This window comes from Danio rerio, chromosome 8 (assembly GCF_049306965.1).
Source record: "Danio rerio strain Tuebingen ecotype United States chromosome 8, GRCz12tu, whole genome shotgun sequence".
Lineage (NCBI taxonomy): Eukaryota > Metazoa > Chordata > Actinopteri > Cypriniformes > Danionidae > Danio > Danio rerio.
Window position 1 is genome coordinate 43,347,241 of NC_133183.1, and position 1,153,433 is coordinate 44,500,673.

The following is a 1,153,433-nucleotide window of genomic DNA, read 5'->3' on the forward strand; positions in this document are numbered from 1 at the left end:
TCTGTGAATTCAACACCATACTAATATGAAGAAAAAGACTTGAATCATTGACAAAATTTGTAAATCTGTACTGTTTAAGAATTTAACTACAATCATTTGTTTTAATATGTCTTTTTATAACACAGAACTTGAGCATACAAAAAGAAATACATTAAGGAATAGATAATTAAAGAGACCAAATAAAGGAACCACACTTCTCCACAGTAGTGATTTCTAAAAACGTGTATTTTCAGACATCAGTGATGTTCTTATAATGCTTTTCTACTGCTGTTGAGAGAATGTTCTTCTTTTGTTATTGTGTTACTGTCTGCCAATGTTTTAAAAGGAACACATGTATAACCTGTTACCTTAAAAACATTCCTTAAACATGTATGAAATGTTACAATGAAAATGTGACACTTTAGTTTTAATTTAATAACACAGGATGATGTATGTACTGAACGAACATCCTTAAATCATTTTTAAAACACTTTTTTCTTTAAAACATTAATCAAAGTCGTACAGAATATAATGAACACAGTAAGAAGGTTGCTGGTTCGAGCCCTGGCTGGGTCAGTTGGCATTTCTGTGTGGAGTTTTCATGTTCTTCCCATGTTCATGTGGGTTTCCTCCGGGTGTTCCAGTTTCCCCCAGTCCAAAGACATGCGCTAGGTGAATTGAAAAAACTAAATTGGCCGTAGTGTGAATGAGAGTGTATTGGTGTTTCCCAGTACTGGGTTGCGGCTGGAAGGGCGTCCTGCGTAAAACATGCTGTTATAGTTGGCAGTTCATTCCACTGTGGCAATTAATAAATAGACTAAGGGACTTAGCCGAAAAGAAAATGAATGAATGATTATTATATTAATATATCAAGAAGTGACAGTTCATTGCACTGTGGTGACAAAATGAATGAATTCATAAATAACAAGAAGTTATAGCAGAAAAAAATAACACACGATTTATGGTGTTAAATATCTCAATAAAGCAAACCGTTCTCAACTATGAACGCTGAAATATTTTCAGTGAATCTAACTTGGGCCTTTGCAGGCATCTGACAGACAAAGTCAAACAGATGCTTCTCATGCTGGTTGTGGATTTGTTTAATGTTGGTCACACTTTACAATAAGGTTCATTAGTTAATGTTAATTAATGCATTTACTAAGATTAACAAACAATGAACAATACATTTACTACTGTATTTGTTCATGTTAGTTAACATTAGTTAATGAAAATACAGTTTTTCATTGTTAGTTCATGTTAACTCATTGTGCATTAACTAATGTCAACAAGCATGCACTTGAATGTTAATAATGCATTAGTAAATGTTCAATTATGATCAATAAATGCTGTACATGTGTTGTTCATGATTAATTCATGTTAGTAAATGCATTAACTAATGAACCTTTTTGTAAAGTGTTACCTTAATGTTCCTCTGCTGAGATTTTCAGAGATTCAATGTGTTTTATTTCAGTTAATAAAGATTAAAGATAAAATCAGAGGGCAGCATGGTGGCGCAGTGGGTAGCACAATTGCCTCACAGTAAGAAGGTTGCTGGTTCAAGCCCTGCCAGGGTCAGTTGGCCTTTCTCTGGAGTTTGCATGTTTTCCCATGTTTACGTGGGTTTCCTTCGGGTGCTCCGGTTTCCCCCACAGTCCAAGTGAATTGAATAAGCTAAATTGGCCATAGTGTAGGACTGAGAATGAGAGTGTATGGGTGTTTCCCAGTGCTAGGTTGTTGCTGGAGGGGCATCTGCTGCGTAAAACATAAGCTGGATAAGTTGGCGGTTCATTCTTCTGTGTCAACTCCTCAATAATAAAGGTACTAAGCTGAAAAGAAAATGAATGAATGATAAAATGAGAATTTTAATAAGCTAATGATGTTGTTTGTGAATTTTAAAGTGCTTAGAATGAATGTATTTTATTTCAGTTGTTTCTATCTAATTTTGTAACTGAAATCAGTTTTATAGTTTTGAGATCTTAGAAATTTCTGTTGAACAATTAAGTTATAAAAAGTAGATTAATTTATAAAATTACCAGTAAAGTGAAACAAAAAGTATTACAAACACTTTTAAATGTATATTGTTTGTAGCACCCTGGAATAAATTATGTATTGCTGATAGAAACAATACAAACATAACAATAGGATGTCTAAAGCTGTTAAAGCTCTGTGATTTTAGTTTTTTTTTTAATTGTGAAAATCTATTTTTCTTTTGATTTGGTTTAACATACTGTATCTCAAAATCAGTCCCTCTTTAAATTTATTTTAAGGAACAATGCTAATCCATCAGACTCATCATTTTATATAATTGTTCCTCTTTGGTAAGAAAACAGGATATGTCACCAAGACCTAAAGGGATCTGAAAGAGTGGCACATAAATAGACCACACACTGGTTGCCTCATGAGAATACAGACTTAAATGTAAAAGCAATCTATTGAGGAATTGTAGAATAATATAGTACTGTAATGCAAGTACTTTCTTTTTATGTTTCATAATGCAAGCACTTTAGTTGTTTATGCCTATAGGCATGTATAGTCGTAGACAGAACAAGCCTAAAAAATCCCCCAAATATCCCCAGGAAAACAACCAATAATTTCTTTAAGCTTTCCCTGTATCATCTGTTGCTAGGGTAAGAAGTCTTTAGAAAAGTCTTTACTGGACCTAAAAGTCTGCTCACTGCTGCCCCCCTCTGTCTGCGGGTGCTGCTACATTTCTACATGCTTCAAAAACTACTCCAAAGCGCCACCTAGAGCATTTTCACTAGGTTTTCAGTATGTTCATTGCTTCTGTTGTCAAAGAAAGCTTATATATTTAGTGTGCAGGGACAATACATTATTTTTACATACATTTTAATGTAAACTTAGTTACTCAAAACGTAAAATTGTTTGTATAAAATTTGTAAAATTATGATTCTTATTTGGTGTAATGCAGTTTATGTGTCAAAATTTAATCAAAGTCTCTTCATATTTTCATTTATTAATTTTCCTTTGGCTTAGTCCCTTATTTATTAGAGGTCACCGTAGCAGAATGAACCACCATTTATTCTGGCATGTTTTACATTGCTCTTTTAGCTGCAACCAATCACTTCAATTTCAGACTCCGAACCTCTTATTTATGTGTCTCTTCATCTTTTCCTCAGCTCTTCTAGCCTGTTTATACTTGCTGTTTTTTCCCCATATTCTCTCTCTTGCTGTCTTTCATCTATTGTGTTACCTACATTTCTCTTCCTGTCTCACTTTTGCCTTGCAGTACAGCATTGCTCATATATACACTGATTTTCATTGCTGCTTTTTATTGTACCGAGTGGTTCTGAAAAGATTTGTTGTAGATTATTTTGATTTCCCAATCTTGTGATTTTATAATGAAGCCCAAAAAATTAAGATGAATGCCACTCTGGTCTCCCTTCTTTCTTAATGTAGTCACAAAAGCAGATGCCATGAAACGTTGCATAACACTTTAAAAAAAATAAAAAAACATTGCCATGAAGTTTACATAAAAAACAGAAATAGAAAATAACAATGAAACTGCTAAATAAACACAATGTCAGGGGCCAAGATGATTATATATATTTGTTACAGGATAAGGAAAATAATATGAGAACACAACAAAACAGTTTTGAGGGCTTTGAATTAAAGTAAATATTTACTGTTGAAATAGGATTTAACATGTTTATAGAGCACAGGAAGACTTAGCATCTTAAAATTTGCAGAAAGAAGTTTTCAACAAAAAAAAAATCAGTTTATTATATAATCTTTGTCCTTGACCTGTTTAGCAAAGTTGTGACAACCAAATAAGACATCATTATGTAATAAAAGTTGAAAATCCATGTATTAAAAGTCTTTACAGAATATGTTTAGTAGGCTACTGTGCAAAAGTCCTTGGTCACTAGTATTTCCAAAAAAAATAAAAAGTTATTTTAAAAGGTTTTTTCTATATTTTCTGTAGCAGTTTGAAATACCAATTTCAATTTTCAAACATTATTTTTGTCTTTAATTGTAATCATACAGTGATATTATTGTCTGCACAAGGAGTCTGACAACAGCCAGTGCTCCACACAGAGATCTTATCTGATAATCATCCAGTCTGGAATGACAAGAAGAAACAGAAGACTCAATCCAGAACTTTGGCAACATAAGATTCTTAAAAAAACCTACCTGCAAAATACACAACTGTTCAAAGTTTTAGGGACTTGTGTAAAATGCTATGAAATGAGGATGATTTCTAAAAAACAATGCATAAATACATTTTATTAACCAATTAACTTGTAAGATTCCAGAATATCAGACCCTGAGAACTGTTATGGAATTCCATGAGACATGACCATAAGAATTGATATACAATACAACAATAGCCTTTCTAATTTGAGAAGAAGATCATGAAAGCAGTTGTTCAACTGTTCAATTCAAATCACTATTGACAATGTAAACACAGGCTGGAAATATAGAATACACCACACCAGGGAGTAATCCGAGAAAGTTCACCCTTCTCCTTTCACCTCAAACCCCCCTTCTTGAACCTTTAGTTACCTTCTGATCAAAGCAAATCATCCACATTTTTTACATAAAATGTTCAAGGTTTTAATATGGTATATCTTGCAGCACTATATTCATGTTTGGTATCATTTTAAGTGTCTCTGTGTAAGAGGTAAAATGGTCTTAATTTCTCTATAATATTTCACTGGTATATGTTGATTTGGTTTTTGGCTTTGATAAGATTGTTGCCAAATGCTCCCTTTCCTTAGAGATGGTTAACTCCTCAAATTCACCAGGCAAGGGTCTTGGTGACACTTCTAATATCTTGAATATATGGCTGTTTGTTCAAGGTTGAGCATTTAAGATGAATGGGCACACATATCAGGGAGGATCTTGTAGAAAGACACCCCATTGCAGCATCTCTGAGACTTATGCTGCAACATACTTCTCTGGTCAGGTATGCATCTATAATTCTTTGATTTATTTTTGAGTAATGGATTTTGTATTGTTACAGTCTCATCTATGAATATGCTTTCTGATGGTTTTATTATATAATTGGCATAGTACAATGTTACCTGACAATTAAAATGTTAAGTTTTGATTTATTCTGAATTCTCCTGAAATATTTTATATCCAGTAGATTAAGCGGAGCAGCAAGAAGGTTACTGGGTCGCTGGTTCGAGCCTCCCTCAGTTGGCGTCTCTGTGTGGAGTTTGCATGTTCACCCTGCGTTCGCGTGGGTTTCCTTCGGGTGCTCAGGTTTCCCCCAGTCTAAATCATGTGGTTCAGGTGAATTGGGCTAAATTGTCCTTAGTGTATGAATGTGTGTGTGGATGTTTCCCAGAAATGGGTTGCGGCTGGAAGGGCATCCGCTGCGTAAAAACTTGCCGGATAAGTTGGCGGTTCACTCCGCTGTGGCGACCCCAGATTAATAAAGGGACTAGGCCGACAAGAAAATGAATGAATGAATGAGATTAAGCGGAGTCTGCGCTACCTTTATGATTCGACATGATTAGATTTTGATTTTAAGGCACATTTGACTGTACAGAGGCATTTTGGCCATGACACCAAGGAGATCTTTATCAACTAATTGCTGATTCTAGCTAAATGCATTGGGCTTGGCTTTCTATTCTTTTAGGGATGAGTGAGCAGTTTGCAACCGGCCTATTTGAATATTAGTTAATCCTGCACTCTCTGACAATAACTTTAGAGTGTCGACATACTGTCCGTGAGAAGATAGGCAAACCCAGGCGTGAAACTCTGAGCAGCGTTTGGTCCCAATGAATGTATAACTAAAGAGTAAGGGAACAGATATAAATCAAAACTTTAAATTAAGTCACAAATGATGAATGTGATCTGTTCTTACAATTAGAAATACAGTCTAAACTTTAGGATCAACTAAATTGGAGTCAGATTAAATTCGGAGCTAAAAAACAAATATAAATAAATTCTAATAAATAACAAAACTCTTTTCAGAAGCACTAGAAAAGGCTTACATGCATTTAACCTTTGACATTAGCCCCTTTCATACATACAGACCTTTCCGGAAAATTGCCGGCAATTTTCCAGAAAGGTTGTATGTGTGAACAGGTCCTTTTTGAAAATACCGGTAAGTTCGTTCTGGCTATTTTCCGGAAAGAGAAGTTGTAACATTACCGGCAATTTGCCGGAATGCTGCGGTGTGTGAATGCAGAAGGAAGATTGCCGTAATAAGCACGTGCACGTCTAGAACGTGCTGACGTAAGACGTCTGCTTTAGCCAATCACAACAGTCAGACGCATTTACGTCCGCGCGGTTTAAGAGAATAAAAGCCTTTGAATATTTTTCCAGACACATTTAGCTGCTAGAAGTTAGTCAGATCACGTTTATATGTTCTTCTTAATGCCAACTGTGTAAATAATCATCGACGAGATGCTTATGATAAGCCGTTGTTTGTTTACCTTCAAGCTTTGCGTGTGCCTGTGAAACAGCCTGTGAGCGCCTGCACACGCACATATTATGAACATCTCGACATGAGAAAGTGATCCTGCGAAAGTTGTTCACAATATTGATCATCCACAGAGTTTGTAATTTAGTCAAATGTTTACAAATACAAGTGCAGCCGTTTAAAGCTCATTTGTGGTGAATGATGTCAGAATTTATCGGTATTTTGGAATGGATGTGTGAATGCTCTTTTCCGGAAAATTTCCGTTACGTCCTCGCCTGTGTGAACAGCGCTTTTTTAAATATACCGGCAAAGTCGTTCTGGAAATTTTCCAGATATTTACCGGTATCACTGTGTGAAAGGGGCTAATGCTGTTAGTTTCGTCAATGGGATAATAGATGGACTTCTACAAGCTTAAAACATATGCTGGATAAGTGGATGGTTCATTCCACTGTGGCAACCCCTGACTAATATTCTGATTTTAGTCTGTCTTGTCATAACAGAGCTTCAACAAAGTAAAAGTAAAGCAACCACTCTTCACCATAATGGTGAGTTCTGAAAATAAAAAAATATTTGTAATCATTTATAACTTTTAGTTCTCAGTAAATGTAAATGAAGACTTGGATAAGTCTTCCATAGTAAGTCTTATTTATTGCAGTTGATTTAATCTACAGCTGTGATTGAAGTCCAAAATAGAATATAATAAATATTTTTCATCATCGTTTAGACACTTTACTTAATGGAACGTTATTTCAACTATAGCTGTTTAGTTACTCCGTGTAACATTTTACCGCGGGATACTTTGTGCCCTGTGCTCCCCTATAGAGCCAACCACTGCACAGCAATCATGATCCACACAAAGAAGCTAAATTAGCTAGCTTGAGCAACTGTTCATTTGAGTATATTAATTTAAAAATATAAATAATTGGATAGTGAAAAAACTTTGGCTTGATTTTATAAAATTATGCTACATAAAAAAAAACACCTGCAGAAAACATTGAATAAAGATGCTACTTCATTTCCTGCCAATAGATGGCGCTTTTAGACCAGTAATAATCCTACACTGTAAGACCCAATAAGTTAAGGTAGCTCAAACCATTTGAGGAAACCGATTGCTACAAACCATTTAAGTTCAAAAGCTGATCCTAATGAATACTGTGAACTTACTCCATTTGAGTACACGAAGCAATATGAGCAGAGTAAAACCCAATACATGAAGAGAACTCATACCAACTGAGTACTGTAAAACCCTATAAGTTAAGGCAAATCAAACCCCTTGAGGAAACTGATTGCCACAAACCATTTGAGTTAAAAAAAACTAATCTATCTGAGTACTGTGAACTTACTTCATTTTAGTTGAAGTAATGAGTTAATTAAGTGATTAAGCAAGTGTTGATTGAGCATTAATAATGAACACCTGCTGTTAACATATAGAATTACTGAAGAGAAGCACTAAACTACAGCTGCTTCAGTCACAGCCTTAAAGGGCTATGACACCCCCCACTTTCGGTTGAGGTCTACCTCAGAATTTTTTCAAAAGATGCATCATAATGGGCATGGATCTCCACGATTAGAGGCAGGAGTTGGGGCATGGCTAGCAGAGCCAGAGAGAAGGAGGGGAGCGAACAACTGTTGTCAGTTAGCTCACAAAATGAGACACAAACTGTGAGGAGACCCATGATTTTATAGTTTACAAAGTTAAAATGCAAAGAAATAAACAGTAATTTAATGCCTTGCTTCATTTGTTATTTGTAATTTCATACACATAACCACAATTTATACAATTTTAAAGATAATCGTGTTTATATAGGGGCGAAGCAGTGGCGCAGTAGATAGTGCTGTCGCCTCACAGTAAGAAGGTCGCTGGTTCGAACCTCGGCTCAGTTGGCGATTCTGTGTGGAGTTTGCATGTTCTCCCTGCGTTCGTGTGGGTTTCCTCCAGGTGCTCAGATTTCCCCCACAGTCCAAAGGCATGCGGTACAGGTGAATTGGGTAAGCTAAATTGTCCGTAGTGTATGAGTGGGTGTGTGAATGTGTGTGTGGATGTTTCCCAGAGATGGGTTGCGGCTGGAAGGGCATCTGCTGCGTAAAAACTTGCTGGATAAGTTCCACTGTGGATAAATTCATTCCACTGTGGTGACCCTGGATTAATAAAGGGACTAAGCTGACAAGAAATATATTAATCGTGTTTATATAAACAGTAAATTAGGACTTTCCCTCAATCCCTGGGTCTAAATGCAGACTCAGTGCAGCAGGTCTCTTGCCCTGTCTATTTTAACCATTAGCCCTGCTGGTAATCTAAAGGATCTGGGCAAACACAGCATGCGTCTACATGTAAACGAACTCGTACTGCTTTTTTGATCTCGTACTGCTCTCCCGACAAAAATGCTGGCTGCAAACAATGAACTTTGCTGTATCGGCCCTGGCAGCATGGCAGGGAAAAACATGCATAAAACCCCGTGGATCATGGAAACAAATACATATGACCCTTCATGAACAGCTAAATACTGTATGCTGTTGATCCGTGGACGCGGTTTCACCCAGTCATCAACGAAGGGTCTCGCAGCCGGAAAGCATGCGCAGTCATGAAAAATTTAGGAACAGGCTCTTCTCATAGAAAACTCAGCTATGATTAATGAGAAACCACAGTTGCAGTTTTGCGATACGTCGCCGATTTTGATCCCGCCCCAAAAATAATTTTAAGATAAATTAGCTTACATAAAGCTAAAAATTATCCAGTTTTTCCTACAATTAAAGCTAACAGGTGCTAACATTGTCTTAACTGATGCTCAACACACACAAATCTGTTAAAATCTCAAAAAAAGTACTCCAGGGTTTCGTGAACCTTTAAAAGAAATAAAACACATTCAATCTCTTAACATTTATTCAGAGAATCATTAAACAACTCCACAAACAGTATCAACAGCATCCTTATTACTAACTTGGTTGAGTTTGTCTTTGTCAAATGAAATTCTCTGAAAATAATAATTTTCTTAGACATCACCGCTGGTGCTAATGTAAACAGTGTTTGCTTTATAGGGATCTTTACTTCATTCCCCATATTAGTTATTCTTTGGCTTCTTAGTTATTCTAACTATGTGTTATGGCAAGCGTAATAAGAAGAGAAAATTAAATATATATATATATATATATATATATATATGACATATTTCTTGTGGCAGTGCATGTTGGGAGCCATGAATGAGTTTTGAATGATTCTCCCAGCATGCACTGCAAGATGATGTCTCTATCTCTTAATTGGTTTTGATATTAAGAAAATATTCATGTATGTTTGTAATGAAGCCCTTAATAAAGTATAGTTAAATTAAGCATCTACTTTATTCACTACTTCACATCCAATACCATACCATCAACTTAATTATATATCTATTAAATAACAATGATTCTGCAATTTAACCTTATATCTGTTATAGGCTGAGAAAATATTATATGCTATTCCTTCTATGCTAATGAAGGACTACTGAGACATCCCAAGCATGGGATAGGTCCTCCTGGTGTGGCAGAGTTCCTCTATATGCTTACAATAACCATGTGCTTTTCACCATACACAATTCATCTGCTCGTGATCTTCCTTCATATAACTTTGTCATGTTTGGTGTCATTTGACAGTTTATGACTTCAGTGTTGTAGTGGTGAAATCAACCGAGACACTGATTGATTATATTTTAATATACAATATATTTACTATTGTTGAGTCGTGGCCTGAGGAGAGTATGTTAATGTTCTACTCCCCCACTTTATCTCCTCAACTTGGCTCTCATGTTCATCTGGTTTTGGGAGTTGGTTTTCACCCATGTTTGACAATGCTTTGCTCAGGGTATAAGGAAAGATAACTGTTGATCTGGGAGAATGGCTTTTACTCTGCATCTCCTGCACACCGGTGCGTAGCCTCATATGTTAATAAAGGCAGTTTCACTGTCTTTGTTCCTCAGCAGTGCATATGTTACAGTTAATTTCTTTATACAGTATGCTAGCTTGTTTCATTCTAATGTCTGTATTTAAACATGTAACTTAATAAACAACTTTTTACTGCTTTAAGCTTCTAGATTCTTTCTCTGTATCAATGATGATAACAACTTTAATGGAGTCAGATTAAGTTAAAAGGGAGTGAGATAAATAATGAATTTAAACACGCCATCCCTTCAACTGCTTTCTGTTTTCGACTATTGGTTCAGATTGGTTCTTGCAAAGGGCTGTTGTAGACGTCTGACAGAAACAAAACCAGCAGGTAGTATAAGTGAAGCTGTTGATAATGTTTAATGATCTTCTGCTTTTAAGAGATTAAATGTGTTTTGAGTTCCTCTTCAGTGATTCTGCAAGTGAACAGCAGCTGCTCGTCATTGACACCGAGTTCAAAACTTTTTAAATGAGTAAAATTAACTTTCAGTAAATTTTGAGTTAACTACACTCATTTTTTATTTGATAAATCAGACTGTTGGGTTTTACAATGTATCATGTAGCTGTGTCATTAAGCTGTGCTGCAGAATTATCTATAGTATACAAAGTTTAGATGTTTAATAACTGCAAATAAGATCAACTAAATTATCACCATAATTACACTACAATAAAAACCTGATCCCAAACCTGCCCATTTACACTTGGTCACTTCATGTTTTTTTTGTTTTTGTTTTTGATCGGATAGATATAAGTTTATAATTGAGATAATTTTTTATTCATTCATTCATTTTCTTTTTGGCTCAGTCCCGTTATTTATCTGGGGTCGCCACAGTGGAATGAACCGCCAACTTATCCAGCATATGTTTTACGCAGCAGAAGCCCTTCTAGTCGTAACCCGTCACTGGGAAACATCCATACATTCTCATTCACACTCATACACTACAAACAATACAGTTTACCCAATTCACCTATAGCGCATGTCTTTGGACTTGTGGGGCTAACTGGAGCACTCAAAGGAAACCCAAGCGAACATGGGGAGAACATGTAAACTCTAATCAGAAATGCCAACTGTCCCAGCTGGGGCTTGAACCAGCGACCTTCTTGCTGTGAGGCGATTGTGCTACCCACTGAGACCACCATGCTGCCCCACCCAGATTATGTTATATACAAATTAATTGAAACCCTTTATAGTTTGCAATGATGTTTTACACATATGTATGACAAAAATAGGTATTTCATTTAGACTATAATACTTATAAAGTAATCACTGAGCCTGCCCTGTGCGCTTGTGATGATCTTTTACAGCCTACATATAAAATAATTTGCATGCCGAATATGGTAGCTTACAATTTCGTAAATAATAAATAAAATGCAATGTACTTTGTGATTTGGTCTATGTAACCTAGGTAAATTTGCATATAGCACAGGATCTGAAGATCGTATTGAAAGAATTGTATCCATTTAGCAGTCTCATTCATATGGTCTAGAGTAAAAACTCATCATTGTTGAGATTCATATACTGATTCTTGATGTTTGTGTGTTTAAAGTGATTCAGATGTTCAAGGTGTTTTTATAAATTTATAGAAGCACTACTGATTCTCCTTCTCCCTAAACACTGGACTATTATTATTTCCAGTCAAGTCAAACAAGAACCATTTTAACATCACAGTTCCAAATTAAACAAACTTGAAAAAAGCAATCAAATCATTGCAATATTTGTTCATCTGATTACAACCTTTTAAACTAACATGGAAAACAACCCTAACCACTGGTCTGTTTTCCACAATGATGATAGAAAAACATGTTTTCTATTAATAATTAAAATAGTTATTTCTTGAAAAATCTCACTATAAAGTTTTTATGATGTTAGGCAGGAATAAAGTCAAACTGTTGTTTTTAGTTGATTTAATGCAATGCTATTTCACTGTATGACCAATATGGTCCTTATGCATGTTTCCTATTGGGCTCCACATTAGACCCAGTTAGATTATTTATTCATTCATTTTTACTTTGGCTTAGTCCCTTTATTCATAAAATGTCCAGGTGACTCTGGAATGATCTTTCACTCTTCTTATGAACAGCTCAAACTTTTGAGTCTTTTCAGAGGTCACTGAATACACACTCATTTCCTTTAGCTTTTAACCATGTGATGTGAGTTTATATCTTGGTTTTGTGCAGGCCCGGATTGGCTAATCGGGAGGACCGGGAGAATTCCCGGTGGGCCGATCCGTTTTTTTGGCCGCGAGGGCCGGTGTCCCTAGCTCCAGAATCTGTTGCTCTCAGCAGTCACACTTTTTAAATTAATTTATTTATTTACTTGACCACAGTCTTCTTATTCATTATTTTACCGCAGCTCTGCTCTTTTTATCTATTTTCTCGCAGCCTCGTGAGCAGGATGCACCCTGCAGGTTAATGATGATATAACTCAGATGAGTCACATTTCATTGCACATTAGATTACGACGGCTCCGACCCGGGTTTGATCCTCATCTGAGTAAACTATTTTTTTTTATTATTATTTTTTTTTTATTGTTAAGACATACAATACTGTTAGGGTTGTTGAACATTTGAAGTTCTAAAGCAGCTGTTTTCTCAAAAAAAAAAAAAAGACGTAATAGTTTAATTAGAAACTGAATTGGAAATGACCTTATTTTAATATAGTCAGTCGTGAACTGAGGTGGGCTGGTCTGAGGCTTGAAACTCCAGGGCTGAAAAGGAGTCCCACTCCGGCCCTGGTTTTGTGTATATTTGCATGTGTTTTATGTGTTTTATGTACAGCACTTTGGTACCCATTGTGGTTTGTTAGAAATAAATTGAGTTAAGTTGAGTTCATCAGGGGTCGCCACAACGGAATGTACCACCAACTTATCCAACATACATTTTAAACAGCGGATGCTCTTCCAGCTGCAACCCAATACTGGGAAACAACCATACACACTCATTTACAAACAAATACAGCCAGTTTACCCAGTTCTTCTGTCCTGCACTGCAGGGGAAACTGGAGCACCCGAAGGAAACCCACGCCAACACAAGTAGAACATGCAAACTCCAAACAGAAATGCCAACTGACTTAGCTGGGACTCGAACCAGCAACCTTCTTGCTGTGAGGTGAGAGTGCTAACCACTGAGCCATCATGTCTCCCACCAGTCAGATTATATGTGAGATTATGAGATAATTAAGATATGGCTCATAGAGAATTCATGGACAAACCCATATGGTTCCAAAAATCAATGTTGGCTGGAATTATATATAAAATAAAAAAGAAAACGTACCACAAATAAACCATAATTTTGCAACATTGAGTGCATTTACGTAGACCATTTTAATGCTAATAATTTGATTTTGACAAAAGTGTGACAACTTTACGTCACACTCATGGAACACTTCAATCTAAGCAATAGTAGGTAGGTATAACCTATTAACAGGTGGTGCATGCCACTTTTGAAGTATGCAGGCATATAAGCACCTTAATTGCATTTTTGCCTTTCTGACCAAAGTGTGCATGTGCACAATGGTGGCAGTAAAGTGCGATATGTGGAATTCACTTTCAAAATTATAGGCTGTGTGTCTCGCTTGGTCCTCATTTGGGACTTTAACCTAATCAAATGCCATGGGCATCATAATTGTTTTACCGAATAAATGCACAAAACTTTGACCATGCTTATTTTGACTGTGGCTGGCAATGATCCTACTCCACAGCACAGCTTGTATATCAGTCCTGTTAAATTCAGTCCCTGGAGGGCCATAACCCGGCAGAGTTTAGTTCCAACATTTACCTGTAGGTTTTAAACAAGCCTGAAGGGTCAGATATGTTTAGTTAGTGTTAAAGCTAAACTCTGCAGGGCTGCGGGTAGCCACTTACCTGATTTCACCCAGTAGCACATACAGAACAACATTCCAATCAGCCAATCAGAATTAAGGGACACATTTACAGTTTATGTTTAACCCTCTACTGCACATAATTTAATGGTACATGACAAAATGATTCCACATGATTTTTTGGTTCTTTTGGGAACATATAACTGATAAAAGTTGTTTTTGGTTTGAGCCCCCACCCCAACCCCAAAATTTGTTTTTGTTGCTTTAAGGCAACTTTATGCAACAATGGTACAGAATCACATGGGAAATTCTTCACATATTATATATCAAATATCATGAGTCAGTGATCAGAGAGCAGTAATAATTTACAAATCTTAATTAAATTGTAACAGAATCGGTAAGGAAATAGGGAACAACACATACAACATATATAGTGCTCAGCATAACTGAGTACACCCCATTTTAAAAAATATTATTTTATCCATTTATCTGAGAATATAGGTCATATATTTTAGTGCATTTGTACAAAACAGATTTATTAAACTGATATATTAATTAAAATAATATTTTATTCACCGAACATCTTTAGAAATAGAAGATAATACAATTAAATAAATGTGAAATATTGGGAAAAAATTACAAACTACAAAATGACAACAAAATTTGATATATATATATTTGTTTTTGTTGAATTTTGCTCTTTTACATTTTTTGTTCAATATTTTTCTCTAACATATCAATTTAGGGGTACTAATTTTGGCCCATTATCAGAAATTATTTTGTTAGATTAGCCATAGATCTAATATTAATTTAAATGAGAGATTTGTGAGGGGTGTACTCATATATGCTGAGCACTTTATATAGTGGTTTGTTACTGGTCTATATATTTGACCCCTTTTGTGTGCTGCCTGCTGTAAACTGATCACTTATAAATGATAGTCAGTGCTACTTTTTGAATTTCTGTATATATTTTTTAAACCTCTGCTCATACCTTGTTCTCCTCACTGTCACTATATCTTATTGTACTCAGATGGGATTTGTCTAACTCTGGAATCCTACTCTTTACTTCCATAAAACAAGCTTACATACGTTTTTTTTTTTTTTTTTTTTTTTTTTTTTGCCAAATATGTAAAAAAAAAAGTCAAATTAAATGAAATATAATACAATATGTAATAACGATAATATGTGAAAATGCCCACTCGTAATGTCAGTAAATACATCTTGAAAAGTACCACTTATCGCTCAACGTTGCCCCGAGGCAACAAATAGAAAAAATTAATTTCTTAACTTGTAAAATAAAATAAAAACTTCATAAAACCTGACAAAAGGCTTTTCGCTACTTCACAAATGGACACATATTTTTGTATAGTTTATGTTAATTTAATTAAGGTTAATTAAGCAAGTAATCTTAACTTCTCATATGTGCTCCTGTCCCCTTGAGTAAGAAAATGAAGCTCCACCTTCAAACGGTGCTAGAAAGTGACTTTCACACCTTATTGGACATTTTATTGATACTTTTTCTTACATTTTAATTGTTTGCAATCTTTTTAAGAAATCTGTGCTTAGCACGAGCTTTAAGAAAACGTTCTGTTGCCTGAGGGCAATGCTGTGCTGTGGTTTATGACTTTGTTACCCAATAATTATTCCCCTCTGATTTTAAGAATAATTTACAGTTATGATTGGGTTTAGGGGTAGGGAACAGGTATTGATTACATTTTCAAACAAATATTATGTCCAGGATAAACATGTTAAAAATGATAAAGATGTTGTCAATCCAGGATCACATCGTTCTTGGTAAAACCATGACATGTGCAGGTGGCCCTTTAGGTTTGACACTGTTGCACATCCTCAGCTGCAGGGGTGCATGAACAGAAATCTCTTGTATAACTTTACTCATCTGGAGACAAACAAGTTCACATATATCTATGAACGAAATCAGTGACATTTTGAAGCGTTGCCTCCACTCCGAATTGCTAAACTCTGTTGAACACAACTCACTGCCTCATACTCATCAACAAAAAAGCATGTAGGCCCAGCTGAAGTGGCATCGACATCACATTTCTATTAACATTATTTTTAAATGCACAGAATACAGCCATAAATAGACAAATTAATTAAAACAGCAGTCAGTAACACCTACTCTTTTGTTCCATCATTTGTGTTGTGTGTGTCATGTAAATAACTGCAATACGACCAATGAATTCTTAAAATCTGCCGTGAAAAAAGACTTTAGTGAATAATGTGAATAATGGTAACTGCATGTAAGCAAGATTGGAAAGCTTGCTCTTGTGTAAACATTGTGATTAAGTCCTTAGGCTACTCTGATTATTGGAAATACTTCCATTATTTGCACATAAATGTAGTCTTTGTTTAACCATGGTATTTGTAGTAAAACTGTGGTTATATAAATGATAATGACACATGAATGATTGATAAAATTGTGATAGGACGATGCAAAACAGCTAAAACATTAATGAGGTACTATATAATGATGCGCTGTACCTTTAAGAGCGGAAGCAGCTCTTGTTCTCTCCTCCACCCTCCGCTCTGCTCAATGACGCTCTACAACATCGAACACACGAATGAACGGATGAGTTAAAAACAGGTAAAATACATACTATCCTTTATTTAAGTATGTTCATGTAAATGCTTTTGATGCATCGTTTTGTCGCTTAAACTAAGAGGACAACAGGGGCAGTTTCTCACCTGTCGTCGTGACGATGCTGAAACACCTAGTGCCTTTTGCATGGAAGGAGAAGGAAAGCGGACAGCTGGCTCAGTGTCGTGTAATTAGACGACAGACAAGCATTCCTGATAAAGGGAAAATTTCGTTGTCTCGATCTTATATATAAGCTAGTTTAACGTTTGCTGTTTGACAGTCTCAAATACGTGAGCTTATGTTTCATGTCCTGTTTCGTGGATAAAAGTAGTCTAATATCTGTATTTCTCATTTCTTCAAATGTAAGTATTTAAATTTGTTTGATCATATAATAGTGATGTTCAGTCAATGATGACATATGACGTCATGCAGGGCTCCAGCAGTGGGTCTGGAGAGGCAGCGGATATGATGTTAACGGGAATCACCATCTGCCATCCGCAGCATCATAGCCTTAAGTGTCAGCGGATCCGCTGCAACCTAAACCAGGCTTTATCTCAACATAACCAACATAATCGTTAATTATATCAAATAAAAACTGGTTTATTTAGCATATATTTAATAATATTTTAGGTATGTCTATTTTTCACAATTAAAAAGTCACACTGTCTCACTCACACACAAAGTTTAATATTTATGTGATTGTTCTGTCTACAGTAATTCATTAAAGAGGGTAAATGAAGTGAGGGTCCTTACTGAATCATATAATGGAAGTCAGCAGCTGTTGGCATGTTCAGAGTAAAAAGATGTATAAAGACAAAGCAAAAGAAATAAATGTGTATTATGCATGTGCCAAAATAATAATGCTGTGCAAGAAATTAAAAATTATTTACATTATTATTACCTTCTCCACAGCCTCAATCTACCCTTACAACAGTCAAACTTCTTTCTCAAAATAATGTATGCACAGACTCAGACGTGTCTGACCCTGTTAACGTCTTTTAAAAGAAAAGTGTGTGATGTGTAGAATAAAGTCGCAGTGTCTAGGAGAAGCACAAGTACCGTCTTGATGAACAAAACTTTGCCTACTTTCACATTTTTTGTTGCAAAAAAATATCTTCTTACGTGTCAACTTGTGTTTGGCACTGTCATGCAGAGATGTGTGATGTCATTGCGAGAACTATGATATTAATACATATTGTTGATAATCAGCATCATCATAAAAACAATCAGGGTCTATTGTGTTTAAGAAGTTCCAAATACTTTGCGTTAAAAAGTGCCAAAACCCCAATTTTAATAAAATATATTTTTATTTAAAATTCATTTTGTTAATAAACATTTGTAAAGTACAATACTGTCAAATATGCGTTCACTGAATCAAAGCAAACAATTTAATTAATGGGTAAATAAGAAATATCGCAAGTTAATTAAGTAACCAATTCAACACATTCACATACACAACACATCATAACCCAACAAATGCATTTAAAAAAAAACTGACTAGTATTATACAGCCTTCTGTTAGATTTGTTTAGCAGCGTTTCAGGCAATGTTCATGTTTTAGAGCTTTTATTAGTCGAGCTCGGCAATATGACAAAAACTTCATGTCATAATATATTGTCTCAAATCTTGATAGTGATATATATCCCAATACAGTAATATTTCTGTGGATTCAATCAATTCATGGTTTATATTGACCATGTGCGAAAGACATTTTATAAACTCAGAACTGTACTCAATTATATGTGATCGTGTTTCTCTATTCAGGGCAAATGTTTAATTAAAAATGTAGAAATATAAAAAAAACTATGAAACACTTTTAAAAAGACCAATGATTACATAAGTAATCATTCCAACATAACAATAAAAATATTGCTAAATAAGACTTAAAATGTAAGATGCTGTTATTCATGTTTTGTCTTTTGTATTGTTCATGCCACATAAACTATCACATTGCACAGCTATATTTATGAGCTCTTTACTGTATATCCAATGTATTCGGAGCGTTAAGTCACCGAAAAGAGAAGTGATCACTAGATTTAAATAGGTCTAGTATGAAGGCTGCACAATATATCATTTGAGCATCGATATCGCAGTGTGTTTATTCACAAGGTAGGGCTGGGCAATTTGGCAAAAACCATATTAATCGAACATTAATGCTCGATTAATCGATCATTTAAACTCGATTACGATTAATGAACGATTATTTTGGTTATTTATTTTATTTTTTGGCCATTATATTTCACTGACAGGTTTTGTACTGTAAATATGCTCACATATTACAAGTGAGAGATTTTTGAATAAAGGGTGCATTACTTGATTTCAAAATAACTTATGGAAACACACACTATCTACTATCTATAATTCTTTATGGAACATTAACATTGAACAACTGAAATTAAAACACATTTTTTAAGCAAACCTTTAAAGCAAACAAACAAACAACGCAATTTGTGTATCTGATGAAATTCTATTCATATCTATATACATTGCAGAAAAACAATGTATCGCAATGTCAGATTTTTTTTAATATCAAGCAGACCTACCTGGAATACAATAACATGAAAAAAAGTTAATATGATAGCATTTAGTGCTGCGCAATATATCTTTTCAGCATCGATATTGCAATGTATGCATTCACAATAGTGACATTGCAGAGATAAGCTGTGCTGAGTTAGGATTGAATTTGAGCAAGACACAGTTCAGAATCCGAGATTTGTGGATTCACTGCAGTGTTTAACCACAATGAAGTGAAAAGGCCTGAGAGAGATTTAAAGTATTCAGGCAACGTTCAATAAAAAATACATTTATTGCATTATTTATACAATAAAGACTTTTCAGTGTACTTTTTACATTTATATTTACAAAACCACAATTGTAGTTTACATTTCATTTAATGCATTATTCACTTCCCTACAGAATTATCCCAATGTAAATGAATACATATGGTAACATATTTAGTAACCAGTGCTCACTATATTAATTAATTGCTCAATAGCATTTTATGAATGCATATTATTGAAATATTGGCTGCTTAATATTTCTAATAATCTAAATATTCTGCATGATTTTATTCTATATCCCGAATCCAATACTTAAACTACCTTATTATAAAATCAGAAGTTGATTAAAGCAAAGTCATAATTAATGGTTTGATCATAGCAAGAAGTGAAAAATGATGCGTGACTATAACTTATTTCCTAGTGCTATTCAATCATTTAGTGAAATTGTAGATGCAGTATATCACAATAAATATTGCAAAAAAATAAAATATCACAATGTCATATTTTTTCCAATATCGTGCAGCCCCAATTACATTTTTACACACACAAAAATATTTTAAAACATTTTTTGTCTCTTCTTGGCAAACCCAACTTAATTTCTGATGGTTTTCAGTGCATTTATTTGGCTTAACTTTCTGTTTATTTTTGTTTTAGGTTTGTAAGGCCTGTTTGATTCTGAACACTATGGAGCAGGTTTGAGCGTGCTGTATTTCACATTGTCTCTTACCAACTATTCGTTCTCCATCAAGATGGCATCATGCGTTTCCGGCTGTTCTCCAGTGATGAGGTTCTGTCAGAAGCTGAACAGGCTGAAGACCCTGGACGACGATGTAATGGCAACTTCACTGAAACGCTGTCTGAACACAGTGGACCTTGCTCTGCTTGGTGTAGGTGGAATGGTGGGTTCAGGCCTGTATGTTCTCACAGGAACTGTTGCAAAAGACACAGCAGGACCCGCTGTAGTGATATCTTTCCTTATAGCTGGAGTAGCGTCACTGATGGCAGCGCTGTGCTATGCTGAATTTGGCGCTCGTGTACCAAAGACAGGCTCTGCCTACATGTTCACATATGTTTCTGTTGGCGAAATCTGGGCATTCCTGATTGGCTGGAATGTCATTTTGGAGTATATGATTGGCGGAGCGGCGGTAGCTCGTGCATGGAGTGGCTATCTGGACTCTATCTTTAATCACCGCATCCAGAACTTCACAGAAAGTCATGTGATGCGCTGGGAAGTGCCCTTTCTTGCTCATTACCCAGACCTCCTAGCAGCTGCAATCCTCCTAGTGGCTTCCTTTTTCATTTCATTTGGTGTTCGTGTCTCGTCTTGGCTTAACCACATATTTTCGGCCATCAGTATGGTGGTCATTGTGTTTATTTTGGTGTTTGGCTTCATATTGGCCGATCCTGTCAATTGGAGCGCTCGGGAGGGAGGCTTTGCCCCGTTTGGGCTTTCGGGTATCATGGCGGGAACTGCAACATGCTTCTATGCTTTTGTTGGCTTTGACGTAATCGCAGCTTCCAGCGAGGAGGCCAGTAATCCTCAGAGGGCCATTCCTGCAGCAACTGCCATCTCATTGGGTCTTGCGGCCACAGCTTATGTCCTTGTGTCCACAGTTCTTACATTGATGGTTCCATGGCACACGCTTGACCCAAACTCAGCTCTCTCGGATGCGTTCTTCAGACGAGGTTATAGCTGGGCTGGGTTTATTGTGGCTGTGGGATCCATATGTGGTGAGTATGACTTAATGATTGACATATAATCTTTTAAAGGACAGTTGTTTATTTATAGAGATGGTTGGATGATATAATACTACTTCTATATACAATTAAATCACAGCACATGATGTAAACAAATATACTTTTAATAGTCACTTATTTAATGCAATATTTACTACAAATTCATAAGTGAATAGTGGCGACACAATTAAATAATGAGCAAATTAATTTTCACGAGGCAACAGCCTCACATCATTTTAGGAATGTTTGCATGATGATATGTTTGGTAATTTCACTATCCTGATACAAAAGAAAAAAATAATTCCAAAATAAAATACTTTTTTTTTTTTAATCTTATAGGAGTAACTGCATTTTAGTCTTGATAAGGTTATGTGTCACTTTTATTAAAAGTACCAGTAAAGACTAGGCATAGGCCGGAATAAGATTGGGATGGTATGATATCCTTGGATAAAAATATTACGGTAACGCGGTATTGTTAATGCTCTAAAATAACTTTTTTTTAAATGGGTACAAAAACAACAACTTTTTTTTCGCCCATTGAACACAATATATTTTATTTTAAGAAACTTGCAAGATAATTTGACCAGTAGTTTTTGATGTGAAGGGTCCTTTTCTGCTAAAACTACTGTTGCCCTAAAAAAAATAATTGTCACAAAAAAAAAAGTAAAAAAACAACAACAACTGTTCATATACCATTGGAACGATATAACAAAAAATTCTGGCAGTTTTAAAACCTTGACTTTTCCAAACCACTGTACATCTTGAAATCTGTTATCGTTCCATACTTACTAAAGACCTATATAATATTTTTAAATATTTATATTTATTTTATTTATTTATTTTAAATAGTTAAGTTAATCCTATTTTTTTATGATGAATTCTTATAAGCCTTTAACATTGATAATAGGAAACGTTGCTTGAGTTCTAAGTCAGCATTTTAGAATGATTGAATAATGATGATGATGATGATGATAGACAGTAGATGACAGTAATGGTTGTTGAAAATTCAGGTTTGATATCACAGGAATAAACAAACGAATGAAGGAATGAACAAACGAATGAACAAACAAACAAACAAATACATCTCGCTTTAACATTATTAATTCTTCAAATATTTCTCATTGCAAGAAAACTGTATTAGCTATGTATATGCCAAATGAGTGTAACTTGTTTTTTGATGAGGAGAAAATGAATACTATCAAACTACTCCCTTATGAAGTGAAAACTATTTCTGTAAATAAACCATAAAGGGCATGTAAAGAATAGTTTAGCTACACTGGACTTGTTTGTATATTTTGTTAAAAGTGTCAAATTAATACAATTTGGTGCATTAAATGTTTACTTAGAAAATATTGCCAAAGTAAATGATACTTCCATAATACTTCATAACATATTATGAATCCATAATATTTCAGATTCCTTCCTCTTCAACTTTTGCTTTATTTAAATTGCTGTAATTAGAAAATAAAAAAATCAGATTTTTTTAATTGTGAACTCCTGTTTGAGTTGACCCAAAATCATAGCACTCTCTAATATTGTTATCTTGAAATTAGGCATGGGCTGACTTTCTGACGGTATGATAACCTAGGATTAAAATATCACGATATCATGGTATTGGGATTACTGCTCTAAATTTTGTTCTTTTTAAATGTCTGGGAAAAAACAACAACTTTTCCCCCTATTGAAAAAAATATATTTTACTTTAAGAAACATTTAAAATATTTTGGAGCAGTAAACATGTCAGGCTAAATAATTCAAATAGATCATTGACTTCTACTTGTTTCATTAGTCTCTTAAAAACTTGAAAATGCATCTTTGGATATTTTTCTTTCTGTGGATATAAATAAGCCAGTGCACTGTTCAGATCTAGAGCACTGTTCAGATTTATTGTAATTTTTAAATGTTTTCTGAATCATGTGCTGACCAGTAGCTTTTGATGTGATGAAAATGTTGCCCTACTGTATATATATATATATATATATATGTATATATGTATATATATATGTATATATGTATGTATATATATGTGTGTATATATATATGTGTGTGTGTATATATATATGTATATATATGTGTGTATGTATATATACAGTGGGTCGCAATTAAAGGAACGTGCTAACAAGCAGGTAAAAAAAGCAGATATAGGCAACAAATCAGAATTTGGCATCAAGACCTGACAGTGTAAACGTGGCCTTACATATACCTTCAAACGGTATAACAGATAATGTTTGCGGTTTTAAAACCTTGACTTTTCCAAACCAAGGTAAACCTTGAAACCGGTTATTGTCTCATGCCTACTTGTTTCATACAAATTAAGACTCTGTTCCTCTGTTGACTAATTAAAACAATTTTTCTTCATCTAGCCATGAACACTGTGTTGCTCAGCAACCTTTTCTCTCTCCCGCGGATCGTTTACGCCATGGCGGAGGATGGCCTCTTCTTCTCTGTGTTTTCCCGTGTCAACCCTGTAACCAAAGTCCCAGTGATCGCCATTCTCGTTTTTGGCAGCCTTATGGCGATCCTTGCCCTCATCTTTGATCTAGAAGCTCTGGTCCAGTTCCTCTCTATAGGCACTCTGCTTGCTTACACTTTTGTAGCAGCTAGTGTCATAGTGCTCCGCTTCCAACCGGATAAAAGCAGCGGGAGTTCAGGAGCAGGTGGAGTCAAGACCGATGCTTCATCCACACCTTCAGGAAACCAGTCAGGGCAGCAGATGGATCTATCTGTGGCAGCAAATGAAGCCCAGACATTTGCGCAGGATGGTGGAGAGCTGAAGGAGTACGAGTCTTTCTCTGATAAACTTCAACTGGTGGAGAGGCAAAAGGCAGGGAAGGAGAAACGGGCACCCGGGATGCTGAAGGCTCGCTGGGAGCCATATTTAGGTCGATTGCTGGGCGACTGTGAGCCCGGTGAAGTGGTGGCGTTCTCAGTGCTTGCTCTGATGGTCAGTGGAGTCTCTCTTAGTGCTGTGTTGGTGTTTGGGAATAACCAGCTGCATCTGCCTGTGTGGAGCTTCACCCTGCTTCTGGTCATCTTCAGTGTCGTCTTCCTGCTCAGTCTGGCTCTCATCTCGGTCCATGAACAGCGGCCCAACCTTAAGACTTTTCAGGTGAGTTTAAAATATCACAGGATCAGTGTTCAGTGATCAAATGTTTAAATAATCTTAATGTTGATTGCTAAGGAGTTGGTTGTTACCTTTTATTGCTTGAAGTCGGCATTAAATCAAAATCCAAGTAGTCTATTTTACTAACGCACATTGTAACTCTTAAAGAGACCAATTATGCCTCTACAAAATATAAAATAAGCCTCTAATGTCTATAGAATGTTTATGTAAAGTTTTAGCTTAAAATACTGCACAAGTAATGTTTTATGACCCTTCTAGGCTTTGATCTTAATTGTGCCATGTTGGTGACTGTGCTCTCAGCCTTCTTTTCAAAACTGGGCGGAGTTATAAGTGCCTATGTGTCAGAATAGTAACAGATTCAAAAACAAGACTAACGTTCTATGCTAATTCGAGAGAGAGTGGGTGGGGCTTTCCCCTCTGATGACATGTACAAAGGGAGAGTGTCAATTATCTGCAGACTGATTTTATCAAGTGTGATAAACATTCACATTCATTGTTTTGGTTATCTTGAATCAAAATTTATTTGTTTCTCCAATGGAATACCAGTCATTCCCTTATGATGTCACTTTGACAGCTTGACAGCATTCTACAACCAAGGCTATGTCCATATTAATACATTTTCAGAAAAAAAAGTTATAATAATTTTCTCTCCATTTGGCTTTCTGTCCATCCACAGTGAAACAACATTTTTAGGAAACGGAAGCACAATTCAAGTGGATACATTTGAAAACACCAAATTCATGTCATAGTGTGGACTTTAAAAATAAAGGCTGTCGAAAACAGTGACTCATTTTTAGTAATGTCACCAAGTCAGCTAAAATGGTGGAGGACATAGTAGAACCAGAAAGTAATTAAATGCTATGCAGAAATGAAGCCTTATGTCTTATGCTGTGTTCACACCAGACACGGAACGCGCGGATAAATCGCGATTTTCGCGCGTAAATAGCCGCGTGAACATTTGAGTTTACTCGCTTCATACGCGCGTCAAACCCCGCTTCATTCGCATGTCAAATTCACATCAAAACAGACGCGGATTCACGTGATGGGCAGGGCTTCTGTCTGCCTGGTGACTCTAGCTTCATAGCTAAATGGCTAACATGAATTTTATGAAGAAAATAACAGTGTTTATGTGCTTTATGAAGACTGAAAAACAGCGTAGATACGTTTAGGGTCGTGTCTGAGTCCACTACATTCTTTCAGAGGTGCATCCAGCTCTGTGAGCTCATAAACTCCTCCAGAAACCTGGCTGACGGAGGCTTTCAGCGGTGCTTCTGACTGAGCCCAGCCCAGTTTTATGAACTGTTGTCGGTGAAGGCTGGAGGATTTCCCTCGGAACACCAACAACAGGTTCTACGTCACAATCACGCCCCCACAAGAGCAAGCTTCTGATTGGTTAACGCGGCGCGAATTTACGCTGAAGTTCAGATTTTCGAAATCGAGAGATTCGCGCGAAACGCTCATTAAGCGCTACAAACGCGCAAAACGCTCAATTCGCCCCGCACCATTCACGCAATTTGCGTCATTCGCGCCCCGCCATTCGCGCGTATTGCGCCGCAGGACGTCTATTCGCGCGTTTGCATTGACTTAACATGTAAATCACTAGCGATTGACGCGCGTGCCGCGTCCGGTGTGAACGCAGCATTAGTGTGGATGACCAATTTTTCATAAATGTTTGGAAATGGAGCATTATTTTTTTCTATACCCCATGTTGTAATTACAGAATTTTAATTTTGCATGTAAAAGAATTACAAAATTGGTTTCGTCAACCAGTTCTTAGGCTGTGAGAACATAAACCCAGCCCTCATGGTAATGAACTTTGTTGAGTCACATAAATTAATCATATTTTACATCAGTGGTTTGTATTTTCTCCTTCAGGTTCCTCTGGTGCCATTTATTCCTGGCTTCAGCATCCTTCTGAATGTATTCCTCATGTTGAAGTTAAGTCCTCTCACCTGGATTCGGTTCACCGTCTGGGTCGCTGCAGGTAAAAGTTATTCACTTTTCATTTATTTTTCGTTTTAACCAGTCTTATTGAATTACATGAAATATCACTAAAGTATAGCTGCAAATGAGCTGACCAACAAAACAGAGAAGCATAATCTAATTAAAGAAATCTACAAAAAAACTATGAAAATGGTTACATTAAAGTGATTGTTCAATCACAAATAAACAATTACTTTTAACAGGCGCTTTTATTTTGTTACTTACAAATGAGAACAATTAAAGTAATCAATCAGTAATGGCACATTTTCCTCTCATTGATTAGCCTAAATGAATAGTTCACCCAAAACTGAATATTCCATCAATATTTACTAACCATCAAACCTGTTTGAGTTTCTTTCTGTTGAACACAATAAGATATCTTGAATAAAGCTGGAAACCTGTAACCATTGACTTCCATTAGTATTTGTTTTTTCTACATTGGATGTCAATGGTTGCATGTTTTCACCTTTCTTTAAATATCTTCATGTTCAACAGAGAAAAGAAACTAATAAAAGGTTTGGAACCACTGGGAGGTGGGTAAACAATGAGTAAGTTTTCATTTATGGGTAAACTATCCTTTTTAAATGCACACGCTATTACCCTGACAGGTAGGGGTGTAACGATTTATCGTTGTACGATTTATTGCGATGCAAAAATGTCACAATATGCATCGTGGCGTTATGACGATTTGATTACGATATGACGTCCGTTTTCACTTATTAGTTGAGCTGTTTGCACGTAAGCTACATTCCACCTGCTGTCGCACGTGAGTTCAGATTGTAGCAGCAGTAATGTTAGCAGACCAAGATGAGTGGTTGAAATAGAGGATGGCCCATCCTCTCAAAATCAGACGTCTGGCAACATTTCGGTTGTAAAGTCTTTGCTTTAGACTCGTCTGCTTTTTGACACGCATACTGGGTCAAACATAGCCGAAGTTTTAAAGTATTCACAGTGATTTACATACTTTGCACAGCGACATGGATACCTTCTAATGGTGTTGAAAGAGTCACATACTGTATTTATAAGGTACAATTCACCCTAAAATATCATTCTGTCTTCATATAATGATGTATTGGCAGCCGCAAAATCACACATGACATGAGCTGACCGTGAGCTGTTACTACAGAGGGCGGACTATGATTGACGCGCGCGTATGGCAAGCCGTTTTAGCATTTAAACCTTTGTTCTGACTATCCATAAATATATTAAGAGATATCTCTAATTATATTTTGACTAGTCATAATTATAATTTGACTAGTCAGAATGACAATTAGAGATATCTACAATTGCAATTGTATTAGTACGAAATCAGATTGGACATATCTGCAAATATATTATGACTAGTCATATTCCTCCATTGACTTCCATTGAAAAATATTTGCAGATATCTCTAAATGAGTTTTGACTAGTCACAATTGTAATTAAAGATATCTCTAAATTAATTTAATTAAATATGAATTAAATATATTTATGGATAGTCAGAACAAAGGTTTAAATGCTAAAACGGCTTGCCATACGCGCGCGTCTGCTTCAGTGAACAGAACCTGCAGGTTGTGACGAACAGGTAATAAAGTAGTAAACAACATTCAGTTTTTTAGTAAACAACGCGTGGGAAGTATGAACAGCAGTGGAAATGAAACCGAAAACGTACACATTATTTAAACAATCATATCGCATTTTAGAGTTATGATTACGACGAGCATCAACTCTTTTGAGTACAGAGGTACACAAAAATGCAGGTCAACATGATACACTTGATAGCGCCGACATCAGCGACGCCGAAGAAATAGTAAACCTGCCTAATCTGCTGAAAAGAGCCACGACTGTCCTGTGTAATGAAAAAACGGCCACCCTGTCACTCATCATGCCCAACATGAAGACAGCCATCCATAAAAACCTCTCAGACAGACACGCATAAGTTCAGGATTATCTTATAGAACTGCTGATTACCTGGAAATGTGGATTTTTTTTTGCACACACAAAAAACGCAAGTGACCAAGCAAAGCCTTAAGCTCTTACTGTTACATTCAATTGAATAGAAAGCTTATTTTCTTTTGCACCTTTACTTAAATTGTTCCTTAATTTTGTCTCTGTCATTTCAATAATATTTTTTAAGAAGTTTTTTAAATTGTTTTATTTTCCAGAGACAGGCCTGTTTAATTTATTTTCTTAAAGAAGGTTCAGTTTAACAAGTTGAAACAAAAGAAATACATAAAAAATAGTTAAATTTGCATTTCAGTTAAATTTTCAATTTTTATTCCAAATATCGTGATACATATCGAATCGTGAACATTATATCGTGATACACATTGTATCGTGAGCTGAGTGTATCATTACACTCTCTACTGACAGGTAAATAAAAAGTTAAACATGATCTTATTTTAATGAAGAAACAAGTTATACATTAAAAATGCTTGTAGATTGAAGGTTTAGACATTTTTTGTTTATTTTATATTCATATCGCTAAACGAAAGCTGCTTCTTTATTTAAAACCACTTAAAGTAACGGATCAGCTCCTGTCAGCATTAATTGGAAAAGAAGATCAGTCCAAACTAAATTATCTTCAGTTCCTGTCAGCACTGCAACAAACCATTAAACCAGCCTGGTCGAATGATCTAATTTGTCCTCTTTGCTCTGTCGCAGGCCTCCTGGTATATTTCGGGTACGGCATCTGGCACAGTAAGGAGGGTTTACGGGAACAGCAGGGGCAGGACGTGGCAGCGCGTTACGTGGTTCTTCCCAGCGGCAGCCTGGTGGAGACGGTCCAGAACGTCCAGCCTGAAGGACACACTCACAGCACACACACTTCAACCGTTGACAATCCACCTGCCAGCAGATGATCTGATCACGCTGAGGTGTGTTTACAGTACACCTGCATGCCTGCCTGGTCTCTTGTATTTGCTTTTCTTTCTAGTCAGTTTTTGCTGACAGCAGTTCAAGTTAAGCTGTTCATCAACAAGATGGATTGAAGGAATGTTCTGGGTTCAAGTTAAGCTCAGTTGAGAACTTTTGTGGCATAATGTTGTATATACAGTTGCCTTTAAATTGGCAAGTAAATAAATAACTAAATAAAAAGTGTGTGATTTACTTATAATAGAAGTGAATGGAGCAATTTTTGATGGATCACAATTGCAGTATTTTTTGTTTGTCACAATCGTTAACTTTTGTCTTGGTTTCATACTTTTAAAAACATTCAGTATTTTACAGAATTTATTGAATGGCCCCAATCACGTTGCAAAAATGCTTTTCTTGCTTACATTTTTTGTCTCATTTCTAGTACAAATATCAAAAAAATTGTTTGACCTTAAAACAAGAAAAATAACAAATAAACAAGTAAAATATAATCTTGTTTTATTTTGAATTCAATTATTTTGGCTTCCTCACTGGCAGATCATTTGCTTGCTTTAAGGAAAAACTTGCTTAGTTTTAGCATATTAGGTCTTAACCCTTTCAAGCATATGATCACACTGGTGTTATTAGCCTTGGCTGCACTGCAAAAAACGCTTTTCTTGCTTAGATTTTTTTTGTGTTGTTTCTAGTCTAAATATTTTAAAGTTCTTATATCAAGAAGCATTTTCTAGACAAGCAAAGCGTATTGTCTTGTTTTGAAAAATAATATGCCAATATTAAGTGAGTTTTTCCTTAAAACAAGCTAAATAATCTGCCAATGGGGTAAGCAAATTAATCTTGTTTTTTATTTGACATAAGATTATTTTGCTTACCCCATTGGCAGATTATTTAGCTTGTTTTAAGGAAAAACTCAATATTGGGATATTATTTCTCAAAACAAGACGAAATATTTTGCTTGTCTAGAAAATTCTTCTTGATTTAGGAATTTTTAGATATTTGTACTAGAAACAAGGCAAAAAATCTAAGTAAGAAAAGCATTTTTTGCAGTGCGATCCCTGAATTGTCTGATCACACCGGTGTGATTAGAAAGTTCAAGAGCACACGTCATCAACTGCTAAAATTCAAACTTGACGGTGCCCATTGCTTGTCATAAATCACAATTTATCTGTGTTTTTAAACAAATAACTTATTATATATATATTTAAATACACATAACTACATGTGACATACCACAAAAACATACTTACTGTTACTAGAAACATGTTACTAGAATTTTTTCTCTATTCCTCTCCCAAATAAACAGTTGCTTAGCTACCTTAAGAAAATTGTAAGTAAACATGATGGAAATCCAGATTGATGATGCAGCTCCTGCGGGTGTTGCTCGAAGGGATACAGCTGCCTCCGGAAGTAAATTAGAAGTATTTATATTATTTATTAAATTACGCATTAATTGTATATTATTAGTATCTACCCCTACCTTGATCCTAAACCCAGCCCTCATGGTAATGAAAAAATATTATTTATTGAACAGTGGCACAAAAATTGTAAGTATGTATACAAAAAGATGTGAGTATTCTCAGCTGTATCCCATCTTGCTGCAAGAGAGGGTGAAGTTTAGATGAGATACAGCTGAGTATACTCGTGTCAATATAGTAAAATTTTTCTGTATTTCTTCTAGCAACAACGGTGGCGTCCATTACTCATCATATAACAAAAATAATGATCATTTTTGAGCTGTTTAAAAGACAAAATATGTTCTATCACTTATCTGAAAATCAAAGTATCAGACATTTTTACAATATAATAGGAACATTTGTCAATATTTACAGAAAAGGGCTAAATAAACAATATATATAGATCAATGGGCTGGTGGGTCACGTGATAAACTTGACACATCATCATGGGAACTTTAGAACTCAATGAATTTTAAGTAATGGCCACAAAAACAAAAAAACGCAGGAGGGTAAGCTGGAGTATTTAAAACTCACATGTGAAAGAGTTAAACAAGACTAAACAAGAAAGTTTTAGACATTTGAACTCAAAACGACAAAATAATTAAGAAAGGCATTTTTTTGCAGTGCACTTATTAATGCACATGCTTAGTTTTAAAAATAGTCATTATATTAGTCATTTTCAAAAGTAATTTAATTTTTTTTCCATAAAATATTTTCAGACATGATAATATTTAATTTTAGACAGCACAATAAATTTTTATTACTTCTGAACAGCTAAAATGTTAGCATTTAGTGGAATAACCCTTCTTTTCAATAACAACAAATTAAATCATTTGTTACTCTGACCAATTTGAAATAAAAACTAAGGAAATCTGCACATCTGAGCTCCAAACTTACAAACAGTGTCATGAAAAACTCAACTTTTGAGCTCATCATCATGAAATATTCTGACCAACTCTCATATAAAACAAATGCCCTAAATGACAATATTTTTATTAATTCAAATCTGGAAGTAATTTTATTATACCTTTATGAAATGAAACAAATATTAACATTTTACACAAACCCATCACTAATTAAATTTAATTTATTTTATGTGATAAATTTAGCTTCATAAACACTGCAATCAACATTATGCCACAAGTGTTGTTGATTGATCCTAACTTGAATTGCAGCTTAGATATACATTTAAAGACACTAAGTCATTGTTTTGTATGTACAGCAAGCAGCTTTCTTTTCACCATCCTTAACACAGGCCATTTGCTTTCTCTTTTATATACAATATCCACCATGTTTAGCTACATTTAGCAACACCGCTGTCTTGTACGTAAATTATATATGAGAATAAGTGAAGTGCACCATAATTTGGAGGCAGGATTCAGAATGTCCCTCATGTTTTATGATGTTTGCTTAGAGCCGGGTGGATCCACGTTTGCTGCTCTGTGAAAGCTGAAACCTTTAAGAGAAGCTGCTGTTTATCTTTCAAACACTGATGTAAGTTTGTCACTTCAGCATATTTCGAGGAAACTCATATTTTGTCTTTAGTCCAAACACTGAAATGCACAGAAACGATGGTATATTATTCTAAAATGCAAGTGTCTGTTGCTGTAAACAGATAATGTAGATTATAATTACTGCCAAAAACACAATACTTGCATGGTTTCTACTGATTTTTTTGTAATCCTGACAATCACTGGTTGTTAGACAGAAAATATTGGGTCTGTTTTAAAGTTAATTATGTTAAGTGATCATGTGGAGGCACTCAAATCTCCCTTCCTCATGTACCACACACAAACACACACATACACTCGACGGCTGTAATTTGACTTTAACAGATCACATGAATATCCTCAAACGTTATTATTTTTACACACGCACATTCATTTTGCAGTCTGGGTCACAAACACACTCCCTAAACCGACGCTAACCTCATTCTACCATTATTCTACATCTCTGCGCCTCATAAATAATTGTTTTAGAATACAGCTGTATATTAATTTGTTTCAGTATATACTCGGTCAAAAATCATGGTATAATAATGTTAACTATTTATAACATTATTGTGAATAAAGTATTTCTGTTTTTAAATATGAATACATTACATTATATAACTTACAAAATGCATCTATTTTTCAGTTTTGTTTGCCGTCGCACCTCACCTTGCCTAATGACTTTGCAAACATACTTGTTCACTAATCCTTGTTCCCATAGGCCATTCTGTGTGTCTCATGTGACATTCACACTAAACTGACCTTATTTGCTCACACACTCACACAGTGTGGCCTGACAGTGTTGGGACATTTATTTCAATAGGTAAATCAGTGCATTTGGTTTAATTTATCAGCTGGGTCACTGATACTTCTTTTTTTATTCAAAGATACAATAAATATATATACAATTTACACATACAGGGAACTGAATATATATATTACTTTTTTCAGAATTTAGAAAAAAACAAACACAGCTTAGGAAGGTTTGACTAAAATATAGGTAATTAAAAAACAGAAAAAAAAAAACATTCTGAATGATCTTTTGACCTTTGGCTTAATGACACAAGAGACTTTACATTAGCAGCATTTCCACTGTTGGGCCAGTGCGAGCCAGGGCTTTTATCGGACCGGGCCATGCCAATAGCCCGGGAGCTTGAGCAGTGAGGCCGAAATCATGTTGCATTTCCACTGTCTGGCCAATAACTCAGGCAGATAAAGCACACCATCACATAATCACAAAACTATTAAAAATGGAGACAAATGAAACAAACAAATGACACATTACTGTACAGCACTACATTATATGTCTATACGCATAGGCCAATGTATTTTTATTCATTATATTCATTTACTTGCCGACCGACTGTGGGCCAAGTGTCACTGCAGGTCTGCAGGTAGGCAAAAAAATTTAATAAATTACTGCTTTAATATCAAAAAGAATCAAAACCAAACCTTGAATTCTCTTTCTTAAATTTTAAAAATGAGGTGGCTTTGTTAATGTATACTGTAACTAAAACTCAAGTAACTTTGCTAATATACTGTAAATTATGATTAAAAAAGAAAAAAAAGAGTACATTTTTAAGCACATGTATTTAAACTAAAATATTATGTTTTTTCTTGAACATTCTTACTTGTCATTGACCCAGCTTCAATTGTGCATTAGGAATTATTAAAAAAAAAAAAAAAAACATTGTTAACTATAAGGATCAACTTCTTTTAATCTAACATTGAAGGAATGTTGTCATAATTATATTGTCAAGCTTACACTGTTAACAACGTCCTGTAGAATCTACAGTAACTTATTGTAAACAGTAAATCAATTACAGCAAGAAAACTGTATTTAGATTCACAGCACCATTTATCTTTCTGTATTTACAGTATTGTATAACTTTATACTTTCTCAGTTTTCACATTGACACTTTAAAAGTTACAGTAGCACATCGCATAACTGCCCTACAGAAAAATTCAATTCATATTATAGTTAAATACTGTGTAATTTACAAATTAAAAAATCGTTAACAGTGTACATACAGTACACCCCTCACAAATTTATCTTTAAATTCATATTTGTAATAGGATGTTTTTTTGCAACATTTTGCTTGAGTTTAACTGTATTATCTTACAATTTCTAAATTTGTTTGGTGACTATTTTAATAAATATATCTGTTTAATAAATATGTTTTGTTGAAATGCACCAAAATGCATTGCCTATATTCACTGAGAAATAGATAAAACTATCTATTTTCAAAATGGGGTGTACTTAATTATGCTGAGCACTGTACAAACATTTCTGCATACTGGTTGGACAGCAGATACTCATAAATATGGCATACAGAAGCAAGTATTAGATAATGCATTTCATAAGCCCCTGTAATCTCCCTCACCCCCTAGATATACAGTGTCCCTCCCTCACAGACTGACCCAGATTATCCCTCCAGAGAGAGTCAGTGCAGCTGGAGATTATTACTGTCACTCTGATGACTTCAGCTCTGCCACTACACACACATTCACAAAACCTCGTGTCATTCTTCTTCCTGCTGCTTCTGCTTTATTATCCAACATCAACACATTAACAACCAAGAAACCATTGATATACTGCAAAAAAAAATTAAATGTTGGTTTTTTAATATAGCAAAACATTATAATATTTTCCCATTCATAAGCCTGTTCTCATTTCAGTCAATCACGCCCATTCAACATGTGGAAGTGCAACAAGCTTTGAATATGGCTTAGTGGGAAAACTAGGCACAAAGTTATATAAAATACACAAAGCAGGCACATTATAATCAGATCACAAACATAATGTTTCATATGCTTCATGCAGTTTTATAAGATTATCAATAAAAACTACACTGTAAAAACTGCTGTAAAAGGTCACTGTAAATCAACAATAAACTACAGCACAATTGTAATTATTAATTTACAGTACCCTTGTAAAATTTACAGTAATACTGGCAAAATTTAAAAGCGCACTGTAAATTAACAATTACAACTCAGTTTTAAAGTACAATTGTAATTTTTAATTTAGTGCACAGTAATACTGTAATTTTCATTGCCTGTAATACTGTAAATTTTACGGCAATTCTTTTTACAGTGAATGCCATTGTACACTTATTGTTTTAAATGGGAACAGTGTGGTGAAGCGCACAATATAGTATGAATGCACAATATAGTAGAGTAAACATAGCCACCAATAGGCCGTATCCAAAACTAGGCCTAGTATTAGCTTGCGTTTTGGCCATCTAATCACAAGTGAACACCACTAAATATCAGTGTAAAAATGGAGTCTAAAATAGTTTGAGAGCTTGTCCACTTTTAACCATTTCCAGATGTTTTCGAACATTGCATTGCTTTTGTGGTGTGGATGCTCATTTGGTCAAATTTGGATTAAAACAACAAAAAACACTAGTTCTTTTCTGGTTACTGACTCTTTATTTTTAGGATATGCTGTTGAATTGCGCTGACCAGATATAAACTTTGCCATCGACAATCATAAGTTTGTTTTGAAAGTGAACTGTAAAAAGCAAAGGTTATCTTACCAGTCCTGACACTAACAACATTCAACTTTTGTGGCTATCAGAGCAAAACCAAAAGCTGCAGCTTCTTATATTATATACTATTGTTGCCTTACTGGTTTTGATTATGTGGTTTTATAAATGCCATAATAACTACTAATCACCCTAAATAAAAGTGGGAAAACCTAAATGAATTGAAATGTAGACAATATAAATGTTAAATTACTTTCACTACTCGGTTATACATTGTAAAAATGCTAGGCTCTCAATGATTTAACATTTACTCACTGTGGGGAACTAATTTTCAACCAAAAATTTGTATTTCATAATTAAACTGTACAGTATGTCAGTATGGAAGATGTGTTAGCTTACATCATATTAAATTAGATCAAAAAAGCCTTTATACCTACTTAAGACCTCCTAATTTAGAAAGTGGTTGGAAGTGAAGAAAAGAGAATGTCATGTGTGAAAGGGGATGTGCCACCTGTGTTTACTTGTGATTATATCGACCTAAATGCATCTTAATACCAGGTGTAAACAGGGTCTTAGTTTAACCAACTAACAGGTTGTCAAATGCAAACAAGTTTGTTCATGCCTGTATTTGGAGATCACCTGAGATGGATGTTGTATCAAGTGTAAACTGAGTCTGAAGGTGTAAATATTTTTTTTTTTGGTAAACAGATGCCAGAACATATGTGTTCTCCTTTTAGCTCAAAATAAAGACAGTTAAACTCATGAATTTGATATTATAAAGTACTGTGTTTGACATCCCTACAATTTAAATTTGATGTATCATGATATGAAATTAGATAGGCAGACATCCTAAAGTGGCACTTTTATGGTCCTACAATTGACTTCTGTTATGTTTACCCCAAGACAATAATTACATTAGCTATATTTCCATTCAAAAATCCGAATGAACTTTATGTGCAACACTGGAATATTGCATAAAAGACGTGCGAATAAAACAGTGTTTCCATCCAATGAGTCGAAGAAAACAAAATTAGCACTTCCTCATTAACTGGCGCCAAATATCAACAGTAAAAACAAAATTTGCTGCAGTAGAAGCTGCGTGAATCCTTTCTTCATTTAATAAATGACTTGCGCCACAGAAGGCAATCCTGACTCGCAGTGAACGCATGGTGGCATTTGAAGGTGTTAGACGCGGAACACAGACACTCTTGATTCTGGAGGTCATTAATAATAATATAATAACACTAATACTTTAATGGTAAGGCAACATTTCAGATGTTTTACAGTGTACTTAGCCTGCTGGTTTATCCATTCATACACACTTTCATCATCACATGATCTCTTATCACAAAATCACATGACCTTTTTTAAATGTGCATACTGAAATTTGTGCAATAAAAGTGTTTTCATCGTAGTTTATGATCATCTTTTCTTATCCTACTCCGCTTTGCACATAAGCTTTTTATGCGCATTTTCTACATTTATGCGCATCATGGCATTTCCATCAACCGGTTTTTATGGGCATATGCAAAATTTGCATAAAAATAGGTGGATGGAAACATAGCTAATGCTAACTTTAAATAAACAACATGGTAATCACATGTGGAAATCTGATATATGGCCTTATATAAACACAAATATGAACTTTTAGCTAATATATTTAAACATATACGGTGCTCAGCATAATTGAGTACAGCCCATTTTAAAAGTGAAAATATTTATCCATTTCTCAGTGAATATAGGCAATGTATTTTCGCGCATTTGAACAAAACGGATTTATTAAACAGATATATTTATTAAAATATTTTTAGTCACCAAACAGATTTAGAAATTAAAAGATAACACAAATAAATTCAAGCTAAATATTGCAAAAAAAATTTGCACCCTACAAAATTTCTACTAAATATTTACATTTCTTTGCTTTTCTTGCTTTTTCCTCTTTTTTTAAATTTGTATTTATTATTTTTCTATAACACATAAATTTAGGTGTACTAGTTTTTAAACCGTTATCGCAAGTTATTTTGTTAGATGAGCTCCAGATTTGGCTTCAGTACTGACTAATCTAATGTATATGCACAAATATAATATTGTATAGCTTCCTATTAAACATGTGAATTTAAAAGATTTGTGAGGCGTGTACTTGTATATGCTGAGCACTGTATGTATAATTCTAATGGTTGAAAAAAATATGTAAATGGATAAATCACTATTTTTTTCGCCTTTTTTCTTGCCCAAATATCTAAAATTTCTTAAATCAAGAAGCTTGTTTATCTAGTTTTCAGATATGTCAGAAATAATTCAGTTTTTCTCTAAAATAAGCAAAATAATCTAATTTTCACTTTGAAACAAGATCATTTTGCTTTCTCCATTGGCAGATTATTGTGCTTGTTTTAAAGAAAAACTCACTTACTTTGACATTATTCCTAAAAACAAGACTATATTTTTTGCTTGTCTAGAAAATCCTTCTTGATTCGAGAACTTTTAGATATTTGGGCAAGAAACAAAAACCTCCAAGTGAGAAATTATTTGTGGTGATATTGATTTGTATTAATACATGTAATAAATGATTTTAATCAAATAGTTCACAGCTATATATATTGAAAACAGCACAGAGCATCAATATTGAAAACAAATCCAGAACATTTTGGTTTTCCATCTCAGAAACCAAATAATCATTACCAGCCATCAGAATCATTCCTGCGTTAAAAAGCTTGAAACATTTTAAATTAGCAGAGGACAGAACTGCAGTCTACACTTAAAATCAACAGAGCTTCATTGTGTTTAATATGGACACTAATATAGTGTTTTTATAGTAATCATTTTTGGTATTAACGAACCGTAACACTCCAAATCACACTTTTTAATTTGGGTATAATTAGTAAATTTAGAGCTAAATGTCCCTCACACACTGTACTACACTAATAATGACTCTCCAGTATTTACCTGATATGCTCATAAGGCACATCACATGTCCATCCACTGCCTCACATACAATGTCAATACACTTCTTCACTGTTTGCAATGGTGTTTGTTCAAACTCTTTCAATGGAAGTTTCCTGCTTTTTGTTTAAACAGCTGTCTTGAATTTTTATTTAAGTGTGTCTGCCAGTCCGGTCTGCTGTATAATCCACTTTACGTCTTTCTGGCAGGCAGACTTTTATTGCGTAATGCAGTTCTAAAGATTAGTAGATGAAGGCACAAGACCCAGTTGATATGTAAATATGAAATCTGTGTTTGTACATATAGCACATGTAACCAATGGCCTTAATGATTGAGATACTGAAGCATTCCCAAAGTTTTACATACAGCTCCTGTAGTCTGTAGTGTTATTTGTAATATTTGTGGAATTTTAAATCATCGAATCAAAATTAAATGAATTATAAAGCTGCGATTTTTGAAGAAATTTAGCACCTCTTGTTTCTTTTGACTTCTTTCTACACGTGTTCCTGTTTAGCAGTTTGTTTGCTTCTGCCTTGCTCGCTTGCACTCTCGTCTCTTTCGAAAGCACCTCTTTTATTATGAAATTTCCTCTTTGTTGTGTCACTGATTATATACCTCTGTTTTTGTGTCTTAGTATCTTTCTGTTATGAGAGATTGTATTATGTTGTGATGAATAAATGTTTTGAAGCATCATATTGGTCAATCTGTTGATGAGTCTTTAATGTGTTATAATAGAATACAGTGTGTGTGTGTGTGTTTAATATCCCGAGTATTCTGCATATTCAAGTTAATATTCCGATACTTTTTTTCTCGACTCACTGTACATTTTGCAAACTACATAAGTATTAATAATAATCACTATTAATTTCACATCTAATCATTAATAAGTTATGTAAACACTTTAAGTTCTCATGTTCATATAATTAAGCAGGTTTTCTTTCACAGGTAAACTTGCTCAAAATAATCAATTCACAATGAAAAGTCAAAAATGATTTAATGCCCACATCAGATACAGTAGTGAATTGGGAAGTGGCACTGACAAAATGAGTGCAGATCCAAACACTGGTTTATTAAACAAAATGGTCAGACAAGCAATAGATAATACAGGGGCAAACAGATGTTCATGAGCAATCCAGAGTCATTGTTGAAAAATAGGCAGATGGTCGAAAGGCAGGCAGCATACTATATAAACAAACGAAACAAAGTTTAAACACAGAAGGCAAGGAAACCGCGTCATAATGGTAACAGCATAACAAGACTCAGCAATGTATGTGGGTTTGAGAGGTGTAGTCTGTGTGATCAGTGCTGAACAACTTCAGCTGTGTCTGTTTGCAATCATTGGGATCTATGACAGATGTGTGAGTAGTGCATGACTGAATATGTAGTTCTTTTGCTGGCAGATTTGTAGTTCTCCAGTGATCTGCAAGGGCTACACTGACAAATATTACATAGTTATATTTATTTTGGTGGATTTATATTTAATTACAGTTAAAACAGACTTTTACTTGAGTATATTTCTGAAGAAGAAACTCATTTTTACTCATTACGTTTTTATTGAAATGTAAATAAACTTGCACTTTTCTATTTCATTTTCGTTCATCTTATGCACATTGAAGTAATAGTTCAACCAAAATAAAAGTCTAGTGCCTATATTTCCTCACCCTCAAGTAGTCCTTCATGAGTTTGTTCTGTTCAACACAAAATAAAATAATTATATTGTACTGTATTTATTTCAATTTGTCTTTTCATTTTTACCAGAACTGTTTATCCATTAGCTGTTTCTTTAGTATATTGGCAGAATGCAAAATATTAAGTGCAAATAAAATCCCGTAATGAGAATCTGATTAACAATTAATATATTTTCGATATACAATTGTTTTCACTATATAATATACACATTTTTAATTTAATATGTGTTTGCTGATTTTTTTTTATGCAATAGGCCTATTCACAAATATGGTGATCAAGACTGGAATAGGGAAGCATTGGGGAAGCATCGCCAATCATTATAATAGACTGTAAACGGTTTAGTTTCCTATCAGTCATTATTTAACTGACAGTGACAATATATAGCACATACTGCCCGTTTGCTGAAATATTTTTTTGAGATATATGAAACAATCTAAAATGGATAGTTTTTATTTATATAATGAATTCATCATAATGGGGAAATAATAGTTAACGTATATAATACATTTTTTTTTTTATGTTTGTAATACAATTTTTTTACCAGTCACAACAAAACACAACACATCAATCACAACAGACTCTGTATAATCACTGCCAATTAGCATCATGCAAAGGAGGGTTCGAGAACAAATGAATCGCTCAACAAATCATATGGGAGTCGCTGGGACAATTAGATAAAATGCACATTATAAGACAATGAAAGTGTTTTTTGACCTTGTGTGCATATCAGCCTGTTGTTGGAGACTCCCAAAACCAAAAAAAATGTGTTATAGGGGCTCTAATTATTTTTAATCGATTTAAAATATAATTATAAAAATAAAACAATCCTGTTTCTACCCTCTCATTTATGTTGCATTCAGCTTTGTAACATTGCATTATTCATAACAACACTTAATATTATTAATAATTTTAGTTTTCTTAATGGAAATTTGCTTTTTAATACTTAAATAGTATACCTTATCTATTTTGAAGATAGATTTGTAGACTCCAAGCAGGCTGCAGTTCTGGAAAAAAAGTATTAAACTCAAGACTAAATGGCCATTTGTGGTTTAGTTCTTGGTTTAACACCTATTTTTTCAACTCATGAAAATAATTTCTTCTTAACTTTTTTTTTGTTGTTGTTGTATTTATGCCAAGCATCACCTTATTTTGGCAATTTCTGTAGTATTGCATCCTTTTTTTGAGGCATTTAATTTTTAATTGTTCCATCTTGTCTTGGGCCATTTCAGAAGTAAAGGGGAAACCTTTAGGTTTACTTTACTTTACTTAGTAAAGGGGAAGTTTCTAAAAATGTACAGATGAAAATAATGCATTTAAACTTCCAGTTCTTACGTGTTATACATCATTGTTTAATGGTGAATTTAACCCCAGTATTTTCAATGGATTTTCTGTGCTAACCTGTTGCTACTGACATTGCCAGTGTTTTTTTTTTTTTTCATATCATTTTGTGCTTGAACAACTAAATAAATGTTGCAGGCTATTTAATGAAATGTATTGTAATTATATTACAACATCGATGCTGTGAAAACAACCTTGTGAAATTGAAAATACTCACATTAAGCTTTTACCAGAAGTTTATCGTTGGCTTTTAAACTCTAGCTGTGCATAGATCTTATTATATAGTTTGGAATTGGCTAAATGATTTTGAGAGAAAAAAAGTATATTAATTATATATAATTTAAATAAATAATACTTACGCAGGGGTGCCCAAACTTTTTCTTATAAAGGGCAAAAAAAAAACAACTTGAATTAGGCTAGTGTGCTGAAAGTAAATCTAATTGCCATGGGTCATTTCCTAATTTATTTAATAAACGTTTAAAATAGAAAACACTGCTTTATATCAACTAATACAGAACTTTATTTTTTTTTTTTTTACATTTTATAATGAATTTGTTACAGTTAAAACACTAGCTTTCTATGTGTGACAGTATTTACATTTTTTACAAACTCAGATTTATTTACAACATTTAATTGATGCATTTGGTTTCAGTTTGCTTTTTTTTTTTTTTTTGTAGCTCAACAATAAAACAAACAACAAAGATTACGTCAAATTAGAAATGACGATTTCTATGTTAAGAAAACACCCCAACCCTCTCCGTCATTCTCTCTCTCCTCTTAGATTGTGGGTCAAATAGGTTACATTGGGTCAACTTGGCCCGCGGGCCCCACTTTAGGCATCCCTGCTTTAAAGGCAACACAAAATACCATTTATTGAACCAATGAAGAAAAGACACTGAAGGGATTATTAGATTAAGCCGAACTTGTGAGGAGTCACATGAGAATTTTTTGCAGTTAGCAGTTTGATCTTGATGACCTCTGCTTACGGGTCTAGAGATATTTTGAGCATTTACTCTCACTATGTGTCTAATTCTACATGAATGATTCAGCTAAAACCAGGATGTCCCCAGAAGCTATAACATGACACCCATCATGCTTTGCTGCACACAGGGATCCCATTGGTGCAGCTGAACAATACACAGAGATTACATTTCTCTTCCACATGATGGGGTTGTTAGTCTTATTGTGTAATACTGTTAACTTTTAATGTATAATACAGTGTTTATGACTAATATGTTATAAAAATAAATCACAGGAAACATAAAAGCACAGTTGGCAGTTATTCGATATTCCAACTGATAGACTGATGAATCTCTGTAGTGAGACGATAACAAGGTTTCACTTCAGCTTGAGGGTTGCCATGGCAATATTTCAACTGACTGAATGCCTTTGTCTATAATATATTCACATCCATTCAGCTATCAAGGTTAAATGTATGAATAAAAATGCTTGGAAAAAAATAAGAGTTCTAGATGTCCAAAAAGATGTCCACTACGTACAGTGCGGAAAATATTCGCTTTGCTTTTTCCACATTTGTTTATGTTACAGCCTTATTCCAAAATGGATTGAATTAATTTCCTCAAAATTCTACACACAATACCCCATAATGACAATGAGAAAAAAGATATGAAAAATCAGATGTACATGAGTATTCACAGCCTTTGCTAAGTACTTTGTCGATGCAGCAATTACAGCCTCAAAGGTTTTTGAATATGCTGCCACAAGCTTGGCACTTCTGTCTTTGGGAATTTTTGCCCATTCCTCTTTGCAGTATCTCTCAAGCTCTTACGGGTTGTATGAGAAGCGACGATGTACAGCCATTTTCAGATCTCTCCAGAGATGCTCAATAGGGTTTAGGTCTGGGCTCTGGTTGGGCCTCTATCCTGATTAGTCTTCCGGTTCCTGCAGAAAAACATCCACACAGCATGATTCTGCCACCACCATGCTTCACTGTTGGGAAGGTTGTTGGAGCCATTTGTAATATTTATATATATTTATATTTTATTTGTTTATTTGTTGCATGATTAAGATTAAGATTATACAGTATTATTCTGTGTCACGGATCGAGTGGTTTAGTGATATGGATTAACTCCACCAACATGTCACATCAGTTCACCTGCTTGTGTAAGGGCACACAGGTGATGGGTGATCAGCTGGCAGGAGTAGCGGGGAAACAGTTTTTTGACCGTGTTTTGTTTGTAGCATTTGTAAGACAAATAAAATGAATCTTGAGATGTAAATGCTTGGACGCATCCTAAACATCACTGCTCCTGTTAAAACGGCTCTATAATAACTATTAGCCTGGTGATGAGTGGTGCCTGGTTTTCTCCAAACGTAACGCCTGGCATTCACTCCAAAAAGTTCAAGAGTCTCACCAGAGTCTTTGTTTCTTACCGTGTGAGTACTTCAGATGCCTTCTGTAAGGTTCTCCTCTCTCCACAGAAGAACGCTGGAGCTCAGACAGTGACCATCGGGTTATTGATAACCTCCCTGACTAAGGCCCTCCCCGATCTCTCAGCTTAGATGCCTGGCCAGTCCAGATGGTTCCAAAGATCTGCCACTTACAGATGATGGAGGCCACTGTGCTCATTGGAACTTTCAAAGCAGCAGAAAATTGTCTGTGCCTTGAGACAATGCTGTCTCAGAGGTCTACAGACAATTCTTTTATCTTCATGCTTGGTTTGTGCTTTGACATGCCCTGTCAACCCTGGGACCTTAAATAGACAGGTGTATGCCTTTTCAAATCATGTCCAATCAACTGAATTGACCACAGGTGAACTCCAATGAAGCTGCTGAAACATCTCAAGAATGATCAGTGGAAACAGAATGTACCTGAGCTCAATTTAGAGCTTCACGCCAAAGGCTGTAAATACTTAGTACATGTAATTTTTCAGCTTTTTTATTTTTTAAAAATTTGCAACAATTTCAAATCTTTTTTTCACAATGTCATTATGGGGTGTTGGGTGTAGAATTTTGAGGAAATAAATAAATTTAATCTATTTTGGAATAATGCTGTAAAAAAAATTTTGGAAAAAGTGAAGTGCTATGAATACTTTCCGGATGTTCTGTATTGAACCTGGTCTAGTACACCATCGTGATACAGACTGCAGCAAGGACATTTTGCTAATTATGCCATACACTGGTGTACAAAGACAGTGGTGAGTAAATAATGATAGAATTTAGTTTTGGGGTGAACAAGGCATCACACAACACAACATCTTCCCAAAGAGAAAAAGTGCTTTGCCACATGCTTGGATTTTCCCAGTTCTTCTATTTGAACACTCTGAGGCTCATCGTTTACACAGACCACAGTCAATCTCTCAGCTTTCAGCAGACGCTCCTCTAACTGCTGACTATCACAGTATCCCTCATTCTTGAAGCTGACAATGGAGTGCAGCAGCGCATCGTGTAACACCACTCTCTCATCTCTTCCATCCAGCTGTTTGATGGTTATGTTGGCCGTGGCTTTGTTTTGAATGTTTACACATCGGCAGCTTTTGCTGCACTCCTTGCATTTAATCCAGAATAATTTGGTATCAGAGAGCAAGAGAGTGGCACCACATGAACAGATGTATTTAACGGTCAGTAGTGCCTCAGTGACCACCCCTGAGATGACCGTCTCTTTTGGATCCCGGCCTTCTAAAGAAGAAATTTCCTCCAATTTGGTGAATTCATTTGAGCAAAGCACATTCCCCATTCCAAAGTCACAAATGGAAAGACTTTTAAATACATACCACTGATTGATGGCTATATTAAATTCATGTGCTAAACTCAGATGAACATTTGCAGTGGTATCAGAAAGAATATAATGAGAATAACGCACTCCTTCTTCGTTGGGTAGAATGATGATTGCAGGCTGCCGGTCTAAGATCTTTCCAGCAACAGTAACCTAAAATAAAATAAAATAATACATTACATTCACAAACTCAGGGCTCTGACTGTCTCTATCAAACTTTTGTTTTGCATCTATTATCCTTCACTTTAATATATACATTTGTCTGTAGAGTAAATACTTGTTTGCTTGAGTATGGAAATGACTTAATTTGTACCCACATAGAAATATGATACATGAAAATATATTCAAATATACAAGTTCATATTTGCATTTCACATATATAAAATGTCATACATGCAACATACAGTGTCATGTGGAAATGTCTAAGTCAAGATTGCTGTTTACTGAGCATGTGCGCAGAAGAGGGGAGTTCTGGGAATTGCTGTGAAACATCAAGCTATCGGCTAGTGTGTTTGTGCTGGTGTTCAATAAAAGAGCTGAGCGCTGAATATAACGACTTGCGTAGTTAATCGGTGACTAACGCTCAAACAGTACACTCACTGGCCACTTTATTAGGTACACCTTTATAGTACCGGGTTGGATCCACTTTTGCCTTCAGAACTACTTTAATCCTTCTTCGTGGCATAGTTTCAACAAGGTACGGGAAATATTACTCTGAGATTTTTGTCCATATTGACATGACAGTGTAGCGGGTGTTATGCATTAAACATTTGTGTACGCCCATTACCAATTACGGCTTTTTTGGGCTTTATCGTTCAGCTGACTCCTCTATGTAATGGGTGTGTTGCTGTCGTGTGTCTGTGCCCTTGGTATTTCTGGTGTAGATCACCTGAGCTCTGTGTTTGGACACTAGTTTGATCAGGCCTTTTCCCAGCAGCTCCTGCAGGGCAGCTCTGGCCGATGGGGGCAAGCCAAAAAAGGACAAGGTTTCTCTTAACAAATCGGGAGGCAAAGCTGAAGAAGTAGTCCAAAGGATAGATGAGGGAGAAGCTAAACAACCTGGTCCTCTTGGACAAAGCCACTTATGACAAACTGTACAAAGAAGTGCCAAACTACAAGCTGATCACCCTGACTGTGGTTTCTGAGAGGTTGAAGATCAGAGGCTCCCTGGCCAGAGCTGCTGGGAAAAGGCCTGATCAAGCTGGTGTTCAAACACAGAGCTCAGGTAATCTACACCAGAAACACCAAGGGCACAGACGAGGCGACTTCAGAAAAGAAGGCAGTTGAAGTCAGAATTATTAGCCGCCCTGTTTATTTTCTCCCCCATTTTCTGTTTAATGGAAAGATTTCTTCAACACATTTCTAAACATAGTTTTAATAACTCATTTCTAATAACTGATTTATTTTATCTTTGCCATGATGACAGTAAATAATATTAGACTAGATATGCTTCAAGAGACTTCTATACAGATTTAAGTGACATTTAAAGGCTTTATTAGGTTAATTAGGTTAATCTGTAGACTATCGAAACAAAAAATGCCTAAAGGCGCTCATAATTTTGACCTTAAAATGGCTTTTAAAAAATTAAAAACTGCTTTTGTCCTAGTTGAAATAACACAAGGGCGATGCAGTGGCGCAGTAGGTAGTGCTGTCGCCTCACAGCAAGAAGGTCACTGGTTCGAACCTTGGCTCAGTTGGTGTTTCTGTGTGAAGTTTGCATGTTCTCCCTGCGATCGCGTGGGTTTCCTCCGGGTTCTTCGGTTTCCCCCACAGTCCGAAGACATGCGGTACAGGTGAATTGGATAGACTAAATTGTCCATAGTGTATGAGTGTATATGTGTGTGTGGATGTTTCCCAGAGATGGGTTGTGGCTGGAAGGCTGCGTTAAAAAAAAACGCGTTAGTTGGTGTTTCTTTCCGCTGTGGCCCCGGATTAATAAAGGGACAAAGCCGACAAGAAAATAAATGAATGAATGAAATAACACAAATAAGACTTTCTCCAGAAGAAAAATATTATCAGACACACTGTGAAGATATCTTTGCTCTGTTAAACATCATTTGGGAAATATTTAAAAAAGATAAAAATATTTAAAGGTGGGCTAATAATTCTGACTTAAAATAATGAGTTCCACTCATTATAAAGAAAGCATTTTTAATCAAGCGTTAAAATGTCTGCAACCCAACAATGATAAATTGTGGTTCATGATAAGTGCTGAATAGGTATTTCTTCGGCTCAGTGCCAGCCATCACATTAAGGCAGATTTGAGTTTGGCAGCCAATCATGACAGCGAGCACTGAACTGAACACCTAAAGGGCAAACCCCTCAAAACAGATTGTCCAATAATGGTATTAAGTACATTTTAAATTTAACTTAAAACCCTTCTGAATTATAAGTTAGGGTTGTAGTGATAGTTTGGTTTGGTTCAAGATATTAGAACCATGGTACAGTTCTGTTTGCTGAGGCGGTGGGGCTTGTACTGTGGCAACAGCAATGTTATGGAACACTAGATTCACATTTGTTAGCTACTGTCCATTTAAGGCAGGGGTGTCCAAACTTGGTCCTAGAGGGCCGATGTCCTGCAGATTTTACCTCAAACTTGCCTGAACACAGCTGCATGGATGTTTCTTGAAAGCCTTGTGAGAGCTTGATTAGCTAACACAGGTGTGTCTGATTGGGGTTTGAACTAAACTTTGCAGGACACCAGCCCTCCAGGACCAATAGTGGATTCACCGGATTTAAGGGATCTCACTCCAGTCAATACTCATATTCATAAAACCTTACTTCATTCATTTTTTTGTTGGCTTAATCCCTTTATTAATCCGGGGTCGCCACAGCGGAATGAACCGGCAACTTATCCAGCAAGTTTTTACGCAGCGGATGCCCTTCCAGCCGCAACCCATCTCTGGGAAACAAAACCTAACTTCTCTTGCAAAATGAAACCTTTGCCTCAAAACAGTTTTACCTGTGTTCAAAATCAAGCACTGCTCTCAAAAGAAAAAACAAAGCAATCAAAATTATATACACCCTCAAGCAGTCAGTACACAATACAACACAAAACACATTGTTTAAAACAGTTCTCAGGGATTTGAATCTCAACGGGGCTGTATACAACCCTGACATGATTTCTCACCTATATCATCACATGACTTGCAGCAGATCTACTCTGGTGTAGGATTGTCTATCATACACGTTCCATAAAACTCCTCAATCGGAATTTAGGAAATGAGAGTATGGAGGGAGGAACAAGGTCATAAAATGCACTCATCCTCTCACATTGTTTCTTCTAACCATGCTTAGACACTTTCCTTCCCACCTTCAACAAGCTGTTTGCTTATATTGGCTGCATCCCGTCATTTGAAAAACGTGACATCAATTTGGAGTGGTTGTTTAATCAATGATATCTTTTCTCTTTTTGTGTTTGATTGTTGCTACTTGTGTTTACCAGCATGGATGACGTGTGCATTAGAATGCAGAATGTGTTTTGAGTTCTGTTGAAAAGTCTTAGTGAGATCTGCACATTGTGTTTTACCATTAAAGCTATTAACAACAGTCTGCACAATTAGCAAAATGAGGTCAGTCAACTGAGAACTTAGCTCAGCCAAGGGGTTTTAGTGTTTTAGCATGTTAGAAAAACTTTAAAATGTGCTGATAAATATATAGACATTAAAGAAACTAAACATGTTGTCATTTTTATTAAGAAAATGCAAACAGATTAGTTTTATATGTGGGAAGATGTGGGTCATATTATAGTAAAGGGTATAATTAATAATGTCTGCTGAAAACTTCAGCTGAAAACTATTTCACAATATATGACAGTTATTTGGAATTTTGATAATATTGAATGATTTTTCTTTAACTAAATGCACATGAGACTTATTTAAATGACATAAAAATATCTTCAAGTTACCCTATTATGGATTTTAAAAAACTTTCATTCAGTGTATACTACAGCACAGCTCTAAGTGAATGAAAACATCCGGCTTTCTTAGATCTGAAAGTGCACTGTGAAAAAAGTTTCTGACTTAGCCATTTCATCATGACATATTGCCTGCCCACTAGATGAGCATGCAGTCTCCCTCCCTTTCCTGTTCCTCTCATTTTACTGATGACTGCTATAAAGAAACAATGCAGGATTTGCAGGATGTTTGTTATTAAAGGAAGGGTCAGTACCAAAGACTAAAAGCACATGAGAGTTTTTTAGTAGCCAGTTATTTTGCTTTTTAATCCTCTGAATCACAACCTGTAAGTGTGATTAAAATGGTTGCCTACTTTTTCTCTGTTGCATGCAAAATATGTATTTAGTTGTTAGAGTTATTTTTCCTCTGCATAGCTTGTAAATTTCTGGTTAACTGGCTAAAAAAGCTGGACTTGGGAAGTGCTGCGCTGCGCAATGAAACTAATTCATTTTATTTGCGTGAACCGTGCTAGCCGCACCTCAAAACAGTTCAACTTTTGCTGCTGTTTGTTGGTGTTATTACTTTAAGATATGATGAAGAATAAAGCAATATGCTGGTGTAAAAACTACAGTGCTTTATCATTCTGTTAAGTAATGACATATGTTGATGGGTCCAAGCTGCTATTTATTTGAATTGAGAAAATATTAGTTTATAACCACTTTTTACTCACACATTACAGCCCAATAAAGGGAATTATATATAAAATCATGGTGTACACGACAGTCTCTGGACTTCCTGCATCACAAACAATTTATAAAAATGTATCACTTTCTGGCCATATGGCATTAGGATATGTAGCAATCATGATTTTTTAAAGTACTAAATCGCTTTGTAAATGTTGATCACGAGCATTTGTTGTGTCTCCCCATACAGTTTGATAGAGTTCTTGGACCCCAAAGCCGCTATGCGTGATGTCACATTTAACAAGCAGATACATTTCTACATTGGGCTCACACTCACATATACTCCACATATCTTCTTGCACTTGATAAGCTGTGATGTGTGTTCCATACATGTACTGTTGGGAACTCCCAAAACCAAAATGTGAACCTTTTATAATGCATAATATGGTTGTTTTTCATTTTCAAAACATTTTGTTACTAGTGTAAAACACAAGTGCTGTATTTCAATCAAAATATAGTAAACTATTTACTGACCTCTCTTAAATGATTTGTGTTCTTTTTCACCTCTGCAAGAGTTAATGTAGGTTGTTCCAGATGATTTCTGAAGGACAGGTGTCGACGACGATTTGAGCTTTTACATTTTCCAGGGACCCTAAAAAAAAAGTTGCCTATTACACCACGGTTGTCATGGTTTGACATTTCATCTGCTGTACATTTCAGCTTAGTTTAGTTTGTTTTATTAATGGTTTTGTTAGTTTTAGTTTAGTTTTTATTTTGTTTTATTAAACAATAGTTTTAGTGAAATTACCTTGATTTACACTGAATACATTATTGATTTATTAATTTTCTATAAGCTGTGGCACTTGTATCAGTCTGCCCTTAAAATGCTTGTTTACCCAACATTAAATAACTGACATCATTTACTCACCTTTCACTTGTTCCAAACCTGTTTCACTTTCTGTCTATTGTTTTCACAAACGAAGATATTTTGAAGCAATATGAAAATCTGTACCCAATTAACTTCCAAAGTATTTGTTTAAAGCTTTTTTTCAAAATATATTATTTTGTGTTTACTTGAAGAAACTTATAAAGGTATAGCATCACTCGATAGAGAGTAAAACTTTTTTGTGTGTGAACTACCCCTTTAACCTTTATATCAGCATAAAATCATGCATTTTTTATGAAATAAAACATATTTGTGACAATTAAATAGATTCCATCTTTAGCTTATTTTATTAATAGTGAAAGCATTCCCAACCTCCCCTCACTATTATCATTAATATTATTACTCCTACTTTTGTTACCATTATTATTATTACTGCTTTGACGTGTCCTCCTGTTATCCCCTTATTATCATTATTATAAGTATTTCTACCATTGTCATTATTCAGGTTGTTGTCTTTGTTGTAGTAGTAATATTGAGTCATTGTAGTTGTGGTTGTTGAAGTACTAGATTTAGTAGTAATATTAGGTGTCATGAGTGTTGTCGTATCAGAATTAGTAGATGTTGTAGTAGCAGTAGTTGTCGTTGGTGTAGTAGTTTCAGAAGTAGTAGATGTTGTTGATGTAGTAGAAGTCATTGTTGTAGTAGTAGTAGACATTGTAGTAGCAACAGTAGTTGTAACATTAGTAATTTAAGTAGTAGTTGTAGTAGTACTTGTAATTATTATTATTGTTGTCAATTATTGTTACTGCTGTCCTTTCTTTTTTTTTTTTTACTGTCATTACTATCATTACATTGCCATTATTGGTGTCACTCCTTACCACTGATTGATTTTTTTCTCTATTTTATTTATATCTATGATATTTGCTTCATTTAATGACTGTTATACATGCTGTTTATATCTATCTATATCTATATCTATATCTATATATATATATATATATATATATATATATATATATATATATATATATATATATATATATTATTTTTCCCCTATTTATGTACTCTGACCATCTACCTACAGTAGTTACCTTTACATGCACGCACACATACATTTTTTTTTCATGTTTTGTTGTCGTTTTGTTTTCTTTGTATGTGATCTCATTTTGTGTACCACTTGCATATTCAAATTCAAAAAATAAAAAATAAAAAAGTGATTACTTGACTTATAAACTGAAAAAAAAAACATAAATAAAAAATGTGAAAACATTCATTATTATTGATCCCAAGAGGGGGAAATAGATGAGAAATCAATATACTACTCTTCACTTAAATTAATAAAAATCCAAAAGCCTTCTATTTGAAATGTAAAAAAATAACAGATCCACAATGGAGTTTCATCGCATTTTTTATCAATACATTAAAGTCTATTATTACTACTACTATTATTATTATACAACCGCAAATCAGAAAATGTTGGAACAGTATGGAAAGAAAGTGCAAATAAAAAAGTAAGTAGTGATTTTCAAATTTGCTTTGAATTGTATTTCATTGCAGACAATATGAACACAAAATATTTCATGTTTTGTCTGGTCTGGTCAACTTCATTTCATTTGTAAGTACACATCCTTTCCTGTCATTTAGACCTGCAAAAAAAAAATTGGGACAGGAGCAGTTTAGGGCTAGCAATCGGGTAAATTAGTTAAATAATGATGTGATTTGAAACTGGTGATGTCAACAGGTGGTTGTAATTATGATTTGGTACAAAAGCAGCATTCAAGAATGGTCTAGTCCTTTAGGAGCAAAGATACACTGAGGACTGCCAGTTTGCCAAAAAATATGATAGAAAATTATTGAAATGTTAAAAACAATGTTCCTCAAAGAAAGATAGGATGACATTTGGATATTTCACCTTCAACACTGCATAACATAATTAAAAGATTCAAAGAATCTGGAGGAATTTCGGTGAGCAAAGGACAAGGGAGAAAACCTAATCTAAACTTCATGATCTCCGATCCCTCAGCTGGCACTGCATGAAGAATTGCCATTCAACAATATCACCACATGGGCTCAGGACTATTTTGGCAAACCTTTGTCAAGTAACACAATACAAAATAACACGTATTACACAGTATTTTTGAGGAGAAATAGATCCAGACCAAAGAAGAAAAGGATCCTCCAGACTGTTACCAGCAATAAAAGCCAATATCTGTCATGGTCGAGTGTCCTTGGCAAGGGTAACTTGCACTTATGTGTAATGTGTAATGACAAAAGGTACATACAAATTTTGGAGCACAACATATTTCCTTAAAGACGACATGTTTTCCAGGGACGCTTATGGATATTTCAACAAGACGATAAGAAACCACATTCTGCACACATTACAAAGTCCTGGCTGTGGAGGAAGAGGATACAGGTACTTGACTGGCCTGTCTGCAGTCCCGACCGGTCTCCAATAGAGAATGTGTGGTGCATTTTAAAGCACAAAATGCATCAATGAAGAGCCTGTATACTTTTAAAATTGTTTGCAGGAATGATGGGACAAAATTACACCTAAAACACTTCATCACTTGGTGTCTTCAGTCCCTGAATGCCTTTTAATGTCTTGTGAAAATTTGTTGTGATGTGAAAATTAATGGCAAAATTACACAGTGGTAAATGCTTTACTGTTCAAACTTTTTTTGGAAGAACCGAAATCGAAATACATGTTTATTTAGAAAAAAAAAGTAAATTTAGAAATCACCACTTTTTTTTTTTTAAATGTGCTTTTCCCATACTGTCTCAACTTTTTCTGATTTGGTGTTGAAATTGGTCCAATTTATACAACAGGGATGTTGAATGTATGAAAGATTGGCTGATGAACATTGTTTGATGTACAATTATTTTCTGATAAACCAACACAGCCTCACGGCAATTCGTAACTTTTTGATTTAGTGGCTAATTCGTATGAATTCGTACAATCTAATTTGTATAATTTTGCATGATTTGCTCATCCCCCAATGACGGTTGGGTTTAGGGGTGGGGTTAGGTGCCACGCCTCCTTTTTAAAATCGTACAATTTCTTACAACTGAACTCGAATACGAATTAGAACGAATTAGCCACTAAACTGGCAAAACGTAAAATACTTAAATTTTCTCGTGATATCAGGCTGGATAAACACACTGCTAAAAATGTTTTACAAAAATCTTGGCCACATTACAGTTCCATATCACTATGCCAAACTATTTGAGTTATTTTAAATTATACAGGCTGCAACATACAGTTATACAACACACATTACACAGGCTACAAAACAGAGCAAAATACTTTAGATGAGCTGTGTAAGAATCTAGTCACATACACGGGAGCTGATTGAGGACAAAAACTTTTGAGGACAAAAGAAGAAATTACTTGAAATACAAAATCGGAATAATGTTAGGGTGTGGTAACTGTATAAAAAAAACTAAATATGAGCAAAGAATACTTAACTTTTTATCTTTCATCCCAAAAAAGAAAAAAAGTCTAGTCTTGCATTTAAAAAACAATGGGTGAGAAAACTGATATTTCCCACGGACATAGACCAAATGACTTAAAACCATTTTTCAAAATGTTTTTCAAAAGTTTTTCTTTCTTTATATATAAATGCATGTGTGTGTTTACATACAGTGACTGCAGCTACAGATCTGCATTATTACTATTGATTTAAAAAGACGTAGATAAACATAGATTACTCAGCAAGTTACGTACTGTTCAGTGCTGCTTGAAGGCAGAATCTGATATTCATCATCTGTTCTCTCTTTAACGTCCAAGTGGTTCTAATGCAGAAAGAAACCGTTTAGGTTAATAGCAATAATATTTTCAAATACATTTTTTACAGAAAACTACAGTTAAAATAACTGCTATTGTTAAAAATCCTGTGAAATTACAACATTTTGTGTATTATCTTTAAAAACAAAAGAGATATCTTTTTTTATACTTACCAAAGAACTATCAGCGGGATTCTGCACGACCACTGTAACTAAAAAGCCATAACATTATTTATATAATTTATATCTTTTTACAATTCACAGCTACCCTGATAGCAGACCAGTTATTTAGCTTCACTAAATTAGGAATGAAAAGGTTGAAACTTAAGAAATGAAAAGCCCAAGAGCCATGAGCCCTGTTCTCCACAATGGTGACGTATAACAAGGATATTTTCAATTAATGTGAATAAAGAAGTTTGTAGATATCTGGTAGAAAAAAAAAATCTGTTTGTGGAGTTGCTTAATGATCATCTGCTGAGATTTTAAGATATTGATTGTGGTAAATTTAAGTTGAATTCACCTAATCCCTATTCAGACAAGAATGTCTGTAAAAGAAAAATCTCCATAGCTCCACGGTGATTTAACAAATACATTTGCAGTGTAATCCTACAAAGCCAGTAGTGGGATGTCAGGGCCAGCAAGGTGTTCTAAACATCAGAACTACTTTTAGATTCACTTTCAATACATATTTCCATGAATGTTTATTAATTTTTTTTCTATGCCCTGTTCTCTTTATGTCATAGATTTACGCTTGGTTGCACTGCTTCCAGTAGTGTATTTTCATATAGGAGCTTGTAACAAATCATATTTTCACTATTTAAAATGTTTAATCTAAAAACTTCAACAAAAAAAAGCTTTGTTTCACTTTTGTGCCCATTGTAACAAAAGCACTTCAGCAAAAGCAGCTCCAATGTTTTGATAGGTTGTGCATAAAGAGATTCTCAAAACATTTTTTGTTAATTAATCCATTATAAATATAATCACAGCAACATTGACACCTTTAAAAAGTGTAAAAGTGTCACTTACTGTATTTATAAGGTATAATTCTCCCAGAAATGTCATTTCTGTCTTCATGTAATGATGTATTTGCGGTCGCGAAATCACATGAGCTGACACAATGTTTGTTTCTTACCGACTACTTTAGTGAACATAACCTGCAAAAGCTGTGAATAACATGTATCGAAGTTGTAAATAACGTTCAGTTTGTTGAACAGAGCGATTGTTTGAGAGCCAAAGAATGATTGAAAGAATGATTTGCATGTATGTGTTTTTTCTCACAATGACGGCAGCCATGAGCCGCACAAGGAAGTGAAAGTGAAACCTGCGCGCACATCATTTCAATTATCATATCGCATTTTAGAGTTATGATTACGACAAGCATTTGATATGTTTTTTTCTTTCATAGCGAACACAAAGTGTTGTGCATGCAAATAAATGTTTAACAGTGTCAGTATAGCTACTTCAGCCTATATAATGTTGAATATATTGCAAGGGAATTTGATAATGACAAACGTCTGTGTCTTTACCGGTGAATAAAATGATCTAATAATGTTGTCAATGACAGATTGCAAGCATATGTCTTAAAAAACAATAATTCAACTTCAGAATTATGAATAGTTGTATTCTGATGTCACTTTGCTGTGAATTAACAACCAGGAGAAATTTAATTTCTATTCAAGTCTACTATTCAAAGTCTACACAAACTTTTGCATTTTAACCTACACATAGGCCTAATATTATTATTGTTGTTTACTATACGTTTGAAAAATAACAATAACAGCCCTACTCATATTAACCTTTATTTGACATTTACAGAACTGTGACAAAATCATGATCTTGATTTTAAGCACAAAAAAAAAAAAAATACGAGATTCTTATTTTACCCAGAATCGTGCAGCTCTAGTCAGAACACAATCACACAGCATGATTTTGAATCACTGACTGGTTCAGGTATTTAGCATGCCAAATATATCATCGGCATTAGTGATTCCCTCAAATCACATCTTTGATCATTTACACTGCCTGTTTGTCACTCACATGAACAAGCACAAATTTTCCTCTGATTTCAAGCATTTGTCTACAATTTTACAAAACCTTTCTCAGAGTCAGAACTAAAATCGAGCAGCGTGAACTAGCCATGTTTTTCTCTACAGTGAATCTCCTTGTTAAAAGCAGGTCATAACTAATGCTTAATCAACTCTCCATTAAACACGTAATCATTTCATCTTACTTTGTGTTCTTCATTCATTCATTCATTTTCATTTGGCTTAGTCCCTTTATTCATCAGGGGTTGCCACAGCAGAATGAACCGCCAACTTATCCAGCATATGCTTTACATAGTAGATGCTCTTTCGGCTGCAACCCAGTACTAAGAAACACCCATACACACTCATACACTAGAGCCAATTGAGTTTATTTAATTCACCTATAGTGCATGTCTTTGGCCTGCGGGCATAACCAAAGCACCCACACGAACACGGGGAGAACATGCAAACTCCACACAGAAATGCCAACTGGCCCAGCCCGGGGGTCACCAATCTCGGTCCTGGAGGGCCGGTGTCCCTGCAGGATTTAGCTCCGACTTGCCTCAGCACACCTGCCTGGATGATTCAAGTTTACCTAGTAAGACCTTGATTAGCTTGTTCAGGTGTGTTTGATTAGGGTTGGAGCTAAAATCTGCAGGACACCGGCCCTCCAGGAACAAGTTTGGTGACCACTGGGCCCAGCCAGAACCAACCAGCAACCTTCTTGCTGTGAGGTGACAGTGCTAACCACTGAGCAACAGTGTGGGCTCTGCTTTAGTGTTCTTGAATCAGGATTTTTTATCACTGAAATAACATTATCTGAGAATGCATTCATTAAAAAAAAATCACATTAGTTTCTTACTATCAGCGTAGCATTAAAAACCCTTGCAGAATGGCCACACTTTAACTTACAGGTCTGATTTATAGTTAGGTTTCCTGTCACACTTGTCTGGCTGATTGTTGGAGCAGAGACTGGACTTCCATGATCCGCTGAAGCAGTGATGTTTAGGTGGGATGGAGTGTCAGCTAAAATGGTCCTTATATGGTCTCTAGCTGAGAAAAATTAAAAAAAAATGACAGAAATTAGCAAAGTCAGCGAGAAATGGGAACTTTACAGCTGGCATGTGTTAGCATATAAATAACATCTAAATATATTAATATATAAATATATACAAATAAATTTAAATAAGCCATATAATGATTTGTAATTTAAATGTAGCAGTCTATATACAACTGCTACAAATCATATATTCATCTCACACTTTTAGTCTTTCTTACCAGTTTTATTTTGTGATGGTGTTGGACAAGGAGGTATGTTTTCTGATTCAGGGTCCCCTTCAACTGGACATGAAGAAAAAAAATGAATGAAGACTATACACTGCTTGACTATATAAATTTGAGCATTAAAGTTGTCAACCAATTACATAAATTACAAAAAAATTATGAACTTGATGTTTTTTTAGCCTCCTCAAATTGAATTCTCTAGTTAAAAGACAGATGTCATCAACTATAACCTCATAATTTGACTCTATTTGTGTAGCAGTAAAGATGAAAAGATGGTGGTTTTTCCAATTCATGGGTCTAAATGCTAGGTAATGGACTTTCATAATTTAATCAAGTCTTTGTGAAATGTAATGTGACTATTGGTCTTTATTTTAAAAATGAACTTACCTTTGGTTCTTTTTAACAGACATTTGCCAGGTTTTGATTTTCGTTTGTTTTTAGATCCTTTACCAGAACCTTTCTTCATTTTGGACTGAACATTGACTGAATTCAGATCCTAAGAAAGAGGTGGGTGCATTTATATATATATATATATATATATATATATATATATATATATATATATATATATATATATATATATATATATATATATATATATATATATATACCAATAACAATATATAAACAAGAAAAAACACAAATATACTGCTTAACCTCCCACAATAACTATTTTAATAAATTTAATAATTACCTTAATAATTGCATTAGTCTCAGTGGCACAAGCATCCATGTCGCAATATTAAGTGGTATTAACTGTTAAGTGGTAACAGGCCAGTAGCCAGGGGGGTTTGGGTGGTTCGAAAGACCCACCCACCTACTGACAAAGGTCCAGAATTTGTCCCATACATGAGCTCATTTATCCTATTTCAAAGCAGGTTTTGACTAAGTTGAATTTTCTGTTGGCTGTCATGACTTAGCTAATCTTTGCTAATTTTAGCTAATTTTGGCCAATGCAAATAATTCGTTTTCATGAGTCCAACATCCAGCTGTGCAAAAAAACATACAATATAAGGAGAGTAAAATAACCTTTCACTGCTGACCTGCTGTATTGTTGTTAAATAGAGAAAACGTTTTACAAGTGATTTTAATCTAAATTTTGGACCTTAACCACGAAACAAAAAATGACCAATAAAAAAGCAGCCCATATTAAAGTTTATTTTAATACTAATCAGGCTATTGTTGCTATACATATATTTACAAATTTACTTTTTTTGCAAGTGAGGCTAAAACATTTTCAAAGCTCTACATTATTATTATGTTTTAATTATTTTAATTATATTTTTATTATTAAAATGCCCTCCCACCACCCTTATCGAAATGTCATCACTAATAATTGAATCGAGTACAAAAATAAGATAATGCTGTCAGCTCTCATTAACGTAATTAAAGGGTTAAATCACGTTCTCTACTTGCATCATTCGCTTCCTTTGCAGCAGCATGCATTCATTCCACCTCAAAGTAAAATAAATCAGTCCCCACAAGTTAAAAGCAAATCTACTTCCTTGTGCGGATGCACATTGTTTTGGTGTGGAGTAACAGGAAAATATTCACATTCTAGTATACTCACGCGTACAGCAGAATCCACTCACTACGGTAAGTGTAACGTTACTGTTCATTTGAAAGATTTCGAGCTAACGTTAAAGAGAGAAGCGCACGGTCCCGTCAGCCACAAACTTGACAGTGATGACTCATAATATAGCTTCGTTCTTCATGAACTACACTTTTTTATCACATCGGGGAATGCAAAGAAGCTGCACCCTTACCTCCAAACTGAAACCCGTCGCTTTAAAACAATCCCTGCTATTGGTACAACATTCAAACGAAAAAGAGCGGGAACCAATTCATGACGTAGGTAATGACGTAAAGATCAAAGGGTTTTTAACTTTCGTTTTGACGTACAGTTCAAGGCTCACTAACAGTCTGATTTTCAGTCATAAAAGAGACAACGTGAAAAATGGAATCAGTTTACTTTTTTAAACAGACAGACAAACAAAAGAACTAAAGAAAAGCCTGAATAATTTAAGTACAGTCCTCACATACTGTCCCTAGTCTTCTTTTACCATAATTTTGACCTGAAACATTAATTGATAGTTTTAAACTGTAGAACAGCTAGATTTGAAGAACTACTTCTATTCATTTATGTACTCATGTCACATGTATATACAAATGAGCAACTCATGCCAACTCAATCTCCAGACCAATAACCAGTGATATCACTTCGGTCTGCGACATGTGCCAGCAGAGCGGATGCGAGCTGCCTGACGAATGTTCTTGTATCTTTCTTCTACATCTTGATGGAGAGAAAGGCAGAGAGTCTGATGATGAAGAACAGATGAAGAAGAGGTGGGAGAGGATATGACAGAAGAGGCACCCGAGTTGTCCTGGGGTTCCATCACTTGAGCCTCCATCCTCAAGTCCATCTCTGATATCCCAGAGTCTGAAGCCTTTTGATTTTCCTCTCTTTCCTTTAGTCTGACGAGACTGTTGCTCAAAGAAGAGTTCTCCTTTTGAAGAACCCTGATCCTCACTAAGTTTGCCTTCAGCTGGTGCTCCATATCACACACCACATCACCTGTAGCTGTTCCACATCACCAAAAAAAAAAATCAATTAAATTAAAACAAATGGTCAAGATAATAATAATAATATTAATAATAATGATTTATTTTTTATAGCGCCTTTAAAACTTCATTCTCAAAGCACTTTACATAAAAAAAAGATACAGATATAAAACAGTTTAGAATAACAGTAAAAAGGACCATTTAAAATTAAACTTTTAAAACTGATAAAACATTCAAATATCTAGAAACAAAACAAACCAAGAATGCAAACCTCATGAGTAGGAAATTGTACAATAGTGAGTTTTCAAGGATGATTTAAGCAATTTAAAAAAATTTAGCATGTCTAATGTCATAGGGGAGAGAGTTCCAGAGCCTCGGAGCCAGGGATGCGAAAGTACAGTCACCCATTAACCATAAATGAGTGGAGGGGACTGTTAACTTTTTAATTTCAGTTTTCGTTTCATTTTCAACTTCAACTTGTATGCAAAGCCTATGCTAATCAATGGGAGGTGCATATTCAAGTGATGTTGTGTGTTTTCACAGAACCAGAGGGCAGAAGCACGGTATTGATGGATGGGACATCGTGAGTTACTAATGTATATAACAGAAGTACAATGGCTAAAACTGTTGGTCAGCTTTTACGTGAGGCAGCAGACCGCAGGTTAAAGTTGAAAATGAAAAAAAAAACATAAAAATAAAATAAAATAAAAAGTTGAAAATGAAAACAGAAATTAAAAAGTGTCAGTAAAAGGAAAGCTTAAATTTACATTTTCATTTTAACTGTGTCACTATTAAAGCGTGAACATTAATAACAAGCTTTGTAAAAATTGTGTTTGCTTTTTATTTTTCAGTTTGGCTTTTTATTTAAATATTGGCAGTCTTGATGCAGAAATGCAGAGAAAATTAAATGTAGAATTGGCAACTTTATTTAAATTATTGATTTGACAGGGACAATGTGTTGTCACAGTGAAAATAAAAATGAATTAATTTCTATTTATTTATAATTTTGGCAGATATTTTGTGTGCAGTGTTTTAAAAATGAAATTGTTAATCTGGTTTTCATTTTAATTTGCAATGTCTATTTGATTTATGTTGGCAGTACTTACCTTCCATATGTAAGCTTGAGGATTTTAAAATCAATATGGAATCTGACTGGTAGCCAATAAAGAGATTCCAAAACAGGAGTAATGTGTTCTCTGATTTTAGTCCCTGTCAGAAGTTTGACCGCTGAGTTTTGAACATATTGTAGTTTATTGATGTTACTTTTGGAAACGCCAGCTAGTAAAGCATTGCAGTAGTCTACCGAGAAAAAATTAAAGTATTAATCAGTTTTTCTGCCACAGAAAAGGATGCATGGGGTGGATTTGTTAAATGTTTTTGAGATTCGAAAATGAAGTCTTTACAATGGACAGCACATGCAATTTTTTAAAAATATTACCTCCAAGTTCATTAGTTTGGCTGAACCTCCAGGGCCGAGACATCTAGTGTAATTTTAAGAGATTTCGTTTTACGTAGTTGGTTGGAAGAACCAATCAACATAACCTCTGTCTTGTTAATGTTCAGGCACAGAAAATTTTGGAACATTCATTTTTTATCTCTAAAATACACGGTTCCAAGTGTGCAACAGCTGAAAGATCACCAGGTTTGGTGTGAGTGTCAATCTGTGTGTCTTGCCTAATTGCCCTAACCTGCCTAGTTAACCTAATTAACCTTTTTAAGCCTTTAAATGTCACTTTAGGCTGTGTAGAAGTGTCTTGAAAAATATCTAGTCAAATATTATTTATTGTCATCATGGCAAAGATAAAATAAATCAGTTATTAGAAATGAGTTATTAAAACTATTATGTTTAGAAATATGTTGAAAAAAAAAACTTCTCTCCGTTAAACAGAAATTGGGGAAAAAATAAACAGAAAGGGCTCTGTGTGTGTGTGTGTGTGTGTGTGTGTGTGTGTGTGTGTGTGTGTGTGTGTGTGTGTGTGTGTGTCTCACTCTGTGGTGCTGCTTGTGGACTGAGCTCAGGAAAGGCCACCAGTAGTCTCTCTCGCTGAACAGCTTCTTCTAACATCCCTTCCAGACGAGACACTCTTTCCTCCAGTTCTGTGATCTGTGTCTGCTGGCTCTCTATCTCAGTACACAGTGAACTATTCTGGGACTGCAGACAAAGACATTTTTAGGTTTCATTTATTTGTGTGATGATTCAGTCACACTAAACATTTTAGACTTCAGTCCAGTTTACACCAAAAATGCTAGCTATAAATATAGCTATATTAGCATCCACATTAAGTTAGGGATAAAGCACATTGTTAGCGCAGGATAAAGGCCAACAGCACAGAATAAAGGCCAAGAGGTCGCCTCACAGCAAGAAAATCCCTGGTTTGAGTCCCAGCTGGGCCAGTGGGCATTTTTATTTGGAGTTTGCATGTTCTCCCTGTGTTTGCGTGGGTTTCCTTCTGGTGCTCCGGTTTTCCTCACAGTCCAAAGACGTGATAACTGAACTGGCCATAGTGTATGCGTGTGAATGAGTGTGTATGGGTAACCCAGTACTGAGTTGCCGCTGGAAGGGCATCGGCTGTGTAAAACATATGCTGGATAAGTTGGCGGTTCATTCTGCTGTGGTGACCCCTGACTAAACAGGAGAAAATGAATGAATGAAAAATAGATAAACAGACACATATGAATGTGGATGTAAGTATATGGATGTGAATGTATTCACTTACAATTAATGTGATTCAAAGTTCATCAATTGGTCTGAATTATTCACTAGGTTGTTATCCGGGAATAACATAGCTTACCTTGGAATGTTGCGACTAACCAATCAGAATCAAGTATTCCAGACAGCCTGTAATAATCATCAATAGTGTTCTGGCTATGAAGCTAACCCTAAAACACTATGATAATTGGATGGTCAAGCTTGTCAGAGAACAATGGATTTTGATTGGCTGTCAGTTTACATTGTTTATTTGACAGAAAAAAAAAATTCTGAAAGTTATTCCAATGATATCACGTCTTGTGTTGAGTTGTGGTGTGGACGCATCCATTATTGCCCATTGTAATGATTAAGATAAAATTTTTAGAACTATATATCTGCTGTTATAGTTATATAGTTATGCCATTGCATTTGGTGTAAATGGACTTTAAAATGAGTATTTTATATGCTCACTTGTTGGTGAGTGAGTTGCTCCTGAAGTGTGTCTTTTTCTCGCATGATCTGCTTGAGTTTGTTGCCAAGATCAGCTTTTTCATCCTCACATTCTTCCAGACTGCTGTGGAGTTCTTCAGTCTGCTGAACCAGCACATCCAGATGTTTCCGCAGAGCTGTCTGTTTCACCTGAAGTGCCTGAAAAAAACATGACCATTTTAATAATCTAATCAGATGTCCAGTTATTATCTTTTACTCTGAAATGTATCACACTATGAATGCAAATTTGCAAAACTAACACAGGTGTTCATGGTGAGGTTTCTTTATAGTAAAATCATACTACGATCCAGACCTCATGTTGGTGCTGCACACTGTGATTCCTGCCTCTCTCTTTGTCCAGCAGTGTCTGTGTAGATCTGAGCTCCTTCTCCAGGTTTTGCCTGCTCTCCTCAACCTCTTTTAACATGGTTTCAAATGAATGTAGACGATGGACTTCCTCCTGTAGTCCATTCCTCTCAAATTCTGTACAAAAATATAAAAAGCTATGACTTTTTATGCTGAAAACTATTTTTAGGACTTATCTATTTCAGGGGTTTTCAAATTGGACAGCGCTATGTGCTTGTGTAACATTTGACAGGAATAAAATATGTTCTACAATATATTTAAAATTCAATTCTATATATTTTTAAATATTTATTTTATACCCTGCAGCCCAAGACCGGTTACTCACTGAAGCTAAGCAGAACTGAGCCTAGTCAGTACCTGGATGGGAGACCACATGGGAAAATTAGGTTGCTGTTGGAAGTGGTGTTAGTAAGGCCAGCAGGGGGCGCTCAACACGCAGTCTGTGTGTGTCCTAACCAATGACTGTAAAAAATCCTAACACTCCAGTAAAATGAAGGGGACACCAGTGGGTGCCGCCTTTCAGATGAGACCTTAATCTGAGATCCTGACTCTATGGTCATTAAAAATACTATGGCACTTATAAAAAAGTAGGGGTGTAAGCTCGGTGTCATGGCCTTGTTCCCTCCATTGGCCCTTACCCATCATGGCCTCCCACTCATCCCCATTCACCAAATTGGCTTTATCACTGTCACATCATTCAAGTGGACACTTCACACTGGTGGTGGTGTGGTGCCCCTGCCTCCCCATGATTGTGAAGCGCTTTGGGTGTATGGTCATATACGATAAATGTGATATATAAGTACACATTACATTACATTTTACAATAATAAAATTAGATATTATTTAGGGTTGTTAAAATGTAAGATATAAAAAGAGTTCACTGGAATATTTTTTACCACAAGGCTTAGTTAGAAGAATTAGTTTTTTTTTAATGATAAACATAGTTTTACCATTATGACATAAATAGCAAATCTAGCTATGATTTTGCTAAACATTTATTATTTTAATAGTTCATAATTGTAATAAGATAATGATTTATTTGTCATCTATCCTTCTTTACAACATCAAAAATTGTCCTTAAGTTGTTAAAATTATTATATTACAGGGTTCAACGCTAAGGACTTTTTCTACTGGCCCGACTGGACCAGCGGTTCAGATTTTTACTTGCCCTGCCAAAAATTTTACTGGCCCCACTAAAATAAAAAATAAATAAAAAATAGCCACATATTTTAAATAATGTGTCAAAAATAATGTCTGTGAATCTAGAATTTAAATATTTTTAAAATGTTAAAATATTCAGCGGGTAAAATATAGCAGTATGGAAAATGTGCTGGTATTTTATTGAAAAACAAAAGGTGGCGGATTAAAAAAAATATGCAAAACATCAAATTTTTTTTGTTGTGTTATACCCATGTAAATATCTGTTTCCACAACGTTAGAAACAGACGTTTCCTTTTAGCCTCGCAATTTGATGTTGCTGTCATGTTGCCATCTCTTCACTGTATTGGTTTTTACCAGGTTGTGGAAAAAAAATTACGTGCTCACAACATAAACTCAGATAAAAGAAACCAAAAAGCATTATAGTGTTTACGACTTCACAGAAAAGGTAGCCTTCAAAGACTTAAAAGTAAGAATTTTTTTCTTGATTCTAAGACTATTTGCACGCAATAGACAAATAGTCGCAGGCAAATTTAAATTTTGTGACAAGGCAGCACTGGCCTGATCGGGCTAATAACGATTCCCTCTACTGTTCCAAACATCTCTCACGCTGGCCCCGGGCCATTGGGCAGTCCTTATTGTTGAGCTCTGTATTATAAAAATGGTCCCTCACTGGGAGTTGAACTTGCACTATTAAACAGCTATTTTGAAATAAGATATTATAAACAGCCAAAAATACACCATATGGCCAAAAATCCTTACAATATTAATTAAAGATAATGCAAATATAGCATTTTTAATTATTAATGTCCCTTGCTAAGCTCATAAATTAGACAACTTTAAATGTATCTCAGCCAAATATTGTCAACTTCTAACAAACCACACATTAATGGATCATTTATTCGGCTTTCGTATGATGCATAAATCTCAAAATCCAAAAAATTACCTTATAAGTAAAGTACATATAAAGTAAAGAATGTGAGTAAAGTGTTTTATTCCAGTTCAATTGCTGAATATAGTAGAAGTAGATAAAAGTTGGCAAATACTTTAATCATGTTCTGCTTACCAAGACTGTGCTTCGCCTCTGTCTGCAATTTTAATTCTACTGTCAGCTCAGAATTTCTGTCTTCCAACAATGTCAAACCTGTTAATGAAAATGATAGTTATTGATAAGTTATGTCTATGAACATATTAGCATTTCTTGCACATATTTATTTGTGCTCAAACACAAATATAATGAATAAACTTCATAAATATATGTTTTTAATGTAAAGACACTGTCACCTCTCTTTAACTCCTCCTGCTCCTGCTTTAATCTCCTCACTGCATCCTCACTCTTGACCTTCACCTCCTGCATTTTGCGCTCCCACTGCTCGTCCATCTTCCTCCTCTCCTCCTTCTCTCTATTCACCGTCTCTGATAGCTGTTTCCTCAGCTTCTCTCGCTCCATCTCTGTCTCTTTCACTTTCCTTTTTAGTGGCTCAACAGTTTCCCTAACCTACGATTGAAAATCATTAAAAAAAGACTGAAATAATTCAAACAAGCAGCAATTAAGGGGCCAAACACAACTAAACATGGTATGGAGAATCAGACAAGCTGCAACACTGAGTAATTGAAAAGAATAAATGTAAATACAATCATGACTTAGTGTGTTATCGCTTTTGACCAGTAGGTGGTGGCGTTATCAAATTGATGTGGTGTGGTTGGCGTAAGGTGAAATTGAGTTGGCGTTATTGTGAGAGGGGTCTGGATTCAGACTTGGTGCAGTTGCAAGGTGAACTTCATGCAATGCTTTTAATGCACACACCTAATCCCACCCCTCATTGAGTGCATTGTGTCTGACATTGCAAGTTTGAGATATGCACTATGAGCTTGCATATCCAAGTGTGCATCCAGATACTGTTGGGTTAATATGGCTATGCTTTGCAAAGATAAAAGTCTTAGATGCAGCCAGAATGCTGTGAAGATGGACCAATCATGGAAAATCAAGGTTCTTTGAGTTATCCAAGTATTTAAAACCAGACATAATTTAATAACCAAAAGCTATCAGCATGTTTTTTAAATATAATTATAATTTATAAATAAAGGTGCTAACTTCAATCCTTCTGGTCATGGTAAAAGACTTACAGATTTTTGTAACAATACACTAATTTGTTTGTAAAATCTATAATTTTATGACTAAATTAAAAATGACTGACATGGGGAAATTGGTTAATGTTGAATTGGTATGCTGCTTCAAATCTTAGTTTTCTTTACACATATACAGTTATCTGATGTACTGTGCAGAGGAAATCCTGAACTTTCTAGTGATATGTCATTTGATTTGGCTGGCATGGTAGGAACCATGTCTTACACTGAATCCAAAATGGCCGACATACAAAAAAAGCACATTTTATGGGACGGAGAGAGCTATGTAAAATTTAGCTTTTTAAATCTTTTTTTTTACTATTATTATTACATATATATTTCTTTACTGAAGTGGCAGTAACAATACATTTAGCTTTTAAAGCTGTTAATTTGTTTGTGTTTCAAAATATCATCCTTTTTTAAGTGTCCACTATAGTGGACACAGGACTATCTTAATGTAATTAATGACTGCATGTTGTAGGGTGTAGAACTGAAGCAGAGAGTATTCTTTATAAGATAGTTGAGAGAGACTCTGATTTAGAGTCTGACAATCTGACAATCAGAGAATTAGAGACAATTAGAGAATGAAAATTAGTTTTAAATCGCTTTTATGTTAAATTTGTTTTGGATTAATATTTTATATATATATATATATATATATATATATATATATATATATATATATATATATATATATATATATATATATATATATATATATATATATATATATATATATTTTTTTTTTTTTTTTTTTTTTTTTTTTTTTAGTTTTTTTTTTTTTAGTTTGGCTCTCTTTCAGACTATAAACTGTTTCAGGAATTTCAATACAAAAGGAAAAAAATGGCTTTTGTTTAGTTTTTGTTACATTTATATTGGATTATTATCCCTTTACAGCCATATCTTGTACAGTTTTGTTGTCGAGTGGCAGTCCTTTCGAACTAAAATGGTCCTGTGGTCCACTACAGTGGACATGCTGTAAAATTAAAAATAAAAACAAAATGAAAAACTAAATTGTAGATTTTTTTTTAACCCAAATGATTTAGGAAATCACAGAAAAAAGAAAAAAAAATATTTGGGTCTCAGGAGGATATTCAAAATATATGTATGTAAAGTCTTATGTCCACAACATTGATTGCATAAAGACATATTTACAAATCAAAGGCAGCAAAGAAACCAAACCTGAAGTGGAATAAAAAATTTTTAAATTTGTATTTACAGAGACTATTACACAAACCATTTAATGTGTCTTAACCTATGGTCTTTACACTAAAAGCCGAGCAGAGATCCAATTTAGGGCCGAATTAAATCAAGTGGTTTAAAGAGTGGTTTGACTAATTAACTTGAACTACCACAAATTAACATGTATAAAATGTATGATTGTTGGTAAAAAAAAAAAAAGGGTAAATAATTATGTTTGCTTTTCAAAAAATGTACAACAACAGAAATAATTCCACCATTATTGTTTCTAGTCCTTTTGAAGATCATGAAAAAGTAAAACAATAAAATTACAAAAGTGTAAACAAGAAAAATCTGATTTTGTCAAGTACTTTACAAAGTATGGACTAAACATCTCACCTCCAGGACATGTTTCCCCACACGGCTCATATCCCTACGCTGCTCACTTGCCCATTGGGAAATGTCACATGCAGACAAGCGGCCCAGCTGCTGCGTTTCCTCAACCGCTTCCAGAAAGCCCTGCATGGAGCATGGCAAACCCAGAGACTGGCACAGAGACACTACAGCATCACTGTTCTCCTTCAGCACAGCCTGCACACAAGCACAGGCCTCACAGGGCACCAGGGCCGACTCTACTGTCTGACAGCTCACAGAGTGGGTCGAGACACAGGAGCCATGTTGAAGAGTGAAAGCTGGACTACTTGAGGACGTTTTATGGATGCTGCTCATAGAGGCGCTCTGTGTTTTAAGTGTAGTTGGAGTGTTTGGTGCTGTTTTGCTAACGGATGGACTTTGTTGTGATGGAGGTTGATTTCCACTGCAGGAGCTCTGAAAGACAAGACATTTTAGCTCTATCACTGAATGTTTAATTTATTAGTATTCAAGGAAATAGAACTTGTAATAAGAGTTAACCTAGTCTGTTTTGTCATTATTGTACTTCTCACCTCTTGTTTTTGTTGACTGTTTAGCTGAAGCAGGTTTTTCCAGTAGCGTTTGACCACAGGACCAATGGAAACTGAGGTTTCATTTGGATCAAGTGATAGAGTTTGCTGCTTTTCAAGTAAGAGCTCAGCATGAACGTTAAAACTCTGAAGTAGAAGCATCAATCTTTGATAAATACACAAATGCACATAGGTTAATGATGACAAGGGTGTTTTCGAGCATCAAAATAATAAATGTGTATTTATAAGTTAATATATTCATTCATTCATTCATTCATTTTCTTTTCTTTTTGTTTTTTTCCCCTTTATTAGTCTGGGGTCGCCCTAGCAGAATGAACTGCCAACTTATCCAGCATATGTTTTATGCAGCAGATTCACATTCAGCCGCAACCCATCACTGGGAAACACCCATACACTTCCAGTCACATATTATGGTATTTTTATGCTTTTGAAGAGTTTAAAACTTACATACAGCACCATAACTGTCCACTATCTAATTCTTTGCTTTATTTAAATAAAATTATAATAAAAATGTAGTATAATCTGTTTTTAACTTTTTAATTAATTTATTTAACAGGGACAATGCTCATTAATCAACAGTAGAACTGTAAATAAGCCAGAGTTAGCTACAAGGGCTTATTTTCCTCTGTTGCCACCTGCCAGATTTTAAAAGGCAACCTAAAATCATAAAACACATCATCACACATACAATAACATTTAAGTTACATACAACAAAAGGATAAAACATACAATAAGAATTTCTTAAAATGTTAGAAAAAAGATTTATGATTACAAACTTGATTTGCTTTCAGCCATTTCTTTAACTTGTATTTAAATGTTGAATAATTGTAACACACCTTAAATCCATAGGAAGTGTGTTCCAGAACTGATTGGCTCTAACGCCTAAACTGCACAGCACAGTATCTTATGGTAGTAGATCGTATTGCTTAACCATTATTATTATTAATCACTTATCATTTAATATGTAATAAGGTCAGCATATGTTTTTTTTGGGTAATTTTTTATAAAAGTAGATTTGTGCCGATGATGGAACAATATTTTATCCATCCATTTACTTTTTAAAACAAACATTAAAGTAGACACTACTTGCTTTTATGCTTTATATTTAACAACTATTTCAAATAATTATGTCTTTAACCACATAGATTTTAGGAAGGTTGCTCATTCCACTGTGGGGAGCCCAGATAAATCAGTTCATAGGCCGAAAGATTAGCACATAAAACTGTTTACATTATATTGCATTGTTTAGCATGTAATTAATAACAATTTTATTTGTATATGTATGTGTATTTTTTGTATTTATGTAATTAATTTTTTATATATTTGTCTGCAAATAAAAGTTATTATTGGGAATTAAGTTATAATACAAATATTATGTATAATATAAAATGAATTTAATACAGCAGAACAGTATTTTGTAACAGTATTTAAAAGTGTAACGTTATAACAACAAAACAAAGTGTGAAGTACTCCACAAATACTATACCTGTCAATCAGCAACTCTTGCAGGACTATGTGGGAGTGCTGGCTGAACTCTTCATCGTCCTCCACATAATCATATTCTTCCAAAAGTCTGACCAAGTCCAGGTTACATGATAGTTTATCAGGAAACTTCCATGATGGGAAACGGACAGGTCCAGTCTTAGAGAAAACATCCAGAAGAGCTCCCTGTAAGTCAATAAGATCTCTCCGAAGGCTGTCGATGCAGTCCTGGCGACCTAACAGATGGCTCATTGCTAAACAAACCAAAAACTGGTTTAATCTTTAATAAATTAAGTCTTTTTTTGCAAGATCATGTGCACAGCCTCTATTTACAGCAGGTTTCCATGGCTGCGTGAAGCCATTACTATTGAACTGCATTTCCCACAATACCGCTTTTCTTTGCTACCGGAAGTTATTTCATTGGTTGGGAGACGAGCTGGATTGTGACTGGTGCGCTAATGGCGGAAGGTAGTGTGGATTCCGGAAGTGATCCGGAAATGGAGGAGGAGAGGGTAGACGGAGATAGTGGAGGTAATGCTAGTAATGAATGGAGCGTTGTAGAAAATCGTAAAAGAAAGAAAAGTTGGGCACAAATATCTGAATCGGACAGCGAAAAGGGAAGTCACCAGGCGAGAAGGAGAAGAGAAGAGTATAAGGTAATGCTGAAGTTTGCTAGCGACTCTGTGAATACCATCAATCCTTTGAAGCTTACAAAAACTCTTAAAGAAATGTTAGGAACGATTGAGAGTGTTAAGACCTTGAGAGACGGGAAAATGATTATATACTGTAAAGATCATAAGCAACAGAAGATGGCCTTGGCTATGAAGACATTATTAGGGCATAAAGTAATATGTTCTATCCCAGAAGAAAAAAAATGGATTAGAGGAGTAATAACAGGAATCCCTACTGATGTTACAGTTGAGAAAATAAAACGAAATATCACTGGGGCAGCAGTAAAAGAAGTCAAACGACTAAAATGCGTTAGAAATAACGAAAAAGTAGACAGTCTGTCTGTAATGATTCATTTTGATGAAAACAAACTACCGGAAAGAGTGTACTTAGGATATTTGAGCTACAACGTTAGGCTATATGTCCCCCCGCCAATACGCTGTTACAAATGCCAAAAGTTCGGACACGTAGCGGCAGTTTGTAGAGGTAAACAGAGATGTGCGAGATGTGGGGGAGACCATGAGTATGGTAAATGTGGGCAGGAAGTAAAGCCAAGGTGTTGTAATTGTGGTGGGGAACACAGTGCGGGCTACGGAGGATGTCAAGTTAGGAAAAATGCTGTACAAGTCCAAAATGTCCGAATGTCTGAGGGAATCTCGTATGCTGAAGCTCTAAAGAAAGTTAAACAGACATCAAGAGAACCAGAAACCAGAGTAACAGAATCTCAACAAAAAGCAACGATGAAAGAACAAAATAAAGATAATGAAGTATGTATTGACAAAGTATCGTTCGTCACATTTATAGCAGAAGTAGTTAATTGCTCTGCGCAGACGGAGAGCAGGACCGAGAGAATTAAAATTATCATCAGAGCTGCTTCAAAATATTTGGAATTAGAGGGTGTTACAGTAGATATGATAAACGATAGACTCAAGATACAATCAGGAACTAGTCAGACAGTATATAGTCAACCATGTGGAAGTATATAATGGTATTAACAATACTGCAGTGGAATGCAAGAAGCCTAATTGCAAACGGACAAGAATTTAAAAAATTCATAGTAGATCATGAAAATAGCCCTGACATCATATGTGTTCAGGAAACTTGGCTTAAGTCACATTTAGATTTTGTAATTAATGGATACACTTCGGTAAGAAAAGATAGAGACAAGTCTAATGGTGGTGGGGTAGCTACATTTATTAAACAGAGTATTGGGTATAGGGCAGTTGAGATCACTGGGGAACAAGAAGCTGTGGCAGTTGAAATATGCGATGGAACACAGAAAGTTAGAATAATAAACTATTATAATCCATGTGATAAATTAAGTAAGGACAATCTAGAACATATCCAAGGGAATGGAAATAATAAAATCGTGTGGTGCGGGGATTTTAATGCTCACAACACTTTATGGGGGAGTAAAAAAACAGATTACAATGGACTAATTATAGAAGATATGCTGGATTGGGGAGGATTAGTATGTATCAATGATGGAGGTTACACAAGAGTAGAGTTAATAAAAGGAAAATACTCAAATTTAGATTTAACACTAGTTTCTGAAAGCCTAGCTGGAAGATGTGATTGGAAAGTATTAAAGCAAAACACAATTGGTAGTGATCATTATCCAATTCTAAGTTCAATTGGAATACAGATAATTCGAACTGTGGTAGAAAGAATGCCAAGGTGGAAATTCAGAACAGCTGACTGGGAAAATTTTAAGGAATTATGTAATAATAGATTGTCGGAAATAGATAGATGTGAGGATGATGTGGAAGTTATTAATTCTAAACTTTGTGAAGTTCTTAAGAGCACTGCGGAAGAAGTAATAGGAAGAAAAAAAGCTAATGATAAGAAGAAAGCAGTTCCTTGGTGGAATGAAGAGTGCAGCGAAGTAGTAAGTAAAAGGAATAATGCATTAAAAAAAGTTAGAAAAACATTAAATTATAATGACTTTATAAATTATAAAAGAGCTCAGGCAATAGTGAGGAAAATAATTAGAAGGGCAAAAAAGAATTATTGGAGAGAGTACTGTGACAGTATTGGGGAGGATGTCAATGTATCTGACATATGGGGTATGATAAGGAAAATGGCAGGAAAACAAAGAAATAATAATATTCCTACATTGACAGAAAATAACAGATTAGTAATTTCTGATATGGAGAAAGCTGAAGTTCTAGCAAAAAATTTTGCCAGAATTCATAGTAACGCTAACCTATCTGAAGAAATTAGAAGAAATAGGGAACAGATCTTGATCAGGAATCCGTGGTTGTTGGAAAACAAAGGGCCATCTGAAAGTACATTAGATAGGGAATTTACATTATTTGAGTTAAAAAAAGCATTGGCAGAAAGTAAGAAAACCTCACCTGGAAAAGATGAAATTTGTAACGAAATGATTAAGCATTTATCAGATAATTCATTATGTATAATACTAAAATTATTTAATAAAGTATGGGAGTCAGGGATTTTACCAGCAGAGTGGAAACACGGTGTCATAATACCAATTGCAAAACCAGGTAAGGATCAGTCACAACCAAATAACTACAGACCCATAGCATTAACTTCTAATATATGTAAATTAATGGAACGCATGGTAATGAGCAGACTGGTTTATGCTATCGAAAAAGAAAACTTTTTTGCCGCATACCAAAGTGGTTTCAGGAAGGGACGTAATACAATGGATTCAGTGATTTGTTTGGAATCAGAAATAAGAAAGGCACAAGTAAATAAGGAAGTGTTGGTGGGAGTATTTTTCGATATTGAAAAAGCATACGACATGATGTGGAGAGAAGGACTTTTAATTAAATTAGAAAAAATGGAAATTAATGGAAAAATGTATAACTGGATCAAGAATTTTTTGTTAAAAAGAACAATACAAGTTAGAGTGGGTTCTGCATTCTCCCAAATATATAAGGTAGAGAACGGAACACCACAAGGGAGTGTTAGCAGCCCTATCCTATTTAATATCATGATAAATGACATCTTTTCAAAAATGGAGTTGGGGATCGGGAGATCTTTATATGCAGATGATGGTGCGCTATGGAAGAGGGGAAGAAATGTAGTTCATGTAGAAAGGTGTTTACAGAATGCAGTGAGGACAGTACAAGATTGGGCGGATGAGTGGGGGTTTAGATTTTCTACTGATAAAACTCAGGTTATTTGTTTTTCAAAAAAGAAAGTTAATCCAAATATAAATATTAATATATACAGACAAAAAATAGAACAGGTATCAGTAATTAGATATTTAGGAATGTGGATGGATGTAAAACTGAATTTTAATATGCATATTCAAAAAATAATAGATAAATGTAAAAAAGGAATTAATGTAATGAGGTGTCTGGCAGGAGCTGAATGGGGTGCATGTCGTTTCTCGCTTAAAAGAATCTATAATGCACTGGTAAGATCTACTATAGATTATGGATGCGTAGTATATAGTTCCGCAGCTAAAACTCAGTTGTTGAAAATAGATGCGATTCAATCTCAGGCACTAAGAATATGCTGTGGAGCACTAAGAACTACACCCATTATAGCATTACAAGTAGAGATGGGGGAAATGCCTCTAAAAATTAGAAGAATTAAGTTAAAAATGAGATATTGGGTTAGCATTAAAAGCCAAGAAGAGAGGCACCCAGTAAAAACAGTACTAAAGGAATGTTGGGAATATGGACATAAAAAGATAGATAGTTTTGGTTGGACAGTAAAAGACGAGGCTCAAAATATGGGCATAAGAGACATCAATTTAGCCCCTGCTGTGCCAACCTCTGCGATTCCGCCTTGGCTTTTCCATAAACCAGTAGTCGATTTATTACTACATGAGGAAAAACACAAAAATAATATGTTAAATGAAAAAGAAATACAACAATACATAAATCAGTCATATTTCAATTATTTACAGATATATACAGATGGGTCAAAAGATCCTAAAGATGAAAAAACGGCAGTAGTAGTTTACATCCCAAAATTCAATATTAAAATATCAAAAAGAATAACGGACCGACTTTCTGTGTACACTACAGAAATTGTAGCTATACTTCTTGCTCTTCAGTGGATAGAAGACGTGAAACCATTAAGATCAGTAATATGCTCCGATTCTCTGTCAGTACTAAACAACTTAATTACTGGAACATCTAAGGCAAGACAGGACATAATGAATGAGATAATGCAAAATTTATTCAGAATCAGACAGGGTGGACTTTTTGTAAGCTTCTTGTGGATTCCTGGTCATATGGGAGTAGTAGGTAATGAAGAGGCAGACCAACTTGCAAAGGAAGCATTACAACATACTCAGATAGAAATAAAAATAAAAATAAGTAAGTCAGAGGTAAAAAACATAATTGCAAAAGAAACAGGTAGAATGTGGCAAAGGGAGTGGGATAATGGAGAAAAAGGCAGACATATGCATAATATTCAAGGATGTGTGGGTGGTACTAGAAATAAGTTTAGTAATAGAAGGAATGATGTGGTAATAACTAGGTTGCGTGCTGGTCATTGTTTGCTAAACCAGTATAAGTTCAGAATAGGGAAGCACGAGACAGGATGTTGTGATAAATGCGGGAAAATAGAAACATTAGAACATGTAATTACAGAATGTGTGGCATATGACAATCAGAGATATCAGTTAGTTCAAGGATTAAGTATTTATGGGATTAAAAATTTGTCATTTCAGACCCTATTAGGAAACAGTTCAAATCAAGTTGAAATAATAATGCAATTAATTAATTACTTAAAGGAAACAAAATTGATTAATAGAATTTAAGAATAGCTTAGCAAAATAAGGAAATAAAATTTACTATGATTTTTAACTAGTATTTTTTTTCTTTCTTTCTCTCCTCTCCTCCTACTGTTATTACTGTTCTCTCTTCCCTATGGTAATCTCATCCCTCCATTCGTATCATATATCTTTAGTACTCATGCTTTTTCCAACATTATGCGCTCCACACTCCTATCCAGTAGGTGGCGGAAATGCACCATTTAAGTTGGTCTGCCAACCGCCATTAACCCCATAAGAAGAAGAAGAATTTCATTGGTTGTCCGTTTTGTGTTGTGTGTGTGGCTGCTGGCTAACGAGAGGTAAGTGAGTTATGTAAAACTGCCTTCATAATTTGTATAACTTTAGCCATTCTTGCGACTTTCAGTGTTCATTATTTTATAACGGTTGAGTCTTTAGCTTCAAATAATCTTTCATTTTACACAGTAACGTTTGAATCGGTCCGAGAAGAGCCAGTAGTGTCGCAGTCATGCCGCCTGGGCCTGTGCAGATCATGCAGCCGGAGCTGAATAACAAGGTATGAAGCTTTCAGAATTTATTACTTTCATAGACACGATGGGTAGGTTTATCCGATTTATATTCATCTGCTTACATTTTTCGTCTTTCATAAGTATAATACTGGGCATTATTGCAATTTTATAATTTATTGTTTTGAGTAGAAGCATTACTTGTTTAAAGTTAAACTTTAATGTATATGTTATCTGTTTTGTTATCTTTTGTAGCAGTCATTGTTGTATATATTCCCAGCATAATGTTGTTTTATTATTAGTATAAATATAATATAATATAAAAATATATATTATGTAAATGTACTGTTTTATTTCCCAAAATCGATGTGGTCAAAGACAACCATTTTAAAAGATAACGTAGTAGTGTCTACTTTATTGTTTAGAAAAAAAGGTTAATAAAAATTAAGATCTAAAAATATATATACTTTTGTAAAAAATGACAACAACAACAAAAGTAAACTTACATGTACTTATTAAAATAAGTAAATGATCCTTCTGCATTTTATTGTTTTTTCTTTAAGTAAAAATTTGGATAATAGATAGTTAAATTTGAAATATTTCATTTGCTTATTTTGGGGGCTGCAATGTGATCTTTAAATGTTTTTCTAATGTCATCAAAATATTCTTCAGATGTTAATTGAATAATTATTCTTATTTTTCTTTATAATGAAAAAAATATAAATACACAAATTACTTGTTAGTTTATAAATATACATATATTGTTTTGATTCTTAAATTAAAAATGAATATGCAAATTCTATATACAAATAATATTTAAAAATTAGGGGTGTTTGAATTGAATGTAAATTTATTGATATTTATTGTAAAAACTAATTAGTTTGTAATATAAATTTCAGTTTATTATCAGATTCTGTTTTATTGATGTTGTGAAATGAGAAAGGACAGTTGTGCAATTATAATAAAAAGTAATAATTTTAAGGACCATTTACAGTGAGAAGTGTATTCTGTTGTACAATAGAAACACTTTTGGCTGCAGTAAATCCAATTCGCTTGATTTTTTTCTGTTTATCTGATATGGTATTCTCACATAACATGGTAAAGTTTCTGAGATTGACACCACAAGCATCACCCATGCTTCAATATTTGTGTAGTAAATGAAACTGTGGCATTCATTCAGAAACACGCCTCATAAATATAGACTTTGTATTTAACTTATATTTTAGTGGTCTTAAAATTCTCACACAATAGTACACATCACAACTTCATTTTAAGGACATGATTAGTTTTAATGTATTAATTCAAAGCTTGTAACATTTAATGACATTGTATAATTAATTCCATATTTATGACTGTATTCTGTGATTTTTGTTTGTGTTTTCTGTATTATTTTGCTCATATTAAATAAGCTATGAGATGTTTTAATCAACAGCCCGAAGAACCGAAAGAAGAAACTCCAGCCACAAAGCCCATAGTGGGAATCATCTACCCTCCTCCTGAAGTGCGAAACATCGTTGACAAGACTGCCAGCTTCGTAGCCAGGTTTGACATCCTACCACATATATCATGTAGTGCAGTATTTCATTTGTGTACTTTTATTAAATCAATAATTAATTCCATTTATTTTGTCAAAGGAATGGACCCGAGTTTGAGGCCAGAATTCGACAGAATGAGATCAACAACCCAAAGTTCAACTTCCTCAACCCGAGCGACCCATACCATGCCTACTACCGACACAAGGTCAATGAGTTCAAGGAGGGCAAAGCTCAGGAACCATCCGCAGCCGTTCCTAAAGTCATGCAGCATCCTCAGCAGCTTCCTCAGAAGGTCAGCAACTTCTCTGTGGCTTTATATAAATATTATCAATATTATAGATGTAGACAGATAGTTTTATAATAGTTAAAATCAAGCCATAATCCAGCAGACAGATATAAAAAATTTTAATAGCTTTCTATGTTATAAAGAGCTTATGTTTTGTGATTATTTAGGTCCAAGCACAGGTGATCCATGAGACGGTGGTGCCAAAAGAGCCTCCACCTGAGTTTGAGTTCATTGCTGACCCTCCCTCCATCTCAGCCTTTGACCTGGATGTGGTGAAACTGACCGCACAGTTTGTTGCCCGTAATGGCCGTCAGTTTCTCACACAGCTGATGCAGAAGGAACAGAGGAACTACCAGTTTGACTTTCTCCGGCCACAGCACAGTCTGTTCAACTACTTCACAAAACTAGTGGAGCAGTATACAAAGGTAAATTATACTTTTTAGAAATGCTGAGGGCTTATTGGTTTGCAAAGAGATTAGAGATGTTCAGTATTTTTTCCTCTAATAATATTTTTGATTAATGTTTAAAAAAATGCAAGCTCAATAAATTAGCAAAAAAATTATTAAAACAATTATTCCATTTGTGAAAGCATTTAGAAGATACATTAGGGCTGGGGAAAAAATTGGTGATTTCCATGCACATTTTGTCAATAAAGCAATAAAAGTAAAGTAAGCTACATTCAGCTGGAGCAGCATTTGCCACACATAATTCACTATAAAGCTACACAAAACTTGCAACACTTGATGAATCTGTAGTTGTGTCTTTATTAATTAGTCTGAATTAGCGAAAGCAGTTAAAGTTTCCTTTTTAACACAATACTCTTTGGATTTCTTTTAGTTTCTGTAAGAGCAGCCTCTGGCATTTAGAGGAGATTTATTGCTGATCATGCTGTGCTTTTCTGACAATATGTGCATGACAAATGTAGCTTTGCTAAATGATGTTTGGGATTTACTTTAGATTAATTGACCAGTCCTAAGATATATTGTAGTTCGGTAATATCACACAAACAAATACTTTTTCCCTGAAAATCAATTGCAAATGTGAAACCCCCAAATGCAAAATACAGGTTACAAATACAGGTTATTCAAGTGTGACATTAAATAACTTGTTTGATTGGCTTTTTGCAGGTTTTGATTCCTCCAAAAGGTCTTCTGCTGAAACTGAAGAAAGAAGCAGAGAATCCTCGAGAGGTCTTGGACCAGGTAATCAAATATAGAAATGAACACCAAAATTTAAAATTTCAGGTCACACGGGGTGTGAATGAAAAAAAAAAAAAAAAACATAAGATATTGGTAGACAAAATCATATTTAGAGTTTTTTTGTGCCCTAAACATACTCTTTGAGCTTTGAATGATTGCAGTTTAACCAGTGAAGTTTCATGGATTTTTTTAACAATGTCTTTGATTCTTTTTTTTTGAACTTTTAATGTCTCACGAGTATTGCTGCCTATACATGACAATATCTAAATCTTACATTTATGATGAGATAAAATCTTTAAATATCAACTCTTTATGTTCTAAAGAACAAAAAAGGTTTCTGAGGATTGGAACAACATGAGCATAAGCAATTAATAATAGATTTTTAAAAATCTGGGTGAACTAACCTTTAGATAAAACGTTTTAGAAGACACATTTTACCAAAGCCATTTACATTTGATCAGATCTTGCTTTTCCTGAGGAAAAAACTCATGATATTGAACAGCATGCTCTGCTGTTATAGCAACAGGAAAATCTTGTAGCAAAACTGAAGGTCAATCAGACAGCAGAACTTAAATACTAAATATGATTGATATGTTTTAGGAAGTCTTTTGATTATGAAAATCACAAAAATATCCCTGTATGTGTAGTGATGAGATTGACCTTATTAGTATAATATCTCATTGTTCCCTTGTGTTGTAGGTGAGGTATCGTGTGGAATGGGCCAAATTCCAGGAACGAGAGAGGAAGAAGGAAGAGGAGGAGCGAGAGAAGGAGAGAGTGGCATATGCTCAGATTGACTGGCATGACTTTGTTGTGGTGGAGACAGTTGACTTTCAGCCTAATGAGCAAGGTAAGCATGTGTAACACAGGATATTTAAGGGGTTCGCACAAACATTCAATTGCACCAGAAGAAAGCTCTCAATTTGTACATTTTGTTATTAGATTTTTTTTATTAATATTACTGTCAATAATTGTATTAATAGGTTAGTATATTGATTAAAATATTAGTAATTTTGTTAATGCTATTTTTATGATTTTAGTTTCAGCAATAATATATCATTAATGTGTTTAATAGTGTTTTTGTCTTGCCTAAATACTACTTTTATATGTACAGTGCAAATTATTAATTATTACTCTTATACATTTACAGGTAATTTCCCTCCTCCAACAACTCCTGAGGAGCTGGGTGCTCGTATCCTCATCCAGGAGCGCTATGAGAAGTTTGGAGAGAGTGAGGAGGTAGAGATGGAGGTGGAGAGTGAAGATGAAGATGATGAGAGGGAGGGCAGAGAAGATGGACATGCAGCTCAGCCTGACCAGGACACACAGCTGCAGGACATGGATGAGGTGAGACACAAGGCTGCACAAGGGCTCATTCCATGTATCATGTTTATGCATCAGCATAGATGAGCAGTTTGTGGAAGTAGGATCTACATTTTTCTGACTGACTAGCACTTGTTCTTTGTTTCTCAATAGGGCTCTGATGAGGATGATGATGGCATGAAAGCTCCTCTGCCCCCTGATAACCCCCTGCCACCGCCTCTGCCCCCCACCCCAGACCAGGTTATCATTCGCAAAGACTACGACCCCAAGGGTGAGATTCCCACTACATTTATTAAAAAGCATACAAAAAGGACATATATCATTTGCTTCATTCATTCAGAAAATTGTTTTATTATTGGTTTATTATCAGTTAATTCTTGAAAACGCTTGAATTTTAATCTAGTGTTTAAGTTTGAAAAGTGCTTTGATTTTTAAATAAAGCGCTTTAAACTGCTTGAAAAGGCATTACAAGGAAAGTTTATTTATATAGCACATTTCATAGACAATGGTAATTGAAAGTGCTTTACATAAACAAAAATAAAATAAACAAGTATAAGAAAACAAAGAACAAAAGAATTGTTGTTGTCTGCGCCATTAGCCTAGTGGTTAAGTGTGTCGACATATAGCAACAAAGTGCTTACGATGACCTGAGCTCAATTCCCGGCTCAAGGTCCTTTACCGATCCTTCCATTTTCTCTCTGCTTCACACAATTTCCTGTAAATATTTTCCACTGTCCTATCAATCAAAGGTTAAAAACCCCTGAAAATAATTATAAAAAAGACAAAAATAGAATTGTTCTGCTTTCATAATAATTGAATTTACCAAATAGGGGGTAATTAACTATTTAATTAAAATTAAATATATATTTTAGCTTTTTCATAAAATTAAAGCTAACTCCATGGAGATTGCCACTTCATGGTGGAACATGCATATAATTTAAAATAAATACTCATTTATTAGGATAAAAGATTAAAGATGACGCATCAAGATGGATGTGAATTACTTTTAAAGGGGAAAATGCCAGTAAATCATTGGGGCTTGGGGTAAACATTGTAAAAAATGTTGTTTTAGAATACTTTACTGTACTGTATGTATTTATAGTTACTAATAACTGTTTAACCTAATAAAGTTTTCTGATTTTGATTGTAATGCAATAATGTGCACCTTTTTCAAAACTGCTTTGAAATAATAATTAATGAGATAAGTTATATACGCATAAACATGAAATAAATTGAACTATAGAATACTATAAAAAATAGCATCTTGTAAAGTGCTGTAAAAGTATAAAAATGCTTCTGGGAAGTACTTAAAGTGCTTACATTTGAATTTATAGAAGATGTAGGAACCCTGTATTATGTAAAATTGAAAAATATGCTTTGATTTCTATTTTGTATTTATTTATTAATTTTTGTATTTTTTTTATGTCATTTAAAATTAGGTTATCCCATGAAAAAAGACTTGGATGCTGAGATAGCATTAAAGTAAACATATAACTAACTAAGTGACTTTGTCTATTTTCCCCTCAGCTTCTAAGCCTCTTGCTCCGGTGGCCACACCAGACGAGTACCTCATCTCCCCCATCACGGGTGAGAAGATCCCTGCCAGTAAGATGCAGGAGCACATGCGCATTGGCCTGCTGGACCCCCGCTGGCTGGAGCAGCGTGACCGCAGCATCCGAGAGCGGCAGATTGAGGAGGAGGTGTACGCTCCCGGCCTGGACATCGAGAGCAGCCTGAAGCAGCTGGCCGAGAGACGTACTGATATCTTCGGTGTGGAAGAAACGGCCATCGGTAAGAAGATTGGAGAAGAGGAGATACAGAAACCAGAGGAGAAGGTGAGAAGAGTTTTAAGATACCTCAATAAGTCCACAGAACCAAAACTGTGCTCATAGCTAAAAAAAACACACACACAAAACATATTTTTTGAGTTATACTTGTGTTTTTTGGGCAAATTAGATATAAAATGATTAACATTCTATTCAAATTTATTACAATGAAATAGTTTTCTCACCAAACTGACATTTTTAAGCCAGCCAAAAATTCTAGTAAAATGTTGTGTGACTTTATCTTTGTCAATGCTGTTAAATAAACCTTATAATTGGTGTAACATAATCAGAAAATAGTCAGTAATATAGTATTATAGTAATAGTAATATAGTATAGTATAGTATACCATTCATTTAGTTGTTCAGGCATAACACAAAATGAACAGATCTTGAGGATAACAAGTGTCTAACAGCTCTTCCTTTTCCTCTGCAGGTCACCTGGGACGGTCACTCAGGCAGTATGGCTCGTACCCAGCAGGCGGCTCAGGCTAACATCACCCTGCAGGAGCAGATTGAAGCCATCCACAAAGCTAAAGGCCTGGTGCAGGAGGATGACAGCAAGGAGAAGATCGGCCCCAGCAAGCCCAATGAAGTCCCTCAACCACCCATGCCTTCAATTCCTCCCAGCATGCCCAAACCAGCCCCACCAATGAACATCCCCAGGCCCACATCTGTGAGTCTCATTTTTCTCTTCTGTCCGGGAGTTGTGAAAAGCTTGCTTGATTATGTGAAATAAAGTATTGAAAATGTGCTAGTCCTCACTCAATGTTCTTATGTATTTCAGATGGCACCTCCAGTACGGACCACCTTGCTCCCTGCTGTGCCTGTCATACCCAGGCCTCCAGTGGCCTCTGTGGTGCGTTTGGCCCCAGGACAGGTTTTGGCCCCCATGCCACCCATGCTGCACGCCCCACGCATCAATGTGGTGCCCATGCCACCTTCTGGACCTCATATTATGGCACCCAGACCTCCACCTATGGTCGTCCCTGCAGGTCAGTCTTGGGGAACACTGATCTGTTGTGTAGATGCTTGGTAATTTAAAGACAAATTCAAATCAGTTATACATATTTTTGTGGTATTTATTTAATGATATAATAAAATGTAAAAATATGTATATGTATTAATTATTTTGTTATTGTGGTTAATATTTAATAATGCACTGTGAAATATTTTGAAAACCTGCTCATTAGGATGTTTTCAGATGGATCTTTTGACAATGAGCACAGAATAAAAGCTTTGGCTTCTCAGGGTTAAAGTATGGAATAAAAAAATTGGAAAAAAATCTTAAACTATTTTATAAAATAATATTTTAATAAAAGAAATTAAAAAAATAGTCAGGTTTTTATGAAATAAATGCACCTTTGGTGAACATTAGAGACTTTTGGATCTTTTGTTAAATTAAAGTGATTTGTTTTTAAATTTGTTGATATTTTTTGTATTTATAGTAACAAAAAAAATAATATTTACAATAAATATAGAAATACAATAATGTTACTACATAAATAAATGGTGTACTAATTAAATTAAATGTAGTTATATTTAACATTTAAAAATAGATTTAGATTTTAGATTTAGTCTTTATAATTAACCTACAGTAATTATGTAATTAACCTACATTAATCATTGTTTTTTTTTGTTCTCCAGCATTTTATAAATCTATTAACATTTGTTGTTTTAATAATACTCATTTTAGATATATTATTAATAGTAATGATAGAATAATAACATTAGTGCATGTTAAATGGTGTACTAACTAAATTAACTAATCCTTGTTGTATTATTTAAACTTTATAAATAATTTCTTGCAATCAACCTACATTTACACATCATTTTTCTGTCCTCCAGCATTTGTACCTGCTCCCCCTGTGCCTCAGCCTCCCAGTGCTGTGTCTGCCCCCATGCCTCCTGCTCATCCTCCACCTCCTCACGAGGACGAGCCTTCTAGCAAGAAAATGAAGACCGAGGACAACCTGATTGCAGAGGACGAATTTCTGCGCAGAAACAAGGTACAAAGCTGCTCCTTAACTTAAGAGAAGCTGTTAATATTTTCTTCTACAAAAAATCATTTGTGTATATACATTTCACATACTTCATTTTTCCTCTCCTTTAGGGACCTGTTGCAGTCAAAGTACAGGTGCCCAACATGCAGGACAAGACAGAATGGAAGCTGAGTGGACAAGTGCTAAACTTCAACCTGCCTCTCACAGACCAGGTAACAACTTTGACTGTTTGATATTATAATGTACAAAAACTGTACACATTTTAAACACTAACCTCATATTTGCAGTTTATACAGAATATGAGTGCTAATCAAAATGTTGTGTGCCGCAGGTGTCTGTCATCAAGGTTAAGATCCATGAAGCCACTGGTATGCCTGCTGGAAAGCAGAAGCTGCAGTATGAAGTATGTTACTATAGTTTAATTGCAATCTTGAGATGTTATTTTTAGGATTTATTGTTTAAAGTACCTCATTGTGCTTTTTAAATTTTACTTGGTATAATGTAACTCTGAATGCACGTCTGCAAAGTTTTAAAGATCAAAGTTAACAACAAATAATGTAAGAGAAAGATTGAGTTCTTTAACGTATACGCATCTGGATATAATGTCTACTTAAACCTACCCTTAAACTTTAGTTTATGCTGTCCCATTCATGCTCAGAAGAAACATCTATTGTCGGGACAGAATGTTTATTTTATTTAATTATTCAGTTTCACAAAAAAAAGTGTTCCAAGCACTAAAGCTGTGAAATTAGTCTTTCTCTTTCTTTGTATCTGCATTTGTATTTTTATGATGAGAGAAGAATTGGATTAATGCTCAAAAAATAAATATGAAATCCAGCCAGTGGTTGAAAAAACAACAAACAATTTTTACAAAAAATAGTCCACAAGACTCCCGCATGGACATTTACTAAAAGGAGAAGTTCCCTCAAAATGTCAATATTGCAATGCTCTATTTTACTGTTATCAGACAATGATTTTTATCTGGAGAAACTTTAAAGGAATTATTTTTAAACGTGAATTCTTAAAAAATGGTAGAATTTGATCAAAAGTAAACCTTAAATGGTTTTAGATTTTTGTCTTATGTATTATTATTAATATTATTATTATCCATGTGTTTTATCTTATGTATTCATTGCTGTTGGTGTCTTTTATTTCCTATTATTCTAGAAAAATGTTTATTTATAAAATGTTGTAAATTTGATGTGATTTTGCCATGAAATAGCCAGCAAAGCCAATGGCAATACATTCAAACTCTCTTATAATAGAATTTGCTAGAGTGCAAAATTAAGTCATTTGATCACACAATAATAGGAGCACAAACTGAAAAATAATCAAAACAGTTGTTCTTCTTAGTTATGACATTTGTTAATATATATCTAGTATAACGTTTTATTTGAATTCCCCAGGGCATTTTCATCAAAGATTCCAACTCTTTGGCTTATTACAACATGAACAATGGAGCCGTCATCCATCTGGCCCTTAAGGAAAGAGGAGGAAGGAAGAAGTAGATCGATCACTCGTGTTTTTTCACGTCCAAGTTCTCCATCCTTATTACAAAAGTGTATAATCTTGTTTCATTTGTACAAGTCACAGAACTAGTGCTGTGCTCGGTAAAAAAACTGTAAAACAAAGTCATCGCCAGTGTCTTGTGCTTTCCTATTAATGTGTTTAAGCATACAGTGTATGAATACTTAAGTAACATGTCATACCAGTGATGATCTTGAAGCAAACTGTATTTAGCTTGTTTTTAGTTGCACTTTTTTGAAGTGATAACATTTCAAATCTGATTCGAAACATTTTGTGGGACACATAAATATTTTTCTCTTATGAAAACGTACCTAATAAATTACATTAAGAAACGTTGTCTGTCACACTTGTCTTTCTCTTTCAAAAATACTACTTTTTTTGTACCTCTAAAGGTTGGTTTCCCAAAAAGGGTGTAAGACGAAACTAGGTCTTAAGTAAATTTTGAAATTTCTTTGTAAGCAGGGGTATGACGTGAATAACACTTCTTAAATAAATACATGAATTTTAGCGTACTATCATATCAAAACTTTTAATTGATATGAAAACGCCGATCAATTTCGTCTCCGGTGGCTTTTATTATGAAAGAGTATCTTTACAGGAAGTAGCGTCACATTTTCATAAGGTCATAGGTGAAATATTTAGCGGGAGATACCAAAAAATCAACACCGAACAGGGTCGATCTGATGTTTATTTTGTCTACCTGATCATCGACTACATTTATCATATACCATAGGAAAAACAATAAGACAAATAAAACATAAGGTAAGAAAGTGACGCTATAGTATGCTGTTAACTTAGCATATAGAAGCATGCTTGCTTGATAGCTGCTTCTCAATGTATTCTATTGTATTCATAATTTATTTAAGTTACGTGTAACTGTTTAAATAACGTTACTTGTTTAATGTCCAACACTTGTCTTCAGTCATGTTCTCAGACGTGCTTGAGCCGAAGGAGACGTTATTAGCCGCTCCGGGTTCAGAGGAGCCCGTGTTTGAGCGCGCTGAGCCCGCATACAGCGGCTGCTCGGAGCGATTCCGCATCGGCGAGCGCAGCTTCAGCCGCCAGTACGCGCACATCTACGCCACCAGACTCATGCAGATGAGACAGATCCTCAACGAAAGAGCCACGCACAAGTGGGGTCAGAAACGTTCTAGAAACTTATGTAAAGTTACTGACATGCTCGTGTTTCTGTTGTATTTACTTTAATCACTATTAAACATAAGTGAATGTATGTGACAGGCACTGAGGTGCCCATCAAGAAGCTGTGTGACCTGCAGATGGGTAAAGAGTGTGTTATAGTTGGCACCATATTCAAACACATGGAGCTTCAGCCTTCTATCCTGAGGGAGATCAGCGAGGAGGTAAAACATAGGCAGATTATTTGTCTTTTATTTGTTAATTTCCCCGTATTTTAATGAATATATCAGCTAAAATTTAAGTATAATAATCTTTTACACACCCTTTAGTAGTTCCAATGCTATAAGGCAGGGGTGTCAAACTCAATTCCTGGAGGGCCGAAGCCCTGCACAGTTTAGTTCCAATCCTGCTCCAACACACTTACCTGTAGGTTTCAAACAAGCCTCAAGGACTCAGTTAGTTTGATCAGGGGTGTTTAATTAGGGTTGGAACTAAACTGTACAGAGCTGCGGCCCTTTTGGAACTGAGTTTGACACCTGTGCTGTAAGGTTATTTTTACAGACACACACAAAAAGAATGATGCTTTGAAGACTGTTAGTGACTCCTTAAAAACACTACTAACATTCTTCAAATTGTCCTTATTTTGTGTTTAGCAGGAAAAATCAATTTGAATTGGTAAGTTGACCTAATTTCTATTTGTGAGTAAATTATCTCTTTAATGTTTCTTTTTCTTTTATCTTTAGCACAATCTATTGCCGCAGCCACCTCGTGCTAAATACATCAGCCAGTCAGATGAGCTTATTTTGGAGGATGAACTGCAGAGGATCAAACTGGAGGGCAACATCGATGCACCCAAGTTTGTTACAGGTTCAATTCAATTCAATTCCGCTTTATTTGTATAGCGCTTTTACAATGTAGATTGTGTCAAAGCAGCTTCACATAAATGGTCATAGTAACTGGAACAGTGTGGTTCAGGTTTTAGTGTTTAAGTTCAGTTCAGTTTAGCTCAGTTTAGTGTGATTTAATCATTACTGAGAGTTCAAACACTGAAGAGCCAATGGTGGGATTCATGGTGGGATTCAAGAAACCTAAAAGGTTAGTTCACCCAAAAATAACATTCAGCTATTAATTACTCACTCTTATGTTGTTCCAAGCCTCTGAAACAATTTTGACAGAGACATTTTTAGTCTTTGAAACACTAATTAAGATCTTTTAGATCAGGAAGTGCCAAAACTTAGTTCTGGAGGGCCGGTGTTCTGCATAGTTTAGCTCCAACTTTCTTTAACACCTGCCTGGAAGTTTCTAGTATACATAGAAAAGAGCTTGATTAGCTAATTCTATTGTGTTCAATTGAGGTTAGAACTAAACTTGGCAGGACACCAGCCCTCCAGGAGTTTGCTCACCCCTGGATTATATGAAATCTGAGAGCTCCCTCATTCTTCATAGACATCAAGTTTTCTGACTCATTCAAAATTCAGAAAAAAATCATTCAAATCTGTTTTTGGCCTTGAATGCTTATTATTGGCTTCCATCTTTCACGTGATGAATGTAAGACTCAAACCCGATAGTAGACTCAAAAGGAACTAATATTCTACTCCACCGGCACATTGTGCATATAGACGAAAGAATGAATCACTCCCAGATAGGCTTCATCATTCTCATGTCGCACAAAAGATTTGTTCATAATAAACTAATCATTTAAGAATGACCCATCACTAATGCCTTCAGTGGTTGAATTGGAATATTGTGAAGCTACAGGAATACTTTTATGTGAACATAAAACAAAAATAAGTTTTCTTCAGAGTTTCTTCTCTTCAGTGTCAGTATATTGCTCACATTCACAAGCATTGTGTCGGCTACTCATGTAAACCCCAAATGGCCACACTGCACATGACTGTTTTTTGTTTTGTTTTTAAAGACAACATAAGCATTATGATATTCCAGAGGCATGACATGCATAAAGAGGACAGCAATCTAGTAAATGTGCATCCTATGCTGACACTGAGGAGAAGAAACTGTTTTTAAATCATTACTTTTTGTTTTATGAGCTCACAAAAGTGTTTTAGTAGCTTAATCAAATTCTGAGTAAAACATTTAAGTCTTGTGGTCTGTTTTAAAAATGTTTTAGGATATTTAAATGAGTCTGGAACTGTCTGTGGAAGATGAGAGAGCTCTCAGTTTTGACCTATACTCTATTAATTTATGTTCCAAAGATGAACAAAGGTCTTTGGAATGACATGAGGGTGAGTGATTAATAAACAAACCTTTTAAGGAAGATTCTCAAAATTTTTATTTCAATGTAGAGCAAATCAGACTTGTGATTTTGAAATCTGCTTTCAGGTAGTGTCATTGCCATCAAAGGTGCAGAACAGAATGATGGGAAATTCAATGTTGAAGACTTCTGCATGGCTGACGTTCCTCCCCAGACACCTAGACAGCCTCTCAGCTCAGACAGGTACAGTACATCCCTGACCTCAGGTGTATCTCTGCACAAAACCGATGATTTTGTACATACTTTGACGATAAAGTCACTTAAATGTGGAGATGGAGCGATATTTCTTGCACATTACTGTAATATTAAGTGTACAATTAACAACAGTGCTATGAATAATGTTAAATGTAACTAATGTTCACACCTGGTATTAAGATCATGTTGATGTTGCTGCAGGTTTGTGCTTCTCGCCTCTGGTCTGGGATTGAACGGCAGCAGAGCAGACAGCATGATGGGATTGCAGCTTCTGGTTGACATGGTAACCGGTCAGCTTGGAGATGAGGGGGAGCAGAGCGGTGCAGCATCCATCTCTAGAGTCATACTAGCTGGAAACCTGCTGAGTCGAAGCACTCAGGACAAAGACTCCACTAACAAGGTATACAAACTTTCCAGTCAGCACGTCAAACATTTTTGGTCAAATTCTGTGATATTTTGGATTTTATTTGCTCAGACAAGGCTTTAGGCCATAGCTCCAGTTAAGAAAGTTATGTTTTATACATAAATGTGCCTTAGAACAAAAATATGTCCATCTTTAGACAAAATAAAGACACTCATATATTTTAAGATTAGTTTGTGCAAAAAAAAATTTCAGTTGAAACAGCCCAGGCCTCATTTATTTTTAGTCTGGGACTTAAAATAAAACTAGGGGTAAGTGAATAAATTATGAGTTAAAGGTGCTGTACTCTTCTAAAGCATACAAATACAATAATATGTTTGCAGATATTTATGAAAAATGCCAAGTGAACATTCTTGTTTATCTGGAAAACTATGCTGAAGTCAGATTTTCTACCTTGAAAATGTGTTAGGTGTTTTTTTTAACCTACCCACTGCCAGTTTAGCCAAATATATTTCAGCACCGTGGGTTGCCTTGTCGGAAAAACAGCATATGTCATTCATTCCTTTATTCATTTAGAAAGACTCTCAAAGCATGTCCGTGACCGAAATGCGACATCCGTTGGACAGTAGCAGCTTCCAATATTAGAAGCAGATTCAGGTTATGATCTAACTAATATATATTAAACCTCTTTACCATTATTAAATGTAGATGTTGAATCACTATGTGTTGGTTTTGAGTCACTATGTGTTGGTTTTGAGTCACAAACTCACATTGTTAATATTTAACACTGAATAAAGCACCTGAGGTGTACCTGAGGTGCCGAACCTGACTTTAGGCTTGATAATCATACTCAATCCTGTTAGTGCTCAACCTGGAAACCTGCGCTTGCTTTTGTTTTGGTCCAGGAATACAACACCTGGTTTAACCACTGGGTGTCAAACTTAACTTGTAGGACATATACTGCTCCTTTAAAAGTCAAATAAAGTGCTTTGTAATGTGCATTTGTATTTGAAATTCGAAAAAATCTCAACTGAAACATGAATACAGGGCAGGACATAGGGTAGCTCCTCCCCTTTATAAAAACAGCCAATAGCATTTTGCTTTATCACAGCTCTGCCAGTGAAGGGTTGAGATCAAGCTCATCAAATAAAGGGCAATTGAGAAGCGCCTTGAAAGGGGCGGGATATGTCATATACCAGAAAGTATTTGATTGGTCAGAAGATTTTATTAGAAACTAAAGTATTAGGTGATGTCAAAAAAATCATTGATCCATTAAGGTGAAATTGACAAACTGCAAGCTTTGGATGTTCATATCTCCTAAATGTGAATTTTGTTAATGTTTTTGCACACAACCAGCAAATAGATGTCCTTAAATCAAACCTACTGATACTAACATCTAAAATAACCTCGTTTAACCTTTGTTCTATTTTAAGGCAAAGTACTTGACTAAGAAGACTCAGGCTGGGAGTGTGGAGGCCATCAGACTGCTGGATGAGCTTCTTATGCAGCTTGTGGTGAGTTTTACTGCCTTGTTTAAACCAGTGTTTTTCAACCACGTTTATTGAGGACCACCAGCTCTGCACACGTGTCATGTCTCCCTAACCAAACGCACCTGATTCTGATCTAACAAATCCAACAGTTGCAGCATTTGCTACTACATTTAGTTTCCCTTTTGTTTTTTGAGGTTATAATCTGTTTGAGGTTTTAAACCAAGTTTATATAAATAATTTAAAAGTAATGTTAATGTTTTTAGAAAGTTATTACAAAAATGAATTGCAGTATTCGACACCAACTATACATAAATAATGCTGAAGTTTTGAAAAATTTTTCAACAGAATGTTTTACATGAGGGGCAACATGGTGGCTCAGTGGTTAGCACAGTCGCCTTACAGCAAGAAGGTCGCTGGTTTGAGTCCTGGCAGGGTTCATTTGGCTTTTTAGTGTGGTGCATGTTCTTTCCGTGTTTGCGTAGGTTTACTCCGGGTGCTCCGCTTTCCCCCACAGTCCAAAGACATGCGGTATAGGTGAACTGTATAAAATAAAAAAGTGGCTATAGTACGTGTGTGAGTATGGGTGTTTCCCAGTACTGGGTTACAGCTGGAAGGGCATGCACTGTGTAAAACATGTTGGATAATTGGCAACCTTGGTGAATAAAGGGACCAAGCTGAAGAAAAATGAATAAATGAATGTTTTATGTTGACAAAAATCTATAAGATTTAATTTGTTGTATATAAATATATTACTACTCCTGATATATCTTTGTCTTTGTAAAGTAATTTTTTTATGTTTACGTTTGTCTGTAGATAGATATGTGAAACTATCTACTTCATTTTAACAGTAAATGATTTGACAAATTAATAATCATTTTTAATTATATGCAAAGAGCATATATGTCCGCCTGCTCATTCAGGGTGTCCGCAGGGTCTTAAAGAGTATTGAAAGTTGATAAATCAATTCTGAGAAAATGAGGGCCCTTAAAAGGTATTAAAAAGTCTTAATCACGTTTTTAAGAGGTCTTAAATTTTGTGTGTAGCGTTGTCCAAAGTGTTTGACTCCAAAAATATCACAAACATATTTATTTTCCTCCTAATATTAAAAATGGCGTGCTCGATCCACATGATTGGTTCAGGCCAGTGCACGTCCACGCGATTTCACGTATGTTGCAACAAACGTGGAAAGGTGATGTGATGCTCTCCACATGTAGCGAAAAAGACAGCAAAATGTAAGGTTGCGTACTCCTGAATGGAGAAAGACCAGTTTAAACAGTGGCTGAAGCCTGTCGCTGACAACAACCTCGTAATTTATTCTTTCAAGATTTGTTTCTTCCGAGCTTATCTGAGTTCTGTTGCATGGTTGTGCTCCAATCATTTTCTTAACTACAACTGTTTATTAACAACTGTTTATTAAGTTAAAGATTTGAAACTGATTAGAACTTAAAGTAGCGATGAGGTCTTAAAATACTCTGAGAAGGTCTTTAAAAACTTATTTAAATTACCTTTAGGATTCCTGCATATACCCTGTAATATACACAGTGAAACTAATAAGACTACTGTTTCAGGCCATCAGTCTTAATAAATTTAATATATTAAGGACATCAAGCGTATAATATATCAGTTATTAATAAAAAGCACAATGAAATAGGTTTTACATTATCTCTCCAAGTCTGTCTGATCTCTCTGGTTTATTCTCTACAGGCCTCTGTGTCTGTAGATGTTATGCCTGGACAGTATGACCCAACGAACTACACCCTCCCCCAGCAGCCCCTGCACCGCTGCATGTTTCCACTCTCTATTCCTTTCCCCACCTTACAGCTGGTCAGCAACCCCTACCAAGCCATTGTAGATGGTGTTCGGTGAGTTTCTCACCTCATGTTTATCCTCCCGAGTTAGATCCACAGCACCTAATAGTGAATGCTTTGTGTTTTCAGGTTTTTGGGCACTGCAGGACAGAATGTGAGTGATATGGTGAAGTACAGCAGTGTGGACGATCATCTGGAAATTTTAGAAAGCACTCTGAGACTGCGCCATCTGGCTCCTACTGCTCCTGATACACTAGGTCTGGAACATCTCCTCTCTCTGATTAATTAAAGACTGTACAGTCAGTGGAGGTCACAATTAGAGAACACTTGACTTGTATATACACTACCTGACAAAAGTCTTGTCATCGATCTTAGTTGTAAGAGCAACAAATTATAACTTGATCTAGTTGATCATTTGGAAAAGCGGCAGAAGGTGGATTTTTCTGATGAATCATCTGTTAAACTGCATCCCAATCATCAGTGATCACAAATACTCCAGAAGACCTTTTGGAACCCGCATGTACCCAAGGTTCTCACATAAATCAGTCAAGTTTGGTGAAGGAAAAATCATGGTTTGGGGATACATTCAGTATGGGGTGTGCGAGAGATCTGCAGAGTAGATGGCAACATCAACAGCCTGAGGTATGAAGACATTTGTGCTGCCCATTACATTACAAACCACAGGAGAGGGCAAATTCTTTAGCAGGATAGCGCTCCTTCTTAAACCTCAGCCTCCAAATCAAAGTTCCTGAAAGCAAAGAAGGTCAAGGTGTTCCAGGATTGGCCAGCCCAGTTACCAGAAATGAACATTATTGGGCATGTCTGGGGTAAGATAGAGGAGGCTATGAAGATTAATCCAAAGAATCTTGATGAACTCTGGGAGTCCTGCATAAACACTTTCTTTGCCATTCCAGATGAATTTATTAAGTTATTTGAGTATAAATATATTTTGTTTTGGTAAAATAAGAATAATCTAGAGGCTTTTGCCTTTCATATAAGCAATTTTTAATACCAAATGATCAACTAGAAGTCAAGTTATTATAGTTAAGTTATTATTTGTTGTTTCTAAAACTTGGATAGGCAACAAGACTTTTGTCAGGTAGTGTGTTACTCAAGAAATATGCTTAAACTTTATTTCTGTTTTCGTAACTTCAAGTAGTCCTAAGCTTTGACTGTGAAATTTTGGAAATTGTAGGTTCTTCTCTGATTTTGATTTACACTTTAGTTTGATTGTAGTTTTGAGATAAAATAAATGATCATTAAAAAGATCTAATATGACCCAAAAATACCCAGATTCATGCTAAACTTCTTTTCACTCTACATTTCTGATATGGAGCCTTATAGAGAACATGGTGATGGTGAAAATATAACATTGAGATCAATTATATAATCATGTTATGCGTCCCTGTAAATGCAATTTTTACTTCCACTAGTTTAAGTGAAACTAATTTTACTTTCACTACTTTTACTTTTAGTAAAATAAATGTACTAAATGTACTTTTTCCCTGTTGTGTATATTCCACCATGAATATGCTTAATTACTCTGACCTGCTCTTTTGACTGTACAGGTTGTTACCCATTCTATCAGAAAGATCCCTTTATTCTGGAAGAGTGCCCTCATGTGTACTTTAGCGGAAATGCACCATCATACCAAAGTAAACGAGTCACTGGTGAGTAAAGACTGTTTAATAAAGTTGTGGTCACGCTGCACTTTTCTCCCCATAGACTTCCATTTGTACGCATGCGAATGCAGCAGACTCTAAATATAAGCTTGTGTGTTAAGTTTCACAGTTCGCTGCTTTGGAAAGTTCAAGCTTGGTGAACTGTGACCTGCGAAATCACTTTATCCGATTGTGTGAGACTAGTCGAAGATCAAAACATGACCTCTCTGGACAGAAATTTAAAATATGGACCATTCGCTAGCTTTTTTTTAATGTCTAATCATCCTTTTTAATCCCGCCACTTTTCGCAGTGCTGTACGACAGAATTTCGCATTGACAAACTCTAGTGTGACCGCAGCATAACATTAAAAACAGCACCATGTAACAGCATGGGCCAGCATTCCTGATAGCTTTTTGTATGTCAACTTTTCTTCTCAGGTCCTGAAGGACAAGACGTTCTCCTGGTAGCAATCCCAGAATTCAGCAGCACACAGACAGCTTGTCTTGTGAACCTGCGCACTCTGGAGTGTGAGCCGATCTCCTTTTCCTCTTTTTCCACTGAGGATGATGAGGACAGTGAGATGAACATCAGCCATTAAACACTCAATTAATGACACTTGTCTGTATAGTACTGTATTTCCTCCAACATAGACTTGCTCTTGTGCTGTTTTTGTTAATAAAGCTCTTTTTGTATGAAAAACACCTTTCTTTGTTAGTGAAGTTCCCATTTTACTTCTGACCTTGTGTTAATATGGAAAAATACAGTCAAAACTAAAATAACTTTTTTTTACCTTCAACACTTTTCACATCATCAGTTTGGTTCTGGTAAACAGAAGTTCAACAGAAGAAAGAAATTCAAAACTGTTTGGAACCACCTGAAAATTAATTTAAAAACTGAATAATAAAAAGTTGAAGTCAGAATTATTAGCCCCCCTTTGAATTTTTATTTATTTTTATTTTTCTCAAATGATGTTTAACAGAGCAAGGAGTTTTTCCACAGTATATCTGATAATATTTTTTCTTCTGGAGAAAGTCTTATTTGTTTAATTTCGGCTAGAATAAAAGCAGTTTTTAATTTTTTAAACACCATTTTAGGGAGAAAATTATTAGCCCTTTAAGCCATTTTTTTCCCGATAGTCTATAGAACAAACCATCGTTATACAATAACTTGCCCAATTATCCTAACCTGCCTAGTTAACCTAATTAACCTAGTTAAGCCTTTAAATGTCACTTTAAGCTGTGTAAAAGTGTCTTGAAAAATATTTAGTCAAATATTATTTACTGTCATCATGGCAAAGATAAAATAAATCAGTTATTAGAAATAAGTTATTAAAACTATTATGTTTAGAAATGTGCTGTAACAATGTTCTTTCCGTTAAACAGAAATTGGGGGAAAATAAACAGAGAGGGGGCTAAAAGCTCAAGGGGGGCTAATAATTCTGACTTCAATTATATTAAGTGTTTTTTTCCCAGGTAATAAAGTAATCTGCGTCAGATAGGCTCATGTTCTTTTATTTTATTTTTAAAACTAGAAACACATTCAAGAACACCAGTTGCTATTGGAAAGTGATTGATAACTGCTGTTAACAAGCACAATCGGTGAAGAAACGCATAAATTTTTGTCCATCTTGATCTATTGTTTATCATAAAATATATATTATTTAAGGAGCAAAAAAGTCAAAGATAAAGTTTTTTCTTTCTGCTGTAATGACAATCCCTTAATAAGGAATATACAGTGTGACATGATTATATGAACTTTATAGCTGCATTAAGTATTATGCTTATTTGTGGATCAATGTACATCCTAACTAGAATATTGTTTGCTTTTTACTGAAACGCACATTGCTGTTTTTTAATTCTTTACACAATATTATACTCGTATTCATGTTTTAGGGAATGTTAAAGGAATCGTACAACATTTTGCACCATTTAGAAATATATTAATGCTGGTTTTGTTTAAGTAAGATAATTATATTGACAGCTTATAATATTTTGAATAATATAAACTATAATTATATGATACAATTATAAAGCCTACTAATGTTTATGCGATGACGATGATTTCATTTTAATATATCAAATCATACAATATATGCAATATAATAATGACAGTCTAGTGTATACTGTTTCTTTTTATGTATTTAATTAATAAAAGACATGTGACCTTGAATGATTATTAAGGAATGTTTAGTTTTGTTACATTTCAGTAAACGCAACGTAGTTTGAAATAATAATACTTGAAGATACATATTATTATAATAGTCAAAGTGTAGTTAAAAGTAATACGTTAAACGCACATTAAAATAACCAACAATATGAAATAATAATATGTAAAAGGACTTACAACTGTAGACTGTTTTAACTAAAAAATAAGAATTATAAATACAAGTTCCGTAACGTTTTTTTATTTTATTCCTTTTTGAGTTCAGAAAAATGTACAAACAAAATAGGCCCTACATGCATAAATATAGGAATGAAGAATTGCCGTTACAACAATAACTTAGACAAATTATCATGCAGGGTTTCACAGAGAGTCTGTTCATATAAGAATAACTCGAATTCAACGGAATACTAAAATGTTTATAAATTACAATTGCCCTGTTAAATGCAAAATAAATAAATAAATATTTTACAAAGAGCAACAAAAATGAAGAAATGTTAATGTAGGCCTTTCACTCAATGTAGGAATAGAGTTGAGCTTATTCGCAGAAAAGTCATCCTTTAAATAGGCTGCTCTTGTCAGCAGTATTCGCTTACGGCCATACCACCCTGAACACGCCCGATCTCGTCTGATCTCGGAAGCTAAGCAGGGTCGGGCTTGGTTAGTACTTGGATGGGAGACCGCCTGGGAATACCAGGTGCTGTAAGCTTTTGCTTTTGTCAGCTAATACACTTCCCAATGTCTCCGTTTTAGTGCTTGTATATTTAATACAATTTGACTGCTTTGTTACCTACATTTAGTTTTCTTCGTGGTAGCTTACTGCTTTCAGAGCGGCAAAGGGACAGCTCAGCTGCGCCATTCTGTCTTTCTCCTCCAGAGGGCGACTGAGAAGCTTTTCAATTCAATAGTTGCTTTATTGGCATGACAAATGTTACAAATGTTTTGCCAAAGCATTTATAAAGTTTACATTACAGATAAGAAAAACATACATATATAATAAAGACACAGTAAATATATTAGTATATATATATATATATATATATATATATATATATATATATATATATATATATATATATATATATACACATATATATATATATACATATATATATATATATATATATATATATATATATATATATATATATATATATATATATATATATATATATATATATATATATACACACACACACACACACACACACACATAACAAAAATATAAATAATATATCATATTATTGAATATATCATATATTATTATTTACTTCTCTCTCTCAATTCAATTCAATAATTACTTTATTGGCATGGCAAATGTTACAGATGCATTGCCAAAGCAGTTCTAAAGTTTAAATATAACGTAACATACATATAAACACAGTGCATAGTAGTAGTAAAAATATGATATTTATATATAGTAATTAAATAAAACCATATGTTATTCAATATATCATAACATTATTCAATATATCGCATTAACATTCAATAGATCATGTTATTTTCAACATATCATATTATTCATAAAAATCAACACAAAAATAATTGATCAGAATAAACTGTACATTTAACAGTAATAAAAAACAATAGTAATCAGTATCTTTCTCTCTCTACTCTTGTAAAATAAGTATTGCCAGATATTGCAAGGTAATATTACAGTTATTTTACCTCACGTGTATGGTCTTCTAATATGCCTTCTTGGTTACATGCATAAGTTAGATGTAGATTAAATATTGAATATTTTTAAGTCCTGTATTTTGTCTGTTTTATTTCACAAAAAATATACAATGTATGGCAATAATAATAGGTTTTGACATCAAAAGTGAAAGAAAGGAGAATCATTTCGAAGCGTTTTGTTCGTAGTAATCCTAGGAGACGTCACGGCAACGTCATCATTACGCGCCCAGTTCGCTGCTTTGCCTCTTTTCAATGAAACTGTGGTCAAATAACTAAATATTTGGACATCGGAAAGGTAAATAATGCTACATTCGTCATTTATTTCATAATACAATTGCACACAGAATAATATGTATATTACATGCATATAAAACATGCACCCTGTGAGCAGTTTTTACATTGTGGCTAGTTCGAGTTTCTCGTGGCTCGTCAACACTGATCACTGAGATGTTTTGCTTTTCTTTTTTAGATGCCTTTGCCTCCTGCTTTACTTGCACGACTCGCTAAAAGAGGGATCGTGAAACAGTCCGACCACGGTAACATAACTATGCTTGTTTAAAGAGACAGTTTACCCAAAAATGATAACTCTGTCATCATTTACTCACTCTTTACTTGTTTCAAACATTTATGAGTTTCTTTCTTCTGTTGAACTCAAAAGAATATATTTCGAAGAATGCTGAAACTAGTAACCATTGACTTCAATAGTAGGAAAAGCAAATACTTTGGAAGTCAGTGGTTACTGGTTTTCATTTTTCTTAAAATATAGTTATGACTGATACTGAAAACCAATGACTTTCATAGTATTTGTCAAGTCAATTGAGGTAATGTTGATTTTATATTCGCACATTCTTTCAGTGACAACTTGTGACACATTCTCTATATTGTTTACCACACTATTTTGTGTATTCGGTCTGAAATCGCATGCAAGTATAGCACTATTTGTAACAATGTTTTACTTTTGATAGTCATTGGCTGCTAGTATGATTTCACCATTTAAAATTTACAAAGAATATATTTCTAAAATTACGTTATTATGGAGAAAGTCTGAATGTGCAAATTTAAAACCAACTTTAACCCAATTGGAAGTCAGTGGTTAAAGGTTTGCATAATTTTTTGAAATATGTTCTTTTGTGTTTAACATAAGGAAAAAACTCATCATGGTTTGAAACAAGTTAAGGGGGAGTAAATGATGACAGAATATTTTTGGTGAACTATCACTTTTAGTCAATAGGCAATTAATAAAGTGTAATTTGGTGATTCCACTCTCTAATATACTGCATTTTATAATTTTTTATCTTCAGAAGCAGAGGAGGAGATTATTGCTGAAGACTATGATGATAACAACGTGGATTATGAAGCTACACGGATTGAAAGTTTACCATCGAATTGGTACAAAGTTTTTGATTCAGCCTGGTAAGCATTTCATGTTTCAACCTTTATTTTATTTTCCAGTTTTATGAGCTGAGTTTTGCTGAATAATATAAATTTTCCTAATGCTACATTGCAAACCTTTAATAAGATAAAAAGCAGTGCATATATTTAGGTCTAATCTATAAATATTGCTGTAGTAATGGGCTCTTAGATGACTCTAAAAATATCAGTGGTAAAATATTTTTTGGTAAAAAATACAGCATTATAGATGTGACAAAGCTAAGAAGGTCTGAATGCACAGAATATTTGTTAATATTTGTCTTAATCAATAAAACTTCCTGATTCTGAAATTTGAAAATATAACTGAATGAAAGAAAATCGTTTGAAGGATTTTATGATTACCACAAAATTAATTGTCATTGCATGGAATAAATGTATAAAATATAATGTAAATCATAAGTACATATTAATTACAAAGCTGTGATGAATGGGTTTATTACCCTGAATGACATTCTAAAAATATTTCACCCTTATTTTGACATGCTTTTTAAATGTTATTTTAAAGTAGACAAATGTATTAGCTTTCATAGTATGCTATATATATATATATATATATATATATATATATATATATATATATATATATATATATATATATATATATATACACATATACAACTTGTAAATGTAATTTGATACAGGCACTAAAATGAAATGACTTTGAATAACTACCATATCCATGTTAATCCTACATGCTAATCCTAAAATCCTACAAAAAACATAGTCATATCATGATAAATGCCCCAAATTTCAGATTGAAGCTCATTACATATAAATAATTCTTTACATGAAATAAGCCTTATATGTAATTTTTGTCCTCAGTGGGCTTCCTTACTACTGGAATGTAGAGACAGATTTGGTGTCCTGGTTGTCCCCTAATGACCCTGCAGCTGTCATCACCAAAGCTGCCAAGAAACCGAAAGGTAAGACACAAGGCATGGAACAGTATGTAACATAGATACTCTCATTACATCTCAATTTGCATACCTCAAACAAAAAATGAGTATGTTCAAAATTGTAGTGTGTTTAAATGAGTAGGCTATTCCAAAGTTGTCTAGAAGGGCTATTATTTTCTGTAGAACTGCAACCACTGATAAAAAGCGTTAAAAACTATAAACATGGTGGATGCACAAGACCAACATTTAAGTGGGGGAGACTTAGGTAATGGGGTTTAAATGGGTTGCTGCTTGAAGGGATACATCTGCAGCTGGAAGTTAACAAGAATTATTTATATTATTAAATGACCCATTAATTGTATGTTGTTATTGTCTACCCAACCCTAAACCTAACTCTCACCATAATGTAAAAACTGTCATTGTAATGAGAATTATTTATGTGATTTGTTTAATTACTCATTAAATTGTGTTTTATTAAAGTCTACCCCAACCCTAAACCTACCCTTCGCAGTAATGTAAGAGTATAAATTATTGTTGTAGTGTCACAAAGATGATGCTATATTTATGTGAATATATGCAGCTGCATCCCTTCTAGACTTTACCGTTCAAATCAGTTTAAAAAAAAAGTTTAGTTTTATACTTGTTTTATTTCATCTGCATCAGCATTGTGAACTTTTATAAAGTTTTATTTGGTCATGACGTTTTGTATCCATAATTATGTAAACATAAAAACCTTCAAGACCAATAAATGGCATATTAATGTGCTAATTCATCTTCAGTGCAGTAAAAAATTGTAATATTTTAATATTCAATTATGAAAGAATTGCAAAGGATGTGACAAGCAATGTTGGGGGTAACGCATAACAAGTAACGCAAGTTATGTAATATTATTACTTTACTAAGAAATTTACAAAGTAACGTATTACTTTTTTTAAATTAAGTAATAATATTTGAGTTACTTTTTTTAAAAATGTAGTGCAAGTTACTTTTTAGTTTAGGTAATTCGCTTTTAAAAACAAATTGATGCATTAAAATGAACATTGTCATGTTGACTCCAGCGCACAATGAGAGAATGCAGGAACAGACAGAAAGGAAGATTGCTGAGCCTTTCATATCTGCAATTTAAATGTGCTCAATAATTTAAACACATGGAAGAAAAGGAAAAGAGGATTATCTGAATGGACAGTGATTTTACTGTTTCATTCATTCATTTTCTTTTCGGCTTCATTCATTCATTCATTTTCTTGTCAGCTTAGTCCCTTTATTAATCTGTGGTCGCCACAGCGGAATGAAACGCCAACTTATCCAGCTTAAGTTTTACGCAGCGGATGCCCTTCCAGCTGCAACCCATCCCTGGGAAACATCCAAACACACTCATACACTATGTACAATTTACCTTACCCAATTCATCTGTACCGCATTTCTTTGGACTCGTGCGGGAAACCGGAGAACCCGGAGGAAACCCACGCAAACATGGGGAGAACATGCAAATTCTACACAGAAACGCCAACTGACCCAGCCGAGGCCTGAACCAGCGACCTTCTTGCTGTGAGGCGACAGCATTACCTACTGCGCCACTGCGTCACCAACAATTTTACAATTTAATAAGGCAAAAAGTACAAAATTAGTAAACACGTTGCTTTAAACTTTTATTAATCTATATATACGGCATGTAGAGTTCTGGGGTCAGGAAGTTCTTTGAAGATAACATAATCCTACATAAATGTTTTATGTGTTTTTTAAAGGTAAATGAAGGTGATACAGTGTGTTTTTAATTTCAGAGCTCCTCTATTTAAATAAAAAAGAAGACAAGAAACCCTGCAAGTTTTAAAAGAGAAGCCTCAGCCAGGTCATCTGAAAAGGGGCGAGATTAAACAAGATGATTAGCCATTTGAAAAAAGCAAGCGATTGATCCATATTTTAAATTTTTGTACAGAGTGGTCATGTTTTGATCTTTGATTAGTCTCACACAATCACGTGATGCAATTTTGCAGGTCAGAGTTCACCAAGCTTAAACTTTCCAATGCAGCGAACTGCGAAACTTGTTGCACGAGCTTGCGTCTCCGATCTGATGCATTCACGTGCGCATGAATGGAAGTCTATGGGGAGAAAAGTCTATTGTGACCGCAGCTTAAGGCTGTGACTGAAGTCAGTTGTAGTTTTGTGTTTCTCTTCAGTGATTCTGCTTGTTAACAGCAGGTGTTCATCATTAATGCTCAATCAAAACTTACTTAATCACTTAAATGTCTTATTAACTTCAACCTAAATGGAGTAAGTTCACAGTGCTCATAATGAATTGTTTTGAAACCTAAATGTTTTGATGTTTTCAGTTTCCTCAAATGGTTTAAGTTGCCTTAACCTATTGGGTTGTGGGTTGTACAGTAGTATTGTCATAAGTATCAAATTTGGTATCAATGGGCACTGAAATTTTGAAAAGGTTCCATTTCCTGCTAACATTTGCGCGATGTTGAGCTTGTTCTTAAACACAGCTCATTGGCCATTATGCTCAACAGAAATGACTGTGACTAGCCATAAAGGTTATCAGTTCAAAACTCTTCACCACTGTTTAGAGTACAAACACAGGTATAGGATCATTATAAAGCATTTCAAAGCCATATAGATCAGTCAATCCATCAATCAATAGATTGCTTGTATGTCAGCTCAAAGACAGATTCGCTTGGTGATAAGTGGTAAACTGATGACATTTACGGTCAATCGCAGTCATTTCTGTTGATCATGTGAGCACAATGGCCAGTCAGTGGTGTTTAGGAATGTGCTCAAATGTTAGTGGGAAATTTTTTAAATTTCATTTCCATTTGGTACCAAACTCAATACATTAGACTACACTACACAACACTTAATTATTTCTCTTAATTTATTGGGTTTTATTGCCGTCTAATGGTTTTTGTGGACTCCAATGGAATAAGTTCACAGTACTCATTAGGTTTCGTTTTTGAACTTTAATGGTTTCCTCAAATGTTTTTAGGAAATAAATTATTTTAGGATGTACTTTAAGTTTGCAAATTGGTCTGCAACATTTGTGTTTTATTTCAGGAGAGACTGGACATGAGAAAGGAGACGGTCACTATGAGAAGACAGAGAGAGACCGGGATCGGGACCGAGAGAGGGACCGAGATCGAGAGCGGGATAGGGAGCGGGATCGAGACAGAGACAGGGATGATGGACGGGACAGGGATAGAGATAGAGATCGAGACAGAGATCGAGAGCGGGACAGAGACAGAGATCGTGACAGACGGATGAGGAGAGAGGACAGCGCACCATACAGCAAATCAAAGAGAGGTACTTTACATTCTGTCAGCTTGAACATTTTAGTCACAATTTTGTTTTGGTAAGCTTTTTTTTAATAAGATTTATTCATCAGAATTTTCTGACAGGTAACGCAAAAGTAAAAGAAAAAATAACTGTACAAATAGGAAAAATTTAAGTATAAAGCAGTTCAAAACTGATTAAAAAATAAAGCATATTGTGCAACAAACCATATGTGATGTGCAGAAACAATATATAATGTGCATTCATTTTACAAATTAAACATATAAACCACTCAGTACCAAAAGTTGAGGCTGGCAGCATGATGTATTTCAGTAATAAAAGAATAAAAATTAAAAATGTAAAAGTTAGAGAAAAGGGATGTTTTGGTAAGCTTGAATTAACGCAGACTTATTTGTAGGAGGATCAGGAGGAGGAGGAAGTCGGAAACAGCAGCAGGAGGAAATGGATCCCATGGATCCCAGCGCCTATTCGGATGCTCCAAGGTAATAACCTGCTGGTTTACATTAAATATTAATTGACTTTTCTTAATGAGACTGTATTATTTTTTGTGCATTTTGTTGAAAGTATATTTATTATTAATAGTAGTGAGTGTTTTTTTATGTAGGGAATTTTATTGCTGCCTATTAAGTACATTATTTTTGAAACTGGTTAAAAGACAGATCATATGTGACATATCACTCCACGTTATACACTACATTACATTTTATGACTAGATTTCATGACTTGGTATACAACAAACTAAAATGTAGTGCACTCAAAGCATTTACTTGACTTCTGAAATTAACTTGTTTCTAGTTTAAAGAATATGTTCGTGATCCATGTGTGCGTGTGTGTGTGTGTGTGTGTGTGTTTGTTTGTTTGTTTGTTTGTTTGTTTGTTTGTTTGTTTATTTATTTTAGGGGCTCATGGTCCACTGGTCTCCCCAAACGCAATGAGGCAAAGACCGGAGCCGACACCACAGCAGCGGGACCCCTGTTCCAGCAGAGGCCGTACCCCAGTCCTGGAGCTGTGCTGAGGGCAAACGCAGAGAACACAAGGCGACTAGAGGAAGAGGATGATGACGATGACGACTGAGCAGGAATAGTGTCTGTAAAGCTTTTATGAGTTTGAGTAAATGTCTTTGCTTACATTTTGGGACATACAGTAGTTTCATTTGTAAATACGCCACGTGTTGTATGTCATACCTTTTTTAAACATTCGCCATTTTACTTGAGATAGTGAGGTTGTTTCCTGCTAAATAAACATTCTGTTTAAAAGTGCATTCAGTTCTTTTGTGCCCATTTTAAATGTGTTATAGTTGGTAGTAGATGTTTGACACACTTGAAATGAACAATGTAATCACGTAATCACCTTTTTTTCTTTAAAAAGTTGGGTTTACTGTTTTGAATTGACGTGATCCCAAATAAATCTTGACACATCTGTCAGTACACTAATGGCAGTTTTATGATGAAAAATAATGTTACTTGGATCATTTTAGAGCTTTAGAGACTCCCCTTCAGTGGATTGTCAACACTCATCTGAACAAATACTATAGTAATATAGTACTTTTTAAACCATAAAGTGTGTTGCACTGTGTATATTATAATTTTATAACTCTTTGATAGTGTATTACGGTAAACTGTGGTGGTATTGTAGTATAATTTAGTTAAATACAGTGCATTAGGAAAGTATTCATAGCGCTTTATTTCACATTTGTTTAAGTTACAGCCATATTCCAAAATGGATTCAATTAATTTATTTTCTTAATTCTACACACAATACCCACAATACAAGACAATGTGAAAAAAGATTTTTTGAAATTGTTGCAATTTTATTAAAAATTAAAAATTAAAAACCTGAAAAATCACATGTACAAAAGAATTCATGGCACATGGTGCATTCGGTTTCCACTGATCATTCTTGAGATGTTTTAGAAGCTTACCTGTGGTAAATTCAGTTGATTGGTCTTGATTTGAAAAGGCATACACCTGTCTATATAAGGTGCCAGGGTTGACAGTGTATGTCAAAGCACAAATCAAGCATGAAGACAAAAGAATTGCCTTTAGACCTCCGAGACAGGATTGTGTCAAGGCACAAGGCTGGGCAAGGTTACAGAAAGGCATCTAAAAGACTCTCAGACCATAGGAAAAAAAAAATCTGTGGTCTGATGAGACTAAAATTAAACTCTTTAGAGTGAATGCCAGGCATTACATTTGGAGAAAACAGGAAGACTAGTCAGGATAGAGGGAAAGATGAATGCAGCAATGTACAGAGACATCCTGAAGGAAAACCTGCTTCAGCGCATAATACACTCTAATATTTACTATAAATTATTATAGTATTTTTTGTATGGGCAGTGACAATTTGACATTTTGTTAAAAACTTTGTATCAGATACATAATGCCCAAACCAGCCCATAATGCCAGATTCTGTGAGAGAATGTAGTTTCTCTGGATTCTGGAGTCATGCCAAAATTGTTAACCAGTACTCAGACCTGAACTGAGTTTCCTCATTATTTTTAATCAATAAATGGGTTGAAATGATACAGAAGAGTAACAGCAAAAGATGAAGTAATGGTGATAAAGAATTATCTGGATTGGGTATAGTTCAAAACAATAACAATAATAATAATACCATGGCAGTACCAACTGAAATCTTACTGATCCACAACATTACCAAGTACCATTGAAAACTTTAAAATAGAGATATTCTCTTATCGTTGAATCCACACATTTATATGATTATAACAAGGGAAATAATAAAGTAATAATAATAATAAATAAAAAGAAATAATAAAAGTATAATGATAAAAATGTAATAATAAAATATAAAAACCAAAAAAAAGCTTAATCAAATGATCAAATAATAATTCTATGAATAATCAATAATTATAAATGCTTATATCATCAAATTAATTTAATTGTATAAATTAAGAATATACAATAATAAAAATACAAGAACAATTGTTTCCTTAAAGCGACAGACAAAGCAGAAAATACAACATTAATAGCAGTATGGCAAAGACAGAAGAGTAGGGATGTGCACTGTGTTGCTGTTTACACCCAATGTCGAAAGAGGGCAGTGCAGCCTGTGTGTTTTCCCTCTGTTAAGCACGTGGCAGCTAAAATTAAAACGTTAAGAAAAACGTTTCAGGTTTATCAAAAGTCTGGATCTTTTGTATCATATTTGACACGTTAACTTGATCTTAAGTTAATAAACGTTAAGTTCAATAATGAAATCGGTGTAGTTTTAAATGTGGGAGTCACACGATATCACATGCTTATGAAAAAACCTGATAAACTCAAGTTTCTCCAGTTAATCTAATGTTTATTTCCAAATATTACATTAAAACTGTTATAAAATATGAAAGTAGTTTAATGTTACCATTACAATAAATGAATCATTTAAGATTGCCTTGCCAAAAACACAGTACAAAGAGCTGAAAGTAGACACTTAAGAATTATACCAAAGACAATTTAATGCTGAAATAAAATAATTAAAAGAAACCTATTACAGAAGTTCAAAGTAATGAAAAATATATACAAAAAGTATATCCTGATAACCTTGTATCATTTTGACAATATTTAAAGGCCTTAAAACAAGAAATCCAAATATGATCCAGTAACATTTAAAGGGGTAAATAAAGAAGCAAAGGCACATTGATGGCATTTGTACATTTTATTATAAAAGGATGAGATTTGTAGGTGGCGTGCAAACGTAAACAACAAACTGAGGTCTTTATTGGACTAAAAAAAATTAACAAAGCAAGTGTTTTGATTCCAATGAACTGGCAGTGAAAGTCTTTTCCACAATTACAAGGGATCAAACTTTGATATTTTCTTCCCAGATCTGCAATAGACACTGATATGAAGATGACCCTAAACATTCATTTATACAGACAGAAACATGACACGTTTCTATTAGCAACATAACACACTCTTATGCTAACAGGACATTTATGTTGCTTTAAGAACCAATCATGACTCCACATCTGAGTCTGAACTGGCATTTAAAAATACAACATCAAACTGGCAAGATAAATTAAGTCTAAATTGTATTAAAAATATGACATGTTGGTCTTTTGTGATGACGGGAAAAGCAGCCAATTGCTACTTGATGAAATGTGTGTTGTATTATCTGATTGGCTGCTCAGTGATCTGTCCCGCCCACATAATGACAGATGGTGTCGTAGTCAAGAGTGAACACCCTTTCCTCATATCGATCCAGCTGAACCATCGCTCGACACTTCTCTCTGTCCCGCTTCAAGATGCGGCCCACCTGCATGACAACAGACATATTAGGGTTCGACAGCAGAAACTGAACAGATTTGATTGAAGATATAAATTAAAAACAACTAAAGACTTGTGTGATTGTAATTACAAATGGATTATGAATATATGTTAAATAAAATAGATAATTAAAGATAAACTAGATTTTTCTCGCCGTCTACATGGGCAGCTACTTTTTAAAAGGCATGCTAGATGCTAAGCTAACGATCCAATATTCTACAGATGAAGACGTGGTTCAAAAATGTTTCATTTTAATTAGGTGGATCTATTTTTAGCAGTGAATGAAATGCTGTTTATTTACGGTCTTAGATTGTTGTGGTGTGTCATGGGATTGCCTCATTCGTTGAGTAAATGTGTGTAAATGTCAGGCTGCCCTACTTTGGCCAAATGTTGTAAATGTGGGTTCGTTTTTAGCACTTATAGTATATTATAGTATCTCTCAATCATTTAAAAAAAAGAAAATGTAAAAAAATAAATGTATAAAAGAAAAAAGTAAAACAAATGTATTGTATTTCACTTAGTTTTATTCATTTACATTAGTTATTTTATTCAACTAAAAGATAAATTACTAAAACTTTATCTAAACAGGTTTTAATTATGATCAAGTATTTTATGTATTATTTCTGATATGTTTTTTTAATACTTTTTACAATTTTTTTTCTTTTTTTAGTTATAATAATAATTATAATAATTTATACAATAATCATCTGAAATAGTCAAATATTAGGCATCTTATTCTTATATTTTAAAGAGTATTTAAGGCAGGTGAAGTTTCTAAATGATCATTTCAAATATTGTTAGTGAAGTTAAAATAAAAAAAATTTTTTTATTGTTGTTTAGTGTAACCTTCATATACAAAAAAACCTAACTTTTTACCAAACTGTATTTATTAAAATTCATAAATATGATAATGCTAAAATCAGTTATATTTTAAAATATTTAAAAACATGCTGATTAATGCGTAATAAAAATGGTAATAAATGAGCATTTCAAGGATGTTTTTTAATATGTCATCAACATATTGACATATGGTAAAAATATGGTAAAAACAATTCAGTATTTTTTTAATTAAACTTTATTTTAAAAAGGCACCTTTTCATGCAAAATCAACATTTGACAGCTGTTTTTCACATTTGTTTTTATTGTATTGTGTTTATTGTGCATACTGCCATATTGAAGTGATATAAACACATAGACAGTCTGTTTAAACAGTCATAAAAAAATCTTCTTTTCAAAATATCCTAAAATTAGACCAGAATCCAAATCTTAGTATATATTGTTTCCTAAATTTTTTTTTTATTCTTTTGGAGACAGTCAAACTGATTTATTTTGGCTAGAATAAAAGCAGACTTTAATATTTTAATACCATTTAAGGGTCAGTATAATTCATCCACTTAAGCAATATTTAATTTGATTGCCGACAAAACAAACTATCACTATACAATGACTTGCCTAATTAACCTAGTTAAGCCTTTAATTAACCTAGTTAAGTCACTTTAAGCTGTATAGAAGTGTCTTGAAAAATATCTAGTCAAATATCATGTACTGTCATCATGGCAAAGATAAAAGAAATAAGTAATTAAAAATGAGTTTTTAAAACTACTATGTTTAGAAATGTGTTGAAAAAATCTTGGGGAAAAATACAGATGGGGTAATAAATCAGGTGGGCATATAATTCTGACTTTAACCGTTTATAAAAAATATAAGAAAACATCAATGTTTTGTTGGGAAATCTTTCAAATCTGAAAAACATTTTTATTATTTTGATCCTTAAACAACTTTTTGTCTTTGACCTATATAACAGTTTGATGTCTATGATGCTCATCACCCTGAGTAGCCCAGCAGGGTTTAAAACAGAGGCAAGCTGTAACTACACAAGCGATTGAATTCATTTACCTGTCCTCTGTGTTCTCCCAGAACCACCATTATATAGTCAGAGTCGTTCTTGGGTACAATTGTCTCCAGCATTTTCTGTCTAATATCTGAAACAGACGACACAAAGGTGCAGATAGTAGGGTGAATATCCTCGATAAAATGTCCCTTTTAATAACAGTTATATTGATAAATGCAGTACCGTCCAGCATTCTGCCCTCTTCTGTACGACAAACACAGGTGTGAGGGGTCAGGACGTCCTCCACTCTCATCTGAACACATACAAAATTCAAACATCTCAGTAATTAGTACAAATGTTATTGCACTATAAAATAACAACTCAAAAGTAGTTATAATTTAATTTAATAATTTATTCCAGTGATTGTAAAGACGAATTTTCAGCTTCATTACTTCAGTCTTCAGATCACATCATCCTTCAGAAATCACTCAAATATTAATTACTGATATATAATAATAATAATAATGAAAAATAATAATAATTAATAATAATAATAATTATTATTATTATAAATGTATTTATTATTAAATTCTCAGCCAAAATTTTCACATTCAGTTTAACAGGTCAACTAATAAAAACTTTAATTACAACAACAGAAGTTATCATATCATTCTGTTTTAAATCCACTGCTCTGGCATTGATGGCATGATCTCAGATATTAAGAATCATTCTAATGCTGTGTTCACACCAGACATGGATGATGAGTTAAGAGAGAGCGATTTACAAGTGAAGTCATTTATGGAAAAATGTGAAAGACATTACAGGGTGCAGTTCACACTAATAACGCAGTTTGAGCGATTGATATGAGGTAAAGGGATTGTTCTAGTCATTTGACATGTGTAATGTGTGCTTTGCACAAATTGTTCTTGTTTAAAAATCTCAATTTTGAAAATTTGTACGTTAACCAATCATGAGCTTGCTCTAGTAGCGGCCGTCATCCAGTCAGTAGCCTGCTCAAGTATTCAATTCAATTCAGCTTTATTTGTATAGCGCTTTTACAATGTAGATTGTGTTAAAGCAGCTTCACATAAATGGTCATAGTAACTGGATCAGGGTAGTTCAGTTTTTAGTGTTTAAGTTCAGTTCAGTTTAGCTCAGTTCAGTGTGGTTTGAAGTCTGTATTGAAAGTCCAAACACTGAAGAGCAAATTCATTGATAAGTAGCTTTTCAGATCCTGAACCATGCAGTAATGGGCATCATCCAGTCAGGAGCTTGCTCTAGTAGCCTTTATCCAATCAAGAGCTTAATCCAGTAGTTATCCGTAATCCAGCTTGCTCTAGTAGTGGCCGTCATCAAGCTAGCTCTAGTAGTGGCCGTCATCCAGTCAAGTGTTTAATCTAGTAGCTGTCATCATCCAGTCAGGAGCTTGCTCTAGTAGCGGCCGTCAGCTAGCTAGCTCTAGTAAAGGCTGTCATCCAGTCAGGAGCTAATTCTATTGGCAGCCGTCAACCAGTCAGTAGCTTGCTCTAGCAGTATCCATCAACCAGTCAGTAGCTTGCTCTAGTTGCGGCCGTCATCCAGCTTGCTTTAGTAGCAACTGTCATCTAATCAGGAGCGTTCTCTAGAAGCAACCGTCATTCAGTCAGGAGCTTGTTCTAGTAGAGGCCGTCATCTAGTCAGAAGCTTGCTCTAGGAGAAGCCGTCATCCATTCTAGAGTTTGATCTAGTAGCGGCCATCATCCAGTCAGGAGTTTGCTCTAGCAGCAGCCATTAACCAGTCAGGAGCTTGCTCTAGTAGCGACCGTTAACCAGTCAGGAGCTTGCTCTAGTAGCTGCCATCATCCAGTCAGGACCTTGCTTTAAGAGCAGTCGTCATCCTGTCAGGAGCTTAAAGGGTCACGAAACACCAAAACACATTTTTTGAGCTGTTGACAGTCGTATATGTGTCCCACACTGCTAAAAACACTATTAGGACACCTATATTTCACTAAAAAGTGTAAATTGGTTGTTTTTGCGTTATTTCAAGCAAATTCGTACTTCCTGTTTGAAACGAATTTTTGAAGCTGCGTCACGGCCATGACATAATAGCATGTATTCCAGCGTGCAGACTGGGCGTCTGTGCCAGAGTGAGTCTTATTACGTCTTACAGTTGTATTAATGCATGAGTAAAGCTTGGTTCAAACCAATCAGCGCGCTCTATTGTGCAACTTCATTAATATTCATTACTGTCAGAGTGTAGACGGCAGAGACGCCACGTTGTATTGGCAAAACAAGCGTGAAGTGTTGCTGCAGTTAAGTTTTGTTTTCATTTTCTCTCTGTGAGAGCGCAGCTGGCGTCACGCGTGGATTAACAGTGTACGCGACGCGCGACAACAATAACTTGCGTGTCTAAGGAGGATTATTGTTTACCTGAGAGCTGTTCTCATCTGCAAATGCTGAGATCCAGATTCGCTTGTAGTCTCCTCTTAATAAAGACGCGGCTTTAGTTGCTGGTGATTGTCCTGTCTCTACAGATTTGGTAAGTGAGCGACCAGTGCTCTTTGTTTACTCAGTTCGTATTTTATTCGTATCAAACAAACTATTGCACCGAGCGTAAACAAGTTAGCACTAACAGTTACAACCAAACTATAACCTCGTGTTGGATTTTGTGACCGGAATAACACACGCGGCTTTCTGACGCTACCTGCCGTGTGCATCTAAGTTTCCAGGAAATGCTGAGGTTTTTTTTCTCTCATTCGCCGTGCGGTATCAAACATTGCATGAAAAATAAACGCTTAGAGCAGTTCCTCAAATCAAATATCACGTTTGTCGGGAGGGACATGAATGAATTCCCTGAATGAAAGAGCCAAACTGTCCAACATTTATTAATTTGGCAAATAATTCGACTACAGATGTCCATGTAAACATAGTCACATTGTCCGCTGTGGTTGTGTGTTTTGACTCTAAAATTCAGCGCGCTCAAATAGACACTCCCACACCAAGCCTCTTTACTTCCTCCGACACTCCCCCCTAAACACAGCTGGACACGCCCACTTTTCTGACTTTTTCCAAAGTAGAGGTGTGAAAACACCCTGCTGAAACGAGGGGGTTTCATGGCCCTTTAATCCAGTAGCGGCCATCATCTAGTCAGGAGCTTGTTCTAGTAGCTGCCATCATCCAGTCAGGAGTTGGCTCTAGCAGCAGCCGTTAACCAGTCAGGAGCTTGCTCTACCAGTGGCAGTCATCCAATCAGGAGCTTTCCCTAGTAAATGCCATCATCCAGCTTGCTCTAGTAGTAGCCGTTAAACAATCAGGAACTTGCTCTAGCAGCAGTCGTCATCCAATCAGGAGCTTTCTCTAGTAGCGGCCATCATCCAGCTTGCTCTAGTAGCAGCCGTCATCCAATCAGCCGCTTGCTCTAGTAGCCACTGTCATCTGGTCAGGAGCGTTCTCTAAGAGTGGCAGTCATTCAGTCAGGAGCTTAATGCTCTAGTAGCCGCATCGTGGTGCAGCTCCATGAGGAGTTGGTGAAACTCACCGAACTGTGTGCACCTCTAAAGGATCTGATGGACCCAGACATTGTGCAGAAGGAGTTCATACTGTTTTTCAGTACTGACTTCCATAGCACATGAAGCACAGCTACCCCTTTAGTAAAGATCCATGTCAGCCATTTTGCAATGAAAGTGGAGCAATTTTTGGTTCTGTTGTGAAGTAAATTTAGCATGCAAATGAAGCGAGTAATCTCAAAATGTTTAATCATCTAATTACTCCTAAATACGCGAATTACTCGTCAAGAAGGTGCGTCCAGAGTGAATGCCCCATAAAAATGTGGTTCTCAGGTTACAAAAACAAAAATTTCCATCCAATAACCTTCCTTTTTAATTTGTATCTTTAAAAATACTAGTTATTAATAAACTTCATTGAACAAAGCAGGCTCACTAGAGCAGTGAAGTACCTTAGAGTTGTAGTATTTTCCTCCTTTGAAAGCTTTATCAATGAAGCGCACACGGAGGTCCCGCTGGAGCCATGATGGAGCTGGTGGAGAAGAGCGAGACTCCTTAGCTGGCGGAGGCTTCTCTCTGGGAGGAACAGTCACAATTTGTGCAGTTAAACACAGATTTATTCAAACATGCATCTAATCTGATATGTTCTTAAGTGTCTGTGTTACCGGTCTGTGCTTGATTCTCTGTGTTTTCTTTTCTTCTGGTCTCTGTCTTTTTCTCGACTTCTATCCGTCTTTCCTCTCTCATCTTTGCCGTTTAACCTCTGCTCCTGTTCCCTCTTTTGTTCCCGTTCTTTTTCTCTTTCCTTGTCTTTATGTGCTTTACTAAGACGACCTAGAAGACGGAACAAAAATAATATTTTTATATTGCGTCAAGGCACATACAACAGAGTTAAATAAAGCCAATTTTTGTAGAAATGTGAAACGTTCTTTTTTGTGAAGCTTTTAAATCAAAATTGTCTTGGTGTTTACATCAACACTGGATATAACTTTATTAAAGCCAAATGATTATTATTTCTTATTTACTTATTTAACCAGGAAAGTCCCACTGAGATACAATATGTCTTCTACCAGGGAGTTCTGGTCAAGACAGATAGCATAGGACAGAGTTACAGAATAATATATTTCACAACACAGACACACACACAAAAATAATACAAAACAAAATCAATTATTAAAACATGTGCACTGTTCTAAATAGACAGACTTTAAAATATTGTAAATGTAAATGACTTTATATAAAAAATGCAATTAGAATTTGTTTCTTTTTTAGATAAAAAATAAAAAAAGATACTTATTTTATGACAAAATTTTAGTGTTGCGTAAAAAAAAAAAACTAAGACTGCATGATTAAAGTTGATAAAGATAAAAGTGTATAAAGTTGAAATATTATGATAACAAAAGTCAATTGCAAAAGGCTTTATTTTAAGGTTTACTAAGCAATATGAAACAACTAAAAAGTGTACAGACGTATGATAGATAATAAATAAAATTGTACACTTGTTACAGAAAAATGTTAGAATTCTATTATTTTCTAATTCTAACAGAGATGTTGTGTTTATTGCCATTTCAGCTTCTCTGGCTAGATCATGGCAAAAACAACAGATCAAGTTTACAGCATTTTATAAATACCACTTTTCTATAATTATAAAAAAAAATTTAACAATGAAAAGTTATCAACATCAATAAATAATACAGAAAATAATACAGTGTACATTTTAGGACATCCTCTGATATTAGTCTGAGACAGACACGGTGTCAGTCACAGGACAAAACAATGTCGTTCCTCAGTCTGAAAGACTTCAGGTCTCAGGAAACACTTAGTCAGATCTCATACAACGAGGCATCGGTCAAAATGGAGTTAGACAAAATAGACTCAATGAAAAGCTATCAGACAAAAAGACATCAGGTGAAACAGAGTCAGATGAAAAGGTATCAGACAAAAAGACATCAGAAAAAATGGACTCAGATGAAAAACTGAGGTCACACTGTCTGCGTTTTAAATTGTAGTGCCCGTCTACTCAGTGTTGCGTGATAGATTAAAGATGCGTATTTAATGCGCTGCTGTTTTATAGCCTTGTTTCAGTTTTATTCACGTTAAGCAATTCAAATTCGAGGTAATCAAACATTGTCACACAGTCTGAGGAACGATGCAGTTTTGTCCAGTGACAGAAGTTATTTTAGTCTGAGGCATGACGCCTTGTCATAGAATAACTGAGCTCTGAGGATGTCTCAAAATGTACACCGTATGTAAGATAAAATACATAATAAATTATATGATACAAATCTGAATAAGTTTAAGTTTTAGTTTTGATAAAAATTGTATAATTTTGAAAGGATTCACATTTTTAAATATTTCATTTAAAGTACCTCCAGATAAAAATTATTGTTTGATAACATAAAAATAGGACATACCACAAAAAATATGTTGAACAGGTTAGTTTCTGTTGCAATATTGACATGTAAATCTAACATATTATTTTCTAGGACTTGTACAAAAACATACAAAACTCCATCTTTTAACATTCCATGACCTGTGGAAACCCTAATTGTAAAACTAAAAGCTAAATTTTATACATAGAACTAAACAACTAGCACAATAAACTAGTCTGTGATGTCACTCCAGACCACACGGCTTCCGCTTACAGAAAAATAAAGAGTTGCTGATGATGTTTTAGCTTTAAACAGTTGAACCCAGACAGCTTGTTTTCCCACAAGCTCAAATTTCCCTTTCCACAGTAAATCCAGCTTTCAGTCTGTCTTCTCAACTGTTCTCAGTCAATCACAAAACTAAGCACAATTCATCAGTGTGCGTTAACATTATCAGCTAATAATATCAGAACTCATTTTAAAACTCCAGAGAAATCATAACAAAGGAATAACGTAATTTCCCATTATAATCTAAATAAGGATATGTAATAGAAAACTCATGACTGACTTGTAAATGCAATAGCTGGAAAGTCTATAATAGCTGGAAAGACTACAAATACTGAATCCACTGATTTATAGTGACCTGACAGTGTTAAGTTGTACACAAAGATAAGATTTAAGAATACTTACTGAGGTCTTTGCTGTATTTGTCGTATTCTTTCCTTGTGACTAGTTTAATGGAGTGCTGAATGATGGTCACTGTCTTGCCGCCAATGGCGAGTTTGACCACAACTCTGCCGTTATCTGGATCCACTCCCTCTATCTGTCAAAGAACAGGTAGCGTAAGAAAAAGAATTGGGACAAAAGTATAAATATTTTTAAATTATTAAATTATTTTTATTATTATTCAATATTTTCCAAGGCCAAAATTACAATATTTTTTAACAGTTAAAATAATATTAATTAAAAAATACATTCAAAAAACAAAAAGACAGATAAGCGAAAAGGACAAGATGTCTCATTTTGGTGTTTGTATCAAATAAAATAGACCCCAGCTATTTTATTTATATAAAAAAAACATTTTAAAAACAAAATAATTTTCAAATAACTTTCAGTATAGCTTAGGTTTTCTTTAATTTAAAAATGAACAAGATGCTTATTTTATGACAACATTTTTTTGTCACTTAAAAAAACTAAGAATACAAGATTAATGTTGATAAAGATAAATGTTGAAATATTATAACAAAAGTCAATTGCTAAAAAAAAAAATGTATTTTAAGGTTTATTAAGCAATAAGAAAGTTAAGAATTCATTTAATTCTCATAACATTTTATCCTAATTTTTGTAATATTCAGATTTGACACTAAATTGCTGTCGCATATTTCCGACCTATAATTGTTATTTTTCATACAAATAAAAAGATTACAGCAAAATATAATTATTATCCACAGTTTTAATCTAATATTAATAACTAAAAAAAGTTTGCTGACAAATGTGCAAAGCTTTTTAGTCTATACGATATGGGCAAAGAATAAATATATTCCTTAAAGAGAGTGTTGCTAAAATAAAAGTCTTAATATGTCAAAAAACAATTGTTCTAAATAATTCTAAAAAGATTTTTGGGATCAGCTATTGTTATATTTGTAAATGTAAAAGACACTTTAATGGACGTCTTCTTTGAATCATAGTAAACTGTATAATAGTCATTAGTTGATTTTTTACTTGAAACTACCATTTGTCTTAGACCACACATGTAATAAATATTATACTTTCATTTCCCACAATTAAAAAGAATTATATAAAAACTAATGTGATTTAATTCATTCAGATTATATATCTGATAAGATTCTAATTTCTTAAAACATGTGTTCTACAACATGAATGGGGAGCTCAAAACTATGAGTCCTCAACCAAAGTTGGCAATCTCAAGATCCAGATTTGTATTTATATTTTGGTCACACTTAATTTTAATGTACAAATCATGCTATTAACAAACCATTAGTTAGCTCAATAAACAAACAAAAAAAAAAAAAACAAAAAAAAAAAATTGCTTATTAATAGCTAACAAGATAGTAGTTGGGTTTAGGTCTTAATAAAATATTAATATAATAATAGGCATGGAATAAGCCAGTAGTAAATGTTCTAAATTGCTTAAATAACATGTTACCTATTTTTTTTTATATATAAGAGGAATTTTAGTGAATAAATAATATAATACTTTTTCAGATATTTACCTTTATATGCCTTATATATGCCTTTAAGGTCTCCATTTTATGTAATACAGCATCTCTTTGTTGTGTGTGTGTCCTTGGTTCACCTTTACTGTCACAAAAATGTCTCTGGACGAAAGTAAAGTGTGCTCACCTTCCCGTACAGGTCCTTATGTGCTCCTGCCAGGACCTGCACACATCCTCCAGGCCCCAGAACTAGAGCCTCCTCCTCTTTCCCCTTCTCATCTCCAGGTTTAGGTGGTCTCTTGGGGACTCCGGGCTCCAGGTCTTTAATTGCAGATCGATCAGCACCCAAACCCAACCCTTTAGGCCTCAACTGATGCTCTATGGGCTTTACATCTCTAACAGGAAAATACACAAAAGTCACATTCATTTTTGAAACAAGTTGATGGAAAATACCGTAAACAAACATAGAATTTATTTGAAATAATTATTTTCTCTTGTATTGTAGTTTAATAAGGTGAGTTCAAATACAAAAACAACCAAGTGGCATCTAAAATGTTCTTCTAAAATGAGCATTTTTCTCACCTGCTATGTTTCTATTCAGTTATTTCTCATTAAAGGCAATGAAAATAATATATTACTAGGTCTAAAAGTGAAATTACTCGACCTACACATAGGAGTGCTCAAAAAAACGCTCATTTGAGCGAAAAATGTCAGCTGGCCCTTAGAGGTGTTTGCATCTGAACTCAGCATGGAATCTATTTTGTTTTGATGGCAAAGCTTAATTTTCTGCAGACATTACTCCAGTCTTTAGTGTTTTGCAAGATCTTTCAGAAACCATTTTAATATTTTCATCAGGGTTGTCCAGATGTATTAACATGTTTGGAAAATTTTCATGGAAACTCTAATAGGGACTTTAAAGTTGGAAGTTGGAAACTTAACATGATTTAATAGGAATCAACTGGATATTTAAGGGACATTTAGGGGACAACTGGATATTTACTCTACCATATTAATGAGATGATCATAAGCGGACATGGATTGCAAACTAATATGAATTTTAAAAATGATAAATTTTGGATTTAGGCAGAACTTGAATTATTTACTGAACAACACAAACACATATTCGTACAATGAAATAAACTGAATTAATGAAATACTGTAGAATGAAGTAAACTTTTTTATTTTTTGGAACAAAATTTTTTTAACGTTTTTTATTATTTATGCATGTATTTAATTAATTTATTTTATTCATTGATGAAAATTAGTGAGTTTAGTAAAAGCATTAAATATTTTTATTTATTTATAAAAAAAATATTTATTTATTATTTTTATTTATTTAAAGAATTTAGTAAATTTAGTAGAAATAGTTTTTTTATTGAACATTTTATATATTATTTATTATATATTTATTTAAAAAAAATACTAAATGATGGAATTGTCAAAGTAAATCATGATTTTTTAAAATATTTATTAATTTATTTTTATTTATAGATGGAATTTATTGACAGCATTTATTCAAAATAAACCCTTTTTAACTAAGCATTTATCACTTTTTTTAAATCCTTGCCTGAATAAAAGTATTATTTTCTTTCAAAAAAGAAAATTTAAAAAAAAAGAATGACCATAAACTTTTGGTGTACCGGTAAAAAAAGTTCTATTTTAAACAAACATTTTATTCATCGAAGAATCATGAAAAAGCATCATGTCATTAAAAAAATATATGTAGCATAATAACATTAAAAAATTTCCAAATTAGATAATAAAAAATATATTACAAGGACTTCTATTAGACCATGTGATTGAAAAATGAAGTAATGATCATAAAAATTAAGCTTCACAATTTGGCATCAAAGAAATCCACCCTGCATTAAAGTATATAAAAACTCTGCATTAATTAACGCTGCAATAATATTGTACAAAATAACAGGTTTAAAATAAAATAGTTTACAATTAAACCATATAAATGTGTTTACTGTTATTTTTGATTTTGATCATTTACAGCATCCTTGTAAAAACAAAGATTAGTACTTTCTTAAAAAAAAAAAAAAAAAAAAACATTGATAAAGTCAAAATATTTAAAATAAAAAAACCACAAGCAATCACGGTCTTCTTCTTCACACACACCCACCAGCCTCGACCTCTCATAAAGAGCATCCTGTGTGTTTCTCCATGTTCATACGGATGGACAGATGGGCTCGTAAGTACAAAAGATTAAAAAGTGTGTGGCCAGTCTGTGCCAAAGATTCCCTCCGACGGTCTGAAATAATTCTTCATTGCATTTGACATCAAATCATAATCTGGCGTCATTAATGTCTCGAAGCCGGGACAGTAATCCCAACACAGGGAGACACATAAGTGAAAAAAAAGACTAGCAGAGAGCCAAACATCACGTGCTTTAGAAAACACGTATCAATCAAAACAGTGAGAAAACTGTAAAGACACTGAAGAGGATGAAGATGAAATCTGATAAAACAAAACAGACATCTGAGGGAGGAACATATGGTCAGTCTGATGATTTATAATGATGAACATACTGTTATAGCCATTATTTTATTACTATTTAAAATAATAATGATAATAATAATAATTAATAATAAAAATCATTATCATAGAAATCACAATAGGCGACACTGTGACTCAGTAGTTAGCACTGTTGCCTCACAGCAAGAAGGTTGCTGGTTGGAGTCCTGGCTGGTTCAGTTGACATTTCTGTGTGGAGTTTGCATGTTCTCTTTGTGTTTGCCTGGGTTTCCTCCACAGTCCAAGGACATTTTTTTTATTTATTTATATGTTTATTTAACGTGGACATCACAATTACACTGGAAAACCAAATGCATTTGTTTAAGTGTTTTAGCAAACTTGCTAATTCTTAACACCTGTCCACAGGAGGCATAAAATTGACAAAATAGAAATATAATAAAACCTACATAACATTACAATTCTTTCCATAAAATTACTGCAGGCAAAAGTACAAGGGGTACATGTGAATTGAATACACTAAACTGGCCGTAGTGTATGCGTGTAAATGAGTGTGTTTGGGTGTTTCCCAGTACTGGGTTGCAGCTCGAACAACATCTGCTGTGTTAAACACATACTGGATAGTGACGTCTATTATTATTTTATTTTATAAATGAAACAGTAAATGAAAATATGTAAATCTGGCAGTTCATTCTGCTGTGAGGACCCCTGATGAATAAAGTGAGTAAGCCGAAGGAAAATGAATAAATTAATAAAAATGAATAAATGAATTTTAATAATAATAATAATAATAATTATTATTATTATTATTATTATTTATTGATGGAATTCAGCAAAAGTATATTTTCATTATGAAATATATTTTTTATTATATTATATTTATTATATATATATATATATATATATATATTTTTTTTTTTTATTGATGGAATTTAGTACATTTAGTAAAAGTAAATTGTTTTCAATGAAATATTTATTATTATTATTTGTTATATATTTATTAAATTTATTTATTAATGGAATTTATTAACAGCAATTATTTAAAATTTAACCCTATTTAACAATACAAGTATTTATGACTTAAAAAGAATTCTTGCCAAATAAAATGAATGAATAATAAAAAAAAATCACAGGTGTAGATAAACATGACTAAATAAAAACTAATTTAATAAAATATTGTAAAATATTTATTAAAATAATAATTATTAAAATATTATTGAAAAAATTATAATTGACTAAATTTAAAACCATAAAACTAAAATGAGTAGGTATTTGTAATAAACATTAACTGAACATTAAATAAATAACTGTATAAATCGTATCCTATTTCAATTAACTGCCAGATTTACATATTTTCATTTACTTAATATAAAATAAAATAATATTAGACGTGACTAATAATAAGTCACTAATATTAATAAACTAATCAATATTTATAATTACAACTTCTGATTTTAATGACGTTTAAGTAAATACTGTTTAATGCAACAAACATTTCATTAACTACCACTGTGTTTATTATTTGGCCCATTATGATAAATAGTTTTGTTGTGGCATAGCCACAAAAATGTATGCGATATGTAATATTAGTGTAATTTTAAGATTATTTTTGCCATTTTTTTTAATTTATGCCACTGTTTACACAATGATAATATAACAGCATAAATAAAACTCACTTTCAAGGGACAAAAAATACAATGAAATGTCCTTGTAAAATGGCTTTTAAGTCTGTGTGAATTGAAAGTTGCTGAGACTTTTTATTTCAGCATGTTAATGTACAACCGAATGAACAAAAATGGTCAATGGTAAGAGGAGCGGGGTTAAGAATATTGATACTGAAGCCGGCAAACAGAGGTCAACAGAGAAGTTATACGTTATAAAGTTATACAAGTTAAAAGAAAAGACAAAAGAAAATTAAAAATGTATAATATATTATAATATAATAATTATTCATTTAATCTAATATAATATAATAACAATGGATATGACTAGATATTAGATATTTAAACACAGGCTTTAAGAACATCTGAATACTCTCTGGGTCATTCAATAAAATAAATGCATATAAAAAGCAAACTAAAATGTCAAATAAAGCAGCTAACATTTCAATATCTCCTGAGGCCCTTACTGTTTAAATGTGCGTCCGATTCCTTCTTCTTGCTTCCAGCCCATTCCCTTCAGCATGGCCAATCCATAAGCCTCCACAGGCACACGCTCATAGTCGGCCTCTGTGGACTGAATGAGAACAGACATCAGCTCTATATTCACCACACATCTCCAACATCTCCACTGAGAAATCAAACACAAGCCTCCATACACAGACTTAAGACACAAACCAGAAACAAAACCACACAACAAAACACCAATTAGAAACACACACCATCCTACAGAGAAGCCGATAATTAGATGAAATATAGCAACTTCTTTATATGCAGCAGAATAAACAACAGCTTTGACACGCAGATTAAGATTCACTCATTATGGTGGAGCAGCTTTATAGATAGGGAAGAAAACAATTAATTGTCGACGATCATTTTAATCAATACACCTTATTAAATGTCAATTATAAAAGAATGTCATTAAAGGAATGCTCAACCTTTAAAAAAAAAAAAAAGGCTCAAGCGTCCTAAAGTTAAAGGGGACCTATTATGCAAAAATCACTTTTATAAGGGGTTTAAACACAGTTGTGTGGCAACGGTGTGTGAATATAGGCAGCCTCTAACAGTAAAAAAAATTATTAATTATATTTTTTTTATAATCACACTTTATAAAAACAGTCTGTAGAAACACTTTGATTGACATTCTCCCTTTGTACATGTCATTGGAGGGAGAAAGTCCAGCTCATTAGTGAAGATCTCTCCCTCAAAAGCATTAACAGCCCTGAGTGAGAAGCAGCTGTCCTCCATTAGAGTTTTGAATCTGTCGCTATGGTAAGACAGAGGCATTTGTAGCTCCACCTTCTTTTTGAAAAGAGGGCTGGGAGCACAATCTGATTTGAATTTAAAGCAACAGTTTGTATCAAAGCCTAAAAGGGGCAATTTCAGAGAGTTATAAAAAATATTTGTGTGGTATTTTGTGCTGAAACTTCCCATACACTCTCTAGGGACAACAGAGACTTAATATGCATATGAGGTCCCTTTTAAACAGCTGACTTGAACCATTTTTGAATCATTCAGATGATTTTTTTTTCTGGCGGAGTCACTTTTAGCTTAGCTTGATGCATTGAATTGCATTTGACAATTAGCATTCTGTAAAAAAAATAAAGTGTTGAACATTTTTCTTTTTAAAACTCGAGTCTTCTGTAGTAACACTGTTCAATAAATCATGTAATTAATTGTAAAATAATCGCGTTATAGTGTATATATATATATATATATATATATATATATATATATATATATATATATATATATATATATATATATATATATATATATATATATACGCAGTTCACCTTTTGCGGCCTTGCAGTTTCGCAGATTTTTTTTTTCTTGTTAAGCATATTGTGTTCTCTATCCTGATTGGCTGTAGACCATTGTCAATTAATCTCCGTGTTTCCAGTACAGTACTGAATGAATTCAGCTTGCCAAATTTACATAAACTTTAATCACTAGCAGTCGGAGTTCCAACATAGGTTGCAAAAAGGGTTGTAACTGTCCCCAGCAAGACCATGGTAAAGGGTATTGCACACCGGATTCGCCGCGCCACGATGCACCATTTATCACTGTGCATTTTAGGATTGTAAATATTTTTTACAGGATGTTTATAACGGGATAAGCACACCAGTGCCACAAGTCTGGCAGCTGTCTGCAGTGCCCAGCTATGACTCAGGACACTGTTCATATTTCTCCCATGCCACAAAGCACCATCTGAGTAATTTTTTTAAATAACACGCAAATGAGCGTGTCCAGTGTGTGTTACTTCCAACTATCATATGCGTGGTACTTCAAGTGAGAGACCCCAACTTCAGACATGCCCTCTGTCAAGTGTTGACGCTGAAGCCTGGTGTGAATCAGGCGTTAAGGATGGAGTCTGCTTTAGCTGGGTATATTAGTGACTGCAGGTAAAAGCACATTACGCTGGATGCCACACAAAAGCTAAAGAGCTTTATGAACCCTTTGATGACAGCGATGACTGTTTGTGCCTGACAACAGATTTGGATTTTTGGTTTCATACTATAATACTGGACTTATTTTTCTACAAGAGTTTGAAAAAAGAGAAAAGTGTGGAAATGTTAATGCCTGTCTGAGAAAAGTATATAAAGTGTGTAGTACAGGGTTTTACAGCCTTAAAACATCTATAACAATTGTAAAAATCAAAGCTAACTACTTTGCGGATTTCACCTATTTCCAGGGACCACTGTATACACATACACACATCTAGATGATTGGCGATCACCTACATAAATAGAAGCATTCAGCTCTCAACCCATAATATGCGAATACTGAAATGTTTTGTACGTGATGTATATAAAGCTGAACAAGGCTTGATAAACTGATATAAATCAGGATTTTGAATACAAAATAATACAAAAATAGAAATAAAAGGATGCTCTGCACTAGGGATGCTAATTTCAGTTAATTTTGCCAACCGACAACCGCTACTCATTAACCAAATATTAACCGTTAACAGATGAATATTAAAATATTATTTAATAAAAAAATTGAGCTATATTAAGCTACCTCAAATTGATCGCTTTATGGAAAAAATGCATTTAATTAATGCTCCACTGTTAGTATTTTATTACAAAACCACTGTCAACATTTTTAATAGAAGTCATAAGTTTAAAGATTACGTCTTTAATTATAATTTTGACATTTTCTCTGTCTCAGAGAAGTTTGAGCGTGTAGGGGTGACCTGCCTATTTATTTGATTACTTTTTACATTGTTTATTTGTCATGTGTGTGCGAGCTGCATGTAATAAAGACAATGACAATGAGCCTTAAGGCTCATATGCTGACTTTTTGTAAAGTATAGGCTACTACATAGCATATAACAATTTTGTTGTTTATTTACAATATTGCATTAATTTGCATACATGTTTTATAAGCTGTAAAATGAAAGCCTCAGTTTGGTGTGGCAATATCATTTTGCCAAAATCAAGAAAAACTTTGGATTTGTTTGACTGGTAGATTAGGCTATGAAGGCTATTTAAAAATTTAAATTATACAAAAACTATTATAAATTGTAATTTTCCAAATGGAAGAAAAGGTTGGTTTGTCGGTTGTAGCCTAAACCAAATCATCAATAGCCTATTTATTAAGTTTATGACGCGGCTCCAGGCAGCACAGAGGTGATCAGCATCAGTGCTGGTTTGTCAACTCATCCGTGTCAAACTAATACCAGTAATATCCTTCTTTGATTTTGCTTCTTTGGCAAAATACATCTGTAGGCATGTGTGGTTGCATGTGTTATTGTCCCGCGAGTTGACAAATGTGTTGCACATCAGGGGTCGATCACAGCGAACACGCTGTTCCAATCCAAAGACGCGAGGCGCACCGCACTGCCTCTTATGTTGACAATAAAAAAAGAAGCGCGGTGCTCTTTTTGTATGTCATAGGAAACGACAGAATCAGCTGACCCATATTGTGCGTAAGTGTTGCTGTCAGTGCTGTTATAATTGTAATTTTTAATAACACCTTGAGTACCCAAAAAATATCTTCTTCTATAAAGTGGTGTTAGTGAGGCCAGCAGGGGGCGCCCAACCTGCGGTCTGTGTGGGTCCTATATCCCCAGTATAGTGACGAGTCTATACTGTTCAGTGAGCGCTGTCTTTCGGATGAGACATTAAGCTGAGTTCCTGACTTTCTGTGGTCATTAAAAATCCCAGGATGTCCTTCGAAAAAGAGTAGGGGTTTAACCCCGGCATCCTGGCCAAATCTGCCCACTGGCCTTTGTCCATCATGGCCTCCTAACCCTCCCCATATCACAATTGTCTTCATCATTGGTCTCCTCTCCACCAATCAGCTGGTGTGTGGTGTGTGGTCTGGCGCAAAATGGCCGTCGAGTCATCCAGGTGGATGCTGCACACTGGTGGTGGATGAGATTTCCCCCAACGTGTAAAGCGCTTTTGAGTGCCCAGAAAAAGAGCTTTATAAATGTAAGGAATTATTATTATTATTAGTTATTATTATTAATTATTAAGAAATCATCAGGTTGCGCTTTTAATACAGGTAATACAACATATTGCCATTAGAGTCAGCACAAAAGAGATATATTGACCATACTAAACGAGAACCCTGATCTCATGCAGAAAACCCCTTTTTTTCCAAAAGTGTTTGGAGCATTGCATAAAAATGTTTTTTGGTCAAGACTGTTACGGTCAATGGAGGATGAGAGAGCTCTCGCATTTCATCTTAAATATCCTAATTTGTGTTCTTAAGATAAATGAAGATCTTAGGATGTTTGAATAATGAGTATTTAATAACAGATTTGTCATTTGAGGTGTAAACTAATCCTCTAAGTGTGATTTGCACATCTTGAAAGTGAAAATGTGTCTCTGAAGTATAAATATCTTGCATTATTAAGGTTAATGATATATAGATTAATTGATCGTTCATATAAACAACAATTGATTACAGGCATTTATGGAAATAGCCATCCATAGTTAAAGCCCAATCAAGCTGTATAGCTGGCACTCTCACAACAAGCTACAAGTGATGGACCTGCACTGCAGGAGAAAATGACACTGGAGGTGTGAGGAAGAGAGAGAAAGAGAGAGAGTTTATGCAGAGTAAGCTGTTTGGATGCAGCAGGAGAGTTCTTCATCACTCATTTCATTAGGACACACCCTTATCCAACGCGCACACACACACAGTCTCAATGTAACAAGAGCAGTGCATGTGCAGTGACCTTGAACTGCCCTGTGCTGACACCACATTTGGCATCATTACTGGACAACAGCTCGGGCAGAATATACACTGACAGAACACTAATGAGTTTTAATTAAATACACTTCACAACTCTACATCTAATTGCATTAGCAAGCCTCAGCATGACCGAATGCACCGCTGTCTGGCAGATTTGCAATTCATTTGAACCTGAAAGAGAACCGCATCTGTATATAGAATCAATCACAGACACACAAGCCAGCGCAAAGTGCTGCAGTACCAATAATAGACGCTGCTCTTGTAAAACAGCTAGCATACTAACACTGGACTGGTATTGAGCTCGATATTCTGATTCCTTAAATTGGCTTCTGATTAACAAGGTAGCATTTTTTAAAATGTTTAATTATAGTTCAATAAGCCTAATTATAATTCTAAAAATATAAATTTCGTTTACAAGATGTTTCATTTCAGTGACAGTTTTAAATTAAATTTACAAAAGTGATATTTTATATGAGCAATTCCATGCAAATGTTAACCTGGCCAGGAAAACAAGTTTTTAGCGAAACAATCTGCGTTTTTTGTTAAAGCCAAGAAGTTTACAGTGCTTAAAAAAATACTAAAAAATGTCCCTGTTAATGTTTTCAAACAATTACATTTGAATTACCAAAATCACACAAGTGCTAATGTCACATCTGTCACGTCCATAATGGATAGACATCATATCCACAGCGTATGAGGTTTTCCTCATACATGCAAAAAAAATGTCAATAAAATAAAATTAATCATGTTTGTTCTATAGCGAGGCAATGCTTATCCTTTTGATTAGCAGTGTTTATTTTGGTTGTGCAGTTTAATTCACAGAATTTAAACAAAGTATGTTGTATGTTACTTTGTCTCATCCATAATGCATGTTCGTTTTCCTAATTTAAAATGCAAAAAATGTTTACAGATTGATATTTTTCTGCTCCCATAACTCTGTGACTAGTTGTTTTGGAAAATATAAACAGATCTTTTAAAATAAAGTTAACATACTTTCTCTGTGAATTTATGTTTTGAGATTTTACTGTAAATGTCACATCCATAACGCTGGAATTGCTCATATAGATCAAAAGCTATTTAAATACAAGTATCTATATTAATGTTTTAAATAACTCTACACATATCATTTTATTACATATATTTAGGAATAAATGATAAATCACATTTTTTATTATACATAGATAGCTGTAAACCTTAAATATTTAAGACTATTTAAGATTAATAAGCTCTATTAAAAAATATATATATATTTCTCAGGCAATCAAGTATATCGAAAGAAATGCCTTGATTTCTCGATGACCACATCAACAAACATATATTTGCCATTCGTTATAAACAAATATCAAAATGTAAAGGTAAAAGGAAAAAAAAATTAGTAAAAAGTTTTCACAAAAATACTAAGCAATATTTTCAACACTGACAACTAGAAATGTTTCTTGAGAACCAAATTAGCATATTAAAATGATTTCTAAAGAATCAAGTGACACTGTAGACTATTGTATGCTAAAAATCTAGCTCAGCTATTACATTAATAAATTATTTTAAAGTACAATAAACTGAAATTCATTTAAAAAAATATTGATTTAAAGATTATAAAACATATATATTTATTTTCATTTATTTTGATCAAATAAACAGAGCCTTCTAAAGGATAATAGATCGGTTAAATATGTCGCAAAAAACACAAAGAATTTTTTATAAATGTTTAAATCACATTATATGACCAGAATATAGTAGTTTTATTAAACATTTCTTGATAAAAATGACTTCTGGCTATAAATCAACAGCCAAATGCCTAACAGCATTAGACACGATTTTAATAAAACAATCCTAAATACTGATTACTTGCAGTCATTTTTGGGTCATTAGTGTAGCAAATTTCTCACAGAGCATTAAATCTGTATGATTGTGACTGACACACTAATGTCAAAGCTATAGTCTTGCATAGAGTCATTTATTCCCACACTGGATCTAAAGTTTTAAGAAAAATGGATGCAGTTTTACAAGATTTTTCCATTATCCATACATTTTAATAAATGCAACAGAAAAATTATGTCCTATAAGAAAAAAAAACTACATGTGCGGGACTCTCAGCAGGAAATGCACTCAGAAAAAGTATTAGCAAGAAAACTTCAAATGCTAAATAATTTAATAATGTGTAACACAAAAATTCCATGCTGAGAAGCAACAGAGAGGACAGACTACTTTCCAAGGCTAAATGCATTGCGTCTAACATGCAGCAAAACCTACCGACTCAGGTCGCAGATCCACATTGACTTTATCTCCATCCTCAAAGCCATCAGGGACCTGGTTCTGCATGAGAAGAGGAATAGCAAAGTTTGGATCCGACTGCGGTCCATTCTTCCATCTGTCCTGGTACTTCTGAGACTCTGTGATAGATGATATTTTAACAGAAGAGCATCAATACACTACATTTCATTTGGTGTTTTCTTTTACAAATCTAAAAGACCTAAGAGTACAGATTACACCTAAAACCTTTAGCTTACTGATCTAACCACTAAGCCAACATATAACCACTGCGAATTGGGTTATTATAAGAATTATTGATGCATAGTTTGTCAGGCCTTACAATAAAAATAACAGCGGACTCACAAAACATACAAGCACAGAAAAATGTATTCCATTAGCTTTTTTAAAAGGATGATTTTTAAAAAGTGACTTAATTCAGAAACATTTTGCAGCAGGGTGAATTTTTTTTTATTGTTAAGTGGTGATATTTTCCCCCTGGAAATAACCTTTTCCTTTGAAGATAATTTAAAAAAAAAACAATAATTACATTAATTGTGCCGGTGCCCCATTTTTCTCATTCAAAACTTAAAAATCCCTGAAAAATACAAATAATGTTTTTTAAGACGTTTAGTATGAGTAAGCTAGTTTTAAGAACATATATAAGTGTAGTATGCTCCAAAACAGTAACAAAATTGACATTTAGAAGCTTTAAACATCAAAGCTTGCAGTTTGTTACTTCCATGATCAATGATTTTTTTGACATCACCTTATACTTTAGTTTTTCATCAAATCATGACAATCAAAAGCTTTCTATTATCTGACATACACCACTCCTTCCTTTCATTAGGTGTGTTCGACTTCATGCAGCGATCCAGGAGCTGCGATGACGACACTCATATAAGATTGGCCGAGTTCACTGCATTACAACAACTCTGTGTGTTTCGAGTTTATTATTGGAAAAATTCCATCTCACAAATTTCAAAACAAACAATTAACTTTCTAGACCATCTCTATCTTCTATATGCTTATTAAAAAACTACAAATATTTAACATGCAGTATCATCTTTCTGTTAAATAATTTGTATATAAAGGCTAGATTGCTCGCATAGGTTTATTTTCGAACAGATTATTCACTGCATTCAGCAGTGAACGATTTAAAATGTATATTTTAGGGTATAACCTAAACATTAACTCAAATAAATCTTACAGACTTGTAATAAAATAATGATTATCATCATTGATCCTGACACCCCAAAGGTTTCTTAACAAATTAAGTTAAGAAACTATTTAATTATTAATTAAATATTTTAAGAAAATTATTAAGAACGATTTTATCAAATAATTATAAAATTATTTGTACGATTATAAAATATTTTATTTCCTGTCTAGCTCCTTATGCACAACTTTTAAAAGTAACATTGATGTACCTGCTCTTTCTGGGAAATGTCTACTTAAAGTGTAGCTCACTTATTTTGGGAATGTTCAATCTTTTTGGATTAAAGTGCCTTTTATTAAAATCCTTTTATTATCAAAAATAATGTTATTCATTATTTAAGACTTAATCATAACACCTTGTTTTGGGTTTTACGCTAATATCTATTGTAAAGTTTTATATCTATAAATGTAAATAAATGTAAAGCCCTTTTAGCATATTCAAACAAGAGGTATTAGCCTAAAGAAGAATGTTTAAACTCCTAGAATTTGTAATTATTGCTTTGTATTTAATAAGCCTAGTTGTTTTACGTTTATATTACCTTTTCATTTGCCCTTATTTCTCTCATGAGTTTGTTATATAGGCTACTTAAATTTAATTCCTAATTCCCTTGTCGTTTAAAAATGAACTATTGATTGTAGAGACTGTATTCTGTTTTATTTGTACTGTAAATCTTTTGTTGTTACAAATAAAAAATATATGATGATCAAGCTATGTGATTGGTTATCATGACTGCTGTAACTTTGAGCCCTGATGTGTCCAAAAATGCAATTGGCTGTTTTAATAAAAGGGTGGAGGAACTATATGTCCTGCCCTGTCTTCATGTTTCAGCTGATATTACGTCAAATTTCGGCTAAAAAAATGCACATTTCAAAACACTTCACATGACCTTAAAGGGTAAGCAAATACTAAACTCAATCCTTCATTATTGCTGGATACCCGCTATTGTCTTCAGCTACAAATCAAATCAAACACACCTTTGGCAGCTAATCAGGCTTGTCAGTATCATCTGGTAATACACAAGCATGTGTGCAGGAGAGAGTCTCCAGGAAAAGGAATGAAGACCTCTGCCATAAACTCTTATCAATAACAACAAGTTGAATTGATCTATATAGATACTGTTTTAATGTGTATTGCTATACCTCCCCTAAAAATCTAAATCATGTATCTCAATAAAGTGAGAGCAAAGGACAACAGCACCAGTGTGCTCACCACATACCGGCTACATGTGGAGAGGGGATACAGTGATAGAACCAATCCAATGGAGGAGAATAATTAAAAGGCTGTGATAGCTGTGATAGGTAAGGCTTGAAAATGAGGAAATGTGGCCAGGACACGAGAGTTACACCCCTATACTTTTTAAGAAATGCTGTGAGATTTTAATTATCACTGAGATTAAGGACCATAGTTCAACATCTCATCTGAAGGAATGAGAGAGAAACCGTAAACGACAACAAAGTCTGCATCTTATGAGTAGACAGACTTAACAAGGTTGAGATTCAAATCCCACCGGATTACTTAAACATATAAGCATTGTATAAGCCTCATACAGACAAACTACACAAAAACATAGCAAGAACCACAAGCTACCATTAATGCAGAGACTTACAGTACTGTTGTTTTATTGAACACAAAAGATGATGCTTTGAAGGAAGCTGAAAACCCCTAACCATTTACTTTCACATTAGGAAATGAAGTTCAAAATTCAGCTTTCTTCAAAATATACTGGTTTGCTTTCAACAGAAGAAACAAAGCTTGTAACAGTTAAAAACAAGGAGTAAATGATGACAGGATTTTCTTCTTTTTCTTTTTTTAAACCAGTGTGTCTCAGCCATGTTCCTAGAGGACCACCAGCTCTGCAGATTTTCCATGTCTCCTTAACCAAGCATACCTTCAGATCATCAGCTCATTAGCAGAAACTGAGAGTCTTGTATTGGGTGTAAAAGACAAAGGACACATCCGAAACATGTAGTGTTGGTGGGCATCCAGGAATGTGGTTGAGAAACACTGGTTTAAAGCATTATGATTGTGACTGACATGCTTATTTGTATTAGACAGCCAATTTTCACACTGGATGCACATAAAGCAGATTCTCCCTGCTTTGGAATGATTACATTGATGTCTTGTAAATTCTATATGTTTATAAATCTAGTGAAAACATAATTTTAACGAATTGTGTAATTTTCTGTCAATTAACATAAGTAGATACCATCAATAAAATGAGGTATTGGTTTTATATTTGTTGAATTTACATTGATTCAGTGACAACTTGTGACGTATTGTTCACCACGGTACTTTAAATAATAGTTTTGAAATCACAAATATGACTTCAAAACAACATTAGCACCAATAATTTAACTGTAAACAATGTTGTACTTTGATAGTCCTGGCTGCTAATATGATTTTCCCATTAACAATTTGTAAATAATACTTTTCTGAAACGTCCATATATAAAACCAACTTTACCTCAATCTCAAAAATGTCATCTAGGTGGGCACCTCACTGGGATTTTAAACACTCAAACCAATAACATAAAGAAAGAAGTAAAAAAAACAAACCTTCGATGAGTTCTTTGACAGCTTGAGACTCGACCGTGTCCTGCTTCACCTCTGACGGTTCTTCGGTCTTCTCTTCGCTGGTTTTATCCGCTCGCTCAGCATCCTGTCGGTACCAGCGGTTCTTGTGGATCAATGGGATAATCAGCTCCTTCGGTTTCTCCACCGGTTTGGTTCTGTTAAAGCAACAGAGACGTACAGAACTTGAAATGCATGACACACAACCTGATATAAATAGCCAGTCTAATACAGCTTTCAATTAGGCTATTTGCTAATCTAGCTAACATTAGCTTTCAGCTCACCCTTTTAGTTCTTTTCCTTCGACTTCAACTAAATAATCTCGCTCCTCCGCTTTCCCGGATTTGACCTTGATCAGTGTTTTACTAAAACCGAAAGATATCGGAGCTGCTTTTTTGCCCCCATCGTCTTGGCTAATATCCTTTTTCAGTGATTCACGTTCTTGATACCGCTCAGGCGACGCCATGTTTGTTGTGGATTGTAGTTGCTGGTAAATGTAGTTTTACATTGCGAACACTTTCATGCAATAACAGTCAAAAAACTACAATTCCCACAATACAACACGTTTAGTCCAACTTTTTTATCTGGCTTTTTAAAATAAATTTCTTAGAAACTATTGATTTTAATTATTTATAAATAATTGTTCAGTTATTATCTACAATATTAATATTATTTATAGATAATATATAAATAACATTTTATATAGCCTATATTTACCTGGTTCAATTCGCATTACAGTGACCTCTGCTGTGTAAAACACCTTTAAAAAATGTGTTACTGTTACTTAATGTTATTAAATAAGTTTGAATGTTTTTGAGTTTGTTTTTCTGTTAAACACTGCACTCTCAGAAATAAAGGTACACAAGCTGTCACTGGGGTGCTACCTTTTAAAAGGTACACATTTGTACTTGAAGGGTCTATATTGGTACCTCAAAAGTATATATTAGTACAGACAAATTTTATAAGGAACACCTTTGTACTTTTTAGGTGCTAATATGTACCGTTAAGGTATTAATATGGACCTTTTAGGTACAAATTTTAACTTTTTCAAAAGGTACCACCCCAGTGACAGCTCGCGTACCTTTATTTCTGAAAAAAAGATATTTTGAACAAAACCTGTAACCATTGACTTCTATATTTAAAAAAAACAAATACAAGTCAATGGTTACAGGTATCTATTTTCCTTGGTATTTAACACAAAAGTCATGAAAACTGAAAAAAATAAAAATAAAAAAATTATATATATATATATATATATATATATATATATATATATATATATATATATATATATATATATATATATATATATATATATATAAAGAAAAATATATGTTTAATATATGTCATATATAGAAAAATATATGTCTAAACTTTTCAGCCTGTGAACTCCAAAAGTTTCGCGACCCCCATATTTCTTGGAGGTGGTTATAAATATACAAATTTTGCACAATTAAAAAGGGGCCTATATAAACATGATAGTATTGACAACACAAAAAAGTGCAACAGTTTAACAATAATATAATTTTATAGTCATTTATTAATTTTTTTAATTTAATATTAATCCCAGCTAATGAGACCAGTGGGAACAACATTTTCAGCACAAGTCTATCTTGGTTTAATTGTGGAGGCTGCCACTCAGAGATCATTCTCAATGTCCAGATGTTGCCTGTATTGATTTTTAATGTATTTGATTGCCATAAAGGTGTCCGAAATTATAACCTGGTGTTATAGAATCAATCTGCTGCAGCTGACACTATTACTGTGCTGTTGATCTAACATAAATACACCAATCCTATAAAAACAAAAATAATGGAAGGCTGATGGCTTTTCATTTGCACGTTGTTGTTTATGTAACTATTACCTACTACTTTTTATCTTCTGTGGCTTATGGATAAAATATGGTAATTCTCTTAGCTTAATAAAAATTAATTGACTTTTGGAAATCACCAAGGGACCTCCTGTCATTGTCCCACAACCCCCACTTTAGGGAACCACTGTGTTAAATATATGTTCACTCTAAGCTAGGAGAATGTTCCCAAAATGTTTTTATATCACTTTTACAATGTAGATAACCAAAGCAGATTAACATAGAAATTCTAGGAGTTTGAAATCGTGTCAGTCCAGTTTTTTAAGAGTTCAGTTTAGTTCAGTTCAGTGTGGTTTAATTTTCAGTGCTGAAAGTCCAAACACCTAGCAAGAGCAAAGCCGTTGATGCCCAGCTCCACAAGTCCCAAGTTGTCAAAATAAGTAAATAAATAAATAAAAAACTCCTTACAACATTCTGAGGTTGTTTTTTATGTTACCAAAAATATCTATATGGGATAATATTCCCAGAACATATTTATTTGATTCCCAAAAAGTAAACAAATGGGAGCCAAACTTGTTTGCTGTGAAGTAGCCTAAACATAGCCTACCTTGTTTTTATGCAATCAGACTGAGCCCTGCTGAAAATATAAACAAAAAAAACAATCTTAAACCAGACAAAGATTGCTGTCAGGTTCTTGCTGGTTTGCATTTCTCAACCTGACCAGCTGCCTTAAAGTGCATCTATAAACAGCAAACAGGTCAATATGCCGATGTAAAAAATATTATTGTAATGATAGTAAATACTAGCCTATAGTGTTTCTGAATCACACATATTGTATAGCTGAATTAATTTGTTATGGTAAGTTGCTGTGATAAAACAATTATGGTAACATAAATTACTAAATGTTGTGTACGTTTCTACAACTATAGAGTATATTATACTACATTACACCTCGTTATGTATTCCTGATGTAAAAACTAAACTCTACAGTATTTGTTACAAGTTATTAGTTCACCATAGTAAATAGGCTAGCCTAGTATTCTATAGCTTCATTAACAACTAAAAATTTCAATGCTATAATATACACTACCTAACAAAAGTATTGTCATCAATCCCAATTGTGTAAGCAACAAATAATAACTTGATGTCTAGTTGATCATTTGGAAAAATGGCAGAAGGTAGACTTTTCTGATGAATCATCTGTTCAACTGCATCCCGAATATCACAAACTCTGCAGAAGACCTACTGGAAAGATTCCAACAGAAATCAATCAAGTTTGGTAAAGGAAAAACTGTGGTTTGGAATTACATTTAGTATTGGGACGTGCAATCTATCTGCAGAGTGGATAGCAACATCAACAGCCTGAGGTATCAAGACATTTGTGCTGCCTATTACAAAAAATCTTCAGAAGGACAGCACTCCTTCTCATACTTCAGCCTCCACATTAAAGCTTTTGAAAGCAAAGAAAGTCAATGTGCTCCAGGATTGGCCAGCCCTGTCACCAGAAATAAAAATTATTAAGCATGTCTGGGATAAGATGGAGAAGGCATTGAAGATTAATTTAAATAATCTTAATGAACTCAGGGAGTCCAGCAAGAATGCTTTCTTTGCCATTCCAGAAGACTTTATTAATAAGTTAGTTGAGTCTTTGCAGAGATGTACGGATGCAGTCCTCCAAGCTCATGGGAGTCATACACAATATTAATTATTTTTCTACTGCACCATTTCTTTATATTCTACACTGTATTGTATTAAAAACTAGAATACTATAAAGTCTGACCATGCTGACCTAATTAAATAATAAAAAAAACAAGGCATATTTTAATGTACTAGAATAAGTGGTAGGCTTTTGCCCTTCATATAAGCCGCTTCAGATGCCAAATGATCAACTAGAAGTCAAGTTATTATTTGTTGTTTCTAAAATTTGAATTGGCGACAAACAATTTCTGTCCAGTTTATTAAAGTATAGTTAAAACACCTTAGTTGCTATAAATTAAATGCATTTTTTATACGGGTGACCAAATCTCAGTGGAAATCTTACACCAGTTTGTTCAGTAGCAGGAAAAGTGTGGCGAAAATGTAAATACACTTTCGCGGTTTTCTCCTCACTTCCTGTCCCAGCCCTCACGTTTCACCTGTCCGCATTAACAAAACCGGCAAACTACCTGGTTCGTTTACACAAGGGGCGGTTCTTCCCCTTATATCTTTCCCTCTCCATCTCCGCCTCCAATGTCGCTCCTTTACTCTTATTACAGTGCTCTTTTCTTATTGCCTGCGCCTAGGAATATTGGATCCGTGCGCTATAGATGCGACCTGGACCAGTGACAAGCATCTCTTCCCGCAGGATGCCTTCACGGACACCCGCGACACTCTCCTCACTGTCCTCCACCTCCTCCTCCTCCAGCAGCGCATGATCGATACTGTCGCCGTGTTCTGCTTATCGAGCGCTGCGAGATGCCCGACTCAGCATAACCCGCTGCAATGTAACCGATCAGCGCATTTATTCAGAAAGTCAAAACAATTACGCGGATTAAAATGCCCCAGGACGGGATGAAGAAAAGGCGATAAGTATGAAGGTAAGATTTGGGCTCTGCATTGATTTCTAACTGGACGTGTTGCTGTGTGAATATCACTCAGGATGCTGCTGATACCAGAAACAAAAATCCCAAAAAAAGCTATTCACTTTTTTTTAAGGGACATAAGTTGTCATTGGCTTAAAAAAGCCACAATCCAATGACAGGATCTGTTGTTTTAGAGTGTCCACCACAACGAAGTGCTACCGCGCTGTCCGATATGCGTTTTTTCAGCCAGTGTGTGTGTGTGTGTGTGTTTTTTTCTTTCTCCCAGATCATCACGGGTCCCGTTTCCAGCTCTCACACACACTGTCCACATACGCGTCTGGCGCGCGCATCTCATCTGCGTGCTCCCAGCGCTCGCTCTCGAAAACAGCCGTTTAAAGTCGCAGAAAGTTAGACATTTTAAAACATAAATACGGATAGTTAACATTTAGGGATATTTAGTGTAGGAATTTGACCGTTTTGGGTCAAACCTAGCCGTTATCAATGTATATAGACGCGTTTAAGCGGATGCTTTTTGAACGGATAAATTGTTTGAAAAGAATGTGTGTGTGTCAGCGGCAGTGCAGGTGAGTGTTTTCTGCTAAATATCCTTGTTTATGGATGTTTGGACTGTAAATGTGGGTGTGAGAGAGACATGAGGTAATATTTGTTGAGTTTGTTGTCAAATACAACTGTTATGTGCTACATATAGGCTACTTTTGATTCATATCTATCTATCTATCTATCTATCTATCTATCTATCTATCTATCTATCTATCTATCTATCTATCTATCTATCTATCTATCTATCTATCTATCTATCTATCTATATATGTCTAGTTTTAAATGTCAAATTGTCCTGTTAACATTGGTTCATTGACAAAACAATTTCCCAGTTTTCAGTTTTATTCATTTAATAATTAAGAGTTTCTTTGTTTATATAATATCAAATATAGATTTTTGAAAACAAAATGTTTAATAAAAATACACAACAGACCTGTAATATTGTTTTGTTATTTAAAAATGTATAGTACTTTATTATGCCCTAATTAGCCATTATTTGTGGTTTCATATTTATGTACAAGTAATTTGAGAGATTACTATATTCACTAACAGATTTTTTTTAAATATACATATAAAATTAGTTATGTACCACTTATAATTGAATACCACTTATATTTAATAAGCTTCATGGATATTAATATGAAATCTAACATACATAGGGTGAATATCTTTAACTTTGTTATATGATGATGATGATGATGATGATGATGATGATTAATTATTATTACTGCATACATGTAACACTTATTGTTGATGCTGTCAATTTGTTAGTTTGTGGCTTTTTTGAATGTGATGCAAACTGTCTTGCATGTCATCGACTCGGTTCTCATCTTTGCACTTCATCAAGTTTCTTCTCAGCTCTCAGAAAGCATGCATGCATAAATGTAATGATTATGCAATATAAAGTCACAGTGAGTTGTATGTGAGCGCTGTCTGAGGAAACCGGTCGATGCTGCGTTCATGAGGTGTGTGAGTGTGTATGTTTGGGTGTGTCCGTCCTCATCTGCTTCTGAAATAATGAATGTTATGACCCACACTTCACAACAGTGCATTGCTGTAGGCTCAGAGAGAAGTCAAGGTTATTGTATGAATCATTCATTACTAGGAGACACAGAAAGAGGGAAGAGAAGTCTGAAGAAAGCAACAATTACAATATTCCTCATCCCGAACCCATGAGAAACACTCACTTTACACTACAGCCTCTGTATGTGCGAGCATATGGTGACATACAAACATTATCCTCCTCTCACCTTCTCCGTTTCAGCTAAATTACCAATCCAACTCCTGGCCAATTACTTCTAATCTTCTTATTGAAGCTGTCTGAATGTTGCTTGCTTTGAGTTGATCTGATAGCTGAGCGTCTGCTAATGAGATGATTCTGATCCTCTGCACAGAGCATGTATTGTGTGTGTGCTTGTTAATTGGATGATGATATGCACAGTCCACACCTCACTTCATGCATATTCAAGGTGATGTGTTGAGGTGTGGTTGAAGGAGAGAGAGAGAGATGTGTGGATGCTGCAGTTTACCCTTCTCTGTAGGACAGCACTGCTAGATTATTCAGCTCTTTTTTTTTGAGCTCACTGTTTGCATTGCAATGCCATCACAATCTGCTAATCTGTTTCAGCTCATTCAGTGTCTGATGTCTAATGGGATCTGTGTCAGTCATATTGTTTGAGGAATTGAGAAGGTCGTTTACAAAAGAAGTGGCATCAGGGTTGAAATATTTAATGCTCGTCTAAAAAATGAACATTTTGTCATTCTATTCTAATCTTGATGTTGTTGGACATTTTCTTTTATGCAATTTAATATAAATATAGATATTTTTAGTGTATTCATGTTGCTCTTTTCTATATGCTTAAGTGTGCAGTAAACAAATGCTAATTTTTTATTATTATATTAATCTTATTTGTAATTATTTATTAATTTTAGTACTGGGCAAAGATTAATCAAATATTACAAAATAAAAGTTTGATTTGACATTATTTGTGTGTGTATTTATATATTTATTATGACAATCTGTATATGTGTGTATTTATATATTTATTATATGTGATATACACACAAAAATAAATAAATAAGTAAATAAATTCATTTTTTATATAGATATTTAAATTTATATCTAATTTGTATCATTCATTAATTTTCCTTTGGCTTAGCCTCTTATTTATCAGGGGTCACCACAGAGGAATGAACCGACAGCTATTCTAGCATATGTTTTACACAGCGGATACCCCTCCATCTGCAACCTAGTACTGGGAAACACCCATGCACTCTTACATTTACACACACTCACTCATATGGCCAGTTTAGTTTATTCAATTGACCTATAGCACATGTCTTTGGACTGTGGGGTAAACCGGAGCACCCAGAGGAAACCCACACCAACACTGGGAAAACATGCAAACTCTACACAGAAATCCCAACTGACCCAGCTGGTACTCAAACCATCGACTTTCTTGCTCTGAGGCGAAGCACTGAGCCACTGCGTTGCCAATTTGTATCATATTTTCTCAAATATATGCATGCATCTGTGTGTTTATATATACATAATCAATATACACAGAACACACACATATATTATGTCAAAATAAATTTTTATTTTTGATGCAATTAATCATGATTATTAAATTTATTTACTTATCTTACTAACTCATTCAAAGTCATTAAAAAAAGTAAAAAAAAAAAAAAATAAATAATAATAATAATTATATTTGAATTGGGTTATATAATTATATTTGTAAAATACTTGTAAAATATTTGCATTACATTTAAAGAATAACTTTTATCAAATCAATAAATAATTATATTAATAAAATTAAGTGTAAGTTTCCCAATACTTGGTTGCCTCTGGAAGAGCATCCGCTGTGTAAAACATATGCTGGACCAGTTGGCGGTTCATTCCACTGTGGCCACCTCTAAAATAGAGACTAAGCCAAAGGAAAATAAATGAATGAATTAAGGATAATTAAGATTTACATGTATTTAAAATTAAATATTTAAGTTTTATTGCATTTTAGAGTGTTTTTTTATTGAAATGCCTAATTTTAAATTTAAACTTTTTTTGTCTCTTAAATGTTATAAAATCCCTGTCAACCTCACAGAGTACATTTCTTAGTCAAGTGCTTTAAACAAGACATTTGAAAGATTTTTCCTTCTCTTTTTCATGAATATTTGATTTATTGATTTATTTATTGACGTATTTGACTTTTCCTTTTGTATCCTTGAAACTAATGGAAAGTCAATTGGGAGTCGATGATGACAGAAGGGTTTTTAAGGGGTCATGACCATTTTCATAATTCTAATCTTATAATTGTCACAAATGTCCATTTATCATCCCAACCAAACTATCTTCAAAAAAATTATTTAGACTATATATTACCTGCGTAATGCGCTTCAGACCATGTGCTTACGTTAATGAAATAGCACTCCTTTTCTTACTCAGGTTATTTGGAGCTTTATTAAAAATAAAATCAATTTGCTCTTTCATAACGTTAAATACTGTGACACAACACTGATAGAGACAAAATAATCTTTATAATCCATGACTGATTGCATCTATACTTAATGGATGATCTTACAACAGTTTTACTTGCTCACTTTCATTCACCCTATTCCCTGCTTTATCACAGGTCGCCACAGCAGAATGAATTGCCAATTACTCTGGCATATGTTTTACTGGCTTTTTCCCTACCTGCTGCAACCCAACATTGAGAGTACAACTTAAACATTTCACACACTATGGCCAATTTAGTTTAAAAACTGTTCAACCAACCCCTTAGCCATAATTCCACCCCGCAACAGTTCATATACCTTTTTAATTTAGAAGCTAAATCAAATGAAAATATAAGGGCTCATTCGTACATAATCCCCAGTGATGGTTATGTTTAGAGGCAGGTTTGGTGCAGGGACTATTTATGACTTAAAAGGCCCCGGCGCCAGTTGCAGCCAAAGACCCCCTCCCACCATTTGTCCTGTTCTTTCACTTAGCAGTGAATTTGCTGTATTGTAAAGTGAAAGTTAATGATAAGGAATATTCAAACTGTTCTCACCCATGGACACAAGCTGAAACGATTAAAGGTGTTATGAAAGTTTTTGACTTTTCTAAAGCATAAAAAATCTATAATATGTTTCTAAAACATCCTAATATGCCCAGAGACTCAGAGTGGTGGTACTGTCTCTGTAATAGTTTGACAGAGCGATTGGACCCCCCGATTCAACCTACATGCAGGAGTGAAGTGTGTTGTTGGATTGTGAATGGGAAGCAAGGAAATGGAGGGAGGGAGGCAGGCCCGGATTGGCCAATCGGGAGGACTGGGAGAGTTCCCGGTGGGCCGGTCCGTTGTTTTTGGCCGCGAGGGCCGGTGTTTCTAGCTGCTTGCACTTTCAGCAGTCGCACTTTTTTTTCATTTATTGATTTATTTGACCATAGCCTCAATCTTTTTATTCATTATTTTGCCGCAGCTCTGCTCTACTTATTTATTGTCTCGCAGCCCCATGAGCAAAATGCAGCCAGCAGGGTACTGATGATGTAACAGTCATTCCGGCCACACAAGTGTAACAGCGCCATTGTGGTCCAGTGGTCAGCACGTTACGTTACGACGTGTTCGATCCTCACCTGAGTAATTCTTTTTTTTTCATTTTTATTGTTAAGACATATAAAACTGTAAGGTTGTTGAACATTTGAAGTTCTAAAGCAGCTGTTTTCTTGAATAAGATGTGATAGTGTAATTAGAAACTGAATTGGAAATGACCTTATTTTAAAATAGTCAGTCGTGAACTGAGGTGGGCCGGCCTAATGCTTGAAACTCAAGGCCTGAAAAAGAGTCACACTCCGGCCCTGGAGGGAGGGTAGGTTCAAAGAACAAGAAGAACAGTGCTAGAGGGATAGTCTACCCTAAATAAGTTTAAGGGAATAGGTGATTGATTAAGGAGATAGAGTAAGGTGTGGTTCCAGCGCTGAACCTTTATTAACAAGTTAACTCCATGTTCTAGCAACAGGCTATGTGAGGAGATTTGTAGTGATAAGCAATTTGGCTGTTTGCACCAGACAAAACATGAATACAGCCATTCTGAAGCACAGAATATGTGCACTCACTGCACTCCAATCAAATGGTAAGATTTACAATCCAATTAATACATATTAAACCTGTTTAACATTATTAAATTTACATACACAGTTCTAAAGTTCAATTTCAAACATTTTATTTTTAAAATCTGAGGTCAACTATCTAGTAAGAAATGTCACCTAAGATGGCATTCAAACTCACATTATTCGCATTTAACACTGAATAAAGCACATGAGGTGTACCTGATGTGAGCATTGTCATAGTTTACTGTTGTTCAGCTGCAAGAAATTGAAACGGTTTCTAAAATATAAATTTCAGATGTTAGTTAACAAAACTCCTTTTAATATGCAACATAGTCCTTCTATCGTGTGCTGTTGCTTTTATTTAGAACCCCTTTAGGCTCGATAGTTTGGCACACTTCTGTTGATGCCATCTATCTGGCAACCTGCGCTTGCATGTTTTGAACAAGGCGTGCAATACCTAGTTCAACCACTAGGTGTTAAACTTACATACAGCACCTTTAACGATGTGATAATTGACAATGAATAACTATTACTGTGGCATTAGGTAAGCTGTCGTGGGAAGGATAAAATGGATAGTAATAGAGTTAACTTTTAGGGCACACACTCAATTAAATTATTCAGCTGCGTGTTCAAAATACATGCACTGTGAGTTTTTTGACAGAAGCAACCTAATAGTTGTGTCTGAACACAAATTGATTGTGTGGAACCCAGAATTTTTTAAAAGTAAACTTCATCTAAAAAATCATACATTTCAGTTCCCCTTACATAGTTCATATTTGTATGAATTAGCCACTTTTTGATTATTTTTAAATACATTTTATATATACAATAGTTATGTAGAGATAGAGATCGGGCTAGCACTATGTGAAGTGACATAAACTAATGTCTGCTGCTATTTCTGTCCTGAAGCACTTGTGCTACTTACTTCTGACAATAGGAGAAATGGATTTGGTTTGGTCACTTTCCCATGTGCATTGCTGACAGTATCTATAGCTTTTGTAGCAGGACGCTATATGGTTTCAGCATTAGCATTAAAAATAATTACATAAAATCATTTACATCTTTAACTTGGTGCTCAGCCAAACATCAAAGCATGCAAACATATTTGAAAAGGTGGCAACACCAAAAGCTCCATATCTAATGTATTCACTTAAAAAGGCTAGCTATGGCTATACAATTTTAACCATAGCATAGTAAAAGCATGAATACAGTAATAGTTTATTATTTACATGTGTTTTTAAGACATGTGACTAAGTATTTCATGAGAGTCTAGAGAATTTGAAAAGAAACTAAATTACTTTTGAGGAAGGTTAATTGAATTCAGTTATTTATATGATGAATACAGCACTATTTCACATTTGATTTTTAAATTTGTGTGTCTGAATACTTTGACTCCTCAGAAAAAGCACTGTTTAGCGTTTATCTTCCCTCCACTGCATTTGCCTACATGTAATTAGTTTATTATATATTTTATAAAGATGTAACTCCTCTACAGAATCATTTCAATCAGTCTAAAATTAGAAATTCTTTTTAAAAAGATCTATTCAAGTAATGTGGTAAAATTATTTTTTATATCCTATTATATAAATTACAGAAAAAGGCAGTATTGTAATGTAATTTTTCCTCAGTATCAGAACAGAATGTCATGTCTTGAGTAGACGTTGTGTCCGGATTATAAAGATGGCAATGCAACAACTTCAAATGCATAATTTTTGTCGCATGAACAATACTGTTTCTGTCTTATGTTTACTCACCTTGCATGCACAAACCAATGGGCTGTCTAAAGAGGGAATTATGTATTAGAAACTAATGATTTTCTGATGAGACTGTTTATGATGTCAAACTGAGACAAAATATGACATTATGGCAAAATTTGACATTTGCAACAAAATATGACATTAATTAAAACCTGTCTTTGGTAGGGATCAGGGCTGGACGATATGGCAAAAATACAATCTCCATAAACCTTTTCCATATTGAACGATAACAATATATATTTCGATATAAGTTGTTAATGCTTTCAGCTTTAAAAGAGTATCCCAACAATGACTGAAGCCACAAAGACTAGAGCTTCATTACATAATATTTTAAAGTAATGTTTATTAACAAAAACAGTTTACACACATTATTCAGATTTTTTAAAGAGATTTCGATTTTCTGTAATATACTTATGATATACAATATAAAATCTAATGTTCTGAAGAACTGTACCTGACAACATATATAGTACACAAACAAAAATATACTTATTGTATTTTCTAAAAAAAAATTACAGAAATATTTTAAATTTAATGTTTTGCTTTATAAAAAATGGTAAAAACACAAATTTGTGTGATTGGCTCTTAGATCAATATCAAGGTAAAAATGTTCATAGCTTATCATCATTATCGTATGGTGGCCGAGAGAGCTTAACGTGCTACAATTTAAGAAAACACATGCAATTACAAAATCGCCACCAAATTAAGAAAAGATCTTCATCTGTTTGACCCCACACATGCCACAAATCTTCACAGCGCAAACACATGTTTAAAAGATGCACTACATTTTCACACAATGCAAACAATTAATAAAACTTGCTGCAGTTTCCCACAGCACAAACATTTCACGAAAATGCACTGCATTTTCTCACAACACAGTGGAAATGATTCAAGGAGACCCTAAAACGTGATGGACTCGGCTATTTATGTTATGGTTTTTTTAGGTTAGTAAATACTAAAGACAAGGGAATCGGAATATTAAAATAAAAAAACAAAAAACCCACCTTTTAAAGATCACCTACAACTTCACTGAGTGATTGCCACGGCACAGCAGCGTCCATCACGTTTTTGGATACCCTTGAAACATTTCCGTTGTGTTTCATTCTCTTTGTGTTGTGAGAAAATGAAGCGCGTTTTATCAATGTTTATGTTGTGGGAAAATACCGTGCGCTTTTTAATGTGTATGTGTTGTGAAGATTTGCAGCATGTGCTGTCAAACAGATGAATATCTTTTCTTAATTTGCTGCCATTTTTTGTAAATGCATGCGTTTTCTTTAATTGCAGCATGTTAAGCTCCGTATTATTGACATAAATTTTATCGCGATTCGATATGATATCATTTATAGACCCAGCCTTGGTAGGGATGTAACAATTCACTGAACTCACAATTCAATTTCCTATTTTGATGATTTAATTATCACACAATTTTTTATTCGATTTTTGTTTTTATTTGTAGACATACAGTAAATGAAAATGTGTCCATTTATCAGGCCTTTGATGCATGTTTTTTGTAAAATTGATATAAAACAAAACTAAATTGAAATGTTAAAGTCTGCGTTAACTTAAAGTTGCTGAGACTTTTATTTCATGTTGTTTATGTACTTCCAACTGAAACAAATTATTGAGTAGGGGGTGGGACTTTCTTTTTGAGTTTCCCTTTCTTTCCACATTGCAAACTAATGGTAAGAGGTATACATGGTTAAGAATATTCTAAAGCCATCAAACTGACGTCAACAGAGAAAGATTTACACTCTAAATGCAGAAGCAAATTGACTTTGATTGAAGATTACCTAAGCAAACAGTTTTTGAGCAGATTAACAGATTAATTAATCACCTAAAGAATTACAATCTGTACATGCACAATAAACATTGTATATTTTGATTTCACACAGACCCCAAATTCAATTAGGTTTGTAAAAATAATAGAAATTTCATGATATAAACAAAGTAAGACTTTGCTTTCATTCCATTTTAAATAGAGGAAATTAAAGTCGAAGCATGAGAAGATTTTAATCTAAAATGGATTGTAATTTTAAAATTCAAAGAAAAAAGAGAAAGGTCTGACTTTAGTTTTGTAAAAACTATTGACCTGCTATGTGAAACATCTGAAAGATACACCAGATGAGCTGAACAAGATGCAAATGAAGTTAAATGAAATGTTAAAATACACAAAAAATATGACAAAACTTTCTAAAGACATTCAGTTTTCATTCATGCATGTGTCCATTTGTATAGTTATTATTTTTAAACACATCTAAATCGATTTACAACTGGCTTTCAATTTGTTATGTTCCAAGTGTTTGGCTTAATAAGTGAGTTCCAAAACTTATAGGCTGATTTTTAATAGTACAGTGACCTCCTATATGTCAGAATATCAAAGGAAATTTGATTTCTCAATTCATGTTTTCTTTAAGCACATTCAAATGATAGTACATGACCATGTCCAATTTCCCCTAAGGGCAAAAAGAATAGCAAAACTATCATAACACTCCAATCAATGAACTAAACTGTTTGAACACTTATATCTTGACCCGGGTCAGCGAAGCGCGGCACAGTTGAGATTGTACTGTTCTTTATGTTCCCTCCATTTAACCTAAGAGTCAATACCTGGACTGTAGTCCCTCTCTCGCTTCATTATCCCGGCCAAATGGACCTTGACATGTCTTTTGCTTGGGACAACACAAATATAAATCTGAACGGTGATGGATAGGTCCCCGTTATATGGATATTGATAGCAGGGTGGCCATAAGTGTGTCGCTATAAAATTGTTACAAGAAAACCGCACACAGCCTTGAGCCTTTGGCTGCACCGAGGCGGCGAGAGGCAGGACTGCAGGGATCAATATCAGCCTAGCAGAAGAGCGAGGGATGGAAGACATGTTTGAGGAGGGAGAGAAAGAGGGGCATAGGATTGAAGAACGGATGAGGAGGCGGGGTGAAAGGAAAGAAAAAGGCGGCTGGTGGGGGGAGAGAGAGAGAGAGAGAGAACACGGAAGGGAGCGATCGAGGGTCACCTTCAGAGATGGCATCTGATTCAGCACAATCTTTCCCACTCGGGTTACTGCACTGTGACCTAGCCGAGCATGCTGGGACTCTCTGAGGCCAAGTCTCTCTTTTTCAACTCTTTCTTTCTCTATTTCTCTCTTTTGACCTTTCATCAACAAACTCATTCCAGCCCTTATTTGTGTCCTTCTTGTAATTAAACATATGCTGATATTCAATAATCCAATATATATTGTGGTAATGGACATAATATTGATATTGTGGGCTCTTCAAGATACTGTTGATAGTTATTTATTACTAAAACTTTTAGATTGTTTTTGAAGAATATTCACATTGTATTAGCAGTGGTGTTCATAACAGCATCAAATGCTTAAAATCTTAAAAGTTCATTCTTTAACTATAGGCATGGACTGGTATAAGAATTTGATGGCATAATAACCTTGGTTTAAATGATCACTGTATCACAGTATTGTAATTACCAGGGCTTGCTCACCCACTTTCGCCATTTTCACTAGCCACATATTTGCTGTTTGGAAAATATATTTTGTTTGCACTTATTTGACTTTGGCATATGTCAGGAAAATGACAACAGCCAACAAAAATCTGAGTTTCCACTACAGTTTTCAGTCGCAATGTTGTGTCTGAATTATTGTTGGAGCCACAAAACCCATGTGATTTGTAGAATCACTGCTGTTTAACCATAACAAAGGGAAATCATTTGGATGTGTTTTTAAGGCCTGTGCACATTTCATAATTTTGAGTTTAAAACATTTGGGGGGAAAAATGATGGTGTTTGGAAGTGTAACAAATATTCATTTTAATAATTTATTTAAACATATACAGTTGAAATCAGAATTATCAGCCCCCCTTTGATTTTTTTTATTTAATAATTTTTTTTCTCAAATAATGTTTAACAGAGGAAGGACATTTTCACTGTATGTCTGATAATATTTTTTCTTCTGGAGAAAGCCGTATTTGTTTTATTAGTTTTTTTAATTTGTTAAAAGCATTTTAAGGTCAAAATTATTAGCCCCTTTAAGTTTTTTGATATTCCACTGAACAAACTATCGTTATACAATAACTTGACTAATTACCCTAACCTGCCTAGTTAACCTAATTAACCTAATCAAGCCTTTAAATGTCACTTTAAGCTGTATAGAAGTGTCTTGAAAAATATCTAGTCAAATATTATTTACTGTCATCATGGCAAAGATAAAATAAATAAGTTATTAGAAATAAGTTATTAAAACTATTATGTTTGTAAATGTGTTGAACAATTCTTCACTGTTGAACAGAAATTGGGAAAAAAAATAAACGGGGCTAACAATTTAGGGGGGTTAATAATTCTGATTCGAACTGTATTTAAACATATACTGACTCCCCTGCAAAAACAAACAAACATCAAATAGAACTATTTAAACCGTCTTGTGAAACTGTATTAATATCACAATATTTATCAAAGAAAACTAAATTTTGCAGTATCACATTTTTCCAATATCGCGCAGCCCTAATTCATGGTGTTTATAGTCAAAATGTTTTTTTTTTTAATTTAAATATCTCAGAAAAATATCTATTCCTTATTTTAGTTTGATCAATACATAATCATATTATTTCAAAAATTATTTTGATAAAATAGCATTTTGCAAGGCAAGTTAGTTATATCGTAAGAAATATTGTTATTGTAACAATCAACAACATCACAAATTTCCCAGTATTATGCAGCTTACTAAAAACTGCAAAAGCTAGTCTTACAGTAGGAAGTGTTCATTTTCTAAACTGATGTCTGATAAAGTGCTAAAATTGTTGTCGTAATCTGATTACAAGTCATAATAATTGTGTAAATGGAGTTTATAACTTCTAAAGTTCAGTTTTTTTATCTAATGTTAATAGCAACTGTAATAAATTGGCTTTTATTCACTGTCGATTTTAATCCATTGATTAACATATACTAATGAGACTTCAGTATAGCATATCACCTATTGTGCTTTATACTTATTGAGTTGAAACGTTTGATTAATCTGAATATGTGAAAACAATATATCAATACTGTGCATTATTTTGCTATTATAACTGTTAAAATATTTTTTGCAGCTGTTAATATCATTACAGTAACGTATATAGTGATTTGAAAGCAATTAATTGCACAAGAAAATCTGATAACGTCATAAGCTTATACTTCTTTGCTAAACTACTTCTACAACTGAGGATTTATGGTTTGTAAGCGTTCACCTTTCTCCAATATCGTGTCATTGCCATCACTGAGCTTTAGAGTCTTTTGTCATGTCACAATATATACTATGTAAGACATTTTTGCGTGTGTGTGTGTATGTGTGTGTGTGTGTTTGGGCCATTTTTCATCTGCCTTACATTATGTCAACATCTTCTGTGTTTTTTCCACTCTATCTCTACAGAACATCAGCACTCCTACTCGTGAGTTTCGCCCCGTCATACTTTTGTTTTGGGTCTTTGCACATCATGCAGAGACAATTATGTTTTCTCACTCAATAAAAGGCGTCTGACAAAGAACAATACAATTAAAATCTTTCAGGCATGTCGTTGCGCATTGTCACTTTTGATATATGACAGAATCTCTAAAGTTCTTTTCTGAGTATTTCCATCCTTTCTGTGGGATTATTCAATAGAAACAACATCAGTACATACTGTTTTACACACAAAACAAGCGATGTCCTGAACCGATCCCGAACATCAGTAATATGATGCCTAATTCAATGTCATGCAGGTGTTTGTAAGCAGGGAGGAACGCGCAGTGAAACTGTCCACTTTGTAATAATTTGAAAGCAGTCCAATAACGACATGTGACAAAGAGAATGCCTGCATTTTTTGAGGTGGTAGCAACAGAGCTTTGTTGAATGATACCAAACTGAAGTGGCACCTAAAAGACAAACACTGAAGCACATACTCTGAAGTAACTCATGCAAAGATAAGGACGCTAACAGCTGGTGCCATGATGAACATTGCAGTGGTGTAACCTGTGGTGTATCACTTTTTGTGCTTTTGTGTGTGTTTGGGTGAAGAGACAAGCAGAGATGCAGAAACAGAGATGTGCTGACTAAATTGAGTGATTAGAAGTTACACTCTCAGAAATAAATGTACAAAATCTGTCACTGGGGTGGTACTTTTTCTAAAGGTACACTTTTGTGCCCCAGTAAAAATCACCAGTGCCCCAGTAAATGCTTTGAGTCACAGTTTACTTTATATGTACATATGTTAATTAAGAGCAGTAATCCCAAAATAAAGACGTTAATTCTCTTTGTACAACTTAATCAACGCTTACAAGACCAGTGTAGTTTAATCGAAAACAAATTGACGCGCAGAAAACCATACACACGTGCCAAAACAATACACAACATTCATACATAATAATACCCGCATAACAGCCTTTTATGTGGAGGTGTCAGCACGCACTGAGTTTTGCAAGTTGACAAAACTAAAGTTTATATAATACAATGATCATCTTATTGTGCCCCTGTAGAGCTTTATGCCTTAAAACACCCCTGACATTTGTACTATTTGGGTATTATAGGGTAACTATGGTGAAAAATCTACTTTTCAAGCTGTTGGGACAGACATGTGTGTAGGTATAGTGTATAGATTGTCATATTGGGGTGATATAAACACACTCAGTCATTTTTTTCAATTTAACAATATAAAACGTTGAACCAATTGGAACGGGTTTGAGAATGACCGCAGCTTGACGTAGGAGTGCGGTCCCTCAATATCGTCTGAGAATATTGATTGACAGGCACGCATTACCATATCCTCACTTTGTTGTTTCACGTCCGCCATTTTCAGCATGTGTGTCAAAGCGATGTCACCAAAGGAACACCTTTGCTCTATTTTTAGATGTAAGGCTCATTGGGCTCAACACAAGATCAACATTTACCACATGATTGCTCTCATCGACGCCATTGTTTGTAACTTTAGGTGGGTTTGCAAACATGTACTTTTCATTGCGTCTTCCTTAAACGTCAGCCATTTGCATTTCCTGCGGTCACAGAAGCTCGGCTGGAAAGTGTGAGTGCATTGCCTCACGTGCGCGTCACTCCATGACCCCAAAATAACTCTTTTTAACACATTATAATAAAACAATCTGAACTGTGCTTTGAATTGAACCTAAACTGGCACACTCAGAACAACCATAATATTAATATTACATCTTAAAAAAGGGGTAAAATAGGTGCCCTTTAATATAACTTTAAAGCACTCATGAAAGGAACTCTAAAATGTTTATCTGGTAAGCTCACAAAAAAATAAAAAATAAATAAATAACCATTGTAATCTAAAATTGAAATCTGAAAATACACGTCCTGTCTTTCACGTTTTAGTTAAATTCTCAGATTACATCTGTCTGAGACATCGGGCGGGGTTAGTATGATTAACCACACCCCTCGAACTGTCAATTTAGAGAGCGCTATGACAACAAACATAAATGTTGAGGAGGAGGAGTCTGTGAGGTTGTAATAACTCCCCCCAAAGTCTTTTCCGGTTGTTGCAGATACGGTTGCAGCCAGAGGCCAGAATTATTTAAATAATTTATAAAATTTCCCATTTATTGTATTTTATTAGCGTCTACCCCCACCTCAACCCTAAAACCAACCCTCATAGTAACGTAAAAACAGTAGTTGTACCAAGTATTATTTATGTTATCTATTAAATTACCCAATAAATTGTATTTTTAATGCCTACCCCCAACCCTAAACCCAACCATCATAGTACTGTAAAAATATAAATTTTTGTTATACAATGTCATAAAAAATACAGCTATATTGATGTACATATTACACTTCCAGTTGCCACATATCTGATCTAGGCTTTACCGCCTTTTCCTGATATTTTAGAATTAAATGCCTACTTTACGATCCAATCAGTTCACAGTATAAAAAAAAAAAAAAAAACACGCCGCACCCACTGTTTTATTTTGTTTCTCTAGGAAAAAAAATTAGATTTGCAGCTTCCGATTCATGCAGACTTTAAGGACCTGTTAGAAACGAAAATCTGCAATGTTGTTCAGAAAATGTATTTCTGAGAGTGTAGGGATGTAACAACAACACATTTATATGGAATAATATATCAATAAAATGACTAATGATTAGCTGTATTGATTTTTTTTTGGTAAAATATTACTACCTGTATCAGTGTTTTAAGATGCAGTTTTATTTTGACGTTCTCCACATCTTCAAATCTATCTTCATATTTCCACTAAATCGCACATTCTGGTATTAGCATTTATTCACCACACCCTCTGCATGAATGCCTCATCATATTGTAACAACAGTGCAGCAGTTGTTAACAAGTTTATTTTAACACGCTAATGTTAACATGCACAACTTTGGATTTTAATAATGTGTTAATAAATGAACATTAACATTTTGAAAACCAGTACTGAATTGTTAGCATATCATATCGAAATCATCACATTGTTGCGAGACATCTAATTTGCATCCATATTAGAAATACAGATAACACTTAAAAATTAATGTCACAAAGTTGATTCTTATAACACACACATCTGTGTGCACATGGTCAGAATGGTAATATTATTAATGATAAAGTTTTAGCAATTTAACAATTTACAAATTAAAAAAAAATGTGATTAATGCATATAAAATGAGTTAGTCAAGATAAGTTCAGGTCTAGACAAAAAAAAGATGAAATATTTACTGAAAATGCCCAACTTAAGAGTTTTAATACCAATCTTAACATGGCAAAGATGCTAATATTCATAGTTAGCATGCCATAATAGTTTTACTGTAATATTGCTAAAGTGTAGTATATTAACATATATGATAAACATATGTTTGTTTGTTTTTTGTAAAATAATAATAATAACTGTAACAGGTAAATTTCTTTTCTCCTTGCATGAAAAAACTCCTTAGTAAACCAAGGCAAGGCAAGTTTATTTATGTAGCACATACACGATGGTAATTCAAAGTGCTTTACATAAACAAGAATAAAAGAATATAATATTATATACTATATAAAAAAATAATAAAAAATGATAAGAAACAAAACAACAAAGAATTAAAAAGATTAAAAACAGATAAAACTGTTTTGGATGTGTTAAAACAGGGTTTAAAGGAATGAAAAAGAAAAGACCCAAGTCCATTAACTATTAGATTGGGACTATAACAAGTAGAGAGGTTATTTTATTGTGAAGTGCTTAACAATCGCTTTACATCCCCAAATTTTGACAGCATACCCTATATATATATATATATATATATATATATATATATATATATATATATATATATATATATATATATATATATATATATCATATTGTTCTTCTCTTGAACTTTCTATCAAGGAGAAAATAATAATCAGCATAATAGTTTTCAACATTAAAATCAATAAATGATTTCTAAATGGTCATGCCAATAACACTGAAGACTGGAGTAGGTCTAAGGCAACTCAAAATTTGAGCATCAAAAGAATAAATATATAGTTTGATATATATTTTAATATTTAAGTTACTTTCTAAACAATAATTTAACTTTACAATATACTGTTTTTCATCAAATATAGCCTTGATCAATATTTAAATGCACAAACAGCAAACTCTTAAATATTACTGTATATGATTTTCTACATAGCTTATTTAATTAATAGTAGCACATTTATTTCCTGCCCTGACTGTATTGCGCTTCATGGGTATTAAGCCTAACGTGGGTGTAGGCGTGTGTGTGGGCTGTGTTTGGGAATGTTTGCCGTGCGTTTTTTCAGCCCACTCACATTTAATCTTTTATTTTTAAATCTGTCACGGCTGTCCATGTGTGTGTGTGTGTGTGTGTGTGTGCTACACCAGTGGCCCAGATTTGGGCAGGATTGAGCATCACAGAGTTTAATGCAGGCCATGTCCGAGAGTGAGCAAGAGCGATTAGATGCAAGATGTGTTACTATCCACACATTCTCCACAGTCTATAGGCCGTATGGATGCTCAGGTTCGTTTGGAGGTTGTGTGTAATTTAAGATTCATGGTTTGGCTGGACTCCAATAAGTCTCCCCATAGAGGGTAATGTAAGATTAGGGTCAGAGCAGTCAGATACAGGTTAGGACATGGGGTGACATAACTGCTCAGATGCAGGATATTACAAATATTAATCTACACCAAAGCTTAAATCATTATTTTCCTAGAAATGTGTTAGCCCGATGTGCACATGCTGATGTGATTGTTAAGCGACATTAGTTTGATAAGGGGGAAATGAGTGTCTATTGAGGAATATGAATACTTTTTGAATGTAATTGTAACCTTACTATTGATTTTAAATGTAACATTTGTGTAGTTTATTAAAAGAGGGTGTTTTTCGTGTTAGCATACCTCCTCCATCTGTCACTTGCAGCAAACTTATGGTTAACATTAGCCCCTTTTACACAGTAATACCAGTAAGTTACTTAAAAATGCTGGGTTGAGTGTATTGGTAAATAAAAAAAGTGTTTGTTTTTTTTCACGCTGGTAATGACGCTCTGTTTTTTTGCCAGTAAATCACCATTAACACAACAAAAATGGCTTTACCTGCCATCTCACAAGACCCACATATTGGGCTAATGTTATGTAAATGTGGATGGGCATAGGCTGTCAGTGTTTTTGTTGATTTTTGCGTTCATGTCATTTTTGTGTCAAACACTGAAATTCAATGTAAATCAAAGGCGGCAACACCAAGGCTCCAAAAATACAAATTTATTGAATTAAAAAGGCTGACAGAGAGCGTGTAACGTTTCGAGCCGCCGGCTCTTCATCTGACAATGTTTATCACAATCAGGTGCTTCTTTTTATACACTTCCGGATCACATGATCTCCTCTCGCATATATGCCAACATATACATACATGCATATGTATACATACACAATCGTTCATATATATATATATATAAATATATATACACATGAATACACATTCACATATAGTCTATAGCTTTGATATTATAAATCCAATTACAAAAAATATATATAAATACATAAATAAACTCTAATATTACATCACAAATTATAATAAAGAAAAATAAATAAATAAGGAAAAAAAAATATATATATACCATGATACACCAGACTATACAACAAAATATAGCCAAAAAACCTTTTAACCAAACCCCTACTTAAACCTTCATTCATTCATTCATCATTCATTCTTTGTCTTTTCGGCTTAATCTCTTTATTACCTCGGTTTCGGCTGAACACCCAATTAAGAGAGATGTGCGTGCTTTTGTACAGTTTTTTCAAACACTAAAATTCATTCATCTGTTTTTGGACCAGAGACATTGTATTAGATGACTTTGAATTTTGCGCTATGTATGCTAAAGAAAAGCAAAGTAGGTTTTCAATATAGAAATAATTAAAAGAAAAGGTTTTTTACTGAAAATTGTGGTATGTGATGATTTATACACTCTCAGAAATAAAGATATGGCCAGGGGCGGATTTAATGATTTGGGGTCCCTAAGCAATTCCAGCCATGGGTCCCAAAAGTTCTAAAATGCACCTTTTGTACTTTAATTAATTTTAATTGATTTATTTTGTTATTCTTTTTCATACTCAGTCACTCCTTTTCTACATTTTGTCTTCATGCAAAATAATAATAACAACATGTAAACTATCTTCTAAAACTTTTTAAATGATTTGTTTTCTTAAAATGAATTCACAAAAACAAATTATATATAAACTATTTCGTTTTTAAAACTAAATCTTTACTTAATTTGACTGCCTTCTCCATGATTGAGGGTGAGAGTTTTAATAAACATTAAACTTTTACTTTTTTACAAAATCACCACACAAATTAAGATAGAAAATAATGTTATATATAATTTATAGGTATAATTTACACTTCTAGATATTTATTTGGGGGCCGCTTATCTTGCTTATTAGTTAAATCCGCCCCTAGTACAGCAACTGTAACTGGGGCAGTACCTTTTTAAAAGATGCATATTTTGTATCCATTTGAGTCCACACTGATACTTCAAAGGTACGCAATAGTATCCAACTGTACCTGAAAAGTACCTTTGAGGTACCATTATGGACCCTTTGGGTACAAATATGTACCTTTGAAAAGTGATAGTTCCCGTACCTTTATTTCTGAGAGTGTAAAATGCAAGTCAGTGACTCGCAAGCCAAAAAAAAACATTGCAGGCAATACAAAAAACGTGGCTTCTGAAGATACATTAGGGTTCTATGAGGTGACAGGATCCTTCTGTGGAAGAAACTCAAGAAATAAATATCAACAAACAGCTCATGTGTGAGTTCATTATGCAACAGGAAGCTTGTGCTCCAGACTGTGAATGTGCTCGGATGTTTGCTGAGCTTGTTGATTAAAAGCATTATCAGGTCAGCGCCAACAGCCTAGTGGTTAAGTGTGCTGACATATAGCACTGTGGTGCTCACGGTGACCTGAGTTTGATTCCCGGCTTGAGGTCCTTTGCCAAGTTTTTCCCTCTTTCCGCTCCCAATACTTTCCTGTCTGTAACTTCTGGTGCCCTCTCCAATTAAAGGCGAAAAACCTTATATTATATTATATTATATTATATTATATTATATTATATTATATTATATTATATTATATTATATTATATTATATTATATTATATTATATTATATTATATTATTATATTATATTACATTATATTATATTACATTATATTATATTATATTATATTTAAAAAACAGTATTATCAATGTAATTAATGTGAAGTTTCTTGCACGAATCAATCATTCATTAAACTTCATGTGTGTTGTTTAAGTTTTGTAAAGAGCTGGTAGTAGTTGCATGTAATTTATCACCAAGAACCACAGTTCAAACACGAACACAAACACGCTGCAAATTGAGAAAAAATATGCAAATAGGAAAACGCGAACAAATTGAGAAAACCTCTACATTATTTTGACAAACTCATGCACCCAAATTTTAAATAAAGAAATATTCTGCAAATAAAGAAATGTGTAAGGGGACCTCATAAAGTGATGGACCCAGCTACTTTCTGTTCAGACCTAGCAGCGGTGTTGTCGGAGATTATTTTTTTGACTTGCTCGTTTCTAAAGGAGTACAGTTTGTTGTTGTTTGTATATTTTAGGTGTAAAATTAATTATCTGACAAATTGCACAATTAATGTGAAATGAAATGTTATGGTGTTTCCTTTGTGGTCTGTCCTACTTGAAGCATATTTCTATGTTTGCATGTGTATGAGATATTTGCATGTTTGCAAAACATTGAAGCTCTCTTGGCCAAAATATAAAAAATCTTAATAGATGACCTAAGGGTGAGTATAACAGTACTTTTATGTACTATCCCTACATGTTTACAAAACTAATTTGCGTAATACACTTAATTGCGTTTAATGTGCACTTTTAGTGTTCATTTTTTTTAAAAATATTGAAAATATAGACAATATTTATTATTGTATTAAAAGCCACTTAAGTGTAAACAATACTTAACAATACACTTAAAATTGACAATACATATATATTTATATTTTTTTAGACAATATACTTAATTGTGAAATTGTGTAAAATGAAATAAAAATTGCATTTAACATAAATTTAAATATTGATTGTAAAAAAAAAAACTGGAAACATTCTATTTGCATCAGTATATTCCTTTACAGTTTTTTTTTTTTTTTTGTAGGCTCAGTTTTTAAAAGTATGCTAAGGTACTTCTTTTTACAAGGGTAAGCAAAGTTGCTGTGAAAATGTGAGGGACATCAAATTTTCAGATTTTTCCAATATATAATTAATGATGGACCCCTGTTAAATAAAATATCAAGAAACCAATAGAAGCATCATTGCACTGCCGGTCCCTCAGGAGTCTGTGAAGGAAAGTAAATTCCCTCTTCATTTCATTGTGCAGTCAGAGAGACGTCTTGATTAACAACAAGGATAAAACAAACAAGGGGGAATATTGAAGTAAATTGGTTCCTCGCAGTCGCAAACTTCGTAAAGGAGAAACCCTGCAAGGTGAAATGCGCAGTAGTCATTTAAAGATTTGTGTCCTTTGTCTTTCTCACTTTTGTCCCCAGCCCGCAAAGCAATCAGTCCATCCACATAAACAGATGTGCGTTTCACATAGAGTGATATTCCTATTACAGTGAAGTGCTTCTCATAAGAATGAGGCACTTTTCAAGCTCTGACTGGAATTAATGTTCCAGATTGTTGAGCCGAAGCTGTCACAGCATGTTTTTACGATTAATCAGACACTACAGGTGTGATATTCACCTCACAGCTCCTGTTTATCTCGATGATATGAAGCAGAAAACTTTCTGTTCTACCTACGTTGTTTGTGTCTGAGAGAGATGTGTTATTGTATTTCATCTTGGTAGACAGTTTTGTTTCCTAAATGCACATTATATTGTGAATTACATATTTGATGAAGAATATTTGCGTTCGCTAGAATTTGATCCTGTGGTGAATGATTATTATTCTGTCTTAGTCACTGTCTGTTTCCCTGGGTCTCATTTTCATACGTTCTTTTGATTGATTGACTGTGAAATTCAATTAGACACTCTTGTAATTGAGTCATTTTGTTTACACTCTTCTCTTTACTTTCATAATTTGGCCATGTCTCTGTTGAGACTGCAGTTTGCTGTAGAGCATGACTTGCAGAACAACATTGACCATATTATTAAGGGTGGTATAGAATAAAAATCTGTACATGTCTAGGCAAAGCTCAATAATGAGAGTTCAGAACATTGAAATGACTTACAGTGAGCCTCAAACACCATTGTTTCCTCATTTACTAACTGGAAAATCAGGCCAATGGGCTTTATGCACAGCTAGAGTTTTAAAGGCAACGATAAACTTCCGCTGAAAGCTTAATGTGACTATTTTCAATTTCACAAGCTGTTTTTACAGCATGGATGTTGCAATGTAGTTACAATACATTCAGTTAAATAGACTTAAGCGTTCATTTAGTTGATGAAAGGCCGTTGTGTATGTCTTCCTGAAATGGCAAAAGATCTTTTTGAGTGTATGTTGTTAGTTTAACCTGTTTATTGTGAAATTTGCTGTGTATGTTTGTAATGAGGCAACAGACATGTGTATGTTTGTAATGAGGCAACAGACATGTGTATGTTTGTAATGAGGCAACAAATACGTTGCAACAACTACATTTATTGCACATTTATGCATCGTGTCATATCATTCAGCTTTTACTGTAATTTTTCTGGAATAGAAGGATTTAAAGGATTTTAAAAACTTTGAAAACACATGTTTATGAGGGGATTATTATAAATTTATGTCTTCATGTATGATAAAACAACAAAATACAACTCTAAATACATCTCTGCTGGTTTCTTGTGTCGAGTATAATTATAATTTAGCTTATGTTTTATCTATAATTCAACTCAGAAGCAAACTAGATTACTCTGGTTGCATAAAGATAGCTCACTTACTCCTAGCTAAAATAAACCTTCAGTACGTTTTTAACAACTTAAGTGTGACTATTTTGCATGTGTGTATTTTCACCAACCTGATTTCACCAAGTAGGACATGTTTCTGGATTAGAATCTTTGTTGATCCTGGAACAACATTCCAATAAACCAATCAGAATTAAGGGGCACGTTTACAGTTTATGTTAAGTTCAGGCTTATGGTTAGGTTTATGCTCTTCTACATAATTGTTATCCAGTATTCTCTGCTGATTTTGGGAATAATTTACAGTTGTGGTTGGGTTTAGGGGTAGGTAACAGGTATGGATTATATATTCAAACAAAATTGATGCTCCTGGATCAACATAGAAGTAATCCAGGATCACATCCTACTTGGCAAAATCATGACGTGCATGTAATTTAGAGTTCATAATGCTTTGTTTGACAGGCACTGACATAAGCTGCATCATAGCTGAGCTCATTATTATTTCATGACCCTTCCAAATATTGGCAAAACCAACCATATAATTTGGGCCAACTCTAGGGTTGGAAACTGACCTGTAAAACCATTTCCAAGCCACATACTGTAACAAACAGGACTAATAACCACTCATCCAGCCAGGAGAGGGAGCACTCACCCGAATTCAGACTGCCAGTTCTTTGTTGGTTACTTTTTATTTGGTGGCCATATTAACCTGGCCACACCCAACACTCAAGCTGCATCCCAAATCGCATACTTATGCACTATTCTACGCCATTTTATAGTATAAATAGTGTAAGTAGTGTGTTCACACTGAAAAGTCTAAAAATCATAAGTGCACTTTAATTACCCGGATGATGCACTCATTCAGACGGTAAAACGAAGTGTGTAATAATGGACACTTCACGCACTCAACGACCGCAGGTTTGCGGAAGGGGCGGAGCTATCGGACGCACATGTTGGATAACTTTATTTATATTGGATGGTAAAAGCAAAATTCTCCTACGAGAGGGATTATAGCGCCTATCGATGGTGAATGCGGCAATACTCACGGCAGGTATTATTTGATAATTTGGTCGTTTATTTCACTTATTTGGCAACCGTCAAACGTCATTAGGGAAACGGTTTGAATTTCCGCTTAGTAAAAAACGATTAGTGTGCCATTTGGGACGACACTACATACATGTACTATCCTATTGAGTGTGTAAGTGCATAAGTACAAAGTGCATGAGTGCATAGTGTATAGTGTGCCATTTGGGACGCAGCTCATGTTCTGCCTTTCTGTTATGATCTTTGTGCCTGTTTTTGTTGACCACTGATTTTTGGATTACTGATTTTGCCTGGACCGCATTGGTGGATTTACTGTTTGTTACTCTGAAACTTGCATGCTTAACCGACTTTGATTTAGCCTGGTGATTTGGATTGGTTTGCTGAGAATTATTAAACTTCTTGCAATTGGATCTAATCTGTTTCCATATTGTCACCACCGCTATTGTCACACATACCTTCTATTGAGAAATCAGAGATATATTTCATTAAATTGATTTCATACAGTTTCATAAGCATCAATGCATTTTGTGGCATTTTTAACTGAAGTAATGTTTATACCAAAATGTTAACCACAGGTGGTAAATAGAAAGTTAATGGATGACTATTAAAAGGTATTTTAAAGGATCTCAGTAAATAAACAAATTTATGGTATACATTTGTTTCAGCTATGACAGTAAATGGATGGCAAGATCTGTTTGGTTAATGTGTTCTTCAAACTAAAAAATGTATACATGAATAGAACAACATGAGGATGAGTAAATGATGGCAGAATTTAAATTTTGTTGGTGAAATATCCCTTTAAATCAAATTATGCACAAATGCGATACTTTATATAGAGAAAAAAAAATTAAATCTATTAATTTAATCCACTTTATACAAATAACCATAGACCCAAATTGTTCATCATGTAATTTGAATCCATCAAAAATGTCTATTGCTGATTGCTGCGCTACTTTGATTATGCAGAAAGAGTTAACTTTTCTAATTACTTTATAATTTAATGTTATGAATATTTTCTGCTTTATCTCTGTTTATTTTCTCTGAGTGCCGTCTGCACTGATAAATCTCTTTACTGCTGTAGTCACCTTCTAATTAGTGTCACAAGCCTGGAGCTCTTGTTTATCTTTGCTGGCCAAAGAGCGTTACTCATCTTTATTTTTTATCTCCCTCTGTCCTTTGGGTGTTCATAATAACGAAAGGGCTATGAAAAGGCTTGCTTTTTTCCATCTAACCCAGACATTCCCAGTTTTAAAAAAAGACAAATAAACTTTTTAAATAGTTTCTAAAGGAAAAGTTCAGCTAAAAATTTACATTTGGTGAAAACATATTCACCCGCAGGCCATTCAAAATGTCGATGAATTTATTGAGTAATCCAAATGACTGTAGTCCATCAATTAATGTCTTATGGATTGAAAAGCTGGGAATTTGTTAAAAAATTTCCATAATTGGGGGATTTGACCTTTAGTCATCACTGGCCAAAAATATATAAATGTCTTAATGGAGTTAAAAAGTCCATCTCTTGTTGTTCTCTCACATCACATTCCACCAAATACATTAATAATATCTGCTTTGAATTGTAAACAGTGCTTGATATATTCATATTTCTCCTCTGATTTAGATGGGATGACTTTTCTGCTGCAGAAAGCAAAATAAAGGACAGATAAATAAATGATTTGAAACAAAAATCATTGATGAACTGAAGTTATGTGGATTAATTGTCAATTATTATGATCATTTAATTAATTTTATTAATTCATATCCACAGCATCAAATTGAACGTAATGCTACATTTTCTCATTTACATCTTAAACCTTTTCATTTTAGGTTGAACTGGTTGTGTAAAGATATTTGTGTTTATCCTAAAATGAAAGATCTGTCAGGAATTCTCTCACATTGCTGATCTAAACCCATAGATCTGTAACAGCATGAGCACTGTTCACGTCTCAAACACAAACGAGGATATTTTAATCACATCTGAGAGACTCCATTTGAAGTCTGTTCACCCAAAATACTTGTGCTTGAAAATGTTAATACAGAGATTAAAATAATAAGAACATAAATAGATACAATTGCTCAAATCCAAATTTAAAAAGACACACTTATTTTATGGGATTCATTTAATTTAGACGTTTGTTTACACATATTAACATTGATCTGCAAACGTGCAAAATTTCCTCTTTTTATTTTTATTTGTAGTAAATCTTGTTCTAAATGATTCATTATTTTGTGAAATTTCATTTGCCTTCATAATCCTTTAACAATTACCATATCCTTTCCTCGTCTCTTCAAAATTAAGTTTTTTTTTCACTTCTGGTCACATGGAATTTGAAGTGACTATCATGTGTTTTTTCTGCTCTGCCTTCATCCATTCATCAATCTTGCTGCATTTTTTTTATCAACACCAATCTTCCAACGGTTCTTAAAGTAAGAAATCGTGCACTGCCCTATATATTTTTTCTCATTTCAGGACCGTTTAAATAAGATGTTGGTTGCAATATGGTAAAAATGACAATCTTAACTTTCATTTCATGGTGAAATTAAAGTGCATGAGATGTGACTCATGATTTAAATAACTTTTCACACTTCTTTAACAAGTTTCATCTGAAGATGCTGCAAAGTAGTGCAAATCGTTGTTTTTAAACTAAATAAATTAAGTTTAATGGTTTCCCATTTGCAGGGGCAGGAGGATAGAGAGCAGTAAACACTATGACCCTTTACATTACCGGGTTTCTCAGCCGCGAAAATCATCATAGTTTGGTAAACTTAGAGCGCAGTGAATGGGAGAGCACAGCATTTTTTTTTATTATCCTATTTGCTGAAATAAAAGAAAAACTCAATGATGGTGCTAGCAAGACTTTCAGGAAAAAAAAAAAAAATGTGTGAGACTGATAACGACAGCCAGAAGAGAGAACATTGCCAAATTTACTGCCCTGTCCATAGACGCTGCATTCTAAATGCCTCGCATACGTAAATATGTATAAATATACATACTTTTTTTTTTTTTTTTACAAAATCTAAATATTAGAATTTTTTTTAAAGATTTAAGATGTCGATGACTATTACATGCATCATTAATGTCTTGTGAAAAGGGTCCATAGGGACAATGTCAATATGAACACAGCTCCTTCTTGGGTCTGTCTACTAACGAGATCTAAATCAGGTGTGTTATGTGATAGTATGGTAAAATGAGCAGATTAAGAACCCCTGATATAGGATTACCTATGAACTTAAAATGATATCTTTTACAAACACTATTACATTGGTTTGTTCTAAATAGAGCACTATACTGTGGATAAACAATTGGGACAGTGTAAATGCTTTAGTGGGGGGATTTGTTTTGTGTTTGTTTGACACAAATTGATGTAGCGCAAATTAGTGTGCTGCGTCCAAAATCGCCTACTACTCAATGTACTACATTTGAATTTGAATTTACTTCACCATTAGAAAAGTAGGTTCTTTATGTTCTAGTCATTACTGTTTATACAACTCATTTTGAAATTCTATAAAAAAAGAGAAAAAGAAAGAAAAGCACGTTTTATACAGTATGAATGTGAGTAATAAGAATGGAACTTGGACATACTACATCCGTCTTTAGTCTTTATCATGTGACATTCTGACTTGCGTCAGTTGTGTTGCTTCACTTTTTTTCACTAATTCTGTCACATGGCATCATGGGATAGAATATCATCAATTGAATGTGCACTCCAGAATCTAAATAGTAGGAAGTAGTAGGTTATCCGTGTACTTCTCACCTAATGATTTTCAATTACTATAAATTCAGACATACTACTTGACTTGGTTTGTATGTGATTTCTTATGCATCCATGGTCTGCTCTGAAATAGAGGCATGATGGCAAAGAGAGGATCATAAGCGTTATTTGGCCCACACCATAAAATGTATCGGAAATTATTTCAAATTCTACACTGAATGCTGTAACTTTAAGTTGAGAAACAGTTGTCTAGTTTCCAGAATGCTTTGCATCACACTGTATATAGTTACAATCTAAATGTTGAAATTATATTTAAACTATATTTAAATTAAAAATATTGTTTTCTGTTATGCTTGGATTTGAGTTTTTGTTGAAGTTATTGGTAAGTCATTGTGGTGAAGAGCGTATGTGGTTGAGGTTGAGCTACTGAACTTGTTTACTACAGTATGTGCTGCATATTCTTGACCATATATGTGCCGTAGACTAATATATATATATATATATAGGAAAATACTGTGAAAAAATCCTTGCTTCATTAAACATTATTTGGGAAATATTTTAAAAATAAAAAAAAATTCACAGGAGGATCAGTAATTCTGACTTCAACTGTATTTACATAGTGTGTGTGTGTTGAAATAGTAAACATGATTATTAAAATCAGTATTACTTTTTAGATATTTAGATTAATACACTTGTTTTACCATCAACCTTAATTATATGGTTAACCTGAACTTTTTTATGATTACAGAATTGGTTAATAATTTTTTAAAATCTTGCATCTCTTTATAGTTCTTTCCCCCAGGAAAGTGCATTCAGACCCTGAATCCCAACAATGTGAAACTTAAACTACTTATAGTGGTAATGAATTCAGCAATCTCTAAAAAGCCAGTGGCCCAGGGTAAGGTCAGCTAAGATAATGAATACAGCGGTGAGCATCCATTGTTCCATATTCTGGCCACGAGCAGACACACACCGTGCACCATCACGTGACTCTATACTAGTGCCATTGGCAAACACGTTGTATAGCCTATAGCATTAGTTATTCATGATCCAATGAATGAAATGCCACGGGTGTTCCTGGAATAAAGATTGATCCAAAAATAGGTCTCATGAAGAAACGGCTATATTTAGAGAGAAAACAACAATGGCGGTAGATGTGAAAGATTGTTTTGCTCTGGGACCGTATGGAATTTCACTGCTGAGCCAACCCAGCAGAACAGAGGGCTGGATGCGAAAACGGATATGGGGCGGTCAGCTCTTTCCTGACCTTACAGGTCAGCATTTTCAACACTACACTACATGTAAAATATGCTGGATCTTCATATAGCCACCAGTGTTTCTAGCTCAGAGTAAAGCCAGCTGAATGTGATGTAATAAAGCAGAAGATCTGCTATATGAATAATATGGGATGTCCGATTTACTAATTTCATTGAAATGTAATATTAGCTTACAGCAGGTAAATCAGTAATGATTGTTGAAAATACTTATTTAAAATTAGTGAAAACAACACAATTCTTCAGACTTTTTGGGACAACTTAATTGTTTTATGTTATTTCTGCTTACATTTGTAAAAACTAACACCTTAACTTAATTTCTTTATGTTGTCCCTACACAAATCAATTGTGTGGAACCCAGAATTTTTTACAATTAAATAAAAAGGAAAATACAGTACACATATACACATCAAATGTTATTCATGCCCCAGATCAAACTGCTTATCTTATTTGCACAATGACAAGGAGTTTGCTATTTCATCTTCAGAGACACACTTTCAACCTTTGTATATAGATGCAGCTAATGCCGCTGAGCAAGGTTGACAGTTTAGAGCGTGAAGATGTGTAGCTGTATAAGCAGAACCACCGCTGTGTGTGTCTGACAGCACAAGGCATCTCAAACCAACCAGAGTTGACAGTTTGTCTCACACAAAGACACCTCAAGACATTTGAGGGAGTAACTACGGGAATATATTTGTTTGATCTTGCCACACTAACGACAAATAGATAGACAGCATTGGGCTGTGATCTGTCCATCTATCTATCTATCTATCTATCTATCTATCTATCTATCTATCTATCTATCTATCTATCTATCTATCTATCTATCTGTCTGTCTGTCTGTCTGTCTGTCTGTCTGTCTGTCTGTCTGTCTGTCTGTCTGTCTGTCTGTCTGTCTGTCTGTCTGTCTGTCTGTCTGTCTGTCTGTCTGTCTGTCTGTCTGTCTGTCTGTCTGTCTGTCTGTCTGTCTGTCTGTCTGTCTGTTTTGTCATGGCCAGTTTCAAGGTACACCACGGTCAATGTTCTTCTGGTTATAATTACCCTTTCAAAATGTCATTATCAATGAAATCATGAAAACATGATTTTGAAAACTTGTAAATCATGGTAAAAACTGGGTAAATCCTGTGATATTGCAGTTATATAATTGTTTATACTGTATAGACAGTTATAGTTTTTTCTCAGACTTTTATGTAAATCTGTCCTGAATTGGTAAATTGTTTCTAGATGATTTTTGACTAGCTAAGATCTCTAACAGAGATTAATTTAAAAGGAGATTGAACTATTTTCATATTTATACTTTTCCGCTTTGTGTTATGCAGTGCTGTCTTTTGCTTTCTGCATTGCCATGACATGGTCTGTCAACAAATTACAGTATAAATAGTGATACCATAAATGTGAATCTTGTCCAGTGTCTTGCAATCAAACTCCCACGCACATAATCTAAATTATAATCCAAACTGTAGCCATATATTACATCAGACCCCTCCAGAGTACAGTGTTGTATTGACAACATGACTATATATATATATACACAATGATACAGGAACTTGTCATTCTGTTCGTACTGACATGTTGATTGACACAGAAAGATAAAAAAAAAATTTTTAATTCAACTTTATTTGTATAGCGCTTTTACAATGTAGATTGTGTCAAAACAGCTTCACATAAATGGTCATAACTGGATCAGAGTAGTTCAGTTTTTAGTGTTTAAGTTCAGTTCAGTTTAGCTCAGTTCAGTGTGGTTTAAAATCATTACTGAGAGTCCAAACACTGAAGAGCAAATTCATAGATGCGTAGCTCTACAGATCCTAAACCATGCAAGCCAGTGGCAACAGTGGAGAGGGAAAAAAAAAAACTTCACCAATAGGAGAGTGAAGAAAAAAAAACCTTGAGAGAAACCAGACTCAGTTGGGCACGACCATTTTAATTTCTCCGCTGGCCAAAAGTCTTGTGCAGAGCTGCAGTCTCAGCGGTGGAGGCTGGAAGCTGGCCTCAGCGAAGACTTGTCTGTCCCAGGAGCATCACTAGAATCAGTCTCATGCTCTCCACTCCCCCATGACCAACAGCACAGCAGCAGCTCAGGATACAGCCTGGTCCCGGATATGGACACCATGGGATCATCTCGTCTCTGGTCTTGGATCCAATCAGTGACTCTGCATAATCTGAGGACATCGGAATGAGTATCCCCAGGTGGAAATGGAGAATAAAGAAAATAATTAGCGTAGCTGCTGTTCGTATATAAACAAGATGTAGAAACTTGTGTGGAAACCCGCTAAGTGATGCATTGAGTGTATGCTTTACTAAACAGATAGGTCTTTAATCTAGTTTTGAACTGAGAGAGTGTAATGAGAGATGAGAGACTTAAACATTTTTGACAAGTAAACTAAGGATTTTAAGCAAGAGACTGGCTTTTGCAAGTAGTCCGTGTATTTTGCTATTTGTACCCATTGTTTTGAGAAATTTCAATCCTGATCTGAGAAATGAACCAAAGCGACTTAGAAAAAAAGTAATAAACATATAAATATATATAAAGAATTTTGTATTAGTTTAATTCTGCTGCACACTATTGAAAATTCTGAGCTGAAGCTTGACTTCACAAATCTAATCGCAAATCTAATCACAATGTCAGTAAGAAAAATAACAATTTGGTGGTTTTTTTGCAAATGGCACAATCCTTTTTGGATTTTATATAGCAGGTTCATGCAATTTAAAATTTTTCATACCATGTGGAGAGACCCCCTTCATAATTGTGAAGCGCTTCGGGTGTATGGTCATGCACAATAAATGCACTGCATAAATATACATTACATTACAATACATTACATTACATCTCTAATCTCTATGTTCTCTATTTTAACGATCTAGGTGCAAAGTCTAAAGCGAAGGGCGCAAAAGCATTAAGGGCGTGTCCGAATCCACTTTTGCTATTTTAAGGAGGGAAAAATATGCTCTGTGCCACGGTGCATGGTTTAACAGGGTTGTGCTTATCCTCTTAATGAGTTATGGGTGTGTTTTAGAGTCTTATCTACCATTCCCTTTAAGAGTCAGTTGCATGCTCCATGGTACATTTGCTATTTACATGGTGGACTTTGTAAGTGGAAAAACTGAACGCTTCACTAGCGAGAAAATCGTTCAACAAAGCATCTGTAGTGCAAGGATAAAGAACAAACCTCCTCCAATTGGCCTTTACTTTCTCTTTCTCTTTTTCGTGGAGTAAGAAAATGGTGTCGTAGCCTACATAACTAATTTAGTTTGTTTAGCGCAAAGATTTGTTTCAAAACAATCAACAATAATAACAAAGTGTGGTAAAAAAAAAAAACATACGTCCTATGCACCATATGGTCCAAAACATGACAGGTGGACAAATCAAAGCTTTTTTTATAAATACAAATATAAATATGCATATAATAAATAATACTAATAATAATTACATTATTACAATATAAATTACAATATAAATTGTCGCAAGGTTTGATATTTATGTATACATAGAAAATAAATAGATAGATAATGAAAATAATAATGTTTGTAACAATTTATTCCATTAATTCTTTTTTTCAAAATAATTTGTAAAGATATTTGTGTATTGCTGTACATGCTGTGTGTTTTAAGCAATTTGTAAGCGAGGCGCCCAACTAACGCCCTCTGTGCTGGACTTTAGACCTGCTTTCAGTTGGTCTATTGTGCAGTCTATTTTAGTTCCTCGAACTAGCAACGCACCAACACTGCGCTTTAACACACCTCTTTTCTAGACCAAGACACCCATGAGTCCACAAAGTGGCACAAATGGATTTGCTATTTAAACATAGTGCCGCAAAACGGGAAAATTAGGGTTGTGCTTGTCTGAAAATAGCAACTCTTCATGGCAAACACATCTTGCGCCTTATTACGCCGGATAGGGCCCTATGTCTCTGTTTGCCTGTCGAACCCTTTAGTGAAAGTTTGGATGCTGCCGCAATATTGGCTTCTAGAACATTAGTTTGTTTGAAGAGTTGAATTGGATGATGTTACATTTATAAAAACTGTCCAATCCATATTGGCGGAAATGAGAAACAGAAAGTTTTGAATGCTTTCTTCTTCTAAATGCAAGATCACTGTCACTAAATTTGCTAGGTTTAGAATGCACTTATAGACAACCTGTAAGACAATAAGATCTATAAATATATCATATACATAGATTGTAGATTAGAGCTTATAGATAATGGCTTATTGATATACAGTACAGTAAGACCATATCAACATAAAAAGTCCATGCTGTAAACTTGGTAAACTTCTAAAAAATCATTAGAAATGTAAAACTGTGTATATATTTAGAGACATTACCAAAGGAGTAACACTAAAATATGTTTTAGTTTTAGTATATCCAGCCATCCTGTATGTTCTTCTGTTTGAAAAAAAAGTTATATTTTTAATAGAATATTTAAAAAATGTGTGTAATATATTATTTATTTTAATGTATCTTATCAATTATACACATAAAAGCCCATTTAAACACATTATTTCATTAATGTTTCTTAAAACACTTAAAGTAAAAAGGGCATTTTATAATACTGAAAGTTTTACGGTACATTTTACATTGTTTAAAACATTAACATTGTATTTGAAAGAAATACCCTCTTTTCATGTATTCCTTTTTATATATTCACTCCTTAATACTGAATTCATATTTATATTACATAAAACAATATATATTTTCCTTCTTGTTAAGTGGAACGGCATGTTGCCACCCTTCATGTGCAAAAACCATGTGCAGAGTATTGTCCCAACAGAAGGTCACACAGCTGGATAGACAAAGAACAGAGAAGGGGAAATGAAATACAGCATGTGCTCATCTACAGTGTATAAATCCATGACATTGTCACATATGCATCAGCCCTTCCATATACCTTTGTAGATACTGTTTCATTCTACACCTGTTTGTACACACACAGAAATGAATCAGAGAGACTGACATACACTCCATTTAATAAGTTGTACTGTCTTAATGCCATCTTTTAAATATGTCAACATGATTTCTAAAATTATTTATCCACTTAAAAAAATAATGTTTATTTTGGTGTATTTGTAGTGTTATTCCGCCCCTCTATCCAGGGACACCTGAGCTCTCCTGCTCCAAGGTCACATCCACGACTCCTCTTCCTGTGCCAGTGGCAGCCTGCGTGGAGCCTGGCTCAGTTTGTCTCTGTCTCGCTGGCTGTTAAAAAAAAGACTCCTCCTATCAGCTGCCGGATCTCTAGGGGGTGTGGCTGGATAAATGACCGATCGGCCAATCGCTCAACTGGAAACAATTAGTCATGTCTCCTCAGATGCTGCTCATGCTGTTTAATTAGCCTCATTAAGCCTGGTGGGCAGGACAGCTTGAGGGGATGTGCAAATATGTATCTGTGGTTACTACTGATCTGCAGTCAGGTTGACTGCTCCTCCATCTGACCCCTGGTTAGGATTGCATCGATCGCCAATTAGGAAATATTGATCTTTCTCAGACTCTCCCCCCCCTTCAGTGGTAATAACGTAAGGGAGACAGTTAGGACGAAAACGTAAGATGTTGCTGTAAGTTAGCTCCTGCGCTGACCTGCTGTAAATAATGTTTTATGGTTATTGAAACTATGCAATATGTTTTTTTTTACTCCACATAGGTGTTTTTTAAGGGTTCATTTGTTTTTTTATTTAAAAATCAGAATGTCCTTAAAATATACTGTTTGGGGAAAATCACTTCACCCATGTTTGCTTGTCAAAAATCAATTTTAAGCTGTTATTTTATGGTATTTAAAATATTATTTGAATTGCTAACGAGTTTGAATTCATTGATAGGGCGTTATGATATTGTTTGCTGGCTAAATATACAATCTCATTTCTAGGTTTATTTCTAGATTAATTATTTTCTAGGTTATTGCAAGATTTCTGCAACAATGGCTGCGTCCCAAATTGCCTACTACTTAGTAGGTACTGCAATTGAATTTGAATTGACTACTTGACCATTAGAAAAGTACACTGCATGCCGAAAATATTCATAGCGCTTTACTTTTTCCACATTTTTTTTAATGTTGAAGACTTATTCCAAAATGGATTAAATTCATTTATTTCCTCAAAATTCTACACACTATACCTCATAATGACCATGTGAAACAAGATTTTTTTTTCATTGTTGCAAAGTTATTAAAAACAATAAAAAGTAAATAAATCACATGTACATAAGTATTTACAGCCTTTGCCGTGAAGCTCTAAATTGAGCTCAGGTACATTCTGTTTCCACTGATCATTCTTGAGATGTTTCAGCAGGTCATTTGGAGTTCACCTGTGGTAAATTCAGTTGATTGGACATGATTTGAAAAGGCATAAAGCAAAAGTGTACAGTTTATGAGCTAATCGCAAAAGTTTTAGGGGGGCTACAGCCTCCCTAAAATAGGCCAAGCAACGCCCATGCTTGATGGTTTTCATGGTAGTTAATCAGGGTGTTCTGTGTTGGTGCTATATTGCTAGGGTATTGCTTGATGGTTGAGAGGTCATTCTGGATGGACACCATTGCCAAACATTGCTGTGTTGTTGCCAGATGGTTACTTGTTTAATACACACACTCTAGGGCAGGGATTGGCAAACTCGTTCCTGGAGGGCTGGTGTCCTGCACAGTTTAGCTCCAACTCTAATCAAACACACCTAGATTTCTAGTGATCTTGAAGACACTAATTAGCTTGTTCAGGTGTGTCTGATTAGTGTTGAAGCTAAACTGTGCAGGACACCAGCCCTCCAGGACCGAGTTTGCCCACCCCTGCTCTAGGCACTTGTAAGTGGGGAAAAGGATGACCGAGAGCATGGCATGTTGTGGGCCCCAGTCTGGTTGCCCTTGAAGATCCTGAAATATATTGTTTGTTGTGATCAGCACTTGACATTAAATTAATTAAATTTAAATTAAATATGTATATTTATTGTCTTGTATGTTGGCCAATATGATATATGTAAATAAGCTGAAATGCTGCATGCAATATTCTGATTGTATCTATTTTAACAAGCCTTGTTAGTTAACATGGTCTGCATGCACACCTTCTTATAGGCTCAGAACAAGGTGCATGTACATTTGAATGATTGTGTTGGTTGTTTAGGAACGATGCTAAATGATAAGCATAGGAACTAGGAGTGAAGTGTGTTAAAATGTGTGGATATGTCCAACATTAAGAGAAAGTGAGGACAAAAAAAGAAAATAAGATAAAGAAAAATAACTTTAGCAAGTCTACTTTCACAATTAACATCCTTACCTTATACTAAACAATTTAAAATTGTCAACTGATTAGCATAATTTGCAAGAGAAGTATGCAACACAGTAAGAAAGAAGAAGTATGCTTGGATAATATACAGTATCATACAAAAGAAAAAGATTGATTAATCTGTTGTTAGTCTAAACATTTTTTCTTTACTTTCTTTATTGTCCACATATGGAAATTTATCTCTGGTTTCACCACACATATAGGTGATAGGATAAGGTGATTACCAGTAAAGGGGGTTTAAACCCTCTTCTTTTAACCCTCTCAAGGACGCTACCTCTCAATCCTTGTTTCTTTGGAGAAAACCTTCGATACCTTAGCCTCCACTTCCTTAGTAGTCCATAGCTTATCATCTGGTCATCTGCATCAGTTTGCAGAAACAAGGCCAGGACAAGAGTTATATGAGTTCCTCCCGCATGTAGGTGAGCGATCACAAACACAGCCAGGCACTATGTCAGCTAAATCAGAAACCAACGAGTCCTCATATTTAAAAGTATTTAAGACTAATTAAAAACAAAACGAAAAAACAAAACACATAAAAACAAACTTTCCAACAAGACAAACTAGCACAACACCTGAAGTGTGCAGCAGAGATGCACCCCGAGGTTTACTTTTTTTCTAATAAAAAACAAAGACACAAAAGTAATAAAAATAAATTATTTACAGACTAAGTTTACATGGACATCAGTAATCAGACTATTTGTCTTAATCTGAATAAGGCAATAATATGATGGTGTTTACATGAATTCCTTTCATGATCCTGTTTTACTTGTGATAGCACATAATTCGTTTAACGTCATTGTCACCATGCTATCCACATTTCCTCCGGAGTTTCATGTAATTTTTGGGTATTTCATTTTTAATTTGTTGAATTCAACTGCAGTTTGGCACTTTCACTTTCATTCAGGAACATTTTATGCATGGCCCCTGTGACAAACGAGATATTGGATGCGAGCATGAACTGCTGGAAGAGTGTTGTTATAATGGTATTTGATACCGCACACCGAATGGGGAAAAAAACTCTCCCTATTAAGCGATGCAGGTGTCTGTGGTCTTTCACTGACTCGGTAGGTGCAGAGAATAGTGTCAAACAGCAAAGTGTGTATGGACTATACTGTCGCAAAACATGGTGAAAAGTCCTACATGACGGTAATAGTTTAAGGTCTTTACCTGTCTGTACTGCAATTCAATAATGCGACTAAAATCGGCATGTCTTATGTCTGTTTAGTTCGATTATAACTTTAGTCGGATTAAATTAATAAAAAATTGCTGTTTACATGGTAGACTCTTAATCAAAGTATTGTCTAAATCAGGGTGTGCTCAATCCTGTTCCTGGAGATCTACCTTGCTGTACAGTTTAGCTCCTACCCTGATCAAACCCACCTGAACCAATTAATTAGGACCTGAAATCCACTTGATAATTACAGGCAGGTGTGTTTGATAAGGGTTGCAACTGAAATCTGCAGGAAGGTAGATCTCCAGGAACAGGATTAGACACCCCTGGTCTAAATCATATTAAAATCAGATTATTGGTGTCCATGTAAGCATAATCAATGTTTTTATTCTAATTGATTCTTTTCTAAAATATTACAGGAAATACTGTGTAAAAATTCCTTACTTTGTTAAACATTATTTGGGAAATATAAAAAAATTAGACTTCAACAGTATATAAAATATATTATCATCTCCATTGAACTTGAAGCTGTACTTTGGTGGTGATATTTGTTGTTTGATAAGGATTACTGTAGTACCTTGGGAAAAATGGTTTCCGCTGCAAGTATTTGTGAGCCAGTAGTCTTGCTCTTTTTCTCTCTCTCTCCCATATTGACCGCTTGATCTGGTTTATCCCTTTGGCCGTCACGAACATATTTTCCCCCATCTTATCTAATCCTTATCCTCTCTCTCGTCTCCAGCTCTATCTGGCGTCAGTCCTCTAACTAACCTATCTCTGCATCTCCTCAGTGACCCGACTCCTTGCCCTCCGCTCACGTTCATTCCTTCATTCTGTCAGCCCCTCGCGCTCCTCGCCATCTGTCCTGTCTTGATCTCCCTCTCTGATTATCTCTCTCTTTCCCCCTATCTGTTTCTGGCCGGACATCTACACATCAGCGCCGCTTTAAAGTGGCTCCCTAGTAAGAGATTGGACGGGGCCGGCGAGGGAATGACAGCGCTGTTCCAGTACTGTCATGTCTCAAGGCGCTCTCGCTCAGACTGCACCTGCCCCTCGCGCCAGCCTGGCCAACTGTCACTTAGTGGGGCATCTCCACATTTTAAAGCTCTGAGAGTTGAATATCGCAGTCTCTTTAAATCACGGTCTGGCACCTTTACATCAGACGATCTGTCCACTCCAGTTGTATTAATGAAAGCTGAAACTCTGCTGAATTTGATTGATGTTGGGAGGGAGAATTGTGTGAAAAGTGTTTGGTTGCTTTTTCGTGGAAAGCATTTTAAGTTTACTTGGCTTTAAATCTGTCTTTTGTTGAATTTAGCTGTGTTCATATGGGATTAGATTTGTGCCAAATAAAACACACATTTTTTTATGAAATGAACAAAAATAAACATTGTAAAATTATTAAAACACTCTGAAACTGAGTTGGATAGATGTTGAAAGTGAGATTTCTGTGAAAATCAGTTGGTAGTTTTTCCTTGGAATGCATTTTAAGTGTATTAAGGTTGATTATTTTGCTTTTAGATATTGTTGAATTGGGTGGCACAGTGGCTCAGTGACGAGCACTGTCCCCTCACAGCAAGAAGTTTGCTTTTTGAGTCCCGGCTGGACCAGTTGGTGTGGAGATGGCATGTTCTGCCACAATGGATTTCCTTCGGGTGCTCCGGTCCAGTCCAAAGACTTGCGATATAGGTGAACTGAATGAACTAAATGTGTGAGTGAATGGTTTATTCCATTGTAGCAAACTCTGAAATAGATACTAAGCAGAATAAAAATGAAAATCAATGTATGAACTTTGTTGAATTTAGCTCCTTTCCTTTGCGATTAGATTTGTTACAAATAAAAATGAACAAAAGATTAATGAAACCAACAAATATAAACATTGAAAACAAGCACCATGAAATTGAATTTGATGGATGTTGCAAGTAAAAACTGTGTGAAAATTATTTGCTTTTTATTCTTGACAAGGATTTTAAGTATATTTGGCTTTAGATTTGTATCTGTTGCTGAATTTAACTGTTTTCTTATGACATTAGCTTTGTGCCAAATAAAATGGAACAATTTTTGTGCAACCAACAAACATAAACATTGAAAAATGAGAAAAGCATGCTGAAATTTAATTTTGCATGTGGGAATTGTGTAAAAATAATTTTGTTGTTTTTTCTTGGAAAGCATTTTAAGTTTATTTGGCATTACACCTGTATCTATCATAGAGTTTAGCCATTTTCATATATGGGATTAGATTTGTGTCAAATAAAATAAAAAAAAAAGCTTCTGAAAACAAAAAAGAAATATATTGCAAAATATAAACACTAAGAAAAAACACTAATTTAAACACAATAAAAAACACTGGAAGACTGGAATTTGTAGATATCGTAAGTGAAAATTGTGTGAAAAACCCTTTGCTTGTTTGTTCTTGGAAACGATTTTATTTGGCTTTACATTTTTATCTGTTGTTGAATTGTTTTCATATTGGATTAGATTTGTGCCAAAAAGTAAAACGAGTGTTTGAATGTGAAAAAAAAAGAGAAAAACAGTCTGAAACTGAAATGATGGATGTTGTAAGTGAGAATTGTGTGAATTATTTTCTTGAAAAGCATTTATTACAGAATTTAGCTGTGTTTATATGAGATTAGCTTTGTGCTTAATAAAACAAACAAGATGTTATTAATGTAGTTAATAGTGAAGGTGTTGTAAGTGAGAACTGTGTGAATCATTTGCTTGTTTGGAAAGCATTTTAAGTCTATTTGGCTTTAGATCTTTATCTGTTGTTGAATTTAACTGTTTTCGTATTGGAATAGCTTTGTCCCAAATAAAATGGAACAAACAATGTGTGAAAGCAACATATTGAAAAACAAGAAAAGCACCCTGAAGCTGAATTTGATAGATGTTGCAAGTGAAAATCATTTGTTTGTTTACAGTATTTGGCTTTAGATCTATATCTGTTGTTGAATTCAACTGTGTTCAAATGGAAGTAGATCTGTGATAAATGAAAGGAACAAAATGTTGTGAACATTTTGAACATTAATAAAAACGAGGAGAACGAGGAGAGGAGAACTAGAAAAATATTTTGAGTTTATTTTGCTTTACACTTGTATCTATCTGCAATTTTTTTTTATGGGATTATTTTTGTTCCAAATAAAACAAACACTCTTTGTGAAATCAAACAAACATATACATAAAAAATGATGAAACACTTTAAAAAATAAAAGCAATCAACTAAATAGCAAAAAAAGTAATCATCATCAAATAAACTGCTTTCTTTGTTGACTTTATTTCAGCTTATCTTTTGCTAAATGCAGTTTTGAAAGGACTACCAGTGTTCATTTTCGCTTTCCAAGATTGCTTTTGCCATTTCGAAACAAACTTCTCTTGAATGCAGGCTTAGTGCAGCAGAACCTTTTGTATTTGTCACAAATCTGATCTCTTATTTTCAAGTTTATAATCGGATAATCATTTTAATTTTGCATTTGTGTCACACAAAATATAAGTAGTTACGTTTTCACACTGTTTTTTTTTTACTATCTTCAAGTATAGTTAGATGTACAAATAATGTAAATATTTTTAAAATGTGGAAAACATATTTCTCAACTACATCTTAAAAGGCATAATTGACTTTTTCATTTGTCACATAGCAACAAATAATGGAACATTACATTCAATTGACTTACTCATTGTGTAGGAAGTTAAATACATAGTAAATCATATGAAGAATAGACAAAGTTGCATCATTATGTGTAATATAGTCGTAAATCATCATTTCAATAAGCTTTCTGTTTATGTTATGCAATAGCAATTTTGTTTATGCAGACTAATATTACAGAGCACAGGCCCCAGTAGGCCAGGTCTAGAGGATTTTGTGGAAAAAATAAAAACTAAAGACTGGTTGAGTGACCAAAAATAGTATCCGGCCACATAAGCCACACACAATTGATCCATTTTATTGCATTGGATGATAAAATATAAAGTCAAGTGGCTTCTGCAGACAAAATTCTGCTAGAGGTTTTCCCAGAAGTAACATACCTTTTTCTGAGGCACTTTTTGCAATGACTTTTAGTTTTGGAGGTCAGTTCTGCTCAGGTTTACACAGGCTTGTGGTTTAACTGTGGAGATATTTCTTAAATTTTACATTTATGTGTATTTATCAAAACTAATAACCCTTTACGACAATGTTTCATTTATTTAAATTAGCTAATTCTATTAATTGATATGTTAATTTTATGTTGTATTTTTTTAATAACTGACATTTATAAAGGTTTCTTTGTTGCAATGACCAAGCATACAAAGATATTAAAGATGTAGAACTACTAGTGTTCTAGACCATTATTTCAAAGTAAAAATGCATGGTAACACTCCACATAAACATTATTGCATGTCTAATTAAGATGTAAACAGTTTTTTTTTTGAACATCATTATTTATATTTAGTCTTCCCCAGACTACTCTCATTAAGGGTATGACTTTTGGAGTCTGAGATATATTGAACTGACATCAAATAGAGCTCTAAATTTGGAAATCATGAGCTTGTCAGAGTTACTTTCTTTATTATTAATATTTAAATGAACTATGGCTGGTGGCGCAGTGGGTTGCACTGTCACCTCACAGCAAGAAGGTAACTGATTTGAGCCTTGGCTGGGTCAGTTGGCATTGCTGTGTGGAGTTTGCATGTTCTCCCTATGTTTGTGTGGGTTTCCATCGGGTGCTCCAGTTTCCCCTACAAGTCCAAAGACATGCGCTATAGTTGAATTAGGTAAGCAAACTCGTCCGTAGTGTATGTGTGTTAATCAGAATGAATAGGTGTTTCCCAGTACTGGGTTGCAACTGGAAGGGCATCTGTTGCGTAAAATATATGCTGGATAAGTTGGTGGTTCATTGCGCTGTGGCAACTTAGTCGAAAAGAAAATGAATGAATGAATAAATGAACTATCTTTTTGAAGGATTGAAATAACAGAGTACCTGCAATGCATCCATCCTTCAGAGTAGTCAATTTTAATTTATAAGCTGTTTTATTTAGAGATATCCTATTAGTTTCATGCATTAGTTTACAAATATAATTCTATAATTCATTTTTAAAACATGTGATGATTAACTGGTTGTTATTGGAATTATTTGTCATAATTTAAAATAAAATTAAAGTTTGCTCACTATATATTCCAAACAACATTCCAAACAATTATGATTATATGATGATACTTTTATGAGTATAACCTTTATGACCTTTATAAACACAAAAGAAGATTTCTTCGACGAAAAACCAGTTATCATTAACATCGATTGTATGAAAAACAAATACTATGGAAGTAAATGGTTTCCAGCTTTCTTGGAAAAATTTTGAAAATTGCAATGCGCGATTCTGCAATAGTCACATTGCAGGATCTGTGATGTCAAGTTGGGATTATAATTAACCAGAAAACACAAAATTTTACTTGGATGCATTTTTAAAGGTTCAAGACACCCTGGAGTACTTAAAAAAATAATTGACAGATTTGTGTGTGTTGAGCATCAATTAAGACAATGTTAGCACCTGTCAGCTTTAATTGTGGAGAAAACTGGATAATTTGGTGCATTTGTCAGCTAATTTCATATTCCGGGTTTAAAATAATTTTTGGGGTGGGATCAAAATCATTGACGTAGTGCGAATCTGCTAGTGGAGTGATGATGCGTTGGTTTCTCATTATTATTTATAGCTGAGTTGTGTTATTGTGTTGTGTTCACACATGTTCACACATGTTTCTCCAGGTTACCGGCAGGGTTAATGTTTGAAATAGACCTGCTGCACTGCTATCCACTGTGTCTGCATTCAGTCCTCTTCATTTAGAAGTTTGAATAAACACGATAATCTTTATAATGATATATGAAACTACTTGTACAATCAAAACTATGTAGTTTTTTTTTTACATTTGATTATTGAATGTGTAGCTCAATACTGTCAGACTCCACCAAAAACCTTAAAATTATGTTTATTTCCTATTTATTTTTGTTCTACGATTTTCATCTGTGCTTTAATTTGTTTTATTTAGTATATTTTTGGATAATTTTGTATATTTTATGCAGATACACTCTCCTAGAAAATCATCCCAAGCAGTGAAAAACTATAAATTCCTTCCAAAAAATTACTATTTAAGTCATATCATAAAATTTTGTTCATATCATTATATATATAAGGCAAGGCAAGGCAAGGCAAGGCAAGTTTATTTATATAGCACATTTCATACACAGTGGAAATTCAAAGTGCTTTACATAAACAGGAATAAAAAAGACAAGTTTAGGAACATAAAATGCAGACAATAAAAATTATTAAAAACAGATAAAAACAAATTAAAATGAGTTAAAATAGGTTATAAAAGAATGAAAAAGAAAACGAAAAACATAATAGTGCGATCTGTCGGAGGCAGCACAGTGCTCATTCAGTAAAGGCACAGCTAAACAGATGTGTTTTCAGTCTTGATTTGAATGTGCCTAATGTTGGAGCACATCTGATCATATCTGGAAGCTGATTCCAGCAGCGAGGGGCGTAGTGGCTGAAGGCAGATTCACCCTGCTTAGACTGAACTCTTGGAACTACTAGTTTATATGATCCTAAAGATCTGAGTGATCTGTTAGGTTTGTATTCAGTGAGCATATCTGTAATGTATTGAGGTCCTTGGCCATTTAGTGATTTATAGACCAGTAATAATACTTTAAAATCTATTCTGAATGTAACTGGGAGCCAGTGTAGAGACCTGAGGACAGGTGTGATGTGCTCTGATTTCCTGCTTCTGGTCAGAATTCTGGCTGCAGCATTCTGGATGAGCTGCAAGTGTCTGACTGTCTTTTTGGGAAGGCCAGTGAGGAGTCCATTACAGTAATCCACCCTGCTGCTGATAAAAGCATGAACAAGTTTCTCTAAGTCTTCACTGGAAACAAAGCATCTGATTCTTGCAATATTTTTGAGATGATAGTATGCTGATTTACTGACTGCTTATATATATATATATATATATCAGAAATACAAAATATTGCAATGTCAGTTTTTTCCAGTATTGTGCAGCCCTAGTGTGATTAAATGATGACAGAATTAATTTTCTTTGTGATCTCTTTAAAAAACAACAGCATTCATATAAACTTATTTTTTAGCATGTATTCATGTTTTGAACTATTTTTTGGGGCCACTGCATGTGTTCTTGAACGTCTGGCTTGATGAGATCCTCCACCTGTTTTGATGCAGCAGGTTTGTGCTCATTTTGCCTCCCACTGACACGGCATCTGTTGATTTGTCTGGAGGGTCCTTATAGCCCACATAGAAATGAGGACATGCTCTTATTGTTCAAGGCAAAACCAACCTCCTGCCCTTTTTTGATCTGTCTGCTCCATGTCAGCTCCAGATTTAAAGAAGTAGTTCATGGAAAATGAATGTTCTGCGATTTATTTAGTCTCTCGAAAAACCTTAAGACTGTCTTTCATCCATCGATATGTACAACATTTCTAAGCAGTCAGTGTTTTGCATTAGATTTTCTCTGTTTAGTCCCTACTGACATGAATTTAATCTCTGTTTATATCCTCTCTTTCTCTTTCTCTCTCTCTCTCTCTCTCTCTCTCTCTCTCTCTCTCTCTCTCAGCTCGGTGGCCATGTCTAAGGTTGCAGTAAAGAAGCTGCACTGGCGGTCCAAAGTGCAGGAGAACTTCGTCCCACTGGTCGGCTCTGGAGAGTTGGGGATAGCCATCGGGGGCGGGGCCGATTATGGAGAATTCCCATTCGTCACGGCTGCACCAGGGGGCGGGATCACAGTTGGCGATATCATCTTAGAAATTGGAGGGACTCCTGTTTTGGGCCTGACTTTAGGAGATGTGCGTGGACTTCTCAACTCCTGCCCTCATCCGATCCGCATCAAGACTGTTTCTCCAGGTAATGATTGAGCATAACATTGTCACTGCACTGGTATTAACATGGATTTGAGGTCTCTAAATCATAGTTTTCCTTCAGTTCTTTAAGATTGTTAGTGGTTCTTGATATTTTGAGCATCAGAATTATTTTATTTATTATTTTATAGATCTCATCAGTGTTCGATATTTACATTGATGATCATGGGTTTTTTGGCAATGTTAGTTTGTGTAATGCATGCTTCAGTGAATCAAATTTATGTATATTTAAATTTTAATTTAAATGATATCTAATTTATTAATAAAACTTAAGATTGTTTCAGTGATTTGTGAAATATTTATAGTATTCTGACCTACAGTATTCTCTGATTAGCTTCAGAGGTTATCAAAGGTCAAACTATGCATCTTTACTGTATTTTTTAGGCTATACTGTAGAAACACTATGTGTTTAGTCTATGTAGAAACAAAGACCTGTTTTCAAAAGAACTGTCATGTGAACACTTCACAATGTCTATTGGTGCTCTAGATCTTCGGTTTCAGACTCTTGAATTCATTGTTTCTTGCATAGATTGATTGGAACTTTCATGCATTGACAAAGGTACTGTTATAGGGGTGGTCAAATGTAAACTTATATGATCTGTTAGGTCAGAGATGGTACATTCCACTGTGGCGACCCCTGAAAAATTGAATGAATGAATGTTAGATCAGAAAAAACTATTTCCTACTGTTAAAGGGCTGTACCCTACATACCTCTTGTTTTGATGTCCTTCATGTGGGAAAACGAGTTAATTAGGTGGGTCAATCCCTCACCAAACCCCCAGTAATTTACATTATTCTCACAACCTTCTCATAGGTTCTCATAAACATATTTATCCTTTATTTTAGCAGGATAGTCCCATTTAGATACAAGATCTCTTCTTCTAGAAAGTCCAACCAAAATGGCTGCACAAAAAGTTTTGTACTAAAACACATGTAAACAAAATAAAACAAATGCAATTGAGCTATGTTCTCATAAGACAAATATTAGAAACAAAGAAAGAAAATAGAAAGAAACAAAGAAACAAAGAAAAAGAAAGAAAAAAAAATAGATAGATAAAAAATATTTTATATTTAAATTTTATAACAAGTACATGTTCCCTTTACAACAGAGCCATACGACTGAAGGATACTTATTTATTTATTTATTTATTTATTTATATAACAGTGGGAGTTTTGCCGAACTCTGAATAAACTCTTGGAACATGTATAAAAACTATAAACTAGTAATTTACCTAATATTCTTTTGTGATAAACAGCAGCATATTCACTTTCCTTCGTTGTATGAAATTATAGGGTTTATCTCGTTGTATTAATGTAAAATGTGTGTGAAAGTGAAAAAGAAATCCAAATTTTAATCTTAATGTTTTTCTATACGTATGTACAATCCCAGTTTGTCATCTAACCATATACTGATATATATATTTTTTGCAATAGATTAAATTTGTAAAGTTAAAGTTCTGTTAGTTGATCTGTTTTAGTGCAACAATTTCATTTTATCCAAATTTAAAACCAAATTTAAGTTGGTCATTGACAGTCTTAAAAACTTAATTATTTCCTGCAAGAGATTGATTCATTGAAATTCATTGAAAGGTACAGGAGCTGTCACGTGGGCAGTACCTTTTCAAAAGGTACATATTTGTACCTGAAGGGTTCATAATGGTACTTCAAAGGTACTTTTTAGGTACATTTGGGTACTAATATGCACATTTTAGTTACCACTGTTGAATATTTGGGTACAAATATGTATCTTATAAAAAGGTACTGCCCCAGTGACAGCTCCTGTACCTTTATTTTTGAGAGTGTATACATAATTGTGCCTGAATATAATCAGAATTTAAATTAATTCCAGCTGAGGTTTCTCCACAACCAAGGTCATTAATAAATAATAAAACTGGTGCTAAAATAGAGCCCTGTGGGATACCCTTTGTCATTTTCTCTTCATTTGAAATAATCTTTTCAACTGAAACCCACTGAATCCTTAACTTAAGTTGAAGCTCTGAATATCTACAAACCACCAATAACAAACATTGCAGCTACCTAGCAACATGCTAACAACCACTGAAATAATCTCAGCATTTGCATAGTCTCTCTTTTACAAATGGACTGCAATTCAATAAACAAAATTAAGAAAATAATCATAATTCAGCAACTATGCATTAAAGTTTTCCAAAAGTGATAGTAAAATACATTAATGAAGATACAAAAGATTTCTGTTTCAGTTAGACACTGGTTTGTTGAACCTTCTAGTCAAGGTTTCCACAAAAATGCAGTAAGAGCAGCAAACAATCCTATTAGAATACTTTCTAAAGGATCCTCATTAACTACTGAAATATAGCTGCTAAAAATTCATTTTTACAAAACTTACCATTTATTATTTTTATCATCTATCAGTTTTTGTTTGTTTGTTTGTAGAATGATATTGATGTATTACTATAGTGTTTATTACAGTTTTTATATTGATAGTTTTCAGTAGATTTTTTTTATTAGAGTTGGAGCTAAACTTTGCAAGACACCGGCCCTCCAGAACCTAATTTGCCCACCCCTGATGTAAATCGATGCTCTCAAACTCAATTCCTGGAGAGCCACAGCTCTGCACAGTTTAGCTCTAACACACACCTGCTTAAATATTTCTAGTAGTCTTTTGCTGTTTCTCAATATGTGTTCTTCAGCGTTCTTGTGTCATCGTGTTCTCGTCATCATCAACTGCTAAAGTTCAGTTCCAAAACTCAAGACCGCAAGAACAGAGGACGCATGAAAGTTCTCGGATGTGATATCGAGGACACGTCGATGCAGACTTGAGCGCAAAACTCACTCGAGATGTCCCAGAAGTCATTGCGGCTGAATTAAGGAGATAGGAAGTGCAGCATTTTATATAAATTTATTCATTTATTCATTTAAGTTCAAAGATATTACTTATTTATCTTAGGAGTTTCCCTAAATGACACGATGAAAGTAAACATTACCATGAATATCTTTAAAAAGACATAAACACATTAAAGCCTTCCTTACACTGTGAGATTTCACTACCATGATAATCTTTATAAAGGCATAAACACATTAAAAGTGTTTATTCGCAGAAATTAGTATTAAAATTAGTTTTATTTGTAATGTTCAACGTATATTTATAATCTCTTTATTCACAGTATTATATATTTAAATAGAATGCGGCATCTCTTTCCTTACAGGACCCGTTCTGTGTTCTTGCAGTTTCCTCAGTTAATTCTTCCTAGGTAACTTGGCAAGATCGGTCTCCACAAGAACGCAAGTCTGTTCACTGTGTTCTTGGAATTGAAAAGCAGCCTATGGCTGTTCTTCCTGATGGTCACATGACCTTTACTTGTTTTTAATGAAAAATTATTATTATTATTATTATTATTTTTCATAATCCTGGACAATTTTAGCATGTGAGACTGCACGAACATGGCTCCCATGTCACACTTAAGATCTCAGCTGTCATAAAGTCGAACTGAGAGAAACACAAAAGAAATCTTTCACTATCTATCTCTTGGATTGATGCTCATCGTACCTGTTGTCACACTGCAGGGAGGTGTCCGAAATCTTCTGACACTGCTAGAGCTTCATCAGAGGAAAAATCTGATCGTAACTGGCACTAAGCTGCTCTCTGTGAACATGTCAAACCAACGATCAAAGATCACAGATTTTAGCCTAGGATTTCAGGAATCTTTTAGGATTTCCCAAATTTGTCTCAGATGACAAAATTGTGGCTGAAATCTCACAGTGTCAGCATGACTTTAATGTTTTTTTGCCTTTTTAAAGATTTTTATGGTAATGTTTACTTTCACCATCTCATTTAGGAAAACTCTTGAGATAAATAAGTTATATATCTGAACTTTAATAATAAATCTATATAAAATGCTATGCTTCCACTTCCTTTATTCAGCTGCAATGACTTCTGGGACTTCTCAAGCGAGTTTGGTGCTCAAGTCTGCATCGATGCATTCTCAAAATCAAGAACACATCCGGAAACTTTTATGCGTCCTCCGTTCTTGCGGTCTTGAGTTTTGAAACTGAACTTCGACAGTTGATGATGACGTTGAACCTTGATTAGTTGGATCAGGTGTCTTTAATTAGGGTTATAGCAAAACTGTAAAGAGCTTTGGCCCTCCTGCATTTGAGTTTGAGACCTATGATGTAAATTAAAGTATATAAAGTAAATTCACTGTATTCTATATTTAAAACACTTTTTTTCTCATTAGAAACAGGTCCTCCTAACTAATACCTCTATATCAGCTATTCTTAATGTCAAAACAGCATGACATATTCCAACACTAAAACATTATTCCCCGATACATGGCAAAATTCATCTTTGTCAGCTCTTTATATGGAGATTTTGGTCCCTGGTTGCAGGATTGTGGTATTTATGTCACATTGGTCACATGTCACCCCTAGGGGGAGCTGATATTTATCCCACAGTGTCATGACATAGGTGATTTTTTTTTGTCAAACAATATGTCACACCTGACCATGACTTCCTCTGTCCTCTGTTAGATTGATGAGCAAACCGAGTCCTCTATATTCCCTCACCCTTGCCCCTCTCTCTCTCTTTCTCTCTCTCTCCTCCGCTGTTCTCGCATCTCTAACACCTCCAACTACTAACTGCTGAGTATTAAATTGAGCTTTGTCAGTAAGGTTATAATTTACAGTTGTACGTTGCATTAGCTGATGAGAATATCCCATAGGCCTGTAATACGGACTTACGGCTCCTGCTCTGTTATTAATATCATTTTTTTTTATCTGCCTGTGTTTCCTATATAAACAGTGGCCACAGAGAACAGGAGCTGTGTGCTAATTCTGGCACTTCTATTTTAAAATAGATCAATATGTACTGTCCCCGATGAAATACATCCAAAAGCAGTTCTGTTTTTCTAAAGGCTGGAAGGGATCAGAGTGAAAGCTTGAGGATTTAAACGGTTTCATTTCCATTGTTTCTTGCTTCTAATATTCTGCAGGATAATGAATTATTAAACAGCGTCTTTTTGATGTTTGTTTGTTTATGTTTAAAATATGTCTAATAGACGTCTCTCACAGACATCTTGCACTGTAATAAATCTGTTAACAGTTTGTGTATTCTGTGATTCACAAGTGTTTTTCTTTTATTTATGGTTATGAATTGCATTATGGGATGTTGATCACTGCTTTGTCAACTGTTGATGTTGAAAATTGAACTCTACAGTTTAACAAAGTGAATTTTCAGTAAAAGTAAAATAATAAAGAGAGAAATAATTCTGCAAAATAACTGAAATAGATTCTGGCATCTTATTTCAAGGTTTTTTGCTGGCAGCTAGCTCTCTGCAACTCTTAATGGTCGAATAGGGTCTGTCTGCGGACTGAAGACAAGGGCGTAACTTGATTGTGCCTTAGGGGCGTAACTTGAAGTACGTTAAAGGCATAACTTGAAGTTATGGAGTCATGTTGTCGGCTAGATAGTGCTGTACATCAGTTATTAACGTCTACACCCACCACATCCCCAGATCCAACCATCCCAGTTATTAACGTCTACATCTTCCCTAAACTTTAACTCAACCACCAGAATTATTAACATCTACACCTTCCACAACCCTTAACTCAACCATCAAAGTTATTAATGTCCACACCTACCCCAACCCTTAACCCAACTATCAGAGTTATTAACATCTACACCTCCCCCGAACCTAAACCCAACCATCATAGTTATTAATGTACAGCCGCGAGTTGTGAAGGCTTTCATACTTGACACGTTCGCCATTGTACTGTTATTTGCAACCAAAGGGGGTGATGCAGAGTAGGCTAACTGTCATGACAAAACAGATGAAGTCAATGAGTGGAGTTGCATGAGTTGGTAAATAGATGAATATAATATATCACATGACTTGATTGTGGATAAGTTTAGAGAAATCGCATGAAAACATCTGTTGAAAATGTTCTCTGGTTAGTATTTCTGCCATCTTGTCAACTTGGTTCAATGGGATGACGATAACATCAAGTTACGCCTCTAACTTACTGCAAGTTACGCTCTTTCATCTTACGCCCCCGTCTTGTAGTCCGCAGTCAGATACACTTGACATGGTCGCCCACTGAAGCTAAGTAGAGCTGTGCCTGGTCAGTACCTGCACAAAAACAAAAAAAAAATCTGTAATTTTACAGTTTATTTCCGGGGGAGTTGGGGTGCCGGCCGTTAAATTACAGAAATAAACCGTAAAATAACGGATATTAAATTGCAGAAATTTTCTTATATTAAAATTTCTGGTAAATTTCTGTAATTCAACAGCTGTTATTTTACTGTAAATTTTTGTAATTTATTGTCCGTTATTTTATGTTTTACCTTAGGTGTCAGAAATAAACTGTAAAAATATGATTTTTTTTTTTACAATATAGATACATGGGAAAGCTAGGATGCTGCCAAAAGTGGTGCAAGTGAGGCCAGCAGGGGATGCTCAACCTGCTGTTTGTGTGGGTCCTAATGCCCCAGTATAGCTAAGGAGACTGTACTGTTCAGTGAGCGCCGTCTTTGGATGAGATGTTAAAACGAGGTCCTAACTCTCTGTGGTCTTTAAAAATGCCAGGATGTTTTTCGAAAAGAGTAGGCGTTTAACCACGGCTTCAAGCTATTAAAATGTTTATAAAAGTTGCTGTAATAATTTTTTTCAATTAGATGTGTGTTTAAAACATATAAAAGAAGCCTGGTCTAGGGAATTGATGAAGAAGTGCTTGATGCCTGGAATGAATGTTTTAAAGAATGCATGGCTGTTCAATAAACACAAGGCACAGGTTAGTACAGTTTAAAATAGTTCATAGGATGTATTATTCAAAAAGTAAACTATAAGCTATAATTAATGCTATAAAAGTAAAATCTGTGATTCTATTTCCCCTATCTGTGACATGTAAAACAGAGTGTTCTCTATTCCACATGTTTTAGTTTTGTCCTAAATCCTTTAATTCCTGGAAATATATTTGGAAATGTATTTTTTTCAAAGTTTTTTCAAAGGCAGGTTAAGTTGGATCATTGTCTTACAATTCTTGGAAATTCCAAGACACTATGCACTTTTCCAAATTCCCAGCAACGTCCCATTTTGATGGCCCTAACTCTAGCAAAAAAAAAAAAAAGGATACTTTTAAACTGGAAAACTTCCTACCCGGGCAGCATAGTGGCGCAGTGGGTAGCACAATTGCCTCACTGCAACAAGGTCGCTGATCAGTTGGCATGTCTGTGTGGAGTTTGCATGTTCTTCCCGTTTTGCTGTGGGTGTCCTCCAGGGGCTCTGGTTTCCCCCACAGTCCAAAGACTTGCGGTATAGTTGAACTGAATAAGCTAAATTTGTCATAGTGTATGTGAGTGTGTGCAAATATATTTGGGTGTTTTCCAGTGTTGGGTTGCAGCTGGAAGGACATCCGCTGCGCAAAACATGTGCTGGATAAGTTGGCTGTTCATTCCACTGTGGTGACACCAGATTAATAAAGAAACTGAGCCAAAAGAAGATGAATGAATGCACTTCCGACCCTTTATGTTTCAAAGCATGGATGGGTGAATTGTGTCAAGTCATTCAGCTCGAGAGGATACGCTCCTTGGAATCAAAATCTCAACACCAATTTCAAACTGTATGGCAACCTTTTCTGGATTTCCTCAAAGCTGATTAGTGCTATGCCATAGATTTGTTGGAGCAATTGATCATACTCTGATAACTAAATATAAACATTATAATTGCTTGGATTGGTAAAACCCCCATACTTTGTCATTTATTCACTTTAAATTAATTATCTATTTTTATTTTCAGATTTTTTGCTGGGGTCGCTGTGTTTATACCTGTGAATTACCTTTGTACCTTTTTTGTATTTGAAAAAAAAGCTTAAATAAAATATGAAAAAAGTTTGTTGAAAAAAGATCAAGGTCATATAAAGCAATTCAAAAGCATTAATAAACTGGGAAAAAAATTAAAACTTGAATCACAGTATACAGAATATTTATTTGTGCAGTGTGCCTAAAACAGGCAAACGTTGTCATATTTTAATTTGTAATCTAACAGATGTCTAACAACAGTCCACAAATGTGTAGTCATTCATTCCTTTCTCTTTAATGTCTATTTTTGGGCTATTGTTAGATGTCTGTTAGATTTTTACAAACAGCCCAAAATTAGCCCTGTAGTAGCCATGATTTTTCACGTCTATTAAATATCTTTTAAACACACACACACACTCACGGACTCAAAAATCTTCAGGTACTATTGTGCTTGATTGCTTTTCTAGCCAATAGAGTGTTTAATGCTGGTTAATGTGGTTTACTTTGGTGGTAAAGCATTTTTAAATCCTTGCTATGCAATAGCTGAGGTGTTTAATGTTGCTTTTGTATTTGCTGGCTACTCCTGTGCTCTGGAGCTCTTGGGGAATTTACTAATGTGTTCTGGGGGTTGCCAGATCATTGCTAAGTAGTTACTAAGGCAGTGTTTCCCAGTCCTGTTCTTGGAGGCACACCATTTTCAAACTCTTCCTTATCAAATACACCTGAATCAACTCACCAGAACATTAGAATGGACCCCGAAAACAGAAATGAATGGCTTCGATAAAGGAGACATCCAAAATATGTACTGTTGATGTGCCTGCAGGAACAGGGTTGGGAAACACTGTATAAGGTGCACTGCTGAGTTTAGAGCATTACTATGCATTATATGTGGTCGCTGAGGTGTTCCTAGGTAGTTGTTATGGTAATGTCAATTCTATAGTATGCTTTTGCTTTCTAGCCCAAGTAAAAAAAAAAAGTTAAATCTATATTCATTCTGTTTGTAAGCACAGCAATAATTCCCCTTTTATGCAAATTCATGGGATTATTTTATCTTTTGTCAGGTAGAAAATTAACAATCTGTTTGATTTGGGGCATGTTCATAGCACAAACAATGCAGGACTATTGACATTAAGAAGATTGATATTGTACTTTGTGTAGTTACCTGACCCTAAATAATGATAATGTGTCTAAATTAAAGGTGTCATAGAATGTACATCTTTATTTACCCATGCATAGCTGAATAATAAAAGTTCAGCAAATGGAAATGGCATACCATGAGCCTCAAACACCACTGTTTCCCTGTTTTATGTCAATTTGTTGAGTGTAAAATTCTTGTGAGGCGAGTCTGAGCAAAAAAACTGTGTTTTGTTGCACACAGGATCATTATTATGCACACCTCAGGCTGTTTAATTGGCCACATTTCTTAGTGAGATGACCATTTTTTCCCTTATTGTTAAGTTTATCTAGGGTTTTATTAAACTTTCTTTGTTTGTGGGACTCTATTTTAAAAAGGCAGGGGAGACAGGGAGACTATAATCTGCGACACTATGCTCCCTCACATCTTTACATTTGTTTTTCTATATGTTGCAAATGGATGTGGACAGGAGGCAAATAGTGGTACCAGTGCACACACACACTTAAACTATTTTTTAGAATGGGTTATTATGAGTGGTTCTCAGCCAGCCATCTGTTCACAGCACCTGACAATACAAAATGGGGCCTATATGGATAAAAATTTATTAAGCTCCACCCAGAAAAGACATAAGGTCTGTTTAACTGTACCATTTGTTAGTTTAATGTGTATCCGCTTGTTAAGAGGTGACGTGTTGGTGACGTACGTAATACTGTTTCCGGGTCCAAGAAATTATTAGTTTATGATCACTTTTAATATGATCACTTTTAATTTAATTAATCTCTTTCTGGCCATCAGATATTAGGCATGAACATATATATTGCAACGTGATTTTCGAAAGTATCAAATCGCTTTGTAAATATTTATAATTACCATTTCATGAGTCTCCCCATACAGTTGAATAAAGCGATTGGACCTGGAAGCCGCTTCGCGTGACGTCACACTTAACAAGCGGACATTGCACAATTTGATGTATATGTTTGTAATGAGGCAACAAGCACATGTAGACTGCAGAGTATACACTCACTGGCCACTTTTTTCAGTACACCTTACTAATACAGGGTTGGACCCCCTATTTTGCCTTCAGAACTGCCTTAATAATTCGTGGCATAGATTCAACAAGGTACTGGAAATGTTCCTCAAAGATTTTGATCCATATTGACTGGATAGCACTATGCAGTTGCAACAGATTTGTCAGCTGCACATCCATGATGCAAATCTTTCATTCCACCACATCCCAAAGGTGCTCTATTGGATTGAGTTCTGGTGACTGTGAAGGCCATTTGAGCACATTGAACTCATTATTATGTTCAAGAAACCAGTCTGAGATGATTTGCGCTTTATGACAAGGCGCGTTTTCCTGCTGTAAGTAGCCATCAGAAGATGGGTACACTGTGGTCATAAAGTGATGGATATGGTCAGCAACAATACTCAGGTAGGCTGTGGCGTTGACACAATGCTCAATTGATATTAATGGGCCCATAGTCTGCCAAGAAAATATCCCACATACTATTACACAATCACCACCAGCCTAAACTGTTGATACAAGTTAGGATGGAATTATGCTTTCATGTTGTTAATGCCAAATTGTGACCCTACCATCTGAATATCGCAGCAGAAATCAAAACTCATTAGACCAGGCTATGTTTTTCCAATCTTCTATGGTCCAATTCTGGTGAGTCTGCGAATTATAGCATCAGTTCCCTGTTCTTAGCTGACAGGAGTGGGACCTGTGTGATCTTCTGCTACTGTAGCCCATCCGCCTTAAGGTTTGACATGTTGTACGTTCACAGATGCACTTTTGCATGCCTCAGTTGTAGCGATTGGTTATTTGAGTTACTGTAGCCTTTCTATTAGCTTGAATCAGTCTGTCTATTCTCCTCTGACCTCTGGCATCAACAAGACATTTGTGCCCGCAGAACTGCCGCTCACTGGATATTTTATCTTTATTAGACCATTCTCTGTAAACCCTAGAGATGGTTGTGCATGAAACTCTCAGTAGATCAGCAGTTTCTGAAATGCTCAGACCAGCCTATCTGGCATCAACAACCATTCAACATCCTCTATATTACCTTTTTTCTCCATTCTGATGCTCGATTTGAACTGCAGCAGATCATCTTGATCATGTCTACATCCCTAAATACATTGAGTTGCTGCTATGTGATTGGCTGATTAGAAATTTAAGTTTTATTAGGTACACCTGTCCAAAAAACAGTTATACAGGTGAACCTAATGAAGTGGCTGGTGAGTGTAAGCGAACAATGTACGGTTATGCATTGTGTCATATCACTTAGCTCTTACTACTATTTTTCCTAATTGAATGGATGCGAATAAACTTACGAAATGATCTGATTATGTAGAGATTGATATTAAGTCCTGTCTGTGTTTTAATATATCATCACCTTGGAATTATAAGGTTCTATCTGCGTTCTGAATGATTTTGAGATATTGAGCTTCAAAGTTTTTGCATTCCATAGCAAACAGTGTGTGTGTGTGTAACATTTGTTTTTAAATAAAAAGTCTTAATGTAAACAACTTATAAAAAATCATCCCATAATGTAAATAAGTTGTCAATTAATAAAAATATGTTCATAACTCAATTTTGACAAAAATGTCACAACCTACCTTAATGTGACGATGTTGAAGCTTCAAAATACAACTATAACAAATCTCTGCTGGTCCTTTTTGTTGAGTATAATTTAAATTTAAACTATTTTTCATCCACAACACAACTCATATGCAAAATAGGTTACTCTGGTGGCTTAAAGATACAGGAGCTCCCTCTAGATCAAATAAACCAGCCACTTAATTTCAAAAGATTTAACAAGGCAACTTCTCAATTTGTTAAAATGAAGTGTGATTACTTTGCACATTTCAGAGTACATCACACTGTGTGTGTGCGCGTGTGTGTGTGTGTTTGTGTGTGTGTGTGTGTGTGTGTGTGTGTGTGTGTGTGAGAGAGAGAGAGAGAAAGAGAAAGAGAAAGAGAGAGAGAGAGGGAGCAAGCAGTGACACAAGCTGCAGAGAGTAAGTGCAGAGCTAATTAGTATTCACAACCACTATTTTGACCATTCCAAATATGGTCATAATGGAGCTTTTGTTTATAGTGGTAATTTGTGGATTTATAAATAAGCATATAAAACCATAACACATACCGACACATACCGTAGATATCAGTGCACATTTAACGTATCGAATGAATGCACTAAATGGCACCTTTTAGAAGAGAGAGCTCAGAGAGAGCAGCAGACCAAGCAATAGCTTCCTCCCATAATATCGCAGGGGTCATTTCATACCTATATGCTGTGTGCGTGAGTGCACTCATGTGGTTGCAGGGCTTATGTTCCTTTATGAGAACTGTGAGCTGACTTTTATTACTATGAGAGGTGAGGTGGGGGGAGGGTCTGTCGTTTTGATGGGTTCGAAAGGCACTCTGTTCATCTATAACAGCCAAGTGGCCTGTCATCAGAGACCATAAAACACAGCAGATGAAATAAAGAGATCAGCCATGTTGAGGGGAGCACTGGGCAGCCGTGCCAAGACTGCGTGTGTGACATTTTTCACTTTAATCCAAGGCTGCATGTGTGTGGGAGAACGTCTCTGTATGGCGCACACTTTTCATTATAACCCAAATGCGTTTCTACATGGTGTGAGACAGCATTATGCTGACCATAAAAATGTGAATTCATTGTGGTCTTCAGTCTTTTGCGGTTCTGGCCGGATGGTAGAGCAACACTGGCTTCATTTGATTGATTGGATACACCGCTAATATCTGCAAAGGTTAATCAATACTGCCTCCGGGGACTGGGGAGAATGTATCTCTGTGTGTGTGTTTCTTTTCGCAAGCTCTTGAGTTTTTTTTGAATTGCAGATTTTGAGGTGGGTAAGCATGCTGTCACATTTGAAAATGTTAATTTATGGGGTATTCCTGTATTGAAAACACAGGGAATGTTTCTGTTTAGGATTATTTCAGTATTTCTGCTTATTCTGATTGTCTGTTTCTTCCTTTTAGGCTCAACTCTATGCAAGGATCTGAGATTATACTTGAGCAAATGTTTCACACCAGGATCTATGGACAGTCAGCTCCAGCAGGTGATCCGAGAAAACCTCTACCTGAGAGCCGTGCCATGTGAGTACTCAAAAATGTATATATGTTGATTTTTTTTAAAAAAAAATTAAGGAACAATTTAGTAATTTACCTTTTAAATGTCTAAAGATGCATTCATGTACTGCTGACTGGTTATTATTAGAACTTTTGATAAAATTAAAATCACTGACATATAATATGGCAAATGCATGAAAAAAACTGTAACTGTAGTTCATCAATTAACTGTTTGAAGGCAGTCAGTGGCATATCTGTTGACCAACCCAGTGTTTTTCTTTGGGTAAAATAATTGAAAAACAAAAATAAATCTGTACAGATTGAGATTTGTTGGACAAGTGTGGTTTATTTATAAACTAATTTCGAGAGGAGCACGTGCTTATGATTGAACACTGGCACCGAATTAGCTCCATACATTCGCACCAATCAGATGAATACCGACACACTATAAATTACCAAAGCACTGTAGCACTGGGTAGCACTGTTGCCTCACAGCAAGAAGGCATGGGTTTTTCCCTTGTTCTCCGGTTTCCTCCCACCATGCAAAAACATACACAATAAGTAAATTGACTACTTCAAAATAGCATCCTAAGACAACACTTGGTCAAATATATCTCAGCAGTTCACAAGTGGGGGAGTTCTCAAGACCTACTGTACCTGAGCTCAAACTCTCCTCTTACCTTTCAAACGGGAGGGAGCCCCTGGCTTAAGCATATTCTGAGCTCAGGGCTCTCTCCCGGAACAGCATTCAACAGCATTTCAGCATTCTTGAAATAAATTTGTGTAATCTTGCTTAAGGATCTTTTTAACAATAAAGGACCATTTTACTTCCTAGAACTGAAAATATAAGTAATTTCCTTCACACTGCAGGAACTATAAACAATAATTATTAGATTACTGAATGAGGAGTTGATTAGTCTCCTCAAAAAAGTAGGTTCAATATTTTTTTCTGCAAGATATATTGTCATATAAATACAAATTCATCAGATGAAATCAGCTCTATTGGAAAAAGTTGTTAATTTAGATTGATTCTGGAATATTTTTATCACGCATTAAATATAATAAACTAATTGCATGTATGGTGGCACTGTCCCGCATTGGATAGTCTTGGCTGGGTCAGCCAAGCCTTGACATTTCTGTGTGGAGTTTGCATGTTCTCTCTGTATTGGTGTGGGTTTCCTTTGGGTGCTCCAGTTTCCCCCACAGTCCAAAGACATGCGTTTCTTTAGGTGAATTGGGTAAGCTAACTTTTCCGTAGTGTATTCCCTGGCAAGCCGAGAAACATAGTCCCAACAACAAGTCCTGGGTCTTCGTTGGGGCCTCAGGGACTTGTCTAAAACACCTACCTTTGTAGGTGTCCAGATGCCCAAGCCACCTCAGCTGGCTTCTCTCGATGTGGAGGAGCAGCGGCTCTACTCAGAGCTTCTCCTTGGTGACAGAGCTCTTATATCTGAGGAGAACCACTATCTCTGCTCTGCAAATAAATTCAGCTGCTTGTATCTGAGATGTTGTTCTTTCAGCCATGACCCAAAGCTCATGACCATCGGTGAGAGAGGAAATGTAGATGACATGGAAGATAGTCCTTGCCCTTGGTGGAAAAGTTTGAGTGTCTCGGGGTTTTGTTCATGAGTGAGGGAAGGATGGAACATGAGATGACAGGCAGATTGGTGCAGCAGCAGTAATGCGGTCGATGTATCGCCCTGTTGTGGTAAAGAAGAAGCTGAGCCGAAAGCTCTCAATTTACCAGTCAATCTACGTTCCTACTCAATCAGTTGTGCCCTTCAAAATTCCAGAAGGGCTCTTTAAAGTGACAAGCATTGAGTTGTTCTGTTTGAAAGAACACTTCAATATGTGATGAATGATTGTTTTTATTTTGAAGGGTGCTTGAACCCATTTGGAATGCACAGACAATAAAATCTATGCAAATATGTTGAAACTGATTGGAGCTTAAACCTGTGCAGGACACTGACTCTCCAGGAACAAGGCTGGCCACCACTTCTGTCATTAGTCAGAAAAGCCCAGAACTCGCATCACAGGTTGTGTTATTACTGTATCTGAGTGTTAAACATGCAGAGCTTTGTTTTGATTGTGCCTCTAGGTATCAACTTTGTCTCAGCTGTTTTTCCTCAAAAGCCCTTAGAGCAATAACAAAGAAACAAATGAGAGACTATTTATAGTGACCTTTCAGTTTGTGCTAGTCATTATTTGTATGCAGTGAGAAAATGGGAAAATGTTTATATGAATAGCCTTAATTAGTTTGCTTTGTGGATTTGAAGAATCAAATATATTCCACCTGACAAAATCTTGTCGTCGTAAGAAGTGTGTGAGTTACTACCGTCAGTTTATCACTGACTGTGTCAGGAATATCAAAACAAAACTAACTTAACTCCGCTCCTTTAGCACCCCTTACAGAGTTTGATCCATACTGGCTTTTCTCCTCTTGGTTTTTGGTTTTGAAAAGGGAAAAATTCCACTATTCCGTCTAAACTTTAAGGATCCAGAGAGTCTGATTTGCACAATCCATGTGCAAAAGGCTCTGGTCTGTTTCCCTTGCTCGAAATCTTGACAGAGCCCCTGCGCGTAGTTACGGTTGCTAAGCCACGATTGGTGGATGGCGGTTTTTGGGTGTGTCTTAGCGAAGGGTCAATTGTGTTTTGAACTGAACCTAAACTGGCACACTCAGAAGAACCATAATATTAATATTTAATCTTAAAAAAGAGATAATCTAGGCACCCTTTAACTAACATTAACATGTGGCCTGTATTCTAAAGTGTGACCGACAAATGCGAGTGAAATTCTCAGTTAATTACATTTTAATTTGATTTCATGTGCAATTTTTCTTTTCTATGGTTAAACACACACTTAAAAACACTTAAGTTTGAACAGCTGTATAAACTCCTTGAAAACGAACTTGTTATTTCATGCAACAGCGCCTAACATCTTGCACATAGGCTGATGGAGCTCAAGGTTGTGCAGTTTTTCTGATGAAGTGTTAATTGGGGTGTGATCCATTTATTAGCAAGCAGGTGTTGACAGCTCCAACTGCTTTTACTGCGACAAGAAAGAAGGATGTGAGAGAACCAAAGAGTGACAGAGAAGGGGGAAGGTAAATGATACAGTGATATAGAAATGAAATAGTTACATCAGATATGACATTTCGATGATTTATTACACAACACCCTCATGTCATTCCAAACCCAACCTGCATTTTTGAGAAATGTTTGAAGTTTGAAATTGAAGCCAAAATGTGCAGTGTTCTGAATGAAAGCCAGGTTTATGAACTGTTGAATGCCACCTTATAACATTTCCACGCTTTTCACGCTCTTCAATCGTCTCTCTTTCACATCTTCTTTTCCGCTCAACTCCCTGTTGCTTAGTTTTTTTTTCTGTGCCCTTTATCCTGAGCTTTAAAATCCTAATTATATTTTGCGTAATTTCTTTCCCATTTTAATCTTTGTGCCGCGATAAGACACAGATTTGGATTAACCTCCATCAAAATCATAAGCTTTTGTTAAGTAGATGAAGTTCTGCTCGTTTTTTTTACAGTGGAATTATTGCCAGACATTGTATAAGGAGGGCAAAACAAACATGTGTTTCAGAGAAAACAAATACTTTGATTAATGAAACCAGAAGACAGTAAACACATGGTCTATAACAATATAAGATTTATTCATGATCTTTAAGCCATCTTGGTATGTGCATAAGGATAATATTTTTCTATTTTCCAATGCAAATCAACATAACCTTTATAACTATATAAACTACTGTAAAAGAATAGCTATTTTAAACAATTGACACAATAGTTGGCAGTTCTGGGCTCAATCTGCCCAGTTGGTGGAATGAACTCCCTAACTGCATCAGAACAGCAGAGTCACTCGCTATTTTCAAGAAACGACTAAAAACCCAACTATTTAGTCTCCACTACACTTCCTAATCTGCAATTGCCTCTCAGAATATCACACTAACTGTACAAAAAAAAAACTAATACTACTAATACTTCCCTTCTTAGACTTTACAGACCTGAAACTTGTCTATAGCACTTATTCATTGTTGCTCTTGGTTGTGTAAATTGCTTCCTTGTCCTCATTTGTAAGTCGCTTTGGATAAAAGCGTCTGCTAAATGACTAAATGTAAATGTAAATGTAAGTTCATTCCACTGTGGTGACCCCTGATAAATCAGGGACTAAACTATGCAATAAATGAATGAATGAATTGATACAACAACATGAGTTTGGAGTAAAAAATAAGCTGTTCTCATAAATTGTTGTACTTGATTACTATATGCTAGTATATTGCTATATGCTAGCTTCCACTGTAGTCTCCCCTGTTAAGTGTAATTGTTTATTTAGCATTGGAATGCATTGAAACTTTCAGATTCATTGGTCAGTGATGAATGTGACCAATACAGAGAAGTTTTTGTACACTGTAAAGATTATATGATCAAAAAGTCATAACAACTTATGTTTTTATGTAAATGGTAGTTAATTAATCTGGTTTCAGATCACTTTGTTTTTTTAATTTGTTATGACCCTTGATGGAAATATGTCTAGAAAATTAAAAGGAGTAACATTGAGATGACCAAGAGTATAAACTAATGGTAAAGGTGGCAGGAGAAACACAAAACAACAAGTTTAGCACTGCAAAAGATTTATTTCTCCCACAAACCATATATTTACAATATATGCAAACAGTAATTATATAATAATAAAAAAAATTAAAGAAAAAAAAACACGTTGGAAAATCAAAGAAAGATATATAACAAAAATATTCCCACATTGTAAAACCCAAAAAGTGAAGGTAACAAACCGTTTGAGGAAACTGAGTTCAACAAACCATTTAAGTTCAAAAACTAACCCTAATGAGTACTGTGAACTTGATTCATTTGAGTAAAAGAAGCAATTTGAGCACAGTAAAACCCAATAAATGAAGAGAACTCAAACCAACTGAGTACTGTAAAACCCATTAAGTTAAGGCAACTCAAACTGTTTAAGAAAACCGATTACAACAATCCATTTGAGTAAAAAAAAAAACTAATCCATGAGTACTGTGAATTTACTCTATTTAAGTTGAAGTATTTAATAAACTCATTAACTTCAACACTGAGTTCAAAACTTATTTTAAATTAAAAGAATTAAGAAATAATTAATTTCAGTAAATTGTGAGTTAACTATATACTCATTTAATTTGATAAAGTTGACTGTTCCTATCTCCTCCCAATCCTCTAAATAAGAAAATAACAATATAAATTTGCACTATTATTCAGCCCAAATGCACCCTGAACCTACTCTTAAAAACAAAAACACTTCGCTAACTAGTGTGTCTTAACATCAATAAACGTGCGTGCAAGGTATGTCATGTGACTTACTATGCTGTTCCAGGTCTACCTTATAAAAATTGAACTTGATGTTTTAAGTCAGGTTAGTTCAGGGATGGGCAAACTTGATCCTCGATGGCCGGTGTCCCTGCAGAGTTTTGTTCCAACACTAGTCAAACACACCTGAACATGCTAATCAGTGTCTTCAAGATCACTAGAAATCTATAAGCAGGTGTGTTTGATTAGAGTTGGAGCTAAACTGTGCAGGACACCGGCCCTCCAGGACCGAGTTTGCCCACACTTGGGTTAGTTGATATTCTGTAAGTTGTATAAAGTTAATACATTTGATTAAACTTAAAACTTTTTACAGTGTATTAGTGAATTGGCTTTCATTTTAATATTGTCTATTTTCATTGTAATTAAAAAAAATGTTTAGCAGTTTTTACTATGGAAGTTTGAAATAATTTGGTTTCAAGTCAAGCTAAAGGAAAATTCCAATTTAATAAAATTGTTCTTTAAAGTTGTAACAAGTTTAATTTGTCAGAAATTTAAGGTTATGACTGTAAGATAATAAATTATTTTAGTTTAATGGTTTTAGTTTTAGTTTTAGTGAGCTACAATAACACTTGACTGATGTAAATATATATTTTTAAATATCTATGCACATTATCTCATATTTTAAATGAAATTATATATATTTTAAGAAAAAACAAAAGTTGTGTGGTGAATAATCTGATATTGTTAGAAATTATGTTCATAGAACATCCATCGTTTTTGATGAATGTTTTTACAATGTTATTTAAAATTGGTTATTTTAAACCAAGAAACAACATTCTTTAAACATAAAAGATGTGTGTTTTAATCGTTTAGAGAACGTTCAAATGCAATTTTAATATAACAATTATGTGGAATGTTCCACTAACACATATAAAACCAATTAGAAACATTCTCAAATATTTTACATGCTTAAAAACATGAAGAAATAAAGTTAATGAGAAGATTCCTAATGACAATGTCAGCAAAATGCTCTTATTCTATTTTGGTTCACTTGCTCTAATATGTTCACTTTAGGTATTAAGCTCCTACACTCTCAGAAATAAAAGTATGCGAAATGTCACTGGGGTGGTACTCATTTGTACTAAAAGGGTCCATATACCTCAAAATTACAGTTGAAGTCAGAATTATTAGCCCCCTTTAGATTTTTTTTTCTTTTTTAAATATTTCCCAAATGATGTTTAACAGAGTAAGGAAATTTTCACAGCATGTCTAATAATATTTTTTTTTCTTCTCTTCTAAAGTCTTATTTGTTTTATGTCGGCTCGAATAAAAGCAGTTTTTAATTTTTAAAAAATCTATTTTAAGGTCAATATTATTAGCCCCTTTAAGCTAGATTTTTTTCGATAGTCAGAACAAACCATTATTATAAAATAACTTGCCTAATTACCCTAACCCGCCTATAACCTAATTACCCTATTTAAGCCTTTAAATGCCACTCAAAGCTGTATAGAAGTGTCTTGAAAAATATCTATTCAAATATTATTCACTGTCATCATGGCAAAGATAAAAGAAATCAGTTATTAGAAATTAGTTATCTTCTCTCCGTTAAACAGAAATTGGGGGGAAAAATAAACAGGGGGGCTACTAATTCAGGGGGGCTAATAATTCTGACATCAGTTGTATATATTAATACCTAAATATTTAAAGGAACACTTTTGTAATTTTTAAGGCACTAATATGTATCCTTGAGTTATTAATATGGACCTTTTAGGTACAAATTTGTACCTTTTGAAAAGCTACCACCCCATGCAGCTCACCTACCTTTATTTCTGAGAGTGTAATATACCCAATTTGGGAAGAATTTTAGAAGAATTCTCTCCCAGTACCTCTTTTGAAGCCATTTTCAGAGAGTGTGTGGTGTTATCAAGATGGCCACTGAGTGAACTGACTTGCCTCAAAGGGACTTTGATTATTTTGTAAGACTTTTGTGGCCGCTTCAGGACTTCCTGCTGATATTGGTGATATTGAGCACACTTTTTCCCCTCTTTCGTTGTTACCTCAGACATTGATAGAAAAGTTTCCAGTCAGTTCATCGAGAGGACACGACGGCGCATGTTCTGGCCCTGCACATGTGTTTGAGCATGTGTGGGAGTGTGTCTGAAACATTGCGTCGACTTGAGTGGGGTAATCTCTGATTTACATTGAAGTAGGTCATGGCGAGCTTGACGCTGCCCGTCGTGTGCCATTCTGCTCACTGAGACACACACAATAACCGCAGGCATGGCTTTGAGCGTAGAGTCTTCCAAAACACATGGGCTCCGTTTGAGATACAGCAACACACTTCAGAATTCACACGTGTTGCGCTCACATGGACACCCTCAAACATTTAATAACTTACACAGGACAATGAACACCAAAGCACTCTCTTCATTGCAGCTGGGTACTTTTAATTTGTATATCCGTCTTGACCTGGAAATGCTACTGGAGAGCCCTGGAGACCAAAAACACTTGATTATTTTGCAGATGATTCAGCTGCTGATGTGTGGTTAATAATTCTGCGCAGTTTCATTCATTGTGTTTGAACTTGCAGAGAGCATTTTGTGTTAATATGATGCAATATTTGGGTAAAAATGAGCTTTCTTTGATGCAAAATATTGAAGATACTGTTACTGGTTGTTGGATAAGGATTGATTTGGCAGTGTAATTTGCCAGGCTGGCAGATTGCGTTTGAAACAGATGATTCTATTATGATAGGGAGCTGAGTTCAGATTAGGAATGCTCCATCATGAGGCTGTCAGAGCTTCAAAAGATAGATTTGGTCAGAGGGAAAACTGACCATGACGTTTGTCCACTGCGAGTTATTAAAGCCCCTTAATCAAGGCCACTTGGCGGACATCTTACTAACACTTTGATTTCCCTTCACCGCCACTTGTTCATTCATCCACTTTGTGAAATGTTTCCTCCTTTATACTATATTTAGTGTTTTGAAGCTGGTGTGTATCTCACATTCACTGATTTGCGTATGAAAAACATACAGTTTGTCATTGGTGCTTTTCTTTGTAGTTTGTAATCATAATTGCTTCCTTTTATTAATATTACTGTGTTAGTCTTAAGAATATATTATATTGTAATTTCATTTAATAAAACTTATGTGCAAGTGTGACAGACACCTTTACTGTTAACATATTTTTAAATGAGCAGTTTTCTTTATTTTGTGATTTATGCTTTTATTTTGTATATTTTCCCGTTAATTTATGCTTTTGAATTACATTATGGGAACTTGATCTTTCCTTTTTTTTTTTTCTTTTTTTAATAATGTAAAATTATAAATTGTCTGCGTTGGTTTTGTATCTGTTATTTTACAGGCTTAGTTCTCGATATGTTATTTCTTATACATTATATAATATCAAACTATTAAAATGTTAATAAAAGTAATTTTGTCAAACTGTAGAGTTGAATTTTTAACATCAAAAGTCGAGAGAGCAGAGATCAATGTCCCATAATCAAATTCACAACCGAAAATAAACAACAACAACAACAACAAAAACTTTTTGAAACACAAAATAAGGAAACAGTGTTAAAAGTCGCAAGCCTTCACTGCAGCATGACTTGATTATACTATAAACTTTGGGAGCAGAAATGTATTTATTTATGTATTTTTTCAAATGATTTGTTAGTCAACAAATCAAGCAAGAGTGCAGTTTCTCCAATTTTATAAACATGATGACAATTGAATTTATTTTATACAACTGTTCAACAATGACAAAATGTTAGAGTTAGGTGACTTGAATTTTACATAGTGTTTGTTAAAGCAACAAAAGCAAAAACGAGATTTATGTGTTTGTTTGTGCATGCTTTTTTTTTTAAAAAGTCTGTTTTTGAATAAACCATATCAGTGATTCGACAACTTATTCATAAAGAGAAATGAACCAGTTATTTTGATTAAGTGGTTTGAATGAATTGCAATCTTAATATAGTCAGCGAACAGATCATCTTACTATACTTCTGGCTACTTATTTCCTTTTACTGCCCATTTTTACTGTTTTACTTGTACTTGCCATTTATTCTCATTCTTATTCTTTCTTAATTATTTGTAATGTTGGTGTGGCTTCACAAAGTTTCTAATTTATAGAAGAAATATATTTAATTTTAATACATTTCAGAAATGCTTCTCTTTGTTATTATCAGTATGGGATTACTTTTCAAGGTATTGTGCTACTTAATCCTTGTTGTGTTAATCCTAACATTTAAAAAAATAAAATAAAATAACAACAATAAATCAGAAATTATGAGTAGGCATTCTGGTAAAATTGCAATCAATTTGGAATTATTGGACTCTATTTTAACAATCTAGGAACAAAGTCTTAAGCGCATGGTGGAAAAGCATTAAGGGCGTGTCCAAATACACTTTTGCTATTAAAGGACTGAACAATATGCTTTGCGCCACAGCGCATGGTCTAACAGGGTTGTGCTTATTCTCTTAATGAGTTATAGGTGTGTTCTATGTGTGTTTCAGCATAACGTGCATTAAACCAATTAGAGTCACATCTGCCTTTCTCTTTAAGAGTCTAGTGTGTCTTGCCGTGCCACATTTACTATTAACATGGGGACTTTTTTAGGTGGAAAAACTGAATGGAAAAACTGAACGCTTCACTACCGAGAAAACAGTTAAACAGACCAAGAATAAAGAATGAGCCTCCTTCATTCGGCCTCTTTACTTTCTCTTTACTCCTTTATTTAGTGGATGAGGAAACGGTAATGTATGCACTTTACTGAATGCATTCATTAGACTACATATTTAATTTGGTTTGTTAAGCACAAAGATTTGTTTAAAAACTATTTTTGAATTCAGTTCTAATATCCAGCAAACTAATAAATGAACAATAATAACGAGGTGTGGTCAAAAAACTGTGTTATTTCCAAACACACGTCCTATTCTTATGTCCAATATGGTGATGCATACGTCTCCAAAAAACCTGACAGATATACTAATCTAAACTTGTTTTCTAATAAAACAAATATAAATATGCATATAATAAATACTACCAATAATAACGTTCACGTTTAAGGCACACAACTAACGTGCTCTGCGCTGGGCTTTACACCTGTTTTCAGCTGGTCAATTGTGCAGTCTTTTTAATTCCTCAAAATAACACATCTCCTTTCTACATCAGCAAACCCATGAGTCCACAAAATGACGCAAATGGATTTACTATTTAAACAAAGTAACCCAAAACGAGAAAATTAGGATTTTGTTGGTCTGGAAATACCAACAAATCACGCCAACCATGTCTTGCGCCTTATTGTGCCAGGTGTACGATTTTAAAAAAGTAAGATTTTATCTGTTGCAAAATAAATAAGGCAAAATGCATGCATTTTACACTCTATTGTTAACAGTTTTGAAATGAGTTTGTTAGCACGGGGAAAAAAAAAGTGCTGAAAATGTATATTTTTTGCCGCATATAAAGTATGAATGATAAAAGTGTTTGGGAATTTTGAAAAATGCGTTTATTGCAAGGATTTTGTGTGAAAGCAGCAAAAAATGATTCACAGTGTCACTCTGCACAGACTCCTGTTTGGCTGATTGTGTGAACACTTTTAAGCTTTAGCTGCACAATGCTTGTTATTGGTTGAAAAAAACCCAGTAATAATACATTACAGCATACAAACGAGAATACTAAATATTTCTCAATGCACTTCAATGCGAAATCCAGGTCATTTGGTAACACAGATTTCATTGAGATAGTGAATGTAGTGGTGTGATGACAATAATAGAGGTGCACTTTTAGTAACAGCAAAGCTATTGTAACGCTGTGCTGCCAGCCAGGTGTTGTATACATTTATAGCCACGCTTTCATTTTGTCAGCAGTTTCTTTTCACACCACATCTTTTCACTCTCTTGTTTGTGATCGTTTTGGCTTTTATATGCTTCTTGAACTGTGAGACCAGCTCTGCTAGCTCTACTTATCCAAAATAATAACACACTTGAGCAAAATGTCTTTTATTTTTATATATGCTATTTAGCAGAATATCCAAGCTGATATTTCCCATGAAATTAACCACTGGTTACTAGGCCAGACAGAATCTGTGGACATTTTTGCTATGTCTGTAGAAAATTTAGTTAAACGTTTTTCTGATTTATACTTAATGATTTGGGAATATAGTGAATAAAAATATAAAACATGAAATAAAAATAATAACTTTAATAATATTTACACTGACTCATTTTTATTTAAGGTTTACACTGAAAATCCAATCAGATCCACTTGTTTGGTAAACAAAGCAAGTCTCTTAAATAATATAATCTACTAAATGACAGAAAAAATATTTTATTTCATGTAAACATTTGCATATTCATTCATTTTAAGTCTCTGCTTATCAGGCGTCACCACAGTGGAATGAACCCCCAACTATCCCAGCATGTTGTTGTTTTACGCAGCAGATGCCCTTTTAGCCACAACCCAATATGGAAAGTACACATACAATATACGGCCAATTTGAGTTTATTCAGTTCACCTATAGCGCATGTCTTTGGACAGTGGGACGAACCAGAGCTCCCGGAGGAAACCCACACGAATATGGGGAGAAAATACTCCACACAGAAATACCAAAATGCCCAGCTGGGACTAAAACCAGCGACCTTCTTGCTGTGAAATGACAGTGCAAATCACTGAGCCACCGTATCACCCCATATATTTGCATATTAGTTAATAATATTGCTGAAATTCAAATAATATTATGAATAAACATATATTTACACACATTTACATGAGTAAATAAACTTTAATAAACTGAAAGTTCATAAAAACTTATTGATGTTTATGAAAACCCATAAGCCCATTTGAAAGCCCATTGATTCATTAATGGGCTGAAAAAAAAAAAAAAACCTGCACACAGATTTCATTTGGGCCTAGATCTCTCATCCATGTTTATTATGGGGAAAAATACAGGTTTAGTTTGACATAAAGGTGAGTAAATGATGACAAAATTAGTATTTTTAAAAATTATTTATTAATTGTAAGGGGCGACGGAGTGGCGCAGTAGGCAGTGCTGTCGCCTCACAGCAAGAAGGCCGCTGGTTCGAGCTTAGGCTGGGTCAGTTGGCATTTCTGTGTGGAGTTTGCATGTTCTTCCTGCATTCCCGTGGGTTTTCTCCGGGTGCTCCGGTTTCCCCCACAGTCCAAAGACATGCGGTACAGGTGAATTGGGTTGGCTAAATTGTCCGTAGTGTATGAGTTTGAATCAGTGTGTATGGATGTTTCCCAGCGATGGGTTACAACTGGAAGGGCATCCGCTGCGTAAAAACATATGCTGGATAAATTGGTGGTTCATTCCGCTGTGGCGACCCCAGATTAATAAAGGGACTAAGCCGAAAAGAAAATGAATGAATGAATAAATAAAAATGTAAAATATTTATTATTAATACATATATTTATTATTATGTATTATTTCCGCTATGGAAACATCTGTTAAATTAGGGGATAAGCCAAAAGAAAAATGAATGAATAAATATTATTTTTTTTAAATGCTTTATTTAAAATGTTTCAAATTTTAAAGAACACACCCCAAACCCAACCCATGCCAGCAAATAATAATAATAATAATTATTATTATTAATATTATAATAATTATAATAATAATAATAATAATTGTAAAAAAATCTAAAAATAAATAAACAAGGAAAATAATAATAATAAATATTGTAAAAAAAAATCTAAAAAGTAAATAAACAAGGAAATAATAATATTAGTAAAACAATTCTAAAAATAGGTAAACAAGGAAGTAATGAGAAAAACATTAATATATATAATTGTAAAAAATCTAAAAATAAATAAACAAGAAAAAATAATAATACTGATAATAACAATAAATAAACATATGCAAACCTGCAGTTATACATATATACAAATACACCCACATATGTACAAATACTTATTTATACACCATCATGAACCATTTATACATGCACACATTTACTACAAACATCTGTGTATATACATAATTATTAATGGACATGATGAAAAGAAAAAAAGAAGAGAAAGATATACCAATACCAATACCAATAAACACCCAATTAAGTAAAGGTGTATTTTAAACATATTGCTATAATTTATGAAATATTTTACATTGCACCTATCATTGGTCACTTTTCAGATATTCAAAAAAGGACCTCCAAATCTTCAATATTTTTCTTTGGTTTACCTGCAGTTTCATATTTAATCTTTTCCATGTGTACTACATTACAGAACTATGTAAACCACTTCTCAAATTTAGGTGTAAACTCTTTGTTCCACATTAACAAGATTACCTTTTTTGACCATATTGAACTGTCTGTGTTTGATCCAAACTACCGATTACAAAGTAAGGAGCTCAGCCTAATAGTGTAAGAAAGGGGTCAGAATTAGTATTTTAAGTGAATTATGCCCTGAGTGTATAGCATAGCTGCATACGTCGCTCATCGTGACCCTGAAGGGGCTGTAGTTTGGCTAAGCTGACTGGACAGGAAGACCTCTGGCTGGGAGCTCCAGTTTCCTCTGACAGAGATGGAAAATCACAGAGTAAACAGTCTGAATGCCTCCAGCTTGGTAGTCATACTTTACCTGTCCGATATATGCAGCAGTAAAGTTGACAGTAATTGGGGCGACATGAATGCATGAACCATCACGCCTTGATGTAAGGTCAAAAATGAAATAAATAAATCAATGCAAATAGCCAGAGTCAAAGCCTGACCTTGAGTCTGCTGACAAAAAATGAGGTTGCGTTTACACTGGTGCGCTTTCATTTTAAATCTGCGATTTAAACAATCCATATCCATCCTGTGTTCCTGAAAACGATCTCTGTCTACACTATATAACCTGTAATGCATGATACATGACCATTCATTCACATTGGGATTGTGCAAATCTTGCCGGTGTTACGGTTTAACTGGTGACCGTGTTAACTGGTGTCCCTTTCCAGATGTAAGCTATTTACGTTTGCAGATTGCTTCTTTCCTTCGTTCAGCACACGCATCAATCAACTTACCTAACTGAGCTACTCAGAGCTGTATATAAAGCAGTCTGTTTTAGTATCTTTATCAGTCAAAATATGCTTTGCTGTGGTTGTGGACTCGTGTTAACATGTTTCCATCAATGTTAACATGTTAACATGTTGTTTAGTTACATGTACTCGAGTTAATGTGTTTTTAGAAACTCTCCTGCTGATAGAATAGCTCTAAATGACAAAACGATGCTAGTTGGTCAAACCATATTTTTTCATAGTTGTTGACTCGTGTACCTGTGCCTTAGGAGTCGAATTAACTCGTGACCCAAGCTCACACATGTAACGTACATAAAGATTTTACAAAAAAATTCTACAATGACGATACATAATATTATGCAACAGAATATAAGAATATTATGCAATCAGGATATCAGGAGTCCCATTGATGTGTTAACCTGTGTCTACACAACAAAGTGACGAATCTGCCAATCTGCAAACGTAAATAGCTTACATCTGGAATGGGACACCAGTTAACACGGTCACCAGTTAAACTGTAACACCGGCATCCATACTTGTTCTTGATTGGATTGCAATGGTCTTCCTAAAAAAATCTTGCTACTTTGTATAACTTAAAAAAATAATTGAAACCTGATTAATGTATAATAAGATAAAGTAGCATAAAAATATTTGTTGTCTTGACTTTTTGTCATTAAATTTTTTACAGTGTAGGTAAAGAGCTTGACGAACCTGGAAACAAGATGCAATAGACCAAAAGATTGACCAGAGAGTGATTTAATGCGTTTTAGTCTGCCCAGACTGAAATAAACCCGTATTTCGATATTTTTAAAAATGTTTTTGTCACACCTTCTGCCTGCTCCAGTAGTCCCAGTTACCGCACTCAATTGCCATGCACTACACACCACACCCGTGAACCCTCACCAGACTACTAATTACTCGCACATGCACCTGCAATCACCAGCACACTACTCACCTCATTCATTCACTCACCGGCTTGATTTAAAGTCAGATGGTTCTCCTCGATGACTCTCCTGATTTCTCCTGTGCTCGTCTGTAGATGTCCTCATTTTCCTGTGGATGCAAACACACCTGCTTAAGGGAAGTGACTAATATTATATTGGTGTTATATTGGAACTGAACTTACCATTTGAACTGTGTGAGATCGCTCTCCCCCTGCTACACCACTCACCTGCTTCATTTCTCAGCTGTTGTTGCATCGCAAATACCCTTAAAGATTTATCCTTCTTTGTCAACCTTGTGTTACAGTGACAGTTTTATTTTCATGTGTAAAAAAGGCCAGAGTTGTGTGGAGGCCATATGTAATGGTAACAAAACTTGTGTATATTAAAAATCAAAGCACACTTGTATAAACCCTGGCTGAAAATGTTACATCTTTATATTAGTTTTTAGATGCTTATGCTTGGTTATCTTTTGCCACTGTAATATGGATAAAAAGAGATACAGTTGAAACACAGAATTATTTGTTCCTTACACAAAATGAAACCTCATATCCAAAATGAGAGATGGTTATAAATATAAAGCTGTTTATTTACACCAAGTGCAAATTCCATAGGAAGGCTATTTTCAGCATCTCTGGTCACCACAGTTTAGATCAGTTAGCTATTTACATTTTGTGTGAATATCATCTGTCATTCCTTGCCATTAGTCTAAATACTTGGCTATTTGTGTCTGTTTACATATGGCGCACATGCTATCCACAACTACTTACACTAAGAACCTTTTTTCAACAAAATAATGAATCAATAATACAACTTGAGGGGCATTTTAAATAAAGGTGAGGGTCACATTGTGAGAGTGATTCTTAGAAAACTGTGTTTTCGTATTGCTAAATATAAAACACTTAGCTAGTGTTGTGATGTGTCCGGTAAATGCCAAGGGCAGATAGACGCTAGATAGGCTTAAGACTAAGATTACTTAAGATGTTATTCAAAAGAGTGTTTATTACACTTAAGTGAAGACAAATGGGGTATCCAGAAAAAAGCTCAAACAATATTTGCAAAAAAATATCTATAAAAAAGACAGACGGAGAAAATTAGATTTTATTATTCAGTCTGGACTGCCGTACATAACCTTGCTCAGGCTTTCTACATGAAGACCCCACTAACTGCAGGGACATTAATACTGTGCATATTAGCATACAACTGCAAATTCCCTAAATTTTGATTATATTACAAAACTATTAAATAAACACTGTTATTTCAATTCAACTTAATATAACTATAGGACTACTTGCCATGTCTCCATCATTAAAAATATGTTCCCTCCCCTATGACCTGTCATATTTTTACCAAACAAAAGGAAAACTGCTCTTTGGAGGAGTCAAAGGAACATGAAGGTTAGCAAACGTGGCAAACAACTAGCAAACAACTCACAACATCAAAGAAAACTCTGATTTTAACATAAGAAAACACATACCAACGACCTGTCTCTGTGTGATTAATAAGGAGCAAAACATCTTATAGGAATTTTGCAGAAATTAAATGTTGTAATGATCTCTGATATGTGCACCTGTTAGTGATGGTTGAAACAAAGCTTTAAAACAATTGAACCAATGCTTCGCAAAAGCATTTTAAAGCATTCGAAACACCACATGCTAGAGACACACTGGCTGATCAAACCATGTACAGTATATGCAACAAAAACACAGGCAAAACATTCATTAGAATCAACTTTTTTAAGTGTATTGTAAAATCTAAATTAAAGTATAACCTGTAAATGGACTTAAAGTTTTATCTAATACCACTGACTATTAACGGTCTGCATAATGTGCATTCTTTTACAAATTTTCAAGGCTTATATAATGTTTTGTTCCGTGGTGGCTCTGCTAAACAGGACAACAAGAGTTAATTAACTATTATTAACTATATATTTTTTAATTTTACAAATGTTTTATTAAAACGTCATTAAACCTGTTCAGTAATATGCACTTGAGACGCAATCTAAGTGAACCCACACGATTGATGTAAATTTATGATGATATTGCATTTATTTGCCTGGGCGACGCAGTGGCACAGTAGGTAGTGCTGTCGCCTCACAGCAAGAAGGTTGCTGGTTCGAGCCTCGACTGGGTCAGTTGGCGTTTCTGTGTGGAGTTTGCATGCTCTCCCTGCGTATGCAGGGGTTTTCTCCGGGTGCTCCAGTTTCCCCTATAGTCCAAAGACATGCGGTACAGGTTGGATAGGCTTAGTTTTCCGTAGTGTATGATTTTAATTGAGTGTGTGTGGATGTTTCCCAGAGATGGGTTGCAGTTGGAAGGGCATCCACTGCGTAAAGCATATGCTGGATAAATTGGCACTTCATTCCACTGTGGCGACCCCAGATTAATAAAGGGACTAAGCCGAAAAGAAATTAACATTGATTGCCCCCAAATGGAGAGTCTTTAGGTTTTCTAAACATTTTGAAACTTCATGATGTAACAAAGCCCTGTTTACTGAAGTCACATGACCTTGCCAACTTGATGGACATTCCAAAACCACTGATTCAAAACTAAATATAAGTAAAGCTTCTCGAAGCTTCTTGAAGCAGTGTTTCAAAAGCAGCCACTACTTGCAGCTACAGTATCAGCAAAAAAACAAAAAAACACAATACCTTCAAATGGCAGTTTTGAAAACAAGTGCTAAAGGGGACCTATCATGCTCCTTTTTGCAAGATATTAAAAATGAGTCTTTGGTGTCCCTAGAGTGTTTATGTGAAGTTTTAGCTCATAATACCTCACAGATAATGTTTTATAACTCTGTAAAACTGCCCAATTTAGACTTTAAATTCAAACGAGTTTGTGCTCTTTTCAAAAAAGGGGGAGAAGCTAAATGCCTATGTGTCAGCATAGTGGCAGATTCAAAAACAAGACTAAAGTCCTATGCTAATGAGGGAGAGATCATTAATAATGGGCGGGGCTTTCCCCCTCTGATGACATGTAAAATGTCAATCAAAGTGTTTCTGTTTCTGTTTTTATCAAATGTGATTATAATTTTTTTTTAATTCAATTTTACCATTTGAAGCTGGTTATATTCAAAGAATGTTACCTCACAACTGTTTACCTGTATAGTTTTTTTGCATAAAATGTCACCTTTAAAGTATAATGTACTTGAGTAAACAGTCAACAATGTCAACAAAACCTTAAATACAAACAATACAAAGAAACACAGCACTACATGACATTTTTAAAAGGCTTTACACTTTGATAATGATGACCTTTATAGCCCTGTCATTACTCCCAGTAACAGTTAGTTTGTCCAACAGCGATATCAAAATAACACGCATTTAAGGGCGATTAAATAACCAGCAGTCTTGGCTTAGAGTTAAAGACACTGATTGGTTACATTTTATCTCATATCTTTAATAGCTCCACAGCCATTGGCTAAACAGCTACCAGCCTCCTGTGGGCAATTTCTCTAACACCCCAGAGCAGAATTTAAAATATGTAGACATACTGAATATATATATAAATATATATTTTTAATCTGGTTAAAGAAAGAAACATATAACATTTACAGTATGCATTGTTGCATTTATTACTTTTACAAAGTAATATAACATTTTAATACAACATTGTCTTTAAAGTAAAGACAACATTTTGAAAATTAGCTGAACAACATTAAAAAGCACAGCGAAGGCAGCTTTCTAAGAGCATGAGTGTGTGTCCTGTCAAACGACCGCTGTATAATGACTGTATTAGAGAGTGTATGACTGTATCAGACCATTATTACATAATGTCTGTCTCATATAGCTGGGGGCTGAATGAGGACAGCATGCAAAAACTGTTGCCATAATGCATTCAAAATGCAATCTACATAATGCTACATTTAAATCGCTAGCAAACATTTTAGTTTCATTACGTTCCAATTGATATTCTCCATTTAATTTGCTTTTTGTTGTATTTTTGGCTTGATTGGATTTTGTAATGCTCTTTATCCCATCATGCCTGGCTTCTAAAGAGTATGCATATGAACAGGCTTAATATCAATTCTACTGTAGTACAGTAAATACATTCTCACCGCTTGCCCTTTTATATTCCTTTTTACTGTGTATTTGAAGCCATTTTGTATTGATTCCAAATGAGGGCGCGTTAGAATAAAACAAATATAGCTGCCGTCTAATTAAACCAAAGCCATCGAACAATAGACATGGACTGGGACAGCAGACTGAGAGAGAGAGTTCACATGGTCCACTGCTAAAGAGGAGCGCAGGACGTAGAGGATTAAACCGCTTAAAGGAATTAAGAAACGGTCGGCCGTTTATCAATTATTCATGCAATAGAATCAAATTAAATGGCTTTTATAATGGGTGAGTACAGAGGGGGTCTCTTTAGAGAATACACTGCACACTGCACAGATTACTCTGCTTCTGTGTGACGTACAATGAGCCTTCAGAATCAGTTGCTGTGATTGTGTTATTTTTTGAAGAGTAAAAATTACTGTAACACTAGAAATCCATAGAGGTGAGTCAGACTGTTCTTGACTGAACCCAATGTCATTTTTCCAGGTCATATTTACATTTAAAGCTTCTGTTGAGCTTTTAGAATGAATCTTTAAAAGTCTGTTGATATATGGTTTAAAAAATGACTGTAACACTAGAACTGCTGGAGTTCTATAGCTACTAGAAAAACCATAGAGGTCAATCTGACTGTTTTGGTCTGTCTAGACTGTGCTGAATGTCATTTCTTTAGGTCATTTTAGCATTTGAAGCTTCTGTTGAGCTTTTAAAATGAATCTTTGAAGGTCTGTTGTTATTAAAAATGACTGTAGAACTACCAGCGTTTCTTTTCTTCTAGAATGATCATATACGTCAGTCTGACTGTTGTAGACTGTACTGAATGTCATTTCCTTATGTCATGTTTGCATTTGAAGCTTCTGTTGAGGTTTTAGAATGCATTTTTGAAAGTGTGGTGGAATATTTTGTAGATTAAAAATTGAATTGTGTAAATGATTACATCTGAAATGCTTCAGTTGGCTACATTAGGACTTTTGGACTTTACAATGCTCTTGGGTTGTAGTAAACAATCATGTGCACTGGAATTAAAACCCATGAATAAATGGATCTGTTAATGCTAAACATAAACAACGGTAATCAACATAACATTTAATTGTAATGAATGTGAAAATTTGTTAGTTCACAGACAACCACAGTTGTATTCAGTTCATTTCTTTGTGATAGGATGTAATAATAAAAGCCTCACCAATATATAGTTCAGTGCACAAAAACAAAATTTTAAGGACATTTATGAAAAAATAAAGGACTATACTGAAATAAAATGCTGTGAATAATGCACATGGTCAATTTGACCATTACAGCATTTCAAAATACACTGTAAAATGTTAAAAAAAAAAAAAAGGAAAAAAAAAAAACATTTAATTCGAGCAATAAATAACCGATTTAAAAAAAAAAAAATTCTTTTTGGCTCTGTCCCTTTATTAGTCTGGCGCCGCCACAGTAGAATGAACTGCCCGTTTACAAAATGACAAGTAAAAACTACAAAAATACAGAAAAGGCTTTACAGTTAATGAATTTACAGTGTATTACTGTTTATATAATTTTTATAAACAGGAAAAAAAAAGTTCAACTTTTAGGATAATCATTATGAATTAAAGGTTATAATGATTTATTTATGATTTTGCTCTGTCCGTTTACAGTAATTTACTTTCAAAGTATAGTTGTCCCATGTACAATAACTAGGGCCAGACGTAATCTGCAGACTTTTTTTGCTATTTCTGCGGAGAATTTTGGTAAAAATCTGAATATTTCTGTGGAATTATTTTGAGAGTACCATAACTAAAACCTTAATATGTGAAATAAAAAAATAAAAGCTTTTTAACTTGTATTTAATGTTTAAAATGCAAAACCAATTAGATTCACTTCATTTGGTAAACAAAGCAATTCTCTCAAATAATATATGTACTAAAAGACAGAAAATATTACTGGACAAACTGCATTGTACATAAACCAGATGAACAGTTTTATATTAGTCAATAATATTACTGAAATTAATTTAAAAACTGAATAAATATAGATTTACACACAAATACTCAAGTAAATAAACAGAATCAATGATGGGCTAAACATCTGCTGAAAATCTGTGACTATTTTTATTTCATTTTGTTTGTATATATACAAAGCACATGAATAATATGTGTGGTTAGGAAGTTTAAGGGCAAATAATATAATACCATATAATGATTTATTTGCCAGAGAAAAATGTAATGTAATTTGTATATTTATATAGTGCATTTACACCCAAAGTGCTTCACAATCTTGAGAGGCTGTTTCTCCACACCACCACCAGTGTGCAGCATCCACTTGGATGATACAACGGCCGCCACAGGACAATGGTGCCAGTGCGCTCACCACACACCAGCTATAGGTGGCGTGGAGAGACAGTGATAGAGCCAATTCGGTGAATGTGTAAGGGCCAATGGAAGGAATTTGGCCAGAACACTGGGGTTAGATCCCTACTCTTTAAGAAGTGCCATGGGATTTTTAATGACCTCAGAGAGTCTCTTAACCTCTCTTCCGAAAGACGGTGCCCACTGACAGTATGGTGTCCCCTTCACTTTTCTGCGGCATTAGGACTCACACAGATCTCTGGTTGAGTGTCCTCTGCTGGTCTCACCAACACTGCTCCCAACAGCAACCTAGTTGCCCCATTTGCTTCAGTGAGTAACTGGTCTTGGGCTGCAGTGTGATACTGTATGGCTGCGAGAGCGAATCAATGCATAATTTACACTACACTTACTGTATGTAGCCTACATATAGTCTATTAATTAACATGAATCACCTTACTTTAATCCTCACATGGTTAACTTACATATTAATTGCCAATAAAAACACTTTGATTTAGGTTGGTTAAATCTTTCTATTTTTACAGGACAAATTAGTAAATATTAAATAACACTCTATGTAAAACTTCTATAAAAAACAAACAAATTATATAATACAACTGCAAATTCAATGGTGAAATTTTACAATACAGAGAATTTCTGTAAAACAGCAGGTATTTCACTCTATATTAAAATACACAGAAAATTCTGTAGAAAAACAACAACAAACAAAAACAACAGTGTACTTTTTAACTGTAGTTACACTCAGATTTTTTTCTCCGTTTTGTCATCTTGAATAAAATAATGTTAGAATAAATTATAAATAAATTTAAGAAAAGTCAGGGTACAGTTAGAATATTTTAGGTTATTTTTAGATTATTATTTCAGTTTTATTTCACTACAAAATTATAAAGAAGTTTTAGATTACTACCTTGGTAGTCCAAGCGTTAAACCTCTTCATACATCAGTTAAACCGATGCGTGACAGATGAAATAAGCTCCCTCATTTTCTCTTTAGCATCATGTGTTTGTCATTGGTTTGTTTTTTGTGCGCCTTGAGCACAATTAGTAGTGGAAATAAGCTGTATCAGTACGCACTGCTGAATAGCCCTGCACTCACACTGAAGGAAGAATTCTGCTGAGTGTGAACTCAAGTGTCACTCTTGCTGGAGGTCTCAATCTGTCACAACAAAGACCTTGGTTACACTGAGGTCACCGGGAGGTTATTTATGACACAATGACACAAAAGGTCAAAAACACCTGACAGACAATTAACAGGCTCATCATTAATTCATGGAGGGAGAGAGTCATAATGTGTTCTCCATGTCTCTGGTGTGTGTTCGATCACTTAGCTGGAGCTCAGAGAGAATAATTCACACTGAGCCTGTCTGGTGTCAGTTTGAAGGTATTACTCCAATCCCATTGAGGCTTTAAGGATTTGAAGACTTCGGAAAAATTGGAATATTTGTAAAAGAGTATTTTAGGTTTGTAATTGTTGTGTATTTGTAATACAGTTGTAGCAGGCTGTTGTTTTTGATACTTTGAGTTTTTGACTGACTATATTCGTCCAAGTAAGTTCAAAATTCTCTCCCACTATTTCTGTTTGTTTTTGAACAAATGTACAAACTGCTGCAGCTTAGCCAAAGAGCTTAGAATGACCAAGAGGCGGCACTCAATAGAACGTTTCATTGTACCGGATTCCGCTATTTTGGAGTGAAAGTGGTCGGCTGTCCATTGGATCTTATTTTAAAGATTTATTTTTGGTCTTTTTACCTTTATTAGATAGGACAGTATTTAAACAGGGAGCAAAGTTGGAAAGAGAGAAAAGGGGGAGGGGTTAGGGTAGGGAAATGTCCTCGAGCCAGGATTTGAACTCGGGACATCCTGATGTGCTATTGCACCATATGTCGGCATGCTAACCAGTAGGCTATTGCGCCGACAATCCATTGGATCTTATTGCTGTCGCGATGGCAAGCTGCTGCTTTGTTTTTTATTTATTCATTTAAAAAAGTGCATTAAAGCTGAAATACTACCTGAAAGACGACAATACAGCACTTACTATCACAATCATCAGCACGTTTTATAGTTTATTTTACAGACTTATAATATGCTGTTGTTCTATTGGAGTTTTCATTAAAAAATAGCCACCATCTAGTGTCTGTTCCCCAAATTGCACTAGAGTGTCGCCTCTTGGTGATTCTATGCTCTTTGGCTTATCTTAGCTTGTAGCTTAGCATGCTAAGCAAAGTGTTTGGGAAATAAAGTGTTGATTGGATATATGGCTGGATGGAAGTGTGATATGTACATCAATAAAGTAGCTTTTTTATGACATAATTCATATTTTTGCAGTAATGTGACGGTTGGGTTTATTGTTGGGATGGGGTAGTTATTGGGTAATTTAATACATATCATAAACAATACACTGTACAACTACTGTTTTTATGTTACTGTGATGGTTGGGTTTAGGGTTGAGGTGGGGGTAGACGTCAATAAAATACAATAAATAGGAAATTTAATAAATAATATCTAGCAACCACCTGTTTGGGAAGGAATTTATTTAGCAATTAGCATAGGTGGTTTTCCCCAGTTGTAGCCTGTTTTTATATATGCATTAGTTTATACAGTTTTAAACAAAATACATTTGCACTTCATTTGTAAATATTTGAAGCAAGTGTTTCCTTGAAGTTCTGATACAAAATAGGGAGATGTAAATGCTCAATTGTGAATTAAGAAAAAATAATTTAATGTGTGGGGTATAAAACAAACAAAAAAAGCTGTGGAATGTTTAAGGTACAACTGTAAGTCACAAGTTTGAAATATAAATATACAATTGTGGGTGGCACGGTGACTCAGTGGTTAACACCTTGTTGCCTCACAGCAAGAAGGTCAGCTGGGTCAGTTGGCATTTCTGTGTGGAGTTTGCATGTTCTCCCCATGTTTGAGAGGGTTTCCTCCATGTGCAGGTCCAAGGACATGCACTATAGGTGAATTTAATAAACAAAATCAGCTGCAGTGTATGAGTATATGGGCGAAAGTACTGGGTTGCAGATTGAAGGGCATTCACCCTGGATAATTTAGCGGTTTATTCCACTGTGGTGACCCCTGATGGATGGGGGACTCAGTCAAAGGAAAATGAATGAATGAATGAATAAATTAATGAGGATACAACTGTGAAATGTGAAGAACTAATAAAAAAAGGTAAATGCATTTACGAGAAATAAAGATAGTCATTAAGTATTTAAGGTACAATTGTGAGATTCAAAATTTTGAGGCACATATATGAGATATAAAGCTCCAGTTGTCAAAAAATAATAAAACCAAATCTCAATTCAATTCATTTGTATTTCTAAAGCGCTTTTACAATGTAGATTGTCAAAGCAGCTTAATATAGAAGTTCTAGTCAACTGAAACCGTGTCAGTCCAGTTATTAGAGTTGAAGTTTAGTTGAGTTTGTGAGATGTAAAGGGGAATTGTCACAATAGTGACAAATCAGTGAAAAAGTCTAAATGTTAAGATATAAAGATACATTTGTAAGATATAAAAATGGGAAAATTAATTGCTACACTCGAAAGATGCAATTAAGAGTTACAAAAGCCCAGCTGTGAAGTCACAGTTTTGGTATGTAAATATACAATAATTAGATGTAAAAGTTGTGAGAAAAGGAAATTGTGAGTTTTCAACATACAGTTATACATCACAATAATGTGATGTAATAGTGCACAATGGGGTATAAACAAAGGTATTATGAATAAATGTGCTATTGTGAAGTATAGTCTGTGATGGCTAAATACAAAAGCCCAGATGTAAATAAAGGTTGCAACTGTGAAAAACAATTATAAAATAGACAATGTTTTTGAGATACAAAAATGCAGTTAAAACTGTGAAAAAGACACAAAACTGAGACAATGACTGTCACGACTATACACACATAGTTAAAAATGTCCAAATTGGTAAAGATATGTAAAAAGGTACAATGTTTTCATATATAAGCCTCAACTGGGAGGAATACTATTGTAAATTTGTTCTTATAATATCTGCATATATACTGTATAAATGAGATTGTTTTGTCTGGTATTAGTATACTGAACGCTGTTTGATCTTTTTGTTCTCATATCTATTAAACATCTCTCCATGTCATGACGTGTCCACTGGCATGGAAGAAACCCGCTCAATAACATCCAAACTGCCTCTGTGCATGTGAAACACACAGCAGTATGATTTTCTTCCTCATGATCTTTGATAATATTGATAGCCGCCATGTACTTTAGTAGCCATGTACTTTAATAATTATTATATGAACCAAAACATGCAGTTTGCAAATGATTAGCATGTGATTTGTAGTGACCTTTCTGTCTTTCACAGCAGCTTTCTGACCCAGACTCCTCTGAGTGCATGTGCATTAGGCATTCTGAATGCACACATTTACTCCCTCAGTTAGAAATATAAAATAACTGCAGCTGAGTGATATAAAGTCTCAAACTTAAAGTATCAAAAAAGATAAAAGATGTGACCTAAATTATATACTTATTTACTTTATGAAAACAAATAATGAGTGCAATTTAAATAACTGAATGGTGTACCTATTCAACTGTTAAAAAAAATGTGCTGCAGCTCTGCTCTTGTAGCAGAAGGGGCGGCACTATTGGACACTAAGGTTGAATTACTATTTTTTTTTATTTATTACTTGTTTTTTACCTAATTATTTTCCTCTTGCATAATAAGTAAGTAAGTAAAGTAAGTAAAGTTTATTTATAAAGCACATTTACTTCAGTTTGGCACTGACCAAAGTGCTGAACAAAACCATAGCACACACTCTAAAAGAGTAAAAGATAACAATAAAAGTAATAATAGGAATAAAAGTATTACAGCAACAACCACAATAAAGATTAAAAGCCTGGAAATGCAATAGAATAAAAATGTGTCTTAAGTCTAGACTTAAAAATAGAGAGAGAAGAAGCACTTGTAATATCCGGTGGTAGCTGGTTCCACAAACGAGGAGCAGCGACTGCAAAGGCTCTATCCCCTTTCAGTTTAAGTCGTGACTGAGGAACTTGAAGTAAACTTGAACTTGAACTTGAAGTAATTAAGCTGTCTCTCGATGATGACTATAGTTATATCATGGCAGATCCTATTTGGTAATTTAGTCAATTATTTTCTGTAAACTGGCAACCATTAAATGTCTAAATTAAATTTAAAAATTGCTTTTAGTAAAAAAATACATAAGTCTGCATTTATAATTGCTTACTTCCATACTAAATTGTATATTAGAAACAGTATGCAAGCCAAGTAGTAAATCCAAATTCATAGTATTTGAAAAAAGTGTGGGAGAAGTACCCAAATTACCTACTTCTTCTTGTGAGTGGGCATCTGATGGAGGCTACTTAATCCTGTTATGTCACATGAGAGAATTCATGAATGGGAGTGAAGTGAGTCAACTGATGCAGGTCAGTCATGTGATAATGACTAGTGGCAGATGAAGTATAGTCCAAATTCCGTACTGCACATAACATATTTTTCAAAAGGTTGTCTAGTAAAATCAAATTTAATCTAGAACCTAATCGAGTAGTAGGTCATTTGGAACACAGCCTTTGTGTTCCATTTGAGATGACACTAAACTCACACACTAAATGGTTCAGTGTACAAATGCAAAAGTGCATAGTATAAAAGTGCATACACTTAAAAAAAGGTGCTAAATAGCATCTCAACCAACTTAAAGATCCACTGAAGAACCACTAAAGACCTTTTTTAGGGAGTAGTGTATAGCTTGCCATTTGGGGATGTGACAGAAGTCTTAAAGCTACTGTGAGACATAAACATGGAATTGTCTGCCAAAAAAAGACTGTCACAATAATATTTTACTGTTTTTAGTTAAGGCGGCAAAGTGGCTCAGTGGTAGGCACTGTCACATTACAACAAGAAGGTCACTAGTTCGAGTCCCAGCTGGGTCAGTTGGCATTTCTGTGTGAAGTTTGCATGTTCTCCCTGTGTTCCTGGGTTGTTTACTCCGGGTGCTTCGGTTTCCCCCACAGTCCAAAAACATGTGGTATAAGTGAATTGGATGAACTAAATATAGTGTATGAGTGTGTTTAAGTGAGAGGGTGTATAGATGTTTCCCAGTATTGGGTTATGGTTGAAAGGGCATTCGCTGCATAAAACACATGCCGAATTAGTTGGCAGTTCAGTATATATATATAGTCAAGCCTGAAATTTTCATACCCCTGGCAAGTTCGGACTTAATTTTTTTTTTTTAATGTGAAAAATAAAAGCTGATAAATGTTTTTTTTTTTCACAATGATTCCTCTTGGACATCATGTTTTATCTTTTGGGAAGAAACTGTGTCATTTTTTATGACAAGAAACTTTTATTCAGAATTTATCAGGGCTATGAACAATTTCTGCCTTGACTATTTAAAGTAAAAAAAGGAGAAATAACGTCACTTACCTTATTTTAATTTGAAAAAACATGTTTTCTTATATGACCGTTTTTTTTATTACGAACTACTGCCACAAACTGTTGTTTGTTGTTGATTACATGTATTGCATGAACCATGAAGACACATTTTATATGTTTGTCCTCGTAATATTTTTATCCCAGTTGCAAGTATTGGCACTCATATCTATCAACCGTCTATCCATGTCATGACCTGTTCGTTGGCATGGAAGAATCCCGCTCAATACCATCCAAACCACGAGCTACCTCTGTGAAACACACAGCAGTGTGCTTTTCTTCAGCATGATCTTTAATAACACTGATAAAATCTCTACGTTTATCACTAATTATCATATGAACACCAAAGTGAAGGATTTTCATTAATAACACCCAATTTGTGGAGACCTCTCCAGCACTCACAGCACTTTTCAAACCAAGAATCCTCACATTGCCTTTGCATTAGGCATTGCTTAATTTCGTGCACACACACATATGCTCCCACACACACACACACAGACCCTTGAGGCCAGCCTTAAATTAGACAGGCTCTGCTCGCTCCTCTTGTCCTCTTGTCTGGCTGTGATTGACGTGCGGTGGGTGTGGCGGGAAGTCATTCGGTCTAATCATTCCAGCAGGCCTCTGGCTGTGTGAGCTGCGGGTGAATATATCAATACACACACAAACAAACCCACCGCAGAGCGCAGAACCTCTGAGCCAAGCACCCGGGACTGTCGGGATGTACTGGGGGGACTTTGCTTTTGCTTATCACACTCTTAATTAGAGATATTGAAGCAGAAAGGAGGTAGGATCTGCATGTGTGTGTTTGCGTGTGTGTGGTAGAAGAGTGATAAAGAATTCGCGATTGATGTTGTGTCAGTTTGGAGCCTTTCAAAGCCTGTAGAGAGGGAGAGAGAGAGAGGGACGTGTCAGCTTTTCCAGGCTGGATCACTGTAATTGGTCTGGGCTGTTCATAGTCCTGTTAACTTGTCAGTCAAGGCTGGATGGAGAAGGGGATAAGATGCCATCTTAATCTGGACGTTTACACACACACACACACACCCTAACGTGCACACACTTAAACAGAGGTTGAGCTGAAGGTTGTAGTATAGGACAGAGATCTGTCAATAATTACATAAATACTTTTCCTAATTAGAGTTTTTGTCTCGTTTCTAGTCCAAATATCAAAAGAATTCTTAAATCAAGAAGCATTTTCTAGACAAGTAAGAACTATTGTCTTGTTTTTAGAAATAATGTGTCAGAAATAAGTTAGTTTTTCTTTAAAACAACGGATCTTAACGGAGTAAGCAAATTAATCATGTTTTTGCTGTAAGTGCCAATAGCCTCATGGTACTGTGCACCAACGTGCTCATGGCAACCCGAGTTCAATGCCTGGCTCAAGGTCCTTTGTCGATCCTTCCCCCCTCTCTGCTCCCAATGCTTTCCTGTCTGAAATCTCTACTGTCCTGTCATAAATAATGGTAAAAAAACAAAAAATAAACTAAAAATTGCGTTTTCGGTTTAAACACTGCAAAATATGCTTGTCTCACTTGTGCCGATTTACATTGGGAGACAGCGTTAACGCTTGACAAAGGGTGTGTCCAAAGTTGGGCTTGCACGATCACCAAAGCAACATCAGCCAATGAATATAGATTGCAATGGGCTACTGTCTATTTGCATAAAGCAATCTGATTGGCTGACACTTCTGTGGGCGCTTGAAAAGTTGAGAAATTCCCAACTTCTGCAGCAAGCAATGAATCCACAATTCAGCAATGCTTGACGGCACCATTTCAAAGTGAATGGGAAGCATTTACAAGTAAATCGAGGGTTAGAGATTGTCTTGCTTCTAGTCTAAATATCTAAAAATTATAAAATCAAGAAGAATTTTGTGGACGATCATCAAAGAAGTGTCAGCCAATGAATTTAGATCTCGACTGGCTACTGTCTGAGCTGGGGTATTTGCATAAAGCAATCTGATTGGCTAACACTTTCATTGGCATTTGAAAAGCAGAGAAATTCCCAACTTCTGCAGTGAGTAACATTCAGTTTGGCAACGATTGGCGTCACCCTTTCAAAGTGAATAGGAAGTGTTGATCTGTAAATGAGGTGTTAGATTTTGTCTTGTTTCTAGTCCAAATATCTAGAAATTATAAAATCAAGAAGCATTTTCTAGACAAGCAAGACCTATTGTCTTGTTTTCAGAAATAAAAAGTCAAAATCTGTAAGGTTTTTCTTAGAACAAGCTTAATAATATGATAATGGGTTAACGAGGTAAGCAAATTAATAATTAGTTTTTTTACATTGAACACTGCAAAATATGTCTTACAAGTGCCTGATTCACATGGGGTGTCAGCGTTAATGCTGGACAGAGGGCGTGTTTGAAGTTGGGTCTGAAGCAATCGTCATAGCAGTGTCTGCCAATGAAGTTAAACTCCAACTGGCTGCTGTCTGAGTTTGGGTATTTGCACAAACCGATCTTATTGACTGTTCTGTTAGTGCTTGAAAAGTTGAGAAATTCCCTACTTCTGTGGGAAGCAACAGATATACAATTGCTTGACATCACCCTTTTAAAGTAAATGAGAAGCGTTGATGTGTGAATCGGGCTTTAGAGTTTTTGTCTTGTTTCTAGTTCAAATATCTAGAAATTATACAATTAAGAAGCATTTTCTAGACAAGCAAAACTTATTGTTGTGTTTTCAGAAATAATTTGTAAGAATATGTAAGGTTTTTCATTAAAATAAGCTTAACAATGTGTCAATGTATTCACATGGGGCGTCAGCGTTAACACTTGACAGAGGGCGTTTCAGAATTTGGGGCTGACGCAATCATCCTAGCAGTGTCAGCCAATAAAATTTGACTGCAACTAGCTTCTGTCTGAGCTGGGGTATTTGCATGAAACAATCTGATTGGCTGACACTTCTGTTGGTGCTTGAAAGTTCTCAACTTCTGCAGTAAGCAGTTCAACAGTGCTCAACTGCTGAAGTTTTGTCTTGTTTCTAGTCCAAATATCTAAAAATTATAAAATCAAGAAACATTTTCTAGAAAAGCAAAACATATTGTCTTGTTTTAAGAAATAATTTGTTGAAATTAAGTGAGTTTTTCTTTAAAACAAGCTAAATTATCTGCCAATGGGGGAAAGCAAAATAATCATATTATGCCAAAAAGAAAAACAAGATTATTTTACTTGTTTTAGGGAAAAACACACTTGAATTTGACATTACTTCTCAAAACAAGACAATTTTTGCTTCTCTTGAAAATGCTTCTTGATTTAATAATTTTTAGCTATTTGGAATAGAAACAAGACCATTTTTATTTTTTTGCAGTGAAAAATAAGTTAATTTTTACTTACCCCATTGGCAGATTATTTAGCTATAAAGAAAGCTGTTAGAATAATAATAAGAATAAGCTATACGATAAAAACTCACTGTATTTTTTATATGTAATTTTTACAACTTTTTAAAATTATTTTTAGATACAGTATTTGACTTTTTAGATATTTGGACAAGAAACAAGACAAAAACTTTTTTGCAGTGTCTATGTTATTTGAACTTGCTGTATTTAATGTGTGTTTTCCTGTCTTCCATGTCATGGCAGGTACAACTAGACAGCCACGAGACGGTGAGATCTCTGGGGTCGACTATAACTTTGTGTCAGTCGAAGAGTTCTTCTCTCTGGAGGAGTCGGGGGCGCTGTTGGAGAGCGGAAAGTTCAAAGGTCAGACAGTATTCATGACACATCTCCTGAAGAGTTTATAGTGATTATGAAGAAGAAAACTGTAGTGCAGGGGTTCTTAAAGCGATAGTTGACACAAAAATGAAAATCCTGTCATCATTTACTCACCTTTCACTTGTTTCAAACCTGATTGGGTTTTTTCTTCTTCTGAACATAATAGTAGTTAATTTAAAAGAAACATGTAACTCTTGACCTCTATAGTATTTGTTTATAGAAGTCGATGGTTACAGGGTTTCAGTTTTATTTAGAATGACTTATTTGGTTTTCATTAGAAGAAAGAAACTCAAAACAAGGTTTAAAACCACTTGAGCGTGGGTAAATAGTAAGTACATTTTCACGTTTGGGTGAACAAACCCTTTAAAGCCTCAATTTAAAGGTTTAAATCTGAATTTTCATCAAAGTCAGATGCTGAAAAATTGGTTATAAAAAACTAGTTTTTAATAAACATCTGCATACATGAATCAACTATTAAACAAACATCAAGTGCCTTTTGTATTAGAAAATGGATGAATAATAAGTGAAAACATAAGAAAATGACAAGAGACATTTTTTTTTGTTTGTCAACCAGAAGTTTTTTAAAAGTAACAGTGCAAAGTACAGATCAGTCTTATGTGAGAAATTGCTCTGTCTGTGTTCCAACCGATGTTATTTTAATAAGATATATTGTTATGTTATTTTAGAAAAAATAAGACTTAAACCATTGGTTTAAAAAACATTTTTGTAAACTGAAATAAAATAAAAATTTACAATAATTGAAAAAAAAAAAAAAAACTAAAGAAACTAACTGCAGTCAACTGAAATGGATAATATATAATAATTATTAGCAAAAAGATATGAAAGTTTGTTCTGTGGCTTTTGAGGAATACATGTGATGGCATTTCTTTGCAATATAAGCTGCATCAGCTAAACATGTTTATATACCAAAAAAAAAAACCTTGCTTACAGTTGAAGTCAGAATTATACAATATCTTGCCTATTTACTCTAACCTGCTTAGTTACCTAATTAACCTAGTTAAGCCTTTAAATGTCACTTTAAGCCGAATAGAAGTGTCTTGAAAAATATCTAGTCAAATATTATTCACTGTCAACATGGTAAAGATAAAATAAATCAGTTATTAGAAATGATTATTTAAACTATTATGTTTAGAAATCTTCTCTCTGTTAAACAGAAATTGGGAAAAAAATAAACAGGGGGCTAATAATTTTAACTTCAACTGTATATATAACAAATATAAAACATCTTTTCTTCATCTGCCCAAAAAATATAATCTAGGCATGTTTAACTGCACGTTGTATTTTTATATGTAGAAACTTGTCTGAATTTTTCATAATTTTTACTTTTATACATTAAAGTGGTATTTGTTTGGGGTTTAATGTCTGTTTACTGCTGTGGTCTACACTGATATTCTGTTAACTAAAACAGAAACTAAATATATACAACTACATAAATGTGTTAATAAAAATAAAATATAAACTAAAAATAACAGCATCATTAATGGATCAAACTAAAACTAAACTGAATCCAAAAAAAAAAAATGTATTGAAATAAACACTACTTTAAAATTGCAAAAATATAATAACCTCAGTGTTGTATATCCACACTTTTAATCCCTACACACAATTAATGCTTTTGAAATATGAAAGGGTTTTGGAATCCTCTCTGGGTTCAGATTCGTAATGGTGCTGTTGGAGTGCTGTTGGAGTGCAAGTTAATTATTTCATTGTTTTAATTGGTATCAGACATTAACTGATGAGTTTAAAGAATCACCCAAAAATGTAAATATTCCCTTCAGTTGTTTCAAATCTGTTTGAGTTTCTTTTGTTGAACACACATGATCAAAAAACTTCTATAGTGTTTTGTAAACTGCATGTCAGTGGCTTCTAGATTCTAACATTCTTCAAAATCTCTTTTGTGCACAATAGAAAAAAAGAACGGCTTCGAATCACTTGAGGGTGAGTAAATGTTGAGTAAATTTTCATTTTTGGGTGAACTATCCCACAACTACATATCAGTTCTTTCTGATTAGCACACCTGTTAATAGCTACCTGTTTAACCCTTTAAATCATTGAAATAGCCTGGAGTTTTTGACTTATAAATGACTTTGAATTGTATGGAAACAAAAAAATGTAAAATAATAAATAGTGTAATCATGGACAATAATGTTACTATGATTCTCTGCCTGATAAAGGTTTTTTTTCTGACTATACATTTGCTATTATATTAGCATTTAGGGTTAAACATAATTCTGTCACTTTACTGATGTTCTACTGAGAGTTATAGTTGACGTACTTGCAATGAAACCTTTAATAAAAATTATTTTAAAAAATTATAATAAAGTGTAGATTTATGATAAATGGTAAAGTTTAAAGTCCAAATAAACCTGTTAGTGTTCTTTTGAATGCATTTTAAGGTCATGTGTTACATCTGTGGGGCTTTTTTATCCAGTGTTAATTTATTGATCGACAGTTCTAAGAGCTCCATTTACACACATCACCATGTATCAATAGAACTGAATATAGTTGTGTTGGCAGTGCTTATCTGTCCACCAGCTCAAAGTTTAAAGGTTCACCAAACACTGAGAATCACACCGAGACTATAGAAAATACTTCAATTTGCTTTTATTTTATTATTTAATTTAGTTTCGTTTTGTTGATATTTTTTTATTGTTTTTATCTGATTTTATTTTGTATTTTGTACTATGTATACAATGTATTTTACATAGTTTTTATTTAACTTTTGTTTATTTTTTTCCGTTGTTTTATTTACTTTTTGTATATCATTTTATTTTTGTTTATTATTTTACATTGTTTTTATTTAACTTTTTGTTCATTATTTAATTTTTACTTATTGTTTTATGTTGTTTTTATTTTTTTGTTTATTATTTTATATTGTTTTTATTAAATTTTTGTTTATTATTTAGTTTTTGTTTAATGTTTTACATTGTTTTATTAACCTTTTTGTTTTATTATTTTACATAGTTTTTTATAATAATTTTTGCTTATTTTATTTTTATTTCATAATTTAAGTAAAAGTTTGATTCTTCCATAAAGAAGAGTTGATTGGTTTTTCTCTGAAATGATAAGAAATGCTCAATACATGACAAAGTGTATGACTGCAGCAAATAGTCTGCAAGTACATTTTTTTAAATCTCTTAACTAATCTAATCTAATGCAGTAAAATACTTGGTGGTTCATTCCGCTGTGGCAACCCCTGATTAATAAGGACTAAGCCAAATAGAATGAATGAATGAGTAAACTATGTTACAGTATAACCCCTATAAAATGTTTTTTTACAAACTCATCTGAGTGTCATCTCTCTTGTTTGATTTTTTCTGGACAAGTCTCTCCAGTCATGTTTTACTTTCATTTTCAAATTTACAAACTTATGTACTCTGTGGATAAGTAACACAGCACTCCAAGAAAAGACATTTGTCAGATGCTTAGGTCTGTTACACACATCATCTTCAGCATGATCTTGTTAGTTACTTGATCAGAAACAGTCCCTGATTCCTGCTGTGCTACTGTATGTGCGATTCTTATGGAGCAGAGCCGAAATGTTCAGTTTAGAACTGAATGATTATGTCCTTCTATAAAAGCACAAAGCAAGTCAATAGCCTTGTGTGCCAACAAATAGCCCTGAGGTGCTCACGGTGACACGAGTTTGATTCCCGGCTCAAGGTCATTTGTTGAACATTCACCTCTCTCTGGTTCCCACACTGTCCTGTCCAATAAATAGTGAAACCCCCCTAAAAAAGAAAACACACAACACAAAAGTGTGCTCTGCAGTGTAATGCAAATGTATCAGTGGTATCTTTCATGCTTACTCTTTTACTCCATAATGCTTTCCAGGTTATATATCAGCTAGAAATATTGTCAAATTTTAATATCACTTGATTTTGAGGTTTGTCACACCCCTAAAAACATACTGATATATATATATATATATATATATATATATATATATATATATATATATATATATATATATATATATATACAGTATATATATATATATATATATATATATATATATATATATATATATATATATATATATATATATATATATATATATATATATATACAGTATATATATATATATATATATATATATATATATATATATATATATATATATATATATATATATAAAGTATATATATATATATATATATATATATATATATATATATATATATATTCATTTATTAATCTGGGGTCGCCACAGCAGAATGAACCACCAACTTATCCAGCAAGTTTTTAAGCAGCGGATGCCCTTCCAGCCGCAACCCATCTCTGGGGAACATCCACACACATTCATACACTTTGGACAATTTAGCCTACCCAATTCACCTATATCACATGTCTTTGAACTGTGGGGGAAACCGGAGCCCCCGGAGGAAACGACGAGAGAACATACACGGGGAGAACATGCAAACCTCACACAGAAATGCCAACTGGTTCAGCCAGGAATCAAAACCAATGACCTTCTTGCTGTGAGGCTATCGTGCAACCCACTGCACTATTGTACTGCCCCCCGACATGTCTGTATCAACCAAGTTTATGTAGCAGATTTCATACACAATAATTCAAAGTGCTTGTACATTCAGTGCGAGTTGTACATTTAAATAAAAATGCGACCAGAAGAGTTTAAAATGAAAGATAAAACAATCACAAAGTAAAATTAAAATTAAGTAAATTGTAAAAAAGTAAATTAATAAAGCAGATTAAAGTGTATTACAGCAAATAAATAAATAAATAAATAAATAAATAAATAAATAAATAAATAAATAAATAAAAAAAAAATAGAATGGTGTGTAATTAGACAGACATAGCTCATTTAGGAAATGCACATCTAAACAGATGCGTTTTAAGCCTGGATTCAGCACATCTGATCTTTTCTGGAAGTTAGTTCCGGCAGTGGGTGACACAGTTCCTGAAAGCAGATTCATCATAAAAAAATTGTTTGCCCGATATAGTAAAAACAATACATTTAGGATTATTTTTTGCTATTTGATCCACTTCAGATGGCGGCCATGATTATTTTGATTGTGCCATCCGTATCATGTGACACTGCACAGAGCAGATGCGCACTTGCTAGAGGAAACACAACAACTCAGCCATGTGGGAGTTTTTCCACTAGTAAAAAAGAGAATCAGAATTGATCAGAATTGCGATTTGTAATTGACTTGAGATCTTCTGTATGCTTGTTAAATACCTTGCTCAAAACCTGTTTGACTTTCTTTCTTCTGTTGAACAACAATTTCAAAGACAACTGGAAACCAGTAGTCATTGACTTCCATTTTATTTGTTATTTATTTGATCAATATCAGGGTTGCAGGTTTTCAGGATTCTTTTTATTTTGTGTTCAACAGAAAGAAGAAACTCAAAGGTTTGGACCCTCTCATGAATTAGTAAATTTTTTTTTTTTTTTTTTTTTTGGGTGAACCACCCCTTTAAACATGAAGAATTGGGTCATAGATTGTCTGTGAAGTGACGTGCTGTAAACTGGTTATTGTCTACATTCATCAGCATCTGTCGGTGTGGTGTGAATTTACATGAGGAAGTAAAACTGATGACAAAACAAAGGTCCTATGGGAGCAACTATCATTTCCTTCAGTTTATCTCAGTCTCTCCCATGCCTTTACATGTAAACAGTATTCACCCATAGCTTTTAAATGACCATCTTTACTAAGTGCAGATAGCCCCTCGGTTTCTATTTTGAGTGCCAATTTATACTAAAGATTTAAGCCCATTGTCCATTACACAGGCAATAAAATAGACGTTTCATGACAAACATCACAATTGATTGTTCGGTGTGGGATCGGAAACTCATTCCTCTTTTAGCATCATTACTGTGGGCCCAGTGACACGTGTGCCTTTAGCATGTGAGTTATGGCTCTCAGGGGCAGGATCTCCTACCTCATCTGATTAAACCAATAAAACGAATTAGCATAAAAAGTGCAGCAGCATTAACAAAATGCCATAAACGCCATTCTCACCTTGCAGACACGGCAAGGAATGATTTACTTACCACTGCAAAGGCAACTAATTCAATCAATAACAGATGGAGATCAGGGGTCGCATTAATAAAACTTTGCGCAGAAACCTTCCCAAAAAATAAATGTACTCAAGCATAAAATAGAATTTTGTTTATTAAAGATTATGGCTCAGTCAAAATTCAAGTTAAACGTGTCTGTAGAGTTTATTTACAACTGCGTACATTCTCCCATCAAGTTTGTTTTTTTACAGATCACAACTTTTGGGTGGGAAATAGTATACGCATGTTTTCACCTTCATTTTGTGTGTACGCCACGTTTATAAATGTTTCAAAATCTTTTGAAAGGTCTGAATGTGTAATATTACTCCTGATATTCAATCCTTGGTGGATGTTATGCTATTAGAGAACACACTATCACAATATACACTCTAAAAAGATATTAGTTGATTTTATTTTAAAAAGCAAGTAAAGTAGTAAATGAACTATGTGCATAATTGTAAAAATTAAGTTTTTAAGTGAAATCAACTTAAAACAAGGTTTACGCAAAAGTAAAATAATTAATCACTTTTTACTGTGTAATAGAATATTGTTATATGTTATAAACAATATATCCTTAAAGGGAGAGTTCACTCAAAATGTACAATAATGTCATTATTTACTCAACCTTTACTTGTCATAAACCTGAGACTAATGTTTCCCTAAAAAACAGAAGATGTTATTTTGAAAACATCTCAGAAATCATACTATGGATGTCAGTGGTTAACATTTTCTAAAATTTCTAGCATTTTTTCCCCCAATAATTATTTATATCTATATCAATATTATTATCTAAAAATCGTAACACTTTAGAAAATGGTCCGTTAGTTAATGTTAGTTAATGTTGTATGTACTTAATTTTGCATTAACTTTAAGCATGAACAATCTTGTACAGCATTTATTAATCATAGTTCAGTTCATTATTAAAAAGTTATGCTTGCTAAAATGCACTCTGAGTTAAGATGAACGGATGTTATTTAACCTAAATAATACTAACTAACATTAACAAAATACCATGATAAATAGGGCTGTGAGATTATGGGAAATATCTAATTGTGATTTATTTTTGACAGATATTGCAATTGCAATTTGATTTGTGATTCAAGAAAGAAATGTAATATTGTTGTCAAGCTTCAGCTTAATAATCTGCATGCCGTGGCAACAATTCTGTGAAAGCTATTAAAAATCACCTGTTTTTGTTCGGTTTCTGTCACTTTGAAACCAAAATATTCCCACTTTACCAATGCTGTTTTTCTTTGCTATTAATTTGTCTATTATAGTTTTTTTCTGTATAGTTCGGTTTAGCAATTCTGATTGGGCAGAACAAAAGTGTGCTCACTCAATTAGTTAGTAAGACTGTCACACACAGCAGGCAGTCACGCAATTGCTATGGATGGGGAAATAAAAAATTCATATATGTTTCATATTGCAGCCTCTTGCGATTAACTAAATGTAACGTTTCAAATTGCAATTCGATTGCATTTAATCACACAGCCCTAATAAATATATTGTTTATGAAAATAGGAAACTCATAAAGGTTTGTAACCACTTGAGGCATGCAGAGTAAATGCAAGTAATTTTCATTTTTGGGTGAACTATCCCTTTAAATCTCTACTCATTGTAATAAAAGTGTAGGATTAAATGATAACATTTTTTTTTAGACAATGAAATCAGGGTTGGTATTTGTAAATACCAACCAGAAACTTAAACTATTCATGAGTAAAAACTGTCAAGCTGTATCAAAGTAGTCCCTGGAAGACATGAGTGACAATCTTCTTATGCTTCCTGGATTAGGAAATTACTACGGGACTCCTCGTCCGGTTCACATTGGCCCTGACAGCCCTCCCATCAGCTACCAGGAGCACCGCAACCTGCTAAGAAACTTCCGCACTCGCAGTAAATCACTCAGCAACCTGGAGAAAGCAGGAGAGGAAGGCGACAACAGTGAGGAGGACTCAGGTCTATCAGGTCAGATAAATATCTACAAAATTTATGTATGAATTTATTTATTCATAAAATAAAGTGATATATAGTTGATGTATATCTAATATAAATTGTTAGTATTGTTATATATTTGCTTGTTGTTTGAATATTAAATAAGAGCCAGTTTTGGTGAACATTAAACCTGTTAGACTGGCATTGCTAATTCTGGTTTCTTCCACTTCAGCATCACAAAAGTAAACAAATAGTAAAAGGGTGTAAAATCATGAAATATTGTAAAAACATCTTTTTTTAGAATCAACTTTTTGGGGGGTTTTGATTTGATATTGTTTTTAAAAAAAAGAGTTTTTGTTTTTTATTTTATTTTGTCTTTTTTTGTCTTCGTTTTTGATTTTGTTCCGTTGTAATTTCATTGTATTGTATAAATAATTCTGGCATAACATGAGGATCAAACTAAACAGAAAACATCACTGACAATATATAAAATTGTTTTGTTTTGTCTTGTTTTTTGTTTTGTTTTGTTTTTTGACTTGTTTTGTTTTTGTTTTGTGTTGTGTTTTTTTGTTTTGTCATGTTTTTTTAGTTTTATTTTTTATTTAGTTTTTTATATTGTATTGTTTTTTTCTTTGCTTTGTTGTAATTTCATTGTATTTATATGCAGAATTCTGACAACATGAGGTTAAAACTAAACTGACAAACAGATAATGAAAAAATATTTATTAATTTTAATTATTTACCTGAATTCATTAAAAACTTGATTCATTTATGAGAGTCGCTATTGGAAATAATTACTTGCGGTTCAGTTCAGAGAGTTCATTCAGTAAAATGAAGGATTCATTTCATTTTCTGTTGTTTATTTGTATGTGTGGTGCTTGTTAGGACACCAAAGAAAAAAAAATGCATTTTGGACATCAGAATGAGGTTCACAAACTGTTTCCATCTCTTAAAATGTAATTGAGACAGCAGAGTCACAATTTACTTGACAGTGTAATTGGGATATTCCAATGCTTCTGTTACAAAAGTAAAGTGAAACAAACAAACAAACAAAAAAACAACAACTTACTGCTTTAAATGTTTTAGTCAGATCAAAATAGCTACAACTGCAAATCATAAAAGTGGGGACAGTATAGAAAACACATTAATAAAAGTATTGATTTCTAAAAAGAAAATTTAACTTCATTGCAGACAATATGCAATGAAGTGTGCAGAAATATTTCATGTTTTATCTTTTCATTTCAGTTGTAAATATACATCCTTTCCTGTCATTTAGACTTGCAATACATTCCAAAAAATGCTGGGACATGAACGTTTTAGGGCTAGTAATTACGTAAATTGGTTAATGATGATGTGATTTGAAACAGGTGATGTCAATAGGTGATTGTAATTATGATTTGGTACAAAAGCAGCACCCAAGAAATGAATTACTTTTATGGACAATATAACTTATATTTCTCTTATTTTAGAATTAGATGCAGTTAAATGATTATTAGAAAATTATTATTATTGTTAATTGCCTACTATTTTGTCTTTTGTGCTCTGGATTGAGGTTGAAAATGTTGCAGTTTGTGGTCTATATTGCAAAGTATTTGTCTTGTATCTGAGAAATGCTTTGTCTTTTATTCATGATTGCTTTTGAAAATCTCAGATTTACATTTTTATAAATCAGTACACTTTTAAATCTTTTAACTTCAGCTTGCCAAAACAGGATGCTCAAAAACATGCACAAAAGCCCCAAAAGTGGCTGTAATTATATAAATAAAAATATCCAGTCTTATTCATTTCTTCTCTGCTCATAGTGACAGCTGAATAGCTACAAGGCAAATAATGCCATTCTTCTTTATTTTCAGTCATTGTTATCCTGCTCTAATGTCAGCTCTAACATTCTCTTTCTTCCTGAGATGCTTACAAACCCGTGCTCCGTGTGATATTTTTCAGGTTTCCTTGTCCTTTATTATTATTCCACCTTTGCCTGACATTTGGATCTGAGGAGAATGTGTGGGCGCAAAACACAATACAATATATCACAGAGGCTCGGCACATCATTACACAGCATTATCCTGTTATGAAAGCCACAGATGCTGGATATATTTGAATCAGTTTTTTTTCTATTTCGAGCACATGATTGAAGTGCATTTGATTTGTTTACATATGTTAAGGATTATAGGACATGCACTGCAAAAAAAATGCTGGGTTCCACACAATTGATTTGTACTGGGACAACATGAGGGAATCAAGTTAACTTTTTACAAATTTAAGTGTGTTGAGCATAAACTATTGTGTCCCCTCCAAAAAACAATAAGTGTGTTGTTTTAGCTCATTTTAAATAAGTCAAGTTGAACAAAACAGCAAACGTCAGTTTTGTAGTGTGTGTAGTGTCCGAATCAAACATTGACAATAAGGGAATCAGCTTTTTTGCAGAAGTTTGTGTAAGAAATATGCCTTAGCGAAGCAAAGTCATATATTTTATTCAATAACATCTTATTTATTAATCAAACGTAATACAGTTTTCCGTGTTTTTAGGTATAATAATTGGATTCTCACAGGTTCTGACTATTTCAACAGACAAATTTGATTCTCAAAGATGACCTATTTTAGATACAAAACGGCACATTTAGGGGACAAGCACTGATAAATAGATGATCAGAAAATTGCACTTACTGTTTTATTATTTACATTTCATGTGTTAGCATATGTGGATACCTGTTTTACAAGAAAAGTGTATTTTTGTCTATTGAATCTTCTGGTTTCAGACTGCTGACTGAATAGTTTCTATCTGGTGCATGATTATGCATTGATAATGGTTTAAACCATTATAGGGGTGGTCAAATTTACATTGAAATGAACTTAATATCATTTGTGTTATTATTATTATTATTATTTAAGATGCAGTTCAGTGTAAAGTATTGTCCCACTATTTCAAGGTCAGTCCGCCACTCCCATTCCCTCTCTGACATCGTTTTTTTTTGTAGTCATTATAAAGGAGGGGGTCAAACCCTCCTGTAATTCACACCCTGGTCATAGTATAATCAATGTTTAGACCAAATTAAGGCTATGTTTACACGACAAAGACTGAAACGTGTTTCTCTTGCATTTTGAAAGATTCACGCTTGCATGACATTTTCAAAATGGCCTGCATTTACACATGCATGCAAAAAAGGCCAAAACACAGTATTATGTATGTCAGGCCAGTATTTTGGTCAGTGTGTTAGTAAACAGTAGCTGTTGGAAGTGACAGTGCTGGTGTGTATGTAGAATTTGCTATGTCTCAAAGTGTTAACTTGAGCAACACAACAGTAACACATACTTCATGATTGTTGTGTGTTTGTTTGCGCTTGCGTTTTTAATGTGCACCACTCTGGGAACGTATCATACGTGTGCATGACATCCTCTTTTTCATAAACTCTCATATTCAGGTGTATACACAAACACCATTTTTAAAAACGTCCACTTTTTACCCATTCAGAGATTTATTTGTTTTTAGTCTCAAAACCGCAGTTGTCATGTAAACAAACAGGCAAACGTATAAAAAGTTTATATTTTTTTGGCAAAAAGCATTGTGTAAACAGCCCCTTAAGGTCACTATGACATAATTTTTTACTTTTGTGTACTCCGAAGCCTCAATATAAACCCCTGTCACTGCACTTTTATGACAAAGTCAAGATGACAATTTTTTTGTTGTTGCTTTAACATATTTTATTGGGTTAATTGGGTAAAAATTAATGTCACTATATTCCAGTGACTAGGAATGTAATGTCAGTAATGACAAAAAAAAAAAATACAATATTTAAGGCAACAAGAATATTTTTTACAGTGTTGTCATTCTACAATGGAAAATGCTTCCCAACATTCCTAAAGACTAGTTTTCTATGTCTTCACATTTCATGAGGACCTTTGAGAGACCTAGCCGAGGACCATCTGGGCTTGCTGCATTCTGCCCACCAAGACCACATTTGACAGCACAATGTTCTGACCCACATACTCCTTAGGGCATGCATGGATGCTCTCTCCTTGATAAAGACGGCACTACTGCCAGGGTTATGTTTGTCAGGTAGTGTTTTATTTTATGTCTTTTCCAAGGTCTTTAATACAAGTCTCCTACTTGTCTCATCCTTTAATGGGGTGACATCATGAGCAATCACATTTTATTAGCTTTGTTTTTAGGTAGAAGTGCTAATATGAAACATGCTGTAATATTAGGTGCTCATTTCATTTATCATGTCTAGTCAGATGTCAGATAAATCTGTGCTATATTTTATCTCTTAATCTTTAGTGAAATAAAGTTAAAATACTAGCTCACCAAAAAAAAAGATCTGCTGTTTCTTTCTGTTCAGATGTAAAGGGAGAGCTTACAAAGTAGCCTAAAATGTTTGTTATCTTTTACACATCCTTGTTTCAAATCTTTTTTTTTAGATTCTTCTTTCTTCTTTTGAACACAAAGTATTTGCTTTTGCCCAAAATTATTAAATTATCTTGTTTTATGTTCAACCGATTAAAAATGATTATAACCATCTGAGTGTAAGTTCTGTATATGGTGAGAAGTTGCATCTTTGTGTGAACTGCCCCTTTAAGTGACTTTCTTTCTCCAGCAGAACAGTAAAGTTGACTTTTAGCTGAAATCATTGTCCATGGAGGATTTATAAACTGCAAGTTCAAAGCAAAAAATGAATCCCCAGCGCTCCAGAAAATATACAGTAATGAGGTCATCTGAAGCTTAGGAAACTGAACATTATTGACAACATTATAACCTGTTATAAAATACTTTCTCTCACATGACGCATACATAGTAGCAAGAGTTAATGATGTCACTACATATGCCACATTGAAAAAAGGATAAGTACACTTTAAAAAGCAATAATTGATGTTATTTTTAAAATTTGAGTAAACCTTTAGCTTTTAAATGGGGCCTATTGTGCAAAAATCACTTTTATTAAGCGTTGTGTGACAACAGTGTGTGAGTACAACCAGCTTTTAATAGTAAAAATGAATTCATTTTATTTTTTTATAATCACACTTCATAAAAACAGCCTGCAGAAAAACTTCAATTACATTCTCCCATCGTACATGTCATCAGAAGGAGAAAGCCCCACATATTAATGACTATCTCCCCCTTGTTAGCATAGGATGTTAAACCCTGCTCACACTAAGATTTCAGTCATGATTTTGTCATCTGAGACAAATTTGGGAAATCCTAAAAGATTTCTAAAATCTGTGATCTTTGATCATTGGTTTGACATGTTCATTGACAGTCACTTAGTGCCTGTTGTAATCAGATTTGTCCTCCGATGAAGTTCTGGCAGTGTCAGAAGATTTCAGGGACTTTCCTTGAGGTGTGACAACAGCTGGGATGAGCGTCAATTCAAGAACCAATAGGAGCTCCAAATTTGATGACGCAATCCATCCGACAATTCAAATGAGCATGGGGAAATGTCAAAAAAAAAATTCCCGATTTTATTATTGAGACATGCTGTGTGCAAAATTGCCGCTACAGATTGTTTACATTTGCTGTGAGGAATCATTTCAGAATGCGGTATAGTGAAAGTGTCACTGGTGGATGAAGTCAAACTTCGGGGTGTTTCCTTTCGTGTTTGGCGAGTCTTCATTGTTGTTCAGTCTGACTTCATGTCAGCTGAGATCTTACAGTGTGACATTGGAGCCATGTTCATGCAGTCTGACATGCTACAATCATTCAGAATTATAAAAGATTGCATAATGTGAGCCGGCCTTTAGTCTTGTTTGGCATTTGTAGCTTCCCTCTTTTAAAAATAGGGCTGGGAGGACAATCTCATTTGAATTTAAAGCAACGGTCACCAAAGTGTCAGTTTCAAAGAGCTATAAAAAATTATTTGTGGTTTATTTTGAGGTGAAACTTCACATACGTAAACATCAGAGACTAATTTTAAATCTTGGTCCCCTTCAAAAAGAGTTATTGCCTAAAAAATGTCAGCAAAGCCGATGCCTTAAAATGATTGATAAATGTTAATGTAGTTATGTGAATAATTCAAAAAAATTAAGTCATAAAGTCAGTTAACCCCTGTGTACTGCTCGGCCACATTGTGGCTGATTTTTCACCATTGACATCCATTATAATGGCATTTTTTGATTGCAGAGCCATGACAGCATATAATCATGCATTTTGATTGTTGGCGTTTTTTTCCTGTTGGTAAGAGGTAAAATGTGTCAGTTTTGAGTGTATTGTCGAGTTTTTGAAAAACTTTCAAAGCATTTTCAACAAATATTTGTCAAAATAAAATTTTTCATCAAAAATCATTGCATTTGCTGAAACACAGGCAAAGCTGTAGCCAAATCAAGCCCCCAAATCACCTCAGAGTTGATAAAAACATCCCCAACAGCATACAAGGATTACAGTCTTTTACAATAGTTTTGACACAAATTTGAGAACCCTGGTGTCAATTTTCAAAACTCTAGGTGCAAAACTCCAAACAGTCACTACTTATAAAACAGACTCTCCAGTGTTTAAAACTCTGCATGCTGTGTTTATTTCTTTAGAGAAGTCTTGTATTTTCATGGTTCACATAATCCTTTCATCATACAAACACTACTGGAGCACAAGTTTTGATCATCCACACACAAGATACACATTGTTTCAATAAACAAGCATTAACAATCATTCAAGATTGTTGTTTAAAATATATGATACAGGTTTCATTATGGTTTATACATAAGTGTAGAAGAAATAGTACAGACAGTGGCAGGGGCGGATTGGCCATCTGGCCAATTGCCAGAAGGGCCGGACCATTTTTAAATGTGGGCCGGTCAGTCTAAATTTATTTCATTACTTTTTAATGTAGCTATTGTTTTTACATGGAGGTAGCTTTTATCTCTTGCAAGTTGTAAATATATGATGATGATGGTGATAATAATAATAATAATAATAATAATAATAATAATAATAATAATAAATGTTAAGCATTTGGCCCAATCGGCGACGACCGGCTGGTTTCGAGATGGGCTGAGCCAATCTGAGGTTACGCGGACGTAATCAATATCTGGCAAGAATAGGCTTGTTTGAGATACGCCTCGCCTTGACTGCATTGTAGACTAGAGCAGGTAACTGCAGTAAGAGGAGGGATCAAAAAATAGATTTGAAGTTGGACACTTCCCGAATCTTGCTGTTTTGCCGCCTGGAAATGTCACCAGTGACAGAGATCGTGAACAGCTCATTACTTGTATTCAAAATATAAATCTGTATAATCAACAGTGAGCCTAGATGTCAAAAGAATGTCAAAATAAACAGCTTATACAGCAAGAAAGGTTTCAAGAAATCTAATTTGGCTATATTATAAATTATGTATAGCTATAGCAAGATGCTTTTGAGTGACAGGTCATGACAAATGATTATTTCGCCATCTGTATATCAATATAAGTAGTGAATGTGCATGTTCATGAGTGGGGCTGTGTCGGTGTGGTAATGTGGGCTGGTGTGGCTACAGTGACAGGGCTGAATTTTGTCCCAATTCGCCCCTGGACAGTGGATTAACTGAACATTTTATTCATTTAATCATAGGTTTAAAAAAATAAAAAGAAAAGTGTGTAGAGTTTAGAAAATTGACACCAGGTTTCTGACATTTGTGGCAAAATAATAGTAAAAAGTAACAATCTACAATTTACTCACTCTCAATTTTAAATTCCAGCCTAGCTGGTTAGTTAGCAATGTTATTGTTAGTAGAATGTAGCAACAGCAATGCTAAGGTCATGTATTTAAGATAATGTATTATACTAATATATATGTGTGTGTGTTTATGCAATACAGGTCAGTTTGGTTAAAAATGACAGTCAAATACACAAATGTAAATATCAGTTTCCATTAACATAAATATTTTTCTAAATAATGCATAATGTAAAAGCAGGGGCAGACTGGCCACAGGATCATCAATCGTGAATCTGGCCTGCCCAACCTCAGTCCCACCCTGCCACCTCCACAGCTTTTTGATTTTCCGATCACTGCAGTGATAGGTGATATAAGGTAATATCGTTCCTGTGTGAAAATACTGTCCCAGTCCACCGCTGTGTATGAGTATTAGCTCTACCTCTATGTATAATGTTTTTCTGCAACCAAAATGTTCAATATACAATAACAGAACAAAAACTTAAAATTCATGACCATATCTATTGTGATTACTAAAATAGCATCTGTATGTCAGGGTTCATGGTATCATATCCCTTCTGGTAAGCGTCAGTGCAGCAGATAGAGTGTGTATATACTGTATGTGTTTGTTTACAGCTGGGCTTATGATTCTTGTGGGATATGCTAATTACCTTTGTACAGAGTGCAGGATGCAGATGTTCTGGTCCCATCTGGGGATCCTTCATATCCACTTTTTTGTATCCCAGCCCATATGGTATTTCAAGTGATATAGGAGAATGTCTTTATATTAATGAATCGTTGCTGAATGAGGGACAGGCTCGGTTTAATAGCTGAACAGCTTTCTCTGTGGATAATAGCCATATATGCACACTGGCTTTTTAGTTGGTGAATTATTATAGTGAGTGACAGTATGTTCACACTTACGATGTTCAAAACAGTATTAAAGCCTTATTTCACTGGATCAATTAATGTTGGATTGAATTATTTATATCTTAATTCATTTTTTTTCTATAGTGCTTTTACAATGTAAAAGAACCTTAACATAGATATTTTATTTGAGTGTCGTTTGCAATTAGATTACAAATGTATTAGAGATTTAATGCATGTAATATCCCAGTTATATAAAAAAAATATTGTTTGTACTAAAATTATTTTTTTCAAATTGAAAATAAGTATTGCTCAAAGTAAATGGGATAATACAAGATGACTTGTTAATTTGTTAATGAAACCAGTAAAACTTTTGTCTAACTTTTAATGATAATAAATTCAATGAGTAGCACATGATGAGTCTATTATCAATTATGTTCAGTGTTAAAATGTGACTGTTGCATTTTGTTTGACAATATCCACATAGCTAATGAGAGGAAAGAGTTACAGTGCCAATTCTTAAGTTAGTCTTTAGAGTGGAAAAATTAATTGAGCAATATAGGAGGCTTAAGTTATATATATATATATATATATATATATATATATATATATATATATATATATATATATATATATATATATATATATATATATATATATATATATATATATATATATATATATATATATATATATAAATATATATATATATATATATTTATTTTTATTTAATTTTTTTTCACAATGGCAATAATATGAGGCCTAAACGCGAGTTAAAATGTCCAGCTAGAGGCCCATGTACTTCCAATCTTCATCTTTCTCAAGTACCGTACCATCTGAAAACTTAACAGACAGGGTATTTCTTGAATTAAGACATGCATACCTAGTTGTGAAGTCCATACTATGGGTTCCTTTCACTACAAATCGATAAAGAGCTAAAAAAAACATTTTTGAATATCATTAAATTTTGTTGTAATGAAGAGTGAACATGATAGATGTTATGTTTAGATGTACTGTATAAATAACAGTATTGGCTGTAAATAATAACATCTGACAAAAGACACATTTAAAGGAGGTCATTTATGTAAATAGAAAATAAGAGAGATCCTAGGAAGAACCTTAAGGGTTCTTAAACAAAATATATGTTATATACTACTACTGCTATTCTTAATTATCTTTTACAGAACATGAATATTTCATAAAAGACTATAGATGCTCAGCAAGTCAGTCAAAGCAATAATGGCCTTTTCTTTTATAGTTATAAAACTTAGCTTTGCCCTTAGTCAATTCTATTTGCTCTGGAACAAATAATAGGCAAAGCAATGCAAGTTTATTTATATAGCACAATTCATACACAAGGGTAATTTAAAGTGCTTTGCATAAACAGGAATAAAGGAGACATGTATAATAAAAACAAAGATAAAAAAATATTTAAACAGATAAAAACATATTAAAATGTGTTAAAAAAGAAAAGAAAGATAAAATAGTGCAATCTATATATAGAATAGATGATTGAAAACACATATTGTTATTTAGATATACCCTGAAGGAATCATATCTCATGTTTAACCACTATAAAAATACCTAGCAGTCACCGGTAGATTCCACAAAAAACAGTCCATGGTAAGGCTACGCTTGGCAGGGGGTATGTAAATGGTAACAACCAACGACTCACTAGCACATCACTGATATTTTTAAATAGTTATTTTTTATATAATTAAACAATATTTGAGGACTAAACAACAAAATTCTTGTCAATTTTGTGAGGTTAGTCTGCCATGACACTCATAATGAAGAACACTTGACTATTGCACAGCTTAAAAGGCTGTCAGCCAGTAAGATTGATAAAATACATGATGCAAAAAAGAAGTCAGTGACAGACTTTGAGTTTGTCAAAACTGTCCAGTCGACTCTTTCATAACTTCACTTGAGTTTTGTTTGTCTGTGCACTTTTGTCTGGCCCTGGTGTCTTCACCCCATGGGCAGTGGCACAGATGACAGAAACATCGATCAAAGCATGACATTGAAGCCAATCAACAGAGGAGGTTTACATACCGATCCGTCTCTATGGATTAAATGTACCGCTTTGCCTCTTAGATGCTGACCCCGCTTCCAGTACAGTTCACAGCTGACACTGTAGCGATTTTCTTTTAGACTCTAAAATAAGGAAAACTTGGGTTTGCATTTAAGATGAGAGTCACATTTGTGGGAAAACACTGTATATAGTTTGGAGAGAGAGAGATAAAGACATTTAGTTATCTCTTATTTCAGTGTTTTTTGTGGAATACTAACGTAATTTCTAAATGTGATCAGTGATGATAAAAATGTTGAACACGTTGAAACATTAATGACAGCAGTAAATAGTAATGATTAAAAAAAAAGATTAAATAATGTCAAAATGTGTCTCTTAAGTGTTGTATTCTTGATGGTTTTATGTGATGTTTTATCATTTAAGATTTAATTCAGCAACCATTATGACAATCAAAAATACAGTAATAGCATATTTTCTATCAGGTATCAGCAGTGAGCCCAGATGTAAGGTCTCTTTCATCGCTGCTTGCAGCTTTGATCTGACATTATAATTTTAAGGTAAAACTGTGTTTTACATAATAAGTGTTTTGGATTAATTAAGATACATTTAATATATTTATATATATTTTTTACCAAATGAAAGTTCATGACCTGATCAAATAAAGCATTTAAAATGGTAAATTACTTTATTTTAAATAAAGTAATTTAAAAAGGGTATGTACTAATATTTTAAGACAACACAGCTTAAATGTTATTATCTTTAATAAAAGGCTTAGGCAAAAAGAAAAGATAACCTTATTACGAATCCTTGTTGACACATTTACTTCTATCACAATATCAGGACATTTAAAAAAAACAAAAACAAAGCAACATTTATTTTTTTACAAAGAAATATTTTGTATGTGCAAAATATTTTATCAAAAACCTGAATAAAGTATAGAATAACCTAAATTATATATATATATATATATATATATATATATATATATATATATATATATATATATATATATATATATATATATATATATTWTATATATATATATATATATATATATATATATATATATATATATATATATATATATATATATATATATATATATATATATATATATATATATATATATAAAAGTACATATGATGGGCGGCACGGTGGCTCAGTGGTTAGCACTGTTGCCTCCCAACAAGATGATCACTGGTTTGAGTCCCAGCTGGGTCAGTTGGCATTTCTGTGTGGAGTTTGCGTGTTCCCCACTGGGTGCTCAGGTTGTAAGTGAATAGGTTAAGCTAAATTGTCCGTAGTGTGGGAGTGTGTGTGAATGAGAGTGTATGGGTGTTTTCTAATACTAGGTTGCAGCTGGAAGGGCATCTGCTATAATAGAACATAGGCTATAATAGTTGGCGGCTCATTCCGCTGTGGTGACACCTGAGGAAATGAATGAAGTCTGTAGGATTTCTAAACTTTTTTCCTTGTGAGGCTCAACCAAATATTCCGGTAACACTTTAATTTGATGGTCCATTTGAGTATTTATAGACTGTCTGCTTAATATCTGTTGATACTGCTATAAGAAACTGACCATAAGAAACTTTGCAAGTACATGTCAACTTACACTAACCCTAACCCCAACCCTAACTCCAATTTAACAGTCAACTTATAATTTAATGAGAATTAGTTGCAATGTAATTTAAATTCAACAAATGAACCATCAGAATAAAGTTTGACCAATGTTCCTTCAAGTTGAACATTACTAAATCTAAATTGTTTTTTTAAATTCAGGCCTTGTAAATTGTTTGCAAACACTTACCTTTAAAATGTCATTATTGTGTTAAAAGTCAGTGTACATAGAACAAGATCATGCAGAATATACATTATAAGTACTAATAAACAGCCCATATCTTCAGCCAAGGTCTTATTAAGATATGGGCTGTTTATTAGTTAATAAGCCCTCAATAGTTCATAGTTAGAGTTGGTACTTAAACCGAAGAGCTACCAAAAGTTTTTATGACATACAGTTAAAGTCAGAATTATTAACCCGCTGCCCAACCTTAATCTTTTTTTTTTCTTCTTCTTTTTTAAATATTTCCCAAATTATGTTTAACAAGGAAATGTTCACAGTATGTCTGATAATATTTTTTCTTTATTTGTTTTTGTTTTTTTTTCAGCTAAGATAAAATAAGTTTTTGTTTTTTTAAAAACCATTTAAGGTCAATATAATTAACCACTTTAAGCTATTTTTTGATAGTCTACAGAACAAACCATCATTGTACAATAACTTGCCTATTTACCCTAACTTGCCTAGTTAACCAAATTAACCTAGTTAAGCCTTTAAATGTCACTTTAAGCTGTAGAAGTGTCTTGAAAAAATCTAGTAAAACAGTATTTACTGTCATCATCATGGCAAAGAAAAAATAAATCAGTTATTAGAAATGAGTCATTAAACTATTATGTTTAGAAATGTGTTGAAAAAAATCTCCTCTCTGTTAAACAGAGATTGGTTAAAAAAATAAACGGGGGGTTATAATTCAGGGGGGCTAATAATTCTGACTTCAACTGTATGTTTTTGGATGTAGCTTTTATGTTGTTATGACATCTCTCAACAAACACTAGACGTCATATGGATATGTAGATCATATCTATATTACTTCTGTTAGTTTAGAAACATATCTGCACATCTACATAACCACTAAACTTCTACTATTAAACCAACAATTTTGACGTCTCAGAGATTTGAAAGAGTCTCAGAGATTTGAAAGAGTCATTTAAAAAAGATGTGAAAAACTTTTAAACTTTTATTCTTGACCTTCGGAAACATTATTTCAACATCTATAAAGATGTCTTAAACACGTCACTTCAACAATACTTTGCTTATTTGGTTAAGCTTTTATCTTTGTTGGTCCTCACAACATAAGGTAAACAAGTACACACAATTTAATGATACAATAAAAACATAAATGATGAACCTATTTTACAGTAATGCACAATTATGGTTTCATTTGGTTGTTTTTCTTGGCTTCGTGAAAACCCATTTAGACTTGAATCAAAGGAGAATGACTTGGAATAATAACTCAATGAGTGCTCAGATTGAAGCTAGAATAGGCTTTATGTTGCAATAAAGCCTGAGTCATTTGAGAAGCATTGTTTTCTCTTCATTGATATTTCAGGTGGTTCAGCCGGGGCGAGCAGTGTCCCCGTCCACACGTCATCCCCCAGCCAATCACGAAACTTAAGAGGTGGAAACACCAGTGCCTTGGAGAATGGGCTCGGACCCCGTAGAGGAGCACGGGTGAGAGGGTCGGAAAACTGGGAGATGATGTACAGTGACTCAGGGAATGCCTATTACAAAGAGTAAGAGATTAATAATCATTATGTGAATGTGAATTATTTTGTTTATGCGTTACTAGTTTACATTGTACATAAAGAGCAGGTACTATTGGTTTGTCTATACAGTTAAAGTCAATGGCATTAACTACATTTACATTTTAATGGCATCCAAGTGATCCGTCTTTTTATATCTGTTAATTAACAGTATATTGAGATTTACAAGTTTTTCTCGTTTATTTACTGTTGCGAATTGCATCATGGTATCTGCTCTGTCTACTTTTAATGTTGAAAATTCAACTCTACAGTTCAACAAAGTGACTTTTATTTACATTTTAGCAGTTTGAAATAGTTCATTTTAGCAGTTGAAGAAATAATATAGAGAGGAATAAGTATGTAAAACAACAAAAAATATACTGGCCAACACAATCTCATAGCAATTCATAACTTTTTGATTTAGTGGCTAATTCGTATTAATTTGTACGATCTCATTCAAGTTATTTAGAACGATTTGCTTATCCCCAATGGTTGGGTTTATGAGTGGAGTTGGGTGCTATGCCTCCATTTCAAAATCATACATTTTCATACGACTGAGTTCATACAAATTTGTACCAATTAGTCACTAAACTGATAAAACATGAAATAGCATTGCCTCCAGAAATCAGGCTGGACTGGTAGTTTATTACAAGGTTTTTGTACCATAATTTACAACAGCAATCCAGAAACTATATCAGTTTAAACTATTCAAAATGTTATTAAAAGTCACTTTTTTTAACTTTTCAAAGTTAAAAGTTGTTGGAGGAAAGATCATGGTCCCATAATGCAACTCAAAAGTTAAAAATGATTTATAAAAATTAAAAATGATTTATATTTATGTTCTTTTTCCCCTTTACAATATATCTATTTTTAATAATAAAAAACGGTTTATTTATTGTGAGACTATTGCAACATTGCTTTCTCGACTCTTCTGAAGGCAAAACATTGACATTGTGTTGTCTAAAAATGAATATTACATGTCTAAAAACATCAAATCTTTTTCATTATTTTCACTTAATTTCATTTAATGCTGTAATTGACATTTTTATTTCTTTATTTTAGTTTTTAAAGAAATGTTATAAGCAAGGGTGTAGATTCGCTCTTGACATTGGTAGGGACATACGTCTCTAGAGCGCATGCATTAGGCAATTTTTTTGTGCTTTAAAGAAGCGTGAATAAAGAACTTAATAATATAAAATAAACACTTAATAATACAGATAACAATCACTTCACATGCTGCAAAAGTCAATTTACAGGATTTTACTGCAATTTGGATTTGAGGAGGTATGAATCAAGAGAAATTTAGAGAAGTGTGTGATTTAATTTACCTTTTTTTCCCCAATTTGTTTTTCATAATCGTGGAGGTTAAAACTGAATTTCCTAAAATGTACTGATTTAATTGCACTGCCTTGGTTAATAGTATTACAGTGAACTCGCAGCGAACTTAACTATGTGCACGTGAATGTTACTAAGGGTTGATGGACCATTATTTTATTTGGAAGTTGATTCAATTATTGGTAGGGACATTTCAGTAATGGATGGATATTGGTGGGGACATGTCCCCTCCGTCCATGCCAATTCTTCACCCTTGGTTATCAGTAGTTTGCAGGACAAAACAAAACTGATGTTTTACCAAAACAGATCACTATAAATTGTAAATCCAGAGAATATCCAAGTATTCTCTTAATTTTTCCATACGTGTTTATTAATAAGTTTTATCAATATTACTTTATTAATGTATTAATAATATGACAAAGTCTTTGATTTGAATTCCCACTGGCTAAATGCAGTCCAGGCCATATCTTATTAATCTTGTCTATAGTTTTGATTTTCAATTTTGAGAATGAGGTAATGTCACAACATGTGTTTTTGTTATTACAGTGATATATGTCTTTATCATTTGGCATTTGGATTTCACATTTGTGACACATGCTTTTTAAGATTTGAAGTCCTTAACATCAAGAGATTTAAATGTATACATCCTAAAACTGTACACAATCATATTCAGAGCTGCCTTTTCCCTTTATATGGATTCTCAAAGATAAAAGACATGTACAGTGATCAGATGCCTGCAATACATTTATTAATAACAACAATTACTTAAGCCTGATGCTGTAATTTGAGATGAGCTCTGTGATTGCAGTCATGTACAGTGGTGATTTAATTTTTCTATTTGGCAACACTGACATCTTGTGTTCTGTGTTTGTTCTGCAGCCATCATCTAAAGCCATCGTCCTCGTCCTGGCTCAATCGCAGAGCTCACAGCAGAGACAATGTCTGTATGCCCGAATGTAAGACTCTATTCTATTCTATTCTATTCTATTCTATTCTATTCTATTCTATTCTATTCTATTCTATTCTATACTATTGCCCTGCTATATTTCCATTCAGGTTACTGTGCAACAGTTTTAGATGATGTCCGTATGAATACATATTTAGATGTACATGATCTCTTCACTTTTTCCACATTACAGCCTTATTCCAAAATGGATTAAATTAATTTATTTCCTCAAAATTCTACACAGAATAACCCATAATGACAATATGAATTTCTTTTTTTTTTTTTTTGAAATTGTTGCAAATTTAATAAAAATAAAAAACCTGAAAAATCACATGTACATAAATATTCACAGCCTTTACCGTGAAGCACTAAATTGAGCTCAGGTACATTCAGGTTTCCACTGATCATTCTTAAGATGTTTCAGCAGCTTAATTGGAGTTCACCTGTGGTAAATTCAGTTGAATGGACATGATTGAAAATGCATACACTTGTCTATATAAGGTCCCAGGGTTGACCGTGCATGTCAAAGCACAAACTAAGCTTGAAGACAAAGGAATTGTTGTTAGACCTCGGAGAGAGGATTGGCACAAGGCTGGGAAAGGTTACAGAAAAATTTCTGCTACTCTGAAAGTTCCAATGAGCACAGTGGCCTCCATCATCAGTAGGTGGAAATGTTCGGACTCTTCTTAGAGCTGTACGGCCATCTAAGCTGAGTGATCGAGGGAGAAGGGCCTAAGTTAGGAAGGTGATCAATAACACAATGGTCACTGTCTGAGTTCCAGCAATCTTATGTGTAGAGAGAAGAACCTTAGAGACGGACAACTATCTGTGCAGCAATCCACCAATCAGGTCTGTATGGTATAGTGACCAGACGGAAGCCAATCCCCGCCTGAAATTTGCCAAAAGGTATATGAAGGACTCTCGGACCATAAGAAACTAATGTCTCTGGTCTGATGAGACTAAAATTGAACTCTTTGGAGTGAATGCCAGGCGTTATGTTTGGAGAAAACCAGGCACCACTCATTACCAGGCCAATACCATCCCTATAGTGAGGCATAGTGGTGGCAGCATCATGCTGTGGGGTTGTTTTCAGCAGCAGGAACTGGAAGACTAGATTGGGTAGAGGAAAAGATGAATGCAGCAATGTACAGAGACATCCTGAAAACCTGCTTCAGTGTGCTCTTGACCTTAGACTGGAGCTGATCATCTTTCAGCAGGACAATGACCCAAAGCACACCGCCAAAATATCAATATAGTGGCTTCACAACAACTTGGTGAATGTCCTTGAGTGGCCCAGCCAGAGCCCAGATTTAAATCCTATTAAACATCTCTGGAGAGATCTGAAACCGGCTGTACACTGTTGCTTCCCATCCAACCTGATAGAGCTTGAGAGGTACTGCAATGAGGAATCGGCAAAAAATCCCAAAGACAGGTGTGCAAAGCTTGTGGCAGTATATCCAAAAAGACTTGAGGCTGTAACTGCTGCCAAAGGTGCATCAAAGAGTATTGAACATAGGCTGTGAATACTTATGTACATGTGATTTTTCAGGATTTTTCTTTTTTTTTTTTTTTTTAATAAATTTGCAACGATTTCAAAAAATCTTTTTTCAGATTGTCATTTTGGGGTATTGTGTGAAAAATTTTGAGAAAATAAATAAATGTAATCCACTTTGGAATAAGGCTGCAACATAAAAAAATGTGGAAAAAGTGAAGCGCTATGAATACTTTCCAGATGCACTGTATACAGTAATCGCTATATATTTTATTTCTTTTTGTACATCACTACATGATACATTTGTCTACTTTTTCCCAATTTTCATGCAGCTATATTAGAATATTTTCTTGACAGTTTTATTAAAAAATGTAAGGTTCTTCTCCTTACTTGCTGTTCATAACATCTATATCAGCACAGGTGTTTAATTCACCCTTTTTTGTAGAGGAACAAATTAAGCATGAACATTTTGTAAAATTATAGTTTAATTTTAAGTTTTAAATCTTCAATAATCTCTTATTATAGTTCTAGTTTAACTCTAGTTCCTAAAAGCATCTGCTAAATAACTAAATGAAAAAATGTTTGCTTTTCTACACTGATTTGATCAATCTGTGAACTTTTCGATATAGTACCAATATATTGCGGGTTGCTGGAACGATTTTATCTCAGTTATCGACGTGAACATTACTTTGCTGAGAAAGTAATTATGAAGGTGATACTAACAGTTGTATACTATTTGTAATCGTATACTTTTAGTATAATATTTGTAATGATATACTTTTAGTATTATTCTGAAGCCATTTTCCTATGACATCATTTAGTAATAATTCAAGATGAACAACATTACTGGGCTGATCTGATGTTACTTGATTATCCATCATTGTAAAGTTAAAAATATATATCAATTACAGAAGGCAATCATAAGACCAAGGCACACACATTAAAAACATTTTATTAACATGGCTATTCTAATGGATATTTATTTGCACATTTCTCTGTATTAAATATAAAATGCAAAACGCACAAGTAGGTAAACTTTATTACCTTTTTTTTTTCAAATGGTCTATTTTAGATTGTTTTGTTTTCCTAGATTGTTTTGTATTTTGAAGGATCTAGAGGATTAAGTATCAGTTTTCCTGTACTGATGTTACACATTATGTGACAGTTTGGTTTACAATAAAAATGTACAGTAATTGGTTTGTAAGATGTGTTTTTTTGCATGCTTGGATTGGATTTTCATTACATTTACACCGTTCTGACCAGCAGGAATTAATAGTGTGTGCCATATAAGCTATAAAACTTTATTTTCATTTTGCAAAGCAGTTCATTCAAAATTCCTAAAATCATGGTTTCCCCTTTCACTTAGATACTGTAAATACTATAACAACATTTGCGTAATTTATGTTACAGGGTTCTCACACTTTCATGAACAGCACTTACAAGGACTTTTTATAGCAACATTACTTTTAAATCAAGGACCTTTGTAATTCATACCCAAGCATACATAGTGCCATGACAGTCCTTACTGTACTTAAAATCTTAACATTACACTTTTTAACATTCCACAAAAGTTTACCATTTAAAAAAAATCATGTACAAAGAACTTTGATAAAATTTGTTGAATGCAGTACTGGTAATATTCAGCTGAGGAAAATTCCTAAACTGATAAAAATGTGCACTATTTATCAATGTTATTGTACAAGATTTAAATTTAAGATTTTTAATTGAAGAATTTAGTATTTTGTTCTGTTTTTGACAACTGAGTGCAACTGGTGAAATGAAACCATCACAAATTATATTTCAAATTTAATTCAGCCACGTTCAAGGACCTATGTTTGTTTGTAACTATGATATGTCTAAATTAAAGTACTTTCAATTACTTTCAAGAAGTGTGGCAACCCTGAAAATAGTACAGTATAACTCATTTCTTATGTTCTTTTCAATAAGAAAAGTGTAGAAATGATTGCTAAGTATGCTAAAGATAAATCTTTACTCGTTTCCAGTCCATTAAGTCTCTTATGTAGTACACCGCTGCTAACCCTAGAGGGCGGTATACATATTAAGGTTTTAGGAATAAGTTGGTCATCATTATAGCATCAAAACTCCATGTCTGCTGTAGTTTGCTTTTATATTTTCTGCGGTCCAGGTCTTATTGCACTGCATGCTAATCTGCTGTTTACCATGATGCGCTTGATAAGATTATCTTCAGACATGCAAATGCTTACCTCTGTCTGTACTTCTACCTCTTTTCTCCTTCAGACATTTCACATTCATGCATTTGGCAGTCACTTACAGACTTACAGTCACAATGTGTTCAAGGTATATTTATTCAAGGTGTCTTTTTTGTCAGTTTATGTGTTCCCTTGGATTTTAAAGCATGATCTTCTTAAGTTTTGCTAGCATTTTGCTAACAGTTGAGCTACCTGGTTAGAATGTAGGAGTAAATGCCGTTCTTTTTCATCACCTTTCACCATTTATCTTTTCATTTCCCTCCTGAATAAAACTACAGAAATCATCATAGAATTATTACACTTTTAATGCCAATAACGATGGAAATTGTTTTATATTTATTGGAATTTCTAATCGTCTTTTAGGCTTCCAATAGTAACTTCGTTACCCTCAATTGGTGGAATGCTAAAACAATATAGCGAAATATATCCACAAAATACATTATAACCTCTTAAAAAGTAATTACTTTGATGGTTTGTAATGTTTTATGGGTATTTGTAGTGAAACCAATTGATCATCTGTGATGGTTTCTATTGTGTTTTGTTAGTTTGTCTGTTTTTATTTCTCCAGCAGGAATGTCACTTATATTCTGTACTATTAGTGTGTAGATTTTGTCTGTTATTTATGATCATGCTGAACTCTGTCACCATCATCTTTCTGGTTTATTATTTGTAGTAGCAGAGTTTACGGACCAGCCGAGTGAACTGAGAGGTTTCTCCGTCCACACTCGTCTAGTTAAAGGCGCACGGGGCTTCGGTTTCAATATAGTGGGAGGCAGCAGAAGGAGAGAGTTCCTGCAGATCTACAGCATCACTCCCGGAGGACCTTCAACCCTGAACACAGGTAACCGCACACAGATCTCCTCAGCAGCCCACTGCGGTACAACACTGACTACAAACAAGGAGATTTTCTATAGGTTGCAGTTTGCTCGCTCTCTATTGCTCTCTCGCTTTCTGCATATTGCCATGGATTGTTTGTAAATTGTGTGATACTGTCGAACGACTCTTTCCTTCGCACTATAATCCTAATGACCTGCATGGTGTAATCCAACTATCAATGCTGACACACACAATTGCATGTAAAATGTGACATTATGAACACTTTCTCTATTGCTTTATTGTTGTTTTATTACTAATATACAAAAACATATCATAGTATTTTTGATCTGATTATTAGATCATGCATTTAGAGTAACAAACCAGAAACTTTATAGCCGTCCACTTTGAGATCTGATTATTTATGGAGGTACTGTAAGCAATTTTATTCATTCATCCATTCGTTCATTTTCTTTTCGGCTTAGTCCCTTTATTAATCTGGAGTCGCCACAGCAGAATGAACCGCTAACTCATCCAGCATATGTTTTACGCAGTGGATGCCCTTCCAGCTGATTTATACACACTCATTCATACATACACTAAATTTAGCTTATCCAATTTACCCATACCACATGTCTTTGGACTTGTGAGGGAAACCGTAGCACCCAGAGGAAACCCATGCGAACACGGGGAGACCATGCAAACTCCACACAGATATGCCAACTGACCCAGCCAGGGCTCGAACCAGTGACCATCTTGCTGTGAGGCAATTGTGCTACCCGTTGTGCTGCCCAGCAATTTTATTTTTGTTGATTTTTATTAAACACTTTTAGTGAAGGGAATTACCAATATTTCATGAAAATAACATTTCACTAGGAAAGAAAGAAAGAAAGAAGTAATAATATTTGATGAAAATAAAGGTAAGACTTTATTTTGATGGTCCCTATTGCACAAATTGCTGACTAGCCTAAAAGTTGCATTGCAGCTACCTGCCAATTACTTCTCATTTAAGTATTAGTAGACCCTCTAATATTTGCTGACAATAAACTGGTTAACATGCACTTTCAAGTACACGTTAACTTACACTTACCTAAACCCTAACCCCAACCTAACAGTCTATTTATAATCCAATGAGAATTAGTTGGCATTTAGATACAAATGTGTTAAAGGGATCATCAAAATAAATTGATTATGACAAGTAAAAAAGAAAGAAAGAAAGAAAGAAAGAAAGAAAGAAAGAAAGAAAGAAAGAATATTTGATGAAAATAACATTTCAGAAAAAAGAAATTTGTAATATTTAATGGAAATAACATAAATTCATTGATTAGTTTTCCTTTGGCGTATAGTCTCGGATTTATTCGCCACAGCAAAATGAATCGCCAGTAAAATTGACGAAGAAAGAAAGAAAGAGAACGAAAGAACTAGAAAGAAAGAAAGAAAGAAAGAAAGAAAGAAAGAAAGAAAGAAAGAAAAAAAGAAAGAAAGATAGACACTCCAGATATTTTTTTTATATTGTGAACACCAATATGTGTCATGCTGTAGGTCACTGGGGCTCTCTGGTGTCCTGCTGTGGAGAGAGGAAACAAACAAACATAAACTTTAATTTTGTTGTTTTTGCCTGTGGGAATTCATTGGAGATTATTTACATGAAAAAATAAACTGGAATATGGAAACATATTACTTTAAATAGAAAAATGGAAGGATGGATGAACGGACGGGACGGACAGTACATAAATACATAATACAGCATTATGCAAAAAAAAAAAAAAGAAATGTGCTTAAGAGATGTATTTCATTAAATGAAATTTAATATAACAAAAAAAATTACCAAAAAAGTTAACAATAAATTGTTACAAAAAGTTAAACCCTTATATTACTCTTTCCAAAAAAAGGAGAGAAAAAAAGCCAGGATGAAAGTGCAGCGCAATGATCATTTTCCATTCATTCATATGTAAGTTGAGTGTAAACGTTCACAGTACATTTAAAAAGTGGCAGAGGGAAAACATTGAGATCGTTGCAAATGGCAAGTGTAAAAACACCATACAGCATCCAATTGCCATTAAAAGTAGGCAAGGCAAGATGTTGACATATGTTTCTGAGTGTTTGTGGAACTGAATTACTGAGCTGAAATCACATACAGTTGAAGTCAAAATTATTAGCTCAAATGTAAAGCAAGGAATTTTTCACAGTATTTCCTATAATGTTTTTTTTTTCTACTGGAGAAAGTCTTATTTGTTTTATTTCAGCTAGAATAAAAGCAGTTTAAAAAAAAATAAAAAATTTAGAGTCAATATTAGTATTATTATTATAAGCAATATTTTTTTTGTTAATTTGTTTACAGAACAAACTATAGTTTTGCAATTGACTTGCCTAATTACCCTAATATGCCCTGTTAACCTGATTAACCTAGTTAAGCCTTTGAATTGCACTTTAAGCTTTGAATCTCAAAAAGCTGAATGTCTTGAAAAATATCTAGTAAAATAATAAGTACTGTCATCATGGCTAGAATAAAATAAATCATTTATCATAAATAAGTTATTAAAACAATTATGCTTAGAAATCTGTAAAAAAAAGAAATTCTGTTAAACATAAATTGTTCAAAAAATATAAAGGGGGACTAATAATTCTTCAACTGTAGGCTACTCTGAGAATGTATTCCTTCACACTTTAAGTTTACACAAGTCCTCCACCTGATTAAAAAAGGCGTGCTCAGCCATAAAGAGTGATGCTGTAGTGGAATTGTACCATAGAAAATGTGTCAGAAACATCAAAACAGCATTTTAAAATAATTTCTGTAGGAGGGATCATGTGACACTTAAAGTTTAGTTGGTTCAACTTTCAGAGCCTATAAATCCATTTCTTTTCATTCTTCTTCCAGCTGACATCCTAGTCTACATCAATGATACCTGTGTGCTCGGCTACTCTCACAAAGATGTAGTAGAAATGCTAAAAGCCATCCCTATTGGTCATACTGTGGACATCATGGTCCGAAGAGGTTACCCCATGCTCTACAACTCAGAAGGTTGTCCTAAGATGTCCAATCCAAGGCTGACTGCATCCCAAAACCAGTCACCACATCTACCTCCACCAACCACCACCCAACCGCAGGCCCAGGCTCCTCTCCCATATGCACAGCTCCACCTCAACCACAACAGCCCCCCGTGGGCTGACTTTGACAGGGGGTCTTCGAGGAATCTCAGAGTGCGAGCTTCAAGGTTTAGTCTGGATGCTAATGGAAATTCACCTCCATTTGCTTCACCTCCAAGACCTCCGTCATCGTACCAGGGCTCCAACGGGTATGGGAGTGGGTTTTTGAGACCGCCACGCACTGCGAGAAGCATACGGAGGTTGCAGAGCGCAGAACTGGCCAGCCAAAGTGACAGTGAGGTGGTGTCTGCAATCGGATCCCACAGGTGAATGGATTTGATGTGTGATGATGTTAGGAGAGTTAAGAGGTTTTTTTTTTTTTATGTAACACTAAAGAATACTGGTGTTACAGTTCGCTACAAGCTAATCAAGGTCTTACTTCAGTATTAGAAAGTTACAGACAGATGAGTTTTAGCATGGTTAGAGTAAAACTGGATATTAATGGCCCTCATGTTAAGAGCTGTGAACCCTTTGATTCCAGAATACAAATGACCGTTTGTCACATTTTGTCACCGTTTGTCACATTATGTTGCAACTTCTTTTTCTCCTTGTACTAAAAGTACATTCATTTTTAAAGTAGTTTTACTAATTACAAATATATATATATAATTATAATTATCCTCATATCAAATTATATGCTACAATTTAAAGTTTTGTGGTCTGTCAGATTTGATCCTATCTATCTATCTATCTATCTATCTATCTATCTATCTATCTATCTATCTATCTATCTATCTATCTATCTATCTATCTATCTATCTATCTATCTATCTATCTATCTATCTATCTATCTATCTATCTATCTATCTATCTATCTATCTATCTATATCTGTCTGTCTGTCTGTCTGTCTGTCTGTCTGTCTGTCTGTCTGTCTGTCTGTCTACCTACCTACCTACCTATCTAGGTTTTAGCTCTTTATTCTGTTACAATTTAACATTTTTTTCTTTTCTCTCTTTGTGCTGTTTAATAGTTTGATGGAGATATATTTTCTTTCTTTAGTAACAGAATTTTATGAACCCAAGTGCATTCCTTTCATGAAATGAGGCAGAAAACGTATTTTTATTGATGCTGGAAAGCTGTGCAATCCTAAAGGTTTTTAATCGATGTCATACACCTCTTGTTTTCTTGCTAAAATACTGCAAAAAAGTAAAATAAATGCAGCATTGCGAGAATAACTTTTTTTTCTAAACATTTTAAATTAGTTTTATTTGTTGAATTTGTTAATTTGCATTTTATGAATAAATATACTTTATATATCAACTCAGCATAAGGAAAAATGCTAACATGCCAATTTACACTTATATACTTTTTATACACTTAGATTTTATAAACTTTTACTCATGGTAGGTGGATTATTTTTATGGAAGGAAGCAGAAAATAATACATTAGGCATATTTGTAGTCGTCTCTGCAATGCTTTTTTTTTTTTACTCACATTTATTCTATACAATGTGCAAAGTTATTAGACTAGAACGGCATGCATTCCCCAAAAGACAAGTTCCTCAATTGCCGCATTTCCACTGTTGGGCCAGTGCGAGCCAGGGCTTTTATTGGGCCGGGCCATGCCAATTGTCTGGGAGGTTGAGTAGTGAGGCCGAAATAATGTCAACCGAAACAAACACGACACATTACTATACAGCATCACAGTATATGTCTATACACACAGGCTTGTGTATTTTTCATTGATTTACTCGCCGATCCACTGCTGGTCTCGCCACTAACAGAGGGACTCAGCGCAGTACCCTTCCATAATATAAACCACAGAAATATTCCATTAATAACTCGATATAAAATGTATTTTAAAACATTCGTTTTGATAGACGTCGTCAAACATTCAGCCCAAATACTCCAGAGAGACAGAAAACAAATAAATTTTTCCCTAGGCTATATGGCACTTAATAGGTGATCCTCCTTTATTTAAGGATGTTGCATATTGTTTGCTTATATTTAGTAATGGAAAGTGCCCAAAATGCTTTGTTTGCACGATTTGATTAATATCATCGTATCCAAATACTTAAAAAAATAATATTTTAAACCTCTTCCGGTGTTTATTGTTTTTAGAAAATATCTAAAATCTTTTTTTCAGAGAAGTCTGTGTAAAATGAAAGTTATATATGGTCAACGTCACTTATAAATTAAAACGTTATTATTTTATGCAACAGCCTTGCATTTAAAAGGGAAACATAAGGGCGATCATTAGCAAAAAGACCCCTCGCCTAGCCTATAAGGTGTTTTATGGAATAGTCTATCTTAAACTGACCAGCTATATGTTTTTTTTCCCTTATTTATTTTTTTGGTGCATGTACTCATGTGCGATGGGAAAACTAGTGAAATGACGGCATGCCATCTTTACCAGACTTGGGCAAAGTTTGCCTCTCCTTTCACTCCGCCCCGAAGCCCCAGCTGGCCCTCTTTGGCCCAAGGTATTCGGCGGGCCGAAAAAGGCTGGCCACTGGCCCCGACAAAGCCCCACTTTGGTCTGAGCAGGCCCCGACTGGCCTTGGCTCACTCACTTTAGGAGCGATAGTGGAAACGACTCTAGCTAATGACTGCAGCTTTTAGTATTTAAAGTGCCCTCTGTCCTTACATATAGCATATAGGAATGTACTGTACATGACAACAGTGTTTCAATGCTGTAACACTCTACTTTTTTTCTCTGTTAACTCTATTGCTTACCAATTTGTTACAGATTTTCTATTTCAACTACATAACACACTGTAAAAATATCCATAAATTAGCAGTTTTCCGTATTTTGTGATGCATGTTTATATATTTTAATTTTTCATGTTTATTTATGCTTTTGAGTTGCATTATGGGACATTGATCTTTCTTCCAACAACTTTTAACCTTGAAATGTTAAAAAAAGGGACTTTTATTAACGTTTAATAGTTCAAAGTGATATATCGTTTGGGTTGGTGTTGTTTATTTACAGCACAAAAACCTTGCAATAAACTGCCAGTGCATTTTGTTTTTTGTCTTATTTCTCTATATATTATATTATTTTTTAACTACTAAAATGTCAATAAAAGTCACTTTGTTAAACTGGAATGTTGAATTTTAACATCAAACGTCAACAAAGCAGAGATCAACATCCCAAAATGCAATTCACAACTGTAAATAAACCAAAAACACATGTGAATCACTAAATCTGGACACTGTTAATTACCAGATATTTATTATGTGTCTCTCCACCCCTGATCATGACACATCATGGCAACTCTCTCTCTCTTTTTATCTTCATAGGGCCTCGTTTATCCGTAACCACAACAACAACTCTCTCTCCACTCCGCCACCTCTCCGCCTGCACTCCTTCAAATCTTCAGAGAGTGACCTTTCCTCAAGTACTCCACCGCCCATATCTCGATTACCTCTACCCCACACTGAACTAAGCCCAGGTCCTGTCTCCTTTTCCCCTGGAGGTGGAAGACGCTACTCGCATTTACGTAAACCTCAGAATTCAATGCTAACCCCACCAAGCAGCGTCCATTCTGACGGGCCTTACTTCACCTTCAACGGGACGGCCAGCGCCAGCAGCGGCAGCCCAAACAGCAGCATTCCTTCACCCGGAGCCCTGAGTGCCGTCATAGGCAGTGGTGTTGGAGGAATGGCGGCAGGTGGAGAATTGGTTCCTGTTGCGTTGGCTAAATGCGAGAGGGGCAGCAATATGGGGTTCAGTGTGACGGCGGGAGGGCACGGAGGCAGACAGACCCTTGTGAAGAAAGTCTGGGACCACAGACAGTGTAATGGGCTGCAGTCTGGAGATGCTGTTGTGAAGATCAATGGAGCTGATGTACAGAGTCTCAGCTTTGCACAGGTAGGAAAGGAGAGAACAAGTTGAGTCTTTTGTTATGGGGTACATATTTTTGTTCATATGTGTGTTTTTTGTGTTCAAGGTCCAAAGGATTTTGCAAGAACACACTAAAAAAGGAGAGGTTATTCTGCTGGTTTACAGGGGTAAGCTACTGTACTGTTTTGTTTATTTATTTATTTATTGCATTTAAACCTGTAAATAATCAAATCTTTAGAATTTTTTATTGTATGAAATGTACAGTACAATGAATATTTTAGATTTTTATTTTTACCAGGTCACAATTAAGGACATTTGTGATAGTAAATGTGATCATTATTATTATTTTTTATATTGTGAAATTGTGCTCTTTAACATCAATATGTACAGGTAACAATGTTATAATTTGACCTGATATAAGTAGGTATTTATATATTAAATATACTGATATATTTATGTAAAAATAATGCACTTTAAAAATGCTGGGTTCCACACAATTCCCTCATGTGGTCCTAACACAAATTGGTTAAGCTAACCGTTAATTGTGTTTAGAATTGAGGATAAAACAGTTAAGTTGTCCCCCAAAAAGTTAAGAATTGTGTTGTCAACTCATTTTAAATAAGTAGTTTGAACAAGCACTAAGTCATTTTTTTGAGTGTATAAAATTCTTTGAGATATTCAGTGTCACACATGCACACACATTTAAATGTTTACCTTGTTTACATTTATAATTTAAAAACTTTTTTTTAACTTTTAACTTAGATTTGATACAACGAATTGGATAATATTTTAGGTAGTTCATAATGAGTGCAACTTTAACTGCAGATTTTGTATATTTCACATTTTCACGCTTTATAACACAGGCACACACCAAAGGCATTGCTAGACCCCATATACTCAGGCTTGTGCCCAGTAAAAGCCATGGGTTGTTATTTACATGATATGTTAGTGTATTAATTAAGAGTGCTAGTTATAGAAAAAAAACATTATTCTCTATGTATAACCTAATCAATTCTCGTGAAAACAGTGTAGTTTAACTGAAAACAAACTGATGCATTCACCTCAACATCATTGAGAAATTAGAAATCAGTTAGAAATACAAGGGGCTCACTCAAAACAAAGGGTAAATAAATAAAGGTGATTAGACTAATGGGGATCATGTGTGCCATTACGCTTTATGTCAAGCAACACTCCTACACACACTAATTACTTACTTATTGTATATTGGCCGATATTAGATATAAACATACATCTTATGACACCTAATAACAGAAAAAGTTTACTTTAAAAAATATAGATCTGTGCTTTAAATGTCATCATGTGGATAAAATATCATATGGGCTAATGGTAAAATATTGTATTTTTAATTTTGTGTAATTGCACTTATAAACTAAGAATAAAGACAAGTATCATATTTTTTTTCAACTTTAGATTGAAATCATCCGTCGTATATGTCATGGGTAATTCATTGGTCTAATAAATTGGGAACCCACTCCATACACTATTTTCAAAACTACATTAATTAATATTGTAGAATATCAGTGACATTTTGTCCTAGTTAAAAGGGGACCTATTATGCCCTCTTTTACAAGATGCAAAATAAGTCTTTGATGTCCCTAGAGTGTGTATGCAAAGTTTTAGCTTAGAATAACACAGAAATATTTTTTATAACTCTTTGTATAAATCTTCCCCATTTAGGCCTTGATCCAAATTGTGCTGTTTTCGTGACTGTCGCTTTAAATTCAAATGAGATTGTGCTCCCAGCCCTCTTTGTAAAAGAGGGTGGAGCTATAAAAGCCTATGCATCAGCATAGTAATAGATTCAAAACGGCACTTTCATGTTACCTCTGTGGAAAAAACAAAAATGTGAACAGATGTGGCTCAAAAGAAGGCAGTCTATGGTGAACAGGCTTTGTTGTTTACTTGTGCATCCTTACAAGTCCACATTTGTAAGAGCTCTTAGTCAGTGACATTGTCTTCAACAGATATGGTAAAAACTTTAATAGCAGATGGCTGCTTCTCACTCAGGGCTGTTTATGCTAATGTGGAAAAGATCATCTACTAATGGGCAGGACTTATGCCCTAACATGTACAAAGCAAGAATGTCAATTAGTCAATCTTGTGTGATTGGCGTCACCAATCTCTGTCCAGGAGGGCCGGTGTCCCTGCAAGGTTTAGCTCCAACTTGCCTCAACACACCTGCCTGGGTGCTTTAAGTATACCCAGTAAGACCTTGATTAGCTTGTTCAGGTGTGTTTGATTAGGGTTGGAGGTAGAATCTGCAGAACACTGGCCCTCCAGGAACGAGTTTGATGACTACTGATCTAAAGGACACAAATACCATAAAATGTTTGCAGATATTTAAGAAACATGGCAAGTGAACATTCTTGTTTATCTGAAAAACAATGATAAAATCACTTCTTCTGCTTTGAAAATGTGAGTTACTTGCCGGAACGTCTGTCTTTGTTTTGGTTCTTTTAACCAAACCGCCCACTGCCACTACAACCAATTATATTTCAGCGTATTTCATTAATTCAGTCAGAAAGTCTCTCAAAGCATGCTGAGAGACCTGAGGTAAGCATAAGATCTGAGGTGAACTATCTGCTGCTGCTTTCAGTAGTATGGCAATAAATGACATTTAAAATGGCATTTAAACACAAACATTAAACTTTACTAGAATTTAAAACTGACTATAGCACATATAGGTGTACCTGAGGTGATCATTGTCAGTTTTCTGCAAGGAATAAAAGCTTTTCCTAATATATCGATTTAAGGCTTTGGTTAGAACAAAAACTCACATACTGCACATTTAAAGTCTTTATGCCCATTCGTTAAGTACAGAACAACTGAGGATGAACTGTGGAACACCTAAAGACATTGTTCAGATGTGAAAGTTCAAGCCATTTTTCAAGGTTTTGACCTCAAACTGCTCTTGCACACCATAGTATGTTCATCAGCCAATCAGAATCAAGCATATAACTGCCTTAAAGTATAATTATGAATAACTGGCTTCATCTTATTTTTGCAGGCCCCTCAAACTATTCCAATTCGCCTAGTTCTGTGCGAAGACTAACTCCTCCCCCTCCACGCTCTGCTTCCGACTCTGAAGTTCCTTTTACCGACTCCATGCCATTATCTCGTAACTCTCTGACCCCGCCATCTCCAGCGCTGGTGCGCTCTTCATTGGTCCAGAGCACCAGCTTTCTGGATTCAGTACCTGTCACTCTCACACTGGAGCCACGTGATTGGATGAGCTCAGAGGATGGAGGGACGGTGCTCAGTCCCAGAGTGAAAACAGAGGAGAAAGAGCAGCCCCCGGCGCTGCGGGGCTATGAGGTGGAGCTGAAGAGGAAACCAGGTGAAGGATTTGGATTCGTTATCGCCTCTCAGGATGTGGAAAATGTCAAAGGTGAGGATTTGTAATGCACCAACACCATGAAGTAGCTTATAAGTACTCCAGTGCAGTCCTAGATGCTAGATATTCCTTGCATTATATACTGAACATGGCATTTGTTTTTGTCATATTATTTCTGAAAACAAGGAAATATTTTTGACTCTTGACTCCAGACTTCAAACTGGCAGTTTTATAACAAACAACCAAGTTTTGATCAGTTTAGTTCGAAAAAGTGTTGTATTTGTATAAAGGTGAAGAAAATGTCTGCTACAACCCCTGAATCATTTAATGTGCACTCTCTAATATGTACACTGTAAAATGCATGTTGTATAAACACAAATTGATTAAGTTAAGCCAGGGGTGTCCAAACTGGGTCCTGGAGGGTCTGTGTCCTGAAGATTGTTGCTCTAACTTGCCTCAACACACTTGCAAGGATGTTTCATAAAACAATTAAGTTGTCCCCTCCAAAAAACAAACGAATTGTGTTGTTTCAACTCATTTTAAATAAGTACTTTGAACACACAGCAGTGTCTATTGAGTGTATATTAAGAATGATCTCTATTAATGGTACTTGTCAAATACAGTGTAAAAAGACCAAAAATAAGGCATGTTATTAATTAACAGCAATTATTTATGTGAATTAAGCTTTATTATAGTTAAATATATTACTATTATATTAGCTGTCTTATACACAATGTTTGATTATAAAATTGCATACTGAATTTCATAATATGAAGCAATGAAAGAATGAGCACCCTGAAATGGTTTAAAGTGACTTTTACGTGGTAACGCTGAATTTTCCAAATGGTGTATTGTCATGAATTTCTAATTTAAGCTTCATGACTTCTAATATAGTGTGATTACCTAAATATGGAAAAGGGTGATAAAAAAATTGCAAACAGCTTAGGGGGTAATCTAATGTTTTACTAATTAACAAAGATTTTAACTTAAGTTTAAGTTAGTGTACAGCAGGGGTGGGCAAACTCGGTCCTGGAGGGCCGGTGTCCTGCACACTTTAGCTCCAACTCTAATCAAACACACCTGCTTTTAGATTTCTACTGATCTTGAAGACACTGATTAGCATGTTCAGGTGTGTTTAATTAGTGTTGGAGCTAAACTGTGCAGGACACCGGCCCTCCAGGACCGAGTTTCCCCACCCTAGCTGTACAGTACTTTGTGTTGGTTTTTAACTTATCTCTTATAATCTTTTTTTCTATAAGCTTTTCTTTTTTAAGAAAAAAAAGTCTAACGTTTAATCATATTGAATGCAGTTATAGTATAAAAAAATAATTTAATTAAAGATGCATTAAATGGATCAGAAGAGACTCTTTTTATTATTAATCAATGTTCTTTGACCTTAAATATTTGCTGCAGATGAATGTGTGTATACAGGAGTCAACATCCTCTTCAAATGTTGACTACTAAAATGTAATCAAATGTAAACTGTTCTGATAATGTCATTAAACTGACACAGACTGTACTCTGACACTGACTATGTGTATGTAAAAAAAGTAAAGTATACTTTTTGCCTTGAGTTATTCCATAATAACATTATGGAATCTTTGAATTATTTGGGTATTATATAATGCAGTGTTGGGTGAAATACTTAAAAAACAGTTAGTTACTAATTGCATTATTAAAATTGCATTTAAATTACTGTACATTTAATTACAAGTGATTTAATTTAATTTAATTTAATTTAATTTAATTTTAAGCAATTTATTTACTCAAGGAATACTTGTCTTATTACTATTTAAAATCCTAATGAATGTAAGCACACAGAAAATATATATTAAACTTACAATTCTTTAAATGTGTCAAACATGTGACAAACATTTGTGTCACAAATTTGAAACACTAATACTTTAAAATTTGAAAGCATTTTAATAACAACTGCAAACAATTGAAAAGTTTAAAATATGTATGAAAACATGAAACATTTCATATTTTATCTTCATTATGGCAAGTGCAATTGTCTGATGAATGTAAACTTATTTTCGTTTAAAACAAATTATTCTGCTAAATACACAGGTTTTTATACAGTACTTTATACAGCACTGCTCAATTTATGTAGAGTATTTAATCAAGAGCATTATAAACAATTAATTGCATGACATAAAAATGCGTTAATGCTGTACTTGAAAAAAGTCATTTAAATAAAGTGAGGAATTAATTACACCCAGCACTGATGCTATTTAATATTTTGATTACATTCTAGAATTTAAAAAGAAGGCAAAGTTAAACAAAAAGTGTCAGCTGTATAAAGTGACCGAGTGACAGTGAGACAGAGGCCTGCCAACGGTGAGGCCTGCCAGCAGTCAGACCCGGATACACACAAACCCCTCCTTCCCCCTCACACTCTCCCCTACCTAAGCCCACAATGACCTCATTTTACTCAGTGTTCCTTTGCTTTTTATCGAGGCCATGGCATCACTAAGAGCTTGAGCATCTAAAAACGTGCCTGTCCCCGATGTCACAGCTGTTGCCGTGTATATCAATACCTCTGATGTTCCTCTTCTGTATGACTCGATTTCATAATCTTTCAGAGAGTTTGTGCTGTGTTTTACACATCCTCAGAGTAAGAGTTAGAACGAAAGGCATACGTTAAGACAGTATTGTAACTTATTTTACTTATTGACTAAATGAAAAGTGCCAAAGCCAAAAAAAATATAAAAAAATCTGCAATTGTCTTCTAAAATGATTTTTTTTTCTCAGACTCCTGTGTACAGGTTCTGTAATTTTACTTTTATGTCAACGAATTGGTTATTTTCATTGTCTTTAATGTAAAATAACTCAAAATAAAGATTGGAGACTGAGAAAAATGCTCACTTTAGAATACATTTTCAGAGAGCACTTAGAGGTTTTTGCTTCTGAACGTTTTTAAATATAATGTGGGGCTCATATTTTATATATGTAAAGTTAAGTTACACCTTTTTATAGTTTTTTTACTTAATTTGTATTTGTACACTGTGAAAAATCAATCATGTTGTCCCAACGAAAACCGATTAAGTCAATGTAATAGTTTTTTCACAAAATTAAGTCAATTAAACATAAAACATTTACATTACCTCACAAAAGTCTTGTCATCAATCCCAGTTGCAAGAGCAACAAATAATAACTTGATGTCTAGTTGATTGTAAAAGTGTCAGAAGGTGAATTTTTCTGATGAATCACCTGTTGAACTGCATCTCAATCATCAAGTTTTGTGAAGGAAAAATCATGGTTTGGGGTTACATTTAGTATTGGAGCGTGCGAGAGATCTGCAGAGGGGATGGCAACATCAATAGCCCGAGGAACATATCAAGACATTTGTGCTGCCCATTACATTACAAACCAAAGGAGAGGTCAAATTCTTAAACAGGATGGCGCCCCTTCACATAGTTTAGCCTCCACATCTAAGTTCCTAAAAGCAAAGAAAGTCAAGGTGCTCAAGGATTGGCCATCCCAGTCACCAGATCCAAACATTATTGAGTGTATCTGAAGTAAGATGGAGTCATTGAAGATGAATCCAAAGAACCTTGATGAACTCTTGGAGTGCTGCAAGAACGCTTTCTTTGCCATTCCAGATGACTTTATGAATAAGTTATTTGAGTCATTGAAGAGGTGTATGGACGCAATCATCCAAGCTCATGGGTGTCATACACAATATTAATTATTTTTCCACTGCACCATAACTTTATATTCTATACTGTACAATATTTCTATTACATGACATGACTTTTGTATAAGCAAAGTCAGACCTTTCTGTCCTAATGAAATAATTAAAAATCAAAGCATGATCATGTTTTCTTTTTTTTTTTTTTGTAAAATAAGCATAATCTAGAGGCCTTTGCCCTTCATATAAGTTACTTCTGATACCAAATGATCTACTAAAAGTCAAGCTTTTATTTGTTGTTCCTTAAACTTGGATAGGAGACTAAACTTTTGTCAGGTAGTGTACGTTGTGCCCCCCAAAATTGTGAGTTGTGAATTGTGTTGTTTCAACTCATTTTAAGTAGATAGTGTCAAGGGCACCTTTTTTTTTTTTTTTTTTTTATACCCCTTTTTAAGATTTAATATTAATATTATGGTTGTTCTGAGTGTGCCAATTTAGGTTCAGTTCAAAACACAATTCAGATTTTTTTTTAATTATAATGTGTTACAAAGTGTCATTTTGGGGCCGTGTACATGGATCATTGTTTTAGGGGTGTGTTGCTTCACTTGAAAATTAGTTTCGACTTCCTGCCCAACTTAAAAAGGGGGTGGAGCCAAGAGCTCCCCCACTTTGTGTATGGCAACAGACAGGCAGACAGAGAGAAGCAACATGAGTGAGAGGGCCAGCATTCAGCCGTACATGTACTGTACGACCCGGACTCGGACACAGACCAAGCAGAGACTACTGTTGAGGTATCAATATTCCTTATGTGCCAGAATTTGTGTCTTTGTATAGTTTTAGTCATGCGTGTAAGGATGCAACAATTAACTGGTTTCACTATAAGGTTTCACCCAATGAGCCTTACATCCAAAAATAGAGCAAGGGTGTTCCTTTGGTGACATCGATTTGACTCACACGCTGAAAATGGTGGACGTGAAACAACTAACTTTGGGTACAGTAATGCGCACCTATCAATCAATATTGGTGGACGAGGGGGACCGCATACCTATATCAAGTTGTGGTCGGTCTCAAAACCGATCCAATTGGTCCACCGTTTTTATGTTGTTAAATTAAAAAAAAAAAGGCTGGGTGTGTTTATATCACCCCAATATGATTGTCTATACACTATAACTACACATATGTCTGTATATATATACTATACATATACTATATATATATATTTACTGTATGTTGTATATATGATAATACAATATTATGATTGTTTTCAATAATATTCAGCAAAAAGAATAGAATGAATGAAAGCTGTTGGAATATGAGTTGTGGTAAAGTATGTATAAGGTGTAATGTATAAGTTCTGTGTTAAAGCTCATAATGCTGCAAGACCAATTAAATTACTTTAAACTAACAAAAAAAATTAATAATAAGGAAAGTTTTAAATTTGAAATTTTTTAAGGTAGATCCACTGTTGGACGTTGTTGCCATATGGCAACGTTTCAAAAAGTACCTTAAAAAATTTTTTTTTCCAATTTTTTTTTACAGCACTTCAAGTTAAGTCATTTTAAAAAAAGAAAAACAGTCAAATAAATTTTTTTTAAAGGTTTATCATAATGCGTGCGGTAGAGGGTTAAGAATTGTGTTGCCTCAGCTCATTTCAAAGAAGCAGTTTAAACAAGCAGCAAAAGTCATTTTTTGAGTGCAGTTAATCTGGTGCTTGTGTCTGCAATGTAAAATCATGTCTGGCTTTCATAACTAATCCGCTTCTTTCTCCTATAAATTTAGCAAAATGCCTAAAATCCAAAACTGAGAAGCTGATTTGTGTGCCTACACTTGTACTCATATGGCTGGAGGATAGAAAGACTCAGTATATGGAGATAAAAGAGAGTCTGTCTTGAGACTGAGACGTCTGATGAAAAAAAACTAGATGTTTGTGTTTCTGTGTATGGCTGTGCAGGGGAGCGTGAAATGCCATCAAACACACTGTATGATTGAGCTACATAAAAATCAGAGATGATGCAGATATAAGAGATGGCAGACACTGAGAGACTGATAAAGAGAGAACGAATTGGGTTAGAAAGCAAAACACGAGTTACACAATCAATGAATCAATAATAGAGATTATCCTAGTTGTGTGGATGTCAGTGGATGTCTTAAAGGGACACTGACATGATTTTACAAACCTCTGTTTTTATTTATTTATTTTTATTTTACTGACAGTGCTTAGAGTTACCTACTGTAGTCGCTAGCGTTTTAATAATACACTGCAAAAATGCTTTTATTGTTTTTGTCCTGTTTTTAGTTCAAATATTTAAACAGAAGCATTTTCTGGACAAGTAAAAAGTATTGTCTTGTTTTTTTAGAAATAACATGTCAAAATGAACTAACTTTTTCCCTTAAAACAAGCAAAATAATTTGCCAATGGTGTAAGCAAAATAATCTGGTTTTAGTTATTAGCAGATTATTTTACTTGTTCAGGCAAAAACTCACTTACGTTTGACATTATGTCTGAAAACATTATTGTTTGCTTGTCTAGAAAATGCTCCTTGATATAAGAATATTTAAATATTTGGACTAGAAATAAGACAAAACCCTATGAAAAGCATTTTTGATCCAGGACAGTCAGAACACTCTCCAAAGCAAATTTGTAGTCTGTATTTCAATCTTTCTAGCACCACCAACAGTTCAAATTTTCTCTTATGTTTATTTTTAGGGATTTTGTTCAGCCACCTAAATTTATTATCTGAAAATGGTATTTACTGTACGGTTTTCAGCTAAATTAGGGAAAAAAATGTCTGAAAATATGAGCTGAAACAGTGTTCGGCATGCTGGTTTCACTCTCCATCCTGTCGTAGTCACAGTGTAACAGCTTTCACACCCAATACAGAAAGTGTTGCATGTTGAAACCTTGTTTTTCAAGCTTGTTTGGTGTTGTGACACCCGTGACACGAGGCTCCTTACAAGGTTTCAACTCTCTTCATTTAATCAAGAGATAATAAAAGTACTCGTGCTTATGACTTCTTAGTTGTCAAACCCAAAATCTCAGAACAGGTTACTTTAAATTTGGAGCAACCCACCAAGCTAAATGATACCTAATTAGTTTTATTTTTGGCAAGTATGGGTGTCAGTGCAATATTTTATGAACATAATAATGTTTCAATAGAAATTCGCAATTCTGCCCTGAACATATTTGAGACACCACCACCTTGTGCCCAAAAAATTACAATTACATTTTAAAATATATTTTTTAAAATGTATTTGTAATTTTTAAGCACAAGGTGGTGGTGTCTCAAATGTATTTGATATATATCACAATTTTTGAATATTTCGTGATGATTGTTTATAGATTCTCCAGCAGACTCACAATGTTATAAGTTAATATTATTGTAGGTTAAATTTAGGTCACTAGTGTCTAAGGACAATCTTATTTTGATGTCCAATAACAATGTGAAATTATGTGAATTTCATATTTTGTTGATTTTAGGTTGTGTTGTAAAGTGACCAAAATCCGACATCAAGCCAACATCTTAAACGAACGTCATATTGACACTTATTTGGTATGGCAACCAAAATCCAATATTTGATTGGGATCATACTGGTAATATCTACACATTGACAAGTTGTAACATCATTAGAAGCTGATATTTGGTTGTTTTTAAATTGCGTTGGAAAGTAACCAAAATGCCATGTCTGTCTTACATTGGGAATTGACGTCAACCTGATTTTCATTTTCAAACTAAATGCAATGTCCCACAACGTTGGGATACAACGTCAATCTGACGTCATGTTGACCTCCTGTGCATGCTGGGTCCTTGCATACTAGTTTTATTATAATCTTCTAATCTTCCTGTCCAACTCCTCCTTAGTCTGATTTATAACAAAAGACTATAAAATATACAAGCATATTTAAACAACATGCAGGCAAACAGTTCTGTATTTACTTCAGTAGTTAAATCAGTTGCAAACTGTATCTGATCCTGAGGCTGAATCTTTGGAAATCTTTAATATACTGACACCAAACCAAATATGTGTTCTGACCATGTTTACATGCACACCAAAATGCTGATAACTCCCAAAACTCAGTTTACTGAAATAACATCTTTTCCTGACTACAAAGAAAAGCAGTAACTTGGCAAAACAACTCAACTGCTTTGTTAATAAATTGTTTATCCACTGGCAGTGATGCAGAAATGCAAGACTAGTGTGGGAGAAAAAGATGCTTTTTTAATAATTCTTCAAGAAAAGATCTGAGATTGTGATTTATTTTCTTCTTTGCTGCATGTAGGATAATGCATTTACATACAGTACTGGACAAAATCTGTATATAAGGGAAAAATCTAGTGATCATAACTGGTTTATGCTAAAGCCATGTACAGTATGACCTTACATGAGCATGTACATTGCTGGACTTAAGCACCATCAAGTATATGTTACATAACATATAAAATAGGAGCATGAAGGAAATATTTTAAAAACAACTACAGTAAACGCCCTAATCATAGTACTTTCTTATTGAAAAAAAAAGGGAAATATTTTGATTAATTGAGTCTCATGTAAAAATACCCATTGCCCCCAAACACATCAATTTAGTAAAACCTACTCTGACTGGTCAAAACTTTTAAATTATATTATTAGTAATTTTATTATTCTTGGGCAGCACAATCGCCTCACAGCAAGAAGGTCACTAGTTCGATCCCCGGCTGGGTCAGTTGGCATTTCTGTGTGGAGTTTGCATGTTCTCCCCATGTTTGCGTGGGTTTCCTCCGGCTGCTCGAGTTTGACCTACAAGTTCAAAAACATGTGGTTTAGGTGAATTGGGTAATCAGTTCGTAGTTTATATGTGTTAATGAGTGTGTATGGATGTTTCCCAGTGATGGGTTCCGGCTGGAAGGGCATCTGCTGCATAAAACATATTCTGGATAATTTGGTAATGCATTCTGCTGTGGTGACCCCTGATTAATAAAGGGACTGAGCTGGTCACAAAATAATTGAATGTATTATTATTTTTTTGAGCCATTTTGACTAAAGCTATCTTATCATTTTACTCATTGTTCCCCATATGCCCTGCTCAGCTCCTTATTTTACCTTTATGTTTAGCCCATTAGCTTGCAGATACCTGTACTTATTTACTACAGTACTCATTTCCATACAGTAGAGGTAAAATGGGGGTTTAGGCAGTCATGTCTCAAAAGAAAACAAAACAAAAGAACCAAAGGTCTGCATAAAAGTAGTCCATACTGCTTACACCTTAAAGTTCAAGTGTTTAATTGTATGTCATGAACTGATTTAGTGAAATTAAGTAAGTTTAATAATGAAAAACAATTAAAGTTGAGGGCGACTCAGTGGCGCAGTAGGTAGTGCTTTCACCTCACAGCAAAAAGGTTGCTGGTTCGAGCCTTGGCTTGGTCAGTTAGCATGTCTGTGTGGAGTTTGCATGTTCTCCCTGTGTTTGCGTGGGTTTCCTCCTGGTGCTCCGGTTTCCCCCATCGTCCAAAGACATGTGGTACAGGTGAATTGGGTAGGCTAAGTTGTCTGTAGTGAATGAGTGTGTATGGATGTTTCCCAGAGATGGGTTGCGACTGGAAGGGCATCCGCTGCTTAAAACATATGCTGGATAAGTTGGCGGTTCATTCCACTGTGGCGACCTCTGATTAATATAGGGACTAAGCCGAAAAGAAAATGAATGAATGAATTAAATGTTGATGTTTTAATTTTATTACGATTAAGCAAATATAGAATATTGACTAAACTACGCAAAATATTCTATTCATTTTGGTAAAAATCACATTTGTAAATTCACAGTAGAAGGCATTTTTGCTGTAAACAATAGAGTTTATTTAACTGTATTCTTATAACTTTTATTTTATTATTTGATGAAGTGAAAAAAATATATATTTATTTACTTATTCACCTTCTACATGAACTATGAAAACTGGATTTGTACTTTAAATTGTATTGAAAACATAGGTAATAGCAGTGTTTTACTTTACATCAGGGGTAACACAGATAACACTATTGTAATACAGGAACTAAATAACACAGAACACTGGTGTACATGACTGAGAGTAAAAATGAGCAAAGTTAAATATTTATATGAAATAAATCATAGGTAACATGACTCTGGTAACACTTAATAAAGTTGTTTTAATTAATGTTAGTTAATACATTTACTAACATGAAGAAACAATGGACAAAACAATTAATACAGTATTTGTTCATGTTAGTTAACCTTAGTTATTGAAAATACAGTTTTTCCTTGTTAGTTCATCATGTTAATGTGCATTAATTAATATTAACAAGCATTCATTTGGATTTTAATAATGCATTAGTAAATGTTGAACTATGATTTAATGCTCATGTTAGTAAATAAATTAACTAGTAAAATCTTATTGTAAAGTGTTACCGGATTTCTTTATATTTATGGTATAGTTTATACTAAAGTTATAGTATATTACTAACAAAAGTAAAATAGTGTATTCAAAATTATAATATATTTCTAATCATTTTGTGTTTAAGAAAAAAAAGTGTTTAAAATGACATAGGTTAAATAAATACATTTTGGGGAAAAAAAAATAAGTGAATGATGCCTATAATATCACACGAACCATGCATTATTCAGCAGTTGAGTAGTGTTGTCATATGTTCACTGCACTGATAGCATTAAACTCAATCACGCAAATGCTTTTTTTATTGGCATGACCAGCATGCATCAGCACTTGCCAAAGTCAGATTACACACGTATGTGCATGTAGGTCTCTCTCTCTCTCTCTCTCTCTCTCTCTCTCTCTCTGATCGGCACACCCCCCGCTCTGCAGTGGTCCTAGGATTAAATCGTTCTTCTCGTTCGCTCTCTTATCGCCCCTCCTCTTATCTCCATCTCTCTGTCTTTATTCCCTCCTTTTCTCTGCCTGTCCACTCCTCCATCCCTCCCTCTCTCTCTCTCTCTCTCTCATTCACCGACTCCAGATGCCAAAGGAAAATGAACCTGCTACAGTAAGCGGCTCGCTCGCACCTCTACACAGAGGCTCATTTTGTTTTGTTTTCTTCACTTGTTTGTTTGTTTTTGCCCTCCACTGGTTTTTCTCACCATGACCCTTCCGCGTGATCGCTCTCACATGTGTTGGGATTTAAACGGAGTGTGATCCGGGATCGGGACCCTGCCTCCATACACACACACACTCTAGCACACACACACACATTCAAGCCATGCTGGAGAGACTGCAGTCTGCCTTGCAAAGTGTGAAGGACTCCAAACGTAAATATTTTGTATTTTCTCTGTCTTGATTTCATCCCTCATTTCATAATATGATAACTAGCTGTCATATAGAGTCAATTCCTGTCGGGAGAATGTTGCAGAGTGCAGATGATGCAGAGAGGTTTTTTTTTTTTTCACCTACGTAGTATGTAGTGTTTACAGTTGGTGCTAGGCTTGGGCCAGTATACGATTCTGATAGTATGATAACCTTGGATAAAAATATTCCGCTTTCACGATATTGTGATTACTGCTCTAAAATATATATTTTTATTCTTTATTTAAATAACTGGGTAAGAAACAAAAACTTTTTCCCCTTTTAACACAATATATTTCATTTTAAGAAAAATTTAAACTATTTTGGAGCAGTAAACATGTCAGGATAAATAACTCAAATGAATTATTGACTTCTGCTGTCTTCATTAGTTTCAAAAACACAGATATGAATATCTTTTCCGCTAAAGGTACTGTTGTCTTAAAAAAAACAAAAAAAACACTGGCTTTCACATTTTTTAGGAGCAGTATAGAAGAAAAATTTGGCAGTTTTAAAACCTTGACTTTTCCAAACCATAGTATACCTTAAAATGGTTATCGTCCCATGCCTAGTTGGTGCTTGTTATAGGATTAATAGGTTTCATTATGCCTGGTTTGGATTTGTATATATCAGTGCTTTTATATATAGTTGGAAATATGTGCTTATAAAACAATTAAATGTTAAAAATATTATTGATTTATTTTTTATAAAGAAAAACAGAGTTCAGCATTTCTCATTTCTCAGTGAATATAAGTAATATAATTTTAGTGCATTTAAACAAAACAGATTTATTAAACAGATATATATTAAAGTAATAATTCAGTGATCAAATATTGCAAAATATTGCATAAAAAATTACATGCTACAAAATTTGTAAATTTGTTTTTGCTTCCCTTGATTTTTCCTCTTTTTTTTTTATTTAAAACACAAATTTGGCTGTACCTGTTTTTGGACTGTTATCGTAAGTTATTTTGTTAGATAAGCTCCAGATTTAGCTTCCTTACTGACTAATCTAATGTATACGCACAAATATAATATTGTATAGCTTCCTATTAAAAATATGAATTTAAAAGATAGATTTTTGAGGGGTGTCCTTATATATGCTAAGCACTGTACACTGTAAAATGTTCAATCACAAAAAGTCATCACTACACAAAATTTATGTTAATCAAGTTCGAACTATAGTTTTTAAGTTATGCAAAGTTTGACTTAATTTTCATTTAGAGGGTGGCACAGTGGCTCAGTGGTTAGCACTGTCGCCTCACAGCAAGAAGGTTATAGGTTCGAGTTCCAACTGGACCAGTTGGCATTTCTGTGTGGAGTTTTATGAGGAGCCTGAGCATCTCCGAAGCATATAATGAGCATCTCTCTGAAGTTGGCATGGGTTTCCTCCGGGTGCTCCGGTTTCTCCCACAGTCCAAAGACATGCGCTATAGGTGAATTGGGTAAACAAAATTGGCCATAGTGTGTGAGTGTGTATGTGAGACTGTAACCGCTGCATAAAACACATGTCGGAATAGTTGGAGGTTCATCCCGCTGTTGTAATGCCTGATAAATAAGGGACTAAACTGAAGGAAAATTAATAAACAAATGCATTTTTTGTCCCTTTAATTGATATAAGATTTGAGAACTAAATAAAAAAAAATAATGCAGCAAGATTTTTTTTTATATTGTAAGAAAAAAAGTAAGTTGAATGTATGTGTATGTTTAAATTATAGATAATTTTAGAAACATTTATAGTATTTGATTTGTATATTGTATAGAGTTGAAGTCACAATTATTAGCCCCCCTTAATTATTAGCCCCACTGTTAATTTCTGTTTAACAGAGAGAAGATTTTCCAACACATTTCTAAACATAATAGTTTGTTCTGTAGACTATCAGAAAAATAATATAGCTTAAAGTGGCTAATAATTTTGACCTTAAAATAGTTTTTTAAAAATTAAAAACTGCTTTCATTCTAGCCAAAAGAAAACAAATAAGACTTTCTCAAGAAGAAAAAATATTATCGGACATACTGTTAAAATTTCCTTGTTCTGTTAAATAATTGTACTGAATATAACTATGTGTATTAAATTTGCCAAAATTACTCTTGCTTCCAAAAATTTGGGTAACACTTTATTTTGAAGGTCCATTTGAGTATTAGTAGACTGTCTGCTTAATATCTGTTGATACTGCTCCTTCGACAGACATTTAACTGACCATAGGAAAATTGTGCAAGTAGATGTCAACTCACACTAACCCTAACCCAAAAAATAAAGTGTGACCAAAATTTGCTCTTATGACTCAAACTGTGAATGAAATTCCGGCAGACCTCTATAAACACATGCTTTTGTTGGTGTGTCAGTGGAAAAGCCCACTGCGTTGTCAGCTCTTGGGTTCAGGTACAGTACAGCAATACTGCATTGTACCCAAATCAATAACACATCTGCAGAACATCTCCAGTTCATTACCCAGCAAAATAAGTGGAATATCACAGCCAACTTCATCCTTGTTTGTATTCATACATCTGCTTCAGCTGCGGCAAAGTAATAAATCTTAGACAATCATTGCTTTTACAGAATGCTGAGGCTTGTAATCTTTAATTATGGTTTGTAATTATTGCCTCTCTCTTCCTCTTATACATTTGAAGAGTGATGTATTTACTTGACAGACTGTTTAGTCCGCTCAGTGAAAGTTGTTGTTTGCTGACTCTGTCAGAATGTTTTGCGCATGTTCAGATCTCCACATATTCTTGAGCAATCATATTTGTACAGCTTTAGTGGATGTCAGATGTGCATTCAAATCTTTTTTTTTATCAAAATGCATCAGATTATGGAAGTTAAATTAAATGCGAACTACTGAATCTTACATCATGACTATACAGCATTGTTAGTTATGTATACTGTATTAACAGTCTTTATTATTAATATACAAAGTTCATTTAGAGTCATTGATTTAATTATATTGGTGGTATTAGAAAAAAAACCCACTGCTGCAGTGCAACGCAGGTCCATAATGAGCATCTCTCTCTCTCTCTCTCTCTCTCTCTCTCTCTCTCTCTCTCTCTCTCTCTCTCTCTCTCTCTCTCTCTCTCTCTCTCTCTCTCTCTCTCTCTCTCTCTCTCTCTCTCTCTCTCTCTCTCTCTCTCTCTCTCTCTCTCTCTCTCTCTCTCTCTCTCTCTCTCTCTCTCTCTCTCTCGTGTCTCTTGGTATTTTAGTATGCAGTGCTGGTCGTCTGAAGTGAATAGCTTTACACTGCCAGCCAGTGCATTTCAGCAGCTGTGTAGCACTTTTATTATTGAGATGAAGATGTACAAAGAGTGCTACTATATTACAAACTTTCATCAGTGTTACTTAAAGACCGCACTGTTTGCATGACTGTGGTTGTCTAGACAGATTGCTAGTCTTTGCGTTGAGTGTTTGTGGTGGGGTCTTTCTGATAGGTGCCTACAAGTGTGTCTAGTGAATGAAGACTTTATTCAACTGACTAGTTAAACACGCTGATTTATTCAGTAACCTAAATAAGTAACTGTTTTGTAAGTCATTGAATCATTCACTGAACCAGTTTGTTGAAATACAGTACACTGAGGATGTGTTTTACTTGACAGTGGTCTACTAAAAACCGAAGAATGTTAAGTGCTCTTTCTAATTTTTTTTACGATAAGACCACAGTATTGTCAAAAGAAGAAAATCCATGTTCACACAGAATAATGACCCATTCACTCTGAATGTGTCTGTGCTTCTAACGGGGTTTGATAAAATATCCGGACATAGCCACTGAGCACCTCTAAACAGAAACTTGCAACACTTGTCCATCTCCAAACACTTCAGATTGTTGTGGAACTGACAATGATAAGCTGTGCTGAGTGTAAGAGTTAAAGATCTTTTACTTTTACACAGCATCTAAAAAACACGGCGCTCACGTGTGCGGCACTTCAAAAGAAGCTAAACATGAAACAATCTTACACCTTTATCAAGCACATGTTTACATTGTAAAACAATAGAAAAGTAACACATTGGAAACGGAAAAGCATTCTGTTTGAAGGGTCATGAACAAAAACAGTTAACCCTTTAACACATGATCACACCAGTGTGATTCAGCGTTAATTTTGTTGACAAAAAATTTTGTCATAATTTTCAGGACAAACAAGTTTTTCCCAAAGAAAACTGGACGAAAACTAAATAAAAATTAAGTGATGATGATGAAGACTATAATAAAAAATATACTGAGATTTTCGTTGACTAATAAACACAACACAAAATTTTACATATTACTTATGCAAACAATGCAAATTTAATTTTTGATCTTCAATGGAAAAGCTATATTCCATATTTTAATGAGACTTTTGTATATTATTATTATTATTTTGTATAAATAAATGTATATAATATTTATAATATTATATTTTTAAAAATATTTTAAAAAATATTATTAAAAATAATTATATATTTATTATAATATAATATTTTTATTAAATTACACAAATTAAACCAAATGTATTTTAGTTAACTTAATCTAGAAGAGATTAAGTCGACTAAAATCTTATGAAAATTAGTCGACTAAAACTAGACTAAATCTAGACTTAAACTAAAATGAAATTTTAGTCATAAGACTAAGACTAAAACTAAATCAAAATTGTCTGTCAAAATTAACCCTGTTATAATTACAATATTCAGTGCATGATGATCAACTGCTAAAATTTTTTCGGGTCTCCTAAAAAATGAAATGAAGTAGCTTATTCCGAGTTTGAGAAAGATGCACATAAATTGTCATAAATCTCAATTTATCAGTGTTTTGAAGCAAATAACGTTTATTTATAAAATGTAGAAATTTAGGTACACATAAGTACTAGCAAAACATAATATTTATGGTTTGTAAATTACAGGTTATTGTCTATGAATACAGCAATAATATTTATTTTTAAACAAACAGATGATGTGTTAGTCACATCAGATACACAATGTTTAGGTTATTAGAACATTTACTCTATTGTGCTGTCATTTAAATTTTTATGTAACTAGGAGGTTTACGTGGAAAATCCAGCTGCTTTGATATCTCCATTGAGGCGCAGGCTAATATGGATAATATGATTATAATTAAGCTGATTAAATGACAAAATACATTTTATTTGAGAATTAAATATCGGATATTTCACAATAAGATTAGGGTGTTTAAAATAAGCAAAGCGATATACTGTGTATGTTTAAATCATTGGGGCTGCTATATGTCATATAATAAATCTTATGTGTTGCCTTTAAAACTTCAAAGCAATGTGTTGTACTGTAAATAATGGTTACATTAAAAACTCATTCAGAAGGTCAGTGGTAGTATTTAAAACTATTGTGTGTAAGGGCTAAAATGCTAAATCCTGCATGCAAGGTGCACATACGGTCCTGTAGTCAACCGTTGTTATTTTGGGTTTGCCTAAACACTGAACACATGACATAACAGTTTTCCCAGAATTCCATTTACATTTTACACTGATAAAATGGCCACACTGTTTTCAAAATGTACATTTTAAGGTGCTCAAAATGCTGTTATTCTAATAGATATCCAAAAGTCCATAATAGTTTTTTTTATTGTATATGAAAATAGTGTTAAGTAAATGACCCCAATTCATTCAAGAATTAAACAGCACCACAGTAAGATATGTATCTGCCATAATGAATTTCAGCAATGTTTTTGAATGCGTCAAAATACAGCTGCCCTTAAAGCAAGCGTGCATAGACTAAAAGTCAGACCAGTTAAAAATGAGATATTTGTTCATGGGAATAATGAGCCACTTATTCTGTTCACATGGTTCAGCTTAACACTTAAAAAAGAAACTTAATGCCTTTGAGGTGGTCCAGCGTATCAGGACTGTGTATGCCTATGTGTCTTAAATTTGAGTCAATTTGTGGGAAAGCAATAAACCTTGTACCCTGAGTCCTTCACATTCAACTCTATGGTTATCAAACCATCTAAAAGTATATAATATCTGAAGTCTATAATTATGAAGCTATCTTTCCAAGCTCTTTTATTTTATTTAGAAGAAAATGAGCCATACAGGGGTTTTGAAACTTAATTTTATGAATTAATTTTATTATGTGCGCAAGCAATTTGTGTGGTGATTTTATTTGGGTTTGGGTTATATCTGATTTTTTATTTGAGAAGTTTGAGCCATTATTATTGTCTACAGTTCAGTTTGATGTCACAGTAACATGGATTATTGTCACATTACGTTTAAGTTACAATTTGTTATTAAGTCTGATCTTAAAATGTTACAGCATAAATATTTAAAATGCGGTAAAACCAACAATTAAAAACAATTACTTCTTGTAAAATGTATTTATTACTTCTAAATATTAGTATTGTTTGATCATATTTACTACACATTGATTATAATTCTCTATCTTCAACCTTAGTAATACAATGTGCAAAATTAGAATGAGCCAAGGCCCCCAATAAATAAATAAATAAATAAATAAATAAATAAATAAATAAATAAATAAATGCAATATTAACACAAATTAAAATTATAGCCATAAAAAATGCATAGGATCAAGCAGTATGGATATGTTTGCACAAACTCTTCAGGTTCTGATACTTTCATCATGTTGACGTATGACAACATTAAAACTGCACTGTTATGGCAGTTTAATTTGAATGTGGATGTAAGCTATATATAACTACAATGTGTATGAATCAATTTTCTTGCATGAAAAATATTAACATTACTGTACAGAACAGCTCTCAATGTTATAAGCAAACCATCTGGAGTGTTTTGCGTAAAAATCAGTCAACAGGCTATCTTGAAAACCTACTCAATAAAATTAATTAAAAACTAATGAAAGAAATCATACAAGAACTCCTAAAACAAAACTACTTGTAAAATAACAATATGCCTTCATCTTTTTGTAAAGACAACCTAAGAATTTGTTACTAATAAATATCTAAGTAAACTCATTGTCTTGAGGATCCAAAAGTAAAACAGTTTGCATACTGTATGTGCCTCCCACTTGTTAAGGCTCCAAAAGTTCCATGGGCAGATGTGTGTTATTCCCTCATTATCCCAATTACAATAAGCAGATAGAAGGTCCAGATTTCATTTCAAGTGTGCTATTTGCATTTGGAATCTGAATCTTAAATCTCAAAACTCAAAAAGTCAACTCTCAAGATGAGATCCAAAGAGCTGTTACTATCAGTAAAGCAAGCCATTATTAGGCTAAAAAACAAACAAACAAACAAACAAACCCATCAAAGAGATGGCAAAAAAAAAAAAATAGGCATGGCTAAAACAACTGTTTGGAACATTCTTGAAAAGATAGAGCGCACCAGTGAGCTCAACAACACCAACAGACCTGGAAAACCACAGACACAACTGTGGTGGATGACCAAAGAGTTCTTTCCCTGGTCAGGAAAACACCCTTCGAAACAGTTGGACAGATCAAGCACACTCTCCAGGAGTAGATGTATGTGTGTCAGAGTCATGGATCAAGAGAAGACTACACCAGAGTGAATACAGAGGGTTCACCACAAGACATAAACCATTGGTAAGTCTCAAAAACCAGAAGGCCAGATTAGAGTTCTAAATCAGCCTTCACAGTTCGGGAACAACATCCTATGGACAAATGAGACCAAGATTAACTTATACAAGAGTGATAGGAAGAGAAGAGGATGGAGAAGGAAAGGAACTGCCCTTGATCCTGGTGGTAGTAGTGACATGGCTTAGGCATGTATGGTTCTTTTGTATTTATTGATTATGTTACTGCTGACAAATGCAGTAGGATGAATTCTAAAGTTTTTAGGCAATATCATCTGCTCATATTTAGCCAAATGCTTTAACAATCATTGGACAGAGCTTTACAGAGAAGATGGACAATGACTCAAATCATACTAAAAAAGCAACCAAAAACTTTTTGAAGGAAAAGAAGTGGAATGTTATGCAATGGCCAATTCAATCACCTGACCTGAATCCAATTGAGCATGTATTTTACCTGTTGAAGACACAACAGAAGGGAAAATGCCCCAAGAACAGGCAGGAACTAAAGACAGGTGCAGTAAAACGAGGCATGGCAGAGCACCACCAGGAATGAAACCCAGCGTCTGGTGATATCTGTAAATTCCAGACTTCAGGCTGTAATTGACTGCAAAGCATTTGCAACAAAGTATTAAAAGTTAAAAGTTTGATTTATGATTATTATTATGTCCTATTACTTTTGGTCCCTTAACAAGTGGGTGTCGATGTCCCAATATTTATGGACCTGACTGTATATATGTTACTAATTCACAATTAGTACATGAAGTACTTCACAATACAGTTTAATTTTTAGTAAGCGATATCAGCAGACAGTGAATTGTTCTAATACACTTGGCATTGGCATCAAAAAGTGGGTTTTGGATCCTGGATGTGCTGCATTTTGTTCATGGCTGAATGATTTTGTGCTCTGCATGCAGGTTGTGTTTTGTGGGTCTGATGGCCTATATAATGATTCTGACTCAACAAAACAGCTGCTTCGACTGAGCGAGTAGCACAGGACAGGGGGTGATGGGATGGGACAGAAAGATATTGTAAAGAAAAGTGAGGGGAAAAGACGTGACCGATCACATTAGTCAGAAGAAAAGAAAGTGAAGACAGGACGAGACAGAACAGATGAAAGATTAATAAAGTTTGACGAAGTTAAAGGTTGTTGGTATTTTATGTATGGTGACTTGGCAGCAGTGATTCAGAACCAATATAAACGTGGTGTGTTCTTTATACACACTCACACACATATGCGTCAGCACTGTCATTCAAAGCTCAAGTGTTTCCGGAGGATGAATCTCTATGACTCACGTTGGATGCTCCATTGTGGGGAAAGTAATGAGGCAGAGGCAGCTGTGAGAGAGATTGTTCTCCACTCTTTTATTTATTTATTTTTTTTTTGCAGCTGTGCTGGGGTGTTTCTCTCAGCTTCGCATTTTTTTCATACTGAAAGGACTTTGTTCTTTTTTATTTATTATTTTGGAGATTTGTCACTCAGAGCGGATGCTTTAATTACACTGGAACGTGAAAATAAGGGATATGCCCACCATAATAAGGGACCCCCCGACACCCCCCCCGGAATATGTCTTATTATTTTTTTATTACAAATAGAAAACTACTAGCCACTGTGGCTGGTGATCAAAAAAATTAATGTAAAGCCCTGAAAATAAGCCTTCTTTTTTTTTTTACCAAATATTTATCTGATGCATTTATTTACAGCAGGTCAATTTAGTGGATGTTTTCATCTTAAACATAACAAAGTAAATTTGATCAGTGCACAAGGGTAAATTTCCATTGATTTGTTTATTGCCAATGTGTGAGCAGCTTATATCAAATTCTAAAGTAAACCTTCCCTAACTTCATAGGCTCCCACTAAAAGCATGCAAACATTGGAAAGTCAACCAGTTATGATATTGTTTTTATTCACCATTTTTTGACAATTGAAACAAGGTTGTGTCATGCAAAAATAAGGGATTAATTCAAACTTTTATATACAGATATGATACTTTGTCATTAAAAATAATTAATTGTATGTTGTTTTGTATTGTATTGTATGTTGGTGTTGACCAACATATTCCAGCTATTCCCCTCAGTAATCAGCATAGGTCCTCATCTCCTCAATCGCTGTACCTGGTGCTGATTACATTTACATTTAGCAGATACTTTTGTCCAAAGTGACTTACAAATATATATATTTTTTCATTTAGAGATATGTGAACTGGGGTACAAGTGTGAGTTCAAGTGTCATAGAGATGAAAGAGTGTGCTTTCTGCAGGTGGTTTGTCAAGCCTACTCACCTGTGTAAGGCACACTCAAAATGTCATAATGTTTTAAGGTTGTGGTGTGGTGGGAAGAGAGAAGAGGGGGATTCTGGTGTTGTTCACAGGGGTTCAAGTGATTCTGGAAGAGATTTCCTCGTTTGAATGATAATAGTGAATCAGCAGTCCATGTGGGAGTGGGAAGATCATTCCACATGCTTGGAACATTGAATGAAAATATTTTTGAAAAATGACTTCTATGCCATTTTGTAGTATAAATAGTTTAAGTAGTGTTCACACTAAAAACTCTAAAAAATAATAAGTGCACTTTAATTACCCGGATGATGCACTCATTCAGCCGCTAAAATGAAGTGCGGAATGATGGACACTTCACGCAATGAAGAACCGCATGTTTGTTCACGTAGTGGAAGGGGCGGAGCTATCGGGCGCACATGTTGTATAACTTTATTCATTGTGGATTGTGAAAGCAAAATTCTCCTTTGAGAGTGATTGTAGCGCCTCCCGATGGTGAATGCAGTTATACTCACGGCAGGTATTATTTGATAATTCGGTCGTTTATTTCACTTAGTTCGCAACCGTCAAACGTCATCAGGGAAACGATTTTAATTTCCGCTTAGTAAAAAAAACATTAGTGCTTCATTTGGGACGACACTACATATAGAAACATATACTATGCTGTTGAGTGTGTAAGTGCATAAATACATAGTGCATGAGTGTATAGTGTGCCATTTGGGATGCAGCTATAGTCTTGTTTTGCCCTCCATAGAGTTCTGAGCGTTCTCCCTGTACTCTGATTGTCTTTAGTTGAGGCCAGGATTTTGTATCTTGTTTATTAGTTTGCTCCCTGCCCACGAACTCACCTGGATCAATTATAAGTGTGAGTGTTTTCCCTGTACGTGAGTCACCTGTTACAATTCTCAGTTTGGTATATTGTGCTCTGATGAAAAAATAAGCTGCAAATGGATCCTCTGACGTCTGACCCCTTTTTACAGTTGACATTAAACAGAGCTTGTAAAAAATTTTGTGTTCCTCTCTATCCATTTGTGTTGAGACAACATGAAGGAATTAGGTAAACTTACTAGTTTTTACAAATTTAAGTAGTTTGAACATAAAACAATTACGCTGTCCCAGAAAAAAAAAAAAAACTATTAATTCAGCTAAATGCGTAGTTTGAACAAACCGCAAACATAATTTAGACTGTATCTATTGATGGGAAAATCAAAGCTTTAAAATAATTGAACTAACTTTTTCGCAAAAACATTCACTGTTCCAAAGTGTTCAAAACACCATGCCAATTCAATTTAACCCCAGATTCCAGATTTTCAAATATTCCTATTCCTGTTTTTAAATATTCCTATCCCAAACAAGTATACATCAATACAAAGCTCATTTATTCAGGTTTCATGTATTTATCTCAATTTCAAAAAATGGACAGGATGACATTTGTGGTCCAGGATGACATTTAGCATCCACAGTCGATTCACATGTGATTGCCTATATTAGCGGTGGCCAAACTTTTTCCTATAAAGGACCAACAAGCAAACTTAATTAAAGGCTGTGAGCAGAATATACTGTTAGGTCCATAAATATTGGGAAATTGACACAATTCTACCATTTTTGGGTCTATACACCAACACAATGAATTTGAATTACAACAGCTTAAATTTATGCCACCCATTTGTAAAGGGACCAAAATTAATTAGACAAAATAATTTTCATAAATCAAACTTTCACTTTTTAATACTTGGTTTCAAATCTTTTGCAGTCGATTACAGCCTGACATCTGGAATGCATAGACATCACTAGACGCTGGGTTTCCCCTCAGTTTTTTCTTTAAGTAACATGCAAGCTCAATCGGATTCAGCTCAGGTGATTGACTTGCAAACATAATTTAGACTGTATCTATTGATGGGAAAATCAACGCTTTGAAATAATTGAACTAACTTCTTCGCAAAAACATTCACTGTTCCAAAGTGTTCAAAACACCATGCCTATCCAATTTTCTAAACGTTTCCAAACCGCAATGATGTAATGAAGCCCTGTTTACCGAAATTATGTAACCTTGCCAATTTGGTACACGCTCCAAACCACTGACTTGAAACAAAAGACTTCCAAGCTTCATGAAGCAGTGCTTCGAAAGCAGCCATTACTATCAGATGCTCTCTATACATTTGTGAAATGATTAATCTTCTCCAGCACCACTGGTGCCATAGTGCTGTAATAATGTGCCAATACACCTACCACACACAACTTCTAACTGGTGGAGAAGAGAGTATTAAAACTAAAAGGAAACTATGATGATGGACGGATAATTTGGCCACACCACTGCTCTTTTTGAAGGGCTACTACTCTTTTTGACCACGTCATATTGGAGTGCTGTGATTTATACGGACCAGACTGAACACCCCTCGCTGGGCTAAAAAGCACATTTTCCAGGAGCAATCTTGTTTCCCAGTAGGTGTTCTATCCAAGTACTGACCATGGTCAATCCTGTTTTTAAAGAAGGTAGACATGTGATGACCACTAATTTTTAGCGACATTCAATCCCTGGTAATACTGTGTTAAAAAAAAGAAACATTGAAAACCTACTGATGTCACTAAAAACATCTTTTTTTCTGTCAAATTTTGCCCCTTTAAGCATCTAAAAATCCACCATGACACATGAAATCAAAGTAGGATAACCACTTTTTTCAAACATTTAATGGTAAGGTGTATTAAAAGAGCTTTTAATGAATTATGATTCATTATAGGGTCTCCCTAATGGTCTGCTGAAACATGTTATCCAGACTGACATATATTTATTAGAGGACCAGTGCCTCCAGAGGAATGAGGAGTAAGTGCTTTACTCACAGGCAGATTAGTGATGGGAACTCTGAGCACTTTTCCTCCTCTCATATTACCCATTATGGGATTTGAGCCTTTGGGTTTACCAGCCCAGACATTTAACCATTAAATTGCCTTCCCTGATCCAAAGTTATGTATTATTAAACCTGAGCAACCATGAAACCTGATTTGTGAGAACAAAACTAGTCTTATGTTGCATGGCAATAGCCAAAATAGTACATAACATTTCAATTTAGATAGTTTTACACTTAATTTAGTTTCAATTGTGATTTTCTCAGTATTTTATTTTTATCTTAACCCCAGATTCCAGATTTTCAAATATTCCTATTCCTGTTTTAAATATTCCTATTCTAAACAAGTATACATCAATAGTAAGCTAATTTATTCAGGTTTTATGTTATGTATATATATATATCAATTTAAAAAAATCGACACTTAGGTTTTGTGTCCAGGACAACATTTAGCATCTACAGTCAATTCACATGTGATTGCCTATATCAGGGGAGGCCAAACTTTGGAAAAAGCTGTGGGCCAGATATACTGTTAGGGTCATAAATATTGGGACATTGACACAATTCTATTTTTGGGTCTATACACTAACACAATGGATTTGAATTACAACAGCTTGCATATGTGCCTCCCATTTGTTAAGGGACCAAAATTAGTTGGACGGAATAATTATCATAAATCAAACTTTCACTTTTTAATACTTTAAATTCAAATCCTTTGCACTCAATTACAGCCTGGCATCTGGAATGCATAAACATCACCAGATCCTGGGTTTTATTCCTGGTGATGCTCTTCAGTTCTTGTTTATAAGTTGGCAGTTCATTCCGCTGTGGCGACCCCAGATTAATAAAGCGACTAAGTCGAAAAGAAAATGAATGAATACCCTCAAATTAAAGCGACAGTCTGCAGTTAAAGCACATCTTGTTTGTTTTATTTCAAATTCATTGTGTTGGTGTATAACCCAAAAATGTTAGAATTGAGTCAATGTCTGAATATTTGTTGATCTAACTGTATAATAATCTGCATTACAATAAAGCTGCCAAGGGGAATTCTCTAGTTTATTCAGTAATGTTTAAAAAAAACTAGAAAATGTTGCTTTAAATCATACTACCTTAGCAGTATAATTGCTAACATTATATAATGAATGTATTGCAATAAAGACATAAACAATGCCATTAACACAACAGAGTTCAATGCTTAATACACTAGTAAAGCTGCTCCTGCCTTTACTTGATTTGCTCGCCAATGTCTTGTGAACTGTCTACTATTTACTATCTATCTTAAGTGACAGTATTTACATTTTAAAAGGCTGATTCACGTACAACATTTAATCAATATGACAATCTCTGTCAAAAGCAGTCACCCCAACCAACTCCCCAGCATTCACCGATGGAAAGGTGGGCCAAATCAAAGACCATCTTTGGCCTGCAGGTTCTTCTTTTTGCATCTCATGCCTATATGATTAACGCATTACTTTTAAAGGTACAATACAAAAATTATACTGTGATATTAAATGGCAACCACTTTTGGTGCATGTAATCTTCAGTATAGCATTATAATATGTACAACATTGCCTGTTAATATAGACATTCAACTTGAAACTGCCAATCAAGCACCATTAAAAGTACAATGGTATTGTCGTTGACATTACGGTCTCAGTCAATTACTGTTTTGAGTTAGAACAGAATCTTTAATGCATGACACCTCCTAGGCAGATCTTACATTGGCATGAGTCCAGCACTTAATAGAATGTCATGTTAAGCCGAGACGCTAATGCTAGTTCTTACAGTTATCCCCTTCAGGCAGCGAAGAATGGAGGGAAAAATCAAAAGGCTTGGCACGAATTTTTCCCTTTGAGCTAAAGCGAGTCAGCATTAAACATCAATGAAGATTTCTGTTTTCTCCGCACTGGGTTCATCCCCAAGAAAACAGAGATGGTACAGAATGAGAGATGTGTGTGGGCATGTGAATATTTTTGCCTGTGTGTGTGTGTTTCTAAGTAGGTCGGCAGAGGATAAGTTTCTGTTCTTTTCTGTTAATGGCGCACACTAATGGAGACAGGCAGATTGACTTTAGGGACAACGATGTGGACTCACAAGGTCATTTCCCTCTAGTGTCTCCATGTGACTGTTGCATTATTGCAGCCTAATTCAAGAATCGTCCAGTTTAGACTCAAAAACTGGTTCAGTTTTATTTTAGAACTTTTTTTTTTTAGCAAACTTAGGGCTAAATGTAGATGCCTGGGTTAGGATCTTAATTTAGGTCTAAATGTTAAGATCTACAGTACTATTTAGTACAGTACTTCACTATTTTATTGTATGAGTTGAATTAGTCAAGAAAACTTGACTTTATTTCTATTATTTCTATTCTTTATTTGTATTAGTTTTGTGTTCATGTCTTGTTTTCACTTGTTTTGTGTCCATGTTTTTTTTATTTCATGTTTTGTTTTGTTTTTCGCTTCTTGTTTTTGTTTTGTGTTGTGTTTCGTTTTGTTTCATTTGACTTTGATTTGTTTTGTGTTTTGTTTTTGCGTTTTGTTTCGTTTTGTTTCATTTCTTTTGAGTTTTTTGTTTAGTATTTCAATATGTGTTTTGTTTCGTTTCATTTCCTTTTGATGGATTTTTATTTTATTTAGTGTTTTGTTTTGTTTCGTTACACTTTGATTTGTTTTGTGTTTTGTTTTTGTTTCATTTCATTTGATTTTTTATTAGTATTTCATTGTTTTTTGTTTCGTTTTGTGTTGTTTCATTTCATATAATTTCATAATGTGTTTTGTTTCGTTATATTTTCTTTTGATTAATTACATTTTGTTGTGTTTTGTTTTGTTCAGTTGTGTTTTTTGTTTTGTTTTGAGTTTTGTTTCGTGGTTTGTTTCATTACATTGTCTGTTTTGTTATGTGTTTTGTTTAATTTTATGTTTCTAGTTTAGTTTAGCTTAGTTCAGTTTCGTTTTTCAATTTTATGTTTAGTTTTGTGTTGTTAATTTTGTTGTTTGCAAAATTTCCAATTCAACACATCATTTAAATACAGTTTCATAAGAATGTAGGCTATCCATATTTTTTTTCTTCTTCATGCTTTGTTTAAAACATGTAAAATGACATCAAAAGCTTCTGAAAGATTTAGAGCTTTGAAATGTTACAAATTTATGATAACATTCAACATGTTTTTAGTTGCATCAAATTAAAAAAATGTTCAGTATTTGTCAAAAATTGCTGATAATGTATCCATTATTTTGATAACATTCATATCATGTAATCTAATTAAAATCTTGATGAAAACTTCAAGTAAACTGCAATGACATTTTAAAATACAGGATTTCTGCTACAGATGTCTCTAATCTCTTATCTAGTAATCTGTAACATCACATCAACGACTGAGGATTTGCATTAAAGGGATAGTTCACAAAAAAACTAAACATTTGTCATCATTTATTCCTCCTCCACTTTTTCCAAACCTGTTTGAGTTTCTTTCTTCTGTTGAACATGAAGCCAGATATACTGAAGAATGCTGAAAAAAAACAGCCTTGACATAATATTTATTTCTTCTATTCTATTGGTTTCCAACATTCTTTGAAATATTTTGTTTTGTGTTCAGCAGAAGAAAGAAACTCTTAAAAAGTTTGGTTGGTGAATGTTCATGTTTGTGTGAACTATCCCTTTAAATCTCCATTGGTATTCCGGCTGTGAGCTGCATCACAGGTTTCTGTAGGTGACATTCAGTGTGATTTAACGAGCGGATCTGCAGCAGCTACAAAATCTCTTATTCAGCCATGTATTAATGATAGATGCCTTTAAAAGCCACCCCCCGAAAGAGTTTGACATTGAGCGAGAATGAGAGAAACTTTTTTTTTCTTTTTTACCCTGCCACACTGATGAATAATTTCCCTCCATCGTTCTCTCTGTCCTATTTGAATCCCTCCCACTTTACTCTTTCCACCCTCCATCCATCATCTCTCCAGCTCCTCTCCAGAGACAGAAATCTCCACAGAGCGTTCTTTATCTGCTTTCCCTCAGATAATCCATCTTTATTCTTAACTCTGTGTGCTTTTGTGAAAGTCTTTAGTAAGTATGTGGTTGATCTAAAGGGGGGTGTTTTTTTTTTAAAGTGGCCCATTTGGCTATATTTACATTTCATAGTGTGTATTGAGGCTGATTGTAATTATAAATGGAATACAAACATAACAACTACAGCAATAAATGCTATTATGGGAGTTTGTGACGTGTATAGTTACAGGAACTGTTCAGGGTTTTAGAAAACTAATTTCAGACCATTTTTCTGATTGTATTTGCTCTTAAAATTGTAACTTTGCTGATGTAAACCATGCGAAAATGACACGAAGCACTTCAGCTTGAGCTTGACTATTTTCACATTTCTGGCTTTCTCAGTATTGGAAGTCATAGTTGGGCAAGCTTAGACTGCAGTGAATGTGAAAGTACAACAAGTCCTATATTTTTACAATCTTATTTGCTGAAATAATAGCATAAAAACTTGGTGATGGTGTTATCAAGACTTTCTGAAAAAGGAAAATTAAATGTGTGACTGATAAAAGCAGCTAGAAGAGAACAACTTCCAATGTATTGTCCTGGACCATACATTCTGCAGTTCAAATGCCTCACACAAGCAATATTTATTGTATACACATGATATAATACATACATAAAAACTTATGAATGTTTGTATGTTTTTTAAAGAATCTAAATATTAAAAACTTTCAAGGATTTAAGATGCTGATGACCATTAAACACATCATAAGAGTCTTGTGTAAAGGGTCCATCAACAAGTTTGGGATGGAAAATGGCATGATTGAAGTTGTATTGAAGAGCAATGGCATGATATGAATGTGTTTAATGTGTGTTTCAATATAGTGTAGAGCAGGGGTCTCAAACTCAAATTGGCAGGGGGCCATTTCACTGACTAACAATTCATAAGAGGGCTCTTTTAACAATCAAGCACAAGAAAAAAATTGAAATTCTGACATAATTGATGCATCTTAGAATAACAGACGTTGCATTTATATTTCAAGCATTACTTGTCATCAGTGATAATGCAAATTAGCATGTTTATCGTGTCACACATCAGCTGCTGAAATATATCTGTATACCTGCCAACACTCCGTTTTTGCTTCTTCTAACACCGTTTTTGTTACTATTTCTGGAAAACTCACGTAATTTCACCCCTATGCTATGAAAATACTACAAATAATAGGCATAATAATTTTTATTTTGCCCCAACCAATTGTATTGTCCCAATAGCGTAAGAACAGCAGAACAGTTGGATAACTTAAGTGATTTTACTGGCAATCTCTCTCAATATCTTTCTTTTTTTTTGTTTGTAAAACTACAACAAAGAGGGGAAAAGTTAAAGTATGTACATATTCACATTTACTTTAACACGTTCAATCCAACTAGCAGTACAATTTTACTAATACACATAGTTTTATGCAAATCTATTACATGAGACCATTTGATTGATCATATTTGTTACACCACCAGCATAATGTGTGAGCCATGAAGAAGTGTTTGCACAGCAAAATACAAGTGGAATAAAATTTATAATTTTGTTAATTATATATTTTAACATTTAAATCAGCCATAGAATTAAAATGAGTGTTTTACTCTCGACTGTACATTGAAAGAAAATGAAATTAAAACTAATCTGATTGCAGTACTTTAAATGTTGACTATGTGGCAGGTCGAAAACCACAAGTGGCTAGATGTGACCGCACAACAATGGTAGAGGTTTTTGTGGGCAAAATCTTTTTATCTTTTTGTCGTCAGTTATGGGCTGGAGGGAGGAGGAGGGTGTTCCATAAAAGGCCTGCTTGCCGGCAATTTGAGAGCCCTGGGAATATAGACGTCTAAAAGATGTGATTTAAACAGCCAATAGGAGAACTAAATCTGTCATGACGACTAATAGTTTTTTTAATTGCTGCTAACATCCAGAAAGTTTATGTCTTGAAAAATACTGTGCTGGTGTTTTGTTTGGCATGTGTTTGCCCAGTTTCGCTACTGTACTGTAGTTACTGTTGTGAAGAATTTAGACCCAGTTTTAAAATAAGAAACTACTTAGTTCCCAAATTGCTTTACTAAAATAACAAAAGTATTCCCAATTCTTGTAGTGCAAGTGGAACAAAAAGGGAAATTCCTCAAATTAGTTCTAGAAACTGTGGAAAAAGTTCCTCAAGTGTTAAAGCACCTAATGTCTATAGAACCCATTCAGACCTGAAACAAGTCAGGAGTAATTTGTTTGTTTGTTTATTTGACCTAATTAAAAATGTCTAAATCTGTCAAGGATAAAATACACAAAGCGATTGGCTTAATTCCATTGTGGTGCTTGATAAATAAGTCTCTTTTCCTGCCGAAACATACCCGGGTTTGTGGGTTCATCGGCTGCCCAAAAACTTTGACTCTCAAATGCTGTAATTGCAGTTGAGGTCTGGAAGAGTTTTGCAGGTGTTAGTAGTATATTAACAATATACTGTTTCTTGTGCTGTGAAAGCAAATTGACTTTGGTGAAGGATAATTGACACAATGAAACAATATAATTAAATTTGTATCACTTCTCCATCTTAAATACAAGGTGCAGTATGGGGTGGTTCGCCCTGGGTCGAACAACTACCATATGGAAGTAATTTAAGCCTTGTGACACAATTAGTAGCCTTTTTTACTATGAAACACTGTTCAGAGGGCGATAAATCCTTTTTAAAATACACTATTTGTTCCTGACATGTTTTGGAAGCATAAGACCAATCACAACATAGACTGGGCCATCAGACCAAGCAGAGCAGATGAGGGAGAACCAGATGATGAGAACCGTTTGATTCTGTCGTGTGTTTAATGGGACAATAAAAGTGTTTCTTAACCTTGAATGAATGTAAATCTGTTGTAGGCGACCTCCAAAACAAAATTAGGTGCCTATAATATATTATAGCATAATTGCAGCGATGTAACGATGCAGTATGATTTTGATGAATATCTTCAGCATTCTTTTCTATTTTAGTTTGGCTCGTAAGTGTCAGATGAAATGACAGTGACTCAGAGGGATAATCAATCAATCCATAATTAGTTTTTAAAAACTAAGAAGCTATTCTGTAGAAACTATGCAGTTTTTCCTTAAAACACCTTAGCAACAACAACACTGCAGTATCCTTACACTTCAAAGGCATAGTTCCTCTAAAAAATGAAAACTGTCATCATTTACTCTCCCTTCGTTGTTCCAAACCTGCTTGAATTTCTTTCTTCTGTTGAACTCAAAAGTTATTTTGAAAAAAGCTGGCATCATGTAATCATTGACTTTCATAGTATTTGTTTGTATGCATGTCAATGGTCACAGGTTTCCAGCTTTCTTCAAAATACCTTTTTTGTTCATCAGAAGAAAAACCTCAAAAGTTTATAACCCCTTGCAATGACATAAATAGTGGCTACATTTAGATTTGTAGGTGAACTATCCCTTTAAGCACTTTTGTGGTGTTGTGTTTGGCAAAGTCAGCTTGCATTTAGAATGTTCATTGAATGTGATTTGTCTGTCTCTGTCCTGCAGCGGTGTCTCTGCTGCCGCACAGGTTTGTGACGGTGCGCAGAGGAAGCCCAGCGGCACGCAGCGGTCAGATCAGGCCTGGCGATCGCCTGGAAGCTGTGGACGGCAGATCAGTGGTCAATTTACCTCACAGGGAGCTGGCTCAGATCCTGAGGAGAGCTGGAAACACTCTCCGCTTGACCATCGTACCTCGCGCCAGTGCTCGTGAGTGGATTATTTTATACACACCATAGGTTGATCATTTATTCAGTGCTGCAGTACTGCATGTAGAAGTTCTTGAAGAACAAGGACAAAGAAGGGAAACATTTTAGAATAAATGTGATCTTGGAAAAGTAAATCAGTCATAAGGGGCCAATTTGAGATTTATACATCATCTGAAAGCTCAATAAATAAGCTTGATGTATTGTTTATTAGGTTTAAGGTTAGGATTGAGGTTAGGACTGGTGGAGATGCTTTTTGGAAATCTGGAATCTGAGGGTTCAAAAAATAAACTATTTAGAAGATTGGCATTTAATATGGACAAATTAAGCTCTGCAGCACGGTGGCTTAGTGGTTAGCAATGTCACCTTACAGCAAGAAGGTTGCTGGTTCGAGTCCCGGCTGAACCTGTTGGCATTTCTGTGTTCTGAGTTTGTTTTATTCACGTGAGTTTCTTTCATTCTTTCATTGTTTTTTTATTCACGGTTTCCCTCACAGTTTCCCACTTATACTGCACATCCCACTTATACAGCAGTATAAGTGGGAAAACAGTGGATGCGAGTATGAATATGAGAGTGTATGGGTGTTTCCCAGTATTGGGTTGCAGCTGAAAGGGCATCCGCTGTGTAAAACATATGACTGAAATTAAGCTCTTAGCAATTCATATTACTAATCAAACATTACATTTTTTAAGGAAAGGCTTTCATTACAGATCTTCATGGAAGATAATCTTTTATAATTATAATTTAATCGTAATATTCTGATAATCATCAATACTCTGATGCTTTTAGTGTGAAATAAAAATTGATAATTTTAACAATGTATTGTTGGCTGTTCTCACACAGATACCCATGCAACATAAGGTTTTGTAATCAAGGGTCACTAATTTGAACTCTTTGGTTATCAAGACAATGGAAAACTAGAGAAAGCTCAAGTGTACGACATAAATATCTCTGAAAGAGATACAGTATATTTATTTATTATATTTTTAGTGCATAATAATTATATTTACATTGCTGTTTCATTCATAAAATTATAGAAATATTTATCTTAGAAAAAAGTTTTTAAAAGGTTCCATATATATAGCTGTTTTTATTTCATTTGAATTTATTTTACTTTATTGCTCTACTCTACATTTCTTTTGTTTTATGTTGTCTTCAAATGATTTAGACCAGTCTGATTTGGTCAGTATGTAAAAAGAAAAACATTATCTTATTTTTTTACAACTTATTAATACACATTTTAATGTTAAAGCTTGTTAAATATTAAGATCTTAGAAAACTGTTTACATTTATAATTACTGACAAATTGCTTTTTACTTTAGCAATATAAAAATATCTCATTGTGGGTCGACGACTTTAAATAGTTTAATTCCCTATAGCAAAATATATCTAATATCTTAATAATTATTTTTTTTTTAGATTCCTCAGAGCGAGCAGATTATGACCCTGATTATAAGAACAGGAAAACTCACAAGTCAAAACCAAAGGTGAGCAATAGCCTACAGTGCTTTTACATGTTCTGTGTGACAAAAAACGACAAAGAATAAGTCTCTTTTTCCCCCTTTAAACACAAAGCAGGATGCCACGCGGTACTACAGTGTGGAACTGGAGCGGGGTCCCACTGGATTCGGCTTTAGTCTGAGAGGAGGAAGTGAATACAACATGGGCCTATATGTGCTGGGACTGATGGAGGGAGGACCGGCCTCACGCAGCCACAAAATACAGGTGTGGATGAATGGGTGGCTTTTTTCTAGATATTTTTGTGGGAAAAACTTATTAGAGAGATTAAAATGTATACATGTTTATGTAAATGTTTTAATCTAAGTTGTATTTTTTAAGTTAGGGTTATTTTGTTATGACAAAGTCAGATGATGTAATAACTTAGACTATAATGTCTTAAGACATTATAGTGTCATTAATTACTTTATTATCAGATGTGTGTAAGATGGTAAAAAATGTTTAGATTTTGGGATATCAAATGCAATACTATGTAAATATAAAACTAGTTTTTTATATTTTTTGTCAAAAGAGTGTTTTGACTGTTTTTTTTTCCCCAGAGGGTTCCTCTTGACCCTTTTTTCAAAAGGTTTGGGGTCAGTATGTACATGTTATATATAACAGAGTATATACAGGAATCCGAGAATAAAATTCAATACCTTTTAAAACCTTTTTTAGGACTATTTCGAAACATTTGAGGACCTTATCACCACTTTAGCTCTGAACGGGTAACATTGGTGACATTTTAATTATACTCATTAAATACTGATTGTAAGAAACTAATTCTAAACTAAAACATTATTATACTTTATAAAAATGTTAATTCAGAAGGTTTCACCTATAGAACAGCAGAAACAATGGTGCTGCCTTGGTAACTGCAGTAAATAAAGGAGTGTGACATCAAATATAGCAGAAATTCATCGATTTTATAAACTACACAGCATCTCAAAACTTTAAACATTAGCATACAACTATACGTTTTTAAGGGCTTTAAATTTTTCTAAATTGATTTATCAACTTTTAAAACTTTTTAAGACCCTGCGGAAACCCTGTATAATCACTTTTTTTACATCAATATTTTCTATTATACAATATTTAAAAATTTATTTAAAACTTAAAATGTATCTCTATGCTATGGAAGTATCATATTAACTTTATATTATATTATATTACATTATATTATATTATATTATATTATATTATATTATATTATATTATATTATATTATATTATATTATATTATATTATGTTTTGTAAACACTAGCATTCAATGATAAATACAGTATAAAACGACTTTTGCTCAGTTTACAGTGCTATAGCTAAATAAAATATATTAATATAATTAAAAAAAACCTTAGAGATGCTAAACATTTGAACTATAACAAATTCCTGGCAAAATATAAGTTTGATAACTTTGAAAGGTGCCTCAGCAAGCGTCACATCTTTACTAAACCTATAGGTGCTACAGGAGATCTTAGAAAATGCTAACATTAGCCTGATGGCACAGAAAGCCTATGTAGGCTAAATCCCACCCTGCAAATCTCCATCCACGAATGCGCACTATTCAACATCACTACAACACATCATGTAACAATCACCAGAGGGAAAACAGTTATAGTACAGTTAGTATTTACAATATCAAACAAGATGGTAGGTTGTTGATGTTTGCCTGCCATTTTCTATCAATAATTTCACTGATGACATACTGCGCAAACAGGGTGTGCAGATATGTACAATTAGATACTGGACAGGCATATAGGACAGCCTATTGGGCAAACTTTTCTTGTTCCTACACCTTCTACTGAACATTTCAAATACAAATGTAATGACAAAATGTCAATAAAACAATTGTTTTAAGTTGCTTTAACTTATTTTAAAATGTTAATCAATTTTCACTTACGTTTTTTAAGTAAGACAAAGTTTAACTTTGAGTTGAGATGAGTAGAAAAGTTCATTTGATTTAACTAAAAAAAATAAAGCAGCAAGAATTATTTTACAGTGTATATATAAATACATTTGGATATGAAGACACTTTCAACTAACATAACAAAAATAATTTCTGAATACAATCACTTATTCACATCTGTCTATGACTAAAGACTGTACGAATGTAAAAATCTTTCGCAAAACTTTTATTCACAACTTTTAAAAGCACTTTTTGATTATGGCACACAGTGGTTTATCACAGTTGATGTTTTTTCTTTGCCAAACTCATATGTGTGTGTGTGTATTGTAGGTGAGTGATCAGTTGGTGGAGATCAACGGAGACAGTGCAGCAGGAATGACACACAGTCAGGCAGTGGAGCAGATCAGGACTGGAGGAAGCAGGATTCACCTAGTCTTCAAAAGAGGAAACGGATACGTTCCTGACTACGGTAAGACGACTCAGCTAAATATAACTCTGACATTATCATATAGATATTATCAAATCTAAGATATTTACATTATGACATTTACAGAATCACTGGATTTTAGTCACTGGGTTATAGCTGGGGTTGGGTATCAAGACTGTTTATATTTTAGAACCAGTTTAAAATTTCAAAGAACAAGGTATTCGATATGATGTGCACATTTCGATTTAGTTGATCCATTCCTGATTCTAACTTTTGCATGGCAAATGGCAGTGATCCTTTTATAGTTGTACCTATCAGCTAGTATGTCACTCATATTTCAACAAAGTAGCAACTTTAAAGTAAAACATTTTATCTACAGCAGGCGAATGTCTATAAAGACTCATTACAACTTATCATAAGCTTTGAATTAATTGTGTGTGTGAGACACTATGAGTGATTGTTACATCTGTAGACAGAGCTACACGAGAGTGTTCTTTCACACAGTCTAATCTCACTTAATTATTTGATGAATTCTCTCAGTTTAACAAAGAGTTCAGTCTGTCATTTACTCACCCTTTATTGTTACAAACATTTTTTTTTTCCTATTAAAAACAAATGAAGATATTGTGAAGAAAGCTGGAAACCTGTAACCATTGACTTACATAGTATTAGCTTTTTCTATATGGAAGTCAATGATTACAGGTCTCTGATATCTTCAAAATATCTTCTTTTGTGTTCAACATAAGAAAGAAACTCATACTATAGAGGTTTGATACTGTTTAAGGGTGAGCAAAAAGTGAGTAAATTGAATCTTTTGGGTGACATTTAACAGTTACAGTACAGCCTAAATACAATCCATAAATGTGGCAATAATAAGAACCAGAATTGATAAGCAAAAATGGAACTGAAATTGCAACAATTAAAATGATACCCAACCCTAGTTCAAGCCTAGTCTGGGGGGCTATTTCTGCAGAGGATGTTATTTAAAAACATCTACAGAGTGATCTTGAGAGTATAGAAGCTAAAAAAAATTACATAAAATAAAAACAACAATAAAAGAAACGTTTAATTGAATAAGACAAATCCAATTAGATCCACTTGTTTAGTAAATAAAGCTACAGCAAATTGCAAGTCTCATAATGAATTTTTTATAACATAGACATCATCACAACACTTTATACGGTATAACTGCAGGTTAACTATGTTTATATTACTATACACAACTCTTAACTTTTCAAACTTTGACTAATGTAGTAATTATAATGTGAATTTTCTTTTTTTTAATAGATGAGTTCTGCATTTAATTTAGCATTGTAAAATCTACACCTTCATTTGCCTTAAAAAAAAAAACAGATAAAATATTTAAATTAGGATAATGTTGTCTTCTGATAACTTCCTGACCCTAGAGCTATACATGCCATATATTTCCAGATTACTGAAAGTTTACAGCAATACATTTGCTACTTTTGTACATTTTGTCTTATCAGTCAAGTAAAATCACTGTCCATTGAAACAATTCCCTTTTCATTCTCTTGGATGCAATGGTGATGCGATGGTGTTTAAAATAATGAACACATTCATGTGCGTGATTCAACATGACTTAAATTCTGCATTTTTTAATCTAAATATTTTTAAAAATTAATATTTTTTTAAAGTAATGTGTTACTTTACTCTTTACTTAAATAGTAATATTATTACGTAACTCGTGTTACTGTAATGCGTTACCCTTAACACTGGTTATATATAGTGATCTTTATAGATGTAAATATGTATTTTATGTGATTGTTTTGAATGGTTTGGTCAAAAGTGAGTGTATTTGCTTCAAATGTTTCTCATACAGTCCAATTGAGTCACATTCTAATGTTTATCCTGCTTTGGTTGTATTTTTATCACTGTCAGTCACTGTTGTTTTATACGACAGTCTTTGACTAGTTATTCAGTTGTATTTCTCTTTATCTCTTATCAAACTAACACTCTGCTTTCTTATCTTGGACTTTTCCCTCTTTTCTATTCTTTTTGATTTAATATTTTTCATCTTTTTCATTTTTGTTGTCTTGTTATCAAATTATTTATGCTCCCTTTCACCAATTTGCTTTTGAATTTGCATCACTTTGTTTGATTCTCCTGTTTAATTTTCCCGTCTGATTTTTTTATTGTATTTATTTCCTAATAACCCTTTTTTGTTTGCCTAATTAAATTCTCCTAACTTCCATGAGGGAATCTTTTCTATTGCTCCATTTCATTTAATACTTTGTTTTCATTCTCTGGGCCTTCCCTCTTTATCTTTCTCTTTTTCTCTTTCTCTTCTTCCTCCATCAGTGGAGCTCTCCAGTCTCTCTCTCTGTATGACCAACTCCAAGCTGGGCGAACCATGTTTCTATGTGATTGGAAGGACAGAAAATACGCGGTTGGTAGCTGTTCCTGTTAGTTCTCCATTTTACTGTTTCTCTACATCTCTTTCATATTTCTCTGTCGTCTATAAGTCTTTCTGATTCCCGGTCTCCCTGTCATTTGTCGATTATACCCATGTGATGTCAATCTGTTTGTGATGCATAGTTACATGAAAAGTAATAGTTTAAAGTTTTTGCCTCTTCTAAAGCATAGAAATATCATATTTGCAGATATTTGAGGAACATGCTAAGAGAACAGTCTTGTTTGTCAGAAAAACAATGCAAAATTTAAATATACTGCTTTGAAAATGGGCTTTCCATGCCAGTGTTGTGCCAAGAAATGCATCCCTGCCGCAAAATGCACCCCCTCATTAGCATTCTCAGTCTACATTTAAAAATAAAACTAAAAGCCATAACTGAATAAAATCTAAAATAAAGAAAGGACAAGTGTTGTGCATTTTAAAACGCACTAGGTTTACCAATAAATGTAAACTAATAATATTGACTGTAGTGTAGCCTAAAATGAGGCTTTATGGTGGCTTTTAAACAGACATTTAGGCTACATGGAACATAAAATTGTTGTTGTTTTAAACTAAACCACACATCAAACAATTTACATTCATATTGTATTTAACGTCAATCTTTGTATTTATTTATCTTCTGTAAGGGAAGGGTTCCATTTATGAAACTCACCTCAATCACTCTCATTAGTGTCATGACTTTTAACCCGCCCACTGCCAGTTTAGCCAATTATATTTTATTTTCCTGGGTTGCCTTCATGGAAAACAACATATTTCAATCATTCAGTCAGGAAGGCTCTCAAAGCATGTGCCTGGGATCACAACTGCTACCTCCGGTGGACAGTGGACATCTTTAACATGATTAAATTTAAATGCTGAATCACTGACATTTGTTGGCTTGCACTGAAGTTCATTTTCAAAGGGTTTATTTATTTTCAAAATCTGAACTATCTGCTGCTGCTTTTACTTGTATGGCAATAATGGTCTAGTAAATTGGCATTCAAACTCATATTATTAGCATTTGACATTGAATAAAGCACTTGATGTGATTGTTGCTTACCTGTGAGAAATAAAAGCCATTTCTAAATTAGAAATTTCAGGTGTTGGTTAGGACAAAAACTACTCTTAGTATGGAAAGTATTTCCTCTATCATGTGCCATTGCTTTTAGTTAGAAAATGGTTTAAATCAGCCTTAAATCAGCCTTTAGGCTCAATAGTCAAGCACACTCACATCAATATGGCAACTGCGCTTGCGTTGATTCGTCAGAAGAGGAGCAGAGTGAAAATATGTTTTGATCCAGGAGTTCAACACCAAGGTCAACCACTGGCTGTTAAACTTACATGTTGCACTTTTAAAATAGTGATGATGTTTGTGGATAATTCCAGATGTAGCTAATTAACTTCCAGTTATGGTTATTTATTAATATTTTAAATATTTCAATTAAACTTATAAGATGACTAAGATTAATAATAAAATAGTTTGAGGTGTCTTTACAAAAACTTAACAAATAAAGCATAATCTGTCTGGCATGATGACATTACCTACACAAAATAACTTGTCATAAATCTGTCATGAACATGATTCATATGAAGCCAATATAACTGTCATGAAAAAATATTTTTGATCACTTTTTCCTTTTGATACATTTTTTTGCTATTAAAATTCATTCATTAATTTTCCTTCAGCTTAGACTCTATTTCAGAGGTAGCCTATAACTATTCCAGCATGTGTTTTACACAGCAGATGCCCTTCCAGCTGCAACCCATTACTCGGAAACACCCAAACACACTCTTTCACACACACTCATACACTACAGCAAATTTTTTTTATTCAATTCACCTATAGCACGTCTTTGGACTGTGGGGGAAAACCAGAGCGTGCAGAGAAAATCCACACCAATTTAGGGAGAGCATAAAAACTCCACACAGAAATGAAAACTGGTCCAACCAGGTCTCGAACCAGCAATCTTTGTGCTGTGAGCCACCATGCCACCTGCTATTAAAATGTATTATTAAAAGTGTCAAAATACTGTAGTGTATAATATTCTGACAATATGTAGACAGTATAATGACCTTGTGACAATCATGACAAGTTATGTTGTCTTCGAAATGTCAAATTGCCATGACAAACAGGTTATGATGTATTTGGTTATGTCAAGTTGTCATACCAAAGACATTTCAAACAATGTCATCTTTCCATTTAATGACATAACTGAGTGAATGACACTTAATGACACTTTCCAGAAGTATGCATAAAATCTCATTTATTTTCATGATGTGTCTTAAAACCCCCTTTAAGTAAAGTGTTACCAATCTTTTTTCAGTGTTTGTATATAAAGAGAGTTAGAAAAATAGGGAAAAATTAGCAAAGGTATGTTTATAAACCAATTAAATTAACTTAATTATGGAACAAAAAAAATCCAAACATTCAGAATTCAGAGTCAAGCTTCAGATGTTTCTGTAAGAGAATAGTTTCACCTTTTTAAAATATTTGGGTCAGATTGCAAGTATAAACACATTAATTATGATTTTAGGAACTGTTTTTTATTTCGCCCTTTCAAAATGTTCTCCATTTATTTTAAGTGCATTCATCTCCTTGTCTAATGAGAGAAAATATGTTGCAAGATCTTTTGATATTTGCAGCAATTATTGGCCCTCTCATCATCACTTCACATCAATGGTGTATCTTTTTCTTCTGTTTATCTTGAATGGTAATTAATTTCTCCTCACAATGACTTGACAAAATGGCTGCACTATTCTTACAAATCTAAATGGAAATGATAGTCTCTTAAAACAACAATAGTTAATTATATTAGACAATTAAATTTTTTGTAATCTTGATTTTTTTTTTAAACACTTGTTTAAACTGCGTAAAGTGTCCCATTTAATATTTTCGATATATTTATATATCATATATCATCGTCATCATGTAATATTAACTTTGGAAGCCCTAATTATTTCAGTTTATAATATTTGTAAAAAATTTTATCTTTCTTTTTCTTCTCTCTTTACTGTTATGTCATACTTAATGCATACAATTAACTAGTTCATAATTAGCATATCAAACAGGCATTTTTGCATTTCAAAGCTTCTTAGCGCTCAGTTTTAATGAGTCAGTTGCGGCTTTAAATGTGAAGCACGCCGCACATTCAGAATGACCTCAAAGTCCTGACTGAAGAGGCTGACAAAAGACCCCAGCGACACGCTTGAAGTGCTCAGGAACATTCATTGTGATTGATTTTCAGAACTCTAGAAACCATAATTGACTTTTCATTTTACTTGAACTTACTGAATATTTACTTGTTTTGTCTTCTCAAATCTGCACTGAACTTTTTGTAACATTGTTTGTTAGTGTCAAAAAATCGACCAAAAAAAAGAAGGCTCTGTTATTATTACTTAATCTCATAGTGTTCCAAACATGCTGATATTTTTAAAAGTGAAACACAAATGACTTTATTTCAAATTTCTTTTTATTAGGTTTTCTACATTGGATATCAATTACAACATTCATTTTATAATTATCCTTCCATGTTGTTGCTAACACTCCCCTTAAATAAACACTTCCCTCCCTCAACAGCCTAAAACATACCATTGAAAAAAAACTGAAAAAACATAATTAATAAGTACAGAAACTAAGAAAACAATAATACATATGTATTCATATTTCTCAGCTTAAGAATCAAAAGAGTTAGCCAGCAGATAATCTTAAAAGGGGCGCCACACCTTGTCAAAGGTCTTTAAAGAACTAGTAAGTCTCTTTTTTTAATTTAATGCAAGTAAACACTTCTTTTTAGCAACTACATGTTTTCATTTTAAAAGGATAGACATCTTGCTAGTAAAGTAGTAAAAGCAAAAGCTTTTCAAACCATTCAAATGACTTTAAAATTGAATTTAAAAATGAATTTAAATTAATTGTTACATACCGAGAGTGTGAAATGTAAGTGAGGATCCAAATGCAAGACAGGCTAATAGGACAATCCAAAAACCAGTTGAGGCTCAGGACAGGCAGCAAACATTTAGAAATAGTAAAGCATTTAGAAATCTACATACAAACAATACAATTGTCCAGCTAATGTGTATCAGCTGGATAATTAATCAGTTCAGTGGTTTATGGGAAATAGACTTTCTCAGAGTAACAGAATTCAATAATAGAGTGTCCCATAGTGGAGCTTGTGGGCATTTTAGCTGGTAATCCTGACAATAATTCTTTAAAGTCTATATAATACTAAAATATTGTTTATATAACAATGTTATTTTAAAGAGCAGTGAGTGAATCAAATGTAAATCACTGTGCTCTACCAGATAAGTTTGGTGCTGTGACCAAATTTCTTTCAAATGACAAGTACCAAAGAAGGTCTGCACTCAAAATCAGAAGAGAAAAAAAAAAATTCAGCTGTGTGCCTTCATCAGTTAAAGACAGCAGTTAGTGACCATAACCGTCAAGCTCTAAATTAAGCTTTTATTAAAACTATTTTAATAAGGTTCTTTTAATTGCATTTAAAATGTAAGTTAACTATAGTCTGTTAAATAGACTTAAGCATTCATTTAGTTGTTCAAGTGTAAAACTAGATGAACGGCTGTTTAAACGCAAGCGCTGTCAGGAGCAGCAGGCAAGCACCAAAACTCCATTGAAAATAACAATAGATTTAATGCAGAGCTGCTTGTTCAGTATGAGACCCACTTTATAATGTATCTAAATCAAGCAGTAAAGATCATTGACTTTAAGCAAACCATTCCTTAAACGTAGCAAGTTTATAATGGTATAACAGTTTACCAGAAGTACCTGAGCTGGCTTATTTTAAATTAAAGCATATAGCCCATTATTATAGCAAAGCCCTTGGTTCTCTGAGTTATTGGTTTGACTTTGTCAATATTTACAATTTATATTCCATGTTTCCCTAAATTCATCAAATTTTGTCCTTGCCGTGTCCTTGTATTTGCTGGCATTGTGCTTCTTTTGTGGAATCTTGGACTAACAACTATTCAATTTGCCAAAAAATGTGCCACCCCCCACACTCCTCTCCTCTGCCATTTAATTTGCTGTTATTGTGCATTTTTGTCAATTTTGGAGCTTGGCTGATATTGTCCTTATCAGGGCTATTATGACAACACATAAACCCTAAATATATGATATGAGCAATATACAATATACTCGTAGCAGAGCCTTATGGCTGTATATCGGCACTGGTGGGAGGCATAAGCAGCCTCATGCCTTAGTGTCCCACCAGTCATGATAAGTTGCCATATTGCACTGCTACGAGTGTGATATTGTAAGTATATAACAATTCGACAACATAATAATGTATATAAAAAAGAAAATCAAACACGAGAGTCTAAAAATCCTTTTGTTAGAGGAAGTTGTTACTCACATCTGCAGCTGACAACGTTAGAACAGCAGAAGCTGTTACTTACTCACCAACGTCACTTTAGAGCTAGTATTTTAATGATTCTTTAGCATAATATCTAAAATAATGACAAAACAGGTGATAGTGCTCACATTTTAAGATTATAAGGCTGAACGGCATGAAATGCCATCAGTCTACAGACATTTCCTAGTATTTCTCTGTTGCAATCAGGGAATCACAATAATTATCCCTGAAAAAGCTAAAGCAGCATAAACACTACTATATTACTGTTGTGTTTGCGATAAGGAAAATGCTAAACACATGCAGGCATTTCTTCTCTCTTTCTTTTTACTGAACTAATCTGTAGTAACAAAAACAGGAGACACATTAGAACCAAACATAAGGCTAACCAAAAAAGTAACTCGGAGTTATAAATAGAGTGGCCACCACAAAGTACATAAATTCCTGATATACAGTCCCATTTCACACTCAATAAACTACAATTACTATGGTATAAATACAAGCACTACAACATACAACAGAGCGAGATCAACTTTAAATATAACTTACCAGTTTTATAATGATTTGATTAGCTGTAGTTAAAAATAATGAGTTCCTCTCCTTTAAGGGCTTATTAAGCTGTCTCTGTCACCATCTTGTGGATGGACAACATCAACTTTCTCACTATCTTTTTCACTATCCTTATAAATAAACTGCATAGTTGCAATCTAGACAACTGTATTCTCACCTAAAAAGCAGCAAAAATACATTATGTTGTCCAACAGCAGCAATATTTGTCAAACTGTAGTGAGTTTATTGATCTGCTGTCACTCTATGTGGGCAGAGTAATACAGAAGGATGAAGAGACTGTAAGTGCTGTTATTGCTGAATATTGCACAGCTATCAGCCCATCAGATTCAAGAACCAGACAGAACTGTTGTATAAATATATATACATATAGTACATACATACAGTATATATTGTGTGTTTGGTTAAAAAACACTCTTGCAGTAATGCAGTAATTTACCTAATCACATGTGTAAATGTTTTCTGTGATCTATCCCATCATTAAAGTTTTTTTCCTCCATTTCTGTTTCTCTTTCTGTCCTCATCTGTCTGTCTGACTTTCTCTGTCAGACCGTGATCACATCACAGCCGTCTCCTCCTCACCCCAGCCCCTTCAGTCGAATTTGGCTGCAGTGAGCCACCACCGGCCTCAACGGGACGCCACATCCAGCCTTCAAAAACCAGAGAAGACCAACCGAGGGTGGAAAGAACCGAGGGAGAGGAGTGACGGAGGAGACCGCGAGAGCCCTGCAAGACTCAAGGGTGACCGTCAGGGCAGAAGGCGAAGGTCAAGAGATGATGAAAGGAGACGAAGGTCATACAGCTTGCCTAGAAACACACCAAGAAGACACAGCGATGAAAGCATGAAGGTTGAAAAGGTTGAAAGAAATGGGAGAGAGATGGAAAAAGGTAACAAGAGGAGCGTGGACAGGCCAAAACGTAGCAAGAGTGAGGAGAGGGTGAGAGAAAGAAAGAGAGAAGGAGATGAGAGTAAGAACACACAAACCATCAATAAACACAGACTTCCTCAGCCCAAACTGCAGTGGGAGGAAAATGAGGAGGAGGAGGAGGAGTGGGATGGAGAGACTGAGCAAGAGTGGACAAGAGAGAGAGAAAGGCTAAAAGACAAAAAACGGGAGAGGGAGGAGATAGCGTCTCTTGATTCAGAGAGCGACGGGGAATTAGAAAGCGAAAATGAGAGTAAGATGAATGTGGAAGTGCTTGAGTGGGAGACGAACAAAAAAACCCATCAAGACATTTCTGAGGAATTGAACAGAGAGCAAGATACAAGTTTCCATAAGCGCTTGCCTTATTTGGGCATTCGTGTACTTCCTCCAGACACTCAGTCCCGCCCTCTTAGACGCATTTCTGGCCACTCATTGGAGGAGCCCGTAGGGAAGAATGAATTCAATAGGACGCCGTTTGCTTTCCTTACAACTGAGCAGTCTGATTACGCAGAGTCGGAGTCAGGAGCCAGTGTGTCTGAGTGTAGCATATCGGCAGCCAGTATCTCTGGTCTATCAGTGTATATGACAGAAAGGTGTCATTTAAATAGCAAACACAATTCCCAGGAGCCCTTACTTCCAGGCCTGTGGTTAAAACCGAGCTTGGAGAGACTCATTAGAGAGGGTAAGGAGATCAGGATGATGGGGAAAGGTGGAGGAACAGAATGTTGATTTATTGTCTTTTGCTAAGGTCTCTTACGCTGGTGAATTTGCTCATATTTAGGTTTAACGTTGCAATAAAGCCAAAAGTGGCAAGGGATAGTTTATTGTGTATTGTAACACACTTCTAAATGAATTAGATAAATTTAAACTACTTTTAAATTAAATTAAATGAGCTAAAACAACACAATTCTTGAGATTTTATTGGGACAAATACATTTTTTATGTTCAATGCACATACATTTGTTAAACCTGTTAAGCTAATCCTTTTGTGTTGGGACAAAATAGAAAAATAAAATGCAAAATGCATTCAATTAAAATGTTACTTTCAAATAAAAAAACAACATTCTAAACTGTAAAGTGAATGTATTTTCATCAAATAAGTCTTTTTAAAGCAAATAGCAATTAAATGTCTTTTGACGCCAAACTTTTAAACAGTATTCAATAGTTCATGTTCAAAACATTGAACTCTGAATGATTTTTGCAATATTGTGCTTGTCTCCTTGAAACACGTCCTATCTCTGCTAAATTCATTTTCGAAGGAAGGATCTACTTCTTTTGGAAATAGGCACATTTTACAGGTTAAACAGTTGAGTTTAGCCTTTTTTTTACCCATTCAGCTGATCTCTAGTCCTGGTGGGAGCACATTTAGCTTAGCATAAATCATTGAATTGGATTAGACCATTAGCATCTCATTTTACTATTTTTTTAGTACATGATTTAACTACAGAATAATCACACCTTAAATAGGAAAATACTATAAACTCTTTAAAAAATTTTTAACTAGATGGTAATTGTATAATATGATACAATGATTTATGCTAAGCTAAGCTAAAATTGCTCAAAATGAATTAATTGTGTGAAACAATGCATTTTTTATTTTGTACAGAGCAAAAAATCCACAATTACACACAAATTGAGTTGGGACAAGATGAATTAATTGAGTTAACTTATTAGTTTTTAATTAATAAATGAATTATTATTTAAGTAGGTTGAATATTAAACAGTTAAGCTGTCCCCCAAAAAACTCAAAAACTGTGTTGTTTTGGCTCATTTTAAATAAGTAGTTTGACCAAACAGCAAAAGCAACATTTTTTATAGGACCACAGAACCAGCCATAGGGGTCTTTTTTTCTAATTTGAGATTACATTATCTATAGGCTGAATTAATAAGCTTTCCATTGATGTGTGGTTTGTTAGGACTGGTCATCATTTGGCTGAGATACAATACAACTATTTGACAATCTGGAATCTGAGGGTTCAAACAAATGAAATTACTGAGACAATTGGCTTTCAGTTGTATATTGCGATTTAAAACTAGATCTGTGGTTTTGTGGCTGTCCTACAAAGTCAGTGTGCTGAATCGTTCACATGCTGCATCCTTGTACTCATGACGCAGAGTTCTCGGGTATCAGTCCTGTGAATACTTAAGTGGGTGGCTTTTTTGACTTTAGCAGTAAGCAGTTTAAATGCATTTACATTTATACATCAAGCAGGGGCTTATGCAACCAGACTTGCAAAAGAGGAAAATAACAAGCAGTTCGTGCCAACAGTTTCATAGTACACAATGCCAAGATGCCAAGTTTCAAGTAGAAGTCTGTTTAGTGCACAACCATCTAGAACAAGTTACCAACTGCAAAGAATTCACAAAAAGCATTATAGTTTTGTTTTGCACAAGCAAACACCATTTACAGGAAAGAAGTATATAAATATATTCTCTCCCACTCCAGCTTGCTCTCTCAGGCATACAGTATCTCTCCCCTCTTCCACTTTGTCCACTACAAAGAAAGTCTGCAGTTATCAACACAACATCTTTATTTTTGCACCAGACTGTTTGTACAGAATGAACTCATATGCAACAAAATGATTGTGTGTGTTGGGTCAATTATTTTCTTTAATGTTATAGCAAAAGTAAGGTTCTTACCTGTAGCCCAGATGTTCTTTTTTTCTATTCAGAACCAAGTTTGGAGTCACTTTAATCTTAAACAATGCTCCATGTCAACCAGAGAAAGTCTATCATTTTATTAGCTACAGATCAAATGCTGAATGATGATTATTATGTGCTACTGTTCAAAAGTTTGAGGTGAGAAAAAGAATGTATAAAAACCATGAAAAACGGTAGATAACAACAACTGTTACAGCATTTAAACACTGTAAAACCCAACACTCAACATTTGTATATGAAATGAGTGTAGTTCATTCAAAATTGACTTAATTCTACACATTTAAGAACTCAGTGTTGAAGGTAATGAGTTTATTAAATACCTTATTACTTTAACTCAAATGGAGTAAGTTCACAGTACTCATATAGATTTTTTTTAACTCTAATGGTTTAAGTTGCCTTAACTTATTGGGTTTTACAGTACTCGATAGGTTTGAGGTTTGTTCTTCAAGTTCAAGTTCAAGTCAACTTTATTGTCAATCAAACCATGCAACAGTACATTACACAGAAGACTGAAATTGTGTTTCTTCCATACTCCAATGTGCAATTTAAAACAAAAAATATGACACACACTAGACATAAACTAAACATTTAACTAATACAGTACAAGAGAAATTTAATAAATAGACACTAATAAACTGTGAACAATTACCAGATATTCTATTGTTCCAGAATATGACCATTTATTGGGTTTTACTGTGCTCAAATTGCTTCATTTACTCAAAAAGATTAAGTTCACAGTACTCATTAGGATTAGTTTTTGATTTTAAATGGTTTGTTGCAATCAGTTTCCTCAAATGATTTGAGTTACTTTACAGTAATATACAGTAATTTAAACATAAAAAATGTTTCCTGAGCCCAAAATTAGCATATTATAGTCATTTCTGGTAGATTATAGGAAACTACAGACAAAATTAACGGCTGTTGAATTGGTTTTGTCATTACTAAAATACATTAAAATGTTAATATGTTCAAATTAATAAAACAACATTCAAAATTGTAATATATGAGTGTATTTTCATCAAATAAGTATTTTTGAGTAAATAGCAATTAAATGTCTTTAAACAGCAAACTTTTGAACAGTATTCAATAGTTCATGTTTGAAACATTGAACATTGAAGGATTTTGCAATACCTATTGTGCTTGTCCTCTTGAAACAGGCCCTATCTTTGCTAAATTAATTTTTAAAGGAACGCTCTACTTTTGGAAATAGGCACATTTTAGAGGTCCTCTGGAGTTGAATAGTTGAGTTTAGCCAATTTTGAACCCATTCAGCGGATCTCTAGTCCTAGCGGGAGCACATTTAGCTTAGCGTAGCATAAATCGTGGAATTGGATAAGAGCATAAGAGCATCACTTTAAAAAAATAAAGAGGTTTTTGAAACTTTTAATATTCTATTGGACTTAGTACATAATGTAAATACAAAATAATCACACTTTAAATAGGAAAATTCTATAAACCTTTTATTTATTTATTTATTTTTTTAATGAAATGCTAACTTCTTAATCCAATTCAATGAATTATGCTAAGTAAGCTTAAAGTGCTTCTGCCAGCCCCAAAGATTGGCTGAATGGATTTAAAAATAGTCAAGCTCAGCTATTTAACTCTAATATGAGCCTACTTCCCCCAAAAAGTGGAGCATTCCTTTGAGGGGTGATTGCCTAGGTAAACCTTCTTGTGAATGACGTGTCTACATGTTAACTGTTAAAAGGCCATAAACTGTATTTGCCATATTTCTCTAAGAGCATCCCGTACAAAGTATAGATAGATGATTATTTGCTGTGCCCTCTGGGTCTCTGATATCTCAGGGAACAGATATGTAAATATAATTTTATTTATGTATTTATTTTTGGAGCAAGCCCTATACAGTAAATACCCTCAAAGTAGCTCCTGTTGTTGCCTTGCAAACAAAAGTCTTCTCTTGTCTGCTGACCTTGGCCTCTGTGATCTCAATACTTTTTTTGCTATTTACAGTGAAAAGTCTACTGTATTCCCCTTGAATCATTTCCTCCAGCTTTGAATAACACTCGGATTGACTCCAAATAACTGACGGAGATGCAGTATGTATTCATTTCAGATGCAGTATCTGTTAAACTCTGACGTGAATCTCTATGAAATATGAATAGTAATCAATAAAAAAGACAATGACAGAAGTTGTGTCTGTCAACCAAATAAAAAAGAGAGACCATTGTGCAGAATGTTGGTACCGATGAGTTGAAGTTTGCAATATTATGAGGCTTAGCGCCAAGCCTGCAAAACCTCTTTAGTTTAATGCACCCAGGGTTTTTTCTCTTTATCTTTATTGATGAATTAGTAAGAGAGAGGTTGACTGTATTATGCTCTTGTTAACTGTAGCTTAACTAAATATACTGATATTTTAGCATTAACCTCACAAAAAACTGTGCCTACTACTGTATTTATCAGTTGTGTTCCTCCATTCAATTAAGTTCAAGTCATCAAATGCAAAACATCACCTAATATTGTCCATCCTGTGTGTTCTACTCTTGTATGCACATTTAAACTATGCATAAGACGATGCCATTTAGAATAATTGGGAAAGCAGTGTAAACCTGTGCACCCCAGCAGGTCTGGGATCAGCGTGTTGAAGTCAGTCGGGTGTTGGTGGTCCGCATATTTTGAAACATATCGTAATATTCAGAGTATGAGCCAATGCCACATAAGCTTCACTAACATCTCTGTATTAAGTACACGTGCAGTCTGAAGGGCCCATTTTAGAGTCTCTCGATGTCCATACTAATGTCTATGGCCATATGTACCAATTGTAAATACATATAAATATATAATTATAGTTCTATATATACATATGATATTATGTTTCTATTATGATTATATTGTTATAATCCATTGTAACCCAAATGCAGGTAACAAATTATATTAAAGAGTTATATTAAACAGTTATGTATCTACCTGAGATCAGCCTGGAGTGCATTTTCTTGCTTTGTGTGCATGTCTGTGTGTGCATGCAGAACTGAATGTGGGTGTAATTTCTGCCCTGAGCAGTAGATGACACTAAAGCATATTGAAAAAGTACCTGATTCCATTAATATAATAGAAATAACATTTTTTATTATGTTATTTTTTGAGATATTATTATTATTATTATTTATATATGTTAAAAATTGTGGAATTGTATGTTTATGGTATGTTTGTGTTTCATTTAAATGAATGAGCACAGTTCTGTTATAATGGACAGTAATTCATCTGTATTTCTGTAGCACTTTTACAATGTAGATTGTGTCAAAGCTGCTTCACATAGAAGATTATAGTGTATTGAAACGGTGTCAGTTCAGTGTTCAGAGTTTAAGTTCAGTGCAGTTCAGTTCAGTGTGCTTTAATATTCAGTACTGAAAGTCCAAACACTGAATAGCAAATCCATCGATGCACAGCTCTACAATAGTAATGGTAACAAAAGAGTAATGGTTTAACACAGTTCCTTTATTGCCAGGCTGGTTTCCAGCCATTTTCAGCCTGGTCTGGTCAGGCTGGGAGATGACCAGCTAAAACCAGTCTGGTCAAGCTGGTTTTAGCTGGTCATTTTCCAGCCTGACCATAAGACCACGCTAGAATGACTGAAAACCAAACCAAAACCCTTAAAAACCAGGCTGGTTGACTAGCTAAAACCAGCAGGTCTTTTTTAGTTTTTTTTTTTACATTAGGCTGATTAAATTTTTTTATTATTAATATTAAAATGCTGTTTAAGCCAGCAAATCATTATTTAGTGTTGTCAGGTTATCATTGAATCAGTTAAAAAAGTTATTCCACTAATAAATAAATAGATAAACAAACAAGCAAGCAAACAAAAGAACAGCAATTGAAATCATCATATTGAAAACTACAGAAATTCCAGTGGTTTCAACTACAAATACTATTAAAAACTTTACAAACTGATCAACTGTTTTTAAAGAAGTAAAAATGTATACAAATGTAACAAAGTCATTGTTTATGTTTTCTACAGTGATTTGGGAAATAAAGCAAAGGACGGTTTTAAAAAAAGAGAAAAAAACTAAAGAATAAAAATAATAACGGGAGCGACACGGTGGCTCGGTGGTTAGCACAGTTGCCTAATGGCAAGAAGGTTGCTGGTTCGAGTCCCGGCTGGGCCAGTTGGCATTTCTGTGTGAAGTATGCATAGTCTCCCTGTGTTCGTGTGGGTTTTCTCCAGGTGCTCCGGTTTCCCCCACCTTCCAAAGACATATGCTATAAGTGAATTAAATAAACAAAATTGTCTGTATAGTGAATGTTTGTGAATGAGTGTGTATGGATGTTTCCTAGTACTGGGTTGCAGCTAAAAGGGCATCCGCTGTGTAAGACATATGCTGGATAAGTTGGTGGTTCATTCTACTATGGTGAACACTGGTGAATAAAGGGACTAAGCCGGAGGAAAAAAGACCCAAAAGAAACCATTAAAGACCCAAAGAAACCATTAAAATGGACAAATTCTGTTCGGGTTTTCTGTTGTTAGTTTTTTTTTAGTTAGTAAATCACTCTCTATTTTACTGTAGATATATTGTTACCATGGTGATTTATGTTGGTTTATTTACATCATTTAAATGCCTAATGTGTTTGCTTGAGCTTCATTTGTTGAAATCTCTCTCTCTCTCTCTGTTGTGCGATGAAAAGATCTTGCGTGGGTTGCCTGTGTGACGAGCGCTGGAAAGACTAGTTTAACGCATCTCTGCTTGCCAGTTGCTGTTGGATCTGTCAGGTGAAAAAGGCGCGCACGAACCTGAGCATCCACGAGACCAAGAGCATCCGCGCGCAGAGCACTCGGTCACTTCGGGAATACAGAGGAGCGCGGAACTTTACAGCAGGTGGTGCATCTCGGTTTACGTCTAGGAAAAGTCCTGATGATGTGTGCAAGAATAGATAAAAGCAGTGACTCTTAAACGACGCTATCATTCAGATTGACGTCGAGGTTAATAAACAAACAAGACGCGCAATTTTTACGAAGGAAGCGGAGCGCAAGCGATGAACTGAAAGCTACCCGTTAAAAATGGGTTGAAGAAAAGAGAGGTGTAAGTAGGTTCTTTTTAACATGTGGAGCCATATGTGTCAGTTTTATTTTAAAAAGCATATTTGACAGATTATTTTGAAGAAGAGGAATAAGAAGGGCGCGCGCTCAGCGCGTGCAATTCTTTCATACTTTTAACGCTTTACTTAAAAATGCCTCCTTTGGTGCTTTATATAATGGCAGTTTATTGAAGTTGGACATTGCATATATGATTCAGCTTTATAGAATTTTACTTTTGTGCTAACGAAGAAAGCATTTTCTTCACTTTAATTTTACAGTATGTTGTCTCTGTCAAGCTATAGTGGATTTCAGGGATTGGATTTGTATCTTTTTGCTGCTGTTCCTCATTTTCCACTGTGCTACCTCAGCATGCGGGAATTGTGTGTAGCACAGCAAATCTCAAGATGACTGGATTTTGTAAAGACTGGGTTTGTGGAAACAGAAATGAACTTCAGATATCATTTCTTTAGACTTGTGTTTATGGTATAGTGTCAACACATGGACTGAAATGGATTTTTTGGTCAGTGAGCTCAGAACTGTTCATGCAATTCTTTTTCTTTCTATTACTTTTTCTGCATAGATTTTCTTTACAAACTTGAAGTACAATCACAGCTAATATAAAAAAGCTCTTGATCTTTGAACTCTTTTGCTGAAAACTGAAGTTATCCAACATTTTAACAGCTGGAAGGTTCACAGATGAAGATGCACTTGATGCCTGTAATAATGGTGCTCTAAATGTTCTTAGCTGTTGTTTTTCAAGTGTTGAGACTGAAGTTGAGATATATAGGATAAAGACAGCTCTATTAAGCTTCAACTTTTAGGCTCTATTGTTTTATCTCCCCCCCACTGAACCTCTCAGGTGGGGGGGGGGGAGGTAAGACCCAAACTATGGAGTCCAACCCAGACAGCCCAAGTCGGGCTGTGGAGTATCTTCTGGAGCTCAATAACATCATTGAGAACCAGGCCAAACTTCTAGACACCCAACGTAAACGCATTGAGGAGCTCGAGACGCAACTGGACCGGGTCAACCAGGAGAACCAGGACCTGCGGCATGACCGAACACCAACCGAGAACTCCACACAGATCCACAACTACAACCAGAGCTCGAAGCCGATCCAGCCGACATCTCTACCAAACCACAATGCTGGAGGTGTGCATCAGAACAGCAGCGGTAATGTCCCCTCATCCACGGTGCCTGGTCCAGCTCGCCGCACACACACGAGGCTGACCCGAGGCCTGTCATGTGGGTCGGCCCCTGTTGACAAAGATAGAGGCCGACTGGACCGGAATGACAGCTCTGGGACAAACAACACCTCCACCCTTTGGAAACAGTAAGTGCCTCATTCCTTTACTCACACTTTGTGAGGGCTGATGCGGGTTATTGGTTGTTTGGCCTTTTAAGGTAGCTTGCAGTATATGGTATTTGTGCTATCTATTTGTATTTATTTTTAGGGTATTGATTGGAATCTTGTTTCAAGAATATATCATACTTTGTGAAATCACACTAAACATGCACATGCACACATATACACACACACACACACACACACACACACACACACACACACACACACACACTTGAAGGCAAAATTATTAGCCCACTTTTGAACTCATAATTCTATTTCAAATGTTTCTCAAGTGCTGTTTAACACTGAGATTTTAACACATTTTTAAACATAATAGTTTTTCAAACTATTTTTTTTTAGTCTTTGACATAAAGACATAGTACATAAAGACATATTACAACGTACATACAAAGACTAGTACATAATATGTACTAGTTATCTTGCATTACACTTGTATCTAGCTTATAGTGCAGTTTAAAGGCTTAACTAGGTCACTTACAGAAAGTTAACTAGTCAAGTTAGTTAACAAGTAAGTTAGGTAAGTCAACGGTGGTTTGTTCTTTTTGAAATTGAAAAAAAAAATTAAAAAATCTTAAGAGTGCTAATATTATTGACCTTAACACATTTGTTAAATGTGGTTAAACTAAAAAAAGAAATCTATCTCCATAAGAAACAAATATCGGTCACACTTTACAATACGGTTCATTAGTTAATGTTAATTAATGCATTTACTAACATGAACCAACAATGAACAATGCATCTACTACTGTATTTGTTCATGCTAGTTAACGTTAGTTAATGAAAATACAGTTGTTCATTGTTAGTTCATGTTAACTCATGGTGCATTAACCAATGTTAACAAGCATGGATGTTAATAATGCATTAGTAAATGTTCAATTATGATTAATAAATGCTGTACAAGTGTTGTTCATGATTAGTTCATGTTAGTAAATGCATTAACTAATAAACCTTAATGTAAAGTGTTACCCAAATATATAATACGGTCAAAATTTCCATGGTCTGTCAAGCATCACTTGTTTGAAAAAGAATAAAAATTTAACATATACAGTACATACTAGGGATGTAACGATTCACAGTGAGCCAGTTAAAAATGTATTCAAATATGTGACTACTAAAACCAGTAGAAATGTTAAACGGATCACATTTTTTGAACAGAGAGGGCAATGAGTTTACAGGTGCAAACTCGCCATACCTGCACATCAGCGGCGTGCAAGAGGTGGGGCAGCAGACTTTACTAGACATTGTAAATGTGCACAGCTAATGCCAAAAACTTTTTTTAAAATGTCAAATCCCAGCACAGTCACAGTTTTAGAAAATATATTTCTATGGGGATGTAACGATTCACTGCGAAAATCAATTCAAATATGTGATGATTAAAACCGGTAGAAATGTTGAACAAATCGCGATACATCTTTTGAATAGAGGCGCAAACTCGATTTACCTGCACATCAGCGGCAAGCAAGAGCAAACTAAAATGACAGCGGTGAGGTGTGCCAGACAAAACACAAACTGTGTGCAAATACTGCAAAACCATCTTTACTTACACAAACAGAACAATGAATATGATGCACATAAACCGTCAGCACAGTGAAAAACTACTGTCACAGACGTCTATATTCAGAAAAACTATTAATAAGCGATGCAACAGTGTCATTCATTCATTCATTTTCTTGTCGGCTTAGTCCCTTTATTAATCCTGGGTTGCCACAACGGAATGAACCGCCAACTCATTCAGCAAGTCTTTACGCAGCAGATGCCCTTCTAGCCGCAACATAGACGCATGTCTTTGGACTGTGGGGGAAACCGGAGCATCCGGAGGAAACCCACGCAAATGCAGGGAGAACATGCAAACTCCACACAGAAACGCCAACGAACCAGCGACCTTCTTGCTGTGAGGCAACAGCACTACCTACTGTGCCACTGCTTCACCCGCGGTGCAACAGTGTTTTCATAGCAAAAGTGTGAAGATGTTTTTCAGACTGAAAGAGAATGTTGTGCTGTTACACAAGCAGGTGTTATATTATTTTTCCCTCTCCTTTTCAAATTAGTTGCATATTTTAATAATTTGCTTATTATTATTGAATATTTTAAAATGTTCAAGGTTACCTCGTCTTTCGTGTATCACATGATGCTCAGGGCCGGCGCATCCATAGAGGCGACCTAGGCGGCCGCCTAGGGCAGCAGTATAGAGAGGGCGGCATCCACATTATGTCCGCGACACCTCCCTCACCACCCACGTCTTCAGATATATTCGCGCATAGGCGACAGAATAGAGAGGGCGGCGTCAGTGACACCTCCATCAGCACCCGCGCATCCTCAGTTATATCCGTGCATAGGGCGGCAGAATAGAGGTCTGCAACACCTCACTTCATTTTCATAACCGGTCACTTTCGTTTTCACAATGGGGTTGAGGGTGGCGTGATCGTCCTCTGCCTAGAGCGGCAGTTCAGCTTGCTCCGGCCCTGCTTATGCTTATACTAATTAATTATACAAGTAACATTAGTTATTCACCTTCATGATCATGTTCAACTCTAGTCTCTATCCTACTATAAAGTCATTTTATAATCCAGGCGTGACCAACCCTGTTACTGGAGAGCCACCTTCTTGCAGATTTCAGTTGCAACCCAAATCAAACACACCTGCCTGTAATTATCAAGTGGTGTTAATTAATTGGTTCAGATGTGTTTGATATGGGATGCAACTGAAATCTGCAGGAAGGTGGCTCTCCAGGAACAAGGTTGGCCACCCCTGTTTTAATCAGTTTATTTATTTTTTTTTTTTAATGCCAGTGGCCAGTCCCCTGGAGCAAAGGGTCTATTGACCACCTCTGTACACACGGCACAGGCTTACCTCTCCACACCAGCCAATCTCAGTCCCCAGTGAATTTTATTTTTTTTTTTTCAGCAGGGGACAGATTGTAAATGTGCAAAGACCTCAGCTTATGCCAGAAAACAGATGTGCTGATGTTTCCTTTCGGAAATGTCAAATCCCAGCACAGTCACAGTTTTAGTTTGTTTATATTAATGAGTTTTCTATAGTTTGTATTGTTGTTTTTTATTTTTCTGTAATTTGCTTTTTAAATAGCAATTTAGTTATGGTACAAATACATATATATATATATATATATATATATATATATATATATATATATATATATATATATATATATATATATATTTTTTTTTTTTTTTTTTTTTTTTTTTTTTGCAAAAATGTGCAGCAAATAAAAAAAGAAAGGGCTCTTCACCTTAAATTTGTTTCAAATAGTTTGATTAAAAAATCATGTCTTAATCATATCTTGAGATTAGTATCGAATCATGAGTCAGGTGAATCGTTACACCCCTAACATATGCATACAGTTGAAGTCAGAATCATTAGCCCCTCTTTGAATATTTGTTCTTTTTTAAATATTTCTCAAATTATATTAAACAGAGCAAAGGAATTTTCACAGTATATCTGATAATATTTTTTTCTTCTGGAGAAAGTCTTACTTGTTTTATTTCGGCTAGAATAAAAGCAGTTTTTTTTTCTAAACACCATTTTAAGGGCAAAATTATTAGCCCCTTTAAGCTATATTTTTTCTGATTGTCTACAGAACAAACCATCATTATACAATAATTTGCCTAATTACCCTAACCTGCCTAGTTAACGTAATTAACCTAGTTAAGCCTTTAAATGTCACTTTAAGCTGTATAGAAGTGTCTTGAAAAATATGTAATCAAATTATATTTACTGTCATCATGGCAAAGATAAAATAAATCAGTTATTAAAACTATGTTTAGAAACGTGTTTAACAAATCTTCTCTCTGTTAAACAGTAATTGGGGAAAAAATAAACAGGGTGGCGATATATATATATATATATATATATATATATATATATATATATATATATATATATATATATATATATATATATATATTACTGTATATGTAAATAAATTACTATTCATTTTAACAATATTTTAATATTTTAATAGTAATAATAACAAAAAAATTTGTAATGACTTTGTTTGTGGAAATGTAGAAATACTAAAAGCTTCAGTTACTGCCAATCATTTTAATATATATTTGAAAGATTCAGGAATGAACATTAAGATGCAATTCATGCATATAACAGTGGTTTCTTTTTACATTCTTTGCTGGTGTTTGTCAGTTGTTAAGACTATATTTTACTTTTGGATTGATCTGTTGTTTTTGAGGGAGTCTCTGGAATTCAGCTGAACATCTTTCTTCATCATTATTTTAATTGCTTGTTTTCCTCGGGATTTACGCTTCCTTGTTTTAACATTTCTAAATAATCAAACACATGGAGTTTGTTGTTGTTGGGTGAAAGGTTAAGTATTCTGCAGATGTGTTTTTTCCCCCGCATCCTTGGGTGATCCAGGCGTCAACAAAAGCAGCATCTCCAGAGCGTCAGACCCAGCGTGAGTCTTCCTCTCTGCCTCATTGAGCTCAACACCGCTCCCCGGCTCATATAATTATGTTTGCTCGCTCATCGCCAGCAGCTGCACAACCCCTGTATTCTGTTCTCAAGTGTCTGGAGAGCTCTCAGATCGGTTCATCTTCTGCCTCGCTTTTCCTCGCTTGTCTGAAATGATGGACTAGAACAGTCCATCACTCTCCTTTCACAACGTTGAATAGTTGATTTTAGAAAATGGGTAAATAAAACTACTATAAAGCAGGCTGATTCGGGGACAAAGGTTTGGTGTTTCTCGAAAAAGTGCAGTGTGAAGTTCAGAGCTCAAATATTTGGACAAATGTTTCTTATCCACTGCTGTTTTTAATTAAGAGTATTTCTAGTGGGTTGTAGATTATCTTTGAAAGTTTTCAAGCAAGACTTTCCCAGCTTATTTTATCTAGATGTAAAGTAAACTCTATTGTATTTTTGCAGTAACTTACTGGCAGCACTGTTGCCATCAAGTTACTAAAACAGCAACTTTAAAGTAACTTACCTGTAAGTGTTTTGTACAGTAGCAGGGCCCTAAGTTAACTTTAAGTAAAATAGCCTTGTCGCCCTTGACCACATTTTAATTTGACAGTTTTTACAGGACTTCTACTGTAATTTATTTACATTTTACACTAGCAGTGCAAAACCTTTATTTATAGTTTTTAATAATGAATTGAATAAATCCCAAACAAGTGACATGTTCAACAGTGTTTTTATTATTCATTGTCATTGTATGCATTTTAAGTTTTTAAAAAAGGTAATTTTCATTCATCAATCTATTAAAAATGCACTTTAATCGTCGTATAAATTTTGTAAAATGAATCTTCTCATTTTTCCCTTTACATTAGCGTACTTGATTACTTTGATTACAGTAGAATATCGCAACTTCCTAATATGCAGCAAGTTACTGTAAAAGTTTTCAATTTAGTCACTATGCGGTGCATATTACAGTAGTGTACTGTAAACACTGTATGGTATTTTACTGGGCATTTTTGCAGTAAGTAACTGTAAAATTGCGGTAAAGTCTAACAGTGTAATAGAATTTAGACCCCCTCATTTTTTGCGATCTCGCAATCACTGAATTTAACGCAAAATCAACAAAAAGTTCTGCAAAATTCTTATTGTAAATGCAAAATAATCGCAAGAAAAAATTATAAAACATCCTATTCCAAACCATATAATCAAATTATTTTTATTTCAGCGTGCAATTAATTGTTTTACATGACTTACAAATGTTGCATACACAGCGCACGTGATGTATTTGAGGGCCTCTCGAAAAATGACGTCTCATCTGCGTCCTCACAATCATTGGTATTATGCTGTACGTAAAATCGATAAACGTTTTTGTTGAATACTTTCCCTGCAGTTAATGAGAGAAAACGCTTCCCTGCCATTGACGAGTTTTACAGCAATTTGTGTTTTATGTGTATTATAGCCCTGACGCATGTCCTGAGTGAGGTACCTGATGTCAGATGCTCCAGGGAGTGAAATCTGAGAGAGAGAAAAATCTAGGACAAAAATAAGAGTTATACAACCTTCCTTTGGATTAATCCCAACCATTTTAGATCTGTTTTAAACAGAACAGATCTGTTCACACCATTTTAGATCTGTTTGTGTGGACAAGAGAGCAAAATAAAGAAGCTTTATTTTTATGATTTGTGTCAGATTGCACATCTAACATAGTAGTCTGCCTAATATGGTAATTTATATTTATAGTATATATATATTTTTTTGTTTATCGCAAACTTGTCCGCAAATTTCTGGGAATTACCACCACAACATCAGTCATTTTTAACACAAGAAATAAAAATAAAAAAATCACAGAAAATTGTGAAAAACTAGAGGGGGGATTTTTTAAAACTTTAAATATTAATATCGCAAATTCCTAATATGCAGTAAAGTTACTGTAAAAGTTTTTAATTTAGCCACAATGTAGTGCATATTACAGTAGTCAACTGTAAAGACTGTATGTGGTATTTTACTGGGCTTTCTTGCAGTAAATAACTGTAAACTTGTAATAGAATTGATTTAAATTATCTAAATATTTTGTAGATTGATTGATCTTTGTTTGACAGAACAACTTTTTTTACGCAACAAAATGACAAAGTAATTTGATTGTTCAAACATTTTTTAAATTAAATAGGAGTTATAAAACTGATGTTCATCACTGATGGTGTTGTGGATTGCTTTTAGTTTTGTGTTATTGTTAACATGTGGCCCACCCAGGGCTTTTAAAATTAACACTTGTCATTGCCAAATGCAATATGTACGTGTGTTACTCAACCGTTGGCTGGTAACTGTTTTTAAGTACCACTAATAATGCCTCAGAATGTGACTTGATTTAGCATAATTTAAAAACTGTATTGTAATAATACAAATGTCTAATCTGATGCACCGCAGTGATCTCTTCACTTGAGCAGCTCATGTTTTTAGTATTTAGGATCTCTTGATTCTAAGTAAACATGAACTCCAACATTACTCTAATTCTCTGGGCACAAACAGTTCCTTTGTATAATTAGCACTTCCTAACCAGAATTGAAGTTTCTATGCTTTTGTTTAGGATTGGAATATGTATAACAGTAGTGAATCTAAAAAAAATAAAAAATTAATAAATATTATATTTAGCATAAACAAGCTCTAAATATAACATTGAAAAGCCAGATTACAAAGAGAAACTATAAAGAACAAACAGTTCTGATGCCAAAAAGAAAGTATTAGATTTTATTATTAGATTGGATTTTTTTGCTTGTCAATAACCTTTTTTAAAAAAAAAGTATTTATTTTTTTTATTTGTCTAAGTTGATTTTTATATAAAAAATATATTTAGAAATTATAATAGAATTGCTTTAAGTTTAGAGCCACAGAGGACAAACTTTAAAACATAAACCCCTTTCACACAGTGTTACCAGTAAATATCCGGGAAATTTCCGGAAAGTCTTTACCGGCAAATTTAAAAAACGCTGTTCACACTCCACACAGGCAAGGACATTACGTTTAATATTACTGGAAAAGAGCATTCACACATTCAATCTTATCGATAATTATTTATACAGTTGGCATTAAGAAGGAACAGAGAAACATTATCTGACTAACATCTAGCAGCTAAATGTGTCTGGAAAAATATTCAACGGCTCTTATCTTCATAAACAGCGCAGATGTGAATGTTTGGCTTAAGTAGACGTCTCACATCAGTGCATTCTAGATGTGAACACGCTCTTTCCAGCAATCTTCCTTCTGCGTTCACACAGAGCAGCAGTCCGGGAAAATACTGGTAATGTTACAACTTCTCTTTCTGGAAAATTGCCGGAACGAATTTACCGGTACTTTCAATAAAGGGGCTGTTCACACAAACAGACCTTTCTGGAAAATTGCCGGTAATTATCTGGAAAGGTCTGTATGTGTGAAAGGGGCTATGGCTCATTTCATCAATCATTTGCAACATTTCACTTTCATTCAGATTCCACATTCGCAAAACACAAGCTACGAGTGACATACTGTATAATTGTGCTGTCGTCAGTGTCCATGCATCACATTAACGCCACCCTGTTGACCTTCTGTAGTGATTCTGAAGAAGTGGCACTGTGCCATGTCTACAATGACTCAAGGTTTCACTTTGAGAAGCGACAAGAATTTGAACAGTGGACATTGGACAACAAGTACAGTGCCGTGTTCCACATGTTTAAAATTTTAATTTTGTCCAAACTCAACAAATTAAGCAGCATACAATAATGTACCTGTCAACATTTTTTTTCTGTTCCTAGCTTGTAGCCACATAGGCCTACACTGTTGTGATTTAATTTAAATACAGACTCAATTCAGAATTGCGAGAGAAAGAATTGCAGTGCATTGATAAATCTGTATCTCCCACCCCTAATGTCCTCATAGGTTTCCTCTAGTTTCCCCCACAGTCCAAAGATATGTGGGATTGTTCAATTAGAAAAACTCAATTGGCAGTAGTGTATAAACTCTGTGATGGTGTGTGTGCGTGTTTTAAACACAATCTCAAAGCTATTCGTAACTTTGTATTATTTATTTAGTGGCTAATCCGTATGAATTCGTACAAACTTATTCATACAATTTAGTATAATTTGCTCATCCCCCAATGATAGTTGGGATCAGGGGTGGGGTTGGGCCTTCTCTTTAAAATCTACTTATGTACTTATATAGCTCATTTATCATGTATGGCTATACAACCAAAGCGCTTCACAATCATGTGGGTGGTCTCTTCACACCAATACCAGTAAGCAGCATCCACTTGGATGATGTGACGGCAGCCACAGGACAACGGCGCCCGTGCACTCACCACACACCAGCTATTGGTGGAGCGGAGAGCCAGTAGCTATTTTTCCATTCACCTATTTTTATGCGCATTTTGCATATGCACATAAAACCCGTTGATGGAAATGCTGTGATGCGCATAAATTTAGAAAATGCACATAAAAAACTTATACGCATTACCGAGTGGCATAAACTTTTTATTCGATAAGAAAAGATGCGCATAAACTAATAGGAAAACACTTTTACCGCACAAATTACAGCATGAGCAGTAAAAAAAAGGTCATGTGATTCTGTTATTAGAGATCATGTGATGAAAAAAATGTGTGTAAATGGACAAACCAGCAGGCTGAGCACACTGTAAACCATCTGAAATGTTGTTTTGTTCATTCTAAAATGCTTTACCGTTTAAGTATTAGTGTTATTATAATAAATTAGTATAATATATTATTAATGACCTCCAGAATCAAGAGCGACATTGTGCGTTCACTACGTGTCAGGATTGCTTTCTAAGGTGCAAGTCATTTATTAGATAAAGAAAAGATTGACACAGCTTCTCCTACAGGCGCAAATTCTGTTTTTACTGTTGATATTTGGCGCCAGTTAATCAGAAAGTGACGATTTTGTTTGCTTTGATGGAAACGCTGCTTTATTCACACGTCTTTTATGCGATAATCCAGTTTTGCGCATAAAGTTCATTCGCATTTTGGATGGAAACATAGCTAGTGATAGAGCCAATTCGGTGGATGACTCGTATGAATTTGTATGAATTAGCCAGTTAACTGACAAAACAAAATATACAGTAGTTACGTTTCCATCACTGGGGGTCGCATGGGTTAGTGGCTGGGTTCTGGGCAGGAAGAGCATCTGCCAGTAAAACATATGCCAGATTAATTAGCAGTTCATTCTGCTGTGGCAACCTCTGATAAAAGGGAACAAGACAGGACACAGCAACAATACTGGAAATCAGGATATTTGGGATCATATGACTCAGAAATCTCAAATGATTTAAATGGCTCAGATGAGTCAGATGGGCTGGAGAGGACTAGCAGAAATTCAGGAGAATGAGAGTTAGATGGAGAACCAGTGGAGACCCAGTAGATGAAGAACATGTGTGGGAGGGTTGGGCAGAATCGGTAGCAACAGAGCCAATATTCAATGTCAAAATAAGGCCTTATTTTCTCAGAGTCCAAGGAATAGTTCACACACAAATGAAAATTCTGCCATCATTTACTCACCTTTCACTTGTTCCAAACCCATTTAAGTTTCTTTCTTCTGTTCAACACAGAAGTTATGGAAACATGTAACCACTGACTTCCATATGTTACCTGGTCAGCAAAATGAGTCTCAGAGACCCACATTTCAAAACTGAGATATTTTGTTATCAGTATAAAGAGGAGAGGAGCTCTAAAAAGAAATTCATACCTTAAAAGGTTTTGAAGATATGCTCATTTGAAGTATAGTTGTCTGCCCTCTTGATTTGATTTATTTATTTTCAAACAGAAATATCATACATAAAATATCTTCAACAACAAAAAATTAACTTTAAAATAGTCGAAAATGGAGCGGGATGAAGCACAAGCTGCCATCTTTTTACAATTGAAAACCTGAGATGTTTTTTTTGCTGATATCCTTCAAAATCCATTGCATTTAAAGGGATAAACTATTTATTTTAAAGATTAATTTGAAAAGTTCAAATGCGAAAGCCTTAAAGTGCCACCTGAAATTTTATTCTAATATTAGCATTTTTTTCAGGCTCCTATACAGTATCTTGATTCAGTAATTTCACTTTTATGGAAAACAACATGTTATTTTCATCTCTTTTAACATGAAATAACTGAACATAAATGTAAGATGCTAAGAAAAAAATGCTCACTGTAGAAGACAATTCCTGATGGCGCTAATTCCAGATGGTTTTTGCATCTGAACTTTTCACTTGTACATTTATATAAATGCTATAAACTATTAAGTCAACTTTAAAAATCATTTAAATGCTTTTACTCAATGATCTGGACTACAAGACACTGTGATATCATTTTCAATGTCTGTTTTGTGAAATTAGCTATTGTAATTGTTTTCTCACATTTTTGGCCTGTATCTTAAAATAGAACGGTGTGACTTCTGACTCATTTCGCCAGATCGAGTCACATACAGTATGTGTTTTCCTACTACAGAAGTCAGTGGTTACAGGATTTAGCATTCTTCAAAATGTTTTCTTTTGTGTTCAACAGAAGAAAGAACTCAAAGGTTTAATGTGAGTAAAACTAAATTTCGGATGAACTATCCCTTTAATGTCCAGTCCACCTGATGCTCTGGAGTGTTGTCTCAGGGTCTGGAGTGTGGAGTTTGTGGGCATCATCATCCGCTGGTCTGATGGTAAGGGGGATCTGTTGTTCACCAGCAGCCACTCCACAAATCCAGAAACATTCTTCCCAGGAACATCTCTAAATGACTGCGCTTTGTATTCGTTGTTAAGGCTGCTATTGTAGAATGTGCAGAGTGTGTCCTCCGGGTAGTTGGCGTAATAAGCAACTTCCAGGAATAGTCTAGTATGGTCTCTAAGAGATCGCTCCCTCTTCTCCAGCAGGAGGGGGTGAGCTGCTGTTATTCATATAACAAAGAAAGAAAGAAAAAAAGCTCATTTGCCCTTAATTATTATATCAATAAGATTATATTCTATCAAGAGATGGCAAAAGTACACAAATCCTTTACTTAAGTAGCCTACATATACTCATGTTTAAAATGACTCCAGTAAAAGTTGAAGTACTGACTACTACATATATACAATGTCTTACATTTTACACTGAATTCTGTCCAAAACATATTGCATTTTTTTTTATTTTATATTTTCATATTTTTTATTGAATATATTAAAAACAAATTGTTTATTGTTTTAGCAGCTCTCATACATTAGCTGTTATTTTAGTGTTTGTTTCCTCAGGGTATTGTGGATTGTTGATACTTTTATTCTACGCTGAAAGCTACATACACGGGCATAACTACAACTTCCAAAACATGGATGATCTTTTATACACATGATAAATTCAGAATCTTTTGCATAATATTTTTATTCATTATTGCCCATATAGATACTTTGGTTGTTGTAAACATTTGCTAAAAATGAATGAAAGATTAATATGTAAAATCATAGTCAATAAAAAATGTTTAAAAAAAAAATGTTAAACAGTATAAATTCTCTATTAGGAAATAGGGGAATCAATCTAAATGCATAAAACTTTAATTAAGTATTTGATTGTTTAAGTACTAAATGTACAAATCTTTACAAAAAAGCCCTTTTTTGTGGTATTAGATCAAAAGACCAGAGAAATCCCATGCAGTATGATCCAGAAGTGAATGAAAAACTAACCTTAATCATTTGTGTGGCATATTTTTTTAACTGGAATTAAAAAACTGGAATTAGGTAAACTCTCTCTTGTTTACCTGTGATTGAGCAAAATGTGTATTAACGTGTAAAGAGGGCAGCACCAGTCATGTTAAATTCGCCATCTCCCTTTGTCTCATCTGCTTAGTCATCCTTCTCATAGTAATCATAAACTAGCCCATGTATGGTGCATGATAGCTTTGGTTGAAATAGTCGTGCACTGCAGTCGACGCACAGTGAAGAAAATAGACTGACTCCATCAAAGAGGCGCTCAAACTGGGAATGACAAGAAATAATATCGCTCGCAGCACCAACTACATGAAGACTAAAATAACGAGTCTAATTTAAAAGTGTAAGGAGCAGAAAGTACAGATTGTTGTGTAAAAATGTAAGGAGTAAAAGTAAAAAGTAGTCAAAAAATAAGTAGTGGAGTAAAGTATTGATAACAGAAAAACCTACTTAAGTATAACAAAGTATTTGTACTTAGCTTCTTCCCATATTTGATTCTACCAATATTCTTAAAATCAGAGAGCCTTTAATAGTAAAACAGCAACAAGAATGAGAATCAATACATATGTTAACATGAATACGTTTTTTTTATCCAACTATATATATCAATTCTTTAACAACTATTGATCTTATTCTTCCCGTATAAGTGGGTGTGCAGCCATCAGAATCTTTTTGGCTCGAGACTTCTGCTCTCATTCACTTCCATTGAATTTTAGAGGTTGAAAACAGCTCTTTATGCTGATGTTGCAAACTGATAACTTCTTATTGTATTATTCAAATTTTGATCTATAGTCATAAATACACTTGTTTATAGAGCAAGCAATTCGTCCGTTTTTTTGCCATTAATTATTCCAAGTCACTTCACCCATAGGCAAATTAATAATTTCGAAACCAGTTGTAAAAACAAGCGCACTTCCATTTTGCATCAGGTCAATAGTAGGAAGACTTTTGTTATGAGAGTATAAAATGTAACATAAGAGAGTGTACAATGTAGTATAAAATGTCTTTTCTGTGAGCATCTCTGTGGGATTTTAGTGTTGTCAACAAAGAAAAGCATTTCAAAAGAGAAGTTTAACAGTGGTTTCCTTTTTAAAGTAAAAGCCACCAAATGATTAAATGATGAAACTGTTTCAAAAGGAAATGTGCTTGCAAATCAGATATGCCAGAGGAATGATATTACATGTGGGTTATGAGGCAAAATGCAATAAGAAGTTATTGACTGGGTGATGTTTATGCCACTTCTTTGTGCTACACTGTAAAAAATGCAGGGTTCCACTCAATAAAAAAAAAGACTTTTGCTGATTGTTCAAACTAGTTATTTAACTCTATTTAACTTCTTCAACTTTAGAGTTAAAACAACACAATTCTTACATTTTGGGGGGTGCAACTTAATTGTTTCATGTTAAAAGGCACACACGTACAGTTGAAGTAAAAATTATTTATCCCCCTGAATTATTAGCCCCTTTTTATTTTATCTCCCAATTTCTGTTTAATGGACATTTCTTATCATAGATAAATAGTTTTAATAACTCATTTCTAATAACTGATTTATTTTATCTTTGCCATGATGATGACAGTAAATAATATTTGACTAGATATTTTTCAAGACCCTTCTATACAGCTTTAAGTGGAATTTAAAGGCATAACTAAGTTAACTAGGCAGGTTAGGGTAATAAGGCAAGTTATTTTATAATGATGGTTTGTTCTCTAGACTATCGAAAAAATATTGCTTAAAGGAGCTAATAATTTTGACCTTAAAATTGTGTTTAAAAAATTAAAAACTGCTTTTATTCTAGATGAAATAAAACAAATAAGCCTTTTTCCAGAAGAAAAAAATATTATCAGACACACTGTGAAAATTTCCTTGCTCTGTTAAACATCATTTGGGAAATATTTAAAAAAGGAAAAAAAAAAATAAATAGGGGGGCTAATAATTCCGATTCAACTGTATTTTACCCTTTTGTCTAGATTTAAGATTTTAAAGTCTTTAAGATTTAAGTCATTTGTGTCTCAAGAAAGTGTCTGTAAAGTTTCAGCTCAAATCACCCATCACATTGTTTATTATACCTTTTAGAATATTGGAATTTTCTGCTCTGAACACAAGCTGTTTTTGTTGCATGTGCTTGTTTACTTTACTTTACATTCTTTATTGTCCACAAGTGGAAATTTATCTTTGGCTTCACCACACAACCACATCAGCGTTTACATTACACACATCACAGAAAAAACATTCAACACAAATACATACAACGTCGTCACATATATCAAATTAAAAAACACAATTTAAAACCCTACACATAATTAAAACCCAGTATTTAAAATTCTAATGGCACTTGGCACAAAGGACATTTGATACACATTTTTCTTTACTTGAGGTTGCCTAAAACGTCTTTTTGATGGCAAGAGCTGAAATTTGATATTTAAGGGATGGGAACAATCTTCAACAATGATGTGTGCTTTCTGTCTAATTCTCATTGAATAAATTTCATTTGGTTGTTTTTGCGCTTTACCTACAATTGTACTGCCAATTTTTACTACTCTACACAGTTTTTGCTTTTCCTTCATTGGCAACAGTCCATACCATGCTATCATGTTAAAACTCACAACAAACTTGTTGCCCACCGTTCTTACATGCCTGTCAGAGTGTGCCTCAATCTCCGCCTTGGCTGCTTCAGATAAACAGCACAGTGAAAGACATGAAGAAAGCAGATCTCATGTAACGTTTGTGAGAGATACTACAGTAAGAACTTTTCCAAGGATTATTTGATGTATTTGTTGTGGAGTTAATTCAAGCCTTTTTGCAACGATGAGTCACACAATATTGCAAATTTTACGCACACAACACACACACAGCGGACACATGCATTTAACTCTGCACTTTGTTTTTCTCGACAAATGTGACAGGATACATGCTAATATCCACAGCTGTATAGACATCCATTATGTTAATGTACAAAATAAGCCTGATTTAACCTCCACAAACCGGGATTCAAGCGACTTATTTTATACTTGTACTGACATGCGGCTGTGGTGATGAATTACAGCGATTTTACTTTAATACAAACATGCACTGTTTTATAAATGTTTTAACCTTGTAAAACTCATTCTTGATCACATTTGATAATGATTGATGATCACAGAGAGCTGAACAGATCTTTAAATCCCAGTTGCTCTGCACATTACCTGTCTTGTTTATAAGATTATATGCTTTACTACAGTGACATGTTAATATGCGCCTGTTAATCAATTCACAATTCAATTCATTGTTTTAATTTTAAATTTACTTAAAATTAAAACAATTAAGTTGTCCTTAAAAATCTCAAGAATTTTGCTGTTACTTTTTATCAGCAAACTATCTTTTTTGAGTGTAGTTACCAGCCTTAAACATATTTATTATTAAATATGTATTACAGTTATGAAAAAGAGAGAATAATTTTTTAGCAGAATTAATTTGGTTGCAGTTACAGGCAAATGGCTTTAACTGACTCTGTCTCTCTCTCTCTCTCTCTCTCTCTCTCTCTCTGCATCCTCCTCCTCCTCTTTTCCTCCCTCCCATGGGGCTGTTAGTCATTAGTAAGGAACACATATTAGTTATTTATGTGGGTGCAGGACTGTGCTGATTGGCTGGGCAGTTTGTTCCAGTACTGCTGAGATCATAGCGGAGGCAGCAAATGAAAACGCTTCCATTTCTATCTTGATTTCTTGGAGATCCTCTAATTAGCTCCTTCACTGTGCTTTTAATTATACTTGTGCGCCGCCGTTTAGCACAATGACCTCAGATTTATGACTCTATGAGCACTTTTAAACCTTTTATAATAGCTCTGCTCACTAAAGCTATCCATGATATGGGATGTAACTGCACAGTATTACATTTTACTAGATTTTTATTTCTATTCTATTCTGTTTTTTTTTTTTTTACAGTTAAAGACTTGAATAAGTATTGTTTTATAAATATAAATCTGATATTATAATACTGGGTAGACTATCTATTGTAAAAACAGATCCAGATAATTGTGTATTATCCATCTAGATTTCTGCAGGTTGCCATTAGACTTTATAGGGTTGATAGGGAGCAGTTATTTGTGGGTCAATCATAAAAAGTCATAACGTTGCATTCACTGCATGAATAATATGAATATTGATTTTCATTAGTAAGGTTTTTATGTCCTATTGACTTTTTTCTTGTTTGTTTTTGAATGTATTCTTTTATTTTTAGGTCTAGCACTTGTAATATGTCAGAATAAATGTATTTTAATTAGTTATTTACCTTAAATTGGCTACAATTATGTACGCAAATTATTTAAAAACATTGATGTAAACTATACATCCCAATGATCTCCATGATCTGATCCAGAAGGCTCTGGAACACATGCGCTGTGCAGTGTTGACATGCATTAGTCTGCACTTATTTTAATAAATGTATGATTCATTCAGTCATTGATTTTCTTTTCAGCTTAGACCCTTTATTAATCAGGGGTCGTCACAGCGAAATGAATCACCAACTTATCCAGCATATGTTTTACGTAGCAGATGCCCTTCCAGCTGCAACCCAACAATGGGAAACACCCATACACTCCTGCATTCACACACATACACTACAGCCAATTTAGCATACTCAATTCACCTATACCACTTGTCTTTGGACTGAAGAAAACCGGAGCACCCAGAGGAAATCCACACGAACACGAGGAGAACATGCAAACTCCACACAGAAATGCCAACTGACTCGGGGCTCGAACTGGCCACCTTCTTACTGTGAGGCTATCGTACTACTGCGCCACCCTAAATGCATGATAAAGCATGTAAAATATATTTTGATTAGGCTGCTTAAAAAGGCTAATTATTTTAGAAATGCATTGTAAAAAATAAGTTTAGATCATTAAAGTTTAGAACATTAAGAAATAATAATAATAATGTTAAAAGGTTGCCGAAAACAACATACACATACAACAACATGCACATACACACACATACACAAAATATATGGGAATGGACTGTTTTAGAGACTATTGCCTGTTAAAAAACCTTAAATTTATGTTGAACCTAATCTTTCTTAAACACTAAGGGCTCTATTTTAATGGTCTAGACGCAAAGTCTAAAGTGTATGTTGCGAAAGCATTAAAGGCGTGTCCGAATACACTTTCGCTATTTTAATGACGCATGGTCTAACAGTGTTGTGCTTGTTCTCTTAATGAGTTATGGGTTTGTTTTGAGTATAACATGCACTAAACCAATCAGGGTCTCATCTCACATTCCCTTTAAGAGTCAGTTGCATCACGCCATGGTGCATTTGTTATTTACATGGTGGACTTTGTAAGTGGAAAATCTGAATGCTTTACTAGCGAGAAAACAGTTAAAAAGACCACATACAGTGCACGGATAAAGAACAAGCCTCCTCCAATCGGATTCCTTACTTTCTCTCTACTTTACTTTTACTCCTATACTTTTGTGGATAAGGAAACAGTGTTGTACGCACTCCACTTAAGACATCCATTAGTCTACATATTTAATTTTGTTTGTTAAGTGCAAAGATTTTTTTTCTAACTATTTCTAAATTCAGTTCTAATTTCCAGCAAACGAATAAATTAACAATAATAACGAAGTGTGATCAAAAAACCAATCCAAACACGCATCCTATTCTTATGCCCCATATGGTGATGCAACAGATGGACAAATCTAAGCTTGTTTTTAATAAAACAAATGTACATTTGCATATAATAAAACTTGACCACTACTAATAATAAAATTATGAAAATGCAAATTGTCATGAATAAACTGAAAAAAGTCCTCCAAGATGAGGCATGGAGGTAGTGTTTTTTCTATATGTATTAAATAATAATTTTTGTAATATATTAATCCTTTATTTTTTTCATATGTAAAGATATTTGTGTATTGCTGTACATCCTGTGTGTATTAATGTATGTGTAAGCTTTATGACCTGCTTTTAGGTTGTCAATTGCGCAGTCTATTTAAGTTTCTCAAAATAACAATGCACCAACAACGTGCCCTAACACACCTCCTTTATAGATCAGCACAACCATGAGTCCACAAAGTGGCACAAATGGGTTTGTTATTAACCAACACAGCGCAAAATGTGAAAATTACTGTTGCGTTGTTCTGAAAATAGCAACAAATCCCTCCAAACACGTCTTGGGCCTTATTCTGCTGGGTGTATGACAGGGCCCTAAAGTTTTAGTCCGAATGTACAGTGCTCAGCATAAATGAGTACACCCTCTTTTGAAAAAAAAAAAATTAAACATATTCTTTTGAAAAAATAATTATTATTTTTTTAATTTATATTTATATTTTGGTGCATTTAAACAAAACTTTTATTATTATTATTATTAAGCAGTCCATTCCATTAAAATAGTGTATGGTCACCTAACATAGCACAAATATATTATGGCAAAGGATCCTTTAGCAAATACAAATTTAAAAGTTCTGCGAAAGATGTGCGAATTTATGCTGAGCACTGCGTATAAAACAAAAGTACATTTAATTAGATCTTCAATTGGATTCAATTAATTCAGATCGGTGCATGTACACATAGCCATTGCTAATTTTTTCTGGTTTGAATTTCATATTAACATTTAAAATCAGTTTCAGTTAAATGATTAAACAATTAAATGATTTAAAAAAAATTAAACATAAGTAATGATGATAAAGAAATCCATACTGTACATGCATATGAGGATGCAAAACCATCAAATAAAATCATTTTATTTTGAATATTTTTCCCAAGTCCTAGACAAGATAACTGTTTGTGACAAACAGACTGACATTTAAGTAATTTATTCACACAGCCATCCGCTCCAGTGTGCTGTTAACCCCTGCCACTTGTTTTTTTTACAAGCTTGATGGCCTCAATTTTCATTCACTTCCTTTTACTAAAAGGAAATCTGCTTTTTGTTCTGCATAAGAAGGTCATGCAGATTTGAAGGGTGAGCAAATGATGACTGAACGGACATTTTTAGGTGAACTGTCCCTTTGCATTCATCCTTAACTCCAGTCCAGTCTATTAAGTTATTTTTACCAGCACTTTTCCTCCATTAAAAAGCCTTTATTTTCTTCACAGCACAAAGCACGTTATTCTTGACATCATTCTGCTTTCTGTATCTTGTCTCGTCCTCTTTTCACACTCATCTCTCGCAATCCCAGCATCCTCTTTTCACGGCTTCAGGTCAGAGGTCATTCCTTATTCATATCCTATCTCCACTTTTTACCCTCCAACTCTCAGTCTCTCTTTTTTCGTGTGCCTCGTTCTCTCCATTTACTTTTTTTAACCTCTCTCTCTCCTAATGTTTTTAGGAGTCCCTCTCTTTCTCTTTTTTTTTTCATATGTGCCGCCCTCTCTGTGGCCAACAGATGGAGAATCAGTGTGTGTGTTCCAGTGTTTGTGTTCAGAGTCGAACACGCTGAGAGAAGGTCTTTCTCTCTCACACTGATCTCTCCTTCCTCCTACTTCTCCTCCATTTTAGCTCGCTCTGTCTTACTGTAAATGCCATATGTGATCCGTCTTTCCATTTTTATCCCGCTCTATACTGTACTGTGTGTGTGTGTGTGTGTGTTTGTGGAATACATGGCATTAGGTCAGGGTTATCCAGCGGGTGTTAATTACTGACCCATGTTGTGCTAGTAGATTGTTTGCAATGGCGCGGACTGTGTGCCAGCAGTCTGAACTCTGCTATTTCTGCCCTTTGAAAAACAATTTTAGACAACATGGGAATAGATTTGACCCTGTTTACTTCATGAAGGTCTGGGGTTTTATTGTGCTGTAGATGTTTTATGATCTTTGTTTTCATAATTATTACATTTCTCAACCCCTGAAATGCCATTTCTGCTGACATCATCGTGGCAAGTGTAAAATTAGAGGTATTGTTAGGGATTGGTCACAATATCATTGCGGCTTTAAAGGTGCAGTATGTCATTTTTGCAGCTAGAGGGCGTGTATTCACAACAAACAAAATATATTACACTGTTCTAATGGTTTTGGATGTTTAATCAAACAAATGATTTCATATTATGAATTTAAAGCATTCTTTAGATTAGGATGCATTATCACTTGACTTTTTATGTATGGTATTATTATCAGATTGGTTGATGTAACTCAGTGTGCTGTAATACAAAAATCTTTCAATATTTTACTTTGGGGATTTCTAGATTTTTTTGTCAGATGAGATGAGTTCTTTAGAGGTAAAATGTTTACTTGAAGTACCTATTATAATATTTACAATTTATGTTTCAATAATTTATTTACAGCAAGTTTGCATAATGTAAATTGTGCAACCAAAAACCTGTAGTAAGTACAGTTGAAGTCAGAATTATTAGCCCCCCTTTGAATTTTTTTATTTTTCAAATGTTTCCCAAACGGTGTTTAACAGAGCAAAGAATTTTTTTTTTTTACAGTATGTCTGATAATGTTTTTTCATCTGGAGAAAGTCTTATTTGTTTTATTTCAGCAAGAATAAAAGTTTTTAATTTTTTAAAAATCCATTTTAAAGTCAAAATTATCAGCTTTAAGCTATATATTTTTTTCGATAGTCTACAGAACAAACCATCATTATACAATAACTTGCCTTATTACCCTAACCTGCCTAGTTAACCTAATTAACCTAGTTAAGCCTTTAAATGTCACTTTAAGATGTATAGAAGTGTCTTGAAAAATATCTAGTCAAATATTATTTACTGTCATCATGGCAAAAATAAAATAAAACAGTTGATGAGTTGCTAATAAAATGAGTTACTAAAACTATTATGGTTAGAAATGTGTTGAAAAATCTCTCCAATAAACAGAAATTGGGGGAAAAAATAAAAGGGGGGCTAATTATTCTGTTTTCAACTGTATATATTTATATTTTTTATTTATAAACTTTTTATTTATATTTTTGTATTACATAAATATATCTGTTTCCAAAGTAACATTTAACAGAACAAGAAAATGTTCACTCTTTTCTTTTTTTTTTTTTTTTTAGGTTGGCTGGAACAAAAACAGTTTTTACATTAAAAAAGTATGATTTTCAAACCCAATATTATTCATACCTCTGGTGTTAACTAAAATAGTAACTAAATGACCTAGTTAAGCCTTTAAATTGTACTTTAAGCTAAACACTAGTATCTAGTAAAATATCATGTCAGTAACATGGGAGGTACATCGGGGCACAAAAGAGTTGAGAGTCCAAACACTGCTTTGTCAGGCAGGTCAAATGGTCAAACAGGATCAAATGCTATCAGGAGGGTAATCCAAAAACATACTGTATAGTCGTGGTCACAGGCAGAGGTCGCGCAGGGAGCAAACAGGATAAACAAGAAACAAGACAGAAATCAAAAAACAGTGATGTGACGTTGTGCACAGAGGCTTAAAGCGAATAACAAAAAAAGATACATCTCGTAGTGAAGCAGTGCACAGAGCTTGAGTCATTTTGCCATAATCACGAGATCAGTGACATCTAAAGCTTCATTTTCGCCTATACCATGTGACTGCTTCGAATTTTGATTCAAAGGTTTAAAACCCTCATGAGTTCGTAAAGTATATAGAGAGACAGAGAAGGCCACTATTGTAGTACAGTGTGTAACGGAGGTTAACATGTATTACTACATGAATTGAGTTGGCCGGTTGTGAACGTTTGACATTTTTACAACGGTGCTTTCCCACACTTTTACCAGCAGAGATCCTCATCGAACTCAGATTTGGAAAGCTTTGAGTAACAAACCTTTCTCTGATACAACTGAGTAGAACAGTTCACTGGTTTAGAAAGCTTTACTTCACCATCATTATTAAAAGGTAACAGTTAATAATTTTACAGACAGTGTTGGGAAAAAAAAAGTAATATATTACAATTTTACGTCTATCTTATCTTTTTAAAAAAGTAAAAAATGCAAATTACAATAAAAAAACAAAGCACATTTATATTCACATTGTGTCCTTAAAAAGTAACTAACACATTTAGTTACGTTTTGTTTACTTTTTAAGTGACTACTACAGCTTGTAATATTACTTTTTTCCCAACACTGTCTGTAAAATTATTAACTGTTACCTTTTAATAATGATGGTGAAGTAGACCCAGCAATGTGAGTGCAGATGAAAGCAGTAGTCAATGTAATCAGTCTATGATTAGCTTCCAGCTGTGTATGTGCAATCAAAAAAAAACAAAAAAAAAAACTGGAACTGTTGTGTATGTGAGGTGCATGATGGGATTTGTGGTTCATGTCAGTGGCAGATTTACATTTATTTTTTTTTCTTTGACATGATGACATTGTCACGGTCACCAGCAATCTAACTGTTGCAGATCGCTGGTGACCGTGACAATATCATCATGGCAAAGAAAATATTAATTTGTTATTGGATTTTTTTTATTATGTTTAAAAATGTGTTGTTATCTTAGTTTAAACAGCCCTTGAGAAAATATTGGAAAATGAATTACAATTTTAAAGAAAGGCCAATATTTAGCCTTCAACTGTAATTATTACAGGGTTTTGGTAATACAATTTGTTACTAGCACTATAAAACATGTAACTTGTAATTACATCACCTAAAATAATTAATTCATACATGCGTAGGTGCTGAACCATTTCTGATTTTGCTTGTGTGTGAAAAGAACTCATTATGTGCAGAGTTGGACCTGTCATTGCAAAGCCAGACATTGCATACATAATGGCAATTGTTCCTTAATCACTGACTCAGCTTGGAAAGGTCAGCGGATAACAAGGCCAGTGTAACGTTTAAAAACATGAACTTTAAGTGCATTGTTACAACATTGCTACTATTCCAAACAGAATGTCTGATGTTACCCCGATAAATCACTTGCACTATTTGAAAAAATATACTAGCAGTTCATCAACATTGTAATTTAGCATTATTCAATTAACTTCTTTAAGCATTGCAGCACAGTCACATGATTACATAATAAATTGATCCTGTAATGTGAAATGGGCACGTTCACGTAATTATGTCTGTCGCTGTGCTTAAGGTGTATAAATAGCTGATTATCTCACATCAACTGCCAGTTCCTATTGCCAGCTTCCTATTCAGTCCAGCCTCTCAATACCTGTTTATTATTCAGCAACAAACCACCTTGATTAACGGTTTGCAGGACTCATGGGTAATCATGACAGAGCATGCTTACTCAGGGTCACACTTTATTTTAATGTGTCCTTAAAGGGATAGTTCCCCCCAAAATTGAAATGTCCTTTAATGATTAAGCATTTGAAATGCAGTGTTATATTTATATGTATAGATTTTTTTAATCAGAACATTCTAAATTGCAACTTCATTATATAGCCTAAGAATATATTAAACAAACGTATTTCAGTATTATTAAATGAATGACAGTAAGTTTTAATGCATGTCAATATGTTTAAATAGAAATTATAACATAATATTCTGGATATCACAAATCTTTGGCATTTTACAGTTAAACATATTTGAAAGACAGCACAGAAACTTATGAAATGACATATAATGTACTTAATAAGTATTATGTCCTACTTAAGTGAGTCAACCACCTAATCCAATTAATTGAATGTATCTAAATATACTAAAACACTGTTATGGGACATGATGAGCCGTATCCCAGAATGCAACGTACAGTATGGAGCATTTGTGTTTGACATTTTAAATGCTCTATATATCTACTCTCAGGGAGGGTTTCTCAACACAGGTAACTCATCACAGCTGGTGTGGATATTTAGTTTTACTCTACATTTAAGCTCACATTATTTCATTTAATACCCCGGGAACACTGGTGTGACCAATTATCATCTCTTTTTTCCACTTGCACATGCTATTATTGGCAACCAATTTTCCACAGTCACATTTATATTGTACTATGTAATTCTGCCTGATTCTGTTCAGTATGTGGGTTGTAATAATGTGTCCATGGATTTTATTTTTAGATGCAATTATCTTGCATTATCACAATTTCTTTTCATCTTTCAACTTTTTTCTTTTCGTCGACTCATTTGAAAAGTGTTAAACAGTGTCTCAATTTAATTTTCAAAAGAATTAATATTTAATTTGTCCTCTCAATATGAATTCATGAAAAATGCATGTATGCTAGTTATAAAAAAAATTGAAAAATAAATGCTGTTTAAAAGTGTGTCACACCACTGCCGGGTTGGGTAGAAATGTGCAGTGTTGGGCAAGCTACTTGAAAAATGTATTGAGTTAAACTATAAGCTACTCTACTTAAAATGTAGCTTCACTACACTAAAAGCTGCCCCCTGGGAAATGTAGCAAGCTAAGCTAAAAGGTACATGGCAAAAGTAGCTTAGCTACATCTAAGATATTAAAAAAAAAAATTAAATCGAAGCAACTTAAATCCAAGTCAATCATATCTTAGTGATTAATAAAACTGTCAATGAAACATATGAGGCATAATAGTTCAGTTCAGTTATTTACTGTAAATAATATGCTGTACTAAACAGAAACACATTACACATTTTAAATACTATAGTAATTTATAGTAAAGGGAAATATTTTGTATTAAGCATATATATAGTATATACTAAAGTATTTTTTGAGTAAGTAAAGTTTATTTATAAAGAACATTTAACTTCAGTTTGGCACTGACCAAAGTGCTAAACAAAACCATAGCACACATTCTAAAACAGTAAAATAACAATAAAAGTAATAATAAGAATAATAGTTTTACAGCAACAAAGCACAATAAAGATTAAAAGCCTGGCAATAGAATTAAAATGTGTCTTAAGTCTAGACTCAAAAATAGAGAGAGAAGAAGCACTCCTAATGTCCGGTGGCAGCTGGTTCCACAAACGTTGAGCTGCGGCTGCAAAGGCTCTATCTCCTTTCAGTTTAAGTCATGACCGAGGAATTTGCAGTAACATTTTATTTGACGACCTACGAGACTGAGGAGTTGACTGTAGGTTAATAAGTTCTCGTATATAAGAAGGTGCTTGCCCATTCAGTGCTTTAAAAACAATGAGTAAAATCTTGAACTGATTTCTAAAATTGACAGCCAGCCAATGAAGAGATGCTAAAACTGTTGAGATATAAGCATTTTTTTGTGCCTGTTAAAAGTCTAGCTGCCTCATTTTGATACAACTGCAACCGTGCAGCAAACATGTGATCAAGATTTGATTGAGGCAAATTCTGCACATTCGCAACAATCATAGTGCGCATTCTGTTTTGTTTGCATATTAGAACATTGATAATCCACCTCTTTTCTCACATTTGCATTGACTTGTAAGCAATGTACGCAAATACTGAATTACGCGTTTGGTGTGAACCCAGCATAAAATGCTTTTTTCACCAGCTGTTGGTTTAGAGTGGTTTATTAAAAAAAACTATGTTGTGGACATGGCCTTGGCCTTTTCTTGCATGACTGTAAATGTACTGAACTTTTTAAAATTCATGAATCAAATACTGTCTTTAATTCTTATCTGGCTTGGTCTGTACTTTAGAAAGATTATTCTAAGCTTTCTGTGTGTTGATTCAATAGCTCATTATATACCTGGAATCTCTTGCTGGCCAAGTAAACATGCTCACGCAACCTCGCCAGTCTGAGTCTTAGTCAGAGGATATAACCGTAAACTCGTTTTCTTTAAGTAGGCCACTCAATGCTTGCTCATGCCTAAAGAATAGTTGATTTAGTCATAGTGTTATAACTTGCTAAGTCAGTAACGGCCAGAAATTAGCAGGTTCCAGACATTGTTCTCTATGCTCCATCCATTCACAAGCCTCTGTATGTGCCATTGTGTCAAGTTGCTGTAAAGATGAATTCATCATCTACTAGAGTTAATCAAGAATTTTACATTGATTTGTCAGGTGGTATTTAATAAACATCTTAAATTTAGAACAAATAACAGAAAGAAAAAATTACACAACATGTTTAGCATAAAAAATAAACATTTCAATAAAACAATTAATAAAAACATTATTAAAGTATCTACATACCTGGGAACAAAGAGACATAGAGACTGTGTGGGATGTTGGGATCTCCTTTAATATACGCTACTAGTTTTAAGCAATGACGAATTCTAAATAATAAAAGATTCACATTCAGCCATAAATAGACATTATCCCAAATACAACCTAGAGTAAAAAGACAATACTTGATAACAATCCTAACAAGGACAATTTTCACATCAGTAGGACAGAATTTCCCCCCAAACCTGGGATGTTTATTTTGTTATCTCATCAACTGAGATCATATTTTCACTCACACCATGACCTTAAAATGACACCAAACATGACTAGTTAAAATTCATAAATTCTTGAGATATAAGAACTAAAGTATGTCAGCATAGACATTTAAAATTCAGGAAATATTTTGTCACTTTAAAAAGACCCAGGCCATATACAGGGGATACAGCAGGCGTGACCAACCCTGTTCCTGGAGATCAACCTTCCTGCAGATTTCAGTTGCAACCCATATCAAACACACCTGCCTGTAATTATCAAGTGCCGTTCAGGTCCTCATTAACTGGTTCAGGTGTGTTTGATCAGGGTTGGAGCTGAACTTTGCAGGAAGGTCGATCTCCAAGAACAGGGTTGAGCACCACTGGTATACAGTATACAGTCATATGGATATGAATATAAGAATACACTGTGTTATAATATTTTAGAGTTATTTTTTACTACAGTATACACCTGTTTAAAATTTCTTATAGTATGTAAACACTGTTTTCTTATATTTGTTATACAGATTGCATGAATACAAATAATTTTCTCCCTTATGAAAATGAATTGTGGTTTTCTATTAATTATGGTTTTATTAGTTTAGTTCACTTTTTGGCACATCGATTACCATATAACTACAGTTTTACTACTACTGTAATATCATGATTAGACTAATACCATGGTTTGTGAAGAAAAGCAATGGGGGTTTGTGGTTACTATGGTTTATAGTTTATTGGTTGGTTTTACAGTAAAACCATGGTTAATGTTTATACAGGCTGTGGTAATCAATTGTTTTAGCTTCAAAAAGCAGTGTTATGTTGACATATTATGAGTGATAGTTGAATGTAAATGATCTTCATTTGATTCATGCTGTCCTTCTGTCACCGACTCGGTCCCAGTCAGTCCCCTCGCTGGCCAGCAGAGGTCACCATCACCGGACTTCTAACCATTACGTCATGCTTATACACTGATTGATACACACCTGCAGCACATCACAATGATGATCCATGCAAACACTTATAAGCAGCTCACACACTCAGTCCTGTGCGAAGTCTTGTTCTGCCCTGTCTGACATTACTGAGCGTTATCTCCTTGCTTGATCTCCTGTGTATTACCTGGACTGTATATTGACTTTGCCTTGCCTGCCTCGAACCTTGCTTGTACCCTTGACTTTGATCCACGCTGCCTGCCCTGAACCCAGCCTGATTTCTCGCCTCTGAACCACGCCGCCTGCCTCTGACCCATGCCTGCCATCACACTCTTTGACAGCCAGCCGCCTGCCCATAGACCCATACTAACTACGTTTGATGTGAGTTCGCACGCAAGTGCATATTGTGTGATTGTGATTAAACTGTGTTAAATAAATATACTGCAAATAGATCCCTCCATGTCAGACTCCTCTTTACACCTTTTACTCAGAAGGTACTGCAGTTGAATTTAAACGTACTACTCGGGCGTTAAAAAAGTATGTTACATACAGTATGAATGTGAGTTGTATAAATAGAGTTCGGATGTACTACATCTGCCATTTTGTCATGGTCACATGCCCTAGACATCAGTTATGTCACTTCACTTCCATTCATGAATTCACTTGCGGGGCATAATGGGATAGCACAGCATGCATGGGATGCGCACTTCAGAATCTCGCCGGAAGTAGTAGGTCATCACTTCTCGCATACTGATTTTCGAATTCTATGAATTCGGACATACTACTCGGTATGGAAGTATACGGTTTCAGACGCAGCCTAATACTCATCAGACCTCATAATGTAGTTGTAATGAATAAAAATGATTAAGAAATATAAGAAGTATACTTTTTACATTTCTGTTGTTTACATTTTATTGTTTTCAAATACAGACAGGTAACAAATCAAATACATAAGTATTAAAATAAGGTCAACAAAACACACAAGCCGGCTAAAGTGTTTGTACTGTGTATTCCTTGTATTGTGTGCACCTTGTTTCCACAGGTATAGCAGTACCAGTAGAATTTGATTTTATGTGGACAGTTTTTGGTCCCCATGAGAAAAAAAATCATACAATTTAGGGTTTCGTTAAGGGGTAGGGTTGGATAGAATAAGCAATCTGTACTCTATAAACATTATTACAGCTTTAGGAACCTCATAAAGAGAACTGTACAAATGTGTGTAAGTGTGTGCACTTGTTAATGTAGTTTACAAGAATTTAAATTGTACAATGACAAAGGTATGATGACCTAGTTATTATGCTGGTTAGCTGAATAGAAGTATTCAAAACTTAAAATCATATTTATTGGAGTCTTTTGGCATTCAAAATTTACCATATATTTACCAACATTCCTTTTATAGAGAGTCCTCATAAAGCATACATGTATGTTAGTGCTATTGAAACTTGCAGTGTATTTTAACATGTGTCTATACAAAACTATGCTTAAAAAAACAAAGTGTACTTTAAACTTTAGCTGTTAATAACTGTTAGTTGAGGGTCATAAAATAGACTTTTGAAAAGAATAACACAGGAAATAAGTGTTAAGAATGATTTCTGAGTAAAAACCACAGGTGCAAGACAACTTTTCAAGTTTGTCAAGACAACTTGGTACAGTCAATGGAAAGAATAAGGAAGGAAGCATTAGTGTGTTTGACTCACCTGTTTGTCAGACAGCCTGTCAGGGAGTCCCGCACACACAGTATGAGAGTGTTTAATTAGTGTGACCTTAGTGTAATTACAATGGACCAAAGGTGTCGAATACTGCTGTGATCTTTATTTAATGTAAGTCTTGTCTGCTCAAAATTAAATTCAACTAAATGTCCCTTTGACCTGTCATGAGAGGACAGACAATACTCTAATACACCATGCTGGGTTTACATCAATATATTTACTAAAGCAATAATCGACCAGTCAGTTTATTAGACTGGAGGTTTTTAGAAAAAAAAAATGTTTTGGTGTTTCTGAAAGCTCCATTATTAGCTATGTTTCCATCCAAAGATGCAAATTAAACTTATGCACAAAACTGGAATATTGCATAAAACATTTGCCAAAGAAAAAAAATAATAATAAAACATCCAATCCATCCAATTAGTTAAAGAGAACAAACTCCTCACTACCTGATAAACTGATTCAAATATCAAAAAGAAAGTTGGAAGCCAAAACACAATGAATGATTTTGTGTGACTTTTGGAGGTGCAAGACCGCTATTGTTATGATCACCCTCAGTGTTACGCTTGCAAGCTGCTGAAGAACACTCACATCCAACTGCACTACAGATCCCATCTTGCACTTTATTCACACACCTGGCCTAGATCCCCCTTGATTGCAAACACACACAGCTGAAGCTGTTCAGGACTAATCAGATGAACTATAATAATAATAATAATTCCTTGAATTTATATAGTGCTTTTATTGACACTCAAAGGGCTTTACATTTTAGGGGGAATCTCATCATCCACCACCAGTGTGCAGCATCCACCTGGATGATGCGACGGCAGCCAATCTGTGTCAGACCACAAACCACACATCAGTTGATTGGTGGAGAGGAGACAGATTGATGAAGCCACTTATGATATGGGGATGATTAGGAGGCCATGATGGACAGATGCCAGTTTGCAAATTTGTCCAGGATGCCAGGGTTAAACCCCTACTCTTTTCAAATGACATCCTGGAATTTTCAATGACCACAGAGAGTCAGGGCCTCGATTTAACATCTCATTCGAAAGACGACGCTAACTGATTAGTATAGAGTCCCCTTCATTATACTGGGGTCTTAGGACCCACACAGACCGCAGGTTGAGCACCCCCTGCTGGTCTCACTAACACCACTTCAGGCAGCAATCTAGCTTTTCCATGTGGTCTGCCGTCCAGGAAGCACAGCACACACGCACATCTTTGCTAAATCTTGTGATCTGTAAGTGAGCATTACCAGAAATGTTATCCTAGGTCTTCCTTTTGTGTTTTTGACCTTTGCTTTGTTTATTGCTTAGATTGTTTAGCCACCTGTATTCTGACTACGCTTATGGGTAACCTTTATGCTTCAGCCTGACTATTCTGTTTAATAAACCGCACATGGATCCTCACCTCTGTTGCTGACTTAACTTATTACAGCTATTTAGGAACTTATCCTTTCAAGACAGTTATGGGAGGTAATAATACTGAACCAATTCAATGACGGACTGTGGCTAAGGCATTTTAGAAAGACCCAAATAACATTTCAGGTGTTGTGCAATAATATTTATCACACGATCTGTTAAATCAAAATCACATGATTTATTTTTATGCACATGCTGATTTTTATTTCATAATACTTTCCTTTATAGTTTATGCACATTTTCCTTATTGGATAAAAGGTTTATCTTACTTAGCTGTGTGCATAGAATTTTGAAGCACATTTCCCAAAATTGTTTTTTGGTGTTTACAAGTGTGTTTTTTTATTCTTTTAGTTGAAATTCCTCATGCCTCGTGGTGTTGCTAGGTAGCAGAGCTGCAAGATATTGCAATATTTTATTTTTCTGCGATAGATATTGCAATATGAATACAGTTTCACCTTTTTTTATTTGAGTAGCTCTATTTGACATTTTTATTTGGGCAGTTTAACAGTATTCAGGTACAGATATTGAATAATTCAGCCTGATCTTACAAGGAAACGTAAGTATTTTATGTGCATGGCACCGAACCTAACTGTCGATGGGGGATAAGCAAATCGTACCAAATTGAACGAATGGGTTGTACAAATTAATATGAATTAGAAACTAAATCAAAAAGTTACAAATTGCCATAAAATTGTGTTAAATAATCACACGGCAAAAAAAAAATTGCTGACTCTTATTTTTAGTCTAAATGTCTAACGATTAAATCAAGTAAATTATTGTTTTGATTTCACTTTCAGAAGTAATAAGTCAAATTAACTCCGTTCAAGGCAAGCAAAATTTGCCAAAAGAGGAAGTAAAATAATCAAAGTTTTTCGTTTGACATTTTTATATTTGGACAAGAAACAAGATAAAAATTCTAACAATTTTTGCAATTTCTTGCGCTCAAATGTTTTAAACTCTCTTGAAATGCTCACAGTCACACGCTGTAAAAAATGCTGGATTCCACACAATGGATTTGTGTTAAAACAATATAAAGGAATTAAGTTAGCTTATTAGTTTTTGCAAATTTAAATGGATTGAACAATCAACACCTAACAATTAAGGTGTGCTACCCAAAGAATCAGCTCGTTTTAAGTAGTTTAAACAAATAGCAAAAATTTATTTTGAGCACATGTTTTAAAAACACATGCAAATGATAAACTTTCACTCTATATTGGGTAATCTATACCAGTGACTCTACAAATCGCATGTGTTCTGTGGCTCCTGGTTGATTTTAATTAAGACTCAGCATTGCACACCCAGCGATGTGACTATTGTGGATGTGCAAAGCGATAACAATGCTAAAACAATATATTGTGCAGCCCTAGGTAGTTAGTAGTTCTTAGTTAATATTTGGTGTTTTTAAAAGTAAAAGGATGCCAACTAGGTCTCTTGACTGTAAATCTATTTTGCTTCTTTTATCGATCGTTAGGCAAAATAAATAAATTTATAGCATGTTTTACAATTGGCACAGCACTGATGTTGCAGTACAAACATTGTGGGAGGAATCATGTTTAACACTGTTTAAGGTTAATGAGAATAACAGACAAACTAGGTAACAGTATAAACATTAATCTGAGTTGAGGGCATAGCGCTATTGTTTCCGACTCTCAGTGACTAAAGAAGCCTAATTACCCAACACCGATTTCTGTTCATACATTTGCATAATTACGCCTTATTTTCATTTTGCCTTTACTGTTTCCTAATGTCACGCTCACAGCAGGTCACTTACGCAAGATCTTAACATGGAGCTAACAATCACCAGTAGAAACTCTTACAATCCGGCAGGGAGGACAAGTTGACAGCATTTGCTCTTGCTTGAGCCGATGTTTCCAATTTTGCTATTTTAGGATATTTCTCCCCCTCCCTCTCAGTGTCTGTCCCTCTCACACATACACAAACACACACCTGTCCTTTCCTTTTTTGGATTATTGAATATGTGTGGGCAATTTAATCATTAAATTTATGCAATACATCGGATAGAAAACGATTTATAGCAGTATGACAAAATATATATTTTTTTTTCCCATCAGTCTTGTACTTTGTGTGTGTGTGTATGTGTGTGTGTGTGTGTGTGCTATGACTCAGAGTTAAAAATTAAATCATGTTTTTGTAGACCTTCCTTTATCTATGCCTTATATTTCTCTACTCACACAGTTCACAATCTACATAACTAGTTTTCTATATTTTGTGAAGAAAGTGTAAGTTGTGTGTGCCTGTGTAAAAGTCAACTGCCAAAATGATGCTTCTAAGTGATTTTTAACATGTTGTAAGTTGGTTGTTTTCTCATGGCCTGTTTCCACTGAGCGGTATGGTACGGGTTGCCTTTATCAGGCTTGGTAAATGGTACCAATGGGACCCGATTGGAGGATGTGGTGTAAAACAGAAAGTTTCAGTCAACATCATTCTGGCTTGAGGAAATGTCTACAGTAAAGCTGTACGGGTCGTTCACATATCATACGATGCTTTATCCACATAAATATTTGTGTATAAATGTTTATTACTAACCTTTCTATGAACATGATTTGATTATAACAGCAGATCAATGATATAGCCTACGGTAATGTCCGCAATTATATATATATATATATATATATATATATATATATATATATATATATATATATATATATATATATATATATATATAATAAACCCAACATAAATGAACACATACAGCCCCTTACAGTCTCCGATATGTTATTAATTACAGAAAAACTACAAACAGCATAAATTTAGTCTTTATTTGGGTTCAAAAACAACACCCAACATATGACTCACAGTCAGAGCAAACCTCTCATCTGTATCTTTAATCTTCAGCAGCACATGTAACCTCTGCTGGAGAGTAATTCCGTCATTCTGAGTTCATAATAGTGATAGTAGATGATATTAATTAAACAATGCAGTTTTTTTCATGTTTTAGGTTGCTGAAAGAATCATTTGCTCACTTTCGCGTTAGTTCGTTTCTGAAAGAATCGGATGTCAGACGCGCTTCAATAATTAGCACGTCATTTTCATCAGCTCAAGAAGTTAGTTAATTTAAATATAGATGCTCATTCTTTGTTTTGCTTTGTTTTGGTTCCGCCTTTTAGTACCCTTTTGTTGTGCTAGGTACCTTTTGACGGTGGAAATGGCCATAAAAGCATACCGAACCGTACAGTACCACTCAGTGGAAACAGGCCAATATGCTTGCTATTAACTGATCATTTGCTGACTGTGGTTATGTATTATAGGCTATATGCCGAGTTAGTGTTGTTCTGATACTGATAAACTTCCGGTGAACTGTTATTGTGAATTTTCTTTCATTTTATACGGTTCCTTTTACAGCATCGATGTTGTAATGTAATTAGAATACATTCAGTTAAATAATCTTTGGCATTAATATTGTTGTTCAAGCGTAAAACGTGACAAGGCCTTTTACTCGCACTCGCCCGTCAGAATCGGCAGGCTAGCGCAGAAGCTCCACTGAATATCCTGGGGTAAAATAAATGCTCATATTATAAAGACATGGCAGGGAAAAATGTAATTTAATGCAGTGCTTCTTGTACAATCTGAGACCCACTTTATATCGGATATCACTCAGCCAGTGAAAATTTTTAAAGAAAACTGATCTTAAACGGGCAGATTTTTGCATTGGCATACAGTTCGCCGGAAGCGCTTAACCCAGGTTACTGGCAAATTAAAAGTCCCATTAACATGCTTCAGCATATACCCTATTCTCCACACATGGTTGATTAAAAAATGTTGTTTGCTTATTATGGAGAGAATAGCATTCAGCATTATGCTCTAAAAAAAGACACAAAAGTATCTAAAACAGCAACACATTTAATTAAATTAAATCTATTACCTTGACCATGTGCTTCCACGTTAACAACCCTCTATTTTAAGCAGAGTCCATTCTAATTCTCCCATAAAAAGCACCCAAGTTGAATATCTCCTAACTGGAACCGAAGGTTAGAATAACAGTTGAATAATCAGTTATCACAATGAGTTGTATTTTGTGTTCCTCTTGTATCCTAATTTCTCACAACTTAATTTTCAGTGAGCTGTGAATAACAGAGTCTCATTAATGCACAGCCTTGTAGAGACGCTACGGCCAGGCAGAGGATTTTGGTTTAATTAAATTTCTGTTTGTTTTAGGGTTTTATAAACCCTATTGTACATTCCATTTGGAATATATAGCACGAGTCATGTGGGACATTCTTTTTGATGCTCTTAAAAGCTTAACGCTGGTCTCTTTTCACATTCAATGTATAGTTTTTAGACCCTTTGTGGTCTCAAAAAGACTAGAATACATAATTAGAATGACATCTAAATGAGTAAATAGGTCCTGCGAATTTAAAATATGTTTTTTTGGTGTTAGTATCAGTATGTTAATTTTGTGAATATCTATAAGCTTGTGTGGTCCAAAACAGTGAGAAAATTCAAGTTTAGAAGATACAAACCTGATATAAACATCCAAAGCTTGTAGTTTGTCAATTCCACCTAAATAGATCAACATTTTTTGACATCACCTTTTCAGTGTTTTATTAAATCTTCTGACCAATCAAATGCTTTCTTTTTTCTGACATGACTCAGACCCTAAAGACGGTTCTCATTTGCTTTTCATTTAAATAAACAAAACGCTTTTGGCTGTATTTTAAAAGAGGGAAAGGCTACTCTGTGTCCCACCCTCTCTTGATGTTTTAGTTGAGATTACATCAAACATTGAATAAAATTGCACATTTAAAAGCACTTCATGGAACCTTTAAAGCAGAGGTTCCACAGAGAAAGCTAAAATGCCCTTCAAACGCTGCTATTTCCACAGAGCTTCTGTTTCTGTATTTCAGCTTCCAAAGGACTAGACACAAAGAGAGAAGCGCTTACAATTTTATTTTAATTATGTTTCAGAGAATTATAATATATATATATATATATATATATATATATATATATATATATATATATATATATATATATATATATATATATATATATATATATATAGCTCTAGCATTTGACAAAGGACAGCTTCCATAATCTCTCCCATTTTAGTGCTGGATTCGGCTAAAAACTCCTCCAACTATAATAGATGAAGCTGTGGATTGTGGATTGTGAGCCACAACCTGTATGTATTTTTGTACATAGTGTCTAGCATTAACGGTTTGTTGTAGCAAGAACATAAACAAGTAACAATGTAAACAACAGAAAATGCTGTTTGGCACTGTTAATAATTTAGCTACAAATTCAGATTTACCCATAAAACCCCTGCAAATACCCACAATCTTCACCAGCGCTGCAGTGTCTCTCTATTCGGCTACTTTCCTTGCATTCTAGATCTCAAATAACAAACTCACAAAGGATATGTGAATGTTTCATATTACTTACACATGCTTGTAACCTAAATATATATGAAAGACACAGATTTTATTTTAGAGAGCAGGCGTGAGGTTCAGCTGTGTTTTCTTCATTTTATGTCTAATTCAGGCTCACGCTGACATGGCTAACACAGCTACTCTGACTGTAACACAGGTAAGCTGACCAATCAGAGCCTCTTGAGGGCGGACCTTCAGAGAAACTAGGAGATATGGCCATTTTTATGGTAGCTGGGTAGCTGTATATAATAAAAGATATATAAATTATATTATATGATTTTGTACAAGTGATGCATGAGCACACATTGCTTTGGATCTTATAAACACAACCAAGCATTAAAAATACACTCTGGACCACCCCTTTAAATAAACTCAATGATCTACCTAATTGTACTCATGTTGGGATAACCAGTATGTACAACAATTACAATATTTATTAAGATCACCATTTATTTTAAAATTATGTATTGAATGCATGATCCTAACAAGATACTACATGAACTGCCACTTTTACATTACTGCACTCAGTACGTACTGTATGTGTTCTGCATATTAAGTTAGAGCATGAACAGTTGCAAATGAATTCAATTAAATATTTTTTAGGCAAACTTTCTTGCTTGGTTAGAACAAAAAAGTGGCCAACTTTGAGCATTGCCATCTTTGTAGGTATCATATATTCAGAAACAGCTGCATAACACTCCAAAGAAAAAAAGACATTATGTAAGTGCATCATGTAACGTTCGAGGTTACAGAAGTAACCCTTCGTTCCCCGAGGAGGGGAACGGAAGTGCCATGAATGGGAGGATTCGGATCAGAAGCCGCTTATCTGGAGAGTATTGAACGGGCCAATGAATGAAATTAATTGGCAGCGTAAGCTTGCGCAGGTGTGCGACATCTGCAATCATCTCAGCATATAAGCACACCTGAAGCCAGCAGACGCCATCCTTTTAAGCTGAAGAGACTTTCAAACAGCTAAGGGACAGTCATTATGGCGACGGAATATGGCACTTCCGTTCCCCTCCTCGGGGAACGAAGGGTTACTTCTGTAACCTCGAACGTTCCCCTTCGGTTGGGGAACTTCAGTGCCATGAATGGGAGAATATGGAAAGCGCCATAATGACTGCACCTTACCAACACCCCCGATGAGGAGATAGTCAAGCAAGCGTGACGCACCCACATCATGGGGGGCGCGGTCCTCCAACGTGTCCCTGGCCCTAATTTATCCTACTTCAACAGAAGTTTTACGGATTTAGATATATTTTTTGGGAAGTCGTGAGCATCTAGATAATTCTAGGAAATACGACAGTACGTTGGGAAGCGTGCAATCCCGATAGGGAGGACGCTGCGGAGGCCATCCGTTACCCAAGGGGGGGATAGATGGCAGAATTTACCTATGGACTAGCCCTAAAAAGGGGGAGTACGCATAGCAAAGAGTGGTTAGCGGAGAGGGAAGACACGGGTCCGCCCAGGGGGGGGACTTAACCGTGGCGGAATAAGCATATGGGATCGCCTAGTGGGGATCACGCATAGCAGGCACCTATACCCAAAACGCGGGCTGACCAGCGGGCAGACCTACAACGTAGTGGGCCAGCAAGTGACTCCTCCGCTGAGTCAGTGCTGGGGGCCACGGAGGAATCTGCAGGGCTCACCTGACGGGGAACTTTACTGACAGATAAAAAAGGCGCACGTACCTCCGTGTTAGGGAGAATGGCGCAGCAAGCGTGTTTCAACACCCTACCGAGTTGTCTCCTCAATCACCAAAGGGTTACCTAATACCCTTGAGGAAACCGGCTCCACTCGCAGATTGTAAAACCTTGCAAATGTGTTGGGTGTCGCCCAGCCCGCAGCTCTACAGATGTCTGTTAGAGAGGCGCCGCGTGCATGCGCCCAAGAGGATGCAACGCTCCGAGTGGAGTGTGCACGTACTCCCGGGGGACACGGCTGACCTCGACTCGAATAAGCGAGTGAAATGGCATCCACAATCCAGTGGGATAATCTTTGTTTCGATACGGCACTTCCCTGCTGCCGACCGCCATAACAGACAAAGAGCTGCTCAGATGATCTAAAATTCTGAGTACGGTCCACATAAATGCGCAGAGCGCGAACTGGACAAAGTAAAGAAAGGGCTGGGTCTGCCTCCTCCGGGGGCAGCGCTTGCAGGTTCACTACCTGATCTCTAAAGGGGGTGGTAGGAACCTTGGGCACATAACCGGGGCGGGGTCTCAGGATAACGTGAGAGTAATCCGGCCCGAATTCCAGGCACGAGTCACTGACCGAAAATGCCTCCAGGTCCCCGACCCTCTTGATGGAGGCCAACGCAACCAGCAGAGCTGTCTTCAGGGACAGAAATCTTAGAGATACTGATTCGAGTGGCTCAAAGGGATCGGATCGCAGACTCGTGAGAACGAGGGCGAGATCCCAAGAGGGCATGAGAGGGGGGCGAGATGGATTAATTCGCCTAGCACCCCTAAGGAACTGGATGACCAGGTTATGCTTTCCCACGGTGCCGCCAGCTACCGCGCTATGATAAGCGGAGATGGCGGCCACGTAAACCTTGAGAGTGGAGGGCGACAGCCTGCTGTCCAACTTCTCTTGAAGGAAAGAGAGCACAACACTAATCTGGCAATTTCGGGGGTCTTCTCTGCGAGAGACGCACCATTCAGTGAATAGACTCCACTTCAGGGCGTAGGCGCGCCTCGTGGAGGGGGCTCTAGCCTGAGTGATGGTATTAACCACCGCAGTCGGTAGGTTACCTAAGTCTTCCTCGCGTCTAGGGACCACACGTGGAGGTTCCAAAGATCGGGGCGAGGGTGCCAGATGGTGCCCTGTCCCTGAGAGAGTAGGTCCTCTCTCAAAGGGATCCGCCAGGGGAGGGCCGTCGCGAGGAGTGAGAGCTCTGATATCCAGGTCCGGTTGGGCCAAAGGGGCGCAACTAGCAGAACCTGTTCCTCGTCCTCCCTGACCTTGCACAGAAACTGCGCGAGCAGGCTCACTGGGGGAAACGCATACTTGCGCATGCCCCGAGGCCAGCTGTGGGCCAGTGCATCCGTGCCGAGAGAGCCCTCGGTCAGGGAAAAAAACAACTGGCAGTGAGCGTTCTCGGGGGAAGCAAACAGATCGATCTGGGCCTCCCCGAATCGCGCCCATATCAGCTGAACAGACTCGGGGTGGAGTCTCCATTCTCCAGGGCGTAACAGCTGTCGTGAGAGCGCATCGGCTGCACGATTGAGCGTGCCTGGGACGTGAATGGCGCGCAGCGATTTCAGCCGCGGGTGACTCCAGAGGAGCAGACGGCGGGCGAGCTGAGACATGCGGCGAGAGCGCATACCCCCCATGCGGTTGATATACGCCGCCGCCGCCGTACTGTCCGTCCTGACCAGCACGTGTTGCCGCTCCAGCACCGGTAAAAAGCGGTGGAGAGCGAGGAACACTGCCAACAGCTCTAGGCGATTGATATGCCAATGCAGCTGGGCACCCTTCCAGAGGCCCGCAGCCGCATGCCCGCGACACACGGCCCCCCAACCCGTGTTGGAAGCGTCTGTTGAAACAACAACATGGCTGGACGCCTGTCCTAGAGGCACACCGGCCTGTAGGAACGAGGGGTCGTTCCAAGGGCTGAGGGCGCGGCGACACAGCGCAGTAACCGAGACCCGGTGTGTGCCCGCGTGCCATGCGCGTCTGGGGACCCGATCGTGAAGCCAGTGCTGAAGTGGTCTCATATGGAGCAACCCGAGCGGCGTGACGGCGGCTGCGGATGCCATATGCCCCAGGAGCCTCTGAAAGAACTTCAGTGGGACCACTAGTTTGCTGTCGAGCTCCCTCAGACAGTTCAGCAACAGGCGAGCGCGTTCCTCGGAGAGGTGCGCTACCATGGTGATCGAGTCCAGCTCCATCCCGAGAAAAGAAATCCTCTGCACGGGGGCGAGTTTGCTCTTTTCTCGGTTGACCTGAAGCCCCAGTAGGCGGAGATGCCGAAGCACCTCGTCCCTGTGCATAATCAATTGCTCCCGCGAGTGGGCTAAAATCAGCCAGTCGTCGAGATAATTGAGTATGCGAATGCCCGCGAGCCGAAGGGGCGCTAGGGCACCCTCCGCGAGTTTGGTGAAGACCCGCGGAGACAGAGAGAGCCCGAAGGGGAGGACCTTGTACTGCCACGCTCGACCCTCGAACGCAAACCGCAGAAATTGGCGGTGGCGTGGAAGAATGGAGACATGGAAATACGCGTCCTTCAGGTCTATGGCTGCAAACCAATCCCGAGGACGAACGCATTGGAGAATGCGCCTCTGCGTGAGCATTCTGAACGGCAGCTTGTGCAGACAGCGGTTCAAAACGCGCAGATCTAGGATTGGCCGTGACCCACCGCTCTTTTTGGGTACGATGAAGTATGGGCTGTAAAACCCACTCTCCATCTCGGCTGGAGGAACCGGCTCGATTGCACCCTTCGCCAGGAGGGCAGCAATCTCCTCTCGCAAGACAGGGGCGGACAGGGGGTTGACCCTGGAGAAATACACGCCCGTAAACTTGGGGGGCCGTTTCGCGAACTGAATCGCGTAACCGAGTCTGATTGTGCGTATGAGCCACCGCGAGGGGCTGGCCCGCGCTAACCAGGCAGGCAGAGCCCTCGCTAATGGAGTCATCGCTACAATCGCTGACGTACCAGCGGTGGGGCAGCGCGGAGTGGGTGTGCTGATCCGGGAAGCACGAGGGTCCCGCGGAAAAGCTGGAGGAGAGCGATTCGCTCTGGCTCCGCACCCTGACTCCGGAGAGGGGGCTGGAGGGCTGAGGGAAGGGAGACCGTCCCCCCAGCGCTCGTGAGCCACTGGCGAAGCACGTAGAGTCTGCGAGCCGGAAGGCAGCGCGTCCCGGACTGGCAGAACTCGTGCAGTCACATCCGGGGAAGGGAAAAAGTGCTCTTTTACTGATGTTTTGGTGGCACTGAAAAGTACCGTTGTTATCGGGGCCCCGCCCTCCAGCGGGGAAAGAGCAAGTTTCCTCTTCTCCGGATGGCCTGTCTCAGGGACGCTTCGCGGTCCGTTTACCGGACTTAACGGCGCCCTGGGCAGGAGGGGCTGCCTGCTTTCGAGGTGAACGCCGCGCCCGCTTGGCCGGAGGCGCAGGCGGGGGCGGGGCAGCACTCGTTGGCGGGCGCCCTCGGCGAGGAACAGCGGAGGTGGATGGCTCGGCGGGCGGAGCGGGCTTACGGCCACGCCGATAGATGACATTGCCCATCGCATCCGACTGCTCTTTCACCGCCTTGAATTCCTGGGTGAATTCACCGACGGTGTCGCCGAACAGGCCAGCCTGGGATATGGGCGAGTCAAGAAAGCGAACTTTGTCAACGTCGCGCATATCGGCCAGGTTTAGCCAGAGGTGGCGTTCCTGAACCACAAGTGTGGACATCGTCCTCCCCAGCGCACACGCGGCGGACTTAGTAGTCCGAAGAGCATAGTCGGTCGCGGTGCGCAGCTCATGTAATAAGCTTGGGTTGGACCCGCCCTCGTGCAGCTCGGCCAGCGCCTGCGCTTGGTAGCGCTGGTAGGTGGCCATCGCGTGCAAAGCAGAAGCAGCCTGGCCCGCAGCCTTATAAGCTCTGGCTCCGAGGGAGGCAGACAACCTACAGGCTTTGGACGGGAGGCGGGGCAAACCCCGCCACGTAGAGGCGCCGCGCGGACAAAGATTGACCGCGATAGCGCGCTCCACTGACGGGATCGCCTCATACCCCCTGGCAGCTCCGCCGTCAAGGGCGGTGAGGGCGGAGGCACTCGCAGCACGGGCAGAGAAAGGTGCCCTCCAGGACTGCGTGAGCCTACTGTGCACTTCCGGGAAGAAGGGGACGAGAGGCTTCGAAGGCTTCGCCTTCTGGTCCTCTACGTAGCACCCATCTAGTCGGTCCGGCCGCGGAGCTGGGGGATAAACCATCTCCAACCCCACGGCCGAAGCAGCCCGGGAAAGCACGGCTAACATGTCCGCTTCAGGATCCGATTTGACAGCGCTCACCTGCCCGGAGGGGGCGAGCGGGTCCGGATCTTCGTCGGACAGTGAAAGCCCACCCTCCGATGCCGCGGAGGACATCTGATCTCCGGTGTCAGCGAGTGTGAGAGCTACCATCTGGTTAGACGGATCACTCTCACCACCCGAAGCTTGGATGGAGCGCCGTGAGGAGCGAGAGGTCCGCGAGCCCGTGGGCGGCGGATTAGCTCCCGCTGAAACCCTCAGATCTGCCCGAGCGCCCGCTGCTTTTTTAGAACAGGAGGCAACTGGGGTGGCTCGCTCTCTTGCGAAAGTTAGCCGCGATCTTAGCTGTGCAACGGTCATGGCATCGCAATGACGACATGAACCGCCCGCGAGCACCGCATTAACATGCTGGACCCCCAAACATGCAATGCAGTGATCGTGTCCATCATCCGGAGACAGGAAACCCCCGCATCCAGAAACGCACAGTCGGAGCGCCATCCTGAAAAGGACGTGCTGCACGACTGTGTTGCTCTTTTAGGAAAGTTGCAACTATACGCACCGCTCTGGAGGACCGGACCCAAAGAACCGCAGGCAAGGGAGTAACCCAGCTCGACCGTCTGCCACCGCGAAGACCCACTCTGGACCGGGAGACACACTCGTTCGCTCTGAAGTGCTGATCAGCAAGAGGAACCCTCATCGACTCACTCAGAAAGGATCTGAAGCGAAAAGGATGGCGTCTGCTGGCTTCAGGTGTGCTTATATGCTGAGATGATTGCAGATGTCGCACACCTGCGCAAGCTTACGCTGCCAATTAATTTCATTCATTGGCCCGTTCAATACTCTCCAGATAAGCGGCTTCTGATCCGAATCCTCCCATTCATGGCACTGAAGTTCCCCAACCGAAGGGGAACTCCTCAAATTCAACACTAAAGAAAAGTCCCCTTGTTGTTTAGTCTTTTCCCTAAAATGGCTTTGGTTCCTCCTTCAGTGCAAGTCTGAGAGACGTTTTCGTCTGTCGTTCAGTCTTTTCTCAATAAGCCACACAGTTTGAGGTGTCATTCATGTCAGTAGTGCAAACAGTCTGCCTTCAAAGCTGCTGAGGGCTTTAACATGGTGCAGAGGGACACAATACAAAGACGAAGACAGCTCACTCTTAGTCATTGTTCAGTAGGGGTTTGCTGCTGGGTTGTTCTGTGTGTGCACCATAAATGAGAAAAGTTCAAATCAAGTTTAGTCAGTGCAAGTACAATTGGAGTTAGCATTCATTTTAGAGCTGCAGTATAAGCAGCTATTGGTTGTGCTTTTTTTTTTTTGTCTATAGGCTTCAGTGCAAAACTGTTTGTAATGATACTCATGATTTAGTGGGAACACATCGGGTACCTTTTGTCATTCTCCCCAGCTGAGGCACAGAAGTACAATACATTGTGTACTGCAACTATTTTTTTGTCATGTTGAAAATGTTTGATTCTGTATTTTGGAATGATTCATTAATTTTTGTTCAGCTTAGTCCCTTATTTATCAGAGGTCGCCACAGTGGACCGATTCGCCAACTTATCCAGCACATGTTTTATGCAGTGGATGCCCTTCCAGCTACAACCCAGTACTGGGAAACACCCATGCACTGTCAAATTCCCACACACTCATACACTATGACTACTTTCAGGCCACTCGAACAAGGGGAGGACATGCAAACTCCACAGAGAAATGCCAACTGGCCCAGCAGATACTCGAAACAGTGACCTTCTTGCTGTGAGGCGACAGTGCTAACCACTAAGCCACTGTGCAGCCCCATTTTGGAATCACAATTCTAAATGAATCTAATGATCTATAAATATCCACAATACATTTGTTTATTGCAATTACCCATAAGTTTTGGGTTGCCAACTTAACTTTTTTATTTATAAAAATAAATAATCTGCAAGACTGTCTTTATTTGTTGAAAATCTTCACTAAAACAATTTTATTTAAAGGGATAGTTCACCCAAAACTTAAAATTCTATCATTATTTACTGACCCTTCTCTGATCACAAACTATTTTTAGTTTCTTTCTTTTTTTGAACACAAAATATGATATTTTGAAAAAGGCGAAAAACTGGTAAGCTCTTATTGGTTTTTCCTACTATAGATATCAGTGTGTCTAACAGCTTCAAGCTTTCTTCCAAAAATGTGTGTTTGTGTTCAATAAAAAACCAACTAGCAAAGGTTTGACACCACATGAGACTAAGTAAATAGTGAGTAAATTGTCATTTCAGGGTAAACTATCTCCCTTTAAATAGAAATAATCAAATAAGCATTACTTTTTTCTTAAGGAACTTGGATAGTTAACTTATACTGCAACACTGCATATGTATAGTTATTATAATATACTGTATCATATCATAAATTAACTATATAATATTATTATAGAATTATTATTTGTATCACTGTGCATATAAAAGCTCTGTTATAAAGATATATTAATGAGCATTTCAATTTCAACATTCTGTAAGCAGAAGATTCACAACAGGTTGAAGCATCTAACCAATTAGAGAAGAGCAGAGTAAAGCTATGGTATATCATAGAATAGCCACAGCCATATCACCCGGCAGCCCAAGACCAATTACTTACTGAAGCTAAGCAAGGCTGAGCCAGGTCATTTCCTGGATGGGACACAACATGTCAAAACTGTTAGTGGGTGGTCTGTGGTCAGCAGTGGTCTGTGTGAGTCCTAATGTGAAGAGGATACTATACTGTCTGTGAGCACCATCTTTCAGGTTGAGACGGTAAACCGAAATCCTGACTCTCTGTGGTCATTAAAAACCCATGGTACTTCTCGTAAAAGTGTTGAGGTGTAACCCCGGTGTCCTGGCCCAATTCCCTTCATCGGCTCATAGATCTCCAAAACAAGATTAGAAACCTCACTCCCAGTGCTGTTTATATCGAAGTTGATATTTAGGGGCCGGTGTTTCGTAACATCTATTTTAGGTTGGTCGAGGTGGGTCGTTAGCCCAACATTCAAGCCCTAATCTGAAGAACCATGACATACACTCATACACTACAGACAATGTTGCTTACCCAATTCACCTATGGCACATATCTTTGGACTTTGTGGGGGAAACCGGAGCACCTGGAGGAAATCTATGCGAACACGGGGAGAGCGTGCACACTCCACACAGAAATGCCAACTGACCGTGCTGAGACTGGAACCAGTAACGTTTTTGCTGTGAGGTGACTGTGTCACCCATTGCACCACCCTAAGATTGGAAACCTAGAATCAACAAAGTTATGTAAAGTCAACTCTAACTGTACTAGTTGTTTAAGAAAATGGTCCTAAACCTTTTTATCACCACTGACTGGTCAACGCTTTGACAATTTTACTATGGAAAGGAGGATGGGCCGGTGGTTCGTAGGTTGCTAGGCCACCATCAACATTACTGTCACTTGCACACAAGTTTTATTTATAGAGAAAATTACAAAGCACTGCAGTGTTTGGGTGTTCTGTGTTTGTCTGAGATAATTAGTCTACTGAAATGTAAATTCCATACAATCTAAAGCTGATTGGTCAGTTCTTGTCACGCGACTTGCAGTGTGCTTGTGGCATTCATTCAACTGTGTGCGTCTGGAAGACGTGAGCAAAGCCAACTTGCACGCACAGGAAACTTGCAAGCTCCATTGGAAATAACAAATTTGCGTGAACTTTAGAAAAGACACGATATGTGAATGGACCCTAAAAGGCTGCCATCATTTGCAATCTCTAGCAATTGATCTTCTTGCACAGACATGCTGGATGCACCTGATTTGTTGACAAATGGGTTGTGAATCCATTCTTTGGCAGTTTGCGGGTCCTTCACAGAGAAAAGAAACTTTGCAAAAATGTCTGTTTCTTACTCATTATGCTGCTTGTGGGCTAAATATGAGTACACAAGTGACTGAGATGTAAATAAGAGAATATGGTCATTTTTCAAAACAAAAGATTTTTCAAAATAAAGGATTTTTCAGACTCAGATAACAAATAAAACAAAAAAAATTAATGATTTCTTGTGTGGCTCGGTACTAATTGATCCACGAATGGCCCGGAGGTGGAGGACCACTGGTTTAAGGGATAGTTCACTCGAAAATGCTAATTCTGCAACTGTTTACTCATCATCCAATTGTCAAAAACCAGTTTCTTTCTTGTGTTGAACACAAAACATGTTATTTTGAAGAATGTTGGAAAACTTTAACCATGAACTTGGATAGTATTAGTTTTTTTTTTCCTACTATAGAAGCAGATTTCTTTTTCTAAATATCTTCTTTTGTGTTGAACAGAAAAAAGGAAACTCATAAAAGTTTGGAACCACTAGCGGGTGAGTAAATAGTCCATTATAATAGAGTCCATTAAACATTAAACTGTGCCTCTGGCTTGAACTTTTCACTTTTTATTCATTTATTTATTTCTTTATGTTCTTGATGAGTATCTTTCGCCCGCTTCCCTGAAGAGCGACCCAGCTGTGGGGTCAGGTTTTTTTGTGGATGGCTGTGATGATGTAATCTTGTGCTACAAGCAATGCAATCGTGCCAGGCCTGTGTGACTCCTTTATACCTCATGGCAAATAAACAGGAGAATTTATCAAGGACTGAACCAATGGAGAGAGTGAGGGTGAACTGGCCTGCCTCACAATAGTCCTTCAGTAACCAACATGAGAGAGAGAAAGACAGAGAGGGGGGAGTATTAGACCTGATACCATCCCTCCTGGTTATTTGAGTGCTCTCTCACCTTGCATATTATATAAGCCCTGCATTTATTTATTAATATATTTCTCTATTTTTGCAAACTGCCTTTTGCTCACATGCGCTCACATACACTCACACACAGGGCTCTGTGCATTACACAAATAGCCCAAAGTGGCATTTCTTCCCAGAGATGTCCAACTAAAACCAAGTTTCTGCTCGTATGCATTTATTTGTGTGGGTGTGTGATCCGCTCCGTGTGTTCTGTGCTGTTTATTTATATACAGCAGGGGTATTCATTTAAACGTACGCGAGGAGTCCTTCCTGCCAGAGGTTACAGCAATCAGCGCTCTCAAAATAACATGCACACTTTCCGGAGTTTATATTTTATGTGCTGGGAAGTTGAAGTGCCTCAATTACGCTTTTATGCGGCTGTTTTTTGTAGATACCTTTTATGTAGCTGTTTGTGATTGTACAGTAAAAGCTCTGTAAAGCTGCTGAGACCAAAGAGCCCAGTAAATAGAGTTATTGTCTCCCAAAAGTCAAGTCAAATCACCTTTATTTGTTTAGCGCTTTATAGAACACAGATACAATTCTGTGTTGGAAATGCTTAGTAGTTATGGACAAAACTGTTGAATCATTGATGTGCTGTTTTAAAAAAAGCTCTAAAAGACTGTAGTTTTATTGTTCCGGTCTAGTCACTGTAGTGTTGACAACAGATTGATCAAATTTTATATCAATTCACTTCAAGCTAAGCTCTGCAAAATTCAGAAATGCCATTAATCATCTTGATTTAGTTGACTGGTTTCATTATTGATTCAGTGTTGGTTCTATTCAGTTCACATGGACATTGTTTAGCTTCACTCTCATAATGTAAACATAATACTTTGATATCTTAAGCTCAATATATTAGTAGCCATTGATTTAAACTGTAATAAACAGACATCTAAACATCTTGAAGGTGCTGTAGATTTCCTTGACACAATGCAAATTGTTTCTTGATAGTAGAAGCTACACTGAAAAAAAATACCTCTTAAGATTTACGTAAAAAAAAATCTTTGTAACAATTTGCACAAACACATTTCAAGTACATTTTACAATCTTAAATCAGGCACCATTAACTTCATTAACTTTATCATGTAAAATTTACTTTATTTAGGAGTGTTAGGTTAAAAATTTAAGTAAAAGTTAATTGATTATCTTTACTTTTGAGTCTTTAGTTTTTAAATAGTAATGTCATTTTCTTGTTTTAGCAGAAGGAGCATTGCTTTTATCAATTTAAATAAATCTTATTAGTTAAAAATTTGTACATTTTGAGCAACTTGGTTTAATTAAGACACACATTTACACGTAAAGTGTGTTATTTCACTTTATTTTAAGCAAATTTATTTAGCTCGAGCTAATTTATTTTATAAATGCTTACTGATGTCAGTGCTAGTATTAGCACAGCTAAGATTTTCTGAGTGAAGCGTTAAACATTAATGCTGATAATAAAAATGCCAAGACCCAACGCATGAGTGCTGCTCTTCTGCGAGGTGGTAACCTTAAAACTAAAAGACATATGCAAAACTCTTCTTAATCTACAAACTGATTATCAAACTCTAAAAAATCTTTATCTCAAATTTAAACATCTAAGATTGCTTTTATTTTCAAAATACTTTTCTTTTAATTCAATCCTTTGCAAAGCATGCTGAAAACTATCCATTGCGACATATCTATTATTAAAACTTACTTAATATTACTAGGCTTGCAACAATTAGAAAATATAAAAATATTAAGAGTAAATGAATATAAATATTCAACTCTTTCCACTCATTTTCATTTATTACATCAAGTAAATGTGTAAATATTAAATATGTACTTAAAAAATTATAGTTATTTTAGACACTTATTTTAATTTAAAACTTAATTTAAAAATTATGAGAGTCAATTTATTAGATTACACTAAAAAGTAATTTCTTTCAGTGTGCGTGGTCTTCAGAAACTAAGAGTTTTTGCAGTCACATGAGCTGAGTGACATGACACGATGCATAAACATGCAATGAACGTATATTCAGCCATTTACATGTGTTTGTTGCCTCATTACAAACATACAAGACACGTTTCACAATATACATGATAAACTAGCCATATACTTACACATACCTCATGCCTCTTTAGGGTGGCATTGAATACAGTTATAATCGGTATATGCCACATTTTGTGTTCTGAAACACTCCATGGTCATGCATCGCTGCCTGGTGCACAGATCCGCATATATACTATTCGCATGGGGCATCAGCGTCAATGATTTCCATCTACTTTAAATAGGTAACATCAAGCATTGGAGAACTGAATTGTGGATCAGCCAATCAGATAACTTTATGCAAATACCCCAGCTCAGACAGTAGCCAATTTCACTCTTATTTAGGTGGCGCAGTAATGACGATTACGTCAAACCCAACTCCAAACTCTGTCAAGTGTTGACACTAAAGCCCCATGTAAAACAGGCATTACTCTTCCTAAAAGCCTGTCCCATTTTTACAATAAGAGTCCCACAATACAAGCTTAGATAAACTCAAAAATAAAAGAAAACAGAATCATTGTTGTAATATCTTTAGGAAATATTGTGTTCGACCAAATTCTGCCTGGGATTAATAACCCCATCTGGATCGTCAGAGTTAGTCAGAACAAGAAAACTAGGGTGTTTAAGGCTCATTGTATGTCATTTCCATGTACTTAACTTTTATTATTAAGCTATGACAAGGTATATACAGATTTGGTAGCTATGGTATGGTACCTTTAATACTTTCCAATTTTACATGTTTTTTCCCACTCTTAATCACTGCACTGTCAACACAACTCACTACGCACTTTCTGATCTCTATCTTCATATAGAGTCAGCATAAATGAACGGCGTTTAATGTGATATTAATCAAGCCAATATGCAAAGGAGTGCTTAAGTAGATTAAAACAGTTGCCAATTAAGAGAGATTATATGATAAATTCCATAAAATTTACCACACTTCTTAAGCAAATAATTAGAACAGTCACATTTGTGGAAGTAGGAGTGAAGATTTCTGCTTGTGTCATGAAAACATTTTAAGTTCTTATTCTGATCATTGGAAATCATCATATTTTACTGGTGCACATGTACAGTAAGTCAGTTACAGTGTTAAAACGATTCAGCTGTAGAGCAGCACTGCAGAACACAATCATTCAGCTGGCTTCCGTTCAAGTGCTTGTTCTCTTGATCCAGTGGTGCTTGTGCGATCATGCTGATATACTTTCTAAAGGTTGAGACTTTCAGTCGCCAACTAGGCAAAATGTGACAATGGCAATGGCACGGAATGGAGCATGAACCAAAATAGTGTGCTATTGAGGTATGCCCGGGATGCCTGTCTCAAATCCTCGAGATCAAATCCAATGCTTGTGAATAGATGATGCCAACTTCAAAGACAACATACACACTTAACACAGAAATACACCTCACTGAACATGTACACATAGACATCAGACTTTTTTTGGAAGGACACTGTATTCTATATAACTGCAGGTAAGGTATGTTTATATACAGTATAACGTCCGCCATATACACAACTATAATTGTTGGTCATTAGTTAAATAATTATTAGTTCATCCAATTCACTTATACAGCATGTGTTTGGACTGTGGGGGAAACCGGAGCAGCCGAAGGAAACCCACGTAAACACGGGGAGAACACGCCACCTGGCTCAGCTGGGATTCGAACCAGAACTAGTGCTAACCACTGAGCCAAAAAAAATTAATAAAGAAAAATCAATTCCACTTCCTGTCTACCTGAAGCATCGGCATTCACAAAGTCAAGCCAGAGTTTGCGTGCTCACAAAAACTTGTGTGAGTGTTTTCCCATAAACACGGTTGCTTTCAAAAGCAAAGCAGTTTTCAATTTAGTCTATTCTAATTCCATAAAAGCATTTTTCACACATGAAAAGCAGAATGTTGTATGAATAATATTGTTGCTGTGGAAACTGAAGATTCCTGCAGGCTGTTCATAGGGTTCGAGCCACCCTTCCGCCCCTGCCTCCTACCCACAGACGCTTCTCAGAGAGAGAGTGTGTGTGCATTTATGTGTGTGTGTTATGAGAGCATCCTCTTCACCTCCGCGCAGAGATGGATTACTCATTCACATCTTTCAAACGGTTCTTGTGTAAGCGCTGATGACAACCTTGCTTTACAGAATGACTTGCAAAACAGTGAGCGTTTCCAAAGCCAGATGTTCCTCTGTACCAAAAAAAAAATATGCTCCGCTTTGAAGTGCCATCCAGCAGATTGATGGTAACTCTGATATTAAAAAGTATATATTTTGAGTCTTCATACTTCTTTGAAGACACCAGAAATAAAAGTTAAGCACTTAGAAGATCTTATCAAAGGTTGATTAGGCATCAAAGAACAATATGAATTTGTATCCTTTTTTAAAATATTATTTGACTGAAATAGTGTTAAAGTGTTAAATACAATTTAAAGTTCCTTAGTTTAGCTCCAGCTTGTTGAAAGCACATACAGTGCTGTAGCGAGGGGGCGTGGCCAAGAGCTGTGGGAACGGAGTGAGGCCACCGCGTAAGTGGATACACCTGCGGTGCGCACCTGCCTCGAATCCCACGGAAGGAGCTCTGGACTATAAAGGGAGGAATGATGGCAGAGGAAGCCGAGAGAGGACCGGGCCCAGACATATTTTACTTTTGCTTTCAGTTTAACGGCAGTCTCTGTGAGGAGCTGTCGTCCGTTTGTTTTGGTTTAGACGGCAGTCTCTGTGAAGAGCTGCCGTTCATGTTGTAAATAAATATTTCAAAACTGCGTCGGTTCTCCGCCTCCTTCTTCCCGGCGGCCAAAGGGCTGTGAACTTCATTACAAGTGCTTAGCATATATAAGTACACCATTTAAAAATATAACTTTTTGAATTAATGTTTTAATTAGGAAGCTATACATTATCATATTTGTACATAAATACATAATTAGATTAGTCAGTACTGAAGCCAAATCATGTCAAGGTGACGCAGGGGGTAGCATGATCGCCTCACAGCAAGAAGGTCTCTGGTTTGAGCCCCGGCTGAGTCAGTTATCATTTCTGTGTGGAGTTTGCATGTTCTCCCCATGTTCGCGTGGGTTTCCTTCACATCCTCCGGTTTCCCCCTCTAGTCCAAAGACATGTCGTATAGGTGAATTGAATAAACTAAATTTGCCGTAGCGTATGTGTGTAAAGGAGTGTGTATTTGTGTGTCCCAGTGATGGGTTGCAGCTGGAAGGGCATCCGCTGTGTAAAACATGCTGGATAAACTGGCGGTTTATTCCACTGTGATGACTTTAAATTAATAAAGGAACTAAGCCGAAAAGAAAATTGATGAATGAATAAAGCCAAATCTGGAGCTTATCTAACAAAATAACTTACGATAATGGTTCGAATACTAGTACACCCAAATTTATGTTGAAGAAAAATATTAAATAATAAAAACAAATGTAAAAAAAGAGGGAAAAAAAGAGAAGCAACATTTTTTTAAATATAGTTGAAATTTTGTAGGTTGTAATTTTTCAGCATAATTTTTGTACTCGAATATGCTGAGCACTGTATAGTAAAAATTTAAAGTAGACAGGCATATTACTGGCATAAAATTCACTATTGTCATGGCTTTACCATTTTTTCATCTATTTTTGTTTTTCAATTACACATAAAAACAACACAAACTCATAAATATTCTGTACAGTAAGTGCTTGTGGTGAAATTTTATTGATTTGTTTATGTTTTGGAAAAAGTTTAGGACAGCGGTGTCCAAACTCTGTCCTGGAGGGCCGGTGTCCTGGAGAGTTTAGCTTCAACTCTAATCAAACACACCTGAACCAGCTAATCAAGCTCCTACTAGATATACTCGAGACTGTGTTGAAGCAGGTTGGAGCTAAACTTAAACTTCCCTGGGGGAAGTACCTTTGTTCACTTTTCAGGGAAAATATCACTTTTTCTTAGAGGGAGATGCTATTTACACAAAGGCTTATTTTACCAGTAGTCCTGGACAATCAACCTATTTACTTTTAAAGGTGCAGAAGGTGATCTGCCAAAATGCTAACTGTTAAAGGGTCACGAAACACCAAAACACATTTTTTGAGCTGATTTTGGTCGTATATGTGTCCCACACTGCTAAAAACACTATTAGGACACCTATATTTGACTAAAAAGTGTAAATTGGTTGTTTTTGCGTTATTTCAAGCAAATTCGTACTTCCTGTTTGAAACAAATTTTTGAAGCTGCGTCACGGTCATGACATAATAGCGTGTATTACAGCGTGCAGACTGGATATCAGTGCCAGAGTGTGTCTTATTACGTCTTACAGTGTGATGCATTAATGCATGAGTAAGGCTTGGTTCAAACCAATCAGCGCGCTCTATTGTGCAACTTATTGTGAAACAAGCATGAAGTGTTGCTTTTATAGTTTGCTGCTGTTAAGTTTTGTTTTCATTTTCTCTCTGTGAGAGCTCAGCTGGAGTCACGTGTGGATTACAGTGTACGTGACGCGCGACAACAATAACTTACGTGTCTATGGAGGATTATTGTTTACCTTAGAGCTGTTCTCATCTGCAAACGCTGAGATACGGATTCGCTTGTAGTCTTCTCTTAATAAAGACGCGGCTCTAGTTGCTGGTGATTGTCCTGTCTCTACAGATTTGGTAAGTGAGCGACCAGTGCTCTTTGTTTATTCAGTTTGTTCGTATCGAACTAAGTTAACTATAGCACCGAGATAAAAGCACGCGACTTTCTGACACTACCTGCCGTGTGCATCTAAGTTTCTGGGAAATGCGGAGGGTTTTTTTTCTCTCATTCGCCGTGCAGTATTAAACATTGCATAAAAATTACACGCTTACAGCAGTTCCTCGAATCAAATATCTTGTTTGTCGCGAGGGGCATGAATAAATTCCCTGAATGAAAGAGCTAAACTACTGTTAAAGTCCACCATTTAATAATTTGGCAAATAATTTGACTACAGATGTCCATGTAGGTTAAACACCATCACTTTCTCTTGTGTGTTTGTGTGTGTATTTTGACTCTGAAACTCGCGCGTGCCCAAATAGACACTCCCACACCCTCCCACTTTAGTTCCTCCAACACTCCCCCCTAAACAGAGCTGGACACGCCCACTTTTCTGACTTTTTCCAAAGTAGAGGTGTGAAAACACCCTGCTGAAACGAGGGGGTTTCATGGCCCTTTAACATAATGGGCTCTATTTTGACGGTCCATGCGCAGCGCAAACGCTTTCAGGGCGTGTCAGAACGCATTTTTGCTAATTTACGGACGGGAAAATGCATTTGAGTTGAGTTTATTTTCTTAATGAGTTATAGGTGTCTTTTGAGAATAAACCAATTAGAGTCTCATCTCCCATTCCCTTTATGACCCAGCTGCGTTGCGCCAAGAGCGCATTCGCTATTTACAGGACGCAAAGTAAATCTAAGTGGAAAAAATGAGCATTTCACTAGCAAACAGTTAACAGTTGACAGTTTTTTTAACAGAAAACTGTTAAACAGAGCATCTACTGTGTGAGAATGAGAGATAATGGATCACTTTTACATTCGCTCTTGGATAGGGAAACCTTTACGCACAGACATCAATTAGCCTATAAATAATTAATTTCGTTTGTTAAGCGCAAAGATTTGTTTCAAAACTATTTCTAAATTCAGTTCTAATTTCTAGCAAACGAATAAATGAACATTAATGACCAAGTGTGGTCAAAATACTGAGTTATTTCCAAATACACCTGCCATGCCCCATATGGTCTTAAACCTGACAGGTGAGCGAATCTAAGCTTGTTTTTAATAAAACAAATATAAATATGGATATAATAAATAATACTGCTAATAATAATAACATTATACAAAAGCAAATTGTTATGAATGAACTGAAAAAGCCTCTCGAGATGAAGAAGACATAAAAGCAGTGGTTTTTCATTTTTATGTAGGCTAGAAAATAATATGTTTTGTAATATTTTAGCCTTTATATTTATATCCTATATCTATTCTTATTATATCCTATATATATATCCTTAATATTTAAATTTTTTCATATGTAATGATATTTGCCTATTGCTCTCTTGTGCGTATTAAGCATTGTGTAAGCGAGGCGCAACTCTGCACCGGAGTTTAGACCGGGTTAGTTTTGGTCTAATGAAAAATCTATTATAGTTTCTCAAAATAGCGACGCGCCAGCAGTTCGCCTCAGAACGCCTTCCTTTTTAGACCAGAACGCCTATGGGCGCACAAATGAGCGCTAATGCATTTGCTATTTAAACAGTGTAGCGCAACGCCTCAAAACGACTCCTTTAGAGAATTAGCCAAGCTAAAACTAGAGAATTAGCCAAGCTAAAACTACAAAAAGACTATTGCGCCGGGTCTTGCGCCACACTGCACCGGGTGTATGATAGGGCCCAATAGCTTTAAAAAAAACACAGTCCCTCCCCTGTCGTCTAAAGCCACGCCTTTTGAAATCATGAACGCGCACCATAAAGATGACAGCAGATAACCCACTAGATCATTTCATTTGCCAGTAAGAAAACTAGTAAAAGTACTTAATAATACTACAACTCCTAATGCAAAACTATATTATATCTAGCATGTTTTCAGTTGTGTAGCAAGTAAAACTTGTCATAATCTGCAATATTTCTTTCATGCAAGCATCGCTGGTCTCACTCTCTCACATGCTTTGTCCTAAAGCAACTATAGTGGGTGGCCAATGAAACTTTTAAAAAGAGCACAATCTCATTTGAATTTAAAGCAAAAGTCACCAAAATAGCACGATAAGGATCAAGGCCTACCACTCTCTCTCTCTCTCTCTCTCTCTCTCTCTCTCTAGGGACATTGAAGACTTATATTTCATCTTGTAAAAAGTGGCATATTAGGTCCCCTTTAAAGCACATATATAATGTAAGGGTCTACTGATGAATGCCTTTAATCACTTCAGTTTCTAGTAATAACTGGCAAGAAATGAAAGGACATTTCTGAAAGTTTCAAAAACACTAAAAGCTGTTAATGAGGTGGATTAATGACTACTCTTTTTACTTTTATAAAAATTAATCCATATCGCAGTTACATGTGTGTTAGCATCACAGTATTGATGAATATGACTCTAGCAGTAACTACTGTAATAATTGTCATAACTGTAGCTGTGGCTTATGGGGTTTTGTAAGGGTCTATCCATCAGTCCAACAACAAAATCCAACAGTGTGGTTAAATGTGTGTCAGTATTTTGAATAATTACATTTATTACAATGTGTTTGCAATGTGTTTCTAATTTTGTTCTCACTCTGAGTTTAATTCAATTCAATTTTAATTCAGCTTTATTTGTACAGCACTTTTACAATGTATATTATCAGTTTTTAGTGTTTAAGTTCAGTTTAGTTTAGCTTAGTTCAATGTGGTTTAAAGTCATTACTGAGAGTCCAAGCACTGAAGAGCAAATCCATCGATGTGTAGCTCTACACATCCTGAACCATGCAAGCCAGTGGCGACAGCGAAGAGGAAAAATAAACTTCACCAATAGGAGAATTAATAGATTAGCTAGATCAGTGGTTCTCAAACTGTGGTACGTGTACCACTAGTGGTACGCAGGCTTCCTTCTAGTGGTACGCGGAGAAATTAAATATGTCATGTACATGCTACACACATTTCACAATTTATCAAAAATTATGTATATAATATGCCATATATGACATAGCTTATATTTCTGAGGTAATCTGCCACGTTTTTTAACTGTGCTGAGTTCTAGCTGTTTTACTAGGCCTACTACGCGGCTGTGTTTCAATACTGCTCATTTTGGTGGTACTTGGAGAGACAATTTTTTCCTGAGGTGGTACTTGATGAAAAAAGTTTGAGAACCACTGAGCTAGATTAATCTAGCTAAGAGTTATTTTTGACATTTTTGTCTTTATTGGACAGGACAGTGAAGTTGACAAGAAATAAAGTGGGAGATGTGTGCATGAAATTGAAGGGGGGGATCGCGAAAGGTCCATGAGCTGGGATTCAAACTCGGTACTTCCAGAGCGCTGCACCACCATATTCAGTGCAATAATTACTGGGCTATTGTGCCGACTGGTATAGATATTTGATTATTTCAGACACCCTAATTTCAGGTATTCGTTCACGCAGACCAATTGTCAAATGAAGTCAAATCATAGATGTGCCATCTTGGGCTTACCAGCTTGATTCTTATTCAGAGGATGCAGGTATCTGGTACATTTAATCGGCTTCCTGCTGCTTGCTCTTGACAAAAGCGAGGTTTGCATAGTCTTTCATTATACAACTTGCTAGATCAATAATAATGGTGAGAAATCAAGAGGTCTGATGTGCCTACTGCTCCATCCATTCATAACCCTCCAGTTTGATCCACACTGGCCATAATACTCCAAGAGCCAACAAAAACATCCTCACAGTTTACTAGACATAATGATTTCAGTAGAATCCAAAATAAATCAAATATAATGTTATTTGTCAGTTAAAATCTCTTTTGCCAATTGCATAATTAAACCATAATAAGCCAATTTATAAATGATAAAACCACAACATCCTTTGATGAAAGGTAAATCTAAGAGTTAGAGGTGGATAGTTGAAGCATGTAGAACTTTTTCTTCCTTTCTACATGGAGGACCTCATAGTAACTTCCAGTAGGATGCTTCGAACTTCCATTTAGATATGTAATCAGTTAGAGCAGCGTTTCTACTGTTGGGTTGTGATCTACATGTGGGTGGCAATACTATTTTGAGTGGGTTTGAGTGTTTTGTGATGCACAGCTTTAATTTAAAAGAAGTTTGTCATAGCTGTTGACATTTATATCAGATGCAGTTCAATTGTGTAAAACTTCATAATTGAAAATCAGCCATCAGAGCCATCAGATATGTTAAAATGCTGTGTCATTATAACATTAATTCTAATGTTATTTTTCTTACTTGGTACAAAATAAAATGTCTCTCACCTAAGCAAAAGTGAACTTTCCCGACATACTGTGCACACAGCGTGCTCTTCAATTTCATGCACACATGCAGCGGTGCATGCTGTACATCACCTCATTATAAAGAGCAAAAGGTATTACCGGCATGCAGCTTCACAGGTATGCTGTAAGCCATGCCATTTCCAAAATAATTATGAATAAATGTACGTTACTGACACATGCTGGTAATTATTTGCATGTTGATTCAATTATTCGGCAGCAGTTTCCACATGTTTCAAATGCATACACAGTTCACAGTACATATAGTTCATGTATGTATGGTTTACCATGGTATGTTTTTTTTTTTTAAATGCTGATTTATTTTCACTTTTTAGCAGTCTTTAAATTAGTGTACGCTAGTAAACTGGGGTATTTCATGTGTGTTTGTAAAACATTTTTGTGCATTATATTTGTTTGGGATATACCTGTATATATATACACATATATATTTGGAAAATAAAGAGAAAAACTATTGTTCGCTATAAACTGTGGATGCTCCATTTATATGGTCATATTACATTAAATTTGGCGGCCACGGCGTATAGGGCTATGCGTCAATGCGTAGGCTGCGCCGTAGCATACGCGTGCGCTTGACGCAGAAGTATAAATCTGTCATGACTGTCAGTGACCACCTGAGGGCGCTGTAGTTCAATGGACACAGAGTGAAACTACAGCGCCCAAAAAGACTACATTTCCATACATTCTTTCGTGCACACACCCGGTCTGTCATCTACACTGATTTCAACCACAGCTGTCTCCAATCTCCGTTGATTACCTGGACTATATATTCAGCCATTCCACCTCTGTTTGTGACTGTGTCGTTTGTCTATCTTGTCAGCTCTGGTATGTTGTTCTTGATCTCGCTCTTGTATCTTGCTTAAGTCTAGTTCGTGTTTAATCTGTTTTAGTTTCTTGTTTTGTTGTTTGTATGTTATTTTGTTACTTTGCACTTTGGATTTTGTACACTGTTACCGCACTATTTAATATTAAATCTGCATTTGGATCCACACCCTTTTTGTTCCTGTTTTTGTTCTGTTTTTATCACGCTTAACGTGACAAAATCGGCCTTAAGTTGTGCAAATTTGACATTTTAAATGCATCAAGCTGCCAACTGGAAGGTCCTTATGTAAAGCATAGTAGGTAAGGTTGCGTGCTACTCACACACTGCAATGGGGTATACTGGATGCACAGTAAAAGCTTCACAGAACTTAATGGGCATGAGAACATAATGGAACGATTTTTACTCTGAAGTAGAAAAGCAGCAGCTGCATCAAGGCCACATCCAAACCAACAGATTGGAATTATCATAAAACAAGTGATTAATGTGTAATCGAGACCATTTTACCAATCACACTGAGACATTTAAAATGACATCAAATATTAAAGGGGGAAATTATAGATCTACAAGCTACATCATAAAGTCCATACACATTCTGTGTGGGCAGAGGAGGTGAAAGGGGGGTAGGGGGGCTCAGGATGGGTGATAGGGAAAGCTGAAAAATTCTTTCCAGATTTAGAACTATGGCATCTATTTCTGAAAAGGGAGAAAAAAGGAAGACCATAAAGCTCCATACATCCCAAATTTCAGCTCCGCGAGGAAATCAGGAGATTAAAGCAAGCTTACAGTGTATTGCGTAAGTTGCATGTAATAGCAGTGGAGATTTAAATAGGCGATAGTGTGTCTAAGCCAACAGTTAATGATGTTTACTAAGCAATACTGACGCTTTATTCTAAATAGTGACCACCCTTTAAAATATACAAACGCTGTGGAAAAATCACCACTTTACTTGCAGCAATTAACTGTGGCAGAATTTGAATTCATGGGTGAGAAAAGGCTAACATTTTTACATGTTGTTGACATGTTTTTCTAAACAGCAGTTCAAACTGTGATAAATAAGAAATCTTAGTTTCTTCAGCACTGCAGAAACACAGAGACAAACACAGTCACACACAGAGCGAAGAAAACAGCTATGCACATTGCTATATAGAACTGAAAGCTTTATAATTTTCATCCATGCAGTGTCAACAGCTCACCTAATAAATGACATGCTTTTACACTGAAAAATCTCATAAGAGCCCTTGACTCTCTCTCTTTATCACTTTTCTAGACACTCTAGACTGGGGATCTGCATTGCAGTAATGCATGATAATGACATTCTCTAAGCTGTTTTTGTCATATACCACTTGATGGATTGCACCATGTTTAATGTACACCCAAATCAAGCCGTCACAGTTTTCATTTTCAAGAGCTTCTAGTTGCCTTCTATTTCTGTTTATGTATCTATCCAATATTGCATTTAGCATGAAATGAAATTCCACATCTCATTTCTAAACGCAGGTTATCGGTCCTATTTTGGATGATTCATCCATGCATACATTCAAAAGGAGGTCACAAACCGGACGCAATGCACCACTCATTGTTGCGCACACAGCAGTGGTGCCATTCTGCATCTGTTCACATTGTTCATCAACAGCACTCATGTTTTCAGTAAATCACATTATTTTTGTCCTGAATAATTGTCACTACAGTGGTGGCTAAAAATATTAGAAGTAATGTTTTTCATCAGCTAAAAAATGGTTTAAAGCAAATGTTCCTATGTTTTGTGTATTTCCAAATATTAATTATGTAATTAATTGTAATAATCCAGAGATTTTCGTTTGCACAAGGAGTCTGGCAGCAGCCATTGCTCCACACCGAGATCTGATCTCACCATTATCCAGTCCATCTGGAAATAACTTGCTTATTTATTTATTTATTTTTTTTACTTTTCCTAATAATTTTAACCTGTATGTGCTGTTAGGGATGTTTTCATCCCCACTGGGGGGATTTTGAGTCTTAGGTCATAACTTTCTCTGTGTTTCAGCTAGCAGAATCATTTTTGTCGGCAAATCTTATTTTGACACATAATTAGAGAAAATACTTTAAAAATTTTTAAGAACCTCTACCTCAGTCCCAATCAAACATACTAAATTGCTTAGAAAATGACAGGATTTTAACTGTTTAATCGCCAAGTTCACAAATGATCAGTGATTTGGTGAAAAAAACAAAACACAAAATGACATTTTCAATATAAAAAGTAATTGTGGACTCTATTCATTTTTTTTGTTTTTTATCTTTAATCAAAGTGTTGGACATGTGAAAGAGCATTGCTTTTGATGCATTGTTTTTGATTGATTTTCATTTTTTTCTTCCTAATTTACTGGTGGTGGCTGTTTTTACCCTATAGACCTCCATTATAACCACATTTTTGATTACACAACCATGACACCATATAATTATGCATTTTTGTTTGTTTGTGTATTCCCTGTTGGGAATTTTGTAATTTTTACTGTTGTTCATCAGTTGGCACCATTAACCCTTTAGATAGGCCTATGAAAAAACAAAGTTAGCTTCTGATTTTTATATTGAGTATAACAGCAAATTAAAGTGTGTATGTGTCTGTGAGTGTGTGACTTTTGCGCATTTACCTTGATGTGTCTGAGGCCTAATTTACACTTATACATTTTAGTTTTAAAATGGCATTTTAGAATGAAAATTATATTTTAAAAAATCTAAATGAAAATAGGCAGTTTCTTAAATCAGGTTTTTATTTTATTGTTAAGAAAGTGAAACAGCGTAGTCAAGGTGATGTGAATGAGGTTATAAAGTACTCTGTTCCCTTTTAAAGATTTGCCTGACGTGTCATTGAGAGTTTGTTTTCCAACTCTGAACTTGCAAGGAGAAGATGCAAGACTGAACTGTAGGTAGGCTACTTAATATTGAGGAAAAAGCCCTATTCAGATAGGGCTTTTGTCTGCAGCCACGTCTGGGGTTTTGTCTCCAGAAGACGTGTCTGCAGCCACGTCTTCTTTTTCAGATGTCTCCGTTTTCCCCCATCCAAACTGACTCGCAGCAACAGAGTTTTAAAATGAAAATGGCCTCTTCAGCATTTTTAAAAAGCTCAGTTTTCGGTGCTTAAATACTCAGGTGTAGTGTGGACAAATGGCGTAAACAGAGCAAAACTTATGTGTTTTAAAACTTAGACGTATTAGTGGAAAAGGGGCCTGAGAAAATTAAAATATGCATCTCAGCTCTCAGAACTAAAAGGAGTAAATAAAAACAAAGACATTGTATTTATGCACAATCAAATGTGGTGAGAATGGCAGACAATGGGGCAAAAACAGCCACCAACAATTAATTAAAGAGAAAAAATGAAAGTCTAAAAATGCATCAAAGCCAATTTTGTTACTAACCGTGCCAGGACTGTGATAAAAGGTAAAAAAAAAAATCCAGTCCACAATTAATTTTATATTGAAAAAACATCATTTTGAGTGTTTTCTCACCAAATCAGTGACAACATTTGTAAACTTGGCAATTAAAGAGTTAAAACCCTGTTATGTTTTTAAACATTAAGTAATTTTGATCAGGGCTGAGATAGATAAACATTTATGCAAAAAAATTTTATCCGATGCATTTTTACAGCAGTTTAATTTAGTAGATGTTTTCATCCCTTACATAACAAAAGGGTAGTTTAGTTGAACAGTGCAGGGTTGATTTGATAATTTTGTATTGTTCATATCTCTTGTGTACATGACCCTGGAGTCTAGAGTATATTTATGGCAATAGCAAAAATACATTGTATGGGTTAAAATGATTGATTTTTCTTTTATGCCAATAATAATTAGAACATTAAGTAAAAATGATGCTCCATAAAGATAATTAAGGAATTTGCTACTTTAAAAATATCAAAATCAATTTTCAATTAGTAACAGCACTTCATTTAGACAAATTTAAACTTGATTTTGCCTTTTTTATGTTTTTAACACTCAGATTCAATATTTTAAATAGATTTTTAATAGTTTACTGTCTAAAAGAAATTACACTTATGACTGATGAGGGTTTTTGTGGTTCAGGGTCACATATCATTAATTAAATCATTAACAATTTTCTTGGAACATTTTGCAGACCCTCCCTTGCGAACTACTGGGTGTCCCGGGACCTCAGCTTGAAAACTCCTGCTTTTTCAGATCTTATCGTCCTCTGGGTGATGTGGTGTTAAATGCTTTGTGCCTTTGCTCACACTTGTGAGCTTTACACCAGCAGATTTTAGCTCATTCAGCATGATCAACTGCCAGATTTTCGGAGTATTTTCTACATCTATTAAAGTTTTTTAAATTTTTTATTCCCTGTGTGCTGCAGCTCTGTCAGCTGTTAATAAGAAACAATGTTAATATATGTTAAAAAAAAAAAAAAAAACGGTGGTCATAATTTTATGTATAATTAAATAACAAGCAATAAATAATAAATTGCTACTATGCATTCACGATTTGATTTTGCAAATTGGTATTCTGAATACATGCTTGTCAACAGGTCAAATGCTGCAGTTCTCTGTCAGTTTGTACTAACAAGGATGTATTATTAAAGGCTCCGGTATACTTCAAGTTCTTTTCCTTTCTCTATTTGAAGACAAAAATGATTTTGAAAAGGCAGAGTGACAGTATACTGTTTTTGAACACGTACTGCAGGAGGCGGGGTTTAAATGTGTTGTGCTGCTAGAGTGTATTGTCAAACACAACAATAATGGCAGCTGAGAGAGAAGAACAAACGGACCCTTTTCACAAGCCTGTTATGACGCGTCACCAGCATCTTAAATCCTTCAAAGTTTAAATATTTTTATTTAAAAAAAAATTGATTACTTATATGTATTTATGTATGTAGTATATAATCTTTGCTTAAAATTGCAAAAAACAAATTACCGCTTGTGCGAGGGGTTTCAAATGCAGCGTCTATTGGACAGGACAGCAAATTTGATGCTATTTTCTCCTCTGGCTGCCTTCATCAGCCTTATACTATTTTTCTTTATTATTACCTTTTTCTGAAAGTCATTATAACATAATTCTGGAGTTTTTCTTTTATTATTTTAGCAAATAAAATTGTAAAAAAAAAAAAATTGTTGTATTCTCCCATTCATTACGCTCTAAGTTTTCTCAACTATGATGACTTCCGCTACTGAGAAACCCGGAAGTGTGAAAAGAGTCTATATCTGACAAACCAACGCTATCTCACAGCAATTCGTAACTTTTTCATTTAGTGGCTAATTCGTAAAAATCAACAATCTCATTCGTACAATTTAGTAATATTTGTTTACCCACCGATGACAGTTCGGGTTAGGGGTGGGGTTGGGTGCCATGCCTCCTTTTTAAAATCGTATATTTTCATACAACTGAACTTGTACAAATTAGTCAAAATTTGCCAAAACATAAAATAGTTACGTTTCCTTGTGTGATCAGGCTGAACAAACAACATTCTCTGTGAGAAACAGCAAGTGGAACATTGATTAGATCTTCATCAGATGTGGCGTGATGCTGTTGCGTTTTTCAAATGGTTTGTAAAACCCTTTGAGTCTTTCACGAGTGATAGTACAGGTGCGAATATATCTGTATCAACTCTACTACTGGACCATCCAGTGATACATGTTGCTACCTTAGTGGTAGATGTGCTGCATCTTTTTCTTTCATCTGATTCAGAACTTTGTTGGATACGAAGCACATCTAAGAAGTATGAGTTCCAGAACTCACCCAGTGATTGTGTAGTCTACACAGACCAACGGCAAGTCAAATGTGTTTAAGACCAAATAAAAATCCCTCAAAATGTTTGCTTTGGTGGGCTGTTTTGAACTACCAAAATGAACACAAAAATTACTTATTTTTATATCACATTTGTATTTACTTAAATGTCACCAAAAACCTTTGTATTATAAAGTATTTCGGAACCTGTAATGTGCATGCAGGTCTACTCAGAACCTGCTCTTCCTGTTACATGGAAGATGCATTTAAGATTAATTCGATGAATCTGCTGCATAAGCATCACACATTCCTTGTCATTTGCATGTTTCATTAACTTTGTATGAAATCTACTTGCACAAATGATGCAAATGAAATGATGCAAATAAGCAAGATCTGGGCTTGATGACCTGTTTTGTAGTTTTTGTGCCAATTCATTGGCAGTTTTTTTCAATAAAGACAATCTTGCTAAGCATACTAAGATACCAATACATGACAAAAATTGGGTTGATTTCAAATTTGCAGTAGGTCGCAGAAACATACAGTGGGAGAAATAAGTATTGAACACGTCACCATTTATTCACCATATGAGAGGCGTCGTTAAGCTGCCATTACCAACATTATAATGTAAAGTTTATGAAAAGTATTAAATACATTTCAGTCGTTCATTCCATTGTTATTACACATAACAGGTTTTTCAATTGTTTTTGTTTTAATTTGATTTTTGTATTGTTTGGGTTTTAATAGTGGTGGCTGTTATCGAGCTGCGTTTACGCAAGACTCTTATCGGGCGATAAAAAAATATATATATCGCTGTTAATCTATTCTCAAAATTGGGTTGGGAGCTAGGTCTATTCTACGCAAGCTATGATGACTTTCACCTTGATATTTTACCGTGGATGTATACCTTGCCAAATTGCACTGTAGGGGGCAAGAACAAGTCCTCGAACCTGTGTGTATTCCTACTGTGAAATTACCACATCAAACGTAATGTGCTAACATGGATGCAGTTCACTAGAGTGAATCTGATTAAAATTAGCTACACATCTAACTATCAGGCACCTGTTGAGTTTATGCATTCAAGTAAAACATATACAAATAAAATAGACGGGATGCTTTTTTTTAAAAAAAAATGAATCTGGATCTTTCAATTACTTCGAAGACACAACTAACTACGCTTACATGGATATCTATAATGTAGTCATTTGCTTTAATAGAGAATAATACAGTTAAGATGTCATGGAGACATGAAGTGCTTTCATGTAAGAGTTTCATGTAAATTTGGGTGACTTTAACTGCAGTTTGAAAGTTTTACATTCACTCATGAATATTTCATTTATGCACCTGGGACAAACTGGGGTATTAGACGCAAATAAGGAGTAAGGACTGGTGAGTGTGTTTTGGAATTTAATAACGCACACCGAATGGACAAAAAAATCTCTGCATTTCGCGATGTGTTTGTGTGTGCGGTCCTTTACCGCATGTGTAGATCTTGTCGGAAAATATGTTGAAAAGTCCTACATGACAGTAATAATTTGATTGCAGTGTTTACTTCAATAATGCCACTTAATTCCACTTCGGTTTCGTTCAGTTCTGACTTTAGTCCATTTAAGATAATTAAAAATCGCTGTTTGGAGCTTTTATAGGCGTACAGTTCAAAATTTGTGTTTAACTGAATAAACAGTTAGTAAACACAAGAATATCTTATTGAACATCATTTATTTTCATCACCAATTATTATAGTAGAATAGTTTCTCAAGCAGTTTGTGATGCATTTTGGAAACAGGAGATGGTCACCTGATCTAATGTGCCACCTGGCTTGAGAAACCCATTCTCAAAGACCTACTTTTAGTCTTTATTTGGGTAGCACACATATTCTAAATGCCAGAATTCAAGTAAGCCATTTTAATCTACTTTAATCTAGATTAATTACAATATTACAGTGAGATTATACTAGATTTAAAAAATTACTCTATGCCTACCTATAGTTTTTTACCAAAATCTGGTTTAATTCTATGTCAACAGCTCAAATATCAACAAATATCATTCCCAGGAAAAACATGACGTGTTCAATACTTATTTCCCCCACTGTATCTAATTGGTTGTGGGGCCACGAGATAAAAAATTGTTCTATAAGACCTTTCATATAACTTTTATGAGAATGCTCTATAAGAAAGGGTATCTGTATTTAGCATACAGAAATCACCTCACTGTATGTCAATTACAGTATCTGAAGCCACTAATTACAGTATGCGGGCTCTGTTAATTATTGACGGTCACAATGACGATAACAGCAGGATCCTCTCATGTATTGGTGACCGCTGAGTCTTGCAGCTGGTCTAATTGGAAAGAATTGCATGTTGGATTTAATTACACACGTGTCCAGTAAGGCTTGAAGCAGCACTTTGGGAAGATGTTGCATTCCCTCATCGTTGAAATAAACATGCCGACGATGCTCCCTTACAGCCATGATTTGGGGAAAGCCCTCTTTCAGAGCTGTTGAATATTAAATGCAGTGCTCTCATTTGATTTCTTGAAGTTGATTCATCGGTCTCGTATGAAAACTCACCCGGGTTTCACATCAGGATAATGATAGCTCATAAGCGACAGCGAGTGGATTCTGTGTGTTTGGATTGATGACGCGGGCCAGCCTCAGGAGGTATTGAATATGTAATGTGCGATAAGCCATAACTAGCACTCTCTCGGGTCTCTTTAATAAACATGGCTCTTGAGTGGAGGAGATCTGTTGCCGAGGGAACGCATGAGCTCAGAGCAACTCAGTGGGCGAAACACAACAGTGAAAGAAACATGGGTGGGAGGAAGAAGAGAGAGAGAGAGATAGAGAGAGATAGGAGAGAGAGATGCACTGTAGATGACTGTAGAGTTGGGGAAAGACTTGATGGGGAAAGTGTTGGACTTTTTTTTTTTTTTGGAAAAAAGTGACAGCATTTGTTTTTGATGAGTCATCAATTACCAATAGCAATCTGCGTCAAACAGGACATTTGATGTTACTGGCTAATTGATTTCTTGCTGTGAAATAGTTCGAGCAGATTGTTTGTGAAAGTACTGTATTTTGGAAATTGGTTCAGTGGTAAATGAATACTTTTTTCCTCAAATCTTAATTTTGTCTGTGTTTATTCATAATTGTGTTGTTGTTCTGTATTTTTAAGTTGATCGCTGTTTTCTACAACACAGACTCATTTTGAAAACGTAGTCCAGTGAAAGTTTCTGGAGACCATGAATTATGTAGTCTATGGTACGTATGGCAGCATTTAATTTTTTTAAGTAAACGTAGGGGGCGGTGTGACGCCGTTTCTTTTCGTGCTTACCGGCTGACCGCTTACCTCAGTGTGGAGGGCTTTCCCGCTGCAACCAGTTTGTCCAGTTAGCTCGTCGTGTACGTCGGAGGACTTGAGGTGCAGACAGGCGTTGACCACAATGACCAGATTAGAGTCTGGGGAAGATCGTTCCAGAAATCAGGTAAGACAATAACAGAATCCACAAAAATAAAATGAACAAGTGAATAACAGGGTGAGAATGTGGTAAAATCCAGAAACGTGGTAAAAATCACACGAGGGCTTTTCTTTTTCTGAACGGCTTTTGTAAATCTTCCGTTGGGTTTAGGGAAGTAAATGGGTGGGCGGGTCAATCGGTAAAATTGGTTGGGTTTAGGGAAGGTGGGTAAGCCGATTAGCAGGTAGCCCAGTTAATCAATCAGTCATTCCGCCGGACAGACGGTCACTCGACAGCGGCCTTTGTTGGTGTTTATTTGAGAACAGTGTGGGCGCAAAGGGCACTCACGAGAGACAATCGAGATATGAAAAAGCGCACGCAGCGGCCTCTCATGGATTCACAAAAACAAAAACTGCAAAAATACGTACCTCCCGGGATGTATTTTGCAGTCTCCAAAAACATCCTTGGGACTACGTTTCCAGAATGAGCCTGGGTTGGTTGTCTATTCAATTACAATCGTCATCAAGTCATCAAATTGCAACAATGGGTTCTATTTTAGCTATCTAGGTGCTAAGTCTAAAGTGCAAGGTAGAAAAACATAAAGGGCTAGTCCGAATCCACTTTTGCTATTTTATGGATGAAAAAATACGGTTTGCGTCACGGCGCATGGTCTAACAGAGTTGTGTTTTTTTTCTTAATGAGTAATAGGTGTGTTTTGAGCATAATGTGCATTAAACAAATCTCATCTGAGAGTCTCATCTCCCATTCTCTTTAATGCTATGTTAACACCAGACGTGGTATGCATGGATAAATCACGCTGTTTGCACGTAAATAGACACGTGACCACTTTGAATTTACTAGCTTCATTTTCGCGTCAAATTCACTGAGCAATAGACGCAGATTCACGTCATGGGCAGGGCTTCTGTCTGCCCGGTGACTGTAGCTTCGTTGCTAAATGGCTAACATGGATTTTATTGAGAGAATAGCTGTGTTTATGTGCTTTATGAAAGCTGAAAAACAGCGTTGATTCGTTTGGAGCTGTGTTTGCGTCCACTAGATCCTTTCAAAGTTGCACTCAGCTCTGTGAGCTCATCTTTCTGACTGAGCTGAGCCCAGTTTGATGAACTGTTGTCAGTGTCGGCAGGAGAATTTCCCCCGGGACACAACAACAGGCGCTGCGTCATAATCACGCCCTCACAGGAGCAAGCTCCTGATTGGTTAACGCAGTGTGAATGTCTGCTGAAGTTCAGTTTTTTAGAACTCGAGCGTTAAGAAACATGCAAACATCATCCTGTGTGTATTAAGCATTAGAACCTGCATAGGCGCATAACTAACGAGCTTGTTGCTGGATTTTAGACCAGCTTTCAGTTGGTCAGTGGCACGGTCTATTTCAGTTCCTCAGAAGACCAATGCACAAATAATGTGCCATAACATTTTATTACTTCTATTTGCTATTACAAATCTACACTGTTGATATTACAACCTGGTGCAAAATGTGAAAATTATAGTTGCGTTGGTCTAAAAATAGCAACAAATCGCATTAAACGGGTCTTACACCTTATTGCGCTAGGTGTATGTTAGACATAAACATAGGCTCATTCTGAAAACTACAGTATATACATTTCTGGAGATTGCGAATTATGTAACCAGACACTTTGGTGGAATTGAGATGCAGAGAGGAGTTGACCACGATGACAGGGTTTAAGTCCAGCGAAGAACAGCTCCAGCTCCAGCGGTGTGACGCCGTTTCTTTTCGTGCTTACCGGCTGACCGCTTACCTCAGTGTGGAGGGCTTTCCCGCTGCAACCAGTTTGTCCAGTTAGCTCGTCGTGTACGTCGGAGGACTTGAGGTGCAGACAGGCGTTGACCACAATGACCAGATTAGAGTCTGGGGAAGATCGTTCCAGAAATCAGGTAAGACAATAACAGAATCCACAAAAATAAAATGAACAAGTGAATAACAGGGTGAGAATGTGGTAAAATCCAGAAACGTGGTAAAAATCACACGAGGGCTTTTCTTTTTCTGAACGGCTTTTGTAAATCTTCCGTTGGGTTTAGGGAAGTAAATGGGTGGGCGGGTCAATCGGTAAAATTGGTTGGGTTTAGGGAAGGTGGGTAAGCCGATTAGCAGGTAGCCCAGTTAATCAATCAGTCATTCCGCCGGACAGACGGTCACTCGACAGCGGCCTTTGTTGGTGTTTATTTGAGAACAGTGTGGGCGCAAAGGGCACTCACGAGAGACAATCGAGATATGAAAAAGCGCACGCAGCGGCCTCTCATGGATTCACAAAAACAAAAACTGCAAAAATACGTACCTCCCGGGATGTATTTTGCAGTCTCCAAAAACATCCTTGGGACTACGTTTCCAGAATGAGCCTGGGTTGGTTGTCTATTCAATTACAATCGTCATCAAGTCATCAAATTGCAACAATGGGTTCTATTTTAGCTATCTAGGTGCTAAGTCTAAAGTGCAAGGTAGAAAAACATAAAGGGCTAGTCCGAATCCACTTTTGCTATTTTATGGATGAAAAAATACGGTTTGCGTCACGGCGCATGGTCTAACAGAGTTGTGTTTTTTTTCTTAATGAGTAATAGGTGTGTTTTGAGCATAATGTGCATTAAACAAATCTCATCTGAGAGTCTCATCTCCCATTCTCTTTAATGCTATGTTAACACCAGACGTGGTATGCATGGATAAATCACGCTGTTTGCACGTAAATAGACACGTGACCACTTTGAATTTACTAGCTTCATTTTCGCGTCAAATTCACTGAGCAATAGACGCAGATTCACGTCATGGGCAGGGCTTCTGTCTGCCCGGTGACTGTAGCTTCGTTGCTAAATGGCTAACATGGATTTTATTGAGAGAATAGCTGTGTTTATGTGCTTTATGAAAGCTGAAAAACAGCGTTGATTCGTTTGGAGCTGTGTTTGCGTCCACTAGATCCTTTCAAAGTTGCACTCAGCTCTGTGAGCTCATCTTTCTGACTGAGCTGAGCCCAGTTTGATGAACTGTTGTCAGTGTCGGCAGGAGAATTTCCCCCGGGACACAACAACAGGCGCTGCGTCATAATCACGCCCTCACAGGAGCAAGCTCCTGATTGGTTAACGCAGTGTGAATGTCTGCTGAAGTTCAGTTTTTTAGAACTCGAGCGTTAAGAAACATGCAAACATCATCCTGTGTGTATTAAGCATTAGAACCTGCATAGGCGCATAACTAACGAGCTTGTTGCTGGATTTTAGACCAGCTTTCAGTTGGTCAGTGGCACGGTCTATTTCAGTTCCTCAGAAGACCAATGCACAAATAATGTGCCATAACATTTTATTACTTCTATTTGCTATTACAAATCTACACTGTTGATATTACAACCTGGTGCAAAATGTGAAAATTATAGTTGCGTTGGTCTAAAAATAGCAACAAATCGCATTAAACGGGTCTTACACCTTATTGCGCTAGGTGTATGTTAGACATAAACATAGGCTCATTCTGAAAACTACAGTATATACATTTCTGGAGATTGCGAATTATGTAACCAGACACTTTGGTGGAATTGAGATGCAGAGAGGAGTTGACCACGATGACAGGGTTTAAGTCCAGCGAAGAACAGCTCCAGAAAGCAGGTCAGATAAAAACAGAAGCCAAAAAATTAAATAAGTAAATAACAAGGTAAAAATGTTGTAAAATCTGAAAACATGGTAAAAATCAGGCTGCCGCAAGGGCTTTTCTTTTTCTGGATTGCTTTTTAAAACACTGCCAATTGGGCTTGGGGAAGTGTGTGGGTGGGTCAATCTGTGTTTTTGAAAACACTATTTTTTGGGTTTAAGGAAGAAAGAGGGTGGGTCAGTCGATTGGTCAGTCAGTCAGTCGACAGTGGCCTCTGGTGGATTTACATGAGAAAAGCAGGCACAAAAGGCACTCGCAATAAAAATCTGACTTCTTAAAAAGCATACACATCAGCTTCTGGTGGATTCGCAAAATTTCTTTTATTTTGCGATCTCCAAAAATGTATATAGGGGTATGTTTTCAGAAAGAGCCTGGGTTGAAGTTTTTACTTATACCAACATATAAATCAATCAATCAATCAATCAATCTTTATCTTTGTCTCACTAAAGTTATTTTATTTCTTGGGCAACTGAGTGAGTAGAGCACATTTATTGACAACATGGCTATTAATACTATAGCTATTAATACTATAGTATTATTACTATGAATAACAAAGACATAATATAGTACATCCAACAAAAACCAACACCTTCTCAAAAAAAAAATCCTAATATTCAATATAGTAATTGATAATGGACTTAAAGATCATTTCTACCTATTTAACATGTATTATTAATAGCGTGCTTGAGTTAGGTTTAATAACAGAATTCATGCAAAAGATTTTTTATAAAAACTACATTACGCATTATACTGCACATACAATTTAACCATCTGGGACCACAGGTATTATTTATTTATCACTCTTTCAAAACATCACTATCTGTGTTCAAGGGATCATTACGTATGCCTTTTTATTAGCCGATTCATTAGATGTGAGGTTTATGGTTTAAACTACAAAGATAAAACATAAATTAAAATGATTGTGACATGATAAGGGGGGAGGACAGTTTATCCATGCATCATGCTTTTCAACAAGGAAGACTTTCACATAGTATACACCTGTTTCTTCACTCATAGCTTCACTGGAAGTGCCCTCATTCCTCGCAGAATCCCATGGTGCAATTATAGAATCAAAATGTCTTTCAAGATGGATAACATTTCTTGTTTTCATAGATATGGGTTGGATGGAGGTGTGAGGAAACAGGGAAGGAAGAAATCTTTAGCTCCACTGAGTTCTATAAAGCACTGTGAATGATTTATTCGATACCCACATTCTTAAAATACTTATCCAGTATTTTTCCAAAATTTTTTATAAACTTGAGGCATGTCTTAGCGTCCCACCAGTGCAGACATACAGCCATATCGTACTGCTACTTGAGTGATATTGCGTTTATACAAAAGTTCGACTGCACAATCATGTATATAAATTAGAAAAACAAACACAGAGAGTGTCAAAATCCTTTTTTATAAGGAAATACTTTCTTCCGGCATTCATTCATATCTGCAGCTGACATCAAAACAGCAGAAGCTGCTACTAATTCACCAACGTCACTTTAGAGCTAGTGTTTGGATGACTCTGTCTAGCCTAATGTCTAAAGTGATGAAAAACAGCTGATTTTGCTCACACTTTAAGATTATAAGGCTGAACGTGACATGAAATGCCATCCGTCTACAGAGATATCTTCTTACAGTGTTACAGTCTACAGTTTTTCTCTGTTGCAATCTGAATATCACAATAATTAACAAGTTTTAAAAAGAAATGAAATACGGGATGGTTGCAGGAGATTGGTCTGTAAAATGGGATACTCCCAGGAAAAACAGGAGTGTTGGCAGGTATGCTTACCAGTTTAATGATTTGATCAGCTGCAGTTAGAAATCAAACTGATATAATCTAAGCGTAATTACTTATTATGCAGTTCTGTGACCATCTTGTGGATAGAAAGTGTCAACATCTTTGGTCTACTCTATGGCAGGTTAATGGTCACCAACGAGCTCTCTCAGAAATTGTAAATATTTTAAAATAGGCACTATCCTTATAAATAAACTGCATAGTTGCAATCTAAACAACTACATTCTCGACAAAAAAACCCTCAAAAGTACATTATGTTGTCTAACAACAGTAATATTTGTCAAACTGAAGTGTCTCTCTGCTTTTTGCTGACTGCATGTGGGCAAAGTAATACACAAAGGTGTAGGGTGAAGAGGCCTACCTGTGATGTTACTGGCAAAATATTGCACGGCTATCAGCCAATCAGATTTAAGAACCAGAAAGAATTATAGTGTATAAAAAAAGTTTAAACAACATGCAGATATGTATGCAGGTATGTTATGTAATTGAGTCATTCAAAATGTTTAATGGGACTTCAGTTGTTTTCAGTTTGGTCTTTTGGTGTGATTTTCATAAACCTCTAAGTTTCACAACATTGTTGGTTTGAGTCATGACTTATATCACTTTAGCTTACAGTTTTTGAAAAATTATTGTGAAAAATACTTGAGGAACCAGTAATGAATAACAGCGATTAAGCTAAGTATTAATTCATACTTATGGCTCAATATAATTTGGTATAATATGATACAAATGTATTTATTTTTTTCCACTGTCACATGTATATGTTACATGTACCAAAATGTATCACTTAGTTTTTATCTTCTTGTGACAAAAACAGCACATTTCAAGATGCAAGAACAGAATCACTGAATGTCCATTTTTGTTTGCAAGGCCGTTCACATGTCACATCTAAACGTGTGGAAAGCGTGAGGAGTGTTGCTTCCTCTCTCTATTTGCATGTGTTTGTCATGCTGCTATATTTGAAATAATGAATTTGAGTGCGCAAAACAGGCAATATGTGAATGGGCTGTGCAGCTTTCTTCTTTTAGCGAGAATGACGTCAATCACAACTTTGTGTAGTACACCCAGCCTACCATGTAAAGGGACTATTGGCATTGGAAATGCAAGCCTGATCAGAGTAAATCACATTGTACTGTACTGTATTGCACCGAACTCTACAGCTAAGTGGAAACGAGGCATTAGAGAGCAAATTGGAATACCAAATTTATACTGAAAACAAACTATATTTTAGAGAATACAGAGAATAAAAGGCATGATAAAGGGCACAAAAGTGAAAAAAATTAAAACAGTTTTAAATTATTTAATAGACTATCAGATTTGTCAACAAACCATACTTCTGTGTCATTCGGAATCCAAGTGAATCAGCTCAATGACTCATTGATTTAGTAAGAATAGCTAATGGTCAGGTAGAGTTTCCAACAGTCATTATCAGTGAATAATATCTTAAAATGTCAGTGTTTTAACCACAAAGATTTTTGTCACAGACACTATTTGCACTGTTCTTAGTTTTTGTAGTTAGTTTTCCCACCTTCCTTTTTCAACATAGGCTCATTCTGAAAATGAAGTCCTATATATATTTCTGGAGATTGCAAATAATGTAGCTAGAAAAACGTATGGCTACATTTGATCTTTAAAATGCATGCTAAAGAGCATGTTTCCTTTTTGCGCTTACTAGCTGACTGCTTACCTCCATATGGAAGGATATCCCGTTGTTACCAGTAAGTGTCTAGTTAGTTCGCCATGTACGTCAGCGGACTTGAGACGCATAGAAGAGCTGACCACGACAACAGGGTTTGAGTCTGGCGAAGAATTCTGTACTGTTCTGTTAGACAAAACAGAAGACAAAAAATAAAATAAACAAGTAAATAAAAGAAGGAGAATGTGGTAAAATCTGAAAAAAAAACATGGTAAAAATCAGGTGAGGGCTTTTCTTTTTGATCAGGTCAATCGGTAATTTTGAAAACACTATTGGTTGGTTTTAAAAAAGGAGGAGTCGATCGCTCAGTCAGTCAGTCATTCATTCAGTGGACAGTGGCCTCTGGTGGATTTACGTGGGAACAGCAGGTGCGACTGGCACTCGCGAGAGAAATTAGAGATCTGAAAAAGCGTACACAGATGCCTCTAGTAGATTTGCGAAAACAAAAACTGAAAAAAAAAAAAAAAAAACAGCTCCTGGGATGCATTTGGTATATAGCGGTACATTTTCAGAATGAGTCTGGGTTCTCCTTTTTTTAAGATTCTCTGTCATGGAATTAAAAAAAAATATGCATGCATTGTGATGCATTGTCAATAGTATGGTGAGTCAACAGACATAGTATAAAGTAGGGCTGGGCGATATTGCAAAAAAAAAAAAAATCACCATATGATGTTTCATATCATTCGATATTAATAATTGTTGAAAAATTTTAGCCAATGCATTTAGGTATATTAGTATTTTTAAACCACTTTATTTTTAAATTGACCAACATTACTAAGGCAAATAGTTTAATAGTTAAAAACAAAACTATTTAAACTAAATATCTGATCTCTTTATAATAAAATAAACAGTGTTAAAGAGACTCTTAAACTTGATAAATGTTACTGTACAAAGTGTGTGCAACTAAGGTAGATCAACATCTGTAAGGTGTCAATAATAATGATACAGTAAACTCAAACTCTGGAAACAAAATAAATTTTGATAATCAAATCTGAGATTATAAGTAAAGGAACTAACCATCATTATTCAAATACATATTGCAACATTACAAATTGTGAAGTTGAATGACTACATTACCCCCTCTGCTACAAACTCTTTCAGATGAGGAGCTAGTGGCTGGGATGCACAAGAAAAGAAACCAAAAAGCCACTCTGGCAACATCCTTACATCCTTTTTTATTTACAATCTCCTCACTGCTGTTAGTCACCGCACACTCATTTTCGCATGTGTTGTTATTTTGACCTAAAGTGACAAGCGTGCGCTAGATTCCTTGACCAATTACAATGGGCTTCACGCTCCTCAGTCATCTTTTGTAACTAAGCGACGATCAAGCGTTTTCTCAGAGGATGACAAGTTTATGGAGAAGAGTAAACAACACTGCAGTGTTTGGGTGCGCTGTGTTTGTCTAAGGTAATTAGTCTGCTGTTGAAATGTGAACACACAAAGTGTGAAGCAGATTGGTTGGTTCTTCTTACAAGAATCGCGGTGCACTCTGTGCATTCGGGAAATTTGAGATGTTTTTAACTAGGGGCGCCTGGAAAATTCGCTTATGCCACATGTGCACTGCTTGCACAACATGTGCATGTCACTCACATATGCGCGTCATGCAAATCGCGCTTCCATTGAAAAATGACAAACTTACACCTTAAGCGCATTGGCAGTGCTTCCAGGGCGCGCGCTGAGCAGCCACATTTAAACTACAGCGCTTCATAGCGAAACCACATACCAAATCATTTTTTAATCGATATTGACAGTGATGTTCGGTCAATAAATATTGATAATGATTTTATTGCCCAGCCCTAGTATAAAGCCGTGTTGACCAATAAAAAGGAGAAAACAGAGTGCTTGTTGATGCCATTATGCAAAAACTGCCGTTTAAGGGGCCACATGACCACACTTTTCTAAAAAATCTTCACCCTGGCAGAATAAAGCAAACTATTCTTTTATTAAGTTTTGGTTTCAGTCACTAAACACAGCATTTTCATTTTGATGAATGGCCACATCTAAATAAAAACTGCTGCTTTGAAAATACCCGTGTTCGTACGGACAGGGCCTTAGTTTTCCTTTGTTCTGTTTACCGACACTCATCTATTGCCATGGACACTAATTCACTTCACCTTTTTGTTTTCAGTTCATCATCATCATCTGTCTGTTTACCGTTAGCTCCTGTTTTTCTTCACTTCACTGTCTTGTCAAGGATTGTCTTCATGTTTTGTGTTCCTTATATAGTGTGTAGATATTTTTATACAGTTCTTTGTGTCATTTTTAATCAATTCTTCATAATTAAATGGAAACAATATTTCTAATTTATCCTTTTGTGTCTATAAAAGAAAATCACACAGGTTTGAAATAAGTCATTCTAGGTGGAAAAATGCAGTAATTCTCAGTTGAATGACTATTTTTAGTCCACATATAAATCGCTTTTCACCTGATAAGTAAAGTTAATATCATATTTAGCCCGAAGTCATCATATTCATATTAAAAGCCATTTCTTTTGGTGCTAATTAGACCTCTTAATGCTGTCTGATGGTTCCATCAACCAAAGATTCTGATAAAGTGATTTAGCAGACCCTTTTATGCAAAGGTAGTGATAGTGGACTTATTACAGGGCCAGTCTAGCTGAAGAAACCCTTGGTTAAGGTAATAATGATGAAAGCTCATGAGCTCTCCTCACAAAGCTGCAGCCTTCCAATTACCAGGCAAGACCTTTAGCCTCTACACTTCTGATTTTTAAGCTTCTTTTACTGTTGAACCCACATTATATTTCAAATGAGCTTTAGTTTGTAGTTATGCATATCAGATTTACCATAGTGTGTTTGCATGTTTGATTAAATGTCATTTTACTGAGGTGTCACTAGCCTTTATAGCTCATAAAAAAGGCACAACCCATCATATTCACCTGGTCTTGAACCTGTAACAGCGCACTGCCACTAGTTATTACTGCAGAGCTTAAGTGGATCTCCTAAAAACACTGGAAAGCGAAAAAAGGGTTGCAGGTGCTGGCGGTCAGAATGTAATAATCCTTCATCTCAGTCTCTGAACACTAGAATTCATCTCTTGGCACTCCTCATGCTACACCCACACACACACACACACACAGCCGCTGAGTTGCCAGGCAGCAGGAGTGTGTCCTGGTAACCAGGGGACGAAGCAATGCCAATGCAGAGCTGTACCATTTACAGCCAGAAGCCACACATTCAAAGCCATAGGTCTGTGAAAAGTAATTATTATCTCTCGAAAATGTTATGTAACAAATGTGTGTAAATCTGTAAGAGTAGAACATGTCTTGTGAGGTTGTATTTATATTATACTTTTTAAAATTAGTTCAATAGTTTAGATTTTTTCCTATATTGTAGGGCTGCACAATATATCGTTTTATCATCGATATCTCAATTTGCAAATCTGCAATAGTCACATTGTGTCAGTTCAGTTAAAGCTTATTCATCCATATAGTTGACCTGTAACCACATTGTGAAGTTTAACCTTAAAATGGTGAACGTTTTTCATTTGCTAGTTTGCTTTATTTTGAAGGTCTATGACTGTGAGATTTCAAGTGTATTTAAAGAGTGTATACGAAATTAGAACATTTTAAGATTAATAGTTTGTTTTTTATACAACAAAGACTATGAAGTGTTATTTTGTTTACATTCATTCATTCATTTTCTTGTCGGCTTAGTCCCTTTATTAATCTGGGGTCACCACAGCGGAATGAACCGCCAACTTATCCAGCAAGTTTTTACGCAGCGGATACCCTTCCAGCCGCAACCCATCTCTGGGAAACATCTACACACTCATTTATACACACACTCATACACTACAGACAATTAGCCTACCAAATTTACCTGTACCGCATGTCTTTAGACTGTAGGGGAAACTGGAGAACCCGGAGGATACCCACGCGAATGCAAGGAGAACATGCAAACTTCACACAGAAACGCCAACTAAGCCGAGGCTCGAACCAGCAACCTTCTTGCTGTGAGGTGAAAGCACTACCTACTGCACCACTGCTTCGCCATTTTTTAACATTTGATTATTTAAATTATGTACCAGCATACTGTTAGAATCATTTCAGAAAATGATAAAAAGCTAGATGTTAAATTTATGAGGATTATTTGTCTTACAAAATCATTAACTCATTTTCTTTTCGGCTCAGTCCCTTTATTGATTTGGGGTCGCCACAATGAACCAACCAACTTATCCAGCATATGTTTTTACGCAGCAGATGCCCTTCCACCGGCAACCCATTACTGAGAAATCTTCCAAAATCATCCCAGCCAATCTAAAATTATGAATTTATTCCAAAAAGTGTGAAGGAACTATCACCTTGTAGGCTAATCGGCTGCTAGCATAAAACTGATTCCCTCGATAAAATCCCCATAGGATTTTCCCATAGACTTTTTAAAGGTTGCAAATAAAAAGCTCTGTGTTCAAACACACAGTTACACTTACACATTTTGTCCAACCAGATAATCCTCACAGGATAATATAATGTTCATCACTTTTGGGTCCTAAATGCAAACGCAAGAACTAAAAAGCTAATATTAGGCTATAAATGGACTACAGCCTTTGGAGCGCTTGCTTGTTACATCAACACCACCCTGCTACCAACAACATTTCAAGCTTATTTTTAGAAATATGGTTCATGACAAATATTTACTCACTTAAATTATTATATTAATATCCACGCATTATAAACATTGCACGCCTGTGTGCTGCATCCCTTACACCTTAGCCCACCCTTAAATTTTCCCATACCACCAAACCTGTCCCTTTGAACACATTAAAGGTTCACGAAACCCTTGAGTACTTTGTTGAGATTTTAACAGCTTTGTGTGTGTTGAGCATCAGTTAAGACAATGTTAGCATCTGTTAATTGTGGGGGAAACTGGATAATTTTAAGCTTTTGTAAGCTAATTTCAGCTGCCGGGTTTAAAATGATTTTTGGGGCGGGATTAAAATCGGCAATGTAGCGCAGATGAAGCGTTGGTTTCTCATTATTATTGATAGTGGAGTTTTCTTATCCTATGAGAAGAGCCAGCTTCTTAATTAATCATGACTGTGCGTGCTTTATCGAAAGCAAGGCAGACCTGTCTGTGCCAAGCTGTGAGATCCTACATTGATGATTGGGTGAGACTGCGTCCACAGATCCACAGCACATAGTAATTAGCTGTTCATGAAGGGTCGTATGTGTTTGTTTCCATGATCCACAGGGTTTGTTGCATGTTTCCCAGTGATGCAGTCAGGGCTGATACAGCAAAGTTTTGTGTGTGTGCAGCAAGCATTTTTGTCGGGAGAGCAGTACAAGAATTGGAGAATGGCGGACGTTGTCTTTTATCAGGAGTTTGTTCACATTTAGATACATCGCTGTGCTACATTTGTTCGCCTAAATCCTCCAGATTACCAGCAGGGCTAATGGTTAAAGCATGCCCTTTGCTCGCGGAGCTCCATGCCCATTATCATGCATCATTTGAAAAAATTCTGAGGTAGACCTGAACCAAAAGTGGGGGGTGTCATGGCCCTTTATGTACATTGTATTAATATTTTGACGCAAGTACCTAGTCCTTAAAGCCACTTTACTGACCACCCTCAAGTCAGTTTAAGAAAGGCACTAAAAGCTGCAAAAATACTTTACATCAGTGTATTTCAAAGGAATAATGGAATTGTCATCATTCATTTGTAGCAAACTACAGGTAATAGAAACATGGTTATAAATACTGTGGGTGAACTGGTCAAATTTACATCAACAGAGAAGGACCACAACTCAAAATGTGGAAGCAAATGGTCAGACATTGATTAAAGACTATAAACTTTTAAATAAACTTTTTGTTTTTTTAGTGGACTAACTTTCATGGATTGATTGTTATTCAAATAATAACAATGCAGACTTGCAAAATAAACACAGTAAACTTTGGTTTTACTGTGACTTTAATGAAATTCTGGAAAGCATATGCAGCTATTATGGCATACTATACTAATCATACTTGTGTGGGTCATTTACAATTGTTACCCATGTTACTGCAAAACTCATTTTTCTGTTTTACAATCATCATGTTAGTTATTAAAACACAACAACCACTCCATATCCACTATATAGTGCACTATATTGGATGTCAGGGCTTTTGTAGTGTTATACAAATTCTCAAATCCTTTCTGTGTGGAGATTTGTGTTTGTGTGGGTTTTCTCCAGGGTACTGGGTTTCCCCCACAGTCCAAACACCTCGAACAAGCTGAAGGAAAATGAGTGAGATGTATTATTATGTTTAGGCCTTTGTTCTTCTCGTTGCCAAACTAAAATTGTATTAATTCTATTTATATACAGTACGTCACATAATTACCAACCTCAAGAGGCACTCCATAATTGTGTTTTATTAACATCTACACCTACTTAAACCCTAAACATAACCATTTACAGTAATGAAAAAAACACAATATTTAAAATAAAATAAAAATGTTGTACAGCATCAAAAAAATGACGCTATATTTTTGTGCACATTCTCAGTAGCTGGAGCTGTAACCCTTCTAGCCGTAACCAACCTACTCATGGCGGAAGTCCTTCCCACTTGTAGGTCTCCAGGCTGCAGTGATATACTGTATACTTCTACTGGCTTGCATAACTTCCATGTATTTTAATCATTATCATTCCCATGGTGTAATCAATTGCTTCCATTATCTATAAATAATCTTTGAAAAGAGTGGATAAGATCAAGCAGAGCTTTAAATTGTGGAAATCCTTTATATTTCAAATGATTCTGACTGACTGTCAGTGTTTGTCATTTATCTGCTGGAAAAAATTTATAACTCATTTTAAACCCCTAACTCATCATTGTGTGCTGTATACTTGGGTAGGTTGGTCTGCTTTGTCCATTTGTAGGCTCAAGCATTGGCATATCCTTGTTTACAAATCTATACTGGGTTTACTCCCATCATAGCCTGTTCTTAACTATGGTCTTCGGACACAGGATATTTATTTACTGTCTGTTCCTAAAGTGCGGACTGAGATGGGAAAAAAAGGCTTTTAAGTACGCAGCACCCTTTGCTTGGAATAATCTGCAAACACAGTTGCAGTTCAAAGAATTGATTTCACTACATGCTTTTAAAAGACTATAAAAGATGCAGAAGTTGAAACACAGGTTTGTAGATGTTTTGAATAGTTTGTCAGTGGGATTTATGTTAACTGTAAATTGTTTTTTGTTTGTTGTCTGTTGGACTTATGTGACTTGTGTACTGCCTAATCTTGGCCAGGACACTCTTGTAAAAGAGATTATTAATCTCAATGTGTCTTTAATGTTAAAATAAAGGTTATAATAATAATAATAATTAATAATAATAATAATAATAATAATCACGATCTGTAAATTATGTTGTTTCTGTACATGTTTGTCATTATAGTTATGGTCTGAGACCTCTGCAGTGATTTTTAAACTTGATTAATAAAACTTTACAAAGTGTGTGCAATAGTAAAGTGTAAATACTGAACAATTAAAGCAAACTTTAAGGTGTCAATAATAATAATAATAAAGTAAACCGAAAATTCTGTCAACAACACAAATCATGATAATCAAATCTGAGGTTTTAGGTAAAGGAATTAACCATCATTATTCAAATACATATTGCAAGTTGGATGACTACATTACCACCATGCTAAAACTCTTCAGATAGCGAGCTAGGGGCTGGGAGGCACACGAAAAGAAACCAAAAAGCCTCTCTGGGGACATCCCTATATCCAATTTTATTTAAAATCTCCTCACTGCTGCTCTACCGCACTCATTTTCACATGTGTTGTTATTCTGACCTGAAGTGGCAAGTGCGAATGTCGCTCCTATTTGCGCGTCGTGCAAGTCGTGTGCCTCCTTTGGAAATGACACACGTACACCCTAAGCTTATTGACATTCCTTCCAATATGCGTGCTCAGCAGCCACATTTTAACAACATTGTAGCTTTCATAGCAAACTTTTTTTTTAATCGATATTGACAATGGTGTCCAGTCATTAAGTACAGATACCGATTTTATCACCCAGCCCTAGCCTGAATGCTTTAATCTGGGTTGAAATGCTTACATATTCACAGGCCTTAAAAACACATGCAAATGATAAACATTTTGACAACTTTATGGTTAAACTTTGCAATTTACTCCAAAAAAACATATGTTTTTCTCCAAGTCAAATATATTCCCGACTCAATGTTACAGATTCTGTGATGCGACTACTGCAGATGCATACATTGCGATATTGATGCTGAAACTTTTTATTGTGCAGGCCTAAATGACACTAATGTTCAACTATTGTCATTGCAGTACGCTTGCGAAATGCTGACCCATAATGTATTCTTATGGCTTTTTTCCTTCTAGGCATTCTAAGCTCTAGTTTGCTCCTCTGTCAGTGTATCAGTATAAATGAGTTCTGATAAAAATCTGTACATTTTGTCAAACTGGCTTCTTTGTTAGGATAAAAAAGACTTATCGCTCTTGCCCTTGCATTTGTGTTACAATGTGATGGATGCAAGTTAGACATAAAATCTGGAATGTTGTAACAGCTCAGCTAGGCTGATAACATCAAGGACGTTTCAGAAATGTATTTCTCAGATTGAAGGAAGGATTGAGTCAGCTAGAGAGGGCAAACTGCAGCTGGAAAACAAGATATCCCCTTTTGTACATTGCATTTTGTACAGCACATTTGCTGAAATACTTTATTACAGAGCCAAGAAGAGCTTTTACCGTAAAACATATTACATAAGCTTAACCAAACTGATTGAAGGGGTCACTTATGTGGGAGTACTTCAGCGGTTCAATGCGTGTATTCTGTATTATCTTGAAATATTGTATTGTACCAGCTCTAACAATATTCAAGCAGTGAATGTGGAGTTGAAAATAGCACTTGGATATGCTGTTTGTATACGTTATAGTTGCATATATGAAATGAGAAGACGTATGTTGACTGACTCCGTTTCAAGTGCAATAACTCTCTTCCAATAAGACATTTTTCTCATTCTTCAGTCTTTTGTCCCTCTGTTGTTGTTTTTTTCTCTGCTGTTATTTTTGTTCTCGCTCTCATTTCACCCTCCTAATAAGCACAGATGCTCCCACACGTTGACACTGATCTTTAAACATCTATGGTTTTACGAGTCAGGAGAAATATATCCTCATCTCTCACTTTCCCTGCCCTCAGCCACCCCCATAGTGAGCCTTTTGCACACTTTTTTTATTGTATTTTCTGTCTCTCTCCTCCCACTCTCCTCTCCTCCTCTATGTGAAGTCCTAGTTTTGTCCTTCAGCCATCCCTGTGTCTTCCTGTGGGCTTCCAAACTTCAATCCCGGGGCCTCCTCAAATGCTGGATTTACAGTTTGCACTGTAGGTGTTTCTCCAGTTATCCTGCTGCTCATCCCTGGATGCTACCCTCTCTTCTCTCACTTTCTCTCTCTGGCTGTGTCTCAAAGTTCAGTGTGCAGCCTGCCTAGATAGCATTTTAGGTTGGGTTTAGTTTGGTTTGATTCTGTTCAATGTGGAAACTCTGGATATGTTGACAATCCTCTAGATTCTGAATCTGAATATTTAGATTTTCAACATCCACATTACACAAAAATTCTTTCTGTTTGGGAGTACATTAGATGTTGAGTGCAGATGATTCATCAATTGTCTACAGTGCCCAAAATAGAAAATAGAGAGCTACAAAATAGATTTAATTTAACCATCAAATGTTCAGAGACAGATGTACCTGAAATGGCTCAAAATATGAGCTTACAGTTGGTTTAGAGTTCAAGGATCCTAACACACATTTGGCGTACATACACACAGTGCGGTGCCAGCTGCAACACAAATGTTCTTAGCTAGTTTTAGGCTACCCTGAGTATCATGTTCATGGTCTGTGGAACATTGTTTAAAAATCAACTGGACATACTGGTCTGAAAAGGAGATGTTTTAAGGCACATAGTTGTCACATTGTTATTTTGAGGCAACTGAAATGGACCATGCCATTGACCAATTAAAAGCCCGTCTAAAAGGGCACCTATTTTATCCCTTTTTCAAGATTTAATATAAGTCTTTTGTGTCTTCAGAATGTGTCTGTAAAGTTTCAGCTCAAAACCCCCATCAGATTATTTATTATACCTTTCAGAATAGTGGGATTTCTATTCTGAACACAATGTAGCTGTTTTTGGTGCCTGTGCCTTTAATGCTGGTTCTCCCTGCCCACTGTTCCCATGTGCCTGTCAGAGTGTGCCTCGATCTCCACCTCGGCTGCATCAGATAAACAGCACAGTGACAGACATGAAGGAAGCAGATCTCACATAATGTTTGTGAGAGATACTACAGTAAAAACTTTCCCAATGATTATTTGATGTGTTTGTTGTGGAGTTAATTCAAGCCTTTCTGCAACGAAGAGTCACACAAAATGTTGTTACAAAGTTCACACACAGCACATGTTTAACTTTACACTTGTTTTTGCATGACAAATGTGACAGGATACATTTTAATATTCACTGCAGTATAGATATCTGTTAAGTTAATGTACAGGTAAAGGTAATAAACCTGATTTAATGTCCACAAACCGGGATTGAAGCATCTTCTTGTCTAATTGTACTGACATGCGACTGTGGTGAAAAAATAAAGACAGTAAAATCGTTGTAATTTATTACATACATGCTCTGTTTTAAAAACGTTTTAAACTTGTAAAACTCATTCTTGATCACATTTGATGAGTACTGATGATCACAGCGAGCTCAACAGTCCCAGTTGCTTTGCATTACTGCGGAGACATGTTATTATGCAGTTGTCAATCAATTTGGGAGGGATTTGGATTATATTTGAACATCAGCAAATTAAAAAAAAAAGAGGGGGGATATAAAGGTTGTATTATTTTTATATTACCACAATATGACTGTACATAAACTCTACATACACACAGTTCTGTCCAAACAGCTTACAAAAAAATTATTTTCATTCTATTTGCCTTTTAAATTTGAACATCAGATGTTCAGAGACAGACATACCTGAAGTGCCTCAAATTCTGTCACTGTAGACAGATCAGTTAGTTTAGAGTTCAAGGTTCCTATCATACATTTGACGTACATACATACAATGCAGTGCAGCTGCTACAAAAGTGTTTTAGCTAATTTTAGCCTAACACAGGTAATACGTTCATTGGTCTGAATTTGTGTGTCCATGGGTATACTGGTTTGAAAAGAAGGTGTTATAGGGCACATTGTTGTTGTGTTGCTATTTTGAGGCAACTGAAATAGACCACACCATTGACCAATTAAAAGCTGGTTTAAAGTCAATAGTGCAGTTATTTAAAGAGTTAAAAGTTAGTAATATGTGTCTCTAGTATATACGCGTGTACACATTGCTTATCACATGCACAGGGGCACACAGCAGTGCACAAACATTTTTAGATTTTACAAAATAAAGGGGTGTGAACTTCGTCTTCTCGTGCATTTTTCACTTCAGGGGTTTAGGTGAAATTTAACCTTGTACATGAGCAGATTTATTTCCTTGCTAGTGAAGCATTCAGTTTTTCCACTTGCAAAGTCTGCCATGTAAATGATCACAACTCGATTTTAAAGTATGTTAATGTCCAAAAAAACACCCATGACTTATTATTAGAGAATAAAGACAACCATTTTAAATCATGTTTTCCCATCCTTAAATTAGCAAAAGTGGATTCAGGCAACTGTGCGCTTTAGACCATGTCCTAAGGTCATTAAAATAAAGGCCCAAATGTTAGATATAAATGACCAATTAATACCCAAAAATACTGTTTTGGTATTTTTTGTACATTGAAAATGGTAATGCCTATGATGCTTTAAGTACAGAGCTTCAAATTAAATATTAAAAGATGAGATGATGTGACACGTAAAATTATTTCTAGGCTGGTACTGTAGCTCTCTAGATTGTGAATTTAAAGTTTTTATATTCCAATTCCCAAAAATGCTGTAAATGTAGACAAATAATGACACTCAATAAACTGGGAGTTTAGAATATAATCAAATGTATATTGTGCTTACTGTAAGTGTAACCCCAATGGTGATCAAGTCACCAGACAATGTTGGAATAATGGAAACGCTAGATATGATGCAGTTTGGCGAGGATTTGAGAACCACAAAGCTAGGGCCAAGACACAGCAAGACGGAGATCAGTCATCAATCAATATCAATCCATTGGTGAGCATCTTGGTCTGGTTAGTTTTTTGAATTATGCCATTACACACATTTTTCTCTTTTGTCGGCTTATGCTGGTGCCAGTTCTCCCGATACATCATGATTAATTTGGCATCTGGGCAGTTGGATGTTCAGCTTAGCAAACCAATCAACGCACAAGAATAAACGCAAAAATTATGAAAGCGAGCTAAGAATTTAAGACAGCACAGACTGAAAGCTTTGTGCTAGTAATAATATTTAACTGTAAATATATGCAGCCCTAAATTTGGTTTACTTTCTTAATCACACCCAGGCCCATTGGAAACACATGTGTCTGGAAATACATTGCTTTGGGTACATTTTGCTGCACGTTTCAGATAGCAAATCCACTAGAACTCCCCATGTTGGCGTGTGTTTCCTCCAGTTGCTCTGGTTACCCCCACACGCCAAAGACATGTGATATTGAATGAATTAATTTGGCTGTAGTGTATATGTCTGAATGTTACAGTACATGGGTGTTTCCCAGTACTGGGTTGCTGCTGGAAAGGCATCCGCTGTGTAAGACATATGCTGGATAAGTTGGCGGTTCATTCCGCTGTGGCGACCCCTGATGAATAAAGGGACTAAGTTGATGAATGAATAAGGCAGGGCTTGTTGTACAAATTACCTAGGCAACCACTTCCCAACAAATAGTCAAAAAAAGCAAATATAGGAGAAAAGTTCACCACGGCCACATAATTTATCTTAATTTTACATTACCTTCATGAACTTTGTGGAACCATGCTAAACTGGACTCGAACCCAATCACTCTGTATCAAAAACACAACACTGTACAAGGTGAGCTACCAAGTAAACTGACCACAGCAGAAAAGTTGTTCATATGGAGATAGGTGAGGCAAATTTATGTGATTACAAATTATAGACATTGTTGTTTTGTAATATTTTGCGGTGTGCAAAACGGCATGAAAGTATATATATATATATATATATATATATATATATATATATATATATATATATATATATATATATATATATATATATATATCTTGTATATAAATATCAATAGTGTAAAAAGGAACAAAGGTTATCAAGGTGTGGTAATCTTAAAGTCATTAATTTTTGCTCATACTAATTCATGCAGGATTTGCATATTCGATTTGTGCTTTGAGTGCGTGAGTAGGTATTTATTAAGGTTGTAGTTGGGTAGAATTGTGCTTAAATTGTGCCTAAAATGCCTAATTTAGTTTATTCAAACATGTAAATTCTCATATGTTACCAAAAGATATCTCGGATGTTCATATCAAATTTTAAACAGAGTGATCATACCTAAAAAGGTTGTCTGGCGGATTAAGGCATAAGCAATATGGGAGATATGTGCTTGCTGGGGGCAGCACAGGGAGATTGTGCCCCAGTATCAATCAACTGTGCCCCAGTAAAAGCTTCGATATACTTTATGCAGGTGAGGTAATTAAGGTTGGTAATCCCTGAATAAAGACGTTAGGGTCCATTTACATTTGGAGTCTTTTGCGCGCACAAGTTTGTTATTCTCTATGTGCAACCGAAACAACGCTGATCAAAACAAACTGATGCATGCGCACAGAAAACCGTTCACGCGTGCCTCACACACGTTGCTTCTGCTCTCAATCTGAATGCAGGGTTTTACATGCACGCCGATAAAATACACGCTGCTCATGCGCTGTGAAAGTGGAGTAACAGCCTTTTATGTAGAGGTGGCCATGAGTCAGGTCTAAGACAACAGATAATGCTATAAAATATATTTTTTGTATTGTATAGAATTATCATTGTGGAGAGGTAAGCGTGATCGAACACCCAATAAGGGGGGAGAGCATGCTAGGAGCCCGGCGGCTAATCAGCGGGTCAATCAGAAATGATAAATAATACCTGTCTTTCTAGTGATTGGGCCGGAGAGACTCCCTTCTTAAGGAGAACGGGAGGAGCAGTCGGGAGAGAAGAGAGCACACACACACACACATACACCGATACATGTGTGGTGGCATTTAAAGATAAATAAAATATTTGCTTACCTGAATCGCCGACCCTGTCTTCTTCTTCCCTCAACAACAACGAACGTTATTACAATCATAATTACAATTCAAGCAGAAGATTTTGTAAGTGATCCTAGCATATTACTATAGTTGTGTCTTCACATTGATTTCTATTATTTATTTAAAATTATAATTGTATAATAATAATAATATTAATAATTGTATTAATTTATTTAAATAATGAATATAATATAAATTGTTATGTTAACTGAAAATAAATAAATATATTTAAATGTATTCAACATGTATATATTTAAATATTTATATAGTCAACCACATATTGTCTTTATTTCTTAGGGGATGGGGAGGGGGTGTATTTGGGGTGATTCGCCCAGGGTGCCATTTAAACTAGAACTGCCACTGCTGGGTACTATTGGATAGGTAGCTTACCTTTTAGTTGGGAGATTTAAAACAAATGCTCAGACAAAAAAAATGATAATGGGGTAGCTTCAGCATTATAATATCATATATGAATTTACTTATAATGCCTGAATGTCATCTATTGGTTTGGTTTGGTATTGATTTGTAGTTTGCTAGGTTGTAATATTCAAGTCAAATCTTCAACAGTTTATGGTGAAAAAGTCCATTCCAAATATAATTTTCTGAAATGCCAATGATGCAAATGCTGTCTAGATACTGCAGGCACTTTACCTGGTGTTGAGACCAGTTTTGGTTTGGTTTTTATTTTTGCTTTAATCTCTCACAATATAACCAATTTCCTGACCCTACAGTGTGCCAAAGTAAAAGCAAAAAAGAAAGATTGAGGGACGGAAAAAAGATAAACGGAGGTGTGAGGGAACCAGAGAGTATAAATAGAGGACTCTGCTGCAAAAGAGGATTGAGTCTTTCTTTAATTACAGTTAAGTGTGTCAGGAACGAGATGGAAATCAAGCCTTATCTCAGAGCTTGAAGAAAAGCAATGACTTTTGCGCATTAAATGTGTGTGTGAAACGGAAATGAAGTCCCCTCAGGTGAGCCTATTACTCGTGCTTTAGCAGATGGGTGCAGGCTGCGGTGTGGGGGGGTAATAAATGTGCCTCTGCTGAGGAGCTCTTACTGTTGGTGTTGCGTAATCTTCCCACAGGAACTGACTCTCTCTCCCGCTGCCTTTAATTCAGTCTCTGTCACAAAACATTTACAGAGCGAAGATGCAGTTTAATCCCACGTGAATAATAATCTGTAGTGACATTTCACATGATTTGCGCATATACTGTATATTATTGGCACCGCGTTGACTTTAAAGGTTGTCTGAGGAGTTACTTTCCATCATTGTGCAAAGAAATATTGGATTTATCCACATAAAACAAACAAACTGAAGTCGGGTTGCTTCAGGTATGGAATGAACATACATGCAAGTGGTAATTTACTATGTCTATCGCCCACTTACCTGCTTTAGGACTGAGCAAATGTTATGTCTCCTGATTAATATTCATCAGTCTAGCTGTTAAGGTTTAGGATGATTCACCAAGTGCATTATCACCACAGACATCTAAACATTATAGTATGTGTTATATAAAGATGTTAAGCAGGAATTAATTAGCGTTCCAGTTATTCATTTGCTTTCTTAGATTTTATTCATGTTTCTTGCAAGTCTAATATATTTTGCAAGGTTGTAATGAACAGATTAGTTCGTGAGACAAATTAAATGAAAAGTGTTGAAGTTTTCTGACAAAAGTGTGACAGATTTCTACTAATTATTTTATACAGTTGAAACCAGAAGTACACTCTAAAAAAAGGAACATAATCATTTTTAAAAAAATGTCTGATGGTAAATCATACTAAACGTTTACTATTATAGGTCTGTTAGGATTACCTAAATGATTTGCATTTGCTAAATGCCAGAATAATGAGATTTTCTTCTTTTTTTTTTTTTAAAGAATGTTTTATTAATTTTTAGACAGTCAAAAGTTTACATAAATTTCCTTGGTATTTTTTTAGCGCTGCTTTTAAACTGTATAACTTTGATCAAATGTTTTGGGTATCTTTCCACAAGCTTCTCACAATAGTTTAAAGGAATTTTGGCCTATTCCTCTGGACGGAATTGGTGTAACTGAGTCAGATTTGCTGGCTGTCTTGCTCGCACAAGCTTTTTCAACTCAACCCAAATTTTCAATAGGATTGAGGTCAGGGCTTTGTGATGGCCACTCTAAAACATTCATTCTGTTGTCCTGAAAGCACATTTTAACTAATTTGGCAGTTTGCTTTGGGTCATGGTCAGTTTGGAAGACCCATTTGTGACCAAGTTTTAATTTCCTGATGTCTTCAAATGTTGCATCAGTATTTCTACATAATGTTCTTTCTTCATGAGGCTATCTATGCTGTGAAGTGGACCAGTCCCTCCTGCAGCAAAACAGCCCCACAACATGATGCTGCTGCCCCATACAGTTAGGATGGTGTTCCTCGGCTTGTTATCTTTCCTTTTTTTTCTCTAAATGTAACACTGGTCATTTTGGGCCAAACAGTTCAATCATAGCTCCATCAGACCACAGAACGTGTCTCCAAAAATGATTCTTTTTTCCCCTTGTAATTTAGCAAATTGTAATCTGGCTTTTGTTGATTCTGGCTTGTTGATTTTCCCATGTTGTCACAAAAGGAAGCAGTGTTTGAGGTTTTCCTTAAATACTATTCTATAGTTGTGCCTCTAATTAACTCAAATGTTGTAAACTACGCAATAAGAAACTTCTAAAACCTTGACACCATCATCTGAGCTTTTTCAGAGGCAGAATAATCTCATTGTCTGTAAAGTAGACTTTAAAAAAATATATAACAATTTCTCAAAAATATCTCTCTCATTATTCTGCTATTAAGCATAACAGAAACAAATTTGATAATCCTAACTTGCCTAAAAGAGAAAAAGTTTAGTCACATTAACATCTGATTTTTTTTTTTTTTTTAATTGGTTATGTGCCTTTTTATATAGTGTATGTAAACTTCTGGTTTCAACAGTAAGTAACATGCATTTATTTTTGTTTTGAATTGATTCTCTCGGATCGTTTAATACCTTTTTCCTGCATTTACATACACAAACACACTTGCGTTCATACATTCTTATGTAAACTACCATATGAAATATTGTGTTGTCCAAGGTTGCATTTGTTTGTTTTAATACTGTAAAATGTCATTTATTCCAGTGATTGCAATTCTTCTATTTTTAGCAGCTATGAAATATAAATAATATCATAAAAGCTACAGTACATTTGTATAAAAATAAGGCGTTGTCATGGCAATTTCAAATAAAAAGACTCTTACTGATCAAGAGACATAGGGCCCTATCATACAGTGTTTGGCGTGGTTTTCAGACAAAATATTTTTACACATGAAAAAGAATTAAAGATTAGTATTTACTTTATAAATACAAAAACCATAGCATCTATGCCTTCTTCATCTTGGGTGGCTTTTTTAGTTTATTCATGACAATTTGCATTTGTATAATGTTATTATTATTAGTAGTTTTATTTATTATATCCATATTTATATATATATTTTTTATAAAAACAAGCTTAGTTCTCTTTACCTAGTGTGTTTTGGAGATGTATGTGTCACTGCATGGGACATAAGAATAGAATGCGTGTTTGTATATAACACTTTATTATTTTTTTTATTTATTAGTTTGCTGGATATTAGAACTGAATTTAGAAATAGTTTTGAAAGAAATTTTTGTGCTTATCAAACGAAATTAGGCTAATGAAAGTCTTACAAGGTTTACTTCCAAAAAGATTTTATTCTTTGGAAAGAATAGATCTGTCAGTCAAATAGGAACACTTGCCCACTTCGTTATAGATGACTCACAACTCTTATTAGAGCATTGAAATATATGTCTTTGTATCATTTTTTTCATAGAAAGGCATATGTTTCCTAATATATGGTGTTTCTAGTGGAGCTGTGAACCTACACTGGTTCTACGGTTCACTTCGGTTACAATTATTAATTTAAAAAAAAAAAAGGAAATATTATCCCGCTTGCGTTTTGAGCGATTTCTTAAATGCCTATGATTGATCCCATGCTCAACAGAAAAGGCTGTTATTGTCTCAAATGGTCAGTGTGGTTCTGGCGCTGTTCCAAACAGTGACACGGACACTGATGTTAAAACGGCCGCGGCGATCAGCTGATCCATTATAGACGGCGATGCAGTGAAGAAAACTCGCTCTGCAAACTCACAAGCAGTGAATTGTGCATTTAACTTATTTTCAAGTGGTTGGAGCGTTTTAATTACTTGCTGTTTCCTCCCTCGCCATAGTGAGCTACTGCCATATAACACATGTGACAAACGATCTCAGTACATAATAACCGGTTATGATTATTACTGAACCGATACCGAATTGTTCATGTCTGCATCATGGTGCACTGAAGAAACAATTCATTTTGACACCCCTAGTTTCTAGTAATGTTTTAGTAATAATAATGATATTGTAATAATAATTTAGTAATAATAATTTATTTTTCCACCACAGGGTGTAACAGTATTCGTATTTGTCTTAAAACATCACAGTACAAGGGTCATGCTTTGGCTCATGCACCGCACGATAAGTCATGTTATAAGCAGAAAAGTCTACAGTAGTGCAACAAATTAACAGGCATTCACAAAAAATGCATCTGAAAGCGTGGGATGTAATTGTTTAGAAGTAGTTCTGCCATGTTGCTGTTGTCATGCTAAATTGAAGTTACACAGAAGCTTGCAACACTAGTTCAGCCTCAGATTTATTTTGATTGGTCCACTGCTATGGAACTGACAGTAATGAGCTCTGCTGCAGTTGAAACTGTTTCATCTTAACACATCATCTAAAAAACATGGTGTTCATGCGCAAAGTGCTGCAAGAGACTTGCTTTTTGCATGCTGAACATACTAAACAACCTTAAAACCTCCAGGAAACTTTTTGAAGGCATTAAAATGTCCAAAAAGATACTTTACATGCAATGACCCTGAGACTGTTTAGACTAAATGTCACTGATAAGATAACAAATGTTTACAGTATGATGACCGAAATGGCCTTAAACAATAATAAATGCACTACAGACTGTTACGTTTACACACACACACAAATTACATCTAAACGCATCAACCTTTCCCAGCATAATACTCACTACTCTTGAGTACACTTATACTTTGAGTAATATTTACAACAGATACTTTTACTGTACTTGCACTACATTTTTGTGGAAGTAATGGTACTTTTACTCGAGTATGATTTTACTCTTTCCACCACTGCAATCAGCTAAAGAACTGTCTTGTGATTATATAATATGTTGTTTCAAAATGATAGTTAATGCAAAAAAATTGTCATTATTTACACACCCATTATTAACTCAAACCTTTATGAGTTTCACACCTTTATGAGTACCTGCTTAACAAAAAGAAGAAATTTTGAAGAATGTTGAATAGTGTGGTATTTGTTCTTCCTGCTATGGAAATCAATTATTACAGGATTTTAGATTTCCTCAAAATATCTTACTGTGTGTTTGAACTTTGTGGTTTGAATCCTAGTGAGTAAACTTAAGATTTTGGGACCAAACAGTAAACGGTTCCATTATTAACACATCTCCCATCTACTGTTTTTACATAGAAAATATGGAAATATAAAATTCTGTCTCATTTTGTGCTCACACGAGTTCTTTCTTTATACACGTGCACAAGATTGAACATTTGTTGCTTGCTGCACCTGCTGTTATGGATGACATTTGCTGGCATTTTCATTAAAAGAGATTTCAGTTTGGAAGCTTACTGAATCTTATGCACAATTACTGTTTTTCTGTTGTTTTATAAGCGGGTTGAGCTCAATAATTGAAAGTTTAATATGCAGTCGCCTATCTAAAAAGTTATATTTTTCATTATTATATTTATTTTGTATTTTGCTTCACAAGTACTGTAGCTTTTTAGTTCTGATTTTGTAACTGACAAAACACTTCCGCCTGTTCAAAATAAACAAGCAAGCATTGGAGATTTGTTGCTAATCCCGGTTGTACTAAACCAAATCCGTATCGAACTGTAAGCCCAAAATTGATGTACCAAATCGTGACTTCTCTGCACCATTACAGCCCTAATAAATACATAATATTTTATACTATGATATTATACTGCATTATAAAGCAATTCCAATGTTATGGATGTGACATTTGCAGTAAAAACTTAAAAAGTAAATTCACAGAGAAAGTATATGTTAGTATTATATTGAAACATCTGTTTATATTTTCCAAAACAGCTCACTACAGAGTTATGGGTTCAGAAAAAAATTAATCTTTTTTTTTTAAATGAGGAAAATAAACGTGTTATAGATGTGACCAAAAAAGTTATCAAGTTTACAGTACACAGCTTCATTGTGGATGTTAAACCTCTTCGATATGAATGTGACAGATGTAAAAGTTGCACTTGTGTGGCTTTGGTAAATCAAATATAATTGTTTGAAAACATTGACAGAAACATTTTTGAAGATTTTAAAGATTGTGGCACCCCAGACTGGCCAAAGCACACCACCAAAATATCAATAAAGTAGCTTCACAACATACCAGCCAGAGCCCAAACCTATATCCTATTGAACATCTCTGGAGAGATCTGAAAATGCTTCCCATCCAACCTGATAGAGCTTGAGAGGTACTGCATAGCGGAATGGGCAAAAATTCCCAAAGACAGGTGTGCCAAGCTTGTGGCGTCATATTCAAAAAGACTTGAGGCTGTAATTGCTGATAAAGGTGCATCAACAAAGTATTGAGCAAAGGCTGTGAATACTTATGTACATGTGATTTTTCAGGTTTTTTTTATTTTTAATAAGTTTGCAACAATTTCAAAAAATCTTTTTTCACATTGTCATTATGGGGTATTGTGTGAAGAATTTTGAGCAAATAAGTGAGAGTAATCCATTTTGGAATAAGGCTGTAACATAAAAAATGTGGAAAAAGTGAAGCGCTATGAATACTTTCCAGATGTACTGTATGTATATGTAATATAATAATATATTGTTGCCAATCTGATAGTACACCTTAAAAAAAGTAAAATAAAATAAAAATTTGTCATCATTTACTAACCCATTTATTCAAACCTTTATGAATTTCAAAAAGAAGACATTTTGAAAAGAGCTTTAACCATTGACCTCCATAGTATTTGTTCTTCCTGCTATGGAAGTCAGTGTTTACAGGTTTTCATCTTTACTCAACGTATCTTGTGTTCAACAGAAGAAAGAAACTCAAAGGTTTGGAAACACTTCAGGGAGAGTAAATAGTGAGTAAACTTACATTTTTGGGACCAAACAGTTGATAGTTATTCAAATCTAGCCAGCACATTTTACGCCTTTAAAGGAAACGTTGAACAAATGTTGTACTGTACCTTGTTGTTGTTGCCATGGCACAATGAAAGGGTTTGGCTCAGCATGCTTGACTGCTGTGGCATTACCAAAGCTAAATGCTAACGTGCTACAGATGGAGTGACTCACGCAGCACAGCTGGTTTATTGAAGTGTGTATGTGTGTGTGTGTGAGAGTGAAGACTACTCCACTGATTCTTCATTCTTCCTCAGAGATCCTGCAGTATGCGACTGGAAATCCTTCCAAGCAGAACATGCGAGTGGCCATTTGCAGTGGAAGCAGGCAGGAGTGCTTATATGCTGCATGTGGAGTGCTTTAGAATGTCAGCTGAATAGCAAATATCATGAGCGCATACAGTATGAAAGAGACCAAATAATAGCGTCATGGAGGGAAAATACCAAACGCATAATGAGTAGACTCGCACAATATGAAGATTTCAGTCACTGTATTGGTTTATGTAAGCCGCTGGGATGCTGGGAGTCTTTAGCTCCACGTTCAGGGAATCGAGTGCTCTTTCTCTATCTCTCTCTCTTGCTCTATTTCTCATTCACACATCATACAATGCTGCTTTTTTACATTACAGAAGCATGGCCATTATTGCAAAAATAACATTTGAATGGCTTTCCTAATCCAGACTAATATTCATGCAAAGTGCACTCAGTAATTTTATAATTTCAATATGTAAATTTTTATAAAGTCAATAGTTTAAAATAATAATAATAATAATCTTAATATTCTCGTAACATTTAAAATTTTATTCAAATAAAAATAAAGTCTTGGTAATAGTAACACATACTTTATCTTTAATAGTTATGTAGTTATATTAATTTAATAAATGCAAAGAACCTACACACAGCGTTAACCAAAGTTCTGAGAATGTTCCCTGGCAGTTGGCAGGAATCGACTGGATAAAAAAAAATTTGCACAATGTATTGGTATATTATAAATGTATATTACTAATATATAAATATAATATTTATATTAGGAATTATTAAATATGCATTAGTCAAAATAAAAATAAATATTTTATTTCAGTGCATACATTATGTTCATTATGTTCATTTTATTTTTAGAAGTTATGACCCAACTATACATTGACGATTCTCTTAGGGTCAAGTTTTCGGTAATATTAGTTTGTGTAATGCATGCTTTTTTGCAAAATATATCTTTTTATTTAAATTACATCTAGTTTATTAATAAAATGTATTTAAGTTTTCAGTGGGGCGAAGCAGTGGCGCAGTAGGTAACCTTACAACAAGAAGGTCGCAGGGTTGCTGGTTCGAGCCTTGGCTCAGTTGGCATTTCTGGGTAGAGTTTGCTTGTTCTCCCAGCGTTCGCGTGGGTTTCCCCACAGTCCAAAGACATGCGGTACAGGTGAATTGGGTAGGCTAAATTGTCTGTAGTGTATGAGTGTGTGTGCGAATGTGTGTGTGGATGTTTCCCAGAGATGGGTTGCGGCTGGAAGGGCATCCGCTGCGTAAAAACTTGCTGGATAAGATGGCGGTTCATTCCGCTGTGGCGACCCCGGATTAACAAAGGGACTAAGCCAACAAAAAAAAATGAATGAATGAATGCGTTTTCAGTGTTTTGTGGGATATAGGCTATTTAGTGTATTCTGACCTGTTTATCTATTTTGGCTGCAGGTCAAACTGTACAAACAATGGGTCTGATTTGACTTTACTTTTAGACAATTTGTAGAATAAGAAGTGTTGTGAGCTCATACGGTGTCTATCGGTGCTCTAAATCTGCTGTCTAAATTTTGACAGTCTTCAAGGGGGATCAAGCATTAAATAGGGAGGCCAATCCCCCCAAATTCCCCTGTAATTCGCACCCTGGTTAGGTCACAGTTTAACATTTAGGCTTTATCATTAACATTTAAGCTTTATCATTAAACACAATCATAATTTTATAACACTGCCAAATCCTTTATCTTGAGCAGATCATCTGAAATTTTCAGAAATTTACTTTAACCAAAAATACTGATTTTACATACTACGGCTCTTAACATGGGAGTAAGTTCAAGACTTGTCTTCATCATCACAAATGAAAGCATTACTGAGTGTGACTGTAACATTCATGTGTATAATGGGTTTTATTAAATGTGCATTCCATTTTGCCTGTGTAAGTGTATGTGCTGCTAACACCCATTTTTGAGTTGATCTCATAATTATTAATCCTTTATGGCAGGGGTCACCAACCCTGTTCCTGGAGAGCTACCTTCCTGCAGACTTCAGTTGCAACCCTGACCAAACACACCTGTTTGTAATTATTAAGTGCTGCTTTAGGTACTATTAATTGGTTCAGGTGTGTTTGATCAGGGTTTGGGACATAATTCTGCAGGAAGATAGCACTCCAGGAACAGAGTTGGTGACCCCTGCTTTATGGTAACATCTTAGATACATTTTACAAAAGTATAGTGAATTGACGATGTACATTCCTGTAAGTGTACCTAAAAAGAAGGTATGTGTGGATAAAAGAGAACAAATTGTGATGTTTTTTTTAAATAGGGCTATCACGAGGTACATATTCTATTATCGAAGAATCATTATTATAACAACAAAACTGGTTCTGTGAATAGTTTCTATTAATTAACGAGACTACTTTATAAAAAAAATGTATTTCTGAATTATTCTTTTAGGCCAGGGCTACCCAAACTCAGTCCTGGAGGGCAAGTGTCATGCAAAGTTTAGTTTTAACCCCAGTCAGACACACTTGGGCTAGCTAATCAAGCACTACAGGCTTTCTAGAAACATCCATGTAGATGTGGGAAGATGGAGCTAAAATCTTCAGGACACCAGTCTTTCAGGACCAAGTTTGGGCACCCCTGTTTTAGGCCATATTCCAAAAATACCCAAACATTACATTTTGTAATATTATACTTACAGATACATCCTTCTTACCGAAATGTACACTGTAAATTCACTTTACTGTATTTGTGTGGCTATTTACAGATTGAAATCTAAAGCGTTACCAACTTTATTAATTACAATCCCATTACAGTGTCTGCTCAGCTCTCTAACTTTTCTCTGTATGGTATGAACTGCTTTTGCTTGTTATGCTTGTATGTTTCTGCTATCGTCTGCTTATCTGCTTCTTTCTCTGTCTGTCTCTGTCCCCTATATTTGCTCTCTACTCGTCTTTCCATCCCTGTCTGTGTGTCTCTCAGAGGTGTCAGACTACACTCATCCTCCAGCTGCTCCACACTCACTCATCTCTCCTCAGCCTCCACCTTCAGTCTCCATCCGCTTACTAAAAGCCACAGTCACCATCAGTTCTGCTGCCCTTCCAGATTGGGCAGACCCGAGCCAGTCTCCAGCAGGTGCTCAGAGCGGGCCAGGTAAGGGCCAAAAAAGATACAAACTCCATTAGTTTGTTGTTTTGTAACCACAGCTTCCCTTAAAGACTCACTCCCTTTTTTTTCTATGAAAATAGGCGCATTTTACAACTTCCTTAGATTTAAATGGTTAAAAATAAGTAGAGTTTAACATTATTATCTGATCTTTAGCTTTGCATAGATCATTGAACCAGATTAAACTAATAGACTAGCATCTTAAATCTCAACAATTAGTTTAGAATGCTTTCCTATTTAAAGCTGTATTCTTCTGTCATTACGTCTAGTATTAAGAATGATGAAAAATGAAAAGTTGCTATTTTATAGGCAGATATGGCTATGAACTATAATTTCAACCTGACATAATAATCAGGGAGCTTTGCTGCTGTACAACGGCTGCAGCAGGAGTTATGATAATACGCAGTGCCTGAAAATAGTTTCCAGCATACCTGTCAACAAACAAGAGATAACCCTTTATCTCTAATTAGTTGAAATAAAACACATCAAGACGGACATTTACATGTTATTAAGGCTGGTTTATACTTCTGCGTCGAGCGATCGACGTCAACCATGGCACAAGCCTTTTACGTAGTTATGCATTTATACTTCTGCATGATGTTGGTGTTTCTTTGCAATAACACTTCCAAAACTCTAGCTAGCAGTGAGGTTTTTATTCTCCTCTGTGTCGAGTCTCTTTGCTGGAGTTATGTTTTTTCTGAATGCTACCTTATTGTAGAAATAGCTAAAACTTGCTCATTCTGAGGCAGGAACTAGTGGACGTGCAGCAACTTTAATCATAAGGTAAACACAAAACAAAACTTTCCTTCTGGAGCTCCTTCAAAGGATTTGACACGTGTAAACATTCGTTCCAATGGGTTCACAGAGCTCTTACCCCACCCACAATCATTACAGCTACCAAGCTGACTGATCACAGAGCTTGCGCTACACATGGTTACAATGTGCAGTTACATTTTTTGAGAGGTGCGTGTCAGCTACAATGAGGGGTATGCGTTGTACTCGATGCAGAAGTATAAAACACACCTGAATTCTAAAGTGTCTACTTTCGCTACTCTTCAAATCCCATGTACAGAAGCTGGTTGAGTAACAGCATCTTTTTATTACTAGGAAGTGTATCTGACAGTCATACCATCAAAACTGATTAGACTGAATGATTCAAAGCTTGCATAGGAAAGTTGACAGCACAGGGCTTTATGGAAAGGAAGGGAATGCAAACATTTATTGTTAACGTTGGGCGGAGCTAGCAACAACCCGGTTTTATATTGATTTCAAAATGCTTTCAAGCGAAAATAAAACCAAAGCATGACATTTGAGAACAAGGGGTGCCTCTTGATCGTCGATGGCACCAGCTGTAGTTATTCTGTGGCTTACAGTTATTGTTTGGCATTTATCTTCAAGAAATCGTCGAGGGCAACAATATACAGTAGATATTATAATGGATAATAGATAGCAACAATTACCACTTTTTTAATAAAGTATGACCTTTTAAAACATGATCGCCGTTCTAAATGTATAAAAACATATATTTGTTTGTTGTAAAAATTCCTAATAATGGCAAATAATACTAATCTCTCCTTACGTGTGCAGCCATGTTGCCGTCGTAGCTAATGTATTCTGGGAAATGTTCGTACCCCTTGTTTAGCGGGGTCCTGGAAAATCTTAGTTTAAGGGCTATCGCGCCCTTCCACTTATCCCTACGCCTTTAAGCTTGAAAGAATTGGGACACCCCTACCCCTTTATGTGAACGTGCAAAATGAAGGGTAAGGGGTAAGGATAAGGGGTAGAATTGGGATTGGGACAAAAAGTAGGAAAGAAATATGGGAAAATACTAAAACAGGAAAGGTTATGCATTTATACTTCTGCATGCTTTCCTCTGCAATAACACTTCCGAAACTCTAGCTGGCAGTGAGGTTTTTATGCTCCTCTGTGTCGAGTCTCTTTGCTGGTGTTATGTTTTTTCTGAATGCTACCTTATTGTAGAAATAGATAAAACTCGCTCATTCTGAGACATGAACTGGCGGACGTGCAAAAACTTTAATCATAAGGTAAACACAAAACAAAACTTTCCATCTGGAGCTCCTACAAAGGATTTAACACGTGTAAACATTCATTCCAATGGGTTCACACAGCTCTTACCCCACCCACAATCATTACAGCTACCAAGCTGACTGATCACAGAACTTGCGCTACACATGGTTACAATGTGTAGTTACATTTTTTGAGAGGTGCGTGTCAGCTACAATGAGGGGTATGCGTTGCACTCGACGCAGAAGTATAAATCAGCCTGTAGTGATCTCTTGAAACACACCTGAATTCTAAAGTGTCTACTTTCGCTTCTCTTCAAATCCCATGTACAGAAGCTGGTTGAGTAACAGCATCTTTTTATCACAAGGAAGTGTATCTGACAGTCATACAATCAAAACTGATTAGGCTGAATGATTCAAAGGTTGCATAGGAAAGGTGACAGCACAGGGCTTTATGGAAAGGAAGGGGATGCAAACATTTATTGTTAACTTTGGGCGGAGTTAGCAACAACCCGGGGTATATTAATTTCAAAATGCTTTCAAGCCAAAATTAAACCAAAGCATGACATTTGAGAACAAGGGGTGCCTCTTGATTGTTGATGGCACCAGCTGTAGTTATTCTGTGGCTGACAGTTATTTTTTGGCATTTATCTTCAAGAAATCGCAGAAGGCAACAATATACAGTAGATATTATTATGGATTATAGATAGAGACATTTACCACTTTTTTAATAAAGTATGACTTTTTAAAACACAAACGCCGCTCTAAATGTATAAAAAGATATATTTGTTTGATGTAAAAAATTCCTAATAATGCCAAATAATACTAATTTTTCCTTACGTGTGCAGCCATGTTGCCGTTGTAGCTAATGTATTCTGAGGATTGACAGGTATAGACCCAGGCTAGGTAACTTTGTGACCACCTGCTTGCACAGAGAGTATGCGCTGGTATGCATAATATTATAGCAATATCACTGCTAACGGTCTAATCCGATACAATGATCTATGCTAAATTATGCTAAAAATGCTCCCTAAGAGATCAGCTGAATGGATTAAAAATGGTAAAACTCAACATTTTAACATTAGTAGTGTTGTAAAAGGAGCCTATTTACAAAAAAAAAAAAAGTAGATTTTTGCTTTAATGCCACTGTAGCCCATTTCCTCTCCTCAGATTCCTATATCACCCTAAAGTGCAGTTCACAATGGCAGCCATTTGCAGTGACAAAGCGACCAGAAGTCATTTCAAATGAGAGTATAGCTGTTGTAGCTACTATGAAAGAATGTCTTTGTGCAAATGAGCAGCAACACACTGCAGAAGCTACCAATGGTAGTGCAGAATGTCTTTCACCTCCTGTTACTCTAGTTTTAAAACTAAATTATATTTCATATTACATAAGACTTATAAATAACAAACATACATTTATAAATATTTCAATTGCTTAAAGCATTATTGTTTTTTGGCCAAAGGAAAAATATGATACAAAAATAAAAGGCAAACATATTTGACTAAATTGAAAATAAAAAAGGGATTTACTTGAAATAGTGATGATCATATATAACAGTTAGTCTTGTGTCATATTGTAGATTATTGATGTAATTACTCACTGGTATGCCCATGCTTTATTGTTATAGAACATGGTGAAAACTACAAAAAAAATAAAATAAATAAATAAATAAAACATTACAAGAAAATCAAATCAAATAACAGATAATCTGCCATTGGAATAAACTAAATAATCTTGTTTTCATATTGAAATAAGATTATTTTACTTACCCCATTGGCAGCCTGTGCTTGTTTTAAGCAAAAACCCAATTTTGATCAATTGTATATGAAAACAAGACAATATTTTTGCTTGTCTGGAAAATGCTTCTTGATTTAAATTTTTTTAGATATTTGGACTAAAAGCAAGACAAAAACTACGTAAGAAAACAATTTTTTGCACTGTGCATTGCTTTTATCACTTTTGTGAAACCATACCTCACCGGACTCAGCTCTGATGCTCTTCAACACAAGTACACCACCATACATAGTGAGCTGAGAAAACTGACTAGTACATATTTGATTATCAAATAGACACTGTTAAATTTTTGGTGCTATTAATTTGGTGATGTGTAAAGTACTACACAAAAGTAATATTTTTCAATAATATGTCCTTGTAAATATTAATTGTGTGAAAAGGAACAAAAGTTGTTGGTGTAATACTGCAGTCAAACATACTAAAAAATGCTGGGTTCCACACAATTGATTTCTGTTGGGACAACATGAAGGAATTAAGTTAACTTATTAGTTTTTACACATTTTAAGTGGATTGAACATTAAAATTTCCCAAAAACAAAGTTGAATAATTGTGTTGTTTCAGCTCTTTTTAAATGAATAGTTTGAAGAAACAGCAAAGCAAACATAATTTTTTTGAGTGTACACTGTAAAAAAATGCAGGCATCCACGCAATTCCTTTATGTTGTCCCAACAAAAAATCTATTAACTATTAACTAAATATTTTTTTACAAATTTAAGTGGATTGAACATGAAACCATTAAGTTGCACAAAAGTAATTGTAAATAAGTAGTTTAAACAAGCAGTAGAAGTAAGTTTTTGAGTGCATGTTAAACTATGTTTTTGTTATTTATGTACAAAGTGTAGACTGAAGCATGTATGTCCGATGGGCTTGTCTTGGCTTTTTCACAAGACAGAACAGATGTCACAAAGCACACTTTAGACCTTGACTCAATTTTGGCCAAGTGTTAGACAAGATTTAGATTTAGACGAGTCCAAACACAACAGAAATTGAGTCTTGGGTCTCCGCTTTTTCTGTCATACATGTTTCACTCAAGCTAAAGGCAAAGAAAGAAAAGTTCTGCTGCAAAATGCTGTCATTGTGAGCACTTCTGTGATGCAACAAGTCTCATGGTCATGTCAGTTTTCTGTCTACAATACAAGTAGAAAAACTGTCACGGATCACAGCCAGTCTGAATATATTCCAGTCCTCAAAAAATAATGATTTCTTTCTGCTGGACTAGTAGTTCACACTTTTTTTCAGAATTGCATTTTATAAAAGCTAAAAAATATAATGATAAAACATTGAATTGTCTTATTTTTTGCAAAACATACCAAACATATGGCTGTAATGTCAGTCTATAAATTCGCAAAAACAATAAAAAGCACACAATTTTGCATTAATAATTGGATGGGTTCAGCCTATTCTTTTTTAATGCTTTCAACATAATTAGATTTTTTTTTTTTTTTTTTTTTGCAATTTCGACAAAACCTAATCTTAGCCAGTTTCATAACTTTATCTTAATGGGAAATCAGCACAATTTGGAACAATAGATGTACAAAAACAATGTCACACACGCAAGAGTGCTGATGTCTTAAACATCAGCAGGAACTCACAGATCAGCCATTACATTAGTATAATGTTTAAAATAGACTATTTCACATCAGCACAGTACAGTTTTTAGTCCATTTTAAAACTTTTTTTAAGTCTTATGCTCATATCAAGGCTTATAATATAATATAATATAATATAATACAATATAATATAATATAATATAATATAATATAATATAATATAATATAATATAATATAATATAATATAATATAATATAGTGGCGCAGTGGGTAGCACGATCGCATCACAGCAAGAAGGTCGCTGGTTCGAGCCCCAGCTGAGTCAGTTGGCATTTCTGTGTGGAGTTTGCATGTTCTCCCCATGTTAGTGTGGGTTTCCTCTGGGTGCTTCGGTTTCCCCCACAGTCCAAAGACATGCAGTACAGGTGAATTAAATAAGCTAAATTGGCTGTATGTGTGTGGGTGTTTCCCAGTGTTGGGTTGCGGCTGGAAGGGCATCCGCTGTATAAAGCATATACTGGATAAGTTGGAGGTTCATTCTGCTGTGGCGACCCCTGATCAATAAAGGGACTAAGCCTAAAAGAAAAAGAGGGCATGAATGAATATAATGTAATATTAAAATGCGTATTTGTTGTGCAGCATCATTATTATTATTATTATTATTTTAGAGAAATCATGACCTGGTACATTTATTTCAGGATTCTTTTATGACAAAAAAGTTTCTTTGACAAATAAAACCTATTGTACAAAGGTCTTGATTGTAATACTGTACGATTCTACTGTAAAATCTAATTGTGATTTTTCTGATCAAAATTGCGATTAGTGATTTAAATTTAATTTCTTAAAAGAGCTGCAGATATGAAGTGGTGGTTTTAACAGCATCAAAGAAAGACCAAGCAGAATCATAAAGTTCGCTACACTATGCTAGTTTATTTAAAACCATTTTTCCAAATAATGTTGTCAGTTGTCATGTGAAATTATGAAAATAACTACAGTATTTTAAATTCAATTTTATATTTTGTATATACAATCTTATACAGAGATATATAAAACCTTTTAAACCTTTGCATTTAGATTGTGTTACACTTTTCATATTGATTTCATGACATTCATGTTGCATTGACAATGTTTTCCCTACACAATTCTAGATTTTAGTTCACAGCACAAGAATTCTTGTATTTAAATGTATCATTTTAATCGGGTGTTGTTTAACGCAAAGTCCTGCCTGTGATTGGTCATTGTGTTCCTGCACTCAACAGGAAGGGTTGCGATTAGCTCTGGCGTTATTCACTAATGAGTGATGCAGTTACAGTCTATATTTTGCGGTTATCACAGTTTATTTGCTATATATGCGGTGGAGAAAATTCACGGTGCAGAGTAACTCGCTTGTGTGTGTGGATCCACAAGCATCGCTATAACAGCCCAAGCAGGTCAAAGGTCCACACACACAGAGAGAAAGAGAGAGAGAGAGAGAGAGAGAGAGAGAGAGAGAGAGAGAGAGAGAGAGAGAAAAAAATCACACCTCGATTTTAACTTAAAAACGATTAATCAATTCATCATGCAGGCCTACTTCATTGTTAGTTTTGATTAATTGATTGCATCCCATCTGAACTGAAGTATTTAAATCATGCTAAGCCCAAACTTTTCACAGCTTTACAGTCTATACTATCAGGATGACATGGAAAAGATAAGATCATCACTTGTTGCTTCACCCCACCCCTCCTAATGATGCTAGTGCTCTCTAAATGGCATGTCTGGCATTTCCTAACACTCAACAACACCAGCCTTTCACCAAACGCATCACCCTGCCCCTCACATTTTGACATTTGACCTGCCGCTTTGACTCATTCAAACTGTCGCTGTCACATTTTGCACATTTTGTGGGTGCCACCGTGTCCTTCCTCATGCCCTTATTGTGAAGTGCTGAAAGGAGGACACTTGAGGGACTGCGGAGGAGGAAGTGATGGCTTTAGCACAGAGAAGATGCCAGATGAAGCATGTCAGACAGACGTTTGAGCAAGTGAGAGGCAGCAATTAATGTCTTACGCTTTGATGGAGGCCTGTTATATACAGTTCACCTTGTCCTCATCAGTTCCTCGTTTCTTTCATCTCTCTGCTCTTGTCCATCAGTGTCCCTCATCCGCTCTCTCTTTAACTCTCAGAATCAAACATGGCTGGCTTAGTTTAAATTAGCCATAATTGAGAGAAAGTGTAGGAGACGCAGACAAGGTGTGTGATCTATTTTTCAATCCTCTTTTCTTTAACTGTGCCATTTAAAGCCCCGTACCACAGAGCAGAAATAAGTCTCTCACTTTTCTATTTTCCTAACTGAAACTCAACATGTTGCATTCGTTATTTGAATTTAGTCTCAATTTACAAGTAATTTCAGCATTATATTAGAATTTATTTGACAGTAAAAAGTCAACGTTATTTTCATTCTGCTCCATGTGTGCATTGTAAAAATATGTTACAGTTTTCATATTTTATGATTCACGAGTAGTTTGCTTGTTTACTGTTGTGAATTGCATTATGGGATGTTGATCTCTGCTCTGTTGACTTTTGGTGTTGAATATTCAACTGTTTAACAAAATGACTTTTATTGACCTTTTAGTTGTTTATAATATTATAAAGTAGAAGAAATAATATATAGAGAAATAAGTCTGTAAAATAACCGCTTATGATAAGGGTTTGGAAGCATAATATACAACACCAACTCAGAAAATACATCACTAAACTACTAAAATGTTTATATATATATATATTTTTTTCAATTTTTCAAGATTAAGGGACCTATTATACACCCCGCTTTTTTTCTGTTTATTCATGACAATTTGCATATTTATTATAATGTTATTATTATTAGCACTGTTATTTATTATATGCATAGTCATATGGCTTTAGTACTGACTATAATCTTAATGTATGCACAAAAATATTATTGTAAAGCATTCTCTACAAAATATTAATTAAAAAGAGAGATCTGTTAGGGGTGTACTCATTTATGCTTACTCTGTATATAATACTCTCCTTCTGGTCTTCCCAGGGGTGCATTTCCCAAACAACAATGTAACTCACTGCTTAATTACCATAATATGATGCAATGGTTAAAATATCAGCCATGACTACTTCCCATTTCCATTGCATATCTGTTGTTTGATTTACACTGGCTAACATTAAGTGCATTTCCGCTAATTAAAAGGTCTAAGATCAAAATATGTCTGATTAGTGCTGGAAATAATGAGCATGGAATCTAATTACTGTGCTGTTTCTTCTCTTATTGTGCTGTATTGTGATGGTTCCTTTATGTCACTCCATGGTTCCGCTGTGGTAGAGCAAGTATGCACAAGCACATACTTCACAAATTGTGCCTTATGACAAACTAAAATATGTTGAAGGAAATGTGTTAAATAAATGTATTAAATGAAATATAAAGCCTACACTGTTAAAATTAGATCTGTAAATTACAATTAGAATCTGTAAAATCTATAAATTATTTTCCTTTTTGTGATGCATGTTTTTTGTATTTTTATTTATTTATTTATGCTTTTGAATTTTTTTTTACTGGGCATTCACCTTTCACCTTTACTTTTGATGTTTAAAAGTTCGAAATAGTACCTTTTATTGACCTTTTTAGTTGTTTAAATTCTTATATTATGTAGGTTGATGTTAAAACTACAGTACAAAAACCTTGTAATAAACTGACAGTACTTTTTCTGTTGAGGACTCAATTCTCTCAATATAATTTCTTATACAATATATTGTTTCAAACTACTAAAATGTCAATAAAAGTCAAACAGCACAGGATATTCAACATCAAAAGTCAACAAAGCAGAGAGAAAGGCCCCACAATGGAATTCATAACCATATTCGAATATAACTAGATATTTGCATGCATTTTGTTGACAATGGAACACCATTTCTGCCCAAAAATGTAATCCAAACCTAATTCCTACCTTTAAATCTAAGCATAACTGCAAGTATTTCTAAAATCAAAGAGAAATGACAGGTGAATAACAATGGTGTGGATGCACTCAGCCCTGATTGCAAGGCAAAACTTAGCATAAACTCTAGACCTGTGCCTCAAATCTGATTGGCTGACTGGAATGTTTATAGAGGAACAAGTCGCACTTGCTAAAATCAGGTTCTATAGTTCCAGCCACACAAGTGTGGGATGTTGTTTGTAAATATTCATTGCAACTATGGATTTGGGAAACTAAATATGTTGGTAACAGTAGAACCATAGTTGGCTAAAATGCTTTTGGGAAATGCAGTCCAGCATGGCAACAGCTCAACCAATAGAATGAGTTTGGAGCCGGACTGGCCAATAGCAGAGGTTAGGATACCAGTTTGAAAACAGTCCTTGTTTTTGCAATTCTGTGGTAATTTATATGAATTAGACACCAGCTTTGATTAAACATACACATTAAAAACGTTTTTATTTAGTATTTTAGAGTTTATGAAAAAGATGTGACAGCAAAAGTCACTCAATTAAATGGTAGTTTCACTGACTAATGTTTTATAAATTAGCAAAACATCAGGTAATTAGATGTTTATACTATTTATCCTTATGCAGAGAAAGTATTTATACATTGTCAAACTAGGTTAGAAGTTTAAGCTCTGTGGCGCTCCAAGACGGATGACTCATGAAGCTAGGATTTAGCAACTAGTGAAATGTGTCGAGTCTGCCATCTAGCGGACATGTTTGAGCACAGTAAAATGTCAGAGCAGCACTTTAAATGTATCATATCTTCATTTATTAATTTTCTTGTTGAAATAATTCACCTCAATTTTGTGTGTATTTTTTCATGTGCTCTATGTGCTTCCATCCCTCTTTTCTTAACTGTCACTATTTTTCTCTTTCCACTTTCTGACCCTCATCATGTCCATTATTAAGTGAGGAAGAGGAGGAGGAGGAGAAGGAGAGCGATTCTGTTCATCAGTTCTGTTGCACCGCCTCCGGGTGTAGTAGCCCCTCCTCTCGATAACCTACAGCCAATCAGCAACAATGGAACTGTTTGACTGACGTGTTAGTATTGTGCGATAACCAAACACTTGAATTCTTTGGTACATTTTTTGTAAGTGCATGTTAAAGAAATATTGTCTGGAAGTTACAAATGTTTCTGTTAAGTAACTAAAGTGTTGGAAGAATATTGGGTACAGTCTCCATCAAGTAACATTACAGGTTGGAGTTTGAAGAAAAGCTGCACAGAAATAAAGGGACTTTGCAGACATGTAGGTTTGTGTGGAATTATAGATTAATAGATGTAGTTGACTATAATTCAAATGATCAGAACAATTATGGTTAATATTTTACTTTAGTATCCTTTCATTTTATCGGGCAGTTTGTTTAGATCTTTTTTTTGTTGTTGTTGTAAATGAATAGTAACCCAAAATGTCACACTGCTTGTTGAAGTTGTGTATACCATGTTTACCTATTGTTCATAATTCATGTTTACCCTTATTTGTTTTGTCAGTAGGAGGCATACATTATAGTTGGATGTGGCACTATGAATAGACAAGATTATTACCAGTCCAGAACACACTGATATTTTGACAGATAAATTTTGTTATTGTTATTAACTATGTGTTTGTTTTTTTATTTACTTGAAAACTGAGTTTTCAGGTACATGTAGAACAGTGCATGTGGGGAAATTTAAATGACAGTTATATGAAATTTTAATCAAGAAAAACAAATATGCAATTCATGGAACTGATATTTAGATTAAAACATCATATGACATCTTTAGCAATACACATAAAAAAAAAATATGCATTAACAGCCACTTGATTACAGTTTAGATCATAATAGTACTGGGTTGGACTGAAACTGGCATAATTCTTTGTGTCATTAATTCAATAAAGGTGCTAGAAATATTCCCAGGAGATTTTGGTTTGTCTGATTTGTGAGCTGTATATGCATAAATTGAATTTGCCATTTTACTATAACAAAGGTGCTACAGAATGTTTTCATGAAGGATCATCACCAGTCGGCCTTGATGGATGTTTAACCATACTTTCTTCATTCACAGCATTGGCAGTGCAACACTCAAACAGGTTCCCTCTCTAACAACAGGCATCAATACACTTTAAAACCCAAAAGTTATTGTAACTCAAACCATTTGAGGAAACCGATTTCAACAAACCATTTGAGTTCAAAAACTAATCCTAATGAGTACTGTGAACTTAATGTATTTAAGTAAACGAAGCAATTTGAGCACAGTAAAACCCAATAAATGAAGAGAACTCAAACCATCTGAGTACTGTAAAACCCAATAAGTTAAGACAACTCAAACCGTTTGAGAAAACCAATTGCAACAATCCATTTGAGTTAAAAACTAATCTATTTGAGTACTGTGAACTTACTCCATTTGAGTTGAAGTAATTAGGTATTTAATTAACTCATTACCTTCAACACTGAGTTCAAACTCTTTTCAAATGAGTAGAATTAACTTTCAGTAAATTTTGAGTTAAATACACTAATTTCATCTGATAAAGTTGACTGTTGACTTTTACAGTGTAGTTCCTATTGTCATAATGGAGAGCGTAACAAAAAATGCAACTGAATCAAATGAAACCAATTTTGCCAATTGACCCTTAGCTAAGCCACACCCAAAAAACGTCACCCACCAATCAAGGCTTAGCAACCATACACACAGGGGCTCTGTCAAGCTTTCGAGCGAGGGAAACAAGCCAAAGCATTGTGCATATAAATTGTGCAAATCTGACACCCGGTATACTTAAAGTTTAGACAGGGTGGTAGAATTTTTTCCCTTTTTAAAACCTAAAACCTAAGAGGAGAAATGGCAGCATGAATCTAGCTCTGTGAGGGGCGCTAACAGAGCGGAGTTAAGTTGGTTTTGTTTTCGATATTCACATTCAGATAGACCAACGGCAATAACTCACACACCTCTTACCCTAAACAGATCTAAACTGTGTTTCCTACAAAAATACAAAGCAGGTTATGTTTCATCGCTCACTTTTTTTCCTTTTTTTTCCACTCGATATTATGAGCACTGCTCTGTTTAAACCATCGACATAGTAGTCATATTAACAGCAGTCTTATTACCATCTGTTTTAAGCTACAAATATTTGAAATGATATATCAACAGAATAAAACAGACATGTGATCACAAACTGAGCACTTGCGATCAATATACTTATATATATATATATATATATATATATATATATATATATATATATATATATATATATATATATATATATATATATATTATTTGCTGGTAGGGAAAATCTATCTGTTCACTTTTGCTATTTATACTTTGATTTGCATTTCAATTTATTTATTTCTTCCACTTAACTACAAATTAGAATAGAAACTGGATAAAGAGCACACAAACACACTGACAGTTATAGCTACAGTACATTATTATGAGTCAATGATGCTAATTCGGCACAAATTCATCAATTTCCCCTTTCTGCCGGCTCTTTCTATGAATGAATGATGTAGAAGTAGTGTCATGCGTGTTTCCTCGTCAGTTAGTAACACTATATTTTATTGCACATCAATAGTCTATCAGGCTTTTTGGATAAAAAAAGAGAAATCACGGTTTAATGAGTATTATTGGATTATTTTTTTAATTTTACCTCTCCGGCTGTGCATGAAGTAAGCTGTTGAATGGTCAGTGTATGAGGCGGCTAGGCTAAGCTAGCTTCAATTTTGATTAAATTATTTTCTAATCGGTTGCTATTATGTTGTGAATATACCCCTCTAAGATATACTGCAGTCCTTTTTTATCTGGCTTTCTAAGATATCGTACCTGTTTGCCAAAAACGACTAATTATATCCCTGGGAACGTTTGACACCGCCGCATACACATTGTAATAGATGTGCCAGGCACGAAAGCTTGACAGGCATAGCAATAGTAACTAAGGAGGGTGGGGCTAAGTGAAGGGTCAATTACTGCTGCTGAAAATGGTCAATTTTCATGTAAAAAATATGCTAGATTCCACACAATTCTATCATGTTGTCTTAATACAAACTGATTAAGTTAAAAAATGAGTAATAAATAGACGAGAAATAAGTCGTTTCAACAAGGAGATGTACTAACTGGTCAGACCAAAAATATGTATGTTTAATACATTTACATTTAACAGACACTTTTATCCAAAGCGAAGCGAGTTACAAAAAAAGAATAATAGAAGCTATTGAGTTTAAAAGAGATCACTGATATAAATGTTAAGTTAGTTTAGCACTGACAACAAACACCCAGCCATCTTATGCTGCTTTAATGCTTCTCCTGATTTAAACAGGTCTGCACTGATTATATACTTGTACGATTGAACATGCTTCGCCATTTACATTTATGAACAGATGAAACGCCCACATGACACGAGAACAAATGAGAATACAACGCATGGTCACATGACAAATGCTGTAAACATACTGAACAACAACCAAAACACACACATGCAGCCATGCTCTCTTGTTGCTCTTATATTTCTCCAAAAGTTTGCAAAAATATTAAAGAATACTAAAATCAGCGAAAAGAATGAATCCATCTACTGATTTAGCAGCTTCCACATATTTTGCCATGGTTTACAATCGACACATTTAGTAGCAGGTTCCCATACAATTCCACACTGATGGTATCATTAAATCAGAGTATCTTCATCATGGCTGCGCATACAGGTAACTGACCAAATCATGATGCAAGTTAAAACAGGGTGCGAATACATTCACCCAGTGGCATGCACATCATTCTGATCTAACACTTAGAAACACTCAGAAAATGACATTTGCTGTTTGTTCAAACTACTTGTTTATTTTAACTTGTTTATTTTAACTTTATTTTACTTCTTTTTTGGGTCACAATTTAATTGTTTTATGTCCAATCCCCTTACATCTAATATAATAATAAGTTGATTTAATCTATTTGTGTTGGAACAACAAGATGAATTATGTGGAACACAGCATTTTTTACAGTGCTGTTTTCAACTTTTTTGAAATTATGAATATCTTATTGAAAATACCAGATCAATAAAACATGCATTTTTCCACTGTATTCATTGACAAAAATACTGGGTTTCACACAATCAATATGTGTTGGGACAACATGAAGGAATTAGGTTAACTTATTAGCTTTTATAAGTTTAAGTAGATTGAAGATTAAACGATTTAGTTATTTAAAAAAGTAGGTTGAACAAACAGCAAATGTCACATTTAAGTGTAGACAATTGTTTTATTTATTTTTATTTTTTTTAAATCAACTCCTATAGGCTATATTATAAGGATAGGCACTTTATTTTGTTGTTTGGATTAGGCTATTAGCATCTTGTCAATAATGACCAAAGAGTTTTGATACTTGTCCTATTTAAAGCTTATATGGACAGACTAACAGAAAATGATAAGATGCTATTTTCTAGACTGCCAAAAATAATATCTTGTATTTAATGAGGGCAGCACAGTGGCTGAGTGGCTTAGCACTGTTTCCTCACAGCAAGAAGGTTCTTGTTTTTAGTCCTGGCTGGGTCAGTTGGCATTTGTGGAGTTTGCATTTTCTCTTCGTGTTGGCGTGGGTTTCCTTCGGGTGCAGTTTCCCCCACAAATGAAAAATGAATGAATGAATAAATCTATTCAATAAAATTGAGGTAACAGATTACAAGCAATATTATTCATATTAATTAATAAAAAACTTATTGAGTTTGAATTAATAATTGATTTATTCATTCATTTTCTTTTCAGCTCAGTCTCTTTATTAATCTTGGGTTGCCACATCGGAATGAACCGCCAACTTATCCAGCACATGTTTTCTTTTTATGCAGCAGATGCCCTTCTAGCTGCAACCCATCACTGGGAAACACCAATTTTCATTCACACACATACACTGCGGACAATTTAGCTTACCCAATTCACCTGTACCGCATGTCTTTGGACTTGTGGGGCAACCGGAGCACCCAGAGGAAACCCATGCAAACACAGTGAGAACAAGCAAACAGAAATGCCAACTGAACCAGCTGAGGCTCGAACCAGCAACCCTCTTGCTGTGAGGTGAGATCGCTACCAACTGCGCCAATGCGTCACCTTGAATTAATTAAATTAGCTTATTTAAAATCATTCAAAATTTGTAACTGCTAAAATCACTTAAAAATTAAGCACTTTTTCAACAAAAACATTGGGTTAATAAAGGTTAATAAAAACTTTTTGCTTTTTTTGATGTAACACAAATTTTTGGAGCTGTCAAAAAGAATAAACTAGTTATACTCAATAAAATTTATAATTATTATTAACTAATTAAACTGAAGTGAAAAAGTGAAAGTTGCTGGTTATTGACTCCCACCACTTACATTCGGTGCCGGGACAGGAGTTATAATTAATTAAATAAGCTCCAATTTCACAGTCTCTGCTCAAATAAAAGCAGCAATGTTAAGGTCAAAATTATTAGCCCCTTTACGCTACTTTTTTTTTTGATAGTCTACAAAACAAACCATCATTATACAATAACTTGCCTAAATACCCTAACCTGTCTAGTTACCCTAATTAACCTAGTAAACCTTAACCTTTAAATGTCAATATGGAAGTGTCTTGAAAAATATCTAGTCAAATATTATTTACTGTCATCATGACAAACATAAAATATATCAGTTAATAGAAATAAGTTATTAAAACTATTATGTTTAGAAATGTGTTGAGAAAATATTTCCGTTAAACAGAAATTGGGAGAAAAAAAATAACAACAAACAAATGGAATAATCTGGTAATCTTTGGTAATCTTTTTTTAAAAAGCATATAGTTTAAACATTGGGAAAAAAGTGAGATTTGTGTGATTAAATTTTGTTTGACAGTTTTAAAGCACCAAGACACTACGCATTTTTTACAATTATTATTGTTTAAATACATTAAAGATATTATTTGCCAGAATAATGCATTCATTTGGATTCCTTGGAAAACTGCCATAACCTACTGTATGATAACTGTCACGCCCTCTAATAATTTCCAGTGTCCATTAAACTCACTTGCAGAAACATCTTTCTTTGTCACAGTTAAAATGAATAGTCTAAACTCAGGAGGATACAAGCTCTGGTCAATATGTCTAGGAACTACTTTCATTCTGCCATAATAATAAAAGAACTTTGCTGCCATAACATGGCTTCAGCAGGAGCAATGATGTCACGCAGTGCCTGAAAATTGGCTAACCTCTGGAAATACATCCAGCGCAATGACCTGATTCCACAGAGAGATGATTCAGAACATGTTCACTTATGTTAAGATCCTGAACAGTTTCTATTTGAACCAGAATACATGAAATTTACCTGAATTTTAGGTGTCACTTTGCCTGCTGCAGCCATTGTATTCCAGCAAAGTTTCTTAATTATTACCCCGGATTGTGCTTATATCATCCAAGAAAATAGAAACTTTTTATTTTCCGTCTGTTTTAGCATACGATGTAACTACAGAAGATTCAAACTTTAAATAGGAAGGTTATTGAATGTTTATCTCATTAAATGATCTATGCTAAGCTAAGCTAAAAGTGCTCCAGCCAGAACGTTGATAGTTCCTTTAACATTCAAAAAATGACGTTTGCTGTTTGCTTAAACTGTATAATTTTAAATGTGCCAAAACAACACAATTCTTGAGGTTTTTAAAGGGAGGACTTGATTGTCTTAATTGACTTAAATGTATGTTTAATCCAATTAAATTTATAAAAACCAATAAGTTCAAGTAAGTTCTTTATATTATCCCAACACAAATCCATTGCATGAAACCCATCATTCTTTTACCGGGCGTAAATGACATGGATATGTAAAGGAACAGAAAAACTGCTGAGTGAGATTTTCTTATTGTAAGCCACTACAATATGCTAAAATTGTTGTGTTAATAATCTCGAGCTAGCAAATGTTGTAAGACATGAATAAACATGATGACTGAAGACTCTCTGTTTTTCTCTCACACTCAAACAGTCATAAAATGCTACACGTCAATCTTTCACAAGCTTTATAAATCTCTGTTCCTGAAGCACATAAACCTTGCCCCGCCCCCTTTCAGACGGCACACATGCTGTTCAGGAATGCATGTACAGCCAATGAAATGAGCATTGCTTGTTTCCCCATCGCACACTTCTCCCTCCCGTCGCTGTTAATGTTTCAGCGCTAATTACCATATGTGCGTCAGGGCAAGCTATATTTATACACATTGTTTTTTCCTTTACTCGAGCCGTCAAAAAGCCTGTCAGAAATGTAGTCATTCAACTTTGCAGTATGTGTGCGTGTGTAAGAGAGCGAGTGCGCTTGTGTGAGGGTGCGGTTGGTGTCACATTGAATCAGTGTGAATGGCTGACTCTCTCTACCAGCAACACGGTGAGTGTTTGTATGTTTTTTTAATTACAATATTGTCCATCACACGAAAAGTCTGTGAAGTATTGATTGGAATACAATGGATATGATGATTTAATGAGACACTTTAGCACTGACAAAAGTTTTCATCATTAAAGATTTAATATTTAGGTTTGCACACCAAATTAAAACAGATTAGATTATTGTACAACATGTCAAACTTGATTCAGCATTTCTGGATTCGTGTTTACAGGTCTTACTGTGTCACTGAAGAGGAAATGCTTAGGTCACATTTGCACTTTGTTCTTTTGGTATTTTTAGGAGCATTGTTTCCTGCAATATAACGTAGCTGATTTGAATGTGTTTATTTGCTGTGTGAGCAGCAGCTGAAGAACAGATGAACGTGTTCCAGGTATAGAGTTTAGAAAGTGACGAGTGAAAGCTGCTTTTTGTGTGTTGTTAAGAGATGGCAGGAGCTCCATTGAGACCCTGAGCTGAGTGTGTGTTTACAACATGAGGACAGGGTATATGTGAGCTTTTGAGGATGGATGAGGAATAATCATCAGTTTGGGAGCTCTCTGACAGGATAGAGTGAATGCTGGATGAGAAACAAGGTAAGCATTTTATTTCAAAGCCTCAGTTGAATGGATTGGGGGATTGATCTCATGGTGAACTTGCGGCAGCAGATGCGTTTTTGATTTTTAATTTTCAGAAGTTTCATTTTATTTAATTTTGAGTTGATATATTAACACATGTGAGTAAAGCTTTTTTTAAATACCTTTCATAGCAAGCAAACATTCAAATAAACATATACAGTTGAAGTCAGAATTATTAGCATCATAGAATTATTTTTTTTTTCCCCCAATTTCTGTTTAACGCAGAGAAGGTTTTCAACACATTTCTCAACATAATAGTTTTAATAATCATTTCTAAAAACTGATTTATTTTATCTTTGCCATGATGACAGTAAATAATATTTGACTTGATATTTTTCAAGACACTTCTATACAGCTTAAAGTGACATTTAAAGGCATAATTAGGCAAGTTATTGTATGATGGTTTGTTCTGTAAACAATCGAAAAAATCTAGTTTGATAATAATTTTGCATGGTTTCCGCTATATTCATTCATCCATGGCGGGGCGCCACACCAAAATTGATCCCGCCACGGCTACATTACAGCTTCTCATTTAAAACATTGTTGTGTTTTTTAAAAACGGGTGTTAATCGCATAAAAACTTATTAAAAGGTAAGTAAATTATAACAGAACGAACTTTCTGTGACCGTAGTAGTGCTGTGCGCTGTTTGTTTAACTCTTTAAGGTTACATGCCGACTGACTGACTGGCTGGCTGACAGGTGCGTGAGGCCAGCAAACACGACGTATAGCCGTTTCACTTTACTTCAGAACTCATTAATGTCGCTCTGTAGGTCTATTAGAGACATTCATAAATATTACTAGCAAATTGAATAAATGTTGGAGACATACGTGTAACATAAACGCACTAAATCGCACTTCAGCAGCGTTTATTTGTGAGCACACAAGAACATGCGCTTGAGCAGCGTATATTTGAGGGGGCGTGCAAGTAGTTTTGTGCACGAGCAGAAGAAATCGGCGCACATGGAGATTTGCATGCTGTAGGCTATTACATAAATGCCATCTCGAATTGTAATACTGCGCTTACGATATTTGTCATTGAAATAACTCCACAGGTAGTTGGTAGATCTGAGTAGAAAAGGCCTGCCGCCACAGCTGGAAAAAAAAAATCCTAAAGGAAACACTGTATTGACCTTAAAATGGCTTTAAAATGTTATTCTAGCCGAAATAAAACAAACAAGACTTTCTCCAGAAGAAAAAAATACATACTGCGAAAAGTTCCTTGCTCTATTAAACATAATTTGGGAAATATTTTTTAAAAAAAGAAAAAAAGGGGGTTTTAATAATTCTGACTTCAACTCTAAGTAATTAATTTGCTCATTTGCATTTATTGTACAAATGAAGCATATAAACTGGTCAGTACTGAAAGTTGAGGTTGGCAGCATGGTTTATTAGGTAAAATAAATAATTATAAAAGAAAAAAAAAGAAAAAGAGAGAGAAAAAATAGATATAATAAACTGAAGAGGTTGCGGGTGGCACGTTTTTCAAACTTGAGGTTTTATGTCAAGTAAGAGTTGTATGCTTGTGCTATATCAGCACTAGTACTCATCTGGAGGTACAGACTAAAAATGCAAGATAGGCAACCATTCATTCAACAGTAACTGCTTCAAGTCTCAGAGATTTGACTAGCTCCAAAAATGACAACCAAATGTTAGAAAATTTGATCACTGAACCTCGAAGAATATATATATATTTTTTTCTAATTTAACAAAAATAAATAAAGCATCTTTAATCTATTGATGGTGATTGAGGAGACTTCCTCTGCAACAAAATACACTGCCTATCTAATAATGACAGAAAGGCTATTAATTCAGAAAAATAAAATGGTAACTCAGAACTCCAAGCAGACCAATTAAAAAAGAAAGATCAATTTTAATTGATGTAATTGCTGAAAATGAATCAAAAACAGACTGGCAAAAGGGAAGCAAAGCAGGACAGGTCCAAAACCTGTGAACTAGGTTTGCAGGTTCAGCGTGACATTTGTCACAGTTTGGATTAAGAGCAGAAAGGCAGAAGATATTTTGAAGAATTGTTTAAAACAAGTTTTGTCCAGTTAAAGCAAAAATCAAATGTATAAAATTAAATTATTAATTTGTTAATTATAAATAATAATATTTTTATTTAAAATATAGAAATGTTGTAATAATATTAATAAAATGTATTCCAAATAATTCCTTCAAATAATTGCATACTTAAACTAATTTACTTGAGTTTAGAATTATTATGCTTTATAATCAAACTATAAAATCATTATAAACAATAAAAAAAATTTGAAGAGTTCAGATGAAAAAGTCATCTGAAATGCTTACCTAAAATGAGCTTTTTCACAGCCTTCGGTTTATGTTCTATTTTACTTTAAATGTAATGAAAATAACTTATTCGTCACTGTAAAAGTAGCATTTCTGAGCCTACACACAAGAGTCTGAGAAAATTTCTATTTTTAGAAGAAAATATTAAACTTCATTTAAAGGTTTAGCATCTAAACGCTTTATTTAACCTGTTTACAATCCTCTAGAAATTACAGTTGATTGAATATATCAGCTAATTAAATAAAATGTTTAGATGCTTAATCAGTACACACATACATGATCATATTAAACTGCAATATTATAGGTCTACATATCCTCTTAAATACCATTTAAATAAACATTTAATGTAATTTATTTGTGTGTTCAGAAATAATGCATATTCATTTTACGCTAATATCAGTTAATGAGACTGCATTGTAAACTTTTTTCTAATGAGTTTTAGGGCTCTATTTTATTGTTCTAGGTGCAAAGTCTAAAGCATAATGCATAATGTAAAAGCATTGAGGCCGTGTCCGAATCCACTTTTGCTTTTTTAAGGATGAAAAAACATCCTTGGTGTGTTTTGAGCATAACGTGCATTTAACCAATCAGTCTCGTCTCACATTTAGGTGTCGCGCCATGGCACATTTGCTATTTACATGGAAAAACTGAATGCTATAGTGAGAAAACAGTTTAACAGACCATGTGCAGCATGAGGATAAAGAACGAGCCACCTCCATTCGGCCTCTTTACTTACTCTTTACTGTACTCCTTTACTAGAACAAGACTAAACTAAAGTAAAAAAGGCAATTATTATTATTACTACTACTATTTTTTGTCTGCGTCAATAGCCTAGTGGTTAGTGTGTTGACAAATAGCACAGAGGTGCTCAAGGTGACCAGAGTTCAAGTCCTGGCTCAAGGACCTTTGCCAATCATTTAATCCAGATGCTTTCCTGTATCTATACTGTTCTATAAAAAGAAAGTAAAAAAAAAAACTAAAAAGCATTTTGTTTTTGCAGTGTTGTCTTTGCTTACTATAGTTTCCCAGTTTTGGATATGCAGTCTCTTTTTTTTTAATGCTGTATGATTTGCATAACAAATGTCTATAGATGTCTCTCTACTGTATTCTATTTTGTCTGCTGTATTCAAGATATTGCCTAAATAATTTCCTTTTTGGAAGGATAATCATTTCACCACATTACAGTAACATCTTATTTTACTTCAATTCATTATACTCACTTTACTTCATGTACTTCCCTATGTATTCGACAAATAAAGAATCCTGATTTTTGAGACGCTCCATCTGGCCTGGCCTGTGGGAAAGAAAATAAACACACACCCTCATAATACTGTGATGTGTCTGGCGTCAGTCAGTAATGAAAGCATTGGAACGGCAGCTGAAACACTTCACTACGTTTACCCCCTCAGTGTTTGTGTGCCTGTTTGAAACAGCTTTTCACCCCGTGGACAACTTGGATTAGCATATCTCTATAGCACTGATTACATACTGGCTCAACAGAATCTGTGAAATCTGGGACTTAAAATTGACTCAAATTGATCCTCTTTTTAAGCCGGTCTTGACAGCTGTTTGCCTCAATAACTGACTGATTTGCTTGAATATTTCATTCATTACACTGCTTTTGCTTCCGCCTAAGCTGAATTGCCATCAGAATGCATTCAGACCTTTTCAGAATTCACACACTGTAGGCTATGGACTTTTTTTTGTTGCTATGCTTACATTAAAAATATATAGAAAAAATATGGATTTTTATTTTCTAGACCTTCCTCTGGTTGACTTGAAGAATGTCATTCAGTTTTTTCTTTTATACTCCCCGGAGAAAATTTCAAAATCTGTCAGAAGTGTTTTCTGTGCAGCTCTGGTCAATCGTTGGGTCTCTCAAGGACACTCAGACACTGCAGCAGAGGCTTCAAGTCGTTAGATCTTTGTTATTTAAGTAAAATCATCAATATTTTTATCATTTGTAGACTTAGTTTTTCGCAAAGTTTTTGTTAAGGGCTAAATTAACAGGATAGTTCACATTAAAATGAAAATGTACTCACAATTACCCACTCTTCACTTGTCCCAAATTTGAAGTTTCTTTTATCTCTTGAACAAAGAAGATGATATTTCAAAATAAAGCTGGAAACCTGTAACCACTGACATCCACTGTAGGAAAAAATACTATAAAAGTAATGGTTGCAGGTTTCCTGCGTTCTTTAAAATATTTTCTTCTGTGTTCAACAGATGAAAAAAGTGAAAAGTGAGTTAATAATGACACAATTTATATTTTTTTGGGTGAACTATAGCTTTAAGACTTTAAAGAGTTAATTCTCCCAAAATAAAAATAAAATTTTGCTGTTAATCAATTACCCCCATTTCAGATATTTTAGATGAAATGCGAGAGCTCCTTATTTAGTATTCTAGCTTAATTATTTTAGCGTTGACCATATGCATTTTTACAAAATTAAAAAAATAAATACAAAACAGACCAGGTGCATTTTTATAGAACTATTTACTATTTATAATGAATAGCTGGAAAGCTACAAAGAAAGTTAATGTCAGACTAAATAAAATGGTATAGTGAACAGTGTTGGGGAAAGTTACTTTTGTAAGTAATGCATTGCAATATTGAGTTACTCCCCAAAAAAACTACTTTTGAGACTTTGCGTTACTTATTATTACCTGACTGAGGCCTGATCTCTTTCAGAACTTTTTTTAATAGAGGATTTCTACAATTAATAATGCACTATATAACTTACACCTACATTTACCTTTAACAAACATTTGAAATAAAATATAGTATTTTAGGATAATGTTGTGCGAACTTCCTTACCCCAGAACTGTACATGCATACAGATCAATGAAAGTTTAACGTAATGTGTTTGCTATGTTTGGACTATATTTCTTCAGCAAAATCACTGTTCATTGAGACAATAATCCCCTTTTCTTTGATGCTTTCAAACTAATGAACACAATCTCTCATTGACTGCGTGATTCTTTGTAAAGACTTTCATTTTAATTCAGCAATTTATTTTTTAAAAGCTAATTATTAAAAATTAACTCACATTACATTTTAGAAAAAAATTACCCAAATATTATTACTTATCTTTAAAAGTAATGCATTAATTTACTCGTTACTGAAAAGTAATATTATAATGTAACTCGTATTACCCCCAACACTCATGGTAAATGACAAAGGATTAGTTCAGCCAAAAATGTAAATTATCTAATGTTGTTTTGACCTTCGGTCATCTTTGGAACACAAATGAAGCTATAGTTGAAGTCAGAATTATTAGCCCCCCTGAATTATTAGCTCCCCTGTTTATTTTTTCCCCCAATTTGTTTAACGGAGAGATTTTTTCAGCACATTTCTAAACATAATAGTTTAAATAAGTCATTTCTATTAACTGATTTATTTTTTCTTTGCCATGATGACTAAATTTTTGACAAGATATTTTTCAATCTAGTAAAGACACTTCTATACAGCTTAAAGTGACATTTTAAGGCTTAACTAAGTTAATTAGGTTAACTAGGCAGATTAGGGTAATTTGGCAAGTTATTGTATAATAATGGTTTGTTCTATAGACTATTGAAAACAAATATAGCTTAAGGGGCTTTTTATTCTAGCCGAAATAAAACAAATAAGACTTTCTCCAGAAGAAAAAATATTATCAGACATACTGTGAAAAGTTCCTTGCTCTGTTAAACATAATTTGGAAAATATATAAAAAAAAAAGAAAAAAATTCAAAGGGGGGCTAATGATTTCTGACTTCAATTGTATTTCAGATTAAATCTGAGTGCACTCTCACCCTCCATATACAACAACAAGACATTTAAAGTCACGAAAAAGAACCAAAACTATTGTCAAAACATTGCATGTGATTTCAGTGGTTCAACTGTAATCACAAGAAGCTGCATAAACACTTTTCTGTGATAAAAAAGAAACTGTAAAAACATATTTGTTCCCCTGTCTTCCATTTCAGATCAGGGTGTGCGTTTACTACAGCCAAAACATCACTTGCATGTTTTGCTGCTGACTTTAAAGGCAATACGTTCTACTGCCTGTAGTAAACATGCACTCTAGTGACCTGAAGCAGAAGAGAAGATATAGACAAAGAGTTTTACCGTTTTTTAGCAAATGAAGCTTTGTATGATTACAGTTGAACCACTGAAGTTAGATGGAATGTTTTGACAAATGTTTTTGATTCCAGATCCTGTCTGTGGAGAATGAGAAAACTCTCAGGTTTCATCGAAAAATAACTTAATTTGTGTTCTGAAGACGAACAAAGGTCACAAAGAACTGGAACGACATGAGGGTGGAGAATTTTTCTATTTACTAGCTATGCATTAAATAAATCAAATGTGAGAGTAAAGATTTGTTAAAATGTTACAAGCACAGTTGTTTATACTGATAAGACAGGTTTCTTGAACAACAAATCAGCATAATGTACTACAGTCACTTCTGAAGACTGGAGCAATGCATGCTGAAATCTAAAGAACAGCGAATAGTAAATTCTAACATTATTTTCAACACAGTCTGATTGTGGATACGTAGCCCTGTCTATATTTCTGGAGAGCAAGGTTATAATAGTTTTGGATTTTTCATTAGTTTTAGTTTCTATTTTGTTTTGACTTTTTGTTTTCAAATTCAGTCAGTTTTAATTAGTTTTAGAGGTAGATTTCCTAGTTTTTGTTAGTTTCTATATTTTAAAATGTTTTAGTTTAGTTTTTATTAGTTTCAGTATTAGTTTTGTTTTTTTCTAAATGATGATATTTGTTAGGTGCAAGTTTAAAAATCAGCAGGATAAATATTGTATAATAAAAACTCAGAAATACATTTTTTGAAACATGAATTCAGGGAACACTATCATCTACCACAACCATCTACCCATCCTCAAATTCAAATACAGCAGCCTACAAGATAGCAGCCCTAAGTACAATATGTGTGCAAGGCTGCTTCTGAGGTTAGACACACAGTAGTGACGGGCAGGGCCGGGTTAACCATTGGGCATTATGGGCACAGGCCCAGGGGCTGTCCGCACTTAGATTTTGCCTACTTTTCATCACGAGGAAGACAAGTAGGAATCATTAATACGTGTGTGCATTATGGAGGACTCAGATTCCTAGAACTGGATTGGAGAGGTGTTATCTAAATCATGTGCATTATAAGTTTGTAGAGGTTATAGATTAAAAATTGCCTTAAAAATTATTTTTAGTACTGCTTCAGTGAACTTAAACATGTATATTAAAATCCATTAATTTCCCCTAGTTGTATTAGTATTTTTTCCTAGTATTTTTTCTTTTCAAAGTGTGCTTTAAATGCTTTAAAAATAAGTTAAATCTTTGTAGACTAGAACTTTATGTACAGTATATCATTTATTTAAAAAATGTGGGCAAAACAGTAGGATTAATTGTATTTAACAAAAATTATATTAATCTTATTTTTTAATTCAACTATGGGGTGCAGCTATAGGGGGCCTACAAGACATTGTGCCCAGGGGTCTCTGAATTATTACTCCGGGCCTGGTGATTTGAAGTTTAGATCTTTAACGCGGATGTTAGGACTCAACATTATGTAGTCAGCAATACTAATTTCAGTCAGTTTAAACATCACCATGATCTGAAAAATGTCTTACAGTAAAGTTTTGCAACCTAACTGAAGCATGATTCATTTATTTAAATTCCATTACGATTGTCTATTAAGAAATAAACTTCTTGTTTAAGCCCTTGGTTTACCTGCGCTTTTCGTTCGTTTTCATTAACTATAATACCCTTGCTGGAGAGCGTGAATTATGTAGCCAGAGGTACATCTGGCAGCTTTTCCTCTTTAAAGTGGATGCTACGGGGTGGTAGGACAGCACTGGCGGCTTCTGTTCCTTTTTGCGCTACCAGCTGACCGTTTACCTCCATATGGTCGGCTTTTTACAGTGTTACCAGTTTGCCCAGTAGCTCACCGCCTACACCAATAAACGAAGCTGAGTTGACCACAAAGATGAGGTTTGAGTCTGTTGAAATACAGTTCCAAAAACTGTTAAACATAATATAATATAAGATAAACAAAAGCAAAAAATAAATAAATAAATAAATAAACAACAGGCTGAACACATAGTGGAATCACAAGTCTGGGACTGCGTTTCTTTTTCTAGATTGCTTTTGAAAACACTATCGGTTGGGTTTAACAACGGGGGTAGGTGGGTCAGTAAGTCAGTCGACAGCAAGCTGGCCTAGTCGGCTGAAGTGTATACTGCTGCCTCTGATGGATTTATGCAAGATAATGATGCACGAGAATAATTTTAGATCATCAAACAACGTACACATCGCCATTTTGTGGATTTGCAAAAACAAAAACTGCAAGCAGATGTACTTCCTGGTATGTATTTCGATGTCCCCAGAATTGCAGTCCTGGGTACGTATTTATAATGAGCCTGAGTTGAGTTTTTTTACAGTGTTTCAAATAAATGCTGCATTTTTAACAATCATAGACTTCTTAGCAAAAAAAGGTTGGCAAAAATATACAGCTCTAAGAATTTGCATGTAGGTTGTGTGACATCAATCTTTTAAACTGTAGTTGTCAACAGAGCACATTATTGAAATGTTTCTGATGTTTAACGTGATGTTAATTACAGTGGCTCAGAGTTTTGTTTGGATGAATTAGTCCTGTAAAGATCTCCCACCATTAGAAAATAATCTGTCATGGCGATCAGACTAATTTGGTCAAGGTGTGAGAAGACAATGAATGAAGATCAAAGCCTTATAATGTCCTATAATAGAGCATTTACAGTTCATTACGAGCATGAATGTCAATCATTAACACAGGCACACTAATAATACATGCTTCAGCCTTTATTTTTGTGAAAACACTTTCTTCAAGGTTGTATGTTTGACTGCAGGTTCTATGTAAAATGAACATTATGGGGTGGTATGATGCTAACAACTTTTATTCTTTTTCACACTAATGATATTTACACTGACATAAAAAATAAAATAAATATAAACTAAAATAAAATATTATTTTCATGTATGTATTTGTACTACATCAAATAAATACCACAAAACACTTTAATGATGTAATGAAGATTATCGAATGAAATTAGTTTGCCTCACATATCTATCTCCATATAAACAAATTTTACATCATAGTGAGTTTGCTCATTAGTTCACTTTGTTTAGTGGCTCTGTACTTATTATGCAGTGCACTGGGGATTAAGTTCAGGGGTTTTGGCATGGTGCCCAAAAAGAAATATAAAATTAAAACTACATGGACACAGTGCACTTTTCTATTAAGTTTGTTTATTAAAACACTATTGGTTGGGTTTACGGAAGGTTTTAAGTCAGTGGATCGTTAGGTGACCAGTACAAAAGCCTCACCTTCTAGTTGATGTTTACAAGGATGATGCGTATCTGTACCACAAAACATCCCTTATATAACGTAATGGAGAATAGTAAAAATGTTTACAGCGCCCTCTAGTAGATTTGTCATCTGAAATGTGCAATAAAATGTGCCCAGAGCAACTTTTTCTTTTGTTTGTTTGTAAACAGACGCACATGTTTCTGGTATATTTTCTTTATATTAAGAGGTTGCTTTGTTTGTTTTAATGCTATTTCCACAACTCAGTAGTGGTCCAAAAACTGCCACTTAATTGTCAAACAAAACAGCAAGTAACTTTTTCACTGAAATTTCACAATCAAAACTTGTACAAACACATTTCAGTAACATGCTTTTTGTTAAATGTTTGGTTTGAAGGCTTTACTTGTGCTGTCTTCACATAAATGCTACTTAGCTTGGCATTTACACATTCGGCTTAAGTGAACCTCTTGTGGCCTCTCAGATTGGGTGTGTGAATGTATTTACAGAGCAAAACATACCGAACATTTACTTCTTAGAAAAGTTTAATTGGACATATTATGTGTCTGATGTAACCTGCTCTACAGGTCACTACAACATTCCTGCACATTTACAGTAATACGCGGAACTACTTCTCCTAAAGTGAAAGCAAGATAAGATAATCTTTTCTCTTCTATAGCAATGTGTAAACAAGTAACAAAAGCATGTAATGTGCTATACTCATAATAATCTTAATAATGCATCTTTTTTTTTTTTTTGCAAAATATTTTTTGAGTAATTAGTGAAATAGTTTAGACTAGAAAGATGATGGCATATGAATCTCAACAATGGTGGCATGCTTCAGTGCATGCTGGGAGAATAACGCAAAACCATTCATACGTAGCCATATGAAGCATGTCACCAATGTTGAGATTCAAATGCTTATTCTTGATGTCTTGTTGAAAGTTTTCAGAAGATCTGTGTCTTTTGAAAAAAACAAACATTCACACAGTTGGGGCATGTGCTGTAGAACTGTAGGATTATTATTATTATCGGTAAAGTCAAATCAACCCCACATCAATCAGCATATAATTAATCAATTATTTATCTTAGCTTTAATACTGCCTCTGTGAAGCTGAACTTATCTCACCATAGACTTCCATTCATACACACACGAATGTGTCAGACCGGAAACGCAAGCTCATGTGACAAGTTTTACAGTTTGCTGCATTGCAAAGTTCAAGCCTGTAAACTCTAACCAGCGAAATCGTATAACTTGACTGCGTGAGACCAACCGAAGAAAACATGACCTCTCTGTAGAGAAATTTTAAATATGGACCAATCGCTTGCTTTTTTTAATGTCTAATCATATTGTTTAATAATAATTTTGCATATTTAAACTCTAGTATGACCACAGCTTTACTCTATAATGTAGACACACTATTTGGTTTTAATTGAAGACTGGGGATTTTGCTGTGTAGAAACCACTTTAAATAAATAATGTTTAATAAGAGTCTTTTTGTTTAATAAGAGTCAAATGTCTTTTAATTGTGCCAAGTTCAGACTGCAGGATTTTAGCCCTGAATTTGATCCGCAGACAGGTTTTGAGAAATCGCTGACAAATGTACAAAATCACAGGCAAATTGGGGCTCATTCACGAGTAATAATCCAACAGTGTGAACAAAGACATGATCTGAGAGAATCGCAAATGAGTCGCCGACACCCACGAGATATTTGGCATGCTAAATATCCAAGCCTGTCAGCGATTCAAATCATGCCATTTAAAATGTGCTTTAGAAAATAACATCGGTGATCAACTACAGCCAATGAGAGAGCAGCATCCGCTAGTATCTGCAGGCCAGCGGGAAGTTGGGGGAGGTGTTAAAAGCACTTATTTACTGTTTACTTTGACCCAAGAAATTAAGAAAAATCTGACCGAAATTTGGCAGCAGCACTAGTGTCTATTTGCAATACAAACCGGATCGAAAATGAAAAATGTATGAAAGAAATTGATAAGACCCATGTAGTTTTTTCCATGTCACTTTTGGTGTGCGTTTGGTTGTGAGATAGAGTTTGCTAAAAGAGACAACGTAGTCTGCGATTCTTCCTATTATAAAGCCATGCAGTGTAAAACCCTCTGTCACCAATCCATCCTACAGTGTAAACAGCACAGACAGAACACTACCCCAGATAGTCATGCAGTGTGAAAACATCTGTGACACGACTACTTTGAAAATTGTTCAGTCTAAACTCAGCATAAGAGTACAACCATCCTGGTAACTAGACAAATTATCCTTTTCATTACAATAACAACTAAATCATCCACACACAAAGTATAAGGTGAAATAGATTACTCAATGGTAAAATGCTGTTACTTCCAATGAGCCAATTTCATCAGAAAATATAATAATTAAAAACCAAATTTAGTCTATAATTGCCGTTTTTATTCCAATGAACAACAAATCAATATAATACCAACAGAGCAGAAAAGACCCTAAATTAACCCACATGATCTTAAAGTGTGATTGATTTATCTTTTATTATTTTCTTTTATGCTACTGCCACTCCAGCGTCAACTTAAAGGCACAGTTCACACAAGAAATTAACATTTCCTAACTATTTATTTACACTAAAATGATTCTAAAATTTGGTTTCTGTAAAGAACACACATTTTCTGCAGAATGCTGAAAAAAACAGCCATTGACATCAACACACTATAGAAATCAATGGCTGCTTTCCCTGCATTCCTCAGTATATTTGCCTTTGTGTTCAATAAAATAACCAAATTCAAACAGGGCTAGAACAAGTGGAAATTATGACAAAATTTTTATTTTTAGCTAAAGATCTTACTCAAATGCTTTTAAATCAGATGTTTTTAAAGCCTGAATGAAGCAAACATGTACAATCTCATAATATATCTACATCTACAATCTATAATATTGTAGATAAAACTACAAAATCAATACAACATTGTTATCAGTGATTTAATTCACATAGAGAAATCTGTAAATGAAATTGTTTTATGCTGAATAACTCTGATCATATTATGTTTTTGCCGTAGGACATGAATGCAGCAAACAAAAAGAAACTAACATGAGAAATCAGTAAAGTAAAAGGTAAAAGTCATGGACCACTGTTTTTTTTTTCCAAGAAGTGCTTTGAAATGTGCATTTTTTATTTGATGTTTGATGTAATCTTAACTGAAAAATGTAGAGAGGGTAGGACATCGTGTAGCTCCTTCCCTTTTAAAAAAACAGCCAATAGCATTTCATTTTATCAAAGCCCTGCTAGTGAGAGCGGTTGAGCACAAGCGCATTAAATGAAAACCGGCTTAAAAAGGGCAGGACAAGTCAGATGCTAGAGAGTATTTGATTGGTTAATTGTTGATTGATTTAGGCGGAAGTGACAAACTCCAAGCTAGACATGTTATTTTTGTTTTATATCTTTTAAGTGCAAATTTTGACACTGTTTGGAGCCCAATAGATTTCCTTAAAACTAACAGACTGAAACTAACATCTAAAAAACAAATATTTTAAATTCACGGAACCTTTGAATAACAGTTTTTACTTCAGTCTTAGTAGACATGTATTAGGGCCTATACTGTGCTAAATGATGACAGTCCTGTAACATATTTGACAGTGGCATACTTTGGTGTGGTTTATATGGCCAGGATGCTTGTTTTTCGACAACTTTAACTCACACCCCACTTCATAAAAAGTATTTACAGTGTTTAATATTTTCACTCAAAACTAAACAACAACAAAACCACATGACGAAAATGAGAAAAGTTTGTTTGAAAAAGGAACTCTGTTGCTATTGTTTCCGAAAATTAGCAATTTCTATGCACTGTGGTACCACGCTTGAATTCACTGAGCTCCTGAGAGTGACTGATTCTTTCATAAACATTTATAGAAGCAGTCTGCATGCCTAGGTGCTTGATTTTATACAGCTGTTTCTACATGTAAGTGATTGGAAAACCTGGATTCAGTGATTTGAAGAAGTATCCAATAACTTTAATTTGAAAAGCGAGGAAAAAGTTTTAGATTTAAATCATATAACCTGCATTTACATACATTTAATGACTATGGTGATAAAAAAAAAAATTGGGGAAAAATAGATTGACCTTCAAACTTATCAAAAATATCTGAAAATAAATAAATAAGAAATATTTATGTGTGTGCTGAATGTGTGTGTGAAAAGCAGAAGTGGATTTAGCTGGTTTTGATGAAAATTTATCTTGAAAGAAAATTTATCTTGTTTAAAACCAAAGAATTGTGTAAAGTGACATTTTTGAAAAAACTTATTTTATTTACTAGCTAATAACCTTTTCATTGTCTATCAAATGAAACCTCTGAACCTAACCATATAAAAATGCTCATTTACAAGAAAAGAGGTCTGATGGATTTAGAGGGTTTTGCATCTGAACTCTTCAATTGCATTGGGACCATTGTTTTTGTTTACATCCCTCAAAATGGTCTATATACATATTTTGTATTGCATGAAAGTCTCAATACAGCAAATGATGAGCAAACTGTAACAGCATTTTCATTTTTGGTGGAACATCCTTTTCGATATTGTTTCTGCAAATTATACACACTGTAGAACATGGCACAGTGTATTTTGGAAGGCTGTGTTCATTAATTATGTTTATTTGAGCAGCTCGTTTCTAATCTTACTCATCCGATGCAACATGCAAAGTCTTACAATCTTACAACCTTCAACTTATCCAGCAACACCCACGGTTGCTGTATTAGTACTCGGTATCTATAGCAACACTCTTTCTAATGACTGCCTCACCTCCCACGGTGGTCTCACGGCAACTGTCACTAAGCAACCCTGCCTCCCTCACTCCTACATTTGTGTGTGAGAGTGGGTGGGAGGAGTGGGAGGAATTGGGAAAAAGGAAGATGTCAGATGCAAGAAGACAATTTTATGAGCAGATGTTAGAGCAGCATTCCCAGAATAAAACAGCACTACAGGTTTGTCATTGAATGTAGGCAGCAGATGCCAGACTGCTTTTTCTCTGAAATCATGCTGCATTGAAGGGCTAAAATAACCTGCGGACAACTTTTTAAGTTAAAAAAAAGCAAATATTTATGAGTTTTAATACACTATTAAAATGTTAGTTCACCCAAATATAGGAATTATATCATTATTACTACCATCCTCATATCTGTTCAAATCCCTGAGACCTTTGTTTGTCTATGGATCACAAATTAAGATATTATAGGTGAAATTTAACACCCCCCACTTGATCCATAGATAGCTAGGTTCCAAACTCATTGAAAGTACAGAAAGATACCAAAAACACATTCCAAACTAACCATATTCCTTCAGTAGTTCAATTGAAACGTTATGAAGCTATGGGAATACTTTTGTGCGCATGTAAAACATAAATAACTCAACAGTTTCTTCTCCTCAGTGTCAGTATATTGCGCACACTATCTGCAGTGATATGTATTTTGCTAGTTATGGTTTTTGTTAATAAATTACTTTACTATTGACCAGGGATGTGTTTACCAAAATAACAACTTAACTTGTGGTTGAACTACCTAGTACTTAATTGATGTAGTGCTGATTGTTTCCCAAAACCGTAGTTGCTCTATCGCTGATCTATTTTTCAAACCACATTAGTTACAATGTAAATTATACACAATGATGCTCTAAACGGGGCAGAGTTTCAAATAGTGTATAAAAATTTAGTACAAATTATATTGTTTTACATGCACACGCATACATTTTTTTATTCAATATTAGTTTTGGTTAAAACATGGATTCATTTTTCAAATTAAATTAGCTGTTGGTTCCGTCTAATTGCTATGCGTTAGCATAATATCTTTGAGAAACAGTCCCTCTACTGCTGTCCAAAGCCACACCTCCTGAAATCATGAACATGCAAATAAAGATGACAGTAGACACCTCAATAGATCATGTCATTCGCCAGTTTGAAACCTTTTTAGTATTTTATAATACTACAATTCTGAACTAAAAAAAAACTGTATTATATCTAGCACGTTTTCAGTTAGTATAAAACCAACTTCACCTCAGTAAAGCAAGTCAGCACTATTTACTTGTTTTGTTGTTAAACTAAATAAAAATCTACATTATGGATGCTGTAAAAGGTCCCTTCTGAAACTGAAAATAGTCACATGAATCTTTCGCCGGAAGATTTCAGTGGCTGAACAACACTTCTGTGCAGATAGGCTATTCATAAAACAACTAAATCTACATAAGCCTTGCGTGACTAAAATAGTTTTGAAACATAACATTACCTGTCTAACAGAAATCCTTCAGCCATGGTGTCATCCTTCCTCCAGTGTGCAAAAATAAGTCCAATATTTATATAGAATTTTACAAAGTTTTGATTCATCATATGTTTTTACTGCTCTCTCTCTCTCTCTCATGTGCAGGTGAACGTGGTGCATGTGCACGCACAAACAGAGAGTCTGTGTAAACGGCTGCACAGATGTACAAATCTACATTTGTTGACATATTTTGGGCTACTTAAACTGTTAACCCGACAAATTTTAATTGGATGACCATTTTTTCGTCTTACACCTCACCCAGAATATAAAAATACATACAAATACATTTAGTTCATTTATTTTAATCATTACTATTGGAATGTGAAGAGACTTTTAACCAGCACAACAAAAAATGTTTCTCAATCACCTACTGCACCTTTAATGTATACTGCACATATTGGTCCTATATTTTTTTTACAAACATTATAGAGAATATTCCACTTTCTATTCTGAGAATAAAACCACTTATGTCTCATTTACACAGGGCATCAGCGTCAACGCTTCCCATTCACTTTGAATGGGTGAGCTGGGACTTTCTCAACTTTTCAAGCACCGATGGAAGCGTCAGCCAATCAGATCGCTGTATGCAAATACACCCACTCAGACAGTAGCTGACTGCTGACTAGTTTCTATTGCCTGAAGCTGCTATGATGATCGCGTCAGTCCCAACTTCAGACACGCTCTCTGTTTAGCGTTGACACTAAAGCCCCGTGTGAATCGGGTGTTAGAATAGCTAACACGCTAATCTCTCATGGCCAATGAGTTATATTGTTAAATAACACTCACTTTCAGTGTTAAATAACACTGAAAAAACTACTTTTAGCCTATTTATTTGTTGCCATAATTACATTTAGATTTAGAAATCCTATAATTTTTGTTTTCACAAGCTTTGAACATTTCCGTTTGTAAAGCATAGGTCATCTATAGCTTTTGTCATGAGCTATGGCTCCGTTCAAAATGGCATAAATGATTTTGAAGTACACTACAACAGAAGCAAAATTGTCAATCTGATGATCATTAAAAAATACTTTAAAATCAAAAGACACGTGAGAGAGATAACTTTAACCATTTTTTTTCAATAATACAAAGTGGATGTTACATGGTTTAAAAGGAATAGGGTATAGGCAGAATAACTCTGAATAGATCACAAGCAAGAACTGTGCTCTAGAGGAGTAGTTGAAAATGAGAGATTCGGGAAATGCCATATTGCTGATTTGTAATGTCAGAACTTGCAACCTTTTTGATGGTTTTCTGAAATGCACCCCTGTTCTGTGTTGCCTCATTCATGTTACAATTCAGAGCTAATTGTAAAACGCCCATTATACGAACACTGAAAATATTAACTTGTAGAATAAAGTTGTCATTTTGTTTAATGTCTGCACAAAAAAAGATTCTCACAGTTTGATAATATTCCGATTGCATCTCTGAATACACATGGACTTTTTAAAGAATATTTTTGGTACCTTTCTGTCAGAAACCTTGGATGAAGGAACTCTCAGATTTCACCTAAAATGTATTGAAGTTTCGAAGATGAATGAAGGTCTCAAGGGGCTGAAATTACACGAGGGTGACTAATTAATAATATAACTTTCACTTTCTCAAGCCTTTTTCAAGCTCTGATATACAGTACCTTCTATCCCTCATTAAATGTAAGTTTATTATAACAATCACAGGTTTTAAGCTACTAGAAAACTAGAAGCAGGATATGTAAGCTAGGCTCTGTTATGTAAGCAACTTTGAAGCTAATCCATTTGCTTATGTAAAGTAGCCTAATGTCTAATAGTATGTATGCTTAATCAGTTACAGCTAGCCGCAGATCAGCACATACCTAGCGGCTCAGCTGACCTTTTCAGATCATGGAAATGTGATGTAATCTAGCAAACAATATTTGCAAATTGCATCATTGCAAATGCTTAAAATAAATATACTGTTGATAGTGAAACTAGAATGTTTTGAAGTAGCTTACCATGCTATATAAGCCATCAGTTTCATTATAAAACATCAATTCACTCATTTTTTTTTTCTAAAATTTGTTTGATTTTTCCTTCTTCTATTGAATAAAAGGAAACAATTGAATGAATATTTAGTTAGGGAATATAATAAGATGTCAATAGTCTCTGATGTGTTGTAGTGCTTAATAAAACACACAGAGATATCAAATAATTACTCAATTTTAGTAAAAACCTTCTAAAATCGCCACTATTATTATTCTTTTCAGCAATATATTCTTCTGCTTTTTTTGCCACTTCTACGCTCTCATGTGAAGTGTAGTCTCATGTCCACTATCTTGGTCTTTATTTAAAAATATTATGTGCCCTCGATTGCTAATATCATCATATATTATATTATATTTTAAGGAAAAAACATCTGACGTTTTGCTGAATTTGTTGAATATAATTTATATTTTTTAGTCTAGGTATATTGTCGCCAACTTTTTACCATTTATGTGCTAAAAAAAGTAAGAAAGACCAAAAAATCATGACCAAAAAAGTAAGAAAGGTTATATAAACAAAATATTAAAATTATTATTAGTGTGGATTTCAAATGTAAGATGCTCAAAAATACGATTAAAATAATCAAATTAAATGGTTAAATTTGGTGGAGCTCAACCAAAACACAACCTATTCCATAAGCTAATTTGAGCTCCTTATTTAATATTTATTTTCTTTCAATGACAAGAAGCCCACATCGTATCTACAAAATTTAATGTGCAATTAAGACAGGATACCTGACAATTCAGTTTACAGTACTGTACAAATAAAAAAAAAGCTAAAATGCACTGATTATTGAACATTTTGTAGATGTAAGTTTAAAAATTGGGTAAAATTTTACAGAAGTGACTTGAATGCACCTCATAGTTATGATTTGCCAACTCATCAAACCAAATGAGGCACATGCAGTTAGATCCATAAATATTGGGACATTGACACAATTCTAACATTTTTGACTCTATACACCAACACAATCGATTTTAAATGAAATGAACAAGATGTGCTTTAACTGCAGACTGTCAGCTTTAATTTGAACGGTGTAGGAATTACAACAGTTTGCATATGTGCCTCCCACTTGTTAAGGGATCAAAAGTAATGGGACAGAATAATAATCACAAATCAAACTTTCACTTTTTAATACTTGGTTGCAAATCCTTTCATTTCAAATTCATTGTGTTGGTGTATAGAGCTAAACATGTTAGAATTGTGTTGATGCGTCAATATTTATGGACCTAACTGTATATTTATGATAAGGCATGATGTGCTACTGATTTTCTTGGTAAAACTGAATAAATATATAAATATAGTTTCCAGGGGTTTAACTAAGATTATATTAAAAAATAAGGAATTTTTAGGTTTGAATTATACCACAGATAAATACCTTGAATTAAATCTTTGATGAGTTATTGAGATTTTTATTCCACACACATCAGTTTTGTGGCAAACCCAAATCATAACTTCTACTGTTTTTTTTTTTTTTATCTCTTTTTATATTCAGACACAAGAGTATCTGATTACACCATTTTGGTTCTGATCGGGCAAGAAAACAATGACTAGTTTACAAAGGTATTAAAAAAGGAAGAAAAAAAAAACCAAATAAATACTTCTGGTTTATCTTATGAAATCACCTGACCTTGTATTATGACATGCCAACTCACACCAAATGGCCGCTAACGAGGCACACATATATATATGCTTTTTCTGACACCTACTGGACTAGAGTGTGATGTGCTACAATGAATATGAATATTAAAAATGTAAACATGGAGGGTTTATAAAAACATAATGGCGAATAAATAATAGATTTTAATGTTTGAATTATGCCTTTGATAAACTTTTAGGGAGATGATTTGTTTACATTTTATTTAATACAGTAAATGGTGGGTTAAATGTGTGTCTTTTTTGGCTCTAGATTTAAGTTATAAAGAACCATGAGGAATATTTACTACAATATCTTTGGAGAGACATATATACAAATTTTGCCATGTAGTTAAGGATATGCAATTATTTTGAGTTCAGATAATTGAATTTAATGAGAAGTTTAATCCAGTAAACTTTTTTTGTCAATATACACTGTAAAAAGTGATTAATTACTTAAAGTGAGTAAACCAATTGCTTTAAAAGCAACAAGTTCACTTTACAAAAATAACATAAGTAAACCCTTAAACCCAGTGTACCTTGAAACTGTTAAGTTGACATCATTTTCTATGCAAATTGAAGTCACTTTTTAAAATAAAAGTAAACTTATCACATTTTTCCAATTCACCTTTATTATATTTGACAAAATAACATACAGTAAAATAAATCTGCTCTTCCAGACTCCAGTGTGTTTTCTAAATTCAGGCTATAATTGTAGATTTTATAAACCTAATGAAGCACTAAATATGTAATATTTTAATAATTACAGTAATTATTTGAAAACAGACCTACTAAAATAGTCTGACACTGTAAAAAGAGATTAGTTGACTTAAAAAAGTGAATTCAGTCAGCATAATTATAAAAATGAAGTTAACTTAACAGTTCCAAGGTACATTGGGTTTACTTATGTTATTTTTGTAAAGTCAACTTGTTGCTTTTAAGGCAATTGATTTTACTCGCTTTAAGTAACTAATCACTTTTTACAGTGAAGACACAAATAGAGAGAAACGGGATGTTCAGGGTCTTTTTGCTAAAGGGATAATTAACCCAAAATGATAATTTACTCACCTTCTTATGGTTCCAAAACATAATAATTTACTTTATTCTGTTGAAAACAAAAGAAGATATTTAGAAGAAAGCTAAAAGCCTGTAACCATTGACTTTCATAGTAAAAAAATTTTACAAATTGGAAGTTAATGGTTCCAGGTATCAACATTCTTCAAAATATCTTCTTTTGTGTTCAACAGAAAAGAGAAAATTGAAAGCCGCTTCTCATTTGATCTCATTAAAAACAACTGAGACAAACAGATACAGAAATGTTCTTTCCTAAGGGTAAAGTGTAGCTTTAAAGGCAATCGCTGTGTCTTCCTTCCTGCCCTTCAATTTTTTTTCACCCCATACAAATACAGGAAACCATCCGTATAAGGGGTGAAAAACACAGACCGGCACAACAGAGAGGGCTGACAGTTTTTAACAGACGATAAACACAAAACACCTGTGAAAACTCAAGTTTTATATGAAGGCTAAAGTTTAATATGAAGGCGACAACATACACAAGTACAGCAAGAGATCTTGAAGTTGATTGGGCCAGAAACTCCAGCCTCTTTCATGTATCAGGTCACGTGTTCCGAGCTACTGACTTCGCCGAACCACACCAGCGCACTTTGTGTAATGTAAATAAATAGAGGGAGAGAGAATGGAAGAAGGGAGGGTTTAAGCACCGCCATGTGACTATGTGGTGGTGACCTCCTGACAGTCGGTCATAACTGCAAAACGACTCTAAAGCCACAAAGTTCAGCACTTGTTGAATTCCAGGAGCTTTCACTGCTTAAATTGGACTTAAAGGAAGCGAAACCTCCTCTAGTTCTCAGGGGGGATGTTTATGTGCGTGGAGTTTTTTTGCGTTTGGTTAGGTGTTTTGAGTAAATGTGGTAAGTGCAAAGTTACGTTTCCAGTTTTAACATCTGTGTCTATGATAAAAAAAAACATATTAGGTGTATGTTTTTCTACATTCAATAGAGAGTGACAAAGTTATTGTGTTTTTGTACAGACTGGCTCTTTCTGGACAGGTGTATAAGGGTTACTTGTTGTTACATGTAATATTCAACAAAAATATAGTACGCAAGTGTCTTTGTGTGGGTTTGAAAGAGGAAAACATATTTACACAATGTGAGAATAGCTACTCATGGTGTCTAAATTGCAGTACATTAGCATTATATGATAATATCTTGCCTTTAATAACCTATTCTGACTTAGTCATACAGAACAGGAAGTTGCCTGCAGTGATTCAGAAGTACCCATTGACTGTCCTGTCAGAAAGCTGTGTCAGGATTATGAGTCCAGATCACATGCTGTTGTGTTTCCCATGCAAAACCTAAGGGTCGACGCCTCTGCACTGGGGTGACTGACCCTGTATGCCTGTGCGTCAATAGACTTTTTGTTCGCATTCTTGTTGTGGTGTTTACAGAATCTTAAGAGAGATTATTAAAATGTCAGTGTGAAATGTGTTGGTGCTACCAGCAAGAATAATAACCCAAATTGTAAACACTGAAAAATTATTAATTGGATTTTTTTAAAGGTAGGTGTTGCAAACAATTTATATGGGCTGAATGTAAACAAAGGAAATTGAGCATTACTTAAATGAATTTGTTTGTTCAAATTCTGCATATAAATTGTTTGCAACCACTTAGCTAAAAGAAAATATTTGTAAATGCAATGAATCTTTTTTTTTCAGTGTACATTCCTGAAAGGTAGTGTGTTATTGTTTCTCCAACTAGTCAAAATTACAATTTCTTGCAAAAAAACAAATAGATTAAATAAGAAACACAAAATGTGCAGAAAAAACTGCACTGTGGCATGATGTGAGCCATATGGAACAACAAATATGAGCAGGTATATGTACAGAAGCAGTAACACAATAAAATGTAGCAATCCCAACATAAGGTAAGAAGATAATTCCAAATGCATTTGCAACTACACAGCAATATCTTCAATAAAGTATTAGGGGTAAAAGTGCTGGGGTTATCCTATTTGTTTGAAATCTATAGAGCGGGCAAATGGGGCTATTGTACCCTCAGAAAGAATTTGTGCCCTCGCAAACCTTGTAGCCTAATAAAATGTTTAGTTCACTGCACTATTTTCGGCTTGGTCCCTTTATTAATCCACAACCCATCTCTGAGAAACATCCACACACACTCATTCACACTCATACCAGTGTTTCCTCTAGGATTTTTTCTAGCTGTGGTGGCAGGCCTTTTTTTTACACAGCTGTACCGACTACCTGTGGTGTTATTTTAATGACAAATGTCGTGAGCGCAGTATTAGAAGTCGAGATCGCATTTATGTAATAGACTACATCATGCGGGTCGATTTCCTCTGCTTGTGCACAAAACATCTTGCACGCCCCCTCAAATATAAGCCGCTTCAAGAGCATGCAGATCTTCTTGTGCGCTCTCAAATAAACGCTTACAGAAAATTTTGCGCTGTTATAATTCACCTTTTAATACGTTTTGGTGCGATAATCACCCGCTATTTAAAAAAAAATGTTTTAAATGAGAAGCTGTAATGTAGCTGTGGTGAGAGGAATTTTGGCATGGCGTCCCGCCATGGAAGAATGAATGTAGCGGAAACCATAACTTCGGACAATTTAGCTCACCCAATTCACCTGTACCTGTCTTAGCACTGCGGGGGAAACCGAAGCATCCGAAGGAAATTATTAATTATTTATTTTATTGTTTTTATTATTAGAAATATTATTAAAATTAAGCTAAAATTGACAAAATGCAAAACCCTTTGAAATGTTTGCTTTGATTATGACATTGCTAAAGTGCACATTTACAGTTGTGAAAAGAAACCTCCCTTTATGCAGCAGCAGTCTCAAGATAGAACACTTAAAAAATGCCTTCTGAATTTAAATGATCGGCCTTTAAATGTGTATATAGTGCGCAAGTGGATTTGCCGCATATCAACCTCTCACATGTGTTGCAGGTAGACTGAATGATAATCTTTTAAAAATATGTCATTTAGGCTATACTGCTATTTGCTCATGCAAAATTAAACACCAGAAAATATACTGTAGGCCTATTTTAACAGCTAAAATACAGTTCGCATATCGAGTTTGTTTTGACTTGTAGCTCAAATTACGAGTAGGCTTAATAAAAGCCTAATGGTTTATGATAGCGTTTTTACAAATGCCAATATCACGAAAAAAGCCTTATGATAGCCTAACATAAATATTGATTTTTACCTCTAAAATTATGAAAAAAGTTATATAACCTATTGAGTTGCGTGCTATCCATGCCAAAATGTAACCAATTTTCATAGTAATAACTGTGATTTTTTTTAGTTATTTTTCTGGCTACACTAATGCATTAAAATGTAACACATTCAGCTACTATTTTTTTTATAATGACATTATATTGTAACATTATTATTTTTTTTCCTAACACTGATATTGTTTAGTAAGGCAACATGAAGCGTGATGACTTGGTTATGCTGATATCACTATATTTAGTGTTTAAGTAGTTTAATGTCTTTACCTAGAACTTTAAACAATTATATTGCTTGAATTAAAACGCAAAGAAAAAATGAGAATAAAATCCAAGGCATGTGGAAAAAATAATAAAAAGCCTTTATCAGCATGGCTAATGCTTAAATGTTACACCTTCATCAGGGTAAGAGTGATCAGGTGCATCTGGAGTTTCAGTGAATACTATGGTCTCATGTTACCCTGATGAAGGCAGTTATTTGCCGAAACGCGTAGGTTTTTAAGGATTAGCCATGTGAATAAAAACTTTTTATTATTTAAAATTTTTCGAGTGCCTTGGACTGATTTTTGAGATTTAAACTTTCAGTTGTTCCTTGTGCGAATGATTTGCTGAATTTTAATGGGAAGAGGTAGTTGATGTGTTTAGTACTATTAATGTTGTGTATTGTTTGTCTTATGTGTGTGATATGATATATGTTTTGTAAATCTATTACGCTTTAGAACAAATCGCCCCAAAAGGGGAAAATAAATTTTACAGTAAGCGTAACACAAACTCTGAATGGCTTAGCGGCAGATTTACAAACACCCAGAATGAATTACCACTCAAATAAACACAAACTAAGAGCTAGGGATGTGAACAAACACTGGTCTTATGGTTTGGTTGCAATTATCATGTCATCAAATCGGTTCAATTCGGTATCATGATACATTGACGATCCACAACTTTCTCGATTTTTTTTTTTTTTTTTTGTACTTTACATGTATAAAATTTTGTCATTAATTAGTAAAAGTCAGATATATAGACTGAACCTTTAATTTTACCTGCTCAAAGAAAGCATGCTTCTTAATGTTCTTAAATGCTATAAACAAAGCTATACCAACATGTTGAGCTTTGCTGCTTAGTGAGTGCAAGAGATGAAATATTACGGTGTTCTGAGGGGATTTTGGGTTCTATCGTAACTTCAGTGTCAGTGGCTGACTGTTCCAGCAAATTCACAAGCAATGAAATGTCCTCAGATATAGAATTTCAATAAAGCTAGAGCATGCATCTCACCTCCGTCATAGTTTGCTGCTTGCACACAAACATCTCGCCTCCTTTGCTATAGTATCATATGCAAGTTGCAACCAAAATAAATCTAGTCAGAAAACTGTCAGAGCATCATAACTGGTTATGGCCTGGTATTAAACCGAACACGAATCATTGTAGTCTGCAACATAATTGCAAGTGCCTATAAACAGCAACTCATTAGCAACATCTCAGAAAGCCTTAGCAACTTAAGCTACCAACTACCAACCACCTTAGGTTCACGGCAACCACCATAACATTTTCTGCAGACAATGCAGGACATATACAACATAAGTATGTTTTACTTTGGTATGAAGGTCACACTGAATGAGGGTGCATACCTGATGTCATTATGTGCCTTGCTGCTTTTACAGTATGTGTATCAATTGAGCATTTGCTTTGATGATACCCTGTAGGAAGAGTAAGAGATCTATGGCATCAAAGGACTACAAGCCATTAACAATAAGAAAAGTTGTTGAATAGAAGATGAGGAGGTGTTAGTAGTGTAGAAATGAGGTGAAACCTGTGTGCAGTGCATAAGTCTCACATGACTGGCACATAAGTAGATAAATAAAAGGTACTTGATTTAACAGGAAATTCTATGTCATCTAAAGTTTCAGATGGTAAATGAAATTTAATGTTAATATAGTAGACGAGTTAATATACAAACTTTGATTCAGGCAACCAAGCTCTTATTAAGCCATTCACTTACATAATTTGGACATCAAGTTACAATTTTTAAAAGTATAACTGCTGGGTTTCTGCAGGTTTCACCAAGTTAAATGTAAGACTTTTTAATACATTTTTAAGACCATGATTGATTAAATTTTAGATTTATACAAGGCTAAATGCTAAGGATTTTTTTAGAATATCCCAGTGAGAAAGGATTTTCACTTGCCCAAAAATGATTCAAGTTTAATACGTTTAATAATACAATAAAACAACTTAGTTTGAATATTTTCTTTATTAATTTTCAAATAGATTCATTCACAAACCCTATAATCCTTACCAAAAATAGAACAAAACAAAGCTGCCAATTACTTCAGTCTATAATAATAATAATCAAAAAATATATATGGGTCAGGTCAGTATCCTCAGCAGTAAATAAATGGAGAACTTTTAAGCAAATGTTTCTGTAAGGAATTTAAATGTTAATTTTTAAATAAAAAGTTACGTTTCCATAAGATGAATTGTTGGTAATTGTATAGGTGTTAATGGTATGAACAAAGGAAAATTAAGACCTGTTAAAACTGATTTAAAACCTACAACACAACTTTTCAGTAGATTTAAGACTTTTTAATGCCTAAAATTTCGCTTTTGAGATTTAAGGCATATTTTAAGACTTTTTAAGACACTGCGAATACCCTGAACTAGAATTGTGCTACTTTTTTTGTAGTGTTTGCTTTTAATGTGATAATTCTGGGAAAGCCTGAGGCTTGTTTGGGACATTTGCCCTGTTTAAAGCCTTCCTGAAAGTTAAAATGCTAAGTCAGTGGAAAATGAATAATGTCATGAATTCCTGAATTGCTTGAGATTTGTATCTTATCCTCTCATTATGGGGGCGTTTCAGACTCTAAATTATTATCTCTCTCCTCTCTCTCTCACCCACCCCTTTCAGTGAGGAGGAAACCCAGAGTTCAGCAGCACGTCCTTTTTCAGAGAGTTCCAGCAAATCTCCTTACGTGCACAGTTCTGACCGCTACGGGGACAACAGCTGTGGCCCGCCAGGCCCTCGGGTGCCTTTTGTGCCCCCTCCGAGCCCAGCTAGCCTTGCCTGGGCACAACGTACACGCAACCAACCAGCTAGTCTGGCCCTTCGCAAGCAAGAGGAAGAAGAGAACAAGAGGTGCAAAGCCCTATCGGACAGCTATGAACTCTCTACGGACCTGCAAGATAAGAAGGTAAGGCATACAAAAAAAATTAATCAAGATTCGCAGCAAATCACATTCCCTTAAATTAAATATAACCACTGTCATTGTGCAGGTGGAGATGCTGGAGAAGAAATATGGCGGCTACTTCGTGAGCAGACGAGCAGCACGTACTATCCAGACAGCATTCCGTCAATATCGTATGAACAAGAACTTTGAGCGCTTGCGCAGCTCAGCATCTGAGAGCCGCATGACACGCCGCATCATCCTCTCCAACATGCGACTGCAGTATTCATTTGATGACCGGCATCCTCAACCACCCAACCCGACTCACTACAGTCACAGTCCAGGAATGGGTCCTCCGCATTCTCCAACCAGCACCACAGAGCCAAGCTCTCCACGGCCAGAGTACACCCAACTGGAGGACACTTTCTCCAAACAAGTTAGTACTCAGTTGACTCTATCATAGCATGTGCTGGATGCCTTCCTTTAATACTCTAGGTAAATAAAGAAGCCAGAATCCTCTCTTCACTTTATTTCTTAGTTAAAGCTTTGTTTAGGGCCATCTATTGTTATGTCGTTCAAAAAATAATTGGATTCATACCTTACCACAATGTATCTTGATGGGTTCTGCGAATGAAGCCAATGTTGACTTCAGGAAAAGAATGAATAAAAATACACTTTTAATAATAAATTTATTCCAGTAAAAAAGAAGAATTAAACAAATACAAGAACAAAACTAAATTCTTTACTTTATCTCTCACTGAAAATAAAGGACCTAAGACTGACAGTATACAGAAGTCTGTTTAAGCGTGCTCCTGGTTTGTACTTTTATACTGTATTCAAGCCTTTGAATACAAAAGTGCCCCTAATGTTTTAAGCTATCAATGTTTGATATACTTGAGTATATCTTCAAAAATGTTAATACAAAGAAGAAAATCCCTTTTTGTTCCAAGTAAATGCATAGAGCAAAGCAATAATCAATGTCTGATATACTGGAGTATATCTCAAAAGTTTGATAAACCTGAGCATATCTCAAATAATGCTAATACAGAGATGAAATCCATTTTTGTTCTAAGTAGTTACTCTCTAGGGTGATACACTTGAATAAAACAAAACAAAGCATTTTGTTCTACTACATCAGCATTAGCAGGGCTTGACATTAACTTTTTTGATCACGAGCCACTGTGGCCATTTTCACTAGCCACAATTTTGTTGTTGGGAAAATACATTTTATATGCATAAATTTTACTTTGGCATGTGTTGCAGCATGCTAAAATTACTTTATTTAGATTTTGTGTTTTTTTCACTTGCCTCCTCATTCATTTCACTTTTTTTGTTTGTGAGCTTACCCAATGAGCATGAGCAAACAGGTTGTGCTTTCATAAAAAAAGTGTCGCATTGCAATTAGTTCTTTTTCACAGGACTTTTCAGGGCTCAACACAATATGGATTTACCATTTTTTTTTCTCTGGCCACACCAAACTAATTATTTCCTTGACACAAATTTTCAATAATGTGTCAAAACAAGCAAAATACATACACATTTTGTTCAACAAAACATTCAAAAATATATATATTCTCACGCATCTAAAACTATGCACAGCGATCTGTTCAAGATCCCAGATCACCAGTTAACTATGAATACAACAACATATTAAAGCTTCTGTACAAAAAATGGGTAATGCGAAAGCGACGACAACTGCTGCTGCTGCTTACAAAGAATCTCCACCCCTTGAAGGACTGTGGGTGCATGAGCATCGCACTAATTTCATTTCCAGGCACGGTTGCTTCAATTGAGGAAACAGCACTGGAGCTTTTAAAGACTCGCACACACAGATTATTTGATTTGACACTAAAGCCCTCGTCAGGGAGTGAGGAAAGCCTGTCTCGCCTTGTGCGTGATGCTCTCATTCGTTATTCACCTGCTTTCCTTTGCTCGCGCGAAAAGCTGTTTTTGTCAGTCGTGCTGCTCCTCTATTCTATAAGATCACATTTGTACACATATAGACAAACGGTCATAAACTAACAGTCTAATCTGTAGTGACAACGAGCCAGCACTGGCAATTTAAAAATGAGTTTCAGCCAGCCAAAGTGGCTAGTGGGAGTGGCGGGTGTTAATGTAAAGCCCTGAGCATTAGGGCATTCCAGGGGTCTTGTCCTCCAAGGCCATAGCTCCTAGCTGGCAAAGAATATCTTTCTCTGAAGATAACGCTCCCAGGCTTTCGATTGTAATAGTTGGTTAAAAGTGTCATCTGAACCATTTCTTCTTGTACTGTCAGCAGAAAACTGACCAACTTCAGTACGTCATCCTTGACCTTTTCGAACTCTGTCGTAGGTTTTTTCCTCAATGCTTATAATGTTTTTTGCAAGCATTCGAGTATCCGAATATCTACGTAAAGTTTTGTGTCTTTTACAATTCATGTCATTAAACCATCCAGACACCACAAACAATAAATGCACTTCAAACAAACTGATTAAGTGAATGTTTTGTGATTTAGGTGATCTCCACCTTTGCTTTTGTAGTGGACATCTACATTCACAAGAAAGACTGCAGGTTAACGATTTGTACACTGGAATGTGGTGGTCATTTAAGTGGAATAGTGTCTTGTCTGTATGAACAGATTGTTTTAATTATTTAGATTTGTGATCATAACCAGATAATATTACAGTAAAAAATCAGCACTTTAGTGCTTAATTTTTTGGTTCCATGACAATTGTTCTTTTAGGTATACAAGAACTAACAGCAATCTGATCTGTTTATTCCTTTTTATTCAAGGTGAAGTCTTTGGCAGACTCCATTGATGATGCCCTAACATGTCGTCCACGTCGAGATGACTCCCAAGAAGGTATAGGTGATGTAAGTGGTGTTGTGGACGACTTCGGAGAATGTATATGGAGCAGCAACAGCCACGCATCCTTACGGAGAGGCCTTGCAGATAGGGATCGTGGAGGTACTGGGGGATTGAGCATGCACGAGGACAGCACAGCCACCTCCTATAGTGATGTTACTCTTTACATGGACGACGGACTACCTTCCTCACCCCTTTCTCTAGACCGAGCCCCTAGCAGCACAGATACTGAGTTCTGGGGGGGTGTTGGAAGTGGAGTCGGTGGCAGGGAAGACAGTCGGGACACAGAGGGCGGAGGAAGTAGCAATAGTCGCCGAAGCACACCTTGCACAGAGTGCCGTGATTACCGTTTACGGGGAGGGCATCTACCACTACTTACAATTGAACCACCAAGTGACAGCTCAGTGGACATGAGTGACCGCTCAGACCGAGGCTCCCTTAGCAGACAACTAGTGTATGAGCAGGACTCAGCAGGAGGGTCGCCTCAAGGGACTTTAAAACATAACCCTAATGCTCGTTCACAGTCCTCCACAACTGCACAGGGTCAAACCCGTCCAGCTAGCCGATCGATACCGTCGCATATCCCTCACCACATGGCGCACCACCATCACCATCACCACCACCACCATCATCACCAGTACCCAGACACCCCTTCGTCATCGTCCTCCCCTCAACAGCCCCCTACCACACCGCTCTCATCTTCCTCGTCTGCACCACTGCCCCCTGGTGGCTTGGAGCAACAGTGCTGCTCAGATGGGGATAATGACTCTCTGAACTCCACCACAAACTCTAATGAGACCATTAATTGCAGCTCAGGATCCTCATCAAGGGACAGTCTGCGGGAGCCCCTACCTCCATTGGGGAAACAGACGTATCAGAGAGAAAGCCGGCATAACTGGGACTCTCCTGCCTTTAATAATGATGTGGTTCAGAGAAGGCAATATCGCATTGGGCTCAATCTCTTCAACAAGTAAGAGAAAATGAAAACCTATCTTCTACCACTTTACCTGAAAGGGGTGTTTATAAGACTCAGGAAATATTCATAATCACATGGCACATGTCATGAATATGAAGGAGATTTTATGCATGCTGTATTATTAACCCTAATCATTAGCCCCTTTCACACATACAGACCTTTCCGGAAAATTGCCGGTCATTTGTGAACAGGCCCTTTATGAAAATACTGGTAAATTCATTCCGGCAATTTTCCAGAAAGAGAAATCGTCACATTACTGGTAATCTGCCGGAATGCTGCGCTGTGTGAACGCAGAAGGGAAATTGCTGGAAAGAGCGCGTTTACAATTAGAACGAGCTGATGTGAGACGTCTACTCCAGGCAATCAGAACATTCACATGCGTTCACATCTGTGCTGTTTACGAAAATAAAAGCCTTTGAATGTTTTTCCAGACACATTTAGCTGCTAGATGTTTGTCAGATAACGTTTCTATGTTCCTTCTAAATGCCAACTGGGCAAAAAAATATTGATAAAATGCTTATGATAAATCGCTGTTTGTTTACCTCCAAGCTCTGCTTCAATTACTTAATGAGTGTGCAGGTAAAGCAGTCGGTGAGCGCCAGCACACATACATAGTATGTACCATCAAGCATCAATAAAAGCCCGACCACTTCTGTGTTTACAAATTCAAGCGCAGCTGGTTAGAGTCCATTTCTGGTTAATGATGTCAGAATTTATCAGTAATTTAGAATGGATGTGTGAATATCTTTTCTGGAAAATTTTCGTAACGTCCTTGCCAGTGTGAACAGCGCTTTTTTGCATTTATCGGTAAAGTCTGTAATTTTCCGGATATTTACCAGGATCACTGTGTGAAAGGGACTATCGTAAATGCAAAAATGACAATGTTTGACTTGTCTTTGTTATGACAACCGAATACATCATGAACTGTCAGTCATGACAACTTGACATTACCAAGACAACATAACTTCTGATGTTATAAATCTGTTATAAACATTACGATTATAATTATAAATTTTGTCAGAGCACAATTAATTTTTATTTACCTCAACTACAGTGGTACAAACTGAATTTGTCAATAAATTGTCATTTAATGTAATTAAATATTAACAATATTTAAATATTAACAAGGCTTTTATAAAATTTATTAACATATTATTAACACTTTTAATGAAGTTTTAATGACAAATTCAGTTCCACTAAAAAAAAATGATCAGAAAATGGCCTCATGGCAATCATGTTGATGACAGATTTATAACAAGTTATGTTGGTAAAGTTATTAAAGACAGGTTTTGTTGTCTTGGTGATGTCAAGTTGTCATAAACATGCCATATTTAGGACATGTCATGGTTTTAAAAGTATCTTATCTTAGGTCTAATGTACACCCCCTGCAAGTAAACTGTTACTATCTCTTATATGCAACACTAACACCATTTAACTTAGCAAGCTAGTGACTATAATATTACAAATAACATTGAGGTGATTGAATTAATCTGACTGATGTTTTTATCATTACAGGAAACCAGAAAAGGGTATTCAATATCTGATTGAGAAAGGCTTTGTGTCAGACACACCAGTAGGCATTGCTCGTTTTATCCTGGAGAGAAAAGGCCTCAGCCGGCAGATGATCGGAGAGTTTCTTGGAAACAGACAGAAACAGTTCAACAAAGATGTATTGGAGTGAGTTCACACAATACCTTCTCTAAGAAGCAGCCAAGACTAAAAGGTTGAGTCTTTAAGAAAATAACTAAGCATAGCGTTCACTTCAAAGACATTTGTTTTGAAAAATGTAATTGTTAACTTTAAATTGAACACACTCGGATGATGCATCAAAAATAACAAATCGGCAGTATATATTTTTTTTGTAAAACACTTTTTAAAAATACAAAATACCTCTATTTATGTAGTTTGTAGTCTGATGATTGAGAAAATGTAATGATTCATTAATTTTATCAATTCTTTTACTGTTTTTTATTCTTTTTGGAAAGTACAGTAAATATGACCCTTGGTGTGGTGTGAAAATCGAAGAAAGCAGTTTATCTTTTTTTTTTAGACACTAATTGTGCGTTCAAACCAAAAAACGGTAAGCGTCCAAGGTCGCTCTAGCCACCCTGGCGACAACGCTGTCTGCCTTCAGTTCCGGCAGCGAGAGCGTCAAAATTCGCTACATTGATCTTGTATTTAAAGGGGCCATTGCAGCATATCATATCAGTTACATTCTTGCATAAAACATGCTTTCTAGCCAGAGTATGTTAAGCACTTCTTATCAAATTCATTTAACAATGGAAGATCAAGTTGCATGTGATGTGGCTTTGCTCCACTTAATTATCCAATGTGTCCATATGTCTGAAATATCCTGAAGCAGCAATACTGTTTTGTACTGTCGCCAAAGAGCATCATTCTAAGCTCTTTGCTGTCGCATGAGATTCCCGTTTTTTTTTTTTGTTTTGTTTTTTTTTTAATATATATATAACATTAATGCACATCAGTAACTTTACAGTAACTTCTGAGAAAATTCTGAGGCAAAAACTTAACAGCTGAACGTCATGGATTTTTACAAAGGGATTTTTACATTTTTTCTTGAATAAAGTGCTTCACCTATTTAATGTCTTTTGTGGAATTGCAATTTTAATAGCATATAGCATTAGCATATAGTGTCACAACAGAGGAAATGGTTTTCAGTGACTAAACTTATCAGGTTCCTATGGTTTTAGAATTATTTAGATGACAATTATTATAAAAATATCACTATTATTAAATAGTCACTTGCAAAACTAGGCCTGAGGAATTTACAAATAATTGTACAATTTAATTTTTTATTTATAAGAGCTGTAATTTATTCAAATGTGCTTGAGACTTTGCTCAAAAATGTAAAAAAACAAACAAACGTAATAACACATCAGGTTTGTAACAAGATGTAAGACATGGGAATATTTAACCATTTACTGCATTTTAAATAATGACTAATTATACATAATAAATGATGAATATTAATTATATTTTGTCATGTGTGTCAATTCATATACAATATAAACCCTACATGTTTTATTAGTGATAAGTATTGAATAACTATACAGGCTACATGATGCTAAAAATACTAAATTGTTACAATTACATTCATATTAATTAATACACAACACATTTATTTAAAGAAATAATTTCTCCTAAAGTGAAATAAAGCCCTGAAGTAAAACCCTTTAATAGTTGTCGTAAAATACACTCTAGGAGCATGTTTAACAGGAGCATCTATTGTATGTTTATGTAACATTATCGTCTGCTTTTAGCTGTGTTGTTGACGAAATGGACTTTTCTGGAATGGACCTCGATGATGCTTTGAGGAAATTTCAAGCTCAGATAAAAGTCCAAGGAGAGGCCCAAAAAGTGGAGAGACTTATTGAGGCTTTCAGGTAGCTAAATGTGCTCTCAGTAAATAATATACTTAGCACTTTAAAATAATCACATTGAACAATGATATCTGTTGGTTACAATGAATATAACAGCATTCATGGGATAGTTCACCCAAAAATGAGTTTATTTATGGGTTTCTTTATTCTGTTGAACACAAAAGACAAAATTTATTTAAAAAAAAAGCTATGAACCTGTAATCATTAAAATAAACAGTCAATGGTTACAGGTTTTCACCGTTCTTAAAAACATCTTTTTAGTATGTTCAATAGAAGAAAGAAAGTCCAACAAATGAAGGGACAGTAAATTCTGACTTCATTTTTAGTTCTAGGTGAACTATACCTTTAAAGAATCATGTTTTATCATGTTTACCATGTTTTATCTGCCCCTCAAATATTTGCTCTCAAATATTACTTCTCTATTTCACAGTCAGAGGTATTGCGTTTGTAATCCAGCACTGGTAAGACAGTTCCAGAACCCAGACACCATCTTCATCCTAGCGTTTGCCATCATCCTGCTCAACACAGATATGTATAGCCCCAATATCAAAGCGGAGAGGAAGATGAAGCTGGACGACTTCATCAAAAACTTGCGAGGTGCTGTTCAAATCCCTCTCTCTTAAGCGTCACACATTCACACACTAGATCTTACTCGAGGGGTCAACCCGCAATCTGCTTTTAAATGTGTCATCTAGCTGTGAGGGATTTCACAAGCGTATGCTAAATCTCTTCTTGTGTGTCTGTCAATTTTTTCTTCCTTTCTCAGGGGTGGATAACGGTCAGGAGATCCCACGTGACTTACTAGTCGGAATCTACCAGCGCATTCAGAAGTGGGAACTGAGAACCAATGATGACCATGTTTCTCAGGTCCAGGCAGTAGAGAGAGTCATAGTGGGCAAGAAACCAGTGAGTACTACCGAGTGGTTTCTCAAAATATGAGTCTGTTTGGATCTTTGAGATTAGTCATTTTGCTGACTAAAAATTGGAACTACACTGCACAAAGCTGATTGACAAAAAGTCAAGAGTACAAATATTGTTATGTAGCTTTAACTTATTTAAATAAGTCAAACAGGTTTCAATTAAGTTTGAAGGCACACAGTTTAACTTAATATTTTAGTCAGTTTGATTGATGTAAGTTGAGATGACTAAAAAAGTTCATTTGATTCAACAACAAAAAATTAAGTCAGCAAGATTTTTTACACTGTAGATGTCAATGAAAAGTCAAAGTTCCAACTTCAGTTTTTATGCAACTGAGAGGTCTTCACACTTGCAGGCTGTACATAATACACCATCTGATTTCTCTTTATAATATATAGTTGAAGGCAAAATAATTAGCCCTCCTTTAATTTATTTCCCACAGCACTGTTTAAAGATCCCCTATTATGCATTATAAAGGTCATATTTTGTTTTGGGGGTCTCCAACAACAGTCTGATATGCATGCAATTATAAGACACTTTCATTGTCTTATAATATGCATTTATTTTACCTAATTATTCCAACGACTCCCAGATGATTTGTTTAGCGATTCATTTTGTTCCCAAACCAAAGTCCCATACATAATAGTATTGACTGCTCCATCCTTTAAGAGCAAATGGCCGATGAGTCCCGCGTTGCAGCGTAGGTTATTGTACCCAAAAAAAATAAAAATAAAAAACAGGAACAAACACAGCACAGGGTTGGTTATACTGTGATTTTGTTGTAAAAATGAACTTTAACTCTTTATTCCCCACAGCCGAATCATCATCTTCGTGTCATGATCAATCCAGTGATCCCCTCTCGCTCCACTGGTGTCTGAAGGGAAAGGCGCATTCACATTTTACCAGATCCAGAACTACACATTTGATGCAACGTAGATGCATTCAGGCAAAATATTCAAAATCCAACACGATTAATTTATTCGACTCTGAGACTCTGAATCAATAGTTTTAAACAAGCTGCACTTTCAGATTTAAACCTCGGCTGGATGTTTTTATTCACTTAGTGCTGTGTTACACACTGCATGGAAGGTCATTTTCAAAAACCCAAAATACGGGCTCTTTAACTGAGAACACATTTATACATAATAGTTTTAATAACCAGTTTCTAAAAATATTTGTTTTGTCTTTGTCATGATGACAGTGCATAATACTTCACTGGTTATTTTTCAAGATGATAGTATTCAGCTTAAAATGCAATTTTAAGACTATGTTAATTAGATATACTAAGCAAGTTAGGTTAATCGGGCAAGTCATTGGACAACAGTGGTTTGATCTGTAGCCAAAAATAACTTTAATATTAATAATAATGAAATAATAATGAAATAATAATGATTTCTTAAAAGGCTAACAATATTGTCCTTAATATATATATATATATATATATATATATATATATATATATATATATATATATATATATATATATATATATATATATATATATATATTATTATTATTATTATTATTATTATATGTTAGCCTCTTAAGAAATCATTATTATTTAATTATATTACCATTAATATTGTTTTTTTTCATGCTTTTAACCCAGACAAACTAAATGAAAAATGACTTTCTCTAGAACAAAGAATCATTTAAAAAAATACTATGAAAATGTCCTTGCTCTGTTAAACATCACTTGGGAAATATTTGAAAAGGAATTCAAATTTCACTGGGGGGTGAATAGTTTTGCCTTCAACTGTAAATCAAACTGAACCGTATCTTTGTATCACAATATATCAAAAAATAATAGAAAAGAGATGGAACAAGAAAAACTACAAATAGTATTGAACGTGGAGTAAATGATTGTCTTCAGATCCATTTTTTGTTGTGCTAGTTGTAAGCCTCTTCACATTTCAATAGTAATGATTAAAGTTAATAATCTAAGTGTATTTCTATGTATTTTTATATTCTGGGTGAGGTATAAAACAAAAAAAATTCATCCGATTAAAATTTATTGGGCCGATAATTCCCATAATTCTGACAAGCAGCCCAAACTGTCTGTCAGCAAATGTAGATTTGAACAACTGCACACCCATTCAGATCCGCCAAAGTGCGTTCACGCGGGCTGTGGTCCCATGGACACAAGTAACAGCGCTAAAAACAAATGCTGAATCAAAACTTTTTTAAAAATCCTGAATCAACATTGGAGCTACTTTTGCATGCTGGAGGAAGGATGAGACCGTAGCATAAGTATTTGTTATGTGTTATGTGTATTCATCTGAACTAGCATGCAAGTATGGCTCAGTAATTAGTGTAATTCCATTAACTCGCCGGTTGACCAATGTGAGACTGTGATAGAGACTGATGTGTGAGACTGATGAGAGAGTGATGACCAGTTTTGCTTGCTAACTACTCAACAGAAAATGTGCTAGATATAATACAGTTTTTCATTCGGAATTGTAGTATTATAAAGTACTAAAAAGTTTTCTAACTGGTGAACGACATGATCTAGTGGGTCTTGATTTCAGGAGGTGTGGGTTTGGACGACAGGGAAGGAACTGTATTTGAAAGATATTATGCAAACCGGTTAGCATTTAGGCAGATCACTGCACCTTTAATGAAGACCGCAATAATAATAGACACCAATGAACGCATTTATGAAGGGATTAAGTGTTCTACAAACAAGTTTAAATGGGTACAAATACTTTACAATAAATCAAAACCTCTAGTGTTAAATTAATGTTAGTGATTAAATAACTCTTAATCAGAAAAATCACAGACACTGTACAAGGACTGTGCTTGTATGCTAATGTACACATAAAAAGTCAACTTTGGGCTGATCTTTCAGACTATTGTGTGGACTGTATGGATTTGGTTTGGGTTAGTTGAATAAATTAATAATAAATACATTTCAGAAGATATCGAGTAGACATTCTACAAACTCTCTGCAAGTTTGTGACTTAAATGTACTTGTCAACAGAATTCATAAGGAGGATCATCACATGATTTGATAACGATTAGTAATGTGAAAGTGAAGTAAATACCTTTTCTTTGATTAAAGGTTTTGTCTCTGCCTCACCGGAGACTGGTGTGCTGCTGTCAGCTCCATGAAGTCCCGGACCCTAATCGTCCTCAGAGGTCTGGAGTCCACCAGAGAGAGGTCTTCCTCTTCAACGATCTGCTTGTGGTAATATTAATAATCCATTATTCATATAACAAAAGATTTGGTCTTACACTTTAGCAAATAATCTGCATAATTGTGTCTAGTAAAGTCACTACATATTAAATAGCTTCTTTTTCTTTATTACATTACAAGGTTACAAAGATTTTCCAGAAGAAGAAAACTTCAGTAACTTACAGTTTCAGGCAGTCCTTCCCTTTGGTGGAGATGCAGGTTCACATGTTCCAGAACTCCTGTAAGATTTTAAACTGGTTACTTATTGTTTTTCTTACATATTCTACATATACATCTACATGTGTTTATACAATACCTCAATAGTTTGTGTCAGAAGTTTTCCTGACACAGAATAGATGTATTTGATTGTATTTATTTGCTCCAAAAAATAATTCAGTATTATTTTAGTTTTATTATAACATTCAAGTCTTATTTATTGTACTATTATATAGTAAACTTAAAAAATACTTAAAAAAATCATCAAATATGAAAACAGTTGTCCTGCTTTATATTTTACTGGAAACCATAAAACATCTACTCGAGATTGTCAGATGAGTAAAAGGTTTAAAAGAACCTGAAATTGAAATTGTTCAGTGTTCCCACTCTTTCAAGGATGTTTTAATGCTCCATTAATCTTATATTACAACCCAGTTGTAATTTACACCCCCAGCATATGTAGCACCATGAACGTCCTTACTGAACTTGACATTTCACATATACACTTAATATTTACATTACAGATGTAAGAGCAATGATGATGTTTTTAATGTGTCATTTTCAAAAAAATTAAAATAAATAAATTTAAACAATTTTAATTTTACAGGACTTGTAACATAATTCACTATTAGTAATATTCAAATCCAGTTTCTAAAATATTTTGCATTATTGTCAAAGTTCTTGTAGAAGATTTAAATCTAAGATTTTTAAATTAGGAATTTCTCATTCTTCATTCTGTTTTTGGCAGCAGCACAGTACAATTGTTGAAATAATACCATAAAAAAAATTCATTTCAAATTTAATTCTAGAACTTTCAAGGGCCCATATTTGGTTTTTGAGTACTTTACAAGCATTGAATCCATATGTTTGAATTAAAAGTTCTTGCAGGCACTTTCAAGAAGTGTGGAAACTGAAATGATAAATACTCTCATATACATTTACCTTGCTTAAAATAGAAAGTGTTGTTAAAGTGTAAAATGTTGTTAAAATATACAGGTTTGGTTTTTATTTCTTCTTATAGCTGTAATTAACAGTTTTTATCACTATATCTGAATTCAAATTATATTTAATGCTGGGATTTCTAGGCGTGGATAAATGCGAAAAGTTTCTGTAGTTAATATTAACTACATTAGTTTCATTCCATGCTAAAATACACTGAAATATCATACACTGAAATATTAAGCCTATAAATTTATGTTGTACAGTTGAAGTCAGAATTATTAGCCCCCTTTTTATAGAATTTTTTTATTTTTTTAATATTTCCTAAATTATGTTTAACAGAGCAAAGAAATTGTCAAAGTATGTATAATAATATTTTTTCTTCTATAGAAAGTCTTATTTGTTTTATTTCTGCTAGAATAAAAACAGTTTTAACTTTTTTAAACAACATTTTAAGGACAAAATTTTTAGCCCCTTTAAGCTATATTTTTTTCGATAGTCTACAGAACAAACCATTGTTATACAATAACTTGCCTAAATACCCTAACCTGCCTAGTTAACCTTATTAACCAAGTTAAGCATTTAATGTCACTTTAAGCTGTATAAAAGTGTCTTGAAAAATATCTAGTCAAATGTTATTTACTGTCATCATGGCAAAGATCAAAGAAATCAGTTATTAGAGATGAGTTATTTAAATCATTATGTTTAGAAATGTGTTGAAAAAAATCTTCTCGCCATTAAACAGAAATTGGGGGAAAAAATAAACTGTAATAAAAATAAAAAATAAAAAGGTGGCAAATAATTCCTGGGGACAAATATTCTGATTTCAATTGTATTTATCATTAAATATATAATGTGTTATTTATTTCATGGAATATATTGCTGTCTTTCTTTCCACTAGACTATCCTCATGGTGTCAGACTAACATCAGCTATCCCTGGTGGTGAGCGTAAAGTTTTGATTGTGTTCACGGCCCCCAGTCAACAGGACCGCACACGTTTTGTCAGTGATCTGAGGGAGAGCATTGCTGAGGTGCAGGAAATGGAGAAATACAGAGTGGAGTGTGAGTATAGCGCCTTCTGCTGCTCTCAGAAATCAACTACAGTGTTTTCTACCCCTCTTCTGGTGCTTTACTACAAATTACCTTATAGGGATAGTTCACCAAAAAATTAAAATGTATTCACCCTCTTAGAAGAAGATATTTTGAAGAATCCTGCAAACCTGTAACCATTGATTTCCATTGTTGGATAAACAAATATGATGGAAGGTTATAATAGTTTTGGATTTTTCATTAGTTTTAGTTTCTATTTAGTTTTAACTTTTTGTTTTCAATTTCAATTAGTTTTAATTAGTTTTTAGAGGCAGATTTACTAGTTTTTATTAGTTTCTATATTTTGAAATTATTTGGTTTTAGTTTCCCAGAGATGGGTTGCGGATGGAAGGGCATCTGCTGCATAAAAACTTGCTGGATAAGTTGGCGGTTCATTCTGCTGTGGCGACCCCAGATTAATAAAGGGACTAAGCAGACAAGAAAATGAATGTATTTAGTTTTAGTTTAGTTTTTATTAGTTTCAGTATTAGTTTTATTTTTTTTTCTAAATAAGGATATTTGTTAGGTGCAAGATTCAAAATCAACAGAATAAATATTGTATAATAAAAATTCAGTCAAATTTTTTTGAAAACTGTTTTTAGAGGACACATGAACGCTATCATCAAATTCAAATACAGCAGCCCACAAGATAACAGCCTTAAGTACAATATGTGTGCATGGCTGCATCTGAGGTTAGATACACAGTAGTGATGGGAAGTTCAGATCTTTAACGCGGATGTTAGGAATCAACATTATGTAGTCAGCAATAGTAATTTCTGTCGGTTAAAACATCATGATCTGAAAAATGTCTTACAGTAAAGTTTAGCAACCCAACTGAATCATGATTTGCTTATTTAAATTCCATTACGATTTTCTGTTATGAAATAAACTTACGTTTTTCACCAGAACCTTTCATTTAAGCCCTTGGTTTATCCCCGCTGCAGTTAAGTGATGTGCGGATCGATACTAAAATATCTATATCTCCTATACCAGCATTGTGTGTTCTAGAATTGATTATCTTATCAAAATATCGATATTTCAGTAATTTGAAGCAAAAATTTTGTTTATTGGAAATAGAAATAAAGTGGAAAGTAACCACAATTATCCTAGTTTATCTGAATATAGCCAACTTAGGCAGAACTACTTTTTCTTCCTCCTGCCAAGTCATGTGCGTAATATGGCACTGTACGTTAATTTCCCAAACAGTATTTTTTGGGCAAAGTATCGGTATCAGATCGGTATTGCCGATACTCGCCTTTATTTTACTTAGTATCGGATCGGAAACCAGTGGCATCGCACATCACTACTCCAGTTGTTCAAGTTTAGCTCACTTGCATTCTGCCATACTGTTTGTATTTGGTTCGCTGAATCGCGCGATTGACAGCTTCTCAAATTTGATATCAGTGTAACGTTATTGTTCTCATAACTGAATAAGAGTATATATTGGATTATTTAGAGTCAGAGGGGGGAAGTAGTTTGTGGATGAGTGCTTACTGGAGACGTGAATCGTTTCAAATGATTCAGTTCGATTTGGTGAACTAGTTCAACCGGTTCACTTCAAGATCCGGATACAAAGATTCGATTGTGATACAAAAATAAAACCCATTATTAGGCACAAAAGTGTTAAAGTAATAGTTTAAAGTGTCTGTATTTAACGCTGTCACCGTGCATTCACAAACAGACCACTGCTTACTTTTTTAATGCACATGCTGGAATTTAATGGGTAAATGTGTTTGTGTCATAGTTTACCACATTTTTCTTGGGAAAAAAAAAGTTTATCCTACTATCCCAAACTCTCAAATTGATCTGCATATGGCATTTGCGTTAAGAAATTTTTTAATGCAGTAATCCAAAATGCTCATAAAAATAGGTGAATGAAAAGCTACTGAATTTTCAGTTTTGAGTGAACTATTCTTTTCAAACTAGATAAAAAAGCACATTCCAAACACCTTGCTTTAATTAGTTCAAGCAAATCATGCTTGGTAAAGATAAAAGGTGTTAGTTCATAAACCGTCCTCTCATGTTTCTTGCGATTTATCCTCCTGCAGCTGAGCTAGAGAAGCAGAAGGGAGTAATGCGGCCCAGCCTGCTCACCAACAGTATTATGGCAGGAGGAGTGGGCGGGGTCAAGAATGAAGTAGTGAATGGCACTATGGGAAGGCCTAGTCTGGATGACAACTATTCACCAGGAGAAGGCCTTAAACGTACTGCTCTCAGCTCCTCACTGAGGGACCTGTCTGAATCAGGTGAGACACTATGCTATGCCAAATGAGGGGCAAATATAAAATGTTAAATTAACAGTTTATACCAGTGGTCACTAAATTTGTTCCTGGAGAGCCTTTGTCCGAGTTTAGTTACAACCCTAATCAAACACACCTGAACAAGCTAATCAAGGTACCTGGTAAAGCCGTGGTCATGCTGCACTTTTCTCCAATAGACTTTCATTCATACTCGCACAAATACGGCAGACTGGAAACGCAAGCTCATGCGACAAGTTTCGCAGTTCGCTGCGTTGCAAAGTTCAAGCTTGGTGAATTCTGACCTAAAAAATTACATCATATGACTGTGTGAGACCAATCAAAGGTCAAAACATGACTTTTTTGTGCAGGAATAATAAATATGGACCGATCTCTTACTTTTTTAACATCTAATCATCTTGTTTAATCCCACCCTTTTTTGCAGCGTCAAACGATAGAATTTTGCAAGCTCAAACTCTAGTGTGACTACTGCATTATACTTAAAACTTCCAAGCATGTGTATTGAGGCAAGTTGGAGCTAAACTCTGCAGGGCATTGTGATGAACAGAACGAGACTTCATGAAACAATTAAAACATCATCATTTTCATCCGCTTATCCGGGGCCGTATCGCGGGGGCAGCAGTCTTAGGAGAGATCCCCACACTTCCCTCGCCCTAGACACTTCTTCCAGCTCCACCGGGAGGATCCTGAGGCTTTCCCAGGCCAGCCGAGAGACATAGGCCCCGTTTACATTAGTGCGTTTCAGTTTTAAAACAGCGTTTTAGAATGAAAACGATCCGCGTCCACACTTGCGTTTTACCCAGCGTTTCTGAACTGCTCTCCGTCCACACCAAAACGCTGAAAACGCACATCACGTGACCACACACACACTCTCGGGCAAGCGCTGCAGCATTTCTACCCAGATAAGAGCTCTGCTAGTTGGACTGCGCATCAAGCATCTCCCGCTGGATCTAATCTCGCTATATTTGCTAAATGTGATATTTCATTCATCTTGTTGTCTTTATCTAACGACATAGGCCTATTCCCTGACTTTGGTCATTGGAATCTATTACTTGTTTACTGGTAACGTGTTTTGTTTAAGCGCAAAGATAATGATTAATCCATGTACATCGACTGATCGCTTGCCTTTATTTACTACGATGTATAAACTTATTGTAAGTTATACTTTTATAATGGCCATTATCGATGATTAAAACTGATATTCAGCAAAAGAGAGGGTGTGTTTCGTATTTTCACTGAAATTGAAAGGTGGCAGTTGTTATAGGCTCCGTTTTGTTATAAATATCCACACAGTGAAGATGACGCTCATATTATACAGCACGACGCTTCAACATTTCTGCTGTCTGTTAAGTTTCTAATATTAAAATGAAAATAGGCAGTTACTTAAATCATGTTTACATTTTATTGTTGAGAAAGCCAGGGCGATGTGAATGAAGTTATAAAGTACACTGTTCCCTTTGAAGATTTACGCGTGTCCTCTGTATATTTTCCATATCAAACTGAGAAAGGGGAGACTGCAGCCTTGATCAAACTTGCAAAGTCTGAACTTACAAGAAGAGGATGCGAGACTGAACTGTGTGTAGGCTACTTAATATTGAGGAAAAGCCCCAATCAGATAGGCGAACGTCTGCAGCCCCGCCTCCGTTTTCAGATGTCTCTGTCTTTCCCCATCCACACTGAGACGGAGCAGCAGTGTTTCAGAATGAAAACGGCCTCTCCAGTGTTTCCAAAACGCTCCGTTTTCGGCACTCAAGAACTCTGGCATAGTGTGGACGGATGGCGTAACCGTAACAAAACTTATGCGTTTTAAAACAAAAACGCATTACTGTAAATGGGGCCATAGTCCCTCCAGCATGTCCTGGGTCTTTCCCGAGGCCTCCTCCCAGTGGGACATGCCTGGAACACCTCCATAGGCGTCCTGGAGGCATTCAAAAAACCGTTATGAATTCCATTATATGGAGGACTGTGATGTCACCGGTATGGCGCAGCTGGGGCCCCACCCTGGAGCCAGGCCTGGGGTTGGGGCTCGTAAGCAAGCACCTGGTGGCTGGGTGTTTTCCCACGGAACCCAGCCGGGCTTAGCCTGAAGGAGCGACATGGGACCATGCTCATGCAGGCCAACCACCTAAAGGGAGAGTCATAAGGGGCCGGTGGTCGAAGGTTATGACTAAGACAACCTAATCTTCGGGCACACTGAAACAGTAGAAGCAAATTTCATTTTGGGAGTTGGTATGCACGATCACATTGGCACCCTGTTTAGTCACGAAACGTTAAATGTCGATGGAAAACACGAGCAAAAAGTTTGGCATGAGACGGTTTCAAGGTTTACCGCGGTTTAAAAAAGTCAAGGTATCAAAAGCGCAAAAATGTTTTGTTATACAATTTCTAAGATATATGTAGTGGGTTTTTTAAGTGTTTTTTATGCATTGCAAGGAGATCAGTGTTTTTGCTAATGAATACAGTAGAAGTCGGTTTATTTGAATTATGTAGCCTGACATGTTTACTGTTCCAAAATATTAAAAATGTTTCCTAAAATTTTATATACTGTGTTAAATGGGGGGAAATAAGTAATTTTTTACTAAGACATTTAAAAGGAAATTATTTTAGAGCAGTATCCAAGGTTATCATACCGTCAGAAACTTATACTGGCCCATGCCTAGAATAAGTATGCTTATTGGGATGCAGCATGTGTCTAAACATCAGTTTCGCATCAACCATCTCTAGCAAGGCCCTCCAGAACCGAGATTGGTGACCCCTGGTTTACAGAAAAATACTAATTTTGTTGACATTTACTGTTTTTCATTTTATAAGACTTATATTAGACACATCAGTAATTAATTTTTTTTTTTTTTTTTTGGATTTAGACATTTGTGACCCTAGACCAGAGATTTGTTAAAGCTTTCAGTTGATGTATATTTTGTAGGATAGGACAATATTTGAAATCTGAGGGTAAAATAATCCAAATACTGAGAAAATCGCCTTTAAAATTGTCTAAATAAAATGCTTAGCAATGCACATTACTAGAGTTCATACACGTTTTTACTGCTAAAATTTCATGACTTTTCCCGAACTTTAAAGTGCATTTTTCATAATACAATGTTTCATGTAATGTCTACATATTCATGTAAAATAATAAGAAAAACAATGACGTTCAAATTTTTTTTACAGAATATCATAAACATGCAACCATCTATTTTGTTTAAATTTGTTTTTAAATCTATGTAAAATTGATTTTAATAATTCTTACACAGCACTTACAATGTGAGAGCAATTTTTTAGACAAGGACAGAAAAAAGTAAAGACAACTAACCTATATTTCAGTTAGAGCTGCACAATATATCGTTTCAGCATCGATATCGTAATGTGTGCATCCGTGATAGTCACATCGCATGATATGCAATGTTGGGATTATAATGTAATATAGACTTTAATCATAATGGAGTAAAAGTTTAAAGAGATAGTTCACCCAAAAATTGCTTGCCATTTTTATTACACACTTCACTTTTTTCAAACATTTGAGTTGTCTTTTTTTTTTTTAAATAAACGCAAAAAGAATATAATTTGATAACACTTATAGTATTGAAACAAGTGAAGTGAGAGTAAATAGTGAGTACATTTTAATCTTTAAGTAAACTGTCCCTTTAAGGCCTGTGACTATGAATATTTCAAATTTTAAAACATCCGGCCACAAGACATGTTTTGTAACTTTAATAAAGATTAAATAATATTCAATTAAGACGCAGTGTTGATTATTCATGTATACCTGAATAGTGAATACCTGAAAACTAAAATTCACTTTTATTGTTATATTTTATTTATCTAGGCTTGTAATTTATTTGCTATTTATTATTTGAGATTCACTATTCTACAAAATCCCCAATCAATCTAAATAAACCTGTGAATTAAATCATCTGGTGAATTTGTATTGACATCGCAATATATATCACAGTAATACAAAATATCGGAATGTCAGATTTTTCCAACATCATGCAGCCCTAATTAAAGTATAGGCTACATATATTTGTTCAACTGATTTCCATGACTTTTTCAAAACTTTATGGGTTTTTCTGTTTTTCCAAAACTTTTCCAGGCCTGGAAAATGCAAGTTTTCCATGACTATGAATATTTTGATATTTTTTACAGTTGTAAATTGTTAACAAAAATGTTAATGTAGGATGATCATTAGACTGTTTAATATTCTTGTTATTTTTTTGTCATAAAAGAAAACATTTGAACCATACAATGTTATTTTGGACTAAAATATGTTCATGCAACATGAGAGTGGTTTTGTGGTCCAGGGTCACATTTGTGGACACAAACAAGAAAATACATCTTCTGTTTACATTTACCGTCGTTGTATAAAGACCAATGTATACTTCTTTTTCATACATTACCGTGCATGCAAAGTTGAAAGTCTGTTTAATAGCATGCCCTGCAACACACGTGCTTGAAAAACTTATGCAAGGTACACATTTCCTTCTTGCTCACTGTCTTGACTGGGTGAAACAATGGCCAAGTTCAGTGTCGACACCTTGTGGACAAACTAAGTAATACACACGCAATTCAAAGCACACTTTGTGTTTACTGTAGTAGATGACCTGAGTGGTACAGCGTGGACAGTCAGTCAGAGAATATATATAATCATTTAATTTTTAATTTTTTTTTTGGTGAAGAAAAGTGTAATATGGGACAAATAAAAAAAAAATCATAGTCAGAGTCAAGAGATGGGAAAATAGGAAAAAGGACATCTAAACATCCTAGCAGAATTTGGACAGTGGGCTACATCTACAGTTCACGTCTACCTTTCTTAAGATGAAACTCACTTATCATTCTTCTTATGTGAAAGAAAAATGAAGTATACTTTGGTCTTTACACTCAATCACACACACATACTGCAGTTGTGACTGACATCTGCTAACTGGGTAACAGGGAAACGCGGTCGCAGAAACAGCGTTGGTTCCCTTGACAGTACAATGGAAGTAAGTCTGAGTGAAGCAGAGGTCTGTATCTTTAGTTTTAGTCCCCACATCCAATCCACCCGCATGCCTGCCTGGAATTCCCACGAAACACTGCGCCATCTTGCATGTGTCCTGACTCCTTACCATAGACACATGTATGTGCATCGTGTGTGACCATGTGTGGTCTGTGGAATGTTAAATGGATATTATTACTGAGGCGATGAATCTATATTGTCAGTCATTGAGACTGCATGTGAAGATCTGCAGCCACCCAGGGCATTGTACAATATAGCGTTTTACTCCGGGACATCAAGACTGGACAACATCTCATTTACCCTGAATGAAATCTGCATGAATCTTTGGTATAAACGTTGAGAGTGACATGTGGATTTGTTGTTTTATGGGTTTGATGTGCGTTAAATATTTTCTTTTGTTGTTGTTGTTGTTTGTGTTGATATTTTCTATGTGAAACTTTATGCATGCACAAGTGGGGCTGTGATTTAAGTTCTGTTAATTTTTATACTTATTATTAAACCCACTTTTTATTAAGTGTCCCGGATAATTCTCACATTGGAATTTATTTTAATAACATCTTTTTAAGGGGACCTACTGTGCAAAAATCACTTTTATGGTTTAAACACATTTGTGTGGCAATAGTGTTTAAATATAACCAGCTTCCAATTATAAAAAATAATAATTTTATATATATATATAAACATACTTTATAAAAACTGCAGAAACACTTTGATTGACATTCTCCGTTAGTAAATGTCATTAGAAGGGAAAAGTCCCACCCATTAGTCACAATCTCTCCCTCATAAGCATAGATAGCACTGAGGCCATAATCACACTAGGTACAGTTGCCTCGAACCGGGCCAAAGCACGCTTGTCCCTCCTCCCGTCTCCCCCGACCGCCCGCGCTCACACCACAAACGGGCTTCGGCACGCTTACGTCATCGCTGCTGCGCTGGTTCAGTAAGAAGCACTCTCTCACTCAGCAGCACAGTGGTGATTTCTCTAGTTGTATCGTTTCAGTCGTTTGATATGCCGTCAAATATTTCGCCAAACAGTCCTTAGGGATGCAGGGACACGCAGTCAGATATTTCGCCGAACAGATCCGCCACTTTTGGCGCTCATAAACAATCATAAAGCTCTCGTGCTGCAGGAATGAGGAGGTCTGCTGAAGGCGCACAGCTGTCGTGAAGTGAGGAGTTTGCGTCTTTAATAAACTACGGCAGTTTGCGTTCACTGAACAGTAAGAATTGATAATAAATCCATATGAAACAGTGCCTTAAAAGTCACGTCTCGCTTTCAGTTTCGGGCTTTGGCGCGTTTTGCACTCACACACAAGCGTACCGCCCAAGTGAACCGGGCTTAGACACACCTCTTCCAACCGGGCCAGGGCCGGCCAAGTGAACCGTGCTTGAGCCCGATTCAGCGCACTCACACTTCTCAAACGATCCGGGAAACGGGCCTTGGCACGGTACGGATGGCATAGTGTGAGTAGGCCCTGAGTGAGAAGAGGTGTCCAGGGGTCTCATGTACAAGGACTTGCGTTGAATTAATACAAAAACATTGTACGAACAACAGGGCCGGAGCAAGCTGAACTACCGCTCTAGGCAAAGGACAATCACGTCACCCTAAACCCGAAAGTGAAAACGAAAGTGACTGGTTAGCAAAGTGAAGACCGGGGGTGGTGGTTTGTCACAGATTAAAGTGAAGATGGGGGAGGGGTTGGCGGACACCTCTCTCTAGATCGCCTCTATGGACATGCCGGCCCTGTGTCAAAGCTGTTTCTCTTTGTACATCCGAATTAGCGTGAAACTGAGCGCATGTGCATGAGCACAAAACCCCTCCCTGGCTCCTCCCCTTAATAAATAGGGTAATGACTCTGCTTTGGCAAAACCAAACGAAAAAGCAATAGCAAAAACAAGTAAGTAGAGAATCACGCAATGTGAATTGGAGATGTTCCTATCGGAGGTAGACCGAAGAAAAACGGTGTAAGTTGTAAGTTTGTCCTCTGAAATTAATAACAAAAGAAAAAAAAAAAGTGGGAAAATTTAGCTTAGGCGGTTAACGCAGTGATGTCTGAACATCGCACTGTGAGTGAATTAAAAAAGAAATGGTCCGATGTAAAGGTGCAGGTTAAGAGGAGAACAGCTGCGCACCGTCAAAGTGTGGACCGAATAGGCGGGGGAACAGGCGATGATGAGCTAACACCCTATAAGGAGAGAGTTGCCTTAATTGTGGGCGACACTTTACTGTCTGGAGTAGTATCCGTGTCTGTGGGAGACACAGATGTGTTAGAGCAGGGGTGGCCAACCCTGTTCCTGGAGAGCCACCTTCCTGCAGATTTTAGTTAATACCCATATCAAACACACCTGAACCAATTCATTAGGACCTGAACAACACGTGATAATTACAGGCAGGTGTGTTTGATATGGGTTGCAACTGAAATCTGCAGGAATGTGGCTCTCCAGGAACAGGGTTGGCCACCCCTGTATTAGAGGAACACTTTGTCAGGGCAGTTTAGCAGCATCCCTCCTCTCTCAAGGCAACGCCACCGGCATTTCAGCTGCCCAATCGCCCGCTCTACAATTCTTCACTCAGTTTGTGCAGTTTGGTCAGTTTGCGGGTTGTTAAGGGGGGTTAACAGCCACGTCTTTAATGGATAACTGCGGTCTCCTGATATGAAGTTAAATAATTAGGCTTAATAAAAATTTTATAAAATTAAAAAAAAAAAAACTTAGCTGGAATAATATCTTTAAATACACCACTCACCAAGAAGCCACCCCTCACGCACCCTGCCACCTTGGAGCCTTTGGATTTGACCTTTGACAATGTCCTCTAATGAGGCCAACACTGCCATTGCCATAGACTAAGGGTTGTATACATTTGTAAATGCTTTTATGTGTTCTAAATCACATAATTGGTAAAAAAAATAAAACATAAAAATAAAAACATATTGTGTCAATTAACCCATTTTATCAATTAAAAATTAATAGCAATGTTTTTCTAAAGTGTTGGTGCAATGCTTTGTAGTGTGCAATTTAACATAACTGCCTCTAGGAGTCGCCAATAGAAATAAAACTACAGTTGGCACAGACCAACACAAATTCTTACATTAATTTCATCGTTAGTAAATCCAAACATCAGCATAAAACCTGGCGTATGCAAAGTTTTTGTGCGTACGCATGTTGATACATGAGGCCCCTGGAGTTTTCGAATTGTGCCTGCCGAAGATAATGTAAGCGACTAAAAGGCATTATAAATGTGGAGTTTTAGGATACACAAAGGAACACTGATGTAGTCTCAAATGAATTCTTTTGAAAATTTTTCACAGAGATAACATTAGTACTGCTTTGAATCTGATGCTATGATGAGGCATAAACTGTTTCTATCCAAAAATGTGAATTAACTTTATGTGCAAAACTGGATTATCACATAAAAAAGTGCAAGTTAAGCTGCGTTTCAATTCAACGAGTCAAACAAATGAGTATTCAACAAAATGTCACTTCCTGATTAACTGGCGCCAAATATCAACAGTAAAAACGGAATTTGCTGTGGTAGGAGAAGCTGCGTGAATCTTTTCTTTAATAAATGACTTGTGCCTCAGAAGACTATGCTGACATGCAGTGATCACGCTGTGGCGTTTAAAGGCGTGCGACACAGGGTACAGACACTCTTGATTAAGGTAATTAATAGTATAATAACACTAATACTAAAATGGTTAAGGCATTTTAGAATGATTGAAACAACATTTCAGATATTTTACAGTGTGCTCAACCTACTGGTTTGTCCATTCACACACATTTTTATCATGACATGATCTCTTGTAATAAAACGTGAAAAATTACATGACCTTTTTAATGCGCATACTGGACTTTGCTGTGTAAAACTGTAGTTTATGCTCATCTTTTTTTATCGAATAAAAAGTTTATCCTACTCAGTTATGCGCATGTTTTTATGTGCAATTTCAAAATTTATGCACATCTTGCCGTTTCCATCAACAGTTTTTTTTTTATGTGCATATTCAAAATGCGTACAAAAATAGGTGGATGGAAACATAGCCATAAAGATTTGTAGCCCCACTCAATTTTAAAAAGAATGCTAGGAGCACAATCTCATTTGAATTTAAAGCAACAATCACCAAGCAATCTCATTTGAATTTAAAGCTACTGTCATCATAACGACACAATTACGATGAAAGCCAAAAAGGAGTAATTTCAAAGAGTAATAAAAAATTATTTGTGAGGTATTTTGAGCTGAAACTTCACACACACTTAGATTCACATCAGACACTTATTTTGCATCTTGTATAGAGGCATAATAGGTCCCCTAATATATGTGATCAACAGTCAACAGTTTAATGATTCATCAGTTCATTATTAGATAATCATAAAATTTTCACTTACATGTGTGAATAATACTTATTTAATTCATTGTTTTTGTTTATTAAATTGTGAGTTATATTTAATCTAATTATTTTTATACTTTATTGTCTAACTATTTATGCATTTCCACAAATGATTTATGGTTTTTCATTATAGATTAGCAAAATTTTCAGATGCTGTTTCAGTTTGACACTCTACACAGTGTAACATATTGTAAGCAAAATATTTGACTACAATACAGAATGGAAATAATGTCTCATTTGTAGATACAACAGCAACATTGGCATTTGGGACACATAATAGAAAGTTGGAAACCTGTGTTTGTGTGATTATGTTCTAAATTATAATGCTGACAGAAAGTTGTTTCATTACCCTAATCAACTCACCCCTCTTTTTTCCTCCCCACCCAACGAAACCACTATTCTCTCTGTATCCTTTTGCTATACTTTCTTCCTCTATTTTGTGTATTACCCACATTACCTTCCTGCTCCTCTTTGCACATCCTCTCCTCTCTCCCAAACCCTCATTTTCTTTGGTTCTATGTCCTTCTCTTTTTCTCCTTTCCCCCAACTCTCTTTGTCTTAGGGTTCCATCATTAGCAGTCCACGGCCTCACCAGCGTTACCCAGTAGCCACTGTTCTCCCAGGATGCTATGGGACAGAAGACTACCGGCCTCACCGCCCCATCCTGAGCCCCGGAGTGGGGGTGGGGGGTGGGCCGGGGCAGCAACACACACCTGCAGTGACTGGCGCTGGGCCAGTCTCCAACAGCACAGAGAGAGGAACGACTGGAATGGGGACTGGGAACAACAGCAACAACACCGGTTCTTTCCTGGGCTCCCTGTTTGGGGGCAAGCGATCCAAAGCCCCGGGTCCTATTATCCCCCCGGGGCCACCTTACCCCGCCCCTGTGGCCCCGCCGACTACCGGAGGCCCACCGCCTCTGTCCCCGTCCTCGCTGTGCCCGACGGACGGTGGACCTTCCAAGATCCAGGCCCTGCACGCCCAGTACTGCCACACTACCAGCAACAGTGTCAGTGGACAGCCTCCGCCCCCGTACTACCACCACCACCGCTTCCATACACAGACCGTACCCTCAACTGGGCAGCAAGGCCTTCATACTCTTCAGCGGGTCACCTTGCCTCGTCGGCCGCTCCCCAACCCCTCCGTGCACTCCCCATACCAGCCGATCTCCCAGCATACTTTGCAGGGTCGCTACGGGAGCATGGGCAACATGGGCAACATGGGCTCCGGCCTCCCTCCCCCCCTTTCTCCTCACTCCCCACTCTCCCCTCACCCGCAGTTTGCTCTGTTCCACACACAGCCTACACACTCGGCCAGAGGGGGCGGCATCAGCAAGCCCCCTCTCACGTTGTCACACTCGCAGCCCCACCCGCACGCACACTCCCACACCCACCCCGCCCATGTGCAAACACCGCACCCCACCTCCCACCCCGTGCACCAACCTCACTTCGTCTTCGCCAGCCCTCCGCCTCCGCCCTTCCCTGCTCCCACTCAGCCGCCTCCAGTCTCCGCGTCCGGCACTGTCCACCACGGGCCGCCGGCCGCCCAGTATCTGCCCCAGTATCCACCGTTGTCCTCCATTCCCCCTCCCCCCCTCCACTCCCCTTTACCCCCCCCTTCCTCCCCCCTTACCCCTCTTACGCCTCTCTCCCCTCTCCCCCCCCAGCACCAAGGCCCACCTTCCCAGGCCGGGGGTCAGCAAGGGCCCTCACCAGCTCAGACTGGAGCCGTACCTGGGGGGACGGGCACGGTCGAACGCGCCAAATCCAAACCTACCAACCGGATCAGCACGGTAGTGTGAGCCGGGGAAAGTCGCGAGGCTGGGGTTCGCTGAAGGGTCCTTTAGTGGTCGGAGGGGGCACATCCTCAAGGGTGGAGGAGCTAGGCAGGACCAAATCCGATAACAACGCCAGTGGGAAAAAGAAGCGCAGCCTGCTAAGACTCTGCTACTTTCACCTGCGCTTCCCGCAAGTGTGACCGAAAGGGATTCATTACTATAAACATAGTTGGTTGGAGGCTCTCAGGTAGATTAGTTTTGAGGGATATATATATATTAGACAGCAAACATTTAAGACATGTTGCTTGTCACTAATTTGGCTGTCAAGCCAAAACCCTACTTAACTACTCCTTCAATGTCATATTCCGACAAGATCTATTAAAGCATGCAAAGACTTGTGGACATGCGTACAAAAAACTCTGATAGAAAACTGTCAACTTGTTCAACTGCATACAGCCATACAGATAAAGTGGTCGCATTTTGCTTTCGTCACATCACAGGCATTGGAAAAACTGTTTAAGTTGCTTCACCTGGGAAACTGTTTAGGAGTTGTGAAGACCAGAGAGTGAACAACAATGCCAGAAAATCAAAGCACAGTACATTCAATGATTTCATACATTCCAGTAATCAAAGCATTAGTCAATAGCATTCGCAAGATGCAATAATATTTTCACTGATGTCCACTTTCAAATAATTCATTACTCTTTTTGTGCACATCTATAAGGTGTTAATAGAGATATATCTACAAAGCAAATACCTTACACCTGGTTTGATTGAAGTATGTCAGTATTTGCCTGATCTCTTAAACTCTTAACACACTAGCCAGTTGTAAAAAATAAAGTGTATGTGGACGTCCTGTTTGTAATCAAACTATCATCAAGAAATATTAACCTGTGTATATAAAATGATATTACATTTTAACACAAATTAATATATCAGTAATATTATATTTCATCAATGAACTTGATGTTCTTACCTACGATCGCGCCAATATTGTGTTTAAAAAAAAAATAACATAAATCAAACGAAAAGCCATTTTTCATATTTCGATCTATGAGTTTTGTTATGTTGTTTTTAAAGTTAAATTCCATATTTTGTGCCTAAAATCGAAACATTTACTTGTGGCAGCATTATGTTAGTTACTAACCAGTTTGGTCCAATAGTAAATTTCTTTTTAATGAATATCCCTAAGGGCTTGAAAGAATTTTAAAAGATGTCTACTTGTAGAGTAAAAATCATTGCACCAATTGGTGACCATTATCATTTACGTCTAAATTCTTCAAACATTTGTAGTAAATCTCCAGGAAGGATATGAGGCCCAGAATGTGAAAATGGGATCCAATGCACTTTAACAAACGAATGTGTTTTCTGAACTAATACAACTAGGGCTAGTGACACACATATGAAGGAAAGAAACATTCCATGAAAGTTTGTTGCCTCTTTATTGTCATCAGTCTTCAGATCTGAAAGGTCGGTATTAGGGAGCTTCAATCGGGTCCTTGCATTAAAACTGCCAATCATACTTTACAATGTGTTTTTATTCAATTTTCTGCTGTTATATGAATGTTTGCTATGAATTTAAATGATTATATCTCTTCTTCTTTTATGTTATGAAACTACAGATGTTATAAAATAGGATTCTTGTAAATAGGAAATGCTTTGACATTCGGCGGTGAAGTGTCAAGGACGTGTTTTATTGTCGTTGATCATTTTATGGACAAACGCACTTGTCTTTACAAGTGTCCTTAAATGTTGGAGACTTTTTATGGGTATTATTTAATATATTTTTTAACAGAAGTAGTGTAACAGTCATGATGTTTATGATTCAGCTTTGTGTGCAGCTGATTTTTTTGTTTGGGCTAAATTTTGAAAGCGGCGTCATACTTTAGTTTTCAATAATTGTTTCCCTCATTATGAATAATGAGGCGGAGGAGAGAACCAATATAATGAGTTATCACATTAATACAAACGTTTTAGTTGATCTATATGATAAATCAAGGGGATTTAGCCATAAGTAAGGCCTTAGTGTAAGTACTGCTTGACGTTTCTGTTTGTGTGGATGCCAAACGTGATCTCAAGTGCTGTTGTATATTTTTGGACTGGGCTTAACGCAGATGCTCAGTATTATTTGTCTTGATGTGATGCTAAGTTATTGTGTGTAAGATATTTATGCCCTAGTGATCAGCACTCCACGCAAATAATAGGACAGTATGTTGAATATTAATGGGGCTCCAGTTACAAACAAATTAATAGATTCTAATGTGAAATGAGACAGAGTACATCAATGAGAAATTCACAAGTTTTTAATTGCGTTTATTTTATTTCATTAATGATTTCCGAAATCTTTTTTCATCAACCGTGTGTCTTCCCGCTGTGAATTTTATTGCATGAGTATGTCTGTATTTACTGAGCTCTGTAAAAAAGAAATTGTACATAGACTGTCATAGTAAGAGTTAATATTGACAGTGTAATAGGAAACGATGTCAAAGGAGTGTGATTGTGTGTGTGTGTGTATGTGAGTATGTTTGTGTGAATGTGTATGGGCAGGTGGCATTATGTGTAGATGATCGCATATTTATTTTGATCCAAGAAGATTAATTTTATTTGTAAACTTGTACAAGTGTGTATGTCAAAGCAGATCGAAGTGTAATTTTGAAAAAAGGTATATGAAGTCATCTTATTTGTGTACAGATTATATGAAATTTAACAAAATTCGGAGAGATGTGAATATTTATTGCCTAATATTATAAATAAATATATATAAAGTGTCTTGACACCACTTGTTGTTGTTGTTGTTTATATTTGTATCATTTACTTTATAATTTTTTTTTTATTATTTGCCTTATATTCATTCATTCCTTTATTTTCTTTTCGGCTTAAGTGGCTTTATTAAGGGGTCTCCACAGCAGAATGAACCACCAGCTTACCCAGCATATGTTTTACACAGCGGATGCTTTTCCAGCCGCAACCCAACACTGGGAAACACCCAAAATAGGCCTTTATTTGTCACATACACTTTCGCATAGTGAAATTGAACCCCCCGACCCAAACACCCATACACACTCTTTCACACAAATACACTACAGCCAATATAGCTTAATCCAGTGGTTCTTAAACTTTTTTCATCAAGTACCACCTCAGAAAAAAATTGTCTCTCCAAGTACCACCAAAATGAGCAGTATTGAAATACAATAGTGTAGAAGGCCCAGTAAAGCAGCTACAAATCTGCACAGTTAAAACAAAACGTGGCAGATTACCTCAGAAATATAGGCTTTATGTCATATATGGCATATTATATACATCATTTTTGATACATTTTTAAATGTGTGTAGCATGTACATGACATACTTCATTCCTTCGGGTACCACTAGAAGGAAGCCTGCGTACCACTAGTGGTACACGTACCACATTTTGAGAACCACTGGCTTAATCAATTCACCTAGTGCATGTCTTTGGACTATGGGGAAATTTGTTGAGCACTCATCAGATATGCAATAACAGGTTGAATCCCCATTCAGTTGTATATTTTTCCATAAAATTAAAGTGAATGGAGACTGAAAGGGGAGCAAGATGAGGTGAGTAATCGGATGAGTTATATATTCACTATATGACCAACAAATTATGTCACAAAAGTCTTTTTAGAACTAGCCTTGTCAATATTATCACATCAATCTATGGGACATTCTACCACAAATGTACATTTTTACTAATAAAAATTGTGACAGAGCCTGACGTTTAAGCTTGTCACCCTCAAAAGATTATACATAATCAAGCATAAAATCATACAATTCAATGACTGAATGCATTCTTGATCACTGTCAGCTTCTCCTCAAATGATGTCACTTCCTTTGAGTCCTTAAAGGTGTATTGTACGCATTTTATGTTATGTAAATGTAATTTTAAAGCAAATGTTAACTTAAACTTGATATTTCTGAAGTATTTTTTTCTAAATAACAGTTTTTAGCATAACAAAACTATTAAAGATTCAACTGGGCTGAGGACAAGTACAATCACAGGGTTTGTACATTTGTAAAGTGTTTTTAATAAATAAAAATTAATAAATCTAAAAACCAAATAGATGGCTTGTTCCTTTACCGAACAACTATCTCCAAATCTTACCATAACATATAAGATCTTTTGTATATGTAAATAATAAAAACTATAAGGGACATTCTACCAGAAACGTACATTATCTGTCCCTGAAATAAAAAACATAAATACAGTGAATAAAATGTATTTCATCCCAAAAATTTCTAAAATGGACTGATGGTTGAAGTTGTTCTGTTAAGGAACATGTCGTTTATTTGGTTCTCAGATGTATTCACGTTTTATTAAAACACTTTACAAATGTACAAACCGTGTGTTTGTACTTGTCCTCAGCTCAATTGAATCTACAGCTTTAATAGTTTTGTTATGCTAAAAACTGTTATTTAGAAAAAAAAATACTTCAGAAATAGCAAGTTTAAGTTGTTATCGTTCACATCAATTGATTAAAAACAGGAAGTTATAAATAAATTCTACAAATATATATAATACAAATAAATTTACAATTGTCCCTATGTTTCTGTCCGTCACATTTGCATTAAATTTAACATAAAATGTGTGCAATACACCTTTAAGGCTTTGACTCGGAAGTGACATCATTTGAAGGATGCGTTCAATGACACAATTTATTGATATATCATTAATTTGTATGTTTTAAATTAAATACATCTTATTCACTGTACTTATGTTTTTATTTCAGGGACAGATTATGTACGCTTCTGGTATTATGTCACATATTTTTTCTATAAAATTAAACTGAATGTAGACTGAAAGTAAAACAATGAAGTGAGTAATTGGATGATTTTATATATTTACTATGACCAAACAATTACGTAACAAAACTATTAAAGCTGTAGGTTCAATTGTTGAGGACAAGGACAATGACTGAGTTTGTACATTTGTAAAGTCTTTTTAATCATATATATATATATATATATATATATATATATATATATATATATATATATATATATATATATATATATATATATATATATATATATATATATATATAATAAATCTGAGAACCAAATGAATGACATATTCCTTTACAGAACAACTCACAGAAATCAACCATCAGTTCATTTTAGGAATTTTTGGTAATTGTTGTTTTTACTATTTACATATACAAAAGACCTTACGTTATGACATGAAAATAATATAAGAAACTATATGACTCCAAATATAAAATTATTTTAAAAGCAAATGAAGGTTTGAAGTGTTTGTGCTTTAAAACGTACACTGAAAATATGCAAAAACCCATTGACAAAACACAAATATTCAATAAATAATCCAAATCCAAGCGTGACAGGCTTTAATACAATATCAAACAAAGACATAATTTATAGGCTTATATATTTATAATGTTAAGTTATTTGTGAGGAATTATATGCAAATGTCAACCTTGTTATGAAAAATTTTTATTTTTACCAAAATTTCACATCTGTCACATCCATAACAAAGCTTTTTCCTCATAAATACAAAATAAAATAAAATCCATATATATATATTTTTTTGGATCTGACTCTAATCCTTTTGATTAGCATTGTTGCTACCTTTTTTGGTCACATATCAATAACACATGTTTACCTTAATATATAAAAAAATTCACATATTGATTTTTTGATCCCATAATTCTGTGGTGACTTGTACTGGAAAACAGATCTTTCAATATAAGGTTAACAGTGCTTTTATTTTTTGAGTTTTTACTGCAAATATAGGGTTTATGCATGTTTCCCCAATTTAAATTTAAGACTTTTAAAAACATTTTTAAGACCATCATGAATGAAATTTTAGACTCATTTAGCCTCACAAGGGCTAAACATAAGGAATTTTTCAAAAACCGACCTGTAAATTGATTGATGTAATGCTGTTTAAATTTCTCTGGAAGAATAAAACGCACTATGTTAGAAAATCAGTTATTTTAAATTCCTATAATAAGGGCGGCTTAAACTTCATAGATTTTGATTCACTTAACAATACCTTAAAAATAAATTGGCTTAAACGCTTTCTCCACAATCAATCTTCTATTTGGAAAGTAATTTTTCTCAATTAGGAGGCATTGACTTTTTATTAATGTGTAATTTCTCAATTAACAAACTTCCTATCAAACTTTCCAATTTTCATCAGCAAATGCTTCAGGCTTGGAAACTTATTTAAAAGCACAATTTCTCGCCACACAAGTTTTCAATTTGGAACAATTGTAATATTTTACAAAAAAGGAAATCTATATTCTTTAATAATTGGTTCAGTAACAGGGTGATATTAGTAAAACAGTTATTTGACAGTAATTGTAATTAATTTACTTACTCTGTTTTTACTGCAAGATATACTCTTGCCATATCTAAAAAAGAATTTAATATCGATTGTAAGGCCATCTCCTCTGAAATCTGTATGCTTTTTAGAAATAATAATAATAATTCATTGATTTCTGCTTGTTCCCTTAGTCCTGATTCTACTGTAGTTGGTTCGATTTGTTTCTCACTAAAAAATCCAATCATAAAATCAGATCTTTATTTTTGGACCTTATCATCTCAAATCCTATTTCTTATTGGAACAACCTCTTTGATGATATTAAATGTTCGTATGTCTGGTTGCTCCCCCAGAATTTTTTTTTTAACAAATAAAATTAAAGAAATATCCTTTAAAATTATTCACAGGTTTTATCCCGTTAAACAATTTTTTACAAAAATTCAAAAATGACATAGACATCTCTTGCTCTTTTTGTGAAACCTCTTCTGAATCTGTTGCTCACTTGTTTTGGGAGTGTCCCACTGTTAAATCTTTTTGGTCGGATGTAAACTCTTTAGTTGTCCAAAAGGTTTGTGTTGATTTTTCTTTAAGCTATCGACATGTTATTTTGGTGCTTTACATTAAAGGAAAATAATTCCTTAATTCAACTTTTTGCGTAAACTTCATTTTATTTTTCAAAATTTTTCAAATGGCCTAAATGGAAAAGATTAGTTTATTTGCCCTATCAAAAATAAATAAATAAATAAATAAATAAATAAATAAATAAATAAATAAATAAATAAATAAATAAATATATATATATATATATATATATATATATATATATATATATATATATATATATATATATATATATATATATATATACATATACATATATATACTTTAAATACATTTAATAATACAACCATACATTGTTAATAAAAATATTTATTTTACTAAATACCAAATTTACTACATTTATTATTTTATTAAATAGTGTGCAAAACAAGATCTACTTATATCTATACACTTTTTTCCAACATAAATTTTCTTTAAAATAAAAAAACATGAACTAATGTTTTAAAATTTATACAAACTATAATAAACTAAATATATGCACAACAATCAGTCCAAGCTGGTGTCCTCAGCCGTAAATACACAAAGCACTTTTCAACAAATGTTATTGTAAGGAAAACAATAACCCATTATGGTAACTAGAGGTAAAAATGACCTTTTTGAATAATAAGTTTAAAGTTTCATTGAGTTGGATTGTTGGTGATTGTATGGGCTTTGGACAGGTTAGCAATGAACAAAGGGAAATTAAGACCTCTTTAAAATTGATTTAAGATCTACAACACCATATTTCAGTAAATGTAAGACTTTTTAAGGCCTAAAAATTGGATTTTGAGATTTAAGACATTTTAGGACTTTTTAAGACCCTGTAGGAAATATCACATTCATAATACTGGAAATGCTCTTGTGCAAAACCCATCACTGACATACGTTTAGCCTAGCTCCTAAAGTTGCTGTTTTTATAGGAAGGAAAAACAGAATAAACAGTAGTCTAAACACCTTTTTAAAGCAGATCCGAAGTGAGTATGATTAAAAACGACAGACCTGACTGCCTTTATAAGTGGTGAGCTGTTTTGATGTTGTGCCACTAGTTGTCGCTACCCATTTTGTTTTTCTCATATATCAGTTGACCTCTTCTGCGCAAATTTTACTCACTGGAACTACTTCTTTAAGAAAGAGGTGAAATATCACTCCGCGTCACGTCCGCTCTTTTACCTGCATCACTTGTACAACTATTTACAATTCGACATTACACGATATGCAGACCACGTTTAAAACACGTGAGAAATAATCATCCATTAACTGTTACACACAGAATGATATTCAACCCTACTCTTTATTAAATCTGATAAGTTCAAGGAACTAGTTTACATGTTACTCGAGAGGCGTGGAGGGATGAGACAGTGCTCGCATCCAGTCAAGTACGTGTTTTCCCAACTGAGATCAATGGATCTTGAGAGAGTTGTGCTTAGGTTGTGATGAAACCAAGATGGCGTGTAGTTCAGACAGGATGAACGGTGGATAGGTGACGGGGAAGGAAACACTGGAAAACAACGCGTATTTTGTGCTCGCGCACGAAAACGGTTATTATAAAGAAAACGTCAACTTACACGGGACGTTCAGGAGTCTGTAAAAAGAAGATCTCCGCGAACATCATCCCTCTAAGCGACCGAGAGAGTGTGTATGTGAGTGAGTGAGTGAGTAAATGTGTGTGTGCGCGCTGGGATGGGCTGATCGAGGAGGCCGCAGAGCCACTGCCACCCAGAGACTGACCCTCTACCGAACAATAGACCCCGTGATCATCATCATACAAGATCCAGAAAGACACAAATAATAAAAAACACCGGCTCAGGTGTCACCGAAGAATAAGAAGAACTCACATCAAGTGAAAAAAATGTAAGAGTGTGGTGCTCAAATTCAACCAACTCTGGTGGCAGAATTTATGCTGATTTAGCGCTAGTGTTTATTTTTAGTCTCGTATATTGGATCAGATGGGCCACTTAAATGTCACACATCATTTACCTGCGACTCGAGACGACTATACTTTCTTCAGCCCGGTGTCTGTTTTCCCGACTCGGGCATTCGGTGGGATTTAAGTCCTTATGTTTGCTCCTATTAACCCTACTGGATTTAAAATCTGTCTTATTTAAGTCTTCAGACTCTCGGATATTTCGACGTTTGTTATACTTTTACGTCAAATCAGCCATTTGTTGGATTTGGCGTGGGTTTGCTGACACACGGGTGGTGAGGCTTTATTGTTTTGATCATTAGCTGGACAGCTAACTTGCTAGTTTTATAGAAACGCGTTCCTAGCATATCCCAAGAACAAGTAATTTTCAACAACAATGATTAAGGGAGCCAGTTTCACTACATTGTGCGGTTTGCTTGCTATTCTGATGAAAATTATGTGATTTTCCTCGAATCCCACCCGAGCTAAGGCCGGTTAACATTAGTAAGCTAAAGCTAAGGGAAATGGGGATTATGATTGTCTCATGCCTTGGTGATGTGTATCTCAGAAAGCAGTTTTAGCCACCATATGCGCCTTATTCATTGGTTTTAGATAATTAAATTTGTCTAGGTTGACAACGTACTAGAGTCTGAGAGAAACGACCATCGTTTTTAACTATTCTGTCAAACCATTGTCAAGAACAAAATATAATCGAATAGCTCAATTTAAGATAATCTGATCCATATATCATTTGAGGGAGACAAGTGAATACTACTAGGTTATGACTGTTTATACACATAGGATATTTTCATAAGTCTCGTCTATCTGATTAAAGGTTAATGTAGTGGTTTAGCTTAGAAAATGAAGTGTGAACCGTTTTACGTCACGTGATCATTTTGTGCTCTAATTCACAACATGGAAGATGACAGTATGGACTTTTAGTGTAGGTTTTGTTAAGTGTCGTATAGTCTTATAGATATAAGCCATGTTTTACTTTTATAATGTGCACGTTTGATGAACCAAATTGCTCTGGAGGTTTATTTGTTTTTCAGAATCCAGACAAGGCCTAAATGTTTCACTCCCTCCCCCATACTGTCTGTTCTCAGACTCAAAGGAAGGCTGTGTCAAAAGCAGGGGATTTTTTTGTTATTAAAGGGAATGATGTTTCATTATAATTAAAGTGGAATATTGTTCTTTTCTAAGTGCAGTTTTGAGAAATGAGTTTCAGTTCTCTTTGTATCAAAGTGACTTTTTATTGTCCTCAAAAGTTTTAGATAATTTAAATGGATTCTTCATTAAGACTTACGTCAGGCATGGGGCGGTATAAGTTTCTGACGGTATGATAAACTTGGATAAAAGTATCACAGTGTCACAATATTGTTAACTGCTGTAAATATATATTTACATGTCTTAGTAAAAAAAATTCTTCCATTTAACACAATGTTACTTTTTGGGAAAGATAATATTTTGGAACAGTCAACATGTCAGGCTACATAATTAAAATAAACCATTGACTTCTACTTATCTTCATTAGCTTCAAAAACACAGATTTCCTTACAACATATTAAAACACTTTAAAAGCCCTCTACATACATCTTGTAAATGGTTTAACAAAACATTTTTGCGGTTTTAATACCTTGACCTTTCCAAACCGCAGTAAATCCTGAAACCGGTTATCATCCCATGTCTAATCAAGACATGTTTCACTGGGTTTTAGTACTTCATTTTGAAGAAGATGATTTATTTGTACTCCATTAATCTAGCACTAGTGTACATATGGTCAGTTTTTTTGTATCTTGTATGATTGTTTTTTAATCAAGGTAATTTTTAAAATCCAACTCGATTTATGCCAGCTTTTTTTATTCAATTAATAAAATTAATCTTGTGCAAGTTCATTTGACTCTTGTTGTATGAAGAAAGCCAGCAGGTATGTTTTTCTTATCGTTTTGTAGGTTAAAAATGGTTTTAACTTCAGTTTTTCTTTTTTTCAGAATGATGGATGTAGGGGAGGAGTTTGTTCCACCACCTGAATGTCCAGTATTTGAACCATCATGGGAGGAGTTTGCAGATCCATTGGGATATATTGCCAAAATCCGTCCAATAGCAGAAAAGTCTGGAATATGCAAGATTCGTCCACCACCCGTAATTATCTTATGGCTTTTTAATTTGACTGGACATTTTTGTAGATTTCTGTATAGTTCTATAAATTCTTTTACAATTTACTCACCATCATGTTATCCGGTTCTTAAGTCTGACATCATCTGATGCAGATTCCGGGTCCCAACCACTCTGTCAAACTAAAGGAAGTGGCTGGTACTAATGAATGTTTACAGAGCTCTGTACTTACACTTTTGAAAATCGTGATCATACATATTAGGATGCTTATTTAATAATGAAACTATCAGATGGCCAGAAAGGGATTACGTTTTTGTAAATAGGGTATATGCAGAGCTAGTGTTTCTTCCCATACTGATAAACTTCCGGTGAACGGTTAATGTGACTTTTTCCATTTTATACAGTTCCTTTTACAGCATCAACATTGTAATGCAATTAAAATATAATCAGTTGAATAGACTTTGCCATTTATTTTGATTGCTCAATCATAAAACAAGAAATAAATCCGTTTACACGCACGCGCCCGTCAGGATTAGCAGTTTAGCGCATAAGCTCCATTGAATATACTAGGGTAAAATAAATGTTCATATTTTAAAGACATGGTGGGGAAAATGTAATTTAATGTAGTGCTTCTTGTACAATTTGAGACCCACTTTAAATCAGATATCCCTCAGCCAGTGAAGATCACAGCTTGCCGATTTTGTAATGGTATACAGTTCATCGGAAGTCCATCCACATACTTCTGCTGTCCGCATATACCCTATTGGCAGGGCCAGACGGAATCTGCGGACGTTTTTTGCTATTTCTGCTGAGAATTTTGGTTAAAAATCTGCGGATATCTGCGGAATGATTTTGGAAGTATCATAGCTAAAACCTTTATATATGAAATAAAAAGCAATACCTTTTTAACTTTTATTTAATGTTTAAAATGCAAATCCAATTAGTTTCACTTTATTAGTAAACAAAGCAAGTCTCTCATATAATACAATTTAATTATTGTTGATTTTAAATGCAATAAATCTGTAATAAATCATATAATACAGGGCTCGAAATTAAGCTTTTTGCTTGGCACCGGTACCGGTGCGTCTTACTTTAAAAATTTAGACGCATCAGCCAAAATTTAGTCGCACTTAAGCACCGTTACTACAAGTTTTATACAAACAGATTTATTGCATTTAAAATCAACAGTAATTAAACTAACAAGCAAAAAAATATATACATGCAAGCGTGAGGAAAATATGTCTTAACGAAATCCCGTTATCACAAGAAAATACATTTCTGTAACATAACTGAGTGAGCAAAAGCTATATGGAGCGCTCACCAGCCTTGCACGCACTACTTGACATGAATGAATCTGTTAACCATATAACTGTGCTGTTCTCACGGATGGTGTCTGATATTGCACTGATGTTTATGTATATACTGTACCTTATTATATGCATATGTCATGTTAATAGCCATACCTGTCTTCATGAGTAGCGATTAGTTTTCTCGGCGCAATTCCGTTTGCGATGGTGTACGTGGTGTTACATTTTACATATAGCAGACACTTGCATAGCGGACAGCATCTAGCGATTATATAAAGGATTAAACAGAACCTCTCGTGCTAAATGTGGCAAACAGTTACCTGAAAATTCCATCCCACAGACTTATCATAGCGTACCTGAAGCCAACGGAAGTCTTTTATTCACTCTTCAAAAAGTGTAGATGGTGGATTAACATTCAGCACATGATCACTAGTAAGATGTGTCATTATTTGTAACTTTAGATGCGCGCTTTACAGTTTTGCGCGGTAGTAGCTCTCCCTGTCATCCCGAGCCAGAAGGCATTGACTAAGGGATTGACAGCTGATATTTCAGTGCTAGAGCAGTGGTGGGGAAATAAGAAGAGCGCGAAGGCGGGGCAAGCATTACAGACTTGGCTTTGTTTGCTGCAGCAAGTTGACATGACAACTGTTTGAAACCATTCCTGAGCACTACGTTTCGCATTTCAAGAGCAAAGATGCATTCTGCGTGAATGTCTCCCAAATCCGCGCATGTGCTGAACATTTTGCAGTAAAAACTGGTCGCGCACAACAATTTTATGCACTCGCAAAAATGCTCCCAAATATATTTTAAGGTTGCATAGATAAAATTTCGGGCGCTTATGCGACCAAAATGGTCGCAATTTCAAGCCCTGTAATATCTCTACTAAAGATAGAAAATATGACTGTACAAACTGCATTGTACATAAATCTGATGTACATTTTCATGTTAGTCAATAAAATTACTTTAATTGATTAAAAAAACTGAATAAATACAGATTTACACACACTTAAGGCTGATTTATACTTCTGCGTCAAACGCCGTCGTATGCTACGGCGCTGACGCATAGCCCTTCGCCGTGGCCATCGCCGTCGCTGACGTGCACCTCTCAAAAAATTTAACTACACGTCGCACGTCCGCCGGTTCCTGCCTCAAAATGAGCGAGTTTGAGCCACTTGTACATCCCGGAAGTGTTCAGGAAATGCAAAAAAGTAGCGAAGAAACTTGACACAGAGGAACATTTACACCTCACTGCCAACTAGCGTTTCGGAAGTGTTAATGCAGACCGACAGAGACAGCGCGCAGGAAGTATAAATGCACAGCCACGCGCGTTGCCTGCGCCGTGGGTTACGCCGGTCACCTGACGCAGAAGTATAAATCAGGCTTTACTCAAGTAAATAAACAGAATTATTGATGGACTAAAAATCTGCGGAATTCTGCGCACGCAGATTCCGTGTGGGCCTACCTACGGGTGAAATATTGATGTCTATGATGCAGCTAGTTCAGAGACTGTAGTATACGCCATAAATTTGTAAGTGATTCACTTTAATATGACTAAAAGGTGTTCATAAACAACTGTTTTCTCAGTTCAGTTGAGTAGCAGCTTGGATCCAAAACAGTTTTCCATCTGTCATGACTCAACAAGTGGATTTCAAACCTGCATGACTGATTCACTGTGGAGCATAAAAGAACACATTAAAATAAGGTTATTAAAACAGTTGACTGTTCAGGGCTCAAAATTAACCTTTTTGCTTGGTAGTATGGCGCTCCTAACTTAAAAATAATTGAATAAATTAGTTTAATTATAGTGAATGCAAGCCATTTCCGATGTGTACGCGATGTTACATTTTACATATAGCTGCCAGCCACTTGCGCGGCTGACAGCATTCTGACAATTAAATGAAGGATTAAACAGAACCTTTGACACTTAAATTGTGTAGATGTGGTGCTGTTACCTGCAAACTACACAGGCTTTATGGCGAGTCATTTTCGAAGTGAACTTTTACCCAAGGGAAGTCTTTTATCCACTCTTCGAAAAGTGTAAATGGTGGATTACGTTCACCACATTATCACTAATCATATGTGCCATTATTTGTTACTTTAGGAGGTTTCTAAAACAAAATCTGTCAGTGTTGTTTTAATTTTCTCATCTTCTGCGCTTTACACTTTTGTGGCTATAGCTCCCTGTCATTGACTTAGTGATTGACAGCTGATATTAACCAATCCATTCACATTCAGTTCTCGAGCAGTTGGCCAATAAGAAGAGCTTGAACGCAGGGCAAGCATTGCAGGCTTTGTTTACCGCAGCAAGTTGACTCGACAACTGTTAAAAATTATCCCTGATTTCTGCGCTTTGCATTTCAGGTGCAAAGAAGATGCATTCTGCATGATTTTTTTAAAATGATTTATAGTGAAACCTGTTTGCACGGCAAAAACTGTATGCACTCGCACAAATGCTCCAAAATAAATTTTGAGGTCACATAGATTAAATTTTAGGCATGTATGCGACCAAAACAGTTGCAATTTTGAGCCCTGTTGTATGTGATGACTTAAGATTCATTCACCCTAAGGGGGTGATTACACAGATTGTGCTTTTTGCAATGAGCGACACCTTTTCTGAATGGTTTTCTAATGCTGCGTTCACACCAGACACGGATGAAGCATCAAGCGCAAATGATTTACATGTTAAGTCAATGCAAAGACACGAATAGACATCCAGCAGCGTCATACACGCGAATGATTCTCGAGTTGGAAAACCTAGAAAAATTCTACGGATTTTTGCGCCACGTTAACTAATCAGGAGCTTTCTATTGTAGGGGTGAGATTATAAGGTAGCACCTGTTGTTGGTGTCCCGAGTGGAAATGCTCTTGCGGACACCGGACAACAGTTCATCAAACTGGGCTCGGCTTGGTGTGATGCACCACTGAAAGCTTCCATCATTCAGATATAGTTTCTGGAGGAGTTGATGAACTCACAGAGCTGAGTGCACCTCAAGGATCTAGTGCACTCCGAACAAATATACGCTGTTTTTCAGTCTTTCTAAAGCACATAAAGCACAGCTAATATCTCAATAAAATCCATGTTAGCCATTTAGCAACAAAGCTAGTGACCGGGCAGACAGGAGCCTTGCCCTTGACGTAAATCCGCATCTATTGTGAAGTAAATTTGACGCACGAATGAAACAAGTAAACTCAAAATTGTCACGTGTCTATTTACGTATTTAATAGCGTGATTGATTTTGTGCATTCCACAGAAAAGTAGAGGCAGGGTTTCTGTGGAGGTGAAAGCAGCGTTTAGAATGTCAAAACATGCTATAAACTATAGAGACATTTAAAGAGTGAGAGACTAGGGCTGCACGGTTTACCGGTACTTCGGTAGCACTTGCTATACTATGACTCCAAAATATTGGCGGTGCCACTGTAGTTTGTAAACAGTAGCATTTTCATTAACGGTACTACTACATGTTGTATGCGGAAAAGACACAAAAATGCTCAAACTCTTGTGTCAACAAATAATCAGTAGACCACTTTATTTTACTTTTATTTTAACTGTGTGTATGGCGTGATCAATTATTTGATAATTTTTTTATTGCAATTACAACAAAAGAGTCACAGTATATACAAAAAAGCAGAGAAAGTCTGTACAACAATATTTTCCTTTATTTTCAATTCTGAATAGAGTTTAAGTAATATGACATAAAAATAGTAATTCTGACAATTTACTACATTTCCTAGATTTGAGTTATGAATTAATGCAGTACTGCGATACTACTAGGTATTGTAATATTTCAGGTGATATAGTATCGTGGCCTGTATTGATGGTATCGAGACTAGTGGTCACTGTTTCAATTTATCCAGAGTTGTATGACATCACAAAATGATTCAGTGATTGTCTAGCGCAGCACACTCATTTTCTTCTTGTCAACAAAAATATGCAGTGCGGTGTGCCTCATGTTCTTAGAGCAGAAATTTGTGTTCTGTGTGATCGGCTCCTAATATGATTCAATTATCAGCATTCTTCAAAATATTACATTTTGTGTTTAACAGAATGTTTTCCTTTGGTTGATCTAAACCTTAAAGGTTGCAATGTTTTAAAAATAATTAAGCTTTGCAAGTTAGGGCCCATTGACAGGAAAAGGTTTTCAGCTATATGTCTGTATGTCATATGACTGTATGTCTTTGCCTGTTAATTTACACAACAATAGTGGCGTTTTGTGACTTTAAAATGTTTTAGTCTGAAAAAGTTAAAAAGTGGATGTATTTGAAAGCACCACCATTGTCTTGTCCATGTTAAAACCCGAACACAAGAGTCTTTGAGACGTTGATGTCACGCATGTGGACAGTAAATGCTTAGGGAAGTACAGATTAAAGGCAAGCACCAAAAAGTACATAGCAGTAGTGTTGGTGCTCGTTTGCTAATTCTTCATCAGCAAAATGAGAATTTACTTTGCATTACAACCAGCAGCATAGATGCATCTCTGCCAAAATTTTACATATGCACCAGCACAGAGCCACTGACTGCACATCATTACTTTCCTAGTTGCAAAATACTGGCCTTGCAAAGTTTTCCATTTTTGGCTGCATCATTGTTGTGTAAACATGACCTCAAGCAAACATTTCTTTTTTTTTTCCAGGACTGGCAGCCACCGTTTGCTGTGGAGGTGGACAATTTTCATTTCACACCCCGTATTCAGAGGCTCAATGAGCTAGAGGTCAGAGCTGCTTCCTGCTGAAATCATCACACACCCGTCTTACTTCATGAAGCATGACCTCGATGATCTTATGTTGACTAAGCACTTTAATACATCTGTTTGTTCTCAGGCTGAGACACGAGTAAAGCTGAATTACCTAGACAGAATTGCCAAGTTCTGGGAGATCCAGGGATCCTCTCTGAAGATCCCCAATTTAGAGCGACGTATTCTGGATCTGTTCAGCTTGGCCAAGGTGAATGCTGCTGTCTTTTATTAAATTTATGTCCAATTAATTTTTTTTTTATATTACCTTTTATGGAATGTGCAACGAAACTATGTGTATATGGTTTAGGTCAGCAAAGTTTATATCTAAGTACGCAATAAATGACCTTGGATTAAAAAAAAAGAATAGTTTCTGCACTGCTGAAATGAGTTTCCAGTAATTCTAGTTTCACTTCCATAAAGGATTTACATAAATCTGTTAGAAATTTGCATAATGTGACCCATCGGTCTTGATTAGCTACCCACAAACAACATCTGCTTTATACACACACCCACAATTGTTTATTTTGCTCATTCTATCAAGACCATTTTGAACAGAATTTGTACTTAAGACAAAACTTTTATTGTTGTGTGATTTATTCACTTAAAGTAATATCCCATTACAATCATTCAAGCTGAACAATGAACTTTTTACTTGCTTTGTGGCTGCAGTGTGATGAGAAAATTAGCAAGAGAGCAGAATTTCATTTTGGTCACATTTTTGCACCAATCCCTGGTTTATTTCCAACCCTGCCATGAACATATACTTGTTATTGCAGATTGATTCAAATGGAATCACAAGAAAATGTAAACTTTAGTAAAAAGTAGGGCTGCACAATATATCGTTTTAGCATTGATATCGCAATGATATCTATATCTGCAATAGTCACATCACAATGTTGAGTGAATTATAGTAGAGCAGGAGCTACAGAACAATGTTTAATCACTGTATGTATACAGAATTTATATGATTTATGCCAGAAATAATTTTTCTTACTTTGATTTTTTGTCTTGTTTGTAGTCAAAGTATCTACATTTCCAAATTGAAAGATCATTTTACTTACACCACTGGCAGAAAATTTAGCTTGTTTTAAGAAAACAATCATATTTTCTTCTGACAGTGAAAATGAAACACTATTTCTTTTACTTGCTCTAAGAAGTTTTTTTATATTTGGACTAGAAACAAGATAAAACAAAGCAGGAAAAGCATTTTTTGCAGTATTTAATTTCTGCACCTGAATACTGTTAGACTCCCCAGAAAACCGTCAAATAATGCTATTCAATATAGCCTTTGAAACCGTATTCATATTGAAATATTTATCACAGAAAAAAAAGCTCAAAATATTTTTTAATATCGTGCAGTCCTTTTTTTTTACTTTTCTGCATGGGGCTCAGGCCTAAATGCTAGGTTTAGTGATGGTTTTAAACTTTTGAAAATATTTGAAGCTCTCATTGAACCAATTGCTTCACAGAAAGCATTTCAAAAAGTTGAAATGACCTTGCTAAATTTTTGCATGCTCTGAACCACCGTTTCAAAACAAAAGATTCTTAAAGGATTTAAAGCTTCAAGTAGCAGTTAAAAGACAGCCATTTCTAGATAATATCAGTGGTGTCTAGCCTTAATAGAGGATAATGCTGTGGATTGGTTAAGCCTTCAGTACTGAAAGTCTGATTTTTTAATGAAAGTTTAATTTACGACACATGCTAATAGTGGTAGACCAATCAGAACTGATTGAATGGTTACAAGTTGCTTGATATTCTGTGAATAATCTTTTTATTTTTTATTTTAAAACAAAATAAGGGCAGTTTTAAGTTATCGAGTCACTGTAATTCAACAGACTTGATGATGGCAAAACAAGATGGTGGATGGTTAGCAGTACTTGTATTGACGTTTACTAAACATCCTAACTGTTTCATGGGTCTACTGTATACAACAGCATGAACTGAAAATACAATTATTCGAGTCCATAACTCACACATTTTATGACTTGTGTGGTAGATTGTCACAGAGGAAGGGGGCTTTGAGTCTGTGAGTAAGGAAAGGCGGTGGGCTCGTGTGGCACAGAAACTCGGTTATCCTCCTGGTAAAAACATTGGCTCTCTCCTGAGGTCCCACTATGAGAGGATTGTGTATCCATTTGAGTTGTTCCAGTCTGGAGCCAGTTTACCGGTATGGTGTTTGATTTACTTTTCATTTTACTTAATTTTTATACACATCACTGAATAAGTTTAAATGCACACAATTGTTTCGCTCTAATACATTTTCTTTGTTTTTTGTCGTATAAATGTATCCATTTGTTTCATCTTTAGTTTGTTTAGCTTTGATAACTGGACATTTGTTCTTTTGAGCAAATGCATAAATGTACATCACAGTACATTTTTTTAAATCAGTACAAAGAAATCCAATTGCTCTGTATTAGATAAAGACAGTATTTGACTATGCATAATCTATATATGTATATCACAACATGAATTAGAATTAATAAACTGTTTAAAATTAGAATTACAAAGTGGACTCATGGGCTTGTCTTTTAATCTGAATAAGCTTGTTATATGTGCTCAATTTTCTCTGAAGCAATTGAATGTGTTTGTTTTACTCATCTAGCCACGTAAACCCAGGCAATATGACAGTGATGAGGTAGACCGAGAATACAAACCCCACTCCATTCCTTTGCGTCAGTCAGTGCCACCATCCAAGATGAGCAGCTATGGACGAAGGGCCAATCGCCTTCAGCCTGAGGTGAGTGATATTACCACTGTTTTTTAAATGTTTTGTTAAACTGAAAAAAAAATAGTGATGACAAAGTGTTGTGTATTATTTACAAATGTAGGTTATGTGTAAAAATCAATGTTTACATGTTATATGTCCTAAAATGCCACTAAACTGGTCCAAAATCTACTAGTCCAAGCCTGATTTTGAGTAAATGTAATAGATGCATACTGATAGTTTTAACCCTAGCTTTAAATTGCTGTAGAGCTGGCCAGTGTTAAAGGATTCATCCAAGTATTTGCTTTGTTTTAGCGCTTTTGGATTAGCATTGACCATGCTCTCAAGGCATTTCCTAGCATGCTTCGCTCCCTGTGCAGTTAAAAGAAAAGAGAAAAAAAAACATTGTCCATCTTTTCTTCATCTCTCTCTCTCTTCTTTCGATCACTCTCTGCTTTTCATTCGTTGTGCTGTCTATTTAAAACCATTGACCATAAATAAACCTAAAAGTTTCATTACATATTCAATTCCTATCCCAGTCATTTCCCACTATTTATTTTGCAAGTGTTTGGCTTTTTAATTTGCCTTTCCATTACTTTAGCTTGGTTAATGGATTCACAGCATTAGCAATGATAAACGTATTTGTAGTATGATATAACCACAAACATCTTCATAGTTTTCAGACTTGGAGAAAAACCTTCTGTTGTCTCTTTAACATTGGTTGTCCTTTCTTTCAACAATAACATTTAGTAAACTACCAGGAAAATGTTTGGACACGCTTGACTGGATTTGTTGAAGATGATTCTTATGCATGAATACTTTTTTATGTTAAACATGTATTGTTGACCAAAATGAATTGTGCCTAATTTTATTATGTGAATTATAAGCATCTTCCATTGGTACGTGTGAAAAGTTAAAAGTCATCCCAGAAAAAACATCTGAAAAGTCTAAAATGTGCAGTGCTGATAAGAAATGGAATGTAGTTGGCATTTAAAGGTGCCCTAGAGTGCATTGATTCAATTAAGGCATACTCTCACTATGCACAGTTGCCTTGAACCAGGCCAAAGCACGCTTGTCCCATTCCCGTCTTCCCCGACATCCCGCAATCACATTACATTTGGGCCTGGACACGCTTACGTCATCATGATGCGCTGTTTAGTAGAGAAGCGCTCGCACTTAGCAAAGTGGAAATTTCTTTAGTTATATTGTTTTAGTCGGGATGCAGTGACACACAGTCAAAGATTTCGCTGAACAGATCAGCCACTTTTGACGCTCATAAACAATCAAAGTCCTCGTGCTGCAGAAAATTAGGAGGTTTGCTGAAGATGCAGCTGTCGTGCAGTAAGGGGTTTGTGTCTTTATTAAACTCTGATAGTTTGTGTTCATTGCACAATAAGAATGATTAATAAATCCATATCAAACAGTCCCTTAAAAGTCACGTCTTGCTTTAGTTTCGGGCTCAGGTGCGTTTCACACTCACACAAACATACCGCGCCAAAGCCCAGTGAACCGTGCTCTGGCACATCTCCTCCAACCGGGCCAGGGCTGGTCAAGTGAACCATGCCTGAGCCCAATTCAGAGCACTCGCACTTCTCAAACAATCCGAGAAACAGGCGATATCTAATGTAAATATCTATGCTCAGCAGTCTACATGTGTTTGTTACCTCATAACAAACACACACACGCCACCTATTAAAAGACTAAACAAAGTTTTAGTGTATGCACATAGCGCCATTCAGCATCTGTTCACATCAAAGTAAGAGTCCTACGGTTTTAGTATGTTTAATGTAAGCTTAGATAAGCTTAAAAATAAGGGGAAAGATGTTCATTGTTGTAATCTCATTAGGGAATGTTGTGGCCAATCAAATAGCCTGGGGTTTGTATTTTAATCATGCCTTGTGCAACAAAACTGTCAGTGTTTTATACTTGTTGGGTTAACACGAGAACGTGGAAACAATTGTTTGAAGCTAACAGTATGGCCCAATCCCAATTCTATATTTGTACCCCTTCCCCTTGGCCCTTAAAATCTAGTGTTCATCGAGGCTTCAAAATTTAACCCTAAGAAATGGGACAGCACTATAGAACCTTTAAAATATTTTGGAGTAATAAACATGTCAGGCTAAATAAATAAAATGAATCATTGACTTTTGCTGTCTTAGTTTTAATAACAGTTTTTTTTTTTATTATTAAAAATTGCATCTTTGAATGGAGATCTACAGAAAAGTAAATAAGAAAAATTTACACATACCTTGAAAACGTATAACAGAAAATTGTGGCCATTTCAAAACCTTGACTTTTACAAACTGCGGTATACCTTGAGAACGGTTAGGGTCCCATGGCTAGTCATCACTATCTCATGCTTCATATGAGATAGACGATCGCGACTGCTGTAGTTTTTCCAGTTGCTTTAATTTTTGGTAGTTATCTTCAAGAAATCACTGAAGACATTGTTATCATAACAATATAATGTGGCAATAAGATCGTAAAACTGTGCATTTACACCATGGCTATATTCATCTATGTAAACACATCAAAACAATAGTAACATTCTACCAGACACTGTAAAAAGCCCATTCCCACGCTCTAGAATTTTCTGACAGGGTATTCGAGTGTCAGAATGCTGTGGGACTGCTATACAAGAGTTATTATTAGATATCATAGATAGCGAAATTTAGCGGTTTTATTTTAGCGTTTTTTTTTTCTTTTTTTTTTTCTTAAGCATGACAGTAAAACATGTATGCAGTTATGAATTTATTAAAACGTATGTCTGTTTGTTGTAAAAATTCGTAATAATGACAAAAAATACTAATTTGTTGATCGCCTTCTGCCGTTGTCGCTGGTGTATGACATTTTTTTACTGCTTGGTTTTGAATATGTTCCTGAAAAATCTCCAGTTAAAGGGCTATTTAGTTACCAGGTTCCTATACATTTGGGTTATTTCACAAAAAAATACGAAGGGGTGTCCAAACTTTTCACTGGTATCTTACATAAAATATGTATATATTGCTATTTAAGTTATTTTAAATCTATTGAGAAACTGATGAACAGATGTTATCTGTTTAACAATCATGTGCAATTACGACAAATAAATCAAACTGCTTCAACTGAATGGTTGTGCAGTTTCACACTGATACAGGATTACTTGATGTTTTTGTCTTAATGATATTAATCATTTAAGTGTTTTAACACACTTAAAACATGAAATTACAAATTTTTAGGAGGCTACTGTCCCTGGATTGGCTCTGTCCTGTCGCACATGGTTGTTGTTTTTTTCCCCTCCTGTCTCTCTCTGGAGTCCATTTTGTTTTGGTTATTGTCTCCCCATGCAGGGTCCCGAGGATCCAACTCACCACCCTCTTACAACTGGCTCTCAACACATCTCCTCGGTACTGCCTCGCTCTTTCTAGCCCTCTTTCTTGCCTTCCCTCTATTCTTTCCTTTCCTCCCTATCCCTCACTTTCTTTCTTTCTTTCTTTCTTTCCCTAACATTCTCTCATGCTTTCAAAAAAAAGCTCTTGCTGTTGTTCACGCTTAGCTGGGTGTCTGATTTCACATAGATGCTCTGGTTTCTCATCTTTCAGCTGTTGCTTTTGCTTATTTCTTTGTGCATTCATTCCCTCTGCCTCAATGTCTGTCGTTCAACTAATTCATGCCAGTTTGCTTTTCATGCCTCACTTTTAGCAATACTGGCTTGCTTACATTTCCTCTTTGGTGGTGGTGGTGGACTTCTTGCCCATCTTTGGGCAGCAAATAACTTCCTATCTATAATATGCTATAATACAATGTCACTGCTGCTCTCTTTATGGCTTGTTCATGTTGTTTATTTTGTAAAAAAAATGGTGTTTGCGTCAAGATTACAGCAAAGGTTTGTTTTTAAAGAGTACAAAGTTATCTGGCTATTAAGCTCATTCATCTGTCCATGCTTTAGCATTTAGCAATTTATACTGGGTAAACTAGTTTACTGGTGATTTGGAATTTAAGTGTGATTAGGTCAGTATCAGTAAATAACTTAAATAATTAGCATTGTCAGTCAATTTTTCATCAAAGTACGTAAATATTGCAGTATGTTTGTACTTATTGCTGGTCATATTCATAATGTTGATGCTGTTGATGACAAATTATCATAGTATTATTGTGTGACTGTGTGGGTAAAATAATTTTTTTTTAGATTAATTATTTATAAATTATTTCATAGTGTGAATTTAAATGAAGATATATTTATTATATAATATGTTTAATAAGGTGTCTTCTGTAAAAAAACTTTGAATATTTATCATTGACTAAACTGAAAGATCTTATTTGAGAATAAACTGTTATGATTATAATTTATGCATAGAATATATATTACCAATGTTGTCATGAATATAGATCAGGGGTGGGCAAACTCGGTCCTGGAGGGCAGGTGTCCTGCACAGTTTAGCTCCAACTCTAATTACACACACCTGCTTATAGATTTCTAGTGATCTTAAAGAAACTGGCCAAACATCCTGGCCAAATCTGCCCATCATGGCCTCCTAACCATTCCCATCAGAATTGGCTTCATCACGTCTCCTCTCCACCAATTAGCTGGTGTGTGGTGTGCGGTCTGGTGCAAAACGGCTGCTGTCGTGTCATCCAGGTGGATGCTGTATACTGATGGTGGATGAGGAGATTCCCCCCAATGTGTGTAAAGCAGTTTGAGTGCCCAGAAAAGCACTATATAAATGTGAGGAAATATTATTATTATTATTATTACTGATTAGCAGGTTCCGGTATGCTTGATTAGTGTTGCAGCTAAACTAAAGCGGACACCGGTCCTGCAGGACTGAGTTTGCCAACCCCTGCTATAGACAATACTGCTGATATGGCATTAAAACATAAATAAACTGAACAAAATATTTATTGAATATAGATAAAGACTTTATTGCACTTTAAAAGCATTTAGTACATTGTTTAATGACAGACTTCACATCTAGCTTTACCATTCAGTATTAAGAGTACATGAATGCATAATTGCTTTCCCCCTCTTGATAGCAGTCAGACTTGGCACAAAACTAACTTCATGCATGTTTGCTCTTGCTTTAACGGTCTTCAGTTGTGTCTCACCAATTTTGCTTTAGATAAATCTGTGGTTTTTCAGTGATGTGATTTGAGCATGAAAATATTTTATGATAAATTAGGAAAAGATGGGGTGCGAGGATGATTACTACTCTGATGCGTTACCACAACGCACAAAACTACTCGGGGGTTCCTCATGGCAAAAGCTTTGTTTAATGTAATGGAAGTTGCATTCCATCATAGACAAGCTTTATGTTGTGGCTTTTTAAGTCTATGGGAACGGAAAAAAAAACATCTGTGATGTATCGTCATCCCTGTCCCTGTAGTTCACTTACAGTCTTTCACTTGCGCCCATTAGCCGGAGCCTACAGAAGAAGACATTGAGAAGAACCCTGAGCTGAAAAAGCTACAGATCTATGGGGCTGGACCTAAAATGATGGGCCTTGGTCTTGTACCTCGAGACAAGACGCGGAAGAAAGGTTTGTGTCTGCATTTTTAATGTACTTGGTGTTCATTAAAAGATCAGGGTGTCTGCGAGGTCTTAATGTATTAAAAGTTGATTAATCAGATGGTTGTATGCCTGAATTAAATCTGCAAATGTCAGGATGTGGTGTAGTTTATGAAATCAATAAAATCCTACTAGAATTGAAAACCTGCTGCTTTATTGCAGTAACCAAGTTTACTGCTACCAAACTTGCTGAATTAGATATATTTAATAGATTTTTATTTAGTATATAATTATAAATTAACATTATATAATAATGTTTTAGTTTTGGATTTGTTTCTTACATTAATACTTAGTAAATATACTGTAAGTTAAAATCTCGCCAGTGTTTCCGGTTGAAACCTAAAGTGGTTATAAGGTCCTGAAATATTGTAGAGTCTTAAAAAATGTCTTAAAAGGTATTGAATTTTCCTCTCTGATTCCTGTATACACTCTGAAGATATAGTAATTGCTATACCAGGGATACTAATCATGGACCTGGAGAACCTGCGTTCTACAATGTTGAGTTTCAACACACTTGTTTAAAAGAACAGCCTGAAGACTTCGCTGTTTTGAGCAGTCTTGCTACTTGTCCAAAATGCAATGACCCGTCTTCTGACTGAGACAAAAAAAAGAGGAAGCATATTACTCCAATCATATGAGCTTTATACTAGCTGTCTGTTCATTTCAGAGTCTTAAAATTTTACATTTATGTATTGATTTTTCTTATTTCTAAATGGTACAACTCGGTGAGCTACTGACTACAAACCCTTTCAGTTCTCTAATCAGGATCTGTTGTGTATACCCAAATTGAGATTTAAATATATGGTTTGTGTATTGTTGCCCTCAGGCTTTGGAACGCCTTCCCAGTGTCAATAGGACATGCACAATCCACCAGTATTGTTAACTCTAGATTAAAAACTTTTTTTTTTAAAGGCATTCGGCTTCTAGGAGGTGTATCTGTTTCTTGGCTTGTTTGTTGTAGTCCTGTCTGTGATTTCCCTTTCGGTTTATTTGTTTTACAGCACATTTTCCAATGAAAGTAAAAAATTGTGCTATGTAAATAAGATTTTTATTGTCATTAAATATTTGAATTTGTTGTTCATTAATGTGACCAATACAAATTTCAGACTTTTTAATGTCATGGATTTTTTCCAGATGATCTGCCGCAGACTGTAATTGTGCGGGACAGTGCTGTGAAGGATGAGCCTGCAGAGACGGCGGTTACAAAATCAGATCCAGACATTCCACCGCCACCCCCAAATCTCATCATCAAGGAGGATGTCGATGATGACAAAAGTCATATTGACAAACCTAACGATCCCAGTGATGAGCCTTGCACTAAGATGACCATGAGACTCCGACGCAACCTCAATAATCCACAGTTTGTAAGTTAAGACATACAGACTTGATTTGACTTGTGTGCGCTTCTGAAGTGGGATTTGGCTTAATAAGTAGCTATTAACTTGCAATTTGATTTAGTCGGAGTAAAAGCAAATTGACATTATAATTCTGCCTTTATTTACTTGTTTTTTCACTTCATAACACTACATAACACTTTATAGTATTTTTGTTTCTACTATAGACATGAATAGCCGTTTTCCCTAAAATTTTTCAGACAAACTTGTGTGGTAAGCAGAAGAAATAAACATTTAAAGCAGATGAAATTCAGTACACAGTTAATGGTAGACACCAGAAAGGACTCACTGAGCCTTCTTTAGCTGTTCTCACATTTTAGTTTAATTATGCAACAATTAAGTTGGACGACACAAATTTTACATAGTTTTGATCTGCTATTAGTCTGAGGCATTCCATGATGCAAATGCGCAGGTCACAGTTCACCAAGCTTGAACATTGGTATGCAGCTATTTGCAAAGCCTGTAACACAAGCTTGTGTTAGGGGTCTGACACATTCACATTCGTATAAATGGAAGTCAATAAGGTAAAAAGTGCCTTTAGGGCTGATAACATAAAGTGTTTTGCATTAAGAGGCATTTTTTATCATTATTTTTCTATTGGCCATGAGCATTTTGTGTGCCACAAGACCCTGTCATCTGTTTGCAGACGTTTGTTTTGTGTGCGCGTGGCATGATTTTGACTGGTTGAGCGCACAAAAATATTTGAGACTCAAGCGAACAGTTCGCATGGTGCTGCATTTCTTTTGAGTTTAGTATAAATCCATGTTTGATAATAGGGATAACCAGATGGACAATAGTTATTGGCTAGAAATTGCAACAGCTGTGGCAAAGGAGGAAAGTTTTTGTTTAAAAGTTGAGGGATAAGTTTGTTAAAACCAAAGAGGCCATGGCAAAAGTGGAGACATATGTGGTTTTAATAAACAATTACAGAATATGTTTTTCCACCATTCATAGTTTTTACACTGATGTATATATTACAATAATTTTTTTTTTTTTAAATCTAAAACAGTTTAATAGTTAAAAAATATTTGAACCTATCGGTTTACAATATACTGGTGGCCTAATTTTTTAAACTTTATTGGTGAAAATGGTTAGGAATGTTGGACCATTATTGCCTTTTTAGCAAATAAGTAGAGGTCAGACTAGCCAGACAGTAATTAAGTTTAATTAGTAAAGTATTTTTTCGTAAGTGAATTTTTTTGGCTGCTATTCTTGTTTGATTAAAAAAAAGTTTGATTAAAAAATCTTGAATGGCTATGAAAATCTTTATAAGAAATAAAATAAATTCAAAAAAAATAATACAAATAATTAGTTTTAAAATCTTAAATGATATTAATAACATGAACTTCCTTCTTCTCTTTTTATCTGTCTGATTTTGTTTTTTTATTTGATTTTGTTGCCCTATGTTGTTTTAAAGGATATCACAACAGCGAACGTGTCGAGTATAAAAGCCTCGTCCATTTCGTGTGCGCAAAGTCAGCGAAGGTCTGTGGCGCCAGGCTAAAGTATAAATCTGTAGTGCCTGATATCACATGCTCCATCACCAAGACAGTCAATTCAGTGGTTGTCTTGCAACATAAAAAGCACAGTGCACTGCTCTTTTCTAAAGTCAATCAAATGGGCAATGTTGTATACCTCGCAATTTTACACTTAAAAAGCATGTTCAGTGTTATGTTCTTAAACTTGTGTGATAGTCCCTAAATTTGCTCCCAAACATGATTGTTACTGATGAAGAACAGTTTCATAAACATCTGCCGAAAAGTGCCACCGCAGTGTGCCATGTCATTGTTTTCTATTTGCTGCCGACAGACACTGAATGACACTTATGGTGTGCGCAAACCCGTAGAAAAGATGTGCCATGACTAAGTTGGCTCAAAGGTGTTTAGCAGCAAAATCAAAGCCCCCTCCTCTGAAAAATTTGCTTTGGTGAGCTGTTGCAAACTGACAAAATTAACTCAAAAACACATAGTTTCAGTTTATTATTTGATTTAGTTTGAAATATACTGGGACCATTGTCATTGTTCTTTTCAATGTTTCGAGACAAATTAATGTTATACTTATTGTAGATGTAGTAACTGTTGCGTTCTTCACTTCAGAATGAAATACAGATAAAAATGATTGTGCAAGTAATGCTACATGTAATCACATCTTGTTTGTGTGACAGACGTGAATTTTTAGACTAGTTTTTATTTGAGGACAAACATGTTTAAAATTGCATACTTCACAATGAATTTTCTGTCAGGTGGACTCGTTTGTGTGTCGAATGTGTGGACGCGGGGATGAGGACGAGAAGTTGATGCTCTGTGATGGGTGTGATGATAATTACCACACATTCTGCCTGATACCTCCACTCACAGACCCACCCAAGGGCAACTGGCGCTGTCCCAAATGCGTAGCAGAGGTGAGGGAGACCTGCCAAGAAAATAATCTTGCATCATTCTGTTGTTATAAAAGATGTGTTTATTGGAAATCTCTTTTGTTTGTGGGACCTTTTGGTAACTGTTAGTTGTGTATGTTTATTGACTGAGAAATGCATAAACCCTAAAACTCTTTATATAGCATGATTATAAATTTTCAATCTAGTGATTAATTATAAATGTGTGTTTTATCTGTGTAGGAGTGTAAAAAGCCATCAGAGGCATTCGGCTTCGAACAGGCCACAAGAGAGTACACGTTACAGAGCTTCGGTGAAATGGCCGACACTTTCAAAGCAGACTACTTCAACATGCCTGTCCATGTGAGTGCTTTTCTGTCCTTTAATCAGCATTGAGATCCCACAGATGCACTTTGTACATGTATGAATCACATTAAATTTGTTCTTTGTTGGTTTTTATGGTTTTAGATGGTTCCCACAGAGCTGGTTGAAAAGGAGTTTTGGAGGTTGGTTAGCAGTATTGAAGAAGATGTAACTGTAGAATATGGTGCCGATATTCACTCAAAAGAATTTGGTAGTGGTTTTCCTGTCAACAACGGCAAGAGACAATTATCAGAGGAGGAAGAGGTTAGTTACTCTTATTTTCCGTTTCAGATGTTTTGAGTGGTAAACTGAGGAAAAAAAAACGTAGACAAGTAACTTATTTATAAACTGCTTATCTGCTGATTTCGAAGTGCTTCTTTTATCCTCACTTGTAAGTCGCTTTTGATTTAAAAGCGTCTGCTAAATGAACTACTCTGTTCTGTTTCTGTTGCAGGAATATGCCCGCAGCGGCTGGAACCTAAATGTTATGCCAGTGTTGGAACAGTCATTGTTGTGCCACATCAATGCAGATATCTCTGGCATGAAGGTGCCATGGCTATATGTGGGCATGGTGTTCTCTGCTTTCTGTTGGCACATAGAGGACCACTGGAGTTACTCCATCAATTATTTACACTGGTAATACATAAGCTTTTATGTTAATATGCTTTGTAGTATTTATCTGGAACTCATTTTCCTACTTTTTAGTCCTCTGTGATCACATGTCTGCATTTTACACCTAGTAGTTAGTATGTGTTTTTATTATTACAATTACAAGTGGACAGTTCTAAGCTTGGGTGTAAACGAAGTTGAAAACTCAGCATTTGATGTGCTATTATAGGCCTTCCTTTGGCTCAAATAGTAGTGCATGGCCCTTGCAATGCTAAATTTGTTGAATTTGATTAACCGGGAAAGCAAAAGCTGATAAAAATGTGAACCTTCAATAAGGGCTGCACGATTCTGGCTAAAATGTGAATCACAATGTTTTTTTGCTTAAAATCAAGATCACGATTTTCTCACGATTCTTTAAATGTAAAATAAAGGTTAATCTTAGTAGGCTATTATTATTGTTAATTCTCAAACATATCGTCACCTTGGAATTATAAGATTCTATCTGTGTTCTGAGTGATTTTGTGCTTCAAATTTTTTGTAATCCATATAGCAAACAGTGTTTGTGTAACGTGTTTAAAAAAAGTGTTAATGTAAACAACTTATAAAAAACATCCCATAATGTTAATGAGTTGTCATTTAATAAGAATGTCAGTAACTCAATTTTGACAAAAATGTCAGATTAAAGTTTTCTTGCAATAAATTAAGCATTATACAGGCTAGGGTTGATATACTGACACTGTTAAACATGTGTTTTCATGCACAACACTGTGTTCACTACGAAGAAAAAAACATATCAAATGTTTGTTATAATCATAACTGTAAAATGCGAAATGATCATTTAAATGATGTGCGGCCAGTTTCATTTTCACTTTCGAGTGTGGATCATGGCTGCCGTCACGCTGAGGAAAAAAACATACACGTACTAATCATTCTTTTAGCGCGGCTCTTTAACCATCGCTCTGTTCAACAAACTGAACATTATTTACAACTTTATTACGTGTTATTCACAACCTATGCAGGTTCTGTTCACTAAAGTAGCCGTCATTGGCGTGCTGCGTCCATGCACGCGTTCTAGCTCACGTAAGATTTTGCGGCCATGAATACATCATTACGTGAAGACCGAAATTATATATCTGGGTGAATTATACCTTATAAATACAGTATGTGATCATTTTAACTCCATTTGAAGGTGTTCGTGTTCCTTTGAAGACTTGTGCGACCGCCTTTAAGCTTCTCTTCTGACCTTGAAAATATAATTGGCTGATTTGTAGAAAAGCTGAATTAAGATCTTGTGTAGAGTCGAATCGAGATTGTGATCTTTTTTCGATTACTCATGCAGCCCTACCTTCAATAGAAAATGTAATTTACTTTGGGTAAAAGTATCTGCCAATTGCATAAATGTTAAGCACACCAAAATAATTGTTCATACTTGTATTCATGTATTCAAACATGTACCAAAATTCACAGATTCTGCTCAAAATCCTTGTTGCAGTTCTTTTTATCATCCTTTTTATTTTTAAAATAATTTATTATTTAAAAAAAAATATTATTATTAAATCAATAGAACTCAACGTATTCTTTTTACACAGATGATATTGTGGTGCTTAGATTGATTCAGCCAGCCTGTATTTGAAAAGATCTGGCATTGTGCGCTTTGTTTGCTTCTTTTGTAGTTTAAGTCATTTCTGATGCATCCTATGTTTCAGGGGCGAGCCCAAAACATGGTATGGAGTTCCATGTTCAGCTGCAGAGAAGTTGGAGGAGGTGATGAAGAAACTCACACCTGAGCTATTTGAGTTCCAGCCAGACCTGCTCCACCAGCTAGTCACCATCATGAACCCAAATATACTCATGAGTCATGGAGTGCCGGTTTGTAACACTCACTCACAATTTTCAGTAGTGCACTTAAGATAATTCTGTGTTAAGCCATTGCTATTTAAAAAATCCCAAATATGGCCGGAAATAAAGCGCAAAATTAAATTAAGAAGTGAATTTGATTCAGCTGGTTTATGATGTATTGTCAAAAAATGTTAATATGTGCCTATATATATATATATATATATATATATATATATATATATATATATATATATATATATATATATATATATATAGTTTTTATTTATTTTAAAATACAATTGTTACTTTATCGTTTAAATGTGATAAGACAACAATATGTGTTCTGTATGTAAGTGGATTTGTTGGTGTGCTCAAGACATAATTCATGTTGATTGACAGGTGGTTCGGACCAATCAGTGTGCTGGGGAGTTTGTCATCACCTTTCCACGAGCTTACCACAGCGGTTTTAATCAGGGATATAACTTTGCCGAAGCTGTCAACTTCTGCACTGCAGATTGGGTAAATAAATACCTTGATTTAGTTCTAATTGTGTAAATATGAACTAATGTGTGCAAGAATAAGCAGGATCTTTGAATCAATCCTTTTGGATTTTTGTTAAGTCCGTGTATTGTGATATAATGTGTCTGTTGCTTTTTCCGTTTCTGTTCTAGTTGCCCACAGGGCGCTCTTGTATTGAGCATTACCGGCAGCTGAGGCGCTACTGTGTGTTCTCTCAAGAGGAACTCACCTGCAAGATGGCGGCCTGCCCAGAAAAGCTGGATCTGAACCTGGCAGCCGCCACACACAGGGAGATGTTCATCATAGTGCAGGAAGAGAGGAAACTACGCAAAAGCCTACTGGAAAGGGTGAGAGGACTATAAATGACGGGAACAAGTAGTGTCTAGATCTGAAGTAAAGTTTCATGTACAGTGTATATTATTTGTAGAGTAGAAAACAAAGCTTTTGAGAGGATTGTGGTTTTTATAAATAAGAAATTATTATTTATTTATTTTATTTACCTTCTAATCTGTTTTGTTGAAGTTGTCATGGACTTTTATTGGCAAATATATGTATACTTGTACTTTTAATTGATAATATTGGTTCAATTTCAAAAACAATTGCATGGTCTTTCTCTTGTGACGTTCTCGGCGTGCGGTAAAAACAACTTGTAGTTTTAGCTTAGTCTCTTCTTCACTTTCATTGATTGTAATTCAGGAAACAATTTCTAACTGCAGAGGTAAGATACTGTGGGTGCTAATTTGTACTATTCTTATAAATCTTGTGAAGACACAAGCCAGCGTTTTTGTTAAGTTTACATAGAGGGCTAGATAACGGGTATCTTTTCATGTGGTGTATTCAGGTGCTCATATTTCTGCACTTCCTGGCTGTCTCTTTATTTTTAGAAACTGACTTTGACAAAAATATGTTGAAGAAGAAAGTCTGTTATTATCAAAATGCTTAACTTGTAACCTGTTAAATTTGCTGAATTTTACTTTTACTTACTTACAAAAAAAAAAATGTATTTATTTATTTTACTCTTATTGGACGTTTTCAAGAAGATATTTGCCAGTGACACTCTCAGCTGAATTTACAGTTGTGTTGTTTGCTATATTTTATTTGAGTCGAGCTGAAAGGGTTTATAAAATAATGCCACATTCTCCATTTTCAAATATTATTCTTACATGAGGGTTAATGCTGACAGCACCACACTGAGTGAGTGCTGCATTCTAGCGGAGCTCATGAGCCCACAGTACTCTTTAGTTTTTACAGTAGATGGATTTTACCTTTATTATTATTATGTATTTTTTTGTGTAACACATTAGTGTTGATATGAAAGGATGCTATTCAGTAATCACAATAATATCAGCATAAGGCAGTCATTTTTTACTTATTGGTTTAAACACCAAGTTGTTGACCTTTTAAATTAAAAAAATCTAGTAAGAAGTTATAAATCATCATAATTTGTTTTTTGTTTTACCAAAAATAAAACTTATTTACTTTATTATTAATGCTATGACATTTTAGTTGTATTTTATTGTCATTTTGTCATTAATACAATGCAGTTCTGTAGTCATTTAGGTCTATCATTTGTGTTCAGCAATATTCTGTTATTCTAATATTTTGTGAATAAATTTATGCTTAATGGTAGGGTTAGATGTTTACTTATTTCTATCATTGGCCAGTCACATGCTCTCATATTACTTTAACAATGTAAAGTAAGCATTATCTAAATAATTTTTACATAGAAATTAAATATAAGCTACATGGATTGTTGTGTGTTTTACTATATGCTGTAAAATATTCAAATGTGCATTTTTTTTTCTTATTGACCACATATACATAGACAATATATGAAGCATTAGGTCATGAATATTTTCTTCAAAGTCAGGGAAAAGTCATGTAATTTTAGTAGTAAGAATATGTACGAACACTGTTTATTTATATTTCCCACGGGAGTCGTGCCAACACTGTGCTCTCCTGTGTTTTACATTTGCAGTTGCTTTTTGGCTACCATAATCTACAAACACACACAAATTGACTTCCATATGTTTAATTTCTGCCTTTTGTTCTGTGGTGTTATCTCTTAGGGCATCAAGGAAGCTGAAAGGGAGGCCTTTGAGTTGCTGCCTGATGATGAACGACAGTGTGACAAATGTAAGACCACCTGCTTCCTCTCAGCTCTGGCATGTTCGAACTGCCCAGAGCGTCTCGTCTGCCTCTATCATGCCCAGGACCTCTGCTCTTGCCCGAGTGAAAAACTCTACCTCAGGTAAAATAGTAACGTTCCCTGTTGTGGGTTTTTAGATCTAATTCACTAATTGATGCAGATTTTATCAGATCTGTTAGCCCTGTCTGTTTGTGTATATAAGGCTTGTTTTCACACTCTCCATGCTGAATATGAAGTCTTTAGTTGTAGAATGTCTTAGAGTGATTTTCCACATTTGACACACCTGTTGGTGCTTTTAGGCAGCATTTTTCATGATTCAAATGACCCAATTAAGTCTTTTTCCTTTTATGTGGCACAGATTGGATATAACAGGCAAATGTGTAAGCTGAAAAAAGTACATGGATTACAATTGGTTTCATACCCTATTTATATATGGAATCAAATCTGATATGAATCAGATATATGCATTTGTGTCTGCCGTATAAGAGAGTTGGCATATTACCTTGTTAATGCGAGTTGTGCATCAATGGAAAAGTGACTGTAACATGAATTGTCAATTGGACACCAAGCAACTTACTATTTCAGAAGCACAATGGAGGAATAAGGCTCTACTCAATAGAGTCATGCTGAAATGTTTATATTTTGCTGATGTTTACAAATCATAAAGGATGCAAAAGCTTGTTTCTTCCTCATTCATTGAAAATTGCACAGTTGTAAGCATAAGCTTTTTAGGGTCAGTACTTCTACTTTGAATTGTTTTGTGTATAGTGTAAAAGTCGATATCAGATATGAGATCCTTAAAGTTAAATGCTCAATAAAAAACATTTAAATAATAAAATATCAGACCTGGCATCAAGACGAGTGTTCTGAAGGAAGTGTCGTATATGCTCTCTCCTATATGTAGGTATCGCTATACTCTGGATGAACTGTTGGCCATGTTGCATCGGTTGAAAGTTCGCGCTGAGTCTTTTGACTCTTGGGCTAACCGCGTGAAGGAAGCCCTAGAGCAGGATGAAGGCAACAAAATAGGTAACTGTATTTCTTTACATCAGTGGTTCTCAACCCCATTCCTGAAGCCCGTCCCCATGGACTCTGTCCTGGAGGGCCACTGTCCTGCAAAGTTAAGCTCCTACCCCAATTATGGCCCGTTTCCACTGAAAGGTTCAGTACGGGTCACCTTTATCAAGCCTGCGTTTCCACTGTCAATAGGGTACCCTTTTGGTGGGGGTGATTTACAAAAGACTATGTCATTTTTACTGAAGGAAATGTCACAGTAAAGCTGTATGGGTCGTTCACATATCAGATGAGAAGCACTTCTCACAAAACAGACACTTTATGCACATAAATACTTGTGTATAAATGTCCATTACTAACTTTTCTATGAACATAGTTGGATTGTAACTGCAGATCAATGATCAAATAGCCAAACAGCCTACTGTAACCTCTGCAATTATATGAAATAAATTAATAAATGCAACATATATGAACACATACAGACCCTTACAGTCTCTGATATGTTATCAATAACATAAAAACTACACACAGCATACATTTGGTCATTATTTGGGTTCAAAAACAACACAATAGAGCCCACAGTCAGTGCAAACCTCTCATCTGCGTCTGTCATCTTCAGCAGCACATGTAACCTCTTGTTAGAAAGTAATTCCATCATTCTGAGTTCATAACAGTATAAAAGGTGATAATAATAGTTAAACATGGCAGTTTGTTCCTATTTTAGGTTGCGGTAGCATCATTTACTGCTGTTTTTTACTTCTCAGTTTTTTTTGCACTTCACTTTCGCGTTTGTCTCTTTCTGAAAGGATCGCATATCAGAAGTGCTTCAATGATCATAAGTTATTAATATGAGCTCAAAAAGTTTGTTATTTCAAATGAAGATGTGCAGTGAGCTCTCTGGAGAAAGTGAACCCGCTCGCAATTTTAGAAGGGCTTGTAAAACAACAACAGGACACAGCAGATTTTGTTCTTCTTGGCTTTGTGGCTGTTCATCAAGACAACGACAAGGTTTGTTAGAGCTCAGGTCGATCATGGCTTGTTATTATATGTATATATTATTACAGTGTAGTGTCTCATCTGTGTTTTTAAAAAAGGCGCTACCTTTGATTTCATTCTCCTGCTTCTGCGAGTGATGCATCTCTGTAAACCAATAGCGTTCAGCTGTGCGTCAAGCTTTACCTTGTGGTACCCTTTGGGCGTGTTGGTACCCTTTGCAAAGGGTGACCAAAAAGTGGTACGGTACAGTTCACTTTTAGGTACCCTTTGACAGTGGAAACAGCCATTAAAGCAAACTGAACCACACCAAACCGTACCACTTAGTGGAAACGGGCCATTAAACATGCCCGAACCAGCTAATCAAGCTCTTGCTACAGTAGTCAGCATTTGAATTAGCTAAAAATAAAATCGTTCAAGAGGCAAGAGGTTTGTGGTTTTGATGCACTTCAAATGTTTACTATTATAATCATAATAGAAGCTACTTTTGAGGCAAGTTGAAGCTAAGCTACGCAGGACTGAGTTTGGGCCCTGGAGTCTCTGCTAATGAGCTCATGAGTTGAATAAGGAGCGTTTGACTAAGGCAGTGGATCTTAATTCGGATCCTCAAGCACTTAACGCCCTGCGCATTTTGTATATTTCTTGTTTGACACAAGGATCAGTTCATGGATTTATCTGTTAATGAGATGATGATCTGAATCAAGTGTCCTTAGTAAGGAAGATATACAAAATGTGCAGAGAATGAAAATTGAGAATCACTGGACTAAGGAGGCATGCAAAACATGCAGTGTTGTGAAGGGACCTATGAACGTGGTTGACACTAATGAAAACCATTTTTTGGTGAATGTGCACAACAATGCACTAGTCTTTACAAAAAAAAAATTGTGTCTTAAAGTCCAACCATCCTTTAAGCAGTTGACATTCCCTGAAAGCCCACATATATCTCCATCTTTTATCTTTAGATATTAAAGATCTGGAGGTATTAAAAGAAGAGGCAGCTGACAAGAAGTTCCCCAATAATGAGCTGCTCCAGCGCCTCAACACTGTCTTCGTGGACATAGAGAAGTGCGAGAGCTGCAGCACAGAACTCCTCAGCAACAGCCAGAGCAGTAGAATGACCCTGAAGGAGCTGAAGACTCTGGTGGACACCATGCAGAACCTGCCATGTGTTATAAAGCAGCAGGACGAAGTTCAGGTAGAACATACCAAAGATATGTTCAATCAAATGCTAGTTTAGTTATTTTAAGCAGCATGCATCTATGTGACCATCTGTTAATTGTTTTCTAGCTGATATTGCAGAAGATAGAGGAGTTTGATTCCCGTGCTCAAGTTCTGGTCGACAGCACCAAGAGTGAATGGAAGCAGGACTCTCCTCTTCCTGTGGCCACTGAGATCCAGGCTCTGCTAGAGGAAGGTGCATCACTACCGGTTATTGCCCCAGCTTGTGAGCTTTTGAGTGGGCTGTTGGAGCAGGGGCGCTGGCTGGGAGAGGTCAGGCGGACGTTAGGGCCAGAGGGCAGTGAGGTGACTCTGACTGTGCTAAGGAACTTGATGGAGTCGGGCTGTAATGTACCACAGAGTGTGTCAGTGGAGACTGCAATGGCTGAACTGCAAGAGCTCTTGACAATAGCTGAACGCTGGGAGGAGAAGGCGCAGATATGCTTGGAGGACAGGTGAGCTGGAGGGCAAGAGAAGAGCATGTCTTACCATACTGTTACAGCCATCGTTTATCTCTCAATTGTATTTTTGCGAGCAGGCAGAAACACCATTTATCAACGCTGGAGGCTATTGTGAATGAGGCTCAACTAATACCAGTCCAGCTGCCTAATATCCTGTCCCTACAGGCCTGCTTGAGCCGAGCTCGGGCTTGGGTCACAGATCTGGAGGAAATTCAGGTAAGAATAGTTTGGTGGTTCTGGAATAAACTGCTTTTGATGTTGGATATAACAATCAACCTGCAATTTAGTGTTGATTATGTTGGTGAATGGATCATTGAAATGCTCTTTTTCTGGTGTCCTGTGGTAAAGAATGGTGAGCACTATCCATGTTTGGATGACCTGGAGGGTCTGGTAGCCATTGGGAGGGACTTGCCAGTGAAGATGGAGGAGCTGAAGCAGCTGGAGCTGCAGGTGGCCAGTGCTCACTCCTGGAGAGAGAAGGCCAGCAAAACCTTTCTGAAGAAGAACAGCCAACATAGTCTGCTCGAGGTAAAGATGCTGATGCTTTTGAAATATTGGAGTTGTGGTGGGCCAGTAGGACATGTTCATCAAAGCATTTTGAGCAGTGCTCTCTCAAAAACACTCAGCTGTGAGCACTTTCCCCAACTGTCGGTGCATTTACAAAAGGCTGAACGCAAAACAGATGCTCAGTGGCTCACCTTACTGCTGGCATTCTAAAAACAAAGCACTTCCATTGAAAACAACTGACGAAATATGCTCTGCTTGGGAGAAAAACATTTCAGTCAGTTGACACACACACACACACACACACACAGACGGGAGATGTTTTGATGTAACTCGCAGTACTAATTCAGACATTTTCAGGAAAGGTCGTTTTGACAAATTGTTTTGAAGTACAGATACAAACTTTACTTTGACCTGATTTAGGCCCAATCCCAATTCTATTCCTTAGCCCTTCCTCTTACTCCAATTAAAACCCCTTCCCTTTCACACTCTGTTTCAATGGCCAAAGGGTTAGGGGTACAAAAATAGAATTGAGATTAGGCCTTAGTTTGAACAACATCACAATAGTTCTTTCAGTTTGTTTCCAGGCCTTGATGCCACTAATTAAAGTTAAATTGGAAATAAGATAATAAAAAAAAAAAATATTTTGCAATTTTTTAGGTGCTGTGCCCATGTGTTGAGAAGAGCAAGAAGATGGAGGACAACTCAATGGTTACAGAAGCAGATTCGGATGTCAATGTATTAGGCCTCACAGCTCAGGACCTCAGAGACCCAGGAGCTATTGTGAGTTCCTCTATATACATAACTGCTATATTTAGGTTTTTGTTTAAACTTCAGACAAACCAATTTGCGTGAATTTGTGTATTAAAAACACTGTTCTAAAACATAGTGTGACCTTGAATGTTATGAATGCTGAGTGTTAGCCATTTTCCATAATTGTCTTCTACAGTAGCTTTGTTTCTATCCAAAAATGTGAATTAAATTTATGCGCAAAACTGGAATATCACATAAAAAAACTTGCGAATAAAGCAAAGTTTCCATTCAATGAGTCAAAAAGAAAAAACTTCCCGGTTAACTGGCAGCAAATATCAAAAGTAAAAATGGAATTTTTTTGTGGTAGGAGAAGTGAAATCTCTGCGTGAATCTTTTCTTTATTAAATAAATGACTTGTGCCTCAGAAGACAATGCCGACATGCAATAAATGCATGGTAGCGTTTGAAGACAGCAGACGCGGAGCACAGGCTCTCTTGACAGTTCTGGAGGTAATTAATATAATAACACTAAGGCTGCGTCCGAAACCGCCTACTACTCAGTAGGTACTGTATTTGAATTTAAACATACTACTCGGCCATGAGAAAAGTATGTTCTATACAGTATGAATGTGAAAAGTATGAATGAAATTAGGACTATATTACTATATCTGCCATTTTGAAATGGTCATGTGACCTACCTGCGTCAGTTGCGTCACTTCACTCACATTCATGAATTTTTTCACGAGGCATCATGGGATAGTGCAGCATGCCTGGAATGCGCACTTCAGAATCTCACCGGAAGTAGCAAGTCATCCGGGTACTTCTCGCATACTAATTTTCGAATTCTATGAATTTGGACATACTACTCGGCTCGCATAATGATTTTAGCATATTATATAGTATGGAAGTATGCGGTTTAGGCCTAATACTAAAATGGTTCAGGCATTTTAGAATGACCGAAACAACATTTCAGATGTTTTACAATGCGCTCAGCCAGCTGGTTTGTCCATTCACACACTTTTTTATTACCACCTAATCTCTTAGAACAAAATCACATGACTTTGTTTTTTAAATGCACATACTAGAATTTGTTCGGTAAAAGTGTTTTCATCGTAGTTTATGCACGTTTTTTCTTGTCGAATAAAATACTCAGTTATGCGCATACATTTTTACGTGCATTTTCAAAATCTTGCACATCTTGCCGTTATCATCAACCGTTTTTTCATGCGCATATCTAAAATGTGCATAAAAATAGGTGGATGGACACATCGCTAATGACTATGTGGCTATGTTTTTAGATCATTCATCCATGTTCTGTTTAACGTACATCACACATAATTAAATGCCAACATATGAATTGTACTTTCAACTTTAGAATTTAAAGGCCACTTACTGGGTTTTTGGAACTCAGCCTAGAATATTAGCGACCCTGATTCTGGAGGCAAATCAACAAAAAAGATTTTAGTTACTGGAGTGTCTACAGTAGTCAACATTTCAAGTGGATGATTATCTTTCATCACAGTTGTCCAAAATCTATTCAACAAAATTCATTCTTGTCTTAGGACAATTTGAAAATAAAATTTTGGTCCATCTGGAATGTTGACCACTATATAAACAAAGCTGATTAGTTAAATTGGATGCTTGATTTGGAAAAGTTTAAAGATGAGTGCGGTTGGTCTTCATGAGAAAAAGGATTTTGAAATCTTTGCACGTCAGAATTATGCCATTCCCAAAGTCATTGTAAGTTTTACATAGTTGTCCCTTTTGTTTCAACAATTACAGGTAATGGCATTTAAAGAAGGGGAGCGTCTGGAGAAAGAAGCCCTCCTCCGCCTCCAGCAGGTTAATTTGGCGAAACCCAGTATCGAAAATGGAGTAAGCACTGACCAGGACAGTATCAAGACAGAAAAGAAACAGAGTAACTCCATGGAGACAGATGTGCCCCTTAACTCAGACAGTCCCGTGCTGCAAAATGGAGGCTCTTCCCATTCCCTCACCTCTAGCCAAACTGTGTGTATTTGTGGTGGCCCACCTCGCCCCTTGCTTCACCGGTGCCATCTGTGCAAAGACTGGTTCCATGGAGGTTGTGTGTCCTTCCCACCATTGTTGGCCACTTCAGACACGCATCTTACAAAACCCCTCTGCTGGTGGGACTGGAACACGCGTTTTCTCTGTCCGCGGTGCCAGCGATCCCGACGGCCACGGCTGGAAACTATTCTAGCGCTGCTGGTGGCGCTGCAGAGGTTACCTGTACGGCTGCCAGAGGGAGAAGCGTTACAGTGTCTTACAGAGAGAGCTATTAACTGGCAAGGTCGAGCCAAACAGGCATTAGACACTCCAGAAGTACAGGAGGCGCTAGACAGACTGCAACAAGTAGAGGATGAAATGGTCAGTATAAAAGAGGAAGAACCAGAGGAGAAAAAGAAATGGAATGGAGATGCTGTAATTGTGCTTTCTGACTCGGAGGAAGCAGAAGATGGTGTTATCGATCTGACGGAAGATGGGAACTCGCCAAAAAAGAATGAAAGGAACGCTGTCAATGGTACACAGGTGAGCTTGTGCGATTGGACGTAAATAAAGAAATCTATAATATACACCTTTTTCCCCAAGGCAGTTTGAGTGCTAGTTTAGAGCCAGAGCATAGTCCCAAATTGGTCCTTTGACTTTGGACTCCAAAATATTGCTGGGTAAAGGCTGATTTATACTTCTGCGTAAAACGCCGGCGTATGCTACGACACTGACGCATAGCCCTTCGCCGTGGCCGTTGCTGACGTGCACCTCTCAAAAAATGTAACTACACGTCGCAACAACTCATAGCCCAAGCTCTGCGATTGGCCGGCTTGGTAGCGATGACGAGTCTGGGCGGGACCGAGAGCCGCGCGAGCGGCGTTAGCCCAATGGAGCGATTGTTTTCAAGTGTGGAGTCCCGTGAAGGAGCTCCGGATGGAAAGTTTTGTTTTGTGTTTACCTCATAGTTAAAGTTCTTGCACGTCCGCCGGTTCCTGCCTCAAAATGAGTGAGTTTGAGCCACTTGTACATCCAGGTAGTGTTCAGGAAAAGCAAACAGCAGCGAAGAAACTTGACACAGAGGAACATTTACACCTCACTGCCAACTAGCGTTTCGGAAGTGTTAATGCAGACCAACAGAGACAGCGCAGAAGTATAAATGCACAGCTTCGGCCGTTGTATGCACCATGGGTTACGCCGGTCGCTTGACGCAGAAGTATAAACCAGGCTTTAGTAGAAAGAACCACTTGTATTGGGTGCTCAGGGTGGGTATGGTGAACGCTATTTTGACTGCCATTTTCGAAATCACAGCAGAACCCGATGCTTAACACGTTATTCTAATGTGCAATCTCAGTCAATAAAAATGACTGTGAGGTGCACAAACACATTGGATCAGGTTTCCCACGGCTTGTAGAATTTCTGTTATATCATAGTGTTTTAAACGTTTATTCCAGACAGTGAAAGAGGAATAAATATTTCTTTTTTTTTATATTTATATTTTGATTTTTGTTGTTCAGAATTTTTTGTTTGTCATTTTTACTTTCCATTTATCAAAAAATATATCTGTACAGTGTTTATCTTGTTATTTCACGTGTTTTGCTTTTTTAATGCTTAGGCTATTCTTAACTGCCATTTTATTCTTTTCCCACTTGTCAACCGGCAATCAAACACAGTCACCAGACTCATAAAATACTGTCTGTGGCTGTTTTTTGTCTGCTCTGTGCTCATCCCTTCTGCATTTTGTGGAGCGGAAAATTCTGATTGTTGTGGTCCAAAATTACATATTTTTTGGTGACCTATCTTAGAATTTGGTACCTCATTTCTGCCGTTTCTTATGTGTATTGCTGTGAAAATATACACAAATTTACAATTGGTTCTTTACGTTTTTGACCTCAAGACCTCGAGAAACTACATAAATACTATATACTATACTGTATAAAGCTTAGCCAACTACATCATTTTTGATGCATTAATGATTGTAAGTAATCAAAATGACCAAACAAGTTCATCTTTCCAACAATAGCAAAAAAAAAAAAAATAATTATTTGAGATCATGAAAATTCTGCTTTTTTGTGAGTAAAAGCCAGGGAATTTGATAGAAACCTAAGACTTATCAGAAAAAAACAGCTCCAACCCTAGCACTAAACTAGCCCTCATTTCATGTTTTTTGGAAAAGGGGTATACATCTAGCCATCTTTTCTTGTAAGTTTACAAAAATATGTCTGTCTTCTGTCCAGTCTGGCTGTGAAAATGGAATTGGCAGGAAGTCGAGTGCACATGAAGTTACAGGTTTGTTTGGTTGTTTATATTACTAGATTCCTTAATGTTTGTTTTTAAGGTATTTTTATTGATTTTAACCCTGTGGCTCTTATCAGGGGTGGAGTCTCTGTTGTCACTAGTGCCGAGTCTTAAAGGGCCAGTGGTGGAGCTGAACACATCTGTCAGAGCACAGCTGGAGGAGCTTCAGCTTGAAGGAGACCTGCTGGAGGTCACGCTTGACCAGACACACGCCATCTACCGCATCCTTCAGGCATCATCTCAGCCGCCCCAGGACACCTTGCGGACACTCATACAGGTAAGGGAGGAGTGCTTCACTTCTTCTCCAGATTTATGCTGTGTAGACCATATTCTTATGTCATGATACAGAACTGGAGCAAGTCAAAATCTAAAGGATTCATTTGTCACAGAGATAATTGTAATTTTCCATTTATAATATATTTTTTTCCATTACAAAATTATTGATGAATGGGATTTTATAACACAAATATTGTCTAACTTTAAATTCTTAACTCAAATCTCTTTTTTTCTGGTGGCTGCCGAATTTGCATTGTTGAAAGTACTTCTTGGCTAATCTCTGACTTGACATGATGAATAATGGAATTCAGTTCAATTCATGTTTATTTGAAATTAGTCAATTTAAATATTTAAAATTGAATTGAATAATGTGACACTATTTTGATGGTCCGTTTGTTGAATTAAGTTACATTGCATCTACATGCCAACTAATTCTCATTAGATTATAAGTCGACTGTTAGGTTGGGGTTGTGGCTTAGAATTAGTGCAAGTTGACATGTACTTGCAAAGTTTCTTGAAGTCAGTTAAATGTCTGTTGGAGGAGCAGTATCAACAGATATTAAACAGACAGTCTACTAATACTGAAATGGACCATCAAAATAAAGTGTTACAGAATAATTTAAGATGCATTTGTAGCAGGAACTAAACCCTTCCATGTTATTGGAAGTGGAAACGAGAAGTTAAAATGTTAAAGGGTTTCACTGTTCATCATCGTCTTGTGTTGTAAGTAGTTAAGCATGTGAGCGGTTTATCAATGAGCTCTATATTCAGGACTTTCATTTCGGTAAGACAAACCGGTTGCTTCTTGTGAACCGTCAGTCACCATGTTTAAGATCTTCCTTGTTTAAACTCTTTGATCCTGTCTGCAAGATTGAGACCCAATATAATGTGCGTCTCTCAACAGACAAGATCCACAGCATTAAATCCCATTGTGCTGCTCCACCTTTTTAAAATTTGAGCATTTATTTTACCACAATGTTCTCTATGGGCTTTTCAGTGCTCAGCCACTGCTCCTTTAAGATGCTTACGTTTTTTAACATCTTTTCATCTCGTTTTATGCTTTAATAACAGAATGAATGCTTGGGTAGACTTGGGTAGCATAGACTGTAAAAGATATGGACATAGTCCATGACTTGAGAGCGCAAATAAAGCTTACAAGTAGGCATGGCCAGTCTTTGCCATTTTGTTCGCGCGTCATCGCACCGACTGGGGGCGACCAAATAAGGGCAGAGGCGAAGTATCAGTGGAGCTACAAATTCCTGCTAGCATTTTGCTTAGACTGGCCTAATACTTCATTACCTGCGACATGTTTGTGTTCTGACCATGTGATTGGTTGGTTACTATATCAATAAAGTGATTAGTCTTTTAAAAACACTGTTGAGCCACTAATCATTGATTTTTATTACATTTTTCTACAGGAGGTAAACGCAAATAACTCCCAAATACTTTATTTATAGTCTGTGTTAGTAAATGCAAGGCTATTGATGAAATCCAGGCATAACACTGACAACGTTTCAGAGGACTGTTCTTAAGCCTCCAGCTAATTAATCTGTCAGATTCTGGAGTGCATTACAGGTCTAAAGAAAAATTTTAATTGATAAATTATCTTAAACAAATACATTTATAGATATGGTATATAAGTATTTAATTTCACTCACCTAGGCAATGGAGGCGACATGAATGGTTTGTGAGCACAATTAAGTGCACAGAGCATGCCATATCATCTGTTAATTGTAGGAAATATTTCCAAAAGGCAATTGACTGTGTAAAGCCAAATAAAATAAAACAAAAATACAATTTATATGCCGAGCTCAGCAGCTAATCAGCCGGAATCAGCTGAGATGATAAGACAGCGAGCAGCAAGACCTAGCTGTCACTCAAGTGGCTACGCCCCTTAATTATGCAGACTTAATACAACTTACTAAAAACTAAACAAATGAGTCATATTTAAAAAACCCCCCCCCCCCCCCCCCCAATGTTTAGCTATGTGCACCAAAACTATCTTTTGTACCAGGCTGTAAACATGTATTTATCAGCTGTAAAATTGGCCAATTTACCATTGCAGTCAGAGAACATCTGGATTTACTGTAGCCACCCCTCAAAGGCAAGTTGATGAACTGCAGTTTCAGTTACTTCTGAGGGACAGCGGGAGGTTGCCGCTTGGTTTAACCATCTATTGAACTTATTCTTCTTGTATGAATGGGCACAGCTATTGAAATCTTTTTGGCTCAAGACTTCTGGTCTCATTCGCTTTCATTGATTTCTAGTCGTTAAAAATGGCTTGCTATGCTTATTGATGTTGCAAACTAAAATGTTCTTATTGTGTTATACTACTTATGTATAGTCATGAACATGCTTGTTTGTAGAGCAATTAGCTTGACCGTTTTCTGCCATTCATTACTCCTAGTCACTTCTTCCATAGGCATCTGATTTGGAAGTTCTAAAACAATCGCAAAATTGAGCACACTTCCGTATCACAGAATATGGTTAATATTCTCATTATGTTAGGGTGCTACACCTGTGGTTGGGTTCATTTGGTTCAGACTAAGGGCAACAAATGATACTTTGTAGCATTTTCCAGCGGTTTTGGTTTATTTACACCAAACTGATTGCTCTGGTATGACCCAGTTGAAACAAACCAAAAATGCAGTCCCTGTGGTGTCATCCATGTGAGTTGTTGACCAGATGTGACTTTGAATGCATTTCTTTTACTGCTTTTCAATTTGTCAGAATTAATCTGCGTGAATATTCCTACTGAACTCCCTAAAGTAAACTGAGAGGATGAAAAGAGAGCTTTTGTTAGAGCACTGTAACAACAAACAAATATTGCCCTCATCACATAATACACAACACAGCTGACTACTGCAGCTGGTTTAATCCACAAATGTGCCGTACATTTGTCAGTTGGGTCTGATCGAATGTGGATCATGTTCTCACCACAAGCGAACCGCTCCAGTGTTCGAAAGTATACCGAGTCCGCCTTTACAAGAGTGTTTTAGTAAAATTGTTTAGTTTGATTTTGGTGTCTTCCATCATACGTTGAGTCATAGATCAGCCAAGAAATTGTCTAGACATTTAGTCCCCACCAGAAGTTCATAAATGAAAATTTACAAATATTTTGATCTTGTTCATAAGCGTTTCATGTGCGTTTATCCCCTGGCAGTGTAGGGTTAGTTTATCATCAAATTTAGAACTAAGAAAAAAAAAAGGCCACAACCCAGCGCCATTATAAATAATGGAAGATCCTTGATAAAATCTAAAGGTTACTGATTATACAAAAATCACTTTTGTAAGAGTTTTAAACTAGTGGTGGGCCGTTATCGGCGTTAACACGAGACTTTTATCGGGTGATTAAAAAAAATAATGCTGTTAAATCTATTCTCAAAGATGGGTCTGAGCTGGGTCTATTCTATGCAAGCTATGATGACTTTCACCTTGATATTTTAGCGCGGATATATACCTGGCTGAGTTCCACTGTACTGGGTGAGAAAGAGTCTTCAAACCTGTGTGCATTCCTACTGTGAAATTACCACATCTGACATGCTAACATGGATGCAGTTCACTGGAGTGAATCTGATTAATGTTAGCTCAACATCTAATGATCAGGCATCTGTAGAGTTCATGCGTTCAAGTATAACAGATACAAATAAAATGGACTGGGTGCTTTTTAAAATGAGTGATTGTAAATGAAGGTCAAATCGGTGAGCCATCTGACAAAAATAGTGCCCTTCTGAATCAAATCAACAGGATGCCCTTCTGGATCTTTCACTTACTTCGAAGACACAACTGACTACACTTACATGAACATCTGTAATCTAGTTATTTGCCTTAATAGACAATAATATAATTAAGGTGTTTACGTGAAGTGCTTTCATTTAAGAGTTTCATGTAAATTTGGGTGACTTTAACTGCAGTTCAGCTGTTTCACTCAGGAACATTTCGTTCATGCCCTGTGACAAACTGGGGTATTACACACAAATAAGGAGTAAGGACTGGTGAGTGTTATGGAATTTAACAACGCAAACCAAAAGGAAAGAAAAAAACGTATGCATTTTGCGATATATGTGTGTGTGCAGTCCTTTACTGACAGCCACGTGTGTGGATCTTGTCGGAAAATGTCAAAGTGCTACATGAAGATCATAGGTTGATTGCGGTGTTTACTTCAATGATGCCACTAATATAAGCATACTCTACATGTATTAATTCCATTTCCGTTTTGTCCATTATGACTTTAGTTGATTTAAGGTGATCAAAAAACTTGGTTTCGAGCTTATATAGGCCTCCAGTTCAAAATTCATGTTTACCTGAATAAACAGTACAAGTACATCCTATTGAACATCATTTATTTTCATCAACAATTATCATAGAACAGTTTCTCAAGCAGTTTGTGATGCATTTTGAAAACAAGAGATGAGCCCCTGGTCTAATGCGCCACCTGGCTTGAGAAACCCGTTCTCGCATATAAAGAGTCACATTTGGACAGCGTTGAAACGATTATTTTAATCTAATTTATGTGCTGTTAACATCTTTGAAGTAATACTGTTGTCGATCAGCGCCACCTCCTGGACTGATCTTTAAAAAAATTCGATCTAATGGGATGGAAAACAACTGCTGAGGCATTTTGCCCTTGTTGTCAGATGGCATCTTGTGCCGTTTAAATGAAGCCTCGTCATCGCTTAAGTTGAAAAATGATTGACACACACACGTAGCCTGTACTGTCCCACTAACACATTGATTTAATAAGGGACACAAAGTGAAAAGAAAGTGGCGTTTTGAAATGACAGAAAAACACAAGCCGTAGTAAATACTACACAATACAAACTAACTCAATGAAACATAAATCAACGCAAATCAGCCAGCAGAGTATCAGTAATGGACTTTTATTGGTCATTTTTGTAAATTGCATGACTTGCATATCTGTTAAGTTTCCTGCCAGTAATCTGGTCTGCTCTATAGTGCAGTGAAGTATTGCATGTGTGTGTCTGTGTGATTGCGCGTGCATTGAAGAGCCGCTGAGCTTACAGCTGACAGGTCGGAAACACATGCACACGCTCGGTATTTCTGACGGTAGACACGTGAACTAAAAGAACATTTTTCTCTCCTGCTTAAACCACATCTGATAGATTATAACAGCTTTAAAGCCGCCTTTCCAATGCACATGACATTTTGACAAGACTGTCGTATTACGCCTCCTTGTGGCAGTCACGCGGAATATTCAGTTCTGACGTGCACCATGGGAGAGAAGCGGTTCTGTCAGTGTCTGAAATAAAGAAGTGCAAAAGCAAGAGTCTTTATTTTCTGTGCGATCACCATGGTTGAATGAATGAATGAACGAATGAATACTAGAAACTCATAGACCGCTAAAAAAATATTAAAGGGAATGTGAAGACAACATTAAAATATATGTTTGTATTATTTTATTACTTACATTTATGAACATATATGTTTTTTAATAAAGACGTTTTCTGATTCAAAAACATAACCAAATAAACTAGTATTTCTCATCTCGCGCGCACGGACCTGCTTGGACAACACTGGAATACATCACATCCGGTCAGCCAGTCGCATACGGTCTAGTCGCAGGAGTTCAAATATTTCAACGGAACCGCAGCTCAATTCGGATCCAATTTTTCCGCATACGGAGATGATCAGAACTCCACACAGCTCCCGGACTACTCTCCATTGGAAATGAATGACCTCCGGTCTGTCGCTTGACGTTTGTTGTGTGCAGTGGAAAGGAGGCTTAACACACACCTTTCAAAGTTGTGTCACAAAAACACTCCGTGATCCACTCGAAACGCTATTGAAACTTATTTTCGAAGTGCAAATTACCAGTTGTAAGTTCTGTAAGTTCTAAACATTCTACCGGAAGACGCTGGTCTCTATGGCCCCCTCCATGCAGCAGCCAAGAAAAGGTCTACACTAAGGCATTTGTAACTCTGCCCCATTTTAATAAGAGCTCTGGGAGCACAATCTCCTTTTAATTTAAAGATACAGTCACCAAAATGGCACAATTTGGATCAAAGCTTAAAAGGGTCAGTTTCAAAGAGATAAAAAAAACAACATTTGTGCTGTATTTTGAGCTGAAACTTCACATACACACTCTAGGGAGATCAGAGATTTCTTTTACATTTTGTAAAATTGGGGCATAATTGGTCACCTTTATGTAAATAAGGTAATTTGCCTTTAGCTTATTCCTTTTAATTAAAAAGTTTTGCTGTCCCTTTTCGGGTCCTTTCCTACTCAGTGTTGACTGGAGTTGTGTGTTTCAGATTGAACTGCAGGAGCAGAGAAGCTCAGGTCGTGGCAACAAGTCGAAAGACTCCAAGAGGAAGAGAAAGAGCCAGAAAACCGAAGGCGAGCCGAAATCCACAGAGGCTTCAGACTGCAAGAAGACGAAAGCCCTCAATCTCAGCCCACCTACAGACACACACACAGGTACAAAACACTTTTTATCTGCGAGAGCCACCACACGTCTGTGAAAGAAACAAACGCCTCTGCTCTTCCCTTGCAGATGTTGTGATGTTTTCCTGAAGCTGTGGAGGAGCCGATGGAGAACCATGAACCACAGAGACAGAAAAGCGCAGGGCTCAGGCTCATTCCCCCACATAATAAGCTCACGTTAATGTTTCTTTTCAACCCATGAAATGGATGATCCTGATCATACTAACCACTGCACTTTTTCTGTTTGTTTGTTTTCTCCTCCGTTTGTGTCTGTTCACTCCCCTCATCCTGAACAGTGCACTGGTGCAGGCGGGTAATCCTGTTTCTCTTAGAGGAGGGATAAAAGGGGATTCGCCCTGCGGTTAAGCTGTCTGTCTTTACAGTATAGATGTACCAAACTGTTCTTAACGCCAATGCCGTGTGCTGCATAAAAATGACTTGTCCAGGTATACACACGTTCACACACACATACTCGGCGGGGCAGAAGGGGAGACTGGCATTGGCTGCCACGATGACACCGTATTCTTTTTGTACAGAGTCTCACGTTTTTGTCTGGGAGGCTCGACGTTGTGAATAAACTAGTACAATATTTTGAAAGTGTGACAGAAAAAAACAAAGGCATTTACGTTCTGGTGCTACTTTCCTAAGATAGGTTCCTGCATAGTCCTTTTCCACTTCTTCATTGTCATTTCCTTTCAGTGCTTCTGTTGTGTCTCTTAAGCTTCCTGCTCTCCTCTTCCTCTCCACACAGCTGTACAAACTCTCACTTTAACTCCCTTTATGTCCATCTTCTTTTGTCGCTGGGGTTCTAATATTATTCTATTATTATTATTATTATTATTGGTATTGCTATTGCAGACACACGCGGTCGTGAGTTTGTGTATAAACATTTTCATTTCCATGTTGCCTTTGTTTCTTTTCACTCTTGTTAGAAAATAAAAGTTTAGAATTGTTTTAGGAATCGCTTTCATTTACTGTGAGGCGCTTTGACTTTCAGGAGTCTTCAGTTACTGAAGCGTTAGAGAGGAAGATGCTTAGAGGTGTAAATTCACCCTCAACCATCAAAAAATGTTGGTGACTTTTTCCTTAATAGAACATGAGGGAATTATAGTTTAAGTTTGTAGATTCAATTGGTTTTCGTGATGATAAGGTGTCCGCGGGGTGTCGTTAAAGTCTTAACTTTCAAAAACTAAACTATAGGCCTAAAAAAAGCTTAAATTCACTAAAATATTATCTTGTAGGTCTTAAATGGTTTAAAATTGGTCTTAATTTTCCTTTCAAAAGTTCACACTAAGATATTGCTTGATGCTATTAGCAGGTTTGGCATGCTGTCCTCGGAGAGAACCCCGAGCATGGAGATAATTGAGCCCAGGGCTCCTGCCTGGTCAATTAGCATGTCTTGAGAGCTCTCCATGGTGAAAAGGGATGGAATTCTTCCAATACAAAAATAAGGCAGTAGGATGAAATCTGTCTATTTACAGAGAGTCCGCAGAGGGTCTTAAATCTTAAAAATTGAATTTTAGATCTTAAAAACTTTTAAATTTGCTGAAATATGGTGTTGTAGGTCAAAGGAAAATTATGTATAGTTAACCAATCTGGCCATAACCACCCATGCAATCACCAACAACCCATCTCAAAACCTTTAACTTTTTATTTAAAAATGTCATTTTTAACTATATTTACCATAATTAATTATTGAATCATAATATTTGTTCAAAAGTTAACAACTGAGAACACTGACCTGGACTGATTGTTGTGCATACTTTTCGTTTATTTTTGTTTGTAAAACTTTTAAAACATGTCCATTATTTTTGTTGTTGTTGAAAAGTATTTTTACATCTTGAGAAACAGTATTTAAAATAATAATAGTAATATTAATAATATTAAATAAGTAATATTTAAAATATTTAAATTTGTAATTATTAAATTATCGTTGTATTATTAAATATATGAAATTATAATAATTTTCTTTGATAGGAAAAATATTTTTTCATCTGGGCCATTTGAAAAACTCCTAAGCGTTTAGCTCTGTATGAGTCTAAAATTTCAGTCATAATGGTCTTAATTTCTGAAGCTGCGGTTACACTAAAGTTTGAGCTTGCAATATTTTGTTGTACAGTGCTGCGAAAAGGGGCGGGATTAAACAAGATGATTAGCCATTTATAAAAGCGAGCGATTTTTCCAGTTCCACATTTTAAATTTCTGTCCAGAGAGGTCATGTTTTGATCCTCAATTGGTCTCACACAGTCAAGTGATGCGATTTCGCAGGTCAGAGTTCACCCAGCTTGAACTTTGCAACGCAGCGATCTGAGAAACTTGATGCATGAGCTTGCGTTTCTGGTCTGATGCATTCACATGCGCTTGAATTGAAGTCTATGGGTAGAAAAGTCCAGTGTGACTGCAGCTTTAAAGCCTTAAGTTTAACTTGAAACCTGCGGAAACCCTGATTTATTGTAGGCTTCGATTGATCTGATTGGGTTATTGCTGATTACAAACGAGAGACCAGCCGTAATCAGTCAAATCACATGCTCTTCCCAAAATTAGTTTATAAAACTTCACTTATGTAAATCAATCCAACACGCATCCAATCACCAACAACACATCTCAGTAAAACTTTCGGAAGAGTCTGTTGATCATACATTAGCTTAGGTTATGTTGGAAAAAATATAAGTACAACCCATTTTGAAAGTTAATATTTTTATCCATTTCTCAGTGAATATGGGTAATATATATTGGTGCATTTAAACAAAACAGATTAAAGAGAGAAGAAAGCTGAAAGCCTGTAACTGTGGGCCTGCACAGTTCAGCTCCCTAATCAAACACACCTGAACTAATTAAATAGGACCTGAACAGCACTTGATAATTACTGGCAGGTGTGTTTGATATGGGCTGCAATTAAAATCTGCTGGAAGGCAGATCTTCAGGTTGAGCACCCGTGCTGTAGCCACTTCTGTGGTCGGAAAAACAAACATTATGGAAGTCAATGGTTACATGATTTCAGCTTATTTCAAAATATCTTCTGCTGTGTTTATAAGAGGAAGAAGACACTCATAACTGTTTGAAACGAGGGTGAGTTAATTATCTCAATGTTATTTCTATCTATTGTTGAGGTGTCAATTTCCAAACATTACTTCCACTATTAATTATAATAATCCAGTGGGATTTTTGTTTGCACAATGGCTGTTTCTCAATTCCAAGAATGCAGAGAAAGGACTTGTGTTCTGGTGGAGTACGGTCTTGCCAGCCAGGTGTCTTCGGAAGAACGAACTCAGGGGACCGCGAGGGCAGAGAACGCGTCCTTTGAGAAATGAGATGATGCGTTCTTACTGATGGTCACATGACCTTCACGCGTTTTAAATGGTACATAATTTAAACATTACAGCATTCATACCATTTATTGTTTTCCCCCTTTTCAAGATAGGTTGGGTTAGGAGAAATATTTACCCTGCATAAAAACATTATAAATATACTCTGCATATAAAAATATAACAGATTTTAATACGAATTTCAGCAAACACCCTTAATATGTTTATTCCTTTATAAAGATGGTCATGGTAATGTTTACTTTCACCGCATCATTTACGGAAACTCCTGAGGTAAATAACTTGGCCTATATCTCTGAACTTTAATAATAAATCTAAAAAGAAATGCTGCGCTTCCCACTTCCAGTCGCAATGACTTCTGCGACTTCCAGAGCGAGTTTGGTGCTCAAGTCTGCATCGGTGCATCCTCGATATCAAGATCACATCCGGGAGGTTTCACGCGTCCTCAGTACTTGCGGTCTTGAGAATTGGAACTGAATTTTGGCAGCTGATGATGATGTTAAACGACGACGCAAGAACGCTGAAGAACGCATATTGAGAAACAGCCAAGGAGTCTACCAGCAGCCAGTGCTCCACACAGAGATCATCTGATCCAGTGTTTCTCAAACACGTTCCTGGAGAACCACCAGCACTGCATGTTTTGGAAGTTTCCTTTGTCACACTCCTTACAGCTCTTTCAGCCTCTGCTAATGATCTGAATCAGATGCGTTTGATTAAGGAGACATGGGAATGTGCAGGCCTAGTGGTCCTCCAGGAACATGGTTGAGAAACCCTTATCTAGCCCATCTGGAAATACTTAAAAACTGCTTTGCAAAAAATTCTGGAAAATTAAAGCAGCTATTGTTTTTACACTTGCACATATGTGGTGGGTGCAGCAAATGGTGACTTAATTTTGTTAGATACAAAAGAAAGTCTATTTAAACAGTACTGTAGCTTTGCAGGAAGACTTCCTGAAGTGTCCTGGAGATGTTGCCACAGATCTTCTGAATTCAGTCAGTCTTGAGTTTCTTCATTATGATGGTGAGATCAGATTTCTGCTGGCTGCTGTCTGATTCCTTGTGCATGCTGCAATCGATTCCTCTTATTCCAATGATAAATAGCAAAAAATGTTAAATCTAGTATTTGACATACTGACACACTAAACCAAAAGAACAATTAAAATCATTGTTTCCTAATACTAGTAACTTTAGTAAATGCAAGAAACTAAAAACATGGCATATGGTTTAGACTGCAAAGACTTTTTTTTTTATATACTGTTTGTCACCTTGGAATTATAAGGGTCTATCTGCGTTCTGAATGATTTTGAGACATTAAGCTTTTTGAGATACTGAGAAAAGGTTTTGCATTCCACATTGCAAACAGTACGTGTGTAACATTTGTTTTTTTTTATTTAAAAAGTCAATGTAAACAACATAAACATCCCATAATGTAAATAAGTTAATTACTAAGCATGTCAATAACTTAATTTTGAAAAAAATGTCAAATAGAACCTTTATAATTCTAAGGTGACCAGTTTCAGTTCTGTAATTGTAGGAATGTACTAAAGAATACATTCACCTGCTGAAATTCTGAGACCCAAGTGTAGATTTGTGTATGGGAGAGTACAGAGCTTTACAAAAATCTTGCATCGGCTAAATGATTAGTGTTGATTAAGGTAAGCCAGAAGCAAAGATTTCAGTAAACATATTTATTTAAAGGATGTCTTTACATGTGATTTAATCATGTATGTAGGAATTATAAGGTCTAGAGAAATTCATAAGACCAGCATAAAAAAAAAACAGGACGTTTATCAGTTTCAACTTATCGCTAGGGCCAGACGGAATCTGCGGACGTTTTTTACTTTTTCTGCAGAGAATTTTGGTAAAAGTCTGCAGATTTCTGCGGAATTGTTTTGGAAGTATCAAAACTAAAACCTTAATATATGAAATAAAAAATTATATATATATATATATATTATATATATATATATTTTGTTTTACTTTTATTTAATGTTTAATATGTAAATCCAATTAGATTTACTTTATTTGGTTAATAAAGCAAGTTTGTCATAATATATGTAGTAAAAGACACAAAATATTATTGTACAAACTGCATTGTACATAAATCAGACGAACACTTGCACATTAACTAAAATATAACTCAAACTAATTGAAAAACTGAATAAATCTAGATTTACACACATTTACTCAAGTTTATAAACAGAATTAATGATGGGCTAAAAATCTGGAATTTTGCACACACAAATTCCAGATGGGCCTACTTATCACCGAATATGAGAAAGTGTTGTATGTAGGAATTAATAAAAACTCTTCACATCTTAGCAAACACAGCACTGGCCATAATAAACAAAATGACAATTAAAAGATCATGGTCCCTTTTTCATCCTAAACAGAAAAACAAAAAAACCAAAATGACAAGTTTACACGTAATCTAAAGCTGACGTTAATGCTGTAAAAGGCAACATTAGAATGCTTAAATGTATATCAATAAAACTGTAGAACTGCATTTATCCTAAATGATCATCATGTGCATGTTTACGCATCTTGTATGTCAAGAAGACTGTCCAGAAGCTTCTCACACATGTAGAGACATCGAGGAACATGGAAGAAGCCTGAATGGTGGGAAAAAAGGGGGTAAATATTGAACAAGGTTTTTAAAGTCATCATTTCTTCACTGCTTGAAATAGCATGTTGAATGAGCTCAAGTCGATTACAAGGATGATCAGGAAAAGTATAAAAGCCAGATATTATAATATTTTTCCTTTTTTTGTGGGACATATTCAAGTGGGTAAAAGAAAAACCTACAGCAGAAGTCTATTTTTCTTTGCTTTTCTCTTTGAAAACCTGAGAAAGCTGGCTAAGTCAGTCCCATCTCTGAAAGGTAGGTCACTTTAACTGGGTTATTATGGTACAACACTTTGAATCTATCCTGATCTGAAGCAGCTTTACTGTAGTTGATATTCATTTTCTTTTCGGCTTAATTCCTTTATTAATCTGAGATCACCACAGTGGAATAAACCACCAACTTATTCAGCATATGTTTTACGCAGCGGATGCTCTTCCAGCTGCAACCCATCACTGGGAAACATCCATACACACTCATTCACTCACACACACACAAAACGGCCAATTTAGCTTACTCAATTCACCTGTAGCACATGTCTTTAGACTGGTGGGGAAATCCAGAGCACCTGGAGGAAACCCACGCAAAAACAAGGAGATCATGCAAACTCCACACAGAAATGCCAACTGACCAAGCCAGGGCTCAAACCAGCAAACTTCTTGCTGTGAGGCAATTGTGCTACCCACAGTGCTACCGTGTCACCCCATAGTTCATATATGGGAGTGAAAATTACAAATATGTGCTTGTTTTGTTACACGATATATAAACTATTTTTATGTATGTATATATGGCCATACATCAGATTCATTAAAAAAAAAAAAAAATTTCATCAGCGAAGTGACTAAAATGGCCTTGAGATGTGGAGGCTGTGTTCCTTTGTAGATGGTCAAAATATATGCCACAATTTCTTGATTTATTCAACCATTAAATACTGTTTAATGTTTGCTAACAAATATAAACTCGACAGCTTGTTTCTATTGGCATTTCATATTTATCAAAGTACTTCATCTCTGACTGTACACTCCACTTCAAGACTCCGTTTCAGGATCTCAATTTCCAAATCTGCCTTTTTGTAATTTTTATAATAGCGCTCATTTTGTGAATCTGAATTTTTTTTTCTTTTTGGTTAGCAGTAGATCAATCTGAATATTTAAATATAAAATGTATATACACAGTGGGTTCAATCATTTACTGTTCTGCAAATTTCCTTGCACTATAACTGTGGTTAAAAGTAATCAGGCTATGCATTAATGTGGCAATTTTCAAAACTCTTTTCACAGATATACATGATTATATCCACTATGGTTGCAGTCATACTGGGGGGAAAAGTATGTGGACTACTTTATTCGGGTCTTGCTGCCATGGTGAATTAGAATCATATCAGAGCTCTATTGATCATGGTTTTAATAGTCATAGTTCCTTTGACTACCTGAGTTAAATCAACCTACTCAGTTCAATTAATCAACTCTGAATTTTTGGTTTCAGAAAAGTTATTACAGGCCTCGGGTTGCCAATAAATAATGACTGGTGGAAGCTAATTCTCCACAACCCCTCACCTTTAAAGGGTCCTCCTTTAAAGTCTAGCACAACTTCACCTTGACGATTCAGATATCCAAACCACTCGCCATGCTCCTCATCAGAAAACTGGAGCAAAAAATACAAGGGATCAGAAAGTATCTAAATACTGAGATGTGTGTGAAATAGATGTCTTACGTGTTTGAAGGTGTAGTTGTAGATCAATCTGAACCGGTCCAGTAGCACAGGCTCTTTACTGTGACTGTAGGCCATCAGGTACGCAATCAGTGCTTCACAGTGAGGCCACCACAGCTTCATATTCCACTCTAACTGTTCACACACACAAATGCATATTAGTAGAGTTCTACCCTGAAGAGCTCATGTCTTTGCCCAACAGAAACAGACACACAAAAATTATTTCCTCAGAACGGCCACTTGCATTGCCTTCTATGCCCATCACATGAAATAAAGCCAATTGAAGGGCCCTTAGAAGTAGCCGGTTTTGAACATGTCTGTGCATTGATTTATCCGGTTTGAACAGTTTAAAACAGTTTAAAACGAGAATTTACAGATTTTTTTTCGTTGGTTGAACACACAGAACTACAGAAGACCACCACAGTCATTTTTGTTCCTACTATTGATATTAATGACAGCTGGTCTCTTCATAATATCTTGTTTTGTGTTCTACAGAAGAAAGAACTCTGTAAAGGTTTGGAACCACTTGCTTTTCATCTTGCAATTTCATTTTGGGGTGAATTGACCCTTTCGGTATTCATAATTGTTTAATGGTTGGGTGAACTATCCTTTGGTCAGGAGTTCTAGTACGAAGCAAAATCTTTTGAAGATGGCTTGATTGATTCTGCCCACAACTGCGCATGGCTGATCTCTTTAGATGCATTCGACTTGAACCACAGCTGCAGCCGACAATCAATGAGATTAGCCCAGTGGGGGCGGAGCTGAAAACGAGGATGTCAGGTCAGACACCTCGGGCTCGTAGTTTGCTGCATGATGACAGATCACATGGCAAGATTAATTATTTATTAATCAAAAAGATTGAACAAAAGGACGTTCCCAAAATAAGTGAACTACACTTTCAGTGGACATTTCACAGAAAAAGCTAGCTATATCAGCTATAAACGGCTTGACAAGATAAAAGTATTGTTAAGAAAATGTTAAGAGGTGGCATGATCAATGATGACTATTATATTACAAGTCTTGATATTTGGTTATCCACTAAAAATCTATCATTTAAATTGTATGAGAAGCTGTATACAGTAAAGGGTCTGTATGGAAATAGTTGAAAATAAACAGCTGCAAACAATCTAGCTTTGATAAACTAATTATTAAACAAAAGATTATTTGGCCTACTGCAGTACAATATTTAAAGTCTAAGCATGATGTACAAGATAGAGATGGCATAAAAAGTTAATCATTTGTTTAAAAAAATGTGAGACGGAAGTTGTCCAATAATAAACCTGAAATGCACGTGGTTGTTGTCATGTGGTGAACTCGGCCAATCATGTAATATCGGTGTCGTCATCTCAGCTTCTGCAGTCGCTCCTTAGATGCTGCACTGGCTAAATCATTCATCTGATCTCGGAGCGCTGTCACAGTATTTTGATGCCACATGTGACAATCACAAGATGTCTGCGCAGCGTCAAAACAGACAAACTTCTTAAGACAGATTTTGATTGATCTGCGCAGAGCTGCATGAAGTCGAACGCATCTATTGACTGCTAGCAAAGTCCCCTTTAAGATGAGTCGGCAGCCATCTTTAAAACACCTCTTGGGCAGTATGTTCGGGCATTCTGTTTGAATGGGGAAATGTCAAACTCTCCAAAACTGCTTGCCAAGCTTACCATTGAATTTCATATTAGGAATTTTCATAGGAATCGCATATAAAATTAAACAACTGTCTTTAGCTGCATTTCTAAACGTCCAAATCACACAAAATCTGCAGAAACTCATGTCTGCTCTGAGCTCCTCCCCCAGAGTATCATTAGTCTATAGCAATTGATAATTGCCTCTTGTACTAGAAGGCAGGCTTTATTCATCATATAGCAATCGATGATTGGCTCCTGTACTAAAGGCGGGCTTTATTCATCATGTAGCAATCGATGATTGGCTCCTGTACTAAAGGCGGGCTTTATTCATCATATAGCAATCGATGATTGGCTCCTGTACTAGAAGGCGGGTTTTATTCATCATGTAGCAATCGATGATTGGCTCCTGTACTAGAAGGCGGGCTTTATTTGCCATATTGTCCGTTTTTCCCCATTTAAAATGATACGAGTGAAACGTCTTGTGTATTCTATAGTCTTTGCTGCTAGTTAATTTCTTCCATCACTATTACTCTATCCAACACCAGCTCGACTGTGAATCAAAGACATAGTCTAACCTGGGTCGGACAATGACCATCTACATCCAGGAAATAGAAAAGGCCACCATGCTGTTTGTCCCATCCAGCGAAGAATGGAACCTCCATGAACTTCTCCACTGCAGTTTTCTGCAGCTGAACATCTCCTTTTGTGAGTGCGTACTTCAGCAGGAACCAGCCGGCTTCAAGAGCATGACCTAGAGAGAAACATTAAAGGATGAACATGCTGGATTTACTCTAATAAGACACCTACCAGATGCTGAAAACAAACAAGCAAATCCTTAAAGGGAACGCACAATAATTAATATGTTATCATGATGCCAACGATTGTTTTATTTTGAAATGTTCCATTACCAGGGTTCTGCAACCGCCCTTGACAGCCAGGAAGCTCCTTTCCATTCAAAGTGACATTTTCCAAAATGGCTTTTCCATCTCTCTAAGATGAAAGAATTTTGGATCAGGTATCATTCGGAGTTCACTTCATCTACGAATTTCCATTACTTTGCTATTTGAAGCACTGAAGAAGGTTCACACAATTAAGGAGTAGTTCACCCAAATATGAAAATTCTGTTATTAATTACTCCAATTTCCTGACATCTTGAAATCATCTTCATTCATTCATTCATTTTCTTTTCGGGTTAGTCCCTTTATAAATCAGGGGTCGCCACAGCGGAATAAACTGGACAATTTAATTTACCCAATTCACCTATACCGCATGTCTTTGGGTTGTGTAGGAAACTGGAGGAAACCCACACCAACATGGGGAGAACATGCAAACTCCACACAGAAATGCCAACTGACCCAGGCTCGAAACAGCAACCTTCTTGCTGTGAGGCGATCAATCTATCCACTGTGCCACCAGGGTGCCCATTCAAATCATCTTCAGAATAAAATTAAGATATGCTAGATCAGGGGTGCCCAAAATTTTTCTTATGAAGGGCCAAAAACCTAGCTTGACTGAGGGCTGTGGGCCGACTGTAAATAAGTCAAACTGTTTTACAATACCGCCAAGGTGATTTCTTAATTTTCTACAAAATAAATAGAAAACATTTACATATACATGATATTATATTTTATAACCAACCTTTTATAATAAAAACATAAGAATTCCATTTAATTTTAATGCTGAAAACACTAGTCAAGCTGAACCTGCCTTTGCCTTGATTTGCTTTCTGATGACTTCTGAATTGTGGTCCATGCATTGAGCAACAGTATATTCATTTATTTATTTTTAATTGGATTCATTTACTACAGTTAATTGAAATACTGAATTTCTTTTTTTGTTTCTTAAAAATAAAACTAACAAATGAAAAGTCATGTTAAATTAAAAATGACCAAGTGTATTAAAAGGCGTTAACCCAACCCTCTACCAAATTTTCCCTCTCCTCTCAAATGGAACGGCGTGCAAAATCCAAGGTTACCATGGGCCAACTTTGGCATGCGGGCCCCTAGTCTGGGCATCTCTCTGTTTTAGATGAAATATAAGAGCTCCCTCAACCCCCATAGATAGCAATGATCACAAGACATTCAAAGTCTAGAAAAGGAACCAAAAATTCTTAAAATATTTAATGTGAATTTAGTGGTTTAACTGTAATCATATAAAGCTCCAAAAACACTTGTAGCACACACAAAAAAAACAACAGTAAATACAACCTCTCCTTGCATCAGGTCAAGGTGTGCATTTATTACATACAGTACAACATATTGCCATTAGTGTCAGCAATGTGATACCCTAGTGCTGTAATGCCAGTAGTAAATGTGCACCTTGAAATGGTCTCTGATGTGGAAGATATTTATAAACAATGTTGACAGTAATCTAGGAGTTTTAAATAATTGCAGTCACACAGAATGTTTTAAGAAGGTTTTGTTTCCTTTTCTGGACGTTGAACATCTTGCTATCATTGCTGTCTATGGTGGATGAGGGAGCTCTCAGATTTCATCTATAATATCTTAATTTTTGTTCTGAAGATAAAGGTCTTAAGATTATTGTAATGACATAAGGGTGAGTAATTACTAACAGAATTTCATTTTGGAGTGAATACATTCTTTAAGCTTAGTGAAGGCTTATATTTCATGTTTACTGACCTGTATATGCTGTAGAATCTGTTCCACACACCATCCACTCAGATCTTTGTACTTTTCTGCAACCTCTGGTCTGTCCTCTGTCAGCTGATCTACCAAGCACAGGAGCATCATGGGAACTGCCATGCTATTGACAGGTAGATCCCCAGGAAGTTGAGGACGGCCGAGTGATGATGAATCAGTTTGAACCCAGAACACCAGCTGATCCATCATGCTTTCAGCATCTGCCTAGGGTGAACAGGGGCAAACATTTGGCAACCTGACTATAAAATATATACAACCTAATACATAACCAGTAGTTTTAGCATCAAGAAGCCTCTCATATGGAGAATGAAGTCACATGCATTGCTCAGGTGTGAGTTTTGTTCACAGATTTCAAAAGTGTGTAAAAATTTTGATCCCTCTGTGGGATTTATCTATCTATCCAAACTGAGCTTTATTTTTTATTTTCTATTGGATTCGAGTCAGGTGATTGGCCATTCTACAGCTTGAGCTTCTTTCTCTGAAAGCATTTAAGAGCTTCCTTGGCTTAATTTTGGATCATTGTCCTGCTGAAATGTCCACTCTGGTCATCTTCCTGATAATGCAATGTTGGACTGAAGCAACTAACATTAATTTACAATGAAGGGCAGAGGGATGCTGAAGAACTACTGAGAGATTTTAGCTGCTGTCTGGGCTTTCTACACCTCCCTTTCTTCAAGTGTTCAATACTTTTTTCCTGTGTCATTTCATTTTCATTAATTTTCTTGTCGGCTTAGTCCCTTTATTAATCAGGGGTCGCCACAGCGGAATGAACCACCAACTTATCCAGCAAGTTTTTATGCAGCGGATGCCCTTCCAGCCATCTCTAGGAAACATCCACACACACTCATACACTACGGACAATTTAGCCTACCCAATTCACCTGTACCACATGTATTTGGACTGTGGGGGAAACCGGAGCACCCGGAGAAATCCCACGCGAACGCAGGGAGAACATGCAAACTCCACACAGAAACACCAACTGAGCAGAGGCTCGAACCAGCGACCTTCTTGCTGTGAGGCGACAGCACTACCTACTGCACCACTGCTTCGCCCCTCATTTCATTTTATTACACATAACTTAATTTGTAAACTAATTATATTTGTTTTGTTGTCATATTTGTATTTCTTCAGTTGTTAATCAACATCTGCTGAAAATTTCAAGTCAACAGCACTTTTAGAAATATGTTTTCTGAGAAAAATAACGTTGAATACATATATTCTCCATTGTATATGATGTCATATGTTTTAAGTGACATGCTGGCGAACGGTTTTACCTGCATCACTTTGTCTTGTGTAATCCTGGACAGCTCGTCCATGGCCATTACGTAAAAGCATTCACTGAATATCGTCCTCTGGACCTTCACTGCTCGACCGTCTCTTGTCAGGCAGAAGGCACATTTCCCTGGCTTGCGGGAGGCCTCGACTCGAGCAAATTTTTGCAGAAAAGCAGCACCTGAAATTAAAGACGGTATTCAGTAGTTATTGTATATGTAAATATTCATGTGAAATAGTTACTACATAAAAATGTTGTAATAAACAACTTGTAATGTTTTGTTACTAATGTGCAGTGTTTAGTCTCTTAACAAGTAATTGAAATTACTATTTCTAATCAAAAATAATGTTTATTATAGAACAAGAAGCCATTATTATTAATATTTTTTGACACTTCAAGATAAATTATTCTAGATTAGCATTCCATTTAAGTAGTGTATCATCATGTATGTGTATAAGAGTTGAACATTGAATATTTTATATTACCGACCAGATCTAAATGGACAAACTGACCAGTAGCCTGTACCAAAGTTGAATTGCTCACTGTCTAGTTAAAGTTTCAGTTTAGTTTGCATCAGTCTTTCTTACACTGCATTGTTATGGCTTAAAGATTACCAGCCGAGATACAAACAATCAACTGAGTAAAGTGACAAAGACGCTCCCCTAGTTTTTCTTAACCCAAATTAACAGTTACTATAAAGAAAACACACAAAATATATATTTTTCATTAATTCGTCTGATTTTAAAAATTTTTTGAAAGATTTTAGATAATATATAAAATATATCTGTAATCCATTACAAATGAGAAATTTTAGTTTAATCGCCTTATTTTTTCTTTAAATAAACATAAATATACAGATGGTTGCAAAATAAATCAGCTGTATCATTTTATTAATTGATAAAACATATAAAAAAAAAAACGACTAGATATGAGCTTATTCTGGTTCGATTTATGAGTCTGTATACCTACACCTTGTATTGACAAAAACTTGTTCTAAAAAACTTAGCGGTCTTCTTTCATGGATAGCTCATTTCCTCTTGCTATAAATATTCACTGTGAATTGCACATACTCTTTCATGAGAAATCAATCACAATATCTTTGTGTTTACAGGCATTTGATTGACTGTTTGCTGTCTGGGTTTACAGAGAACATTGATTATCAGCCTCATGGTAAAGCAAGATTGCACTGGTTTGATTCAGTCAGAATCAAAACCTTAGATGCAGACGTTTTCTTTTAGCCTCATACTTTGATGCTGCAGTTATGTTGCCGTCTATTAAAATTTAGTGACAAGGCAGCACTGCCCCGATCGGGCCAGTAACGATATACACATATATACATACATACAGAAATACAGAATATTATATTATAGACAGATGGATATATATATATATATATATATATATATATATATATATATATATATATATATATATATATATATATATATATATATATATATATGTATATAAACAGACAGACAAATATAGAAAGATATATAAAGAGACAGATGGACACTTGCATGTATAGACATACAGTCAAATAGACAGAAATATATAGGCATGAACATATATAGACAGACAAATGTATAGATAGACAGACAAACAGACAGATAGATGGGGTGAGACAGACAAACATGTAAAGACAAACAGACAGATATACAGTTAAATATACAGACAAATATATATAGACAGACATATAAAAACAGACAAGATGATCAGACATGTAAAACAGAGACAGAAATACATGTATATACAGACAGATATAATAGACAATACAGTTGAAGTCAGAATTATTAGCCCCCCTGTATTATTAGCCCCAATATTTATCATTTCCACAATTTCTGTTTGACAGAATTTTTTTCAACACATTTCTAAACATAATAGTTGTAATCACTCATTTCTAATTTCTGATTTATTTTATCTTTACCATGATGAAAGATATTTTTCAAGACACTTCTATACAGCCTAAAGTGACATTTAAAGGCTTAACTAGGTTAATTAGGCAGAGTTGGGGTTATTAGGCAAATCATTGTATAATGATGATTTGTTCTGTAGACTATCGGGAATTTTTTTTTTTGCTTAAAGCAGCTAATAATTTTGTCCTTAAAATGGTGTTTAAAAAATTAAAAACTGCTTTTATTCTAGCCGAAATAAAACAAATAAAACTTTCTCCAGAAGAAAAAAACATTATCAGACATACTGTGAAAATTTTCTTGCTCTGTTAATCATTTGGAAAATATTTAAAAAAAAAAGAAAAAAAAAATTCAAAGGGGTTTAATAATTCTCACTTCAACTGTACATGTACAGACAAACAGACAAACATACAGACAAATTGACAGATAATAAGACGGACAGACTAACAGATAGATAGAGAAAGACAGACCTGATTTGGCAGCCTCAAGAATCTCAGGTTTGCGAAATCTTTCCACCGTACGATACAGCCTGCTGTACATCCATACCTGGTGGAAACATTAAGACACATCTGACACATCAACTTTACACCGACTTTGACCAAAAAGATTCAATTAAAATACTTCATCAGCTGATGGTTGTTATAAATAATAAGTTTCAACATGAAAAGTCTGAAAAGCTCTGACCTGTCTCCCCTGCAACCAGACATATTTCAGCTCATCGTAGACCTTCCCATCTTTTCCAAGGCAGTTGAAATATCCACTAAGATCATCATAATAAAACTGACATTAAACAAGTGTATAATAAATTATCTTAAATAAAACCAACAATAACTGAGGAAAAAGTAGCTAATTACACATCATACAGCCATCTGTAAAAATTCCAAATGCTCAGTTAAAAACGTGAACATTTATGTTAAGACAATGTGTCTCCCTTTAGGAAACCCTTTTAGTTTCAGTGCTTCATCATTTGCAAGTATATTAATCAAATTTCACACAACAAAAAGTATAGGGGAAATTCTACTAAACCATGTATTAAAATGTGAATCATCTCACCCGTGTTCCTTGTCATGGGAATATTTGAGCCAGAAATCCACAACTCTGTCCAGTTCAGTCCGGATTTTGTGTCGATACTCTTCCAGCACTGCTGCAGTCATTGTTGCTTTAAATGGCAAGAGACAGTTTAGGGCCATGGCATAATGGCTGTTTTATAGTTGGTCCAATAAAGTTTTGATATACCGCTGTTGAGGTTGCAGTATGATCTTGTGATCTTAAACACAGACCCTTGATCTTTGTTAACGAATCAATGTGCTTAGAACTTTATACCTCTTCAGTCAGTTTTCAGGTAAATCCTGCATCTAGACCACAGCCTAACCTTTACCAATATGTATGTATTATAATTGAGGTAAATTTGGTTTTAGATACACAAATTCATTCAATGACAACTTGTGACATGCTCCCTGGATTTGCTTACCATGGTACTTTAAATGTACACTTGCAAGTCTGACTTCATAACAATATTAGCATTATTTTATCGACTGTGAACAATGTTGTACTTCGACAATACTTTTCTGACATTATATTATAAAGGAGGAAGTCTAAATGTTTGAATAAAAAAAACCAACTTTAACTCGATTATATAATATGCAGTGGTGAAAAGAGTACTGACAATTTATACTCAAGACAAAGTAGAATAACTTGCCCAAAAATGTAGTGCGAGTAAAAGTATCTGAAGTAAATATTACTTAAAGAATGAGTAAAAAGTAGCCCCTTTTAAACATACGAGTATTACGCTGTTAAAATCTGATGAGATTACATGTAATTTGTTTGCATGTAAATGTAACATTCTGTAGTGCATTTACTGATTGTTAAAGGCCATTTCAGTCATCATACTTCATCTTCTCATCTGTGACATTCGGTCTAAACAGATTCTCATTCATTCTGTGTAAGGATTTGGACACTTCTTTGGACACTTTTAATGCTTCCAAATGGTTAGCTGCATTTATAAAGCACCCATGTCTTGAGGTTGTTCAGAATGATGCGATTTACCACCTGTGTGATTTGAACAGGAATGGGACTGACTTTTCTAATCCCATAGACAAGAAAAAAGAAAGTAGTGACTGCAGGTTGAAGAAAAATAGTGGAGTAAAAGTACTAATACAGCACTAAAAATGTACTAAAAGGAAAGGAAAAGTACATATTTATAAAACTACTTACTAAATTACAATTTCTATGAAAAATGTCCAGATTACAGTAACTTGAGTATTTGAAATGTGTTACTTTACACCACTGATCATTTGTGTAGTCAGAATGTAAGATATGAATGCTTTCATTGGATTTTGTTGTTGTTTTCCATTAATTTTGGTGCAAGTGCTGTACAGTATGGTAATAAATAATAAATACATGTAGATAGAAGACTCCATTGCCCTAGGTACAAGCAAATGGAAGTAAGGTAAAACAGCAAACACTGACAGCTGTTTAGGTTAGTGATTAAACAGAAACTGGTCTTCAGTGCTTCATTAATATTATCTGCTTCAATGCATTAAAAGCTCTAACGTTAGCAAGAAAGTGATTGATGACTCTTAATGTAAAGTCTTGGAGTTCTTATCTGTGTTGCAAACACAACTTCACGAGAAAAACATGGGGTGGTGTTGGTTTTATATTTGCACATTCAGCCTGTCTCCTTAATATAATTTCAGACAAGTAACGTTATTCTTTGCAAATAGGGAAATCATATTAGCAGCCACTGACTATCAAAATATAACCTTTTTCACATACTTAGTCATACTTAAGCGACTGTCAGACCGAATATTGGAAGTATCGCGGTAAACAATATAGAGACTGTCACAAGTTGTCACATGTGCGAATATCAAACCAACTTTACCTCAACGTCAAAACCGTCTTGACAATTCCCATCTTGCAAAACACTTCATAAAATACTCACCGGCTTTAAAGACGAAGTAAATGCCTCTTCTGTACTTTACTGTGTTTAAAACAATCTTTTTTAGTTAAAGCGAAAACTAAAGCACTGTAAAACCGCCTCTTCCTCAAATTTGCAGAATCAGTTAAAACGCGACGCATCATATGACCTGCATCCAGACAGCTGCTCCTGTTTATTCGGCTTTCCTGAGATGATTCGCCAGCTCTTTTTCTGCTCATCCAATCACACTTCAGGAAAGCACGCAAGCGTGTGTTTCCTACGCTCATGTAAGCACTGCAGTTGCGCAACTCCCATTCGGTTTGCAAAAAACGATACTATTTAATTACTGCAAACGTAGAGAGGTTAACATTACAGCTGAATTGTAGAAACAATGTTTGTTTAACGCAATGAATAATACGTGTTTTGATTTTTACACTTCAGACGAAACGTAGATTACAATTTTGACAATGCATTCACTTCATTTACCTAACTCTTTACCCTATTACCAGCTTAGCAGGCTAAAGTTAAAGTTACTTGCAATATTAGGATTTAAACAACCAAACCCTTTCATTTTCTTGTCGAGTGATCAAAATAGCGTCATTAATACTATTCAGTGCCATTTCTGTTCCAGAATTTTATTATTATTATTATTTTTTTTTTTTTTACATTTTTAGGATTTCATAATTTCAGTTGAAGGAGTAATTATTGAAATATAATATATTGGCCCCGCTCAGGATGTTGAAATTTATCTTTCTTTTTTTTTTTTTTTTTTTTAACAAATTTCACGTGAAAGGCCAAATGCCCCCCTGCCAGCAAACAATTTTGCATAAATAGACATCTAAATGTAGACAACTTGGCTAAAACAAGGCTAAATTTGGGCTATCAGTGAAAATCTAATAGATGTCTAAGAATAGGCTAAAACTAAACATCAAACAAACTGATTAGACAGATCTTATGTAGTCATTCTTTTCTGTTTATTTGATAACTAGTCTAGTTTTGGCCTGGGCATTAGATTTTCACTGACATCTCAAATTTAGCCTAGTTTTAGTCAAGACGACTGTTTAGACATCAATTAGACATCTTTTTAAAACAAAAAATACTTGCTGAGCTGTTACAGGACATTCTCCTATCTTTTAAAAGGTGTTTAAACTAAATAGTTACCATAATATTTACATATTCTAAGAGCTAAAAAGTCCCTCACTTTAACCTGCTAAAGAAGAATTACTAAAGATTACGATCTAAAAAATACATGTTATGATTTGCTTTGATACATGTAATAATAAATGTAACAAATGTTATCTTTTTTAAATGGTTCTAGGTTCTATTAACTATTAGAATTGTTATTTATGACTATATTACATACTCTCTTGGAGAAAATAAACACTAAGTACTCTTTGCAGTGCTTTGGGGTGTTTTTTTTTATTATTAAAAAAAAAACACACACAACAAAGCTTTAATAGTTTTTAATCTTTATCATCGACATCGAGGGGACTGATCCATTTTTTTTAATAAAAGGAATTAACTGAGCAAATGGTGTTAAATAGATTTAAGAAAATTAAGATTAAGAACTTAAAAAGATGTTTAAACCATTATTTTCAATATAAAATGAACTAAAATAAATGTAACACCTACACACTGAAAAAAAAATGATTCAGAGTTCCCAAAACAAATGACAGAGAATTGATTTGAAAGTTTTAACTTGTGTATTTAAAGCTCTACATGGACTTCCCCGACCTATATATCTGAACTTTTAAGTTTGTATTCTTCTCGTATCCCTTGGGTCCTCTGCTGAGCTCCTAATTGTTCACTAAATCCCGCTTAAAAACAAAAGGAGACAGAGCCTTCTCAGTCTATGCTTCAAAAATTTGGAACACATTACCTCTAGAAATTAGAGCTTGATCTAAATTAAGTAATTAAAAAATCAGTCAAAACCCACCTCTACTCTTTTACCTATTGATATAAATTGTTATTATTAATTTTTTTTTGACTCAATGACTACACATATTTTTTAAAATTTATTTTTGTTTTTTAAATTTTATTGTAGCATATATTGTCCTGTCTCTCTAATTGTTTATTATTGTTGCCATGTTTGTGAAGCAATTTTTTAAAGGAAACTGGTTGCAAACAATTTATATGGGCTTGATTTAAACAAACTGTTCAGAAAGTTGAACATTATTAAATTTAATGTATTTAAATTCAGCTCATATAAAGTGTTTGCAAACAGTTACCTCAAAAAATGCAGTAAATCCAATGAATCGATCTAGTAGTTTACCTTGCAGCATAATGCAGTTGGTCATGTCTATCATGACTCAATAGTCAAATATTACATGGTTTTGTTTTTTTATTTAACCGCACATTCTTTCTGTTACAAACTGGTGTCACAATATACTTGTATCAGTCAACAGAAAAATTCAGTTCGAAGGCAAACCAGCCTAAATATTTACATTTAGTCATTCTAATAACAGAACGGCATCAAATAAAAATGTTTAATGGGAATGACGTTATGATACAGCTGCAGAACATAAATAAAAAGTCAACTTGACAGAATAAAATGTAACACTTTATTATTGAACACTTTAGACAATCTACTAACAGCAAGCAAGTCTGCAACTACTTGTCACCAGATGAGTTATTATTAGGTTATTAATTACTCACCCCCATGTGGTTCCAAAATCTGAGACCTTCATTCATCTTCAGTACAAGAATAAACATAGTTTAGGTGAAATGAGAGAGCTCCCTCATCCTCCATAGACAGCAACTACTAAAAGACAATCAAAGTCCAGAAAAAGAAACCAAAAATATTGTCAAAACATTCCATGTGACTTCGGTGGTTCAGCATGAGGGGGTGAAATTGACTGTTTTGGGGGGATGGGAGGTGAACTAATCCTTTAAATATCTGCTATACTTCATATCATAATAGATCCACAACAGACACTCTCCTGACTATAAGTAACTTTGCAACTATGCGTCAGCTTATTTCACTAACCTTAAATTTATAGTTTGCAAATATTCTACAGCATATTAATATTATTAATATTATCTTACCTAAAATGAGTTAAAATAACATAATTTTTTAAAGTTTTTTTGGCGGAACAACTTAATTGTTTTAGGTTCAACCTCTTAAATTGTAAAAAACAAATAATTTTAAGTAACCGATTTGAGATGGGACAGCATGAAGAAACTGTATGGAACCTTTTTTTTGGTGTAAACCTCTAATGAGAGTTATTTGACAGGTAGTTGCAAAGTTACTTATCATTAGAACAACGTCTAAAATGGACTATTAACATGATGTTCAACCGGATAAAATGTATGAAAAGAATTAATAACAGGATTGTTTCAACGCATCACCGTGTGCTTTATTTCACAATGAAACTGGATGGCCAAATAAAGTTTGCTTTAGTCAGATGATCTGCTTCAGGAGTGAATGTTCTTCTGTAGAGCCGTGTGGACTTTCTTCAAGTTCTGCCGCACTCGCACAAACTCCAAAAGCTGAACCTCCTCGCGTACCTTCTGCTCCTCTTCCTTCTCCTTCTGAAATGTTAAAGAGACAAACGTAACACACACACAAACAAAACGGAAGGAACTTTCACATTTTAACTATTACTTCGATCAAATATCAATTGCTATAATCGCTAAAGAAAATATTGCATCTTCATGTACACATATGACGATGTTTTTACACATTACATATTATGAATTTAGGCAGCTATGCCATTTTAATGTAAACTATGGTTAAAGGCACAGCATGTGATTTATTTTTGCCACTAGAGGGCGCATATTCACAACAAACAAAGCTGTAGTTTAATGATGTTGTGACTGAGTGTGGAATCACAAGAGTAGTCATTTTCATTACAGCACGTCATGATTTTGCCATGTTCCATGTGATCATTAACATCTGTGTGTTGATCCTGGAACATAATTGTGTAGGAAAATGTAATCCACATCTATTCCCTACCTCTAAAACCACTGTAAATTATTCCCAAAATCAGAGGGAAATAATCGTTGGATAACAATCATGTAGAAGTATATAAACCTACGCCTAAACTTTACATAAAAGAAAAATGTATCCCTTAATTCTGATTAGCTGATTGGACTGTTGTTGTAGGATTAACATAGATGTTAATCCAAGAACATGTCCTTCTTGCTGAAATCAGGTTGTCGCTTCATTACATAATATGTGGCTTGAGCAGAAATCATGTTTATGGATGAGCTAAATTATTCAAAACTTATTATCATGATAGTATGAAGTAAAGCAAAAATTAAAACAAAAAACAAGCATGACGCAAACTCTTCTACGTCTTCCAGTCATGATCACATGGGGAAAAAGCAAAGCTGTTATATCACAATAAATACATTTTAGAGTTCTATTATAATGCTACTTTGCGGAGTCCATTATAACACAACATATTAAAGCAACTTTAGTGTATTCACGTTTTTAGAACAACCAAACCAGAAATTTCCTAAAATTGCTTATTTCTCTGGATTTGAACATTCTTCGAAACATTTTAGGATAATGTAATTACTATATAAAATTGTTCTAGTGGATTGTGGAAATTATAATGAAAAAAACTGTACAGTTTAATTATTAGGCCCCTGTATTTTTCCCCCAACTTCTGTTTAACGGAAAGAAGATTTCTAATCATAATTGTTTTCTAATATTTAATAACTGACTTTTTAAAAATCTTTGCCAAGATGACAACATAATATTTTACTACATATATATTCGGCTCAGTTGGCGTTTCTGTGTGGAGTTTGCATGTTCTCCCTGACTTCGCGCGGGTTTCCTCCGGGTGCTCCGGTTTCCCCCACAGTCCAAAAAAATGCAGTACAGGTGAATTGGGTAGGCTAAATTGTCCGTAGTGTATGAGTGTGTGTGTGTGTGTGTGAATGTTTCCCAGAGATGGGTTGCGGTTAGGAAGGGCATTCGCTGCGTAAAAACTTGCTGGATAAGTTGGCGGTTCATTCCGCTGTGGCGACCCCAGAGTAATAAAGGGAATAAGGCGACAAGAAAATGAATGAATGAATATTTTAAGATACTAGTAAAACTAGGCAAGTTAGGGTAATTAGGCTAATCATTGAATAACAATGATTTGCTCTGTAAACAATCAACAAAAATATATACTGCTTAAAGGCCAATAATATTGACCTTAAAATGGTTTTAAAATAATAATTCTAGCCAAAATAAAACAAATAAGTAAAAAATATTACATGAAATTCTGTAAAAAAAATATATTCTTGCTCTATTAAACATAATTTGCGAAATATTTGAAAAAGAAAAAAAAAACTCAGAGAATTGCTAATAATTTTGAATTTAACTGTACAAAATGTGATTTTAACCTCATGATTTTTTGTCAAGAATTAAGCTGCATGCTAAAACATGAATCTGAAATGCTGGCATAAAGGTTTGTGTTTGTTTGGTTTCAGCACACACATTTAGGAGGCTGCTGACCATCATCTCCTGATGCTTCTGCTGGCGTTGGAGAAGCACCTGCTCCAGAGGACTCCTGCTCTGCTCGCCCTCTTCCTTCTGCGTCTTCTCTCTCTTCCTCCTCTCCAGGACCATCTGAAGCTCTGGCTTAGCACACACCACCAGCCCTCTGTCCCGCCCAAAGAGCCAAACACAAAACACATATCAAAGTAACATTTTACCAGTGCTATTTCACTAATAATTGCATGGTTATTATTCTGAAAAAAGTATGCTTTGATTTGAATTTTTTACATTTTATTTAATTGTTTTCTTGTAAATCTTACCTCTTGACATTTTTAGGTATTTGATTGTTATTTGTTTGCTAAAAGTATTAATTTTCTAATTTAATTTTCTAATTTTCTAATTTAAATTGTATTATTTTTACTTTAGAACAGCAGGGGTGTCCAAACTCGGCCCTAAAGGGTCGGTGTCCTGCTGAGTTTTGCTCCAACTTGCTTCAACACAGCTGCCAAGAGGTTTTTAGGATAGCTAGTAAGATCTGGATTAGCTGTTTCAGGTGTGTCTGATTAGGGTTGGAGCTAAACTCTCCAGGACACTGGCCCTTCAGGACCGATTTTTGGACAGCCCTGAGATAAAGGGATAGTTCACTCAGAAACAGAAACAGCTATATTTACTGATTTTTTTACTTGTTCCAAACTTGTTTGACTCTCGTTCTTTTGTTGAACATAAAAGAAGATATTTTGAAGAACGCTGGAAAACTTTGCGTTTTGACTTCCATTAGTTTTTTTTTACTATGAAAGTCAACAGTTACATGTTTTCACTCTTGAATTCAACAGAATAAAGACGCTCATAAACATTTAATCTAAACTTTAAAGTGAGTTTATATTGAGTAAACTTTTTTTGGGGTGATCTACCCTTTTAAATGTGCTCTAAGCAATATTTAAAAATGCTTTTGAGTCAAACTAAATCCAAAACACACTCAGCCAATCTGCAGAAAGGGTTGTGTCTGGTAACTACAACAGATTTATCAAAGTGGGAAAAGGTGTTGTGGGTCTATAGGCAAGTTTTGTGCTTTGAAATATCAACATTTTGGGGGAAAATTTGCTTAATGCCCCTTTAAGTCCCCATAAATCGGAAGGTGCGACCGTTATTAATTCATATTGTGACGCAGCTCTTAGAGAAATAGAATACTAAATGACAAAACAGTGGGAGTGGCTTGTTTTTTCTACTGTGAGCTGAATGGATGTAGTAAAGTTTTTCATTCAGAAATATGGGGAAAAGTGTTTGGGAAGAGTTATTACAACTCTACAGACTCCTTCTCACCATTTCTGTTTGATGTCAGAACTGACAGTTGCAGCAGTGTGATTATATATGTGAGCCGTGGACATTTACTAAAATATACGTAATCTGATAAAGTCTATTGCTGCGCCCAAAACCGCATACTTCCATACTATATAGTACGCTAAAATCAGTAAGCGAGTTGAGTAGTATGTCCGAATTCACAGAATTCTAAAATCGATATGCGAGAAGTACCCGGATGACCTACTACTACCGGCGAGATTCTGAAATGCAGATCCCATGATGCCCCCTGAGAGAATTTATGAATGGAAGTGAAGCGATGCAACTCATGAGAAAAGGTCACATGATCATGACAAAATGGCAGATGCAGTAAATCCAAGTTAAATTCATACGGCTCACATTCATACTGTATATAATGTACTTTTCTAAGGGCCGACTAGTACATTTACATTTAAATGCAGTACCTACTGAGTAGAAGAAGGTTTCGGACCTAAGGGAAATTTACATTTGCATCTATGCACTTAGCAAATTATTAATTCAAAATTTAAGAGCAATTGAGGAAATAATTAATAATAAAGTAATTTCAAAATGTCCTTTTTGTATTGTGACATCATATGGAACTGTACATCAGTGTTTCTCAATCACGTTTCTGAAGGACTGCCAGCACTGAATGTCTTGGATGTCTGTTACACCCATTACAGGTATTTCAGTCTCTGCTGATGATCTGAATCAGGTGGGTTTGGTTAAGAAGACATGGATCATTTGTAAAGCTGGTGTTCCTCCAGGAATGTGGTTGAGAAACACTGCTCTACATGATGCCCCTTTTACAAAGCTTTTGCGTGCTCCTAAGAAATATTGGTAACTCACACAAAACTTTTAGAATTTCTCTCAAAAAAGCATTGCAATGTACTTTTTTCTATTTAATTTCCATCAAATAGCAAAAGTTTTTAAAAGCTTTGAAATGATGATTGTGAATCCTATCACAACAGCTATTAATGAACAATATTTCTTTGTATTACACATTTAAAAGTTAATTATATATATTTGTACAACCCTGCTGTCTGGTTCACAAATCTAATTGGCAGACAGCCGTGCAATATTCTACAGTAACAGCACTCGTACAGCCTCCTCACCCTTGTGTATTACTCTCCTCACATAAAGTGACAGCAGATCAATAAACTCAAATATTGCAGCTGTTGGACAAAATAATGTACTTTTGAGGCTTTTTTTAGGAGAGAATGTAGTTTGTATCTAGATTGTATCTAAGCTGCACCATGCACAAGATGGTGACAGAGACCGCATAATAAGCCCTTAGAGGAGGAAAAATGTTAGCGTAATGTTAAACTACAGCTTATCAAATCATTATAAAACTGGTAAGTGACTTTCTAAGTCGATCTCTCTCTTTTGTACGTTGTAGTGCTGTAATTGTAGTGTATTGAATGTGAGATGGAACTCACTTATTAGGAATGTATGTATTTTGTGTTGGGCCCTCTTTGTATAACCCTGAGTTATTTTAGGTTTGCCATCTATTTGTTTCTAATGTGTCTCCTGTTTTCAATACTACAGACTAGTTGAAAGAAGATATTCCCGCATGTGTTTAGCATTTTTCCTTACAGCAAACACAACAGTAATCTGGTAGTGTTTGCACTTCTATAGCTTTTTTGGGGTTAATTATTGTGATCTCACGATTGAAACAGAGAAATACTGGGAAATCTCTATAGACTAATGGCATTTTAAGCCAGTCAGTCTTATAAACTTAAAATGTGAGCACAATCACCTGTTTTGTCATCACTAGACATTAGTATAGAGAATCATTCAAATGAAGAAAGTTTTGTGAATTAGCTGTCTGACGTCACCTGCAGATGTGAATGAATAGCGAAAGAAAATAGTTCCTAATACAAAAGGGTTTTTAGACTCTCCGGGCTCTATTTTATTGATCTAGGCGCAAAGTCCAAAGTGCAGGGCACAAAAGCATTAAGGACGTATCCGATGCCAGTTTTGCTATTTTAAAGATGGGAAAACACACTCTGTGCCGTGACGCATGGTCTAACAGGATTGAGCTTATTCTCTTATTGAGTTATAGATGTGTTTTGAGAATAAACCAATCAGAGTCTCATCTCACATTCCCTTTAGGAGTCAGCTGGGTCACTTCATGGCACATTTGCTATTTACATGGCGAACTTTATAAGTGGAAAAACTGAACACTTCAAAACAGTTATGAAAACAGTTATCTAAACAGCATCTGCATCAAGAGGATAATGAGCCTAATTCATTCTGCCTTAACTTTCACTCTTTTGTGGATAAGGAAACTGTGTTGTACGTTCTCCACTGAAGACATCCGTTAGCCTACATAATTAGATTAGTTTAAGCGCAAAGATTTGTTTCAAAACTAGCTCTAAAAAAGGTTTCCAGCAAACGAATATATATATATATATATATATATATATATATATATATATATATATATATATATATATATATATATATATATATATATATATATCCAAAGACATGTCCTATGTCCCATGTGGTCCAAAACCTGACAGGTGAACAAATCTAGGCTTGTTTTAATAAAACAAATATAAATATGCACATAATAAATAATACTAATGATATCAATAACATTATACAAAGCAAAGCAAGATGTCATGAATAAACTGAAAAAAGCTCCCGAGATAAAGGCATGGAGGTAGTGGTTTCTATTTTTATAGAAAATAATAATTTTTGTAATATTTTAATCCTTAAATTTTTTCATTTGTAAAGATATTTGCGTATTTGCTGTACATCCTGCATGTTTTAAGCAATGTGTAAGCGAGGCGCACAACTGAAACGCTCAGCGCTGGACTTTAGACCTGCTCTCAGTCTCAGCTGGTCTATTGCGCAGTCTATTTCAGTTCCTCAAAATAGCAACGCGCCAGCAATGCACCTTAACACACCTCCATTTTAGACCAGAATGCCTATGGACGCACATATGATATATATTTATACAGCATGGTGCAAAACATCAAAATGACACTTGCGTCGAGCTGAAACTAGCAAATAACGTTTGCATTACGTTGCGCAGAGTGTATGATTGGGCCCTCAATGTTTGACTTTCTTTTTTAAATATACACGATTATGCTATCAAACTGTTTTATAAATGCAATATCACAGCAGTGTGTAGCAGTGTGGTAAGGCTGTATATCGTCACTGGTGGGGCACAAAGGCAACGCATGCCTACCACTAGCCATACCATACTGCTATTTGAGTGATATTGCTCATATATATATATATATATATATATATATATATATATATATATATATATATATATATATATATATATATATATATATATATATATATAAATATATATATAATATGTCAAAATATATGCCAGGAAACATTTTTTTCTGTTTATAATATACATGTATTTATTAAAAACCGTTGAATTAGCCAGCAAAATATTGTGTTCCCTGGCAAAAGCACTGGAATATAATTCCCCCAACATATAGTAAGCATCTAAAAGAATGCAAACTTTTGCACAAACCAAAAGCTTTAAAATACTGAATTTCCCTCTCATCTCATTCATCAAGCCATGCTCATTTGATTTACTTTTGAGCTCCTGTTTTTCTACAGAAGCAGCCAAACTAACTGATCTTCTGATTTCTGTAGTCTCTAAAGGACACGCTGTCAGGAAAGGCCTATCATTACAGTGTCTGACACAGCGTGGCCTGAGCATACTCTGCTGATAAAACCAGAGGGTGTACGATTGCAGTCGGTGTGTCCACACATGACTGCCTGATACAAAAGCCCAGCGAGAGAGAGCGAGCGAGGCTTCATCAATATTTCACCAACCCACTTTTACGATTTATCAGAGTCCTCGTGGATAGTTTTAGGAGGCAGAACTTTCTGTATAGTGATCTTACTTTCTGTGGGCCAGTAACAGCTCTTTGTGAAGCTCCTGGTGGCTCCTCGAGGCTTTCACTGGGTTGTTCAGGTTCCAGGGACCCTCGGCAGTATCACATTTATCTGCATTTTCTTAGACACAAAAGTTATTTCTGCAAGATTCTATAAGACACACTTCTCATGTCACTGCGTGTGTAAAAAATAGCATGGCAACGCACCTCGATTATGGCCATGATGATGCAAAGAACCGCAATGAACTGTGTCTGAGGTGGACTTGGCTCGAGGCTGTGCTGGTCTGCTGGAGACGTGGTTGTGTCCGGCGATGCTGTTGGATATGGCATTTTTCAGTTCTTGCTCGGTTGGTCTTATCGGGAGTGATTGTGCAGCGGCTGATCTCATCGCACACGCAGGTATCAGGAAGGGCCCTCAGCCAAAGCTCCTGCTGCATGCTGGGAAACTGTGCATTGGGGTCGCCAATGAAAGCAAAGAGAGTAACAAGAGGGGAGAGATTGAGTTTCACCTAAGTGGGGATCTATAATTTATCCGCTGGTCAAATACCTGCCCCACTCAAATCATTTGTCATTTCAAGCAAAATCACATCAACAGATTGCTCACCAGCGCCAAAGTGTGCATGATATACATGACCCCGTCATAAGTGTTGATTTTTGGAAATTGATATGTATGTGTTATATGAAAGTTGAGTAAATAAGCTTCCTATTGATGTACATTTTGTAAGGATTTGGACATTATTTGTTTAGATGCAACTAATTTCATTCTGAGGATAAAATTAAACAGAAATACTAAGAAAATCTCCTTTAACGCTGTCTAAATTAAAGTTTTGATAAGTTTACAGAAGAAAATTTACTAAATATCATAACAAAACATGATATTTATCTGATATTCTATTTTTTTTTTTTTTTTTTGCATAAAAAAAGAAATTTAATCATTTTGAAAAAGCATTTGTATCTTTGGCAAACATTTTACCTGTGTGTAAAATATTGTAAGTGTGGTTTAGTCCTCCAAGCTCATACATTTTAGAAATCTTACAACTAAAATATTAATTTACTGCATATATTGTAATATATGGAAGTCCGTTTCAGCCGCTGATTAAAAAGATAAAAGGTTATTATGACAAATTTGGGTGATAATTCAATGAAAAGTCATAATTATGACTCAAATTGGTCATAATAACCTAATTCAGTGGTAATAGTAGTAGTAAAGCGTTGTATTTAAAACATTGAAACTTTACAATTAGTTTGGTTTAGAAAATAACACACCAATACATGCCTGAGGTGAATAATTCACTACAGTCTGGATGTGTTGTAGACATCTAAACAGCCCATCTTCATTCAGGGAAATTATATTATGCAAATCATCATTAAAACAAGTCTTCTTGCATCGAACACAACGTTGTTGTTAAACGATACTAGAAAGAGCGAAAGCTTAGTTCTGAACTCACCGAAAGTGTGTCAGGGCTCCATGAGCGAGGTCTCTTCTGAGCAGCGGCGTGAGTATGAGTCAGATATCTGTTTACCTCTCAACACGGCGGTGGACACCTGAGAAAGGTGCTGTATCGCATTTCACTTAGTCACCGCTTGGGGGCAGTAAGCGTGCGAGAAATCAAACGGCTTCCAATCCTAGCCCCACATTTTCTTCACATTAAAGGGATAGTTCACCCCAAATTTAAAGTTTTATCAGCACTTGCTCTTCTCGTGTTTCTTATCTTTATTCTGTTATTGAACACAAAATAAGATATTTTGAAGAAAGCTGGAAACCCTGGCTGATGGTACTGAGGAGCAATGTTTTGTACCCAATATTTCAACAAAACATACACGTTTGTTTGTTTTTTGCTTAGGTTTTAGTTGTTTCTATCCGCTTGTTAAGTGGTGACGTGTTTGTGACGTAAGCCGCCATTCATTTGAGTGGAGAAATCATTCGTTTATGATCACGTTTTATTCCTATCACACATTAAAGTTAATTTTATATAAAATCATAGTGTACACAACAATCTCTGGGCTTGCTGCATAACAAATACAACAAAATGTAACAATTTATAAAAAAAATTAATCACTTTCTGGCCATTGGATATTAGGCATGGACATATATACTGCGATCGTGATTTTTGAAAGCATTAAATCGCTTTGTAAACGTTTATTATTACCATTTCATGAGTCTCCGCATTCAGTTGAATAGAGCGCTTGGACCCGGAAGCCGCTTCGCATGACGTCACACTTAACAAGCGGATAGAGTGGGGGAAAAGGAGGCTTTTCGAAGATTGCAAATAATAAACTCTGTGTTCAGACACTGTTCATTTCACTTACACGTTTTGTCCAGCCAGATAGGCTAATCCTCGCACCAAAATACAACTTTGAGCACTTTTGGATCGTAAATACATTAGGCTATAAACGGACTACAGTGCCTTCGGGGCGCTCGCCTGGGACCTCAGCCCCACCCTGCTACAGACAACTTTTCTAGCTTTTTTCAGAAATACAGTCCATGACAAAGATATAATCTCTCAGGTTATTATATTATAACCCACGTTATATATTATAAACAAATAAATACGCAAAAACACATAGACTTGCATGCCTTTTGGATTGTTTTTACCTGGAAAATACATCTGTTTTGCTTTACGGTTGTTGTAAAAGTTTTAAAACTGTGTGTATAAATGTGCCTACATACAGTATCATAAGACATATTTAAATAAGTGTATCGCACATGTGCACACAACCCGCTTACCTTAACAGATGACAGAAATGAGGCGTGAGGAACAAGTCTATCAAATGTCTGCAAGTTCCATCATAGATCGAGAACAACATTCAATATTCTTTTTTTGTCATGAAGTACAGCATAAAGCAGCCCATACCACATCTGCTATACATTTTATGGAGTGTAAATATTGCAGTTATGATAGAGTTAAATGTGTTCAGATGAAGAAGGAAAAAAAACTACAAGAAATCACTTGATCATGGCAAAATGAGTTAATTTGTATATATGTTTACACATTTATTCACTCGTTTACATTACTGAGAGCAGGGAAAAGACAGGCTGCACTGGTTAGCAGTATCTTCATATCGTTTAATTAAAATAAATGATCAACAAATTAATCTATCCAGACAGTCTCTACGAGTGAAGGCATTATCTACACACAATATGAATTCCCAATTATGAAATACTGTTCATGAAAATACTTAAAAAAACAGACAAACTCAAGCTCCAGACCAGTTCAGCTCAATGACGTATGACAAATCATTAAACACAAAAGTGTATGTGTGTATATATACATACACACACACACACACACACACACACACATATATATAAGGCAGAGTGAATAGTTTTTGTGTGTGTGTGTGTGTGTGAACTATCCCTTTTCAGTCATATCTGCCAAAAATTACTAGTTTACCGTTTTTGCTGTGATGATTATTAGACCATTCTGCAGTCGTTTTTGTACGCCTTACATACCAAAACAGACACATAGTTACAGTTAAATAATTTTTATTAATTTGGCCTGCACTTCCAAAAGCAGACAAAACATCATTTGCTTTACAGTTCTAAAATGGAAAAATAAATGTTACTAAAATTTCCATTTTAATGTTTTAATTAGTGTAAATATCTTAACGTTTTTAATCAACATTTGTGTGACTTTTACATAACATGGGACTGGGATACAGCAGTTCCAATAGGTTAAGTGCAGACTTTTTTGTCCTGAAGGTACTGTTCGTGCCCAACATTTCAACAAAACATAGTGAACTGGGGAATAAATTTGATAGTTCTTCACTTGTAACAAACCTATTTGACTTTCCTTCTCCTGTTGAACACAAAAGAATATACTTTGAAGAAAGCTGGAAACGTAACCATTGACTTGCACTGTTTTTCCCCATAGATGTCAGTTACAGGTTTTGATGGGGAATTCATTGTGTCTTGATGAATTTCTGAGTTTATTACTGTCATTTATATGCTTATTTGAGTGATTTCAGTATTATTATTATTATGTATCTATCTTCAGTATAATTATTATGTATCTATCTTCATGTACAACTCATGATCATACACATCTGCACACTCAGACATGCGACCCGCTTATAGTTGCAATGAATTAAAAAAATGATTACCCAAAAACTGCCCGGGAACATCAGATGAAGCGTACAGTTGACAGCTCAAGGTACAGTGAACAAGATATATTGCTGAGCATTGATTTGCCACATTTGAAGTAGAAAGGAAAGACCTTAAATGGTCATGGGGAGGATCCCTAAAAAACCCTGAGATTCAAAGAGTGGTAATGAGATTACTCAACTGGCCACGGGTAGGAAGCATCTGAGAGATTTGAAATCTCATTAGTGGAGAAACTAATGGAGGTGTGTTAATACTCATAAATATTCATAAAATTCATAAATATTTGGAACCACTCCAGGGAGAATAAATAGTGAGTAAATATTCATTTTTGAGTAAACTATTCCTTTAAGTGTGACACCCCATTTTAATAAAAGAGTATACTCTTATTCAGACTAATTTCTCCAGTCTCTTTCATCACAATTGGTTTGAAGTAACAAAGAGAAGTTTTGGTCCGCCGTCAGTCATGTAAAGTCAGACTGAGCACAGGGATCTGTTTACTGCAAGACGCAATGACAAAAACCAACCCCTCCAACTAAAAACAGCCAAATGTCAACGTAGAGGGCACAAAACATTCAAACCTGAATTTCGACTCTGGGCACAGAGAGGAAATTGGAGAACTTTGTAATGAATAGTGAGAGCACTCAAATTATCCAGGGTTATTATTCGAATATACAGTAAGAGTACAGTATCCAAATGTTCACTAATGTCACTAATCTTAGACATAAGAACTCTCACTCAGCAAGAGTACACTGAAAAAAATAATTAGAGATGATTCCTTGGATTTACAATTTTTTTTTCAACATAAATAAATAGTTTGCAAAAGTTTTGCAGACATCTTTTTTTTCAGTGTACTTTATTATAGGTTAATAGCTAAAAAAGGCCCAAAGAGAAGCATCACAAAATCCTTTCCATTTTACTGTCAATTTTATTATTGTTATTTGTTTTTACATTAAGCAACTGAAATGAATAAAATTATTTTCATTTCTTATTCATATGTACTAAAACAAAACACCAAATTATAAAATGATTAAACACGTAGGTTTTCTCTTTAAAGTTAAATTTTTAAAAATGTTAAAAATACAGGAAATCTTTGATATTATATAATAAAATTTGATACTATTTTAGAAAAAGTGATAGAAGCCATTTATAAAATATAAATTACAGGTGTAGGAAAGTCAGGCTCGTTTCTCTTTATGTTGTCAATCTGGTAACCTGAGCTTGCGCTTGTTCCTAGTTCAACCACTGGGTGTCAAACCTACATAAATAAGAAACAGCGGAAACGCATGAAACATTGAAAATAATTTTATTTCTTCACTACAATGACCACAAACAAGATAAATCTAATATTACATGAAATGTATTACTCTGTAGGTCTGAAAAATAAAATACAAAAAGAAAATCAGGTAAAAACGGAATGAAAACAATAAAAATACAACAGGAAGATTTTGTTTTTGCAATATGGAAAATCAAAACAGGCTGAATGAAACAAGATGAAAGTGTTGGACAGGCAGATCAACAACATCTTACACAGTTCTCACAAGAACAATCGAATATTGGTTGCTAAGGCCTAGTTTTTTAACAAAACAGGCCTATTCCAGGGAATTTACCATTATCAGCACATACATGCACAAACAAATGTCCATAATTAGTCTTAAAACCATCTAAACTCTTCCCGTTAATTCAAGAAACAAAATATGAAACCAATTATCTACAAGCCTCCACTCAAATCTTCAAAGAATTAAGGCACTACTTTAAATCCAAATCCATTTTCTTTAGCCATTAATGTGTTCCCAAGACTTTATTGGTCAAACACAGTGAGCAGTTTTCCACAGTCTGACTCCGTAAAAGTAAAATCACATGTCAAACAGTGCTGCGGGTTAACCCTTACTTGAAGGCAGGATAAACTGGCAGTTTAGGAAGTTGATTTATTTATTTATTTATTGTGCACGAGCTAATTAGCAGCAAAAGTCTTTGTACATCTGCATAGTTCATTGTTCTGACTACTGCTTGAGTGTGTGTGTGTGTGTGTGTGTGTTTTGCATTGGTCTTTAAAAGGCCAGGTTGCTAGTAAATAACCAATAAAAACTCTGTAGACTTTTAGTCAGTTACACCAGAGGAATGTCCTAAAAAATCCGCCATTCAGTGTTTGTCTATGGCTGGGAAAGGTCAGGAAAGATCAGGAAAGGTCAGCCAGAGCCGGTGGGAAGTACATGCTGTCATGAATAAGGAAGGAACAGCTGAATGATGGCTCATCATGGGATGTCATGATGGTGTTCAGCTTTGAGCATCTTGAAGCTGAATGACTGGATCAAACACATGGAGGATAAAGATGCGAGAGAGGGTGGGAGAGGCACGAGGAGAGACATGACTGGAGATCCAATGAGGTGAGGTCTGATGAGGGTGGAGGACACGAGGAGATGTTCATCTCTGCAAAGACAGTCAGACAGTGAGTTAAAGATCACTCACACAAATGTCAAATGCTGAAATGAAACGAGAGAATTGAATTTTGAAAAAACCTTATTCAAAATGCTTCTTCACACAAGATATTTTCCTATATACTTCCTAAACAGAAAAAACTAAGAAAATTACAATGAAAAAAAAAAACAATACAAAAAGCTCCATTATTGCACCAAATCCTTTTAAAAAGTCAAGCCTTCCATAAATTTCTAACACTTAAAATTAATCCACACTCATAATTTGACCAGAATAAATGAATAAAGACTTCACTTTGGTGAGGTTTTTGCTCAATTCCATTTTCCCGACTAAAATAAATGGCCATTTTTGCTTGTTCCAGCAAAAAATTAAGCCACACACACACACATGTACTGTACATATGTGTATTTTTGTTTGTCAGGGATAATCAACAAATTGCTGCAAGTTACGTCATTAAACCGAGGAGAAGTACCACGTTGTCGCAAGTACAAAACAGAATGGCTCAATAAATCCGATCAGCCCGTTTACATGATAGGCTGCATTTACACTGCAGATCTTGATGGTCAATTTCGATTTTGTGACTGTATCCGATTTTATTGCTGACCTTACATCACATGGTTTCCGCTCAATCATTCTTCCATGGCGGGGCGCCACACCAAAATCCTTCCGGCCATGGCTATATTACAGCGTCTTATTCAAAACTTTTAGTCATTGTTGTTCTTGTTTTTTTAATATAAAATCAAATCAAATCACTTTTATTGTCACATCATCAGCAGCACGTGTGCTATGATGACTTAAAATCTCAGGTGCTGACTCCAGACAGTACAAAATACAGATAAAACAGTGCAAATACAACGACAGAAAAACGACAAAAATACAACACACAAAACACAACAAAGTTTGCTGGTAGCTCGCAACACGGCGGCCATGCTCGGCGCCATCCTAATGACGCATCGGGTTATAATCACACTAAAACATATTATTAGTTAAGTAAATCATAACAGCGCAAACTTTTCTGTAACCGTAGTAGTGTTGTGCGGCGTTTGTTTAACCCTTTAAGGTGACTGACTGCTGACAGGTACAGGATGCGTGAGGCAAGCAAACACGACGTACCTTTCAGTTTAGATGAACACAATTTCCAAGATTATACTTTATTTATAGATAAAGTTCTGTGGTTCTGCATATAATGACTTTATCTTGCTGGAGTTTATTGCCATTTCACTTTACTTCAGGACACATTAATGCCGCTCTGTAGGTCTATTGGAGACATTCATATATATTCCTAGCAAATCTAATAAACATTGGAGAGATACTACATAAACGCGTGAAATCACACTTCAGCAGCGTTTATTTGAGAGCGCACAAGAAGATCTGCGCTTGAGCAGCAATTATTTAAGGGCATGCAAGAAATGTTGTGCACGAGGAAATCGGCGTGCAAGCAAAGAGATTTGCATGCTCGTATTACATAAATGTGATTTCGACTGCACTCACGACATTTCTCCATTTGTCATTAAAATAATGGTAGTTGGTAGGTTTGTGTAAAAGACCTGCTGCCACAACTGGAAAAAATTCCTAGAGAAAACACTGCATCATCTTTTAAAAGGGACTTAAATCTGATTGTCTGTTTTTAAAAAGCACACGGCAAAGACGCAATGACCAGGTACAAAAAAAAAAAAAAAAAAAAGAGTGGGCGCTGACTGACAGCTGATAAAACAGCGCCCTTTTCTCCATTCCTGTTGTTAATGTGTTCACTGGGTTTAATTTTTTTTTTGTATTTTATAGTTTTTTATAGTTCATGACAGAAAAGTTCTCGATTTCCCATTTTCTTTTAATCAAGGCATTTTTAAACCAGTAGGTATCTTAATGTAATGTCCATAGCGTTTATGGATGTGATGTATGCCTTATATTTATAATAGTTTACATTGGTTGTGTGATGGATGTTTCTCTCTCTCTCTCTCTCTCTCTCTCTCTCTCTCTAACATGCTTAAATACTTGTGCTATATGACAATATAACAGCTTTTTAAGTCCTCATGTACGAGATTTAAGGTTTTAACTCTGCTGAAATCTGTTCTATAATGAAAGTGTCAGCGTTCATATTCGCTATGGTTTTAAATGACGTGCAAAAAAAAAAAAAAAAAAAAAGAAATTCATATTTCCACATATGAAAGAGGCCTGAAACAATCTCTGAATATCCAAATGCAAGCGCTTTTTCGTGTTTACACAGTCATAGAACAGATCTGATCTGTGTGAAAAAAAAAACAAATGTTTTCTTCATTGAACAGAATGAGAAGTGTTTTTGTTCAACTTAAATTTGATAGTATTTAAAAGATCAAGTGTTTTGTTTGTAAAAACATAAGTACTGCAATAGTACTTGCAGACACTACTGTACACAATTTTACACAACAGAGCCTATGAATGAAAAAGAAAGAAGATTTTTGAGCACCAGACGCAGGGCGATGGTCATAGGTTCATCTGCCACATAATTATATAGAAAAACCAGCATGGATGTACTGTAAACATTTTTATAATTGACTGACCTCATACACATGCCCTCAGAAACAAAATTAGGGTTATTTACAGGTAATGTTACTTCTCATAATTAAACTGCATATACTGTGTGAAAAGGCTAATGACTGGTTAAACCACTTCATCAAGTTTTATCGGAAGATTCTAAATCTCTTCATGTATGCTTTTTAAATTAATCACCTTAGGGTTGTAAAGATTGTGTTACTTACAGTTGAAGTCAGAATTATTAGCCCCCCTGAATTTTTAACTCTCTTGTTTATTTTTTCCCTCAGTTTCTGTTCAACGGAGAGTTTTTTTTTCTAAGCATAATAGTTTTAATAACTCATCTCTAATAACGGATTTATTTAATCTTTGCCATGATGACAGTAAATAAAATTTGACTAGATATTTTTCAAGACATTTAAAGGCTTAACTAGGTTAATTAGGTTAACTAGGCAGGTTAGGGTAATTAGGCAAGTTATTGTATAGCGATGGTTTGTTCAGCAGACAATCGAAAAAATATATAGCTTAAAGGGGCTAATAATATTGACCTTAAAATGTTTTGAAAAAAATTAAAAACTGCTTTTATTCTAGCCGAAATAAAAGCAAACACGACTTTCTCCAGAAGAAAAAATATTTCCAGGCATACGGTGAAAATTTCCTTGCTCTGTTAAACATCATTTGGGAAATATTCGAAAAAGAAAACAAATTTCAAGGGGGGGTTAAAAATTCTGATTTCAACTGTATATGCCACATTAAGCACCAACAGCTAAGCAGTTATGTGGCTCTAAACTTGGTCTGGTTTGTGTAAGTTTGTGCTGACCTGTTTGCACCATTGACGCTTCTTTGTTGTTTTCGAAGTTGATCTTGCTGTCGCTTAATCTCTCGACTTGGGTTAGAAATCCTTTCCTCAAAGTCACGCTGGGCTAACCTAGAGGATGTTTTTGTTCTATAGGGGAAGGTCTGCTGTTTATCTGATGAACTATATTGTGTGGACTGACTACTAGAAGATGCGACACTTGTGGTCGTCTGAGGGCGAAACTTCAACTGTGTCGTTGAAACCGTATTTGATGCAGCAAACCGGCTCCAAGTAGTTCCCTCAGCAGATCGTGACTTGGAGATGTTAGATTGCTTTTTGAGAAACGCACGTTCTGCATCTGATTTTTTGGAACGTTTCAGATCATTCTCCATCGTAACTTTACGTGCCTTTTCCGATCTATCAATATTGCCCACTCGTGTGGCAAGAACTTCGGCAGAATGCATTTTGGACACAGGTAAAGATGCACGACGTGCTTTAATGAATGTGTTACTGCGCAATGGTGCGGATACTTTCAAAGTATTTGCTTGCAATTCACTAACTTTAGGTTGCCGTGACTTAATAGCGAATGGTCCCAACCCTCCAGTAGAATCATCTAAGGAGCGAGAAGAACTTGACCCGTAGCTACGAACAAAAGTAGTGTCGCGCACAAGTCCGACAGAAGATAAACTCTGAGTGGAGGTTGAGGACTCGGGCTCATTTGAGGTAGAAAAAGAGGAGGATGAGGAAGATGAAGAAGAAAGTGCTCTTACAGGACTGCAGTGAAGACTGCGTGAGATCGCCCTCATGTGGCTGGCAGTAGGAAGCACCGGACTGGAGCGCGGACTGCTTCTCATGGGGCTCCGCGGAGCTCGTCCTGTTTTGTTCATATGTTTGGTTCGGGAGGAATGGCGTGGACTGCCACCATTGCTGAGTGGGAAAAGAGGAGCCTCCAGGTCCTCCAGCCGCTGTGTGAGTGCCAGCTTCTGCTGAATGGCCATGCGAAGCAGAGAGTTGAGGGTCTTCTTCTCATCCTCAGCGGCGGCGAGCTGTCTCTGCATCTCATCTAACTGAGTTACGTACTGGTCACATCTGTGAAAACACAGGGAATGATAAGAACACAGGAAACAGGAATGGAGATACATATAAAATCAAATAATGAAAGAATAGAAAGGCTTACTTTTTTGCATAAATGTCCCTTAAAAGCCTTCGGTTTTTATTAAAGTCTGATGAAAGATTGTGTGGAAATAGTTGCAGTTGTCTGCACCCACAACAAAAAGTCAATTCTTACTGGCCCCAGACTTCTGACATTTTGGCTCGACACATGTCACATATATTAAAGATAGGGGATAACATGCAAAACTAAACTGTGCAAATAAAATATATATTTATTTGAAGTAACAATTAAATTATGTTAGATAATCGCAAAATGAATTAATTAAAGCTGCAAGCAGCATTGACGGGCCCATGCCCTTGTGGCATCGCCACCCCTGTGAATTCAGGAAAACACTGTGCCACAGGCACAAACACGTCAGTAATCACTGTTTGTAAGCAACCATAAATGTTTATGTTTTTATTTATTTATTTTTTAAATTTTTGTTGTCATCAGAATGCCTGGACACTAGGGTTGGGCGATGTCGACCAATTTGGCATCGTACGATGTCTAATGTGAAACAACGCGTTAGACGATGGCATCGTTGAATAATTAAATCATTTATAGCGAATTCATTATTTGTAGCCTACCGTTTAAACTACCTGGCCCTGATGGTCTTTGCTTTAGCCAGAACCAAATCATAAATAAATAAAAATAAATTACACACAAATTACCACCTGCCAATCACTTTTTCCGATGGAGATTGGTCGGTAAAAAAGGTGCATAACCAACAATGTCTGAGGTTTTTACTAAAATTAGTAGTGTGAAAGTGAAAGACTGAAGCAGTGTACTGATGCTGTGACACGTTACCTGATAGATTCAAAAGAACGAAGAGTCATTAGATTGAGACAAGATTAATTAAATATCACTTTAACAACTATAGTGAGACGCGATCCAGCGGTACATCCTTGATAAACTGTCCGACGTGCACTGCTCTCTGGAGCTCAGCTCAGACGAGCGCATGACAATGTGTGTGGCTCTGTCTGTGTGTGTGTGTGGTCACGTGATGTTCAGAAATGCTAGGTAAAACACGGTGTGGATGTGAATAATTTTTGTTTTAAAATGCCATTTTAATACTAAGACGTATTAATGTAAACGGGGACTAAATGTGTATTTTTCGCGAGCGGGTTTGCGACGTGGGCGGGGCAGAGGATTGGCAATCAAAACTTAATCTTTTTTATATATTATAATGCTGCCCATATAATGTATATATTAGTGTTTGTTTTAAAATATGTATCTGTGCACTTCATTAATTTGTAAAAAAAACAAAAAAAAAAAACAAAACTATTATTAGTGGTGTAACGCATCACAAATCTCATGGTTCGGATCACACTGCAGTTTTTGAGACTTAGACCGGACCATTTTTCAAATCAGCAAAAAATGGAGAAGACAAATGCCAATTGCGTTCCATTAACACAAAAATATTACTGCAAAAACCATTGGTTTAAAAAAAAAAACCCCACAATTTATAAGCTGTTATTTTATTAAAAATCAAGAAAGAACCAGCAGAAAAAAAAGAAAAATATTCAACACAAAAGATGAGCTTTGCTGCTGTTGCTGCTAAATATGGAAATCTAACGTCTTCTACAACAGATCATATTTATTTTCAATTAATGATTCAAAAACCTCACACATAAATGTGTTTCATTATAGGTGGATCATTTTTGAAAACATATTCAGTGACATAATTTTGATGGTTATTTGTCGCCACTCAATGGTTAAACAACGGAACTGCTACAACATTCACTAGCTACAAGTTCCATAAAACTGTGATTTTAATCTTTACCATAAACATCAGTGTTTATATCCGAACTATAAACTGTTTTCCCAGTACTTCTGTGTTATTCAACTGTTTATAACGAATTGAAAAAGTGTAAAAACTGGATCTCTCTCGATCAAACGCAGATTTCAATGCAGCGATTCGAAGGATTAATAAACATGTGCAAATCAAAAATCATTTACTATTCATGTTGGGTTTGAGATCACAATCTTTTAATGTTTAATTGTGCAGCTTTACACTAAAGGTATTAATGCAGGCCAAACAAACAGTGTCAGAAAACATCTTTAATTAACCTAAGAAAGCATTTAGGTCCCACCATGACTTTCATCATCATTTATCATTATATTTTACAGGGAAGCCAAAATGCTTTCTTACACGTGATTGTAATGACACGGGAGGGGATCTCTCTGCAATTGTTAATAAACGTTGAATAAACCTACAAGTTAAAAATTTATTAATCCATGGGTCACGTGCATTCCGATCGGTACATTACAGCCCTTATTATCATATATTATATAATTATAATCATTATCATTATATACTTTCAGGATTTTTGGAATATGTAAAGAATACCAAAACCCCCAAAACCTTGAAAATAAATAAATAACAATAGTCAATAAACAATAAAAACAACAGGTCTTTCGCCCCTTAGCCTTGGGCCCTAATACATAAAAAGTGTTTCTTCAACATGTAAAATCAAGCGTTTAAATGTTCCATAAAGTGTTTTTATAATTGTGGGACTTTATTAAGCATTAATCTTGCTTTTACTACTTGCTGTTCCCGTGACACTTGATCTATGACATCAGTCCAGACTGAGCTGCCCTCGCCTGCACACGGGATCAGAACGAGTGCACGTTAATCAGCATGTGAGCAGAGCTCGTGGGAGAATGGGCCTTAAGATGATAATCTTATTAGCTTGCTCTTAAAACAAGGTCCTGACTGTCTAATCCCTGTGACTCTGTATCCCTAAGAGCTCTCCTCTCGTATGTGTTTCTACAAACATAAACAAACACTGCCTGCTACCCACAGTGCAAGTTCCTCTATGACTATGAAATGTATCACATACACATACATCTTTGAGCCAGCCCAAGGCAACAGATCTATTAGATTTAAAACTAAAATTGATCAGTTTTGTGAATTAACATGGAAATCGGGAAAATCAACTGTGAGAATCAACTTCTCCCATGAACTCATCTGAACTCTAAGCATAAATCAAAGCAGTTTACATGCATCCGGTTTAGCCTTAAGGCCCCCCCCCCCACTTGATAAAAAAGGAGCTACATGCTTCAGACATTGACCTGAAAAATTCCCCAGGCTTGTGAGTACACAAATCACTTTGTGCACATGTAATCCCATCATACCTGCTGGCGAACATGACCCGCAATGAGGAGAAGGTGGCTGCATCCTCCTTCAAGGCTTTCAGCTCATTCCTCAGCTTCATCATCGTCTCAGTCACCATGCTTTTCTCTGTCTCATACTTCGTCTTCAGGTTGGTCAAAGCCAACTCTGCTGTCTAAAAGAACAAGAGCAAATTTGTTGGTTTAGAATTACACTAGATACTGCATTGGGTAAAAGACAGGGGTGTAACAATAAACATATTCACATCGAACCGTTCAGTACAAGGTTTTGGGTTGGATACGCACTACAAACCAAATGATTAAAAATCATTTGGGCATTAAAAGGTCTGCCACTCCTACTCCAAAGAAAAACACTTACCAGTAAGGCAGACACAGGACATGTTCTTTGCAGTATGGCTAATAACATGTACATAATGCGATTAACTGAACAAAAAGAACATGCTTAGGTTCCGGGTCCACAAAAGCAGTCAGTGGTTGAGGGTAGGCATGGGCCGGTATAAGGTATTGTGATACTACGCTAAAATATATTATATTATATATATTTTTTTTTAATGTCTGGGTAAAAACCAAAACCTTTTTCCCCATTGAACACAATATAAATTATTTTGAGAAACATTTTAAATATTTTGGAACAGTAAACATGTCAGGCTAAATAATTAAAATCAATCATAACTGTCTTCATTTGTTTCAAAAACACAGATTTCTTTACAATTTAAAATGGCATCTTTGGATACGTTTTCTGCTGGAGATACTGTTGTCCAAAAAAATAAAATAAATAAAAAATCTTACACATACCATAGGAACAGTACAGCAGAAAATTTTGGCAGTTTTAAACCCCTGACTTTTTTAAACCGCGGATATACCTTAAAAACAGTTATCGTCCCATGCCTAGTTGAGAGCACTACTATAACACTGAGTTTAATTTCTGAGTTTAAGTTTAATAGCTCATTTTCTAATGGCTGGCGTATTAAAAACAATCTGAGCACTCAGCAGTTTGTGTTAAGCTCCTTGTCATGATGCTGGCGCTGTAGAAAACCTGGCACTCTCATTGGAAACAACTAAACAATATGCTTAAATAGGAAAAAAGAAAGAGGTTAAAGGGAAATCTCGGAGTTATTCAGTTTACTTTGAGAACTGACAGACCATAATTCCTGGCTGTAGCCATGGCAGACTTATGTCTTACGTCGATACGCAATAATTTAATATATCATGATAATGAACATGCATAATATTGATATCATCATATATTTTTTTATATAGTTGTGAATTTGCAGACTTAATTGGTTATCTTAATATTAATAATAATGATGATGATGATAATAGCACAATTAGTTAAAAACGAATCAAAGTTGAATTTGTTTTAACTAATATGAACATAGCAACTGTAATGAATAGCTTTTTACTGCTGATTTTAATGCATTAACTCATATTTAACACTTTTTATACATATACACTTATTTAACAACATACTTTACATGCCAATTTGCACATAACAGCTGTGCACATAACATTGTATATAGTAATATGCCAGTATATTCACTTGTCAATTTGCATATTAGCATTCACTACTTGCTTTTTTTTTTTAAATATACTTATACGTTTTTGTCCTGTCTCTATAAGTTTGTTGCACTGTAGAAGCTCTGTCACCAAAACAAATTCCTTGTATGTGTAAACCTACCTGGCAATAAAGCCTTTTCTGATTCTGATTTACAAATGATATTTTACTGAAAAGTTTAACCTATTGTAGTTTATGGGCCTACTCACACTATGCCATCCGTCCCGTGCCCAGGCCCGTTTCCCGGATCATTTGAGAAGTGTGAGTGCGCTTAATTGGGCTCAAGCACGGTTCACTTGGCCGGCCCTGGCCTGGTTGGAGGAGGTGTGCCTGAGCCCGGTTCACTTGGGCTTTGGTACGCTTGTGTGTGAGTGCAAAATGCGTCAAAGCCCGAAACTGAAAGCGAGACGTGACTTTTAAGGCACTGTTTCATATGGATTTATTAATAATTCTTACTGTTCAGTGAACGCAAACTGCCGTAGTTTATTAAAGACGCAAACCCCTCACTGCACGACAGCTGCGCGCCTTCAGCATACGTCCTCATTCCTGCAGCACGAGGGCTTTATGATTGTTTATGAGCGCCAAAAGTGGCGGATCTGTTTGACGAAATATCTGACTGAGTGTCCCCGCATCTCTAAGGACTGTTTGGCGAAATATTTGATGGCATATCAAACGACTGAAACGATACAACTAGAGAAATCACCACTGTGCTGCTGAGTGAGAGAGTGCTTCAGCGCAGAAGCGATGACGTAAGCGTGCCGAAGCCCGTTTGTGGTGTGAGCGTGAGCCGTCAGGGGAGACGGGAGGGGGGACAAGCGTGCTTTGGCCCGGTTCGAGGCAACTGTACCTACAGTGAGTACGGCCTATGATACTTTTGCAATTTAATTTAGTTTAAACATTAGTTTACTCTGAAACATGCACAGTATATACAACTAAGGAATGTACTAAACATTTTTGCCTATTTTACCTGTTGATGTAACTTTTTTTCAATATCTTATACTGTATACTAGGCATGGGCCGGTATGAGATTCTGACGCTATAATGACCTTGGATGAAAATATTACGGTACTGTGATTGCTCTAATATAAATTCCATTTAAATGTCTGTGTAAAAAACAAGAACTTTTTTTCTCCTTTGAACACAATATATTTTAATTTGTAAAACATTTAAAATACTTTGGAACAGTAAACATGTCAGGCTAAATAATTAAAATGAATCATTAATTTCTGCTGTCTTCATTAGTTTCAAAAACAGATTTTTTATGATTTAAAACAGCATCTTTAGACACCTCTTCTGCTGGAGATACTGTCCTCCTAAAAATAATAATAATAATAATAAAAACTTTTTTAAAAATGTACACGTGCTTTATAACAGAAAATTTTGGCGGTTTTAAAACCGTGACTTTTCTAAATCGCGGTATACATTGAAAACGGTCATCGTCACATGCCCACTGTATACCGAAAATATTATATACTGTGATAAAAACTTCAGCAATTAATCACACGAACATTTTGAACCATCATAAGCATAAGCCAGGGCGTATTCCACTACAGGTGGCATTGTCACATCAAGGAAATCTGTGCTGCCCATAGAAACGGTTTAATATATATAAAACAATTATTTACTTTTGCATTTGTTTATGACTACTTAAATATTCTCCAGCCTCTGGCACCTAGACAGCAACTCTGCACAAAAAGTTTAGCCAGAGGAGAAATGGTCGTGCCCAACTGAGCCTGGTTTCTCTCAAGGTTTTTTTTCCCTTCTCTTTCGTCAAAAAGGGAATTGGTGAATTTGGTGAAGTTTGTGAAATTGGTGAAGTTTGTTCCTTGCCACTGTCACCACTGGCTTGCTTGGTTTGGGACTAGTGGAGCTGTGCAACAATGGATTTGCTCTTCAGTGTTTGGACTTTCAGCAGTGAAATTTAAACCACACTGAACTGAAATAAACTAAACTTTTACTCTGAAAACTGGACTGACACAGTTGCAATGTACTAGAACTTCTCTGTTAAGCTGTTTTGACACAATCTACATTGTAAAAGCACTATAGAAATAAAGATGAATTGAATATGATTTTATTGACTAATTTTTAAAGTAGCTTTTTATATGCTGTGAAGACACCCCAGAATATGGTCTTAAGTACAGCTCCATCACATTTCAAAGCAAAAAAAAAAAAAAATGCTTTAGGATCTTAGTTTTATCTATTTTTAAAGATTTTTTTTCTTTTCGCTGTATCGAAAACATACCAGACAATGACACCACTGCATCAAAACCAAACTATGTGAACAAGTATACCCCTAGTAAAAGATTTTTAACACCACCCTTCAATCAATTCAAAATAAAAACACTTACTGATTAATATATTAGCCAACTAATCAATCAATATTATCCATTTCAAGAACATCAGATATTATTTGGCTATTAATGATTCAGAGTTGAAGTTGCCAACAGCTCAATGAAAATACAGAATAAAACTACTGCTTGAACTGCATTCAAATTGACAACATAACCACAACCAAAGGATATTACGTACAAAATAATAATAGTGCTGAAAAGTAGGGCCTAAAAATTAAGTATGCTTTAAATCATCTTACAAGTCTAACACATAACTTACCTGTTTGTTAGCTTTTAGGACAGTTCTGAGAGTGGCAATCTGCTCTCTCTTGGTGCTAAGAAGGGACTTAAGTTTTAACACCTCTTCAATCAGTGCCTCTGTGTCGCGGTCGGATTCAGTGCTTCCACCAGCTGCTGGAGAGGACAACAGGCTGCGCTGCCTGCACAAGTCCACGGCCACCTTCAGAAGGTGCAGAAATGGGTCAAATACATTTATGGAACATGTTTATTCCAATCATTGCTGAACAAACTGAATTACAACACAAAATAGAATGTACTTTATGACAGGAACAATAAAACAAACAAAAAAAATAAAATAAATAGGCATATTTTGATATTTATATTAACATTATTTAAAAAATGTTGGCTTCGTTCGCTGACTGAAAGCAAAAATGTAGCTATAATCTGGTATTAAAGAAGATTCAGTCAGGCATCATGATGCAGCCTGTTAGATTGGTTCATATTTCTCCCTAAAATGGCTCCTTAAATGCTTTTAAGGATAGTCCACCCAAAGATGAACATTCTGCCATCATTTACTTACTACAGAATTTCTCTTTTTTTCCTTCCATACATTAAAGTCAGTACTAACATAAACAGTTTAATCCTTTCCTTTGTAGAGCACTCATTGGAAAAACCCTGGAGTGTTTTTACAAGACTTTTGAAGACTTAATTTTCGCAATTAATGTGAGTGATTATACTCACAGTGTGAATGAATCATTGCGTTTACCTTAATAAAACTGATCAAACAACAGCAATTTTAAATTAAAGAGTTTTTTAATTTAAAGCAACAGCACGCTTGTGTATTTTCCATGTGCAATAAAAATGCAAACAGATGTGCATTTGTTTTGTGCATTAGTTCAATTGCAGCAGTCATAGGGTTTGCATGTGTTTGTAATACAAAGAGCCTGCATTTGTGAAAAGCTGTGATACTTTTAACTCCATCAAAGTCAAATAAATCTGTCTGCATCTTAAGACGCTGTTGTGTTGACCGTCCCCCGTCTCAGTTGAACATGATGAATAGCTACATTTCTTAAAATTGTGTTGAAAACTAAGTAGTGCTGAAATGAAACTGGTACGTTTCCAGAATAACACTTAGGACAGCTGAGGATGATTTTTATTCTTAAAAGACAAAATTACACACTGAAGAAAGGTGAAAATAGGGTTTCTGCAGGTTTCAATGTCTAGTCAAATGTGAGAAATTGTTCAATATAACGGGGTTTATGCAGGTTTCACCAAGTCAAATGTGATATATTTGTCTATATAACAGAGTTGCTGCAGGTTTTACCAAGTCAATTGTGATATATTTTTCAATATAACTGGGTTTCTGCAGGTTTCACCAAGTCAAATGTGATATATTTTTCAATGTAAGTCAATTGTGATATATTTTTCAATATAATGGGGTTTCGGCAGGTTCCACCAAGTCAAATGTATCATATTTTTTAAATATAACATGGTTTCTGGAGGTTCCACCAAGTCAAATGTGATATCTTTTTCAATTTAATGTGGTTTCGGCAGGTTTCACCAAGTCAAATGTGATATATTTTTCAATGTAATGGGGTTTCCGCAGGTTTCATCAAGTCAAATGGGATATATTTTTCAATGCAAGTCAATTGTGATATATTTTTCAATATAATGGGGTTTCTGCAAGTTCCACCAAGTCAAATGCATCATATTTTTTAATATAACATAGTTTCTGGAGGTTCCACCAAGTCAAATGTGTCATATTTTTCATTATAACGTGGTTTCATGAGATTTGACCATGTCAAATGTGATATATTTTTCAATAAAACATGGTTTCTGTAGGTTTCACCAAGTCAAATGTGATATTCGTTTCAATATAACGTGGTTTCTACAGGTTTCACCAAGTCAAATGTAATATATTTTTCACTATAACTTTTCTTTTAAAAAAATCGATAACTTTTAAAACTATAAATAAACTAAATGTATTTACAACAGTGTGTCCAAGTCAGCGTCCTCACAAGGTAGTTATAAATGCATGATAGAAAACTTTCAAACAAATTGTTATTGTAAGGAACACAATTAAACCATATTTGGTATAAAGAGCTAATAAATAAAACTTTTGTTAAAAGTCTTGAGTTGGATTATTCATGAATGAATGGGTATTGGCCAGATTGGGTAGATTTACATGGATGTAGAAAATTAGGACCCGTTTAAAAATTATTCTATACCCATTAATTAAAAAAAAAAAAAAAAAAAAAAAAAAGGAGGAGCTACACTACATATAACTGTGTTTCCGTTGAGATTACACCAAACATCGAATAAAAATGCATATTTCAAAGTACTTCACGGGACCTTTAAGTGAAAACCATTGTGCATCTTCTGCCTTCCAATTATTGTACATACAGATGCTAGACATACCTGCAAATGCTTAATCTGACAGCGTATGACTGCCACCAGGTTGCGCACATTGGTTGGGTCCCTGAAGTCTAGTGTAGGAGATCCGGGACAACTTCCACAGTTAGAGGGTGCATCTCCACTTCCTGTGCTGTTAGGGTCTAACACTTCACCAGATCGCCTTTGTCTGCGCAAGGATCCACGGTAGTGGTGTGGCAGCTGATGGTTTTGTGTTCTCACTGCTTGGGCACCTTCGCGATAGTAATCCAGTGTAACTCGACTGGGCGTGAGGTTGTTACTAACACACACGTGATGATAAAGGTTGGCTAGATCCTCGGAGAAGGCCAGAAGCTCTTCCTGTGCAGCACTCAAGTGGCCCTCAGAGTCGGTGGCAACCTTCCGCGTAGCACCAATTTCTCTCTCCAACTGTCCTATTCTCTCCTGGTCTTGTCGGCTAGCAGTAATACACTGGCGAATCTGATCAGCGAGATCTTGCGCCTCGCCTCTCCAACGTTGTTTCTCCAGCTTACATCGCTCCTCCAGGGTTTTATAGCGTTTTTCAGCATCTTTAAGCTTCACATGTAGACGTGCAAGCTCCTCATTGGCCGCTTGCATTCGGCATTCTAATACTTCTGTGCTTTTTGTGTCCACTTCATAGTAGTTGATGCCATTTTCTGGATCTTGGGATGTAGGGGACGAGCTCATTCGATTTCCATCTTCAGCAGACCTTTTAGTGATCATGTTCTGAAGGTTCTCCAAATGTTGAGTCAGTTGATCCATCTTCTCCTGTTGCTCACTGAAGGCATCTTTAGACTGGACTAACTGCTGCTGGAGCTCATGCACAGTGCTGCTCAGGGTGGCTTTCTCTCTCTCCACCTGGACATGGGTCAACAAAATATCAATATCATGAATAATCTTCAAGAGATTTATTCCAATCGGACAATTAAAATCAAATACTCAAAATGGCACTGAATAGACTAACAAACAAACTAAATCTCTGTAAAACAATTGCATAATGTAAAACTTTAAAAAAAAAAAAAATATATCATAATTTGGTTGGTTTCCATTCTCAGTGTTGGGGGGAAATGCATTACAAGTAGGCCCACACAAAATCTGTGCATGCAAAAGTCCACAGATTTTTAGCCTATCATTGAGTCTATTTATTTACTTGTGTAACTGTGTATATTTAAATTTATTCAGTTTTTTAATGAATTTGAGTAATATCATTGACGTAATAATATAAAAATGTTCATATGATTTATTTACAATACGGTTTGTAAAGTAATATTTTCTGTCTTTTAGGAGATATATTACATGAGCGACTTGCTTTGTTCACCAATGTATAAGTGGATCTAATTGGATTTGCATTGTAAACATTAAACAAGAGTCAAAAATGTATTATTTTATATTTCCTGTATTAAGTTTTTAACGATACTCCCAAAATCCTTCCACATAAGTCGGCAGATTATCCACAAAATTCTACACAGAAATAACAAAAAAATTCAGCAGATTCTGTATGGCCCTAGTTATAAGTAACACATGTTGCGTAATAACATCACTTTTATTAAGTAACAAGTAAAGTAACACGTTACTTTTAAAAATAAGAAATATTATTAGAGTTTTATTTAGAAAAATGAAACAAGAATTACTTTTTACCTAGCTTAATTGGCTTTAAAATATATACTGCGGAAAAAAAATGTATCTTAGGTTTATTCATATATTCAACGAGAAATCGTGCTGCAAGGGAAAAAACAGTCGGCTCGCACTCATCAGCATCAGGTCTCTTTTTTTCGCACAGCATATATACAGGAATCAGTTTTTAAGACCTTTGTAAGACTCTTTCCATACATTTTAAGACCTTATAACCACTTTAGGTTTCAACTAGAAACACTGGCAAGATTTTAACTTCCCGTATATTTACTAAATATTAATGTAAACCTTCAGTTAGAAACAGAAACAATGGCAGGCTGAAGACTTACATTTTTGCAATCGATTCTTGTTATTTTAAAACTTATCGAAGAAAGAAAGTGGATTGTTGTTAAGTGTAGATTACATGTAACAAGTAAAACTTGTCAACTGCAAGAAACACCACATTGAATAACGTTACCTTCAGCTAAACAACAAATGATTGACATCAGTTCCCGTTCTCCAGGTAAACCAATTAATTAGACAAAAAAAAAAAAGGTTACTGCTTTTATTATTGAGGAAATTCTCTTCTTTATAACAATTTCTGAAAGAGATCAAACCTCAGCCAGGCAAGGAAACCGCAAAAGAAATATAGCGCATTACTTTCCATAACAAGTAACTAAGTACAGCAATTAGTTACTTTTTTGGGGGAGTAACTCAATATTGTAATGCTCTACTTTCAAAAGTAACTTTCCCCAACACTGGTCCTAACATATCGTAAAAAACATCCAGATAAACATACTTAAACATACAGAAAAATCAATGATTACATATTTCCAATTAATAAAACTTGATGTAGAAAAATGTACAGCTTGAGGAGGAAGTGGAATATGAAACAGGAAGCGATGTTCATATGTCAGATGAAACTGCCAAGTTAAAAATAAAAACCATGTTTTACATCATTTGAATTTTTGGTTTAAGGTGAGATCTGAAAAGATAGACTTTAGTCGGCAACCTTCATTAATCCCTGTCATATATTATTATATACAGGTACCTAACTTTAATGACCTAATTCACAAGTTAGAACATGCATGTGTGTGCCAAAAAAAATTTAATATCGAGGGAAAGTCCATTTATTTCAATAATTTGTTTCAAAAAGTGAAACTTGTGTTATATTAGTTCACTACACACAATGTGAAATATTTCAAGTCGTCATATGTATACATTTTTATGATTTAAGATTAAAAAAAAATATATATATATATATATGAGCAATTCCATGAAAATGTCAACCTTATCATGAAAAAATAAACTTTTGACCAAAATAACAAAACCTATTTCAATTTGCTTATTAAGGTCTATATTTTATTGTTATGATGTGCTCTTGTTGAATTTTTAAGGAAATTGTTTTGTTTATCCATGAAATATGAGGATTGTGCCAATGGTAATTTTCATTATCATCCAACCACTTTTCGTGCTTTCAAAAAAGGGGTTAAAGACTCACCTTTTCCATGCTTTATGTTAACAGTAATCATTCTGCAGAAGGATTGGAGTCTGTAGTATAAATAATTACCCTTACTTTTTCATAACATTATTGCCCTTTTGATTTATGAGCTACATATTTAAGACATCACGCAGCTTCGGTCACGTGTCACGTCCGTAACGATTTAATGAAAAAGTTTATATTGTGGAATAAATATTATAACAAATAAAATGAAACTTTGTATACAAAGCCAAAATATGTCCATACTAATTATGATCGCCAACTCATCTCAGGTCTTTGCTCTAAACAACCACAATTTTGCGTTACGGACGTGACCATTTTTGAACTCCTTATTAATATAAGCCAATGACTAGCGCATATTTGTTCATTATGATGCTGCATTACAATTGCTGACTTACATTACATAACATCCATATGTTATATCAAGAACTGAACATTTCATTTAACTATAAACCACTTTAGTAACATTTCAGAAATAAATGTTTAATAAGAAAACAACATTTCACATATTGCCATAATTGGCCATAATGACTTAACCTATTTCCTCCGTCTTACTTGCGGTTTATGTGCGCACGCGCTGCCTATAGTGCAAGATAATGACAATGAACCATACGGCTTTGAACCTATACATTTTTTAAAGTATAGGCTAAGCATATAACAATTTTGTTATTTACATGTGATACTGCATTAATTTGCATACATGTTTTATAAGCTGTAAAATGAAAGCATCAGTTTGGTGCGAAGTTATAAAATATTTGTCTTTGTTTGATTTGTAGATTAGGCTATTTAAAATGTATATAAGAACTATTAATAACTGTTATTTTCCAAATGGAAAAAGGGTGGTTTGTTGATTGTAGTCTGCACTAAATCATGAATATGCCTAGTTGAGTTTATGACGCGGCTCCAGGCAGCACAGACGACCAGGATCAGCGCTGGTTCGTCAACTCCTGTGTCAAACTGTGGCCAGAATATTCTTCTTTCATTTTGCTTTTTTGGCAAAAAACATCTGTAAGCACGTGTGTTTGCACGTGTTACTGTCATGCGAGTTAACAAATATGTGTTGCTCATAAAAGCCGATCACAACGAACGCGCTTCTTCATTCCAGAGACGTGAGGCGCTCCACAATGCATTTTATGTTGACAAGAAGAAAAGGAGCACGGTGCTCTTTTGAATGTCACTATAGATAACAACTGAATCAGCTGGTCTATTGTGCGCGAGTGTTGCTGTCAATGTTTTCATAATTGAATTTTTTAAATAACATTATGAAATTCAAGATTTGTAAAGTCATACAACTTTGGATGACTTAAAACAGCGACCACAAGTCTCTCCGTCATTAAAAAGTTCGCCGTAGTCATCTTGACACTGCTGTCACCTCCAAGGAAACCCCGCCTCTGCTTTCGTTTGATTGAAGAATGAAAGACTGAGGTAACATGCTTTTCTTCTGGAGCGCACAAAGCGCGCAATGACAAAACGCGAGGCGCGCAAGGCGCATAATCAATAACCTCCATGCATTTGGTCTTTTCCCACTGCTCAAAATGCGCACGCCGCGGGTCAGGCCACAGCGAAGTTTTCATTTCATGCAGAGCATAAATATGTTTTTTATTCCATTAATTAAATAACTATTTATAAAGATACATTTCCAAAGCGACACTATTCATTTTCCAAGCCCTTTATCCAAAATCTAAGCACTTTCAAAGCTTGAAAATTGGCTATAGCCTACATTAAAATTGAAACATTTTCAAAGATTTCCAGCACCCGGCAAATGCGCTTGAGTGCTTATTAAAATTATTTTAATAAGAATAAGAATAAAATAAGAATAAAATCTTGATATTGATCTAAGCTTTAACTACATTATATGAGTATTAAATTTGTTAGAAAATCGATAGGACCTGCAGCTGTAAATATTTAATTCAATATTTTACACAATCGGTTATGAACTATAGCCTAAAAATATAAACATTATAGTCATCCATCGTACATGCCTACAACCAATGACTATTTTTCTATGCTTGTTTAACATAGCCTACACAAAACCTTTCTTAAGTTTTAAAGTTTTCTCTCTCACCCTGGTGCGTATGAACCTTTTGCAACCTGTCCTGAAGTGACTGCCGACGAGAAAAAGAAAGCAAGCGCGAGTGGAGAAATTAAATTATTTATTCCATCAACTAACACATTAACTAGAATAAACTAAAATAAACTTTGTCAAATATAATATTGCCATATCTGTGACAAAACTAGATTTTAAATATTCTTCACGTAGACACGGTCTTGCGCAACAGTCGGGCAATGATTTAATTCAAGTTTGTCTGAAACACTAACTTTAGGAGCCTGCTAAACATAGGCCCATTATAGCTGATTATGTTTATTATAAATTCTATATTATTCAGAGTATAAAAGTACCATGTTAGCATGCAACATTGTTACCGAATTGAGTTTTGAACATTCAAACGTGCGTTAACCTTTAACAACACACATGCCATAATACGAATTAAATATAACAAGGTGATATCTATTTAAGTTTGATTAATTGTGCAACCTTACCATTCAGATGTCTCAGAGGTTAAAGTTTATTGGTTTACACACCCAAACAGATATCCACAAATAGGTCTTTGGTCAAGTTTTGAAAGTATTTATCTGATTTTCATAATGTGTCAACTGTCAATTTCAGAGCAGTCACGTCCGTAACGAAGACAAGTCACGTCCGTAACGATTAGGTTACGGACTCATTAAAAAAGGTTTTTCCTCATTAATGCAAAAATGAAAAACTAAATAAAATTAATTATATATGTCCCATGCAGAGCCAACCCTTATCCTTTTGACTGTTATATATTTTTTTGGCTTCTGCATTTTCATTCACAGAATTTTCACAAAGTATGTCAACTCACAAAACTCATGTCTTTTTTTGTCACGTCCGTAATGCATTCCTTTTGCCGTCATTTTTAATATAAAACACCTGCATAGACTAATATTTTTTTGATGCCTGAACTCCATGGTTAAGGGGTAAGAAAAATATAAACATATATTTCAATATACTGTTAACATATACCTGCTCTGAGAATATACGTTTCATTTTTTTACTGCAAATGTCACGTCCATAACGCTGGAATCAGCCATATAGTGTTGGACAAAATAAGAATATTTCATGTGACCAATAAAAAAAGGATCTTAAACACATGTTGGCCTTCTGTAAAGTGTGTTAATGTACTGTATTTTGTCCTCAGTGCTTTGTTGCTCTGCCTTTTGCACTAATTACAGCATCAAGGTGGTATGGCATGGAGGCGACTGTGGAGGTGATCAGCCTTTGAGACAGTTGAGGTGTTATGGTAGCCCAAGTTGCTTTGCAGACAAGCTGAAGGTCGATAAATTTGGGGACTGTCATCCTTCTTTTGACAATAGCCAATAGATGTTCAGTGGGGTGTAAGTCAGGTAAGTTTCCTGGCCAATTAAGAACAGGATTACCATGGTCCTTACCATGGTCCTCATTGTAGCTTTGGCAATGTGTCATCATCTTCAAAAAGATTGTCAGCAGCAGGAAGCATGAAGTGCTCTAAAACATCCTGGTATGAAGCTGCGTTGACTGTAGATATGATTAAAGACAACAATCTTGGACACAAACCAAGATACTGTGTGACATGGCTCCCCAAACCATCAATGACTGTGGAAACTTCACACTGGACTTTAAGCTGTAGCCCATCTCATGCAGCCGTCTGTAAGTGGTGGATCTTGATGCTCTGACGCCAGCCTTAGTTGCCCTTCCTTGACAATGGTCTCAAGGCTGCAGTCATACTTGTGCACCTTTTCCAGACACATTTTTCCTCTCTTAACACTCTATAATATACTTCTGTACTGCTCTCTGAGAGCATCCAGCTTCTTTGCAATGGCCTTTTGAGACTGTTTCTCTTTATGGAGAAATACAATGAAGGTCTTCTGCACAACAGTCAAGTCAGAAGTCTTCCCCATGATTCTAAAGCCTACTAGGCCAGATAATTTCAAGGCTTTGCATTAATTAGCAGACTAGATTGAGACACAGGGAGCCTACAATGTTGAACTTTGTCATGATATTCTAATTTTGTGAAACATTTGATACGAGTTTATTCATCTTTAATTCATATTCATTACAATTGAAACAAATGAAGGCTTAAAGTTAAAATATTTCACTTTGTGTGTAGTGAACTAATATGACACACACGTTTCCATTTTTGAAACAAATTATTGAAATGAATGGACTTTCCCTTGATATTCTATTTTTGGCACATATCTGTATACGCAGAACGGAACCAGGATCTTTTATTACAACAGGTTAGCAAAGTAATTATTCAGAAAGAAACCGGCATCTGATGTCTAATCTGAAAAGCTAAATTTGCATGTCAGTGCGTATGCAAAATAAGACCAGGAAAGACGGAGAGAAAACCAAAAAACCCAAAGAAAATGAAAAAAGAAGCATGTAGGAAGCAGTTTCTCTCACCTGTATCAGCTGTTGCTTGAGTTTCTGGCTGTCTGACAGGTGCAGCTCGCTCAGCAGGTCAGAGACCAGCCCAGGAGCTTGGGGTCTGAGGAACACTTCACTGTTTCTAGGTGTGGAGCACCTGTTTCTCTCCATACCTTTGGAGTTATTATACCCACTGTCCATTTCTTCATCCTCCTCTCCTTCCTCTCTGTCCTTCTCTCCATCCCGGCTGTCATTCAGCTGTATTTCTAAGTGGCTAATAGAGTCGAAGGGGTTGAGGGTGAGTGCTGCAACTTCTCGTCTCAGGCTGTTCTTCTGCTCTCTCTCCTCTTTCAGGGCCTCAAGTGCTTCATCCAGCTGGTGCTCTGCAATCTCCCGGAGACGGCCAGCCTCTTCCAGCTGGGCCCTCATCAGCTCCAGCTCCTCATCTTTATGGGTCAACTCCAACTTCACAGACTCAAACTCCACCTGCAAACACAAGAGCAAAAATGTAAAGTATGTGATTGTCTGTGTGTAGCTCTGATCGTTTTGTACAAAAAAGGCATAATAAATGCAAAAGGACTTGATTGGGTATGTATCATATTTACATACTTTAATTAAATTGTATATTAACACTTTAAAGTCGCTTGTATTTTTCATGCTCTTTGAATGTTCATTTAAAAAAAAATTTTATTATTTATTTAATATTTATTTATTGCCACATCAGCAACTCATGGCTATTTCATGGAAAAATGGACATACATAAAAATATTACAAGATAAAAACTAATTTGTATTACAACAAAAAGTTACTAAGACAAATAAGAAAATAATAAGACAGAGAAATAAATAAAATTCACAAAAAATATATTCAAAGTTAAATATGATTTTTCAGTTCAATATTTTGTTAAATAATGTAAGATTTTTTCAAGTGGTACCTTTTTAAAAATATCCATCAAAGTACTCTCCTGATAAAAATTTTGTCTAATATTATTCAAACTTCTACATTCCAACAAAATCTGTTTCTTTGTAGGAGCAGTCTTGCAGTAATTACATTTAGGTCGTGCTTTATTATAGAGTCATTTAAGAAACTCTTGAGTTTGTTGTGTTTTTTCATTTTAATTTTATAGCTTTACTTAAATGACACCTTGCCTTGACGATAAAATATTTATATTTTATCGGGTTTATCTTCAGTTACTAAATCATATTTACAAGTTGAACGTACATGAACATCACCACTAAATTATTATCACGAGTGGGAAACAATTTTTTTAAGCTTAAGAGTTCCAGAGTTGGGGCCATGTCAGTGAGAAACATTGCAAAATCACTAAACAACATAAGAGAATTATACATCCCATTACAAATCTTATTATATATAGGTCAGTGGGCGGAATTCATGGATGCAAAATCAGAGACTATTCTGTAAGCAAAACTGCATTGTTTTTGCATTTTATCAGAAGTATGTAAAACTCCATCTTGTGTCGATGAAAGTGAGATGAACGTACCTTATGTCGTTATTACAACTCATCAACTCAGTGCTTACCACAGGTTTGAAATATACTTGTGGTGGTAGCCTGATCGAAACACACCCTTTACCCACATCACAAAAATATTTAACTATATGCGACAAACAATACATGATTTAATTAACAATTTTATTTATTATGACACGGCTATACACTGTTGCTTTTCAATGGGTTAAAAAAAAGACATCCACAGTTTCTCTTACTTTCATGCTATTCAGGAGCCATGTGCACCCACTGACTAGTAAAATCTGCTTCTCCCTCTCTTGATTAACAATTACCAATGGTGTACATATATTTTGCAGCCAGTTTAGACCTGTCATTTTGTCCTCTTGGAGTACAGTATGTAGTGTAGTTTTTCTTAGTCGTTTAGACTAAATAAAATAATTGTTTAATGTTTCTCTTGCGGTCAGCTGCGAAGCCAAGAGAAAGTAGGCTTTTATAAAAAGGTAGTGCAAAAACGTATAGGAGCTTTAGATAGTGAAAACACAAGTTGAACCCCATACATTTTACGAGATGGGGTTGGGGTTTGGAAGGTGTCGGATCAGATTTTAGAGGTGTTCTGGCACAAATAAGCCCTGAAGCAGTGAGTCCACAGGAACAAAATTGAAAACCACTGGACTTCACTGGAAATGTCCACATTGCAACTTTCTACACATTTTTGACACTACACATTATATCAACAATTACTTCCTAATCAATTACACACCAAATGGAACCAAACATAAGCACTGTCACAGTGTCACATGGCAGCGTTAATCCCAAAAAGATGCTTTGTCCATAACTGCTGACATTAACTCAAAAACACATTTATTTGTTTACTCACTATGCCTATAGTTTCCGAATCAACTCATAAGAACTACTCTGCTGATTTGTGTATTCAGTGTCTGAGAAACTGTCCACATGGATCACTGGTATTTTAAAACCACACTTTTTCCTATCGCATGATAAAGCAGTGTCAGGAGATCGAAAACAGAACCATTCTGAAAACTTAGAAAACCTGCCAGGGTGAAGATTTTCCACAACCGGATAGGGATTTTCCAATACAGAGATTTCACCTCATGACATCAGTGTGAGCGCTGTTTTTTACTTTCCAGCATTGGCCAGCGTGGCAAACGCATCCCATATTCCACGTGGTTTACCCAGCGGGATGGTTATCCAGCTTGCATTGACCTGTATGCAATATACTCGCAAAAACTTCACTGTCTGGTGTGAACCCAACATAAAACAGAACCCCCCAGAAGTTTTTCGCGATTCCGCGATCGCTGAATCCAATGCAAAATCAACAAAAAGTAAAAAAAAAAAAAAATTTAATTCTTAATTTAAACTCAAAATAATTGCAAAAAATGTAAATAATCTATAAAATAAAACATCAAATATATAATCAAATTAGATTTATTTCAATTTTTAATTAATTGTTTTACATGATTTATACACATTGCATACGCAGCGCACGTGATGTATTTAAATGTCTCCAAAAAAACGACGTCTAACCTGCGTCCTCACAATCATTACATCATTTTATTATGGTATGCTTCAAACCGATAAATGTTTTTATTCAACTCTTTTCCTGCAGTTAATGAGAGAAAACAGTTCCCTGCCACTGATGAGTTTTACAACAATTCGGGTTTTAGGTGTATTATGGTAGGGTAAGACCTTAGATGATGTAAGATGCTCCGGGGAGTGAAATAAAAGAAAAAGCAAGATCGTGGATAAAAATAAGAGTTATACAACCTTCCTTTGGCATAATCCCTACCGTTTTAGATCTGTTTTAAATCTTGTCTTGACAAGAGACCAAAATAAAGAAGCTTTATTTTTATGATTTGTGTCATTGTGCCAGGATTGCACACCTAACATAGTAGGCTACCTAATATGGTGAATAAGAGATATACATATATAATTTTGTACATTTCAAAATTGTCCGCAAATTGCTGGGAATAACTGCCACAAAATCAGTCATTTTTATTGCAAAAAATATATAAATAAATAAATAGTAAAAATCACACAATAAATTGTGAAAAACAAGGGGGTCTGATAAAAAGTATTCTTATCTCTACCTGTTGATTCGGCGTGCCCTTAACATGCAACAGTGCGTTTTTGTGTTTTCATGTGGATGGAGTTTTTTTTTTTAAATGAAAGCAGCGAAAACTCAGTTCATAAAATACCCCTGTACATGTCAACATTGGCCTGAATTTACACTGAGCAAACCGGTTTGTAGTCTAAAAGAGGAGGTGTTCTAGTGCCTGTGACTCTGAATATTCATGCGAGAAGTGAATAAAACCTTTCTCTTGTGCAGCTCCTCAGAAGGAAGGCTTTGTCACAAAACCAGCTGAGACTGAAGGACTACAACAGAAGTATTTGTGCTGCCGTGACAGCAGCTGTGAAAAACCCATTGAAAGTCACAAGACATCTCTGGTGAACCAAATTCCATAAGGGGCGACTTATGTCCAGCAAACACCAAATGTGAAATTTAGTTTTAACCTTAATGCAAAATTTGTGTTGTCAGTTTAGTTCCAACACATACCTGTAGTTTTCAAATAAGCTCAAAGGACTTGATCAGCTGGATCAGGTGAGATTAATTAAGGTCGATGCTAAGCTCCGCAGGAGTTTGACGCCCCTCAATTACAGGGCTATTATGTCACATTTATGGATAAAACAGCTGGTTATATAAAGAAAACAACACAAACAATAGTTAAATTTAATCCTCCTCTGAATCTGTCGGAACACCTCTAACACGTTTTTTCCCCACACACCTGGTTCTCCTTAAGCACTGAGACTTGTTTCTGCAGGGAGATATTCTCCTCCTCCAGCTCGCTGTTATCCTGTAGCTGCTGCGCCTCTCGAGTCTTGTACTCCTTCATCTCCTCTCTCATCCGGGTCTTCTCCACCTCCAAACACTCGCACTCCTGGAGAAAACACAGGTTGTCAAGAAAATCCCACTGAACTCTGAACAGACTGTAAGGAATCAATTAAATGTGCATGTGGTGGTTGATTTATAGGGTCATAAAATGGACAATCCAAATGTTTTTCAAATTTACACATATAAGGTGTTACTCTATAATTAAATTAATATTTCACATTTCAAAACGACCCAGTTTTAAACTTAATTTGTTATTTTTCTACCTTTCTGAAACATTTGGACATCAAAAGATTTGTAATTGGAACATCTTGATATGCCACTTAATGAGAGTGACTAGCTGAGTGACTAGTTTCCATCATCCTGTGTTAATGTGCATTTTAAAGTTTGACGTGAGAAACAAGTAGAAGGAAAATAACCTTATCTGCATCACCACTCTGTGAACAGTGCTTGTCGTTAGAGCCAATCACAGACATTTCTGTTGAGTGCATGAGCATAATAGCCAATTATAGGCATTTAATCAGTTGTTTGACTGTGCTCAAAAAGTAAGAGGGGTTATCTTGTGCATTTGTTCTAAATGCACCTGTTGTCTTCTGTGACTGTACTTTAGTTTTGTTTACATTAAAACTGGTGTGTTTTCTTTCAGCTGGTAAAGTTTATGGTCCGTTCATATATCTGACTGCTTGTATTAAAAGATAAAATTTTATTATTGTGAAGTAAAATGAAAAAATTGTGTGTGGAAAGCATTGTCAATGGATCGTGATGCACCTTAAAATTGGATTGAACTGAATCGATATGATAATCGTAACCGAACTGAACCTTGAGACCAGAATAAGTTCACACCTCTAGTCTCTCCGTTATGCGTGCCTTGTTTACTTTTGTTTACTAGGTTACCAATACTACAGTCAGCCTCTTTAAAAACTTGAAGGAAACACACCATGGCATGGCATAACAGATGTATATGTATGTGTATTGACGGATTGCAATATTAAATTATTTAAAAAATAATATTATTTTAATAATTTCCTGTCCTTTATTCACTGAAAATTATAAAAAACATTGTTTTATTTTTTTTAATTTATATAATAAATTGCATAATGCTAAATTGTGTATAATGTTAACCACTAGGAGATTACAGAGAATTATCAATTTTAATATGATTACTATAGTTGAAGTTAGGGGTGTCACAATTTCGATTTTTAATCGAAATCGATCGAAATTTATGCTCAATTTCGATTATCGAATCAAAAAATAGAATCGTCGATGCTGCCACGCCCCCATGTCACGTCAGTTTGGCTTGCCAAGTGGGAAAAAAACAGGCTTGTTGAAGTGCTTGTTAAACTGCAGAAGCAGGAGACCTGTCGACAGAACTTAAACCCTCTCCTCTTTCAATGAAGTCGCCGGTGTGTAAGCATTTTGGATTTCCAGTGAGTTATGTTGACAACGTTCTTGTTGTCGACAAAAAAACACAGTTTTGCAAGCTCTGCTATGTACGTATTACGTACGGTTCGTCCGATAGACAACACCGGCATCGCGATCCTCCGCCCCCCCCGTTGCAAATCCGCTCGTGAAAAGTACACACTCAGGCCCTGTTTACACTGTCTTTGTTTTTAAATGGCATTTTAGAACGACAACGATTTGACATCCACAGTGGCGTGTAGCATTTCTGAGCAGCCCTCCTTCCTCTCTACCTCTAAAAATGCACATCACGTGACCACACAGACACTGCCATGCGCTCGAGACAGCAGGTCCAGGCAGTCAGAGGACTGCTTCAATCTTTCACTCACTTGTACTTAGTCATTTTAGCGAACACCTCAGATACTGTTGGCTGGTTCCTGTTGGTTGTGCGTCTTTTTTACCGACACCATTATAACGACACAGATCAGTGCCTATTCACGAGTCCCGCAGAAAAAGTGATTGACAGGTGGTAATTATGTGTGTAACTTGCCTTTATTCATTTACTGTATGATTTGTTTATGGGTAAAACAAAGACCATCCAGGTCAGGTAGTTTAAACGGTAGGCTACAAATAATTAATTGGTCATTAATTAATTATTCATAATCGAAAATCGAATCGAATCGTGCTTTTAGAATCGAAAATGTAATCGAATCGAGGATTTGGAGGATCGTGACGCCCTTAGTTGAAATAACAGTTGGACACTTACAACTAGACTATCTTTTTCTAGCATTTAATGCAAAGCAGAAATCTATCCTTGACGCCTGAAGCCCTGGTCAGATCAAACAATTTTGGCATGATTTCCTTGACGAAGGGTGTCGTGGGGATTCGTAAACGACAAATGGGTGTCGTGACACAAGATTTAATCGTTTCTTCTCATGCAATGTGGCATTGTTCATGACAAAGGATACCATGCCTGCGACGCCTCATGACACCATCGCAGAAAGTCTGTTATGTTTAGTTTTTTCCCCGATCTTCCCCAAAAGTTCCATCACATGGATGAGAGAGTGCAATAGGAGAACATCAATTCTCAGTTATATCAGCGGGTGCTGCCGTAAATGCGCTGTTCAGGTGATCAAAAAATAGGCTGCATTTTTACTTATGGGTGGGTCATAGGTGGATAAGATCAATCATTGGTTATGCAAATATTAACTACCTTCTCTAAAATATTAAGGTGTTTAAAGCTATTTTTTTCTGACAGACTGGCACAAATACGCAAAAATCTTCCTTTTCACGAGTTTGAGTTCTATCAGCTCTTTAACAGAGTTTGTTCTGCCAAGGTAACCTGGAAACATGTTTAGTGTAGCGAATAAATTGCAAAAGCATTTTCTGCTTATTCAAATTTGTCATTAATAGGGAAAACAGTTTAATATAAGCTTCTCGCAAACTGAATCAGGGCTCAAAATTGCGACCATTTTGGTCGCATATGCGCCCGAAAATTAATCTATGCGACCTCATAATATATATGGGAGCATTTGTGCGACTGCAGATAATGGTTGTAGTGCGACCTGTTTTGATTTTTTGTAAAAACGTGCTGAAATGCTCTTCCCTGCCGCAGGCAAATGTCCGCTAAAAGTCAAATCTAATACTGTACATATCATCGCCAAAGAAGCTCGCCTTTACTAAGTTTACACTGAAACTGCGGCTCATAACAAAGAGCGGTATTGCGCCGATGGTTAGCGCAAGAAACCTGCTCATAAATTGGGTCGGCTGACTCGCCAGCTTTTCCACTAACACAGAAACATGAAGATCAGCTCAGACTGAACATTTAAATTGACACAAACTGAAACCAAAACTTTTAAAGAGTGATAGAAGTGAGACTTTACTTACTTTCTTTTGTCTATTCTTTTTTGAGGTGTATATTATTTTTTTATTTATTTACAGATGACTGCTTTGCAGCTTTCATCATTGAATTGAATGATTTATTATAAACTTTTGTTTGTTTTGTAGCAGAAATATTATTTATTAAATTGACATGCATATAAAAACAGCAGTACAAAATAAATATTTCTTACTGCAATGCTTCATTTTTGTTTGATGCAAACTATACAATTATTTTTCATAAAGTAACAGACTTTTTATAGCAGATAACCTACATTCATGCACATTCAAGGCAGCATCATAATGAGAAATGGAATTCATTGTTACTATTATTTTTCATTTTTTTATCATCATTAATATTCTATGGCCTAATTATTAGACATTCATTTTGGAATTATTGCACACAAATATCAATGTCTTCGCAGCATTAGTTAGATAGTTGTTTCTGGTTTTTGTCAGTCCTATTAATGTTGTTTTGAAATACAATAAATCCCTTAAAAAACAATTTGCAGTTGTGCACATTCATTTTTGGTGGGTGCTCCTAAATTTTTTCTGGTGCTCCTAAAATTTTTTTGGTGCTCCTAAATATTTGAAGTTGGGAGCACCGGTGCTACCAAGTAAAAAAGTTAATTTCAAGCCCTGTGAATGTTTCACTTTTATTTTATTCAGGCTAGATTATTATTTTATTTAACAATAAATATTCCAGTCCAGTTATCTCTCCAAGAGTAGCTTCTTTCATTTCATAAACATTGTTAAAAGAGTAACTCAACCCAAAATTTCCTGTTTGAAATGATCATTTAATGATCAAGAAATGCTTGTTTATTTGTCTTTACTTAATATCATATCTTACAAATTTAACATAGATGTGTAAGTGTGTGTTTGTTTATGAACAGTGAGATTTTTTTCTATTTCACTGCACCACCCCCTTTAAAATATGTTTAACATTGATACAGCTATCAGTGACAAGTGTATTGTACGTGCACAATAGTTCTATAAGTAGTTCACATGGCCTCTCTTCTTTTTAAGCTGACACTGAAACTCAAGCAGGCTTGGTGTCACATGATCTGGCCTCATGAAAACAAGGTGTCTTATTCCCACTTTTACTTTGATCAGCTAGAGATCTAGCAAAGGGTACGTCCATTATCACCATTTCAGCTGTTAGTTTGCGTTTAATGCCATGCCAGCATCTATGCATATTTTTATAGGGGGAAAACATATACTGCATTATATGAAGTTTTTAACAATGTACTCTGTGCTAAAACTGTGTTTGGCTTAACAGTGTTAAAAAATCTGTTTAAAAAAAAAAAAAAGAAAAAAAAGAAAAAAAAAAAAGAATAAAAATTTGAATTCATAATTGAAGCAGACACAATCCAATTAATAGAACATGCTTCATGAATAAAGTGCTTTTGCAAATAGAACGTGTGGCAGGAACACACTGCTCCCTTGTGTGACAACATGGGAAAATCAATAAGCCAGAATAAAAAAAAAAAGCCAGATTACAATTAGCTTAATTATACTGGGAAAAAGAATAATTATTGGAGACATGTCCTGCGGTCTGCAGGAACTAAGTTTGAACTGTTTGGCCATAATGACCATGTTACATTTGTAGGACAAAGGGGAAAGCTTAAAAGCCTAGGAACACCATCCCAACTGTAAAGTATGGGGGTGGCAGCATCATCTTGTGGGGCTGTTTTGCTGCAGGAGGGACTGGTCCACTTCACAGCATAGATGGCATCATGAAGAAAGAACATTATGTAGAAATACTGAAGCAACATCTCAAGACATCAGCCAGGAAATTAAAACTTGGCAAAAATGGGTCTTCAAAACAGACCATGACCCTAAGCATACTGCCAAATTAGTTAAAATGTGCTTTAAGGACAACAGAGTGAATGTTTTAAAGTGGCCATCACTAAGCCCTGACCTAAATCCAATAGAAAATTTGTGGGCAGAGTTGAAAAAGCTTGTGCGAGCAAGACAAATCCAACAAATCTGACTCAGTTACACCAATTCTGTTAGGAGGAATGGGACAAAAGTCCTGCAAACTATTACGAGAAGCATAACATTTTTTTTAAAAAATGGTCATGAAATTCAAATCGCTTTTACACAATGGGGAAATCTCCTCATACACCACAAGTATCCACCTGGATGACGCGCCGGCAGCCATATTGCACCAGATGGCACACCACACACAAGCTGATTGGTGAAGAGGAGACAGAGTTATGAAGCCAATTTTGATATGTGGGATGGTTAGCAGGCCATGATGAACAGAGGCCAGTGGGTAAATTTGGCCATTATACTGGGGTTAAACCCCTGGTCTTTTTGAAAGACATCCTGGGATTTTTAACAACCAGTCGAGGTCTAGTCAGGACCTCGGTTTAATGTCTCGAAAGAGCAGTATAGGGTCCCCTTCCCTATAATGGGGCGTTAGAACCCACACAGACCACATGTTGAGTGCCCCCTGCTGGTCTCACTCACACCACATCCGGCAGCAACCTAGCATTCCCATATGGTATCCCATCCACCCTGCTTAGCTTCAGTGGGCGACCATGTGACAGTTGCAGAGAGCTAGCTGCCGACTAAATATAGTAAGGCCCTATCTGATAACTCAATATTTATTTAGATAAACAATCAATGCCTAAAATAAATGTAATTTATCACATGGTTGCAATATGTAATTTCACTATATATTGTGCAGCCCTAGTTGCTTCTTTTGGTAATTGTACTTTTATGGCAATGTAATGTTCAAATAAATACTTTAGCTATTATAATACAGACCCTGGGCTTACTCATTAATGACATTAAACGTACCTTTTTCATCTGTGTGGAAAGGCTGACCAGTCTCTCGTTTTCAGCCGAGGTATTGTTCAGCATGACGCGGGCCTGTTTAAGCTCCGCCTGCAGCTCATCCATGCGAATATCCATTTCTGCCTCCTTGTTGGCCGACTCCTGCAGGAGCCTCTCCTCTCGACTCTCGCCATCTGCAGCTGCACGCTTATGGCTGCTCACAGAGTCTGCCAGTGCCTATAAAGCGCATACACATTTCAATAAATCATTCACTGTCATCCATCAAAGTTAAAACACTGAGTTACACTAGTAAAGACTGCCAATTCCCAACAACAGAAGAAACAAAACAATGAGATGATTGACAGAACGAACAAGCGATTCTGACACAATTTACGTCCCTCTGCTACTTTGCGTGAATATGTGAAATTCTTTTAACGAGAACAGCAGTTTTCGGAGCTGTTGAAAATTAAGAAGTTGTCCGTCTCGAGTTATTCGAAGGAATTTGTTTATTTGCCTTGCCAACAAACAACAGCAACTGCATTGAGAGTGAGTGAAGTGTAACACTATGCGTCACTGCTTCACATTCTGACTTCAGTGAGGGTGTAATTACAATGTTTAGTTCACACTAAGTGCTTGGACAAATGGTAACAAATGTACGGCAGATTGTTTCGCACTGAACTGAACCGCTTCCAGATGATCCAAGATCGTCCAGGTTGCTAATAAATGTAGCCACACAATTTTCTGAACATTATAATTTGAGTCGTGTGACAACGTGTGGGAGAAACATGCTTGTGTTACTCTATAATTAATGATGAAAGGCAGCCTGAAGAGGGGGAAGTGCTCTATACCTCTCTGTGCAAGTTACCAGTATGTTTAGCTGTTTAAAAAAAGACTAGCCTAGTTCAGCCTAAAAAATTAAGATCAATGTCATCTCGTCTCTCTAAATGATGTGACATAAAGATGACAGTCTATCTGAACTCTTTTTCATCATACAAAAGCAGGAGTTGATTTGTAATGCCAAGTTAAAATCCACAACACACTCAAAAAGGTAGAAAATGTAGAAATGAATTTTTTTGTCTAAATTTATATTACAATTTACAGCAAATGTGTTAATGTAACAGCTTTAAAATAATATTTGTATCAGATTTTATATTACTGTAATAAATAGGGCTGCACAATATTGTAAACTTTGACATTGCAATATTTTGTTTTGTTGCGATTCATATTGTGTTATGAATACAATTTCACTAGATAGCTTGAATAGCTCTATTAGAAAAGAATTCATTAAATTTGACTGATTTGGGATTATTCTCAAAGATTACAGGAGTTATTCTGGTATATTATTGGGAAGATAGAAGTGAAATATTTTACATGACAGTTTTCAAGCACAGAAATTATAATTAAATAATCAAATGTAAAACAACACTGTATAGTTATTGTATTAATAACTTAATAAATAAATCTTTGTTAGAGTTACAATTTCTTGTGCCCGAATACTTAAACTCTATTATGGTTAAACTCTCTTCGGTGAATCCAAAAATCTTCTGGTTCTGAACTGTGGCTCCTAGTAAAATATAATTCAACATATAAACTCAACATTGCACTTCCTATTGCGAATGTGCACATTGCGATTTTAATGCAGAAACTATATAATGTGCATTTCTAATTCCAAATATAAATTTTTTAGCATTTTGCATGTTTTTAGTTTTTTTGGTTTTTAATTTTTAATTTTATTTATTACTTATTATTATTATTATTAATATTTAGTACATCAAGTTGCTGTGGATACTTGTCAAAAATAACTAACTAAATAAAAAATAATAATAATTCTAATAATATATTAAAGCTGCAAGCAGCGATGATAGGGACCTCGCACCCGGGCTCACTGCCGCCCGGTGGCCTCAGGAAGACAGAGAACAGCGAACAACGTCAATTTAAGCTGATATATATAAAGAACCTGAGAAAATCACAGATTTATGCAGAGCTTCCTCCTGTCAGCAGGTGGCGCTATAACTGTGACTCAAGATTGTTATGTAGATGCTTTCAGTAGAAGAGTCTTATCAACCATGTGAATTTTCAGGCAGATCTGACGTTGTTTGGCTGAGTTATAAGCCAAACTACCTTCTGCCAGCAGGTGGCGCTATGACAGACTCAATATTGTTACGTGGATGTGTTCAGGAGAGGAATTGATTCAACCATATGAAGTTTCAGGCAGATCAGAGATTGTGTGGCTGAGTTATAAGCCAAACTATATTCTGCCAGCAGGTGGTGCTATGAAAGACTCAATATAATTATGTAGATGTGCTCAGGAAAGGGCTTTTATCAACCGTGTGAAGTTTCAGGTAGATCGGACATTGTGTGGCCGGGTTACAAGCCAAATTACCTTCTGCCAGCAGGTGGCGCTATGACAGACTCAATTAGACTCCCCGTTCCATGGCGAAGCGTTGAGGTTTGTCATGCCGCCATGGACACGCCCCTCTGCGAAAACTCTAGATCTTCACAATATATTATCGCTAGAGCTTTCAGATGACACCACTCAAATTTGGTGCTGATACGATAAAATTTGGTGAAGGAGTATGTTACAATGTAAAACATTTCATTTCCTGTGGCCAGCAAGTGGCGCTATAACTTTATTTGGATATTGGCAGGGAAACATGTTCAGGTCAGGACTTTTATCAAATGTTTGAATTTTGAGGCAGATCGGATAATGCATGCCAGAGTTACAACGACTTCCTGTTTTGTGGCGAATCATCAAAGTTTGCGAGGCCGCCACGGACACGTCCATCGATGAAAACTCTAAATCTTCGCAATTTAACATTGCCGTGATTCATTCCGCGGAAGAAGAAGAAGAAGAATTTATAGATTTATCCTAAATTTGTAATGACCACAAAGAGATCGCCTCTCGTGTCATTCAAATCACATGTATGAAAGCATTTATCTTTCCTGTAAAATATAAAGATGACAGAAGAAGTTGTGGTAGGTTATAAGCGATGTGGTGGGTTTCATTAAAGTTGTTTTCTGTCACTACTTTAGCCTACATCAAAAAAACACCAACGCAACATAAATAATAAATGATGTTGATTTACATACGTTAATTAATCCTTCTAATCGCTGCATTCAAATCTGAAAAACGCAAAGATCAAAAACTTTAGCTTTTTGAAGTTACAGTCAAATAACACAGAAGTACTGGGACAACAGGTTATAGTTTAGATAACCACTGATGTTTATGGTAAAGATTAAAATCCCTGTCATATGAATTTAAGGACGCTCAAAAATGAAAGTTGTAGGCAGCAATTACATAATTTAACCAATAGCCATCAAAACAACCAGCCATCAAAAATATGCCACTGAATAATTCTTCAAAAATGATCCATCTAGTAATGAAACATGACGTTTTGGGAGTGAATAACTGAATCACTTATTGAAGATGATACTAAAATTGAATATGGGTTGTACAAATTATGTTAGATTTATAAGTTTAGCGTTAAGTGGAATTTTTCACAGTACTGAATATTTTACAATTTATTTTTATTCAGCTGATTATTTATTTTTATTTTTAATAAAATTACATGATCTAAGTTTTGTTTTTTATAAACAAGTGTGTCTTGCAGAGCTGTTTTTGTAATAAATGAAAAGCAAATTACATTTGTCTCCTCCCCTTTTTGGCTGATCCAAAAAACGGTGCGATTCGTGACAAAAAAAAAAAAAAAAAAAAACATTATGTGATCCGAACCATGAGATTTGGGATTCATTACACCACTTACTCATAAATAAGTTTAATAAGAATTATTCCACTAAGAAAATTCATTCAACACAAATATTGATTAGTAGAATCATGAAAGACTAAACAGCAAATTGAATGTGAACCACATCTACGTCTTTAGATCTTACAACTAACCAGACATGCTTTCTCTAGCACACTGGACCCAGATCTGTTCATTTCAGTCATCTCACTCTACCACACTCACCTACTTTGATGATTTTATGCTCTACTAATCAGACACACAGAGAGACAGAGAAATACACAAGCCTAATCTTCATACCAGAGGCAGTGAATCAACCATGTGTCACATGTGAACTTTTTATAAAATGAGTCACATATTAGCTGTAGTTTGCCAATAAATGATAATACATAGACAAATGCAATGGCCTAAATATGCTGCTAAACTCTAATACTCTAAATGCTCAAAAGCAGGGATTTTGGGAAACAGATTTATGTAATAAATCAGATAACTAAGAGAGCCAAATATGCTGAGGCATAGTAGGCTTACAGGCTAAATGTTTTCAACTCTGGCCATAGACCTCAAAAACAGCTGTCTAAACAGTGCTCTATTAATAGCATCTTAAAATGATAGTGTCCACACAAAACCTCTGTAATCTCAAACACAAGAAAAATAGCTATGTTTTTTTTTCTCTATGCGAACATTTGTAAAATATCAAGTGTTTTGCTGAAGTTCCTTTTCAATCTGAGTAAATAGAAATGAGCTGACAATTTCTTGCAAAGCTCTAGCACTTTCAGCAAATCAAATCTTAATTTTTTCTCATGTTAAAAAGTAATATATTGATTAATGGATTGTTCTTTAGTGCTTGCTGACAGTTTTTTTTAATCAAGTAGAGAGAGTATCATTTATTTATTTGCAGAGTATATACAGAAATCAGAGAATAACATTTAATATATTTTAAGAGCTTTTTTTAAGACTCTTTCTATAGATTTTAAGACCTCATAACCACCATAAATTTCAACCAGTAACATTGGCTGCATTTTAAAATGATGGTATATATTTACCAAATATTGATTGTAAGAAGCCAATCCTAAACTAAAGCATTATTCATTTACTGAACAAAAATGCTAATCCAACAGCTGACGTTAAGAGCAAAAAAAGGGGATACCTCTCAGACAATTTTAGAAGCTGTCATTCTTTCATTCTTACCATACTTAAGGTCTTGGTCACTTGTTTATCCTTATAGCATCCATGTGGGATGAATGAACAGCATCTTTACTCTGTCTTTCGTGAAACGCAGCTGCCGTTTAACATATAATAAATCTGACTCATTCAAAGTAGCGTCACTGCGCAAAAACACGTTATGAATGAATGTTACACTTGCGACAGAACATTGTGTTTTCTTTTCTTATAATGCAGAGCTTTAAGGTAAGGGACGTTTCCATTTACCATTCACTGACAGTTGGACAGGCTCATCCAGTTAATCAAACTCTGTCTTTTAAAATTGAAATCGGAATAAAACAGCTTCCTCAAAAAAGCCGACATATCAGCGTGCTGCTACACTGAAAACATATGATGCTATTTGCGCCTTCTAAATTGGTTCTCAGAATATAGTGGCTTTTGCTGTCAAAAGCCAGTGGTGTTTAGTGGCTTTTTGCCACACATATACATACATACATATATATATATATATATATATATATATATATATATATATATATATATATATATATATATATAKAGATAGATAGATAGATAGACAGACAGACAGACAGACAGACAGACAGACAGACAGACAGACAGACAGACAGACAGACAGACAGACAGACAGACAGACAGACAGACAGACAGACAGACAGACAGACAGACAGACAGACAGACAGACAGACAGATAGATAGATAGATAGATAGATAGATAGATAGATAGATAGATAGATAGATAGATAGATAGATAGATAGATAGATAGATAGATAGATAGATAGATATAGATATGTCTATATGTCTATAAAAGAGTTTATCGATTTCATAAACTACACAGAAGACTTTTAAGGATCTTAAATTTATTTAAATTAATTTATCAATTTTTAATACTTTAAGACAAAACACCCTAAACTAGGTCCTGAGGTAAAACTTTAATTTAAATGTTAGGCTTAAAAAGTTTTTCTCACACCCAAATTTAGTGTTGTGAAATGACAAATAATGCATGACACGGATAAACAAAGAAAATAGGTCACTGGAAGTAAAGTGTACTTTCCAGATAAAACATTTGAGTATGCAAAATATCTATCTGTCAAGCAAAAGGGATATGAATCTCACAAGGAAAACACTGCTTAGACTCGATCAGAAAAAAAAAATAGCAAAGTAAAATATCCCCAGGCTGGTTATAAAAGCGCTAAATGAAAAGTCTTCCTAATTATTGCCTTTTATTTTTGACAAAAACCAGAACTGGGGCGAACATTTGGGGTAAAAATAAATCTAATATACAACCACCCACATATTCACATGAACATACTTCTCATACTTTTTAATAGTAAAAAATAAAAGATATAGAAATTAGAAAGAATTATTTGAAAAGACAATAGCCGCATTTCCACTATCAGGCCAGTGCGAGCCAGGGCTTATATCGGGCCAGGCCGGGCCAATCGCCCGGGAGGTTGAGCAGTGAGGCCAAAATCATGTCGCGTTTCCACTGTGGGGTTAGTAGCTCGCAGCGCGTCACGCAAACCCCGCCCCCAGAACATCCCCCGAATCGAACGTCACTCAAACCACCCACTTCAGCGAGAATCATGCAGATAAAGCACATCATCACGAAACTATTAAAATTAGGACAACCAAAACAAACAAATGACTCGTACTGTACAGCAGTACAACGCATGTCTATACGCACATGCCTGTGTGTTTTCATTCATCATATTAATTTACTCGCCGACCGACTATTGGCATCGAAATCCAGTGGTCTTGCCACTAACGGAGGGACCCGGAGCGCAGGGAGCGCACACATCCATAATATAACACCACATATATAAAATTCTCCGTTAATAACTCGATATAAAATGTATTTTATAACATCCTCTAGACAGAATCTGTCCAACATTCATCCCAAATGTTCCGGAGAGAACTGAAACATGATTTTTTCCCCCTATAGGCTTTGACACTTAATAGATGATTCCCTTTATTTAAAGATGTTGCTTATTATATCTTAAGTAAAGGAAAGTGTTCAGTGTTTCAGCACATAAGAGCAGCACGTAATAAAATATAGCCTATATTTCGTTGCGCTCAGCAGCTATGCACTTATAAAGCTCTTTATGTATTTAAAATTTCCTTTTTTAATTTTACCACGTTATATAAAAACATACACACTTGTTTGAGGACACAGAACACATTTTGAACTTGCAGTTTTCCCCGTCAAAAAATTGCTGCGCAGCTGCAGACAGAAAAAAAGGTCGCCTATTTCTGCTTTCACTCACCCCGACAATGCTCTGTTTGCATGATTTGATTAATTTCATCATATCCAAATACTTTATAAATAATATTTAAAACATTCTCCGGTGTTTATTTATTTATTTATTTATTTTTAGAAAATATCTAAAATCTTTTTTTCAAAGAGGCTTTTGAAAAATGAAAGTTTAATATAAATTTGAAACAGTTTGATATAGTACCTAATTGTTATAGCTATAGCTTTTGTTAGTTTTATATTGGTTTATTTATTTAATGTGATTTTATTATAGGCCTATCTGATATTTGTAATTCTTTAAATTATTTCAATATAGGGCTATTTTATCTAGATATGACACTATTGTTTTGAGCCTACAAAAGTGGACATGACATTTGTAAAGTTTAATGTCTTACTGTTGTATTCATATAGTGTATTATCACCAAAATAAATTAAAACAATAAAAATAAAAGACAAAAGCCGCTCGCGGCATCAACAGAGCTATGAATGGAGCGCTCTTTTTTTCGGTCTCACACACATACACAGGCATCTAAACGCGCAAAAACACACTTATTAAACTTGACAGAACCTCTTGAAAACCTTTACTGTCTGCTGTGTCTTTAATATGGTGTAAAGATTATTATGGGTTATTGAAACATCAAAGATGCAGCAAAGAAAGATCATTTTATGCAACAGCCTTACATTTAAAAGAGAAACATAAGGGCGATCATATGCAAAAAAGACCCCAGCCTATAATTTGTTCCAGATGTTTTCTTTCCCTTATTTATTTATTTATTTGTTTGGCGCATGTACTCGAGTGCGATCGGAAAACTGTGCCCGCCTCTCCTTTCACTCCGCCCCGAAGCCCCGGCTGGCCCTCTTTGGCCCAAGGTATTCGGCGGGCCGAAAAAGGCCGGCCGCTGGCCCCAAGAAAGCCCCGCTTTGGCCCGATTAAGCCCCGGAAGTGACAGTGGAAACGCCACTGGCCTTGGCTCGCCCTGGCTCGCTCGCTTTAGGCGCGATAGTGGAAACGCGGCTAATGTCCACTTTACAATCACATATTATAGCATTCAAAAACAACTTCATCCCTTTTCTTGATGTACCTCTCTGAGCTGCTGCACTTCCATCTTAAGTGCCTCATGTTCCTCCTCCAGCTGGCTGTGTTTGCTCTTCAGTACAGCGCTCTCCTCCAGAACGGCGAGGCCATATCGTGCAGCCTGTAACTTTTCCTCGTTGGCCTCCTGGAGTTCAGCCATCAGCCTCTCCACCTCCATTTGAAGACCCTCTCCACCACCTCTTCCCATCTCCTCCGTCTCTCCGTCACTCTCCTCCAGCATCCTTCACCCAACCTCACACTCCAGCAGAGAACAGATTCTTCACTCCTGTCTCCTCATGCCTGAAGTCAGAAGGCCTGATAACACAAAGAGAGAGAATGTTTTGTGTTTGTTTCCATATTGGCTTCTCTGGCTGTCATGGATAACATTTAAAGGACTCAAGTTTAAAAATATTTCCATCAAAATCTCTCCAGATTAAAAAAAAAAAAATGTTGTATGATATTATTAAATATAGGGCATTCCAAAAGTACAAATTTAACAGTTAGTTTGCTATTGCAATATTGACATTTTGGCAGAACTTCTGGTTTGAGTAGATGTACATGAATAAGTCTTGTGTGTCCAATACAGCATCTTGCTTAAACAAAAATGTCATTGAGGTAAATCTCTCGTCTTAAGTAATTTTTTGTTTTTTTTTAGATTTTCTTCTCACTAAGGGTTGTATTTTAAAAAAAATTATGTTTGAGCACTGAAGAACGATACAATAAAATACCTTAGAATAACTATACGAGCAGTCACATCAATACATAGTTGTTTACTAAACTTAAAATGGCATGTTGTAATAATATTGATTTGTTTGAGCACCTTATTAGAGCACCTAATAAGTCTATTATATATATATATATATATATATATATATATATATATATATATATATATATATATATATATATATATATATAAATGTCTGGCAGTGTTAGTATTTTTTTTAATTCATTGCCTAGACAAAAATTCTCTGAAAACAATTCACATAGTATCATGCCTTCATTTTGTTAAAATTGTGGTGTGGAATACCATATTTTATTAGAAAAAAATATATATTTATGATAATATAGCCTCTGCACTACCAACCAAAACTTGCAAATTAAATAAGTATGACTTTTAGAAAAGCCTCTTTTAGCTTATTTTAGTTGTCTTTATTTTGATCAAAAACGCTCAAAAGACATAATATATTGAAATGTTAACACAAATTAAAACAACTCTTTAAAAAAAAAATATTCTAGTTTGTAATGTATTTGTTTCCAGTGGCAATGCACATTCGAAAACAAGTGTAAATGTGCCAGAATTAGCCAAAAAGGCTATTTTTATCCGTAGACCCATGACAACATGTTAAAAGGTCACCCCAAAAACACAGCCTGTTTTTTATTTTATGTTTTTTAAAAAGACCTTACCATAAAATTATGCTACTAAAATACAAACGACGAATAAGTAAAAAATGTAATAATCCAGACAAACAAACATATGAGGGACAGGAGAGAAAAAAAATTTATGAATTTACAAACCGTTTAGTGTTCAAAAAGCATTCATAGCTATTAATGAAGAAAGCATCTCCAGTGCTTGATTAAATAAGCATCAAATCAGCATATTACAATTACTTTTGAAGAATAATATGTCTAAGTAGAATAACGGGGTAGGCATGGGCAGGTTTATGATTCTGATGGTGGGGCTGCATGATATTGGAAAAATCTGATATTGTGATTTTTTTTTCTGCGCTAAATATTGCGATAAGAAAATCGTTTCACAGGATAGATCGAAAAGCACTATTAGATAGTTTTCTAGAGAATCTAACAGTATGCAGGTATACAGAAATTGAATAACCACAATAGAACAAAATGCGTTTCAGTTTCCAGTGCAAATATCAAAAAAATCTTAGAGCAAGTAAAAACATGGTTTTGTTTTCCCCGTCAGAAGAAATAAGTCACAATTAAGAGATTTTCCTTAAAACAAACTAAATTGTCTGCCAGTGGGGTGCGTGAAATAATCATTAGTACGTGAAATAAATATTTTTTGCTTTAGATAGATATTTACTTTACATTTATTTAGGTAGATGTACTAAAAACAAGACAGAAATTCAAAGTAAGATTTATTTTTTGCATAAATCAAATAAATTCTGTACAAATACAGTACAATTCTGTAGCTCCTGCTCAACTATAATTCAGACTCAACATTGCATATCTTTGCGATGTGACTATTGCGAATGTGCACATTGTGATATCAGTGCTAAAACAATATACTGAGCAGCCCTATATGACAGTATGATAACCTTGGAAAAAAAAAAAATCACAGTTTCTCTGTATCGTGAATACTGCTCTAAAATATATTATTTTTAAAGGGTACAAAACTAATTATTTTTTTTTCTTTCTTTTTTTAAATGCCATCTATGGATATGTTTTTTGCAAGTGATACTGTTGTCCTAAAAAACAAAGAAAATAAATAAATAATAATAATAAAAATCATACATATACCGTAGGAACAATTTAACAGAAAATTCTGGTGGTTTTAAAACATTGACTTATAACCGCAGTATACATTGAAAACGGTTATCGTCCCATGCCTATAATAGGGGATGAAAAACTGTATTTAACTATAAATTAAAAAAAATATTAGTAGCCATTTTTGTGAATCTCAACATTCATTGGATTAAAAACATTTAAATCAATATATTAGTTCTCATTTTAGTGAATACCAACATTCACTTTATTAAAAAACAAACAAAAACACCTTTAACATTCAACAAAACATCGCATTTTCTGCGCTACAAAAGATGTCATTAATGTGGGTTTGGAATGTAACAACAGGTTGACAGCTAAATATTTTTGGGGATCAATTTCATATGCATTGCTTGAACTAACAAGCTAACCCAAAGGCACAGCTCAAAGGCCTCAGACGTAACATTATTATGAGATTATTAGAGCTGCTAATCTGACATTCAATGAGAAGGTTTCCAGTCAGACCTGGAAGACAGAGCCGATTGAGATTTACTTCAGCAGCTTAGAAGACTTTTACACTTTCACTCTAGCAGGCAATTTGTCAGTCTAATGACACAATGGTTTTACATGGATTACTGAGACAACAGCTCTAAACCCGAATGCCTATTGTACACTGCACAAGCCAAATGGTTGTTTATTTATTGCTACAGCAGCAATTTATGGCCATTTTACGACAAGATTAATATTATTAAATAGATAACATAAATATGTCTGTGTAAACAAGTGTTTTGCAATAACAGCTACAAACTGTAGCGTTCGCCTTTTACTCCTGGTTCACATATTATCACATGCAGTGACACTTTAAAATATAGACTCGGCTTGTGTTTAAAAAAATGGGCTGTAATTTGTGGCTGACTGGCATTTCAGATTACAGGAAGTGTTTGTGTTTACTCTTTATCGCAATTGATCCACTAGACTAACTGTTAGTCACATTACAAAAGCGTCATCATTAATATCACACTGTTATCTAAGGATTTGGGCTTTTTATGTCGACTTTAAAACCCTATTTGCTAACTGTTAGTTGTGTAATTTGTTTGGTTTAGCCACTATGCTAACATAAATATTAGTGTTGTTAGCCTTAGCGAAACATTACAATACACGTTTGCAGCTGTCATAAAAGTCATAACTGTAGCCTACAAAATGAACAACGGAGCATTTGTTATAACATAGTATCTGCTAAAGCGCAACGCATCCGCCTTATTTCTTCATTCGCTACAACGTTAGTTCGGTTTAGCCAAGAGGAAATTACCACATGGCACTGGGTAAAGATACAAATGTGGTCTCTTACCTTGCGATTTGGATTACAGAATCATACAGTAATCGGATGAAACATGAATTTGAGCTCGAAGGAAATCAACCCTTTCCTTGCGCGCGCTCCAGAAGTCAGCCGTTTGAATGAATGCACGAGCACAACTCTCACGATCAGCTGAACAGCCTATTCGTCACTTCCGCCACACGGTTGTGAAAGCGCACGCGAGCACCACTTGACACTTTCCGTGAAGAGATGCTACATAGTACTGTGGGGCGGATGTGGTTGTGCTGGGGAATAAATAAGATAAATAAGATTAAGTTGTCTGGTAAAACCCAAACGTGTATATTTTTAAGGAGTGTTTGTATGTGATATGCAACCAGCTTAGTTCCAACTTACGTAGCATATGAACTCTACTGCAACCCTACTGAAAAAAAACAAACAAACAAACAGCTTAAACCAGCCTAAGATGGTAGACTGATTTTAGCTGGCTTTAAAGTAAAGAAGTTCTAGCCATTTCCAGTCTGGCCTTAGCTGGTCTGGGTGGGAGAAGACCTGCCAAAAAATGCTATGTCCAGCTTAAACCATGCTGTGAATGGCCATAACCCTTTGTTGACCAGCTTAAAACCAGCCTACCATCTTAGGCTGGTTTAAGCTATTTTTTTCAGCAGGGAAAAACTAACTAAATACTGGGTCGCACAAATTGCTACATAGATTCAATAGTTTTCAATAGCCCTTCATTGCCATATATCAAAATTTAGTTCCCCTTTATAGAAAAAGAAGTAGGCCAGTCTGTTGTCACAATTTGACAATTGCTCTAAAGACGTGTTAACTCGGTTTGTGCAACGTCCTAAGTCATTTATCTTACTTTTTAAATGCTATTTCGATAGTGCTGACCTAACATAGGAGAATACAATGACTTTTCTCTCTCAAAATCAACACCTTTGTTGTTTAGTAGGCTACTTTGTCGCAGGTTTTATAATAAATATGCGTAAAGATGCAGGAATTGATCATTTCAGGTGTTGTATCTATGTTATATCGGTGTGCCTTATACCAGTTTTCTAATACGACATCTAGTGGTTGAAATGGGTTAGTGCAACCAGATATCCATTGGGCAGCTGTTCATTTGAAAAACATCAGCAAGTGCCAAATCATCATATTAGAAAAAAAGTGGCAAGTGTTGATAAGAAGTGGCATCCAACAGCTGACTAGTTCACTATTACTTTATAGACGCAAGGGACATTCCACCAAAAGTGTACATTATCTGTCCCTGAAATTAAAAACATAAATACAGTGAATAAAAAGTATTTCATCCCAAATATTTCTAAAATGGACTGATGGTTGGATTCTGTAAGTTGTTCAGTAAAGGAATATGTCGTTCATTATGTTCTCAGATTTTTGTTCTTAATTAAAACACGTAACAAATGTACAAACTTTGTCATTGTCCTTGTCCTTAGCACAATTGAACCTACAGCTTTAATAGTTTTGCTATGCTAAAAACTGTTATTTAGAAAAAAATACTTCAGAAATAGCAAGTTTAAGTTGTTATTGTTCACATCAATTGATTATAAATATGAAATTATAAATAAATTATACAAATAAATAATACAAATAAATGTACAATTGTCCTCATGTTTCTGTCAGTCCTGTTACATTTACATTAAATTTATAATAAAATGCATGCAATATATCTTTAAGGCTCTGAATCAAAGAAAGTGACATCATTTGAGAAGCTGACAGTGATCAAGGATGCGTTTTATCATTAAATTGTGTAATTTTATGCTTGCTTTTGTACTATTTTTCATGTAGACAAGCTTAAAAGTCAGGCCCTGTCACATTTTTTATAAGTGAAAATGTATGTTTCTGGTAGAATATCCCCTAATGCCGTTTATTAGTGATAATCAGGGCCAGATTTTGGGGGCACAAGGGCCCATGTGCACTTTTTGCCAAAGTGGGGGTTTCAATTATTTATTATTATTATTAGTAGTAATTTTTATTTCATGGGGTTTACAAAGTCTTTAGATTTTAGACTAGACTAGATTTCAACTGAAATTAAATAGAAGTTAATGTAAGTAAGAACTCTACACAAGACACACAGGGACTTCTGGGTTCCTATCCGGCTCTGATGTCAATTGAATATGGCAGGTGCTCCGCATATTTTAGCATGAATTCTAAAATATAATCTCAAATAACATAACCAGTGGGTTCTGTCTTACATTACTTATGTTTTAGTCACTGTAGGCGGTTTCACAGGCATGTGATGGACCAGCTGTAAGCCCAAATAAGATGCCAGTTGTCGTGTTCCTCTCCAACTATATTAAATGTCATCAAATGACAAAGTATGAACATCATAAGACAAAGTGCAGGTGTAGTTTATCTTTAGGCAGGATTATGTTACTTCTTCAGAAGTGGTTCATTATTGTACAAACTGATTGGCATCACTAATACCATTTAAAAATTCAGCCCATTCATGTTTAATTAAAACAGAATTCAGTGATAGCATCGAACTATGGAGATTCTCATGAGGGAATTTTGTAGAAGGGGACTGGGCATTGCCCATTACTGTGGGAAACTCACTTTTTGGGTTCCAAGTTGGCCCTAAGCTTAAAGGTCAAGGATCCTCCAGAGTTGCATGCCAGTCACTGCCCTTAAAAACAAACCAATAACGTCAGCAGTGTTTCAGAGATGTGGTCATTGATGTAAATGCAAGACCACACACATAACATTTTGATGATGGTTAAGACAATGTTACAAAAAAGTACCTTTCAAACAAATGGTGTTCTTCTGAATTTTTAAAAATTAAATAGTCTAAAAAACAAACAGTCAAACAAATAAACTCGCATATCAGTTACATGAAATTTAAAAATATGTTATAAAATACACTCATTAGCCACTTTGCACATTGCTAGCATCCAGTTTGAAAACCTTTATTTTTTAAGGGTAAATATTAAACAAGTAAGGGTTAGATTGTTAGATTTTTTTGGTCCACATTAACATAACAGTGTCAAGCAACTGCTGCTGATTTGAAAGGGAGTGTTGTTAATCTCCCATTACAGCACATCCCCGATATGTACATAAATTCAAAGCAGCTTTACTTCAAAAAATCATGTTGCTATAGTTAGAAATGAAGAATAATGTGTCAGATGTTATATTTAAGTATTTACAGTATGTACGTAATGTCAATATTACTAATTCTGGAATAAAACAATAATGCATTTATTTAAGTACGATAAACATGTTTAAATTCATGATTATAAAATAAGGATTTTCTAATGGTTTTTAGGCTAAGTTGATTTAAAGTTTTTGCACGTGAGGTTTTTGTGCGTGCTGTCATCACATCAGATTTTAAGGTCATCTGAAACCTTTGTGAGAATCTGGATCCTAACTGAAGCTGACAGTTTCAGCTACCACAGGATGGGTTTCCAGAGGCAGAGACTGAAAGCAAATCGAGAAAAAAATAGTGTATTCATTACATTTCAAGCAAAGATACATGTCTTTAATCTACGTTTACAGTTGGAAATTGTTTGAGCTGAGACTATTAGATCTAAGATAATTTAGAGTTGCCATAGAATGATAATCTGCAAATGAAAATATGTAATGTTTGACTGGCCACAACATTTCCTGTTTTGATTACAATGAATATTTTGCCCCCTAGTTTGTAGGTTTATCTTTGTATGTGAGCCTCTTATTTTGAAATCTGACAGGCTTTAAGGAAGAGTTAGGGGCCAATTCAGCCTGATCTCATGAGGAAACAAAAGTATTTTACGTTTTGTCAGTTTAGGGGCTAAGTTGTACGAATTCATACGAGTTCAGTCGTACGAAAATGTATGATTTTAAAAAGTAGTAGTGGCACCCCACCCCTAACCCCAACCGTCTTTGGGCTATGAGCAAATCATACTAAATTGTATGAATTAGATCCTACGAATTCATATGAATTAGCCACTAAATCAAAAAGTTACGAATTGCCGTGAGAGTGTGTTATATATAATGTGTTATAATATTGTGAGATTCACAATTTGATTTCAGTCATACATCTCTGAATAACTTGAAACGGTGACCACTAGCAAATAGCATAAAATCACCAAGAGGCAACACTCTAGTACGATTTGGGAAACAGCCACTAGATGGCACAGCAGCCATTTTGGAATGAAAACTCCAATAGAACAACAGCAGGTCTGTAAAATAAACTATTAAATTTGCTTATGATTGTGATAGTAAGTGTTTTATTGTCATCTTTCAGGTTGGAACTCAGCTTTAATGCACTTTTCAAATAAATAAAAAACAAAGCAGCTGCTTGCCATCACGACAGCAATAAGATCCAGTGGACAGCCACTCCAAAATGGCGGAATCCAAGGCTGTTGCTGTGCGCTGCTGTTGCAGTGGAACATTCTATTGATTGCCGCCTCTTGGTTATTCCTAGATCTTTGCCACTAGTTTCTTCTCCGTCTTTAAAAGTCCAAAGTTGTCTTGACAACACAAACATTGCTGTCACCTTAACGGAAACGAGAGGGGTCTGGATGCAGACCTGGTGCAGTGCAATCTGAGCTGCATCCAATGCTTTTTAACGCACTCACCTAACCCCACCCCTAACCCTACCCGTCACAGTGACATCACTCACTCCATTGAGTGCATTGTGTCTGACATTGCATCGTTGAGTGATGTGCAATGTTAATGCATCCTGGAAGCTGTGTGTTACTACCTGTTGCACCTTGCATTTTTGATTTAGAGTTCTGTGAACCTGCAGTTGAAAAAGTGCCTGACATTATTCATCAAGATAGTTTATCCAGTGGATACCTAGCAACATAAAACGAAGAGTGCACTGCTCTTTTCAACAAAAAGTCAGAACTGAAAACTTATTCTTTAATTGGCCCCTATAAAGGAGAAGTTTTGTGAAGCAAACTGCTATGCATTGTCAAAGAATGACCACAGCACATCAGGATGCAACGTGAGATATACAGATTATAATTTCAATGCCACCCTGAAGAGGCATAAGGTCTGTTTTTAAATTGTCATTTGTTAGTTTAATGTATATTATGAAATTTGCCACAAACTGTATGTTTAGAATAAGGAACATACAAGTGTATGTTTGTAATAAACTAGTAAATATCATATAAACATTGATGAATCATGCCATATCACTCAGCTCTTACAGTCATTTTTCCGAAGTGAGAGGATGCCAATAAATTTAACAAAAAGCACACTTGTTTATGTGGTGGTTGATTTAAACGCTTGCCTCTGTTTTCATATACATTAAAACCTACAAAATGCAACTTTCTGTTGTCAACATCTCTGTCTGTCCTTTTTGTTAAGAATAATTAGGCCTATATTTCATTCACAACACAACCCAGAAGCAAACAGGTTCACGTGGCTGACATAAAGATTGCACACTCACTCCTTCTAGCTAAAATAAACCTCTCTATCACTTTACCTGAAACAATTAATTTATCGATACTCAAATATACTCAATTTGTAAAAAAAAAAAGTTGTTGACAACTAAAATATGGTTATTTTACACATGTATATTTCACAGTACTTTCCTCTGTGAGGGTCACGCACTAACATAAGTAGAGCTCATTAACATTTACAACCCTTCCAAATATGGTCAAAACCAACCATATCATATATAGGGCCAATTAAAAAAGGAAAAATCTATCTGTAAAACCATATTTGGATAATGTTTGCACCTACTTAAGCCATATACCTTCTATGTTGATATCAACAATGAATATATGGCAGCTTTAAGGAGCATTAAATCGGTAATAAAGTGACCAGCGAGAATTTAAAAATACTGTATGTACCTCATTTATTCATTCATTTTCTTTTTTGGCGTAGTCCCTTTATAAATCAGGGGTTGCCACCGCGGAATGAAACACCAGCCAATTTTTTACGCAGCAGATGGGTTTCCAGCCACAGCCCATCACTGGGAAACACCCATACACTCTTGTATTTACACACATACACTATGGAACATTTAGCTTATTCGATTCACCTAGAGCTCATGTCTTTGGACTGTAGCGGAAACCGGAGCACCTCGAGGAAACCCACACAAACATGGGGAGAAAATGCAAACTCCACACAGAAATGACAACTGATCCAGCCAGGGTTTGAACAAGCGACCTTTTTGCTATGAGGCGATTGTTCTACCCACTGTGCCACCGTGACACCCAGATATGTACCTGTACTACTTTTTATATAGTTAAATATTTAGTTTTCACTCCTTTTTTTAAATCAACAACTACAACCACAACAACAAAATTAACAACTACAATTGAATGAATTTAATATTTTTAAACATTCTTTTGTCCCTAAACATTCCCAAAACATTCTTTAAGGCCACACAAGAACGAATTTATTAATTGAAGTGGTCTTAAATCACAGTGTGTGATGTGTTCCCCTGGAACAAGAGGTCACTCTGTTCACGGAGCATTTATCAGAAGGAAAGGGGTGGTGGGGTGGGCTAGAGGACAGAGAAAGCTAAGGGTTTGTGTCAAGGTCAAACTGAGCATATATAAGAGAAATAGTATAAAAACACAGAAAGGAGGAAAGTCTCTTAAATAAAGCGCAGTAAAAGAGAAGTTTACGAACAAGTGGGTATAAGAGCATTGAAGCATAAAACGTGTGGCCGGAGTAACTGGACAGTGAATAGATCCATCAGTGAGAATGAAAATCCACTGCTTGACTCTTCTTATTCTGTCTCTCTCAGCGATCAGCACAAAGGCCTTATGGAGGTAAGTGAACATATTCCTCCTAAATGGAAAACAACATCCTGCTTGGTTATATTTTTGCTGTTTGTTTTCTCATAACTTTGGTATTTTATCATGGCACAAAAGTAATTATTCATGAATCAAAGAATGTAATATGGTACAGTACTGTATGTCCATAATAATAGCTATATAATGATAAAACAGTAACATGGTTTAAAGCAGTAGTTTCCAACTGCGGGCCAACTTCTGGGCCTCTTCTGCTCTGCACATTTTGCATGTCTTGCTTATTTAACACACCTGATTTATATCACAAGCTTGTAAGCAGACACTCCATGAACAGGCCCTTGTATGTAAAATAAGATAGACATGTGCAGTGCTAGAGTTCTGACTGGAGTTTAGGAGCAGCTTATTTAAACATCATGTACCATTGAAGTCTTTTTGCATGTGCAGGTGGACATTTGTTTTACTCATTGTTAAATATCTTTCCTTGCTTAACTACTGTAAGTTTTTTTTCCAAGTGGGGTCTGGGGAATGTAAGGCAAAGTAAAAGGGCGCTTAGAGATTTTTTTATTTATTTAAAATTTTGGACAAGAAAAGATTAACTGCAGTTAACTGCATCCAAAATAAAGTTTTGTATTTGCATTATATATTGTATGTGTATTGATTATGTATATAAACTGTAGGCATACAGTGCTCAGCATAAATAAGTTTAGAACACTTTTAACTTAATATTTTCCATAGGATGCTTTACAATAATATATTTGTGCATAACAGATTTGTCAGTATCAAAGCTCAAACTGGAACCATCTAAAAAATAAGTAAGATCACAGACCAGAAATTAGTACATCAAAAAAACTATGTTGGTGTAAAATTAATAAAAAGGAAAAAAACTAGATAAACAAATAAAATAAATAATTTACTGGAGGTTTTGTAGTTTGAAATTTTATTTTTGCAATAACTCTTTAAAATTTAAATGTATTATCTTTCTAAGATGTTTGGAGACCAAACTTTTATTTTTAATGAATATAACTGTTTAATAAAACTTTATTGTTTAAACGCGCCAAAAATATTGGCTATACTCACTGAGAAATGGCTCAAAAATAATAATTAAAAGGGCGATGTACTCATTTATGCTGAGCAATGTATATTTACATATATAAATATGTATGTGTGTGTGTGTGTGTGTGTGTGTGTGTGTGTGTGTGTGTGTGTGTGTGTGTGTGTATGTGATGTATGATAAAAATTATACATCTATTTGAATATATATAATCTTTATTTTGGATGTGACTAATCATGATTAATCATTGTGCAGCACTAAAAATAAACCTTTATATTTTATATTATGTGAAAAAATAAACAGCTAATCAACAATTTTAGTTTTTTTATGGCAAATGTTTTGGCAAATATCAAATATATGCTAAATACCTTTTGCAAATATGTAAATGACTTATGGAAATTTGTTTTTTAAATTTAAATTAGAGACAGTATTAAATTTTCAAATGTCAAAATAGATAGCAAAATGCTATTTAAAGGGAAAGTTTTTTTTTTAAATACTAAAATGTACTAAAATTAAAATTTTAGTACAATTGTACACAAAATTGTCATTTTCACACATTTACTCATCCCCTTCTTGCTCCAAACCTGTATGACTTTTTTTTTTTTTTTTTGGTTTATAGTGTTTTGAAGAATGCTTGAAATCAATAGTCATTACATGTTGTTGGCTGATATCATATTTCACTACTTTGTATTCTTGATGTTTTTAAATATAAATATCCAAAAACAAAATAATAAATAAAAGCAACACAACTTTCTCTCTAGGGTAAAACTGAAGAAAATGCCTTCCATACGAGAAACTCTCAAGGAAATGAGCGTCACACCAGCTCAAGTGTTATCTGAGATTATGCCAAAATATCAAGAACCATCACCCACAAACGGCACAGCTCCGACACCTCTGATCAACTACTTAGATGTAATTACTGGATAGAAATACATTTTCAGCGCCTGTATGCAGTACATGTAATTTACAGTTTTCTTGTTTTTCAGACTCAATATTTTGGTGAAATCAGCATTGGTTCACCAGCTCAGATGTTCAACGTTGTGTTCGACACGGGTTCTGCCAATCTCTGGGTTCCCTCACACAGTTGTTCTCCTTTATACACAGCCTGCTGTAAGTCTTACTATAAAAAAATATCTGTAAATTAGCAATTTTCCATATTGGCATTATGGGAATCTTTTTTCCAACAATTTTTAACCTTGAAAAGTAAAAAAAAAAGTAACCTTTATAATCATTTCTAATAGTTTGAATTGATATATTGTCTTTGTTGGTGTTGTATATTAGGCTTAAAAAAAACTTGTTATAAACTGCTAGTAGATTTTTTGTTATTTTACAGACTTATTTCTCTATATATTATTTCTGTCACATTACATCACATTACACATTTTTTAACTACTACAATGTCAATAAAAGTCACTTTGTTAAAGTGCATAGTTGAATTTTCAACATTAAAAGTCAACTGAGCAGAAATCAACATCTTATAATGCAGCTCACATAAAAGCAACCGTAAATAAAACACTTGTGAATATAGAAAACACTTTTGAATCACAAAATAATAAATGAATTAATAAATATTTTTTACAGAGTAGTTGTTGTAAAATTTGACCCTGGACCACAAAACCAGTCACACAATTATATTTGGCTATATATTGTATGGTTCAAACTGATAGATTTTATCTTGTATTTAAACAATAATTAGGGTCTTAAGTAAATATAATATTCCATGAAGATTTTTTTTTTTTTTTTTTATATTTCCCACACTGTGAATTCTAATAAGTTCAGACTACTTGAATGATTTGAGGTAAATGATTCCCTTAGTTTGTTTAAGTTATGGGAAATGGATAACTCAATTAACTGAGTTGACCAAATGTGCTCTCTACATTGAATTAACTTAAATGTTTAAGTATAGATGGCTAATAGATGAAACTTCTAATTTGTTCAGCTTTTATATTATTTACTTACTCACTCGCCATTTATATCGAAGTTGATATTTAGCTGCACCATGTTGGTGTTTCATAACATCCAATTTTTATGAGGTAAGTCGATAGCCCGACCATCAACCCCCAACCTGGTGGAGGATAGACACACATACACTACAGACAATTTAGCTTACTCAGTTACTCTATAGCGCATGTCTTTGGACTTGTGGGGGAAACCAGGGCACCCAGGGGAAACCAGGGCACCCAGAGGAAACCAACACAAACACTGGAAGAACATGCAAACTTCACACAGCAATGCCAACTGACCCAACGGGGGCTCAAACCAGCGACCTTCTTGCTGTGAGGTGACAGCGGTACCCACTGTACCACCATGTCAACCCTGCATCTTTATAAATGAATCTACTAACTTTTCTCTTTCGTCAGATGGGTTCAGGTAGTGCCACTGTCCTGCTGCGCTTCAGCAAAATTCAGCCTCACAAGCAAAATGATGACCTTATGTCATATAACATATATCGACCAAGCAGTGCGGTTGTCAAGGCAGAATTTCAAGCACAACCAATCATTTTAAACAGAGACTTGATGAATTGTTTGAAGAAATAAAAATTATATAAGTTTAGAGAACTTAAAATATTAATCAAAATTTTTTTTCCTGTCCATTGATTAGGTTAAACAGTTTTGATACCAAAACTTGGTATTTTAAGTAATGTCAAGTTACAGTAAATAAAATCTTTAGTAATGACAAGGTTTACAGTGTACTGTAAATTATGTCAAAACCTAATATTTATTTGCAATATGCACTGCTAAGCACTTCAGTTTAAAAGCTTTAAATAGAATATTCTAAATATTTAGATTTAGATTTTCGGAATTTGAATAGTTGCATCTCAGCCAATTATCTTGCAATTAAAAAAAAAAAAAGATTTCTGCTGCTTGTTCAAACTACTTATTTAAAATGAGCTGAAACAACAGGGTTGTGGCTGGAAGGGCATCCACTGCGTAAAAAACTTGCTGGATAAGTTGGCGGTTCATTCGGCTGTGGCGACCCTGGATTAATAAAGGGACTAAGCCGACAACAAAATGAAATGAACTTAATTTGTGTTACGACAACATGAATAAATTGTGTAACTATGGAAATGTTAATTTATTCAGCTTTCAGGTGATGTATAATGCCTTATATAATGTATAATAATTACATCAGATGAGTTAAAAAAAAAGATACTTGACTAATGTTTTTGTTCTTCAGGGTCACATATTATCTACACTGTAAAAATACACCATATTTTGTGTTTTCCATTTATTTACTGTTGTGAATTGCATTATAGGATGTTGATCTCTGCTCTGTCGACTTTTGATGTTAACAATTCAACTCAAGATATTGAGAAACAAGATATTGCTTAAGATATAATATATAGAGAACTAAGTTTGTAAAATAACAGAAAATGTATTGGCAGCTTATTACCAGTTTTTTTGCAGCATAATATACACCAACCCAGACAAACTATCACTTATTAAATATGCACTGAAAACCCTAATAAGTTGACTGAGCGAAATTAATTGAGCAAACTCGTTGCCTCAATTTAATAGAGTTACGGAGCCTCCCAAAACTTGCATATTTAAGTTTATTTAACTTGCCAGTTTGGTAGATTAAATTGTTCAGTTCAGTGTCTGTGTATGTAATTATATACTATGAAGAAATATATAAAAGAAAAATAAGTAGCCATTTATTCCCAATATGGTGAATAAATATACACAAAGCCTTGTTTTCTGATTAAAAAAAGATAATGTTAAAAGGTTACACATGTTAAAATTTTAGAGTCAAGACTGCATTGAAAACGACCTATTTTTTTTTAAAGGATTAATATTGATTTTGAGCTTACTATACGTGAAACCTTAAATGTATGCATTTTCATTGCATATAAGTTAAATTAACTCATATTTTTATGTGACAAGACCAAAATGCTAAATTTTAAGTAATGTTCTGTCAACTTTACTTGATTGTTTAAGTAAAGACAACATTAGGGTTTACAGTGTGGTACTAAAAGTCACTGTTTCTAACTTTTCAAGGAAAAAAAATACAAATCACAAAATATGAAAATTTAAATTCAAATTTGTCAACTTAGATACATTTTTTTTACAGTGTACATGTCTAAAAACTAAACCAACAATTGCACATTTGCATCTTCCTTTCTTTATTTGTTTTTTTTTAGTCACACACAACAGATATGATGCTTCCAAATCCCTCACACATATTTTCAACGGCACAGGATTCTCCATCCAATATGCTTCTGGAAATGTCCGGGGCTTTCTGAGTGAGGACGTGGTTGTGGTGAGTAACACAAATCAATTTTCACACAGATTTTCTATTATAAATCTTGATTCATCAAATGATTTTTAATGGAATGCGTGCACTAGGATGGTATTTTTATGGTTCATCGGATCAAGCGAAATATATTGTTAGTCATCTAGATTGCCAAGTCGTACAGAGTTTCGAGATTTATGCACAACCAAGTCCAGATTCTTATGCACCATATTTGACCTGCAATACAGATGGAATGCTTATAGTGTGTAAGGACAAGAACCATAATTACAAAAAGGAAATGACTTGACCTCTCTCCTCTTTAGGTGGGCGGTATCCCAGTGGTGCAGGTTTTTGCAGAAGCCACAGCTCTTCCTGCAATCCCCTTCATCTTTGCCAAATTTGATGGAGTGCTAGGAATGGGCTATCCAGATGTGGCCATTGATGGAATTACTCCTGTGTTTGATCGGATCATGTCTCAGCATGTTCTGAAAGAGAATGTTTTCTCGGTGTACTACAGCAGGTGAGCATCAGCCTTTATGTATAGTAGCAAAGAAAGTGAGACAGACAAATTTCATGATAGAGGAAATGGTTAAAGGTCATGTGAAGTGCTTTAAAATGTGCAGATTTGTTCGATTTGTGACATAATTTCTATGTAAAGATGAAGACAGGGCAGGATAGGGTAGCTCCTCCACTCTTAAAAAAAAAAAAAAAAAAAAAAAAACAGCCAATAGTGTGTGGTTTTTATGACAGATATGCCAGTGAGAGAGGTTGAGCTCAAGAGCATCAAATGAAAAATGTCTTGAAGGTGGCGGGGCATGTGAGATACTATAGAGCATTTGATTGGTCGGAAGATTTATTTAAAAAATCATGCAAGAATAGAGAGATAAAACATAGTTTTTTATTTTATAAGTGTAATAATAAAATACAAAGAAAAAGAAAATTACATGAATCACGCTATTACATAGGGCAAAAACAAAGAAAAGCCCAAAAAGGGATTATAGCTTGTCCTTAAAAAGGTTATCATTAGGTATGTCAAACATTTTGTGCTTTTCTTGTTCTTTTTAAGTTTAAGAGACAAAACAAGAAAGTCAAACACTTGTAGATGGGTATAGTGGTTGGCAACATCAACAGCCTGAGGTTTCAAGACGTGTGTTGACCATTACATAACAAACCACAGGAAAGGGCAAATTCTTCAGCAGGATAGCGCTCCTTCTCATATTTCAGCCACCACATTAAAGTTCCTGAAAGCAACGAAGGACAAGGTGCTCCAGGACTAGCCAGCCCAGTCATCAGACATGAACATTATTGAGCATGTCTGAGGTAGGATGAAGGAGAAGGCATAGAAGATAAATCTAAAGAGTCTGGATGAACTTAGGGACGCAAGAACGCTTTCTTTGCCATTCCAGATGACTTTTTTTAATAAGTTATTTGAGTCATTGCAGAGATGTATGGATGCAGCAGTCCAAGCTCATGGAAGTCATTCAAAATATTAATTCATTTTCCACTGCACCATTACTTTATATTCTGTACTGTACATTATTTCTGTTAAGTGACAAGACTTTTGTCTAAGCAAGTCAGACCTCACTGTCCTAATGAATTTTTTTTTAAATCAAGGCATGATCATATTTTATTTTGCTAAAATATTTTTTTTCGAGAGGCTTTTGCTTTTAAAATAAGCCACTACTAATGCCAAATGACCAACTAGAAGTCAAGTTATTATTTGTTGTTCATAAAATTTGGATAGGCAACAAGACTTTTGTCAAGTAGTGTATAAAAAAATAAAGATTTAAGCCATTTTTTTTATATACAAATAAAACATTTTGCAATAAATATTAAAATAAGTTACAATGAATTTAACAGATAATATTTAGCATTTCATAATAAAACAAACATCTCTGAGGACAAAAAACATTACAAAATGTGTCACTAATGTAAAGTCATGCACAAGGGAGGTGCGGATCCAAATGCAGGGTTTATTATGCAGGGAATGGTCAGGCAAGCAACAGTCAACACAGGAGCAAACAGATGTAAATAGGCAATTCAGAGTCATGGTCAATTAGCAGGCAAATGGTCAGTACAGACAGGCAGCGAGCCATGTAAACAAACAAAGCAAAACACAGAAGGCAAGAAAATGAAAACGCGTCGTAATGTTCACTATTTGGTTTAACAAGACTCAGCAAAGTATGCGTGTTTGTGTGCTGTTTAAATAATCCAACTAATCAGTCTTGTGCAGCTTCAGCTGTTTGAGTAATCAAATGGGATCAGGAACCGGTGTGTGTGTGTGTGTGTGTGTGTGTGTGTGTGTGTGTGTGTGGTGCTTGACTGAAACTTGTAGTTCTTGAAATATCGGATTTGTAGTCCGTTAGTGATCTGTGTGTATACCAGTAATCTGCACAGGCTGGATCGCAGGTCACTGTGACAGTCACATTTTTAAACCTAAAAATATGAGAGCTTAACTTAACACAAAATCTGTTTGCAACACCACGTTCAAAAAACTAATAGGGAACTAATGGCAAATGACCAAATCAACTGTAGCATGCTAAATGGATAAATTAACAGAATACATTTTGTGAAAAAAAATGTTAATATGAATCTCATCTTTATTCATTATTAATTAAAAACCTTATTAGAAAATGCTTTCCGCGCTTACATATAAAAAACCCCCAGAAGAATTCATATCTGGGGGTTATTCTTTTCAGTCCAAATAATTAGCAAATGTGGCTGTTATTACACTTCCAATCTAAAATATCAATAACACTTAATGGTCACACTTTATTTTGATGGTCCATTTTTTTAAATTAAATTAAATTGCAGCTAATTCTTATTAGATTATAAGTAGACTGTTAGGTTGGGGTTAGGGTTAGTGTAAGTTGACATGCACTTGCAAAGTTTCTTATAGTCAGGTAAATGTCTGTTGAAGGAACAGCATCAAACAATATTAAGCAAACAGTCTACTAATACTCAAATGGACCATCAAAATAAAGTGTTACCCACCTAAATGTAGAGCTGTATAATCACCGTTAGCTTTATTAAACAAAATATAATTTTTAACTAACTGTTTTAAACTGGTTGAATTAGCTTCTATGGGGTTGGAAAGTTACAGAGATTCATGAATTGCTCATAGCTTGCCAACATCATTGAACACAGATAAAAATACAACTGAAATGATTATTAAACCACCTAGAGAGAAAAAAAACTTTATTTTTGTTATAAACTTTATTTTCTGTCATAATTAGGTCGGAATTATTTCAAAGAAATATTCTGTCGAGGAGAAGCCATCAAATCTGATTTTCCGCTAAAGAAGACATTGCTGATGAAAGTTGGATAAAGAAACAAGTAACTTGCCAGGCAGGAAATTACTTTTCAGTAAAAAATGTATAGAACACCAAGACTATTAAATATAGTATTAGAAATGAAAAAACACTTTGATACTGGATTTGCAAGGCATCTTTTCAACCAGTTTACTTGAAAGGTTTTCACAGTATTTTCGAAATTCCGAAAATCCAAGCCTCCTTTGCTCTTAGGGTTAGAAAGCATTTCTTTTTTTTCTTTTAGTTTATAAGGTGTATTTTTTCCAGATGAAACTCAAAAATATTAATTTCCTTTATAGCTTTAAACAATAAACAAAGAAAGAGTATACAAAGCGAGAGAAGCCTTTCGCCTTAGATAGAACTATTCCATATATAGAGAAAGATCTCTCTGAAGCCATGCATTAAAGATATATTTAGCTAATTTTATCAGAAAAATGTGGTCTCATGAAAAAATAATGGACACCTTCACGATGGACGTCCAGCGTTCTCTAGGTTCCGGCGCCTAGGCTGCAGCTCTGCACAAGAAGTTTGGTCTTGCCCAACTGAGCCTGGTTTCTCTCAAGTTTTTTTTCCTTTACTTTCGTCAATTGCTGAATTCATTGCCACTGTCACCACTGGCTTGCTTGGTTTGAGACTTGGAGAGCTGTGCATCAATAGATTGCTCTTCAGTGATTGGAATTCAGCAGTGAAAATTAAACCACACTGAACTGAACTAAACTGAACTTCAACTCTGAAAACTGGATTGACAGTTTCAATTTACTAGAACTTCTAATGAAAATAAACAGGTTTTTCAATTTTAATCTCCCTATCAAAAATAAAATTCATTTTAAATCATGATCTTGGTTAATTCTTAGCCAAAGTAACTCTGGCAAAAAATAAATAAAAATGAGGTGATTGGGCAGCCCCTAATTCTTCGATAAACATTGAACGATAAATTTTTAACCACCTTGAGGTATCAAAATTATCAATCAATGTGCTGCTGATATCTTTATAAAACATATTTGTAGTATCTATAAAAGTTCTGCCAAATCCAAATAGTTTTAGGGTATAAAATTTGAAATTATTTTCTATAGAATCGAATGGTTTACTGAAGACTAAACAGTACCAATCCATCTGAATTAATCATTAGTCAGAAGATATGATTAGTAACTAAAGTATGAGGTGACATAAAAAAAAAAAAAACTTGATATATTTACAGGTGGAAGGGACAAACTGCAAATGCAAATTCTGTCGCTGTTTTGGATACACTGGATTACATATATCCTTAAGACTAACGCACTGATACAAACATCTGAATACTTTTTGAATTCACAGGGACTTTACTTAAAAAGGTAAAACTTTTTATGAATATGGGCCATTTATGTATACAACAGCATTCTGGGGGCCTGAAATGCAACCTAGTAAAATTAGTCTTTGTGCAAGTTTTGAAAAGGATACTGTTATCATCTCAGTATAAAGTAGAATTTCTTAACATTTTTTGACAACTATTAGTCTTGAAATTGACACTAACATAAGACACTAAATATTTTGTATTAATTTGTATTCTGAATAATTCAGAATTTTATCATTTATTATTTTAGTTGCAATAAGTTGTTCAATAATGATATATTAGAGGACGTTTACATTGTTACAAAATATTATTAAATAATCAGTTTTTTTTAAATAAAATTTTTGAATATGTTTTTTAAACTAATATAATTATTCAACTTTTAAATACAAGTTAAAGAAATGGCTAAAAATCAAGTTTGTAATCATGTGTAATTCTTTTGTCTACAATTATAAGAAATTATCATTACATATCTCTTTGTCATTTGTAAGTTTACTGTTTTTGTATAATGATGTGTATTTTGATTTTAGATTGCCTTTTAAAATCTAGCAGGGGGGAACAGATGAAAATTAGCCTTTGTGGCTAACTCTGGCTTATTTACAGTTTTACTTTTTATTAATGAGCATTGTACCTGTTAAATAAAATAAATTCAAATTTAAATATTCCTTTAATCCTCAATATTCTAAATGTTTCAAATAAACTATTGATCGCCGTAATTGCTTTCAAAATTGCTAATAATTATTATTATGATATTTTAGACATTTTAGAATTCTAAAGACTGGGCAAATTACTGCCTTAAATAAAAAAAAAAAAAAAAAAACAACTTTTAACTATAATTACAACTTAATAGATTGATTTTTTTTAATTAAATGCTGCTGTGAAGAGCATAAGGTAAAGCTATAAAAATTACATAATTTAACATACTATAGAATTGTTTTTATGTAATTCTATAGTAACATTTCAAGCAGAGCATATTTGAAAAGCTCAATTTTAAATGTGCTTAATGCGTACATGTACTAATAAATCATTAAAAAATACCTGGTTGCAAGCCAGACGTATACTAAAACATTTATTTTTGTCTGTATCTATAAGGGACCCAACACATATCCCTGGTGGAGAGCTGGTGCTGGGGGGCACAGATCCGAATTACCACACTGGACCTTTCCATTATATAAACACCAAAGAGCAAGGCAAGTGGGAGGTCATCATGAAAGGGTACGAATATAATCATCATCAATTACACAAAACAATAATGATTTCTTTCTGACATTCCACATCTGCTTTGCATCACGCTTTTCACAAATACTTCTGCTTGTAATAGATATCCTATATCAGTTAATGCAAGATCTCCGGTAGCCATCCGTTTTTAATTTTGACCAGAAACTCAAACCGTTTCCAGAGAGGTCCTTACTCTGTCCTTTAAAGAAACAGCTGACCCGAAAATCAATCATGTGTCCACGCTTATGTCGTTCTAAATCTGCATTACTATTTTTTTTTTCTTGAAATACAAGACATACTTTTGAAGTTTACAGTGTTAGATGTCCATTTCCATACATTTTCTGTGAAGAGCTTTTAAGCTTGAAAAAACTGACACAAGGCCCCAAAAAGGTGCCAAACTTTTTCCATATTACTTCTTCAATATCTGCATGTGACTACTGCATTTTAAATTATGGGTTGCACTTGTGGTTTGGGTGACTTCCATTTAACCTAACTGAAACATATCACTTCAATTAATAATATAATCCATTTACAGTACATAGTGTAAACCAAGTGACATATGTGTTTGGGTTTGTGCTTTGTTTCTACACATCATTAAAATATCATTACAATACGCTTGCTATTGGATGTACCATTAGTAGTACAAGCCTAGTTGTGGCCAAAGTTTTTTGCATTTTGTTTCTCCAGATTATTTTAGCTTCGTTTTAGCTTTACAGTACAGCAATATTCAAGAACACTTGCCTGCATTATTGCTGCAGAAAGACTCAAAGAGTTATTCATGGTGAAATTCTAAGAAATTGCCTTTTAATACCTTATGGATGAACTGTGAGGAGAATAATGGGACCTCTATAAGGCAAGGCAAGGCGAAGCAAGCTTATTCATATAGCACATTTCATACACAGTGGATATTCAAAGTGCTTTACATAAACAGGAATAAAAGAGACAAGTATACGAAAATAAAAACAAAGAATAAAAATGAACAAAAACAGATTAAAATGTGTTTAAAAAGGTTTTAAAAGAATGAAAAAGAAAAAAAATAGACCTAATAGTGCGATCTGTTTGACGTAGCACAGTGCTCATTCAGTAAAGGCACAGCGAAACGTGTTTCAGTCTTGATTTGAATGTGCTCAATATTGGAGCACATCTGATCATTTCTGGAAGCTGATTCCAGCAGCAGGGGGCGCAGTAGCTGAAGGTAGATTAGCCCTGCTTTGACTAAACCCTTAGAATTTCTATCTTAATTTCGTCCTAGTGATCTGAGTGATCTATAAGGTTTGCATTCAGTGAGAATATATGTAATGTATTTGAGGTCCTAGGTCTGGGGGGCAATTGGCTCCCCGTGGGCCAAATCCGGCCCCCGAGGCACTTTGTTCTGGCCCTCCAAACAGTGTGACCAAGACATCAAAAATAAATTTAGTTCAGTCGACAAACGGCCGCTATAGTTATGAAGTTACGTGCGTCTGTTCAATAACAGCACAAGCTGCAGTTAAAGGCTGCACAGAGCGTGAGTCACCATAAGCGAGTGGTGCGGGCAGCCGAAAACATATTTGTAGAAAAGGCTATTTGTACAATGCACTGATATCATTAATAAGGATGTAACGATTAGACGATTTCACTATTAACTGCTCTTTAATTATTCATAGTTTATAAATAGTAAAGTCTTCTCTAAGCCACATTACTGTTGCACGGAATGAAACGAAACCGCTACAGAATGCCAAGTTGCCTGTGCGCTTATTTTAAGTTTGAAGTACACCGAGGCTAATACGCACGCCCACAGGATTAACTATAGCAGCGGCCGTTCCCATATCACGTCTTTTCCGCTTGCAAGTTTGTTATTTCTAATGTAAGATTATATAACAATATGCGGGTGCCATCAGAGCGACACTCTTGCGTCTTTCAGGGCGCACGCAGTAAAAAACATCTCACGGTGAAACATCTCACGCACAGTTGTGCGTGATCTTTCAGTGCAATGTAAACAAAAGATATGTTACACAAATTATTATTAAAGTGATTATGTATGCAAGAATGCAGATAACAACAACAGTTAATCTAAATAGCTACTTATCTAATATAAAGCTTGAATTTACATTAGACGTGATAACAGTGAAAGCATGATTATTCTTCCCACAATATAATTGTACAACCAAAATCTATAATTGTTGCATCCCTAATTGTTATGCAGTTCAAAACATAACATATGACTGTGTCTGAATGTAGAAGAAGCCTCTTTCAGCAATGCACTGCTTTTGTTGTGCTCTGAAATACATTTGAATGTTTGTAAAAAAAAAGTCTATTGTACAATGCACTGATATTATGTAGTTTCAAAATACAATATATTAGCATTTTAATGTAGAAAAAGCTAACGAGGCTGTCTTAAGGAGCAAAAATAAACAGCATGTGGGCCCTTATATGCTGTTGTGTCATCACTCATATCTCTCCGGCCCTTCGTTTGGGATGCTTTTCATGAACCGGCCCCCATGACATACTAATTAAATAGCCCTGTCCTAGGTCATTTAGTGATTTATAGACAAGTAGTAATACTTTAAAATTTACTCTGAGTGTAACTGGGAGTCAGTGTAAAGACCTGAGACCTGAGGTTCTGGTCAGAATCCTGGCAGCAGCGTTCTGGATGAGCTGCAACTGCTCACTGTCTTTTTGGGAAGGCCAGTGATGAGTCCATTACAGTAATCCATCCTGCTGCTGATAAAAGCATGAACAAGTTTCTCTAAGTCCTCACATCTAATTCTTGCAATGTTTTTGAGATAATAGTACTGTATGCTGATTTAGTCACTGCTTTAACATGAATGTATCTAATTTTTCCACAACCAAAATGACATCACTTACCAGACCTATTTTCGAACTCAATATGCAGTCAATTATGCTTCACAGTTGTATAATCACCAACTGATGTGAATATTTTGTGTAATTGAGCCAATTATGGCAAAAAAACAAACAAAACAAAACAGCTGGATGTCCATTGAAAACAGCTGGCGAAAAACATACGGTAACATTATATATTGTACTCTAAAGCCAATGCCATCTCAAAAATGGCCTTTTTATTATGTATTATTTAGTAGTATTTTTTATGTAGAAAGAAGAAAGCAATTCTAATTTTGAGTTGCTAAAACAAAGCATCTTATAATTTATGCAAAGCATCTTGGGTAAGAAGCAAAAGAAATGTGAATATTACAAGTAGGGCAAATTGACACATTTTCAATTACTAGAAGTGTCCTCGAAAACCTGCCAAACCCCAGCCACAGCCATTTAACCCTGTAGCCCAAGACCAATTACTCACTGAAGCTAAGCAGGGCAGTGCCTGGTTAGCATCTGGATGGAAGACCACATGGGAAAACTAGGTTGCTGTTGGAAGTGGTGATAGTGAGGTCAGCAGGTGGTGCTCAACCCAATCCCTAGTCTAAATGTGTCTGTAAAGTGAAAGGGACACTATACTGTCATAGAGGGCTGTCTTTCCGATGGGATGTCTAACCAAGGTTCATGACTGTGGTCATTAAAAATCCAATGGAACTTCTCATAAGGACTAGAAGTGTAACCCAAGGGTCCTGGTCAAACTCCCTCCATAAGCCCTTACCCATCATGGCCTCCCAATCATCCCCATCCACCAAATTGGCTTAATTACTGTCTCTTCACTCCACCAATAGCTAGTGTGTGGTGAGTGCACTACCCCATATCTTGTGGTGGCCGTCGCATCATCTAAGTGGATGCTGCACACTGGTGGGGGTGTTGAGAGACCCCCCTCATGATTGTAAAGCGCTTTGTGTATGTGGCAATACATGATAAATGTGCTATATAAATATGCATTACATTACAAATATCAGTATAAAATGCTGACTAACATAACATGCTGGTTATGTAAGCAGTTGTGTTGTCTAGCAAGAGCTGCTTCCACTATATTAGTCAAGTCATCTTTATTTGTAGACTATAGCCTGGTTTATACTTCTGCGTCAAGTGACCGGCATAACCCACGGCGCATGCAACGCGCGTAGCTGTGCATTTACACTTCTGCGCGCTGTCTCTGTTGGTCTACATTAACACTTCTGAAGCGCTAGTGGGCAGTTTCTTCAGCGAGTTTCTTCGCTGATGTTTTGTTTTTTCTGAACACTTCCTGAATGTACAAGTGACACAAACTTGCTCATTTTGAGGCAGGAACCAGCGGACGTACAACAACTTTAACTATGAGGTAAACACAAAACAAAACTTTCCATCCGGAGCTACTTCACAAGACTCCACACTTGTAAACAATCGCACTATCGGGGTCGCGCCATTCGCGCGGCTTTCGGTCCCGCCCAGACTCGTCTACCAAGCGCTACCAAGCGCAGATCTGTTTAAATTTGATGAGTGCTGGGAAGGGTCTATTGTGCTTGCAAATGCATCATCATGGGCCTTGCAAGAGCATGTCTGTTGGGCATAAATAGTTTGAAACTAACATAATAAAGTATTAATTCATTCATTCATTCTTTCATTTTCCTTCGGCTTAGTCCCTTTTTTATAAGGGGACTCCACAGTGGAATGAACCACCAACTTATACAGCATATGTTTCACACATAGGATGCCTTTCCAGCCACAATAAAATACTAATTATTTGTGTTTAAATAAATTAATCAATGGGCTGAGGTACAGTTATCAATTTAAGGACCAAGATGATGTAGCACCGCTAGTCAGAGTCAGTGTGACATTTATGGTCTAGAACCAGCTTCTAATCATACAACTGTAGAAACTCACACGCTTGGCCAGACCAAATGACAGGGATGGATCTAGGCTGGCCAGCTGACAGAACTGGGTTGAGTATTCCCACAAAACAAGAGTCGGCAAGTTCACAGTTTTGCAAATTTGCCTCTAGCCTTAATCAAACTCACATGAACCAGCTAATTAGGGGCTAAGAGTTGACGACAAGCAACAGTCAGAGTTTTATATCAAGACTAAACTTGCCCACACATGCAGATCCTCATGGCTAAGGGCATGAAACTGTGAGAAAGGTCTTGATGCAGACTGGTTGCACATTCGAGCTGAGACTGCATGCTATGCTTTTAATGCACACACCTAACCCAAGCTCTAACCCTACCCCTCACAGTGATGTCACTACCTCTGTTGAGTGCAATTTGCTCCATGTCACTGTGGTATTATACTGCATGGCTAACCTGCTCAGGGGAAGGTCACCAGAACCAGACGTGCACATTCGCATGTTATTTAAAATTAAACTATTCAGATGGCGCTCTGTGGTGCGGCAGAAATATGAACAGTGTCCTGAGTTGTAGCTGGGCACCACAGACAGCCGCCGACTTGTGGCGCTAATGTGCGTACCCCTATAGAAATCTATGTTTAGAATTTTAAAATGCATGGCGCTGCGTGGCTGTGCTGAAAATCGCGAGCCCGATAGAGCAATTGTTGGAGATTTTTATTTTTTTTTACCTTATTATTAAAGTTGTTGCATGTTTGCCAGTTCCAGCCCCTGATTGAGAGAGTTTGAGCAATTGTAGCGTTTATAAAAAAAAACAAACACCCACAAAGAAACTCAAAACAGAAGAACATGAAAATTTACTGCCAGCTGGCATTTCGGAAGTGTCATTGCAGAGCGACACAAACAGCGTAAAGATGCAAAGGCATGGCTACAAGCAACACAGGCACTGTGGGTCACACTGACCACTCAACGCAGAAGTATAAATCAGCCTTCATGCATACACCTTAATCTACAGAATTTTCAATGGAGTTTCTGCGCTTGCCTGCTACTCCTGATGGTGCTTGCATTTGAATGAGTCTATCATTTTTAGTTTACGCTATATAATAAACTTGATTAAAGTTTCAATAAATTACATCAGTGCTATAAAAGGAACCTGTGGCCTCACATCAAGAAGGTCGCTGGATCACTGATTCGAGCCTTGGCTCAGTTGGCGTTTCTGTGTGGAGTTTGCATGTTCTACCTGCATTCGCGTGGATTTCCTCCGGGTGTTCCGGTTTCCCCCACAGTCCAAAGACATGCGGTGCAGGTGAATTGGGTAGGCTAAATTGTCCGTAGTGTGTGAATGTGTGTGTGGATGTTTCCCAGAGATGGTTTGCGGCTGGAAGGGACTCCGCTGCGTAAAAACTTGCTGGATAAGTTGACGGTTCAATCCGCTGTGGCGACCCCGGATTAACAAAGGGACTAAGCCGACAAGAAAATGAATGAATGAATGAAAAGGAACCTTGTGACATTGAAAAAAGTGACATTAACCTTTCACCCGAAGTTTATCAGTGACAAAAAAAACAGGCATGCGATTGGCTGCTTGCTATTGATATCCCACCTTTATGTGCACACGCGTATAAAATCAGGATCAAAGCCCGGATTAACAGAGAAAGTTAACAATTAGTCATGGTACCAATAAAGCTGAACTGCACTGATTTGGTTTTGTCAATTTCTTTGTTGAGAGATTGGTGTGACCCACGGCATCTGCCTTTTATTTATACTTCTGCATGCTGTTTGTGTCGCTCTGCAATAACACTCCTGAAACACCAACTGGCAGTAGGTTTTATTGTTCCTCTGTGTTGAGTTTCTTCGCAGGTGTTTTTCTTTTTTTCTGAACGCTAGTAGCTAAAACTAGAGGCAGGATTCAGCAGACGTGCAACATCTTAAATCAATTGGGAAACACAAAACAAAAGTTTCCATTTGGAGCTCACACAGGACTCAATGCTTGGTAACAATCAGGCTCGTGACTGTCAGCACACCCATGCTTGTTAGTGCTACCAAGCCAACCAATCACAGAGCTTGTGATACGTGTTGTTGCGATGTGTAGTTACATTTTCTGAGAGGTGTGCGTCAGCCACGGTGAAGGGTATGCAACTGTGTGAAGGCTGATACAAAGAATAAATCAGCCTCAACCCTGTAATCATGAGTTTGTTCAGCCATCATCATGATACAGGTACCAGTTGTGGATGCATCTAACCACTATCTAACCTTTTGCTTTCTATTTCTGTAGTTCTTCATTTTTAATCCAATAATAGCACATAATATTAGATTTTAAAATGAGAATCTGTTTGAATAACCTCAATGATACATTGTTTCTCTACAGGGTGTCGGTTGGGGCAGATATCCTGTTTTGCAAGGATGGCTGTACTGCTGTGATTGATACAGGCTCCTCCTACATCACAGGCCCCGCTTCCTCCATCTCGATTCTGATGAAAACAATTGGAGCCGTTGAACTGGCAGAAGGAGGGGTAAATTCTGCTTACCTAAGGTTACAGACATTCCCTAAAAATCGGTCTTCATGCAAGAGCGTACATATAATCTGCTAATAATTTGAAAATGGGTTAGAGAGAATAAGCCATTAAACCAGGGAACGTTTCATTCTGCACATAAATTATGAATCCACTGCCTAACTTTAGAAACTATAAAAACTGAAGAAGCCAAAATTTAAGACTTAAAAACAATATTATGATATCTCTAAATCTTAGCAGCAGTGGCAAGCTATCAAACGTCTCCAGAGTCATAAAAAATGAAAGTGTGTTCCAGTATACAAGGGATCTTTTAAAACATTTAGGAGTGCCAACTGATTGATAAGAGTTGAAGTCAGTATTAACGCAAGTCAGCGCAAATAGATGAATCACGTCCTTCCATTTACATCTTATATACCATTGATATCATTAAACAATACTTCTACAGCCAATGCCAGATGATATGAGCATTAAAACCTGTTTCTTATTGTTCTGTTTCCTTTTCCTGTTGCACAACTCCATGGGAACAGCTGCTTTGGTCTATCATGTTTGGCTGAGTTTCATAAATAACGTCTGAAGAGCGAATGGAATGATTGAAAGCTGATGTTGTTTTTTCTTCTATCGTCAATGTGGTTAATTTTCAGTGTAGAAAAGTGTTTGTTTCTTTTAAGTGTGAAGTTTGGTGTCAGTTTTGCCAAATGGTGCAGTACAATGTGTTCCTTGTGTGGCTTTTAGGCTATCATTCACCTTTTCTCTCTTTTTTGTTGTATTTTCAGTATACAGTGAGCTGTAATGTGGTCAGGTTGTTGCCCACTGTTGCATTTCATCTTGGTGGTCAGGAATATTCACTCACAGATGAGGACTATATTCTCTGGGTAAGGACTTTTATGTAATGCACACACACTTACCGAAGGCTTTAGGTATTTTGCTGGTGCTAAAACCCCCTGATGTGTCTGACAAATAATAAATATAATCCACTTAATATGTGGAAAAGTGACAAAGTTTTATGTTTCTCCCTTACTAAAAGAGGCAGATCTCGCCATAATGCTCTGTATTAAAGATCAGTGGTCTGCGCAGCTACTTTAAGCCAACACATATGATTAGTTAGAGGTGGTATCATCAATCCCTACCTGGCCCAGCCGGGACTCAAACCACCAACCTTCTTGTTGTGAGGCAACAGTGCTATCTAATTATATATATGTTTCTAAATACATATTAATATTTCTTAATATAAATCAGTCAAGGCAGTCAAGTCAAACTTTATTTATAGAGCACTTTAAAAACACAGAAGTGAGCCAAACAACTAATAATTATAATTCATTATAAATAATAATTAAAAATGTTTTATTTAAATTTGATGTAATATATTATAACACTATTATAAATTAATATATATTTATACTTTCTTTTGTTATTTCACATGGTGGATCTGCAATTAATTGTTATTATTATTTTTACAATATGTTTTTTATTTGATGCATTGTTTACATAATTTTATTCTAAACATATCTCACCCAATAACAAATGTAAAAGCTAACATATATCTAAATAATCGTTAATTTAAGATATAATTAGGATCTAACAAACAGTTTTCTGTTTGATCCATAAAAGGTTCTATGAAAATAATTTAGGATCAAAATCATAATACATTCATCAATAGGACACAATCTATACAAAGAATTTAACTCATCAATAAACAGAAGAAGAAGAAAAAAGAGGTGTGACACTGCTTTTTGGCTTGTGTTTCCATGTGGTTCCTCTTGTGGTTTTTACTGCTCTTCTTCACTGACTTCCAGAGTCTTAATCAAAGAATATACAATCTATAAATATGGCATTACACTTTCTAAAAATGCCCTTGAAAGAATTTTTTAAGGTGCACACTTGTATAGTACCTTAACAATGCCTTTATTATTTTTTTGTAATTTGGAAGTAGAATTATTTACATTTAAGTCAGTTCTTTCATTAGATTTAGCCACTTGTTAACAGCCTCCTCTTTTATTTCCAAAAATTAAAGAAAAAAAATAAAATCATTTATCAATTGTAATTTCAAGATGTCAAGGTGTTCACTTGTTTTATTATCATTTTAGTGTTTCACTGTGAACAATTTTATAAGTTTCAAAAAGGCTCTAATTCAGCTCTATACTAAAGTGTTGTTTCATTACAAAAATACAATTGCCGATTCTGTACTGAAAAGTGGCCTTTTGTAAAGCATAGAAGTCTGGGATCTATTTCAGTTAGTGCAATGACTCTTTTCATTAAAAATAAAATGCCTCATCTTGTATTTGCATATTGTTTTCCAGATGCCTTCTCAAGTGTAGCATCTGTTTTGAGATTCATCAGTCAATGACACACATATGGTATTTGCCTTCGCTCTGTTAATGTCTCTTTCTCTTCTTTTGTTCTACCCTACAGCAGTCAGAGTTCGGGGAGGACATTTGTACTGTCACGTTCAAAGCATTGGATGTGCCACCCCCTACTGGTCCTGTCTGGATACTGGGGGCAAACTTCATAGCTCGGTACTACACAGAGTTTGATCGGGGAAACAATCGCATTGGCTTTGCACGAGCTGTCTGACAAGCGCTTGGTTTTCTGCTATTCTGAAAGTCGTATTGTTTTAACTTTAACACAAACCATAGGTCATATCAATGACAGATTACAGCTTTCATTTAGAAAAAAGAAGTGCACTTTAGCTTTACTTTTTTATCACTCATCACAAAAATAATATATTTTGAAACAGTATATTTAAGTGTGAACTGAACATAATCCTTCAGGGGATTTAGGCTGTGTTATTTACAATACAACTGATATATATATATATATATATATATATATATATATATATATATATATATATATATATATATATATATATATATATATATATATATATATTATAGTTTACATTTCTATAAAATTCAATTGGTTTTGTGCTATTTTCACCACGTTTAAGTATTTTTATTTCATTTACATTTCTCCTTATCTTTGAAATAGGGTTAACATTTACTGTGAATGCACAGGCATGTATTTAGAGACTTTATATGCTAGTTATTGCATCAAAACTAAACATTAAAAGCATAGCAACATTAAATGTAACTCTTTAAAAAAATGCTTGTTTCAACCAAAATTTGTGTCAAAATATTGACAAAATTAAACAATAAAAAAAAAAAAAAAACAATGAAACCCAACTAATTGGGTTTGTCCATTTTTTTAAACCAAAATTTGGGTTAAAAGAGGACAGATTTTTTTTATAATAATGATGTAAAATGTTATTCTGAGGACATTTTTGACATATGAAAAAGTGTGTTCTAAGTATATTTTAGTGTGTAAATAAACAGTTATGAAAGATGTTTAAAATTATGGTGGTCTTTTGTTTTTTTAATATTATAACATCTGTAGTTGTTTCGATTCCAAATGTGCATTTTTTTATTGTTAGGATAGTGCTCATTTGAAAACTAGTTTTGATGATTTCGAAGATGGCACTTTCAGCACATTGGAAGTCCCAATAGTCTATTGTGAAAAGCAATTCAATTAACTTTTCTTCACAGCTATAAGTTATTTACTCCATACTAAAGTTTTTTTTTTTTTTTTTTTTTACTGCAATGTTAAGTTTTACAGCTTTAAAGGGCCATGAAACCCCCTGGTTTCAGCAGGGTGTTTTCACACCTCTACTTTGGAAAAAGTCAGAAAAGTGGGTGTGTCAAGCTATGGGAACTAAAGAGGGTATGGTGTGGGAGTGTCTATTTGGGCACCCGCTGAGTTTCAGAGTCAAAACACACACACACACGGGAGAAAGTGACTGTGTTTACATGGACATCTGTAGTCGAATTATTTGCCAAATTATTAAATGGTGGACTTTAACTGCAGTTTGGCTCTTTCATTCAGGGAATTCAGTCATGCCCCTCGCAACAAACGAGATATTCGATTCGAGGAACTGCTCTAAGCATGTATTTTTAATGCAATGTTTGATACCGCACAGCGAATGAAAGAAAAAAAAACCTCAGCATTTCCCGGAAACTTAGATGCACACAGCAGGTAGTGTCAGAAGGCCGCGTGTGTTATTCCGGTCACAAAATGCGGTGAAAATCCTACACCTGGTTAAAGTTTGGTTGTAGTGCTAACATGTTTACACTTGGCGCAATTGTTAGTTCGATACAAACAAACTGAATAAACAAAGAGCACTGGTCGCTCACTTACCAAATCTGTAGAGACAGGACAATCACCAGCAGCTAGAGCCGCATCTTTATTAAGAGGAGACAACAAGTGAATCCGGATCTCAGCGTTTGCAGATAAGAACAGCTGTCAGGTAAGCAATGTTCCTCCTTAGACACGTAAGTTATTGTTATTGAGCGTCGCATACACTGTTAATCCACACGTGACTCCAGCTGCGCTCTCACAGAGAGAAAATGAAAACAAAACTTAACTGCAGCAAACTATAAAAGCAACGCTTGTTTTGCCAATACAACGTGGTGTCTCAGTCGTCTAAACACTGTGACAGTAATGAATATTAATGAAGTTGCACAATAGAGCACGCTGATTGGTTTGAACCAAGCCTTACTCATGCATCAATGCAGCACACTCTGAGACATAATAAGGCCCACTTTGGTACAGACATCCAGTCTGCACGCTGGAATACATGCTATTATGTCATGGCCATGACGCAGCTTCAAAAATTCGTTTCAAACCGGAAGTACGAATTTGCTTGAAATAACGCAAAAACAACCAATTTACACTTTTTAGTGAAATATATGTGTCCTAATAGTGTTTTTAGCAGTGTGGGACACGTATACGACTGTCAACAGCTCAAAAAATGTGTTTTGGTGTTTTGTGACCCTTTAAAGGTGCAGTATGTAAGATTGACAACCAGTGGTCGAACTAGTTGTTGCATTTCTGGATCAAAAAAAACCTAAGCACAGGTTGCAGGATTGAGGACTAACAAGGCTGATTTAAATCGTGTTTTAAATAGTTTTTTCGAGCAACAGCATGCGATACAAAGAAAATTTTCCATTTTAAAAGGAGCTTTTGTTTCCCAGGGATGGGCTGGAAGAATGGAAGGGCATCCGCTGCGTAAAAACGTGCTGGATAAGTTGGCGGTTTATTTCGCTGTGGCGACCCCGGATAAATAAAGGGACTAAGCCAACAAGAAAATGAATGAATAAATGTAAAGGGGGTTTTGTTCTAACCAGCTCCTCAAATTGCTAAATGAGAAACGGCTTCTATTTCTTACAGCTGAACAACAGAAAACTGACAATGATCACCTCAGGTACACCTCATGTGTTTTATTCAGTGTTTAATGCCATTTATTGTAATTTATTGCCATTCTACTAAAAGCAGCAGCAGCAGCTGCAGATAGTTCACCTTAAGTCTTGAAAATAAAATAAACCATTTGAAATTGAACTTTAGAACTGACTAAAAACCAACACATAGTGATACAACATCTACATTTAATAATGTTAAAGAGGTGTAATATGTGTTAATTAGTGTATATACCTTACTATTTTGTGAGTGAGTGCATGTATTTGGCTGTATGGCTGTATTTAAATTTCTGTCGTGTAAACAGACAAATTGCTTATCACTGCAAAAGTCGTCATGTAGCGTATTGTTTGGACGCAGGGTTTCAATGTAACCCACTCCTGTTTTTCCCAGAAGTCTCTTACTACTAAAACTACTTCTAAACTTACTACTAAACTACCGGAATTTCAACCCCCCCTCCCGGCCTCAGCTCTTTGGTACAGTCTGTAACACCCCTGGGTCGCTGACTTTTGTATAGTATGCGACACCTCAGACACCTCACCACCGACACCAACGTCCGCCCCACCAAGGGACCATGGGTCCGTTCTTACCTTAATTATGCAGATCTTAAATGATTTAACATATCCTGCATCTATTAATCTCAATAGTATCTTCATGCAGCCTCAGTGATGCAATGTCAGACACAATGCACTCAAAGGAGTGAGTGACGTCACTGTGATGGGTAAGGCTCGGGGTGGGGTTAGGTGAGCACATTAAAAAGCATTGGATGCATTTCAGATTGCACTGCACCAGGTCTGCATCCAGACCCCTCTCGTTAATCTTGACAACTGATCTCTGGCTAAACTGGTTTGCAAATCAGATTAAAATGTCAGGATGAACTAATCTGAGATCGCTGGTTGGCTGCATCTGTTGTAAAGGACAGATCCTCGAAATCATAATCAGCAGTGCAATGATTGGCTAAAAGCACAGCAGCGTAATGTTATAATCTGATTAATATTCAATTACCCATGTGAGCAAAATTTGTATTGAACTCTTAGTAAACAGTTTGTTAAATATAAAACACAATAACTTTATAACACATTTGTTGTGGGCTGCAGGCTTTACCCTTTCATGTGTCAAGAATATTTAGCAATTTATTTTTACATTTTAGAGAGATTTTCTTTATTATTGTAGGCCTAATTAGGTTTCTTAATGGGCTAATTTAAATGAATTTTGCATCAAAAGCATTTTGATTTCAGTAAAGGTGTCTGCTATTTCTGCAAAGCATCCAGTCGCTGTCATATCAAAACATGCGCATGACTGCATAAATGTATTATTTCTTTAAAAAACAAACAAACAAAAAATAGTCGAATATTGTCTATTATTATACACAAATTGTAAAGCTGGGTCAGTACCTTAATATAGTACTGTATGTGTTTGTATCTAAAAAGTCAATATTAATAAATGTTCTCTTTGATCCCCTTGGGGAGAACCATCCCATTTTGTACTTATTTCGGAGTGCAGATTGTATACGTTTTATTTAAATATTTTTAAAATCTTATATGTATATAAGCAAAAATATTATAAATTATTTAATTTTAAATATTACAAATTATAATAAATTCTAAATGTATATATATACATTTATTTAACTATTTCCCCCCCCAGAGTATATAACCTATGTCAGCATATATACTTTAAGTGTTACCTTTGCTTGAGAAGACCCAATCTAATCCTGTTTATATAAAATGAGCCTGCTCCCCAGCAGGTTTGATCTATCAAAACAGTTGCTATGACAACAACTCTCAGATGAGTTTTAAGGAACGAAACAATCCTGGAACATGTCAAATTGTCAATAACCAAATCCAGTTGATTGAGTAATCCACGTATAAACAACGGACCCCAGGGACCAAGTTTGGCTTCCATTCAAGGCCAAACATTGACCATATCTGGACCAAGGCTCAGCCAAGTTAACAACCTATAACTGGGACTGAACTGAGCCAGATATGTTAGTGTGCCACGACTGCAATGAATTTAAAAAAGCCATTTCACTTTAGATGTTCTATGGGCGTGCTTTTTCTTGAAGCAACCTGGGGTGCGTTTCCGAAAAGCATCATTAGACAGCTAAGGTCACAAGTTATGTTGTTACACACATAGTTTGTTAATTTGGCATTTCCCAAATACGTCGTTCCAACAACCATTCGCCAACTGTGTCGCACACTTCTATGCTTGCAACTACACCTCTAGAATTATAGTTAGAAACATAGTTCCTGGCTGTATTCTATTACTGATGATCCCCCTTTGTCCTGTTTGTTTTGAACATTCTGACATTTTTTTTTTAGCATTAAAGTCATTACTCAGCTGTAATTTGCTTTCAAAGTATTTTTACAGTTCAGTTTTAGTGATATTCAAGTTTACAATTGTGCTCCCTTTGCAGTGCACTTTGAAAACATTGATGCCATTTGGAACACAGTCATGGCTCATGGCAAAATATATAGGTGACCTATTATTTAAAAGCAGAATTTATGTTACGTCTCCAAAGCTTGTGAAAACAAGACATAAAATATGTTAATGGATTTAATTTATAGTAAGTTAATTATTAAGTAACGTTCGAGGTTACTAAAGTAACCCTTCGTTCCCCGAGGAGGGGAACGGAAGCACTATAAGTGGATTTGATTGTTAAAATCCACGTATGGGAGGTTCGGTTCAGAAGCTACTCGTCTGAAAGAGTATTGAACGGGCCAATTAAGAATGAATTGGCAGCGCAAGCCTGCGCAGGTGAGCGGCATAAGCAATCAACTGAGTATATAAGCTCACCTGGCGCCAGCAGACGCTATCCTTTTTAAGCTGAAGAGACTTTTAACAGCTAAGGGACAGTCATTATGGCGACGGAGTATAGTGCTTCCGTTCCCCTCCTCGGGGAACGAAGGGTTACTTTAGTAACCTCGAACGTTCCCCTTCGGGGGGAACTTCAGCACTATAAGTGGATTTGATTGTTAAAATCCACGTATGGGAGCCCATTGAAAGCGCCATAATGACTGCACCTTACCAACACCACCGATGAGGAGATAGTCAAGCAAGCGTGACGCACCCACATCATGGGGGGCGCGGTCCTCCAACGTGTCCCTGGCCCTAATTTATCCTACTTCAATAGAAGTTTTACGGATTTAGATATATTTTTTGGGAAGTCGTAAGCATCTAGATAATTCTAGGAAAATACGACAGTACGTTGGGAAGCGTGCAATCCCGATAGGGAGGACGCTGCGGAGGCCATCCGTTACCCAAGGGGGGATAGATGGCAGAATTTACATATGGACTAGCCCTAAAAAGGGGGAGTACGCATAGCAAAAGAGTGGTTAGCGGGGAGGGAAGACACGGGTCCGCCCAGGGGGGGGACTTAACCGTGGCGGAATAAGCATATGGGATCGCCTAGTGGGGATCACGCATAGCAGGCACCTTTACCCAAAACGCGGGCTGACCAGCGGGCAGACCTACAACGTAGTGGGCCAGCAAGTGACTCCTCCGCTGAGTCAGTGCTGGGGGCCACGGAGGAATCTGCAGGGCTCACCTGACGGGGAACTTTACTGACAGATAAAAAGGCGCACGTATCTCCGTGTTAGGGAAAATGGCGCAGCAAGCGTGTTTCAACACCCTACCGAATTGTTTCCTCAATCACCAAGGGTTACCTAATACCCTTGAGGAAACCGGCTCCACTCGCAGATTGTAAAACCTTGCAAATGTGTTGGGTGTCACCCAGCCCGCAGCTCTACAGATGTCTGTTAGAGGGGCGCCGCGTGCGCGCGCTCGAGAGGATGCGAAGCTCCGAGTGGAGTGCGCACGCGCTCTCGGGGGACGCGGCTCATCTCGGCTCTGATAGTGAAAGAAAGGCATCCACAATCTAGTGGGAACTTATTTCGGTACGGCACTTCCCTGCTGCCGACCGCTATAACAGACGAAGAGCTGCTCAGATGATCTAAACTCTGAGTGCGGTCCGGGTAATACGCAAAACGCGAACTGGACAAAAAAGAAGGGCTGGGTCTGCCTCCTCTGAGGGCAGCGCTTGCAGGCTCACTACCTCGTATTAAAACGGAGTGGTAGGAACCTTGGGCACATATCGCGGGCGGGGTCTCAGGACGTGAGAGAAGCCAGCCCAATTACAGGCACGAGTCACTGACCGAAAAATGCCTCCGGGTCCCCGACCCTCTAATCGATATCAACGCGACCAGCAGAGCTGTCTTCAGGGACAGAAAAATACTGAGTCGAGGATCGAAGGGATCTGACGCGGCTTGTGTAGCGAGGGCGAGATCCTAAGAGGGCATGAGAGGGGGCGGGGTGGATTAATTCGCTTAACGCCCCTGAGGAACCGGATGATGAGGTTATGCGTTCCCACGGTGCTGCCAGCCACCGCGTTATGAGAGCGGAGATGGCAGCCACGTAACCTTGAGTGTGGAGGGCGACAGCCTGCTCTCCAACTTCTCTCGGCGTAAAGAAAGCACAACGCTAATCTGGCAAATTACGGGGGTCTTCTCAGCGAGAGACACACCATTCAGTGAATAGACTCCACGTCAGGGCATAGGCGCGCTCGGGGAGGGGGCTCTAGCCCGAGTGACGGTATTAGCCACCGCAATCGGAGGTTACCTAAGTCTTCCTCGCGTCTAAAAATCTCCAAAGATCGGCGAGGGTGCCAGGTGGTGCCCTGTCCCTGAGAGAGTAGGTGCTCTCTCGAAGGGACTGCCAGGGGAGGGCTATCGCGAGGGAGAGCTCTGACATCCAGGTCCGGTTGAGCGAGAGGGGCGCAACCAGCAACCTGTTCCTCGTCCTCCCTGACCTTGCACAGTAACTGCGCGAGCAGGCTAACTGGGGAAAACGCGTATTGCGCGTGCCCCGAGGCCAGCTGTAAGCCAGTGCATCCGTGCCGAGAGCACTCGGTCAGGGAAAGAACAACTGGCAATGAGCGATCTCGGGGGAAGCAACAGATCGATCTGGGCTTCCCCGAATCGCGCCCATATCAGCTGAACAGACTCGGGGTGGAGTCTCCATTCTCCAGGACGCAAGGCTGCCGTGAGAGCGCATCGGCTGCACGGTTGAGCTTGCCTGAATATGAATGGCGTGCAGCGATTTCAGCCGCGGATGACTCCAGAGGAGCAGACGGCGGGCGAGCTGAGACATGCGGCGAGAGCGCATACCCCCTATATGGCTGATATACGCCACCGCCGCCGTACTGTCCGTCCTGACCAGCACGTGTTGCCGCTCCAGCACCGGAAAAAAACGGTGGAGAGCGAGGAACACTGCCAACAGCTCCAGGCGATATGCCAATGCAACTGGGTACCTTTCCACAGGTCCGCAGCCGCATGCCCGCAACGCACAGCCCCCCAGCCCGTGTTGGAAGCGTCTGCTGAAACGACAACAAGACTGGACGCCTGTTCTAGAGACACCCAGGCCTGTAGGAACGAGGGGTCGCTCCAAGGGCTGAGGGCGCGGCGACACAGCGCAGTAACAGAGACTCGGTGTGCGCGCGCGTGCCATGTGCGTCTGGGGACTCGATCGTGATCAGCCAGTGCTGAAGTGGTCTCATATAGAATAATCCGAGCGGCATGAAGCGGCTGCGGATGCCATATGCCCCAGGAGCCTCTGAAATAGTTTCAGTGGGACCACTATTTTACTGTCGAGCTCTCTCAGACAGCACAGCATCAGCTGAGCGCGCTCTCCGGAAAGGCGCGCTGCCATGGTGACCGAGTCCAACTCCAGCCCGAGAGAAGAGATCCTCTGCACGGGGGCGAGTTTGCTCTTTTCTCGGTTGACCTGAAACCCCCACAGGTGGAAGTGCCAGAGCACTTTGTCTCTGTGCATAATCAATCGCTCCGAGAGAGGGCAAAAATCAGCCAGTCGTAAAGAAATCGAGTATGCAGATGCCCGCGAGCCGAAGGGGCGCTGAGGCACCCTCCGCGGGCTTGGTGAGGACCCGCGGAGACAGAGAGAGCCCGAAGGGGAGGGCTTTGTATTGCCAAGCTCGACCTTCAAACGCAAACCGCAGAAACTGTCGGTGGCGAGGAAGAGTGGAGACATGGAAATACGTGTCCATCAGGTCTAATGCTGCAGACCAACCCAGAGGACGAACGCACCGGAGGATGCGCTTCTGCGTGAGCATTCTGAACGGCAGCTTGTGCAGGCAGCGGTTCAAAACGCGCAGATCTAGGATTGGCCGTGACCCACCGCTCTTTTTGGGCACGATGAAGTGTGGGCTGTAAAACCCGCTCTCCATCTCGGCTGGAGGGAGCGGCTCGATTGCATCCTTCGCCAGGAGGACAGCAATCTCCTCTCGCAAGACAGGGGCGGACAGGGGGCTGACCCTGGTGAATACACACCCGCGACTTGGGGGGCCGTTTCGCGAACTGAATCGCATAGCCGAGTCTGATTGTGCGTATGAGCCACCGCGAAGAGCTGGCCCGCGCTAACCAGGCAGGCAGAGCTCCCGCTAATGGACTCATCGCTACAATCGCTGACGTACCAGCAGTGGGGCAGCGCGGAGTGGGTTTGCTGATCCGGGAAGCTCGCGGGTCCCACGGAAAAGCTGGAGGTGAGATATTTGCTCTCACTCCGAACCCGAGCTCCGGAGGGGAGGCTCGAGGGGTGGGAGAAAGGAGACCGTCCTCCCAGCGCTCGTGAGCCACTGGCGAAACGCACCGAATCTGCAAGCTAGAAAGCATAGCGTCCCAGACTGGCAGATTTCGGGCTGTCACATCTGGGGAAGTGAAAAGTGCCCTTTCATAATGTTTTCATGGCAGTAAAAAGTGCCATTGGAAATGGGGCCCCGCCCTCCAGCGGGGAAAGAGCAAGTTCCCTCTTCTCCAGATGGCCTGTCCCAGGGGCGCTTCGCGGTCCGTTGCCGGACTTAGCGGCGTTCTGGGCAGGGGGGCTGCCTGCTTCCGAGGTGCCCGACGCGCTCGCTTCGCCGGAGGCGTGTGCGGGGGCGGAGCAGCTCTCGTAGGCTGGCGCCTTCGGCGAGGAGCAGGTATGAATGGCACGGCGAGCGGAGCGGGCTACGGACCGCCGATAAGACATCACCCACCAACTGCTCTCTCACCGCCTTGAATTCCTGGGTGAATTCACAGACAGTGTCGCCGAACCTGGCTGGGGATATGGGGAAGTCAAGAAAGCGGACTTTGTCGACTTTGCGCATATCAGCCAGGGGTGGCGCTCCTGGACCACTAATGTGGACATCGTCCTCCCCAACGCACACGCAGCGGACTCAGTAGTCCGAAGAGCTAAGTCGGCGGCGGTGCGAAGCTCGTAAGCCTGGGTTGGACCCACCCTTGTGCAGCTCGGCCAGCGCCTGCGCTTGGTAGCGCTGGTAGGTGGCTATCGCATGCAAGGCGGAAGCAGCCTGGCCCGCAGCTATGTAAGCTCTAGCTCCGAGGGAGGTAGATAACTTACAGGCTTTGAATGGGAGACGAGGCGGACCCCGCCAAGAAGAGGCGCCGCGCGGATTTACCGCCATCGCGCACTCAACCTGAGGAATCGCCACATACCCCTTGGCTGTTTCACCGTCAAGAGTGGTTAGGGTGGAGGGACACGCAGCACGAGCAGAAAAAAGTGCTTTACAAGACCGCGTGAGCCTACTGTGCACCTCCGGGAAGAAGGGAACGCCCCTCTAGTCGGTCCGGCCGCGGAGCTGGGGGATAAACCATCTCCAACCCACGGCCGAAGCAGCCCGGGAAAGCACGGCTAACATGTCCGTTTCAGGATCCGTAGTGACAGCGCTCACCAGCCCGAAGGGGGCGAGCGGGTCTGGATCATCATCGGACAATGAAAGCCCACCTTCCGATGCCGCGGTGGACATCTGGTCTCCGGTGTCATCGGGCGTAAGGGCTACCATCTGTTAGACGGATCGCTTCCCCCGCCCGAAGCTTGGATGGAGCGCTTAGAGGAGCGGGAGGTCCGCGGGCCCGTGGGCGACGGATTATCTCTCGCTGAAACCCTCAGATCTGCCCGAGTGCCCGCTGCAGAGCAGGGGACAACTGGGGTGGTTCGCCTTTTTGCAAAGGCTAACCGCGATCTTGCGCAACAGTCATGGCATCGCAATGACGACATGAACTGCCCGCAAGCAGCGCATTAACATGCTGGACCCCCAGACATGTAACGCAGTGCCCGCGCCCATCATCCGAGGACAGGAAACCACCGCATCCAGAAACGCACAGTCGGAGCGCCGTCCTGAAAAGGACGTGCTGCACGACTGTGTTGCTCTTTCTGTGAAGTTTGCAACTTTATACGCACCGCTCTGGAGGACCGGACCCAAAGAACGCCAGGCAAGGGAGAAACCCAGCTCGACCGTCTGCCGCTGCGTGTACACACTCTGGACTGGGAGAATGCTCTCGTTCGCTCAGAATCGCTGGTCACAGCAGGAGGAACCCTCATCGACTCGATCAGAAAGTCTCTGAAGCGAAAAGGATAGCGTCTGCTGGCGCCAGGTGAGCTTATATACTCAGTTGATTGCTTATGCCGCTCACCTGCGCAGTTTTGCGCTGCCAATTCATTCTTAATTGGCCTGTTCAATACTCTTTCAGACGAGTAGCTTCTGAACCGAATCTCCCATACGTGGATTTTAACAATCAAATCCACTTATAGTGCTGAAGTTCCCCCCGAAGGGGAACTGTAGGGTATATGACATGGGCCTTTTGGTTAAAACATTTCTGCAGTGGTTTACATGTTAAAAGTTGTAAAAGTAGATTTAAAAAAAATAAATAAATAAACAATATCCTACTTAATAATAATAATAATGATAATGATGATAATAATAATAATCATAGTTAATATTATTAATATTATTAATAAAATTATTAAAGTATAATTTTTTCATTTCCTAATAAATTATAAATATTAAATTTCATTTCTTAACAAATAGCCTTTATTTATTTTTATAATTATATATGATATTAGAATATGTGTTAGCTTTTGTAAGTGATTTTATGTTTTAGAATAGAATATGTAATGTTCTCAATAATATTTGTAAAGGAAACATAGGCCCTATATGTGCCATTTAAATAGATTTCAATTAATATGGAAAACGAGAGCATGTTTTTATCGAAACAAATATATTTTATTTATTATTTTTTTATTATTATTATTATTTTTTTGGTCAAATGCGTGTAAAACAATATAATTTGCACAAACAAATTATGGGGTTCTTCTCTAAAGAAGTTGTTACTCCACCCCGTTTAGAGCACTATTATGGCCGTTTTACATTATAACTAACTTGGTTTAAATGATGGATTTTGGGAAAGGTTTTGGAAAACCCTCACCACTATATCGTTCTTTGTCCCAAAAAATGCATTGTATTATTATAGTTAAGTCGCGAGTTACGTCGTTGTTTGGGAAATGCACCTCTGATTGGTGAAATTTTTTCTTTAAAGAGGGTCATCATATGGCAAACTTATGTGGCCCACATTTAAATTTTAACATCTGGTCTAAATATTACGCTTGAACGCCTGCTGTGCCAGCTTTATGCCAAATCTGGGCCAGAATTCTTTGCTACCTGGGACATTTTCAAAGCTGAATAACTTCAGACTTCAGTTTTTTAAATAAACAAGAATGTTCACTTAGAATGAATGTTTCTTAAATACCATTTTATGGTATTTTGATGCTTTAGAAGAGTCAAAAACTTGCATACAGCACCTTTAATATACAATTGAAGTCAGAATTGTTAGCCCCGCTTTGATTTATTTATTTATTTTTTCCAAAATATTTTTCAGGGCAAGGAAATTTTCACAGAATGTCTGATAATATTTTTTCTTCTAAAGAAAGTCTTATTTGTTTTATTATGGCTAGAATAAACACAGTTTAACATTTTTGAAACACCATTTCAAGAACAAAATTATTTGCCCCTTTAAGCTATATATGTAACCACGGGGAGTAACACAAACAACAGAGGTAGGATCCAAATGCAGGTTTAATCAGTGGTCAGGCAAGCAATGGTCAATACAGTTGCAAACAGGTATATGGAGACAGTCCAGAATCGTAATCGGTAAACAGGCGAGAGGTCAAAAGGCATCTTTATGTAACGACATATTCCCTGACTTTGGTCATTGGAATCTATTATTTGTTCTCAGGTAACGTGTTAAGCTCAAAGTTAATGATTAATCAATATACATTCTGTATATTGACTGATCGCTTGCCTTTATATCCTACAATATATAAACTTATTGTATGTTATACTTTTATAATGGCCATTATCGATGATTAAAACTGATATTCAGCAAAAGAGAGGGTGTATTTCGTATTTTCACTGAAATTGAGAGGCAGTTGTTATAGGCTCCGTTTTGTTATAAATACCCACACAGTAAAGATGACGCTCATATTATACTGCACGTACGCCTCAACATTTCTGCTGTCTGTTAAGTTGCTGATATAAAAATGAAAATAGGCAGTTCCTTAAATCATGTTTACATTTTATTGTTGAGAAAGTGAAACAACGTAGCCAGGGTGATGTGAATGAAGTTATAAAGTACATTGTTCCCTTTGAAGATTTACGCGTGTCCTCTGTATGTTTTCCATATCAAACTGAGAAGGGCTGCAGCCTTGATCAAACTTGCGATGTCTAAACTTACAAGAAGAGGATGCAAGACTGAACTGTGTGTGTAGGGTACTTAATATTGAGGAAAAGCCCCAATCAGAGAGGCGAACGTCTGCAGCCCCGCCTCCGTTTCCAGATGTCTCCGTCTTTCCCCATCCACACTGAGACGGAGCAGCAGCGTTTTAGAATGAAAACGGCCTGTCCAACGTTTCCAAAACGCTCCGTTTTCGGAGCTCGAGAACTCCGACGTAGTGTGGACGGATGGCGTAACCGTAGCAAAACTTTTGCATTTTAAAATGAAAACGCGTTAGTGTAAACGGGGCCTAAGACGAAAAGGCTAACAAGGCAGGGTCAAAACACAAGAAAACAAGACTAGGAAACCGCGTTGAAATGTTACTAAACAGATAACAAGACTCGGCAATGGGAGTGAATGAATATGCTGCTTAAATAGTGTGTGCAATCAGTCTCTGACAATCCTCATGGTGTGAGTAATCAGTCTAGATGAGGAAGCATGTGTGAGTGTGACCGGAGTGCATGAATTAATATGTAGTCCAGAAATGGTGGAATTGTAGTCCATAAGTTATTGTGAGTGAGATCCAGCGATCTATGGAGTTATGATCGCAAGAGATTGTGACAATATATATATATGTATATATATATTTTTTTTTTTCGATAGTTTGCAAAATGAACCATCATTATACAATAACTTGCCTAATTACCCTGACCTGCCTAGTTAACTTAATTAACCTAGCCTTTAAATATCACTTTAGGCTGTATAGAAGTATCTTAAAATCTAGTCAAATATTATTCTAGTCAAATATTATTTACTGTCATCATGGCAAGATAAAATAAATCAGTTACTAGAGTTGAGTTATTAAAACTATTATATTTAGAAATGTGTTGAAAAAAATCTTCTCTCCGTTACACAAAAATATGGGGGGGGGGGGGGGGGGGTTGTACAGGAGGGCTAATAACTTTGACTTCAACTGTATATAACAGTGGTCACCAAACTTGTTCCTGGAGGGCCTGTGAGATTTAAGCTCCAACCCTAATCAAACACACCTGAACAAGCTAATCATAGTCTTACTACAGTATACTTGAAACACCCAGGTGTGTTGAGGCAAATTGGAGCTAAATCCTTCAGGGCACCGGACCTCCAGGAACGACCCCTGGTATATAATGTTGAATAAAAATATTATTGTTGTTACATTCTGACTGTTTTAATTAGCATATTTATATTGTTGTTTGTTAAATGGTATTAATTAATAAATTACATTTGATATAAATTTAATAAAATAATATAATAATAAAAAATTTATATTTAATAAAAGTGCTTTGCTGCACAATCCGGAGCACTGGAGAAGTAATGATTGGCCAGTTGAAGTTACATTTCGCCATAAGATAGAGACATATAGTAATCAGTCCAGTCTTTAAAGGAGAAAACGCTTTCTTCAGCATATATTTTAAAGTACAGATAAACAAGTCATTATAGAACAGCTAAATCCTTCCAAACCCTTCTAATTCTTTTTCTATTTTGCATTGCTGTATTAATACAATAGTAATATAGTAGTGTTTGCTTTGATTTGGCTTTTATGGTGTTAATGATGTAAAATTAATGACCAAAAACTTGTATACAGCTGAGAAATTTAGGGTAATTTTGTATTAATGCTGTTTTTATTCCATTCATCCTTATAATCTGTGAGCAAGATCCTGTTTTGCTATTACAAAGTCATTACAATACTCTGTATTATGCAAGGGAGTAACTCAAATGCTAGTTCAAAAGTGATGTTTTTTGGTTAGCAACAACTCTTGCAGTTTATATGGTCAGCTGCAAATGTGAATGCGTGGCGGAAGAAAGTAGTTCCTCACAGAATTTTTTTTTTAAAACTCTTTGTTTGATTATATTTTTTATATTCGCAATTATGCCATCAAACTGTTGTATAAATGGAGTATCACAAGAGTAGCATTGTAATATGGCTGGATATCAGCGCTGATAGGATACCAACTATCCCACAAAACACAATTGTGTTTAAATGACGTCTTTTAGATTTTTTTTGGACAATTAGACGTTAAAATGATGTCCCGTAAGGGTGCAGAATGAAAGTTTTTTTGAAAATCTCAGCAGAGGATCATTAAACACCTCTACAAAGCGCATCGGCAGCTTCACTTCTGTTTGACTTTATTGCTGTCAGACATCTACCCAAGTTCTCAGTCCCAATTAGTGAGAACTTAAAGTTTTAAATGCTTTTTTGAAAAAAAGTCGCCACAGCAGTGAAGAGTGGTCGCTTTACTTGAGGAGTTTCATGATAACCTTTCTTTGTTTGCCATGATTGTCATTATTTTACAACATTAAGGGCTCTATTTTGACGATCCATGAGCAAAGTCCAAAGTGCAGGGCCAAAAGCATTAAGGGCGTGTCCGAATCCAGTTTTGCTATTTTTAGGATGGAAAAATCTGCTTTGCGTCATGGTGCATTGTCTAACAGGGTTGAGCTTATTCTCTTAATGAGTTATAGGTGTGTTTTGAGAATAAACCAATCAGAGTCTCAACTCACATTACCTTTAAGAGTCAGTTGTTTCGTGCCAAAGCGCATTTGCTATTTACATGGGGGACTTTGTAAGTAAAAAAACAGAATGCTTCACTAACAAGAAAACAGTTAAACAGAGCATCAACAGAGGGAGAATGAGATATGCTCCAAATGGTCTAAAACCTGACAGGTGGGCAAATCTAAGCTTGTTTTTAATAAAACAAATAAGCATATAATAAATACTACTACTAATATTAACATTATACAAAAGCAAATTGTCATGAATATACAAAAATGAAGATGAAGAAGGTATAAAAACTATTAATTTTTATATTTATGTAGGCTAGAAATAATTTTGTAATGTTTTAAATCTTTTTCATATGTAAAGATATTTGCATATTGCTGTGCATCCTGTGTTTACTAAGCAATGTTTAAGTGAGGCGCACAACTAAAGGGCTCTGCGCTGGACTTTAGAGCAGAGCTTGATCTGGCCTATTGTGCAGTCTATTATAGTTCCTCAAAATAGCAATGCGCCAGCAACGCGCCTAAACACAACATCTTTTTTAAACCAGAACGCCTATGAGCGCACATATGAGCGCAAATGCATTGCCATTGAAACAGCGTGCTGCAAAACGTCAAAATGAGTCTTGCACTGAGCTGAAACTAGCAAACAACAATTGTGTTGCATCTTGCGTTGCATTGTGCCGGGTGTATGATAGGGGCCTAAAAGTCACTGACTAAATGAGATCAGTAAATCAAACTTTTAAATAACCCAGCAGCATTAACAAAATGCTTCTAGGTTTTCTTACCATAACCACAGTGACATGATTTAGCTATGCTTAAAACAGTGAACACAGGTCAAGCAGCCATCATTCACAACAATGGTAATTCTGAAAACATGTATTAAAAAAAAAAAAAACAACTAAAGCATTTTATTCTTAGTAAATGTGATGGGGGTATTTGAAGACATCTGACAGTAATAAAGTCAAGCAGGTTAGTATTAAGTGAAGCTGTTTATGCTGTTGAGTTGTTATTGATCCTCTGCTGAGATTTAGAGAGATTTAATGTTTTAGTTGTTTTAGGCTGTGTCTAAGTCCTATAAGGACATCATAAAAACTTTCCTTCGGCAGCTTTAGGGGACGTCATTTCAACGTGTAATTGTCTAAAAGAAAAGTCTAAAAGACTTAATTTGAGCACAGTTGTGTTTAGTGGGATGGCACAAGGCCACACATGCATCACAGCAGTGCTGATATACAGCCATATTGCTGTGCAACTCGTGTGATATTGCTCTTATAACCACAAAAGGTCAGAGCTGACTTTAAACTTACTTCAATAGAAATTTCATTTACATCATATTTTGCAACAGCAGAACAAATGGATCTGTAATGGCTTTTATAAACTAGCTCAGACAGAGAAAAAAACAGACAGCGATTTGTTCCCCTTGAGTATTGTATTGTGTGTTTCATTGACCATGACATTTGGTTTTCGTTTTAGCTGAATATGTCGTAAAGGAGTTCAAAAAGACACACCCTTTGAGCTTCTGCACCAAAAAAGTTATAAAACTTATAGTTTATTGTTATATAACATATTTATAGTTACATAATGCTAATCGTCTGTGTAATTAACAATTGCTACGTTAAACAAAACACGACATCCAAGAAAATCCAAATATTCCACTTTACGAACTGACTTTGGTATTGTTTTAATTTATTATTATCAGTAGACGCAGTATGTAATGATTTCACACATTAGTATTAGTGTTCTACAATGTGTGAATAATGTGCTAACACTCAATAAAGCAGAAACAACTGGATTGTTTTTAGTTGGCAACACTTCATTCTCCCCTCAGAGCAACCCAAACATGTGCATAAGGCGCATGAGGCAAAGCGAAGGTTAAGATAGATGAAGACGAATGTGTATTATATGTATACCACATTTGACCAACCTCATCCTATCTCCCGTTATCAGCTCTGGAAGCTGTTACGCGTCTCCAGAACTGACAAACAGCTGTGGAACATCTTCATTACTCTGGTGTGTTCATCCAAATAAACATTGACTGAAGACATTCCCTAGTTCGTGTTTTTGATGTTTTAGAGTCTCTGTCCCAGTCTTTGCGTGCTTGGAAACTTGCTTGTCTTGCAGCGTTTCTGTTGAGAAAGGTTGTGAAATGGAATGTGAGATGTGATCTCCTGCTGTTACAGTCACACTGAAGACGCCTTCCTCAGTGGGGGCTACAGATTTTATCACTATCTTGTATCTCCCTCTTTCTCTCTCCCTCCATAACTTCCGTGCATTCTTTTGCTGGATCGTAGTATTTATCATCACTGGTGTCAGTTTCGAAAGAGGTTATATCAGCTATAACAAATACATTTTTCATCTAATGAATAAAATATTGAATTTGAAATATTATGCAGAATATTGCTTATTCATTTCATACCTTTCTCCATCAAATAATTGTTTATTCTGCTGGTGTTTCATAATATTATTTTACCTAACAAAACAGTGTTGCATAACAACACTATGATATAAGGACATCCTTTTTGCTTGGAAAACAACAGTGCAGACATGGAGTGTGTAAGGAATTATAAAAACAAGACTGGCCCCTTCATACACCTGATGCAGTGTGGCCACAGGTGCAACGCAAGTGTTTTTCATCATGGCTCAGGTATTATTTCACATCCTGCATCATGTTGTTTAAATAGTAAACGCATTTGTACCGATTTGTGCACCCATGGGCATGCTGGTCTGAAAAAGAGGTGCGTTAAAAAGACCCTATTATGGATTTTTGAAAGAAATTAATCAGTTTGTCACGCAGCTCTAAGTAAAGTGAAATATCCAGCTAGGCCTCAAATCTGAAAGTGCACACTGTTTAAAACTATTGATTCATCAATAAAAGAGTCGACTCGGAGTGGTTTAAATGAATTGTGAGGTAACAAGTCTTTAGCCGTGTCGGCGGGATGTCGATACGGAACTCTAGCCTATTTTTTGCACGCGCAGACCCGGGAAAATTGAAACCTTCGCCCATAAGCAATATAGAAAGAAAAAGAAGACAAACACTGTAGCAGATCCCGGTTCAATCATGTCACAAAGACTGAGGGAAAGTTTGTGTTATGTTTAAAGTTGTGTTATGAAAAAACGTGTTATTTTCCCTAGCCAAAGATTGCTTTGAAGACTCAGTGGTTGAAGTTTATTTTTTGCAAAAATACCATTATATACCATTATATAAGCATTATAGCCTTAGCCTTGTGCTGTGTTCCCGTCATTTTTCTGATAAGTGCTTCTGCAATCTATATGCTTACAACGGGGCATTCTTTGGCTATTTGTTAAAGAAAGGATCAGAAAAGACTATTAATACTGTATGGGACTTTGTCAGAGCTTGATGTGAACTTTATCAGTACACAGTTTATGGATCAGTTCCTTCCTCCATTTCACAAGTGTAAGTAACTTAAGTGCGATTAAAATGGTTGCCTCCTTGTTTTCTCTAGCTTGCAAATGGGTTATGCATACACACTTTTAATTTCTTTTAAAGTCTTTCCATTACAAAATTGTCATGTTTAAGATCTGATTTCTTTAAAAAAAAAAAAAAACAGCGATCTTCATTGCCTGTTAGATATATGATATGAAGTCCCTGCCATGTCTTTAACATATGACAGTTTGTTTTACCCCTGGTATTTTCAATGGAATTTCTGCACTAGCCTGTTCCTACTGATGGTCTTTTATGTTGTTTTACGTTTGAACAATAAAATTAAATGTTTTAGTCTATTTAAATGAATGTATTTTAATTACATCACAACATCGATGCTGTAAAAACAACCTTGTGAATTTGGCAATAGTCACATTAAGCTTCCATCGAAAGTTTACCGTCGGATTTAAAACTCTAGCTGTGCATAGAGCCCATTATGTATTTTAATTGTGCTTTGTTACTTATAATTGCTCCACACAGCTTGGAGTGTGTCTAGTTAATTCTCTAAAACCATACTGAAAATGCGAAACCTGTGGCTTTGTTTACGGGTATAAATGCCTTTGTGATCCTCTGCCGTTTGTCATTGCTATGGCCACCATCAGCTTTTCCTACACACCTGCAGCGGTCAAGGTTTAAAATAGTTCAGCTTTTTTTTTTTTTATTGCTTAAAGAGTAACATTTAGAACAATACAAAAAGAAATGGAGAAAAAAATACACACACAAAGCAAATAATACTAATAATAAAAAATAAAATGTCAGGGGTATACAGAACAAAACATGTACAAGATGTGTATATATACATACTAATTATAAGATTTTGAAGGTTTCAAGTAAAAAAGCGGTTTTGTTGGCTTTTTTATTAGTGCTTTGCTTTATGATGTTTGTATAGTGTTTTAATTCAATTAGTATAGCAGGAAAAAATGTTTTTTGATTATTTATTGATTACAGTTTGCATCTGTGAATATGTTACTTTGTAAAAATTATCAAAAGATTAATGACATAAGCTCCCTTCTCTATATTTTTGTTGTAGATCAAAAACCCAAAAATAACATGTTGGTATTCTAAACGGAAATTCGGCAATAATTTTTCATTTATGAAATTGGTCATCTCGTACCATATTTTCATTGTGAACTAGCAATTCCAAAAGATATGCGGCACAGTTTCTGGCTGTAATAGTTCAGCTTTTGCCACTGTGTGGAATACAGAATATGTGTCATGGTTAAAAATGGAGCAAAATGCTGGTGTTAAACTGCATTGCTTTTATGCACTGGGCTCACACATACACTCTGCACTCTTCAACAATTGACTGCTTCAACAATGGTGATAAGCTGTGGTGGGCATTTCTTGCTTGGGTGGTATACAGGATATTTAAAGAGCACATTACTGATATGTGCCTATAGATGGGTCCACAATATGCATACTCATACACACAGACAAAAAAAAAATTAATAATTAAAACGTAAAAGATTTTTATTGTCTACATAAATAGAAAACCGCTAACTCTTCTCACGCCTTCTTCACCTCAGGGGGCATTGTGGGAATCTTGCTTGATCTGTAGATGGTCTGCATGTGTTAAACTTGTGCATAAGCAGATTCATTGCCTCAGTGTAACCCTGGGCCCTATCATACACTTGTGTGTGCTTTTTTTAAACTAGTTTTAGGGTGCTTTCACACTTGTAGATTGATGGTTTTGACCCGAAACAGGGATTACAATTGTTAGAATGTTTATTTTTGTTCTTCGTGTGGTTCGCTTTTACACTTCAAAGTTTCTAAATGGACCAAAATAGTTTTAACAAGGACATACCAGTAAACTCGGCTCATATTGGTCAGAGTTTTACAGTTCATTTTTCAGAGTCCAACTTAGTTTTCATGCATTTAATTTATAACAATGAGTTATTAGACATTAGCAAAAAAATAAAAATAAAAAGCTGTGCTTTCATTTTTAAAAGTGACGTCCACAGACATCATCACCAAATCAGAGGTAAGACTTTCTCATACATAGCCTTTGGTTAAAATTATGCATTACAGGCTTTATATTATATAGAGAAGTAACAGATAAACCAAGACTGCTGTTCGGTAAATTTTCCTAACGAATAAACCGCTTTCTTTAATAGTTCAGCATGTTTTTACTTTTGTATTTAACATGAAACAAACATTTACCGGTAGGAATGACATCCCGACCTACTTTCTCTCTTCATAGCCATAATACACTGTGATATGGCTGGTTGGTTATTTTTTTATTTTATTTTTTTGTATCGTATTTCTTTCTCACTACAATTGATTCACTCCAGAGTTTGTTTCAGTCAAGCCGAGACTTCATTCAGGCGATCTCGCACCGATAGTTTTGGCACGGATCAAATCGCGATTGCTGGTTTCTGGCCAAACAAACCACGCTAATTGGGGAAACACGCCAGGTTTCGAAACAAACATCTAAGTGTAAAAGCACCCTATTTTGAAGCAACTGAAATTGACCAACACCATTGCCTTACTAAAATGGTCTAAAATCAATGCCACAGTTTTGTTTTAGTTATTTAAAGAGCACAGTTGTGATAGTGCCTGTAGACAAATCCAAAACATGCATACAAGTCGCTTATTACACACACAGCGACGCACAGCAGCACACAAATATTCTTAAACGTGAAACAATTTTTGAATAAAAGAGTAAAAGATTGTTTTTGTCTACATAAATATAAAAATGTTGTTTTCTTCTACTTTCTTTACCTCATGGGGACTTAGATGGAAACCAGCACTTTCTGATGGTCTGCCCACACACTTTAACCTTGCTCATGAACAGATTTATTTCCTCGGTAATGACTGTTTTTATATAAACAGCGTGCCATGGTGCAACCGCAATTCGCTCTTAAAGGGAATGGAAAATTAGACTTTCATTGGGTTACTGCACATAGTGGCCAAAACACACCCATTACAAGGGCCAGACAGAATTTGAAGAATTTTTTTTCTATTTCTGCTGAGAATTTTGTTAAAACTCTGCAGATTAATGTGGAATGATTTTGGGAGTATCATAACTAAAACCTTATATATAATATAATACCTTTTTAACTTTTATTTAATGTTTACAATGCAAATCAAATAAGATCCACTTATTTAGTAAACAGAGCAATTCTCGCATATAGTATAACTACTAAATGACAGAAAATATTATTTTACAAACTGAATTGTAAAAAAGGCAATGCGGTGGCACAGTAGGTAGTGCTGTCACCTCACAGCAAAAAGGTTGCTGGTTCAAGCCTCGGCTGCATCAGTTGGCATTTCTGTGTGAAGTTTGCCTGTTCTCCCCATGTTCATGTGGGTTTCCTCCGGGTGCTCTGGTTTCCTGCATAGTCTAAAGACATGCGGTACAGGTGAATTGGGTAGGCTAAATTGTCCGTAGTGTATGACTGTGAATAAGTGTGTATGGATGTTTCCTAGTGATGGGTTGCAGGTGGAAGGGCTGCATAAAACATATGCTGGATAAGTTGGCGGTTCATTCAGCAGTGCCAACCCCAGATTAATAAAGGGACTAAGCTGATAATTAAATAAATAAATGAATGAATTGTAAATAAATCATATGAATATTTTCATATTAGTCAATAATTACACTGATATTAATTTAAAAACTGAATAAATATAAACTTATACACATTTACCCAAGTAAATAAATTCAATGATGGGCTAAAAATCGGGGGAATTCTGCATGCACAGATTCCATGTAGGCCTACCCATAACTGATAATGGGAATAAGGACAACTATTTTAGACCATGCACCAGGCCTATTTCCCAATAGCAAATGTGGATTCAGACACACAATAAGTGCACCACAAGTGCTTTAGACCATGTACTTAGTTCGTTAAAACAGAGCCTTACAGCTTCACTGGTTAACTTTCGCAAATAAATTAATTAATGAATAATTAAATCTATTTTTAGGAAGGATGAATTACATTGAATTCTGCTGACCAAGGGTGCATCTTGTTATTAGTACTACTGGATCTTAGTGCTGCATTTGACACCATTGACCATAATATCTTCAAAGAATGCTTATATTCTACAAGTGTCCAGGGACAGGCTCTAAAATGATTTAAGTCATACTTAGCTGACTGTTACCAGTTTGTGAAAATTAATGATCAGCCTTCACAAGTCAGGCCAGTGAAGTATGGGGTGCCTCAAGGATCAGTTTTTGGCCCTTTGCTGTTTACAATATACACTCTTCCCCTAAAAAAAACATTATTAGACGACATGGGATCAGCTTTCACTGCTATGCAGTTGATACTCATTTATATATTTCAACTAAATCTGATGAGATGTCTGAACTATCTAAGTTAACTAAGTGTATGAAAGATGTTAAAGACTGGATGACCAACAATTTCCTTCTCTTAAACAGAATTATTACTTATTGGGCCTAAATCCTGTACATAGCAGATCACACAACTCAACCTGCATTTAGAGGGATACAAAGTTTTGCTAACCCTATAAAGATCTGTGTGTCATATTAGACAGCAATTTAACTTTTAAAAATCATTTATCCCATGTCACAAAAACTGCCTTCTTTTATCTTAGAAATATAGGTAAGTTAAGAAGTATGCTATCCATCTCAGATGCAGAAAAACTAGTCCATATAGTTTTATATATATAAGGCATTTTGCCTTATAAGAAATGGTCGTGCCCAACTGAGATTTCCCCCAAAGATTTTTGCTCCTTCACTCTCGCCCATAGGTGAAGCTTTTGCCCGCTGTTGCCCCTGGTTTCCATAGTTCGGGACTTGTAAAGCTGCACACCGACTGATTACTCTTTAGTGTGTGGACTCTCAGCAGTGAATATTAAAACACATTTAACTGAACTGAGCCAATCTAAACTGAACCTTAAATTCTGAAAACTGAACTACACTGATTAAATTCACTTAATATTAATAATATTAATATTAATTAATAATTTTCTATGTGAAGCTGCCTTTCATATATATATATATATTTTTTTTTTTTTTAATTTTTTAATTTTTTATTTTTTTTACTTTTTATTCAACAAAGAATTAAAAAAAATTGTTTTGTTTTCAAAACTGAGATTAAGGAATATTTATGTTTTATGAATTAATTCTTTGGGATTAGGGTTAGGGCAATTAGGGTTAGGGCAATACACCTAAAACTGAAGTACTGATTTCTAATGACTACTAAAAATCCAGCTTTGGCATTAGACAATTTAAATTTACAAATATAATCATTTTGCTGTTTTTACTCCCAGAAAAATGATTGTTTAAACTTTGAAAATATGCAGATGTGTTAATAAAGCTCAACAAAGTAACATCTGAACAATTAATCTCCTACATTGAGTTTTAGCTTGTACAGTACAATCCGTGTCATAATTTCCACCAGAGTAAGAATGAAACTTAAGATAAAAAACCTTTGCTGTTAGACGAGTCTCAGGAAGATAAATGATTTGCTTCGGCAAGCATTTTTAAGAGACAAAAAAGCAAACATTAAAGAATAATAAAGATAAGAGTCATATGAATGCAATTTTGATGAAATATGTCCTAGTGTCACAGAACAGGCAGAGATTCAGTAATCACTCACAACATCCTTCCATTGTTCCTGTACTTGTCCATCCTCTCCACAAAAAATACACAACTAAAGGTCAAACGAAGTCTCATCTGAGCTCTCATAACCTGTATTTAATAACTATACAGCTAAATTTAAAAGCAGCTCACAGATATCTAAAAATATTCCAGATTAGATGGTAGATTTACCCTTTTGTCGATGCATGTGACATTCCCAAAGGCATATTACATTTTCAAAGGGACATTCTGGAAAAATATCAAAGATAGGTTTATCCAAATCATTCTGAAATGTAATAACGTATAACATTTACATTCCTCTTCCCTTAAGGCAGCTCCATTCATGAAAGGGTTAGATAGCAGATCTAACCACACAGTCAGTATTTACCGGCTTTTCTTCAGGTCTGATATCTCATCATCAGGTTATTCTTGGTCATATCCTGAGTTCAAGTATTGCTGAATGAAGTCAGTAATTCTTCATTAGTGGTAAAGAAGAGGTAAGCCACAAAAAAATCCATTTAATAAACATCTAAAAAGGACTTGAACGTAAAAATGAATACCCTGTGAATGTTGTTGTTTTGCTAAATGAAGCAAAAGTGCCTTTTGTTTGCAAGCTGATAAGCTTGTGGTGGCCTAGTTTGCCCTGTATCAAGCACACATGCAAGACATATGATCTGTTTATCTCAAGCTCAGAAGTGCAAAACACAGCAATCGTTCCTCATTTGCAAAACTGGAACGAAATGCAAAAATTGAGAATTATTCATTTTATCTGACATAATATCAATTTTTATCTTGATTCTGTAGTTTTTTTTAAAAGTTTAGTTCCTGTTTTTATAGAGGCTTTGTTCTAGATGAACAATAGTAACACTTTATTTTGATGGTCCATTTTAGTTTTAGTAGACTGTGTGCTTAATATTTGTTGATTCTACTGCTAAACAAATATTTAACTGACTATAAGAAGTTCATGTCAACTTACATTAACCCTAACCCCAACCCCAACCTAACAGTCTACTTATAATATAATAAGAATTAGTTGGCATGCAGATGCAATGTAACTTAAATTCAACAAACGGACCATCAAAATAAAATGTGACTGATTTTTAGTTCATAAAACTACTGGCCAAAGTATATAATGTTTGGCTTTTATTTCAGATTAGGGAGCAACCGAATCATAATCAGAATTAGTGATGTAAGGCCACATTTACACTGCACTGTTCGGGTGACTCAATTCCGATTTTTATCTACCATGTGGCACAGATCAGATATGGCCCATGTACGTGTAAGCAAGAACAAACCACATGGATTCCGATTTACTCAAATCAGATTTAGGCCTTGTTCATATGTGAAAATTTATCTGATATGAATCGGATCTGTGTTCTCGTGTCTACAGTGTAAGTAGGTAGGCCTGAAATGAAAGTGTCAGACGTCAAGTCTGACACTTTCATTTCAGAGCAGACTTCAGCAGAGTCCCAAAACTTAAATCTCATACACGAGGACTTAAACAGTTTTTATATTGTCATATAGCACAGGTATTTAAGCATGTTAACGAAAGCGAGAGAGGGCAATGTCCGCCACGTAAACCTAAAGGTTTAAAAAAGCTTTTATATCAAAAGAAGATGGACAAATGAGAACCTTTCTGTCATAAACTATAGTAAAAAAGCTTGTCAAAAGCTGTGAACAGATTACTTACAGGAATGGACAAAAGAGCATTCTTTAATTATCAGCTGTTCTTTTTGCTGTTTTTTTTTCCTGGTCATTGTGTCTTTGCCGTGTGCTGTGTAAATGCAGACGATTTGATTTGAGTCACTTTGAAACGATGATGTAAGCAGGTCAACAAAAAAAAATCAGATTCACAAAATCGGAATTGAACATCAAGATCTGCAGTGTAAATGCAGCCTAAGTGTACATAACATGCGAAACACATGCACAATTTTTAAAGTGTTACAAGACAAGCACATCAAGCAACCCAAGCTCATTCTGGAAACGTAGCCCCGCGGACGTTTCTGGAGACTGCTATTTACGTGGCCGGAGGTACGTACGGCCGTGTTTAGTTTTTTCAAACGAACGCTGCAGGGCGGTGTGGCGCCGCTCCGCTCCTCCTCTTCGCGCTCGCCGGCCGACGGCTCACCTCCGAGTGGAGGGCTTTCCTGATGCAACCAGTTTGTCCGCTTAGCTCACAGCGTTACGTCGGCGGAGGAGGCCCCGGAGGAGGAGGAGCCGGCCGCGGGGACGACGACCGGGATCGAGTCCGGGGAACAGCGGTTCCAGAGATCAGGTAAGACGAAAAACGGAATCCGAAAAATAAGGGCAAGAACGCGGCGGGATCCGAAAACGCGGTCGAAATCGAAGACGAAGGCTTTTGCTTTTTTTTTTCTGGACGGCTTTTACAAACCGTCGCTCGGGTTTAGAGAAGGAGGAGGAGGAGGAGGAGGAGGAGGAAGAAGAGGGCGGCCGGGTCTGCCTATCCGGTGGCTTTTGCGCGAGAACTGTGCGGGCATGGATGGCGCGCGCTCCCGAGCGGCCTCTCGCGGATCCGCGAAAACAAAAACCGATCGAATACGTACCTCCCGAGACGTATCTCGCGGTCTGAAGAAACGTCTGTGGGGCTACGCTTCCACAATGAGCCCGGGTTGACATCAAGTGAGCTAAAGTAAGGGATACTATTTGCCTGCTGTGTTGTGTTTTGCTCACAGTCTTGATGATAGGTAGCACTATAAGATATCTTAGTTGAATAAATCTCTCAACCCTCCTTTTTCACTGAAAATCATGAGTCTTCTTCCAGTAAATAATTTTGTAAAATTCTGTACTCCATGCTAGAGCTGTAATCGGGCCTTAAAAGTTACAAGTGGTGCTCACTGCAGAGCCATTTGGGCAGAGCTGAGCTCCAGTGAGGGGGAGCTTGAGCTCTTGCTCCTCCTTTCTTGCACTTCTTCTACAAGTGATGTCACTGGGGGTTAGGGTTAGGGGTGGGTTGCGTGTACGCATTAAAACAACTTATAGGAGGAGGAGCGAGAGCTCAAGCTCCCCCTCGCTGGAGCTCAGCTCTGCTCAAATGGCTCTGCAGCGAGCAGTGTCTCAAAAGTTAAGCCCAACAGGGCCCGAGCCCGACAGTATATTTTGATGCCTGAACCCATTTACAGCCCGACATTATTCAAATGTGCACATGCACACAGCTCTTTTGCCTTTTTTCAAGAATGAATCGTTTATACGTGTTTTAATATAATTTATTCATAACAAACATAGGCTATAGGCCACTTAGAAGTTGGAAAAAAAACAAATAAAATAAGTTCTCTGTAACATCGTAACATCAGCACTCTAAACAGACCTATAGGTACATAAACCTTTAAAATGCCCAACACACCAATAAAATTAAGTCTTTCTTAACAAATTAAATCTAAATAAATTTATGACGATTATTTGGCAATAACAAAATTAAGATAAAAACTTTGCAGGATTTATTTCGTCACTTCTCTTTACAATTCAGCCTTAGAGCAACAATGAAGCTGAATAATAAAAGAATAAGGCCAACATTGACGCAGTGGCACAGTAGGTAGTGCTGTCGCCTCACAGCAAGAAGGTCGCTGGTTCGAGCCTCGGCTGGGTCAGTTGGCGTTACTGTGTGGAGTTTGCATGTTCTCCCTAAGTTTGCGTTGGTTTCCTCCGGGTGCTTCGGTTTCCCCAGCAGTCCAAAGACATGCGGTACAGGTGAATTGGGTAGGCTAAATTGTCCGTAGTGTATGAGTGTGAATGACTGTGTATGGATGTTTCCCAGAGATGGGTTGCAACTGGAAGGGAATCAGCTGCATAAAAACATGCTTCATAAGTTGGCTGTTCATTCCGCTGTGCCGACCTTGGATTAATAAGGGGACTTAGCCGAAAAGAAAATGAATGGATGAATAATGCCAACATTAGCCTATATACTCCATTATGCATTTTTGGGTAACACTTTACAATAAGGTTCATTAGTTAATGCATTTACTAACATGAACTAATCATGAAAAACACATGTAAAGCATTTATTAATCATAATTGAACATTTACTAATGCATTATTAACAACCAAGTCCATGCTTGTTAACATTAGTTAATGCACCATGAGTAAACATGAACATACAATGACCTACTGTATTTTCATTAACTAACGTTAACTAATATGAACAAACACAGTGGTAAATGCATTGTTCATTGTTTGTTCATGTTAGTAAATGCATTAATTAACATTAACTAATGAACCTTATTGTAAAGTGTGACCCATTTTGATTCAATTAATATTTAGTTTAATTTGAGAATCCTTCACTCACCAAGATTAGGCTAAATGATTTTGTGGAAGAACATTATTGAATCCACTGTAGATGTCTTTAGCACGGTCCTGTGCTCACTATTGGTGCGTTCAGCAGCAGTGAATGGGTGTTCAGTGATGGGTTTTGATGTTGTAACAAACAATTTGATTACTTTCTCACACTAATCGAAATACATCACATTATTTACAGTGCAAGCTGGAGCACAAGCACAAGCCTGAGCCTGGCCCAACCCTGTCTAAAATAATAGAAATTGAGCCAGAACCCACCTGAACCAGTCGGGTTCCTTCAGGTTTGGGCAAAGATATTCAGCTCTACTCCATGCCACTGTCATACATTACATCAGAGCCAACAGTGAAAGTTCAAATGCAACAAGAAAATAGACCAGTGGAAAACTATACAAATGTATGATTTCTTTTGTCACAAAAATATGTTTTAGGAAGTTGAAATATGGGTAGATTCTCTGATTAACTGGCAGTATATCTTTTTGTTTTTCACTTTCTTTCAAGATTATGAGCCATTCTGTGACTATAACCCTTTTATCAGCAGGCCACAGGTATGAACATGTATGCTCTACCAAGAAAACATTATTGAGGTGATTTACCAGAAGCTCTTTTGGCAACATATGTTTCCTTTCCTGTGTTCATCTTCCAGTCTGCCAGCAGTATTCCTCCAAAACATTACCCATGTCACACAGCAAATTGGGTAAAGTAATTCCTTGAAGCTAAAAACACTTAAAAAACTGATTATCCCAGATACTTGAAATAAACCTGAAACCCACTACATTAACTGAACCCTGGGAGACACTGAAGAAGAGAATAAAATTACACCAGCATTCGCATGGTATTTAAAAAGAAACTAATCATAATGCGCTCTGTGGTCTGGACGCCACCGACAGCCGCCTTCTTGCGGTAGCGGTGTGTGTACCGTGATATAAATCAATGTTTAGAATTGTAAAATTCTGGTGTGCCACCTGCTGAAGGGTTTAGCGATGTCCAATAGCCTCAGATATGCTGAAATCATTTAAACAAACAATACTTTCTATTCATTTGTGACTGCTGTAGATGTTGAAATTTTTAATTGCAATATTCTTTATGCTACAATTATTGGTGTTCTCTAACTTTGATCACTGTTTTTCCCTCTACTTGAATTCCCTTCTTGTTATAGAGGAGGGATTTGAATGCCTGAATGGTTTTAGGAGCCATGTTGTAATGGGCTGAATTCCCCTGGGAGTTTCCTAAAGCAGAAAGGACCTAGGTGACAGGCCAGACCAAGTGTGATTCATTAACCTTATGCCAGGATCATTGCCCAGGATTGCACAGCCAGGCATCCTCGCTGGATTCAGGCCTAGATGAGTGCTCACATGCAAGCACCTGGTGACCCAGTCAATACTTCTGTGGACTCAACTTCTGCAGGAGGAGCCATAGAGGGCAGGTACAAAGTGGATTGGGTGGTGGTTAAAAGCAATAGCCTTGATGACCCAATCTTCAAACATCTTAGGACATGGAGTGTCACCACACTAGAGGGAAGGAGCCTGAGTAAATGCAGGAGGATGAGCATTAAAGACTAGACAGGATAGTCAGGCCCATCTTCACGCAGTTTGTGCTCTTATAATCAATATCTTAAGAATCTTAAGGATAGACTCTTTTCTATTCTGGAGTTGCCCATGGTGGGCTGGTGAGGCTCGCTTAAAGCTGTGTAGTTTATGTTGGAGCATAAGGGTGTCCTTCAGTGCACATGTAACCAGGTCATCCTCGGCCAAATCTTGAATAAATAGAGGGGCACATGGTGTTGAATTGGATTCACTGACAAAGGAAGAGAACGGACAGACCCAGTGGGCCAAAGAGGTATTTTCTACTCTCTGGAGGCTGGAGACATTTAGTCAGAGTAAATCAAGTTCTCCTCCTCCATTGTTGATACATCACAATGAGGTCAGGGACAGTGCCTCTGAACTGGACAACTGGGGTGGTGGTCCCCCTTTTTAGGAGGGTGACTGAAGTCCGTATTCTGTCTAGATCACACCCCTCAGCCTACCCAGAAAGCCTACTGTAGGTCAGTGTACTTGGGAACGTCCTTGCCTCAGGTGGAGAAGTTCAAGTATCTTGGGCTCTTGTTCATGAGTTAGTGACAATAGAATGTTAGATTGACTGGCGGACTGGCACAGAGGCAGCAGCAATCTGGTCAGTGTTCTAATCTGCTTGATGAAGAAAGTGTTAAGCTTAAAGGCAAAGCTCTTATTTTGATTGTCTTTCCAATGCAACCTCAAGACAATATCCAGGATACAAGCAGCCAAATTAAGCTTCTTTGGTTGGCAGTCTGTGCCATCATCAATAGAATAAGGAGCTCTGTTATCGGGACGAGGCCCTGGGGTATATCCAGGACACACTGGCATTTCCAAAATTATCCATACCCATTGTATACTGTCACAGTCTATGGAAAATCTAAAGTTCTATACCCTTCCAAGTGCAAGTTGATCTAAGGTATCCTAATTATAGTGGCTCATTGAGAACAGCTTTTTAAATCAACTCAACAGGTAAAAAACAGAAGCTCTTTGCTGTTGGTTTGTGGACAGTTGTGAACAACAGGACAACAAAATACCAGATGTTTCACACTGTTAAAATCTCAGAAGATGCGGTCGAGAGGCACCTGGTTGTGACACCTGGGCTGGCCAGGAATGAGAGAGAGGGTGAGAGTGGTAAAATATAATCCAAGGATTACCACCAAGGCCATCCTAAGGAATCTAGGCTCTGCTGGTGGCAACATTTCAAGGCAGACTGTCCAATGGACACTGCACACTGCTGAATTCCACAAACGCGGACCAAGGAAAAAGCTACTTCAGCAAAGGTGCACAAAAGCCCTCTTGGCCTTTGAAATGCTCATATATACAAAGAAGACTTCTGGTCTTCTGTTTTATGTTCAGATGAAACAAAAATGTAATAGTTTGGCAACAACGATACAGCCTTCATTTGGCGTGAAAAGGAGATGCCTTCAATCCTAAGATCGCCATTCCCACTTTAAGCATGATGGTTTAAACAGCTAATGTTTTGGGGATGTTCTGCAGCTGGTGAACCATGGCATCATGAAAAAGAAGCAATAGATCAAAATATTTAACAACAACATTAGGCTGTCAGGATTCTGCCACTTTGGTCTTGGTAATCTAGACTAGTGATGGGAAGTTCAGATCATTTTACTGACTCGGATCTTTGAGTCTCGTTCATCAAGATGAACAAATCTTTTTTCGAGTCATTTCATTCATTTGGTTCAATTTGCCAAAATATTATTAAAATGTTACGAATTGCTTCCAAACACATCTACAACAAGCCTAAAAAGGTTGATTACACGACAAATAAATCATAAATAGAATATAAGAAGGAGAAAATAATTCTTCAATGTTTACCTGCTCTTTCGTCTATGAAGGCATTGTTGTCTCTTTGCTCAGCTCACCTCTTCATGTCTTCAAATGTCCAGGGTTCATTCACTACACTGACAGTCACATATAATCTTAATCTCAATGCACAGTCTAAGCCGATAGGAGCCATGATCGTTCGTTCATCACGTGACAGAATGACTCAAAACCGAGGACTCGAGAGATGAACGGTTCAATTCTTTTTACGGCTCTAAATGCGTATGATTGGCCCGTGAGGAACGAATGACTCAGACTCAATTGAGGACTCGAGAGATGAATGGTTCAATTCTTTTTTCGGCTCTAAACGCATATGATTGGCCCGTGATGAACGAGTGACTCAGACCCGATAGAGGACTCGAGAGGTGAGCGGATCAATTGTTTTTCCGGCTCTAAACGCGTATGATTGGCTTTTGCCAATGTGATGAAGACTTGAAATTAACGATACTACCTGCACAAATGTGCGCACGCACGGATAAACGAATCACTCTCTGAGAGGACTCGTAGTTCCCGAGTCATATTGAAGATTTGTTCAAAATGAACGAATCGTTCATGAACGACCCATCACTAATTCAGACACTTTCCTGTCTTGTCTTGTATGTTGTACTTGGCTTGAGTTTTCTCAGATCGAGCACTCATATCTCCTGTCTTTGTCTGTCTTCGTCTTTGCACTCGACGTGATGTGGATACGCAAGGTCTGGATGAGCTTGGAATGCGCATTTTTGTCCTTGTGTTTGTTATTCGTTTGCGCCGTGCTGTTTCGTTCTCAACGCTTCGAGCAAGTTGGTTTCTGTTTTGGTTGGCACTGGGATCGGAACATGCACGAAGCATGTGTGAGTGCACGGTAACTGTTTTCATTTATCGTGTGCTGGTGTCTAATGTTAAGTCTAGAGTTGTGTTGGTGTGGTGTTTAGCACGTAGTTCATGTTTATTTGTTCTGCGTGCTGTAGTGCTGTTTCATGTGAACATTTGGTTCTCTCGTTCGCTGCGTGTTCTAGTCCTGTTTTATGTGAGCACATGGCTTGTGTTGTTCTTATTTTCTTTTCGGCTTAGTCCTTTTTATTAATCTGGGGTCGCCACAGCGGAATGAACCGCCAACTTACCCAGCATATGTTTTATGCAGGAGATGCCCTTTCAGCTGCAACCCATCACTGGAAAACATCTATACACACCTATTCACACACATACACGATGGCCAATTTAGCTTACTCAATTCACCTACACCACATGTCTTTAGACTTCTGGCTTATAGCTCCCTCATGTCTGCTGTCCTGCGTCAGTTTGGCATCGCTTGTCGTTGTTCCAGTCCTGCCTTGTCCATTCTTATTCAGCCCTGATCCCTGCCAGCCTTCCCTGTCAAGATTGTTTGTTTGTTTATTTATTTATTTATTTATTCATTCATTCATTCATTCATTCATTCATTCATTCATTCATTTATATATTTTTGTTAATGTTTTCCCCCCTCTGGGTTGTTTTTGTTGCATTTCATTTTATTTGTTTTTAATAAATCCATGCTTTTGTCCTACACTTAAGTGATTGCTCTTTTCCTTTCCACCAACCGTGAAACAAGCAGTCTGTTAAGAATGTGGCACCAGTGGACATTTCAGCACAATAACAACTCAAAACACACAGCAAATTTGGTGAAGAAATGGTTAGCAAACAAAAACATTAATGTTTTGCAATGGCACAGCCAGAGTCTTGACTTAATTGAGAAATTATTACTAATGCTAAAATCAGCATGATGGCATAGAGAATCTGAGAAACCTGAAAGAGTTAAATACAAATGGGGCAAAAATACCATTGGAGACATACAAAAGCTGGTCAGCATTTATAGCAAGTGTTTGATGTTTTTCCCCCCACAATGATGCCTCTTTTATATTGTCTTATTAAATCTGTGTAATTTTTGGTTAGAAAAACCTTGTATAAAGTATACTTTGAATAAAAGTAATTTAAAGTTAGAATTTGCCAGGGGTATGAATAATGTCAGACTTTACTGGGCTTCTGTACAGTTGAAGTCAGAATTATTTGCCCCCCTTTGAATTTCTTAATTTTTTTTTTTTATTTCCCAAATGATGTTTAACAGAGCAAAAAAAATTTTTACAGTACGTCCGATAATTTCTTTTCTTCTGGAGAAAGTTTTGTTTGTTTTATTTCGGCTAGAATTAAAGCAGTTTTCAAGTTTTTAAAAGCCATTTTAAGGTCAACATTATTAGCCCCTTTCAGCTATATTTGTTTTCGATTGTCTTCAGAACAAACCATCATTATACAATAACTTGCCTAATTACCCTAACCTGCCTAGTTAACCTAATTAACCCAACTAAGCCTTTAAATGTCACTTTAAGCTGTATAGAAATGTCTTGAAAAATATCTAGTAAAATATTATGTACTGTCGTCATGGCAAAGAAAAAATAAATCAGTTATTAGAAATGAGTTATTAAAACTATTATATTTAGAAATGTGTTGAAAAAATATTCTCGCTGTTATACAGAAATTGGAGACAAAAATAAACAGGGGGGCTAATAATTCTGACTTCAACTGTATTTAAAAACTCCAGCAGCTTATTACTAAATATTTACCATAAATACTATAATTTATATGACAAACCTAGACTATAAATTCTGTCAAGCTAATAAAAAATGTCAATAAAAATAAACATCAAACATTGTCTGAGCAGCGATCAACATCTCATTGTGCAATCTGAAATTATAAGTAACAGAAAACATTAGCCAAAGCCAACTGTTAATTATTTTTTATTAGTTAAAAATGTACCAGTTTTAGAAAATCAGACTTAATTTATTTGATTGATAACTTGAATTCTTAAATCACACTTGAAGTCAACTATTGTGAATCATTTGGAAAACAGTTGTCCTTTCATGTCTCATGGATATAAGTGAGAATGAGTCATGGAAAATCATCTAGGAAACACTTTTGATTGACGCTTGTTTCTTTTTATCTTAACCAATCCTGCGGAGAACACAGTATTTCCCAATCTCCTGAGGGCAATGACTTTTGTTCTGACAGTTAATATATTAAGATGTCTCTCAGCAGGCTTCAGAAGATGTCATCTGCCCAAGGAGAACACAGAGAACATCTGAGCATCTGACCATAAGCGTGCAAAGAGAAGAAGAAAAAAGCAATTGGTGTGAGAACTTTGATCATAAATAGGTTGACAGATAGACTGATGTATTAGGTGATTCTAAGACTGTGGCAGCGGGCTTTGAGTGAGGATAGAGAAAGATAATGAGGCTCAAATCATATCATTTCCTGTGTCATGTTTAATACATGGGCATACTATTTAAATTTAAAATGATGTAGTAAGCAGAAAATCCTGCTTTCATAAAGCTATTATGAAACAAGAGAACATTAAAAGAGAGAGTGAAAGAGGCGTGGGCATGGCAAGGCGGAGAGAAGTTAATAAAAAAGTAAAGGAGGAGGTGAAAGCAAGGCACACAGAGTTACTGTGAGACAATTTACTAACCACAAGTTGCTCAATCACTGTGCCCTGTTTAACAGGAGTATGCATTAAAGAGTAGGATTTGGGTCGGTGAGCTTGAATTTTAGATGGTGGATCAACTGAGTTATGAGCTTTGCTGTCATTCCAATTCAACTTTGAACACCAACTCATCACCTGGAACTGCTCAAATGCATCTAACCGAGGACTGTAATCTTCTCCTGCTGGATCGGTGAGCCAGATGAACAACCCTACACCCCTTCTCTTCTACAAAACCAAGGTAGGCTTACAGCCACACACGTGGTCCTTCCAAAGGCTGAAAATACATCTCATGTTGATTTGATTCTGAATAAGAGCGCTTTATTTTATGATTTTATTTATTTTTTATTTATGATTTAATTTTATTCTATGAATTTATGATTTATGCTCTATGATGTTATGGTTGTCTGATGTACAAGTTATTTTATTTAAGACAATTTTGAAGTGATGAAGTGGTAGTATATATGCACTTTAATGCTCCAGGACATCTGGTGTGTTTTCTGAGATGTTTCTTTTGAGGAAATGTTCACATTCATTGTGAAATGATTACATCAGCTATATATGTCTGCTTATGGTGTACAATAGAGGTACAGTTTACCTTCAGGTCAACTAAGATAAGGAGAATAATTTATTAAAATTGGCACAACTGACTTCTTTACAAGCATTTGTATATTAGACAACCAATAACTAAAACGTCAGTTTGCTTGTGTATTTATTGTGAAAAAAAACAAAAACAAAAAAAAAACTATAGATTATTCTTTAGAATTAAAGAACGGTTATATTTTAGTGCGTGTTGACTGTTACCATTGAGACGTTTACTACCTGGAATAAACAGAATTCAAAAGAATTTCTCCAAAAGGTAAAGCAGATGTAGATATATCAAAAGCAGCAGAAATGGAAAAAGAGAACAGATATATTGACAGTGATAGAAGACCAATGCCAGTGACATACCTGGCAAAAAAAACGCTGAAATTCCTTATTTTGACTCTCCTGTAATAAACTGAAGAGGTCTTGAAAGGTTACACCTTTATGACAGTATGATATTTTTTCTTCAGGAGAAAGTCTAACTTGTTTTATTTAGGCAAGAATAAAAACTGTTAATTTATTATTATTATTTTTAATTTTAATGTCAGCTTTATTAGCAACTTGAAGCAATCTTTTTTGATAGTCTACAGAACAAACCATCAATATTCATTGACTTGTCTAATTACCCTAATTTGCTTAATTAGCATAGTTATGCCTTGAATATTCTTGTCTTAAAAGTATCTAGTAATATATACTGTCGTCATGGAAAAATATATGAAATCAGTTCAATTTAATGTTGAAAAGTTGCTTCACATAGAATATTATAGTTAATTGAAACAGTGTCTGTCCAGTTTTCAGAGTTTAAGTTCGATTTAGTTTATTTCAGTGTGGTTTAATTTTCACTGCTGAAAGTCCAAACACTGAAGTGAAAATCCATCGTTGCGCAGCTCCACAAGTACCGATCCATGCAAGCCAGTGGCGACAGCGGCGAGGAACAAACTTCACCGATTGGCGAAAGTGAAGGAAAAAAAACCCTGAGAGAAACCAGGCTCAGTTGGGCACGACCATTTCTCTTATAGCCAAACGTCTTGTGTAGAGCTGCAGTCTAGGTGCCAGAGGCTGGAAAACAGTTATTATACATGAGTTACTTAAAACAATTATGTTTATAAATGCGTTGAAAAAATATTTTTTCTGGTAAACAGAAATCAGGGCAACATATACAGAGGGGCTAATATATACATAAAAATATATTTTATTCATTTCTCAGTGAATATAGGCAAAGTATTTTTGGTGCATTTAAGCAAAACAGATTAATTAAACAGATATACTTATTAAAATAATATTATAGTCACCAAACATATTTAGAAATTAAAAGATAATACAATTAAATTCATGCAAAACATTGCAAAAAAAAAAAAAAAAAACTACAAAATTTCAGCTGAACTTTTAATTTGTTTTGTTGTATTTAATAATTTTCTATAACATATAAATTTAGGTATACTAGTTTTTGAACCGTTATTTTGTTAGATAAGCTCCAGATTTGGCTTCAGTACTGACTTTTTAATGTATATGCACAAATACAATATTGGACAGCCTCCTATTAAGAATATGAATTTAAAAGATAAATATTTGTGAGAAGTGTCTTGAAAAAGATCATATGAAATATTATGTACTGTCCTCATGGCAAATATAAAATAAATCAGTTATTGGAAATAAGTTATTAAAACTATTATGTTCAGAAATGTGTTGAACCAAAATCTTCTCTCCATTAAACAGAAATTGTAAACTAAAATAATTCAGGGGGGCTAAAATGAGACAAAAGTTAATACGGGGCACTTTTGCCCTAATATCTTGGACTTTAGGGGAATGTAACTGCATTCTAAAGTCTCATCATGCAATGTGTAACTAATTAATTAAACAAGTACATTAAATTACTAAGTCATCAATACATATATTGGATTGAATTATATGTTATGTCATTGACATGACAATTCTTATGTTAATAAGATAAATTGTATAACCAGTCATGTGTAAATTTATTTTAATTGTACAATTGTTTTATAAATATATAAATGCATTCATTTATATTGCATTACTTATTAAAATACTTTTTATTATTATTATTTTACAAAATCTAAATTTAAAATACAGAATAGTTTAAGTGCTTAGAAGGGTGCTTAAATTAAAACTTGCTATTATGAAATTGAAGCATGGCTATGGAAAGCCCCCAGATGATAGAAAAAACAAACATGTGTGTGTTTGTCTTTGCGTGTCACTATAGGTGAAGAATGTGTGTGTTCTCATGCTACTGTGTGTTCCCCTCTCCATGATGGACATCCCCGGTCCTTGCAAACATGCCATAACTATGGACCACCTGCTTCAAATAAAACAACTGGTGAGAAGTCCAATCACAATAAAGCTTTACAGCACCTTTTCCTTTCAAACGCAACACTTGGATCTCCTAACATTTCGCCTCATTTCATTTTACTGACCAGATAAGTAATCAGCTCCGGACTGGCTGCTCAATCACATACACATTCATTGAGAGAAAACACCTGGTAAGAATCTCTTTAAAACCTTTTGCTTTGCTTTTAAATCAGTGTTTAAAAACAGATCTTTGCTTTTTTCCATAATACAACCTTCTATTCCAACGTCTTCTGTTTTGAATCTGCCCTTGGAAATACATCAAAGCTGGAGGTGTGTTTTAGATTAGATAGTCAGTCCAAAGTGTCATCACTCACAGCTTGGATTTCTGTTGAGGCACCCATGACTTGGTTGAATTCAGAGTGCATTTTTGAAGTAGATCTCAAGTAGCTCCATCTTCAAGCACAAGAGTCTGTTGTTCTGTAGACAGCCTGAATTTCTGAACTTTGGTTTATAGGCTCCCAAATTCAAAACATATAGTCAATAGTACAATCTCACAAAAGATGATTCACAAAGTGCGTCATCAGTTCGGTAACTGAAACCAGCTATGAAGCCAACGCTAACGGCTTGATCTCTTCTGAAAATATAAGCTCACATGCGAATGTGTCATATTTTGTTCTTCAACTTGTTTCTTACCCCTTCTCGTTGTCTGTCTTTTAGAGTGTGGTGTGTTATGTGAAGGCTGCTTTGCCAAGAGTGCTTGAACTGGTAAACGTCCACTTCAGATACGTGCGGGGCTCAGGAAGTGCGCAATCAGTGGTCTCCTTACAGAACCTCATTCTCAACATCTACTCCCAGCACTGCGTACCTTCATTAAACGAGGAACTGGAGGTGTGTGCTGTCTCACATATGTTGATCTCAGTGTTTTGGTTTATAATAAGCTTCAGTTTTCTTCTAAATGTTCAAATGACTCTAATGAACAAAGCATAATTAATAGTTAGACAATTTACTCAATATTTACTCATCCTCAAGCAGTGGTGGAAAGAGTACTGAAAAATCTTACTCAAGTAAAAGTACCATAACTTGCCCAAAACTGTGGTACAAGTAGTTTAAAAGTATCTGTTGTCAATATTACTCAAATTATTAGTAAAAAGTAGCCCTTTTAAAAGTACTCAAGAGTGAGTATTGAGTATTACGCTGTGAAAAACGTTTACATGCAATTACTGGGTATGTGTTTTTAAACGTAACAGTCTGTAGTGCATTAAGTTATAGTTCAAGACTATTTGGAGAATTCAGTCATCACAGTAAAAATCTGCCATCTTCTCATTAGTGGCATGCAGTCTCTGGGTCACTGTGTGGAAAAGTTTTGGACATCTTCTTGGTCTTTTTGGATACTTTTAATGCTTTCAAACGATTTGCTGCATTTATAAAGCGCCCATGTATTCAGGTAGTTCAGAATGATGAGATTTACTTTCTTTGTGCGATTTGATTGAACTGGAATCTCAGGATTTTATTTTTTTGACATGAAAAAATAAAGTAGTGACTGCAGGTTGAAGGAAAGTAGAGGAGTAAAACTGATCCTGCACTAAAAATGTACTTAAGGGAAAGTACATACTTTTAGAACAACTTAGTAAACAAAGCCAATGTTGTTATTAAGCATTCACATGTCCAAGACTGTAATATAACATTAAAAAAATCCAGTCCACAATTACTTTTTATATTGAAGTCAATTTGTGTGCTTTTTTTCACTAAACCAGTGAAATAATTTGTAAACTTGGCAATTGTAGAGTTAAAAACCCTGTAGTTTTTAAAAACATTTAGTAGTTTTGATCAGGACTGAGGCTGATTAACAGATTTATACAAAAAAAAAAATTTCTGATTCTTACCGAGATTCATTTCAGTGGATGTTTTTATCCCAAACATAAAAAAAGGGTAGAACATTTGAACATTGTGCAAGTGATATGATTTTTTTTAGATGTCTGGCATCATTTATTCAATCAGTCTATCATATAATTTCCATATAATTTAGATAAATTGAAATCTGTTTATTTTCTAACAGAATAGTGTCAACAAAAAGTGCTTGCACTGGGCCTTGTAACATGAAGTTCTATTAAGACTGAATGAGGAAGAACATTGGTTTCATGGAGACCCTTTACCATCCAAAGAACCTTTTAATTCTTCAAATTGTTCTTAAAAAATGGATTCTTTAGATTTAAAAAAAAAGTTTATAACATGTAGGAGGAAAAGTCATTGAAAATGACAGTGAAAATCTTCACCTCACTCTAAACGGTTACCTAGGAATGTTCAGGTTCGTAGTAAGAGAAGCTTTAAAGCCAGCATTTTACCGGACATGGCAGGTTTGTTTGAATGAAGGTAACATTTCAGAAGCAGGAGTCTGGAGTTGATTGTGTTCTCCGAGTGATATTGGATGTATATGAAAGGCTAAAACTGATCCACTCTTTTATGAAATGCATTCAGAAACATCACTCAAGCATTCTGACCCGTATCTGTGATCATATCAGCGCTCTTCATATGTTCTTTTCATGAGAGCTACATATCTCCAGTAAACCCATTGGATTTGCTGTTCCTTATTACGCTAGTTGGGTATTCATAATTGGTTCACTTACCAGCTTGTCATATCTGTAGACATGTTCAACTATTTTTGGAAAAAAAAAAAAAAAGTATTTTACAAAAATTCAGTTTGGCATTTCTTTGGTCTGGCAGCTGGTGTATCAAATATCAGCCTGTGCGTGAGAATTCTTAAGAACATGAGGTACAAAAATGTCACACTGCTACGCACATTAAAAAAATGTAAAATGGCCACTCTACCCATTTTCAACATAATTTCTTCTTTTAAAATCTCCATTAAAGAGTGTTTACTTACTTATTGATACATTTACTCTTGTTAACCTCGTTTCCAACTGAAACATGCTTAACAGTGTGGCAGAGCCTTGTCTTTCAACAGCCATTTCATCAAATCATAAGCTCTCATGACATGAAGCAAAGCTTGTGGATTATGGGATCTACTCAGACTTCACTTAAGGAAGTGCTTATATCTGGCTATAGCACTGAACAGATCATTTGTCTTTCTTGGTTTAACTTGCATATGTTGCTATGAAAATATTTCATAGGGATTCCCATTTCAGTTTAAAGGAAGAATCATACAGAAGCTAAATGTATAAACCTGCTACGTTCTTGACAGCATGTAAAAATGCAGCTCAATCAATCAATCAATCAATCAATCAATCAATCAATCAATCAATCAATCAATCAATCAATCAATCAATCAATCAATCAATCAATCAATCAATCAATCAATCAATCAATCACAAGCCTGCAGTTTGAACTGCAGTGTATAATGTTCGTTAGAATAATAATACATATGCAGAACACTTCTAAAATCAGTGTTTTAGAATGTTTCTATTGTTTAACTCTGCTTTATTCATGCATATTAGTCAGACAGAATCCCAAGATAACAGCTGTTCCAATTTAGCAGCAGAAAACAATTAGTTCACTTTTTGTCTCTGAATTAAGCTATACAATAATATGTTCTTGCATCAAGAACAATATAAAAATACAAAACACATACAATTTTTATATATAGATAAATAAATTGATAAAATAGATCAAATAACCTTATAGATAAAAGTAACACATATTAGGCCTTACATCAATACAGAATATATATAGAGAGAGAAATGGTACGGCAGTAGAAAATACCTCATCTTTTCTATTTGAATAGGCTGCATCAGATCATGATTGTTTTCAGAATGTTTTTATTTTTATTTTTTAAACATTACCTTAAATGATTTAAAATAATTATATATGCATTATATCAGAAGATTAAGAAAGTTTAGGGCTCTATTTTAATGATCTAGGTGCAAAGTCTAAAGGGCATGGCGCAAAAGCAATAAGGTTGTGTCCGAATTCACTGGTTTGTGCCGCTGCGCATGGTCTAACAGGGTTGTGCTTAGTCTCTCAATGAGTAATGGGTGTGTTTAAAGCATAATGTGCATTAAACCAATCAGAGTCTCATCTCCCATTCTCTTTAAGTATCAGTTGTGTCGCGCGGACTTTGTAAGTGGAAAAACTGAACGCTTTTTTAGCGAGAAAACCTGACCATCTGCAGCGAGAATAAAGAATGAGCCTCCTCCATTCGGCCTCTTTATTTTCTCTTTACTTTACTTTAACTTTTTACACTTTTACTTTTTTTGGATAAGGAAACAGTGATGTACGCACTCCATTGAAGACATTCATTAACCTGCATATTTAATTTATTTTTTGTTAGGCACAACGATTTGTTTCAAAGATTTGTGAAGAAGTCATGGAGGCAGGGGTTTTATATTTATATAAAAAATATTTTCTTTCTAGACCAGAACACACATGAGTCCATATAACAGCAGAAATAGATTTAAACAATGTGGTGCAAAACGGGAAAATTAGGGTTGCTTTGGTCTGAAAATAGCAACACATCACACCAAACACGCCTTCGCCTTATTCCGCTGGGTGTATGATAAGACCCTAAATCTTTCACATACATTAAATCCACTCTACTGGTTAATTTAAGTATACAGCTAATGCTAACTTCAATACTTTTGACACATAAAAGTGTAAGTCTGTACCAATACGGCAAATAACTAAACTATTTTTTGTTTCACTTATCAAATCGTTTTAGCTACTGAGCCTTTCATGTATTTTTGCTCTCATGGCTAATCATTGAAGGCTTATTAGATGTTGCCTTTACTCTGATAAATGTGTCTATTACACTGATAGATTTGTACTTCACAACAAACATGAGCACTTGAAGTAATCTCAGATTTATCCATACAGATATTTTAAATATGATTCACAAACTAGTTTAAAGAATCAATGTAACCAGAGGTCTGTAATCAAAATAAAAGATCCACATCTGTCAAATCATCTCTGATTCAACACTTGACATTAGGCATTCTCATGTGATTTAAGTAAATTTGCCGTTTGCTCTGTCCAAATGTAAAAGTTACTTGTCAGAGAAAACGAGAGATGGAAAGTAAATCATTTTTATTATAGATACAGAAAACATAGTGGTAATAGAGTATATTAGCATAGGGCATTTATTCCAGCACTTCAGTGTTGCTCTCTGTACAGTTTATGTCTTGATATTAAAGTTTGATTTTAAAGTGTTTATAATGACTCAGCCAAATTACTCTAAATTATGATCTGGAAATTCAAAACATTGTTTTTGTTCTCATAGCACACCCCGTTAAACTAACATATAATGGCCGTTTCTTAATAAAGGTTTAGGTAATCTTGCTTCACCTTAAATCACCATGTTCAACATCATCTTTAACTGCCAAATTTCAGTTGACCAACACTCTCATGTTCTCAGCATTCTTCAAATATTGTCTTAGTCGGGGGCTTTTTGTCATGACCTTTTAAAGATACCCAATAAGACATTTTTATTTCCAAGTATCTTTCCTTTAATGGCATTTTCACCCATTCCCATCTGCAGAACAGCTTTCTGTGATGTCTTAAATGCTTCACAGCATGTTCTCTGAGGTTTTTTCTCACGTCCAAAGCTCGATTCTAATAATCAAGAAGCAAGTACAGAGAATGTACGAAAGAAAACAAAAGATTTCTTGGTATAGTAGATAAATCAAATGCAGACTTGTGAGTGCACTACTTAAAATAAATACAGGAAAGCATGGCATTATATTCATTCATTTTCTTTTTGTCTTAGTACCTTTATTAATATGGGGTTGCTACAGCGGAATGAACCGCTAACTTTTCCAGCATCTGTTTTACACAGCGGATGCCCTTCCAGCTGCAACACATCACTGGGGACCACCCGTACACTCTCATTCATACTCATACTCTACAGACAATTTTAGCTTCCCCAATCACATGTATCGCATGTCTGTGGACTTGTGGGGGAAAACGGAGCACCTGAAGGAAACCCACGCGAACGCAGGGACTTCATACAGAAATGCAAAAATACAAAAAGACCCAGCCGAGCCTCCAACCAGCAACCTTCTTGCTGTGAGGCGACAGCACTACCTGCTGCACCACTGCGTCGCCCACGGCATTATATATTCACTATTATTTTTAGGTCATAGATATTTTGTAAAGAAATAAATGAAAATGAGAACCCAGTCTAGGAGACTCAAACAAGCAGAATTACTTTATTGAGACGTATTACTTTGTCTGCAGTCTGCAAAAAAAAAAAAGTCCAAAAGCAAGCAAGCAAGTCTAAAAAGTGTATTATGTGTTTTAGAATGGGGCAGAGTTTGTAGATGGGGACAGAGAACATGTGCATGACTGAGTCTTAGTTATAGATCTTGTTTTAGGGTCTTCAATAGATCCTGAGGTTTCAACAGCTCTGACCAGCTTGAAAGTATCACTTTAAGACAAAGGCACAGTTGTTGAGACCCTGCCCTATCATGTGTCCAGGAAGCAAAGGTTTTAATGTCCCCCATATCTGGGCTGTGATAGTTTTTATGGAATGACAATTCTAAAAAGCAAAGAATATAACTTTTTAGTTATATAAATATGACTGTTAATTTGGAACTAGATTATATAAATTTATATTCTCAAAGATATAACTTGTTTATCTCAGGAGTTTCTCTAAAAAGATCAAAATGTGTTTTAAATTAATAAATGCATGGAAAGATGTTTATTTAGGGACATTCCTATTAAAATTGATTTAATTTGTATATAAAGTATACATACAGTTGAAGTCAAAAATTATTACCCACCTTTTTTTCTTTTTTAAATATTTTCCAAATAATGTTTAACACAGCAAGGAAATTGTATGAATGTAGTCTAAATTTATTTTCTGTCAAAACGTGTGAAGGTCGTGTGACCAGGTATATCAGGGCATCTCATTTCTCACAGGATGCGTTCTCGTGGTCTTGCGAGTTTGTTCCTTGGAGGTAACTTGGCAAGACAGTTTGTCTGTTCTCCTCATTCTCGGTATTGGGAAACAGCCAATAAGTCTAGGGCTGCATTCCACTCCACTTTTAGAGATGCATCCGTGAACTTCCCTAAGCATTTCCCCTCTGAGTATTCCATGCCACCATTTTAAAGTGTGCTTCACTTCATTAAGCAACAGAGGGAAGCTTGCATGGACATACCCTTGACCCCTGGTTTTGTGATGTCACAATAGTGTATTGTTCAAGTGATTAAGGGTTTAAGGCATTACATTTACACCCATTCAGATGTTCCTCGAGTAATGGACAATTTTGTAACATAATCAATTATGTACATCAGAGTCAATGAAACAGAGGGAAGTTATTGAAGGGCATAAAAACTTTGAGTAGAATTTATCCTAAATCAGGGGTGCCCAACCTTGCTCTTGGAGATCTACCTTCCTACAGAGTTGATCAGCACACCTGTCTGTAATTATCAAGTGCTCTTTCAGATCCTAATTATCAGTTTGTAGATCTCCAGGGAATGCTGCACCAGCTGTTCGTAAGTTCCTGCTTAAACTGGATTGTAAATCCACACTAAAGGCTTTGTAACTGCTAGCTAGTTTGTAACTAAATTTACTTCAGATGCAGCTCGTTCATAGGCAGAACGTAGTTAGTGTGTGAGTAATGCATAGTCACATTGAATGTAATACTCAATCAGAATCCTTCAAATTGTTCAACGACTCCCATATGTTTTGTTCAACGATTCATTTGTTCCCAAACCCCTCCTTTGCATGAGCCTTATTAGTCCAATGTCCCAGTCTGTTGTGATTGGTCGACTGGGTTCAGTGTGAGACAGAGAGAAATGCCCACAATGCTCATGAAGTAGTCAGAGTACAGAGTGTGCGAGCCCAATGCAGGAATGCAATAAAGAAATGAATTTAAACACCAGCATATTACTCAACTCTTAACGCTAACCCCAAGTAATAACAACGTCACACATTCAGTTATAATCCACACAGTGGCAAAAGTTGAACTATTTTAAAAATTGACCACGCAGCTTGTGTGACAAACAGCTGATGGTAGAGGATCGTGAGTTCAGAAACGCATTTAAATCGTTAAAGGAAAAAGCAAACGTCGTGTTTTCAACGTGGTTTTGGACGCAATATGTAAATTACCCCATACAGATTTAACCAGAGAGATACAGTACAAGTAGTGATCTATAACAGACACATGATTACAAGCCGCACAGAGTGATCACAACTTACAACACCCAATTAAACACATATTTTGCAAAGTACAGAACGAGGCATCAATTTTAATTACACTTACATGTTATGATCCAGATGAAGAAGAAACTGCTCCAAATGAACTATAGCAGTTACTGACAAAGTCCCTATCAAAGTCTGACAAAGTCCTATACATGATAGTCTCTGCTGCTTCTTTCTTACATAGCAAACAGCCAGTTTATTGGTTATCAAATCAAAAATCTAAAAAATGACGGGAACAAACATGGGTCAGCTATTCTGTGGTATTGTTGTGAAAATGAACTTCAACTCTTTATTCCCTGCCGCCGAATCTTTAGTGATTGTCATCTTCGTGTCATGATCTAGACTAGTGTCTGAAAGGAAAGGCATATTCATGTTTTACCAGATCGGGTAGTTCGTATTTGGTGAGATACAGTACTGACGTCGATGCGTTCAGGCAAAAGATCCGAACCCAACACGATTCATTTATTAGACTCTGAGTCGACTATACTATACAAATATGCGCAAGACATTATTTAAAACTGTATAGGGTTTACATTTATTTGTGTATAACCGACTCTCCCCACAAAGAAACACAGTGGCTTTGTAAACAATGAAAATGCTGTGCTCTGTATTTTTCTATTCTTTAGGTGTGTACTGTGTCTCTGTTGTTAATGCTGCTGTTTGATATTAATTTAGCATTTGTATTTGATCATTTCACGGTCCAAAATAAATAAATAAATAAATAAATAAAATTTAAAAATACGAATTAAATTAAACAAAATGAAAGGAAGATAAATAATTAAATCATCTGAAACTGTCATCTGTGGTGTTATCATTGCTTATTGCATTTACACTGTCTTCTCTGTTGGTCAGAGAGCCCATAACGCGCGCTCTCTTGTTTTTAAATTTTGAGAGGAGTGAAATTTACATAGGCAGCCAGATACATCTAGCCCTGTCCTGGAATGCATCTGGTTGTTGAAACCAATGCGTCCCATCTGAAGCAGTTTGAGAGATTGGATTTATATCCATCTCAAATGCATTTCATTTGTCCATTTACACCTGCCAATTTCACAATCGGATTGTTATCATGCAAAAATGCATGAAATTACCAAGTTTCAACAGCCTCATAGAGCTACATCTAAAATATATTTAGTGGTGCAACAGAAAACTAATGAGTAGTGCACTAATTGTAACTTAGGGCTCTATTTTGATGGTCCATGCGCAAAGTGCAAACGCTTTCAAGGCGTGTCAGAATCCACTTTTGCTAATACAAGGACGGAAAAATCCGCTAAAAGGGTTGAGGTTATTTTCTTAATGAGCTATAGGTAGAATAAACCTCTCAAAAAGTCTCATTTCCCATTCCAGGCCTGTGCAGAGACCTTTTAAGACAAAAATTTTTGAAGTTGTGTGTGGGGGGGGGTTGGGGGGGGGGTGTTGTTGCGCTAAAACTGAAGAGCGGAGGAGGGGGGGGTTAAATGTCACGCGAAAACTGAAGAGGGGGGGGGGTGATATGTCACGGGAAAACTGAAGACCGGGGGGGTGGGGGGGTTTCGCTAGGGCACTTCAGATCACTTTGGAAGGGCACTGTCTATTCAAGACTAAAAAGGGCATGTACACTGCACAGGTTGAGCCTTATGTGTGCACATGCCTGTACCATTCCCTTTAAGTCCCATAAGCGCATTTGCTATTTACATGACAAACTTTGTAAGTGGAAAAACTGAGCATTTCACGCGCAAGAAAACAGTTAAACAGAGCATCTGCAGCGAGAGAATGAGAGATAAGGCATCTCATAATCTACTTTCACTTTCGCTCTCGTGATAGGGAAACCTTGTATGCACATACATCAATTAGCCTATAAATAATTAATTTAATTTGTTAAGCGCTAAGATTTGTTTCAAAACTATTTCTAAATTCAGTTCTAATTTCCAGCAAATGAATAAATGAACAATAATAACGAAGTGTGGTCAAAAACCATATCCAAATACACATGCTGTGCCCCATATGGTCTGAAACTTGACAGATGGACAAATCTAAGTTTGTTTTTAATAAAACAAATATAAATATGGATATAATAAATAATACTGCTAATAATGATTGCATTATAAAAAAGCTAATTGAATTTAACTGAAATTTAACTGAAAAAGTCTCCCTAGATGAAGAAGGTATGAAGGCAGTGGTTTTTAAATTTATGTAGGCTAGAAAATAATATGTTTTGTAATATTTTAATCCTTCATATTTATATCCTAAATATATCCTTAATATTTTAATTCTTTTTCATTTGTAAAGATATTTGCGTATTGCTCTACATCTTGTGTGTATTAAGCAGTGTGTAAGCGAGACGCATAACTAAAGCGTCTTGCGTTGGACAATAGACTGGCTTTGTTTTGGTCTATTGAAAAATCTATTATAGTTTCTCAAAATAGCAACGCGCCAGCAGTGGGCCTCAGAACGCCTTCCCTTTTAGACCAGAACGCCTATGGGCGCACATATGAGCGCAAATGCCTTTGCTATTTAAACAGCGTGGCGGAATACGTCAAAACGACTTTTGCGCTAAGCTGAAACTAGCAAACAACTATTGCGTCGCGACTTGAGCCACGTTGAGCCGTGTGTATGATAGGGCCCTTAGTGTCTCTATAAGTCATTCTCCACATGCTATTAAGCTTTGAATTAAGGTATTTTTTGGCATTTGACAGCCTTAAACAAATAGCATTTTTATGTGATTTAGTTTATTTGAATAAATCTGAAAATGTAAAAGGTGTGAATTATAGTTGATGGCTACAAGAACACTTTACAGTTGGTTTAATGTAAATATTTTGCATTAAATATGATAGTACATGTTGTATTTGAATTTTAAAATTGTAAAAATTGAATGTCCAACACTGTATAAAATGCTTGGTTCCACATGATCGATTTGTGTTGGGACAACATAAAGGAATTAGGTTTTTTAGTTTTTACCAATTTAAGTGAACTGAACATAAAAAATCAAGTCCCCACCTCAAAAAACCCTCAATTATTGTCTTGTTTCAGCTCAATTTAATTAAGTAGTTTGAACAACCAACAAATGAAAAAAACAACTCTTTAACCTAAAAGATTAATTCAAAAAGAAGGATGTGTTTATGGACGCAATGCAACTATTTTGAAGTTGCTTGTCTGATAGGGGAAGTGCATTTTTCTTTCACTTGCCTGTCCAAAACATTCACTTGTTCCTGACAAGCGACAGGCCTTAATGTTCTGAGCAAGTTCTCAGATGATTCAAGCAATGTTCAAAAAGCAGGTCCTTGTTCTCAGAGACTGATTTTTATGTATTGTGATTATTTAAAAAATACATTAAATGGTAATTTTTGGCTAAAATAAAAATCCACATTTATCATTGAAAGAAAGAAATAAGAAACAAAGAAATAATGAAAAATCATGTTTGCTGTTTTCTAAAAACTACTTTTTTAAAAAATGAGCTGAAAGCACAATTCTTGATTTTTTGGTACAACTTAATTGGTTTATGGTGAATGTACTTAAATTTGTAAAAAATATGAAAATGTTGATCTGCTTGTTCAAACTATTTTTATTTTTACATTTAAATAATGTAAAAATTTATTTAAATTGAGCTGAAAACACAATTCTTGATTTTCCTTGGGACAAACTAATTGTTATATGTTGGATGTACTTAAATTTGTAAAAAAAAAAATAATAAAAAAATAAAAAAATAATGAGTTATCTCAATTCCATTCATCTGGCCTCATTAACATCAACAAAAAAACGGTTGTATGGAACCCAGAATTTTTACTGTGAAGAAAGAAAGAAAGAAAGAAAGAAAGAAAGAAAGAAAGAAAGAAAGAAAGAAAGAAAGAAAGAAAGGAGTGGTTTTAGAGTTTAGGTTGAGTAGACGAGTGAGTTTTGAGTGAACCAAAACAATGTTGCACAGAGTTGAATCTAATCTCTCAGAATTTATTTTTACTTTTTGTTTTCAATCTTGTTCTCGGCAGGAGGACCCTGTAGCATTCGAGACGCAATACAAAGAGTCTCCTGTCCAGGCACTTCAAAGAGTCGAGGAGGTTCTGTCCCTTTACTTACACCTCATTACGTCCATCAACACCCCTGTTAACTGGACCTGCGAGCAAGAGTACAGCAGCAGTGACCCCCCGACTGTAACTCAACTAACCACCAGCACAGGTGAAACCACACACACACACACGTATACACACACACAAACACACAAAGCTACATTAAGAAAAAAAAAAGATAAACTAGTAGGGCTGTAGGCAAAATTCTAATGATTTTCAAAGAAGCACACACACATGCACACACACACAGACACATGCCTCCAGCAATGATTAAAGCCACATGTTTGTCCTTTGAAAGAGGCTGCGGTAGGATTATTCGGGCAAGATCCTCAGGGGTCCTCCGGCGCTGATTTCTACAGGCTGGGCTTCATTGTGGTCACCATCTGTGGAGGATTTCTTGTTCTTCTCACTGCCTACTGCCTCCTAGAGAGAAAGGTATGCCATTCCTTCCACAAACGTAGACATAAACGTCATGTGAGAATATCTCTTTGTGTCCAGAACATTTCATGCACACAATATGGTTTAATACGGTAAGTTTCCATATGGTGAAACAAGCAATGACCACGCAAATCAAATGGATTTGATCATTTTAATATGCATAAAGCTGCATGTTGTGGTGCCTTTGTTGATATATTTTGATGACAGGTAATGACAAACCTTTTCCAATGTCATTTCAAAGAGTTGGCAGGATTGTCTTACAATGAAAGACCTCCAGCCAGCACAATGAGCTTCACTTCAATCTGCTTTTGATTTGTGATTTGTGAGTGTCTACAGCACTCGTGGTTCTTATAGAAATTGGGTTGAGCTATTAATAGAGAATAAAGATAAATTGGCAAAATATACTGATTTGATGCATTTTTGAAAACTTTTTTTTAGTAATTAAAGCCAAAATTTAACAATAAGTTCTTTAAGGTAAATTAAGATACCTTGAAACATAGTTTTATTTATTGTGTTGATGAAATGTAACAGGAAGACAGGGCTGGACATTTTCAGGTGCTCAATACAAGGCAAAAATAGAAAAGTGCACTCACCACATGGTTTTACCTACTTTTACTATATCTTCTGTAGAAGTGTGCTTCCACAGATTCAAACCCGAATGCTCAGCATAGCTTATCTTCACAACTGTAGCAGTAGCAAGCAAAAGATCATGGCAGAAAGGTTTTCCATGCAGACATATATACAGTGCATCTGAAAAGTATTCATATAGCGCTTGACTTTTTCCAAACTTTTTTGTTACAGCCTTATTCCAAATGGATTAAATTTATTGATTTACTCGAAATTTTACAAAATAAAGATTTTTTTTGAAATTGTTGCAAATTTATTAAAAATAAAAAACCTGAAAATCCCATGTGCAGAAGTATTTATGGCCTTTGCCTATGAAGCTCAGGTACATCAGTTGCTACTGATCATTCTTGAGATGTTTCAGCAGCTTAATGTAAGTTCACCTGTGGTAAATTCAGTTGATTGGACATGATTTAAAAAGGCATACACTTGTCTATATAAGGTCCCAGGGTTGACTGTGCATGTCAAAGCACAAACCCAGCATGAAGACAAAAGAATTGTCTGTAGACCTCCGAGACGGGATTGTCTCAAGGCACAATCCTAAGAAAGGTTACAAAAAAATTCTGCTGCTCTGAAAGTTCCAATGAGCACAGTGTTTGAAACCACCAGGACTCTTCCTAAAGCTGGCCGGCCATCTAAGCTGAGTGATCGGGGGAACAAGGCACTGCTCATCACCAGGCTACCATATCTACAGTGAAGCATGGTGGTGGCAGCATCATGCTGTGGGGAAGATGACCTCAGACCTAAATCCTATTGAACATCTCTGAAGAGGTCTGAAAATGACTGTACACCGGCGCCTCCCATCCAACCTGATAGAGCTTGAGAGGTACTGCAAAAGGAATGAGCAAAAATTAGCAAAGACAGGTGTGCCAAGCTTGTAGCATCATATTCAAAGAGACTTGAGGTTATAACTGCTGCCAAAGGTGCATCAACAAAGTATTGAGCAAAGGCTGGGAATACTTATGCACATAGGGTTTTTCAGTTTTTTTTTTTTTTTTTTTTATGTATTTGCAACAATTTCAAAAAAATCTTTTTTTTCACATTATCATTATATTATTGTAGTATTGTGTGTAGAGTTTTGAGGAAATAAATTAGTTTAATCAATTTTGGAATACGGCTGTAACATGAAAAATTTAGACAAAGAGAAGCTCTATGAATACTTTCCAAATGCACTGTAAGTAAAGCAAATGTATTCTATTAAAAGTGAATTAGATTTACTTCATTCATTAAGTAAATTGTTCTCTGATATCCATATTGTAGGTTTGTGAGTTAGCCAAGTTAAAAAAATCAGAAAAGATTTTATATGCTCATTTATTACCCCAGAAATTACCTCTAGAACAGGGGTGTCAAACTCAGTTCCGGGAAGGCCCTGCAGAGTTTAGCTTTAATTAAACACACCTGAGCCTTCAGGCTTGTTTGACACCTACAGATAATTGTTGAAGCTGGGCTGGAACTGCAACCTCAAATTAGAAAAAGTTGAGACAGTATGTAAAATGCAAATAAAAACTAAGTACTGATTTCTAAATTTTTCTTTTTCACTTGTATGTCATTGCATACAATACAACAAAGATTAAATGTGTTCCTCATGATTTTATTTATTTATTTGGTTGTCTTGTTGAATGCATGGGCGTCCCTGTAAAAAGATTTCTTGTAGACAGCATATTGTGCTCCAATATCTCTATGTAGTTTTCATCATCAATGGTGCCATCACAGAAGTGCAAGTTACCTTTGCCAAGGGCACTGACACAAGCCTATACCATGACAGACCCTTGCTTTTGGACTTGTTGCTGGTAACAGTCTGAATAATCCTTTTCTTCTTTGGTCAGCATACAGTGTCTATTTCTCCCCAAAAATACCTTAAGTACTGTTTTATCTAACCACAGTTCAAGTTTCCACTGTGTGATTGTCTATCCCAGATGTCTCTGAACCCAGAAAAGTTGACGGTGCTTCTGGACACTGTTAACATAGGGTTTCACTTTGGCGCAGTACAGTTTTTGCTGGGATTTGCAAATGCAACTACATATTGTGGTACTTCAAAAATTGGTGATGGCTGGCAGAATGTGCGCTAACAAAGTGGGCATACCAACAACATAATGGGCCAAGCACCCGGCTCCTCTACCCCAAGTCAGGTGTTGAGGGCCTCGGAGGAACTCTTTAGGGTTTTCCAGATAGTGAAATCACTAGCAGAGTGGAAATAAGTATTATCATGTTGTAATGAGAGAAGCTGTGCCCAGAGGAGAACTTGCTCATTTCCTAGTTGAAAGGATGAGGTGGCAAAGCACCGTGCATGTTCACCTGACCTGAAAACTGTGCTAAAAATCCGATCATAAAAATAGTAAAAAATGCAGATGCCCGCGAGGTGAAGAGAAGGTAGGGCACCTTATGCAAGCTTTGTGAAACCCCATGATGACCAGGACAACTCAAAGGGGAGTACCTTGAACTGTCATGAGCCCCTTTCACACATACAGACCTTTCAATTTTCCGGAAAGGTTGTATGTGTGAACAGGTCTTTTTTGAAAATACCGGTAAATTCGTTCTGGCTATTTTCCGGAAAGAGAAGTTGTAACATTACTGGCAATTTGCCGGAATGCTGCGCTGTGTGATTGCAGAAGGAAGATTGCCAGGATAAGCGCGTGCACGTCTAGAATGTGCTGACGTGAGACGTCTACTTCAGCCAATCTCAACAGTCAGACGCATTTACGTCCACGCGGTTTAAGAGAATGAAAGCCTTTGAATATTTTTCCAGACACATTTAGCTGCTAGAAGTTAGTCAGATCACGTTTATATGTTCTTCTTAATGCCAACTGTGTAAATAATCATCGATGAGAGGTTTATTATAAGCTGTTGTTTGTTTACCTTCAAGCTTTGCGTGTGCCTGTGAAACAGCCTGTGAGCGCTTGCACACACACATATTATGAACATCTCGACATGCGAAAGTGATCCTGTGAAAGTTGTTCACAATATTGATCATCCACAGAGTTTGTAATTTAGTCAAATGTTTACAAATACTAGCGCAGCCGTTTAAAGCTCATTTGTGGTGAATGATGTCAGAATTTACCGGTATTTTGGAATGGATGTGTGAATGCTCTTTTCCGGAAAATTTCCGTAGCGTCCTCGCCTGTGTGAACAGCGCTTTTTTTAATATACCGGTAAAGTCGTTCCGGAAATTTTCCAGATATTTACCGGTATCACTGTGTGAAAGGGGCTATGGTTTAGCCTCCGAGCATACACTAAAGAAACGTTTTGTGAAAAGGGATAAACAAGAAACGAAAGTGAGCAGGTCTACAGCTACAAACAATCCAAAGCTAAACGCATTGGGGGAGGCACTTCTGCATGTGCAATTTGAACAGCAGAAAGTAAGCCAGGGATGGCTTTTTTGGACCAATGTGTGGCCATCGTTTTCCCCAAGGCATGGACGGCCAACTTAGGGTTTATAAGAGCCACCGTGCAGAGCTCATGCATCAAGCCTGAGGAAAAACTGCCTCAGCAGTGTGGGCTCTAGCCATGAGAGATACAGATAACCCAAACATCTTGGATAGGGATCTCAGCTTACCCCTCCAGGTGGATGGCTTCATACCCGCTGACCGCCTTGCCTTCAGGGAAGCTGAGGGTGGAAATGCACAAAGATCAGGAGGAGAAAAGCACCGTCTATCCCTCTGTGAGCTCACTGTGTAACCCCAGGAAGAAGAGAATGGGGGCTGGGAGGATTTTACTTCTCATGTTAGCCCCCACGTTACACACCTCTAGAGGGTGAGGCCCCTCTAGAGGCCACCTCTGGACCCACCGCTTAAGCTACCCAGGAAAGCACAGTCAACGACTTCAGATCATTTGAACATGACAGCCCACCCTTCGATGCTACGATGGACATTTGATCTCAGAAGCATGGCCATCCCAGAGGACGAGCCCCCACAAACACTTGAAGCTTGGATAAGGCATGCTGTGGAGGAGTGGGGGGGTCTGAAGGCCCAGAAGTGACAGATAGGCCCCCACTGTGATCCTCAGATCTGCCCAAGTGTGAGCTGCAATCTCAGCGGTGCAACTGACATGGCCCCGCAGTGAAAGTGTGAGCTATCCATGAGCATTGCATCAAAATGCTGGAATCCCAGACATGTGATGCAGCACTCGTGTCCATCATATGGAGATCCGAACCACCACATATAGTTTAACTGTTTCAACTCTAGTGAAATGCTCAGTTTTTCTACTTACAAAGTCAGCCATGTAAATAGCAAATGCACCATGGCGCGACAACTGTCTCTTAACAGGAAATGGGAGATAAGATTCTGATTGGTTTATTCTCAAAACACACCTAAAACTCATTAAGAAAATAAGCTCAACCCTGTAAGACCATGCGCCACAGCGCAAAGCGGATTTCTCCGTCCTTAAAATAGCAAAAGTGGATTCAGACATGCCCTTAATGCTTGGATTGATCATTAAAATAAAGCCCTTCATGTCTAAATAATTAACATCATCTTTTTTTCACATTATAAATTCCTGATCCTTTGCATTATATTTTTATCCATATTAACCCAGTATAAAAACTATTAATGTTCTTCAATATTTATCTAACAATCAATTTATATGAAGACTACAGTATATATAATATGCATGTTAAAACTATTAAACAGTATAAATTATGTACTAGGAACTCGTTGGAAACAAAAATAAACACCATTGCATAACGTGTTCAAAGGTATTTAATTGCTTTATTACTAACTGTCCAAACATTGAAAAAAAGCAAATGATTGATAGTTTTTTTTCCGCAGTATTAAATTGAAAGATCATAGATGTACAGTTCACCATGGTCGGAGGTGGACAAAAGACTTTAACCCCATTTTAATGTCAGATTTGAAACAGCAACATGTCTATTGTTTTACCTGTGATCCGATCGACCAAAACGCTTCTTATTACCCAGTATAAACATGACAATAAACCTGACATCAGTCATATTTACATCGTGGACTCCCCCTGTCCCATCAACGTAAGCCAATCCCATGGTTACCTTAAATAAAAAAGCCGATGGTTCGCGATCAGTGGACGAAAATGCCGCACACTGCAGCATGCGCAATGACAGAATAGATTGACTGAAGAAAAAAGTCATTCAAATTGCACACTGACAAAATAATATAGATTGCGCAATGAAACACAATAAAACAAAAGTAATGAGCCCGATTTAAATGTAAGAAGTAGAAAGTACAGATATTTGTGTAAAAATGTAAGAAGTAAATGTAAAAAGTTGTCAAAAAAAACAGTGGAGTAAAGTACTAACACCAAAAAATCTACTTAAGTACAGTATTTGTACTTCATTACTTTCCATTTCTGCAACTACCCATGTTGCATTCCCAGTCTGAAGGGGAACAGCTTAAAAGTTGATACAGTCCACCAAAATTCTAAAATCACCCTTCAAATAAAATGTTATGGTCTACTAATGCTTAAAAAGGGCCAGAATGTAAATTTAAGGCTTTATCTTGTTAATAAGATGCAAAACATTGTGTGCTCATGTTTCACATTAAGGAAATCACTTTATTTTTTTTTATATAAATCTTACTTTGATTATATACAGCTACTCAGCTAACAGGAAAACAACTGACATATTTCCTAGTGCCTCTGAAAGGCCATTCCTCAAGTGACATCAATTGGTCATGTGTCATAATGTGCTGTGATTCGTGGATTGGCTCCATGTCAGGCCTGTACAAGCATGCGCTTTTGTGCTGTGTAAACAGTCAGTCAACCTCATGCCCGCTCTCTAAAATAACATCTGACAAGTGTCTGTAACGAGTGAAAATGGAGTGCGGCTCCTTTAAGAGAGATCGCTTTGTGTGTGCATGTATGTGTGTGTGTCAACAGTCTGTAGATGCGTGTAACACGAGAAGCGCATGTGCGCGAGAACAATGTTTATTTTTATTTTTCTCTGATGCTCAGATTAGGTTACTTTCTGTAATATACAGCGATGCTGTTGACAAAAGAATAAATCACTAGATGTGGGATTCGACCTGTGTGTGCCTTGATTGATTTTTCTGCTGCTACACAAGTTAGGTGAGCTCTCCTGTATTTTTTTAACTCAACGCATTACACAGCGTCTTTCACGTATATTCGGAATATGCATGTGTAAGTAATTTGAATCGTTCACATATCTTTTGCGACTTCATTATTTGAGATGTAGAACGAGGGAAATCTGCTTAGAGAGAAACACTACACAGTCGAACATGCATAGAGAGATGCTGCACGTGCTGGTGAAGTGTGTGTGTGTGTGTGTGTGTGTGTTTACAGCGGTTTGACTGATAAATATGAATTTGTAGCTAAATCGTTAGAGGTGCCAAACAGCATTTCCCATTGTTTACATCTTTGCTACAGCATATAATTATGGCTAGACACTGTACATGTCATGATCAATTTTAACAAACAAACACTAATAGGGTTGTGAGTCCATAGCTTTTGCTTATCGAAGCTGCTCCTTTAAGGAGATTTTAACCGAATCCAGCCCTGAACTGGGAGAGATTTTGGAAGCTGTGTTTTGTCAAATCATGCTTGCTATGTATTTTATAATTCTCTGGAACATAATTAATATTGAACTGTAAGCAATTCTGTCTTTGGTTCGTGTCTTTTGGAAGCCTAAATACAGAAACAGAAGAAGCTCTGTGGAAATAGCAGGACGATATTTTCTCCCTCTGCTGCGCAGTATGTGTGCACGGTAAAAGTATGTTTGTGATCTTACAAGGGCGGGAAGTATTTTTTGTAGTCCCCAAAATTCGTTCATTGTAGGCTTTGCTAAGCTAACTCTGTAAAAACCAAGGCTCCCTTTGCATTGATTTTTGAGCATTTTACATTCAGAGATGCTGTTTATGTTTACACAGCTACATTACACATCAACTAAAGTTTAAAATATGATATCATAGAGAACCACCCCTTTAATAATAGTCTTTGCATTATAGTCAAGTCTACCATCAAAAATATCACTTTCACTTTAATTGACTGATTTATTGGTGAATGAATAATGATTTTTAGCTATTAATTGAGTTGTCTTGGTTAAATGTGTACAAGATGCAGCTGGCCCAGGCAATTCAGAATTCAGCTGCTAATGAAAACCAGCCCTACAGCTTGAAGCTACTATCACCTTCCTAAAATTCTCTGTAGATTTCATCTTTACAGGTTTTGCTCCACAGAAAGGACTGAATTCTGCCTTAAAGGTTATTATCTTCCTCTTCATCTTTTGCCACTGTTGAATTGATCCACTGTGATGTTTCCTTGAAATGAATGTGCACTTTTAGTGTACTTAATATTAATAAATTAATATATAAATAACTTATCAAAGTGTTATAATTATAGTATCATAGGGTTAAAATTTAACAAGATAATTAAGTAATTAATGAAGTGTTAATTGATATACTGTTGAATATTATTAGCCCCCCTTTGATTTTCTTTTTCCTTTTTAAATATTTCCCAAATGCTGTTTAACAGAGCAAGTAAATTTTCACAGTATGTCTAATAACATTCTTTCATCTGGAGAACGTCTTATTTCATTAATTTTGGCTAGAATAAACAATAGTATCTGGATGCAGCCTTCATGATGCAAGCTGAGATTGCATCACTCAGCGATGCAATGTCAGACATAACGCACTCAAATCGAGCTAGGGATGTCACTGTGACGGGTAGGGTTAGGGGTGGGGTTAGATGAGCCCATTAAAAAGCATTGGATGCAGCCCAGATTGCACTGTACCAGGTCTGCAGCCAGACCCCTCTTAGAATAAAAGTAGTTATTATTTTTTAAACACCATTTATGATCAAATTTATTAGCCCCTTAAAGCTATTTTTCCTATAGTCAACAGAACAAACCTTCATTATACAATTACCCTAACCTGCCTAGTTAACCTAACCTAGTTAAGCCTTTAAATGTCACTTTAAGCTGTATAGAAGTGTCTTGAAAAATATTTTTCAAGATTCAGATTCCATGTGGGCCTACTTATATTCTAACTGCTTTCATTTATTCCATTCTTTTTTGCTGAATATTATTGTAAACAATCATAATATTGTATTATCATTCATAAAACATACAGTAAAAACAAATATTTTCTCTAGTAAATATTATAACAAAAAATAACAAGTCTAATATATCCACATGTATCCGAATAATGTAGCTACTAGCTAACAATGTTTATAAATTATACTATATATAACACACCTGTCTCATCTGCCTCTGAGCTAAAATACCTGAATGGTCTCCATCACTGCTCTTATCAAATGTCTAGTCTGCATCATTCTTATGCTCACTAAAACCCATCTCATCCTCACTTTTATCTGCAGGAAGAGCCAGTTCTGTCCTTTTCTTCTTTCACTTATGATAGAACATGGTGGTGCTCGCTACACTGTTCCCTGTATTGATATCTATTCAAAAGTAGTATTGCCATCGAAATTAGATTTTATCCATGATGCAAATGCCGTTAACACATGACTAATCAACATTATATTACTAGTATTCATGTTTTTATTGTTACAACTTAAAAGTTCACAGCTGACCTTGCTAGCTAGCTAATCAATTGCATTATTGTACATTCCTCTATTGCACAGTGTTGCCATTTGGCAACACATACATTTGATCGATTTACAAAATAAGTCATTTGAATAAATCTTTTTTGAGTTGTGCATATGTCATCATAACTTACTAATGGTGAATTCAGATTTTTGTGCAGATCTGACATCATTTGATCCTTTTTATTGATGTTTACATTTGCATTCAATCAAGTCAGTCAAAAATCAAGCTGCAGAAAAACACTGCATGTCATGTGACTTTACCAAACCACATTATTGGCTATGCTAAGGTCTTCTCTTTCCAATAAATAAATAAATAAATAAATAAAAAATAGAACGTTGGTCTTAAATAAACCGTGGCAGGGAAAATAACCATAAATCCGCTTGTCAGGTGTGACGTCATGCAAAGTGGCTTCTGGGTCCAAGCGCTCTATGAAACTGTATGGGGAGACTTATGAAATGGTAATAATAAACGTTTACAAAGCACTGTAATACTTTCGAAAATCACAATCACATTGTATATATCCATGGCTAATATTCGATGGCCAGAAAGTGATTAATTTTTTTTATAAATTGTTACAATTGTAGTATTTGTGATGCAGCAAGCCCAGAGATTGTTGTGTACACCATGAATTGATATAAAATTCACTTTAATATCTGATATGAATAAAAAGTGATCATAAACGAATATTTTCCAAGTGGCAGCCTAGACCCGGAAACAGTATTACATACATCACCAACACGTCACCACTTAACAAGCGAATTGCATGTTGCCATCATGCGGTAGAAGGTTAGGTAAATTGCAGTATATGTATCCACTTAGGTGTAGACTTACAAACAGTTCTCACCAGTGCAAAGCAAATACATTAATAATTTGAATAAATATAAATTATACAAATCAGCTGCTTTATTTATAAAAACGTCCTGTGAAAAGTTGGCAATGAAAATGAAAGGATTTGTAGAACTTCCATAAGTGTATTCAAATTAAGCTACCATATCAAGTTCTTTTTACCCCCAAATCCGGGTTAGTTTGACTAGTATAAATGTTCCATACCATGCCCAGGCATGATTCAGTAGGCCAGCCCTGGTAAAGTTTGAAGAGGGCCAGAGCATGGTTTGATTGGGGTTAAGGATGGTACCCATGCAAAAAAGACAGATTTTTAAGGGACCACGTGTAATTATATATTCTATAAAATTGTATATAATAGATTATATTATATATTATATATTTAAATCTCATTACTACCTGTCAATGAACAAGAACTGTTATAGTTTATCAAAGATGCAAACCCTTTTCCTCATTTCAGCTGCCACCTTCAGCAAACCTCCTTTTACAAGCAGCATGCTGACATTTAAGAACGTCAAAAGCAGTGGATCTGCAGCTAAATATTCTGCAAAGAGTCATTGCATCTCAAATTACTAAAAATAATACACAACAAAATAATTAAAGAAAACTGCATTATATTGAGAGAGAATGCTTGCTCTGGTAGTCTCTTAAAGGTCCCTGATTTGATCATTCTTGCACAGGGAGAGACAGTAAATACGTTTAAATGGACACCAATAGTCCAATTTTAGTATGATTAAGAGAATACTCTGATTAAGAGTCTACCAGTCTACCATGTAAACAGCGGTTTTTGATTAATCTGATTAAGGTCATAATCAAACTAAACAGAAATCGAATTAAGACATGGAGTATGCCGGTATTATTGAAGTGCAGCACAGACATGTAAATCAAACTCTTACCATTGTATAGGATATTGGCTGCATTTTGCTACATGATATTCCATACACACACGGCTGTTTGACACTATTCTCTGCACTTACTGAGTCAGTGAAGGACCACAGATACCTGCATTTTAAAATGTGGAGTTTTTCCCATACAGCGTGTGGTATCAGTTTCCATTAAAACTACACTCTTTCAGCAGTTCATACTGGCATCCAATATCTTGTTTGTCACAGGGGGCATGCATGAAATGTTCCTGAATGAAAGTGAAAGTGCCAAACTGCAGTTAAAGTCAACAAATTACGATGCAATGGCGTTAATCAAATTATGTGCTATAACATGTAAAACAGTTTTATTTTCATAGTGTTTTTTCCCCCAGTGATTTAATTTCCTCCCCCTCATGTTTCTTCCCAATGGACACCATCTACACCCCTGGTTTTCTCATCTTCATGTTGAAGCAGGGGGAAAACAGCCTCGAGGACCATACAGACAGTTTCCTGTTCCTGGCACAACAATCCAGCTGGCCGGGCAACATGCTCTGCGGGTTCTTAAACTCCAACTTGAACACTGCTTGCAGAGCACGGTCGTCAGAAGATGGTTCTCGGGGCAGTCTCGTTGCCTATGTGGAGTAGACACTGTCGAGGAACCAAGCATTATTTGATGTCAGTGCCACTTCAGACTTAGCGACCAGCCCAACCACTATCTGCAGGGAGTATACGCCAGAGCCCACCGCAGACAGAGAACCACCCGCGGTGTGTGAGCCATCGACATTGAAAGCGACAGAGCTGAACACCACAGAGCAGGAAGAGCTCAACCAGCCGTCTGACTAGGTGTGTAAGCCGGCAACAATGCTGAATGTGGGAGTCCTGGTGGACATCGAGGGACAGAGCGAGAGTTCCCGGCTTCCCGCCCACCGACCAACTGCAGAGGGTGAGCAGGCCCTGGACCCTAATTTGCTGCTCATTGACTTCTGGAGCGAAGTCAAGCCCCTTCCGCTGTTCCCAGACAGCCCTCCAGCCCTGTTCATCCCCGAAGTATCCCACCCAAACCCGCACTATTCACCTCTGTTGATGTCAACCACAACCATTCTGCCTGCTCCAGTGCTGCTCCAGTCAGCCAGTCCCCCTGCTCGCTCTTCAGTCTCATGTGTGGAGGTATCCCTGAGGGCCTGCCTACCTGTTTTGCCGGCCAGAGGTTACCACCTGACGTCATCTCCTCCACCCTCCGAGCTACAACTCCGCCTCGGCCCTTCGACCCAATGGCTCCACGCTGGCTCTCTTCTCCCTCATCTCCTCCATAGACCGTCGGCCCACCGGCTCCACCAGGCTCCTTCGTCCCCCCGGCTTCGCCTTGGTCAGTCGTTGCCCTGACTCGCTGTGCCTCCTCTCTCCATCCTGCCAGCTTTATTGAGCTCCTCCTTCCCTCCAGCTTTGCCTCGGTCCTCTATCGCTCTAGCTTCACCGCAGGCATCCAGACCTGTGTCGTCGATTTGGTCGAGTGAGTCGTTCACTCCATCTCGGTCCTCCAGATCCTCAGCATAACCTTCGCCCTCCACCTCCAGCTGCGGCCTCTCCCACAGTCGGCCCCCTGAAGTCAGCGACCACTCCTCCTCCATGGTTCCTCCCTCCGTCAACTCCACCCTGGGCCGTCCTCCTGGCTGTGTCCTGGTATCTCCTGCTTCTCATCCCTTCCTGGCTCCTTTTTCCTGCGACTTCTCCCTGCCCAACTCCTCTATTCCACGCCCTCCAACTCACCTCCTGGATCCTTCCTTCTGTGACTCCTCCCTGGCCACCTCCTATTTTCCTTGCACTCCAATTTCTCCTCCACATACTCTCCTCTCATCCCCTCCTTTCGTTTAGGTGCAAGGGTGTCCTTTTAAAAAGGGAGTGGGGGGGGGGGGGGGGGTACTGGCACAACCTGTTATCCTTGTGTGTTTGTTTTCCTCGTGTGACCTTCACCATGTGCTCCTTTGTTCTAGTTCCAGCCATCATGTTCATCACTATCCCATGTGTCTCACCAATGACTATACTTTGGCAAAACAAAACAAAACAGCAATGGCAAAAGCAAGCAATGTGTATTGGAGGTATAGGGGTGTGGCCAGGTAGGGGGGCTACAAGACATTGTGCCCAGGGGCCTCTGAATTCTTAATCTGGGCCTATCTGTGGGAGACACAGATGTATTAGAGGAACACTTTGTTAGGGCATTATAGCAGCACCCCTCCACTCTTATCAAGGCAGCGCCACTGGCATTCCACCTGCTCAATCGCCCGCTCTACAACTGACCGAGATCCTGCCACCTTGGAGCCTAATCCCAACCATGCTGTTTGTGAGGATGAATTAATCATGGGTTGACCAAGGCCACCTTGCTACAATATTTCTTAAGTGCATTTGAGCATTACATATTATTTGCTCATTTATTGAATGGAAATGTTTCTGATTCACGTATGCAAATTCGTCTTCAAATGGATCGATCTTCAAATGGATCAAATCGATCATTCTGATTACATTGGGAAAGCTAGTGATGACTGCAAATTGAGCTTTAATGTTTGGCTGGTCAACTGCATGGCAACTTTATATACTTGCTAGACATGCAGATGATCCTGTCCCATACAGCTGCCATTGCATGGTTCAAAGATACTTTGTAGTGTGCAATTTAACACAGTTGCCTCTAGGAATCGCCAATGGAAATAAAACAAGAAATGCATGTATGCCAGACATGACGTTGGCTTGGATCAACCAATAGTATCTGGATGCAGCCATTATGATGCACTCTGAGATTGCATCACTCAACAATGCAATGTCAGACACAATGCATTTAATGTAGTGAGGGACGTCACTGTGACGGGTATGGTTAGGGGTGGGGTTAGGTGAGCGCACTAAAAAGCATTGGATGCAGCTCGGATTGCACTGCACCAGGTCTGCATCCAGACCCCTCTCAGATCAACGCACATTGTCACATTTATTTCTTCGTTAGTAAATCCAAACATGAGCGTGAAATCTGGTGTACTCATAGTTTTTGTGCGTACGCAGCGTTGATACATGAGGCCCCTGGTCACTATCATTTAAGTGTGATACCAGCAGGTTTAGTGGAGTGGGCCAGAGAGGCTGAATCGTGCTGATGTCTTTGTTCACTTTGCTAAAGGTAAAGGAATAGTCACTCACAATGCGGTTTGGTGTAAGCTAGCTGACACTGTCATCAGTTGGGCCAGATTCATCAATTCGCTCCAAAAACAACATTTTCAAAGAGCCATTGCTGTCTCTGTGTATGTGTGTGTTCACTATTAAAGAGTTTAGATCCTTTTTCAGTTGTTTACAGTGAAATATCTCATCTTAAACAAAGGAGGTTGAGAAATTTTTTTTTAAATTCTATGGAAATTTAAGATGGCAAATGCAGAACCCAAATTCCAAGTAAAGGTCACCATAATTGGCAGCAAGTCACTTAATTTCAAGATTTTTTCCTAGTTTGTCCCATCACATCAGCTGCAAATGCAGGCAAATCTGAAAGAACAGACAGAACTAAGACAGGAGTTAAACAATGTAGTCTTTTGTTCAGTTCTTCAGAGCTGCTTGTCGAAATGAAAACGTGTCAAGATGTGCTACAAACAGATGTTTACCAGGTGCTTGTTATTGGCATGGCAATTGGTGAACTACACGCTATTTTACAATAGTGAGTAATGCTGTGAGTTTCATTTGGGAAATGTCTTCTGAGTTCTTTGTGAATGAACAATTTACTACTTACATGCCCATCTGTTGTTTTGGAGATGCTTCTACACACATAGACATTAAAATCGGGCATTTATCAAGATCAAATAAATGCTGGACTATTGGTTAAGTGCAAAGTTGGTTCAAACCTTGAGGTTGACAATTAAATATTCTTTCAGACGAATGTGAAAAAGACTTAATGAAGAAGAGTTAAAAGAATACCTTCATTCATTTCATTCATTTTCTTGTGGGCTTAGTCCCCGCCAACTTATCCAGCAAGTTTTTACACAGTGGATGCCCTTCCAGCTGCAACCCATCTCTGGGAAACACACACACACACACACACACACACACACACACACACACACACACACACACACACACACACACACACTCATACACTACGGACAATTTAGCCTACCCAATTCACCTGTACTGCATTTCTTTGAACTGTGGGGGAAACCGGAGCACCCAGAGGAAACCCACGCAAACGCGTGAACATGCAAACCCACGCGAAGGAGAACATGCAAACTCCACACAGAAATGCCAACTGAGCCGAGGATCGAACCAGCGACCCAGCAACCTTCTTGATGTGACCTCAAGAAAAGCCACTCTTCACTGCTGTGGTGACTTATTTTTAATAAAACAATTAAAAATGTAAGTTCTCATTAATTGCGACTGAGAACTTGGGTAGTCAATCAAACAGATTATTATAAGTGAAGCTGCTGATGCTGTTTGTAGAGGTGTTTATTGATCCTCTGCTGAGATTTTGAGAGACTTCATGATTTAGTTGATTTTACCTAAGACTGTGTCTAAGTACAAATAAATGTCATAAAAACTTTCTTCTGCACCCTTAGGGGACGTCATTTCAACATCTAAATATCCTAAATAAATGTCTAAAAGACATAGTTTGAAGGTGATTGTGTTTTGTTGGTTATGTTTTTAAATGGAGATACTCACAAATACAACAAAACTGCTTTGCTTTCATAAATAAAAATAAAATAATTAATTTAATTGGGATCATTAAGAGATCATTATGTCATTAAATACACTTGATCTCAGAACAAAGTAAAAAATATTATGTTGTTTTTAGAAATTATCAAAATGTTTCTTTAAAACAAGCTAAATAATCTACCATTGGGGTAGGTTTTTATGAATTTACTTACCCCATTATTTAACTTGTTTTAAGGAACATCTCACTTAATTTTGACTTTTTTATTTTTATTTTTTCATTTTTTTTATTTTAAAAATGGAAACTAGGAAGAAGAAAAAAACTTTTTTGGCAAGGCAAAAATTAAACTATCCTATGATTTTATTACCCTCAAGGCATTCAAGGTGTATACAAATTTCATTTTCAGTCAAATCAAATTGGATTTATTTAATTTATCTGTTGGTAACTTAATAAATTTGGCTTTTTCTAGCGGTACAATGGGAATAGTCAACTGATTTTTATTAGCAGTTCAAAAGTTCAATAAAAGGCATACATAAATAATAAATAATTGCCTCATATGGCTCAGGGTCTCCTCTAAAAGTTTCAAATATCTCTCCTTCAGTGTATCTATTTTTGAGCCAAAAAAAAAAAAAAAAAAAGATTATAACCATTTTGTGTAACTTAGGGTTGTGCTCCAATTTTTTAATTTTTTAGACATACACTGTCAAACTTTCTCTCAGGGAATCAGTGAGTTCCACTTTGTCAAGTGAACGAGGGGAGTTTACATGGACATGCTCTCTGCCCCTCGATTTTAATCAAGCTTTATATGTCCACTCCACCACCTGTTCCAGAACGCAATGTGATTGTGATGTCACAGTTCAGTTTCAACGTGGATTCCCTTTTAAACCCATTCAGATCTTCCCTCACGTAATCAATGACCTACATACGTGTCACCAAGACAGAGGGAAACTAGCTAATGAAGGGCATAAAACATTTGAACTGGAATGCATCTCGTGTGAGCCCCATCTGCAATCTTTTGGGGTACTTTTATTTTGGTGCATTAGCACCATATACTGGACAGGACTGCATTTTTCTATCTCTGATGTGTTTAAACCACAGTGACAAGAAACAAAATACAGTCATGTCCTTGAGGGTGAGCAAATCATGGGACAATTTTAGGTGAACTAACACTTAACGACACTAATGACAACATTTTTTGTTGAACATCACATCACTCATTTATATCATTTTACTGTGCTTACTCAACAGAGGCTGCAACGTCAGCTTGACAGAACAAGGAAATCATCAGACTGGGGGTAACTATTATTCCACTTAGTAAACATTTATTTATTACATGCATAAGATTTTATACATCAAAACTAATATCTAAATAAATTTCTCTTTGACAGCCTGCAAGTTGTCGAAAACTATGAAATTCAAGAAGAAGTATGTAAGTATTTGATGTTAAATCATCGCTTTAGTGTTTTTAAATAGCAGTTAAGTCAGTTCAGATTCCTCCCTCTTTGGTACTTAAAATAGAAATGTAATATTTGATGTGGTGTTGGTTTTATAAATATTTTATCATTGATTGGATAGAATCTTTAATAAATGATTTGATTATCTTTATAGTCCACATGCAGCCTATATCGCAAGAAATTAAAGAATACAATGTCCATTCTTCCATAATCAATAATTAACAAACAATTTGGGTAAACATTTGTAAATTAATATTCTTATACATTTCCCAAACTGGGTAAATGTACATGGGGATTTAAATGGCAAGCTAATAATCATTTAAATAATATTTAAAAATGCTGTTATTTCCAGAAATCAGCCAGTCGGATTCAAGAACCACACAGAACTGTTGTATGAAGAGTTCTAAAACCTCTAAACGCCCTCTGAAATTTTCTCCTAAAACAAAAATTTTTTCAGCATCCAATGTTTATGTTCAGTTATTTCACTTTAAAGACAATGTAAGGAACGTATCTTCAATATAAAAGTAAGAGTCTACAAAACACGAGTCTGAAAAAATTGCTAATTTTAGAGGAAAAAATCAAATGGCATTTAGAACGTCTTGCATCTAAACTCTTCATATGTATTTAATTTTAAGTTAACCATTTTAATGAAGGGGTTAAGATGACAAATAAATATGGGAATATATATAAAAATTCGAAAAAGAAAGAAAAAATCAAACAAATAAACTATTAGCAAGCCTATTTCAGTCGGGAGGATTTAGGTCTTTACGCTTTTGACAGAAAACAAAGATACTCAACACTTGTCAAACTTCTCAACGCCATTAGCATTCAGATGTTAACATCCTGAAAACAACCCACATGTGTTCATGTACTTAATTTTCCTTCAAATCTTTTGTAGACCAGATGACTGACCGTCGGAAACAGTTTGACGTCCACCTCTCCACAGCCTTCTAACGGAACCTAACCTTTCTGGCTTTTAACAAGAGAGAGCATAAACAGCGAAACAGACGTGTTGGCTTCAGGAAGAACAAGACCATGACAGTGATTCAAACATCAGAGGAAACCGTGTTAACAAATACAATTTTGTAAAGATCATTCGTATACCTTGGACATTGTACATATGTAAATATACACACGATAACAAACATCTATTTCTGGACTACTGGACATGTCAAGGTATTGCATGCTCTGTAATGCTACAGTTACATCAATCCGCAGTGCATCTACTGTAACACCTACTAAAGAAAAGCAGTCAGTCATTGTTTGTTTAATAGCTGAGCTGTACATTAAAGGCTTGTTAGTACAGAAAATAGGTGTATTTATTTCCATTTTCAGTGTGATGTAAATATATATTAATATTTGAAAGAGTTCTGCTAAAGTCATCTGGCAAAGTATTCAAGATAAGACTGTCTAACATATCTTATTTCCTAAAATGAGGTAAAAAGGTTATCTTTCTTCCCTCCCGCAAGCGAGCTGACAACAACGCATTTTCCAAAACATTTTTACATTAAGTGGGCAGTTCTGCATCTGTACAGTAGATGTATTCACATCTTTCAGAGTAATCAATCTGCTGTTTGGGGAGTTTAATGTGGTTTAGGACAAAGCCACAATCCAGGCAGGATGGCATAATTTTTAAGCCAACCGAAGAAAACAATTCTAGACATGGGAAGTTTCCGGGCAACCTCGCTCGAGCATTTTTTGAGTCGCGTTTTGTTTCTGTCTGTTTCTATTGGAGAGTGTGTAACTGTTTGGCTTAGCATTAAACAATCACAGACCTCGCTCAAAATCAAAAACAGACAAATGTGGTGGAGATTTTGGGCATCTGTGAAAAATTAAAACAAGCCAGCCATCTCAGTGAAAGAGAAACACTTTTATTTAGCAGAAAACAGGACGTTGCTTCTTGTGAATGAGAGTATAAGGAAAGAGTATAAGGCTTCCTCTTAAAGATACTGATGGGGAATTTTAATAACAATCATCCATACTAGATTCAAAACAAATCAAATACAATAATCACACTAGGATTTTGCTGTAACATACCTTTCCCACAACCTTTCAGCAGGCTCTGATAACTCCCAACTTCTTCATTTATGCGTGAATTCATTCATTTATGGTTGAAATGTGACCTCTCAGGTTGTTTTTTCCGGGTGTCTGGAAGGTGAGGAAGCTGGAACATCTACCTACTGGAGTACCTCAGGGCTCCAGACAACATTTTTTCTCCATCTACATGGCAACACAAGAGTCAGTTTTTCCTATCTCTGCTATCAATCCCGTCAATAAACTCTTTGCCTCATACCGGCCTGATAATCTGACAGTAGCTGCTCGCATCTCAGAAATTTCTTGCTGGATAAAGGGCCATCATCTTCAACACTTCATCATTTTCCTTTCAGCTTTAACCATAACTTTTAACCATGACACACTGACCATTACTCTTTCCAGCAGAGGATTTTTGTGATTGATGATCAGCTGAGCTTCACAGACCATATTGCCTTTCAGAAGTCTGTATTCTGCAAGTGAAGGCTACACTGTGGTGCCAGCCAAAAGAGGCACATAATAATTTTCAAAATGTTCACTTTATACACATCCTTCTCGTGAAAGGAAACATTTTCAAGAAACAAAATACATGCAGTATGTCAACACTTGATCCTCTAACATTATCACTTGTTATTCATTTATTCTTTTTCTTGTCAGCTTAGTCCCTTTATTAATCCGTGGTCGCCACGAACCGCCAACTTATCCAGCATGTTTTTACGCAGTGGATGCCCTTCCAGCCACAACCCACCTCTGGGAAATAGCAATTTTTTATTCTATTTACTTTATTATACGCTACCTGACAAAAGTCTTGTCCTTTATCCATGTTTATAAACAACAAATAATAACTTGACTTCTAGTTGATCATTTGGTATCATACGTGGCTAATAAGAAAGGTCAAAGGCCTCTAGATTATGGTTATTTTACGAAAATAAAATATGATCATGCCTTTATATTTAATTATTTAATTAAGACAGTAAGGTCTGACTTTGTTTAGACAAAAGTCTTGCTACGTAACAGAAATAATGTACAGTATAGAATATAAAGTCATGGTGCAGTGGAAAAATAATTAATATTGTGCATGACTCCCATGAGCTTGGGGGACTGCATCCATACATCTCTGTAGTATTAATAAAGTTATCTGAAATGACAAACAAAGCATTCTTGCAGGACTCCCAGAGTTTATTAAGATTCTTTGAACTCATCTTTAATGCCTCCTTCATCTTACCCCAGACATGCTCAGTAATGTTCATGTAGGGTGAATGGGCTGGCCAGTCCTGAAGCACTTTGACCTTCTTTACTTTCAAGAACTTTGATGTGCAGGCTGAAATATGAGAAGGAGTGCTATCCTGCTGAAGAATTTGCCCTTTCCTGTGGTTTATAATGTAATTGGAAGCACAAATGTCTTCATGCCTCAGGCTGTTGATGTTGCCATCCCCTCTGCAGATCTCTTGCACGTCCCCATACTGAATGCTGCCTCATCAATCAGGATTTTTCCTTCACTAAACTGACTAAACTGACTGACACACCTGACTAAAGATTTAGCTAAACATTACAGTTTTTGTATGTATTTGTATTCTGAATTTTTTCATTACTATTCACCAAGGATGCGTTAAATTGATCAAAAGTGACAGTAAAGATATTTATAATGTCACAGACGTTGTCTGTTATAGCTGATCATTTGAACTTTCTATTAATCAAAATATGAAGAAATGTAGCCTATCACAATTTCCAGTTGATTTTATATATATATATATATATATATATATATATATATATATATATATATATATATATATATATATATATATATATATTTACCCCATCCTGCCTAGTTGACCTAATTAACCTAGTTAAGCCTTTAAATGTCACTTTAAGCTGTATAGAAGTGTCTTGAAAAATATTATTCACTGCCATCATGGCAAAGATATATTACAACTATTATGTTTAGAAATGTGTTGAAAAAATCTGCTCTTCTTTTAATATTAAATTGTAATAATATTTCATAATATTTTTGTTTTTCATATTAATGAAATGGAATTTACACTACCCACCCAAAATATTTAAAGGGTAATGCTGACTTGATTTGCTTTCATTGCTATTTGGTTCTTATTTGTAAGTCCTTTGGAGGTGTCTGGTAAAAAACATGAATTATTCTAATTTTCACTGCTCCTGCATGTTGAATTAATGCGAATAATTATTTTGTCATAATTAAAAAGTAATCGATAAATACTTTTAATTGTTTTACTAATTTTTTTTGCATCAAAGACAAAAAACAAAACAAAAACAACAACAACAATACATAAATAATAATTACAATAGAATAAAAATGCCAACCAGCTCTACTTCTGCAATTAATTCTTTTTTCTTTTCCATCGTTGTTGCCAAAGTCAATCTTTATCACATTCATCCCAGATGTGTGGGAACATCAAAGTGCTGTTTTTGATATCCACTGGTGTTTTCCACATTGATTTTATTTTTCCTGGAAAGCATTCCTAATCTGCTGCCTTTCCACAAGGGAAAACAGCGTTTGGCTCTCGGCTGATGGCTCTCTATTAGGAGACAACTTCCTAAGCTCCTTCTTTCTGAGACATCTTTATTATGTCTAATATTTTGGACTGAACCTTTTTGTTTCTTTGATTGCCAAACATAACAGAACAAGATGAAATGCATACAAAAAAAAAAAAAAATCATGAAAATAGGCGCAAATCACCAGAAAGAAATTTAAGTGTCTGTTATTTTAAAACATAGACAAACCAAATGTTCCCAACTCTTTAAAACGCAGCACTTGACTATAAGCAGACTCACAGCTCCCTCTAGAGGTCTTCTGCTCTAAATAAACATAAAGACGTCGATTATGTACATGAAGTTCTATATGTTTGTATATGTTTAAAAAATAAAAATGACCTTGTTAGAACCAACGTCAACTTTCAATGTTCAGACTGGAGTTCTGTGAGACTGTAAAAAGACCAGAATCCCGCTTAGCAGCCTATTTTCTTTTATGGTACAGTTTATCTTTTGACTTAGAGGAATACTGTGGTAGTAAATCTAATGTGATATGAAAGCTGTCAGACTGCAGACACACCTTATGATCTGCCAGTCAATCTGCTTCACCTCAGTGAGTCTGAAATACATATTTGCAGTTCATGTTGCGGTAGAAGCAGCTTCATTTTCCCAATCATCTTGGGAAATAATGACAAAATGATCATGTAATTCATTGGTTTGCATCTATATTATAATTCTATAGCATCTGAGAATTTTTTTAATGTTATTCTAAATAGGCAGCACTGTGGCACAGTGGGTATCACTGCGCCTCACAGTAAGAAGGTCCCTGATTCAATCCTCGTGTGGGTTTCTTCCGGGTGTTCCGATTTCCCCACAAGTCCAAAGATATGCGCTATAGGTGAATTGGGTGAGCTAAAAATGTCCGTAGTGTATGTGTGTGAATGAGAGTATATGGATGTTTCCCAGTGATGGATTGCAGCTAGAAGGGAAACATATGCTGGATAAGTTTGCGGTTCATTCCGCTGTGGCGACTCCAGATTGATAAAGAGAAATTATTTATTCTGAATATATAGTTTAACTGGTTTAATGCAGTTTAACAGAAATTTCTGAACTATCTCTTTAATCATGGTTCTCAACCACATTCCTGGAGGACCGCAACATTATTAAATTCCATTCATCTTTACTTCTATAGCGCTTTTACAATGTAGATTGTGTCAAAGCAGCTTCGCATAGAAGATTATAGTAATTGTATTATATAACACAATATACAATATATAACTATTGTAGCGAGGCAGAGGGAAAACACAACCACAGTTAGGTGATGTTACAAACAATGCCCCGGAGGGTGCTTTATTTACAAGTGTAAAGGGGTGAATGAGTGCTCTTCTTAAGGGTGCGTGCTCAAGTGCTCCGGGGAGATGGTGAAGACTGGTGAGAGGTATGGTGTTGGATCGGTCACGAGCTGGATTCGGCTGTGGGAGAGACAGAGAGAGACAAGCGTTAGCGCAGGGAGTCATGTGTAAATGAAGCTCAGTTTCCTCCTGTGTGGGGCTGGCTTATATCTCTCCCTGGCTGATGAGGTCCAGCTGTGAGCGATCCGGGGTTGATGAATGATCCAGCTGGTATGGATTTGTGCCCAGGGCGACGTGGTACTAGCCGACTCGCTACATCCCCCCCCCCTTAGCGTCGTCCTGGTCCTGGGTATTCTGCGAAGGAAGAGCAGTGTGTTGAGAGGGGGGGTAGAATGTTTTGACAGACCTGCCCATCCTTACCAGAGCCGTGAGAGTCCGTCTGCGTTTCCGTGGGAGGCCCCGGCTCGATGTTGGACGTCAAAGTTGAAATCCTGGAGCGACAGGAACCACCTGGTGACCCGAGCGTTGTTGTTTTTCGCTGTAGCCATCCATTGTAGCGGGGCGTGGTCGGTCACCAGAGTGAATTTCCTGCCAAGGAGATAGTACCTTAGCTCCAGGATTGCCCACTTGATCGCCAGGGCCTCCTTCTCCACCGTTGCGTAGCGGGTCTCTGCGGGGGTAAGCTTCCGACTCACGTACATGATGGGATGTTCTTCATCGCCGTGGACCTGGGAGAGGACCGCGCCCAGGCCCGAGTCGGAAGCATCCGTCTGAAGAATGAAGGGGCAGCCGAAGTCAGGTGCGTGCAGTACCGGTGAGGACGTGAGGGCCGTCTTTAGGTCTCGGAACGCATCATCGGCTTCCTTGGTCCATCTTATCCTCTCCGGCTGCCCCTTTCTGGTCAGGTCTGTCAGAGGGCTGGCTATGGATGAGAAGTTAGGTATGAAACATCTATAGTAGCCCGCTAACCCCAGAAATGCACGTACCTGGGTCTTTGTGGTGGGTTGTGGAGTTTCTTGTAGTGCTTTGACCTTGTTTTGCTGTGGCTGTATGAGACCTCGTCCAATGTGGAACCCGAGGTATCTGGCTTCGGCTAGACCCAGGTGGCATTTCTTGGGATTACTGGTGAGCCCAGCCCGTCGAAGATCTAAGAGCACCCTCCGTAACCGGGATAGGTGTTATTCCCATGACTCTGAGTGGACGATGAGGTCGTCCAGGTAGGCTGCTGCATATGGCTGGTGGGGCCTCAGCAGGATGTCCATCATTCTTTGGAATGTGGCTGGGGCCCCGTGGAGCCCGAAGGGAAGAACCCGGTATTGCCAGTGCCCACCGGGTGTAGAGAAGGCGGTTTTCTCCTTGGCGTCTTCACTGAGTGGTAACTGCCAGTAGCCTTTAGTGAGGTCAATGGTGGAGATAAATCGGGCTCCACCCAGCCTATCCAGCAGCTCGTCCACCCGAGGCATGGGGTATCCGTCGAACTTGGAGATCTCGTTGAGTTTTCTGAAGTCGTTGCAGAAACGGAGGGTGCCATCGGGTTTGGGGACCATCACTATTGGGCTGGACCACGGGCTACGGGATGGTTCGATGATGCCTAACCTTCTCATCTTCTGGATCTCCTCGTCGATAGCCAGCCTGCGAGCCTCTGGAACTCGATAAGGCCTTTGCCGGACGATGGTGCCAGGAGGAGTGATAATGTTGTGCTGGATGATGGAGGTTCGGCCCGGTTTCTCCGAGAACACATCCTTGAACTGACCAACCAAGGCTTGCAGCTCCGCCTTCTGGTTTGGTGAGAGTTGCTCACCTATGTGAACCACGGGAAGATTTTCTTCAGTGAAGGCAACGAGATGACCTGGAGCTGCAACCCACTTCTTCATAAGATTAATGTGGTAAAGTTGTTCTTCCCGTCTTCGTCCCGGCTGACGGACTCGATAATTTACCGGCCCTACCCTTTCTACCACCGTGTATGGTCCCTTCCAGGATGCGAGGAACTTCGAAGTTGTGGTAGGTATGAGTATCATCACCCTGTCCCCTGGGTGGAACTCTCTGGGTTGGGCGGGCCGGTTATACAATCTCTGCTGGGCGCGCTGGGCTTCGGTCAGGTGTTGTTTGACGATGGGCATGACTTTCTCGATGCGTTCTCTCATGTCCCGTACGTGTTCAATCACCGACCGCTGGGGGGCTGGCTCCTGTTCCCAGGCTTGACGAGCCACATCCAATAGCCCTCGGGGTTGTCGGCCAAACAGCAGTTCGAAGGGGGTAAAGCCTGTGGAGGCCTGGGGGACTTCCCTGATACCAAACAACACGTACGGGATCATGAGGTCCCAGTCGCGCCCGTCCTCTGCCACCACCCGTCGGAGCATCTGTTTCAGAGTCTTGTTAAATCGCTCGACAAGGCCGTCAGTCTGTGGATGGTATACTGAGGTTTTTAGTTGTTTTACCTTGAGGAGGTGACAGAGGTCTGCCATCAACCGGGACATGAAGGGGGTGCCCTGGTCGGTCAGTATCTCTGCTGGGATTCCCACTCGACTGCATAGCAGAAACAGCTCCTTCGCGATGGCCGATGACGTGGCTTTCCTCAGGGGAATCGCTTCAGGGTATCTGGTGGCATAATCGAGGATAACAAGGATGTGCTCATGTCCCCGGGCCGACTTCGGCAAAGGCCCTACCAAGTCCATACCAATTCGGGTGAAGGGCACATCAATGATGGGTAGTGGTATTAGAGGGCTGGGGGGTGGTCGTTGGGGAGACGTTCTCTGGCAGATGTCACATGCCTGGCAATACCTCTTCACTTCCCCGTCTAGCCCCGGCCAATGGAAACGATCGCGGATCCTTTTCACCGTGTTGGCCGCTCCCAGATGTCCAGCCATCGGGTGGGTATGTGCCAATTCTAAGACCGTCTCCCTCTTGGTCCTCGGAACGACCAGTAGTGTCTTCTTTTCCCCCCGCCTCTCTGCGACACAGTACAGCAGACCATTTTCCACAATAAAATGTGGGAGGGGGTGAGGGCTGGGAAGTCGCTCATTACCGTCGATGATCCTTACTTGCGGCCAGCAGTGTTTGAGCGTCTCATCTTCCCTTTGTGCTCTGCCAAAATCGCCTCCTGCGGTTATCTGCTGAAACAGATCAAAGTATAAATTAGCGGATATTGATGTCTCACCCCCTCTGTCGCTCTCGGTGGTCATCAGCGCTGGTTTGCGGTCCCGATGAGCCCGTGACTTGTTCTTCTTCTTTGAACGAGCCGATAGAGCGTGGTGGTGAGTGAGGAGTTCGTCGAACCCCGGCCAGTCTCTGCCCAGTAGGAGGGGCACAGGAAGATCTGGAACGACCCCGACTTCGATGCGCCAGCTGCCTGGTTTCGCCGCGATGGTCACTCTTCGGGCGGGTACGTGGCGGGTATCACCGTGTACACACGTGATTGGAATAAGGCTTTTACTTTCCTGGCGGTACTTCAAAGTCTTCGGGTGAACCAGAGTGATGGCGCTTCCTGTGTCTACCGTGGCCGTTTGTGTTTTTCCCTCTAGCTGGACTTTATGGGTGGGAGCTTCGGGAGGGATGTTGCGGTGTACCGCGCACCCTGCTGTCCAGGCCGGGGTCGAGTGCGTCGTCGGCTCGGTGGGTATCGGCTCGTCCATCGGGCTGGGGACCGCTGGTCTGCCGCCTGGTCGCGCTGTGCCCTCCACCGGTCGCCAAGGTGCACTTACCCTCCGGGGTGGCAGAGCCGCTCTCTCCCCATTGTCTCTGGCGATGTGAGCTTCAGCCAGCTCGATCGCCTCCACCAGGGTGGCCAGTGACTCAGGATTTCGCATGCTGGTGAGTGTTCGCAAACGTCGGGGTAACGCTCGCATCATCTTCTCTATAATCACCTTCTCAGCGACCTGGACTGTGAGGTGGATTTTATACTCTTTAAAGTGTGAAGTTAATATATATATTCAAAGTGTATGTATATAATCTGCTTGTAGACTTGCATACCATTAGAAGAATTACCATATCACAAGAACTGGATAAGTTATATAGTTACCAGGTTTGGGTCAGGGGTTAACCTAGGTGGAAATTGAGGTCAGGGGTTAACCTAGGTGGAATTTGTGTAATATATGGAGAACAAAGGAAAACAACGGATGTAAAAGGGTATTTAAATAAGGCCATAACATGAGTGAGTTAGAATTTTTCAGACAGAGATGCTACTGGGGGTCTCCTGAAAGTTCTCCTTTGTTGTCGACAATAAAGTATATTCCTCTGATATTCATAACCTCCAGACTGAGTTTGATTTAGTAAGAGAAAAACCAAGAAAACCACTACATTTGGCGTCCCTCTGGGTGGGCTGGAAAGGAGCAGGACTGGTGTTGCTGTGCATGCTGGACTGGAGAGAAAACACAAATATGTGGCCACAATAAAAAACGGTAAGCGATTTTATGCTTATTAGTTTGTGTTTTTTCTGCCAGGACCTGCTTGTACAGGTAAATACACTTGAACTGTTTCTCCAGCTTTAAAGAATTAAAAGTAAATGTAAAAAAGATATTAAAGAAAAAAGGGGTTTTGAATGACAGAAGAAAAAGAATTTGCATGCAAATGATCTGTGTTTTCCTAAGTGGGCCTTGATGGATAGGATAAACATTAACTAGTAACTGTTACTCAGATTTGGGAAATTATTAATGATATAAGATATGCATAGAGCATTTATAGGTTTTAAGAGAGAGTCTTCAATGTGTGGTGACAGTTAAGAGATTAAAGCAGAGTAAGGTATGCAAATGATCTGTGTTTTCCTAAGAGGGCCTTGATGGATAGGATAAACATTAACATTTACATTTACATTTACATTTAGTCATTTAGCAGACGCTTTTATCCAAAGCGACTTACAAATGAGGACAAGGAAGCAATTTACACAACTAAGAGCAACAATGAATAAGTACTAAAGGCAAGTTTCAGGTCTGTAAAGTCTAAGAAGGGAAGTGTTAGTAGTTTTTTTTTTTTTTTTTTTTTTTTTTGTACAATTAGTGTGATATTCAAAGAGGCAATTGCAGATTAGGAAGTGAAGTGGAGACTAAATAGTTGAGTTTTTAGTCGTTTCTTGAAAATAGCGAGTGACTCTGCTGTTCTGATGCAGTTAGGGAGTTCATTCCACCAACTGGGCAGATTGAGCGTGAGCGTTCGCGAAAGTGATTTTTTCCCTCTTTGGGATGGAACCACGAGGCGACGTTCATTCACAGAACGCAAGTTTCTGGAGGGCACATAGATCTGCAGAAGTGAGTGCAGATAAGAAGGTGCTAGGCCAGAAGTCACTTTGTAGGCAAACATCAGAGTTTTGAATTTGATGCGAGCAGCAACTGGCAGCCAGTGCAAACGGACTAGCAGCGGAGTGACATGTGCTCGTTTAGGTTCATTGAAGACAACCCGTGCTGCTGCATTCTGGAGCAGTTGAAGAGGCTTGATAGAGTTAGCTGGAAGCCCAGCTAGTAGAGAGTTGCAGTAATCCAGTTTGGAGAGAACAAGAGCTTGAACAAGGAGTTGAGCTGCATATTCAGATAAGAAGGGTCGGATCTTTCTGATGTTATAGAGTGCAAATCTGCACGATCGAGCAGTTCTAGAAATGTGGTCAGAGAAGTTTAGTTGGTCATCAATCGTTACTCCAAGGCTTTTCACCATTTTGGATGCAGTAATGGTTGCCCCATCCATCTGGATTGAAAAGTTATGGTGTAGAGTCGGGTTGGCAGAAACTACAAGCATTTCCGTTTTTGCGAGGTTCAGCTGAAGATGATGATCTTTCATCCAGTGTGAAATATCCAACAGGCAGGCTGAGATACGAGCTGGAACGGAGGGATCATCAGGATGAAAAGAGAGGTATAGCTGGGTGTCATCAGCATAGCAGTGGTAGGAGAATCCATGTCTCTGGATGACTGGTCCTAGAGATGATGTGTAGATGGAGAAGAGAAGTGGCCCAAGAACAGAGCCTTGAGGTACCCCAGTGTTTAGATGCTGTAGGTTGGACACCTCTCCCCTCCAAGACACCCTGAATGACCTGTCAGAGAGGTAAGATCTGAACCATTGTATAACAGTGCCCGCAACGCCCAGTGACTCAAGCGTAGATAGCAGGATCTGGTGGTTGACAGTGTCAAAAGCAGCTGACAAGTCCAGCAAAATGAGGACTGATGATTTAGAGTCTGCTTTAGCCAGTCTGAGATCCTCCACGACCGAGAGCAGGGCAGTCTCAGTTGAGTGGCCTTTCTTAAAGCCGGATTGCTTGTTGTCCATGAGATTGTTTTGAGTAAGAAAGTCCAGAACTTGATTGAACACTACTTTCTCCAGAATCTTGGCCATGAATGGAAGCAGGGATACTGGTCTGTAGTTTTCAAGTAGCGTATGGTCCAGTCTGGGTTTCTTTAGCAGTGGGGTTACCCTAGCCTGCTTAAATGTAGTGGGGAATAAACCAGAGTCAAGAGATGTGTTAATTATGTGAGTCAGTGTTGGTATGACTGCAGGAGAGATGGCTTGCAAGAGATGAGAGGGAATGGGATCGAGTGGACAGGTGGTTGCATGGCTAGATAGCACAAGTTTGGACACCTCAGACTCAGAGAGCTGAGAAAAAGAGGTGAGTGTGTGTGGTGTTGGTGTTGTATCTTGCGTGTTTGTTGTAGGTGCAGCAAATTGAGCACTGATTTTTGCAGTTTTGGTGCAGAAGAATGTAGCAAAGTCATCAGTAGTAAGTGTGGAGGATGCGGGTGGAGGAGGAGGATAGAGGAGGGAGGAAAATGTTTTAAAAAGTAGGCGAGGATTAGTGGCATTGTTGATTTTCAGACGGTAATACGTCTGCTTTGCAGAAGTAACCTCAGCTGAGAAAGAGGACAGAAGAGTTTGGTATGTTAAGAGATGTGCAGGAATTTTAGTTTTCCGCCAAATTCTCTCTGCAGCCCGAAGTTTTGAGCAATGCTCACGGAGAGCATCTGAGAGCCAGGGTGCAGGAGGACTGGCACGGGCTGGCCTGGATGCAAGAGGACATAATCGGTCTAGACATGATGCTAGTGTGGAGCAGAGTGTATTAGTGGCACTGTTCGAATCAAGTGCAGTGAGTTTGCGAGATGGAGGAAGAGAGTCTGAAACAATGGTGGATAGTCTGTTGGGTGAGAGAGATCGTAGGTTTCTGCGAAAGGTAACCAGTGTTGGAGTGTGTGGCGGCTCAGGAGTAATGTGGATGTTGAGAGACAGAAGGAAATGATCAGATATTTGTAGTGGAGTTACTATTGTTTGATCAGTGAAGCAGTGTCGTGTGTAAATAAGGTCTAGCTGATTACCTGATTTGTGGGTAGCAGAAGTAGGTGCTCTTTTTAGGTCAAAAGAGGCAAGCAAAGTCTGAAAGTCTGCAGCTTGCGGTTTGTCAACGTAAATGTTGAAGTCACCTAGCACCAATAAGGGAGTGGCAAAATTAGAAAAAGAAGAGAGAAGAACATCCAGTTCATCTAGGAAGTGACCTAATTTACCTGGTGGGCGGTAGATGACAACCACATTTATGTAGAAGGGGTGGATAATGGTGACTGCATGGAATTCAAAGGAGCTGATTGTTGGCAGGGACGGTATCAGAGTAAATTTCCATTCTTTGGAAATTAGTAGTCCAGTCCCACCCCCTCTCCCTGTCTGACGAGGAGTGTGGGAAAAAGAGAAATTAGCAGAAAGAGTAGCATGTGTAGCAGTGTCCTCCGGCCTCAACCAGGTCTCAGTTAGAGCCATGAGATTATAGTCAGAATATGTAGCTATGGAGGTAATGAAATCAGCCTTGTTAACAGCTGATTGACAGTTCCAGAGGCCCACGGAGAGAGAGAGTTGTGAAATAGTAGATACATGTATTGAACGAAGGTTGTGAGGATTACGCCTGCAGCGTACCTCCCGTGTTTTGCGAGTGTTAGTAACAACAGGAATTAGAAAACACATAATAAAAGTGCACTGACAACAAAAAATAAGTGTAAAGTAAAACAATACAGTAAAGTACTCAAGTGCTTTGTCGGTGTCTTTGCTCGGTGGAGTCGCGCAGGTAGAGTCGATGGTCTTTACACTCGTCGGTCTTCACACGAGGCGGTCTTCACACGAGGCTGCCACGACCGCTGCCGCGGTGAACTAGTTGTTTATATAACCCCCAAAGCACTAGCTGATTGAATTCAGCTGGACACGCCTCGAGAGTCAAAACAAGGGCCGAAACTGAGGCGGACGACGCGAAACCGCGTCTGCGTTCGCTGCACAAGCTCTTATAGTAACCAAGGAAACAGTGGCTAAACAACTTCTAGTATTATACACAACTGAAAGCAAGTTTAAATGTCCTACAACTTTACACAAACAGCTGGAAACAAGTCCTCAAACCATACACAACAACTGAAACAAATCTTAAATGTACTTACAGGCTGCTGTTCTAGATGCTGCTAAAGTGCTTCTCCTGCCGACTAATGCTACCGTGCTCACTATATAGTGGTTACCTGGCGTTTGGACACGCCTCCCGAGTCAAAACAAGGGCCGAAACTGAGGCGGACGACGCGAAACCGCGTCTGCGTTCGCTGCACAAGCTCTTATAGTAACCAAGGAAACAGTGGCTAAACAACTTCTAGTATTATACACAACTGAAAGCAAGTTTAAATGTCCTACAACTTTACACAAACAGCTGGAAACAAGTCCTCAAACCATACACAACAACTGAAACAAATCTTAAATGTACTTACAGGCTGCTGTTCTAGATGCTGCTAAAGTGCTTCTCCATTAACTAGTAACTGTTACCCAGATTTGGGAAATTATTAATGATGTAAGATATGCATAGAGCATTTATAAGTTTTAGGAGAGAGTCCTTAATGTGTGGTAACAGTTAAGAGATTAAAGCAGATTAAAATAGAGAGATGCGCGCTAAGACCTACGATACCGCTTTGTTAAATGAGATAAACAAAGGGCTGCATGGGTAGGCAAGAAAGCCTGTGGTTACCGCTCTAAGGTTAGAGGGCTGCTCGGACAGGTCACTCAAGAGGAGTGTAGTGAAGAGTATTTATTTAATTGGAGTGTTTGTGTATTTGTTGCTTCAGATTGTGGCAAAATAGTCCACATTGGTGTGCAGAGAAGACTGCCTTCCTCCTCCTTGAATAAAAGGAGGATGGGGGGATGCAGCTCCTGTTACACTGAGTGGAGGAGAGGAGTGAATGAGAAGAGGAAAAGTAATAAGATTAGAAGTGTGAATGTGTTTAAAAGTATGTTTTCAATAAGGAGTAGGTTAAAATAATGATTATAGTAGATTATATAAAAGGAGGGCTGCATATTTGTGGTGTGAATTAAAGAGCAAGAAGAAAAGTAATTGATGCAGTTTAAGAGAAGAGTTATATGATATAAAGAGAGGAGTCTCCTAAATTAAAACTAATGGAACATGTTGCATTTGAAAGACACAGAGTAAAAGGCAGAATAATATAATAGTTAAACATTTTTCTGAAATTATCTTTGTGTTTTAAGTTTGAATATGTTAAAAAAGAACAATAGGCAGAGTGGACTTAAATTCTTGACATAGCAATGAGGGAAAGACAGTCTGCTCCAGGATGGGGGTAAGAGAGAGATTTATGGTGTCCATGTGTGAACAATAGATTGCCTATTTACAGCACTAGGGAAACAGAGAAGAGGAGAGTAAAAGAGAGGAGATCAAACTATAGATAAAATAATAACATAGACTTTAACATAATTTGGATAGAATATAAGTTATTAATGAATAGATATATTATAAAGTAGTATAGTAAGATAAATGAAATGAGGAAGTACTAATAATAGTTATATAGAAAAGAGTTTGAAATTCTACTAATGAAAAAGAATAAATGAAGCCATAGTGATCAATATATATAGAGATAAAGGTAATATGGAGTAAAAGAATGTAGTAATAAACAAATAGATTTACTAAAAAAGTATGGATAAATAACATATAAGTTAGTTCTTTGATTGAGAATAAAATAGAAAAAGAAAACTTGAAAAATTAATATTGATTAACTGAAGATTTAATTAGAAAATGTGTAAGCTTTAAAATGTATAAGAAATGTATAAGAAAACCTAAGAGCTAAAAGCTCAAATTACGGAAAGGAAAAAGAATAAAATAGAAATAGAAAAAATAAGTCCACTGTTTCAAGGATAAAAATAGACGTAATATGCTTACAATATAGGTACAGTGAACAGATAAGATAAAAAGAAAAAAGCAGTAACAATTTGAAGAAATAATTGACTTTAGAGAATTTGTTTGTATTTAAGGGCAATACAAATGTTTGTTTCATCTTTCTCAAAGTCAGCTACATAAGATCTAAGCCATCATCTATTTGTAGTAAAGTACAGTGATTCAGATGAAAATCATAGAAGCTCGGTAAATGTTAAAGAATGTGTTAGAGTGAGTTAAAAAATACATTTTAAAGTTTATGCAGTAAGAAGCTAAATTGATAAGTATGCATTGCACTTTAAAATGAAAAAATGCTTTTAGTAAATAAATATGTGAATTTAATTAATAATATTAACTTTGAGCTATAGCAGTAATGATTTTTAACAGTTATTCCAGATATTGGGCCACCATGTAGTATTGTTGAATTAAATCAGGTATGGAAAAACAGATATGGAAATAAAAAATGCAATACTAAAATATGTGACAGAGAAAATAAAAGATAAGATATTGACAAATGGCAAACAGAAGAAACATTTGATGTAAGCAGTGAAAAAATAGAAGCTGAGTATAGAAAATGTTACAATGTAAAAATGAGTGGTTAGTAAAGGAACACTAGCATAGATGAGGAGAAATGTAAAGTAAAGCATAATCTGAAGCTAAAGAAATTATTTAGAAGGACACTAAAGAATTAGAAAATTAAATATATTTACATATGATAAAATGATTATGAATTAGAGAAAAATAAACTGTTAAAACTGTAAAGAGGAAAAAATAGATGAGATGAGTCTCCATTTGATGGAAAAAAAAAATGGGAAAGAAGGAAAGACTTTTATAGGTCATGAGCTAAATTCCATATATTAATTAAGAGGACAAAGGGATGGACTTTGGGGGACTGTGGTCTCTTACCTACCAGACATCTCTGAGTGCACTGGCAAATGGAAAAGGTGTTTGAAAAACACAATGGACAAACTGTTGGCTGTGGACATTTGTGAAAGCAGTGAGGCAGAAACTGCATGCCCAGGAATTACTGAGGACTGGAAAGGCTACTTATGTTCAGAGACACTAAAAAGAGGCAAACAAGCTAATGATGAACTGATCAAAGAGAAAAAGCGCTCCACCAGAACTTTACATCAGCTCAACAAAATGAAAGAAGCCAGCACTAAGAAAGAAGGGGGAAACACTGTGCCCTGATATGGACACCACAGAAAAGACTACACCAATCTATGAACCAGTTGTCTTCTCAGGGTGTGAGGAGGGGGAGTCTGGCAGTCCATCTCAAAGCAGTCGATCTATAGTCCAAATTGAGTACAATGTGACCACTCAGAGGGCAAAATAAGAGCAAAAGTGTAGCTACCCATTCTTGTATCAAATCAGACTCCTGTCAATTTGATAAAAAGAAAAGTATCATGTAAACTGTAAGAAAAGTCTTAGATGATAATGTACGATGAAACTTTAAATGTGTATTGTTGAAATGATAAATTATGAAGAATGTTAAATTATTTTGGTTCATTTTCATAGGTTAACTCATAGAGATTATTGAACACAGAAGGATAAAGTACAATGCATGGTGGTGACTAATAAAAGAAAAAGAGACAGCCTTTATAACACAAAAAATAATTTGGATTAGACATTTTAATGGAATTAAATAGTAAAGTAAAAATTATGGGTATATCATAGCATAATATTATTTTGAGTAATCTAAACCAAGATTTGGGAGAAAAAATTATATCAGAGATTAAGACAGAAAAGTGATTTATACTTGAAGAGAATGAAAAAAAAAAAAGTGAAATGAACTCACAGTACTGAATAGGTCAAAAAGTAACAATACTAAATGTACTAAAAGAATAATCGAAAGAGAAAAGTGTTTAAACAAATAAAAAACAGAAAACAGGTTGTTTTACATATGTGAAGGAATAATTAAAAGTAAAAAAGGATTAAGGACTAAAGATGAATAATCAGATCAGCTAGAGAGGGAACCTATAAAGAAATCCAGTGATTTTTCAGTCAACTGATAAAAAATTACAACAAAAGTTTATGAATTTGATGTGAGAGCAGGAAGGAATTAGGAGCTGAAAATGCTGAAAAGTGAAAAATGGTAATGAATATAAAATGCAAAATAAAAAATGGCTCAGAAATAAGAAATTATTTAGGTAAGTGTCAAATTTTAATAATGATTAACAGTTCAGGACATTAAGGGAAAACAAAATTAGCCAGCATAGGGAGGAGTAATTAAAATTTAACCAGATGCAGGTCTGTTATATGCTGGAATAGGCATTATTGAAACTTTTGAGAACATAGCAATAAGAGAAACATTTAGATATGGTATGGCATTTCTAAGTAAAGTCAATTTCAATTCGGTTGTGATAGTGTAGGTGACTAATAAAATGGATTTTATTTTAATTTGATTAAAATTTTATTTTTGATGATGGCATTAGTCAAAACAGGCAAAATTAGATGTTGTAAAGTGTATGACTTAAGAACAATCAGTGATAGAGAATTTCTCAGCAGAGGTTCATCACACGCACTGTACTTAAATTTGTTAGTTTGGATGCCAAATATGTTAAAGTAATTGATTTCTGTTCAGTTAATTATCAGAGGAGGGTAGACACTTGGTTACATTTAAAGTAAAAAAGACGTGTAGAATTTAGTTATCTGCAGGTACATCTAGCTCAAGCTAAGTAAAATACATAAATACATTTTTTTAGGGATGACGGGTTTAGTGTTAACAAGATTCTGTATTTATTCTAGATGCAATAATAATTGTTAAGATGATAAATAAAAAATTGATTTTACATTAAAGAAAATAAGGTAGCAGGTCTAACACTAGTATAGAGTCACAACCTCAATTAGATGATAGTGCAAATTAAACAACGTACTAGTCTTTATGAATATGTGTAGCATCAAAGGGAAGCAAAAAAGATAGGTATGATTTTTGTAATAGGAAGTACAGATTGTTGATACAACAGTATTTCTAGATATTGTCATAGGTGATGTACATGGTTTGAATAAAGGGTGAAGTGGTAAGGAAAATTGGGCAGCAAGGATAATGATCTCATTTCTGAATGCAGTAATTATTGAATTGTTGTCCACATGTGACATTTGTGCAAAGTAGAATGTGAGTAGAGGAACAACAATAGATCTAATGGGTTATTCAAGAACTTGATAGTGGATGTTGTGATATAATAAAACTAGCTTAGGGCAAGAGATACAAACTTTTGGAAATAACAGTTGTGGTAGATGAGTGAAAGTAATTCCATCAGCAGAGCAGGGAAGAAGAAACAGTTACTATATTTATGACAAGAGAAGTAAGTCTCATATTTGGAATATCTTTAGAAATAAGTTTAATGTGTCTATATTTAAAAATAAATTAGAGTACTTAAAGTCAATTAAAGTGAATAAAGGTAATTAAGTAGATAAATAAGTGGATATGTGATTCAGTGAATAGATAAGTAAATCTATTGATAAAGTATTGGAAATTGGAAAAGAAAATTGAGCAATTACACATAATTGTAAGGAATGATTGAAAGAGCTGAAGATGATCCCTCAAGGCCTAGTTTAACAAAATATGTTAAAATAATATACTAGACTGGATTGATTTGTTACCTTTTGCATTAATGATTGCATGAAAACTGACAGAAACAAGCAACTAACATTGCATGAAGTACTATTGGGTCGACCCTTGCATGTAATCTCACAAATAACTTTGCATATAATCGTTTGGAATGTTTGGAGAACATTTCTAATGCATTGGAAAGAAGTTTGGTCTTTTATGAGGAAACTAACTGCCATGTGCAAAGCAATATCTGTACAGGAAACCAGAAAGGACCAGAAGCAGGAGATTAATCTGGTGATTGAGTATATCTGAGGTGTTCTGGAGAGAGTGGAGTGAAATCAGGAGAAATGGACCTTATGCCAAGGTTACCAAAGGGGATGCCATCAACTGGATACCATCTGGACCACAGCACAAGACAGCCAAAGGAAAAAGCTCCAGCAAGAGAAAGCTAACGGGAAACAGAGGAGGCAGAAAATCCCAAAGCTCAAACCAACGAATTGCAAAGTGTGGCAGAAGGAGTTCATCAGAACAGTTAAAAGAGTAATTCTGATAATATACCTGAATGAAATATACAGAAGGTGCCACAAATTCAAGTGATGATAATCACCACAACTTCAGGTTATAGACTCTCAACATAAAGTCTTTAGCAACACTTTTTAAGGCTAGAACGAAACAAAGAATGCTCGCAAGTATGTGCCAGATTTAGGTTCAAAAAGATGAACTAGTGCTAAAAATTTATATAGTTTAGATAAAGAAGAGGATGATGAAGAGGATCCATGCCTTGGGTGTTAAGTGCTAGTAACCTCTACCCCAAAACGGCGGCTCTCTACGATACGCAAAGTATCTGGGCTGAAGATCAACGTATTCTACTGATTATGTTTTGTGGGTGTTAGATTAGAATATTGTGTTGTGACCCTAGATTGGGAGATTGTGCATGTTTATTTTTTGTTGTAGGTTTATTCTTTACTGTATGTTAAATAATCATGACCACCAGAAGCAAATAGATAACTAATTGTATGCTTAAAATACTACTTTTTATGATATCAACAAAATAGAATCAAGTCTTTTACTGTGTCCTCGTCAAAACAGGACACAGAGGTTTGGCGTGATTCTATTCCAAAGTGCAATTACATGATTTGGTCATTTGTAATAATACTGTGACATATATTTGTCATTAGGTAATATGGCTGAGGGCTAGATCATAGAGTTGCACTATGGGCCAAAAGCAAGACTATTAAGACTTAAAGTCTTAAGAGGAGGGATTATATGAGGTGGATTTTATACTCTTTAAAGTGTGAAGTTAATATATATATTCAAAGTGTATGTATATAATCTGCTTGTAGACTTGCATACCATTAGAAGAATTACCATATCACAAGAACTGGATAAGTTATATAGTTACCAGGTTTGGGTCAGGGGTTAACCTAGGTGGAAATTGAGGTCAGGGGTTAACCTAGGTGGAATTTGTGTAATATATGGAGAACAAAGGAAAACAACGGATGTAAAAAGGTATTTAAATAAGGCCATAACATGAGTGAGTTAGAATTTTTCAGACAGAGATGCTACTGGGGGTCTCCTGAAAGTTCTCCTTTGTTGTCGACAATAAAGTATATTCTTCTGATATTCATAACCTCCAGACTGAGTTTGATTTAGTAAGAGAAAAACCAAGAAAACCACTACAACTGCCGAGGGATCTCCTCCTAATAACCATAGCCTTCCTAGACGAGAAAGTTGTGCTGCTTGAGTCCGCACTGGCTGTTTCTCGTCATAAGCCCACTGGGAAAACTGTTGTGCTGCGCTGATTGTGGATAGCCCCATTCTGGCTAATATCTCCTTTTTTAACGCTTTGTAGTCTTCATTTTTGGGTGTCTCTAGTGAAAAATATGCTCGTTGCGCTTCTCCTGTGAGAAACGGAGCCAACATTCTCGCCCAGTTTTCTTTTGGCCAGCCTTCTCTCTCGGCAATCACTTCAAACGTATGTAGGTAAGCGTCAATATCATCCAGGTCGCTGAGTTTAGTGAGATGATGAAACGCACTCACTTCGGGAGTCGGATGGTGTCTGGCCACCTGGCGGAGCTGTTGTTCCAGTCGATCCTGTCTGGCTGTAAGTTGCTCAGAGATGGAATTCTGCTTACTGGAGATCTCCGCTAGGTGGAGCAGTACCTCTTCCAGAGACATGGCGACGTGATGTTGACAGCCGAGTAAGAGGAAGCGTGGGAGAGAGAGAGAGCGGATGCCTGTCTGTAACAAACACAAAGAAAAATTCAGCGGTTATTTTCTTCTTAATGGTAAGTGTTTCTTCTGAATTTTTCCCTCTGCAATGCCCGCATTCTCCACCAGTTGTAGCGAGGCAGAGGGAAAACACAACCACAGTTAGATGATGTTACAAACAATGCCCCGGAGGGTGCTTTATTTACAAGTGTAAAGGGGTGAATGAGTGCTCTTCTTAAGGGTGCGTGCTCAAGTGCTCCGGGGAGATGGTGAAGACTGGTGAGAGGTATGGTGTTGAATCGGTCACGAGCTGGATTCGGCTGTGGGAGAGACAGAGAGAGACAAGCGTTAGCGCAGGGAGTCATGTGTAAATGAAGCTCAGTTTCCTCCTGTGTGGGGCTGGCTTATATCTCTCCCTGGCTGATGAGGTCCAGCTGTGAGCGATCCGGGGTTGATGAATGATCCAGCTGGTGTGGATTTGTGCCCAGGGCGACGTGGTACTAGCCGACTCGCTACACTATATATAACATATATATAGTAATTATAGTGTAATTGTTTCAGTCCAGTTTTCAGAGTTAAACTTGACTTTAGTTCAGTTCAGTGTGGTTTAATATTCACTGCTGAGAGTTCAAACACTGAAGAGCGAATCCATCGATTCGCAGCTCTACAGGTCTTGAACCATGCAAGCCAGTGGCAACAGTGGCAAGGAGCAAAACTTCACCAATTTGTGAAAGTGAAGGATAAAAAAAACTCAAGAGAAACCAGGCTCACAACCGTTTCTCCTCTGGCCAAACATCTTGTGGAGAGCTGCAGTCTAGGCGCCGGAGGCTGGAGAAAGCTGGACGTCCATCGTGGAGAAGCTGCAGGTGGGAGAGGTCACTGGCTGGTGTACAGGCTGGCCCTTCAAGATCAATGCGAGAACCTGTCTGTCACTGGGGTCTTACAGAAATCAGTCTCATGCTCTCCACTCCTCCATGACCATCACAGCAGCTGCTAAGGATACGGCCTGGTCTAGAATTATGGAATCCTCTGGAATAATTAAAAAAAAAGACTAACATAAGTGCAGATGCTGTTCAAATTATAATGTCTTTAGGGAAGTGTTCCCGGCTCCAGTTGCGCTAAATAATGCAGACTAACAATCCTATAAAGGATTTGGATTTCAAATGTTTTTGTGTTTTATGTGTATGCTAATTCAAAGAGATGTGTCTTTAATCTAGTTTAAAACGGAGTCCCTGACTGTGCTAGGAAGGCTGTTCCCTTTAGGTGCCAGATATGAGAATGATCTACCGCCTACAGTTGATTTTGATATTCTGGGAATAATCAATTGTCTAGAACTAATTGAGCGTTGTAGACATAAGGGTCTATATAACACACCAGGAGCTCCCTCAAATACTGGGGAGCTAAGCTGTTCAGGGTAGTCATTAAAACTGTAAGATTTATATGATATTTAGGTAGCCAATGCAATCATGAAAGAACTGGAGTAATATGATCATATTTCTTTGTTCTAGAAATGTGAGGTGAATAACTTTATTTTGAACGCGTTTACTTGCATAACCTTTACATACATTCATTCGTTTTGTTTTCGGCTTAGAGCCTTTAATAATCTGGGGTTGCCAAAGTGGAATGAACCACCAACTTATCCAGCATATGTTTTTTATGCAGCGGATGCCCTTCCAGCTGCAACCCATCACTGGGAAACATCCATGCACTCTCATTCACACATACATTATTGTCAATTTAACCTACCCAATTCACTTATAACGTTTGTCTTTGGACTCTTGGGGAAAACGGAGCACTTGGAGGAAACCCACACAAACACGGGGAGAACATGCAAACTCCACAGAGAAATGCCATCTGACCCAGACGAAAGCTCGAACCTGCGACCTTTATGCTGTGAGACAATTGTTTTACCCATTGCGCCACCATGACGCATCCATTTAATTTAATATTTAACAATTTGTCACAGGATGTGTATAAACTTTCTCACTTTCCAAAAATGTTCTTTTAAAGCGGCACACATTCTTAATTATCTGAAGTAATAAATGTTTTAAGGATTTTTCAATGTTGTTCCATGAATATTTTCTCTTAATGATTTTAAAAGATTTTTAAAACAAACAATGCACTTTTTCTGAGCTTTTGAGAACAAAGATAAAATTCAGTTACATACTAAAATTAATTAATAATAATTATTAATTATATTGCCACACACAGTGGTTAGCACTCGAGCCTTACAGCAAGAAGGTTGCTGGTTAGAATCCCGGTTGGGTCAGTTGGAATTTCTGTGTGGAGTTTGCATGTTCTACCCGTGCTTGCATGGGTTTCTTCTGGGTGCTCCAGTTCCCCCCACAGTCCAGAGACATACTCTATAGGTAAATTGAATAAACTACATTAGCCGTGGTGTATGTGTGTGAATGAGAGTATATAGATGTTTCCCAGTACTGGGTTGCAGCTGGAAGGGCATTCGCTATGTAAAACATATGCTGGATAAGCTGGCGGTTTATTCTGCCATGGCAACCCCTCATGAATAAAGGGACTAAGCCAAAAAGAAAATAAATGAATGAATGAAATTTGTTTTACAATATAATAAAATACATTTAATCATTTTGGCATCTTTCAATCAGAGAATATGTACTGAAAATAACATGGCATAAAGTAACGCAAATGCAAATTTTTGCTATCAAATGCCCACATCAAATTTAAACAGGATCACAATTTCTTAATGCTTAAAGAGATTTATATATATATATATATATATATATATATATATATATATATATATATATATATATATATATATATATATATATATATATATATATATATATATTTCATATGCAAAATAAGTGTTAGGAGTCTGCAATGGGAAATACGCAGGGTAGATCTGCTCACAGGTATATCACCCAGAGCTGAAAATTCTGTCCTCGCTTACCTATCCTGAACTTGTTTCAAACCTGTTTGACTTGCTTTCTTCTGTTGAAGATAAAAGAAGATATTTTGAAAAACGCTGGAAACCTGTAACTATTGACTTCCATAGCATTTTTTCCCTACTATGCTATTCAATAGTTACGGGTTTGCAGGGTTCTTTCCGGGGTGGTTGGCTTTTACACGAGCTCTATTTTTGCTGATCAGTAAAGGGTTAAAGGTCTGCGGAAGCACGCCAGACAACCAATGAAAAGATCCCAGCATGCACTGCTCATGAATATAATTAAACATCCGTTAACGCTGCATTTTATCCTACATATACAAAAGAATAATCTTTCAATTCTAACGCAACAACTAATTTACACAAGCTTTATATGGCATGCATTTTATCTATGAAAGAAAATCGAAAACATAAGAATGTAACCACTGCGCAGAAAGGTGGAGCTTTAATAGTAATACACCAGTCCAACTATCTCCTCTTCGATCCTTGAGGTTCATACAACATGATGATTGGTCTATCACGACTGTTCGTGAAATGTGCAGCCCTTTGTTACGACGTGGCACATTGACCGTCTGATTCTCATTACTAAGTGAATGATATAATAACAGTAGGACGAGAAATAATAAGCGGAAGGAATTATATTACTATGTCTGAGTTCTGTGGCGTTCTTTTTCTTACAGTGATGTGAAAAGGATTGATTAAAAGCGAAATTGGTAAATATGTACTCTGCATGTTCAGTGAAGACGCAAGACAATCGATTGCTGCTAATTTCCTCCGAGCGACATTTCTTTCATGTAAATATAGCAGAAATATAACTATAGATCTATTGTCCTTATCTTACGTGTATGTTGACTTTGTCATATGGCGTTTACAATATACTTCTTTTAAAAGTGCACCAATGTTTTCACCCCTTTCTTTTTCGTCCCGTGGTCTGACAATAAATAAAAATAGACACATACAGGCTAGCAGCCAGGGGGGTTCGGGTGGTTTTAAAGACTAACCCCTCACTGACAAAAGTACAGAATTTGTCCTATACATGAGCTCATTTATCTTATTTTGACTGCTTTAAATAGTGAAAATATTCCAATAAAAGGCTTTAAAATCAAGCGGAATCCCTTGTCAGCTTTTGCTTGAGTGTGGCTAATCAGTTTTGGCCAGTGGAATGCTGTTTTTACTCTCTGATAGTCAAAGCAAGTAAAAATAAAAGTTTTATATGCATTAAAAACAGTCAGAAAAAAAGAGTTTTATGTAAATTTAGACCACGAGTCCACATATGGACATAATTTTTCTCTAAAAGTGCGTATCAAAAGATGATACTTATTTTTTATTGTTTTATTCTAATTAGGTTCCAATAAGCCAAATAGCAAAAAATAAAAAAATGCATGTAAAAACACATTGGGCCTTAAGAGGTGAAAATGAATTTGAATACTAATTTAGATTGTTATCTATGGATTTTCAAATGTATCTTAGTGAAGCTCGACATTATTATTATTATTATTAGTAGTAGTAGTAGTAGTAGTAGTAGTAGAAGTAGTAGTAGTAGTAGTAGTATTAATCTTATTATTATGTTTGATTTTTGTATCTTTCAAATGGCTAAATTCTGACTGAAGAAAATGGAATGATCTGGACAAATTATTATTTTTTTTTTTGGCCTAATAAAACGGCTTTTACTTTATAACTTTGACAGATTATTACTTTTTAATGATGTATGATGTAATAAATTTGTATAAAAAAAAATAAATAAATAATAATAATATGTATATATATATATATATATATATATATATATATATATATATATATATATATATATATATATATATATATATATATATATTCATAATTCTTTATTGTAAATCTTTAGCAAGTATTTTTCAAAAAGTGTGGTTATGATGACATCTGACAAGCTAATCCAGCTAAAAATAGTGCTTAAGATGTCACTAAACTGCACCATTTAAACCTCATAGTTAAATAGAAAATAACTGCAAAAAGGTCGATCCACTTTTTAAGAAAAAAAAAAAGAACCACTCCTTTCACCAGGCTGGCTACTGGCCTGACATACAGTAGCTATGGAAAAGTATAATTGTCAGTTTCTCAGTATTTAGTCTAAATTACTGGAATTATTAGGTAAGGATTTGAGTAAAGTGTCGGATAACACTTTCAAATTTAACTTTCTGATTGATTAAAAATCAGAATTGTTGCAGCATTGCTCATAGTTAGGCCCACACGGAATCTGCACACACAGAACTCCGCAGATTTCTGGCCCATTATTGAGTCTGTTTATTTACATAGGTAAATTTGTGTAAACTTATATTTTTTTCAGTTTTTTAATTAATTTCCGTAATATTGACTAACATGAAAGTGTTCCCTTGATTTATTTACAAAACAGTTTCTAAAAGTTACATTTTTTGTCTTTCAGTACATATTATGAGAGACTTGCTTTGTTTACCAAATAAGTGGATCTAGATGCATTGTAAACATTGAATAAAAGTTAAAAAAAGTTTTTATTTTTTTTATTAAATTTTTTTTGTTATGATACTCCCAAAATAATTCCATATAAATCCGCAGATTTTTTTTTTTTTTTACAATATTCTCAGCAGAAATAGCAAAAAAATGTCCACAGGTTCTGTCTGGCCCTATTCATAGGTTATAAAACTGAATATAAACGTCTGAAAACATCACATTTTTTTGTTATTTCATGCAATGATACCAACAATAAATTTAATAATATAATAAAATAAAATAAAAAATATTTAATTACATAAATAAAAACTAAACCCAGTGAAACTTTTCTGAACACTATTTTGTTTAATGTATTCTGATTACATTAACATAATTCAAGAACTATGTAAGTGTGTTAAATTAAATAATACCAATTTAGTTACTTTTTAGTTTAGTTTATTTGCTTAAAATGAAGATAGTCTCATTTAATCCTGCATGCAATGAGAGCGCTGGAACAGACAGAAACCAAAATGGCAGAGAACATGAACACATGGAAGAAAAGAAAAAAGAGATTATCTGAATGGACAGGGATTTTACTTTTTTATTAAGACAACAATTACAAAAGTAGCAAACACATTGCTTTAAACTTTCATTGAAGTTCTCAAGATAACATTATCCTACATTTTTATGTTTTTTTTAAGGCGAATGAGAGTCATACAGTGTTGCTAATTGCAGTGCTCCGATTTAAAAACAACCCTACAAGTTCTGAAAACCATTCAGCCAGATCACAAAAAGTAACGCAAAAGTATCTTAAGTAACATAACGCATTACTTACCATGTAAAGTAACTAAATAACACAACTAGTTACTTTTTGAGGGAGTATATAATTTTATAATTGTCAATATTGTAATGCATTACTTTCTAAAGTAATTTTTCCCCAACACTGGTTACCAATATTTTTTGTCTTAAATATATGATTTTTATGTGAAAGTCAGCCTTTCAGTTTTATAACAGTGAGTACATTATAGACTTTTAATTTATGTATGCACTAGCCCTAACGTGAGCCTAAACGGATTTGATATTATTTTTATCATCGCTTAGAGCCGAGCTGGATCATCCTGGGATTAGGCAGAAGAGAAGGTTAAGTTTTAGTGGCTCAATTTTGAACTTCCTCCTCAGGTTCCCAAGGTTTCGTTGCACCTCAAACAAATCAAATTAACCCACCACACAAGGCTACAGGCAATATTTTATTAAGTACCAGGATTCTGGAATTAGAGTGATGTTGATAGAGGGTTATAGACATGCAGGTAGTTATATGTATTAAGATAAACATCTAAAATAGTCTTACAGTGAATATTTTCTCTAATTAAAGTCAACATTACTTACCCAATATAATACAGCATATTGTAACTCACTAGATCCTACTAGATGCTTCTAAACGACACTGGCATCTAGTCAAGGGATGACTATAACTCAAAACAAAATATTAGACAGTTTTGAATATATGTTGAGCTGATTGTTTTATTTTGCTGTAATAATTCAAATGTTTTTTTCTACTTAATATTTACACATCCATATTTTTTAGCTTCATATATTGTTCACCTAGAATTAAAATTCTGTATGTAATTTGCTGATTTTCAGGTCATTTGACTTTTCATTTAACAATAAACAAGCAGTTTTTCTGACCACTTCACATGTCAAAGTATCTTCTGTAAAAAAAAAATACAGATTTAGAAATAGCTTGCATAAACTAATGTATTTTCAAAGATTTTCAAAAAGAGTTTAGTGTTGGGATAGGTGTAGACATAATCATTTGGTAATTTAATAATTATTAATTTAATAATATACTTTTTGGCCACTTTATTAGGTACAGTACTGGGTTGAGAAGAGATTTATCCATATTGACATGATAGCATCATGCAGTTGCTGCAGATTTGTCAGCTGCACATCCATGATGAGAATCTCATATTTACCACATTCCTAAGGTGCTCTTTTGTTTGAGCTCTGGTGACTGTGGAGGCCATTCGAGTGCAGTGAACTCATTCAAGAAACCAGTCTGAGATGATTTGCGCTTTATGACATGGTGTGTTATCCTGCTGGAAGTAGCCATCAGTAGACGAGTACACTGTGGTCATAAATGGATGGACATAATCAGCAACAATATCGGCTGTGGCATTGACGCGATGCTCTTTTAGTACAATGGACCCAAAGTGTGCCAGGTAAATATCCCCCTTACCATTACACCAAAACCACCAGCCTGAACCATTAATACAAGGCAGAATGAATCCATGCTATTATGTTGCTGACACCAAATTCTGAACCTAACATTCGAATGTTGAAGTAGAAATCGACTCATCAGACCAGGCAACAATTTTCTATTTTCCGATTTTGGTGTGCCTGTGCAAATTACAGCCTCAGTTTCCTGTTCTTAGCGGACAGGAGTGGCACCCAGTGTGGTCTTCTGTTGCTGTAGCCCACCCACCTCAAGGTTCGATGTCTTGTGCGTTCAGAGATGTTCTTCTGCATACCTTGGTTGTAACGAGTGGTTATTTGACTTGGGGTGCTTTTACACCTGTGAATAGATTCATTTGTTCAGAAACAGGGATTCAAACTGTTACAATGTAGCACTTTGTTCTTGGTGCAGTTCGCTTTCACAGGTCAAAGTTTCTAAACAGACCAAAAGAGCTAAAACAAGTCACGTGCGAGTAAACTTTCCTCACATTGGAGTTTTAGGGTTTATTTTGCAGAGTCCCGCTCAGCTGTCATGCATCCTTTTTTATTTTATGGCCATGAGCAATAAAGACATCATAAGTGAACAGCTGTGTATCACTTTCTCACTACAATCGATCCACTCCCGAGTTAATTTCAGTCGAGCCGAGACCAACTTATTCAGGCGATCTCGGACCGATTGATATGCTGAATTCACATATGCCAAACGAACCGCACTAACTGGGCAAACGAGACAGGTTCTACAACAAAAGTCTAAACAAAAAGTTCTATCCCCTCAAACCAGTCTGGCCAATTTCCTCTGACCTCTGGACTCAACAAGGCATTTGTGCCCACAGAACTGCTGCTCACTGGATATTTTCTATCAAACCATTCTCTGTAAACCCTAGAGATGATTGTGCGTGGAAATCCCAGTAGATCAGCAGTTTCTGAAATACTCCGACCAGGGTGTCTGGCACCAACAATCATGGCACGTCCATTCACTTAAATCACAATTCAGTTTCAGTTGCTGCCATGTGATTGGCTGATAAGAAATTTGCGTTTAAGAAGCAGTTGGACTGGTGTACCTAATACAGTGGCCAGTGAGTAAATAATCAGCATTTCTAGAAACAACCACTCATTTACATCCACTACGTATTGGACCTGATCAAGTATGTCATCGTGCTACAGACTGCGAGGCAAGGACACACTCGTATTTTCCTTTACTGTTTACAAAAACCTCATTCAGTTACCTAGATTGTAATACAAAAAATTTAATCTAACAGCCCCTTTCTTGAGGTTTTGTGCACTTACAACATTTGATTTTGATCACAAAGAGACAGACAAAAGTCATTGTTACACAGTGTTGTGAAAGTTATTTAATAAGTAGAAGACTTTTAGAAAAATCAATTTTTGATTATGAAAAGTTATAAATTCAAAGTTGTTACAGAAAACTTAACAGCTCGAGAAGACTCTTTCCAGAAGAAAACAAAAAACAAAAACTTTTTTTTTGGTTGCTTAAAAGTGAAGAATAAACAACGAACCAATAATTCACAACACAATGTCTGTCATAAAAAGACGAAGACTGATGAAAACATGTTTGACTTGACAGCCGAAGACACCTTCTTTATACCTTAAAAAGAAAAAGCAAACAGAAAGAAGTTCAAATACCTTTCAAGAAAACGGCAGAAACTCCTTCAAAGCCGGTTTTCAGGAGTCACGAGAGCTCATCCGGAGACAGCAATGATGTTATAGGTTTCCACTTATCAATAGACCACTGTACATATAGCTGGGAGCTGATCTGAACTTTGTGTTAACTACTACAGACGAAACAGAGAGGGTGATTCGAACTGTAGATCCACGCTCCAGCTACAATACAATATGAAATTACAGTCCGACTGTGAGATCTAGTTTCATACATCAGGTGGCCTTCCATGACAGGACTGTCTCAGACTCACAGCAGTTCATTTGGGAAGCGGTTGTACGGTAAATATACAGATGCATTGGGGTTCAAGATGAAGCAGGGTCAGGAAGAGGCAGAGGTCCGAGCCTAAACCACTGGCTGGATCACCGGTTCATGGGCCTAAGGACCTCCGTGGCTGTGGCAGCATCTGGAAACAGGTTATGGTAGGTGGGGAGGGGCACGTAGGCTGCTGTGATCATTTTACCTGTTAAAAGGAAGGAGATTGGGTTTAATGTCAAACAGCTAGGCAAAGATCTCCTCTAGAGGAGCTTGGAAAACTGGAGAAAATGAGATGCATTTACCTGCAAACCACCGCCCGTGAAGAGAGCTGACAACAGCCATTGCTACTGGGATAGTTGGACATTTTACATAAACATTACCCTGCAAAGAATAATAAAATTTTTTTTAGACATATTTATGACCCAGGACCTGAAAAAACATAAAACCAATTAAAAAAAACAAAACAAATAAGCTTTCCATTGATGTATTATTTGTTTGAATAGGAAAATAGTTGGAGGAGAAACAACTATTTGAATATCTAAATCTGAGGCTTTAAAAAAATCTAAATATTGAAAAAAAAATAATAATAATTTAAAGATGTCTAAATAAAGCAATGCACATTAATAATCAAAGATTTTGAGTTTTAATATATATGCAGTAATCAATTGACAATGTCTTCACGGAACATCTTTACTTAATATTCAAATTATGTTTGGCATAAATAAACTATTGTGCTACAAGTCTCCAGTGACAAGCCAAGCCATTTGTCTGATCGAACTGGACGCAACATGACAGAAAATTTTAAATACCACCAGAGGCATTCAGAAGTGGAGAATAGGCTTCTGCACTCCCAACCGAATGGTAAGGTTTATAATCCTAATTGACGCATATTAAACCTCTTTATCATCAAATCATTATCAAAAAGTGCATGCTGAGTGACTGCTGTAGGTTTATATTTTGTGTTACTGGAGATTTTTATAGCCTGTCATTTGTCTATACTGTACCGTCCCTACTCTTCTCAACGAACCCTTGTCTGAGTTTATTACACCTGAGAGATTACTGCAAATTCACTACACATCTATACTGTATTCAAACAGCAATAAATTTAGTTCAATTGACATGCTTAAATAAAGCATAGTGCAAATATAAATCCCCCTTCATTAACCATAGGCTGTTAAACAAACAGAAATGGCAGAACGTGATGACGTCAGTAATATGCAAATTAATGTATGACATAATCTATCGACTTTTAGCGACTTTTCGGGCAGAGCTTGTCGCCTTTTAGTTGAAAATAGTTGGCAACAGTGTTTCATTCATTCATTTTCTTGTTGGCTTAATCCCTTTATTAATCTGAGGTCACCACAGCGGAATGAAGTGGCAACTTATCCAGCATATGTTTTATACGCTGCAAATGCCCTTTCAGCCGCAACCCATGACTGGGAAACATCCATACACAATTTCAGCATACCCAATTCACCTGTACCACGTCTTTGGACTTGTGGGGGAAAGCGGAGCACCCAGAGGAAACCCACGTGAACACGGGGAGAACATGCAAACTCCACACAGAAATACCAACTGACCCAGCCGAGGCTCTAACCAGCGACCTTCTTGCTGTGAGGCAAACGTGCTACCCACTGCGTCGCCCCTGCTTCCACTTTCAGTATGGGAATAAATGTCATGTAAAATGGTATTCAAACACACATTGGTAGCATTTATCACTGAATAAAGCACATAATCAGCACCTGAGGTGACCACTGTCATAGTAGTTTATGCGGTCTTTCAGCCGTGATGTTGCAGAAAGAGAAATAATTTCTAAAATTGATATTTCACTTGTCACAGTTGTCGATGGTAAGGTCAAATACTCCCTTTAACATGGGGAAGACACCATCTTCACAAAACTTGTACAGTCAAATAACCCACTTTGGCCCAATCCCAATTCTCCCCCTTAGCCCTCATTTTGCGCGTTCACGTGAAGGGATAGGGGTGTCCCAACTTTCTTTAGCTTAAAGGCGTAGGGCTACGGTGAGGGGCTAGATAGCCATTGAAACTGAGTTTTTTCAGGACCAAACTTAAAACCAAGGGGAACGAAAATTTCCCAGAACACACCACCTACAATGGCAGCATGGCTGCACACCGAAGTCAGGAGATGTACAAATCAGTATTTTTTTTTGGTAATTTTTACAACAAACAAGCATATGTTTTAATACATGCACAATGGCATTTATGTATTACCATCATGCCTAAAAAAATCTGTCACTCGATGATACTCAAATACCCTGTCAGAAAAGTCTAGTGGCTGGGAATGACCTTTTTACAGTGTCTGTTATAATGTTAATGTTGTTTTCTTGTGTTTACATAGATGAATATGGTCACAGTGTAAATGCACAGTACAGTGATGAGCTTATTGCCACATTATATCGTTATGATAACATGATATATGCCTTCAGTGATTTCCTAAAGATAAATACCAAATAACACAACTGGATTAACTACAGCAGTGGCCATCGTCAATCTCATATATAGCAAGGTCTTGCGTTGACATGTTGACGTGTACAGGTGTTGTCTCGTTTCTTAGGGGTAAAATTTGAAGCCACTCCCCTTCACGCTCAGTTTCAAGGGGAAAGAGTAAAAAAAAATACAACTGTGATTGGTTCTTTATCATCTACAGACCCTTGCAATTAGGAAATTTGCTTCTGGAAAAAGCACTCAAAATGGTCCCCAACATTTTTTATAACGTCATAAAAGTTGTCACTTACTTGAGCAGAGTTTTTGTCGACATATATGTGAATTACACCTCCGTGTTTCCTGCATTCTTCAATGACATCATCTCTTATCTCAATGTCCCAGCCAGGTTCATTTTCCCTACAAAGCAGCACATCGAGAATGTATTATTATTTATTTAACCACAAATCATTCCACACAGCATTTGTCAAAGAAAATCACCCGGTGCTTCATGATCAATCATTATATACATCTTTTCACTCTTATTTTTTTATCGTGGTGCAAGCTGATGTAATTGGCTGTCGTCACTATGATAATTGTGTCAGTGTGAAGCTTCAGACATGCTCTCCGTCAAGCATTAACACAGACGGCCCGTGTGAATGGGGTGTCACTGCTTGATAGGGTAGCGACATTAGCAAGGTAACAAGTCTGCCACCTAAGCTTTTCGACAAAGCCACATTCATTTTCTAATCCCTGTCTATTCAAAATAAACTGCATTACTCGAATGTTATTATCACTTATATTCCCTGCCTAAGCAAACTACGATGAGCTGCATAAACGGGTTGGATTCCCTGTGTTTGGATGCTGGTATAAGTTTGCAAAGTTATTAATATAGATGCCGATGCATTGTTGATGCCACCTTCGTATAGGTTGTTTTCAATCACGTGGTTCTGGTGATGTGTGAAATTCCGATGGAGGTCAGAAAGTAAACAACTCAATGGGAGACATAGAGGAAAGTCCGGATATTCGTATATTTTACACCATATTTCAAAGGTGGTATAAATAGAAAATAGGCACATATGTTAGGCATGATCCTTAAATCATGAAGAGGTCCGAGTTTTTTACTGAACTAAAATATATTTGCCTGTCATCAAGGCGTTATATACTGTAAAACCTATTATGTTACATGAAAAAATAAATACTAGAGTGTTTGGAAGCATACAATAGATAATTACTTGAATTAAACTGTTGTAGCAATTATATTGTTGCTGTCGTATGACACAACTGTAGTAATAAATAAATTAATCAATAGGCTTCAGTTCTCAGCGCTATAATTATACACCACCACAATGCGTGAATGCACCACAGTTTACCCTAACGCTACAATATTTATGACAGTTTACTATTCTACAGTATACTGTAGCGTTCGTAAACAAAGAGTTATACAACTTACCATGTGGTTTAAAACATGTTCATTATAAATTACTATACTTTTCCCCCATTGAGATATCTTCCAGACATCACGAAATAACTTACCTAACACATTAATAATAATGATAATAAAAAAAAAATAATGAAAGCGTACAAAAGCGTAGACACATAGTCTACATTATTATTCATTTATTTTTATAGGGTGCAAAAGTGCTCCAAAATAATAACGATCAAGCTTGATTTCAAGCTTGTTTAGCCGCAATGGTTACATTTCATTTTTGTTGTCGAGGAACTTACCATCATCAAACTTTCACCGCTGCTGCACATATAGATGTTACGGTTGTTAATTCCACCAAAAATGCCAGTAAATGCATGAATTATTGCAAAGCAAGACAGAGATTTCATTACAGCGATTACATAGCGGGGTTGTTTATATTCTCCTGGATTTTGTACAATTGTGGTGGTGTTTGTATTTTTATAGAACACATTAACATATTTATACACATAGCTAGGACTGTATAACATCTTTGTTGGTGCTGTCAAACAAATATTGCGCTTGTTTGACAGCAATCCAAAAGTTTGTACACATGGATGTATTGAATAAATGTAATAAAACATGCCGCCTTTTCCTCTATTTTTTTTTTCAGCCAGCAGAACTTTTCCCCATTTATGAGCAAAAACTTTTGGAAGTCTATAAAAGCTGTTCGGCATTTCTTATTTTGACCGATTTAAACAATTATAAACAACATAAAAAACAGACACATGCTGATGTTCTGATGGCAATTCCAATGTAGAAGAATCACTACCTGAGTCTCGTGCATCATCAATGATGTCATGTGAAAACAACCAATTTGGACCCTTCACATTTGTGTAGCTGGGAAAGATGAGAAGTATGCAATGGCATCAGACCTGGCTCTACCATACCTCTGAAGCCGGTGGAAAAGCAAAGTACTTTGAAATTTTTATAATTTGACAGGTCATCTATGCTAGTAAACTATGAATGCACATACTCTAACCCGATAATTTAATAAATGAACTGCCCATTATTGTCTAGAAAAGATTAGACAAACTAAGCAATAATAATTTTGCTATAATCTGCAGCATTGTGCTGTTCATTAGATGAGTGGACCGGAGCATGCGCATTCAGCCATGTGACTGGTGCAGCAGACCTGTCTAGTTTCTGTTTTTAGCAAGATAATTTCATTGAAAAAATTAACACTTTCAGAAGACTTGCAAGATAAAGGAGATCTAAACTGGCAAAAGCACTAGCTCCAAACTAAAACCTGGTTTGTGCTGGTGAAAAAAGGTTTAAACTAGTGTTAGAATTATTGCAACTCACATCTGTGGATTGAACATGTTGGAGAGCTGTAAACAGTGTGTGGCCAGTGGCTGGGTTGGAAGGTTCATAGCTTGGTTCATCCCAGGATTGGGAATAAGAGGAGGTGTTGCTGAAGCTGTAAGTGAAAAAAACATACACAAACAACATAAATAACTGCCACAAGCTACGTGTCCATCCACTTATTTAATGCACATTTTGGAAAAGCGCATAAAAAAAACAGTGGATGAAAACGCCAAGATGCACATAATTTTAAAAATGTGCATAAAAAAACATGCACATAACTGAGTAGGATAAAGTTAAGATAAGAAAAGATGCGCTTAAACCACAATGAAAACACTTTTACCGAACAAAAAGCCATACCAGCAGGCTGAGCACATTGTAAAACATCTGAAATGTTGTTTTTTGTCATTCTAAAATGCCTTAACTATCTCAGTATTAGTGTTCTTATATTATTAATGACTTCCAGAATCAGGAGCGTCTGTGCTCCGCGTCTGATGCCTTCAAATGCCCAAGTCATTTATTAAATAAAGAAAAGATTCAAGCAGCTTCTCCTACTGTTGTAAATTCCGTTTTTACTGTTGGTATTTGGCACCAGTTTATCAGAAAGTGACAATTATGTTCGCTTTGACTCTCTGGATAGAAACGCTGCTTTATACACACATCTTTTACTTTATATTCAAGTTTAGCATAAGGTTTATTCACATTTTTGGATGAAAACATAGCTACACACACTACACCATACCTTACGCCATGCAGGTAAGCATCGCAGTTCATAGGAAAAAAACTAAAACTCTGAACTCAGTAAGTTCTAAATATTTCAGAATGCTGCAAACTGGACTGGTCATGTGACAATGACAATCTGATCAGCTTCACCCTTTTCGTAACAACACTGAAAGCTCAGCATAGGTGGAGGCAGAGCTGATGTAACTGTAGAGGGATAACCAGAGCAGGACTATTTGTAAATGGCTATCACTCTTAGTCAATTGTAATTTAAGTATGTTTTTAAGTTTTGGTTTTAAATTCTAAAAAAAGTACCAAGTAGTATGTTGAACAGTTTATAGCTATAAAGTGAGAGTGACCAAAAAAAAAAAAGTTTCACAATCACTGAATTCAATATAAACAATATGAAACGTGTTTCCTCTTTGGGGTCTTACAATCTAATGCTTTCTCAGGTTAGAATATGAAAATAAATCAAGACTCACCATTTGGCATATTTCCAAATGACACAGAGCCACTCATCTGTAAGGCTTGCTTAGCAGCGGCAGGAATCTGTAGTCCTGTACCTGAAAAGGGAAAAAAAATTCAGATACAATATCAATATTTGTATTAGTTTGAAAAACAAAGCACTCAAAAACACAAGTTGTTTGAATAAGGCATTGGTACATGGAGAAACAATAACACTAATTTATCAATCTGCACCTTCTGCAAGTCTTGCCATCAGCTGTAGACGACCTGTCGTGCCCAAGTCAATGCCAGTTCTCTCCAGCTCATCATTGTCCAAGAATGAGCTTGCTGAAGAGGCATCTGATCGCTCAGTAACATGACCCACCTTCATTGGCCGCCCCGCAAGCTCAAAGCCATTTAGCTGCTCCAGGGCTTTTTTAGCACATTCTGCATCTGCAAACTGTAAAAGCAGACAGCCAATGAGAACAAATAGACATAGTTGTGCTTCCTTTACCAGTCAGAATGAAAAGAAAATAGAAGGGAAAATAAATACATACCATGAGATTTGTAATTATTTTCCTTAAATGTAAGATTTTATATTTGTTCACCTCTGAAATGTACAGTAACAATTTCTAAACATTATTATTGCTATGCAACAGCAATAAAAGTCATCATTTCTTTAAACTAAGTTAACTTGATACAATGATTCTGTCCATGTTTTGCTCAGTGTGGACATCACTAGGCATGGGCCAGTATGGAATTCTGACGGTATGATAACCTTTGGATAAAAACATCATGGTTCATGGTATTGTGATTAGTGCTCTAAATTTTTTTTTTTCTTACAATTTCTAGGTAAAAAACTAAAAAAAATTTCCTCTTTGTAGAAAATATTATTTTCGGAAACATATTTTGTAACAGTAAAGTATTTTGTAACAGTAAACTTTTCAGGCTAAAAAATTAAAATAAATCATTGACTTCTGCTGTCTTCATTAGTTTCAAAAACACAGATTTCTTTACAATTTAAAATGTCATATTTGGATATATTTTCTGCTGATAAAAAATCTTACATATATCATAGAAACGATATAGCAGAAAATTTAGCTGGTTTTAAAACCTTGACCTTTCCAAACCGCACTATACCGGTTATCGTCCCATGCCTAGACATCACAAGATCTATTTAAACTGAAGAAATTTGCATTCTGATGAACTCACTGATATGAAGCCGTATCCTTTTGACCTGCCAGTCTCACTGTCCATCATTAGCTGGATGCCCTCAATCTGAAAACAGAAAAATAAATAGCTTAGCAAATTCACTCCCTGCCTATTTTATCCTCCTTTAGCTGATTATTTATGAATGCTAAAATGAGTAGCAAAATAAGGATGCTTTAAAATGTCATACAAACCTTTCCAAAGGGCTCAAAAATACCCCTGAGCATGTCCTCGGTTATGTTAAAGTGCAGCGAACCCACATACAACCGCATGGGCCCTGCGCCACCTCTCTGGAGCATGCTGGCCATGGCTGCTGCTCTGTTCTTCTCAGCCTGAATTGAAAAATTTAACAAAATGAATCCCATAGATTATATTAAACATCAGAAAGAACATTTGTGCAGAATTAAAATTACTCTGACCTGTGAGGCCTGGACTATGATAGGCACTCCAAGCACCCTCTGTCCTGTGAGGCCGATTGCTAGTGGGACTGATGTTGAATCCACAAACTCAACGTAGGCAATGCCTTTCGACCTCCGAGAATTTCTATCTGATATCATCCTGACGTCACGGACCTTAAAAACAGAAGGTTTTGTCTGTCATTTAACAACAGTAAAAAGGAACTATTATGGAGATCACAAACAAACATGATTTAATCTGGGGCTTCATACTTTTCCTACTGCTGAGAAGAAGTCTTCCAGATCTCTGGGTCGAATTCTGGCAGCGAGCTGCATGCAGAACACCGTACGGGCATCTCTCTCCTCAGGGCTCAGATTATCTATCGGCTGCCTGTTTGAAGAAACACACATGTAAATAAACACTAAAACACATGTCGTTCCCTCAGGAAATAGAGATTATGTGAATCGTCCCACTACATAAGCCATTCTGCAATCATTAATAAAGCACATATATATTCAAGAATTTTTCTCTGAATGACCTTTGACTTTCTTTTGCATTGAAATTAACATCACAAAGAATACAAAGATCCTGATTGGTTAACGCGGCGTGAATGTCCGCTGAAGTTCAGATTGTCCAACTTGGCTATGGAGTAATTTGTGTAAATACTTTAATTCTACAGTACTTCAGCAGACAGTGATGTGCATCTCACCTGACAGGGCTTTTGTCCTTCTTAAATGGGCTTTTGTCCTTCTTGAATGGGCTTTTCTCCTTCTTAAATGGGCTTTTGCTCCGAGACCGTTTTCGACTAGATTGAGAAAGCTCGGTTAGTTTTTGTTGATCACTGATTCAGGTTCAAATTACTCTAAACAAATATACATACAGCAAATACACATACAACAAGCACACACACACTCAACAGGTAGCAAGAGTCACAGATGAGATCACCTGTGTTTGGGAAAATGTTGTGGGCCGGTCTTCCCTCCAGGACCACCATTTAATTTCTGCCCCATACTGTGACAAAAAGACAAAATGACAGTTTGTCGCTATAAAATCATTTTAAAATAGCCAAATGCAGACAGAAAACTTCATTAGAAGTGAACTGATCCAAAAAAATGCCTTAACTCATATTTTACATTTAGTATGTTATATAAAACATGAGGGGACGAACCATGACCACAGTGTTACCTACCTATAATTTATTTAAATAGAGTACAACTAAATGATAAATTAAAACTAACAATATCAATAATAAAATAAAAATTATAACAATTTAATAATAATGTACTAGCAATAGTTAAAGCATTCACTAAATATCCTTAAGAAAATTAGGATTTAAATAATATTTATTTAAAAGCCTGTGCAATTTGTTAATTAAGCCATTGTTTATTAATGGAGAGAAAAAAAGAAGCATTTTTTTTTATTACCCCCAGCTTTACTGAACTAGGCCTTTAAAAACAAGGTATGTACCCAACTGTAATTTTTGTGTAAAAAAAACCTATATATTTTACGTCCACTGTGAACCCCCTAAACAATCCAATGAAAGACAAAGCAGCACAAAATACATCAGAATGTAGCCTCTACACTTAATTAAAGTGAGGGTTTAACTCACAAAGGGCTTTTGCGTCCACGGCTACGTCCACCGCGATCCTTACTGCGGGATCGTGAACGTTTTCGCTCTTTGCTCCGTGAAGGCTTCCGCTCACGGCTGCGACTCCTGCGGCGCTCTCTGCTCTTTTTGCGACCCCCGCTTCTACTCCTCCTTCGGCCTGGGCTTGGACTTCGACTATGGCTGCGTCTTTTCCTTTAAGTAAAGAAAAACAACACCAATTTAGCTTTTTTAAGCATAAAAAGAAATAAACACACGTAAAAACAGGTATTTGCTTACTTCTTGCTGCGTTCCTCATTGTGACCATTGGCGCTAGATGACTTGCTTTCACCCTGAACAGCATTGAAAAAGAGAACAACATGAATCAGAATCAGATTTCCTGCCAATTATGTTTACACACTGACACAAGGACTTTTTCTGGGAGACAGAAACTTCCAATGCATTGACAATGACAATATTTAAAGAGATGATTGACCTAAAAATGAATATTTTCTCACCCTCAAGTGGTTCCAAACCATTTAAAGTCTTTATACTATTGAACACAAAATAAACCTTTTTGAAGAAATCAGCAAACCTGTAACCATTGACTTCCATAGTAGAAAAAACAAATACTATGGATGCTAATGGTTACAGGTTTCTTTAAAATATGTTCTTTAGTGTTCAACAGAATAAGTATGTCAAAAAGGTTTGTAAATGATGAAAATGTAAATTTATGGGTAAACCATTCCTTTAAGATGTACATAATATAGTAAAAATAAAACAAGTATTCATTTAAAATATATACATAGGTGTATGTAAACACAATATATTTACAAAAACGAAAAAAGACAAGCATCATTGTACAGGTTATACACATTTATGCAAGGAAATATAAACAAAGGGGTTTGATAAGGTGAATTAATTTGCTTAAACAGCGTTGAATACAGAACTTCTTTAACATGGGTGACAAAAAACGTTGTGCCAGAAACAGGTGGAAACATTGGAGGTGGAGAGGGGAGGGGGACAAGAAAAAACGACAGAAATACTACTATCGTTGGTTCATTTATGACAAACTGCTTGCATGGTTTATTTTTATAAATAGATATACAGTAACCACAATCTGTTTTAAAAGGGCTATATGAAAGAATTTGCTTGTATGAATCATCATATGTAAAAGTTGAAAAACGAGACCTATCCAAATTTCATGGGTTTTCTATAAAGGCTTGTAGACCTTGGACATTATTGCCAAAAAAAACAAATAGATTTGATGTTTTCGTCAAGTACCTGAACTAAATCCACCACATGCATTCAAATCGGAGTCTTAATGTATGTCAGCAGTGTAGCATCTTTCTAGATGTCTGTTACTAGTATATTGCTACAAATGCATTTTGCTTTTTTACTTTTAACCCAATAACTAAAACAAACTTTGTTTTGAGTGCACTGGGGAACAGAAACACTTGTAGTATGTTGTGTGTGCATAAGAGAGAGCACAAATATTAAGTTGCTGGTCACAGTTCAGTTAATGGCCAAAAAATGCTAATTTCTACATATAGCCCATTTAAATAAGCAGATGCTAGCAGGGTCTGATATTTAACATCTAAAAAGTATGACTTAAGTTCAAGGTCTTGAACTTAGAACATTTTTTGGGGAGACTGTCAGGGACGTGATATAAGTACCCTGCTATTTAAAGCCTAAGTCTTGTTGTAGCCATGCTACAGAGATGCTAAATTTCCAGAGTCGAGGATGTCAGTCCTTGTGATCTTCCCCAGATTGCGCTGTTGCACTGTGAGAGCTCGATGCCATCTCTGTCTCACAGCTTGTCCTGAAGCAGACAGGGATTTACACGGCTTAGTCATATCGCTTCCCAAAAGACACCGCATCAAAGTCAGCCAAAAAAAAAAAAGATACTTCAAACTTGACCAAAATATGTACATTTATAATTTTAACAATGTCTGTTAATAAAAAAAACAGAAAGTTGTATATATACATTTACTGATAGAAATGCATATTCTTGTAATAGTAAGTATGGAAATATAAAAAGAGAATGCACAAACCAAATGTCATCAGCAGCAATGGTTTTAAAGTAACTGGGTAGAGAGACAGCATTGCATTCATGTAGTTAAAAATAATTGATAGAAGACTTCCATTCTTTTCACCTTTGAACACCTACGATGACATCAGATTTCAGGTCTTAAATTTACAAATCCAGGAGCAATGAGCAGGCTATACCATAGAGAAATTCAAAATTAACAATATTTCCAATGCAATATATTTTTGGAAGTTTTAATAATTTTTAATAGCATTTATCACTATGATGAAGGTCTACAGTGTATGCAAGGTGTACCGAATCTACAATACAATTCCAAATGTTTGGTGTGTGTATTAAAAACTAATTAAACTATTATTAGGATATTTGTTAAAATGTGCTCAAAAAAATCTCTTGATTTCTATTCATGAAAGAAACTTAATTCATTGCTACTGTTTGTAACAGTGGCAACTAAATAAGTAAACAATAAAAATATAAAGGCTGACTGATTTTGACTTACCAAAAATAAATAAATAAATAAATAACATTAAAATAATCGCTTTAATTTGTAATACTATCCACAAAAGTACTGTTGTATTTTTTTATAAATAAATGCTTCTTTGGTAAACACACATATATACACACACATATATATATATATATATATATATATATACTAACTAAATAAATATATAAATATATATATATAAACACACACAATTGAAGTTAGAATTATTAGCCCCATTTAGATTTTTTTTAATCACTTCCCAAATTATGTTTAACAGAGCAAAGAAATTTTCACATTATGTCTGATTAAATTTTTTTCTTTCGGGAAAAGTCTTATTTGTTTTATTTCGGACAAAATAGAAGCAGTTTTTAATATTTTATCAGACATTTTAAGGTAACCTCTTTAGGCTATAGATTTTTGATAGTCTACAGAACAAACCCTCGTTATAAAATAACTTGCCTAATTACCCTAACCTGCCTAATTAACATATACAACCTAGTTAAGCCTTTAAAAGACACTAAGCTGAATACCAGTGTCTTGAAAAATATCTAGTAAAATAGTATATACTGTCATCATGGCAAAGATAAAATAAATCAGTTATTAGTAATGAGTACTTATATGTATAGGAATGTTTTGACCAAAAGATTTTCTCTCTGTTTAACAGAAATTGGGGAAATATTACTTGGGCAAATAATTCTGACCTTACTTTAGTGTGTGTGTGTGTGTGTGTGTGTGTGTGTGTGTGTGTGTGTGTGTGTGGGTGAGTGTATGAGTGTATATATATAATCTTGAGTGACAGTGTTTATTTTGTCTGCCTCTGCATTAGATTTTGTTCTGAAATTGATATGTTTATAAGATAGCGTTCTATTTTTGTTTACCTAAGGGATCAAAGTACATTGATACACTGCGCAATTACTACCTTAGGTTTTTTCACAGTTCACACTGGAATCAAAGATGTATTCAGGGGAGTAGAGGTGAGTTATCATTAGGCAAGTCTATAAAGAGAGATAGATGGGCATTTATTTGTCGTTCAGGATATCATAACTCACAACATAACTCTCTCTCTTACACATTAGAAAATTTCAGTCATGCACAGACAACAAACGCAGGATTTCTGAGCAACCATATGAAAACAAGTTCAGCTCAAACACATATGGAAATTAGGTTGTCATTTATCCACCCATGTCATTCCAACCTGAATGGAATCATTTACTTTTTTTCTGAGGAATATAAATGAGAAATTAAAAAGACCAAAAATATTGATATCAATTACAAATAATAAAGTAGCACATGAAAGTTTGTTTCAATGTGCAATATGGAAGCTTTATGGGTGAAATAAGCCAAACGTGTGTATTCATTTATGATGTTGAAAGCTTTCTGATTACTAAATAACAGATTCTCAAGGATTTGACTTTAAAGTGCATATTTAAACTACCATTGATGTGCCAAGAGTGTCAAAATAGGTTGGAAACTGTTTTATCTTTCCAAAAAAAACCCATCAAATTTAAGCCTTTTCCTACACAAAGTAACAACAGTCCACAACAAAACAAACCACATTTTTACTGGCTTAAGTCCTGGATATTTTCTATTCGTTTTTTTTTTTTTTATGAGGATGTCAAAATAGCCTTTGTTGAAGAGTTAAAAGTATGACCCAATGTCACCTATGAGGTAAAACAAAATAACATTTTGGCAAAATATGCGCACAACAACAAATATTGTAATATTTTGCAGAGTAATGGTTACAATAGTTTATATTGAATTTCTTTTAACCCTTTAACTGCCTGTTCTACCAAACGATTGACCACATTTTGACAGTTTTAAATAATAATGGTTAAAGTCATTTAAAGAATAGCCGTTTTAAATAATTGTTCACACTACACCGCATTGTTCGTTTAGAAAAAAAAAAAAAAAAAACATAATTCTGTTGCATTACTACACTAGTTTTTTGGTTTTGCTTTTTTACAATAAAACATCATTTTCAAAATCATGTTAAATGAAAATCTGAAACATTGTTTGGCATACTTTAAAAAATAAAGATTAAAGATTTTGGTTATATATATATTTTTAAATTGGTCTTACACTTTATATTTTCAGATTTTTCAAAGTATGTGTATTAATTCCGGTACTTTTACCATAAATCGATATATCTACCATTTGGTAGAGGTTAGCCGCTTTCCCACTATCGTGCCAAACCATTCTAAGAACACTTCGGTACGATTACGTTTGTTTCTCCACTGAGCCTGGAATGGTGCGGCATGATTACAAATTGATCTCAGCCCGGAATTCTCGGCACGGTTAGACAACCGTGCTGAAATGTGCTGACAGATTCTGTGTTTTGACGTCGCGGCTTTATTGACAAGCTACCACAGCTGGCTCAGCGGAAGCGCGCTTGTCATCAGACATCCACAAGTGAACTACACTACATTTTATATAAAGAAAATGATCCAGGTCTAAACGATACAGTTTGAAAAGGGTTTTAAAACCATAGCACAGTCTCTGGCAGAGAAATGAATGACTCATCACATTCTCATAAAGATATTTTATTTATTAAAGTTATTATTTCATTGACGTGAATACAACTAACCATGTACAATATAATTACAAAGCTGTCATCTAAAATCTTAAAATAATAAAATAGCCTATTATTTTATTTATGGCCAGAGTTTGATTTAATTTGATTGAAATCCTAGGCAATGAGACCTTTAATTCACCTGACTGAATGTGAGTTAGCAAGCAGCGCTGCATTTGGTAGCACAAAAACTTGCTCTGATCCGGGAGAGAACTTTATCAGTGACTATATGCACTGCTGAAAGCCTTTTTTTTCCTGCTGCGCATTCAATTAAACGAATAAAGACACACTTAACATCATCAATGTCCACAACATCACTATATCCATGAAACACGAACTTGCAGAATCTTTTAACAACGAGGAAATAACTGCACTTATTGGCAATAACTACACTTAATAACTGTCCCGATGGCTTGTTAATTTATTACCGGCGAGACCACCTGAAGGATGGTTACAGCGTCTTGTAATGTCGGCTGTCCAAAATTCTACGATATAAGTCACTGTCTGTCCAAGGTACTGTTGTATGATTTATATTAAAGCCTATATATGCACCAATAAACAAGTCAAATGAATTAATGAATTAAATAAATATGTATTTTTAAATGTCGGTATTGCTTTTACTAAAAAAATAGTACGTTTTACTCAAAAAACTGTACGTTTTGACAAATGTTTTATAATAACAAAATGAGCCGTTTTCATCGTTTCAGCTATAGGCCATTATGAATCAGTTATACATAAGTTTGACATTCATGGGTGCATGTAACATTTTTCTGTGTTTTTGTTCTTGGTGATCTTTAATATATACTGGGTAGCTACGCAAACATTTTCTAAAACGTCAAGCAAGAATTTGCCTACAGCTTGTTAGTTAATTATTTCATTTTTCAAATTATATTTGCTAAATATAATAGCCCTTTATATTCTGATAATCTGATAATAATTCTGATATTCTGATATATATATGTTGTTTCATATTCGTTTTTTATTTCACTTGATACATTTATTATTCAATGTTTGAATACTGAAACAAATAACAGCCATCGCTTAAAGGGTTATGTTTACCATCAAAATGTAGTATATTTTATATCATTTTCAACATTTTGGTATCAAACTGCTGTGTAGTTTAATTGATTTTCAAAAATTAAGAAATTAAAGTGCTATATTTTTTTTTTATTAGTGAAAGGGCCCGCTCACTTTTGGCAAGGCCTGCACAAAATTATATTTCAGCCACAATAATACAAATGCACTATTTTTGTTGCATTATCATTGTTTATTTTTCTGTTATGTACAGAGATTTGACATTTTAATTAATTACTTGGCCCGCTAATCATTTTAAATCATCACTTTACATTTTGGTAATTTTCCCTCTAAATAAAATTTAGCCAGAGCCATGCAATATATTTCTAAATAAATAAAGGTGCCATGACTATATTTAGCACCCCTATTTGATAGAGCGGGCGTAACAGGGTTTAGTCACGCAGTTGCTTTCGTTTTTATGAACATGAAAAAAATAGTTTCGGCTTTTATTTAAATTTAATTGAACAAAGGGAGCCGTTTACATTGCGTTGCCAAGGCAACTACTCATGCGTTTTGTGTAATGTTTCAAACAGTTTTGTTGCAGCAGGATAGTGGAAAATGAAACTGTATCTGTGCTGTCTGGCCTGGTTTGGCACGGAATGGAACGCTTCTGCATAAAGAACGATTCAGCACGATAGTGGAAAAGCGGCTTTTAATATTTTATAAATTATGAAACGTGTTTGATGCATTGAGTGTGTTAACTAGCGACATTAGGAGATAAGATATGCGATCCAAACATTTTTTCTCTTGGTGGGGCTGTTAAAGGGATAAATCAATGTAAATAGATTAAATTTGTGATATTACCGGAAACAGACTGTTGTACTCTTGTGTGGCATGAAACTGGCATAGTAAATCAAAATGTTCAATTTAATAAAAGATTGAAAGAGTTCTTAATCACTGAATGTGATATTTTTGTTTGAATCTTTGAGTTCCTCATAAAAAACCGACAACCATACAGGTTGGAACAGTGAGTAAACTTGTAATTTTTAATTTTTGGGTCAACTAATCCATTAACACCCATCGAACAAAAAAGGAAGAAAAAGAAAGGGGAAAAAAACAGAGAAGAGATCAGGTAACTTCCGGTCGCCGACCCACCTTCCTATAAGGAGCTTCTAGCATGGCCTCAACGTCGAAGTCGTCTGCCATCCTGACCTGTTGTATGAACAAAACACGGGGTTTACAAAATACAACACGACGATTTATACGTTATGGTTTTGTTAAACTATTTGTGTTAGAGCTACATCGACCAAACAAATAAACATAAATGCATCTTACAGCCGAGTTGTGGTCTTACTGGTTTATAAATAACACGCTCGATTCTGCAGCAGACGCTATCGAGACAACAACAGCATTACATAAGCGGCTAATTTAGACTCCACACTCATGTTCTCACTGACAGAAATCTGTGGTTTGTGCACCATTTTCACTGATGACTGATCCAAATTCATAATTAGACATACAACATATTTGGAAAAATTACCTGTTTTTATTTACTCCGTTTGTCGTCGCGACCTCTGCGACGCGCGTGAAGCCAAGAACTGCAAAAACAAATGGTCAGATTCGCTTATAGACCAGCAACACACACAACGATCAAATATTCTAACAAAAACAAAGAGCGACGGATATGTCTATTGATATTTGACAAGAATCGGTTTAGTTTGTCATGAGGTTTTCCCCACAAGACAACTTCCTGCTTTGCCCAAAATGGACGCTATAGGAGGCGGGGTTTCCTGTCTTCTCGTTGTTTTGATAAAAGTCCAGAAAATTTGAATTGTTATTTTTTCTGTACATTCTGTGGTTTATTGGCATCAAAAATAAATAAATAAAAACAATTGTGTTATTTTTTTTCCCAGGTTCTCTTTTTTGTCTTGTTTTTTTTTTTAATATCTCTGCTCGTAATTGCATCGGAAAGAAAAAATTATAAATAATATAGAAGTCTGACGTATGGCAATATAACTATGCAAATTGCATATATACAGGCACATCTTATATTTGGATTTAATGTAAAAATTTAAATGGCAGTTATATATATATATATATATATATATATATATATATATATATATATATATATATATATATATATATATATATATTTGAATGATAATCAGTTATTCACAGTGTGCGATGTTTCTGTTCATGTTAGACAAACTAGTTTTTTTTTTTATTAAACTCAGCTTTACACATGCAAAATAATGTGTGGTTATGCTTAGTAATTTTTAGTGAATTGAGTTTAATAAGTGGGAGTTTAAGAGTTTATCCATTTTTCTAATAAAAAATCTAATGTTTTTCTACATTAATAACAATTCATTGTCATTTCCACTACCACCCTGTCATTTTCGCCATCACAAACATTTATTTTTATTTTTTTAAAAGTTCTTATCACACATTAAAATTGTTTTCAAATTTTATGAGTTCATGCTCTATTCAATAGAGAAATTCAATTTATTTTCTAACAAGCTCTTAACCAAATTAATATTACATTTTAGAGTGTGACAGGTGTACAATTCAGCATTTGTTCCTGAGGGACTAATTTACTTCATCGACAAATGTATAATTATTGGATACATTGTGCAAAGATTGGCCAAACTAGACACAAAAATTACTATTTTTGACTGCCATAACTTATTTCATAGATAAGTATATTGAGATGTGGTGGAAATGGCATTTGTTCATTTTACTATGGAAAAATGTTAAATATTAACAATTTATTTTCTTATCTAAGTTTGCCCTCTAACTAGACAAATTGTTTATGAGGCTATGTTGCATTTATTTTTAACAGGTTTTTTTTAATTAACTTCACAAGGCTAAAAGTGCCTACACATGTTCAAAGCTACATATATTAGCTACATATAAAATATTTATTTATATACTATATTTGAACATACAGTTGAAGTCAGAATTATCAGCCTCGCTTTGATTTTTATTTTTATTTTTTATTTCCCAAATTATGTTTAACAGAGCACGCAAATTTTCACAATATGAATATTTTTTTCTTCTGGAGAAAGTTTTATTTGTTTTATTTCGGCTAGAATAAAAGCAGTTGAAAAAAAATTTAAACACCATTTTAAGGAAAAAATTATTAGCCCCTTTAAGCTATATTTTTTCGATAGTCTACAGAACAAACTATTAATATACAATAACTTTAATTACTATATCCTGCCTAATTAACCTAATTAACATAATTAAGCCTTTAAATGACACATTAAGCTGTATGTTGAAAAATATCCAGTAAAATATTATTTACTGTCATCATGGCAAAGATAAAATAAATCAGTTATTAGAAATTAATAGAATAGAAACTATTATGATTAGAAATGTGTTAAAAAATCTTTCTGTTTAACAAAAATTGGGGAAAAAAATAAAGAGGGCTAATAATTCAGGGGGGCTAATAATTCTGACTTCAACTGTACATGTACTATTAAAATGTAATTGCATATTATATTATCTTTTTTATATAAACTTGATAAATAAATTTGGTGATTATTTATTAAACACAAATGAAAAATCGACCATGAATGTGTCGAAACATGACAAATCCTGTGTGTCTGATGTTCATCAACACCAAAAAGTTTCGAAAGCTCAACCAAAACAATGGCAGTTAATATTTTTTTCTTTTCCCTCATGGAGAGGGCGGGGTTTATGAACAATACTGCAACCAGCCACCAAGGGGCAACATAATGTTTTCTTGTGAGGTACACCTCAGTTTAAAGCGAGCTGTCACTGCAGCAAACTGTTTTTACAAGGTAAACCTTTGTCATTTTTGAGTACTAAGGTGTTGGGTACACTTTATTTTATAATATGTAACATTTAAGATACCAATATGAACTACTTTGGTATAAATGAGTAGGCTGCTACTCTTAGAAAAGAGAAGTGGCCTACTACCACCCCGTTCTTTATTTCTGAGAGATCAGACATGCCCAAACTAGGGCCCATTTTAACCTTTGATTTGGTCCACCATTCCAGTTGAGAAGAGAGGGAGAATGATGAGATAATTTCCAATTTAATGTAGCCTTTTGTTTGTTTGATTTGTAATTTGAATTAATCAGATGTTTAAAAAAAAAAAAAAGTAAATAGCCTACTGTCACTAGACAGATAGAGACGAATAGATGCACAAGACATTGGCGAGCCAATCTAAGCAAAGGCAGGTTCAGTTTAGTGTACTCAGCATAGAACTCCATTGTGTTATTAATGGGATTGTTTATGTTTTTATTGTAATACTTTTAGTATACTTTTTACTTTTAAAATTCTTTTTAAATTAAAAAATAAATGAGGAAATTGCTCATGGAAACTTTAGTGTAATACAGTTTGTTATATTAACCTTAGGCCCATAGGCCTCAATTTAAGTTTGGATTTTGGCCCTTCATAAGAAAAAGTTTGGGCACCCCTGGTGTAGAATTTTAGTAAAATATATAATCATATTGAGATTCTAGATAGGATACTATAATATTGCTCATTAAATAATTTAAACATTACAAAGTCATCAATCAAGCATTATTAGCATATCTTATTCACAATCAGTAATAGACCATCTACACAGAGATTAAATAAACATATATATACTATACATAATGCAATTAAATGACATTTAAAAATGTTTTTTTATTTAATTTTACAATTTCTTTTTAGATGAAAGAAAAGTTTCATTAGTCAGCACCCAAGCTCCGACCTTAACCGAGACTAGACTTACATTGCAAAAGTAATAAAACTCTAAACATATGGCAATATAGTACAGTATGTGCATATCTGTATGACCCTAATACAATCAACCTGTTAATTTATAACTTTGATCTAGATAACATACATCACATTTAAAAGAACACATTCACAGTTTGAACTGTTAACTGCTTAACTTTAGTCTTGTTTTTATCTTTTGTTCAGTGAGGGAGGTTACTCAACACAGATTCCTGCTGCGCTTGAGATACTCTGTATCATTTATCATGCTTTTGCAAAAAAAGAAAGTGCATTTCTGTTTTGCAAATTTTTTAGTCTTTAAAAACTTTTCTATTACTTTAGGATTACTTGAATAAAAGGCAAATTTAATAAACAAAAACTTTTAAAAAGTGTACACATTGTTTTGTCAGATTATACTTTTTTATATTACCTTAAAGAACACTTAAATATATCTTCATAATTTTATTAATTTATATATATTTTTGTTGTGCAAAGAAAAATTATACACATTTTGTACAATAAATAAAAGTTTTTATTTTATTTTTATTTAAAGTTCCCAAGAAATCAAAACTAACCATATGATTTTGCTATCTCACATTGCTAGTTTAGTGGTGATATATCTGTGCATGTCATTAGGAGAAAAAAATTGCCCTTCTAATCTTTAATTTAAATCTGAAAATGCTCTTTCTGTGTGCTTTCACTTAATTTATCAGATTTCGTGATTTTGAGTTAATGGGTGTGGCTAAAGGCTGATTTACACTTTTGCATCAAGTGCATGCATATGCTCCAGCCCAGCCTTCAGGCTGGTTTATACTTCTGTGTCAAGCGCACTCGTATGCTCCGGCACAGCCTTTGTGTGGTCGCATAGCCCTCACCATTGCCAACGCTGACACATACCTCTCAAATAATGTAACTACACGTTGCAATGACGCGTTGGACAAGCTCCGTGGCTCGTTACCACTGATGAGTGGCTGCGCAAACCCATTGGAGTGTCGAGTCCTGTGAAGGAGATCCAGACTGAAACTGTAGTTTTTTGTTTATCTTATGATCAAAGTTGTTGCACGTCTGCTGGTTTCCACCTCTGAATGAGCGAGTTTTAGCTACTTGTACAAAACTCTTGTACAAAAATACTTGTGCATTTCAGAAGTGTTGAACAGCCTGTGTGTGACACATAGCCCTGACCTAGCCGGCACTGACGCGCACCTCTCAAATATAACTACACATCGGAATGACACGTACCACAAGCTCTGTGATAGGTCAGCTTGGTAGCGCTAATGACTGTGGACTGGACCGAGAGCCGCGCAAACCCGTTGGAGCTGGTGTTTACAAATGTCACATCCAGTGAAGGAGGTCCAGATGGAAACTTTTGTGTTTACCTTATGATTAAAGTTGTTGCATGTCCCCCGGTTGCTGCCTCAAAATAAGCAAGTTTGAGCTACTTCTACAATAAGGAAGTGTAGAGAAAAAACAAAACACCAGTTAAGAAACTTGACTCAAAAGAACATAAAAACCTTACTGCCAGCTAGCGTTTCAGAAGTGTTATTGGAGAGCAACACAAATAACACGCAGAATTATAAATGCATAACAACTCGCAAGGCATGCACTGTGGGTCACGCCACTCACTCGACGCAGAAGTATAAACCAGGCTTTACTGCGGAGCAACACAAACAGTACACAGAAGTATAAATGCATGGCAACGCAAGGCATGCACCGTGGGTCATGGTAATCACTCGACGCAAAAAGATAAACCAGGCTTTTGCGTGGTCGCAGACCCCTCACCGTGGCCAATGCTGACAATCACCTCTCAAAAAATGTAACTACACGTTGCAAGCTCTGTGATTGGTTGGCTTTGTAGCAGTGATGAGTGTGGGCGGGACCGAGAGCCGTGCAAACCCTATGAAGCGAGTGTTTACAAATGTTGAGTCCCAAGAAGGAGCTCCAAATGGAAAGTTTTGTTTTGTTTTTACCCTATGATTAAAGTTGTTGCACGTCTGCTGGTTTCTGCCTCTGAATGCGCCGTAGGTCATGCCGATCACTCGACAGAGAAGTATAAACCAGGCTTAACGTTGCTCCAGCTGTCAGTTTTGACAACAAACAGAATTGATGAGCTGGAGGAGTCTGTTAGGTTGTAATAATTCTTCTAAAACCCCTCACATTACGAAAAGAGTAATGATTGCAGCTTCCGGTTCACTGGGACTTTAATAACATTCATGGAACTCTTTAATTTTTACAAAAGTTTTTTTTAGATGTCCGAAATACTCAAAGAAAAGAAAGGGAATTACTATGAAAACACCATTTAGTATCTTAATCTTTTAAGAGGGTACTAAAGCACTTGATTATGAATTTAAGTGTAGTGCCATATTTATTTATATAACTCTTTTACTATGTAGATTGCGTCTAAGCAGCTTATATGAAGAAAAGAGAATAAAAAACTATAATAATATATTAGATTGTGGAACATTGTGTTGGAAAAAAGGTATTTATTTTTATTACTTTTGCGTCTTTATTTTTATTAGAAAAATGTTTAGATTAACAACATATTAATCAATCTTTTTCTTTTGTATTATAGCACATATTGACCGATACACTTCCTCTTTTTATTGTGCTGCATACTTTTAGAGGAAATCGCAGAATAAGAATAAATTTAAGGTGGGGGCCCTTGTTCCAGATTGCTGTCTAGACATGTCAGAAGTTGTCATGATGCTTGCAGAAGTTGTGAAATATATTGAAGATGCACGTAATTGTTCAGTTCTGGTATGCAGAAAGGGGTTGCAGAAAGAGGAAGTATGTCTGGGGTACAAGAGCCAAAGGACTGCAGAATGACTGATAAGTGACGTTAAACCAAAACTTTACTTGTTAATGTTAGTTGTGTATTCATGCTGGAGTCAGGAAATGTATGTTAGTTGCGAAACTCTTGAATGTAATTCTTGTATTGCATTGGGGTAACGTAACCTAGAGCTCTGTCATCGAATTATACATTTGTACCTAATAAATTACTAATATTTTTGGCATTGAAAAAAAACCTCTCCAGACCTTTTCTTATTGAACACACTTGGAATTGGCTTGATATTCCAACAATTGCAACTTATCAGACAGGCAGGAGAGTTAAATTTAATTAAATTTAGTTCAAATTAATACTGATTCAGTTCAGTTTAATATAAATGTCACTGTTAAAGTTCAGTTTAATTCAGTTCAGTCTAACACAAATGTCTCTGTTGAAATATGATCCACTGAATAGCAGCTCCAATAACACCAATTAAGCAAGTCAACAATGGCAAGGTACCAAAATTCCAAAAATTGACAGAAGTGGAGAACAAACTTTTGGAAGATCCAGGCTCAGTCTATGAACTACTTATTTTATGGCACCAATGTTGCCTCGTGTTGGCCCATGTCTGGTTCTGTCTGGACCAAAAAGCTGCCCATAAACACAACACACCAAACAGACGAAAGCCTATTTCTACACCTGCGCCAGAGGATGTGTTTTTCTACACTGCAGGGGGCAGTGTCTGTTTTCTTGTTCAGAATAGCAAGACCAGAACTCAATTAGAGGTACGTGTGGAACACATCACACCAACTAAGCTTGACTAGATCTGAACGACAGACAGATGAAGCGCAATGGCCGATGGTGTCCCAGCCCTAAGATGTCAGAGGGTTTGAGAACTATGAGTATCTGTTGTGGTGAAAATACAGGTCCAAGTAGGTCACCGCTTCAGACTAGCCAATAGGATAAATGCAGATATTTGTCCCCCACTGGGCTCTTTGCAGAAATCAAGTCTTGTGCACTTTACTCATAGATGACCATGACAACTATCTGCCCTGGATACAGGCCAGATCTAATATTATGTGAACCTCAGGATCCAAAGAAACAAACTAACTGACATGGGTGTAGATGTCATTCATTCATGTCAATTTTGATATTTTAGGAATAATCAATTGTCTAGAATCAATTGAACATAGTTAGTGTGAGTTGCTGTAATAAAATGTATAATTTTAAAAAAGTTGTTTAATAGGAGTCAATGCAATCCTGACAGAACTGGACTAATATGATCACGTTTCTTAGACATAGAAAGCACAGCTGCTGCATTTTGATTTAGCTGAAGATTGTTTATTATCCTACAGGGCAAGAGATTATGAAAGCATTTATAGGCTTTTCTGCACTAGCCGTTGATAGCATATGTTGCACTTAGTTGAGTTATATTACTTAACTTATATTTTTAATGGGCATTATTGATTATTAAAAGTGATGTTCAGCAAAAGAGAGGGTATGTTTCCCATTTTAAATAATAATGAAAGGAGGGAGTAATGTTATTTCTGTTTTGTTATAAATATGCATACAGTGAAGATGACGCTCATATAAATATGTAGCTACATGACACCTCACCTTTCTGTTGTCTGTCAAGTTGCCCTTTCCTTATTCACCACTCGACACTCCCACCTAAGCAAAGCTGGAATCATACACTTTCCTGATTTTTTTTAAGTAGTGGTGTAAAAACTCCCTGCTGAGACAAGGGGGTTTCATGGTCCTTTAAAGCCCCGTTTACACTAGCGTGTTTTAGTTTTAAAACAGCATTTTAGAATGAAAACGATCCGCGTCCACACTATCGTTTCAACCAGCGTTTCTGAACTGCTCTCCGTCCACACCAATACGACTGAAACGCACATCACATGACCACACACACTCTCTGGCATGCGCTGCAGCCTATCTACCCAGATGAGAGCTGTGCTCGTTGGACTGCTCATCAAGCATCTCCCACTGGATCTAATCTCACTATATTTGTTAAACGTGATATTTCATTCATCTTGTTTTCTTTATCTAACGACATATTCCCCGACTTTGATCCTTTGAATCTATTACTTGTTCTCAGGTAACGTGTTTTGGCTGAGCGCAAAGATAGATTAATAATTAATATAACCACGTACATTCTGTATATTGACTGATCGCTTGCCTTTATTTCCTATAACGTATAAACTTATTGTATGTTATACTTTTATAATGGCCATTATCGATTATTGAAACTGATATTCAGCAAAAGAGAGGGTATGTTTCGTATTTTCACTGAAAATGAAAGGAGGCAGTTGCTATAGGCTCCGTTTTGTTATATCCACACAGTGAAGATGTTGCTTATATATGTAGCACAATGCCTCAACATTTCTGCTGTCTGTTAAGTTGCTAACATCAAAATAAACAGCAGCGTTTTAGAATTTAACGGCCTATTCAGCGTTTCCAAAACTCTCCAATTTCGGCGCTCGAAAACTCCGGCGTAGTGTGGACGGATGGCATAACTGTAGCAAAACGTATGCGTTTTAAAACGAAAACGCATTAGTGTAAACGGGGCCTAAGTCAAAAACACTTATAGCCTGTGTGAAATCTAAATTTACATTGTTTATTTTGCTAACTCACATTGTTTTTCTGTAAGTGAAAAATTCAAGTTATGTAAGTTTTCAGTAATGTCCACAGAAAAATGTTTTGGTAATCTTTAGTCAAAGTCTAACCATTTGCTTCAGTGTTTAGAGTTTTGGTTGACATCAACTCGATCGATTTTATACCAATATTCTTAGCCTAACTTAATTCTTAACTAAAATTAAATTGGAAGCACATCAACATACTGCAATAAAAGCATACCTGTCAACCCTCCCGTTTTTTCTGGGATTCTCCCGTATTTTACAATTCTATCCCGCTATCATCCCGTAAAGGTATTTTCCCGTATTTCTCCCACATTTCTCAGTCTTTCTCTGAACAGCCGAGCCTCCCTATACACAACCCATACCGCCAAACCACCAGAGGTCGCCTCTTGCTCTTAAATGTTAGTCTGTTCTGTGCTTTTGCTTTGTTTAGGAATGAAAACACTTTAAAATAAATATAAAAAATGGCGCGATTCCCTTTTTTTATTGCAGGTGCCGTCTCCCATCCTATACAATCCTCGAAACAGTCATATAATGGTGCATGACTGTCAGCTGACATGCTTCACAGTGATAAAAAGATGCTGTTTCCCAAACGGATTCTGTACACAGGATTTGTTGGGAGAGAGTCTTTTGGGTGTGAGTTTAAACAGACATACACACATAATTAATAATAATAACATATCAAGATGTCGATCTTGGTGTTTTTTTTTTCCAAACACAACTAATTTAAACTTAAATGAGCATAAAAAGTTAGGAAAGCAGTCGAATGCTTTCATTATAACGTTAGATGTGTGCATTTTTAAAGTGACACCTCTTATTTAATGTAATAAAAAATCTTAATAAATGAGAGATTCATTCGTTGCATGTGAATGTGTAAGTCATACAGTGGAGAAACGGCTAATGAGATTTGATTGCTTGATTCTATTTCATTATAATAGCTACTAATGTTTATAAGCTCAACTGTTTGCTAATGTATTTGCTGCTAATGTATAAATTTATTTTTCTTTTTTTATAATAACTTTAAAACATTTTACTGACCATTTAGCTGTTTATTTATGATGAAACAGCTCTAAATGAACATATTTAGTAATTTGGGGATTTTTTTTGGGGGGGGGGGGGGGGGGGGGGGATTGTCGGGGGAATCCCTTATTATGGTGTGCATATTCTTTATTTTCACATCCCAATGTTGACAGGTATGTAAAAGTCTCAGCATCTTCCAGTTCACACAGATTTTACATTTTAATTTAAAATACATGTTCTCTTAATTCCAAATAAAAAAGTTCACAAAATAATAAATGAATCATTAACTATAGACAGAATATAGAAAAACATTAGATCAAAAAATATTAATTTAACAAATATGTATGAAAATCAAATGTATGGTACAGTTTATACTTTGATAGCAAACATTGAAATAATCTTATTTTGTAAGTACAATCACCAAGCAGAGTTAGAGTACTCATAATGTTGTTTAGCCTATTGTCCAGCATTGATATTCCTTTATTTGATGCTCCTACTAAGCTGTAGTCTTTTATCTTTCTTCATTCATTCTCAGCTTTCCTTGTTTCACTGAGAACATTTACACAGTCGTAATCTGAAGGAACAGTAAAGAAGACCTCATCATCAAAGCATTGCTCATCTGAGGGTGAAGCCAAAAATGGTAGCTTGAGAACTACACCAGTCAGCATCCCCCCTACTGCAGACACGGCAATGGTCCCGAACAGTGCAGCCACCTGAAAGAGGGCCTGTTCCTTTGCACTTCTGCCCAAGCCTGCTTCCAGATCCGGGATCAATTGTTGTAACTCCATGAGCTGAGGGTCTCCTTCAGGAGGTGCTTGATGAGAGAAAGTCTCATAAAGACTGGGGCCGTATGTTTCCTCGGTCGCCAGCAGGATGGCACAGATTCCTGCAAGACTGGAAATGAGTCCGGTTAGTCCATGCAAGTTATGTATGCCACACTGATCCTGTATTCGCAGCTTTTGTGCCAGGACTGGGCTTAGGTATTTGTACCCCAGCATGCACGCGAAGCACCCCATGACTCCCAGAACGTAAGCAGCAGCCGGTGAAATCATCATGTCCACTGAGGCGCCGACAGTTACACCTCCAGCCAATGTTACATTCTGCACATCAGCCATGCTGATCTTACCATTCTTACTTAGCATGCTGGACAGGGCAAAAGCAGTAATTGTTGAGGCACTGAGACCTATAAATGTGTGCAGAACGGCTCGGTGCTGGTCGTCACCCTTGAAGGTCAGCGCTGAGTTGAAAGATGGCCAAAACACCCAGAGGAACAGGGTTCCCATTACAGATAACAGATCTGATTGGTAACTTGTGGACACCTTTGGGTGTCCTTCATTTAGGCTTGGTCTATACAGGACAAATGTGACACCCAGACCAAAGTAGCAGGCAAAAATGTGGATAAGAATCGAGCCACCAGCATCATTGATCCTCAGGTATTTCAGTACAGCCCATTCTGTGACACCAAACAGAGGGATCTCGAGCAAGGCCATGATCTATAAACAATACACAATATATAGTATATGTGGGTCTGGAAATTCTAGATTATTAAATAGGCAGATGGTTTAATTCAAATCATTTTACATCTTACAAATTAGGCATACATTAATTGACTCAGTTTAACGGTAACTTTACAAACCAAAGTACACATCATCTTCAGAAAACCTAGTGTTTCAACATTTTAAGTCTTGATAACATTAAAAAATGTTGGGTTCCACACAGTCGATTTAATTTAAGTGGAAGTTAATTTATTAGTTTTTTTTATTTTTATTTTTTTTACAAATTTAAGTAGATTGAACATAAAACAATTAATTTGTCCCCCAAAAAACTCAAGAATTATGTTCTTGAATTGTGAAAAGCACAAGAATAAGTAGTTTGAACAATAAGCAAATGTCATTTTTTGAGTGCAGGCTGTCTAGAGCAGGGGTTCTCAACTGGTTTGGCCATGGGACCCACATTTTTACATGGTCATCAAGCCGTGACCCAAATTTTTAGGGATTATAATACAATTTTAGGAATTATAGTTAATTTGTATTTAATTGTTAACTTACACAAGTAGTGACAGATAAATCATAAGAAAATCACCAAGACTTACAAATAAACAATATTATAAAATTATAGAAACATTACAAAGTAAAAATGACAAATACTGTAAACAGTGGTTAGGGTAAGGATAGGTTCAGTTACCATGAACTAAACTGAACTTTTAACAAAACATTTTGTCTGGTTTTTCAATGTTGTTTTAATTTAGAAGGTTTCGTGCTCTCTTGTGAAAGCACCTCACTACTTATGACACACTGAGGCTTTAAGTCTTTTTTGCCGTCAATATATGTAAATCCATACTTTACATATTCGGGGTCGTACTTGCGCTTTGACAAATTTGTTGCTATAATTAAATGAAATTTCACATGTCAAATGGTAGGGTTATCGTGCACGCATTTTAAAATAAAAGTCAAAATAAGTTTAAAATTAAACTTTTGTTGTTTTTTTGACCACACACTCCGCGACCCACTGAAAATGTTGAGAAACACTGGTCTAGAGAATTTACTTTTAATTTAAATTGAATGCCTGCATCACATGCATTTATTATGATCAATGAAATTCCAGAATTCTTCATGTCAAGAGTGTGTTTCTTGCATGTGTACTGACATATTGGTGTCATATTTTGGGATGTTACGCACATTAAGATGCAGTTCATGTGTTTTTACATCAGATATGTAAATTCATTGCATTTTTCTGTTGTTTTTATTACAATACATTTTTTTAAATAACATGAAAAAACCCTGTAAAACCAAACACTCAAAAATGACATTTGCTGTTTGTTTAAACTACTTATTTAACTCAGCTGAAACAACAAAATTGTGGAGTATAAGGGGGGACAAATTAATTGTTTTATGTTCAATTTACTTAAATTTGTAAACATTAATAAATTAAATGAATTCCTTCATGTTGTCCCAACACATAAATTGATTGTGTGGAACCCAGCATTTTTTTTTTTTTTTTACAGTGAGCAATACAATTCAGAAAACAAAAGTAATATATTACATTTTAGTCTATCATGAGTAGAGATGCACTAATAAGCCAATAATAAGCACAGACAATAAAAGCTATTTTCCACACTCAGACATGGGCCAATTGTTGCAGCCAATCATCAGGACCACTTTTATTCTGCCAATAAAAAGGGTCACGTTTCAAGACCATGTTTCCTAACACACCAAAGCACGAGTTAAATATGTGCAGTGATTAAAATGTAAAGCATTTAACTTTAAAGCACATCATTTCTTGAATAATTTATTGCTCTTCAATTTCTTAAAGAATATTTTATTATTTTAAAGAAGTACACATATTGATATGGCAAGTTTTTTAGTTGACCATAAATTTTTATTTCCAAGTATTCTTGTAAAATATGCTTATGTGTAAAATAATAATAATAATAATAATAATAATAATAATTCAGTATGGAAACAGGTTACTATCTTATTTAACTATATAGGGCACTATAAATTATGTTTGGGATGCTGCCTTAGAATTGATTTTGGCAGCTAAGCCAGTGTGATTTTTATACAAACGTTTTCAACATTACAGAGAGGATTTCATGACAGCCTTGCATTGTGTAAGACACAAAAATTGATGCTTGGCAGATTTTCATCTCACACAAAAACAGGTAAAGATGCCTCTTCTTACTTTTTATTCTATATATACAATATAATATACTAGAATATACTATAATACAGTATAATAAACATATTTTCATTTTATATCTGTTTGTGAAATTAAGTGCTGTTCCCATTTGACTATTGAAAATGATGCAAAACATCTTTTGTAGATGCAGTGTCCAATATCAAACCACCCACTGCAAAAGTAATAAACTTACCAAGAGTTGCACAGGGCTCGTCTTTCCCAACACGGCTCCAAATGAGATGAGCACAACAGCACAAGCAAACTCGGCATTAATCAGGTTCAGCACACTAAGATGAATCTTCCCATCATAGAAAAACTGAAAGAATCCTTGAATCAGAATTGCCCACTGAATGGTGAATGTAGCAACTAAAAAATTAAAAACCATTCCACCAAAGCCATAGCGTCGGAAAAAGGCCAGAAGGCAGCCAAATCCAATAAATATCATCACCTGAATGTCAGCAAAAAACGGATAGTTTTGATAAAATGAATTCTCCATGTGCCGTGTCTGGTTGTTTTGTAGAAGTGCATTAGCATGATCATCATAGGTCACAAAGCAAGCATAGAGGACCACAATCACAACCTCTGATGCAAAAATTAGAGCAGGGAGCCGTAATCGCAAATTTGTGGAATTCTTCTTCATTTTGACTGAAACTGAGCTCACAGCCTGCAGTCCTGCCTCAATTTCTCTCCCAGTGACACTTATTTATTTTATCTACTGTAACATGATAAGCAGAATGCTGGCCATTGGCTAAAACATGAAGTTACATCACTCACATGCTGCTTGGGCAGAGAGGAAGCCAGGTGCACTTTGTCCTAAGTAATAACCATCCCTGGGATTTTAATTACTCAGCGGTTTTTTAAACTTCAGCAAAGAACATGGTATTGACCCACTTTAAATGATCATATCACATAATAATCATAGATAGGGAGAAAAAGGCAGAAAGAAACACATTGACATGTTTATTGCAAAGATCAATGGCACAGTTATAATGAAGGCTCACTGCATGCTGAGTTCAGAGCATGGCAGGGCTGCACATTATTGTTTCCAATAACACAGTACAAAAAGTTCTGCTCATTTTCATTTAAACAGAGAAAAAGCTTGGAACGCTTCATGAAAGTGAATGGAAAAGCTTATCAGTTGTAAATGTTCATTTTAAATCTTGTTGAACTTTACAAAACACAATAGAAGCTTTCAACTTTATCACTGTAAGTTATCTTTTGGATGATATACGATATAGATAGGCAGATAGATGGATGGATGGATAGATAGATAAAGTTGAAACCCTAAGTTTACATACATTGTATAAAAAGGGCACACAACCATTAAAAAACTTTTTCTCATTTAGGTAAGTTAGAATTATAAAATGTGTTTCTGTTATGCTTAATAGCAGAATAATGAGAGAAATATTTTTTTTAAAAATTGTTATAACTTTTCTTGAAAGTAAAGTTTATATACTAAAAGATTATTATGCCTCTGAAAAAGCTCAGATGATGGTGTCAAGGTTTTGGAAGTTTCTGATTAGCTAATCGACAATATTTTTGTTAATTGGAGGCACATCTGTAGAATAGCATGTAAGAAAAACCTCAAACACACTGCTTCCTTGTGTGACAACATGGGAAAATCAACAAGCCAGAATCAACAAAAGCCAGATTACAATTTGCCAAATTACACTGGGAAAAAGAATCATTTTTGTTGACGTCCTGTGGTCTGATGGAACTAAGAGAGAACTGTTTGGCCGTAATGACCAGTGTAACATTTGGAGGACAAAGTGGAAAGCTTACAAGCCTAGGAACACCATCCCAACTGGTATGAGGGCAGCAGCATCATGTTGTGGGGCTGTTTTGCTGCAAGAGGGACTGTTCCACTTCACAGCATAGATGGCATCATGAAGAAAGAATATTGTGTAGAAACACAAAAGCAACATCTCAATACATCAGCCAGGAAATTTAAACTTGGACACAAATGGTTCTTCCAAACAGACCATGACACTAAGAACACTGCCTAATTAGTTAAAATGTGCTTTAAGGACAACAGAGTGAATGTTTTGGAGTGGCCATCACTAAGCCCTGATCTCAATCCTGTAGAAAATGTATGGGCAGAGTTGAAAAAGTTTGTGCAAGCAAGACAGCCAACAAATCTGACTCAGTTACACCTATTCTGTCAAGGAGGAATGGGCCTAAATTCCTTCAATCTATTGTGTGAAGCTAGTGGAAGGATACCCAAAACCAAAGTTATACAGTTTTAAATCAAAGCTAAAAAATACCAAGGAAATGTATATAAACTTTTGACTGTCTAGAAATTTTTTTCTCATTATTCTGGCATTGAGCAAATGTAAATGATTTAGGTAATCCTAACTGACCTATAATAGTAAACGTTTAGTATGATTTACCATCAGACATTTAAAAAAATGGTTATATTCCTTTTTTTAGTGTATGTAAACTTCTTGTTTCAATTGTAGATGTTTTATATTTAGATAGAACATGCATTAAATATACATTTTCTGTTGAAATTATTAACTCTGATTGGATGGAACATAGTTTAATTCAGTTTTGATCATAGCTTGAAATAAATTAGCTTCCTTCAAACATTAGTTTTAATCATAGTAACTATGTGACAGTTGAACTTGACAGAGTCTTCATTTCTTTTTGTAATCATGAGGTCACCAACATCTGCTGAACCAGGGAGCTGATGAGGATTAATCTTTCATATTCAATAACAGTATAATAACAGGATTTTTACACATGGATTGGCCACCACAGTCCAGACCATAACACTATTGAGAATCTTTGGGATGTGCTGGAGAAATCTTTTTTACCAACGAACTAACTCATCATCTAGTAGACCAGATGGTGTAACATTGAGTGAGTGGGGTATGAGTAGGAAGCGGCAGATTGGAGTGAGGTGGTTGTAATTAGAATTCGTATGATGATGATCAGGTGGATGGTGCTTCAGATGTAGTGACAGAGGAAAAAGGTTGTGGTGAATGTGTGACATTACCCCATCCTCCAGAGGTAGCTCCCGACACACTATTGCATCGCCAAGAGTAGCCATAACCACAAGGAGCAGGTTGATCTGGGTGGCTGTGGAGGAACTCATGCAACAGTGTGGGGTCGAGTACATCTTCTCGAGACACCCAGGATCATTCTTCTGCACCATACCCCTCCCAGTTGATGTATTCCAGGCGGTCCCCTCGAAGCCTAGATCTCAAAGACCATGTAGATGTGTGGTTGGTTGAGGACTTTCAGAGGAACAGCTTCAGTCTGTAACAGAAGGAGAGAAGGGTTTTAATAGGTAAACATGGAAGGTGGAATAAATGTGGTACCTGGGTGCAAGTTAAAGCTGGAAGGTCACTTCATTAATCTGCCTCAGGATCTTGAAGGGACCAATATAGTGGGGACTCACTGGGCAGTCATAGGTGTATGTTGCGGGTGGAGAGCCATACTTTTTCCATAGGTTGGTAGAAGGGCATCATCCTTTGTCTAGTGTCAGCAGACAGGACTGCCCACTCTCCCACACTTTTGGAGCAGTGGGTAAACCTTTCAGTCGGACAAACTTGATGCATACTTGGGCCACCGATAAAAAGGTTGGGGAAGCGAGAGGGCCCATCTGCTGCCTGGATATCCTTGTCGGTTTCCCACAGTATGGGGCTTACTAAGGTTGGATTGGATAAGGAATGGATTCAGGTTCGACTGAGGTGTCATTAATAAACTATCATGGTAGAGCATCTGCGATGATATTCTTCATTGGTGATCCTAAAGTTGAAGCGTGTTTGGAAGAGGGCCCATTGAGCTTGATGATTTGCCTCACAGGTGTATAGAAGGTTCTTGTAGTCTAATGATTGTGAAAGGATGAACTTCCCCTTCCAGCCATTGTCTCTACTCCCCCAAGGCCAATTTGATGGCTAACAACTCCCTGTTGCCCATGTCATAGTTTTGCTCCATCGGGGATAGCTTTTGAGAAAAATAGGCACAGGGAGAGCACTGCCTCTTATTGAGAGCACTGCCCCTGTTAAGATGGCAAATCTTGACTACAAAGACTACAAAGGGACATTCTGGATCAGGATGGTGAAGTACAGGGTTGGTGCTGAAGATGGAAATAAACTTACCAAGAGTTGCACAGGGCTCGTCTTTCCCAACACGGCTCCAAATGAGATGGAAAGCTTAGTGGGCTGAGGGGATTCCAGGATAGATATTTTGGTCGACCCCTTAGGTCAACTGTTTAAATTATTGTCCTAACTGATATAGTTAATCTAATTAACCAAATTAAGCATTTAAATTGCACTTTAAGCTGAATACTAGCATCTTACAAAATAACTAGAAAATATTATTTACTGTTGTCATGGCAAAGAGAAAATAAGTGAGGTATTAGAAATTAGTACAACTATTATGTTAAGAAATGTGTTGAAAATATCTCTCCATTCAACAACAATTGGGAAGAATTTGCGTATCGTTTACACAATATAAGTTTTAATTATTTTTTGTTGTTTATGATTAATTTAACATAATTGCATTTTATAAACATATCAAACAACCCTTATAAAATAATAATAGAAAAAATATATAAATACAACTAATAATGATAAAAAAATAAGTAAACAAAAATAATAATAAAATAAAACAAAATTACACAAATAAAGCGAGTACAATTCATTACAATTCGAGTAATGAAAGATTACAAACTGATGTATCATTATTGTCAAGGGTGATCAGTCTAGATCCAGCTGGAGAGTTTTAACATAAGAAGAAAGGGCATTCCAAATTTTGACAAATGTTCTGTTAGGTCTTTGAAGGGAGTATCTAATCTTTTCTAGCTTTACAAAATACAAAATATCTTTCAGCCAATTTACATGCGAGGGTGGATGAGGGCTCTTCCAGTTCAATAAAATGACTAGCCTAGCAAGCAAAGTAAGAAAGGCCACAAAGTTTAAAAGGTAAGCGGGTAACGCATAATTATCAGGCATCACACCAAACAGGTCAATAATGGGTGATGGCGGTATATCTATAGAAGTAATGGCTGAAAGAGACTGAAATACTGAGCCCCAAAATGAGGAAAAAGAATATAGGTTTTAATTCTGACAGTAGCTGTATATTCGGATGTCAATGGGGCTTTCTTTGTGTATTTAGGATGCAGGTGCACTGTTGAGATTTGCCCTGAGGAAGAGCTATTGCTCGAGCACTGTTTTACAGTTGCATTTTTTGTGTAACTCTGATGGATGATGCATCAAAAAAGTTTGCGAGGGGGTTTGTACCCTGCATTATGATGTGCAACTTTTTATTCCTGCTGTTTTAAAAAACTAAATAAAAAATAACCTAAAATAAAATAAAAAATTAATCTTTTTAAATGTGATAATATACAGGATTCCAAAGTTTTAATATGATACAGCACAAAGTTGCATAAATAGTTTCAAAACCCACCTGATGTGAATCCTTTGCTTTTCATTTTCTACAAGTAGAGTTAACACACCCTGCTGTATTTTCTAGTCCATCAAATGAAGGTACACTGCCATCTTGTGCCAATGAAAGTGACTTGAGCTCACTTTGTAATTATGACTTGTAGTTCTGACAAGAGGAACTTGGACAAAGCAAAATGCATTAAAGACATGTCTGAATTCACCTTTGCAAATTTATTGACAGGAAAAAATGTTAGGCGCCTGGTCTAAAAGGGTTGTCCCAATGCTGTTACTTATTCATCAGCAGGGCTGGACAAAACGTGCAATACAAAATTTGTGGATTTTTATGGAATGATTTTGGGAGTATAGTAAAACATGACATTAAAAATAATAACTTTAAAATTTTCTTTAAGGTTTTAGACTCATATTACTAACTTGAACTTGTAAATTACACAATGTAAATGCAGAAGCAGCCATGTGGTGCACATGTACCTGACTTGTTTTATAGTCCATTACGCCCAAAACCTGTACAAAGAGCTCTTTAAGGGATTGGGTACAAGCGTTTTGGACAATGTGATAGATGCGTCGAACATTTTTTCATGGCATCATTTAAATAGAAAAAAAAAGGTTTTGGGCATTACTTAAAATTAAACCTGCACCATCTGCTTATTTTTAACAAATTGTTAAAAATAAGGTTCCAGGAATCAGTTGGTCAATGGGGCAGTTTGACATTTCTTTTTTCAGTTACCTCAAAACAGCTATGTGCGCCTAAACCAGCCTGATCTCATGAGGAAACGTAACTGTTTTACGTTTTGACAGTTTAGGCTAATTTCAGTCATATGGAAATGTGTGATTTTTAAAAGAAGGCGTGACACCAAGCCTCAGCCTTAAACCCAAATGTTATTGGTGGATAACCAAATCAAATATAACAATTTCATATGAATTAGCCGCTAAATCAATGAGTTACAAATTGTCGTGAGATAGCGTTAGCCTAAACATACTCCATTTTCAGAGTAGCATGCCCATGGTTGTACAAATGTTCACAAATGCATTTGTGGATGAATGTGAAACTCATAATTGCATCAGTGTAAAACTAGCAAAAACATGTGAAAAAAGTCACCATATCTTGGATGGCCTGAGAGTGAATGTATCACAGTTCAGCATATTATCATATTTTAATGTTAAAGGAGCAGTAGATGATAGCCTTCAGAAACAGTTTTTTGTTGTGCTGGTTGAAAGTCTCTTCACAGTCCAATATAATGATTAAAGCAAATGATCCAAATGTATTTATATGTATTTTTATATTCTGGGTAAGGCCTAAGACAAAAAAATGTTTATCCAATTAAAAATTGTCAGGCCGATAATGTCAACAAATGTAGATTTTTACAACTGCACACCCGTTTAGACACCATGGCTGAAGTATTTCTTTTAGACAGGTAATGTTATGGTTGAGGGCTGCATGGTGGCGCAATGGGTAGCACGTTCACCTCACAGCAAGAAGGTCACCGGTTCGAGCCTCGACTGGGCTAGTTGCTGTTTCTGTGTGGAGTTAACATGTTCTCCCTGTGTTCGTGTGGGTTTCCTCTGGGTGCTCCGGTTTACTCCACAAATCCAAAAACATTTACTAGGTGAATTGGGTAAGCTAAATTGTCTGTAGTATGTGTGTGTATGGATGTTTCCCAGTGATGGGTTGCAGCTGGAAGGACATCCGCTGCATAAAACATATGCTGGATAAGTTGGCGGTTCAATCCACTGTGGTAATCCCAGATTATTAAAGGGACTAAGCCGAAAAGAAAATGAATGAATGTTATGGTTAAAATTTATTTGTCATGCAAAAAATTTTGTTATGCACAGAAGTGTTGTTCAACTACTCAAATTGTCCGGTGATAGACTGATGTGACTGTTTTCAATTTCAAAAGGGACCTTTTACAGAATCCATAATGTTGATTTTTTATTTAGTTTAACAACAAAACATAAGTAAATAACGCTACTCCACCTAGCATGCTTGAGGTGAAGTTGGTTTTATGTTCACATTGGTTCATTTTTGAACAATGGCAACGTGAGACGCACTCCCTATATTGTTTAATGCTACTCTGAATATTCCATCTGAAATAGCATATAGGTATGGCTTAGTAATAAGTGTAATTCCTGCACACCGCCGGCCAAGCACTAAGCATACAGTAGTGGCTTTAGGACAAAGCATGTGAGAGTGAGACCAGCGATCCTTGCATGCATGAAATATTGCACATTTTGACAAGTTTTGCTTGCTACATAAATGAAAACGTGCTAGATATAACACAATTTTTTTGTTCAGAATTGTATTATTATAAAGTACTATAAAGTTTTAGTTTCCCCTTCGGGTGGGGAACTCCAATGCTATTAGTGGATTTGATTTAGAAAATCCACGTATTGGGAGGATTTGGTTCAGAAGCCACTTGTCTGAAAGAGTATGGAACGGGCCAATGAATGCCAATGAACTGGCAGCGTAAACTTGCACAGGTGTGCTTCATTGCCAATTAATCCAGCATATAAGCACACGTGGAGCGAGCAGACGCTATCCTTTTCGCTTCAGAGACTTTTCTGATCGAGTCGATGAGGGTTCCTCTTGCTGACTACAGCGACTTCCGAGCGAACGAGTATCTCCCGGTCCAAAGTGGGTATACGCGGCGGCAGACGGTTGAGCTGGGATTCTCCCTTGCCTGGCGTTCTTTGGGTCCGGTCCTCCAGAGCGGTGCGTAAAAGTTGCATTTTTTCTCTAAAAGAGCAACACAGTCGTGCAGCACGTCCTTTTCAGGATGGTGCTCCGACTGTGCATTTCTGGATGTGGGGGTTTCCTGGCTCCGGATGATGGACACGATCACTGCATTACATGTTTGGGGGTCCAGTATGTTAATGTGGTGCTCGCGGGCGGTTCATGTCATCACTGCGATGCCATGATCGTTGCGCCTCCTGCTCTGCAGCGGGCTCTCAGGCAGATCTGAGGGTCTCAGCGGGACATAATCCGCCGCCCAAGGGGTCGCGGACCTTCCGCTCCTCTTGGCGCTCCATCCAAGCTTTGGGCAGTGGGAATGATCCGACTAATCAGATGGTAGCTCTCACGCTCGCTGACAATGGAGATTAGATGTCCACCGCGGCATCAGAGGGTGGGCTTTCACTGTCTGATGAAAATCCAGACCCGCTCGCCCCCTCCGGGCAGGTGAGCGATGTCAAGATGGATCCTGAAGCGGACATGTTAGCCATGCTTTCCCGGGCTGCTTCGGCCGTGGGGTTGAAGATGGTTTATCCCCCAGCTCCGTGGCCGGACCGACTAGATGGGTGTTACGTAGAGGAACAGAAGGTGAAGCCCTCTAAGCCTCTCGTCCCCTTCTTCCCGGAGGTGCACAGTAGGCTCACGCAGTCTTGGAGGGCGCCTTTCTCTGCCCGTGCTGCGTGTCCCTCTGCCCTCACCGCCCTTGACAGTGGAGCTGCCAGGGGGTATGAGGTGATTCCGTCAGTGGAGCGCGCTATCGCGGTCATGCTTTGCCCGCGTGGCACCCCTACTTGGCGGGGTCCGCCCCGTCTCCCGTCCAAAGCCTGTAGGTTATCTGCCTCCCTCGGAGCCAGAGCTTACAAGGCTGCGGGCCAGGCTGCTTCCACCTTGCACGCGATGGCCACCTACCAGCGTTACCAAGCACAGGTGCTGGCCAAGCTGCGTGTGCGCGTGTGCGCTGGGGAGGACGATGTCCACACTAGTGGTCCAGGAACGCCACCTCTGGCTAAACCTGTCCGATATGCGCGATGTCGACAAAGTTTGCTTTCTTGACTCGCCCATATCCCAGGCTGGCCTGTTCGGCGAAACCGTTGTTGAGTTCACCCAGGAATTCAAGGCGGTGAGAGAGCAGTCGGATGCGATGGGCAATGTCATCTATCGCTCTCCTCCAGCTCTTCCGCGGGGCCCTCGTGCTTCCCGGATCAGCACACCCACTCCACGCTGCCCCACCGCTGGTACGTCAGCGATTGTATAGATGACTCCATTATAGAGGGCTCTGCCTGCCTGGTTAGCGCAGGCCAGCCCCTCGCGGTGGCTCATACGCACAATCAGACTCGGTTATGCGATCCAGTTCGCGAAACGGCCCCCCAAGTTCACGGGTGTGTATTTCACCAGGGTCAGCCCCCGTCCGCCCCTGTCTTGCGAGAGGAGATTGCTGCCCTCCTGGAAAAGGGTGCAATCGAGCCGGTCCCTCCAGCCAAGATGGAGAGTGGGTTTTACAGCCCGTACTTCATCGTACCCAAAAAGAGCGGTGGGTCACGGCCAATCCTAGATCTGCGCGTTTTGAACCGCTGTCTGCACAAGCTGCCGTTCAGAATGCTCATGCAGAGGCGCATTCTCCAGTGCGTTCGTCCTCTGGATTGGTTTGCAGCCATAGACCTGAAGGACGCGTATTTTCATGTCTCCATTCTTCTACGCCACCGCAAATTTCTGGTTTGCGGTTTGCGAAGGTCGAGCGTGGCAATACAAGGTCCTCCCCTTCGGGCTCTCTCTGTCTCCGCGGGTCTTCACCAAACTCGCGAAGGGTGCTTTAGCGCCCCTTCGGCTCGCGGGCATCTGCATACTTAATTATCTCGACTACTGGCTGATTTTAGCCCCCTCGCGGGAGCAATTGATTACGCACAGAGACAAGGTGCTCCGGCACCTCCGCCTGTTGGGGCTTCAGGTCAACCGAGTAAAGAGCAAACTCGCCTCTGTGCAGAGGATCTCCTTTCTCGGGATGGAGCTGGACTCGGTCACCATGATAGCGCACCTCTCCGGAGAGCGCGCTCGGCTGTTGCTGAACTGTCTGAGAGAGCTTGATAGCAAAGTAGTGGTCCCACTGAAACACTTTCAGAGGCTCCTGGGGCATATGGCATCCGCAGCCGCCATCACGCCGCTCGGATTACTTCATATGAGACCACTTCAGCACTGGCTTCACGATCGAGTCCCAAGACACGCATGGCACGCGGGCACACACCGAGTCTCTGTCACGGCGTTGTGCCGCCGCGCCCTCAGCCATTGGAACGACCCCTCATTCTTACAGGCCGGTGTGTCTCTAGGACAGGCGTCCAGTCATGTTGTTGTTTCAACAGATGCTTCCAACACGGGCTGGGGAGCTGTGTGTTGCAGGCATGCAGCTGCTGACCTGTGAAAGGGTGCCCAGTTGCATTGGCATATCAATCGCCTAGAGCTGTTGGCAGTGATCCTCGCTCTCCACCGCTTTTTTCCGGTGCTGGAGCAGCAACACGTGCTGGTCAGGACGGACAGTACGGCGGCGGCGGCGTACATCAACCGTGTGGGAGGTATGCGCTCTCGTCACATGTATCAGCTCGCCCGCCGTCTGCTCCTCTGGAGTCACCCGCGGCTGAAATCGATGCGCGCCATTCATGTTCTAGGCATGCTCAACCGTGCAGCCGATGTGCTCTCATGGCAGTAGATATGCTTCGGAGAATGGAGACTCCACCCCGAGTCTGTCCAGCTGATATAGGCGCGATTCGGGGAGACCCAGATCGATCTGTTTGCTCCCCCCGAGAACGTTAATTGCCAGTTGTTCTTTTTCCTGACTGAGGGCTCTCTCAGCACGGACGCACTGACCCACAGCTGGCCTTGGGGCATACGCAAGTATGCGTTTCCCTCAGTGAGCCTGCTCGCTCAGTTACAGTGCAAGGTCAGGGAGGACGAGGAACAGGTTCTGTTAGTTGCGCCCCTCTGGCCCAACCGGACCTGGATATCAGAGCTCTCCCTCCTCGCGACGGCCCTCCCCTGGCAGATCCTTTGAGAGAGGACCTTCTCTCTCAGGGATAGGGCACCATCTGGCACCCTCGCCCTGATCTCTGGAACCTCCACGTGTGGTCCTTAGACACGAGGAAGACGTAGGTAACCTACCAAGTGCGGTGGTTAATACCATCACTCAGGCTAGAGCCCCCTCCACGAGGCACGCCTATGCCCTGAAGTGGAGTCTATTCACTTAATGGTGCGTCTCTCGCAGAGAAGACCCCCGAACCTGCCAGATCAGTGTTGTGCTCTCTTTCCCTCAAGAGAAGCTGGAGAGCAGGCTGTCGCTCTCCACTCTCAAGGTTTACGTGGCTGCCATCTCCGCTCATCATGACACGGTAGCTGGCGGCACCGTGGGAAAGCATAACCTCATCATCCGGTTCCTCAGAGGCGCTAGGCAAATTAACCCGAATTCTCCCCCCTCTCATGCCCCTTGGGATCTCGCCCTCGTTCTCATGAGCTTGCGCACAGATCCCTTTGAGCCACTCAAATCAGTATCTTTAAGATTTCTGTCCCTGAAGACATCTCTGCTGGTCGCGTTGGCCTCCATTAAGAGGGTCAGGGACATGGAGGCATTTTCGGTCAGTGACTCGTGCCTGGAATTTGGGCCGGATTACTCTCACGTTATCCTGAGACCCCACCCGGGTTATGTGCCCAAGGTTCCTACCACTCCCTTTAGAGATCAGTTAGTGAACCTGCAAGTGCTGTCCCCAGAGGAGGCAGACCCAGCCCTTTCCTTACTTTGTCCAGTTCGCACTCTGCGCATCTATGTGGACCGTACTCAGTACTTTAGATCATTTGAGCAGCTCTTTGTCTGTTATGGCGGTCGGCAGCAGGGAAGTGCTGTATCGAAGCAAAGATTATCTTGGACACGTGCACGCGGCGCCTCTCTTACAGACATCTGTAGAGCTGCGGGCTGGGCGACACCCAACACATTTGCTAGGTTTTACAATCTGCGAGTGGAGCCGGTTTCCTTAAGGGTATTAGGTAACCCTTGGTGATTGAGGAAACAACTCGGTAGGATGTTGAAACACGCTTGCTGCGCCCCTCTCCCTAACAAGGAGATACGTGTACCTTTTTATCTGTCAGTAAAGTTCCCCGTCAGGTGAGCCCTGCAGATTCCTCTGTGGCCCCCAGCACTGACTCAGCGGAGGAGTCACCTGCTGGCCCACTACGTTGTAGGCCTGCCCGTTGGTCAGCCCGCGTTTTCGGTTAGGTTCCTGCTATGCGTGATCCCCACTAGGTTATCCCATATGCCTATTCCGCCACGGTTCAGTCCCCCCTCTCGCGTGGGGCCGTGTCTTCCCTCTCTACTAACCACCCCTTCTTATGCGCACTACCCCTTCTAAGGGCTAGTCCATATATAATTTTGCCATCTTATCTCCCCCTTTGGGTAGCGGGTGGCCTCCGCAGCGTCATTGGAATTGCACGCTTCCCAACATACTGTCGACTTTTTCCTAGAATTATCTAGACGCTCGCGACTTCCCAAAAAATATACCTAATCTGTAAAACTTCTGTTGAAGTAGGATAAGTTAGGGCCAGGGACACATTGGAGGACCGCGCCTCCCATGATGTGGGTGCGTCACGCTTGCTTGACTATCCTCTCATCGGAGGCGTTGGTAAGGTGCAGTCATTATGGCATTTTCCATAGTTCTCCCAATATGTGGATTTTCTAAATCAAATCCACTAATAGCATTGGAGTTCCCTACCCGAAGGGAAACGCTCTGGTTACTGAAGTAACCCTCGTTCCCTGAGGAGGGGAACGGAAATGCTATTTACCATCGCCATAATGACTGTCCCTTAGCTGTTAGTAAAGTCTCTTCAGCTTAAAAAGGATAGCGTCTGCTCGCTCCACCTATGCTTATATGCTGGGTTAATTGGCAATAAAGCACACCTGCGCAAGCTTACGCTGCCAGTTCATTGGCATTCATTGGTTCCATACTCTTTCAGACAAGTGGCTTCTGAACCGAATCCTCCCAATACGTGGATTTTCTAAATCAAATCCACTTATAGCATTTCCGTTCCCCTCAACGGGGAACGAGGGTTACTTCAGTAACCAGAGCATTCTCTGTCATCTTTAATGTGCGCACTTGTGATTTTAGGAGCCGTGGGTTTGAACTGCAAGAGAAGGATTGTATTTGAAAGATATTATGCTAACTGGTTAGCATATACTGTAGGCAGATCACCTGCACCTTTAAAAGTTGAGTCTGTTATTCCAAATTCAAAAATATTCTGAATAAAATAAAATGAATGAATCTCTGTCCGGTAAAATAAATTCTACATCACACAATAAATAATAAAGAAATGAGCACACAAAAATAGTTGTAATAAATGACTTGAACTTTATTGCATTTTGTGCAGACAAGTCTATAAAATGGTCCAGAGAAACCATTATTCATAGAACATAGAAGCTTTGACAAGATAAAACAATAGTTGAAGATATCTAGTTTAAATATATTTTCATATAACACAATTGAGACACAATTTTCTATTTATTTTTAAAATATTAAACTTGCAAGGACACACAAATTAAACAGCTAGGCTAAGATAAATATAATGTGTTATATATTTACAAAAGTAACTGCCACGGTTTCAACCTCTCTTTTTCCAATAAAATGATATGTCACAGAGTCATACACATAGAGAAACAGAAACACACCACCTCTGTCCCTCTGTTACACTCACGCTCACAAACATGCTGCGTTTTGACTCCTCGTGAGAACCGAAGCAGAAAACGTAAAACACATCACTAATCAAGATCACTGTCTTTGGATCTACACTGACTACCATACAAAAAGTGTCAAACTGCCCTTCTATGGAGAAAGTAGAAATGTCGACTATGTAGAAACACTCTTGCACACACTGCTGGGAAAGTTTCAGAAGTTCAGAAAAGTATTTGAAAATGCAATTTGCCATTAGAAAATCAAAATCGCCACTTGAAATTTGAAGCTGTGGCTGAGGCGAGGCCTGCAGATTTTTCTATTTAAACACCAACTTGCAGATACAAATATTGGGAGCACTGAATGATGCTTAAACTCTTCAACCTCTCCAAAAGCCCCTTCTTTCTGCTTAGTTTATACTATTATTTACTTGCCCCGATGACTTTCCAATCCCATAAAAAATGCATTCATCTTCCCAGTACAAATGAGGATGTTTTAATAAAACCTGAGATATTTATATTGCCTTTTAAATTGTTTACACAGAACAGTTAAACAAGCGCAAAGAAAAAAAAAAATCCAAGACATCTAGAGATATGCAGGCCAACACGGAGTCTGTGCGCACAGAAATCTGCAGATTGTTAGCCCATCAAGTTGTGTAAATATTTGTAAATTTATATTTTTTCAGTTTTTAAATTATTTCAGTAAAATGACTGACTAAAATTAAAATGTTTATATGTTATGACAGTGTTTAAAGTAAAATTTTTTGTCTTTTTGTAGATATATTATATAAGAGGCTTGCTTTGTTTACCAAATAAGTGGACCTAATTGGATTTAATTAGGAAACATTAAATACAAGTAATTATTTTTTTATTTCGTATATTAAGTTTTAAGTTATGATACTCCCAAATTCATTCTCCATAAATCCACAGATTATTTTACAAACTTCTCAGCAGAAATAGCAATAATGATTAATAATAAAGTCCACAGATTCTGTTTATATATGATATATGATATATATATATATATATATATATATATATATATATATATATATATATATATATATATATATATATATATATATATATATATATATGATATATATGTGATATGAACTCAAACACATGTAAATTGGCTTTTATTAATATTCACTCAAGCATACCTGTTTGACGTGCAAGAACGAACCTCATTGGTTCTTGTGTAAGCTCAGATGTGAGCTCAATTAATGAACCTCATTGGTTCTTACAAGTCAAGAAAGCATGTTTTAGCTTCTGTGACCAAATGTGAATGCTCTGTAAACAATCCATATGTGTGACAATGTCATGTATAAAAAATTGTAAACAAATTTAAACAAAGCCTTCGCAGCTTGATTCATATGAATAGATTTTTGTTTATTTATTCATTCTCTTTGCAATTATATTTTAGGTTTTTATAATTTAATTTTATTATTTATATTATTATTATAGTTTTATTATTTAATTTAATTATTTATTTATATTATAATTTTAAAATTATTTTTATTTAATTTATTTATTTAAAATATAATTTTTATACTTTGCAAATATTTAGTCTCTGCAAAAAAGTTTTGAAATAATAACATCTCCCACATTTGATTAAAAATCCTCACTTGTGTTTGAAAAATGAACAAATTTAAATGGGCTTGGAATTACATGAGGGAAATTCAATGACATTATATTCCATTTGTGATGAATTAACCCTTTAGAAATAAAGGCTTCAAAAAAGGAGGGTTTTGTAGCAATGCAATAGAGGAACTATTTTGTGTTTTCCAATAAACATTTTTATGAACAGTTCTTAAAATATTTTTTATAGTGAAAAACCTTTCAGTGATCTGAAGTACCTTTTCCCCCCACCATTAAGAACATTTTGTGCAATATAAAGGTTCCCCAGATGCTAAAGGTTCTTTTTTGAAGGATCAAAACATAGTAAATCAATTGATTAATCAAGAACGGCTCATTCTATAAGGGTCAGTGTCCTCAATATTGCATTTAAACACATTTTCACCGCATCAGCAGTCACAAATAATTATTAGCACCTTCTGAAACCCCTGCATTTTCAAATTCAGTTCGCTGGTTATATTTTAAAGCCCTGTTAGTCTACTAGTAGACTACATTACCGTTGTTGCAAGCCAGCATTGCATAAAATGCATTATGATTCATCTATGCAGTCTAGAGATGTTCTCTACAACAGTGCTCCACAGAGAGGACATGAAATGAAGATACAAAATGAAAGAAAAGATACAGTGTAGATGAGAAAGAAACACTAACTTTTTCACAGTGCTTATTTCTAGTTATGCTTTGGCCAATTTGGGGTGACTTTAAAGTTTACCGCCCCTTTAAGGGAAGATAAGGAACAACAAGCTATACAACACGAGGTTTATGACACTTCTTTATGCCTTCAGCCTTGGGGAAGGATAAGACGAATTTGATAAAATGATATCGAAAAGCCCTTTGCATCAATGTGAATTCAATTCAGGTATTCTATATCTCACGATGAATGGGACTTCAGACACCATCATCATCCGCAGAGTGAAACCTCTGTTACCCAACTAGAGAGCACGAAGCCAATATGGCTAAATCGCGACTTAGTCCCAAGCACGTTGTCCTTCCAAATGACATTAAATAATGTGGAAAGTTCTCCTAGAACTTCAAGTCACCCTGGCAGATACGGAAGCTCTGATTTCAATCTATAATAATACCACTAAAAACAATTCGATAGAAAGTCGTCTCAGACCTTCAAAGAACTTACTAAATTGTAATTGCATAGGACTCCGAAGAAGCCAAACTCACCCTTTGTGTTGTAAATTCTAAGGTACAGCAATGCAAAAGTTCCTTCAGATAAGTTTATCATTTTAGCTAGAAACATAAGCAGTAAACTTGGAAGAATTATGATAGGTAGCACTTATTACATACTTTGCAATTCCCATTTTGGAGTAAAAAACAAATTTGTAGCATAACTAGAATACCAATAAAGAAAACGTACTTAGCTATAATTCAAATTCTTTTCGCAAACAATTGATTTAAAGATCACTTCTATAAACTTATAAACCACAACCTTTACACTATCTTTCTACTACAAGTGAGCACTTTGACATAACAACATATGAGGTACGATGAGGTATGCTTGAATAGTATTAGGACAGACTGAAGGTGGCGTTTTGACAAACTATCGGAGAAGTTTTGCCAGTAAAGACTTGCTGTTTGAGATAAACCCCAGTGAAACATTTTGTGGAAAAAATACAACTCATTAAGGTGTCTGAATGTACAGTGCTCGGCATAATTAAGTACACCCTGTTTTGAAAATGAATATTTTTATCAATTACTCAGTGAATATAGGCAATTTTGGTGCATTTAAACAAAACAGATTTATTGAACATATATGTTTATTAAGATAATATTTTAGCCACCAAACATATTCAGAAATTGAAAGATAATACAATATAAATTCAAACTAAATATTGCAAAAGTTTTTTTCTAAATGTATTTTTTGTGCTTCTCTTGATTTTTCCTCTTTTTAAATTTGTATTTAATATTTTTCTATAACATTAATAAATTTGGGTGTACTAGTTTTGGACCATTATTATTAGTTATTTTGTTAGATAAGCTCCAGGTTTGGCGTCAGTGCCCACCAATCATATATATCAGACCCTCTAGTTTTTCACGATTTTGTAATAATTTATTTTCACGATTGTTTGGCGATAAAAATTATTGATTTTGTGGTGGTAAGTACCAGAAATGTGTAAATAATATATATATATATATATATATATATATATATATATATATATATATATATATATATATATATATATATATATATATATATATATATATTTATTTACACATTTCTGGGATTTACCACCACAAAATCAATTGTATATATATATATATATATATATATATATATATATATATATATATATATATATATATATATATATATATATTATATATATTGTATATATACATATATTGTCTTTTCCAGACAAGATCTAAAACAGATCTAGAACGGTAGGGTCTAAGCCAAAGGAAGGTTGTATAACTCTTATTTTTATCCACAATCTTACTTTCTCTCAGATTTTAACATCTCACATGCACCTCAATCAGGACATGCGTTAGGGCTTCCCCTAACCATAATACACCAAAACACGGATTGCCGTAAAACTCATCAATGGCAGGGAAGGGTTTTCTCTTGTCAAATGCAGGAAAGGAGTTAAACGAAAACATTTATGCAACGTCCATAAGTCACATAAAACAATACATTTCAAACTGAAATAAATACAATTTGATCATATGGTTTGAAATTGGATGAGATATTTTACATGTTTTTGCGATTTTTTTTCAGCGATCGCGGAATCACAAAAAACTAGGGGGTCTGATACATGCACAAATATAATATTGTATAGCGTCCTATTAGAAATATGAATTAAAAAGATTTGTAAAAGGTGCACTTATATATGCTGAGCACTGTAGACACACTTTCTATTTAAATGCAGAAAGTATATTAATATTGCATTTTTTTATCCTTTTGTTTTTAGTCTTTTGTACTGGGGAAGTGCAGTATATTTACATTTTAATGAAGGTAGCAGCAACCTCAGCACAATTGAATTTTTAAAGTTAAAACATTTGAGTTTAAAACATACAGTTAGGTATTTTCCTCTTTTTAAGTCTCACATTTACACAAGACAATAGTTTACTAGTCTATTAATTTAATATATTAATTTTTTCATCGTTGCAATTTTACAAAAAAAATAAAATAGTTCTTTAGATAAATGTTTTTTTTAAATATGTCTATTTTTCTACCACACATGAACTAAATAATAGGCTCGTGCTCGTGAACTGAACAGTTCGCATCAGTCGCTCACAGATGCTGCTTAAATGTAGCAAATTAGTGTCGGTTTTACAAATGTAAAAAATAAATGAACATTTCAGACATTCATGACAAACGTTAGACATGATTTTAAAATACTATGCAGTTAAAATATGCTTTTGTTCACAAATTTAATCTGGTGAAAAAGGATGAATTGATTAGAATAAATCTGATTTATGAAGTAACTGGTAATATCAAACACATGATATGTTTTGATGCCGTGGCCCAGTACTGTCCTTTTCTTGTATGAAAATGTGAAGAAAAATATTTAGTTAGTTCTTTTTTTTACCTCTCATATGGCACGATTTATACTTAGTGATTTGGCAAGAGATGTAAATACCATGTTTTTCCATGTTTACAATCAATCAAATTGCTGGATGAATAAATATTTGTTTTGTAAATAAATATTTGAAATATAAATACTAATTCTTTTCTATTTACATTCCCTTAAGATATATACGTAATTATACTATTAAATGAGATTATTTAATATAATATCTTTATGGAATATTTGAACCGTATATGGGTTTTCAATTATACAGCAGTTCTTTTAGGACTCTCTTCACAGTATGTACAAGTGAGCAATATAATTCCTGTCGATGCTGATGATATATATTTTTTTTGTTTCATGGATCAAGAGAAAACATTTGTCAAAGGAACACAGCCGTCAACCCTGTTTTATATTATAAAACCCCTTTTAAATCTACTTGAGTACAAACTCACGCGCTTGATCCAGCCCTCTCATATTGTACAGTGTATGACTCTGAAAAGGCTGATGTAGTCAGAGGACATGCAGATGGTCAAGGGCAAAGCTGATAGTCATTGATCCAGAAGTGCTTGCACCTGGCTCACATAAAACCCTGGTCAATTCTGTCCTTGGTGTAAAAACACCTCGGACAGTTACATGGTACGCTGGAAGACTTGGTTTTCAAAAAATAAAAAGATTCCACACTATTTACCTCATGATGAACAATGAAACGATGGATTGACAGTAAAAGAACAGGCATATAGCTTAAAAGGGGGAAATCACACTAGATATTGACTGTCATTCACTTACATTAATATTCAGGCAAAAAAAATGTGCGTTTTATGTTTCGCTGTGTACAAATAATTTGAGCTGCCTATTTGAATAGCTATAGAATATTTGACCAAAAGAGGATATTGGCATTGTATTACAATTTAAAATGGGGGGATTGTTCACCATCATGTTTTATATACACTGCAAAGTTTGAGTTTCGATAAGCAGTGGCAAGTAACCTGTTACTGTTTACAAACTACATGAGTCTGTTACTGATTACACATGACAAAATTTAGTCAGGGATGTTATCTAGATTACTTATTTAGGTAATACTCAAAATACTTTTGGATTATTTTTACATTACTCTTTGACCTGAGCTGGTAATTAGTCCAAATTTGTATTGTTTTAAATGCAAAGTATGTAATTTTCACCACTATAGGGCACATATTCACAACAAACAAAGGTGTAGTTTGATGACACATGACTAGGCCCACATGAAATCTGCATGTGCAGAAATCTACAGATTTTCAGCCCATCATTAAGTCTACTTATTTAGTTGTGAAAAAAGTGTTTTTTTTAATAAATTTCAGTAATATTGCTGACTAATATGAAAACATATGATTTACTTATAATACAGTTTGTAAAGTAATCTTTTCTGTTTTTTAGTAGATATATGGTAGATATATTATATGAGAGACTTGTTTTCTTCACCAAATAAATTGATTTAATAGGATTTGCAATGTAAACATTAAATAAAAGTTAAAATTGATAATTTTTATATAACATATTAAGTTTTCAGTTATGATACACAATATTTCCACATAAATAGGCAATTTTTTTTATATAATATTCTGTGCAGAAATAGCAAAAAAATTTGTCATCTTCATTACATCCTACAGGACTCCTGCAAAGTCATGTTCACGGATGAATTAATATTTCAGTAAAGTATATTCAATCGCACAACATATTAAAAAATATTTGGTGTTTGCCTGTTTTCTATTAAACCTAAAATGGAAATTGAGGGACATGGTCAGTGTCACTAGGTAAAATTGCTTATTTCTTTGGATGTTTAACATTCTTCTGAACATTTGGGAGAATCTAAGTGCATACATTTTTGGATATTTTAATGAAAACATCTTAAATATTGTGCCTTTAATCCCTAATTTTATAACATGGATCAGATATGAATTTATATGACATTGTCATAGCACTTTGTTTGCTCTTTCATTATTGTGAGGGATTCTATTGCTCTTCTAATTTTGTAATACAATGTTTTGGACATTGATAATACAAACAAATTTTACTTAAGCATTAAAGCCTGGAGTAAAGGTTGCTGATTTGCAAATACCGAAATTATTTTAAACACATAAATAGAAAACAGTGATTTTAAATTCCAATCATATTTTTCACATTATTCCTGTATTTTGAATGGCAGTGTAATACAAGTTTGGATTAAACTTTAACATTTAAACAACGTTTTGAAGTATCAACCTAAAATAAAGTCATTTCACATATGCAAAATCTAGTGTGACTGTCCCTTAAAAGCTTTTGATAAGATATATAATACTAAATGGATCAGAGTATTTGGTCAGATATCACTAAGGAATATGGGGTTTTAGAATTAAGTTAGAATATAGTACACCAACTCAGTCATTTACTGGTCTGTGAGTGAAATAAGCTATCAATTGTAGTTAGGAATTAAGCCAATAAGAGGAAGATAGATAGAAAGATAGATAGAAAGAGGGATAAAACGTAATATTGTGGAAGATGTGACATCTACTAAGCTGGTGTCTTTTTAGACTATGTAGTGCAAAAGTCATCTGATATGTGCTGGGGGCATTATTGCTCATGGTGTAGGTAGGGGTTACTGGGATGTTCCATCTATGCAGGGTGAGGAATATTTGGTGGTTGAGCTGAGCCCCTCAAGAGTAGATGGTAATGACTTCACGTCCACCTCCACGCACAAGAAGGACCCTGTTGAGACCTTCAGTCAAGACCTCGAGGAACTCCATGTCTGTGTGGCAGAAGTTAAGGGGCAAACTTTGACCTATGAGAGCTGGTAATTAAATACCTTTCCAGTTAATGTTGTGAAAAGGCCTGCACTTGTAATTGTGAAAGAAGCAACACAATCTCACGGCAATTCGTAACTTTTTCATTTAGTGGCTAATTCGTATGAATTCGTACGATCTAATTCGTACAATTTAGTACGATTTGCTTATCCCCCAATGACGGTTGGGGTTAGGGGTGGGGTCAGGTGCCACGCCTTCTTTTTAAAATCGTACCATTTCGTACGACTGAACTCGTATGAATTCGTACGAATTAGCCACTAAACTGGCAAAACGTAAAATACTTACGTTTTCTCGTGAGATCAGGCTGGAAAGAAGACATTATAAAGTGATACAAAGAGCAGTAGCTTCTACTTTGGTAAAACTCAAATCAAATGTTATGGGTATACCATATCCGTCAACCAACCTGGTTTTAGTCTCTCATTTTTTACCATTCTATCCAGGGCTGGCCCTGTACATTTGAGGGCCCTAAGCAGAATAATTTTGGGGCCCTACCTTGCTCTAAATAGTGGAGTATTACCATTGTAATCTGGCACACAATGATTTTATTGCTTATTAAATACAATCAATGTGACAAAAAAGCCTGATTTCTACTTAATATCTGTCTGAATGATTTGGACATTTTAAAACAACACTATCTTTGTCAACTAGCAGCTTCAAAAATGAAGAATCAAATTATCTTTATTAAGGCACCAGTGATTCCTACTTTACATCCTTCTGGATTGTTTAAAACATATTCTATTTATTTAGCAAACTGATTAAAGATTAGATAAAACATTCTTAGTTTAGTTATTTCTGCAATAAAAGATAACAGTTAGACAAAAATAAAAATGCATTAATTAGTAATAAAATATACATTCTGAACTAAACTAAACAACAACAACAAAACAATTAAAATTAATGTAAAGATTGATCCATAAATAAATATGGAAAACAGTAAATATGAAAAAAATTATGAAATCTTAATATCAAAACAAGAAAAGGAAAGCAACAAATGCTGAGTTAATGTTTATACTCAAACACAAACTATTATTCCCAGGGGCTGATTTAACCAATAAGCAAGGTAAGCGGCCGTTTGGGGCCCCAGGAAATAATGTTCACAATACTTAACATTAACAGAATTTGTAATGTAGTCTAATGTGTAAACTTTAAGCTGTGGTTTTGCACTTCTGACTCTGAATGTCTCTGGGACAGAAGCAGCTGGATGAATGATAAAGCTTTATATAAAAGTGAAACCATCAACAAAAGCCTGATACTTTCTAAGTTTACGAATACAAACACAGCTGTTTAGAAAATTGACCTGTATTTTAAAATGTAAAATTAAATTAAGATGTGTGAATGGTCTTGTACGGAAAAATTCCGGAATGTCCTTGCCTGTGTAAAGAGTGTTTTTTTTTTTTTTACTTCACTATTAAAGTCGTTCCGGAAATTTTCCGGATTTTTACCATTAGCACTGTGTAAAAGGGGCTATTGAAGATAATTTGTAAAAATACAAATAAAAATGGTTTCAGCAAGGAAATGGCTCTCACCATTAGCAGGTTGTGGGGCCCCTAATGGTGAAGGGGCCCTAAGCAGCCTCTTAGTTTCCATATATGGAAGGCCGGCTCTAATTTTATCCCATTATCATCCTGTATAAATATTGTCCAATATTTCTAATCTTTCTATGACTGGTGTCAGTAACATCTACATAACGCTGATCCTCCAGCGATATCTTATGACAGTTCGTAACTTTTTAATTAAATTTACTATCTCATTTGTGTAATTTAGTATGATTTGCTCATCCCTTAGTGATGATTGGGTTTAGGGATGGGGTGTGGTGCGACTTGAATTTGTACAAATTAGCAATAAAACTAATAAAACATGAAAAGTAGTGTTTACACTTTATACTTCCAAACCACCAGGAGGCGCCCCTTGCTCTTAAATGTGATATAATTACAAGAGATGTTCAAGAAAATTAAAGAACCCCTATTAAGGGTTTTTGAAAATAAGCTTGCATGCAGTGTGTAAGTGAATGAAAACATCCAGCTAGTTTAAATCTCAAAAAGTGCATGGTGTTTAAAACTATGGATTTTTTAACAAAATGTTTGACTCCAAATCAAATAAATGAATCGTATTTGGTTCGGATCTTTTACCTGAATGCATCAAGGTCGATACGGTATATCACCAAATATGAAGTGCCGGATCCGGTAAAACATCTACACGCCTTTCCGTTTACTATGGCACTAGCGAAGCATAGAGGATCATGGGATTGATCATGACACAAAGATGACAATCACTGACAAATGGAGATTTAGCTGTGGGTAATAAAGAGATAGAGTTCATTTTCACAACAACAACAACAACAACAACAACACAGTATAGCTAACCTAGTGCTTCGTTTGTTCCTGTCATTTGTCTGATGATTGATACAATAATCTATGCTGCAGTGCGGGATTCCTTAGGAGTTTGCTATTAAAGGATGTAGCACCTAGAGACTACTATGTATGGGACTTTGTCAGTAGCCCCTTTCACACATACAGACCTTTTCGGAAAATTAGCTGGAGTTTTCTGGAAAGGTCTGTATGTGTGAACAGGCCCTTTTTGAAAATACCTGTAAAATCGTTCCGGCTATGTTCCGGAAAGAAAATGTTGTAACATTACCGGTAATTTGCAGGAATGCTGCACTGTGTGAACGCAGAAGTTTGCCGGAAACAGTGCGTACAAGAACATGCTGACGTGAGAGCGTGCTCTACTTTAGTCAACCAGAACAGTCAGATGCATTCACGTCCACTCGGTTTATGAAAATAAAATCCTTTAAATATTTTTCCTGACACATTTAGCTGCTAGATGTTAGTCAGATAATGTTTATATGTTTCTTTTTAATGCCAACTGAGTAAATAATTATCGATAAGATGCTTCCTTCAGTTGCTTGACGCATCGCATGTGCACGTGAAGCAGCCGGTGAGCGCCAGCACACACACATATTACGTACATCTCAACATGCAAAAGTGTTCCTCTATATGTTTTCATACAAATTGTTCACAATATTGATCCATCCACAGAGTTTGTAATGTTGTCAAATGTTTACTAATACAAGTGCAGCCGTTTAGAGATTATTTCTGGTTGTGATGTCTGAATTTACCACTATTTTGGAATTAATGTGTGAATAGTCTTTTCTGGAAAAATTCCGTAACGTCCTCGCCTGTGATATTTACTGGTATCACTGTGTATAAGGGGCTAGTAACTTTTACAGTTCATATGGACCAGTTTCTTCTTCCTCCGAATCATACCATGTACTGTAAGTGCCATAAAATTGTTGCCTTGTTTTCTGTAGTTTGCAAAATATGAATTTAATTGTGTGTTGTAACTTGTAATCCCTCCATGCGGCTTGTAATCACTTATCTATTATAGACCAGTGCTTGTAATGTATCTCTCAGGCTAAATCTGTATAGGTTATTCACACATTGTGTGCAAAACCACGCTGAAAACGCGACGTGTGCTTCTTCTTGTACCGATTTAAATGTCATTTCTCATAGCTATGGCAACCATCAGCTGTACCTCACACACACCGCGCAGTCCATTTTCTAAGTAGTGAATGTGTGTTGGTGTTATTACTTGGAGTTAATAGTACAGTAATATGCTGGTGTTCAATTGCATTGGTTTAATGCTTTCCTGCGTTGGCCTTTTACAGACTCTGTGCTACTTCATAGCTGTGGTAGGCATTTCTCTCTGTCTCCCTCTGAACCCAGTTAGAAAATAACAACAGAATGGGCCATCGAACCAATAACTGCAGATTAACCTTACACAAAGGAAGGGTTTGGGAACAAATGAATTTCTGAACAAATCATATGGGAGTCGTTGGGATAATTAGGTAAAGATAAATGCATATTATATGACAATGGAATTGTTTTTTGACCTTGCATGCAAATCAGCCTGTTGTTGGAGACCTATAGGGCCTCTTTATGCATTTGTTTGGCTTATAAATGCTTGAAACGAATATAAACATTGCCGCATCCCTTTCTTTCTATCAAAGCCATGCAACGGCTCATTGCCCTTCCCATGCAACCTCTGAATCAGTCAATTCATGTAGGTTAATGGTACGTGACTGTCGGACGTGCTCCATAGATGCTGTTCCCTTAGCAGCTTCTATATAAGAGATTTGAAGACGAGCGCTTTGGACTCTTTGGAATTTATGTTTTATCATCCAAACACACATAATATATATATATATATATATATATATATATATATATATATATATATATATATATATATATATATATATATATATATATATATATATATATATATTTTTTTTTTTTTTTTCAGTCTATGTTACAAATTGTAAAGGTACAAATGGAATCAAAGATACCAAAATATTAAATTATGTCTCATGTAAAAAAGAAGAGATAAGTAAAAGAAAAAAAATAAGTTTAAGTAATAGACGAATGATGTATGTGGTATTGGGGTGGGAAAATAATAAGCTTGTGCTTCATCCCACTCCATTTTCGATCATGTTGAAATCAATTTTTTGTTTATGATGTTTTATGTATAATATTTCTGTTCAAAAATAAATTAATCAAATTGAATTAAATCAAAACATGAGAACATGTCAGACTGGGCATGTGTTATCTTAAACTCAGAAAATTAGAGATTAACTTGCTACTCTTCAGTAAATAACTATAGAAACTTTAATCAGCATCAGTGTGTGTGTGTGTATATATATATATATATATATATATATATATATATATATATATATATATATGTATGTATGTAAATTATAAAGTGAGGAAAAAGTGAATGAGATTTGATAAAAATTCAAATTGTTTACTAGGCCATTATTTTTAATAGGCATTTTCTATTGTATGCTATTTAATCTATATATTTATTTATCTATATATATTAGAATCTCTGTATTTTCTAATTGCAGTTTTGACAGCCAGGTAAGGGGTGTACATATTTATGACATTTTTTTTATCATTTAGACCAAATTTAAACTTTCTGAACACAATGTTTCATGTTCATAGGTCATAAACTAAGAAATCATTTAGAAATTGAAGACAGAAGTTGTTAAAAATATCCTGTAAGATTTAGAACACAGTAATCTTGATGGCCTAAAAACAGCTTATGCTGAAGCAAATCAGCCAAAATTACAGGTTGCCACTTTATTAAGCAATTGTGTGGTTAAACACTGCCTCAGCAGAAAATCAATGACTGCTTCTACATCCTTGCCTATTCAGCTCAGCCCAGCAATTCGCACATGCAGTAGTTAAATAATGAGGAAGGCAAATGAAGGTCTACTCTACACCAAACAAAAAAGATGACTCTGAAGACAACAAGATGCTTTGTAGTTCAAAAAAAAAAAAAAAAAAAAAAAAACATGGACAATGTCTTCCTTCTGATTATTAGGAATGAGTGGATTCATTTTTTTTTTTTTTTTTGGTCTTTGTTTATTTAACCACTGATTTCTTGTCAAATAAGACACAACTTTAAATTGGATTTTCAGGAAGACTGAAAGTAAAAGACAATGCTGTGCCGACTATTAGGTCTAACAACAATATTGCACCACACAATTGTGATTAGTTGTTTTTAGTATGGTCACTATTTGTTTGTTAGTACTGGACATTTGATATCTATTAAACATTGATGCACTTTTAAATTTAAATGACTATGAAGGATAGAGGCTGTCAAACATGCATGTATAAGTTTAAAGTTACATCAGTTGGGCACACAGCTATTTTTTCTAACATTTGCAAACAGTCACACCAGTATGAATTTATTTCAGAGCTTTATTTCAAAATTTCTTCCAATTAAAAAATAAAAAATAAAACTAAATAATGTATACATTTATAAGTGGACCTCAGAGAACATTACAAAAATAAATTAATAAATAAAAAGTAATAATCCCTTCTGACTAGTTTCTTTAAAGGTGACAGAAATTCTCATTCTGAAAACGTAGCCCTATATACATTTCTGGAGATCGCAAAGTCTTAGCGAAAGAGCAGAGTGGGTCAGTCGATCAGTCAGTCAGTCGGTCAGTCAGTCAGTCGAAATGGGGCCTCGTCCCGGATATTTATCTGAGACATTAAATAAGATCAATTAAGGTAAGATAAAATAAATCATCTGGAAATGGAATAAATTGAATTCATCAAGAAAATTATTTTAAAAAGTAATTTTTGAAATTAAGATTTCTTAAATTTATCAGATGGTAATCTTTGAGAAAAATGACCAAAGAAAAGCTGTTGTTGTTTTGGCGTGTTGTCTGTTTGGTGTTGTCCGTGTGCGTTGTCGCTGTTACTGATGTGTGCTTTGATTGAGATCTATTGATGTTGACTTTGAGTGAGTAACTGATGACTTTGAGTGAGATTTGTTTGAGAGTTCTGACGTGTGTTTCTACATCTATAGCCCGCTAATGCTCCATTCAAAACCTTCTGTGACTTGACAAGGGAGATCTGGAACAACATAGTAAGTCACGTGACATACATATTTGCACACAGGATTATTGATGTATAGACACACTAGTTAGCGAAGTGCGCTAATTTTGTATTTTTATTTATTAGTTAGAGTAAGTTCAGGGCGCTTTGCGCTGAAGACTTTTCTTTTCATATTGTTATTTTCTTATTTAGTGGATTGGAGAGGAGATTAAGGGAATGTTTTTGTTATATTTATTTATTTGGTTTCCATGCGCAAACTTCAGTTCCCTCTCCTATTTGTCTTGGTTCTTTTCAAATTTATCTTCTTGTTTGTAAATATTGTAAATAATGTGGGAGCAATAAATCTTTTGCGGTGCTAATTTGTTGTTTGGTGTTTTCTTTTGCCATTCTTCAACATCAGTTTATACTTTGGTCATCTTTATGTTACTCCTTTTAATACCCTAGACAAATTGCCATCAAGGATCGTAACATGAAATGGGTAGATTTACGAGAGAACAGCAGGCATGAATGGCACTCTTGAGAGAAATGTGAGTTCTCAAAAAGCATGAACAGTGGCCTCTGGTGGATTCAAAATAAAAACTGCAGACAAAAAAAAAAAAAATTAAAAATAAAAAGTACCTTCTGGGACATATTTGGCGCTCTCCAGAAATGTAAATAGTGGTACATTTTCAGAATGAGCCTGGGTTAAATGCATTCAGACAATATGTTAAATAGTTCTTTGAAGTCTAAATAAAAGATATGTAGCTTAAATAATTGCATAAATTCCCCTAAAATGGTTTTACAGGTCCATTTCCAATCCTAGGAACTGGCCCTAATATGATACAGTTGGTTTAGACCAGAGCTGCCCAAAGCAGGCTAAAGTTGGCCCATTGTAACCTGTGATTTGGCCCACCATCCCATCTAAAAATGATGGAGAGGGTTGGAGTGAATGCCTTTTCACGAATTTGACCATTTTTTTTTTTTGTGTGCAATGTTTATCTGTTATAAATGAGATTGTTTTTTTTTTTTTTTTTTTTACTGTAATACAGTCATTATAAAATATATATATAAAAAAAAATACTGTATTAGTTAATATAAAACAATGTTTTCTAGTTATTTAAAAAAAAAAAAAAAAAAAAAAAAAAAAAAATATATATATATATATATATATATATATATATATATATATATATATATATATATATATATATATTATTAAATAAAAAAGGAAATTACTAATGGCAACTATATTTGCCTGCGGCCCACAAGCCTCAATACTGCTTGGTTTTTGGCCCTTCATAAGAAAAAAGTTTGGGCACCCCTGTTTTAGACCATATTTGGAAGAGTTGAGAATAATAACAAGGAGTTCTGATGATTACTGAGCTGCTTATGTCAGTGCCTAAATCTTGCTCTCTCTTTCTCTCTCTCTCTCTCTCTCTCTCTCTCTCACACACACATAGTACAATGTACTCTAAAATATAAAAGTGCAAAATAACCAGTTTAGTTGGCAAAAAATATTTTAACAAATTGAGTAAATTCCTTGTTAAATGACTGTCTCTTCACCTGAACTGGTAGAGCGGTTTTATGTTTGCTAGAAGGAGTGAGTGAGCTATCTTTATGCCATCAGAGTAACCTAGTTTGCTTCTGAGGTGTATTGTGGATGAAATATAGGCTAAATTATAATTGTACCCAACAAAAAGGGGCTGACAGATATGTTTTGAGAGTTGTATTTTGTGGTTTTGACATATATTAAAACACAGGCAGGAATTAACAACAATCTCCACTTAAACGGATTATTTTTTTGAAGATATTAGAATGATCTCACTCCTGAAAGGGCCAATAGAGAGGTGTTTAGAGAAGAAAAAAAGGATACAGTTCTCCTCTCCAGTGCGGTTCCTAGGTGGTCCAGGCATGTTTAGCAGGACTAGTTTAGCTTCTTGCGATTTCTTCACAATGACCTCATTGAGCTTCTGCGCATGGTGCATGCGTCTCACATTGGACTGATTCCTGTTTCAAACATCATATAAAGACCGTTGCAAGGAGTTTTCTTCCTTCATTGCATGATTACATTTTTTTACACTCCTGCTAATCAGAGATTGAGTTTACAGCATTTATTTAAATGTTAAGGTATAATTAAGTATGAGATTTTTTTTAATGAGAAAGAAGTAACATTTGTGTTATCTTAAAATGTACTCACAGGTTCTCCCATTCCCTGAGGCGTAAGCAAAAAGAAAATAATGGTGAATAACACAGTGAAAAGAAAAATACAGGGAAACAGCACATATCGGATTACAAACATATATTCACTCACAGGTCACTTTATTAGGTACAACTGTCCAACTGCTCATTAATGCAAATTTCTAATCAGCCAATCACATGGAAGCAACCTAATGCATTTAGGCATGTACACAATGGTCAAGCTGATCTGCTGCAGTTCAAACCGAGCATCAGAATGGGGAAGAAAGGTGATTTAAGTGACTTTGAACCTGGCATGGTTGTTGGTGCCAGACAGACTGGTCTGGTGCTGATCTACTGGAATTTTCATGCACAACCACCTCTAGGGTTTACAGAGAATGGTCGGAAAAAGGAAAAAAAATATCCAGTGAGCGACAGTTCTGTGGGCGTGAATGCCTTGTTGATTCCAGAGCTCAGAGGAGAATGGCCAGATCTCTGAATGTACAACCCCTTGAACCTTGAGGCAGATGGGCTACAGCAGCAGAAGACCACACTGGGTGCCATTCCTGTCAGCTAAGAACAGGAAACTGAGGCAACAATGCGAACAGGCTCACCAAAATTGGATGATAGAAGATTGAAAAAAACGTTGCCTGGTCTGAAAAGTCTCAATTTCTGCTGCAACCGTCAGATGGTAGGGTCAGGATTTGGTATCAACAACATGAAAGCATGGATCCATCTTGCCTTGTATTAATGGTTAAGGCTGCTGGTGGTCTAATGGTGTGGGGGATACCTTCTTGGCACACTTTGGGCCCATTAGTACCAGTTGAGCATCATGTCAATGCCATAGCCTACCTGAGTATTGTGCTGACCATGTCCATCTCTTTGCTACCACAGTGTAGTCATCTTCTGATGGCTACTTCCAGCGGGATAATGCGCCATGATCCCAGACTGGTTTCTTAAACATGACAATGAGTTCACTGTACTCAGATGGCCTCCACAGTCACCAGATCTCAATCCAATAGAACATCTTTGGGATGTGGTGAAATCGGAGATTCATCTCAAAGATGTGCAGCTGACAAATCTGCAGCAACTGCGTGATGCTATCATGTCAATATGGATCAAAATCTCTGAGGAATATTTCCAGTACCTTGTTGAATCTCTGCCACAAAGGATTAAGGCAGTTCTGAAGGCAAAAGGAGGTCTAACCCGATACTAGTAAGGTGTACCAAATAAAATGGCCGGTGAGTGTATATATTTAAAAAGCACATTTTGCAGCTGACTTTAATGCAAGATGTTGAAATAATTATGGGAAAGAGAACTTTAAAATAGTCATAAAGTAATTTAAAATAATCAATATTCATCTAAATCAAATAATATACTAATGTTTTACAGTAATTTAGTAGTTTTAGAGGAGCTGCCAGAATAAGAAAAGCAGCAAGTATAAAAAAGAGGAAATTTAAATTTATTATACATTCTGAAGTCTAAGATCTGTGTATCCTTGTGTTCATATCACCTATTTTAACCCATTTGTTTACCTGAAAGAATACATGCTAACTAGACTCCACTATTATCTTGACTCACGGTTTCATGTTGAACATGTCCTTTATGTTTTCAGGATTGGCCACTGCTGGGTTATTGGCCTTCTCCGTATCGTCCGTCCAGGTCATCTGAATCTCCTCTCCAGGGCTCATAGTCGCTGGTGTGGGAGCAGTAGGGGAGGTGGGGCTAGTGGGCGTGGGGGTGGCATTTTTTCCCTGAATGAGCTGAACCTGTCGAGGATGGGAGACACGGACAGACTAAGAGAAAGGTAAAAAGAATGAGAGGGTGGAAAAGGTTGACAAAAAAATAATAATGAGAAATGGTGCTTTTCTGGTTAAAAAAAAAAAGAGGGGGAGAAAATTGCACTGCCAGGGATGTTAACAGAGGACACTGATTTTCTAACAGATAATGACTGCGAGAAGAGAGTGAATGGCTAAAATAGAAAGTGATAAAGAGATGCTATCTTCATGGCTGACAGGTCCATGCTATCATCTAATCGGCCAGAAGGGCACGATTAGCTCAAATGGAGAACAAGCACAAAGTCACTCACTTCAAGGATAATTGTATAGAGAAAAAAGCAGAGAGACAGCAGGTACCTCCTCTTCAGGCTTTTCTTCACCACTTCCTGCCACCGACTCCTCAGCGATACTCCTCTGGGGGTGCAGGTTTGATGGGTTCTTACGCCTAATAGAGCCACGGGACACATCTGTGATGCTCTGAATCTGAAGACGACAACATCAGTGTTGATTTAAAATGAAAGGCTTTACTCACTCCCCCATCCATTACTCATCTAGGGATTTTTAAAATCTTTTGAATCTTTTAAAGTCTTTTGCTTTTTGATTTTTTTAAACTTCCTTTACATTCCAGTAGTGATGCTTAAAGTAAATTATCTAAATGTACTTTTTATGTGTTTTTGTATTCAGAGTAGGGCATAGGACTAAAAAAAATGTTCGTCCATTAAAAATGTTCAGGCCGAACATCACAATAGAAAGACTGAACGGTCTGTCAACAAATGTACATTTGTATATCTGCACCTGTTCATGTGCAGTGTGCCAACCTGGTGCTGACAGACAGATGGCAGACAACCTGAACTTTTTTCTATACAAAACTGGCATCAAGTGGCCTTAAAGAAAAACTTTGAAAGGGTTTCTGTAAAAAAAAAAAAAAAAGAAATTCTGAATCAAAACTGCTCTAAAGCTGAACAATATTGGAGTTGCTTTTGCACGCTAAATGCAACTACAAGATTCAATTGGTCTAAACGATGACACTGTTTTTACAGAATTTCTCTTAGACAGGTATGAAGGTTTTAACATATTTTTTAGTCAATCAAAGCTATTAGGTTATGTTAGGTTACTTTATTTAAACTCTTTATAGGGTTGGAGTGAATGCCTTTTCACTGCCTTTTCACAAATTTGACCTAATTTTCTTTTTTGTGCAACTCTGTTAAAAATTAGATTTTTTGTTTTTACTGTAATACATTCATTATAAAATGTAAAAAAATACTGTATTAGTCAATATAAAGCAATGTTTTCTAGTTATTTTTTTCTAAAATGTTATTAAACAAATAAGGAAATTACCAATGGCAACTATATTTACCTATGGCCCACGGCCCACTATATTTAACACAATTTTTTTAGGTTAGGTTAGGGTTATTTTATTTATACCCAAAAGTAGATTTGGTTTGACTTTGTTTTGATCAAACACTGAAGCAGATCCCGTTTGACTTTGAACATGTTGCGAAGACGCTGTGCTCTGAAGTGTGAGGGAAAGTTTGTATTACTTTCCCTACCCAAAGATGAGGCTGTGAAGAGTCAGTGATTGAACTTTATTTTTGCAAAAATACCTCAGCATTGTAGCCCCAGCCTTGTGCTGTGTTCCCGTTATTTTTCTGATGAGTGCTTCAGCAATCTACATGCTTACAATGGGGTATTTGTCAGCCGTTTGTTAAACGACGGATGAGAAAAGACTATTGATGCATGGGACTTTGTCAGAGCTTGACAGGAACTTTACAGTACACAATTCAAGGATCAGTTCCTTCCTCCTTTGAACAAGTGAAAGTAACTTAAGTGTGATAAAAATGGTTGCCCACTTGTTTTCTCTATCTTGCAAAATGTGTATTTAATTGTGTTTTGTTACTTTGTAACCGCTCCACGCGGCTTGAACTGTGTCTGATTAACTCTTTATATTCTTATACTGCGTCTAAAACCACATTGAAAATGCAACACTTGTCACTTTGTTTACTGATTAAAATGCAATTTTGAGCTTGTGATCCACTGCCGTTTGTCGGTTCTGTGGCCACCGTCAGCTTTTTCTACAGCAGTCAAGTTTCAAAATAGTTCAGCTTTTGTCAGTGTGGTTTAATACTGAATGTGTGTCATTGTTAAGAATAGAGCAACATGCTGGTGTTTAACTGCGTTGCTTTAATGCACACCTGCATTGGGCTCACACATACACTTTGCACTCTGACTACTTCAATATTGTTGATAAGCATTTATCTCTGTCTCACGCTTAATGCAGTTGACCAAGTGCAATTTGGTCATTGGACCAATCAGTGCAGATTAGCATCATGCTATGGATAAATATGCTATGTTGTTGCAGACCCCAAAACCAAAATATGACCTTTTTTAATGCATAATAGGGGCTCTTTACATGTAAAAAACCCAAAAAACATATAAATATATTCTATTCTATTCTATTCTATTCTATTAAAACAATTCTTACATTATTTCTGTAATAGGCAAACGAGCGTCAGTACCTCTCTCTCCCGCTCATTCTTGGTTAGATGCATCTCCTTGAGGATTTGCGATCGCTGCTCCATCATCAGGGTCTTTTCGTAGGTGTAAGCTGAGATGTCATTGTCAAGCTTGAAGCAAATGAAATTACAGGTTGTAACAACCGCTGGCAGGATCTATTGGTGCGTGTTAAAACATTGTCAGCTTGTTTCTCACCATTTCAACCACTTCAACTGCAGCATCAAGACGCAGGTGATAAAGGAACGTCATCAGGTCTTTCTTCATCTGAATGCTGTTGTCATCCATCTGAGCCACAGTGAAGATACGCATCTTGCACTTCCTCCAAACCTACAGAAAAAAAGCACAGTCAGCGGTTTGGATTTCATTTAGACATGAGCTGAATGCAGTTACAGTTTCAATTACTGCCTTAAGTTAAACATTTTACACAAGCAGCAACCTAATACTCAATCACTCAATTCACATAAATAAAGTACATTAGATCAATGAAATTAGCAAATTTGTGGTTCTTCCGATTAGCATGTTGCTTGGCTAATGGCCCTTTGTGAACCTTACTATTTTAGCAATACATTTCAGTATTAAATAAAAAAATAGTGTTAAACTAAATTATTTTATACTATCTTTAATATATATTATATTATATTATATTATATTATATTATATTATATTATATTATATTATATTATATTATATTATATAGTATTGACATATATATTTTTAATATAAATTATTCATACTAAGTATGTTTATTTTCAAAAATAGAAATAATGTATTAAAATGTTTCATAACACACATTACTGTGAACAGATAAAAAATAAAACAATACATATAGGAGCATTATCATTTTGTAATAATCTCACAGAACTCATAACGTCAATTTTAAAAATAGTAATAAAAAATCTTTTATTATACTTTTATTTACGTTTTATGCTATATTTATTCAGCAAGAATGCATTAGATTACTCTCAAATATGTTATTTTCACTGTTTTCATTCATTCATTTTCCTTCGGCTTAGTCTCTTTATTTATCAGGCATCATCACAGCGGAATGAACCACGTTACTGTTTTCAACATGATGAAATCAACAGCATGTGACACTGGAAGAATGGGCAATCATTTAATGAGATCAATATCAACTCAAATATAAAAATTTACTCAGCATTTACTTAAACTCTTAACCTTTATAAATGGCACTCTTTTGTTTAACAAAAAACAAACATATATATTTCTAAAAGATATAACAAGATATTTCTGGAGAATATTTGAAAACATTTTTAAAACACTTTTTAAGAAGTCTACATGATGACATCAAAAAATGTGGCGTTTTTTCAGTTATTTGCCAGAGTTTGAGAACTAGAACATTCATTAATATTGAACAAGTGGATCAATGCTTGGAGTATGGATGGAAATTATGCATCACATTTAATGAAAGTAATAGACAAATAGCAGTTTAAAATCTGACGGGAAAATAAATCAGTCAGTGGCTACAGTGCATTGCGATACCTGTAATACTTCATTGGCTGTTTCAAATGTCATTAGCTGATCTGCAAAAGCTCATATTGTTAATTACAACTTTGACATAGTTAATCAGTATGAAACAAACATGTTAAATAATTCAGTCTACTGGTCAAAAACTCTGTGTTTTACTTTGTGTTTTGAAGAGTGCAATTTCAAAAGGCATGATTTATGGAAACTAGAAATTTTAGTAGTTTTCAGAAATTGTGATTTTACATTGACCATTGAAGATTTTAACTGCAAAAATGTTGACAAAAATGCGGCACTAAGACGACACTATTTTCCAACTCATTATCTGCATTCAATGGTTTTTACAGTCATTAAAGAGAAAGTCTTAAAGACAGGACTTTCAGGACTGTACAAAATGTATACTGAAATCAAAGAGAAACGCATGGCTTATGAATAAAATTACACAAAGTAGATTTTTTATGAATACCTCCTCATGTACAATAGAAGTAAATGAGTTGGCAGAGAAGCTGACTTAAACTTGCTCTGAGAAATGCTGTTGCTATCAAAGATTGTTTACTTCACTAAATCAGTTTAATGGTGAAGGGATTGATTCAATATGCCCATTGATAGAAGGTTTTCAAAAAATAAAATAAATACATAAAAAATGTAATGCTCCCTTGTAAAAGTATTTTTTGTAGTATTTTCAAAATACAAAATACAAGATTTAATTTGATATATTTGTGGCTGCTGTATTTTAAAGTTTATTTTGATACACTTAAAATTGAGGTATTTAGTATTTCATTGTAATATATATATATATATATATATATATATATATATATATATATATATATATATATATATATATATATATATATATATATATATATATATATATATATATATATATATATATGTAGTATTTTTATATGAATATAATTTTTATATTTTTATATATACTATATGAAGTATTTTTGCCCATCCCTGGGAACAACTAATATTATGTAGGTTGTTTTTAGAAATATTTTTAGTAAATCTTGCTTTGGAGATTTGAGTAAATGATAACAACTTAAATTTTTTACCCTTAAAAGGTTTATTGGCCATTAAAAATATATCTTAATAAATAGAAAAAATAATTAAACTTTTTTTAATATAAAATGTTAACGTTTAATATACATTTACTTAACTTTGAATGTGTAATAATAACAACGGAACAAATTTGTTTTTCCATAAAAAAAGATAAAAAAAAAAACAGATCAATGGTTTCTGTCCAGTAGCAAGTTACAGTTATTTAAGGTCATTAATAAAACATTTCTGCCAAAAAAGTTTTGATCACTTTACAAAATGAATGTATTTTTAGGAATGTTCACACACCTTATGCTGGCGGAGAAGAAAGGGAAGGAGCATGAGCATGCCTCCATCGTGGACAATCCACCACACGTCAATGTGGCCCTCGGTGAAACGCTCTCCATTTGATGGATATGCAGAAATGTTCTTCGGGACCAGTAAGGCCATGTGACCTGCTGTGGTCTCCCTAACAACCTCTGTGGAAAGAAAAAAAGAAAACATGCTAATATTATCAAATGCAATGAAGGATTGGGGAGCATAAGCTAACTGTGATTGAGATTCAATTTAAAAATTCAGGCTTGCCACGCTTGTTTGTAGGACTATACAATTTGAACATTTTATCGAATTGAATTGTATCAATCAATCAATCAATCAATCAATCAATCAATCAATCAATCAATCAATCAATCAATCAATCAATCAATCAATCAATGCTATTATTATACTATTAATAAAAAAAAACAAAATAATACAAAATATTAAATCAATACAAAATATAAATGTAAAGAAAAAAGTATTTAAAGGTTCCATAGAGAGAAATTATGAATATGAAAAGAGCTGAATAATAAGAATTCAGTCCATAGAAATGACATATTGTGGGCAGCAAACACCATTGTTTCCTTGTTCTCATGTAAATCTGATGAGTTTAAAATACTGATGAAAAACAGGTCAATCAGTGCAAGTCACCAACTGTTATGTTGTACATTGGAGTATTACTATGCAAAATATTGCCTTATTTTTAAATTAATTAAATCCCAAAGGGACTCTTATAATGAAAACAGGAGAGGCAAGAAGAGTAACATGCAGCGATGTGTTTCGTCTCTTACAGCTGGTTAAAATAAAAAGAGCAGGATATACAGATTACAAATTTATTTAGTGCAACCCTGAAGATGCATAATCTACATTTAAAAGTATCTTATGTTAGTTTAACATGTACATTGTAGAATTTGCCCCTGGCAAATTGCCCCTGGCATTGTGGTACCCCTTGGTTAACACACATTTCCAATCAGCTAATCTCATAGCAGCAACTCAATGCATTTAGTGCCACTCCTTTCAGCTAAGAACGGGGAACAGGAGGCTACAATTTGCACAGGCTCACTAAAATTGGACAATAGAATATTAGAAAAATGTTGCCTGGTGGTCTGATGAGTCTTCAGGCTGGTTCAGGCTGGTGGTGGTGTTGTAGTGGTGTGAGGAAAATTGTCTTGGCATACTTTGGGCCCGTTAGTAGCATTTAAGCATCATGTCAATGCCACAGCCAACCTGAGTATTGTTGCTGACCATATCCATCCCTTTATGACCATGTCATAAACCACAAATCATTTCAGATTGATTTCACACACATGAAAATGAGTGCACTGTACTTAAATGGCCTACACATACACCAGAACTCAATCCAATAAAGCACCTTTGGGATGTGGTGAAATGGAAGATCGGCATTATGGATGTGCAGCTGACAAATCTGCAGCAACTACGTGTTGCTATCATGTCAATATGGACAAATCTCTGAGGAATATTTCCAGTACCTTGTTAAATCTATGCCACGATGGATTAAGGCAGTTCTATAGCCAAAATGTGGTCCAACCCACTAGGAAGGTGTACCTAATAAAGTGGCCGGTGAGTGTACAGTATGTGTGTAATGAGGCAACAAACACATTAACTATTAAATGTAATTGTTAAAGGCAGTTGTGCCCAAACTCGCTCCTGCAGGGCTGCTGTCCGGCATAGTTTAGCTCAAACTTGCTTCAACACACCTACTAAAATTTTCAAGTATACCTAGAATGAGCTTGATTAGTTCAAGTGTGTTTAATTGCGGTTGAAACTAAAATATGTAGGGCACTGGCCCTCCAGGATGGAGTTTTGACACCCCCAGTTAAATGCATGTTTATGGATCATATCATATCACTTAGCTCTTACTGTGATTGCTCTTGAGCAAAAAGACCCCAACAAATTTCAAAACACATCTGTCTTTTCATATATTGTAAAGCTTTAAAACTGTTGAGTATTAAAAATAAATAATTTTACAAAATAATAAAACTAAAAACTCTGAATACATCTCCATCTGTCCATTTTGTTGCGCATTATTATAATTTAGTCTATATTTTATTCATATTATTCAACTCAGGATAAGTAATTGAGGAACAGACTTTTGAAATGATTGACATTTGACAAGCATTCCACTCAGTTTGTTCAAATATTTATTGACTATTTATTGACTATTTATTGACAAATGAGAGTAATTTAGGAGTAATTCCTGGTTTTAAATGAGCATATTAAAAAGTTTCTGGAGATTTTACCAAAAATTCACATACCTACTAAGTAAATATCAGAGAACAGTTTAACACATTTAATCAATGCACTATATGGTACCTTTAAGAAAGGAAAACAATACAATTGTTTTCTGGCTTGGAACATCTTGAGAGTGAGTAAATGGTAAGTACAAAAACATGTTTGGGGTAAACTATCCCTTTAAAGCTATTGTTAATAATTGTTTTTTTTTATATTCATAAAAAGTATTATGGAATAAATACATTCATTTACCAAGAAAACTAACTTGGTAACTAACTAAAAACTTCAACAGACAAAAGTAGATAGGTTTGGAACAAGCTAAAGATGAATATAAATGGTGACACAATAAAAATTTTAGGGGTTAACTGTTCCTTTTATATATTTATATATGATGATATCTTTGTAGCCTTTGATTCCTTATCAGGAATGTCATGAAAGAAAATGTAAAAAGTCATAAAGCAGATACCAAAGTCTATGTCACCATATGTAGTGCAGTGTAAATTGTTGTCTTACCAATGAAGTTCCTGCAACGGTGGTGCTCCTCAGCCTGTTTCCAGTTCTTGGGAAAGCTGACCAGAACAGTATTGTGGCGTAGCCCACCCAGACCACCAGCTTGAATTAGGTGTGAGGTGGCATCCCGCAGGTTAGAAGAGATCACCACTTGACTGAATCCCTTCACCTTCTCAACCTCCATCAGCTTCCTTAGGGACTGAAAAATATGGAGGTCAAAGAGGTTATTAGTTTAATTTTAATGATGGACTATTGCCTCATGTTAAAGTTTGGGTGCACAGATTAAATTCTGCGTGCGTACCTGATCTGCTTTCTGAGTCTTTGGCTGGTTGTTTAAGTAGGTGCCTTCTATACACGCTCCTACAATGGTCAAACCTTTGCCTGCTTTCAGCTGACTGGTCAGGGACAGCAGTCGAGGCTGCTCCACGTTCTGCTCTCCATCCAAAGTTGTGAGCACCAAAATCTGGGGCCTGCAAGATAAGAAATATTTCAAACATGTAAAATACATACTCAGTATTTTGGATGACAATATTTGGATGATTTTATGAGAACAGTGCATTACTGATATGCCACTGACCTCCAGTTTTTAGTGTGAGGAGGACCTTCCTCCAACCTCATCAGAGCAAAACGAGCAGCGCTCAAAGAGATACCACGGATTCCATCACCCCATTCTTTCTCTGCTCTACAAGGTGAGAACACACAAGCATCCAATTGAAGTCTTTTTCAGTTTTTTAAAACTTACAGTTCTTACTCCCAGGGCCATTTATATTGAAGTTGATATTTAGCTGCACCATGTTAGTGTTTTGTGACATCAAATTTTTGCGAGATCGCTCATAAGTCTAATGCTCAAACTTCAACCTGGAGGACCAGGACATACACACATACCCTACGGACAATTTCGCTTACCTATAATTCATCTATAGCGCATGTATTTGGATTGTGGGGGAAACTGGAGCAACAGGAGGAAACCCATGCAAACATGAGGAGAACACTCTTGCTGTGAGGAGACAGTGCCATCCATTTAACCTGAATTTTGCATGGCAGTTTATTGTAATAAGTAATTATATACTACATCGTGAGAACATACAACCATAATCAGTGTAGTCCTTTTCAAATGGAGGTGGGACTTTGTCATAGGAATTAAATGTTGCATTGCAGTTTATTGATTGATTGGTATAAATATTTAGGGTGTACTCACACAAGGCACAGTAGTCTTGAACTGTGCTCAGTCGCGATTTTCCCACATCTTGCACTCACACTTTATTTTACCTCCCAAGCCTAATCACACTTACAACACTGATGATGCGACTGTTCAGGTTAACAGGAAGAGAAGTGCTCTATCTCAGTACATTGGCAATTGCTTTAAATGTATTGTTTTGAATTGTTTTAAGTAGTTTGTGATGTGGTGACATACTGTGAAATCTTTTGATGAACAGATCTAAACTTTTGATGTTCTTTAAGTTTTAAACTCATCAAAGTCATCGTGCAGCACGTATTTGAAGGTTTCCGAAAGGTGGCAGCTGCTGTGCAGCAAGGGGTTTGTATCTTTAATAAACTATAACAGCTCGCTTTCATTGGAAAATAAGAATAAATAATAAATCCACATCATCCCTTAAAAGTGATGTCAGGTCTTCAGTTTTGCGTTCAGGCATGCTTTGCACTCAAAATACAAGCGTACCATGGCTAAGCACAATTGAACTGCGCTCTGGCACACGTCTTCCAACCGGGACAAGGCTGGCCAATCTAACTGCGACTGGGCCTGATTCGGAGCACTCACACTTGTCAAACGAACCGGGAAACACTCCCGGTTCTTATAGCCTTGTGTGAGTACACTATCAATAAAGAAACTTTTGATAAACTTTCTTAATTTGAATTAATGGTTTGATTTCATTGGTTTTAAAACAGCGTTTTAGAATGAAAACGATCATCATCCACACAAGCGTTTCACCCAGCGTTTCTGAACAGCTCTGCGTCTACATCACAATGCTGAAAATGCACATCACGTGACCACACACACACACACACACACACACACACACACACACACTCTGGCAAAAAACAAACAAAACAAAAAGACAATAATGCCTTTAGAGTAAGATTGATCTAGGTTTTGTGGTTTTTCATTTTTGTTCTCTGTTGCTTTCCCTGGAGGCTCATTTAGATTTGCTTACCCGCAGAATTCAATGTATTTGTAGATGCAGCCGGCGATTACCATGGCAACAATAGCATAGTACCAGGAGCACAGGAACATCAGGGTAAGACACAAGCTCATGCCCAAGAGTGACAAAGCCCTGGGGAAAGATCACAAACACTCATTTGACCAGTTAGCAATTGCTCACATGACTGTGCTGTCAGATATGTTTATACAATCACAATAATTAACCACCACAGGTTGATATATATATATATATATATATATATATATATATATATATATATATATATATATATATATATATATATATATATATATCATAAGTCTCCTTTATTTGCAGTGATGTCTTTAAGCCTTATTTTACTGTTAAAGGTATAACACAAGTCTAAACCAGGGATCACAAATCTCAGTCCTAGAAGGTTGGTGTCCCTGCAAAGTTTAATTCCAACTTGCCTCATCACACAAGTGTGTGGAGGTTTCAAAAATACGTACCTAATAAGAGCTAAAGTTTTAACCCAAACCTCTTAACATTTTGTAAACAAACATGCTATCTGTTAATGACACAAACCTAAGGGAGCATGTATGTGTTTGTTTGTGTATTGATGTACCAATGGTAAAACTTAAAGCGTGGTCTCCAGTTTGGGGTTCTGAGGAGAGTTTGCAGTGCACAGGCCAGGTTTACAAACATGTAACACATGAGAAAGAACCTGTGGAGGGAAAAAAAAAGTGTCAACATTATGAGCTTAGAACCTCAAAACAAAAACTCAGATGAAATCATATTTCAGTCAGTGTCCCTGGAACTGCACACTGCACAACTCCAATTTCAAAAAAGTTTAGACATTTTGTAAATGTAAAGTGCAATCAAATGAAGAATATTTTACTATTTTATTATCTTAAAGACCTTTATTTAATTTACAGAAGTACAAAAAAAATTTTTTTTTTCATTGACCAAATCAGTTGTATTCTGTAAATACACTCAAAAAAAGTTGGGCATGTTTATCACAGTGTCATATCAACATTCCTTTTAATAATACAACAAATCAATTTACTTATGATGTTTTTTTGTCTTTGGACGGTGGAAGAAAACCAGGGGAACCTGGGGAAAACCCACGCAAGCATGGGGAGAACATGCAAACTCCGCACAGAAACGCTGACTGGCCCGGAGAGGGGTCGAACCAATGGCATTCTTGCTGTGAGGCAACAGTGCTAACCACTGGTTTGCCGTGCTGCCCTATCAGGAGAAGGGAAGGAGTAAAAAAGAGGATTCTTCAAGACGAGGATGACTGAAGTGGAAAACCTCTTGGTTACGCATGTACAGTAATCCTAGTTCATTGAAGCTCATGGTTAAGGGTTGTGGTCACAGAGAACACCTGTTTTCTGCTTCAGTAAATGAGGGTTACATGAATAACCGAGATGTTCCCTTTCAGTAGATTAAGGGTCCCTATGGAAAGTGTCACAACCATTAAACCAGTTATGCATTTAAAGCGAAGATGTCAAGCATGCAGCATGACCATACAAGCACCTCCAAAGGTGTAACCATTCAAGGTCCCCTTGGCCCAAAGAACAAAATTTGAGAATTGAATACTAAAGAGAAAGTCATAACAAGTTTACCTAGTTAAGTTCTAAGGTTAGGGACTTCATGATAAATATGGCAGCACATTGGGAATTTGTTCCAGTCCTGAAGTAGAAACACTGCAGAGACCACAGTCTATATGAAACTAGAGATGCTGTGGCAAGAAATGCATAGGACTGATACTATCCATCAAGCACCACATATGAACCAAGGTGTCGATCATACTGAATGAGCTTTTTAGTTCTCAAAACAGTAGGTGTACTTCACTGCCTTTTTGTTGCCTTTAAAAAAAAAAGAGCATTTTATGTTTGGTTAGGTTTCCACTGTATCAACATCTTGATGTTGGAACGCATGAGGCAGAGTCTGCGCAGAGTTTACTGTTTATTCCAGGCGCACAGAGCACTTCCTTAAAAGTTTGAGACACAGCATGAATTACAGTGTGATTGCTGCATAAATTTGCAAAGAATTCTGTCAGGGGTGTAGTGGTCAGGGGTTTAAGGGTTTGAATATGAACAAATGCCTTTATTAAAGTTGCCAGCTTGGAAGCTGGGGACTGAAGCCATATATTTACACTATTGGCTACTTGTGTGATGACATCACTGCATTTGAAATCTCTCTGAAAGTGCTCAAGGGAGCAATTGAAAGCCTCGTCAATCAGCTAATCTATCAGCATATTGATTGTGCATATATCTGCACAGTTCAGCTGATAGATGTGTCTTTAATATGCCCCTGTGTCTGTGTAAGAGCAGGGTGAAGCCAGTTCATTGATGACCATCCTGGCCAATCACAGGCATTTCTGTTGAGCTCTTGACCACAACAGGTATTCAGCTCATGACTTACTTTATATTGGCTGCAGCTTGTCACTACATCTGACCTCATGTGGGGTTGAGTCAGCCGACTTTTGCTGAATATTTAGCATGCTACAGTATATATCGTTTTTTCATCTGTGAGGTGTTGGCCACAAATCAGCAATCCTCTTTCATGTGTCATTCAAGAGTTCACACAAAAAATGCTGAGTGCCAAGCACCCACAGTTTTCCCCGATCACAGCCTGATCTGTTGTTGAGCTGCTTAACTTGCAAATCGGACTCAAATAAAAAAATAGTGCGAACTTGACATTAGGTAAAGTTCAACATTATACATACGTACAGTTAAACATATGAAGATGGCGGCACCCTGTTCAGATGGGGCTGCACTGGCTCATAACAGTTTTGATAGATTTGACATCTTTCACCTAGTACACGGACTAGTATACAGACTAAAACAGACAACACCCTCGGTAGGCTTAGTGTAGGATTGCGATCAGCTACTTGATTTACGATAATCCAGTGATGGCTTAACTCGCAGATCCCTGATGTGTCTGTTAGCATTGAGGAGAAAACTACAATCTGTGCTGAAAGGAGCTGCGCTCTAAGCGGCAAAGTCAGAGGAGGACTTTGTGCATTTTTTAATAATAATGATTGGAGTAACAAAGCTATGATGGTCTCAAGCTAGTGCTCTCCGGATATTGAGTTGCTGACTGTAAAATGCAGACCATCCAACTTATCCAGGGAGCATACTGCAATCATAATCACCAATGTACAGTATATGTGCCTCCAAGCGCTAACACAAATGAGGCTGTGAGTGTTCTGTACCGGTATATGAACAAGCTGCAATATGCTCATACTGAGGACATACTGATGTTGCTGGGGATTTTAACAAGGCTAACATGAAATTAGTTCTCCCACACTTTCATCAGCATGTGAACTTTTCCAACAGGGGTGAAACACACTACATAAATTCTACTCCAACGTCAAGAATATGTGCAAAGCAGCCCCTCGCCTCCATCTCGGCTCTTTAGACCTTCTATCTGTGATGCTAATTCCTGCATTCAAGGCCCTGTTGAAAATCAGTAATTTAGGCAGATGAGACAGTGGACTGTGGACACTATGAAGGCTGTCATCACAAGCAAAAATTGGCTATTTACTCCAATCAATTGATATGCCAATGCAGGTACACTGCATCTTAGCCTGTATTAGAGATATCTATTGTCACAACAGCATGTCTGGGCACTTGCTTTATGGGCACTCCAGCCCATAGAAAAGCAAGGTCTGACCAGAGGTAGAATGTACAGTGACACAAGAGTAACGTGCAGTTGATGTAAGCCGCAGTGCTATATCTTTCCCAGGACTTGGTCGTGCAGCCAATTCTGAAGTGGTTTCCTATGTAGCAATATGAGAAGCATGATTTCAGCTGCAGAAGCAATATGCCCCAGTTGGACTGCTTTTTCCCTCCTGAATCATTTCAGACAGGAGAGCACTGTCTTGGCACATTATGTGGAGATGAATTTCTGCAGAGGAACTGGTGAAAGTTGGCTGCAGAGCTACGGGTGAGGAAGCAGCATGTTGCTCACCAACTGTGTTACACCCAGAGGTTAAACATATCACGTAGGACCTTGCAGGTTTACAAGAAGGATGTGTGGACATATACAACCCAATTTTGGCCCCCATGTAACATGTCGACCTTGCTGTCTAGTTGCATAGGCACAGTTATTTTTCTTCAATTCATCTGTATATCAATAGCGCTTTTACAACGTAGATTGTGTTAAAGCAGACTAACATACTGTAGAAGTTCTAGTAAATTGCAATTAAAACTGTATCAGTCCAGTTTTCAGAGTTAAAGTTCAGTTTAGTTAAGTTCAGTGTGGTATAATTGTCATTTCTGAAAGTCCAAACACTAAAGAGCAAATCCATCGATGTGTAGTTCCACAAATGTCAGATCAAGCAAGCCAGTGGCAACAGTGGTGACAATCAAAACTTCACCATTTGAAGAAAAGTGAAAGAAAAAAAACGTTGAGAGGAACCAGGCTCAGTTGAACACTCTGGCCAAACTTTCTGTGCAGAGCTGCAGTCTATAGGCACCGGAGACTGAAGAAATGCTAGACGTCCATCATGGAGAAACTGCTAGGGTGTGTGAGTCGGTCACCTGCGAAATGCAGGCTGGCACTTCTGAATCAATTCGGATACTCGTCTGTCATTGGGTCTTTTAGGAATCAGTTTCATGCTCTCCACTCCTCCATGACACAATCCTCCACAGCTTCTGCTCAGGATATGCCTGGTCTATGATTATGGAGACCTCGGGTACACCCAAGGGGTGAATCACAGGTGAGGCCCCAATGGAGCATGACAGCTCACCATCCATTGCAGTGATAAATCTGTTTCTTTGAGCCATTAAATAAGTGTGAGGGCACACTGTGTGGTGGGCCAGTTCTCTTATCCGAAGCTTGGACGGGATTCACTGTGAAGGAGTGGGAGGTCCACATGGACTAACCTGGCAAATCTACTCCCACTGTAAACCTTTGTTAAGACTGTATTCAGTGACAAACGTTTTCAGAAATACTCCTGAGCCCATGTGTCTATATTTAACACCAAAGCATAACACCTGTATATAGTGCAAAGTGTTGGATAAAAGAGATTTTGCTGGATTTCCTGAATCTTTTCACATGTTTATATATTATATTTGGTGAAAGATCTAAATCTATTATTTCATATAAAAGAAAGAAATGTATCTAAAGTAATATAGAAAGAATTTTTGATAATTCTGTAATTACTTTTGGTACAAAATGATAGACCATTAAACATCTTTGCTTGATTTCAATGCACTGTGTTTGGTGTTTTATTCATTCATTCATTTTCTTGTCAGCTTCGTCCCTTTATCAATCCAGGGTCGCCACAGCGGAATGAACCGCCAACTTATCCAGCAAGTTTTTACGCAGCGGATGCCCTTCCAGCCGCAACCCATCTCTGGGAAACATCCACACACACATTCACACACAAACTTATACACTATGGACAATTAAGGCCTACCCAATTCACCTGTACCACATGTCTTTGGACTGTGGGGGAAACCGGAGCACCCGGAGGAAACCCACACGAAGGGAGAACATACAAACTCCACACAGAAACGCCAACTGAGCCGAGGTTCGAACCAGCGACCCAGCGACCTTCTTGCTGTGAGGCGACAGCACTACCTACAGCACCACTGCCTCGCCGGTGTTTATTGATCTTGATTAATTATAATGAACTTCAGCACGCTTCATGAATGGGCAGCTGCGCACAAAGACCACTGGACAATTTCAGAGTTTTTGTTAAATAATAATAAAAAAGTTTGTGTTTATCAAAAAAAATTCTATCATTTATATCTTGAATATTAATGAATTGAATATATGTGGAAAATACAATGCCAGAGCAAAACCAAAAAGCACCACGCATGGAGAAGTGTTCACTTTTTTAACACTGTCCATTTGAAAACCTTGGCACTACAGATAATAAAGATGAATGTACTGTTTAGGGAATACAAAGTGCTGAATGAATGGTATTTCTTTGTGCTATGCAAGTACCAAAAAAAAAAAAAGTTTAGGAATTATTGAAGAACAGGTTTAGAAAAGAACCTATTCAGCACAGTAAATAAGTTTTATTACAGCAATAGTGAGTTTAAACAGTTTATGGCTGTTTCTCTGGGAATCATAAAGAATGAGGTGTGCTATGTGCTTTTGGGAAGACTTGCTTACATGGACAGAATAGGTGCGACTGCATCCAGGGAGGCAATGAGGATGCCACTTTCACAGATGCAGGCTGTCAGAAGGAGAGCCCATGTAGGTTCACCGTTAGCTTTGCCATGACCAAACACCTGTAAAACAAAGATGTACAGCTTAGTACAATGGAGCATCAAAGCATCAACAGAGAGATAATCAGAGAGGCAAAAATATACATGTACCCTGAGGAAAGGAATGATGCCATCTCGGGCAATAGCTTGAAGGAGGCGGGGTGCTCCTGTCAAACTTTGAAGCCCGGCCCCACAGGTGGAGAAGAAGGAGCCAAACACAATGACCCAGGGTGAGGGCCATGCCAGCGTGCCAATAACCAGGTTACCACTGACACCTTCTCCAAATCTATGTGTTTAGAAGAGTATTGTTACTAATTATCTCTCTGGGATAATTGATTGTGATCAATCAAACACAACATTCCAATGTATATTGATACCAGAAAACAACTAATTAAACTAAAAATACAGGCTCAGCTGGATACTACGAATCAACTTGACCATAAGTTATTATATGTTCACACATATCCTAATAAAAATGATGACAAATTGAATTTTTTTTTTCTAAAAATACAGTAACACTACGTAGGACTACATACTCACTTGTCCCTCAAAACAACTCCATCCACACAAGCTCCAAACAGAATTACACTAGACATGTCTGAGGGAGCAAACGCTTAGGAGAATAACACAAAACATCAAGAAGTCATTCACATTTCTTCAGCTATTGTTCCACACACTGTAAAATCCAACCGTCAACTTTATCAAATAAAATGAGAATAGTTAACTAAAAATTTACTGAAAGGTATTCTACTCCTTTAAAAACAGTTTTGAACTCAGTTTTGAAGGTAAGGAATTAATTAACAACTCATTACTTTACCTTAAATGGAGTAAGTTCATAGTACTCATATAGATTTTTTTTTTTTTTACTCAAATGGTTTGTAGCAATCGGTTTCCTAAGATGGTTTGAGTTGCCTTAACTTAGTGGGTTTTACAGTACTCAGCTGGTTTGAGTTCTCTTCATTTATTGGGTTTTACTGCGCTCAAATTGCTTTGTTGACTCAAATGGATAAAGTTCACAATACTCATTACGATTAGTTTTTGAACTTAAATAGGTTGTTGCAATCGGTTTCTTCAAATGGTTTGAGTTATCTTAATTTTTTGGGTTTTAAATAGTCATCTTCTCATTTTATCAGTTTATATATATAATTAGACGGTATTTGTACATTCCATTAGCAGTTTTGCACTGAGTGGAAGTTAATGGTAATTTATTAAAGCAGTTTATTTCATATTTATAAGTTATTTATAAGTAAAGGATACAGATGATGGAGGTGGTTGTGATGGCCAAGATGGTACCAACAGGGATGGACTTCTGAGCATCCTGCAGGTCACCAGAACGGTTGGAACCTGCCATGATACCTATGGCACACATTAAATATTTTGGGTTACATCCTGTTTTAAGGCAGTAAATAATTAAGTGAATAAAACAGTTAAGAAACACATTTATATGAGTAAATACTGTATCTTTTTAATGTATACTACAAAAAAAAAATTTGGTTAGATCTAAACTTTTTATGGATAATTGTTTTTTCAATAGTGTTTTAAATAATCCATAAAATGTTTAGATCTAACCAAACCAAACTTTTACTGTAACCAAACAGTTTCTGTAATTTAATAACTTATCATAACAAATTTCATTAAATTTTTTCATTCACTAACTCACTTTTCTTTGGCCTATTCTCTTCTTATCAAGGGTCGCCATAACATTGAACCACCAATTTCGTTGAAATATTATTAATTATCATTATACTGACCTGTGACAGAGGGGAAGTAGATTCCAACCAGCAGGGTGAAGAAACTGGTGATATCAGCCAACACATATCGGTTACTGTTGGTTACTGGGAGTTCAGGGTCCTGTACTGCCTGTAGACCTCTCTTTTCTAAGACAGAATTTTTCTCCATATAGCCACTGAAAAGGTTTTCTGAAGACAAAATGATTTAGAAAATACAATAAGTTTTTTTTTTTTTTTTACATTAGAGCTGGTCATCAAGTTAATTTAATTTTAATGATGGTTAAGTTCAGAGTGTATTTAATATAAAAAATACTGGTAAAATAAAATTCAGACTGAAAAATATTGTTGTCAATTTGTAGATTTTTTATTGTACAAAACGTATGTATAAAAGATCAAAAATATTGTTAAAAAGTATTAATTCAGTGATATTGTGAAATATTGTTACAGTTTAAAATACTTTTTAAATAAGTTTTAAAAGCTTAAGAGCATCTATATTACCCCTATTTACTATAATGTTGTCACCTTAGAATTATAAGGTTCTATCTGACATTTTTCTCAAAATTGAGTTATTGACATATTCTTATTGAATGAAAGCTTATTTACATTATGGAATGTTTTTTACATTGTTTACATTTAAGGACTTTTTATTTAAAAAAACGATCGTTATACACACTGTTTGCTATATGGAATGCAAAAACTTTGAGATCATTATCTCAAAATCATTCAGAAGGGGTTTTAGGGGTTGTGTTGCTTCTCATGAAAATTAGTTTAGATTTCCCTCCCAATTTAATGAGGGGTGGAGCTAAGAGCTCCCTTGCTTTGTGTATGGCAACAGACAAGCAGACTGAAAGAAGCAACATGGGTGAGAGGACCAGCATTCAGCCATACATGTACGACTCAGACACAGACCAAGCAGAGACTACTGTTGAGGATCAATATTCCTAATGTGCCACAATGTGTCAGAGTGGTAGTTACAAAATCATTTGTGTCTTTGTATAGTTTTACAGCAGCTAACGATGCATGCGTCATCCATTTAGGGATGTAATGAGTAACCGGCTTTACTATTAACTGCGCTATAATTCGTCACTGTTAATTAATTGTAAAGGCTTCTCAACAACGCGCTCACACTTTCCAGCCACACATAGTTGAGATGACTGGGAGCTTCTGTGACCGCGGGAAATGCAAATGGCTGAAGTTTAAGGTAGACACAATGAAAAGTACACAGGTTTGCAAACCCACCTAAAGTTACAAACAATGGCGCTGATGGGATCGATCATGTGGTAAATGTTGATCCGCCAGCTGAGATCAATTGAACTAGATGTAAAATCTCTGTTGCTCATTTATAGGAATGCAATGAAGGCTCTTGTGTTGAGCCTAATGAGCCTTACATTAAAAAATAGAACAAGGGTGTGTGATGTCGCTTTGACTCACACGCTGAAAATGCCAGATGTGAAACAACAAATTGAGGATATGGTTATGCGCGCCTGTCAATCAATATTGGTGGCCGGGGGACAGCACTCCTACGTCAAGTTTGGTCGGTCTCAAAACCGCTCTAATTGGTCCACCGGTTTTATGTCGTTAAATTTAAAAAAGAACTGGGTGTGTTTATATCACTCCAATATGACAGTCTATACACTATATCTACACATGTCTGTCCAAACACCTTGAAAAGTAGATTTTTCAGCATCAAGAAAAGCTGTTCTTTGCAGCTTTTATTCATCATAAATCATCATGCATTATGGTTTTCACAACATTAATAATAGCAGATGGTTCAAACCAGCATATTAGAAAGATTTCTAAAAAGTACAAAAGATATTTTAAAGAGTGCTGGTTGATTGATCAAATTGACTTCCATAGTAGGAAAAACATACTATGGAAGTCAATGGGTACCATTGTAACGTGAAGTGGACGCTGCAGGATCCTGCTTTATTAGCAGAATGATCAGGCAAGCAACAGTCAACACAGAAGCAAACAAATGTATACAGGCAATCTAAAGTCATAGTCAAATGAAAAGGCAGATGGTCAAAAGGCAGGCAGCAGACAGGAATAAACAAACAAAAATTGGGGGTCTAAAACACAGCAGGACAAAACAAGGGAAAATGCGTTGTAAATGTTCACTAAACAGTTTACAAGACTCTGCAACAATGTGTTTGTGCTGGTTTTATAGTCCATGTAATCGCATCATGAGCGACTTCAGCTAAGACTGTGTGTGTGTGTGTGTGTGTGTGTGTGTGTGTGTGTGTGTGTGTTTGTGTGTGTGTTTGTGTGTTTTATCAACGGAACTAGGAGCTTGTGTGTGTAAGCGGTGCATGACTGGATCTTTTTGTCAATGAAATGGCAGATTTGTAGCCCTTTAGCGATCTGCATACGCTAGATCCCTGGTGATCATAACAACCATCAACCAGCATTCATTAAAATATATTCTTTTGTGTTTTGAACAAGTGAAGGATGACCAAATGTTAACAGATATAAAATTTACCTGAGAACTATCCTTTACATTTTTTACTAAAATTTTTAGTCACATTTTTTTCCAGAAATCATTCTAGTTTGCTGGTTTGAAACATTTGCTATTATCAATGTTGTGGAAACCAAGAAGCATGGTGATTTATGATGAATAATAGCTCCAAAAAACATTTCTTTAAAACATATATTACATTGTTAATCATTTGAAATAGTAAAACATCAAATTAACAATGTCTATAGACTTTCTAACCTGCCAGGATGCCACTGGTGACTCCAGGGATTCCCTGGATCTGACTGATATTGTTGTTAACAAAGTACTCATCACAGGTGGCGTTCAGGAACTCAGAGTCACAGAAGGATCTCCAAAGCTTGGTAGTGATGGTGGCATTCCCCCGCTCTATGGTCTTGGCACAAATGTCATACGCCTTTGACACAAGAGTTCGGTTCCCAAGCACACACACCCTAAATAGGATAAAGTCTTATGGTCACTTACATTCAGTACAGGAAAATATGTAACAGATTAGTCACTTGGAGAACACTTATTCGCATTAACTTTTGCTTTAATTTGTTGTTACTGCTTATTAATAATCATTAAGACATTTGTTGAGGTGGTTATGATTAGTAAGGGATATGATTAAAAACAAAATTCAAATTGTGCCATTGATCTCTCACTCCACAACTTGTTTCAGAACATTTAAGTTTCTTTCTTCTGTTGAAAACAATGTATATCATTAAAAATAGCTGAAAACAGACACTGACTTAGAATATTTTTCAAAATACTTTTTTTTTTTCTGTGCAACTAGAAATACAAAGAAACTTCCAAAGATCTGGAACCATTTCAGGGTCAGAAAACAATAAATGCACCTTTGCCTGAGAGCTACAACTTTTCAGAATATAGTCAAACAGAGTAATTTAATATTAAAATGTACTAAAGTACCAAATAAACAGCCAAAATGCTGGTAAAATAAGCAATTAGTTAAACGTAAGTACACTGTACTTACAGCAAAAATATTGCACCAACACAAATCGATTAAAAGTTAAATTAACAAATGAAAGTGGATTGAACATAACATAAATATGTTACACCCAAAAATCATAAGAATGGTGTGGTTTCAGCTGTTTTTTAAATAAGTGGTTTAAAAAAAAGAAAAATTATATATATATAAACCCCCTTTGAATTTTTTCTTTTTAAAATATTTACCAAAAGCAAGGAACTTACCAAATTAAGCCTTAAAATATTATTTACTGTCATCATGGTAAAGATAAAATAAATCAGTAATTAGAAATGAGTTATTAAAACTATTATGTATATATTATATTAAATTTATATAGATTGTATAAGTCTACTTACGGAAAGTCAGGTGGATCAAAAGAAGTCTTGATGACCCCCGCGTAGATAGCCAGGATGGAGAGAATGACGCAGGCGAGGAACACAAGAGCCAACTTGTTGACATACTTCACACCAACAAAGACGACTATAGCCATGAAGGTGAGAACGATGGTACCGTACACGCGCATGTTATTCAACAGCGCTGCCTCGGCTTCTGACCCCTCAAGACCCTCCATTTTAAATATGGCAGCTGATGGAACAATGTAGATCTACAAATAAAGAAGAGAAAAAAGTAAAATGAAACCACTTTTTCAGTTGAGAATGTAGTTGTTTAGATTGCAACTATGCAGTTTATCTACAAGGATAGTGCCTATTTTAAATATTTATCATTTCTGAGAGACAGCGCGTCATTGAGCTGACGGTTGATGTGAGTTACTATTTGGTTAGCCATCTGTTTGTTTTTGACGAGTCTCCTGTTTTCGTTACTGCAGACTAGTTCAGTAAAAAGAAAAAAAAAAAGAGACATGCTTGGATGTGTTTAGCATTTTACCTTTTCACAAACAGTAATCTGGTAGTATTTGCACTGCTTTGGCTTTTTCGGTGTTAATTATTGTGATCTCCCGATTGCAACAAAGAAATACTGGGAAATCTCTGTAGACTGATGGCATTTCAGTTCAGCCTTATAATCTTAAATTGTCTGCAAAATCATGTTTAGTCATTAGTTAAGATATTATGCAAGAGAATCATTAATTCAAATACTAGCTCAAAAGTGACAGTGGAGAAGTAGCAACGGTTTTTGCTGTACTGACCGTCAGCTGCAGATGTAAAAGAATGGTGGAAAAAAGTAGTTCCTCATACAAAAAGGATTTTGAGTGTTTGATTTTCTTTTTTATTAACATGATTATACCGTCAAACGGTTGTATAAATGCAATATTACATGAGTATTAGTGCGATGTGGCTGTATATTGGTACTAGTGGGACACTAAAGCAGGTCGCACACCAGAAGCACCGCTCGGCGCCGCGACACGGGGGGTACATGACAGTTTAAAGTATCACACACCAGACGCGCACATTCGAATGATATTTAACATGAAACTAATCAGATGGCGATCTGTGGCGCAGCTGAAAAATGAACTGCGTCCTGAGCCGTCGCCGAGCGCCGCCGACAGCCGCCGACTTGCGGCGCCGGTGTGTGTATCCTGATAGAAACCTATGTTTAGAATTCTAAAATACATGGCGCTGCGTGGCGCTGCGTGGCGCTACGTGGCGCGCCGCTGAGCGGCGCTTCTGGTGTGCGACCTGCTAAAGGCATTCGGCTTGTGGCTTTGTACCAATGCAGACCACCCACCAGTGCCGATATACAGCCAAATTGCACTGCTTCTCGTGTGATATTGCTCATATATATCATTGATTACTGGAATTTTTCACACATTAATTTCATCTAATAAACAAAATGGAAATACTGTGGTTAAATATTAATATTCATTTACTGAAATCACGGAAATAAACCTAGTAACACAAAAACATTGTATCAGTTTATTATAGATTGATAAAAAAATGACAGAAAATACTGTATTGCAGGGCAACGCAGTAGCGCAGTAGGTAGTACTGTCACCTCACAGCAAGAAGGTTGCTAGTTCGAGCCTCGGCTGGATCAGTTGCCGTTTCTGTGTGGAGTTTGCATGTTCTCCCTGAGTTCGTGTGGGTTTCCTCCGGGTGCTCTGGTTTCCCCCACAGTCCAAAGACATGCGGTACAGATGAAATGGGTAGGCTAAATAGTTCATTGTGTATAAGTGCGAATGAGTGTGTGTGGATGTTTCCCAGAGATGGATTGTGGCCGGAAGGGCATCCGCTGCGTAAAAATGTGCTGGATAAGTTGGCCGTTCATTCTGCTGTGTCGACCCCAAATTAATAAAGGGACTAAGCCGAAAAGAAAATGAATGAATGAACTGTATTAAAGAAAAAAATTTTGATTTTTGATTTTATAAATTTAATAATAGCAATCTTCCTTTTGCTAAAAATAGAACTTTAAGTTTCCACAATATACATCTTTTATATAGGACACAAAGTCTATTATTTATAGTTATGCATTAAAGTTTTTATAACCCATGTAAAACATGATCATAAATCATGAAAAAGATCATACATTTTTCATGTTATTTTACATTTAGATACTGTCCTGAAAAAAAAGTATTTGGTGTAAACCTCCTAAAGCATGTGGGTCCATTTTGACATAAGTGATACATAAAAAGGCATTGTTTGTAAAGAGAAAAAAAAATGCTTACGTTTTAAGACTTTAAAAATATCTGACAAAGAATTGAAAAAATACTTTGTCAAATTAAGTTTATGCAAATAAAAGTAGTTAGTTAAGTTAATTCCATTTATCTCAAAACAGTGAATACTTGTCACTGTAAGATTACATTAAAGTAAATTTCATACAATAATAAATACAAACTGCTCAGAAAAAAAAAAATTCTCTCCAAGTACCACCATAATGACCAGTATTAAAAAAAAAGTATGCCTAAATTAAGAAGCCACAGCTCTGCACAGTTAAAAACGTGGCAGATTAATTCTTATTATTATGAATATTTATTAATGTCAGCCACTTTAAACATTTATTTTATAAATAGTTTGAACATTAACACTGCACTGTGCTTACGGGTTTAAAATAAAACTGTCAATGTTTAAATTAAAATGTGCTTTTTAACATTACAAATATCCCTGTTCTTAAATTGTAAAAAGAAACTGCTTTACTTAAATGGAAGGCATTACCATAAAGTAGCCTGTTCATCAAAACCTGTAAATGTTCCTTGATAAATTTTTGAATATATGATGCATGTATATATGAGTTATTTGCATAAATTTGAAATCTAAACATTAACTTGTATTTTAAAGATATGAATTAGATTGATATATTTAAATTATAAATTAGATCTGTTTACTGCATCTTAGAGTTGGTTTTGTGTGTCAGAAAAGCAAGTGATTTAAGATTTATCAGTCAACATTTGGATATAAAAATACGGGATGCGCCCCCAACAACCGTTACAAATATGGGGAGGAAATTAGCTTCAAATGATAGAATACATAACAAACATTGGAAAATTTTAAATAAAATAAAGCTTTAGCTTATTAAAATCAATTTACTGATCACATTGGTGTTAGCGTACTCGTTAAAGGGTTAAAGTGGTAATTTTTTTAGCTTAATTATTCAGCGAGTCCTCCGCATACCACTAGAAGAAAGCCTGCATACCACTAGTGGTACGCGCACCAGTTTAAGAACCACTGCAATAATATGTTCAAGTCATTTTTTTCATTGATAATGGTTTGCTTTTTTGTTTAATTTACATTTTTATCAATTCCTCAACATTTTTAATAAAATAAAAACTGTGTCTCATATTTTACTAAAATTACTAGCATCTTGCATATTCATCAAGCGGTAAGATCTGATATCAAACAAAAGAGATGCAAAATAATGCAATTTATCATTTGGACCACTGGCTACTGAACTCTTCAGCTCTGCATGAAATGCCTGCATAATGAATTGTGGCTTTAATTTGTTGAAACTAATAGCACATTCAGTAAAACCCAATGAAATTGTACCAGCAGGATTTCGATGCACCCCAAGATGTACATGGCTCCAGCAAAAGTGGTGCCCAAGAAGAAACAAATGCCAACAGCTCCTCCAAACTCCGGTCCGAGTGATCGAGAGATCATGTAGTACGAACCTCCAGCTAAATAAACAGGGAAATTCACCATTCAATGCACAAATATAAGCAGTTGATTATTTAAGCATTATAAGTTGTCATTACATTTTCTTTTCTTTAAAGGAGACCCATCATGCACGTTTTAACAAGATGGAAAATAGCTCCCTGATGTCCCTAGAGTGTTTATGTAAAGTTTCAGCTTAAAACACCACACACAAAATGTTTTATAACTCTTTGAAACTGCCCCTTTTAGGCTTTGATCCAAATTGTGCTGTTTGGTGGCTGTCGCTTTAAATTCAAATGAGATTGAGCTCTTTTCAAAAGAGGGCGGAGCTACAAATGCCTGTGTGACAGCATAGTGGCAGATTCAAATACAAGATAATGCTCTGTGATAATGACGGGAGATCATTGCTAGTGGGCAGGGCTTTACCCCCTTGGATGACACGTTAAAAAGAGAGAATGTTAATCAATGTGTTTCTGCAGTGTTTTTATGAAGTGTGCGTATATATATATATATAAAAAAAATACATATTTTACCATTAGAAGCTTGTTATATTCACAGACTGTTGCCATACAGCTGTGTTTAAGCCCCTTATAAAAGTGCTTTTTGCATAATAGGTCCCCTTTAAATATAGTTTTTACACAAATCTACAGGTTCCTGTTATTTCAAATAAACACAGATCCAAACATGCATCCAGGCACATATAGTTATGAGTCCAGAGCTGATCTTAGCACAGTTGGGAGCAGTACAGTGTATTGTAGCTAACTGCCCATGAAGAACAACAGGACAGCTGTCCTCTGGGCGTTTGCACACATATACAAACACTGCGAATTCTGCTCACCTGGCACAACTCCATTGGTGGCAATAGCACTCATTGAGATAGCAGTCAGCATAGTCTGTAAATAGAGTAAATAAAGATCAATGCAGAGGGGACAGTGAGTGACAAAGACAAGAGGCCCCGCTCCAGCCCTCCGGTGACCCGTGAAAGAAAAATGTACTTATTAGAAAATAAACACTGAGTACAGTTGTTTGGCCGTGGCTTTGCTATATAGCAGAGTCCCAGGACTCGTGATTTAAAGTGATGTACATGCAGAAACAGTACTATGTGTAATTATACAATACACATTTGATTAATGGTGATGTGTCATATTTTAAATGTTGATTACATATTGAAACACTTTACAATGAGGTATAGGGGTATATAGGGATAAGGTATGAGAATGTCAATCATACAGTTGACATTAGCCATTGTCTTTCACAGTAGTCCAATTCTATGGAAATCATTGGCTACCATCAATTGTTTGGATACCAACATTCTTTTGTGTTTAACCAAAGAGAGAAATTTATACAAGTTTGACAAACATAAAGTTGAGTAAATACTGAATATATCCACATTTCGAGGTGAACTGTACCTTTAACTACACTGTAAAAAATGGCTGTAATTTCAACAAAAAACTGCTACAGTAAAAATCTGTAACCTGGTTAACAGAAAGTATAAGTAATATATACCATGAATAACTGTAAATTGTTCCCTGCATGACTTTTTGTTGAAATTACCATGATTTCTTACCCCCTCCCCCCTATTAACTATGTACATTAAGGGCTCTATATTAACAGTCTAGATGCAAAGACTAATGCGCAATGGCGTAAAAGCATTAAGAGCATGTCCGAGTCCATTTGCTATTTTAAGAATGGAAAAATATGGTTTGTGGCACGGCGCTTGGTCTAACAGGGTTGTGCTTATTCTCCTGATGAGTTTATGATGGGTGTATTTTAAGTATAACCTGCCCTAAACCAATCAGTCTCATCTCATATTCTCTTTAAGAGTCAGTTAAGTGGCGCATTTGCTATTTACATTACTGATTTTAAAAGTGGAAAAAAATTTATGGAAAAACTGAACGCTTCACTAGTGAGAAAACAGTTAAACAGACCATCTGCACAAGGATAAAGAATGAGCCTTCTCTATTCGGCCTCTTTACTTTTTCTTTACTTTGACTCTTTACTAATTTAGTAAATTATAAATTTTGTATCATTTTAACCTTTTTTTTTCCATGTGTAAAGATATTTGTGTATTGCTGAACATCCCTTGTGTATTAAGCATTTGAACCTGCAAAGGTACACAACTAACGTACTCTGCACTGGACTTTAGACCAGCTTTTACTTGGTCAATGTTTATTTCAGTTCCTCAAAATAGCAATGCTCCAACAATGCGCCTCAACACAACTCCTTTAAAGATCGCACATGAGTCCAAAAAGTGGTGCAAACGGATTTTCTATTTAAACAATGTGGCACAAAAAGTGAATTATAATGTTGCGCTAATCTGAAAATAGCAACAATAGACAAAACACATATTGAGCCTTATTGCGCCAGGTGTTTGATAGGGCCCTAGAGGCTTATGTTCTCTAATGTTGATAAATAATGTGTTTAGTAGTTAAGTGAATGATACAGACATATATTTATTAGTATATTTTGAAACTGACCATATAAAAAATTATTAGCAAAAAATACATGTTTTTAGAATTAATAAGCACTTATTTTTAAATGTTTAATCTGATATGATGCTGTTTAAAGTTTATTTACAACCAAAACAACCAGAAGCTTTACAATTAAACAAAAGTCAAGTGCAAAAACATATTATAAACAAACCATGTTATCTTTCTTTGCTTTCTTAATCTAACATTTTTTTAAACTAGAAAGGCATATGTAAACTATATATATGATTTTTAATATGAAGAAGTTTGTCTGAATTTTTCACAATATTCATTTAAGCTGCATTTGTGTGTTTGGGTTTAAACAATTATGTTATTTTATTACTGAGAGGTCTAGATAGGAGTTGTGCAAACACTAAGCTTTGTTTCACAGTGGATGTGTTTTGTTAACTCTTTCAAACTATAAATAATAAAACCAAAAGTAAATATATAAAAACTAAATACAAAAGTATAAAACAAAAAAAAAAATATTTAAACAAAAATTAATAAAAAAAAAAACATTAATGAAAGGTACTAATACTAAACTAAAATGTATAGCCAATTAAAAAATATTATAGAAACAGAAACATTTTTAAAATACAAAACTATAATAAACTTGCTGTGCTTGCATGTGCGCATGCTTGCTTTAGTTTGGCAGGGTCAAAAGGGCATGACAGGGGATTTATGTTGATAGAATCTAAAGGGACAGCTTTCAGCTTTTTGACTTCAAACAATATTAAAAGAGAAATGACAGGAGGGCAAAGAGCTCACAGTGGGACAGCACATATGCTTACATAATGCTACTAAAACTCACAAAATACCTCAAATATATTACTAAAATGTGACATGAGCACGCACAGAAGGCACACACGCTATTGTAATCACAAACATACAAGAATGGCTTGTATTAAACTAGCAGCTCTGAAATGGTGAACATTTAGCTTTATGTTCTTGGCAGAAACTCCATCTGGCACACTCGCTTACTGACTAACCAAAGTGACTTACAACAAAGCGATTGTATAACTGCAAGCATTTTTTTAGTTAACAGTGCAGAGAGCTAAAAGGAAACCCTAAGGTCTCAAGAGGGAGTCTCTGAAGGTCTTGCTTCATAATATAAATAAAAAATTCTGCTTTCCAGGGCTATTTGTTGGCATAGATGCTATAAGCTACATTCGGATCTGAAGAAAAGTGTGGCTATTTGTGGAGAACTTGAGCAATTGGAACTGTGTGTAACAAATCCCAAGCGTACATGCATATGAGTCTGAAACTAACCGTGGAGCAGCACATGAAGACGATGGTGAAGGTTCCCAGGACGCCTCCAACACCCACTAGCCAGGTCATCCTGAGGAACAAAATCACCCCAAGGATGTTTTGAAGACATGGTAGGTAAACGCCCATTATTGTGCCCATACGAGGAGCCTGTCAATGAAGAAGTCAGCAAATCAGTAATCAGGACACCGTGTAAATCAATAGTTTGAAACATAAAAGTCAATGTCACTTATAGACAGCATCATTAAATGGTAGTTTTAGCTGATTGTTTGTGAACATCCACCTTTGATTGGGTGCCATTGATCAATGTACAAAAGACCTAACATGCATATAGCGCTCTATACACCTCATTCTGAAATGCAGATGTATTTCAAATAGTTAACAGCAGTGTAAAATAACAAATCAAAAACACTCCAATTACTGTAACTGAGTAGATTTTCTCAGTAGTTTTAAAAGTGTGTACTTTTACTTTGCCTTAGGCAAATTTTTAGCTCTGTATCAGTACATTTACTCCACTACTTTCCTTCAACCAGCAGTCACTACTTTATTCCTTTCTTGTCTATGCTGTGTTTTCTGTACAATCAAATCACTCATAGAAAGTAAATCGCATCATACTGAACAACCTTAAGACATGGGTGCTTTAGAAATGCAGCAAACCTTTCCAAAATCATGTCCAAAATCTTTACACACAATGACCCAGAGACTGTTTATCTGCTTGTTAAGTGTTACGTCACTCGAACCGCATTCCGCGTCCAAGCTCCCTATCAAACTTTATGGGGAGACAGTCATCAAATGGTAATAATAAACATTTACAAAGCGCTGTAACGTTTTTGAAAATCACAATCGCAATATATATAACCATGCTTAATTTGCAATGGCCAGCAAGTGATAAGTTTTTTTAAAATTGGTAAAATTTTGGTATTTGTGATGCAGCATGTAAAGAGGCACCATGATTACACCATGATTAAAAAGTGGCCATAATCAAATATTTTTTCAATTAAAATGAGTAGCGGCTTGGACTCAGAAACTGTATTCCATATGTCAACGATATAGCATGACTTAACAAGCGGATAGACTTCATGTTACTGATCAGAAAATTAAGGATGTCAATTGTACGATGACTGAAATCGCCAAACAGCCTTAAACAATCACTAAATGGAACGAATGAAGAATGGAAGGAAGGGCCAACAAGGAATGGAAGGAAGGACCAAATGAATGAAGAAAATATTCAAGGAAGGATTGAACAAACTAACAGACAAATATAGGAATGAACGAATGAATAAATGAACAAAGAACCAAATAAAGGAAGAAACAAAGGTATAAATGAGAGAATGAATAATTGAACGAATGAAACGAGGAACGAAGGAAAAAACAAATTAATAAAGGAACGAACGAACAAACAAACGAACGAATGAAGGAAGGACAAAACAAACAAACAGTGGAAGGAATTAATATAGGAAGATCACTAAATGAACTTCAGAATGTTATGTTTACACATCCCTTCACAAACTGCATGTAAACGCATCAACTTTTCACAGTGTAGTACTCACTACTCGCTCCTCTTGAGTACTTTACAAGGGCTACTTTTTACTCATACTTTGAGTAATTTACAACAGATACGTTTACTCGCACTACATGTTTGGGTAAGTAATAGTACTTTTACTTGAGTATGATTTTTCAGTACTCTTTCCAGCACTGATAGTTAATAGTAAAATTGTTGTGTGTAAATAATATCTTTACAAAATCAAACAGCGTGGGCTGTATTTCTCAAAACTTTCTTAAAGCTATGTCATTCTGAAGCTGTGCCTTAAGCTGGACATGTGTTTACCACTATCTTTGATAGGTATACCCTTACATACCCTTACAGCACGACAAGAAATGTTATACCCATTGTTAAGATGTATATTTAGATACTTTATAGCCAACTATGAGACGACATTGTCTGGAAACTGAAAAAATGTCGATTCCTTCAAGATTTTGTTTAAGAACAATGCTCATGAGAGTTTAAAGTTAAAGTTCCTGGGACCATTCATTGCAATAAAGATCCAGTAAGTTAAACTGTAAGTTAAAAGACATAATAAGGATGCAATACAAATGGTATTGAAGCAATTTTGCAACATTCAACAAGAAAATAACATGTTAATCAACAATACAAAGTTAAAATATGAGACAAATACAAATTGTTCACTAAAATAAATCTAAAAAGGATTTACATACATATTTATATTTTTATATATAAATAAAAACACTGGTATTATTTTATAGTTTATTTTAATATTAAATTAGAATAAAAAATTTCCTATTTTAGCCATAAAAGTTCAAAACACAACAGTGTGTTTAAGTCAGTTCAGTGTAGATTTGGTTAAGTTTTATAACAGAAATTTCATTGTGATCGATGTGCAAAAAAAAGAAACGTTTTTAATATCTTACAATTCTGCCAAAACAATCTTTGCTAACAAGCATACAGTTAAAAAATACAACACTTCACAATACTATGTTGTAAAAATACAATATTTAATAGTTTACATGGAGACGATTTAGAAATAATAATAATAATAATAATAATAATAATAATAATAATAATAATAATAATAATAAAATTGAACCTCCAAAATGGTGATACATTGAAATATGTTCCATATTTGGCTAAAAACAGGGTCACACTTTATTTTGATGGTCCTTTTCTTGAATTTAAGTTACATTGCATCTACATGCCAATTAATTATCATTAGATTATATGTAGACTTTTAAGTTGGGGTTAGGTTTAGAGTTAGGGTTAGTGTCAGTTAAATGTCTGTTGAAGGAGCAGTATCAACTGATATTAAGCAGACAGTCTACTAATACTCATATGGACCATCAAAATAAAGTGTTACCAAAAACAGTGTCATGTCCTCATAATTTTATTGATACTGCAAAATTGTAAACAAACCATGAAACTATGAAACAAATTCAAAGCAGCCCTACAGAAAAAAAAGAGTCATTATTCAGCTCAAGTGAGTTTGGTATTGATTCAGTATAGCTCAAAATTTAAAATGAAAGTAATTCAGTTCAGCTATCATAATGCAGCTCTTTAAAAGGAAATTATGTCATCATCCAGCTCAACTAAATTCAAGCTTATTCTGATCAAAAATTAGGATTTGTGATGATTTGGCAGTTGAAGTGTTTTTGTCACCTGTGCAGCTTTCTTGCGTGCCTCCTCATTGTTTTCTGCCTCTTCATGCTCTTTACTGCCCTGTGTCAGGTTGGAGTAGTTGGCAAGACTGCTCAGCAGAGAAGATACCATGGGACTAGTGTCCATCTCCTCCTACAAAACACACACACACATACCAACAAATATGTAAATTATCAATCTACTGTTACCTTTTAAAACATTTTGAAATTATTAGCAATACTGGGATACCTCAAACAGAGCCATGTTTTTCCCATCATACTGCTGGCTTTTTTCTACGTCACTGGTGCTGCTGTTGATGAAAGGGCTGCTTTCCTTGGATGTTGCATCTCCTGTGAACATATAAAAGTGAGACAATAATATTTATTAGCATACAGTTGAAATCAGAATTATTAAACTTTTTTTTTTTTTTTAATATTTCCCAAATGATGTTGAACAGAGCGAGGAAATGGTCACGGTATGTCTGATAATATTTTTTCTTCTGAAGAAAGTCTTAAAAAATAAAAAAAGTTTTTAATAGTTTAATAAACATTTTGGCTCCTATATTATTAGCCCCTTTATGCTATATATATATTTTTTTAATTGTCTACAGAATAAGCCATTTTTATACAATAACTTGTCTAATTATTCTAAATTGTCTAGTTAACCCAATTACCCTAGTTAAGCCTTTAAATTTCATTTTAAACTGTACAGAAGTGTCTTGAAAAAATCTAGTAAAATATAATTTACTGTCATCATCGCAAAGATAAAAAAAAAATCAGTTATTAAAACTATTACGTTTGGAAATGTGTTAAAAAATGTTCTATTTGTTGAACAGAAATTTGGGGGGGGGGGGGGGTGGGCTAATAATTCAGGGGACTTAATAATTCTGACTTCAACTGTATATGCTGGATTGCATGTGCAGTGAGGATAAAAACTGAGCTTTTAGAACACTTATTATCTAAAAACAATGTATTAACATTAGCAAGTTATTCAGAAAAGTTTGAATGGCTTAATTTAGCAAAGATACAGTACATTAATTTGTAAAATGTGACAATGTGTATTTACATTAATTTTATATTCAAAATATGTTCATTTCAACTAAATACCAACTCAGGCTCAATATTGATTTATACCCCTATATACATTTGTGGAGATCGCAAAATATGTCCCAGGAGGTTCATTTTTTAGAGTTTTTGTTTTTGCCAAATCACCAGAAGCCACTGTGTATTAATCTTGCCATGATAGACGGTGTTGACGGTGTTACCGGTTTTAAGACGCAACACCGGTGACATGACTTTTCCACCATGACATCATCTCCACGTTTTTTTTTTTTTTTTACAGTTTTCGTTTTTTATTAAACATTTATTTGAATTAAATGGAAAATACAATTCTAAATTATTCACTTAAGACGAGAGCATACTATAAATAAAATCTGAGCTACAATGCATCATATTTCATTTATCACGTGAGGAAAACGAGAGAAGTGGACTTTACAGAAAGAGAATGGCGGATGATTTAGTGTCAAACGCAATGCAAAAGCACCTGTTTATTTATAATTTATATACGCATATTCAACGCACCTGCTTGATGTTTAACTATGGGTGGGTCACGGGTATATAAGATCAATAGCCATAAATAGGCAATGCATACTCTCATTTTAAAAATCACGCAACCATTATCTCACAATGTTTATTAATAAATAATCTTATTTTTTATTAAAACGAGTGATTTAGCAATGCCATGTCATTAATAAGCCAACTGCAGAGAAACAAAGCAACCATCGTGGCAACCGCAGTGATCTTTTTTTACGAAGTTCAGCTGTTCTTGCACTTGATTATTATGCGTTTAATGTTAAAAAATGAATAATGAATGTTATATCACCCGACAAGAGTGTATCCTGTGTATGTATGTGTGTGTGTGTGTGTGTGTTGTGTGTGCGTATTTTATCACTGAAGCCGCTCTCTTCAAAACCCGAAAGTTGATTCGTCTGTCTGGCAATATTTCGGCTTTTAAATCAAATGAAAAGTTAATTTAGATGAGCCAATATTAAAAATAGCAGCAAAGTAACTGTGATGTGCGGCCACACATCGAATCTGAGGTATGATCTTATCTCTCTCTGGCGTTCATCCAGACATCCATACAGACGCCACACAAGTCTGAGACTGGTAGCAGCTGACAGGTAGAATAGCTGAAGCGTTTGCAAAATCTGTCAAAATACAGCTCTGAAATTGACAGGCATAAATGTCTTTGAGCCAAAAAGTCTATAATAATTATATTAATTCTAATAAAATGAAAATCAAAATAAAGAATTCATGGCATTTTTGCATTGCAGTTTGATAAAAAATATACGGAAGCGAAAAAAATCAAAGGGTGGCTAGTTAGCATTAATGTGTTTTAATATAAATACAAATATGCTGATCCTGTTTAAGCTTAACGGCTATATACGTCGCCAATAGGCAAGCCATTCAAAAACTTACTTAATTATTTTACTGTGCACTGGGTTATAATGTATATTATACAATAAAAACTAAATGTAGCATGCCTCACTGTCATTAAACAGTAGCTGTAGCTGTAGTCTATGCAGTGTGTAAACTTACAGGGAGGTGTTGGTCAATAGTCAAACTGCGCACCACTTTATTAAATTCCAATATCTCTGAGGGAGATTGTTTTATCAGATAGCCAATATTAACCTGAGAGATTTTACAAATAAAAGGTATTTTAAAAAGGAACAACACGCAAATAACAAAACAAATAAAACTGGTCTCGTGGAGTTTATTACTTGATCTTGCCAGTGTATGCCGTGTAGCGCCCTTATGCAGCGCGTGTTGGCAATTATTGCAAAACTGAAAGTGAAAGTATAATACGCACGCTTTTATAAGTTATTTAAAAGCAGAAAAAAGAGAAAAAGCGGAAACCGCCACGATGATACTGGTATTACTGGTGTTGTCATATGTCAATTAACCGGTGGGGAAATTTCCTCATCGTCACAACCCTACTGTGTATACTTTTTAAGATCTCAAATCTCTCTCTCGAGTGCCATTAGCGCCTACTGTTCTTGCTTAAATCCACTAGAGGCCGCTGTCTACTGATTGACTAACCGATAACCCCCACACAGCTCTTTTGCCTTTTTTCAAGAATGAGTCGTTTATATGTGTTTTAACATCGTTTATTCATAACAAACATAGGCTATAGGCCACTTAGAAGTTGGAACAAAGAAATAAAATAAGTCCTCCGTAACATTGTAACATCTCAGCACTCAAAAATAGGCCTAGGTACATAGCATTTAAATTGGCCAACACACCAATGAAAATTTGTCTTTCGTAACAAATTAAATTAAAATATTTTAAATGATATTAAAATATTTCAAATAAAATTTTTTATTGCTCGTGCTGCTGCTGGCCAGGATGCATACAATAGTACAACTGATCTGGCTAATTTTGCAAGTCAAGTTTTGGGTAGGACTGTTTGTTCATCTTTCACCAGCCAAGAACATCCATTTCATTTTCCATGACAGTGGTTTCAGTGTAGCGAGTGACCTCATCATTCACCTTTGCAGGGATGGGTTTTAATGTTTTAACAAACTATTTGATTACTTTTCTCGAGCTTATTGAAATGCATCACATGACAAACTAAAGCGATGGGTCCCGTCAGGTTCCTTCAGGTTCGTACAAAAATCTTCAGCTCTGCCACAAACGATTGACCCGATCACCCTCTTCCATAAACCCAACCTACAGTGTTTTCAAAAGCAATCTAGAAATATATATATATATATATATATATATATATATATATATATATATATATATATATATATATATATATATATATATATATATATATATATATATATATTTTTTTTTTTTTTTTTTTTTTTTGGCTGCCTGATTTACCATATTTTTAGATCTTACCTCATTCTCACCCTGTTATTTACCAGTTTATTTTTTTGCTTTTTGTTTATGTACATGGCGAGCTTCTGGACAAACTGGTAACAGTGGAAAAGCCATCCATAGAGCCATCCGAAAAAAAACAGAAGCTCTTGGCGGAATCATACCACGCCGTAGCGTTCATTTTAAAGACAAAATGCAGCCATTTGTAGCTCTGGGTACATAATTCATGCTCTCTAGAAACGTAAACAAGGGTACGTTTTGACATTGAGCTGGTAAATGAGCTGGTAAATACATCACAGTTTACACAAAAACATATATTAAGCAGCTTTACGAATAATAATACATGTTTCCTGAACATCAGCACAATTACTTTCTAAAAGATTATGCTCAAAACTGGAGTAATGGCTGCTAGAAATTCAGCTTTGCTATCACAGGAATAAAACAACATAATTTATTAAATATTTATAGATTGCTCAGCGTTCATCAAAATAAGCATCAAGCAAACACACTGCATTAGTAATTTGTCAGACATTGTTCCCAATAGACTTGCTTACATGCCATCAATGTCAACACATCAGCACATAATACTAAAGAACAATCTTGTAGTGTCATCATCAGATTGATAACATTGGCTCAAAATGTGCTGTTTTTGTAAGAGAGGCTTGTCTCGCAACATCTCTTTCAGATCTCACACGAACTACAAGTGCTGCGTATAGTACTACTATAACAAGTCATTGCATCCTCTTGTCTACTGGGAGAAAAAAGAACAGGAAGATTTCCATAAAGAAACACAAAGCATCACCACAGAGAGATCCTTGTGTATCAGTGTGTGAGTGTGGGTGAGGAATTCCTGGATTTCTAGATACTCTTCCATAGCAACAACCCGGTTCTGAGCCTATTTTTATACTAGCGTGTTCAGCCGCACATCTTTTATCACGGAAACCTTTGATCAGTTAATTCTGAAGCGTAGTGCAACACAAACCCCTCACAGGTTCAAAACGACATTGTTGTGCCCTATAAATATGTCATGATTTTTTAATTGTGTGTATCTCTAAATTGCAGCGTGTGTTGTAATTTCTTTCGCATGCTGTCACCTCCCCTGCCTTCTCTAACATAATTATATGTAGGAGCATGCTCATTAAATGGCCATGGGAATCCTGCCTCTTAGCTTGCCTGGTTTAATCTGATGTATTAGTTTAATTAATCATGCTTCCTGGCAAAGCTTTATACATTTTAATTTACACAGCATTTGCCTGCTTATTGACCTGCGACCCTACGACCTTTAAACACACAATTCATCACCTTGTAATTTCAACTGTCAGCGCTGAATCAATACTCCGAGCCTTCTGCTTCCTACAGTAGATTTGAAACTCAAGGACACGCAAAAGAAAATCTCAGACACAAAGCATTAATCACTTCAACTCTCTGACTCTATGATGAAATAGTAAATAATTATTATAAAAGTATAATTATTTGGTCTAATTTTCATCTTTTTGTTGATTTTACACTCTTAGAAATAAAGGTACATGAGCTGTCACTCAGGTGGTACCTTTTCAAAAGGTATACATTTGTACTTAAAAGGGTATATTTTAGTACCTCAAAAGCATACATTAGTACCTAAAAATATTAAGAGAAAAACTTTTGTACTTTTCAGGTACTACAATGTACCCTTGGGTCCCACTTTATATTAAGTGTCCTTAACTACTATGTACTTACATCAAAAAATAAATACAATGTACTTACTGTGTTTATAATGTATTTGAGAACACGTGATGCTTTTGAGTTGGGATAGAGGTTGGGTTATGGACAGGTTTGGTGGTATGGGTAGGTTTAAGGGTAGGTTAAGGTGTAGTGTATTTACAAATGTAATTACAAAAGTTAATTACAGATGTAATTACATACATGTCTTTAATCAAGCATAAGTACACAGTAAATACATGTATTTACACAATAAGTACATTGTAACAAACTATTAATTCCTGTGTAAGTACATATTAGTTAAGGCCACTTAATATAAAGTGGGACCCCCTTGAGGTATTAATATGGACCTTTTAGGTACAAAGTTGTACCTTTTGAATAGGTACCACCTCAGTGACAGCTCGTTTACCTTTATTTCTGAGAGTTTACTAAGTTTACTCTACTAACTCTGGAACTCATTTATTCTTCTCATTAATTTATGAAAAAAAAAAATATGCAGGATACACCAACACTAGATTTATCTATCAGTTATTTGTCAACCCTGTTATGCAATTTCTGTAAATTTGTCATTCTTTTTTAAAAACAATAATACGTTTTAGACTTTCCATGTTGTATCTGGTTTGAGGTTAGCATCTTGAACTAAAGCACAAAATGGTGAAATATATCAACACTGTTACTTTAAACTCTGTTAGGGCTTTACAAATGTTAAACAACAATTACATAACCAATTGTCCCTCAGCACATTCAAGCATTATCCATTATTTTCTGTTAACAATAAATTCCGTTTACAATATTTTAGTGGTAACAGCACTGTTTTAGCATTGCTTTGCCTGCAGTAAAATCAAGTTGAGGACTGAACTCACTGTAGTTTGTCAAATAATGCAGCTCTTGGAAAACATATTGCACTTTTGACACAATGTTTTTTTTTTAGGTAATGTATAGTTGGCTGTGGTTTAGAGCGGATACTGCCTAATTGTAAATTTGTTTCAATGGTTTCGGAGTTGGGAGCTCCAGGACGTTCACCCGCCTTAAATCATCACCATGGAATTACAAGGTTCTATCTGCGTTCTGAATGATTTTGAGACAAAAGCTTCAAGTTTTTGCATTCCATGTAGCAAACAGTATGTGTGTAACATTTTTTTTTTTTTTATTAAAAATCTTAAAATGTAAACAACTTAAAAAAAAAAAAACATCCCATATTGTAAATAAGTTGTCATTTAATAAGAATATGTCAATAATTGAATTTTGACAAAAATGTCAACCTTATAACTCTAAGGTGACAAAATGTCACAGATATGGATTAGTAGTAGCTTTCTGCGCCTATCATCAATCCACATGGTTAATCAGCTATACTAATAGAGGACTCCAGATCCATATCTGTTTTTACATTACTGTGATGGTTGGGTTTAGGGTTGGGGTGGAAGTTAATGAAATGCAACTAATGGGAAATTTAATAAATAATATAAATAATTCTCGTTAACTTCCGAAGCTGTACGTTATTAATTAGGTGAATAACCATGTAGATGGATGATAACAGCTTTCTGAGCCTACCAGTAGGTGCAGAAGGCCTCTACTGGCCCATATCTCTCAGCTGATTACCACTGATAATGCCCATTTAATCGAAAGATAACATTTGGCTGCCAAGTCAGTGGTCAATGCCCTTGTTCCTGGCCAGAGCACCAACATGACAGACACGTATTATTGTGGATGTGTCTCTACAGTTGTTAAAGGTGACATACAATTCATTTCTGGTATATCTAATGCCAATATTTGGTCACAATCATCTTTTATTTGTCCTAGAGCAAAGAAATGTAACTGTAATGTACATTTTATAACAAACACAAAACAATATATTCTGAAGGTTGTTGAAGACCAGCAGCTGTTGGGATCCATAGTAGGAACAAAAAATTTAACTATTACTATTTTATTAACAATGTAACACAAACATCTTTGCTCTCACATTCACTTGCTCTCACATATTGTCACATTCAGTATATGTATTGACAGGCCTTTCTTGTTATTTTAAATGTTTCTTGAAATATTCAATTCAATATATTGTCTTAAATAACTCAGCAGTGTATAAGTATTAGTTTGCAATAAATTCTCAGAAAGTTGTACACACTGAATCATCCCACTATTTGGTTTCATCACCCGGTTCATGGAGTACATACAGAAATGTGTTTTCTCTGTAATCTTTGCTAAAACTCCTACTTCTGGTTCTCTTGACACACACAACCCACATCCCCAGCAGACTCACACTGTAATAAGCAGTAATGAGAAAAAAAGATTGAGTAAACAGATTGAGATAAATCATAATCTCCGACATCTTGTGTGCTGTGTAGTTGAAATTTATAACCGAAGCGTTTGCTTCAGTTACAATCCCCAAATGAGGCACTGAGCATCTCCAGGTCTATTATGTGAATCATACAGATATCAAAGCTTGCTTGGTGAGGGAATTGAATGGGGTCTGCTGATTCTGCCCTGATGTCCATTCAAATGTCTCTGGTTTTGTGATGTTGCAGAGGCATGAGCAGGACGATAGGCAGTAGCTGATGAATGTACATTTTAAATGTACAAGCTATTCTTTTCAGTGCATTTTTTCACACTCTAAAAAATGATGGGTTATATAACCCAAATTGGGTAAAATATGGACTGATATGGTCAAATATAGAATAACATGGTCATTGTGTTTGTGTGTGTGTATATGAAGATTTTAGATGCAAAAACCTCTAAATGCTGTCTGACACAAAGCAATGTAGCATTGGCTTACATTGGATCTTTTAATTAAATTTAACAAATTAACCTAACAGTTGGTTTAGTCCATATTAAACCCAGAATTGGGGTAAAAAAAAAAAAAAAACAGCAGTTTTTGGAGTGCATATACTTTACCCTTTTAAAACTTTGAGAATCAAAAACACACACACACACACACACACACACACACACACACACACACACACACACACACACACAAACACACACATGCACACGCACAGGCACACACACACACGCACACACACACACACACACACACCGTAATACACATTATTACTTGTAAACTAACATCATACACTCAAGAAATATATTTCTTTAACTTGCTCAAACTACTTATTTAAAATGAGCTGAAACAACACAGTTCTTGAGATTTCATTGGGACAACTTAATTGTTTTATGTTTGATCCACATAAATCTGTGTTAAAAAGTGTTAAGTTAATGGATTTGTGTTGGGACAACAATAATGAATTTTTTTACAGTGCATACAATTAAATCATATTTCTATAAAAGATATATTAAAATAAAATATCAGTAATATGAAGTAATGGGTTTATTCTGGAAAAAAAAATCTAGGTTTCAGGTTGCTCACAATAACTTCATGTTGTTCCAACACAATTTGATTAAGTTAAAAAAATGTTTTTATTAAGCTAGGTAGATTAAACAAAACAATTAAGCTGTGCCAAAAATTTCAAGAATTGTGTTGTTTTGAGTTGAGTGTAAATACACTAAAAAAAATGTTGGGTTCCACACAATCGGTTTGTGTTGGGGCACCATAAAGAAATTAAGGTAACTTATTAGTTTTTACAAAATTAAGTGGATTGAACATAAAGCAATTAAGTTGTCACAAAAAACTCAATAATTGTGTTGTTTCAGCTCATTTAAAATAAGTAGTTTGAACAAACAGCAAACGTAATTTTTTGAGTGTAGACTAAAAGCCTGATTATGATACTACTTCAAAAACCAATTCATTAAGCAAGAAGATAATATTGCACAGCTTTAATTCTAGAGGTATGGTTTGTATTTGCCAGCCATTTGTAGAACAGCTGCAAACAAACTTAAAGAGCAACCACAATGTACCTCCAAGCAACATAAAGTAGCCTTCATGGATGAATCATTATTTTAAAAGAATCATTGGAGTGAACGATTCAATTGCTTCCTTGTAGAAAATGTTTTGTTCTTAAATGTTCTTTAAAAGCTCAGAATAAATCACTGAAGTCCCGCTTGTCACCATATTGTTAGCTAAATGCTAACAATGGATCCTTTTCACAAGACTGTTGTGACGTGTTTAACGGTCATCATAATCTCAAATCCTTGAACGTTTTTAATAATTTTGATTAAAAAAAAAGTATGAACATTCATATCATCTTTGTGTCAAATTGCAAAAAAACTACTGCTTATGCGAGGTGTTTCTAATGCAGTGTGTATGGGTTTAAGACTAAATTGGATGTTTATTCAGTTCGATCAGTCTCACACTATTTCTTTTTTTTTTTGTTTTGTTTTTCTGAAAGTCTTGATTACACCATCAAAAACAAATGAATGTACTAAGTTTACCTAACCATACTGAAAAACCCGGGAATGTGAAAAGGGTCTATATTGCTAATATCTACAGTAATCTAGAAAAAAACTAGTGCATTGGTCTTTACCTCTAACATTTCCTTGTTCTTCAAATCAAATCATTATAGTTGAGTATTGATGAGCAAAATTTGCATGATGAATCATTCATTAATTTTCCTTCGGATTAGTCTGTATTTCAGAGGTCGCCACGTTAGAATAAACCCCTAATTATTCTGGAATATGTTTTATGAAGCGGATGCACTTTCAGTCAAAACTCAGTACTTGAAAACACTCATACCCAGCAGGCATATGACGTTATGAGACATTAATATTAGGTTTTGATTTGGGTCGTGACATCAAGTGACCAAAAGTTAATGTCCAGCCAGCATCTAAGGACAATGTTATTTTGACATCCAATAGTGACATCATATGACACTGATATTTGCTTGATTTTAGGTTGTGTTGGAAAATGACCAAAATCCAATGTGGAGTCAACATCCTAAACCAACATCATATTGACGTCAAATGCTTACATTTATTTGCCAGATTTGGCAACCAAAATCCAACGTCTGAAAGATGTCATAGTGGTAACGTCCACACAACGTCAAGCTGTAACATCATTAGACGGTGATATTTGGTTGAATTTAGGTTGGATGTTGGACATTGATGTCGGCCTGACGTTGCATTCATACATCAACCCAATTTTTATTTCCAAACAAAATGCAACATCCCCACACCATTGGGGTACAATATCAATCTGACATCATATGCCTGCTGGGATACACACTCATTCACACTCACATTATACACTACTTAGTTTTTTGATTCGGTCACACTTTATTTTGATGGTCCGTTTGTTCAATTTAGTTGCATCTACATGCCAACTAATTCTTATAAGATTTGAAGTAGACTGTTAGGTTGGAGTTGGGGTTAAGGTTACTGTAAATTGACATGTACTTGTAAAGTTTCTTATAGTCAGTTAAATGTCTGTTGAATGAGCAGTATCAACAGATATTAAGCAGACTGTCTACTAATAGTCAAATGGACCATCAAAATCAAGTGTTACCTTCAATTCACTTATATGTTTTTGGACTGTGGGGGAAACCGGAGTACTCAGAAGAAACACAAGGAGAACATGCAAGCTCCTCACAGAAATGACCAGCAATCTTCTTGCTGTGAGGTGACAGTGCTAACCTGAGCCACCTTGCTGCCCCATTATGAATCATGCAAAGCATATTCAAGAATTTATGTGAATATATGTACTATATTTCATATATTGAGCACAAAGTCAACAAAGAAAATTATAATTAGTGATGATAAAAATACAGAATGTGTTTAAAAAAATTGCCCAGGAAATAGGATTTTTTTGTGCATATTTAATACAATTCAGCACACTTCTTTTTCAAAGATGACTTTTTATTGTTGTTTGTTGCCTTTTTATATTGCTAGCAAATAAAATGTAACAAATTATGCTGTATATTCTTATATTTTAAAAATATAATTATATAACACTTGACTAATATCCAGTGTTCAAAGACAAATATATTAGTAAAAGTTAAATGAAAAAAAAAAAAAACTCATAGAACAACAATGAAATGAAGCAGTATAAAGCAGAAAGCAGAAAAACTAAAACTACAAATAAACAGTCATGTTGCTCAGATACAGCTGGTAATATGAGAATGTTCAGAGAAATGAGACATCACTGCACTTGTTCCCTCTAAGCACCTTTGCCTTTCTCTAATCCACAGTTTTAAAATCTGCTTTTCAAAGCTCATTTCAGCCCATGACATCAAAGTAATCTGCTTTTTAAATTTTAATGTTAGCGTGCCCCTTTCTCTTGCTTTTGTGTGGTCATATTTAGTATTTTCTGTGTAAGAATCAAACTCTGAATGTTTATAGCATGAATAGGATCTTGATCCTTGTTATAAAGTGCACTTTAGCATACATGTAAAATGAGTATTATTATGGATATACTTAAATGTACTTCAATAGAAAACATTTTCATAAAATAAAACAGAAATTTAATAATTATTAACCTAATTGTTACAAGCTTTTGAACAATGCAATGCATAATAATAGTAATAATAATAATAATAATAATAATAACAATAATAATAATAATAGTAACAACAATAATAATAATATTAATAATAATAATAATATTAATAATAATAATAATAATAATAATAATTATTATTATAGTTTATTATTGTTATTATTTTTATCATTATTATTATTATTATTTGTGTGATTGTTGTTGTTGTTGTTGATTAATTATTAATTTGACTTTATTATAAAGTGCACTCTTTTCAATTCAGAAAATCTTGATATTAGAGACACCGCTGGCCATTAAGCTAACTTGAGCAGCAACTATTTTATTTATTTTTTAAATAACAATAAAACAAAGTAAAATCATATAAAACAGAAAAAATACATGTTAATGCACATAAAAACACCGTAAAGAAAGCATCTAAGCATAGCGATTTGAATGTTTGCAAAAAGTCTGAAGCATTATGCCAACAAATGAGGTAAACATTCTGTTAAATGTCATATTTTACCAGATCCCAAATATAATATACATTCAAACTGCCATAAAAGTTTCATAAATACGATGACACTCATGGCAGTTCTGTTATAAAGTATATTAGGGAACACAAACTACATAGATTTGACTTCAGTTCAAATGAATCCCCATTCTTATAACTCATTGGTGAAGGATTCGGATTTCTGCTTTCCAATCCGTCTCATCATGGACCAACGTTTATCCTTTTCATCATCCTGTTTCTCAGTATTTAACTGTGAATTGATTTTAACTAATGAATAAGTTAAAACTGCTTACTGTAAGAATGTTCTGTGTCCTTGTTTCTCTTTTTGCCTGTCTATTTTAACTTTGTTTTCTGGAGACACACAAACCAGGTCATAGGTCATGGAGATCTCTCTCTCTCCCCATACAGAGGAGAAGAAGACACCTGTTCTAGTTGTCCTGATATTGCCTATAATATTATAGCTGTTTGATTGATCTATTTTTGAGTATAATAAATTTTAATGTAATTCCTTTTCGTGTGGAGATAGACTGTGCGTAGTAAAGATATTGCAGCAGACTGTTGATGGAAACAGTCTTGAACCAGCCTGATAACACAGCTGAACGTACAAGAAACATCCTTGAGTCTTTAACACAGATGGTCTTTTGTGTCTATTGTTTTCCTGGTTTAGCTTTTTACAGGTCGGAGATCAGCTCCTAATAACTTAAGGCGACCTCACCTCTAGTCATCAGGTCGCCATCCATATCTGGAGACAGATACAATGCTTTCTTTGACGCACGCATTAAGGCCATCCATATCTGGAAGTAGATACTATATTTCTTTGACGCATGTATTTAGAATTGTCTATTTCTGTTGTAACCAATGAGAACTGTTTACCTGGATCCCACCCTTTCTGGACTTGTGTAAAGAGTATAATTGTTCGATTGTTGAAACTGTAAGCAGAGCGGCCTAGGAACTCATTGAGAGTGTTGAAGCTGGCTTCTGCGAATGAAACTGCAAACTATCTTCAGTAAACTTAATTAATTTTTTTTAAATCTCTGACTCCGGCTCTTCTTCATCAACCAGACTGGTCATTCTTTGGGTTAAACTGTAAACTATCCCTACATTGGCTTTGCTGAATGGTTGTTGAAATATTTATTCATTTAATTCATTTTTTTTTCTAATAAAACAGAACAGAAGGAGAGGCTCTTGAGAATGTGTGAAAATGTCACATCTGTTTGATTTTCTGCAAAAGTGTCCTTTATTTACAATCTACAGTCTACATGTGTTCATAGGAAGTCTTGGAAGGTCTTTATGTTTTGTTGCATAGGGTTTACACTAGGAATGTCCCGATCATGATTTTTTGCCATCGAGTCCGAGTCCAATATACCGATACCGAAACCCAATTGTATATTTCTATGATACATAAAAAAAGTATAAAAATGGGCGAAGAAACTGATCCAGGAATTTCTTTATTTTTTTATTTATTTCACCTTATTTTAAAATTCAACAACTCGCTTGAACAGTCAAGTAATGAATAACATAAATTCTTCACTTTTGGACTTAAGTGCAACAGTAAACATTTTTAAAAATGTAATGTAAAAACAAATAGCACCTCAAATACCACAAGTTTGCATATCTCAGTTATCTACGGCAATGTTCTCGTCATCAACTTTATAATACTTCCAGACCGCAGACATACTCAAGCTTTTTGCTTCAAGCTGCTGCCATGTTCTACTTTGCCAGCATATAACCAATATTATCTCTGCAACAAAGTGATGTCATGCTGCACGCATTGCTGTTTTCATGTGAAGTCAAGAAAGAGGTCTAACTGTGTGACACCGCATAACAAGATGTGTTAAAAAATAATGAGAAAACATACATACATTCGAGTCCTGATCGAGTCGGAAACTGCATTATCGGGCATGATTTCCATGTGTTTTTGTCTGCACATCACTTACTAGCTGGCCTTCTTTACACTCACCCCCCTAAATCTCACTCCAACCCAGGTTACAGCACCAATGTAATCCTACAACTCCTACACCACCCAACCCGCTCTGAGCTAGTATCAAACCAGCAACTTTCCGCATGAGAGTCAGTTGCTCTACCAAGGAGGCCAAAGACCATGACCTATAGCGTCTGTCACTAGAGCACCTTTAGAGGTCAGAGGAGTTAGGTTTATCTGCACAGCACTTACTAGCTGGCCTCAGTTACACATATAGTCAGGTCACCTTTGTTTTTATAGGACATTTACAATGTTTACTGTGTCAAAGCTGCTTATTAAAAAATATAGAGAAGCTATAACAATTTTAAGACACATTCAGCATATCAAGCAAGTAGGAAAGTTGTGGTAAACAAGTGAACTTTTATTTTGGAAACAGTAGAATCTTTTATTTGCCAGGACTGGGCTGCGACTAAAAGGTATAGTTGGAGCTGTTTTGAATAAATAAGAGACTAAGCCGAAGAAAACTAAATTGAAAATATACTCTTTTTAAAAGCAGAATCTTAGCTATAGCATCTTGACATTTCTTGGATAATTCTTGAACAAATGCCAAAACACAAACGTCCAAAATGGGTTAAATACTGGACAGTCAAAATCAGGTTAAGCAAAGATTCAAGCTTAAATTCTGTGGGTGCAGCATATCATCATTCCCAGTTACTAAATTGAAGTACCTTTATCTAACTGAAAGAGAGAAAGAGAGAGAGCAGGTGTTTAAGAAGCCTGCAGAATTGGCTAGCTTATGTCCTGAGCTCCCTGAGGCTGATTATATCAGGCTCTGCCACTATGTGGAGCTTCCTCAATTCCCTTCTCAACTGATCAGCAGCGATATGCTGCCCGACACTGAGGGTGTGGGATGGAGGATTTACTGTCCTAATTCCACGGAAGGCTTGTGGTGGGCTGAGAAAAGAGCAACCGAGGACCAATCTGACAAAAATCAAGCGTTACTTTAATGCATGGCTACTGGCCAGTTAGCAGTTTCAACCCACTTTACACCTCCTTCATGTTGTTCTGACTAAGTTTGCGATCACGCTTATGTCGTTATTATTTCTTCTCTTCCTCAAGTATAATTTTCACGTCTTCTCACATCCTCTTTGCCTCCCTCTTTGTCAGACCTTCTTTTTGCTCAGCAGGTCCCTCAGATCTTTAGTGATTCATGTTTTGTTGTTGGAGAAATGGCACAGTCCACTCTAAAGTTCCTCAGTGTCACTGTATGACTCATAGAACTTGTCTTATTCGGTTTACTTCAAGCACTTCTTTAAAGCGTTCTCTACTTCTCTTCTGTCCTGTGGTAAAACACACCTGTTTTGTGGTCAGTTTGCATTAAGAAAGACAATCAATCAATCAATCAATCAATCAATCAATCAATCAATCAATCAATCAATCAATCAATCAATCAATCAATCAATCAATCAATCAATCAATCAATCAATCAATCAATCAATCAATCGATCAATCAATCAATCCACTTATCCTACTACCCACCTACCCACTCACCCACCAACCAACCAACCAACCAACCAACCAACCAAAATCAATCAATCAATCAATCAATCAATCAATCAATCAATCAATCAATCAATCAATCAATCAATCAATCAATCAATCAATCAATCAATCAATCAATCAATTAATTAAAGTATTTATCCCAACCGGTAGTATTCAAATCATAAAGAGCAGGGTTCCTTTGGGTCATGGAATTTCTAGAATATCAATTTTAGGTTGATTTCTGAAATTGTTTGTTGTGTTAAATTTTAGTTTTCATTTACTCACTTACTCACTCACTCACTATCCTCTGGCTTAGTCTCGGATTTATCAAGTGTCACATGATTCACTGATTTTTTTTCCACCAAAGTGGAATAAACTGCCAATGAATTAATGAACAAATGAATGAATGAATCCCAGGACAGGGCAATGGAGTTTGCATGTTCTCCCCATGTTTGCACGGGTTTGCTCCGGTTTTCCCCACAATCCAAAGGGTTTAGGTGACTTGAATAAACTAAATTGGCTGTAGTGTATGTGTAAATGAGTCTACTAAGTTAAGGGAAAAAAAATGAATAAACATCCCAGGGCAATGTACATTTTAAACACTGGGTGTTATACTGTTTGTAAAACTACTATTGATCTATTGAATATGAGAGAGAGCACTTCATAGCCAAGCAACAGGTAAGTAACTCTGATTTTCTTTTCAAAATCTGAGGTAGATTAGCCATTGTCATTCTTACAGTCGCTCTCCAAAGTCATGCAGAGATGTACAAGCTGAACCCATTTGATATAGTTATTTTAACATATTATTATTATTATTATTATTATTTTAACTTAGTTTTTTTATTGATTTTTTTAGGAACATATAACCAGTGGGGGACAAAAAAAAAAAAAAATATATATATATATATATATAAATATACATATATACATTCATACATATATATGTATATAGGCAAATACATCCATTCCACACATGTATATACATACATATATAAAAATATTGAAACAACCTCATCAAAATAAATAAATAAATAAAATAAGTATAAAATAAAATATAATAAAAGGTTGCTAAAAATATTCACAATGATGCATAGCCTCTAGAATTATGTAAACTTTAAATTATAAATAATAATTTTGTCATTGTGGAGAAAGCCAGCCATTTACTCCATTTCTTATCAAAGATCTCTAATTGTAATCTAAGTGCATGTATAATTTTTTCCACCATTTCCCAAAAACTGTTAATTCTTGAGCACTGCCAGAATATATGCGCATGATGTGCTACTGTTACTCCACAGTTCCTCCAACAAGGATGAGTAGTCCCAGATTGTAATGATTTAATTTTTGGTGTAATAAAAATCTAATTAAGTTTTTCCAACAAAATTCACGCCACATTCTTGAGCTTGTTTAACATATTATTTTAATATTGTATATATACAAGCACAACAATGGATTGTTTGTCTGTTATTTGATGTCATGGAAATGCGTCTTTTTAGTCAGAGAATGTCAGGGAATTTGATATTTGGCTTAAAGTGCATTTTCAGAAATAAAGGTATTAGAGTTGTCACTGTGTAGTACTTTTTCACCTAAAGGTCTAAATTTGCACGTCAAATGTACATTTTACGTACATTTAGGTACTGATATATACCTATGAGGTATCAACATGGAGATTTGGTTACAAATGTATACGATTTGAAAAGGTACTGCCCTAGAGACAGCTCTCATAACTTTAATTCTAAAAGTGTCGATACCTTGTTAAAGATTTGTAAAAGTCTCTTGGTTTTTGGGATTCTTATTTATTTATTTTTTTTACACTTTTGGTTTGCTTTGTTAACTCTTGATTTTGAAAATGTAACTCAATATTTTAACATTGAGGCTTTTATTAAGGTTTTTACTTTATTGCACAGCCACAAATAAAAAAAAGGACTTCTGCAAAATACAATGTAATCTACAAACTGTGATTTGTTTGTTCACTTTAACTTACATTTGATTGACAAAAGTTCAAAGAAAATATTTCCAGCATTTTCACTTAAAGATGTTAAAAAAATGTAAATAAAATAGTTTGAGGCTGCACCATACTCCAGAAAAGTTGGCACATAAGCAAAATAAAAGTGAAAGGGGTTATAGAACATCCAGATTCAACTGTTTTAAAATGGTTTAAATGAAGTAGGTGAACTTGTAATATATAAGGTTTAAATACATGTTAAAGTTGTCAATTAAGGTATTTCACAGCATCAAATATTGTGAAAATATTGAGGGAGTCCAGAGAAATGTCACTTTTTGGAGAGCAAGGCAGGAAACCTGCAGCTGAATGTGCTGGACATTTGAGCCCTCAGATGACATTGCATGAAAATGGTCATGTTGTGCTGTTAAATAAAGCCAAATGAGCTCAGCAGTACTTAAAAAAAAACTGCTGCCTCTTAACACAGTATGTGACTGCATAAAGAAATGCCACTGGAATCCCTGTTCCCCATGGTGAAAAGGCCAGGGATCATCTCAGATATATTATAATAATAATAAAAAGAAAACAGAAACTGAAGAAATGTGTGCTGGAATCTGTTGAATCCACATTTCAACTTATTTCTGGAGGAAAGGGACCATCCAGAGTTTCATGAGAGACAGATACAAAAGCAATCGTATGGGAACCAGCAATGCATACGGCATGACTGGCAAATGTATGCAAAGTTACCATTGACATGGAGGCATATATTGGAAGAGTACAAAGTCAAACAGCCTGTTTACTATTAAGTAACCACCAAGAAGTTGAAAATCAAATCAAATTTCACCCAGAAAATCTTCACTCAACTGTTTTCAGTCTTTAAGTGGACTATATTAGTAGACTAATGTTGAGAACATTGATTTCAGATACAGCCTTGAATATGCAAACTATTGCCTCTACCTGTACCTTGTATGGTTCTTTATTTAGCCATGACATGGAGGCAAAAATTGGAAGAGTACAAAGACATAATGCCATCAGCATGGAATATTTCATGAAAAGTTTATGGTTATTAGAATAATAATACTTCTACATGTGCTATAACTGTGTTGTTTTGTAAACACAGAGTCAATGTACTTGGCTGGCCTGTAGTACAGATATCTCTCCTCTATTGATGTATGGGCCGTCATAAAAAGTAAAGTTTTAAATGACGGTCACAGACTGTTGAGATGTTGAGAAATTTTTAATTATGCCAAATAGGAAAACTCACTTTAAAAATTCACAAATTTACCAGACAGTGTCTTCTATTTGAGCTCATAGTAATCATTTAGTTCACCCAGAATTTTGCCTTCTGCCACTACAACAGATAGTTGTGATCATTTGTTTCAACAGCAGTTGTTCCTAAATAAGCAGGTCACCTGTATTATGCATATGAACACTGTATATTCATTGCTGATTGAATATATTTTGGTTAGTATTTTGTTTTGTTTATTTAAAGATTGTTGGTCTATTTTTGACAAAATTATACTTGTGTGTGTGTGTGTTACTAAAAAAATTCCAACACAATCCTCAAGTTTAGATTATTAAACAATGTAATTAAAAGCAATGTTGAATTACTAACATTTTAATCATCAAGCTTTTCCGACTTGTTTGAGTTTGATTTAGAGATCAAATTCCCATAATGCAATTTGAGAGCAGAAACAATGCAGTAGACTGTTGACTAACTTATTTTAATTTTATGTAAATGTCACTGGATAGCTAAACATAGACTGAGAGTCAACAGCATAATACGATTTTAAAGGTTGCAAGTTAAACATAGAACATAATAAACTACATTTGTGTATTTTACAACAAAAACTAAAAACTGAACTCAAAAGACTGAAAATAAATAAATTAAACAGATAAAATAAATTACAATCAGCTTGACATAATTTATTCACCATTTATCTCAAACCTCTATGAGTTTCTTTCCTAAACACAAAAGAGGGTATTTTGAAAAATGTAAACTGAAGCCTGGTTGGAAACCTGGAACCATTGAAAGCCATGGTATTTGCTATCTCCTACTGTGGAAGTCATTGTTTACAGGTTCTCAGCTTTGTTCAAAATATTTTCTTTTGTGTTCAGCCACCCGCTTCGAATAATATCACTCGAATGAATGTGCATTATCTGTGGTTATCAGCTGATAGAAAAGAGCCAGTAAGGGGGCCTTCTGCTCCTGTTTTCATCCATGCACATGGTTAATTAGCTCTATTAATAGAGAAGACTCCAGATCCAGATCTTTTTTTACATTACTTTGACGGTTGGGTTTAGGGTTGGTGTAGGGGTAGACGTTAATAACATACAATTATTAGGACATTTTGAAAATAATATAAATAATTCTTGTTATCTTCCAGCCACAGCCGTATGTAATCTATAGGTGATTAACCATGTGGATGTATCAGCTTAGAAGGCCCCTACCGACCCATATCTATCAGCTGATAACCAGCAATGACGCCTATTTAATCAAGTGATAACATTCGAATCAGCTGGTTAAGCAGAATAAATAAATGATTAAAACTTTTAAACTACTTAGGAGGTATATTTTATTCTTTGTGCAAATTATCACTTAAAAATGGTACTGAAAACAGAAAGTTTCTATTAAGTTAAAAAAGTTTCATAGATTTTTTTTTTTTCTTAACATGACTACTGGATAAATCTCACAAGTTTATCTTTAGTTAAAAATGAAGAAAAAAGAAAGAGCTCCCTAGAGCTACATATTATTACTGCCCTTCTAATACATCCTCTGTTTTCCATAATGGCAACTTCATCCAGTCTCTTGAGAAGAAATCAATTACATTGCATCACTTCTGGGTCATGGCCAAAGAAGTAACTGATCTGCGTTTGCTGAAAGAGGTATTGTAATTCAGAAAACAATTTATTTAGCTTTATAAACAGCACTCTGTTCTACCGTTTCACTATTTTATGCCAGTAGCATTAAATTATATCCCTTTTCAATCATAATTGCATTGAGTGCAGCACAACTTCAGGACAAAGGCTCTTGTCTGGCATACACGGAGAGAAGACTAAAACGTATCACTTGCTCAAATGATCCTTCACTTGAATTCAAAGAGCCATTCATCACATCAGTTACTGTACCAGCTGCTGTATGATATATTAGCATCAATATTTGTTTAAAACCTCTGTTTTGACAAGCATTCTTTACTATATGATGCATCATGTTGTTTGATGTGTATTATCAAATCAAAATGTCTGTCAAACCCTTGTTACAGCTTTTTTTTTTTGACAGTTGATGACTAACATTATTTTCAGAAGTTGATAATCTGAGTATATTTAGAGTTGTATCAATTCAAAACATATTTTGAATGAACACATGGCCATGTCCTTATCAGTTTAGCTGGACTGAGTTCCCAGTTTTAAAGGTGCCACATTGTATGTGTTTATTCAATATCTTAAATTGTTCTCTGATAACATAGTATGCATGTGGCTTAGATATTTTCAAACAAAATTTCCAGAAAGAGTTTTGAATGCTCATTTTATGATTCCAGGTATTAGCCATAGAATACATTTAGTGGGAGCTGTGGCATAATGGTTGGATTTGTGATCTGAAGGTCACAGAATCATGTCCTGGCACCAACAGAGATTGTAGGTGGTGAGTGTGAATAACCAGCCTGATCTCAGGAGGAAGTATTTTACCTTTTGTCAGTTGGGTGGCTAATTCATATGAATTTGTACGAGTTCAGTCGTACGTAAATGTATTCATTCATTCATTCATTCATTCATTCATTCATTCATTCATTCATTTTCTTGATGGCTTAGTCCCTTTATTAATCCAGGGTCGCCACAGCGGAATGAACCGCCAACTTATCCAGCAAGTTTTTACGCAGCCGACGGCCTTCCAGCCGCAACCCATCTCTGGGAAACATCCACACACACATTCACACATTCTCATATACTACGGAAATGTACAATTTTAAAAAGGAGGCGTGGCATGCAACTCCACCCTTAACCGTCATTGGGTGATGAGCAAATCATACTAAATTGTACAAATTAGATTGTACGAATTCATACAAATTAGCCACTAAATCAAAAACTTACTTATAGAAGTAAGATTGCTTTGGGATAACCAGTACTCTCACTATTCTCAATACCATGGCTAAGGTGAGTACCGTGAGCAAGGCATTGATTCCCTAACAACTCTCCAGGCATGACAGTAATGGCTTCACACTGTTTCGAGTGTGTGTTCACAGTGTGTGTACACTTGGATGGGTTAAAAGCTAAGGACATATGGGTCACATTCCTTTAGAATTTCTTTTCCTTCAAAAGCTTGGTTTTGTCCATATTTGGAACATTCATTATTATTAATGAGTTCTGCTCTTGCACAGCTTGTGTCAGTGCCTGCTTTCTTACACACAGTGTGATTTACTCCGAAACACATATGTGCAAAATAATCATACTTTGTTTGTAAACAAATATTTGAATGGCTTGATAACAATCTTTTCAGCTTAGGTGTTAGAGAGATTTACTTTATCTAGAAGTAGAGGGTGAGCTATGCCACCAGAGTAACCTAGTTTGGTTGAGTTGTGTTTTAGATGAAATATAGGCTAAATAATAATTATAGTCTAAAGGGAGAGTAATATATTCACATATGTATTATTAAGCTTTAATATACAAAAACACAGACAGGAATAATTCACAATTTTAGCATAAATATGAGTTTGATCAAATTTACTGCATCCTTTCATCAAAAAAATTAGGAGCTGAGTGATATGACACGATGCATAAACATGCATTAAACACTTATACAAAGCAGTTTACATGTGTTTGTTGCCTCATTACAAACATACATGCCAATTTTCACAATGTACACATTAAACTACAGCCATAAGCTACAACCTCTGCTGACCAACAACCTTCCCATGTTTTGATGCCTGCCCAGTAACATGACAGATTCACATTAGACAAGGTCTTGTAAATTCTTGAAAATGAAATAGTAAAAAACAAAATTAACATGAATTTATGTCTTAAAAGGCTCAGTATTGTTGATATATTGGTCAGAATATATATAAAAGGATCGACTTGTTGACTGTGACACCATTCACCAATCTAATAATTCTTTTTCTTTACAATAGTACACAACCTTACAAAAGTTTTGTCACCTATCCAAGTTTCAGGAACAGCAAATAATAACTTAACTTCTAGCTGATCATTTGGTATCAAAAGTGGCTTATATAAAAGTCACAGGTCTCTAGATTACATTTATTCTATCAAATAAAATAAGCTTGTCTTGATTTTTAATCATTTGATTAGGACAATAAGTCTGACTTTGCTTAGACAAACGTCTTGTCATTTAACAAAAAAATGGTGCATAATATTGTGTATGACTCCCATGAGCTTGGACGACTAAATCCATTCATCTCTGCAATGACTCTAAATAAATAACTTATTAATAAATTCATCTGGAATGGCAAAGAAAGCGTTCTTGCAGGGCTTCCAGAGTTCATCAAGATTCTTTGGATTCATCTTCAATGCCTCCTTCTTTATTCTACCCCAGACATGCTGAATAATGTTCATGTCTGGTCACTGGGCTGGGCAATCCTGGAGCACCTTGACTTCTTTGCTTTCAGGTACGTTGAGGTGGAGGCTAACGTATGAGTAGGAACACTGTCCTGCTGAAGAATTTGCCCTCTCTTGTGGTTTGTAATTTAATGGGCATCACAAATGTCTTGACACCTCAGGCTGCTGATGTTGCCATCCTGTCTGCAGATCTCTTGCATGTCCCCGCACTGTAACCCCAAACCATGAGTTTTCCTTCACCAAACTTGACTAATTTTTGTGATAATCTTGAATCCATAATCTTGAGTCTTCTGCAGTATTGGTTATGATTAAGATGCAGTTCAAAAGATCATTCATCAGAAAGATCGACCTTCTGCCAATTTTCCAAATGATCAACCAGAAGTCAAGTTATTATCTGTTGCTCTTACCAATAGGAACGACGACAAGACTTTTGTCAGGTAGTGTATTGCCAAGCAGCCTCCTGTTGGCTCCTAGTAATATTTATTCAGGGGCTGGCGTTTCACTAATTAGATTTTTTTAAAAGTAGGTTTTATCTAGGAATAAAGCATCAACTGGGACATAAAATAACAAGTCTGATTTTGATATATTGTTAGAATCGAATCCTATGCGTAATCTCAAATTGACTTTAAATTTATCTGTAACACACAAACAGAAAAGATATTGACATCAGCTTAATCAAAAGGAATAAGAAAACAGCTGTAAAAGTACAATATTGTGCATCCCAACTAAATTTCTGAAGTATGAATGTTTATCATCACCTTTTATTTTCTTAAACAACTGTTTTGAGAGAGTTAGTGTTGTCCTGTTTGTCCAATTTTTCACCAGGATTTTACACTCATTGAGTTTATAAGAGAAATAAGAAACAATTGCGTTTGAGGTTCATGGTATATCATTTTCATGTACTGAACTCTTATTATTCAGCCATGCCTACAGTAGGTATATTCAGCTTTTCATCCTACGGCACCTTTAAAACATCTAGACAGAAAGAAGGAGCAGAACATGAGGATCATATGTACCTGGAAGAGACGGTCTCAAAACAAATAAACCAAATGGGATTAAACCCCAGACATCCTGTTGTTATGTGAATTGCATGCAAATATTAGGTCACATCCATTGAGTCTTCAGTTAAGAAAGAACAAACAGAAGGCTATGAAAAGAAAGGAAACCAATAAGTCTACAGATATTACTGTTAATTAAATTACTGCAGCTTTTCAGATTCAGGAGCTTTGATGATACAAAAACATATTAAAAGTAGAATCACGTTGTGTCTGATCATAAGCTGTTATGGGAGCTGAAATCTTGGCTTCATTTTAGAAAAAACTGGCAAGAGAATGAATAAAGACAGAGAGATTGAGACATTATGAGAGAAGAGCTTGAGGCATGTCACCTCTCCTTTAAAGTTCCCAAGTGTATTTAATGCAGCAGAAATTAACCTACACTTTAATAAATGACATTTTTGATGAGTCTGTTTTGGTGCACATTTTTCATTTGCTTTTTCTATCTGTAGTTGGAGTGAATATACAAGCAATTATCTTCTAGCCAAAAGTGCTGATTCACTAAGCTGGCAATGTGGCATTAGTGACAAAGTAACACTATACCAACTGGGCTTATCCAAACAAACTTAATAGCGGAAGGCTTCAGTGTAGGCAAAACATGCAAACAGTCTGAATTCACGAGCAGAGAATTTGGCATATGGTGGAAATTTGATTGAGAGCCCTCCTGAGCGAGCAGACCTGCAGCCATTTATCTAATGCCATAATCTTTTCTGTATGTGCTGTTAATGTCCTGGGGTGACACTACATTAGTGTTTCAGAGCCAAGGGCTTACAGATAGACGTTTGATAAAGTGAGAGTTCTTTTTAAGATGGCTGACCGCCTTACTGATAAAATAAAAAGAGATAAATATGGTGGAATTTACAAGCTCTCAGCAAACTCAGTTCAGATTTTTTATGTAAATTATGTGTACAAATTAAGGGGTTAACCAAAGATAAACATTTTCTCCCCCTTACTCTATGCTATTGTCTCACCCATTTTTGCTCTGGCTTTTAATACCATATGAGAGTCTTGTTGTACGGTATTTGTACTTTGTTTTAGATTGTGTACATGTACAGTATATGTGTATAGCACTTTAGTAAACACTTGTGTGCTTTATAAATAAACATTGACTTGATTTGACTTGATTGACTATGCATTTGATTCTTCTATTAAACACACACACTCACACACACACACACACAATAGTTTAAAGAAGACTTGCAACCGAACAGTTGTGAATACCCAATGACTTCGATAATGTTAAGGTTTTTATAAACTAATTTCGAGAGGATCTTGTGCTTATGATTTACCACAGCTGGTCCCGCAATAGCTAAACATGATCCTCTAATAATATGATTACTAAGTCACTATAAAAAAAAAAACGTCTTCATTCCACACAAGAAACCCTTCCTTTCTCTCCTTCTCCTCCTTTTTTTCCTCAAAGATTGGGCGGCACGGCAGCCCAGGGGTTAGCAATGTTTGCCCTACAGCAAGAACACAGCCAACTCTGGTCCTCATCTGGCCGTTTCTGGGTGTTTCTGTGCAGAGTTTTTATGTTCTCCCTATGTCTGTGTGTGTTTCCCCTGGGTTCTCCAGTTTCCTCCCACCGTCCAAAGATATGCATCATACAAAACAGACTAAGAAAAACAGGCACCTTGTCTAGCTCCCTTCCTTCTCAAAGTAGTTTACCTTAGCCACTTCAGCTGGGGAGATTTTGAGATCTACTTAGTGCGAACTCTTGAAAGGAAAATTATCAAATTGGATAGTAATCAAGTCAATGGAGACTGAATTTTCATTTTTGTGTGAACTATCACTTTATAGGTGGAGTATGCAGTTTTTGAAATTATATTGAAAAGTGGATCAATCTGAGCACCAAACATACTTGAAGCCAATCAACAGTAAGGTCTTGTCCACATTAGTACATTTTAGTTTAAAACGCATATTATTTTTAGCAAAACAAAAACATATCTTTAAAAAACTCTGTGGATAGATTAGAAAAATATAACTGTTTATGTGTTGAAGTGTGGACTGTGAAAACAAAGGCTTTCAAAATCGATGATGCATTTTAGTCATGTGACTAAATCAGCAAACATGGTAGTAGACATTGTAAAGCAAACATTTTGGGTGCTGTTCTTTTTGAAAGGTTTATTAAAGATTAATATCAGTTTTTGCATGCTCCATACAGGAGTATTACTCCTCAATGCCAACATCTCTGGATGTATATGGCATGTCTGTACTTGTAGCATATACTATGCTTATAGGTAGGCCCACCCGGAATCTGCGAGCGCAGAATTTCGCAGATTTTCAGCAGATTTTCCACAGATTTCAGCAGGTTTTTAGCCTATCTTTAACTCTGTATTTTTTACTTGAGTAAATGTGTGTAAATCTATATTTATTCAGTTTTTTTTTTATTATTTCAGTAATATTATTGACTAATGTGAAAATGTTTATCTGATTTATGTACAATGCAGTTTGTACAGTAATATTTTCTTTATTTACTAGATATATTATATGACACTTACTTTACCAAATAAAGTGAATCTAATTGGATTTGCATTTTAAACATTAAATAAAAGTTAAAAAGATATTATTTTTTATTTCATATATTAAGGTTTTAGTTATGATACTCCTAAAATAATTCCGCAGAAATCCGCAGACTTTTACCAAAATTCTGTGCAGAAATGGCAAAAAATGTCCACAGATTCCGTCTGGCCCTACTTATAGGCCTTATAGCTTTTAGTTTGGTTGTAATTATCAGCTTTGTAAGCTTGTGCTTACTGTGGGCATAAGCGATGTCATCAGCAAAGTACTGATCTTTGAAGCGGTCCAATATTTTGGCATATTTGTTTTGGCACGTCACCCAATTGGCATTTCCTCGCTTATGCAACTTTATTTTTTTGCATTACTCTCACAACATCTCCATTTACTATCACTCCATTTAAAGAAATCTGTGATTTTCTTTGATATTTTGCTGCGACCGACATGGTCCGACGTAGCAAGAAGGCCACTAGTTTGCATCTAGGCTGAGTCAGTTGGCATTTCTGTGTAGAGTTTACATGTTCTCCCAGCGTTCGCGTGGGTTTCCTCCGGGTGCTCCGTTTTCCCCACAGTCCAAAGACATGCGCTAAAGTTGAATTAAGTAAACTAAATTGGCCATAGTGTATGTGTGTGAATGAGTGTATATGGATATTTCCCAGTGTTGGCTTGCAGCTGGAAGAGCATCCGCTGTGTAAAACATATGCTCAATAAGTTGGCAGTTCATTCCGCTGTGGTGAACCCTGATAAACAAAGAGACTGAGCTGAAGGAAAATGAATAAATTAATGATTTTGCCGTGATCTTTTAAAGACACAGAAAGTAGGTAAAGGCAGATATGATGTTTTATGTTTGTGTAGATGTGCAGTACTTGAACAAAACCATTTTCAGTCATTTTAGCGTGCATGACCATTTTTTTTTTTTTTTAAAGAACTGAAAACTATAGTGTGGATATAGACAAAAACAATGTTTTCAAATTGATCTGGATCAGTTTAGATGTAGCCTAACACTCATGATGGGGAGGAGAAAGAGTGCTCAGTGCATACAATGAACATTAGTAGAATAAATAAATAAATAAATACAGAAAAGAAATAGAAATCAGCCAAGAGGTGGGGTTTACGGCACAGGAAGACATTAAAGAGATTGCAAACAGTTGCTGAGGCTCCTTATGTTCTCCTCAAATGGGTTTGCAACTCACAATTCTAAGATATGCTGACTTGAAAATACTTATAGTCTACTTAAATGTACTGAATTTGCATTTCTCTTTGCTTCAGCAATGATGAAGAGATATTAATTTCAGAGAACTTGTACATCTCCCTCCACCACCTGTTTCACACATCAATTCCCAAAGCATGCTATAGAAGCTTAAATGAGTGATAAGTATAACTGTTTGCGTGCGACGCAGTGGCACAGTGGCACTGTCGCCTCACAGCAAGAAGGTCGCTGGTTTGAGCCTCGGCTCGGTCAGTTGCCGTTTCTGTGTAGAGTTTGCATGTTCTGCCTGCGTTCACGTGGGTTTCCTCCGGGTGCTCAGGTTTCCCTCACAGTCCAAAGACATGCGGTACAGGTGAATTGTATAGGCTAAATTGTACATAGTGTATGTATGTGTGCAAATGAGTGTGTATGGGTTTCCCAGTGATGGGTTGCAGCTAGAAGGGCATCCGCTGTAATAATAATAATAATAATAATAATAATAATAATAATAATAATAATAATAATAATAATAATAATAATACATTTTATTTAAGGCGCCTTTCTAGCAACTCAAGGACACCATACAATCAACAAGAGCAATAAAACAACAAAAGAAATAACAAAATATACACAGCAATAGTGCAAATAAAATTAAGTATTAAAAGCCATCTTAAATAAGTGGGTTTTGAGTCTTGATTTGAACAGTGTAAGGGAGTCAATGTTTCTGATGGCAGGTGGTAGTAAGTTCCAAAGCCACGGAGCAGAGCAGCTAAATGCTCTGTTGCCCATAGTTGAAAGGGGAGAAGAGGGAATAGACAACTGGAGGGAGGAAGAAGATCGCAGGGTGCGAGAAGGAACAGAGATGTGGATGAGGGCAGACAAATATGGAGGGGCGAGATCCATTTCCCACTTCAGTCCATAGACATGTGGGATAGGTGAATAAATAATTGAATGAACTAAATTGGTTTTAGTGTATGTGTGTGCATGTGAGAGTGTATGGGTGTTTCCCAGGACTGGGTTGCAGCTGGAATGGCATCCACTGTGTAAAACATATGCCGAATAAGCGACCCCTGATGATTAAAAGGACTAAGCCGAAAGAAAATGAATGACGTGTTTTCTCTGTGTGGTTTGCAACAAGGGCAAGCATTGTTCTTTCTCTAAATCTCTAGTCATTCACAGTCTTTGCCCTCAAATCCTTTGTGTAGTGTGTGTGAACATTATTGACATAAACCTTCATGTTCCCCAAGAGAGCACACCACCAATTCAGTGACTCAAGGCTTACATAACAACTGTCCAGACCACAAGTCAGAAGCGCAGCGAGGACCACAGCTGTGTGTCTGTGACTGTAGACCACAGCCAAAGGCAATTCTGCAGCTGCAGTGTGTGTGTGACGTTTTGCCGAGATCCTTCAGCAGTGCTATTGCACTGTCTGATTGTAGAGATTTATTTATTTTTTAAAATCTTTTGTGCGCAAAACAGAAAATATCATATTTATTTGTGACCATGCACCACAAAATCAGTCATAAGTGTCAATTATTTGGAAATGTTACACACATTAATTACACAAATACATCTAGATTTACACTGAATAATTAAGCTTTCATTGATTTATGTTTTGTTAAGACGATATTATTTCTAAAATCTGAGGGTTCAAATAAATCTAAATACTGAGAATTTTTTTTTTAAAGTAGTCCCAATTAAGTCCTGCGATTGAGATTTGATATATTTGCAGCAGGAAATTTACAAAATACTTTTTTGACATAAAAGAAAAATCCATAATTTTGGCCTAAAGTGTGTGTTTTTGTCTATTGTCAAAAATTGACCTGTGCAAAATACTGTAAGACATTTATGTGGGTCACATGTTTATATATGTATTAGCATGCTATAATTAAGCTGTCAATTGATTCAACTTCCTTCTCTCTCCACAAGAGTTTTTAGTTTAGTTTAGTTTAGTTTAGTTTAAACTTTATTGTCTGTTCTGCTTGGCACAGAAAGGAAATTTGTCTTTAACACTGGATATAAGACAACAACTGCATACACACAACAATCACACAATAGCAACACTTATCGAGACATTTATAATGTCTGATCAACATAAGTTATGAATTTAAAAACCCAATTAGCTCATACATATTACTGCAGATCATTCCTGACAACCACCCCATTCACATAAACAGTGATCTGATTTAACTGCAATTGGGATAATCGACTTTTCATAAGCATTTCTTCAGATTTCTAAACCTGCATCCTGATGGTAACAAAAGCTTCAAAAGCTGAGTGGAGGAGATGTGTATTACCTTTATAAATCACAGTTGCTGTTTTTTTCTATAAAGGAGTCACATATAATCTGCAGCAAATGTTGTTTGTGACCAGTTATCTTATTTGTAATAATTTTTAATTGTCTAATTAAGTAAAGTTGTGGCTAGAAGGGCATCTGTTGCGTAAAATAGATGGATGAGTAGTTGGCGGTTCTTTCTGCTGTGGCAAACCACGATCAGTTCTGGGATTACACATAATGCCTCAGCATACAGTCGCAGCAGGCACACAACATCAACACAAACATTTTAGATTTAGGTCATGACGTCACGTGACCACAATTCAATGTCTATCCAGCATTTAAGGTCAACGTTATTGTGACGTCCAATAATGATGTCAAATTACGTTAATATTTTTTGTTGATTTTAGGTTGTGTTGGAAAGTGACCAAAATCCAACGTCTGATAGATGTAGTGGTGACATCCACACAACGTCAAAGTGGATTGTGAATAGATGTTAATATTTGCTTTATTTTAGGTTGATTGTAGGTTGGACGCAAGACATTGGTGACGTCGGCTTAATGTTGAGTTCTGACGTCAACATGATTTTCATTTCCAAACAAAATCCAACATCCCCTTGACATTGGGGTACAGTGCCAATATGACATCATGTTGACATCCTGTGCCTGCAGGGCTCCATCAGGTAGATTGGAAATCTTTTTATGTATATATTTATTTACTTATTTTTATGTATTATTATGTATTTTTTATTTTTTTATTCCATAGAGGGAAGTTGTTGACATGAAGTATCATACATAAAGATTGAGAGTCCATTCAAGCATCATGCTCACTGTATATGTGAGAGAGAGATAGACCAGGTTGCATCTCTCACAGCTTTATCACCAATTGGACAGTTTACATTAACTTTCAAAGGCTTACTTGGATTATCCCACATACAGTGTGGGTGACCACGGCATGCCAGATAATTCATTAATTTCAGAAAATAGGCCACCTGAACATATACAGACATGCTCAGACACAGGCACAGCTGTCAGATTAATTTCTGCAGATACCTTCAGCCCAGAATACTGACACACAAAGTGGCGCATAGCTGCAAAGGTGCTGCTGTTGGCCTGAGTAACATCTCCCTCCCTCCTTTTCTCTGTCTTCATCTTCCTCCCACTCTTGCTCCTTGTCGCAGACACTTTGATAAACCCCCCCAGTTGTCTCGCTCTTCTCACGCTGCAGTCTGCCAGCCACATATCCCCTTCAATTGTTGAAACGCACCTTTCATAGACACTCCTTATCTGAAAAGATTCATGGCCGTATAAAAAAAGTCCCTGCTGTACTGAAGTGATGTGAATACTGTGAGGCATCAGTGCTCTGACGCAGCATTTTTTTTTAACACTTACAGCAGAGAACGGTTCAATGTCAAATCTAGATGCTGAACATTCTTTAATGTCTGGGTTCATCGCTCCCAAGACTTGCATAGACTTCAATATGACACAGCATGAGAGTAAACAGGGAACAGTCATTCTGAATTAAATCAATGGTTGCCAAAGGACAAGTAAAGCGTTGCCAGGGAACAGGTTGCTTAGTAACAACAAAGAGTTGACTGGTATTCAACGGCTTAATCACAACTTACCTTCACCAGCCTGTCAAACCGTGTTCTTCATCACAGCAAGGTAAAAAATTCTCCCTTCATTTGCAGCAAATTTAACCTTAAAGGGGTTTTACTATGTATAGCTTTTTGTAATATGAGTGTGGTTGTTTACATCTTAAAGCCATAGTCTACATTATCACTTTCAATCCTCTCGCTTGTTCTCTCAACACCCCTTTTTGCTGCACATTTGTTTTGTCAGATAATTAAAAAAAATAGATATATTTTAATTATTTATTAAGAGTAGAAACTGCCTTATGGTAAAAAAAAAAAAAAAAAAAAAAAATTATACTGGACTCTGTAAAGGTTTGGTATTGGTAAGATTTATAAAAATGTGAAAATCAGAATTATTAGCCCTACCTTTCTATTTTGTTTTCTTTTTTAAATATTTCCCAAATGATGTTTAACAGAGCGAGGACATTTTCACTGTATGTAGGATAATATTTTTTTTCTTTTGGAGAAAGTCTTATTAAGACTAGAATAAAAGCAGTTTTACATTTTTGAAAAATTTGTAGTTAAATATTATTTATGGGTGACGCAGTGGCGCAGTAAGTAGTGCTGTCGCCTCAAAGCAAGAAGGTCGCTGGTTCGAGCGTCGGCTGGGTCAGTTGGTGTTTCTGTGTGGAGTTCACGTGGGTTTCCTCTGCGTGCTCCGGTTTCCCCCACAGTCCAAAGACATGCGGTACAGGTGAATTGGGTAGGCTAAATTGTCCATAGTGTATGTATGAATGTGTGTGTGTGGATGTTTCCCAGAGATGGGTTGCGGCTGGAAGGGCATCTGCTGCGTAAAAAGTGCTGGATAAGTTGGCGGTTCATTCTGCTGTATGAAAAAAATCTTATCAACGTGTGGAAAAAATCTTCTTTCCGTTAAAAAGAAATTTGGGGGAAAAAAACAGGGGGACTGATAATTCTGACTCAACTGTATATATTTAAGTCTTTATTTATAGTTCAATTTATTTGAATGTAAATAAAGAAAAATAATAAACTATTTTCAAAAATAAATTGTGATCATTTTGTGATAATAAAACAGCAGCTATCAAGCCAGTCCATATCAGTCAACCCTACTGTTTTTTTTTTTCCGGGATCCTTCCGTATTTTACAATTCTATCCTGCTATCATCGCGTTAATGTATTTTCCCATATTTTCTCCCATATTTTTAATCTTTCTATGAAGGGTGGCAATAAATATCAAAGAGCCAATCCTCCCTACGGCCTTTGCTCTTAAATGTGAGTCTGTTCTGTGCTTTAATTTTAATTAGACATGATACCACGTCTAAGGATGCTTTCACACCTAGACTTTTGTTTCAGAACCTGTCTCGTTTGCCCAGTTAGTGTGATTTGTTTGGCATATGTGAATCCAGCAATTGAGCTCGGATCCGCACCAAAACAATCGATCTGAGATCACCTGAATGAGGTGGTCTCGGCTCGACTGAAATGAACTCTGAAGCGGATCGATTGTAGTGAGAAAGTGATACGATCCGAGCCCGGCTATATCACAGTGTTTTATGGATATGAGTTAGGCATACGGCTATATAAACTGACAGTTATGAGTAGGGAGGGAGGTCATTCCAAACATCCCAAGTCTCCCGGAAGTTCTGGGAGCTACGCGCAAATGCACATAGACTCTCGGATGCCCAAAAACGAGTGATAATCTCTCTGTAATCGCACTTTCCCCTTCGGTTATCAAATATGTCGCGCACCCTTCTCACACCTCTTCACCGCATCCCTCCTTGCTCTTCAGACACGTCGTGAGCACCCTGTCAAACCACCAAACCACCACCCCCCTGACAGCTGAGTGGGACTCTTCAAAATAAACCGTGAAACTCTGACCAATGTGAGGAGAGTTTACTCACATGTGACTTTTTTAAGCTGTTTTGGTCCGTTTAGAAACTTTGCCGTGTGAAAGCGAACCACACCAAGAACAAAGAGCAACCATGTAACAATTTTAATCCCTGTTTCGGAACAAATTAATTAATTCACAGGTGTGAAAACACCCTAAATAAATATAAAAAGCAGTGGGATTTCCGTTCTTTCCATTACATGTGTCATTGCTCCTCCTATGCAATCCTCAAAACAGTCAGTTCATGCAGCAGTGCATGACTGTCACATGTGCTCCATAGTGATAAATAGATGATATTTCCCGAACAGATTCTGTACACACGCTTTGGGTGCATGTTTGAACAGACATATACACATACTACTACTACTACTACTGCTACTACTACTACTACTACTACTACTACTACTACTACTGCTAATAATAATAATAATAATAATAATAATAATAATAATAATAATATCAAAACATGTTGATCTTGGAGTTTTTTTTTTAACAAAACAAATTTTGTCTAAATAAGATCAAGTAGTTAGGAAAGCCATCAAATGCTTTCATTATAGATGATATTTAATGTAATCAAATATAATTTTTTTGACTGTTTGCTTCACATTCCAAAGACGTGCGGTACAGGTGAATTGAATAAGCCAAATTGGCCAAAGTGTATGTGTGTGAAAAAGTGTGTATGGGTGTTTCCCAGTGTTGGTTTGTCACTGAAAGGGCATACGCTGCGTAAAACTTATGCTGGATAAGTTGACGGTTTATTCCGCTGTGGCGACCCCTGATTAATAAAGGGACTAACCCGAAAAGAAAATGAATGAATGAATGAATGAATAAATGAATGAATGAATGAATGAATGAATGAATAATTGAATGAATGAAAAGGTTAATGAATGAAATTTGATAACTTGATTAAATTTCTTTATAATAGCCATCATTTTAAATAGGTTAAACTGTTTAATTTATTTACAGCTGTTTCTAATGAATGGTATTTATTCTATCCTTTGTAAATAATAATAAAACAAAAAACAAAAAAAAAAAACATATTACTGACTGTTTCAACTGTTTATTTAAAATGAAACACTGCAGATGAACACATTTAGTTTCCCCATATTTGGGGAAATTTACTATAACGATATAACTATAATTTACTATATACATTACTATAATGCGTGTTAAAAACTGTTTAATAGTTTCACTAAATAAACGATACATTCCAGGGAACTTTAAATAATAGATTTAAAGGAGGCACATTTATTTGAAACATAAATTGTTAACACATTCTGTGAAGCCTGTATGTATTATTATTTAAAGCATTCTTAGGAATTCTTTAATTACTGTAATGCCTGGATAATCCCTTATAAAAAGCTTATGCTCAATAAACAATGAACCAATGACTACTATTGTTACAGTACTTAAAGCACACAGAAACCACTTATAAATATTATCTGAAACGGCTTAGAATGGGGAATACATTCTGTATCAACCATGTCAATAAATGTATTGATTAGGAATAGTTAGCTGTTGTCGCATTAAGATAAAGTATGGCGTTGGATTATAGGTTAAGATGTACAATATGGTCCTGTACATGTAAGTTAAGGCATTAACTATTAAACAGCCATGCCAGCCTAAAACGATAAGCTACACCTGAGTATATTAACGTGTTATCATATGAGCACATTATAAAGTTTTGCTTCTGTCACTTTAAGTGGTACTTAATTTAAGTCCTACGGCAAAATTATTTTTTATTATATTTGTAGTGATCTGCTAGAGGTAGGTCAATTTGTTTTTATTATTTTGATGACGTAGCATTCAACTTAAGAGCTCTTTAGTCTATGCGCTGGACCGTTTCTCCTTGTTTAGCTGTTAATGTCTTTAAATAAATATTTCATTTAGGACTATTTAATTATAATTTTTTAATATTCATTAATTGACACATAAAATGAGATGTGTAATGAGATGTTCCGTTGTTGTAAAATCAACAACGGAAATGTAAATGAAAAAGCTTATTTATTGACTGTCTTAGTCCTATCACTTTAAAATAACAAACACTGTACATCTCTTTATATTTATGCTAAAACACTGCTTTATTTATTTATTTATTTATTTATTTATTTATTTATTTATTTATTTATTTATTTATTTATTTATTAAGGCCTACTTATTTGTATGTAAGCAATTCCATGCAAATGTCAACCTTGCCATGAAAAAAGTTTTCATCAAAATACGGAAACTGTTTAAGGGTTTTTTGTGTAAGCAAGTGTTTTACAGTACTACGGAAATACTCAAAAATGCATCTATCAATGTTTTCAAACTATTCTATTTGATTTATCAAAGTCACACTAGTGCCAATTTCACATCTGTCACATCCATAACGGAGAGATGTCACATCCATAATGAAACTTTTTCCTCATAAATGTGAAAATAATATTAAATAATATAAAAATAATCATTGTTGTTTTATAGAGAGCTGACTCTTTTCCTTTTGATTATCATTATTTCTTTTGGGTTGTGCAGTTAAATTCACAGAATTTCTACAAAGTATGTTGTTGACTGTAAACCCGCAACCTTTTTTTTTTTTGTCACATCCATAACGCATGTTTATTTTTCGTATTTAAAGTACAAAACATGTTTACAGATTGATATTTTTCTGGTCCCTTAACTCTGAGGTCAGTTGTTCTTGAAAATATAAAAAGATGTTTCAATATAATGTTAACATATACTTTCCATGTGAATATATGTTTTGAGTTTTTACTGCAGATGTCACATCCATAACGCTGGAACTGCTCATGTATGTTTGTACTTTTACTTTGTTGTCTTTTAGTCCTTTAATTTTACTTTCTAAAATGAATCCTCATTTTACTTAACAAGTTTACAGTAGCTACATTTCCATCCACCTATTTTTTATGCACATTTTGGATATAAAAATACGCCCAAGATGTGCATAAATTTAAAGAAAATGCACATAAATAACATATTTGCATAAATGAGCAGGATAAAGTTTTAATTTCATGCATAAAATGCGATAGAAACACTTTTAGCGAACAAATTCCAGTATGATATTAAAAAAGGTCATGTGATTTTGTTATACGAGATCATGTGATGATAAAAATTTGTGTGAATGGACAAACCAGCACACTGTAAAACATCTGAAATGTTGTTTTGGTCATTTTACAATGCCTTAACTATTTCCGTATTAGTGTTATTATATTATTAATGACCTCCAGAATCAAAAGTGTCTATGCTCCTAGTCTCACACCTTCAAACGCCACAGCGCATTCACTGCATGTCAGGATTGCCTTCTGAGGCACAAGTCATTTATTAAATGAAGAAAAGATTCACGCTGCTTCTTCTCCTATGCAAATTACGTTTTTACTGTTGATATTTGGTGCCAGATATTCAGGAAGTGACGATTTTGTTCACTTTGACTGGTTGGATGGAAACATGTTCTAACTCCTTTAGTGCGGTGGTGGAGCCACTCACTGCAGTAATGCTGCTTTTAAAGTGTCACCCACTGTAAAAAACCATACAATGTAGCGCAATAGCCTACTGTTAAGATCTGTAGAAAATAGTGAGTATATGGAATGTATAATCCATTAAAACTTAAATAATTACAATTATATTTTGTAGTATCACAATATTACACATTCTTCATGTAGAAGCAGAGAAGTTTTTTTCACAATGATGGCCAAACATCTCAAAATTAGTTGATATTTTTTTCTTCTGGTGTCTTTGAGTTATTATTTCTTATTATTTCATAATGACTGGGTGGACTGTGCTTTTGAACACTGAATGATGTTCCAATTCCGATGTAGGTTAATATCGTGTGCTGATTGTGAAGTTTCAAAAAGTGTGAAAATGAAATCCCATTGTCCATAGTATGATTTAAACTATTCTTAAAATGTTCTGTTGAGATACTTGAGAAAAGCTTTTCTGGAGTTACTCAAGGGCAGGGACTGACCCACTGTACAGCCAAACTTTAAATCTAATCAAAGTCTCTCCAGATCTGATATACAGCTATTGACACCCACGGACAGCTATTAATACAATAAGGCAGGCTGAGAGTCTCTTTCTCTCCCTCTCTCTCCACAGGGTCACTCCTACTGTGGATCAGATTTAATCTCCCATAATGGCTCATCTGGCACTGACATTTCATTCCCTTGCAGTCCATTCCACCGCCTCTCATCTACTATTCTATTCTATTCTATTCTATTCTATTCTATTCTATTCTATTCTATGAAAGACAATAATACATGCAGCAAAATGATCATTATTTATTCAGTGTTTTGAATTCCATATTGTAAGATGTTTTGTTAATCTGGGACTGGAAGTTTCAAACATTAAAATGCAAAAACAAGGTTTATATGCTCTACATTTTTCATTTTGACATCCTGCAATAGCTTTGTGTGGTAAACAGCATAAATCAATAAATCATGAGGTTCATTTAATTTCTTAAGAAAACTGTTCTTTAAATCATTCATTTGATCCAGTTTGTAAAACCTAAAATTTAAATTATTCATTGATTAGTTGAAATAATCATTATTGGTTCAGCCCACTGACTCAATGATCCACTAACAACAGCTAATGAGTCAGTGGTGGGTAACATTATGAGTAAATTAACTGTCAAGATGAAATCAAAACGAATCCTTTCTTTTTTTAAATGCATGTTATCAACCTTACTGTGACCTATTCACATATAGTTTATGCATCTTTTGGTAACACTTTATAAAAGGTTCCATTAATTTAATGCCTAAGAAATTCTGTAACAATAATTGATATGTTTATGAATGTTATTTATTAAAAATACAACTGTTTGTTTGTTTATTTATTTACATTCTAAAATTTTGCAGTGGAATGACCGACTTCTCTTCTCTTTAATCATTTATGCCAACTGTCTTACTGTCAATTTCACCATCATATATATATATATATATATATATATATATATATATATATATATATATATATATATATATATATATATATATATATATATATATATATTTTTTTTTTTTTTTTTTTTTTAATTATCTATTACTCAAATGCAAAAGAAAGGTTTCTCCTAACTTGATTTGAATGATGAATGATTTGATACATTATCCTGTACCATGTCGATCTCATCACTCCATCCATCCATCCATTCAATAATTTTGAACCAATTGACTGGGGTCAGGTTATGCCATGTCCTGGATCTTCCCATGGGACCCCTTCTTCCGGTGGAACATGTTTGAAACACCTGACCAGGTAGGCATCTAGGAGGCACTCCGAACACTCCAAACTACACCAAGCTCCTCCTGGGTGACAGAGCTCCTCAGGCACTCTCTAATGGCCTATTTCCTACTAAGTGGTACAGAACAGTACGGTATAGGTCGGTGTGGGTCGCCTTTATCAGACTTGCGTAACCAATCCTAAAAGGGTACCAATGGTACTCCTTTGGTGGGTGTGGTGTATGACAGAAAGTTTTCGTCGTCATCATTCTCAGATGCATTCAGAAGCACTTCAATTATGTTATTATCATTAGCTGAAGAAGTTTGTTCATTCAAATATAGATACGCGGCAGGTGTACGCGAGAAAGCGAAACCGCTCAAGCTTTAGACGGCCTTGTAAAAAACTACATGGCACAGGGCAGAATCTGCTCTTCTTTTTGTCTTTGTCGATGTTCATAAAGACGACAAGGCTTGTTTGAACTAGGGTCGACTATGGCTCGTTATTATATGTATATATTATTATGGTGTAATATTTCGGCTGTGTATTTAAAACATGGTGGTTCCCTGGTTTTCATTCTGACTTGTTGCACGAGTGAGTGACGTATCTCTGTAAACCATTAGCATTGCACGTCTAGCTCCGCCTTTTAGTACCCTTTTGTTGTGCTAGGTACCCTTTGCAAAGGGTACCCAAAAAGTGGTACTGTTCACTTTTAGAGTACCACTCAACACAGTGGAAACGGGCCATAAGGGCATGCATGCACCAGACACCCTACATCAAAAGGCTGTGCCATAAAAATAATGAACAGATCGGGTGACAAAGAGCAGCCATGCCGACACCAGGAACAAGTCTGACTTATTGCTGGCAATGCAAACCAAGCTTCTGCTGGTTATACAAAGATGGCACAGCCCTTGACAGAGTGCCTTAGACTTCATACATTTTGAGCATTACACACATTATGCACCATTATATACCTTCTACAAGTCTCAGAAGCATATCTGAATTGGTTGGGTGAACTGCCACAAACCCCAAGCACCCTAAAGAGGCTATAGAGATGATCCAGTGTCCCAGGGCCTAAACAAAAGGTGCATTGTTCCTTTTGAATCTGAGGTTATACTATTGGCTGGATTCACCTTTCCAAGTACTTTGGCACAGACCTTTCTAGAGAGGCTGAGAAGAATAATCCCTCTATGATTGGAACACACCCTCTGGTGTCCCTTCTTAAGAATGAAGACCACCACCCCAGTTGCTCAGTCCAAAGGCACTATCCCTGACCTTCATTCAATGTTGTTGAGGTATGTCAATTAAAACAGCATCAACACATTCTAGGAGCTATGTTGTCAGAGGCAAAATGCCCCTTTGAAGGGTCTCCCAAAGCAAAATGTTCCTAGGTGACAAAGCAGACTATGTGTGGTTCAGAAACCTCTTATGAGGGATAAAACTCTAATATCGTTCAGTATGATGCAATTAGGGCCTCACCCTGGAAAAAAATGACCTGATTTTTAAACATGTTGAACCCTTTAAATCAAACTATATTAAGACTCACTGACAAGTTTCTTTTTCACCAATGTAGCACATCTGCATTATGTCACAATTAAAAAATCTGCAATCGTATGCCTTAGGTAAAACTGTGACTTTTCTAATTACATACGGATATGCCTATAGAGAGAATCTATGCCTATAGGGGATTTTTTTAGGAATGCATTTCTGACCTTCACCATCTATGCACCTGCACACACCCAAACCTACTGCATTTCTCTAGAGAGTGCTTAAGCTCCCAAGGGAGTTGCTCTTACTGTAGAACAGTTCTGTGACAAGATCTTTAATTGCACATACAAGCACATGAGCAAATGTACGCTGTATGTGCACACCCTTAAAATTAACCTTTTTTTTTTTTGGTTCAGCTGGATACATGAACGTGTGAAAAGGCTGAAAATAAATGAACTCCAATTCAATAAATAAGCCACAGTGTCATAATGTTGGTGGCATTCAGCTCAACAAACACAGATCTCTATCTTTTTCCCTCCATGCAGTGTGACCTACATAGTGGAGAACTACTGCCTGATGGTGCATGCAGCTGCCACAAGAATCCACGCACACACAAACACGCATGCAATCAGATATGCATGTAATGCACCAAACATAATTTGTATTCATGCTTACAATTCATATTCATTCAGCTTTTTCATCACGACTGTGCTTCTTTCAAACATAAAAAATCTGCATACAAATTCAGCAAGGATGCATTGCTGTTATCAAAACTGAAAGTGATAGTAAAGACATTTATAATTGTTGTAAAAGACAAAATGATGAACTTTTACACTTTGGATTCATAAAATGATATGTATTGTAGATGAATAAAGTGCTTGTGCTCCCTATGGCCAGTTCTTCTGGTACATCACACGAGTGACCTTATTATTAAAGAGCCGCTGGTTGTTCTGACTAAGTGTTCTTAGGTCAGACTTGTCTAATGTCTGTTTTACATTGTACTGTTTGAGGCTGGCCAAGATGAAAGATGACCAACATGAAACAACTGTGTCGATTTCTTTGATCCTGGCTTCTAAACGGTGGTCCTACTAAATGTTGTACTTAAGAGATTTAAAAACCCCTGTTGTCATGGTCTTGCAACCAATATGACCTTCTAACAGTGTAAATACTGCAATGGGATACATCTACTGACAAGCCAATCAAAATTCATAATGAAATGACATGTTGATCAGTGAAACATGTAAAAATAACTCAAAGAAATGAAGGAATACTATGGCATTCCAATAAATCTGGTGGATGTGTCCTGTTTTACTAAAGTGCAGATCACCTTGCTTTACTGTATGTTTATGATTTTATTTTTCTACTTGTGTTATATTCAGTAGCTGTCACCTTTGTGAAGTCTACATACAGTACACGTCATGTCCAAGTTTATTAGATCCACGCAGTTGGATTTTTAATGAACTGTAAAATTGACAAAATCAGAGGATCTTCTAGGAGACTTAATACAGACCCACATACTGCTACTTAACAGGCCGGCTTAAAAAGATCACCACTCGCACAAGGATTTCCAGCCAGTTGAGAGGCTATTAAAGGTCCGTCCTACAGTGTCTGAGAGTAGGGTAAGTGTTAAGAGCCAATACTGGCAGATTTCATCAGACTTGAATGGCCCATAGTGTGAAGTCCTGTGGAAAGCAGACATGTTTCAGACAAAACACACACAGAGCTTCCTTTCGCACATGGCATGGGATGTCATATGTCAGTGTTTTGCACATCTACTACATGTCTACTGCCACATAACCCCAGGCAAAGCTCCACTTAGAAATCTGTTGTGGCTGTGAACACGTGCCTTGTCATAAATCATCTTGCCCTTGAAGATTATGCTGTGTATTTATAGATACAGCCATTTATATGCAACACACAAAGATGCAGAAAAGGTCACCAAAGATGAATAAAGATTAAACTTTCATGCGATGCTTATGCTGTCTGCAAAAACCACTTGCTAATTATAACATTATTCTGTAAAATCCAGCATGATTAAACCAATGTAAATGTCAAGGTCAAATGGCAGTGCAATGATGTTTTATGTGACCTTTGTTTAACAAAAAGTTATTTTTTTTTATAAAAACAATTCACTAGATGTACCATTATGCTAGCACCCGTATAAGAGAATATTTGGAGATGTGAATGGCAAAAATGTCCAATACTGCTGTTGCTTTGCATTACTGCATTGATCAGTTTACACAAATGCAGACATTCACAAACCCAAGAACATGTGTGTACATGAATACATCATTAGACCATATATAAAGTCTACACTCAAAAAAATGAACTTTCCCTATTGTTAGTTTTACTAAACCCATCCTTGTTCACATTACATAAAACATAATAGTAATTAAATTAACATAAGTTTACCATGTTATTTCTACAAAAATGTAGTACTGTAGGCTTTACTTAATAAGGGTTTGACAGGCCAACTTAACATTGTTGAGTAAAACGCAAAAACCTCTTAAAATTGGATATTTGCTGATACCGTAGCTACCTACCTGGAGGCGGAGCAACGGAACAGTCAGAGAGAGGAACATGTGAAGCACATGAGGAGGAGAAGATGGTGGCTTTGTCAGGTATGAGTATTTCATTAATCTTTAGTGTTAAATATCACCAGGAAAAGTGATGTGAGTGTTCACAGAATTATGTTAATTTATTATATCAGTGTATTATGGAGTCTTTTGAATTTTAGCAGTCAGAATGTTATACTGACTCGTGTTTCTCAAGGAAAGCATGTGGCAGTGCAAAGACTGCAAAATAACCATCACAACTAGATCACAGTTGTTGAAACACTATAGATTAGTGCATAGACATTGTGGTCGCGGTATTCGTTTTTCATGCACTTATTCTGACTGTCGCTGTAGATTTAAAACGTGGAGTGCACTACACAGCCATCTTAATTGTAGCCATGCAAAGGAGAACACGGGGTTACCTGCAAGTGTAACCACATTCAATTGCCATGTGTGTTCTTGCAGCCATATAGACTCAGAATGGGAGTATTTTAGTCATATCTATAAGAACCTGAAAACAATGAGACAGTACTTTGTATGAAAGCTATTCTTACTATAATCCTGTGTCTTAAATTTACTCAGATTGCTGCTGAATTCAGTCGAATCACTACTGTCCCACTAATTCAAACATTTTTCAAAACTGGATGGTTACACCAGCAAGCTGGACAGCATTTACCGTACAAAAGAAGAAATTGCAAAACGGAAAATTTGAAAACTCATGGCTACCATCGACAAGGTTTGTTATCTGTATTTATGATGCTTGTAAATAATTTCCACTTTAGTATGGTGTTTTTTTTCATTGTATATACCTAATGTCTCTTCTACAGAATGATGCCATCTCAACTTGGAGAGCTTGCATTCTCAGAGCACTTTCTGTGTATCTTAATGAAGACTATTAAAACCTCATGAAGGAGTATACAGTAAGTATAGTTCTCAGTCAGTTAATATTTAAAATGCCATCACATAAATTCACATAATATAGTCAAGGAATATCAATACACAAAGTATATTTACCTTGGGGTTGTCAAAAGAACAGACTTCAGCACCAGTCTGCACTGAAATAAAAGATTGTTATGATGCTAGCATTTTTCTGTGGAAATTTTGAGCACAGTCGAGCAGATTCTCAAGCAGATTTGTCTAGGCAGATTAAGGTGGCAATTATCAGTGTTGCCAATCACAGTCACATCTGTTGAGCACAATAACACTGGCCAATTGAATTTCTTTGGAAGAATGACGGTTTCTTCACATTTTTTAAAATTCAGTACAGAAGCCTGTACTTTTGACCACCCTAACAAACACAGTAAAGTAGTTTTGTAAGTCACAGCAGGTGCGTGATGTGAAAGATTAAGGAATGGACAGTTGATACAAAATTCTTTAAATTTACAATCTGTGTTTTTGATGTAATTAAACTGACTGAACAGTGATACTGTTTTTGTGTTTTGTAGGCGACAGACTTTGAGAGAGACATGGCCAATACTGTCATTTAAATCTACATCGTTAAGCCTGAAGGTGTAGAAGTCTGTGACCCACCATCAGTTGCTGGACTGATTTTTGAGGGAGTAAAAGTGCTTCAGAACCTTGGTGATGTCACCAAGGCTTGTTCTCTTTCTTGGAGAGTCAAATACAGCGTGAATCTCAGTTATCCTTCAGACCTGAAATACACTTTTGAGTTTTTCAGAAAGTGTTGCTGGGACTTGCACATAAACTGTCACACAAAATACAAGTTCTCAAAAACAAACTTGTTGGCTGAATCAGTACATCATTCTGGACGGATGAAAGAAATAGAGGAAGAAGCTTTTTTGAGACACTTAAATTGTTTCTAGTTTTAAAATTAAGGGCCAATTTTAAAGTTATCTTTGTCGATGGCACCAAAGTTTTAAATGGAGTTCTACAACTTTAAATGGTTATAATTGTTTGATTATTTACAAAGATTCAGATTTTCAGTTTTATTATTTTCTTTGCTTTTTTTAAATTCTTATGCTGCTTGTCTTAAACTTTCATTTTCTTTTTCAAAGTAAAATTTATTACTTGCAGTTGCACATATTGAAAGAACATTTTGGTCAATAGTAAAACTTCTTTTATAAATTTTTTTTATGTTTATTTTTTAAACAAGCTATTGTTTTGTGGTGGTTTTCATAAATAAAGGTCAGTTGTATACTTTATATTAAACCTTTTGAAATATCAGCAATTGAGCATTGTAGCATTTTGTGACACAGGAAAAAAATGTCAAATTACTTTTGTAAATTTGCTCTTATACATTTTTCTTCCAATATTTGAAGTAGCACATTGTAAGAATGTTCACTATTGACCAAATGTTGCTTTCGCATTTTTTTTTCTTTCTTTTTGTACTTTTATTTGAACTGTTTGAGAATGTTTACAAAAATAGAGGCCAGTTTTAATGTTACTCTCACTATTGATTGTAAAGATCAGAAATTAATTTTAGCAGTATTTTAACATTCCATGTACAACATTTTTCAAAGTAAGATTATTTCAGATTCTTAAAGCCAGTTGCACTTTAAAAGACCCTGTAAATGTTAACTGAAAGCATCTGATGTTTTAGTGTGTTTGTTTCAAAGGAAATTGAAATTGTTTTATGGGTTTTTAGCAGTTGTATGTTGCAAAACATTGCAAAGAAAATAAATTCATTTTGTTTCTAAAAATATGTTTGATTATTTAAGTTTTACACTTGTAGAGCACATACATTAGAAGTGAAATATATATATATATATATATATATATATATATATATATATATATATATATATATATATATATATATATATATATATATATATATAAATAAAGTGTTCACCTTACATACTAAAAGTTCATAATTCTAACATAACATTACTAAGTAAAATATACATAAAACTAAAATGCAATAATGACACATCTAAATAGGTTGAATGTACTAAGAAATATTTTGTAAACTTTACCTGGATTTCTTTAGTTCATTTAACTATATTGTTACTTGTAGAAACTACTCAACACAGTTACGTGGAACCACTTGACACTCTTTTTTTATGTAAGTCCAACAAATCATTTTTTTGAGTGTATAAAATCCACAACATGGTCAAGCAAGGAATGTGGAAATCTATTAATTTTATGCAACAACAATATGAGACAGGCTCTGCTAAGCTCACTTACCTATTTTAAGGGGATAAGAATGGTTATGTGACTGTGGTCAAATGCAAATTAAGAATGTGACAAAAATCAGCCATGCATGAAAACCAGATTAGGAATTTAGTACAGTTCCAGATGAGAAAAGGAAATCCTCACCATTCTCAGAAGAGATGGAAAGAATAGGCAATTAGTATAGAGAGAAACGGAGAAAGCACATAATGCGCTTGGGGTGAAACTGACTCATTGAGCACTCACAGGGACAGCATGTACCATTCCTTCATTTCCATCTCTACTCTGAAGGTGATCTCCTGTTCTCAGCAGTAAATTGACAAATGTGTTAGAATATTAGCTGTCTGACACCTAACGAAGCCAAACTTCTTTCATAGTCCAGAAAATGCAGTCGCATTAATAAATGTTACATTTTTATTGTACCCATTTTTGTTGTTATTTTTTATGTACCCATCCATAAAGCACCACTCACACAGAAGCCAAACCAACCAGACTTCTCCTAATAAATCTATGTTCAGCAGATTTTCTTTTGTTTTGATTGATTGATGATTTGGTTGGTTGATTGGTTGGTTGGATTGACTAGTTGGTTGGTTGATTGGTTAGGTTGGTTGATTTATTAGTTAGGTTGGTTGGTTGGTTAATTGGTTTAATTGATTGGTTAGGTAGGTTGATTGATTGATTGATTGATTGATTGATTGATTGATTGATTGATGGATCTCATCTAACAACCTGTTTATTAAAGGTTCAAGACACCCTGTAGTACTTAAAAAAAAAGACAGATTTGTCTGTGTTGAGCATTAGTTGGCACTTGTTAATTGTGGGGAAAACTGGATAATTTTGAGCTTTTGTGAGCTAAATTCATCTTCTGGTTTTAAAATAACTTTTAGGGCAGGATCAAAATCTGTAATATAGCACGCATCTGCTAGTGATGACGTATCGGTTTCTCATTATTATTCATAGCGGAGTTTTCTTATCCTAAGAGATTCAACATTCCTATGAGATTTTTCATGAGAGCATGCATTTTCTGAAGGCAAGGTAGACCTGCCAAGCTGTGAGACCATATGACTGGTGAGACCACGTCAGCGCACGACACTGGTCATATATGTTTGTTTCCATGATCCACGGGGGTTTGTTGCATATTTTTCCCCGCGATGCTGTCAAAGCTGAAAAAGCTGTTGGTTTGCAGCAAGCATTTTTGTCAGGAGAGCTGTACAAGAATTGGAATGGTGAACTATCAGTGGAGTTCATTACCATTCAGACACATCACCTATCCGTGCTGCTGTGTTCACCTATGTTTAAAATCTCCAGATTACCAGCAGCGTTAATGGTTGGAATGGACAAGGAAAGAGACCTGCTACACTGCTATCCGCTGTGTCTGACCCTCCTCAGTTCCAGAAATTGAGAAGGAGAGAAGTTCTTATTTATAGTGTTTATATAAACATAATTATGTTTATAATGATATAACAAATTGTGGTTATGTGTATTTGAAAGTATGAATATAGCAGGACATTAAATTAATTACTGTTTACTTCTTTGCATTTTAACTTTGTTAACTATAAAATCATGGGTGTGAGGTGTAAAAAAATAAGCTCAAAAACTGTAAATGGGATTAAAAATACTACACTATAAGATAGTTTTCCCTTTAATAGATTATACTCTGGTCAAATTGCAATACTGAGCCTGTTACACATTTGAAATTTGACAATGACATTTACTTTTACACAGAGTTAAAAGTGGTGTTTTAAATGAGAAGTGCAGTGTAAAGAGACATTCTTAACAATATTCAGTATTGGGATTTCAGGCAGTCAATGTTTTTGAATAAATTGCTCTAGTGGATGATTCAGTGACTTATTTATCAAGACCTAAATAACCAACCTAATTCCTAAAAAAACACATAATTTTTAGTATCTTTACTCAATGATTCACTGACACATTTCACAATTCTGAATGATACACTCAAGTGAATGACTTATTTAGACTAATTCTTCTTGGGATGGCTTACAGTATCAATAGGCTAATCTTGGAATGCTGCTTGACCAGTCAGACCCAAAGAATGGATCTGTAAGTAACCAGAAAGCACATAAATGATGGAGGAACATAATTTGAACTGTTATCATCTGCATGTTTAAAACAGTGTGTCCAGTGTGTTCTTCTCTCTCTTCAATTTTCATTGAGTTTATGCAAGACTAAGTTCATTACATTTTCAACGCTACTGCCGTCTCTGATTTGGCACTTCAGACTGAAACTTAATCAATTCCTAACTCGCAGCAGAAAGATGAAAATTAGTAAAGCAATCATGCAGACCTCAGAGAGTTACAGACCCGAGACATTTGGTTCTACATTTAGAAACCCAAGACAGACTTCTTTCTTCTCAGTACATCTGGTAATTATAAAAGACTGAGAAGACACACTTGCATGTTGATGAAATAAAAAAAAAAAATCTGGTTTTCTGCAGATTTTGCAGATATTCTTCAATTTGCAAAGCAATGGACTGTAATGCATAAAGGAATGAAAACATGGAATAATTTGCCATCAGACATTACATGCTTTGTAACAAGTAAAATGTGGTAAAAAAAATTGTTGAATAAATATTTAATGGCACAATATTAAGTGGATTGTTTATTTGGATGTCATGTATGATTTTTTATTATTATTTTTTTTGGTCTTTGTTGTTATGGATATGTAAATAATGTAATTTTGTTTTGTGTTCAATAGCCACTACCTTGTTTGTGGCAAACAGGGATTGTGATTAAAAAAAAAATTATAATAATATTTGCAATCTACAAGGTGGATTAAGTTATACGAATGCTCAATGTTCTGTTAAAGTCTCTGCAGTTTATGTTCATTAAAAGCCATTCAGTGGAAATTAAAAGAAGTTGCCGCCAATTCACTATGGCTACAGTTAAAACTCAAGGGTTAAGAATGTTAAAAAGTTGAATAGTTGTGGCTTTCGAATTGTCCTTGTCTCAAAACTTACATGTTAGGGCTGCATGATCAATCAAAATCAAATAGTAACTGCATTTTTCATGCATACCTTGTCAGGGAAGCATGGTTGTGTGATCAATAGTAAATGTCATCTGAAGGCCATGGTGCTCTTGTATGGAAACTCCAAACACCAATGAAGATATTTTTAATGTAGAAATTCCCATAGTGGTTGTTAAATAAACAGATTTAACTGCTTGCATTGATTCACCATGACTAATAATCACACAATTATGGAATCAACTCACGTAAATATTTATTTTAAACACTCGGCTAAAGTTATGAAGTGACTTTAAAGTGAAACCTGCTATTAAATGTACCATTTAGTTTACTGAAAACATATACAAGCACCTTCATTTCCACAGAATAATTAACTTTGGCAGCTTTAAAGCAGAGATAGCCAAACTTGGGCCATCAGGCTAAAGTTAGCCCATAGTGACCTTTGGTTTGGCCATCCACCCCATCTGATAAGAGAATGATGGGGATGGTTTGGTATTGTCATTTTAAATTTAATGCAACCTTTTAATTGTTTATTTTATTGTTAAGCTTAAAAAAAAAAATAAAAATAAAAAGCTAACTGAAATTAAATGTTGTAATTTAAATGTTGCAGTTTAGTTTAAAGGGTCACGAAACACCAAAACACACTTTTTTTTGAGCTGTTGACAGTCATATATGTCCCACGCTGCTATTGTGTATGCAACTTCATTAATATGCATGATAGCTTCAAAAAACGCTTTTACCTATTACAGTGTTCAGATGGCAGAGAGATGACATGTTGTGTTGTCAAAACAAGTGGAAGAAGAAGAATTGTTTGGAAACACGAGTCATGTGTGTTGTGTTTATGTGCTGCAGTGAAGGTTTAGTTTCCATTTCCCGCTATGAGAGCACAGTTGGACTCATGTGTGGACTACAGTGCACGTGACACGTAACAGAAATACGTTTGTTTAAAACCTTTTTTACCCAAGAGCTTTTCTCACCTGGAAATGGTGAAATCCAGATTTGCCACTCGTCTCCTTTTAAAAATGACGCGACTCCAGTTGGTGTTGATTGTGCAGTCTCTACAGATTTGTAAGTAAGCGATCAGTGGTCTTTGTTTGTTTAATCAGATGGCAAAGTTAGTTTGTATCGTCAGCAGTACTCTTTTAGTGTTTAAAGACATACCTTAGTCAAAATGTTTTAGTTACTAAGTTTACAGTACGTCAATATCATTACAATATTATAGGCTGAAGATCTGCTGTAAATGCTGCTCTTTGAGTGTAAACCAGGTGTAAACACTGCAATCAAACTATTATCGGCATGTAGGATTTTTGCTGCATTTTGTAACAGGAATAACACACACAGCCATTTGATGCTATCTACCGAGTGCACCTAAGTTACTGAGAAATGCGGAGGTTTTTTTTCCACCATTCGCCATGCGGTATCAAACATTGCATTAAAACAACACTCTTCCAGCAGTTCCTCCTATGCAATATCTCATTTGTCACAGGGGCATACATGAAATGTTTCTGAATGAAAGTGCCAAACTGCAGTTAGAGTTCACAAATTAATCATTTAGCAAGTAATTCGATTAGGGATGTCCATGTAAATGCAGTCACTGTCTTTCTCCCCTGCGTCTGTGTGTTTATTTTGCCTCTGTGAATATCAGCGCGTGCCCAAACGGAAGCTCCAATTTTTATGCAAAATCTTCCCTCTTTCTCTCTCCCAACATTCCCACCTAAACAGAGCTGGACACGCCAACTTTCCTGACTTTTTCCAAACTACAGGTGTGAAAACAGCCTGCTGAAACAGAAGGGTTTTGTGACCTTCAAAAATGTACATACGGTCATCCGACGCATAGAGGACAATGGAGAGACTTTAGTGAGCAAATTAAGGCAAAGGCAGATTCTGATTGACTAGTGTATTCAGCATTCAACTCCACTGTGTTATAATTGTGATAGTTCATGTTTTTATTGCATTAAGTTATAATTAAAGGTTTACTGCATTAGTTAACATGATTCATAGCAATGTTTTCTACCTATTTTTAAATATTATGAAATAAATTAAGAAAGTACCCATGGAAACTTTAATGTAAAATAGTTTGGTATATTTATCTTCAGCCCACGGCTCTCAATGATATTGGGTTTTTTGGTCCTTCATACAAAAAACGTGGGCAACTCTGCTTTAAAGCGATGCATTCTTAAAAAGGTCACATGAAAAAACTCAGACAGGAGGGTCAGCAGGAGTATTTAAAACTTTCGTGTAAAAGGGTAAGTTGTCTATGATTATGAACACCATTTTGTGTAGTTTGTCATTGAACTATGACTCTATATAGAAAATGTACATGCAGTTCTATCTGAAATCAGGTTCTGGAGACTTACTGCTGATTACAAAACTGGCTTTACTGACAAATTATGCACATAATCTCGTTTCATTTATCATGCAGCCCCATTACATATGCAGGTGAGATTAAAATCAGAGGAGTATTTATACACACTTGATTTTTCCAGAGTTAATGGACTTTTAGTTGTGCTGTGTTAGTAGAACAGTGGTTTACAAAATGATCAAGGTAAGTCAAGAAAAAAAAAAATATGTGATCAAAAATACAGAATTTAAATGATCATTGCACACACTAAGATTACAACAAATATTTCTAAAGGAAACAGCAGTAATAAATTGTTATGTAACTCATGAAAGGTGCTTACAATAACTGCTCTGTTTGTTAATATATCTTCGCATATGACTGGCGCAGTGTCTTAAGCCATACAGGAGCACAGAATTGTGTACTGCATTCCCAACCAAATGGTAAGATTCATAATAACACAAATTGTAACTCTTTAACATGGTTAAAAGTACATGCCGAGTGATTAATATTTGTTGGTTTGCACTGATTCACAGTTTTATCATTCAGTTATTTTATTTTCAAGATCTGAGGTAAACTATTCTGCTTTTGGCGTGGAAATAAATGTTGTATAAAATGATATTCAAACATTGTTAGCATTTAGCACTGATTAAAGCACATAATCAGCACCTGAGGTGACTACTGTCATACTAGTTTATGTGGTCTTTTAGCAGGGACGAACAGTAAATAATTTTAACATGGATTCCAAAAAATAATTTTAACATGGAAAAGGTACCTTTTATAGTATGTTGCAGTGGTGTTTCATATCTAGTTAAGACACAGTGTGAGTTATGATCTTAAAATTGAGATAAAAAACAGGTTGTACCTCAATTTTGTTCTCTCTGCTATATATTACGACAACATTCACAATAGTCTCAGCATGTTATTGAATATAACAATGTTAATGTATTATGAACCAGATCTAACAAGTATGCTTATAATACAGTGTACATAATTGTACAGTGCTCAGGATATATAAGTACAACCCTCACAAATCTATCTTTTAAAATTTATACTTTTATAGAAAGCTATATATACAATATTAAATTTGTGCATATATATTAGTCAGTACTGAAGCCAAATCTGGAGCTTATCTAACAAAATAACTCATGATAACAGTCCAAAAATTAGTACACTCAAATGTAGATGTCATAGAAAAATATTAAATTAAAATTTTAAAAAAGAGGAAAAACAAAAGAAGCGAAAAAATTTAAATATTTAGATGAAATTTTGTAGGTTGTAATTTTTTGCAATATCTTGCTTAAATTTAATTGTATTATCTTTCAATTTCTAAATATGTTTGGTGGCTAAAATATTATTTTAATAAATATATCTGTTTAATAAATCTGTTTTGTTTAAATGAACCAAATACATTGCCTATATCTACTGAGAAATGGATAAAAATATTCTTTCTCAAAATGGGGTGTACTCAATTATGCTGTGCACTGCATATAAAATGCTTGAATAAGCAAAAACATTTCTGTAGCACATCTAAACAAGTGGTTCTGGGGAAGGTGGAGGGTTTCACAGTACCTCTGTATAAATTCTTCAGCACATCTGGTCAAGTGGAACTGGGGGAGGTAGAGGGTTTAATAGAAACTCTGCATGACAAGCTACAGAATCAGCAGAGGCTAATCTGCATGTGCTACTGTACTTGTGTAGTAAATAACCAGGGCTGCATTTCTGAGTAATGTTGTCTCTTATTAGGTTATGAAGACTCTAAAGGCTTATCTTAAAAATATATGGCATTTCTTGGCTTGTTCTCCAATCAATAATTTAAAGAGGTTGCTTAAGGTTTACATCTTACATCAATGTTATGCTCTACATGCAAGTGGTGCTGAATTATTTGATATGGAGGGTAAAACTGCGAAGAACTGTTTACCTAATCCCTATCTAGTCTAGAATCTAGAATTTGGACCATGTTTTAAATTTACTTTCAATTTTCTTGTTATGTTCTCTGGAAAAGGGGGTATATTTTATACAATATTTTATAAGATATTTAACAATGATGACATCAGAATCTGTGAAGCAGAAAACACTCAACCATGCTTACTTTACTCTCGACTCTTGACTCTTTCACTTTAAATTTTTTCCCTAAAGGGTTAATTTTAATAACACATACATTTTATTGAAATTCTTGTACTGAAATATTTTGCGCTGTGTTTGGGCTAATACTTCTCTAAATGTACACATACTTTAGCCAATGAAAAAGAGATATAGCCTAATATAACATTGAGTGTATACACAACTTAACACGTTACATTCATTCATTAATGATTCACAGCTATGAGGTATAAGAGTGGTTTAGACAAACTTTACAAAAGTATGACTTAAAGAGAATACACTTAATTAAGAAAGTGTCGGGAAACACATATTAACACTAAGGCATACAGTGTTCAGCATAATTGAGTACACCCCGTATATTTTTACCCATTTCTCAGTAAATATAGGCAATGAATTCTGATGCATTTCAACAAAACAGAATTATTAAAAAAAATATTTATTAAAATAATATTTTAGTCACCAAACATATTTAGATATTGAGAAATAATAAAATTAAATTCAAGCAAAATACTGTAAAAAAATTAAAACCTACAAAATTTCAACAAAATCTTTCATTTTTTTGCTTCTCTTGATTTGCCTCTTTTTAAAATTTGTATTTAAAAATGTTATATAATTTAAATTTGGGTGTACTAGTTTTTGGTCCGTTATCGTAAGTTTTTTGGCTTCAGTACTGACTAATCTAATGTATACAGTATAATATTGAAGAGCTTCCTATTAAAAATATGAATTAAAAAAAATATTTGTGAGCGGTTTACTTATTTATGCTGAGCACTGTAGCTTAAGATATGGTTTAAGAATGATGTAGCCTTAAAATGGTTTCAAGAAATGCAGCCCTGATTGCTAACAAGGATCTAAAATCTCACACCATTGTCATGCTAAAACTTTAGCTAGGTGCTGTTTTTTTCTGTTCTTTTGCATGTCTAACCTAACAGCCTCTGTCCTCCCTCTGTTCTCACCCTAAAATGGCTTCCCAGGCACCTGCCAGAGACAGCTGGCCACGACAACTTAACAAAACCATCCATCAAGGGCAAATACATCAGCAGGATTACAGGAGGGCATATAAAAATCCTTTATGTGTGGCATTAGGGAAATATTCTTATATAATGCATGGTCTTTTGCAGTGACATAATACTCACTACACTCCCTCAATTACATAAGAACTACATCCCCCGACCCAAAACACATGAAACACACACCTACCCCAAGAATTATGTTTGTAATGGGATGGGTCCTGACTACCTATGTGGCCTACTATTTTAAAATTAAATATTAATTCAATTAAATAGCTCATTTTTGCTTCTTGCTATGTTGCAAATTGTAGCATATAGTTGTCGTCATCTAATGACAGTAAAAATATGTTTTTACTTAAATTTGTTTGTTAAATTAAGTATTTACATGTAGCTCAATTGGAATTTTAAATGGTATGATGGAAAAAAGTGAATGACTGAAGTGCAATTTAAACTATTTCTACAACAATAATGTTAAAAAACATAACAATATTTTTTTCTTAAATGTAATGTTAATTTTAATATACAGAATTTATTCATTCATTCATTTCATTTTCCTATGGGAATAAACCGCCTATTTATCCAGCATATGTTTTACACAGCAAATGCTCTTCCAGCTGCAACCCAGTACTGGGAAACATCCATACAAATTCATTGACAGCTAGCTCTGCAACTCTCACATGGTCGCCCACTGGAAAGGTGCTATATAAATGGTCGCCCACTTAAGCTAAGCAGGGCTGCGCCCGGTCAGTATCTGGATGGGAGACCACATGGGAAAGCTAGGTTGTTGCCGGAAGTGGTGTTAGTGAGGCCAGCAGGGGGCGCCCAACCTGTGGTATGTGTGGATCCTAATGCCCCAGTATAGTGATGGGGACTCTTTACTGCTTAGTGAGCGCCGTCTTTTGGATGAGATGTTAAACCGAGGTCCTGACTCTCTTTGGTCATTAAAAATCCCAGAATGTCCTTCAAAAAAAGAGTGGGGGTTTAACCCTGGCATCCTGGCCAAACTGTTCACTGACCTCTGTTTATCATAACCTCCTAACCCTCCCAGTATCATAATTGGCTTCATCACTCTGTCTCCTCTCCACCAATCAGCTGGTGTGTGGTGTGTGGTCTGACGCAAAATGGCTGCCGTCGCGTCATCCAAGTGGATGCTGCACACTGGTGGTGGATGAGGAGATTCCCCCCAATGTGTAAAGCGCTTTGAGTGCCCAGAAAAGCACTATATAAATGTAAGGAATTATTATAATTATACAGGATTCATTTCATATTAAAGTTGGTTTAACTCATATTCTCTAAAACTAAATATGAAAAAAACTGAGATAATTTTTATGGGCACCCCAGCACTTACCTGCAATATTTTAGTCAGTTTCTCCTGTAAGATTGCTGGCTCACATTAAAACATCTACTTCTGTCAAAAATGTAGGTGTAATCTTCAACTCCTCCCTCTCCTTTCAGTCTCACATTAGATCTGTTATTAAATTTGCATCCTTCATGTACGTCGTATTGCCCAACTGTGTCCCTTCATCAGTAGCAGGGATGCCGATTCTGTTGTCTATGCATTTGTCTCATCAGGTATTGACTACTGTAATGCCCTTTTCATTGGTCTGCCTGCCGGCCTCATCTCCAGATTACAATATATTCAAAACTCTGCGGCTAAAATACTCACTCATACCAAACGTTCTGCTCATATAACCCCAGTCTTGTATGTCCTTTATTGGCTCCAAAATTCTCCTCCTTGCATTTAGATCCTTAAATGGCCTAGCTCCCATTTATCTTCGCAACATGCTTGTCCCCTACATCCCTTCTCACTCATTACATTCCTCTGACTCTGGCCTTATTGCTGTCCCTCGCCTCGCTTTAATGGAGGGCAGATCATTTAATGTTACTGCACCCAAACTTTGGAATTTTCTACAATGTTAACTCCATTCTGTTAATAATATCTCAGAATTAAAATCAATCTTTACTCTGCATATTTGTCTCCTAGGTCTTGTTTTGTATTTCCAGTTTGTTATATTTGACGTTCTGTATGTTCGTGGACCTAATGTTGTCTCTACTTGATTACTGTCTCTATCAGTGTCTGCTTGTATTATTTCTTTTTGTTAAATTCTTTGCAAAGTGTCCTTGAGCTCTGGAAAGGTGCTATATAAATAAAATGTATTATCATTATCATTATTATTATTATTATAAAGTATTCTAAACAATTATATATTTCATACAGTATGTTTTACTTTAATGTTTATTATTTAAATTACCTAAGATAAAATAATAATACCTCAATGATACTAACAGCACTGTTGCAAATTCTTTCCATTTCTAAAACTATTTAAAACCAAAATTCCTTCATCAATTCTGCATTCTGTTTTTCTGTCCTAAATATTAGTACATTAGAATAATTTGACTTTAAAATGCATTCTCACTTAGGACACACAAAACTATAAGCTTTCAAAAAAAAAACATACAATAAGCTCTCACGAAATACAACAGAAAGGCTAAACAGCTAACTGAAATTTTTAAATGATGTTATATAATCTGATGTTCTTGAAAGATAAACTGCAACCAGTTATCACAGCAGTCTACTTGTCCATGCATGCAAAACCTCTGAGCTAAGCCACCTAAGAGGTTTTGGTCAATAAACATCTGTATAAGTCCTGTCTAACCAATGAGCTGACGAGAAATGCATTTTTGTTGCTTGTCATGATTGTGGGCAGCTTGCGTATGAAACACACTGACATGCTTGAGGCGTTTTGTGTTGATTGACTGAGAGGCGTTTCTGTTACTGACACATTATATTAAACAGATCTACTAACCTTGTATTCTGCTCTATCTACTACAAACAGGCAATGCTACTTTGATTACACAATAAATCTGCAGAGGACGCCACGGTGGCTCAGTGGTTAGCACTGTTCCCTCACAGCAAGAAGGACACAGGTTTGACTCCTGGCTGGGACAGTTGGCATTTTAATGTGGAGTTTGCATGTTCTCTTCATGTTCGTGTAGGTTTCCTCCGGGTGCTTCGGTTTCCCTCACAATCCAAAGACATGCTCTATAGGTGAATTGGAAAAACTAAATAGGCCGTAGTGTATGAGTGTGTGTGTGTGTGTGTGTGTGTGTGTGTGTGTGTGTGTGTGTGTGCGTGTGTGTGTGTGTGTGTGTGAGAGTGTTTGTGGGTTGCGGCTGGAACGCCATCCACTGTGTAACACTTATGCCAGAATAGTTGGTGGTTCATTCCACTGTAAATAAATAAGGGACTAAGCTGAAGGAAAATAAATGAATAGATAAATAAATCTGCAGTACATACATGTTGACCAGTGTATAAAATTAATACTTTCCAGGTGCCAAAAGTCTGCAAAAATCTTCATGAATCAGCGTTCTTGTAATCATTAGATGTAAATGAGCAAACCAAAAATTGTGCATTGTAAAGTTGATTGAATTGAATCTGATGCACAGCACTGTGATTTTTGATTTGGTTTGCAGGATATTACAACGCTTATTTGCAAGAATATTTTTTTGTATATTACCAAATCTAATAATTACAACAGCATTAAGAAATTAATTATAAACTTAGTGTCCACATCAAGTGCTACTAATTCACAGTTTCCAATTGTGTTGGAAAAATACAAGCTAGAGTAAAGTAGGTAGGGGTTAAGAAAAGTAAAATGTTTTACATTAAAAAAAATATGTATTAAATTATTGTTATTATTTTATTTTAAAGTTAAGTGCACAGAAAAGATGCTGTGGAATGTTTAAAAGATTTAACTGCTTGATTTTTTTATTCATATACACAATTCAAAATATAATTTATATATTTTGTGAACATTTTTTTTAAATGTAAACGTTCTGGAATATGAACAAAATATAAACAACAATAAGTTTTTTTTTAAATATATTTCTCTTATTAACAGTTAATATTATATTGTAAATACCATTTAAATGTTAATATAATCATATAAAATTTGAAACTGCCAGGGCATTTAGTAACAATTATGTGATCATTACATCAGTGGTTCTCAGTTCCTGTCCTCGCACCACACTGCTCTCAGACAACCAGCTTGATAGATTAGAGCTTTATGCATGAACTGTGTTCAGACTTCAGAATCCTGTTAGTGATCACTACTAAACTTAAAGGAAAACCTTCACTTTAGAATGTTTATTAATTTGTGCAAAGCAACTGTCCTCCACATTATACACATTTCGGTTATGAAGTAGACTAATTATCTCAGAGAAATGCAAAACATCTAAACACTGAGGCAGATTTATCCATCCTCCATAAATAAATCTAGTATCAGAGCTACAGCAAGGGCTTTTGTCAGTGCTGGTTCCTTGGAGAATGTGGCTGATGACTGCTTAGCAACTGAAGATGGGGTGAGCGTGCATTTAAATTGGTTGAGAAAGTGGCAGGTCTCACATTATCTACAGGTTTTTACATTTTCTACAGGTTTTAAAAAATATATATCCCAGGGGTATTACTAATTTCAGTGCTTAACTGTAGTTCTGTCAAAATATAGTTTTAGGCATTGCTGTTGGCTATATGCTATGATGTAATGATGCAACTTGAAATGGTACAGCAGAATGTAACACTGTCCTTGGATTTCTTGTTAATGTAAAAGTTGAGCATTATGACATTATGAATACTATATGTTTTGACATAACTTAGGAGTTTTGGCAGCTATTTTTTTTTAAAGACAGAGTGTGTCACATCATTACTGTGATGGCTGCATCTGTCTTCCCGGAAATGTTTTGTAATGTAACCTAATAGCTAGTAGTCAAAATATTTTAACATGCCTGAATACAATCCACAACATAAAGGTTCATGTCTAGTGTAAATAGCTGTTTTTTTTTAAAACACGTGACTGTAATTCTTATGCAAACAGCATGCAATTCATTTTGCCTAAATTTACTTAATTTTTACTTTAGAGTTTCTTTCTTCTATCTATCTATCTATCTATCTATCTATCTATCTATCTATCTATCTATCTATCTATCTATCTATCTATCTATCTATCTATCTATCTATCTATCTATCTATCTATCTATCTATCTATCTATCCATCCATCCATCCATCCATCCATCCATCCATCCATCCATCCATCCATCCATCCATCCATCCATCCATCTATCTATCTACGTATCCATCTATCTATCTATCTATCTATCTATCTATCTATCTATCTATCTATCTATCTATCTATCTATCTATCTATCTATCTATCTATCTATCTATCTATCTATCTATCTATCTATTTGAAGGTTGGAAATAAGTAACAAGTGAGTAATTGATGATGGAATTATTAGTTTTGTGTGAACTATGTCTTTAAGAACAACTAGTTCTTTCTTGTTCTGTTAGTGGTATTTGAGAACAGCTAGTTCTCTAGACAATACTAATTTAGGGTGGTCCTGTTGTGTTTTAATGTCTTCATGTGCCTGTGGCTGCTAAAACAGGTCTGTGCCATCTGGCCTGATGTTCACTTGACCTGAGACTCCACAAGGACAGGCACAATCACAGTGCACACACTCTCATCTGCATGCTCATAGAAGATCTCCCCCTCTCTCCATTGTTCTTTGCTTTTCTTTTTACACAATAAACAACATGCTGTATTAAAAAATAAATAAGCACACATCTCTAAGTAATTACATACTGTTTTTTGATCATTTTTAAACCACTATGGATTTTGTGTATAGTTTGGAGCTGTGATGAAGCCGGGTCTTTATATAGTGTCTCTGAAATTGATCGACAATCAATTGCCTTCTGCCTTCCATCCAATTTCTCAACTAATCTAGTCCAGCCTTCTTCACCGATAACAAATGCTAAAGATCACCAGTGTCATGAAGCAATCAGAAATCTCGAACCTCACTAACCACTGAGAGGAAGGTGCAAAATGATCTGGTATGTCAGCCTATTTGATGAGTGAGCTAACTGAATGGTCATGGAAATGCACATCATCTGTGAAGCTGCTGAGTCTTGTGACTTAGAGCAATGCATAAGGGCTGAAAGTACGTTTGTCAAACCAAGTGTGTGACAATATAATGACATTGTTTTACACTGAAATTGATATTGCTTACACATCTTTGAATTTCAGGTTGAGAAAAGACTATTTGTTTTACTCTCTTTAAATTTTTTTCTTTTTAATAGGACTAATTTATTATTAACTATCCATCCATCCATCCATCCATCCATCCATCCATCCATCCATCCATCCATCCATCCATCCATCCATCCATCCATCCATCCATCCATCCATCCATCCATCCATCCATCCATCCATCCATCCATTCATTCATTCATTCATTCATTCATTCATTCATTCATGCTTTATTTTACCCTTTCATTCATTCAATCATTCATTCATTTATGCTTTCTTTTACCCTTTCATCCATTCTTTTTTCTTTCTTCCTTTCTAATTCATTGATTTATTTATTCACTCACACATCTTAATGATGTCGATGAAGTGGTACTTGACCATTACAATGGGGACAACTAAAACAAATAGGCCTGAATAGTACTGAATGTACTTTCTTAAAATCAGATTTTAATTTTAATTGCTAATCAAATTTAAGTGCCTGCTTTTTATTTCACCCCATCCCTTCAAAATGAGAATGACAGAGCAAGATTGTTTTGGGACAGCTTTAGCTGGTGAGCTACCAAGCATGAATTTTATGACCAAATAGGCATTAGCACCACTGCAGTACTGTCCCTACCCCCTGATGGGAGGAAGAGAGAGAGAAAATTCAGGGCAGCATTGGACTTTGAAGGAAGCGAGGCAGAGAGAGAAAGAGAGAGAAAAGAGAGAGAGAGAAAGAGAGACCCTTTGAAAAGAAGCAAAAGCTATAATGCAGCAGTCTGCAGCCAGCTCCACTCATGTCTACACAAAACGTCCGTCAGCAACAGAGGGCCTAGAATTGGAGCGCATTCGCTATGTATGTGATCACTGACTGTTTCAGAACCACGGAGAGCTCCACTGATACCACCAGCTCAATCAGCATTGATTTCAGCACCACGGACAGAGTCGCTGCTAGAACCACTGCAATCCAATCACGACACTTGTACCACAGTGCATTTAATAAGGGAGATGTTTGTGTAATCGATTCAACAGCTGCCATCTGTAATGTGTGCGAAACACACATGCGTGCATCCAATTTTTCACCACTCAGAATGAGTGCAGGTTCTGCTTTACTGCAGGGGGTTGATAAGAACGCATGCGAGAGGAGGTCAGGTACGAGCTAATTTAATTCCTTTCTCGCAGGCTGGAGCTGAACCTGTAGGCACGAAGCTCCTTTAGAAACTGAGACCTTGCATAAGAGACCATCTTTTCTCTTTCTAAAAGGTAAATGACATGAAATGCACCAAAGCTCGGCTTTTGTTAGTAATTATTCCTATTATTTCAGAGAATCTAAAACGCAGGGAGTGACAATGTGGAAATGAAATAAAACGAATGGTTAAATAGGAAAATTAAATAAAATTAAGCAACAGAAAAAACAACAGTTCATAGGAAAGACAAGCACAATAATTTGATGGTTGCAGGCTGTATCAGCCAGTACACTACAAATAAAATAAAATAAAATAAAATAAAATAAAATAAAATAAAATAAAATAAAATAAAATAAAATAAATAAATAATAATAAAATAAAATAAAAAATAATTGATCAAATAAAATAAAATAAAATTAAATTAAAAATAAAATAAAATATAAAATGAAATAAAATAAAATAAAATAAAAAATAATTGATAAAATAAAATAAAATTAAATTAAAAATAAAATATAAAATGAAATAAAATAAAATAAAATAATCACGTGTCATTTTCTGACATAAAAAAATAACTGGTAATTTTAACCCTGAGTCACTGTGAAAATCAGAAAATCCCTTGATATTTGCACATTGTATTAAATTTGCACTTTACTTAAAGTGTAGGGAGATGACAGTGCCTGACCATCTACAAACACACACATTTACACACTGCTGTCTGTAGTTCCTCAGACAGACACGGAAAGCATTATCATTCTCCTCACAGCAACCTTGCAGCACGAGCCTTTGCCAAAGCTGCACACACACACACACACACACACACACACACACACACACACACACACACACACACACACACACACACACACACACACTCACACACACAAACACAATTTTTAATTATGTCATTGCTCCAAATGCTTCCATGTCACATGCGCACCATATACATTAAAATCATCTTTAATTATGATGTTACAAGAATATCTGCACTCTGACATGTTGTACATTCCACACACACTCACAAGCAGTAATCAGTTACTGGTGCATGATTGATGACACAGACACACACATACATACACACACCAGTGACCAGTAAAAAGACAAATTTGCTCATCCTCTGCACACACACGCGCACACACGCATGCACATAAATGCTGTTGCAGGATCAGACCACTCACCCTGGCTGTTGGGTCCCCCATCGCCTTCTTCACATTCATTGAGGTTGTTCATCATTTTGGAGGATGGAGCACAGATTCCCTGCTAATGCTAACACTGCTGCTGTGTCCACCAGCCAACGGATGTACCAGCCTCACACACACTCGGATGGAGGAGGAGAAGGCTAGTGGTTCTCTGCCTCTCTCCTCTCAAGAAAGCGAGCAGTGCTGTGCTTTGGCAGACTGGAGTCCTCTACCGTTTGCTGCCTTGCGTATTCAGTCTCTCTCTCTCTCTCTCTCTCTCTAGGAGGAGGGGGACAGAGAGGCTGCAGGGACGTAAATGATGGAATGCTTAAGAGCACTTTTTTTTCTCTCTCGAACACTCACAGAGCATGTCGTCTCTGCTTTTCTCTCTGCTCTGCAACCACTGCCTGACGCCTGCGCTTCACTGTTGTTCACGATGCGATGATCAGGAATTCCCTGATGCGTATACCAAGCTGTTGCAGTTTCTCTGTCATCATGTCAGACTGCATTCATTTCTGAAAGATCTGAAATATCATATCATATAAAAAAAATGTGTGTGGTCTACTACTTTATTTATTAGGTGGTTATTAAAAAAATATGCAAAAGCTATCTATGTTTGAGCTGTCTGGGGTCACCACAGCGGAATGAACTGGCAACTTATCCAGCATATGTTTCACGCAGCGGATGCAATTCCAGCTTTAACTCATCTCTGAGAAACATCCACACACACTCAATCACACCCATATGCTACGAACAATTTAGCCTACCCAATTCACCTGTACTGCATGTCTTTGGACTATGGGGAAAACCGGAGCACCTGGAGGAAACCCATGCGAACGCAGGGAGATCATGCACTACCTACTGCGCCACCGCGTCACCTATGTTTAATTTAATTTAATATATATTTTTTTATTTCATTCATTCATTTATTTTCTTTTTGGCTATAGTCCATTTATTAATCGAATGTATTTTTAATTCTTTATTTATTTTTCTTTATGTTAATTTATTAATTTAATTAATTAATTTGTTTATTTTATTTTAAATATGAATGCTGTTTCTCCACACTAGGTTAAAATAGCTGTTTGCTATGTCATTGCTAAGATGTTGAAAGCAGTTTTACATATTTTGCTAGTTTCTTTGCACTTTGGGTGGTTTCTAATTAGCAACATTTATTTATTATGATACTGTTGCTCTTTTTTTTTTTGCTTGAAAGAGGAAGACAATTTGATACAAGATTATTAGTTTTAATTAAATAAAATCAACCAATCGATCAAAAATCATCGAAACAAAAAACAGACGTTTACTTCTTATGTAAACATAAGAAAAATGTTTACTTTTTTTTCTTGCCATTAGACTCCACTACAAAAAATAAATTAATAAAAATTTTTGACAGTAGCACGAAAAAGCATTTTAAAAATTGAATACGGTTAATTTAAATTTCAAAATAATGATGCAATATAATGAGGTTTACGTTAATGTATTAACATTTGCAGTTGTATAAAGTATTATTATTCATTCATTTTCTTTTTGGCTTAGTCCCTTTATTAATCTGGGGTCGCCACCGCCAAATGAACATTATGCAGCGCATGTTTTACACAGCGGATGCCCCACCAACCCACTTCACTAAACCCAACCAATAGTGTTTTAAAAAGCACCGATTGACCAGCGTCCAAGCACTTTCCCAAACCCAACCAACATTGTTTTCAAAAGCAATCCAGAAAAAGACCCTCACGGCAGCCTGATTTTTTACAATGTTCTCAAATTTTACCACATTCTCATCCTGTTTATTAATTGTTTACTTTATTTTTTGGCATTTGTTTTTCTTATCTGCTTTCAAAAACCGTTCTTCACCAAACTTGAATCCATTCGTCACAGTCAACTCTGCTCTGTGTCGGCATCATACCACCCCTTAGCATTCTTTTCAAAGAAAAAATGCATAATTCGTGATTTCCAGAAATCTTTATGGGCAACACAGGCTCATTCTGAAAACGTTGTCCCTTGGATGTTTCTGGAGACCACAAATTATGTAGCCTGAGGTATGTATGGCTGCATTCCATTTTTGAAGCAAATGCTACGAGGAGGTATGAGGCAGTTTCTTTTCGCGCTTACCGGCTGACCGCTTACCTCTGTGTGGAGAGCTTTCCCACTTTCAGTTTGTCCAGTTAGCTTGTTGTGGATGTCGGCGGACTTGAAACACAGAGAGGAGTTGACCACGATGACAGGGTTTGAGTCCGGGGAAGAGCGGTTCCAGATATCAAGTAAGACAAAAACATATCCAAAAAATAAAATGAAATTAAGTGAATAACAGGGTGAGAAGGTGGTAAAATCTGAAAATGTGGTAAAAATCAGACGAGAGCTTTTCTTTTTTTGGACGGCTTTTGTAAAATGGTTGGTTGGGTTTAGGGAAGTAAGTAGGTGGGCAGGTCAATCAGTAAAATTGGTTGGGTTTAGGGAAGGAGGAGGGTGGGTCAGTCGATTGGTCGGTCGCCCAGTTGATCATTTAGTCAGCCAGACAGACGGTCGGTCGACAGCGGCCTCTGGTGGGTAAACGCGAGAACAGCACGGGTGCAAACAGCACTCGCGAGAGACATTTGAGATGCAATAAAGTGCACACAGTGGCCTCTCCTGGATTCGCTAAAACAAAAACTGCAAAAATACGTACCTCCTGGGATGTATTTTGCAGTCTCCAGAAACGTCTACGGGACTACGTTTTCAAAATAAGCCTGAGTTGTATATAGGGGTGTGAAGAATGAACTTATGTTTTTATAAACATGTATGTTAATAAATGTTGCAACAAATATTAAATTAATTTTCACAATGCCTAATGAATTGTATCATGTGAATTGTATCAACTGAAAATACTGTAGTTACCCCTATTTTCTTTTCTGCAAAAAGTGATTTTATTTAAAATCAAATAGGAGCATTCATATTACAACTTAAAGCCATTTTTTAGACATACTGTATGAATCAAACACCTCAGCTTTCTCTCTTAATGTTTCAATATGTGATGAAATACTTATGAGGCATAAGTCATGTAAGGAATGATTACCAAAGGCTTTTACGGGCTCTATGTCACGCTACAGGTTGTGGATTACTTAAGCGATGTGGAAATCTTGCTTTCTGATGTCTTTTCTGCACACTTTCCTTCTGACCTCTGAGCGGTAAACTCCACCGAGTCTTCCTTTTGAGAGCTTTCTATAAATATAGAGAATAAATTAAGGTATGGGGAACTTTTTTCTTTCAAAGTGCAGGATGGTGAGAAAGGGCAGGAATGAAAAACATACAAATGGTTGGACACATAAATGATAGAATGCACTTAAGGATCTGCTCAGAGAGTCAGAAAGGGGGAAAAGAGAGAAATATTGATGGATAAAAGCCACTGTGTGAAAAATGGAGAGGACAAAGCCTACATATATGGGCTTTGGAACTAGGGCATAGAACAACTTATATATGTGCATATAGAGTCCTACAGTCTAAAACCACACTGCATTCAACATCTAATTTAGACTTGGAAAAGAAAATGTAGGCACAAAAAACAAAGATATATAGCTTATATGAGTAATATCACATGAGTAGCACTGTGATAAGGTTGTATATATCAGCACTGCTTTGATTTAAGGTCGTAGACAGATGATCATTTACAGCGAAGCAATGAGCTGTTGCTAAATGAAAAAGCTCACTTTAGAATTAGTATTTGAATCATTTTATTTCTTCTAGTAATAATCTTGAGCAAATAACAGATGGTGACATCTAAATTTTGCATTAAGATTCACCCAAAATGAATTATTTTACATGTCTCCACAATACAGGCATCCATTATACCCCTCAATAACTGTTTATTAGAAGGGTGGTCTAGCTAGGGAATGTAAGGTTAAATGGCCGTTGATGTCCTGCAAGTCCCATCTCCGAAATGATTGAACAACATTTTCAAATAGGCACTATTCTTACAAATTAATGACATTTTTTGAAATCTAAACAATCTCTACAATCTGACCTAAAAAGTCTCAGAAATACATTAAGAGTTTTAAAAGCTGTCAAACTGTAGTACGTTTAGCTTTTCGCTTGACACTTGCTGCAGGCAGAGTGATACACAGAGGTGACCCTTCTGAAAAAAAACCAGCATATCCTGGTTTTAAAGCTGGTTTCCTGGTTTAAGCCGGTGTTCTGTCAATTTTTCCTACCTTGTCAGATTGTCCTACCTCCCATTCAAAAAGTAGGTAGCACATTTTGATGACACAATTTGTTACCCATCTGATTTTGCTATTGGTGTAAACTTTAATGTTGTGTAGTGTGATATGGAGCTGTAATATCACCCTAATATTATACCCAATCCCTAACCCCATCCCAAGAACCATTCAAATACAGTGTGGGTAGCATGATCTGATGGGTAGGATAAAATGTCATGACACCAGTTTTTGCTGGTCATGAGCTGGTGTAAGCTTATTCTTGCTGGTTATGTGCTGGATCTTTTATAGAAAATAGCAAGAATGAGCTTAAAGAATGAGCTTAAACCAGTTAATTTTCAATTCAATTCATCTTTATTTCTATGGCACTTTTACAATGTAGATTGTGTTAAAGCAGCTTAACATAGAAGTTAATGACCAGCAAGACAGATTAAACTAGTAAACAACCATCAAAGCTACCCAGAGCACCTTGAAGTCAAAATAACATGAAACTGATATCAAGAATGCTTTCAAAAAACATGTCAAAAATGAAAATCGATGTTAAAACCTCAACGTCCATTTGACATCAACACAATGTTCTTTTGACCATCAAGATAACAACACAATGAGTATGATTCATTTGATATTATTAATCTGAAAGCTTTAATTACAAAAGACAAATTTACACTAGATTTAGTATGCCATGTAACTTATTTTTTGTTGTTAATTTGTATTTGCATGTAAACTAATAATTCAAAAATTATTACAGGACAGTCCTAAAATAGATTTTGACATGTTTTTGAAGCCAATAATAGATGTCAATTTGATGCCTTTTGACATTAAGGTAGTCATTTGACATCAAATGGATTGTTTTTATGTCGATTTAACAATAATCTGTCCAATGGGCTACCTTAACAGCACATGCTGTTTTTTTTTTCTTTTTTCTTTTCTTTTCAGAAAGGGAAGAGGCTGGATCAGAGCTGATACTACAAAATCACCTATATATTTTTACAATAAATATAGAACTTTATCACAGTGGTTGGGTTTCATCTGTGGATGAGTTTCATTCTAATACAGAAAATTACGTAATTACTAGTGCTGTCAATAAATAATAATAAAAAAAAATACTAATTCATCACACTTTTTTTTTTTTGCAATTAATCACTTAGTTAAAAGATTGAAACTTGTAATTTTGGCTTATTAAAATGTAAAATGTTAATTAATGTAAAATCAAGACAAATAAACCATTTAAATTCATGTTTAACTTGTAACACATATTTCTTCCTGTAAGCAACATACCTGCAATAAACCATCCAGATCCTTAACGTGTTGGTTTGAAAGCCATATTTACAGAAATAAAAACACAGGAATGTAAGTGCCACTTGAATTTTAAAATCAATGCCAATAAAAAACAAAAATGATTTCCATGTTGGATGATTTAATTTGATTATTATTTATTATTTAATTTGACAGCTACAGCAAATAAAATTGATAACGCGTGTTTTAAAATACAGGCATTGCAAATATGGAAATTAGAAAAGTATAATAAAGTAATGAATACAAACAATTGTACTCATTGAAAAGTTATGCTGCTGAGAGCTGAGAACATAAAATAGAAACAATTTTCCTCAGTCCTCCTTACATTCAGCCAGTTGCTGAGAGAGCCCTTTTCTTTTAAATGATGTGACCTGACAGTAAGAACAGTCTCCCACAAGAAGGGTTGGGTACCGAAACCCGTATGCACCGGACCGAATCAGTTTAAGAAATTTGGTGGCTAATTTTGGTGACACTGGTGCTGCGACAAGGATGTAAGAAGCATCAAGAAGTACATCAAATCACACATAGGTATGCATTATCACACTAAAAACTATAAAATTCTTAAAGGGACTTTGGTCACACCATCTCTAAACATTTGATTCTACAGTAAACAACTTTAAGGGATATGGACACCATTGGTGATGTTAGGTGTTCTTTTTGCAAGGGAATGCATGCATGTAGGAAATCGTGGAGCACAGCGCGTCCGTTAAGCGACTCCCTTCAGATTCATCAACACTCATGATTGTGCTCATCAAACTTGCTTAAACTAAGCATTTTAAAGTATAGCTATATTTTACAAGCAATGATTCTGACACAGCATTGTGAAGCAGATGCATTATAAAAAGTTGTGCGTAAGGGTGAAACATGGAATCAACTTAAAGACAGAGGAATGACTTTGTCTTTAACAGCTTTCACTGAGTATGTTTACATGGACACCAATACTCTGATTTAAATATAAATAAGGCAACACTCTGATTAAGAGTCTACCATGTAAACAGTGATTTTTGATTAGACCTACAGGGCCTAAGACCACAGATACCAGCGTACGAAATGCAGAGGGTTTTTCTTTTCTTTTCTGTGCATTATCAAACTCTATTAAAACAACACTCTTCCACCAGTCCTTATACTTAATACTCACATCAAATACCTTAATCACAAGACATGGACAATACAACCCAAGCTCATTCTGAAAACAAAGCCCTGCGGACATTTCGGTAGACCGTGATTTACGTGGCCGGGGGTACGTATGGCTGCATTTAGTTTTTTTAAGCAAACTCTACAAAGCGATGTGACGCTGGTCCTCTTTGCGCTCGCTGACTGACAGCTCACCTCCTCCATGTTGAGGGCTTTCCCGATGCAACCAGTTTGTCTGGTTAGCTCGTCATGTTACGTTGGTGGAGCAGAGGCCCGGAGGAGGAGCCGGCCACGGCGACAACCGGGTTCAAGTCAGGGCAAGAGCGGTTCCAGAAACCAGGTAAGACAAAAACAGAATCAAAAAAATTAAGCTAACGAGTTCGTAACGGGGCGAGAATGCGGTGCAATTCGAAACCGCGCTCAAATTCAGACGAAGGCTTTTCTTTTTCTGGACGGCTTTTGTAAATCGACGCTTGGGTTTAGGGAAGAAGGAGGAGGAGGAGGGTGGCTGGGTCGGCCGGTCAACCGGCCGCCGAGTCAATCGTTCAGTCATTCAGTCAGTCAGTCGAACAGACGGTTGCTCGACAGCGGCCTCCAGCGGATTTTTACACGAGAACATCGCAGGTCAAATGGCACGCGCTCACGAGCGGATTAACTGCCTCTCGCGGATTAGCGAAAACAAAAACTGCACAAATACGTACCTCCGGGACATATTTCGCGGCCTCCAGAAATGTCTGCGGGGCAACATTTCCAGAATGAGCCTGGGTTGGAACATTATGTTGCTAAATGAAAGTGAAACTGCCGAACTGCAGTTACAGTCAATAAATTAAAAACAAAACACCTGAAATTTCATGAAACTCTGGAGGAAACCTGGATAGCCTGGTGACGTGGCATTAATCGTTTTATACTGAAACATAAAATGTAAAAGTCCTTCCTTGGCCTTATCCATATTTCTTTGCACATTTGAACACACTTCGACCTGTCAGTTTAGGAATTTGTACAGTTCGGTCGTATGAAAATGGCATAGCACCCAACCCTACCCCACCCCTAAAGCCAACTGTGATTTGGGCATAAGCTAATTGTACTAAATTGTATAAATGAAATCATACGAATTCTTATGAATTACCCACCAAACAAGAAAGTTACAAATTACTATGAGTTGGATTTTGTGGTGTTATTGTATGTTATTGCAGCTTGTACACTGTTTGGGACTGGGATATTTCAGACTAGACTAAGCAACATGCAAAACAGTGGGATACACAAGTATTAGTAGCTTTAACTCAAGTAACTGATTAAAGCATTTGAAGACACAACAATCTGTCAAACAGTATAGTGTATATACTCTCAGAAATAAAGGTACGCGAGCTGTCTCTGGGGTGGCACCTTTTCAAAAGATCCAACATTTTCCCTAAAAGGTCCATATTAATACCTCAAGGGTACATATTAGCACCTAAAAAGTAAAAAAGTGTTCCTATTTTTTTTTTCCTTATTTTTTTTTTTATTAATATAAACTTTTAAGGTACCAATTTGTACCTTTTAAAAAGGTACCTCCCAGGTGACAGCTCGAGTCCCTTTATTTCTGAGAGTGTAGAGCTGCTGAAAGTTCTGAGAAAGCTATCTGACAAACATTACATATAAACTAAAACATGCAGACAATCAGATTTATTACCTTTAACAGCTTAATTTTGTATGCTGAGTTATTGTTGAACTTTAGTTCCATTGATTTATTTACATTTTAAAATAAATGAAATGTTTTTTATATAAGAAACTATTTTCTGGACTTTAAGATTTATCATAAAGTTATAGCTTCTTTTTATTCAAATGAACATCAAAATACCTTAAAATGCAGCCACAAATCTAACACCAAAAACTGAAAAAAGGGTATTTTCGTTTTACGGTCTGCTCTGGTTTCCCCCACAGTCTACAAATAGTTAAACTGGCTAAACTAAAATTGGCCATAGTGAATAAATGTGAGTGTAAATGAGAGAAGTGTTCAGGTGTTTTCCAGCACTGTGTTGTGGCTGGAAGAACATAAAAACATATGCCAGAGTAATTGACGGTTCATTCTGCTGTGGTGATCCCCTGATAAATCACGGAGTAAACCAAAGGATAGTGAGTGAGTCTATATATTTTTTAAACACTTAGTCTGTACCATGTAAAGTTTACAGTGCTAGATTTGTGGCTGCATTTCTTTTTTTTCAGTGTAGTATTGTCAAGAATGTTACTGTTAATATAATACACTGTGCCAGCAGCTAGCTCTCTGCAACTTTCACATGGTCGCCCACTGAAGATAAGCAGGGCTATATCTGGTCAGTACCTGCACGGATGAGAGATCACATCGGAAAGCTAGGTTGCTGCTGGAAGTGGTGTTAGTGAGACCAGCAGGGGGTGCTCAGCCTGCTGTCTATGTGGGTCCTAACACCCTAGTATATTGATGGGGACTCTATACTGTTAAGTGAGTGCCATCTGAGATGTCAAACTAAGGTCCAGACTCTTTGTGGTTGTTAAAAATCTTCTGTCTATCATGGCATCGCAATCATCCTCATATTATAATTGGCTTCATCACTGTCTCCTTTCTACCAATTAGCTGCTGTGTGGTCTGGTGCAATATGGCTGCCGACGCATCATCCAAGTGGATGCTACACATCGGTGGTGGATGAAGAGATTCCCGCCAAAATGTGTAAAGTGCTTTGAATGTCCAGAACAGCGCTATATAAATATAAGGAATAATAATAATGATGAAATGTATGTCTGATAATAAATTTCTCTTGTTCAGAGAATTATTTTGCTCATGTTCCAAAATGAGATAAGTCTGAAGCACTCAATAAAACAATTAAATCAATTCATTTAAGGTTACTAAACACCATCAGATCAGTACTCTGGGGCGAAGCAGTGGCGCAGTAGGTAGTGCTGTCGCCTCACAGCAAGAAGGTCGCTGGTTCGAGCCATGGCTCAGTTGGCATTTCTGTGTGGAGTTTGCATGTTTCTCCCTGCATTCGTGTGGGTTTCCTCTGGGTGCTCCAGTTTCCCCCACAGTCCAGAGACATACGGTACAGGTGAATTGGGTAGGCTAAATTGTCCATAGTGTATTAGTGTGTGTATGTGGATGTTTCCCAGAGATGGGTTGTGGCTGGAAGGGCATCCGCTGCGTATAAAACTTGCTGAATAAGTTAGCGATTCATTACGCTGTGGCGACCCCGGAATAATAAAGGGACTAAGCCGACAAGAAAATGAATGAATGAAAGATCAGTACTCTGTATTAGACAATATCATGAACCCAGTATTATAATTGGTATTGGGAATGGAAAATAGGTGTAAGAACATCTCATCATGTGGCTGATCTCGGAGATACAGAGAATATTGCAAAAGAAATAAAATATTGCAGATACTGTATGTTACATCAAGGTCCAGGGTGAAGAAATAAAGTTTTGAGATGCATGAGAACATGCTGGTCTGACTGTATCCCTGCAGTGAATTTCCACCGAGATTTCCACTATTTCTACTAAAAGCATTTAAGTGTGGCATCTCAGTTATTTTTAGCATCTGTAGCCTGAAGACACAGAAAACGCTTCTGAACTCTGAAGATTTTTCTGTGATTAAAGGATCTGTTCTCATAACTGTCTACATTTTTGAAGTGGAAAGATATATTTCTGGATATTGATCTAATAAAATATCTCAATATAACCACACATTCACAGACTTTGGCTAACACAGTCAAAAGTATGTTTGCCTTGTTAAAAAGTATAATACTTTTCATATTTTTTGAGTCAAAAATGTCAGTTAAAAGCTAGAATTCATAGATTAAATTATATAATCTAATAATTTTAGCATACTATTAAAAAGGGTATTATTAATATTAAAAAAGTGTTAAAAAAATAATATACCTAAGATTAATATACTTACTTGTTAATATACAAAGCTATACTGTATGTAATATTTTAGAGGTGCACAATGGCTCAGTGGTTAGCACAGTCGCCTCACAGCCTGAAGGTCGCTGTATCGATTCCTGATCGATTGTGGCATTTCTTTGTGGAGTTTTCATGTTCATCCCCTGTTTGAGTGTTTTGTCTTCTGGGTGCTTCACTTTCCCCCACAGTACAAAGACATATATAGGCAATGCCAGACGGAATCTGCGGACGTTTTTTGCTATTTCTGCGGAGAATTTTGGTAAAAATCTGTGGATTTCTGCGGAATTATTTTGGGAGTATCCAGCGGAGTATCATAAATAAAACCTTAATATTTTAAATAAAAAGTAATAAATTACTGAATAAAAACTCTATTTATTAATATTTACACATTTACTCAAGTAAATAAATAGAATTAATAATGGGCTAAAAAATCTCCAGAAATCTGCAGAATTTTGCGGAAAATCTGCGGAACTCTGCGCGCGCAGATTAAGTGTGGGCCTACATATAGGTATATAGCGATATAGGTGATATAGAGATATTAAATTAGACCGAATAGCTTAAAATTTTAATTTAATTTAATTTAATTTAGGGTTGACGCGGTGGCTCAGTTGGCATTTCATTGTGGAGTTTGCATGTTCTGCCCGTATTTGTGTGGGTTTCCTCCAGGTGCTGCAGTTTCCCTTACAGACATGTGCTACAAATGAATTGAATAAACTAATTCGGCCGCACTCAAAAAAATTATTACTGCTGTTTATTCAAACTACCTGTTTAAAAAGATAGCTGTAAAGTGTGAGCACGTTGCCTCGCATGCACGTCCCCCCATTGGAAATAACGAACTTACCTTAGTGATAGCCTCAGTCAAAGTTGATACAATGTACGTGGTTATTAGTCTCAGGGTACAAGCTCGGAACTTTAAACAAGCCCACAGTTGGCATAACTTTGTTTAGTTGCCGTAGTTTTGTTCTGTGTTGAAATGTGGTGTTAAGAAGCCTTTATGATTACTTAACCATGACGAATTAAAGCACGGCTAATGGTGAAACTGGTTAATCATTACATCCCTATATGGATGACAGATACATCATTACAAATCGGCTGTAAAACTATACAAAGACACAAATGATTTTGTAACTACCACTCTGACATATTCTGGAACATTAGGAATATTGATTCCTCAATAGTAGTGTCTGCATGGTCTGTGTCCGAGCAACATGGCAACATGTACAGCTGAATGCTGGTCCTCCTACCCATGTTGCCTCTCTCTGTCTGGCTGTCTGTTGCCATACACAAAGCATGGGAGCTCTTGGCTCCGCCTTCTTGTTAAGTTGGGCAGGAAGTCGAAACTAATTTGTGAACCAACACACCCCTAAAACAACGATCTGTGTGCACGCCCCCAAAAAGGCAAAAAAAAAAAAAAATCGGAATTGTATTTTGAACTTACCTTAAACTGGCACACTCAGAAGAACCTTAATATTAAGATTAATCTTAAAAAAGGGTTAAACTAGGTGCCCTTCGAATTTAAAGTGCATTGTCTATGCAATTATACGCATTTAAATGAAATGTTATTTTGATTGAAACATGTAGAGCATATATTTAAATATTTAAAATTAATTTTTTTTCAACCATGACAAAGAGAATTAAAATATAATGATTTCAACCATAAAACTAAGCTGACATTAATGCAAAGTGCATTCTAAATTTTTTAAGTCATTCAAAAACCCATAAGTGGCATTTTATTTCATTAATATTGTACTCTTTGAAAGTATTTCTTTAAAATAATCTACATATTTTAAGATATTTAATTTTGGCATCCTTAGTTTTTCATAAGGGCAGTAAATGTTATTATGGATAGATTCTTCTCTTGTATTAAAATGCTGATAGACACATGAGTACAGCTGACAAAACAACCACAAATCAACTTCTATGCGCAAACTAAAAGGTGTGGTCCAGATGTGGACCGACCTCCTCATGTTTGCTGAAATCTGAAATTCCAGTCATGATTGGCATCCATCCTGAATACCATTTTCATCTGGGCCAAGCGGCTTTAGCGCTTAACCCAGGGGGCACCTCCCATCTTTACGCATACACATATACACACACAACCCTCACACACACAGACTGCAAAAGCTGACCTAATCCAAAGATTAAGGCCATGGAGTAATGCTGCAATTTGCTTTTTCATTTCAGCAGAAAATGAAACAAGGATGTAAGAGTCATCTCACTCGATTTCACAGCGCTGCGCAAGACATGGATATGAGTTTCTAATAAGCTGCGCCTTTACCACTTTGTAACATTTGCTTTGCGCTTAACAGTTGGGGATTCTCGTTTTATCAAGGCTCGCCACGGTTTTAATGAAACTCAACTGTCCATCAAGACAACCAAGGACATTTCCTGTGTACTGGGATTATATCAGGTTCACCAGCAGCTGTACTGGGGTGAAGATTAAAATCGGTGGCAGAAAATCACCGTTCTGATGACGATCATATGCAGAGTCCCCTTTGGTTATCATTTACCGATATTGCATAAGATGAATGTCACAGGAAATGATGGACTTCCAAGAACTGTTTGAATGTTGTGATGTCATGAATTAGCTGAAAAGCCTTTTAGAGGTTTAGATGGACAGTTGTTTTATTGGGTTTAGATACTATGTATACATTATGCAACGTAAAGGTTTAAGTCTCACAGTCAGACATAAATACACTTGACACAATGATGGTACCATGTATTTTATTTGACATTAATTCATATTATATGCACTACTATTAAAAACATTTGTTACTTAGGGTCTTATTGGGGTAATTATTGTCAAGAAAATATGGCTTACTTTACAGAAATACACTGTTCAGAAAGACTTTACAATAAGGTTTTATTTGCTAACAACAAAACATGACATCAAATCAACATCAACAAATTGATGCCCTTTGACCTTTTAACAACACAAAATCTATTGTAATACACTGCAAACAATGGCTTTCTAACTTAGATTTTTTTGTGTTGTTTCTAGTCCGAATATTTAAACATTCTTAAGAATTTTCAAGACAAGCAAAACAATGTCTTGTTTTCAGAAACGATATGCCACTATTAAGTGAGTTTTTCAACTCTTTTTCTTATAACAAGCTAAATAATCTGTCAATGGGGAAAGCAAAATAATCTTGTTTTTCCTTTTGACATAATATTTTTTTGCTTACCCCATTGGCAGAATATTTGGCTTGTTTTAAGGAAAAACTCACTTAATTTTGTCACATTATTTTTGAAAACAAGACATTATGTATAGCTTGTCTGGAAAATTCTTCTTGATTTAAGAATTTTTAGATATTTGGACTAGAAAAAAAGACAAAAAAAAATCTAAGTAAGAAAATATTTTTTTTGCAGTGTATAAAAATAAAATTACATCTGTTAGATAAATCTGAAAGCTTCAAATTGCAATTCAAACTACCTTGACGTCCAAGACAACATCAAATTGACATCTAACATTGGTGTCAAAAAATAAGTCAAAAATCTATTACAGTTATACATTTCTAATGTCAATCAGAAAATCTATTGACATCAATTGGATCTGCAGTTTTGACTTTTTTTGGTGCATGTTGGGAGCAATGACTGTAAAAAATATGGACGACGCGACAGCCCCTTTTGCCATTGAACGCCTTGAGGGCAAAACGCCTGCTTGACGGGCACAAACTGTCGCAAAAGACTGCTGAAATTGGAGCCAGACATGCGCAGAAGGACTGTCTGATGGAGCCAGAGGAGGAGCCGCGATAATGAGCGGAGTCGAGCTTCCAACCAAACGCTTTATGTAAAATCAACCACGCCCCCCGAACTTCTCACTCGACTGCCGGTGTCTGCACTATAACAAACGCTCACTGATGTAAATAGAAGCACTTACATTAAAAAAACACAATAATATACGGTTTAAAAACGGTGTGATGTAAGCTGTTAAACTTTAATAAAAGCAATACATGGTGGACTGCAGAAATAAACGATCTTTTATACACTCTAGCCTGAATATGAGCACAAATAATATATTCTTTTATTGTTATATTTGTTGTTGGTATTTGTTATCTTCATAGGGGTAGAAATAACACTTGTAAAATATGAACAATAACATATAAACAACACATACATTTTTAGAAAGGTTTTTATTTTTAATTAGCCATCAACAGAACCCAAAATATAGCCTACACACCATAACGATTTACCATGCGGGAACAATCGTGCGTTTAGAAGATAAATACAGCAAGATTACTAAATATCAACAGGATATTTACACATCCCAACCCTGCAATTTGTCAATTTGTGCAAAAAAACTTTGCACTATTAATACAACGTCTATCTGCTGTAACATCACTAGTATATTGTTTATTCATTTTCGCTTGAATTGTTTATTACATTTTTTTGCCTCCGTTTTCATTTGGTTTATTCAATGCCTTCATTATATCTGGCAACGAGGAATTTACATTCTTTTTAATGTTAGCTGGAGTGTTCAAATAAAACGCCAACAGTAAATGATGTAAATAAATAATATCTAACATTTACAGCTCTATTAGGTTATATAAGATTCGATTTCAAGAACGTTATAATGATTTATAACAGCAAATTCAGTAGATTACTTAATAACATGCCAAAACTTAAAATGCAGAGACGTCCTATAAAGCAAGTTCAAATAACCTTACAGGAGATCAACGTGGAGATTATTATTTAAACACAAAGAGAATTACTGCTAACGATCTCCTGTATACCGCGTACTTAAATGGGTTTATTTTATTGTGCAGTTTTATTGTAATTTTCGTATTTATTATTATTATTATTTAATACTTGTGCAATCGATACAGGTTTATTGTTATTTATTTTGTCCTTTATTTAAATAATTGCTATGCTGTTTGCATCTTTATTCAAAGGTTAAACTCAGTGATACACTTTGCGTTCACATAGTAGCATGCGTTTGTTGTTATATCAACAAAAATGGGTGTAATAACGTTAACAAATGTGAGGGTTTTATATAATGAAGATTCAATCGCGCCAGCTCCGGGCATCAGCGCATAACCTAGTCGCGGCGTCGCGGGCTGATTCCGGCTCGCATGCGGCAGCGCCTGCTCGCTCGGCCCCCGCATCTGGCTCAATTGACTCAGGCTGGAATCGGGCAGTAAGTCCAGGCATCCGGAGTAGGTCCAGCAGAGGTAGTCAGTCTGAGGGGTAAGTCTCCGGCAGGCAAGAACTGGCCCCAGTGTATTTTGCTATCTGGGTGGCTAGGCGTGTATTAGCAAACTAATAAAGCCCGAAAAAAGCTCTGACCTTAGCGAATAAACAGTGTTCCACCAGATCATGTATGTCAGAAACTGTAGTTTACTGCTGAACTCATTTTGTCATAGTAAAATATCACAGAAATCGAGTAATAACACTTCAGTCTTCTGCCGAAGCTCAGACGCCGCGCTTTGAGAAACTGTCAATCACAGCTGTCAATCACGATGACACGCCCAGCATTAAATTACTGCTAAAAACAAACTGTTTACAAAAATGAGGATCTGCACCTATTTCAGCACAATAATCAGTGCCTTAATCGACCAGAACCATCTTTCGGGACATTTTATTGCAAGTGTAATTAATTTTTTTATTTGGGCTCAAGTCTCCTTCATTAACACGGAGGAGGCGGGCTTTATGACTTGTACTGCAGCCAGCCCCCAGGGGGCGATCTAACGGCCGAGACCTTCACTCAAACGCAAGCTTGCGGCACACTTGGTTGGGAGGCAACTACGTAAATTAGCATGGACTACCAACAACCAAATATTTCTACAATGTTTATTTATCTTATTTAATATAACTCTTTACATTTATAACTTAACAACAAATAGTCGCCTTGAAATTATATGGTTCTATCTGCGTTCTAAATGATTTTGAGATATTGAGCTTCAAAGTTTTTGCATTCCATACAGCAAACAATATGTGTAACATCTCTATTTAATATATGAACATGACAGAGACCCTAAATATATTCTAAATGTAAATTATCAAAATTACTCTTAAAATTGCAAATTGGGGTAAAAAACAAGGCAAATGCATTGAACCTTTTATTCATTCATTTTCTTTTCGGCTTAGTCCCTTTATTAATCTGGGGTTACCACAGTGGAATGAACCGCCAACTTGTCCAGCATGTTTTACGGAGCGGATACCCTTCCAGCTGCAACCCATCACTGGGACATAACCATACACTCTTATTCACACACATAAACAATTTTAGCTTACAACTTCAAACAATTTTAGCTAAACCAATTCAACTGTACCGCATGTCTTCGGATTTGTGGAGGAAACTGGAACACGTGAAGGAAACCCACGTGAACGCGGGGAGAACATGCAAACTCCAAACAAAAATGCCAACTGACCCAGCGGACGCTCGAATCAGCAACCTTCTTGCTGTGAGGTGACAGCACTACCTACTGCGCCACCGCATCACCCCCAGTTAACCTTCTGATTCCAAAAAGTTATTTTTTGCTAGGAATTATAGGTTCTATCTGGCAGATCATTAATCCAGGCATTGATTTTCAAGCAATACAACCAGTCTGTTTATTAATTTAATTTTAAAAAAGATGTTTGAGAAAGTTACATTTTTGCTTTCTATAACATTTTATTTAATGTTTTAGGATGAATATTTTTTCTTGGTCAAAATAAACCTAAAAGGCTGTGCTAAATATTTTGTCCAGTGCAGATGTTAATTTTATGTAATTTATATGATAATATTTATTTAATTCTATGCTTTATATGACTTATATTTATTGAATTATATTCCTCATGAATTAAATTATTTGCCCTTTATGGCTTAATATAAAATTTAAAGACTTTGAAAACAGATAATGAGCAAATGAGTTTAATAAACACTAAAAAATGTTTTACTGGCTATATAGACACAAAAATGAAAATATTTCACATTTAATTAATTAAATTTTTTTTTAAATAACGCTTTCGATCTCAACAATGTAAAATTTAACACTTCATCACAAAGTCTAAGCCATCACATTTACACACATCTTTTCAGTTTCAGGTTTCTTCTTAATTTTGTATGGTGCGGCTTTATTTACTCAACTGACTTTGTGTCGCTTTCTGATGTTTCCCACTATCAACTGAGCAGTCTGGTGGAATGACAAAGAAAGCTGATCCTGATTGGTCTTCGTACACGCATTCAAAATGCTGACTGGCTCCCAGAAAGAACCTTTTAGAGCCAAGCTAGAGTTTGACTTTGTAGATCGGGGGTGTCAAACTCAATTCCTGGAGGGCCGCAGCCCTGCACAGTTTAATTCCAAACCTAATTTGAACACACCTGATCAAATTAATTGAGTACTTTAGGCTTGTTTGAAACCTACAGGTAAGGGTGTTGGAGCAAGGTTGGAACTAAATTGTGCTGGGCTGCAGCCCTCCAGGAAGTGAGTTTGACATCCCTGTTTTTTTTAATGATTTTTTTTTTTAAATTTATACAGTATGATAAAGCCTGCGCAGGTCTTCAGGGTATGATAGTAGCTGCAGAGCATATTGACTTCACCTTTTGGTATAACTACAGTCTGCAACCTTGTTATTGGCACTGCAGCGAGAACTGCTGAGATTTATGAGCAGCTGGGGAGAGGGAGAGGAGCAACCATTTTAAAAGGAAAGACAGAAAGAGAAATTGAGCCTATCCTGAGTGCACCCCTGAAGGACGTCAAGGGCATATTGAATCTTGCAGGCACACCTGACCTTAAATGATAAATTATCTGTTGCAAAGGGAAAAAAATGCTAAATGTGATGTTTGGTTATTGGCAGGATTTGTGCATGGAAATGGTTTCGATATGTGATTTTCATTCACTTATGCCTGAATCAGCATGAATGGATGTCTTGCATTTATAATTCAGTATAATCTTTCAATCAATAAACTCCTGTGAGAACATGCAATTGTCTTGTATTGTTGTTTACATTGTAGACTAGTGATGGCAAGGTTAAGGGCACAGTTTCTATGAAATGTATGTGGATATACAAATGTAAAATCTTAATTTAGTTATCTACTGTAAATAAAACTGGCTGTTGAATTTTGAATGCTTCCAAACCAGATAAAAGCTATTTTTTATTGTTTTAGAAGCACTTAATCTATTAACATAAATCTAGACCCTAACCCCCTGACAGCCCTTTTTGGTATTTCAGAGAAAGTTGACCTGACTGTTGCATCTCGGTTATTGCTTTTTCTACTCTTTTAGGTAGACGAGCCATTCTTATCAAATGGAAACAGGTGATTCTCCTATCACATGACATGTGGATCCGAGAAATCTTTAGTTACATAAAACTTGAGAAATTAAGATGTTTACTTGCAGGATCTTTCAAATCTTTTTACAAGACCTGGAACCCTGTTTTAGACTTTATCAAAGGTCTATCTTGTTCAGTTGATATCAGATCTAATACACAGTATTTTGTTTATATTACACAGTAATACACAGTTATTTTTTGCTCTTATCGTAAACTTGCTCATTTATTTTTTTGAAAGAATTTCTTTTAGTTTTTATTTATTGTTTTATTTATTGTTTAATTTATTTTTTCTTTTCGAGGATATGTTTGTTTATAGTTCATACATATAATTTTATTTTATTGTGAGAGGATAAGGCGACGCAGTGGTGCAGTAGGTAGTCGCCTCACAGCAAGAAGGTCACTGGTTTGACCCTCTGCTGGTTCAGTTGGCATTTCTGTGTGGAGTTTGCATGTTCTCCCTGCGTTCGCGTGGGATTCCTCCGGGTGCTTCAGTTTCCCCCACAGTCCAAAGACATGCAGATCAGGTGAATTGGGTAGGCTGAAATGTCCGTAGTGTATGAGTGTGAATGGATGTTTCCCAGTGATGGGTTGCAGCTGGAAAGGCATCCGCTGCGTAAAACAAGTGCTGCATAAGTTGGCGGTTCATTCCGCTGTGGCGACCCCGTATTATTAAAGGGACTAAGCCGAAAAGAAAATGAATGAATGTGAGGGGATGGTGGGAAAATAGGAAAATATGACAATCTGTATATTTCCTATATTGTATACTATGATATGTTGTCTTGTTAAACACCAATTAAAAGATAAATAAAAAAAGCTCATTTTTATGTGACTAATTTTGTTAATTTTGGTCATATAAAACAATTTTTTTTATAACTAAAATTCCCATTCAATTATTCATTCATTCATTCATTCATTCATGTTTTATATGTGCAATATTTACATGTGCATCACTTTAAAATGTAACATATCAAAGTTGATATTAGTATTATTCATTCATTTATTTTCTTTTAGGGTTAGTCCCTTTATTATTCTGGGCTCGCCACAGCGGAATTAACCGCCAACTTATCAAGCAGGATGCTCTATCAGCAAAAACCCATCGCTTGGAAACATTCATACACACTCATTCACACACATACACTACAGACAATTTAGCCTACCCAATTCACCTGTACCGCATGTCTTTGGACTGTGGGGGAAACCAGTGCATCCAGAGGGAACCCACGCGAATGCAGAGGGAACCCACAGAATTGCCATCTGACCCACCTGAGGCTCGAACCAGCGACTTTCTTGCTGTCAGGTGACAGCACTACCTACTGCCACACTGCGTCGCCTAATTATTATTATTTATTATTATTATTATTATTATTATTACTGACAGATTTTATTTTCGGTAGTATTTAATAGTATAATTAACCCAGAAATCTAATTATTGTTAATTAAATTAGATTCATAACAACTCACACTGACAATATATAAAAGCAGTTGTCTTTTTTCCCCCCATTAGAACAGTGGTGAAGATTTTTAGCTAAAGCAGTGGAGCTTAGTCCTTTAATTATTTTACCTACAGAAAAGTTTTGGATTATGAGGCATTATACAAATTGGCTGCATCCAAAAGTGTAAAGTGGGTGAAAATCAATGACAAATAGCAAACAGCTTACGCTAGTATGAAACCTTTATTTTTAAGAGCATAAGAGTAATAGAATTATCCATTGTTAAAATGACCTTTTGGCTTAACCAATTTGCATCATTTTCCAAATCAATACAGTTCTCATTACTGTGTCTATTGAGGCATACGAACTAGCTTTATATCCTTGCGATATGTTAAAATATGATATAATTTGTTAGCATTATTATTTTGTAATAGATTTGCACTGTATTGTATTTTAATCTGCAGGACAGACTTTTTCTGGATATGGCCACAAAATAAATGGGATCCTTGAGTGTGTGTCCCATTTTCAGAGCCATCTGAGTCACATTTTGTTTGAAGAGGTGCCACTGTTGGCAATGCACTGATGCTTTGTTTGTAGAAGCTCTGAACACATAAAAAAGTTTTTTTTTTTTTTTTTTTTTGATGATTTGATCTGGATTTGTTGTGTTTCCTCAAAGGTTTTCAGTCTCCCTGAGCATTCTATCACCTCAACAGAAGGTCTCAGGATGTTTTAACTAGAATGTAAACATAGCACAGGCTTTAAGCATTAGAGTATGATCGTAATTAGAGAAATGAATAGGGAACAGTATACAAAAACAAATAGAAAGAAATTTTTGAAACAGATGCAGATTAAAAACAGTAGTAAGAAAAAAAGCATGCATCCAAATGACCTCTTTTAGATGTTTATTTTGAAAAATTAGACATTGAAATGACGTCCCCTAAGGGTGCAGAAAGAAAGATTTTATGACATCCTTTTTGGACTTAGACACAGCATTAGATGCAATCAACTAAAGCATCAAATCTCTCAAAATCTCAGCAGAGAATTAATAAACAATTATAAACAGTATCAACAAACAACGAAAGCATTTCATTCTTAATAAATGGGATGGGGGACATCAGACAGTAATAAAGTCAAGCAGGTTAGTAGTAAGTGAAGCTGCTGATGCTGTTGAGTTATTTATTGATCCTCTGTGGAGATTTTTAAAGATTTATTGGTTCAGTTGATTTTATCTTAAGCTTTGTCTAAGTTCAAAAAGGACGTCATAAAAACGTTCATTCTGCACCCTTAGGAGACGTCATTTCAACGTCTAATGTCCAAAAGCAATGTCTAAAAGACGTCATTTAAACACAGTTGTGTTAAGTTGGATATAACCTACTGTAATCAACACACATATATATTGGCCTTTTCCTAACTAAATTAGAGTGATTTCAGTTTAGATAATTTCAGAATCTTTTGTAAGGGATTTATAAATTGAGAAACCTTTGCTTGAGCTTTTGGTAGAAAATATGTAACAATACAAAAAAAATCCTTTAAGTTACAGAGGTGAAAGTGTCCTGAAATAAAAGCGTTTGACACCAAGCCCAGAAAACGGCAGATTCTGGAATGTACCTGTCAGAACACGACATCCATTGAAGAAAGTCTATCCCTGTTTCTGTAGCTCTGCCCACTGATTCACACAGGGTATGGTTGGAGCAAGCTACAGAGGAGCAATAAAAATGTCACTGAAGATAGCTAAATATCGTGAAGTCTGGATTTATAGAAACACATTTGCTGCAAAACATTCGATGACTGTATTGAGAAGGGTCTGGCTCCAGACCGGGTGCATTGAGTCTGCGATAGCATGTCTGAGACTGTGTGTCTCAGCTAAGTCCGCAGTGAGATACTATTGACCATCTTTGACCAGTTTAGAATATCATATCTGCAAATAGCAGCAGCATAAACATGTCATTATGTACCTGCCACATAGGCAACAATAAATCACTTAAATTACACAAATTAACAAAATCAAAGAAATAACTATACCAGTAAGTTAGGCTATCAGCACGATTTTGCCAAGTACGATGCAATCCTGAATTAACATCTATGTTGATCCTGGAACATGATTTTTGTTCGAAAATGTAATCCATACCTTTTCACTACCCCTAAATCCAACCATAACTGTAATAATACCCAAAATCAGAGGGTAATAATAGTTGTATTACACTCATGTGGAAGTACATAAAATTAACCATAAGCCTAAACTTGACATAAATAGTAAACATATTCCTTAATTCTGATTGGCTAATTGGAATGTTGTCTCAGGATCAACATAGTTGGTGGTAAACATATCTCTTAATTCTGATGATTATGATGTTTTTGAAAGTAAAACCCACACAAACATTCTAAGTTGAAATCAGACAATAGTATAAGACAATAGTTTAATAGCATTTGCCCTGATATGACTGCTTATCTTACTTTTTTATTGTAATTAACAGATTAATGTGCCTTTATTATGCTTTGCAGTGTTGCCAACTATTTCCAATGAAAAGTAGCTAAAGCCTGTCCGAAAAGTAGCTAAATGGTGTCAGATAACGTCACACACTAATTTGCATATCAGTGACATCATCATGTAGTATCTGACAAGCATAAGCTCATGATCTCTCTACTCTCTGAGGCGGCGTGTATTATATTATATTAAAACACATCCAAATGCACAATAAATAGGTGCTTTTTAACGTATTACTTTGCGTGATGATGTCATTGCGTAATCGCAACTCAAAACTACATCTTTATGTAGTATACAAAAAAATTATGTTTTCTCAAATTCACTGGCCATCTCAGCCAAAACATTATTTGAAATCTGTCCATTTATATTTTATTGTATGAAAAATATAGTAGGGGAGATGCACTGGTGCAGTAGGTAGTGCTGTCGCCTCACAGCAAGAAGGTCACAGGTTCGAGCCTCGGCAGGGTCAGTTGCCGTTTCTGTATGGATTTTGCATGTTCTCCCCACATTCGCTTGGGTGTCCTCCGGGTGCTATTGTTTCCCCTACAGTCCAAAGACATGCGGTACAGGCGAAGTGGATAGGCTAAATTTTCCGTAGTGTACGAGTGTGAATGAGTGTGTATGGATGTTTCCCAGAGATGGGTTGCAGCTGGAAGGGCATCCAGTGCGTAAAACATATGCTGGATAAGTTTATTTGTTTAATTTGTTTATTTGCAGGGACAGTGTACATTAATTAGCATTTCTGCAAATGCACCAGAATTAGCCAGAAGGCTATTTTTCATCTGTTGTCCCTGAACAACCTAAATAAAAAAACAATACAAGAATTATACAATCAATCAAACATAGTTAAAAAGTACTAAAATAGACATGGTTATGTAGATGTTAATAAAAAAAGAATATTTACAAATTAAACTAAAACACCAACATTTTGTAATAGAGATAAAATAGTTGAAACGCATTTAAACAACAGATTATTAAGATGGTAGGCACAAATGGAAACATGCTAGTTTCAAACTAATAGGAATGATGAGACGTCTGATTCTCTATAAACCAGATTTTTAAATGGTTTTTTTTTATATATTAAAGGCAGTTATATCTCTGATGCTGCCAGGGACAGAATTCCACTTCTGTGCAGCTGTAACTGAAAAGGCACCCTGACAAAAAGTACTTTTCCGGAGTGGGACAATACAGTCTCCTCAGGCAGCCTCAGTGTTGCTCTGCGTGTGGTGTTCCTGATGTTTACAAACTGATTGAGACAGCAGCAATATTGTCAAACAGTACAGTGTCCCCTGTTTGTCGCTGTATGGTCGAAGTAACACACACGGGTGGAGGGCTTAGAGGCTGGAAGAATGCTGTTATTTTCAGAATATTTTGCTTAGCTATCAGCCAATCAGATTCAAGAACCAGACAGAATTGTTGTGTATATAATATATAATGTGATTCTATATTGTAAAATGTGTAAAATGTATATTGTATCGTGTATAATGCCATTGTAAATGTATAATATGGTTCTATGTACAGTCAACGCATTTAAATCAATTTTATAACAGTCCTTTAATAAAGACTTCTTAAAAATCCCCAGAGGCCAAATAAATGAGAAAAACAAGAACCAAGGACACTAAAAAAAGTGCACAGACACTTCTGTACTATAAAGCTATGAAATGATTAATTACAGTAAGAAAGAAAGAAAGAAAGAAAGAAAGAAAGAAAGAAAGAAAGACAAAGTTAAAAATAAAAACTCAGATGTGTTTGAAAAAGGCTTAAACAGGGTGTGTGTGTGTGTGTGCGTGTGTGCGTGTGTGTGTGTGTGTGTGTGTGTGTGTGTGTGTGTGTGTGTGTGTGTGTGTGTGTGCGTGTGCGTGTGTGTGTGTGGGTGTGTGTGTGTTGAGTAATGAATAAAGACTGCTGTTTATAAATAGATCAAGGAAGGAAGGAGTCCTGGCAAATAAATTATGCAGTATGGCACTGAAGCATATTCAGGGTGTCCACATCCAACAAACAAATACTCTAAATGTGTCTCTCAGAGTTATTAAATATACATATTGTTTGTAGTAACCGAACAAAAAATGTCCTAAAGTCATAGGTCATTTCATAAAACAGTCACTGGAAATAGCATAGACAGAATAATACTGAACTAAATAGTCTTAAACACCACAATCATGAACAAAATAGTAAAACATGATAACTAAATAAAATGTCTTATTTGTTTTAAAGGGGTGGTCCACTATGATATCATATTTTAAACTTTAGTTCATGTGTATATAGATGTGGTTACATAAACAACATTTCTGAATATAATACGCTCAAAGTTCAATGCAATGGGAAACACTGGCTTTTTCAGAGTTACCTTAGCAAAACCTACAGCGAATTAAGTTTGGAGACTACAAAAAATAAAATAAAATAAAACATCCAGACTAGTGACATCACAAGTGCTTCAGATCACGTGCATTCACCATGCACATTCACACCCCACAGCAAAAGGGGTGGGGCTCAAGGTGCTGTAATATTATAGCGGAGAAAGCTAATATGCCGTTTAAATGCTGCTATTTTTCACAAGATTCTTCTGTTTCTGTATTTGGGCCTCCAAAGGACACGACACAAAGAGAGAAGTGCTTACAATAAAATTTTAATTATGTTTTAGAGAATTAAAAAAAGTTTATAGCTAGCATTTGACAAAGGACAGCTTCCAGAATCTCTCCCAGTTCAGTGCTGCATTCAGCTAAAAACTTCTCAAAGAAGGAGCAGCACCAACAATATTAGATGAAGCTGTGGTAAAATTGATCCATTACATGAACAGTTTCTAGCGTTAATGGAAAGTTGTAGCAAGGATGTAAACAAGGATGTAAACAATGAGAAATGCTATTTAGCACCGCTAACAATTTAGCTCTAAATTAATAATTATCCGTCAAACCGTTGTAAACACCCTTATATCTTCACCAGAGCTGCAGTGTCTCTCTATGCAGCCACTTTCCCTGTTTTAAATCTCAAATAACACTCGCAAAGAATACTCGAAAGTTTCATATTACTTGCACTTGCTTATTTCAAATGTATGTGAAACACTTGTCAGAGCAGAGTGAGGTTCAGCTGACACGGCTAACAGCTACTCTGATTGACAGTACTTACACAACACAAAAGCAAGTGCTTGTACAGGCGTGACACTTTTCCTGGTGACGTGGAGCCGCACATCAGGGGGCGGGCCTTTCGGAGAAACTAGTAAATATGACAGACATTTTCATGTTAGCTAAGTAGCAGTAAATAATCAAAGTAAGATATATGAAAAAAAATCATTTTTTTCTTTTTTTATGAATGAAGCATGAGCCCACGTTGCTTTGCATCTCTTAAACAGAACCAGCCCCCTTAAAAATACACTCTGGATCACCCCTTTAAATTATTAAAATACATTTTTCTATAATTTTATTTTATTCAACACATTCAGTTGTGCGCTCCTGACTGACCTACTGTTGTCATTAATTTAAAAAATAATAATTCTGTAAACATCTCACATTTAAATGGGCATTGGTCATGTAACCACAGGTTACCACAGTAGATTGAACCGCCACTTACTTGACAGATTTTTATTTTTTAAATTTGAGGTGTTTTATGTTTGGTAAAATAAATTTTAATTGCATCTTTAGTGATTTTTTAGCTAATTACACTGTCCTGTCCCGATAGATGGATTTAGAGGGTTTTGCAAAAAAAGCACAAGTGGATTTAGCTGGTTTTGATGCAAAATAAAATCCAAAAACAAAAACAAAAACAAAATAAAACAAAGAATTGTCTAAAGTGACAGTTTTAAAAAAGGTATTTTTATTTACTAGCTAATAACCTTTTCATGATCTGTCAAAAGAAACTTCTGAACCTAATCAAAGGAGCCTGATGGAAAATGCTCATTTACAAAAAAAGAGGTCTGATGGATTTAGAGGGTTTTGCATAGACATTTAAAATGCTGAATAAATTACCAAAATAAATAAATAAATAATGGAAGCACCTGAAAAATACAGTACAGATCCTCATTTGTGTCTGTTTTTATTCCTTTTTAGAGCTAGTTCATGTAAAAATGGAATAAGGACATCTTATTGTGGTAAAAGAGGTGTGAGCATAGAGCCAGTCTTCCTCTCTACTGCAGTCACGTTGAGCATGAATATTACATGTGCATGTTGCTCATTTGTGAATTTTTGTCATTACCGCAAAGGACGGTGCTTGCAGATCCTGTAATTTATATGGATTGCACATATGTCCATGTAAATCATGCGGCTTAATGACTTTATAAAGATTATAATCATTGCATCACTGCAGTAAATTTTGACTGATTGTGTGAGTGTGTTTTTTACTGTGGGAATACTTATGGCAAAATAGTGCTTGCTCAATTTCAACAGCCTAAACACCTCCTAGCAATGCTCATTATTCAGACACATCTGTTTTTAAAACCAAACATATCCACTAAAGCTTTTTTTTATTGTATACCATGATTCAGCTGTGTTCAAGCTCATATAATAAAGTACCTAATGAACACCCACAATCACAATTGGTGACAAGTATACTAATAAATAAAGCAAGGAAAGTCTATAAGAACGCTCTAATTAATGGCCATAAATATTGACTCAACAAGCTGCAAAAGGCGAGCGCTGAGGGCAGATTCACCAATGAGGTGTTCAAATGCATGTCTGTTTTTTCACTGAGCTGTTACAATTTGACATAAACAGCATACACTATTTCTAAAACAAAATAAAGAACGTGTGTGTTTTAATGCTTTAGCTTCTGATTTACAAGCTAGCTACTAACGTAACATAGCTTAAATCAACAAGCCAAATTCACAGCATAAACAAACACTGTCTAACATGAATAGGACAGTATATCAGTGTGCAACATAATAAGACAGATATATAACTGAATAGAAGTGTGCTATCTGTTGGTTTCATGTCTACTAAAGACTGAAATAAAATAAATTTGTATTTACACAATGAAGTCTGCTGGGAGAATTCTATGGATTACCTAGCGAGACAACTTTGTTTTCAAAACGAGTTGGAAAGTTCACCATCCAAATTTTATGCAGGTATGTCTCTCTCTCATGTATTAATATATGTAAGGAGCGCATGGACTCGTGGGCGTGATCTCATTAAAATGAATGAACTCAGACTGAGAAACTAGACATAGTGTTGGTTTCATATTAATTATTTTATCAAACAATTTTTCTTTTCAGCATGCATTTAAAAGTAGACACATCAAGCTTTCTATAGATATATGTCTCATGTCTGTGTTTTGTTTTCACTGAGATTGAGTGCATTTTAATGACGCGTTTCTAAAAACAGTTCGCTGAGAGAGTTTGTTTTCCTTATTTTGCAGAAGCATACACTTTTGTTGTTATTTTGAGTGTACATAACAAAAAGATTTTCTGATTTTCTTTTTTATATACACGATTATGCTGTTGAACAGTTCTATAAATGCAATATCACACTCGTGGCAGTGCGATATGCCTTTATAACCTCACTGGTAGGGCACCAAGGCACAATGCACGCCTCCCACAAGTGCTGATATAGAGCCATATATAGTATTTTTAGTAAGGAATATAGACATTTATTTTTGTTTTTGCATTGACTACAGAAAGCTCAATTCCAGTTGCTCCTTTCCAGAATCAATGATTTTGTTTACTGTGCTGGTTCTGGACAATTTGTCAGTAAATTTGATCTCTTGAAAGCTTATTGGCAAGTGCCATTGACATCATGCTTCAAAAAACAATATCCTTTATTACAACTGATAGATTCTTGCAGTACACTGTTATGCCTTTTGGGGTTTGAAATGCTCCATTTCAGTGGTTAATTAATTGAGTGTGGTCTGGGTTGTCAGGATGTGAAGCTTACTTAGATGATGCTGTCCTGTACAGTGTTGTTTGGAAAGAATGCCTTGCACAAATGTGAAAATAAATTGAGTGCTCAAATAATTCACAAGTTATCTTGCTAAATGCAAATTTGGAAAAGCCACTGTGATATGTTTAGGTAAGGTAGTCAGTCAGTGTTGTGTGAACCTATAACCATTAAAGTTAATGATATATATACCCATTGATATATATATATATATATATATATATATATATATATATATATATATATATATATATATATATATATATATATATAAATAATATCCATTTCCCACTTAACTGCCCTTTATACCAGTTTGTGAAGTGCAAAGAGACTCTTTAAATAATCTGAACATGCCAGTCTGAATTTTAAGATACCAAGTCACTAATAGAAAACCATTTCTTTAAGCAGTTAGTGCAAGTGCTTATGGTTTCAGTGCCATTATTTTACAGGAAAAGGCTAAGGGAATTGAACATTCAATTATTTTTAAATTTTTTTGGAAACCTTTCAGTCATCAGTCTGAATATTCAGCTATGCTGTAGTGAAAAATGGCTTTGGCTCCTGTTTTGGATGAACACTTTGAGGTTTACTTGGGTTCAGTACAGTCAATTATTAGTATACACAGATCATAACCCATTGACATTGCGTTGTGTTGTAAAAAAAAAAAAAAAAAAAAACCTTACAGTATAGCCTTTCTACTTTCAGATCAAACACATACATGGGAAGAATAATCAAGACTATATTAAGACTATAAGGCTGAACGGCATGAAATGTCATCAGTCTACAGAGATTTCCCAGTATTTCTCTGTGGCAATCAGGATATCACACTAAGTATCCCCGAAAAAGCTGAAGCAGTGCAAACACAACCAGATTACTGTTGTGTTTGCGATAAGCAAAATTGCAAAACACGTGGGGGTATTTCTTTTTTTTTTTTCCTTTTTTACGGAACTATAGCATTATGAAAACAGGAGACTCATTAAAAATAAACAGATGACTAACTTTCTCGACTAAAAAGCCTCAAAATGTACATTATGTTGTCCAACAGTAGCAATATTTGTCAAACTGTAGTGTGTCCTCTGCTTGTCGCTGCATGTGGACGGAGTGATAACCTAGGGTGAATAGGCTGGATGAGTGCTGTTATTTGCAGAGTATTGCACGGGTATCAGCCAATCAGATGTCAGAAACAGACAGAACTGTTGTATAAAAGGGGACATCACATGACATGATCACATGGGACTGATAAATGCCAAACAAGGAAACAATACATTTATTACGATAAATAACTAATGTCCAATCAATCCATCAATCAACCAATAAATAAAAAACTTTAATAAAAAACTGAATAAAAATAAACTGATTAAAAAAAAAATAATCAATGCATTCTACAGTAGCATGCAACTATTGTATTCCACATCCTTTTGTCAATTTGAATTGTGTTGGTTCAACATTATTCATCCAATAAATTTATCCAAAGGTTGGAAGTTATGGGTGTCTAGATCTCATAAATCCACATGAATCATGCTTGTTCACTCAAATTGCCTCCCAGTAAAGGATCACTGAAAACATTTCAGTTTTCACCTGAACTCAGATCATATTAATGAGTTAGTAAATGTTATGATGAATCAATTGTAAAAATAAAAGTAATAATATTAGTAGAGAAAATATTATCGGACTTTATATTATGTGCTGAAGTGATAAAACTGTTTATTGAATTCACCTCACAGTAGTGGTAGGCCTAAGTGTTGATGCAGCAAACACCCAAAAGCCCTCCATTTATGTCAGATTCCCTTAACTCGGAGAGAATGAATGAACAGGTCCAAGCAAATGTGTATAAAGGTGAACTGCATTCATCACCTGGAACGCAGAGGCAGTGGCCAGTTCAGGCCTGTCAAAGGCACTAATGTCTGGGAAATAATGACATCTGCATCAGCGGAACATGGTACTGTTACTGGAAGGCATTCAGAGAAAGAGCAAGGGCTTCATTTTGAATGAATGAAAGCAGCTACCACAGCCCCAGGGTCAACATGAACAAGCTGAGGAGAATTCACTTTCCCTCAAGACATGAAGACCCTTAGTAGGGTACACTACCAGTGCCCTTTTAAATTAAAAATTCATGACTCATGAATACTGCACCGTGACTTCACACCTTTTAACCAAACAGCACGTCTGCAGGAACAATACTTTTTAGATTGCTTGTAAATAATTCTTGCTTCTTATCTTCCTGAGCTTTGTCTATTGTGCTTACTGTGAGTTTATTTACAATTTTTTTGCACGTTTACTATAGTAGGTAGAAACTTTCAATGTCACCTCTCTAAACTGTAAAACATGAATTGACTTACTAGATACTTTGGTTGGTTAAAATAAAAAGTTAGATATGAAAATAAAGAGCTGGTAAACTTTTAAGGCTATATTTATTTTGTGAAAACAGTAACTAATAAGGTAGCTAAATAATTTTAAATACTGTTTTTTCTATTTGAATTTATTTCAGTTCTAATTTATATTGGCATGCCAAAGCATTCAAAGTTTCAGAATTTTCAGCAGCCATTACTTCAATATGAACAACTGTTAATATTGTTAATTTGGAAAACATTTACTGTATTTTTGTGGAAACTGTGATAAGTTAAGTGAATGTTGTAAAAGTCAGGCCAGGTTCTTCCTGCTCATGGTGACCGCAATCACTCTGATCACAGTTACCTGCATATTGATAAACCCACACCTGCACATCATCCCCAGTCATCACCTCAGCCCTTTATAACCCGGCACCTAACTCCACACAGCGTCTGACCTTGGTTTGACTTGAAGGACTACAATCTCCTCTCAGTCAGTGTCGATTACAATTCAAAAAGTTTACTTACCTGTCTTGTCTCCTTTGATCTCCAGTGTCTGCATCTCTCATTCCTAGTGTGGTTTCTCCTGATCCCTTCCCTGGTTGTTATCATCCCTGTGTTTGTCTGTGTTCCTGGTTCCCCATTTGTCCTCTGGTCCATTCCAGCATCATCCAGTCATCCACATTCTTCTGCAATATCCAGCGTCATTGAACTTTGTTTACCATATTGCCATTCTAACAATAAACTGTTATCAACTTATGTCTGTTGTCCGGATACTTCTGTAACACTTCTGTCCTTCTGTTTTTTTAATTTAGAATTATGTAGAATTATTTGCGGAGTAGAAAAATATAAGAATCAGAAAACATTTGTAACAACAACAGTAACATTTGTAATTACTGTCATTTTCTATGCATTTGTTGTATGCATGATGTATAAAGCAGTAACTTATACTAAATGCAAAATTTTTGATTATTTTAAATGACAATAAAACACAGTTAAAGATTAGGTAAAGCGAATTTACAGTGACGATGAACCTGAAATGCCTGGTTTTAAACCACAGTAATTCATTAGATTGGTGTATAGGGCAGGGATCACCAAACTTGTTCCTGGAGTGCTGGTGTCCAGCAGATTTTATCTCCAACCCTAATCAAACACACCTGAACAAGCTAATCAAGGTCTTACTAGGTATACTTGAAACACCCAGCCAGTTGTATTGAGGAAAGTTGGAGCTAAACCCTGCAGGGCACCGGATCTCCAGGAATGAGGTTGGTGATCCCTGGTGTAGGGCCTCCTTTTGTGGCCAATACAGCGTCAATTTGTCTTGGGAATAACAGATACAAGACTTGTACACTGGTCAAAGGGATTTTAAGTAAAGAGTGCAGAATAGTGGCCAGGTCACCATGTGATGCTGGTGGAGGAAAACGCCCCAAAGTGGTTCAATAATATTTTGCTCTGGTGACTGTGCAGGTCATGGGAGATATTCAACTTCACACTCATGTTCATCAAACACTCTGTCACCAGTCTAGCAGTGTGTATTGGTGCATTATCATCCTGATACATGGTGTCCCCATGGTTCACTCTGAGCATGCAACAGTCTGGGTGGTACGCTTCTTTGCGGCTTCTCCACACCTTAATTCTCCCCAGAATGTGGGAAAGACAGTGATGTTGGACTCATCAGAGAACAATACATGTTTCACATTAACCACAGCACTATTGAAACTGACTAAAATGACCAAATGTTTGGCTGTAGCAGCCCAGCTATGTACACTAACACTGTGGACCTTTCGACATTTGGTGGAAACAGGAGTGGTACAGTGAGTTGGGCAGCTGTGGTTTTATGTTTTTGGATACAATCCGGGGTTAGCACCCAGACATTTCATTGAGACGGCTTTCTTTTTCATCCAGAGTTACTCCTGTTGGAAGTTATTCATCCTTTTTGGTGTTGTGCTGACATTGGATTCTGTGGTTCTTGATACATCACAAAGACTTTCTGTCTCCAATGTTTCAGTTTTATTGTGCAACCCCTGTATGTCAAGCACAATAGTTTCTTTACAACAGCATAGTAATACACAGATTAAAAATGGACATGTATTTTCAAAACATTTGTACAAGTATGCCAAATACATAAATATATGAATCTGACTGAAATAAAAAAATAACAGACTGAAGTTTGCTTAGAATTTATGTAGTCATGTAATGGGGAGGTGGAAAAGTAGGTGAAGTAGGTGAAACTGGTCTTTAATAAATCAGGTTTTTAAATTCATTTCATGCTGTGAAGCTTAAAGCATTGCACTGAGAGTTCAACTATGAAATTTCCATCAGGCAGAACAAGGAAATTTAGAAGAGCATCTGAATTATTAATATTTTAACTTTATTACTATTATTACTTGTCTTTATTTTCAGAGGGAACAAAAATCTGTAGTATAAGGATGGTGTCTCGCTATTCTACACACACATCTGGTGTAGATTACTGCCAAGCTGACATGCGTTATCTGTGACTCCAGAGCATCAAAATCCAAACATCACAGAAGCCTAAAACCTGATCTCTTTGCTTTAGGGCATTTAAATTGACTCTCTCGTTCCCTCTCTCTTTCTCTCTCTCTCTCTCTCTCTCTCTCTCTCTCTCTCTCTCTCTCTCTCTTACAAAATCATTTAAGCAGTTTTGGGAAAGAGAGAGGGACAAAAAAAAAAGGAAAAACAAAATGTTGTAATCCATTTTGTCCAGAAATCCTCTCAGCACCGCAATCATAATCTGCTGGATGGAAGAGAGGTTGTGTATATGGTGTACTGTAACTCTTCACCTCACTATCACTTCTCCCTATTGAAAACATCACTTTGCGAAAATGTGTTTTGGTAGATTGAGTTTCCTTCTTGCTGGTTGCCCTCCTCACTACCTTGTGAACAGTTTAAATAAATGAACACTACATATAAACTATATTGCCAAACGTTTTGGAACACCCTTCCATACATTGCATATAGCTTCTACAAAATTTAGTAAAAGAATGGGTCACTTTCAGGAGCTCAGTGGATTTGAATGTGATAATGTGATAGGTGACCACCTGTCCATCAAAGAAATTTCATTACTGAATAATCTGCAGTCAATTGTTAAGCGGGATTACAACTCAACTCTATAACAGCAACTTATCCAAGAAGTGATAAGCAATGTAAATTTGTATATGTTAAAAATATGTTGCCATCTTTCTGAATGGTCAATACAGACTTCCTAACTTTGTGTGGCCTTTAGATTGCGTGAAGAAAAGTGTGTAGAGAGCATATTGGAATGATCTTCCAACGGCCGACCAGGTCCGAGTTTAAAGTGGAGGAACTTATTGGTCTGCACAAAGCTCTTAGAGTGGAGACTGTAAGCCTCACTTTCTCTTCCAACAACACTCAGTGCCTGACTACACAAATTAGCTTGTAGAATAATGATAAATAAATTCCCATAAACTCATTGCCATATGGAAAGCTGTCCCAGAACAGCTTTGTTGCAAAGAATGGGCCAACTACATATTAAACCGTACAAATTAAGATGAGGAGGTCATTAAAGTTCATGTGCATGTAAAAGGCATACAATAAATAAATATAACACAAGTAAATATAATAAAGATAAGCATATTATAAACAAAAGCAAATATTACTTTGTCATTTAGCAGACTTACAACTGAGGAGGCATTCGGCAGTCCAATGAGAAGAGTAAATACTCACAAAAAGTGCTAATCATAAAAAGGAACTGTTACTAATTAAGTGCTAGAGTGTTTTTCTTTTTCCACAAATGTGCAAAACTGGTGCTACTGTCGGTTAAAAAAGAAATTAAAGAATGAGAATGACTGAGAAATTAAAGAATGTGTTTTCTTTAAGTGGTTTGTTAAGCCCACTCACCTATGTGACGCACACTCAGAAATTGCATAAGTGAGGTTGTGTTGTGGTGTTGTGGGTGGACAAAAGCGGAAGTTCTGGTGTTGTCCACAGGGGTTTTAGTGATTGCAGTAGAGTGGGGTATTTAGTTGTTGCTTGAATGTTACTAGTGAGTCAGCAGTTTGTGTGGGAAAAGGAAGATCATTTCCCCAACATGGAATGTTGATTGAAAAGTTCTGAAAAGTGACTTATAACCTCTATGTGATGGTACCACAAGGTGGCGCCCACTTACCGTCCAGAGGCTCTTGAAGAGGATGTAGATTTTCAGTAGCAGGTGAAGGAAAAACGTGCAGTGCCAGTGTCTGTTCTGTAAGCAAGCATCAATGGTTTGGACTTAATACGAGCCTCAACCAGTAACCAATGCAGAGAGATAAAGGCTCTCTTGGGCTCATTGAAGACCAGACAAGCTGCAGTGTTCTGGATAATCTGTTAAAGGGTGCAATGGGAGTCCAGCTAGAAGGGCATTGCAATAGTCCAGCTTTGAAATCTTGCAGCATGATCTGTGAGACAGAGCAATTTTTTGATGTTAAAAAGTGCAACCCTGCATGATTGAGCTTTGTTAGCAATGTGCTCTTTGAAGGACAGCTAATGAACCAGGATTACCGTAAGGTTCCTTACTTAATCACATGGGGAATTAGTAGATGATCCCAGTTGGATTGAGAAACTGTGTTTAATGTGTGGAGTTGCAGGAAAAACGTGAAGTCCCTTTTTTCCAGATTTTTCTTTTTTTCAGAGTTCCTTGCAGCTACCATTGGGTCATCTGGATGAAATGAAAGACAGAGCTGTGTCGTAGGCATAATAATGATATGAGAAACATTGTGATGGGATGATGATCCCAAGGATGTGGTGTTAATAAAAAATAGAAGAAGACCGACAACAGATTGCTGATTGCTCATGTGACCATCTCATTAGCTTTGGACACCTTTCCTCTCCAGGCAATACTGAATGATCTGCTCAAACCAGCAGAGCAAGGTTCCTGTAATGCACATTAAATGAAGAACGTACAGTAGTATCTGATGATTCAGCATATCAAATACAGCAGGCAGTTCCAGTAAATGCAGAACAGATGATTTAGAACCCTTATTTGTAAATGTGCAGTGTTGAAATAAAAAAAAGAAAACAGTTTAAGGAAACAGATTCTTCATTTTTATTATCTTGACAATTCCGATTGACATATACTGATATTCAGTGGTCTCATCAGTAAGGGCAACAAAAATGTCTTTTGTTAACTGATTCATTTGATAGCCATTTCAATGTTGTACAGTTCATGTATTCTCATAACAATTGTCCCCCTCAATGGTAACTTGTTTATTGGGTCACCTGTGGCAATTGTAGAGGGATGTCTTGAATGTCTTCAAAGTCCTGTTCTTCCGGTTGACTCAACTCACCTAGTGTCATTTGACAAGCATGGATTGTTGATGCTGTCTTGGCACATGGCATCTTTTCCAACATCTGCAATATATTTGGCCCAAAGATGGTACTTTGATAAATCGTATGTGATTTTATGCAATTTCAGCAAGGTACCATCTCACACTTTACAAAAAGATTGCATGCATTGTCAAGCCAAAGCCTCAACCCTGTTTAGCTTCAACCCTAATTAAACACACCTGATGCAATTAATTAGTACTTGAATAGCCCTTGACAATTACAGGGAGGTGTGTTTGGGTTGCCACTGAAATCTGCTGGAAGGTAGATCTCCAGGAAAAGGGTTGGTCACTCCTGCTATGCAGACTAAAGCTATGGTCACACTGGGCTTTTCCTTCCATAGACTTCTATTCATACGCACCCGAATGTGTCAGACCGCAAACTCTGGGTCATGCGTCAAGTTTCGCAGGTTGCTGCGGTGCAAAGTTCAAGCTTGGTGAACTCTGACCTGCAAAATCGCATCACTTGACAATGTGAGAACAATCGAGGATCAAAACATGACCTCTCTTGCCAAAAATTTTAAACATGGAGCAATCGCTCGCTTCATTAATGTCTAATCATCTTAAAGCTGCGGTCACATTAGAGTTTGAGCATGCGATATTCAATATATTTAAAGTATGAAATTTTTTGTTAAAATCATTTATTGCATACAGTTGTTTGCATATAAATATAATATTGCATGAAAATATTATTTCATTAATACATTACCTTAAATATTATGCTAAAGCATAGGCTACTTTTCCTCTCAGAAACCCTGCTTGGTCAGCCAGCTTCACTGCCCCCAGATTTGTATTGAAAACTGAGACAGCATGAAATTGCATATATGAAATATAAAGAGCTAAATTAAAGTACACACATGTATGTAGACTTAACATACTGAATCTGATTAGCTCATGGGGATAGCTGAATGTATATATGTAAGAAGCATATTATTTGCAGTAGGGCCTATTTGGGTATTGTTAGTGTGCATGTGGCTATGCAGCAGCATCCACGAGGTTAGCTGGAGTCCCAGAGGAACTATCATTGAAAGGAATTCCCTTGTGCACAAACCCATATTAGCGTGTGCACGGGGTCATTTAGAGCATCAGCTGACAGGCAGAGTGCTGCGCGAGCTGAGGAAAACTGCAGTGCATCTGCACAACGGACAGAATACCAATCAGCTCATCCTTCGCCCTCTCTCACTGTTGCTACTGATAACAGTGACTCCAGAGAATCTTCTGTAAATTGACTCAAGATATCATAAAGTTATAATTGTCTGCACCTCATAAAGGGATGGACACGAACAGCAACAATACTCTGGTTGATTGCAGAGTTTAAATTGTGCTCAGTTGGTTCAATGAGTGCCAAGAAACATCCACTCCATTACACCACCAGCAGCCTAAACTGTCAGTTTTTCATGTATTAACTGTAGCTTAATTTGTCCTGTTTTTAACTGACATGTTTTAAGGTTCAAATTCTTGTGCAGTCAGGTTGTTCTTCTGCTTTCCTCAGTTGTAGTGGCAGGGTTATTTGATACACAATGTCTGGGCAGTTATGTCCCCTGACCTTTTTCAGCACTCTCATTGGATTTGTTTTGTTTGTAAACCCTACAGATCGTTGTGAGTGTATGTATACAGAGCACAGCATGGATTATAGCCTTGAACTCAGGTACTCACTGCCTTGATGATGACATTCATGTCCTCATAGTCTGATGACATTCAAATGGCACATGGTCTAGTCCATTATCCTCTTTGTGTGCTGATTCTTTTGATCACCCTTTAGCCATATTCATATTATTCTTTCAAAGTATGCCACCTGCTGGTTGATTGGGTACAATTCATACAGTTCAGAGAAATATCAGCTCATTACAATAACTGATTAAAATCAAGTGAATTCAATTTTAATGGTGTAAGAGATATCTGAATGCTAATAGTTTAATGGATTTGATGTAATGCTAGTGTTAAAAGGATAATCACCCAAAAATGAAATCTACTTTTGATTACCATTTACTTGTTTACCTTTATGAGATTCTTTGTACTGTTAAATTCAAAAAATTATAATTTGAAGAAAGCTTGAAACCTTTAATGGTTGACTTTCCTAGTTTTGTATCTGCCTACAATGGAAATGGTTATAGGTTTTCAAAAGTTCTTCAGAATATTAGAATAACTTAACAAAAGAATCTCAAAGGTTTTGGACAACTTGAAGGTGACAAATTATATATATATATATATATATATATATATATATATATATATATATATATATATATATATTCTGATGTGAGTTTCATTTCACCTGCTGGCATAGTTTTGCCATGCATCAGTTTCTATCCCACAGACTAAACAAAAGCTTGATCTTTTTTCATGGTCTGGAATATCTGATGACGCGGATTACAAGCGAAACCATTCCAAGAGTCAATGTTTCAAGCTAAGCTTCTTAGGGAGCACAGAGGGCCTGTGCCAGAAATGATCTTTTCCGTTAGATTAGTGCCTGTAGAAAAACTGGACTCGATAAAACCTTACAACAGATTCACACACGGAGCTGCTGCACGAAGCTGGCTTTTTCTTAAATCTAGAGTGTAGCAAGAACTGTAGTGAGAAGAATGACATAATGAGATAAGACCTTTCAGTTTAGTCCCAAATGTTGAAATGCATCAGTGCTCAAATATGCAATAATGTTGCTTGTGTGTGTTAAATATAGAACGTAACAGCTTCATTTAATAGTTTGAATTTAATAGATGTGCAACAGTCCTTTATGAAAATCAACAGAAGTTTATTATTTAGTAAAACATTTTTAGTATTACAACACATGCTAGTTCATAGCAACTGCTGTCTGGAAACTCCTTTGTTTTAATTAGTTTTGGATGGGAAGTCACAGAACGCCTATTGACAAAGGCCAACATGAAGATTTGCCAGAACAGGTAGAGGTAGATCTCATGTGGTATTTGTAACTTCTGACACATGCATCAAAGACCCCCCCATGAATTTGTACTCCACAATTCATATCCTGTTGACCTGCTCCAGCTTAGGGGTTGAGCGACTATGGATTTTTTAAACTCAACTCTTATGTTATTAAAGTCGAGTCGACATTGACTAGTCACGAGTGACTTCATCAATAAAACACAAGACGCTAATTTTTTGCAACACACCACAATTTTCTATTTATTTACACATTCACTTGCTGTTTGACAGCTCATAACACAGACCAAAAAAAAAACAAAAAAAAAAACAATGCAATGTTGCCAACACTGTTCATTTTGTTAATAACTCAACATTAGCACGGTCTAATTTTTGTGCAAAATACATGCAGTCAATGCATCAATCATGGATTAATGGCTCTTACTACTAAGAATGTAACAGCTACAGATACAGTGCCCTCTAAAATTAATGTCACCCCAGTTTAAGATGTGTTTAAAGCTATTTTTATTGCAAAAGCATAATCTTAAGCTGTGTCCCAAATCGCATACTTATGCACTATTATATGCCATTTTGTAGTATAAATAGTGTAAGTAGGGCGTTCACACTTAAAACTAAAATAATAAGTGCACTTTAATTACCCGCATGATGCACTTATTCAGCCGCTAAAATGAAGTGTGGAATGATGGACACTTCACGCAGGTTTGCTTACGTAGCGGAAGGAGTGGAGCTATTGGGCGCACATGTTAAATTACTTTATTTATTTTGCATGGTGAAAGCGAAATTCTCCTACAAGAGTGATTATAGCGCCTCCCTATGGTGAATACGACTATACTCATGGCAGGTAATATTTGATAGTTTGGTCATTTATTTCACTGATTTGGCAACCGTCAAACGTCATCAGGGAAATGATTTGAATTTCCGCTTAGTAAAAAAAAAACATTAGTACTCCATTTGGGACAACACTACATACATACACTATGCTGTGGTGAGTGTAAGTGCATAAGTACATAGTGCATGAGTGCATAGTGTGCCATTTAAAACGCAGTTAAGACTGAAAAATGTTGAAAAGCCTAAATAAAACCACCTATTCCACATTCATTGGCACCCCTAGTCCTAATATTGAGGCATTTTTGTATCATTTCTCTGTAGTGTTTAAAGTTGGTCAGAGTATCTAGGAAGTCTTAATTAGTAATTTATGACTTCCTGTTTCTCTGGGGTAAAGATCTTTAGTAAGGCAGATGTGTGTCAACTTACATAAGTTAGGGAATAGCTACAAAAAATAGCTGCTCATCTGAACTTGCCCATATCCACAATCATAGGAATCATTAATACATTTAAAAGGAAATGAAAAAAAGGCTTTTCTCACCAACATAAACATCTGAAGTTTGCTAAGCGTTACTGGTACTTCAACTGGGATCATGAGCTTTAGTCAGACGAGACTAAAATAGAGCTATTTGGTAACAGACAATCTAAGAGGGTATGCAGAAAAGCACCTCACTGTGAAGTATGGTGAAGGATCTGTGATGCTGTTTCTTTTTCAAAGGCCCTGGGAAACTTAAAGGTGCATGGCATTATGAATGCTTTGAAATACAAGGACATTTTAAATCAAAACCTGATAGTGTCACATAACCAGCAATCTGTTCCTAAAAGATCACTGGCATACTACAAGTCATTCCGGAACTACATATCCTAGCATGCCTTTGCACAAACCAGCCACCATTAATCACACACAGCTGAATATCATCATCATCAATTGTTTGGACTATTTATACACATTGCACATACCAGTAAAGGCGGAGTCTTTGTCAGTACATATGGTTTCAGTGAGTGTCGTCCTGTTTGTAGTTTTTCTACTGTCACATATCCAGCAATCTGTTCCTGAAAAAGATCGTTGGCATACCACGTGTCATTTAGAAACTATATCCCAGCATGCCTTTGCACAAACCAGTCACCATTAATTACACACAGCTGATTATCGTCATCATCAATCGTTTTGGACAATTTATACAGTCAAGGCGGAGTCTTTGTTTGTCTGTACATGGTTTCAGTGAGTGTCGTCCTGGTTTTAGTTTTTCTAGTTATGTTTTGATGATTGTTTTGTAACTTTTTATACTTTGATCATCGCTTTGTTTTTGCATTTTTCAATGCCCTTCATGACACCTGAGTTCTTGTTTATTGACCTCACTTGTTTTTGCCTGCACAAACAATCTTTTTCATTAACAATTGCATTTGGATCCAACCTCTTGTCTTCAAGCCCTTGACACCCGGTAATAGATGGCTTCTGCTAGAAAGCTAAAGATGGTTCTTTCAGTTGGATGATTATCCAAAACAATTGGAAAAATCTACACAAAAATGGTTCAGCAGTCACAAAATCAAGGTCCTTACATTGGCCGTCACAGTGCCCAGATCTTAATCCAATTGAAAACCTGTGGGGTGTGCTGAAGTGGTGAAAGCATAAGGGAGGAGTCACCTCACTCTACCTCTTCACCGCGATCACCTGGGATGATATTTACATGTGAAGTTTGTTGCACCCTACATGGCTGCACACTTCACGGTTAATTTACAGTGCAGAACATGTCAGTGTTAATGTGTCACTGAGGACAACAGCCAGTCACATTACTTTTCCAGTGTTGCATAAACACGTTTGGCTGTCATATGCTCAAGCATATTTGCATGGCACAATCTAACTGGCTCACACCGGTTTGAAGATGTAAATTTCACTTTAAGTTCATGTGAATCATTGAAGTTGTCTTAATAAAAATAACATTTAAATTAATTTCAATAATCCAAAGGCAGTTATATTCGGTGAACCTACATTTGTTTGTGGATGTTATGTATTTCAGTAAAAAAAAAAAAAAAAAACATGTTATCACCTCCTATGCCAAGTGGAAGTTTCTTCTTGTAATGTGCTGGTAAGTGGAATGGATATGAAATGTGGCATCACAGACTACAGCTAGCCAGCTGTACACTCCAGGGAACACTCCTTGCTGATTGAACATGTTCAACAATTGTGTACACTATAGTCCTTCCCTTGGGGTTCTTAAGATCCAGTTCACCTCTGAGTCGTGGATTTTATGTCGGCCTCTTATGCACAATCACAGAGATATATTAACTGACCCTCCCTCAGTAGTGATGACCGTACCTATACATCATCCATTGCCATCCAGAGATCAGCCATACCCACCATATGTTCACGAGTACATATTCCACCCATAATCAATCCTGATGTTTTAGGAAGACTTATTAGTGCACACTACTTGCCTGAGGCTTCTCTAAGCCTTGGTTCCAGCCCAAAACATCAAGAAATACTGACGTTTCCCTGTAGTGTGATGAAGACATTTAAAGTGAAGACATTTCCCAGTAGGTGAGGAAAACAGGAGGACCAATCCCGTTTCTTTGCCACTGAAATTGTATGCAAAATCTTGAGTAGCTTACAATGAAATCATTTGCACAGCCCATTTCTACAAGGGTGGCATTGGGTAGTATGTGACTTCTTAACTTCGTAAAAATGCCAAACTTTCTGAATAAAAGCTGAAGTTTCTGACTTGATCTTAATAAATGTGAGCTGGCACACCAAATCTCTTACCTGGACATGGGTCACCGTCTTGGCTTGTTGGTCCCTGGCGGAGTGTATTTGGTGAAAATGTCAGACTTGTTTAACACATTCTCTATCTCCAAACTGGAGCTTAAGTGCTCCAACCTGGTGAAATCTAATGCTCGGATTTAATTTAATAACAGATGTCCCATAAACCTAACAGGGGCAAACTGCACTTAGCACACTCACATGCTTGGCTTCAATGAGTAATATCTCAAGGCACCCCTGGTCAGTAGCGTAACTGCCACACCAATTGGGTGGTACACTGTACTGCCGGGTGCCCATGCAGCTATTGTAGTTCTGTCGACACCTCAGACTTCATAATTGCAATAACAATTGAATCCACCATCCAGATTTGAATCCACTATTTGATAAAGCATTTCCCTGGTGCTCCACCAGATGATTCCATTGCCAAAAAAAAAAAAAAAATCACAGTAGACTTAGAAAAGGGGTTCTCAATCTGGATCGTGGTGGTCTGGTATCCTGCAGATTTCAGCTCAAACCCCAATCAGACACACCTGGGCTAGCTAATCAAGCTCTTACTAGGCTATCTAAAAACATCCTTGCAGGTGTGTTGAGGCAAGTTGGAGCTAAAATCTGCAGGACACCGGATCTCCAGGACAGAGTTTGAGAACCCCTGGCTTAGAATATTTCTTACAATAGCTCCAAACTAATAGCTGAATGGGATATTATCCATGTAGACTACCATGTAGGTATTCCTGAAACTTCTGGTCGACTTGAGCACAAGACTCTCCAGCTTCATAGAACTGTAGTTGATATATTGCACTCAGTGGGTCTAATACCTCAGCTACCGTAAGCTATTGAAATCACCTTATCTTTCTGTTCCAGAGAAAGAACTGCTGGTCGGGATGATTTTGAAGGATGGAAATATAAAATGTGAACCACACACTGAGTCAGTTGGTTCAAGTGTTGTTGCTGCTTCAGCAATTCTTGCAACTCACTCATGTTGATGCTTAACTTCATCCACTGGTTTCAGCAGGGCCAAGGATATGTCTAACAAGGCTACTTTCTTCTTTCGTTTTTTGAAAAAGAAACATTGCTTGATTGAAGGGCAACAGAAGAACTTGTGCAACCATACAATTCATGCAACAACTATGAAATCATTTGTCCTTCATTCTTCTCATACTTTAGCTAAGATTGAATCTCCTCTCTCCTTCTTAACTGTATTTTAATGATTTATAACTATGCCAAATACATTAGTAATAGATCATGAACAAGCTGTTAGTAAATTACTTACTAAATACTTAAGTATCAGTTAATAGTTTATTTATGTTATTGGGACGTTATTCTAAAGTTGCAACTATTCTTCATTTATTAATTGTTAGTAGATGAGGAATAGTTCCAACTTTAGAATAACGTCCCAATAACATACATTAACCATTAACTAATACTTAACTAATATATTAACTCACACTTAACAAACTAATTTTAAGTTAACTTTAAGTCATTTATAACCCATTAACTAACAGTTTATTAATGGACTATTAACTACTAATAATGGATAGTTATTCTAAAGTGTTACCTTTTTTTTTCATCTTCTATCCAGAGGGACAAAAAATCAATCTGTTGCAAATTCATTAGCATCAGTAACTGGCTGGTCTACAGCTACAGCACAATGTTATGATTCAACTCCACCCAAAAAAAAAAAAAAAATAACAGAAAAGAATATAAAACTACCAGCCCCCCCAAAAAACAAAACATATCCACTGCAAGGAGGAGCAGAACTCACACAGAGTCACTATGAGTCACAGAGTCATCTCAATGCAGGCTCTCAAATGTAAATGGACATTTGGCAGATAGCAATTAAAGGTTTACAAACAGAACTCTGGAAGGAGCTGTGAAACCTTTTATTAGTGGCAGAGTTAGAATTCTTGTCATGGGATGACCGCAACACAACCAAGAAGTGGAGTAAAATGCACAAAACGAAAAAAAAAAAGTCCTAAAATGTAAAGCTACAAAACATGACACATCACAAATTACAGCCAATCAGCTCTAAAAGAGGGAACACTTCTTGCTGATTGGTTATCATCAAGGACATTTTTAAGACTTCATATTAGGGGGCTCAGTAATATAAATATTGTGAGATGGTGAAGAAGCACACGGCAGAGAAGCACAAGACAGATCTATGAGTGAAGCCTTAAAGGGCAAATTTATTTACAATAGTGCAGTAAAACAGGTAAGTGAAGTGATTGTAAGTGAAGTGGTAAGGTAAGTGAATTGAAGTTCGTTGGGTGTCTTCCTTTCTTTTCTTCTCTAGGTCACAGTATCCAGTGCTTTTCAATTCAGGCCATCATAGCTTATCATTTGGGGAAAATGAAGAAACAGGTAAGCATCTGTGTTATGGAGTCATTACTCACCTCTTGGGTCTGTGAGTCTCTCTTTTATGGGGTGGCTTGATTTGACCAATTGGCCCTTAGAAATGATCCCCCAGGTGTTTTCATTTCATATATTTCATATATATATACATTTCATATATATATATATAAAGCCTAATATTACATTTGTAAGTAGTAATTTAATAATAATACACTTTAAAAAATTTGTTTAATATGGCCTGTATGCTATAGTATTCCACTGTATTTCATTGACAGGCACAGCCAATTGAGTTCTGAATAGGCCAAATAGGCTCAACAAACCTGTTTACTGTAGTAAAAAAACTTCCTATATTCAAGTGCAGTTTTTTGTTTCCACTTATTAAATAAAGAAAATGCCACTTCTAAATAAATGAAATACAAATAAATGTATATTTTTAAACTTGCAGGATGATTCATATATTTTACGATAATAATATTAATAATAATAAATAAAAGCATTTTTTAATACTAGACAATACTTGATGTTTCTGTCTCTCTAAGTGATTTAGTGACAGTTTAAACGAGTTCATTCTCTAAGTGCTTCTGTCACTGTGTTCATTCCTTTATGTGCAAGACTGTATGGTATAGTTAATGCCACACGAACTGAAAATGTTTAATTTAATATTGGTAGTTCATTTTTAAATAAAAATAGGAAAATGTTTGTTAGGAGTTTTTTAGGATATTTTTCGCTGGAGAAAACAGTTTTGCTGATCAGGTGAATGCTGGGAAAACCCGACTGCTCCTCCGTGACATTGGAATACTGGTGATACAAGGTTATTTATATCAAAGAACTGCAAATAAGCAGATATTATAACAATTTATCAATAACACACACCTCGTTTTCTCGCTGTCCACGGCTGTGGTTTGCTAATCAAATGAAAAACAAAAGATGGGGAGGAGCCAAATTCTGCTGCCATTTTCTTATCAAATTTAAAGGGGACTGAGGCGATAATTTAGTGTACAGTTTACGAGCTAATCCCAAATATTTTAGGGGGGCTGAGTAGAAATATAGGGGGGCTACAGCCCCCCTAAAATAGGCATAGCAGTGCCTATGGGTACAGGTGAGTTGGGCAAGCTAAATTGTCCGTAGTATATGTGTATAAATAAGTGTGCATGGATGTTTCTCAGTGAAGGCTTGTAGCTAGAAGGGCAATCACTGCGTAAAACATATGCTGGATAAGTTGGCAGTTCATTCCTGTAAACGCTGTGGCGACCCCAGATTAATAAAGGGACTAAGCCGAAAAGAAAATGAAAAATGAATGAATGTATTATCCCATAGAGGTCTGCATTTAGAGTCACACTCAAAAGTGGTGAAGAACACACTACAGGCTGTAATGTAATGTCCTTAAAACAAGTCAAGAGGCTAAGTAGTGTGTGTGTGTGTGTGTGTGTGTGTGTGTGGCCTTCACATTTTCCACCTGTTGTCTATTCCATTTGCATAACAGCATGTGGAATTGATTCTCAATCAGTGTTGTTTCATAAGTGGGCAGTTTGTTTTCACAGAAGTGTGACTGACATGGAGTTACATTGTGTTGTTAAGGTGTTCCCTTTATTTTTTGAGCAGTATATGTCAACAATGCGAGAAGATTAAACATGATACAAGAACAACGTGTTAATTCAAAAGCCCTGGAGTGTAGTTTATTCACAAATCCAGGAATTGCAGTGATGGGAAATAAGGTAAGAAGTGCTGGTGCTTGAGTCTTCTGGTTGGTGAGCCACCTGAGTCTGGGTAAAAGAGAGAAAGCATTTGCATGCATAATAAAGAGAAGCTGAAGCTCTCTGGGATTTCCATTTCTGATCGTACTGTATATTCAGTATGTGCAATTAATCAAATTCTAATTTTAATTTCAGGACCCAACAATAAAAAAAAAAATAATTTTACCAAAAATTATAAATATTTCATAAATTGTTTACAATCATTAAAAAATATGATTACAGTATTAATTAATTAGATTTTTACCCCTTGCGAGCAAGCATCAATTACATATTAGATGATCAGACCCTTTCAGAGTCAAACAAAGACGCATAAGATTGTTGACAACTTGTTACTACCAGCTTTAGACATTATCAAGCATGTGAACCTGAAGGCCTCATCATCTGCCTTCAGCTGCTGGAATCTGTTTATGGATCTGTGGAAGATGGGGATAAATTATTGGCCAAATTAATTAGCTCATTGTAGAATCCTGGTGAGAAGTCATCAGCATATCACCACAGATTGCATGTCAGTCTAAGTGCCACCATCAACCGTAATGTTGTAGCAGAGAGTGAAAAAAGTTGCTGCTTGTTAAGGCAACTTTGCAATAGCTGCTGGGACAATGCCCTAATTGAAGACTTGCAGCTTTAGAAAGAAAGAAAGCAGATCCACCTTCTTTTGTGGAGAACAGCAATGTACCCACAGTTTGCTTACAGTTGCAGTTCATCAGAAGAGGATGCTATCAATGTGTCAGCCCACAACACTCTTAAAGGGCACCTATGGTAAAAAATCAACTTTTCAAGCTGTTTGAACAGATCTGTGTGTTGGTATAGTGTATAGACCGTCATACTGGGGTGATATGAACACACCCAGTCCTTTTTTTTTCAATTTAACTACAAAAAAAGGGTCGGCCAATTGGAGCTGTTTTCAAATCGATCGCACCATTACATAGGTGTGCGATCCCCCCGCCCACCGAATTGATTGACAGCTGCGCGCATTAACATGTTCCGGTAGTCGCTTGTATATGTCAACAAGACCAGACAGACATACGCAAAGCAACCGGGAATAAAAGGTCTGTTCTGTTCGCTAGGATCAGCAATCATCATCAAATGTGATTAAGAGTAAGTTTCACATGTTTAAAGTGTTTTAAAACAGAGTATGTGTGTAATTAATTACAGCGTTTTACTTCAGCTTTACTTCATCAGCACAGCCGCGTGTCAGAACAATTATAAAAGAAGACGTTCCAATCCTGGTTTGTGGAAGTTAAATCAGGTTTATTTTGTACATTAGCATAACAGATATCCACAAAGTACTTGAGGTTAGCCCTAACTAAGCTAAGCGCGCTCTGTCTGTCTGCCTGCTGCCTGCCTGTGTGTGTGTGTGTGTGTGTGTGTGTCATCTGCCGTGTGTGTGTGCGCGGGCGCGCGCGTTAACTTTGTAACGATATTGTGTGTGACTCATCAATGCAACTTCACAATACTGATTAGTAAAGGTTAGTTTTTACTGTAGTATCTCACAAAAGCTACGTGAGACCTTCTTCCTTTAAGTCTGTCTGTTGTCTGATGCAGCTGAGGGAGGAGGCATGTAGAAATAGTGGGCGGGAAAGACTCGTCTTAAAGGCGCAGTACGACAAAACCACCCCCTGCTGGAAATCAGTATAAAACAGCATCTTGTAAAAGGTATAATGAAAAATCTGATGGGTATTTTGATCTGAAACTTTATATACACATTCTAGAGACGCAAAAGACTTCTGAAAAAAGGGGTAACCTAGGTGCCCTTTAAGCAAAAGGCTTGTAAAATACTGCTCACTGTTCTGGACTGTCTAAAGTGGAGGTACTGATGAAGGAAATTACAGCCCTCCAAAGCCATATTAGCTGCGGTTCTCAAGGCTGCAGTCAAATAGTGAGAAAACAGACTGGGGCTGGTGAACTAATTGCGTTCAAGGGACAGATAGCAAAACTCAAAGCCGGAGTTGCTACATTTGGAGTTTGGAGAAGTGTAAGAATGGTTAAATCTCTCCATAATGTCAGACCCTGAAAACTGTTATAGAATTTTATGAGACAAGACCACAATAATTGCCACGTAAAAAAACAATAAACTTTCTAGTCTGAGTAGCAGATCTGCAAGAAAGTAAGTTCCTCAATTGCCTCAGTTACCCATCATGTGCCCCCTTCTCTGCCATCCCCTTCACTTCTTCAATCAGAGCTCAGCTTACTGACATTCCATACTAAATCTTCATCCTCTTTATATGGTGTATCTTGTGAATCTATAACTTGAATTTTATCGTGTTTGGTATCATTTTAGATGTCTATGTGATGGGTAAAGTGATCTTAATTTTTGTTGTTGATCTGGTTTTCGGCTTTGATAAAATCTTTGCCATATGCTCTCCCCTATAGAGATGGTTAACACTTCAAACTTACTACCAGGCAAAGGTCTTGGTGACGCTTTTGTTGCCTTAAATTCATAGCTGTTTGTTCTGAGTTTTGTATTTAAGGGAAGGGACAAGATAGGTCATTGGGATCTTGTAGCCAGGATGCCCCGCTGCAGTGTATGAGCTTCTGAGCTTTTGCATAAGAGTCTTATATATTGCAACACACTTATACATACATACATACATTTATAACTCTTGGATGTTTGAGTAATTGATGTAAAACATTTCTGAATTGGCTTTTTATTCTTTGATTCTGTAATTAGCATGATACACTTTCATCTGGAAAATAAAATATTAAGTTTTGATTCATTCTAAATTCTCCTGAAATCTTTTTTATCCAGTAGATTAAGTGGTGTTTGCGCTACCATTTTGTTTGTGACATAATTTTTTAGATTATCAAGGCGCATTTGACTGTACGGAGCAGTGTGGCACGGACCTTTTGATCATTAAATCACTGATATTAGCAAGTTGTATAGAAATTACAAAATTTACTACACTTTTAGTATGAGTAAGTAGTAGGCAACCAGACTATTTGAGTATTGGTTAAAATTACATCTTCTGACCAACCTCAGAGTATTGAGATAATGTCCGTAAGAAGAAACGCAATCCCAGGGAATGGAACTCTAAGCACCGTCTGGTTTCTAATGAACGTATAACTGAAGAGTATGGGATCAGATATAAGTCAAAACTCTAAATTGCATCATAAATGATAAATGTGATCCATTCTTACAATTAGACATACGGTCTAAATTTGACGGTCACTTAAAACTGGAGTCAGATTAAATTCGTAGCTGAAATAGAAATATAGATAAATTCTAATAAATAACAGAATTCTTTTTCAGAAGCACTAGAAAAGGCTTACATGCATTTGCCCTTCGACCATGCTGTTAGTTTCATCATTGGGCTAATAGATGGACTTCTACAGTAGCCAGTATGATAACTCTTATCAGAAAGACAAACCAAGGAAGCTTAATGTCAAGAATGTTGACAGAAAGGGAATTTAAAAGGCTGAAGCAAGCTGATGCAAGAACCAGCCCTCCCCAACCCTGATATTGTTTTCATTGTGGGGAGGATGAACACCTTGCTGTTTAGTGTGAAACCCCTTTAAATCAATCCCTAGTTGAAGACAAGTGATATCCACTGGGAGAAAAGCAAGAAGAGTGAGATTTACAAAACTGATTTACAAAGGTCCCTGTTGATTTTAGTGATTCCTCTTTGTCAAGTGAATGGAAGATGAGGATAATCAATCTAGTAAACGTTAAAGTCTATGACTGATGTGTTTGCATTACATGACTTGGATTAAGGCCATACCAACAAAGTTAAACACCACATCACTCTCAATAACAACACACAATTCAACCCTTATGATGTTGATGCAGTGAAAAATGTCAAAAAATCTCAAAGAACTTTTTAAAGCAGGCATTATCTGTATTATCTATAGCAAAAGGGACAAGTGGGAATCATTGCATTGGCCAGCAGAAAACTGACCAAAAGTGAGGCTAAATATCCCGCACACAAGTTCGAGTTCCTCTCACTTAAGTGGGCAGTTACTGCAAAATTCAGTGATTACCTTTATGGGAGGGAGTTCCATTATGTACCTTTATGGGGCGAAGTGGCTTCCAGGTCTAAGCACTCTATTCAACTGAACTGAACTGAACACTCGGAGCTTCGCATCCTCTTGAGTGCGCGCACGCGGCGCCTCTCTAACAGACATCTGTAGAGCTGCGGGCTGGGTGACACCCAACACATTTGCAAGGTTTTACAATCTGCGAGTGGAGCCGGTTTCCTCAAGGGTATTAGGTAACCCTTGGTGATTGAGGAAACAATTCGGTAGGGTGCCATTCTCCCTAACACGGAGGTACGTGCACCTTTTTATCTGTCAGTAAAGTTCCCCGTCAGGTGAGCCCTGCAGATTCCTTCGTGGCCCCCAGCACTGACTCAGCGGAGGAGTCACTTGCTGGCCCACTACGTTGTAGGTCTGCCCGCTGGTCAGCCCGCGTTTTGGGTATAGGTGCCTGCTATGCGTGATCCCCACTAGGCGATCCCATATGCTTATTCCGTCACGGTTAAGTCCCCCCTGGGCGGACCCGTGTCTTCCCTCTCCGCTAACCACTCTTTTGCTATGCGTACTCCCCCTTTTTAGGGAAAGTCCATATGTAAATCCTGCCATCTTTCCCCCCTTGGGTAACGGATGGCCTCCGCAGCGTCCTCCCTATCGGGATTGCACGCTCCCAACGTACTGTCGTATTTCCTAGAATTATCTAGATGCTCATGACTTCCCAAAAAATATATCTAAATCCGTAAGACTTCGGTTGAAGTAGGATAAATTAGGGCCAGGGACACGTTGGAGGACCGCGCCTCCCATGATGTGGGTACGTCACGCTTGCTTGACTATCTCCTCATCGGGGGTGTTTGTAAGGTGCAGTCATTATGGCACTTTCCATACTTCTCCCATTTCGTGGATTTTTAAATCAAATCCACTTATAGCACTGAAGTTCCCTAACCGAAGGGGAACGTTTGAGGTTACAGAAGTAACCTTCTGTTACTTGATCGTGATCTTTTGCAATATGTTGCACTTAAATAAAAATATAAGTATATATAATATATAATATATAAGTATATTTAATGGTGTATAACATTTAATTTGTTATCTAAGTACTGAAAATTACCGCGTACATCATGCACATTCCACCTAACGCAGTGTTTGTGTCGGGTCAGCTGTTCAGCAGTACCTGAGTGGAACTGTTGTCACAAGATGTTTAAAAAAATTCCGCCACTGCACTTCATTTATTCATTATTTTGAGGAGCTGAAGCTGATGAGGTAATAATACAACTTCTTCGCTAAACTGAATAGTTCTAACTACTAATGAGGCTTAACATTTGTTTCCACAGTATAAAAATATGTGTAGTTTTGGTGAAATAAAATAACTGTAATTGATAAAATGTGCATCATATCAATGCATACATGCAAATTAGTCAAAAAAACGTAAATTGTACTACGTTTCTAGATATGATATAGATATCTAGGTATATTTATCTAGATATGATATAGCCAGTCACATCTGTTTCTGAAATAGTTAAATCACAGTGAGCTCATGCATCTAGCATATTGTATAGCTATTTTACTGTAACATGCTATGTCAATTAGCATGGGATTATAAATCGACTTATGAAAATACCTGAGATGGCTGGAAGAAGAATACAGTTGAAGTCTGATTAGCCCCAGTTGAATTATTGGCCCCCTGTTTATTTTTTTCCCTCATTTCTGTTTAACGGAGAGAAGATATTTTCAACACATTTCTAAACACCATATTTTTTTTTATAGCTCGTCTCTAATATCTGATTTATTTTATCTTTGCCATGATGACAGTAAATAATATATGCCTAGACATTTTTCACGACACTTCTATACAGCTTAAAGTGACATTTAAAGGCACGTTAGGGTAATTAGGCAAGTTATTGTATAACAATGGTTTGTTCTGTAGACTATCAGAAAAAAATTTAGCTTAAAGGGGCTAATGTATTTGACCCTAAAAGGGTTTTTTTAATGTAAAACTGCTTTTTTCTAGCTGAAATAAAGCAAATAAGAATTTCTTCAAAAGAAAAAAATATTATCAGACATACAGTGGAAATTTCCTTGCTCTGTTAAACATCATTTGAGAAATATTTAAAAAAGACAATAAAATTTAAAGGGGAATAATAATTCTGACTTCAACTGTATAAACATTTATTATCGCAGTCGTGATCAGTTTAAGCCTTTTTATGTTTATTTAGATCTTATTTTCATTCAACTACAGCAATAGATGCCTTCATCCATATTAAGGATTTCCTGGACTGTTCTACTACTTTTGTGAGGCATATATGGAATTTCTGCTCAATGAATGAATGAAACAGGCATTAATTGCATTTAAAGTGCTACAATGCCCACATCACCTTATTTTGAGGAAAACTGAAAAAAATCTCCCTCAAAAGAAATTTGAAGTAAACACATTTCTAGCATATAAATCTTTTTATTTTTTGTACTATTTTTGATAAAATTGTTATTATGTCAAAAATAGTAGCCTATTGAATATCAATATTTTGCGAGGTATTAAATTTAGAAATTCCAGTATCTTGACAACACACTTTAGTTAATCACTCTGTCCAACTGAACATGTTTGTAGCTTTGTATCACATTGGATAACACCTCACACTATAAAATAAATCATATTTCCAGATTTGAAGACATGCAGAAAATTACATTTTCAAAAAACAAACAGAAACTGCAAATCAGAAGAGGAGATAGGAGGCTCAAAAGGTTCAATATGGCTCACAACAGACTACTAAATGAGAAGTGGGATAACTAATTAATGTTTTTGTTAAACCTTTTTGGTGTTACACGTCACAAAGCTTTAGAATTTATTGCTAAAAGTCAACTCAAAAGCCCTATTTATTATTAAACCATTTTTAAATCTATTTTAAAAGTAGAATACCTTATGAAAGTGGTGGTATTTTAGCGGGGTGAATTAGAACATTATTTTTTTATTGGGTGGGAGGGGTTGGGGGGGGGGGGTCAGTCTGAACTGCGGTCTTAACAGAGGAGAACTGGTAGAGTTGGCAGAGCAAACTTTCCCTTTGGCAGAATTGATCCCCCCGATAAACTTTAGCACAGAGCTAGCACCCCAAATCAAATCTAGACCAGTTTATTGACCTCTTCTGTGATTACTACAGGGAAATCACCCCGTTGCTGCCAGGGGTCATTTCAGCATCTTGCTGGAGAGGAGTCTGGATGCAGACCTGGTGTAGTGCAATCTGAGCTGCATCTAATGCTTTTTAATGGGCTCACCTAACCCCACCCCTAACCCTACCCCTCACAGTGACGTCACTCGCTCCATTTGAGTGTGTTTTGTCTGACATTGCATCGATGAATGATGCAATACCAGCTTGCATCATAAAGGCTGCATCCAGATACTATTGTCTTGCTGGATAGCTTACAAAAGCATTTGCATTTGTAGGTCACTTCACCTGTTCTTCAGAATGATAATTGAGGGACTTGTGGTCCACAGTTCAGCAACTGTGAACCTCAAAGTGCAGATGATGTTCAAGGTGCTGTCACTCTTTAGGCAATAATGAAAATATTAATTCATTCCTTTTTTTTTCAACTTAGTCTCTTTATTAATCAGGGGTCATCACAGCGGTATGAACGGCCTCATCAAAATATATAAAATATAAATCAAAAAATTTGACTTGAACTGTACGCCTAGTCTATTTTTATACATGCTCTAGTGTGTATCCTTATGTATGTATGCATCGCTCTCTTTCTATCTCTCTGGCCACAAGATGGCACTACTTCCATAGTGCTAACCACTGCTGCTTCTGTTCTTTACTTGTTTTCCATTCACAGGTCAATTCAGGTCCATCAATTTCATCAGTGATCACCATGACTATAAAATCTTATTGCAAGTGGATGCCAGTGCCTAGAATGCCCACTGGACATACGACCCTGCTCAGGGGACAAATTAGTTACAGATGAATGATGAGTCATTCATAATTGCAAAGCAGTTTCCATTTCCTTGGTAATCCATAAAATTGCTATAATTTATTTTGAGAAACATTAGAATTGTACAACGCGAAGTGCACTGGTGAGCTGAACAAGTGGCAATACTTAACCCTTACTTCTATGTATTTAAACATGCATACACATACTGTCCAAATTTACTTCTTTTTGACTGTTATGTTCAGTCTTAAAACATCCACTAAATTAAATTAACCCCCCCCCCCCCCCTCACCACCCATTTTAGTTGCATAAATCTGCCTTAGTCCTGATCATAACAACCAAACGTTTTTTTAATCCAGGATTTTGAGTCTTTAATTGCAAAAATCATAAATTATGTAGCTGATTTAGAGGAAAAACACAATATGACTTATTTTCAATAAGTAATAAGTAAATAAATAAGTAAATAAAAGGTAATTGTGGACTGGATGTTTTTAAAAAGCAAAGCCATGATACCACATTATCATACATTCTAGTTATTGCTGTGTGTGTGTATATGTATTTGTGTGTGTGAGAGAGAGATCTTTGCACGCTTACTTATTACATCTGAGAAAATCTAAATATACACTTCTGCTCTCAGAAATTCATGGAGTAAACAAAAACAAAGGCACCTGTTGCCTTTTGATATTAAGAAGTATGTGTAGCCTATATGTGAAACGCTTGTTTTTTCTTGGTGTTTTCTTTTCTTTTTCTTTCATTTACTCCAAGTAGTTCTGAAAGCTGAGTTGTATATTTAGATTTTTTGATATGAAAAATATTTATATTTTGGCAGATCAAGGTAAGTGGGGAATTAGATTTGCGCAGTTTTAGGCAGAATAATTAAGTAAACAAAACATTTAAACTAAACTGATGAATATAATTATCACATTTAGCAAAGTTGTTTTGTACATTTAGTCTGATGATTTACTAAAATAAAATAAAAAAAAGAAGAAAAAAAATGTCATTATAATAGTACCTCAATGGCTTTTTGGGTTTGGAAATTAGTTTTATGTATGTATATGTATGCATGTATATACGTGTATATATATATATATATATATATATATATATATATATATATATATATATATATATATATATATATATATATATATTGTCACTATTGTTGGAAATAGTATTATTAAACAACCTGTATATTGGTTACTACATGTATATCTATGCACACTGCTATATGTTGATGGTCTACTGCATGTTTTTCTTTGATTACATAATTTAAAATAAAAGAAAAAAATGAAGAAAGATAATACTTGTTTGTAGAATTAAAAATAAAAAAGAGAACATTTTAACAACTTCAATTAGGCTACAGTTTCTACTGTTTTTATACAAATATAACCAGCCATCATTGATTTCACACATCATTTCAGTGTTACCCTCTTTCAGTTAGTTACTTCTATTTCTGTTACCATGTGTACTTTTTGTTATCATGTTAGTACTTTCTTATATCATTTTAAATCAGTGTCTGAGATAAGGGTAAATGTGTTTTTATTTGAGCAATTATACAATTACAGTTAACCTTACAAAATACTAATACTAAATGTGCTTCATACAGTATATACACAGACCTGCAGTGCCCCAGGAACCAACCTTTAACATTTTAAGTTTTATCACTCAATGATCAATCACTTATAAGGCTGAAATTGTCAATTTTGAAGTTTTATTTTTTTCAGGGTCTAAACGTACTGAATGCAAAAATAAGTAAACAAGCTGAATCCTATTCCAAGTTCCATTGCAATTCACAGTTTGTGACAGTATATACTTTTCTTCTTCAGGTACTTGGCAATACATCATTATAAAAGATGAAAGTCATTCAAAGAGAGGTATGATTAGTTGTATCTGTCGGATCGGAATGGCAGACTAATGCTTAAGGCACTTCCATCATATAAAGCTCTAAATGAGTCTGTCCATCACAGCTTTATTTTTTTGTAATTGTGTGATGATGAACTGGGCTCTGTTGAGGCAACATTATGCTAAAATTGAGATAAAATTAAGAGATCACTCAGAATGAAATAAGATTTGTTTAATGAACAAATTATCTTGTGGTAGAACAAGACAATTTCATGTTACAGCAACACATGGTGCTTCTGGTAAGATGCTTTCTATTTCTTCTTGCCTGGTTTGGGTGCTTTGTCAAGACCTTGCACATATTTCCGTGGGATCTGATACCGATCTGTAATGAAGAAAAAGATATACACTTACACACAGATTGGAGCTAAAGCTATAGACAGTCATATTTTGCTGGACTACACACTACCTAGCAGCAGTTTTCCAACATGTTGGACCTGGTTTCCCTGGATCTGCACCAGAACTCTGTTTTTGGCTCCTGGGCAATCATGGAGGACACAGCTGGCTTGAACCTGATGCTGCAGAGCTTCTGCTACCATAGCTGGATCTAAACCAAATGCCTCCAGATTCTTAATTACAGTAACCTTAATAAATAGGAGAATGAGTCCTATTAGTGTTTTACATTAAACACAAAAAACATACAGTTGAAAACAAAACTATTAGCCTATTACTATCCTATGACATTTTAATTCTTATAAAATATTTCAATATTTATATTTAAAGTGGAGAATATTTTTTTCAGCATGTTTAAAACTAATAGTTAAAAAAAATCTAATAACAAGTTCATTTAGTCTTTGCCATGGTGACAGTGCATACTATTTTTCTTATTTAGCAAGATACAAGTATTCAGCTTAAAGTGCAAATTAAAAAACTGCCATGGCATGACAAATTCAACAAGGTATTAAAAAGATTCCTCAGAGACTTCGGTCCATGTTAACATGATAGTACCACACAGTTGCTGCATATTTGTCAACTGCACATCCATGATGTGAATCTCTGGTTTCATCACATCCCAAATGTGCTCTACTGAATTGAGAACTGGTGACTTTGGAGGCCATTTGAGTACAGTGAACTCATTGTCATGTTCAAGAAACCAAACTGAGATGTTCTGCACTTTATGATATGGCACGTTATTCTGCTGGAAGTAGACATCAAAAGATGGGTACACTGTGGTCATTAAAGCAATGGACATGGTCAGCAAAAATACTCAGGTAGGCTGTGGCATTGACACAATGCTCAATTGGTACTAATGGGCCCAAAGTGGGCCAAGAAAATATCCCCCACACCACCAGCCTGAACCGTTGACACAAGGCATGATGGATGTTGCTGATGCCAAATTCTGGCCCTACCATGCAAAATGTTGCAGACAAAATTGAGACTATTGTCCAATTTTGGTGAGCCTGTGGGAATTGTAGCCTCAGTTTCTTGTTCTTAACTGACAGGAGTGGCACCCGTTATGGTTTTCTGCCACCTCAAGAATCGATATGTTGTGCGTTCAGAGATGCTCTTCTGCATACCTCGGTTGTAACGAGTGGTTATTTGACTTTCTGTTGCCCTCCTATTAGCTCAAACCAGTCTGGCCATTATCATTTGACCTCTGGCATCAACAAGGCATTTGCGCCCACAGTACTGCAGCTCACTGGGTATTTTCTCTTTTTCAGACCATTCTCTGTAAATCCGAGAGATGGTTTTGTTTGTAAATTCCAATAGTTCAGCAGTTTCTGAAATACTCACACCAGCCCGTCTGGCACCAACAACCATGTCACATTCAAAGTGACTTAAATCACCTTTCTTTCCCATTCTGATGCTTGGTTTAAACTGCAGCAGATCATCTTGACCATTGCTGCATCCCAATTCGCACACTATCCGTCCTAAATAGTATTTGAAAATAGAATTAGTATGTCCCAAATCATAGTATGTTGAAAAGAGTATGTCAAAGGTTTCTGGATGGTTTACTATTTCCGGTCAAAATTTTAAGTGTAGAACCGTCCATACTTTAACTGCTGATATTGCCCACAGTGCATTGCACGTTAAATGTAAATTCGATTAGAACTACAAACGCAGATGAAAGGTGTAATTAAACTACAAACATGATGGACTCACGAGACCAGCTTTCAAGTAGAGAGGCTTCGGTAAAGATGTTGGTATGACTGTTAATTAATATCTAGCCAACTGGAAAATATTTAAATTGTGTTGTCTGTGTTATATTTCATCTGCAACCAAAATACTGAACTTGTATTAAGACATGTTTGGACATTAACGTCTGAATGCAGAATTACCCAAAAAACCTGAGGAGATTTCTCTGCATGAAAGACTTGGGAATGAGAGATTAACCTGCTGCCGCTTCTCCAATAAGGTAGGAAATTAAATACGACAGAAATGTGAATAATGTGTTGAGGATGGACAGGGCTCATAACTTAGCAACACAACGATCTGTTAATGAAGAAGTAGTACTGTGTCCAAAAGCTTGCTGTTACACACTCAAAAGTTTAATTTTTCTTTACAAAAAAAGTACATACTGTAACTTAGGGCATAGTATAAGTATGCGAATTGGAATGTAGTTGCTGCCATGTGATAAGCTGATTAGAAATTTGGTTTATCGAGCAGTTGGACAGGCAGGGCCGGATTAACATAAGGGCTAAGTGGGGCTGAAGCCCTAGGGCCCACAGAAGAAGGGGGCCCTTGATTGGCTAAAGAATTCATTTCCGATATGACGTGGAAAACGCCTTTTTGCATTATGCTGTCTCTCGTCGATACTGTAAAGTATTACTTTCAGTTCGCTGCTATTCAAAAACAGTGATGCCGGCACTAAACTGGGGCTCAGAGTGGCTGTAGCCAAATCAGAATATTAAATAGCCCTGTTTAGGCCTTTTAGTCACCCATAAGGGTGATCAGATGTCCAAATTTTCCCAAGACAGTCCTTTATTTCGGCAGTACAGCGAGAACCGTCCAGTCAAAGGTAAGCTAACTAAGCTCCACGTAGAATAAAAACTCAAAACGGTCTTTCAATTAAAAAAAAAAAAATTCAAATGGTCTTCATCTGTTACTACATGTACACTTGTACACTTGTAGTAACAGAAGCTGGAATAGGCAGAACCATACTGAATGGACTCACAACTGCGCGGCAGTTACAGCTGGACTTAAACTGGCACACGTCTGCACAATTCTTCCATCACACAATATAACCGAGACAGTGTGCGAGCAAATCAAAAAGCCTACACAAGCAGTTATCAACATATCCATCGTTGCAGAGAGTTTATCTCAAGTAAATACACTCAGTTATGCTTTACAATAACTGAACCAGTTAAAAAGCTAACTTTTTTATAAATGTTTACTTTGTCCCGTTTATGAAATTGACAATAATAGTATAAAGCAATAAAACATTGGGACTGACTTTCATTAGACATTATCTGATACTAAAATAAAAAAAATAAAATAAAAAAATAAGGATGCTATCCTTTTGTAACTAAGAAGACCACAATAAGCTATTTTGGATATTTGAAGCATGGATATTAAATATATCCTGTCATTAGAGAGCATATGGTCAGCTAAAGTTCTACAGAACCCTTTTAAAGGTAAACCCCTATTCAAAGTATTTATTATAAAGCACTAATTAAGGAAGTATTGCAAATGGTTTATGTTTTTTTTTTGGCTGATTTTTGCAGCCTGTTTGAATTTTAAAGTTCATAATATGTGAGTACTTAGTTTTGTATACTTGCATACTTGTATTCTTTTTAATAAAGCAGAGAAAAAATATAATAATCAAATATAAATGGTGTAAAATTAGATAATAATAATAACAACAACAAATAATATGTATATATATATAAACACACACACACACTTTTGTGAGATAAAACATTTTTTGCTATAGCCTGAGAGCCCACTGTGTTCTTATTACGGCCTTGTGGACAGGTGTAACTAATTAAGTAGCTGGTGACTGTATGTATGTGTATGTGTGTGTGTGTAGGGGCTATAGGTGTTTCACAGAAGGGCTAATAATTTAGATCGTTTCAACTGTCTCAAAATTTGGTTTGAGCGTAAAAAAACCTCTTACTATGACAACAACTCCAAAATGAGCTTCAAAGAACTTATTGATACTATTAAAATTTACTAACCGAATAATCCTCGTATGAAGGACTTAATTAAGGTAATGAGAGTAATGAGAAAGCTACAGGCAGGTGAGTATTTAATCAAAGCCAGATCAAAACTTTGCAGGACTGAGACTTTCCAGGACCAAACTTGCCTACTCGTTGTATATATACCCATAGACTTATGATGACTCCATACCTTCTTATTTGAGCCCCTTGAGGCTACCGTAATGTCTATGGGCTCCATCTGTCCTTTCTTTACCACAGGAGGTTGACCTGGAAATAGAACCTCATGGCACGCCTGCATTCTGATGAGAGTCCTGCATGTACATAGAAAAACTGTTTGCATTCAAGCGTGTTTGAGATCAATATGTCTGTAAAACATTGTTTTTAGAAAGACATTCCAGATCCATACACTAGCACATTCTCATACACAAAGTAGTTATGAATAAAGAATGTTTTTTTTTTTCTGTTACCAATCCATATTTTAGAGATTTTACAAATTAGTTTTGCAGATTAAATAAGCATTTGCCGTGAAAAAAGCTGATTCTGTATGTGATTTTATTTATTTATTTTTTTTTTACACACCATAGCACATTTTTGTGTTACCTGCTAATAAGGTCATCCCATTTCAACATCTCCACTTCCTGGTACTCCGACTTCTCCAGCAAACAGTCACAAAGTGTAGGGTTAATAATAACATAACTGGTTAACAAAAGAAGAGAGAAAGTCACTTTAGCTGAACCTTCTGATTGTTGAACTCTGCACACACACAGTACCAGGGTTTCTGCAGGTTTTATCAAGTCCAACGTAAGACTTTTAAGATCCTTTTAAGACCATTATGAATGACATTTTAGACTTATACAGGGCTAAACACTGATGACTATGTCTAATGGTACATTTGGGCCAATGTAAATGGATTATTAATATTTTTTTTTTTTTGCTTGCCACAAAAAATCAAATGTAATGTTTTTTAGCGACATACTTTAATGTATCAAAACAAAGAAACATGTATATCCTATTTTCAACATAATATTTATTTTTTACGACAAGTTTAACATTGTTACCAATTATATTTATTGTGGAGGCAATTACATAATTAATCAAAAATATATATATCTTGGCTTTTGGTCCAAATTGTGATAGAGTAACAACTTCTCTTGATTGAGATAACTTCTATTGAACCTAATGAATTTTTGTTATAAACCCTTAAGTTCAAGTCTATTTATAAATATTATGTCTACTCAGCCTTTCTACCGTTTTTGTATGACTGGAAGATATCATAACGAGATAAATTGCTCTGTTATTATCATGAGGAACTGTGTAATTGTTTTTAGTTTTCTTTGGTGATTGAATGATTGACATCACGATTGGGTAGCTTTACTTGGACAGAGGAAAACTAAGACCTGTTTAAAATCAACCAACAACTCAATATTTTAGTGAATTTAGTGAATTTTTTTAAGGCCTAAAATTTTGTTTTTGAAATTTAAGACATTTTAAGACTTGCTTTAATTTAAGACTTGCTAAACCTGTGGAAACACTGAGTACTAAAATCATGAAAAAAAAAAAAAAAAACATGCACCGATGTTAAATATTAAACATTTGGGGTCTGTAATATTGTAATTTCTTTGGAAAACTTAATACATTTGATCAATGTAAGGCATCCTTACTGAATTCGAATTAAATATGTTTAATACAAAATATGTACATTTGAACAAAATTTAGTGAATCAAAAGTAATATTTGAAACTTTTTTCAAATATTTTAACATTCAAACTGTTGAACGTGACATAAAAGGTGCCAAGAACTTTTAAACTTACTTCTTATTGATTTCATTGACAAGTTCATTTTTCTTCACATATTCTGTAATGATATTCCTAACTTCAGTGGCCTTTAGAGATGTTCCCTTTCTGAAACACAAAAGTTTATTCACTCAAAACCTCAACAATCCCACTAACAAACTTAAAAAATAAATAAATAAGATGTTTCCACTCGTTAACTTTTTGTGGGCATCCTGAAAAAGCGGCTCCAGGCGTGCAGTAACCCCATAAAGTGGTGTGATTTCCGGGGGTTGATATTCAACCTCACAAGCCCCATCGCCCTCTTCAAATTCTTTCTCTAGTGCACAGTCCTCAGGTATTTTGAAAGAGCACAACCTGTAGAGTATAAAATAGAAATAAATATACAGATTTACCTCATAGTTAACACTTACTCCATATTGGAAAAAATATAATATTTAATAAAAGAATATAATAAAAATAACATATTTATTTACTAATTATTATTTATATTATTAAATTACTTTTATTATATCAATATTATTGTATTTTATTAATGGATTAGATAAATTATGCGACTACATACTCAGGGTTTCTCCAGTCAACATCCACAATGCTCTCTACACCTTTGCTCAGCTCCTTCACCTGAAGCAAACTGTGATCTCTTTGCATGATTTGCAAAAACTTGGAAAGCTGAGGGGAAAACAAAAAGAAAGATTGTGATATTTGAAATAATATAGCTTATAGATAATAAAATCTTACAATCTGCGAACAGCCCACCTTTTTATAACTGGATTTCTTGATATCTAGTTGCTTTCCTCTAGGACTGTGGGGTACAACGGAGAAGTTGTGAGCAGCTTTTAAAAATTACTCAAAAATGCACACAATAAAGTGTATAAATATTAAAAACCCACTTATTAAAATTATTATTAAAATTGTCTTACAGTAAAATATTTTGTAGCACAAACATTTAACATTTTGAAACATAATTTATTCAATTAATAGCAAATTATTTAGCATCATGATCATTCTAATATGCTGAAACAATATTTCTTAATATTATTAAAACAGTTGCACTAAATCTTTTCATTCATGCAATCAGTAATAAACTGTCCAAGAATAATGTAAGATACTGTGATAATTATAAAGATCAAAAGAACAAAATGAATTTAAACAACAAAATACCTTACAACATACAACCACAAATCAGAAAAATTTGGGACAGTATAGAAAACGCAAATAAAAAGAAATAAGTGATGTCTAAATTTACTTTGCATTGTATTTACAATAGCACATTATTTAATGTGTTCCTCATGATTTATTTATTCTTTTATATGAACACGTATTCTGTCGGCGCCAGTGGTGTAGTGGTTAGTGTGTCGACACATGCACTTCAGGGCTCACAGCGACCCAAGTTTGATTCCGCCTCGCGGCCCTATGTCAATCCTTCCTCTCTCTCTGCTCCTCATGCTTTCCTGTCAATTCTCTCTATTATATATATATATATATATATATATATATATATATATATATATATATATATATATGTGTGTGAGTATAAAAAAAAAAAAACGCTTTCCAATTAAAAAAAAAAAAAAGTTGAATCAATAAAGCATTTACCATTTATTATTTGTAATGTTGCCATTCCTTTTCACATCACTTAATAGACATTTAGGGACTGATGATGTGTTTCAGGTGCATATTGCGCTACAAAATCTCTATGTACTTTTCAGCAGTAATAGTACCATAACAAAAGTGCAATTTACCATTGCCAAGGCCCTGAGACAACCACATACCATGACAGACCCTGGCTTTTGGACTTGTTGCTGGTAACAGTATGGATAATTTTTTTTTTATTTAATCCGGAGCACACAATGTCCATTTCCCCTCAAAAATACCTCATAGTGATTCATCTGACCACAGTACACATTTTCGCAGTGTGATGGTCCATCCCAGATGCCTCAGAGAAGTCAATGGCACTTCTGGACACTGTTAACATAGGGCGTCCTTTTGGCACGGTACAGTTTTAACTGCCATTTAAGGATGTAACTACATATTCTGGTACTTGACAAAGGTTTGCCAAAGTAGTCCTGAGCCCATGTGACAATTCTTCATGCAGTGCACAGTAGTTCAGAGATCACAGTAATTGAGCTTAGGCTTGTGCCTTGTCCTTTACACACAGAAATTCCTCCAGTTCTCTTGAAGGTGAAATATAAAGATGTCTTCCAATCTTTCTTTGCGGAACATTGTTTTTAGACATTTCAATTATTTTCTCACATATCTGTTGGCAAACTGCCGATCCTCAGCTCATCTTTGTTCTTAAAGGACTAGACCTTTCTTGGATGCTGCTTTTGTACCAAATCATAATTACACCTGTAATCACCGGTCGACATCACCCGTTTCAGATCACATCATTATTTAACCATTTTACCTGATTACTAGCCCTAAATTGCTCCTGTCCCAACTTTTTGTGAATGTGTTGAAGGTCTGAATGACAAGAAAGAATATACAGCTGAAGTCAGAATTATTAGCAACCCTTTGATTTATTAGATTTTTTTCAAATATTTTCTAAATTATGTTTAACAGAGCAAGGACATTTTCACAGTATGTCTGACAAACATTTTTAATCTGAAGAAACTCTTAATTGTTTTATTTTGGCTAGAATAAAAGCATAAAAAAATTAAGGTCAAAATTATTAGCCCCTTTAAGCTATATTTTTTTCAGATTAGTCTACAGAACAAACCATAATTATACAATAACTTGCCTAAATAAACCCTAACCTGCCTAGTTACCCTAATTAACCTAGTTAAGCCTTTAAATGTCACTTTAAGTTGTATAGAAGTGTCTTATAACTAGTCAAATATTATTTACTGTCATCATGGCAACGATAAAATAAATCAGTTATTAGCAGTGAGTTATTAAAACTATTATGTTTATAAATGTGTTGAAAATATCTTCCCACCATTAAACAGAAATTGAAAAACAAAACAAACAGGGGGGCTAATAATTCTGACTTCAACTGTATATTTAAAAATTAAAGAAGTTGACCAGAACAACCATGAAATATTTTGTGTTCATAATGTCTGCAATGAAATACAAGTCAAAGTAATTTTTTAAATCCATAAAAATAAGATATGTTACACTAGTATAACACTGAGACTAGTAATAGGTATGATTTTTAAATAATATTAGTTGATAAATTACCAGCAGGACACCATGTGGTTACGCAGGAAGGTGCTGGTCAGTAGTGGAAGCTCTGACTTCTTAACTTTAGTTTTAAGTGCATGGAGGAAACACTGCAGCAATAACTCATCCATCTGCTCTGTAATGAGACAGACAGACAAGTCAAAACACCTATAAAAATGTCATGAAACACAAAGTCAAAGATATCTCACCTTGCGGAGATCTAGAATCACCCTCTTCTCCATCAATGTTTTCTCCCTCTTTATCCTCAACCGATTCTTCTTTCAACACCTCGTTTTCAGCCAGCTTCAGCTCCTGCAAGCTTTGACAAGCCGTTTCCACTGCAACATTTTCAGAGCTGTCTTTCACCTCCTCTTCTTCCTCCTCACATTCCTCACCCTCTTCTTCTCCCTCCACCTGTGTTGGAGAGTTTGTGACAGGTATAACTGGAGGATGCGTCTTATCCCCAAACGCCCTGTGGAGAATTTAAGGAAGAAGTCTGTAGAAAGTGAATGCATTAAGTGACAGGAATAGAAATCTAAATGAATGTAAAAACTAAATCGTTCTGTAAAGCATACCATAGCTGGTCCATGTATGTGTGTAAAACATTCACTCCTTTCCCCTTCATTCCACTGTTTCTCATCTCAGCACTTGACATAGCTGCTGTGCCAACAGCCACTGGTGCCCTTTAATACAAAATAAAAGTCACAAAATAACCATAAACAACATTTTGATGCATTTTTTTTTTTTATAATGTAGACCGAGTGCTTAAAGTGTTAAAGCTAAACAAAAAAAGAGCAACAATCAGATAATTTTCTGCATATTATTATTAAATGTATTTGCTCAACAAAGTAAAAATTAGCATGGTGATGTTAAACATATAGGGCCCTTATCATACACCCGGCTTTTTAAGTGTATTGGTGACAATTTGCTTTTGTATAATGTTATCATTATTAGCAGTATTATTTATTATATCCATATTTATATTTGTTTTATTAAAAACAAGCTTAGATTTCAGACCATATGGGGCACAGCATGTGTCTCTAGATATAACTTTTTGAACACACTTCGTTATTATTGTTCATTTATTAGTTTGCTGGATATTAAAACTGAATTTAGAAAAAGTTTTGAAACAAATATTAGCGCTTAATAAACAAAATTAATTATTTATAGGCTAATTGATGCCTGTGCGTACAAGGTTTCCTACCCACGAGAGCGAAAGTAGATAATGAGAGGCCTTATATCTCATTCTCGTGCTGCAGATGCTCTGTTTAACTGTTTTCTTGTTAGTGAAACTCTCAGTTTTTCCACTGACAAAGTCGTCATGTATATAGCAAATGCACTGGCGCGACGCAACTAGCTCTTAAAGGGAATGGGAGAGAAGGCTCTGATTGGTTTATTCGCAAAACACACCTATAACTCATTAAGAAAATAAGCTCAACCCTTTTAGACCATGCGCCACGGCAAAAAGTGAATTTTTCCTTCCTTATATTTGCAAAAGTGAATTCTGATACGCCCTGAACGCGTTTGCGCCCTGCGCTTTGCACTTTGTGCATGGATCGTCAAAATAGAGCCCTTTATTTTTTATATTTTTTGTTCAACTCAGGTAATCAGTAGATTGAGAATAAACTAAATTATTTTATTTTTGCAAGTTATGCTGAATTTGCTCCCCATGTTAAGACCTAAATCTATGACTGAAACTGACCTATTTGACAGTGGTTGTGTTTGTATTTGTAGTTTGGTTGTCTTGGTTCACAAAAGATAATTATAGGTTTGGTCCACTTAATTGTCACACAATACAATGAAGAGAAGAAGGGAAATACATTTTTTTGCAATAGAACAATAGAAGGTTATGAAGGAAGGAATTGGCATTTATATAGAGCATTTATTGTGTATTGCCATACACCCAAAGCTCATTTACTATCATATGAGTGAGTCTTTCCTCATCATCACCATCAGTGTGCAGCATCCACCTATAACAGCAGCCACAGGACAACAGTGCCAGTGCGCTCACCACACACCAGCTGCAGTTGGAGAGGAGAGACAGAGATAGAGCCAATTCAGTGGATGCACATGATTAAGAATTCATGATGGGTAAAGGCCAATGTAGGGAATTTGGCTAGAACACTGGGGTTACACCCCTTATCTTGCCAAGAAATGCCATGGGATGCTCAATAAACACAGAAAGTCAGGACAGCAGTTAAACATCTCATCAAAAAGATAGTGCTCACTGACACTATCCTGTCCCTATCCCTACACTGGGCCATTAGGACCCACACAGACCATGGTGCTATATGGCCATGTAACTTTCAGGGCAACCTGCTTTTTTAAGATGACCACTTTCAAATGTACACTGAAAACTAATTATTTCTGCAAAATTGTTGCAAACCTTTTATATGGGTTGAATTTAAACAAACAAATCCAATTTATGTCCAACTTAAATTGTTTGTTTAAATTCAGCTCAAATAAATTGTTTACAACCACTTAACTTAAAAAATGTAGGCCATCTTCCAGCCTTAAAAAATCCAAGAAGTCATCTTTAAATCATTTTTGTTGAGAACTTATAACATGTGTACATAAAATCTGTCAAAGAATCAAGGAACAGCTGACTTAGGCTATTTCTGCATTTATAAAGAAAATAAAGAGAAAAATTGTGATTAAGCATACAGCATTTTTCTTATAAAACTGCTGACTTTACATTGCCCCGTTTATTATAAAACAAAATCAGCAGTCAAAAAAACGTACAGTGAAAAGTTCAGTTGTACCTAAAATAGTCAGTGTGACCACACCATACTGCTAAATAATTTTTTTTTTTTGAATGAAGAAAGAAATAATTACAAAACCTTGTTTACATGACAAAAAAAAAAAAAAAAACAGTCATAGTTTGACACTAAATGTCATATTGTAAATGTGGACATTTCATCACCTTGGAATTATAAGGTTCTTTCTGCATTCTGAATGATTTTGAGATAATGAGCTTTAAAGTTTTTGGATTCCATATCAAACACTATGTGTGTAACATTTGTTTTTGAAATAAAATCTTAAAATGTAAACAACTTAAAAAAAACATAATGTAAATAAGTTGTCATTTAATAAAAATGTAAATAACTCATTTTTGACAAAAATGTCAGATAGAACTTTATAATTCTTGGGTGATGATTTGTTTGTGTCAACTGAGAGAGATAGGGACATGTTGTAGTTTCTAATTTTGCAATTAGCCTAAAAAAAAGAAAATTGTGCAATTTAAAAGGGCAGTTTTTACCTGTAAACAGTTACATTTGTGTATTGGTACTGTTAGTTAATAGTTAGCTGGTCAGTTATGAGCATTTATATACACACACACAAACACACACACACGCTATATATATATATATATATATATATATATATATATATATATATATATATATATATATATATATATATATATATATATATACATATATATATATATATATATATATATATATATATATATATATATAATGTATATAATACTCTTAAGTTTTTATTTTTAAAAATAATTAACCATTTCAGTCAGTTTGTCAACACTTCATTCATCATGTTTTTCTTGCATATGGCTTACAAAAAAAAAAATCTAAATTTCACTGCAAAGCAAATGTTTCTATTTAAATGTCTTAGAAATTATGTTTCACGACAGTAGCAAACAGTATGATTTGATGCTGTGTAACACTACATTTCATTATTGGACTTTTGATTATTTTAAGGATAATATTTTAATATTAATGATTATATTAAATGTTCAATAATCATTATTTGAAAGATGCTTTTGACCACAGTTTAGGAGCAAGTCCCAAAACACACTTGCAGCTAGTAAGTAGCATGTCTACTAACAAAAGGGCAAATATTTTGTTGGGTTATGGATAATTATTTTGGTGCTTTTAAATAACTTGGGTTTGAAAAAAATTCAACTCGGTGTACCTTTAAGCTATTTTGTTACATTTTACTTGCACAAAAGTAGAAAGAATTTTTTTTTTTTTTTTTAAATAAATCCACAGTTCAATATCATTCAAAAATCTATGCAAGGCTGATGTAGTTATAAGTTACAAACTTTTACCAAGTCCAGTTGTGGAACTTTAGGTTTAAAGCGGAATTACAATTATGCATACAATTAAAAATGCAGCGGGCAACATTACCTATTCATCACAAGAGTGACAGCACAGCATTCTCCTCGGTTAACCTCAGGAAGACCACTAGTTGATAACACTACACCTGGCAACATGAGATCTGCAGGAGAGAAATTAGTCAGACATGTTCTCAAAATGCATAAGCACTTACTAACAAACTAAAACAGGAGCTGACCTGCTCCGCCTGATAACTTCTGCAGGACTGGCGGCCATGTGGTGAATGCCGGTAGCATGTTGGGACATCGCCATAGTGTGTACACTAAGAAAAGAAAACAGAAACAAATTCGCATTTTAACACACATTACCTTCACAATAATGACAGATTGTGAACTGCAGATTCACCTGTTGGGAACAGTTGTTTCTCCAATTGAAAAAATATGGGATTTTTATGAAGGACATACAGAGTGACTGCGTCTCCTTTATGTGCATAAATTTTCACTATATTTAGCTCTTCTTTATTTGGAACAAGCTCATTCAGCTCCTCCACTGACAGAGAAGGGAAAGCAGCAGAGATATCAGCCCTCAGCTTCCTCCTGATGAACAGAAATTCCAACATGATAATTATGATCATAGCTTCAGCATATACAGCAAGATGAACGACATGGAAACTGCTAAACAATCTTATATTTTACCGTCTTAACAATCACATAGTAAATTAATGTAGAGAAAGACAGCTTTAGACCTTTTCTGATCTTATCTGAAGTTTTATTCTTTCATCAAGTACACTCTTGAATTTAGAAACGTAACGTTATGTATTATCAATGAAAGGAGTGTTAAAAGGTAGTAATAATAATAATAACGCAGTAGCAAAATACAACACTGACCATTACAAAAAGGTATCATTCATTCATTCACAAATAGTTTTGTAAGGTTTTTATGTAAAGACAACATATGGTCTTGAATAACGTTACATACATAGATACATGCACACATACATACATAAAAGGTGGGAAAACGATGAGCATAAATCAAAGTCCATTCATCTATGCCTTGAAAGTGAATAGTTACCTTTTAATGAACTAACTTATTTATTTCACTTCAATTTGTTTTTAAAATCTATGTTAACTGGTTGAATACCTGTCAGATCCCTTGATAACAGTGTTAGATTTCACGCGAAAAGCTTTTGCAAACATCTCTGTATTCGGATGAAGTATTTGGAAGAAGCCTCTTAAAATGAACTACTGCGGTGAGTTTTGTTTATTCCCATACTCTAAAAACAAGAATTTTACAGCAATCGCCTACTGTTCCCCCTAACGGCATGCGCGTGGTACACTGAAATATGTCCGGCTAGAAATTACCGGTGTATGTTAAAGGGACCGCCAGATCAGTAACTCCCGTAAGAGGTTTAAATCGTTGTTTCATGCTTTGGATTGTGTATTTCTATCGATATGTTACCCCCAAAAGTAAACAATGATGTACTAACGTGATCATGTCCCTCGTTCTTTTTTTCTTTGATTAACGTTACTATAAAAAAGTGGTTTGAAGGTTGCCATAGATATATACACGTCTATGGAAGGTTGCCACGTCCGCGGTTTTCCCGCAGAAATGGGCTATTTATAACTAGGACTAGACATAATCTGACGACTTTTCTTGTATTTCTGCGCGTAATTTTGTATAATAAATAAATAAAAGTAATAAATAAATAAATAAATCTGTGCATTTATGATTATGACAGAATGATTTTGGAAGTATAGAAACTAAAAACTTAAAACATAAATTAAAATAAAAAAATCTAAGTATCTACGGTAAACAAATAAGTTTTACCTACTAAAAGACAGAAAATTTTACTTTGCAAACAGTATTGTAAATAAATCAACATTTGCATATTAATGAGTTTTTGTTAATGATTTATTGCAATTTATATAAAAATAATGAATATAAAAAAAAAAAAAAAAAAATATATATATATATATATATATATATATATATATATATATATATATATATATATATATATATATATATATATATGCAATGTAAATATACATTTACACACATTTACATAAGTAAATTGATTGACTCAATGATTAGCTAAAAATGGATGTATTTCTGGATATCGCAGGCTTATTAATATCCACTTGCCACAGTTTTTTTTATTTTATTTTTTTTTTTTTATTGTGACTTAAATGTCTCTGCTCTTTTAAAGGTAAATCTATTGCATTAATTTAATTAATGATTGTATTAAAATAATTTACTCTATAGCCTACCAAATTGATATTAAATTAATGATAAAAAAAACTATTATAAAACTAAGCACACTCTTGTAAAATGCGGATAGAGCCCCTGCTTCATTTTTTCATTAACAGATTGACAAGACTCTCAAAGTTTGTTTCTAAATAATAACTGCAAAAGTATATGTAATCAGAAGAAAGACTGCCTGAATCTAATCTATAAAATGTTTTAATATTTTTAAATAATCTATTTTGAATATATTTCATTTAAAAGTAATTTCACAAGTTGGGGGTTCACTTCCGCCTTAGTTGTTTTCCCACAATAACTGGATGGAATATATGGCATTCACTTGAAGACACCATGTCAGCTGTACTGTCAATCTTAAGGAATTTGTTTTAAACAATAATTGCTAATAGTGTCAATTTCAAAGAAGAAACCGTGTATAATTCATACAGTGATGTAGAATAGCTTTTATTAAAAAAACTAATTTCTAATAACTGATTTATTTAATATTTGCCATGATGACAGTACATCATATTTTGCTGGATGTTTTTCAAGATACTAATAGTCAGTTTAAAGTGCAATTTAAACACTTGACTGGGTTAATTATGTTAATTGGGTTAACTAGGCATGCAAGTAAGGGTAACTAGGCAAGTCATTTTTGATAATGGTTTGTTCTGTAGCCAATCCAAAAAAAAAATATATATATATTAATAATTATATTGCTTAAGGGGCCAATAGTATTGACCTATTTTACAAAAAAATAAAATAAAATAAATAAATGATACATTACAGCCAGTAAGACTTTATCCAGAAGAAAAACTAAATATTATAGGAAATACTGTGAAAATGTCCCTAATTTGTTAAATATTACTTGAGCGGGATTTGAAAGTAGAAATTTTGCACAGGAGGGTTACTAATTTTGCCCTCAAGTGTAAATATTTTACTAATGTAGGGGAGTAACGCAGGTTTAAATGTAACACTCCTAATAACCAATTAAACTGTTGGGGAATAAGATAAACAGTTTAATAAAAAGTCTGGTGTCCAATGATGAAGCAATTAAAAAATGAAAAATTTACTGAAGATAGTTTGCAGTTCTATGGCAGAAGGGCTTCACAATCAGAATGAGTTTGCAGGCCGATCTGACTTACAGTACAACAATGCAGCAATTGTACTCTTTACACAAGTCCAGAAAAGGTGGGATCCAGGTAAACAGTTCTTATTGGTTACAGCAAAAATAGACGTGTGCGTAAATGTGTGCGTCAATGAAGTAGTGTATCTAGCTCCAGATATGGATGGCCACATGGTTCTGGGGGTTAAGTCGACCCTAAATTATTAAGAGTTTTAAGGTATTTACTCAGGATTAACCATGATATGCTTGCGAGGTTTTCACCACAGTGTCATCAGGCGTCTTCCTGCCAATTATTAAACAATTTAGGCGAAATTTGGATGAGAAACACAGAAGAAACCATTTTTTTTTTTCAGTATAAATTTTTTTTTTATTATACTCTATATTTTTTTATTTAGAAGAAATCTGTGGACGTGAAATCTTATATTGTTGTGATTACCGTCTTCTAGGCTAAAAGATGAAACCATTTTGAAAGATGCAAGAAACACACAGTGACTGCTAGCCAATTTTGAGCAAAACACCTCACAGCGGGGTTAGTTGTAACAGGCTGTAACAATTCGGCCCCACACTGTTGAACCAATAAATCCACAAAATAATTTTTTGAAATTTTTTTTTTTAAAATATAAAATATTGTTTTAATAGAAAACAAATATTGTTAAAAATGCTAATAAATCCATCTATTAACAATGATAATGGATAAATGCAAATAGATTTAAATGCAATTATCCAATAAAAAAAAAAATACATAAACATGCTGTGCTTTGTAGAATAAAAAAGAAATGAGCCAAGTACTGAGGAAATATAGCTACTATTTAAATGAAACTGAATTTAAATTAATTGTGTTAAATCTGCCTTTTAATGCATTTTTTACAACTTGCCCCACAGGTGGGATCAATAGTAACAATTTTACTCCTGGCACTTTTGGCAATACTGCACAGAAACCATAGGTTCGGTGATCATAATTCCAGTGCTCATTTGTAGGAGAGGCTTGTGTGTTGTTGGTAACCAAAATATGGTTTGTCTAACACTGGTCTAACCCCATTACTTTGTTCATTATTTGACCAACATGTTACTTTGTGCCCTGCTCTTCCCAAGCATATTTGTAAGTTCTGATGTTGTTGTTATTTTTTATTTTTTATTTTTTTTTTAGGGATATTCATTTTTATTAGGATAGGACAGCTGATATTACAGACAGTAAAGCAGAGAGGGAAAGGTAATGGTAGGACCACCGCTTTGGTGACGTTTTGGCTGGCCATTGAGCTGAATTTGTTATGATAACCTGGCAACCCTTGTTTGTCAGAATGTGTGGTAATCTGTTTTACAGTTAAAGTGTACTGTAACTGACCACTGTCTTCAAAACTAAGAAGGTAAATAAATGAAAAGATATTTAACAGTTATGTCCTCTAAAGTAGCCTAATTCTACCAAAATTCTGGCTGCTTTAAATCATCAAGTGCAAAAAATAATACAGAGACATCTGTGTAAGAGAAGTGCTAACCAGCTCTTAATTGGATCCTTTAAAAATCCTTTAAGCTGGTCTAAAGAAGTTGTGCTGCACAGTCCGGGATGAACACAGTCTACCACTATGTTGGATAATACAGAAGATAAAAAGGAATCAGATTTTTCCAGTGAGCAGCAAGGGACTCAGTCTCCGATTAATGTTTTGCTTTCAGAGTCGGTGCTCAAACCTACATTGAAGATCAAAAAGAAAGTAATAACAGAGGAGTATAAGCTTGCAGGACAAGTACTCGGAATAGGCATTAATGGAAAGGTTTGGGAGATATTCCAGAAGAAAAGTGGCAGGCACTTTGCTTTAAAGGTAAGCCACCTATTTAGTTTATTTTTATTAGGCAGCTTCACAACCTAACATTATTTTTTTACATTTTCCACAGCAAAGATAGGAATGGCTGTTGGTCAAAGATTTTTGTTTACAGTAAAGTCTTGGTTCAGTTATCAATTTCTCCCCCCACCCCCATTCTGCTACATAGTTTGAGTCCACATCAATAAATCTCTTTGGTAAATAGGATCATTCTGGTATTTCTGGGAACAAACTGATGTTTCTATGCTGTAAAAACTAACAGTGCCTCAAATATTGTATTGTGTTGTATAAGTGCCTCAAAACCTTTTCTATTAGAGTTACAGGAGGGGCTGTTAACATTTCTGCCAAGAACTTATGGCATCCATTAAGTACTTAAACTATAGACTTTGTAAATTCCTTCTGCCAAAACATTCATCATTGGTTCTGCGCAGGGCCATCGCTTAAGTTCGGAAAGCCCGGGGGTGAGGTGGTGGTGGGGGGTAAAATTGGAGTAAGATTTGTAGCAGTTCAGTTTGTCTGCTGTTCTTCATGCTCTTAAAACACTCATTTGCAGATGTTGCGTGACAACCCTAAGGGTCGACGGGAAGTGGAGCTTCACTGCAGGGCATCAAGCTGCCCACGCATTGTAGAAATTGAGGATGTATTTGAGAACTACTACCAAGGCAAAAAGTGTTTACTTCTCGTCATGGAGTGGTAGGTCTTGTTAAATGGTTTTAATACCACATTCTCAGAAATAAAGGTACAAAGGCTGTCACTGGGGCTGTACCTTTTCAAAATACACTTTTAAACCCTACAGATGCACATATACCTTAAAGGAACATTTTTGTCCCTGTTGGGTATACTTTTGTACTTTTAAGGTACTATGAAGTACACCAGTGGTTCCCATTCTTTTTTTGCCTGAGACCCCCTTTTTCCTTGGAAAATATTGTAAGACCCCCCTCCACATTTATTGATAATATCGCTCAAATAAGTTTGCAGTAAGGATGACAATTTTTTTTTTTTCAAACAAACAGTATGTTTATTACTATATCTAGATATGCTTAAGCAAAAATAATACCCTAATGTAAACAAAGGTCATTTTTAACTGAAAAACGTAAGCCTTTGGCCTTTAAATTGGCCATATATACTAGTTGCTAATTGGTTGCCAATTTTTCTTTAATGTTTTTGGTCAGTAGCTGTGACATCCCTTATCTCATTTTGGGTGTGTGTCAACTTTTTTGCCTTGCGCTCAATACATTATCTGACTTGATTTGGGCTTCCTCATCTGGGTCCAGTATGCTTGGCTCATTACTTTTAGCAGCTGAAGGCAAATTAGTGAGACTCTATCTTTTCTGTGGAGGACGAATTACAAATTTGTCCAATTTTTGGTCAAAATGAACTAAGGCAACAATGATCGTAATGATTCTCCTAATTGTCCACTGCTAAAAATGTTAAAAATATGACGTGACCCCCCAAAGAGCTCGCTGAGGCCCCCCTGTGGGCCAGGACCCCCCTGTTGGGAATTGCTGAAGTACACAATTGTACTTTTTTAGGTGTACATATGTACCTTTATAGTACAAAAGTGGACAAAAAAGGTATAAAAGTGTACCTTTAAAAAGGTACCACACCAGTAAAACCTTTTGTACCTTTATTTCTGAGCGTGCAATATACTGAATTATCTTCAACAGATTAGATTACTTTTTTGGCTTTTTATTTTTTTTTCAAATAGCTTTTAGATTTCTTTTCCTCATATAAGTAAAAAATCCATTATTATTTTTAACCTTAATGCAATCTGTTACTTAAACAGTATGGAAGGGGGAGAACTCTTTCGCCACATTCAAGAACGTCGTGATCAAGCCTTCACTGAAAGAGGTACACATCAAACCCATACACACACACTGTCAAAAACATAGTTGAGAAAACTGATCACATCACAGAAATTAATTGTCTTCTTCCCCTCTTTTTATACTTTCCTAACAATGGGTAGAAGCCTCCGAAATAATGAGAAGTATAGGAGAAGCTGTTGAGTTTCTACATGGTATCAATATTGCACACAGAGACCTCAAGGTAAGCAACTCTATAGCCAAATATCTGACATTTATTTTAGGGTTATTACAGAATATGTTTATTTTACTTTAATTCTGTTCTTTTAAATGTCATACAATTACCCCTAAAACAATTGATAACATTCCACAAAAATATTAATGCTAAACTAACAAATGTTGCAACAAATCATCAGTAAATGAAAATGATTTCTAAAGGATCATGTGACACTGAGGTCTCTATCAAACACCTGGTACAATATAGCGCAAGATCTGTTTGGTACGATTTGTTGCTATTTTCAGAAAAAAAAAAAAAAAACGCAACCCTAATTTTTAAGTTTTATGCCGCATTCTTTAAATTGTAATTTAAAATTTAGAAATAGCTTTGAAACAAATCTTTGCTCTTAACAAAAAAAATTAAATATGTAGGCTAATGAATGTCTTTAGTGGAGTGCGTACAACACCGTTTCCTTATCAAAGTAAAGAGTAAAGGTAAAGTTAAAAGAAGATAAAGAGGCCGAATGAAGGAGGCTCGTTCTTTATCGTCACAGCAGATGGTCTGTTTAACTGATAAAATAGCAAATGCACCATGGCGCGACGCAACTGACTTTTAAAGGGAATAGGAGATGAGACTCTGGTTTAATGCACGTTATGCTCAAAACACACTAATAACTCATTAAGAGAATAAGCACAACCTTGTTAGACCAGGCACCGCAGGGCAAACTGTATTTTTTATTTTTTATGTGTTAAAAGTAGATTCAGACATGCTTGTACTGCTTTTTCGTCATGCTTTAGACTTCGCGTCTAGATCATTAAAATAGATAAAAATGTATAAAAAATTACACGCTCTAACTAAATACATTTCACAACATTTTTTTTACTGGTTGTAAACTGGTAATGTAAACTTTGTCAAGGTACTTTTTTAAAAGATAAAGAAAAATTTCAACCAGAGAAAAACAAGCCATTGTTTAGGTGGTGTCTAAACCTTGGCTGATGTATAATTAAAGGGATATGGTTCATCTAAAACTGAAAAATCTGTAATCATTTACCCACTCTTTACTAGTTCTAAACAAGTTTGACTTTCTTTCTTCTGTTGAATATAAACATAGATTTTCTGTGTTCAGCAGAATGAAGAAACTCATAAAGGTTTGGATCTACTTGAGGGTCACTAAAGAGTGTGTACATTTTTATTTACCATTTAAGCCATAAAATTGCTTGTTTTCCCATTAACACAATTATATTATGTAATTGTTGGGTTATGCAGTGATTTCCATTTTAAAATATATTTATTTCCATTTAAAAACACATTACTTCATACATGACAGTTTGATTATTGCATTAAAGCTATGAAACTGAGGAGACATTCTCAGGACAAGTTCAAAACTCAGCATTAAGTTCTAATAAAAGTCTAATAGTATGATTAAAACCATAAAAAAAAAAAAAAACATCCGAATATTTTACCATGTATTACTTGTGTCCAAGTCTTCAAAAAGTTGTGTCTTACATCTATAGAAGAAGATATCTTTCCTGCTAAAATATATTGAAACAACAGTCAAACTGTTACAACATATTTTTACATATTACAATATTCAACTAATTAATTAATACATCTTTTATATGGCAGCCAGAAAATTTACTGTATTCATCAAAGCAGCCGGATGCCCAACTCAAGCTTACAGATTTTGGATTTGCCAAAGAGACCACATCCAACAAATGCTTGACCACCCCATGTTATACACCTTATTTTGTTGGTAAGCAACCTTTTTGAGTCTCGATTGGAATCATAACACAATGATGCTGACAACTGCTTTCTTTTTCAGCCCCGGAGGTGCTTGGTCCAGAGAAATATGATAAGTCATGTGACATGTGGTCATTAGGGGTCATCATGTACATCTTGTGAGTGTAAATTATATTAGTTCCTTATACTGTGATATTTTTAATTTAATTTATAACCAACATATATCCTCTTAGATTGTGTGGATATCCACCATTCTATTCAAACAATGGCTTACCACTGTCACCGGGAATGAGAAAACGAATACGGAATGGCCAATATGAATTTCCAAATCCCGAGTGGTCGCATGTGTCAGAGGAAGGTAATTGTATTATATGAACATGTTTGTTCAATATTGCAAACAATATTACTCACTGTGTGTTTTTTCTCTCTTATTTTTTTTTTTTTTTTTTTAGCAAAACAGCTCATTCGACAGCTCCTGAAAACAGATCCTACAGAGAGAATGACCATCACAGAATTCATGAAACAACCTTGGATCAGTGTGAGTATTGACATTTTTAGGGTTCTCAAGCACATTTTAAATGAAGAGTTGAGCACTTTTAGCTTAGCAAAAATCATTGAACTAGACAGTTAGCATCTTGCTGGAAGAGTTTCACTAATTTTCCTATTCAAAGCTGGACTATTCATCAGTTACATCTTGTACTAAGGCCTATGGAAAATGGAAAGTCATATTTTCTACTCCAATATGTCTAGAAACTTTACTCTCATTCTAGCATAATATCTTAGAAACTTGCTGCCGTACCATGACTGCAGCTGGCACAATGCAGCAGGCATTACCTAGTTACCCAGGGAATACATAATATCATTGCCCTTGCCACAGCCATGATACAGCAGTTCAAGTGCCTTGATCATTACACTAGTATCTGGATGCAGCCTTTTTGATGCAAGCTGAGATTGCATCTCTCAGCGATGCAATGTCAGGCACAATGCACTCAATGAAGCTAGTGACGTGACTGTGAGGGGTAGGGTTAGTGGTGTGATTAGGTGAGCCCATTAAAAATCATTGCATGTTGCTCAGTTTGCACTGCACCTGGGGCCTCATGTATCAACGCTGCGTACGCACAAAAACTTTGCGTACGCCAGGTTTCACGCTCAGAATCGCTCACGTTTGGATTTACTAACAATGAACTGAACGTGGGAATGTGCGCAACTTCACGGCAGCTTTCTGGCAGGCGTACGCACATTTTTTGTGCGTGTCTGTTTTATTTCCATTGGCAACTCCTAGAGGCAGTTATGTTAAATTTCTCTCTACAAAGTGTCTGAGCCTTGCAATGGCAGCTGTATGAGACGGGTTCAGCAGGTATATAAGGTTTCCATACCATACATTTGACCAGCTAAACATTAAAGCACAATTTGCAGCAGTCTCCTGTTTTCCCAATGTAATCTGAGCGATCTACCGCACGCACATTGCTATAAAGACACTATCTGAAGATGAATTTGCATGCGTGAATCAGTAACATTTCCATTAAATATTATTATATCTGTAAAATGTTACAGCACTCTGAACAGTCTCAGTGGCGCGCTCGTAAGACACATGTGAACATGTTTTGACACGTTCGAGCATGAACTCGGCTCGAATCCAGCGTCTGATGAACTCTTTCTTCTTTTTTCCCCCCGCTACATATCAGATTTTGCCTACTATTTATCACGAGAAAGACTAGTAGGAATCATTAATAAGTTTGTGCATCATATTTTATTTGCACATTTATTGAATGGAAATGTTTCTGATTCACGCTTGCAAATTCATCTTCAGATAGTGTCTTTATAGCAATGTGCGTGCAGTAGATCGCTCAGATTACATTGGGAAAACAGGCGACCGCTGCAAATTGGGCTTTAATGTTTAGCTGGTCAACTGTATGGTATGGAAATCTTACATACCTATCTGAAGATGAATTTGCATGCGTGAATCAGAAACATTTCCATTCAATAAATGTGCAAATAAAATATGATGCTTATTGATATGAACTTATTAATGATTCCTACTTGTCTTTCTCGTGATAAATAGTTGACAAAATCTGATATGTAGCAGGGGAAAAAACAAGAAAGAGTTCTTCAGACGCTGGATTCGAGCCGAGTTCATGCTCGAACGTATCAATTCCTGTTCACATGGGTCTTACGAGTAGCGCCACTGAGACTGTTAACCATCCTGCAACATTTTACAGATATAAACCACATTATTTCTTTTTCAATGCACTCAGTGCGATATGTTCAGACCCAACTGTGTTAACCGCATCAGCTAAACTCTCCCGCTCTATTTATTTCTTTTATTGTTAATTCCGGAGAACAAACTTGCAAATAACACCGCTTTTCTCCGGTCTACCTCTGAAAGCACCTCCAATTCACATTCTGTTCAAAGTTTCTCTTTTTGCTTGCTTTTGCCATTGCTTTTTCGTTGGGTTTTGCCATTAGCATAGTCATTAGCATATTCATACGGGGGAGGAGGCAGGGAGGGGTTTTGTGCTCGTGCATGTTGCGCTCAGTTTCACGTTCATTCAGATGTACAAAAGAATATGCGTGAGATTCGGCGTACGCAGTGTTTCATACATCTGAAATTTTTTCTGCGTACGCACATTTACAGCTTTGTGCGTACGCAATGTTTTAGTAAGATTTCCACGCAAGTCTTCGTACATGAGGCCCCTGGTCTGTATCCACACTACTCTTGCCATTCGCCATTTTGACCCACAACTCCAAATTAGAAAAAGAAGGGACAGTATGGAAAATTGAAATGAAAAAAGTAGTGATTTTTAAATTACGTTGACTTTCATTTCATAGCAGACAATACAACAATCATTATGCGTTATTTTTTTTTTTAATAAACGTATTGCAATGTTGGTTCTTGCAACACATGAAAAAAAATGGAACAGTAAAGCATTTACCACCTTGTAATGTTGCCATTCCTTTTCACAATACTTAAAAGACGTTTAGGGACTTAATTTTGTCCCATTCCTCCTGCAAACAAGTCTTAAGATAGGTCTTTGTTGTTGCATTTTGCGCTACAAAATGCACCACACCGTCTCTGTTGGAGACAGGTCAGGACTGCAGACTGGCCAGTCAACTATCTGCATCCTCTTCCTCCACAGCCAGGACTTTTTAATATGTGCAGAGTGGGGTTTTGCATCATCTTGTTGCTTGGGTGTCCCTGGAAGAAAGGCAGTCTATTGTACTCCAAAATCTCTATGCACTTTGCAGTATTAATGATGCCATCACAGAAGTGCAAGTTACCTGACAAAACCCTTTACTATGACAGACCTTTTAGACTTTTTACTGGTAACAGTCTGGATGATCCTTTTTTTCTTTGGTCAAGAGCACATAACTTCCATTCTCCCCAAAAATATCTGAAATACTGATTTATCTGACCACAATACACGTTTCCACTGTATGATGGTTCATCCCAGATGGCTCTGAGCCCAGAGAAGTTGACGGCGCTTCTGAACACTGTTAACATAGGGCTTCATTTTGGCACAGTACAGTTTTAACTGGCATTTGTGGATGTAGCTACATACTGTGGTATGTGACAAAGGTTTGCCAAAGTAGTCCTGAGCCTATGTGGTGATATCGCTTATAGATGAATGATGATACTTGATGCAGTGCCACCTAAGGGATCGGAGATCACAGTTGTTCAGCTTAGGCTTACTCCCTTGTCCTTTATGCACTGAAATTTCTTCAGATTCCTTGTATATTTTAATTATGCTAAATATTTCAATAATTTACCATTGATCAAATGATCATCCGCCCATCTTTGCTCCAAAAGGACTGCTGCTTTTGTACCAAATCATAATTACACTCACCTGTTGACATCAACTTTTTCAAATCATATAATTGTTTAAGCAATTTACTTATTATTAGCCCTAAAATGCTCCTGTCCCAACTGTTTAGGAAGACAAAACATGAAATATTTTGTGTCAATATTATTTGTAATGAATTACAAGTCAAAGTAAATTTTGAAATCACTACGTTTCTTTTTTTTTTTTTTTGCGTTTTCCACACTGTCCAAACTTTTTCTGATTTGGGGTTGTAGAAAATACAAACCTTTCAGTTTCCATTGGTCATAGTACCCAAGTCAAGCTTTAAACAGAAAAACTATCAGAAGTCTTTATTATAATTAATTTTTGAGTGAGACGATAATGATCTTAAAATTTGATTCAGTTATTTATTCTAAACTAAGTTAAAAGTGCTTCCACAAGAGATTGGCTGAATGGACTGAAATATGGTAAAGTAAAACTATGAATGTTTCTTTAAATAAATTTGGAGATTGATGAACTTTGCATGCAGACTTTTAAAAACTACTTTTTAAAAATCGGTATACATTTGTTTGGTAAAATTAGGGGACAAACATCATCATGACCTCATCAAGATGTCGCCGTAGATGGCCGCCTCGTTGTGGAGCTCTCCAGTGTTTGCACTGTTTTTGTTAGTCTGTCCTGTTTTATGTTTATCAAACACAATCAGTTACAACAGGGATGAGCTGCTAAACATTCGGCAGTGCACAACAACTTATCAAGAACCGTTTTTTGATTTCTCTGGCATTTTGTGGAACATTGTAGTCGGCGGAGCAGCTGCAATGTGAAAACGCTACAAGACGCACAAGTGTGGGAAGCGAGCTGGCACGCTCGTCAGGCTGAGACAGCGCAGCTTTAGAACGGTGCTGCCCAGCATCCATCTGGCGAATCTCCGCTGTCTTTCTAACAAAATGGATGAACTACTTCTGCTCACATGCAAAAACAAAAACTTTAACAACTTTGCTGCGCTGTGTTTCACGGAAACCTGGCTAAACGAAGCCATTCCGGACAGCGCATTACACTCACCGGACTTTCAGCTGTATAGAGCAGACCGCAATACAGAGTCAATCTGATCTGATCACAGAGACAGAACAACAACACCCGGACTCTGTTTTTATCATACTTGGTGACTTTAATCAGGCAAAATTCACACATGAGCTGCCTAAATTCAAACAGCACATTACATGCGCCACCAGAGACAATAACATTTTGGACCATTGCTACACCACAATAAAGGATGCATATCGCTCCGTCGCCAGAGCAGCTCTAGGACTCTCTGACCACTGCCTGGTTCATTATATACCAACTTACAGACAATAAATTAAAACTACTAAGCCAGTATTAAGGACTGTTAAGAGATGGACCAACGACAGAGCAGGTCCTACAAGCTTGTTTTGAATGCACTGACTGGAGTGTTTCTGAAGCTGCAGCCACAGACCTGGACGGGCTCACAGAGACTGTAACATCATACATCAGTTTCTGTGAGGAGTTATGCATCCCTACCAGGACCTACTTATCATTTAACAATGATAAACCATGGTTCACACCAAAACTCAGACAGCTTCGTCAGGCCAAAGAGGATGCCTACAAGAGTGGTGACAATATCGTGTACATTCTGGCCAGGAACACATTGACAAAGGAGATTGGTGTAGCTAAAAAAACTATGCCAAAAAGCTGCAACACCAGTTTTAAGCTAACGACCCAGCATCAGTGTGGAGAGGCTTAAAAGGTTTTACTAATTACAACACACATTCCCCCAGTATCGACAGCAATAAACATCTTGCAAACAAGCTGAATATGTTCTACTCTAGATTTGACTCCTTTGACCAGACACCTCACACCCTCCCGGACCATCTTCCTACACAGCCATCAACACCATATCAACACAGCTCAGACCATCTCTCTATACAGCCATCAACACCTCCAGCCATCTTCCTCTCCCCCCCTGAACTTCAGATCAGTGAGGATAATGTGCGTCAGATCTTCAGTAAAGAGAAGAAAAGCAAAGCACCAGGCCCAGACAGTGTTTCACCGCCTGTCTGAGAACCTGCGCGGACCAGCTGGCTCCCATTTTCTCACAGATCTTCAACAGATCACTGGAACAGCGCAAAGTTCCATACTGCTTTAAGCGCTCCACTATCATTCCAACCCCGAAGAACCCAAAGATCACAGGACTCAATGACTACAAACCTGTTGCCTTAACATCCATAGCCATGAAGTCATTCGAAAGACTGGTGCTGGCATATCTGAAGGACATCACTGGACCCCTGCTGGACCCTCTACAGTTTGCCTATAGAGCAAACCGGTCTGTGGATGATGCAGTCAACATGGGACCTCATTATACCCAACAACATCTGGACAAAACAGGGAACTACGCAAGGATTCTGTTTGTGGACTTCAGTTCTACCTTTAACTCTATCAAATTTAAAACTGACCCAGCTATCTGTTCCTAGCTCTGTCTGTCAATGGATCACCAGCTTTCTGACAGATATACAACAGCTGGTCAGAATGGGCAAAATCACATCCGACAGCCGCACCATCAGCACAGGTGCCCCCAGGGATGTGTTCTCTCCCCTCTGCTCTTCTCCTTGCACACCAATGATTGCACTTCAAAAGACCCCTCCATTAAACTCATTAAGTTTACAGACGACTCTAATGTTATCGGCCTCATCTGGAATGGTGAAGAGTCTGCATACAGAGAGGAGGTGGAGCAGCTGACATTATGGTGCAGATACAACAACCTGGAACTGAACACGCTCAAAACAGTGGAAATGATAGTGGACTTTAGGAGAAACGCCCCTGCACTCCCCCCACTCACCATCATGAACAGCACTGTGGCTGCAGTATAATCATTTAGGTTCCTGGGTACCACCATCTCTCAAAATCTGAAGTGGGACATTCACATAGACTATTGTGAAGAAAGCCCAGCAGAAACTGTACTTCCTTTGTCAGCAGAGGAAGTTCAACCTGCCACAGGAGCTGCTCGTACAGTTCTACTCAGCTGTCATCCAATCCATCCTCTGCACTTCATTCACCATTTGGTTTAGCTCAGCTGCCAAAACTGACTTCCGTAGACTACAGCGTATAGTCTGGACTGGTGAACATATCACTTGCACTACCCTTCATACACTGTACTCTTCCAGAGTGAGTAAAAGTGCTCGCAAAATCACTCTGGACGCCTCACATCCAGCACACTACCTGTTCGAACTGTTACTGTCTGGTCGGTGCTTCAGAGCACCAAGCACAGAAACAGCCAGACACAGGAAAAGTTTCTTTCCTCAGGCCATCTATCTCATGAACGGTTAAATTTTCCCCAACTGTGCAATGAATATGTGCAATACTCTCTCATACGCACTTGTACAGCACCTATATCAATATACAATGCAATACTTTCTACATTCGCATTTGTACACAGCGCCGTATAACCTGTATATTTATAACAAATCTGTACACACAATTCAACATCCAGATTTCTTGACTAACTGCATCTCTGTTTAATGTTTGTCATCTTTTTTTTCTCATATTTATTTTGTGTTGTCACTTGTCACTTTATGCACACTGGAAGCTTCTGTAGCTAAAACAAATTCCTTGTGTGTGAAGCACTCTTGGCAATAAAACTGATTCTGATGTACTCATCATGTACATTTTGTTTTTATAAATATTACTAAACATGTAATTACGTTCACCTTTAGTAATCTAAGACTTCACTCACATACTAATATGTGTCTTTCTTTCTGGTGATGCATGCAGAAGTCAGTGAAGGTTCCCCTGACACAATTACACACAAGTCAAGTTCTCACAGAAGAGAGTCATGTCTGGGATGAGGTCAAGGTCTGTTCTGTATGATGTATTAAGACATTTGAAATGTACATGAAAATCAATTTTAAAATGAAACATTATTTTTTTTCCGAAGGTTTGGGGTAAGTAAGATTTTATAATTTATGTACTACTTTTAATAATAAAGTAATACTACTTTTATTCAGCAAATATACATTAAACAATTTGAAAGTGTTAGTAAAGACATTTAGTAACATAATATTGTGTCATTTGGAATAAAATTATAATTATGTTTATATAATTTCTTATGTTCCAAATTACTAGTATAATTACTTCTGAATGACTTAATTAGAATGGAAAAAATAAAAAGTGAAAAAAAAATATTTAAGTTGTAATATTTCACTATATTACTGTGTTTGTGTCTTTAGAAAAGCAGCATTGATGAATATAACAGACTTACATACAAAACACTTACCATCCCAAACCTTTTAAACATTTATGTACCATTAGAATTAAAATTAGTTTCAAACACTATACTTTGCTGTGACTTTAAATCTATAATTTGTGTAATTTTGGTAAATCCATTGTTTGTGTAAATACACAGGAAGAGATGACCTATGCCTTATCAACAATGAGAGTAGACTACGAACAAATAAAGATCAAAGCAATCGAGGACTCATCCAATCCTCTCCTTCTGAAGAGAAGAAAGAAAATGGCGGCTGCAATGAAAGAGGCACCAGGACTGAATCAAACAAGCTTGGCTGTAAATTTGCCTACCTCCTGATCTTGCCTATAGCTCCTGATCTTGAGCATTAAAAAAAATGTTAAACATCTTTTTTTTTATTCATGAATATGCAAATATGACCTTTAAATATCATTTAACCTCTATCACTGAAAACTTGTCATTGCATGCATATTAATATTTGTGTTAATATCTGAAAGCATGTCAAAGGGTTTGATGATAAAAAGTGTTTTGGTTTTTGGAAATGCAAAGTTAACCCAATTATTCACCATTTAGTACACATCCTCCATATGTTAAATGTGCTGTGTGTAAGATTTTTGACTCTTCTAAAGCATAAAATACCATAATACGTTTGCACATATTTAAAACACATGCTAAGTGAACATTCTTGTTTATCTGAAAAACCATGCTGAAGTCAGATATTCTGCTTTGAAAATCAGCATTAAGTGCCAGAACATCTGTCTTTGTTTTGGTCCTTTTAACCTACCCAATGTCAGTGTAGCCAGTTATATTTCAGCACCCCTGATTGCTTTGTTGGAAAACCACTTATTTGATTCATTCAGTCATAAGGCTCTCAAAGCACGGATCCACGACAAACACAGATTCCACATTCCACATAGGTACGTGGTTATATTAATTAGCAAATAATATAAATATTACGAATGTACACATTAGGTAAGCAGGTTACATTGTAACCCCATGTCCTAACAACATGCTACGTGACGAGATTTGCAGTGATAAGCAATTGGGCTGTTTGCACCAGGCTCAACACAACAGAAGTTTAAGCCATTCAGAAATACAGCCCTTCAGAAACACAGAATATATGTGCACGTACTGGTTTACAATCTAATTAGTACATAATAAACCACTTTAACATTATTAAATATACATGCTAAATCACTGATATGTGTTGGCTTGCTCTGAGTGAGTTTTAGGGCGCTATCATACACCCGGCGCAGTGTGGCGCAAGGCGCGGCGCAATAGTCTTTTGGTAGTTTCAGCTTGGCGCAAGATTCGTTTTGAGGCGTTGCGCCATAGATATATACACTAGATGTCGCCTGGCCTATTGTTGTCTATTGGACGGAATGCGTCAATAGCGCCGCCATCTTGTTACAGGGTAGCGCTCCTTTGAAATGAATGCGGGACCAAGGTACAGTGGAGGACTGTGGCCATCCAAAGCCAGAGATAATCACATATACACATATATCTATGATCAGGAGTTTTCCTGGATGTTAGTGTGTAATTTTTTTTTCTAATTACGAAAATTATAATTTGACATAACTTTTCTACATTGATGGATCAGTGACCGCACGGGCATTCCTAACAAAAAGCTTGTGTTTGTGTGTACAGAATTGTAATATTCAATCTCCCTGTTAAATTTGATCTAATCATGTCCTGAAACACACCTGCTCTCCTGCTTTCACTTCTCATACTCACTAACGTTAGCCAACAATAATTCAAGTTTTTGGCACCGCAGCATCTCGTTGTCATATTTCTTTTGCATTGTTTGCTGATTTTATTCAACAAAACTAGCATAAGCTGAGTGTTTAGTGCGAGTTGGAGCTGCTTTGCCTTATAGTGAATGCAGTAAGTGACTGTTATCATCAATAACGTTACCTGATTAGCATAAAAGTTCAGAACATACAAAAACAGAAAAAAACTTAATATTACCTATGAAATGTTTTGCCTTTGTGTTTTGTTTTCTTTGTTTGCTCGTTACTACACCCGTAGACAGCGATAAATTCCCGCATCTTCACGTAATAACACTGTCTTGACTAGTGCGGTTTAATGACATTTGTCCTTGGATCACTGTACCAATGTGGCGGCGCTATTGACGCATGCTCAGGGTCCCTATGCGATATCTAGTGTATATATCTATAGCGTTGCGCTACGCTGTTTAAATAGCAAATGCATTAGCGCTCATTTGTGCGCCCATAGGCATTCTGGTCTAAAAAGGAAGGCGTTCTGAGGCGGATCGCTGGCGCATTGCTATTTTGAGAAACTATAATAGATTTTTCATTAGACCAAAACTAACCCGTCTAAACTCTGGCGCAGAGTTCACTGCTTAATACGCACAAGAGAGCAATAGGCAAATATCTTTGCATATGAAAAAAAATTATTGCTAAGGATATATATAGGATATAATAAGAATAGATATAGAATATAAATATAAAGGATTAACATATTACAAAACATATTATTTTCTAGCCCACATAAATATGAAAAATCACTTCTTCATCTCGGGAGGCTTTTTCAGTTCATTCATAACAATTTGATTTTGTATAATGTTATTACTATTAGCAGTATTATTTATTATATCCATATTTATATTTGTTTTTATTAAAAACAAGCTTAGATTTGCCCACCTGTCAGGTTTTAGACCATATGGGGCACAGCATGTGTTTTAGGATATAACTCAGGTTTTTGAGCACATTTTGTTATTATTATTCATTTATTCGTTTGCTGGAAATTAGAACTGAATTTAGAAATAGTTTTGAAATGAATATTTGTGCTTAACAAACTAAATTATTTATTTATAGACTAATTGGTGTCTGTGAGTAAAGGTTTCCCTATCCAAGAGCGAATGTGAAAGTAGTTCCATTATCTCTCATTTTCACGCAGTAGATGCTCTGTTTAACAGTTTTCTGTTAAAAAACTGTAAACTGTTTGCTTGTGAAATGCTCATTCTTTCCACTTAGACTTACTTTGCGTCCTGTAAATAATGTGCTCTTGGCGCGACGCAGCTGACTCTTAAAGGGAATGGGAGATGAGACTCTAATTGGTTTATTCTCAAAACACACCTATAACTCATTAACAAAATAAACTCAACACTTTTAGACCATGCGCCGCGGCGCAAGGCAGATTTCCCGTCCTTAAATTAGCAAAAACGCGTCCTGACACGCCCTGAAAGCGTTTGCGCCCTGCGTTTTGCGCTCTGCGCATGGACCGTCAAAATAGAGCCCTTAAAGTTCAATTTCAAACAGTTTATTTTATTTTCAAGATCTGAGGTGAACTATCTGCTGCTGCTTTCAGTAGTATATGACAATAAATGTCACATAAATGGCATTAAAACTCACATTATTAGCATTTAACACAGAGTAAAGCACATGGGGTGTACCTGAGGTGATCATTGCTAGTTTCCCGTTGTTCAGCTGCAAGAAACAGAAGTTGTTTCTAAAATATAAACTTCTGGTGCTGGTTAGGACAAAAACTCCTTTTAAAATAGAAAATATTCCTTCTAACATGAATCCCTTGCTTTTATATAGAACACGATTTAAATCAGCGTTTGTTGGTGTTATCAATCTGCTGTTGCATGCGTTTTAAACCAGGGGTGCAATACCAGGTTCAACCACTGGGTTTCAAACGTACACACTGCACCTTTAAATCTTTTTAGATTTCTTTCCTAATAAAAAAATATAGTTTTGATTATTGAAGAAACCAGAGCAATAAATGCTGCAATTTATTTAAAGACTTTTTTTTCTGCTATGGAGGAAGGTGATCATAGATTGAACTATGCCTTAGTGTATTTTACACATACATTTTGGGGTTAGTAAAAAAATTACAATTGTTGTTTTTTGAAACGTGGTAACATGTTAAATAGTGGGCAGAGTGCACATAGACATATATAATATTATGTACACATTCTAAACAAAAGTTGGTGTTTGATGTGATCTCTATTGGCACCAAGCACGCCTTGGATATGTAAGTACCAGCTATATTTTCATCTAAGTCTTTTACATTTTCTGAACTGCTGTAGTAAACCAGTTAGGATTGTTCTTTATCGTTAAACATAAGTTTATCATTCTTTTTTCTGTGTATACTTCAGAGGCAAAATGCTACTTTAAAATTCCATTACAAAACGAACTGATCAACAGCCAATAAACAGCACACTAAAACATTACATCATCATCTTCGTTATATAACACACATTGGTATGCGTTAATTAAATAAAGCATGAGTAAATCCACATTAAGCCTAAGAAATTACTTCTCGTTAACCATTCCCTTGTGATAAATGAACGAAAGACTAATTGACTCCATATGAGTGTTTTCCATATTATGTGAGTTCTGCCAACATGATGTCATTAAATGCACCACAGTTTGTATATATAAAACAAACTAATAAATTGGTTGTGTTTTCATGCATTCCTTAATTGCATGGAATTTATTTATACATAAGAACAACCCCTTCTGTTCATTTTAATTTTACATTGATACATAATGAGTCCTTGATTTGTAACCCTTTGATATTTATGACTTGCGTATACTTCGTTTTTTTTTTTTTTTTTTTTTTTAGGAGATTTGTTTAAAGTGTAATGTTAGCCAGTAGCAAGTTACTTCAGTATTTAACTGCAAGGTATCCTGTCTATACTGACATTCACACTTAGTACAGTTATCTGACATCTTTTGAATATAAAGTATCTGAGCAGAGGTCACGGATGAATTTGATGTCAAGCAAACTATTTGAAAATATGTACAACTTTAATTACAACCAACAATATAACATGCCTAATTTTACTAGGGCAAATGCCACAGAAATGCATGTAAACACACAAAGCCTGTCCTGTGTAAGGATAATGATAAGGCAGGGGTCCCGTCTTGACAGAATCCATGAAGTAAGGCTGTTAAAATGCAGATGTTTTGCGTTCTCGCACATGGTACTTATGTTCACTAAAGCCTCAGGGCACAAAACTCTGCATAACATGTTAGTGAGGCATTAGACAAAGGTTCACTGTATTGGCTTTACACTGAAGGGTCTGGTCTGTAAAACTGTATCCATTTATTGGAATACATTCTACTGTATAAATTGAAGCGATTTACGAGTTTCAAGGTACAGTTCACGCTTTTTTCCATAATAATTTAAAATGTATTTTAAAGTTATTTTATAGTTAAGTGAATGTGACTGCATGTGTATGTACTAGGATAATGGTTTCATGGCATCTTGTTGTTTGCACGGCTCATTTTATTACTCTCTCTCTTACTCTCATTATTTTTGTAGTTTACCATTTTCCAAAGCAACTGAAGCGCACAAACACAATACAAAACTATACTGAAAACTACAGAGGTCACAACCATAGGTAGGTTTAATCTTTATTCTGCATGTAAAACAAACTTCATTAAATTTCTTCTATGATAAAATGTTAATTTATAGAAATACAATTCTTTTGTCTGGGTTTTTTCTATATTCTTTTTCTTTTAACTTTATATAATGTTTATACAGTATATTGAAAATAGTTTATTAACCTTAGATCTTTAATTTTGCAAATAATTATAAAGAAATGACAGGTTTGAAAATCACTACTACTACTACGATAGTTTTTATTTTACTTTGGTGGAATTTAATTTTTGATCTATCTCATTATTGTTTGAAATATGTTTACTCTGCTTTGAATAGATACTTCATGCTTGAAAGATAATAAAGTTTACCTCATCTTTTCATTTGGTAACACTTTATTTAGATGGTCCATTTAAGTATTAGTAATATCTGTTGATACTGCTCCTTCAACAGACATTTAACTAACTATAACCCCAACCTAACAGTCTACTTATAATCTAATGAGAATTAGTTGGCATGTAGATGCAATTAAATTCAACAAATGGACCTTAAAAATGAAGTTTGATCTTTCATTTTAAAGAAGTTTACTTATCACTTAAAATACTTGAATAAAAACCTCTTCTTAATCTTTTTAGTCTGTCAATTTAATCAAAAAGAGATACACAAAGTTGAAGTCAGAATTATTAGCCCCCCTGAATTATTTGCTCCCGTAAATTTTTTCCCCCAGTTTCTGTTTAATGGAGAGAAGATTTTTTTTGACACATTTCTAAACACAATAGTTTTAATAACTCATTTCTAATAACCGATTTATTTTATCTTTGCCATGATGTCAGTAAATATTATTTACTTTTCAAGACACTTTAATACAGCTTAAAGTGACATTTAAAGGCTTAACTAGGTTAAGTAGGTTAACTTGGCAGGTTAGGGTATAGCTTAAAGGGGCTAATATTTTGACCTTAAAATGTTTTTTTTTTTTTTTTTTTTTTTTAACTGCTTTTATTCTAGCCGAAACAAATTAGACTTTCTCCAGAAGAAAAAAATAATATCAGACATACTGTGAAAATTTCCTTGCTCGGTTAAACATCATTTTGCAAATAATAAAAAAAAGAAAAAAAATACCCCCTTTCCTCCAACCAAATTATGCAATGCATGTTCAAACATGAATGTGTGATCAAATATAATTCTAGTGTGTTGTTTTTAACATCGCCTTAAGAGGGGAAGCTCTCATCTGGACAGCTGTCAGAGCTGGATTAATTGATCATCATCTTCGCAAATTGCACCGAAGCTTCCTCAGGCAAAACTCTCTTCTCTCCATGAAACTTTCTGTTACAATAGGACACATTATATCATGTGGGATACTTGCCCAGACCTGAGATAATTTGCTTAAAGCCTGTTTTCATGCTCTCCTCTGACAGATATCAAACATACCACATGCAAATAGTGATGATGATTTATTGTAATTATAGTTTTTATAGAGAAACCATTGTGGAGGAAATTAGATTTATGTTTATGCCTTAATGCTTGTAATACTTGTAATAATTTATTTTAAAACTGCTCAATTTTTATGTGCCTTCCAGTGATGTAATATAATGATTTACAAATACTTAAAACACTGCATTTTTTTTATTTTTTTATCTCTCTCTCAGGAATTATGTTACACTTAGTAGTTAAAAAAATGTGTGCTTTTACATGAGTACATTTAAGTGCTGTATTTTGTTGCACTATTTTCAACCCAGGCTCATTCTAAAAATGTAACCCTATGTACAGTTCTGGAGACCGCCAAATTCGTCCCAGGAGGTACATTTTTTATTTTTGTGAATCTGCCAGAGGCCGCTGTGTACGCTCTTTGAGATCTCAAATTTCTCTCACGAGTGCCATTTGTGCCTGCTCTTTTTGCACAAATCCAACAGAGGCCACTGTCGACTGACTGACTAACTGACTGATCAACTGACCCATTCTCCTCCTTCCCTAAACCTTACTGATATTGTTTTAAAAAGCACTGATTGACGAGTGCTCACCCACTTCCCTAAATCCATCTGAAAGTGTTATCAAAAACAAACCAAAAAAAAAAGTAAGGCCGCCTGATTTTTACCACATTTTCACATCTTACCACATTCTTACCACATTTATTCATTCATTCATTTATTTTATTTTCGGCTTAGTCCCTTTATTAATCCGGAATGAACTGCCCCTGTTATTTACTTGTATATTTTATATTTTGGCTTTTGTTTTAGTCTTACCTGCTTTCTGGAACCGATCTTCGGAACTCAAACCCCGTCGTTGCGGTCAATTCCGCTCCAGGACACAAGTCCACTGACACGCTGCGAGCCACCAGACAAACTGGTAACAGCAGAAAAGCTGTCCACACGGAAGTAAGCAGTCAGCTGGTGAAGCGAAAAGGAACAGCATCATACCGACCCGTAGCCTTTGTTGTAAAGACGAAACCATACGTAGCTTTGACTACATAATTTGTGATCTCCAGAAATGTACTGTATATAGGGCTACGTTTTCAGAATTAGCCAGTGTTGACTATTTCCCTTCAACCTGAGGGGTTAATTGACAAAAGTAGAATCAAGAAAGCCAGGACAACAGAAAAGGTACAGCTTGATCTAGTTTAATTGGGCCCACTAACATGGATGGATAAGTGATGGCATGGGTATTGCCGACAAAGCGTATGTGTTTGTGTGCATGGAAATGTATTATCCCTCCCTGCCTGTTAAATTTGATCTAATCCATGTCCTGAAACATGCACCCCCTCTCCTGCTTTTACTTCTCATTCTAATGGAGGGAGCGATTAGTTTGTGAATGAATCTTCGTTATGAATGACTCATTCACTTAAGTAAGTAGCACACAATACTACAAGTTTCTGGAACTGCAGCGTCTTGTAGTCATATATTTTTTTCATTGTTTTCTGATTTTATTCAACAAAACTAGCATAAGCCTAGAATTTAGTGCAAGTTGGTGCTGCTTTTCCTTTTGGTGAATACAGTAAGAGACTGTATTATTGTCAAAGACGTTACTTGTTGAGCAAAAAAGTTCGTAACATGCAAAAACGTAACAACGAAATCTTACCTATGGAATGTTTTGCTTTTGTGCATTGTTTTCTTTGTTTGCTCATCACTACACCCGTACACATTGCTAAAGTCCAGCATCTTCATATTGGCACACTGACTAGTGCAGTTGAATGACATTTGTCCTAGGGGCCCTGTACAAATGTGGCGGCTCTATTGACACATTTTCAGGGTTAGTATGCGATATCTGTTGTATATATTTAAAGGATAAAGAGCACATTTGCTGCATCTATTAACAGACCACGTGATAGATCACAGAATCAATCATCCAAGTATGGATAAAACCTGATGTGAGCCAATCAGGTGACAAGTTCAAACACGCCCCTCTCGCCCACCAATCAGGGAACTCCCATTACTTTCATTCAGAGAATTAAAAGAAACATATTAACAAGGAGGCGTATTAACAAATTAAATCATTCACTTTTTCTTAAATCTGACCGGTGGACATTCATGCTACTAATAATTTATTGTGAAGAATATATCAAACACTTACCCAATATTGCAGATGTATTTAATCTGTTTTGTTTATTTTATCAAATTTATTTAATCTTTATCAGTATGATCACTTATATATATCATTCATTAATATACTTGTCGGCTTAGTCCCTTTATTAAAAAGGGGTCGCCACAGCGGATTGAACCGCCAACCTATCCAGCAAGCTTTTATGCAGCAGATCCCTTTCCAGCCGCAACCCATCTCTGGGAAACATCCACACACACATTCACACACACACTCATACACTACAGACACTTTAGCCTACCCAATTCACCTGTCCCGCATGTCTTTGAACTGAGGGGAAAACCGGAGCACCCGGAGGAAACCCAAGCGAACGCAGGAAGAACATGCAAACTCCACACAGATCCTTCTTGCTGTGAGGCAACAGCACTACCTACTGCGCCACTGCTTCGCCCATATATATGTATGTGTATATATATATATATATATATATATATATATATATATATAGAGAGAGAGAGAGAGAGAGAGAGAGAGAGAGAGAGAGTGAGTGTGTTTAATGTCAAACATATTAGTTATTTATTGGATACAACTGAATAATTTGATTCACAGAATTCTGTTATCCTCGATGCAATGCAAAAGTTACATTCAGGAGGTGTACAACTGTTTTCATTTCCTGACTTTAACTTATATCGGCAGCTGATATTAACGGGTGGAGTTTAGTGTTTTTTCACTTCATCATTGTCAAGTCTTCTAATGGCCGCACCCATACATACATCCTCTTTTTCTACTAATTCTCTGCACAACATTAAAAGCACAAGATTTTCTCAGCTCAGTTAGGCTAATTTAATTTTAAGTTAATTTTAGACAATCAGGCCTTTGCATCTCTATCAGCTCCATCTACTTTTGCAAACAATGCTTCATTAGTATGCAAAGAATATCAAACTTAACAGAAGTTCAGTTATTATATCACCCTTAAGCAATACAAATACAATTTTTTTATGAAAACTAAAAGAGACAAAAATATGTTTAAATTGTATTTTTTATGTAGTATTTTCCCAACAAGGTAGCAAACCTCCAATTTATTTTGGCTCAATAATACTAATATTAATACTAGTGTTGATGAAACTGTTAATTGCAGTACTTATGTTACAAATGCAAATACAGCACTGTATCTCAAAACCATGACATTTTAAACATCATTTTCTGCAATAAACAGATTGCATATTTTCATAGTTTTTATGGCTATATAAATTTTACACACTTTTTCTCGGAAACAGATTATGTGACTAAATAGACAGAGATGGTCACATATATAGTACACATACAGTACACCCCTTAAAAAGGAGGCATTAAACAAATCTAAAATCATCCATAAAGGAACTAAACACTATCATGATAAAACAAGGCTCATCACTATGTGGATCAATAGTATGAAGCTGCAGGCCCGGAGACCCAACTGCACGCTCAGACCTGCTCGTTCAGCTGCTAGACCTGCACTTCCAGACCTTCACAGTGCCACCTGCTGTTTAAAAGATCGACTAACCTGATTTCAGCTGCTTCTAAATTGTAATTTAAACTATTTTCTACTATAAAATATTAGGCTATAATTGAATAGATTATTATATGAAATATTAAACATACTAGATTTTTGATTTAATGCATTAATTCTGTTGTATTTTTATTCATTGCATTTGTAATTAGATATTGTTCAGTTATTTCAATATTTTCAGACATTTGTTGTTGTTTTTTACTATTAAGGATTTATCACTGTTTCGTATTGAGTTTAGGGAATGAATATTATCTTCATATACAATAAATTTCATACACAAACAATTATAGTACTCTAAGTAATTTTCTCACAACAAACTTTATTTTTTGTACTTTTTCATGAGGTCCTACAAGTCAAGTTGTAAACAATGCATAGAAAAATTGTAAAAAATAATAATTGGAGTAATAATTATTTTTTACGTAGAAAATAACATAAATGCTTTACATTCTTATTGGGAAGATTTTTCATTACTAGAGCAAAAAAATGGAAATGTCTGCAGTCTTTGGTACATTGTATTATTGTTGGCAGAGACCCACTTTTTAAATGTAATATCAATCTGGGGAAAAAATACACACCACAAGCAAATTATTTCTGGTTTCACCTAAGAGAGCTCACATTGTAAATTCTATGCAGATTAACTGATATTTTGATTTCCAAAAAAACGTGTTTGTAATCATTACAGAACTTATAAATAATTGATACACTGTTATTGTCTTTTGTAGCACTTTCAGATAGATAATAAAGTAATATGTACTGTTGACCTATACAGCACTAAAATACATTACAAATAATAATTGTGCTATATATTATAGCCTACATTTTATTTTAACATTTTTACTTTAAAGTTTTTTTTTATTTTGCCAGAAAACATTGCTAGAAAATTGTCCCAGAATAGTAGAATAATACATAAAATAATAGCAAGCTTTAAATATCATAAAATAATGCTCTTTTGACACTAATTTTGATCAAATCAAACACTGAATTAATTGTTTGTTAGTGTAATATTTTACACCACATTGATTTATGTCATAAAACTTGGTAATTTTCAGGAATTGCTTTAATAATCAATAACCTTACTGGCGTTTCTGATGTTGCTACTTACAAGAAAGTGCTGGTCTGAGTGTGCAGTTGGGTCTCCGTACCTGCCGCTTAACCCAACCCAACAGCCGAGGACTGTGCTCGCAGATCTGAGCGTGCAGTTAGGTCTCCGGGCCTGCAGCTTCCCCTTACTCATGTGGATATGTTTTTGAACGGATTAGCAGCATCAGGCAAATATTGGGGGACAATAAGTGTTTTCTAGCACTAGGGGTTGCATGTGGTAGTGGAATCTTATAGGTGGGTTGCAGAAAAAAGGGTATGCGCTGGTAAAACAATTTCCAGCGTAATTGGCAGTACATTCCACTGACTGCGATGAGTCCTAACAAATAAGGGACTACAATTGTCAAACCTGGAAGAAAAATATATGTTATTTATGATTGATTCAAATTAAGTAATATTTATTTTACAGCTTTTGTGTGTGCATTAACATACATTTTATCATAAAGATATTTATATTTGTGTTCTGACAGGAAACCTGCAGTGAAAATGAGAGGCTGGATTTTACTGCTGATCCTGGCAAGGCTTGTCAATCTTTCCATGACACAACCAACCAACTCTTTAACCTGGCTAAGTTATCTTCGTAACCGAGCCTACAGTCATGGCTATGGTCGTAGTCACAACGGCAATTACGCTTCTCTAAGAAATGAGGATGAGCCTTCTGTGCTAGACTGCCCTTTGGAATGTGACTGCCCTCCTGCCTACCCCAAAGCAATGTACTGCAACAACCGCAAGCTACAACATGTGCCGTTTGTACCATCTCATATTAAATATGTATACTTGCAAAATAACCAGATCACAGGCATCACAAATGGGGTCTTTGATAATGCACCAAATTTAACTTGGATCATTATGCATGCAAATAAACTAACCTCTGACAAGATTGGTGATAAAGTTTTTGCCAAACTTCCAAACCTTCAGCGCCTCTTTTTACAAAACAACAACTTAAGTCGTGTTCCACAGGATTTACCACATTCCCTACGAGATCTACACCTGAATCACAATAATATCTCAGTGGTACCGCTTAATTCTTTCCATGGAATGAGCAACCTGACAGCTCTATATCTTCAAGCAAATGCTATAGAAGACCTAGGCAATGCACTCAAGGGTTTGCTTTCCTTGACCGTTTTAGACTTAAGAGGGAACCGATTGAAAATGATTCCACAAAGCCTGCCACCAAAGCTGAGCCAACTCTATCTTGAGTACAACTATATATCCAGCATTCCTGCTGACTTTCTGAGCCAACGGCCTGATTTGCGCTTTGTACGGCTGTCTCACAACCAGCTCACCAATGGGGGAATTCCAGCCAATGCTTTCAATGTCAGCACACTTGTTGAACTCGATTTGTCATTCAACAAGCTGGAGAGGATTCCGACTATCAGCACCAGCCTAGAGAATCTGTATCTCCAGGCCAACAAGATCAAAGGTACAGAGAAATTATTTGAAATGTTAAGCAAATGTCATAGGGCATGTCACAGCTACTCTATTTTTAAAGAAACACATTTAAGATTTCATTTGCATTCACATGCATACAATATTTAGGAGTAATTTACATTTAAGATATAATTGCTGGAAAATGTACTCATTATTTACTCACCCTTAAGAGGCTCCAAACATTTATGAGCTTTTTTCTTCTTCTGTTGAATACTAAACATATTTTAAAGAAACCTGTAATCATTGACTTTCATAATAGAAAAAAAGTAAATACTATGAAAGTCAATAGTTACAGGTTTTCAGCTTTCAATTTCAAATTAATTTAATTAATGTTTTTTTAATTTCCCCAGACCCAGATTTTCAGTTATAAATTGATAAAAAATAGAAATGTCACTAAAAGAGCAGAAAAAATCTATTGCTATCTATTGTAAATTTACACAGGAAAACAAAGTAACAACACATTAATGTTACAGTGTTACATTAACACCACTTAGTAAAGTATATACAGGTATTTACAGGATTGTTAAAAGTAACAAATAGGAAAAAGATGATTCACCCCAAAATAAATAGTTTACCCACAAACTGACTCAAACTCAAATCATTCTCTCGATTTCCAAGCCAACTTCATATATTAAAGTCATTCATTCATTTTCCATCGTTCCAGCGTATGTTTAACAAAGTGGATGCTCTTCCAGCCGCAACCCAGTATTGGGAAAGATCCATACTCACTCAATCACACATATACAGTACAACTAATTTAGTTATTTCAACTCACCTATACCGTATGTCTTTAGACTGTGGGGGAAAGTGGCGCACGTGGAGGAAACCCACGCTAACACAGGGAGAACATGCAAAAATGCCAGCTGGCCGTGTAAGGGTATGGGTGTTGGAGGAGACGAGGCAAGAACCCAATTGCAGTAAATGAAAGACTTAATTGAACAAAAATAAACAAAACAACTTAAACCTCCCTGTGGGTGAAAAACATTAATACACACTAGGGGTGTAACGGATCATGGTTGACCCGCGGATTAATACATTTTTTTACTGTTAGATTAATCCTAAATTTTTAATGATCGCCGAGAGATCACCTCTCGCGTCATTGGAATCACATATATGAAAGCATTAGTCTTTCCTGTAAAATATAAGGATGATGGAAGAAGTTGTAGTAGTTTATTTGGGATGTGGTGTGTTTCATTAAAGCTTTTTTCTGCCACTACTTGTTTAGCTTGCAGTGATGCATTCAGTGTAAGCAGCACGATTAATCATTAAAAGTTCAGGATCTTAACACCCACGCAACATAAATTATAAATGATGGTGATACGCACATATATTAATCATAAAAGATCCAGTTTTTAGTCTTTTGAGTTAGTTATGAAGATACAAACAGTCAAATAACACAGAAGTACTGAGTTAACAGTTTATAGTTCAGATAAATCTACTGATGTTTATGGTAAAGATTAAAATCACCGTCATGTGCTCAAAAATGAAAGTATTACCCACTAATTACATCAAACAAAAGGTGGCGACAACAGGCCATCAGAAATATGCCACTGAATAATACTTCAAAAATGATCCATCTAGCAATGAAACATGAAGTTTTATGAGTGAATAACTGAATCATTTATTGAAAATGAGACTAAAAATAAATATGGGTTGTACAAATTATAATGTAGGATTTATCCATTTAGCATTATCAGCAACATTAGCAGTAACAGCGAATCTTTCACAGTACTGAATATTTTCAATTCAATATTTTACAATTTATTTTTATTTAGCTGATCATTTTCTTCATTTTACTTTTAATAAAACTACAGGTTTTAAGTTGTTTATTAAAACCAAAAGTGTCTTGCAGCACTGTTTTTGAAATAAATGTAACGCAAATTACATGTTATTGTCTCCTTTTTGGCTAATCCGAAAAATGGTCCGATCCGGCACAACAACAAAAAAAAAAACATAATGTGAACCGTGAGATTTTTGATCCGTTACACAACTAATACACACTATGCTAGACTTGACAGGATTTGGCACAACAGACACAAGATCATCCACTACAAACTTAACTATGTCTTCAATGATGAGCTTCATGACAACAAATTACATCTGTTTCAATGATAATGGAGCAGTACAGGACAGAACACACTAGGAGAATAATGCTGCGGTGCGGTTAAAATAGAGTTTGAGTATGCAAAATTCTGTTGTACAGCGCTGCAAAAAGGGGTGGTATTAAACAAGATGATTAGACAATAAAAAAGCAAGCAAATGATCCACATTTTAAATTTCCTGTCAAGAGAGGTAATGTTTTGATCATCTGTTGATCTCATGCAATCATGTGATGCAGTCTTGCAGGTCAGAGTTCACCAAGCTTGAACTTTCCAACGCAGCAAACCAGCTCGCGCTGTCACGGTTTGTGTAGAGGAAAGGGGCGAGAACTCAAGTGCAGAACTAAATGGGTTTTTATTAATAGTAAAAATAAACAGTAAAATAAACTACCCTGAGGGGGGAAACGTTAATGAAAAAAACGAATAAACAAACGCAACATATGATAACGAACTCGCACAGGACAGCAGACATGAGAAGAATATAAGGAGAAGTAAATTAACACAAACAGAACAAAGAGGGTGGGACTACACAATAGACGGGAGAGCACATGACACAAAGAGACAACACTAGCCATGCGCTCACATAAAACGAGACTAGAACATGCAGCCAATTAGAGAACTCATTAATTGTGTGTTCATGACAACACAAGCACAGGGTGCATGTAAACATACACCACGTGCTAAACATAACACCAACAGAAGACTGAACGCGAGACACTAGTACACGAAGAATGAAAACACTCATCATGCACTCACACATGCAGCGTGCACATCCCAGTCTCATCCCAGCGCCGACCAGAAATGAAACCAACTAGACTGAGACGCTGGGAATGAAACACCACGCTGCAGACAGATGAACGTGAACACCCAGATGGGAGCGCACAATTGCAAACACGCATAGACCTCCTGCCCCCGCATCAAGCGGGAACGCGCACAGTCCAAGTGCGTTCACAATTGGCGCTTAAACAGAGACACGCACAATGACAGAAACAGGACAAGACAGAGCTAGTATTCCAACTTTGCTACCAAAACAAGAATTTACAAGACCAGAGTGGCAGAACCCTGACATGCATTTCTGGTCTGATGCATTTGCATGCGTATGAATGTAAGTCTTTGGGGAGAAAAGTGAACTGACAAGCAAACAGGTGGACATAATGATTAAAAACAGGATAAAGCTGCGGTCACACTAGTGTTTGATAATGCACAATTCTGTCGTGCGGAGCTGCGAAAAAGGGGCGGGATTAAACAAGATTATTAGACATTAAAAAAGCGAGCGATTGCTCCATGTTTTAATTTTCTGTCCAGAGATGTCATGTTTTGATCCTCGGTTGGTCTCACGCAGTCAAGTGATGCGATTTCGCGGGACAGAGTTCACCAAGCTTGAACTTTGCACCGCAGCAACCTGCTAAACTTGACGCATGACCCTGCGTTTCCGGTCTGATGCATTCGCGTGCGCATGAATGGAAGTCTATGGGAGGAAAAGGCCAGTGTGACCGCAGCTTCACAAAGGGGGTGGGACAAGATGATAGACGAAAGAGCACATGGTACAGACAGCACAACATAAGCCATGGGCTCACATACAAACAGGACAAGACCATGCTGCCAATGAGAGAACCCATTGACCACATGCTCACATGAAACAAAATACTAAAGCACCTAGCTTCAATCTAAACATGAAACCACATGCTACACAACACCAACACAGCAGAAAATCAACAAGACAGAGACACTGAGCAAAGAACAGCATGCCACAGACAAAACAAACACAAACCACTGAGCCGCCGTGTTGCCTATTTATTAAAGTTACTAATTTAAATTTTTTTAAAAATATTTTTTGTTACAAAAACACATTGATCAGCTTCATAATAAATGTGTTAATTTTACAATTGATGCATGTGCTTTTGGAAGCTTCAGAAGAAGGACCACTAACCAACATTATTGTAAAAGATGGAAGAGCCAGGGTAAAAATTTGAAACATCTCTTTCTGTTCATCTGAAAAAAGAAAGTAATATAAAGCAAGGATAGCTTGGGTGGGTAAATTATGCCTTAATGTTCATTTTGGGTGAACTATTTCTATAATTAGATAATTAAGTGTGTTGATTAATCATTAATGACCTGATGTTAACCAGAATCACTGAAAAGACTGAAAATAATACATACATACACAACCTGTTGTATACAGTCTATGAAAACAATTTGATTGATCTTTACTCTTACAGTTGCCATTTTGATCTACTCAGTAGGATTAGGCATTAGGCTACTCTAATGCAGGGAGTTCAACATAGGCTCAATCTAAAAACTTAGCCTTATATACATTTCTGGAGATCATGAATTATATAGCCAGAAGTAAGTATGGCTGCATCTCATTTTTAAAATGAACGCTACGGGGCGGTATGAAGTCGTTTTTTTTTTTTCATGCTTATCAGCTGACTGATGACCATATAGACAGCTTTCCTACTGTTACCAGTTTGTCCAGTTAGCTCGCCCTGTACGTTGGTGGACTTGAGATGCAGAGAGGAGTTGAGCACGATGGCGGGGTTAGAGTCCAGTGAAAAAATGTTCCAGAAGGCAGATAAGACAAAAACAGAATCCATAAAAATTAAATAAACAAGTAAATACCTGGGTGACAATGTGGTCAAATCTGAAAACCTGGTATAAAAGCAGGCGAGGGCTTTTCTTTTTCTTAATTGAATTTTCTCAAGTGAGTGGGCGGGTCAATCTGTGCTTTTTAAAAAAATACTATTGGTTGGGTTTAGGGAAAGAGGAAGGTGGGTCAGTTGATCGGTCAGTCAGTCAGTCATTCAGACAGTCAAACAGTCACTCGACAGTGGCCTCTGGTGGATTTACGCGAGAAGAGCAGGTACGAATGGCACTTACAAAAGAAATTTGAGATCTCAAAAAATGTACACAGCGGCCTCTGGGGGATTTGCAAAAACAAAAACTGCAAAAAAACGTAGCTCCTGGGACATATTTAGCGCACTCCAGAAATGTATATAGAGGTACGTTTTCAGAATGAGCCTGGGTTGAAGGAATTAATGTAAAGATTTATTCTCTGTACGTGCATGGACAAAGCAATATCTGCTTTTCATTTCCCAGAATTTTCAGTGAGCAGCTTCTGCAGAGTTGTGGACACAAACAATTATTCTAACCTGCGTGTACTGCGACTGGAGGCCAATGAAATTACCCCACGAGATATACCCAATGAAGCGGTTCTCTGTCTGCGCCTGGCAACCAACATCGACCTGTAGGCCTGGCATCAAGCCTTCAACAGTGCATCAAATTATTGTCAGGCATGAGCTACATGTAATGAATCTATAGCTTTGCTTTGATTTGCAATTATGCTTAACAAAATTGTAAGTCTTGTGCTTTTTCTGAATTTACAACCAGTGTTAAAGTGTGAGATTAGGCTCTCTGATTCAGGAACACTAGCTATGTTTCCATCCAAAGATGTTAATTAAATTTATGCACAAAATTGAAATATTGCAGTAAAGATATGTGAATAAAGCACTAATTTAAAGTTTCCATCCAATGAGGCAAAGAGAACAAAATTGTCACTTATATCAATGATAAAATATCAGAACAAATATCCATAATAAAAACAGAATTTGCTAAGGTAGGAGAAGCTGCATGCAGAGGCGAACTGGCCATAGGGAGCACCAGGACATTTCTCGGTGGCCTGACAGTCAATCTGGCCTGCCACCGAGACTATGGCCTGCCGTCTAACTTTCCCTGGTTTTCACTCATTAATCGAACCTTATGTGGCTTGAGCTACAAAAACTTTTCCCGGATGAAAATGCTGTCCCAGTCCACCCCTGGCTGCATGAATCGTTTCTTTATTTAATAAATTACTTGCGCCTCAAGTAATAACTGTGTGGTGGTGTTTAAAGGTGTGAGATGTGGAGCACAGACGCTCTCAACAATTTTGGATGTAATAATTAATATAACAACACTAATACTGAAATAGTTATGTATTTTAGACCAAGAACAACATTTTAGATGGTCTACAATGTGGTCTGCCTGATGGTTTGTCCATTCACACACATTTTAAAAATGTTTATGTCCAGACGAGCCAAATTACACAATTTTAGCATATACAAAATATAAATAATCACCGTGGTATGTATATAAAAATGATATGAAATACTCAAAATTTGATTTAAAAAATCGTTGGGCTGTTATCATAATTGTACAAAAGCAAACAAACTGCAAAAAAAAAATAATAAAAATAATACATTTTTGCCCATATGTTGCCCATTTGGCCTTATTTAAGCTGGGGCCCATATTCAACCCAACAAAATGCCCACTCCTAACCCATGCCCAGTTGAAACTTACATAGCCAAGAAAAATCCTACAGTATGTGGGGCTCACATGGACATGTTAGCTGAGCAGTTTGCTCGCTTAACCTTACATTTCTCAAAATCTCAGCAGAAAATCAATAAGTAACTCCACACACAGCATCAGCAAGTTTGATTATATTTATGTCAGACATCTACAAAAGTACCTAGTAACATTTATTGAGAACTATAGGTGCTAATTGTTTTATTCATTGTAGTATTGTAGTATTAACATGTGAAACTATAAAATCTATGAAAAAGGCCAGTCAAATGCCTATGATATTGGCAAGTGCTAACTCACAAGAGCAACCATTTCACAATTAGCAGTATTAAATGAGCACATGTCAGACTGCACTTCAGACATTTACATCATTGAATAAATCCAAACTACTGAGCTCCTGACTTTCAGGGTTCCAGTGTTCCTCTGTCTTTCAGTGTGTGTGATGGCACATTCAGTGGTAGTTTGACAAGGAGCACAAACACCTAGGCAACTGTCTGAAAGAACATGATAGCTATTCTCTTCCAGGCAGCTTTGGCAGTTGGGTAGATGAGCCTCTAACTCAGCAGCTGGACCGATTAATTGGGTGCTACATGGGGCCAAGAAAAAAAAAAAAAGTAGAACCCTTATGGCCTCCAGTCACCTTCTTCCTGGAGGTGCATGGAGAGCTTGTACAGACATGAAGGCATTTTTCTTTTCCTGGTTGCTCATGAGTTGCACCCAGATGACCCTTCCCCTGGTGTCATGATTGACCTCCGCATAGAGACAGACTATGAACTCCAAGTTAGCTGCTCATGCCTTGGGGAGGGTGATGGCCATGCTGGTGGTCCAGAAACATCATATTTGGCTTATTCAGGTCAATATGTGGGATGTAGACAAGGTTCAGTTTGACACTGCTTGGGACTTTTCCCAGGAGTTCTCTGTTCATGGACTGTTCAGCTGCTGTTAGTCCCTGTATCGGCTGCTGCTCTGTGAAAGCTTCCACCTGCAGATTCCAAATTTTCTTCATTGCTGCAGCCCCTTTCACTGACAAAGTTCGGTAAATGGACATTGAAGCATCCATGAGAAAAGGCTACTCCTTTTCTGCTGCAGAGCCAGGGATCCCATCTGCAGCGCAACATCATGCCACTGGCAACTATATTAGCCCAAATTAGCAGGTGCAGTTATTTCTCTCTTTGGGTGTGAAAGGTCTGTGACTGGCTGCCTTTCAGGACACAATCATGACAAATTTTGTCACAGGCTATGAGTGCACCAGAGGACTACTTTCTGTTGTACCTCCAGCCTATAGATCCTGTTAGAGAAGTAAAAGCTACTGTCTTACCTTTAGCTCTTCATCGAGAAGTACAATTTACAACTTTCTGTTGCTACACTGCTGGTGTGTCAGTAGCCGCGTTTCCACAATCGCACCAAAAGCTAGTGAGCCAGGGCAAGCCAAGGCCAGTCGTGTTTCCATTGTCACTTTCGGGGCTTGAACGGGCCTAAGTGGGGTATTCTCGGGGCCCCGAATACCTTGGGCCAAAGAGGGCCAGCTGGGGCTTCGGAGCTTTGGGTAAAAGAGAGGCAGACTTTGCCTGAGTCTGAGATAGCTTGCCGTCATTAAACTAGTTTTCCGATCGCACACGCAACAAAAAATAAATAAATAAGGGAAAGAAAACATATAGCCTTGCATAAAATAATAAAGTTTTCAGTGACATTCTTTGCTGCATCCTCCTTGATGTTTCAATAACTGATCTGAGATCGCTGCGTGTGTTGTGAAGGACAGATCTATCGATCCTCGAAATCATGATCAGCAATGCAACGATTGGCTGACGGCACAGCAGTGTAATGAAATCATCTGATTAATATTCAATTGTCCATCTGAGCAAAATTACATCAAATTAGCAGTAAACGGCTTGTTAAATATGACACGCAATAACCTTCCACATTTGTTGTGAGCTGCAGGCTTTCCATTTTCATGTGTCAAGACAAGAGTATTCATCATGTATTTCAATGCAAATCAATGTATTTAGTTCCACATTTAGAAAAGATTTTCTTTATTATTGTAGCCGTTTTTTATTCGGTGTAAAGAATAACTGGTTGTTTACAAAAGCGTTTTCATATTGGTAAAGGCGTCTGCAACTTTTGTGAAGCATCAAATCACAGTGACCAGCATATTAACTGTCAAAACATGTTTATGACCGCATATGTATTATTGCTTTAAAAAAAGTCACATATTGTGCATTTCTATCATACACAATTTGTACTAAAGCGATCAAAAAAGTTAATATCAATAAGTTTTCTCTTTGCACCATTAGGTGGCAATCTTTGTACTTTCATTTCGAGGGTGCAGATTGCATACGTTTTATTAATATGTATAACTTAATTTATTTTATTAATGACTATAACTTTATATATATAGTTAAAAAATATGTACCATTTTCCCAAGTGTATATAACTACTACTGTAAGAAAATATCAGAATTCGGAACATACTTTCTGTATTATCTTTGCTTGAACTAAGCCAATCTAATCCTGTTTATATGAATTGAACCTGCTCCCGATCAGGTTTGACCTAGCAGAACTGTTGCTATGACAACAACTCTCGGATCAGCTTTGAAGAACGAAACGATCCTGGATCGTGTCAAATCGTCAATATCTAAATCCAGCTAACTGAGTAATGCACGTACGAAGAACAGACCCCTGGATAGTGCTGCTCAGCCAGCCAAAAGCAACATTGTCAAATTGCTTCTTATTTTTATTGCAATAACTCCAGCCACATAATTTTAATCCAAACTCACATTACCACAGAGATCCCAAGTAAAGCAATCATTTTCACAGCAGGGCTGACTTCTGAAAACTTGTATTTTCAAAAAAGACAAAACATTTTATTCTCAACTAATTTTACTTGAGATTTTGAATGCCTGACAGAAATAAAGTCAAACAGGTTACTAATTAGAAAAGTTGCTGATGCTTTTTGTGGAGTTGTTTAATGATCATTTGTTGAGATTTTGAGAGATTAGTTGATTTCACCTGCGACTAAAGTCCCTTAGGGGCATCATTTCTATGTTCTTACTGTCTAAAAGAAACATCTAATATACATAAATTGGACACAATGTAGTATATGCACAGGGACTTTTTTTTCTCTAGGGTATAAACTATATCCAAATTAATTTGCTGATTTGAAAGGCTAGCAGATTATGGCTTGCAATTATGAAAATTATGAGCAGAGGCCAAACTTTTGCATAAAACTGTATGCATCGTGATGCATAAATTAATAATGATCTCTTTAATAAAATGCAAATCAGCTACATGTGTCTAACAATATCAACAGCAAATATGGTAGAAGAAGGGATTTACAGTAGATTTCTTTTTGTGTAAACTCTGATTTTGCTTATAACATTTTGATTGACATGATTAGTTAATCACTATTTTAAAACCTTCAATAGTTAATAGTTTGCATCTTTAAACTCTTAGTAAATGCATGATGATGGTGTGGGTGGGGAAATGTTTTTGTTTTTGTAAATGTGAACCACATTTTCTGTCAGTTAGACATTTTTTTTTTTCTGTGAGAAGTTAGTTTACGAGGATAAACAAACCCATATCTGGAATCTGAGAAAAGTTTAAACGTGGACATGTACAGCTCCTCCTAGAATGTAAACGTTTGATCAGAGCTGTCATTGCCATTTCAACAATAAAATCTAAGAAATATACATAGTAGTTTTTTTCTTTTCTTTTTACATATTTTACATCTTTTCCTCATTATTTATGCATTTATTTGTTTTACATTATTGTCTTTGTTTATCGGAATATATCTGTGTTTGTGGTGATGCACTGTTTCTTGGAAGCATTTTGAGCCATCTTTAATCGGATGAACTTTAATGTTTTCTCCTGAGAGCTCACTAATCCCAGTCATATTCATTAGGTTTAATAAACAGCCTTGACCTTCAGAGAGAGCTGTAAGGGGATCTGGTTCCTTGAGGACAAAGTACATGTTAATTACTAGAGGTGAGCTTGTTGCACACAACCCAAAGGAGTCAATAAAATGTCAACATGTGTCTGCACAAACATGTAGTTTCAATCCTCTAAACATTGTCAAAAAGTTTTGAAGTCAATATTTAAAGACATTAAAAACATATACATTTATTGATATTACTGAAAATCTGCATGAAAACAGTTCCATTACAAAAAAAAAAAAAAATATATATATATATATATATATATATATATATATATATATATATATATATATATATATATATATATATATATTCCATTTGACATAGATCAATTGTGCAATACATAAATAGTAAATTTGCAGAGTGCTTATGTACTGTACAATAACACAAAAAAAAACAAGAAAAGAAAAGAAAAATCCATGTTAATGGTTTGTTGTAAGCATGCATATACAGACAAATAAACACGTAAGAATATGTTAAATCATTTTCAATTACCACTTAGTTAAGGATTGAGTAACTACTTTCTTTACTTGAGTGCAGTCATGCAGTGGTTGGCATCACTGTTAAAACCGTTAAGTAAATAGAGAGATGCTTACTTTAACAAAATGATCAAAATACAATAACTGCTTTTCTTTTGCATGTGTGATTAATGCATGTGAAATGCTATAACATGCTTCCATTACCCAAGTCTTAACAAGATATTAACACAAAGTACATAAAAAAAAAAAAAACATAATCCTAATATACATGCAAAACTTCTTAGGGGATTCACACAGCATATTTGACTTCACATGCAATCTTTGTGTTGTTTCTGTGCTCTCTGAAATATATCCTTTAATATTTTGCCATTGCATCGCTGTGAACCTGGGGCCTCATGTATCAACGCTGCGTACGCACAAAAACTTTGCGTACGCCAGGTTTCACGCTCACGTTTGGATTACCTAACGATGAAATGAACGTGAGAATGTGCGTTGGTCCACGCCAACTTCATGCCTGGCGTAAGTGCATTTCTTATGTGTGTTTGTTTTATTTCCATTGTCGACTCCTAGAAGAAATTGTGTTGAATTGCACACTACAAATGGGACGAGATCATCCGCATGTCTAGCAGGTATATAAGGTTTCTATACCATACAGTTAACCAGCCAAACATTAAAGCGCAACTTGCAGTGATTGCCGGTTTTCCCAATGTAGTCGGAGCGATCGACTGCACGAACATTGCTGAAATGGTGCCATCTGAAGATGAATTTGAATATTTGAATCAGAAACATTTCCATTCAATAAATGTGCAAATATGTGATGCTCAAATGCCCTTAACATAATGCACACACTTAATAATGTTTACTACTTGTGCTCGTGATGAAGAGTAGGCAAAATCAGATATGTAATGAGGAAAAAAGTAGAATGAGTTGATCAGACGCTGGATTCGAACCGGCTTCATGAATGACAGTGTCAAAACATGCTGTCATGCACATTACAAGCTTTGCCACTTTACTCTGCTGATATCTGCTCTCTTTAGCTTTGTTGTCTCTGTCAATCAAACGGACGGAAATCAATCAATTAGCTCATTTCAACAACAAACTTGAAAAGCATCTGCTCATCTGATTGCTACAAAGTAAGATCATCAGAGTAAAATTTACTCAGTTCAGAGAATAATTGGTCCCTCTCTAAATTGAGCAAAATTTACTCAGAGTTAACGTTAATTAAACAATGATGGGGTTAATTAATTGATGATTGAGCACTGATGATGAACACCTGCTGTTAATAAGCAGAAACAGAAAAGAAGCAGCAGCAGCTTCGCTCATTGATAACCTGAATGACTTTATTTCTGTCAGATATTCACAAAAGTCCATATGAGATTTATTGAGAATTAACTGTTTTAGTTCTTTACATTTTACAAAAAAAAACATGTTTTTTTCCCCCTGATGCCACCATCGTGGCGAAAAGTGGTTGATTTACTTGGACTCAATTTCTATTGTTAGTTTTACTTTGCTTGCTAAGACAATTGTAAAGACAGCAAATGTTATCAAGTTGACTGATCCTGTATTGAGTCTTACTCTTGGCAAGAGTAACTGTATAAGAGTTTTTGTTTGACTTAGCAAATTATATTTAAATGATGGTTTATCATAAAGAAACAAAATTCAGTGTTTATCAAGAGAATGGATCTCAGCTGTGGTTTTTTTTTTTTTTTTTTTTTAAACACATTAAGCATCTGAATCAATTCAGAGACACAGACATCAATAATCAGTGTATCTATCTCAACAGTGGTTAGAGTTTTATTTATTTTTGGCTGCATTCATCTATAGTTCCCAGCATGCACTAGGGGAAAAAAAAAAAAAAAAAAAAACTCACCATAGTTGAGAAGCATACTCTGATTCTTTATGTTTGTGTGTTTTATGATCCAATAACAGTATTGTTAAGTTCCATTTTCTGATACAACATTAATTTAACTTAATAGGTCAAAAACTATTTTTCTGATTTGACCAGTGACTAAACCACCAACTATCCACAGTCAAGTATCCACAGCTCTATGGCTCTCTTTATACAATATTTGCCATAATACACTACTTGACAAAGAGAAACAAACATTAGAAATCGAGTCAGAGTCCAAGTAAAGCAAGTACTGTTCTCCTCAATGGTGACAGCTTAAACACAAAAACGTTATTTATTTATTTATTTATTTATTTTTTAATGTTGTTGTAAAAAATGACTTATTTAATTCTTAATATTATTCCTATATGGAATTTTGTAGAGTATGGCAGAAATAAGGCCAAACAGGTTGTTAATAAGTAAAGCTGCTGTATGTGGAGTTGCTTGATGCACTGCTGAGATTTTGAAAGATTTGATGTGCTTTATTCAGCTTATTTTATGTGAGGCTGTGACTGAAGGTTGGTGTAGTTTTGTGTTTCTCTTTTCTGTTTCTGCTTATTAACAGCAGGTTTTCATCATCAGTGCTCAAATATCACTTAATTACCCCATCATTGTCTCATTAACTTTAACTTTGCTGCTAAGTAAATTTTGCTCAATTTAGAGAGGGCAGTGGCGCCCCCAGAAAATTTTCTTAGGGGTGGCCAAGTAAGGCCACAACAAATCTTGTGGTGGCACACAAAAAAATATGAATTGTGTATATATTGTGAATAAAGAGTAATGTTATTTTTTTGTTTTTGGTTTTAATGAATTCCAATAATTACTCTTGAAATATTGTAATTTATTCCGCAAGTACAAGTGCAAACCAAATAAAAATCAATATTTAGTCTAAAACCTCTTTCAGGTAAGTTATTTCTTGTACAACATACAACATATGCCATGTCTAACATTAATGAATTATGAATAATGAATATGATTAATGAATGAATTAATAAACCAAACAAAACCCAACAAAATTTTGAAAAGCAGATTTCAAAATGCATCTAGTTATTTATTTTGGATTTGTGGTTTTCAATCAGATGAAACACAACTTTCTCATTTCAAAAATAATAATTTCTTAATAAAAAGTGTGCAATCTCAGTGAATCAGCTTCGTCAGTGGCGCTGATCAATCCACAATAATTTAGTGGCTGCATTTTATTTATTCATTTATTTATTGAAGTATTGTGAATTTAAGTAAATACATTTAAATTAATAATATCAGCAACTATCATATTGGGGTGGCCACAGGGGCCCCTTGGGGGCGCCCCTGAGAGAGGGACCAAATATTCTCTGAACTGAGTAAATTTTACTCTGATGATTTTACTGTGTCTTTACTGTCTTCCTCTGTACACTTCAGAAATATGCTACAGCATGACGAACAATGCATGACGAAGCTAGAATTTGTCCCAACTCCAAGTAGATTTACACAGGTCAGGATTTGGATAATAAAGAACCCAAAAAAAAATAAAAAATAAAAATAACAGTGTATGCTTAGCCTAAAACAAATTTAGTAGTGATGGGAAGTTCGGATCATTTTACTGACTCGGATATTTGAGTCTCGTTCATCAAGATGAACGAATCTTTTGAGTCATTTCGTTCATTTGGTTCAATTTGCCAAAATATTATTAAAATGTTACTAATTGCTTCCAAACACATCTACAACTAGCCCAAAAGGTTGATTGCATGACAAATAAGTCATAAGTAGAATATAACAAGGATAAAATAATAATTCAATGTTTACCTGCTCTTTTGTCTATGAAGGCATTTTTGTCTCTTTGCTCAGCTCACCTTTTCATGTCTTCAAATGTCAGGGGTTCATTCACGTTCTGACAGTCACATATAATCTTAATCAATGCACAGTCTAAGCCGATAGGAGCCATGATCATTCGTTCATCACGTGACAGAATGAATCAAACCCAAGGACTCGAGAGATGAACGGTTCAATTCTTTTTCCGGCTCTAAATGCATATGATTGGCCCGTGAGGAACGAGTGACTCAGACCTGATAGAGGACTCGAGAGATGAATGGATCAAAACTTTTTCTGGCTCTAAACGGCAAATGATTGGCTCGTGATGAATAAGTGACTCAGACCTGATAGAGGACTCAAGAGGTGAGCGGATCAATTCTTTTTCCAGCTCTAAACGCAAAATAAATTGAAAAACTGAAAAATAAATGATTGGCTTCTGCCAATGTGATGAAGACTTGAAATTAACGATACTACCTGCACAAATGTGCGCGCGCGCGGATGAACGAATCACTCCCTGAGAGGACTCGTAGTTCCTGAGTCATATTGAAGATTCGTTCAAAAAGAATGAATCGTTCATGAACAACCCATCACTAAAATTTAGTTGTTTTCACACTGCAAGACTATCTGGGGTAGCATTCAGCTTCTGTTGTGTTCACATTGCATAATGGATCGGCATGACTTTACATTAGGAAGGATCACAGACAACTGTGCCTGGTTTGGAAACTATACATCCAAACACGTGATAACTGATAAGGAAATAATGCAAGATCCCACATGAAATCGGAGTTATTATATTACCTGGAAATGCTACCTTGTCGTAGGCTACATCTCAGAAAAAACCTCAAATGGACATGGGTCTGTAACAAAATGTGACCAATTCAAATTGCATTCTGACTGTGTGCTGTGTTTGTGTTGCTGGGACCTCAACTTGTCTGGACTATACGTTCTTCTTGATAATCTTCCTCATCACTGCTATCTGAAGGTGCGGTCATCATGCATGGCCTGAGGTGTCCTCCTCATCCTGCCCTAACTGCTCTATGTCACTTTTGGCCCATTTCCACAGAGAGGTACAGTATGTACGGTACGGGTCAGTATGAGTCACCTTTATCAAGCTTGCATTTCCACTGCCAAAAGGGTATTTGTGTATAAATGTTCATTACTAACCTTTCTATCAACATGATTTGATTATAACTGCAGATCAATGACTGTGCAAAATAGCCTAGTGTAACGTCTGCAATTATATAAAATTTATAAATACAGCATATATGAACACATACAGACCCTTACAGTGTTCGATATGTTATCAATTACAGAAAAACTACACACAGCATATATTTAGTCCTTATTTGGGTTCAAAAACAACACAAAAGTATAGTCCACAGTCAGAGTAAACCTCTCATATGTGTCTTTAATCTTCAGCAGCACATGTAACCTCTTGTTAGAAAGTAATTACGTCATTCCGAGTTCATAATACTATATAAGGTGATGATAATAGTTAAACATGGCAGTTTGTTCATGTTTTAAGTTGCAGATGCATTATTTGCTGCAGTTTTTTTCCAGCTTCTCTTTTGTTTTTCTCATTCTGACAGGATCAGATACCAAAGCATGTCAATGAGCATGCGCACGTTATTAAAATGAGCTCAAAAAAGATGCGCGGCGAGGTCAGAGAATGTGAAACCTTGCGCGCTTTAGACAGGCTTGTAAAACAACAAGAAGACACAGCAGATTTAGACACACAGATTTCAGATTTCTTGGCTTTGTGGCTGTACATCAAGACAACAACAAAATTTTTTGAGCTCAGGTCGACCATGCTTGTTATAATATGTATTATGATTGTGTAATGTCTCAGCTGTGTTTTTAAAATTGGCGGTTCCTTTGTTTTCATTTTTCTACTTCTGTGAGTGTAAGGTCCACCCAGTTGGTCCAATGGAGGTGTCCACTGGTGGATGAAGGTTCAAGGCCTGTTCTGTCTTTCCAGTGCACAATGTTGATTTACTTCAAATTTAACTCATATCTGACTTCAATTTGAATATGAAGTGGTTTTAAATAATAATATATTTATCTTTCGTTTTAGCTGACTCCAATCATAAAGAATATAATCATAAGAATCATAAGAAGATTATATCATTATATAATTTAGATAAATGTTTAAACCTTTTGTCTTTAACTACAACTGTAGCAACTATTACATTTGTTAAATCGGGTTGCTCAGATTGCCCCGGTTGATGGCGTCCCTCATGGTCACACTCTTGTCATTCTTGAATATTAAACAGAGGTAGATGACTACTACTTTTAGATAGCTGCTCCCATGCTTGCTCATTCTAAAGTATTTTTAATTAGTCCTCCTTAGATGTACACCCTTGAGTAAAGACAATATCATTTCCAATCAGAGGTTAGGGCCATTATTATAAATGTAACCGACTACTGTACTCTATAGTAATTTTGGTTTCACCAAGCCCATGATTTCTCATAACTTAATTTAGAATAACCTTACTTTCAAATAAAGGTCAGGTACCCCATCTAGGTTAGTTGTGCAACTCCTTATTGTCCTAGACGGAAGTTAACGCCCTTTCCACTTAAGTACACTTGAATCAAAATCAAGAGTCAGTCGGATCCCTATAATACAATTAGTGTACCCAATGCTCCATCTCAACTGGATTTTAGTCCGTCTACTGACCTGACACAGGAAGTGCGGAAACAAGGATACAGTGTAATCAACTGGAATGAATAATTACAAAGTAAGCAAAATATGTTCAAACATAACAATTAAATATTCAGGTAAATGTGTATTATGCCAATTCTTTCAATCAATTCATAAACGATCAATACAAAACATCCAATTCTCAAAGATAAATCCAAGATTAAAAAAATGCATACCTGACTTCAGAATATATATAACATGGAGTGTTAGAGCTCCATGTTATGGGCTGATCTGAGCAGCAGAATAGCGCAGAACATTTTAAAAAACCTTCCCTTAAGTAGTAAACCTAAGAATCCCCTTAAGGAAAGGGCTGTGTGAATAACAAAGGCGTTTGCATTTAGTGGAAGAGTTTCTGCCTATAGGAAGACACACCCTTCACAGAGATTTACAAGATACCTGAAGTTATACATTTATTGTTTTGATTATGTCTATATCTGAGGGAATGAGACCATTGTACCAGTTACGCTGAGACATTTCAAATGATACCAAACATGATAGATAAAGTCACTTGAGTCGAACATTCAGACTTTGAAATGACCATTCTGTGTGAGTAAAGTATGTAGATGGGGTGGTTGAACTAAAGGGTTTCAGGGGATTCAAATGTAAATGGAAGAAAGGAGGGGAGCTGTTTTTTTCCCGCATTCCCGCCTGCTGGGTTGTGGAGCTGAATCGCTCTGTTTTCGGCTCATGTTTGAATTGTCAAAGACATCAAAATATTTGTGATATCTCACACCTTACAGCAAGTGATGCATCTCTGTAAACCAATAGCCTTCAGCTGCGCATCAAGTTCCTGTTGGTACCCTTTGCAAAGGATGACCAAAAAGTGGTATGGAACAGTTCTCTTTTAGGTGCCCTTTGACAGTGGAAACGGCCTAAAAAAGCATACCAAATCATACAGTACCATACCACTCAGTGGAAGCAGGCCATTTAATTGCATTCTATTCTGTTGAACTCTGGACACTTTATATGCATTTCAAATAGTTTGCCACTGACGAAATGTGTGGTGGGTCATCTAAAGGATACCCAGCATTGTCCTGGGTAGTGCACATTCACCTTACCTGGAGCAATCACACCAAATGCTAACAACTGAGAGCAAACCTCCCCACTCTACAAAACAGCAGGATGTGCGACAAAGGTTGAGATGCTTCTCTGTTAACAGCCAGGTTTGGTTTCTCTCTCTCTCTCTCTCACTCATAGATATAATTAATTACAGAGGAAGTTGAAAGAGGCGATTGGTGTATTACCCAGCCACCTTTGGTTTGACCACACACCTTAAAGACACAGTCACTATTATCTTCCCTAATTGCTCGTTTTATCACTTTCACTATCAATAAATTCCCTCTAGGTTTGTTCACCTGCAACTTGTGTCTGCACCTTCATTCCTTCCTGCTAGACTAGTGAACAATGTTGGCTTAACAGGAGTGAAGTGAAGTTAGGAGTTCTATCGACTGTTGACACTTTTGTTGATAGACACTTTTGTGACACATTTGTTTTGGAGTATTCCATCATGCTCACTTTCCCTGGTGTCATCATCAGTGTCTCGACCATGAAGGAAATAATCCAGAAGCTCACAGAGGTGATGTACAACATACATATATGATGTACGACATCAAAGCATCCCTTCACACTTTTGGAGTGATTGGGGTCAGAGAGCTGTGGCAATGATGACAACTCAAGCCATCCAGCTATCCCACCTCTGTCTACTCTCCGGGAACACCACTGCCTGTGAGTCTATTAGGCAAAATATTTGACTGCGTGTCACTGCTTCCCAAACTACTAAAATTATATAACTAAAGCAATCCCCACTGTGCTGAGTGACAGCCCTTCTCTTCCTGTTAATCTAAACTGTCGCATCATTGATGTAAGCATGCTCTGGTAAGCCAAATGCAGTGTGAAAAGAAGGTCAAAATGCAGTACAAGTGCAGGTCATCGGGAGGGGGTGCAATCGCGCATTGACATGGTTCAAGGCAAATGTACCTAGTCTGAGTATGCCTTAACAGTGACGTGAATGACGCAAACGAGTATACTTCCACTTTGCAATAAATCGGCACCAGATTGTTAATTCACTGTTTGGCAGTTCTTTTCTTGTAAAAAAGCATTTCATGCATTTTTGCTCAAGTGTGCTCTTGTCCCACTGCAAGAAGGTCGCTAGTTCAAGCCTTGTCTGTGTCAGTTGGCACTTCTGTGTGGAGTTTGCATATTCTCCCATTGTTAGTGTGGGTTTCCTCCGGGTGCTCCAGTTTCTCCCACAGACCAAAGACATGCGCTTTAGGTGAATTGGGTAAGCTAAAATTGTCTGTAGCATATGTATGTGAAATATGTTATCCGCTGTGTAAAACATATGCTAGATAAGTTGACGGTTCATTGCGCTGTGGCGACCCCTGATTAATAAAGTGACTACGCCGAAAAAAAATGAATGAATGAATATTATCCAACTTATGCAGCATGTTTTATACAGCGGCTGCCCTTCTAGCTGCAACCCATCACTGGGAAACACCCATACACTCCTTAACACACATACACTATGGACAATTTAGCTTACCCAATTCACCTGTACCGCATGTCTTTAAACTTGTGTGGTTAATCGGAGCAAGTCAAGAACTCTTTAACACTTACATTACATGCGTAAGTCTATTTACTGATTATAATTTAGTTCATTTACATTATCAAAAATGATCACATCAACTTTTCACCAGATGTTTATCGGTGGCTTAAAATTACTTCCCTTGTATAAAGCCTATTGTGCTCACAGATATGGCTACTGAGAGTACGCGAGTGATTTAAAGAAATGTTGCACGTCTCCGCAGTAAACTGCAGTAAAGCAAAACAGAGTCTAACACAAGAGATACATGGCCAGCAAAGGGCAGTTATGTAACAAGGTGAGTATACTGAACAAAATTTAATGTAGCAACCAGAGCATGATGTGAAAGTGGCATTCTTTCTTGTTCTTTATTTTTTTCAATACAGTTTTTTAATAAGATTTTAATAGGCCCAAGTGATTGTGTGTTATCTTTAGTGTTGTGCAAGTTACTTTCAAACTATAATACATTACAGATTACTTATTACTGTTATTTAAAAGTAATCCCTTACATTATAATCTTATTGTTTAAAAATTGTAATATGTTACATTACTCTTGTATTACTTTTAGTTATTCACCAAAATAACTACAGAATTAAAACTTAACGTTATAAAATGACTAAATGTACTGCAGAGCATTTTACATCAAATAGAAAGCGATATGAGGTAGCAGAATGACTGTGACCTATGCAGGCTACTAACAATATAGTACAAAATTGGCAACCTGGCAATTGGCAAGGCTCAAGACAATGCAAGAAAGGATAAGAGCCAGAATCTCAAATGATCTAAGTCTTTTGAAAGTATGGCAGAGATAAAGTGATTATCCGGCAGTATCTGTGAATAGCTTGACTGTATTCATATTAGACACAACAGGCCTATATGTAAACTCCAATGCCATGACAAGATGCAGATTTTTTTCTTTTCTTATTGTTACCATTATTGTATTCACTTTAAATTCAGGTTCACAACACAAAACGGTCATGCACAAGTGAGCATGATGAACATGGCTTTCTCAATATTATGCACGTACACCGATTTCCTCTGTTTGTGGACAAAACAATTTGTGAGCTCTCACGCTTTCTCAAATATGCACTGCTCACACACAAATTTTCTTGCGCACTCTCAGTACACTGCTCGCTGTGAGATTATATGCAGACTCACAATTTGTGTCTTGTGTTCCCTCTTCTATTCATGCTTTTTGATATATTTTTTATTGGTGCACTTTTTAATAGAAATAACCAAAACACTAAAATAAACTTATATGTTACATTTTTAATCTAATAAACCATAACATTTTAGGCTTTATATTATATGATGAGATATTTCCAGTTGGATGTAAAGAATAGATTTTATTTTAAATACATTTATGAAACATCCAAAAGGTGAACCATACTAATCACATAAAAGACATTTAAACAAAAAAAATAACTAATGCATGCAGAAATGTAACTGTGATAGAAAATTGGGGAAAATTTGATAAGGTAATAGCCTACTGTACTAATCACTCTTCAAATAAATCTCACTGTCAATCCCGTTTTATCATGTCAACTAAAATAAAGTGAACAACTCTCTGTTGTCTTCCACATTGTTGATGAGATTGTGGATGACAATTTCCCTGTCATGTACAGTGTTTTGAACAGTACTACAGTAAAGTACTTTAATTTCCAGTTGTGGTAACACTATAGTTGCTATGGTAACACAAGTGCATTATAAGCAAATTACCCAGTGCTGTATTTTTTATTTTTTTTCACAATATAGGGTATATTATTCTACAATTCACCACACTTTACTGTAGTAAAACTACACTGTATTTCATTTTATCAGTTCACTATTATTAATACTACAGTGTGCTGAAGCATTCATTATTAAAAACTTGTTAATAATACTAGCCTAAAACATATGCAGTGTACCTAACACTCAAAAACACTGTTTATTATAGATTTACCATAACCTTGTTATGTGTATTGTTTAAGTGTTTCGTGTATTGTTAATAAATAGTGCAGCAATATATAAACCATATCAACATTCTTGGGATAACCAATTGAACAGAAGGATCTCTGGAGAGCAAAAGCATGAAAGGAAGAGGAAACATGAGGCACTAATTGTAAGTCTGCATCATCTGACGGAGCGAGAGCAGATCATTCGCAGGTGAGCAGCAGTCACAGTGTTTTGAGTGCGTACAACTGCAAGAAAGTTTTGCAGTTTTGTCCACAAAGAGAGGATTACATAATTGCGCTCTCGACTTGTAAAACTGCTCTTGACATTTGTCAGTGAAATAACGGCATATGCACGTACGTCCATCTCACGGATGTCTTCAGCCATTTTCATCTATTTGCCGTTCTTCCGCTGCACGTCAGGGCTTAATGTTACTGAGAACCGGGCTGAGCCAATAGCCTCGGACCTCGAGCTCAGGGGCTGAAATCATTCCGCATTCAAAGTAAAAAAAGTTCCTATAGCCAGAGGGAGATCAATGACAACACGCGCATATATTCACCAACCACGAACAGGAAATAGAACTTACTTGCGGTATTTTTATTTGTTAATGTCTTGCAGGCGAAAAGTTTGTTGTAACGCTTGCGTTACTGAACATGTACCGAGTAAAATATTACTGAAAATGTATTAGTAATGCCTTACACTACTGCATTACAGGATACATTACTGTAATACATTACTTTTGTAACACAGGAGCTCTCAGCATAATTTGAATTACAATTTCGCTTCCATGACCACATCTTATTAATGCATTTCCTTGTTTTAATTAATAATTAATAATAGTTGTACTTTAATAATTGATTGTGAAATGGAACAATTTGTTCCTGGAATAGTCCTAACAAATCTATGAAACTAAAGAAAGAACTTATATAATAATAATAATTCATGGCATTTAAGCAAGCATCAACAACAGAACACAAGCAGGTACGGAATTCATATCGAATAGATTCTAAAAATTATTTTTAATTGAAGTCATAATATGTAGGCTAGCTTAAAGAGAACTATTCTAAACACCTGCCGTGAATTTGTCTGCATGTCATCAGGGCTTCAGAACAACAAACATGTGGAGCGTGTGTAGCCTAAGGCTGGGGAATGCGTCTTTTTAAAAAAGCATATAGCATATACAACCAACAAACTAACTTTTTTCCGTTTGGAAAATTAAAGCTTTTAATAACAGTTCTTAAGGCCTTTCCTGTAGGTTTCAAACAAGCCTGAGGAACTTAGAAATCAATCCCATTAATTACCACTGCCCAAGGTCAACAAATAAATTTAGTGTCCATCTATAAGTATTTAAGCTTTCTACTCGTTCAGGAGCTTTCTTTCAAAGAACACATAGCAAATTTGGTTAGAAAATTGAGAGTTAAGCTTGGATTTTACTATCGAAATGCATCCTGCTTTTCTCTTAAAGCTTGAAAACATTTGGTGTCTGCAACATTTTTACCATTGATTGACTATATGGTGATGTTTTATATATGAATGCTTTAACCAAATGTCTTCAGCCTTAAACCTCCATCTATCACAGAGGTCTAAGGTTTCAAAGACTAACTCACCATTATGAATTGTATGCCAAAGCTGAGTGGCCTTCTCTGAATGCAAGAAGGTACTGTACACCCACAGTATGACTTTGGTCTACAAGGCTCTTCTGGTGTCTTCATACCCATGTTCCCTTCTTCATAAGTCTAAAAGCCAGTATATGACCTACGTTCAAGTAAATCTTATAATTTGACTGTTCCACGGGTTCAAACTGAAATAGGGAAGTGAGCCTTTAGTCATGCCACCCCCTCTTCCTGGAATACTATTCAGTCTGAACTAAAAATGTCTGAGCTTATCCCAATGATATAGTTTCGTTCTATCCTTTTAAACAAACAACAACAGTACATTTCTTAATGTATGTATTTTTAATATATTGAAATATGGTAAAGCCGAAAAACTGAACTGTATATTTATGTTTTATTTATTTTCTATTTATTATTAATATTATTATTATTTTATTAATTTTTTTTTTTAAATCGTGTGTTGCGGACCTCTTGGCCAGGTCACCCTTGTAAATGAGATCTTGATTTCAACGTTTTTTTTTTTTATCTGGTTAAATAAAGAAACATATAATTAGTTTAATCAGGTGTGTTTAATTAAGGTTAAAGGCTGTGGCTCTACAGGAACTGAGTTTGCCACCTGTGCTTTCATGAATTTCTTTACATATCGAAAGACAAACTTTTTTTTTTTTAGGTAAATCCTTTAGTGTTTAAAAAGCTAATTTTAGATTTATAAAATATCCAAAAGGTTAACTTGTGTTTATTCTAAGTTTTGTTTCTTCTATTTTCTTAAGGGACACCCTTGTGACGATAAAGCACAAGAGAATTTTCAGCAATAATATAAGATCATGTTTAATTGTCTCAGGCAGAATAGATAAGTGATTCTAGAGAAGCTCATATGATATCGCTAATGTTTCTAACAGGTAACCGTATCTACTCTACTGGATTTTACAATCATAAACCATATTATTATTATTATTATTATTATTATTATTATTATTATTATTATTATTATTATTATTATCTGAATTACATCAATGAACAAAACATTAAGATTAAAGAAATCTTAACAATTGTAAAATGAACAGTTTAGAGTTAAACACAACTAGACGCAAAGATTTCTTGTGGGAGGCCATTTTTAAAAACATCATTGTTGTTGGACTTGGTATCATTATTAATTTTATCAATAGCTTGTTGTTTTATACATTGTTTAAGAATCCTGTATTGATGCAGGAGCCCCGCTATATCCTCTATATGCAGTTGATCATCAATGACATTATTTTACTGTCTGTCTGCGTGACTTTGTTTGTAATTACTAACTCACTGCCGAATATGAATGTTGCCATCTGCTGCTTTTTCGTCCTGATCGCAAGCAATGTCTACAAAAACACACCACTAAACCTGGCTGGCATGGCAATTGAGCGATTTGTGGCCATCTGCTACCCTCTACATCATGCACAAATAACTGTGCGAAACACTAAAATCCTGATTGGCATCATCTAGCTAATAGGAGCCATTCCTGGCTTGCTGGATCTCTTTGTGGTTTTGATTCTTAACCCACTCACCTTCTTTAATTCCAGCTGCATATGTCACCAGCAAAGTGTGTTCAGTTTTGAGTACAATATAATAAGCAGCGCAGTCTTTAACATTGGCTACATGTGCTCCGTGTGGGTGCTGCTCTTCTACACTTACTTCAAAGTGCTGCTATCTGCTAAAGCAGCGGCATCAGAACCAGGTCAAGCGCAGAAGGCCATGAGAACCATCTTACTGCATGGGTTTCAGTTACTGCTCTGTACATTGTCGCTGCTCACAACATTTCTGGATGGGGTTTTAGCAACTCTCTTTCCTTACAACCAGTTACTAATCATGTTCTGTTCTTTCGTTCTCACAAGCATTTTTCCACGTCTGCCGAGTCCACTCGTATATGGATCAAGGGATCAAAGGTTTAAGAAATACATGAAGAGTTCATTGATGTGTGGATCTGACAATAGAACCATTAAACCCTCACATTAGCAAAACATGTTATTTAAATGTTTTTTTAATTGTGTAAATAATGTATATTTCTGCGTAGATATTAGTAGAAATTTATTGAACAAAATCCTGCCAGTGTTACTTTGTATTAAGTTTGTGAATTAGCAACATATAAAAAATTTTAAAATCTAAGATGACTATCAAATGTGTTTCTTTTCCATTTGTAAAACACCTGCATTATTCTTTCATATACTTTTCCTCATTTACGATAGTTTGTGTCATTGTACAGAATAATGCTGTCTTTTTTTCGCTAAACCATTTCTTTATCAGCTAAAGACTTGTGTATGGAATTAACAATGCTTAATGTTTTAATATGCTACTGCCTTTTAAAGACTTAATGAAACACTTTGCTTGAAAGAAGGGTCTGTAGTCACATTTTCATATGAAATAATGCCATTAGCTTTGATTTCTGATTTTTTTTCTAGCTGCTATACTAGTAAAATTGTTAAAATGATATTACCAAAAAAAAATATTAATACATAAATCAATAAAAGTATACTGTAAAATATATTATACCTCCCAGAATCTTTACACATGTATCAAAATCTTTTAACAGTATTTAAAAAAAAAAAAAAAAAAAAAAAAACATTGGTGCAGCATGGAAAACACAATGAAGAAAGAACTGATTTTCAAATTTGCTTTGAATTGTGTTTCATTATAGACAATATTAACACAGTATATTTCATGTTTTGTCTGGTCACCTTCACTTAATTTGTAAATATACATCCTTTCCTGTCATTCAGACCTGCAACACATTCCAAAAAAGTTGGGACAGAAGCAGTATAGAGCTAGTAATCAGGTAAGTTGGTTAAATAATGATTTGATTTAAAACAGGTGATGTCAACAGGTGATTGTAATTATGATTTTGTTCAAAAGCAGCATCCAATAAATGTCTAGTCCTTTAGGAGCAAAGATGGACTGAGGATCGCCAGTTTGCCAACAAATAAGTGAATACCTATTTTCCTGAATGATAGGGAGACATTTGGATAACACACCTTCAACAGTGAATAACATAGTTAAAACCATCAAGGAATTTAAAGGAATTTCAGTCCGTAACAGACAAGGGCGCAAGCATAAGCTGAAATACTGTAATCTCTGAACCCTTAATTGGCACTGCATATAGAATTGTCATTTGTCTATAAGCAATATTACCACATGGGCTCAAGACTACTTTGGCAAACCCTGTCAAGTACCACAATATGTAGTTACATGCCAGTTAAAACTGTAATGTGCCAAAAGGAAGCCCTATTTTAACAGTGTCCAGAGGCAGACCAAGGAAGAAAAGTATTATCCAGAATGTTACCAGCAACAAGTCCAAAAGCCATTGTTTGTCAGTGGCCTTGGCATAGGTAATTTGCACTTCAAAGTTGAAAAGTACATAGAGCTTTTGGAGCACGCTATGCGGCTTTTAGTCACACTTTACAATAATGTTCGTTAGTTAATGTTAATGAATGCATTTGCTAACATGAACAAACAATGAACAATACATTTACTACAGTATTTGTTCATGTTAGTTAACATTAGTTAATGAAAATACAGTTGTTCATTGATAGTTCATGTTAACCCACGGTGCATTAACTAATGTCTGCAAGCTTGAGCTTAGATGTTAATAATGCTTTAGTAAATGTTCAATTTTGATAAATAAATACTGTACATGTGTTGTTCGCGATTAGTTCATCTTAGTAGATGCGTTAACTAATGAACGTTAATGTAAAGTGTTAACCTGCTTTTCCACACTGTAAAAAATGTCTGTGATTTTAACTGTAAAAGTTTGTAAAATCTACAGTGAAATATACAAAAAGTAACTGTAACACATCAAACCTTAATTTTCGAGAAAGTGGGCAGAGTGTCTGAAATCTTACCATACACCCTCATTCACTAGTCCCTAAATTAGTTGATTAGTTTAGTCCACTAGACAATGGGATTGACCATAATGACCAATGGATGAACACCTGCTGTTAACAAGCACAATCACTGATGGACAGAACAAGAAATTTTACAGCATTGGTGCTCAACCCTGTTCCTGGAGATCTACCTTCCGGCAGGGATGGCTGATGCGAAACTGACGTTTCGACACAGTGTCGAGATCCCAAAGCGCAAGTGTTTGCAAGCACTTCACCGAAGCATAATCCGAAACACCCATCCGAAGTGATTCAAAACACCCAGCTCACGTGGCTAAAGAGATCCAAAGCATCAGGGTGGCCCAAGTGTTGAGACGTGGCATACCTGTCGAATCTGCGTTTGATTGAAAGGGTCATAAACAAATCACAAAATCGCACATCTGTCTGAATCTAATTTTTTAAAAAAAGGATAAAAATGGTGTTATTTCATGTTCGATTCGTGGGTTTTTGTGAGAGAAGAGATACAACCATGTAGGAAAACATATCCATAACTTAGATATTGTATGGTATTGCATAGATAGATAGATAGATAGAATAGTAATGGATGCTCCACGCAAGAGATGCCGTCCATCTGTGGTGTGGGAGCATTTCCATTTGGAAACACAGAATAAAGTGAGATGCATGTATTGTGATAGGCAGCTATTGATGAGCACTCATCCTGGCATTTTGGGAGGTGCAGAGGATGGCCTTGTACCTAGACCAGCTAGTCACACTGCTGGGTCATCTAAGCAAGGTATGCAATGCATTTTGAACTATTGACCTATTTCAGGCTAAATACCTTAAATATATTTTTACTGAAAGTAGGTTGTATTCCTTTTTTAAGGCAGACAAAAGGAATTGGATGAGGCTCTTGTAGACATGGTGGTGAAGGATCTGCAGCACTTCACCATTGTGGAAGATATGGGTTTCAGGGGCTTTGTGAATAAGCTTGATCCAAACTATGGTCTCCCATCTCGTAAGGCACTTAAAACAATGGTCACAGAAAAATACAACAGCACCAAGTAGAAGACTATGAGGGACATACAGAAGGCACAATTTGTTAGCCTTACAGCTGATATGTGGTCCTCTATTAATATGGATGGATACCTTGGTGTAACTTGTTGTATTGGGTGTTGTAAGGTTTTACCAAACACACACTACACAGCATCTCATGGAGGCTAAAACTCTGCTCATGTCTGAGTGGGGAATAACCTCCAAAGTTCAGTGTTTGGAAACCGACAATGCATCCAACATGATGTTAAGTGCCAAACTACCTAATCTACGGCACATTCCATGTTTTACACACAATCTTAATTTAATTGTCAAAAAGGCCCTAGATCAAACCCCAATTATCAGTGAAATTCACCAGAAAGATCGTGAGGTTGTTTAGATCAAGCTGCAAAGCAAAGGACAAAATAGAAGAAATGAAGGCCTTGATGAGTAGACCAACTTTAAAACTCATACAAGAGTTGGAAACCAGATGGAACAGCACCTTTGACATGTTGCTACACTTAATTGGACAACGAGAGCCAGTGGCTGCAGCTATTCCTAGTTTAAAGGCTGATACTGCTCTGTTGTCAAGTATGGAGTATGATGTTGTTCAAGAAACCATATCATTATTGCAACCATTTAAACTTGCAACAACTGAGTTATCAGAAGAACAGAGAGTCTCAGCCTCAAAGCTTATACTACTCTACCGGATGTTGCAGCACAAGCGAACCGAGAAAAAAGGCCTTGCATAGCAGGAATCAGTTGTCCAGTTAGGTAAGCAACAATAGCCATACAGTCACTGGCCATAAGTGTAATATTGTTGTCAGTAATATAATTAATATACTTTGCTCCTGTTTTGCACAGGCTCACACCTGCAAGAAGGTCTCCAATCGAGATGTGGTGGGTATGAGTCCTTTAGAACATTGGCATTGGCTGCACTGCTAGACCCAAGTTTTAAAACAGTGGCTTTTGGAAATACTGGCAAAGGCCAGGAGGCTGAAAGGCATCGCATGATGGAGTGTGCTTCACTTATGCGTAACCAAACAAGTCATGGTGAGTCCTTTTACTTTTCATGTATTATGCAACTTCATATAGGTTTGACATGAGTTTAGCATTTGTAATTAATGACTTTTTTTTCTCACATCAGATTCACAGTTGTCAGCATCGATGCAATCATCATCGTCGTCATAATCAATAACACCAGCAGAAAGCCAGGACAGTTTATGGGAACTTTTTGATAATCGTGTCCAGGAATTCTACTTGACAAGCAGTGCTACAGCTGAAGCCACTGTTGAAGTAAAAAAATACATAACCGATGCGTTTTTGCAGAGAAATGTAGATCCCCTAAAATACTGGATGGAAAGAGAAAGAATTTTCCCAAATTTGTATGTGCTTGCACAAAAGCACTTATGTATGCCTGCAACAAGTGTGCCCTGTGAGTGGATTTTTTTAAAGGCTGGAGAAATAATTAGTAAAAAAAAAAAAAAAAAAAAAAAGCAGGCTTAGTCCATCCACAGCAGAACATTTAATATTTTTAAATAAAAATCTTTGTTAAAAAAAAAAAAAAAAAAAAACATTGACATTTTGTCTTTTAATAATGTTCATATTTCATGACCAAAAGATTTATCATCACTGTTCATTCAGATGTGACACCACCATTACAAGTACAACACGTAAATAAAATACATTGTGACTTATGCCAAATTCGAACCCATGGTATCAGCGTTTCAGTTGAGAACACTAATCACTCCCCCAAACTTCTTGGGTAAAGCCTTTCCACAACATATATAATTCACCTGTTAGACTAAGTGCTTCTCATTGAAGCTGTTTCAGTGCAATATTTTAAAATGACCACTAGGTGCCATTGTAGAGACGTGTTTCGAAGCTTCGACAAATTTGCTTCAACTGCTTCAGTGTTTCATGATGCCTCGCTTTGCCCATCACTAACTTCCAGCACAGTTCAGCTCCAACCCTGATCTTTTTCTTCTTCGTTGATGTTTAACGACGGTTGGCATCCAACTTTAATGGTGCATTACTGCCTTCTTCTGTACTAGAGTGTGGACTGGATTTGGACAGAGATAATTACTGTACCCTCTTATTTTGTATTCACCTCTCCACCCTTTTCCTCTTTTTACTCTTTTCATACCTTAACTATCCATACTACACTCTATATCCTATTTGCTAAACCAGTAAGCTTTAAGAAATATAATTACTATGACTTAATGTCTCTTGATGTGTTTTTTAATATATCCTTTAATGTGCACCATTTGATAATTAGTTATTATTTCCCTCTTTTCTATTAAATAACTCAATCTGTCAACATACGCTCTATAATTTTACCTATATGTGATGTTAATGCAATTGGTCTATAATTCTCAGGTTTTGTTGGATCTTTTCCTGGTTTCCTAATGGGAACTACTACTGCTTCTTTCCAGCTCTTAGGAAGTTGTTCTTCCTTCCACACTCTATTATATATCCTAAGCAGCCTTCCTAACGCATTCTCACCCATAAATTTCAACATAATAACACATCATCTCCTGGGGATGTCATCTTTGTTCTATTGATCGCTCTCTTCATTTCTTTCATAGACAAAGGGGCACTTAATGCATCATCTACTTCTTCTCTTTTCTCAAATACTCCAGGATATTCCTTTATTGTATTTTCACTTCCTTCCCTCCTTCTTTCCTTCCATTCTTCTTCTAAATTATCTGAGCGATGTATTGCTACTAAAGCTTTGGCAATCACCTCTGCTTTCTCATAGTCTTTGACTGCCTTCTTCTCTCCCTTTGTAAAAACTGGATATTCCCTTTATTTCCTTTCACCACCCATTCTTTTTATCATCCCCAATATTTCCCTCACTGGAGTCTTACTCCCTATTGAGCTGCAAAAATGGCACCAACGGTTCCTCTTAGCTTGTCTTATTGTTTTCCTTACCACTGCTTGAGCCCTTTTATACTGAATTAAGTGCTCATAATTATGAGTCCGCCTTAATATCCTAAATATCCTTAATATCCTAAACTTCCTATTCCTATGTTTAATAACCCTACTTCCAACCCTGATCAATCACACCTGAACCAATTAATCAGGACCTGAACAGCACTTGATAATTACAGGCAGGTGTGTTTAATATGTGTTTCAACTAAATTCTGCAGATAGATCTCCGTAGATCTCCTGGAACAGGGTTGGTCACCCCTGCTATACAGCAACAGCCTCACACCAAACCAACTTATTAAAATTAAACACTCATTGAATTAAATTAGAGGAATAAAAAACTCCATTAACTAACAGCATTACCAGCTTCACTAATTACAGTTTGACTTCATTTCAATATTCTGCAAAGAATATTTGATAATTTATAGAGGTTTCTATTTTTTTATTGAAAATGTTTCATTTGACCTCACCATCATGAAGATCAGAGGCTGCTTTTGTTGAGCTAATGGATATTTACTCATCTATCTTAATGTTTCTCTGTCTATTACAACTGTTTTTCTGAAATTCATTAGTTGTGGCAAGAAAAGCTATGAGAACCTTTATGTCATTATTACAGAACTAATTTTATAAGTCACAAAAATTTGATAATTGTTTTACTTGTTTTATGTGATGTTATTTGGGTCAATAGTACAAGAGTCAACATTCAATTATAAAGGAATTAATAACTATAGTTTCATGCGCAAAACCCCCAGCATGCATTGAAGCATGAATACATTATGCAGCTTTGTGCTCTTAAAATTTCTTTCTTCACCTTTATTTTGTTTTCAGTGTATAATATTTCAGTAGAGTGTCTTGTATAGTTCTAAGTTGATTTTTATTTCATATTTATTTTTTTGTTTGTCATCATTGTTGAGAATCAGAGACTATTGTTGATGTCTGTGTGTTTTTAAATTCTATCATAGATCAAACATTTCATTATGAATGATGTATTTGGACCTGTTAAACAGATTGGTTGCTAAAGCTCCAGTCATTTCATTTACCTATATTATTCAATTCTCACACAGAGCTAGCATGATATTCAATAAGGAGGCAAGGGTGGCTTTGATGTCATAGGTAATCCTATCAGACTTAGTTTAATATTTTCTTTTGACTCTTAATGCTATACAAAAAGTGTGAATAACACAACTAGTTATAGGAATCAAAATAAATACTAGTGTCAGAACAAACAAATCGTTAAATTTGCTGATGACACAACGGTGGTGGGCCTAATCACCGATAATGATGAGATGGCCTACAGAGAGGAGGTGCACACTCTGATGCAGTAGTGTTAGGAAAACCAAGAATCCGGGGCCTCATGTATCAACGCTGCGTACGCACAAAAACTTTGCGTACGCCAGGTTTTACGCTCAGAATCGCTCACGTTTGGATTTACTAACGATGAAATGAACGTGGGAATGTGCGCAGCTCCACGCCAACTTCATGGCTGGCGTACGCACATTTTTTGTGTTCTGTTTTATTTCCATTGGCGACTCCAAGAGGCAGTTGTGTTAAATTGCACTCTACAAAGTGTCTTCTCAGCTGTATGAGAAGGGTTCATCTGCATGTCTAGTACATAAGGTTTCCGTACCATAAAGTTGACCATCCAAACATTAAAGGGCAATTTGCAGCGTTCGCCAGTCTTCCCAATGTAATCGGAGCTATCTAATGCACGCACATTGCTATAAAGGCACCATCTTATGATGAATTTGCATATGTGAATTAGAAACATTTCCATGCAATAAATGTGCAAATAAAATATGATGCACAGACTTATTAATGATTCCTACTTGTCTTCCTCATGATGATGAAGAGTATAGGCAAAATCTGATATGTAGCGAGGGAAAAAAAAGAGAAAATTCCTCAGACGCTGGATTCGAACCGAGTTCATGCTTGAACGTGTGAAAACATATTGGCATGCATTTAACAAGCTGCGCTACTCAGGCTGTTAAAGACACTACAAAATTTTACACCTTTACATAGCACTATTTCTTTTTTAAAGGGCCATGAAACCCCCTCGTTTCAGCAGGGTGTTTTCACACCTCTACTTTGAAAAAAGTCAGAAAAGTGGGCGTGTCCAGCTCTGTTTAGGGGGGAGTGTCGGAGGAATTAAGTGGGAGGGTGTGGGAGTGTCATTTTGGGCACGCGCGTGTTTCAGTCAAAATACTCACACACAGTAGAAAGTGATGGTGTTTAACCTACATGGACATCTGTAGTGGAATTATTTGCCAAATTATTAAATGGTGGACTTTAACTGCAGTTTGGCTCTTTCATTCAGGGAATTCATTCATGCAACTCGCAACAAACAAGATATTTGATTCGAGGATCTGCTCTAAGCGTGTACTTTTCATGCAATGTTTGATACCGCACGGCAAATGAGAGAAAAAAAAAACCTCCGCATTTCCCGGAAACTTAGATGCACACGGCAGGTAGCGTCAGAAAGCCGCGTGTGTTATTCCGGTCACAAAATGCGGTTAAAAACCCTACACGAGGTTAAAGTTTGGTTGTGGTCCTAACATGTTACGGTGCAATAGTTAACTTAGTTCGATACGAACAAACTGAATAAACAAAGAGCACTGGTCGCTCACTTACCAAATCTATAGAGACAGGACAATCACCAGCAGCTAGAGCCGCATCTTTATGAAGAGAAGACTACAAGCGAATCCAATCTCAGCGTTTGCAGATGAGAACAGCTCTCAGGTAAACAATAATCCTCCTTAGACACGTAAGTTATTGTTGTCGAGCGTCGCGTACACTGTTAATCCACACGTGAGTCTGAGCTCTCACAGAGAGAAAAAGAAAACGAAACTTAACGGCAGCAAACTATAAAAGCAACACTTCACGCTTGTTTTGCCAACACAACGTGGCATCTATGTCGTGTAAACACAGTAATGAATGTTAATGAAGTTGCACAATAGAGCGCGCTGATTGGTTTGAACCAAGCTTTACTCATGCATTAATGCAACACAAATAAGACGTAATAAGACTCACTCTGGCACAGACGCCCAGTCTGCACGCTGGAATACAGGCTATTATGTCATGACCGTGAAGCAGCTTCAAAAATTCGTTTCAAACAGGAAGTACGAATTTGCTTGAAATAACGCAAAAACAACCAATTTACACTTTTTAGTGAAATATAGGTGTCTTAATAGTGTTTTTAGCAGTGTGGGACACATATACGACTGTCAACAGCTCAAAAAATGTGTTTTGGTGTTTCGTGACCCTTTAAATCCACTCAGTGCGATGTTCAGACCCAACTGTGTTAACTGCATCAGCTAAACTCTCCCACTCTATTTTTTTTTCTTTTGTTATTAATTCCGGAGAACAAAATTGCAATTAAAACCATTTTTCTCCGGTCTACCTTCGAAAGCAGCACCTCCAGTTCACATTCTGTTTAAAGTTTCTTGGCTTGCTTTTGCCATTGCTTTTTCTTTGGGTTTTGCCAAAGTAGAATCATTAGCATATTCATACGGGGGAGGAGGCAGGGAGGGGTTTTGTGCTCGTGCATGTTGCGCTCAGTTTCATGTTCTTTCAGATGTACAAATAATATGCATGGGATTCGGCATACGTAGTGTTTCATACATCAGAATTTTTTTCTGCATACGCACATTTACAGCTTTGTGCGTACGCAATGTTTTAGTATGATTTTAACGCAAGTCTTCGTACATGAGGCCCCTGGTGGTGGATTTCAGGAGAGAGAAGAGAGAACACATCACCATCAACGGGACACCAGTGGAGACAGTCAGCACTTTCTAGTTTCTCAGGAGTACACATCGCTGAGGATTTGACATGGACTCTCCACACAGACGCAGTGCTGAGGAAGGCACAACAACGCCTTTTCTTTCTCAGACGTCTCAGAAGGTTTGGAATGAGCCCCCATATCCCCTGCTCATTCTTCACCTGCACTGTGGAGAGCATCCTTTCTGGCTGTATCACCACCTGGTATGGCAATAGCACCAGCAGCAATCGCAAAGGCCTACATCGGTTTCTGCAAACTGCTGGACGCACCAGCCGACTGAAGGAAAGTTTCTTCCCTCAGACTATCAGGCTGATGAACACTTAACACACCACACACAGACTCTTCCATACCCTCACTGCACACCATCAATATGTAGCATGCACTGCACTTTAACCAATCCATACTTCAATTTTACATTGTTGTTGTACTTGCACTGTCATTTTATTTGCACTGTCTGTATTTTGCACTGTCATTGTATTTGCATCTGTATTTTGTACTGTCTGGAGCCAGCACCTAAGGTTTTCATTCATCATAGCACATGTGCTAATGATGTGACAATAAAAGTGATTTGATTTGATTTGAAACAAAGAGCCCAACTAAAGCAGACTTTGTCTTTCATCATGGTGAATTCAAATGAACAACAACAATTTCATTAAGAGCTTTTGTAATGAGTGAAGCTCCTGATGTTTGTAGAGTTGTTTAATGATGTTCTGCTGAGAAATTGAGAAATTACATTTTTATTGTGTAATTTGTTTTATTTTTATTAATTATTATTTTCATTTAGATTTTATTTTTCAGTTGATTTCATCTTTGATTTTGGTTGTAAGTTGTTTTATTTGGTCTTGCTTTTCTTTCCTTCAGTGATACTGCTTTAATTACAGTTGTTCATTAACAATTCTCAATCTTCTTTTAATTAGACACTTAATTGTCTGATTAACTTCATCACTACCTGAGTGTTCAACCCTAGGTAGTGAGCACCCTACTGAAGATTTTGCTCTGCGATTTAAGGGGTTAAATGTTTTTGGCGAAAAATACAGACTGTGGAATGTATTTTTAACAGAAATATTTTGTAAATTGAATTCACGAATGTAAAATGTAAAAACAGTAGATTACTGGCAACCACAGCTGCCAGTATTTTTTGTTAAACCAAGAAAAACAACAGCAAAATACCGTAAAATCTTTTTGTGTTCAAGTTGAACTGAGAGTATTTGATGTAATGCTGCATTTTCTTAAATTTAAAGGTAACTGTGTAGTTACTAATGCAGCAAAAGTCTGTTTGTTAATTACAATCACACATGAACACATTAGTGCATTTAAATTAAAATGACTTAAATTGAATGATTTAATGACTTTGTATTATTTAAAAAAGATTTTCTTAGTGAAATGATGTGAAATGGTTTCAAATATCAATATGCTCAGAAATATTACTTAAACAATTAAAATATTGCTTTTATTTCCATTAAATGCCAATTAAAATTAAGTTGTTTCAGCAAATAAAAATAATTAACTTAAGGTTTGTGATCAGTTATTTATAAAAAAAAAAAAATCTTGTAAAAAATTAAAAACTGTTCTATAAAAACTATATTTTAAAAAATTCTATTTATATAAAAAATTCTGTATTTTTAACAAAAAAAAAAAAAAAAAGTTCTGGCAACCATAACAGCCAGTATTTTTTTCCATAATTTTTTTTTTTTTACAGTGCGGGGATGCTCATTCATATATCAACAAGACAATGCAAATCCATATTCTACACAAATTACACTCCCGGCTGCTGAGGAAGAGGATACAGGTACTTGACTGGCCTGTCTGCAGTCCCAAACTGTCTCCAGTGCATGCCACATTTTGAAGCGCACAGACACTACGGCCAATTTAGCTTATTCCAGTCACCTATAGCGCACATGTTTGGACTTGGGGGGAAACTGGAGCACCTGGAGAAAACCCATGCAAACACGAGGAGAACTTTCAAACTCCCTTGTTGCTGTGAGGTGATTGTGCTTCCCACTGCGCCACCATGACACCACCAGCTATTTAATATAGATGTAAAAATAGGATAATCAAAAGGTCAACTTGTTTTTAACTCGAGTATTATTTGCTTCAGTATGTCTCTCTTGCACTTTTTTTCTTTAGGGACCAAGTAGTGACAGCAGAGCTCATGAGAATATGGCAAACCCTAAATATGAAACATGGATGCCAACATCAATATAAAGGCCAGTTCAAATGACAGAAAGACTTATCAGAGGAAAACGCCTGATGTTTTTCATGTGTAGATTCTAGCTCCAGTAGGCTCAGACCAATTTTTTGGGATCTACTTCAGCATGCAATGACTCAATTTGTCTTTGAGTTAGAGTGTTATCCTAATTATAAGCTAAATTTTACTTAATTAACGGGACTTTTTCTTAAATAGTTTATTGGTGATTGTGAAATGAATAGTTCAAACAATAAGCAAGATTTTTTGGGGGACTGTGTATTCAAAAGCTTTTTTGTAGTATTGCTGGGTGTCATTATCAATTGTATCAACAGCATTCTGCTTTATACTTTCTTCAAAAACCCTGTCCTTGCTCAGGAGCCTCGCTATATCCTATACACACAGCTGATTATCAATGACATCATAACTTTGTCTGTTGGTGTTACTTTATATGTGTTCACTTGTTTACTGCCAAACTTAAATGTTGCAATCTGCTGCGTTCTTGTCTTGATTGCGAGCAACGTCTTCAAGAACACACCTCTAAACCTGGCCGGCATGGCTATTGAGCGATTTGTGGCAGTTTGCTACCCTTTACATCATGCACAAATATGTACCGTCCAAAACACTAAAATCCTGATCGGCATCATCTGGCTGATGGGAGCCCTGCCTGGCATGTTGGACTTTTTAGTGGTCTTGGCTCTTCGTCCTCTCTCCTTCTTTACTTCTAATCGTATTTGCTTCCTGCAAAATGTGTTCGATTTTGAGTATCATGTAATAAGCCATGCTGTCTTTAACATTGTTTATATGTGCTCAGTGTGGGTGCTGCTTTTCTACACTTACTTCAAAGTGCTATTCTCTGCTAAAGCAGCTGCATCAGAACCAGCTCAAGCACAGAAGGCGAGGAGAACTATCTTACTGCACGGGGTTCAGCTACTGCTCTGTACGCTGTCCCTGTTAACAACAGTTCTGGATGGGGCTTTGACAAGTCGCTTTCCTGACTACAGGCAAATAATCTACTACTGCACCTTTATTCTTACCAGCATTTTGCCACGGTTATTAAGTCCACTCATATATGGCTTGAGAGATCAAACGTTTAAGAAATATATGAAGAGTTCATTTATGTGTTCCACTAAGACTTTTGTGTCTCCTGAAAAATAGTTGTAAAAAGTACAAATAATTATGCCATTTTTTGATATTTGTAACTAATATTTAAAAAAATAGTTCATCATAAAATGAAAACTTTGCCATCATTTACTCTCCCTTTACTTGCTTAAAATCTATTTGACTTTCTTTCTTCTATTAAACTCGAAAGAAGATATTTTGAAACTTGAAAATCTGTTACCATTGACTTCCATATTTAATTATCCTATACCATCAAAGTGAATGTTTACTGGTTTTCAGCTTTCTTCAAATTATTGTCTTTTGGGTTCAACAGAAGAAAGAAACTCGTAAAGGTTTGGAACCCCTTGAGGGTGAATAAATATTAGTAAGTTTTTTTGTTTTGTTTTTTTAACTACCTTTAATTTAAATTACTGGAAAATCAGTGTTATTCAGCATATAATATATAATAAGTTTTGTATAACAAGTAAAATAGTATTAATATTTGAGATGACCCTGATATTTTTATTTCCATACATACTGTATAAAATTAATCATCAGAACATTTAAAGTCTTAAAGTACATTTGGCAACTTCTTCAGGAACCTTAATTTTTCAAGCAAACTTGTTAAAAAGTCTAGAAATTATTTAATCCAATCTAAATAAAAATAAAACCCTATATATATATATATATATATATATATATATATATATATATATATATATATATATATATATACATACATACATACAGAGAGTGAGAGAGAGAGAGAGAGAGAGAGAGAGATAAAGAGAGAGAGAGAGAAGCTATTTAAAAAGCATCAAGTGGTGAGTAAGTGAGAGAGAGAACACCAAAAAAAAAAAAAAAAAGAAAGAAAGCTGGAAACCATTGACATGCATAGTAACTCAGGTTTGGAACAAGTGAAAGGTGAGGAAATGATGAACTTTCATTTTTGGGCGAACCATCCCTTTAACTGCAATTAGTATACCACTATTATATATATATAAAAAACAACAACAAATAAATAAAAAACAAACAAACAAGATCAGTTACTTAACGACTGCTTTTATACCAAAGATACTAAAGTTATGGATAAAATTTACTGAGTATATTTGGTCCCTCTCTAAATTAAGATAATGTAACTCAGCAGCAGAGTTAGACTTAGTGAGATAATTAACCTTTATTTGGCTCACAGGTGTAATCTGTCCTTCATCAATTATTTGTTCTAAAAAAAAAGAAATCAATTGTGATAAATAATCTTAAAAATATTATGAGATTACAGTGATGTCTTAGTGGTGACTGTTAAATTTATGCAAATGTATGTATAATAATTTGCAAAAGTAAACAGTAATATATAGGACAACAACCAAAAAAAAAATAATAATAATACAAGTATAAAGTATTTTAGAAAGTAAAATAGAGATCACAATAATTAACCCTGAAAAAGCCAACAAATTAAACCTGAAAATTATCTTTAATCTTCTACTCTAATGGCTTGTTATGTGATCTCTGTTGCCATCTTGTGGATGGACAACGTTTGCACCGGAAGTGATATGACTACACAAATGAAAACCAAATGTTGTCTGGAAAATGTAAGAGACAAAAATTATTCAGTTCATTCAATGCAAATAATTAAGACGAGAAGGACACCTGGACAAAATGCACAATAAACAAAAATGGACAGGCCCTCCAGGCATAGTATTTAAAAATGAGTTGATAAATAAATAAATGTTTGGAATTTTAAAACGAGGTTGTGTTTTGTCAGGCAAGTATTTCTATGCCTAACCTTAATTTGCTCAAGTACCTTTTAATCACTAGATGGTGCTGTTGTAACACTAGTAATCATTCTAAAACTCAGTCATGGAATACTTGCTAATCTGGAGGTTTTACTAGAAACAACACATTTACTTGATCTGTCATAAATTGTATGTTTAATCTGGTGTGATGTCCTCATTTTAGCTTTAATTTCCAACTTTTTGAAAAGGTTTTAAAATTAAGCTTCTTAGCCCAAAAGAAAAAGGCACAAAAAGCCTTATATGCTCACCTCAGTTTCACCCCATTAAGATTGAATCCACTGACATCTAAATGTCAGCTTTAATAATAGGTTAAAGCTGGGTTTTTATTTTATTAGTCATGGAGAAAAAGGTGTGTAATCAGACATTTTTTTTTTAATATTGCATATTTGTTTTTACAATTACATGCTTGGGGTCATTATAGTATCAAAGTGATAAAAACAGAAAGATGAGCTCTGATGTGTTTGTTTTAATGCCTCATTAGAAAAGCTTTTTTTAAAAGACTACTAGAAATATTTGTTCCCAGCTCAGGACCTCCGCAATCACCAAATTTGTTCACCTTAAGTCTTTGAAATAATGCATCTTTTTTTTTTATAAGTTCGGGGGCAAACAAAGGAAGATGGGTTGTTGCATATGACAAGAAAACTTTGTGAGCAGTTTAAATGCGAGCTGAAACAGGATCCTATCAATGAAGAAAGAGTCCCGTGATAGAGATGATCCTGGATATGAAGGAGTATAACAAAGTAGAAGTGGCATGCCATCACAGCGAAGAATGGTTAATGAAGGTATTATCTTCATGCGACTGCAATGATCAAAAAAATACAATTCATAAAGGAAAAGAAATGTCAAGATCTGGTGCCATTGCTTAACTTCCAGTTCATCGTTGTGTGATAAGTAATACATTTTTAAATACATTTTGTGCTATCATCCCTGTTGTCATTAGTCAACAGTTATTATTACAAATAAAATAAATAATATGCTATATGAACTATCAAAAATAAATCAGTAACACTTTATTTTGATGGTTCAATTGAGTATTAGTAGACTGTGCTTTATTTCTGATAATGCTCCTTCAACAGACATTTAGCTAACAATAAGAAACTTTGTAAGTACATGTCAACTTACATTAACCCTAACCCCAACCTAACAGTCTACTTGTAATCTAATGAGAATTAGTACGTATGTAGATGCAATGTAACTTAAATTCAACAAACGAACCATCAAAATAAAGTGACCAATACAACTTAGAATGAAGTGAATTTGGAAATGTTTATTCTTTTTGTCTTGGGACTGAATTTCTTTAATCTTTTATATTCAATGTCCAGTACTCAGTTACAGGTAAACATTTTTCATGAAGAAGTTGCAGTTTAGAACATTTAAAATTGGAAAAAAAAAGTAACACTAAAAGTTATAACATAGTATTTTGCCTAAGATTCCTATTCATTAAAATAAGTGCGCATACAATGTTTCTTTATAAATGATTATTTTTTTTTTGTTATAAATATAATAAATTAAGCACAACTTACAGCTTTTAATTAGACATTATTAAAACTGGACTTTAAAAGAAAACACTTAAAACCGCCCTGAAAGAGTACACTTAAATGTTCTTTTATTTCATACAGTATTTTCTTAAATAATTCAATTATTTTCCTTTAGCTTAAGGCTGGTTTATACTTCTGAACCCGCAGCGCATGCTTCGTAGCCATGCATTTATACTTCTGCATGCTGTTTATGTTGCTAGAGGTTTTATGTTACTCTGTGTCGAGTTTCTTTGCAGGTGTTTTGTTTTTCTGAAAGCTATAATGTACAAGTAGGCAGGAACTGGTGGATGAGCAACATCTTTATTCATAAGGTAAAGACAAAACATCTGGAGCTCCTAGAACACAGGACTCAACACTTGTTAACACTTGCTCTATCGGTCTCGTGGCTCTCAGCACTACCTTACACACGCCAACACAGGGAGAACATGCACACTCCACACAGAAATGCCAACTTATCCAACCTGATCTTGAACCAGCAACTTTTTTGCTGTCAGGCGACAGTGCTAACCACAGAGCCACCTATTTTGTTAATGTTAAATACTTTTTCTTTTAACCACAGACCTTTAAAATATTGATTTAAGGTACATTGCAATAGCACAATCAGTGTAATTAACTACAGATTACGATCTATAAAAATCAGTAATAGACAACAATAATTATTATAAACTGGGGGAAAATGGCTTAAAGGCATTTATTTCTGAACTAATTTTGTGACTTTTTATTCTAATTATTATGATCAATTGCCATAAGAGTGGCAATTGCAGCATCCAATTCCGACCTATGAGTTTAACATGGCAATCAATTTTTAGGTATATTACACTTTACATGAAGTGCCCTATGCTCTCTGTCTTGGACTAGCGGCAGTTTTAGAGGAAGAGTAAGTTATTACCTTTTAATACAAATTAGAAAGAGAAATATTTTCTTTTCTTTAAAATAACATGACCCAGTAAGAGGCATTGAAAAGTAAAAGGGTCAGTTTTAATATCATGTTTACTTTAAAGTCACTCCCATAATATGACATACTCAGTACAATAATAAAAGGTGGTAACATTTAATTGTGTTGGTGTTGGTGGGGCACCTCATGTCTGATTTAGGGCATTACATAACTTTAAAACATCTGCCTCACATACCATTTAATATAAATCAGCATTGAGCTTGAATAATATGTGTTAATAATAATGTGTGTTATTTTGATGTTTATTTATATTGACGTGTAAATCTTCTATTATTATTTATACTGTATTACATATGACAACATCATTGTTGCGTAAATATATGCAAATGTGTTTATTGCACTGTTGCATGTCATCTACAGATGGCAACACTGCTCTCACTCAACTTAATAATGAAACAGCACACACATACTTAACATCTGGATTCCATATGCATGTTGGGCACACTTAAGGGTGAATACCTCAGTGGGCAGCTTCTTCTCATCTTTCTCTATTCTATTCAGTGCTATATATGCATACGTATGTCAGACTGCTAATGATTTCCACACGAAAGGACTTAAGCCTAACAATCATATCTAAAGTAATAATTTTTAGAAGCAGGCCTATCCTGAATAAATCACTAAGGGTGCTTCTGAATTTAGTAAGGGGGATCAAGCGTGAATACATCCATTGTTAAACTTCTGAATGGACTACTAATAATAAAATCAAAGAGCGTTTGCTTTATTTTAAGTAACAACCTGTCATTGAAGTTGTCGACCATGAACAATGAATTTCTTATCAAACGATTCATTGTTTATTAAAATGTTAGTGAAACTGCCCTGACTGGTCCATGTCGAAATGAAGTTAACATTGGCATTGTTGGAAATATGCCTCTTCATATAAACCCGTAACAATGGCAATTGGGAATAAACTTTTATTGATCATTTTATTAGATCATTGCTGGATTTACTTTCATATACAAGGAATGGTAAATGAACTTAACAACATTTAAAATTACATATATTAAATTTATAACATTGTTAAGTTTGTTTTTATATGTAACCAAAGTTTTTAATTTATTTTCTGGACTTTGGCGGTTCTCATTTACACTTAAATATGAATCAGCGAATGTCTTAATTCAGCTCATCTTGAAGTGAAGACACAAATCACTCTGCTGTGTGGAAACACTACTTGCATAGTGCCCTAAACTGACATTTGCACCTGAACACTTACTTTGTGTTCCGGCTGCTTCAACTTAGTCAGAGCACATTTTCTAAAAAGTTGAACACATTGTCAAAAACGAATTTTCCTCACACTCACCTCAAACTCACTTCATTATAGCGTGCCACTTGATGTTGTAAAGAAATAGTTTGTTTATTGGAATGTGAGCTGTCTTGCCAGCATCATGTTTTCTTGTTCTATTTAGCCTATTATGCTTTATTACATTTTATACAGTAAATTTTAAGTAAATTTTATTTAATTTAATCTTTGAAAGATAATTCAAATATGTGATTCTTTTATTGAAATTTTATAATCACATTTTTTATTTATTACAGTTTAATGAACTTTACTTTTTCATTAATATTACTTTTAATAGCCTACCATTTACTGTGTCAGTTCATTAAATACTGTACTTTGCAGCATATTTCTAATTTAGCAGTGAATTGTTTGCTAAATGTTAGACAGCTTTATTAAAAATATTGACAGACCTGTTTCTCGAAGCATATAAGCTCTGAGAATAACATTATGTGAGATGATTTTATGTCCAAATTCATAGTATTCAAAAACCATATGGTGAGAAGAACCATACTGGATGGTCAACTTATTCTAGCGAGATTCAATAGTACACATCTAACTGTATGCTATGGTATCCCAGTGAGGCAACCGAGACGAGTAGGACACATTGTCTAAATTTCATTCATAGTACTAACATATAGATCATACTTTTCTAACAGTCATATGGCAAATTCAAATTGAAATTCAAATGAAGAACCTTCTAGATTTCAAACGCATCTTGTGTAATGTCATGCAGCTTTAAGTAATCAGAGTCTGGGTAAACTGAATCAGGTGCATGAGTAAGAAACACGAAAGCTTGTGGGGAATGTTGTTCTGTTGACTGGTGGAGTGTAGGGATAGCTTGAGTGGCCTCTAGTGGCTCTCAAGGTATTCCAGCTGATAATAGTGACAAAGTTAGACATTCATTCATTCATTCATTCATTCATTCATTCATTGATTCATTGATTCATTCATTCATTGTCTTGTCGGCTTAGTACCTTTATTAATCCAGGGTCGCCACAGCAGAATGAACCGCCAACTTATCCAGCAAGTTTTTACGCAGCGGATGCCCTTCCAGCCGCAATCCATCTCTGGGAAACATCCACACACACATTCACACACACTCATACACTACGGACAATTTAGCCTATCCAATTCACCTGTAACGCATGTCTTTGGAATGTGGGGTAAACCGGAGCACCCAGAGGAAACCCACGCGAAGGCAGGGAGAAAATGCATACTCAACACAGAAACGCCAACTGAGCCGAGGTTCGAACCAGTGACCCGGCGACCTTCTTGGTCTTTAAAATTAATGAATGTTTTATTTACCAAAATTTGTACTTTTATTTAAAAATTTCTAAAGACTTTCCTTTTGTACAAAGAACTATTTTTGGAATAAAAAAATATCCTTGGTGCTCTTTATGGGACCAGCATTGTCAGATCTTTTATATATATATATAGTTGTGTCTGGTAGAATTATGTACAGCCTATTTGCAAATGAAAAAGACTAAATTATTCTAAAGGTTTGTGGTCACAGATGACCCTTTCACTATTATCCCTTTTTAAAGAGAGCATCTAGAAGAATTATTTAAAGGGTCATGAACCCCCAATCACCTCACTCCCACCACCTCCGCCCCCCTGTGTCAACAGCGTGTTTTCACATCTCTAGTTTGAAAAAAGTCAGGAAAGTGGGTGAGTCCAGCTTTGTTTAAGTGGGAGCATCCACTGGTGAATAAGGGAAGGCTTTGCATAAAAAGGGGAGATTCATTACGTGCATAAAAAATGCATATTTGCACACCGGCAACCCAAAAGCAGGGGAGACGGACAGTAATTTGAAGAGCAGCATTTACAGCAGATCTGGGAGATGTGTGGAAGTGGAAGATTTCTCTCCACTAGATTTTCCTCTGGCACATTTTTTGGTTGACAGTAGTGCAGGTGAAAGCAGGAGAAAGTGAACATGCTCTTGACAAGGCGCATATCGAAGTATCGCAATGGTAGTTATTATTCTTAAGTGTACTTCCAAAGTTATTTCACGTTATGTCTTTAAAAGCTGAAAGAGTACTCTTACAGATACTAAAGTATATCTAACTTTGCTTTCTGAATGTAGTGATATTACTGTAAATTTAGTTGCTATTCATTTTAAGGTATATCTTTAAAAACTTAAAAAGTACTGCTGATGATACTAACTTTTCCACCTGAATAAATATAAACAAAATACATTAATCACAATATTACCAAATTCGTAGACATAAGAGAATCAACACGAACTGGAACAGTGTCTTTTCTAAAAAGAAGACGGATGGAAAATCTGGATTTCACTAAAAATGTTCCTTACAAACATATTATTATTGCATGTTAGCAGACCAATGTAATCCAACTGCATAAGTTTACACGTGAGCTGTGCTCTTATCAAGAGGAAATGGAAAAAAAATCTTTGTAGTGGCATATTTAAAAAACCAACACTGATGACCCGTGTCAACAATTCTTCTTCTTTTACTTGTTTGATCTGGGGTAGGCAACACAACGTGTCATCTCTTTGAACATTGTAACAAGTAAAAAACTAAGCTATATCAAGCATATTAATGAAGTTGCATCTTAGTCAAAATAGAGCACACTAATTGTTTCGAACTAAGTCTTTCTTATAAATGAATGCTAAAAACCCAATGATGCAAATTTGCAGCAGCCGGTACAGACAGCCAATCTCCATGCTGGGATTTACACAATGACCTCATAGCCGTGATGTTGCTTCAAATTGTTTTTTTTTTAAACTGGAAGAATAAATTTGCTCTAAACAACGCAAAAACAACCAAGTTTCACAATGTGGCACATATATATGACTGTCAGCATCTCAAAAAGTGTGTTTTGTGACCCTTTAAAAAGAGTAAAGCGTTAAATGATTACAAAGCATCGATGTAAAAACTAAAACATCAGTAGTTTTGCTGTCTGTTTGGTGCCCATGTTCAATAGCCTCAGGAAATGACTCTTCAGACATTTGACAACTCTTGAGTCTGAACAATTTGCGGTTTCTTTTCCCAAAGAGAAAGAACACACTGAATGCAATGCCAAAATCGTCCATGCAGAAAATTAAAAGCAGACTTTTTTTTTTCTTTTTTAACAGTCCCACTCACTGTTTGTTTCTATTTAATTCTCTCTAATGGAATGGTGTTTTCATCTGATTCTCTGCTTGTACATCAATGTTGGCATGGACTCGCTCCAGAGTCACATCTCACTATCGCTTTCCCACAATTCATAGCCAATCTTATTATTTCTGTTCTGAGAATAGCAAATAAGAACTATGAAAATATTCATGATTTGGACACTGCTGCATTTTGGTAGTAACTCAAAAAATGTAATGAAGATAAATGGTCACATTCTAAAACAATTTTCAGTCAGTATTGCATAGCCAATCTTTAACCTAACATCTCAACACTACCTACATGAAGAGTCTTTGCCACAGTGATAAAAACTTAAACATAAACAAACTTAAACTGTAAATCTCATCAATACACATATCTCCCTGTGTTAATCTTACAAAAGCATCATAGACAATAGAAAACTGCTAGTCAGTCATTGTACATTGAATTCAAATTACTTTTTTCTATTAGGGACGACAAGCTTTTATTATGTAAGGGAAATTAATTTAATTATTTATTGACTTTAATTTAATGTTCGATATAATTAAATTGTATGAATTATATTAAATATTGTTAGTTTTGGGTATATCTAGCAATTTTTCAACACAGGCTCATTGTAAAAACGTAGCCTTATGTACGTTTCTGGAGACCATGAATTTTGTAGCCAGAGATACGTATTTTTTATATGAACAGAGCGGAGTTGACCACAACAACAAGGTTCGTGTCCTGTAAAGAACGGTTCTAGAAAGCAGGTAATAAACAAGTAATTAACAGGGCAAGAATGTGGCCAAATCTGAAAATTTGGTAAAAATCAGACAAGGTGTCACGACAGCAGACAGAGAGTTACCAATTGCTAGTAATTTTAATGAAAAGTCGTCAACCAACGAACAGACTCCGGAGCATCCTAAGTGACAAACAGACAGGGACAAGGACAAACAACGGACTGGGTGTTTGGGTCAATCAATAAAATTGGTTGGGTTTATTGAAGGAGGAGGGTGGGTCAGTCGATCGGTCAGTCAGTTATTCAGTCAGTCAGTCAGTCAGTCAAACAGTCTGTCAACAAAGGCCTATCTATACAGCTGGCGCAAATGGCACTCGTGAGAGAAGTTTGAGATCTTAAAAAGCATACACATCAGCCTTTCATGGATTCGCAAAAACAAAAGCTGCAAAAAAAAAAAAAAAAAAAGTACCCCCTGGGACGTATTTTGCGGTCTCTAGAAATATATAGAGAGGAACGATATTCAGAATGAGCCTGGGTTGCAATATTTGGTTTCATTTATCTGTTATTTGTTCCAGAGTAAATATATTTGACTGAGGGCAATGTTTTATAAAGTTTATAACTTTATTACCTGCTAAATGAAAACACAGACTTATTGGCCTTGCATCCTTATATTGTTGTTTGTTATAACAGCTTCAAGTCTTCTGGAAAGACTTTCCACAAGCATTAGGAGTGTGTTCAAATTTGATCAGACCAAGAAACGACAAAGAATTATTATAGAGTTCCAAAAGTTCTTGCTCTTAAAGGGGAAAAGTTCAAGAAACCGACTGAGAAACAGAAGAAAATGTGGCTTTTAATAAACATTTCTGTTCTAACTGATTTGAATATGGTAAGCTGTTAACAGTAATTGTTAAATACCAAAATTAATTAATGTTATTAATCACGAATTAAAGCTTTAATTAAAGTGGACACTGACAAGGAGGTGCACATCCAAATGTAGAAATGTACGTTTATTGAACAGAGAATGGTCAGGCAAGCAATGGTCAACACAGGGGCAAACAGATGTACACAGGAATTCCAAAGTCGTAGTCAAATATCAGGCGGAGGGTCAAAAGGCAGGCAGCAGACAAGAGTAAATAATAAAACAAGGCAAGGGTCTAACACAGCAGGACAAGACAAGGAAACTGCATCGTAAAGTTCACAATACTGTTTACAAGTTGCAGCGCTGAAGTGCGTAAGAGTGCTCTCTCTTTATAGTCCAGGTAAAGAATGATCAATGAGCTTCAGATGTGTCTGTCTAAGTGTGTGTATAATCAACAGAATAAGGAACCGGTGTGAGTGAGCGCTGCATGACAGGATTTGCGCTCCATATAACGGCTAATTTGTAGTTCTTAAGCAAACTGTGTGTTTACCAGCGATCTGCAGCCGCTCGATCGCTGTTGATCATAGCCAAAACATAAACAGTGCAAACACAATTGTATATTTTTTTACTGTTTTCAGTATAATTTTTTCAATTAATTACTTAATCTATCTTTTGTAATGTGCTAACTAATTACAGAAAAATGTAGCGTGTAAAGTCAGTCATCTACAGTAGCTGTACCTTAGGCAGGAAGGTGATGATGTCTCTGCTGTTGTGGTTCCACCTCTATCATATCTCTCTCTTTCCTCCATTATCATTCCTTCCAGGCCACAGCAATCAGCTCAGATCTGCGAGGATAAGAGTCAGAGAGGAAGGAGCAATGTGTAGGCTTCCTGTGGAATGTGCCTAATATCTTCATTTGAAGTTTGTTCGTTGTCTGCATTAGTATGCGAGGGGGTTTGGGGTAAAGTGGAGAAAGAGATGTGAATCCACAACTTTTCAAATGCACCTGCTTCTTTCATGAACAAGCTTGTGTTTGGCAGGACTTGCGCAACTAGGCCTTCTCATATTTACTTAAAAGCAGTCGACTAGTGGGCAAGTCAGTGTTTATCTTATGTAAATTACTCACCACATGCCAGCAGTTTTTTGCTGTTTCTGGCAAGTATAGTGCTTCGCTGATGGAGTGCATGAGAGTGGGGAGAATTTTCACACAGCTGAGGCGATGGTGGGTGAGAAAGAATGAATTAATCCAGTGTAAAATCATGCTGCTTATATTGTCATAAACAGTGCAAAATCATTTTCACTCATGTAGTGTTTTTTTCTTTTTTTATCAAACTCTATGTGATAAACAGTTGCAGTTTTGTAACCACAATCCATTTTTATTATTGTATTTGTTTGATTTATGTATCTTTGAATTTGTTTTAGAACAAGACTAGCTTTGAGTGACAGAAAATAGAGAGTGCTAGCTACATTAGATCCATCAGTAATGTTGCTACAAACAAGTGTGATTATGTTAGTACTGCTTTGTTGCATAATATATATATATATATATATATATATATATATATATATATATATATATATATATATATATATATATATATTATTATTATTATTTTTTTTTTTAAACCGGTTTAATTAACAATTCTAATAAAAAAAACATTGTTGGCGGCACTGTGGAGCTGTGGGTAGCGATGTCGCCTCACAGCAAGAAGGTCGCTGGTACGAGCCTTGGCTGGGTCATTTGACGTGTGGAGTTTGCATGTTCATGTGGGACTAAGGTGGAAAGAGAATGAATGAATTGATAAATTAATTAATAATTCAAATTTTTTTTTTAAAAATCATTGTTTTCAGAGAATATGCCAGCAGTATTTACCTATTACTTTAAGGGTGTTTTCACACCTACACTTTTGTTTCGGAACCTGTCTCGTTTGCCCAGTTAGCATGGTTCGTTTGGCATATGTGAAACCACCAATCGCTCTCGGATCTGCGCCAAATCAATCGCTCTGAGATTGCTCGAATAAGGTGGTCTCGGCTCGATTAAAACAAACTTTGGAGCAGATCGATTGGAGTGAGAAAGCGATCCGATCCGAGTGCGGTTACATAACTGTTTTTGGATATGTAATAGGCATACGGCTATATGAAGAAAGAATTAGGAGTAGGGCAGGAAGTTTCGCGAGTCTCCGGATGCCCGCAAACGAGTGATAATCTCCAGGTAATCTCACGTCTCCCTCCCGGTCCTCAAATAGGCTACGTCGTGGACCCTTCTCACCCCTCCCCGCCGTATTTCTCCTCACACTTCAGACACGTCGCGCGCACCTTGTCAAACACCACCAAACCACCACCTCTCCTGACAGCTGAGCGGGACTCTGCAAAATTAACCCTGACACTCTGACCAATGTAAGGAGAGTTTACACACACGTGACTGGTTTTAGATATTTTGGTCCAATTAGAAACTTTTCAGTGTGAAAGCGAACCGCTCCAAGAGCAAAGAGCAACATTGTAACATTTGTAATTTGTAGTCGGAACAACTAAATCGATTCACAGGTGTGAAAGCACCCTGAAATGCAAAACTGTTACCCATGTACAAGCATCAGTTGTTTACATCAAATACTTGAATAAGCCATAAATATAATATCAAACAAAATGTTTTAAAGATATGGACAAAAACAGAATACAAAATAGCTACTTCTTATTCAATACCATTCAATTTTCTAATTAATACCAGTATATAATAGTAACCTGTTAGGATTATCAGTTGGAGTGAACATAAACTCACCAGAGGGCACTTAACTTACTCCACTAGCCACCTGGACTACACATGCCATAATCATTCACCTGATACACATGAAATGGACTCTTTGTGTTATTGCACAACACCTGCAGCTAATTTACTTACCTGTCCAATTGCTCGTTAACGCAATCCATTTAGGCATGTAGACATGGTCAAGACGATCTGCTGCAATTCAAACCGAGCATCAGAATGTGGCAGAAATGTGACGGGTTGATCTGAGTATTTCAAAAACTGCTGATCTACTTGGATTTTCACGCACAACCAGCGAATGGTCTGAAGTTACAGAGAATGGTCTGAAAAAGAGAAAATATCCAATGAGTGGCAGTTCTGTGCGCCTTATTCTGTGCCTTATTTATGCCAGAGGTCAGAGGAGAATGGCCAGACTGGGTTGAGCTGATAGAAAGGCAACAGTAACTTAAATAATCACTCGCTTCAACAGAAGTATGCAGAAGAGCATCTATGAATGCACAACACGTCAAACCTTGACGCAGATGGGCTACAGCAGCAGAAGACCATAATAGGTGCCAATCCTGTCTGCTAAGAAAATGATGCTGAGAAACAGGCTACAAGTCCCACAGGCTCACCAACATTGGACAATATAAGACTGGAAAAATACTGCCTGTTCTGAGGAGTCTCAATGTCTGCTGCGATATTCGGATGATAGGGTTTGAATTTGGTGTCAACAACATGAAAGCATGGATCCATCCTGCTTTGTATCAATGGTTCAGCGTCGTGGTGGTGGTATTATAGAGTGGGGGATATTTTCTTGGCACTCTTGGGCCTATTAGTACAAATTAAGGATCATGTCAAGCCACACCCGAGTATTGTTAATGACATGTCCATCTCTTTATGACCACAGTGTACTCATCGTCTGATGGCAACTGCCAGCAGGATAACGCATTATGTGATGAAGCATGAATCATGTCAGACTGGTTTCTTGAACAAGGAGTTCACTGTACTCAAATGGCCTCCACACTCAATCCAATAGAGCACCTTTTGGATGTGGTGGAATGGGAAATTTGCATCATGAATGTGCAGCAGACAAATCTGCCAAAACTGTGTGATGCTATCATGTCAATAAGAGCCAAGATCTCTAAGGAATATTCCCAGTACCTTGTTAAATCTATGCCAAAAAGGATTAAGGTAGTTCTGAAGGCAAACGGGGGTCCAACCGGGTACTAGTAAGGTGTTCCCTTATAAAGTGGCTGGTTAGTGTAAGTTGACAAACAGCACCATTGTTCAGTAGTGAGTGCACTAAACAGGGGCCTCATGTACGAAGACTTGCGTGGAAATCATACTAAAACATTGCGTACGCACAAAGCTGTAAATGTGTACATCAGAAAAAAATTCAGATGTATGAAACACTGCGTACGACGAATCTCACGCATATTCTTTTGTACATCTGAATGAACGGGAAACTGAGCGCAACATGCACGAGCACAAAACCCCTCCCTGCCTCCTCCCCCATATGAATATGCTAATGACTCTACTTTGGCAAAAACCCAACGCATAAGTCGCATATCAACATGTTTTGACATATTCGAGCATGAACTCGGTTCGAATCCAGCGTTTGATGACCTCGCTACATATCAGATTTTGCCAACTATTTATCACGAGAAAGACTAGGAATCATTAATAAGTTTGTGCATCATATTTTGTTTGCACATTTATTGAATGGAAATGTTTCTGATTCACGTATGCAAATTCATCTTCAGATAGTGTCTTTATAGCAATGTGCGTGCAGTAGATAGCTCAGGTTACATTGGGAAAACAGGCGACCGCTGCAAATTGCTTTGGATAAAAGCGTCTGCTAAATGACTAAATGTAAATGTAAATTGTGCTTTAATGTTTAGCTGGTCAACTGTATGGTATGGAAACCTTATATACCTGCTAGATGAACCCGTCTTATACAGCTGCCATTGCAAGGCTCAGACACTTTGTAGAGAGGAATTTAACACAACTGCCTCTAGGAGTCGCCAATGGAAATAAAACAGACACGCACAAAAAATGTGCGTACGCCAGCCATGAAGCTGGCGTGGAGCTGCGCACATTCCCACGTTCAGTTCATCGTTAGTAAATCCAAACGTGAGCGATTCTGAGCCTGAAACCTGGCGTACGCAAAGTTTTTGTGCGTACGCAGTGTTGATACATGAGGCCCCAGGTCTCTCTGATTTGCCCTTCAAAGTCTCACAACGCATCTTGAAAGTCTGGGTGCATTGATACAATCAATGCTACCTTAATGGAAGTTCAGAAGGTTGAAATATGAATATGAAACAATGACAGACAAGAGGCTTTTTAAAAAAAAAAAAAATTAAAAAGTGATATTTATTTTTAACATGAATAAACTTACCTAAATAGGTTAGAAAAAAATCTAGCAAACATTTATAATTGTTGGAATGTTGATAGTATATAAAACTATACAGTTATTTAGATACAATGTACTTTCAAAAACGTCAGTTCTGTAGTTGTTTAGAAATTTTTATGATGCACAATTGTGTTCTCATGTCACACTCAGTGTCCTTACCAGTGACCAAATTTGTGCACACAACCTACTGATGGATGACCTCGGGGGCTCCCTTTTGACCCCTTTTGATGCTGCATGTACATTTCTGAACATTTTCTGTCCTGTATTTATTGGAAGATAAGGGGAGGTGGTGGTATGAAAAAAAAGACAGATGACAGAGTGTAATGGCTGCTGCTATATACCCATGTGATAATATTTGACATCCACCCAAAACTTTGCTGTAAAGTTAATTTAGATTTCAATTAGACTAACTAGTTTGATCTATTCAATCAACTGTAGTGTTTAATGATTTTTATTGCTGAACTTTTGACCTTAATGGAATGAACTGAGGAAATTATTGGAGCAGAATTTGATGTTAAAGCCTATCAAATTATAGATCATTGGCAGATCGGAAGTATTTGCTGAGCAGGAAAGCTAGATAATAAGAAGGATATGGATGGCAGCTATGATTTTGACTGTGTTCCATGTATAACTCAGAGAGTCTGAACACCTGGGGCCTCATGTACGAAGACTTGCGTGGAAATCTTACTAAAACATTGCGTACGCACAAAGCTGTAAATGTGCGTACGCAGAAAAAAATTCAGATGTATGAAACACTGCGTACGCCGAATCTCACGCATATTCTTTTGTACATCTGAATGAACGTGAAACTGAGCGCAACATGCACGAGCACAAAACCCCTCCCTGCCTCCTCCCCCGTATGAATATGCTAATGACTATGCTAATGGAAAAACCCAACGAAAAAGCAACGGCAAAATCAAGCAAAAAGAGAAACTTTGAACAGAATGTGAATTGGAGGTGCTGCTTTCGGAGGTAGACCGGAGAAAAGCGGTGTTATTTGCAAGTTTGTTTTCCGGAATTAACAACAAAAGAAAAAAATAGAGTGGGAGAGTTTAGCTGATGCAGTTAACACAGTTGGGTCTGAACATCGCACTGAGTGCATTTAAAAAAGAAATAGTGTGGTTTATAACTGAAAAATGTTGCAGAACCCTTAGCAGTCTCAGTGGTGCACCTCATAAGAAGCATGTGATCACGTACTGACATGTTCGAGCATAATCTCGGCTCGAATCCAGCGTTTAATGAATTCTTTATTTTTTTCCCCGCTACATATCAGATTTTGCCCACTATTTATCAAGAGAAAGACAAGTAGGAATCATCAATAAGTTTGTGCATCATATTTTATTTGCACATTTATTGAATGGAAATGTTTCTGATTCACGCATGCAAATTCATCTTCAGATAGTGTCTTTATAGCAATGTGCGTGCGGTAAATCGCTCAGATTACATTGGGAAAACAGGCGACCGCTGCAAATTGTGCTTTAATGTTTAGCTGGTCAACTGTATGGTATGGAAATCTTACATACCTACTATATGAACCCGTCTCATACAGCTGCCATTGCAAGGCTCAGACACTTTGTAGAGAGGAATTTAACACAACTGCCTCTAGGAGTCGCCAATGGAAATAAAACAGACACGCACAAAAAATGTGCGTACGCCTGCCAGAAAGCTGCCGTGAACCTGCGCACATTCCCACGTTCAGTTCATTGTTAGTAAATCCAAACGTGAGCGATTCTGAGCGTGAAACCTGGCGTACGCAAAGTTTTTGTGCGTACGCAGCGTTGATACATGAGGCCCCTGGTTGGTGAAATTACTCGCAACAGATCCCTAAGCAATCACATGTTAGGTCAGAATGTGGAATTTTTTTTTTTTTTTTTTGTGGATGCTAAAATGCATGAGCGTGACTGAGCACCACATGTGATTACATGAATCTGATATGAAAGCAATCTGATTATTCCACTTCATAACAGGACAAGCTTAAAAAACAAATGTATACCCCTTTTTCTTCTGCATCTAATGTTGTCCATTTGTGATATGCATCTGACTAATGAAAACAAATCTCCAAAAGTAAAGGGGCCTTAAACAGCTGTTAAACAGCTTTGTTGTTCACAAAAAGGCAGACAGCAGTATAAGGGTTGTTGAAGATAACTATTTTGCTATTTGTATTTATGAACATTATTACAATCAAGAATTTGACAGTTTATCTTGTAAAATCAAGAGGTTTGTTTGGGTCATCTGGGATCAAAGTGTTCTACACAACCTCTTCATCAATCAACTTAAACTTGTGTGGCATTTATTGGGCTAAATAAAATCTCATCATTTTTGTCACTAGCCACAGACACATAACATAACCTCCAAACTGCTCCACAGATCAATATAAAACCTGGACATAATCTCAAAATACTTGCTTCATTATGGTTACAATCAGAGAGTTCTGATAACAAATGCATTCTTATAATTCTTATTCTTATAAATTCTTTCTTACAAAAAACAACTGTTTTTCCTGCCAGCAACTGAGTTTAGGAAGTGTGTTTGAACACAGTTCAAAGGAAGAAATGAAGTAATGATGTTAAAAATGTAAAACATTAATTCCTGGTCCACCTGGTCACTTTTTGATGGCTGATAACTCTGTGGAATGGAAAACAAGATGATCAGATGCATTTTTAATATATATGATAACTCATTAGTTTTACTTTAAAGGGGTGATCCAGAGTGTATTTTAAGGTTTGGTTGTGTTTATAAGAAGGCTATTAGTTTATATTAGTGTGGCTAGTAGTTTTCTAACATTGCTAGCCACTCGCCAATTTTCACCAGCCACAATTTTGTTGTTGGGACAATATATTTTATATGCATGAATATGACTTTGACATGCTAAAATTACTTGATTTAGATCTTGTGGAATGTCCACATGCCTCCTCATTCATTTTACTTTTTGTGTATGTTGTGTATGAGCTTGCTCAGTGCGTATGAGCACATGGGTCATGGTTTCATAGTGTTGTATTACAATTAGTTTTTATTCCACATGACTTTTCAGAGCTCAATTATTTACCAAATTTATCTCTATAACCATAGTAAAATAAATAATTTATTATTTTTTAGCCACAAATTTTAAATAATGTGTCAAAACAGGCAAAATACAGCTGTACACTATACTTTGTATTTACCAAAACTTTTCTTAAAAAAAAAAAGACTGTTGACACCAGTTAACTACACATAAAGGGGAAGTTAATGTTCTATATCCTGTTTAAAAAAATAGTTAAAGCGAAAGCAATCAGTGCTGCTTACAAAAAGACGAATCTGTCTTGAATGCAGCAGGACTGTGGATGCATGAACATCTTTTTGTGTAGTCTATTTGAAAGAGAACTGATCAGTTGCGTTTCTAGGCACAATTGTTTCAAGCAAGGAAACGGGAGCGCGCATCTGTTTTGAACAGCTGCGCACACGTGTTTTAAACAACAAAATTGTATTTGTCAGTCATGCTGCTTCTCAATTCTAAGATCGCATTTGCATGAATATTGGGCCATCCTTATTGTCGAATCCTGCTTTTCAGAAAAGTACAATTTAAAAATAATTTCCAACCAGCCAAAGTGGCTAGTAAATTGACTGTCTAACCTGCCACAGTTAAAATCTACCCGCATTTGGCGGGTGTTTATGTAAAGCCCTGTTTATAAGATGCAAAGCAATGTGTGCTTTGGATTTGTAGAAAATCACGTTATTTTTTCATATATCTTACATTGATTATATACTGCTACTCAGCTAACATGAAAATGACTATCATATTTCCTAGTTCCTTCAAAAGCCTGCCCTCAAGAGGCTCTGATTGGTCAGCTAACCAAATGTGCTGTAATTCGTGGATCAGCTCCATGTCACCAGGGGTCTGTTCTTTATAGCTCGCTTAAATGATCTAAGATGATTTTGCAGATCCTGGATCTTTTACACTTGATAACTAATCTCTGGCTAATTTGGTTCTTCAAACAAGTTCGTGAATCGGATTAAAATGTCAGGATAAACTGATCTGAGATCAATGCGTGTGTTGTGAAGGACTGATCTATTGATCCTTGAAATCATGATCAGCAATGCAACGATTAGCTGATGACACAGCAGCGTAATGAAATCATCTGATTAATATTCAATTATCCATGTGAGCTAAATTACATAAAATTCATTGGAAACGGTTTGTTAAATATTACATGGAATAACTTTACACCTTGTTGTGGGCTGCATGATTGGCCCTTTCATGTGTCAAGAGCAGTTTATTCAGTTTTACAGTTAGAGTGAATTTTCCTTATTATAGTACCCATAGTAGTATTAATGTAGCCGTTTATTTATTTATTTTTTTTGGTGTAAAGAATAACTGGATGTTTAAAAAAGCATTTTGATATTGGTAAAGGCGTCTGCAACTTTTATGAAGCATCAAATCACTGGCATATTAACTGTCAACACATGTTTATGACTGGATAAATGTATTATTGCTTTTAGAAAGTCACATATTGTGCATTTCTATTATCATACGCAAATTTTACTAAAAGCGATCTAAAAAGTACATATCAATAAGTTTTCTCTTTTCACCATCAGGTGGCAGTTTTTGTACTTTCATTTCGGGGGTGCAGATTGCATAATTTTTATTAATATATAACTTTATTTACTTTATTTTTATTTTTATTAACTATAACTTTTTATATAGATTTTAAAAAAATAGTATTTTTAGTATTTAGTAAATTTAGTATATTCTGTAACTGTAAGAAAATATCAGAATTTGGTACATAATTTCTGTAATATCTTTGCTTGAATTGAGCCGATATAATCCTGTTTATATGAAATTGAACCTGCTCCCGACTAGGTTTAAGCTACCAGAACTGTTGCTATGACAAAAACTCTCTGATCAGTTTTGAAGAACTAAACGATCCTGGACCATGTCAAATCGTCAATAACTCAATCCAGTTAACTGAGTAATCCACATACTGTACGAAGAATGGACCCCACGAGACTCGAACAAGCAGACATTTTCTTTTAAGACTTATTGGTTAGTCTGCAGTCAAACACCACCTTCAAGAAGTCCACGAGTCTGCAAGAGCCTACAGGAGTCTCTTACTAGTCTGCATTCTGCAAATTTATCACAAGTCTGAAATTAAGTCTAAAATGAGTCTTGTCTATAAAGTGTGCTTTGAGAAGGGGAGTGGGTAGGTGAAAATGGCTAAACAAGTTTCAAATATGATATTGTAGTGGACCACCTTTTTAAAATGATAAAACCATTATTAATTATTTAAAATTATGAATATTTTCTGTGAAACTGTTTATCATTAATGGTTAGAAGCAAAAGCTATTTGACATCTGAAATGTGCTATTTTTACACTGTTTAAGAGTAATACAGGGAAATCTGCCTGACTTGTTGACCCTCAGGGGGGTCTGATTTTGAAAGCAGTAATATGAATAAAAATATGTCTAAATCAATATTCATACACTGATTTATTTGTTCACTCGTGTGATTAAAAGTCAAAATACTTAAAGGTTTTTGTCAGGTACAGCCTAACATTGCTTACATTTGTGACACCAAAGCTAATTAGATATTAACATTAATTATGTTGGTATGAATCAAAAAGGAAAGCAGTGAAAAGTAAGAAGCAAAAACACATGAGGCAGGGCAACAACTAATAAGATCCAAATGATATGTCTTGCATAACCAAAAATTCACAATGGACTTAATAGATAGATCCTTGCTGACTCCATGAAGGCCTCATAATTTACAACCGAAAACCACTATTTTAATGTAACATCATTCCTGAAGGACAGTAAAACATGGTGCAAACATTGCTCAGACCACTGATTTCATTCCCAGGAAAAGGATTAATGTACATTTTATAATTTGCTTTGGGCCTGCCAAATACATAAATAAAATGTATTGCATTTTTTTTTTTTTTTATCAAAGATAACTTTTTAAGTATTTAAAATGATTTAATGATTAACTAAATCTCTGTTATACTTTTAAAGGAAAATAATGTACATCTTTCTGCTTCTTTCTTTGTTCACATTGCACTGTATAAATGCGGCTGAGTTTAGACCTTCAGCATGCACTGGGGCGGTTTGCTGCTGAGTGAGAATGAGAATCATGATGAGAATCGGGATGAGAATCAGCACCTCCAAGTTCGAGGTCGTGGTGCTCCAGCGGAAAAAGGTTTGCCATCTCCAGGTTGGAGAAAAGTCCTTTCCCCAGGTGGAGGAGTTGAAGCATATTGGGGTTTTGTTCACAAATGAGTGAAGGATGGAACATGAGATTGACAGGCAGATTGGTGCAGTGGCAGCACTAGTGTGGGCGATGTATCAGTCCGTTGTGGTAAAAAAGGAGGTGAGCTGAAAGGCAAAGCTCTCGATTTACTAGTCAATCCTACTCTCACGTGTGGTCATGAGCTTTGGGTCATGACCGAAAGGACAAGATCTCGGGTACAAGCAGCTAAATCAGTTCCCTTTACAGGGTGGAAGGGTATTCTCTTAAAAATAGGGTGAGGAGCCTGAAGTTGAGCTGCTGTTCCTCCACATCGAGATAAGTCAGCTTAGGTGGCTCGGGCATCTGTTTCAGAAGCCTCCTGGATACCTACCTAGGGAGATGTTCCAGGCATGTCCCACCTCATTTTGATTATGTACCCCTATATACATTTCTAGAGAGAGCAAAATACCTGCCAGGAGCTACGTTTTCTTGCATTTTTTGTTTTTGCGAATGCGCCAGAGGCCCCTGTGTTCGTTTTTTCAGATATAATATATCTCTTGCAAGTACCATTTGCGCTTGCGCTTCTCTCGTAAATCCAACAGAGGCCGCTGTTGACTGACTCACTGACTGACTGACCAACCCACCGATCCCCCCATCCTCCCCCTTCCCTAAACCCAATCCATAGTATTTTGAAAAACACAGACTGACCCCATAACCCCCCCCCCCTCCAATCTGCCCCGTCAACACACACACAAACCCACACCCACTACCCTAAACCCAACCACAGTGTTTTAAAAAGAAATGAAGATAAAGAAAGCCCCCAGATTTCAGAATGAACTTGTGTTGCCGATTCAGCGAGGCAATGATTGGAGTAATTTGTTCATATTGACATCCTGTTTGTTTTCCTCATTATATCATACATAATTGTATGGACTTTCTGTTCAGCAAAAATATGAAGTAGTTTAAGGTCATTAGAAAAAAAGTGACTAAATATGCTTGCCAACTCCAAATACTGATAGAATAAATTAGTTTTTTCAAACAAATTTCAATGAACACTTTGCCCTATTGCTATTGGTCAGTCAGTAGGTTTCTTCACCCTAAACCCAATCCATTGGTTCCTTTGTTGCAACAGTAAGTCAAACTGGTTGAAATACTCAACAGATGTGTGTACTATTGGTGAAGGAATTTAAAATGTCTTGTACTTTTTCTCACAATAGTGTGAACAAAGTATTTTAACATGGTTTCAGCATCATAATGTCCTGCCTGACTACATAATATTATTGTAATTGTAACAACACAAACATTGCAGACAGTCCACACATCAATATGATGCTATCAATATCATACACTCACAGCTGCTTGTTATCACACCAGCTTGACACTACGTGACGGTTGAAGAGTTGGGGACTATTTTGAACATGTTCTAGATGGAAATAATTGCTCTGCTATTTGTGTTCCAAGTGCTGAGTGGGCCAGGGACAGGGAAGCAGATATTTATGCTCGACTGCCAAATGAAAGCAAATGATTTGCCCAGACTTAGTGGAAGATGAGCGGAAATCAAAATAAATACAAACGGCAGAAATTTCCTTTTTAAGTCAATTATGGACAGTAGGTTATTGGAAATGTGATAGGGCACCAAGCATTTTACAAGTTAATTACTTAAATCAAATATTTAATTAATTTGAAAATGGTATGTTTATTATCAGAAAATATTGCAAATATTAAAATCTTGGATTAGTACCCAATATTCAGGCACATGTATTTATTTCCCTTTACCCGCACTTGAAAATAAATGCCCTTATATTAAATCTGCCCATTTTGTACTAAAGTTTTACTGTTAATATATTTCCCTGAGCAGAAAAGGTCATGGAATGAAGTGGTGACATTCTTCATGCTGAGTGGTGTGGGTGAAACTGAAGAGGAAAATTTGAAATGGTCATGCTCTCCTTGCAGCAGCTGGAACAGAAAGCAACTGTCATAGAGGCCTGTAACCCACAGCGTTTTAGTAATATATAGGGGGGGAAATGACATTAAACAGGCAACGGTAATTTGTATTAATGACCGATCAAGGTTACGAAATGTTCACGTTGAGATGAACAGGTTTTCTATTAAGATAATGTGCATTAAGTAGAAATATTTACTAAAGTTCTAATTAATGCATCCCATTCCAAAGCTTGATGATAATTACATTAACTGTCATTTTTTCCTTCACATTTTGGCTATTTATCATTGTAAATAAGAGAACCATTCACAACAGTTTACATGTAGAAATAAATGAATCTTCCACTGTCTGGGTTGCTCTTGGACCCTGGCCATCTGAGAGTGGTTGGCGCATGAGCAAATTAGTCTGGGAAGACGTTATTGGTACTTTGACACACGTCCAGCTTTACTCGCCCAAGTAAAGATCTTTACAATTTGTGAAGCTATTGAGATAATTGTCTCAGATGGGAGGGAAAGGTCATCCTTTAACCAAACCAAATGCTGTGATCCTGTCTACATGTTAATGATAGATCATGATGTCATTGATCAAATTGAGTCAGTGGGCACCCATTGAACAAATAACTGAAAAAATTTACATCATAAAGAAATGATGTCTTTGCAGTTTTTTTTTTTTTACTTTTTAAGAACTGTAATCTACCAGTTTAACCTTTAAAAGCACAATTTAATTTAAATGTTGACGTTTTTAGTTTATTTATTTGATTTTTTTTGTTTTTTTACATATAAGCACATTGCAGTGTTAATGTTCAGACACTTTATAAAGTTTAAAGTGCCTGACAATAATAAATATTCTTAAATATTCTTAATATTCTGGGCCCACTTCGCTACTGTATATCAATACTGCTCATTATGGTGGTACTTGGAGAGACAATTTTTTTCTGAGGTGGTTCTTGATGAAAAAGGTTTGAGAACCACTGGCCTAGTCTGTTTTGATTGGTCAGAAAGGACTTAAATAAAGCAGTTCAGTAAAAGTACAGATGTCGTTAATAAATTTTACTCTATAAAAGTATTGAGTGGTCATTTTCAGTGTTTTATTTTCATGCAGTGTAAAAATTAAAAAATAAATAAATAAAATAAATACATTAATAAATAAACAAATAAGATAATCCTTAATTCCTTTCACTTTTTCTTGTTCACTCAGCTTTTCAAAACATCAGCTGTGCTGACCTAAAATTATTTACTTATTACCGAAGCTTTGTGTAACCTATATATTTATAACAACCTGTACATACAAATTCAACATCCAGATTTCTTTACTAACTGCATCTCTGTTTAATGTTTATCATCTTTTTTTCATATTTATTTTGTTGTCACTTTATGTACACTAGAAGCTTCTGTAGCCAAAACAAATTCCTTGTGTGTGTGAAGCACACTTGGCAATAAAACTGATTCTGATTCTGAATCAGATTTAATACAAAAAAATAAAATAAAATAGTTGGGTTAACATACGATTATTAGTTTTTTCTGGAGAGGTAAACTACTCTGTAGCAAAAGTTGTGCCAACTAAAAATGTTTGTCTGCAGAACTGGAATGCCTAATATGAGTAAATTTCTTGTGTTTTCAACTTTTGAAAACATCAGTTGCACTGACCTAAAATGTCTGAGGTTAAGTGAACAAAAAAAACTCTTTTGGAAATTGGTACTAGGAAATAATACATTAGTAATATGTTACACAAACAAACTTGGTTCAATTGAAGAAAAAAAATATATATTAGACACATTTTAGGACAGGAGTCATAACAATCCCCGCAGACGAGACAAGGATCAAAACATGGCAGAACAAACTAAAAAAAAAAAAGCTTTGCAATGCTTCACCGGGAAAAACAAGACTCTGCAAACAGTATGGCTGCGTCCAAAACCACATATTTCTATACTATAAAGTATGCTAAAATCAGTATGCGAGTATGTCAAAATTCATAGAATTCAAAAATCAGCATGCAAGAAGTACCCAGATGACTTACTACTTCCGGTGAGATTCTGAAGTGCGCGTCCCATGCAGGCTGCACTATCCCATAATGCCCTGCGAGAGAATTCAAGAATGGATATATAGTTCAAGTAATTAATCCTCATGAGCATCCAACTGTGTGTGTGTAACCAGAAACTGGTTCCTCCAGTTCAATTATAATTTGGGAATTTGATTTGTCATTTAACTGCTACAGGATTTACTGAGTTGTTAAGGAAAATTACATTATAAAAACATTAGATTTGTCATTTGAGAATGCATTTAACATTATTGCAGTAGTATTTTGTTGTTTTTGTTAATAATAATGACATTAATTCATGTTATTATTGGTGTTACTATTATTTTTGTTGGTTTTGTTAGGGTTAGAAATACTGCAACCTTTATTTTATTTAAGTGAGGAGGTCTGAAATTAACTCAACTTAATGTAAAAAGCTGGCAGAAGCTTTTTTAGGTATACTTGCAAAGTTTTGCTCACAAAATTAATCTTTTTAATTTAATGAAGAAATTTTAGATTTAGCTTAAGTAAACATGTTAAATGTAGTTTTACAGACATTTTTACCAAACCAAAAAAAAAAAATAATAAAATAAAAAACACAAGTAATTTCAACTTTTTTGAAGTAGAATGATTTTTACAGTGTGTATAAGATTATTATAGTTGTTGGTTTTTACAGTTAGAGTGCAAATAAAGTGGATTGGCTTTCCCCATGCAGAAAACAGCAATGCTTAGCATATTACAGGACCTAAATCCTTACCAGCTTCAGCTACAACTAAGTTGTTTAACTGCAAATCAAAATATATGCAGTTTGCCAATGAAGAGCATTGGCTGGCATCCTGCAAATTCACCACAATCCTTAGTACATTTGTTAAGAATATGAATGAAATGACTGAGGAAATGTGTACTACTATAGTACAATAAAAATATAGTAATACATAAATTTTAGCCAGATGGAAAGAATAAGCAGAGGCTTTTGTCTAAAGCTCTCGAGAGATGTCCTTGGACATGAGGGATGCTTCCCTTTGGTCTGTAAAGCAATAGACATGCATTACAGATGTTTGAGAACCTCATCCATTATAAACAGATTCACAGGGATGGCCTCCTCACATGTCCGGCTGTGTGTTTCTGACTCCAAAATAACAGAGTTAAGCGGTTAACAGATGTAGATGACCCAGAGGACCAATAGCTCAATCGATTTGTCATTATATCATATTAAATAATAAATATAAAGTCTGGAAATAATCATTGGATTATCAAAACAAGAAAAACATGAACAACAACAATAAAACACGTGTTCTCATGTTCATCTTTTTGCAAAAATACTGGCGTTTCCTGTATTCCGATATCCGATGTTGTACAAGAAAATAAATATTATTTATAACTTGTGGGAAGAAAGCCAAGTAAATAGCTTTTCACTCCACTCTGGATTTGGCATGCATCCTTCAGTGGATTTATGCAAACATCCCAGACAGGTTCTCTAAATGATTAAAGAGACTGGTACAGTTGTGTGTGTGGCCTTGTCTTGGCTGTACAATGTTTCATATAAAGCCAAGTTTTTCCTTTTTTATGTTCAAACCTCAGGTCATTTTCTTCTAGATTTCCGATTATTTGACCACTAGAAAGTTGAGAAAAACTGTGAAAAATGTTGGTTTTGGATGAAGATATCACTGGAAAAACAGAATGTGCTGCTGCAGAATGTTGATCTGCATAAAGTTGGTTTCATCTCCATATATTGTTATATCATATTAGTCAGCAATAACATATTTCAGGCAATTTGTATTTTATTTGTCAGTGCATTAAGGTATAATAATATGTAAGGGTTAAAAAACAATAACTAAAGAGGGACAGTTTTGTGGGTAAAAAAGTATGTTTATACCTGAATCAAATGACAATAGCCAGCCTAGTTTGAACTAATATAAAGGCAACAATAACTCAAATAATCTCTCTTTGCTTTTCGAGTTTTGTCAAAAACTGTGTTTTGAAACATTACACATAGAGTCTTGATGTAGCTTGGGTAAAGAACACCACTCCAGGTTCCACTCCTGTCTGCTCAGGCTTCTATTTGCATTGGCAATAAATAAAAGATTGGAAAAAAATGAGTCTCTAATTCTCCTGCAGTGTTCAGATAGTTTACAGTCAGGATTTGTAATATATTTAGGCTAGTAATTTCGGAATTCCTGGGTGTTCTTTTGATTCATACCTGGTAAAATGTTTATTAATAACTTCAGGCTCAGTATAAAATAATTTATTATGCTACAACAGAGAATCTTATGTTTTTAAAGGTCCAACAGGGTGGGATACAGACAGGGTGAAGACAAGCTTTCGTAATTTCACTGTCAGCGGATCACATACAAAATATTTATGTGGTCCAGCCACAAAGCTTTCTCCACTGAACATACCAGCCCTATTCAGCCAAAAGTTCCATTAGCACTGCAGCCTACACCTGCCAAGCTACAGGGACAAAATCATTTTCTTGACAAATTCATTACAGTTGTGAGTGATACAAAGCTGTAAAATTTAAGTGGACTGGATTAAAGGTTTGTGTCTAATTAGCCACAATATTCAGTGCTCAGCATAATTGAAAACACCCCATTTTGAAAATGATTTTTTTTAAATTCCATTTCTCAGTAGATATATGTATTTAGGTGCATTTTAATGTAACAAATTTATTAAGCATATATATATATATATATATATATATATATATATATATATATATATATATATATATATATATATATATATATATATATATATATATATATATATATATATATATACACACACATAGTATTTTAGTCACCAAAATTAAAAAATAGAAATTGATTTATAATACAATTAAATTCAAACAACAAATTGCAGCAAAAAATTACAACCTACAAAATTTCAACAAAATTATTAGATTTTTTGCATCTCTTGGTTTTTCCTTTTTTTAAATTTAATATTTTTCTATAACATATCTCAACGGTTATCGTAAGTTATTTTGCTAGATAAGCTCCAGATTTGGCTTTAGTACTGACTAATCTAATGTATATGTACAAACATAATATTGTATAGCTTCCTATTAAAAATACAAACTTAAAATATAGATTTGTGAGGGGTGTACTTATATACTTATATATCCTGAACAGTGTACCACATTCTGCAGTTTCTTTTGAGGTGCTGTGCTGCATTTCTCTTCATAAGTAAAAATAAGACAATAAATTAATTTATGACTATAGCTGCAATAATTTCTCATGTGTTTTCCTCTTAGAAGTGATTGTTTCAGATCCACATATCCACCATCCCTAAAGGGACTGAACATAACTGTACTTTATCCATTTCTCACACTGAATCGTGTCTCTCATAGCACTACTGTATATGCCATGCCAAATATTGTGTTCTCATGCCCTGTTGACATTGCTCTGACAGTTACATTTCACACAAGCATCCTCTGTTGTTTACATGATGTCATGACATGTTGATATTCCAATCCCAGTAAGCAAAATTGCCAGGGGTTTTATGAATTCAACTTTGTGTTTTAAATGTTTTGCAATTTGTTTCAAATAGCTTATCCTGATGCTCTCGTTTTGTTATACTGTTTCTGCTGAGGAAATAACAATATAGTATTGTGCTACAAAGATGAACCAAAGGAAAATACAATTTACTTTGTTAAAGTAAATTGACATGGACACACATGCCACATGTTTTTGGTCTTTTTAAGGGGCCGCATTATTAATGACCAGTCATAATCACATGGCTTTATGAAGCGGAGACTACACCAAATTACTGCTGCAATTCATCATGCGGTTGAAAGTCTGTCCTGGGACAGGATTAATGGGGTATGAGGCTCGGCTCCAGTCTTGACAAACTCCGAACAGGAGCTGTGTGCTGGGCACTCGGTGAAAACCTTATACAGTCACTTGCTCTGGTTTAATGCTTTGTTTTCATTTATCAACGCAGGATGTCAAAGGAAAATGTCATCATGGTGTCATCAAACAGAATGGTTTTGGTAATGTGGATTGGTTGAGATGCATCCCCTCATAGCAAAATTGCATATGCACGTACACTCAGAAACAAAGGGAGACAAACCTGCACTAATGAATAAATTAATTATTGAACAAAAAAAAGTGAATGAATGAAAATTAAAAATTTTGTGCTCCAAAGAATATATTTATGTTCTTTAAAATTAGAATCATTGTAATAAATGTAAAAAAATATATAATTATTTTTTTTATTTCTTATTAGAGTTATCCTTGATTCTCTTTTTGTATTTTGTGTATGCTTTGCCTAAAAAGATGTTAAATCATTTACCTTACAGTCATTCTTTACCATATATATTTTTATATTCTTTACTATATTTTGTATGCTCTATCAAATTATATGCTGACCGAAACCGGCCTTTGAGGAGATGGGTTTTGCAAACTAATGAGACATTTTGCAGAAAGAGCTATCTTGGACAAGAAATATGCAGCAGAAACAATAAAAAATAACATGTGTCTCTCACTTCTGATGTCCTGTGTAACCATTTATGAAAAAATATTTGAGCCTTAGAAGGTCTCTAGGCATGTGCATTTAACTGGTTCAGTTCTTCTGTGCAGAAAAGGAGAACTACAGACGGTGCAGAAAAGTGGACAGAGACAACCTGCCTTCTTCTTCTATGAATATAAACTGGGTGTTAAGTCCTAAGAAACACTCTAATACACTCCCAATACTGGGTAGCATTGTAAAATCAATAGGACACATTTGGGTGACCCAGGGCCCTCATCGAATTATTCATTTGTATTTAATAAATTATTAATATTTGTGAAATTGAATCCGTCATCTGAGTTTTGTTCACATAAAATTTACCAAGTACAAGGTTTTCTATTTTATTCTCTAATTATAACACTTTTATATATTTTTTTTAACTCTTGAAACTTGTTTATTGAATTTTCTCTCTTAAATGTGACATTGCATATGCATTTAGGGGTCCCAATGAAAATTAGGGTCCCAATGAAAATTTACAACTTATTTTGGTAAAATTTGTCAATGGTAGTGTAAATAAAAGTACTTTTTGTTCTGGCAAACACACACACACACACACAAAAGAGAAAATGTCATCCAATGTCACCTAAAAATACAGAAAAAATATCAAAAAAGTCTGGAATGACTTCAAAAATTAACCACCATGCAATAGCAAATAACCATCATGCAACAATGACTCAAAATAAATACTAATCTAATTTAATACTTCCTTGATAACTTTGGTAACCATAAGCACAACATTTATCAGTGTTGCCAGATTGGGCGGTTTTCCAGTTTTGAATATGATTGTGCGGGTAAAAAATGGTTTAGACGATTGACTAAATTTTGGCGGTTTTGAAACATAAACATTATATCCGATTTTTTTAAAACAAAATGTTAATGAGTGATCGCACCCCATTCAGTTAGAAGTGACCAATACACAGTGCAAACTGTGTTAGCCTACCTGCAAGCAGGTGAATGATATATTAAAATCTGACTCCCCTGACAAATCTGACTCCTTTGCATGCACACACCTTACACAGCACCTGCATTTAAACTCAAATTGGTTTTTTATAAAACTATTTTTCCTGCAATTGACAGCAAGAACGAACATAGAAGCATTGCCTGGTTGACAAGCAGCACCTCAGTGTGTTTAACAGAATATAAAAGGCCAAATAGGAACATTTATGTATTTACACCCTTATGTTTTTTACCTGAATCCATGCTAGAATTCAATGAAGCTGCTGTGGAAGCTGGAACTCCTGTGTCCTGCTTCTGTTGTCTCAAACAAGTCCTCATCAGATTTACTAGAGACACAATGGAGCACATTAGCTAATTGATATCCTTAAAACTAACAGACTGAAACTAACATTTAAAATACTTTAATTTCACAGGATATTTAATGAAAATAATTTATAAACTATTTAAATATCATCTTTAAACAAATAAATCTACAATATATATGCAAATAGGTAGTGTAATCTACAGAGCAATAAGTGCAGTGTTGTGATGTGATCCATGCTGTAATTGCAAAAAAAAAAAAAAAAAAATGACAGTTAAAGTAACTAGGCTAATTTTTGAATTAAATAAATTGAAGTAAAATATGGGGCAGCATGGTGGGACGCTGGCCTCACAGCAAGAAGGTCGCTGGTTCGAGCCCAGGCTAGGTCAGTAGACATTTATTTGTGAAGTTCACATGTTTTCCTCATGTTCACATGGGTTTCCTCCAGGTGCTCTGGTTTTTCCCACAGTCCAAAGAAATGCATTATAGGTGAATTGATTAAGCAAAAGTGGCCAAAGTGTACGTGTGCGACTGCAAGTGAGTGTGGGTGTTTACCAGTGTTGGGTTGCAGCTGGAAGGGCATCCGCTGCATAAAACATATGCTGGATAAGTTGGCTATTCATTCCATTGTGGCAACCTCTGATTAATAAAGGGACTAAGCCAAAAAGAAAATAAATGAATGAATAAAATATTAATATAATATTAGGACAGCTTTTGGGCTGGAAAAAGTCAGCTATATCTGGCAACACTGATGGTCCATGCCAGACTACAAAACAGTTAAAGTTTTTCCATTGCTTCTTTTTTTTGAATAGAAGTCCTCTTTAGAAGCATCCTAATCTCCGCATTGCTGAGTGAACGCTATAAAGATAAACACTTGTTTGATAATGTTATTATTAAAATATTGGAGACTGCAAAATGACAAAAGCCGCCGTGTTCCAGGGCATTTCTTAGATACCACAAATGCCCTGACTGTTATTTTCCACGCCGGGACAGAATGTCTAATTGTCCACTTGATTATATCCATTAGCAAGGGGAAGCAGGGGCCCCTGGGAACCTAAAGCTGAGAGGACACAGTTGAAGTCCCACATAGCAAGATATTTCCCTCCAAGATAATGCCCTTCGATTATAGCCCAAAATCCCTTACGTAATCCAAGGGGTGGGGATTTTGTAGTGTATACAGGAATTGAGAAAGACACAGAAATTTCCCCCTTTTCATTTTCCATGTGCTTCTGCTCAGCATTAAACGAGTCTGTGTAAGAATGTGGGTCTGTGTTTTCTCATGCACTGAAGAGTTTAACACGTCTGGATAGAGAACCCCAACACCTGTGTGCTGGAGGAGAATGATATAGATGTAATGTTAGATGCTGCTCCGACAGACGGCACAGACTGAATACTTCAGTCTGGGATCTCCTGTCATTATGGTCTGCGTAAAGCTCAACAGCAAGCATGCACTGACTTCCATCTTTTTTCCCCCCTTGAAATAAGCTAGCGCAGCAATCAAATGCAATGTGTTCTTTTATTGGATGGAGAGCAGCCGTTTATGAATTTAAAACTGCGGAGGTGTGAAAATTAAAACGTTATTTAAATGCAGTAAAACTAAACTGCCTTTTCTGCATAAGGCCTATGTTGCCAAAGCTGGCATAATCCTTAATGTGTTTTATTACTCAGAGATTCATGTTTTATTTATTTATTAATGTAATTTACTTTAAAACAGTAGAGTTAAAAGCAAAACAGCTATATAAATATATAATTCGGTCACACTTTATTTTGATGCTCTGTTGATTTTAAATTACATTGTACCTACCTCTCATTAGATTATAAGTAGGCTGTTAGGTTGGGATTAGGGTTAGTGTAAATTGACATGTACTTGCAAAGTTTTTTACAGTCAGTTAAATGTCTGTTGAAGGAGCAGTATCAACAGATACTAAGCAGACAGACTACTAATACTCAAATGGACCATCAAAATAAAGTATTACAAATCATTCTTATAGAAAAAATATTCTGAATGGTTTCAAATTAGTTTTTTTTCTACCTTGTAACAATAGTAGAACCAAGACAATTCTATACAGCTTAAAGTGACATTTAAAGGTTTAACCAGGTTAATTGGGTTAACTCGGTAGATCAGGGTAATTACGCAAGTTATTGTATACCGATTGTAACGATCATAAATAAATGTAGCTTAAAGGGGCTAATAGTCATGTCCTTAAAATTGTTTTAAATAAAAAACTTCTTTTATTCTAGCCGAAATAAAACAAATAAGACTTTCTTCAAAAAAAATAAATATTATCAGACATGCTGTGAAAATTTGCTTGCTCTGTTAAACATCATTTGGGAAATATTTAAAAAAAAGAAAAAATTCAAAAGGGTTGGGGCTGTTAATTTTGACCTCAACTATATATATGAGAAGTGCGATATGGCTGTATATATGCCTGGTGGGAGGCGTGCTTTGGGACGAGGCCACAGGCCGAGCGTCCCACCAGTGCTGATATCCAGGCCCGGATTGGCCAATCGGGAGGACCGGGAGAGTTCCCGGTGGGCCGGTCCGTTTTTTGGCCACGAGGGCCGGTGTTTCTAGCTGCTTGCACTCTCAGCAGTTGCACTTTTTTTTAAATTTTTGTATTTATTTGACCACAGCCTAACTCTTTTTATTTATTATTTCGCCGCAGCTCTGCTCTTCTCATTTATTGTCTCGCAACCCCATGAGCAAAATGCAGCCTGCAGAGTAATGATGATGTAAGTATCATTCTGGTCATGCAATTGTAACAAGGCCATTGTGGTCCAGTGGTCTGCACGTTGTGTTACGATGTCATCAATCCGTGTTTGATCCTCACCTGAGTAATTCTTATTTTTTCTTTCTTTTTTCATTCTTTTTAATTTTTATTGTTAAGTCATATAACACTTTAAGGTTGTTGAACATTTGAAGTTCTAAAGCAGCTGTTTTCTTGAAAAAGACGTGATAGTGTAATTAGAAACTCAATTGGAAATGACCTTATTTTAATATAGTCAGTCGTGAACTGAGGTGGGCCGGTCTAATGCTTTAAATTCCAGGGCTGAAAAGGAGTCCCACTCCGGCCCTGGCCATATCACTCTGTTATATTGCGTTCATACAGTTCCGCGCAATTGTATATATATAAAAAAGGATAATAAAACACGGAAAGTCTAAAAACCCTTTTTATTAGGAATTACTTTCTTCCACCATTCATTCACATCAAGTATCAGTATATGCATCTCAATTAGTATGTTTACATGGACAACAACAATCAAATTTTGTGCACATGCCGATTTTAATCTTGGATAAAAAGTGCCCTTCCAAAATGATCTGAAGTGCCCCAGCGACACCCTCTCCCCCAAGACAATACTTGTGTACGCATGTAAGCAGCATTTTTTTTTAATTAATTTAATCTGACTTAAGTCATAATTAAGTTAAACAGAAATCAAATTAAGACGTGGAATATGCAGATTCTAGTCACATTATTAAAGTGCAGTACAGACAAGTACACACCTTTATCAAATCATTACCGTTGCCATTCCTGAATGAAAGTAAAAGTGCCTAACTGCAGTTAAAGTCGACAAATTACATGAAACTCGGGAGGAAATGTGGATAGTGTGGTGACGCAATGTTGTTAATCGAATTATGTTGCATAACATGTAAAATAGGATTATGAAAGGAACATTCAAAAAACAACTCATGTAAACACCTTAATCATATTATTGTCTTATTCAGATTAGGGCAAATCATTTGATTACTGATGTTCATGTAAACATAGTCAATGATGGTGTAGGGGTCCATCTATTAGCCCAATGCCAAAACTAAGAGCATGGATAAGGGTTAATGTGTGTAAGCCTTTTCTAGCACATCTATTGTATTGTTTAATAAAATAAAAAAAATTAATCTGACTTCAATTTCAAGTGATCATTAAATTTTACGTGTTCCTGATTAGGAAGGAATAAACTTAGATATTTGACTGTATTTTAAACATCTTGTCTTTTTATTTATTTGCTCATCGTTTACCCAAATTTGCATTTGAGTCATATGCTGGCCATTTACATATGCTCATAGAGCCTGAATGAATGAGCAATTCTGGTTGTAAATGATGTGGAAACATCAGCCTAAACAATCTACTAGATTTAGATAAGTTTAGTAGAACATAAAATATATCAAACATAACTTTTTATTGAGCAGGTAAAGATTTTCCATGCCAATTTACATAATTAAACAAAAATATGCCAATTCAGAAATCCACAACACCAATTACTCTATAAATCCAGGAATTAGACAATAGAACAGACAATCTATTGTCTATTTATTGTTAAACAATAAAAGCTTTACAAAGAAGAAATGTTAGGTCATTGCGTACAAATTTTCCAATGCAGTTGTGTCTCTTGGCTCAACAGAAATATATAATTGTATGTCATCAGCATAAAGATGATAATTCATGCCATATTTCTGAATTATACTACCTAAAGGAAGTATATATAATAAAAATAGACTTGGGCCTAGGATAGATCCCTGAGGAACACCATATAATATATTGTGTTCTTGCGATGTATATTCATCTATATTTACTAAGAATGTCCTTTCTGTGACATATGTATTGAACCAATTTAAAACTATCCCAGAGAGACCTACAAGTTTTTCCAGTCTGTTAATCAAAATGCAATGATCAACCGTGTCGAATGCTGCACTTAAATCTAGAAGAATTAAAACTGATGCATTACCTTTATCTATGTTTAAGCGCATATCATTAACTACTTTCAATAATGCTGTTTCTGTACTATGACCTTTTCTAAAACCTGACTGATATTTTTCCCAAATTTTATGCTCATCTAAAAATTGATTGAGCTGTAGCAATACAACTTTTTCTAAAATCTTACTAAAAAATGTAACATTAGAAATTGGTCTGTAATTATTTAAAACTGTGGAGTCCAAATTTGTTTTTGTTTTTTTAAAGTGGCTTTACCACAGCTTTTTTAAAAGCATTAGGAAAAATTCCTGTCATTAATGAATCATTTACTATGTCAAGGACAATCAAGCAATTTGAAACCTTTTTAAAAAATTCAGTTGGAATAGGGTCAAGACAGCTAGAAGAGGACTTTAATTGAGATTTAATTTGGATAATATTTTCTTTACTAATATTTCTAAACCTTTCCATTTTATTTTGTGGATAACTTCCCAATTCATCTACAAAATTTTGGTCAATCTGTATAATATCGGTTCTAATCTGCGTTATTTTGCTATTAAAAAATATAGCAAAATCCTCACACATAATAACAGAAGGCTGATCAAAATAATTAGCTGTTTTTTTGTTTAAAAGACAATCTATAGTAGAAAAAAGTTTTCTAGGATTACTGCTGTTTTCATTAATGATTTTAGAATAAAAAGACTGTCTTTCTAAACGAATAGTTTTATTATATTCGTGTATATTAGACCGCAAAATTTCATGATGTATGGTTAATTTAGTTTTCCTCCAGAGACGTTCTGATTTTCTACATTTCCTCTTCAACTGACAAATATGATCATACTTCCATGGCATTTTCTTTAACCCTAACCTCCTTTTCTTTATTTTTTCTGGAGCCACAGTATCAAGAGTTGATTTTAATAACGCGTTTAAGATATCAACTTTATCATGCACATTCATCTCAGGCCGAAAATATATAGGTGCTTGTTGAATCTCATTAATAAAGGTTTGCGACGTTAAGGCATTAATAAACCGCTTTCTAACTATTTTTTCTTTAGGCTGAAGTATAGTATTAATTTGACAGTTAAAAAATAAGCAGAAATGATCTGAGATTGCTAGATGAATCATTTCATTTATGTTAACATCAATACCAAGTGAAATTATAAGATCAAGCGTATGCTTTTTATTGTGTGTAGGACCATTTACGTGTTGCGTGAGACTAAAAGAATATAAAATATCTAAAAACTCTGCTGCTTTGCGATCAAGTTTGTTATCAACATGAAAGTTAAAATCCCCCACTATTAATATTTTATCATATCTAGTAACACACAAAGTTAAAAATTCGGAGAACTGAATTTTTCATGTCTGTGTGTTTTGACTGATTCAGATGTTTATAACCAAAGAGAGAAGTTAATATGAGAAATGAGGAGTCAAGGAGACCAAGTAAAGAAGCCACTCATTACTACGGTGACTTCTGAAAACTTGTATATTCAATAAAACAAGGGCTGTTTAGTTTTAGCTTTAAAAAAGGCAACAGCAAGACTTTAATTTCTATGTTAATTTAATTAGAGCTGTTAAGTTTTACCTTGTGTACAAACTTTGATTAGTTTAATACAAAGAATTTGCACGCAAGTTTCTAGCAAAGGCAATTTATGGGTTTAAAATGTGGAGGCAACATTTGATGCTGCAGTTATGCATATTGGTAACTGACTTCCAGGTGATCGTATAAGTTTACAAGTGTAAACAAAGCAATTATTCAAGCGGATGATCTTCATTTCCTCACTGCAGCCCATGACCCGGAAAGTGATCAAAGCTAGTCATTTTGAAGGACATTTCACAGCAAGAAGGTGAGAAACGAGGAGTGAGGAAGCTTCCAGAGGAACCATAAGCAAGGAAAAAAAACAGATGTATCCTATGCGGAAGCCTTTCTTGTCAAAAACTGATGCTCACACGCATTCCCTTTCATATCTATCACAATAATTTGTATTTAAATCTATATTTTACTATTACTTATTATTTCTCTAACCAGAACATATATTATAACTTGCAGTACATATGTAGCACTTTACTCAATCAGTCAGTCAGTCAGTCAACCAACAAACTAACCAATCAACCAATCAATCTAACAACAAAACAAAAAGAATAATTAATAAAAACAAGATCAATTTAAATTACTCGCATTTCACAAATTCAGTGATGCCAAATACCTAATTAAGCAATTTTCACATATTATCTGTAAAAAGATTTTTTTTACATTTTGTAAATGTTCATTTACAATTTTTTTGTCAACCACAAATTTTTGCACTGAAGACTTTTGATGTAATACACATTCACTAAAGAAAAAGAATAAAAGAGATAAAAAAAGACCAAGACCAAATAAACAGACCAAGTTCTTGTCATAACAAAACATTTTATAAAGTACACTATAAAATCTGCATGCTAAACACCTTACAAGCATGCCTTTTCCATGATCTTCCAACAAAACCATAAAATAAATAAATAAATAAATAAATAAGTACTGGAAAGTGTAATACACAACTGAAGATCTGATCTTTTTTAAACTTTAGATCTGTAGTGTCTGCTTTTTGCTGGCTGTAAGTGGGTGGAGTAATACACGAAGAGGAAAGAGGCTGTACGGGTGCTGATATTACTTCAATATATCATGAATATCAGCCAATCAGATTTTAGAACCAGACAGAACTGTTGTATAAATATATATATATATATATATATATATATATATATATATATATATATATRTGTGTGTGTGTGTGTGTGTGTGTGTGTGTGTGTGTGTGTGTGTRTATATATATATATATATATATATATATATATATATTATTATTATTATTTTTTTTTTTTAATCATGAAGCATTTTCTATACAAGCAAAAAGTATTATCTACTTTTCAGAAATAATATGGCGAAATTAAGTGAGTTTTTTTTTGTTCTGATTTTCCTATTGACATAAGATTGTTTTGCTTACCCCACCGGCAGACTATTATGGATGGTCCCAATCAGTTTTTTTGCCCTCAAGTCTGAGTCATTTGATTGAGTTTTTACCAATACCGAAATTCAATTTGATACTTCGGTAATAAATAAGAGAAGAATAAGGAAGAGCAAAGAAACAAATCAAGGATGTTCCTTTTTTTTTAAATTCAGCTTATTCTAACATTCAACAACTCTGTTAACAAACAGTGCCCTGTGATGTAGCTTGAACAGTCAAGTATTAAATAACATAAATTCTTCACTTTTGGACTTTAGTGCAAGAGTAAATATAAAAAAAAATCCAATATAAAAACAAATAGCACCTCAACTGAAAATTCACGGCAGACAATCACAAGTTTACATATCTCACAGATTGCCATGGCAATGTTGTCGTCATCAACTTCATAATACCTCCAGAACACAGACATACTCAAGCTTTCCGCTTCAAGCTGCCTCTGGTTTTTCAGGTATTTAACCAATAGAGTCTCTGCAACAAAGTGTTGTCAGGCCTCAAACGCTGCTGTATCTGTGAGTCAAGAAAGAGGTCCAACTACGTGTCACCGCATGATTATAGATGTATACATATTCGAGTCTTGATCGGGAGGTAACATCCAATACCAATCTAGATTAAAACCACATGATCAGGCCCAAATTTCGATCACGTGATCAGATCTGAACATCCCTACAGACTATTTTGCTTGTTTTAAGGAAAAGAAAATGTTTTTGTTTTTTTACATATATTTCTTTAAACAATGCAATGTGTTGTGCTTGTAAAGCAAATGCTTCTTGATTTAATTTTATTTAGATAGTTGGACTAAAGAGAAGACAAAAAATCTAAGCTCTTGCAGAGATGTATATTAAATTGTTTTTGACAGCATATGATCAACAAAAGAACACATTTCAAACAAAACTGACTGCTAAAAAAATCTGTGACCTGTAAAATACACAAATAATTTGTCAATGTGTCTAATTTCAGTTTCTATGTTTTTATGTTTTATTGGACATCACTGTTTTTTCCAGATTCAATAGGTTTGCTTTTCAATGTAGGTCAAATGATTACACTGGAGAGAGAGAAAAAATAACGTCAAGTGCTGTGATTTATAAAATCTGATTTAGTCTGATCAAGTGACTTTAGATACCATGGAGTTTACATTGATTTTATGCCTTGGCAGGCAAAAATAGAACAGAAAATAGAACAGAGGGCACATAATCTGACATACATATCTCCCGTTCTTTAGATCCAAACCGCAATCCTACAGGGTCAACTAAAGTTCCGTTTCTTTAGCCTGATAATGCAATCTAAACATTGAGATAATTTAGGGTGTGATGTGATTTTCAAAGTGAATTTTGTACATAGATTTCTTATAACCATGTGAAACTGGTCCAGACATGACTAGCTGTGTATTTTGCTCTTTCTTTTCTCTGTTTAACAGATAGTGGCTACAGCTTAACATAAAACACTTGAACAAACAGGATTACATTTGTACATTTTGTTGTACAAATTGTATTTTATATATAATTATAAATAAAAATGTGTAATTATATAAATAATTTTTTTTACTTTTACTAAACTAGCCAGGATAAATATGAGGAATTATTATTCATTCAGTCATTTTCCTTAGGTGGACTCGGATCCAGAAGACATAGTTCACACTAGCTAAATGAACTGAGCTCTGATGTCAAACAAACCCGAGCGTGAAAGCACTCTTATATCCCATTCTTATTAGGTATCAGAATGGGTAACTTCAGGTGTTGCCAAACTAAATTGTGGGTCTGTCGGTGCTGCTTCATGAGGCATTGCTTTCTGCAAAAGGTGTGAATTTCTCAACCTTTATAGCGCCAATGGAAGTGACAGCCAATCGGATCGCTTCATGCAAATACCCACAGACGGTAGCCGATTGCGGACTTGTTTCATTGGCTGATGCTGCTATGATGATCGCATACACCCCAGTTTCATACAGGGGTCCGTTCTTCGTACCTCGCTTAAATGATCTAAGATTATTTGGCAGATCCCGGATCTTTCAATCTTGATAACTGATCTCTCGCTAATTTGGTTCTTCAAACAAGTTCGCGAATCAGATTAGAATGTCTGGATAAACTGATCTGAGATCGCTGCGTGTGTTGTGAAGGACAGATCTATCGATCCTCGAAATCATGATCAGCAATGCAATGTATGGCTGACGGCACAGCAGCGTAATGACATCATCTGATTAATATTCAATTATCCATGTGAGCAAAATTACATCAAATTAGCAGTAAATGGCTTGTTAAATATGACACGCAAGCTTCCACATTTGTGAGCTGCAGGCTTTACACTTTTATGTGTCAAGTGTATTCATGTATTTCAATGCAAATCAATGTATTTAGTTCTACATTTAGAAAAGATTTTCTTTATTATAGTAGCAGTTTTTTAATCGGTGTAGAAATAACTGGTTGTTTACAAAAGCGTTTTCATATTGGTAAAGGCGTCTGCAACTTTTGTGAAGCATCAAATCACCGGCAAATTAACTATCAAAACATGTTTATGACTGCTGAAATGTATTATTGCTTTAAAAAAAAGTAACATATTGTGCATTTCTATTATACACAATTTGTACTAAAGCGATCAAAAAAGTTCATATCAATAAGTTTTCTCTTTGCACCATCTTTGTACTTTCATTTCGAGGGTGTAGATTGCATACGTTTTATTAATATGTATAACTTAATTTATGTTATTAATGACTATAACTATATATATGAATTGAACCTGCTCCCCATCAGGTTTGACCTAGCAGAACTGTTGCTATGACAACAACTCTCGGATCAGCTTTGAAAAACGAAACGATCCTGGATCGTGTCAAATCGTCAATATCCAAATCCAGCTAACTGAGTAATCCACGTACGAAGAACGAACCCCAGGCCCGCTGTCAAGCGTTGACGCCCGGGAATAGGAATGAATAGGAATAGCATTTAGAATAACAATGATCTTGATGCAAGATGATTATTCTCTTTGCTTTTGAACTTTAATCCATAGAGCTTTTACTTTTGTGGAAAATCATAGGCAAACTTCTATTTAAAAAAATATTGTTGTTGTTGTTGTTGATATTATTACTATTATTAATATTACTATGAATGTATTTATATAAGTATGAAAAATAAACTAAAAGCAAAGAATACAAATAAATGAAAAAAGACAGAAGAGAAATAATACAACATTTAACAAGTTCAACAATGAGATGAACAGTATGTTAAATACAAGAGTATGAATTATTCCTGTATGCAAATTTCCTGCATTTATTTGTCTTCAAACCAAAGACCTGTGACCCTTTTCAAAGGGAAAAAATTCCACAGGTGAAGACAAGTTCAGGCTGTTGTGTGTGTGTGTGTGTGTTTTGGTTGATAGCAAATATATTTGTGGAAGATACTTCACACAATAGAAATATCTAAAATAAATAAACAAATAAATAAGCTGACATTTATCTACCACATTTAGGCAACAAAGACCATCAGAGAAAGTTTTCAGTGGATGTGGTTGCACAATCAGGCAGAGATAAACTATTAATACATTTTCACAAGAGAAGAATCAAACTCTCAATCGTCTCTCTAAAAGTTTGAGAAATTTAGTCTGATAAATATGGACTCCGAACTTTACGTGCACCAATAGGACTGTGTTCAATTTTGTCACACATCATCAAAAAAACAACAACATTTGTCACCATTTTGGCTGCAGTTTAGAGCCCTGGTTTGGCTTTCACGCAATAATATAATGGCCATTAATCAAGTAGCGCAAATATTATTATCACAATAAAAATCAGAATTGTGCAACCTAGGAGTTTATTACTTGTTTTGTTTGAGTGAATAGTCCATAAAAAGTCCATAAAACACAAACACATTCACATAAAAGATATGTTCTTTCCCAGTGCTTAAATTGTATGTTGCGAGGTCCTGGAACAAATCGGGGGTAACAGATCTGACATATTACCAAAAGAAGGTCAGGTGGACGAAAAGGAAGTGCGGGGGTGCGTGTGAGGGGAGGGAACTGGTAAAATCCTCAGTATTTTGCATATTAAGTAAACTAATGCACTAATACAAAGGTAGCATATGTATTATTCAATCACTGTTATGACAACTCTACTTTTTAATTCTGTTGGTGTGTGGTGTGCTGTCTTTAGCCTCTTTCACACATACAGACCTTTTTACCTGCAATTTTCTGGAAAGGAATCATGTGTGAACAGACCCTTTTTGAAAATACTGGTAAATTAATTCCGGCAATTTTCCAGAAAGAGAAGTTGTACCATTTAGAAAAGTTGTCCAAATTTAGAAAGCACTGACATGAAATGTCTACTCCAGCTAATCAGAACATTCAGACGCATTTACATTCACACGTTGTTTATTAAAATAAAAGCTTTTGAATATTTTTCCAGACGCATTTAGCTACTAGATGATACTCAGATAATGTTTCTATGTTCCTTCTTAATGTCAACTATGCAAAAAAAAAAAAAGTGCATCGATATAATGCTTATGATAAACCGTTGTTTGTTTACTTTCAAGCTCTGCTTCAGTTGCTTGATGCATGTGCACGTGAAGAAGTGCTCAGGTGAGCACCAGAACACACACATATTATGTACATCTCAACATGTGAAAGTGTTCCTTCATGTTTTCATCGAAGTTGTTCACAACACTGAACCATCCACAGAATTTGTGATGTAATCAAATGTGTAAACATTTAGCTGTGGTTTGTGCTTCTACCTTTATATGTCTCAGAGACAAAGCAGCTGCATGAATGCTAAAGCGTTAAATAAAAGTGAAACCAAAGCCTGATCCCTTCTATGTTTACAAATACAAGCACAGCCCTTTAGAGCTTATTTCTGGTTAATTATGTCAGAATTTACCAGTATTTTATAACGGATGTCTGAACGGTCATTTCTAGAAAAATTCTACAACGTCCTTGCCTATATAAACAGCGCTTTTTTGAATCTACAAGTAGAGTCATTCCAGAAATTTTCCGGATATTTAACAGTATCACTGTGTGAAAGGTGCTTTTGTCACATCGCGACACACCACATACTCTAGGAGCAAAAAAGCTTAAATCTAGGATAGTTTTGTCCTCATGATTGTGGTCTCTCACATTTTGAAGATTTTAAAAAGCTTTAAGCACCCAGCATAAAGCGACGCAATAAGAATAAAGCCCCTAGCTGTTCAAACCTGAATTAAAATATCCATCCCATAACTTACCCCTAATGGTCTACATCAGTGCAGTCTCTTTCAAGTGTGTGAGCGAAGAATGTAAATAGTGAAGTGAATTGACCTGGCCAGATAAAGTTGTTAAGACTTGCCAAAGCAGGCGTCAATATTATGACAGTTCACATTATAAGTGCCAACTGAAAAGAGACTGAGAGAGAAATCAAGGCTTTTCTCACATCATTAAGCAACCCGCGATTATGGAAACAAGCACACACAAAAAAATAGAACAGAAGTAAAAGCGATGATATGTGGGACTTGGATGACAGACAGAGACTTGTGCTAAGCTAAGCGTGTGTCCGGAGATGAACTTGTAATAATGAAGAACAAGCTAAAAAGAGCAACAGATATTACATAAATATTTTTAGCTTTCTTTTCATTCTCTGCTTTAAAGTAGAATTGAGTCTTTCGGCTTATGGGAAACTCCTGGGAGGGAAGTACAAGAAAAATTGACAAGAGCCTCTGAGTCTAGGGGGAAAAAGGGAATGGAATGTGACAAAACAAACCAAAACAACAATAAAAACCCTGTGATAAATCTTCAGGGGAGAATTGGACAGAAAATGCAAAGGATGAGTAAACAAGCCTCCTTTCCTCCATTTTGTAAGGATACCTTCAGTCCCCTTATAGCATGCAGTCAGGGGCCTCCTCTCCATCTGGCCAGAGTTCCCACACAACGTCATTGCCTAGTTGCGTAGGGTGTATAGATAAATCATGTTGGCACAAAACACTTTACTGTTTGTTCACAATGGCTTCATGCTCCACCTCACCCTCCCCTTTCATTGTTTCCTCCCGTGAAAACATTCATGTCTCTCCCACCGCTGATAACTAAAACTGCCGTCTTGTTTGTTCAGCCATTATGAAATGATTTCAGCAGTAAGCCACCTCTCTTTAACATTTTTTTTGTTACATAAGTGGAAGCTGCTTACATCAGGCCAGCACTGGAGAAAAATTGCAATGACTAGAAAAAACATATTGAAAATCTAATCATTAGCCACCCTATCATGTTTGTCACACTCAATATAGGAGATAGGAGATGAGGAACTGGTGATTTACTGTCAAGAGAGATTACAAAGTTATATAACTTTATGTTGATTTCTACTTAAATGTCATCTGACCTTCATCTAAGTCAACATCACATTTATTAAGCAAATGATTATTATTAGTCATTTGGCAGTTTTCACTAATAGGCAGATCCCAGAAAGTAATGCAAAATAAAGCAAATGTCAAATTTTTTTTATTTTTTTTATTATTTTTTTTTATTGAACAAACAGGGATGTACAGAGTTATACATAAAACAGTATACAATGGAATTAACAACAAAAATTAATCGTGTACATTAAGTATTTTTTCCAGTAGTTGAGATGTCTTAATAGCTTTGGTATTACTTTGTATAGCAGTGAGGGAATCATAAAAAAGTTTTAGATCAATGAAAAATAGTTTACAATTTGGTACAGTCAGCATACATTTTGTTTTGTGGATGTGATACTTTCCAAATAAAATAAGAATTTTTGCTATTTTGTCCATTTCCAGTAATCCAGAGTTGCAATCCGTAAAAAAAAACATTTGCTCAGTTATACTGATTAATTTATAAAACACTTCAAAAAGTAGTAAGGAAACTTGGGACCAAAACTGTTTTGTGTAACTGCAACTGAAAAATAAATGAAGAATTGTTTCCGGTTCCTTTTTACAAAAACAACACAAGGGTGAAAAACCTTCCTTAAACTTACTTATAAAATCATTGCATGGATAATATCTATGTAATATTTTAAAATTTGTTTCTTTTACTTTATTAGGAATTATGTATTTTGTAATATCTGACCAGATTTTTGGGGAAAAGAAGAATGAAGGGAATGCTTGTTTCCATTTAACCATTGCAATTGGAGGAACACTTTTATTTGCAGTTAGGATATTCCTGATATAATTGTTATTACATTTTTTATCCTTGATAGAAAGGCCCTTAATAGTAAGCTCTGGGTGAGAGCCAGATACATGGTTATACATTTTTGCGGTTTTAATAAGGTGAAGTAATTTTGGGCAAATACAATGAACAAATTTTTTGTATTCAATCAAAGTAATTTTTAAACCAAAATTATTAATAAATTCATTGTAATCATATAAATCCCCTACACGATTTAATAAGTCTGTTACAAAAATTACTCCTTTTTTAACATAATCATTCCAAAATATGGACTTGTTTTTAAATAAAATATACTGATTGTTCCAGATAATACATGAGTGGGGGGGAAAATTATGCTTATAAATCAGTTTCCATGTATTCAAGGCTTGTTTATGAAAATTTGACATCTTAATAGGAATTTTAGAACACTTAAAATCACAAGTTAGCAAAAAGTGTAGGCCACCACATTTTTCAAAGATAAGATTTGGGATAGAGAACCATAAGGAATTATTGTTATGAAGACAATTTTTGATCCAATTGATTTTAAAGATATTTTTAATAGTTTCGAAATCTAATGCATTTAATCCTCCTTCTGATATATTCCTAATTATTGTTTTTCTTTTAACATACTCTGTTTTGCCTCTCCAAATAAACTTAAATAAAACTTTCTCAATTGTGGTACACATCTTAGAATCTACATAAAGAGACAGTGCAGGGTATACAAGTCTGGAAATGCCTTCAGCTTTTGAGATCAGCACTCTACCTTGAATTGATAAATTCCTTTGAAGCCAGCAATTAAAGATATTTTTTGTCTTTTGTAGCCTTTGTGAAAAGTTGTCTGTAATCCGTTCTGAGGTTGATTTATTAACTACAATACCTAAATATCTTACTGTCTTTTTAACTTGTATTCCCGCTATACTTAAATCGTCTGTTTGGTGTATAGCCATTATTTCACTTTTGGATTGATTAACTAATAGACCTGATGCATCAGAGAACAGCTTAAAAGCCTTCAAAATAACTGGGACCTGATCTTTATTTTTCAAAAATAAACAGGTGTCATCTGCAAGTTGACTGATAGTTAATGTGGTACCTCCTATTTCAATACCTTTAATTTGAGAACAATGTACAGTATAAAGATTTAGGGTTTCTGCAACTAATAAAAATAAAAATGGTGAAATTGGGCAACCTTGTCTTATGCCTCTCCGAATAATAAAACGAGAAGAAGTACCACTGGATAAAGAAACACTACTTGAAATATTATAATAAAATGTCTTCATCATTTTTTTAAATGTTGGGCCAAAACCAAAATAATTAAGTGTCTGATACATAAAACTATGTTCAACTGTATCAAAGGCCTTGTAAAAATCTAAAAATAAAATTAAAGCCTCCTCATTTACTAACTCTGAGTAATCTAACAGATCTAATACCAATCTAATATTATTTGAAATATTTCTTCCCTTCATAAATCCAGATTGGGAGAGAGATATGATTTCCTCCAAACATGGTTTTAACCTAGTAGCATATAATGATGCTAGTAATTTGTAATCAGAGTTGAGTAGCGTAATTGGACGCCAATTATCCAAGTAAAGAGTATCTTTATTCGGTTTTGGAATCAAAGTAATTACTCCCTGTTTCATAGATTCTGTAAGTTCTCCATTGGTAGCGCATTCATTAAACATGTTTAAAATTAAGTCTCTCTTCCCAGAAAACTCTATAAAACTCAAAAGGTAGACCATCAGGTCCTGGACTTTTGTTGGAAGGCGTTTTTTTAATAATATTATCCAGTTCCCTTAAAGACATTTCCTCTTCACAAAGATTTTTATTAATCTTACTTATGCAAGGAATAAAATGCTTTAATTTACTAAAAAAAGGTCACTTGAGTCAGAGTTAAAATTAGATGTGTATAACTTTTGATAAAAATCTGAAACAAATTTTGAAATAGTCTTTTCATCTGTTACTACATTGTTATCAATATACAAAGAACAGATTTTTTTCGTTTCACCCCGTTTTTTTTCTAAGTTAAAAAAGTATGCCGAATTCTTTTCACCAGCCTCTAGCCATTTGGCTCTAGATCTAATAAAAGCCCCTTTTGCCTTTTCCATATAGAGAGTGTTTAGTTTTTCTCTTAATGTATATAATTTTTCTGTCTCTGTGTCAGATGGGGAAGTAATACATGCTAAATGATTAATTTCTTTTACTAAGGATTCATAATATAGTCCCTTAGAATTTGACAATTTTTTACTAAATTTGATTGAAAAATTGCGACACTCAAATTTTAATAATTCCCAGTTTAAGATATGAGAGTTGACTGTGTTTTTTTTAAAAGATTCAATTATGCCTTTAATCCCCAAACAGTATTCAGAGTTTTGTAATAGAGAGGTGTTTAATTTCCAATATCCAGGTTTTCTTGATGAATTACAGAAAAAATTTGAATTTTCTAGTTCAATTCCTGCATGATCGGTTAATGGGGCTGTGGAGATACTGCAAGATTTAACAGATGAAATCAAACTATCAGAAATTAACCAAAAATCTGTACGTGATTTCTGAGTCAGGTCAGATTTAAACCAGGTAAAAGAAGAGGAAATGTCGTTGTGTAAAAGTCTATATATATCTACCAAAGAAAGATTAGAACAAATATCACTAATAATTTTATTAGGTGTATTATTGTCATATTTTGGAGGAAATCTATCAAAGCAAAGGTCAGGAGCTTCATTAAAGTCCCCACCTGTAATGATTGTTGAGGATGGATATTTTATTTTTAAAGAAACTAGTTTAACAGTTAAATCTGAAAAGAACACGGTGTTAAGATTGGGCCTATTATAGCCGTATACATTTGTAAGAATAACAATGTTTTCTTTAAACTGAGTTACAGTGATTAACCACCTGCCTAGATTTGAGCAATGCGATTCAAGTAAGGTGTTATTAAACTGTGGATTAAATAAAGTCATAACCCCTGCTGAGTTATTAGAACCATGACAAAACACAATTTTTCTCCCCCACTGGTTCGACCAAAAAGATTCATCTTTCACGTTTGAATGTGATTCCTGCAAAAAATAGACATCTCTGTTTTTTGATTTACAAAAAAGAAATAAAACTTTACGTTTAGTTAAGTCCCTAATTCCCCTAACATTAAGTGAAAAACAAGACAAACTAAATGACATGAAATAACAATTTGAACGAGTTCTGAAACTATTCAAGTAGTAAAACTACTGTAGAAGAATGTCTTTTACAATTTAGAGTAAAGAAAAAAGATGAGTGCAACACTTGTCCAGACCTCCTCATCATAAACATATTTTCGATTTTCTAGTTTGAAAAAAGAACCCAACATTTAGCAAAATCAAAGAGAGTGTTAGTTTTTAACATTAGAAAGTGTAAGTGTGTCAGTTAAATATCGTCCACAGTGACTTTTTTCCCGTCAATGACAGCCGTGGAGCCCTGAAACCCTACGTTTACCTTCCAGTCTAGCTTGATTGACAAGCGGCCACAGTTTGTTCCGAGCATCTCTTGCACGTTGTGTCAAGTCCTCCGTTATTCTGATATTTTTTTGTTTGAGGATTTCGGAGCGCTTCGCGTCGGTCCAGATGAGGTCACGGTGCGTACGAGACATGAACTGCACAATGATGCGACGAGGATGTCAGATTTTTCTTACCGAGTCTGTGAGCAACGTCAATTGAGGATTGCAGAACATCAGTCAAACACGGTGAAACAAGCCGCAGTATTTCCATTACCTCCATTTTCACGTTTTCTCCTTCTACTTCAGGGATACCAGCAATCCGAAGATTCCACCGCCTTTTGTAGGTCTCAAGCTCGTCCAACTTTTGCCAGAGTTGTTTATTTTCTGTTTTTAAGGATGTAACTTGATCCTTTATCTCACTTGATTTGGCAACGGCTAAGTCAGCTTTGTTAGCAATCGTGTCTATTTCAGACACGAGCTCGGTGATGCGGCTCGAGTTGTTTGAAACAGATTGTTCAATTGCCACCAATTTCTCCAAAAAATCATCTTGTTTTTTGGCCAATTTTTCAATTGCTTCCAAGATAACTGCATTAGATGGATCGTCTGTGTGCCGTCGCATCTTTGCGTTTGGACTCTTCGTCGGAGTTTCAGGTAGCGTTGATGAATCAAAATCTTCCTCTGTTGTTTTGGTATAGCTATGTTGTCTCTTTACTGCCAAAGCGTCTTCCATAGCAAGCTGAAATAACTTTTCCTTGTTTCTAGGCCTAACGTTACGTTATATCAGATGGGTAACAAGCGAGCTACGTCAATGTTCATAAAGCCACTTGTTGCACACACACACAAAAAAAAAAACACTCTTAAAAAGTAGGGTTCATACGTATCAAATTCGTTACGCTATATTATTATTATTTTACAGTCATGAGAGCAAGTTAGGTCAAGAACTGCAGATAAGGTTTAAGAGCTACTAAAACCACGTCTTACATAGGCGCCATCTTGCCGCCTGCAAATGTCAAAATTACTATTAATTAATTAGGATATATAGGGAGTCACGGTGGCACAGTGGGTAGCACAATCACCTAACAGCAAAAAGGTCGCTGGTTCGAGGCATTTTGAATAAGCTAAATTTGAGCCGAATTGAATAAGCTAAATTGTCAGTAAATTGTGTGCATGGGTGTTTCCCAGTGATGGGTTTCACAGTATTTCTAATAATATTTTTTTCTTCTGGAGCAAACCTTAATTGTTTATTTTCAGCTAGAATGAAAGCAGTTTTAATAAAAAAAATCATTTTAAGGTGAAAATTATTAGCACCTTTAAGCTATATTTTCTTTTGATAGTCTACAAAATAAACCATCATCAAACAATAACTTGTCTGATTACCTGCCTAGTTAACCTATTTACCTAGTTAAGCCTTTAAATGTCACTTTAAGCTGTATAGAAGTATCTTGAAAAATATCTAGTCAAATATAATTTACTGTCATCATAGCAAAGATAAGAAAAATCAGTTATTCGAAATTAGTTATAAAAACTATTATGTCTAGAAATGTGCAAAACAAACTTTAAATTGGGTAAAATAAACGGGGCTAATAATTTAGGATTTATTAATTCTTACTTCAACTAAATATATATATATATATACATATATATATATATATATATATATATATATATATATATATATATATATATATATATATATATATATATATATATATATATATATTATGTTTTAATATGTTTTTTGGAAACCTAGGTGTGAAGTTATCACAGGTTGGCTAACTGTTGAATTCATCTCTAAAGTGTTGTAGTTACTTCAGCAGTAAAATATACTGTCAAACAAAGGCAAGGTGTAGTAACTATACATTTGGATACAGCTAAGCTTAAACCTACAATGAGATTTGTGATTTTTTGTTTTGTTTTTCAATTTTTAAGTCTGGTTTAATTTTGTTCCATTTAATGAAACAAAGTCATTCCTTTGACCACAGCATGTCAGCATGTAGGGCAGGGCAGTAAGAATATGAACAATAAACCCTCCTGCCATGTTAACATGCCGCCTCTTACTTTAGTGTTCCTGGTCAGAATTGACTGTTCTGTTTTAACTACTCTTAAATTGGCACACACACACAAAAAACATTGAAATTTTCCACCGCAAGTTTTTAATTCAAAATTCTTTAACTGTGAACAATGTCTCATAGTGTTTAACATGAATTTAGAATCAGACATAAAATAACTGCAGTGAAAATAAAAATAGGCACTGAAAAAGTTTACAAAACAAACAATAGATGACGGAAATCAAAATACTTTGTTTCATTACGTATAAACAGCTTGCTAAAATAATGAAGAAAGAAAGAAAGAAAGAAAAAAAGAAAGAAAGAAAGAAAGAAAGAAAGAAAGAAAGAAAGAAAGAATGAAAGAAAATGATTAGTACAAATTACTAACTTGTAAACTCTAAACTGACAAAACGTAAAATAGTTATGTTTCCCTGTGAGATCAGGCTGGAGTATCGGCATAGAAATGTAAAAGTGATGTGTACCTGCTTGTGTGAGTAAGTTAAGGTGATGTGTATGGGGATGTTTTTTTGTCTGATGGTGGATGAATATAATCAGAATATACCCATTCATTCCCTATGATGGTCACTTTTGACCAGGAACAGCAGGTGTAACAAGATTGCTTAAAACACTCAAAATTCAATGAAAGGTGATCATCACTTTTATATGTTCAAGAGCATAGTGTGGAAGACACCACAGGGCTTCAAGGCAATCAGATGTAAAACACAATACTTATGAATGTTTTAAGATTTAAACCGGTCAGATTTGAACACGACAGGAATGTTAAAGCAGCTCAGTTTTACTTAACTCTCAAACTGAGCAAAAATTAGTATTTGGTACACTTTTTTTACATATACAGTATTTTAACAATATAGCAGACTACTTGAATAAAGTGCATATACAATGTAATCTCACTATAATCTTTCTTCAGTAATATGACATCTGTGCTCGGTTTTATGATGAAAGTAAAACTCTGTATATGTGTTGGGCAATAGAACTACAATAACAGAAAAAAGAGAAAACTTTAGTTTCTTTATTTGTTTCTCTCCATGTTTTCTTATAAATTACAGAGCACAGAGGTTGTTGAGGTAAAAAAAAATAAATTCAAACAAGTGTCTGTTCATAATTTCCCAGCAAAACAACACAAGAAATGTTGCTAAACTCTTGCAAATTTGTGAGAAATCTGCTGTGAGTATTTTAAGTAAAATCTGTGGCCAGAAGTTGATTTTCTGAAGGTTAATCGCATCCTTTTGTTGAAATTTGTTTTTGAAATTTGTTGAAAATAAACAGATTTCTGACCTTTTTGCTTGCATTCTATTATATAGAAAACTGCCTCATCATTATTGAACAAATAGTTAACATGATTAAAGTCATCATACTCTGATCCGGAATGAAATGAATATGTCTAGACATCTGTGTTGTAGAATGTAGAGGTATGATAATGAAACCTGACAAAAGATCCAAAACACACGAGTAGATCAACAACAGCGGCACTAAAACTCTGTATTGAATGGCCAAGTGAGTGTCTTGACCTCATTCTCATTGAAATAATGTGAAAAGACTTGATTTAAGACAGAATGAAGCAAAACATCCAAAATAAACATCTGAATTGAGACTGTTTTGCTTTAAAATATGGCCAAATTCCTGATTAAATGTGTTTTACAGCTAAAACAGCCATACAGAAAAAATAAAAGTGTAATTATTAACTCATATATATATATATATATATATATATATATATATATATATATATATATATATATATATATATATATATATATATTAGGGATGTGCGGAGCAGCCGGTATTTGTATTTGTATTTGTTGAGGGGGGGGAAAAGTATTTGTATTTGTATTCGAGTAAAATTCAAAATGGCGTAAAAATATATATTTTTTCTATTATACTTCTAATGTACATTATAGTGTAAGTATTATTTAATTATATCCATTATATAAATTATAGATATGCAATATTGGTTGTTGTTTTTGAACATGTGACAAGAAACGTCAAATAACATAGAAGCCATTACCTCATCCATGGTTAAACCAACAACTAATAAAATACCATTGTGAATATTAAGAACCCCACCACCACCATTCTTGTTGAAGGACACTGAATAGACAGAATAAAAACAAATTATACTTCAAAAAACTGTTCTTCTTCTGAAAGAACTTCTTTCCAATGCACAGAATTCCAAAAACTAAAATTAACTAAATAAATAAATATATAAAAACCCTGACTGGGAGATCTGGCAGAACAAAAGTATTCTATATAATACTAAAAGATACAGCCCTGCTATTGTCATCTGCCTGCCACAAAACAGACAAAGTTTTTTTTTTTTTTTTTTTGTACTTTTTTTTTTTTAAATGTTTGAAACTGACTTGCTGGGGCAGAATGTGGCTGTGTTGATGGTTTGGTGCTTGTGGAGGATTTAGCAGAACATAGCTGTGCTGATTGAGGGGATTGATGCTTGTGGGGGGTTCACAGACAGTATCAGGAGAGGATGCTTTTAGTGCATGTGATAATACATTACATAGAGGGTTGCGCGGTGGCACAGTGAGTAGCGCTGCCGCCTCACAGCAAGAAGGTTGCTGGTTCGAGCCTCGACTGGGTTCTCCCCGTGTTGGAGTGGGTTTCCTCCGTGTGCTCCGGTTTCCCCCACAGTCCAAACACATGCAATACAGGTGAATTGGGTAAGCTAAATTGTCCCTATTGTATGAGTGTGAAAGAGAATGTATGGATGTTTCCCAGTGCTGGGTAGCAGCTGGAAGGGCATCAACTGCGTAAAACATATGCTGGATAAATTGGTGGTTCATTCCACTGTGGCAACCCCAGATTAATAAAGGGACTAAGCTAAAAAGAAATGAATGAATGATTATGCATAGAAGATGTTGACAGATGTTTAATCTGCTGATTTCACTTTTGCACACATTTTTTATTTATTTATTTATTTTTTTTGTGGAGGACCAAGAAATGGCTCAGCAGCAGTCTCACTCTTTTCTATTTGGGTGCCAAAATGTATTTGATGAGTTTCAAGTTAATAAGTGACGGGAAGATATGCTAAGGTTAACTAGCCTATAACACATATCTTGCTGTCTGCAAAAGACAGTAATGTAGACGTACCATATAACTCCCATAAGTGCATACTATTCGACACAACTGCACAAGCATCGTTTTAACCTTTATAAACGAACGTTAACCTTACTCTGTCAACAGTCTATTGTCTAAATTACCGTGCTAACAGAGCTAACGTTACGTAAACAGAGGGCACACGATTGCAAACGTCAAAAATGCAGCGTAATGGAATATCCCGATTAAACTCTGCTTCAACTACGCAACAAGTTTATGAAGTGCCTCTGGAACCCAATTAAGGTACAAAAATTTATTTAACAAAAAAAATGATGCAGTGAAGTATTTTTTTTCGCTCAGCCGAGCCTTCTCTGTCTGTTGCTGTGTGGAGAAGCCTGTGCCAGATACCTTTTCCCTCCACCCCGCCCTCCGAGCTCCAACTACTGAGCGTCTCACTCACTCACTCATGTGGGCATGCACTGTGGTCTCATGAGGAAATGCTGCTTTTTGATACAATGTTTTTCTTGCTCCCGAATACAAATAATTTTTCAAGTATTTGTTCGAAATAAGTATTCGTAAAAACACGCTATTCGTGCCTTTCCGAATACCATATTCGGGTTCGGCTCCACCCATAGTATATATAATTACAAATGTTAATAATTACACTTTTATTTTTTTCTATATGGCTATTTTAGCTGAAACTTCCCAATGTGTTCTTGATATCAAGGACACAACGATGCAGACTTGAGCACAAAACTCACTCAAGAAGTCCCCGAAAGTCATAAGGACTGGAGGCAGGAAGCTTATTAAAGTTCAGAGATATAACTTATTTATCCCAGGAGTTTGCCGAAAGGAAACGGTGAATATAAATATTACCAAGAAAATCTTAATAAAGGCATACAAATATTAAGGGTCTTATTTGCTGAAACTCGTATTAAAATCTGTTTTATTTATATTGTGCAACATATATTTAAGGTCTTTATGCATAGTATATATTGTGAAAACCAATAAATCATTGTATGGATGCTGTAATGTTTGAATAATTTTTCATTAAAAATATCTGAAAGTCATGTGACCAACAGGAAGAACGCAGCATCACATTTCTCACAAGACGTGTTCTGTGTTCTCTGCGTCTTCCGAGTTCGTTCTTCCCAGGTGACCTGGCAAGACCAGTCTTCACAAGAACGCAAATCTGTTCTCTGCGTTCTTGGAAGAGAGAAACAGCCAATGTCTGCTACTAAGAGGCATTATAAATGTTGAGTTTTAAGATTCCCATAGTTCCTATAGGTCTCAATAGAATACCTTCTTGTGAGCCACTTCTTTTGACAATTACAGTTTTTCACACAGATACAGTAACATAAGTCCTGTTTTAAATCTGCTGCTATACTGATGTATAGACATTTGTAGCTCTGCTCTCTTTCAAAAAGAGAGTTGGAAGAACAATCTCATTTGAATTTAAAGTGACAGTTACCACAATGACACAACTTGGATCAAAGCCTAAAATACGCACTTTCAAAGACTTATAAAAATTGTGTGGGGTATCTTAAGCTGAAACTTTACATACGCACTCCATGGACATCAGAGACTTGTTTGCATCTTGTAAAAAGGGGCATTTTATGTCCCCTTTAAGCCCAATGTACACTGAGCTACTTTTAATAATCCTAATTGATTGTAGCGTCAGACTGCACAAACATGAATGCCATGTCAGACTGTAAGACCTCAGCTGTCATGATGTCAGACTGAATGACAATTTAGACGCATCAAGCACGGTCACACAAGAAAACTTATTCAGAGTTTTAAGTCATCCATCTGTTTAACATAAACAATCAGTTGTAGTAATTTTGCTCCAAACTTACCTTTATAATAAAAGCATAAAAAAATAGTTTTGACATTTTCTTGGGGTGGTTTGAAGTCGTCAGACTGATTGCTTCATCTCACATGGAAAAACCTATATAAACATATATGCTTTGATATAGGTTTTTAATATACGTGACATGTATTAAATTATACATTTGTACACATAATATAGGAAAACGGCCAATTTTGTATGTTTATATATAGGTTGTTTTCATGTGGGATCTCACTTATATAGTTAGGTTCCATAACATGCCAATTACATGTGATACCAATTTCAAGTGTTCGCACATATATACGCTTTTTGCATTTGTTTTTTGTTATTTAGTATTTCTTAGTTATTGCCCTGAAAATAGAAAATATGAGCTAGGCATCATGTATGAGTTGCCAAAATGAGATATGTGCTATATAGGAAACATGTCTTGTATGTACATATAGGGCTTATATGTGGATATAAAGAAGCAATATAGGAGAGCTATATGGCCTGTATATGCACATACAGTATATGCACTTCAACTTTGCCTATATGTAGCATATCCAGTAATGCACCACGCACACACAACCAGTTCCTGCACCATGACTGACCAGAATCACACAACTGATGCTGCTCAAAGACTGATTACAAGGACTTGAAAAACAGCACAAACACAAATGTTGTTGCAGTCTTGTCACATGGAACCACTATAGGAAAGTTTCTTTACACTTTTTTTAAATCTTCTCACACTGCCAGAGCTTTACCAGTTGGAAATTTGATCTGAATGGTCATTAAGCGGCTGTTGGTAAACATTTCAAAACCAACAATCAAAGACAACAGATCTTAGTCTAGCATTATAGGAATATTTTAAGACTTCCAACTGCCCAAATCTTCCTCAAAAAACCAAATCATGGCTGAACTCACACAACTTGCACAGTTCATACAAGCTGGCCTATATTACAGTAACTCGCTATTTGTATACTTGTGCATGCATACAATTGTTTAAACTCATATCCTTACAACCATTAGACTTCCACCTGTTGGCCATTGTTTGCAAAAACAAAACAAAAAGGTCTGCTTGTGCCTCTAATCTCAACAATAGCTTTATCCTTCTTGCTTTGAACAATGATCAGTGCATAGTTGAAAAAAAAACAATACTTTTGAATTTATTTTGCTGTAAGATGAGATATTATTAGGAAGAATTCATATCGCCTGACATGCCATCAGATTTAAAAACACCACAACACAAACTGAGTGTATATGTGGACAAGCAATGCATTTTTAATTAATCCCAACATTTAATCTAGCATGTGATCTTACTACTTTGCATCTTATTGAACAATACATATGGGGATTATTAAAGATCCAGTACCATAGGGGAATCCAAGAACTATGGATTTCAGTTCACAATATCAAACATGAACATGAGCAGTACAGCAGTGTTAGAAGTTTGTAATTAATATATAAAAAACAACTACAAATTTTATATAATACAAATTTCCAACTATGCATTGTGACAACCCCCAAGATTCCAGATTGGATTATGTGGCAAATCCTGATTGGATGCCTGCTTAACTCACCAGTTGACCCTTCGCTAAGCCACACCCAAAAACCATGGCTTAGCAACCGTAGCTATGCGCATGGGCTCTGTCAAGCTCTTGAGCAAGGGAAACAAGCCAAAGCGCTGCGCATATCGATTGTGCAAATCTGATACCCGGTATCCTAAAAGTTTGGACAGGGCGGTGGAATTTTTTTTTCCTTTTCAAAACCAAAAACCCAAGGGGAGAAATGCCAGCATGGATCAAGCTCTGTGAGAGGCGCTAAAGGAGCAGAGTTAAGGTGGTTTTGTTTTGATATTCCTGACACATTTAGTGATAGACTGACAGCAATAACTAACACACCTCTTACCCTAAACAGATCTAAACAGGGTTTCCTACAAAAGCACAAAGCTGGATATGTTTCACACTTGTCTTTTTCTTTTTTTCAGCTCGATATTATGAGCACTGCTCCATTAAGCTTTCGCCATAGTAACTTTAGTCATACTAATAGCGAATAGGTCATGAGGTATTGATCCAGAAAATACGAATCTGCGAATCTGTTGCTAACTTTACTGAACTTCATATTTCCATCTGTTTGAAGCTACGAATATTTGAAATTACAAATCAACAGAACAAAACAGACATGTTATCACAAACTGAGCACTTGCAATCAATATACTTTACCTGCAGCTGTTTTTCATTCATAATAGACATAATAGACAGTTAGAAAGACATACTGACAGTTATAGGTAACTTACTGTACATTATGAGTCAATAATGCTAATATTTGGCTCAAATTCCCCTTTCTGGCTGTTCTTTCTATGAATGAATGATGTAAAAGCACTGTCCATGCGTGTTTCCTCATGGATTAGTAAAGCTATATGTCATTGCACAACAATTAGTCTATCAGGCTTTTTGGCTAAAAATAGAGAAATCACGGTTTAATTTGTTATTATTAGATTTTTTTAAATTTCACCTCTCCTGCTGAGCATGAGCTGAGCTGTTGAATGGTCAGCGTATGAGGCGGCTAGGCTTAGGTAGTTTCAATTTTGATTGAATTATTCTTTAATCGGTTACCTATTATGTTGTGAATATACCCCTGTAATGCATTCTGCAGTCCTTTTTTGTCTGGCTTTCTCGGATATCTCACCTGTTTGCCAATAAAACGACTATTATATTCCTGGGAATGTCTGACACCGGCGAATACATATTGTGAAAGACGTGCCAGGCACGAAAGCTTGACAAGTGTAGCAACACTAACTAAGGAGGGCGTGGCTTAGCGAAGGGTCAATTGCTTCACCGCATATAAATAGGTGCGTTTGACTTGAACCACGGCTGCAGCTGGTGATCAATGAGATTAGCTAAGCGCAGGTGGGGGCGGAGCAAAAAGCAGAGCCATCAAGCCGAACCCTTCGGTCTGGAAGTTGAGTCAGACATGATGACCGATCACAAGGCATTATAATCATTTATTTATTTTTTATTTATAACAGCAAAATATTTACAGTACTAGTAAAACAGAATACTTGTTTGTTTTGTAATATGGTTGTTGTCATGCGGTGAACTCAGCCAATCGAGTAATATCGGCGTCATCATCACAGCTCCTGCAGTTGCTCTTCAGACGCTGCACCAACTGAGTCAATCGTCTGAACTTTGAGCACTGTCGTGGTACTTAAATGCCACATGTGAAAGTCCAGTGGCATCTGTGCAGCATCAAGCCGGATGAAATTTCTAACCGGCATGCACCACTTTAAGACAGATTTAGATCGATCTGCGCAGCAATGCTTGAAGTCGAACGCACCTAATAAGAGTTCTGCTAGCTACCTGAGAACTATGTGGCTACTCGGTTGTTCTCATGTCAAGTCCATCCGTTATAGTTTCATTTTGCATTACTTAAATACACCCTTTATCTTTATTATCTATCCCTAAAAATGTGTTTGTTTTGCTTGATTGTTGTTTTATTAGTTTCATTTATAATAAATACTTTGCATTCAGATTATTTTGTCAGTTTATCTCTTTTTTATGTTGCGACTCAAACTTGATTAATTTTGGAGTTCTGTTTTGGATTTTTTCACAGATGATATCACATATGATGACTTCCAAACCAGATGCTTCATTTCAAACAAACTAATATGCTGTGGTCAGTGAAAAATAGAGGACCATTTAAATTAAAGCAGAGCGTGCACATTTTATACTATCATAGCTATTAATTGATTTCACAGTTCACAGCAGCGTATCCTCAATAATTGCTACTGTGTTATGTGTAAAAAAAAAAAGAAAAGAAAAGATGGAAAGGGGATGTTCTCTCCATGGTCTATGACGCTCTACTCTGTTCTGGAAATTCTCAATTACACGTCTTTGAGCAGCAACACCTGCTGTGCATTTACACAGACCATGCGATGAGTTCAAACTGCAGCATTAGACTCTAAAATTCCTCTCACTGAAGCATTTGTGCTTAACTGAAGCTTAACATCACTCAAAAGGTCTGAGAAAGGATTTGATAACTCTTTAAGTTAACACACAAGAGATAAGAAACAGATGATGGTTCTGATTTACATTAAAAGCAAACAGTCCTCGAGTCAGACAGCTAAAGTGCCAGAGGAAATCTACAGCTCTAGCTGAACAAAACTCCATAAAAAATTCAATAACAGCAGGACTCTCTGTAATCTGTTTGTCTGTTATCAAAGCTTTAGATTAAATCTGATTCTTTATTCCAAGGGAACATTCTTTAGAATTTCCACCACTGGATGGAAACAACAATTTACAGTTTACTGCTTTTAGGAGACAATATGTGCTGTAAATCTGACTAACACAAAAGATCTAGCATGATATATTCGTGTCTATTCTTAAAAGCCATCAATATGATTAGGTAGACAGACTGACTGCTTGTTAAATTAATTGATTGATTGGTAGATTGGCCTTAACCTTAGCTAAAAAAATAAATAAATAAATGCTATCTAGCAAAGTTTACTGTGCTAATCGTGAAGCATGTTGTCTACATTTTGATTCAAAGTTTTAAGTTTATTTCTGTATGTCTAAAATTAAAACATTGCATAAAACATTTGTAAAAGTGTCACTTCTTGATGACCTAATGTAATATATTATAATAAAATAAATAACATTTTTGCAAGCACTATTTTCCCCCATTTTAAATAAATTGCAGTAGACAATATAAACCTGATAAGGAACTCTAACATGTCATCTTGCTTTTGGAGGTGGATGCCAGAATAAGTTAGAGGAGGCAAATATACAATATCAATTTGTATATTTTATACACTATATATATATATATATATATATATATATATATATATATATATATATATATATATATATATATATATTATACACTATAATTTTGAGGATTGATTTATTATATATGGATATACCCAGCCGGATCTCATGAGGAAACGTAAGCATTTAGCATTTTGTCAAGTTAGTGGCTAATTCATACAAATTTGTATACGATTTTAAAAAGCAGGCGTGGCACCCAACCTCAACCCCTAACCCCAACCGTCATTGGGTGATGAGCAAATCATACTAAATTGAACATATTAGATTTTGCGAATTCTTACGAATAATAGCCACTAAATCAAAAAAGTTACAAACTGCCGTGAGATTGCTTTGATATACCGGACAATTATCAAATGCAATTGCAAATAGGATTTGTAGATGCATTTTCCATATGTGAATATATAAGTTGTGTCATAATCTAAATGCAATTGCAAATACTTGTTTACCGTTTGCATTTTCACGTTAGCGAATGCGCAGTGACTGCCACATTTCAAATAAAAAGCAAAGTCCATTTGAAATGCATTCCCATGTCTTACGAGCTATGGGCCTGACATATCTAAATGACAATACTGATTGCTTGATTTGCTTTTTCTTTTTCTCTGTGCTGTGCATGTAACCTGCCTAATCTCTAATGGAATCGCAAATCCTTTTACATTTGAATTTCCGATTCTACACTGAACCCTGTCAATCAAATGACAAGGGAGGGGCTATTTTATTGGGCATATTTTAATTGGAAAGTGACGTCACTCACAGTCGACATGTTTTTCGAAAAATGGAAGTAATCTAAGAAACTGTGGAACAAATTTTGACACTTGCGCAGCAGGTTGATGACAGGTCATGCGATACACATTTCCTTTTACTTAGAATCCATTTAATTTTGGAAATGTTAAATGAGTTTGTGGCCTTATTAAACAGCACAATCAGTGATGTGGTCTTCGCCAACCTAACTGAAGTTACCGGCAGGGTTTTTTTGAAGGAGAGGGCTAAAGGACCACCGTCCTTTGGTGGAAATACCACTAGACATGATCCAGTACTACGTGGCGTGTGCTAACTTGTGTGTCTAGCTTGCTCGGATCACGTAGCGTGTTGATAGAACTTACAATGTAACTGCTCACCTAATATTTACGCTCATAATATTTATATTAATTGCTAATTAATAACCTCATGTGGAACTCTGAATCTCATGTCAGAGTCTGCTACTGTCCATCGAAAGTCACATTTAGGTTACAGACACATGCCGTGAGAGCCTTCATGACTAAATGAATCAAATACGGGGTTTTCCACTGCGGCAACTCTGTGATGCTGAAATATAATTGGCTAAACTGGCATTGGGCAGGTGAAAAGAACCTAAACAAAGACAAGGTTCCAACACTGAAGGCTCATTTTCAAAACAGAACATCTGCCTTTAACATTGTTTTTCAGATAAACAAGAATGTTCACTTAGCATTTAATAGTTTGCAAGCATATTATGGCATTCTTATGCTTTAGAAGAGTCAAAAACTTGCATACAGCACCTTTAATTTTATATGCATGTCAAAGAAATTTCTCCCTTAGAGACCTATCATCAATGGTTTCATAGTGTTAAATAAGTGGTGAAAGGAATGCATGGACTAATAATAAAAATAAACCCTGGCTATAAAACAACTTTTATCAGGAAATACACCCAGAAATTTCAAAATGATTTTAATACCTTTTAAGACCAGATTTGATCAAGTGATTTTATCAGATGTCACATTGAACAGTTCAGTTTTTTTTTTTTTTTTTGCTTACAGGTGAAGACACTATTCATTGTTTGTTTCCAAAAGTTATAAAACATATTTTAATGGATGTCCCGCTAATAAACTCTCTTAAAGAGATATCAAAAAAGATTTTTCCAGGAAACATTTTTAAAATATTTGTCATATAATTAACATCATTTATGTAAATATTTATATTTATTAACACATTAATTCATTCATTTATATATATATATATATATATATATATATATATATATATATATATATATATATATATATATATATGTATGTATGTATGTATGTATGTATATATATATATATATATATATATATATATATATATATATATATATATATATATATATATATATAGTTTCTATGCATCTAGGTGTCTTTTGTCGTTTAATGTGCTTTTAAAGGATGAAACAGTGATTCTGCATAAGGCATTGGCTTCCTTTGTGAGAGATTAAAACTATGTCAAAGCTTGCAGAGAGTGACCGATAAGGACGAGTGTAACGAATATGGCCGACCAGACACATAAATATTTTGCATTTTATTCCCCAATCTACCAACTTTGCCCAGAGAAGGCTCGAAACCTGATTCCAAGGTATTTACGACCCAAAGGAATGTGCCATGCGACTCTAAGCACAGGAATGACTTACAAAGGACTATTTGTTGTTTAACACTGTTTTCATATAAACTTTATGTTTAATCATATGTTTTGCAAAGTTTCCCTTTCTCTAGTATTAATATTTTTGGTTTTAATACCCTTGCATATAATGTTTAACTGTACCTAGGCTAAGCATCCTCTTATACTGTTCAAGTGGACTTTTTGAAAAGCTTACTCGCTGTACAACTTGATCGTTGACATTTTATTTTAATATGAGTGCAACATATTAATGTTTTAAGAGACTTTAACATTTTTGTCCCGATTTACATAAAATTTGCCTATGCAAATTATTCTGCCTCGGACAAAGACCCATAAATTTAATATTCCAGGAAGTTAGCTTCTAGTTGGTCAACTTTCCATGGAGGGTGGATCCGAACCCGCCCTATATAAAGTTTAGGACCTAGCTAAACTCCCTCTCTTCGCTCTTGGAACTCTTCTTCGCAACTCTCTCTGTTCAAACTGTCCTGAGACCTCTCTTGGGACCCTTTCTTCAAACACTCTGTTTTGAAACCTTCTTTAACTCTATACAACAAACCTAAGTATAGAAACCTCCAAGAAAGCAGGCAGAAACTCAGACAGAAAGGGTTAATCGGACCGCGCTCGGACATTTCACTGCCCAGAATGCTTTTTGTCGCTTCAACTTAAAACTACAACCTCGTGAGGAACAAAGATCAGCCAACCAACCACGTGCTCAACAATCACCTTTCTCCCAACATCTAAACTGGTGTGAACTAAATTAAGCCTAAAGAGACAATCGAAGGGTTATATTAAATTTGATTACGTTTGGTTGCTTGGTTTGTTCTTACAAACTCAGGTTTTCCCATCATTACATCTTCTCAACCTCTTCACGTTGCTGTTCCCTATGCTTGTATGAATGTGTGTTTGTGTTAGGTGTTAGTTTCTGTTAGATTAGTCAATAAAGTCTACTTTTGTATAAAGAAAGGTGCCTGTGTATATTAATGAATCTAATGTCTTGAACTTTGATCTTGCTACCCTGCTCAAATTTTATGTTGAAAGCATCGCTGAACGATTCGTTTGTTCGGATCAAAAGAGTCGATTCATTTAAAGCCCCGTTCAAATGAATCTTCCTCCCGCTAAGCTATTCCGCTATATAATGTTCCAGAAGGTACACAAGCCTTGAAATCTGAATCATAACTCGCAACATTATAACGGCGGGAAAGGTGCGGGAAGAATAACCTTGAGCTAATTTACTACAGTAATAATAGTGTAGATATGACAGCACTCTAATCTACATTATTATTATGATGAGCTATCTGTTTATTTGTGGAGAATAAACAAAGCATGCAAATGTAATTTATTACAGATATATTGGTGTAGGAACGCTGAATAAATGTAATTTATTACACGAGACAGAATATGCTACATCTTTGTGTGGGTATGTGCCAGCTAGTCTACTAAAATGACAGAAGATAACCTGATGGCCTAGTTTATCTTTCTCCATCTAGACTGATGAGAGTGAAGTGCATAATAGCAGTAATGCTCTGTGACAGTAGCCACTGCAGCCATGACTGAATGCCCTGTGGACACATGATGGAATATTTTGAAACGTGGGGCTTAGAGTGGAGACAGAAGAGATCAAAGTCTTTGTGGGAGAACAAGATTTTATATTTGACTAAAATGTAAAGCCTCATGTTGAACATTCATTAATATTAATTTATTTTTAAAAGAATCTTTGCAATCAAACTACTGTGGACACTGGACTTCCATTAAATAAAACGATTTAACGAACAAACAAACAAATACATATTAGTACAAAAAATTTTATAAAAGAATGAAAATGGTTTGGATTAATATGGATGCTCAGTAAACTATGATTATTTTTTCATTTTTTATTTTGGGTAAACTGTTACTTTTAAAATGCATACTGTTATTATGTTTTGTGTGCATACTTTTTGTCCGTTCTATAGACGTTCAATAGGAATCTAATTTAAACCTGGGAAAAAATAGACGGCTTTTGGATTTTGTAAAACAAAGAAACATTATGACTTAATATGAAGAAGAAATATTTCTAGTAAGACTATTTCTAGTAAACACTAATCAAATAAGCAAATTACTGACATTGATCATGGGAGCTCCTTTAATCTAAAGGTTAAATTAAAGCACAAGATGCTCTTTGGATCACTCTCAAATCATGCCGGAAAACATCATTAGGTTTTGTTCATGTCAGCTTGAGTGCAATAAAGCAGAGTCACTAAACTCCAGTCATGGAGACCGACCTCTGTGCACATTTTAAATTTCTCTTATATATAAAACTGATTTAGGTCATTAGTTTGTTAGCATAGAGCTTCATGAACTGGACTGGGGTTGAAAGCCATTGCATTAAAGCAATATGAGGATGACCAAAATGACGAAGAGATAGTTCATACAAATTTCTCACTATTTGCTATGTGTCCTTAAGTCATTCCAAATCTTTATGAGGTTCTTTATTCTGTTAAACACACACAAAAAAAAAATAATATTGTGAAGAAAGCTGAAAAGCAGAAACCATATACTAAGTAAGAAATACTAAGTCAATGATTACAGGTTTCCAACATTCTGCAAAATATTGTTTGTTTGTTTTTATGTTTTTTTTTGTGTGTGTGTGTGTGTGTGTGTGTGTGTGTGTGTGTGTGTGTGTGTGTGTGTGTGTGTGTGTGTGTGTGCATGTGTGTGTGCATGTGTGTGTTAAAAGGTTTAAAAACAATGATAAGTAAATGATAACTGAATTTACATTTCTGGGTAAATTATAACTAGAACCAACCTTTAAAATCATGCTCATATTTCAGCTTCTATGTTATTTTTGCTATACTGATATTATGATCTGTAATGATAATAAGTTTAAATATATTTGAGTTACATTCAGTGTTATATTCTAACATTGAGTTCAGTACATGGACATGGCCATAATGTGAGTGTCACAGTCATCATTTGTCTATGCAGATAGCTGGAAAACAACAAATTTGCCAGCAAAAGAACTAAATATTCAGTCATGCACTGCTCACATGCACCTGTTCCAGGTTCCATTGACTACACATACACAAAAAGCCAGAGGATCGTTAGGACCTGTCTGATGAAGAGCCGGGTGGCTCGAAACGTTACACGCTCTGTGTCAGCCTTTTTAATTTAATAAAATTTGTATTTTTGGAGCCTTGGTGTTGCCGCCTTTAATTTACATTTAATTATTCATGTTTGTTGCCTGCCTTTTGACCATGCGCCTGTTTATGACCATGGCTTTGGATTACCTCTACCTATCTGACCCTGTTGACTGTTGCTTGCCAGATTGTGCATTTGGATCCGCACTTTCGTTGTCAGCATCCCTTTACATGACAGTGATCCTCAAAAACCATTGTTTCCTCGTTCTCTTGTAAATTCTGCATGTGTGGAAAAAGTAGGCCAATCAGAGCTCAGTACAGACTGTTGCATTAGGCATGGTGTAAGGCCTCAAGATATGTATTACAGTCAAGCATGTTTTGAATGTGCGAATGTGTTAAAGTGCCATGTGTCAAAGGCCTTGCCACCACTCAACCCAAACATTCACCTAAAACATAAGTTCTGTCATAATGTACTCTCCCTTGACTTGCTCTAATCTTGTTTAAGTTTTGCTATTCTGTTAAAAACAAAACACAATGTTTTGAAGGAACCATTGACTTCCATATATTTTTTTGTATCTTTTACTACAACAGAATGATTACATGTTTTCAACTTTCTTCAAAAGGGAATTGCACTACAGCTACTTTAATGCACTATTTATATTTGTATTGAAAATTGTAATTTATTTCTATATTCATTTCTGTATATAACTTGTATAGGTTATATAAATGATGCATGCTAAATGTTTTGGAAATCCATCAAGCGGTGTAAGAGGAGATAAAAAAACTGCAAAACTGCAACTTGTTGTACCAATGTTTTCCATTAGAAGGGAACAGAACAAAAGTAAGACAACACATTCATTCACATTACAATTAAATGTTTCAGTTAAATAACAATGTTTCTAACAATTCCTATATTTATCTAGTTTATCCATAATGTTCATCAGATTCCAAAAGAAATGTGTGATCTCCAAAATACTTTTATGTTTAATTAAAAATCCTAAATTTTTGAGGATACATTTATTAAGTGAATATATAGCAATCCAGTTAAAAATAAGAGACAAGTCCGTGTGGACACCATAGCATTGAAAGTGGTTTACTGTAGCCATATTTCAAGATGTCCTCGTTGCAGTCTGTAACCACAATGACGTTCTGGATCAGGTCCACTATGTAGTGGACTTTGTACCGCACACTAAGGTAACATAAATGTTACTGTGACGGTTAGGTTTAAGGTAGGGGCAGGTGTAGGCAATTGTTCATTATGTAGTGGACACAGTACATCATCAACCTGCGGTGAGGACTGTCTCAAATACTTAGCATTCAAACTACATTGAATCAGCATCATGTCTATGTCAATATTTGGTTGGCATATTTAAATCATTCATTACATCAAATTTTAATATCAATTTGAGGTATTTTTAACACCAGTTGGCTAATGTTTTTTTTGTTTTTGACTAATGGCTAATGTTTTTTCTGACACCAGTCAGAGTCTTGCATGCTGTCACATCCCCGGCTCGTTCATGCTCACCCAATCATCGCTTTCCCACACAAAACACCTCCATCCAATCCTGTTAACCCTCACCAGCTTTTTAATTACCTGCACCTGTTCCCCTTCATCAAAGGACACTATAAAAGCCTACCTTCTTCACTCAGTTGTCAGTTGGTATTGAAGTCGGGTGGTTGTCCTAATCTTCGCTCCTCCGTCTTCTCTTTTTCCATGGATGTTCCATATGAGTTTTCGAGTCCTTCAAATTGATCAAAGGAAGTGAATATTCTCACCTGGTGGTTCCTAGAAGATCTGCCATCTATCTGATGACCTGTGTGTTTTTATACTCACCCATGGATGTTCCTTTACTTTGTTTCATTTGCTTTAAATAAAACTGGTCAATGATAACCATCCTTGTCCACCAGCATGACACATGCAGGTCGGGTGAACCATTAATATTTGATGGAACATAGAATAATTTAGTTGACATTCATTGTTTTATGGGAGACGTAGCATATTGAGTGGTCAATTCCTTTTCCATACTTTGTCTCATGTACAAAACCTCAAAAAAAAAAAAAAAAAAACACAAATGTTCTCTTGACTGGATTTCTCAATTGTCTTCCGAATTATATAACCACCCTAATTTTACCTTTACTGATTTTCTCATTTTAGGTCTATTCCACGGATTTCTATTCTTCCTTCAAAAACCTTTCCTGCCCTAATCTTCATTCTGCGCTCACAGAATCCGAAACCATGGATCTATTAATCAAAAATAAATCAACAACAAATTTATGATGGGTCCTTTATCCACTCATTCATTTAGTGTCTTTCACATCAGTCCCATCAGCGTGGCTCCTTAAAAATTCTCCAGGAAAAAAAAACACCTTATTCATTCATTTTCTTGTCGGCTAAGTCCCTTTATTAATCCGGGGTTGCCACAGCGGTATGAACCGCCAACTTATCCTGCATGTTTTTACCCAGCGGATACCCTTCCAGCCGCAACCCATCTCTGGGAAACATCCACACACACTCTCATACACTACGGACAATTTAGCCTACCCAATTCACCTGTACCGCATGTCTTTGAACTGTGGGGGAAACCGGAGCACCTGGAGGAAACCCACGCGAAGGCAGGGAGAACATGCAAACTCCACCCAGAAACGCCAACTGAGCGGAGGTTCGAACCAGCGACCCAGCAACCTTCTTGCTGTTAGGCAACAGCACTACCTACTGCTCTACTGCCTCGCAAAACACCTTATTATCGAACTAATTTAACTTCTTCAAACATTAAGTCTCATCCTACTAAATAAATTATTTTTTCACTACCACAAAATCAGTCAGGCTATTTTCCCTAATTAAAATCTGTAAAAGTCAATATTACATCCACTTTCAAAGTCATGGCCATTCACCCAGACCTTTGTCGTTTTTTTTGCATCCGTTGGCACTCACAATGCTATTTCACCATCTATCTTATATTTGGCTCCAGAAGTACCCGCAAAATTTTAAACATGCTTTCTAAAACTTTATGCTGGATACTCTCCAATAATTATGGCGTTCCGTATATTATTCATCTCTTAAATGACTTTCTCCTAAGTTCCCCATAATTTCTGCCAGAAAAGCACCTCACAATCACTCAAAAGGTTTTTGCAGGTTTCTGCATTTCTCTCACAGCGGAGAAGACATCAGGACTAAACACTGCAATCAAAATTCTTGGAGTTAATTTAGACTCAAAAACTTCAAGCATCCCCACCTAAAGAAAACAACAATACAATTATAACCTTATCTTTGATATTTGATTGAGAAACAACACTGCGCTAAAATGTAAACGTCTATCAATACTTGGACATTTAAATTTCGCCATGCACATAACCACCCAAGGTCACCCTTTTTGCATGCACCTACTCCAGCTTGGTTCCTCTGTTAATGACTTCTTTGCTTTGATACTGCACTTCCCTTCTGCCGATCATAATAGAAAAGGAGCTGCTTAGGGACGTTGCGACGGCCCGCGACCCACAAACTCACTACTGCCACCTGCTGTGGCACCCTGTGAGCTTCGAGCGGTGATAGTGCGCACTACAGAGTGGTGCGTGTCAGAATGGTTCCCGTGCCGCCGTGAGTAATTATGTAATGGACCCGGAATGGGTTCACTACCAGGTGTGGGATGCCCAACACCAGCAAAAAAATAATAATAATAATAATAATAAAGAGTTCTCAAAAATGATGGCCTTATCCCAGAAGTGTAAAAAAGATGGTTTATTTACAAGGATAACGCAAAACAGTCCAGTGCAGATAAATGTACAGTGACCTATTTCCCAAAAGGTATGTACAAAAAAAAAACAAAGTAACAACTCAATAAAACAAAAACAAAATACGATATATACAACACAAAACAATATATCTACAATATATACGAAAGAAATCTATGTCACACAGACAATAGATTGATAAAGGGGATTGCTTACGGTTCTGCCACAACACGCTCGCTAGCCAGGTGAACTGACCCCGTTTCTGAGTCTGCCGTCTCCTTTTAAAGGCTAGACTCCGCCCCCTTTTTGGAGCATACCATAAACAGGTAATTCAGGTAAACTTCTACATCACACCATTAAACATTTAAATGTGGCATCTCTAAATATAAAAAGCACACAGCTACTAATAATATCTGACATACATACATACATAAAACAACCAACAATCAGAGGTTTAAAGACATATATCGCTCCTCTACAACGCTGGCTGTACCCTACAAACACAAACAATTGGTACGGTTGGCGCTCCTGTGATTGGTGCTGCCATGGCTCGGCCGGTGACGTCATAAGCCGGCGCCATTCGCTCGCTCGGTTTGGCCGGCACAACACTGAAGACCAACTTTCCCGGACAAATGACGAAACAAAAACACAAAGACACGAACACAAAGGTGTGTGTAAATGTATGCTTAATGTTAACCTGCGGGAAAATGGAGATATGGAATGGATGACTGGATGCGTGCGAGATGACAGGGCCCTTTGTCACTAGCAGCATACTGAGAGGAAAAGGAGAGGTGAGTAGACATATGTATGTGCGTATGTATGTGCGTGTCTGTGAGCGTCTGTGGGTGTGTGTGAACCAGTGCGGTCGCCAGAGATAAAGGGAAGAAGCCCGGCTACTTCACAGTATCCTCCCCCTCTCCATGCCGCGCACTGTCTGGGAACCTTGACAGGTAGTCAGCTACAAGATTACTCCTCCCAGGGCAATGACTGATCTTAAATTGAAAGGGCTGCAGAGATAGGTACCACCGAGTTACTCGAGCATTGTGGTCTTTCATTGAGTTGATCCACGTCAGTGCCCGATGGTCTGTCTGTAAGTCAAACTCCCGCCCCAGGAGGTAGTATTTCAGGGATTCTAGGGACCACTTTATCGCCAGACACTCCTTCTCCACTGTAGAGTAACGCGTTTCCCTGGGCAACAGCTTCCTACTCAGGAATACCACAGGTCGCTCTCGTCCAGCTGGTCCTTGGGCCAGTACTGCACCTATCCCTCTCTCCGATGCGTCTACTTGTACAAGGAATCTTTGAGAGAAATCCGGACTCTTCAGCACAGGTTGTGCACACAGTCTCTCTCTCAATACTGTCCAGGCCTGCTCACAGGCTTCAGTCCAAATGACTGGGTTCTTTGTACCTTTCTGGAGTAAATCAGTCAAAGGTGCTGCAATTGCTGCGAAATCAGGGATGAAGCGACGATACCAGCCCAGTAGTCCTAGAAAGGATCGAACCTCTTTCTTGGTCCTAGGTCGTTGGCTTTTCTTGATCGCTTCGACTTTATCTACCTGCGGCCTGAGTCCACCATTGCCCAGTATATAGCCCAGATAATTAGTCTCACCTCGTCCCCATTCACATTTCACCACATTTAAGGACAGGCCCGCTGCTTGTATCTTCTCCAGGGTCTGTCTTAAGTGCTTTAAATGATCCTCCCACGTGTTACTGTAGATCACTACGTCGTCCAGGTAAGCAGCTGCGTATTCCTCACAACCCTGGAGAACTTGGTCCATCAGGCGTTGGAAGGTAGCAGGTGCCCCATGTAATCCAAAGGGAAGTACCGTGAACTGGTATAGCCCAACAGGTGTTCTGAAGGCAGTCAGGGCTTTAGATGAGTGATGGAGGGGCACCTGCCAATAACCTTTACACAAATCCAGTGTGGTTATGAAGCGGGCCTGCCCTATTCTCTCCAGTAAGTCATCTATTCTAGGCATCGGGTAAGCATCAAACTTCGACTGTGAATTTAATTTCCTGAAGTCCACACAGATCCTCAGTGATCCATCTTTCTTCGGCACGATCACAATAGGACTGCTCCACTCCGATGATGATGGTTCTATCACCCCAAGTTGTTTCATCGTCTCGATTTCTTCCTTCAGTGGCTTTAACAGTTTCTCTGGTATACGGTATGGTCTTTGCCTTGATGGTGTAGGGTCTGTTAAGTGGATGGTATGTTGAGTTACCTCTGTCCTGCCTGGTCTCTCCTGGAACAGCAAAGGGTACTTGCTTAGTAGCTCTTGTAACTCCTTTTTCTTGTTTTCCTCCAGATGATTCAGCTTCAGTTCTGCAGCTTCTCTCGGAGTAACCATTTCTTCAGCAGGTTCTTCATCCTCCTCCTTGACTTCTCTCACCATCAATGTCTTCTCTGGTTCCTTTCTCTCTTTCCACTCCTTTAGCAGGTTCACGTGGTAAATTTGTCGAGTCTTCTTTCTCTCAGGTTGGAGTATTTCATATGTCACTGGACCCATCTTCCTGGTGATTTCGTATGGCCCCTGCCATTTTGCTAAAAGTTTGTTCGTTGATGTAGGTAGTAATAACAGTACCTTCTGTCCAGGTTGGAACTGCCGTAGTCTGCTCTTCATATCATACCATCTCTTCTGTTTTGTCTGTGCCTCTTTTAGGTTCTCCATCGCCTGCTCCCTGTAGGTATCCAGCTTGTCTCTCATCTCCAAGATGAACTTCACAATGCTGCTGTCCTCTGCCACTGTTGGAGATTTCGTCCACGCCTTTTTAAGGATGTCCAAAGGTCCCTGGACTGGCCAGCCATACAGCAGCTCAAATGGTGCAAATCCGGTGGATGCCTGTGGCACTTCTCTGTAAGCAAACAGTAGGAATGGTAACCACTTGTTCCAGTCTTTACCTGTGTCTGAAACGAACTTCCTCAGCATATTCTTTAAGGTCCCATTGAAACGTTCCACCAATCCATCAGTCTGAGGGTGGTAAGGTGTTGTTTTCAGAGCTTTGATGCCTAGCTGCTGGTGAAACTGTGTCATTACCCGTGACATAAAGTTTGTTCCCTGGTCTGTGATGATCTCATCCGGGATTCCAACCCTAGAAAACAGTTCAGTTAGAGCTTGAACAACTTTTGATGTGGTCACTGTGCGGAGTGGGAAAGCTTCGGGGTAACGAGTGGCGTAGTCGCAAACGACTAGGATGTAGCGATGTCCGGCACTACTTCTTTCAAGTGGCCCTACTATATCCATAGCTATGCGGCGGAAGGGGGTTGAAACAATGGGAAGTGGCTGTAGTGGTGCTTTGTCTCTGTGGCGCACTGCACTGGTAGTCTGACATGTGCTGCATGTGTTGCAATATGCGAAGACTCCCCTGTGTTTTCTCTTTCAGGCTCTGGTGAAGGGTTGCCTGTTGGTCGTTCCGGTGCTGCCTGCACCGCCTGCTGGACCGTCACTCGCAAACCCTGCAGTTCCCGAAGAAACATCTCTTCTCTTGTTTTTTGTGCTTTGAGGAAATCCCTCATCAGGCTCTCCATGCCTCCACTGGACTCCGTCGAAGGATCAAGGCTGCTGTAAGGCTCTGTAGCTTCCTCATCATCCTCTGATGACAGCCTACGCCAAGTTGCGTCCTTCACAGCGGATCGTAGCCCCGCCTTTCGACCTCTCGTTGTCCTCTTCCGGGTGGCCATCCCACTTCTGACACCAACTGCGACGGCCCGCGACCCACAAACTCACTACTGCCACCTGCTGTGGCACCCTGTGAGCTTCGAGCGGTGATAGTGCGCACTACAGAGTGGTGCGTGTCAGAATGGTTCCCGTGCCGCCGTGAGTAATTATGTAATGGACCCGGAATGGGTTCACTACCAGGTGTGGGATGCCCAACACCAGCAAAAAAAAATAATAATAATAATAATAAAGAGTTCTCAAAAATGATGGCCTTATCCCAGAAGTGTAAAAAAGATGGTTTATTTACAAGGATAACGCAAAACAGTCCAGTGCAGATAAATGTACAGTGACCTATTTCCCAAAAGGTATGTACAAAAAAAAAAACAAAGTAACAACTCAATAAAACAAAAACAAAATACGATATATACAACACAAAACAATATATCTACAATATATACGAAAGAAATCTATGTCACACAGACAATAGATTGATAAAGGGGATTGCATACGGTTCTGCCACAACAAGCTCGCTAGCCAGGTGAACTGACCCCGTTTCTGAGTCTGCCGTCTCCTTTTAAAGGCTAGACTCCGCCCCGTTTTTGGAGCATACCATAAACAGGTATTTCAGGTAAACTTCTACATCACACCATTAAACATTTAAATGTGGCATCTCTAAATATAAAAAGCACACAGCTACTAATAATATCTGACATACATACATACATAAAACAACCAACAATCAGAGGTTTAAAGACATATATCGCTCCTCTACAACGCTGGCTGTACCCTACAAACACAAACAATTGGTACGGTTGGCGCTCCTGTGATTGGTGCTGCCATGGCTCGGCCGGTGACGTCATAAGCCGGCGCCATTCGCTCGCTCGGTTTGGCCGGCACAACACTGAAGACCAACTTTCCCGGACAAATGACGAAACAAAAACACAAAGACACGAACACAAAGGTGTGTGTAAATGTATGCTTAATGTTAACCTGCGGGAAAATGGAGATATGGAATGGATGACTGGATGCGTGCGAGATGACAGGGCCCTTTGTCACTAGCAGCATACTGAGAGGAAAAGGAGAGGTGAGTAGACATATGTATGTGCGTATGTATGTGCGTGTCTGTGAGCGTCTGTGGGTGTGTGTGAACCAGTGCGGTCGCCAGAGATAAAGGGAAGAAGCCCGGCTACTTCACAGACGTACTCTCTATTTGGTGTCAAATAAAAGTGCAGTGCACAGTAATGTAAGAGCTGTGTCTGCCTCCTTCTCAGGCAGCGCTTGCAGGATCACTACTTGTTGTAAAAAGGGTTTGGTAGGAACCTTTGGGCCATAGCTCGGCCAGGGTCTCAGAAAAATGTGAAAGAGGGTCAGTCCGAGTTCCTGGCACGATTCACTGACCAAAAATGCCACTGGATTCCTGACCCTCCTGATCAATACCAACATAACCAGCAGAGCTGTCCTCATGAATTTAAATCTTAATGATACTGAATTGAGTGGCTCAAATGGACATTGCTTCAAAGAGATCCAAGAAGCCATGAAGGGGGAACGGGATCGGAAATTAACCCATTTGCTCCATGTGCCTCTGAGGAACCAGCTGACGAGGTTATGCTTTCACAGCACAATACCATCTGCCACATCATAGAGATCAAAGACAGCAGCATGTCAAACCTTCAGTCTGGAGGGTAATAGCCTACGCTCCAGCAATCCTGAAGGAAACACAACAATGATCTGGCATGTCTGGGGTTCTTCTCAGTGAGAAATGCTCCACACAGCAATAGACTCCATTTTAGGGCATAGGCATGCCTCATACAGGGTGCTCTAGCCTGAGTGATGTTGTCAACAAACCTATAGGGCACCTTAGTCTTCCATGCTCTGTCTTGAAACCTCCTATGGAGTTTCCAGAGACCCGCGTAGATGACAGAGGGTGCTTGTCCCAGCAAAAAGGAAATGCTTCCTGATGGTGTGAGTCTGGTCGGGCCATGGAGGCGCAACAAGCAAGACTCTTTTCTCACCTTCCTGACCTTGCACAGAGTCTGTACAAGAGGCTCACCAGCTGAGAGCCAGTGCATCTGTGCAGTGCAGGGAAAAAGCAGGGAAAAAGTAACTGACGAAGGGAAAACTCTGGAGAAGCAGCAGGATAATCTGGGCTTTTCTGAATTGCTCTACTATCAGTTGGACTACACCGGGGGGAGTCTTCATTCCCTCGATAGTGTAAGTTGCCATGCAGCACGAGCACATATCGGTCAAATAGTTGATGTATGCCACTTGTTCCCAACCTTTTTTTTGCCTGAGACCCCCTTATCCTCTGGAAAATATTGTAAGACCCCACTCCACATTTAAAGATATTATATATATCTAGATATGTTTATGCACAAATAATAGCCTAATGTAAAATATAAAAGCAAAACATTAGTAGGCCTTTAAAGTCTTTAAAGGTCAAGTCTTTGGTCTTTAAATTTGCTCTAGTATTTTCATTATTATTTTGCCCTATTTGAAATTCCTATTTGATGTTTTCGTGTTTTGTAGGTTGTAGGTTGCTAGGCAACCCATTGTAGTGAGTCAACGGATCGTTCCAGAACCGAACAAGCCACAGACCATGTTATCCTTAAAAGATTGGTTGGTGCCTACGAGTCTGAGATTGATTTCATTTTCAAAGCAATCCACAGGCACCCAGCAAAAAGCAAATCCACAGGATACCTAGCCAGTCAACATCACAGTTGCGTGTTAATTAACTTTACACCCTAAAACAATAAGAGGCTCTACAATCAAAAACCCACCAAACCGGTTTTTGAGAAGTACCTTTTGGTTCGCTTGTCCTTTGGCGTCTGCAAGGAATACACATTCTCAGGCAGACACAGAAGCGATCAGAAACGCTTCCAAAGTTTAATGGACATTTAAGTAAAACAGTTTATTTGAGTAATGTATGTTTACTTTATGTTTCTGTAGGTTTTTGTGTGTACATGTTCCATGTGTTTAACAAAACTGTTATAGATAGTTCTTGAGTAATAGCCCTCAGTGACAAATGAAATCTACAGAATGTTTGTGAAATACTTTATGTTTGGTATCGATTGAAAGCTAGGAACATTTTAAATGCATTGGTTTATATGAAGAAACCATACTATGAAAAGTGTTGACGTTATAAGACTTTATTTTAACCACTATGCTATCAAAGCAGCACCCACACCAGGTGTCAACCCGGCCTCCTAGAGGGCAGAATTGGGGTGTGACTCCACCCCGCACCTTCTCTGATTGGACAAGTATTGTGTAGACCCAGCCTCTACCAAAGCCTATAAAACTTTGAAAAAGGAATTTCATCGTCGTCTTTTGCCGGTCATCTTTGCCAGTCGTCACCGCTGTCGCTGCCCGGACGTCGCTCTTCTCGTGCTGTGGCCGTTACATCGCCTCGCCGGAAGCCTCGTTACATCACGGAGCAGACCGCGACCTTCACTTGCTGCCGGCTCGACCCCCGATCTGCTTGTGCAACCGCTTCAACAACAAGCCATCGGGTCAACACATCCAAACTCTGAAACTCATCCTAACTACAGGAACCCAGGAAGGACTTCGAACGCCGCCTTGTCCAACATCCGTATCCCTAGCAACCGACTAAGGAAACCCCTCTTCACCGACAAGGGAGTTCCATCACGTCACTGAAGTTGCTACGCTGACCAATCAGCTTCGCCGGGATTTCCCTTTGGACCAGTCGATGAAACCAATATTCCATCAGAACGCAAGTAGCACAAACAAGGTTTCTATCCATTGCTGACTGTGGTGTGAATTATGTTTAAGTAGTAAAGAATAGCGAAATTCTCTGCTTTTATGGTTTCTCTCAGGTTGCAATGCTAAGAACTTAGCAAAGGCTAGAAGTTAAATCCACTCAGTCAAAACTCTCCTCAAACTGCTTGTGCGTGTGTGTATGTATGTGTGTTTGTTTGTTTTACGTAGATTAGCACTTTGTGTTATAGAGTAGCAATAAACTTTTGTTTCGTTTTAAGATCCGTGTTGGTGTGTTGTGTGCTTTATAAGTTAATGCCTCAGCTTCAGATACTGCTACCTTGCTTATTAAATAATTAGATACTGTTTTTATATTGTTATTGTTGGCCACGTAATAATATAATACAGGATTGCTTTACACTAAACGTTCTATTTGCTGGACAAATACTTAAGTTAAGTGTAAGCTTTAAATAATTCTATGTGAATCATGTTCGAATCTTTGATTCGAATCCCCAAAGTTTAAACATGATTTAAACCAAAGAGCTGATTCTTACACCATCAACCGTTTTTCCAGAGGATGACAAGCTATTTATAGAGAAAATTACAAAGCACTGCAGTGTTTTGTTGTTCTGTATTTTTCTGTGATAACTAATCTTACCGAAGTATGATTATTCCACACAAGCTGAAGCTGATAGGTAAATTCTTGTCACATGACTTGTGGTGAGCTTGCAGGAGTCATTTGGAGTTAGCGTGACACGCCGCTTCTGCGCGCAAGCCGCGCACCCCATTGAAAACAACAAACATGTGCAAACTCTTGAAAGAAGCGTTCTGTGAACTGCACCTAAATGGCCGCCATCATTTGCGACCTCCATCAGTTGATCTTCCTACAGAGCCATGCTGGATTCACCTGTTCTTTTGACAACCGGGTTGCAGATCTATTACTTGGCAGTTCGTGGGTCGTTATATATATAAATAGTACACCATATTTCCAATAAAATTTTGCCATCTTAAAACTTGAGAGACTAGGATATGGAAATGTTCCTATATGATCTACAGTTTCACAGGCAAATACTTATGAGGTAATACATAAGACAAACTGACTCTGTCATTCATCACAAGGCATAAGACCAAACAAAGCTGTGATTTGTGCCAAAAGGTTGTTGGGTTTCACAAAATTGGAAGTGGATAGAATACAACATGTGTCTATCCGGTCCCAACACACTAGGAGGATGGTTCAGTGGCCAAAGAAACTCCAATAATCCCTTTATGGCCCCAATGTGTCTTAGGGCTATAATGTTTTATATTGGTAGTGTTTGGTAATTCTGTCTCCCCTTTTCACTCCCTTTCCCGGTTCATTTTGGTACAATCGATAACAATCCCCCGGTTCGCCGACTACTACATATAATATTTGCAGCAGCTGCCCAAAACCCGATGCATAAGACAGAACAAGCACCCCTTCAGCTCAACAACCCCCCAACCCCCAAATTATTTTGCATTGGATATCAGCAGACAATCTACTACTTTACTATTTGGAATAGACTTCTCTTGACTTTGGAAGCATATAAACATAAACTAACCATAACCCCAACCCTAAATCAGACTACTTACACTCTAATTAGATTTAGATGGTATTTAATTGCAATGTACCGTAGTCAACAAAATGTGTTAAATGGACCATCAAAATAAAGTCAAATCAAGTTGTGATGTTCTTCTAACCCTTCTCACAGTTTGAACGAGTGTTTCTTCAGGTGTTTCATATGTGTTGATTGAGATGTAGTTTTCCAGGACTCGTATTCCACACTCTGCACTCTCTGGACCTCCACATCAAAATCCTTCACTGCTCAAAGATGACAGCTATTTGCAATGAGCGAGCAACACGTGGCTCTAGTGTTATTACAAGTACTATTGTGGGTGTAATGCTTAAGTCAAAAACCAGGTTGATGTTAAAACAACTTTCTGATTCTCTTACACAACCAATCTTGAACTAAAGATTTTCTTCAGAGCAAATCCAGAAACATTGACAAATGCTTGTGCTGCCTCATTAGGCCAAAGAGGCATTTGACAAAAGCAGGGAATTGTGAGATAAGCCTACTGTTGTCTAAGTGCTGCTTCACATTTCATTTAGTTTTTCTTTTTTTCTATCTTTTCTCATGCTCAAAGTCTACAGGGTGGTGTCTAGTTACTTGCTTCCATGACCATTGAAACTGCAATGCTAATCCCAGCATGGAAAATACATCTATCCGACAAATATTTGTCTACACTTCACATCTGTTCAGTTCCCCTGTTAGGGCCCACTTATTTAACATCGATGACCACAAACATGCACACCTACTTACACACAAACACGCACGCACACACACGTAATATGATGTGCTTTGGTCAAAGGTCCATCTGTCTGTGAATTTTGGGAGAGTGATGTATAAGACAAAGGGAACCATAGGAGGTTCAAAACCTTGGCATTTCTGTACTGCATACGGATTACCACTGAAAGTAAAAGATTGTTCAAAAACCTTTTTTTGGTAGGAAAATTCCACTGCCTTTATCAAAGCTGCTCAAATGATCCTTAAAGGCATAAAATAGAATTGCAAAATTATTTTTATTCCAGACACTCTATTTTCTTTATCATTATCTAGACAAGAGCAGTGTTTTAAGAGGATTACAGATGCACACTGCCAAGACCCAGTGAGTCTTATTCACTAAAAACTGCATATATATATATATATATATATATATATATATATATATATATATATATATATATATATATATATATATATATATATTTATTCACAAACTCAAACTACACAGAAAAATAAAATCTGTTAAGTTCACAACAATGCATGAGCAGACCAGTTTGTTTTAACCTCTCATTACATATACAGTATCTCATTTATTTTATACTATGGGCCACTTTGAAAAATATATATTACCAATATATATATATATATATATATATATATATATATATATATATATATATATATATATATATATATATATATATATATATATATTAGCGCTGTCAAAATTAACGTGTTAACGCATGAGATTAATTTTAAATAATTAAAGCGTTAAAAAAAATTAACGCAGTTGCAGGTTTTTTTTTACTTCCTGTTGTGGTGGACGTGTGTTCAACATGCAATAAATGTGGATAAGACCAAGGAAGCACTTTTTGAAGGCAAGTTCCAGTATAAAACAATTAGTTGCATCACAGGTTATCCAGAGTTTCATGCAATTACGGGTGTTTCATTTTTAACTTTTGACTTCTGTTGTAAGTTGATACCGCATGGCGAACAGAAAGAAAATCCTCCACATTTCGTGACTCGGTGTTCCTTTAAGGTAAGGTTCCTTTTAAGGCTACAAGGTAGAATTTTATTAAGAGTGTTATCTTAATCATATTAAAATCGGAGTATTGGTGTCTTATGTAAATGTACTCAGAACGTCTGGTGAAGTCGCGAGCTGTCAAAGACAGGGCATTACTCTGCCATCCAGCATGAGCCCTCCAAGTTTAGCATGATTCCTCCTTAAACGCAATGAAAGCGTATGCTTCGCGTTGTTGTGTCAAAATCGTTGTGAAATACAGTAATACTTTAGGACGCTTAGTTTAAGCAAATTTGATGAACGTGATCATGCGTGTTGAATCTGAGGGGAGTCGCTCCAGTATGGAAGGCCGTTGGGGTCAAAACGTCTGCAGCGCGTTGTGTGTGTGTCTGTGTGTGTGTCTGTGTCAGGCCCGTTGAGGGGTGTCAGGGGTGGAGTGAGCGACGTATCTGAGTAGGGGCGAGAGGGGTGTGCAATGTATTTAACGACCGGTTTGCAAGAAATTATCATTCATTTGCGGGCATTTGGGAGTCTCTGTGCACTTGCGGGATACTCCTAGTCTTAGCAACTGGATGAATGTAAAAAAGGATTAAGCAAAATTGTTTCTACTCTAACTAATGTTTTCAACTCAAAGCAATAAAACTTTACAATGAGTGCAAAAGTTTGTATTTTAAAGTTTATTATTATAATTTTTCATTTTCCATATCTGCAATTCCTGTATTTTGGCATTTTTTTTTTGCAGTCTACTTAGAATCCAACATAAAAACCAATGTTTTCTTTATTGGCATTGATTGTTTTGAAATTTAAATGCCATTAACATGCCTGTGTTTTAATTTCTGTAATAAATATGGCTGTCAAGCCAGGATCTTGATGGTTTATTGTGGGTATGTTGTTTACATGAAGAAATCTGTGTTACAAGTTAAACAAAAATTCTATTAAACAATTATATTTTGAATTTAAATATTTTTTTGTCTTGCATTTACATTAATTTTACATTTAAATAGCCAAAATTACAAGTTTTAGTATTTTAAATGCGATTAAAAGTGATTTTTTTAAAAGATGCGATTAATTAGTTAACTTTTTTTAATTGATTAACAACACTAATATATATATATATATATATATATATATATATATATATATATATATATATATATATATATATATATATATGTGCCGTGTTTTTAATTTAAGTACCAAGTTTGCCTGCTATTAAGACACTGGCTGTTTATTTTTACGTGGACAGTACACAGTCTGACTAATCTATTTCTATATCCTTACCCAAAACCTAAATGCAAATTATTATTTTTACACAAATAGGGTTCCCCTTCGGTTGGGGAACTTCAGTGCTATACAGTGGATTTGATTTTGAAAATCCACGTATGGGAGGTTTCGGTTCAGAAGCCGCTTGTCTGAAAGAGTATTGAACGGGCCAATGAATGCAATGAATTGGCAGCGTAAGCTTGCACAGGTGTGCTTCATTGCAATTATCCCAGCATATAAGCACACCTGGAGCGAGCAAACGTCATCCTTTTCGCTTCAGTGACTTTCTGATCGAGTCAATGAGGATTCCTCTTGCTGGTTCAGTGACTTCAGAGCGAACGAATGTCTCCCGGTCAAGAGTGGGTTTTCGCGGCGGCAGACGGTCGAGATGGGTTTCTCCCTTGCCTGCGGTTCTTTGGGTCCGGTCCTCCAGAGCGGTGCGTATTGTTGCAACTTTTCCTAAAAGAGCAACACAGTCGTGCAGCACGTCCTTTTCAGGATGGCGCTCCAACTGTGCGTTTCTGGATGCGGGGGTTTCCTGGCTCCGGATGATAGACACGATCCCTGCATTGCATGTTATAGGGGTCCAGCATGTTAATGTGGTGCTCGCGGGCGGTTCATGTCGTCATTGTGATGCCATGACCGTTGCACAGCTAAGATCGTGGCTAACTTTCGTAAGAGAGCGAGCCACCCCAGTTGCCTCCTGGTCTGCAGCGGGCACTCGGGCAGATTTGAGGGTTCCAGCGGGAGATAATCCGCCGCCCAAGGGCTCGCAGAATTCTCGCTCCTCACGGCGCTCCATCCAAGCTTCGGGCAGTGGGAGTGATCCGTCTAACCAGATGGTAGCTCTCACGCTCGCTGATACCGGAGATCAGATGTCCTCAGCGGCATCGGAGGGTGGGCTTTCACTGTCCGACGAAGATCCTGACCCGCTCGCCCCCTCCAGGCAGGTGAGCGCCGTCAAAACAGATCCTGAAGCGGACATGTTAGCCGTGCTTTCCCGGGCTGCTTCGGCCGTGGGGTTGGAGCTGGTTTATCCCCCAGCTCCGTGGCCGGAACGACTAGATGGGTGCTACGTGGAGGACCAGAAGGGGAAGCCTTCGAAGCCTCTCGTCCCCTTCTTCCCAGAAGTGCACAGTAGGCTCACGCAGTCTTGGAGGGCACCTTTCTCCACATACCCCCTGTAGTGCATTCCCTTGTGGAAATAGAGAACAAATAAAATAATTAGTGCAGCTTTTTTTCATAATGTATTTGAACAAAAGATATTATGTGGCAATGCAAAACTGAAGTGCTATAAATGAAAATTTGAGTTATATAAAACATATAAAACAGAAATATTTATAACAAAATGTCTGGTACATTAAGACAGAAACGGTGTCCTATGGGTGGTTTTTCAAGCCCACTCACCTTACAGATATGTGATGCATGGTTTACTAAAATGATAGGTCTTTAATATTGTTTTGACTGAGAGTGTATGTAACTGAGCTTAAAAAAGGCTATTCAAGAGTTTAGGAACAATAAATGAATAGGTTTGACCTCCTTTATTGAATTTGCTACTTTGCTTATGTAAAGCTTATTGGGTAAGAACCAATATTTAGTAATCAATATGGAACTTAAAGGGTCACGAAACACCAAAACACATTTTTTGAGCTGTTGACAGTCGTATATGTGTCCCACACTGCTAAAAACACTATTAAGTGACCTATATTTTACTAAAAAGTGTAAATTGGTTGTTTTTGCGTTATTTCAAGCAAATTCGTACTTGCTGTTTGAAACAAATTTTTGAAGCTGCGTCACGGTCATAACATAATAGCGTGTATTCCAGCGTGCAGACTGGGCGTCTGTGCCAGAGTGAGTCTTATTACGTCTTACAGTGTGTTGCATTAATGCATGAGTAAGGCTTGGTTCAAACCAATCAGTGCGCTCTATTGTGCAACTTCATTAATATTCATTACTGTGTTTACACTACATAGACGCCACGTTGTGTTGGCAAAACAAGCGTGAAGTGTTGCTTTTATAGTTTGCTGCCGTTAAGTTTTGTTTTCTTTTTCTCTCTGTGAGAGCTCAGACTCACGTGTGGATTAACAGTGTACGCGACGCTCGACAACAATAACTTACTTGTCTAAGGAGGATTATTGTTTACCTGAGAGCTGTTCTGCAAACGCTGAGATCGAATTCGCTTGTAGTATTCTCTTCATAAAGACGCGGCTCTAGTTGCTGTGGATTGTCCTGTCTCTACAGATTTGGTAAGTGAGCGACTAGTGCTCTTTGTTTATTCAGTTTGTTCGTATCAAACTAAGTTAACTATTGCAAAGTAGCATGTTAGGACCACAACCAAACTTTAACCTCGTGTAGGGTTTTTAACTGCATTTAGTGACCGGAATAACACACGTGGCTTTCTGACGCTACCTGCCGTGTGCATCTAAGTTTCCGGGAAATGCTGAGGTTTTTTTTTCTCTCATTCGCCGTGCGGTATCAAACATTGCATGAAAAATACACGCTTAGAGCAGATCCTCGAATCAAATATCTCGTTTGTCACGAGGGGCATGAATGAATTCCCTGAATGAAAGAGCCAAACTGCAGTTAAAGTCCACCATTTAATAATTTGGCAAATAATTCCACCACAGATGTCCATGTAGGTTAAACACCATCACTTTCTACTGTGTGTGAGTATTTTGACTAAAACTCGCACGTGCCCAAATAGACACTCCCACACCCTCCCACTTTAGTTCCTCCGACACTCCCCCCTAAACAGAGCTGGACACGCCCACTTTTCTGACTTTTTCCAAAGTAGAGGTGTGAAAACACCCTGCTGAAACGAGGGGGTTTCATGGCCCTTTAACAAGCAGCCAATGTAAGGAAGATTATTGAAGATTAAAATTGGGTGATATGGTCACATTTTCTTGACCTGGTAAGAACATTCATTAATGTTCTCAGAATGTAAGAAGTTTATTAATAAAAGATGATGGGCAACAAGTGAACAGAGCATTACAGTAATCCAGCCTAGAAGTCATAAAAGCATGGGCTAGCTTTTCTGCATCTGAGATAGATACCATTCTTAGTAGCTTAGTGATATTTCTCAGATTTTGTGACATGGAAGATATGGTTTTGAAAAGTTAAGTTGTTGTTTATAATAAAGAGTTCTGTTACAGTAGAGTACAGTAATAGTATTGTATCCCTCTAATTGCAGGTTAAATTGTGAGATCTGCAGTGTACAGGATTTTGGCATAATAAGTGATAGAAATACTTCTGCTTCGTCTGAATATAAAATAATGAAATTGTTGGTCATCCAGTCTTCTACATCTTTTACACTAAGTTAGCTTAGACAGTTAAGACATCTTATCAGGTTTTGTTGAAATTAATAATTAAGTTGATTCAGTGCCTTTCTAATAATGTCTCCCTAAATTTCACATTTTAAGTACCCATACTCATTTTTTTATTGAATAAGCTGCCTGTGGTAATCAAAAGTACTGCAGAGTTAATTTCCTTTCAGGTTAAAATCTAAACATTGACTTTAAACTGATTAGTGTGTTTATTAGTGGGTTTGGTATACTGTATGTTTAATGCAGTGTTAATGTGCCTGTTAGCCAGAATAGTCTACAATCCATGCATTAAATTTAGGACTACAATGGAAACATTTTGCATTTAAAACTGCATTGTGGTTACCCTTGAAAATAAAAAAAAAATATTCACTTTTTATCTCTCAAATAAAACAAAAACAAAAGAAAAGGCTGCACAAGATTCTACTACACATTTATCTTGTCTGTCTCTTTAAATTAAACATCCATTTAATTACACACTTCAAATTTAATCAATACCTCTGGGCAAAGGGAATTGTAAGTGCAAACACAATGATCGTGTCACAATGATTTGTCAAGACTTCTCAGCCTTTTCAATCACAAAATAACCAAAGTACTAATTAAGAATACATTGCTGATTAATTCTCCTTTCCCAACAGGAACAAATTTGTCAAAACAGATTTCAATGCACCTTGGATGAAAACAACAACACTGACTAGAGCAAAAAGGTGCACAGGACACAAAACAGGAACAGGAAATTGCCAGCAGCGTAAACAAAAACCACTTGAGGGACTTAATTTCAACCATGCTTCCCTTCCAAAATCTCTTGCTCAAAACAATGGCCAACACTAACAAGTACAAGGGGTTAGTCGGTGTCTATATGACTTACAGTTGATTGCACAACCATAAAGGGTAAAAGTCGTCTGTCTGATATCTCAATGAACAACTTCCTCTTGGCTCAGACAAACACATTCAGTGGCACCATGGTATCTGGAATCATTAAAGAAGTATATTAAAAAGGACACATTTCCGAACCAGCTGACTCTAATCAGTTCTCTCTCAGGGCTGGTGTGCAGTGGGAAATCATTGAACATCTGTGTACAGAGATGGGATCTGGTTACCAGACCCAGCATATTGGGCAATGAACTGTTTAAATGTATTCATTCATTCTTTCATTGATGCTGGCCTATAATGCGAACTTACCAGTAACAGTACATGAATAATCAAGTACTCAATAATAATCAAGTGCAAAATAAAATATATGTCTAATGCAGTGGTTGGCTGTCAGGGTCAGAAAGGCTCTCTCTGCTGATTTATTCTACGTTTAAGTTTGCAGAAGAACAGAGAAGGGTCTGACTGCAGATTAGCACTTGCACTTTCAGACTTGCACTCTCAGGCTTGTATTCTCAGGCACCCATGCTTCCTCTGCAAGTGCTGTCATTTACAATCGACACCTGCACTGTCCTGTTTCCAGTTTGTTTGCGTAGCCAGTGACAACATTGTCACACATGACCCCCCCCCCCAAAAAAAAAAAAACGGTTTGTGTATTTATCATATGATTATAATGCTTTAACCTAAATTTACCAAAGCATGCTACTATTAACATTTATACCAGCAAAACTTATTATTTATTTATATGAACTGTTAGGTCTAAATAGACATAGTAGTATTACAACTAAAGGATACACATTATGGACTAACAGCAATGATTCTTGAACGATTTTGGGAAACTATTCTTTAATCAGCCATGACGATTGCATATTAGAATACAGACGTCAATGTGTGACGTGGCAGGAGAGTGCAGGGCTAGGTTGCATGAAAGTCCTTAACCAAAAAATCCCAGTTCGTTATGATTTGTTTACGCAACTATGGCAACTGCGGCGCCTGTCACCATATGTTGCCAGAAACTACAGTGAAACGCTTGGAAAAAGACATGTAGGTAATGGTGACAGATAAGGAGTTTGTTGCAACAATCTTCATGAAATCCCTTACCTCAGGGATTTTCCCCCTCAGAGACACCCTTAAGTTAAATTACTGAAGGACTTTCATGCAAGCACATCTCAGATAGCATATGAATGTGGGCCACTTTTAGGCAGTTTTGCGGCACTGGTGGTCTTTTTTCAGCCCAGACAAAATGAATGTGAGCCTGAAGGGGCAAAGATTCAAATTCATATATGGGTCATTTAAGGCAACTGTTTGGCACTTATGTCAAAATGTAATCTGAATGTGAGCTTAATTTGGCCCATGTGAAAAATGGTAAATTTGGCCCAAATGATGGAGGATAAATGTGGGCTACAGTTGGCAATATGTGGACTAGTCATTTAAGGGTAATCTGGGTCTAAACCTAAAGTGGCTTAAACGTGTAAGTGCAAATGTGGCCAAGTTATCTTAAGACATATGTGGGTCACTTTTGGTAAATATTTGGCACAATAAGCTCTGGCTGATGCAGCTGTGAGCCTAAAGCGAGAAGATATGGCAAATGTGGCCCAGTTATCTTAAAACAAATGTGGACCACATAGACTAAAGTTACCTTCATGGAGAAAAGTGTTTGCTTTAGTTGGGCTCATAGCCCAGAACCTCTTAATATGATTTTTATTTTAGGCTGCTGTGACTTTTAAGAACTTTGCTTGAAATGTTTATTTATTACAGCATACAAGCCAAGTAAAAAAAAAAAAAAAAAAAAAAAAAACAATACAATTAGGTGAGGCACAACCTATGATGAAATAATATAATTTACTGATGTTAACCAATGTTTAATCCATTATTAGAAGTAATGTAATAACATGCTTGCACATGCCATTGAATTATGATGGTTTATAAGCAAAAAAAGATTGTATTGTTCAACTTCTGCTCACAGAGACATCAATAATCAGCGTATGACTCTCAACAACGGTGACAATTAACAAAATGAACAAAACTCACAAACAGGATACTAAAAGTGACAAAATCAACAAGGTCCACATAAACAGCAGAATCAAAAGCAAATAATGAAAAATGGACCAGCAATAAGCTATAGAATGTATTCATGCTCCAATTTTGTACTTTGCCACACTCAGCAATTGTAAGGTGTAGGCCAGATCTGGGCCAGAATAAAAGCAAATTGTGGCCCAGAATAAGTTCAGTTCTGATTTATTTGGTGGAATTCTGGCTGATATGTTATATTGCTACGCATTAATTGTGGGCCAGATCTGGCAAACAGGAGTGGACTGCCCAAGTGCCATCATTCCATGAGGTATGTGGCCCGGATGTAAGCGTCTGGTGAGGGCTGGATTTGAACCACATGAATTTTGCTAGTTGGGATGTGTCGATTATAAATTACGTCACTTGCAGAGGAAGCGTGGTTGCTTGAGAGTGTAAGTCCGAGAGTGCTAGCCTGAACATGCAAGTGCAAATCTGCAGCCAGACTCTATTGGAAGAACATCTAAAGTCAAGTTGTATTAACTGGTCTTTACCTTTGGCCACAGCATCTACTGTGCAAGCTGTGAAAATGTAAACAGTAAGAAGCCCAGTACAGTTAAGCTTTAACCCTAAATATACACCTGATCAAACCAATTGAGTCATTCAGGCTTGAGTGAAGCCTAGAGGTAAGTGTGTTGAAGCAGGGTTGGAACTAAACTCTGCAGGACTGTGGCCCTCCAGGAATTGAGTTTGACACCACTGGGCAAAAAGAAACAAGCTGTGGTTCTGCTGTGCCAGAAAGAAGAATGTCTTATTTGGCTCAGACATGTTTAGGTGTCACACAAACAAAAGCACACACACGCATAATGTAAAGACATGATGCAGTTTGTGAATGAAGGTTTTTAATATTAAAGGAAAACAAAATACAAAACTACATAGCCTTTTGTGAAAAACGTATTTACACCCTAAACCTAATAACTTTTTGGGCCACCCTTAGGGGCAATCTCTAATGTTTATGTATGTATACCATATGTGTGTGTTGTCATGAGACCATACTCTTGTATGTGATAAACCAACCATTTTCTACATTTAGATCGTGATTTAGACAACTTTGTGAAGCTTGACACGTTATTGAAAGTTATTGCATAACCTGTTAGGCTTCTGAATAATTATGTTGACTGTGTGTTCAATGATGTTGTGAGCGCTGACCTTTATGAGATGTTATGCACCGACCAAAACACAGAGCTCTCAGTTAGTCTGCAGGGAGTCATATGCTTTTAGGCTCAGTTTATTTATTGCGTCCATGCGAGGATCTATTCCTGAAGGACTTCACAGACTGACAGATTCACGGCACATCCACTGTATTTACAATGTTAAGATATGGAGAGCAAAACTTGTGTATTCTTAGTGTAGTCTACATAAGTTAACATATTTGTGCCAAACTTATTCTAAACCAAATTCCCTATAGTCTTTGTCTACACTCAATCATCTGTGAATCTCTCTGACTAGGAGATGCCATGACCTCTCCCTGGCCTGTGCAGCCCGCACTCTCCTGATTGTTTAAGTTTGCACTGCTGATTGAGGAATGAAGCTGCCATCACTCTATTGGTTAATAAGCCTCTCATACAAAGAGGATAGGTATGCTCTCGAGTGTTTATATATGCATTTCTATTTGTAAAAATATAAAACTGTTTATATATTTATAATGCAGCATTTGCGATTAAACCACCCCCCTCACCCAGTGAAGTTTTACAAACAAATTTCGAGAGGAGCATGTGATATGATTGATCATGGCTGATCTCTTTCGTAATTAGTAATAATCCAGTCAAATTGATTCAAGCTTACAATAAATGGACAGATTTCACCCTACTACTTTATCTTCATTTTGAAAAAATCCCTCTTCCACCCCATGTCCTCCTTTTCCTCCTTTTACTAGGGGGAGCTCTTGAGGCCTAGTTATATGCTTATTGACCAGGCTGGAGCCCTATCTCAGAGCTCAGGGTTCTCTCTCAGGATTGCATGCCAAACCTGCTAATAGCGTCAAGCAATATCTAAGTGTGAACTCTTAAAACTTAATTTATTAAGTTTTAAGAACTCTTAAACACAATTTATTTGAATGACCTATTTCAAGATGAAAATGGCAAAGTTCACTGAAAGGTGGCAGGTGTGCAGCTTTGACTTTCGAAAGTGTCTTACAGAGAAATAAATAGCTAGAAAATTTGTTTGCCACATATAAAGTCTGCCTAATTAAGTAAGAACTAATTTAAGACATTTTGGTCATTAAAGTCATGGTGGCACGGTGGAGCAGTGGGTAGTGCTGTCACCTCATAGCAAAAAGGTTGCTGATTCGAGCCTCAGCTGGGTCACATGGTATTTCTGTGTGGAGTTTGCATGTTTTCATTGTGTTAGTGTGGGTTTTCTCCAGGTGCTCCGGTTTTCCCCACAGTCCAAAGACATGCGGTAGAGTCACTTATAAAATAGTGTTCCAAAGCAGATTTTAAGTGTTCTTGTGTTGGGGATAAGAAAGAAGGACCTGATAATGTAGATTAGGAGATATAAATGTAGTGACCTTTTATTTCTTGATCTGTCTTCACCTAAGTAAGTGATAGTTTCCTATAGATCATTGACAAATAGATCTTGAAAAGTTGGATGTAACTTGGGGATGAATTTAGAAGCTGCAAGAGTACAAGCAGTATAATTCAAATGAAACAATGTGCAGAGAATATATATGCAGTTGGTGAAGATGTTTAAAGTTAAGTTAATGAATGAGATTGCTGAATTCCTTTGATTAGAACAGAAGCTTGAGAAATATTTATTACTGGGGAGGTAAAAACTGTAGATTAGTTTGTAAAAAAAATTAACACTTATTCCAATGAATAACTTTTAATAAACCAGGCTTGGAGGATCTTGATAAAATTCAGGGAGAAGATAAATAAAGTAATTGCATTGAGAGAAAAATCAGGGAACAGCAAATTATAAAAGAGGCAAAATGTTTTAAAGAATCTCCAAGCTGTTAAAGATAACTTAATAATTTTAGGTGAAACAGCTGAAAGGATAGAAATGCAAGTCAAGTTGAGATTTTAGGCAATGATGGGGTTGGTAGTGGGTCCCAATAAATTTGTTAAAGGGGTATGAAAAGTCATTAAATCTAGAAAAGTGGTCAGGTTGGTGACTCTTGCCATACCCATTCTGTATTAATGATTTAATATTGAGCATTCACGTTAATTCATAAAAAAAAAAACACTGCTGTGTTTACATAGAGATGGGCAGTTACTTCGCTTTGTCTACAATACAAATGTTGTTACGCAGATTTGGTCGCCCAGTGAAGCTAAGCAGGGCGTTGCCGGTTTGTATCTGGATGGGAGACCACATGGGAAAGCTAGGTTGTTGCCGGAAATGGTGTTAGTGAGGCCAGCAGGGGGCGCCCAACCTGCGGTCTGTGTGGGTCCTAATGCCCCAGTAGAGTGACGGGGATGCTATACTGCTCAGTGAGCGCCGTCTTTCGGATGAGACATTAAACCGAGTTCCAGAATCTCTGTGGTCGTTAAAAATCCCAGGATGTCCTTCGAAAAAGAGTAGGGGTTTAACCCCGGCATCCTGGCCAAATCTGCCCACTGGCCTCTGTCTATCATGGCCTCCTAACCATCCTCATATTCCAATTGGCTTCATCACTCTGTCTCCTCTCCACCAATCAGCTGGTGTGTGGTGTGCAGTCTGGCGCAAATGGCTGCCGTCGCGTCATCCAGGTCGATACTGCTTACTGGTGGTGGATAAGGAGATTCTCCCCCATTGTGTAAAGCGCTTTGAGTGCCCAAAAAAACACTATATAAATTTAAGGAATTATTATTATTATTATTATCTTCTTTTTTGTGGGTGTCCTACATCTCTTTTAGGTATTATTCTCTCTCTTCTCTCGACAGGACAATCAACAAAAACTGGAACCACTATTTTAAAGTCTATTTTAAAAAGAAGAGGAGCGACAAATCCGGATTTCACCATTTTCAGATGTGAAAAACTCTCAGGTAAAAATGTTCCTTACAAACATATTTTTGTAGCGTGTTAGCAGACCACTCTCATCCACAAATGTTGTTCCACACGCAAACAGTGCTTTCATCATGGGAAAATGGAAACAAAACTTTCGTTGCGGCACATTTATAAACGCAACACTGCCAACCCATGTCTCCGAACAATTTTTCTTCTTCAACTTGTTTTAATTACGATTGATTACCTGTCTTTGATAATTGTGGGGAAAGTTTACTTTTAGTGTGTAAACTATTATAAATAATGGTACTAAAATACATACACAGTATTTTAGAAAATTTAAGTTGAAATAACTGTTATGTGTCGATTGGAACATGTATGTAGCAAGTGGCAGAGCCAAGAGCCGTGAGAATGGGATGAGACCTTTAAGTGATAAGGTGAAGCACATGTGTCGCGCTCTCGCTACAATGTTCATTACAGATTATCATATATCTGACTTTATTGCTAAAGGTTCACATTTTACCAATCACTGTACATCAACTCAAATTTGACTCATTTATAGGACTATTCTAAAGCCATGATTGGTTGATGTTCAGTAAGGCCGTGAGTGTTTGCACATGTGAGGAGTAAGTGTGAGACACTGATAAGTGTGACATTTTGATTGATTGTGTTTGTTAAAGGAAATCAATATACTTTACTCCCTCACTTTCTTTCAGTTTAGTTTCAGTTAGCAAATACCCTTTCAGCAACAATCCATCACCTAGATGGATGATAACTCATGAACCCCATTGCTGGGAAACAACCGTACATGCTCTCATTCAGACACAGCCTCACACATACATACAAAGAACATGACAATTTGCTATTTTTATTATTATTAGTAGTATTTTTTTTTATTATGTGCATATTTATATTTGTTTTATTAGAAACAACTATTAGATTTGTCCATCTGTGTGGTTTTGGATATGCATCACCATATGGGGCATAAGAAAAGGTGTTTGGATATAACTATAATATTTTGTTATTATTGTTTATTTAATTGCTTGCTGGAAACTAGAACTGAATTTAGAAATAGTTTTGAAACAAATATTTGCGCTAAAAAATTACATATGTAGGCTTTTCTGCTAGTATTTTTCCATACAACGTCCGCCATTTAAATAGCAAATGCACCACGGTGCGACGCAACTGAAGGGAATGGGAGATGAGATTCTGATTGGTTTAGTGCATGTTATGCTCAAATCACACCAATAACTCATTAACAGAATAATCACAACCCTTTTAGTCTATGCGCCAGGGCACAGACCGTATTTTTCCATCTTTAAAAAAGCAAAAGTGGATTTGGACATGCCCTCAATGCTTTTGTGCCTTGTGGTTTAGACTTTGCACTTAAATCATTAATATAGAGCCCACTGTGTATGGTTCTAGTTTTTGAGTGCTAAGTTTCAGAAATTTTTTAACAAGTAAATATCTTGTTTCTAAGCAATTAATTAAAAGTGTTTTAAAAATGTAGGTCTTTTTTGAAAGGAAAAAAAATATGTATATATATATATATATATATATATTCATGGTGATTACAGGAGTTTTTCAGAAAAAATAACAAAAGGGGTGGTGGGAGATGGGTGTGAAATGTGGGAGACTCCAGGGAAAAGGGAAACTTAGGTACATCAGTTTGAAATAAAACTGTACTATAAAACCCTGTTGTTGACATAGGATACTTTCTTTCAAAATATTTACAGATATTCGTGTTAAAACAACTCACTATTTTTAATCAAGCCACTTTAACTAATGTGCAACTGAATAGGCAACCTCTGTTTAGTGCTCTGCTGCAATTTTACTTGCTTTATTTGCATGTGAAATTCACTTCACTATACAGACATTCAATAACTTTAGTTTATTTGCAAAAAGGCTGACATGGATTTTGTTGAGAGGGTAGCTGTGCTTTACATGATATGGAAGTTGGAAAATATTGTGAACTAATCTGTGTTTTGGTCCAGCAAATCCTTCAAAGGCACACCCAGCTATAAGTTTCACCACCTCCTCCAGGAGCTGTACCTGTATGACAGATGCTAAAAGAGCAAACTCCTGACTGGAGGATGGCCGCTACTTGGGCAAGCTCCTGATTGGTTAAAGCGGTGCAAATTTGTGTCAAAGACCAAATTTTTACATTTGAGCGATTCACACATTATGCAAACACACAAATCCCTCAATTTGCACCCTGCTCAAATCACATTATTAACTTCATTCATGCTGCAGGATGTCTATTGTGTCTTTGCATAGACTTAACATGTAAATCACTCATACTTAAAACTTCATCCACATCTGGTGTAAACCACCAGAAGGCCAGGCTTATTATTTTTTATTTATCCTTTATTTTACCAGGAATTTCCCATGGAGATATGCAACTTTTCTACCAGGGGGTCCTGGTTAAAATGGCAGCACAAAAAGTTTCAGATACAAAATGAAATACACATAAAATATCACACATTAAAATTGACACGAAACATTCACATGATTCTTCCAGGTAAGACTTTTATATATTATAAAAATATTTAGCGATGGAATTGTTTTTAACAAGATAACACTCTGCATGTAAGGCCAACGGAGGAAAATACTGATTTACCAAACTCTGAACACACTCTATGAACAGTTAAATTGTGTGCTATAAATACATGTATAATATGATAAAATGTTACAAATATAAGATGGGAATTTACCCAATAATGCCCTATCGGTGAATAGAAGCATATGCCTTTTATTCTTTTACACATGGAAAACCATCCCACCATTTTGTAAAAAGTACAATGATGGGTACGTGAAGGTGCATTCATCACAAATCGTATTGCAGCATTATATATACTGTCCAGGTTTTTTTTAATAACGACAGTTATTAAAGTTATTAACAACAGTAGGATATAACGGATATAACGGTATCACTGTGTTGTATACCCTGACTTTTCCAAACCACAGTATACCTTAAAAACAGTTATTGTCCCATGTCTAATAGCAATACTACTTCAATGGAAGAATGATTAAAGACAGGTCCCTGACTTTCAATCACACTGAAAATATTATTGTGTATTGTAGCATTTCATCCTCTTTGTAGTATAACATCCTTGTGATTTACAATCAATCATTGCAACACAATGAAACAAAACTTTCTGTATGCTTTATTTTTTCTTCTCTAAAAGCTTCTGTGAAACACCTAGCAGACCCAAATGTTTTTGTTTTTTTCTTTGATTTTGTGAAATCTGTAGAATTGGCACGGCAACACAATTTTAGAGATACTGTGAAGTTGCAGTTACAATGATAAGTTCTTTTATACCTTCAGTACGTCAGTTTGACAGTCCGTAATGCAGGTTTGGGTAGGCTATTTAAAGTTTTAGCAGCAACATGAATAGAATGTTACTGTGCTTTATCTCAAAGTGCCACGGCTGACAAAGGTCTTACTGTAATCCTTCCAGGACCCCTTTTAAAGCTCAACTTCATTGAGAGATGAGTTGTGTCCAGACAAGAGTCCAATATCATATTGCCATAAGTGCTCATTAGAGTGAAACATTAGCTTGTTCTTGGCTGGGTATGTGGACATCTCTTGTTTGATTTGTGCACACAGCTGATTGCTGACCTCTTGACAGCAAGGTCAGTTTAATGGGAGGTGGTGTTGACACCCAATGTAGTTTTGACAAAAATTTATGCAATTTGACAATTAATTCATGGCAACGTGAATCTTTACCACACAGATGTCTTCCCCTATCAGCAAAGCACACTGTCCAGACAGAGACTGAATACTGACCCTGGCGATAAGGGAACAATTAGTTTCAGTGATAAACGTCTCACTAACACTTAATCTTATTGCAGGCCAGCATCTGAAGATGTCCTACCTAATGAACACCGAGTAATCCAAGCTAAAAGACAAATTATCTGTGTCCCACTAATTCCACCTTTAAGTGCGTCACTCCTAGATGACATCACTGGCTAGGCTGAAAAATGGCCTTAGGATACAGGAAATACGATGATGTTGGCTTCACTTACTGCAATTAGGATATTGATGAGGACACATGAGTAAGTCATCATTAGACAAATTTTAACTGGCCTTACAGTCAAAATCCGTGAAATCAACAGCCTGAATGTGTGAGGAGGTCATTATCGGGCATGACATCACTGCTACTCCACCAGCAAATAATATATATCTAAAACAATCTCTATCTATCTATCTATCTATCTATCTATCTATCTATCTATCTATCTATCTATCTATCTGTCTGTCTGTCTGTCTGTCTGTCTGTCTGTCTGTCTGTCTGTCTGTCTGTCTGTCTGTCTGTCTGACTGTCTGTCTGTCTGTCTGTCTGTCTGTCTGTCTATCTTTGTTTTTTTCTGACATAGTTAAACAGGTTCCTCCTGTAAAGCCCCCATTGACAGTATCCATGCCTGCTTAGTGAAATGTAACACTGTTTGGTCAAGTATTGTATCTTTTGTTACAGTTTTTCTCATTCACTTTGGTGCATTTCTCACAACACTACTTACATTTGCACAACAGATTATGCATTCTCAAAACAATTAGTAATTTGTGCACATCGTAGTAGCAGTTTCTCATTCCTTCCAACAAATTACAAATGTTTTTGGACATGCATCGATTGCTTTCATACAACTCTCCGGTGTTTATAAAATTATCATTTGCCCATGTCAGTCAAAATTAACTAAACTTGTAAATGCTGAATAGTCATTCCATAGAAAGCTAATAGTCCTCATTTCATCACTTGAGTCTTTACATACAAAAATGTTGAAATAGTTGTCAAAGTCCATCAAGCACATTTTATAAACTATTTTTTATTTTTGAAAATGTCTTGTAAATTGAACAACTTCATGAATGATTTACAGACCTGTGTATGTTGCAGTTCCAATATGTACTGCAATATTGTTTACAGTTGTGCCAGCCAGATCTCAAGAGAAAATGTAAGTATTGTACATTTATCATTTAAGTGGCTAGTTCAGTCGTACGAAAATGTAAGATTTTAAAAAGGAAGCGTGGCACCCAACCCCACCCCTAACCGCCATCGTCATTGAGTGATGAGAAATTTGTACTAAATTGTACGAATTAGATCGTACAAATTCATACAAATTAGTCACTAAATCAAAACGTTACGAACTGCTGTGAGATTGTGTTGGTTGTTCACAGCTTTACCCAAAGGGTGTTTAAGTTTGTTAGTAAACAAGGGTGTATTTATTTTTTGCACAATGCTATGTAAATAAATCAGAATTGCAAAGAGCAAATGAGCACATTTTCAAAACAATGTCTTTTTTTTTTCAAAACTCTACACACAGTTCTTAAAACTGCACACACAAAATGCGAAATGCCTCACATCTACTTCAAAATGTAACGCTGCATTCAAAATGCCATAAACAAATGTTAAAAAAGAAGCATTTGCATCAAATGTAAACACCAAGGGAATGAAGAAACAGAAAATACTTATTAGACCAAACATTATTGCTGTTTATAGCATAAAAACATACTGTAAAAAAAATATTAAAAATATTAATATAAATAAATAAATAAAAACATATGGGCGAAGCAGTGGCACAGTAGGTAGTGCTGTCGCCTCACAGCAAGAAGGTCGCTGGGTCTTTGGTTCGAACCTTGACTCGCGAGTTGGCGTTTCTATGTGGGGTTTGCATGTTCTCCCTGCATTCAGGTGGGTTTCCAAAGGGTGCTCCGGTTTCCCCCACAGTCCAAAGACATGTGGTTCAGGTGAATTGGGTAGGCTAAACTGTTCGTAGTGTATGAGTGTGAGTGTAAATGTGTGTGTGGATGTTTCCCAGATATGGGTTGCGGCTGGAAAGGCATCCGCTACGTACAAATGTGCTGGATAAGTTGGCGATTCATTCCGCTGTGGCGACCCCGGATTATTAAAAGGACTAAGTCGACAAGAAAATGAATGTATGAATGAATAAAAACATATGTAAAGCAAAAGTTTGTTCTCCAGAATACAATATAGAACCCAATTGTGTGTGAGGGGAGTCTCGGAGATTATGTCTTTCAGTTGACCTGGGAACGCCTCGGCATCCCCGGCGGAGCTAGAAGAAGTGTCTGGGAAGAGGAAAGTCTGGGGTTCTCTCCTAAGACTGCTGCCCCGTGACCCAGCCCCGGAAAAGTGGATGAAAATGAATGAATTTATTAATTAATCAAAATTGACATTGGTTTAAATATGGAAATCAAAATCACATCAAAATTTTGACATGGTGTTAAATTTGACATCTATAATTAATACACATTAATAACAAATATTTTGTCAAATCTTGAGCATTTCCTCTAGTTCCACTATTAAGAATGTATAGTATAACCCAGTTCCTTTGGCAGCCATCGCTCAATAAACATAAACTGCTAAACCACTGGATCAATTTATATTTATATATTCTAAATATTATTTTAATATTTTATGGTTTTTAAAGATTTTTACACATGACTCATAAGCAAAAAAAATGTCAGATGGACATAATATTTTCAACTAGGATCGTTTTGAGTGTGCGTGTCCGTGCGCATGTGTGTGTGTGTACACCGTAGTAATGCCAAAGATTTGGAACCATTCTGACAAATTTGGTGTTTCTACAACTTTGTTTCTATATACTTTTAGTGCAGAAATATTAGAATAATAAGACAGATGAAAATAAGAAGAAAATCAGAACAAGTACAATAGAGTCCGTTTTATGCCTAACACCTAATAATTAAATATGGTCATCAACAAGTCAACAAATGCAATGGTGGCCTAATGTTAAAACAGCTGTAAAAATACACTAATTCATTCATTAATTCATTCCTATAAGTCAATTTACAATTAATTTTCATTTATATTAATGTGCCCTGAGGAGCAGTTCTTTATAACTGAGAAAATTGAAAGAGAATGAAAGGATTAAGTATAAAGAATCTTGAATGATGCGACAGTGCTAACCACTGAGCCACCGTGTCGCTCAGACTGGGAATCTAAAAATATGCCATTTTTGTACAGTTTGGGTTTAAAGAATATTAATAAAAATCTACAGGTCCATTTTTAAAAACACAATCTCAGAAACCTGCCTGTGCTTGTGTCTTGTGCCTGCATGTATTGTTTTGAAATGTGAGCAATGTACCGCTGCAAAGTAAGCAGGCAGATGCAATCAGTCAAACTCACTGTCTCTCTTCCATTTTGCCCTACTGTCTAAACAGAACTATTGCCATTCTCCCCTTCAACTTGACACGTTCCTTTTTTTAACTTTCCCTTTTTCACCTTTCCCATCTCTTCTTCACTGTCTCCTGGTTGTTGCTGAAGCGTTAACCAGCAGGGCTGCATTCCTGTGGCTATAGGTTCAAATCTTTTCAAGCAAAACACAGCAAGCCTCCAGTTCCCATGGGCCTATTCTTGGCCCATATTGTAGTTAGCTGTGAAAACAATTGCGTGTATTAGAAGACCACAGGCCATGAGAAGACACACTAGCTTTTTGGTGCAGAGCAGTTGCATTAGGGATGTACGCTAGAGAATCCACATGAACAGGATTTGGGTCAAAGTTCAAATGGGTTTTGAGAAAAGATTGCAGTTTTTATTAATAAAAATCATCTAAGGTGTTAGAAAGATCTTCGGCTTTGCAGAAATGTCATCAACCAACTTATGTAACATAATGTGCATTTAAATAGTGCATCTATCGTGTATTGCCATACACCCAAAGCGCTGACACCCAAAGTGCAGACAGCCACAGGACAACAGCACCAGTGCACTCACGACACACCAGCAGCAGGTGGAAAAAAAACAAAAAAACAGAGGTAGAGCCAACTCAGTGTTCCATTGAGGGAGTTTTAGGTTACACCCCCAGACCTTGGTTTAACATCTGACCCAAAAGACAGTGCTCACTGATAGTAAATAGTGTTCCCATCACTATACTGGGGCATTAGGACCCACACAGACTTTAGGGTGAGCACCTCCTGCTGTCCTCACAAACACTACTTCCAACAGCAAGCTCTTTTTCCCATGTGTTCTCCAATTCTAGTATCAAACATGCTTGTTTAGCTTTAATGTTTAAAAAAAATTGTCTTAAATAAAAATAAAAAAGGTTGCACTTAAAATTTTCATTGAAATATAGGCATTGTGTTGACTAGAACTTCTACATGTATGCATGTATGTTCAACATGTACTCTTAAGCCTGCTTTGTACTTCTGCGTCAAGTGATCGGCGTGACCCACGGTGCATGCAACGCGCGTAGCTGTGCATTCATACTTCTGCACACTGTTTCTGTTGCTCTGCAATGCTAGTTGGCAGTGAGATGTTTATGTTCCTCTGTGTCGAGTTTCTTTTTTTTCCTGAACACTTCCTTAATGTACAAGTGGTTTAAACTCGCTAATTTTGAGGCAGGAATCGGTGGACGTGCAACGTTAATCATAAGGTAAACACAAAACTTTTCATCTCAAGCTCTTTCACAGGACTCGACACTTGTAAACACTTGCTCCAACGGACTCGCATGGCTCTCAGTCCTGCCCACAATCGTCATCACTACCAAGCCGACCAATCACAGAGCTTGCGCTACGCGCCGTTGCGACATGTAGTAACATTTTTTAAAAGGTGCGCGACATCTACGGCCACGGCAAGGGCTTTGCGTCCTCGCGTAGGCTGCGCCGGAGCATATGCAAGCGCTTGACGCAGAAGTATAAATCAGCCTTTACAGCTCACTCCCATTTTTTACAGACTTAGTGGAATAACAACATGTACTATCAAAGTTACTTATATTATTGCTTAATTTAAGAATGTGTGTTGGCAGATAATTAAAATAAATACTCACAGTATTCCATGTAACAGAGCATCTAAAAAGTCCAGTGAAATTAGAAGGATTTAAGGATATTTACAAGCTAGTGTGTTCAAAACTGTGACACAGTTCATGTTTAGAAAATATAAAACGTCCAAAGCTTGCAGTTTACTTCCACCTTTTTTCGATTATTTTTTTCACATCACCCCATAATTCAGTTTCTCATCAAATCTTGACCAATCAAATGCTCTCTAGTATCTGGCATGCCCGATACCCTTTTAAGATGCCTCTCGATTGCTTTTCATTTGATGCGCTCAAATATGGACGCACTATCCGTGACATTCCAGCTGTCCAACTGTCGCCATTTTGAGGCACGCCATTGCATGGGCTGGGCTGACCAAAAAAGGGTAAAGAGGCAGAGCGTCAGTGGAGCTATAGAAGCTTGCTAGTATTTTGCTTAGAGAGGGTTTTCTTTGGGAGAAATGCTTATTACTTTAATACCTGCAACTCGTTTGTATTCTGACCACATGTGCTTGGTTGTGTACTATACCAATTAAGTTGTTTAATCTTAAAAAAAAAAAAAAAAAAACACTGTTGTAATAGAGTGGAGGAACTATGACGTCACCTTGTTGGCTAATCGACCCATAGACATTTTGAAGATTGCAAATAATAATCTCTGTGTTCAAAAACAGTTCATTACACTTACACGTTATTCCAGCTGGATAATCCTCACAAGAAAATACAACTTTGAGCACTTTTGGATCATTAATGCCAATGCTATAGGCTGTAAACGGACTTCAGAGCCTTCGGGGCGCTCGCCTGTGACGTCAGTACCAACCTGCTACCGACAACTTTTCTTGCTTATTTTTAGAAATATGGTCATTGTCTAAGAGTTAATCTCTCTGTTCATTAAAACACATAGACCTACATGCCTTTTGGATAGTTTTATATGTGGGAAATACATTTTGTTTTGATTTACAGTTGTCTTAAAAGTTTTAAAACTGTATGTATAAATGTGCCTACATAGTATTATCATAAGACATATTTATTAAGTGTATCGCTCACATGCATACACCCTGCTTGCCTTAACAGACGACTGAAATGAGGCATGAGGAACAAGTCTATCGAATGACTGCAAGTTCCATCATGGATCGAGAACAACAATATTCTTTTTATGTCACAAAGTACAGCAAAAAGTACATACAATCACATATGCTATACATTTGCTATACTTTTTATTGAGGAGTGTAAATTTTGCAGTTATGACAGTTAAATGTGTTCAGATTAAGAAAAAAAAAACGACTAAAAATAACTTGATCATGTTAAAATGACAGTTAACATGCATGCATTTTTACACAATTCTTCACACGTTTGCATTACTGATGGTAGGAAAGTGACAGGCTGCACTGGTGAGCAGTATCTTCATATTATCGTTTAATTAAAATAAATGATCAACAAATTATTGTCTTGACAGCCTTTACAAGCGAAGGCATTATCTACACACAAAATAAACTACCAACTAGAAAAATACTACAAAAAACTATTCGTGAAAATACCTAAATAACTGACAAATTCAAATGCCCAACGCAAGCAGGCTGCTTTTCAGACCAGCTCAGCGTGAAGACGTATAATGTCTCCGACACCGCCTGTAGTCCCAATTAGCAACTTGAAAGCACCCGTCTTTTTAAAGAAGCGTAACTGATTTAAAAAAATCAAGAGTGTGATCTAACAGATGTATTATGTCGTTGAATAAAATGTGAAAGTATCTTGAGTTTGTGTTAGCCACAAACCTTATTTAAGCGATTTAACAGAAATCCCATTGAAAAAACCCATTGACTTTGGGAGGAAACCAGAACAGCTAAAATGTTAACTCGCTTCCAGGTTTTTGTATACAAATTGACGTCATAGTTCCTCCACTCTATACATTGAGCCACTAAGCATTGCTTTTATGATGTTTTTTTTTTTCTACAGGAGGAAAATGCAACAATTAAGTGCACACATTCATTTTTTTCTTGTCGGCTTAGTCCCTTTATTAATCCAGGGTCACCACAGTGGAATGCTCACAGCGCCAACTTATCCAGCAAGTTTTTTTACGCAGCAGATGCCCTTCCAGTCGCAACCCATCTCTGGGAAACATCCACACACACATTCACACAAACACATACACTACGGACAATTTAGCCTACCCAATGCACCTGTACCACATGTCTTTTGGACTGTGGGAGAAACCGGAGCACCCGGAGGAAACCCACGTGAAGGCAGGGAGAACATGCAAACTCCACACAGAAACACCAACTGAGCCGAGGTTCGAACCAGCAACCCAGCAACCTTTTTGCTGTGAAGCGACAGCACTACCTACTGCGCCACTGCCTCGCCCCTTAAGTGCACACATCTGACATATTATCTGATAATTGTAGGAAACAATTCTGGCAACTGACTGTGTAAAGCCACATAAATCAAAAGAAAAAAAAATACGATATATATATGCCGAGCTTAGCGGCTAATCAACAGGAATCAGCTGAGGTGACATGATGGTGACCAGAGAGACCTAGCTGTCACTCAAGTGGCCACACCCTTAATTATGCGGACCTCACAGTTGTCACAAAGAATAATATTAGCTATATGCAACAAAGCCATTTTTTTTTTTTTACCAGGCTGTTTTTATCAGTTGTAAAATTGCAGTCAGAGAACATCTGGACTTCCTGGAGCCAGCCTCCATGGGCGAGACGATGAATTGAAGTTCTTCAGTATTGGCTTCACGAGGGAGAGCAGGAGGTTGGTTTGAGCTCAGTCACTCTCACTGGCAGAGCTGTGATAAAAATGAAAACTTATAGGCTGTTTTTTTAAAAGGAGGAGCTACTCCATGTCCCACCCTCTCTTCATTTTTCAGTTAAGATTACATCAAACATTGAATAAAAAAAATGCACATTTCAAGTCACTTCTCAGGACCTTTAAATAGTATATTAATACATTAAATATTAATACTATTCAAATAGTATTGATAAGTCATCATCATCATCTTTTTTATTATTTTGGAACTTTGGTGCTTGCAAAACTCGAAAAATATTAATTTCTTTCCACCTTATTTCTCTCTATCGCTTTCTATCTCTCTCTCTCTCGCTCTTTTTGGAATCTTATCTGCAATCAGCAACTCTGAAAGCTCATTACAGCATGCAGAAGCTGGCGCCAGAGATCAGCGCTGTACATTGTACACCAAAACTGTATCCCCACCAATTGGAAGGCAAAAACAATAACACAGTTTTCTACAGTATGTCCACGCTTGACCGAATTACTATACATGCAGTGTTGCTGAACAGTCCTCCATTTCAATAAAATAAACAGGTCTAGAACAAGTCAGGAATAACATGCAGATGTCTGTTTAGATTCTGTTGAAGGGACCTCACACTGATTCAAGCAATCACAACAAACCAGACAAAACATACAGTGGAGAGTAAACCAGACCTAAGGTGAAGCAAAAACAACAAACCCTGCTCTACCCACAGAATGCTGGACAAATATAGCACAAATATTGCCAGGGAAATTGTGCCACAGTTTCCACTTCTTCCTGAGAATTATCTTGCTTTATAACATACGCTTTCTATGTATTAGGGGTGGGAATCTTTAGGGACATCCGATTCTGGGGGTCATGGTCTGATTGCAAAACTTTTCTTAACCTACATTTTTCCTCTGTTTTTTTTTCTTTACTTTTCTTTTTTCTGCTGTATATTACATGTTTACATTTTAGCAGTATATTTTGTTTTTGTTTATGAGTTTAAAAAAATATAGTTATATAAAATATAAATATAACATGTTTCATCAGTTTGCAACACTGTTCAGGTCTAATTTACTTTCATTCACAACCTAAGTCTGCAGAACACAAGCTGTGATTCTACACTCATGTGTAATGTAGAGTGCCGTAATGGTGACATATGACTCATACGATTAGTCAGTGTCCATGCATCATGTTATTGCCACCGTATCCGACACCTTTAGTGATTTTAAAACCATTGACACACCAGACGAGTAGCTACTATGATGACTACAGAAGGTTTCACCTTTGGGTGTGTCCTGAAGTTACGGCCGCACAACAGATGAGAAGCGATGGGCTTTACCTGTAACTATGCTTCTAACTATTTATAGCAGGGTGGATTAGTCCTTTATGGCTATTGGCTGGAGTAACACTAATTTGTTGAGCCTATGAGGCCCTGGTTGATGATCAGCGTAGTTTTTATTGACTGGGTCATGCAAAGTTTTTTTTTTGTTTTTGTTTATTATGATTTCATTGTTTCGTTGTCTGGAGCTATAGAAGCTTGCTAGTATTTTGCTTAGAGAGGGTTTTCTTTGGGAGAAATGCTTATTATTCAATTTGTATTGTGATTTGTCTTGTTTTTGTTATGCATTCATTTGATTTTTGCTAATTTGTTCAAGTCCATTCAAAATTGTTTACTTATTGGTTCTTTCATGGTTTCGTTTTAAATTTTTATTTTTTCGTTTTGTAAATTTCAATGTATTTTCTTTGAAACCTATTTGGTTTTCACGGTGGGGGGGGGGGGGGCTACAGTAGGTGATTAAGCTGTGTGCATTGTATTGGTGTGTGTTTGTGTGTGTGTGTGTGTATGTATACACTGAGTGGTGTGCTGAACAGGTATTGTTGTGTGAAATAAGTTTGGTGTGTATTCACAGGTTTTTTCATGTGTGTGTGTATGGTAGAGGGGGGGGGGGGGGGGGGGGCAAACTTCCGCTGGTACCCTGCTCTATTGTTTTGGATTTTTGTTGTCCTTTTCCTTTTAAATGGCTCATGTTAAAAAGGGATTTTGTATGTTTTTAACTTTTGTATTTCAAAAAAGTGCCTCTTCTGAGTTTACAACTCCATGCTCACCATACTTTAGCTACAAACCTAGGTGCCTGTTAAATATTGTTGTTGTTATACAACAATACAGAAGGTTTTGTTTATATATATATATATATATATATATATATATATATATATATATATATATATTTATTTATTTTTTTTTTTTTCGGCATAACCGCATGGCGTAGTCATTTTGGTGTTGATTTAATTTCTTATGCCTAGCCACATATTCTTAGCTTCTTTCCAAAAAAAAGTGAATTTAACAGCATGCTTATGTGCACCCGTCTGCGCAGGTCTGCATTGTCACAATTTGAATTTGGAACTTTTGAGAATAAATTCAAAACAGTTTGAGAAAGAATAACAATGCATTGATTTTCCTCCCATCCCTATTATGTATATGAAAAAAAAAAAACATATGTACTATAAAGTATTCCTCAAAACTTAAAGAGCCCATATTATACATGAAATAGGGTCATATGTTGGGGTAAGGGTCTCCAACAACAGTCTAATATGCAGGTCAAAAAACACTTTCATGGTCTTATAATCTGCATTTATTTTTACCTAATTATCCCAGCGACTCCCGTATGAATCGTCCAGTGATTCATTTGTTCCCAAACCCCTTCTTAGCGCGAAGCTAATCTGCGCTGATTGGACCGATGACAATCTGTCGCGATTGGTCGACTGCCTTCAGTCAGAGAGTGAAATGGCCAATAGCTAATCAGCAATATAAAAAGTAATCACAGTTCATACACGCTCGATAGTGTAGGCGTGGATTTTAGCTGCCACACACACACAAAAACAAACACACACACCTCCGGACGACAACGCTCCCGCTTCCGCCCGCACCCGCCAGGTTTTAGCCTGAGAACCCGCTCCGTTTTCTGCCCGCCGCGCCCGATCCCGCTAGAGCGGGGGAGAACACAACCAAAAATCACCCAGCTATACAGTCCAGACAGCCAAGATGTCTGTATAAACGCACACAAAGCTCGCTCTCGCTCGCTCTCTCTCTCTCTCTCTCTCTCATA

The 1,153,433-nt window shown here is 35.8% G+C and overlaps 23 protein-coding genes, 4 long non-coding RNA genes, 2 other non-coding genes and 1 pseudogene across 137 annotated transcripts; 16 read left to right on the forward strand and 14 right to left on the reverse strand.

Annotated features, from left to right (window-relative positions):
• Positions 1-16,622: 16,622 nt before the first annotated feature.
• Positions 16,623-32,757, forward strand: slc7a4 (solute carrier family 7 member 4). 7 transcript variants are annotated; one of them, XM_073909899.1, is made up of 6 exons: positions 16,623-16,715; positions 20,239-21,220; positions 23,590-24,335; positions 26,226-26,334; positions 28,977-29,188; positions 32,052-32,757. In XM_073909899.1, exons 2-5 carry the CDS (start codon positions 20,239-20,241, stop codon positions 29,171-29,173), a joined length of 2,034 nt encoding a protein of 677 aa, XP_073766000.1. In that variant the 5' UTR covers positions 16,623-16,715; the 3' UTR covers positions 29,174-29,188; positions 32,052-32,757. The 7 variants fall into 7 exon arrangements, 5 of the variants coding, with proteins under 5 accessions (XP_073766000.1, XP_073765998.1, XP_073766001.1 ...); XM_073909897.1 differs by lacking the exon at positions 32,052-32,757 and adding an exon at positions 29,265-29,408 and having other exon boundaries at positions 20,144-21,220; XM_073909900.1 differs by lacking the exon at positions 32,052-32,757 and adding an exon at positions 29,265-29,408.
• A 10,843-nt stretch (positions 32,758-43,600) lies between these two features.
• On the reverse strand, positions 43,601-59,742 carry LOC137496284 (uncharacterized). Of its 9 annotated transcripts, XM_073910948.1 has the most exons (10): positions 59,294-59,388; positions 58,572-58,866; positions 58,265-58,373; positions 57,872-57,928; positions 57,506-57,646; positions 54,744-54,781; positions 54,511-54,578; positions 50,432-50,549; positions 45,317-45,471; positions 44,635-45,221 (listed from the first exon to the last, which is right to left on the reverse strand). In XM_073910948.1, coding segments are annotated over exons 2-10 (726 nt in total). In that variant the 5' UTR covers positions 58,611-58,866; positions 59,294-59,388; the 3' UTR covers positions 44,635-45,220. The 9 variants fall into 9 exon arrangements, with proteins under 9 accessions (XP_073767048.1, XP_073767047.1, XP_068079143.1 ...); XM_073910946.1 differs by lacking the exon at positions 59,294-59,388 and adding an exon at positions 59,448-59,641 and having other exon boundaries at positions 43,607-45,471; positions 57,872-57,934; XM_073910951.1 differs by lacking the exons at positions 58,572-58,866; positions 59,294-59,388 and adding an exon at positions 59,644-59,705 and having other exon boundaries at positions 44,491-45,221; positions 57,872-57,934.
• Positions 59,743-59,830: 88 nt separating this feature from the next.
• On the reverse strand, positions 59,831-71,260 carry ccdc157 (coiled-coil domain containing 157). The gene is made up of 9 exons (XM_002663174.7): positions 70,896-71,260; positions 69,392-69,554; positions 68,847-69,275; positions 66,426-66,639; positions 66,208-66,285; positions 63,931-64,100; positions 63,600-63,776; positions 62,429-62,591; positions 59,831-60,458 (listed from the first exon to the last, which is right to left on the reverse strand). Exons 1-9 carry the CDS (start codon positions 71,141-71,143, stop codon positions 60,094-60,096), a joined length of 2,007 nt encoding a protein of 668 aa, XP_002663220.3. The 5' UTR covers positions 71,144-71,260; the 3' UTR covers positions 59,831-60,093.
• A 124-nt stretch (positions 71,261-71,384) lies between these two features.
• Positions 71,385-86,813, forward strand: sf3a1 (splicing factor 3a, subunit 1). Of its 7 annotated transcripts, none has more exons than XM_073909903.1 (17): positions 71,385-71,547; positions 76,457-76,625; positions 76,746-76,836; positions 78,219-78,328; positions 78,421-78,613; positions 78,775-79,032; positions 79,735-79,809; positions 80,506-80,656; positions 80,957-81,153; positions 81,283-81,400; positions 82,657-82,964; positions 83,388-83,627; positions 83,739-83,946; positions 84,800-84,960; positions 85,065-85,166; positions 85,286-85,357; positions 86,361-86,813. In XM_073909903.1, exons 3-17 carry the CDS (start codon positions 76,789-76,791, stop codon positions 86,460-86,462), a joined length of 2,343 nt encoding a protein of 780 aa, XP_073766004.1. In that variant the 5' UTR covers positions 71,385-71,547; positions 76,457-76,625; positions 76,746-76,788; the 3' UTR covers positions 86,463-86,813. The 7 variants fall into 7 exon arrangements, with proteins under 7 accessions (XP_073766004.1, XP_005167285.1, XP_073766005.1 ...); XM_005167228.5 differs by having other exon boundaries at positions 76,457-76,621; XM_073909904.1 differs by having other exon boundaries at positions 76,502-76,625.
• Positions 86,814-87,110: 297 nt separating this feature from the next.
• pold2 (polymerase (DNA directed), delta 2, regulatory subunit) lies at positions 87,111-96,105 on the forward strand. The gene is given in 11 exon segments (NM_213303.1): positions 87,111-87,243; positions 87,404-87,619; positions 87,721-87,842; positions 88,362-88,485; positions 89,959-90,073; positions 90,287-90,485; positions 91,880-91,960; positions 93,641-93,798; positions 93,874-94,001; positions 95,313-95,414; positions 95,844-96,105. Coding segments are annotated over 10 exon segments (1,404 nt in total). The 5' UTR covers positions 87,111-87,243; positions 87,404-87,405; the 3' UTR covers positions 96,005-96,105.
• Positions 96,106-98,156: 2,051 nt separating this feature from the next.
• LOC137496395 (5S ribosomal RNA) lies at positions 98,157-98,275 on the forward strand. Its single transcript, XR_011016705.1, has one exon. It is a non-coding gene; the product is annotated as a 5S ribosomal RNA (ribosomal RNA).
• A 1,182-nt stretch (positions 98,276-99,457) lies between these two features.
• On the forward strand, positions 99,458-106,122 carry pqbp1 (polyglutamine binding protein 1). Its single transcript, NM_001002435.1, has 7 exons — positions 99,458-99,538; positions 99,713-99,779; positions 100,545-100,656; positions 101,497-101,597; positions 104,625-104,870; positions 105,259-105,343; positions 105,761-106,122. The coding sequence occupies exons 2-7, from the start codon at positions 99,713-99,715 to the stop codon at positions 105,933-105,935; spliced, it is 786 nt and encodes a 261-aa protein (NP_001002435.1). The 5' UTR covers positions 99,458-99,538; the 3' UTR covers positions 105,936-106,122.
• A 2,381-nt stretch (positions 106,123-108,503) lies between these two features.
• Positions 108,504-134,853, reverse strand: gpkow (G patch domain and KOW motifs). Its single transcript, NM_001007207.1, is given in 11 exon segments — positions 108,504-109,118; positions 111,026-111,111; positions 111,204-111,273; positions 114,895-115,018; positions 115,108-115,276; positions 117,502-117,634; positions 119,176-119,383; positions 123,595-123,701; positions 130,586-130,725; positions 134,357-134,529; positions 134,656-134,853. Coding segments are annotated over 11 exon segments (1,521 nt in total). The 5' UTR covers positions 134,838-134,853; the 3' UTR covers positions 108,504-108,989.
• A 3,556-nt stretch (positions 134,854-138,409) lies between these two features.
• On the forward strand, positions 138,410-317,570 carry magixb (MAGI family member, X-linked b). Of its 36 annotated transcripts, none has more exons than XM_068223167.2 (20): positions 139,061-139,326; positions 183,558-183,844; positions 196,777-196,893; positions 228,531-228,650; positions 230,592-230,621; positions 236,500-236,673; positions 250,316-250,499; positions 252,723-252,799; positions 256,541-256,600; positions 257,186-257,353; positions 260,204-260,738; positions 263,716-264,286; positions 264,366-264,426; positions 267,288-267,668; positions 298,685-298,885; positions 300,301-300,368; positions 300,457-300,606; positions 302,615-302,753; positions 305,031-305,118; positions 311,604-313,858. In XM_068223167.2, the coding sequence occupies exons 1-20, from the start codon at positions 139,244-139,246 to the stop codon at positions 311,608-311,610; spliced, it is 3,501 nt and encodes a 1,166-aa protein (XP_068079268.1). In that variant the 5' UTR covers positions 139,061-139,243; the 3' UTR covers positions 311,611-313,858. The 36 variants fall into 36 exon arrangements, with proteins under 36 accessions (XP_021334149.1, XP_073767029.1, XP_073767027.1 ...); XM_073910917.1 differs by having other exon boundaries at positions 300,460-300,606; positions 311,604-312,995; XM_021478474.2 differs by lacking the exons at positions 139,061-139,326; positions 305,031-305,118 and adding an exon at positions 138,410-138,757 and having other exon boundaries at positions 311,604-317,570.
• Positions 234,110-500,660, reverse strand: LOC141375883 (uncharacterized). Of its 6 annotated transcripts, XR_012384686.1 has the most exons (7): positions 500,514-500,660; positions 477,146-477,201; positions 476,832-476,965; positions 395,502-395,636; positions 390,140-390,249; positions 388,253-388,362; positions 329,945-332,362 (listed from the first exon to the last, which is right to left on the reverse strand). It is a non-coding gene; the product is annotated as an uncharacterized lncRNA (long non-coding RNA). The 6 variants fall into 6 exon arrangements; XR_012384684.1 differs by lacking the exons at positions 329,945-332,362; positions 388,253-388,362; positions 500,514-500,660 and adding exons at positions 234,110-236,618; positions 485,860-485,964; XR_012384682.1 differs by lacking the exon at positions 388,253-388,362 and having other exon boundaries at positions 330,391-332,362; positions 500,514-500,631.
• On the forward strand, positions 319,341-495,396 carry iqsec2b (IQ motif and Sec7 domain ArfGEF 2b). Of its 19 annotated transcripts, none has more exons than XM_068223170.2 (15): positions 319,341-321,001; positions 420,168-420,338; positions 465,392-465,674; positions 465,757-466,083; positions 468,420-469,462; positions 470,984-471,145; positions 472,750-472,872; positions 473,300-473,466; positions 473,636-473,775; positions 476,849-476,974; positions 477,104-477,203; positions 479,019-479,180; positions 481,256-481,453; positions 486,395-486,465; positions 491,403-495,396. In XM_068223170.2, the coding sequence occupies exons 1-15, from the start codon at positions 320,559-320,561 to the stop codon at positions 492,639-492,641; spliced, it is 4,755 nt and encodes a 1,584-aa protein (XP_068079271.1). In that variant the 5' UTR covers positions 319,341-320,558; the 3' UTR covers positions 492,642-495,396. The 19 variants fall into 19 exon arrangements, with proteins under 19 accessions (XP_068079271.1, XP_068079269.1, XP_068079272.1 ...); XM_068223168.2 differs by having other exon boundaries at positions 491,417-495,396; XM_068223171.2 differs by having other exon boundaries at positions 486,395-486,444.
• A 254-nt stretch (positions 500,661-500,914) lies between the features above and the next one.
• On the forward strand, positions 500,915-543,996 carry kdm5c (lysine demethylase 5C). Of its 6 annotated transcripts, none has more exons than XM_068222957.2 (28): positions 500,915-501,713; positions 503,409-503,559; positions 509,471-509,548; positions 509,658-509,780; positions 511,569-511,739; positions 512,175-512,309; positions 515,606-515,662; positions 517,672-517,792; positions 518,956-519,185; positions 521,458-521,616; positions 521,833-521,952; positions 522,058-522,216; positions 522,407-522,588; positions 524,268-524,430; positions 524,800-524,919; positions 525,072-525,266; positions 526,989-527,170; positions 527,973-528,097; positions 530,038-530,270; positions 530,363-530,748; positions 530,832-530,970; positions 531,103-531,282; positions 531,919-532,041; positions 533,793-534,560; positions 536,255-536,306; positions 536,393-536,592; positions 542,864-543,029; positions 543,106-543,996. In XM_068222957.2, the coding sequence occupies exons 2-28, from the start codon at positions 503,410-503,412 to the stop codon at positions 543,123-543,125; spliced, it is 4,737 nt and encodes a 1,578-aa protein (XP_068079058.1). In that variant the 5' UTR covers positions 500,915-501,713; position 503,409; the 3' UTR covers positions 543,126-543,996. The 6 variants fall into 6 exon arrangements, with proteins under 6 accessions (XP_068079058.1, XP_068079057.1, XP_073765569.1 ...); XM_068222956.2 differs by having other exon boundaries at positions 500,915-501,554; NM_001123234.1 differs by having other exon boundaries at positions 500,945-501,365.
• A 4,366-nt stretch (positions 543,997-548,362) lies between these two features.
• On the reverse strand, positions 548,363-561,247 carry renbp (renin binding protein). The gene is made up of 11 exons (NM_001126443.1): positions 561,106-561,247; positions 559,218-559,323; positions 558,849-558,924; positions 558,635-558,710; positions 556,253-556,431; positions 554,958-555,182; positions 553,227-553,308; positions 552,894-553,069; positions 550,694-550,825; positions 550,537-550,624; positions 548,363-548,969 (listed from the first exon to the last, which is right to left on the reverse strand). The coding sequence occupies exons 2-11, from the start codon at positions 559,316-559,318 to the stop codon at positions 548,893-548,895; spliced, it is 1,212 nt and encodes a 403-aa protein (NP_001119915.1). The 5' UTR covers positions 559,319-559,323; positions 561,106-561,247; the 3' UTR covers positions 548,363-548,892.
• Positions 561,248-564,325: 3,078 nt separating this feature from the next.
• On the reverse strand, positions 564,326-573,193 carry si:ch211-218o21.4. Of its 4 annotated transcripts, none has more exons than XM_073910958.1 (5): positions 573,156-573,193; positions 571,915-572,153; positions 571,717-571,819; positions 566,531-566,678; positions 564,326-564,612 (listed from the first exon to the last, which is right to left on the reverse strand). In XM_073910958.1, the coding sequence occupies exons 2-5, from the start codon at positions 572,093-572,095 to the stop codon at positions 564,496-564,498; spliced, it is 549 nt and encodes a 182-aa protein (XP_073767059.1). In that variant the 5' UTR covers positions 572,096-572,153; positions 573,156-573,193; the 3' UTR covers positions 564,326-564,495. The 4 variants fall into 4 exon arrangements, with proteins under 4 accessions (XP_073767059.1, XP_017212998.1, XP_017212999.1 ...); XM_017357509.4 differs by having other exon boundaries at positions 566,513-566,678; XM_017357510.4 differs by having other exon boundaries at positions 571,717-571,828.
• A 3,905-nt stretch (positions 573,194-577,098) lies between these two features.
• On the reverse strand, positions 577,099-622,495 carry zgc:162200. Its single transcript, NM_001083548.1, has 10 exons — positions 622,397-622,495; positions 618,611-618,918; positions 610,376-610,588; positions 604,188-604,340; positions 599,952-600,401; positions 592,381-593,232; positions 590,003-590,182; positions 585,841-585,992; positions 582,320-582,638; positions 577,099-578,239 (listed from the first exon to the last, which is right to left on the reverse strand). Exons 2-10 carry the CDS (start codon positions 618,842-618,844, stop codon positions 578,234-578,236), a joined length of 2,559 nt encoding a protein of 852 aa, NP_001077017.1. The 5' UTR covers positions 618,845-618,918; positions 622,397-622,495; the 3' UTR covers positions 577,099-578,233.
• Positions 622,496-628,890: 6,395 nt separating this feature from the next.
• ren (renin) lies at positions 628,891-650,146 on the forward strand. Of its 2 annotated transcripts, NM_212860.1 has the most exon segments (9): positions 628,980-629,085; positions 630,880-631,030; positions 631,105-631,228; positions 634,260-634,378; positions 634,675-634,871; positions 640,082-640,204; positions 647,269-647,413; positions 648,187-648,285; positions 649,823-650,146. In NM_212860.1, coding segments are annotated over 9 exon segments (1,188 nt in total). In that variant the 5' UTR covers positions 628,980-629,017; the 3' UTR covers positions 649,985-650,146.
• A 35,742-nt stretch (positions 650,147-685,888) lies between these two features.
• Positions 685,889-719,740, forward strand: csf1b (colony stimulating factor 1b (macrophage)). Its single transcript, NM_001080076.2, has 9 exons — positions 685,889-686,172; positions 688,738-688,851; positions 688,952-689,014; positions 689,541-689,711; positions 700,938-701,124; positions 701,314-701,450; positions 718,225-718,271; positions 718,365-718,405; positions 719,329-719,740. The coding sequence occupies exons 1-9, from the start codon at positions 686,134-686,136 to the stop codon at positions 719,382-719,384; spliced, it is 855 nt and encodes a 284-aa protein (NP_001073545.2). The 5' UTR covers positions 685,889-686,133; the 3' UTR covers positions 719,385-719,740.
• An 8,612-nt stretch (positions 719,741-728,352) lies between these two features.
• Positions 728,353-733,045, reverse strand: LOC141375882 (uncharacterized). 2 transcript variants are annotated; one of them, XM_073910945.1, is made up of 2 exons: positions 731,785-733,045; positions 729,115-731,703 (listed from the first exon to the last, which is right to left on the reverse strand). In XM_073910945.1, exons 1-2 carry the CDS (start codon positions 732,230-732,232, stop codon positions 729,335-729,337), a joined length of 2,817 nt encoding a protein of 938 aa, XP_073767046.1. In that variant the 5' UTR covers positions 732,233-733,045; the 3' UTR covers positions 729,115-729,334. The 2 variants fall into 2 exon arrangements, with proteins under 2 accessions (XP_073767045.1, XP_073767046.1); XM_073910944.1 differs by having other exon boundaries at positions 728,353-733,045.
• Positions 733,046-743,625: 10,580 nt separating this feature from the next.
• Positions 743,626-743,721, forward strand: LOC137496409 (small nucleolar RNA U13). The gene has a single exon (XR_011016719.1). It is a non-coding gene; the product is annotated as a small nucleolar RNA U13 (small nucleolar RNA).
• Positions 743,722-746,172: 2,451 nt separating this feature from the next.
• LOC141375885 (uncharacterized) lies at positions 746,173-748,157 on the reverse strand. Its single transcript, XR_012384688.1, has 2 exons — positions 748,068-748,157; positions 746,173-747,710 (listed from the first exon to the last, which is right to left on the reverse strand). It is a non-coding gene; the product is annotated as an uncharacterized lncRNA (long non-coding RNA).
• Positions 748,158-749,146: 989 nt separating this feature from the next.
• rbm39b (RNA binding motif protein 39b) lies at positions 749,147-767,209 on the reverse strand. Of its 14 annotated transcripts, none has more exons than XM_073909424.1 (20): positions 766,977-767,209; positions 766,772-766,827; positions 766,592-766,648; positions 762,773-762,848; positions 761,374-761,485; positions 760,996-761,141; positions 759,620-759,672; positions 759,344-759,535; positions 758,680-758,745; positions 758,444-758,539; positions 758,007-758,124; positions 757,758-757,910; positions 757,533-757,670; positions 757,342-757,407; positions 756,385-756,589; positions 756,168-756,248; positions 754,966-755,080; positions 752,510-752,615; positions 750,056-750,134; positions 749,147-749,958 (listed from the first exon to the last, which is right to left on the reverse strand). In XM_073909424.1, the coding sequence occupies exons 9-20, from the start codon at positions 758,742-758,744 to the stop codon at positions 749,858-749,860; spliced, it is 1,323 nt and encodes a 440-aa protein (XP_073765525.1). In that variant the 5' UTR covers position 758,745; positions 759,344-759,535; positions 759,620-759,672; positions 760,996-761,141; positions 761,374-761,485; positions 762,773-762,848; positions 766,592-766,648; positions 766,772-766,827; positions 766,977-767,209; the 3' UTR covers positions 749,147-749,857.
• A 9,584-nt stretch (positions 767,210-776,793) lies between these two features.
• rh50 (Rh50-like protein) lies at positions 776,794-780,923 on the reverse strand. 2 transcript variants are annotated; one of them, NM_131547.1, is given in 2 exon segments: positions 776,794-778,086; positions 780,465-780,923. In NM_131547.1, coding segments are annotated over 2 exon segments (1,419 nt in total). In that variant the 5' UTR covers positions 780,912-780,923; the 3' UTR covers positions 776,794-777,114.
• A 20,927-nt stretch (positions 780,924-801,850) lies between these two features.
• Positions 801,851-908,432, reverse strand: slc12a5b (solute carrier family 12 member 5b). 2 transcript variants are annotated; one of them, NM_001302243.1, is given in 26 exon segments: positions 801,851-802,025; positions 810,346-810,479; positions 810,670-810,684; positions 812,229-812,416; positions 812,783-812,908; positions 814,942-815,049; positions 815,135-815,266; positions 817,775-817,944; positions 820,550-820,745; positions 820,848-821,016; positions 821,124-821,228; positions 822,718-822,837; positions 823,310-823,408; positions 828,823-828,941; positions 829,029-829,203; positions 829,458-829,515; positions 830,175-830,273; positions 830,669-830,836; positions 833,361-833,572; positions 834,462-834,709; positions 838,041-838,171; positions 838,987-839,041; positions 841,886-842,032; positions 845,055-845,186; positions 845,283-845,383; positions 908,207-908,432. In NM_001302243.1, coding segments are annotated over 26 exon segments (3,354 nt in total). In that variant the 5' UTR covers positions 908,262-908,432; the 3' UTR covers positions 801,851-801,933.
• On the forward strand, positions 888,204-890,874 carry LOC103911542 (uncharacterized). The gene is made up of 4 exons (XR_662434.5): positions 888,204-888,285; positions 888,802-888,955; positions 889,047-889,139; positions 889,665-890,874. It is a non-coding gene; the product is annotated as an uncharacterized lncRNA (long non-coding RNA).
• A 32,644-nt stretch (positions 908,433-941,076) lies between the features above and the next one.
• On the reverse strand, positions 941,077-944,553 carry LOC141375527 (uncharacterized). Its single transcript, XR_012383935.1, has 4 exons — positions 944,317-944,553; positions 943,872-943,972; positions 943,615-943,756; positions 941,077-943,496 (listed from the first exon to the last, which is right to left on the reverse strand). It is a non-coding gene; the product is annotated as an uncharacterized lncRNA (long non-coding RNA).
• Positions 944,554-964,946: 20,393 nt separating this feature from the next.
• On the reverse strand, positions 964,947-979,516 carry eif2d (eukaryotic translation initiation factor 2D). 2 transcript variants are annotated; one of them, XM_073909262.1, is made up of 15 exons: positions 979,410-979,516; positions 978,329-978,519; positions 978,162-978,245; positions 977,996-978,086; positions 974,417-974,524; positions 974,051-974,313; positions 973,860-973,977; positions 971,436-971,481; positions 971,242-971,348; positions 970,878-971,033; positions 970,698-970,787; positions 969,488-969,583; positions 969,078-969,198; positions 965,197-965,371; positions 964,947-965,112 (listed from the first exon to the last, which is right to left on the reverse strand). In XM_073909262.1, the coding sequence occupies exons 1-15, from the start codon at positions 979,415-979,417 to the stop codon at positions 965,042-965,044; spliced, it is 1,725 nt and encodes a 574-aa protein (XP_073765363.1). In that variant the 5' UTR covers positions 979,418-979,516; the 3' UTR covers positions 964,947-965,041.
• A 2,926-nt stretch (positions 979,517-982,442) lies between these two features.
• mapkapk2b (MAPK activated protein kinase 2b) lies at positions 982,443-999,363 on the forward strand. 4 transcript variants are annotated; one of them, XM_073909534.1, is made up of 11 exons: positions 982,443-983,104; positions 983,658-983,797; positions 984,891-984,955; positions 985,071-985,150; positions 986,750-986,876; positions 986,946-987,021; positions 987,097-987,221; positions 987,316-987,401; positions 994,450-994,530; positions 995,081-996,146; positions 998,179-999,363. In XM_073909534.1, exons 1-10 carry the CDS (start codon positions 982,871-982,873, stop codon positions 995,258-995,260), a joined length of 1,194 nt encoding a protein of 397 aa, XP_073765635.1. In that variant the 5' UTR covers positions 982,443-982,870; the 3' UTR covers positions 995,261-996,146; positions 998,179-999,363.
• A 580-nt stretch (positions 999,364-999,943) lies between these two features.
• On the forward strand, positions 999,944-1,014,205 carry fmodb (fibromodulin b). Of its 2 annotated transcripts, XM_005167241.6 has the most exons (4): positions 999,944-1,000,048; positions 1,000,217-1,000,295; positions 1,006,922-1,007,874; positions 1,013,078-1,014,205. In XM_005167241.6, exons 3-4 carry the CDS (start codon positions 1,006,938-1,006,940, stop codon positions 1,013,227-1,013,229), a joined length of 1,089 nt encoding a protein of 362 aa, XP_005167298.1. In that variant the 5' UTR covers positions 999,944-1,000,048; positions 1,000,217-1,000,295; positions 1,006,922-1,006,937; the 3' UTR covers positions 1,013,230-1,014,205. The 2 variants fall into 2 exon arrangements, with proteins under 2 accessions (XP_005167298.1, XP_073767056.1); XM_073910955.1 differs by lacking the exon at positions 1,000,217-1,000,295.
• Positions 1,014,206-1,032,282: 18,077 nt separating this feature from the next.
• LOC100150155 (odorant receptor 131-2-like) lies at positions 1,032,283-1,033,241 on the forward strand (annotated as a pseudogene).
• An 11,990-nt stretch (positions 1,033,242-1,045,231) lies between these two features.
• On the forward strand, positions 1,045,232-1,046,152 carry or90j1 (odorant receptor, family 90, subfamily J, member 1). Its single transcript, NM_001083869.1, has one exon. The coding sequence runs from the start codon at positions 1,045,232-1,045,234 to the stop codon at positions 1,046,150-1,046,152; it is 921 nt and encodes a 306-aa protein (NP_001077338.1).
• Positions 1,046,153-1,153,433: the final 107,281 nt, after the last annotated feature.

What these genes read in the sequence shown, in the direction of transcription:
- slc7a4 (XM_073909899.1), top strand. Translation starts at nt 20,239, where the DNA reads ATGGCATCATGCGTTTCCGGCTGTTCTCCAGTGATGAGGTTCTGTCAG. An exon ending in GGCTGTGGGATCCATATGTG is followed by an intron (nt 21,221 to 23,589) that starts GTGAGTATGACT and finishes TTCTTCATCTAG; the next exon opens with CCATGAACACTGTGTTGCTC. An exon ending in CACCGTCTGGGTCGCTGCAG is followed by an intron (nt 26,335 to 28,976) that starts GTAAAAGTTATT and finishes GCTCTGTCGCAG; the next exon opens with GCCTCCTGGTATATTTCGGG.
- LOC137496284 (XM_073910946.1), bottom strand. Translation starts at nt 58,610, where the DNA reads ATGGATGCTTGTGCCACTGAGACTAATGCAATTATTAAG. An exon ending in TCTGTTAAAAAGAACCAAAG is followed by an intron (nt 57,935 to 58,264) that starts GTAAGTTCATTT and finishes CTTCATGTCCAG; the next exon opens with TTGAAGGGGACCCTGAATCA. An exon ending in ATCCCGCTGATAGTTCTTTG is followed by an intron (nt 54,579 to 54,743) that starts GTAAGTATAAAA and finishes TTTCTGCATTAG; the next exon opens with AACCACTTGGACGTTAAAGA.
- ccdc157 (XM_002663174.7), bottom strand. Translation starts at nt 71,143, where the DNA reads ATGAGCCATCTGTTAGGTCGCCAGGACTGCATCGACAGCCTTCGGAGA. An exon ending in AGAGGCGAAGCACAGTCTTG is followed by an intron (nt 64,101 to 66,207) that starts GTAAGCAGAACA and finishes ATTTTTGTACAG; the next exon opens with AATTTGAGAGGAATGGACTA. An exon ending in GTGTGCAGCACCAACATGAG is followed by an intron (nt 63,777 to 63,930) that starts GTCTGGATCGTA and finishes TGTTTTTTTCAG; the next exon opens with GCACTTCAGGTGAAACAGAC.
- sf3a1 (XM_073909903.1), top strand. Translation starts at nt 76,789, where the DNA reads ATGCCGCCTGGGCCTGTGCAGATCATGCAGCCGGAGCTGAATAACAAG. An exon ending in TAGTGGAGCAGTATACAAAG is followed by an intron (nt 79,033 to 79,734) that starts GTAAATTATACT and finishes GGCTTTTTGCAG; the next exon opens with GTTTTGATTCCTCCAAAAGG. An exon ending in ACATCCCCAGGCCCACATCT is followed by an intron (nt 83,628 to 83,738) that starts GTGAGTCTCATT and finishes TATGTATTTCAG; the next exon opens with ATGGCACCTCCAGTACGGAC.
- pqbp1 (NM_001002435.1), top strand. Translation starts at nt 99,713, where the DNA reads ATGCCTTTGCCTCCTGCTTTACTTGCACGACTCGCTAAAAGAGGGATC. An exon ending in AAAGTTTTTGATTCAGCCTG is followed by an intron (nt 100,657 to 101,496) that starts GTAAGCATTTCA and finishes TTTTGTCCTCAG; the next exon opens with TGGGCTTCCTTACTACTGGA. An exon ending in AGCTGCCAAGAAACCGAAAG is followed by an intron (nt 101,598 to 104,624) that starts GTAAGACACAAG and finishes GTTTTATTTCAG; the next exon opens with GAGAGACTGGACATGAGAAA.
- magixb (XM_068223164.1), top strand. Translation starts at nt 139,244, where the DNA reads ATGTATATAGACGCGTTTAAGCGGATGCTTTTTGAACGGATAAATTGT. An exon ending in TATTCTGCTGGTTTACAGGG is followed by an intron (nt 264,427 to 267,287) that starts GTAAGCTACTGT and finishes TTATTTTTGCAG; the next exon opens with GCCCCTCAAACTATTCCAAT. An exon ending in CGTACCTCGCGCCAGTGCTC is followed by an intron (nt 298,886 to 300,300) that starts GTGAGTGGATTA and finishes TTTTTTTTTTAG; the next exon opens with ATTCCTCAGAGCGAGCAGAT.
- iqsec2b (XM_068223168.2), top strand. Translation starts at nt 320,559, where the DNA reads ATGGAGTCCAACCCAGACAGCCCAAGTCGGGCTGTGGAGTATCTTCTG. An exon ending in GGGCTCAATCTCTTCAACAA is followed by an intron (nt 469,463 to 470,983) that starts GTAAGAGAAAAT and finishes TTATCATTACAG; the next exon opens with GAAACCAGAAAAGGGTATTC. An exon ending in AGACTTATTGAGGCTTTCAG is followed by an intron (nt 472,873 to 473,299) that starts GTAGCTAAATGT and finishes TCTATTTCACAG; the next exon opens with TCAGAGGTATTGCGTTTGTA.
- kdm5c (XM_068222957.2), top strand. Translation starts at nt 503,410, where the DNA reads ATGATGGATGTAGGGGAGGAGTTTGTTCCACCACCTGAATGTCCAGTA. An exon ending in TCAGAGACCCAGGAGCTATT is followed by an intron (nt 532,042 to 533,792) that starts GTGAGTTCCTCT and finishes CAACAATTACAG; the next exon opens with GTAATGGCATTTAAAGAAGG. An exon ending in ACGCTGTCAATGGTACACAG is followed by an intron (nt 534,561 to 536,254) that starts GTGAGCTTGTGC and finishes TCTTCTGTCCAG; the next exon opens with TCTGGCTGTGAAAATGGAAT.
- renbp (NM_001126443.1), bottom strand. Translation starts at nt 559,318, where the DNA reads ATGACTGCAGCAGTGCTGGAAGAGTATCGACACAAAATCCGGACTGAA. An exon ending in AGGGCGGTTGCAGAACCCTG is followed by an intron (nt 553,070 to 553,226) that starts GTAATGGAACAT and finishes GTTTCTCTCTAG; the next exon opens with GTCATGCTCTTGAAGCCGGC. An exon ending in ACAACTACACCTTCAAACAC is followed by an intron (nt 550,625 to 550,693) that starts GTAAGACATCTA and finishes TTTTTGCTCCAG; the next exon opens with TTTTCTGATGAGGAGCATGG.
- si:ch211-218o21.4 (XM_009304144.5), bottom strand. Translation starts at nt 572,095, where the DNA reads ATGAGATCAGCCGCTGCACAATCACTCCCGATAAGACCAACCGAGCAA. An exon ending in TCATCATGGCCATAATCGAG is followed by an intron (nt 571,829 to 571,914) that starts GTGCGTTGCCAT and finishes TTTGTGTCTAAG; the next exon opens with AAAATGCAGATAAATGTGAT. An exon ending in TGGTCAGCAGCCTCCTAAAT is followed by an intron (nt 564,613 to 566,512) that starts GTGTGTGCTGAA and finishes TTAACATTTCAG; the next exon opens with AAGGAGAAGGAAGAGGAGCA.
- zgc:162200 (NM_001083548.1), bottom strand. Translation starts at nt 618,844, where the DNA reads ATGCTGGAGGAGAGTGACGGAGAGACGGAGGAGATGGGAAGAGGTGGT. An exon ending in CAGTGCTTAAGGAGAACCAG is followed by an intron (nt 600,402 to 604,187) that starts GTGTGTGGGGAA and finishes TTGTGTTTGCAG; the next exon opens with GTGGAGTTTGAGTCTGTGAA. An exon ending in CGGGTCATGTTCGCCAGCAG is followed by an intron (nt 582,639 to 585,840) that starts GTATGATGGGAT and finishes GTGTTTTCACAG; the next exon opens with ATGTGACCAGTACGTAACTC.
- csf1b (NM_001080076.2), top strand. Translation starts at nt 686,134, where the DNA reads ATGAACAACCCTACACCCCTTCTCTTCTACAAAACCAAG. An exon ending in TGCTTCAAATAAAACAACTG is followed by an intron (nt 688,852 to 688,951) that starts GTGAGAAGTCCA and finishes TTTACTGACCAG; the next exon opens with ATAAGTAATCAGCTCCGGAC. An exon ending in ACTGCCTCCTAGAGAGAAAG is followed by an intron (nt 701,451 to 718,224) that starts GTATGCCATTCC and finishes CTTACTCAACAG; the next exon opens with AGGCTGCAACGTCAGCTTGA.
- LOC141375882 (XM_073910944.1), bottom strand. Translation starts at nt 732,232, where the DNA reads ATGTGTTTTCTAATTCCTGTTGTTACTAACACTCGCAAAACACGGGAG.
- rbm39b (XM_005167222.6), bottom strand. Translation starts at nt 766,642, where the DNA reads ATGGCAGACGACTTCGACGTTGAGGCCATGCTAGAAGCTCCTTATAGG. An exon ending in TAGAAGCTCCTTATAGGAAG is followed by an intron (nt 759,673 to 766,591) that starts GTGGGTCGGCGA and finishes AATGCTGTTCAG; the next exon opens with GGTGAAAGCAAGTCATCTAG. An exon ending in CGTGGACGCAAAAGCCCTTT is followed by an intron (nt 758,746 to 759,343) that starts GTGAGTTAAACC and finishes TTTTTGTCACAG; the next exon opens with TATGGGGCAGAAATTAAATG.
- rh50 (NM_001126444.1), bottom strand. Translation starts at nt 780,911, where the DNA reads ATGAAGAAGAATTCCACAAATTTGCGATTACGGCTCCCTGCTCTAATT. An exon ending in CGAGCCCTGTGCAACTCTTG is followed by an intron (nt 778,087 to 780,464) that starts GTAAGTTTATTA and finishes TATTGTTTATAG; the next exon opens with ATCATGGCCTTGCTCGAGAT.
- slc12a5b (XM_009304148.4), bottom strand. Translation starts at nt 908,261, where the DNA reads ATGATGAACAACCTCAATGAATGTGAAGAAGGCGATGGGGGACCCAAC. An exon ending in TGGGGGACCCAACAGCCAGG is followed by an intron (nt 845,384 to 908,206) that starts GTGAGTGGTCTG and finishes ATATGTTCACAG; the next exon opens with GAGATGCAACATCCAAGGAA. An exon ending in CCTCACACTAAAAACTGGAG is followed by an intron (nt 821,017 to 821,123) that starts GTCAGTGGCATA and finishes CTTATCTTGCAG; the next exon opens with GCCCCAGATTTTGGTGCTCA.
- eif2d (XM_073909262.1), bottom strand. An exon ending in GTCACTCTTGTGATGAATAG is followed by an intron (nt 974,525 to 977,995) that starts GTAATGTTGCCC and finishes TTTGTATTAAAG; the next exon opens with GGCACCAGTGGCTGTTGGCA. An exon ending in CAAGGGGCTCAAATAAGAAG is followed by an intron (nt 965,372 to 969,077) that starts GTATGGAGTCAT and finishes CTATTTATTAAG; the next exon opens with GTTACTGTAATTAAGAATCT.
- mapkapk2b (XM_073909534.1), top strand. Translation starts at nt 982,871, where the DNA reads ATGTTGGATAATACAGAAGATAAAAAGGAATCAGATTTTTCCAGTGAG. An exon ending in GCAGGCACTTTGCTTTAAAG is followed by an intron (nt 983,105 to 983,657) that starts GTAAGCCACCTA and finishes ACTCATTTGCAG; the next exon opens with ATGTTGCGTGACAACCCTAA. An exon ending in TCAAGCCTTCACTGAAAGAG is followed by an intron (nt 984,956 to 985,070) that starts GTACACATCAAA and finishes AACAATGGGTAG; the next exon opens with AAGCCTCCGAAATAATGAGA.
- fmodb (XM_005167241.6), top strand. Translation starts at nt 1,006,938, where the DNA reads ATGAGAGGCTGGATTTTACTGCTGATCCTGGCAAGGCTTGTCAATCTT. An exon ending in CCAGGCCAACAAGATCAAAG is followed by an intron (nt 1,007,875 to 1,013,077) that starts GTACAGAGAAAT and finishes TTCATTTCCCAG; the next exon opens with AATTTTCAGTGAGCAGCTTC.
- or90j1 (NM_001083869.1), top strand. Translation starts at nt 1,045,232, where the DNA reads ATGAATAGTTCAAACAATAAGCAAGATTTTTTGGGGGACTGTGTATTC.